This window comes from Syngnathus leptorhynchus, chromosome 17 (genome assembly GCF_054491065.1).
Source record: "Syngnathus leptorhynchus isolate UIUO chromosome 17, UIUO_Slep, whole genome shotgun sequence".
NCBI classification, from domain to species: domain Eukaryota; kingdom Metazoa; phylum Chordata; class Actinopteri; order Syngnathiformes; family Syngnathidae; genus Syngnathus; species Syngnathus leptorhynchus.
Window position 1 is genome coordinate 2,987,051 of NC_141211.1, and position 1,040,439 is coordinate 4,027,489.

At 46.4% G+C, this 1,040,439-nt stretch overlaps 152 protein-coding genes, 8 long non-coding RNA genes, 4 other non-coding genes and 1 pseudogene across 319 annotated transcripts in view; 78 read left to right on the plus strand and 87 right to left on the minus strand.

The window, feature by feature from the left end:
- Positions 1-1,279: 1,279 nt before the first annotated feature.
- Positions 1,280-5,770, minus strand: tmem248 (transmembrane protein 248). The gene is made up of 7 exons (XM_085936264.1): positions 5,349-5,770; positions 4,534-4,692; positions 4,126-4,414; positions 3,875-4,025; positions 3,538-3,721; positions 3,319-3,462; positions 1,280-3,157 (listed from the first exon to the last, which is right to left on the minus strand). The coding sequence occupies exons 1-7, from the start codon at positions 5,349-5,351 to the stop codon at positions 3,137-3,139; spliced, it is 951 nt and encodes a 316-aa protein (XP_085792390.1). The 5' UTR covers positions 5,352-5,770; the 3' UTR covers positions 1,280-3,136.
- A 176-nt stretch (positions 5,771-5,946) lies between these two features.
- On the plus strand, positions 5,947-8,223 carry LOC147043029 (dynein regulatory complex protein 1-like). The gene has a single exon (XM_085936263.1). The coding sequence runs from the start codon at positions 6,361-6,363 to the stop codon at positions 8,131-8,133; it is 1,773 nt and encodes a 590-aa protein (XP_085792389.1). The 5' UTR covers positions 5,947-6,360; the 3' UTR covers positions 8,134-8,223.
- A 122-nt stretch (positions 8,224-8,345) lies between these two features.
- Positions 8,346-13,210, minus strand: lig3 (ligase III, DNA, ATP-dependent). 3 transcript variants are annotated; one of them, XM_085936339.1, is made up of 20 exons: positions 12,748-13,210; positions 12,523-12,660; positions 12,208-12,426; positions 11,986-12,137; positions 11,684-11,850; positions 11,539-11,616; positions 11,298-11,466; positions 11,055-11,210; positions 10,646-10,777; positions 10,491-10,570; positions 10,311-10,398; positions 10,168-10,245; positions 9,978-10,101; positions 9,732-9,874; positions 9,580-9,654; positions 9,313-9,459; positions 9,101-9,236; positions 8,952-9,031; positions 8,781-8,882; positions 8,346-8,668 (listed from the first exon to the last, which is right to left on the minus strand). In XM_085936339.1, the coding sequence occupies exons 1-20, from the start codon at positions 13,208-13,210 to the stop codon at positions 8,426-8,428; spliced, it is 2,970 nt and encodes a 989-aa protein (XP_085792465.1). In that variant the 3' UTR covers positions 8,346-8,425. The 3 variants fall into 3 exon arrangements, with proteins under 3 accessions (XP_085792465.1, XP_085792464.1, XP_085792463.1); XM_085936338.1 differs by having other exon boundaries at positions 8,952-9,034; XM_085936337.1 differs by having other exon boundaries at positions 8,781-9,031.
- Positions 13,211-13,786: 576 nt separating this feature from the next.
- On the minus strand, positions 13,787-18,850 carry rad51d (RAD51 paralog D). 3 transcript variants are annotated; one of them, XR_015068741.1, is made up of 11 exons: positions 18,445-18,850; positions 18,310-18,371; positions 17,321-17,439; positions 15,843-15,924; positions 15,539-15,673; positions 15,116-15,211; positions 14,948-15,038; positions 14,802-14,872; positions 14,576-14,733; positions 14,330-14,449; positions 13,787-13,822 (listed from the first exon to the last, which is right to left on the minus strand). XR_015068741.1 is itself a non-coding variant. In XM_085936341.1 (10 exons), the coding sequence occupies exons 1-10, from the start codon at positions 18,524-18,526 to the stop codon at positions 14,440-14,442; spliced, it is 906 nt and encodes a 301-aa protein (XP_085792467.1). In that variant the 5' UTR covers positions 18,527-18,850; the 3' UTR covers positions 13,905-14,439. The 3 variants fall into 3 exon arrangements, 2 of the variants coding, with proteins under 2 accessions (XP_085792467.1, XP_085792466.1); XM_085936341.1 differs by lacking the exon at positions 13,787-13,822 and having other exon boundaries at positions 13,905-14,449; XM_085936340.1 differs by lacking the exon at positions 13,787-13,822 and having other exon boundaries at positions 13,912-14,449; positions 14,572-14,733; positions 18,445-18,848.
- A 4,110-nt stretch (positions 18,851-22,960) lies between these two features.
- tmem132e (transmembrane protein 132E) lies at positions 22,961-120,878 on the minus strand. 2 transcript variants are annotated; one of them, XM_085936400.1, is made up of 10 exons: positions 120,727-120,878; positions 119,599-120,469; positions 48,969-49,908; positions 36,085-36,225; positions 33,724-33,916; positions 32,358-32,501; positions 28,444-28,649; positions 26,140-26,419; positions 25,855-26,049; positions 22,961-25,127 (listed from the first exon to the last, which is right to left on the minus strand). In XM_085936400.1, the coding sequence occupies exons 2-10, from the start codon at positions 119,663-119,665 to the stop codon at positions 24,045-24,047; spliced, it is 3,249 nt and encodes a 1,082-aa protein (XP_085792526.1). In that variant the 5' UTR covers positions 119,666-120,469; positions 120,727-120,878; the 3' UTR covers positions 22,961-24,044. The 2 variants fall into 2 exon arrangements, with proteins under 2 accessions (XP_085792526.1, XP_085792525.1); XM_085936399.1 differs by lacking the exons at positions 119,599-120,469; positions 120,727-120,878 and adding an exon at positions 50,327-50,711.
- A 1,152-nt stretch (positions 120,879-122,030) lies between these two features.
- On the minus strand, positions 122,031-126,499 carry arfip2b (ADP-ribosylation factor interacting protein 2b). 5 transcript variants are annotated; one of them, XM_085935697.1, is made up of 11 exons: positions 126,356-126,499; positions 126,131-126,241; positions 125,146-125,250; positions 124,758-124,790; positions 124,262-124,373; positions 124,137-124,193; positions 123,876-123,970; positions 123,590-123,811; positions 123,311-123,468; positions 123,074-123,248; positions 122,032-122,996 (listed from the first exon to the last, which is right to left on the minus strand). In XM_085935697.1, exons 3-11 carry the CDS (start codon positions 125,230-125,232, stop codon positions 122,841-122,843), a joined length of 1,095 nt encoding a protein of 364 aa, XP_085791823.1. In that variant the 5' UTR covers positions 125,233-125,250; positions 126,131-126,241; positions 126,356-126,499; the 3' UTR covers positions 122,032-122,840. The 5 variants fall into 5 exon arrangements, with proteins under 5 accessions (XP_085791827.1, XP_085791823.1, XP_085791824.1 ...); XM_085935701.1 differs by lacking the exon at positions 126,356-126,499 and having other exon boundaries at positions 122,031-122,996; positions 126,131-126,184; XM_085935698.1 differs by lacking the exon at positions 124,137-124,193 and having other exon boundaries at positions 126,131-126,466.
- Positions 126,500-130,940: 4,441 nt separating this feature from the next.
- On the minus strand, positions 130,941-153,145 carry dchs1b (dachsous cadherin-related 1b). The gene is made up of 28 exons (XM_085935626.1): positions 152,327-153,145; positions 152,040-152,237; positions 151,158-151,931; positions 143,397-143,585; positions 142,773-143,004; positions 142,464-142,700; positions 141,350-142,390; positions 141,091-141,278; positions 140,890-141,028; positions 140,681-140,838; positions 139,483-139,911; positions 139,112-139,407; positions 138,918-139,033; positions 138,337-138,576; positions 138,148-138,273; positions 137,854-138,063; positions 137,392-137,648; positions 137,094-137,300; positions 136,596-136,992; positions 136,404-136,517; positions 136,122-136,333; positions 135,911-136,062; positions 135,711-135,841; positions 135,341-135,627; positions 135,057-135,198; positions 134,817-134,988; positions 134,301-134,710; positions 130,941-134,236 (listed from the first exon to the last, which is right to left on the minus strand). The coding sequence occupies exons 1-28, from the start codon at positions 153,143-153,145 to the stop codon at positions 132,195-132,197; spliced, it is 9,915 nt and encodes a 3,304-aa protein (XP_085791752.1). The 3' UTR covers positions 130,941-132,194.
- A 5,197-nt stretch (positions 153,146-158,342) lies between these two features.
- On the minus strand, positions 158,343-163,369 carry LOC147043035 (replication protein A 70 kDa DNA-binding subunit-like). 2 transcript variants are annotated; one of them, XM_085935304.1, is made up of 16 exons: positions 163,227-163,355; positions 162,789-162,836; positions 162,595-162,676; positions 162,424-162,529; positions 162,270-162,355; positions 162,080-162,163; positions 161,453-161,921; positions 161,267-161,369; positions 160,919-161,180; positions 160,693-160,829; positions 160,468-160,616; positions 160,166-160,295; positions 159,801-159,977; positions 159,617-159,724; positions 159,431-159,517; positions 158,343-159,319 (listed from the first exon to the last, which is right to left on the minus strand). In XM_085935304.1, the coding sequence occupies exons 1-16, from the start codon at positions 163,257-163,259 to the stop codon at positions 159,215-159,217; spliced, it is 2,166 nt and encodes a 721-aa protein (XP_085791430.1). In that variant the 5' UTR covers positions 163,260-163,355; the 3' UTR covers positions 158,343-159,214. The 2 variants fall into 2 exon arrangements, with proteins under 2 accessions (XP_085791430.1, XP_085791431.1); XM_085935305.1 differs by lacking the exon at positions 162,789-162,836 and having other exon boundaries at positions 163,227-163,369.
- A 38-nt stretch (positions 163,370-163,407) lies between these two features.
- Positions 163,408-164,567, plus strand: med31 (mediator complex subunit 31). The gene is made up of 4 exons (XM_085935309.1): positions 163,408-163,611; positions 163,857-163,931; positions 164,017-164,113; positions 164,270-164,567. Exons 1-4 carry the CDS (start codon positions 163,602-163,604, stop codon positions 164,484-164,486), a joined length of 399 nt encoding a protein of 132 aa, XP_085791435.1. The 5' UTR covers positions 163,408-163,601; the 3' UTR covers positions 164,487-164,567.
- A 281-nt stretch (positions 164,568-164,848) lies between these two features.
- Positions 164,849-168,818, minus strand: LOC147043037 (lysosomal proton-coupled steroid conjugate and bile acid symporter SLC46A3). Of its 2 annotated transcripts, XM_085935307.1 has the most exons (6): positions 168,323-168,817; positions 167,551-167,766; positions 165,958-166,831; positions 165,780-165,863; positions 165,549-165,705; positions 164,849-165,070 (listed from the first exon to the last, which is right to left on the minus strand). In XM_085935307.1, the coding sequence occupies exons 2-6, from the start codon at positions 167,743-167,745 to the stop codon at positions 164,947-164,949; spliced, it is 1,434 nt and encodes a 477-aa protein (XP_085791433.1). In that variant the 5' UTR covers positions 167,746-167,766; positions 168,323-168,817; the 3' UTR covers positions 164,849-164,946. The 2 variants fall into 2 exon arrangements, with proteins under 2 accessions (XP_085791433.1, XP_085791434.1); XM_085935308.1 differs by having other exon boundaries at positions 167,551-168,818.
- synj1 (synaptojanin 1) lies at positions 166,672-182,408 on the plus strand. Of its 8 annotated transcripts, none has more exons than XM_085935297.1 (29): positions 166,673-169,101; positions 169,802-169,961; positions 170,030-170,116; positions 170,240-170,507; positions 170,587-170,812; positions 171,021-171,104; positions 171,285-171,362; positions 172,170-172,231; positions 172,623-172,719; positions 172,798-172,973; positions 173,083-173,164; positions 173,294-173,446; positions 173,929-174,094; positions 174,195-174,218; positions 174,481-174,672; positions 174,759-174,843; positions 174,926-175,066; positions 175,148-175,340; positions 175,400-175,558; positions 175,642-175,798; positions 176,008-176,131; positions 176,196-176,408; positions 176,553-176,631; positions 176,721-177,066; positions 178,585-178,713; positions 179,148-179,185; positions 179,286-179,460; positions 179,535-179,743; positions 180,070-182,408. In XM_085935297.1, exons 2-29 carry the CDS (start codon positions 169,838-169,840, stop codon positions 180,805-180,807), a joined length of 4,605 nt encoding a protein of 1,534 aa, XP_085791423.1. In that variant the 5' UTR covers positions 166,673-169,101; positions 169,802-169,837; the 3' UTR covers positions 180,808-182,408. The 8 variants fall into 8 exon arrangements, with proteins under 8 accessions (XP_085791425.1, XP_085791423.1, XP_085791424.1 ...); XM_085935298.1 differs by having other exon boundaries at positions 166,673-168,954; XM_085935299.1 differs by having other exon boundaries at positions 166,672-169,961; positions 179,538-179,743.
- A 128-nt stretch (positions 182,409-182,536) lies between these two features.
- Positions 182,537-184,509, plus strand: cfap298 (cilia and flagella associated protein 298). The gene is made up of 8 exons (XM_085936484.1): positions 182,537-182,654; positions 182,981-183,173; positions 183,260-183,427; positions 183,509-183,576; positions 183,648-183,806; positions 183,878-184,009; positions 184,079-184,174; positions 184,265-184,509. Exons 2-8 carry the CDS (start codon positions 183,035-183,037, stop codon positions 184,373-184,375), a joined length of 873 nt encoding a protein of 290 aa, XP_085792610.1. The 5' UTR covers positions 182,537-182,654; positions 182,981-183,034; the 3' UTR covers positions 184,376-184,509.
- Positions 184,510-184,609: 100 nt separating this feature from the next.
- Positions 184,610-186,824, minus strand: haus1 (HAUS augmin-like complex, subunit 1). The gene is made up of 9 exons (XM_085936485.1): positions 186,196-186,824; positions 185,948-186,122; positions 185,723-185,858; positions 185,505-185,639; positions 185,270-185,393; positions 185,098-185,163; positions 184,958-185,029; positions 184,818-184,865; positions 184,610-184,720 (listed from the first exon to the last, which is right to left on the minus strand). Exons 1-9 carry the CDS (start codon positions 186,214-186,216, stop codon positions 184,676-184,678), a joined length of 822 nt encoding a protein of 273 aa, XP_085792611.1. The 5' UTR covers positions 186,217-186,824; the 3' UTR covers positions 184,610-184,675.
- mis18a (MIS18 kinetochore protein A) lies at positions 186,596-188,741 on the plus strand. Its single transcript, XM_085936486.1, has 5 exons — positions 186,596-187,019; positions 187,185-187,251; positions 187,450-187,572; positions 187,740-187,842; positions 188,437-188,741. Exons 1-5 carry the CDS (start codon positions 186,782-186,784, stop codon positions 188,506-188,508), a joined length of 603 nt encoding a protein of 200 aa, XP_085792612.1. The 5' UTR covers positions 186,596-186,781; the 3' UTR covers positions 188,509-188,741.
- Positions 188,742-190,943: 2,202 nt separating this feature from the next.
- Positions 190,944-196,275, plus strand: LOC147043042 (uncharacterized). The gene is made up of 3 exons (XR_015068798.1): positions 190,944-191,031; positions 195,034-195,172; positions 195,274-196,275. It is a non-coding gene; the product is annotated as an uncharacterized LOC147043042 (long non-coding RNA).
- hunk (hormonally up-regulated Neu-associated kinase) lies at positions 191,619-198,428 on the minus strand. Its single transcript, XM_085936804.1, has 9 exons — positions 197,889-198,428; positions 195,107-195,399; positions 194,982-195,037; positions 194,770-194,905; positions 194,571-194,698; positions 194,221-194,347; positions 193,965-194,133; positions 193,726-193,888; positions 191,619-193,647 (listed from the first exon to the last, which is right to left on the minus strand). Exons 1-9 carry the CDS (start codon positions 198,111-198,113, stop codon positions 192,890-192,892), a joined length of 2,055 nt encoding a protein of 684 aa, XP_085792930.1. The 5' UTR covers positions 198,114-198,428; the 3' UTR covers positions 191,619-192,889.
- A 346-nt stretch (positions 198,429-198,774) lies between these two features.
- uspl1 (ubiquitin specific peptidase like 1) lies at positions 198,775-203,897 on the minus strand. The gene is made up of 10 exons (XM_085936803.1): positions 203,729-203,897; positions 203,217-203,371; positions 202,608-202,730; positions 201,800-202,502; positions 201,611-201,709; positions 201,409-201,538; positions 201,182-201,307; positions 200,959-201,119; positions 200,536-200,840; positions 198,775-200,436 (listed from the first exon to the last, which is right to left on the minus strand). The coding sequence occupies exons 2-10, from the start codon at positions 203,343-203,345 to the stop codon at positions 199,375-199,377; spliced, it is 2,838 nt and encodes a 945-aa protein (XP_085792929.1). The 5' UTR covers positions 203,346-203,371; positions 203,729-203,897; the 3' UTR covers positions 198,775-199,374.
- Positions 203,898-205,070: 1,173 nt separating this feature from the next.
- On the plus strand, positions 205,071-208,842 carry LOC147043045 (high mobility group protein B1-like). Its single transcript, XM_085936806.1, has 5 exons — positions 205,071-205,217; positions 206,813-206,999; positions 207,634-207,779; positions 207,864-208,038; positions 208,185-208,842. Exons 2-5 carry the CDS (start codon positions 206,853-206,855, stop codon positions 208,329-208,331), a joined length of 615 nt encoding a protein of 204 aa, XP_085792932.1. The 5' UTR covers positions 205,071-205,217; positions 206,813-206,852; the 3' UTR covers positions 208,332-208,842.
- A 524-nt stretch (positions 208,843-209,366) lies between these two features.
- Positions 209,367-214,340, plus strand: ubl3a (ubiquitin-like 3a). Its single transcript, XM_085936807.1, has 5 exons — positions 209,367-210,015; positions 212,364-212,472; positions 212,597-212,683; positions 213,396-213,473; positions 213,560-214,340. The coding sequence occupies exons 1-5, from the start codon at positions 209,989-209,991 to the stop codon at positions 213,610-213,612; spliced, it is 354 nt and encodes a 117-aa protein (XP_085792933.1). The 5' UTR covers positions 209,367-209,988; the 3' UTR covers positions 213,613-214,340.
- A 146-nt stretch (positions 214,341-214,486) lies between these two features.
- Positions 214,487-217,137, plus strand: LOC147043047 (olfactory receptor 8G17-like). Its single transcript, XM_085936805.1, has 2 exons — positions 214,487-216,445; positions 216,527-217,137. The coding sequence occupies exons 1-2, from the start codon at positions 216,026-216,028 to the stop codon at positions 217,103-217,105; spliced, it is 999 nt and encodes a 332-aa protein (XP_085792931.1). The 5' UTR covers positions 214,487-216,025; the 3' UTR covers positions 217,106-217,137.
- Positions 217,138-217,173: 36 nt separating this feature from the next.
- On the minus strand, positions 217,174-218,369 carry coa4 (cytochrome c oxidase assembly factor 4 homolog). The gene is made up of 2 exons (XM_085935755.1): positions 217,913-218,369; positions 217,174-217,588 (listed from the first exon to the last, which is right to left on the minus strand). The coding sequence occupies exon 2, from the start codon at positions 217,585-217,587 to the stop codon at positions 217,315-217,317; it is 273 nt and encodes a 90-aa protein (XP_085791881.1). The 5' UTR covers position 217,588; positions 217,913-218,369; the 3' UTR covers positions 217,174-217,314.
- A 161-nt stretch (positions 218,370-218,530) lies between these two features.
- Positions 218,531-226,485, plus strand: LOC147043049 (uncharacterized). The gene is made up of 4 exons (XR_015068680.1): positions 218,531-219,559; positions 224,717-224,801; positions 224,937-225,077; positions 225,546-226,485. It is a non-coding gene; the product is annotated as an uncharacterized LOC147043049 (long non-coding RNA).
- On the minus strand, positions 220,608-222,065 carry tpbgl (trophoblast glycoprotein like). The gene has a single exon (XM_085935748.1). It carries the CDS (start codon positions 222,063-222,065, stop codon positions 221,019-221,021), a length of 1,047 nt encoding a protein of 348 aa, XP_085791874.1. The 3' UTR covers positions 220,608-221,018.
- Positions 224,908-228,051, minus strand: smyd4 (SET and MYND domain containing 4). Its single transcript, XM_085935747.1, has 10 exons — positions 227,768-228,051; positions 227,373-227,523; positions 227,197-227,286; positions 226,335-227,121; positions 226,062-226,247; positions 225,808-225,968; positions 225,527-225,659; positions 225,341-225,466; positions 225,132-225,255; positions 224,908-225,056 (listed from the first exon to the last, which is right to left on the minus strand). The coding sequence occupies exons 1-10, from the start codon at positions 227,899-227,901 to the stop codon at positions 224,933-224,935; spliced, it is 2,016 nt and encodes a 671-aa protein (XP_085791873.1). The 5' UTR covers positions 227,902-228,051; the 3' UTR covers positions 224,908-224,932.
- A 291-nt stretch (positions 228,052-228,342) lies between these two features.
- LOC147043052 (dynein light chain 2, cytoplasmic-like) lies at positions 228,343-229,737 on the plus strand. 5 transcript variants are annotated; one of them, XM_085935750.1, is made up of 4 exons: positions 228,354-228,487; positions 228,812-228,853; positions 228,949-229,093; positions 229,294-229,737. In XM_085935750.1, the coding sequence occupies exons 3-4, from the start codon at positions 228,962-228,964 to the stop codon at positions 229,429-229,431; spliced, it is 270 nt and encodes an 89-aa protein (XP_085791876.1). In that variant the 5' UTR covers positions 228,354-228,487; positions 228,812-228,853; positions 228,949-228,961; the 3' UTR covers positions 229,432-229,737. The 5 variants fall into 5 exon arrangements, with proteins under 5 accessions (XP_085791877.1, XP_085791875.1, XP_085791876.1 ...); XM_085935751.1 differs by lacking the exon at positions 228,812-228,853 and having other exon boundaries at positions 228,343-228,487; positions 228,947-229,093; XM_085935749.1 differs by lacking the exon at positions 228,812-228,853 and having other exon boundaries at positions 228,345-228,490.
- Positions 229,738-230,053: 316 nt separating this feature from the next.
- On the plus strand, positions 230,054-235,753 carry heatr6 (HEAT repeat containing 6). 2 transcript variants are annotated; one of them, XM_085936735.1, is made up of 19 exons: positions 230,054-230,383; positions 230,482-230,589; positions 230,740-230,880; positions 230,961-231,076; positions 231,260-231,374; positions 231,511-231,612; positions 231,687-231,848; positions 231,919-232,121; positions 232,184-232,364; positions 232,446-232,652; positions 232,726-232,825; positions 233,004-233,467; positions 233,575-233,661; positions 233,758-233,892; positions 234,027-234,149; positions 234,220-234,344; positions 234,412-234,508; positions 234,603-234,807; positions 234,960-235,753. In XM_085936735.1, the coding sequence occupies exons 1-19, from the start codon at positions 230,078-230,080 to the stop codon at positions 235,520-235,522; spliced, it is 3,540 nt and encodes a 1,179-aa protein (XP_085792861.1). In that variant the 5' UTR covers positions 230,054-230,077; the 3' UTR covers positions 235,523-235,753. The 2 variants fall into 2 exon arrangements, with proteins under 2 accessions (XP_085792861.1, XP_085792862.1); XM_085936736.1 differs by having other exon boundaries at positions 234,603-234,803; positions 234,956-235,753.
- Positions 235,754-235,937: 184 nt separating this feature from the next.
- Positions 235,938-239,520, plus strand: ddx52 (DEAD (Asp-Glu-Ala-Asp) box polypeptide 52). The gene is made up of 15 exons (XM_085936726.1): positions 235,938-236,078; positions 236,299-236,521; positions 236,752-236,891; positions 236,972-237,157; positions 237,234-237,377; positions 237,468-237,579; positions 237,649-237,721; positions 237,885-238,088; positions 238,171-238,261; positions 238,340-238,462; positions 238,526-238,676; positions 238,814-238,889; positions 238,986-239,057; positions 239,140-239,334; positions 239,416-239,520. The coding sequence occupies exons 1-15, from the start codon at positions 235,956-235,958 to the stop codon at positions 239,444-239,446; spliced, it is 1,944 nt and encodes a 647-aa protein (XP_085792852.1). The 5' UTR covers positions 235,938-235,955; the 3' UTR covers positions 239,447-239,520.
- Positions 239,521-240,030: 510 nt separating this feature from the next.
- LOC147043055 (thy-1 membrane glycoprotein) lies at positions 240,031-240,797 on the plus strand. Its single transcript, XM_085936615.1, has 3 exons — positions 240,031-240,067; positions 240,148-240,474; positions 240,536-240,797. The coding sequence occupies exons 1-3, from the start codon at positions 240,031-240,033 to the stop codon at positions 240,619-240,621; spliced, it is 450 nt and encodes a 149-aa protein (XP_085792741.1). The 3' UTR covers positions 240,622-240,797.
- Positions 240,798-241,075: 278 nt separating this feature from the next.
- bud13 (BUD13 homolog) lies at positions 241,076-243,698 on the plus strand. The gene is made up of 9 exons (XM_085935621.1): positions 241,076-241,253; positions 241,416-241,503; positions 241,598-241,682; positions 241,760-242,334; positions 242,618-242,726; positions 242,815-242,953; positions 243,035-243,213; positions 243,290-243,371; positions 243,472-243,698. The coding sequence occupies exons 1-9, from the start codon at positions 241,114-241,116 to the stop codon at positions 243,563-243,565; spliced, it is 1,491 nt and encodes a 496-aa protein (XP_085791747.1). The 5' UTR covers positions 241,076-241,113; the 3' UTR covers positions 243,566-243,698.
- Positions 243,699-243,712: 14 nt separating this feature from the next.
- snrnp35 (small nuclear ribonucleoprotein 35 (U11/U12)) lies at positions 243,713-244,663 on the plus strand. Its single transcript, XM_085935622.1, has one exon. It carries the CDS (start codon positions 243,861-243,863, stop codon positions 244,548-244,550), a length of 690 nt encoding a protein of 229 aa, XP_085791748.1. The 5' UTR covers positions 243,713-243,860; the 3' UTR covers positions 244,551-244,663.
- Positions 244,606-246,862, minus strand: LOC147043058 (uncharacterized). Of its 2 annotated transcripts, none has more exons than XM_085935625.1 (3): positions 246,523-246,862; positions 245,024-245,372; positions 244,606-244,944 (listed from the first exon to the last, which is right to left on the minus strand). In XM_085935625.1, exons 1-3 carry the CDS (start codon positions 246,608-246,610, stop codon positions 244,890-244,892), a joined length of 492 nt encoding a protein of 163 aa, XP_085791751.1. In that variant the 5' UTR covers positions 246,611-246,862; the 3' UTR covers positions 244,606-244,889. The 2 variants fall into 2 exon arrangements, with proteins under 2 accessions (XP_085791751.1, XP_085791750.1); XM_085935624.1 differs by having other exon boundaries at positions 245,568-246,858.
- On the plus strand, positions 246,058-254,481 carry arhgap42a (Rho GTPase activating protein 42a). The gene is made up of 24 exons (XM_085935620.1): positions 246,058-246,777; positions 247,258-247,353; positions 247,531-247,592; positions 248,677-248,748; positions 249,790-249,891; positions 249,970-250,080; positions 250,532-250,636; positions 250,699-250,828; positions 250,908-251,008; positions 251,073-251,182; positions 251,253-251,331; positions 251,404-251,443; positions 251,521-251,583; positions 251,665-251,739; positions 251,841-251,925; positions 252,010-252,068; positions 252,127-252,232; positions 252,329-252,488; positions 252,558-252,708; positions 252,809-253,354; positions 253,422-253,575; positions 253,674-253,751; positions 253,830-253,909; positions 254,070-254,481. Exons 1-24 carry the CDS (start codon positions 246,624-246,626, stop codon positions 254,156-254,158), a joined length of 2,808 nt encoding a protein of 935 aa, XP_085791746.1. The 5' UTR covers positions 246,058-246,623; the 3' UTR covers positions 254,159-254,481.
- Positions 252,007-253,678, minus strand: LOC147043060 (uncharacterized). Its single transcript, XR_015068637.1, has 2 exons — positions 252,803-253,678; positions 252,007-252,688 (listed from the first exon to the last, which is right to left on the minus strand). It is a non-coding gene; the product is annotated as an uncharacterized LOC147043060 (long non-coding RNA).
- Positions 254,482-254,795: 314 nt separating the features above from the next.
- Positions 254,796-257,448, plus strand: LOC147043061 (E3 SUMO-protein ligase ZBED1-like). Its single transcript, XM_085935323.1, has 2 exons — positions 254,796-255,766; positions 255,909-257,448. Exons 1-2 carry the CDS (start codon positions 254,887-254,889, stop codon positions 256,907-256,909), a joined length of 1,881 nt encoding a protein of 626 aa, XP_085791449.1. The 5' UTR covers positions 254,796-254,886; the 3' UTR covers positions 256,910-257,448.
- LOC147043062 (transcriptional coactivator YAP1-like) lies at positions 256,920-268,634 on the plus strand. 3 transcript variants are annotated; one of them, XM_085935325.1, is made up of 11 exons: positions 256,920-257,582; positions 257,672-257,714; positions 258,394-258,464; positions 264,596-264,853; positions 265,005-265,219; positions 265,630-265,775; positions 266,297-266,398; positions 266,601-266,680; positions 267,035-267,153; positions 267,216-267,319; positions 267,388-268,634. In XM_085935325.1, exons 4-11 carry the CDS (start codon positions 264,641-264,643, stop codon positions 267,555-267,557), a joined length of 1,149 nt encoding a protein of 382 aa, XP_085791451.1. In that variant the 5' UTR covers positions 256,920-257,582; positions 257,672-257,714; positions 258,394-258,464; positions 264,596-264,640; the 3' UTR covers positions 267,558-268,634. The 3 variants fall into 3 exon arrangements, with proteins under 3 accessions (XP_085791451.1, XP_085791450.1, XP_085791452.1); XM_085935324.1 differs by lacking the exons at positions 256,920-257,582; positions 257,672-257,714; positions 258,394-258,464 and adding an exon at positions 263,251-264,305; XM_085935326.1 differs by lacking the exons at positions 256,920-257,582; positions 257,672-257,714; positions 258,394-258,464; positions 266,297-266,398 and adding an exon at positions 263,257-264,305.
- Positions 256,976-261,726, minus strand: trpc6a (transient receptor potential cation channel, subfamily C, member 6a). The gene is made up of 14 exons (XM_085935327.1): positions 261,594-261,726; positions 261,193-261,509; positions 260,986-261,118; positions 260,619-260,919; positions 260,226-260,411; positions 259,999-260,163; positions 259,681-259,915; positions 259,387-259,614; positions 259,046-259,310; positions 258,766-258,961; positions 258,340-258,540; positions 258,206-258,262; positions 258,066-258,141; positions 256,976-258,004 (listed from the first exon to the last, which is right to left on the minus strand). The coding sequence occupies exons 1-14, from the start codon at positions 261,695-261,697 to the stop codon at positions 257,877-257,879; spliced, it is 2,592 nt and encodes an 863-aa protein (XP_085791453.1). The 5' UTR covers positions 261,698-261,726; the 3' UTR covers positions 256,976-257,876.
- Positions 268,635-268,761: 127 nt separating the features above from the next.
- birc2 (baculoviral IAP repeat containing 2) lies at positions 268,762-273,184 on the plus strand. Of its 3 annotated transcripts, none has more exons than XM_085935320.1 (12): positions 268,762-269,063; positions 269,815-270,202; positions 270,353-270,633; positions 270,797-271,096; positions 271,177-271,456; positions 271,526-271,625; positions 271,694-271,772; positions 271,862-271,910; positions 272,022-272,264; positions 272,333-272,431; positions 272,535-272,690; positions 272,862-273,184. In XM_085935320.1, the coding sequence occupies exons 2-12, from the start codon at positions 270,109-270,111 to the stop codon at positions 273,095-273,097; spliced, it is 1,917 nt and encodes a 638-aa protein (XP_085791446.1). In that variant the 5' UTR covers positions 268,762-269,063; positions 269,815-270,108; the 3' UTR covers positions 273,098-273,184. The 3 variants fall into 3 exon arrangements, with proteins under 3 accessions (XP_085791446.1, XP_085791448.1, XP_085791447.1); XM_085935322.1 differs by having other exon boundaries at positions 268,974-269,103; XM_085935321.1 differs by lacking the exon at positions 268,762-269,063 and adding an exon at positions 269,073-269,228.
- Positions 273,185-273,899: 715 nt separating this feature from the next.
- Positions 273,900-275,491, minus strand: rpl23a (ribosomal protein L23a). Its single transcript, XM_085936183.1, has 5 exons — positions 275,329-275,491; positions 274,669-274,849; positions 274,312-274,488; positions 274,162-274,231; positions 273,900-273,961 (listed from the first exon to the last, which is right to left on the minus strand). Exons 1-5 carry the CDS (start codon positions 275,351-275,353, stop codon positions 273,947-273,949), a joined length of 468 nt encoding a protein of 155 aa, XP_085792309.1. The 5' UTR covers positions 275,354-275,491; the 3' UTR covers positions 273,900-273,946.
- A 114-nt stretch (positions 275,492-275,605) lies between these two features.
- Positions 275,606-318,778, plus strand: LOC147043066 (uncharacterized). 6 transcript variants are annotated; one of them, XR_015068726.1, is made up of 14 exons: positions 275,606-275,690; positions 275,832-275,923; positions 279,541-279,653; positions 288,146-288,273; positions 293,723-293,800; positions 296,867-296,948; positions 299,185-299,318; positions 307,465-307,600; positions 309,962-310,034; positions 312,722-312,879; positions 314,521-314,655; positions 315,268-315,527; positions 315,640-316,024; positions 318,561-318,778. It is a non-coding gene; the product is annotated as an uncharacterized LOC147043066 (long non-coding RNA). The 6 variants fall into 6 exon arrangements; XR_015068727.1 differs by adding an exon at positions 312,101-312,395 and having other exon boundaries at positions 275,665-275,923; XR_015068723.1 differs by having other exon boundaries at positions 275,665-275,923; positions 299,180-299,318.
- LOC147043067 (scaffold protein ILK-like) lies at positions 276,257-279,887 on the minus strand. The gene is made up of 13 exons (XM_085936179.1): positions 279,743-279,887; positions 279,503-279,642; positions 278,534-278,699; positions 278,359-278,454; positions 278,075-278,171; positions 277,913-277,996; positions 277,742-277,827; positions 277,553-277,662; positions 277,298-277,425; positions 277,094-277,215; positions 276,853-276,952; positions 276,652-276,782; positions 276,257-276,581 (listed from the first exon to the last, which is right to left on the minus strand). The coding sequence occupies exons 1-13, from the start codon at positions 279,794-279,796 to the stop codon at positions 276,432-276,434; spliced, it is 1,464 nt and encodes a 487-aa protein (XP_085792305.1). The 5' UTR covers positions 279,797-279,887; the 3' UTR covers positions 276,257-276,431.
- LOC147043068 (uncharacterized) lies at positions 280,036-284,771 on the minus strand. The gene has a single exon (XM_085936167.1). It carries the CDS (start codon positions 284,720-284,722, stop codon positions 280,400-280,402), a length of 4,323 nt encoding a protein of 1,440 aa, XP_085792293.1. The 5' UTR covers positions 284,723-284,771; the 3' UTR covers positions 280,036-280,399.
- LOC147043069 (melatonin receptor type 1B-B-like) lies at positions 294,536-296,224 on the minus strand. Its single transcript, XM_085936611.1, has 4 exons — positions 296,218-296,224; positions 295,953-296,071; positions 295,518-295,862; positions 294,536-295,102 (listed from the first exon to the last, which is right to left on the minus strand). Exons 1-4 carry the CDS (start codon positions 296,222-296,224, stop codon positions 294,677-294,679), a joined length of 897 nt encoding a protein of 298 aa, XP_085792737.1. The 3' UTR covers positions 294,536-294,676.
- On the minus strand, positions 311,390-353,343 carry fat3b (FAT atypical cadherin 3b). 5 transcript variants are annotated; one of them, XM_085936152.1, is made up of 51 exons: positions 353,222-353,343; positions 346,567-349,527; positions 346,293-346,427; positions 346,020-346,221; positions 341,207-341,325; positions 340,108-340,306; positions 338,520-338,581; positions 336,260-336,574; positions 335,664-335,874; positions 334,803-334,874; positions 333,813-333,949; positions 333,463-333,738; positions 333,174-333,384; positions 332,854-333,068; positions 332,629-332,787; positions 332,344-332,465; positions 332,093-332,275; positions 331,902-332,016; positions 331,568-331,834; positions 331,128-331,478; positions 330,838-331,011; positions 330,182-330,712; positions 329,188-329,552; positions 328,855-329,008; positions 328,276-328,383; positions 328,025-328,208; positions 327,654-327,874; positions 327,118-327,570; positions 326,867-327,001; positions 326,447-326,792; positions 325,416-325,612; positions 324,741-324,894; positions 324,197-324,609; positions 323,410-323,623; positions 323,085-323,299; positions 322,874-323,011; positions 322,402-322,545; positions 322,092-322,289; positions 321,726-322,003; positions 321,095-321,657; positions 320,876-321,007; positions 320,534-320,691; positions 319,932-320,397; positions 319,658-319,817; positions 318,518-318,674; positions 315,602-315,982; positions 315,274-315,514; positions 313,944-314,045; positions 313,300-313,359; positions 313,190-313,228; positions 311,390-312,334 (listed from the first exon to the last, which is right to left on the minus strand). In XM_085936152.1, the coding sequence occupies exons 2-51, from the start codon at positions 349,504-349,506 to the stop codon at positions 311,688-311,690; spliced, it is 14,019 nt and encodes a 4,672-aa protein (XP_085792278.1). In that variant the 5' UTR covers positions 349,507-349,527; positions 353,222-353,343; the 3' UTR covers positions 311,390-311,687. The 5 variants fall into 5 exon arrangements, with proteins under 5 accessions (XP_085792278.1, XP_085792277.1, XP_085792280.1 ...); XM_085936151.1 differs by lacking the exon at positions 353,222-353,343 and adding an exon at positions 350,845-350,993; XM_085936154.1 differs by lacking the exon at positions 353,222-353,343 and adding an exon at positions 350,845-350,993 and having other exon boundaries at positions 312,219-312,334; positions 313,190-313,242.
- Positions 351,136-356,084, plus strand: chordc1b (cysteine and histidine-rich domain (CHORD) containing 1b). 2 transcript variants are annotated; one of them, XM_085936180.1, is made up of 10 exons: positions 351,136-351,300; positions 353,148-353,197; positions 353,263-353,319; positions 353,396-353,556; positions 353,835-353,938; positions 354,132-354,190; positions 354,300-354,370; positions 354,443-354,548; positions 354,660-354,839; positions 354,915-356,084. In XM_085936180.1, exons 1-10 carry the CDS (start codon positions 351,270-351,272, stop codon positions 355,086-355,088), a joined length of 993 nt encoding a protein of 330 aa, XP_085792306.1. In that variant the 5' UTR covers positions 351,136-351,269; the 3' UTR covers positions 355,089-356,084. The 2 variants fall into 2 exon arrangements, with proteins under 2 accessions (XP_085792306.1, XP_085792307.1); XM_085936181.1 differs by lacking the exon at positions 351,136-351,300 and adding an exon at positions 351,531-351,760 and having other exon boundaries at positions 354,915-356,083.
- LOC147043072 (tyrosinase-like) lies at positions 354,319-360,318 on the minus strand. Its single transcript, XM_085936187.1, has 7 exons — positions 357,498-360,318; positions 357,155-357,371; positions 356,928-357,075; positions 356,508-356,689; positions 356,129-356,375; positions 355,848-355,909; positions 354,319-354,401 (listed from the first exon to the last, which is right to left on the minus strand). The coding sequence occupies exons 1-5, from the start codon at positions 358,320-358,322 to the stop codon at positions 356,146-356,148; spliced, it is 1,602 nt and encodes a 533-aa protein (XP_085792313.1). The 5' UTR covers positions 358,323-360,318; the 3' UTR covers positions 354,319-354,401; positions 355,848-355,909; positions 356,129-356,145.
- On the plus strand, positions 360,219-366,243 carry grm5a (glutamate receptor, metabotropic 5a). Of its 2 annotated transcripts, XM_085936170.1 has the most exons (18): positions 360,219-360,446; positions 360,505-360,638; positions 360,726-360,990; positions 361,069-361,183; positions 361,246-361,495; positions 362,835-363,070; positions 363,139-363,260; positions 363,332-363,456; positions 363,514-363,682; positions 363,764-363,890; positions 363,961-364,078; positions 364,238-364,424; positions 364,560-364,718; positions 364,780-364,905; positions 364,975-365,157; positions 365,227-365,396; positions 365,679-366,048; positions 366,085-366,243. In XM_085936170.1, exons 1-18 carry the CDS (start codon positions 360,219-360,221, stop codon positions 366,241-366,243), a joined length of 3,243 nt encoding a protein of 1,080 aa, XP_085792296.1. The 2 variants fall into 2 exon arrangements, with proteins under 2 accessions (XP_085792296.1, XP_085792295.1); XM_085936169.1 differs by having other exon boundaries at positions 365,679-366,243.
- Positions 366,244-367,678: 1,435 nt separating this feature from the next.
- rab38b (RAB38b, member of RAS oncogene family) lies at positions 367,679-369,944 on the plus strand. The gene is made up of 3 exons (XM_085936182.1): positions 367,679-367,898; positions 368,955-369,232; positions 369,367-369,944. The coding sequence occupies exons 1-3, from the start codon at positions 367,697-367,699 to the stop codon at positions 369,523-369,525; spliced, it is 639 nt and encodes a 212-aa protein (XP_085792308.1). The 5' UTR covers positions 367,679-367,696; the 3' UTR covers positions 369,526-369,944.
- Positions 368,462-374,740, minus strand: LOC147043075 (transcription regulator protein BACH1-like). 2 transcript variants are annotated; one of them, XM_085936177.1, is made up of 6 exons: positions 374,288-374,740; positions 373,979-374,197; positions 372,217-373,584; positions 371,613-371,819; positions 369,353-371,527; positions 368,462-369,242 (listed from the first exon to the last, which is right to left on the minus strand). In XM_085936177.1, the coding sequence occupies exons 2-5, from the start codon at positions 374,195-374,197 to the stop codon at positions 371,282-371,284; spliced, it is 2,040 nt and encodes a 679-aa protein (XP_085792303.1). In that variant the 5' UTR covers positions 374,288-374,740; the 3' UTR covers positions 368,462-369,242; positions 369,353-371,281. The 2 variants fall into 2 exon arrangements, with proteins under 2 accessions (XP_085792303.1, XP_085792302.1); XM_085936176.1 differs by having other exon boundaries at positions 373,979-374,740.
- Positions 374,741-374,895: 155 nt separating this feature from the next.
- map3k7cl (map3k7 C-terminal like) lies at positions 374,896-378,190 on the minus strand. 3 transcript variants are annotated; one of them, XM_085936185.1, is made up of 6 exons: positions 378,068-378,190; positions 377,703-377,797; positions 377,004-377,062; positions 376,746-376,861; positions 375,764-375,951; positions 374,896-375,615 (listed from the first exon to the last, which is right to left on the minus strand). In XM_085936185.1, the coding sequence occupies exons 2-5, from the start codon at positions 377,776-377,778 to the stop codon at positions 375,786-375,788; spliced, it is 417 nt and encodes a 138-aa protein (XP_085792311.1). In that variant the 5' UTR covers positions 377,779-377,797; positions 378,068-378,190; the 3' UTR covers positions 374,896-375,615; positions 375,764-375,785. The 3 variants fall into 3 exon arrangements, with proteins under 3 accessions (XP_085792311.1, XP_085792310.1, XP_085792312.1); XM_085936184.1 differs by having other exon boundaries at positions 374,896-375,951; XM_085936186.1 differs by having other exon boundaries at positions 374,896-375,951; positions 377,703-377,784; positions 378,068-378,186.
- A 31-nt stretch (positions 378,191-378,221) lies between these two features.
- Positions 378,222-385,354, minus strand: grik1a (glutamate receptor, ionotropic, kainate 1a). 5 transcript variants are annotated; one of them, XM_085936171.1, is made up of 19 exons: positions 385,152-385,354; positions 384,531-384,726; positions 384,118-384,285; positions 383,684-383,941; positions 383,441-383,622; positions 383,289-383,342; positions 383,009-383,179; positions 382,780-382,923; positions 382,564-382,671; positions 382,437-382,481; positions 381,991-382,104; positions 381,731-381,934; positions 381,417-381,640; positions 381,225-381,343; positions 380,922-381,139; positions 380,450-380,675; positions 380,133-380,383; positions 379,922-380,062; positions 378,351-379,722 (listed from the first exon to the last, which is right to left on the minus strand). In XM_085936171.1, exons 2-18 carry the CDS (start codon positions 384,613-384,615, stop codon positions 379,937-379,939), a joined length of 2,697 nt encoding a protein of 898 aa, XP_085792297.1. In that variant the 5' UTR covers positions 384,616-384,726; positions 385,152-385,354; the 3' UTR covers positions 378,351-379,722; positions 379,922-379,936. The 5 variants fall into 5 exon arrangements, with proteins under 5 accessions (XP_085792300.1, XP_085792297.1, XP_085792301.1 ...); XM_085936174.1 differs by lacking the exon at positions 378,351-379,722 and adding an exon at positions 378,222-378,262 and having other exon boundaries at positions 384,531-385,354; XM_085936175.1 differs by having other exon boundaries at positions 381,731-382,015; positions 382,087-382,104; positions 384,531-385,354.
- Positions 385,355-385,385: 31 nt separating this feature from the next.
- On the minus strand, positions 385,386-414,178 carry LOC147043078 (rho guanine nucleotide exchange factor TIAM1-like). Of its 10 annotated transcripts, none has more exons than XM_085936159.1 (32): positions 414,096-414,178; positions 413,461-413,584; positions 413,024-413,108; positions 412,012-412,141; positions 408,037-408,139; positions 401,252-401,366; positions 400,593-401,149; positions 400,153-400,430; positions 399,178-399,450; positions 398,875-399,109; positions 398,231-398,403; positions 397,682-397,906; positions 397,264-397,449; positions 396,445-396,597; positions 396,283-396,357; positions 394,836-395,006; positions 394,649-394,753; positions 394,048-394,129; positions 393,869-393,955; positions 392,957-393,181; positions 392,472-392,578; positions 389,468-389,683; positions 389,327-389,395; positions 389,120-389,245; positions 388,935-389,043; positions 388,681-388,860; positions 388,380-388,595; positions 388,245-388,303; positions 388,051-388,147; positions 387,861-387,948; positions 387,470-387,645; positions 385,386-387,394 (listed from the first exon to the last, which is right to left on the minus strand). In XM_085936159.1, exons 7-32 carry the CDS (start codon positions 401,140-401,142, stop codon positions 386,949-386,951), a joined length of 4,707 nt encoding a protein of 1,568 aa, XP_085792285.1. In that variant the 5' UTR covers positions 401,143-401,149; positions 401,252-401,366; positions 408,037-408,139; positions 412,012-412,141; positions 413,024-413,108; positions 413,461-413,584; positions 414,096-414,178; the 3' UTR covers positions 385,386-386,948. The 10 variants fall into 10 exon arrangements, with proteins under 10 accessions (XP_085792285.1, XP_085792284.1, XP_085792292.1 ...); XM_085936158.1 differs by having other exon boundaries at positions 412,047-412,141; positions 413,024-413,111; XM_085936166.1 differs by having other exon boundaries at positions 394,836-395,003; positions 396,469-396,597; positions 413,024-413,111.
- Positions 414,179-414,535: 357 nt separating this feature from the next.
- On the minus strand, positions 414,536-416,428 carry sod1 (superoxide dismutase 1, soluble). The gene is made up of 5 exons (XM_085936138.1): positions 416,268-416,428; positions 415,284-415,380; positions 415,140-415,209; positions 414,917-415,034; positions 414,536-414,843 (listed from the first exon to the last, which is right to left on the minus strand). The coding sequence occupies exons 1-5, from the start codon at positions 416,337-416,339 to the stop codon at positions 414,736-414,738; spliced, it is 465 nt and encodes a 154-aa protein (XP_085792264.1). The 5' UTR covers positions 416,340-416,428; the 3' UTR covers positions 414,536-414,735.
- Positions 416,429-416,667: 239 nt separating this feature from the next.
- On the minus strand, positions 416,668-422,841 carry scaf4a (SR-related CTD-associated factor 4a). Its single transcript, XM_085935177.1, has 18 exons — positions 422,598-422,841; positions 421,776-421,859; positions 421,654-421,698; positions 421,420-421,581; positions 421,201-421,324; positions 420,994-421,112; positions 420,770-420,928; positions 420,606-420,685; positions 420,425-420,488; positions 420,104-420,262; positions 419,960-420,033; positions 419,686-419,864; positions 419,518-419,618; positions 419,330-419,443; positions 419,081-419,237; positions 418,903-419,018; positions 418,559-418,829; positions 416,668-418,431 (listed from the first exon to the last, which is right to left on the minus strand). The coding sequence occupies exons 1-18, from the start codon at positions 422,625-422,627 to the stop codon at positions 417,689-417,691; spliced, it is 2,781 nt and encodes a 926-aa protein (XP_085791303.1). The 5' UTR covers positions 422,628-422,841; the 3' UTR covers positions 416,668-417,688.
- Positions 422,177-426,462, plus strand: LOC147043081 (uncharacterized). The gene is made up of 3 exons (XR_015068605.1): positions 422,177-422,757; positions 423,945-424,676; positions 425,516-426,462. It is a non-coding gene; the product is annotated as an uncharacterized LOC147043081 (long non-coding RNA).
- Positions 422,968-427,649, minus strand: LOC147043082 (solute carrier family 22 member 4-like). The gene is made up of 11 exons (XM_085935179.1): positions 427,053-427,649; positions 426,067-426,249; positions 425,767-425,870; positions 425,547-425,701; positions 425,205-425,376; positions 425,002-425,131; positions 424,795-424,898; positions 424,417-424,631; positions 424,164-424,346; positions 423,911-424,046; positions 422,968-423,625 (listed from the first exon to the last, which is right to left on the minus strand). The coding sequence occupies exons 1-11, from the start codon at positions 427,257-427,259 to the stop codon at positions 423,553-423,555; spliced, it is 1,662 nt and encodes a 553-aa protein (XP_085791305.1). The 5' UTR covers positions 427,260-427,649; the 3' UTR covers positions 422,968-423,552.
- A 1,886-nt stretch (positions 427,650-429,535) lies between these two features.
- pdlim4 (PDZ and LIM domain 4) lies at positions 429,536-442,657 on the minus strand. The gene is made up of 7 exons (XM_085935180.1): positions 442,355-442,657; positions 438,852-439,003; positions 436,222-436,303; positions 433,022-433,332; positions 432,788-432,948; positions 431,452-431,590; positions 429,536-430,854 (listed from the first exon to the last, which is right to left on the minus strand). The coding sequence occupies exons 1-7, from the start codon at positions 442,445-442,447 to the stop codon at positions 430,650-430,652; spliced, it is 1,143 nt and encodes a 380-aa protein (XP_085791306.1). The 5' UTR covers positions 442,448-442,657; the 3' UTR covers positions 429,536-430,649.
- On the plus strand, positions 440,521-442,570 carry LOC147043084 (uncharacterized). The gene is made up of 2 exons (XR_015068604.1): positions 440,521-440,903; positions 441,577-442,570. It is a non-coding gene; the product is annotated as an uncharacterized LOC147043084 (long non-coding RNA).
- Positions 442,658-447,424: 4,767 nt separating the features above from the next.
- pitpnab (phosphatidylinositol transfer protein, alpha b) lies at positions 447,425-452,879 on the plus strand. The gene is made up of 12 exons (XM_085935797.1): positions 447,425-447,492; positions 448,565-448,595; positions 449,350-449,495; positions 449,570-449,661; positions 450,010-450,017; positions 450,158-450,232; positions 450,303-450,386; positions 450,468-450,545; positions 450,610-450,720; positions 450,789-450,911; positions 450,968-451,063; positions 451,246-452,879. Exons 1-11 carry the CDS (start codon positions 447,476-447,478, stop codon positions 451,013-451,015), a joined length of 813 nt encoding a protein of 270 aa, XP_085791923.1. The 5' UTR covers positions 447,425-447,475; the 3' UTR covers positions 451,016-451,063; positions 451,246-452,879.
- A 1,621-nt stretch (positions 452,880-454,500) lies between these two features.
- inpp5kb (inositol polyphosphate-5-phosphatase Kb) lies at positions 454,501-457,475 on the plus strand. Its single transcript, XM_085936616.1, has 12 exons — positions 454,501-454,754; positions 454,962-455,129; positions 455,209-455,317; positions 455,395-455,511; positions 455,576-455,751; positions 455,820-455,931; positions 455,998-456,107; positions 456,355-456,568; positions 456,670-456,807; positions 456,885-456,968; positions 457,126-457,230; positions 457,309-457,475. The coding sequence occupies exons 1-12, from the start codon at positions 454,501-454,503 to the stop codon at positions 457,375-457,377; spliced, it is 1,656 nt and encodes a 551-aa protein (XP_085792742.1). The 3' UTR covers positions 457,378-457,475.
- A 304-nt stretch (positions 457,476-457,779) lies between these two features.
- Positions 457,780-462,397, plus strand: nle1 (notchless homolog 1 (Drosophila)). Its single transcript, XM_085936074.1, has 13 exons — positions 457,780-457,887; positions 458,136-458,305; positions 458,371-458,591; positions 458,677-458,756; positions 458,824-458,900; positions 458,974-459,071; positions 459,259-459,451; positions 459,523-459,658; positions 459,740-459,786; positions 459,871-460,073; positions 460,148-460,307; positions 460,452-460,522; positions 460,597-462,397. Exons 2-13 carry the CDS (start codon positions 458,171-458,173, stop codon positions 460,607-460,609), a joined length of 1,434 nt encoding a protein of 477 aa, XP_085792200.1. The 5' UTR covers positions 457,780-457,887; positions 458,136-458,170; the 3' UTR covers positions 460,610-462,397.
- Positions 461,092-464,241, minus strand: slc25a1a (solute carrier family 25 member 1a). 2 transcript variants are annotated; one of them, XM_085936076.1, is made up of 9 exons: positions 464,037-464,241; positions 463,498-463,605; positions 463,323-463,422; positions 462,967-463,105; positions 462,818-462,902; positions 462,653-462,757; positions 462,407-462,522; positions 462,272-462,345; positions 461,092-462,201 (listed from the first exon to the last, which is right to left on the minus strand). In XM_085936076.1, exons 1-9 carry the CDS (start codon positions 464,173-464,175, stop codon positions 462,087-462,089), a joined length of 981 nt encoding a protein of 326 aa, XP_085792202.1. In that variant the 5' UTR covers positions 464,176-464,241; the 3' UTR covers positions 461,092-462,086. The 2 variants fall into 2 exon arrangements, with proteins under 2 accessions (XP_085792202.1, XP_085792201.1); XM_085936075.1 differs by having other exon boundaries at positions 463,998-464,241.
- On the plus strand, positions 462,616-488,128 carry tmigd1 (transmembrane and immunoglobulin domain containing 1). Of its 2 annotated transcripts, none has more exons than XM_085936077.1 (12): positions 462,616-464,904; positions 465,075-465,193; positions 465,716-465,828; positions 467,892-467,983; positions 485,683-485,977; positions 486,238-486,319; positions 486,430-486,443; positions 486,619-486,681; positions 486,977-487,261; positions 487,361-487,648; positions 487,716-487,819; positions 487,910-488,128. In XM_085936077.1, the coding sequence occupies exons 6-12, from the start codon at positions 486,261-486,263 to the stop codon at positions 487,919-487,921; spliced, it is 825 nt and encodes a 274-aa protein (XP_085792203.1). In that variant the 5' UTR covers positions 462,616-464,904; positions 465,075-465,193; positions 465,716-465,828; positions 467,892-467,983; positions 485,683-485,977; positions 486,238-486,260; the 3' UTR covers positions 487,922-488,128. The 2 variants fall into 2 exon arrangements, with proteins under 2 accessions (XP_085792203.1, XP_085792204.1); XM_085936078.1 differs by having other exon boundaries at positions 462,616-463,126.
- LOC147043090 (uncharacterized) lies at positions 464,532-465,852 on the minus strand. The gene is made up of 5 exons (XM_085936079.1): positions 465,691-465,852; positions 465,400-465,517; positions 465,087-465,157; positions 464,756-465,007; positions 464,532-464,617 (listed from the first exon to the last, which is right to left on the minus strand). The coding sequence occupies exons 1-5, from the start codon at positions 465,850-465,852 to the stop codon at positions 464,573-464,575; spliced, it is 648 nt and encodes a 215-aa protein (XP_085792205.1). The 3' UTR covers positions 464,532-464,572.
- Positions 469,881-472,330, minus strand: LOC147043091 (uncharacterized). The gene is made up of 2 exons (XM_085936324.1): positions 472,208-472,330; positions 469,881-471,733 (listed from the first exon to the last, which is right to left on the minus strand). Exon 2 carries the CDS (start codon positions 471,702-471,704, stop codon positions 469,881-469,883), a length of 1,824 nt encoding a protein of 607 aa, XP_085792450.1. The 5' UTR covers positions 471,705-471,733; positions 472,208-472,330.
- Positions 488,129-489,174: 1,046 nt separating the features above from the next.
- Positions 489,175-492,092, plus strand: pimreg (PICALM interacting mitotic regulator). 3 transcript variants are annotated; one of them, XM_085936406.1, is made up of 6 exons: positions 489,308-489,471; positions 489,670-489,985; positions 490,052-490,317; positions 490,403-490,498; positions 490,845-490,884; positions 491,297-491,431. In XM_085936406.1, the coding sequence occupies exons 2-5, from the start codon at positions 489,695-489,697 to the stop codon at positions 490,873-490,875; spliced, it is 684 nt and encodes a 227-aa protein (XP_085792532.1). In that variant the 5' UTR covers positions 489,308-489,471; positions 489,670-489,694; the 3' UTR covers positions 490,876-490,884; positions 491,297-491,431. The 3 variants fall into 3 exon arrangements, with proteins under 3 accessions (XP_085792531.1, XP_085792532.1, XP_085792530.1); XM_085936405.1 differs by lacking the exons at positions 489,308-489,471; positions 490,845-490,884 and adding an exon at positions 489,175-489,275 and having other exon boundaries at positions 491,297-492,092; XM_085936404.1 differs by lacking the exon at positions 490,845-490,884 and having other exon boundaries at positions 489,313-489,471; positions 491,297-492,092.
- A 193-nt stretch (positions 492,093-492,285) lies between these two features.
- Positions 492,286-496,252, plus strand: cct8 (chaperonin containing TCP1, subunit 8 (theta)). Of its 2 annotated transcripts, XM_085936402.1 has the most exons (16): positions 492,286-492,454; positions 492,951-493,041; positions 493,128-493,207; positions 493,286-493,435; positions 493,547-493,727; positions 493,810-493,871; positions 493,942-494,079; positions 494,173-494,351; positions 494,443-494,509; positions 494,585-494,672; positions 494,755-494,870; positions 494,982-495,053; positions 495,135-495,299; positions 495,371-495,490; positions 495,605-495,723; positions 496,028-496,252. In XM_085936402.1, the coding sequence occupies exons 1-15, from the start codon at positions 492,395-492,397 to the stop codon at positions 495,707-495,709; spliced, it is 1,674 nt and encodes a 557-aa protein (XP_085792528.1). In that variant the 5' UTR covers positions 492,286-492,394; the 3' UTR covers positions 495,710-495,723; positions 496,028-496,252. The 2 variants fall into 2 exon arrangements, with proteins under 2 accessions (XP_085792528.1, XP_085792529.1); XM_085936403.1 differs by lacking the exon at positions 495,605-495,723.
- A 309-nt stretch (positions 496,253-496,561) lies between these two features.
- On the plus strand, positions 496,562-500,511 carry rskrb (ribosomal protein S6 kinase related b). Its single transcript, XM_085936023.1, has 13 exons — positions 496,562-496,705; positions 497,060-497,350; positions 497,420-497,503; positions 497,581-497,649; positions 497,752-497,821; positions 498,434-498,541; positions 498,666-498,706; positions 498,782-498,809; positions 498,972-499,061; positions 499,133-499,221; positions 499,297-499,407; positions 499,480-499,593; positions 499,650-500,511. The coding sequence occupies exons 1-13, from the start codon at positions 496,682-496,684 to the stop codon at positions 499,818-499,820; spliced, it is 1,290 nt and encodes a 429-aa protein (XP_085792149.1). The 5' UTR covers positions 496,562-496,681; the 3' UTR covers positions 499,821-500,511.
- Positions 500,512-501,357: 846 nt separating this feature from the next.
- On the plus strand, positions 501,358-505,839 carry aldocb (aldolase C, fructose-bisphosphate, b). Its single transcript, XM_085935586.1, has 9 exons — positions 501,358-501,486; positions 503,301-503,417; positions 503,507-503,718; positions 503,989-504,043; positions 504,132-504,292; positions 504,416-504,499; positions 504,576-504,750; positions 504,827-505,026; positions 505,102-505,839. The coding sequence occupies exons 2-9, from the start codon at positions 503,306-503,308 to the stop codon at positions 505,192-505,194; spliced, it is 1,092 nt and encodes a 363-aa protein (XP_085791712.1). The 5' UTR covers positions 501,358-501,486; positions 503,301-503,305; the 3' UTR covers positions 505,195-505,839.
- Positions 505,840-506,087: 248 nt separating this feature from the next.
- Positions 506,088-509,219, plus strand: pigs (phosphatidylinositol glycan anchor biosynthesis, class S). Its single transcript, XM_085935585.1, has 12 exons — positions 506,088-506,183; positions 506,437-506,576; positions 506,641-506,752; positions 506,859-506,948; positions 507,013-507,104; positions 507,235-507,475; positions 507,548-507,690; positions 507,815-507,929; positions 508,001-508,146; positions 508,228-508,325; positions 508,399-508,609; positions 508,687-509,219. Exons 1-12 carry the CDS (start codon positions 506,165-506,167, stop codon positions 508,963-508,965), a joined length of 1,686 nt encoding a protein of 561 aa, XP_085791711.1. The 5' UTR covers positions 506,088-506,164; the 3' UTR covers positions 508,966-509,219.
- Positions 509,220-509,232: 13 nt separating this feature from the next.
- On the minus strand, positions 509,233-510,158 carry LOC147043097 (TLC domain-containing protein 5-like). The gene is made up of 2 exons (XM_085935587.1): positions 509,960-510,158; positions 509,233-509,854 (listed from the first exon to the last, which is right to left on the minus strand). The coding sequence occupies exons 1-2, from the start codon at positions 510,156-510,158 to the stop codon at positions 509,337-509,339; spliced, it is 717 nt and encodes a 238-aa protein (XP_085791713.1). The 3' UTR covers positions 509,233-509,336.
- Positions 510,159-510,823: 665 nt separating this feature from the next.
- rcc1l (RCC1 like) lies at positions 510,824-514,087 on the plus strand. Of its 2 annotated transcripts, XR_015068762.1 has the most exons (12): positions 510,824-510,973; positions 511,242-511,535; positions 511,604-511,733; positions 511,804-511,932; positions 512,010-512,076; positions 512,146-512,282; positions 512,359-512,540; positions 512,832-512,919; positions 513,070-513,243; positions 513,323-513,408; positions 513,589-513,738; positions 513,978-514,087. XR_015068762.1 is itself a non-coding variant. In XM_085936493.1 (11 exons), exons 2-11 carry the CDS (start codon positions 511,251-511,253, stop codon positions 513,664-513,666), a joined length of 1,356 nt encoding a protein of 451 aa, XP_085792619.1. In that variant the 5' UTR covers positions 510,824-510,973; positions 511,242-511,250; the 3' UTR covers positions 513,667-513,964. The 2 variants fall into 2 exon arrangements, 1 of the variants encoding a protein (XP_085792619.1); XM_085936493.1 differs by lacking the exon at positions 513,978-514,087 and having other exon boundaries at positions 513,589-513,964.
- Positions 513,977-521,314, plus strand: pou2f3 (POU class 2 homeobox 3). 3 transcript variants are annotated; one of them, XM_085936495.1, is made up of 13 exons: positions 513,977-514,110; positions 514,418-514,475; positions 517,272-517,300; positions 517,960-518,061; positions 518,146-518,251; positions 518,314-518,402; positions 518,756-518,932; positions 519,014-519,155; positions 519,383-519,516; positions 519,592-519,741; positions 519,835-519,880; positions 519,956-520,073; positions 520,633-521,314. In XM_085936495.1, exons 1-13 carry the CDS (start codon positions 514,075-514,077, stop codon positions 520,670-520,672), a joined length of 1,227 nt encoding a protein of 408 aa, XP_085792621.1. In that variant the 5' UTR covers positions 513,977-514,074; the 3' UTR covers positions 520,673-521,314. The 3 variants fall into 3 exon arrangements, with proteins under 3 accessions (XP_085792621.1, XP_085792623.1, XP_085792622.1); XM_085936497.1 differs by lacking the exon at positions 513,977-514,110 and adding an exon at positions 514,136-514,211; XM_085936496.1 differs by lacking the exon at positions 513,977-514,110 and adding an exon at positions 514,222-514,341.
- A 1,503-nt stretch (positions 521,315-522,817) lies between these two features.
- Positions 522,818-527,307, minus strand: slc37a2 (solute carrier family 37 member 2). Its single transcript, XM_085935328.1, has 18 exons — positions 526,757-527,307; positions 526,253-526,334; positions 526,099-526,189; positions 525,960-526,038; positions 525,745-525,880; positions 525,340-525,416; positions 524,673-524,839; positions 524,559-524,596; positions 524,337-524,483; positions 524,177-524,267; positions 523,981-524,043; positions 523,796-523,881; positions 523,683-523,731; positions 523,531-523,604; positions 523,373-523,451; positions 523,190-523,287; positions 523,051-523,115; positions 522,818-522,974 (listed from the first exon to the last, which is right to left on the minus strand). The coding sequence occupies exons 1-18, from the start codon at positions 526,813-526,815 to the stop codon at positions 522,959-522,961; spliced, it is 1,497 nt and encodes a 498-aa protein (XP_085791454.1). The 5' UTR covers positions 526,816-527,307; the 3' UTR covers positions 522,818-522,958.
- A 136-nt stretch (positions 527,308-527,443) lies between these two features.
- Positions 527,444-530,058, minus strand: ccdc15 (coiled-coil domain containing 15). The gene is made up of 10 exons (XM_085935331.1): positions 529,700-530,058; positions 529,445-529,582; positions 529,304-529,360; positions 529,099-529,215; positions 528,923-529,015; positions 528,488-528,580; positions 528,305-528,408; positions 528,016-528,213; positions 527,805-527,953; positions 527,444-527,720 (listed from the first exon to the last, which is right to left on the minus strand). Exons 1-10 carry the CDS (start codon positions 529,862-529,864, stop codon positions 527,671-527,673), a joined length of 1,164 nt encoding a protein of 387 aa, XP_085791457.1. The 5' UTR covers positions 529,865-530,058; the 3' UTR covers positions 527,444-527,670.
- Positions 530,059-530,153: 95 nt separating this feature from the next.
- On the minus strand, positions 530,154-532,208 carry psmg1 (proteasome (prosome, macropain) assembly chaperone 1). The gene is made up of 7 exons (XM_085935335.1): positions 532,026-532,208; positions 531,471-531,574; positions 531,260-531,393; positions 531,115-531,177; positions 530,774-530,972; positions 530,559-530,689; positions 530,154-530,335 (listed from the first exon to the last, which is right to left on the minus strand). Exons 1-7 carry the CDS (start codon positions 532,145-532,147, stop codon positions 530,258-530,260), a joined length of 831 nt encoding a protein of 276 aa, XP_085791461.1. The 5' UTR covers positions 532,148-532,208; the 3' UTR covers positions 530,154-530,257.
- Positions 532,209-532,443: 235 nt separating this feature from the next.
- On the minus strand, positions 532,444-533,815 carry nhp2 (NHP2 ribonucleoprotein homolog (yeast)). The gene is made up of 4 exons (XM_085935336.1): positions 533,492-533,815; positions 533,266-533,335; positions 532,823-532,928; positions 532,444-532,723 (listed from the first exon to the last, which is right to left on the minus strand). Exons 1-4 carry the CDS (start codon positions 533,661-533,663, stop codon positions 532,598-532,600), a joined length of 474 nt encoding a protein of 157 aa, XP_085791462.1. The 5' UTR covers positions 533,664-533,815; the 3' UTR covers positions 532,444-532,597.
- Positions 533,816-533,929: 114 nt separating this feature from the next.
- LOC147043104 (uncharacterized) lies at positions 533,930-536,526 on the minus strand. 3 transcript variants are annotated; one of them, XM_085935333.1, is made up of 8 exons: positions 536,302-536,526; positions 536,141-536,199; positions 535,414-535,749; positions 535,164-535,244; positions 534,961-535,022; positions 534,771-534,858; positions 534,602-534,629; positions 533,930-534,268 (listed from the first exon to the last, which is right to left on the minus strand). In XM_085935333.1, exons 2-8 carry the CDS (start codon positions 536,184-536,186, stop codon positions 534,094-534,096), a joined length of 816 nt encoding a protein of 271 aa, XP_085791459.1. In that variant the 5' UTR covers positions 536,187-536,199; positions 536,302-536,526; the 3' UTR covers positions 533,930-534,093. The 3 variants fall into 3 exon arrangements, with proteins under 3 accessions (XP_085791459.1, XP_085791460.1, XP_085791458.1); XM_085935334.1 differs by having other exon boundaries at positions 535,414-535,605; positions 535,717-535,749; positions 536,141-536,526; XM_085935332.1 differs by having other exon boundaries at positions 536,141-536,526.
- A 6,668-nt stretch (positions 536,527-543,194) lies between these two features.
- Positions 543,195-547,879, plus strand: LOC147043105 (alpha-1A adrenergic receptor-like). The gene is made up of 5 exons (XM_085935329.1): positions 543,195-543,494; positions 544,770-545,021; positions 545,085-545,472; positions 547,383-547,504; positions 547,577-547,879. The coding sequence occupies exons 1-5, from the start codon at positions 543,195-543,197 to the stop codon at positions 547,877-547,879; spliced, it is 1,365 nt and encodes a 454-aa protein (XP_085791455.1).
- A 1,399-nt stretch (positions 547,880-549,278) lies between these two features.
- On the plus strand, positions 549,279-549,772 carry LOC147043106 (histone H2B 8-like). The gene has a single exon (XM_085935337.1). It carries the CDS (start codon positions 549,349-549,351, stop codon positions 549,718-549,720), a length of 372 nt encoding a protein of 123 aa, XP_085791463.1. The 5' UTR covers positions 549,279-549,348; the 3' UTR covers positions 549,721-549,772.
- A 763-nt stretch (positions 549,773-550,535) lies between these two features.
- On the minus strand, positions 550,536-550,920 carry LOC147043107 (histone H2B 8-like). Its single transcript, XM_085935645.1, has one exon. The coding sequence runs from the start codon at positions 550,905-550,907 to the stop codon at positions 550,536-550,538; it is 372 nt and encodes a 123-aa protein (XP_085791771.1). The 5' UTR covers positions 550,908-550,920.
- Positions 550,921-551,245: 325 nt separating this feature from the next.
- Positions 551,246-551,998, minus strand: LOC147043108 (histone H3-like). The gene has a single exon (XM_085935644.1). It carries the CDS (start codon positions 551,840-551,842, stop codon positions 551,432-551,434), a length of 411 nt encoding a protein of 136 aa, XP_085791770.1. The 5' UTR covers positions 551,843-551,998; the 3' UTR covers positions 551,246-551,431.
- Positions 551,999-552,151: 153 nt separating this feature from the next.
- On the minus strand, positions 552,152-553,141 carry LOC147043109 (histone H1t-like). Its single transcript, XM_085935642.1, has one exon. It carries the CDS (start codon positions 553,129-553,131, stop codon positions 552,496-552,498), a length of 636 nt encoding a protein of 211 aa, XP_085791768.1. The 5' UTR covers positions 553,132-553,141; the 3' UTR covers positions 552,152-552,495.
- A 1,173-nt stretch (positions 553,142-554,314) lies between these two features.
- On the minus strand, positions 554,315-555,058 carry LOC147043110 (histone H4). Its single transcript, XM_085935646.1, has one exon. It carries the CDS (start codon positions 554,992-554,994, stop codon positions 554,683-554,685), a length of 312 nt encoding a protein of 103 aa, XP_085791772.1. The 5' UTR covers positions 554,995-555,058; the 3' UTR covers positions 554,315-554,682.
- On the plus strand, positions 555,011-558,704 carry ncf1 (neutrophil cytosolic factor 1). The gene is made up of 12 exons (XM_085935641.1): positions 555,011-555,200; positions 555,521-555,751; positions 555,830-555,910; positions 555,979-556,054; positions 556,621-556,786; positions 557,045-557,097; positions 557,179-557,301; positions 557,458-557,565; positions 557,629-557,746; positions 557,829-557,936; positions 558,019-558,194; positions 558,259-558,704. The coding sequence occupies exons 2-12, from the start codon at positions 555,680-555,682 to the stop codon at positions 558,420-558,422; spliced, it is 1,245 nt and encodes a 414-aa protein (XP_085791767.1). The 5' UTR covers positions 555,011-555,200; positions 555,521-555,679; the 3' UTR covers positions 558,423-558,704.
- A 95-nt stretch (positions 558,705-558,799) lies between these two features.
- trnaw-cca (transfer RNA tryptophan (anticodon CCA)) lies at positions 558,800-558,871 on the minus strand. Its single transcript has one exon. It is a non-coding gene; the product is annotated as a tRNA-Trp (tRNA).
- Positions 558,872-559,558: 687 nt separating this feature from the next.
- On the plus strand, positions 559,559-565,393 carry st6gal1 (ST6 beta-galactosamide alpha-2,6-sialyltranferase 1). Of its 2 annotated transcripts, none has more exons than XM_085935703.1 (9): positions 559,559-559,754; positions 560,582-560,656; positions 562,266-562,472; positions 562,533-562,889; positions 562,959-563,223; positions 563,320-563,417; positions 563,484-563,585; positions 563,649-563,823; positions 563,925-565,393. In XM_085935703.1, the coding sequence occupies exons 2-9, from the start codon at positions 560,645-560,647 to the stop codon at positions 564,182-564,184; spliced, it is 1,476 nt and encodes a 491-aa protein (XP_085791829.1). In that variant the 5' UTR covers positions 559,559-559,754; positions 560,582-560,644; the 3' UTR covers positions 564,185-565,393. The 2 variants fall into 2 exon arrangements, with proteins under 2 accessions (XP_085791829.1, XP_085791830.1); XM_085935704.1 differs by having other exon boundaries at positions 563,685-563,823.
- A 1,155-nt stretch (positions 565,394-566,548) lies between these two features.
- LOC147043114 (odorant receptor 131-2-like) lies at positions 566,549-567,412 on the plus strand. The gene has a single exon (XM_085936401.1). The coding sequence runs from the start codon at positions 566,570-566,572 to the stop codon at positions 567,410-567,412; it is 843 nt and encodes a 280-aa protein (XP_085792527.1). The 5' UTR covers positions 566,549-566,569.
- A 280-nt stretch (positions 567,413-567,692) lies between these two features.
- On the plus strand, positions 567,693-570,837 carry LOC147043115 (uncharacterized). Of its 3 annotated transcripts, XM_085935473.1 has the most exons (7): positions 567,840-567,959; positions 568,105-568,187; positions 568,304-568,385; positions 568,458-568,561; positions 569,421-569,571; positions 569,692-569,834; positions 569,934-570,837. In XM_085935473.1, exons 3-7 carry the CDS (start codon positions 568,310-568,312, stop codon positions 570,444-570,446), a joined length of 987 nt encoding a protein of 328 aa, XP_085791599.1. In that variant the 5' UTR covers positions 567,840-567,959; positions 568,105-568,187; positions 568,304-568,309; the 3' UTR covers positions 570,447-570,837. The 3 variants fall into 3 exon arrangements, with proteins under 3 accessions (XP_085791597.1, XP_085791598.1, XP_085791599.1); XM_085935471.1 differs by lacking the exons at positions 567,840-567,959; positions 568,105-568,187 and adding an exon at positions 567,693-567,805 and having other exon boundaries at positions 569,934-570,835; XM_085935472.1 differs by having other exon boundaries at positions 567,816-568,187.
- Positions 570,838-570,891: 54 nt separating this feature from the next.
- LOC147043116 (odorant receptor 131-2-like) lies at positions 570,892-571,973 on the plus strand. The gene has a single exon (XM_085935475.1). The coding sequence runs from the start codon at positions 570,931-570,933 to the stop codon at positions 571,876-571,878; it is 948 nt and encodes a 315-aa protein (XP_085791601.1). The 5' UTR covers positions 570,892-570,930; the 3' UTR covers positions 571,879-571,973.
- A 181-nt stretch (positions 571,974-572,154) lies between these two features.
- uimc1 (ubiquitin interaction motif containing 1) lies at positions 572,155-577,806 on the plus strand. Its single transcript, XM_085935469.1, has 19 exons — positions 572,155-572,270; positions 572,728-572,849; positions 572,963-573,044; positions 573,117-573,220; positions 573,342-573,492; positions 573,620-573,762; positions 573,862-574,389; positions 574,500-574,718; positions 574,795-574,899; positions 575,006-575,049; positions 575,140-575,324; positions 575,463-575,503; positions 575,575-575,665; positions 575,996-576,238; positions 576,339-576,411; positions 576,473-576,575; positions 576,713-576,761; positions 576,853-576,886; positions 577,080-577,806. The coding sequence occupies exons 2-19, from the start codon at positions 572,748-572,750 to the stop codon at positions 577,249-577,251; spliced, it is 2,469 nt and encodes an 822-aa protein (XP_085791595.1). The 5' UTR covers positions 572,155-572,270; positions 572,728-572,747; the 3' UTR covers positions 577,252-577,806.
- Positions 577,807-578,086: 280 nt separating this feature from the next.
- Positions 578,087-582,689, plus strand: LOC147043118 (hexokinase-2-like). Its single transcript, XM_085935470.1, has 11 exons — positions 578,087-578,418; positions 578,723-578,813; positions 579,911-580,073; positions 580,236-580,384; positions 580,482-580,601; positions 580,672-580,767; positions 580,835-580,934; positions 581,003-581,186; positions 581,250-581,405; positions 581,809-582,042; positions 582,144-582,689. Exons 2-11 carry the CDS (start codon positions 578,754-578,756, stop codon positions 582,328-582,330), a joined length of 1,449 nt encoding a protein of 482 aa, XP_085791596.1. The 5' UTR covers positions 578,087-578,418; positions 578,723-578,753; the 3' UTR covers positions 582,331-582,689.
- An 804-nt stretch (positions 582,690-583,493) lies between these two features.
- On the plus strand, positions 583,494-595,845 carry LOC147043119 (uncharacterized). The gene is made up of 12 exons (XM_085936430.1): positions 583,494-583,998; positions 588,381-588,533; positions 588,635-588,742; positions 590,028-590,229; positions 590,318-590,548; positions 590,631-590,737; positions 591,219-591,366; positions 591,462-591,514; positions 591,603-591,700; positions 591,784-591,940; positions 592,032-592,238; positions 592,376-595,845. The coding sequence occupies exons 1-12, from the start codon at positions 583,978-583,980 to the stop codon at positions 593,642-593,644; spliced, it is 2,754 nt and encodes a 917-aa protein (XP_085792556.1). The 5' UTR covers positions 583,494-583,977; the 3' UTR covers positions 593,645-595,845.
- A 1,852-nt stretch (positions 595,846-597,697) lies between these two features.
- Positions 597,698-618,920, plus strand: dbn1 (drebrin 1). Of its 7 annotated transcripts, none has more exons than XM_085935668.1 (15): positions 597,698-597,894; positions 613,062-613,117; positions 613,192-613,304; positions 613,540-613,614; positions 614,059-614,202; positions 614,308-614,388; positions 614,455-614,606; positions 614,688-614,745; positions 614,843-614,899; positions 614,998-615,118; positions 615,653-615,778; positions 615,941-616,063; positions 616,138-616,568; positions 616,633-616,732; positions 616,892-618,920. In XM_085935668.1, exons 1-15 carry the CDS (start codon positions 597,698-597,700, stop codon positions 616,945-616,947), a joined length of 1,890 nt encoding a protein of 629 aa, XP_085791794.1. In that variant the 3' UTR covers positions 616,948-618,920. The 7 variants fall into 7 exon arrangements, with proteins under 7 accessions (XP_085791794.1, XP_085791795.1, XP_085791797.1 ...); XM_085935669.1 differs by having other exon boundaries at positions 597,723-597,894; positions 614,059-614,201; positions 614,304-614,388; XM_085935671.1 differs by having other exon boundaries at positions 597,723-597,894; positions 614,059-614,201; positions 614,304-614,388; positions 615,004-615,118.
- A 1,350-nt stretch (positions 618,921-620,270) lies between these two features.
- prr7 (proline rich 7 (synaptic)) lies at positions 620,271-623,352 on the minus strand. Its single transcript, XM_085935060.1, has 3 exons — positions 623,246-623,352; positions 621,888-622,526; positions 620,271-621,069 (listed from the first exon to the last, which is right to left on the minus strand). The coding sequence occupies exons 2-3, from the start codon at positions 622,225-622,227 to the stop codon at positions 620,546-620,548; spliced, it is 864 nt and encodes a 287-aa protein (XP_085791186.1). The 5' UTR covers positions 622,228-622,526; positions 623,246-623,352; the 3' UTR covers positions 620,271-620,545.
- Positions 623,353-625,671: 2,319 nt separating this feature from the next.
- Positions 625,672-634,686, minus strand: grk6 (G protein-coupled receptor kinase 6). Of its 2 annotated transcripts, none has more exons than XM_085935057.1 (16): positions 634,406-634,686; positions 631,643-631,738; positions 630,991-631,103; positions 630,325-630,402; positions 630,126-630,226; positions 629,859-629,951; positions 629,475-629,538; positions 628,784-628,924; positions 627,437-627,627; positions 627,324-627,361; positions 627,169-627,258; positions 626,879-627,087; positions 626,663-626,800; positions 626,447-626,584; positions 626,231-626,365; positions 625,672-626,055 (listed from the first exon to the last, which is right to left on the minus strand). In XM_085935057.1, the coding sequence occupies exons 1-16, from the start codon at positions 634,455-634,457 to the stop codon at positions 626,005-626,007; spliced, it is 1,728 nt and encodes a 575-aa protein (XP_085791183.1). In that variant the 5' UTR covers positions 634,458-634,686; the 3' UTR covers positions 625,672-626,004. The 2 variants fall into 2 exon arrangements, with proteins under 2 accessions (XP_085791183.1, XP_085791184.1); XM_085935058.1 differs by having other exon boundaries at positions 626,227-626,365.
- Positions 634,687-635,833: 1,147 nt separating this feature from the next.
- nop16 (NOP16 nucleolar protein homolog (yeast)) lies at positions 635,834-638,093 on the plus strand. The gene is made up of 5 exons (XM_085935062.1): positions 635,834-636,051; positions 636,319-636,427; positions 636,720-636,780; positions 636,858-636,964; positions 637,444-638,093. The coding sequence occupies exons 1-5, from the start codon at positions 635,945-635,947 to the stop codon at positions 637,579-637,581; spliced, it is 522 nt and encodes a 173-aa protein (XP_085791188.1). The 5' UTR covers positions 635,834-635,944; the 3' UTR covers positions 637,582-638,093.
- Positions 637,928-640,018, minus strand: arl10 (ADP-ribosylation factor-like 10). Its single transcript, XM_085935061.1, has 4 exons — positions 639,714-640,018; positions 638,871-639,048; positions 638,611-638,786; positions 637,928-638,525 (listed from the first exon to the last, which is right to left on the minus strand). Exons 1-4 carry the CDS (start codon positions 639,849-639,851, stop codon positions 638,352-638,354), a joined length of 666 nt encoding a protein of 221 aa, XP_085791187.1. The 5' UTR covers positions 639,852-640,018; the 3' UTR covers positions 637,928-638,351.
- A 1,161-nt stretch (positions 640,019-641,179) lies between these two features.
- wwc1 (WW and C2 domain containing 1) lies at positions 641,180-654,472 on the plus strand. The gene is made up of 22 exons (XM_085935056.1): positions 641,180-642,104; positions 645,022-645,131; positions 645,222-645,425; positions 645,510-645,586; positions 645,734-645,813; positions 646,849-646,978; positions 647,412-647,558; positions 647,629-647,699; positions 647,779-648,024; positions 648,935-649,024; positions 649,479-650,140; positions 650,222-650,321; positions 650,417-650,587; positions 650,716-650,908; positions 650,996-651,136; positions 651,240-651,286; positions 651,523-651,706; positions 651,777-651,947; positions 652,020-652,112; positions 652,237-652,467; positions 652,569-652,687; positions 652,797-654,472. The coding sequence occupies exons 1-22, from the start codon at positions 641,986-641,988 to the stop codon at positions 652,861-652,863; spliced, it is 3,453 nt and encodes a 1,150-aa protein (XP_085791182.1). The 5' UTR covers positions 641,180-641,985; the 3' UTR covers positions 652,864-654,472.
- An 893-nt stretch (positions 654,473-655,365) lies between these two features.
- LOC147043126 (short transient receptor potential channel 4-like) lies at positions 655,366-662,610 on the plus strand. Its single transcript, XM_085936774.1, has 15 exons — positions 655,366-655,642; positions 657,048-657,259; positions 657,334-657,552; positions 658,627-658,767; positions 658,877-659,053; positions 659,208-659,408; positions 660,031-660,367; positions 660,428-660,567; positions 660,637-660,837; positions 660,909-661,030; positions 661,142-661,337; positions 661,399-661,593; positions 661,680-661,721; positions 661,961-662,050; positions 662,130-662,610. The coding sequence occupies exons 2-15, from the start codon at positions 657,101-657,103 to the stop codon at positions 662,592-662,594; spliced, it is 2,685 nt and encodes an 894-aa protein (XP_085792900.1). The 5' UTR covers positions 655,366-655,642; positions 657,048-657,100; the 3' UTR covers positions 662,595-662,610.
- A 2,396-nt stretch (positions 662,611-665,006) lies between these two features.
- On the plus strand, positions 665,007-674,262 carry LOC147043127 (periostin-like). Of its 2 annotated transcripts, XM_085936772.1 has the most exons (24): positions 665,007-665,099; positions 665,269-665,426; positions 665,985-666,083; positions 667,194-667,258; positions 667,332-667,489; positions 667,573-667,737; positions 667,812-667,958; positions 668,072-668,213; positions 668,772-668,984; positions 669,051-669,185; positions 669,258-669,406; positions 669,716-669,852; positions 669,912-670,042; positions 670,114-670,244; positions 670,656-670,758; positions 670,821-670,888; positions 670,970-671,015; positions 671,093-671,128; positions 671,715-672,167; positions 672,242-672,277; positions 673,487-673,531; positions 673,651-673,737; positions 673,804-673,839; positions 673,909-674,262. In XM_085936772.1, exons 2-24 carry the CDS (start codon positions 665,293-665,295, stop codon positions 673,968-673,970), a joined length of 2,778 nt encoding a protein of 925 aa, XP_085792898.1. In that variant the 5' UTR covers positions 665,007-665,099; positions 665,269-665,292; the 3' UTR covers positions 673,971-674,262. The 2 variants fall into 2 exon arrangements, with proteins under 2 accessions (XP_085792898.1, XP_085792899.1); XM_085936773.1 differs by lacking the exons at positions 665,007-665,099; positions 673,487-673,531 and having other exon boundaries at positions 665,121-665,426.
- On the minus strand, positions 672,545-678,820 carry LOC147043128 (UDP-glucuronosyltransferase 1A1-like). Its single transcript, XM_085936780.1, has 4 exons — positions 677,826-678,820; positions 677,298-677,581; positions 676,120-676,815; positions 672,545-676,033 (listed from the first exon to the last, which is right to left on the minus strand). The coding sequence occupies exons 1-4, from the start codon at positions 677,827-677,829 to the stop codon at positions 675,452-675,454; spliced, it is 1,566 nt and encodes a 521-aa protein (XP_085792906.1). The 5' UTR covers positions 677,830-678,820; the 3' UTR covers positions 672,545-675,451.
- Positions 674,446-689,480, plus strand: supt20h (SPT20 homolog, SAGA complex component). Of its 4 annotated transcripts, none has more exons than XM_085936775.1 (25): positions 674,446-674,770; positions 675,492-677,071; positions 682,915-683,082; positions 683,458-683,538; positions 683,676-683,711; positions 683,986-684,111; positions 684,186-684,312; positions 684,403-684,506; positions 684,596-684,766; positions 684,844-684,983; positions 685,050-685,206; positions 685,281-685,337; positions 685,407-685,484; positions 685,626-685,786; positions 685,865-685,897; positions 685,999-686,110; positions 686,251-686,356; positions 686,449-686,607; positions 686,753-686,999; positions 687,073-687,188; positions 687,349-687,404; positions 687,484-687,594; positions 687,663-687,753; positions 688,114-688,202; positions 688,927-689,480. In XM_085936775.1, exons 4-25 carry the CDS (start codon positions 683,536-683,538, stop codon positions 689,116-689,118), a joined length of 2,472 nt encoding a protein of 823 aa, XP_085792901.1. In that variant the 5' UTR covers positions 674,446-674,770; positions 675,492-677,071; positions 682,915-683,082; positions 683,458-683,535; the 3' UTR covers positions 689,119-689,480. The 4 variants fall into 4 exon arrangements, with proteins under 4 accessions (XP_085792901.1, XP_085792902.1, XP_085792903.1 ...); XM_085936776.1 differs by having other exon boundaries at positions 687,672-687,753; XM_085936777.1 differs by lacking the exon at positions 688,114-688,202 and having other exon boundaries at positions 674,447-674,770.
- Positions 689,386-691,311, minus strand: exosc8 (exosome component 8). 2 transcript variants are annotated; one of them, XM_085936782.1, is made up of 11 exons: positions 691,215-691,311; positions 690,965-691,001; positions 690,828-690,891; positions 690,658-690,731; positions 690,528-690,573; positions 690,342-690,447; positions 690,222-690,267; positions 690,038-690,134; positions 689,852-689,972; positions 689,678-689,781; positions 689,386-689,602 (listed from the first exon to the last, which is right to left on the minus strand). In XM_085936782.1, exons 1-11 carry the CDS (start codon positions 691,229-691,231, stop codon positions 689,493-689,495), a joined length of 822 nt encoding a protein of 273 aa, XP_085792908.1. In that variant the 5' UTR covers positions 691,232-691,311; the 3' UTR covers positions 689,386-689,492. The 2 variants fall into 2 exon arrangements, with proteins under 2 accessions (XP_085792908.1, XP_085792909.1); XM_085936783.1 differs by having other exon boundaries at positions 691,162-691,225.
- A 237-nt stretch (positions 691,312-691,548) lies between these two features.
- On the plus strand, positions 691,549-694,364 carry alg5 (ALG5 dolichyl-phosphate beta-glucosyltransferase). Its single transcript, XM_085936781.1, has 9 exons — positions 691,549-691,923; positions 692,087-692,255; positions 692,387-692,433; positions 692,530-692,598; positions 692,797-692,889; positions 693,242-693,415; positions 693,498-693,649; positions 693,734-693,819; positions 693,890-694,364. Exons 1-9 carry the CDS (start codon positions 691,861-691,863, stop codon positions 694,003-694,005), a joined length of 969 nt encoding a protein of 322 aa, XP_085792907.1. The 5' UTR covers positions 691,549-691,860; the 3' UTR covers positions 694,006-694,364.
- Positions 694,365-700,633: 6,269 nt separating this feature from the next.
- Positions 700,634-703,256, plus strand: trim47 (tripartite motif containing 47). The gene is made up of 8 exons (XM_085935853.1): positions 700,634-700,889; positions 701,152-701,360; positions 701,446-701,491; positions 701,613-701,708; positions 701,773-701,997; positions 702,080-702,102; positions 702,196-702,314; positions 702,384-703,256. The coding sequence occupies exons 1-8, from the start codon at positions 700,707-700,709 to the stop codon at positions 702,911-702,913; spliced, it is 1,431 nt and encodes a 476-aa protein (XP_085791979.1). The 5' UTR covers positions 700,634-700,706; the 3' UTR covers positions 702,914-703,256.
- A 535-nt stretch (positions 703,257-703,791) lies between these two features.
- On the plus strand, positions 703,792-706,420 carry taf9 (TAF9 RNA polymerase II, TATA box binding protein (TBP)-associated factor). 2 transcript variants are annotated; one of them, XM_085935836.1, is made up of 6 exons: positions 703,792-703,889; positions 704,593-704,674; positions 704,737-704,873; positions 704,960-705,167; positions 705,345-705,461; positions 705,529-706,420. In XM_085935836.1, exons 1-6 carry the CDS (start codon positions 703,854-703,856, stop codon positions 705,678-705,680), a joined length of 732 nt encoding a protein of 243 aa, XP_085791962.1. In that variant the 5' UTR covers positions 703,792-703,853; the 3' UTR covers positions 705,681-706,420. The 2 variants fall into 2 exon arrangements, with proteins under 2 accessions (XP_085791962.1, XP_085791963.1); XM_085935837.1 differs by lacking the exon at positions 703,792-703,889 and adding an exon at positions 703,905-704,085.
- LOC147043134 (arrestin red cell) lies at positions 705,815-711,641 on the minus strand. 4 transcript variants are annotated; one of them, XM_085935831.1, is made up of 16 exons: positions 711,268-711,641; positions 709,789-709,819; positions 709,558-709,618; positions 709,434-709,478; positions 709,261-709,358; positions 709,097-709,195; positions 708,648-708,707; positions 708,416-708,483; positions 708,181-708,316; positions 708,026-708,110; positions 707,711-707,783; positions 707,478-707,615; positions 707,324-707,407; positions 707,177-707,253; positions 707,051-707,096; positions 705,815-706,980 (listed from the first exon to the last, which is right to left on the minus strand). In XM_085935831.1, the coding sequence occupies exons 1-16, from the start codon at positions 711,288-711,290 to the stop codon at positions 706,893-706,895; spliced, it is 1,212 nt and encodes a 403-aa protein (XP_085791957.1). In that variant the 5' UTR covers positions 711,291-711,641; the 3' UTR covers positions 705,815-706,892. The 4 variants fall into 4 exon arrangements, with proteins under 4 accessions (XP_085791957.1, XP_085791956.1, XP_085791955.1 ...); XM_085935830.1 differs by having other exon boundaries at positions 705,815-706,983; positions 711,268-711,639; XM_085935829.1 differs by having other exon boundaries at positions 707,051-707,105; positions 711,268-711,632.
- A 461-nt stretch (positions 711,642-712,102) lies between these two features.
- On the minus strand, positions 712,103-721,381 carry ap4m1 (adaptor related protein complex 4 subunit mu 1). 2 transcript variants are annotated; one of them, XM_085935827.1, is made up of 20 exons: positions 721,284-721,381; positions 719,842-721,206; positions 719,346-719,659; positions 719,133-719,246; positions 715,339-718,394; positions 715,175-715,264; positions 714,759-714,844; positions 714,577-714,686; positions 714,411-714,507; positions 714,237-714,347; positions 714,086-714,148; positions 713,957-714,019; positions 713,826-713,892; positions 713,672-713,725; positions 713,489-713,595; positions 713,338-713,429; positions 713,003-713,047; positions 712,883-712,933; positions 712,689-712,806; positions 712,106-712,543 (listed from the first exon to the last, which is right to left on the minus strand). In XM_085935827.1, exons 6-20 carry the CDS (start codon positions 715,230-715,232, stop codon positions 712,349-712,351), a joined length of 1,317 nt encoding a protein of 438 aa, XP_085791953.1. In that variant the 5' UTR covers positions 715,233-715,264; positions 715,339-718,394; positions 719,133-719,246; positions 719,346-719,659; positions 719,842-721,206; positions 721,284-721,381; the 3' UTR covers positions 712,106-712,348. The 2 variants fall into 2 exon arrangements, with proteins under 2 accessions (XP_085791952.1, XP_085791953.1); XM_085935826.1 differs by having other exon boundaries at positions 712,103-712,543; positions 712,883-713,047.
- On the plus strand, positions 715,666-717,596 carry rbmx2 (RNA binding motif protein X-linked 2). The gene is made up of 6 exons (XM_085935835.1): positions 715,666-715,771; positions 716,152-716,267; positions 716,336-716,387; positions 716,458-716,587; positions 716,813-716,996; positions 717,076-717,596. The coding sequence occupies exons 1-6, from the start codon at positions 715,767-715,769 to the stop codon at positions 717,486-717,488; spliced, it is 900 nt and encodes a 299-aa protein (XP_085791961.1). The 5' UTR covers positions 715,666-715,766; the 3' UTR covers positions 717,489-717,596.
- On the plus strand, positions 717,597-720,700 carry LOC147043137 (neuronal acetylcholine receptor subunit alpha-10-like). Of its 2 annotated transcripts, XM_085935825.1 has the most exons (9): positions 717,597-717,746; positions 717,840-717,967; positions 718,192-718,224; positions 718,318-718,397; positions 718,881-719,026; positions 719,103-719,257; positions 719,393-719,639; positions 719,765-720,050; positions 720,122-720,700. In XM_085935825.1, the coding sequence occupies exons 3-9, from the start codon at positions 718,220-718,222 to the stop codon at positions 720,643-720,645; spliced, it is 1,443 nt and encodes a 480-aa protein (XP_085791951.1). In that variant the 5' UTR covers positions 717,597-717,746; positions 717,840-717,967; positions 718,192-718,219; the 3' UTR covers positions 720,646-720,700. The 2 variants fall into 2 exon arrangements, with proteins under 2 accessions (XP_085791951.1, XP_085791950.1); XM_085935824.1 differs by having other exon boundaries at positions 718,192-718,397.
- slco2b1 (solute carrier organic anion transporter family, member 2B1) lies at positions 720,945-725,840 on the plus strand. 3 transcript variants are annotated; one of them, XM_085935821.1, is made up of 15 exons: positions 720,945-721,095; positions 721,294-721,430; positions 721,674-721,811; positions 721,886-722,063; positions 722,147-722,371; positions 722,449-722,547; positions 722,651-722,781; positions 722,856-722,928; positions 722,997-723,161; positions 723,251-723,440; positions 723,531-723,675; positions 723,751-723,914; positions 723,982-724,046; positions 724,116-724,236; positions 724,364-725,840. In XM_085935821.1, exons 2-15 carry the CDS (start codon positions 721,386-721,388, stop codon positions 724,539-724,541), a joined length of 1,917 nt encoding a protein of 638 aa, XP_085791947.1. In that variant the 5' UTR covers positions 720,945-721,095; positions 721,294-721,385; the 3' UTR covers positions 724,542-725,840. The 3 variants fall into 3 exon arrangements, with proteins under 3 accessions (XP_085791947.1, XP_085791948.1, XP_085791949.1); XM_085935822.1 differs by having other exon boundaries at positions 720,968-721,095; positions 721,307-721,430; XM_085935823.1 differs by having other exon boundaries at positions 720,968-721,095; positions 721,365-721,430.
- serpinf1 (serpin peptidase inhibitor, clade F (alpha-2 antiplasmin, pigment epithelium derived factor), member 1) lies at positions 725,147-727,899 on the minus strand. 2 transcript variants are annotated; one of them, XM_085935832.1, is made up of 8 exons: positions 727,815-727,899; positions 726,975-727,032; positions 726,621-726,828; positions 726,409-726,564; positions 726,131-726,334; positions 725,920-726,056; positions 725,632-725,842; positions 725,147-725,541 (listed from the first exon to the last, which is right to left on the minus strand). In XM_085935832.1, exons 2-8 carry the CDS (start codon positions 727,029-727,031, stop codon positions 725,291-725,293), a joined length of 1,224 nt encoding a protein of 407 aa, XP_085791958.1. In that variant the 5' UTR covers position 727,032; positions 727,815-727,899; the 3' UTR covers positions 725,147-725,290. The 2 variants fall into 2 exon arrangements, with proteins under 2 accessions (XP_085791958.1, XP_085791960.1); XM_085935834.1 differs by having other exon boundaries at positions 726,910-727,032; positions 727,815-727,842.
- LOC147043140 (Na(+)/citrate cotransporter-like) lies at positions 727,678-733,923 on the plus strand. Of its 5 annotated transcripts, none has more exons than XM_085935816.1 (13): positions 727,678-728,045; positions 728,532-728,742; positions 729,819-729,947; positions 730,015-730,151; positions 730,246-730,469; positions 730,554-730,842; positions 730,906-731,028; positions 731,357-731,545; positions 732,492-732,598; positions 732,681-732,802; positions 732,892-733,053; positions 733,173-733,310; positions 733,446-733,923. In XM_085935816.1, the coding sequence occupies exons 1-13, from the start codon at positions 728,023-728,025 to the stop codon at positions 733,572-733,574; spliced, it is 1,983 nt and encodes a 660-aa protein (XP_085791942.1). In that variant the 5' UTR covers positions 727,678-728,022; the 3' UTR covers positions 733,575-733,923. The 5 variants fall into 5 exon arrangements, with proteins under 5 accessions (XP_085791942.1, XP_085791941.1, XP_085791946.1 ...); XM_085935815.1 differs by having other exon boundaries at positions 727,731-728,045; positions 731,333-731,545; XM_085935820.1 differs by lacking the exon at positions 727,678-728,045 and having other exon boundaries at positions 728,524-728,742; positions 731,333-731,545.
- Positions 733,924-736,294: 2,371 nt separating this feature from the next.
- Positions 736,295-738,542, minus strand: LOC147043141 (uncharacterized). Its single transcript, XM_085936617.1, has 13 exons — positions 738,333-738,542; positions 738,158-738,276; positions 737,838-737,883; positions 737,684-737,741; positions 737,554-737,594; positions 737,423-737,486; positions 737,283-737,356; positions 737,110-737,208; positions 736,983-737,038; positions 736,778-736,875; positions 736,623-736,712; positions 736,481-736,558; positions 736,295-736,401 (listed from the first exon to the last, which is right to left on the minus strand). Exons 2-13 carry the CDS (start codon positions 738,235-738,237, stop codon positions 736,295-736,297), a joined length of 891 nt encoding a protein of 296 aa, XP_085792743.1. The 5' UTR covers positions 738,238-738,276; positions 738,333-738,542.
- Positions 738,543-742,450: 3,908 nt separating this feature from the next.
- On the minus strand, positions 742,451-745,647 carry LOC147043142 (serine/arginine-rich splicing factor 1-like). Its single transcript, XM_085936471.1, has 4 exons — positions 745,143-745,647; positions 744,596-744,756; positions 744,339-744,511; positions 742,451-743,851 (listed from the first exon to the last, which is right to left on the minus strand). The coding sequence occupies exons 1-4, from the start codon at positions 745,334-745,336 to the stop codon at positions 743,642-743,644; spliced, it is 738 nt and encodes a 245-aa protein (XP_085792597.1). The 5' UTR covers positions 745,337-745,647; the 3' UTR covers positions 742,451-743,641.
- A 1,258-nt stretch (positions 745,648-746,905) lies between these two features.
- Positions 746,906-751,559, plus strand: lrrc32 (leucine rich repeat containing 32). The gene is made up of 3 exons (XM_085936033.1): positions 746,906-747,091; positions 747,330-747,423; positions 748,469-751,559. The coding sequence occupies exons 2-3, from the start codon at positions 747,334-747,336 to the stop codon at positions 750,314-750,316; spliced, it is 1,938 nt and encodes a 645-aa protein (XP_085792159.1). The 5' UTR covers positions 746,906-747,091; positions 747,330-747,333; the 3' UTR covers positions 750,317-751,559.
- Positions 751,560-752,642: 1,083 nt separating this feature from the next.
- Positions 752,643-779,863, minus strand: jade2 (jade family PHD finger 2). Of its 6 annotated transcripts, XM_085936031.1 has the most exons (16): positions 778,784-779,863; positions 777,972-778,097; positions 777,563-777,851; positions 774,744-774,807; positions 774,448-774,539; positions 770,637-770,794; positions 764,286-764,431; positions 763,939-764,150; positions 763,683-763,850; positions 762,946-763,062; positions 762,502-762,837; positions 762,258-762,422; positions 758,693-758,810; positions 757,103-757,237; positions 756,510-756,655; positions 752,643-756,424 (listed from the first exon to the last, which is right to left on the minus strand). In XM_085936031.1, exons 4-16 carry the CDS (start codon positions 774,805-774,807, stop codon positions 755,777-755,779), a joined length of 2,505 nt encoding a protein of 834 aa, XP_085792157.1. In that variant the 5' UTR covers positions 777,563-777,851; positions 777,972-778,097; positions 778,784-779,863; the 3' UTR covers positions 752,643-755,776. The 6 variants fall into 6 exon arrangements, with proteins under 6 accessions (XP_085792157.1, XP_085792155.1, XP_085792154.1 ...); XM_085936029.1 differs by having other exon boundaries at positions 777,563-778,097; XM_085936028.1 differs by lacking the exon at positions 778,784-779,863 and adding an exon at positions 778,199-778,270 and having other exon boundaries at positions 777,563-778,097.
- Positions 779,445-780,449, plus strand: xtbd1 (XRN2 binding domain containing 1). Its single transcript, XM_085936036.1, has 3 exons — positions 779,445-779,733; positions 780,127-780,232; positions 780,319-780,449. Exons 1-3 carry the CDS (start codon positions 779,519-779,521, stop codon positions 780,322-780,324), a joined length of 327 nt encoding a protein of 108 aa, XP_085792162.1. The 5' UTR covers positions 779,445-779,518; the 3' UTR covers positions 780,325-780,449.
- Positions 780,450-780,558: 109 nt separating this feature from the next.
- ube2b (ubiquitin-conjugating enzyme E2B (RAD6 homolog)) lies at positions 780,559-785,262 on the minus strand. Of its 3 annotated transcripts, none has more exons than XM_085936039.1 (6): positions 785,136-785,262; positions 782,221-782,301; positions 782,019-782,044; positions 781,785-781,874; positions 781,580-781,668; positions 780,559-781,492 (listed from the first exon to the last, which is right to left on the minus strand). In XM_085936039.1, exons 1-6 carry the CDS (start codon positions 785,153-785,155, stop codon positions 781,364-781,366), a joined length of 435 nt encoding a protein of 144 aa, XP_085792165.1. In that variant the 5' UTR covers positions 785,156-785,262; the 3' UTR covers positions 780,559-781,363. The 3 variants fall into 3 exon arrangements, with proteins under 3 accessions (XP_085792165.1, XP_085792164.1, XP_085792166.1); XM_085936038.1 differs by lacking the exon at positions 785,136-785,262 and adding an exon at positions 783,761-784,497; XM_085936040.1 differs by lacking the exon at positions 785,136-785,262 and adding an exon at positions 782,754-783,709.
- Positions 784,543-788,040, plus strand: ppp2cab (protein phosphatase 2 catalytic subunit alpha b). Its single transcript, XM_085936034.1, has 7 exons — positions 784,543-785,112; positions 786,263-786,472; positions 786,555-786,728; positions 786,799-786,888; positions 786,952-787,113; positions 787,183-787,301; positions 787,384-788,040. The coding sequence occupies exons 1-7, from the start codon at positions 785,011-785,013 to the stop codon at positions 787,454-787,456; spliced, it is 930 nt and encodes a 309-aa protein (XP_085792160.1). The 5' UTR covers positions 784,543-785,010; the 3' UTR covers positions 787,457-788,040.
- Positions 788,041-788,619: 579 nt separating this feature from the next.
- Positions 788,620-790,871, plus strand: skp1 (S-phase kinase-associated protein 1). The gene is made up of 6 exons (XM_085936037.1): positions 788,620-788,777; positions 789,426-789,525; positions 789,615-789,688; positions 789,759-789,902; positions 790,163-790,303; positions 790,392-790,871. The coding sequence occupies exons 2-6, from the start codon at positions 789,429-789,431 to the stop codon at positions 790,425-790,427; spliced, it is 492 nt and encodes a 163-aa protein (XP_085792163.1). The 5' UTR covers positions 788,620-788,777; positions 789,426-789,428; the 3' UTR covers positions 790,428-790,871.
- A 680-nt stretch (positions 790,872-791,551) lies between these two features.
- Positions 791,552-811,541, minus strand: tcf7 (transcription factor 7). Of its 10 annotated transcripts, none has more exons than XM_085936319.1 (13): positions 810,877-811,535; positions 810,643-810,715; positions 808,873-808,979; positions 799,877-800,003; positions 798,255-798,342; positions 796,145-796,237; positions 795,328-795,447; positions 795,035-795,197; positions 794,742-794,849; positions 794,586-794,618; positions 794,187-794,235; positions 793,569-793,641; positions 791,552-792,925 (listed from the first exon to the last, which is right to left on the minus strand). In XM_085936319.1, the coding sequence occupies exons 1-13, from the start codon at positions 811,081-811,083 to the stop codon at positions 792,724-792,726; spliced, it is 1,443 nt and encodes a 480-aa protein (XP_085792445.1). In that variant the 5' UTR covers positions 811,084-811,535; the 3' UTR covers positions 791,552-792,723. The 10 variants fall into 10 exon arrangements, with proteins under 10 accessions (XP_085792445.1, XP_085792444.1, XP_085792436.1 ...); XM_085936318.1 differs by having other exon boundaries at positions 796,133-796,237; XM_085936310.1 differs by lacking the exon at positions 793,569-793,641 and having other exon boundaries at positions 810,877-811,540.
- Positions 811,542-819,238: 7,697 nt separating this feature from the next.
- On the minus strand, positions 819,239-821,970 carry coro6 (coronin 6). Its single transcript, XM_085935693.1, has 10 exons — positions 821,773-821,970; positions 821,347-821,469; positions 821,160-821,289; positions 820,920-821,098; positions 820,742-820,861; positions 820,574-820,678; positions 820,363-820,508; positions 820,237-820,294; positions 819,943-820,170; positions 819,239-819,664 (listed from the first exon to the last, which is right to left on the minus strand). The coding sequence occupies exons 1-10, from the start codon at positions 821,968-821,970 to the stop codon at positions 819,542-819,544; spliced, it is 1,410 nt and encodes a 469-aa protein (XP_085791819.1). The 3' UTR covers positions 819,239-819,541.
- Positions 821,971-822,938: 968 nt separating this feature from the next.
- Positions 822,939-829,250, minus strand: ssh2b (slingshot protein phosphatase 2b). The gene is made up of 15 exons (XM_085935870.1): positions 828,999-829,250; positions 827,953-827,996; positions 827,423-827,535; positions 827,266-827,330; positions 827,076-827,194; positions 826,939-827,004; positions 826,803-826,868; positions 826,541-826,735; positions 826,374-826,467; positions 826,171-826,299; positions 826,036-826,082; positions 825,829-825,975; positions 825,567-825,767; positions 824,746-825,502; positions 822,939-824,665 (listed from the first exon to the last, which is right to left on the minus strand). Exons 1-15 carry the CDS (start codon positions 829,059-829,061, stop codon positions 823,679-823,681), a joined length of 3,093 nt encoding a protein of 1,030 aa, XP_085791996.1. The 5' UTR covers positions 829,062-829,250; the 3' UTR covers positions 822,939-823,678.
- A 550-nt stretch (positions 829,251-829,800) lies between these two features.
- On the plus strand, positions 829,801-831,838 carry nsrp1 (nuclear speckle splicing regulatory protein 1). 3 transcript variants are annotated; one of them, XM_085935872.1, is made up of 7 exons: positions 829,809-829,899; positions 830,205-830,292; positions 830,381-830,437; positions 830,502-830,630; positions 830,706-830,913; positions 831,030-831,132; positions 831,219-831,837. In XM_085935872.1, the coding sequence occupies exons 1-7, from the start codon at positions 829,835-829,837 to the stop codon at positions 831,736-831,738; spliced, it is 1,170 nt and encodes a 389-aa protein (XP_085791998.1). In that variant the 5' UTR covers positions 829,809-829,834; the 3' UTR covers positions 831,739-831,837. The 3 variants fall into 3 exon arrangements, with proteins under 3 accessions (XP_085791997.1, XP_085791998.1, XP_085791999.1); XM_085935873.1 differs by having other exon boundaries at positions 830,381-830,433; XM_085935871.1 differs by having other exon boundaries at positions 829,801-829,899; positions 830,502-830,913; positions 831,219-831,838.
- On the minus strand, positions 831,836-833,056 carry LOC147043153 (uncharacterized). The gene is made up of 5 exons (XR_015068689.1): positions 832,855-833,056; positions 832,697-832,768; positions 832,448-832,504; positions 832,190-832,250; positions 831,836-831,973 (listed from the first exon to the last, which is right to left on the minus strand). It is a non-coding gene; the product is annotated as an uncharacterized LOC147043153 (long non-coding RNA).
- LOC147043154 (small nucleolar RNA SNORD65) lies at positions 832,045-832,117 on the minus strand. Its single transcript, XR_015068811.1, has one exon. It is a non-coding gene; the product is annotated as a small nucleolar RNA SNORD65 (small nucleolar RNA).
- Positions 832,336-832,406, minus strand: LOC147043155 (small nucleolar RNA SNORD65). Its single transcript, XR_015068810.1, has one exon. It is a non-coding gene; the product is annotated as a small nucleolar RNA SNORD65 (small nucleolar RNA).
- LOC147043156 (small nucleolar RNA SNORD49) lies at positions 832,579-832,658 on the minus strand. Its single transcript, XR_015068809.1, has one exon. It is a non-coding gene; the product is annotated as a small nucleolar RNA SNORD49 (small nucleolar RNA).
- Positions 833,057-833,191: 135 nt separating the features above from the next.
- Positions 833,192-835,794, plus strand: LOC147043157 (ras-related protein Rab-34-like). 2 transcript variants are annotated; one of them, XM_085935846.1, is made up of 11 exons: positions 833,192-833,632; positions 833,874-834,004; positions 834,152-834,243; positions 834,447-834,512; positions 834,579-834,680; positions 834,772-834,836; positions 834,916-834,967; positions 835,154-835,235; positions 835,325-835,415; positions 835,498-835,605; positions 835,670-835,790. In XM_085935846.1, exons 2-11 carry the CDS (start codon positions 833,957-833,959, stop codon positions 835,720-835,722), a joined length of 759 nt encoding a protein of 252 aa, XP_085791972.1. In that variant the 5' UTR covers positions 833,192-833,632; positions 833,874-833,956; the 3' UTR covers positions 835,723-835,790. The 2 variants fall into 2 exon arrangements, with proteins under 2 accessions (XP_085791972.1, XP_085791971.1); XM_085935845.1 differs by having other exon boundaries at positions 835,498-835,794.
- Positions 834,121-845,642, minus strand: supt6h (SPT6 homolog, histone chaperone and transcription elongation factor). Of its 2 annotated transcripts, none has more exons than XM_085935843.1 (37): positions 845,497-845,642; positions 844,602-844,712; positions 844,379-844,540; positions 844,178-844,248; positions 843,923-844,100; positions 843,750-843,831; positions 843,372-843,627; positions 843,164-843,265; positions 842,976-843,089; positions 842,792-842,881; positions 842,564-842,706; positions 842,349-842,494; positions 842,180-842,287; positions 841,822-842,102; positions 841,599-841,753; positions 841,337-841,532; positions 841,120-841,259; positions 840,895-841,012; positions 840,739-840,815; positions 840,505-840,640; positions 840,292-840,429; positions 840,025-840,192; positions 839,822-839,949; positions 839,540-839,747; positions 839,318-839,465; positions 839,068-839,210; positions 838,829-838,969; positions 838,567-838,762; positions 838,350-838,495; positions 838,182-838,274; positions 837,973-838,086; positions 837,742-837,866; positions 837,554-837,666; positions 837,381-837,464; positions 837,124-837,305; positions 836,816-837,045; positions 834,121-836,679 (listed from the first exon to the last, which is right to left on the minus strand). In XM_085935843.1, the coding sequence occupies exons 2-37, from the start codon at positions 844,699-844,701 to the stop codon at positions 836,475-836,477; spliced, it is 5,217 nt and encodes a 1,738-aa protein (XP_085791969.1). In that variant the 5' UTR covers positions 844,702-844,712; positions 845,497-845,642; the 3' UTR covers positions 834,121-836,474. The 2 variants fall into 2 exon arrangements, with proteins under 2 accessions (XP_085791969.1, XP_085791970.1); XM_085935844.1 differs by lacking the exon at positions 845,497-845,642 and adding an exon at positions 844,924-845,490.
- Positions 845,643-845,771: 129 nt separating this feature from the next.
- sdf2 (stromal cell-derived factor 2) lies at positions 845,772-847,139 on the plus strand. The gene is made up of 3 exons (XM_085935090.1): positions 845,772-846,002; positions 846,258-846,454; positions 846,552-847,139. The coding sequence occupies exons 1-3, from the start codon at positions 845,816-845,818 to the stop codon at positions 846,846-846,848; spliced, it is 681 nt and encodes a 226-aa protein (XP_085791216.1). The 5' UTR covers positions 845,772-845,815; the 3' UTR covers positions 846,849-847,139.
- Positions 847,140-847,156: 17 nt separating this feature from the next.
- caln2 (calneuron 2) lies at positions 847,157-851,079 on the minus strand. Its single transcript, XM_085935091.1, has 6 exons — positions 850,748-851,079; positions 849,620-849,747; positions 849,102-849,245; positions 848,906-849,018; positions 848,634-848,787; positions 847,157-848,556 (listed from the first exon to the last, which is right to left on the minus strand). The coding sequence occupies exons 2-6, from the start codon at positions 849,735-849,737 to the stop codon at positions 848,429-848,431; spliced, it is 657 nt and encodes a 218-aa protein (XP_085791217.1). The 5' UTR covers positions 849,738-849,747; positions 850,748-851,079; the 3' UTR covers positions 847,157-848,428.
- Positions 851,080-853,232: 2,153 nt separating this feature from the next.
- On the minus strand, positions 853,233-857,993 carry nf2b (NF2, moesin-ezrin-radixin like (MERLIN) tumor suppressor b). The gene is made up of 17 exons (XM_085935088.1): positions 857,233-857,993; positions 856,985-857,100; positions 856,791-856,916; positions 856,590-856,712; positions 855,964-856,047; positions 855,817-855,885; positions 855,677-855,759; positions 855,530-855,605; positions 855,320-855,457; positions 855,176-855,250; positions 855,001-855,114; positions 854,809-854,931; positions 854,521-854,738; positions 854,359-854,461; positions 854,110-854,285; positions 853,846-854,041; positions 853,233-853,749 (listed from the first exon to the last, which is right to left on the minus strand). The coding sequence occupies exons 2-17, from the start codon at positions 857,072-857,074 to the stop codon at positions 853,702-853,704; spliced, it is 1,842 nt and encodes a 613-aa protein (XP_085791214.1). The 5' UTR covers positions 857,075-857,100; positions 857,233-857,993; the 3' UTR covers positions 853,233-853,701.
- On the plus strand, positions 857,886-860,024 carry mettl27 (methyltransferase like 27). The gene is made up of 4 exons (XM_085935092.1): positions 857,886-857,976; positions 858,237-858,372; positions 858,577-858,705; positions 858,786-860,024. The coding sequence occupies exons 2-4, from the start codon at positions 858,250-858,252 to the stop codon at positions 858,996-858,998; spliced, it is 465 nt and encodes a 154-aa protein (XP_085791218.1). The 5' UTR covers positions 857,886-857,976; positions 858,237-858,249; the 3' UTR covers positions 858,999-860,024.
- Positions 859,282-860,912, minus strand: LOC147043163 (claudin-4-like). The gene is made up of 2 exons (XM_085935089.1): positions 860,782-860,912; positions 859,282-860,705 (listed from the first exon to the last, which is right to left on the minus strand). Exon 2 carries the CDS (start codon positions 860,694-860,696, stop codon positions 859,758-859,760), a length of 939 nt encoding a protein of 312 aa, XP_085791215.1. The 5' UTR covers positions 860,697-860,705; positions 860,782-860,912; the 3' UTR covers positions 859,282-859,757.
- Positions 860,913-861,118: 206 nt separating this feature from the next.
- Positions 861,119-862,084, minus strand: LOC147043164 (claudin-4-like). Of its 2 annotated transcripts, XM_085935480.1 has the most exons (3): positions 861,993-862,084; positions 861,768-861,923; positions 861,119-861,711 (listed from the first exon to the last, which is right to left on the minus strand). In XM_085935480.1, the coding sequence occupies exons 1-3, from the start codon at positions 862,005-862,007 to the stop codon at positions 861,394-861,396; spliced, it is 489 nt and encodes a 162-aa protein (XP_085791606.1). In that variant the 5' UTR covers positions 862,008-862,084; the 3' UTR covers positions 861,119-861,393. The 2 variants fall into 2 exon arrangements, with proteins under 2 accessions (XP_085791606.1, XP_085791605.1); XM_085935479.1 differs by having other exon boundaries at positions 861,768-862,058.
- A 305-nt stretch (positions 862,085-862,389) lies between these two features.
- Positions 862,390-863,168, minus strand: LOC147043165 (claudin-like protein ZF-A89). The gene has a single exon (XM_085935081.1). The coding sequence runs from the start codon at positions 863,101-863,103 to the stop codon at positions 862,471-862,473; it is 633 nt and encodes a 210-aa protein (XP_085791207.1). The 5' UTR covers positions 863,104-863,168; the 3' UTR covers positions 862,390-862,470.
- Positions 863,169-863,931: 763 nt separating this feature from the next.
- LOC147043166 (claudin-4-like) lies at positions 863,932-865,015 on the minus strand. The gene has a single exon (XM_085935080.1). It carries the CDS (start codon positions 864,945-864,947, stop codon positions 864,303-864,305), a length of 645 nt encoding a protein of 214 aa, XP_085791206.1. The 5' UTR covers positions 864,948-865,015; the 3' UTR covers positions 863,932-864,302.
- Positions 865,016-867,375: 2,360 nt separating this feature from the next.
- Positions 867,376-868,459, plus strand: LOC147043167 (claudin-3-like). Its single transcript, XM_085935233.1, has one exon. It carries the CDS (start codon positions 867,418-867,420, stop codon positions 868,090-868,092), a length of 675 nt encoding a protein of 224 aa, XP_085791359.1. The 5' UTR covers positions 867,376-867,417; the 3' UTR covers positions 868,093-868,459.
- A 1,266-nt stretch (positions 868,460-869,725) lies between these two features.
- Positions 869,726-871,367, plus strand: LOC147043168 (claudin-3-like). The gene has a single exon (XM_085935234.1). It carries the CDS (start codon positions 869,840-869,842, stop codon positions 870,482-870,484), a length of 645 nt encoding a protein of 214 aa, XP_085791360.1. The 5' UTR covers positions 869,726-869,839; the 3' UTR covers positions 870,485-871,367.
- Positions 871,368-872,678: 1,311 nt separating this feature from the next.
- Positions 872,679-880,706, plus strand: myo19 (myosin XIX). The gene is made up of 24 exons (XM_085935310.1): positions 872,679-872,914; positions 873,727-873,877; positions 874,054-874,202; positions 874,307-874,420; positions 874,531-874,663; positions 874,725-874,794; positions 874,873-874,975; positions 875,066-875,162; positions 875,238-875,314; positions 875,389-875,479; positions 875,752-875,917; positions 876,084-876,157; positions 876,242-876,363; positions 876,584-876,697; positions 876,781-876,957; positions 877,038-877,175; positions 877,244-877,351; positions 877,422-877,492; positions 877,556-877,635; positions 878,120-878,268; positions 878,361-878,490; positions 878,982-879,067; positions 879,138-879,464; positions 879,555-880,706. The coding sequence occupies exons 1-24, from the start codon at positions 872,861-872,863 to the stop codon at positions 879,666-879,668; spliced, it is 2,895 nt and encodes a 964-aa protein (XP_085791436.1). The 5' UTR covers positions 872,679-872,860; the 3' UTR covers positions 879,669-880,706.
- znhit3 (zinc finger, HIT-type containing 3) lies at positions 880,420-881,897 on the minus strand. The gene is made up of 5 exons (XM_085935314.1): positions 881,724-881,897; positions 881,497-881,528; positions 881,355-881,414; positions 881,157-881,258; positions 880,420-881,059 (listed from the first exon to the last, which is right to left on the minus strand). Exons 1-5 carry the CDS (start codon positions 881,792-881,794, stop codon positions 880,857-880,859), a joined length of 468 nt encoding a protein of 155 aa, XP_085791440.1. The 5' UTR covers positions 881,795-881,897; the 3' UTR covers positions 880,420-880,856.
- Positions 881,898-882,212: 315 nt separating this feature from the next.
- On the minus strand, positions 882,213-883,480 carry LOC147043171 (nuclear protein 1 pseudogene; annotated as a pseudogene). The gene is made up of 2 exons (XR_015068609.1): positions 883,089-883,480; positions 882,213-882,516 (listed from the first exon to the last, which is right to left on the minus strand). The product of XR_015068609.1 is annotated as a nuclear protein 1 pseudogene (transcript).
- On the plus strand, positions 883,402-888,991 carry vkorc1l1 (vitamin K epoxide reductase complex, subunit 1L1). The gene is made up of 3 exons (XM_085935313.1): positions 883,402-884,161; positions 885,116-885,225; positions 886,185-888,991. Exons 1-3 carry the CDS (start codon positions 883,971-883,973, stop codon positions 886,406-886,408), a joined length of 525 nt encoding a protein of 174 aa, XP_085791439.1. The 5' UTR covers positions 883,402-883,970; the 3' UTR covers positions 886,409-888,991.
- Positions 888,992-889,113: 122 nt separating this feature from the next.
- Positions 889,114-892,842, minus strand: gusb (glucuronidase, beta). 2 transcript variants are annotated; one of them, XM_085935312.1, is made up of 13 exons: positions 892,760-892,842; positions 892,573-892,690; positions 892,174-892,359; positions 891,918-892,099; positions 891,628-891,770; positions 891,321-891,508; positions 891,095-891,247; positions 890,829-891,007; positions 890,619-890,765; positions 890,233-890,317; positions 889,968-890,144; positions 889,755-889,890; positions 889,114-889,584 (listed from the first exon to the last, which is right to left on the minus strand). In XM_085935312.1, exons 1-13 carry the CDS (start codon positions 892,831-892,833, stop codon positions 889,430-889,432), a joined length of 1,923 nt encoding a protein of 640 aa, XP_085791438.1. In that variant the 5' UTR covers positions 892,834-892,842; the 3' UTR covers positions 889,114-889,429. The 2 variants fall into 2 exon arrangements, with proteins under 2 accessions (XP_085791438.1, XP_085791437.1); XM_085935311.1 differs by having other exon boundaries at positions 892,573-892,838.
- Positions 892,843-893,137: 295 nt separating this feature from the next.
- Positions 893,138-895,270, minus strand: LOC147043174 (enkurin-like). Its single transcript, XM_085935867.1, has 5 exons — positions 894,958-895,270; positions 894,696-894,838; positions 894,280-894,494; positions 893,977-894,123; positions 893,138-893,858 (listed from the first exon to the last, which is right to left on the minus strand). Exons 1-5 carry the CDS (start codon positions 895,032-895,034, stop codon positions 893,688-893,690), a joined length of 753 nt encoding a protein of 250 aa, XP_085791993.1. The 5' UTR covers positions 895,035-895,270; the 3' UTR covers positions 893,138-893,687.
- Positions 895,271-896,106: 836 nt separating this feature from the next.
- On the minus strand, positions 896,107-898,466 carry LOC147043175 (enkurin-like). Its single transcript, XM_085936244.1, has 5 exons — positions 898,325-898,466; positions 897,714-897,820; positions 897,426-897,646; positions 897,160-897,306; positions 896,107-896,838 (listed from the first exon to the last, which is right to left on the minus strand). Exons 1-5 carry the CDS (start codon positions 898,339-898,341, stop codon positions 896,671-896,673), a joined length of 660 nt encoding a protein of 219 aa, XP_085792370.1. The 5' UTR covers positions 898,342-898,466; the 3' UTR covers positions 896,107-896,670.
- An 11,720-nt stretch (positions 898,467-910,186) lies between these two features.
- ca4a (carbonic anhydrase 4a) lies at positions 910,187-916,147 on the minus strand. Of its 2 annotated transcripts, none has more exons than XM_085935539.1 (9): positions 915,757-916,147; positions 915,130-915,304; positions 912,740-912,784; positions 912,498-912,662; positions 912,285-912,430; positions 911,948-912,040; positions 911,794-911,860; positions 911,551-911,714; positions 910,187-911,421 (listed from the first exon to the last, which is right to left on the minus strand). In XM_085935539.1, exons 2-9 carry the CDS (start codon positions 915,233-915,235, stop codon positions 911,242-911,244), a joined length of 966 nt encoding a protein of 321 aa, XP_085791665.1. In that variant the 5' UTR covers positions 915,236-915,304; positions 915,757-916,147; the 3' UTR covers positions 910,187-911,241. The 2 variants fall into 2 exon arrangements, with proteins under 2 accessions (XP_085791665.1, XP_085791664.1); XM_085935538.1 differs by having other exon boundaries at positions 915,130-915,369.
- A 406-nt stretch (positions 916,148-916,553) lies between these two features.
- On the minus strand, positions 916,554-934,353 carry mtmr4 (myotubularin related protein 4). 3 transcript variants are annotated; one of them, XM_085935535.1, is made up of 19 exons: positions 934,277-934,353; positions 931,930-932,007; positions 926,496-926,585; positions 924,550-924,666; positions 923,615-923,697; positions 923,356-923,522; positions 923,175-923,271; positions 922,820-922,933; positions 922,551-922,750; positions 922,335-922,463; positions 921,938-922,049; positions 921,208-921,403; positions 920,940-921,125; positions 920,601-920,771; positions 920,290-920,444; positions 918,725-920,135; positions 918,541-918,651; positions 918,349-918,437; positions 916,554-918,046 (listed from the first exon to the last, which is right to left on the minus strand). In XM_085935535.1, the coding sequence occupies exons 2-19, from the start codon at positions 931,930-931,932 to the stop codon at positions 917,869-917,871; spliced, it is 3,609 nt and encodes a 1,202-aa protein (XP_085791661.1). In that variant the 5' UTR covers positions 931,933-932,007; positions 934,277-934,353; the 3' UTR covers positions 916,554-917,868. The 3 variants fall into 3 exon arrangements, with proteins under 3 accessions (XP_085791661.1, XP_085791662.1, XP_085791663.1); XM_085935536.1 differs by having other exon boundaries at positions 931,930-932,010; positions 934,276-934,343; XM_085935537.1 differs by lacking the exon at positions 918,349-918,437 and having other exon boundaries at positions 917,876-918,046.
- A 1,717-nt stretch (positions 934,354-936,070) lies between these two features.
- Positions 936,071-939,844, plus strand: hpda (4-hydroxyphenylpyruvate dioxygenase a). Its single transcript, XM_085936559.1, has 14 exons — positions 936,071-936,185; positions 936,301-936,327; positions 936,452-936,514; positions 937,524-937,628; positions 937,709-937,751; positions 937,824-937,906; positions 938,131-938,220; positions 938,289-938,395; positions 938,505-938,582; positions 938,681-938,843; positions 938,915-938,986; positions 939,069-939,191; positions 939,251-939,367; positions 939,670-939,844. Exons 1-14 carry the CDS (start codon positions 936,183-936,185, stop codon positions 939,781-939,783), a joined length of 1,188 nt encoding a protein of 395 aa, XP_085792685.1. The 5' UTR covers positions 936,071-936,182; the 3' UTR covers positions 939,784-939,844.
- A 1,889-nt stretch (positions 939,845-941,733) lies between these two features.
- On the minus strand, positions 941,734-986,388 carry rnf43 (ring finger protein 43). Its single transcript, XM_085936352.1, has 9 exons — positions 985,120-986,388; positions 959,201-959,314; positions 945,126-945,200; positions 944,901-945,035; positions 944,668-944,769; positions 944,213-944,383; positions 944,019-944,121; positions 942,434-943,852; positions 941,734-942,340 (listed from the first exon to the last, which is right to left on the minus strand). Exons 1-9 carry the CDS (start codon positions 985,339-985,341, stop codon positions 942,315-942,317), a joined length of 2,367 nt encoding a protein of 788 aa, XP_085792478.1. The 5' UTR covers positions 985,342-986,388; the 3' UTR covers positions 941,734-942,314.
- A 507-nt stretch (positions 986,389-986,895) lies between these two features.
- On the plus strand, positions 986,896-987,895 carry supt4h1 (SPT4 homolog, DSIF elongation factor subunit). The gene is made up of 5 exons (XM_085935729.1): positions 986,896-987,065; positions 987,213-987,319; positions 987,400-987,455; positions 987,531-987,584; positions 987,707-987,895. The coding sequence occupies exons 1-5, from the start codon at positions 986,997-986,999 to the stop codon at positions 987,772-987,774; spliced, it is 354 nt and encodes a 117-aa protein (XP_085791855.1). The 5' UTR covers positions 986,896-986,996; the 3' UTR covers positions 987,775-987,895.
- Positions 987,896-988,083: 188 nt separating this feature from the next.
- On the minus strand, positions 988,084-991,282 carry znrd2 (zinc ribbon domain containing 2). Of its 3 annotated transcripts, none has more exons than XM_085935726.1 (4): positions 990,831-991,282; positions 989,806-989,957; positions 989,638-989,722; positions 988,084-989,460 (listed from the first exon to the last, which is right to left on the minus strand). In XM_085935726.1, the coding sequence occupies exons 1-4, from the start codon at positions 990,844-990,846 to the stop codon at positions 988,997-988,999; spliced, it is 717 nt and encodes a 238-aa protein (XP_085791852.1). In that variant the 5' UTR covers positions 990,847-991,282; the 3' UTR covers positions 988,084-988,996. The 3 variants fall into 3 exon arrangements, with proteins under 3 accessions (XP_085791852.1, XP_085791854.1, XP_085791853.1); XM_085935728.1 differs by lacking the exon at positions 990,831-991,282 and adding an exon at positions 990,432-990,745; XM_085935727.1 differs by lacking the exon at positions 990,831-991,282 and adding an exon at positions 990,424-990,745.
- Positions 990,939-997,670, plus strand: LOC147043182 (uncharacterized). 10 transcript variants are annotated; one of them, XR_015068672.1, is made up of 7 exons: positions 990,939-991,077; positions 991,178-991,239; positions 991,492-991,556; positions 993,511-993,596; positions 995,289-995,429; positions 995,644-996,411; positions 996,472-997,318. It is a non-coding gene; the product is annotated as an uncharacterized LOC147043182 (long non-coding RNA). The 10 variants fall into 10 exon arrangements; XR_015068670.1 differs by lacking the exon at positions 991,492-991,556 and having other exon boundaries at positions 990,940-991,077; positions 995,644-995,969; positions 996,047-996,411; positions 996,472-997,317; XR_015068675.1 differs by lacking the exon at positions 991,492-991,556 and having other exon boundaries at positions 990,941-991,077; positions 995,644-995,969; positions 996,217-996,411; positions 996,472-997,315.
- LOC147043183 (uncharacterized) lies at positions 995,266-997,765 on the minus strand. Of its 15 annotated transcripts, none has more exons than XR_015068667.1 (12): positions 997,363-997,761; positions 997,178-997,306; positions 997,052-997,110; positions 996,857-996,900; positions 996,707-996,764; positions 996,577-996,617; positions 996,453-996,516; positions 996,313-996,386; positions 996,138-996,236; positions 995,781-996,062; positions 995,486-995,710; positions 995,266-995,410 (listed from the first exon to the last, which is right to left on the minus strand). XR_015068667.1 is itself a non-coding variant. In XM_085935730.1 (12 exons), exons 1-6 carry the CDS (start codon positions 997,324-997,326, stop codon positions 996,579-996,581), a joined length of 351 nt encoding a protein of 116 aa, XP_085791856.1. In that variant the 5' UTR covers positions 997,327-997,765; the 3' UTR covers positions 995,266-995,410; positions 995,486-995,710; positions 995,781-996,062; positions 996,138-996,236; positions 996,313-996,386; positions 996,453-996,516; positions 996,577-996,578. The 15 variants fall into 15 exon arrangements, 1 of the variants encoding a protein (XP_085791856.1); XR_015068662.1 differs by having other exon boundaries at positions 995,486-995,561; positions 995,620-995,710; positions 995,781-995,815; positions 995,898-996,062; positions 996,857-997,306; XR_015068655.1 differs by having other exon boundaries at positions 996,857-997,004; positions 997,085-997,110; positions 997,363-997,458.
- A 1,966-nt stretch (positions 997,766-999,731) lies between these two features.
- Positions 999,732-1,001,206, minus strand: LOC147043184 (lactoylglutathione lyase-like). 2 transcript variants are annotated; one of them, XM_085935811.1, is made up of 6 exons: positions 1,000,940-1,001,206; positions 1,000,761-1,000,843; positions 1,000,534-1,000,674; positions 1,000,292-1,000,359; positions 1,000,124-1,000,213; positions 999,732-1,000,043 (listed from the first exon to the last, which is right to left on the minus strand). In XM_085935811.1, exons 1-6 carry the CDS (start codon positions 1,001,006-1,001,008, stop codon positions 999,943-999,945), a joined length of 552 nt encoding a protein of 183 aa, XP_085791937.1. In that variant the 5' UTR covers positions 1,001,009-1,001,206; the 3' UTR covers positions 999,732-999,942. The 2 variants fall into 2 exon arrangements, with proteins under 2 accessions (XP_085791937.1, XP_085791938.1); XM_085935812.1 differs by having other exon boundaries at positions 999,732-1,000,026; positions 1,000,940-1,001,201.
- Positions 1,001,207-1,002,975: 1,769 nt separating this feature from the next.
- On the minus strand, positions 1,002,976-1,011,487 carry LOC147043185 (transcription factor COE1-like). 4 transcript variants are annotated; one of them, XM_085936276.1, is made up of 17 exons: positions 1,010,331-1,010,858; positions 1,009,989-1,010,145; positions 1,009,849-1,009,912; positions 1,009,647-1,009,702; positions 1,009,421-1,009,494; positions 1,009,133-1,009,201; positions 1,006,158-1,006,239; positions 1,005,513-1,005,654; positions 1,005,207-1,005,340; positions 1,005,014-1,005,140; positions 1,004,849-1,004,937; positions 1,004,430-1,004,495; positions 1,004,115-1,004,277; positions 1,003,871-1,004,050; positions 1,003,602-1,003,808; positions 1,003,444-1,003,509; positions 1,002,976-1,003,284 (listed from the first exon to the last, which is right to left on the minus strand). In XM_085936276.1, the coding sequence occupies exons 1-16, from the start codon at positions 1,010,471-1,010,473 to the stop codon at positions 1,003,445-1,003,447; spliced, it is 1,818 nt and encodes a 605-aa protein (XP_085792402.1). In that variant the 5' UTR covers positions 1,010,474-1,010,858; the 3' UTR covers positions 1,002,976-1,003,284; position 1,003,444. The 4 variants fall into 4 exon arrangements, with proteins under 4 accessions (XP_085792402.1, XP_085792403.1, XP_085792405.1 ...); XM_085936277.1 differs by lacking the exons at positions 1,009,421-1,009,494; positions 1,010,331-1,010,858 and adding an exon at positions 1,011,357-1,011,487; XM_085936279.1 differs by lacking the exon at positions 1,009,421-1,009,494 and having other exon boundaries at positions 1,010,331-1,010,450.
- Positions 1,011,488-1,011,540: 53 nt separating this feature from the next.
- Positions 1,011,541-1,016,744, minus strand: LOC147043186 (RING finger protein 145-like). Of its 3 annotated transcripts, none has more exons than XM_085936275.1 (12): positions 1,016,492-1,016,744; positions 1,015,275-1,015,517; positions 1,015,072-1,015,180; positions 1,014,913-1,015,004; positions 1,014,493-1,014,728; positions 1,014,225-1,014,295; positions 1,014,006-1,014,146; positions 1,013,738-1,013,941; positions 1,013,506-1,013,653; positions 1,013,117-1,013,239; positions 1,012,807-1,013,040; positions 1,011,541-1,012,682 (listed from the first exon to the last, which is right to left on the minus strand). In XM_085936275.1, the coding sequence occupies exons 2-12, from the start codon at positions 1,015,456-1,015,458 to the stop codon at positions 1,012,308-1,012,310; spliced, it is 1,917 nt and encodes a 638-aa protein (XP_085792401.1). In that variant the 5' UTR covers positions 1,015,459-1,015,517; positions 1,016,492-1,016,744; the 3' UTR covers positions 1,011,541-1,012,307. The 3 variants fall into 3 exon arrangements, with proteins under 3 accessions (XP_085792401.1, XP_085792399.1, XP_085792400.1); XM_085936273.1 differs by having other exon boundaries at positions 1,014,225-1,014,400; positions 1,016,492-1,016,742; XM_085936274.1 differs by having other exon boundaries at positions 1,013,738-1,013,920; positions 1,014,225-1,014,400; positions 1,016,492-1,016,739.
- A 397-nt stretch (positions 1,016,745-1,017,141) lies between these two features.
- On the plus strand, positions 1,017,142-1,019,732 carry ublcp1 (ubiquitin-like domain containing CTD phosphatase 1). 2 transcript variants are annotated; one of them, XM_085936283.1, is made up of 11 exons: positions 1,017,142-1,017,368; positions 1,017,519-1,017,696; positions 1,017,773-1,017,864; positions 1,018,015-1,018,100; positions 1,018,233-1,018,348; positions 1,018,426-1,018,524; positions 1,018,597-1,018,634; positions 1,018,758-1,018,856; positions 1,018,925-1,019,041; positions 1,019,114-1,019,241; positions 1,019,339-1,019,732. In XM_085936283.1, the coding sequence occupies exons 2-11, from the start codon at positions 1,017,543-1,017,545 to the stop codon at positions 1,019,364-1,019,366; spliced, it is 957 nt and encodes a 318-aa protein (XP_085792409.1). In that variant the 5' UTR covers positions 1,017,142-1,017,368; positions 1,017,519-1,017,542; the 3' UTR covers positions 1,019,367-1,019,732. The 2 variants fall into 2 exon arrangements, with proteins under 2 accessions (XP_085792409.1, XP_085792410.1); XM_085936284.1 differs by having other exon boundaries at positions 1,017,142-1,017,343.
- Positions 1,019,733-1,019,870: 138 nt separating this feature from the next.
- ubtd2 (ubiquitin domain containing 2) lies at positions 1,019,871-1,021,997 on the minus strand. Of its 4 annotated transcripts, none has more exons than XM_085936285.1 (3): positions 1,021,855-1,021,997; positions 1,020,816-1,021,052; positions 1,019,871-1,020,667 (listed from the first exon to the last, which is right to left on the minus strand). In XM_085936285.1, the coding sequence occupies exons 1-3, from the start codon at positions 1,021,922-1,021,924 to the stop codon at positions 1,020,201-1,020,203; spliced, it is 774 nt and encodes a 257-aa protein (XP_085792411.1). In that variant the 5' UTR covers positions 1,021,925-1,021,997; the 3' UTR covers positions 1,019,871-1,020,200. The 4 variants fall into 4 exon arrangements, with proteins under 4 accessions (XP_085792411.1, XP_085792412.1, XP_085792414.1 ...); XM_085936286.1 differs by having other exon boundaries at positions 1,021,737-1,021,874; XM_085936288.1 differs by having other exon boundaries at positions 1,021,781-1,021,871.
- An 816-nt stretch (positions 1,021,998-1,022,813) lies between these two features.
- On the minus strand, positions 1,022,814-1,033,309 carry arr3a (arrestin 3a, retinal (X-arrestin)). The gene is made up of 16 exons (XM_085936282.1): positions 1,033,153-1,033,309; positions 1,025,816-1,025,846; positions 1,025,466-1,025,557; positions 1,025,219-1,025,263; positions 1,024,886-1,025,076; positions 1,024,756-1,024,815; positions 1,024,547-1,024,623; positions 1,024,343-1,024,478; positions 1,024,161-1,024,245; positions 1,024,030-1,024,102; positions 1,023,809-1,023,946; positions 1,023,638-1,023,721; positions 1,023,498-1,023,521; positions 1,023,344-1,023,393; positions 1,023,189-1,023,208; positions 1,022,814-1,022,959 (listed from the first exon to the last, which is right to left on the minus strand). Exons 2-15 carry the CDS (start codon positions 1,025,821-1,025,823, stop codon positions 1,023,204-1,023,206), a joined length of 1,068 nt encoding a protein of 355 aa, XP_085792408.1. The 5' UTR covers positions 1,025,824-1,025,846; positions 1,033,153-1,033,309; the 3' UTR covers positions 1,022,814-1,022,959; positions 1,023,189-1,023,203.
- On the plus strand, positions 1,028,189-1,034,623 carry LOC147043190 (proto-oncogene DBL-like). The gene is made up of 26 exons (XM_085936292.1): positions 1,028,189-1,028,324; positions 1,028,683-1,028,817; positions 1,028,904-1,029,020; positions 1,029,210-1,029,359; positions 1,029,428-1,029,555; positions 1,029,628-1,029,742; positions 1,029,805-1,029,924; positions 1,030,007-1,030,198; positions 1,030,306-1,030,497; positions 1,030,668-1,030,851; positions 1,030,945-1,031,033; positions 1,031,108-1,031,208; positions 1,031,290-1,031,356; positions 1,031,444-1,031,559; positions 1,031,629-1,031,698; positions 1,031,778-1,031,870; positions 1,031,943-1,032,035; positions 1,032,113-1,032,238; positions 1,032,305-1,032,514; positions 1,032,704-1,032,796; positions 1,033,009-1,033,078; positions 1,033,463-1,033,481; positions 1,033,608-1,033,705; positions 1,033,834-1,033,964; positions 1,034,028-1,034,140; positions 1,034,211-1,034,623. The coding sequence occupies exons 1-26, from the start codon at positions 1,028,274-1,028,276 to the stop codon at positions 1,034,290-1,034,292; spliced, it is 2,955 nt and encodes a 984-aa protein (XP_085792418.1). The 5' UTR covers positions 1,028,189-1,028,273; the 3' UTR covers positions 1,034,293-1,034,623.
- Positions 1,034,624-1,034,625: 2 nt separating this feature from the next.
- On the minus strand, positions 1,034,626-1,037,253 carry LOC147043191 (coagulation factor IX-like). Its single transcript, XM_085936281.1, has 8 exons — positions 1,037,088-1,037,253; positions 1,036,539-1,036,705; positions 1,036,415-1,036,439; positions 1,036,172-1,036,285; positions 1,035,949-1,036,080; positions 1,035,565-1,035,875; positions 1,035,357-1,035,507; positions 1,034,626-1,035,287 (listed from the first exon to the last, which is right to left on the minus strand). The coding sequence occupies exons 1-8, from the start codon at positions 1,037,212-1,037,214 to the stop codon at positions 1,034,728-1,034,730; spliced, it is 1,587 nt and encodes a 528-aa protein (XP_085792407.1). The 5' UTR covers positions 1,037,215-1,037,253; the 3' UTR covers positions 1,034,626-1,034,727.
- Positions 1,037,254-1,037,306: 53 nt separating this feature from the next.
- The window catches only part of LOC147043192 (fibroblast growth factor 13-like), a 4,953-nt gene continuing 1,820 nt past the window's right edge, over positions 1,037,307-1,040,439 (plus strand). The window contains exons 1-3 of one of the 2 annotated variants that reach the window (XM_085936290.1): positions 1,037,307-1,037,865; positions 1,039,912-1,040,022; positions 1,040,299-1,040,402. In XM_085936290.1, coding sequence (XP_085792416.1) covers positions 1,037,676-1,037,865; positions 1,039,912-1,040,022; positions 1,040,299-1,040,402 — 405 coding nt within the window. In that variant the 5' untranslated portion in view covers positions 1,037,307-1,037,675. Of the gene's footprint in view, positions 1,037,866-1,039,342; positions 1,039,586-1,039,911; positions 1,040,023-1,040,298; positions 1,040,403-1,040,439 lie in introns of those variants that run through there. The other variant, XM_085936291.1, reaches the window with a different exon arrangement.

The window sequence follows — 1,040,439 nt, forward strand, 5'->3', positions numbered from 1 at the left end:
CACAAAGTACACCACAAGAACGGTTTTGACTTTGGGACACCTGTAAAGAAAAGAATTTTCAAACACCTGCTACGGAAAGCCTGGAAGCGCCCATGTGAAGTCAACAGGTTAGATTGAGCTACGGCGTTCCAACGCACTAGTTAAGTCGTTCCGATGGATTGACAGACGTATTCGCAGTCGTTCAACGATATCAACAGTCGTTTGAATGTATCGACAAAGTCATTCGAACATATTGGTAAAGCACTTTGCAGAACATTTGACTGTATTGCCGGTTAAATGTTCTGCAAAGTCGTTCCAACGTATTTGTAAAGTAAACATATTGATCGTCATAAAATAAGCTAAAATATGAAACAGTAATGAAGATCCAGCTTGTCTTCAATAATTTGGTTTTGAATTGTATTTTAATGTATTGATAGTTAAACTATGACGTCTCATAGCACAGCAGAAGCATACACGTGAACAATCGCTGCAGCGCCATCTGGTGGTAACTGCAAAAGCACATTTACTTGCATGCATCACGGGCTGTTTTCGAGATTGGAATACAAACGTGTTCATTTGTATGGAGACAGCAGGGTGGAACTTGGGGGTCGGTTCAAGCGCCCACTCTTCCCAAACAAGTTAACAAGACGTCAAAACAAACACGGAAAATCCCGTAATCAAAAGTGCAGCTTAAAATGTTCTGACGCGTTTAATGTTAGCAGGGCTCCTGAGTGCGTCTCAAGTGCTTGGAGGGATTTTTATCTTGTCAAGAAGATGGCCCTTCTTCAACTCTTCCCAAGATTGGGAGAGATTTTAAAAAAAAAAAAAAAAAGGGGGGGGGGGGCAATGTAGCTCGTCTTTAAAAGATCAACACTGCCCCCTGGTGGGGAAACAGCAAAACACCCCCTGAGCTGCGTCGGCGCAAATTGGTATCTCGAGTGATTGCTTTCGAGTCACCTATTGATCGGATTGCTGCAAGATTGATTGATTCAGGGTTATTGATGAAATTTCCATGAGTGAGATTTTGATCAACTGTGGATAATCTAGTCGCCTGGTGATAAACTGTCACGTTTGGGATTGATTTATGAGGTGGTAAAAAAAAAGATACAACCCTGACACATTTAAGGTCACCTGATGATTGTTGTGAGAGTGAGTGATTGATTTAGAGCAAACTATTGATTAAAACTGTCACAAGAGTTATTGATTTAGGGTCACAGCTTCATGAAATTGTTTCAATCATGGTTGCCAATGCATGACAAAAATGCTTTTTGTCAACAATTACTAAGTCTAAACAAGACAATTCAAGGATTTGTTTTTTTTTAATGACTGGGAAAATAATTAAACCGGAATTCATTCTTCAGGTGAATAATATGGAAGTGAATTGAAAAAGAGAACAAGAAAACAACATGGATAAACAGCAGAATGGGTCAGGTTTTCTCTTGTTCATTTAAAAACAAAAACAAAAACGCCCAATGATAAATTCAGTGTTTATGATAAATGATTGTCAAATATTTATTTGAGAGAACTGCGGCAAACATTCGTTCCTTTCGCTCACTGCCGTAAAAGACAAAAATAAATTATTTTAATCATAAAAACAATTATACAAAGATTTTTTTGGGTGCAGGAATATGACCCAAAAAAAAAAAAAAAAAAAATCAAGACAAAATGTGCAAGGAAAATACAAGGTGCGCTACGTATCCAAACAAAAAAGTAATCCAAAATAATAATTTAAGGTTGATATATATGAATATTTATACATGGATTTCACAAGAAAACAACGACGCAAACATCACCCGTCGAAGGTAAGGCAAGATCATCTTTTTGCGCCAAAATCAACGCAAAGACAAAAATAAATCCGTGAATGAAAAACGGCGATGTCTTCACATTCCGCTAAAACGCTAGCATGCTAAGTATCTGGCACATGAACACTGGTCAATTGTTTTTTCGAGATTTTCAAAAGACAAAAAAAAAACGGAAACAAATGATTAGGCCAAAATAAAAAGAAAGCAGTCCTTTGATATAATTTCACTTTTTCAGTCACTATTAGTCCAACGGTACCCCCCCGTATATTTTTTAACGCTGACCAGGAAATAGGATTTTAGTGACTGATTGCAATTAATGAGCAAAGGTTTCCATTTTAGCAATGCTACTTGAATAGAATTGCAATTTTTTTTTTTTTTTTTTTTACACTGCTCACTCACACACTCAAGTTCTAAGTGGCGTACAATGTTAACATGGACATTTGCTGATCTTTTAAAAAGAAACAAAAATCTACAGTTGTAAACATGCGTGAATACTGAGCGATAATGTTTACGCAAAAACACAAACTCAAGTTAAGATGTCACAAACACGCGTTCAATTCATAAAGTTGTGTTAGTTAGCGTGTTACTTACTGGTTCACGCCTCCACAAATTCACATTCAGATCAAAGTTTGTTAGTTAACGTGTTACTTCCTGGTTTGCGCTACCGGTGTTGCAGTGTTTCCATTCTATGTACCAACAAAAGGCAAACGAGAAATTGGAATTGTTTACATGCTAAGCTACTCCAGAGGGATGCTAACAATTCATCTGTGGCTTTGATGGTTAATGTTTTTGTAGCATTATTGCTGCTCTGAAATATACCGTCAGGACAAAAGTGCAAACCGTCTCCCTCAGTTATTATCAATAAACACCTCTGAATTATTTTGGACCATTTTTTTTTTTGTTAAAATGCTAGCAATAACTATGTGGCGTCAGCATGCTGACTAACATAATACAAATCAGTCAGCTCATTTGCATCCTATTTGGGCGGGTCTTTTTTTTTTTTTTTTGCCTTTGTAGCTTTCTCAAGTGCGTGATTCAGACAAACATGGCGCGTTCTCATTTTACTTAAATGTCCTGATATGGCATCAGAGGACCCCGAGAGGCAAATCAAAAGTAATCCACTCCAAAAAAGAGAGAAGGAAAGTCAGAGGTTCCTCAACGTCATATTTACACCACAGATGAGGCACTTTTATCTTTGGTTGGACCATCCCAACATCATTGCGAGGAGAGTTTCAAAATCATTCTCGAGAGTCCGCCTGGCAACACGGTGAGTTGTCTCTGCGTGTTTTTATTCCTTTTTACAATTTTTTTGAAAGGTTTTGTCATGTTACCTTTACAGATCCCGTAGTACACATTTAGCCTTCTGACAGCGCCACCTGAAAGACAAGAACACAAGTTTGAGTCCACAAAGTGAAGCAGTTTCCACATCATCAAGATCCTGCTATGTTTATTTCACAAAAAAAAGAGCAATAACAAATAAAACGAGTTGAAAAGTGCGGGGACGTCCATCACCATCAAAATTGCTTTTGAAGCCTACCTTCTCGGGAAAGAAATCGGGGCTGCTTTGCCGTAGTTTTACTGGTCTGCCCTTGATGACGGCGTAGCAGAACATGGTGATGACCATGACGAACAGAAAGTAGCTGGTGTGCATCAGGTGCAGGTTGATGAGGGAGCGGTCATCCTGGTCAAAAAAAGTGCTTGGTTAACATCGGCGAGCATGGTCAAGATCAAGCGTGTTAATCTCCCGCCGACTCACGTCGGGCACGATGACGGTGAGCTTGGGGTTGAGGGCATGGTACACCTTGCCCACGGCGCCCTTGTAGCACCAGAAGGGGTTGTATTCCTGGCTGTACTTGGTGTCCGAGTCCCGCACGGTGGTGAACACCTTGTACCAAGACGTGGCATTGGTGTACGTCTCAGGTGTGCAGTGTGGCGGAGTCCTGTAAAAAGGAGGGGGGATCGTTCTATGAAGCCTGTTGACAAATTTCATTGGATGACAGAAAATACAGCTCATGCTAATTTCACTAGCCTGGAAACATTACTTCATTCACTTTTCACATGTATGTGTGTTTTCTTCTGATGGGGAAACTCACACTGTGACCGGAAAGATGTTGCTGACCGCCGTGATGGTCATGCAGGTGCTGAACACCACCTGCTCGCAGTGACCGTGCAGAAGGCAGTCATCGGCGTTCCAGGACACGGGAAGCGTGAACGTGATATTGATCTCTTCGTGCGATTCACGGCCTGAAAAGACAGCAAATAGTCCATTTATACAGGCCACTACTCCACAAAGCCAAAAAAGGTGTCATGAGGAAAAAAAAAAAAAAAATAGACTCTCCCTCACCAGATAGGCCAACCTGCTGTCCCAGGACGGTAGCGTACAGGTGGGTGATGTTACGCGAGTAGCCGCCGAAGGGCCGCTGTGGGTTGAGGGTGAGCGTGATGGGCACCGAGATGTTGATGTAGCCCGAGTCCTCGGAGAGCAGCGTTGACGGCGTGCTGGGCCGCGCCTGCCCGCTGGTCGCCGCCAGGCTCTCGGGCGTGGTGGACTCGTTGAGACCGTGCTTGATGGTCTCATTCTCCGACACGCAGAAGTCTAGCTCATTGTAGCGCAGTAGAAACGTGTTCCAGTCCTGAGGAATAACAATACAGACTCAGAAAAAATGTGCTTCATGATACACTTAATGCTGTTGTTTCTCTTGGCTGTTATTCACTGTAACCGACACCTCTCGCACGACAGAAAGGGACCTACCTCGGTCAACTCTGGAGACCTGATCTCCTTGATCTTGAAGAAGTAGCCGATGGTGAGGAATGCAATGGCCACGGCGCTGACACTGATCATAAAGATGACCAGTGGCGGGCGGTTGTTGATGGAGCTTCTGAGGTTCTCCAGAGGGTTCAACAGGTACACCTGCGCAGCAAACACAATGGTTGCGTTGCCAAACAACGCATTGTTCAAGTCGGTCTTCGTTTTTAAAGGTCTTGCGTTAACTAATCAGTGTAAAACATGATAACTAACCTGACTTCATGGCTGACTGCAGCCTTCTGCACGCAAATGTAACTAACCTTAACAGTTTCTAAAACAAATCCACGTGTTTCAAGCTTAAAGCATGAAAATGCTGCATAGTTCCCACGGCCAGGAAAGAGGGGGAGTTTTAAGCTTTCAAGACTTCATACGTGTATTTCCAAGTAGTTTTCAATACCTAATACGTGTATTTCCAAGTAGTTTTCAATACTTTAAATAGGTTAATAGCAATTTTTGAGACGTGGGAAAACACAATTTTTTTCCAAGTGTGAATTCGCGAGAAACGAAACCACACTTGTTTTGCAAAACCCATTCTCGTTTTCTCAACACGGTGCTCTCAAGGGTACCTTAGACAAGTAAACAGGTGGAATTTTTTTTAAATAAGCAAATGTCCTACACTGTTTCGTGCAGTGTCTTATGTTTGTTGGAGTTGAGAAGCACGTTAGTCACTAATGCTAGACTCTGTCCTGCCCGGCGTAAAGCGCCCTAAAAACTCCCATTTCAATGATAAAACAATCATGGGTTATATTAAGCACACTTACCATTTTCTCCGGCGGGGGCTGCTGGCGGGGAGATTCGCGTAATCACTCGCAACCGAAAAGCAACTGTTTAGCCTAGCCTAGCCTAGCCTAGCTCCGATGCTAGTCAGCCCTCCCGCCCGCTGCCGGCGCCGCCGAGCTAGTCGTTGGCCTCACCGGGGAAAAGCGACTAGCCCCGGGTTGAAACGCTAAAAAAACAACCGCTGGTGGTGAGTGGCGACAAATCCAACAGCACCACGTCCCATTCTTGTTGTCGCGTGTGTGTTCATCCGTAGTTTACGTCCGCGGACGCATCGCTGAGAGTGCTGAGTGCTCAGTGTCGCGCCGACTCCGCCCATCCGCAGTGCGCGTCTCTCAAATTGAGCGCTCTGACGTCACGAGTCAGGCCACACAATATTGGAACCTTAAGTTGGTAAACAAAAACAAAAAACTAAACGTCTCGGTCTAAATTGTCAAAAAAGTTAAGTTAAGTTTTGGAAAACGTCTATCAAAGTTACTTTGTGACGTCTGTTTTGTGCTTTACTACGCCGATGCGTTCAATGCACGTCGTAAATCAAAGACGTTCGAACGAGTTAGCCTTGTACAAAATGGTGGAGGAAAGTAGAAAGTCCCTCAAAATATACAAATGATAAACAACTAAAAGGCTAATTTAACATTTAGTTGTCCTGCACTGGTTTCCTCCGCCATTTTCATTGTTCACAATATTCAATAAAATTCCAACCTTTGACCACCAACTGTAAAAAAATAAAACTCAGTCCTTTGCTCACATTTAAAAAAAAAAAAAAAAGTTCTTTATTAAAGTATATCCAAATCCTACTCAGGCTGTCGTTCACAAAAGTTACACAGAAAACTCTCCACCTGCGTCGTTGAACCCAGCCAGACATTAAGAAGCGATGTGATGACATCACCCAACCTCAGACCATGATGCAATTGCACATCATCTAATCACTGAGGAATGATGCACTTTTGACTTTAGTTGTTGTCCGAGCAGACCGGAAATCGCTCATCGTTTCAGATGCAGAGCCAGGAAAGTGGCACCACCAGGCCGGAGGGCCCTGAGGACCCTCAAGCGGCAGCGGGCCGGGAACCCATGACGGCTCAGCGAGTCATCCGCCTGCATCGCGAGCTGCTCGCTTTCTTCACCGACCTACAGACGGCGGCCGACGCCAAGCAGTCACTGCGGCAGACCAAGTTTGAGGAGGCCCTGCGGCTGCGTATGGAGCGCCTGGATGACTCCAAGGAGTTCAGCAAGAACAAAATGCTGGAGATCAAGGACGGCTGGGCTCAGTCCACCACCAAGACCACGCTGCCGGACCTCCTGGACGCCCTGAACACTCAGCGCACGCTGTGCTCGGAGATGTTGGACCACAAGATGGACCTCATCGGCAAGCTGCAGAAGAACTGGGTGGACGGCGACGAGCGCCACTCCATCGACCTCCGCAAGCAGAAGGAGGCCCTGGACTTGATGATTGAGCGCATGGACAAGGTGAGGCACATGACTATGGCCAATAAGGAGCTGGCGCACATCCAGAGCCCGCATGACATCTTCTTGACGCAAAGCCTGCGCGAGTGGGAGGGCTACCAGACGGAGCTACGGGATCGGCGCAAGGATTGGCTGACCCAGAGGAAGCTGGCCATGGAGGAGTATGAGAATGCTATGCCGTTGCTAGAGCTAGCGCAGGAGCAGTGCAACACGTCCAAGCGTTCCATCGACATGAAGCTGATGGAGCTGGAGCGCGAGCAGGAGGAGATTAAGGGCAAGCGCAACGTGCTGGATGCCCGCAAGCTGAGCTGCGACGAGAAGCCCGAAGTCATCTACTTGTTGCGCAAGCGCGTCAACACGCTCAAGGTGCAGCTGAGCGACATCATGAAGATGATCCAGATGGAGGAGGAGAGCTTCCAACGGCGCGAGCAGCATCTGCTGGAGGACATCCGTCACAGCATGGCGCAGCACAAGCGCATCCAGAAGAAGATCAAGCACTTTGCCTTATTCGACGCGCAGACCTTCGTGAAGATGTCCAACATGCTGGTGGCCGAGGTGAAGCTGCTGGCCGAGAGCGCGCTGGCGACCGACTCGCACCTCTGCGCCCACCTGGGGCTGACGTGGGAGCGGCCCACCGCCGTCATCGAGCGCCGCTACCCCATCCAGCCGCAGGACCGCTTCGAGATGGCGGCGCAGGTGTACGCCGAGAGCGTGGCCGAGGTGGACGCCAAGACCATGACGGCGCTGCTGGGGCTGCTGTCCGACGAGCTGGGCTTCCTGATGGAGAACAGCGAGCATCTGGGCTTCCTGCACAATGAGCGCCGCACAGCCGAGAAGCTCCTGGGCCTGCTCAACGCCTTCGACTTCTTCGACGATGACCTCAACAGGCTGGCGGCCTTCCTGCTCAAGTACGAAGAGCAGCACCGAGAGCAGGCTGACCCGGACGGCGACGCCCCCCCACAGCTCATCCATCCTAACAACGTCCTGCCCGCGTTCTTGAGCTTCGTCAGCTACCGCGTGCACTGCATGAAGAATTCGGCACGCCATTATCTGGACTGGGACGCTGATGCAGATAAAGCCTTCTGGGACAGTCTGGCCAACATCATCCCAGAGGAGAAGCTCGGAATCTGGGATGCCGCCGAGATCGCCTTGACTAAGTACCTGACCCTCCTGGAGGAGAACTCGGAAATATTCCGCAAGAATCTCACACTTGAGGAGGAAAATAGAGAGCTGCGCAAGCAGCTGGCATGCGAGACTGACGGAAGTGTGTTTCTGCTCAAGGACTTTCTGGAAAAAGACGGTTAAGATCCAAGACCCATTGCTGGAGCTCTATGACAACCCAAAAAATAATAAAAAAGTGCAAGAACAAATCAATTTCCATGTGTCATCAAAACCCTCCTGATCTTCTGACTACTGTGAGCCTCATCAAATTGAAATTCTCACAAACTAAAATCAAGTTTGCATACGAGTCATTCAGTAATTTAAATTCATTGAATGATGACATTTTTTTTCATCATTTCATTTTATTTTAAAAAGCACACCATTGCTTCACACTTGCTCATGATTTTTGTTACAAATGATTTTTTTTTTTTTGCAGCTAGCAGGCGGCAACCACGCGCCTCTTGCGGATGCACTCCCAGATCCAGCCGGCCGTCACCCGCTGGGCGCGACTGCCTCCCTCGCCGTGCTGATCGTCGGTCAGCGTGTGGGTGGCAGAGGGGGCGTCGTAGTCGGCCACCAGGTCGCCGTCGTACGCCACGAAGTAGCGTCGCAGCTTGGCAAAGTCGTCCACGCTGGACGGCAGGAAGAGCTTGACGCCACTGAAGATGTCCAGAAGTGTCTACAAAAAAAGAAATCAATGATGAGGTGACGACACTTTTGGCCAGATTCCACTTAAAAAAAAAAAAAAAAAAAGTCATACACACACTTGCTCAATGAAATCCACGTTATACCTTGTCATTGTTGGAGTCCAGCATCTGCGGGGGAGGAGGCGTGGACGTCACCTTTGCTGCTTTGGCGTGTCCGTTGCTCTGCACGGTTTCGCTCTTCCTCGGCTGCAAATCCAAAAAGTTGAAGTCAACCTGGGGGGTTTTGTTTTTGCGAAGCGCGACAGACAGGCATACCTTTTTGGGGGGGGGTGCTTTGACGGTGGGGGAGCCCGGCTCAGATTTCACCGCCTTGCGTTTGGCTGGTGTGCTGTTACCTGCTTACAAAGACGTTTTCTGTCTCCAAACTGGATGAAGTCACAAGTCAACGCCAACTCTCGACTCACTTGTCTTCTTGGACGGGCCGCTTTCCGGCGCAGGTGAATTGCCGCCGCTGTCTCCTTCCGACTCGCCCTTGTCTTGGCCGGAAGGTGCCGCTGTCACTTGGAAGTCGGAGTTCTCTTTGGAGACGCGATACAGCTCCTGGCGGAAGGGACGGCAGAAAGGACCCCGTGTCAAACGTCGGTGCCACCCAGAAGTCCAAGCGGCTGCGACGTACTTTGAGCTGTGGCAGGTTGGTGGCGCTCTTCCAATCTTTGTCATCGCGGACGCGTGTCATGCGGGGGAAACGGATGGAGATGCCGTCGGCCGTGTGCATCTCCGACTTGGAGAACTCGGCGCCCGTGATCTCCCACACGGGCGCTTCCTGGACCGCCACAACACACATTTGATTTGTATCCTTCCATTTTTTTTTTGCAAACCAAAGACTGTTTTGCTTTGCTTTTTGTTTCTAGCTCGCTCGTTATTTAACACAAGCGTGACTCGCCTCGGGACTGCGGATGAGGAAATCCGGGTAGTAGTTCTTGACGATTTTCAGCCAGCCGGGGATTTTGCTGGGGTCCTACGGAAACACGTGCACAGAAGAGACGAATGAGGTACGGTCACGCAAGAATTCCCGGCAGGCTCGTCCACACCGACCTTGCTGATTTTGATGACATCCAGCTCTTTTTGGAGCCGGGCCAGCATGGCGTCATCGTAGCCGCCAGAGCACTTGGTGACCGTGCACCACTTCTTGGAGTCCGGGTCGTAGCAACCCATTAAGAAGCTGGACATGATGCCTCCTAACATGGCGACAAACACATTTGTTGGGATTGTATCATTGGAGGCCAATTCCACACAGCAATAATAATGAGTCTGCCGCACGACGTGCACACTCAAACGCACCGTTGGAGCCTTTCCCGTAGAAGGCGCCAAGCACCACCAGGTCAGCCGTGTCGGCCATGGCACCCTCGTTCAGGTAGTCCTTCTTCACCTTCAGCCAGTGACGCTTGCCCGGTTCGTACGAGCCCTGGGGGACACCGTGTAACATCATCACATCATGTCTCGCTAACACGCCGGAAAATACGAGTCTGACCTTGACGTCTTTGAGCACCAGGCCTTCCAAACCTTCTCTGATGACTCGAGTGATCATGTCGGCCAGGTCTCTCGCACGCTATCGCACACAGTGACGCATATTTAGCGTGCGGGTGAAGTCCAAGCCGGTAGGTGGGCTCTTACCGTGACGTGCTTCATTTCAGAGAAGAGGATTCGGTTGGGCACCTCCACCATGTTGTCGTGCAGGAACTTCCTGCGCTCGCAGAGCGGCCTGCGGACAAAAGTGAGAATATTTACCCATAAATAGGTGAATTTGCATTTGTTTCATTTCCCAAATGGTTTCCATTGATCTGATGTTTTTACCTTTCCATGAGACTGTTGCCATTGAAGTAGATGCAGTCGAAGACAAAGAGGCACACGTTGGCATCTTGAAAGGCGGCTTTCTGAAGGACAAAAAGAGGACACGCTGGAGACGTGGACTTCTATTTGTCGTTTGCCATATGGGTGGAGCCTCTGACCTTGTGCACGCCTAGCGTCCCAAAGGGGAGGGGCTTGCTGGTGTTGGTGTCGATGAGCAGCACCTCGGCGTCCAGAATCATACTGTGGCCACCGGGGAATGCCTGCGGGATGAAGTCCTTGAAGTGGACCACCTGGTGACGACAGCAAAAAAAAAACAAAAAAAATATTCAGATTAAACCTTAGGATGTATGTCCAGCAGCACCCTCTAGTGGCCAGACTGTCATGCCTGCAGTGTTCACTGGCACATGCTGAGAGCAAATGTTGATAAGGCCTTGAGGGAAATGTCCCACTGTGAGCGCCACTAGAGGCTGCTAATCGTACAAGTACTCATACTGATTAGCGTGCGTGTGTGTGTGTGTGTGTGTGTGTGTGTGTGTGTGTGTGTGTGTGTGTGTGTGTGTGACTGACTTTGTGCGGTAACACGGGTTTGAGGCTGCGGCTGAAGTAGCTGAAGCTGTCGCCACTCTTGTGCACCTGCACGCGCTCGCCGTCGTACTTGATCTCAGAGTACATGCCGTTGGGGCACTTCTTCATGGCGTACTCGATGGATTTGCACGCCTCCGCCTGGGAGGGGGCGAAAAGAACAAGTTGGACAAAAGGACTAGACAGACAACTGCAGAGAAGTGCATACAATTGAGGAGCACAACTCACCAGCATGGGCTGAACGGGCGTCATGAGCGTGGCCTCCACGGTCAGCAGCTTCCTGGGCCCCGAGCCATCCGACGCGTCCTGCTGGTTCTTCAGCACGCGCTCGATCACGTCGCCTAGGTTGCGGGAGGCCTTGAAGGCGTCGTAGGCGTTGGGGTCCACCGCGTCCAGTCTGCCCGCAGAAAGACATTCGTGAGGGGAAAGCCGGCCATTCTCGCCGGGCGTGAAGCCGCCGGCCGCCTACACGTGCTTGGCCCCGGCGTTCATCTTCAGGTCGTGCTTGATGAGGCGAATGATGCATTTCAGGTCGTTGCTGGTACACCTGAGAACGGGGAAAACGATGGTAGCGACGTGCGGCGTTGGCGCTAGCCAGCAACGCGGCGCTTTACTTTTTGGCGATGTCCTCCAGCTCGGCCTGCTGCTCGTCCTCCTTGGTGAGCTGCGCCAGGCGGGTGAGGGAGGCGTCTACCTCCTGGATGGTGAGGAGGCTCTTGGGCGACGGCGGGAAGGCTTTGCTCTCATCGAAGAACATGCGTACCGTCTCCGACACGTCACCCTGTTGTGGAAACGCACGAGCAAGTCTCACCAGGGAGTATGAAGACAACGCAGGAGCTTTTTCCACACAACGGGGGCGTGCGAGCGAATGCTGAGAAGCGGGATGTGAGGTGTACATTTGGACGGGTGGACAGACCTTCTCCAGATCTCGCACCATGTCGTCCTGGTTGCAGCGGAAGACGCGGCTGAAGAGTTTGACGATCTGTTTGTCGTTGAGGTTGTAGACGCTCTTCACCACGCCGGGAAGCAGCAGCTTCACCGTCAGGTACAAGTCGCCATGGAATTTATCTACATGGAGACGACACAAATTGACATGGCCGCCAAAAGGTACTCCGCCGCTTTTCTCGCCGGGGTGGACCTCCGCCGGTGCCCTTGCGCAGGAACTTCTCGATGATCTGCGTCTTGCTGTTGTAGCTGTTGATTTCGGCCACCGTGGCGCACAGCTTGCGGAACTCGCGGAGCAGGCAGTCCTTATGCTGCGGGTCGCACAGTTGCGTGGCCAGAGCGCTGCCTTGGTTGGCCTTAGCGGGCGACGGCGACGACAAGGGCGAGGACGAGGAGCTCCCCGCCTTTGCCGCTGCGTGGGACGCACAGAGAGAATGCTCAATTCCAATGGCAACATCCCACAGTCGGATTTCAGCAAACCAAAGTGCACGAGCTTAATGTTGCGTACCGGTGAAGCCCGAGAATTTTCTTGGAGCATTGAGCGACGCTGCGGTGGCGGCGGCAGAGGGTGACGTCAGTTTGCCCGACGTACTGGACTTGGCCGGAGTCTTCTTCTGGGGACTTGACTTTACTTTGGACATCAGTTCTGCAAACACATAGCACACATGAATCAGTCAGTGCTACATGGAGGCGAGAGTATTGTATTGGTTCTCCCGACAGTCATGAAGCATACCCGAGACGTGTCGATTGATGAGGTCTTTGTCCTCGTCCTGCAGCTCCTCCCAGCCCTCCAGCTCGGTGATGTCCTCGATCTTCTTAGTGGTGGCGCGGGCGCGCTCCAGCTTCTCAAAGATGCACTTGACGTGGTACCACTCCTTCATCTCGCCGGCTGACTCGCTGAAGGGGTTGGGGACCACCTTGCCGATGCGAGTCACTCCCTTGGCGATCTTGTCCTTACACTTCTTGCAGCCGGCTGTGCCGCGCTTGGCGTACTCCACCAGGAAACGCTGCTCCGCCATGGCGTCGGCCACGTGCGAGGACAGCAGGAGGCTTCCGTGACGCTCGAGAAGGCGGCGGCGAGAATCGGGAGCCGGGGCTAAGAGGCCCGAAAAGAATGTGCAGGTTGGGAAGAGAAGGGGGGCGAGGGGGCGAATGCAGACTGTCTTCTTGGCTAGCAATATGACACACCTGTGCATCAACACTTATAACCTGAGGAAAAACAGATTAGTTACAACAAGAAGGTTAACAATTCATCAACAACAAATCAATTTTCAAATAAATCGATACTTTTTTTTTTTTTAAATCATAAATTGTTAATTACAGCCAGAGTTACAACTTTACCTATTAAGAAGTATTTTTATTAAGAGGTTTTACCTTTTATTAACAAACAACGAACTTTGCTCTTTATATTTTCCAAGAATGGAATAGCCTAATTAACTCCAACTCAGATTGACACTTAACCACCCTGTTTCCAGTACCATTGTAATGTTTATTTCGCCTGCTCTAATTTTGCAGTGTTAATGGTAGAATTAGTGGCTAAGCGCTACCAGAAAACGAATCGAAATGTATTTCAACTGGGTGAAATGTTTAAAAATTAGCAACATGAGTTTAGCTTCTAGGTTAGCTAGTCTGTTAGCTTTTTAGCCACGCCGGACTTTACACGCCCCCGTTTATTCAGACAGCGGGGTGTTGCATTGTGAATAACATTTAGGATCCAACAAATGGCGGAAGCGACTGTACCTTGTCGATTCTTGGCAAAGTGTAAGAGTGAGGTTTAAATGGAGGCTCCGTGGCATTGTTGTAGCAGCCTGTGCAGTCAAGAGAACAATGTTTATGGTTATGGTTTGGTCACTTCCGGTAGCAGAGTAAAAGTCACCACCCAAATAGTATCATTTTACAGGTGATATTTGTCTATGTCATAGATGTGGAGCATTTCATTTATCAAATGGTCAGCGAGAATGAAACGCGTGTCTGATCTATCCGCAATTTGTACTTTATTCTGATGATACAAACACATTTTCCGGTTACGCGTGCTAGGCGACACTAGCTTGATGTTGTGATCACTTTTTGTCTAAAGGGGGCTGCTCAATGGCCCACATTTGTCAACAAAAGGCTTTTTATCCTTCAATCTTCATGGAAAAAGGACTGGTTTAGATTTATACACATTTTATTACAACAATAAATTCATATCTGCAAGAAAAAAAAATTCAAGAATAATTATGATTGTTAGATGTGAGATGACGCCAAAACAGCAGAAAGGATTCCGGAAGGTCTCCTGGCTAATGTTGTGTCTGTATTCCAGAGTGCAAATTTACCCAGTGTCCTTTATAAGATGGTTGTTAAGAATTTGCCGCATCCAGATTTTTCTCTCCTGATGTTTTGCTTTCGGAGCAACTCCAACACTGAAGGTCCAACTTGGCTTGGATCAAACACGGCTGAGCAAGGTGAAGACATGATGATCACCACGACTAGTCAGAGCTCCATTTGTGATTTATTTATTTGGGATTGTTTGAATGTAAGCGTGCAGCTGTCCATACACCCATCCATCCATTCTTACCTGCCTGGAGGACTTGATGAGGGTGGCGGAGCGTAGAGAGGGCCGGCTGCCGGCTTCCGAAAGTCGCTCCAGTAGGACCCGAGTTCTTGGGATGTGACTCCACGTCACGCCAAGGCCCGGCTGCACCTTGCCCTCCTCGTTCCGAGTCACGTGATTGGTCACCTGTGGATGTCGCACTCGCAACTAAATGACATCCTACAACGTCTAAGTGTGTTTGTGTTCCTTCTCACCAAAGCAGCTATGTTAAAATTCTTGGCCATGGTCTTGAGGGCGATGGCTACTTGGCTCATCATGTACATGCCTACACGGACAACATTTTGGATCAAGAAACGTCGATGATATGAGCAAAACTGCGTGGAATTTTCGGCGCTCTCACGTTCTTGATGCCTGCTTCCCAGCAGAGGAGCGATGATGGCCGACACCGAGTCCACAATCAGCGCCTTGACGGAGCCGCCGCCGGTGCTCACCTGCCACGGCAAATGCGACAGACGACTTTTGACGCCTCCTGGGGGGGGGGTTGGCAACGGGTTTTTTTTTCACACACCTGTCGAAGATCGCCGCCGCCGAGACGATGAAGACAGTCAAGCAGGGAGAAGATGTCGAACGCGCGATGTACGGCGATCCTCTGCAGGGCTTCCATCTGCCAGTCAAAATGACACTCGAGTTCCATGCGTGTTTTATGAGGTGTCGCTCATCTGACGCTGGCTATAAAAAGTCTACACACCCCTGTGCCAATGCCAGGTTTTTGAGAGCAAAATGAAACATTTCAAAACTTTTTCTGGCATTAATGTGACATAATGTGTACAAATCACTTGAAACGGGTAAAAAAAAAAAAATTGAGATCATGTGCTGCCACAGTTGCTTATTTTTACTTTGCTCATTTTTTTTTGTGTGTGTGTGTGGGGGGGGGGGGGGGGGGGTTCAGTGGAGGTGCACAGATTGTTGATCGTGTTATCAATTTGGTGACCTGCTCGTCGTGGTTGCTTGTTTGGCTTTGTAGCATTTGGCGCAGGCGTCCCGCCGACAGTCCCCCCGTGGTGTCCACGAAGATCACATTTTGCCTCAGGTGGTGCGCAACATGTGCTGCCACGCCCAAACACACCTGAAAACACCACACATTGCACATTTATACACGGGAAAAAAAAACAACAATGAGAAAATGTTTATAATGTGAGAAAATAACTCAATAAAAACACATTTCTAGATTTCTTTTATTCTTATAAGATGTTTTAATTAGTGAGAAAAGATTATTATTTTTTTTTAATACTTGCTTGAGTTTTGCCACTTGCTGGCCCACCCGCCAGCTCCGTAATTTCCCCCGTGTACACGCCAGAATCCAGCAGCGCGTCCAGGCTGACAACAAACAAGACAATGACGTAACCAGGAACAAATTCATACTGCACCTTGAAGAGCAGAAGCAAAAATCCAGCGGCGTACTTAAAATGCACGAGGCACGGAGCAAATAGCCGGCAGAAAAGACATTCCTCGCCAAGTCCCTGCGCTATTTTTGATTGATGGTCGGTGACGGATGTCTCGCTTGGCTCACGTCGCATCTACATATCTGACACCCCCCCCAAGGGATGCCCCCGCACATCCCCCCCCGTTCAGTTCCGCGTGAAGGTTAAACGCGGCCCAGAGTTGCTTGTTGCACAGCGTGATTGTGACGAGTGTGACCAAATATCCGGCGGACGTCCCCGGAGGGAAAACAAAAATGACAGTCTTTGTCGTTTCTGCATCAAATGTCCTTCAAAAAAAAAAAAAAAAAGAAGACACTTTGACTTGGAGGCACGTAGACCCGATTAGAATATGATCATACGGAAGGAAGGCCCGCACTTTTGATTCCACCGAGCTCACCATGTTCCTGACATGAATGAGGACATTTAATTTTTATGTTGAAGGAGAAAAAAGTTAAAAAAAAAAAAAAAAAAAAAAGAAAAATTGCATGATGGATCAACGGGTCCCGGCAGCACGTTCATGCCCTTTGCTGCTGCCCCCGTAAAGCACTAGGGGGCAGCCATGACCCATCCGAGCTTCTCAAAGGGGTGCCCAGACTTTGATGTCATGCTTGAGAAACATTGACTTGACCGTTTAAAAATAAAATCAGCAGGACGCTTTGACTTCCTCTCCACAAAGCTTTGCCTGAGCACCTTGAAGGCTCTTTAGCCATCGCTGCTGTTTGTGTTAAAGCGGCGAGCGGGAGCCAGCGTGAACGCGGCTGCTCCATCAGACTGTCACTTTGGGGTCCAAATGGAACGAGGCTGCTTTTTTTCTCCGCCACTCGCTTAGCTGCATATTCCGCTATGCGCGGAGTAGCTCCATGCTAATTCAATTTTGTGAGGCACGTCAGCGCGACTCGGGTTGGGGTTGATTGATTGAAGAGATGTGCGGTGGAATCTGGTTAAAAAATAAATCTTATGACTGGTTTGACTTTTGTGTGTCCTTCAGTTTAAACAGGGTAGGATGAAATACGCTTAAGCACAAAGAAAAAGAAAGTTGACAACAGTGGCAGGTTTAAATCCAAACGGCTGACTCTGCTGTTCAATTTTGGGCATGGGTCCTTCAGACATTTTCATTCATCCTATCATGACCATGTCCACCTAATTTTGTATCACTTGCGTCAGGAACTACTTTTGTCTAATTTTCAAAGGCTGAAATTCTCACCCCAAAAAATATTGAAACAAACCAATTGTTGTGATAGTATTTGATGAAGGTAAACGGATGCAATACTTTGCCCATACGCAGCGCTCACTCTGGGTTTCCTGTGGAGAGGATGGCGATGGAGCTGAGCAGCTCGTCGTAGAGGTCGGCACCGGAAACGGGGAAGGCGGCGAGCTGGGTCAGCAGCGTCTTGCGAATGGCGATCAGAGCCTGCCAGACAACAAAAAAATAACACTTCACCTTCCAGCCATAGCTAAGTAACAGGCTCCCGCTCCAGAACCTGGGTTAAGGTGTTAAATTAGCCGCCCGACACTTCAGGTGGGAATTCCCCAGGTTCTGTGAGTTTGGCCCACAAGAGCTCATTAAGCGTCGAGGTCGCTCACAGGTAATAGGCGGCTTGAGATCTAACGCTGACAGAGACGCGCTTAGAACGTGAATAAAACGTTACAAGAATCTGTGGTGGCTTGAGTAAGGGGCGGAACAATTGTCGATTAATTGGTCATCGGAATTAGATCGTGCCAAAGAATCAGCCCCAAATTCAAAACATTCTTAGCGCTCAACCCCTAATTTGAATAGGATTGATTTTTCATGTCATGGCGGGCCAGTCGTGGTTAGGAAACATCCAAACATGTAGAAAGCAGTGGCAAAGACACACGCCACAGGAGCTTTTTGTTCTGAACGAAGTCAAATGTTTGGTGGGCGCCAAGCCGATGACCGCAGGAGGTGAAACGATAAATTCCGGGCTGGCCTTCCATGACCTCTGCCTGCCCACGCCAAACAAGCAGGCTCTCTATGCTGGGTAGTTATTTATATATAAAAAAAAAAAAGTTTCCTCTTGGCTGCCCGAGAGGTCAACACAGAGAATTTTTAATCTCAAAATCTCGCTTCTTTTTGTGCGTGCAAATGATGAAAAAGTTAAAGGGCTTATATGTTTTCAAGGGGTCAAGCTGCTAATGAGGGCTGGTTGATAGCCTGCACTATAAAATGTACATAATGAAATTTTTCGATGTTGTTAACTAGATGTGGGGCCGTTTGATCCGAATAGCCTGTCCATTGCTCTCCTAAAATGTACACAAATACCTTAGATGACACGGAACATTTCTGTGCGAGGTCCTCCGTGTCCGATGAGATCAGATCTTCCACTGGAAACAACAAGACAGAAAATGACATTTGTCGTTGAAAATCCCGCTTGTCGTTAGGAGGGCTCGTTCCAACCTGTTTTAACGTGAGCATCCCGCAAACGGCGAATTAAATCTTCATCCAGTTCCGGACACATCCCTTCCCGCAAGAGCACCATGCTTTCTCATCCATTCACTCAAACAGAAATAAATAAGAAGCCTGAAACTCGTTTGGAGGACACAAGCAAGCTAATGTAACTTTTGTTTTTAGCATTCTGCCGAACTTAGCTTAGAGTGGGAGACTTCACCGCCTCGTCATTTCCCTCTATCAAACCAATTGGTTACTTGACAAAATTGAAACATCGGACAGAAGTGACCAGAAGTCAGTTTAAACGTTGCCTTGACGAGATTGATAACTTCTGGAGAACTAACTTGATAGCTTCATGTGCTGTTTCAAACGAGCTGGTACTGCTGTGATGCATTATGGGTAGCGTAGTTTTAATCACGTCATGAGCTAGGAAAGTAAACGCCAAAAATCTACGCTAGACTCTTTTACCCACAATACATCACGATTTTTTACGCTAGCGTTACCTTGGTGCTGAAAATAGTTTGTACTGCATGTTTTATGAATAAGTAATAGAACCAAATCGTGCAGAATGAAAAACCATGAGTTATTCATTTTAAATGCTGTAATTATTGAGATGCATTGTAAATATTCCTCAATCAAGTGTATCTAGTCTTTCAATGAGCTCCCAAGTTGTGTTGTGAGCAAACTTTTTCGGTGTTTTATAGCGCCCCTTTTAAAAGTTTCCACATTGCCATGGTAACCACGGCAGTCCCAGCAGGCTGCTCGGGAGCCATCAAGCCTAAGTGCGCGAAAAGCCCGAGGCCACGTTCAAATAAACACCTTTATTGCAACAATTCCATCTCCGCTACCCAATTAGCTGTCTCATTTAAAACAAATGTCACGGCTGATAAAAAGAAAAGATAGAAAAGTGGGAGGGAGGAAACAGGAAGTGCTGAAAATGCTACACTTCCTGCCGCAATGGAAACCTCATCTATAACAATATTTTTTTTTCAATGTAATATGTACAGTATATTTCATTTTACATAGAAAACTGGTCATTGTTATTTTTTCAGAAATAAGATTAGCAAAAATTAGGCTGAGCTAAAAAAATAATAATTTATGCTTCTTTAACAAAAGTATGCTGCCATCTAGTGGTCTACATTGGAATTACGCCTGAACTAAATGGGAGGCAGTCAACAATGGTTGGAAAAAAAAAACAGAATAGCGAGACTGTGATGAGGTGTTACTGTATTTAAAACATTTGATGTTTTTGAGCTTGGTACTTATTTTTAGGTGGACTCACCATCTCCTGCTATCTAAATAAAATCTAAAGACAGTTCCCCCCCATCCAGCTGCTCATGTAGGACTACACTTTGAGTTGATTTGCTTCTCTTTTTTTTCACAATTCCTCCCGTAGGCCCGCCGAGCGGCTGTGATGAAGTCGGTGGGACATGTTGGCTGGAGGTTATCAGGCTCCCGCAGATGCTCGTGCTGGCGTGACAACTCCAGCCGAGGCTGTAAAACCTCTTCTCCCGTGTGCCCAGTGGACACCTCTTCCTGTCCTCAGCGTGCGCCGCCATATTGGCTGGAGACCCATCACCGATAATATATGGCCCGATTGCCGCAAATGGTGGCCATATTGTGCACGGGGGGCGTCGTTTATTTACTCAAGTGCAGGTGAGGGCCGAGCCGTTTTGTATTGTGACTCAGTTTATGTCGAGTAAAAGTTTAAAAAGGAGCAAAAAGGAGCTCAATGCGAACAAATCATGCAAAATATTAGTGCTACATTAGAAACCTTGAAGCAATGGATATTTGAACACCAACGCTGCAGCAGGACATTTCGACAGATTACATAATACACACATATTTTCTTCATCCTCCGCAAAGAACGCTTATTCTAGTTTTACAGTTGGGCACCTGTGGTTGCGCCTATTTATGGATTTTATTTTCAAAACAGCGCACTCAACGGATTCAGGAAGTTTGTCGAGAACTGGAAGTTTATCCGAACTTTCAAATAAATAATAGCTGAATCGTGCCCCCCTTAGCTCTTATAGGACAGGACATGTTGACAAATGTGTGCTGCTTTCTATAAAAAAAAAAAAAGGGCCCTGACGTTCATAAAACATGCATGATAACTGGACTGCGCCGTGTCGCTGTCTCCTGGCGCAGGGCTAACGCTTTGAAAAGGCTTGGAAGTCATACTTTCATTTTCTTTCTCCACGAGTCTTTTTTTTAACACTGCACAGACCAAAGATAAATAAAAAGGCCTTGAAAGTGGAATCATCAGGATAGAGAGGGAGGCTATGCTTCCATTGATCAGGGTTCAAACAGGTAAAACTTGACAAAGGTGCCTTTAAAGTGCAGCCCGACCGGCCCTGCGCGATGAATAATGGCTCACTTGTCCTTGGCTGCAAAACTGCAAACCCAAATAAAACAAGTGAGTAGAAAACAAGAAAAAAAAATAAAAAATCACCCTCCCTGTTAGTTCCACTGAGATGGGAAATAAAACACAAGGTGCTCGGTGAGCTGAAAGGTGTTATTACAGACTCAAAGGAGCAGTGAGAGAAATAAAAGAAATATTTGCTGCTTAAGAATCACGTTGATTGGATAAGAGCTTGGAGAATTGCTGCTGTTGCCGTGACAATGCCAAACATCTATTTGAATGGTCTATCATAATAGTAATAATTATAATACTAATGCTAAGAAGTGAAACAGCTTTAATAGCATTTAGGGGGCCCTTGGAGGTGGCACACGAGAAAGAGTGTGAGCGCGGCGTCGCAAAATATTTTTGGGAAAATCAAAGCCATTTATGGGAACGGACGGCCAAATGTGATATTTACTGCTAATGCGTTCGAAAGATATTCAGGCCGTACTGGGAAGCAGTTTGAGCTGGATTAGACATTTTCTAAAAGCTTCCATGACAAATTTGGACATTTCAACATTGTTGTTGAGTTGAACTAGTTGGAGCAGCACACACACTGGAAGGCCTCATTATTATTATTATTATTATTTGGAAAATTAATTTGGGGCACAGCCCATAAGGCCACACGAGTGTTTTTTTTTTTTTATAAACTTACTTTACGCCTTTTTTTTTTTCCTTCTACATATACGAAGACATTCAACCTGAAATGGCCCTGATTTGTGTGCGTATCAAAGGCAAGTGGTGAGAAGTGAGAAGAAGAAAGAAAAGCCATCACAACTTGAGTATAATATCGCATTTTCTTGAGTATTTTACATATAAGGGGAAAATACAAGGATTTGCTTCCAAGAGAATACAGGAAATAGATCAGTGCTCTGTACACAAACGCGGTGGTCAGTGTGGCGGCGGTAGCGGTGAGGACCGACTTCCAAGTATAGCAGCTTGTAAGAAAAATACAAACCGGCGGCATCCCGGCAGCGCTATAAAAAAAAAAAAGAAAGAAAACAAGGCAGGAACATGGAGGAACCGAACATGGCAACGTATTTACATGAATGCAGAAAAAAAGCAAGCTGCGGTGAAAGCTGCGCTTCATCTGTACAGCAGAGCGACCGGCGAGAATTCGACAGTGAACGTAGAGCAGACGGCTTGTTTTCAGTCTTCGCCGGCGAATAGACAAAGAAGCCGACATTCATCCTGAGAGAGTAAAACTCCACAGACGGGCTCGGGGAAAGCAACAAAACAACAACAACAAAAAAAACCTTTGAATGATGGGCTGAGGCATGCAGACAACCAGAAGCCCGGAAATCCCCAATCCAGATTTGAGTCTCGTAAAATAAAATAAAAAAAAAGACAAAAAGGGCTAAAAAAAAAAAAAAAAGATTTTGCTTCATTCCCCAAGATTTAGAATATTCAATTTGTGCATTTCAATGCTATGCAGCTGGTTCTGTTTGTTTATTTGACTTGATACAAAAAGCTACAAGGCTAAATTCCCGCAAAAGCTCGAAGGAGACAAAACTGGAAATATCTCATTTGCATTTTCATGGGATTTGACTCCGTGGAGGTCAAGGCTCTCCCGGCGCATATTTTGTCTGGGCAAATTTGATCTGTTGACAAAATTAATAGGGAGGTGTGGGCAAATTAAATGAATGGAGCAAAAACCGGAGTCCTTGCTCTCCACTTTTTAAAACTTTCAAATAAAAAAAAAGAACAAGACCAATTCTGGATTGGACCTTTTGGAAGAACTCTGGTGCCTTGACGTTTCAACGCGGCTACATATTGCCACAAATAAAGGAGGAAAATAAAAATTGGATCCAAGCCCTTAGATGCCCTTTAGAATGAAAAGGGAAACAAAAAAAACAAAAAAATGATGTGACAAAAGCATATTTCATCTCATGCTGACTTCATTAGGCTCAAAACTGGGAGCTTGTTTGATGAGCTTTGAGGACGTCGGCCGGCCTTCAAAATAGGACAAACCGCCGCTAATTAAAAGCAAGCATCAGTTTAGCTGCTACTGGTGGATTTTATTAAAAAAAAAAAAAAAAAAATTATATATATATATATATATATATATATATATATATATATATATATATATATATATATATATATATATTACACATTCCCCAGACTCACTGCTACACACACACAGCCATCTTGTCTCGAGCTGCATGAGATTAATTACACACACACACACGCGCGCACACACACATATTACTCACTGAACAACACATGTGGCACCAAGATGATAAATAAAAGTCAATAAAAAAAAAAATCTTGGATGATGCAAAGTTCCTGATGTTGTGCTCTGTAACAGGTAACGAAATGGTCACAAATTCTTCTGGCAAAAAAAGTGGCGATGTCGGGGCCTGGCGTGACGTCATGGCATGCGCGTGATTACTTGAGTCGGGCGGGATTATATTGGGAGCGTACAAATATTGACATTTTGTTCCGTGTAACACGGACGCAGATGACGTGACCCTCAAGTTGATCAGATAGCGTGTAACCCCGATGGAATCATTACACAGATGGCGTTCAACTCAGACTATATGTAAAATAGATTTGCTCATTTTTTCAGATTTGTCTTTTGACTCGATGACATGTTTCTCCGATGACATGTGACGCCGTGGCCCCAAACAAATTTGAGCAGCCAGATTGGAAAGAACAGAAGCAGCGTCTTCTGACAGCGGGATTACGGGCAAAGCGGGTCACATGATCAGAAAAAAAAGGTAGTGACTGCCCACGCAAAGCAGCTTGCTACAGAGCGGACGCTTCGAGTCGCCAGTGATGGCGGCCGGCGGTTGTAAGGCATTGGACTCAGGAGGGGGAGGGGGACTGGCCGTGACACGTAGAAAAATGGAAGCGAATGATAAGTGACACCGACAATGAAGAAAAAGTACCTACTTTGGCAAAAAAAAAAAAAACAACCGGAACCCCAAAACAAACAAAAAAGCTTTTTTTTGAGAGTCTTTGACAGTTTTCAGGGTTTATCAAAGGCCTCTTTGTTGCCCACCGCCGCCGCCGCCTCTTGTCGGGTCATCGAGTCTTTGGCTTCCTTTAAGGTCTCTCTTTTTTTTTTTTCTTCTTCTTTGTTTAGTGTGATAAGATTACTGCAGTGTGCAAACTGAACGGAACAAACTAACTGAAACGACACTAGGCCTTTTCTTTCCTCCCGAGTCTGTGATAAAAAGGAGCACCCCAGCCGACTGATTCCTCAGGCGATTTCTTTTATTCTGCGCATGTAGTCGTGCAGTTCCTCGGGGTCTTGGAAGCCCATGTCCTGACACACCCACTGGATGTCCTCCTCGTCGGCCACGGGGACGGAATTATAGGGCAGGTCCTCGCTGGGCAGCGTGGTGAAGGTGGTGAACTTGACCCGCTTGCGCTTGGAGGTGGGCGAGCTGGCCTCCTCGCCGCTCTCCTTGGCCGAGCCGCCCGAGCTGCCGTCGCCGCGGCCGTGCACCTGGCTCTGCACGCTGGTCTGCGAGCTGCCGCTGCTGTGGTGGTCCCCGTGGCAGCAGGTCTGGACGCCCTCCAGCGGGTTGGGGGGGCTGTCGGCCCGTTGGGGGGACAGGTCGCACTGGGCCCGCAGGGGCTGGCCGTTGCCCAGGAAAACCCAGTGGTGCGAGTGGTCCATGTTGACCTGGCCCTCGGGCGGGATGCGCTTGTGCCGGTACTTGAGCACAAAAACGATGCAGTTGATGAGAAAGACCAGGATGGCCAGGCAGAAGACCCCCAGGAGGGCGTACATGCCGATCTCCAGGTCCGTCATGTTGCGGGGGGAGTGCACAAAGTCGTCCTCGTCCTCCTCTTCCTCCTCCTCCTCTTCCTCGTCCGTTTCCGTGGGCTGCTCCCGGATGCCCGTGGTGGGCAAATTGGTGTAGTCGATGGGAACGCTGGCCGGCTGCTCGTCGGACGTCTCGTAGATTCTCCCGGCCGAGTCGGGACGGGCCGGCGGACGGCCGGTGCCGGGAGGCGTCTCGGCCTCGGCCTCCTCGTCCGAGTCGTCCTCCTCGGGTCCGAAGCGGACTCTGACGTAGACGGCGGCCGAGGCGATCACGCTCTTGCGCTTGGTTTTCTGGCAGGTCTCGCCGATGGTCATCTCCACGCGCACCAGCTCGCCGGCGCCCTCGCCCTCCGCCACCACCACGGGCCAACGTTGCTGCGGCTCCTGCGACACCGACACCACCTTGTCGTCCAGCGTGGAGGCGTTGAAGTTGTAGTCCTTGGGATCAAAGTAGGTCAGCGAGGCGGCCGTGTTGTCGCTGAAGAGCATCCACACGGACAAGCTGGCCTCCTGCAATGTAGAAAAAAAATGGAATGAAAAGTTCAAATCCATATCATATTGCTGTACGTGTTAGCCCGGCAGCACCGAGACGAACGTGACTCGAATGTGCTTCCTTGAGTCATTGTGAGCTTTTCACCTGCCGCTTTACTCCGGGATGAGACGTTTCAAACTCGGAACACGTTTTCATCTCACAAAGATAGTCTGTTGCCACGGTGACCGAGACTCGCTCACGCGACAGATAGATTTTTATGAGATGCACGATAAGGCGAACCGGGACCACAAAGGCTAAAAACACGACTGTGTCGAAACGTTGCGCAATGGTTTCAGTCGTATGGTGAGCGACCTCTCCAACTTGCGAGGGGGCCTTGGCGTGCGTCTCTTGCATCACTTCAAGCGTGATGATGGAGGACGTCGGGATAGTTCCTCCGCAAATCAAAAGGCTTGAAATAGGAATCCTTTGAGAGGACCCCTCCCTCGCCCCCCCCGACTGACTTTTATCGCCCGCTCCCCCGAGCGGCCTCGGAGAGCACTTGGAACAATACATTACAATAATTACATTTCAAGGTGGCTGGGAAGCAGAAAGCACAAAAAATGGCAATTTAATGCCCGCCGCACAACACGCCGCCCGAGGTGATGGACGGCTGCCAATGACTTCAATTTGTCAAATTTCACTGTTATTCAATTCATTGTGTGTTGCAAATTGACTGGATAGCGAAGAGAGTGAATCCATTCCAACCTGTTTGGGTGCGCCGAGCGTCTGGAGGCCGACGGCCTTGGCGACCAAGGTGTGGCTGTTGCCGGGGCTGGGCCGTAGCGCCAGGCTCAGGCCCGAAACGGCGTGGACGCGCAGCTGGCTGATGGAGACTTTGTCGTCCGTGACGGAGAAGCTAGCCTGGCCCAGCGCCGCGTCCACCGCCAGAGGGGAGTCCACCTGGGGGGGAGACGATCGACGGGTTACGAGATAACTAAGCAAAAAAACATTTGTACAAACTCATCCATTCTTCATTTGATCCGAAGAGACCTTCAAGACGGTGGATCCCAGCTCCAGGCCGACGAGGATGGTCCTGTCCACCAGCTCGGCCACGCGGGGGTCGGCCACCTTGAGCGAATCCTGGACCAGGTCGGTGACGTCCAGTTGCCAGTCGGGCCCCAGCATGGTGATGACCTGGTCGGTGCCCTCGCTGGACGTGGTGTGGAACTGCGTCAGGACCTTGACCAGCGCCCGCTGGTACTGCAGCGTGCAGCCTCGGCTCACGCGACGATCGTCCTCGTCCTCGTCCACGTCGCTGTCCCTGGTGCTCCTGGACAAAAATCACGAGGGCCTCGTCGGTTTAGGGCTCGCAAGACTTGCGACGTGTTGATGGAATTAATTCAAAGCAAGAGTTTGGCATGAAATGGGCAACAACTCGTGTGATCGCGTGGAGCAGATTGACCTCAGCCGGGAAAGCACCTGGCACGCGAAAGCTCGCTTTGCGTCCAAAAAGCAGCTGCTTATCCTTTAGTGCCCCCCACCCCCCTTCAGACATCAAGACGGGATAATGCGACGGTGGAAGAGTGCCGAGCGTCTCATCAGCGTTGCGATGACAAATTGCGAACGCAGCGCAGGCCCTTAAGAACAGATGGCGACCGGCTCAGCATTTGGCGGCGGCTGCCCACTTTGAAGTTGGTGGCGCTCGTTGCAAAATCACCCAATCGGAGCACCCATGACGTCAGTGAGTTTGATGACGCCAGTGATTTCTACCAATGACTTACATTGATGATGTCATCAGTGACTTTTTTTTTTATTGTATCTATTCTTGATGTCATGACTGTTTTTAGTAGCCATTTATGATGGCAATTTTTATTTGATTTGATTTCTATGACTACGACGACTTGCTGGCCCGTCTGGTTTTGTTTAGCATCCGGAGCCCGTCGGGACACGGCTCGCCAGGTAAGAGAGTTTCCCGGACACACGTGCAGTCATTGCTGCCGCGTCTCCTGCTCTCCGGTTTCGCTTGAACTTGAAAAAGGTTGATTCTGTTGCTGCCCGGGCCAGATGAATACCGTCTCATCCGATTAAGGCGGCCGCCGTCTGTAACAAAGAGACACTGCGGCCCAGGAGACCACATTGTTGTTGTCCCTATGGGAGCCGGTGAGCGAGCGAGCGAGCGAGGAAGTGAGTGAGGGACCACTGCGCTTATGCAATATATTTTGCAGGCACTCAGGGTCATTTGAAGCGGCGCCGGCGGTCCCTGCGTCGCCTTCGAGGGCCTTTGAGGCGTCGTTTGTATTCCGCGCGCGGGAACGCTTTGGCTGGCTGGTGATGAACTCGGCAGCCGAACGCCGTCGCGCCATTAAACATAGCCTCGACCAAGCGGCACGCACGAGTCGCACACTGCGCCGGCCCGTTAGTCATCAGAGGGACGCCCTTAATCTCCCGTGGGCCGCCGTTGATTTTGTCGTTGCCGTCTGAGGTGTCATTGTTCAAATGACAGCGGAACCTCTCGCGCTTTGAACGACACTTCACAAGATCACAATCAGAAGGTACGCGGCTAATTATCTTATATTGCTGTTTGAAAAAAAAAAAAAGAACCCAAATTGTAACAGCGCTAAATAACGTCGTCACGGAGAGAAAACGCACAATCCTCCAACGCTACGATTGTTTTTGAGCATCATCCTCCTTCGCCAAAATGCGGAAAGCACTTGTTTATTCTACGAAGCCTCGGTACACATCCTCGCGGCGCTAATGAAGTCTCCGTCTTGGCCTCGCCGGCTAAATGCGTCGGGAGGGCTCCGACGTCAACGTGACAAAGCAGATCAAATTGTACCTGAGAGCCTCGTTTGGTGAGCCCACGGCTCGGCGCCGTGTTCCGTCTTAATGGAACAAAACAAGTGCCAGACTCGTGCTTTTCACGTTGGAGTATTTTTGACAAACAGGTTCAATGCTCGCTGGATAATGAGTGCAGCGGAGAAAAACTCTCGCGACGTCAAAAAGCCCTTGAAAGGTTCTTGTATTGTAAGACGGCTGCTAATGTTCACATGGTGACCCAAAACCACCAGCGTCACTTTTCATTTTGTCACGGGAACACTAACTAAGTAAAGCTAATTCATCGCTGACGTGATACGTTTTGTTTGGAACGGGCGAGTATCGATACCAAGAACGCTAGCTGCTTTTTTTTAAGGTATCGGATACTCGCAAAGGCTGCCGATACCCAAGAAAAAAAAGAAAAAAGTCCTCCTTGCCAGTAGTTGGTGCTACACTACAAAAAGTAAGTACAATGAGATTTTTTTTGTTTAAATCCTTTTAAATAGTTGATTTTCTGTGTCGGCGCGGATGGCGGCTCACCTGCGGTCGGGCAGAATGGGGACCCGCCATCCCTTGATGAAGCTCAGGTTGCTGTCGGACAGTTCCACCCGCAGAGGCAGCTTGGGCACCCAGATGGTGAGCTCCAACGGCGCGCTCAGGTGCTCGTAGCTGAAGATGACCCTGGCGTTCATGGAGCCTCGCGTCTCCTTGCCGTTGACAAACACGTAGTCGCAATTCATGGAGACCTGCAACACAGCGGGGTCAAAGGTCAAGGGAAGGCGATGATATACGTCACTGATTTATTTGTTTTTCCAAGGCTGAGTCTTGGAATATAGGACAAGGGGCGGAAATTAGCCAACACTCCAAAAAGTCAACTATCGTGAACAAAAAAAAAAAAGGCTTCTAGCTGTTTCCCGCCAAGTTCTCCATCAAAAGGAAGATGTGCGATATGCAGATGAGACGAGAACAGGTGTTGCGTTGCCTCGGAGGGGTCTCGGCGACATCATCCATCATTTTTCACGATCCATTAATGACACAAGCGAGTGAGCCGCGCGATATTGAGTGTTCTTGCTTGGCTAAGCGAGCCGCCGCTAATTTCGTGCGCTTGACAGTTCAATAACTATCAGCGGTTACAGTCGTTTCGGGGTCATCGATCGAATGCGGCGCGGCGCGGAGGGCCGGGAACCTCCGGGATGGACGATTATTTTGTGCAAAGGACAGAAAGTTGCTAAAACAATAAGCGGCGGGTCGGCTCGCCGTTTATGCGCCTTTGCTTGAGTAAAAAAAACAAACATCCTGGCCAGCGTGATGCTAAAAATAGCGGTGGCTTCTTCTATCCTTTGTTCCCGTTGGGTTACTGCAAATGATAGAAGATAAGGCCGAGGCACGCCACGCCAATCCCCCCCCCCCCCCCTCGGCCTCCGTCCCCCACAGGTCCCCTCGGGCGCCGTGACTCACTGACGCCACGTGAAGGCGGCAGAGATAAGGCAAGGTGGCATCCCGTCACGCCGCACAAAAAAACCAAAAAAAAAACAACAAACTAACTACTTGAAGTCACCCTGAGACAAAAAAATATACCATTCATATTTTGACATGAAATTGTATACTTGGAAATAAAATACCATAACAGAGCAATTGCTTAAAAAAAAAAAAAAAAAAAAGGCAATTATGCTAACAAAAGGGAGTTGAACAAAAGAAACGTCTCAAAGCTCTGTGTGGGCCAAATTTCAGAGACAGAAACGAAACATCCAGGTGATGATGGTTCTCCATTGTTGAAGCCAAGGTTCGCTCAGGACAGCCGTTTGCGTCGGCCAGATGCCGCGGCGCTTTAATTACTTCCTATCGCTCAAGTGGATCACGCACGTAATCTCCTTCCATTTGCATGGCCGTGTCACAAAAGCCAGTGATATGTGGCTACGAGGCAGCGCCATCATCTCTCCTCATATTTCGACATCTCTGATTAATTGCCAGACGTGAGGCGGTGAGGGTTAGCTTCCTTTTTTTTTTTTTTTCTCCCCAGACTTTTTTTTTTCTCCCCTTCCCCTCCCTGGCAACGCCATGTTAAATGGAATGAAAGCTGACACATGGCTCAGCATTAGCAGGCAGCGTGTCGCCGCTAAGGAGCTTTCGCCGCCGTGATGGATGCGTATTAAACGGATGCAAGCTAATTTAGCGGCGCTAGCCTAAAAGCCCCCCATCCCCACCACACACGTATATTAGCCTGTTGTTACTTGGATTAATGAGGCTGATGATGATCTGATAGCCACAAAAAAATAGGAGAAAATGTCGGGAAACTGCCGTGGGGGCTTTGTTCCCATTCAGTCACAAAAGAGAGCGGCCGTTAGCGTTGGAGTTTGTCCCAAAAGGTGTGAAAGTAGCAGAGGGCTACGTCATTTGTTGACGTTGGTAGATGTGGCACAGAATCTCCAAGGACAAACTTGTATATTTTATAAGATAGAAAAGAAAAAAAATCTGCTCCTGAATCCAGTTGCACGTTTATCCTGAGCAGATTCACCAAAAAGTCTCAAGAAGCTATCTCGCAAACCATCGGCCATTTTAGCTTGAAGCGGCCATCTTAGGGTCAGTCCCCGAAGCCCGTTGCCAAGTAGCGCCAGGAAAAAGTCTCACGAAGGTTGATCTTGCCGTGTAGATTTGACGGCAATAAAGCGACGCCGGTTTGAAGGACGGACGGACGGACGCTTCTTCCTCCAGCTGTTAACGTAATGGAAGAGATGCGTGTGAAAAAGGCCCTTGGGTGGTGTCGCCCTTATTAACCCGGCACTTTTTCATCCGGCGTTAAATACGACACAATGTGACGCGACCCCCGCCCGAGCAATCTGCTGGCACCGCGGCGGATGCCACAGCGCATTAGCGACACCGCGGTGGGTGGCGAAGAAGGGGGGGGGGCGCAAAGCCACCCCAGCGAACGGAACACCCGCCGCAGTCGCTAACAGCTTTCGACTCGCAATTAGCGGGCCGAATTTATCGGCGGAAAACGGCCGGCGACTCGTTCATCAGGCTCCGCGCGACGGTTGGCGTGAATTACGTCGCATCTTTCTTGTGGTGGTCCAGATACTCATCAGCAGACGGCGAACTAAGGCGAAACGCCTGCCTGCCGAAGGTCAACTCCCTGCAAAATTGCATTAACCCGATGAGAAGTGAGATTTGCCGGCGCGTCTACATGGAGGACGATATATTGCCCCGCAACATTGCCTCCCCCCCTCCCCTCCCTGGTTATGATGTATCCCCTGCACCTCAGAGAAGTACAAGCCGGCCGGCCGGAACTCCATTTGCGGAAGATTAAATCCTCTGATTACCTCCCAACCACTAGATGAATCCAAGACGGCAGCCCCAAAGCCCCTCCAGATCCATTTCAATTAATAATTTAGCGTTGGAAGGGGAGGGGGGGGGGTGACGGAAGCTATTTATGATGATCTCAGTGGAGCTCAAGACGTGGCTTCAAAATTAAAAATGGTCCTCGCACCTCGTTTTTCATCAAACTATTAGACGGCGTAGGCAAAAAGCAAAAAAACAAAAAAAAAAGCTTCAAAATTTCGTATTGAGCGTCTGTCTCGGGTCGCGGTTATCATTTCGGCCAAAATGACGACTCAGACGCGTTTCGGTTGAGATTTCAACATGGATCATTCAGACTATTTTTTTTTGTGGGGCCTATTATGACGCCAAATTTCACGTCAATGGGCAAATATTGTGCCAAGGTGATTTCAAGACCTTAAAAGCATTTCTGAGTGAATATTCTTCGATTATTTTTTTTCCCTCCAATGACTACTTATTGATTTGGAATTGTTTTGACTGCATTTTTAAAAAACGTATGTACTTGATTCCCGATCGATCGAGAGTACCGTTCTCCGATGTCAAACTAGTCCCGACCGAATCACGAGACTCCTCGACAATCGATTTGCCGAAAGGGAACACTGGCTAAGCGCTACGAGAACACGGCGGTGTCGCAATTCTCGGCATCCTGCGGAAACGCTTTTATTTACTCCCCCCCTTCCCCGTTTCGCCTGCAGTCACGGCACTAAAGTTAACAACGTGAGGGCCGGAGTACACGAGACGGGGCGGCGGATGAGCACATCGGGGCGCTTTTTACTGCTGTTGCCGCATTGATGTATCCGCCGCCTTTTATGAACTATTGATTTTATTTGAGGAATCAAATCAGGAGGACATGCTGAGAGGGGTCCGCGCCTGGGGGGGTTTTACGCTCCTGCGCCGCAGACGCCGCCTAACCCGATTAACTCACCCAAATTGACTTCCCCGGCCGAACGGGAGATGGGTTTTACGGCTATGACTCTCAACCTGGGGTTCCCAGACCCGCCGTGGTCCGGTAGCTCATGCTTGGGGGTCCGTTTTTGAGAAAAAAAATGCAACTCAAGTACATATTCTAAAAAGGAATTGGCGCAATGTTAATGAGGGAAGGCGCTTTGCGTTGACGCTACCTTGACGATGTCTTCGTTGGCCGACTTGCACTGCACGAAGGCGGAGATGTCGGTGACGGCGCCGTTCATCTCGATGGACACCATCTTGACGGGGACGGCCACGGTGCGGCCGGTCAGGACGGCTGTGTTGATGATCTCCGTGTCCTGGGGGGGGGGGGGGAAGCGGACAGGTGGGTGGGGTTGTTCATAAAAGCAACTGGCAGCTTTTAATGGAGTCCATCATCAACTATATTTCATCATAAATAATAAATAAATGTTTTTAAAAATAGAAAAGGTTATTCAGGTAGTACAAATAGAGGAGAGTTAGTGCGTGTTAGTAGCACGGGAACGGCGAACTCCTTGAGGAACCAGCAAGTGGAGTCCATTAAGACTCCGAGTCGTCCTTGTGACCAAACAAAGCAGGAAGGAAAGTAATAAACAAACGCTTTGTCAACACGTTCTTATGTTAATCGAGCAGGCGCGCGGTGACCGATCGATGGATAAGGTCACGCCGCAGCGCTCTCCCGCGTGCGACCAGTCGATAAGCTCGCCCGGCCTCTCTGCTGTGGTGTCGCGCTTCCACAACATTCCTTGAAGTAAGGTGCGCTTGTTATGTAATTGGCAAGTTTGGGGGGGGGGGGGGGGGGTTTGAAAAGAGGTGACATCTCCGTGAGAACTCATTAGCGAGGAAAAAATGCAAACGAGGTAAACGCAGACGGGATGATAAAAAGACAAATAAAAAGATGACAGCCGCCATCTCGCGCTTTGCAACTCCGGTTGCACGATATCATAAAAGTGGATTTATGCACAGAAAGGGCAGAAAGTGATTTCGATATGGACAACAACAACAAACAGGGGGGACTATTATGGAGAAATGGATCAGAATGCTGAGAAAGACAATTAAGATTGATGGAGGGATGCAACATTACCTCAAACTTCCTACACGAGTTCCTTGTCAACCTATATAGCTAGCTAAACATAGCTCGCGAAATCCCAATCTACCTAAGCACCAAACAGCTTGCCGACCTGCAGCTAATGAGGCAGCAATACAACAAAAGCAGCGCGGCAGGAACAGGCGCGCACGCAGCAGAGGAAAACAACAGCTCGAGTAAAAGTCACGGCGGCGTGGAGTGTAAAATTTGGCGGGCGAGACAAGACGCATGCTAATGCTACAGATGTCAAGGGGTCCACTGATTGGCGGACGCGCCAAGAGGGCCGTATGTTTGCAGCAGATGTTTGTAGAGCTAGCTTGCTGCATTATCAACGTACGTCCTTCCTTCCTTCCTTCCTTCCTTCCTTCCTTCCTTCCTTCCTTCCTTCCTTCCTTCCTTCCTTCCTTCTTGCCATCCATCCATCCCTCCCTCCCTCCATCGTGTGTTGAACTGACCATGGCCAGGGGCAGTATGGCCTGGATGTCTCGCTGAACCACGGTGAGCTCAGTGACCACCTTCTCAGACTCGGACGGGGGGCTCTGACCCTTGTAGTCGATGTTCCAGTTGATGCGTCGCGTCACCGACAGGCTGGTGAAATTCTCCATCTCGAAGTCGAGCTGCATCACCTCGGCGTTGTCCGCCACCTCCCTGAAATAAAACGAAACCAAAAGTTCAAAATGACGCCAATTGTAAAACACATTTGAACGTATTGATTGAATGACATGAATACAGTGTCACAAAATGTCACCTTTGCTAAAACTAAAAAGACACTGCGACGTTTGTAGCGCTAATGGAGACTGGCTTTTTTTTTTAAGGCCACGCCGGCCGGTTTTGTCTGGCGTAACAAACGTCCGGGAATTAATCAGAGCCCCCCCCACGCCCCTGCGCACCGATGAAAACAGCTCTTGTCAATAAACAATCAGCGCGCCTTAATCTGGAGGCTCGTGGAGATTGCAAATTTAAGTCGGGGGCCTCTCACTTGCAAATAATTGCCAAGGTTCGCCCATTTTCTCCGCACCGATCGATTGCATTTTTTTTTTTTTTACCCAATCGCCCTTGGACTGTATACGCCACAAAGCGATTTCAAATTGACTTTTGTCCATCGACGGATAAAAAAAAAAAAAAAAAAGCGTCAAATAACAGCCGAGCTGGTCGTTTAAGCGGAGTCGGTCACGGCCGCTCGTTCAGCGTGATGGTCTTCTAATGAAAACGTCAAGCATCACGCTGAAGACGCAATAAGACCCACGGGTCCAAACTCAAAAGTTGTTTTTCTGTCTCGCTCTAATGTAATGACACCACACTTGACATTTTGACGCCGATGATGGGATCTCAAAGATTGTCCCGCCGCCCCCCTTGCCCGTAAACGTGTCACCGCAACTGTTTTGTCCGCAATCACGATGACAAAGTCTTCCCGATTACTGGGTGACCTTTTGGGCGAAAGATTTACTTGTGGTGTGGCTAATTAGTGTCACGAATGTGAAGAAGCACACTATAACAACTACGAGCCAATCATCGCTCTTCTGACACCGGTTTGTCATCAGGGAGTCTTTACGATTGCCAACGATTGAAATATTTTTTTCTTTTTTGTAGCCAGACCAAGTTTGAAAAAAGTTTCACAGCCGCCACAGCGATTTTGAAACCATCCCAAACTTTAGCCTTTTTTTTTTTTAACCCAAGAGGAAAAAAAAAAAACACTGAATAATTCAGCACCCCCCCCAAAAAGTGACAACCTTGTTGGCTGCCCCCCCCCCCTCATCCCGCCATTATTAATATTGAACAGCCATTGACCACGATCAATAATGTATCGGCCCACACGCGTCAACCGTGAGGAACTGCTACCACGGAAACAGGAAAGAAAAAAAAAATAGCATAGGGGTCACGGAAGATAAATGAAGCGCGGCTGTGATGTGATGAAGAGAAAGCGTCGAGCAAAAAATAGAATAATAAAGTGATGTAACGCCGGCGCGCAACCTCTTTGTCATCGAGTCGCTGGCGTTGGTCGGCCTTTGCGGGGGACAAACGGCCAAAGTGTATCGAACTCGTTTTTGCCATACTCGCAAAGCATTACTGGAATTTAAGAGGGCACTCATGAAAAGAATTGCCTGGGGATTTTTACTTTTTTTTCAGGAGGGAGGGGGGGGGGGATGATGTCAATTAATGTATCGGCGTAATTCACCATAACACCTCGAGCTTCACTTGTAAATTCTACCCAAGCATGAAAGGGAGGAACTTGGGAGTGACTACAAAGGATATAATGTTCTTTAGAAGAAGATACCATAAAAAAAACGAAATAGAAAAAGCATTTGTTGTGACGCATTCAAGTATTATTAGCAGTAACGCTAACCGTTAAATTGCTATCGCTAGCATCGGACGCTGAGAAAGTATTTTGAGACAATGGCAAGCGCATCTGGCCTTTGACATTTTTTTTAATAGAAGCAATTCATTCCTTGATCACAATCGCTTTAGTTCCACTTGAGAATGAAATTTGGTGTAGAACATCGGCTGCCATCATAAATTGTTGACGAGAACATGCACGTCGACGCGGTGAGGTTGCGCAACAAATAATAACATAAACAGGCGTGCTCGCAGCGGCGATGTAGCGGCACCTTCTCGCCCGCTCCACTCAATAATGGATGAGGTGAGCTTTCGCACAAAAGGCGCTGACATCATTATCGCTTTCCGACAAGCGCTCACGTCAGGTTGACTCAACCCGCCGAATGAGAAGAAAAACAACGAAAGGTACCGATTTTATCACGTGAGTTGTAAATATTACCACGAAATGATTCTGGTTCTGATAGCATGCCATGTGAACTCACCCTTGCTTGACTGCTTTGTTCTTGTTCACGTCAATGGTGGTGATGGAATGCTTGGCACCGGACAGAACCTCCCAGTCCACCTTCCATTGGGCGTTCTTGGACTTGGTCTGGATCAGGTTCACCCCTTTCTTAGCTTTCACCCTGCCGGGGTAGGGAGGAAGGGGGGGTGGGGAGAAGACCAGTCAATTTTATTACAGGAAATGATTTATGTGCGGGGTCAGAGGTCGGTGCCCGCTGTTCCACGCGGCCGCCCGCCTCCGCGGTTCGCCGTCACAGCCTCCGCAATTCGGCAAATGAATCAATAAGTGAGATGAATGAAGACGGCGGCGGAAGAGATAAACGAGAGCAAAAAAAAGTCGCGACCGCTCTCGGGTCAGAGTGTGTCGCCGACGCCATCGCGCGCAATTAAATGGAGGAAGTGCGGCGCGAACACTTTCCAGGCGTGGGAGGTAACCAAATACGACTTCAATAATATGGTGGAAATAGAAATACACAGTGTCGGCTTCCACGGATTCGTCACACTTTCCCAACAAGTTGATCGTTTGCGAACGTTAACTCCGTGTCTATGTGCGCGCCTCGGCCACCTGGGGGCAGTATAATGCAGCTTGCCGCAGTTTTTCCAGACAAAGAATGTAGTTTTTGACCGACTTAAAAGACGAAACCGGTTGCAGCGATTAGAACATTGTTTCTTGTTGTTGCACCTCTCATTAGAGACGACGCGCGCCAATTAGATGAAACGGAAATATGAAAAGGTTTACAAATCATCTGGCGTTTGATGTTAGTTTGTAAAAAAACAAAAACAAAGTGAAGGAAGAGAAGCGAAACAAGGCCACACACTTGCCTCTTGATTACTCAACGCAAATATTCAGATAGCAGACGGGAATTATTAATTACGCTTTATCGAAGCGACACGCCCCCCGGGATGAAGAACAACGGCATTTATCATCCGTGACCTTTTGTAACTTGCCGCAGCATATTCATCACCTTACATGTTGGATTCGTAATGCTGTTTTTTTTTTAATCAGATGGCACATTTCCACCGAGTCGGCCGGCCGGCGTTGATTTCGCTGAATGAGAGCGAAACGGCGGCACCCGCGAGAGCGCCGCACGGAACCCGACTCCCCGTCGAAGAGCGTTAACGCTGATTAACGAGAAGAACTTCCGACTGATGTCGAACATTAAGCAGCTGTGATGCGGACGCGTGGGAAATGTCGTCTCGTTCGCCAGTTGTTGGTAGGGCGGGGGAAAGCTCGGGAACTGTGCCAGACCAGACCGTGACGATCATTCAAAACGTAAAAAGATCCAGCGCCACGACAGCCGAGGATCTTTTTTTCCCGATAGCGTCTCGCTGGAAGGGTGAAACGCGAGCCGCTAGACCATGAAGTCATCTCCAACGGTCTCGCGGGCGTCTCGTCTCGTCTCATCGTGGCTTGCCTGCGATGAAAATTCGAGACGTGTTGCGTGCATTTCTCCAAATAGCGGTCATATTTGACGGTCGACTTGGACGAGCGGTCGCTTCGCCACGTTGCGCGCGTAGTGTGTAAAGTATTTGTAGTTTGGGTTATTTTTCTCACGACGCGGTCGACATCCCGCCTGTTGCGGTTCAGATCCCACGACGGTGACAAATTGACTATCGCGTGCACTTGAACTATTTTTTGTTTCTTATTTTTAAGTGAGGCACAAGCATTTTCTCAGAGGGGAAGAACATCATCCTGTGCGGAGGGGGACCCGAGCGAGGAGGAGGGCGGCGAGCCCCGAAGCTGTGGGATAAAGACGAAATGTTTCCCTCATTGTTGCCCAATTATCTCGGAGGGCGTTTGTGGAAATTGCAGTTAAAAATAGCCGCCGCCTCTTCTGGACGACCGGGAGGGAGTAATTACGTGCGGTCGTTAGTAAAGGTCGCTTTCGATGAGCCGCGACGCTTTTTCAAGAGGTTGATGATGATGATGAGGAGGCGTGAACCTGTACGTCGCGACAGAACAGCTGCCTGCGACCCAAACAGAACAAAAGTTTGAATGTTGTTGGCTGAACTGAAAAGACAACAAAATGAAAGAAATCGGTGCCTTTTGCTTTCTATTAGAACTTCATTTGGACCGTTGCCGATATCGTCTGTAACGAGCTGCAGCGCAGTAACGCAATCGGCGATTATTTGTCAAAGCGCTCGGTCCCGAGCGACCCCCCCTTTTCAAAAGTAAAACAAATGACACGTCGCCGCGCACCGAAAAAAAAAAAAGCCGGCAGACAAATAAGAACGTGCACTTAGTTTGAATTATACATATCCTGCCGAGATGAAATTTGTCGTGTCGGCGGTGGCGCAAAGTGTCCCGTGAAGGGAACTAATGGATGGAGCTTCTTCCTTGGGATGGGACGACTTTAGTCTCCAATTTTAGACGTTGTTTTGCCAAGTTGCGCTAATGCAAAGAGTGCTTCTTGGCCATTTAAGTGCTGACATCTTACTTGTTTGTTTACTTTGGCGTCGCCATCCATCAGGGACACGAGCGCTTACAAAAGTTCCCTTTGGTTTACGGCGGTCTGGCCAAATACCAGAGAAGCTTTTTTTTCTTCTTTCTAATAATAAAAGTCTATATATGTAGTGTATAAATACTGGTATCTGCAAGTATAACCAATTTTTTTTCTTCATTTTGGTCATATTTCTGAGAAGAAAATCCTCTCCTTATTTTAGTAAGTGCATTGCCACGTGGCTCCTTGAAATAAATTCAATTTGACTTAATCCATGGATTTGGCTATAGTTAGCCTAGCATTTAGCCAAACTCGCGCCGATTAACTAGAGCGCCGGGTCGGGATTACCACACATTCGGCGCAGTCATCCGCTTGCATCACGGAGACTTTAATTGCATGATATGGCGATTAGCAACACCAACCCCCCGAGCCGAGCGTACCGTACGGCAAGATGGCCCTCGGACGGCAATTATTATTCCGAGTGGCGAGCCACAATCATTGAAGTGGTCCAATTTATTTGATGAAGCTACTCGGGCTCAGACGTGCAGAAGGAAGAAAAGTAAAACCGGGTTGGGGGGTGAGTGAGACACCGAGGATAGAAAACAAGCCTCGCTGCAACCTTGACTCGAATCATGTTCGCCGGGTTGAGCGGTCAGCGCTTGGCGCACTGACTCACGCTCGGCGTTACTTATGGAACGCTCGTTCAAGCGTGCCGTGGCAGCGGCCGCCATGGAAACGGACAGGAGCTGCAAAGATAGATGAGAGAACATGGCACACACAAACGTGCACCAATGTGGAAATGGGATTGGATGGATTTTAGGATCTGACCGATTCATCGTCTGGGTTTCGTTTAGTTGGCTGATATTAGCACTTTTTTATTTTTTGCTGATTAATTGTACACCCACTCATGAAAGGCAATGAAAACTCCTTCGCAATGCTCGACAGCCACGAGAGGGATCAAACGACAACGGATGAAAATCAAAGAGGGGTGGGCGGGGCATTGATCCCTGATGCACACCGCTCGCCGGACGCCCACTTTTCCCAGACGATCTTCTCTTTCAAATTAGAGTGCCCCCGAGTAAAACTAGCTCTCTCCGGAGTAAGACGTCATGCTGTGCGCACATACGCATATTAAAAGTGAATATTACAAATCACAAAGGAATACTTCACAGCTGCCTGACATGTAAAGTTAATGATCACACAGACAAAGGCCTTGAACTTGAGCTCAAATAATTGAAAGGACAATTTTCATTTTTTTATTTTGCTCCATGGAAAAAGAAATTCAGAACAGATTAGGATTTGGCCTTTGATAGGCGGGCATGCATAAAAGCATGATGTCAACTCCTTTTGAAATGTCAATAATCAGCATCCAGCTAGCGTTGACAAATGTCAATTTCATTTGCGACTCCGTCACACGAGATCCGAGTCAAACCGTGTCGGAAATCTGTTGAGAAAAATTCAAGTCCATCCCCAAAGCAAACAAAAGAAAACACCATTAAAATGCAAATCTATCTTCTTCCGTGACATCTTTGCAGCATATTTAGCAGAAAGCATCTAATTCCCAAGATGCAAAAAAGATAAAATGACACAATATCCACCAGCAGCCAGTGAATAAGTGCAGAGAACCACGATGGATAGTTCCCCGTCTAGATTCCCTGCCCGAGTGCCCGCGTCCTTTTATGAGCCGCCAACTCCGCTTACTGTAAATGACTCGGCGAGAGAATTGGCTAAGCCTCCAAAGTGGCAAGCTTGTAGTTAAATGTTACTGGGGGAACGTTTACAAAAAAAAAAAAAAGGGAGGGGGGGGGCTTTCAATAAAACACAATAGCTCCAACGGCAATTTTAAGAAAATGCGAAAGGATGGCGCTCGCAAAGCGTGACAAATGAATCTCGCTCTCAGAGCTTGGCAACCCCGCCGTTACTCTTGAGTCAATTAGGGACATCATCATCAACAACAAGAAGAAGAAGAAGCAGTACACGGGCAGCTTGTGGGCAACCACATGCAAATTGTGCAAGACGCTTCAAAACGAGCGTCTGAAAAGTGTTTATGGCGAATGACCTAGATGTGAATTGCTTTAAGAGCCATGAGGCAAAAAAGGCGCTTCCATAGTTTTTCAAGCAAAAAGATCTTTGGCAAAAAAAAAATTCCACTTTCTCTAAATCACACTCAAATGGTTTCTTTTTTTTTTTTGGATGAACCCTAAGGCTCAGTCCTAGGCCCTTATCTTTTACATCCTGCCAGCACATTCCGCTGTTATGTGGATGACACCCAGCTTCAACTTCAAATAAAAAGCTTTTGCATTTCCTATCACACCAGTCTTTGGATTTAATGCTAGTAACATTGACGATTTGCCAGCTAGGACTTTTTGTTGTTGTTGCCTTCCCTGTTCTGTTGTTTCTTCTTATTTTTATAGCTGTTACTCGTTGCCTCTTTTCTTCTCTTGAGCCTCTCGACTCAAGAGGCGGAACAATCAGAAGGCAGTCTGGTTCTGCTCCCTGACCACCCACTACCATAAATTATACACCACCGACCTAAGTTTTTCTCAGCGGTACTTTTTTTTGGGGTTATTATTATTCCAGTGATTAATACGACTCCTCCATCTTCTCTAACTTTTTCATCACGCTGCCCTTTTACAAAATAACCACGATTTAATTTCAAGTAAATATATATATATAACACCACTCCAAAGCAAATATCACTCATCGGAATCTGAGAGGAAAAATGTGGACTAAGCTAAAGTTAGCTTTTAGAGGCTGGCTCAGTAGTCAATTAAAACAACTTTAAGTGAGCCAAATGGTTTGGAAAAAAAAAAAAAAACCAGCAAGCTGAAATGGCCAACGAAAGATGGCGACATGATTTGTTTGTTTATAGGCCGCACCAACTGGCTTGTGCAACATTAATGCTGGCTACGATCCCCCGTGAAAAGTGAGGCCATCTTCATAAAAGACTTGAAAATGGAACAACAGATGTACGGCACGCACGGAACGGAGCATGCCAAAAGGTTCTTGATGTACTCGCAGCGTCGGCGGCATCGGGGCAGATGGCGCTCGTCTGCTAATGGCGATTTTACTGCGTCTACTTGTCGCCTGTCACAGAAATGCCCGGTCGGAAAGGAGCGTTTTTATGCGTTGGATTCGAAAAAAGCGCCCGGAATCACAGAACCCGATGGTACCAATTGTTTTGCTAGGATTTTTTTTTTTGGGGGGGGGGGGGGGGGGGGGGCTGGGGGCTGTCAACTTGTGTGAGTCCATCTGTTAAGGACGAAAAGTGCTATGTTAGCGTCTAGCCGCCAGCTAAGTAGTTTTAATGGCGCACGGGGGACTGGGCTTTGCAATTACTACAATTTGTTCAAGACTTTCTGTGACAGATGTGCAGTATTTGAGTCAATATGTTTGGTGGGAATTTAAGACTTTAGTGAAGACTGCCACTTTAGCATCTTGGCGCTAGCTTGGTAACAGGGTAAGCTGTTTGCTAACCTTTAGCGTGACCCCAATTCATTCAGGGACTTGTCCTGCCCATCCGACAAAAATATTTGTCGGTCTAATGGAATGCGAGCGGTGTGCAAACAGGCACATGAATAAATGAAACGAATAGATTCAAAGTGGAATGCGTGCGAAGGCGCACGTATCGTCGCTTCACTTTTCTCTGCGGGCGAGTGAAATAAGTGTAGTATTTGTAAACATACAAAAAGCACGTAGCTCTTGAAGCGGAAAGTCGCCGGCTCGACTTTGTTTGCTGCGTGTGAGCTAGAAAGAGAACGTCAAAGCACGATGAAGCTAAACTCAAATTTGGAGTCCAATTGCGGCACTTGACGTGCGCTTGACGCGAGCGGCCACAGACGATGCTCAAGGACGTTTGGCTCGTGTTTACTCGTAGCCGGCGACGGCAATCAAGCGCAATGGAGTGTGTTTCCATTCCACCTCCGGCGGCGGGGTTATTCCGTCTATCACGTCGCATTGCCAGCTAAGTGGATTACGACAAACCTGTTTAGCGGCTTGAGGGGGAGTTTTTTTTTTTCCCCCTCTGGTGGAGGGCGTGGCAGGGGATATAGGAGATACAAAATGAGTAGACATGACAGCGAATTCTGATACAACAATGCAAGAACAACATTTCTCAAATCATGACTGAAATAACAGCAGAGAGGGAAAATGGCTGCCAAGTCCCATTTTGAATCATTTCCATCACTTTTGTTGCCAATTAATAGACATTAATAGATATGTGTTGAGTTATTTGGAGGGCCGGTAAATTTGCAATTTACATGGTAGTAAAGTGTCATTTCTTCAGCGCTGCCCCATGAAAAGATACAATAAAATATTTACAGAAATATGAGGGCTTTTGCGAGCGAGTTGTACGTGTGCGCCAAGCGTACGCAGATTAGCGACGACAGCCACAGTCCGGACGTCGCGCAAACACGAGTGCGACGAGCGCAACGAGCCGGAAGAACATCCCGCCACCCCGTGTCAAAGTCAGCGCACGTTTTACTAGCTTCCGCAGCTACCGCCGCGACATTTACCTCTCACGCAATATTTTCCGTCCACAAAAAAAACCACCTTCCTCCCGAAAATGACTCATTCGGCGATCACCTGGCCACTTAAGGTGTTTCCGGCGGGGCGACGGACAGCCGCGTCGCCGCCGGCGTTTTCACGCATGGGAGGGCTTCCTCTGGAGAGCAAAGGCATGCAAAGGTGAACGGCGATGATGCATCGCTGAGAATTCGCGCGCTAAAAGGTTAAGGCTGTTTTTAGAGCGTACGGCGCAGATGTCCACACGTTGAATATGAACGTTTCAGACCTGCTGTTCCACTTTAGGAATTAATGAGTCTGCTCGATTATTTTTTTTTTTTGGGGGGGGGGGGGCAAGATTATGCGAGCTAACTCCAACTAGCCGTCCATTACAATCGTACGTCATTTTCCTTTTCTTGCGATCCGACCGAGGCCCAAAAGCGTGTACGAGAACTAACCGCTGTCAAACCTTCTTGGTCGGAATTCAATTTGCACTTTGAACAAGAAACAGTAATTGCCCCCCCTGCATGTAAACGTGTAGCAATTTCCTTCAGGTGCTAATATCATCAACAAATGCACTCAGACAGCTCGCTAAACTTGTGCTTGTTGCTTGGTAGCACGAGATTTAGAAAATCCCAATTTGGCCTGGAGGGATTTTTTGTTGGTATTCTTTTCATTTAAATTCAATAAGCTAACGTGAATTAGGATCAGTGAAACAAACGCGAGACGCGGCGTCACCCGGGTAACCGAGCGCGTCCTTCGCTGTGGTGAATTAGCGGTCGCACCTATTAGCATAGCGGTCGGTAAGCGTCTTCAAAAAGCCACTCTGAAATGTAAACACTCTCTTCGGGAAGAGCTGTTTTGCATATGGATCATTTTATCCCTGAAAATGATTCGTCTCCATAATGCACACGACACACTTTGATCCGGCAATCGGGATGTCGGGGGATTAAAGGGTGGATGCAAATAGAATTAGGCTCGGAGCTTTTCAAGGCGACGGCAGGTTGCGCATTTTCAATGTTTTTTTTTTCAATTTTTGGGGTGGGGGGGCGCTAATATTGGACTATGGTCATCCTCGATAAAATGTCAAAATATGGTCAGCAAAATTAACGAAATCGATAATGGCTAATGAAATGTGTCAACGACATTAGCACTCGCCAAATGCTAATGTCAGATCAAAGGGCCCACATTTTTGGAAACCAGCGAGCATAAAAAAAAAAAAGAAATCAAATGCTGCTGGAATTGACACGTTGGAGGGCGTCAACAAAATGTCCGTGACAGACTCCAGCTGGGAGGTTTGGCGGGAATATCCTTGGAATGATCCTAATTGAAATCAGTGTAACATAACAAGCTTCGCCTTCGCAGGCAGCGGGCAGATACCTCCGCTCGGGAGTACACTTCTCTCTTGAGATTCACAAAGAAGCAAAGATGAAAGAAGCCTCCCCCCCCGCCCTCCCTATGTGGGTGGCGTAGACGTTACACAACCGCTGTGGCTCGCAAAGCAGATGGCGCTACAATTGCGTTACAGCTACGACATTACGTTAGCTGGTGTTTTCAAATACAAACGAGACAAACGTCGTCATTCGTTTAAGACGTAATCCTTCACGGGAATTTAAATAGCTTTTCTCAAGTTGGCGATTTGGTTTTACGACAGTTATCGAGTAACCTCCAATTATTTTCCCCGTCTTGGGACTTCATTCCGGGCGACGCAACGCTGTTCTCGGGGGCCTGCGTGTCTTTTGATTCGTGTGTACTGGATTTGAAGGAACGGCTTCCAAGAAGAAGAAAGAAAAGGCATAGAGGACATCATTAAAAAGGAAAAAAAAAAGAAGATGAAACCTCTCCAACTGCACTGCTACTGCCGCCTGCCTTGAAGATGGAGCCTACTGGACAGCAACAATCCGTCACGCCGCCGCGTCCATCAAAACATATGTCTCTCAGCAGGGGGTTGAGAAAAAAAAAAGGAATAAAATGTGGGACAGCAGCAAGGAGGGAATGGAAAATACGGCATATCTCATCTGAAGGTGTCCAAAATAAACACGCGACTTGACGGTGGGAAATGATCTAATGAGGACGGCGCGTAGAAGCGCTTCTAACACCCGGGGAACGCGGTCTCCCAAATTTAAAAAAAAAAAATCAGATGACACCCGATGCAATTCGCATTTCCACATTTCCCAAACAAATGAAAAATAAACAAAATCCAATACAGAAAAATTCAAAAACAAACTTAGCTACTCGCGCGATAGGCAAAAAAAAATCCAAAATCAATAACAAGAATCTGAAAAGGTAAGAAAAAAAAAAAGGGAAAATAGAGCTCATCTTGCCCGTTGAACACTAGAAGGCATCCGAGATAACATGCGAGGTGACGGTGAGAAATGATCTGATTGGAACGGGAAGCTCCCGGGCCCACGCCGCGCATTCGGCCGTAAATCGCCGCTGTTTGAGTCGCACGTTGACATCTCCTGTTTTTTTTAGTCCTGCCTTGCAAAAGCGAGCCCAGAAACGTCGCGTGACCATCTCACCCAGTGAAATGAGTGAGTTATATGGCCTCCTCCATTATGTCTTCTCTTCAATAAATCGACAAAGGAGAGCGGTGGCGTCTCGAAAGGATGAAAATAACCAAACGAGGAGCTTGTCAGCATGCGGAGACATTGATTGAGCGCCGTGCTATTAATTAAAGAATTTCCACCACAAAGACGCTAGTTAGCGACACGCTACTTAAAAACACAATCTCTAAATTTAGCGTCACTTACCTGCGATAAAAGTGATTATTTTCCCCCTTTGAGCTGTCTGGAAGGCGTAACGCAATTAGCGTGGGTACAAAACAAGACGAGATTGACTAATAATTCCGCCACTGCGCCGTCGTTCATCAAGTCAAATCGATCGGCACAACTTTTTGGCAGCGTGCTTTCTATTTTACGTGTGGCCTGAATTATTTTCCGTCATTTCTTCTCGACTCACTTCATCAATTTCATCCGATTGACCCAATCGTTAACTTTCAATTAATCGAGTCACGACCCCTTACGGAATCCTAAATATCGAACAATGTGAATATTTGTCGCCTATTTTAACGGCATTTATTCGAGCCGTGATTGCGCGATCCCGCCAACATAACGACACAAAATTTTCTGGCTCTGGAGCATCCCGAATATGAGAAAACAAGAATTTTTGCCTTCAAGACATGATGAATCGATTCCCCGCACCAGCGCGCCGGCGGCGGAATGAGCATCGTAAGCTCTTTAGAGGCTCTCCTGACCTCGTCCTCGTTTATTGGAGATGAGTGCTGATAAAAATCAGCTGAACGCGGCGCTCGATGTCTCCTGCGAGTCACGCAAGCTGCCGACATTACTGCGGTCTCGGATGGTTTTTCTAAAGCACAATCGCACTTGTGATTGTTAGCGCGGAGATGGTTGAAACCAAGTGGGTCACCCACTCTCGCGAAGCCTTCGTACCGAATCGGGCCGTGCTAATACGTGACGAAGGGGGGAGGCATCGAGGAGGTGTCAGGTTGGCTCCAAAATTGGTTTCCAGGAGTAACGGTCAAGCTCGTAAGCCCTTTTGTCGAGTACAAGCGATATGTGGCAACTTAGCAACGTCAGGGAAAGACTTTGCCTGGAATGACCCGTGAGAAGACTTAAGCTCCTTATGCACACCTTTGACACTTTTAATTAAGTCTCCATATGAAGTCGCTCAACTGGAAGGCGAGTCGGTTAGCACGTGGATGCTAATAATTGCGATCTTCATTTCATAAAGCGGTGACAGTGAAAGCCATGAAACAAAACACAAAAAAAAAGAAAAAAAATATTCACATCAAGACCGCTCACAGATGGCGCTGACATAATTTGGGAGCCAAGCCGAAAGCTCAAGTGGAGCCACACGGCGCGACGGCGGCGGCGGCTCACGCAACCACGAAAATATGTTTTGGATGATGTGACAGATTGCGGACGACCTGGCGTTACTTTGTATGCCCCCCTCCGCCATCTGCCGCCGTCAACTTCGACAGCCATGACGGAAAAGTACAAAACAGTCCCGTCCTAATAGACAAACGTTTTGGTTTGACTGGGAGTAAAGTAACCCGCTTGTCTTGCTGTCCTTATTTCCAGCTCGCAAAAGTTACAAAATGAAAATAAGGGCAGCGGAAAAAAAAAACGGAGCAGTGCAGCAAAGCGGAGACTGCGGAGTACGACCGTGGCCCAACGTTAGGCGTCACGCTGCGTTAACTGAACCGTCGACCCCTACTGAGTCGACATCCTTATGCATCTTTGAACATTTCCCGTCTTGCATCTTTAATGGCCTTCCTCCGGAGCTCCAGGAACTTACAACCCAGATGGAGCGTCAGCGCAGGGCCCGATTTGGCCCTTTTGGTAGCTTGATTTCGACCAAATAGTGCTTTGGCGTCATCTGGGCTATTATTTTCTTTTTTGTCACGTTGCCGTCCCACACTTGGAAGAACTTTGGCTTCCAATGTAAACTAATTAAGAAAAAGATGGCGGCCACAAGGTTGCTTCATCTCATTGCCTTGTAAACAAATCCAAAATGCACTTCTACATAAAACATCTGCTGTTTGGCTCTTATCGGTGGCTTACTGCCGACGAAAAAAAAAAATAATTGCCTGCACACGGGCAGCACTAGCGTTCGTTACCACCTTATCGGGGCTGCAACGCTGCAAAACGTCAATGAACGCTTTGTTTACAGACGCACATTCCCCCATTAACGAAAAAAAACCCCCAAACGAACAAGACTTGCTGTTGATTTTCATTAATTTGGGCCTTAAATTTCCCTCTTTACTTTTTTTTATTGTTAGCATAAATCACCATTAATGCTGAGCGTGTCTGCGGGGAGAAACAACACTGCGGGCTTTTTTTTTTTTTTCCCTGCCGAGGCTTAATGAGTCAGCCTGGCTTAATAATTATTCAGCAAATCTGCGACTTTTAACAAGAGATTACGCGACGATAACAAACAAAGCCTTGGCGGGCTGTTACATCATCGCCCACTTAGGACACAGGCGAATATTTGAACACACCAATGAAGGAACTCCACCATCCGTTCTCTCAAATAGTTGCGCCATAATTGGAACATTTGTTTGAACTCAAGTGAAAACTGAAATAAAAATTGTCGATACGGCACAAAAAGCAATTTTAGACAGATATTCTTTCTTGATATGCAAATATAGTTTTTTGTTGTTGTTGGTTTTATTAGCGCTAACGTGCTAACGTTATTATAAGCGCTAAAGTGCTAACATGCTAATGTGCTGGCAGGCAGCGCGCCAAAACGCTAAGATTAGCGGGCCGTGCTCCGCTTTAACCCGGCCTCCTCCTCATCTTCTCTCTCGGCATGACTCAGCGTTATGAGGAAAGATGAGGGTGGTTGAGAAGAAGGAGGGGGAAAAAACGAGAAGGAAAAAGTGATGACATGCTCATTAGGCTCCTGGCCGCTAAAACAAAGCAACGTGGCGACGGATGATAACCCATGAGATGAGCTTACATCGAGTTCGTCGCAGCCGCACGCACGACGGCGTCGCCGTTCATTTGGAGGATTCGCTGCCGAGACTTCATGTAAACCTCATTTTTTTAAAAATGGGCTTTCCCGGCATTTAACGTTGCTATAAATATTGATTCAATGCAGTCAAACGTCAACGTGTACGGAAAATAATGAAAATTTCTGCTGTCTTGTGGGATTTAATTGGCTGCCGGCGACATTCTCCGTTAAGCAGCAACTTTTTTCCAGACGCTTTGAATTTACACTTGTTTTTATGAGTTGAAATATGTTTCAATCTTGTGCGTGCTGTTAAACCATGCTGTGGGACCTTGGGGTTTCTTTTTTTTTTTTTTTGGGAGCGGGGGGGGCGTCTATATTTACTATAGATCAAATGGGGCTGAATTTGAGACACGTTGATTTCACATTTGTCTCGTGTGACTTACTTGAGGCTGAACTGCTCCACGGTGGAGTTGGGCATCAAGTACAAGAAGATCCTGAGCGTCTCGCCGGGCTTGAGGGGCTTCTCGGGCAGCCTGAGGAACATGTTCTTGTCCAGCTGCTTGTCCACCAGCGGCTGCTCCCGGCCAGCCTGATACAGGCTGATGCTCCCGATGCGGAGGAGGGGGTGCCGTGACGGGGGCTCCCCCCGGCCGCCCCGGGGGCCCGCCGCCTCGCCGCACTCGCCGTCCGCTGTGGCCTCGTGCAGCGTGTAGTACAGCTCGGCCTGCAGGCTCTCACCCGTCACGCCGTCCAGGAGCCCGTCCCCGCCGGAGCCCTTGCGGCGACCCAGCGGGGCCACGTTGGCGTTGAACCAGGACGGCGGCAGGTCCAGCCGCGCCAGGCACTGCGCCAGGTTGCCTTTCATGCGGCAGGACGTCTTGATCTCCCGCACGTCGCGGAAAGCGTGCAGGCGGACGCACGGCAGCTTGTCCTGCGCTTTGAAGTCGTCCCAATCGCGGCCGGCGATGTAGAAGAACACCTGCACGGCGGGGTTGTTGGAGAAGACCCGCGACTGGACGATGAAGGCGCGCACCTTCCAGTTGACCGTCAGCTGGCCGGGGATGTCCAGCGGGCCGGTCGGCTGGAGCAACTCCTTGGAGAGCGTCTGGTCACGGGCAAAGGGTCCCAAGCTGATGTTGACCGCCGGGAGCTCCTTCGTCTGGAAAACCACAAAGCTCTCCGAGCGCTGTAGCGGGTGTCCGCCGCCGCCGCCACCGTCGGTTCCTGACGTCCGAGCCACCTCGCGCAAGAAGAAGGCCAGCTGCACATTTGACATCTTGAAGCTGGCCGGCAGGTAGATGGCGGGCGGCGAGGGATCGGCCGTCGCCGGGGAGGAACCCAGGAGGGCATCGGAACTGGTCGGTGTGACTTTGCCTGCCAGAGCTGCCGGCAAAAAGAAATGAAAAACATTTGAAAACCATCAACGAAAATCACAACAACAAAACTCCCTTATGATGACTTTAGTCATTGGACATTTTTCCCCTTTGTAGGTTTTGATGACCATTTTTCGACGAGTAAACACTCAGCAGGTCACTTTGACATTTTTTTTGCTTCAGCAAAACAGAACAGCGCGTTTAACTGAAATATAAAGCGTCACATGAGTCATTTAAATCATTCCTTGCAAAATGTAACGCGGCAATACAGCCAAAACATGCTCAGATACATCAAAACTGACATGTCCTGTCCTTCAACTAGTAATTGTGGAAACAGAAGACCCATACTTGACCCAGCCGCAGTTTGGGCAAGCAAACATGACAGCCAAATTAGCGTTAGCCACTTAGCATCCGAGCCTCAAACATACTTATGAAAATGATCCAGAGGTGAGCGTGGAAAAGCAACTTGCTGTCTCCGTGGTCCAAGTCATGGAGGAAAAGTCCCATATTCCAAGTTTTACTTTGAAAAGCACATTCTTTTTTTTTTTTTTCCTCTTCCCTGCGTCCTACCCCGAGGCAAAGCGAGTCCAACTTGACAACTTTCTTTGTTGCTGTGTAGCAGCGACGGAACCAGCCGGCACGCTGGCTTCCACTTTGTGATCTCCTCTCGCAAACACAATCCACTCGGCTTCTTCTTCTTCGTCGTCGTCTTCAACTTGAGGCTTTACATTCCCGATTTAGGCGTGCGTGTGTGGTTTGCATATGTTGGCTTCTGGCTCCCACGCCAATCTGGTGTGGCTCCGGGTGCAGACGCCGGAGTGTAGCCACCCCCCCCCCCTCCTGGTGGGCCGTGCTGCAGACAAAGCGTCGGGACACCGCCCCATCCCAGCCACACCTCGTCTCTTGTTAGCCGCTTGCACTCACGCGCACACACACACACAGATAGAGGTGTGTGTGTGTGTGTTCAAGAGGTGGGGGGGATGTTCCTCCAGCCTTCAGGCAGTAGTTGAATAGTAGAAGAAGAAGAAAAGATTAGGTAATTAGCCCCGGCTCCTCCTCCAACCCCGTGAGAATTCCACGAGAATGGAAGCATGAAGGGGGGATGGTTGGGGTGTCACCTCACACGCTTGGAATTCTCGTCTTAAAAGAAAAAAAAATCCCTTGAGTGTGTGTGTGTGTGTGTGAGTGCAGGGACCCCCACCAAGTGGTAAAACGACATCCGGCATGTACAAAGTTGGGGGTGGGCTCTGCTGTCACTACTACTTTGTCTCTTCTCTCTCTGGCGCGCGTGTTGACGAGGCCATTAGAAGGCGGGCGGCGTCGCCCGGGTTCGCCGGGCCAGAACAACACACAGTCGGGCTGTTTGCATTGTCGCCGACAAGGCCGCAGTCGTCGAGCTGTTAGTTCAACAGGCCGCCGGCTCCACGGCAAATAGTCATTAACGATGGCGACGCGATCGGAATGCGCGTCGGCGGGTTGATTTCGGGAGGGCTACCGTTTCGACGAGTATCTGTCAGGGGGGGGGGGGGGGTCGAGCTTCGCCGTCCTCGCCGTTATCCCATTAAGTCGCTTCAAAGCCGTGAATAAACATCAGGTCGGGTGTTAACGCTTTTTGTAATGGCTCGCCCCGACAGGGTTGTCTCGTTAAGGCGTGCGCGTAATAACCGATTAATTGATTGTTAAAGGATTGGCTTGAAATTGGTTGTTGATGAATTCGTTCTGGAAGCCGCCGAGGCGAAATCAGAGCAGCTCGGTACAAAAAAAAACCAACAAGGCATCCCCGCCGGACCTTGGAGGGGTTTCACGTTTCACTCGAGATTGATATGAGGACGTGATGAGCGGGGGGGGGGGGGGCGGATATTTGATCTTGAAGAGGAAAAGTGCATCAATGTCTCGGCAGTGAAAAGGTCACGCCCAGATTGTGGAAATGGGGCCTTCTCTCCAGGCGCGACTTTCCCTATTGATTCTTTTTCTTTCATCGCTTTCCTAGCCTTGCTCAGATGACACGTTTGGGTGGCTCAGTGGTGGGGGGGGGGGGGGGTGACAAAAGGAGGAAGCCATTCATCCCGAAGCCGTTTGTCAGGTGTGACAGCGGCGAGGGCCGCAGTGAAGCGCCATGACGTAACAGGAGCTGCTTTGAAAGACAAACAAATCGGCGAGAGAATCGAAGAGCATCGTCGGAGATTAATCTACTTCGCCGATAACAATTTTGTGACCGACGATGACCGAGCGTGCGTTCATCCATCGCCGATTGGACCAATTAGGATCTTCCGTCAGCTATTCTAACGAGCACAATCGACGGCGGTGTTAATAAGAGCAGATGAAGGCTTTTCTTTCTTAGCGGCTTCTCTTTATAATGAAACATTATACACAGTGCAGCTTTAATCACGCATAATTTGCAAGCTTGATAAAAAAAAAAAAAAAAAAAAAGCAAGAATATATAACCAGTGTGACACCAGCCGAGGGAGAGGGAACTTTTCATCATTGAGCTTTTTATGTTCACCCATAAAATCATCCATAATTTATATTGACAGTCGCCTTATCTGGTCCGGCGAAGGCTGTTTGGATGGCGACGGGACGGGACGGGGCGGGGCCAAGACATAAAGATTGAGACAAAAAAAAATTGAGCTTATTCTATATAAATTGGCTGATGTTATCGCACATTATTCCATGTGTTATTCAGCGCCACGCTGAAAGGCAACATCCATTATTCAAGCGACTCAAGTAATAGACGTTTCAAAACACGCTCCACATGATCTATTTGCCGGACAGCTTTGAAAGGACACCAAAACGTCGACGGCTTTTACTCGGGCGCCGTCGCTCGGCCGTCGTTAGGTCAAATAAACCGTTGTCTTCGCAAGGACGTCGATTGAAAGTAAGTGGATGATGGCGAGGTTCTCTGCTGCCTTCGGGCGGCTTTTCTGGCTTCGCCGCATAATCACGGCGCCTCTAATTAATGTTGCATTAAGCTGATTTAGAGGTGAGAGGACACGCGCGACTAATTGAGACCCTTTGGGGGAAGAACACGTCTTTGGCCCAGACATGCTAGCAATTTCAGTTAGCTACGTTAGCGTGCATTCACGACAACGTAAAATAATAAGTGATGCGTTTGAAGTGAAAAATTTGGTTTTATCGGGCAAATTCCCTTGAGGGAGTCCCGTAATTCACCCCAAACTGGCCAGTTGGCCCCATTGAGTGAGTTCCGAGGGAGGGCGGGGCTTGAATTTTCACACAGCCTAATAAACATGTCATTAATTTGACTCTTTGGCATATTTTTTTTTTGGGAGCTGTGTAGCGTGAAGCCAAATTATTCCCGGCTCAGCTTCGGCGATGGTTACTTTTACTTTGAACACTTAATTGCAAACACAAATGCTTCATTATTCTTATAATTTATGGGCGATCAGCTAAAGCTTTTGTCTGCGAACATGATCAGGTTTTTTTTTTTTTTTTTAAACCCTCAAGGCGAAATGAAAATGAGACCTTCTCGTGGCTCTTAGCAATACGATGATTAAAATTTAAAATAAAGTCTTTTCACATCAATAAGCAATTCCTATTTCTGATCGTAAGTGAAACGTTTAGACTGCTCCGCTTGCGAGAACGTCAAAGCATCTGTTCCTCACGACCGAGGCTTTCGAAGTGACTCGGCTGAGAGAAAGCCAGCTCTGTCTGCAAAACACTTTTTTAGTTTGCGCCGCTGTTGTTCTCACGGCGAGAGGTTACACAACTCGCTACCCAATCACCATAACAACGAGCGACGGGGAAAACGTAAGCCTGGGGAAAAAAAAAGCGCTCGCCTCCACTTTAGAAGGATCTTGAGACAATGTACCAGCAGCAGATTATGGAAATGTTGTACTTGGAGGGGGATCAGAATCAACAAGGGGCTTTAATGAAATTTCCGGGAAGGGAGGGAGTTGGAATAAGCAAGTGTCTCTACGGGAACGTCATCAATCTTTTTACGTGAGTGATTTCCATTAAAGAGGAGCGCCGTAAAACATCAGGCGAGGACGTGTTAAAAGTGGCCAAATGTGTCGACGGCTATTAAAAGAGCCATTCGCTCGGCGGGATTTCAGCGTTAACTCGTAAAGTCCGAGGCGGGGCTGAAGAGCCACCTTGGCTGTGATGTCACCAAAAAAGTTTGGTGTTTGCAAACGCTGGCATTCTTGGACACCAAACAAAAGTTTCACGTGTCAAAGGTTAATTCCATTTGAATATGTTCCGGTTTATTCCATTGCTAAGGAGCAACGAACAAGCGCTGCCTTGTTTTGGGTGCATTGACGCCCCATGAAGCCAAAACACACACACACACACACACACACGATTCAGTGTACACACACACACACGCAATATGGTGATGCAGTCACGTGATCTCCACTGCACTTTGTGTTCCCGGCGGAGCCTCCATTGTTGCTCGAAATGGTCCGTATGAAAAGAAACAATCCAAAGTCAACGATCTCACGTCAGAAGAAAAACAAGCCCCCCCCCCCCCCTCCATTAAATATTCACGCGGCAAAAATGCCGAGGCTTATGTTTTATTGATTGAAAGAACAATAGTCTGTGATTGTTTTTCTTCAAAGGCTTAAAAGGTAAACTTTTAACACGGCCCTGAAGCGTACCGGAACATGCCCCCCCCCCCCCCCGCCGGCCCCCAGGAGGTCGAGGTAAACGCCTCCGCGTCATCCCGAGGTTAATGGAATGCGAGAGGTTGAGCGCCATGCCGTCTGGGGGAGATTCCAGGTTGGAAAAGTGAACTTCTACAACGAGGGATTTGAAACAGGTCCTGGGAAAAGCATCATCTCAACACCTGTTTACAAGACGACACACGACAATACTTGTTAAGTAGTCAACATGCTAACCGCTAATAAGTTCCGGAAAGCAACTCGACGCAGCGCATTGTTGTCTTTGAGCCTATTTTCCCCGACAACTAAAAGCTCCCTTTGAGTTTGTCACCCGCTGAGCGCATCTTTGCGACGAACTTCGACGTGCATAACGATGAAACCCAGACGTCTCCCACAAGTCAGACGGCGCACATCAAAAGAATCCAGCTAACCTTCTCCGCCACCATGCATGTGATGCGCTGAATAAACAGCACTTGCGTTTGGGGAGGAGTGACGAGGGCGAGGCGGATTACGCGGCCCCCGCAAGTCGTTCTCTGTCGCCGTGATGGAAAAAAAAAAAACCAAAACAAAACAAGCCGGGAGACGGGAGATTAGCCACCGCGACGTTAGCTGTCCGCGCTGTCTAGCGGCGCATCCGGACTTCACGCAACAAAGACGGCGTTCTTTGAACACGAGGCCTTTTTTACATATCGGCCGCAAATATACCTGTCGTTCTTCGTGTTCAAGATGTGAGCTCGCGGGAAGGCTAGTCATTAGCATATCATTAGGAAGCTTCTTATTGTTGTTGTCTACAAGAAGAAAGACAATTTCTTTCTGCCAAGCGATGGATGGATGGATAAAAGAAAATACATTGGAGATCTAAAAAAAAAAAATCGGATTGACCGAACAAATGGGCCGACAGACAAATGGAACCCTTAGGAAACCTAAAAGGCAATATTTTTCCAGGTCCGGAATGAAGGTCAACGACACCGAAAGGGGGTTGCAAAAATCAAGTGGCAATTTTTTTGCCGTCAGCAACAAAGTCCGTCTGGCCGTCCGCCTGCGACTGCATCCACGCCATACGATTGACACGACAATTAAATCCCGTCACACTATTTGACTTCCGTCCGTCCTCCTTTTAAGGTTATATAGCTGCCGTACAATAAAGCTGTCGGGAAGGTAAAGAAAGCCGGTGCTCGGACAGCGGGGGGCGCTGTGTTCTCCGCGACACATGAGAGAAGTTTGTCAGCTTTTTTTTTTTTTTTGTTAGAGTAGATCTCCTTGATGAGCTCCCAGGAGTCGGAATTGAGGAGAGAAACTGGGATGGGTGCATTAATAATTCATACAAACGGCATCACACGGGCACACGCTTGTTGGAGTGTCTACGAATTTGTTTCGACACCAACCGCCGATCTTGAGCGCTAACCTTGGCGGTAACCGGACGAACCCTAACATGAGCCGAATGATCCAACCCGACTCTCATTTATCCCAAAATATTACATTTTAAAGCATTGTTGTCATTGTGAACAAGTTCCTAATTGGTTGAACGTGATAACGGCACAACGGCAACTTGGAAGGTTGATTCCGAGCGAACAAAGGTGCGCTCGGAAGCGCCGCTTCTCAATCTTCACTTGCGGCCTGCACGTTTTTTTTGCATTTCAGCCGCCGAGGGTGTCAATCAAAAGCCAGCGCTCGATCCTTTTTGTAAGTCAGCATTTTTTTTTTAATTTGACGTCGCTGACCGCAAATTCCCGAGAGGTTGGGCTTTGCTCCAAAAGCGACGCTAAATCATCTGGTGCAGAGTTGGAAATAATCTGATAATGCACGCCTCGGAGGATTACAGTCGCGGCCTCCATATTGCCAGGTTGGTGCGGTCGGAAAGCAACTCATCCTAAGCCCTCCCCCCCCCCTTTTGCTAGGAAGTGATCTGCATGCACACCGCCGCTACGTTTTAAGCGACGGCGCGACAGAACTGGACATGACGAAGGTGTTCTAATTAATGTCAACATGAATCAGGAGCCGCATGCCATCCCAATTTAAACGGCGACATTTTGTCATTTTAATCAGCCGTCTCCGGTCCAGACAGACGAGCTGAGAGAAGCACAGAGTGAGTCCCGATTTTTTTTTATAATTGATGAGTTGGAACACACATTTTGCTGACTTGCATAAAAGCCTGACTGAGGGGCGGGGCTTATTTATTAAAGACACGTATTTTGCTTTTTCTTTGGCTTTTGACTCATCCTCACAAAACTCGCGTCTTTTATCAAACAAAAAAGATTTCCTGAGTAATTTTGTGGAGATTTTTGTACTTCTTTTAAATGGCTCGCGAAGGCAATCTCAACAAAACATGAATCAACTATTAATTCTGCAAATACATTTTGCTTGCGAGAAATGTTTTCATTGGGAGCAAGATAATCATCTGCACATTTCAATGACGTTATTGGAATAAAGCGACACGGGCGTAAATAACTTCAGGCAAGCGGCTGTCTGGTAGAGATACTTGCAAAATAAAAAATAACAACGTTCGCCTTTCACACAAAAGGATTTCCGATGCACTCCCTCGGTCGGCAATGGGCGAGCGGGCGGGCGCGCTTGGCAACTTTGGGGAAAGTTGCGCATCAACGCAGAGGTTACGCACTCTTACGTTAGCTGCCGCTTGTTTTGATTCGGCCCGATTTAAAACCAACATGTAAAAAGCTGGCAAGCATTCAGGGGGAAGTCTCCGATGGGACGCCTTTCATCTGAGCTGCGCAAAACAAACTCACAAAGTCAACGAGTTGAAAGATGAATCTTTTTTGAGTGACACTCATCGACATAAAAGTTCACAATTCTGTCTGCCCTGATGCGTAGGGATCAACACTGGATGTGTGTTTTGATTTTTGTCAGTCAGACTTTCGCACAAAGTTCAAAATGTATCTTTTTATAATTTTGGAATCTAATCACTAAGAAATTAACTTTAACGCCTTCGTGTATAGTGCAACTTCGATATTACTGTGTGTGTGTGTGTGTGTGTGTGTGTGTGTGTGTGTGTGTGTGTGTGTGTGTGTGCTTTGACCTGATGGAATTCTCTAAATAGGTCATTCCAAGAGTCACCGGAACTGCTGTTTGTCAGCAAAAAAAAAAAAACACCTCCAGCATTGCGCCCACCCGCCTGAAACCTTGCGTATACATAGAAGTGATGAGGTGCAGTGCTTTGAATGGAAGCAATTGTTACCTCTGTGTCATTTTTCTTCATTCGCTCAGTTTGAATCTTTTGAAAATTTGATGTCAAAGTGAGCCTCGCTTGGGAAAGAGAAAGACACAGTCAGCGTATCAATGCAAGCTAGCAAAATGCCCGCTCAAGATGACTTCTGTTTTTCTGAAAGCACGTCACTATGATTTGGTGGGCTCGACTTCCCTCGGGGTTAAACTCTTCCGTTTTTGTGACATTTTAGTCATTAACGCACCGCCCTAAAAAAACAACAACAAAAGGAAAGAGAATTGAGATATCGCAATGTCTCGGTTAAGCGACTCGGTTTCTGACTCGTTAGCTGTCAGATTTTGGCCAAAGCTCCTTGGCAAACAAAAGGGATTCTCTCTCGGGCGTGTAAATAAATGATAAGCAAACTTATTTGGGGCTGCCTCCTTTGTTCTGGGCTCGTCGACAGCCCGCCGTGCCCACGCGACATGACAGTGAGTGACACAACTGAGAACGCCGTTGCTTTAAAAGCAGCCAAAGAAGCTCGAGCATGGGGGGGTTCTATTGACAGACGGGGTTGAAGTTCAAAGATGCCTTTTTTAAAAATAAATATTTACCGCACTTCCTCGGGCTGTCATTCACAGAGAAAAAAAAAAAAGCGGACTCGTGTCAGAAAAGTAACAATCATAGAAACGGCAGGAGAGACAAAACACATGCTGGAGCTCTCAAGCTCTCAACATTGTGGAGCGATGGAAAAAGAATTGGGAGAAATGCATTGCAAGAGCAAGAAAAAAAAAAAAAAACACAACATTGACCATATGTCGGAATTTGTTCGGGCGGAAAACCGCGGCAGTAAAAACACACAACAGCCAAAGCAAAATGAGCAGTCCTGGTATAAACCTGGAAGCACACAACATTGTGGAGCGACCTCATGTCAGAAGAGTACCGTGACTATGCCTCGTGTTCGTGTCATGACATTTGCATTGCGTTCATGCATCATGCCCCCCCCCTAAACAATAGTAGCTGTACAACCATGGTGGCAGAAAGTCAAAGAACAAACAAAGTGGTCCGGCTGTCTAGATGCTGTGACACCCCCCCCCCCTCCCTCTCTCCCTCCCCCCGCTGTCAGGTTGAGTGTCAAGCTCATTGCGCCGGCAGAGAGGAGGCCCGTATGTCTGTCATCGCCCAGCATGGCTGACAGCTGCGTCGGCGGGCCGTCAACGCCTCGGTCGGGGTCAGCCGGGGCTCGGCGGACCCCCGACGCCGAGCCGCAGTGGCGTAATTACAGTGTTTGCCCAAAGGCCGCAAGGACAGGTGGGCTGGCGAGCAGACTGAGGAAGACAGCGGAATTATCGTTGGAAAAGGTGACTATAAAAAGTCTACACACCCCTGTTCAACTGCCTTCTTTTTATCCCAAATTTTAAGAAGACACTTTGTGGACGGATCGGGTCAAACGTTCAAAGTCCTGCTACGGCTCAACTCGAGTGTTTTTTTTTATTTGCAGTCAACATAAACCGCAGCCGCCATTGAAATGCGAGCCACGGCCGGCTGACTTGAAGCACGCCGCCGCTAATCAGGAGCGCCGTAAGCGTGTAGCTGCGCCTCCCTCCTCCTCCACAACAATCCGCCTCCGCTTGTAAGCATGACGTGCTATTGATGTGTTTATTTACCGGCCAAGCTCGGGGTTATGACGCTTCATCATCATCTTGTTTTTCTAACCTCCTACCTCGTCCTCCTTTTTTTTCCAGCCTTCCCTCTCCATTGCGCGCCTCATCAGTCATGCGCTTGTTGCGAGCAGCGCTCATCCCTCCTGTCGCCTTGACTCGTCTCTATTCAGATCACTCGCCTCGCTTTTGGCAGCCGCCGCCCCCTCCCCCGCCTCCCTCGTGGACGGCTCCGGCGTCCACACCCCGGCGCCCCGAGGACATGATGGAAGCTCGGCGGTCGGCGCGCGTGCGATGCGTATCCGTCGGCCATGTCAAGATGCTTCGCCGCCCGACACGGATGCGGGGCGCAGAAATGCATGAGCGACTTGAAAAGGACAGATTTGAAATTGTCGGACAGGGTATCGATACATAAAAGATCATGATTTGATCGAGACGATTATTCTGAGGATATTCTTGCCCAGGGTCAAAATGACCCGATGCATTACATTTAACTTAGCTTTACTTCCCTCGGTGTGCTTTTGATCAAATGTCAAACTTCAGTTGAAAAGAAAAGCTTTTTTCTTTTTAAACCAACCAAACTAACCAAACAAGCAACAATGTTCACGGGTCAATGTGACCCACTCAAACATTGCCTGTAATCATCTCATCATTATAGAGAGGCATGCAAATAATATATTTTACATTATTTAGAAAAAAAAACAAACATTTTGAAAGGTCAATTTGCCCCGCTGGATGTTTATCAAAGCCACCAGTTGAAGAATGAAAGTTGCTCATACTGTGCTTAATTTAATTATCTGGCTGTTTGTTACTTAGCAACACTGTTCCCGGGTCACCGTGACCCGCTCAAGGTTTAATCATCAAAAGGAGTTGAGAGATGTGCAAATATTTTGTAATTATTTAGGGGGGAAAAAAGCAAATGAAAAAAATAAAATAAAGGTCAACAGAAGAACTTGAAATCAAAATGAAAACAAAAAGAAATATTTTAAGACATTTTTTTGGCTCAATTTTCAAATGAACACAGTGAACGGTAAAATGGAACAAGTAACGCATGAAACTGTAAAAAAACAACAACCATACAGTAGCCTCACTGTAAAACATAACAAAATAAAAAAAATAACACACGTACGGTCGGTTATCTAGTGGTAGGAGTAATTTATTGCGGCAGGTATAAGGACGAGACTTAGCGCCCTACTGCGATTCCACCACTTGAACCCACTTGGCTGCATGATTGCTTGAAATAATGGCGGAAAATGTCAAAGAGCCGCCCTGCCGCCGATCCTGCTATAAAAAGATAAATATCCCGCCTCCAGCCCTGTACGCTGTCGACCGGCGCCACCCACGCTCGCTAGCGTTTTGTCACGCTATTGTACGCTGTGGCCTTTGTCGACGGAAAAGGGAGAGCGCAAAAAAAAACCCATACAAAATCCACAGGGGGAATAATCTCGTATCGCCTTACGCATACGTTGAAGACAATCGGTGCCTTGGCTGTTTAACGGAGGCGCTGCCAAACACTGTCGAGGAAAACGTCGTCGTGTGGAAATGTGCTTCCAATAAACCCCGCCCTCAAATAAAAAGATATCAACATTGGTTAGAAAAACAAAAAGAATCAAACAAACACCCAAACAAACCTGCTCAAAATCTCAAATTTTAATTTGAATACATTTTAATTCATCTATTTCCGGTATATTTTGTAGAACTGTTAAAGTGAGTTGAGGAGTTTCATTTCAACAAAATAGTGCGCTTTTACTTGAAATCAATTCTTATAATTGTTATAATTCCACAAGGTCTCGTATGTTTACGTTGTGGTTTTGAAAGCGGTGCCTTTGAAACGTAGCTCGACGGCTAAGTGCTCTCCTTCTGTTTGATTGGATCACGGGAGTGCCGGCCTAACCCGATTAAGCGGCAACGCCGCGAGGCGGCCCTAACTTTATTACGGCTCATTCAGCTCAGCCTCCGGCCGCTCTTGTCTTATTTGTTAGCGTCGTGCTCGCGTAACGTGATATAGGCCGGCTAGCAAATGGAGCATCTGGCCGCGCCGCGCTAGCTAGCTTGAGTGCACTCGAAAGAAGTCAATAGACAACACGTGAGGCATTTTTTTTCTTTTTTTTTTATGTTGACATTTTTCATTCTTTGGCTCATATTTTCCCAATAGAAGTCAATTTAGTTAGCTATGGATCGCGCGGAGCTTTTCATTTGATTTAAAAAGCGCTTTATTCACTCCCTCCTCTGACCTTTCGTATAGATTTGGACGCAGGTGGGGAAAGGGAAAATGGAGGCAAGGGGTCAGCACGGGTGGCTTTCGGTGGTGCTGACTGTCAAAACAAATCCAAAAGTCAAAGACGATGTTAAAAACGAGGCTAATATCAAACACTGGCTGACGTTTTTGTTTGCTCGCCACTTTTGCAAGATCTATCAAAGGTATCCGAGATATGTCATCAGGTGCTTGACATGCAACAAAGCCCCCGAGAACAGGACGGAAGAATCAATCGAGTTGTTCTGTTGTTGTTGTTGTTGTTTTTTTATCACGTCGCCATCTGCTAGTTAAGGCTCCTCCCACCCGTTCAGCATTTTTATATGCGAGTAATGTTGGCAGCGGGAAAAAAAGCGCCGGGAGCGCCGCCAGATGACCCCGGCAAAAAAGCGCCGTCATTTGGGCTCGGTGGCGGCAAACGAGCGAGATCTGACACCCGCTACAAAGTCAAACGTAGCGCCGGGGATAACAGACGGGAAGTTCTCGGACTGGCAAAGCCCCCGTTTGGATTTGGAAAAGGGAGATGACATTAACGTGAAAAAAAATTTGGCAGCTCCCGAGCAGCGACATAAAAGACGACAGCCGAGGGACTTGCTCAACTTCGGGGGAAGAGTTTTTATTTCTCCCCCCCCCCAAAATGTTATTCAAATTCAAAGTTGTGGGATTATAGAACCAGTCAAATTCTATAAAGTTTGTGGGACGTTTTCCCGGCCAAAAAAAAAAAAAGAACCCCCAAAATAAATAAATGATCACATTATATAATGCTGGTTTATATTTTGTGCTGCTTGAAAGGAAAATTTGTCACCTGTTCAAAGTGGAAGCTCCACGACAAACTTCCTTCCTAAACGAACCGACTGTGAAAGCTTTTTTTTTGTTGTTGTCTTTGTTTTTGTTTTTTTCCCTGCCAAATCTGCCATAATCCCTCGTGCCATCTGCTCGCCATCATCAGTGACGTTCCCAAACAGCTTGATCTCGTTGGCGTCGGAAATATTTCAATGCGCTCCTTCGAGGCTTTCCTCACTTCATCGTCGCCGTCATCAAAGCGGCTTTCCATTCATCGAGAAGCCGATTTGAAAATTTTTCAACGCCGACATTTTCACCTTCAATTAAAATCACGAATAGCGTCGCACGTGCCGTTAAATCGGCGCCACTTTCAAAGAGTCCCAACGGAACGTTTGATAGACAGGTGTCTCCTTGGACGCCGAATCTCGTTAACGGCGTGACAAGCCGGCTCCCGGGATGCCAGGGGCTTATTACGAAGGTGTCGACTTCACTTAAATTCTTCCGAGTCGTGTGAAAAAAGAAAATGGCGAGCGGTGATGAGAGGAGACTGACAAGTCAATATTAATAACAAACAAAAGAAAGTTTGGTGATGGAGGACGACTTCTTTGCTAGAATTGCATCGGAACATTTATTTTCCATCTTGTATTGCATAAAAAAAATAATCGAATGTGTTGTTGTTTTTTTTCAATGTTCTTAGTTGGATGATCTTGGATATTTTTGGGTGCATTTTGGGTGATTTGAATTTGGATGTTTTATCAGGGAAACTTTTTTTCTCAAAAAATTTCAAGTTCAATTTTGTGGAATGTGAATTCTGACATTTTTGAACAATTTTGTGGAATTTCAAAAGTTTTTTTTTATAAATTTGGACAGCAACTTCATTTAAGTTTCAGGTTAGACTAGACTTTGAAACTAAAGTTGAAAACATAGCAAAAGCAAGTTCCGTGATGGAAAAATCAGAGGATGGCGGTGCAGGACGCCGTGTTTGCGCCAGCCTGACATTTAATTTACTTTCTGTTTGCTGCCGCGCGCGCTTTGGGGGTAACGTGCTCAGTCGTTGAAGAAAAATAAATCAAGGAACACAGACACAAAAAGAAAGAAAATAATTTTTTCTGTGAGACAAAGAGATGAATGTTTTTCTTTTTTTTGTCAAGCCTCAACCAATCTGCACTTTTTGACTCCTCAATTCAGGGCTGACGGGAATCCGCCTACATCTCCTCCCCCGCGACAACTAATGAAGTAATATGTATGAAATCATTAATTTTGACGAGCTAATTTGTAGATGAAACAAAGTGGGAGGGGCGCGTCAGGTGAGCGCCTCTATATTTAGCTTCATCGACTGAAAGCAAAAGTAAGCAAGCAACTAGCTCGCTCCTCGCAGCACACCTGTCTCGTTTCGAAACGGGGGAAGAAAAAAAAAAATGTCTCGACAGCTAAAGGTCAGGTTGCAACAAGACGAACGGAATGCTGATTGCGTCCTTGATGTCGTGTTTACGAGAATTTCGGTTACCAAAGTTTTCGGTGCCCCCGTGTATCGGAAAACACGACCATAATAAGTTTAGCCACTCACAAGCAGATGATTGAAAACAACAAAGAGTTTGGCTCAATAAATTGAACTGCGGCGGCTTAATGTATGCCACTTTTGCTTTCTTGCTTTTTTTTTTTTTTTTTATGATTCGGGGCTGCAAATGCTATCGCTGCTGTTGCACCTGGCGGGATCAGGAGACTGCTCTGGAAGCATCTAAAGTTGCTTTTATTTTTTATTTTTTCCCGCCCACATAATAGACGCTACATTTTCAAAGGCTGTTATTTTCTTTTTTTTCTTTTCCTTTTTTGTTGTGTTGGCCTTTATTACCGTGACACTTTCGGTGCTGCTTCAAAACAACCCTCTGAAACTTTTCTTTTTCCACAATATTGCTTCTTATGGACTTTGAACAAAGTCCATACAGAAAATGAATAAATAAATTGGCTGCAGTTCCGCCCCAGTTGTCGGCGCCACAATGTCAGGACCATTAGCCCTGAGCAGAAGATTTTTTTCAAAGCTCTAAGGATGACAGGTTTCAGAAGTGCGAAGGAAACGAGACGCCACCAATCAAATCCGGGGGTGCTAAATGACGACACTCCCCTCCAGTAAAGGCCTTTTGGTTTATAGAATTAGCGCCTGTGATGTGACATTACAAGCGCGTCGCACATGAAGGACGGCGCGCGTTTTAATAAGCCGCCTCGAGTGGCGAGAACGCGTGTCGTCCTTCATGTGTGACGGCGGCATCAATCAGGTGAGCTTTTCCGAGGCGGCGGGTGGCGAACGTCAAAACGGCCGCCGTGTCCCCCGTGGTTTGATGACTTGCTAGGTCGACTTTCCATGAACTGTTTCGTTTACAGCCTCCCTGTTTTGTTGAGAGCAGCAAATTGTCTCCTTCGTCGCAACTTTTATGTTTGGGGGAAACCTCCGCCAAGGCTTTTAATGGCAATGTCGATAATTACGCCGATGTGATCATAAAACATAAAGCCTTTAATAGCTAATGCCACGGATTCTCGGCCGATCGACGTTTCTGCGGGCAGGTGCCGGACTCCGACCTTCAGAGCCTCATTGTCCTCAGCTAATCCCGCCATTGTGTAACATTTGCGAAGAGGCCAGGGCGAGTAAGGGGGGGGGGGGGGGCAAACGAGCAAGGACAATGCGGCGATGCTAACGACTGTCTAATTTCATTATGCTGAGGCGTTAGCGCATGGCCGCGTTTGGGCGGCGCACGCGGTCAAGGCCTCCCGATTGGGTTGGCCTTCTTTCGTGTGAGACGACAGACGTCATTAGCGCTGGTTCACAATTAAGGTTATCACCCGACATGCTGGCTACTCTTGAAATTTGAATATGAAGGACAGCCGGGCGTGGCAGATGTCGCCGCCTTAGCGCTATTGACAAAACGGCAGAAGACGGACAGCTTAAGCTCCGATCGGCCAGTCGCGAGATTTGTTGTTTGCGGGTCCCTCTCAAGACTTAAGCCATTGTTGGTATGTTTCTTTTGGTTCGGGGGAGGGGTCAGCAAATACCCAAGACGCTGCCTGGCAACTGAAACCGCACAAAAAAGATTTATGCCGGCACCTACTGACTGTTGGAAGAAGTTGTCATGTCAATGTTTTTAAGACTATGAATTAAACTTTGGAGTCATAGCAGGAGAGGGAAATGTTACAGTGAGCAGTAGATAAAGCCAGCCATTAATTACTTTGCCCTTTATAGTTGATCAAGGAAATTAGCTTTTTTTTTTTTCCCTTCGATATGCCATCTCAGTGCGTGCCTTTTGACGGAAATAACGACCAATTAGCCAACGTGGCTAAAAGGTTAGCGTTTAGCACCACCTGCTGCTTTTGCTTGACTGCCTGAAATGTTCTTTCTATTAATGCTACTTTTTTTGTCAGGCATAGCAAGCACGATGGCGAAAAAATATGCTCAATGGCCAAGCAGTGAATGGCACAGCAACCTAGCAAGTAGTTTGAATTATTCATGCCTTCCCCGTGCATTGTGTATGCATGCAAATGTAAATCCCAGAAAGGAATGAGGTGTGCGATTGTCCTGGAATACTCTTTATTGTCACCAGGTAAAGCTCGCCGAGTCGCAATTAGATTCCTATTAATTACTACAATAGGGAAAGCATATCAAATACCACCCGGTGGGTTTCAATTTTTGTCAGTCCAATGAGTATTTGCATTCGTGAAAAGCCGTTTTTGACCGCTCGCCATCCACTCGAGTTGGCCGAAACAACTCGCAGATGGCGGCCGGGCGCTCCTGCGTTCCTACGTCTGACTGGCGATGGAGAATTGCGCTAAAATCTATGTTTTGTATCAGATGGCGGAGGTCAAAAATGAAGAGGCTACAGCTGCAAACGTTAGCGAGTGCCGAGTGTCCTTAACTGACTCGCTGCAAATAGAGGACCTCTTCTTTGTAGTCCTCACCTACGTGGAAAAAGCCACTCACAGTTGGACTTAGTAGTCAAAGCGTTTTTTTGTTTTTTTTCCCCAGCTTAAGCGGCAACGGCTAACGACAAGCAGCGGGATCTGTGTTGTAGCCTAGCGAAGCGTAACTCGCTTAGTGACGATTGATTGATGAGGCCCAGCTTGAAGAAGCATCATGGCTGCTTTGATTGAATTATGACTGATGGTGGTCTAGACTACATTTATAATTCTTAAGCCCCCCTTGGGCCCATCTGGGGAGAAAAAAAAAAAAAAAAGCGGCCCGACTTGCCGAGTCACAGCTGGCGAAGCCCTCAACAACAGCACAGCAGTTAGCGCAGTCCCCTCCCCTCGGAAAGGAAAGAACACGAAAGGTAGCGACGGCCCGCCCTCAGGTCACCCCCCTCGGCTCTAGCGAGCCAAATGCAACGGCGTACATTTTGCTGATGTGTCAGGGAGCTGCAAATAAGATGAGTGAGCTGTCCACAGGGGGTACTAAACCCTCCCAAATTTGCTACTGTGTGTGGAACGCAGAAAGGACTTGTGACCCCACAGTGCTACTTGGGTAGCAGCTTTGTTTTCCAGCAGCGTCAGCCCCCCCCCCCCCCGTCCCTCCAAGTGCACATCTACCGCCTGGAGCAGGATTACAACACGGGGGAGAGTAAATAAATGAAATGTCTTGTTTTTCACGTTGAGAGCTTTGACGTCCGCTTCAGGGCGCATTTGCTCTTTTCCGAAGAACGCCATACCGTACATGAGGTGGGTCTCGGAAGGTTTATATCCCTTAAACAAAAGTCAGATCTTATCAAAGCGGTTGGCTATCTGATGGCCCCTTGTTGGATTCCAGCTAGGATTTCAATTTAGAGCCTTGGATGAAGGTACGGGGAGTCCCCGAAACCTTCGAAACATTTGAAGGGCAAGCAACTAGGCCAGTTAGCGACCGAGCACTCGTCGACTGTCTGAAAGGCCGTCTGAAATGTGGATGGCTTATGATTAGTCTCCTCCATTATCAGCAATTGACTTGGTGCGCTACCACTTTCTCTCTGCTCAGGGAGAAGATGATAAACGCCACTCTGCCGCTCCAAGCTTGGCAAACGAGGCTGAGTGGTCCCCGGTGCGTTGATTTACTCCGCCGGAGGAGGCGAGAGGATCGCAGTTAGCCAATGCCGACCCCAGAGTGACATTTGAAAGCTTGAGCTTTTTGCTTTCAATACTTCAAGTGACCTCCGGATTATATCTACTCCGAGAGGTGCGGAGGTGCGCAAGTATAAATATCAACAGACTGCGAGGGGGGCACGGCAAACAAGGTCACGCTCGCCGAGAAGTGTAAGTTTGGAAGGAGAAACTTAGGAAGGAGGCTATCTGGGGAAGTTATGCTAAAACGTACGGCAGCAGAGCGGGAGCTAGTAAAGTGCTAACATTGCACGATAAAAAATATTTTGACGTCGCAGGTAAGGCAAGGTGAAGGCCGCCATTTTCTGAACGCAAACTTAACTCTCTTACAGTATTTTCCCGACTAATGTTAGCTTTGATGCTACTTTGCTATCCACTTTCGTCTCCCATTCGTCAACATTAGGTTCATCGCGGGGGCCGAAATGTAAAAGCGGCATTAACCGGCCGATGGTATCCCCCGCCGCCGATATTATCCGCCAAGAAGGCCGTTTCCGTGAAAGCGCAAAGAATCACGCCAAAAGCGACACAATTGACAATACGCGAGCGTGCTTCCAAATGGCAAACATCGGAGGCCTGGTGCGGTTCCCACGACGTCCCAAATTGCCGCTCGGCGTGACTCGGTTGATGGCCGCCGCTTCCCGCTTGTGCCGTGACAATGGAATCACTCAGGTGGCGCGTGGAAAATGGGTCAAAAAGCCTCTGTGGTTTCCTTGTTGTTTGCTTTCCGTGTAGCAGATGCTTCTTTTTGGTCGAATGTCCTCAAGAGGCTCTTTGCAGGTGCATCGAGAATCTCTTGTTTGGAAATTTCACGATATTCTACCACCGTTTTAGGGTTGTTTGTTTACTCAACATGACTGCGGAGATCTTTTTTTCATTTCCAAAAGCTGTAAGACATTTTTTTTTTGTGCAGTCTATTTTTTGTATTTTTTGAAGCGGCAACGTTACAAAAAGAGGAATTTATCATGATCTGGCACGATTGTTTGGCCTTGGCAGAGGTCTCCGCTCCGCCGAGTGCTATTTAGTTGCCCGTGCGTGATGTAATTTAAAAAATACATGCTCATTTTATGCTCACAGAAGGTCGTCAATATTTCAGGCTTCTGGGTTTTTTTCCCCCCACGAGAGTTAAGGCTACGTCGGTTTTCCCGCACACAATTTGTCGCGGTGCGAATGTCTCACCCTGCCAGCTCGGACAACGTAACGAAGGACGCCGATTGGGCCGGGCTGAAACAGAAGGAGCCGGTGTCATTATTTACACCTGCAAGCTGTCAAAAAAAGTGCCTGTGGCGGAGGGAGTCATGCAGTAGCCACATTTCTTTTTTTTTTTTTGGCAAACTAACATTACTTGTCATGTGCTTATCCACTAGGATGATTTGTGTATGTGTGTGTGTGTGTGTGTGTGTGTGTGTGTGTGTGTGTGTGTGTGTGTGTCTGTGTGTGCATTTCCGCTGATGAGGAGCTACTGTCACCACATTTACAGGCGCCTGTTCGTCGTCTTTGAAGGATCCCGGTGGGAATCGGCAAACAGGTACAAGAATCTTATGAGAGGCTTTGAAACACCCACCGTATTCCCTTGACACCAAGATCTGCATTTTTTCTTTTCTCATAAACATTAATCCAGGATTAATGATAATTTTATGAATGCGAGGGGATTTTAATATTACGAAACGAGTTGTAGTTTATAATTTCATTGAAAAAGAGTAAGCCTATTGAAGCGAAAGCCGTAATGTCCGAGCGTAAGGCGATGTAATGATGTTGTGAAGTTCTTTTTGCGAGTGCTCAGACGCGTCGACGCAGGCCGTTCGCGGCGCTTTTGAAGCCGGCGCGTCGCCTCTTCCCCGAGGTTCCCGACGCCCACGGAAAACGCAGTAAAATGTGTTGTTTGGGGTCCGCTGAGATTCCCGCTAACTGTCTGCACAACCAAATCAAAGACGGCCTTGATGTCGTCTCCAAAAACCCCCGGCACAAACCCGTGCGGAGTCAACAAAAAGACGGCGACTGTGAAGTCGCATTTCGGAGGCTTGGATCTCCGTCGCTGAGGCTAACTAGCCAAGTTAGCAACGGCCATGCTAAAACATCCTAAAGAGTCTTTAGAGAAAGGAAGTGTGGCATTTGAAAATTCCAAAGCTTGAAGTTGCCAACGCTTACGATAATTCAACACGTCAGATTCCCTAAATTAGCACTCAGGTTTATTGATCCAACTGCTGAATGGGAGGAGCCATCCTTGAGGGGCGGGGCCTTTATTTTAATTCTAAATCTGACAATATTAGCGTCAGATGACACCGCGAGACTGAATCAGAACAAACGAATGTCATTTTACTTTATTTGCGTGGAAGCAGGGGGTAACACCATTTGTTTTAACGATAGCATAAAAAAAATGAAGCGCGTTTAAATTCCTACATAAGGGGGTGGGAAAAAAAAAATCGGTTCATTGCAAAAATAGCTCGATTTAATGTGACGAGGAGCTAAAGAGCAGAATGTAAATTGCATCTAAAGATTTGTGGGCGCTGTAAAATAGCGACAGCGGCGGGAGAAGTGTGTGTGTGTGTGTGTCAATATTCCATACCTGCCCGTAAAGCCGGGCGCCTGTCGGTAAACAAGACCGCCTCCTCATCCTCTCTGGAGGCTCATTAAAACTTGAGCAGTGTCAAAACGAAGACTTTGGTTTTTTTTTTGGAGGAGGAGGAGGCGTGCCCTCCAATCGCCATATATCGGTTGACCTGAGATGAGCGAGCGTGATAAAGTCACGGGAACAAGGGCCAGCACTGAAGGAGTCTGTGAGGGGGGGGGGGGGGGGCAGAGTGATGTGCACACAACATTGAGTGTCTTTTTTTTGTTTTTCCTTGCACTGCACTCTCTTGTTGTGATTTTACTAAGCTACTTTTTCTTTCTTTACTTTGTTGTTAAATGTTAAACACGAGCTGTTAAACGTACTTTCCTCACGTTAGCTTGCGCATGGAAAATCACGTTGCTTTGCCGATTTGAAGTCGGCAAAACCGGATTGGAGCATGGGCACAATGTTAAAAGATTGCTAAATCCGCTTCATGAATTTGCGCAAAAAAGTACAAGCATGAATCTTCCTCGGCCATAAAATCGGCTTTTGCAAGGCCGGCGGTGACGCGAGAAGCTACTTTGCAGGCAGCACAAGACGGCAGGCAGACTTTGAAAAGTGATCTCCAGCCAAAAGGTTAATGCGACTCACTCGCCTCTCTGCCGACTAATTACAAACGGGAATCCATCACCTCAATGTTTTCAGGACTGTGGCCCTTTTCCCAAGCACCTCCGCTTAAACCTTGTAGGCTTTTTTTTTTTTTTTTTCTCGGTGGGAACACCGTGTTTATGCATCTTCTTTTTAACACGTGGCGATAAATTATTCATGGCGCGGTCCAAGCGCTGTATGTTGAGCCCTGGAGCCGCATGCCCAGTCCTCGTGGATTCCGCTTCACACTTTTCAATGCAGCTTCACATGTTCCGTATAGATTTTTTTTTTTTTGGGGTGGAAGCAACAACACTGTCTAGTTGTTGAACAACACCCTGGCAACACCTCCCAAAAAAAAAAAAAATCCTAGCCCAAAATGGAAAGAGAATCAACGTCCAATCACTAATTTTAGCAGTGATGGGTGCTTGGCAGATGGTCTGTAAAAGCCTGCAAGTGTCGGGGGATTTGAGTTTTTTTATTTATTTATTTATTTTTATCAGAAGTATAAATGTTGGCGTTTGGCGCCAGTTCTAATGCAGGAGGCGAGCTTTATGTGCACATGCTACGACTGCTTTTTTTCCTTGCCTGGAGCAGTTTCAATTTGCATTCATCTCAAATCACCTATCCCCATTGAGATGAATGGTACGGTCGTTAATTGGCTCCGACGCAAACGCCGTGCGTGTTCCGCAGCAGTTTGCGCATGGTCGAAATGCGCTCGGGGACACGCTTGACCCGGTTCAAGAGCTGCACAAAAGCATGTTGACAACCTCTATTAGTTACTCAACTGCAGATGGGACTTGGCGTTGCACAAATATATTTTTCCATCATAGTACAATGGAAGACTTAAGATTGCCAAATTTCTTTGTTTTGTTGACCTTTACCATAAAACTAAACAAAAGAGATTGTTGTGAATTTTAGGTTTGCTAGCGTAATGCTAACACAGAATGTAAAACGCCATAGATGCATCTGAGTAGTTGTAACCCTTTAAACTGCCAAGCGATTCAAGGTTTTTGCTCTTCTAATTTCTTTCACTTTGAGGGTAGCGCCCGAGCACATCGATTCTCCTTTTAAGCCATTCGCTGAAAATTGCTACAGGCTCATTTGCCGTCTCCCGTCCCCGCCAAGCCCCCATTATACCATTTTATTTTTTTATTTCTTCAAAGCTAAAAAAGGTAGGAGCCGGAGCGTCAAGGTCGGCGCGCAGATGCCACCTCAACACGCCAAATTAAAATCTTGATAAGGTTCGGACTGCGGAGACATTTCAAAAAAAGTGCCAGGCGGGCGGGCGGAGAATAGGGGTGAAGAGCAGGTGAGGCGATAAAGCGGCCGAGTGGTGGCTGATCTATGCCCGATAAATTAGGATAACTTTGGCGGATCTTTTCCTAAGCGGTGACATAAGACGGGCCTGCGGGAAACATTCATCCCGGCCGTAATTTGCAGCTATCCGGGAAATAGTCTTTTGTGTGACGAGCCGGATTCATAGCGACGGAGAGGAAAAGTCGGGAGGGATTTTATTGCCTTCTTCAACCTGAGAACCCCACATGGTGATTTTTTTTTTTTTTTTTTAATCCTGGAGATTTGCTGAAATTGTGCCGAGGGGGAAGGGAGGGGATTTATTTACTCAAGTGTAGACAGAGAAGGGCAGATTTTCAGGAAACATTTTCTTGACTGTGGCTCAAATGTAGACCCACAAAAAAAAAGGCAGTAAATCGCTCACAGCTCATTTTTTGTTGTTGTGAGTGCTGATGCCGCCTCTAAAAAAAAGCTCGCTATGGCTGTTCTCTTTCTGTGGTGTTCCGTGGGGCGGCTCCACGAAATCTTTTTTTTCTTTTAAGCCACTTTTTTCATCCGTGCAGCCTATTTCTCCACATTTACATCAGTCTCTTCTTTCAAGTCGCTGGCTGCTCACTCATCGTGCATCTCGGACTCCTCGGCCACCCCCGGGGCGCACCATTAACACAGGACTAAAGGGGGCGCGGGGAGGGGAGGGGGGGGGGGGCGGTTGGGCCGAAAGGGACAAGATTTTCTTCCCCGGCTGAAGATCAACCTGGACCGCTCAGTGCATGGTCAGTGCACAATGTGCTGCCAGCGCCGAGGACAATTTCGAATCAGACACGCGGAGATGCACGCAAGTATGTAAATATTGGCTAAATTGGACCGCTGCGGCAGTTGATGAACCAAACCCCCCCCCCCCCAAAAATAAATAAATACGGCTCATAACCTCACAATTGGGTATCTCTTTATCCGAGAAAAAAAAAAAGCAACCGTGGGAGGAACAGTCGGATGTAAAATATGGATGATATTCTGTTTCATCTCTTGGTGGACGTGCAGAGAAGGCTGGAAAACAAGACATGGCGCAGTTTGGTCGGAAAATAGAAGCTCTCTGTTCACAAAGAGTCTTATCAATTAACATATTTGACATATTTGGATAACAAATAAATTGAAATGTGCTTAGGCAAGTGGGAGGGGAAATTTTTTTACGTCTCAATATTGCAGATTTTTATTGGCTGGGTCTTTAGGCTCACCTATTTTCCGAATTCGGATCTCGTGTGGGTCACTAAAACATGAACGTGACATTCCTGCCCAAGATGGCGACGGGAAGTGCAATGGGTGGCACGTTGATGTGACCGAGTGCAAAGGTAGCGAGCGGTGACTCAGCGCCCGCCTGCAGGCAAACACATTCGCCTGTCCCAATTTTTCCTTCGTTCCATACCCACGTTATAAAAAAAAAAAATCGTTGGCCTTCTCTTCCCCACCGCGTGCGTCGGACGCATCAAACGATCTGATCTGAACGGAAACGCTGCCGAGGAGAAACCTGGACGGAGCCTTTCGAAAACACGGCGCCCGCGGCGTTGGTCGAGACGGCCGTCGTAGGCGCACCGCCATCTCCGAGAAAGGACTTTGAGTCAGCACACCCCTTCTTACGTGTTTGTGTAAATATACGTTGAAGCCGAAAAATGTCACCGACCATGAGGAGCGGGAGCCTGATTTTTTTGCTTCTTGCCCATCGTAATCCTTTTTTTACAAACAAAAAAAACCACAACACACACAACGCAGTTAGCCAAGTGCTAATTAAGCCGCCCGACTGTAAAATGTGCTAGTCGTGCGAAAATGCGCTTCGACAACGCACTCAAGCGCCGCCGTCTCCGAGGCCATCGTCTTGCTCCAAATATGCCGTTTCATAACTCGGCAACAAAATAAAATACAACGACCGGGCAGCGGTGACACTTTTTTTTCTTTTTTAGCAAGCGTAACACATGTAAGGAGTGTGTTTAGCTAATGGATTATTTAACGGGACCACTCGGCACGGCCGCTCGCCGTCTGTCGCGTGGCGTCGGGTCAGTCGGAGAGCGTCTGCTTTTCGGACCTGTGCCAAGTGTGACAGCTGGCGCACCTGATCTATCTGAGTGGATTACTTCAATGTGTGGCCAATGTGCTGAAAACTAACCAGGGTACACTAAACGAGCCCCCCCCCATCACAAGAGACACGGCTCATGTCCTTTCATAGCGTCAAAGTACAGATGAAAGCAGACAATATTGCTTTCTGCTTAGGAGAGCCAAAATTGTGCTACTCGAGGACATTGGAATCCCCCAAAAGAAAAAAAAAAAATCTAAACCTTACAAATCCTTTGAAATGCCTTAGGTTTTAAAAAAAGACTTCCAGAAAATCCACTCAAAGGTTCAAATATGACTACAGTAAATTCCCCTAAAGTTGTGCTAGCTAAAAATCAAACGAGACTGTAGCGTATGATCCTTGTTGCAAAGTGAAGCCGGGTTATTTCTCTGAATCAATTAATGGAAAAAGAATTTGACAAACAGGTCGATTAAAAGGAGCTAAAAGGGCACGAAAATGCCCGCCCCGAAAGCTGCGGACGTGGTCCCGCCCTCTATTGTTGCTTCCGCTTGGCCTCTGGACGCTTTGAAGCGCTTCAATAATGCACCAGCTTTGAATTGTCTTCTGAAATTTTAATTGTGGTCTGGCTCTGGAAATCAGCTGGGAGCGGCCTTAAGTGCCTCTCGGCCGCCCTCGGCTTCATTAGAGGGCCAAGGCGATGGGTTTTAAGCTAGCGCGGAAAACGGGACGTGCACTCACCGCCGTCCCGAGAGAGTCGTGTCTCGGCTGGCCCCATGGCGGCGTATTGATCCGGGGGTTGAGAGCGCAAAGGTCCCGCTGGCAGTCAGACGCAATTACCGCTCGTTGAAGCCATCTCGCGAGGCCAAATGTCAAAACGCCGACTGTTTGATGACATGTCCTCCCTGAACTTTGTCAAAAACTACAACACCAACTGGACAATTGTTGTCCGCTGTCACCGGTTAGATCGAAAAAGCAAAGCACAAGAAGCTTTTGTTTTATCCGGGAGTCAGAATTTACGGGAAGGTTTATTGTTTTCAATTACTCGACAAAGAGTCGCAACTAAATGTAACTTCATTAGGTGCGAGAAGCTGTTTAAGCTATATTGATGCAATTAGAGATCAAATTCAATAAAACAATTAAAAATAAAAAATACAAGTGAGTCAGTTCATCTTTTATTTTACCCGTTTAATTATAGAGCATGAAATAGAACAGGCATGAAAAGCCTTTGGTGCGTTTATTTGATCTCCTGGCGGTTCTGCTTAAGGATAAGAAATAAATACTCAAACGGTTTTCCCATAAAGGTCTCCATTGGCAATGAAGACGGCGCCCACGTGAGCTACATCTTATTGCGCGGGGTTTAGAAGCCCCCTGATGGAGCCACCCGTGTCTGTCTATATGTCTGTCTGAAAGCGTTTGGGTGCCAAGCTGAGAGCGATCGCATTTCATGAAATTTAGCAGTTAGCTTCATGCTAAAAGAAAAGATCTTTCCATTTGACGATAAAAATAAAAGACAAGTTCCAAATTGAGCCAATATAGTGGAGTTGATGATTACAAAATAGGCCCACTAAAGGCCTTTGTCCAATTGACTCTTCGTTTGGTTATTAGAGCGCTTTACCCGCCGCCCGTGGCGCATCCCCCCCCCCCCCCCCCCCGCCCGCTGCCTTTCAACCCAGGTTTGTGCGTCAAACTTACTATGCTAAGCTACAACGCACGCGGAATCAAATGTGACCTACATGTTCATTAAATTCCGTCCTTGGTGGTGGCTTCATCTGCAATGCAAAACTAAAACCATTGTTGTGCACTAAGCAGCTTATGGAGAGGCGGGGGGGGGGGGGGGGGGCGTTGCGTCAGATGAGGCTGCGTTTGTATTAGTTGTAGGTACACAGTACAGTACTTAATGCGCTTCTGTCACTTTACGGACTCAGACTTGCGTGACTGTTGTAAATGTGTCACTATCGGCACGCATCGCCGTTGAGGAAATCCGGGCGTGACAAAATGAAAAATTGCTTGGCTGAGTTCAACTTGTACACAAGCGAAACGACAGTTGAGATGATAATAGTTGACCGGGTCAACTCAGGAGTTGTTTGTTTGACCACAAGCGCACCGCCAAATGGCCAATTTTTGGGACACTGTCCTTTTTGGGAATCTTTTAGAAACAACCTTTTGTGTATTGCGCAACCCTGACAAACCTTGATTGAAATACTTGATTGGTTTCCTCCTTCTATTTCATATAAGAATAAAAATTCCTTCTCAAAGACGTGATCCGTTTTGTAATTTAACGACTATTGTGAAATTGGGAAATAACCGATCGCCCCTTTGGATAAGAGCATTTAAACGGCGGCTAAACGGAGCGGAAAAGCCGCCCCATCCCGTCCTTAATGAGCGGGGGACGACAGGAAATGCGGAATATCCGTCAGGGCACGCATGACGGACGCGCATATTCGCAGCCCGTACGACGCACAATCCAATACGCTGAGGGCGATCGATGGCCGAAGAAATGAGGAGCGATAACGACTCGACTCGGAGATGGCGTTTGCCTCGAGGCCCCCGCGTGGGGCCGTAAAATTAAAATAACATGGCTCGTGCGCGCAACATGCCGACGTGGTTAGGTCATGACCGTTTGCAATTGTCAAGATGAGGAAAATGAAATCAGAAAAATCCCCCAAGGTCGTTAGTATGAAGCGAAAGGTTGTCGCATTGTGCCGAGTTGGCCACGCCGTGAGGTCTTTGAGGGTTTTTCTAAGCGGTGGCCATTGGCACGTGCTGTGAACCCGCCTAGCGAGGCTTCTCGTTACCGCCGGTTTCATCAGACCCGACGACACGTGTGCTTTGAATCCAATCTCGGTTTGTTTAATTCATCGGAGCGGGCACGGACGCGACGGCCGAGAACGCCGCGACCGTCCTATTTGCTAAGTTGCTAAAAGGCTGCACTCGGATCCAATCGGCAAGCGTACGGTGAAAGACGGATCATTTTACCTCGGTACGGAAAGCAATCCCGTTAGTGCTCCCCGAAGCGCAGAGCGCCCGGCGAGTAAGGATTTCACAGCTCTTTGATTACTCGGGGAAAATATCTGCACAAAATCGATGGCGTCGATGAGCGGCCGCTGGCTGCGGGCGTCTCTATTACCAGAAGACGGGGGCTCGCCGCATCGTCCGGCGTCTGATCGAGTCTACCGCAGGAGTTTCACTTTTCCGTGTTTACTCCCGCCGGGAGCCTAATGGCACGTGCGCAAAATCGCACGTGCACTATTATGCACTTTTGACAGAAGGCCGCACTTGACGCCCAAGAAGCAAAGTGAAGAGCAACGGCCAAGTCATCCACACCGTTTCATTCTCGACTTACATGCTCCGTAATTTTCGCATCAACCCTCCGAGGCGACCCAGCATTTATTTTTCTCAGACGCGGCCGACTAAAAAAATGCTCTGCGTCCCGTGTGGGTAACGCTACGGTCATCGGGATAGAACCGAAATGCTAATGTGAGATTCATCGGTGGGTGAAGCTGAGCACTTGTTTACATCAAACTTGAATGCTAATGTGTTAGCAACAGAAGGCGTTAGTTGTTATTCTGGAGGGATTTAAATAAAAAATACATTCAAAATCGCTCTCTTGTGAATTAGTCAAAGCCAACATGATAAAACCCCTTTGTCTGCTCCAGGGTAAACAACGAACTACCTATTAACGAAAATAAATAAATGCTAAGCTAACATTAAGCGACCAAGGAATGCGAGCAAAACTACAGTATGCATCAATGGAGTCATTTGAAGAGCTCATTACAGTCTACATCTCCTGTGTGGGCTTAATGGCTCCTTTCCTTACATGTGAAGACACTTTCACTAATGACTTTCTCAACTATGCCAGCTTTTGATAGGACACTGGAGGTATGATAGTGAGTTAATAGCCTCACATAGTTATACTTATTGACCATCGGAGAGAAAAAAAAAATAGCACGCCCACTTGGCAAGTGCCATTCCTTTTGCCCGCTTCTTCTTATTATTATTATTAGGCGTATTATTAACGATATGGCGGAAAAAGCACGCCGTGATCATTCCTGAGCCCCCTTCAAGTAATTAGCGCTTGGAGGATTGGTTGCCATTAGCGGCACGCGGGTCACGTCCTTGATGGAAAGCTTGTTAATACGCCCACCGTGTATCAGCTCATTACGCTCATTAGCTGAGGCACCATCCTCCCACGCTACATCGCTAACGTGCTAGCTGAGGAAGAAGAGAGCGCATCTTCTGTAACATAGTGGGCTCTTGTTAGCTTTTCTGGCTATAAAAAGCTTACTTGTTACTATGCTGAGACTTTAGCACTGACGCTGGCTTGTGGTCATCCTAACAGAAGCAAATGCTAATGTTAGGCTACCAACATAAAGCCTAGTGACAGCCATGACTCATGAAGTTATGCTAAGAACCAAAATGCTAATCCTACACGAGGCACAGTTGCTATTTGAAAATAACGCTACCTACGAGTGCCTCGTTACTATTTGTGGCTACGGACGCGAGTGCATCGTGTGCAATGATTTATGACGCCTTCAAATGACTTGCTTTTTTTCTATTCTCACAATACTTTGTTTGGAAGATGATATCCATATCCAAAAAGATGCCACCAATGAGCCCCAGTAGGTGCCAGCTCTCAGGTGGTCTCCAATACTTGCCGCCATTACAGATAAATGCTTCATTGATGCCATTACCTGTCCCGGGGACGAAGTCAAGCAGAGTCGGTAATTGCCCAATCGCTAAAGCACATTGAATTCGGCTAAACCACGATGGGGACTGTTTTTTGCCATTTTAGAGGTCCAACAAGTAAATTGGTCACACGGCGTTGGTCCAAAATATTTTGGGCCGCCAGTGCGTCAACATGATGTCGAAAAAAAAAGCTGCACAGTATTCCAGTTAATGTCATGAGATTTTCGAGGGGAGAACAAAAATTTAGCTGGAGGTCGATTTTTCAACCCAAAATAAATGACAAGGATGAGTCACAACGGTTACGAGCGCTCGGATGCCCCCCGAAACAGCGATTTGGGCGGCGTTGGCAGCGGCACGACAGCAGGTGCTCATCAGCTTCATCCCAAAAAAGAAAAAATTTGGGGTCCGTTAAAGCCAAGCTGACAGCTCACGAATCCCAAACGCGGGATAGATAGATCAAAGCTGCCAGCGACAAGCTCCTCTGAGTTTTGCTTGCAAAATAAAGACAGCGCAATTGAGGAGTTAGTCAGCAGGAGAACACTCGGAGTAGAGCTTCCTTTTTTTTTTTTTTTTTTTTTTTTTTTGGTTTCAAGCTTGAAATGTGGAGAAGCATCGCAAATAAATCACGGCGGCAAAAGTTGAAGCAAAGGCTTGTGGATAATTGCACTTGGCGCTAATGAAGATAAATGTGAAAGTCTAACAAGCAAAGGAAAAGGAAAAGGAACAAGCGTCTCTGACAGCTTCATACAGGATCGCTTAGGTGGCGACAGCGCACCACCGCAGTCATTATGACAATTAATATTAGCACCACGGGGGGGGGGGGGCGAGGGCGGGGGTCTCAGATCTGTCAGATGACGAGGCCGTCTTCCGCTTCACTGAACACTTGTTGAACGACTGCTACGGGCGGGAAAAGAGCTCTGCGGCGGGTTAATTTCGTTGCGAATGTGTCGGAGAAATACATATCAGGGAATTTTCATTTCAAATATAATATCATGTATTTTTGTTATTTATTAGGTTTCATGCATTTGTATTTTTTTGTGTGCAAATATTTACTCCCGTAGTGTTATTTGTTTGTAATTCAACATTGATTGGAATGGATTAAAATTGCATTTTTCTGGTCTATTTTCAATAATGAAATACTGTTTGTTTGTTTGTTTGTTTGTTTGTTTGTTTTTGCACTTTGACACCCTTGTTTGTGAAACGAGCCCGCCTCGATTTAGCTTGCGCCGGCTTGACGGTTTTGCCCCGGGCTAATCCCCCCCCCCACCAACCGCTGGGCCGCCCCTGCTGCGATTTGCCTATGTGACTGCTTTTAAAATCGAATATTAACATTCTAAAAAAAGCAATGCAGAGTGCAGAAGACTGTGTCATAAATTTGTATCGACTCACCTAGAGAAAATCTAGGATGAATCGGCGCTGCGAACTTTGGGGGGAGCTAAGAAGACAACGTGAGGGAGGACCCCTGTGTGGACCCCTAAAAAAAAAATCTGTTTTACTGAGCAACACCAAGGCAGTCGAGTGTATCGGGAAAAAAAAGACTAGAGCGACAGCGTTTAAATGTCAGCGTGTCGTATTAAACCTCTGCCGAACCTGCTGGCAAGCCGGTTAGCGTTTGCCTTTTTGGCGTCAAAGTGAAGGAAAAATATATATATATAAAATAAAACAAGACTTTTGTGTCGCTTTAAAAAAAAAAGTTCCCTCAGTTAGTTCAGCACATTTCTCCAGGCGAATTGTTCTCAAGTTAAAACGCTTGATCATCTCATCTTTGATCTGAAACGAAAAAAAAAAAAAAAAAAAAAAGACGCGGTCATGTTTGCAGACGGCAACGAGACTGCTAAAAGGAAGAACATATTCAGCATCTCGGAACAATTCAAAATAGGCAAAATTGGAACGCAATCACTTGTTACAGACCTGTTGTTTTTCTTCCCGTGCACAACTGCATCTGCGGGAAAGCTATTTCGAATGATTTTGGTCTACGGCTGAAAAGTGATTTGATTTATGCAAGCTTTTGACTCACGGCGCACGCACGCATACATACGCAATCATGACATTTTCCAGTAGGAGTGAGAGAAAGGAGTTTTTTCACCCCATAATTACACTAATCGCATGAATAATGGCAAATTCAATGAGATGTGAATCTAAGCATGGTTAATGATGTTTTCAAAGGCTCCATTATGCAAAACCTTTTTTTTTTTTTTTTGGTGGGGGTCCTTAAATTAAAAGCAGGACACTGCGGAGAAGACCATGGCAGAAATTAAGAAAACACTTTTTTTGCATTTTCAGGATTTTTTTTTTGGGTGGGTTTATCCATGGTAGACCTGTCTACCAAATTTCAAGTTTTTAAGTGTCCTATCAAGCTTCTTGAGACTTTTTTTGTGGGTTTCCTCATGATTGATGTTCCTATCAAATGTGAAGTTGTCAAGTGCAACGAGCTTCAAGGGCTAAATTTTCAAAATGGTGGCATTCGTGTTTTCCTGTTTTATGGCCACTCATCAAACTTTGCTGCCATGCCTTGCCCAGAAGCAATGGCAAATTCTCAAAAATGCTTTGCGATTTAGTGCGGCCCATCTGTTCCAGTTAACACGGTTCAAACTTCCTACCAATCGCCCGATATTATTGGGACAAGTTCGCTTTTGAAGGACAAGGAAAAAAGGATCGGTTGTTTTCGAAATGACAGCAGCTTCTTAACACCTTTTTTGTGGCTCTATTAATGATCCAGGCTTTAGCGCATGGCACGATTTAGCATGTCTGTATCGAGTGAACTTGCCAGTTTTTTTTTGTGGTTTCTTATTTGCACACACTTAACTAAAAGCTTCACTGGACTGTGACCGAGCTTCAATTCCATCCTCCATTTGCCATCGCTCAGCATGCCAGGTGATAACGGCCACGCTCTGCCGACCTCGGCAAATACTTATGTTAATTGTCATAACGTAAAATTCCTTTCGCCCGTCGGGATGGGACGGACGGCGGCGACGCTCATCAACCATTCCGGACTGCGCCTGTACGACACGTTGGAACGAACGGCGCTAATGGAAAACAAACAAGACGTTCAAAGTGGGCGGTGAAACTATGACATCTAGAAAGCCAGATGACAGGAGCATATTTGCCCCCGTCGCTTTTCTGTCGGCGTACGTTGCCGTGGAGACGGCCAGACGGACGTGCCGAGGCGTTTGAACTTGGAGAATTAAGGGAAAATCGTTTAGCATGCAAATCGGTTTAGAGTCGGCCATTAATTGGAAATGAACATGTACGATGTATTCAAAATGGATTCGAAGGACGGAGCACTCAACACAGAAGATACAGAAGAAAAAAAAAAAGGGAGGGGTGGGGGGAGTTTGGTCCATTAGTCTTCGACTGACCTCTGGAAATGGCCAAAGCGATTCTAAAATGGCCGCTTCAACCCAAAATGGCAAACTGTTCTTAAGAATTGTCGTGATGTTGCTAAAGTGAAACAAGCTTCTGGGACTGCATTTTACAAAATTAGAGATTAGTCATTATTACCGTGATGATTATTTTTTTTTGCCGGCTTTTGTGAGTCATCCAACTGTGGCCCACACACGCTGACAAAAAACTGAAACGCTTTGCAATTCTCTTGCCAACCATCTGTCTGGTAAAAAGAGAATTACATTTCGAGATGATTTATATTTTTTTTATTGAAATTTCAGCCAGCTAGCTTCTTGGAAATGCTTGACATTTGCTATTGTAGGCCACACAAAAGCAAAAAAAAAAAAGTGGCCAAAAATGATATTTTGTTTCTGTATTGAGCTTCAACGGTAGATGTTGAGATTTTTTTGGATTACAGGTTGAGCGCAAGCACATTCAATCATTGTCAAAGTCTCCAAGGGTCGCATTTATCATGAGCGTTATCCCCACCACACACACACACACACACACACACACACACACACACACACACACACACACACACACACACACACACACACACACACACACACACACACACGCGGAATCACCTTAATGCTTCCTACTAACGATGTAATCTTTCACTTGGGTTGCACGTGATCCGGCGAAGGCGCCCACCGCACGCCCCCTTCACCAAAAAGCAACGAGAGCTGAAATTTATTTGACCAAGCTGAATGACGTCGTACGGGAAACGGGCGTGGCGTCAATTTTCATTAGCGCTGGTGGGATGGCGTGAAAAGTGATTGAGTTGGCCCACCCGGGCGAGCACACGCAAGACGATTATCAATCAGGAAGCTCCCGACGCCAGCCAAGATCCATCAATGCTCATCTTCTTTCTACTTTTACTAATTGAATTTTTTTATTTGTCCGCCATTTTGCATCAGTGCCTTTTTATTCCTGTAAAACTTTTGACTTGATTCTTAAAAAAAAAAAGGCGATTCAATGAAATATAATGACGATATTACCGTCAAATTACGGCTTTGAATCGACGAGCCAGGTTCAGAGCCCGAGTCAATATATTTTTTTGAATTTTGTATGGCTCAAGCTGGAAAAAAAGGAAAACTACTAACGGACATCCTCCCTCCGTTGGCCCTTTGGAGTGTTTGACGTGATTTATTTTTTTTCGCCTTTGGGGTTAGCGTGGTTGTGTGGTGAAGATTGGATGGAGAATATTTGGTGGGCAGATGAGCAAATAATTAATAGGGCTATCAATCAGTGTTACGCAACGGCTCCATTAACTTCACTTTTTATTGCTTGTAATCAGCGGCCGTTCGCCACTTGAGAGCCTCACGTACGCACGCACTCAGCTCTTCTCGTCGGATTGAAGACATCTCATGGAAAAGTTCTCGACACGACTCGCCAGAGGAAGGTGAAATGTCAGTCACGTTTTCCCGCAGCCCGCAGTCACCTTACTCAGATCGCATCGGATCAAGATCAGCGTTCGTTTGTCCACCGTGTCGCATTTGCGCCAATTTCGTCATCACCTTTTGGCAACAACGGCAGATTTTTTTTCTTTTTTGCACAAAGCTGCGGCCTCAATTGTTTGTGGGCGTCATTTTGTCCTTGCCTGGATCCTCACTTTGAGTGCGTAAACTGTTTGGCAGATGCGGTTTGATGTGCTAAACACAAGGACGAATGTGACGCAACTTTTATTCTTGTGTGTGTGTGTGTGGGGGGGGGGGGGTCGAGTCCTTTTTTTTTTTTTTCTTTGACAAAAACTTTTTAGCAATCTTCCGAGACAAAAGTTCTGAGGTGTGAAAGTCACGTTTTCTCTACCGGGAGACCAAAACAGCTCTGAGCTAGATCGCGCTTCCAAGACGATTAGCCAAACCGAGGCTCATCTCGGCTCATATTGGGGCGGAAAACGTCCTGCGTGAATCCGGTCGCGTCTGCTTTGTGTCGAGGGCTTGACGAGGATTAGCATCCATTTGGGAGGCCTCAAAAAAAGATCACGCTGACAAATGAGAGTTTTCAGCGCTAGTCGGCCCAAGATGTCATCGCGCGCGCAAACGCGCGGCACCTGACAACAGCCGCTAGCTAACTCGTATGTTGGGCCTCTTCCACTTTGATTTTGTTAGCGCTATTTTGTGAGTTCCTCACGCTTTCCCAACGGCCACGTCATTTCCAAGGAACGTCTCTCAAGAGAAGTGAATGGAGGCAGACTGCCCCGCTCATGAGCGGTCGCCATGATTTAGCGGCAAAGGGAAACGTGGCCGACAGCACGAGCGCAGCAATCAACTTCCTCCGGCGCAGATATCCATAAATGACCTTTGCGTCGTTTCCCTCGCGAGGCTGCAACGATGACGACGTCCTCTGTCGCGGGCGCATCTGGAGTGAACGTGCACCCCCCCGTGCGCTAATGTAATAAGGGCGGCGCGCAGCAGCCATGTCGCTCCATAACAATTAGCTTAGAGCCACTCCCTGACGCCTCCTACGGGTGAACACAAATAAAAGCTTTGGCTGCTCACATAAAAAAAAACAAAGGATCACCAAAATGCTTATCAACATTTTTCAAAAACAAACACTTTTTAAAGATAATTTGGAATTTCTTTTTTAAACCATAATTGTGGGGGAAAAATTGGAAATTTTAGTTAACCGGCGAGCTCCATTGCAACTTCAACATTTTGTCCAATTTTCAACGAAATTCACATGCAGGTTTTGTAAAAGCAACATAAATTTCCTTATGCTAACGTCACCAAGAAGTTTTGTCCAACTTTGTCTTGACCCAAAACCTCCAATACGAGACGTTGCGAACCGACACTCTGGCACCTCTCCAAAAAAAAACAAAAAAACGTGGTATGAACTTTGTGTGCATTTGACACCGCTGTGAACATACGCTGCTTGTTTTCTTTCTGATTTTGGACGTTTGCGGCGGAATCACAAGCACAAGCCCGTGGCGGCGCGAGAGCTCGCTCATGCCCACAAAAATAAATATTGAGCAGGGAAAGGCATTGCAACTGGCATCAGAACAGAGAGAAACTTGGATTAAATTTACAAAAATAAAGTCAATTTTAAATCATAGTTTTGATTGTTGAAAATTCTTAAAAAATTATTAAATCGTAAAATACAACCATTTTTTTCTATGAAAAATGATCAAATATCTTCATTTTACAGGTAAAACGACTTTATTAGTATTAATTGTGTATATCACATTTTTTTAATGAAAAAATGTTTTGCCAAAAAATCATGGTTGTCGACGCCAAATTGCGAATGGCCTCAACGGCAGTCAATTTAGCAAATACGAATTTTGATCTGATAAGAATAGCATTTGCGTGCGCGTCGGCGTGCCCTTGTTTGTTGGGCTGCTCACGTAATCTTTTTGTTTCTGCTAAAGTTATAAAACATAATCCAGTCTCACACAGCGAGATTAAAAAGCTGCCAGAGATTGAAGAGGATTACGCTCAAGTGGGATATTTGATGAAAAGTTGTGCATATTCCAGCCCAAGATGGCAGCTAATTGGATCGCGCCACGTCATGGCTTTACCATGGTTACCAAACTTGGCCTCTGTTTTGAAATAATCCTCAATCAGCCTTTGCTTTGCACTGGCCTCTGTTGTTGCACAAGGCAGATTTCAAATAAAGGCATACATCAACTAGGCCGGCGCCCTTTAAGGCGGCAACGATTCGTCCGCCTCCGCATTTGCAGTCACGCCACACGCCGGCCGGCTGACTCCAGATCAGCGTCCGCCTCTTTTGCGTGTTTGAATTCCTCCGACTGCTCACCTCGCTGCCAGCGGCATCCGAGACGGCGGCCTGGAATTGCCCAGGCGGGTTCGCCCTCGCGAGCCAGCTAAAAGCTTTTCTGTTTAGCCGCCAATTCCTCTCCTCGGCGGAGAGAGGAAGAAGAAAAAGAAGGAGGGGGAAAAAAAAAAGAAGCTCGGGAAGGTCAAAGCAGTATCAGCAAAAGAGAGACTAAAATAATGATAGCATTAACATGCAGCTAGGGGAGCAGCGTGCTTTTTTGAAGAAAAAAAAAAAAGGGAGGCCGCGGCGACGCCGGCGAAGACGTCGCTCGTTGCTGACTCGGCGGCTATCGGGAGGAAGATTATCAAAGTATATTTGGGACTCCTCCAGGTTTGCGTTAGTGTGATTCAAAAGGAAAACTTCTTAAAGCTCAAACAAATCATGTCAGCGGCCAGATTTAAAGCCCATACGGGTTTGTTGCGCCACTTGCTGAATACAAATGAAGGCGGCGAGCACAAAGGTAACTGAAATGTTGGTTTCAAAAGCAAGTCAAAGGCAAAGAATCACGTCAGTGGCCTGATTTAAACCCTGCGGAACATACTTTTCCACTTATTGAATACAAATGAAGCCAGTAAGCGCTACAAACAAGCAGCAATTGAAGGGCTGGCAAAAGCATCACTTATCAACTCAATTCCCAAAGTCAGGGTTCTGATTCAAACAACACCGGGGTATGTTTCTCCGCTTACTGTGGACACATGGCGGAAGGCAGAAAATGCAAGAGGAGGTACGGCAAAGTATTTCTTATCCCAGCTCTGTTTTGAAGGCAAATGATCAATTCCGGAATCTGGTTTGAACCCCATAGACTCTATGCCAGAGACAAGTGAAGGCAGAAATCACGATCATTTGGACTGCACCTCGTGGTAAAGAATCAGGCCAGTGCTCCGAGTCCAAGCCGCTTTGCCTTTAAGCACAGCGAGGACACAAGTAAAGGCCGTTAATCAACTGACTGGCCTGAGGCGAAGCACGTCGTGCATGTTTCACACATTCACGGCTTCATTTCAAGCACTAACCCCAGATTGAAACCCCATCTAACCCTTTCGAGGACGCCACTGACTTCAAATGTCCAAATATTGCAAATGATGCTGTTCCAACACAAAATTCCTTCCTTCCTTCCCTGTTGCCATATTTCACAGTGACAAGTGTGTAGTTGTGCAGCTGTTTTGTTGTTCGCTCACTGCGTTGCGTGTCTGTCTGTCATGTTATGACAGACAGTGATTGGACGTGAAAGGAAGATCACCAGGCAGCCGATTTGTTTTTCTGTCAACACCTGAAGGCAGCGAGATGGCACGCAAATAGAGTTTCGACTTCAAAATAAAAATGGTCTCTATTAAAAGCGTGGAGCATCCCGTGCACACTCTGCAGGGACATTGCTTTAAAACCAAACGCTCGTCGGCAACGCAAAAGACGAATTGGACTGCGCGTCTCGGGTAGTCGCGGAGGCTTTCGATACCAAACATCAATACTAAATACGGAGTAAAACAAAAATGAAATTAACACTGCGTAAGCTTGTCTTGTTTCAAATAAACCAAAACTAGCCTGCGTTCTTTGAGCTTATCTTGCTATATCTCCATTTTCCAGCGCATTCCTCCATTTTTAACGCCGCGATCGGAATGATCGATTTGCTTTTGCAAGCCCATTACAATCGCAAAGTCGTAAAACTAATGTGTTTGCTTTGTCACATTCCCGATGATAAAAAACACAAACGCGAGCTCACTGGGGGGGGGGGGGGGGGAGCATTTGCAAATTTCTTACGCCGCAAACTTTTTTTCACGGGCATCACGTCTCAATCACCCCCCCCCCCCTAATTTCCCCTTTTCAGACATCTCGGAGCTCTTTTTATTGGCTATTTGGGGAGCATTTTCGTGGCTATTACCATCCGTCAAATAAACAACCCAGACGATAACGGGGATTTTTTTTCCGGGCTCCCCCGCTTTATGACCTCCATTGCGGATTCATGTGTGGTTTCTCGTCTGGTTTTCTGAGGCAATTAGCGCTTGTGAAAAACCAACAACATCAAGACACTGGATCACAAATTTACCATCAAATACCAGTAAACTTCTTTCTTATTCGTAAAGCAGCAACAGAGGATGTAACCTACCTGATTGACTGCTGGACTCGTGTTGTTCTTTGGTCGACCACCGGGGGCAGCGGACAACCCATTTTAAATTCACTCATTTTTAAAACTATGATGGCATGATTTCTTGATACATCAACAACAAACTAACGATGCCAGACATAATGGTGTAAATTCCTTCAATCAGGTGGACTCCCTCACCCCTCCCACCCCCTAAACGCTACAGGGCGACTGTTGAAACTTGACACTGCTAACAAGTGTAAATATACAAGCATGCCTTTGTTATGATTACAAAGGGGAAACTGAGTTGACTCACCTGCGTGACAGGCCCGGTGGATGTTGCAACGAGGCATGAAAGAGAGGAGGAAAAAAAAAAGAAGAAAAAGCAAGATTAGCCATGATTAAACGGTGACGATAAAAAAAAAAAAAAATTAAGTCAGTGTCATTAACAAGTGCGTTAAGTTTCTTGGGCAGGAATAATTAGACTTGAGTCACAATTCACATCAAAACAAAAGACACAGAAAAAAAAAATCAGTTTCACGGGTTGCTTGACTGCATGAAATTCACCACAGCTGGGCGAAAGGCGCCGCGGGTGTCGGACATACGTTGCAATACATCACTCCCGTTTCCTCCCTCTGCTAAAAAGGTCAGCGAGCGGCGGGAGGAGCGAGCTTGGAAGTGGCGGTATCACGGAAAGACAAAAAAATAAAAATAAAACTCAGGTGCGGGAGTGTTAGCCGCCTTATTGACAAAAGGTCGGAGTAAGTCGGGATTTTGCGGGAAAAGGTTAGGCCTGTCTCTCCGATATACCGCCTGGCATTTACATCCAAACCGCTGTGCATCAACAAGAAGTCAACTTATGTGCTACGATAGTCCGCTCACGTAAACAAACTCACGCGGGCCTCATTTTTCATGTAATTTTTTTCGCATATATATAACGCAATTTGTGATTTCCACTCTGAAAATAGCCCTCAAATTCCAACGGGGACGACACGAACTGGATCTTGATATCCATCATCGGAAGTGAAGCGTAGCCAATTTTCACGTAACTAGCCGCGTGGTTATTTTTCAGTCGCCAGTGGCTGCAACACGCGTTCCTCCCTGCTTAAATATTAACAAAGCAAGATATCTGATGTTTCTGCTGCGGAACGCATTAATGTTGACTGCCCGCCGGTCAGATTTAATGTTAAAAATTCATGGTTTGCAGCAACACTTTGAAATCACTATGCGTGCGTGTGTGTGTGCGTGTAAGACAAAGTGGGAAAAGCTTGGCGAGACACCAAGTCAACCCCCCCCATTTTAAATAAACTGCGGCTACGTCCATTTCAACTGGAATAGAACACACAAACGTTCCCAATCTGGAGCATAATTCAGGGACTGAACGGCAGCTATTCATCGCAAACGACGGCTCAAAGGCTTTTCATCTGGGCCGCTCGCAAATGCAAGCGGCGGTATTTGGAATTTTTTTTTTTTTCCTCCCCTGTGGATTTGTTGCTGAATGAGTTCCCCCCGCGGGCTAAATGAAGAGGAAGCATTTTATTTGTTTGGCTGGTGGCAGATAATTGTTGCGTTAGCGAAGCGAGTCCAAAAAAAAAAAAAAAAAAAATTGCTTTTGCTGGTTTCCATTTAAGCTTATAACGAAAGAGGGCCAAAAATACACAAGTGTTGCTAGGTCATGTATGAGGCAGGCCCAAAATGGCCGTAATGCGGTAGTTAACACTTTCTCAGAACAAAATATGCCCTCAAGTCAGCATACTTGACTTTCTATTCGAATTCCAGTGAAACAAAATGTGACAATAAATCTGTAGGACAATCAACATGATGTACTAGCTAACTAATTAGCTAACGGTGATCAAAACATGACTAAGCCCAACTAGCTGACTAATGAGCTCAGATGTGATCCACGTTTTAGCAAGTGACTAACATCCGCTTAACCCTTCGGAATACATTAAAACAAACAACAAACGTCCGCTTAATCCTGCCGAGTACATTAAACCAAGATGAGCTGTCTCGCGATATTAGCAAACTAGCTAGTAGCGCTAAGCGACTGAAAATCCCAAACCATTTTTGGGACATGAAATTCATGCGAGTGATTGGATTTACAAATTCAGTTCCCCGGCGCGTGTACATCAAACTGACTGACCGTCATTGGTGCGAACACTGCCTGCCCTGATCTCCTCATCTGGTTCTTTTATTTCCTGGCCCGCATCTCAAGATGAGACGAAAGCGCAGCGTGCCGTACATCTCAACCGCATTACCGCAGCCTTTCATTTAGCTTCTTTTTCCTCCTTGCAATAACTCTCTTGTGCCAAAAGGAAGCAGGGGCATCAATTTTGAATCAACCTACACCAAGTGGCGAGCGGCTGCCGGCAGAGTGTGTGCACAGTCGCACATACGGACCGACCTCCTTCGGGGACATGAAGCGATTAATAATTCACGCACATTTCCCGCACATCTCATGTCTTCTCTTTTATGACATCTCCAAAAAGAGGGAGTCGGATCGGTGGGATCGTTACGGCTCGGCAATAACGCGGCAGCCGCCCTTAATGAAGTCAAAGACGGCTATACGGACCTCGCGCCCGGGTTATTGCTACTCCCAGAAACCCGCCCCGTCCCCCCGGGTGCACCGAAGAACCAACTGACAAGCTCAGTAACTGAATAATTCTGTTCAAAACACAATCCTAGTTATTCAGAATGATGAAGTCAAGAAAAACCGCCGGGTGGAGTTCAAAATGGAGGAGAGTTAGTGAGTTTGAAGATAAAGTTAAGCAAATAAAGAGGATCTAATGAGCTCACTTTAAGGTAATAACGCTGCACACAACGTGGGGTGACCCTAATATAAAAATATGAGCAACTTCATATTCATGTGGTCAGGGAGAGTGCCGACTATTGTTTCGATAAACACACATTCTCTTACTCGGTATTTTGTTTTGCTCGCTTCCCATTAAGCGAGGGAGGAATGTTTGCGCCACACCAAAACAAGAAGTCGAGCGTTTACCGGGCGGCGCTGTCGCCATCGATCAATCGCGCATGGCCGAGTTTCACACCTGTACTGGGATTCAATCGCAAATTTTCACGATGCTTGACAATCCACGCTCGGTGTGGCGTGACAGACTTTTGTTTACAATCAATTGACTAGCAAACCAACCTTGATCAGAAGATGAATCCAGTTTTTTTTTTTCTTTTCTTCAAATTAAGACATGATTGGACAAGTCCTCAGGAGACATTTTGTCCAAAGTGTTGGAAAATATTTGAGCTGCACTTAGTGTATAAAATGTTGTTTAACGCTCGGGAAGGGGGGGCTGTTTGGCACCGACTCTAACGCCGTTCCGACCCAAATCTCACGTAGGTGCTTTTTGTTGTTGTTGTTGTTGTTTTGCCATGCAAAGGTCAGCGCGTATGATTCACATCATTTTTTTTAAGCGAAGCCTCGTGCCGTGTCTCGTCTCTCGCTTTTAATCAAGCCTCCTCTTCTCTTGCTTTTCTCCTGTGGTATGCCGCAAATGTTCACGGGTCAACGCTATCATCTCGAGCATGTTCGTATCTAAAAAGATTACACCATTTAATCAATATTTAGTGCCAGGAGATGTTTTACACAACATCTTTTTCGACATGGCTTTTAAAACGTTATGTTTGTTGCATTCAAAGCCGGCTTGCGATTGAAATTTTGTCTGGGGAGAAAAAAAAAGAAATCCAAGGTATCAGTGCAGTGTTTTGACTATGGGGTCTAAAACGCCTGCTCGTTGGGATTGACGGATCTATTTGGTAGTGAAGTCAGGCTTCATCACGGTGACAGGAAGCGATGATCCCGCACGACCTCTCCCTTTTCCTGTCCGCTTTATCGCCCTCATTCAGACGCCAGCCTCGCACCGCTGACTAATCCACGCGGTACTCTCGGGAGCCGGGGGTAAGAGGGGAGCCGGGTTTCTTTTGTTTGGACTGGCACGACCGTGTACGCCGACGGCCACAAGGGGGGGGCGAGGCTCGTCCGATTAGCCCGGCGACGCTTCGGCATCGGCACAAAGGTCGGGAGTTTATTGACCAAATCGACCGGGGACTTCATGGATTTTGTTTCAACTCGCCTCTGTCGGGTAATCGATGGGCGGGGTCGCCAAGGCGCGTGACGAATGTCGGCTGTCGGCCCGCCGTGTGGCCTCCAGGGCCAAGTGGCACCGAATGCCGCATGTTGTGCGTATTTTCACAATTTCAAACACTTCCTAGGTGGCTTTAGGAACATTTCCCGCAACATCAACTTTTCGCAGGCTCTTTAAGACAATATTTGGAATTCTTTATTCTCAACCAAGGTTACCTTCTTTAGCCAGCATGATAAGGGCACTGACATATTCCCACACATGACTAATCAATCAACAGTCCTTATCGACTCCTCGGTGGCTTTGTAAACGACCATTAAATTACGTTCATTAGGGCTGTCAGTTTTTGAAAAGCATTTCCTGCCCCCGATTAATTTGAACGTATTCTAGTGGACCACCCAAACGAGCAGGCTAGCCTTAGCGCCTCTCTGTCACACCTTTTCTCCGACTGGCGCTAGCTTGTTAGCCACGTGCTAGGACACACGAGGTGTTTTTATCTGCCACATTTAACACCTGACTACATGGCAAGGTACCATCAAAGTCTTCTTTGGTTTTCTCCAAGTTTTTTTTCTTCTCTTTTTTTTTTTTTATTTTATTGCGCACTTAGTGCTCTCGTTAGCCTTGCTGACACGGCGGAGCTGTTTTTGCAATAAAAGCCTCACGGCCATCAATCACACTGATAAGACTTTCCTTATTTTCTTGCGAGCATTCCTTCTAATGGTTTCGAAATGGGTCGCCTCGGCAGGCTAGTCTGCATCGATAACAAAAAGCGTCCGATCTCTCCGGGGGGGGAACGGAAACTCCTAACGGCGGTCGTACGTTCTTTTTATCTGGCATGATTGATGAACGGCCGAGCAACTCATCGCTCTGGAAGCTTATTGCTTGCTCGGACAGACACATTCGGATGGGAAGCCGGCTTGTAAATCAACTTGGCAAACAAGACTGGACACCTTGTGTGTTTGTTTGTTTTCATACCAACATTGCAATATTTTGTGTTGAGGCTGCGTCAACATTCGGGACTAAAAGTAGCTGCTAGCCCAACCTCGGCTAACTGGCTCGACATTTAACAGCGAACCAATGCGCTCGAATTTGCCGACACCCGGGTCACTCACCGGGTACCGTCTTTTAAAGCCACACACATTCAAAGTCACAAATACGACGGGGATGGGAACCCCAAGTGGACTGAGATAATACCTACACGTCAAGTGCATATTTTGTCTAGACATTATGCTAAATTCACGTTTATCCAATTGCTAATGTTTGATATGACTAATCCATTCTAAAAATATCAGAGGTGTATGGAAAGTAGACGGGATGAGCAATGTCTAACCTGCATGATACAGAAAAGAGTCTCCAAAATATAGGATGTATTGTTTTCTTGATTCTTGTGCTGGTTTGACCAAAAAAAAAAACATTCAGCAGGTTATATAAAGACACCTGGAACAATTTTATGAGGAAGAATATGTCTCCTCTAATAAAATGTGTACTTCAAGGATCTAGAACTGCGAGGATGGCTTTGCGTTGCCATGACGACAAGCAAGCCGGCTCCCAGGAGACACGCGGATGCTGGAGAAAGTACAACGGTTCAAATTCGGACACGCTTCATGTTTATTTACTTATGGGCTCGTCGGTAAGTTGACACGTCTCTCCTATCGCTCGTTATTAAAAGCAAACTGCGCATCCAACAACACTGCTGCTCTGCTTTGCTTTAGCCTTTGCCGGGGTGTTGTTGTTTTTTTATTTTGCTGGAGTTATTGGGTCATTTTTGATGATTGTGAAAAGTCCTCCCAGAAGATTGACTTGGTCACTTTACCCCTCCTTTTAGAAACTTTCTGCTATCAAGAGGCACATCGCAAACAAGCAAAAGCCATTTTGCAGATTGATTATTCCGTTGTTTGGTTTGTGCTTACAGCCGTCGTGATTTTTTTTTTTCTTCTCAAGTCAATTAATAGCGTGTCATCCATCTGTTAGCGGAAGATCTCTTAACCGCCCGGCTGTGTCTCGGTGTGACAAAGGCGGCGCCTTGTTTGCCTCAAAGGCGAGCAAAGCAGTGATGGGAAGGGATCAATTGTGAAAGGGCTTGATGGTGATGTATTGTTTTTTTTTTCTGCGCATATTCAGTTGAAGTTATGTAAGAATTATTGGCAGCACTGAAAAATGTGAAGCACTTTCAATCATTTGAATTACTTTCCACAGCTAATTAGGGCAAATAACGGCAAAGTGTAACAACTGGATTGTTCCGTCGGGCAGCAAAGATAATTGCATTAAATATCGTGGCCAATTAAAGGGGCCGATGTTTTACAAGCATAGCAGAGACAAATTTCAGGAATCTCGTCCTGTCACATAATAAAGTGGAGAGACTAAAAGCAACAGGAGCAATTTTTTAAGGCAAATCACAACATGAGAAAAGCCTTTCCTTCGTGTTTCAGGGAAAAAAAAAAAAAAGCTATCTATCGAAACAAAAACTGAATCTATCGTGCAAAAATTTTCCGAAGTCTTCAAAAATACGACAAAATTACAGAGTCTTGAAATAAGGCTGATATCACTCTGATACCAATAGCTGGTATCTCGCCCATCAAAACCAAAAACTGACCAAAAAATGCCCTTTACACAAAAAGACCTGCGATGAAAACGATATGAAAAAAAGTCTTCTCCAAGACTTCAGGCCGTCTTTGGAAATCAGCCATCTGCGGTTAATTGTGGAGTGCATTCAGCCTGACTAAGCTCATGAAATATTCACAGCCACTGTCTAAACAGTGGCCAATTAAAGACAGGCGAGGCAGAGCCATTGACTAAACGCCGGCCTATCAAACATTGAGGCGAGCAGACGGCTTCGCCACAGCCAAGCATCTGTTGAGCGCTTTCCGCAACGTCGAGGCCATATCGCCGCAGCGTGGCGTCCGCCGCAAGATTCGCAAGGCGTTTCCCTATTAGCAGTAGGAAGAATGCAGGGGAGGTGATGGAAAATCAACTCGGTGGCCGTTTTGATCTGCAAGTCCAAAAAATAAAAATAAATCCAATTTGAGAGAAAGACTGTGATCTCAATTTTCACAAGACCTTTGCAAAAAATGTGAAACATTTGCGTCTTTCGAACAACTTTTAAAAACTCAGCTTTCACTCGGCAACAAAAATATTTGGTGGCCATGTCTTTGAAGGGTGGACCCACAAAAAAAAGGCTCAATAATCTATGCTGGCTATTTGTTTTCTCAAGATGTCCACATTGTTCCTTCTTCTGGTCAGCACGCTTTGATCGTCTTTGTCGGTCCGAACTGTGTCGGCACCGTGACGCTTTTCGGTCTTAATGAGCTGTGCGGACTGTCGCGAAAGTTCGGACACCGCCACAGATAAGAGGCGGCAGCACGGCTGGCAGCTCCAATACCTTTCAAAATATTAGGACAAAGAAACTACCTACTGAGCAAATGGCCATCAAAGCGCGTGGGTTTAAAGCCGCCGAGAATTTTCCGAATCTGTGGTGCAACGGTGGCAAAGTGATAAACGGTAAAAAGTCGGGAGGTAATTCAGGTGCAGACTGGAAGGGGGGAGTAAAGGCAAGAGCGAAAGAAAGACGGTTTCCGCAACACCCCGGAGATCAATGTGAGGTGGGCGGTCGGTGGGGGGTTATTACAAGCGAGGTTCCTCATAACTCAAACTCGGGGATGAGCTCGGCGCCGTCCCGCCCGAGGGGGCTGCTAATCCGCGATATGGCCGCCATCGCTCACACGGCGCAACCTGCGCGCTGGCGGCTGGCTGGGCTTTGAGGAACGCCGGGGAGGATCTCGAGACTCAGCTACTGATGTCTCATTACGGCGTTACATTCAAAGTACGCCACGGGGGGGTCCAGCTCTTGTTAGAATCCAATTTCCCATCGGAATAAATTACATTTGGAAAACACAAATAATGTCAGCGTTGAAAATTCCCTATCACGAGCAGACCTATAATAAAAAATAAAGGAAGTCGGCCATTTTGCTTTGCTCACTCCGGCGCGTCCTTCAAAGTGCAACTGACCCGACTTGCTTCCAGATTTAATAATAAACCAGACAGATGGTTGACACTCGATGGCAAAAATTTGTCGTTTCCGTCTTGGGGGGCGGAGCTTGGCGGCGGCAGCGTCATAAAACAAGAAACACCGTGAAGTCAACTTGACAAGGACAGAGCTCCTGACATAACAGAACCTGGCAAAAATATCACTCTGAATCCTGGCATTTAGTTTTTGTGAATACACATCTTTTCCCCCAATTCAATGAAAGACTAATCAGCGAGCGCAGTGCAATTAAAGTGCGATTGATGCGCAAGAGCGACGGCGGCGTGTCCAATAAACACATTTCTCTCCTCTGCTCCACAATGCTGCCAAAAAAGCTCGCGTGGCTCTTAATTAAAATGGAGTGCGCATGTTTTTGGAATGTAAATCATGTTGCGGCGGCGCGGCGCGACAGCTCGGTGATGACTCATTTTAATTGAAATGACACCTAACTTGCAGCACCCTCCTCGCCGCTGACGTGACCACGCCAGAGACCCTGGCGTCACCCCGACACAATGCAAAAAAACGGATTTTTCTCTGTCAAACATTGGCTGAAAAGCTTTCTTGTTACTTGTTCAGTGGAACCTCCAAAGCAGGGTATGCCTGAGCAGTTGTCGTTTGAGAATACAGTTGAACAAATTGCATTTTCGAGGCTCTGACATGTCATCATTTGTTGCTGTCGTCGTAGAATCAAATGTTTACAAGTTAGCCAGTCGCTCCGCAATGTTGTGTGCTTCAAAGTCTTTCGTACCCCCAAAGAGCCTTTTTCACAATTTTCTCATTGTGTCGCTCTCTTATTAAAAAAGAAAAACACACAAAAAAAACCGATTTCACTTTCTTCGTGACAAGTGCAGGAATTGAGCCACCAATTATAGAATTCCTCCGGCGCTGCAAAAATGAGTAAAAACTTCGGAAGAGCGCCCTTGCATTCTGTGGGGGCGCACGGCCAAGCCTTCAATCTCTACGACGTGGGCTTCGCTCCACTTCCTCTCAAACAAAGAGATAGTCCAATCTGGCCACTCCATTAAGGCGTCGAGGTTGAGCCCAGAAAGAAAAAAAAAATAACACCGAGCCTAACAAGTCCGAAATGAAAAGACTTTTTAGCTCGAGCTTGACAGCCCAACTGTTTTTAAATTTGATACGGGGGGGAAAAAGTAGCCAGCCAGACCTTTTCTTTGAGTGTCAGATAAGCAACTGATTGGCTGAAGAGCCTTTTTTTTTCTCAATTAAATTCGAGTTGTTTGGAAAATATCTTGGATAAATTTATGACGTATTTCATCATTTTTATACATGATGGTTGCGCTTCAAGCGCCCGTTTTACAATATAAAAAAAATAATAAATAGGAAGACCTTTTTTTAAAAGGGTCGGTCTTGGCTGTTGATAGGCGGCCGGGAGGAGAAAGGTGAGGTCACGGCGAGCGTTCAACTCTGATGGAGTTCATCTTGGCAAGAGCCAGACGCTATTGATTTAAGGCCACGGAGGCGGCGGCGCGAGACGTTACGATTACGTAGCCCGCGTCAACTTTCACCCCGGCAAAATGTCACGCTCACTTTCATTATCTAATGTGGCCCGAGGTTTTAACATCGAGAAAATATGCAGTTGCACAGGTTGAGGAGGGGGGGGAAGGGGGCACACCTTCAAGATCCAGCGTTATTCCACACACATACACAGTTAGTTGTTTTATTTTTTTTATATTAATTTTATATTTATTTATTTCTCTATTTATTTATTTGACAACCTGACCAAATATCTTAATTTGACTTTTTTTTTTACATGTTGCTATTTTGTGAACGAGGGACTTATTCTGTCTTTTTGTTCTCTTATTGTGATAAAACAATGATTCGATTTTCTGGAGAGTTTTTCCCTAACCGAATTCCCCGACAAAAAGGAGGTGACTGATTAACAGTCAAGTGGAACATGGCACGCGTGGCCACAGACTGACACTTCGTCATCTCCTCACTATTTAATAAAACGCCAGCCGGGGAACGTCTTTGTTTATCTAAGGAGGTGCCGGCGAGGATGAAAGTAAGGCGGAATCGCGGTGGCAAACAAGCTGTCAGATATGATCAGCGCGACATGCCAATGCATCAGTGAGGCCTGTCAGGGACGGTTGGAATATCACCGAAACGTGGCTGGCCAAATTTAAGAAAAAATATATATATAATATACAATATTGTTGATCCGAGGAGATGATGCAACGATAACGACGGTCAGGATTATTTGCTCACAAAGCAACAACGAGGAAATCTCGCCGACTGATCTGCCCTTCGTATTTTCAATATGGAATTGAAATATTAGAGCGTCATGTTCCACCAAGCCGAAAGCCATAAAAAAGTAGTACATAAACAAACAAAGCTGACGAAATTTACCATCGATAAATGCAAATCTAACGTCATCCGTCGTCAAAATCATTTCATTTGAATCGCCTCCCATTTCGAAAGCGCTGTCGCCATCTTGTGGCATCTAATAGCATTTTTTTAATTTGCTTTTTGTGGCAGCACTCTGTCCTTATCCCACCTGTTAATTTCCACTAACAACCCATGCTAAACCTATCATCTCCCTGACTTACAAAGATCGTCTCTGAGTTGAGATGTATCTTTCCCACATACTTTGTTTCGACAAGGACTTTAAGCGCCATCGTGGAGGGTTTGCTCAGCACATTTTTGTCGGACCACCAGAAAACGATTCGGTCGAAACGCTAGCCATTTCCTCTGATCTTAAAACACAAGACTAGAAAACAGGAAACAAAATCAAAAGAGTTTTTCAAAAGGCCAATCCTTCTCTCATCCAAATGCAAAAAAAAAGCAGACAAAGACTTCTGACCTGCAAATAACAAGAGCGCTCTTAAACGCGGGCCCGCTTGGATAAGATTAGCCGCTACGAGTGGAAACCGGAGATAAGTGCAGAGTAATTCCCCGTGTCCCTGGGATGCGAGCTGCAGCTTAAGTCTCCGGTGGAACGAGCCCGCCAGCTTCCGGGGAATTTGTTATGACCTACCCGTGCCGTGGGGTCATTAGCGTGGCAAGCAAAATCTTTGCTCAAGACGTGGTCCCAAATGTTACGTGGTAAACATACTGCACCCCGCTGTGCAATAAGCAGCAGAGCTGGGGGGGGTGAGCTTTTCATCTGATTTGAGCCAAAAGTTGGAAAGGAAGAAAAATACAACAAGCAGGAAAGCAGATTCACTATCTGATTGCATTAAAAAAAAAAAAATTACACAATTGTGGAATAAGCTCTACCTACACACATTGACAAAAAGCCAAATGTTCATTGAGTTCACATCATCCATCTGTCGTGGGGCAAAAAAAAAAAAATGTTGCTCGGTGAATCCGAAATGGCCGCTTCAAAGCAAAATGACAGACTTCCCGTACAGTTTCCGACATGGCTCTTTGAAAACTTGTCAAAGATCTGCTCCCGATTAACTTGGCTTTCAAATTTCACGTCGCTAAGTCCAACCGGCTTCGGAATCTGACTTTTCTTTTTCCTTCCACAGTTTGAGAACAAACTTTTCAACTGGCTGTCAAAAAATCTTTTTGTTCAAAGTTGACTCCGGTCCTTCGATGCTCAATAGCGCGGCCCCGCTGTAATTTGTCAAGGCATCTTGTAAAACCTTCCCCGACACGGGAAATGGGAATAAAAGCGAGTGAGCGCAAGAGAACCTTCATAAATATGCAACGGCTGTTCCGAGCGCTTCTGTTTTCCCACACAGATGTGATGTCATTTCATATTTGATGGGGCTAAAAAGGGACGAACGACGATGCTAACGACACCTTTGAAGATGCCTATGAAAACAATCAAAAATAGATGACAGTAGCCTGAATTCATCTCAAACTATTTTCTCCTATTAGGGATGGGCGTGAAATTAAATTTAGATGTCAATATTTCAAAAACGCTGGGAGAAACACTGAATGTCTTTATAAGCTCCGGCCGAGGGACCCGATCTTGCAGGAACTTTGACCAAATGTCACAGGCGGACTCAACCCCACTTTGAAATGAGAACTGTCAGTGTACGGTAAGGACGCGAGTGAAAAGCCCTTCCATCAGACCATTTCCAGTCCTTGACGGAGACGGGATTGTCTTAACCGGGCAAGAGAGAAGTTCATTTCATGAATGGCGGCCCCCGCCAAGCGCTAGCTGGATTGACGAGCGGAATGGCGTGAAGGAAGTGGGCCATGTCCCGCGGCTATAAAGGGGCGCCTACGCTTTTGAAGTGGCGCCTCGCCAGCTAGCACGGAGGTTGGTGGATTTCAGATCATTTCACAGCAAAAAAGCGTGAAAAAAAAAAAAAAGAAAAGTAGAACCGCCCCTGACCGGCTGAACCGAATATTATGTCAACGTGTGCCTCTGAATATGTCGCAAAGACTTGAAAAGGAATCGAAGACTCGGTAGAGAGCATCCCTTCAAAGACACTCAAAGACGTCTTTGAATGTCCAGAAGCCTTTTCATCAATGATCTGATTGATTGAGCCTTAAGAACTGAGGGTCATCCAATGATGGAAGCATTAGTGAAAAATTGATTGATGATTAATTGTGGCTTGAGGCAAGTGGGTTGGATTCATAAACTTGGATTAGCTTAATTGACAAGCTAACGCTAATAGACCATTGGCCAACCGTTCCAAATTTAAATGAACTAAAAAAAAAAATATCTATCCACTCAAAGTATCTGGAATATCCCTTATACGGTATTTTGGTGACTTTTTGGACAAACTCTCCAACTGTTTGCTTCAATGACAACATGAGCAACCAAGCCTTAAATCCAACATGTCCGCCCCTGCTGCTTTCCTTCCATTCTCTGCCTCATTTACAGCATTTACTTAAAAACCCGCAAGGTGCTCCGTCGCTTTTTCCACCCCCGGCTGGCAATAAATGCATTTTCATCCTCTTACGTGTCGAGCAAGTCTCCTCTGAGGTGGAAAATTGAAATTTTAACAGCAGACGTATCACTGTCCTTTTTTTTTGCCCGTTTCATCTGCGCTCCCGCTGATAGATGCTAAATTGACAAAAAAAAAAGAGGGTTAAAAAAAAGAATGATGACGCATAAACGAGCATAAACGATATAGGCCAGGACTGACACATTCGCCGAACCGAGCTACCCGTTCCAGCCAAAAGCGAAATACATATTAGTCATAAGACAGACATCAATAATGGAAGGCGAGAAAAAGCCTTGTGGGGGGGTTCCATGAGCCCGCACATCTTTGTTAAGTTAGCAGGCGCACGTCCTCGAGAAGGTCAAAGCGTAAAAAAAAAACACAATCTGTCCCTTTTGTGGAAGTAAATCTATTGCGCTACTCAAAATGTCTTGACAGAATTTTGAAAATCAAAAGGAATTGATCAAATAGAATGAATTATCAAAGCGAATAAAAAAATAGATTCAATATTATTTTCCGCATGAAAAATTAACCAGCGTTCTCAACTCGCGCATGAAAAGCACATAAACAACACAAGTGTCAAAATTTAACTTGACAATGCGCAACGTGGACTCTTATGCGGCTTGGGTGGATGCTTTCAGGAAAAAAAAAAAAAAACATTGCAGCTTAATTTAATGACGCATCTTATGTACGACGCATTAATATTTAATGGCTGCGTTTATTACAATGGCGTGTTAATACGCAGCCTAACGCTGTTGTGGCAAGTGTAGAAATCACCAAAGGGGGACGGCCGGCTTCTCTCACTGTGAATAAACTGCGGGTCTTTATTAGAATGTTTTTTCATTCGCCATTAGCGTCCAAGAACAACAACAACAACAGCTGCACTAATGTAAACGTTGCCATTTTACATCGGCTCAGCTCGACACTTTGAAAACCTTTGCTTGTATACGAAGCGTTTAACGGCCGCGCTAACTTCTGGAGGAGGGCAAAAAATAGCTGAGTAAGATATTTCAGTCAGTCGAGATTGCTGGCATCGGGTTGAGTCGAAAAGAGCTGGAAAAAAAAAGGTCGACCCAAGAAGCCATGAATGTCAGCCTCCTATTAGCGTTTCGTATTTCAAACACGAGGGGGCTCGAGGTTGATCCCTGATGCACTCCTGCACCTCACGACTTGTGCTGAATTCCCCGTTCGAGGTTTTTGTGATGATGCGGCTCCTGGCCTTCTCTGTACTTTGCCACCAAAAGCCTCGAGGCAAATGTGGCGATCACGCTTGACGTGAAACCGTAACGCTGCTCACAAATAGGCGGCCTCCGCTTCTCCCTCCCTTAGCTTCATCATCTCAACATGATGCCGTCTACCTGAGTGCTTCTTGTAGGTCACCTTCTGCTCCTGCTTCCTTCTCTAGAAAAACGTCAACTTGTACTGCTTGGGGGTAACATAAATGCTAAAAAAAAAAGGCATTTGAAGAGAACATTTGGCAGAAAGTCAACCGGGTAAGGCTACAGCTCAGCCGTGACCCTGAAAGCAAAAGCAGGAGGAGGGTGGGGGGGGGGGGGGGGGGGGGGGGAAACAAAACACAGGATTGTGTTGGACCGTAGCGCTTCCAGTGTAATCCAACAAGTCTATTCATTGTCTACTGACTACGGAGCATTAGCGCGCAATCCCAATGTGAGCTCAGACTCGCTTAAAGAGATGGGCTCGCAACTCCACAAATCCTCAGCAAGAGCGCAACGGGCTTTTTGCCGTTTTTGTGTGCGTGCGTGCACGCGCCAAACCAAACATTCAAAGAAATAAATCACCACAGTGCGGATATTGCGCCGTAAAAGAGGCTTAAAGTGGACAAGGGCAGGAAGTCAGCGCCCGGCAGATTACGTCCATCCTTCGCTTGAGTGGCACTTTATGAACCCTTGCAATTTTTTGGGATTTCATTTGATTTGACATCCCTTTATTAGTCCCACATTGGAAAAATATTCTCCATATGGCGGACGGCTCAATGAGATACTCCGAGATTGGCTCGGTTGCTACGGACACGTAACTATGTGTTATTAAACCATAAAAGCAAAAACATATTCGCTCCGTCATCCACGTTGAAACGTTAACGTTGACGTTTCCTCGGGCGAGAATTCATCCGTGCGAGCGCCGTGCTCGTTTAGCCACGCAAAACACGTCCGTGTTTTGACATTTGGGTGATTAAACCATTTCCGCCCTTGCGATTAGCAGCCGTGGCGCGCCGTCTCAGTCGACTGCACCGCCCGGGTTACATCGCTTGGGGGTACGGCGCTAACCACTTAACGCGAGCAGATATTTATCACGCGCTAACCACAGATGACAGGATTATGCCTGTGGAGGATGGTCGGGTGACCAAAGTCATTAGTGTGCATTTAAGACATACGCAAGTTTCCTTTGAGCATCTTGAGGCCGGTTGTGCTGGTGTGGGGGGATATCGTTTTTTTGTGTTTTTTTTTTACTTTTGAAGAAGACGAGAGTTAGCCTTGAGCGGACGTTGCAAATGGTAAAATAATAAGAGTTATTAAAAAAAAAATTTGTCCCATGTTATTAAAATGAGCATTGTCGTCCTTTTCTTAAGTTTCATATCACATTTGCAGGCGAGTGAAAGCCGATCTTTCGAGAAACAATCTGCATTTCCGTTTAATATCTGGTATTAAAAGTGTTTGTCAAACTAACCGATCTGAGTTTTAGCCGGTTAGATGACATTGCCCTCCTCACCCTCCCTAACCCTAAAAAATGACATTGGGATTTAAGAGTTTGATTTTTTTTATTCCCCATGCCGGGCGGGAATCGGTTTGTGAATGGCGAGTGCTTCAAAACAAAAAGCTCAAAAAGGACGAAACAATTGAAAGTGGGAGAGAGCAAGGCGGACGCATGGGAGAGGAAAAAAAGGAAGCAGATTTTTTCAAGATTAGATTTGAATCTGTGGAGATTGTCAAGCTCCACAATGATGACCTTAATACTTCAAAACAGCCAACAGCCACGAGGATTGCGTCGAAATAACTGCCGTCTGACAGTGGAAGACGTGAGTGGGAAAAAAAAAAACATGCTGCCAAGATGCGTTCGGGGAGAAAATATTATCCTGAAATGTTTTATTGAAGACAAAATAATTGAATTGAATAACTAAAAACAGTTCATTATATTAAAAATAAATCATTTTCCCCTTTGTTGTATTTTTTTTTTTTGTTTGTTAAAAAAAAGGCCTCCTCAAATGAAGCAATTGATTCTCAAAAAAAAAATAATTCTGATTTAAAAGAATTTATAAAAATTCAAGGAAATTTTATTCTGACTAAACTGGTTGTGGTACAAATCCTGAACATCTGTTTTCATATAGTTGCCTTCCCCATGATCCTTTTGAAAAACGCGTACGATTTGACAGCTGCACACACTCTGTCGCTCAGAGTTGAGCATGTTTCTCTGCTAATTGCGCGTCGATTAAGACCAGGCCTAGCTCAAGCACACCCACACACACACACACACACACACACACACACACACACACACACACACACACACACACACACACACACACACACACACACACACACACAATCAGAGTCGTGTGGGAGTATAGCTCAAGTGGGTGAAGAAGGACTGACGCAGCCAGTAAATGAGCGCGATGAAGAGAAAGTGTGATGAATCTAGGACAGACATTGACTGCAGGGTGAAAGGGGCGAGGTCATCTTTGTAGGCTCCTGTACATTTTTTTTTCACTTCTTTTCCTGTAATACTTGGGAATATTGGAAAGAGTTGAGCACTCACATCGGTGTCGCTTCATAAAAGCTACATTTTGTGTTTCTTCTATTTTGTTCTCGAGGGCTTCACTTGGTGACAGCTCGTTTTCCGTCGCCAAGGAATTTGGTTTGTTTGTTAGCAAGGGGTGCAAGGTCCATCAAATGTAATTAAATTTGCAGAAGGATCAACGGGTTTCATTGCCATTTCTCTTAAATGCATTCACCCACCCCCCACCCCACCCTCGCAACTAATCTGACTCTCAAGAGAATCTGTAGGATTATGAAAAAAAAAAAAAATTGCAAATCTCGCACATTCTGGCACTTGTAGGAAGTTTCGGGTCCAATTTAGAACGACGGCGCCTTTGGCGAGGTTTTCGACCCGAGCGGGGCAGTTGCATTCTAGTTTCCAATATATGAGCGCGAGGCGTGACTGGGAATTGGGAAGGCGTCCAATAAAACATGTCTCGTTACGTTCCAAAAAAAAAAAAAAAACTCAGTGTGGGCTTGCTCGCATTACTTTTCATCCAGGAAATGAACTGTGACATGTTTTCGCTCCGAGAGCATCAAAACAGTCAACAAGCGGATCGTTCTTCTAAAAAAACACTCAGAGGAGATAAGACTGTGGGATTTGGGGGGGGGCTGTTATTTTTTTTCCTAAAAGTGGTAGGATACTGTAATCCTGAGATTAAGATGTTTTTGTCATCCAGGCGCCATATTTCAAGTTTTTTTAATTTGACAAATGTTGGCTAACTTACTTGGCTAAACATACATCGGAATACAATAGCGGGATTTTTTTGGAATGTTTTTTCGGTAAATGATCAGTTTTGGTCATGTGGGTAAACCAAAACGTGGTTAGCAATTCAGATAAATTGGCTAATTGAATTAAAACGACTGCATTTTCTTTTTTTTTTAAGGAGAACTCAGGCAAATTCTGTCAGTACGCCATAAAATTACGTCCAAGCCGTAAAGTTTCCCGCACTTCAACTTTATGGCGGGAAGCTCCCCCCCCCACCCCCAGCAAATGTGCCATGAGAGACGCCAGATCGAAAATGAAGGATTTGCTGTCAGCCGCCTGTCGCTCCCCGTGTGAACATTACGGCCTCCCGCGTCTTTGCTTTTTGCCTTTTCTTGAAATGTATTTATTGTTTCTCCACGCCGCAACGTCCTACCTAGCAGAGTGTCAAGGATGCTCCGGCGTTACTGATTTTGTTCATTGTAGTTCCCGGAAGTTCCAACTCAGCTTTGTAAAAAGTTTTTGTTTATTCAAGTTGTCGTTCTGCCTCAAAGTAAATTGACAAAAAAGTTTTCACGCTAACGCAAATTGCTGACCATTTCTCGCCTTTGCTCCTTCCTAAAATCAAAAATCTTGCCGCATCTTCAGTCATTTTCCAAGGTCTCTGTGGAGCAGCGATTTCTTTGAGGGTTACTTTCTACCCAAAAGTGCCTGAAATTGCACTCATGAATCTTCATCCTCGTAGTCTCGCAACGTAGCTAATGCAAAACATCCCGAGTGCCCGAGCGTCTGCCGTCCAGATAGATCCGATGTAACCAAGCGGCAAATTGCACATATCACGGCAACTGGTTGCCACGTCACAGGTGCGTGAAGGCCTCGCAGCCATTCAAGTGTGGACAAAATCTACCTGGCAGAGACACGGAGAGTAAATGAAAGCGCTTCCCCGGAGGGAGCGCCTTTAATTCAATCGACTCGCTATTGTTCAGAGTTGGCTAATCAGCGGCTGCAATTTAAAGCAATCACGAGCGTACCCGAAGGCGGCCGTGACCGTACCTGCTAATTACACGTCTCGTTGGATTCGCTTTACACGTTTTTTTTTTCTCCAAACGGATTCGTTCGCTCCCCCGTCGTTATTCATAGAGGAAAGGAATTGACGTTTGGAGAACTTTGGCTCCAAAATTCATGGACTGAAAATTCAATATGGAGGAGAAAAAAAATGGAAAGCGAGTTTATCGTTAATATGTCACTACGTTACAAAACATTTAGCGGCTTTTATTAATTCTTGTGACTATTTTAGCAATCCGCGGCGGAAAAGTACCTCAAACGCTGAGCGGATTAAATTTAGCACCGGAAAGCTTCAAGACAAGGCGACTCCTGTGATCGTTAATCGTCACATTAGTTGTCGGAAGTGCGCATGTTGAAAGAAATTCCCCTGGGTGGGTTTTTTTTTTTTTTTCAAGTGATGAAATATTACTTAGAAAAACAAAGAAAGTTAAATAAGAGATAAAATGGTCATGGCTCCAAGTGCAACAGAGAGTCACTTGACGTCTGCGAAATTCCCTGGCGTCCATTTGAAATGCCAAGACTTGTACAAACAAAGACATTCGGTTTCTTCAGATATGTGATATGAATCATTTTCCGAGCACGTTGCTAGTAGCTAGTCGAAGCTAACAAAGAATAAATCCTAAATGGGCATCTGCCCCTGCGACAACAAGCGTAAACAACAAGCCAGAGTGGGATTCCCAAGAGTGGACTGTAATACCTATTTATCGTGGATTAACAAGCAGATGGCAGCACAGCGGGCCGAAAATGTGCGGATCACATGGCACTGGCGCTCCCACGCCAAACCCAAAATGAATGATTTCATGAATGAATGAGTCAAAAGCCCAACGCTTTGGTGGTGACGGCGCTAAAAATAAACGAGACATCGTCGACGTTCCAGGATACCACCTCTCCAAATTTGCTGCAAAAATTGGGGGATTTTTTGTGGATTTTTTAAAATTGTTTTGGGGGAGAATTTTAGAGAAAAGTATTACAAGAAAATGTTTTGACCAATGTTTCAAGATCCACATCTTGATCTCTGTATTCACGCAAAATTTAGTGGATTTTAGGAAGTAGTGAGAAATCGGTGATGAAAGTCCAAATAAAATTTTGTTGTTGAAATACATCTGCCAGAATTCTGCCAAAAAAAAAAAAAGTTTCCGAAGGCAGTTTGAACTTTATTTTCACAAATTAAAATTTAAACTGGAGGCGCTACTGTAGTCCGACAAGGAGTAGTGTCCTTAAACGTAGTGCCTGATAAATCGTAGCATCTCGGAGATAACAAAGAGCCCTTAGGGAGGTAATTAAGAGCCGGTGGCCATAAATCCAGCATCGCCAATTAGCCGTTATTCCTCATGATAGCGTAATATTCCGTCGTTTGCGGGGTGAAGGTCTTACATCCATAAATTAAAGTTCACATTAAAAACAATGAAGGCGATCTCGCTTCGTCCGATCGATACGCGTCTGGACGTCACGGCGGAAAGCATTCCGCTCAGCATCTCATTAAGCCGCCTCCGAGATGCCGGCTGAATGCTAATGAGGGAGCCTCGATGACCTCGGATATGGAGACGTTTCCCCCCGAAGCCGACCAGCGGCAAAAGCGCTAAAGAGCAGCTGGAGCTGTCGGTTCTCGCCGTTAACGTGCCATCGCATAGCGGTCATCGGTTATTGGCGCGCCTGGCTAATGGAAAATTACAGCCGTGACCGGCTATGGAAATAAGGCTTTGATTTTGCCATTAGCCAGGCGTCACATTTGGATATATGCGTTGCATTAGCGGCAGCAGATGAAAGTCATGATGTAAACCACCTGTCCGGCATTTGATGAGAAACATTAGCGTCGCTGTCCGAGCGCTTGCTTGGTGACCGGTTTGACTTTGAAACAACTCTCGTTGATTGAAAATATTCAAGTTATGAACACTTTGAGGATTTGAGATCAACTATACGTGTAACAAGAGGGCGGCAAAGCTCTACTTTTGCTCGATTGAAAACTGTCAACCCATCATGTCATGTGCTAATGTATTGAGAAATAAAAAAAGGGAAAAAAACAGATCGTCAAGCAGATTAATCAGTCGAGCCCTATATCCCACTCGTGTTTATCAAAATAACGAAGTGGATTAAAGCCGCGATTACACCATTGGCCCCGGGACCACCGCGGACCTCGCCGGCTTGAGAAATATGCGAGCGGCATCTGGGGAATCTGTAAGTAGAGCAGCGGCGGCCTTTTAATCCTCATTAAACCGCCGCAGTTGCCATGAGTTCACTTGGTCGTCGCACCCGGTGAAAAAACCCCGCGCGCTTGTTCGTCACGTCGTGAAAAATGACTTGTTCGACATCGCGTCGGTGAACCTTGCGCTCCCCGGTTTGCTCCTTTGATTTCCCCGAGGGGTCGCGAGGGGAAAAGCGTGCACGTGAGTGTGTAGGGGGGAATACGACAGTCTTGTTTGAGCGAGTAGGACCTCCCATCATTCATTTCGGATAACGCTCTCTTGTCTCTGATGGCTGTCAAATCCCCGGCAAATCTTCACACGACAGTGAAGCCAAGCTCATCTGGATTATAAAAGAGCACATTTTGATGAGTAAAGCCTCAATACATGTCAGGGATTGATCATGCACGGGAAGAGCGACTATAAAACCTCTATTGTATGCCGCCGATGGAAAAAATACGATTTTAATAAAGCACTTTGGCCGAGCGGAGCCACCGTGGAACGTCTTAAAGAGGACATAGTGTGGCAAATTGACTTTTTAATTGCTTGGATACCGACGGTTGGTTCACTGCAAAATTAGTCAACCAAGTCAATTTGTTTTGAATTTGGCGGTGGCTTTTTACATTTTGAAAAATAACTATAATTAAAGTGAAAATGTCTTTTGTTTTCTTCTTTGTCAATTAATTCATTACACGAGGAAAGACAGCTTCCCTAAATACAGGCAGTCTTCTGCCATTGTTAGCAAAGCAACAGTGTGACATATTGGCAGCTAGGTTAGCATCACACACGAACCGCTAGTTAGCCGCTGACTCATAATGTCGAGGTCCCGTGTTTCCGACAGCTTCCCCCGACAGCGGGAGGGTTCACAGGAGGTATTCTGGGTGTTAACGAACTGGCCGATTAATGCGTCGGCGCTAATTAATTAGCAAGCCCCAGAAAGCACAGCGGGTGGGACGCAGGCCCCCGCAACACGAGACCACCCGTGGGGCCGACGAAACATAATGCCGATCGACATAACGCCAACAGTGGGTGTCTAGTCTTTCATATTTGACACCCTCGAGCGCATGCGGATAATGAATCAAGCGACAAAGCAAAATGCGCTCGTGTTAGCAGCAGGAGTGCACATAATAACAAATTTGCTTTCCTATTACAGCTGCGATTTGTTAGGATCACAAACTGCTGGAAATTTAACGTACTATTATCATATTCAAGTGAGAATGTTTGTTTTGTGAAAAGACTTTCATTCAAATCTGGTCAAGGACAATTACTCAATTTGAACAAAGAATAATTCTGAGAATTATAGAGGATAGTTTCCGAGAAATAAAATCCTAATAAACGTCAAATCGGCAAATGCCAAATCGCAAATATGCAGAGGTTGACTGTACTTGCAAAGTTTTCCAACATGGACTGCTTGTGTTTTTGCTGAGGGGGGGGGGGGTGTTGTTTCCTCCCGCCTTTCTGCCTCGAGCTTGTTCGGCTTCAAGCGTCCAGCCGAGCGTGAAATCACATTCACAGAAACATTGCTTTTTTTTAACAGTAATAGCATGGAGATGCACACGCCACAAAACAAAGTGAAGAACTAGTTGAACTCAAGTGGAAGATGGCGTCGCTCGAGTGAGCAGTCCATACGGAAGACGGGCAAAAGCGCTAAGCTTTTCTTGCTAACGTATAGCTGTTTAGAAAACCCGAGCGTCCTACGTTAGCGACATTGCTATTCGGACGCAGTTGAGAATACATTTGTCCAAAAGGAAATCCAACCCAGTTCAAACACATACAGATTTGACCATTGACTCAATAGCGCCTCTGATGGTTTGCGACCAGTACTACAACTGGTAAAATACAAAAGAAAATAAGTTGATGGGAAATATTTTTAGCAACCATATTTGAAAGCGTGATCTTCAGACAGCAAATACAAAAAAAAAGCAAATGAAAGCAAAGTAAGGGGTGAAGAGAGGCAAACATTTGTAGACCATCTCTTCACCCGCAATCATCGGCATGAAAGATGCATGATGTACGAGCATATGCGGCGACAAGCATCCCCCCCCCGCCCCCCCCAACCCTGAGGCCAATCAGACACAATTTGGAAAATGCGACATGCATGCTGGAGAAACGTCAGATGGGGTCGATTCTTACCCAACCTCAATCTCGGCCGCGGAATGCTTTGCCCTCGTAATCATCACGCGGAAGCAAAGAGTTCCCGGGAGGGCGCTCTAACTTTGATTTATTAAAAGGTGCGGCTTTTGGCACGGCGTGTTTCATCAGGAGTATTTATAGGCGGCGGGATGACGTTGCTTCCCGCCGCCTACTCAATTCCGGTCCACTTCGCATTTAACTTAGCTGGGGCCTCTAAAGAAAACGTGAACAGATTTTTTTTTTTTCAGCTAGCCATAATCGTCGGAAGGTTTTGGAGCCGACATCTGCCGTTAATGACTAATTATGGCGATGATGCCCCCCCTATCATCGGTCAGGCCGCGCTTTGGCAGCAGCTCTGGACCGGGGGAAGCGTGCGGAACAGATGACTGAGCGTTTTGACGAGCGCTCTCGTGCCGCGCGGAAATAGGCGGCACGTTTTTCGCATATTTGACAGCGTGGCCTGGAACGGCAAAGTGATTAAATCGGGGAATACTTTGGAGACGGCGTTTGTATCGACTGGTCGACGGAGCGCCTCAGGGCGTTGCGCTACTTCATCGGTGGGAATCAGCTTTCATGGCCGGAATGTCATTACAATATTTGAACAAGTGTTGCTGCCAAGCGGAACTGTGCTAATCTGTTCAATTTGAGAGAGAAAAAACAGTCTAGAGCGCCATTTTGTCTCGCAGGTTATTTCCGACGCTTTTAACACTCAAAACTAGGTTTCCTGCCAAAATGTGGTATATTGAGTGAGATATTTTTTTTTTGCGTAGCGAGACCACCAATGGCAAAAACTGTCGTACATAGCAAAGGACCTTAATGATAATTAGTATGCAAATGAACCCGCCTTCAAGTTTCATCTCGTTTGAAAAACAGTTTTTACTTGCAAGTTCGGTCCAATTCCAAAAAAACGAGTTTTTGGGATTGTTGACGATGAAACGTGGGAAACGTTGCGGATTTAGGTCAGACCCCCCCAAGCACCCCGAACGCGTATCCCCAGAGATCGCCATGACTAATTCATCATTAGAAGTCCTTTGACGTTCTGCACTCAAAAGCGCTATGATCAGCAGCTACAAAAGAACGTGAAACAATTTCATCCCAAGCCCAAATGAGTCTGGATTGAAGCGATCTGTTTTCCATTTGCGCGGGAATTACATTCATTTCTGGGATGAGAAATTCAGAACCTTCAGATTTCATTTTGGGAAATTTCTAGTCATAGTCTTAACTGCGTCGACTAATTCAATACGCACGCTGACTTCACGTACCACTAGAGGGAGCCGGCGTAGCACATTTTGCCAATCCCTGCCCAAAATCAATCCTTCTCGAAGGGAGAGCAACTCTATGCAAATTTCAACGCTGGACTTTTTCCCCGTAATTAATCACACTCTTAACAGAACGCGGCACGGCGTGACGCTACTCGAAAGGAAAAAAATAAGGCTTCCCTCTACCAAGGCAGAAAAGCAACTCTAATCTATCTGCGGGAGCTTGATAGGGTTTTAATCAATAGCAATGACTCTGTGATTACTTGGCCGGAAGCTGAGATTTGCGCTCTCCAAAACAAATGTTCCCATCTGCGCGGCGGCCTTCTCAGACAAACACTCCACTGGACCCGTTTCAAGGCACGCGCGGCCCTTTTGGAGGTCACGCCACTGTACAAATATATTAATTCGGCCATTTCTGGAGGCCAAAGCATGTGCGAGTCCAGACGTGCGATTTGGGCTGCCGCGTGTTGCCGACCGTGTTCAAAAAGCCGACGGATACATTTAACGGTCACGTTAGCATCAAGGATTCGAACGCCGCCGCATAGATGCTATTCGTTAGCCCCGTCTATGACATTTCCCATGACGCGCTAGTGCCAAGCTAGCCGGCTTCAAAGCAAAGTTATGTGTTTTTAATAGACAATGTGTAATTCTCTTTGTTTTATGTTTGCCAGTAAACTTCAAGCGCGAGTGGCAATAAACAGCTTGAAGCCTCGTTTTTGATGAATTGTTTACTATCAGACAAACTGCCGCTTGGTGTGAAGTTGAGTTGAGTTGGCTTGGGTGCCAGCGAGTAGTGCTCGTACCTCACATTTTTTTGGTTCAACGAAAAAAAAAAAAGAGTACCAGGCATATTTGAAGTGTCTTTGTCCTTTTTCACGCAGATGTTACCATGGCTGCAAAAAGGTTGTAACTGCCAAAGACATTGAAATGGGAGTATAAAAAGCCTATATATTGTATTTTAATTTAAAAACAGGAGAGGAACAGGAGACAAGGCTTATGCTAAGCTTTAGCATTACAGTTTTGGGCTCTTAAATTGAAGTAGTTAAGAGTTTAATTAAAGGGACAGAGTTTTATTTTTTCTTCGGTATCTGTGCATTAAAAGTCACGTTGGTGTACATTACCCGAAAAATGTACGAGCAAAAGAAGACATTTGGAAAAGCTAGCAGTAAGTTGCTGATGCCCGCGTTGAAAAAAGATGACAAATGTCAGCTGGCGAGGCTATTACAACAAAGCGGGATTCCTTTTCTCTCCAAGCCAACGCAGCCTAATAAAAAGAATCGATTCAAACGGGCTCTAGGGGAAGAGAAAGGACATTTTCATAGAGCGCAAAACCAGTGGTAAAAACGTAGCTCCCAGCCAAGTCGGCCCAGAAAATTGTAACTCGTATTACGGCAGAACAAGCGGCCCCGATAATATTTACAAAGCCGCCTGTAACCATTTCGCGAAGCACCCGCCTGCTCGGGGTTTGATTTGGGGGTGATTCCGTTCTCGATTGGCATTAATGATTTCAAAATTAATTTCCGTTTGACACAGTTTGGATGATATCCTGAAATCAATGGACTGCTGGCAGGAGCGAGATGAACCAGAAAAAAAAAAATTCCGGGTCAATCTTTTCGGGTGATGACATTTTTTTTCCAAGGCTTCTGATTGGCCGAATTGAGCGTAGCGCTAGTTGACGGCGGCATTTGTATGTGTAGCCTGAAGTGTGGCCGCAGGATTGTTTTGATCCTCGGAGACTCTGCCCCGCTCCGTGCATAATTTCATAAGAAAATAAAAAATGAAATAAATAAAAGAACAACAGCAACGACACCGCCGGGGGCGTATTAGCATGCAAAGCATTGAGCGGCATAAAGTCATAAGAGAGATTCTGACAGCAAAATAGCTGAGTTTGCATTTCTTTTCGTACAAAACCTGCTTGTAAATTTAATGAGAGGACCCTATGCCACGAGATGTAAGCAGGTTGGGTCACGTTAACTTTGTGGCTGTTCAAATTTAACAAGTGTGAACAAGAACCGAGTTGACTCGTAGCCAATCAGAGGGAGCGTTGACAACGCTCGATTTCCGAGCATTGTCATTTCCGATCACACATTTCTGGGAGCCTTTGAAAAAGTTCTCCATCGTCGGCAGAACAAGAAAGACACTTTGAATTAAACATGACGAGAACATGGGGAGGGGGGGAGGGGGCTGGTTTTGTCATTTTGTACCAAACACGCTCACAGGAAGTTGGGCGAGTCGATTCTTTTGGTGGCCTAATTTGTGAGGCTTTTGTTCCCGCATGTTGAAATCTAATAAGAGCAAGACTTAAAATTTCATTTCCTAAACTCGGGTTCCCTTTAAGCGGCAATTTGGACAAAAACGTCACGATGAGAACGAGAAACTGGCGGAAGATACGCGCTCTGATTTGGTCGCTAAGATAGAAAAGTAGAAAAAATAAGTATGGCCAGCAGGTGGCATCATTAGGTCTCCACAATACGTATGTATGTTGTTTAGCTTTCAATATTGAAGGATCTGTTTTGGACGGTAAGATTTTTCCGGTTGAACAAAAAGCAAAAGGCTCAAGCGTCATAATCGCGTCGAAAGTCTAAGTGTGTGTCTGTAGCGAGAATGGGCGTAAAATGGAGTGGGGTGTCACTCGAGTTGTCAGCAAAAGGCTCCATTTTGTCATGTTTCAGGTAGGCTGGCAAAAGCTTGCTGACAACAACTTTACAGGTGGAGAAAGGAGCACTTTTTGTCCGCTAATGGAGGGTCGTCGGGACTAGTTCCTTTCAAAACGGCCTCTTCAATTTCAGCCACGGGTCCTGGAGACTTTTCCATAAGTGCAGTTATGACAGAGACCCCCCCCCCCCCCCCGATTTGCCTCAAAGTCACAGTTGTTCACATAAAGCTCGTTTTCTCCTCCTGTTGGTCAGAAACCGATGATTTTGGTGTTCTACATACTGCTGAATAATCAAAAATAGAAGAAGCTTGGAAATATTGTGCCAGGAGAAAAATGCAAACTCTGACTAAATCAAATAATACAATAATTGCGAGAAGAGGTTTTTTTTTTTTTTTTACCTTTAGGAATAAACCCTCAGCCACATTTTTGAGGAACACTATCTTTGAATGTCGGTCACGATGGGCGTATTTTCCGAAGCGCGGCCTTTGAGCTTTGGACTTCAAAGTCAAATCCCGCTTGACCGTTGGCCGCCACACTAAAAGGAGCGAAGGTCAAGCGCTGCGTAGCTTTGCCGATCCAGATTGAAGCGCACTTACTTGAGAGGCGTAACGTTTCAAAGCGCCACCATCCTTCCAGTGAACATTAGCTAATTACTTCCGCGGCGACGTTTACGTTGTTTGGTCGCCGACAATATAAAAAAAAAAGAGGTTAAACAGCGACACTTTTGAAATGAACACCTCCGAGCGTGGCGCCGATTTTGCAAATGGATATTTAATTATAGCTTGAGAGAAGCTTTGAGCTTTGTAAGCCGGCGGTGTTTGAGCGTTGCCTGCCTCATTATGCAAAAAATACTTCCTAACCGCCCACCCACTTTAGGCTAGCTTTAGGCATTTTCTGATGTGTATTTTTATTTGATGGCGGTGGTGGGTAGTAGCCCGCAAGCACGCAAACAAAAATAAATGTCAAAGTACGCAAAATCTTCGCTATTTAACGTCCTACGCAATACGCGAGTCATCAGTCGCCTACTTTAAGGAAGCGATATTTGGTTTGGTTTGGTTTTAGAATTTCAAACAGTTGTCAAAATTCCGAAATGTGTGTTTTGCAGTCATGACGACATGGGTATTTCTTTAATCCAGCTCTCTGATCGTTTACATAGTATTATGTGCGTTAATATCAACTTTTAATTTTCTTCGTTAACTTATAGTCAGGTATTTTTATTTCTTTTAATTTAGGCACAGCGGGGTTTTTTTCCCTCGTGGTGGCAGCGCTTCATTACACGCATGGCAGTGGACACAAACATTTAAACACCTGGCCAATGGAAGATGAGTTTTGTTTTGTTCCTTCCGCCAATTTTTTTCTCAGGGAAAACACGCCCCCGTTAGCATCTGCGACAACCTCGCCAAAAAAAGCCTCCGCTTCTTTTGAGCCCGCGCAGCGTTTCTGACATTTGTTGTCGTTGCACCTGTCACTTTTCTGCGTTCCCCTCGGCAAAGCATGTGTTTTTTTTGTGTGTGTGTGTGTAATTTAAATATATATTTCGCAAGCAAGCTATAGCTTCAGGGGAGAGATTTTTTTTTTTTTTTGCCCGTGACATTTGCTGCCGGCATTAGATAATTTTACATCTCGTACCACGGTTCAGCATGACATTTTTTTTTTTTTTCCCTGCAATCTTTTTCTTAATTTTCAGCGACAAGGCTCACAAGTACAACGAATCTGTGTCATCTTCCTCCAGAACTACCAGCTACTGGAAAACAGGTCATTGCTGCTAGGTTGCAAGTCAAACTGACCCATTTTCAACATCTGTATAATCCATTTTCTAAAAGTGCAACATGTTTTTCACTTTACCCAACTGACGATTTATCCGACACAAAGGTCTCAAGGACCTATGCCTGAAATTAAACAGGGAGTCAGCCATTTGGGTTCAAGCAGGAATTTTGCCTTGAATTCCAGGCAGGACTCAAAAGTTAATTAAAAAAAAAACAACACCATTTACCTCCGAGCATAACAGAGAAAAGACCCATGCCCAAAAGTGAACAGGAAGTCAGCCATTTTGGACTTGTACTTAAACTACCACTGGAGGAATATGAATTTTTAATTCCAAATGGGGCTCGATAGGCGGAGGAATTCCAGACAGCTGAAGTGCGAGACTGCCGGTGTGCGCTCCCGACGTCGTCAGGGACAAAATGTCAAGCGACGTCGGCTCTGTTCAAATTTGTATTCCGCCAGTACGTTGGGAGATATTAGAAAGAGGGCCACCTTCAGTTTAACCTTTTCCACACATGTGTGCCAGGAGTGATAACTTATTTAATACGCTGATGTATGAGACTTGTCGTGACACAAGAACGGCGCAATTAGACATACGGCCATTAAATCGGCGTAACAACCGAGGTAGAAAAAAAAAAAAAAAAAGCGAGGAATATGACAGAAGTGTCCTTGAAGAAGGTTTAAAAAAAGGACAAGTGATTGCATGATTGCATTTCAAAACAAAGTGTCAACGATTTGAGTCAAGAGCAAATTGACTGCTAAGAATAAGTCGTCATGGTGACAATGTTGTCGTTAAAACATTTTTTTTTTATCTCAAGTGAGTCATAGCTTGGATATTAAGTCAGTCTGTGATTGGATTTCAGGGAATTGTTTGACTAAAAGTCATTTTCTGCAAATGTATTTTCTTGTGCCAGAATGTGCTAAAATTAGGCTGGGGGGGGTTTCTCATCATAAGCATGATGTAAAATAATAAAAAACGTAATTATTATGTGCAAATATCTTTGGTGTCAAATTATCAAAAAAAGATAAAGTGAGACCACATAGAGGAACTGAATGAACAGTTTGAGAACACCATTGCATGTTTTATTGACTGTGCCTAATCACGTCATCGCCTTCGGGCCAAAAGCTCACACAATACATCAAAATGGACACAATTGACGTGCGTGCGGGAAAGGGGCCACTGTCCTTTCAGTCTCGCCCGAAGTCTTAGCTTAGATGCCTCACAGAGCACACGCTTCATCTAAGCGCTTGACAAAAGCTTCTTTTCAACACTGATACAAAAAGTCTTTAGAAGTCAATACAAAAACTAGACGAATAGCGGTTGTCGGATCCAATAGAGTCTCAAAAACAAGTCAGCCTGCAAGGCCATTTATTTCATGTGCGATACAAATTTGCCCGTTCGAACGAGCTTCATTTAATGTCTGGCTCAGTCCTGCGACATGTCACGAGGGAAGAGAAGGAATGACACTCAACCTAAAAGTCAACTCCCTGGTATTTTTATACCGGCCTTATTTCAAGGTATCACGACTTGTAGAAGCTTCCGATACCAGCGACCGATACCAGAGGGGACTAAGTCCTCCTTGGCCAGTAGTTGACGCTATACTGTGGCAGATCGCCATTAGCCAATTGTCATGTTCGTCAGAAAGATTTTTATTTTTCAAAAGTACTTTTTACAGAATCAAAGCTTGTGAACAACAAACTATGAGGAGCAGACTCTCGGAAGAAACTCGTAGGCTGTTGGACGCAAGCCAAAAGCTTGATGAGGATTGTTTCTGACAGCGGCGGCAGCGTTGTCCAAGAAGGTGGCGCTAACAACCCTGACCACGGCGGCCTGATCGGCATGTGTGTGCGTGCATGTGTGTGTAGGTAGCAAGACTAGAGGCTGTTGAGGAGAGTGTTGGGTTTTTTTTTAGTGCCCACGTAGGCGTTTCTTTTGTGCGGTAATGAAATTGAGGCAAGAAAATGAGTAAGACAGAGGGGCGATTGTGAAGCCATGCCTGAACGGGAGCCCACTGTGCAGGCGATACGCAAAATGCAAAGTGAGGCCAATTATACGAGGAGAGGCAACCGTCGAGGCAGGGGGGCCGCGGCGGCTCAGGTGCTCCAAAATTGCTGGCCTGCCAGAGCTGGAATGCGCATCCCAGGCGATGTGACTTGATAAAGAAAGGCTAGCCTACAAAACAGCTGCAAGGTTTCTTTCACAAAACTATTCAAAACGGATTTATTACAGGGTTTTTTTTTTTTTAAGGGGGGGGTTGCAGCCTAGCGCATCTGACACGGCTAGCCAAAGCTATTTGTCACACTAGTTGAAGTTGATTATAAACCTGACACAACATTCAGCCTTATTTTAAGGTATCGGGTACTCATTGAGACTGCCGATACCAGCCGCCGATACTTAATAAAAGATTGTGGGACACGGATTTCAACATGCGTTGTAATTCATGTCTGTGACTTTGGCACCCGTTGCTGAAGCTAACCGTTCATTCCGAAATATGACTGCATGTTGAAACGTTCACCAGGGCTGTTCATGGATCCAAACAGAACGAAAAAATGGAGTAAATATTTAACCAGTGAACTTTTGAACCAATAGCAATTTCGTCGACTGTCTCTACCTCTTGACGCCCATCTCTTTCTTACCTTCGGCAATTCAAACACAGTTACCGAACCTCTTGCCAATCTCGATACTTCAAACCCACCCCCTTTCCCATACCTTCTGCCTCGTTCAATGTTCAAGACATGTTCCTCGAATGCATTACAAAACAGTGCCAAAAAGCAAAACCATTCATCATCTCGGCCCAGGCATTAGGAAGGAATTGTTTGTATTTACGCTTAAAGATGACCTTTGTGCATGCACCGGTTTATGTGGGACAGACTACTGGGATTATCTCTTGTATAAGAAGGACCAAGATGCGGTGAATAAATCAAAACAGGGATCTTGTTACAATGATACAATTATTTGTCTGCCATATTTGCATGAAATAAGTGCAAGTGTATCCATCTCCCAGAGCAGCAGCAGCAGCAGCTACCTCTGCAGTTGCACAAATTTGGCACTATCGCTCCTCTATGCAACACAATTGTGAACCCCACTGGAAGGAAGTAGAACTGGAAGGGAGGGGTACTCACCACATGAAAGCGCCTCCACCACCACGTAGACGAGGAGCGTCCGTGTGCAATCCCGTGCACTTGACATGGTACAATTCCCAGCAGGTGGATGGATTTTTTTTAAATCCCAGAATCAGTGAATCGTTCTCAGATGAATCAATGGATGAATGGGTCTCTGAGTGGGAGGGATGAGGAGGAGGAGGGGGGGGGTGTTCACAAACCGGAGTCCCGCCGATGCGCGTCCTCTCCCGGCCAAAAGAGAGCGTTCACGCACCCCCTCTGGAAGTTCCGAAGCGACACCCCAAAAATCATAAATCACACAGAAAATATCGTCTTCCACGCTAAAAATTGGCTTCTTGATGTAGGAATAAATATAGTTCCTTGAAGGTGATGGAACACCGGCTGAATACGCACCGCCGCGTCCGACCTGTCACTCACAGTTCCCGGGCGTCTTCGGAGGAATGTCGCGGGGATGGAAGTGGAAGTGCATTTCTGCAGGGAAAAGAAACCTGCTGGGGTTCGCTGCCTTGCGCGGTGTGGCTCGCAGTCCAGTGGGGGGGAAAGAAAAAAAAGTCCGGCGAGTTTTTTCCTCGCTTATTCCCGTTTTACTTTGGGGCTGTGGAAGCGGGTGGCTTGGAGCATCCTCGGGGTCACCGGAGTCCCTCCAAGTCTCCGCGGCTCTTGGATAAAATGATCGGTCTTTGGAGTCATGGACATTCGGACCGGTGGTCGTCTAGCCGGGCTGCTTTAACGGAGGGGGGGGGGGGCTCGGGTTTGCCAGTCCCGCCTCTTGGAGTGCTTTCAAAGTGAACGTGCTCACCTTACTGACAAGAAAACTGGCTTCGTGTCGTCAAGGCGGCTATGTTGTTAAGCGGCGGGGTTCCGGTTGGGGCTGTCAAAACAAAAGTGAACAAATCCGGACTCGTCAAATTGTGTGTGGGTTTTTTTTTGTCTATACGTCCAGTTTTACAGCGGTGCCATGATTTACAACAAAAAGCCACAAGGTGGCGACAAACTAGTAAAACATATAGGTAAAACAATAAATACTTTTTATAATATGATGTAATTTACTAGCAGAACATCCAAGCTGGATATTAGCATACTAATTAGCCCGTGTTGTGCCCAAAACCCCGAACCTTGCCTCTTTACCATTTTCCTCTTCGGTTGGTCTTCTTAAAAACATACTTGTGAGCTTGGCACACTTGCCAGCAGCATCCTGTAAAGCTTTTCTTTTTTATATCGGAGCTTTTTGAGCTTTTTTTTTTTGTCCATCGTTTAATTCACTGGCTCCACATCTTCAATACACCCAGCGTCATCCAGGCATGAATCTAAATTGGACTCTATTAACTATAATGAGTGCGAGGGGGGGAAGAGGGTTGGCGGGAGTTTAAACATTGGTATACCCCAATGTTACGCACGGAAAAGAGAACTGCGATGCAAAAAAGGTGTTCTATGACATTTGTGTGGTGGGTTTTCTTGAATTAAAAACATTTTTACAACTTAATTTGGGTTGTAGCCCTTAAATGATGACCCAGGGCCACCCCCATGTTGAAGTCTTCCCTTCAACTATAGCGTCTTCCAGGCGCGCGAACTCAATTAGACTCTACCAATTAATGAGTGGTGGGGGTGGGTGGAGGTGTAAACACGTAAAGGTATCTCCCAACTTTAGACAGAATTGAACGGTTTATTTTATCCTTCGTCTTTGCATAAAAACGAGATCACATACAAATATAATTACACTATATCATTTCAAGAAGCATACGTCACCTCATTTTACCCTAATTCCAAACGCGGTTCTTGGTTAAGAGGTGTACTTTTATTTTTATTTTAAACCGGAAGTGTAGTTTCCAAAATTGCCCATCTTAAGGGCGGCGGACTTGAGCAACAAAAAAGAAAATTAATCTCGAGAGTGGTGGTGCGGACGAGACGGCTAGTCTGATTGTCCTTTATTGAATGAACATAGTAAGGCGTTATTGATGAGAGGAGCATTGATTCCATGGAGCCGTGCCACTAATGCTTCTATTATGGATGCATTGCACTCCTGAACTACTAATCGTATTAGTTAATTTTTACTTTTTTGGTCTTGGAGTCAAACGACTGCAATTAAAGGGTTAAGAGTGAGGCCAATGGCTATTCAGTTGTGATTTACAAGTGGTAAAAATAAGTTAATTGTATCATAAAATGCCATTAAAACACGCAGTCTTAACTGAGGCCGCCTTTGAGACTTCAGAGTCGCAATTTCATCAGATAAATTTTCAGTTTCATTGCAGCACAGCATTTATATCAGAATGTTCCACTGTTTTTTGCTGAATTAAAGAAAGTACAAGCGGTTTTAATAAATCAACAAATATACTAATCAGATTAAACGAAAATAAAATTTAATTCAAATAAAAAAAGAATTGCTTTTATACCAATAAGTTAGAGTATTCTTCAAGCCTTACTTTTTAAGGCATTAATGCAAATGCACCGAAATGAAACAAATTTCATTAAACAGCTGCTGCATGAGTGGGAGGCGATAAAATTAATTTTCTTTAAGCATCTGTTGTTGTTTTTTTACAACTTCTGATTTCCAGCACAATGGCATGTCACTTTGCCCACGAGTCATGCAATTAGTCGTTTAGCCGACTGTGCCTCATCAAAAATTGATACAAAAAAAACATGAGCCAGACATCTGTTGCTCATCATTTGTTTTTCATTTGAACATGAAGGAATTAATAGACAGTTAAAAACGGCAGTAATCAGCTTGTGGGTAATAACTACTGCTAGTAAATGCCTTACCTGCAATAGTCATTTGGTAATCCCCCCGGAATCTGGTTGATTTCAGGGTAATTGGAACCCGGTTTATGACGTGTCACATGGTGCATCTATTAAGCAAGCAGACTTGTTTGAAGAAATAAGGTTTCATTAAAGCCTTTGGTGTTTCCATATATCACGTTTAATTGCCTTTTGTTTGGTAGTCAACCTCAACAAAGAGCCAACTAACGTCGCCATAAACGGGTAAACGAGTAAAGCTAAATACAATACAAGACAGGAGTGGTTTGGTCCACAAATTTGAAAGATGAAATAGAGAAACAAAAAAAACAAAAGTTTCCTTTTCAAGTAAAAATTTGCCATTGATTGGAGACGTTGCCTCCGTTTCGACCGGGCGGGGCTTCGATGGCTTTCAGTCCGCAATCTCGACATCGAAGCAGAGGAGTCAAAACGCACGATTGCAAGCTTGCCCGCTCGCTATTCCAGGCGGGCGCGGTCGGGTCGGCTCCTCCTCACGACTCCTCCAGCCAGGATGGCTTGTCGGCTCCGGGCGGCTTCAGCTTGATGTTGAAGTGCTCGAGCGTCTGCTGCAGCTGCTGCTGGTTGCCGGCGAAGTACGCTGAGATGGCGTTGTGGAAGAGCAGCAGCTGCTTGTGCATCACCTTCACCTGAGGAGCGGCCGCGGGCGGAAGTCACATCACCATCGGCTCGTTTACGCCGCATTGTCAACGTTGCCTCCCGATACCTTGTTCTCCTCCAGGAACTTGAGTTTGACGCAGACGTCCGAGCGCAGTCGTTCGTACTTGTCTTTCTGTTCTTGGTACTGCTGCTGCGCCGCGTCTATGCGGGCCACGCCCGCCGCGTCCCGAGGCCCCAAGCTGAGCTCCTCCAGGTCAGAGCGGTAAGCGTCGAATTCCAACCTGAAAGCCAAAGATGCAATTTTGAGAGAGGCGTGATGACAGAGCGACTATCTTCTCCTTACCTGGCATTTTCAAACATCTTGATGGTCATGAGCGTGTCCTCCATGGTCTTGTTGACCAGCGTGTTGATGCTGCACACAAAGAAGTTGATGGCGCCGAGCAGTGTCTCGCCGTTCTTGCACAGCAGCTTTTGCGTTTCGGCGTTGTAGCCAAACTCGTCCTGCGAAGACGGGTACGATGTTACGGAACCACCGGATGGAGGCCCGGTTTACGAGGGACTCCAGATATGAACGATCTCGCTCTCTCTACGTCTATCGTGTGGTTTATGTGACGGTCATTACCCGAAGCTCCGGCGACTTTTGACTCAGGTCGGCGAAGGTGTCGCCCAGCGCCTGCTGCGTCTGCACCATGTTGTAGAAATGATCGGTCAGCGCTCGGGCCAGTCTCAGCACGCTCTCGTATTTGCGCTTGGTGTCCCGCAGCAGCTCGATCTGCGCCTCCAGCTCTAGGTCCACCGTCCGCGAGCCGCGCCCAAAACGTTCCGAGATCATCTGCTTGGTGCACTTCAAAAAATAAAATAAAATTGGAAGCAGCTGAAATGCGGAACCATTGCCTCCAGCTTTGTACCTTGTAAGTGTTGAGACCCCATTTCTTGACGCTCTCCAGCTTCTCCGCCGCCACGCCTCGGGCGGCCTCATCCGCCGCCGCGGATGATCCAGAACCTGCGGCAGAAAAAAAATCAAGCTCAAGCTGGAGGAAGCCAAACATTGCCTAGGACAGAAGCAGCTTGCCAAGAAGGACCACGCGCAAAACAAGACGCGAGCTGAAAGGCCACCCGTGTTCTACAGAAGGAAGCCCACAATGCCGACAAGAAAACTGCATAAAAACCTAATCCTTCGACCGGGATCCGTTTGTCAAAGTCGGGGTTGTAGCGCACGGCCGGGCCTGAGAGACACAGTTGAGATGCACGAGCGTCAGCGCCGACGCGGCCGGGCGGCCGACGCGGTTGCTACCTTTGATGGATCCGGTGGGGATGACGACGCCCTGTGCCGAGCCGCCGTAGCCGCCCGACACGATGCTGGTCTCGTTGAGGTTCGGACCCGATACCATCACCTGCTGCAGGTCCTGGTCACAGAAAGAGGGGGGGGGCGTTGGGGGGGGTCCAGATAGAAGGGAAGGATGAGATCAGGATTTCTACGGGAAGCCGGCTATTTCTGAGACGACGGGGTTAGAAAGGTTAAGTGAAGGAAACGAGTCCCACTGGCGTGTTTTGAAGCCTTCTCGATTTGGGAAGTGCTTAAAGGGAACGTGACCCGGGTCTGCGGTCACCTGATTTATGTTGGCGTGTTAGTAGCGGATTGGAAAGCTCACTCGGGTGACAGTGGCTGGCGTGTTAGTGGCGGGAGGGCGGCACACTTGCACACGCGAGTGCTCTGCTCACCACCAATTTTTTTGGGCCACTGTCCGCATCCGCATGCAAATGGCCGCCCACTCTAGGCAACTTCCTACCTTCTCATCTAAATGCCACTGCCGCTTTGTCGCCTGGACACAGACCACCACAAACAAACAAGTAAAAACGACGAGGACAAAAAGAAAAACATGTCTGAAATCAGCAGCGTGCCAAAAAAACCCAAGGCCGCGCCCGAAGAGCCACACTGAGTGAAAACACTAGCGACTCGACTTTTGGGCGCACACACACACAATGCCACGTTGCTCCTAACTGCTGTTGCTATGGTGACCGGTTGCTAGCTGGCAGTCAACGCCGGAGTCTGCGTCCGCATTTGGTGAAGGAACTTGCAGGTGTGTTTGTCCAGGGCGTGCAGAAGCCACGCATCACTTCAACTCAGGTCGTCGCGGTAATCTGAATTCAATCGAGTCGGCCGGCGGTGGGTTGTACCTGCTCCAGGCTATCGTCCTCCGCAAGCGTGCTCATGTCGCCGTTGCTGTTGATGGGGATCTCCACGGTGGCTGCTTTGCTCATCATGCCATCCGCCGTGTCGCCCTGGGAGGGACAGACAGAAAAACGCACGACATGTCACTACGACAAAAAAAACCTTGATCTGGTATTTTCACAACTGAAGGCCGGGTACCACTATCGGGTTTCACTCCGGGGCTTTTTGCCAATATATCAGTTTCGTCAAAGCAATACCAGTTGCCAATACAAAAGGGGAAGAAAAAAATCTGACACTTCGCCAGTAGATGGCGCTACACTACTGAGGTCTGACACATTGTGAATGATTACGTTTGTCAGAAGGAAAGAAACAAAGAAAAAATTAAATGGAAGTGCAGAAATCCATCATTGCCCAACCATCGTCATGATTTTATTTATTGCCTTATTTGGGGGGGTTTTGTGTTGTTGAAATTGTCCAAAGCGTTTGGTTGTTTTCTGGCATTTGGCTTCCAAAGACGCCATAATTGCCATGCAAACACGGACGTGCAAAAGGAACTCAACGTGGCAATCCAAGTTTGAGAATGAACGTTTGCATTTTTTTGGCAACGTCACCAACAATTTTTTAACATGACCTTTTTACCGGGCGGGCATGAACAACGATAAAAAAATCTAAATTTTGTTAGACTCGTCCGTGACGTTCAGCTACCATATGGCAGGTGCATTCGCTCAGGTGTCAGTCTATTCCGTGCCACTCACTGACGATATGACACAGCTCTTCTGACATTATAACCACACAGCAGGTGCACTCAAACGGATTTTTTTTTTCCTCCAAATTATTCTTACCTGGTTGCATTTAATCTGAAAAAAAGGCCCGATTTGAAGTAGCTTCGCGTGGCTCACAGACTCAATCGTAACCGACGTACTCAAAACGAAATGTGCATTTTAGTCAATTAAAAAAAAATGAAAATCTGGGAAAATGTAAGCAAATTACCTTCCCGGAGTTTGTGGTTCCGGTTCTGCTGGTCCCCCGAATGCTAGCGGGCAGGCGAACAAACTGCTAGCGGCCCCGACGAAGCATTTCCGGCTTTGCTTATAACAAGCACTGCACGGTGGGGGGACATTTGGGCGACATGTCAGCACAAAATGGGAATTGTTGTTTTTGTGAATCTTCTTGTTTTTGTTGTTATTGAGGAGGCAAAGCAAACAGGCTGCTTACTGACTGGGCAGCCAAGAAGACGGTACTTGCAGCGGAAGTGACGCGTCTCCAAGATTCTTTATTTTTGGAAAGAGCAGTCACTCCGTGAACGATTGCGGTGAGGAAGTCACAATTTAACAACAATGACGTCACGGTTGTGGGAGCGACTCTGCTGCCCCCTGTTGGCGATGAGATCCACAGAAGGAAGCCACACACATTTGTTGGGAGCTACTCTGCTCCCCCCTGTTGGTGATGAGAGCTACAGAAAGAAGCCACACACGGTTGTTGGTGGCTACTCTGCTGCCCCCTGTTGGCGACGAGATTTACAGCGGGAAAGTTCACTGAGCTTGGCCTGACTGGGGCAGAACAAGTTTCCACGAATGCATTTGATGAAATCAGCATGTTCTTTCTATTTTTCTATCTAATAATTAGCCTAATATAAGTTGATCATCCATAACCACGTTAGGGTTGTAATGCAGCTTTTCAATTTTAAACAAAGGTGAGGGTTTTCATCTTTTGACTTTTTAACCCTCCCCCAAAATATTTTTTTTTCCTTCAGTGGCTTTAATGGCCTTTCATGGTGCCGTTTGAATCCTTGAAAGGACATTTGACCCACATTAGTGTTAATCAGCCGCGGTGGGATGGTCTCATTGAGTCCGACGTCCTCATCGTCGATCATTCATGGCGGCCGGCTCCTTTGTTTTGCTCTTTGGAATGTCAGAAAGTTCTCCAGGCCTCCTGGGATTTCAACTGCTGAAATCAACACGGAAGAAGATGGATGCCAGTCCTCCTTTGAAGCCGCCAGCACCCCTGAAAAACAAAAAAGTTACATTTAAGACCTCCGGAAAGAAAAAAAAAAAACACAAAAATTTAATCCCATCGCCCCTGACAAAAACCCAAAGATTTTCTCCGGTGCTTGCTTTGGCCCTTTGACAGACTGGTTTTAAAATGTAAACAGTGCTAACGTCTCCGATACGCGCGAGCCTTCCGCAAGGCCCAAACCTTGACTGGTTTGCTAACAGCATAGCAGAAGAAGCCAATCAAATGAAGTTAACGGTGGAAACGACTTACATTTATACTCTGCCGCCTTTCGAGACGGCGACGAGTCGCCTCGCCGCATCTTTCGTCACGTCATTTTGGCTAATCCGCCTTCCAGGCGCCCAAAGCCGCAAGAACAACAAACTCGCCGCGCGACGATCCAGCCGAGTATTTTGCAGCTGCGAATGAGAAACACGATACTTCCCTCTGGGGCTGAGCGGACGGGACTGGAGCGAATATTAAATTCTCGCCGCTTAAGTGGTCGGTAACGCAACTCCGAACGGACGACGATGTCGTTCGCTAGCGTGCCGACAATTATACCAGACAGGCGACAGATTAATTTACGAGGTCACGACCTGACTACACAAAAAAACAAAAGACAAATGAGCAGCTGCTGGTTTGATTTAGCTACATTAGCATAACAATTTGATCTGCTAAAACAACCATAAACAGCGATGACGCTAATGTTGCTTTGTTTGTGACTCGTAAGATGGTTAACGAAGCTACAATTGTTCTTTTGGCGGGTTTGGATGCGACCCAAGGAACATTCTGCGGTTGTGCGCATGACAGTTCCAAAAAAAAATCAGAATGTCTTACAACCAGCAATAGAGCAAAATCCTAAACAGTAAACGCTAGCCGCTAGAACATAACCCAAACCTCGAAACCTAACCCCCGACCTCTAACCCAGAGCCAAACCACAAGCGTTCCACCAATTCTAAAGCTGGCAATTGATCAGTTTTGGTGCCACCTGTCCTCGCAGGTTGCAGCAGGCTCCAGAAAAACAACACGTCAAAGACTTCAAGTTAGAAACTACTCCAGATGGAAGAACCATCTGTTTTCATTTAAGACGCTGGAGTCCGAAACCAAATAAAGAGCCCTCCCTTAACCGTTTTATTGTCTCTTTCTTCATATCCATCCTTTTTGGCTCTTTTAGTCGCATCGCCACACTAGAGGCGCTCGGCTTCTTTTTATAGTTTACCCAAATGTGGGTCGGCTGCATTCGCTCTCTTCTGGCTCATAAAGCTGTCCCGCGCTACGAGTCATGAAAATGATGCTACTGATGACCCGTTTCCACTAAGAAGGCCTCGAAAGTACAGCTTTGACGCAAAAAAGCGGTTTGGATGACTTTAAGAACCAAGCCTCGTCCCTTCACGTCAACCATTTCCAATTGCACCAAATAAAACCGCAGCTCCCATAAAATTCGAAGTTTACGTTCCTTTGTTTGGAATTATCAAGAACTGGATCAAATGTGAAACTCGCCAAGTAATGATGCCAAAACAACCTTGGCTGACATTTTGAGTTGATTTTTTTTTTGTGTCTTGTCTGATTCTGAAACGTTCTCAGGCGAACCCAGCCCCGTTCTGTTAAGGATGTCGCCGGCCGCTTGATGGATGGCGTTTGACGATTCGCGTTGGGTTCTGCGGTGAAGGCGACAACGATCAAAGTCGTCTCTATGTCCTCGCGGTTGAGCAATTCCGCGACCGCGGGCCCCGCCACCACACGGAAACCGGGCTTCCATGAAACGCTCAGACTCTGGAGTCCGCCCAGGAGCTGTACTAACTCCACGCGTCAGCTCGTCTGCCGAAGGGAATTACATCCATCTGGTAATGTTGCTCCCACCTCTCTCCGGTCAAGGTCTGAGCTAAAAAGTCACTTTTTATGTCCGCTAAATGCTTGTCTGAGATGTGATACGTTTTGGGAGTTAGCCAATTAATTAGCCACCTCTTTGTTTAGGCTACGGCAACCAGGCAACAATATCCGTAGCAAGACTAGCATATTATATATATTAAATTATGTTTTTATTATAATAGCATAGACTAAGTCACCTGAAAAGATTGGACACTTGAAAATACTCACCTAACTGAAGCAAAACGGCTAATGCTAGCTAATGAACAAACGCAGCTAGCTAGCTAGCTAGCTAGCTAGCTCAGGACAGGAGGCTCACAAGACAGGCCAAATGTGGTGGCGCAGTGTTTAGTGAGTTCGCACGACCTCCCAAGGGACCTTCGCTCTTCACTCCAAGTCCATGAATAAGACATGAGGTGCCGAGGTGACATTTCTTTATGCTGCGCTAGTTTCGAGCTCATCCTGATGGTGAACTTTCTCTGGTGTCGCTAAGCTAACGGTGTCTCTCATTGAACAGTTTCTTGAGGGATGAGGATATGGCAAGAAATTGAAGATATGAAGAAGATATGAAGGTAGTCTTGGGTTATATTTTATGAGCATGGAAAATGGGGATTACAAGAAGGGCTGGGAGATTTAAAAGAAACCAAAATGGTTTTATAACGCCAGATGGGTGATGTGGAAAAGTGCTGACTTGGGAAATGACAAGAAGAAGGTTGCAATGGAACGTTCAGTTTTTTCCACGCGACAAACCTCACACACTTTGTCGATCCCGAACGGCGGGGGGGTTAATATTTATCGCACGCTCTTAAACGAAAACAGAACGGTTTAAGACTTGGAGGTCGTCGTGGCTAGCGATTGGTTTGGCAACACGAGAGCAAATTTTCACAGTGGCGTGTCAAGGACAAGCAAGCTTCGCTCTATTTCAGTTTTGGATGGCACGCAGGCTCTCTGTCGAGTGTGATGACATTCTGCCAGTTTTGTTGCTACAAAAAAACAAACAAAAACACGCACATCACCAATTCTTTGGGTCGCCGTGGCAATAGTCGCCAAGACAACTCCAGCGGTGGGAAGGAAGCTCCGACACACACCAAAATGGATGAAAGAGCGAAAATATTCATCTTCTTAAGTTGTCAGCTACTTTTCTTTTTCTTTTTTGAGGGTCGGCAAGCCTGACAGCGTTTTCTAAACGCTTGGTCACACGCAGTAAATCAGCTTTCAACCAGCTGATCCGCCCAAGTGGTAAAGTAAAGGAAAGTTCACCGAACGGCCTTCGCGTCAATTTTACACAACAGGGTAGGCTGGTCACAAAAAAATATGAAAAGGTTCCACCGTCAATCCAACGAAGCTTCCGCTGTCGGCTTGCGGCAACCACGTGGCGGACTGCGGGAGTCCTGGCGATGTTCTCGTCCACTTGTTTTGAAGTGATTGTAATTTCAATGTCAGAAGAGAACAAAGTTTCAGTGTTGCCTTAACAGAATACTTGGGCCGCGATCCAAGTCGTAAAAGACTCCGACTCCTGCGCATTCTCCACGTTCAGGCTGACACAAGAAACCGGCTCATAAATTTCCACGTCGGGAGCGAGAGCAATGCATTCTGTACGTCAGCCAGTAAATCATGTTTATGGAAAATAAAATATCAGGGACAAGGGAAACTCATTAGTCGGCAAATTTGCCTTTGCGAGGTTAATAATGTTGACTTTTGATTGACAGGAAAAAAAATTTCCCCCGTAGGAAATAATGAAGGTGGAAATAATCTGTTCCTGGCTTAAATGGCGCCCCGCATAAAACAAGTTTTGCAAACCATGACATCATATTTGCAATTGGGCACTTGGGAGAAGAGTTGCTGGCGCCAAATTACTCCATTTGGAATCTGGATTCTTTTATCTGAGCTTGGCGTGAGTGCAACTGCAAATACAACAACAACAACAAAAACATCCGAAGAATTCTCTTGTAAATAAATAAATAATAAATAAATAGTTGCAGACTGGAGGGGACATCTCCCACAAAGCACTTTAATAAAAAAAAAACAAAAAAAAGTCCATTTAATATTAAAGGTAAGTGGTGGTCCAGACCCCCCGCACCCCTTTAAGGCTGTGGAAGTGTCTTTTCAAATGAAAATGTTTTGTTCTCGATGCGGAACACCTCCACTGTCCCGCTATGACTTCATCTGAAACGTCCCCGCCCCCGAAATTGACAAAATCCTTGCCTTAAGGTCATCATTATTCCCAGAACATGCCATCACTGTTTTTCAACTCTTCAAAGAGGAGAATGAGCAGACTCCAGTTTGTGTCAGTATGCGTCCCCCTGAGGGGACCAGTGGGGGAATTTATTTGCTTGCTTTATTTGCTTTTAAAAAACGAGCACAGTACCGTTGAGCTCTTTGTTTGTTTTTGGAGGCTTGACAAACTGCATGACGGTAATATGGAAATTATTTGGAAATACTGTTCAGGACTTTGCGTGCATGTTGTAATCCTTTTCCGCCTAATCGGCGAGCCTTTGCCCCAAACCCAAAGCCGTGTTGGGCCAAGTGCGATGAAGTTTGCATATTTGCCTTTGTGCTGAGATGAACGGTATCATCAACAATGCAGGAAGCACTTGTAAAGACACAGAGGTGATTCTGCTAGAACTGCTTTGATCTGCAATTTGAGGCCAGAAAATTAAGAACAATGTAGAAAAGCCTCTCCTTCCTTCATATAAATAATCCACACTCGCAAATCAGTCCCAACTCGAGGCGCTATCCGGCTAACAATCACACAATCCTGAATCCTAATATACATATACGCCAATACACAATCTCGTGTCAATATTTGATGTGGGGGGGGAAAAAACCCAAAAAAAACAAGCCGCGCACTCCATGTCGGTCTCGCACTGGCACATGGAAACAATCCGTTGGCGTTCGTTTTGTTTCAATGACTTAACACTGAAATGCAAAAAGGCGTAAACAAGGCGCTCTCTGGCCAGCCAGCGAGGGAACAACGCTGTGAGTCATCGAGGACAATAAATTAGGATGATTAAAAAAAGTGCATACCTAGATTCAATCATACTAACTCCGATGGCATTTATGGGTACAAACGGTATGTAAGTGTTGGGAAAAAGACACGTAAGGGCCCCCTCGAGCCAAAAAGTCTGAGAACCCCGGCTGTAAACGCCAGTCCATGGAACGCGCAAAAAAGGATGCAGTGCTTCTAGAAATTGTCTCATATTCTCATCTCATGATCAGGACTTCGCTCCAGCGAGGGCTCCCGGGTGCTGATCATGGATGCTGAGGGTCCCTGGTTGACGCCGAAAGGGGAGACGGCGGGAGAGCGTGCCGCCAACGGGGAAAGCGACGGCGAAAAGCTGGGCGACATGGCGGCCGAGGAAATGGAACCCTCGTGGCTGATGGGGGAGCGGCGTAGGGACACTAAGTGGGGGAACGTCCGTCCCATCGCAGGCACTTTGGGCGGCACCGACATGGCCCCCGGGTGGGCGACCGAGGTAATGAGCGGCGGTGGGTCGATTCTGGCTTTGGAATCCATTTTGGGCTTGGGTTGGAAGGGCTGGCGCCCACTGGGGTTCTGTTGGGCCGTCTCATCTTTCAGTCTAGCGATTTCTGTGAAGACATTGGCCAGTGGCTGGAACTGAGGGCACCAGTTGAGTAGGTAGTCCCAGTTGTAGCTCCCGCGGAGCTCCTCGTCGCTGGCCACTATAGCTGTGAGAGAACCATCCACAGATGGTTTACCATCCTGAGGGAAGGCGTACTCCTTCGGGACAGAAATATTGAGACCCCGGCCAACTCCCAGGTAGCCGCCTCCCTCGTCCCGATAGACCGGGAGCTGCCCAGAGAGCAAAGTTCCACTGAGACCGCCAGCCATTTTTTTGCCTTTGAACCAAGTGCTCCCTTCCAAAGCCGCAGGCTCACAGGAGACATCCGAGAGCTGGTCGGCGTCCTGCTGAATCCCAGAGTCTGGTCCCCTGGCGGAGATGTGTTCCTGCATGGACGAGCTGATGGAGGCCACGCGAGGGTACTCGTTTATCATCCGAATTTCGTCATCCTCTGCCGCCTCGGCGGATCCTCTCCCACTGGAGTGTGACGGATCGAGAGAGCCTCCTCTTGTATACGAACCCCCGCCGCCACTCCCCTGCTCTCCGACATAGCCCGGCAAGGCCTGGTGGAAAATCATTTCCCCTCCTTGTCCTGAGCTGCAGTTTTTCATAGCGGTTTCTGAGGCCTGGGGTCTGTCGGTGGCATTCTGGGCTTTCTTCCTCCTGCGCGACTTGACCAGGAACACCACAGTTGCCATGACTACAAGCAGAACGATCACGCCGAGAGACACGGCGATGATGATGATCAGCAGGACGTTAACGTCGGGGGCCAGGCCGAAGCCTGTGTTGGTGACGTCGATGGAGATGTGCGCCATGGAGTGGCGAGATTCAGCCAGAGGACTGTGAGCTCTCACGTCCAGAGTCATCAGCCGTGTTTCTCTTTTGGCTCGACCCGATCCACCGTTGCTCCTGCGACCGCTCCCCGAGCTGTCCAGCTTGAGGACAATCACACCAGTGGTTTTGTTGATTTCAAAATACGGAGAGCTGGTGGGGAAGGAGTAGAGGACGATCCCATCGACGCCTCCATCCTCATCACGGGCCTGGACTTGACCTATGCTCTGACCTTTCTGGCCATCCTCTGGGACTTCAAAGGAGAAATGGGAGGATGTGAAAATGGGATCGTATTCATCCTCGCCTGTGACAAACACCTGCACCGTCACGGTGGCGGAGTGGTTTCCCGCATCAACTGCCAGTGCGACAAAGTTGAACGAATTGATTTTCTCAAAGTCAAAGGGATTCCTGCTCCTGATCGCTCCAGTAGCAGAATCCACGGAAAAGTCCTTTCCCGCGGGCGAGCGCTCCAGCATGAAGTAGCTCAACTGGCCGAAGACTCCTGCGTCGTGGTCGATAGCATGGAGAACTGTCACAGCCGAATTTGCCGGTTGGTTCTCTCTGATGCTTGCCGTCAGGACTTCCACCGGGAAGAACGGATGATTGTCGTTCACGTCTTTGACCTCCACAAGCACGGGAACCAGAGCCAAATGCCCTTGACCGTCCGTGGCTTGGATGATGACGGTGTAGGTGGACCTCTGCTCGCGATCCAAAGCCTGCTGAAGCCGAACGGCTCCGGTCCACTGGTCCACGGCAAAAAGGTTGACCTCGTCCCCGGAGCTGATGGCATACCGGACCTCCGCATTGGGCGCTGAGTCTGGATCTGGGGAAGAAAGGTTCTCAATTAATAGAGACCGGTATGACCCAACCAGGACGAGATTAAGTACCTGTCGCAGTCAGTCGGATGATTTCTGTACCAGCGACGGCCCCTTCGCTCAACGCCACCACATATTCTGCCCTGCTGAAAATGGGCGGGTTGTCGTTGACGTCGCCGATGGTGATCATGGCGGCGACACTGGAGCTCCTCTGGGGCACGCCACGGTCTGACACCACCACGGTGAGATTGTACAGCGGTTTGGTTTCAAAATCCAGACCCTCGGCCAAGAGCAGCGAGCCAACAGTTTGGAAGCCGCGGCCCTCCAGGAATCGAACACTGCTCTCCATATGGAAGGCGTAGCCCTCATTGCCGCTAGCAATAGCAAAGTCCAAGCCGCAGTTTTCCCGGGAGAGATCACTGTCAGAGACCTCGAATGTCAAGATTGTAACTCCAGGGATGGTGTCTTCTGAAACTATTGCTCTGGAAATGAAAATAAAGAACATTACGGCATTGTCTTCCTGGGTTCTCACTTTTGTTCATCTTTGGAATTTTCATATGCTATCAAATGGCTTTGACCCAAACCTACCTGTACTCTGATTGGTGGAACACGGGGGCATTGTCGTTGACATCAGCAATTTGAACCTGGATGGTGGCGAGGGCAGAATGCGGGGGGGAGCCCCCATCGCGAGCTTCAATGACCACATTGACGGAAGGACGTTCAGGGTCAAACTCTGCTCGTTGGCTGATGAACAACGTTCCTGGAATGGGTCAGACAGGCAAAGAGTGAGAGATTCTGACTTTCCTACAGGATTAAGTGTTTGTCTACCGTTGTTGGGATCAATGGAGAAGCCCTCCTGAGTGGATGACATGACACTGTAGGTGATCCGTCCGTTCTCTCCGGAGTCCCTGTCAGTTGCCGTTACCGTGACGACCGCAGTGCCAGCTGCCGCATGCTCGGGTAGGGTCACCTGTCGTGTCAGGAACGAAAGGCGCCTTGACTTCAGAGTCCTTCGACTTTTTAAGGGTTACACAACGAGCCATCGCTTGGCTGATTCTTTGCTTTGTTTGTGCATTTTGTATTAGTACCAATGACCGATGGGATCATCCTACCTGATAGAGGTCCTGGGTGAAGGCTGGTACGTTGTCATTGACGTCCTGGACCAGGATAGTGATGTTGGCCTCTGCGTGGTGCTGGCTGTCGGTGGCTCTGACGGTCACTGTGTACCACGTCTTCTCCTCAAAGTCCAGCGGGGCGGTGAGCCAAACACCTCCAGTGTAGCGGTGGATCCCAAACTTGCCCATGGTGCTTGGATCCAAGTGCAACGAGTAGGCCAGAGCGGGACCGGAGTCAACGTCGTTGGCCGTGACCAGGGTGATCTCAGTACCTATTAACGTGTCTGACGGACGCAAGGGCCATGTCAGTCGCTTTCAACCTCGCAAGGTACCACTGTGTACATAATAGGGTAGTATCGTTAAGTACTCTCTGAGATGCGGATCTCTTGTGGCAAGGGTATCGTGGGACTGTTGTCATTCCGGTCCACGATGATCACGGTCAGTGTCGCTGAACCCGCCAGTTTCGGACTTCCTCTATCAGTTGCTGTTATCACCAGCCTGGACCAAGATGTTAGATATGAAATACTGCAGTCTTTCGATAGCATCCTCGTAGCTTTGTAGCCTTACTTGGTCTGGGTAAAGATCTCACGGTCCATGATCGCCGTGGTGGTGACACTCCCCGTCATCGGATCAATCTTGAACAATCCGCTCATGCCCGACGACTGAATGGAGTAGGTCACCTGACCGTTCTGGCCTTGGTCCGTGTCCTCAGCCACGACCTGGGCAAGTGTAAAAACAGTTAAAAAGTCCAACAGCAAATTGCCGCATCAATCAGTACCTGTATGATTGGCGTTTCGTATCCCCGAGCCTCCCTCATGTAAGCGACGTAGTTCTGCAGCTGGAAGCGAGGCAGGTTGTCGTTGACGTCCTGAAGCAGCAAGTTGATGCCGATGAAAGAGGTGGAGGACACAGTCTCGGCCTTCACCACCAGACGCAGCCTGGGTGTGTCTTCAAAGTCCAAACCCTTTGAACTTTGCACCCAGATTTCACCTGGAGAAGACACAGGTGAATGACCAGCTGTTTGGACATTTCCTTCCATCACTTGAGCGACGGTATTCACCTGTGGCCGAGTTGATCCTGAAGGCCTGCTGTCTGTTCCCACTGAAGATGCTGTAGCCGATGCCCTTGCGATTTCCATCCGGATACTGGGCCTGAGCCTGCACCACGGCTGTACCTAATTTACAGGAGCAGAGGATGGACATCTAATTCTGATTCTCAAGATTGCCTTTGCTAAATCCGCAATATGGCGAACCTTGAGCCGCATTCTCCTGTATGCTGACATCTCTGGCGTTCCTAGAGAAGCGAATGCCCCTGTACTCCACCTCCTTCACATAGATCACCACCACGCCCTGCGCAGACTGGGCCGGGGTGCCCTGGTCCATGGCCTCCACGATAAGGGTCCTCTGGGCCTGGGACAGAGTGTCCAGAGGCTCTGTGGCCTGGATTTCCCCGGTCAGAGAATTGATGCTGAAGCCCTTCACGGGAGTGGCGAAGCGATAAAACACGGATCCGTTGGCCCCGAAGTCCTTGTCCTCGGCCTTCATGGTGGCCAGAATCCGCTGGGACCTCCTGCTTGACACCTCCACGACCAGCGGGTCCTGGATGAAGATGGGCGTATTGTCGTTGACGTCCGTGACGGTGATGGTCACCTGGAAGTCGAGGTCAAGAAAGAAGAAGGGTTGTCCGTATTTTTTAAGAAATGTTCCTGTAATGACTTGTATGGTCAAAACGAGTGTTTAACTTTGCTTACCTGCGCAGAGGAGTTCCGGGGCAATGCCGGGGAAAGGTCGGTGGCAAACACTCGGAAGCTGTACGATGCTCGCTTTTCGCGGTCCAGTGGGGCCGACGTGGTAATGCGACCTGTACGCTCATCCACGGTGAACGCTCCGTGAGCCTCGTGGCTCAAGAAGTACAGAACTTTCCCGTTTATGTCGTCGTCGACATCTGTCGCCGTCACCTGGAAACGCATCAAAATAGGTAAAACAGCATTTACTCACTTCAAATAAGGCACACGGAGGACGAAGAACGAGAAAGTAACATCTGTCTACCGCCAGGACTTGCGATCCCTCGGCGGCATCTTCCGAAACATCAGTAGTGTAGGTGCTCCTGCCAAAAACGGGGCTGTTGTCGTTGACGTCCAGCACTCGGACCTCCACCGTGACGGCGGTGCTGAGAGGCGGGGCACCTCGGTCCGTGGCCGTCACCTCCAGGGTGTACTCGGCCTTCGTCTCCCTGTCCAGACCCCGCCGAGTGGACAGGGCTCCCGTGCTGGCATGAAGGTGGAAGTCCCCATCTGGGTCTCCAGCTGGAGCAAAAATGAGAAAAGATTTCAGAGGCAGAGAGGCCCAAGTGCTATTTTTAAAATCAGACGTCAAAAGCCAGACTGGTGTCAGACCCGTAGATCTGTTTTTTTATGCAGGCAGCGCTCGGCCAAAAACAAAGAAGCAAGCGAGTTGTTCCAGCAAACTAATGAAATATTTGACAAGAAGGACTGAAAGAACCGCTCTCACCGGTAATCCTGTACTCCAGCTCCCCGCTTGCACCCGAGTCCGGGTCACTGGCTCTGAGGATGCACAGCTCTACGGGGTCTTGGTTCTCGGGCACTTCCAGGCCATACCACGGCTGAGCGAAGACTGGAGTGTTGTCGTTGACGTCTTCAACCTCTACACGCACCGTGGCTTTGGCAAAGTTGGGGGGCATCCCGCCGTCCCGGGCGTATACTGGACAGAAAGATGGACATGCTGTTCAGAAATTGGATGGATGAACTAAAAAAATGGCTGTCGCTGTCAAGTCAGGTTGCGTACCGGTGAGGATGTAGTGATCCCGAAGCTCCTTGTCCAGCTCGGCAGTGGTGGTGATGACGCCGGTGGACGGGTTGATGACAAAGCCTTCCTCCGCCACGCCCCCGAATGTCACGTGCCCATTGGACCCTGCGTTTAAACACACGGCGATGAAAAATCTTGCAAACTAACTCATCGCGCCGAGAGCCAAACCTTGATCTCTGTCGGTGGCCACCACCGTCAGCACCGTAGTGCCAGGCCCTTGGTTCTCCAGAACCCGGGCCTCAAACTCAGTCTTTTGGAAAAGAGGAGCTTCGTCGTTGACGTCCATCACTTGTACGCATAGATTCTGGGTGGAGGAGAGCGAAGGCGTCCCGCCGTCCTCCGCCATCACCGTCAGATTGAAGACTTCCTGCTCCTCTCGGTCCAGAGCCTTCAAAATGGACAGCGAGCCTGCCGGGACATTGGTGTATTTTTTTTTCTATTCTTTCTGCTCATTTTTATTGACCTCTTTTTTAACTGTGGATTCTTTCTCTTCACGTCACGTCAATTTCCGTTGCCACGTATAACCAGCATCCATTGTTTTTTACTGTACTTGCTTCTCTACTGTTAAAAATGAATACCGTCTGAGAAAACAAACCGCAAGTTTAAGCAATTCGCACCCAGAAGAATTTCACACCATCTGGAAGTTCCATCAAGTTACGACCTGACGTCAACTTCAGGCACCACCGAGGTGAAATATTATTCGTCGAAAAAGCATCGCATGCACAAGTTCATAAAGGTGGTCTACTTACCGGTGTTTGGGTTCAGACCGAAGTGACCGGCACCGTTTCCCGTCAGGATTCTGTACGACACTCGGCCGTTCTCCCCTTCGTCCGCATCCCGAGCCATCACGTACAAAATCACAAAGCTGCCCGGGAATCAATAGGAAAAAAGTTCAAGCACTTTTTCAGGACGAGACGCCGGCTGAGGCCGTGAGCTAACGGACCCGACAGGTTGATCCTCCATCACGCTGACGGCGGCGGGCGAGCTGAAGATGGGTGTGTTGTCGTTTTGATCGGTGATAAACACCTGCGCCGTGACTGAAGCCCATCGCCTCTGCGCCGGGTCCACCGCTTGGTCGGTGGCCCGGACAACTAGGTGAAGAGACGGCGTGGTCTCGCGGTCCAGGGTCTCCGCGAGGGTGAGCACACCGCTGACGGCGTCCAGTTTCAGCAGGTTGGCCTCGTCCGACCAGCGCTGCTCGATGGAGTAACGCAACTCGCTGTTGGGACTGCTACCGTCCTGTGTGTACGAAGAACAGTTGATGCTATGCGATGCTAACTGCTATGCTAAAAGGAAGAACTAGTGTTTTGCTACCTGGTCCACAGCCTGGAAAGTGTATATGGAGGCTCCCGGCTGGAGGTTCTCGGGTACGACAACCATCACGGGATCCTCCGCGAAGCGTGGCGAATGGTCATTGCTGTCTTGCACCCGGATGCTCAGTTTCACCAGATGGCTGCTGGGAAAAGCCCGGGAGAAGTCTGACACCTCCACGTGCAGCGTGTACTCAGAAGCTTTCTCATAGTCCAGCTCCTGCACCAGGTACACGTCGCCCTTCAAGCGGTCCACCATGAAGGTCCCGTCCCGGTCCGTCCCGTCTACCACCAGGTGGGTGACCTGGCCATCCGGGATCGCATCAGGCGGGTGCACCGAGCCCACCACTGAGCCCGGTGGAGCTCCTTCTACCACGTTCAGCGTCATGGACAGCACGTTTGGCATCGGGGATGACTTGGCGGAGCTCAAAACCTGCAAATCAAACCAGAGGTCAGCGTTTTTCCCGCAAGATCTGTCTGCTCCAATCACTCGAATCGATTGGACGATGAAGGTCTGCGTCTGCTCCATTACTGAATATCTCGAGGGATTGTGAAGGCCACGCAGCTAGAAAAAGTCAAGCCAGAACCTCAGTGGGAGCGACCTTGAGCTGAAGTGGCTTTCTTCTCTAATCAAGAACATGACCAGATGTCACACGCAATTCCTCCGCTGACAATATGATTGCAAGTAAGAATAAATGCTATTTTTTACTCAAGATGGTGATTGTTGTGAAGAACTCACCTGCTGTGTATTTATTTTTATTTGTTGGCACCTTTATCTTGCTGCGAAGCGACGCAGCTGGCCCCAGTCACATATGGAAACGTTTGATTCCAAGGTGACCGCTTGCTTCCCCTCCCTCTAATCTCAAAAATGAAACCCAGGTCGGCCGCCCCCTCCTCAGATTAGCAACCATTTCCGTTCTGAACTCATTCAAAGATATTCACCATCGTTAAAGATATCAATGCTGATCTGCGGGGATCGACCCGAGTTCACAACAACAAGTCAGCCCGGGTGAACTCGCAGGTTCTGATGACTCCGCTAACCTTTAGTGCAGGAAGCACTCAAACAGATTGCAGGGACGCTTTTGTTTACATAGGGCTCGAATTCACCCCTACTTTCCTCTTGCAATCTTTGTGACAGGCCACACTGAGGAAATGTCTATAAAAAGACCGCGGCTCCGGATTTGCAGACGACGCGTGATTACTTGAATCCGCAGCTGGCAGGCGGAGCTGAGGCTCGGCGTTCCGTGGTCAGCGGCGGTCACGGTCAGGACGTACTCGCCACGCTCCGCCCACCTCAGCGGGGCGGCGGTTCGGAGCTCCCCCGTGGCGGCATTCAGGGAGAAGCGCTCCACTCTGGAGCCTTTGGACGAAATCATAGCAAGTGGGTCAGATGCTTTTGAAGTGGTCTGACCGGAGTTTCTCATCTCTGTGTCGGCTGGAAAGTAAAGCTTGCCTGATAAAGAATAGTAGATGGTGCTGTTTTCGCCCTCGTCCGGGTCTTTTGCGGACACGGTGCCCACTATGGTGCCAGAAGGAAGCCCCTCGTTTACCTAGAAGGGAGAAACGTTAGGCGGCTATCCTTTGTGTTGTATTCCTTCCAACATCTCGCAACCTGAAAGAGGAGCTCTCTGTCCGGCCGGGCGTGGGTGAAGCTCGGAGCGTGGTCGTTTTCATCCAGCACGCTGACGTGCGCCGTGCCGGTGGCTGTGCGGGGAGGCGTGCCGCCGTCCTGCACGACCACCGTCAGCTGGAAGCTTGATTGCCGTTCCCGATCCAGGGCCTGGCGAGTGCTAATTTCTCCTGGGAGGGAAGAAGGAACAGGCCAAAGATGAAGAGATGAGGAACCACAAACGGCTAGGAAAAGCGCTCACCTGTCTGCGAGTTGATCTGAAAGTGTTTGTCGGCGTGCAGCAGCCTGTAGGTAAGGCGGGCATTCAGTCCGGTATCTCGGTCCGTGGCGGACACCCTACCGAAGCCCGTTCCCGCCAAGAGGTTCTCCCGTACACCCAGGAACACTCTGTCCTGGCTGAGCTTGGGCGAGTTGTCATTTTCATCCGTCACGGTCACCCTGACTGCGGCGCTTCCCGTTCTCCCCGTCCCGCCCTGGCCCGAGGTCCCCTCCACAGTCAGCAGGTACATGTCCTTGACTTCACGGTCCAGAGAGCTTCTCACAAACAGCCAACCGCTATCGGGCACGATGCCGAAGCCGGCCGCGTCGCCGTCGGGCCGAAGGCGGTAGGAAATGTCGGCGGACGGCGAGGCGCTTCCACCATTGCCAGACGCCTCTCTGTTGAGAGCTCGAACCTGGAGGAAGCGTGTGTTGAGAGGCGTGTTCTCTCGAAGTTCGACACGGTAGGTCAACGTGTCAAAGTGGGGTCCCTGTGCATCCTGCGCCTGAATGTGAACCACCAGGGTGAAGGTGGAGCTCAGCTGAGGTGCCCCGCCATCTTTGGCCACCACCTGAAGGTCGTAGCGGGGAATGCTCTCATAGGAGAGTCCCCCGATCAGACGCACCTCCCCGCTGCCTCGATCCACGCCGAAAGTCCTCTGTCCGCTGCTGCCCGCCATCAAGTCGAAACTTAGCTGACCGTTCTGACCGGAGTCCTTGTCTGAAGCCTGAACGCGGTAGATGACGGTCCCGATCTTGGTGACCTCAGGCAGGAGGAGTGACTCCGATGAGGACGGCAGGAAGGTGGGTGCATTGTCATTCACGTCCGAGACGGATACGCGCACCCGACTGGCACCGAAAGTGGGAGGGGAGCCGAAGCGCGCCTGGATTTCCAGGTCCAGCCTTGGGCAGCTTTCGTGGTCTAGGGGGAGGGCGGTGCGGATGGTTCCGGTCGCGGCGTCCACAGTGAAGTAACCATCAGGATCTCCAGAGGAGATGGAGTAAGAGATGTCTTTGGCAAGGACTGAAGACACATGGGGCGTTCAAAAATGTCGGTGAGAAAAAGCCCATTTGTGGATGAGCTGCCATTTCCTGACCTGTTTTGGCGGTGGCACGGACCACTCCCACCAAGGTGCCCCGGAGAACGTCCTCAGACACGGTGAAAAAGTACTGCGGCTGTTCGAAGACGGGCGATGAAACGGCGCCTCCCACCACGCTCACGTTCACTCTGGCGTCAACCGAAGCGGTCAGTCCGCCGCCATCCTGGGCCGATATCACCATGGAGATGACCGAGTTGGCTTTGCCGTGGAGCGAGCGCGAAAGGGAGATTACACCTGAAGCGGGGCAGATCATTACGGTGGAGACTTGGCTTTTGGCAGCCCAAATGAATTTCAGCAAAAGCGCACCTGTGTCCTTGTTGAGGGTGAAGAAGGCAGAAGCTCCCCCGGGTGCCGCCTTGTAGGTCACCCGCCCGTTCTCGCCGGCGTCCGGGTCGTGGGCCGTCACCCTGACCACAGAGGTCCCGGGGGCACTGTGCGCACTCAGGCTGACCCCGTACAAGAGTGGGTAAAAAGCGGGCCTGTTGTCGTTGACGTCGGCCACCGACACCCTGACGCTGATCGCCGCGCTCAGACCGCCCTTGAAAGGAAAGATGACAACAAGTTGTTGTGATGGTTGCGACTCAGAACCAAGGCCTCCTTTTATACTTTGATACCAGCAATAAAGTTGGGAGACTTGGACTTGGTTCACGCACACTTCTTCTCAAATCCGACTTATCGTGCACTTTTTTAAGACCAACGTTTTCTTATCTGGGGATTTGCTCCGAGCCGGGGAACAAATCCCGAGAATGCTCGACTGCATAGTTGAGACGGATCAGCCGCCAATGACTTATCTTTGATCCCGCTTGTATTTAAGAACTAGCGGAATCTCGAAATGACACTCAACTAAATCCTTAACATTTAGCCGCTAGTCAACCCGCGTCGACTTGCCAAGATGGCCGCAAATTTGGACCATTTACAAGTGGTTCTCACCCCGTCTGTTGCAGTGACGACCAGCTCATAGGCGTCGGGCCCCTCGTCACGGTCCACCGCCGTCGTGGTGCACAGACGCCCGCTCTCCTCGTCAACGGTGAAGTGAGCGGACAACGCGCCGCCGGAACCCAAGGCCAGCGCGTAGGACACTGCCCCGAAGGAACCGCGGTCGCCATCAGTGGCGGACACCTGATGGGAAACAAAAGCAGCAGAAAAATGCTTTTATTGACTTTAATGAGCAAAGAGCATGCGAGGCTAAGGCCAGCATCTTTTGGAGCGCCACGTAAATTTGTCCAAATATGGCGGCGTGGACCCGACAGTCCGGCGGGTCTTTGCGGCTGCACGCTAACATTCAGAGAACTTTATTGTTGGAAAGGGGGGGAAAACAAAAAAAACAGCAGTATGGAGCGTGCAGACAAAACATCTGCACGCCACGTGAAGGCGCTAACATAAATTTAGCCGACATGCTCTGGGCTTAACCTTTTAAGTAAGTCGAGATTTATTTGCGTGCCTGGTTTTACGTCCCCCAAACGCTGGGTGCAATAAATACAAGATGAGCACAACAACAGGTGGAATGTGAATGAGAACAATAAAAACAGTAGCGGCAATTATCGTGAGACTGAATTACGTTCGCCTTGCACTTGCTTGTTGACTTGATGGATTCTCACAAGTTTTTGTTTTTTTTCTATTTTCTAAATTGGTGATCATCATGCAAAAACAATTAGGAGACATACATTTATTGTGTTAATTTTGTCGATTATTCGGGTTTTGTTTCTATTGCGTAAGGCTGCAGTTAGTACGAATAACACGAGTAGCAAACACATTGACGTTATGTAGGACACTTAATACATGCAGACTGGTTTTTTTGTTTTTTTTTTGGACTGTGTGGATTATTTGGAGTGGTGGTGTTCATTCCTGTCAGGCAAGATGGCTGAGAAGGTTCTAAAAAGACAGACACCTGGACTAGTGAGGATTGATTGCAAAAACATTGCTGTGCTGTTTTTACTGCTCCCCTCGACTCAACACATTCCTCACATCAACATTCTTCACTCTCCCAATCAATTTGTTCCTCCGGCACTGACGAGTTAAGCACAATTAAGGTCCATGGTGCGAGGTGAGGCGAGGGAAGGGGGGGGGTTTTGGCAAAGAGACAAAAGGCAGGGCTGATGATAACACGAGACCTTGGAAGTCAACTACCCCCCCCTCGCCCCCTCCTTTTTGTTTTTCCTGCTGACCATCTCCTTTCAGCACCCCATTACAGCCGCCGCTTTCATGTGGCGTTCACAGCTGGAAATTATTATTGGAATTTCAAGAGGGATGAACCGGGGGATGGAAAGAGATTTACTTCTATATTTGGAGGGCGGATAAAAAAAAAAAAATGAAATAAAAAAACAGCCTGCGTGTCATTAATGAACAAAATGAGGGGAAAGAAGTAGAGCAGCAACAACAGTGAGGAAAAACATTCAGAAAATTAAATTCCAATCTTGATTTGCGTTGTAAGATTTTGCTGCTATTGAGATTTGCCCAATATTTCAAAATGAAAGATAAAATCATTGTCCAGCCACGATGACGTTGCTACTTAGTATGACTTTTCAGACCATGAGCTCACTTTTCAGGATCGAAACATTTTCCAATTGAAAATATAGCTCAGCTATCCCACCAAGACGTAGGCTACTTTTTGTCCTTGGCTTGCGTTAGAATGCGTTGAGCTTTTCCGTTTTGTGACCAAATATGGTTGCCCAGTAAAAAAAAAAAAAAAACTAGGTGGAGAACGTTCCAAGACAACATCAACGAAACATTCCACTTTCATCAAAATTATCTCGAACTGGTCGCTCACACGCTTGCGATGTTAATACATGTCGGATAATTTGTTCCTCGGTCCGAACAAAAGAGCTCGAGTGTATTGTGCGGTTAGCGGTGGAGTCGTCTAACTGGATTACACGGCGCCCCTTTAACCTCGCCCCTGACCCGGGCCTGAACCTCCCGGCCGCATGTCAAACACGGGTCATCGGAGAAGCGGCTGTTTGTCGCACGCTAGTTAGCCAAAAAAAAAGAAAATGGAAGGAAAATTGAATGAGGGGCCCGCTGGATGAATTATTGGGTCTGTGTGAGGCTTTGGTGAAGCGACCCAATGAAGTGTAGCGATTAGCCTCATGCTAACCCGGAACAATAGCGCACGCCCTCTCCAATTTAGCCATCGTTAGCTAATATGACGTACGTGTTATTAGTGATGAAATGTCTCACAATCAAAATGTTTGGACTGGAAGATTACAGAGTCCGGCTTCACGTTCACCGACATTGAATTCGTCCACTTTGTGGTCAAGTTTGAACGTTTGGACTGAAACGACTGAAACGCTGTCGCGATGCACGCTGATGTAAGACGTGAGCCACGGCGACCGCTTTTCATCCGTGTTTTTGTTTGCGGTGGCTTGTTCTCGGAGGGCAAAGTATATGTTTTTTTTTCCCCTTTCCTTTTACTGAAGAAAAATGTAAACGTGAAGCCACAAGAGCCAAACGCCAGCCAGCTACTTTGATGTTGCGCAAACTGCAGTCAGCAAAGGTCTTCAAATGTCCAAAATAAAACAAGTTTGGGGTCAGATTTTTCTTTTTATGGCAGGGATAAAAACTCTGCTAAAGTCTTGTAAGAATGAAATAAAAGCTTTCCTGTCTTGTTTTAGCCTCATTAGCACGCTAACGCCAACCCAATGGCAAAATCTGTCACTTGGTTGGAGCTTTTCCCTGCATGGGTCAAAATATTAAGAACAGCATAATAATGATAAAAGTAATGTTAGAATAATCCTTTTTCTTTGAGTGTTGGACCTCCCGACAAAGACACGAGCCAAGGTTTTGTGACGGCGGCCTGGCGCTCCAACACACCAGGGAATAAAAATCCTGCGGCATTCCAGGCCAGTGGAAGAAAAGAAAAAAACTGATTGCGTGTACAGTCTACCGCTTCCTGGCAATGTTTTGATTGGATAAGACACCACCATGCCAAAAAACCAATATACACTACAGGCACCCGCTATCCAAAATGGAAGACACGATAATGAATACTTTCACTTTGCCACAATTTTCACCTGATTGTTCTCAAACCCTTCCTCTTTAATAGCTGAGCCCCAAAGCGCTTCGTTAGCATTCCTGTTAGCGGTTAGCAAGGTTAAGTTCTGTGCTCATCTCACACATGTTGATCTTTTTCTGGCACCAGACGGATTTTAAATGAACGGTTATAAATATTGCACATCAGCTGTCCGTCACATCGGCTTCGAAGAGCACGCCAGAGTGTGGAGGAGGAGCGGGAGGTCTTTTGATGGCGGCTTATCGTGCCGTAGAGTCCGCGGCGGTGATGTCATCGCTTATTGTACTCCTTGGTCTGGGCCCGTGACCCTGTTTTCTATCGCTTCGCGATCGCATTCAAATAAACAAAAGACACAAACGCTTCCATAAATTAAAAAAAAAAAACACTGGAGAGTTGCATTGTTCGTTGACAGATGATCCGTTTGGCTTATTTAGGAAGCGGGAGGTCAGCCATTTTGCTTTGAAGCGGTTTCCAGAAAGGACCAAAAGCGAACGTTTCCAGGCTCAGACTGGACTCTGGGGGGGGGGAGGATTAAAGGCGAGGGGAGTCACGGGGGAGTCCGAACGGACCACCGATATTGTTCGGCGGGGACGTGATGAAGTCACATGATTAGGAGGGGGGTCAGGAGGTCACCCCAAAGCTGCCTGGGAGTCGCACAGAAATTAAGAGCCGGATCAAAGCTGCCTTAGGGTGAAGATTATGCCATGGCAAAAGTATTTCAAAGATTGCGCAGGTTCCTCGGCTCTTCTTTGCTCGTTTTGATTTTTGGTTAGCCCGCAGTGTGCGCGTGCGTGTGAGAATGCAAAGGCAGCAGCAGCGGTTTGGACAGGTCGCCGTAAACGTGTCAAGCGCAGGGGCTCCTCAAAGGCCTCGTGAAAATGCGCCCGCCCGCCGCGCACCCACAATGGCCGCCTTGTTCCGCTCAACTTTTCGGGTATTCCCCCTTTGAACCCGCGATTTCTAATTCCACTAGTGCATTTCCTTCCCTGGCCTATTTTGGGTTCTTCAATCCCGCCCAACGTTACGCCGGTACGCTTTCTTGGCCTGTTTCCGCCTCATTTCTCGGGTCTCATTTTGGTTTTGAGGGGTGGGGGGGCCGGCGCACCGGAATATTTTGAGAATGTGCTTCCTCCACTATTCCTAAAAAAAAAAACACCAAAGATTTTAAATTGACTTTGTGTATCGCCACAAATATTGCCGCAAGCTGACTTTTGTTGCTGTGTCAGAAAAGGCTGACAAAGTGCAGAAGACGAGCAAATGCAGCTGTTCTTATGCCGCGGGTCAAACGGACCCAAGGTCAAAAAATTTGAAAGGAAGGTTTGCTATTTTAAATATTGCTTGAGCATTGTGTAGAATTCTATTGAAATGAAAAACTGCTAGTTCTGCTCTTTTGTTTGTTTCATATTTGACGTGGAAGGTGAGAATTTTCCCAGGCCTAGCAAGCTGCACTCCATCCTTGAGTGTTGGCGCCACTTCCGGGACATTGTGCCGTCAGACGGGAAGCGGGAAGCCGTCAGCCTCGCCGCTATTGTCAAGACGGAGCGAGCGGACGTTCTGCCGGAGACGATACGCGGCGGCGGGAAGTGGACGTCTGAGCCCCCAATCGCGGCGGAAGCTTCAAACAAATAGTTAGCGGGCAGATAAAGAAGGTGCTAGCGCTTAGCCACAGCGCTTTTCTGCAAAAGCACGCCGGCGCCGTCTAGCACCTCGCAACAACTTCATAGTCCTCAGACTCCAACTTTGCTCTCATGGCCCAACAACGCCACACAAAATACGGATTGCGCAGTGTTGCCGCGTGAAAGCGGCCTGCTAACGAGGTGGCAATTTTGCAGGCCACCCGTGTGAAACTGCACAATAGCGTGCAACCTGTCGCAGCAGGAGCACCATTTGTGTGCCTTCGCTCCTCCCTCCTAATAAAGCGGCGAATGAGTCAGAGTCCAGGCGAGTCCGGGGAGCGACTCAAGCTAAAGGCCGACGCCAGATGGAGATTTTCTCTGTCACGCCATTTAGATCGGCGCCGATTATTCACCGCTGCCCGCTTCCTGTTGCGGCCGCCAACAGTAACGCAACGTGTGTTTAATACGTCGTATTTAATGGTTGGTTTCATTTCAAGTTGCCACGGAGACCGAGCGTGCGGCCGTGGCACAGTCACGGAGCGGACGGATGAAAGCAAAAAAAAAAATGCCGACTCTGAAATGTAAGTAAAAAAACAGTCAAAGTGAGGAGGGAAAAAAATGTCAGTCCTACAGATGCTACATTTGGACACGGTGACTTTTTTTTTTTTTATCCCCAGAGGTTGCAAAACTACTCACGCCCTGTACTCGATTCTTTGAGACGAAACCTTTAGGGCCCGCGGAACAGAATATTGTGTCACCGCACAAATTTAGCAACCAAAAGAAGGATACTAACACTGCCAAGTGAAAATGCTAACAACTGTAAATCACAATTAAATGAGGGAAAAAAGGCCATGCATGGGGAATAAAAAAATAATACATAAAATAATTCCCAATAATAATAATAATGGTGAATGCCAAGTGATTAACAAAAAATGCTATCTTAACAAATATTAAAAACAGCAAATTACAATTAAATGGGGGCGGGGGGGAAATTCCTTGGATGGGGAATATATTGCTCTCTTAGTCATGTTTCTCCACAATTGTTAAAAAGCGACACAGTAGAAAGTACACATATTCCATTTTACACACACACAGACACACACACACACACACACACACACACACACACACACACACCCCAGTGATTGTTAGCAGATGATGTGGGGGAGGGTGGATGCTCGGTCGCCCATTCATCCACGTTTTTACGCTCTGACAGACAAAAGATTGCACCGACTTTTACCTCATTGTGTGTGCGTGCGCGTGTGGGGGAGACATTTTTTTTCCAAAGATGTTTAAGTGGGGCTGGAAAGGGACTCGTGCCTAACACACGGCACCCCGTTTCAGTTTTTGAAAAGCAGCTGCCGTGTGTGTGTGTGTGTGTGTGTGTGTGTGTGTGTGTGTGTGTGTGTGTGTGTGTGTGTGTGTGTGTGTGTGTGTGTGTGTGTGTGTGTGTGTGCGTGCCCAACTCAATCCCGATTTAATTGGATCGTTTAGGAAACAAAAGCCACTGCTGTCATGTCGGCCACGTAGCACCGAGTGCTAACATTAAGTTGATTTCATGTCGACTAGAAATATTTATAACAAATGAAAACAAGAAAATTCATCCATGAGCAAGAATGCCACTTAAAAAATCTCCAGCAATCCAACTCGGTCAAGTGGTTGACAATATGGCCCTCATGGACCAACGTTCGATTACGCTCATCCAAAATGCTCCCGCAGTCCCGACCCGACACTAATGGTGACCTCATTTCAAATCGTTCAAAGAAAAAAAAAAGCTATAATGCTGTCCATCATGTCTTATCATAAAACACACACTGGGCCTAACCCCCCCCCCTCTTAAGACCCCCCATCAGGACAGTCTCTCCCTTTTTCTTTCCCCGTAGTCCTCAGAGACCGGTTGCCATGGTTACGGCTGAAGGATGACTCCGACCTATTGAAAGATGGCGCACCCCAACCCTTGCACATGCAAACACGCACACACACACACATGACATCATTGCAGACGTCCTTCACACGAGCCACAGGGTGACAAATGTTGGAGCCCCCTCACACACACACACACACACACACACACACACACACACACACACACGTACACACACGTGGGAGTGGAAGGTAGTGATGAAGTGGCCCCTCCCGTCCTCCTTCACCCCTCTTTCCTCACCCATCACCGTATCGCCATGGCAACCGTCATCCCTATGCGTTCCATTCACTGATACGTCTCTAGAGGGAATCGGGATTAAGAAAATTCCCGTGTGTGTGCACGCTAATGCATGAGACGCCATCAATAATTCATTTTTTTTTTCTTGGCTAACAATCTTGATAACTGTTCAAACCATTAAACAGACACCAAGATGAAATATTTCAATTTGAAGTTGGATTTTCTTCAAGAATAAGTCAGACTCTCCAGAGAAAATTGTAATTGTCCAGCGCATTTCACTCGGTGGCTTTCTTAGGTTCAATACGGGATCCCAAATCTCTGGCAGCTGCCAAGCGCGCCGACACATGACACGCGCGCGTCCACTTTTGTGAGTTTTCCGAAGACGGCGCCGAGCCCGTCCCGCCCCCGGCGGCCGGACGAGCAACAGCTGCACTTGAAATCATCAGCCGAACGCCAGATTGCATTTCACTCTCAAGAAGCTATTAGCATATTAGCATTAGCCTTCCTTCCTTTGATTTTTGATTTCTTCTTTGTGGTTTTTTCCCCAAGTGATGTGGCGAGTCGGATGTGGCCCTAACTTTGACCCATTTCACGGATTTGGGCCATTCCTCACAAAACCAAGTCAGGCTACAGGCGGAAGACCCTCGGCCGCTACGCTACGATTTTATTCCGGCAACAAAAAGCTTCTAAGCTGCAAAATTGCTCTTTCATTCTCACGACCTCTACCTTCTCAGGATGTCAGATGCTTGCACGCAAATATCAGCACACGCGTTGCTGGGAAACACTTAGGGAAGCCAAAAGGTGGGGGTTGGGTTCAATGACCGGCTAGTCAGGAAAAAAGCAGTTCTATGCAAACCCGAGCAGGAGCAAGAGAAACCAGCAGCATTAGCAAGCAGGTCTTACTGTACCTGCAGGAAGCAGGTCCCGGGCGGGGCGTTCTCCTCAAGGGTGGCGTTGTAGAAGCTCTTGGAGAAAACGGGGGCGTTGTCGTTGGCGTCCTGCAGCACCATGTCCACCCGAGCCGTGGATGACAGCGGCGGCCGCCCGCCGTCCGTCGCCACCACCGTCACGCTTGGCGACGGCTCCGACTCGAAATCCAGGACGGCGGCCGTGGTGATGATCCCCGTCACCGCGTCCACCGAGAACCAGTCCGAGCGAGAGTTCTTCCCCTTCAGGAGACTGTAGCGGATTTCTCCGTTAGGACCCTGGTCCTTGTCCCGGGCGGTGACTTGAAGGACAAAAGATCCCGGGTAGACGGCCTCGGGGATGGTCTGTCTGTAGGTCCGCTGGTCGAACAAAGGCGGATTGTCGTTGACGTCCGTCACCCGGATGGTGAACGACGACTCGGCCCGCAGCGGGGGCATGCCCGAATCGGTGGCCATCACCCGGAGGTCGTAGGAGTCGCGCTCTTCTCTGTCCAGAACCTGGTCCACGTAGATCAGGTAGATGATACTGTCCTTGGTGGTGAGAGCAAACTTTCCATCGCCGCCCTCCAACGACACGTTAACGTTGGCGTACTCGCCGTAGTCCGGGTCGGTGACGGAGATGCGGGCCACGTACTGGCCCGGCTGGGCACCCTCTGAGATCTTGGGCGAGCCGTCCTCACTCAGGAAAATGATGGTCATGGTGGGCTGGTTGTCGTTGTAGTCGCGAACGTGAATGGTCACGAAAGCATTGGTCACCTGGGGAAGGAAGAGAAACATTTATCGGCATGCGTTTAGGAAAAATCTCAACTCTCTGACTTTGGCATCAGTCAGCTAGTCTGTCCACTGTTTGTCTGTCTGTCCTACCTCCGGGTGGCTGGCGTTGTCCCTGGCCTGGATCACCAGCTCGTGGACTCTCTTAAGCTCGTAGTCCAGTGGTCTGTTGAGCGTGATGACTCCGGACTTGAGGTCGATGACAAAGTAGCGCTCGGGATCACTTTGTCGCCGGTTGATCTCGTAGAGGACCAGGCCGTTGTCCCCCTCATCCTGGTCTGCGGCGAAGACCTGCAAAAAAGCACGAGAAAACAAAAACTATATGACCTGAACCTCATGTGACTTGACTGTGACACATTTTCAGACAGAAGCTGACCGACCTGCAGGATGCTGCTTCCTTGGGGGAGACTCTCAGAAATGATGGCGTGGTATCGGCTCTGGTTGAAGACCGGGGCGTGGTCGTTGACGTCCGTCACAGCCACCTCTAGAGTCATGGAGCCCGCCCTCTTGGGAGAGCCCCCGTCAAAGGCCTCGAGGACCAGGGTGTAAGCGGAGCGCTTCTCCCGGTCCAGGGGTCCGTTGATGACCAGGTCCAGATACAGCGCCTTGTTGGCTGCCCTCTTGGACTCCAAACGGAACACCTGACCAACGTTCCCCTCCCGTATGGAGTAACCCTGCGTAGTGAACTGGTCCTTGTCGGCGTCGCTGGCCGGATCCAGGGAAAACCGGGTACCCGTGGCCGTGTGTTCGGGGACCTTGAGGTGAGCTTTGCTTTTGGGAAACTCGGGCGCGTGGTCGTTGATGTCATTGACGGTGATGGCCACCTCCACCGTGACCCCCGTCATGGTGACGGCAATGAAACTGTAGTGGTCTCTCTGCTCGCGATCCAGGCGGCGCGCCGTGGTGATGATCCCGGTGGTCTCGTCGATGTTTAGGTCGCTGTCCACGCCCGACCTTTCGTGGTCCGAGATGAAGTAGAGGCTGGTCGACTCGCCCGGCGGCAACCCGGCGCTGATGTCCCCGACGACGGTGCCCGCCGCCTGTTCCTCGTCCAGCTGCAGCTCCAGCGCCCCCGAGACGGCGGCGGGGGACCGGAGCAGGACGAGAATGACGGCAAAGAAGACGGGCGGCCGCCAAAGAAGAGAGCGGAAAGACGAACCACCAGGCCGTCGTCGCGACCCTTTGCTTCTCAGAGACATGGCTCAGCTACACCTGGACACACACCGAGACAAAGCAGATGTTTCTAGAACCTGATTTGGGGTTATTCGATCGGAATGTTTATGGAGTGATCAAAGTGGGATGGCGGCAGAGGGAGCCCAAACCACCATTAGATATGCTTGACAGACACATGCTGTCACGCTACACGCCGCCACGGGTCGGCGAGAAATCCTTCCAATCAAAACACGCCGCCATGACGGCGAGCGTCGGCCGCCCGGGGCCCGTTCGCTCCCACGGCTCAAATAAAATTTGGACGCTGAACGCCAGGAATGTCCCGCATATCTGCCGTGCTAACGTGCTAACGGCTAATTTAGGTTGATAGAAGAAGAAGAAAATGGTTGAGAAAATCAACTTTTAGTTTTAACAATGCCAAAATGAAGAATATCTTGGGTGTTATTTGCAAAATCATCAAAAGTGACCATCTTGAACAATGTTTTTTTTCTCGTCTTAGTTTCCTTGGCAACCATGTAAACAGAAAAAAAAAGAATATCCATTAAGAAGACGAAACCTTTTCTTCTTGAGATATATTGCCAGAAAATAGAAAGTGTGATTTACTAGGCAGACTTTCCTCTGACCGCGAACTCATGCGCTCGTTTTAGCAGCCCCCAAAGGAGGCTCCATTAATAATACGGCGATGGCTCCCTCGGGGACGCGTGCAGCCGCCCCTCCGTCACGCCGGCTGACCTCTGCATCTGGAAGCCGCCGACACGGCCGCGCTTCTGGCTTTGACGAGCGTGGCGGCAAAAGTATTGGTGAACAGTGTCGGCAGCCTTTGCGAGGACTCGATAGGTTGGAATAAGTCTGATACCGGCCCAATACCTGGCATTTGTGCTCGCCCGTCCCAAGCGACCGATCCGGCGTCTGTCCGCTTCGAAAACGAACACATGCCTGGTCGGTTTTGAGCGGAGGACTGGCGAGCGCAAGTCGAGCCTTCATAAAAAACGCATGAGGAGACATCCGATCCGAGTCCAGTCGTCGCCTTGCCACGGGCAGCGCTCCAAGTGCTCAGTTTGAACCATTTGGAGAAAGTCATTTATTTCCAAGCAGTATTTGTGTCTTATTTGATCAAATTGTTTCTCTTTTTTTCTTTCCTATTTGTCTCATGAGTAAACTTATGTCTGCTTTTCTCCAGCTGGCTTGACAAAGCCCGATCGGTTGGCGACCGTGGCGACGAGCGGCAGCTGCCATGGCAACGGCGCATCCCCGAGGGGCGGCCCTAATAAAACGGGGAATTCTCATCCATCGACCGGGAGGAAGGACGACCATCCTCAACGGCGCACGCCGCAAATACTAAACGGGCCGCTGTCAGTCTTTGCTTGAAAAGTGCAAAAAAGTGTTTAGCTTATATATTGCACATGCAATACATTTGAAAAAAATTAATTCATATTCTGTCGCCTCAAAGCAGCAAGCACAAACATAAGCAAGCCCACCTTGCCATAAATACAACCGACTCACATCTGCACTTTTGTTTTTTGTGCACACACACACACACAAACACACACACACGTGTGCACAAATAGGCCAGTGTTGACTTTAGCCGATAAGCTCCAGAGCAACACTCGAGGCCCGTGTCCTCTGTCTTTTAGGACATTCTTAAATACCGTTAATTGTGTCCAAGAGTACATTGTGCAGTAGGTGGCGCTGCACAAATCAATTTGAGTGACAGGCCAGCTTCAGCCAGGCTGACTAAACAAACGAGGCTGCTGCAGTCAGGCGCGAAGCTCACGCCCTGATCATTTTCTTCAGATACCTTTCTCACACCTTTAGTCAAAAGGGTCCAGTATATTCTTTAGCTGTCCTATTACTTTTGACCCTATCCTCATGTCATACTCTTTTTTTACTTTCTGTCCACTTCCTGTCCCAAGACTTTTGTCCATACGGTCATATCTGTTGCTATCAGGTTGCCGACGGCTATATTTTAGTCCACAATTTTTTTCCTGTCCCTGCCCCAATACTTTTGTTCATTTTGTCCATACATTTCTCCACTTCCTGCAGGTGTCTCAATACTTTTGTCCTAACACTTCTAAGACTCCTAAGACTTTTTCCAGACTGCTGTCTTAATACTTTTGTCCGTCTGTTCCATCTGCTTCATATTCTACGTTCGTCCTCTGGTCACCGCAATGCTTGGCCCCATTTTTAGATTGTCCACTTCTTCAGGCTACAAATAATGGAGCTTACGCGGAAGTATTGATTTATCGGATTTGCAAACGGATTGTTTCTTGGTCCTGCGTAAAAGCCAAGGAGGGCACCCAAACGGAACCTTTCATTGATACCACCCCATTGACGAGGCGACAGCTTGCACCGCCCCCCCCCCCTCCAAGAAAAAAAAATCACGTCAGCATGCTGCACACTGGCACATGGAAGATGTGCATTGTGCCAAACGGGCATATACGCGTATGCATTTATTGTATGCGCGTGCGTGTGCTCAGACTTACATTCATTGGAAGGACATGCACGCGCGCGCCTCTGGCTGGTCCCCGATGTAAAGCTGATTGCGATGCAGAAAAAGGACGCATTCACACAATCCACACAAGAAGGGAAGAAAATAGGGCAATTCCATAAGAGTTCTTCCTTCCTTCCTTCCTTCCTTCCTGCGCGCGCGTCCGAGTCAGGTGAGAGCGCGCACGTTGTTCTTCACGCCAATCCTGAGGGGGTTTATTTTGCTTTTGTTTGAAATCCGTCTTCGTGCTGCTCGAGCATCCACACTGGAGCCGAGTGAGGTTCGCCGACCGGCTGACTGCTGGAGCCCACTCCTTCTTCTCCTCCTCCTCCTCCTCCAGCAGCAGAACCACGCCCTCCTCCCCCTCCCTCCCCACTTTTGTGGGGGGACGCAGAGGAAAAGAAAAAAGGGAACGGATTGACTTTGGCCCCCAACTCCACGCTGGAACGTGCAAGAGACAAAAGGATGCTCTTGAGCAGCAGTCAAAGCAATGGCGGAGCTAGAAGCTGGGGAGGACGGGGGGCACTGCCACCCCTCTGAAATAATTTGAATTTCAGTGAGTTTGCATTGGAGCGTTACTGTCCAGCGAGAGGATGAACTCACTTTCCGACATGAAATTGGCTAAACATCTCAACCATGAGTAGAGTCAGCAAAAAAAAAAAATGTCTCAAGAAGCTAAAACTTGGTAGGCGGCATTATTGAGAGTAAGTCTCGAGAAGCCAAACACGCTCCCAAAATTAGACTGCAATGAATATGATTTATTTTGGATGCCGGGCCATAAAAACGCACAAGCTGGGAGAAGTCAGTTCCATAAGAAGACCTGCTTTCATGTTCTTCCTCATGTGCCGGTTGGTTGGCCTCCTCACTTCCTCACAGGGCCGCCGCCGCCGCACTTTTGCACGTGTAAATACGTCGCATGTGTCCACATGGACACTTGCCACGACTTTGCAATTTCTCAACATCAGGGTAAGTAGCAGCAGATGGCCAAGGCCCGGCACATTCGACGGCGGCCCCCCCAAGACGACGCGCGCAAATATGTCCCATCGTAAAATATCACCACACGCCGACATACACACGAGTCTTTGGTCGGTCCCTGATTACGTCTTTCGAAGTGCAGCTGCGACCGCCGGGGCAAAAGCGATTAAAGTTGGAATTTGTGACTTGTGCATGTGGGGAGCGTGAAGAAGCATCTTGGCGGCATCTTGGATTATCTGGTCTGCTGGATTTATCACAGAGTGGCAGACAGCATAGCAAACTGACACTTTTTTTTTTTTTTTCACCCAATGTTCAAATGCTTTCAATTTTAATCCGACCAGTCGTAAAAGTCTCCAAACTCTGCAGTTTGTTGCAGATTGACAAAATGGCGGACTTCCTGTGTGACACTTTTATCCAAAGCTAGATTGGAAAGCAGAACCTGCTAGTCACAAACTTTTCTCCACCGATGCTGGCAGCTGCAAGGGCCTGGAGAATTCAAGCCCCTCTACCTCCTCCTTTCCAATACGCAGATGACAGGCCAGAGCAGCGGCACACCTTTCCTGTGCAACAGGATGGGACGCCGCCAAGACAGGAAGGAATGGTCGCTCAATCAAAGCTTCCGTTCTCAGAGAGAGCGAGAGAGGGGGTGGGGGGGGGGGGGGGCAGCGTGGAAGCTTCGTGCAAGGTTGCCACTGACGGATGATGTACCTAATAAAGTGTTTGCCGGTTCTTATCAAGCAGGATTTTGACAAGCAACCGGGAAGAGGCAAAGGTTGCGACGCATGCGAGCGGGTGACTGAGGACTTCCTCGGAGGTCAAAAATCCATTCGCGGCTCTCACGTCAGTCAGCAACTCATGAGCGCGCTTCCTTGTTGTCGGCTGGGTCACGGCCTCAAACTGTGACGGTAGCGAGTCCGGGCAAACAGGAGGTGGGCCCGATGGAGAACTTCCTGGATGGCCCATTCGAGGGCCACCTTTTGCCACGGGAGCTTCCTCTCCGCGACTTTGCGTGCGTGATTGCTTGTGCGTCTTGCGCTTCCCTCCCACCTGCTTCCTCCACCTTTGCAAGACATGCTGGGAAAGTGGCACAGTTGTGTTTGCAAGCCAGATGTGACTTGGCGTCACGAATGAGACGCTCATTGGCCAGTCCACATTTCCAAGACATTCAAACGCAGTGGAGACACTTGTAGTGGTGGTGAGGAATCATCTCGCAATCCAACAATTGCGATAAAATAGTCACAAGGTAACTCAAAAATCAACAGTCACGCATCTCATTTGGAAGAAGCATGACTTCCCAGGGAGAGGTCGCATACTTGGTAATGGCCGTGCAGAGAACAAGAGACACATCCCCCACCTCCTCCAGCATGTGATGCCAAGCGCGTTAAACTTAGTTAAATCAGCGATAAAATGGCGAGACGCGGTGGAGCCGACAGGTATTTGTCACAAGAAAACTTGAGAAAGCAGGACACGCTTGAAGCTGCTTGAGTCAAAGCGGCATGGTAGGCAAATACTGTGCAGAATTTATGATGTCATATTTTGTTGGATCGGGCTTTTGTGAAATGGACGATGAGTCATGTTTGTTAGTTCCAAAAGTTGATGCACACTCGTGAGCTCACCCGTCTTCTTTTGTTCGCAATTCACTGTCTTTCTGAGCAGCTTCATGCACTGCACTTCTGCATTATACTGCCCTCTTGTGGCCGAGGCGTGCAACGAGGAGTTATCGAAATGATGTAGTGCGTGCCCCCACCAATGAAAAAAAAATCCAAAGGAGGAAACGGGATTTTTCCTCCAACTTAACCATCACTTTTATTTGGTGGGCTAAGCTTGCCGACAAAGTACACAGAGCTGAAAAGCTTGCTGAAGTACAGTAACCAAAAATAGTTTACACATGGAGCACTGATTATTTTTATGATTTTGGTGTGTGCGCACGCGTTTTAGCCAAACTCCAGGAAACATCCTGGCACCGTGATGACTTTTCCAGGTGCAGGGAAGTCGGCTTTGCCAGAGGAACTTAGCTGCTGCTTTTCCATCTGGACATGTCCGCGAACATTTTTCAAACACTTCAGACACGAGCCAAAAGTAAGTCTCCGAGACTAGTTCCAAGTCTGCGGGACAGATGGACTGGCGAGTTTACAAATGCTACTTGTGTAATACTGTAGTGCGTACTCAGCGCAAACACATGTTTTTCTAAGGTTGAGGACAGCAAGCAAAAATGCACATTTGCATGAAAAGAGTTCGCCAAGCAATTTTTCAGCCGCTCGTTGTGTTGCTGGAAACTTCAAGTCGGGCCGTGATAGTTCCTGCCATGATGTTCAAAACAGTGAAAAAAGAAAAACTGCACAAAAGTATCCACATTGAAATCTCACTCCCTCGCTCATTGAACCGCTTCAGAAGCACGGTCGGGATGGCGTCGAATCCGGCGCCGAGCCCCCGTTCGCGGTTTTGAACAAACACTTTGAATGACTCCGACCCTCCTTTCGGGTCGGTGCGAACAAAAAGGCGTCTGCGAGAAAACGGTGCCGAGCGGCCCTCTTACACGCGCGACGAGCGTCTGCAGGTCAGCAAAGAAAGTTGACGCATTTTTCAAAAGAAGAATAACGAAAAAAGAAAACCGTGCTGATGCTAGGCGTCGACGTCAATTAGCGGCCAGCTCGCGGATGGCGTCCAGCAGCCTGTGGCTATGCTGCCGCTGGTCGGCGGGGAGGACCTCCATCACCGTCATCTTCACGCGGCACTCGTCCTGAACCAAAAGCGCAAGTGCTGATTTGTCATTTTCGAAGCACACGGGGGGGCCAGCGCATCGCCATGGCAACACTCATGGAAATCCACCAAACGACAATCGTGCGCTCACATTGAAAGTCTCCAACTTGACTCTGTTCCTGAAGACGTGCGTGCTGAAGTAGATGTTGTCGAAAACTTTGCCGAACTCGTTCTCATCCTGACACCCGAGAGAACCCAAGTGAGTTTGCAACGTTATGCTAACATCACAAATGCTAACACAGCTAAACAACCGAGGACACGATTTCAAGCTCGTTACCGTTTCCTGCAGATGTCCCAATTGCTCGGCGCTGATCCCCAGCAAGGTCTCGGCCGTCTCCTGGAAGCACGTGGCCCACATGTTGTCCCCAAAGTCAGCCAGGTTCACCTATAGGATGACGATGTTTTCAAAAAAAAAAAAGCAAATCCGACTGGAGAGAAGAGCCAAACGTCTTCGAACTCACAGAGAGCATAAAACGGTACTTGAAGTTGGGGTAGTCCTTGCCACATTTATCGCAGTGGTAGCGTCCGTCGTCCTGCTCGTGAACTTTCTTGTGGCAGGAGCCTTCCGGGCAGGCCCGGTACAGGCAGTTCTCCTTGCGGCAAAACACCACAGTCGCCACGCAATTGAAGTAATCCGCCTGCGAGAGGAGGAGAGAAAAAAAAAAAAAAAACATCACCAAAATGTGCTTTTTTTGTGACGTCGTGAGCCAACAAGAAACCGACTGAGCGGGTCACAACAAAGCACACGATCTAATCCAGAAAACCCACATGGGATCTAGACTCGGCAACCACCGAGCAACAACTAATCACGACGACCCCCTTGGACCTTTTCACCGTGTCCCAGCTGCTCCGTCTTGACGTCCCTCAGTGTCTTCCAGTTGGTTCTGAAATTGCCGCTCGCGGAGTGCACCTCCGTCAAGGACTGACTGCAGAGGGCGTGGCCAACTTGATTGTACCTGCGCAACATATACCTATTCAAACGGACGAGCTATCAAAAGGTCTTATGAGGAACCTCAAGGATCCGTCACAGGCCCTCAATTGTTTGCAAATTTCTAGGATACTCCAATTTTTCCGGCAAATTGTTTTTTGGGACTTTTGAGAGAAGGTGTTGCGCGACTGGGAACTCACCAAGCTCTCAAGGCAAAGGCCTCGGGGATGTCGGGGTTGACAATCAAGGTGGAGTTTAAGAGCACCGTCAGCGAGCGGCCGCCGAAGGTCGACACGCGAGCCCCTCTGACAGCCACCACCGGGTGACAGGAAGCGTTAAACTTCTGAGCCTGCGGACGCAGCGGCACGCCACGTTGCCAACTACGACGGGTTTATTTCGCGACACGAAATTTGTGTCCGGTTTACCTGGTCCCCCCACAGCGTGAGGGTCACCATCTTGCCGCTGGTGTCGGTTAACGTTAGCGCTCTCTTGCTGAGCTGCTTGCCGGCCTTGGTGGTGATCAGGGCGACGTCCTCGGCCTCCTCGCATACACCGATCACGTCTGGACGGTCAAATGAGATGGATCAAATGAAGAGTTGCGACGGTAGAAGAAGAGAAATGCAATCGTGTCTCGGGAAGCTCAATCCTCACCGACGACGGCGTCGGGATCTTTGGTCTCCAACTGCGAGATGGGCACAAATTGGCAGAGCAGGTTGGGAACGCCGCGGTCGTCGTCGCAGGGTACGATGCGCGAGCTGGCGTTCAGCATGATCTCGTAGTCGTTCTTCAACGAGGTGAACTGCTTGTTGGCCAACTTCACCGTGCCTTTGGAGATCAGGTAGACCTTGTCTTGCTCCACCAGCGAGAAAAACTTATCCACTTCTTCGTTGAAAGCCACAATCTTGATTTCTCCCTGCGCACAACCAAGGCCACGCCACGCTACTTTAATGCAAACTTGTTCGGCAAGTATGCACGGGTCTGCTTTTCGATCTTACTCACAGTCTCGTCCACAACCTCGAAGTTGAAGACCTTGCCCTCCCTTCTGGAGTTGCTCCAGTTTCGGATATCCGACTTGTTGATCACTCGGGCTCTGATGGTCCAACTGGAGGCCAAAGACGATTGCTTAAAAAAAACAAAAAAAAAAAAAAACAGCCAATTGATTTCTCGCTTCAGGCATCAACTCACTTGCTTAGGTACGGGTTGAGTTGGTATATTGGGGCCAATTTGGTCGGACTCTGGGAGGGACTGGACGAAGGGGACGCCATCCCAGACCCCTTCATTGGCGAAGGAGTCATGGGGGAGGCCATTCTGGGGGACGCCATCCCATGCGCCTTCATAGGGGAGGCCTGCATGGGGGACGCCATCCCAGGCGGCTTCATGGGGGACGCCATCCCACGCGCCTTCATGGGGGAGGCCTGCATGGGGGACGCCATCCCAGGCGCCTTTATGGGAGAGGCCTGCATGGGGAATGCCATCCCAGGCGTTTTCATGGGGGACACCATCCTGGGGGACGCCATTGCAGGGACCTTCATTGGAGAGGCCTGCATGGGTGACACCATCCCAGGCGCCTTCATGGGTGAGGCCTGCAAGGGGGATGCCATCCTGGGGGCAGGCGCCTTCATGGGGGAAGTCTTCATGGAATAGTTTCCACCACCTTGGTAAGGAAAGGAGGGAAGCACTTCATTCATTCATAGGATTTTGACACTGGACTAATTAGTCAACCAAAGGCTCAAAAGTCATTTTGCGCCATCTAGAAGCGACGCCTCGGTGCATTTCGTGCGGGACGGCGATGTGAAAAGAGCCACCATTCACCGTTGGGGCCGCATCCGGAGGGTCCGGGAATTTCATCAGACCTAGAAGTGCTCGTCTCTGCCTCCTGGTGGTGTGGGGTTTGATCTGCGGAGCAAACCAATCCAACTGTGTAAGTTCTACCATCCATTTGATTCCATTCTGTGGATTTGTGTCAAATAAAATCATGCATTTTATAAAACTTTTACCTCACCGGTTAATTGTGTGGGATTGCCGATCTTCCCTCCCGTCTCGGCGGCCGTCTGCAACACGTCCATGTCCAACACCACCACGACACGTCTGTCACGCAAACCAACACACGTGCATGAATGCACACACTCACAACAAACAACACACTTAACACTCACCGGCTGGCCAAGTGGGAGAAGATGGTCTTCTTGAGCACACATACGCAGTTTGGCTCCAGGAGCTCGGATTCCCTCAGGTGGTTCAAGTGCGTGGCCAGGAGGAAGCCTACTCAGATAAGCACACTCACTAACGCAACTCACCCGGGACGTCCGACGATGATAAACACTCACAGGACAAACAGCGCTCGCCGTCGCTCAGGTTCAGGCGGTACCTGTTGAGGCCTTTATTGCCTGCCGGGTACTCACGGATGTTCTGGGATGAAAGAGAAAGCAAAACTTTGCATCAGTGAAAACTGTTCAAATGAGACACGTACTGAGAACTACTTTTTTTTTTTTTTATTCAAGTTTTATGTGGATTGACTTGCCATAACCTGCAGAACTGGACTTTGCACCAGTGACTCGTTAAACAGGGCCTAACAAGGATATCACAGGACAAAACAAACAAAACAAAAAAAGACGTGACATACCCAAGTGCCGCTTTCGACCAGCCACGTTAATAACCGTCCAATAAGTTGATGGAAATATACGACACGGGTTTTTCGAAACATAGCGGAAAACATTTATCCTCACGTGCAATGGTAATGAAAAGATGACGTCACAAGCGAAACCTCAATGGAGAAAATTGGTTTGTGGTTAGGAACCGTCTAACTCTTTCAAAGACAACATTTCAAATTTAAACATAAATGACACGCCGGACATGCAAATGACTAAAAAGTACAGTGTGACAAAGTTTCTTGCCGTAAATAAGCGGATTGACATTTTGTGGCTAATGGCTTATTTGTCCGGTTCGCGATCATCTTTACCTCAATAGCCCCTTGCGTGAGTCTGACGCTCATGTTTTCACAACAATCTTCTCAAATATTCAAGAAGGTTGCGCACTTATTTATACTTGCAGACTTCAGAAGGCTAATTAGAGGCGGGGTTAAATGACGGACCGGATATGTCGTATTTATGCCTTCACAACAAAACACAAGTCAATGGAGTTTTATTTTGACTGTCAAGTGTTGACGTCACTCTTCATTTTCCGCAAACATGGCTGACATGCTTGTGTTTTCTTTCGGTTGAACTACACTAAGCAACAAACGGACGCTTTTCGACACCTTTTCTCTTTCTATAATTTACTTTTCTCGGCAGACGAAAGAAGCGTCTTTTCTCTCATTTTACAACTGAGAGCAATCATGGAAACAGGTAAGACAGCTTTAAATGTTTCACCGTGCTTCCATCGTGCTAACAAGCTAAAGCTACACTAAATACAAAACAGATACTTCCATTCCTTGTGTACGTGTTTTCTTCGTGTTATGTTGTTATCGATCATATTGATACGATTCGAACGTCGTTACAAGTCAGTTTTGATAGATTCTCCACAATCTCGTAATACACCAACTGCTAGAATCCCAAAAGAGTAACGTGTGTGTGTGTACGCGTACGTGCAGAGGAGCAAGCTCGGACCCGCTTCCAGTCAGAGTTGGAGTTCATTCAGTGTTTGGCCAACCCAAACTATCTCAACTGTGAGTGTGTGCCTTCATATTGTTATTATTGTTACATATTGTTCATAATAGTACACTTCTGATGACACTCTACATGTCTGTGTAGTCCTGGCTCAGAGGGGCTTCCTTAGGGAGAGACCCTTCATCAATTACCTCAAGTATTTGTTGTACTGGAAGGAGCCCGACTACGCCAAGTTTCTCAAGTAAGACCGCCACAGTGCTAAGAATGACTGCTCATATCGATAGATTATTGATTTCTAAACTGATGCTGTGGAGGAGTCACACAATTTCAAGTTAAACATCTCCAAACGATGCATCAAAGTAGTTGACGGTTTTTCTCTCTCTCGGCGCGCGTCCAGGTACCCCCACTGCCTGCACATGCTGGAGCTGCTGCAGTACGAGCACTTCCGCAAGGAGCTGGTGAACGCGCAGTGCGCCAAGTTCATCGATGAACAGCAGCTGCTGCACTGGCAGCACTACTCCAGGAAGCGAACGCGACTACAGCAGGCGCTTGCCGAGCAGCCGCCGCCACAGCAACAGCCGCCTGCGCAGCACGTCAACGCTGCAGCCAAATGACTGCTGTTTGTTTGATTGTTTGTTTTTGCCAGGAAAAAAAAATGCAAGAAAGAAATAAATGCCCCAGTTTTGTTGAAGAAATCTGGATTTTCTGTTCTGTTATGTGTACATGGATTAAAATGTTGATTTTATGACTGCAAACTCATTCTTTGGGACACAGGACCAACCTTCCCATAGAGATGTTGATGTTCCCAGACTTTCCGGCAGCTTCGTGTCTCATCAGGACGTGCAGCGCTACCTGGAGGACTATTGTTATTGCTACAACATCTGCCCACACATTGGGGTAAGTGAAGTGATGATTATTAAATTGGCTCTGGATTCTTCAAGCCCATTTTAGATGTTTCCACAGAGACCTCTAGTGGTGGTTGAGAAAACTTGTATTTAAAAACAATGAAATCACACACGCACACACATTGACCTTTACATGTTTTTTTTTTCAAAGTTTTTTGTCTTGTGTTTTTCAGTTTAGCAGTGGGTCGCAGTCGCTGTCATCCTGAGGCGCGTCCTTGTCCGCTTGGGGACGCTCGTCTTCATTCAGCGTCTCATCCTCGACGTCCACGTCCACTCCCATCGCGCACACCACGCTGGAAAGACGAAACCTTTTTTTTTACGGCAAGTCTCATTTTCCCACGACACAAGTTTCATGGGTTTCAAAGATAAGGTTAGCTATTCGGGCCTTGGTTTAAATCTCATCCTTCTTGATATTCAGCTATGAATGATCACCAGACTAGAAATGTCATGGACTCTGATCAGAAAACACACAAGACACACACAAATTCACTTCAGATGGCTCATGACTTTAGAAGTACTACTTGTGTACTACTTTTGTGTGCACTCAACGCGCACGTGTTTTTCTAAGGCAGAGTGCAACGACCCAAGTGCACGTTTGCACAAAAAGAGTTTGCCGAGCACTTTTTCAGCCGCTCGTTGTGCTGCTGGCAAGTCCAAGTCAGGTTGTAAAGTTTCCTGTCAGATAAAAGCTGGTGAGGGTTCCCCTTTGGGGCTCCTGCACAAAAAGTATCTACTTTGGGGTCTCACTCACTCCCTCCCTCACTGGCTCACCCTAGAAGCATGGTCGGGATGGTGCAGAGTCCGGCGCCCAGCAAGAAGACGAACCCGGGGTACCGAGCCACCGTGGCAGCGTACGCGGTATTGAAGACCGCCGCCGACACGTTGGATGTCAGGACCTCCGCAAAGGAGAGCAAGGCAAACAAGGCACCTGGATAGGAAGGGAAAAAGAAAACAATTGAATAGTTTGAAACAAACAAGCGGCAGAGCATCGCGGTCGCTCACCCTGCTCGGACTTGGAGATGATTTTTGACATCATGGATCGCAGCACTGAGAAGGGCATGATGGACAGCAACATGGGAAGCCTCGCTGAGGACGCATTAGCAAGCATTCATCTGGTGACACCTCGCTCTTTGGCCGAAAGCCGCCACTGCACCCCGACCGCTTGTTAGAGATATCTCACCTAGAAACATCATCAAAGTGGTTTTGGAAAAGGCCACCATGGTCATGCCCGCCGCCAAAGAAAGGATGCCCGTAAGCACGACAAGCAGCTGCGGGACGCCGCAGTAGGTGAACGCGGCCACGCCCACGAAGCTGAACAGGAAGACGGTGGTGGATAACGCCGCGCCGTAGCCAATGAGAATCTCGCTCCAGCACAGCGGCTCCTTGAGCTCGTAGAGCACGATTAAGGAGAAGCTGCCCACTGAGGTGAAGGACAAGCTGGTAAAGATGGACACCAGAAGGAGGAGCAGCGTGCGTCGCTTGGGAGCGGCCCTCACGAACATCCTGTAGATTGCGAAGAACATGTGCCGCACGGCGGCCCACCCGCCGACACCGACTGGGTCCACCCGCGTCACCGTCTCCTCCAGGATGAAGATGGCGTAAAGCAGGACCAGGAACTGGCAGATGGCCGAAGTTAGAAAGGGCCCGTCGAAGCCCGCTGCCCTCAGGTAGTAGCCCGTGGACAGCGCGGCCACGCCCGACAGCAGCCCGATCATCATGTCCAGCCCGGCGATGCGCAACGTCATCCGCCGGCCGTCGCCTCCGCCGCTCAAGTCGGCCACGTAGGCGAAGCATCCGCCCAGGAAGGTGCCCAGGCCCCCGAAGAGGGCAGACAGCAGCGAGGCGCCCACCAACAGGTAGACGTTGAGCCGCAAGAAGGACACCAGTAGCAGGGACAGCGTGTAGAGCAGTGTGCCCACCAGCGGCAGGATGATGGCCACCTTCCGCCCCGCGCGGTCACTGTACGCCACCAGCAGGAGGGTGACCAGCAAAGACGGCACGGCCGAAAGGATCTGAGAGTATAGCGAGAACAGGGAAGCCTGTTCCTGCACCTTCTGGACACGCACAGAAACGTGGCAAACTGTCAGCAAAGTTCAGGTCACTCAGTGTTCACCCCGCCTCAAAGTCCGCTAGCTAGCTCGAGGCTAGCGCATGACGGAAAGCGTCACAGACGGGCTAACCAAGCAAGGAATACACAAAGACAGACAGATAAATAGTTTGAGTCCTCTGACTGATAATACTGGAGCTTAGTGAGGATTCCTGACCGTCTCGTTCGTTTCTGTCCATATGTCTGTTTTGAGCAACTGAAGTTTCTTCCCCCCCCCCCCCCTTCTGAACATTTGGAGCTTTGAATACAATTGGGACAAGTTTTTCTGCATGCCAGATGTTATGACCAAAGCAGAAGTAAAAACGAGCCAAGCGGAAATGAACCTCCACGCACCTGGCCCGGCGCCTAACTTTAGCAAGTCAGACGACCTCATTTGCACACAAAAGCTGCACCAAAATACACTTCTGTCAGCTGCAGTAATGTTTCTTGTTCTTAGGAGAGGATAAAGAATATATTATAATATCATATGTGTTAACGGACCATTTGAGTTGAGATTTCCATCGCTTGGCAGCGTTATGACACCGCAACCATGCTATGTGTGTTAGCATTAAGTTAGCAGAAGGCAAAGGAAAGTTGTTCTTGGCCATAAACAACATCAAATTGACTGCTTGTAGTTTGACTGTTGCTTGTACTTCCCGCAGATTCTCTTGACGGCCGGCGACTCACCTGGAAGTAGTCGGTCTGGTTGTCGCTGGCGTTGGTGGCGGCGCACGCGGACGTGTTGTCGGAGACGGGGTAGGTGCTGTTGGTCAGCTCTTGCCACAGGCGGCGGTACACATACTGCGTCACCAGAGGGTACGTCAGGTACGTGGAGAAGGCGTACAGCGCCACCACGGGCTCCACCAGGTAGAGACCCTTCATCCTAAGCAGTCTTTAGCGCTCCTACCAAAAAAACAAACAAAAAAAACAATGAAGCATGCATAATTTTCTACTGCTGGGTCAAAACACTTCTTTTGTTTTTCTTCTCATTCATTGGATGCCATTCTAGAGTCTAGAAACATTCCAAACCTTCTATTGTCTTGTTCCACTGCATCAAAATGTTAAGCGTGAAACTCACGCTGAGGGACATGGCCTTTCATTTCCAATTGCTAAGGTTGTTTTGGAATATTTTGAACAATTGGAAAAAAGCACACTGCATCTAGCAATAAGATCTTTAACATCTTACACAAACAGCCATACTTTTTAAACTGATCGATCAATGTCTATTACTAACCACCACTTGCCTTCCAATGACTAGTATGTCTCGGTTCCTCAATTCATAAGCTGTCACACCGATGTAATGTTTCTCTGACTTCTTGAACAAAACAACTGCTATCTTCCCTCTACACATTGAAAGTTGCGTGCATTAGGAAAGAGGTCCACGTCCGTCTCAAGGCTGTAATGATTTGAAGAAAATACTATTTAACCACGTCTTGCACGATGGTCGGTTCCATCTTACCCGATCAACATGCAGTTAGAATCATCTTCGTCTCCGATCTGACCAAGATATGAAGCCGGTCATTTCTCTTATCATTGACAGAGTCAATCGTGTTGTGAAACATTTAAGCCCCGCCTACCTTTAAATGTGATTGGACGGCTTTGCCTCCAAACGTCAGCTGCCATTGGATTCTGTGGATTGTTATTTTAAAAAATGAAAATATTTTCACGCTCCTGTGCTTATTCTATTCTATATTTATGTATGAGTTGCATTTTATTTGTGTATTATGTTTGTCGAGTTATGCGGTCAAAGTAACCAACACTCTCCCCTCCTCTAAATCCGTTTGGACAGTCTGTCCCTGAAAGTCCACTGCTATTGGCTAGTGGAGACTGTCAATCATAAAAACTAGTTGAACCAGTACGTTCATACTTTCTCGTATTTAGTACATCTAAGTGTGTATTTATGAATTATATTGTGGAGTTATATTATTATTTGAGTGAAATATTCGTATGATTATTACAGTTGTTTCCTCTCGCTGAACCGCGCCCCTCTCGGAGTTAGCGTAGCCTGACGTTGGAATGTACCATTGTGTCAACACAGCGGGAAGGATTTTTTGTTGTGACAGCGGAGTCGCAACCCGGCGGTGAGATTCGGTAAGGCGACCAAGAAAAGCCTACTTTCGCTTTACCTGCCGTGTTTATCGTATCATTCTTTACTGTGACACCAATGGAAGTGGCGTCGTCGGGACTACCTTAGGCATTTTCCTGAATGTCCACTGCGTGAGCAGACCGATTGTTTAGGTAAATACCGGTTTGACGCAGCCATTCACGTTAGGACGGAAAGCTAGCGAATCAGAGATTAGGGCTAGCGAGCTAAAGCTAACGCGGCTAAAATGATTCGCCAAATCCATGAATTTAACATTATTGTAAATATTTTAAAAAAGTAACCCCAATAAATTAACATTCACAACGCTGTAACGTTAGCCCGGCGTGTGTGGTCTTTTATTTTTGTTTTTGAATAAAAGTCGTGACTGTCCGTGTGTGCCCACCGGCCTCTTTTCTTGGTTTTTAATCTGGACATAGTCGCGATACGCACTGTCGCATGGCCCCTTAAAGGATAATTGACTGTCATATTGTGCTGATTTAATTCACGCCATTCTAGTGTAGAGACACACAAGGTGACGGGTGTGCCGAATTATGATTTCGAAATCCTCATCCGCAGTGAGGAAATCAGTCAGATGGATCAATGGACTAGAGGGTAGCTCATCTACCTCACAGTTTTGAGGTTTGAATCTGGGTGACGGCCTTCCAGTATGGCGTTTGCGTGTCCTCTTGGTACAACCCTACCTTAAAAAAATGTCTACGATGGACATGCATCCATGGAGACATCCCATGTTCTTTACTACTCATCCTGCAGCCTAACTACTCAAATGATCAATGTGGTGATTGGGAGAAATATCAGTAGTATATCATGTTTGGATTGACCTTGCTATCTTTCTAGAGTCCCACTTGTAGGTCATTGCATCCGGTGTCAACAATGGCCTTCAGCAAAGGTTATCGTGTCTACCACAAGCTGGACCCGCCCCCCTACAGCGTGATCGTGGAGACGCGTGCTCGGGAAGAGTGCCTCATGTTTGAATCCGGTGCCGTCGCTGTCCTCTGTAAGGAATCCTCTTTTGCGACTCCCATTCGGGTTGCCAGCTCACGTTTTGGCCCTTTTTGTCTTCAGCTGCGGCTGAGAAGGAGGCCATTAAGAACACGTATTCCAAGATAGTGGACGCCTATGGGATCTTGGGCGTCCTCCGCCTCAACCTGGGTGAGCCACACGCACAAAACAGAGTCACTTGATGACATGGACAGTGGTGCCTTGACTTAGGAAAGGGCTTAAGACTTGTGAGTTTTTACACCTCGCTCTCAAAGTTCTTCTTCTGCCCGGCAGGCGACTCCATGCTCCACAGCCTAGTGCTAGTAACGGGCTGCAGCTCGGTGGGCAAAGTGCTGGAGTCGGAAGTGTTCCGGGTTACGCAGACGGACTTTGTGTCGCTGAAGAACGACCCCGGCGACGAGGAACGCATCGGCGAGGTGCGCAAGGTGCTCAACTCGGGTCACTTCTACTTTGCCTGGTCTGCCTCGGGCGTCGGCATGGACTTGAGCCTCAACGCGCGCCGCCGCATCCTGGAGGACACCACAGACAACCGCTTCTTCTGGTACGAGCGCTGACATTTCACTCCACCCATTTGATGTCGACGCCTCGTCTCGTCTTCTCACGCCGGCCTTTGCTCGTAGGAACCAGTCGCTGCACCTGCACCTGAAGCATTACGGCGTCAACTGCGACGACTGGCTGCTGCGGCTGATGTGCGGCGGTGTGGAGATCCGCACTATCTACGCCGGCCACAAGCAGGCCAAGGCGTGCATCTTCTCCCGCCTCAGCTCTGAGCGGGCCGGCACGCGCTTCAACGTGCGCGGCACCAACGACGACGGGCAGGTGGCCAACTTTGTGGAGACCGAGCAGGTGAGAATCTGCAAATGAATCGTCGCTCTCTCAAGAGCAGTTTGACGCGCTCGTCTATTGGGGCGGCGTGGCTGTTCCTTCATGTCATGCCAACACCCCCCCCTACACACACACACACACACACACACACACACACACACACTTAAATGTCATGCATGAGAAAATGTTGCCGAAATGTTGACTACGTTTGTGTCCTTTTGCGGGCCAGGCCATCTTCCTCGATGACAGAGTATCATCGTTCATCCAGATCCGCGGCTCCATTCCGCTCTTTTGGGAACAGCCGGGGATCCAGGTAAGGCGGCGAGCAAATCCGCTCCTATGCTGCTCGGTCGGTCGGCCGCACAAACGAGGCCGACGCCGGTCTCAGCCGTTAAGGACGACGAGTCTTTCGCTTTGGAGCGTCCCGTTCCACGTCCGGCGCGGCGGACGAGCGTTGTCGTTTAACCCATCTCCGTCTTGGTGCTGTGTTCAGAAAAAGACCCTTAAGGGGGTTATGTTGTACCTGAACGACAATCGGCAAACCAGTCGACGCCACCGCAAACCCCACTTGGTATAAGGCTCCGTCTTGCCTTTTGTGCTGGTCTTGGTTTTGGGCTCACTCACTCTTCCGAGAATCTGTGCGTTGTCACGCCAGGACTAAAACGGGCATGTCGACACAGAATGCGACTCCAATGCCACACAGGTTTTCCCCACCTAAGATGGGCTCGGCGTGACATTGCACAGATGGCCTCTTCGGACTCTCTGTTGGTGGGTAAAGGGCATTTCTCTGTTTTCCTCAGCTCCCCGACTTCTTTGGTCAGGTGCGAGCCTGGTTTGAAAACGGCCCCCTGGCACCCCTCCCACCCCTCCCACCTCTGACTGCTTCCTCCGTCTTCATTTGTTAGTCTGCGGTCGGCCATGCGCAGCACCCACCGGCCGGACCGGGGAGGAGAACTGCTTTCAGACGCTTTTAGAATGTTGTCAAGGCTTCCTGCTCTTGAGGTCTTTCTTGCCATCGTGCTCCTACCGGCTCCCTCCACCAATGTCGCCTCCCACACACCAGAGTCGTTACCAGAGTGCATGTTGTCAAGAAAGCCCGCACGTGACTGAGTAAAAGGAAGGAAGGAAACGATAAGCGGAAGAAAACGTGAGCACAAGCGGGACTTGCCACAATGCCTCCAAAGTGCCTCAGACACCTGATGTTTTGTCACCTTTGTGTTCTCGAGCATAGTCCTTGGTGGAGGTGGCCAAAGTGGAGTCGGGTGAGGCTTAGGTGCCTTCCCCCAATGTCCTGGTGCCCCTCGCCACGCTCAAGGTCTTTGTGCAAATCTGTTCACTCGGCCGCCGTGTGCTAATGCGCGTCGTGTTTGCCCTTCAGGTCGGCTCTCACCGCGTCAAACTCTCCCGAGGATTTGAAGCCAACGCGCCAGCCTTTGAAAGGTATTTGCAACTCTGCCGGGAAGGCATCCTGCAAGTCGTCACGGTCCGTCGACGGCCATTTTCCGCTCGGCCGCACGCTCACTCTCTTAAAATGGCGGTCCCTAATCTCCACACCGCACCTTGCGCGCTCGCAGTCCTTATCAATTTTTTCTGGCTGCTCTCTTGGGCCGGTGCAGAACCGCACACGCCGCTTGAGCAGCAGAAACAGAAGACAATGACAAAAGGAAGCTGTTTTTCAAATTCAAACCGAGCCAAGGGTCCGACTTCCCTTGGCTTTTTTTGTCCTCTATTTCATCCTTCACTTTCCTCTTTCCCAAATATGGCTGAAGAACACATTTTGTTTTTTATTGTCACTCAAGTTTTCCGAAGGTTTTACTTTGATGTTTTCTAGACACTTCACCGCCTTGAAGAGGTTGTACGGCAAGCAAGTGATCATCAATCTGCTCGGCAGTAAGGAAGGAGAACACATGCTCAGCAAAGCCTTTCAGGTGACAGCACACTCGAGTCGGGCGTAACTCGCCGTACGCCAAACCGGTAAACAAAGGCTTCTGTTTGTTTCCTCGCAGAGTCACCTGAAGGCCTCGGAGCACGCGGCGTGGGTTAAGATGGTCAACTTCGACTACCACCAGAACGTGCGCGGCGGCAAAGCAGACAAGCTGCACAGCGTGCTCAAGCCACAGCTTAGCAAGTTCCTGGATGACTGCGGCTTCTTCTACTACTCGGGAGAGATGGGCATCACCAGGTCACGCACACTTTGTGCATTTCACACAGAGAGGCTTTAGTGGCGCCCCCAAATAACACATAGCAACACTTAACACACAGCATGTTTATTTTTATTTTTATATATATAGGAGCCAAGGCGGCACCATCAGGACCAACTGCCTGGACTGTTTGGACAGAACCAACAGTGTGCAAGCCTTCTTTGCCCTGGAGGTAAACATTAGCAATGTGACTTGTGACAGTTTCTTTTGTGTTTCTCCATAATGAGACTTTTTCTTTAGATATTGACGACAAGCAAAAGATTTTACTTTGTGTTTGAAAAAAGTGCATTCCGCCTTTCAGGTGCTGCCCAAGCAACTGGAGGAAATGGGCCTGACGGAGAAGCCTCAGCTGGTGGCCCGCTTCCAGGAGGTGTTCCGGACCATGTGGTCAGCCAACGGTGACTCGGTCAGCAAGATCTACGCCGGCACCGGCGCCCTAGACGGCAAGGCCAAGGTGGCGCACCCGCACAGCACTCGTACACGCGTGCGTTTCCGCGCGATCTCGCTTAACTCTGCTGTGTGTCGTTTCTTTTTGCCGCCTTCCGCAACGCTCCGCACGTGCGGTAAGTTCCCGATTGAGCCCTCCCGTCTTCTTTCCAAATGCCCCGCCCGTTTTTGGTCTTTGTGGCGGGATGGGATGAGCAGCTTTTCTTCTTCTGTGGTCTTTAATTGATTTGAGGAATCCTCTCTTTCCATTTCAACGAGCTTCTTTTATGGCACATTTTTCCAACCACAGCCATTTTACAATTTGACGTTTTTTATATTTTTTATTTTGCATCAATTTTGTGCATGTTTCACATGTACGTACATGTTGTCTCATGGGGGGGGGGGGGAAAAGGATCGAAACAAAAAGCGGCGAGTCAAGCCCATGGTCGCACACGGGCAAGAAAACAGCAGACGGCGCCAAATAACCCGGCGTGGTCTCCTCGCCTCCAGGCAAGCAAGTTGAAAGACGGCGCTCGCTCGGTGACCAGGACCATCCAGAACAACTTCTTTGACAGCTCCAAGCAGGAAGCCATCGACATCCTGCGACTGGGCTCCACGCTCAACAGCGACCTGGCCGACAAGGCACGGGCCTTGCTCACCACTTCCAGCCTCTACGGTGAGTCCCGCCGCCGCCTCCTTGTCCTCTTGGCCTCGCCGCTGCAACTTTGCTCTAACCTTTCATTCTCTTCCTTCTCTCCACGCTGCGCTCTCGTTAGTCACTGAGCCCGTCTTGCAGTCAGGTATGCTACCTGAGCGCCCCTCGAGTGAATCCACCCTTTGCCACTCATTTCATGTGTGCTGAATGTTTCAAGGAGATAGATTTTGACCCCCCACACACACACCCTTCCATTTTTTTCTTTGTGTTGAAGGTGGACGCATTTCCCATGATTTATGTTTTCGTGACATTTCTGTTTGAGTTTCCTAATGTCTACTACAAGATCGAAGGTGCAGTCCAAGACGTGTGTGGCAAATAGCATTTAACCTAACCCCCTTTTTGCACAGCCTCGCCCCGGGTGCTGCTAGGTATGTGCCGGAACCACCACAAGTACACGCGGCCCAAGCCGATCCGAGTGTGCGTGGGCACGTGGAACGTCAACGGCGGCAAGCAGTTCCGCAGCATCGCCTTCCGGAACCAAACGCTCAACGACTGGCTGCTGGACGCCCCCAAGATCGCCGGCCACCCCGAGTTCCAAGGTTACTCAGCCAACTCGGGGTCGTTCTCACCTTGCTGCAATGCCTTGGCTAGAATTATCACCAACTGTTCTATCTCCTCTTTCCAGACAGCAAAGCTAACCCGGTCGACATCTTTGCCATCGGCTTTGAGGAAATGGTGGAGCTGAACGCCGGAAACATCGTCAGCGCCAGGTACGCCCCGCCGCACCAAATAAAGAGGCCACTCGGATGCTGCCTCATCGTTGCGCTCGTGTTGTCACCGATCTTCCGGCAGCACCACCAACCAGAAGCTGTGGGCCGCCGAGTTGCAGAAGAACATCTCGCGGGACCACAAGTATGTGCTGCTGGCCTCCGAGCAGCTGGTGGGCGTGTGCTTGTTCGTGTTCATCCGCCCCCAGCACGCCCCCTTCATCAGGTAGACACATTTTCAATTTCCATTCCGAAATCAAAGCGATGATCCACGACTCTGAGGTTTTCTCCTTTGCCTGTCGCACAGGGACGTGGCAGTGGACACGGTGAAAACGGGCATGGGCGGCGCCACGGGCAACAAAGGGGGCGTGGCCATCCGCCTGCTCTTCCACACCACCAGCATCTGCTTCGTGTGCTCGCATTTTGCCGCCGGACAGTCGCAGGTCAAGGAGAGGAACGACGACTACAACGAGATCACGCGCAGGCTCAGCTTCCCCATGGTAAGAACGCCCGCAAATAGCCGTCCAAGCGCACCTTCTTTGTTCTTCTCCTCCTCCAGGGCCGCCTGCTCTACTCTCACGACTACGTTTTCTGGTGCGGCGACTTCAACTACCGCATCAACCTGCCCAATGAGGAGGTGAAGGACCTGATCAGGCAACAGAACTGGGATGCACTGACCGCTGGCGACCAGCTCTTTGACCAGAAGAACGCTGGACTGGTACAGTCCTTTCTTGACATTCAAATAGTTTATCATACTTAATTTTGTGTCACTATTGTCACTGAGGCCTCATTGTGGCTCAGGTGTTCCGGGGATTCATCGAAGGCAAACTGGACTTTGCACCCACGTACAAGTACGACCTTTTCTCAGAGGACTACGACACCAGCGAGAAGTGCCGCACGCCCGCCTGGACCGATCGAATCCTGTGGAAGCGCAGGAAGTGGAACTTTGACAAAACAGGTAGCCAACCCGCAAGCATCGACGGCAATCGTGAGTCCTAGGAAAAAAAATAGAAAAACAAAAATTTGGACTTGACTCACACTTGCAAAAATAGAAGGAAATTGTAATGTAAAAACTCTGTCTTTTAAGTTTGGATTTGGTTCTAAATGATGAGGAACACATTTTTACAAACGTTTTCAACTACGACGATTAACCTTATTTGAATGTAGCTGGGGAGATGAACGTGGTTGGCGCTTCGACGTCAGGCGAGAACGAGGACGACCCCAATTACCCCTGGAGCCCCGGGACCCTCAAGTACTACGGCAGGGCTGAGCTCAAGACCTCGGACCACAGGTGACTGCATTCTAAAACACAAGCTCTTCTTCAGATCATGAAGATAATAACGATGCGTTTGCAGGCCGGTGGTGGCCATCGTGGATGTGGATGTCCTGGAGGTGGACCCGGAGGCCCGGCACCAGGTCTACAAGGATGTTATTGCCCTGCAGGGACCCCCAGACGGCACGGTCCTGGTGTCGCTGTGCTCGTCCGGACCCGACGACTACTTTGACGACGCGCTCATCGACGAGCTGCTCGACAAGTTTGCCAGCTTCGGCGAGGTCATCCTCATCAGGTGAGCCCGGCCAAGAAAGCAGCTAAGTCGTCCAGAATGACCAATTGAATGAAACTTTCTCTGATTCATTCGTTCTTTTCAAGTGAATCATATGAGTCACTCACAAGATGGCTGACATGGTTGTCATGAGAGTTTCTGTTTTAGATTTGTTGAGGAGAAGATGTGGGTGACGTTCCTGGACGGTTACTCCGCTCTGGCCGCTTTGTCTCTCAGCGCATCAACTGTAAGTTGTTCAGTTTCTGAACTTCTTCTTTAGCGACACAAAATAGACCCGCTGACGTGAAGTTCTGAGAACGTGACTCCAATTGGTAGGTTCTTGGCAAGATGCTCGACATCCGCCTGAAGAGCCCCGGCTGGATTAAGAGCCTGGAGGAGGAGATGAGCGTAGAGCGCATCTGCGGCAGCATCCCCACCTCGGCCAGCTCCACCCTGCTGGCCGAAGACGCCGACATGGGCGACGACGACTATGACATGGAGGGCGACGTGGACGAGGAGGTGGAGGCGGTCCTTCCGCAGCACCTGCAGCCGTCCGCCGACTCGGCGTCAAGCTCCTCCCCGATGACCTCGCCGCGAGGCAGCCCCTGCGCCTCCCCCACCCACAGCGAGGCGGTGGCCGGCAGGCCCGGACGCACCTCTCAACCGGCCCGACCCTCACAAGGTAAGCTACGTGAAGTGACGTGACGAGGATTAAGCAAAATCACGAGGCATTGCTCCGATCAATGTTTTGTTTTGACTTGTCAGCAAACACATGCTGTTTCTTGCCACTCAAAGTTGATGTTTAATAGTTGACCAAAACAACTTTAAAGCTTTGCCTTTAATCTCCCTAGCATCATGCTAACACAAAAGTGCAGACAGGCTAACAATTAGCATCCACTTAGCGGTGTCATAACGCTCTAAGCGATGGATAATTTGACTCTCGTAGACGGTCAATTCATTTAATTTGTAAATTAAATTAATTAATTTAACAATACTCGCAGGCATATATTTTGTCTTCCACAAATAACCACTTAAATTACTAACTTATTGTAGTCGTGAAAGTCGTCTTTGTTCGTAGCGTCGCTTTACAGAACACGTTGCAAAACATCCACAAGAATACAATCGGGACTTTGCCCTCACTTCTCAAGACGTTGGTTTCAACATGTCTCATCTTTAAGATTGTTAGCGCCCTGTTTTTCGAGATGAAACATAACGACCATTTCACGTGCGTCCGGCACCCTCGGCTGGGAAGACAGCCCGATTCCATCGGCGAGACAGACGGGATAGTTCTGAACGCACAGGGGCCTTGACCTTGGACGAGAGGGGCGTGTGGTGTGCATGAAATGGGCAAGAGCCACACACGATGAGGCCGCCACCAGGATGTTCGATTGTAATCGACGGCCGGACAAGCAAAACCATCCCATCGTCATCCCGGATGACCACACAAGTAAGCGCTTTTTATTTCATTTTATTGTCTGAAATGTATAACTATGTTAGCAAGGGCCGGCCAGCAAGCATTCCTTACTTTTGAATTCGTCAAAATGATTGTTGACAACTTGATAGTTAGAGATCGCCTGTGTGATGAACGATTAGATAACAAGTTGTGTCACAAAGCCGTTTGTGTCTGGTGAACTCACATAGCAAATGATGCCACAAGACTTTGTAGTTTATATGATGGGACAAATACCAAAGGATGACATTTCACAAGTAAAGCACGGTAGGCTTCCATACCGGTAGATACTCTTAAGCTCAAGCCAAGTAGGTCACGGACGCCGCCGGTACGTCGCGTGCCACCGACAGTCATCGCGAACGGTCGTATGCTGAGCTGTCAACGACTCATTTGTCTTTTGTCTTTCATTCCAGGTTGTCAGCCGAACCGAAAGCTCGTCTTCACAAAGCGCCAACAATGCATCAACCGGTGCACCAAAGGTGGAAGACATGCATGCAAAGTGCGCTTCGACACGGTCTGTGCCTGCTTTGGAGAAAAAGAAAAAAAAAAATCCCTTTTCGTCAATTGTCACGGTTTTGTGATTTCCTGCTCGTGTTGAACTTTGTCGAATAAATTCTTACTCCATCAAAGTCACGGTTGGTCTGGTTTTGGAATAAACTGTCATCAAAATACCAAAGCATCAAAGTCAGCGATGGAATGACTTATGGAGCTCTTCAAGACATTCTAACATCCTCATTTTCTTCCTTTCAGGCCCTCCTGCAGACCTGCAGCCCGGCGCGCCGTCGTCCCAAGGCTTGGAGCCCAGGCGTGCGCCCCCACCCCGACCCAACGCGCCCCCCGTGAGACCCGCGCCGCCCCAGCGCCCGCCGCCCCCCTCAGGTAGCATCTTCGGCTCATTCATTCGCCCAGCCAAAAGAAAACAGCCCGTTAGCGGGATGACTTTAATTATGCTATCGGTCGTTGTTGAAGGAGGGGGAGGGAGGGAATGTGTGACAATTGTGTCTTTTGGTTTCCGTTGTGCGGCAAAGGATCAAAAAGTCCGGCTCTCCCTCGATCCGTCGCAGGTGAGTGGCGCAAAGCGGCGGTCCTCAAACTGGCAAAAGAATTGACAAGCGACTAGATGCTAAAATGAAAGCACCTTCAAACAACGACTCCTCCGGTTTTGGCACTTGGTCAAGTACAAGATAAGATCATCTCGTGAAAATAACTCTTAGCATCTGCGATGTATTTTTTTAGCACAGCACCCGATTTGTTGTCCTTCCGTTGCGTAGGAAGCGAGCTTGACATGCTTTGTTTTGTGTGAACGCTTTCAGGTCGAGGCCAGGCAGCAGCGACGGGTGCCTCCAGGCCGGTGGGTTCCCGCCTCAACCGCTCAGAAAGCAACGATACGAGTTAGCAGGAAGGTGGCAACGGCTAATTTTTCTCATCCCGCGCTTGTGGTTTCTCACCAGAATCCTCCCCCTCGAGCCGGCGTGATCAGCGTGGCTCCGCAGTCTCGTCCCTCTCCTCTGCCCCACCCCGGTGCTCCCCGCCCCGCCTCCGACGTGCACCCGGGGGCCCCTCGAGTCAACACTGACACCCACCCCGGGGCGCCTCGACCGGCCAAACCGTCTGATCTTCCTCTAGGTGCGAACCGCTTTTTGCTACTATGGCGCCCGCCGTCCTTAGCGAAAACTCACTTTTGTGTCGCTGCCCTCCAGCAGGGCCCGTGCTGCCCACGGTGCCCCCTGCGGCGAGACCGTCGGGACAGCCCCAGCCCACCGGCCCGACCCAGTCTCAGCTGCCTCCTCCCATGCAGCCCACGCCCGCCGCCCCGCCGCAGACGCTGGCCTCTCCTAAGCCACCGCCACGTTCCCGATCTCATCATGGTCTGCCGCCGGACGCCGCCAAAGGCGACTCTGCCCCCAAGGTTGGTGACCGGGTCTTTCCTTTCTTCGGCCTCTGAGAAAAAGGAGCTGCTTGCCTTCTCACTTTTCTGCCGAGCTTAATGTCTTCTTCTGGCTTTTGTCTCTTGACTCGTTTGTCCTTTCTCTCACAAGCCGGACAAGCCGTCAGGGTGACAGGTACTTGATGTCTATCGATGCATCTGCACGTCGCCTCCTCCTTTTTGTTATGTCCTCCTTAGGTTTCCTTTCTGTGTGCTTTCATAGGTGTTAGGATTGTCTTTCATTCATCTGTGCTCGTGCTTCATGTGCTTGTTGCGGATTGCGATTGATGATTTTATTTTTGTCTCAGACCAACGGGGTGAACGGCGTCCAATCCAAGCCCAAGGGCCCGGACGCCCTCGACTTCCTGATCCCTTCCCGATCCCTGACCCGCGGCTCCTCCCTGCGGAGTCCGCCCTCCGTCCCCGCCTCCTTATCGTCCTTGATGTCCGCCGGCCTTCTCCCGCCGCCGCCCGCTATGCCCCGCAGCCGCTCGCAAGAGACCCTGCGCGCCTCCCCAAACCTTTTGGCCGCCGAGCCGCTCCCCGCCCGGCCCTGCAGCACCAACCCGTTTTTTGGCCAGCACGATTGGGCGCCGCCCGTCCGCGCCACAGTTGGCCCGCAGCGCCTCTCCCGGGGCGCGTCCCCGATCACGCTCTCTTCGGCCACGCAACCCGTCCTGCCGCTCCACCGCCAGCCTCCTAATTGGGTCACCTTCAACGACGACTTCCCGCTTCCGGTCGGGTCCGCTGCCGCGACCCCCAGCTCCGCCGCCCTCACCAAACCGGACTGGGTAACTGAAGCTGTGGTCCCGTCGGCCCCTCCCCTCGAATTCAACCTGTTTCCCGAGCCGGACTGGTTAAACCCTTCCCCGGCCTTCCCCGCGCCCCGGGCCAAAACTTTGCCCCCTAACACGGCCCTCTTTCCCGAACCCGACTGGTTAAGCTCCATCCCGGGCGTTCCTCCTCCAGTCCCGTCGCGCTCCGGCGCCGCTGTCGCCAACCCCCCCGGTGGATCCGGTCCCGGCTGCCTCCTCTTTCCCAACTGAACGCTGATGGAGATGGAGCCATGATAGACGTAGAGAGCTGTATACAGTATATTTGTGTGTTTGCGTGAGAGTATTTAAGACGAGCCGGAACGTGTGCGCCCATTTTAGTCCCTTGATTTAAATGATTCATTTTTTTTTTTTTAAATGAGCTGTGGCGCCTCTGCAAACTTTTAATCAAGGTCAGTTTCTGTGCTTCCCAACATTTACAGCGGTGTCTCGAGATGAATTAGTTCGGCGACCGCACACATATCGCAAAACAACGCATCTCATTTAGCATCTTTCCTTATGGAAACGAAGGCGAATGCAATCTGTTGTTTTTTATTTTATCTTAAGAGTACTTGGTACAGTCACAACATTCGCTCACACATAACCTGAAAACTCAGAAAACGCAAGCACAACTTTTGCAAATGTTTTTTTTTTTTAAATTGGCGATTAGCAAAGCAGATAAAAGGCACGTTAGCGCCGCCTTATTCTGCCCTTCCCACTAATCCAAATAAAAATTCATCCAAGCGACGGCTCGTATTCCAAAAGCATCTCAAGGGACCGTTGTATGCTGAAAGAGACCTCTCAATTTCCTTGCAAATTGACTTTGATATCCACTTGCACCTTCTGCCATCTCATGGAAGAGAATGATCACTATACATCACCGCCACAGAACATTGATGCGACTATTTTAACGCCTCTGCGGCTTTATGACGCGGCATGTCTTGCAGTAGAGCTAAATCCTGCCCCGGCATGTTGTGGCACAAAACGTAGTACTACGCTGAAAGCACAGCTTCACAAATTTGGACTCTTAAATGTTTGTGTCCAATATTTGCGCACCTGTCCACACGGGGTCAAAGGTCACGCTGGGCTCGCACCACCCGTGAATGTACGTCGCAGAGTCTGACGACGGCGCAGGGTGCCTATACAGACATGCTTATGTGAAAATCCCAGCGCACTGATATTTGACTGCCCCGTCAAAAGCGGCAAGCTTTAAAATTCCAACCAACTAGTGGATGCCTGGTACAAACTGTGGCGTGATGTGTGTGCGCGTGTGTGTGTGTTTACAGGGTGTTTTTTCTGTCATTTGTGTCGTGTTTGAACCCGCATTTAGAAATTGTCTTCATTCTCCGGCCTCGCTTGGAAATCATGTGAACCAGTTGAGTTTACCGCAAATATGACCAAAATTGACGTATCTCACGAAAGCCCGCTAATTCTTGTTTGAATCTAAACCATTCGCCAATCGAAAGGCAAGGTGTGTGTGAAGTACAAAAAAATATACATATCTATCGAAATATATAAATATAGGTCCTACTATCCACAAGCCAGCAGCTTATCTCTGTCGCATTTGAGATTTCACATGCCACAATCTGACTTTGTGAGGTTGATGTTCTCCCTTCTCCACTTTAATTAATGGCCGTAATCCATAGTAATAGTAACTGAGTCTGTGCCAGTGAACATTCTATGTATAAAAAAAAAAAAAAAAAGAAAGGCAACATGAAATTCATGTTTATATCCGTAAATATTCCAGATTTAACGTGCAAAGCTGTATGCACGTTGATGTATAAAGGCAATTTATGTTGTATGTATAAAAAAAAATCAATAAAAATGAAACCGAATGGTTGGTCTTGGCTTTTACATTAAATTAGATTGATTTAATCTGCAGTTCTTCCATTGGCCTCAGGACGGCAGCAGAGTCCAGCAGTGCCGCTCAATTCGAAAAGCTGTCTTTGACGAGAACGATGAAGAACAAACCGGAAATGGTCCTCTGATGCGAATCGTTCCAAACACGTTTCCAGTCACCGGTTGTAAACAAACGTGAACGTCCGACTGTGGCTTTTTATTCGTCTTTGGCACCGCAACAGGTGAGTTTGACTGAATTAACCCAATGTGTCACACGGGACGAGCTAAAAAAAACATTCCGATGCCCCATTCGAAGTACTTTTTATGTTGTAGATGTTGAACTGTTAAATGTAAATACGGGTGACTATCTTTTACAATTGCGATATTAAGTTGGAATTCGACATTTATGTCGATTTAGGAACGCTTTTGAAAATTGCTTGGGTGTCATTCTTCCGTTTTATGGTAAACCCACAAGCCAACGCTTTTAGCTTTTGCCTTTTGTTTGTTCTGGAAGCTTCGTCCGTTGCCATGGTAACGTTGTGTTGCCTGGTGGCATTTGAACCCTCAGGCGCGCTTTTTTTTTTAAAAAATTTTTTGAGAAAGGGAAGACTTGTCTTCCAAGATGGTTATTCTTCACGTGAAGCGCGGGGACGAGAGCCAATTCTTGTTTAGCGCCGGCGTGCAAGATGCTGTCGACGTGCTCGTGCGCGACATCGTCGCCATTTACAATGGGAGGCTCAAAGTCGACAGAATATGTGCAGGTAAGACATTTCAAGAAATTTAATTTAAATTTACATGTGTGTGCATGCTTGATAATGGGACGGGGGGGGTTCCCTTCTGGTTTCAGAAATGACGGAGCTAGCAGCCCACGGCATCACGTTGCCGCCCAACATGCAAGGGCTGACGGACGAGCAGCTGGTGGACCTGAAGCTGAAGGACGAGTGGGAGGACAAGTGCGTGCCCAGCGGTGGCGCCGTCTTCAAGAAGGACGACGTCGGCCGGCGCAACGGACACGGTGGGCAGATGGACAACTTCCAGTCTTTTTATTTTTTTCTCTCGCTGTAATTCACTTGATGTCTCGTTTTCTTTGCGTCAGCTCCCAATGAGAAAATGAAAGCCGTGCTACTTAAAACGGTGGACGAGGCAAAGGCCCTCATCTCCAAAGTAAGTCTGCGCATGAATTGCAACGGCGACGATCCACGATGCTAACGCAGCCGCGCGCCGGCCTTCGGAAGAAACAAGCCGAGGTCAACGTGTGCGTGACCTTGGCGATGGTGAAGGAAGCCCTGGCCCAGCTGCGCGGGGCTGTCATGATTGTGTACCCCATGGGCCTGCCTCCTCACGACCCCATCCGAATGGAGTTGGAGGACCGTGAAGACCTGTCAGGGACACAGGTGAGATGATTTTGGGGTACACGCATTACATTTTCACCAAGCCCAAATCATCCAGCCCCCTCTCCCCTCAGGCGTCGCTGCAGGTGCTGGAGGAGTCCGAGTGCCAGCTGTGGTGGGCCGCCAAGGAGATTCAGAAGGACAAGAAGCTGCAGGACTACATCGGCAAGAACGACAAGACCAAGCTGGTGGTCAAAATCCAGAAGGTAAAGCATTGTTGTTGTTTTTGCCTCCGTGCTCTCACGTTCTGAAGCTGTCGTGCTGCTCCGCCGCAGAAAGGACAGGGAGCGCCAGCGAGGGAGCCTCTGGTCACCGGCGAGCAGCACAAGCAGATGATGATGCACTACTACAGGCGGCAGGAGGAGCTCAAGGTGAGTCCAAACAACCTCGAATGGACACGATGTGACACGTTTGCGCTTCATCAATGTGTTGAGTGTCCACGTTTGTTGTTATTTTTTTAGAAATTAGAGGAGGCAGACGACGACAGCTACATGGACTCGGAGTGGTCTGATCGACAAGCACTCAAAAGGCAATTTCAAGGCCTGACCAACATTAAATGGGGACCCAGGTAATGGTTTTCATTCCCCCCCCCCCAATGTTTCTCGACATCCGCCCACCCGTCTCCCTCTCGACGAAAATACCAACCACACACACAGACAATGGAACGATGTTAATAAACGGCTGAATTTCAAAGAAGCCCAAAGAAGCATTTGCCTTAAGAATTCCTCCACTAGCTTGATGCGAATGAAAAACAGACTGATCGATGGCAACGTGCTCAAGCGACACAAATTGGGACACAAGGCCACGTCCATTTTTTGGCTTTATTTGTCAAATATGTACAATAACATTCCTTTAGGTCTCATTGCTTGGCATCACTTGAAGTCCACGTGCTTCTCCAGCTGGGTGTTGAGTGCCGCCTAGAAAAGGTAAAAAGGAAGGTTTTTTTTAATTATTATTATTTTTCCCAGCCAAATTTCGGTTCAATTGAGCACATTCCTGCGGTCAAGCGCTTACCAGTTCTCTTTTAGCCTCTTCAATTTTGACAAGAGCGAGAGACGGGCTCTGCAGTAGAAGAAATCGTTTTGAGCAAACAAAATTCAAATCCTCAACGAAAGAACATCCTTTAAATTAAAAAACCTGGAAGCCAAACTAACCGGGCTGAGGTCCATGAAAGGCTTCAGTTTTTTATTCAGGTCTTTGATTTGGGCTTGTAGCTCGGTCACTTCCTACTCGAGGCAAGACAACAGGAGTGAGACAAACATCTGCAAAGTTTGATGATGTCGCTTGGGCTCACCGCTGAGAGTTGCACTAAAGCTTGATGGCTGAGCGACTCCTTCATGTTCCTGGCAGCCAGCCCAGCCTGTCCAAATCGATTACACGAGAATTTGGTGACGCAGCATAAAGCATCATTTTCTCAAACGGACTAAAATAGCCCATCTTGTTCTTTTGGAATGCGACTTTCCGACCTCTTTGGCCTCCCGTCTGTGCTGGATTTCTTCTGTCTTGGCTTTGATGAAGTCCATGTTGAGCTGGCGCTCCTCGGTAATGGCGCTCGCCACCATTTGTTCCTGATGCATTTTGCTCACGTCCCTGCGGAAGGGACACAAAACAAGATGTCTTCTCGAGGGTGGGGGGGGGGACTTAAAGAATAAAAGTCCGATTCTCTCAGAAGATGTGTAGGAACACGAAGAGCTTGCATACTCCTGCAGTTGTCCTCTGAGCACCAAGACGCCGCTCAGCTTCTTCCTGAGCTTGAGGAGCTCCCGGTCCAACTTGGTCTCGGACTTCTCCTCCTCCAGAAGCTCGTCGCTCAGCCGGTTCAGCGCCAGCGTCAAACTGCGGAACATAGCGTCACTTCTTAGCGGCTAGCACGCTGATGTAGCATCCACAAGCAAGGTGAGCCCGCTAACGATGCATACCTGCAGAATGACGTGTCTCGGACCGCCAGGACCACGGCGCTGTCCACCAGAGAAAATAAGTAGTCCGTACAGGATTTGGGCAAGCTGGCGAGCGAGATGCCCAAGTCTTCACGCAAAATGGCCTGAAGGTGAGCGGCTGGAGGAACATGGTGAACATGGCCAAATCAATTTAGTTGAGCTTGGTCGACTTGAATCAGGGTTCCGCTGTTGTGGCTTTTGCATCACCGTCTGCCTGGTACTCGGCCGCCTTTTGATGAAGGTCTTCGGCGAGCAGGCTGCCGTGTCGGCATCGAGCTTCACTGGATTGAGCGAGCTGGTCCAAAATGTCCACCGTCCGAGCGGTCACCTCGAACTGCGGAACCGCCTCATCGCCGAACTCCGCCGCCAGCCAACGGTTCACCTAAACAAAGTTACGGCATGATCACGACAACCAATGCAACGAAAAGAACTTGAAGTCACACGAGGCTCTTTACCCTCTGGAACTTTTCAGACATGGCCGAGGAAGTCAAGTATGTGCAACAATTCTTCGATGTCAAGAAGAGCTCCGTGTTGCTTTTCAATTTCGCGCTTGCCGGTGACGTATGGATGATTCCGAAACGCTTCCGTGTTGTTTTGCCAAATTTCCGGGTTGTTGCCCAATCAGACGACAATGTAAGGACGTGTGAATTAAACACGTGATTTATAAATCAATTTAATTGTATATTAATGCATTAAAGTCAATACAATAAAGTTTAGACACATTATAAACTATTAATTAAAAACGAAAAAAAAATGTTTCCGCCTTCCGCAACTTTACGATACAAAGATGAAATACGAGTTCAAGAGAATTGAACCCCTTACCCAAAATCCGCTCTCTTAGAAAGAGACAATTTCAAAATAAGAAGGAAAAACTATCAATTAACAAGTAAACTGATATTATTCCGCCCGTTTTAACTACTTTGAGGATGTTTGTCCCTAGGCCGCCACGGTTACCCGAGATGGAAATTAAAGGGTGGTGAACTATCCCTTTTCCGGTCACCATCCTCGCGTGCGCCGCGAAGATTCAAACGGAAACAGAAAATGGCGGCGCGGGCTAAACAACCCACGGACGGCATGAAAAGTCTCAACGAATCGTTTCAAACGTTCACCGTGAACTGCAGCGACGTTGAGGAGAGGCTGTTTACTCCCAACTCAACGATGACGCAGGAGGACGACGACGGTCCGGTGGTGTTCATCTGCGTCAAATGCAAGTTGCCCGTCGGGGATTCCTTGTCGTGGGACATCAGCCAAGACGGACAAACTCACATTCAGCTCAAGCGTAAGTGCTTTTTTTTTTTTTTTTTTGTCTTTTACACAACTTCTACTGAAGTCAATAAATGACGTCACTGGCTCATACCTGTTCCAATGGCATCAACACCACTATGAATGATTCCATAGTGTCCCCCATTTGACGCCATGCTTGTTTGTTTGTTTTGATTTTCAGGAGTCACCAACAACGTCCTAGTCACTAAGGAGACTCGTCTGCATGAATACAGCAAAGGTTCTCTTTGGTAAGACACGTTGGAGCCAGTAGAGCATATTCATGTGGTTGGCAAGTCTATCCCGTTTCAGGCAGAGGTCTTGCTGGGCTTGCATGGCTTTTTCCAAAGTAATCCAGTTTCCTTCCACATGCCAGAAACATGCATCGACCATGGGAAATTGGCTCAGCTAAGCTGAGACCTGTCCATTTTTTTTCCCCCCCATACCAGTCTGATCGTAGATTTGATGTGTGTGGGATGCCGCACAGTTCTCGGGATGATCTATAGGTCTACGCCCAAGAACTTGGACCACAAGAGATACACCTTCTGCTTGAACGTGGCCCGCATTGACAGGTAAGTTGCCTTGAACCCGGATTTGCTGGGTTATGTTTAGCTTGACTGCAAATTGTCACACACTGTATAAATGTGAGAGCTAAAAATAAATGGTTCAGAAAAATGTCTGCAACAGATACACAAAGAGGTAACAATAGAACACAATTGTTTGTGTGTAATATTTGCAGTTACGTGCTGGGCTCGGCCAGACAGAAGTTGTCAGCAGAGGGCCCCAAAGAGCAGCTGGTGACCCTGGAGTACAGAAGCCAGGTTGAGCAATTGCTGATTGAGGTAACAACAAAGACAAAAACAAATGTGGATTGTTCCAGCTTGACCGCGCCTGAGTCCAACTTGACAAACGTGATTTCATGACATCGTTTGTTCATGATGACATGAAGCTTACGACAAAAGAAAAAGATAAAAATGAGCTATTCTCAACACACGGTCATCACATCTGCATTTTTCCCCTCGTTTTTGCTTTTGATCTTATAAAAACCGTACGCCCACAAAAATTGGGTCCGCAGGGTGTTTACCTTTTTTTATGGCCTTTGTTTGGTGGGGAAATCAGTACTTGGATTGGCCTGTAGGGGGCGCCGTGGTCGAGCCTTCTACCAGAGGAGAGACAAAAGGCTGAGCAGGAGAAAAACATGTTGTGCATGTGCTCAGCTTGCACATGTGGACAGGAAATGAATAGCTCATGGTTTTGATGAGGAGCTGTACCTAATCAAGTGGCCAGAGTGTTGATGAGCCACATCGTCTTTTTTGGAGGAACGCAACCCTGACACGCGTGCGACGGCTGAGCATGTGTCTGGCTCCCATTCTAAAATGGACCTTGCTGCCTTTCTTGCTGCTCCTTTTTAATTTCCCACCTGACTCCCCCCACAGATGAAGATGATGGTTGTTTCCATGGCGCGCCATGTGGAGGAGCTGCAGAGCGCTGCTCAGGACAAGGCCTGAACTCGTGGCAAGCCCAAAAGCACACCGGCTCTCTTCCTCCTCCTCCTGGAGGGCAAATTGTGTCTGTCAGCACATCGGACCTCCTTTGAGGTGTATTTTCTTCTCCAGCGTGCATGTCTGTGTCTACACGTTTTCATCATGCGAGCTTGTGTTTTGGTTGCTTTGTGTTTATATTGTTCACCGCTTTCTCATTCAGTCGTTAAGTAAATAAAGTATCTTTTGTTTTATATCTATCTGCGGTCACCCAAAGTTTTTGCCCCTTGGGCCCCATCTCACGTAAGGCGTGCATATTTTCAAAATAAAACGATTGTCGGTCTCGAAGGCATCGTCGGGCATTTGAACTTAAGACCAATTGGGTGAAAATGTGCGGATGCGTGTTTTGTGAGTATACAACCTGCGCTCCGAGCTCTCCTTGAATGGAGGTGAGTCAGTTTTTGTGGCTGTTGAGGCGCTGCTGTTTTGGTTAGCAACCACATGCAAATGTACCCAAAGGCTCCGCCACCTCCCTTTTGTTGTTGTCATTAGTGGAGAAAAACAGTGTTAAGCATTTAAAGTGATCCGGATAATCCCCGCGAGTCCGTTGCGCTTATCTGCTTGGGGTCGGATGGACTTTTGCTTTTGGGGTCTTGGCGGGCGTCGATAGTAGGACACAGACGTAATGTGCCTAGCGAGGCTCGCTAGACAGTCGTCCTCTCGTCAACCTTCCCCTCACCTGCCCATCCCGTAATGCTGCCGCTGCCACGTCCAACCGGCGTGCCTTATCCTTGCAGCGGTCGCCGGGGCAACAGGGCACCATGCGGTACGTTGGCTGGCCTGTTGCCTCTTCGGGATGATGTCATTATATGAGGTGATACCAGACATTTTGGGTGTGACCACAAACAAAAGTTACTCCTCTCCTTTCCGTTATCCCCCCCCCCCCCCCCATATTTGAGAAGGTGAGATCCTAGTCCCCGCTCGCGTTTTGCACACATTGCACAACTCGCTGCCTTGATTGCACCAGTTAGGACCTGGACCAATCATCTGGGTTGTCAAGACCCCCCTCGCCCCCCCCAAATGAATAATACAGGCAGAGACAGCATCTCCTCCCCGCTTCCTATGTTGCCATGGAGGCTACGAAGCCTCCGTCAGCCAATCCCGTCGCCTCCTGCCTGCTGCTGCCGACCAATGGCGGCTCCAGCTGTTGCCACAGACACCGGCGCCTGATTGGCTCTCAGCATCTCTTTCATGACTTTTCTGGGGGAGCAGAGGGGAATAAAAAAACATCTCAAGGGGTTTGGCACCTGTTTGACAAGTACTCAAATAAAATCTCTTATATTTTGACTGCACAGGAAAAAATGAAAAGGTGATGGTGGCACTTTTAGTCCTACTCAAGTCAACAACATTCTGTGTGCAAAAAAACAACAACAACAGAAGCAGACACACCCAAAAGCCGGTAGAAGCGCTACATTGCTTGACAGGGATGAAGCAAATAAAAACAAATTCATCATTTCATCAAAATGAATACAATGGTTTATTGCATTTGTATTTAACAATAACCGAAACTGTATGTGTTTTTTTTATTGATTTTATTATTTTATGTCTGTAATTCAACTACATGTTTTGGGTTTGGTTTACAACAAAGTTCAATAGCTGAGAGGCATCAAATACAAATATTAGTTGTGCAATCTAAGTCCAAGCTTTTTTGAAAACATCTGTCAGCTTTGTTTTTGTTTTTGTCGAAAAGAAGAAAGTGTCCATCCCCTGATAAGCCACAATACGCTTTCCACTAATCACCATCTCATAGTGCGTATGTGCATGCGTGCGTGCACGCATTAATTGCAAATAAGCTTAACTTCTTTCCGACCGCTCTAAGGCGTCATTTGCAAACATCGGCTTGTTTGTCCAACCGAGCCTGCCTTGTGCTTGCTTACCTGTGTGTGTCTGCGTTTCCACGCATACGTGTGGAGACAAGTGTTTGAATCTGTCTTTGTCTGTGCCCGTGTGTATAAATATATGCGTGTTTCTGCATCTCTGTGTATGAATAAAATAATTTGGGATCATATATGGGTAGACATGTGTGCCTTTATCATTGTTTGTTTCTATGCGTCAGTGTTTTTACGTGTGTCAATCCGATCATTGGTTCAGCAGCGATCTAAAGTATAAAACAAAAAGAACCTATTAACCTAACCTATGAAATGAATAATATGACAATAGCTTTATATGATAATAATTAACCAAATACTTAAAAAACGTAGCATAAAATGTAAGGGTAAGAAGGAGTCTGGGCTGTCCACAAAAGATTGCACTTAGTTGAAAGGAATAAATTTAGCCGTCTCTCAAGACGTTCCAATTTCCTCAAGTCGCTTTTCAAAGAACTACAAAAATGGCGGTGGAACTACGGAAAATCAAAAGGACAAAACATCGCACAGCTGATGCCTGAAACTCGCAGGTGAAACCGATGGAAAGTCATCAAACAGCAAACAGGAAGACGCCTCGTCGTTGTCGTCGAGTTGAAAACTTCTCCCAAAAGCGGACAAACAGCCGGTAAGACTCCCCGACTTCTTTGCACGGTCTCTCATGAATCGTTTGGCTATCGTATAGCGCTAGCTGCTAACTTAGCTGCGGGCCGGTTGCCTAGCTACGCGTGCGTGTGCCTTGTATGTTGCACGTTTGCGCGTCGTGTCACTCAACACTTGCAATGTGGTCAATGTGGAACTTGAAGAGTCAGCACATAGCATTTTATCTTATCTTTTTACATCTAGTCTCATTTTTAACCACTGAATCCAAACATTTTCCCCCTCTTTGTTGGCACTTCCACATAAACAAAAGCCCCCAGCCGGAGCCTGTCGCGCTTTATCCGCTTAAAAACAAACCGACTGTTTGTGTCATCTGTGCCATGTGTTGACTGGTGGGTGACCCCCCCCCCCCCCCCATGTGTCTGGTTTGCCCCGTGTTGACCCAAAGAGGTTTACGGGGAACACAGCTGAATGGATTAATGTCTACAGTTTGTGTTTATGACACCAAAGCCAAAAGGGGGACTTCGGGGGGGATTGTGAAATAGGGGCGACCCCCCCCCCTGGAGAGCCCCTTTGTTTTGCAAAGGAAAGATGCCACAACGTATGTTTGCAATTGAATAGAAATATTTGAAACAACTTTATACAGCATAAAAATCTCTTGACAAACCAAAAAAAGTTACAAAATCTTACAAAAGTCTTCGCTCAGCATCGACCTGGGCATGAACGCAATTTGAAAATTAAAAAAAAGTACAAAGACTGCCGACAGACTGACAAAAGAATGCATGCAATGTTTCCTTTGGGTGCGTAACAGTGCCGAGCCTCCAAAAAAAACAATCCGGCAAGTGGAGGACAAAGATAAACTTATTTACAGTTTTTTTTTTCCCATCTTGGCAAATACTGTTTTTTGGTCATCGCCGTAAACGCTTCCGACTATTGCACACAAAAAAGACAAACGCAGAGCGGTTTGTTTGTGTTTCACTCACATCCCCCCCCCCCTTCAAAAGTGATAATAGGCCAGACGGTTCGACTTTTACCCAACTATTTTTCTATTATGTCGGCCAATTTAAATTGCCAACATGATTTTCCTGACTTTCTTTCCACTTCCGCTTGGCTACCAACTCTCTTCAAATTGCCTAACAGTTTGTAAATTCATGTGGAAAACGACAAGCGTAAACTAGTACAAAAAGTCGGGACGGAATCACCGTCTCCATAAAAACGAATAAAACTTGGCACCTACGTAGCTCGTCTAAGGGAGCGTGAGGTCAGCGGCATTCATCAGTGCGGTTGCGCTTCACCATTTGGTTTTCCCGTCAATGACGTCACGAAAACACGTAGCGGATATCAAACCAAGCAGGGACGGACGGACGGACGGGGGAAGAGGCGGGTTAGCTGGTGCGAATGGGTCGGTGGCGGCTCACTTTGCAAGCGCGTCATTTATTGGCTGGATACGTGTGGAGGTAGAGTCGTCCCTGCGCTAGTCGTAAAATCCCGCTTTAGCTACTGGAAGACGAGCAGCGTTAACGTTAATTCAAAGAAAATGAGACGGAGAGTCATTTCGATACCTCCAAAAAAAAGTGACGGATAATGTTGAAGACTTGATCAATCCAAATAGCAGATTTCCTTCAAAGTGCATAAAGTGAATGGCCATTTTCTATTTTTCCAGTTCCTGATCATAAAAAAAAAAAGGCGCCATTAAAAACCTTGACAAATCTGGATAGGATGCGGTTCTCGGCTTTGAGTCTTCCGTTTGTTTGTGTTGGGCTGCTCCGTGGGTTCGGACCGGTGAGCGTCAAACTCGGAAGTCATTGCCAAGGGAGCCGTACGTCACATTTTGAGTTCCGTTTTTAAGTCCGTTATTTATAGTTCACAGTTGGTCGTCCAGGGTCTCAGCAAAGAGTCTTGAGCGCTCCCGACGCGCAGAGCAGAGTCTGCATGGGGTATGGGGGTGGCGACACCACCTCCTCCACCACTTGCTCGGGCCGGAAGCTGAAGGGCTGCAGCTGCGTCTTCTTTTTGAACGCCAGGCCGGCGCCCACGCAGGGGATCTTGGCGCGCTGCGTGGGGCTATCGCTCTCGCTGCCGCTTCCGCTCGGGTTGGACGGCGGGTTGAGTGGGCTGAAAGCCGACTTAGGCGGGCTGAAGGCCGAGCCCGGAGGGCTTCCCATCGCGCTGGGCGGGCTTCCGCTGGCGTCGGACAAGAAGCCGCCGCCCCAGTCGGCGGAGACGCTCTTTTTGGGCTGGGGGTGGACGATGAGGACGGGCGGACTGGGGACGGTGGCTTTCTTCAGGTAGGACGAGTCGGGCTGGAAGGCCGAGACGTGGCGGGGCGGTGACAGGGTGCCGTTGGTCAGCTTGTACCAAGGCGAGGCGGGCGCGTCGTCCAGGGCCTCGGCTTTGGAGAGCGAGCCGAAGGAGTGCATGCCGATGGGCGAGGGCGCGGGCGGGGCCGGCACGCCGTGCTCAGGGCTGGCTCCGCCGCCGCTGTTGTTGACGGGCGGCATGGTGGCCAGGCGGCGGCGTTGTTGCGGCGTGTGCGACGAGAACAGGGGCTGGATCTCCAGGTACTCCATGGATGACGACGCCACCGTGCCCGGCGGCGCCAGCGGCGAGTTACGATGCCCACCGGTCAGAGCGCGTAACAGACCTGCGCGGGGGCGACATTAACACTTAGCTCCGAGCGTGGGATGAGACCCAAACAAAAATGGAGGGCGGAGCCTCTCACCGGTGCGATGCTTCTTCTCCTTGCTGGGCCCTTTGCTCACGGCCAAGTAGACGGGCGCCTGCTTGGGCGGGATGGTCAGTTTGTCCACGTGCTTGCGCCACTGCGTCTGGAAGTACTCGTTCTTGGGTTTGTCGCCCTTCTTCTTCTCCTGGAACTGCATCTCCTGAGGACGGGATGCAATATATTCCTCCAAATTGTCTCAAAGGTCACAGTTGAGAATAATTCTCCAGCTGACCTACCCGGTACTCTTTGGAGAGCCTCTTCATCTTCTTGTTGAGCAGGAAGTAGACAGCCAGGGTGTGGCAGGCGCGGTTGGTGAGCACGGCGCTGAGAACCTCGCTGTGCTTGTAGGCCATCTTCTCCGTCATGTGCAGCAGCACCGTGTGGTTGATCTCCTCAATGTGGATCCTTTATCAAAGAGTTGACGCTCAGAAAGAGGCGCTGGAGAAAAAACACAAGAGGAGGGCGGCTCCTTCTCTTCAGCGGCGGCCGTACCTGTTGAGGTATGGCGCCCCCGTGTTTCTGTTTGCCAGCTGCAGCCACGAGTCGGCCATCACTTGGTGGATGTTGGGACGCTTGTTGGGGTCGGGCTCCAGAAGTTTCTTCAGCAGACAGATGGCGGCTGGGAACACAACGGCAAATCAACCACTTTATTTGGACTCCTGTCATGAAACAGAAGACTTAAAGCCATTTTGTGAAGAAAAGGATGGGGAGATAACCCGGCGACCCAAAACAACTTACGGGTCAAGCCATCCTTACCCTTGTCGATGTTACGCAAGAGCGAGCGAGCGCACGCAGGGGTAAGCTTTTATTAATTACGCAATCGGCTTAAGCCCAAGGGTTACCTGTGGAGAGCGAGGGAGGCAGAGGGTTCATCTCCTTGTCCACCATCTTTTGGTGCAGGGCGCGCAGGCTGAAGGGCTCCACGGTGAAGGGTAGCGTGCCCGTCAGCATGGCGTACATGTTGACGCCGCTGCGGGGGATCGTCGCAAAAACGTCAGCTTCAACGTCTCATTCAAATGGAGCCCGAGTCGTGAAACTCACATCGACCAGACGTCCACTTTGGGTCCGTACTTCTTCCTGGAGAGGAGTTCCGGGGCAGCGTAGGCGGGGCTTCCGCACTGGGTGCTGAAGGGGTCCGAATAGCCCAGGATGCCGGCGCAGTTGCTTAACCCAAAATCTGAAAAGGGTCGGTCATTAATTCTCAGCTTTCTTGCCATGTTAGAAAGGAAAGGTGATTTTTTTTTTTTTTTTACCGATGAGCTTGATGTTGTCCTGCTCGTCCAATAGAAGGTTTTCAATCTTCAGGTCTCTGCGACACAAGAGCGACACGACGTAAATGGCAATTCCGAGATGAGAGGCGAGAATTCCGAAGCCTCACCTGTGCACCACGCCGGCCCTGTGCAAGTGCTCGACGGCCAGCACCAACTGGCGGATGTACTTCTGCGTACGGCGTTCGTCCAGACGCTTTTTGTCGTAGATGCGGTTCATGAGGTTGCCGCCGGGGCAGAGCTCCATCACCAAGTAGTAACTGTTCTCCGTTTCCAGGATGTCCAGCAGCTGCGTGATATTGGGGTGGCGGATCATTTGCTGGATGTGGCCCTCGCGACGCAGGTTCTTGGTCACGTACGAGTCCTTCTTGGCCTTTCGCTTGTCGATCACCTTCACCGCCACCTGTCGGACGCGACGAGACGTTAACGTAACCAGCCTTCCCGAAAACCGTCGGCGAGGCTGAGAGAAAAACTTCAAAATAACCAAATGCTTTCCATTGGATTCGTCGAAAAGAAAATCAACCTTAGTTTCAGTCTTAATTAGAATCGAGAATTAACTCGGGTCTTTTATTAGTCGCATTTTTTTCAGTGTTGGCATCTCGCCGTGGAATTCGCACTTGTGGCTTGCGGAACAGCTGATGAGGACGTTGCTTTGGGTTTCTTTGCAGCTGGCACTGAAAGCGACCGAGGACATTCAACACGGGCGTTTCAGTACAGAACGTCCCGGAGGACGTGGTCGCAAACCATCGTTAACATTCCGCCCGCCATCGTTCCTCCTCGTCTAGACGCGGGTTCAAGAACACGACTTGGGTCCCGACAGCTCGCAAATCATCCTTCGTTAATGACGTCAGCGAGCGGACACGCCGCCCTTCGGCTCGACCGGCGGATGTTTGTCCTTTTTGTCTCACCTCCAAATGGACTTGCGGTTCCTGGCTTTGCACGATTTGGGGGGATTGTCCCTCAAATGTCTTTTTTTTTGTTCCCATTGTGCACACAAGCGGTTATTTATTATTGTCATTTTTGGCATTTTAAACATGTAATTGTGCTGTCTGCTGTGGACTTTTTTTTTATTTTTTTAAATCTGGACTATTTCCAGTTGTTCGATTTATTTTTGTCGAGCCAAGTGGTGGTTGTCATAACTCAGTGGTGACAGGTGATCCAACCAAATCATGAAACGTCAATATAAGCCCACACGTTGTGGATTTTGATTGTAGTTGTGTTCATTTGTAAAGTGCAAGGTGGTGCGTTTTACAATGCGGGGGGCTTATTTTCAGTAAAGTGTGGGTAGGTGGGGGGAGCGAGCGGGGGTTCCCGGCCAGGGGGCTTTTGAGGGGTGGGGTTCACTTGTTTACTGGGCTCCCCCTCAGACAGAAAAAAAGGGGTGGGGGTGGGGGCAAAACACGAAAGTGGGTTACACGACAGACATCCAAAACGTGAACGCCTCGCCTCACTTTTCTCCCCGCGTGGTGTTAAACGTGCACTTTCCAGGGATGCTAGCAGCGACAATAAACCCTCTGCCCCGCCCTCCCCTCCCCTCCCCTCCCAGTTTGTCTCGCCTCGCCATTGCATCCGTTTGCATCATCCGAGACAAAGAGAGCAGCAAGCTCCACGAGGTGAGCGAGCGGCTCTTCGACGACGCGCTCCCCTGACGTTGATGGATTGCGTAGCCGCGCACAATAGAGGAAAGACAAGAAATGCCACCGTAGGACCGTCATAATCGCACTGAAATAGGAATTTCAAATCGTGTTGATTTACATTTGGGGGAGAAAAATAAATGAATAAAGACAAATAAAAATAATAATAAATAAAAATTAAATGATTCAAAACCCATTTTTATGAATTTATTGGGGTGTTAAAAAATAAATTTTAACATAGGAAACACAATTTATTCTCATCATTTTTAATTTAACTACTTTTTTCATTTTTAACTTAACTTTTTTTCCACCAAAATACGACTATTGGCATAATACAGCTTTATGTCAATATGACAAATTTAGAATGGAAAGCTTTTCTTTTTATCAGATTCTTGTGAGATTCCAAATTGAATTTCCTCTCAAAAAGGACATTTGATCTCTTTGTGAAGAAATAAAAACACAAACTTGTGGCATTCCCAAATTCCAATCATTTGAACAATAATAGAATCGAGTAATTGCCAATAAATCAGTTGAAGTGTTGAGGCCACCGACAAAGGCAAGTGAAGGACTGTCCTTCACGCCTGTTGACGTGTCCACGCGTCCCAGACAAAGGAAAGTCAGCGAGTGGCCTTCAGCAGAATCTTGATCAGGTCCATTAATCACACACGCACGCACGCACATCACACAGCCCCGCCCCTCCCCTCCCGCTCGCCATGCGACGCACGCGCACACAAAGGAGCGAGAAGAAAGACGCAATGTTGTCAAAACAACAAACGTCAGCGGCCGTGAGGTCATCAGCCGGTATATGACTAACAATAGACATAAAACCGACCACACGTCACTTGTGGATTTGGGGAATAGAATAAAAGTGTCATTTAGGATTAGCAAAAACATGAGTTACGCTTATTCTAGAGAGCTCAATTACAATTATGAGAATTGGCTGTTATTTTATGGGGTGGACAAAAAGTGAGGTCATAAAGTCCAATTTTATTTCATCTCCCCACAATGAAATTCCTTTAAAAATTCGGCTTGTTCCCCCCCCCCCCCCCCCCCCCCCCCCAAAAAAAAAAAAAGTTTCCCCAAAATCTCAAGCGCAATACCGTAAGTCAAAATCTTAAAAGAAATCGTAACATTTTGGCGAGAGAATTTGCTCATTATAACATTAGTCATCTTTTTTTCTTTTAATCTTACAATTTTTTTACTGATCCGAATCAGTCAAGTTCTATTGCAACGGGTCGAAATGGGATGCGTGTGGTACCTTTTCCCCGGTGAGCGCGTGCAGCCCCTCTCTGACTTTAGCGAAGGAACCCTCGCCAAGCTTCCTGCCGATCAGGTAGTTGCCCACCCGCTTGGTGTGGTAGAACTTCTTGAGGATGTCAGCGGCGGGGCTGCTGCACAGCGTGGCCGCCGCCGCCGGTAGCAGCAGGTCGCCCTCGTCAGGCTCGCCCTCCGGCGGCAGCACTTCACACTCGGCAACCGGCATGACTATCTGCCGCTCACTTGCTCGCTCGTCCCGGCTACTTCCTGGGCTCCTCGTTAGATGGTTCCCGAATGTTCCGTGTAGTTACAAGTGAATGCCACCTGTTCCATCCATAGGCATCCTACCAGCACATGAAGGCGTCAATCCACAAAAAACAACAACAACCTGCCTCACTCAGTATAATCACAAAGGATTAATTCCTTAGCTTAAAAGTGGATCGATCAAAATGGCCTTTGTCTTTGTTTGTGTTTGTGAGCGTGGTGGACGCTGGACAGCTCACGGTTGTTTGCGTTTGCCACTTTAAAGAACAAATGACTTTCCCGGTTCGGGTGAAGGAGGAAAGGGCGTTCCGACAGTGGGCGGGGCTTGCCCTTGCCAGCCAACCTGCGTCGATGTAGGAGTGTGTTGAGGAATAGAGCCAATCAGCGTTGACGTAGGCGTGGCTTTTGGGAGAAACGCCAAGAACAAAAACACACCCTGGTAAACAAAACAAAACAAAAAATAAAAGCACATAAACAACGAACACGTTGCAAGGCAATCAAAAATACTAGTGGAAATAGCGAATAGTCAAAATTATGCTACAGTAACATTTGGGAAATCTTGAAATGTTTTCACAAAAAGAAAATTGGTTGAATTTGTAATTTTTATTTGGAGGTGGTGATTGTGTGTGTGTGTGTGTGTTGTCTTAATTTATAAACAGAATTGTAGTTTTGTTTTTGAAAGTAACCTCTCGACCAACAGGTGGACCTGCCTGCAAAGAAAAGCGACGTGCTGCCAACTACAGAACACTGCTGATTGGAGGTGAGTTTATCGTCCTTGACATATTGCGCAGTGTAAATATTACTGTACTTTATTCGGCAAAAATACAATAGAATTGAGCTGCTTTCATGGACACGAAGTAACTATTTCAAATTGCAATCATAATTTCCCCATCTATGAAAGAAATACTTGGAGCAAGTGCTTCACAAAATAAATTAACATTTGATACACGAACCAGCCGCAAGCCATTTTGGCAGAATATGAATAAATTGTTGATACATATGGATGAATATTTGTTATCCTCTACAAAGAATGACTAATACCCATACCTTACTGAGAGTTATGACATCACCATAAATCTGCCTTATACTGCCCCCAAGTGGTCTTACAAAGCAGCACAATGTATAGCAAACGAGTAGCCAACAATTGTATTCCTTAGTTTCTATGAACTAAAAAGGATTCAGATCATTTCCGGGTTAGGTGTGTGTGTGTGTGGTAATTGTTCCTATGAGAGTAAAAGTTCCAGTTCTCTGAGGGTCTCGTCCTCCATCGCTTGCTGAGCCTCAGTTGCCGCCGGCGTCATCGCCAGCAACTCGTCCAGGAAATTTTCAGCTTGCACCGGCGGCTGTGGGGTATTGGGAGTCCCATCTTGGCAGTAGGCCAGCACGTCTAGAAAGCCCGAACTGTCAGGCGAGGGGAGCGGCAGGTCGGACGGCATGACGGCGGTGCACGTGCCGGATGAGCTGATGCTGGCAGGCGCCGCGCTGTCGGGCGTGTGCGCCAGCAGCTGATTTAGCTTAGCCAGTTTCTTCTTCTTGGCCTTCAGCTTCTTCAGCAGCTTGTACCGCAGCGCTTCCGTGTCGTTGAGGATGGCGAGCGGACGAGGGGTCAGAGACCTCGTCTGGCTTTGACTAGGACTACTATGCCTAGTTTTCTTTGGAGACGATGGCGGCGGGCATCGGGCGCCGAAAGCGCCAAACGTCTCGGCGGCCTTCAAAGGATGCCCGTCGCTGTCCTCTGTACGTAGCGGCGGAGGTTTGGAAGCGGGCGGCCTCCTGGCGGGAGTGGGTGTGGAATGACTGGGAGGGGATTTCACACGAGGGACAGGTGCAGGAGGGGGCCTGCTGGTGCTTGGCCTCTGATTGGCAAGATGTTGGCTGATCAGGAAGGACCAGCGGGAGTTGCAGTTCAAAGGTGGTGACGGTGGCCCAGTGGAGGATTCGGGCGACGCCCTCTGGACAATTTGATGGGGTGGGTCGGAAGCTTCAGCGGGTGTGCGGCTGGCTTGGATCAGCGTGCCATCTTGAGCTGGGCGGCTATTTCGATTGTTGGCTTCCTGTGGTGGCGCCGCGTTGGTCTTAGCGTTCTTTGTGTTGCGTTTAGGTTGGACTTTGGCGATCCTGCTGCTTCTCCTTTGAGCTACTTTCAAAGCGGGGTCATAATCGGGATCTTTGTCGGCGGGGTCGCTGGACTGGACCAATTGCGGAGGGACCTCGCCAGGGTCTTCGGAGCTATCCGGCATGCAGTCCAGAAGTGCTTGGTCATCCGTCAGTGTGTCGCCTCCCACCTGCAAGCGGAAATGTTGTGAGTACTCGGCTCAGTCGTTTGGAGGAAAGCGAGTTCTTACATACTGTGGCTCAGAATAAACACGAGTTTTCTAACACACCTCTGTCAGGGTGAGCGTGATGATGTCGTCGTGGGACAGCCCGTCGAAGGCGCTTAGCAGCGTGGCGGAGCCGATGGACACGTCGCCGCAATCTCCCACCATGGAGGCGTTCTCCTCTCGGTCCAGGACTACGCTTTGGGAAGGCGGGGAATCCGGCCGCGTACTGGACGGCGAACACGCTTCAGAGCCGACAGAATGGTCCTCCGCTTCCCAAAATAGAATGTGCATTTCCTGAGCGGGAACGGGCAGCTTGGCATGGAGCACGCTCTGCGGGTGCTTCAAGTCATCAAACTCGAGCCAGGAGCCTGAAGGCCGCGTGGACGAGAAGAACAATAGAAAGAAAGAGCCACGTTCAAGCTCAACTTCAAGAGGGCACCAAAAACAAAAAAACTGCGTCGTACAGAAATGGGCTTGTCCGCTTACCGTCGGGTGTGCGCGTCCAGGCCACAAAATGCTCGGCCCGCCGATCATACTGGATGAGCGCCGTGACTGTGTGCGTGCGGCCCTCCAAGGTGAAGGCGAGAGCGGCCACGTCGCTGTGCAGCACGCCTTCCACAAAGTGCAGCGCCAACACCGCAGCCACCCTGCAGCAGCGCCACATAACAGCTCAGCAAATAACTTGATTGGCACGGATTCAAGCACTTACCGTTCCAGCTTCATGCTCCTGCGCTGATGGCGGGCGCCGCAGGCGTTGCACGGCCCCAAATGGGTGGCCCGCAACGGGTGCCAATCCGGCACCAACTTGGTTAATGTGGTAAGCGTTTTGGTGACTCTAAAACGAGTGAAATGGTGTTGAATGTTCATTCTTACATCATCACTGACATGAACAACATGACAATAATGCCGCTCAGGGGGTTGGGAACCTGAACTGACCTTTCCCTAGTAACCGTCTTGCACTCTGTGCACTCAAACTCCCAGCGAAAGGTGGTCCGAAAGTGAGGCTCCGCCCACGAGTCAGCCGCCAGCAGGAGGGGCAGAGCGAACACGGGGCTTTCTGCTTGGCCTGTGCAAAACGTCAGGTGAGGATGTAGTGACGTTTCCCTACAGCAAGGCTACAAACGAAGGCGGAGCTTACCGAGTTGGCAGCGTAGCCGCGGCTGCAACAACTCAAAGACGGCCGCCCTGAGGCTCTGCAGACGCTCGTCGGCGCGGCACCGCACTCTGGCTTCACCATCTACGCGCAGACAGAGTGGACCATGTGAGTCCTTTGGGTAAAAAATAAGTTTCATTCTCAGCTGACTCATCTTCTGGCGTCATCACTCACCGCTTTCCGCTTGGAGGGCACGGCACGCGCTGTCATAGCCATTCATGAGGTGCCAGACGGCGGCACGCTGAGGCTCGTGCTGGGCTTTGCGCCTACTCAGGCTCTGGCAGCTGACCAGTACCACAAGCAGGACGTCCAGCCAGCACAGGTTGTGAGCATTCTTCCAGAAGAGATGCGTCGCCGCACCGCTTGGGGTCTTCCCCGCAGCGCCGACGAGTTTGTTGACAGATTCTTCGACAGTTTCCGCCGTTTCCTCGGGCATGTCGACGCATCCTCCGGGAGAGCTGACGGATTCCTCGCGGGCGTCGACAGGTTCCCCCGGAGAGGCAAGTGATTCTTTGGTAGCGTCGCCCGGTCCCTCAGGAGCCCGGTCGGACGATCCCAAGTCGCCATTGTCCTCATCTGTCGGTGGTGTCAAGTTCAACGAAAAAGGCTCTTCCTCTGGTGGCCGGCACTCACGTCCAGAGGTGGGCGCCTGATAAGGAAGGCAGCCTTGGGTCGGATGAGGCAACTCGCTACAGTGGCCATTTTGAAGCGAGCTTTGTGCATATGACTGGTGGGAACGCAGACGCTTGGCTTTGACTTCCTCGCAGTCGTCACTGTTTGACAAAGTCTTTCTCTTCCTGTTGCCGGCTGCTGTCTCCGACGGGATCAAACTCGCCAAAACATCCTCCACGGGACGGCCGACTAGAGGAAAGAGGCACTGTGGAGAAGGGCCCAAACAGGATTAGCAGATAACATGTTGCCATTTTGGCAGATGCGGTGTAACTGTGCGAACAAAGTGTCGACGGAGCGGCCGGTGGCTCACCTGAGGCTCAACGCACAGCGTAATCGATTCGTGCAGGTTGAGGCGGTACAGGCGCAGGGACGAGCGCCGACCTTTGGACGCACACCACGGGCATTGGTCCAGAGACGCTGCTCTCTCCTGGACCTTGCAATACAGCATTTTGGGACTTAATGACACATGCAAAGGTATTCAAAGCATTCTCTTTGTAAAAATGTGACACCTTGAGTCTTCATAAGAGGTCTCATTCATAAAATGAGTATCAAGACACAATATGGGGCAAAAATGTGCTGTTTTGGTTGCTAGTGGTCAAGATTGTGTTATCCATAAGACCTTTGAGTGATACCTTTTTGGAAATTCTAGAATCATCATAATCTTAAGAAAATAGTTATGCTTTACAACACACTTTCCATATTCCGCTAAAATTGAACCTTTTGCCTTTTACCAAAGATTTCCGTATTGTCTTTTTGATCTGTCTTCTTTAAACGTGTTTAATAAACCACGTCAAAGTCCAAAATTTCTCAGACTTTAATTGGGAATGGCACTGTTGGTCACAGTGTTGGTCAACCACAATTCAGCTTTGCGCAGGTGACAAGCAAGTTGAGAGGAGAGCAACCAAGGGCTCACACTGACTTTTCCCAAATACCCCACCGGTGGGGAGGCAAGAGCCCCCGAACCGGCGTCTTCACCAGGCATTGCTACGGCGCCGCTCCTCCCAAGGTCCGCCGCTGCTGCCCGCTGCCATTCCAGCAGTATCACCATGACAACCTGGCTCACCTCCCAGGTAACTAGAGGACAGTAAGTAATGGAAAAGGCAATGAAACATTCAATAGTTGGACATTCAAAAGTCACATTAACTTTACAGGTAATTATAGAACGAATGAGTTGTCCCGTGTGTACCTTTAAGTAGGTTTATGATTGATATCCACTCTACAACCAACTAAAAACTTGCCTTGTGTTCTTATCACCTATCATAGCACGCGACTAATAGAGACACTAAAATGTTTCCAACCAACATATACCGCACTTATGTCTAAATAAGACAAAGAGGGCGTGCTGCACCTGCCGGTTAGCATGCTAGCACGCACGCGGCAGTACGAGTCGAAGCCTAGTAATGAATAAAAGCGACTTTAAAAAAGACATACCGTTAGAGCGTTTGAATTAAAAGTTACCAAGCTCATCCTCAACGTAATGATAATAGGCCGGCGTGTGAAAAAGTGGCGAAAGCAGGCTTGATCGTTTCAGTCGTGCTGGAAACGTCGCGCTTCCTGTCGCGTGTGTTGCACTAATTATATTCCCTATCAAACCACGATCAAAGACGGTTAGTTCCACAGCGGTGACTTTGGTTGACGTCGCTCCAAAACGAGCAGAGAAGATTGTCATGGCAGCAGGGATCTCTAACTTGCGTTCATTTGCGGGCTGCTAGATATTAAACTTGAATTAGTGCGACGCACGGGTTTTTTTTCTGTTTTTTTTTTGCTATGGAGTTGCTCTGTGTCTGCATGGCTTTTAGGAAATGTTCCCATCGTGACACCAAGCGGAAGGAAACGTTAACCTGCCTCAGTCGCAGCGACATATTTTGCTGTGAACAGAGAACTTGGTGACAACGACCAATTTCAAGAAAAACAGGAGACGGAATGTTTTTTGTTGAGCACAGGGGCGATGCATCACAAAATCAGACAACGCCCCCATCGCCTATCCCAGATGAGACCCTTTTTTCCCCTCCATCATGACGAATCAAGAAATTTGCATACATTACAATTTAGGCGAGCGCATTAGGATGCACAAACATCAGCCTGCGTGTATCTATCTATCTATCTATCTATCTATCTATCTATCTATCTATCTATCTATCTATCTATCTATCTATCTATCTATCTACCTACCTACCTACCTACCTACCTACCTACCTATCTATCTATCTATCTATCTATCTATCTATCTATCTATCTATCTTTTTTTACTTAATTAGGATTGTGGGTGAAGCTCATGGGTGGCGTGTGGGTGACTCACTGAGCAAATGGTGGGGTGGGTACACGATGGAGTCTGGACTCGTCGCCATTCATTCACAGAAGCCTTCAAATCAGTTCATTTTTTATTGCAGAGTCATACCTTCCTTTTATTCTTTTTTTTTACATAAGTATCTGTAGTCCTACTCAAGTACAGAATGACAGTACTTTAGCCACCTCAGGTCTTTTGTGGAAGGAAAAGATGGTAGCAGGGGTCTCTGTGACGAGGGTGCGTCCCCACGGCCGGCTCAACTCCCGACCCTATCGCTTCGCCTCTTCCACTCGGTCACAGTTGCAGTGAAGAGCCGGGCAAACCCTCACGTTGAGTACACAGTAGCAGCAATGCGAGCAGCTCCGGCGTGCTCTGCTCCCACACAAATATTTTCATATCCACGCGCCCCCGGAAAGCTCCGTGACGTCGCAACACCACCTACCAATCACCGCTCGTCTTCTATTAGGACAATGAAAAGTCTGCGGCCAATCAGCGGAGCGTCAACCCACGCGTCGACCAATGGCGTGGGACCTCCGTCGAGAGTAATGTTAGAGAACGGAGGAGTGAAGATACTGCGTATAGCCTCACACAACAGCCATTGCCGTACATTGAGAGCCCAGTCACAGTCGTTCGGTAAGTACCGCACGCGGCAGCATTTCGAGGCTTTTAACACCGGGACGATCGGGGTGATCGAGAATAGCTCGCCTCCCACTCGGCTTTGAGAGTTGCTTGACGTATTGTCGTGTCAAAATCGCCGAAAAATAGACGACAAATACAGGCAGCGAAGGTTAAAGAGTGGCTGGGACCAGCCGCGATGGTAAATGTGAACAAATCGAAATATTCGCGTCGGGCAAACTCGACGGTAAACTGCAGATTTGACCAAGGTGAAAAATGTTCACAATTTTTCCGATGTCGCGTGTACAAAATGGAGTTTGGATGTCTTGCGGTTGTCGCGTCCAAAAATCCGGGAAGATCTCGTCATTGGCGACAATGGTAGTAGAATCGCCGTTAACGTTATCCAGGCGCTGCAAGTCACGGAATAAAAACATAACGAAAATGTAGGAAAAGTGGAGGAAAGAAAGAAAGGCGTGAAAAAGACACCCGTTTGTGTAATTTTTCGACTCCCTTGGCCTTCAAAATGGTGTTAAGGGGAAAAAAAAGAAAAGAAAAAAGGACGAGGCTCCTCGCAAGCTGCGCTTTACTGTAATGGCTGACTGTATTCGCGTAGGAAACAAGGCGAGCGTCGCGCACAACGGCGACAAGCAACTTTTTCCGAGCGGCTTTTTCCGCCCGCCGAACACGCAAGCGATGCGCCCGACGGCGGCGAACACTAGACAGGACCCTCGCGGTGCCGACAGTGCCTCACGGAGCTCCGTACGGCGTGGCGGGACCGCGCTGCGGGCGTCCGAAGCCAGCCGAGTCTCGGGCTGCCCCCGCCGCCACTGACACAAAGAGAAGGGAGCCAGCCAGCCATATTCCCCCCATGAAGACGAGAGCGGCCATTAAGAGCCGTTCAGACGGCAAGCCAATGCAAACCAATGGAGGAGGCTGCCGGTGAAGGAAGAGCACCGGGACAGCGGGCAGCGCAACGAAGCCATCGTCGGGACCCCTAGAGCTCGCGAAGGGGCGGAAGAAGACATTTGAGGGGCACTTTCTTTCATCGCGAGGCCATTTTCACAAAATGGAAGAAGAAATAACGCTGCCGTCGTCGTTGTTGTCTGACCTCTTTTTCCGAACTGCCCGAGCGTCACGACCACCGAACTCGCCGACCACTCCTCCTTTCACGCAACTTTCCGCCGCTTTTTATGGCGACATTTTAACGAATAATAAGAATTAAAAACTGAAATAATTTTTTTTAAAAATGTCAATTTTTTTTTCTTTCGAAAGACGAAGAATTGCTGGGACAAGGCTTTCATAAAGAGTTTTATAATAAATTCAGCCCTTTATGTGTGGTTTGTTTTCTTTTCAAGTGTGTGATGTGAGCGGAGCCGGATTTGTTGATGGGTTTTGATCGTAGCTTCGCACGTCAACGCAAAGAAATGTCCGCATCACAAAGTGTGTTTATGTGTGCGCGCTTTGTTCCGCGCTTTAATGAATACGTCCCCTTAATTAATGAATGCATCTTGCCATTATCAGACGAGTTGCGCACCACCTTGCCTCACCCCGCAATCCATCATTCATTTTCGTCCACATTAGACGCACTTCTAATTGCCATTTTCGGCTTGCAGATTTTAGTGTTTGGCTTCAGGTGTTTTCCCGCGCACCAAGATGAGGAGAGACCGGACCAAGCCCAGGGGCAAGATGTCCTCGTACGCCTACTTCGTGCAGACGTGCCGGGAGGAGCACAAGAAGAAGCATCCCGAAGCCTCTGTCAACTTCTCTGAGTTTTCCAAGAAGTGCTCAGAGAGATGGAAGGTACTAGAGCAATTGCGCCGCTGGGTCCATTTGACATGCGCTCGCTGAATGACTGACACTTATTATTTTTTGCTTACTATTTCAAAATTTAGCTTGGCTTTGGATGACAACAAGAATTTGGAAAATATTGCTGCCCTTTAAATATTCCGTGCACCTATTAGCTAACTTTTTTAGGGTCAATGTGACCCAGTGTGATCTTCCCAGAACATTATATCAGTGATAGGTAACTGGTATGGATGGCTCTGATTCATAAATGCACTTGAATTGGGGGCAGGCTTATAAATTCGGTGCGACTGTGGGCCCCACATGTAACTTGCCCCACCTGTTAGTTTAAAAATTCGGCAGGTATAAAAATGTTTTTGCCATCCATCTGCTTAGAAAGTGCACGGCCTACCAAGTATCACTAATGAAAATTTGTTGACCATCTCTTCATCAACAGAGTGACAAGTGACATAATTTTAAAGTTTTGAATTGCTCCGATCATTTTGACCGTATGCAAGAAATGTATTTAGTGCATTCTGCGGCTTATTTGTTTTAAACTATACTACAAAGCTTGTCAGGACACCTTTGCTGGCAGTGTTTGCTAAAATCGTGTGGCCAAAGGTTTTCTCTTTGCTCTACTCCCACGTGGCAGACCATGTCGGCCAAGGAAAAGGGCAAGTTTGAGGACCTGGCCAAGTTAGACAAGGTGCGTTACGAGCGGGAGATGATGGACTACGTGCCGGCCCACGGAGGGAAGAAGAAGAAGTTCAAGGACCCCAATGCCCCCAAGAGGCCCCCGTAAGTGAGACCGCTCCGCCGGAGACCGAGGAGAAAGACCCTTGGGGAAAAAATTTGCATGCTGACGGACCATTTTTCTTGCAGGTCCGCCTTCTTCATCTTCTGCTCCGAGTATCGCCCCAAGGTGAAGGGCGAGACTCCCGGCCTGACCATCGGCGATGTAGCTAAGAAGCTGGGCGAGATGTGGAACGGAACCTCGGCTGAGAACAAGCAGCCCTTTGAGAAGAAGGCGGCCAAGCTGAAGGAGAAGTATGAGAAGGTGAGACCGCACCTGTGTCCCCAAAATGAGATATTTTTTATTAAAAAAAAAAAAAAAATCCCCCCAGAATTAAATCTACAACCAAACCTTTTTGATGGATAGATGGATTTTGAAGACTAAGATCATTGTCACGTTGCATGTTTTAGGATGTGGCAGCGTACCGCGCCAAGGGCAAGCCGGGCAGCACCGCCCCGGCGCCCAAACCGGCAGCAAAGGTGGTGGAGAAAGACGATGACGACGACGATGACGACGACGAGGAAGATGACGAGGATGAGGACGAGGATGACGAGTAGTTGCGGGCGGCGATGGTGATGATGTCGTTTGTAAAGCATTTAAGATGCCCCGTGTACACACATCACTTACAAAAGCAAATCCATTAGTTGCATCTGAGGGGCGAGCGAAGGGGTTGGGGGGGGGGGGGCAAGCTTAAAAATGCAGAAAGAGGCTGTGTATATCACTTGTTTTTATGCTGTACAGTTTGTTTCTCCTTTTTGTAAAGTTAACACTACACGTCTGGTGTCCGTGTCCTCCTATTGCTTTTCTTTCTCCTCTGAATCCTCGTCCGGCGGGTCGGGGCTTACAGTATTTAGCTTAGCTAGATGTGCACGGCACATAAAAAAAAACAAATGTTAGATCTGAGTGTTTCTGTTTTTTTTTCTGTGTTTTGATTTTATCGCCGTTGACGTATCACTTACTGATCTTGCGTACGTACCACTGTCATAGCAACATGAGAAGATATGGGGGGAGCCTCGTTTATTGTTAAAGTTTAAATTGCTTCTGATGTCAATAAACATTTTTTTTTAATATGTGTTTTTTATTTTTATTTCTGTAACCTGTGTTCAGAAACTATGTAGCAGATTGACAATGAAATGAAGAGTTTCTGGACACTATATAAATTGTAGACAAATTTAAAAAGCTTAAGTTACAATGTATGTGAAATATGCAACTTGTATATTTAACATATACATTCTTTTAATAAAGTTTATTCTATCATTTGATAAACCACCCATCCTTGTCCTTCCATCCAGTTTAAGTCAAGTACAAGTAGAGTTGGTTATCTTGAGTTAATACACAAATGGAATCATTACTTTGTTATCCGGCAGAAGCCCCGAGTCGTAATTATTAATAGCCCATGGACAGCAGAATGTCAGTACCCCCCCCACTCCCATTTGTATTTGTGTCTATCCCTCGACCGACCACTAGATGCTGCAATTGTAAAGCAAGAATGACTGGTCAGGTTTTACGTGCAAGTCCGACCAGAACTTTATTTTGAAAACCGGATATGGAGCGCGTTTTGGCGTCTGTGTGACAGCTTGCAAGCTAGCAAGCTAACTCGTCAATCAAGTGTTGCTGTGGGTCAGTCCGGGCAGGCGGTGACGTCGTCGCTCAGTCCGTGACGACGCCGACGAGCGAGCCCGTCAAACGCCGAACACCTTATTTGTTTGCTTTTCACGTTCTTTTTGTCATCTTTTTCGCCAATCCTCACACGTCGTTCGACTTTTTCATCGGCGAGCGAGTGATTGAAAGAATGCGCGTATGCTGGTTCCCCTTCCGCATGGCGTAGCTTTCTCCTTTTTCTCTTTTCTCCCTCCGTCGTTTTCTTGCTTCGTGTTTGAGTTTCGGGGTTCCACCACCAGGACGACGACGGCGGCGGAATCCGAAGAAGGTTGCTTCCAGAGTGGACTCGGCGGTAGACATAGACATGTCGAGGCTTGCCTTTCGAGCTAGTTAGCAGACATGTCAGCGCAGTAGAGGACTGATCTGGACGGACCGAGTGTGACTCGGGTACTGGTCCTGGCTGCCTGAGAGTCGGACAACCGAAGATTTTCAGCCTCCCCCCCATCCGACCCTCATAACTGAAAATAAAAAACAGAGACATTCACTGGCGGACATTGTCTGACAGTGGCAAGCTACCTGAAGTTGGATCACTGGGTTTGAACGAACCGCAAGATGACATCCAGCACGCCAGAAAATATGGTGAGCTTTAACCCTCCTCACTTCAAAAATCATTTCAATATCCAAATCAGAAATTCTCAAAGTGTTGTGTGTGCGTGTGGTAGCGAAAGTACAACTTGACGTCAAATTGATTTCCCCCTAATATCTAGAGAACAGTTTGTTCTGGGGGAAAAAAAAGATGATTTAAACTTGTACAGTCATCCATTGCTTTGTCATAAAGAAGATATAAGATATGTCTTGAAATATATCTGAGTGTTTTCCTTCCCTTCTCTGAAGACTCTTATGATCTCCTAAAACCAGTTTGTAGGTGTAGGTAAACTTGACAAGGGTGGGTTAAGCATGGATCAACTCACACCTGTAATTTACCATTGTGTGTACACTGCCAGTGCAAGCAATTGGGAAAATATTAATTGTGAAGCATTGATCAGTTACTTTGTATGTTGGCTTTTTTTTTTTAAATAGCTGCTCATCAGATCAAAAACCAAGACTCGTAGATCCTCCCCCACCTGTTTTTACTCGAGACTTGAGGGATACGGCGTGAAATTCATATCATGCTTAGTAGTAATTGAATGGTGAGTGTAAAAATCCATAATGGAAGTATTTTACACTGTTATTGAAACATGACAGCAGCAAAAGTAGTTTCATTTTGCTATTTCCATGCATTTAACAAAAATTGTTTTTGCACCAAAAGCGCCAAAGGCAACCCACCTTGTCACACGGTTTAAGTCAATGCCATACAATTCCCCTTTGCATTGAGTCCAACCACGGAAGTGCCATGGCGCGCACAGTGCCGGCAACCTTCTATGAACGCCTTTGAGGATTCCTCTTGTACTGAAGAGGTCAGAAATAAGACTCGTGATTATCGCCATAATCCATGCCGGCGAGCTATTTTTAGACACTTGAGCCGTGAGTGGACACGCTGTGTGTGAGCGCGATTGCGGCAGCCGCCCGGCCACTTAGCTTCCCCCGCACGTCATCCCGGCGACATAATGGACCCGAGGACCGGCTTCACCCTGCGCGAGGTCGAGAGTCGACGCTCTCGAGAAGGCGCCGCTCGACGAGATCGGCGGGAACGGTCGCGGCGCTGCCGTACCAGGGCGGAAGGCGCAACCCGGGCCTTTGATCATCAAAGACATGCTTTGTTGTAACTCTTTGAGTTGCGTGTCTTTGACTCACTGCTAGTTGGGAAAGTGCAAAGAAGTGTGACATCATTGAGCAGCTGGGTGGAGTGGCTCGACGACTGCTTGTCTCGACAGCCTCGCCGACATGTGCATGACATCATGGTGACCCCGCCCAAGGGATGGTGCGCTGTCACGTGTGCGCCTGCACGTTGTCCGACACGATTGATTTATTGTCATGTGATGGCGATTGCGTGAGTTGGATAACAGCTCGGTGTAACAGTCCGCCGACGCTCCCACTGTACTTTTGAGCAACAAAACTGGCGCTCTTTGCGTGTATGTCTTTAAGTGGAAAATTCGGCGAGTGAGCATTGGCAGGTGTGACCTCACTGGTGTGCACGTGTGTGTGTTCCGTGCCCTTTAGTTTGTCTTGCTGTGTAAACATGTAGCTCTAGGGGCAGGTGAGGCAAATAGTTGCATCAAGTTTTCCGTTCATGTTTCACAACAAGGTTTGGCTTTCACACGCAGTTTGGTCTTTTCAAAGTGCAGTCCACACCGAAAGTGTGCCTGTATGTCTCCGGCCCCCCCACAGGACAGGAAGTCATTAGCGTCTCGCTTCTCAGGAAGCGGTCACGGACGATCCCGCCAGCCCACCCATCTCACTGTTAATGGTTGACAAGGTCCGGCCGAGTACAGGAAGTGCGCTCAAAATTGATCCGGGGGCTGGCGTCTGGATTTTCCAGAAGCAAATATCGATATTAGCACCGGTCACATTGTTAAAGCACACACACGCACAGTAAAGCAGCAACGAGGGTCAAAGTTCTGTGTTTTCTATTTGTGTAGCATCAGCTGCCTGATGATGTCACCATTGGCCCCCCCAGGGTGCGCAGGCGGGCTTGCATGCGCCGTCGCACATTTGCCTTCGCGCGTGAATGCGTGACATGCGCCAGTAGTTACCCATTGACTGCGGATATGATGGTTAACTAGCTAACAGGCGAACAAGCGTCCAGCTTTTAGGAGCTGACTCAAGCTAACAACTCGCTCATAGAAGCTAACACACGCTAACGGTAGCTAAGAAGCAAAGACAACTGAAAATATCCCCCGCACAGGTGTGCCCCAGGGCTCAATCCCGTGGCCCTTCCAAGTCTTCATCACACATCATTCCCAATGACGTCTTACACAACTGCAACATCAAAAAGGGTCGTTTGTTGTCCATCTTGATGGCGTTTGTTTGCGGTTGTGTCTTTTTAGATTAACCTGCGACTGATCCTGGTCAGCGGCAAGACCAAAGAATTCCTCTTCTCTCCTGACGACTCCGCCGCCGACATCGCCAAACATGTTTATGACAACTGGCCAATGGGTGAGCCGCCTTCCTTACAGGTGTTGTCCACACCGCAAACGACCGCATCGTTTTAGCAGCCCCGTGTGCAAATGCCGTCCGTGCAGCATTGTAAAGAAAATCAAATGAAGCTTGATCTTTTCAGACTGGGAGCAAGAGCAAGTCAGCAGTCCCAACATCCTCAGGCTCATCTACCAGGGACGCTTCCTGCACGGCAACGTCACGCTAGGAGGTAACGCGCGTGCGTGCACCTTCATACTCATGAATCACACGCACACTTGTGTTTCTGGAAAGCTCTTGGCTGTATGGTGTGTGTGTGGGGGGGGGGGGTTATGCCCCACCCCCATGCAGCAGAACAGAGGAAGCTCAGTGCTCATAACAAGCGTCCTTTGAGCCAGACCGGAAGTTGAGAGGGAAAAGCAAGCGAGAGAACTCAGTCGGCTTGACTTTGAGTTTTGGGGCAGACGCTTCCTTTCTCATGTTTGGCCGGATTTGCACTGAACAGTTGTTTTTGTGCAATGGCCTACAAAAAGCTTCTGGAACCTTCTTCATTCAGCCACATTTTGGCCAACAAAAATATACATCAAATTCTGCTTCAACGTGTTTGCTCAAATTTGCATCAAACCAATAGATTTGGTTAGAAGAAGATCAAAGTTGCCTAATTGGGTAGTTTGTTGTTCAATAGAGCAACAATTTTATTCCAATGGAATATGTTTACAGTAAAACACAAATCATTTTTCATTTTTGGTCACAGATTCCACAATTCATTCACAATTGCGAACCCAAGTGGACAAAAATAGTCCTGCATCTCACACGTAGTGTTGCTGTTGTGCAAAATCAATTGCACAATTGCAGAGCAACAGATTATAATACGGACCTGATGGCCGGGTTTGGCGGTGTGGGGCTTGTTTTCCCACCAAAGCGTTTGCCTTTTTGCCTGGCAGGACTGAAGCTTCCCGTGGGCAGGACCACCGTCATGCACTTGGTGGCCCGAGAGACGCTGCCCGAGCCCAACTCGCAAGGTCAGCAACTTTGCATCGTGTGCAAAGATGAGATGTTTGCGCCTATGCTGACCAATGTTTTTTGTTTTTTTTTCCTCTGCCCTCAGGTCAGAGGAACCGTGAGAAGAGCGGAGAGCGCAACTGCTGTGTCATCCTGTAAACGCGTCCCTCAAACATCTCCAACCTCCCATGACAACAATCGATCCACATTGGACCACTCAGCTGGATTGACATCTTGACTTTAATTTGTTCCCTTCCTTTTTCCAACACTGTAAGCCTCCACAAACACACGCAAACACAGTTTATAACTGGCTGTGAGCTGGTTACCACGGCGACCCTGCCTTGTTTTTCTCTTGGCATTCAAACAAGTACGCTAATACCACAATACACACACACACACACACACTTGCTTGCCGGTAGCCATCATGTTGCCAAAAGAAAAAGCGGACGGGCCGATCCGCAGCAGTGTTGCCCGCACAGAAACAGTTTGTTCTTTTCTCCGCGTGTTCAAGTGATCAGCAATTATCCACGACGTCCATTTTGCACAACAAGGAGCATGTGCTACTCGTGCGCATTCATTAACAAACGTGCGCGCGTCAGTACGAGTCTATGATTCGAAGTGTATGTATGCTATTTGTACGGAAGACTCGCTATGTCACCACGTGTACAGTGTGTATGAATTTGCTTCTGGCCTCAGCATGATTTAACAGATTCGTTTTGACATGCGCTAATCGTTTTGTTTGGTTGTTGTTGGGTTGTTGTTGTTTTTTTGTCGCCGTTAATCGACGTTTATCGCAATCAAACGTGTACAGGAAATCAATATTTTCAGTTGTAAATAGCTACGCACACATCTGTAAACTCAATAAAGCTTATTGAAGTGTCACGTCACTGATGAATTGCTGATGTCGGCTTTTGATTATGCTGTCACCTTCTGGTCAGAATACGTAACTGCAATTTGCGTTTTTTCATTTTGTCCGTCAAGTAAGTAAATTATTTCAGTATCCTGAGCGCCGTGCAGCTAGCATTTTTAGAAGCCACAGCATGCTAGTTACACTAACGTGAGTATTTATTTGGATCAATCAGTCGTTTTCATTTATTTTGATGTATAATGTTATCAAGACATCCACCACTGAATTTCCATTTGAAAAACAATCAGCGTGACTGATCTGGATCTTTAAATAAAGAAACGTTCAAACAAGTTGAAAGTTTGCCACTCAAGTATGACGAGCAAATGTTTCAAAACAAACAAACTGTGACGACACGCGCGCCACCAGAGGATCAATTACTGAGTTGGCAAAAGCCGGAGGGAGGACAGATGGAAAAACAATTCCATCCCACGAGTATGATCTGACATCTTTGTTTTTTATTTGTCTTCTTTAATGACTCGCTTCATCTTTATTACCGTCATCAAGTGGAAATAAATATAGTGACCACTGCTTATGTTACATAAGGAGTTACATTTAGAATTTATTCAAAAGTACGATAAATAAAGTTTATCACAGTCTTAATGTACAAATATATTGTTCATTTGCTAGTTTTGGGGGTAGTGTGAGTGCTAAATAAAAGCAACAAATATGACTATATAAGGCTCCTAATAAAGTCTCATGTATATGACATGAAATATTCATATTTCAAAGGAAATGACATCAGAAAGAAGATATACTTATAATATACAACGACAATAACAACATTTCAAAATCATTTGATAGCCACTTGTGATGCCTTCGATTTTGTTTTGCGAATGTCACAATTTTAGAAGCAGCTTTTGCTACATTCCAAATCTCTACGGGAATGCTAATTATTCGCATTAGGTCCTAATAATAAATCCCATGGCGGCTCAGACTGAGTGGTGTCTCGGGTGACTCGTCAGTAAATTGAATTACAAGAAACATTCCTTTGTGAGAAAATGTGCTAGATATCACAATATTATGAATATTAACTTAAATTTGAACAATTTCAAGAGTTTGTTTAAGCTAAGGTAAAAATGAAGCTGCTTCAAAAATGACATCCGTATGGGTTAAGAGGAATTGCTTAATAACGATGAACAAGAAGATACTTAGTTTATTAAAAAAAAAAAAATTGGTACAAAATCAGAGCAGCGTTGACATTGGTTACGGTGCGCCACAAGGATCAATTCTTGGGACTATTTTGATTGTACATAAATCACGTAAAGGCATTAAAGCGATTTGGGACTATCTGTCCATCTACCTAATCTATCCATCCAACTAGTTCTCCCATTTTCTGTCCGTCTATCTCACCTATCCATCCATCCATCCATCCGTCTATCTGCTGGTTGAAATTTGGTGGATCAGTTTAGAGTTAGTCCTTGAGTAAAGTTTTGGAATATGCTTTGTGTTTCTTAGTCAACAACTGAACAGATTTGTTGTCAAATGTTTACCAAGGTTACGACAAACCAGCTTCCTTGTGGGATTAAGAACTTGTTGTTGTTTTCATCTAAAGTTGCTTTTGTGCCAAGTGGGAGTGTCTGTACGGGGGGGGGAATCGGGGCTCCCTCGTCCTCTTATTGGCCACACTCCTGAGTCAAGAACCAGCGGGTCTCTGCGTTCCAGACCATGAACCTGTTCAATCCGGCCGAGGATGAGAACGTGTCCATGGTGCACCCCGAGTACTTTATCATCAGCGGCTTGTCAGGGGTCCCTCACATCAAGCTATACTACGTCTTCTTGTTTGTGGTCTACTTGCTGTCTGTGCTAGCCAACAGCGCCGTGATGGCCGTCATCTGCCTGGACCGCCGGCTGCAGACCCCCAAGTATGTGGCGGTCTTCAACCTGGCCTTTGTGGACCTTTTCGGGAGCTCGGCCCTGGTCCCCAAACTCCTCGATGTGTTCCTTTTGGGCAATCGGCGCATTCCCTTCCGCAACTGCCTGGCTTTTATGTTCTTCTGCTACACTTGCTTGTCCATGCAGTCCTTCAACTTGGTGGCTCTGGCCTATGACCGGCTCGTGGCCATCATTTTCCCGCTGCATTACCAGGTGAGGACTAAATGTTGCTTCATCTTCTCGGATTTCTCTGTCTATTTTCATGGAAATGAAATGGCGCCGCTGTGCCCGCAGGTGAAGATGACGCACCGCTTCATGTTGCGGCTGATCTGCGGCTTTTGGCTGCTGGTGTTGGTTCTGGTAGCGGTGGCGGCGGGCCTGCTGACCCGCCTGTCCTTCTGCCGTTCGGTGGTGATCAACAGCTACTTCTGCGACCACGGCCAGATCTACCGGCTCTCCTGCAACAGCCACTACCCCAACTATATGGTGAGCTGCATCTACCCGGTGGTGATCTTCTGGCTGCCGCTGGCTTTTATCCTGCTCAGCTACGCCGCCATCGGCTGCACCCTGGCCAAGGTGGCCGCCGTCCAGGAGCGCCTCAAGGCCCTGCGCACCTGCGCCGCCCACCTCTCACTAGTGGCCATCTACTTCATCCCGCTCCTCATCACCTTCACACTGATGGAAAACATTCACCCCAACGGTCGCATCATTAACCTGTCGCTCACCTCCGTCTTCCCGCCCTTGCTCAACCCCGTTATCTACACGCTGCAGACCCAGGAGATCAAAGAGTCGTTCGGCAGGCTCATCAGAAGCGCGCGCCACCGCCACGGCAAACCCGGCGCCCGCGCTAAAGTATGGACGGCGCTCCACTAGGAGGAACCTGCAGCCCGAGATGATGGCGGCCAACACTCATTCAGTCTTTTTGTAAATAATGACTCATTTATTCACATTACAAGTTTCAACATTAATATCAAATCATTCTTTGGGGGAGTCTGTTTGTCGGGTCAGAAGGTTCAGAGAGGTGAATCCAAACATGAGGTCCAGGCTCTGATTTAGCAAATCAAGACACCTTGAGTGTATTCTCAGGTGGACGTGCTGTCGGCCATCCGTTGCCGCTGGCTCAAGTGTTCCTGCCGTGCCTTGTGGTGGTCGCTCATGCATTTTTTGAAGGCGCCCACGTAGCTCTGGCACACTCGCCAGTCCCGATGCTCGGCCATGCAGTCCTGCAGCGCCTCGTGCTGCTCGGTGCAGCCCGTTCGAGAGATCATTTGCTCCACGGGGTCTTTTTCTTCGGCGTCGCCGCTGGTTTTCCATGTCGTCTTTGCGCTTCGGTCGTGAGGAGATGGGGATGTCATCCTGTGCACCATTGTTGACATTAGTTTAAGAATTGGATTCAATAATGCTATTCATCTCAATTGGGTTATCAATTCAATTATGGACGGAACAACAAATGCTATTAACAATTTACCCTCATTGCAGTATAGTAAATGCAGTCTAATTATCATCTAGAATTCCATAGTTATGATAAATACGTGATGATAATTTGTACATGTTGGTGATATTTATCACAAAATGTCCAAATGTATTGAACAGTAATGGTAAGGTCAACGACACTTGACATTACTTGGCCAAGGTGCCGTAAGTCATGTTGGGTGTTCTTTAAAAGCATATTTTCCATACCTGTTATCCTTTCCCCGATTGGCTGTCCTAAAGTCACAATAGTACAATTTTAAATCATATATATTTTTTAAGTAACAACACTGGAGTCAAATCGGTTGCTGGTTTACTGATCGAGGAGGAAGCATTTAAATGTAGGGCCGTGTGCAACAGTCAAAAAGTTCCCTTTTTGACGTTAATAAAATGCTCCTAATAATGCCAGTTCTGTCTTATCTGTACACGATATATTCAAAATGTATTTCGCGTGATGATAATAGAGTAGAGACTTGTTATTTTTGCTGTGTTTTTTAAGCAATGAGATTAAGACCTGGGGTAGCAGTCAAATACGTCCCCTCCGAACACACTCGTTCCTTCCAACGCAATTAAACATTTTACATATGACGGTATAAATCATGTTTTTTTATCCAAACTTAATGTTCAAAATATTAAAGTTATCTGTACACTTTTGTCAGGAATAAGACGTGTTAACCGGCCAAGTATTGAAGATACAAGATTATAACTGGGCTTGCAATAAATTTTATTTTGGAAAAAAAATAAAGGAACGAGTTTTCACCAACAAAATACTCATGACGTTAAAAAAAAAGCTCATTAAAAGATGAAGGTGGTGTGCCTAATGCAATGTCTCGTAGTATGTTGTGTTGTACCCAAGTGTCCACATGAGGGCAGCACGTAGTTATGGGGGGAGACAGTGGAAAGAATTACAGTAAGCGGTGCATGCAAAACTTATTACAGTGTCTCCTAAAACACAATCTTACCCGATTATATCTGATTTCAAATGTTTTCCAATTCTAGTATTTGAAATGTTCAGACCAGCACATGTGTGGCTTTGATTTGGAACAGGTGCGCTTGTCAGAAGAACTGCGCTTGACAGGACAAGTAGGACAAGAAACCGTTCTGTCTGTTTCGAGCCGTATTTTGGGGATTCACTGCGGCTTTCTTCTCGCCATGTTCTCGACTCTCATAGGTGCGCACATCATGAAAATGACGCTAAACACGAGACACGCAACCGTTGCGCACTTGACCACTTTGAAATCAAAGACATTTTCTTCCAACTCCGGTTTGGGTCGTTTTACGCTCTTTTGCTTCAGGACCTGCTTGGGCATTTCGAAATGGAAGTTGTAATCGCCGCTGTCGGTGGGCATCAAGTTCTTCAGCTTCAGGTTGCCGGTGTATTAGTCCAATTCGATGCGGTCGATGTAGGCCTCGGCCCGGATTTCGGTGCTGCCGCTGTAGGTGACAATTATGTTGCCGTTGACGGTCCACGCGATGTAGGGCATCTTTTTGGGGCCGGCTGGGCTCTGGGTGCTTAAGATGATGGTGTCACCCGCTTTGAGCCTTGCCTCCTGTTGACTGTAAGCACCTGCCCAAAAGCCAAATCCATATATTTGGTCGGAGACTTTATTTATTTATTAATTTTCTATTTGACATTTCACTCAGGTTTCTGCCCTCAAAGCAGGTTTTTAATGATTTTGATTTTTCATTTGAAATCCTTATTCAGGCCTAAAATACTGACATTAGATTACAGGAGAAACGGCCGACGACGTTTACCGGGTAGGAGGAACGCCAGAGCCGTCCACAGCAGAGGGTTCGTGAGCTTCTTCATCATTGTTGTCGTCTTCTGGAACCGAGCGCCAACCTGCTTAACCAAAGGTACGAGCCGGAGCCGACGGCGGTCCTTAACTTAAAACGGAGGTGACATCACGTCTGTGTCACAAACGCCGTGCCTTCAAAGCTTTACACCGATGTCACAAACACACTCTGAAGATCTCTTTGACATTTTAATTGGTTTGTTCAAATGTTTTTTTCGGTGTGCCCCTTTGAGCTTGCCAGAAGATGACAAAAGATTCAGACAGACTTTGCAATAATTCTTGGCACGTGTGTATCTTAACTGATTTTGAATTCTACTATGAACCCCAAAGTACAGGAAACTCTTCGTAGCAACATCAGATGTCCCGCCGAGGAGCTTTGTCACAATGGTCGCTCACATCGGAAGCCAATTTCGATCAGTCATTAGTGCTCATTGTCATCTTTTATCAAATAGACAAAATGTTCATTTGAACTCATGCCCAATGAGCATGCCGGCGTCTGACCTTGCGTCTAAGACAAACAAAGGAGTAAACTAAATCTGCTTCTTGCCTAATCTCCTAATCTCCCCTTTTGTTTTGTAATTAGCAGCGGAAGTGCTGATGAAAACGTCGTCGGTGTCACAAACAGCAATGGAGGTGACCCGACCGATTATTTGTTATTCTTTGGTTATACGATCCTCTCGGGAACTACTTTTGTCTCTGTAATCCTGTTCCCCATTTTCCCCCGTCGACGTCGTCGGGCATAATTAAGTCTTCAAAGTCGGCAGCGGTGTACCTAATGAAACGTCTGTCGGTGCTCATTAGCCGGCTGATTAGCTTCACCTCGGCGTCCATCGATTTGGCGAGCGAACGAGTTTCCCCGTTAATTACAGTTCGTAAATCTCACTATCGATCGGCGACAATGTCAAGCGGTGGGAACGGACGGCCGACCGAGTCTTTCACGTGGATTTGTTTTTGTCAATGTCACCTTGGCCGAACCCGCCACGCCCCCGCATTGTGAGCAGCAGCTGCGCTCCGGTTCAACCGGAAAATGACTTTTTAGCGTGTGTGTGTGTGTGTGTGTGTTTGCCCTGAGAGAGAAAGGTCACGCCAGCATCATTATGAGAGTCAAGTCATCTTTAATGAGGACACAGATTGCATACAAACGCTACAAAGATCAGATGTGTTCGTGTTCCCGAAATGGACTTGCGGTTGTTTCCGTCCCGTGCGAGTGTCTCAGGCGAGAGCGAGCGAGGATTCCGACCGGTGAGAAACTTGTGAGAGCAATTTGGCGGTGGGTCTGTTTTGCTGGAGAGAATATAAGTTGATGATAGTCACAATGTCCAGACTTGGATTGTATACAAATGTAATCATCATTCCTTCTTTCGAATGAAGGTGCGCTCAAGCCAATAAGAGCTTGAGCGCTTAGATTAAATAAGATCTATTTTGTGGTCACAAGCATTTCATGCGGACCCATTTGATGATGATGATAAATAAGAGTTGTGAGTCTTTGGCCCCCCCTGAATCCCCCCTTTTGTTGGCGCTCAGACGGCCACGTTGGCGAGCCGCGGGTCCGAGTCCTGCTCATAGCGGTAGTGGTAGACCTCCATCTGGTCCCGGCAGGCCTCGCGGATGTTGTTAAGCCAACGCTTGATCCCGCTGCGGTTCAAGTAGAGCACCATAAGGAACACCAGTCCAATCAGGGCCAGCACGATGCCCAGGAACACGTAGGAGACGGCCTCCAGGTTCTCGTTCAGGCAGTCCAAGTCCTCGGGGCTCAGCTGCTCCACCTGCAGCCCACGCCGGGCCTCAGGTTCGGCGCAGCGCAGCAGAGCGGCGTCGGGGCACTGTGAGGCGTTCTTCAGCCACCAGTATAGGGCCTCCAGTTCGCATGCGCAGCGGAAGGGGTTGCGTGCCAGGTAGACGCGGGTGCGCCTCTGCCGCTCCAAGCCGCCCACGTCCTCCCGACCCAGACTCCGGATGGAGTTGTTGACCAGAACCAGCTGGTGCAGCAGACGGAAGGCGTCCAGGCCGGCGGGGGTCAGTGGCGGGCTCCGGAGTCGGTTGCCAGCCAGCTCCAGCCGGTGGAGGTCACGCAGGTCGCCGGCACCCAGCGCGGCCGCCAGTTGCGCGGCCGCCTCGGGGACGATGGACTCGTTAAGGCACAGCGTGCGCAGTTCCCCCAGGCCCTTGAAGGCGCCGTCGGACACCTGCTCCAGCTGGTTGTGGCTCAGGTCGAGCACGTGTAGGTGCGGGAGCCCTGCAAAGGCGTCCGCCTCCACCGCTCGGATCAGATTGCCGGACAGCGACAGCGTGGCCGCCTCGTCCAAGGCGCTGCCGTTGGCCGCCGCGAACGCCCCCCGCCGTAGCGTCGTCACGTTCCTCCCGCGTAGGATCAGCGTGGAGGTCCACGCCGGGACGCGAGTCGGCACCCCCGACGCCCCACCGGCGTGGCAACTCACCGTGCCGGAGTCCTGGGAGCACGCGCACGCTGGCGGGCACGCGTCGGCCGCGCGGGCGCACGCCAGCAGCGCTGCCCAGCTCGCGAGCACGCACAGCCGCCGCGGCTGCGAGCAGGCGCGTGAACGCATCTCGGTTCTCGTGTGAGCGTTCGCGCGCCGAGCTCTGACACTTATCTTCTCCCTCTCTCGTGCATGCGCATCCCGACGCCGCATCTGCGCGTGCTTGCCGGGCGTTCGCGGCGCCTGCCAGGAGGAGAGAACTCATTTGCCGGTTCGGTTGTCAGCCTGTTTTTGCTTAGAAGGCGGGACTCAAATTGGCCGTTACGCACACTTCGGTGATAACGTACTACGATTGCTCTGCGCGCCTTTGGCAAATATTTAGATTAATTGTACGTACATGGCACAGTTGCAATATTTTCCGTCAAACTTTTCATGACAAACTTCAAACTGCATGCAGTCAAATCCGCAAGTAATTCTCTAATCATTTGACATCATCCAATGTGCAGGTTCAAAACTCAAATCACTGCGTTTTTCTCTTTTTAAGAATCCGTTCGGTCCCACTTGCGCACTTACATTTATGTATTCAGTCTAAAAATAGCTGACAGTGAATGAGTTGTTCACGTTTTTTCCAATGCTTTTCAATCATGCAGGCCTTTTTCGTAAGCGTTTTGTGTGTATTGTTCCTCCGATATCTGAGGCGAGGCGCTTCTGGGTTCTTGCGATAAGCGTCCTAAAACACCATAAAGCTCCACCAAGATCGTGGCGTGACAGCGGCTCGTTGTGCCGTGTCCAAACATGCCAGGTGCCTTTCTGGACCGTGCGTGATTTACTAGACGCCCCCCCCCCCCTCACCCTCCCTGCCCCCCCCTGCCACCGCCGTCACGGTGGCCTGCAACTTGACTCTCAGCCGCTGAATTGATTTCCACGGCAAAAGGCTGCATCCCGGCTAACAGCCATGACCTTGGCCTTGGCTTTGCTCCAGATTCTCCCTGGTGTTGTTGTTGTTTTTTTACCCCCCAATCACCTACCTGGACTTCTCTCCTTCAGACTTGGCATTTGTTGACATGTTTTCTTGAGGCTGCCATCATTGAAAGGCGTGAAGAAGTCGTTACAGTATAGCCTCAAATCATTTTCATGCCTCATGTGATAATTATGCCTCCCATCCTTGTATAGCTTCAGTCACTTGACCTTTTACATCCTTTTACATTTAAAATATTCTGTTATTTTATTTAGTGGGGAGCACTGATGATCATGATCAAGTTAATTTTAGCTCCACATAAAAAATGAAAAAAGTGTCAAGCTAATAAATTGCAGATCATCTGCGCGTCCTCCGACTCGTCCATCTCCGCAAACGTTTCCCCGCTAATGGTGGAGTATTTTCAGCAACGTGAACGATGCGCCGCCGTCGCACTTTATCACACTTTAGCGACATTGCCGGAGGCGGCGCGGGGCGTTCAAGGGCGTTCTACGCGCGGCCAATGGCGCTAAATGTGACCGTTTTGTCCGGCCAAGTTCAATTTTGCAGGATTCCACTTTCTGTAGGTGTGGAACGCATCCCCCGCGTGCAATAAACGGGGGCGTTGGCGGGAAATCAGTCAGCGCGTGTAAATAAAACAAAGCGTTTTGTGCCATGCGGTCGTCGTGGAAAGAAAAATCCTCACTTAATCTGCACTTAGGAACTCGATCCGGTTGCGGGCGGCGTCTTAAAGCTCTCGGCCGCCTTCTCCGATCTCGCGCTGACTCGGTCGTGTGTCACCGATACGTCGGCGCGCCGCCGGTGACCACGCTGCAACGTTTTGTTATACGATCCGCTGAGAGAAACGCAAAGTGTGTTGCCTTTAAAATCTTCAAGTCTTCCGAACTTTCTAGTATGCAGAGCGCTTGGGGGGGATTTCAAAGAATCTACCCCGCCTCGCCCAGAAATGACTTATGAAGCCTCAGTGTGACGCACGATTCTTCACAAACATTCATCTCGCCGTGTGAGATGGAATTTTAACTTTTTATGCCATTCGGAATATTTTCAGGCAGGCAGGCGGGCAAGAGAGATGAAAATGGAATATTAGATGACCCGTCATGACTAAATATTAGATGACACTAGAGGATAGGACAAGACAATCGAGACGTGCATGAAGCTTCTGGAGTTTTTTTTTTTTTTTGCCAGTGTTTCTGCTTCAAAAGGTGAGCAGCTGATGCTAAGAAACGAGTCATGCTTTGCAGAGGATCAAGAATATGCGCATGTGGTGTTTGTCCCGACGTCCACCCCTCGCTCAAATGACTAATTGATGGGGGATGGACAGGCGACACCGTCCCTCGCGGATGCCTTTCCAGTCCCCGCCACCGACCGGCCTCCTTCCCCCGCCGGGCGGCGACAGGTCGTTGGTCTGCTCATTTCTTATTCATGCGCATGTTAAGCAGGAGATGAAAGCGCATTAGCCGCAATCATTGAAATAGCAAATGGGCAGCATTGTGGCATCAGCGGTTTACACATTCCAAATCGGACGTCCAAACAATCGTCTATTAGCTTGTTGTAACAATTGCATCGCACATTGTTGTGATGACAAACGTGCAGTTGAGACATCATCAATTCGATTTTTGTTTGGCTGCCGATTGACAACATTTCTCATTTCTCCCCCAGCAGAGGACTGCCGATGCGGCAGATTTCCTAAACCAACTAACAAACATCCTCTGGGGGGTTTCCTTCTTCATATTTTTCTCAGATGATTTCTTTCTTTGTCAGTGTGTCATCTTTTGTGATTGTCTTTTTTTTTTTGTCCCCGCAGGGAGTCAAAGAGGCAATTTCCTGCCTGGTGTGGAGCCAAGTGATATGCAGAAACAACTGCACGTGTCAAAAGGAAAAAAGTCCAGGTGAGCGTACGTGGCATTAGCATTCTTAGCGTCTGAGTATTTCCTCCGATTTTTATCACGATGACAGACGAGCCTGTCACGACATCCAAGACATTTTGACTTCAGCTTTTTGGTGTGTCAAATCCATTTTATTAGTGGCGTAAGCAGTCTTCCATGGCCTGCAGTTCCTGCACTTCAGGGCAGAGGGCGCCGCAGTGCAAGCTGAGGATCCGGCGTGCCTCGGGGATGACGGTCAGGGCCGACGTTCTCGACCCGCTGCGGGCACGGCGCCGCGAGGTTAGCGCAGGAAGTAAAGTTGTCCGATATTTTTGGGAGTGAGGCGTCACTCACGCGTTGAAGTGCAGCTGCGCCAGTTTGGCGACCTGTCGGCCCATCTCCAGGCTATCCGCTCCGAAGCGAGCGGCCACGGAGGCGCCGCTGCGCTCCAAATGCTGGGCCGCGCGCGACCAATCGCCTGCGCCCCAAAAAACAGTGCTGTCAATCCGACAAAGTTTGAATGCATCGAAAACTTTTTCACGGAAGCAGATGGCTTTAGTGACCTTTGTGGGCGTGCGCCCTGGCCAAAGTGTCCTCGGTGCGGCCCTGCAGCTCGTGTGTGCGTGCTAGCGTCATGCCCGCCCGCCGCCACCGCGTCTGCAACCGCAACAGCACGGCTTCCGCCTCGCCTGCGGCAGGGGAAATTAACAAACGGATCGGCAGAAGGGAGCCGGCGACCGCTCACCCACCGGGTTCATCTCTCTCCAGGAGACGGGCCGCCTCATCCAAGTCGCACCCGACATCCCACAGCAATTGGCTCAGCTCGCCGCCGGACCAAACGCCGCCGCACGAAGTGCACAAATGGTCGTCTTCGCCAGAAAGCTGATTGACGGGTGATATGCAAGACGTTCTTTAGGTTGGATTATAAGAACCCTGTCAAACACCGGCAAGGAGTCCATTCTTGACTGGTGACCAATCTGTTCAAACGAAACAGCTAAAACCGGACGCTACAAACGAGGGAATCTCTTACCGAGAGGGAAAGGTCGCACCGGGCACACAAAAATTCAGATTGTCTGTCTGGCGACCGCTTCTGGTCACCGTCCTCGCAGGCCTCACAGCGACATCGGAAGAAGTACTGCTCCTGTAGCAGGCGCCGCCGCTCCTTGGCCACCATTCTACCACTGTGGGGACCTTAGTGAAAACAGGCGAGACAAAAACATCGGCCGCTCTCAGTCGAGTTAAGTCAATGCAAACATTTTTGGAAACATCCCAAATGATCAAAACCATAGCAGTGGGCGACTTCCTCTCCGGGACGGATGCTTCGGGCCGCTCGCAGCGTGACGGCGCCGCCGGCACCGAAGCTCAAGCTGGTGTTGGGCCGGCACGAATGGTTGAGGAGACTAAGCGTCGGAAAGACGGCCGTGGCGAGCCGTCGTTCCTCAACGGACTGCACGGGAACGTCTGACAAACCTGAATCCAAAAAATCTTGATTAGGAGAGCTTTGAAGATCCTCATCTCAAAATACTCCTCAGACAGGTACGGGTCGCCGGGCGTCACCTGGTTGCTGCAGCACAGTTACAGCCTGTGCGTTGCAGCGCAGCTGCATCAGGTGCCTCAGCGCCGCACCGGCCAGCAGCCGCCAAGCTGCGTCCTTCTCGCCGCCGTCCGTTCCCCCGCTCGCCGGCGGCGCTCCCGTCCCGCCGAGCTCTGTGTGCAGCGTCGCCACGGTGACGGCGCACAGAAAGCACATGCTGGCGCCCTGCCGCTCCGCATGGTGCAACAGGTGGAAGACGCCTGCGTAGGCCGTGTCGGCCGGGCCGCCAGTGACGGCGGCGCGGATGTTGACCGTGCCCGCCTTGAGCGCCACCCTCAGTGCCAAGTGCGACAGGACGCCGGTGGATGTCAAACGAGGGACGAGCGGGCACTCCCAACGATGGTGCTCCTCCCAGGCGGCATCCCTGCAGCGGGCGTCGCAGTAGCGGGCATAGGAGCACCCGTCGCACGGGACCGGTCGCCACGTGGCCTTCAGGCACGCGTGGCAGTGACGGCGCTCTGACCCGAAGGCGCCGCCGCTCGCCAAAAGGACCAAGCTGTACGGCCTCTCGCTCAAGATCACCTCCCCGGCCGCGATGGCCTCCGACGCCACCGCGTGGCGTCCTTTCTCCGGACTGAAGCCAACAGTCACTTTCGGAGACATGCCCGGGTGGCGCTCGTCTCGATCCGCGTGGGCGGCCTCTGAGGATGGAAGGTGCGCCAGGCATTGCGCACGGCGTTTCTCCAGCTTGTGCGCTAGAGCCGGCGGGTAGCCGCTCTTCTCGGCTTCCGACACGTCGTCCAGAGCGTCCTGAGGGACACAAACACTAATCGGACACCAGTCCAGTCTTAGCCTCTCTATTAGCGGCAGTTGAACTGCTCTCACTTGGTAGCGCCGCAGATGGTAAAGTGCCGCAGAGCGATTGGCGTAGCACAGCGACAGCTGCTCTGAACTTTGGGGGGACAAGCAAATGCCCTGCGGTGACGGGAGAAAATTCACGGCCAGTCATGAAGACGGAAAAGACAAATAATGAAGACATAGTGTTGGTATAAATGAGCAACCTGTGAGTAGTGTAGGGCCGCCTCAGTGTACTTCCCGCTCTTGAAATCAGCATTTCCGTTTTCTCTGCACGAGGATGCCTTTCCAGCGTCCTTTCGTGTGTGACCATGTCCTTCCGCCGAGATGCGACGCAGACACTCCACATCGTCCTCCCTGAAAACAAAGTGGGGCATGGAGACGGTAAGACAAAAGTCATGGGCCCACAGTATTGACAAATATGTACTATAAACGCAGAATGTTGTGTTATACTGCCCCCTAGTGTCCACAACGAAAAGAGCAACACCATGAATTTGAACATGACGCGCAAGCAAAATTAATCTGAATCTTCAATGGTTCTATATTTTATCTCAAAAATTCAAATAAAATAAATCCACTGGATCCGCCGAAAGCAACTCACGTTGTCACACTCAGAGCGCTCTCTAATATATCTTCAATTTCGAGCAGGGACTTAAAACGATCCTTGAACTCGGGTTCGAGTCCGGCCCATTTGCGAGCAACGTGATCTTGCCACGGGACGCACGGGAGATCCATTTAGGAGAAAGTCCGTGAAACTACAAGTGTGTTTTCATGCTGCAAAGCCTGCGAACGGGCGCCATAACAGTAGCAGTGTCACGTGACAAGTTCGGGAAAGCCTTAGTGAACTACGGTAAAGGAGAAAGCTCAATTTAAATAGAACCAAGCGCGTTCTTGCCAAGGTTCCTTTTTTTGACTTGTGACTGACGATATTGAGTTTCAAATTTTTGTAATTTTCACAATTTTGCCCACATTTACAAATGCAATGGCATGTTATTAGGTGTAGATGTCGGTAATGCGCATTGAAGCTGGTGCCACCTCACCGTAAAACAATGTGAAGAAGAAAAATGACGTACTTTCCTGGTCACTAATCTTTAGCCAATCACGCGCCAAGATTTGGAGAGGTGACGCGGTGCATTGTGGGAGGAAACAAGATGCGGGCGTCATACCCGGAAAAAGCCCGCGGACAGCATCCAATCAGCTCGCAGGCAGGAAGGAAAGGGCGGCACTTCGGAAGAGAACGCACATTGTCGTTCAATAAGACAGCCCGACATACTGCTCATCTGCGTGTGACATTTCTACACTACAATTTTGGAAAAAAAAAAAGGTACGTTTGCTGCGGTATATATGTTTGGTCAAGACCGTGATCCCATACAGATTGCTTTTGGAAAAAAAAAAGTGTTCTCACGTGACACCTCTCACCTGTGATTTTGGAGCGATTTCAATTGTTAAGTGTGAATATCGTTGTGCACTCAAGCACAACACTGTCGTCATAAGGTTTCACATACAGAGCAAATGATTGATATTTGTTGATTCATTAATAAACCCTAGCTACGTGCCTAAATGGATTGCACTTTTGAATTGAGTGTGGCACAATTATTTTATTCCAAATGATTTAACCCGTCTGTCTCGTGGGATTCTTGATTCCAGTCTCGACTTCGGCCTTGTGTGGAGTTTGCATTTTCTCTGGGTGGGTTTTCTGCACCTACTCCTCACCAAAACGAGGACAAGTCCTATCAAAGATGGATGCATGTAGTCATTATCTTGTCTTTTAAATTTTTGCAGTCTACCTGCCAGTATGTCTGACAAGAAGGCCGTGATCAAGAACGCGGACATGTCCGAAGAAATGCAGCAGGACGCCGTGGACTGTGCCATGCAAGCCATGGAAAAGTACAACATCGAAAAGGACATCGCTGCCTATGTCAAAAAGGTGCAAATACAGCTTTTTAAATGTGTGAGATTGCAGTAAATTGTTTTCTTGATATTTTATGTGGTGTATTTCGCGTGACTGAAACAGCACACCATCTATACAAGAAAACTCACTCGTAGGATAATCATTTGGGGTATTGTAAATGCAGGGCAAGAAAATAAAAAAGCAATGCTTAAAGTGTCTGTTCTGGTCTTCTGCAGGAGTTTGACAAGAAGTACAACCCCACATGGCACTGCATCGTGGGCCGGAACTTCGGCAGCTACGTGACGCATGAGACCAAGCACTTCATCTACTTCTACCTCGGCCAAGTGGCCATCCTGCTCTTCAAATCGGGCTGAAATATTTCTCCCCCCCCCCATCCCAACCATTTAAACAACTTCATGCTGTCCGTCAGCCACTCTGCAGACAGGACTCCCTCAGGAGGTCCTTGCTCAGACTTTCTGTTCCTAAATGAAGATGGTGCTGTGTTGACCATATTATGGGAGGTAGTTGTTTAGCTGTTGATCGACTGATGCTTGTATGTACATTTCATCTGGATGTTTCATTTTTCATGGAATTCAAAGTGACAGAGTTTTTGTTACATAAGCATTCATTTTGTGTGCCAGGCTGTTGCACCAACGCCAAATAAAATGTCACACAGGCAAGTTTAGTAAGTGTTTGAAATTAACTGTTTCATGTCTGTGCATGTTGTAATTTTGCTATCATTCTGCACAACACGATTAGAATTAAATATATTTAACATGTTTACTGGAAATTGTTTGTTTTTCCTTAGAATAAATTAACAAATCAGAATTTTGTATAAAGAACTCTGAAACGGATTGCTTACGCTTACATACTGAGTGGAAATGCAGTGATTTATTCCCCCCCCCCCATTATCGTTGCTGCATTTCCTCGCCAAGTCTTTAGATGGCAGTACAACAACGTGTTTTGCTAACTCAACACATTAAAACCAACGTGAAAAACAGTTCCGGAAGCTAAACCAAAATGGCAACTCCGAGCGCGTTACCGGCGTTGTCTGCGTCCATCACCCGCCGTGATTTACCCGTTTTCCCTTCGGTTCCTCTGTCTGCTGATGCCGCTCCGTTCACGCCTCAGGGGGCTGACGTGTGGCGGCGTGGCACACGGCCGCAAACGGAGGCGGAGCGCCTCTTTTGCCGCTGCGCCGCTAAGATCCGAGGGCTGCGGGCGGACTCGAGTCACCTACGGGAGGAGCTCAACCTCCTTTTCGACCAGCTCATCTCCGAGAACTTCAACCGCAACTTGGAGCCCAGCGTAAACATTCGGCCGGAGGTAAGAGGAGAACATTTGGTTTTATCCGTGATGAGCGTTGAGGTAATAATGAAAGTTTCAAAATTGAAATGGTGGGAGGGTCTCACCTTTAATTCCAGGATGTTTGCATCCTACTCGTGAATGCCAGCCGTCTTGTGCCGATGAGTCAAGAACATTTGATTGTCAAGCTGTGCAAGCTCATGCATCACCTCCTCAACCAGCTCAAAGTATGTGACATTTCCTCAAATAATTAGAAATAATCGCCTCAACCCAAATTGATCCTCAGAAAAACAGTGAAGGCTTTTCTGAAGGCAGTGTCTAAATGAGTACTCCCATGGATAAATAAACTGATAGTTTGTTTTTTTTTTTTTTTAAAGGTAATCATGGATGAGCAGACGCTGGACATCCTGCTGAAGTACATAACGGCGGGATTGGAAACGTGCAGCACGTGGACACATCTCGGGATCCTGCAGGCACTAGCTACCGTTGTCTATGGCAACGGACCACAGTGCCACCAGGTGCCACCTGACTCTCACACATGCTCCATGACCACCATTGCCCCCCCCCCACACACCAACATTTATTTACCTTTTATTAGCACCTTGACAACCTACTGGGCATTGGTGGAATCCTCCTGCGCTACAGTTCCCCTTCTCAGCCAGATATGGATCTACGCCATGTGGCCCTCACTTGTATGGCCAACATTTGTGTCAGGTGGGCCTGACATCCACACGCACATGCAATAGTCAGAATCAAAGACAAAATGGCTTATATCCTGAATCCATGAGCAAAAATAATAAAGATATGTACAATTATGATTTTAATATTTACTTAATCTGTTGATTATTTTTTTATTTCCTTCCCTCTATTCAAAAACGGTGGTTTAACCCCTCCCAGAATTTCAGGTCAGCCGCCGCTGGACGACAGGCACAAAAGCGTGTGCTTCTCAATCTTCCTGCAAACGCTGCAGGAGGCCCGACCGGACGACGCTGACGAACACTTTTACTGCATTGTAAGGGTCATTAGTTGATTTATTTGTAACTTTTTATGGTGTGGTTCATTTGTTTTGAGTCTTGGAAGCCAGGACTTGCATAAATGATTCACCTTCAAGCTCTTCAACTCTCTGAGAATGCTTGTTGCATGTTCAGGTGATCCAGGCTGCACTGAAAGGACTCCACTGTTGTCTATTGGGTGGCAAGTGGAAGTTTGGCGGCGACGAAGTGGTCGGATCGGTGCTGGCCGCTCTCAAGGTGATAAATGGAATTTAACAATGCTTTAAAAACGGTTTGCAGCTCTTCTATTAACGCAGCCCGTCTTCCCTCAGAGGCTCATGTTCCAGGGAGCGCCGGGCGTGAGCGTGGAGTGGCCCGCCATGCTTTACCCAGCACCTCTCCCGCACTACGAGTGTCCCTCTGCGCCCAAACCCGACCACGAAGCTCCAAAACCGACAGAAGCGGCAAAGGACGGCGGCGGGAAAGCGTCCGCGGTGAGGACGCGGTGCTGGACCTCCAGTGCTGTACTTCGGACGTGATGGCTGACAATGTTGATTCTTGTAGAACAAGAAGAGGCGGTCCAGAGGGAAGGTTAAGAAGTCCAGCGCGGAGGAGAGCAGACGTGACGACGAGGACGACAGCGAGACGGCGGCGTTGGCGCCTCACAAAACAGGAAGTGCCACGGTTTCTCTCTACCCATCTTGGAAGCGGAACACTTCTGATTCGGAGTTTTCTGACCCGGAAGGCAGCGCGCAGAGCAAGCTAAGGTAGTGAGAACGAGAAGCTTACTTTGAAAGTGTGCCCACTCGTGATCATGCCTTTGCTTCAGGCTTAGTCACGCTCGCGTACGCCAGGGGGCGCTGCACTGCCTGCTGGCCGTGGTCAAGTGGGTGGAAAAGCGGACCCTGTACGGCTACTGGTCCTCGTTCATACCGGAAGCTCCTGTCGGAAACGGAACGGCACCTTCGCTCACTCTGCTCTCCATCATACTGAAAGACCCTTCGCCCAAGGTGGGGAGATCACTTCTTTGACACCTTGTTTTTAATGGCCTTCTTGTGAAACTGCTTTCACTCCCCTCGTGTGTTTCTTAGGTCCGTACTTGCGCGCTCCAGGCGCTGTCTGCCATGCTGGACGGTTCCCGGCAGTTCCTGGCCGTGGCGGAGGACACGGCATCGCCGCGCACCTCCTTTACGCCCTTCTCTTTCACCTTGGCCGCCGCCGTTCGAGAACTGCACCGCTCCCTCAGCTTGGCGCTCATAGCCGAGACGTCACCGCATACTCTCACGCAGGTCATAAAGGTATGAGTAGACAAAATTTGCAGATTTAATTTTCGCTTCTTACGGTCACGGTGGCATTTTGTTGCGTTGTCAGTGTTTGGCCCATCTGGTATCCAACGCGCCGTACCACCGTCTGAGGCCCGGCCTACTCAGCTCACTATGGAAGCAGATACGACCGTATGTGCGCCACAGAGGTAACGATTCCATTTCTGAAGTCTCCACGGTCCAAAGTGGCCAATTTAGTCCCCCAAATCGGAACCATGTACACGAGACGGATAAATAGTGGAGAATTAAATAACTTTGATATGCCATTTTGGCACAAATGTGCACTTTAAGTGCCCCATGACACCATTTTCTTTTCCGCGGCCTCAGATGCGAACGTGCGCGTGTCGGCCCTGACGCTCTACGGCGCCCTGGTGACGACTCAGGCGCCGCTTCCCGAGGTGCAGCTGCTTCTCCAGCAGCCAGAGGGCAGCAGCGCAAGCGGCGGCTCCTTCACCCCGCAGGACTCTCGCGCCCTTAGCTGGCGACAGCCGAGCGAAACCTCCTCGCCTCGGGCACCTCGAACACCTAAGGAGGCGGAGGGCGGCCCGCCGTGGCTGCTGAAGCTTTGCGCCGCGCTGGTGACGCAGCCCAGGGAGGAACAGTCGGACAGCGAGGGGGTCGGAGGACTGGCCTTGGAGCCGTCACCGGTGCGACTGGAGGCCCTGCAGGTGCTTTCCCACCTGGTGCGAGGTTACATCTCGCTGACCCAAGCTTGCCTGTGCGAAATCGGGCGGCTCAGTGCTCGCTGCTTAGCCGAGAGCGACCCTTCCATACAGCTCCACGGCGCTAAGGTACCGCTCGCTAATTTCATTCAGTTTGACAAGAATTTACATTCGCAGTACACAGGACAAGTAATAAATAATAACAGTTTCTCAAGAGTGGTGTACCCTTTGTGCAGCTGCTGGAGGAGCTCGGAACCGGAATCATTCAACAGCACCAGGCGGACAGCAACGTTCCAGAGGCCGCGCGGGTCCCCCTGAACCAAGTATGTTGGGATTTTAGAATGAACCTAAAATAAAAATGAGCTTTTTATGGGTGTTTTTTTTTTTTTAAACGACTTTTATTTAACTGCTATGGAAAGGTGGTGCAGTTCTGGATGGAGGTGCTGAGTGGGCCGCTGAACGGTGCGCTGCAGAACCAGCAGCATCCCACGCTGCAGACCAGCGCGTGCGATACGCTCGCCTCTATCCTACCGGAGGCCTTCGCTCAGCTGCCTGTGAGTTACATTGGTTTTGATTTGATTGGAGTTCATTTGTCAACTTGATTATGCGACCAATTGAGTGGCTTTTTGTAGCGTTCGTTGCGTTGGTGAGTTCTGAAGCCTGCAAATGACTCAAACTTGTGTCCCAGGACAAGATGCAGCTAATGTGCATCACCGTCCTGCTGGGCCTCACCTACAGCGACAGCGACCTAGTCAAGATGGCGGCCGTCAGGGCTCTGGGCGTCTATGTGCTCTTCCCTTGCCTAAGAGAGGTACGGACAGCCTTTACCTAGCCTGCGTGATCGACGGAATTCGAAACAATAGTTTTTGTCTCTATTGGAGGACTTGATGTTTGTGGCGGACACGGCCAACGTCATCCTGGCCGCCCTGGATGACCGATCCTCCAACATCCGCGCCAAGGCCGCCTGGTCTCTTGGTAACCTGACGGACACGCTCCTCGTCAACATGTAAGATCTTCTGAGAGTTGGTGTGTGAGTGCGTGTAAGTGATGCCTTGTTTCCCCATCCGCCGCAGGGACTGCGTGGAAGTGGACTTTCACGCCGAGATGTCGGACATGTTGCTGCTGAAGATGCTGCAAGCAGCCACGCGGGCGGCGGCTGATAAAGACAAGGTGACACCAATTCATTTCCAGATTCAAGGCAGTTCAGATGTTTTAGCGGATGCGCTTGGTTTCACCAAAGAACCCAAAAACCTTTTTTTTCCAGGTGAAGTGCAATGCTGTGCGAGCCCTCGGGAACCTGCTGCATTTCCTGCATGAGGGTCAGCTAAGCCGTGCGGCCTTCCGGCAGCCTTTGGAGGACGCAGTCCGCGCTCTGGTCAAGACGGTGCAGTCTGTGGCCACCATGAAGGTTCGCTGGAATGCCTGCTATGCTCTGGGCAAAGCTTTCAAGAATCCAGACCTGCCACTTGGTAAGTGGACCATGAGGAAGCCACTGTCAGTAACACTCCCTAAGTGTTTAAAAAAAAAAAAAAAACCCATATACAATTAATATAAGCGATCGTAAGTCCATAATGTGTGAATAGATGTCAACGTTGCCTAAACCACTGACCCTTCCACATAGAGTCCGCTTGCTGGTCCGGTGACGCCTTGGCCGCCCTCTGCAACGTGGTGGCCTCTTGCAAGAATTTCAAAGTGCGCATCAAGTCGGCCGCCGCCCTGGCCGTGCCCGCCCACCGTCGTTGTTACGGCGACGTTGAGCGCTTCAGCCGCGTATGGTGCTCGCTGGCTGCGGCGCTCCGGAGCAGTGAGGACACCAGCAACTTCCTGGAGTTTCGCTACAGCGCCAGCCTACGCCACACGCTCTCCCGGGCCCTGCTGCACCTGCTGCGTCTCGGGCTGGCGCCGGACCTACCCGCGATCGCCGCCTCGCTAGGTGGCGAGGAGGGCAGCGGAGTCAGGGAGCACCTGCTCAAGTACCTGCGTGCCGAGGGGACGGCGGGGGAGGAGAAGGACGCGGCGGCGGCGGTGGGGGATGCTTTGGACCCGCAGCAAAGAGTCGATAGCCTCCAGCAGACGGTTCAACGATTGAAGGCTATGGAGGCCGATATGGAGGAACAGAAGAGTGGGAAAGAGGTGGTGATTTGCTTCTTGGAAGATTTGCTGAAAGACTGCGAGAAACCTTGAAGAACTCACAAAACAGACATCCACATGCCTTAACAGCGGTTTTTCATCATACACTATGAACAGAGAGCCTTTTTTTGTCATTTCAATTAAAAACTCATGTCACTGAAACCATTTGACGTTTGAAGCACTTTTACTCATTTCTCTTTATTATTCAGTTATTCACTGCAAATGTTCCACAGTAAGCAATAATGCAATGTGTCTGATGAAATAAAGAATAACTGCATCAGAAAAGCTTCAGACCACTTATTTTACTCAAAGAACATGGATTGAAAAACACGATATAGATAGTGTGATATAACTTAGTCATTAGGTTAAGTTATGCTCACTCAGGCTTAGTGAGTATAACCTCCAATCCACTTTTGGCAATAATGAACCAGTAAACTATGTGGCCGACCTTTAATACCACAGAAGAAGAGAAGGCGGAAGCACACATATGGATCGCGCATGCGCACTTGGACTACAATCGAAGATGGACTCCTACGAGTTGTTTCGGAAACTTGGAGCTGGGGCTAAATTCGACCTGAAAAGGTTCGGTCAAGACGCTTCTCGCTTTAAGGTACACCTACTGTGTTTATGTGATGACTTGTTAGACGAAAAAAAAAAATTGTGGACGAACAGAGCTACTATTCCTTCCATTTGTGGCTACTCGTGTAAACGCGGTGTGATTATCATCCAGTTATCGTTTGTAATAATGGTTTACGAATGGTATAATGCCACAATTGACTCAATGTAACACCTACCTGTAAACATTTCCACTGCAATTTTTATTTTTTAAGATTGTCAGGTCGCATGTGGGAGACTCGTTGCTCGAGCAGGTCTCTGCGATCAATTACTTTGGCGCAGACATGACTAGTGGAGCCAAGAGTACAGACAAGGATCGAACAGAGGAGGATGAAGAGGATGAGGAGTCAGATGAGAGCGACGCGGGGGCCAAAAAAAGAAAGGGACAGGATGAAGAGACGATGGCGAAGAAGAAAAAGATGAACAAAGAGACAAAAGGTAACATTTGCTTTTGTTGTCTTCCAGAACCACTTACATACATTAAGTACAATGTGTTTGTAGGTTATGTTGAAAAATAAATCTCCATAATATTTTACTTGGTAAAAACATGCATTTATAATATAATAAATAGGCAAGTGGGGTCACTCAAAAGTCTTATCACTGTACTTTTTAAAAATTGTAATCTTTTTTTTTAATGTATTTAATGGTTAAATGTCACTGTTTTCCAGGAAATGTCAATAGAGAGAACAACTCAAAGCAAGACTGGATCACCTGGACGTCCTCACAGGAAGGGAAGATCCGGAACCTTCCAGGCGATGGGAAGGAGAAGTCATTGCTAAAAAGACAGAAGCAGCTTCATCGGGAGAAGGTCCGATTCTTTATTTAAGCAAAACATCCTTATCGTGTGTCTAGTTTATTATACAATATTATGTCATAAATGTGGTTCAGGTGAACCGTCTGCGCTCTCGTCACCGCATCAACGTGCACGGCAGTGACACGCCGGACCCCGTATGCACTTTTGAAGAGCTCCAGTCCGAGTATCAGCTCAACCCGCAGTTCCTTCAGAACATGCGGGACGCCGGCCTCAGCGTGCCCACGCCAATTCAGATGCAGGCCATCCCGCTCATGATGCACGTGAGTAGCAACTCACATACGTGTGCACCACGTGTTTTGAGTGAGGTTTGTGACATCACAACGGTGCATCCATCAGGGTCGCGAGCTCCTAGCCTGCGCTCCGACTGGATCGGGCAAGACGCTAGCCTTCTGCCTCCCGCTGCTCGCTCACCTCAAGCAGCCCGCCAAGCTCGGCTTCAGGGCCGTCATCATCTCCCCCACAAGGGAACTCGCCAGCCAGGTATCTCGGCAGAATCATCTTCATCACATCTATTAATAAATACTATCGTACAAAAATGACGAAAAAGCAAAAAAAAAAAAAAATTGTCAGACCCACAGAGAGATGTCGCGGCTGTCTGATGGTGCCGGCTTCCGAATCCACATCTTAAACAAAGCGGCGGTGGCGAGCAACAAATTCGGACCTCGGTCCAACAAAAAATTCGGTAATGTACTGAAAGGCAAAAACGTGCAAATTTGATTTTTCTCACGCACTCGTGTTTGGCCCTGCACAGACGTCCTCATCAGTACCCCCAATCGACTCGTCTTCCTGCTCAAGCAGGAACCCCCTGGCATCGACCTCAGCAGGTAATGTGTAGCCTCTCACCGGCAGCCATTTTGTTTTTGGTCAACGTTGATGACTAGAGTCCACCTTTTTTTAAACTCACAGTTGTCTTTTCAAAAAAGCTTTTATTTTTCATCTTTTGATTCTTTTTCTTTTAAACGGCTTGTATTGTTTATGTGTGCTTAGCGTGGAGTGGTTGGTAGTGGACGAGTCGGACAAGCTGTTCGAGGACGGCAAGACGGGCTTTAGGGAGCAGCTGGCCGCCATTTTCCTGGCGTGCTCCAACGCTAAGGTGCGCCGGGCGTTCTTCAGCGCCACCTGCACGCAGGAGGTGGAACAGTGGTGCCGTCTCAACCTGGATAATCTCGTCTCTGTCAACATCGGACACAGGTTAGTTTGCACAACTTTGAAAAAGAATAATCCTGTCTGACACAAAATGCGTTTTCATTGAAAATGCACGAATGTTATTTAGGAACACGGCGGTGAATTCCGTGGAGCAGGAGTTGCTCTTTGTCGGCACAGAGAATGGCAAGCTGGTGGCCGTGCGTGACATCATCAAGAAGGTTTGAGCGCCACGTCCTGCCGTAGAAAAATAATTGTCAAAAACATCCAATCACTGAAGCTCGAACTTTGCGTTTCAGGGCTTCCTGCCTCCCGTACTGGTGTTCGTGCAGTCCATCGAGCGAGCGCGGGAGCTTTACCACGAGCTCGTCTACGAGGGCATCAACGTGGATGTCATCCATGCTGAGCGCACGCAACAGCAGGTATGGTAAAAGCAAACGTGTCGCCGACATGACATCATGGCCCTAACCATCCTCACCTTGTAGCGGGACAACGTGGTAGAGAGTTTCCGCTGCGGAAAGATCTGGGTGCTGATCTGCACGGCGTTGATGGCGCGAGGAATCGACTTCAAAGGCGTCAACCTGGTGCTCAACTACGATTTCCCCTCCAGCGCCGTCGAATACATTCACAGGATAGGTCAGCCATCTTTGCAAAGATTTCAATTAATCTTGTACAAAAAAATAAGATGTTTAGAGTGTCAATGAGAGTTTGTCTATATTCAGACTTTATCAAAGAAATCATAAATCTAAGCCCTCAAATTCTGTTGCCTTTAGGTCGCACGGGCCGAGCGGGACATCGAGGGAAAGCCATCACGTTCTTCACAGAGAACGACAAACCTCTCCTGCGAAAGTACGACTGCCGCAAGATAAATGATGGAAACAATAGGCTGTATTCAAAACTGTCACAGGTTGCTTATCCATAATAAATGTTATATTCCACCGCTAGCATCGCAATGGTTATCAAACAGGCCGGCTGTCCGGTACCGGACTACATGGTTGGCTTCAAGAAGATACACAGGTACAAACCATACGCTGATATATTTTTTTTTCTTTGACATGTTCACAGTTAGAGTTTTTTTGTTGTTTTTGCTTTTGTTTAGCAAGCTGAGGAGGAGGCTCGAGAAGAAACCTCCCAGTAGGACCACCATTTGCACTACGCCACGTTTCCTCATGAAGAAACCGCCCAAAAATGTGCAGAAGAAACTCCCCACAAAAGTGCAGAAAAAACAGCAAAATCAAGGAAAGGCAGAAAAACCTGAGAAGAAAACACCAAATTCCTTTAAAAAGCAAGTCAGGTGAGACAAACATTTGACTCCGATGGGGTTTTTTTTTGTCCCTGATTTATTTGCACTATCAATGTTTTGTCGTCTGTGCAGAAAAAAGAAGAACAAGCCACAGAAAGAGTAGAAGATGGAATTTGGAAACATTTCTATTTTATTTCTTCTTTGTACATCTGAATAAAAAAAGCATACCCAAGATAACCAATTTCAGTCCCGTTTTTGCTCATTTTGGTGTCATTTGAAAGCTGGCAAAATGTAGAATGTAACACGGGTGAGGTCATCATTTTGTCTTTGCAGCAATAAGAAAACTTCAATTCTGTGTTTTTTGAAAGCTGTGGACAAGTTAGAAAACCAGCATCTCACTCATGCAAAATTGTGGAAAACACTGCCACCTATAGGCGAGAAATGGCAATTGCGTAACCATCCATCCTCATCCTTCTTTTGGTCTCCCTCCACCCGCCTCCTTCCCAGCCCTCCCCATCCAATGTTTTGCTCTGCAGTGCTGAGACTTGCTTCATCATCCTGCACCGAAACGTAGGTAAGGCTCCCGAAAATGTTAGATTTGACTGTTGTAATAGGAAATTACAGAGAAATAAAGACTAACAGAAGAAAAAGATGTATTAGCAGCCATGTGTCAGTTTTGAGATTATTCTGATGATTTGCTAGAATAACTTTTTCCTGTTTTATTTAGTTGGATGGGTGCTTTCCATCATGCTCCAGCATCTGTTTGTGTTCAGCGTGCTAGGAGGTGAGGAAAAATATTAAACAAGAGTGTCTGCAACTCTACATGGTTAAAGTGTCCTTTTTTTTTTTTTTTTTGCGCACCAGTGTTACTGACACCGGCACGCTGCGACCTTATTACTGTGTGCAAGGAAGACGACGGCGACCTGCGGGTGGACTGCCTGGTCCAGGCCAAGCCTAATATGATCAACAGCTATGAGTTCTCCTGGTCATCAGGCTCTAAGCAATCACTCATCAACGCCAACGTGTCCGGCCTGGCGGCAGAGGCCGAGTTCAGGCAAGTGAGTCACGTGACGCAGGTGGAGCCGCATGGCTACAGGCTGACATTGAGCGGCTACCAGGACAAACTGCCACACAACACCACCTATATGTGCAAGATCACCGGGGAGGGAGCCAGCATTAACTTGGAGAGAGGTGAGTGCAGGCAGGGAGGACATTTGAAATCAGATGTCTTCATCTTTGTCTCCTTCGATAGATCATCTCATCCCATGCGGTGCTGTCAACGTATTTCTGCAGAGCTCCTGGATTGTCACCGTCTTGTGGTGCCTGTCTTATTTGTAATGGTTCTAGAAGAAATCACTGACTTCAATGTTTAAACTGTGCATAACATTGCAGTGCTTAGACTGTGTGTGTGTGTTTATTTTCCAAATCCAGTCCAGTACAACATTTAGTTTGAACCCTCACCGGAAGCATCCATGCAATAATACTGTATAGGCTGCATGCGTTTAATGTTGTAGGCAAGAGAGAATCCATACAAATGTAGTTATTAGTAGAACTGTTATTTGTGCTACATGGCTGCTTTGGGAACATACATTTAGAAGAATCACATTGTATGAATTATAATTAATAAAAACTTCCAAATATCAAAAAGGAACCTGTTTTCATTTTTAATATATGTATCGAGTTTTATGCAATAGAAAAAGTACATCCTTGAAATGTGATATTTCAGTGTTAAATATGTTTTATGTATTTAATAATTATAGTGACTTTTTTTGTAAGCTCTCCGTCGCTAGTATGATCCTCCGCAGTCTCCGTAGTTGTTGCTTTTTCAAAATGGCTGCCTCCGCTGCTAGCATCAAAGGAGCAGAATTATCTAAAGCGGAGTACCTAAAGCGCTATTTGTCCAACGACGATGACGCCAAGAAATCTAAGGGGAAACTTAAAAAGAAGCGGCATAAAGTTCCGGGGAAAGGGTGAGATTTTACGTCGAGGTGTTTCTCTCCTGATAGGTGTATGTAATTAGCAGCTAGTTGCTACCATACGTTAGCTATGCATCACGTCACCGTTTTCTCCATTAATGAGGTATGGAGGTAATTTTCTAAGTCCTTTTTCCTTCATTCTCTGTCTTATTCAAGACTTAAAATCGTCGACGATGACATAGATTGGAGACAGACGACGGAAGAGAAAAATGAGGTGGAAGAGGACGACGAGGAAGCGCCCGTGGTAAGAAGGGATTGAATTGACACGCAACTAATTTCGAATCCAGTTATATGAACATTTGAATTGACCCACTCGACACCTACCATCCTTCAATCAGATTGCTGAAGTGATTGATGAGCGCCCCGATGATGTGAGGATGCTGGAAATCTATCGAAGCAGCTCCAGGTGGAGAGTTATTGGAGGTCAGCCATTTTGATTTGCAGGAGGAAATATAAATATATTTGTAATTATACTGAATGTGAGTTGTGTGACTTTATAGAAGATGAAAAGGAAGAGGAGGCCAGCCAATCAGGAGACTTACCCAAGCAGTCATCGGACAGAAAAACCCGACATGACTTTTCGGATGCTTCCCCGCCTCGAAGAGGTCGCCACGATTCCCCCAACTTGTCACCACCAAGGAAGAAACGCCACGATTCTCCCGACATGTCACCACCAAGGAAGAAACGCCACGATTCTCCCGACATGTCACCACCAAGGAAGAAACGTCACGATTCCCCTGACGTGTCACCACCAAGGAAGAAACGCCACGATTCCCCCGACAGGTCGCCACCCAGGAGGAAACGCCACGATTCCCCCGACATGTTGCCACCCAGGAGGAAACGCCACGATCCCCCCGACATGTCTCCACCAAGGCAGCGTTCAGGAAAGTCAGGCAAAGCACGAAGCGCACCTGCCACCAGACGAGGTTCAGATTCTGATCAGTCGCCACCAAGGAAGAAGCAGCAGAAAGGACGACGGGATTCCGACTCCGACCAGTCACCGCCTAGACGGGGGCGGCGTGGCGAGAAAGTGTCTGATGACGACCTGTCGCCTCCTCGCCGGACGGGACAGGAGGTGAAACAGTTTGTCATTTGGGGTTGAACCCAACAACCCTGTTTTGAAACCCCAATTCTTGTGACAAGTATTTCCTTTTGGATTTTGCATTTGTATATCTCTCTTTTAATCATTTGTAAAACATTTTGACGGATTAATTTATTTTTATTAGGGCCCAACCGATGAATCGGCATTCCTACTTTGAAACATTCACTTTCATTTACCATACTAAAGTCTTGTGTGGCTTGTTACGTGGTGGGCGCTTAGAATGTTTTTTTTTTTTTTACTTTTTTTTTTTTACTAGGGCAACAGTATGCTCTCCGGCGGAAAGGCGGGTCTGGTTTCCTCGGACGTTCTACGTAAGGAGAAAGAAGAGGCACGACGCAGGGACGGAAACAACAAAGAGCTTGAAAGTCAGCATTACGTTACTTCTATTTATGACTTATTAGTTGATGATGTTAGTATGATGATGACATGATGTTTACACGCACTCATTCCCAGATGCATCCCGCCACGCTCAGACTGTGTTTCGGGACAAGAGCGGCAAAAAGCGCGATCTGGAGTCGGAGCGTGAAGAACAGAAACGAAAAGCTGAAGAAAAAGCGGCAAAGGATGAGAAATACGCTCAATGGGGAAAAGGGTGAGTGAGCGGCCATGGAAAGACTCATTTGAAGGAAAGTGGCAACGAAATGTGCTGAATTTGAGTGAAACCGACCGCTAGGCTGGCTCAGGGTCAGATGCAGCAGCAGCGTCTGGACGACGCCGTGCGCGAGGCCCAGAAGCCACTGGCGCGTAACTATGACGACGAGGACCTAGATCGCATGCTGCGGGAGCAGGAGAGGGAGGGCGATCCCATGGCGGCCATGTTGCGGCGCAAGAAGGAGCGCAAGACGGTTAAAGGTAGCTATGGAGATTTAGAATGGTGTTTTTTTTGCATGTTTTTTTTTTTTTTATTCAAATTTTAATTATTTTCCAGAAAAACCCAAGTATAGAGGCCCTCCACCACCTCTCAACAGGTTCGACATTTTACCAGGATATCGCTGGGATGGGGTCAACAGGTACAATGTGTGAAACAAACAGATGGCCCAGGTCGCCAAGGCGAGAAACCATAATCTGTTTGAGTTGTTGCTAATTGTTTTTTGTCTATGCGTTCGGCAGGTCCAATGGTTTCGAGCAGAAGCGCTACACGAGGATTGCGGACAAAAAAGCACTTCAGGAGGAAGCCTATAAATGGAGTGTGGAGGACATGTAGTTGAATAAAAGGCACAGCCTGTACATAGAAGTGAACTGAGAATCATGTAGTGATGATGTAAATAATTATAACAAAATGTGGAGTTGTTATTTTTCACTGTTTTTATTGAGAAATAAATCATTTCATTTTGTAATGGGTCATTATAATAGGAGGAAACGTAGACGGAACATTGTTTCCCTACCGGAGTGTTTTTGTGGATGCACGGTCAAGCGGAACCCCTATAAAATAAGCTATGCGGATGTTTTACGGTCTGTTTTCGTTGTAACGAGCCACAAGTAAACAAAACAGCCACGAAATGGCGGATTGGACCCCCATCGCTAAGGTGTACAATCCGTTGAAAGCCGGGAGTATTGACGGCACCGATGTGGAGCCCCACGACCGGGCCGTGTGGAGGGCGATGTGCGCCCGCTACAAGCCCAACAAAGGCGTCGTGGGAGATCCGCTTCTCACTCTCTTTGTAGCTCGACTCAACCCGAGCACCACCGAGGATAAACTACACCAGGTCTTCTCTAAATTCGGTGATATTAAGCGGCTCCGGTTGGTTCGCGATGTGGTCACGGGCTTCTCCAAGCGCTACGCATTCGTCGAGTACAAGGAGGAACGGGCCGTGGTGCGAGCTCGCCGGGACGCCAACAAGCTGGTGGTCGACCAGCAAGAGTTGTACGTGGATTTCGAGCTAGAGCGAAGCCTTACAGGTTGGATCCCCAGGCGGCTCGGCGGTGGGCTAGGAGGCAAGAAAGAGTCCGGGCAGCTGCGCTTCGGCGGCAGGGATCGACCTTTCCGAAAGCCCATCAATCTGGTAGCTGGACCATCGCAGCAAGAGTGGCAGGGCGGCGGGCGCAAGGAGTGGGAGAGATCCGGACGGCGAGACCGGGACAACAGAGACAACCGGGATAACCGGGACAGAGACAGGGACGAGAAGGGGAGCAGAGGAAGAGAGGACAACCGCTACCGAGACAGTAGCAGACACCGAGAAAGGAGATGACACTTAAAAAGTGGACCTGGATAACTGTATTTTTCGTTTTTTTTTTGCGGCCACTCTATTTTTATTACAGCACAAAAATCTTTTCTTTGTCATATTAAAACTTTATTCTGAAAGGTGTTTAGTCACTCAACTTGGCGTTTTCTTCTGGAAAATGCATCAGGTCATAGCTCGTATTTGATCCCAATACGCCCCCTAGTGGCTACGGGCAGCATATCTACTTGACTGCTTTTGCAATGTTTTTTCTTTTATTTGACTTAAAGAGATTGGTTCTGTTGGATGAGGTGCTTCACAGGTGTTACTGGAAGGTCATTCAGCAATGGTGGACGGGGCGGCTCCAGTTCAAGGGTCATGCCAGTTGGGGTAAGTCTCCCTGTGGATTGTCCCAAACTCGATCCTACATCACTCAAAATGTTTGGAGACGCTAATTAGCAAGCATAGGCAAGTGTCTTCAAACTTATGACCATAGCCCTCACCTGAAAGCCGGGTTGATGCCAATGTTGTCCGGCTGCGGCATGGAAGGGGTTCTCCTCCTGCACCGGGAAGACGGAGGTGGAAAGTCCTTCTGGTACTGAGACAGCATCTCTGGATCTTGGTTTGGCTCACAGATGTCTGCTTGCTCATCTATCTGTAGATGCTCGCTCTTTCCACTTTGTGTTTGTCTCAAGGGCACTGGATGGCAATGGCGAGTCTGCTGTGACTTCTGGGCAGCTGGAACGGAACTCCGACTTTTCGTGCCGTCTCGTGGTGGGACGGTCCTGAAGCAGAAAGCCTCCCGAGACGTGGTCTCCATCTTGGCGGGGGTGTCCGGGTAGAGGAGAAACCCTGCAGGGTCAGAAGGGCTTAAGGTAGTCCTCTGGGCTTTGATGATGCAAGAAAGCTCAACTGATTCTGAATACAAATCCATCAATTGCATGAATCGATGCCTGACAAAAGATCATTATAGAAATTTCCACTCCAGATGTTAATTTTCCATAGTGGAAAAATAATCTTTTGAGCAACAAGACCTGCCAATCTCACCTGCCATTGTGGGAAGTTCCCCCCTGTATGGTCGAGCCCGCAGGAAAAAGTGGCGGCGGTGTTTGGCATGTTGGAGGTTTTCGATAAACAGTTTTTCCGATTGTTCCATACCGTATCATCTGAACCTCCACTATTGAGCTCAAAGTGTTTTGCATTAGTTGCGCTCCATAAGTCCTGTTTACTGTTGTCGTCATGGCATTGCAGGTACAGTAAGACAACAAAGCATCTTTGACATTGCGAGCCCAAAAAAAACAAAAACATTCAGTGGTTTCCTCGGTGCCTCTAGCCATCTGTCAGTAATGCGTCTTTCTTTGCCACCAAGCAGCTGGCATTGATCCCAACTCTCTTTTTTTTTTAATTTACCACAAGACCTGCAGTATTGTATTGTATGTATCTCTTTTGTTCTGCTCAGAACCCAAACTGCAATATTCCGAATGAGCTGCTGCTGTTTGATATTCTTTTGAGAGGAGTTCAGTCAGAGGAGCTTGGCAATAATAGGAGTGTGTAGTAGAGCTGGAAGCAAGTCAAAGTAGTTTTCGAGTGTCTTTAGTTCATGTTTCATGAGGCGCCAGCAGGAGTCTCCCGTCCCCATAGTAACGAGCCTTCCGCCAGACCCTATTTAGCTAGCAGCGTCGCATTCTTTGCCAAGCGCTTCATTGATTTATTTTAAACCAAACTTCCATCCTGCTTCTCTCGCACTCATCCTGCTACCTCACTCATTCAGCATCTACCGGTAGCGAGGAAATCTCCGAGAACTCATCCTCAACGCAGTTTATCGTTTATGTTCGTCTTCTTTTACAACCCCCCCTAAAAAAAAGGAAAAAAAAGTAGTAGCTTCCAGTCTGTCAACGCCGCTCCAGTGTCCGGAAGTGGCGAGTGGAACGAGCGAAGTGGGGGGAGAGAAAAACGCGGAGAAAGGCATGAAAATAGAGGTCGAGCGGAGCAAACTTCTCACCCGGATATTCCCAGCGAGCCTCGGCGCCGTTCTGACCGGAATCTTGGCGTCCTTTGTTGGCGTCCTTTTGTGCTCCCCTCCTCGCCATCCGTTGAGCTAGGATGGGTCTCCCGACGCTGGAGTTCAGCGACTCGTTCGTAGACAGCCCCGAGTTCCGAGATAGGCTTCAATGCCACGAGATCGAGCTGGAAAGAACCAACAGATTTATCAAAGATCTCATCAAAGATGGAAGCATGCTCATATCGGCACTCAGAAGTAAGATATTTGGACAAGATGCTATTTATTGCCAAGTGGTTTCTTTCTAGGCTTCATCACCAAGCCATGCTGACTTTAACTGCCTCTCCCTCGGAGTGTTTTATAGACTGAAAGACATTTATAGTCTTATAAAACGTGATTATTACATTGTTGTTTTTATTGGAATAATTAACATCACACCATGTTGATTTGAAGCTGAAGTACGTTTATCAACATGTGGAAGGCGGGCCGCTGGTGGTCCCCAAAGCACCAGAGAGGTCTACAAAAGGATTTTTGCAACATATTCTCAAATAATACTGCATGTTTTTCCTGACTAGTTTTACGATAAATACTTTCACTTATCGTACGTTGTTGAATTTTACTTTCAGAACAGACACTATATTTTGCACCGCAACACTAACTACCAGTAAACTCATTGGACAATGTATTAGGAATGTTATTCATGGCCGTTGCTGAAATTGTTTGTTGTGCTGCTATCAGGCCTTTCGCAGGCAGTGCAGCGTTTCTCTCAGTCGCTGCAGGAGTTCCAGTTCGAGTGCATCGGAGACGCCGAGACAGACGATGAGATCAACATCGGTGGGTTTGATTCCAACGCACACCTTTATTTTTAGGGCCCGGCTTTGTTTCAGACCCGAACTCAGTCCTAAAATCCTTTTTTTTTTAGAGTTCTAAAAGCCAGCAGAACGGGGTTTTTAAGCAACGCTGTTTCCATAGCAACAGCCCGACTGACTTGTATTTGCACTCTGGTTGCAGCTCAGTCTCTGAAGGAGTTCTCTCAGCTGCTGAGCACCATGGAGGAGGAGCGAAAGCGTCTGGTAAGTGAGTAAGCAGCTCCCTTCATGAGTATTTGAGTCCACCTGTTGTGTCTGAACCAAGACTTCCTGCGCGGAGCGAACCTTTTTCTCCGAAACCGGGACTTTTGGCTCGAGTTCCCCTTCTGCACACAAGTCTGACTCAAACACACTTCATCAACCTTTGTGTCAGAATCAGTTTGTGCTTAAGTGTGCGACCTTCTCTACAGGGCCCCCTTTGTGTGTGTATGTGTGCCTTTTGTGAAAGTGTGCACGGTCTACTGGTTGAAGAACCATGTGGAACCTATTCGGACTATTCCCCAGTGAGAGCCGAGCCCCTCGCTGCCTGGGAAAGTCCATAAAAGACTCCTGTGTGTGTGTGCGTTTTAATTTTCTGCGCCGAGCACAGCACCACTTTCCTTTTTCGTATTCCACCGCTAATGTTAGCTCCAGGCATCCCGATGGGCTTGTGGTTAGCACAGTTCTGGGTTTGAATCCGGGCCTTTCTGTGTGGATTCTGCAGTGTCAGTAGTGGCCATAAAGCAGGCCAGTAATCAGAGTTTGTCTGGTGGTTTCCAATTTCACGGTGACTGTCGCAGTTTAGCGGCGGAAGCAACACAAATAGAGTGCTCCCTTTCAATACGGGGTGACCTCATGACGTGAAAGTAAAGTTGCCGCATGTGACCGCTGAGTCGCGTGTTCACTAAAGTGAGCTAGCTGTCTTATCACAGATCCAATTCTCCTCGGGCTTTTTTTTTTTTTTTTTAATGCTTTGACAACAACATCATTAGACCGCTTGAATGCCATCCGTGGAACAGAAAAAAAACAAAAAACGTTGTGACCTTTATTCAGTTCGGCGTGTCCACTAAAGCGATTCGCTACGTATATTGCTGCGTTGAATAGCGTGACATCATCAGGTGGCAACAAAGAAGCGTTTGTGTCTAATTCTGCCGATGACAAATTTTCTCTATCATTTTTTTAAATTTGTTATAGCCTGAGAGTTGGCCGAATAACGGGAATGAGATGCGTATCAGCGATGATTGTGACATTCATTGGCGTTGCAAGACGCTCATCTGAAGGCTGCCGCCTTTGTTTTTGACTCCCACAGATCCAAAACGCTGACGACGTACTAATCTCGCCCCTGGAGAGGTTTCGCAAGGAGCAGATCGGTGCAGTAAAGGTACAAAATGCCCCTTGGAAAGTTTTAAAAAAAATAGACAGATAACCCAAAGTTGCGAAACATTTATTGTCGTTGTGCATGGGTGGAGCGCGGTGGCCAAATTTCATGACTTGCCATAAAACACTAAAAGGTGTGTGTGTGTGTGTGTGTGTGTGTGTGTGTGTGTGTGTGTGTGTATGTGTGTGTGTGGAGGGGTTATCTTTCAAGGCTAGTTTGACGTAGCAGTAAGAATTATTGTAGGCATGCCTCATGAGTTCAACCACCCAAAAGTCTCAAGGACACAATTTTGCCATTTTTTTTTTTTTTTTTTTTTAAGATCGCTTTGTTTGAGTCAGATGCGAACCCCTTATGAAATGGAACAGGAAGTCGGCCATTTTGCTTTTGATTCCATATGGGATTATTTTTTTCTTCTGTCATTAATTCATCGAATTGAACATTCTTGGCCAAGTGATAATGTTTCAGTGGTCCATCCCGCGGTGGCCCACGGCCGGTCTTGAGCATTATTCCGATAAACTCCAGACGTGTCAGGACGGAGGTCGTGGGAACGGACGCTGGGAGACACGTCACAGACATGCAGTGAAGGAGGCCGGTGTCTGGTTTCAGCAGCCCACCTCTCATTCACGTTATTTTACTCGAAGCTAGCACACAAGGAAGACTGTATATGACTTACGAGACCTTTCTTAGATAATCTATCAGAATTGAAATAAACAGAAACAGCCGCTAACCTGAGCGTACAACGAATGGGGGGAAAAAAAAGAAAGAAAATGAAACATTCCGTGCTTAGTTTTTGCCCCCACGGTTTCCTCGGCCATCTCGCGTTACGCACCAATTATAAATCAAGACGAACAACTCTGATGATGTTGTCCTGCGGGGAGAAAAAAACAAAAAGTCTTGGCAGCTGCTTGTCGAATGTCGCAGCAGCGTGCGAGTCGCAGCTGGACTCCAAAACCTTTTTTTTTTTCCGAATTCCATTTCAGTAGCACGGCTAAATCCTGACAGGCAATTTTATGTCTGTCTTAATCCCGCATCAATCTCACTCAGGAGGGCAAGAAGCAGTTTGACAAGGAGACGGAACGTTACTACTCCGTGTTGGAGAAACACCTCAGCCTGTCCTCCAAGAAGAAGGAATCGCAGCTACATGAGGTAACACACACACACACACACACACACACACACTCATGCACACACACGCACACTGATCTGTGATCAATATTGTCGCAGGCTGACTCACAGATGAGCAAAGACCGTCAGGTGTTTAACGACGCCTCGCTGCAATACGTCTTCAAGATCCAGGAGGTGCAGGAGAGGAAGAAGTTTGAGTTTGTGGAGCCGGTGAGGACACACGCCAAACGCACACACGCTGTGAAGGTTTGAGAACATGGAAGGAGATGAAGAAGAAACACCTCCTATCCTAAGGCGCCCCTTTTTGTTTGTTGACTGTGTGAAAGTCGCATGAAGATTGAATGTTCCCTCTGGGGGACAATTAGAAATGTTCTTGATCTTTCAAAACAAGTCTTTTTTTTTCACTGCGTCATTGCTTGTGAACTTGAGCGTCATTACCATCACCGCAGAAAACCCCACAAACGCTCTGTTTTTGGTGCCGATAATCATGTTTTAATGATACATATCAGTGAAGGCTACTTCCTGTTTCGGCCGCGCCACTTCCTGCGTGGAGATCTTTTCCACCGGGAGCAGAAAAAGTCTTTGTTGTGAACGTAAACAGAAGAGTTAACGCAATCTGCGTCCTGCGGGCTGAATCCTTTTTTTTTTTGTTGCTTTTCAGCTGCTGGCCTTCCTGCAAGGCTTGCTGACGTTCTACCACGAAGGCTACGAGCTGGCTAGCGAGTTTGAGCCCTACAAACAGCAGCTGCAGTTCAACTTGCAGAATGTAAGTGAAACATTTCCGTCGTCAAAGATGGAAACCCCCCCTGTTCATTCGGCACCTTTTAGGCCCGCAACAACTTTGAAAGCACTCGGGCCGAAGTGGAGCGGCTGATGAAGAGGATCCGCTCGGCCGAGGAGGACTTCAAAGCCCCCGGCTGCTTCACCATGGAGGGTTACCTGTACATACAGGAGAAACGTGAGTCCGACTGGACGGTCCGCTCCCCACCTTTGCAGACCTAACGGCATCCAAAATGTCCGCCGGTGTCTTCTCTTAGGTCCGCTGGGCAGCGTGTGGACCAGATACTACTGTACATATGAGAAGAGCTCCAAGATGTTCACCATGAGCAATACCGAGGCCCGGCCGGCGAGCCGACAGGTGAGCCCCTCCCCTCCAGTTGTGAGGATGAAACGATCGGAATGACAGACAGCTACGCTGACAGAACGGCGCGGTGAACGCGACGCCGGAGATGTTCAGGCTTCGTTCGTGCGTGCGGAGGAAGACGGACTCCATCGACAAGCGCTTCTGCTTCGACATCGAAGTGGCCGAGAGGTGACGGCGACCCGGCCATTTAGCGCCGTCGTGTTTTGGGTTCCATCCTCCTTATTTTGCTTTTGCGCAGACACGGCGTCATCACTCTGCAAGCGCTCTCCGAGGCCAACCGGCGACTTTGGATGGAGGCCATGGATGGCAAGGAACCTGTACGAGTCATAGTTTCACCTTCTTCTCCTCCTATTGAGTGACTTTGCGTTGACCTGTTTGTGGCTCCTCAGATCTACACTCTGCCGTCTCTGCTCAGCAAGAAGGAAGAGAGTAAGAAACCAGATTTCATCTCAATTCAAGAGCCACCACTTGGCTCGATATGACTTTTGATGGCTCTTGCTTTCCAGCGTTCCTCAACGAGACAGGCTTCAGCTTTGTGAGGAACTGCATCGCGCTAGTGGAAACCAGAGGTAGAAATAATACACTGAGGGGAAAAAAAAACAACAAAAACTTTTACAGTTGATTAACAGCAACAGTAAATGTGAGCGTAGGCCTGAACAGTCTGGGCCTGTACCGGACCGGGGGCGTCAACTCCAAAGTCCAGCGGCTGATGACGAGCGTGTTTGGTAAGAAGCCAGGGCTCCAACTGACGTGATTTCCTGCTTTGGTGACGATGACGGCAACCGAGGATGACTCGTGCTGAAATCATGTCCGCTTTCCTCCGCAGCCTCCACTTCTGCTCCGGGCGCTCGGCTAGACGCAGACGCTTGGGACAACAAGACCATCACCAGCGGATTGAAGAATTATTTCAGGTGGCTGGATTTCCCGCCAAATTGACATCAAAATGAATGTCTGGAATTCTGCATATTTGATATGGTACCGTTGACATCACACAGGTGCTTAGCAGAACCTGTGCTGACCTACAGACTGCACAAGGAATTCATCAAGGCTGCAAGTAAGAAGGCTGCCTCTGTATATCTGTGTAGAAAAATCTCTCAAAACGCTTTCCACAGAGTACGATGATCAGAACCATCGCGTGAGGGCTATCCACGCGTTGGTCCACAAGCTACCCGAGAAGAACCGAACCATGCTAGACCTCCTGACCAATCACCTCCTCAAGTTAGTACAAAGGAATAAAGTTTTATTGTAGTTTCATTCACTTGTTAAGAGAAAGTTATCAGCAGCCTTCTTCTTTTTTTTTTTTTTTGTATGCAGGGTGTCATCACACTGCGCCCAGAACATGATGACTGTGTCCAACCTGGGTATGATTTTTGGTCCTACACTGATGCGGTCACAGGAAGAGACGGTGGCCGCCATGATGAACATCAAGTTCCAGAATATCGTAGTGGAGATTATCATTGAGAACCACGACAAGGTCCGCACACACAGTGAGCTAAACGCACACTCATACCTGTTAACACTTTGCGCTGCGTTTGCCTGGCAGATATTCAACGAGGCTCCCGACCTGTCGCTACCGTTGCCCCCAGCGCCGTCCGCTCGGGCGACCCCTCGAAGGAGCAAGGCCATCTGTCTGTCGTCGGGGAAGAGAAAGGCCCGCCTCTACCCGCCCACTCTCTGCTTGGCGGACAACGACAGTGAGTGCTTGACAACGTTGGGTCTCAAACGACATCATTAGACACTTCTGAACGTGACGTAAAATTGTTACACACATTTGTGTTCTTGCCTCACCTCCAGGCGACACTTTCAGCAGCAGCAGCCCCGGCACTACCCCGATGGGCAGCCAGGAGTCGCTGTCCTCACACTCCTCGGAGAAGAACGGGGCGTCGCAGACGTCGCCTCCTGCCCAGCCCAACTCCTCCGCTCAACTCCATCCGCCTCCTTCCTGTTCCTCCAATGGAGACGATACAAAATGGCCGACAGAAAAGGAGACACCTCCCGTGGCGTTATCCGCGTCGTCGTCCGTGGCGTCTCTGCGTTCCGCGGCCGAGCGGACGGACTCCACCATCTCCCTGTCCTCCGCTAAGGAGTCCAAATCCTCCTCATCCACCGTGCAGCTTTCCTCCTCGGGGTCTCCGGCCCGACAGGTTCGCTCCGTCCCCAGGGCATCGTCCGTCTCGTCGCTGAAAAGCACCCAAGACAAGACGAAGGACTCTTCGCCACCTCAGCTTCACAGGACGGCGGCGTATAGGAGGGCATCTTCATCCTCGTCCTCCTCCTCGTCCTTGTTCCCTTACCCGCTTTCCACATCGTCCTCACTCACCTCCCTGCACATCTCGGAAGGTACGCAAGATCCTCCACTTACACTTTAATAAGTACTTTTAACTCGTGTCTTTGTTTCCTGTTTCAGACTACCGAAGCTGTCACGGCTCAGTGCAGAGTTTAGCGTCACTGGATCCGCGAGAGGCCACACGAATGCGGAAAACGCCTCACCTACGACGAGACTCAGACGTCTTGACGCCACAGTCCATGTCCACCAACGGCTACCAAAGGCCAGGATCAGTGTAGGTGTCTAGTTATTATGGATAACTGTCAAGTTATGCCTGAAGTAGTGTTACCATGGCAATTTGTCTGACGTTGCCAGTGTTTGTGTGTGTTCCAGGTTATCCATCCGGGCACAAAAACAACTACGTGAAAGCTCTGTGTTCTCCTCAGCTTTGGACATTTGTGCTTCCGGAAGGTTTGTGGATTCATTAATTGAATGTATCTCTTTGATGATAAATAAAAAATAAAAAATAAACTGTTTCTGGTCTCGCAGGGAAGCAAAAGCTCTGTATTCCTGTGAGGCCGAACACAGCCACGAGCTCAGCTTCCCACAGGGGGCGCTCTTTTCAAACGGTAAGAAATGACAGCTCTCTGTTTTGGTTAGCAACTGCAGTCACTGATATATTGCTTTACCTCTGCCATGAAAGCTTTCATCACCATTTGTGAATTAGCAGGAATATTCAAAAAACCTCTGATCCAATTTCTCACTTTTTTGTTGTTGTGGTCTTGACAGTGCACCCGTCGGTGGAACCGGGCTGGCTCCAGGCAACCTTCCAGGGCAGGACGGGCCTCATCCCCGAGAACTACATCGTGTACACCTGAACGTCTGTGATGTCGTCACCCCACTGCCAGACTTGAAGACATCCATAAAGCGTATACTGTTTATATTTAAACATGTAGCTGAAATCACTGAACAGTGCATCTCGACTGATTCACATCCATTTACTCTATTCGTCACACAGCAGTGTTTTAGTTTTTGATTCATTGTAATAATTTATGTGTTGCTATCGGTCAGATCAACAACCGTCATTGTCCACACATTTGGGATATGTGGAACTCAATTGTTGTGTTGTCTTTCTACTGCTGCCTGATGTGCCTTTGTGTCCTAATAAAGGACTCATGCATTCTCTCGTAAGACTTTGTGGATTATTTTTTATGCTCTGTGATTGGCAGATGTCCAGCCCAGGGTGTACCCTGCCTCTGAGCCAAATATCACTGAAATGTGAAAGATTGCTTGTAAACTTCAATTTCTCTCTTTTTAATTTTGAATCTAATAATACACAATATGAGCTACTCATAATGTGTATTGGCCCATTTCATGCAACTTATTTTTTTTTCAGGTTGTTTTAAAGTCATTTAGGATTGCCTGATTAATTAGTTTGTGGTATAGAATTTTAAAAATATGTGAAATATAGCCGGGTGGCATTCAAGTTGACTACCGCCATATCGTGCGGGACGGTGCACCGCGGGTCACTGTTTCACATCGGACCTTTTTCAATGTGAGGCACGGTGTGACTTCGAGGCGCGGTGTATGTAAACCATACCGCCGAATGGCTAAAATGGATAAGAAAAACAATGAACATTTTGAAATGGAAATTTCAGAAGTCGAACAAAATGAGGGGGAAGACGAACTTGTGACGAAAAGAGGAGCCGTGTCTGTGGTTTGGAGGTATTTTGGTTTCAAAAAATATGACTACGACCAAAAAAACATTCTATGCAAGATTTGCTTCACTAAAGTTGCCGCCACTGGCGGGAACACGAGCAATTTGCTCCACCACCTTTGTCGTAGGCATGTTTCGGAATATGAAGAATGTATGAAGTTAAAGACGGCGCCCTTTACATCGGCTGGCAACCAAAAAAACATTCAAGAGACGTCTGGCAGAGGGGCTCCATACGATAGGAAAAGCAAACGCTGGACTGACATAACTAACGCAATCACCATCCACCTTGCTAAAGACCTGGTTGCTCTGAATACAGTCGAAAAAGAAGCCTTCAAGCACATGATCAAGACATTGGATCCCCGCTATGAAGTACCGAGCAGAAAGTACTTTAGCCAAGTTGCAATCCCAAACTTGTACGAGAAGCGCCGAACCAAGCTGGAAACAAACATGGCGGCCGTGCGCCACTACGCCTTGACCACTGATATGTGGTTTAGTCACACCATGGAGCCCTATTTCGGCGTGACAGTTCACTTTATCAGTGACGACTGGTCGTTGCAAAGTCACTGTCTGCAGACCAGCTACTTTCCTGAGGACCACACTGGAGAACTACTTGCAGCAGGCCTGCAGGAGGCGCTTGAGTCCTGGGGGCTTTCTGAGGAGAAACTCGTAGCCATCACTACCGACGATGGCGAGAACGTCACGAAAGCTGTGGAACTGAACAGGTGGACTCGACTCCAGTGCTTTGGTCACAGACTTCACCATGCCATAGGTAAGCGACAGCTATTTTGCAACTATTGATTATTTTTGTAATCTACTTATCTGCTGAATTTAGGCTGATACCAATACTTGGTACTTTCCCAAATTAATATAAGTTAAGTAAGACAATTAATGTATTTGGTTTTTTTTTATAGAGAAAGGTGTGAGAGACGACCGCATACAGCACGCCATTGGCGTGTGCAAAAAAGTTGTGTCCACCTTTTCTTACTCAAGGAAAAAAAGGAGGGATCTGGCCATTGTTCAGAACTATCTAGGTCTTCCAAACCACATGCTCATGACAGAGACGCCGACCAGGTGGGGCTCGCGTCAAACCATGATCCAAAGAGTGCTTGAGCAAGAGCGGGCCATTAATCACGTTCTAAAAGAGGACAAGAAATGCAGACACTTGGTCCCGAGCTGGCAAGATTTGGACGTTCTCGAGGCCGTCAACAAGGCGCTGAGTCCACTCCAGGACTTCACAGACGCTTTGTCAGGAGAGCTATACATCAGCGTCTCCTACCTCAAGCCGGTGCTCCAGCTCTTCAACACATCCATCCTGGCCGAGGACGAGAAGGACACCCAGCTGATAAAGGACGTGAAGAAAAACATCTTAGCCGATTTGAACGAGAACTATTCTGACCTGGTCGTGGACGATCTGCTCGACATGGCGTCGCTTCTCGACCCACGGTTTCGAACCAAGTACATTGATGAAGAAAAGGTGGAGCGGGTTCTGTCCAGAGCCGTCGAGGAGATTGTATCACTAATGAAGACTGAGCGGGATAGGTTCCCAGGGGCTGCAGGTTCAGAAGCGGAACCTGATCCACCCACCAAGGTAAAACGAAGGAAGACTTTGGCCAGCTTTTTCAAAAGGCATGGCGTCACAATGTCAGAAGAGGAAAGCATCAGAAATGAGCTGACAATCTACTCGCAGATTACAGAGGTGGACAGTGATGTGGACCCTTTCGAGTGGTGGAGATGCCACCAGGCCAATTTCCCTCGTGTTGCTAAGCTAGCACGCCAGTATTTATGCATTCCCGCCACCAGCGCGCCATCAGAGAGAGCGTTTAGCACCGACGGCAACGTGGTACCGTGTCATAGGGATGCGCTCAAACCAGATGCCTTGGACCGTCTGGTTTTCCTGGCTCAAAATCTGTAAATATCTGAATGACGTTTTACCAGATCTGATAGGAAATCAGGGTCGATTGCGTTATAGTCACCTGATCAGAAAGGTTTTATTTGTAATGTTTTTTATTGGGATGAAATGAATGAATGAATTTATAGACATTAACACATTACAACATAAAACAAAGATGATCACATTTACCCCCCCCAAAAAAAAATTATAAAAATTGTCCACATTCCAACACAGTCAAATGTTCTGCCCGTAATTCATATCTTTATTGTTGTAAGCTTAAAAAAAAAGTATAGCGCGACAAATGCTATTTGTTAGCAGTGCATATGGATGATTGTGGTTTGTTAACATGAAGCTAGTTGGGCTTAAAAGGCAAATTTAGGAGCTTCTTTTAAATGGATGTTGCCATCAAGCCACACTTAGGCAAGTGGCTTCTGCCTAAATTGACTAGGTATGCCTGGGCAGTATTATATTTCACTCAGAGATATATAAAGGTACAAATCGTGCTATTTTCCTTCCATATCATCCATGTTGAGTTCAATAAATGAGGTCTGTGCCGTTTACATGCGATCCAAGAACAAGTATGTAGAGTTTTTGTGTGATGAAAGGAATTTTAGACGCATGTCCGCAGGTTCCCAGCTTGTCAATGGGCTGCGGTGAGAAGTCGCTCTTTGCGGAGGATAAAGAATATATACCAGTGAGTATTTCATTATCAACTTTGAGGATTAACAGAAGTTTTTTTTTTTCTCTTGACACTGAGCCATTTCAAACACTCTCTTTTTCCAGACTTTCTTTCCTGAGTCATTCTGACGATGCTCAAGAAAATTGGGTAAGTTTTTATATAATATAGGTGGATGATATAATACATATCAAATACACACTCGGAACCTTTTACATATGATTCTAATGTAGCTGCTAGACTGCAAAGTTGTTTGTAGTCTTTACAAGCTGCATAAATATATATAAAAAAAAAAAATCTTGGAAAATATCATCAGGAAGATGTGGTGATGTCCCCAAGTCTCCTCATCAGCTCATCCAGCGTCTCTGTGTTCTGCGACTTCTCTTCCAAAAGCTCATAGCGGAGGCTGGAGATGTCTTGTTTGATTTCCTTCAACTCGCCTAAGCAAAAGAATATTTTTGTCAAACATTTTGGTCCACCCTTTGCTAGCCGCTAGCTCACCTTCCGTGATTTCATCACTCTCCCTGTCGGCTCGAGCTTTGATGATGTAACGCTTGATCAGACGCTTCATGATTTTCTGCATACACGAATGTTGACTATGAACCTTGTAAAAATAACAGAACGTTTTGTGGTGCCGATACCTGGTATCTGGAGGGGCGTGCGGAACCACTGAATGCTGGATTTTTCCCTCCTCCCATCTAAAACCACAAAATATAAAGAAAAAACATATTGTGACATCTCCAGGAAGTAGGATTATTGAATAGGAAGCAATCACTTTATTAAGTTGCGTCTCATGTTTGTCCTCCTTTTGTCCTCTCACATACTGCAGCACCAGAGACTTGACGCATTTAGACAGGCCCAGCAGTGACTTGGGACTGGGAACCAGATTGAAAGGCACAGGTAAGGTCCTTCCCTCCTCAAAGTAAGAGAACCACAGTTTGGCCCGAGCAAACTTCCACTCCACGTCGGCGTCGTCCTGGTGGACAGAGAAATGACACTTTGGTGGCCCTATGTTCAAAACTCTACGACCACCCTCCTTATTGGGTTGAGTTTGACATTTTTGTTTTAGCTTCGTTGCCATAACAAGTTTGACGAATGGCACTATCACGCGTTTCGTTGTCGTTTTCCCTCCCTTTAAAATCTACTATTTCTCCCCAACATAAATATTAGTGAAAATGACTTGACGTGTGATCCGTCAAACCTCGATCTCCTGGAAGGAGCTGTTGATCATGGCGATGAGCATGTTGAGCAACACGATGACCATAGTGACGTTGTAAATGCCGTACAGGACGTAGCCGATGTTCTCGATGAATTTGTGTCCGTTGTTGATGACTACCGAGCGGACCTCAGACAGTCCGAATATGGCCCAGAAAAGCGTCTTGAAGCTCTCCTCCAAGCTGTTGCGTTAAAAAAAAAAAAAAAAAATACACGTGAAGGATTTTTATGCAGTTTCTTAGTGGGTTGTGGGATATTCGTCTCACGTGGTGAAGGCGTCGTTCTGCTTGATGCCCAGATAGTAAGAATACAGGTTGAACATCCCGATCATGAAAGCCAGAAATACCAGCAGGAAGATGACCATGAACTTCAAAATGTCCTTAACCGTCCTGCCCAGAGAGATCTGCAGAGGCCCGAAACTCTCGTTGGCTGGGAGGATGTACGCAATCCTGGAGAAGCTCAGAACCACAGCCACTGCGTACAGACCCTCAGAGACTAGTTGAGGGTCTGACGGCAACCAGTGGATCCGTGCTGCAAAATAAAACAGGGCAGGATACTGGGTTGGAATACCAGAAGTCTACATACGGAGCTGGCGAGAAAAAGTCACCAAGGGTAAAGTAGAGTATCTCTGGAGGCAGCGTGACGTTTGTCAGGTTGGTGTAATGAGCGTCTACGTAAGTCTGAGCAAAGCTGGCGTGTCTCAGAGCAGAGAAGCGACAACCGAAGGAGGCTAGGAAGATTGCCAGCATCCCAAAGTCCAGAAAGTTCCACGGTTCCACCAGGTACTCCCCTGGCCCCAGACTCCAGATCTCCTTTACCTCGGTCCAGATCATACCTGCAGCAGGAGGACACGAGGCCAATGTCCGGCTCCATCCAGCCATCAATTTGCTTTATCGCCTACCCATGACCCATGAGATGATAAGGATCTCCATCCAGGTGAAAGGCGTTGTGGTCATGCGGTAGAGCAGCATTGGGTCCGTGTCCCCTTTGGGCATATTTCGGTGGGTCATGTTGGGCAACAGCGCCGTTCCTGCAAAACGGTCTGCGGCATTCAAAATCAGCAGGCCCAGGAAGATAGTGAAAGATGAAGCATGGGCCACGAACTTCATGAAGGGGCTTCTCATCACCCGCCCAATCTGGTGGGCAAAGACAGTTGGGATATGATCAGATGGACCAAATTCGGCTTGATGGGAGTTTTGAGATGATTGGCAGAACCTACTCTACTGCACGGCGCGAACCAGTAGGCCAAAGCCAACCCAGGTAGCCCCAAAGCCACAGCCAGGACCACCAGTAGTTTAATAGCGGTGGTCTGTTGCCTTAACCCGGGCAGGTTCTCGTACCAGATACTTAGCAGCTGCTGCTGACAGTTGGGATGAGCCACAAACTGAAAAAAAAGATGAGTTAGTATTACTGCGGCCAATCCCTCTTAGTAGGTTCCGACCCGACCTTTTTCAATTCGTATTTGATGGCTAACTTGAGGCGTGCGAGGGACGGGCGACCGGGCGGGTCGTAGCTGTCTTCGTCGTCCGTTCCACCGTTCAGTATGGCCTCCACCTCCTGGGTGCTGCGGCACAGGTCCAGGAGGCCCACCACAAAGTCCTTACACTGGCTGGATAAGCGGCAATAGTCGTTCTTTGCGAGAAACCATGTGGGTTGTATCAAAACATGAGCGAGTTAAACACTCGTAGAAATTCCTTATACGCACGTCAAAACAAACGTCACTCCCGAGATAAGATCGAGGCCTTTGTTGACGTTTCCCTTCGGTCTCGTCAAAGGTTGTGCGTTTACTCGCTCGACTGCTGATATAGCAGCGGTTGACCGTAATATCTATCAAGTTACCTTAAACTCCTTTTCGATGTTGGCCAGCATGGCTAGCTCGTTGCTGAGCTCCAGGGCAGCCAGCACCGGATCCTCATTGGACAGGGAGAGGTAAGCCGGACTGGCCAGTCCGCGGTAGGCGTTGATGCGAGAGCGCGAGTGGCTGAAGGAGTCAAACTGTTGCTGATAGTTGCACGAGTTGCAGCCGCAGAAGTAGTCGTGCGGCGGATCAATGCGAGCCCCTTTATTCAGAAGGGTATGGACAATCTCGAATTCTTGGCAGTGCGCCGCCAGGATCACAGGAGTCACGTCGTGAGAGAATCTGCAGGTCCATGAGCATTGACAACACCTACCAGGATTCCCCCCCCCCCCTTCCTGTATGTCTTACCTCGTCCCGTCCTCGTCATAAGCGTAGAAGTCATCCAGCATGTCCACCTGAGCGGGGCTGGCCGTCAGACGATGGGCGTCTCGGAACGAAGGGTGCGCCAGCAGTGCCTCGGTGATTCGGATGTAACCCTTACCTGCGATGTCCACAATGTTATTTGTCTCCTTCATGTGGTTGGATCTTGTCATTGCGTTTTTTTTGTTGTCTTACTGATGGCCAAGAGGAGGGCGTCGCCCACCCGAGCCAAGTCCGGCCTCCCCAACAGCAGCTCCGTCACCTCGAGGTGCTCGTTGGCCACGGCCAACTGCAGGGCGTTCTGGCCCATGTAGTTGACCGTATTGACGTTCAGGTGCGGCACCTGCAGCAGCATCCGCCGCACCTCGGGGATGTTGCCGTACTCGGCCGCCTCCAAGAAGCGCTGCTCCACCTCGGAGGGGCCCACGGACGGTGCGGTGAACATATGGGACGGGCCCCTCAGGGCCTGCCGACGCTTGACGGCGCTGAGCCGAGCCAGCAGTTGGCTGTGGCTGCCACAGAGTGGTAAACGTGACAAAACTATCGGTCATGTTTTTACACCTTCCAACTGCAATCCTGAAGTTTGTGAAACTCACCCAAACCATCGGTTATCCTCGGGGAAGTCATCGGATGTCAGCAGGTTGTCGCGACTCCTGGCCCGCGGGGTGTCGGTGGCTGACGCCGCCTGCCTGTGGTTCATCCCGGGAGGAGATCAGACAAAGTGAGCATTGAGAGTGTACTTGGACTTTTTTCCCCACTCCCTTCCTTCATCCCTCCCTCCCTCTGTCCTGTTGGACTCCTTGAGAAAGAATGCATCCTTCAGGGTCCTGCTTCACTTTTATGTAGATTGGATAGGACATTTTAGTAAACTTTATATGTGGGGTGAAGAGTAACTTTTTCTTATTCAACATAACAAAATTCAACATAATTTTAACATTTGGCATGGTGACATTAAATATGTTAACAAAATAACATTTCATATTTGAGCCTACACTGTTTATGTATTATTTTAGTGTTTATTTCATCTACAGTCTAACCATTTTGAATTGCCGTACACTTCTTCTATTCCATTTGAACGATTCTATATTCTCAGTCAATAGTCACATTGTTGAAACCGTGTTGATTAGCAAAAACAACCCCCGAAATGTTCTTCTTATGTTCAGACATTGTGAAGCTATTTAAAACCGCTCTGCAGTGTGTGTGCGTGCACCGACTGACTGATAGATGATGAACAGCAGATGAGATTCCTCGGGGTCCATATTCCCAGCAGACTTTGCTTCCTGTGTCCTCCCACCCTGCACAGATCCTTGTCCACTGTGGGAAAACGGCTTCCCATTTTTGCACATACACAAACGCGTCGACATGCAACGTTGAAACTGCACTTCATTTTCTTCTGGTTACCGAGTTAATTTATGTTACTAGAGCGCCTCGTTGAGGACATAACACCTCATGACGTCAACATGAGCATATCTGATAAGGCTGCTTGATGTGCAGATTGTGGCCCCCCAGTTGCCTTTTAAGGGCCCAATGGGTGAAGATCACACACATTAGACTTTTTATGGCATCAAGCTTTATTAGAGGAGAATGGTGCAGGGAGGGAAGGTGTGAGCAGAACGTATGCCCCTTGTCAATGTAAACACTGTAAAAAGCAAGTGTATACATTGTTAATGTGCAGGGAACCACCTGGTGAGTCTGGTGCCATTTATTCAGTCTCATATAGCCTAACTTCATGGAAACTAATTTAATAGAACGGAAAACTAACGTTTTTTTTTTTTGTAATACATTTCAAACTGAAATATTTACACATTATAACCCAATGATGCTAACTTAAACTCTTACGTCAAACACAAGGATGGTAAACAGCACCACCTGCTGGAGAAGAGTTGCCATAAACCTAATTGCGTTTCAATGTACAAATGACCCCAAAGCAGAGATGGTAGCATTAAATGAGCACTACAAGAGTTTGGGTTTTGGGATTGTGGTTAGGGGTTTCGATTATAGTGAGTTCAAAAGTTTGGGTCGCATTTGTTTTGGGTTATGGTTTAGGCTTGTAACTGCAGTTAGATTTTTTGGGGGGAGTTACGGGTATTGTGTGTTAGGGGGTGATGGCATTCTCTAGAAAGACTCTTCACTCTGAAAAATAAGCTGCGCAGACGATTTGTCTTGATGTGCCGGGAGCGAGACGTGATTTCCGATCATGGAAACCAGATGTGAAAGGGGAAACATGGCCGCTTGGATTTTTACCCCCCCCCCCCCCCCCCACGACATCCACGCGTCACGTTTCCTCATTATGACAGAAAAGACGCCTCCTGCAGGGTCAGAGCAATTTCTTCCCTGAACTGGGCTGTTAAAACGGGAAGCAAGGAGAACATTCCGGAGTCCAGATGGAGACGCTCACCTCCTTGGAAAAGAAAACAAGTGAATGAAAGATGGCGAATGCTGTGGAATGTGCACCAAGTGCAAGTCGACAGGGGCCACAGTTTAGGGGGCCCCACAAACACGGGGCGGGGGACAGGGGTGCACAACTACATGTGTCCTTTGTTATACGGTGGATGAGCCCCAGCTGTTAGCTTAGCATTAGCCCATGAACTAGAGGCAATGGCAAACGTAGTCAAACTCTAGCTAATCATAAGACTACTGTAAAAAAAAATCCTCCGATCTGTAGTAATTATAGGCAGTTGGAGCAAAATGTGTAACACAATAACAAAATGGTGTGCGAGTTTTTTTTTTTCCCTTAACCCACAGTGTGCAGTACTTATGCGCTCCACGAGGAGGCGCACACCGTCTGTGTGGTTCACTTATACCGGGCAGATGTTTTCTTTTAGTGCAACTTATCTCAATATAAAATATTGAATTAAACATGTTCAGTTTTGACTTGTATGTTGTCAAGTCTTTAGGATACACCAAGGGGTGTGTTTGTCGGGTTTCAAAGCTATTTCTTGCTTATGTTTCTGTTTTCGCCTAAAAATGCCACTATAATACATAATTTGTTGTGTGTATTAGGTGCAACTGTGGCGAAATTTGATATTTTTAGTGCGAATGGCTGCACAGGTTTGGTGCAGCGGCGACTTTAAAGGCTGCAACCCCGCCCATGCGCACTATCGCAGGAACGTGGATGTGCACGCGCGCGCACACACACGCACAAAAGTTTGGATTTGTCGTCGTGATTTGTTCCACGCACTTTGTTCCACTTCAAGCTGCGTGGATTTCTTTCTCGAGGAGTCGTGGGATTCTGTTGTAGTTTTATTCTCGTCACTGAGCGTGAATTTTGACGAAAGGAGTGGGGGAGACGGTCTGTCTGCGTGAAGGTATGTGGAAGGCATGTTGTCTGCACTTTTCCCTATTTTTTCTCCCCACACACACCCGCGCGCTTACTCGCGTGTTGATTGCGTGTTTCTAAATAACTTTAAAAAGTTCTGGTAAAGTTCAGCTGGGGTGTGGGGGGGACAAGAGGAAAGTGGGGGAGTAGTGTAAACAATCCGAGCACCACGTCACGCATTGTCTTGCAAGTTTTGCACCCCCCCCCCCCTCCCCAAACACACCACCACTAACACAACGGTGTCCACGCGTATTCTTAATGTCAGATGTTGTTTTGCAGCTTTTTGTTATTGTCAATCGTGTGAACCACATAAAAGGCCCCCACATGGACGCGCACCGCGTCGGCGGCAGCGCGCCCCCGGCCGGCCAGCAAGTGGTGCACGTCCGCGGCGACTCCCAGAGCGAGTTGGAGGCCCTGTTCAGCGCCGTCATGAACCCGGCCAAGGCCGCCCAGCAGCCTGCCTCGCTGCCCATGAGGATGCGGAAGCTCCCCGACTCCTTCTTCAAACCGCCCGACCCCCGGACGCACTCCAGACAGGTATGGAAGTGTTCCAAACCTTTCCTGGGAACCCGGATGGTGTCTTTGTCATTCAAGTGTTAAAATAAGTTGTCTAAACTCTCGACAATTTCACAATGGCTGTTCTGCTTCTTTCAAAACATATTTTGTTTTTGCCCGTTTTTTCCGTCAGGCCAGCTCGGACGGTGGCGCGTGCGCGTCCCTCACGCCTCACCACGTGCGTGCCCATTCCTCACCCGCCTCGCTACCCGTCAACATGCCCGACGCAGCGACCGTGGCCGCAGCCGTGGCGGCAGCGACCGCCACGCCCGTCATCCCTGATGACATGCCGCTGCCGCACGGCTGGGAGATGGCCAAGACGCCGACCGGACAACGATACTTTCTCAAGTAAGAGCAGCTTTACAGTCCCTGAAGCGCTGATCTAGTCTTCCTAAGCAACCTCATTGTAAACCCCAACTCAGGTTTGAAACTGTACTCTGAAACCCAAATCCTGTCTTGAAACCCAATTTTAAACCCTAGGCCTGTTTTGGAACTATTACCAGGCCCCTTAATGCGGTCTTGAAACCCCAAATTTGAAGCACTAAACATTTTTGAAACACTGTCCCGAAAAAGCAACAAAGTAAAACAACTTAAAGGCGCAAATAACAAAATGGAAAGTTGTTGTTGTGACTTGTGAGTTTCTTACACGTGTGCGCATGCACATCCACTTTTGTTGTCATACTGGTCAATCCAGTCCCGCTCCTTCAAGTCATTGTTCTAACTTGCTGTGTACGTGCCTATTTGTGTTGTGTCTCCAGCCACCTGGACAAGACCACCACTTGGCATGACCCCCGCCTGACACAACTCCAGTCTACCGCCCCACCGCACCCCGGCCCATCCCCGGTCCACGCCCACTCCCTTAGCAACCCGGCCACCACGCCGCCGAACTGCAATCCAGATGCAGGTATTATTTATAAATAATTGCATTAACTGCTTAATTTGGTGCCAGCCATTTGCAGGTCTTCCTTCACTCCACCTGCCACTTGAAGAAAAACAACAAAACAAAATAACATCAATCAATAGTGCCTACCAAAGACAATAAATGTGCATGGAATGCTAGCTAGCTAGCTCCAGCCATAACGAATCGAATCACAATCCCACTGCAATCATTGCAGTTTAAAATGGTTGACACGAAAATTATATTGAACAGTCTTCAACACAATTTGATATAATTCTCGATAATGCTCTTTTGGGGTCGGGGAGGGGGCGGGGGGGGTGGTTGTTGGCTATTAGCCAAACTGTCTCTTTTTGTGAAGTGAGTTGAACTGAGTTCACTGTCACCATCTCCGTTCGTATCTCAAGGTTAGCCTGACTCATATCTTGTCGTTTAGTTGGGTCTTTTGCTCAGAGGACATAAAAAAAAAAAAAAAAGGGGCTCCGATTGTGCGTCTTCTCCTGCTCATGTGTGCTCTCGCTGCTGTTCAGGTGGGCTGCCTGAAGGCTGGGAGCAGGCCGCCACTGCCGAAGGGGACGTGTACTACATCGATCACGTAAATAAGAGCACCACGTGGCTCCACCCGCGTCTAGGTAGCGCCGCCACAGTCCAGTATTATTTGGGGGAGGGTGTGAGCTTCTGCACAGGTGCTTGTTTGTCCACTAACATCACCACAACCGGGAAGATCGCAAAAAAAAAACAAATCAAAGAAAACTGTCGACTTGGACCTCAAGGACATGAATGAACTTTTTTTTTTTTAGTTATTTTGTTGCTTTTTTTTGTTGTTTGTTACAGGCCTCCTAAGCTTGGTCATGCAGCAGCGGAAGGAAAAAGAAAGACTGCGATGCAAGCAACAAATGCAGCTCAAGACGCAGGTGATTATAACTGACAGGCAAGACTCGGCAAACGTTTATTTATCCACGAGGAGCCATTGAGCACGGCGCAATTATTGGCACGTTTACAACATAAATACATAATGGGGGCATGAAAAAGTGCAAAAGTGTGTGCCATCGTGGAATCTTTCCATTGATTTACAGGATGTATTTACATTAATGCATTGATATGCTCATTACATGTCATTTACCACTTGTAGTGCACGAGCTCCCTCTAGTGGTATATAAAAGAAACACTGCCCAAGTACCGCTCAGTTGATGAATTTAACCTCTGTGCAGAGACGCACCAAATGTAAGGCTAGATTGTGAGTGAATCTATCCATATGTGTCATGTAGGACATATCTGGAGGAGGAAGCAACCAGATGTCTGCTGCCGTTGATCTTGACAGGAACACACTTGCCCCACCTGTGGATGTCAGGATTCGGGCACCCACCTATGAACCCACGCTGAACGGGTAAGCGTCATCATCATCATCATTGTCATGTGACGTTTTGTTTATGATTTGTTCCTTCGCAGCGGCGCTCACTCTCGCAATGAGAGCACCGACAGCGGCCTGAGCGTCAGCAGCCTGCCACGCTCATCCGACCTGGCACTCGCTTCTGTGGACCACATGGACACCGGTAATGCTCAATGCTCAATGGAATCAAAATGGCTCAAATGCTAACATGCATCTGAAACCGTGTCGTAGGCGAGTGCGTCGAGTCGCCAATTTTACAGGACTCGATGCCCGTGATGAACGAGAGTGAGGAACTGATGCCCTGCATCCCAGAGGGTCTGAGTTCAGACCTCCTGATGGACATGGAGACGGTCCTGTCCGGCTCACACATGGACAGGGACAGCCTGCTCACCTGGCTATAGAGACACCATTTTGTGTCCTCTTCGAGAAGACTTTGTGTGGATTGTTGACACTAACACGACAGAGGACTTCATTTGCCAACACGTGACCAACGTCCAATGCTGGCACCCTTGAAGTAATCTCACCTCAGTGGTAAGATGCCGGAATTCTTCCTTTTTGGGGGGCTTTTGGAAGACTCCACATGGTCAACGGCCATTTGTATTGTGCTGAAGCCCATTTGAAAGTCAGTCTTTCTCAGTGGAACTCGACAAAATGACCAGAAGTAATCCACAACGTCAGAAATAATACACAGTCACAATACTTGAGTCATATTCTTCATGCTATGGCTCTTCATACCTTTTATCCATTATAGCCACCACATTGCACAGTAGAAATAAAACAGCCAGAAATAATCCACAAAGTGAAAAAGTGCATGCCATGCACATTCAGATTCATAACTGTCACTTTGCACAAAATACCAGAATGCAGGAACACTAATCCACAGTAAAAAAAAAAAAAAATCTTGAAATGAAGGGAAGGTGTTGCATTTATCTAGTGAAGTAATAGTAAGCATTTAACGTAAAATATGTTGACTATTGTGGTTTCTCATACTGAGAGCCGTTCCTGATGTTTCCTTCACCCAATGAGCCACACCAGAGGGTTAAAAGATTAGGAACGGCTAAGGAAGCAAATGCACTGTTCTTAATATTATGGTTTAGCCTTCTTGTGTGGGATTTTAGGAGACGGCCATTTTAAAGTTGTTTCTATTAAAGGTACTACACTACAACCTTTTATCTTGCCAATAAACAGCAAATGAAGACTTTATTTTAAGGTCGCTTAATGGAGCATCATAATTATAAATGTTGCGGTGTGTTTGTGTGTGTGAAAAAAAATATATTTACATGTATCGCTCATACCCCTTCTGTGCAACACAAGTTTATTTATCTTAGGATGATGCATGACACTCCATGTTCTATGAATTTATGTGTAACATAAGCTTTATCTATTTACAGAGTTTTGTACCTTTTTATGCATGCGCTTTATGTATACATTTATTCTCACTAATTGTTTGAAATACATAATAAACATTTAAATAAAAACATGGTATTTTTTTCAAAATAGTTTTATAATTAAAAAAAAACATGTAGATTGTGCACGAGTGCCTGTGTAGTTTTTTAACCTTTGCATCAGCGGACTATTTTGGAACTGAAAGGGGATTTTGTATTTTTCATGTACACCCGATTTGAAATGAATAACGCTGAATAACTTTTGATGACTCGTCGCAGTCACGTGTTTTTGAGTTATTTTTCGTGTTTTTTTGTGTTAATTTAGCCTTTTATTCTTATTAACTTGTACAAACTAAACGACTGTACAATCTGGGGGTGAATTTAATTGGCACTCGTTTTTTCAAATAGTGTATTCGTTGAGTTCACTTTCGCTCGAACCCGGAAGTGGCCTAGCTAGCTAGTCAGTTAGCAGCTCGCTGCTATCGGGACTTTCCGCAGCCTGACTCATTGACGTAACCTGCGGTGAGTGTACCGACAGCCGTGGGACTTCTCATCGTTTGATGTACTTTTTATTTTTTTACTCCCCCCTAACTTATTACGACATTCGTTCTCTTATCGATAAAACCTCCCCCTGAGCTCGGGGTAGCTAGTAGCGTTAGCAGGGCATTTTCTCGTTTTACAGCGAACGTGAGTGTCGTACTTTTCTTTACTTTTACGTGTTATTAAATGGTAGAATCAGTTAGTTTCTCTCATGAAATAAAGAAAATGATTATTCAGGAAATATTCTTGAACGGTTGGAAAGAAACAGAAGCGTTTCTACATATCAAAGAGACACCGATTTGAGCATTTTTGTTTGGAAAATCTCACACAATTCCCCTTTAATTGGACATGTTTTCACTCAAACGTATGTATTGAAAGGGTATATGGTCTTCAAACAATATCAGGCAGCTGGTTTAATATTAACTTTAGTGTATGATAGACTCCCACAATTCAATTTGTGAAGTTCCGGTTTCATTATGAACGAAACATGAACAACTCCACTGTCTCGTGATACCATCTATTTTCACTCAAAGGCAGCAATTTATTTTTCACTGAACTTTGTGTAGATTTCCTGTTTTATTGCAAGATGAAAATCTAAGATCTTTGTAGGGGCGTGGCATCTCCATTAACAGTCACTTGTCTTTTGTAATGACAGGACATATTTAAAATTGATTATGTGATACTTCATCACATGATTTCACATGATTTGACACTTGATCTTGTATTTCTCCAGGTGCTGAAGGAGGGGGGGATGAGGTTTGAGATATCTATTTTTTATATATAGATATATATCTATATATAGAGATATAGCTATATCTCTATATATGTATATATATGTATATATATTTTTTTCTTTGCTCATCGGAACCATTTTGTTTGACTGAGGATGGAAAGACGCACTGCACTGGCTTTTGGCTCATCAGTTAAATTTTTGCTGTCTGCTCTTTCTGAGTGAGCCATTTCAAACATCTTCCTCTCACGAGGGACACCGACAACTTGCTACTTGTCTTGTTCATCCCCAAAAACCATGGACACTCTAGTTCAACTGAAGAACAATCCATTTTTGATGGGCCTCTGTCGCAGCGGACCCCCACCTGACCTGCAGTATGACAACTCCTCAGGTAGCTCACCTCAAAAAGCCTTTCGCTAAATCCTTGATATTGAACAAATGCTCTTCAGATGCTTCCTTATGTTTTTTTTTTCTGAAAGAAAATGATGTATTCTCTTGAATGAAATGAATTGTTAACTAAATAAAGGTCCCCGTCCCGCAGAACTCTTCCGCATCTCCACCTTCGCCCGCTTCCCGGCGTCGGCCATCAGTGAGCGCAGCCTTGCGCGCGCCGGCTGGTTCTACACGGGCGTGGGGGACCGCGTGCAGTGCTTCCGCTGCAACGTGACGGCCGAGGGCTGGCTGGCGGGCGATTGTCCCGCCGAGAAGCACCGGCAGCTGTCGCCGTCCTGCCCCTTTATGCAGAGTCTGCCATCCACCGCCAACCTGCTCTCCTCTTCGCACTCGGCTTTCTCGCCTCTCCGTGTCGCCACCATCGTACCGGTAAGATATCCGCTCACCTACATTTTTTTTTTTACGTTTTGTTATGATATTTCATTCTAACATATTTTATTTGCCAGATATTTTAAAATATTCATTTCGATTTCAACATTTACTTAAACATAGTTGTAGAGTATATTGATCGTTTTGTTTCTTTTACTTTTAGCTTCCGGGTCCGGCCGCAGCGAACCCAGCGGCAGGTCCAGGCGAGGAGCCGGCGGGCTACCTGAACATGGGTTTCTCCGGGCCGCCGCCGCCTTCTAGCCCGCTGAGCTCCCGTGGCGTGGAGGACATGTCGCACCAGCGGCCCGCCTGCCACAACCCGGCCATGCGGCGTGAGCAGGACCGCCTGGACTCGTTCCACACATGGACGCTGTCCACCATCACGCCCGCTGAGCTGGCCAAGGCCGGCTTCTACTTCCTCGGGCTAGGCGACCACGTGGCCTGTTTCAGCTGTGGCGGGCAGGTGCGCTCTCACACAGTGACCAAACCGTGTGATTTAACCGTGAGTTGCAAATTGTTGCCAACCGCGCGTGTCACCTACAGCTGAGCAACTGGGAGCCGGGCGATCGCGCCTCGTCGGAGCACCAGCGCCACTACCCCAACTGCCGCTTTGTGCGAGGCGACCGCACTGACAACGTGTCCCTGGCAGGAGCGGCGCCGCCCTTGTTGTCGTCGTCCTCACAGTTGTCGTCCGCCGCCCTCAACAACGTGTCCAACCCGTCTATGCGGCAGAGTGACGAACGGCTGCTCACCTTTGTCAACTGGCCCACGCGTATCCCCGTCAGGCCCGAACAACTGGCCAAGGCCGGATTCTACTACGTTGGTGAGTCAACAGCGATTAGTTTACTTTTTTTTTTTCTTCCTTCCCAAAAATAACTAATTCTGTGCTAAGGTCGCAACGATGACGTGAAGTGCTTCTGCTGTGATGGAGGTTTGCGCTGCTGGGAGTCAGGAGACGATCCCTGGGTGGAACATGCAAAATGGTTTCCACGGTAATGGAAATAACTCACGATAATTGTGAATGTTGAGCCAGCAAATAAATATTGTGGTTGCCGTTCAGGTGTGAATATTTGCTGCAGGAGAAAGGTCAAGAGTTTGTGCATCAAATTCAGGCGCGCTTCCCTCGACTTTTTGAGCAGGTTTTATTGCCAAAGCATCAATATCTTTTTTTTTTTTTCAAATTTAAATCTACAAATCCCTCATGGTCCGTGTTTGTTTCCTCCAAAAGCTTCTGACAAACGGAGACAGCAGCTCCAGAGAGTTTGTGGATCCACCAGGTGAGTTTGAAGTGTCCTTCAACAGAGTGAAGAATCTTTTGTCATTTCTAAGTTTACTTTTGGAGACTTAAGCCAGCTTTTATCAATAATTGCTTATATTTTCTCTGTCAGTTGTGCATCTGGGCCCGGGTGACGAGCGTTGCGAGGACGCGGTGATGATGAACACGCCGGTCATCAAGTCAGCCCTGGAAATGGGCTTTGAGCGTGGCCTGGTCAAGCAGACGGTTCAGAGCAAGATCCTCAGCAGCGGCGAGAACTACCGCACCGTTCAAGAACTGGTCTCGGACCTGCTCAGCGCCGAGGATCAGAAAAGGGAGGAGGAGCGAGAGATGATGGCCGAGGCTATGGCGTCGGGTATGTCGCCCGGAACACCGTTCCGAGTCCTCTCAGTTGAACGTACGTCATTGTACGTTTTCTTCCAGACGGTTTCACGTTTGTCAAGCGCCACCAGGCAGCTCTGGTGCAGCGGCTCAAGAGCGTTGAGCCTGTCTTGGAACATCTCCGAGAGCAAAATGTGCTAAGTACGTAAACGCTCACACTTGGGACTTACTATAAATGTGACGTTAAGACCAATGACCATCTGGGAAATTACACCGATAATTATTATGTCCATTGTATGCGCAGGTGCCGAGGAATACAGCGGGCTTCAGGCGCAGACGTCGCCGCAGCAGCAGACGGCTCGTCTCATCGAGCTGGTCCTCACAAAAGGCAACGCGGCCGCAGAGGTTTTTCGCAACTGGATCCAAAAGAACGACGTGCATCTGCTAAGAGAGCTCATGGGTACAAAAACACTGTCAATGGGTAGAATATGTTAACACACCCAAATGTCTGTACAACTTTTTCTTTTAACACAAAAACAGGGCTGTGTAAAATTTCTATATCCACTAAATAGATCCCAGTGTCCATGTTCTCTGCTACACTATAGTGATGTCTTTTTTTTTTTTTTTTTAGCTCAGTCCAACGAAGCAGCATCTCCTAGCCAAGACCTGTCAGGTCTTCCAATGGAGGAGCAACTGCGGCGTCTCCAGGAGGAGCGAACGTGCAAAGTATGCATGGACAAAGAGGTCAACATCGTCTTCATCCCGTGCGGACACCTGGTGGTGTGCAAGGACTGCGCCCCGTCCCTACGCAAGTGTCCCATCTGTCGAGGCTTGGTCAAAGGCACGGTGCGCACCTTCCTCTCATAAAACCACTGTGGTCTTGCGTTAATCATTGATGAATGTAACACACAGCTTGCTAGTTGCTAAATAAAGCTCATCACACGCATCTATAAATATGATTAAGAATCGCGACTCATGCCTTGTGTTGAAAGAATCTTTAAGAATCAATCGGCTTTAGCAAATTAACGCATTCATGGTTTCAGCTTAGACTGGGCGTGTCCAAAATCCGGCCTGACAACTTTGCATTATAACTCCTGTTAAAAGTGTTCATGAGGCAAAAATAATTTTAAACTCTTTCTTAAAATTTAAGGTATTTCATAGTTTGTTCAATGTTATCTGACTCTTCAGATATGAATGAAAAGCAGAATTTGCGTTTTTAGAGTTGTTCACACCTGCCTAAGTGGCTTACATTTGGTTATTTTGTCATTTGAAAAATTAATACAATTGTGACAATGAAAATTATTTCATAAATGTGTATTTGCATGAAACGTTTGTAGTTAAAAAATGCCCCAAAAAACTATTGACCCCCTGCTCACCTTCACTTTATGAAAGGTGGCCTGCCTAGGCAAAAGCTTGGACACCCCTGGCTTAAACGGTCACTTTTAGACAAAATTCACCGACACGCAGTCATTCAGCCTAGATTTGACATCAGCGTAACTAACTGCTGTCAAGCGACACTACCATCCCAGTAAAACTTATCCCAAATCACCCAGGTGAAAGGTTAAAAGAAAAAGGGTTGTCTTAGAACGGGTATAGAGGCATCGACAAAATAAACATGTAATGATTTAGAATAATGTATTATGAATACAAAGAGCAGACCATATTCATGTTTGGTTTATACAAATATTTATTAGCCCACAAGTCTCTTCCACCATTTTAGATGATTCCAATCTGTAAAATATAAAGAAAAACAAGAGAGGTCGCATTAGACGAGGAAACAAAATGGTTACTGGGTGCAATGGCAAAGATTTGTCCTGGCATCAGAAGTTCCTTTGAAATGCAATCACTAACATTCAGTATTGGTTTAGCATCATATGCATAGGACTGATTCTCATAATTGAACCTTTTTGAAAGAATTGACTCAAACTTACCTTGTTTGCTACGTCCAACGCGTCATAGTCTGGCGCCAGGCGGACGTACGCCTTCTTCTCGCCGTCCGGCCTGCAAAGAAACCATTATGATTTAAAATCCCGTCTTCCAGCACACCCTTTCACAAGACCTGGCGGTGTGAACGTACGCACCTGATGAGCGTGTTGACTTTGGAGACATCGATGTCGTAGAGTTTTCTGACGGCGTGTTTGATCTGGTGCTTGTTGGCCTTGACAGCTACAATGAACACCAGCGTGTTGTTGTCCTCGATCTTCTTCATGGCTGACTCGGTGGTCAGTGGGTACTTGATGATGGCATAATGATCCAACCTGGACAACATTGGACATTTCTTAGTGCCACATATCTCTTGAGCAACATGTTGAGCATGACTTTGGTCATCTTATCATTGGTGCATCAGTCGTTATAAAAGTTGGACACATGGGATGTTCATACTTTGATCGCTATTCAGCATCACTTGCACCTTTAGTCACCATAAGAGAGGTTCTTACTTGTTTCTGCGGGGGGCGCTCTTGCGGGGGTACTTGGGCTGCCGGCGCAGACGGAGGGTCTTGGGACGATGGAAGGTGGGAGAAGTCCTGATTTTCTTTTTCTTGTGGCTGTGGATGCCTTTAAGAACGGCTTTCTTGGCCTTTAGAGCCTTCGATTTGACTTCCGTCTTGACGGGAACCGCTAGAATGTTAACAGAATGTTAAAGGAACGGCATGCGATATTAAATAACGTGATGAAAGTCAAATGACCATTTATTTACTGGTGCTCGTCAGCAAACGATTTTGTTCAGATAGCATGCTTAGTCTTGTGGAGCTAATATGATATTCTTCATGATAAACAACCATTACTACGGCTAAAATCGACAAATAGAATAAACACGATCCAAATAGTGACCATACGATAATCGGGGAAATCTTTCGACATAATGACGAAATAGTCAGATCGGTGCTATTAGCTTAGCTTTGGAGTAGCCGAGCATGTCCCAGCAGATGCAGACCGGTAAACTCACACGCGTTGTTAGCAAGGTTGCGGGCCTGTAGTTAGCATATGTGGAAGTAATCATGAAGACTTTTGTTTTCTTGTTGTCTTTTGTATGTCGGTGTGCCCTAAAAGCCGCATGTTTGTTGAAATTTGACACATGAAAGTGTTCAGACACGAACCTGCCTTCTTCACCTTCGGTGCCATGTTGGGGAGAGGAAGTTGAAGTGGGGTTTCCAGCGCTATAATGCAAGGGCGAGATAAAGTGTCGCGATATTTGGGCCGTGGTGAGACTTACACGTCATCGTTATCGCGTACATGTGGTGGCTTTGACTTAATTTTTATTTTTTCCGAACACTTCTAGTTTTAACGTTGTACATGGGTAACACCACCACCAACACAACAAAACAACAAAAATAAATTATAATAAACGATGTCTTGTGCCTCCCGCCAACTGTGCGAAGTTTTAAAATGTCCGGTTGAACCCGGAAGTAGTCTCACTATTCTCCGGAAGTAGTCAATCACTAGACGAACGTCGTACCAGGTGGGAACCAGCCCGATAGTTGTTTGTACCAAATATTCAAACTATAGTGAAGGTCGTCAACATTTTGAAATACACCTCAAAACGTATACAACGCATCAGTTAAAGTTGACAAACTTAATAATTTAGCGGCAAACTCCGTAGGTGCTATTTCAGACAGAACAACGAACATTGAGGACAGACTGGGGCATGTCGGCGCACTTTACTGGCTGAAGGACTACGGAACGTTGGTTAAGGTAACGACTTTTTAATCTTAATTAGATTCTCTATAACTTGTTTGAGTTTATGAATGAAGTCATATTTAATTCAGGCTAAATTGAACCAACGCTAATAACACAAGTTACGAAAGTTGTGGGTTGCCGCAAGTTTTTTTGGGTGAACTCGTCATACAGGTGTCAAATGCTTCGCTGCCAGCTGTGTGCGAGGCGTAATTAACGGCACTTTTCTTTTTACTGTTATGAATGACTCCATGACATATCCGTTTTTACCGTTCTTTGGCTTATCTGTCGTTCGTTTGGAGACTCGTAAAATGTATGAAAAGAAGACTGAATGTAAAGTAAACATTTTGTCATAAATATAAAATTTTTATTGCAATGGTTTTGTTACGGCGTTAGCTTTACATACATTTCTTTAATGTTCGCTATGTAGGCCATGAATTAAAAAAGCAAAAGCTAAGACTGCAACAGATATATTTTTACTGTCAAATGTGTGTTTGAAGTGACATGTACAGCAGCTGAGCACGGTTCATTTGTCTTGCATTTTTTCCAAGATGGGCACAATCATGTCAAACTTGGGCCTCTTGGCGGGGTCCTCGTTCATGCACAGTCTCATCAGCTTGCAAATGTGAGGCGAGATTCCTGGTGGGATGGTCGGGCGCAAGCCCTCCAAGGCCACCTGCAAATAGGTTGCGCGGTTACCGCAAGTATGGCAACCGAGGTGATTATTTTGGACTAAACATGCTTGCCTTCATGCCAATCTCCATGGGCGAGAGGTGGGCAAATGGTACCTCCCTGGTGACCAGCTCCCACAGGAGTACGGCGAAGCTCCACATGTCGGCCGATCGCCTGTTGATGTCTTCTGAGCGCTTTTGGAGTGCTGTAATGTCAGCAGATGTGTCTTAGCTTATGGAAGGTTTTATTATATTCGTAGAGAAAGGAAGTCATACCTTCTGGGGCCATCCAGGCCGGAGAGTACATGCGCCCGGCACACTGGAAGGAGAATTTGGCATCTGCCATGCTTATCCTAGCCGTCATGTCTTCATCAATCTGCCAGTTGATGAACACTTTTAATTTAGCCTACCAGAATCCTATCTAGATAGTATTTTGTGCAGATAACGGCGTCCTAATTGTCCGTGGCTGCCTTGAAATCCGAGTCATAGGAAAGTGAAGTATAATGGGCAGCCTCACCATGACGTGTTTGCTGTTGAGGTACAGCCTTGCCACCATTGGCTCTAGCGTGTGGAGAAAGGTCATGGCGCTGGCAATGTCCAACGCAAACTTGACCGCTTGGCTTTGGTCTACCACCAGAGCTGAAGACCACACGGGACAGATGCACAAAATACACATGGCTGCGTTGTTTTGCTTGTAACATGCGAGGGGAGGAAGACTCACTGGTGCCCTGGTGGAGAAGGTTGTAGAGAGATCCGTACGGCATGTGAGGGCTGATGATGATGGGGTGAGGGGCCGGCGGGGACTGACACGCTCCCACAACTGGCAGGATGTTGGGGTGGGAGAAGATCCTGCAAAACAAAACATTTTGTCCCTTCTGGCCACCGTACAGTGACTTGTTGTCGGGCTATGCGGTTTGTTTTGATTTTGAATTTCAATATCGTACCTTCTTTGAGTTAGTCGAGTGCCATATTTTACCGTAATTTGGGATGCTCCTCGCTGAAGTCTCGGCTTTTCCTTGTGCTCCAATCCCTCACCTGCAGCACCTTCACCACCACCTCGTCACCCTGCCAGCGACCTTGCCAACTCTATGACGTGCACGTAAACCTTACAATGCAGCATAAATACAAACAACTCGCACACGAATAGGCGTAGCGAGACGCAAACCTCTCCTGAGTGGTTTTCATTGATTTTGGCCAGAAGTGAAAGTTGTTTGTAATCAATGCCGGCCTGCTTGTTGAGGGTGCCGTTACCTGAAGGCAAAAATAATGTGAAATAAAAGATATTAATTTACTTGTCAAGAAAAAAAGTCTTCATATCAATTGTGCGCTGACTGACGAGGCCTGGTCCTCATGGTGCCCTTCCAGAAGGTTTCCTTGTAAGGAACCTTGGTCAAACTCTGTCCCAGTTTTTCTGCCTTTTCTGAAACAATCAAACAGAGCGACACATTGTGAGTGCTTCCTTAAAATCGGAATCATTTATGAAGGATTCCAATCTGACCTTGAAGCAGTTGCCTGAGGTGAGGCTTGGCCTTATCCAGTGGTGTCTGCCCATACCGGTTGCACATACACACCTGAGCGCCGCTCACCACCAGATCCTATACACGTGGTATAATATAATCAAAAAAGTAATATATAGCTACCATACAATAAAACTGAAAAGTTAATCCAAAACTCTTAAACAATTTTTAGACACGCTGTAAGGGTAGTTAGTCATAGAAATAGATTATTGTTGTTGCCATTTTTCTACAGTAGGGGGCGTACTCAGTGTGTAATGTACTGTACCTGTGCTACTGCCTCTTGCCCCCAGAAGCATGCGTAGTGCAGCGGCGTGTTCCCGTGCTCGTTGACCGTGTTGGGGTCCGCCTTGCACTGAATTAACTGTGCGCCATATGAAGACGACGATGTCACTCCGCGCTATGACATCATCGAATTGTACACGTGACGATGGCCTGCCTACCTTGGCCACAATGTCTGCGTGGCCGTGGCTGGATGCCAGATGCAAAGGGGTGTCATCCCCACGGTTCATGACGTTGATGCGGGCGCCCCTCATGATGAGCATATCCACTAGTCCACCGCGCCCCTCCCGGCACGCCCAGTGCAGCGGGCTGAAGCCGTGGTCGTCCCTGGCGAGAGCAAAGTTGTTGTTACGTGTCGGGCATGTGTGGTCAAGTCCCTTTTGTTCCCCATTTTTTCTTGTGTTGCTCTTGTGTGAAAGGTCACAAGAGTATTTTTTTAGGTCAGATGATGTTCTTCACCCCTAATCTTTATTTAGACTCCAGTGCATGCTCTCTCACGCTGCGGGTGGTCTGGCACACTGATAAAGATGCCTGTCAGTCTTTTTAAGCATGCTTGACAACTGCCAGGCAGGCGGCCTGTTGAAATCATCATCTCACACACACATCCTGGATCTGTGTACTGTTTTGACTCTGAGGATTATTTGTGGTTGTTGCGTGTTGATTGGTCAGTTGACGGTGTTTACTTCGGTTGTCTTGAAGAACTAATGAGAGGAGTTATAGTACATTTTGCATGTGCATGCAGTTTGGGGATCACTGCCGTCAAGTGATGTCACACTCCGAGGATTCGTGAGCTATAAAAAGAATCCAGGAGCGGCTGAGGGGCTGAAATATTCCCAAGCTGCTCATCATGAGTGCATTCCAGATGCAGTGATGGAAAACATGAAGAGTGACCAGTCCTTCCGTAATGGCTTGGCCCCGCCCACACAGGAAATGAGGGCTGTCAAAATACATATATGGTCTGGGCCGAAAATGAGCTTCCTTTTCAGGGAATGCTGCGAGTATAATGACCCCTCGATTGTGTGGCGATGACATCATTAAAACCAGCAAACTGCATGCTCAATATGGAAACTATTTAATGGCACGGACACACTTGAGTTTTTTTCTCTTCCAGTTTAATTTTGTCTACTCACCCTAAATTGAGGTCATTTTCTGTGTTGTCCAACCACAGGCGAACGGCCACGGAGTTGCCCTCTCGACATAGTGTGAAGATATCATCCATGTTTACACTGGGCTGTTCCTTGAGATCCCGTTTGGAGTCTGGGACGTGTAGCTATAAGTGCGGTGAGTAAAATCAACTGAACAAGCACAGCCAAAGTTGTGGGGGAGACAAACAAACGAACGGAACAAAGCAATGAATTAAAGGAGCTTACCGTCAGTGCTCCTTTTCCGTTTTCCCAGCCAGTCTTTAAAAAGTTCTTCCCCATAAGCGAGGAAGCGCGGCGGGTGCGAGAGTTCGCCCCGCCCCGGGGGTCGTTATCCAGACTGCTGCGGTTGAATGGGCCGGTCCGTCATCGTGGAGCTCGGGCGCCCCCTGGCGTACAGCTTTTGCAGTGCAGTTTTCTTGCCGCTATGACGTCACTATTATCTGGTCAAACATACCCGCGCCAGCATCATGGGAGTCTCCTTATATGGAATTGTAATGAGAGACTTTTTGCGATGAATGTTCATCATTTGGCGAAGTGGATTTATTGTTTATTTCATGACGCGACACCCATACATGATTCAAATGTGCAAACAAGGTGATATAAACATGGCAAGTCAAGTCATTTGTCATACTCTGGTAATATTTACACTCATGTTAGGCAATGTTGTTTGCCTCATTGTAAGGCTGCCTACCCCCATTTTGTCCTCCTTTTTTGTCCTCTGTCTTTTCTTCCACTTTGTTTTTCACCTCCTTGTTGTTCCACCTGCCGTTGTTGTTCCTACTTCTGCTCTTCATCTTGTTCCTTTTGGCTTTTTTTTTCTAGCTTTCGCCTCTTTGCTCCTCTCATGTTCCTCTGCTCACTTCCTTCCTCTGCAAGTCATGCTCACTTCCCTGGTTCTCCTCCCGGCCACTCTGATCTTCCCGCCTGACTGTTCTCTGGGGTCTCCATCACTCGATTAGCCCTCCTCCTCATCGCGACCAAACTCCGCTTGGCCTTCTTCCTTCTCCTGGTGGTCATCCAGCGCCTTCTCATTGCTCTGTACCTCCTCCCCCTCATGACCACCCACCGCCTCCCGTTCTCTCTCCTCGCCCTCAACCAGCGTTCCACCCAAAGCCTCCTCAGCGCATCGTTCCATCGGCCCACGGGCGCCTCCTCAAAGTCGCTCTCCTTGTCGTGGTCGCCCATTGCCTTGGTGTTGCTTTCCCTTCCCATCTCCTCCTCCTCCTCCTCCTCAACGTAGGTCTCATCAACCTCCATGGCCTCCTCCTCTTGCACCGCCCCAGTGTTTGTCTCCCTTTCCTTGCGGTCGTCCTCCTGCTCCTCCTCCTTCTTCTCCTCCTCCTCCTCCTTCTTCTCCTGGCCATCATCTTTCTCCTCCTCATGATTGCTGCCCTCCTCACTGTCGCCCTCGCTGTCACTTTCCTCCTCAGTGTCACTCTCGTCATCGTCCTCCCCCTGGTCAGTCTCCTCTTCTTCCTCCTCGCTGTCCGTGTCATCCTCATCGTTATCGCTGTCCTCCTCCTCTTCGTCGTCCTGGTCACTTTCCTGGTTGTTGTCGCTTTCTCTCTCCTCCTCATCGCTGTCCCTGCCTTCCTGGTTTTCACTCCCTTCGGTTGCCTGCTCCACCTCCCCCGCCTCCCCCGCCTCCCCCGCCTGGTGGCTGTCTTCCCCGTCTGGGTCATTTTCTCTCTCGTTCTCTTTCTCCTCCTCTGGGCCACTCTCCTCCAAGTCACTCTTGTTCTCCTTCTCTTCCTGGTCCTTCTGTTCATTCATGTTCTCCTCCTGGTAGGTCATTTCCTCCTCCTCTGCCTCCTCCTCCACATGAGGGCTCCTGTTTTCCTCCTCCTTTTCTGCCTCCTCATGGTAACAAATTGTCTCGTCATCCAGGTTATTTTGCTCCTCCTCCTCATCCACCTGCTCACAGTCCTTCCCACTAGACATTTTCTCTTCTTCCAGGAGAACGATCTTGGTTTCCTCCCTCACCCAGTCAATCTCTTCCTCTTGCTCGTCTTTCTTATGCCTCGCCTTCTCCTCCCCCTCATCTTTGTCCTTGCAACTCATCTCTTCCTGGTCGTTGTCTTTCTCCTCACCCTGGTCTCTCCCCTCGCTCTCCTCCTCTTCACTCTTTTTCTCCTCATCAGCGTGGTCACTCTCCTCCCGCTTTTCTTCTTGGCAAACCATTTTCTCCTCTTCAACATCTTCAGCCCCTCTCTCCTCCTCCTTCATCTCCTCTTGGATGGTCCTTCTTTCCTCCCCCTTTTCGTAACTCCTGTCCTCCTGGGTCCTCTTCTCCTCGGTGCGATCATTGCTTTTGTTCTCCTCCTCTTGGCTGCTCCTTTTCTCCTCTTTCTCCTGGTCCTGATCACCCACTTTGTCTGTTTCAGTCTTTTTCTCCTCTTCTTCATTATCACTCCTCTCCTCCTCCTCCTCCTCCTCCTCCTCCTCCTCCTCCTCCTCCTCCTCCTCCTCCTCCTCCTCCTCCTCCTGACTACTCTGGTTATCCTCGTGCTCCTCGTCATTCTGAACACTGGCCTTCTCAAGCTCCTCTTCTTGGTGGTTCCTCTCGTCCCCATCCTCTCGGTTGCTCTTGTTCTCGTCCTCTTCACAATTGCCTTCTGTTTCTGCTTGCTCCCAGTCCTGATCAACGCAATATTTCTTGGTCCCTTTCTCCATCCAGTCGGGTTCCTCCTCTTGGTCGTCACGCTTTTTCTCTTCCACCTCAGGCGTGCTCTTTTTCTCCTCTCCAATGTAACAGCTAACTTTTTTCTCCCACTCTACTTCGTGCTCATGGCTTTTCTCTGCATCTTTGTCATCGCCTCTGTTCTCCTTTAGCCAGTCAATCATCTCCTCTTGGTCCTCCCTTCTCTCCATTGGCTCCTGCTTGCTTTTCTTCTCCCCCTCTGCATGAGCACACCCTTTCTCCTCCTTCATCCAGTCCATCTCTTCCTGTTGTTGCTTCTCCTTCTCCTGGTCACCCTTTTTCTCCTCCTCACCGTGATCACACCTTAACTCCTCTTTTTTGTCTTCTTCCTGACTGCTTTCTTTGTGGTCTTCAAGAGCACCGACTTTGTCTCGCTCTTCCTCCAGTTTTCCATTCTTCTCCTCCTTCACCTCCTCATCTCTTTGTTCTGCTCTCCCCACATTCTCTTCCTGCTTGTCATTCTTTTGCTCATCTCCATGACCACTCTCCCTTTCCTCCTGCTCCTCCTTCTTCTTCTCAAGATGATCACACCTTAACTCCTCTTTTTTGTCTTCTTCCTGACTGCTCTCTTTTTGGCCTTCAAGAGCACCGTCTTTGTCTCGCTCTTCCTCCAGTTTTCCATTCTTCTTCTCCTTCACCTCCTCATCTGTTTGTTCTGCACTCCCCACATTCTCTTCTTGCTTGTTATTCTTTTGCTCATCTGCATGACCACTCTCCCTTTCCTCCTGCTCCTCCTTCTTCTTCTCAAGATGATCACCTTCTTTGTCCCCAGTCACCCAGCCAATCTCCTCCAGACTTTGGTTCTTGATTTTCTCTTCTCTGCCAGTCCCGTTGTCCTCTTCCTTCTGTTCATCCTTGTCCTCCTCAGAAGGATCCGCCCCTTTCTTCTCCTGACTGTCATTCCTTTTCTCCTCCCGCTGGACTCTTCTGTCTTCTACATGATCCCCCTGCTCCTCTTCACCCTTGTCCTCCTCCTTTTTTTGCTCCCTTTCTTTCTCTTCTTTCATCCAGTCCATGTCTTCTTCGTCTCTGTCATTTCTCTTCTCCTCCTTGTCACTCTTTTTCTCCTCTTTGTGATCTTTCTCTGGCGCCTCCTCCACTTGCTCCTGGTCATGTTTTTTCTCGTGTTGTTTCTCACTTCGTTTCTCCTTCTGGTCCCTCTTTTTCTCCGCTTGATGATCACTCTTGTTCTTCAGCTCCTGCTCACCTTTGTCCTTATTCACCGGGTCAAGCTCCTCCCGATCGTTTCTTTTCTCCTCACGGTTGTTTATCTTCTGTTGATGAAGATTTTCGGCCTCCTCCCCGCTTTCCGTTTCATGATCATGCTGTTTCTTCTCCTCCAACCAGTCAGTCACCTCCTCGTCATGCCTTTTCTCCTCTTTGTGAGCTTTGTCTTTCTCCTCCACCTCCTCTCGGTCACTCCCTTTGACTTCTTGGAGATTACGCGCTTCCTTCTCATCCTCCTGGTTTCCTGTTTTCTCCCCCTTCTCCTCCTCACGATCACTCTCTTTCCTCATCTGCTTCTCCTCATTGCCTTTTACCTTATCTCCGTGATCATCAACCTCCTCCTCTTGCTCGATAATCTTCTCATCTTCACACTCGCTCTTTTTATCCTTCCCCAAGTCGGCGGCCTCCTCCTGCCGATTATTCTTTTTCCCTACCTCGTCTTCTTCATCAAGACAATCTTTCTTCTCCTTGGTTTCCTCTTCCTCCTGGTTGATCATGTTCTCCTCCTTCTCCTCCTCCTGCCGGTCAGCGTTTTTCTTCCCCTCAACTTGCTCACTCTCATTTTCCTCCTTCATCCGGTCTCCCCACGCTTCCTCCTCATTGTAAGACCTTTTTTCCTCCTCTTCCTGCTCACCCGCTTTCTCCTCCTCGCTGCTTTTCTCCTCCACTTGGTCGTTCTTCTTGTCCTGGTTACTCTCCTGCTCCTGGTCCCCCTTCTGCTCCTCTTTCTCCTCCTTCTGCCAATCAATTTCTCCTCCGAGGTGATTCTCCTTTTCCTCACTGTCACTCATTTTTGCCTCCCCTGCCTCATGATCACACCCTTTGTTCTCCTCGCAGTCCTTGGCTTTCTCCTCCGCCTCGCCAGTTCCTCTCTCCTCCCAATGTCTCTCTTGTGTTTTTCTCTCTTTGGCCTCCTCCTGGCCTCCGTCTAGCAAGACCTTTGCCTCGCTTCCAGACATTCCCGGTGCTTTTGAGCGTCTCACTGAAGTCTTGGAATTAGTGGCAAATATTTTACGTTGCACCTCCTCCACACATATCAGGTAGAACTCCAGCCAGCCGTCACGGATGCAAATCGCGTGATGGCGGCGTTCTCCCACTCGGTAATTCTCCCGGAAGCGTCGCACTTGCAGGCTCGACAGGCAGGAGGGTATTGGCAGCTTAATTTTACTCTCCATTTGGCGTGACTCTGCGTCACGCTGTTGCTCGCCGTAACGAGACTTGGTCTTCTTTGACGCGATCGGGTCAGCGCATTGCTTACTGGCGGGTTCTGTGTGCATGTGTGGGTTTTTTTTTTTTTTTCTTCTCTCTCTCTCTCTGATCTGGCCAAATTTCTGACTTTCCTGCCTTTGTCGATGGCAACTTTCCTGTCTCATAAAGGACGACAGGGCTATGATGTTTGGCGATGATCATTATGACACGTGAGAGTAAACATGTACCGTGATTGTCAACAATTGTATGTTTGTTATTCCCGAGGCAATTTAAAGTTCTGCTACTTAGACTTGGCAAAGCAGCGTGTGACCCACCGAGGGTATTTTGAATGCTCCCGGTTTCAAGTAAGCGAGCCCTTGTATGTTTGTGACGATTATGCGGCTGCTCCATGTTTGGTATAAATTGTTGCACACTATATTCCCACTTGCAGCATTGCTAATAAGAGCTAGCTCAGCTTATTTCCCAGTTGTTTGTATTCTTAAAAGAAGTTCATTTATATATATGTGTGTGTGGCTTCTGTGAATATTGGCAGTGGAATCCAAACAGGCTCAAAGCCAGCAAAGGATCCATACAGAAGCCAATGTTAGCTATTGATTCGCCGTCAGTCTGCACTGGCGAGGTTTGTTACTTAGACGAAGGAGGTTCAAAACGTCTTAAACAACAACAACAAAAACGAAAAAAGTCAAAAAAAGTGACCAAAAAAAAGTATTTATTTTATCTATCAAGGTGAGGCACAATTGCAACCTGTTCTGAACCATGAGTTTACATGTGAGCCAAATCTGGACTAGATCTGGATTCAGATCATGTATGGAAGAATATCGCTATATAATAGACACAAAAATGTTAGTAAAACGTTCAGTCACGTGTCGGTGTATTGTTTGTGCTTATTGTAATGATCCTGTTCAAAACGCATTGGCACCATCCTACCACCAGGGGGCAGACAACCCGCATGTCGCAATCCCTTCCCTGCACATCATATGGGTCTGGGGTGTAGAATGATTGTAACATTGTCATACAATTCATTTGCATTTAAGTTTTAAGAAATGTTTAACTTTCGAACCACACCTTTTTAAATTTTTATTGAAATATTATTTAAGTACATTTTACTTAAAAATTTGTCATCATAATACTACAATGCTTTTTGGAGAGGTGAAGTAAAGGTCAAACTTGATTATAGATACTAAATTGAAATTGTGCTTTTTGAGCTGTTGACCACCTCCAGCTTCAACTCCCCAATCCTCAATTTCACTTTTTCTGGAGGCTGGCTCTTGCCTGACACTCATCACTGATGAATCTGCACCGCCGAGATGCGCAATTACTCAGAATGCCCAATTTCTGTATTTTCATTGTTTGGACTATGTTCCCTTGAGAGGATTTAAATAAGGTGGAATAAATTTATGAAGGTGGATTATTCCATCAAGGGGACATTTGTACCAAAGGACCTCTTAAACTTTGCTGTTTTTATTAATTAGCGGAGAAGGAAATGGAAAGCGATCGTGAACAAATGAGCTGCTGTGCGTAATAATACAATTATTATTCAACCAGCACGATCAACTCAAACTGATTAAAAATATTATGCTGGATAAACGTCATTTTCACTTTATACCAGTACTTTCATGCATACGCTGTAAGAACAAAAGGGGCTTTCCCACATATTCAACAAAAATAACCCGAGTTTTCCAAACTAAACATCCCTTGTCTCAGACATAAAGATAGAAATAAAAGCTGCTTAACAAATTGTATTTAAGCAAGCAACTTGCTTCCTTTGTTGTGCTAACATTGTTGTTCTAAATGTCAGTAATTTATATTTTCCAATCTAAATGACTATTTTAGAACTCAAAAAGTTTTTTTTTTACAGTGTAGTCTCATGAAAAAAAAATCAAAGCAATTTTTCATAAATAAATTGTAATCTTATTACATTCATATTGCAATTAGAGTAAACTATTTTTGGAAACATTGAAACAATACGATATTGAGTCAATCAGTGCTACTTTGAAGTATTTTTTTTTTTTTTTTTTTTTTAGAGAAAAAAGTTGATTGTATGTTTTTCACATATTGACATTTAGGTGGCAATTTTTCCCAGGAACAAAGAAAAAAACCAAGTGGTGAGGCAGCTAATATTGTTCCCAAGTGCTAAGTCATGTTTCCGGCTTCCCGCCAATGTCTGCTAATTAGCATGCGTGCTAAAGGTTAGCATTAGAAGCTTGACCTACTTGTGTGCTTGTGTGCTGTTCTTCAACGTATGTTTTTCAACCCCTCCAACCTAATGGAGGCGAGTATTGTTCCGCCACGTCAGTTCACACTTGGTGTTAGCTTGGCGCTGATTAGCTGCTGATGTGTCCTACTTTGTCTTTGCCATGTCGCCACGTTAGCGCTAGCATGTGCAGGCTGATTCAAGGAGACAATAACTTTTCACCTCAACAGATTTTCAGGCACCAAATATTGTTTCTATTAGGTCAATGAAATTTTTAAAATTGTTCTTAATCAAGAAAAATATTTGTTGGAATTCAATGATTAAAAGTTGCAACATTTTTTTTTGGGCAAAGAACACCATCTTATGATAATTTTTCTTGAATAAAAAAAAGAATGTGTTCTCAAATAATTTTGATGAGCACTATTATCTTTATGCGTTAACTCTTATAACGTGGTCAACCCAGACAATGCGTTCAATTAAAGCAAAGCTTTGTATTCCAAAATCCTTGACTCGACCGACCTCCACATCTGTATTACTTCCTTCCTATGTCGTTTATCGTGTTTGTGGTGGGCGACAAAAAGGAAGTCGTTAGCGTTGCGTACTTATATAACTGCACACACGTGCACGCGTGCACACATACACGGCATCCACACAGCAACGTCAAAGGCGATTACACATGTCGTTGATGATTCTTCTGCCCACATCGCGGCGAGTGTTGCGTAACCCAAACAAAGCAACATCGCTTGTGCCATTTATGTTTTCATATATGCACGTACAGTATGTTTTTATGTATTGTGTGCACATTCATCCTGGATGCAGAATTTATAGCATCATCTCATATAAGTGGAGCCAAGATTTTCCTTACAACAGTAAAAGCTTGTTTTTGCGGGAGAATTTGTTTTTCCTACAACAAAAATAAATGAAACTCTTGCATGTTCATAGTTTCTAGAAGAATTTCTTGGCTTTACAGTTCCATGGGTTGACACATGCCATGAGTATGGAAGGAGCATTCCAGCATCCTCAATGTTATGTTTTTGTAAACAAATCGAGGCGTGAAAACACAAGCATGTGTCGGAAGTCACAATCATACTTGCCAAACACGTCGTCATCAGAACCCCCGGCGTGGAAAAGATTGTCTCTTCTTTCCCATTCCCCCGTGTGGGAGCCAGCCTAAAAGAGAAAGAGGGGTGGAAAAAGGGGATAAAAGTCTCCCCGTGGTAGACGTGAGGTCAAAGCAAAGTTAGTGTGGAAGAGTCAATGTGGACTGACTGTTGGATCTTTTGACTTTGTCTTACAGGAAGCATCTCTTTCTTATTTGTTCAAAGACTCCGCATCGACTGTTCTCGCTATCGACCGCGCACGCCGCAGACGGAGTCGTCCTAATTGGATCCCGCGATTGTGGAAGAGCTTTCACGCGTTCGGGAGGTGAGAGAAACTTCTTTGAGGTTTTAATTGTAGAAATATAAAGAAATATTTTTTATAATGTTAAATTACACTCATCTATTCTGATGTCCCCCCCCCCTCTTCCCGTTTCCACACATAAGTGCAAATAAGAGAAGCAAAACGTTGCCACTTTTCTTTCACATGTTGCAATTTGTCAAAAGTTATCTGTATTTATATGGAAAACACATTATTTACGAGTACAGGCCCAGAATGCATCTATGTCTCTAAACCCATCCAGATGGGTTGCTTTCTCTCTGTACTCGTGCACGTTAATAACAGTAATAATACAAATAACAATAATAGTAGTAATTGTAACAGCAAGCACATTTAGACACCCTCAATTGTGTCTTTCGTATTGGTAGCACAAGACAAATGCTGATTCAATCATGCAGTCATAAGAAAATTGTGTTCTTTAAAAAAAAAAAAAGTTTCGAAATGGCCATTTTATACTCCTCCTTCAAGGACAAACGTGTTCTGAAGATTTTGATCTAGTGCAACCAAGTGACCTTTTGGGGCTCCCTGGACCAAACTTGTTGTCATCTCGACACGTGTACAAAACACATCAGTACTAATCTGATTTATAATACAAAATATGTGACGTGTGCAAAATCAATGGAAGACGACCTTTGTACGTGCACCATTCTGTGAAGGTCTACAAATAATAACTCGCTCCAAGGACTGTTCAATCAAACAATGTGCTATTGTTATTCTATAGTCATACGCCTACCATTCAAGAAAATATACGCTATGAACAGGACACAGAGTGAGGACTTGATCGATTTTAATAGCCAAGCGACTGTGAGGTTCCATAAACTCCTTCTTATAATATCATCTAAACTCGTAATATTTTTTTCTCCCCATTTCTTTTTCATTATGATTAAATCAAAGCAATCTTCCTCATTGGAAATAATGGACAGACACCATTTTTTTTAAATAAAATACAGAGTAACTATAGCTCTAGATCACAGGTGTCAAACTCAAGCCCCCCCCCCTGTGGTCCTTCTACCAAACAACTTTTGCCATCACAATCTCACTTCTTTTCAAACATTTTCACTTTCACATTGGGTAAAAGTCGCTTTTAAATAATCTAGCGCAGGCAAAGAAAAAAAAAAATGTAACAATGACTCATTGGAAAGGAAACGTTTTGAGGGGCGCCGACATCAACCATTACCTTTTTTTTTTTATCGTCCCCATACACAATTTGTCATATTTGATATGCCGTGTGCACCACCCCCCGCCCCTGCAGTCACACAATCCTCCTTTGACGTAAATTGCCGTTTTCATTTTTAATTTTCTTTTCAATGCCCAGACGGCCCTCAGACTTTTACCTGCAAGCCAACTGAAATTACATTCGACCATTTTACTTCATGCAACAATGTATTTTACTATTGTAGTTAGTTTCACGGTTGGCTTAGCAACAGGAGTTTTGGTAGGCAGCACTGTCATATCAAACATAAAAACATTTGGTGGAAATTCAGCCCCTGAAGCTAGTTAGACTTGGCAGTGTGACATTGGCTAGGCATGTCTATCATTTGAAAATATTTGCACAATTGATCTGCCATCCTGTGCCACATAGTCTAAATTCAATCAGATTCTTCCCTCCACATGGGATTTGAACTCCTAAATATTTGACGATTAGCAATCATAGCTTTGCATATCATTCTACATTAATCCAAACTTTGCTCATAACCTCCCTCCCTTTTAAAACAACAAGATTTAGGTCAGTTGAAAATGAATTGGAAGCCACACAAAAAGAGGTGAGATGACTCTTTATTTCCACACAAACTGCCAAAAAATGATGTAGTGAAAAGGTGGCCATCATTGGGCCCGCATCGTGGGGTCCACGTCAGAGGAGCGTGGCGGTGCCAACGCCAGGGCCTTTTGAGAGGGTCTGCTTTTCAAAAGTTCATCCATATTTCATGTGAAAAGCTCGAGCGGGACAAAAGGCCGGCCTATTAATTCAATGCACGCGGCGCTAATTAATTCTCTTAAGGGTTTTAAAGATGCCCACGTGTCGATTCAACCATTGTGAGAAAAAACACAGTCAGCAAAGCTACGCCAAATTGAGCCCAAAGTAAAAAGTTAATGACTTAAAAACTTATACAGATGGATCAAATGTCAATAGAGTGACACCTTTTACTTTCTTTGCATTCTAATCACGCCACGACTGTATGTTCTTAAAAAGGAGATTAAGGAAAAAAAAAAATAGCGTGCTGATCACCATGAATAAATATTATGCTGATGTGGATCACATCTAACTTTGTGAAGTCCTCGCTCTCTTGCCATTACACTCCCTCAAACTCTGCTTGAACTTTGCGATGACTCATGAAATAGTCATAGCTCGTTCTGCATCATTCACTCAAGTTGCAGCCAGAGTGGACAATGTCAGAATGTTAAAAAAGAAAAAGAAAAGACGTGACTGCAGCTGAAAGGACGAGGACTTCAGGTGTACCTAATCGGGTGTCCAACAATTCCAATCACGACAAGTAAATCCAACATTGAGTGAATGCTAATCTGCCTGGCATTTATCTCATCATATTTGCAGTTACATAAAGCAGACCAGGTCACAATCGTGAACGTGTGTCTTTTCCCTCAAATGAAACGCCGCCGTATTGTTTGGACCAAATGAACTCAGGGATTCAAACCGGTTCTTCTAATTCGCCCTATAAATCGTTAATCTGCGCATTAGATGCAATTAAAGTGGAAGATATGAATTATTCATCCGCCCGCGTCCTCTGTCACGCTCTTGACCAAGCTCGAGATCATTTCTTGGCGCTCCCGACAGATTATAACCGCATCGCTGTCGGGCGCTAGAAATGTGCTCTTACTCACAGAAAATTATCAAAGACATTAAATATTCCCGTACGTACTTATGCGAGTAGGAATATCAATCACAATATTGTGAAATCATGGGGTGGGCTGCCTGTTTTACTGTGATTCAATGTCTCCAGATGAATCACAAAAGCAGATGAAATATTCCATAAGAAGTGCAGGGTAGGCTCGAATGAGTTTTTATTTGATCGAATCTTTTTCCAGGCGGCCGCCCATAACGAGACTCGCATTAACAGGCGAGCCTTTGAACCCGTCACATCACGTCCGAGCGCATCACGTTCCACACCCATGGTCCGTGTTTTCACTCGGAGTGTCCTGCGGGCATCCGGGCGCCGCACCTGTCGGAGAATTCGTGTCAGTGAACATCAGCCGAGAGCGGCGGCAGTCAAGCGTGATGCAAGTACTTCAACCCCCCCACCCCCAAAAAACATCCCTCATCCAGCTTTTCCAGTGGGAAAGCAACAAACATTTACCTCCTCCCCAAAAATGAATAAAAAGCAGAGGCTGAGAATGCTGATCAGGTTGCCGGACATGTGCAGCAGGTGGCGCTGTAAGTGCCCCAACCAATTTATCCAATCAAAAGCTTGAAACTACTTTCGAGGAAAATTACTTGGTGAAATTGAAGTTCGATGTTTGATAGCAGCATTGCTGTGTATGACCTCAATCAGCCAAGACAATCAGATACAAATAAATAAAATCTAAATTTCAACAAAATTTTTATTTGATTAAATTAAAACGAAAGTAACAAATGACTAAAACTATATCAAAACGGATTAGATAGAAAAATGAAACACAAAGTAAAATAAATCATGAAATAAAAATAAAGAAATAAAATAGATACAATTAAATAAGAGCAAAAAAAAAAGCAACAAATGAAAATATATTGTCATTTTCTTATTGGGATTCATTTCCCACTAACCCATTTCCCGTTTCTATGTGACCTAAATGCATCGACGTGAACAAAATATTCCTGCTCCATAGCTAGAGGGCAATCAATAATAACTCATTTTCTGTGACCACTTCATAAATTCCACCGTGTGCCTTTAATAATTCATCTCTAATTATAAAGTAGGCGTGTTGTGCCGCTCGTCATGAGCAACATTTGACTCGCAGCATGCAGATTGAAGGCATCCACCGCACGCTATTTGTCTGTAGCAGCAAACGAGGCGTCAATGAGCATTGTTACATCACTTTGGCTGTGGGCGAGCTGCATTAACAGCAACACAGCCCAAGAGAGAGAGTTCATGTTCGTTCATCCTCCTCCGGTGTAAATTGTCCACAACATGTCAACGAGGACACGTGCAGCCCGAGTGAATGCGTCAAAATGTGACAGCGTTGCGTTGAACGTCAGCTATTGCCTCTGCGTAGAAGGAGAAGAAAACAAAAGACCTCAGGTGTTTGCAAAGTTTGCTCCATGAAATGGTAATCCCGTTAGCCAAAAGTCTCTACTCTGGCTTCCAAAAATAAAATATACCTCAGAGGTATTACACATGCTCGTAGGAACGCCCTTTATTTGAGTTGATCGTATTTAGCACGCTAGCTGATTATAGCAGGTTTGCATTTACTGTTAATATTTTGACATGAAAAATTGTGTCTGCATTTGTATGCGTAGAGTACTACTACTATGCTACCCATTAGCACTTTATCAATTATCAATGAAACATTTAAAGTGGTACCTAGTCATAGGTTGGTGATCAGCTTTATTGTTTTTTTGTCCCCAGGTTGCTATTTTGCTATACTAGCATCACAAATGTTAGCGTGTTAACTGCAGTATTGTTTTCATTATTCAGTTTCATCATGTTAACTCCATTTCCCAGCGTTTCTCCGTCCTCCACTGAACCTATCGAAGACATGCGACTTTTTTAAACACCCTGCTATTAATACGACCCTTTCCATTTCACGCATGAACTTCAGATGTTGTGACGTCACGACGACTTGTTGAATGCGCCAGGCGGCGGTGGCACTCGGTCAGCGGCCGGGACGGCTCTCAGGCAGCACAGGTCAAGCGGAAGCCAATATCAAACTTTTAATGGCGTGACATGAACTCCCGTCAGCGTGAGAGAGCATTTTAAAAACATTTCCATAAAAACATCCATTGACATCAATTAAAAGTCCACACTGACACTAATTTACAAAATATTCTAGTTACAGTTTTGAAAAACAAAAAACAAAAAAAGGGCGCCCTGAGATGGCGAGAAGAAGCGGCAATGAATGTCATTGAATAACAACAAGAACAAGAGACGCTATAAATTACAAAGAATATTTCCTTCATATGAAAATAAACCACCCACAAAAAAATATAGATATGAGTGGACTGCGTGTGATGTAGAAGAAAGAGAACCCCCCCCAACATAACTTTACCAATTCCTTTATGGCATTGCATAGCGTTGATGTCCAATTAAAAGCGGATTCAGTCAAAACTACAGTAAAGGTTTTGTTTTAAAAACAGAAAATTGTCATGTAATAATTTAGTTTAGCTGGTTACTTAAGATTTGTATTTCGTCATTAAATAGATTACGCAAAGGTATTATTTATGATTACAATACAGTCCAGTTAAAATGCAATCAAATAATCTACAATTCTCATCTTCAATTGACAGATTGTTCAATGGGAGACCTCCTTAAGATGCTACATCACACGCAGCACGCGAGCAGCCAGCCATGTTTGCTAACACGTGGTGAGTGGAGAACAACTTTACTAAGTTTGTCTACATTTTGGCTCTGTATACGGCAGTATACATTAGAACAGGCCATGTCATTTTCCCACTTTTGCCAGAATTGGATTTTGAGGCTCATATCAGGTAGTACCAACTCAAAGTTGCTGGACTGTTGTTGTTGTGTTTCCTGCTAAATTCTGGTAAAGAATACATGTCGACACCCTGGTTATCATCTCTGGTTTGATTTATAAATGATATACAGTTGCAGATAGTTAGCATTCTATGTTAGCATACCAACTCCATGTAAGCTTTCAATTTACAGTCCCATTAGGCAGGTAATCCAGAGGCACGGGATGTTTCCTAAATGAAAATTAGGATTCCAGAGCAGGTTGACAGCATGCTAACTATTAGCATGTTAGTTTTTTTTTTTTTCCTTCCCCCATTTGAAAAATTACCCGACCAAAGGGCATGATAGAAAATATCGATTTACATGAACACTTTTGGACTTGTTGCTGTTTTTTTTTCAAAGAAAACCACAATGACTGTTCGCATGCCGGCTGTTAGCCTCTTGTTAAGTCTCTCTTTTTTTTTGTATTTGTTCTGCTATCCTGCTATATGCTAGAATAACAGCTGTTAACATTTTTAAAATTTCCATTAAAAAATACTGTGAACAGGGCAAGCCTCTGTCACAAATGTTGGGCAAGGAAATAGCAAGAACTTAAAGTTCCTGGAATTTCTTTTTTGGTAGCAACTTCTACAATTTACTACTAAGTACCCTGATTATCAGTTCTGTTTTTACTAAGTTGGCATTCAAGTGATGCAAGTCGTACGTATTTGAGGCTTTGGAAGTTTAGGCCGTTCATGACCGATGGGATTGTTCTGTTCGTGTCATCGCGTTCAGTCTTTGTTGTTGACTCGATCCCTTATCGACTCGTTGTTGTTGAGCGGCGGCGGCGGAGACTGCTTGCTGCGCAGGCTGCGGCCGTCAGTGGCGGCCCGTGACGTCTCGGTGACGAATAGGCGCGTCACCCACACCGAGGTGACGATGCGCTTGTACTCGTTGCGGAAGTTCCGGTTGAGCAGTCCGTAGATGACGGCGTTGAGACAGCTGTTGAAGTAGGCCATGAAGTAGCTGACCACAAAGAGCCATTCGGGGATCAGTGGCACCACGCGCGACGGGTCCAGCGCCACCGCCAGTCCGATCAGGTTGAGCGGCGCCCAGCAGATGGCGAACAGCACAAACACCACGAACATGGTGATGAAGTTGCGCAGGTCGCTCGGGCGCAGGCGAGGGCTCTCCTCCGTCTTCACTTTGCGACGCACCTAAAAGCACCAATCGGGAAAACCTTCAACATTTTTTTTTAATTTGTGAGATTCAACATTACAATGTTTTTTGCATCCCACGTCAGTCAATATTATCCAAGTGTAATCAAGGATGATTTGTATATGTTAGTATATCCCCAATCATATATCCACTCTACCAACAGTACAATTGTCGAAAATTCCTTTATTTTTTTTTTTTACCCCCTTGAATACGTGCGCTGACATTTTTGCGCACGTGCTCAAAGACGCTCGTGAAGGAAGGCTTTACATTTTGGCTCGTTACGGATCATCGTGGTCAAGTTAAAATGTTAATATGTCAGGCAGGATTGTTGTGGCATTTAAGGAATTATGCCGACTGCTGCGGCAGAAGGGTCACAAATTAAAAGGTCATCATGTCCACGTTGCGACAACAGACCTGAATCACGAGTATCCAGATGCGCAGGTAGCAGAAGGTGACCACGGCAATGGGCACCAGGAAGTGCACCACCACCACGGCCACCGTGTAGGAGCTGCTGACGTTCTGGGCGAAGGTGCAGGAGTAGACACGCGGGTCATAGCGCAGCGAGCCCACGAAGATGTTGGGCACGATGGCCGCCACGGTCAACACCCATATTAAGGCCACGAAGAGCAGCGTGTTGCGGTAGCTGTACAGGCGGCTGTAGGAGAAGGAGTGGCAGATGTAGCAGTAGCGGTTGACGGCGATGCCCGTGATGTTGAAGATGGAGCCGATCACACTCAGGCCCATCAGGAAGCCGCTCACCTGCACGCAAAAACCACACCGACTAGTCCAGACCACGCTGGAGCCGACCAGTCAGATTTTGCTCCAGCAAACACTCGCTTGGGGCCTCACCATGCATTGCGTGTTGCCTAGCGCCCATCCGTCATGGAAGAGAGCGTAGAGGACCAGAGGGTACGGGTAGAACGCCACCACCAGGTCAGCGAAGGCCAAACTCACCACAAAAACGTTACCTGACAGAAAAGAGGGGTGTTTTTTTTTCATTCTCTTATTTTAGTCTTTTGAAATGACTAACCCCGCTCCCCTCCCTCCTCCCCTGCTGTTGATTTTGGCACATCCATCCGCAGCAGTGATATTTTTGAACCGAGGCACTGCTTACTTTGCATTATCGCACGCTCAGCCAGTCTCATTCAACGGAAGAGTGCCGCCGCTCTCCACGTGCGGCGGGCACATGTCCAGTGTGAGCCAGCGCGTAGGCGGATGGGGCCAAAAAAATAAATAATAATAATTCCGGCCATTGCGACGCAGGCAACACTTTTATCAGGAAATGGCAGATTTGCTGCGGGAGCGTGGGCACAGTGGGGTGTCGCCATCCTGGGCTTTTTTCAAATCACCTTTTAACCTTAATCAGTATGGGCTCCGTGTAGGCCGGGAAGCGGACCAATCGTATTGCCAGGATCAAGTTGTATGTATTTCATTCCAGAAAGGGGTAACAATCTTAGGGGGGGGGGGGGGGGGGGACATAACTTAGCAGGATAAATGTTTACCTTAGGAGAATAGAAATATGTATTTTTCAGCAAGCAAAACTTTTGATCCCTTTTTTTTTTTGTACCTACCCACTGTTATGAATAGACTTTTTTGTGCTTTGGCCAATACCCTCTCTAATATAAAAGTATTGCTTTGGCGTCATCTTGCTATTCTTAATAGGATGGCCAAATTTTCTTGAACTCTTGCTAACATTGTCTGTTGTTTTTGAGTAGACTGCTCCACGCAGCTGACATTGTGAATTGTTCATCATATTTTCATAGGTCCGCGTGACAGCGCTTGCCCGCCTTTCTGGTTGCATGCATGGGAAATGCTTTCATGACGTGGTTTCCAAAGTTTACAGAGGTAAGTGTAAAGCCAGAAAAGATACAACCATAAAATAAGTTGACGTGCTTCTGCAGAACCTGTAACCAATTGGGAAATTTGCTGAGTAAGGCGAATAAAAAAAAACACGCTGGTCAATACAGGAGAGGGGAAATGCACGGATGAGCATTTCTAATGCCGGAGCACTACATTTAAACGTTATTTTGGGACAAATCTGTCAAAGTGAGGACTGCCAACTTTCTCAGGCGCTAATGTGCGATGAATGATATTTTTAGTGGGGTTTGCAGCCGTCCGGACCCCGGAGGCACCCAGACGATCGATGAGCAGCGATAGCTCGCATATATCAGCTCTGAAATCATCTGCACGGCTGAAGGGAGATAAGGAAAGAAGGGGAAGTGCCTCGGGAGGGTACCGTGGGGGACACCGAGCTGCCCGACGTGATAGGAGATGGTTTTCTAACATTAAACCTTGTTTGAGACCTTGAATCTCAGTCTTTCGCCCTACCCGAAACCTTAATTTGAGCCCTAACCTTGGTTTGGAACCTGAATCCCAAAGTCTAATTGGAAACCTGCAAAGTATTAACTGGCCTCTCAACTCTCGACAACTCCTTTGTCTAATTTTCTTGAATCCTTCCGCCAACTTTGAATCCACATCGAAAAAGGAACTTTTTCTTTTTTGATGTCCACAGCTCGACTGTAGCACGTGTGGCCTTCTTTTCAAATCGAAACAGTCGCTGTCGGGTTCCTCGTTTTGAACAGAGCCAGTGTGAGTGCGTAACGGCGAGTAAGGACGGCAATGAAAAGGGACATTTTATTCTGTATGGGGGGAAAAAAGGCAGTCTTTTTTAATTATCGTGTTGGGCTAAAAGGCACAATTCCGCCGGCTTCCTGTTCATTAACTTTGCTTTGCGAGCAGAGAGAATAATGTCACCTTAAAGCCAGATTAGATTAGCGGCAAACATCACTTGAAGTCAACCTGACGGTTAGAGTTCACCCAAGTAATTGTGCTTTTATCGTCCTCTCACTCCAGAAGTCATTTTGGCGCTTATTGAGAAAATAATGATGATGCAATTATCTGCTGGCCAAACAACCTGTCAAATGACGTTTTATTTTTGTTCGATCGTGGTTGCAATTGTCCTTTTTATCACTGTATGATTTCTTTTTTCTTTTTTTCTTTTTACTTCACTAACTCTAATGATTCATGCTAAGTCATATAGTGAGGAGCTGGAGACTCCACTGTGCACAAAAAAGCGAAATCACATTTTCCACCTGAGGCAAATCCAGTGCCTCGATGTTAAAGTTTAAACTCTTAATCTGGCATGTGTGGCAAAGACCAATATCGCCTACGGTGTGGAAAACTTTTACTCGCGCACAGAAATATGATCACCAAAGCTCCATTTGCTTTGCAGACAGAGAGAAAGGCACCCAAAGAAGGCCAAACTATTCAGAAGCCCGTCGGACAACGACATCGACTCGCCCGCCGCTTAATTGCTGGCAACAAGTTGAGGTTTTAATTAGAGGAAGTGTTGATCCAGGAAGTGCTGACTTGAAAAAAAAGATGAATCTCTAGGCGGCGGTGGAAAGTGGATTAGACGGGAGCATCCGAGTAAAGCTTGACATTTGCAATACTGTGGGGGTGAAAAAAACTAATAAGATTTTGTCGTGCTCGTCCGCTAGTCTTGCTCATCACTTTTCCGATGACGAGTCCAACGCCTCGCAATACGATCGGTTCCACACCGGCTCGCCAAGCCAGGCATGAAACCCGAATTGAACTCCCCATCCTCGACTTACAACTCTACTTTGAACTGTGTTGTATTTAACCGGCGCTCGTGTTGGCCACCGCGCTGACAAATATGTTTTCATGTGCATACAGATTTTTTTTTTTAAGCCGTATGTGGACATAAAAGCTTTTCCCCGTGCCTGTGTTTTCTGAAGCTCACCTGGGTGAAAGCCGTGACAAAATAGTTGATTAGATCTTTTGCGCAAACGTGTGTTTTCCTGCATCATTTACATATTCAACTCTAAAGTCAACACAGTTGCAAGGTCGCGTCGCATTAACTATTCACTGGCGCCGCTGTTTGTAAGCATCAGCATAAATCAAAGTGCGTGCTCAATGCCATATGTATGCTAACAATGCACCCGAGTGAATCAAACTATTTGGATGTGTTGAGTCACAACGAAGCGGCCCCAGAACACAATTGTGCCTGTTTGTTCACCGATTTCATTTCACTGAACTGATGTCATTGTACCCAGCACAGATTCGAGACAGGAGGTGGTGGATGGAACCGATGATGAACTGAGTCACCTTCCTTATTCTTCAGCGAGCTCCACAATAATGAGTCATTTCATCTGCGACTGAAGAATTTTCAATTCCTCCCTGTCACACCTCAAGGTACACACCCTGTAAAATGTTAGCTCTCGATCTGAAATGAACTCTCCCGCTTTCGGATCTGTCGTCACGCCAGAACCCGAGAGAACATCTCTCTCTCGCAAACGGCATCGGACTGCCAAATGATTTCCTCGCGACGCGCCAAAGACAATGAGAAATTGGCCGGATAAGAAAGTGGCGGGTAAAAGAGCAGCATCTTGCGTAACGCGGCTGGAGCGAGACCAAGCCACCGACGTGCCAGCCATCGACATTAGCGCCGTTCCCTGCCAAGGATGTGGCGGAATTGGAGCGGCAACTTTAATGCAAAAATAAATCCGTCCAGGTGTTACATAAATCTTACTTACTATATATGCTAAATATTTCAGACAGGGGCGTGCAAAGATGCCAGTGTGAGCATTCATAAGTAGTTTTTGTCCAGTCAATTTGCTCTATTCAAGGCGCGGGATTCCTTTCCACATAAGACTACCTTTGACTACAGTTAATATGATGCCATGCATTAGCATAAATCATTCCTAAAAACTCTGCAATGAAGGCCGCAGAGGTTTGCAAAATCAGCCTTCATTCAGGGACGTCATTAAAAAAAAAAAAAAAAAAAACTCTTGGAAAGTTTCAAGGACGGACGGCTCTGCTAAGCACAGCCTTCTTTCTTTCCCGCTACGTCGGGCTGCGGGGCGGGTGGGCGGTGCTGAGATGTAATCAAAGAGTCCAAGATTAAAGCGGATCTTGGGGGCTCAGCAGGTCAGCCGATGATACAATAACGGCATCATGTTTAAGAGCGGCGTAGCCAGCGACGCTCATCAAAAAGGCTTAAGTAAGCTCCTTAGCGGCGTTACGCACACAAGCGGCGCAATGCCCGACTCTTATCTGAGCATCAAAACATAAGTTTGACCAAAAGTTTGACGGTCATTTTGAAAAAAAAAAAAAAAAAAGGTGTAGCTAGCTAACTGTTGTGTTTGAAATTTCCTGACTTTAGACTAACGTCAGTTGCTGTCATCATCGCTAAAACTCCAAAACTGCTTAAATGAAAATGACATCATTCAATGCCTCCATTACGGGTCTCGTTAAGAAACAAAGAATATTACACGAAATTAGTCTCATGTCTCCAAAGTTGATGAAATGCTCAACTCACCTTGATTATATTTATTTTTTATGCCTACGTAAAGTTTGCACGTGCTTTCATTTTAATAGACTGACATCCAAACAACCCTCGTCCGTCGTCTTGTCACCGACTGAAGCACCTGTTTTTTTTTTTGGTTTTTTTTTTTTTTTTTTAAATCCGGCGTGATTTATTGACCCGACATGCACGGGTGGCGATGCAGGCGTCTCGTTGCCTCCGGACGGAAAAGGACGACACGTGAGCGGCTGTCAGGTTAGGTTGAGGATATTTGGATGCACCGCGGGGGGTCACGGGCAAACAAATGTGTGCGCTCACTCGCCCGTTTATTTGCTTGGCTTGAATGCAACTCGAGCAGAATAATCTTACTGCCCTGCAGTCAGAAATGTTCCTAATATTTTGTGGGCCAAACGAGAGTGCAAAGTGCAGCAGTCAATAATCATCTTTGTAGCTCCGATACACAACTGTCATCGTGGGTGGGCCTCGTATTGGTAAACACATTGAGGACTGCAGTTTTCTTGAGTTCTGTCCAATATGTGGACTCCTGTAACCTATCAGTTTCAATCGGAATAATTGATTAGAATTTTACACTATTTGTATTTTTTTTTTACATTTATTTTTATGAAAAAATTAAAATTCATTCTCTTAACAGTTTTAAGTGAGGTGTAGTTGGAGGGAGGGATGCAACTTTTAAATATTTGAATTTAGCAATTAAACATATTTTGGGTATTTCCATTAATTGCCAATAAAAATGAACACATTTGATTTTAAAATATGGCAACATGGTTCACAAAATGTGTCCATAGAATTTACGTATTTTTCAAATTGAAATGACAGACTCTTGTAAAGCACGGACTCTAGTTAACTAGTTGCCGTAAGGTTTTCAAATGGTCGCCGACTGCTACCCGCCGGCGCGTAGTTTCTTCGCGTAAACGCTGATGCCATCCATTTGCAGTGTTTTCGCCTCAAGTTGTGATTTAGCGCAAGTGTAAATATTTTAAATGCGGCATTTTTAAGCGGGCGACAGACGTGGCCGCCGGGAGGCCGTTAAGATGGCTTTTAGTTCCCTCTGGAGGCTTCACTTGGTCTCTGCCAGTCTGCTAAAGCAAGTGAAGCAAATTATTGGGGGGGGGGGGGGGGGGTACTAGTATTTTGTGCCAACTGCAAGGCCCCCTCGAGCCAGATGGCATTTTTCCGAATATGTTGCGCCGCGTCTCTCCAACCGCTAATTGTGTGCTTTCCACAGTTAAATAAAAGATCGGCTTTGGCTCAGAGGGCAAAGACGATGTCGGGCAGGTCAGGGCAGCGCTCATGCCACATGCGTTTCGGCCCGGGCGGGTAGGCGGGACGCCGCCTTGGCCCCCTTCTACCTACCTGCACAGCACTTAAGATGCACAAGAACCATCTCTTGAATTGTGCAAAATGCTGCCAAATTTGACCAGACCTAATAAGAAAATTTAATACCCAATAGCATTTATTGTCATTGTTTCGTGATGAAACAACCAAACTGAGGACATTACCAGGCGTAGGTCCTTGAAACTTTTTTTTTCGTGCTTTCTATCATGCTGAGCATTTTTGACGCACAAGAAGAACATCAGAGACTGTGGAATTGTTCGAAACGCTGCCAAGTCCAACTGGCGGCGAGTTTGAAGAGCAGAGATGCTCTCGGCGTGGCTGTTTACTGAAGCTTTCAGATGCCAGCTGCTGCCACCTCTAGTATGGTCTCAACACGGCATCATCCGGTATGGAGAATGTACGTTCATGTCTTTGTTGTACTTTTTTTTTTTTTATGAGCGTCCATCTGCATCGGACTGGGTTTAATTCGACGCCAGCAGACCAGACGCCCTTTGAACTTTGAGAACTAAGCAGATGATAGAGTCAGAAGGCTGTCGTGGCTCGTGGTGTGAGCGTCGGAGATGATCATCTGGATTAAAGGGGCGCACTGATGAGCGGGCCTACGGGCTTGTTGTGACGACTCATTCGCTAGAAGAAACGTCCCTTTCTTGCTGTACTTCAGAATTTTTCTTCTCATCATTTTGAAAACCCTTTATTTTTTTCTTCTTTATCTTTAAGGGAAGACATCCGGGGAATGATTTAAATACTTGCTTGGCTTTCTGCGCGTCGCCACAGTGTGCTTGCAGTCTTTTACATTCCGCACGCAGCTGAGGAAGCATCGGAAAGCAAACATTGCGTTCGCCTTGTTTACCGATTCAGACGGAACGCGGAAGAGGTAGCGCACCATCCTCGCCCTCCCCTGATTTCTTTTCTCTTTTTTTTGGCTCTCCCTCCTTCCCCTTCCCACCTCCTCACCCACGTCTGCCTGGAGGTTGACAGGAGCCGTTACGTAACTCACTTCAAATTACAGCCGCGCATTTATTATGGATACGTGTTCGCATGCAACAAACGGCTTTGACGGATTTCATTGAGGAGGATGACGAGGACCCATACAGGGTCAGTCGTCCACGCTGGTGGAGATCCGGGGGCCGTGGGGCACCACTCTGCTTTGGGATGGTCTGAATCATCCACCCTCCGAGTCGGCGGCAGAGTGCACACGAGTGGCGCGTGATCGTGATGTTACATGACAGCCTCGGTAGGGAAGGCACTTACGTCGTGCTGCGGACCTCGGCCGGTGTTTCCCAACCTTTATTGACCCGAGGCGTACATTTTACAAATGTTAGAGCGCTAAATGCTGACCATGACCTCAAGTCAACTCATTTTACGACATGCGGCAAATTAGCCAACAATTCTTCCTCTTCTTCTTCCAAAAGAAAAGCTGTCTCTTGCTATTCTTCTGTTAGCTTCATGCTAACACACAATTAAAAATGTCATAGATCGGCTTAGCATTGATAGCCACGGTGTTAAAACCCTTGAAGCAGCAGATATGTGGTGCATCAAAATATGCAGGTAGACAATTTAACAATCCTTAGAGGCACGTATTCTTTATCCTCTGTAATGAACTCGAGTAATATTACCGCCTCTAAAGCCTGGCGCGCTCTCTGAAGCATGCACAATAGATAAACGGCGGCCCGTCTGAATGCAAGGCGAGCGGCCGATATTTGTCACGACGGGATGTATAATGGCGGTGTCACGTGCAATTTTCACATGCGTCTCCAAATCATTCAATATCAACTGCAATGAATTCATTCTCGTCAGGCCCTGCGGCGACTCCGCCACTCTCCCCACCCTTCTTAAAAGCCCCCCCATTTCAGTTGCGCCCCACTCGCTCTTCCTCATCTCATTCAAGAAGAGCTTCCAATCAGGTCCCTGCCTTCAGCTGTCATGAGAAACCTTTTTCACACTCGGCCAAATCTCCCCCGGATTAAACGGATCCCATTGATCTGACAACCTGCTCGCTCGGCTGATTTGCGTTTTTTAAGATTCCGACAGATTAAAATCACCCCTTCCCCCATTTGCCCCGAGGCGACAAAAACGGCCCCCGGTGGGGAGAACGCATTAACCGAGGAGGAGCCCGGTTCTTCTTCAACGGTGCTCGCCGAGTTGTAAAAAAAAAAAAAAAAAGAAGGAACGCAATGAAGGGCATAAGTAGGTTTTTAAAAACTGATGAGGAGAATATTAAAAAGCACTAAAAGCAAAGAGCGGCGAAGCGAGGCTGGGAAGCGGGGTCGTGGGATGCCTCTTTTATAGCTAGTGCACTTAGCGGTCCCACCTCCCGCTGACATTTCAGCTCCCCAAGTGCATTTGGAAAACAGTCGGCCTTCCAGTGCCTGCCCTGCCGCGGCCTTCACGTTAAAACAGTCGAGGATGCCGGTCAAACTTTTCAATCACAAACTTTCATTGCCACACAGTTGAGATCAAGCTCAATGATTGGCACTATATGATTCATTTATTGTCTCTTACATTAAAACTTTGTAGAGCTTTTCAAGATTTTAAAACAATCAGGTATTTTTTGTGATGTAATTTTTCTTGATCCTTTTGCTTTTCAAAGCTCCAATGCCTTATTCCCTTTTGTATCGTGAGCGTAAACAGCTCGAAGCAAACACACTTTATTTTTCTTGACCTCGTTAGATTGGCAATATGGCCACTAAGGAATTCTCTTACGGTTGCTGCCGTGGAAACGGCACAGCTTCTCCGTCTTCTGAAAGTCTTTCATTTGACTTCATTAAAGGCGTCCATATAGTGTCATAAAAACGCGAAAAAATTTATTTTGTGCAGTGCAATGCTAAAACAACCCCCTTTGAGATAAAACACACCTTCAAGAGAAAGGGGGCTCGCTTTCATGTTGAAATAAATTGATTTGAGCTTTTTTTTTTGGGTTAGACGCGCACGATTGTTTTTTTTTTTTCATTTCCTTTTTGATTATTTGAAACGCTACCTGCCTCTCGTCTGTCGTTTGTGCCCTAAGGTCTGATAGCGACGGCGTACTCTCTCCTGTCTCGGCGCTCTCGCTTACAAGGCGTCGAGCGCCGCATGACAAACGACGTACATAATTGGTATGGACGTGAGGAAGTGTGAGAGGATTCCTCGCAAGAGTGTCTTTGAACAACATGCCCCCACCCCACCCTACCCTATATGCCCATTGGACCAGAGAGACACCGGATTAAGCGGCTCTGGTGTCAAATTAACCAAAATTGCGTTGCCTTACAGATGTAAGTCAACTTCCCTGCCTCGCTCTGGTTTTTGATGTGAATTTATGAAATACATCGCCGCGTTGACTCGGGCGAATGCTTCCCTGCCGTGCGTCAGACATCAGCGTCGCACGCAGCCATTCGGAAACACGGCGTCAAGCCGAGACATTCAGCTGCACAAAAACTCTGGTGGGTGGGGGGAAACCTATTTGTGAGGAGACCATGTGGGATTTTGGATTGTCGTCCTCTTTGAATGATTTTTGGGCACAGCAGGAAGCATTTGAATTTAAGGCAAAGATTAAAGGATGGCCAATCTACCACTTTGTTTTTGTGAGCCTCCTTCTGGATTACAAAAGTTTGACAACTAAAGATCATTCTCAATTGGCCCTTGGTAATGTCGCTCTGACATCCAAACATGGACTATCTGGATCCATCATGACATCCTTCATAAACGGGTAGCCATTTTGTTTCAGTGAACCAAATTCTGGTTGACGCATGTTTGGGCAGTGTGACAAAAACATCAGCTGCGAAAGGATACGCGATAAACACTCTTTGTCTTCATGTAGCAAGTTTTGAAAAGCTTGGCCATTTTGATGACAAAACAGTTCCCAAATTACAATGTGTTTATTTTTGCGCATGTCGTTTCAAGATGCATGTGTTTTGTTTTTTTGTTGAGACGCGTGAGAGCTTTGGGGAAAAGTAGCGGTGGTGGGGCAGCAGAGAGTGGGGGTGTTGAAGATTTGAAATAAATAGTCTCTTTGAAGCGACTAACGTGTGATCGCTCTGACGCTAATCCCCTTCAAAGGCGGCGCTCCAAAAAAAACTTCTGACCTACGCAGCAGGGTACATGCACACAATTTGGTGCGCTCAAGCAGCTAGGCCCACAATAGCAGATTATGAAGTTGGACGGAAAAAAACCTATCGGCTTTTTGTCATTGCGTCCAATTCAATTCTCCGTAACGCTGATTTTCCCTGTTTGATGTTAATGATGTTGCCATCTTTGCTTTCACACTTTTTGTTGTTGTTGAAAAATAAACAGGGATGTTACTTTGTTTGCTAGAATTAGTCAGCTAAAATCCTATAAAGTTGTCTCGCTATTGTGGAGCAAAAAAAGTCCAGAAGTTGCTGACAGAGGACTTCTTTTTCTGGATATCATTCAAAATCAATAGGCTTTGCAAAAAACAGCAATCTCCCGATAACCGATTGTCTCGCTTTGACAATTGAGTTTTGAAGGCTTATTCAGGAGAAATTTAAAATCAATATATCGACGAGACCTTTTGATTTAAACACTCGAATTCTTCTCCCGCACGTTCAGGCTAGCTAGCGTTTAGAATCAACCGACCTGTTAACAATAGACCTTCAGTCAAAGTGGGCTGCTGTGTATTACTTAACTTCCCTGCTGTAGCTATTCTTATGCTAACAATATGTAGGTGAGGGCAAAGCCCGCCGTTAGTCATCGTCAAATGAGCTTTGCCCACGTAAACAGCCAGTGGCCTTCAATCGGGTCTTTTCCCACCTGAAGCGCGCCGAGGGCGGAGGGGGTCACCCTCGCCGACGAGTGGGCCCCCACGTAACTATGAACGCGTGTGGCTAAAAGCGCTACGCTGCCTACTGTTGATGACTCTTCAAAAAAAATACAAGGTGGGCTGTGGAATAGAGTGTAATGGGAACAGCAGTTTACGGGTGACACAAAAATGCATTTAATTTTTTTAGTGGGCACACTAAATATGACTAAATATAAAATAAATATCACTTGGCAGAAGTTATGAAACTCTCAAGTGAAGCGGTTCAGGGGGCGCTTTGAATTCTGTCGCTAACCAAAACAGCAGCACCTCGCCAGCTGAAAATCTCCATTCAGTTGAATGACCCAGGTGAAGGAAAACAATTTCTGCTGAATAAGCGGGGACAAAATGCCTTTGAGAAGGTGTCAAGAAAGTTTAACAAGAATTGATAGAGTGCTGCGATCCATTCAGCAGGAACTGATTCATTCATTCATTCCGAGCAACCCATTGAAGAATACAAAAACAGCATTCATAAAGAAACTGTACACCGCATGGATTTAAACCAGACGTGAGTTTTCGAAAGAGAAAGTCAGAAAAGAATTCTTTTCAGTACAAATAATGGGAATTAAACAAAAAAATTTTTGAACACAAAGTCCAGATGAGCATTTACACAGTCCCAGAAGGACGCATTACCAAGGGAAAATATCCCAAAATGAAAAAACAAGTGGGAATGTTTGCATGTCGTTGATCTATTTGCAATTAGTGTGACATCCATGGAAATGTACTGGAAATGCTTTCATTTTGTATTACTGTATTCTTTATTTTTTATTTTTCAAGCTGCCATGATAACGCTGTCAAATCTCAGACCAGGCTGTCATTAAACATTTTGGCTTTTTTTTTTCTCCCCCTCTTTTTCATCTGGCACTCTTTTTGTGCTCCCTTCACAGAGTGCTGAAGTGGCTGCCGGCAGAAAAGGAGACACGGAGCGCTTGGCCAGGCCGGCATCAATCAATTCTGTCAATGCGGAATCATAAGAGATGCTCAAGGCTTCATTAGCCCTCCGACAGTCCTGCTTCATATCTGGTGAGTGAGAGTCCGTGCATTTGTGTGTGTGTGTGTACACCTGAAATTCATGCAGTGTTTTGCCTTGATTTGAGGCTGACAGGCTCGACTCACACACAAACCCCCACATGTGATGTTGCGTATTTACAAGCGCTTCTCTCTTACATAATGCCACGTACACAAAACAGACGTCAAGGAGGAGAGCAATGTGGCGGGGGGGGGGACAAATTTTGCTGCCACAAAGTCACACTAAAAACAGTTCAGTCAATTTGGCTCTATCCACTCTTTGACCCACCTTGCTGGGTTGTCTTTGACCCAACAGTTATTTAAAATTCCCGTACCTTAAATTGGCTTTGACTGTCCAACAACTGTCCAAAACAAGCCACCAGCTTCTGCCTGCCCAAATCCAACCTTCAACCCAATCTAATGGGTCAAAACCCAAACGTGGGATAAACCAACCTGCTCAAAATCGAGTTACCTAGTGAGTGGGTTGGGAAAACAAGCCACCAATTTTTTTTTGTGGGTTAAAAGTTTGAGGAGCGCCAAGGGAGACAAAATCAAAACAAAGGCGTCTCTTACCCGAGTTCCTCAGCTTGCGGTTGCGGAAAACGCTGATGATGACCAGCAGGTTGCCCAGCACGTCCACCACGGTGGTAAAGATGAGCACGCTGGCTAGGATGCCGATGACCCAGGCAGGCCGCCCGCCCCCCTGGGGGCCGCTGCCGCCGCCGCCGGTCAGGACTCGCGCCTCCTCCGAATGGTTGCGGAGGAGCGCCAGCGTGTCGTCGGGCATCACGTCCCGCCGAGCATCGCCGCGCCTCTGTCGAGCCTCCTCCTGGTCGTCCTCTTTCTACTTCTTCTTCTCCTTCTTCCTGGTTGTTGTTCTTGCTGAGACACTTGACAGGCAGAGGGAAGAGCTCACGTGTGACCTACATAAAGTTACACCAGTCTTTTGTTCACTCCAAGTCATTCATCCACAGTGCGCAAGCTTCTGCTCCTCAGCTGAACTGCGCACGTGTTTTGTTTCTCCGAGGTGGGGGTCTCTCTTCCACTGCTCTCTTGCATCTAAAAAAAAAAAAAAGAAAAAAAAAAGAGAAGCAAACACAGGGGATGTCCGCCCTAAGGCGTTGTGACGCCTCGGCACAGAGTTGGCGATGTGCTCAGCATCCTGGAGGAACGCCCGAGCCCGTCGCAACCTTCCTCACTCTCCGCCCCCCCCCCCCCCCCCACACACACACACACATGCGCACGCACACGCATGCATACACGCACGCTCCCCCTGGTGAGGCGCATGGAGTCACCCCGCGAGTAACACATCACCTTCTCCCACGCGCCTTTATAGCTTGATGCGCTCTCTCTCTTTCTCTCCCGCTCACCCGCTCCATTTCTTGGCATGCTGAACGATGCGTGGAAAACATCAGTAACGCGTGGCAGCACACTCTCACTGTTTACTACCTTTTTACTACTAGACATATTCGATTATATGAAGTTAGTTGTATTTTTAGTGTTTTTCTCACCTTCCAAAAATGTGCGAAAGCGGTTGCATTTTTCACAAATTTGGTCTTTTTTTTTTCAGTCATTTGTAATATTCATGTTTTTGACTCAAATTATTTTGAAGTCAAAAAAGAAAAAATAATAAGGAAAAAAAATTGAACCCATTTTTTAAATTAAAATTTTCTTTGGTTTTTCCCAAAAAATAAAATGTCCCAAAAAAAAAAATTTGATCTGAAAGTAGAGGAATTTTTTTTTCATATTGTCTGTTCTGAGTGTAAAGCACAATGTGAATGTATAAAAACAAGAAACAAAAAAAACCATCCAGGCTGTCAAAAGCGTGCCGTGCCGTCTCACATTCCAGCTTCATTACAAAACGCTCAATCGGGGCAGACAAATCGCATCATCGCGGCCGCCATTGATCCCTAGACCCTTGTGACGCGCGTGCAATTATTCAGCATGGCTTGCCTGGATTTTTTTTTTTTGGGGGGGGTGACGCCTCATGTCTACATGTGCGCCTGACACCAAGTGGAACACTTTCATCCGCCGAGGGCCGGCTGTCGGATAGCCAATATCGCCGGCCTCAATGTGTCATCGCTCGAAATGTGGATGGCGGGGTGGGGGGTGTTGTTAGGACATCCAGAAAATGTGACAGATACCACTAGAGAGAACCTATTAAAATAAAATTGCCGGATGTCATAATTGGAGACAATTGATTCAGTGAGAGTGAGCAATGCCCGTTTTTGTGAGTCATTGTCAAATTAAGTTAAGGTTAGGTAATGGAATTTAAAGAATATCAAATTTTTCATGAAAACTTGCAAGATTTGCTTAGACCATTTTGCACCTATTTATCCCTAATCTCAGTTTATTTTTCTTTCTTTTTGCTTTCAGGGAACCTAGGACTGAGATCCAACATCTGAAACTGAAGATGGTGACTGTCTTTCGGCCGTGGATGAAAGTGCAGGTAACATGATCCAATATGAATATCCAATATGCTCGAATAAGTCCCCAAATCATTATTTTGTGAAATGCCAAGCTCTGGGGAAAATCGTGTGCAAACAAATATTCAGGAGTCATCGCTGACCTGTAACTCACCAAATTCTAAATCTCGCAGATTTTATTGCAGCCTTAAAAGTGAACACCACTTTCCCGCAAAATAACATTGACCATATAGAGTTCCAGACGTCACGTGACTATTCCCACCTGTATTTGTTTACGCAGCCGCATTGGCAGTCGAGTAGCGCCAGCACGCCAAGCTCTGATAAAACGGGCCGTTTATCCGGCAGAATTCCGTCCAATTGAATTCACATCTCGCTTTGATGAAATGAGATAAATCGGATTTGGAAAAAAAAAAATGAAATTGAGCCGTTTAGACTGACATAATAAAAAAATCTGACATAGGTTGGATATGGCTAAAGAAATCCTTAGTCTGTGGAGCGATCCATGGTGGCTTTCTCCCCCCCCCCCCCCCCCCGTAAAAGTTAAGTTTGTAGTGTCCTCGGAGTGTAATTCATTTAAAACAATATGCTTCTTGTGCACTCTGTTGATCATTTGGAGTGCTTTCTGTTTATGCCGCTAATGCGTTTGCTTTTGTTTGCTTCAACGAAGCGTTGGAACACTTAGCGCTCCGCTGCCTGTTGATGTGCGCCGCAACCTTTTTTTGGCCTCGACGCTGTCTATTATTTGGCAGGGGCGTGCAGTGACCTCAGGAGGTGCAGGTGCTCAAAGTATATTTAAAAAAAGGGGCAAAACCTCTTTAATTATAACAGCATAACATACCAAATTTAAAGCTTGCACACTTTGAGCCCCCCCACCCCCCATACATGTGCCTGGTTAGTTAGGATTAGTACTAGAGTGAAGGTTAACGTTAGCTCCGTAGGATTCCGGTGAAAAGAAAATATTAGCATTCCAATGCTAGTGCCCAATGCCGTTTGCGATTGTGCATGCGGCAGCGTTCTTGGCATATGTCAAAGGATTGTCCTCCTAATCATCTAGCAGACACGCACGCGCGTCACTGCAGCTGATTACGCCGTTGAAATGAATGCATTGGTGAATAATACATGAGCGTCACTTGGGCGAGATGCTGTTTGTGACCGTTCCAGCTGTGTGCGCGCGCGCGCGCGTCAGGCAGATGTCGGCCACCCAGATTAGGTTGCGCCCCGTCCTGCTGTTTGTGAGAAGACCCCCGCCCTTTTGCTCCGTAGGATTTCTCAGCGTGCTCACTTTAAGCTTCATCTAACATCACCACTGAGCAACGGTGGGAAGCATATTTTTGGCTTTGAGGTGAAGCGCAGCCAAAGATGACCAACCAACGCGAGTTACGCACAGTGTACACGATTTATTCACAGTGATAAAAACACAGCATTGAATCGGAGGCAGCGTGCGCGTCAGTGTGTGCCCGCACCATCTTAAAAGTGTCTTCCTTTAATTATCTTGCGCTTTGATGCCCGTGCTGCTCGCCCGCCAAACGACCTCCTTATGAAATAAATAATTGGCGAGTAATGTAATGATTAAACAAGGACCCCGTTAATCTTAATAACATCTTTGCAGCGGCGCATGCGGTGAAAATCAAGCGCCGCTAACAGGACGAGAGAGGCATCACCGGGAATATTGTCTGTCATTTGAATCCGTCCCAACCTGCCGCAGGTTCCGACCCGGTGGAGGTCCTGTTGGACCTCGTGGCCCTTCGGGCTCGTAGCGACACCAAGTTCAAAAGTCTCTCTAGCTCGTCTCCGGAACCGGTCACGGGACCAGAGCCGAGATTTCCGCCGTCGTCCTCTCTGGTCGAAGAAGCCCAGGCCCGCAAGGGGGGCAGCAGCTGGGCCGGGTGTAAACTGAGGCCGGGCGGGCCCGGTGGGTAGCCGTCGTAGGCTTCCCGAGCTGGGGGCAGGGTGTCGTAGAGAGACTCAGAGTCTTGGCTGCCATCAGAGTCTCGTCGGGGCTCCCGGTACTCCTCGTAGACGGGCGATTCCTCACTGCTCCGTTGTCGTCCCTCCCCAGCCAGCCATCTTTTTCTTTGCCACTCCCCAGACTGGTTCTTCTCCCACTGGAAGGCTCTCTGCCGGGACTCTGGCGCCGGCTCCCGGCCTCTGTCGCTGTTCTGAACTTGGATCGGGTAGTCCAGCTGCAGGGAGCGGGTGCTGCCCCCCCGCCGAATGTTGCGCTGGGCGTCGCTCACGTCATAGTGGGAGCCGAGCTCGGATGGGCGCAGGCGGGAGGGCGAAAACCAGCTGGGGGTCTGCCTGGGGGAGTCCCAGGGGAAGGCTGCAGAGACAAGAACACACTTCTGGTTTCTGAGGAAGGTAGTTCTGGCCCCCGGTTGAGGGTAAGCATAAAAGAAGTGGGACCCTGGTTGAAGGCAGGCATAAAAGTGGGACATTGTTGTTATGAAAGCAATTGTCACTTGTCAGTCCACGCCGACTCTACGAGGGAAAAAAATCTGAATGTTCTCACATTTTCCCCTTTAGCTAAAGTCGCACGCATAATGAACGGATATGATGATGATTAAGTTTGTTATTGCTGATTATGATGGCTCAGATGCACACTAATGATGCCTTGCGACAAAAGAAGTCAAGACTTGTTTCTCTGTCATCTTTGAAGTTGAAACGCCTTCTGAATCTCCTTTTCTGTCTTTTGTTTGCTCCTGCGCAGTGGGAAAAAGAAGCTTGGCGATATGCGCTGTGAGGAGAAGTGGCATCGGTTGCTAGGGAACAAGACATAAAAGTCGATAACCGCCATCTGAGCTCGGGCCATCGCGCCTTCCTGAACCTGATGGGAAAATTCCAGCGGTTGTCTTCACGTTGCTGCCGGTAAGACTCGTTCTCTCATTTGTTAACAGGTAGTTTGTACCGGCTAAAATGTAGTCCCCGCCTACACCATTTGTAAATCTTTGTCACGCAAGTTTAGCCAATCACTAGCTTCAGCACGGCTTTGGAAGTAGTCGCAGATGTGTAATATCAGATTGCGTTTGTAAAGTTCAACACTACTCAAATGTCTAAAAGTTGACATGATCATTATTTGCGCATTGTTAGCATCTGATTATAGCCTTAACATAGCGAGGACGGCCATAACAAATCTGTAAAAACGGTCAAATGATTGATGTTACTTAAGTGTACTTACCAGGACTGTGCTCCCATCGCTCCTTGTCCATGTTGGAAACTACAAAACAATAACTTTGAGATAATTTTGATAGATTTACATAGAGTAGATTAAATGCAGTGGTTCCATACCTTCGCTCTCAATGTGGTCCACCGTGTCATTGACCAGACGGATGACAGTCACAATGGAGGCTGCGCACAATATCAAAATGACATTAACTCGACGAGGCCAACATATCATGTACGTGTTGTACACGTGTTCAGAACACGGATCACGTTGCGCGCGTATTCTATAAAAGTTGTCAGCTGAGCTACAGTAATTAGAGCGGATACGCGAACACGCATCGTTAGCGTGTTAGCGGGGCACCTTCCTGGTAGCAGAGGTAGGATCAATGCTGTTGACTTCTCTGGGGAATACAAAAAAAAAAGACTTCTTTGTCTTCTTGTTGTGCTAATCATCTTAACGACTTCATGTCGCTTAATTATCAATCGAGAGCAAGGCTCACTCATCAGTAGTGCTCCACCAAGGAGGTTTCTGTGAAAACAGCTCATCCATTTAAAAAAAAATTGGGTAAAGGGTAAAAAAAACTGAATTTTAAAAACCCTAATTTAAATCCAAATTCTGTGTAAAAAGCCTAACTCAACTTTGATCCCCATTTGAAACGAATACAGCCTTGAAACCCTCATATATATAAGACCTAATGTCTGGCTTCAAACCCTACTTTAGAAACCCTACTCCTTGTTTAATCCTGCTATAAAACTTTACTTTGACATACCGTTGTCATCAAAGGACTCTGACGTGTATGAGCTGAGCTCTTCTGACGTGGAGTCTGATGAAAGACCGATCGTGTGGCTCTGCACAGGTGGCGACCGCTCACCTGGGCGCACACACACAAACACATGTTGCCCAATTAGCCATTGTTAGTATGTAAATTTCACTCGGGTTGACACGAGCTGGAGTCTTCGCTTATCACAACTCTGTGTGTAAGTGTGTGTGTTGTTTCAAACAAGGGTTAGGATTTCAAGTCTGCGTTTGGGTCTTGAGTCAGGGGTGAGGTTTCAAACGAGGGTTCCTGGGAGGGTTAGCGTTTTAAAGTAAGGTTTGGAGTCATGGTAAAAAAAAAAAAAAATGTATGTGAGTGCTCATGTTTTTCGTGTTGCTGTTCCTAAATTATTCATCATATGCTAATGAATTCATTATTCAGCAGGCAGCGTAAATGACCAATCGGCTCGCCTCAGCCCGTCAACCAGCCTTGGCCGGCTGCCGCTTAGCACCAATAAACAAAGTGCCGTGGCTAACGAGGGCGTTCGGCCATCTCAATCACGCACTAATTAGATGTTTTTACTTCTCAGCAGGGGAGTGCAATGGCCCCATGAGGACATCCTGATCCCCGGAGGAAATCGATGATTCGAGTAAAGAGAGGACGATAAACAGAGATCCTTCCGACTGGCGTGTCGCTCGAGCCCTCGCTAAAGTTACGTTTTAAGGTAGGCTATCTTGGCTTAGGGTTTCAAACCCATGTCAGTGTTTGAAAGAGGCTGTTGGGGTTTGAAGGTTGGCATTCAAGTTATTGTTTAGGTTTCTTAAGGGTGTTAAGGCTTCAAATTGGGGTTTGGTTAAATTTTTGAAGTTGGGTTTCAAGCCAGGTTCAGATCTTCAAAGCCTAGGATAGTGTTTCAAATTGGGGCTGGCTACTTACTAGCCATTCTCATTGTGGAAGTGATGACTTATTGCTGACTATCAATCAATCATAGTATCGCTATCTGTCTAGCTCCGCCCCCTCCCTGCCGCTGCAGGCCGAAAAAAAGAGGACCAAAGTCTGAAAGCTCTGAAAGGCCAAAGTAGGACAAAGTAGTAGAAACGCCAACATTCATCATATTTATTATTCATATTTATTCATCGTATGGGTTCATTAGAATTGACAATGAAAAAGTTTGAAAAAGTCTATTGGGGTCAGCAGAAAGTACATCCGTCTCCATGGCAACCATGCCAACACACTAAAGTGGCTCCAGCATACATTTCTTTGAACCCGTTGCCCTTGTTTGAGTATAACTAGCATACATTTGAAACGCCATGTCTGTCTGTGTGTCTGCTTGCAGTCTGACCGTCACTGGCATCTGTCCGCTGCATCTCAAAGGCTCTTTGACTCCACTCGTCCTCGCGTTCGTCCCGCCGCCTCACTTCTGCCCCGTCGCTGGCTCCGCCTTCCCAGGACACCTTGTGAGCGGGGCTGTGCTGACTGAGGCGACGGCAGGGGGACGGCAGGTTGGTGGGCGCCACGCTGCATACGGCCACACCCCGACGGTTGCCACGCACATTGGACGTGTCGGACAGGAAGCTGCTGAGCTGTCAACGAAAGGCAAGAGCTTGTTGAGTGATGGATGATTGTCAATTGGATGGATGTTATTTTAGGATGAATGTAAGATGACTGACCCTGTTTCCGTCCACGTCCCTGCTGTGTCTGTCCCCAGGCGAGTGAGCGTTGGGTCTCACCAGCACCTGAGGATGTCTCGTCAGGCCTCCGCCCACCTCGCAGTCTCCTCCGACGCCCGCTTTCCCCGGCGAGTTGGACACACGCACCGCCTTGAACTCGATGCCTTCTGCGCCCATGCCCGTCTTGCGCAGCATGTAGCTGGTCTCTGTAATGGCCGACACCGCCAAGACGCCCGAGAGCCCCGCTGACGCTGCAGAGTCCTTCCGAAACGGGATCTTCTTCCGGAAGATGACAAAGAGGATGAGGAGCAGGACAATAACAAAGCCGAGGACGCCGATTCCAATGATCTCGCCGGGACCGACGTAGGACAGCGGCTGCGCCTGAGACACAGATGATTGATACCTGTTACAGAACTTCACATGGCAAGTAATCGTCGTTGACGTTGGTTGCTAATACAATTCTTATTATCCATTTTCTTCCGCTTATCCGGGGTCGGGTCGCGGGGGCAGCAGCTTTAGGAGGGGACTCCCAGACCTCCCTCTCCCCAACCACTTCATCCAGCTCATCACGGGGGATCCCAAGGCGTTCCCAGGCCAGCCGAGAGACAGTCTCTCCAGCGCGTCCTGGGTCATCCCCGGGGTCACCTACCGGTGGGACATACCCGGAACACCTCCCCAGGGAGGCGTCCAGGACGCATCCTGATGAGATGCCAGAGACACCTCATCTGGCTCCTCTCCACGTGGTGGAGCAGCGGCTGTACCCAGAGTCTCTCCCGGATGACCAAGCTTCTCACCCAATCTCTAAGGGAGAGCCCGGACACCCTGCGGAGGATCTCATTTTGGCCGCTTGTATCCTGGATCTCATTCTTTCAGTCACGACCCATCGCTCATGACCATAGGTGAGGGTAGGAGCGTAGATCGACCGGTACATCGAGAGCTTTGCCATTTCGCTCAGCTCTCTCTTCACCACGACGGACCGGTACAGAGTCCGCATTACTGCCGACGCTGCACCGATCCGCCTGTCGATCTCGCGCCCCATCCTGCCCTCACTCGACCCCAAGATACTTGAACTCCTCCACTTGGGGCAGGATCTCATCCCCAATCCGGAGAGGGCATTCCACCTTTTTCCGACCGAGGACCATGTACTCGGATTTGGAGGTGCTGACCCTCATCCCAACCGCTTCACACTCGGCTGCGAACCGCTCCAGTGAGAGCTGGAGATCACGGACTGAAGAAGCCAACAGCACCACGTCACCTGCAAAAAGCAGTGACGCCATGCTGAGGTCCCCAAACCAGACTCCCTCAACGCCTCGGCTGCGCCTAGAAATTCTGTCCATAAAAATTATGAACAGAATCGGTGACAAACGGCAGCCTTGGCGGAGTCCAACCCTCACTGGGAACGAATCCGACTTATTGCCGGAAATGCAGACCAAACTCTGGCATCGGTGATACAGGGACCGAACCGCCCTTATCAGTTGGCTCGGCACCCCGTACTCCCGAGAGACACGGTCGAACGCCTTCTCCAAGTCCACAAAACACATGTGGACTGGTTGGGCAAACTGCCATGCACCCTCGAGGATCGTGCCGAGGGTGTAGAGCTGCCACACTGCTCCTCCTAAAGCCGAGGTTCGACCTCCCGACGGATCCTCCTCTCCAGCACCCTGAATAGACCTTACCAGGGAGGTTGAGGGGTGTGATTCCCCTGTAATTGGGACACACCCTCCGGTCTCCCTTCTTAAAGAGGGGAACCACTACCCCAGTCTGCCAATCCAGAGGCACCGTCCCCAATGTCCACGCAATGCTGTAGAGGCGTGTCAGCCCCACAACATCCAGAGCCTTTAAGAACTCCGGACAGATCTCATCCACCCCCGGAGCCTTGCCACGAGGAGTTTTTTAACTACCTCAGTGACTTCGACCTCCGAGATTGGAGAGTCCGCCTCAGAGTCCTCAGGCCCTGCTTCCACAATGGAAGGCGTGTCGGCGGAATTGAGGTCTTCGAAGTATTCCGACTCACAACATCCTGAGGTCAGCAGCACACCATTCTCCACTGTAAACAGTGTTGACCGTGCACTGCTTCCCCGTCCTGAAGTCACACTCCATGGCCTCACCAAACTCCTCCCACGCCCGGGTTTTTGCCTCAGCAACCGCCGAAGCCACGTTCCGCTTGGCCATCTGGTACCTGTCAGCTGCCTCCAGAATCCCGCAGGCCAAAATGGCCCTATAGGACTCCTTCAGCTTGACTGCATCCCTTACCGCCGGTGTCCACCAGCGGGTTCGGGGATTGCTGCCACGACAGGCACCAACAACCTTCCGGCCACAGCTCCGGTCGGCTGCCCCAACAATGGAGGCGTGGATCATGGTCCACTCGGACTCAATGTTCCTCGCCTCCCCCGGGACGTGGTAAAAGCTCTGCCGGAGGTGGGGGTTGAAGCTCTTCCTGACAGAGGATTCTGCCAGACGTTCCCAGCAGACCCTCACAGAGCGTTTGGGTCTGCCAGGTCGGACCTGCATCTTCCCCCACCACCAGAGCCAACCCACCACCAGGTGGTGATCAGTTGACAGCTCCGCCCCTCTCTTCACCCGAGTGTCCAAAACATGCGGCCGCAAATCTGATGACACGACTACAAGGTCGATCAACGAACTGTGGCCTAGAGTGTCCTGGTGCCAAGTGCACACATGGACACCCTTATGCTTGAACATGGTGTTCATTATAGAAAATCCGTGTCGATCACAGAAGTGTAATAATAGAACACTGCTCAGGTTCAGGTCGGGGGGGCCGTTCTTCCCAATCACGCCCATCCAGGTCTCACTGTCATTGCCCACGTGAGCATTGAAGTCACCCAGTAGAACAATGGAGTCCCCATTAATAAGATAGACATGTTTCAAGTCAAAAGTTTGGCGTGTACGTGTTTGCACCTGCGTGTCATTGCCTATGTTGCTGTCACCCGGCTCACCGCAGGCCCCATCCTCGTATCCCGGTGTGCAGTTGCAGTAGAAGGATCCCGGTGTGTTGATGCACTCGCCGCCATCTCCGCAGTCAGCCTGCTCACACTCGTCCACATCCTCGTCGCACCTGGAAAATCAAATATCCTTTTTAGCAAAAAATTTCCATTGCCATGTGTGAGGAAGGACATAATAGGTTCTGCCCGGAGAGTTCCTTAGTTAAAAAAAAAAAAGGGGGGGGGGGGGGGGGGGGGGGGGGGCCTACAGCAATTCTTTTCCGGCTCTGGAATTGTGTGAACGAGGGTAGGAACACCCAGCGAGCTGCGATTCCAGCACCATCGTGGGGGGTGTTTCATTTATCAATAATGGCCTGTGCTGTGGAGAAGAATTCAAGGTTTAAGACACTTTTAGCAGGCAAGCGTTCGGCGATCCAGCCCCCTGCCAACGGGGGTGCAGGCTTCTGCTTTGAAATGCGGCTCCCCACCCTCAGCCCCCCCAGCGAGACTCTGTCGTTTTCTCATCTGCAATGACTTGGGGCACGCGCACACGTCTTCATTTTCCTTTGCTTAGCATGTCGTTTCTTTCTGGTTTGGATGATATTTACACGCAACACTTGGAAATGTCATCACGCTGAATAATATCTGCTGAGTGAGTATTTACACCTGATTATTATGCACTGATAAGCCGCAGCCTGGAACAATTATAACTCGATTTGCTTAATACAGTTAACCCGTCCTCTCACTAAATATAATTTTAGCACTTAACTTTCTTATTGTATCTATGTTTTTTTTTTATTATAGCATGTTTTATATCAACAATTCTTTGGATTATACTTGTGAAATTAAAATTATAATTTACAATCCAATATTACATTTGTTTTTCGTGGATTGAGTGGTACAAATTCTGCAATTTATCTTTTAATATACAACGTTATTAATTACATTTTTTTTGCTGCTTTGTTTTGAAAAGTCATTTTTAGGACAAACCTAGGTCCTTACTCAATTATTTAAGAGTGTAAAGGAGTGCTGCTGCACTCCAGTGGCGACTCTTGGTAGTAGCATTCATACACGAAGTTGTGAGATTCATTAATGCATAAAAGCTTTTTGAACCTACCTAAGCCCACCGAGTCCTGGTGGGCAGCCGCAGACAAAGGCACTGCCACCCTCAGTGACTTGGCACTCGCCACCAGCCTGGCAGGGGTTTGGCGTGCAGGGCGTCACTGGGCTCTCGCAGCGTCCCCCAGTGAAGCCAGAGATGCAAGTGCACTCAAACCCTGTCAAGAAGATCCATGTTTAAAAATGAAAATATAAAACAGACTATCATGCTTTACTGAGTTTTGTGTTCATGTTATTTAGTACAAACAAAAAAAAATGTAAAAATGACCAACCTTGCAAGGGCATGCTGGTGCACATAGCTCCGTTGAGGCAGGGGGCACTGACACAAGGGTCCGGGTAGAGGACGCAGCCCAGCTCCACCTCACTCAGCCCTGCAATCTCGGCGTAGCGACTGCGTTCATTCTGCAGCGGCAGCTCTCTACCGTTGAGTGTCAGCCGGCCCAGGCAGCCCTGGAAGCCATCTTGGGCCCTGGCTCCTTGGATCCCTGCTGCCAGGGGCCTCACCTGCGCCCCGAAGAAAAAGGTGGATTCCGGGGCACCAGGCCAAAGGCGGACGGGTGCTCGGGCGGCTCGCCGTCGCTCTACGTAGCTGTCGTCCAATGACAGGAGGGTGTAGTTGCTGGTCAGCTCCAAAGCTATGGCGTGCCACAGCCCGTCGTTGATCTGACGCCCGGAGATTCCCATGATGCCGAGCGTGTTATCGCAGTCCAGCTGGAACCATAGGCGGCCGCCTTCAATCTGGAACAGACAGATTCAGTGAACGCAGAGACAAGAACCAAATCATAAGGCGAGAACCCATCGAAAAAGCAAATAACCAGTCAAGAAAATCAAGTCCAGAGCTATTCGATAATTAGTCAAAGACTTTGATGTTTACCTTTAGCATGGTGCAGGGATTCACTCGGGTGAACATGATGACCCCCCTGGTCTGCAGCGTACGGACGCTGAGGCCTAACTTCATCTCGCCGCTCGGACCGCTTTCAGTCACTTTGTACTTGATGTAGCCGTTGCCAGAAAAACTCAGAGACCTTTGACCTGTGCGGAGACACAGAGGATTCAACGTAGAAATGTTTGTACATGGAAAAGAGCACAAAGTCAAGAATAAAAGGTATGACCCATGTCGTTCTACAAGCAACCAAATCATGCCCAGAACCAGTCAAATTTCATGACATTTACAACTTGATTCTTTTCCGTTAAGCAATCGTAGAAGCAATCCTACCGGAACAATCGTCCAGGCGCTCAGGTAAACACTGGCAGACAGATAGCGCCGTCGGGCCGGAGCGAACGCACTGCATGTCCGCAGGACATGACCAACCTTCACACAGCTCCACGGAGGCGGGGCACGCCCCACCTGCTTGGTACATGAGCAACAACAACATTAGGAACCCCAAAAGAAGACAAAGAACGTCAGGATGAGTGCAGCCTGGAAATAACTGACCGGGGCAGGTGCAGGTCTCAATGCGTCTGAATGGCAGTGACACCAGGCTGAGCCGCTCGGTGCTGTACGTTAGTAGCGAGCCGGCTTCCATGGCCAGCGTCTGCTCGCACATCTTGTCGCCACATGCCAGCTCCCCGGAGCAAGCGCCGCCCACCGCCTCCGCTCCAGCCAGGACACCTCGGAGCCGCCCCCTCGCCTCCTGTAGCTTGGCGGCCACTTCTTGGGGCGCGTAGAAGCCCCCCAACCGCCCAGCAGGACCAGCAGACACCTCCGGCCTCTCTATGGCCACCAGAAGATCCACGTCGGACGTCCCCTCCACCGGCTGCACGCCGAGGATGTGGAGAGGGTCTTGTTGTCCGGCCGACCAGTTCCAGCCGGCGAGCGCCCGCAAGGTCAGCCGGATCTGGTTGAGGTAGCGGCCCAGCAGGTCCTCGGGAGACAGGGAACGGAACCTCAGGGCGACGGCGCTACGCAGCAGGACGTCCGTCACCTGTTCCACTCGGACCAAAACGTCGGCGATCACAGCAAAGCGTCCGTCGCTCACGGTGGCGTTCATCTGGTACCTGAGAACATCAGAAAGATTCAAGAACACCAACGTCCCAAAGTCAGCGTTACGTGAAGTGTTGTTTACCTCCCCGGCTCGAGGCCCGGTAGAACGCTCACACTTCCGTCCTGCCTGTTGATGCTAAACATGCTCTTATCCTGCGGCCTGTGGGTGAAGAACAGCGCGTCGCTGGGGTCGCGGTCGGTGGCGTGGATGCGACCAATCGGGCCGCCCTGGAACGTGTCGGTCGCCGTCACCACCAAGATTTCCAGGGGCGAGACGGCCGGCTTGTACTGACTGTTCCCGATGACCCGCAGAAAGACCCACGAGGACGAGAGAAGAGGAGGCCGCCCGGAGTCGCTCACCTACCGGACAAAAAGTTCATCCCTGAAGCCGGTGGTTCTCAAACTACTTCTCATGATAGAAATGTTGATTTGGCATTCGGATTCTGACCTGGACCTCAAGGGTGAACTCCCGGGGCGACTCCGGGCTGAACTGGCGGTTGGACCTCAGTGTTCCCGTCTGGTCCAGCGTGAAGAAACCGCCCTCGTTGCCAGAAACGAGGGCAAACTCAAAGGGCGGGCCGTTCCTGGGGGAGTCTTTGTCGCTGATGGACAAACGTAGGAGGACACTGCCGGGAGCTTGGCTCAGCTTCAAGTTGGGGAAAAACAGTGTCACAAGGTAAAAATACTTGAACATAGTGTTTGGATTGCTTCAGCAGTCACATCAAATAGCAAATGGGCAAACAAAACTAAAGAGTCACCTGGACCACAGCGGTGGCGTTGGGAGGGGTGAAGACTGGCGGGTTGTCATTAACGTCAGCGACGTCCACGTTGACGGCGACGGCCGAGGACATGGCGGGCGAGCCGCTGTCGAAAGCCTGGACTGACAGAGCGTAGCGGGACACCTGCACGGGGGAGAGCGGACAAATCTTTATGCATGGGGCTATGCGGCCGACACGCATCGTTACGGCCGCATAATGTGAGCGCTCGCTGACCTTGCGCCGACTCCGAAAACGACTATTGATTTCTTCCTGAGTTATTTTGCGCTTAAAGGCGCATCCTTAAGATGGCTCCACACATAGCGGCCATATCGGAGCATTTTCCTTTGAAAGGCCCGATTATCGACGGTACCGAGCGTTTACGCTGAGGTGTGTTGGGTGTTAATAGCTATTTGCGATCAGTCAGCTAAGACCTAACTATCGGATGTTTGTAGATGTGCGTAGTTTGCTTTACCAGCTCGCGGTCCAGACGCTTATTGACTTTGAGCAGGCCTGTCACCGGGTCGATCCAGAAGTGGTTACTCCGGTCGCCTTTCAAGATGGAGTAGGTGATGCGTCCGTTAACTTGGCTGTCCAAGTCCTCCGCCAGCACCTTCAAAAAGCACACATCCCTTCAGTAATTACGATTTCAGCTAACGGCGCCATTAATGAACCAATCAGACTACCCTAGTTACGGACTGGCCAACCGGCGTGTCCTCGCTGATCAGGACGTTGTAGACATCCCGGCTGAAGACCGGGGCATTGTCGTTGACATCCATCAGCTGAACGGTGACCACGGTGGCGGCGCTGAGGGGCGGGCTGCCGCCGTCCCAGGCTTCCACTGTCAGGTAGTAGTCCTTGCACACCTCAAAGTCCAGTTCACCGGCCACGGAAATGGAGCCTAGGGGTGAGTTATGCGTTTGTTTTTTCATTAAAAAGCAGGCGTTAAGAGGGATCCGAGCACCTTCCTATTGCACGTCGAGATCTCCACATTCAGACCAGAAAGCTCACCGAGAATCATGTCAATAGAGAACTTGGCCATCTCGTTGCCCGAGCGGATTCGGTAGGAGATCTCTGCATTGGGCCCGATGTCGGCGCTGGTGGCCAGCACCCGCAACACTTCGGCGCCCACTGCAACATCCTCGGGCACGGTGACAGTGTAGTCCCGCCTCTGGAACACCGGCGCGTTGTCGTTCACGTCCAGGACCAGCACGGTTAATTCAACCTGGTGGACGCAAGTTGGAATGAGTTAGGGTGGTTCAGATGACTTGACACAGACACTTGTTTGTGTCAATGTCTGTGTGTGTCTTTTCCACCAGTAGGCGCCAGAGCGCCACTGAGCCCTAAGCTGTCACCTCTCATCATCTTCGTATCTGGGTGCTCATGGGATAAGCATTGATCTTAATTAAAATCTACATGGCTTGTTATCACGTCTCCTCGCGGCGCATCTCGAGGTGGCCTCCTTACAATGGGAGGCGCGTACACGGGGAGAAGAACATCTTTTTTTTCTCCGTTAATCGAAATATATATCAAGGCTCGCTTGCGTCTCAGCCTTCAAGGAGACACTCACATTTTTCTTACAATTTTTAACAGTCAAAATCCCCCTAAGGTCAACAAGAACAAGCTTATTAGTTCTTGTCTTTTGTTACCATGACGATCAAGACCGTAGTAGCTATTCTGTACATCAGATAAAATTCAATGCACACCTACTTAATTTTTGGCCTTCATAATTAGTCATATCACATGATATGTCTGCTATTTTTTTTTGTAGTCAGGTTAGTTTTTTGAAGTCACCAACCTGAGAGAAGAGCGCCCCCTGCAGCCCGGCTTGGTCTGTGGCCCGAACACACAGCCGGTATGAGTCTTGGCTCTCCCGGTCCAGGGGTCTCTCTAGGACCACTACCCCGGACACTGGGTCAATGGAGAAGAAGCCGTCGGCAGAGTCCACCAGGGAGTAGACAATGGTGCGGTTGAGGCCTTGGTCTGGGTCGGTGGCCTGCAGCCGCGTGAGTAGCGTGTTGGGCGCGGCGTTCTCGTACACGCTAGCCACGTAACGCGAGGTCGCGAAAGATGGCGCGTTGTCGTTGACGTCCAAGAGCCTCAGCAACACGTCGCAGCGGCAGAAGAGACCGCCGCCGTCCGTGGCTTGGGCGATCAGCTTGTAAGCGGGACGGCTCTCGCGGTCCAAGGGTGCCACTGTGCGAAGCTCACCTTGAAACCCAAACACACAAGATGAACACTTAAGTTGAGTACACCTAACTTAACTTACTACTACTTAAGCTATAAACTGTTTCAAACTTTTGATACAACCAACAGAACATTTGTTATGGAAACAAAGCTACCAGTGTTGGCGTCCATGTAGAAGTCTTCCACGCCAATGCCAAAGAGCGAGTACTGGATCTCAGCGCTGGAGCCCGAGTCGATGTCGGAGGCGCCCACCGTCAGCACGCCCGTGTTGGCCGCCACGTCCTCGAGAAACGAGGCGCTGTACACTGCCTGCCGTTCACACACACACATCCATTATCCTAGCTGACAGAAGCTAACCCAACAAGGTTAAATGGTCTCCATCGACCGCATCACAAAATGGCCTCCACGATGTCCCCCCCCTCCCACACACACACACACAATCAATCTCAGGCCTTTTATGCATTGCAAACATATCAAGTGGCTGAGTTGACAAAGTTTGTAACGAAAATTAAAGCGCTCAAGATTGTAAGTAAGGAGTAGAGACAGCAAATGCCAGAGCAGCAAAATGTCCCCTGTCTGTAATGAGGCACATTGTTTACACAAATAAATGTCTTTTGGAGCATAAATTGCCCCAGAGGAAGATTTGCATTATGGGGGAAATGCCTGGGGGTGAGAACTGATTAAATATCAAATGAATAGGAAACTAGAATGGCGCTCAGTGGAGCAGCAACCTCCGCCAAGGTCTTTCTATTCTAGTTTGGAGAAGCACAAACTCAATCATGGAGTGCGAGGGAAGAAAAGGGCCGGCATTTTGGCGCCACCTCACCTACCTGATTGCAGACGGGGCTGTTGTCGTTGGCGTCCATGACGGTGACCTCCACGGCGGCCCGGGCCACATAGAGGCCGTCGCTGGCCGTCACGTTGAGCAGGTAGCGGTCCCGACGCTCGCGGTCCAGCAGCCCGCTCACGTACACCTTCCACTCGCCTTGCACCAGCGCCAGACCGAACACGCCGCCCACGTTACCGCCTGATGCACACACCAACACAACAACTGAGCATTTGTGTCAGGTCTTAAAGGGTAAAGTAAAAAAAAAAAAAAAAAAAAATTCTTCACAATAATATGTATGTGCCAGCCTAGTCTAAACACAGCATTTGGAATAACCACAGTAACGACCAATCACGGTTGACCTGTTTTCTGGGTTTGGCCATGTGCAAGCAAAGATAGCGTAACGTCTTCACCGTAGCTAACGTATCATTTTTGAGTACGGGGTTCTGTCCTTAAGTTTTGTTGTAGACATCAGAGACTAGGAAATCAAAAAGGTCCAGACCGTGTCACCGTGGAGACAAGGCGTACACGGCATTTGGGCGTGTGACCTTTGATTATAGCGCCTCCATTAGGCCAGCGAGTGTGCTAAATGGCAGGATATCAAGGTGGCGCGACGCCGCCCTTCATCCGGAATACAAAACACGTCCCGCCATGAATAACAACAAGTCTCACAAGACTGACGCGGCCACATCGTCTTGATCCCAGGAAGGGTTTTAAACTCTCTTCTCCTAATCCGAATGAATCTGACTTGCGACGGAATAATAATCAGGTACACGAGGAATGAACGCCAAGTCTAATGAGCAAACTAGAAAATGCTAGACGGCTACAAATGAGGACAAATGAGAAGAATGGAAGTACTTGAGTGCTTTTTGTATGATTGATTTTCACCACAAAGCAAATATAAATTGTATGAATTGGATATATGTGAAGACACTTAAGTAGTATAGCACAACATCCTAATATGGAAAATGCTGATGTTGTTTTCAACATTTTACGTCACAAATCTCACCAAAGTGTGAAAGGTTTGCGGCTCACCTGTGATGTAAAAGCTGACCATGCGGTTCTGGTCGGTCCCGTCATCGTCGCTGGTCTTGAGCACGGCCACCACCTCGCCGGGCGGGTCGCTTTCTTTGACGGCACCGCGGTACCGCTCCCGCTGGAAACGCGGCGGGTTGTCGTTGACGTCCGACACGGCCACCGTGACGGTGGTGCCGGACCACAGCGAGCGTGACTCGCCCAGGTCGGACGCCAGCACGCGGAAGCTGTAGCTGGAGCGCATCTCGTGGTCCATGTCGGCGGCGGTGGTGAGCCAGCCCGTCTTGCTGTCGATGGAGAAGGCGGACTTGGTGCCCGACGACACCTCTTCCAGGCTGTACGTCACCTGCGGGAACGTCAACATGCATAGAGTGCAACCTCGATTGTATCTATTACAGTCGTCACGTGTCGGTGACCCACCTGACCGTTAGAGCCCCAGTCGGGGTCCAGCGCTCGCACTTGGACCACCCTGGTGCCGACCGGCATGCCCTCCATCACCGTGGCCACGTACGTGTCTGTCTCGAAGGTCGGCTCGTTGTCGTTCACGTCCATTACCTGTGCACAGAGGTTTTCTTTTTTTTTGTGGTTGTAATCCTTTTGGTTGTGATGTTGGAATACCTCCATTTAGTTACAACATGAAAAATTCGTTATCCAGCGTTCTCACCACCGACCTTGACTTCCACGTCCACGCTGACGATGGCCTCGATGAGGTCCCTGCGGGTGGCGGCGGCCACCTTGAAGCGGTAGATGGGCACCCGCTCATAGTCTAGGGGCTTGACCAGGCGAACCAGCCCCGTGTCGGCCTCCACCAGAAAGGTGCCGCCCCGGTTGCTGTCGGCTGTCTCCCCGGCCACGGCGGAGAAAGTGGCGCTCTGGCCAGGGCCCATGTAGACGGAGCCCAGCGCCGTGCCGGCCGGCGTGTCCTCGGGGACGGTGAAGGAGTACTGGGGCTGACTGAAGGACGGGATGAAGGCGGCGGGGGGCACCACGTGGATGAAGGCCGACACCAGCGAGTGTTTGGCCGGCGAGCCGCAGTCGGTGGCTTTGACGAAGAAAGACAGCACCGTCCCCTGGAGGTGGAACACGGAGCTCTTGGTCATCATCCAGCCGCTGTCCGACTCCACCTGGTAACAAAGGTCTTTGATTGCTCCAGTGAACAGGGTATGTATGTCACTTCCTGTTACATTAGTTGCGAATTGGGGCTGACCTCCAGGACGTCAACCAGTGACAAGCGCGCTTCGCTGTAGAGCGAGTAGATGATCCTGCCGTTGGCGCCGGCATCGGGGTCACTGGCCTGGATCTGCGTGACCAGGGAGCCTTTGCTCACGTCGGCCTTGATACTCATGCGATACTCCACCGCCCGGAAGCGCGGCGGGTTGTCGTTCTCATCCGCCAGCACCACTCGCACGGTGCAGAAGGACGCCCTGCCTGCAACGTAACATACGGACTGATGGCACGAGCGTTCGTGCTGCAATGATAACCTGATGACTCTAATTTACGGAGCTGACACTTGCTGGAACTAAAAGTGGATCATCTGAAAGTTCTGGACACAATGATGAAGATGGCGTTTGGTGGTACCTCCTCCATCCAGTGCCATGACAGTAAGGAGGATGTCTTTGTTGAGAGGGTCCTCTCGGTCTAGCCTCTGCGCGGTGGTGACGAGTCCGTCGGCGTCCACGGCGAAGCGAGTCTTCCCAAAGTCGTTGATGAAGGAGTAAGTAATCTGGCCGAACAGACCCGAGTCCTCGTCGGTGGCGCGCACCTGCAAGTCAACACGCAGAGATTGATCAGGTGACACGAAAGAAGATGAAGTCACAACATGAACGTACCTGGGTGACCTTTGACCCGGGCGGTGCATTCTCTGGGACCTCTGCCAGATAGAACCTCTGACTGAACACCGGACTGTACAGGTTGGCTCCCAGCACGTAGACCACCACCTGTACACCGCCAGCAGGTTTGGCAAAATGCTGAGCATGTATTGATGCAGATGCTAATTGCTACATCAATAACAAGCGATATCAATATGTCAGTTGGCTTTATCATGCTCTAATGTCACTAGTATATGATTATATGACTATATAATATCACCTAATGATGTCACATCACATAACGCATCTGCGCTGGACATTTTGCCCCTTTTTTTTGGGGGGGGGGGCGATCACTGCAGTAGTGCACCGTTGTGGCCCTTGTTGCAATTCGAGACGTGTTCACGCTTAATATAAGCAATTACAAAACAGCTGACGGAGTAAAAACTACGAGACGGAGCGTCCCACTTGGCAGCCCCTCTCATCAGTAAATCCGACGTGACGCGAACACACATTAACCTCGGAGGACTGGGGCCGAGCCGCTCGTCAGACGCCGGGCGAGGACTAATTGAGGGAACGAGCGGGTCGGGACGGCGGCGTCACCTGAGCCATGTTGGTGAAGACGCCGTCAGACACGGAGACGTTGAGATGATACGACAGCTTCATGCCTTGTCGCCTCTTGTTAGATAGACGCAGAATGCCGCTCTCCGCCTCCATGGAGAATGTCATGCGCTCGTTACCAGACAGGATGCTGTACCTGGGGAAAGGATGGCGAGTCAATACCTATCACTTGATAATTGCACCACAAAGATCACTGAAACTCGGGCCACAAACAATCGATTTTCAAGGGAAGAAGTTTCTTTTTTTGAAGATTTCTTTTTCACGGCCTCCAGTCATTTGAAAAGGGGTGTATTGACTTTTTTTCTTCCAACTGACCTGAGTCTCTGAGTGTCGCCCATGTCGGCGTCCGAGGCCTGAACGCAGGTGACAAAGTGTCCCGGCGGCGCCAGCTGGCTGACGAAGGCTTCGTAGAGAGTCTGGCTGAAGTCGGGCGGGTTGTCGTTGGTGTCGGCCACGCCCACCGTGACGCTGACGTCGCTGGTGCGCGCCGGCTCGCCGCCGTCCGTCGCGCGCACCACAAAGTTGAAGCGCGGCCTGCGCTCGTAGTCCAGCAGCCGCGCCGTCAGCAGCAGGCCGCTGTCGCGCTCCACGTGGAAGTAGTCGCTGCTGTTGTGGATGTCCGACACCATCTCGTAGCTCACCCTGGAGTTCTTGTCCGAGTCTTGATCCTGAGCAGACACCTGAGACCAACCGCAGACGAGGGTTTTGATCAGCAAAATTTAAAACGATGAGAAAACATTCAACTCTACTGAGTCAACTCCACAAGGTTAGAACTTGCCTAAAGATCGTCAAGTGTGATGGAGGTGCTGCCTCCGCGAGATTTATCGGCACCTACTACAAGTGGACTGGCAGAAATGTATAGCTGCAATAACTCTGGCCCTGATCTCCCCAAAAAATCAATGTCGTTCTTGATAGATCAGGAAAGACAAAGCGGATTTTTAGTGGGCGGAAGAAATGGCCAATTGAGCAAATGCTCTCTGTGACAACAAGAGTAATAATGAGCTTTCTCGCTGATGATTTATGACATGGTCAGTTATAATTACATCGTCTCTGTGAGTCCAGACAGTTTAATTACACCTTGCCTTGAGTAAATGTTTCCACAGTGGGCTCTATTATTCGGCAAAGGTCAGATGCTTTCTCAGGGAAATTCCAGGGAAATTTGCACTGCTTTGGAATAACGTGGTGACTAAATCATCCAAGTCCAAAATCAATAGGCCGGTATAAAGTCATAAATATTTGAGATGAAATTTCTCTTGGGGAAATCATTTACAAGACTGAACTTTTTCCAAGATGAAAAAACTTTGTGCACCTGTAGGACACTGGTTCCGATCATGGCGTTTTCAGGCAGCACGGCCGAGTACGCCGGCTTCTGGAAGACGGGCGCGTTGTCGTTGACGTCCTGCACCACCACGTCTACGTCCACCTCGGACCTGGCGCCCGTCAGCGTGTCGGTGGCCCTGACCGTGAGGCGGTAGTACGGCGCCGTCTCGTAGTCCAGCGGGTACAGCACGCTGACGGCGCCCGTGTCGAAGCCGATGTCGAACTGCCGCGACGGGTCACCGCCGGCCAGGGTGAAAACGATGGGCTGCCCCGTCGGGCTGTTGGCGTTGATGCTCAGCAGTGAAGTGGACACGGCCACATCCTCGGGCACGGTGACGCCGTAAAAGGTCTTGTCGAAGAGCGGCATGGCTCGGTTCAGCACGCTAACAGGAAGCTCCACCTCGCTGGACAAAGGGGGGGCGCCGCCGTCCGACGCCACCACCGCCACCTTGAACTCGGCGTTAGACAGGTCGGCCTCGAAGGCTCGCGTCAACGTCAGCTCACCCGTGACTGGGTTCACCTGCAGGGTAAAAGACGTTAGGGACCCACGCTGTTCACATGCATTGCAATTGAAGTCCTGCTGCAAAAAATGAAGTTTTTTTTCTATTTGTATCGGGGCTTGGTTGTGCTGCATTGCATTGTTACCTGAAAGTTCCTGTGTGGCTCCTTCAGGCGGTAGGTCACCTGTGCATTCACGCCCAAATCTCGGTCGTTGGCCGTCACCGTGAAAACGGACGAGCCGGGTTCCGCTTCCACCCGCACCGTGGCGTAGTATGGGAGGTTGACAAATTCGGGGGCGTTATCGTTGTCGTCCTCAACCTGGAAGCAGTGGAAGGCTTATGGAAATGACCCCAAAATGGCCGCTTCAAATTAAAATGACTGACTTTCTCCTATTGAGACTTGATTTTGTGGGTTTGCTGAGATGTTATTCTTACCTGCACTCTGACTGTGACTCTGGCCACCTTCAGCACTTCCTCCTCCCTGCGGACCTCCACCACTAGCTCGTAGCTGTCCCGCTCCTCGCGGTCAAAGGGGACGCCGACAGTAAGCAAGGCCCCGCAGGTGGGCCTCACGGCGAAGAGCCCGCCGGGGTTGAGCAGCGCGAATCTCAGAGGCTCGTTGAGGCGCTGGCCAACGGCGTTGACCACGGCCAGGACGCCGGCGTTGCGGGTGTTCTCTCGTACCGTGGCGGTGTAAAAGGGGGCGGCGAAGGAGAGGCCGCTGTTGACGGCTTGGCGGATGAGCACAGTGACTAACGCCGTGCTGGAGAAACGACCGTCCCAAACCTGCAGCGCGGAAACAAGGACAAGCGGAGCGTGTTGGCGGCCATTTTGTAGCTATTGGCTCGCATCTAACGAAGCGTCGATTGGCCGACCTTCACGTTGAATCGATAACGGTCGTTGCTGAGGTTCTGATTGATGACCGTTACCACGCCGCTGCCGCGCTCCACTGAGAAGTGCTCCATGTTGCGGTCCACCAGCGAGTAGACAAGCTGGGGAGTCTTGCGCTCAGGGTCTGAGCTTACGTCCGGATCGAAGGCTTCCACGCGGAGGACCTCCACTCCGGGGTAGGTGGGCAGCAGGAGGATGCTCTCGTACACGTCCTGAGAGAATCTGGGCGGCGAGTCGTTGATGTTGATCACCTGAAATTCACACAACAGTGAGTGAAGATGAAGAGAAGGCAAAGAAGTACACAGAAGGGCCACTCACCTTGATAAGCACCTCAGCAGGACTCTCGGCACTTTGCGGCGGCTGTCCACTGTCTCTGACGTGAACCCTGAAGAGAAACTCAGGGAAGGTCTCATAATCCACGTGGGCAATGGTCCTTAAAGAAAAAGAAAAAAAAAGATTCTTGAGACTTTCTTTAAAGTGGTTTCCGAGTCCAAAAACTTGCCACCTACCGGATGGATCCGGTCCCAGGGTCCACGCTGAAGAACATACGAGCAGTCTCGTCTATGATCTGGAACACCAGCAGGGCGTTGTGATTGCGGTCGGCATCTGTCGCTTGGATGACTAGCGGATTGCCGTCGTCCCCCAGGACCACGCTGTTGACCGGCGCCGCCTCGCTGATGGCCCCCGCGTACCTGCGGCAGGAGATCCGACAGCGAGGTTAGGACTTCCGCTCTACAATGTGCCCGAAGGGTTTTGAGACCTTAATTGCTGGAAGATGGGCGCATTGTCGTTGATGTCGCCCACTTGAACCACAACTGCGGCAGTGGCCTCTGTGCCGGCCATGCTGGAGGCGCGAACCATCAGGAAGTAAGAGGCCACTTTCTGACCAAAACAAAGACACAAGACCAAGCAGAGATTACATACCAACAAAAAAAAAAAAAAAATCCATATTTTGTCCTGTGAATTTCTAACATAATTTTGAGTAGGCCAACCCACAAAATGGCGTACGCACTTCATCAAACGAGTCCAAAAACTATGAACTGACCTCAAAGTCGAAGCGTTTTCGCGTGGTGATGACACCCGTGTGGTGATTAATGAAGAAGCACCTTTCCTCGTTGCCCCTGGTGATTTCATAAACAAGTGCCGAGCGGCTCAAGGCGCTAACGGTGGTCACGTAAGCTCCGGCCGTGCTGTTTTCCATGATCTGCAACGGCAAGAAATATCAACAGGTTATCGTTTTGCGGGTCTCCCACATCCCTCCGTGCGTTACCTCGGCCTGGTACTCATTTTGGGAGAATTTGGGTCTGGATAAGTCGGAGAGCGTCAAAGATACACGGGCGGAAGCGGTGGCCATTAGACGTGGAAAGCCGCCGTCAGTGACTCGTATGGTGAGTGTGTAAAAGCCCACAGAAGTTATGTCCAGGTCCTTGGCGATGAAGATGAGGCCCGTGTTGTTATTGATGCCGAATACGCTGCCCGTATTGCCTGAGGAATCAAACATGTACATATACAATAGTGTATACTATACAATACTTTGTATACTACACAGCGAGATGAAAATCAAAAAGGCAAACTAAATCTAATCCCAACCTGCTTGTATGGTAAAGGTGAGTTGCCCATTGATGCCATTGTCCTTGTCCAGCGCTGTGACTTGCAAGACCGATGTACCGACGGGGGAAGATTCAAAAGCGACGGCATCGTAAACCGTGCTGGTGAAGTAGGGGACATTGTCGTTGGCATCCTCCACCGCCACCAGGATTCGTGCTAGGTCCCGGTTGAATGGAAACTCCTGGTCTTTGACCTGAAGATGGACAGCAGACCACAAGGTATGATAAACAAGATCAAATCAGGGAGGCTAACACCGATGCCAGGAGCCCACCATGACAGTGAGGATGTGCTGCGTCTGGGCCTCGTAATCCAGCTGGTCCGCCGTGTAGAGCGCCCCCGTGCTCGGGTTGAGCCGGAATAAGCGCATGCTAGCCGGGTCCACGCTGCCATAGATGGAGAAGCTGAGACGGCTGCGCTCGTCCATGTCGGACGCGCGAAGGCGCAGCAGCTCCGTGTCCACCGCCACGTCCTCTGAAACGCTGACGTCATAGGCCGGTTGCGAGAACGCTGGAGGGTTGTCGTTGCTGTCCTGGACCCGGATGAATACCTGAAGCGGCACAGCGATATATTCTAAAATAAATACATTTTTGAAAATTCCGCCCCACCATGCAGGTTGTGTACCTGTGTGGTGGCAACATTGGTGCCGTCTGTCACTTGCACCGTCATGTTGTAGAAGGCCTGCACTTCGGCGTCCAGCGGCTTGGCCACCACCAGGGTAGCCACGCCCACTTGGAGGTCAAACTGCATATCGAAGCTACCTGCGCGCGCACACGCAAACCCACACAAACACATGTAAGCATGTTAGCATTCGCGTCCCGACCTCACCGCGCAATTATTGTGGCCATCTGGGCCCGGCAGCCGAGCGCAGTAAAGTGAAGTGAAACGCGACAACGTGCCGCCCGGCAGCCCGGGAAGCCGTTAGTGACCTCGCCAACATCTGCCTTATCGCTCGCCGAACACCGGCCACCTCGCTGCCTAGGCCAGCGTACGGTTTATAGGCTTCATGTTTGATTAGAGTCACAGAGAGAGCGAGAGCGAGAGCGAGAGAGAATTGATATAGCTTAGCTATTCAAGGCCATCCTCACTCTCATCCCCGCACATATCTGAAGGCTCGGGCTTCACGCGCAAGCACATGAATACTGATGCCCACTGCAGTGATTGGCTTACTTTTTTTGGTGGGGGGGGGGGGGGGTCTTTGTTGTTGCTTCCTCCCTCAGGAGAAGATGGTCAATATTACACTCGGGGATTGGCTGTCTGGGAGTATTACCGAAAAGGGATATCTTCAAAGAAGCGTTTTGACGCCAGCACAAATGTGAGGTGACTGTCAGAATGAGTCGAGCTGACTTCATGCAATACCGATGCGAAGCTGTTACAATATTTTGTCATTCAATTTTAATTCTATCCATGTTGGAGTTTGAGTGATTCTTTGCTGGTTTTCAACAGCCTGCGACTCAAAGGAAAACACATTTTGAGATATTTTTCTTCGTGATTTGATTCAGAATAGAACATCTCGGAATTGTATCATAATTTCTGCTATTCGCGGCTTCAAATGAAATCAACCCGTACTGCCATCGTTTGGGCTGAATGTACCATTTTGTTTTTTCGCCTTACCCGTGTCAAGTGAGCAGTTCCTTCCACACGCGTTCTGCGGAATGTAGAACATTTCTCTGGCCACGCGTCCTCCTACACATAGAGAACGTGAATTAAAAAGAAAAGACAAAATTATTTGGACGCCTATAGGAAGTGAAATGGGAGGGGGGGGGGTACAGTTTCTTCAACTGGGGCAAAGATAGGCAAAGTATGGCACGTGGGTCACTTGCGGCGCACCGCAATGTTTAATTAGGCCCACCAAAGATTTACATTCCAAAGAGTCATGAATATTTGTTGCCCTCATTGAGCTGTTTTCTTTTCCCCTAAATGGGTTTGTTGAGACGCATTCATTAATTTCTCTACTCGACAAGGACGTAAAATTCGAATCCTGATTTGTACCCCGGGAAGAAAATAATTTAGTCCCAAAACAGTTCCCACAAATTTAGCCCCATCAAATTGCACAAAATGCCCAAATAATTTTGTCTCGCTATACAATGTCATTCGACACTAGTTGGGTCTGATAAGTTCTACTGAAATAGTGGCTGCTGAAGCGTGAAAGATCCAAACGACAATTACGATGTTTTCTCTGCGCCAGTGTAGTATTAATCAACAAATTTTTAATTAACGCGTCGGCATGGGGTTGATTATTTTGAACAGCAGCAGGAGTGGTGGTAGAGAACAAACCAGTGCAGTGAAAGGTCATCAAAATCAATTACATGCTGTCACTGCACAGATAGAACAAATAAATAAATACAATTGAACTCAGTGTGCGCGCCCATGTAAAAATAGAAGGCACTATCGATGCTGACAGGCTGCAACCCGATGACGCTTTCGCAAAAAACGGTCAGGGTATTTTCCGTCAATGTTTCCAAATGGCCTCACCCACGATGTTGAACCAAACGGGGGTGTTGGATTGGCCCACGGCGACCACTCCTACGGGCTGAGCGACGGCGGCCGTCTCGGGCACGGAGAAGTTGTAGCAACGCTGGGTAAACAGCAGGGGCAGCGGCGAGGGCGCGGGCCGGCTAATCCACTCCACGTGAAGCTTGACCGTGGACCACAGCGGGGGGTCGCCGCCGTCCTCCGCTTTGATCTGACAGACGAAATGATATCATCGAAGCGAATTCTACAGCAATGAACAGATAGCTGGGACTTGGCTTCTACGCCTTCAGATACAGACTCAGCAGGGCATTGACCAATCAGAAAAGACATAAAGCTCACATATGCAGTAAAGTGGTGTAAAAAGAATAGAAGTGACTCCTTTAGTACAATGATATTTGTTTTTAAATGAAGGCCCCCGAACAAGCTTTGTGTCGGCGTGATTGAGTGCAAGCAAACTGAAATAAAAAAGCAATTCCATCGGCGGGTTATCAAATTCATCTTTGCCGACCGACTCGTAAAAATGCATTGGGATGATAAAACGTGGATTGAAGCCTGAGGAAAATTTGCCCAAAAAAAGCGACTCGAGTTTGACCTACCGTGAGGACGTGGTAGGTGCCGGCCGCCACCGCCTTCTTGGAAACCACCATGGCAGTGCGTGGGTCCACGTTGAAAGTCTCGTCACGGTTACCGTCCACGATGCTGTAGCTGACGTTGCCGTTGGCGCCCAGGTCACGGTCGTGCGCGAAGACCCGGTAGACGGGCTCGCCGCGCCGATTGCGGTCGCGTTCGGGCAGGCGGATGCGGTAGGTGACCTCCGGGAAGACGGGCGGGTTGTCGTTCTCGTCCTCCACGTGGACCATGACCCACACGGTGGATTGGCGGGTGGTCACCGGCCCGTCGATGACCGTCACCTAGGAAACGGACACGGTTGTGTGTGTAGAATGTTTTTGTGCGCTTTAAGCGGATGCACGTCAGCGGCGGTGAGGAGTGAAGCTCATGGGAAATCTCTTTGTATTAGCGAGGCCTGCGGTGGAGGCAAAGGTCTCATCACAACATCGATTGGATCGCATCACGAGTGTGAGCTGCCTGACTGCTGACTGGACTCTTGATTACACTCTCTTGCGGGCACACACCAACCACGGCAGTTCTTAGATGGAGAGCCCATTTCCGACTGTCTATTTACATCCACTTTCAAGTGAGCATGCGGAGTTTGAAGGAAGACGGAGCTCAAGGGAAGAAAATGTCTTTTGAAGGACCGCTGCAAATGGCCAAAATACTAAGCCCAATATGTCTGCTTCAAACTAAAATGCCAAAATGATGTTGGTCTTTTAGGACAATATGTAATTGTTGATACTTTTGGTGGGTCTACTCATAATATTCAAGGTTACCAAAATTCCTGATCCCAAATTCAACTACTTTAAGGATGGAATTTTCAATTTAAAAAAAAAAAAAAAATTGATGTCGAGACTTCAAACATCATCATGCTCCACAGTGCATTCTTCCCCAGACTTCACAGATCTCTTTGGGCTTCTTGAGACTTTTTTTTTTGGTTTGACACACTAGGTATGCCAACCAGATTTTGGGTTCCTCTGGGAAATTAGCCGCCGGGGCAGAAATTTTTATTTTTGACTGTTGGTGTTTGATGAGGAGTCATTGAACTTTACTGCCATGTTTCACAGAGTTACTTGGGTATAGATTTTCGCTCTTTTATTTATTTTATTTTTTTTAAATGTCGAAACTTCTGATGGCTATGACTACCAGATTTGATATGGCAAAAGTGAAACAGGCTCCATGGGCTAGATTTGGAAAACATTCCTTGGTGTCCTAATGATCTAAAGTTGTATTTGCAAAGCTAGATTTATTGCTTCAGCTCTTCTATTGGCTCTCATTAAATTGGCTACCTAATGAAGTGAGCATCTATGATGTTATTGTCTTCCCCCGGTGTCCTCTCACCGTGCGCGCTGAGGCTGAGATATCATTTGGCGACAGATAAACATCTCGGCGGGGGTCACTCGGGGGTTTTATTTCATTTCATTCTGCCGGTTAATACGTTGCGTGAAAAGTCTTAGCAAGGATAACGTTTTTTTTCCTCGTGAAGCGGCGACACCGCGATTATCCGCTTCATCTGCATGCAGCGCAAATGCTAATCACGACGCCCAGTGTCTGCGCTTATCTAAAACACACACACACACACACACACACACACACACACACACACACACACACACACACACACACACACACACACACACACACACACACACACACACACACACACACACACACACACACACACACACACACACACACACACACACACACACACACACACACACACACACACACACACACACACACACACACACACACACACACACACACACACACACACACACACACACACACACACACACACACACACACACACACACACACACACACACACACACACACACACACACACACACACACACACACACACACACACACACACACACACACACACACACACACACACACACACACACACACACACACACACACACACACACACACACACACACACACACACACACACACACACACACACACACACACACACACACACACACACACACACACAAAGTCCTCGCCGGGCAGAGCCAAGGAGATAACCAATGATGAACGATTACATTGAAGAAATCCCCACGCCCGGGTCCCAACCTGCAGACATTCATCAGCGTCTGAGGGGACCTGAAGGGGCTTGGCGTCTGGCTCGTGCTCTAGCACGGTGTGCTGCGTTAGCGGCGTGGCAGGTGGCGACTAAAGATAAACAAATCGGAGGGCCCCCGAGTACCCGCGCCGGTCGTACGTTACCTCCAGGAAGTGTTCCGACTGCTGCTCTCGGTCCAGCTTCCTCGACGTCGTGGTGATCAAGCCTGGAAGCCACAGGACACGAGAGAGTCATTATAATACTTTGTCATCTTTCACAAATTATCCAAGAAATCTTTTTTTTTTGTGGGGTTTTACAGGAATCCAAATTCAGAAGTTTCCATGTTGTGCAGCATTGAGGCAACTCGCCAATACTAATTTCTGTTAGTCCATCCATGATGTTTTCACACCTAGTCACACACAACAGTATATCTTCACAGAACTTAAAGAAATGTGTGTAAGGCAGACAGGCAGCAGAGACCAGAAGTCAAACGCGCGCAAAAAAATTCACTTCACATTTAAACCGGTGTTCTCTATTAAATATAAAATACATTCTAGGAAGAAAAGGCAGCCTTTATTGGGACTGCTGGTTCCTTAATACAGATTGGCTATTAAGTGCATACTTATATTTATATTTATTACACTCAAGAGCAGTAAAATTGCAGCAGTGCGAGGACCCGCATTAACATTCTAGAGGTGCGCCGTACGGATGTATAAGATTTACTTCCTAATCCTCCTCAAAAATCTCATCAAGTCTATCTCTGCCCCACGTTGAACCCTGCTTCACTTTTAGACACTTTTAGTGGTGTCTGTGTTCATGAATATGCATAAAAAACATGTCAATAATTAACACATGCAGGCAAAATAGCACATAATCATGAAAGCCAATTCATTTACTTGATGGCAGCGGAATTAACGCACAAGGGTGTGTGTGTGCGTTATGAGGTGGAACGTGCATGTTTTAGTCACACACGTGCTCTCATATGGAAGCGTCACCTTGAGAGGATCCTCTCACTCGAGCATTTGCACAGCAACACAATCACAAATTATTTGTACCCCGATTGACGCTCAGAATTGTCGTATATAAACAAGTGCACAAATCATTGTGATACATCCCACACGGTGTCCACTAAAAAATAAATATTTCTTGCACAGCCAGGGAGGACAAACATGGTAGTTTTTTTTCCCCTAGTCTTGGACCTTGTGTCAACACTCATCTCTTGTGTTTACTTCCCTACCGAGGAAGAAAACGAAGAGGAGGATGAGTGGGAGTGGGGTGTGTGAGGGAGGGTTAAGTGGTTTTGGGGTTGTAGTGGTGGTCTGGGGGGGGGGTTGTCAATGCACCGAAAGCAGAGAGCAGTGCTTCAATCTTGTGCTGCGGTTGGCTACGCGCACGCACGCGCCCGCGCGCACACACACCAAACAAATCAAAGCGTCGGGGTCGAACGGGATACATCAATCAGTTCCGCGCGGACTAGGGAAAGTTGCAGGAGTCCCGACACACACAAAAGTCCCGTCGCGGCGTGATAACGAGCCTATGATATCGTCCAGTTGCTTTAATAGGATCCTGGTCGGGAGGCGGCGCCGGATGCGGTAAAGGTTCATTTATCAGGAGACGGGGGACGTCAATAAGCAAGAGATAACAACAACAGCAACACAGGAGGGCGGCAAAAGTGCAACCTCCTTTGGCCCACCAGACTAATGTTAGCTTCCTTTTAAAACCAGACGTCAACATGTAAATTACTTGGCTGACCTGTTTTGGGGTTGATGTAGAAGAAATTCTGCGGGTTGCCGGCGGTGATGCGGTAGCTGAGGCGGCTGGGCGTGGAGCTGAGGTCGGGATCCTGCGCCTGGATGCGGATGACCGACACGTCCCTGGGCGAGTTCTCCATCACCGACGGGTGGTAGATGGGGTCCGAGGTGAGCGGCGCGTTATCGTTCACGTCCTCCACCTGCTCAGAGGAGAAATGCTTTTTGTGACCATTCTATTAGGTACGCCTGCACACTTTCTTTCTATCTAGTTTATGAATCTCTCAAGTGAGCATGCTTTATGTCACACCCACAATCCATTGCGAATGTCAGCTTCAGCTTCGGCGTGTACGTGTGCGGAATATTTACGAGGGAGGGCCGCGAGCGACACGACACCAGAACGCTTGAGCGGGTAATTGAGGAGCACCTGTGTCTGATTAAACTTGCTGTTCCGAGGTGTGTGTGCGCGCGACCAATCACGACCCAAAGGCACAACAACAACCGTTCCATTCTGCAAAGTCTCTCCAAATGTGTCATGTTTGCGCTCGATGCTGAGGCAGAACAATCAAGTGTGTTTACACTCTGCAAATTATGACAGACAGAGTTCTGGATGAAGCTACGGCGTACGGGTCCATCAAAAATCAACATGGCGGTTCCAGCATAAGACTGGATTATCCATAACATAAATTTATGATGTTGTTATGCTAGTGGTATGCTTGTAAGCCAATGACAGTTGGTGTAAAAAAAATTGAAAACAAAGTTGATGCTATTATTGTTATTATTTTTACCTTATATACTGCATTCTGCATTATATGCTAGCATTAAGCTAACTAGAATTTGAAAGTTATGTGGTTTGATTAAATACACAGTTTAATACAATGTTTTAGTCCGACAGTAAATTTCCACTGCGAGTCTTTCTTACATTTCTTACAAACATTGCAGCTTTGGAGTTGACTTTCTCAAGGTGTTTTTGATGAACGCCCTACTGTTGTAATGTAATACTGTGGGCAGTGAGTATATAACTATACGTCGAGTCTATGATAAAGGGTCCATCCCTGCACTGCAAAAGCTTCAATTGTCATGCAGAGCGTGGCGCGTCCTACCTGGATGAAGACCTCGACGGAAGCCGACAGCGGCGTGACCCCTCGGTCCGTGGCGTACACCGTCAGCCAATAGGAGTCGTCGCTCTCGCAGTCCAGGATGCCTGCTGTGTAAATCACCCCTGCGGGAAGGAAGACGTATTAATATCAGCAGGAACATATAACATTCAGGTGTGTGTGTGTGTGTGTGTGTGTGTGTGTGTGTGTGTGTGTGTGTGTGTGTGTGTGTGTGTGGTTGTCACGCAGAAGATTCATTCCCAAAGCGGGAAACAATTTAAGTGTAATTTCCCAGAGGACGTACAGTCATAGCCCCCATCCTCACAGATCAGCAACAACAAATTTCTATAGTGGAATCGCAGCTGCTGTGACCTTCGCGGCCATTTGGGGCGCCGCTATAGTCACATGTAGCGATTGGGCCAATCAGAGCTGACTCGAGAATAGTAATGCTTTTTAAGTTATTTGAGAAAATGTGTTAATTATATCAAATAAATATCAAATTCAAAACAAACAAAAAAAAATCCTATATGTAATTTAACTGGCGTTAATTATATCAAATAAATATAAAAAATAATAATAAAAATCCTGTATGTAATTTAAATGGCGTTATATATATTTTCCCACAAAAAAATCGTCAACAGTGGCGGCTGCAGTGACATTCACGGCCGTTTACAGCGTTGCCGCGGTCACCTTCAGCACTTGGGCCAATCACGGCTCGCCCCTCGCTTGCTGCTACTTTTGTGCCAACACCAATAAAGTCGCAAACACACACACACACGCAACGTGTCAGTGGCCTCAAGTCAGACGAGGAGCTGACAGCTCTGGTGCGACCTCTTAATGGACTGCTCTGCTCTGCTCTCCATATCAGACTTTTTGCATTGAACGCGGGCGCTTTGACTGACAGCTTTTGAATAGGCTAGTATGGACAAAAGAATTCAGACACGCTTCCTCCGTGGCCTCCACCAGAGAAGTCAACTTTACATTTCCAAAGTCTGGGTGGTAGAACGCTTCGGCGAAAACAATTTAGATGATTCTTGAAAAAGTTTTTAAGCAGGGCTGAAGGGGAAGCGCAGGAAATGTCAGTGCACTTCTGTAAGATCCATTGACATCAAATTTTCCTTTTAATTTCCCTGTGAATAATTCATGACTCTTGCATTCACATGCAAGCGGGTGTGTGCCTATGAAGGTGCAAATGAGGATTGTTGAGGTCTAAGTCCAGTTAAATAATCAATAAATCATCAAATGCATACAGCCCTTAATTCCGCCTAAATCTTGACTATTTATCGAGGAAATGTACAAAACTTTTATGAGGGCCCTTTTTTTTCCCCCAAACAGCATTCAGGGAGGATTTTACTTGGATACAAATGGTTTCTAACACTCACCAGCAATTTATTCAGCACAAAATGAAATTATTAAAATTGCATTCATTAAGAAGACTTCCATAGTTATGTTTTTTTTTTTTTTTTTTTACATGAATATTCATCCTTTAAAATGGAAAGCGATTCACATATACGGTGGACCAACGTTCACTCCTCAGCAATCAAACGCATTTTAGGGTCGAAAGAAGCTGTTATAGCAAATAACTTCTGACCCTAACTCCTCCGAAAAAAACTCTGTTACGAATAGCAAAGGATGAATATGCGGAGCTCGTGTCCTGTGCGTTCTTGACGAGAAGACGCGTGTTCGGGGGCACGGACGCCTTGTTCAAAGAGTGTTTTTGTCTGCGGTAGCGACGCGCTCTTGTGAGCTCGTCCTTGACTTTGTCCCTTTCAGAGTGCATCTCGTTTCTGTCAAGAGAGCGCGAGAAGAGGTGGCGGAGAGGGTGGGTTGAGGAGGGGTGGGGTGGCAAGAAATCCGCGCAAAGCAGACTTTCTTCAAAAAGCTCTTTGAACTAGTGGAGGAGCACCCTGCCGATTTCACACAAATGTGACTTGACAGCCTTCATTTTCAGCCCAAACAACACGCTTCACGACAAACCGAGTTGTTGCCACATGTATTTTTTTTTTTTTTTTTTTCTGCCCTCGCAACACGTCTTATCCGTCACGCGTCACATTTTCCGAGTAGATGCACCGCGACCAATCTCGGAGCACATTAAAACGGCTCACTAATGCGAAGGGCGCAACAGATGATGTGAATACCAATGTTCTCGCCGCACAGCGGTTTAACGGCGGCGAGGATGTGGCTCATTGCCGATAGACGGGAGGAAGATCTTTGTTGCGTACGCGTGGCAGGAGTGACTCATTTCAAAGGGAACGATAAGGCCGGCCGTTCATGCGAGGGAGGGGCAGGGGTGCAAATACTCGGAGAAATTGCCTTGACGCGAGCAGGCGTTGAGGAGGAAGAGAGGGACGCAATGTTTGATTTAAGTCCACATGGAAGAAAACCGAAAAGGAATGAAATGGCAAGGAAAACAACCACTAGAGGGCTCGTACGGCTCCGTAAACAAACAACGCAGCTCAGTCTCTGGCTAGCGGCATTAGTTCTGAATTACTTTATTTTTATTTTTGGGGGGCGTCCCAAACCTTTAACCTGCATTAACCTTTCTGCAGGCGCCTTGTCATAGACCTGGAGTATGTATTCCAGGGATTATTGAAGTTTATGTTAGCTTCACGTCTTAATTTATTTGAAATGATTTTCTCGTGTCACTGCTGAACGTAAATTTCCACGACACTTTTGGCTCAAAGTTTGCCTCAAATAATAAATAAATAAAGATGGGTAATATTTCTCCAAGGTGTGTTGTCGGACGGCACCCTGTGTGCTTTGGAGATAAAGTTGGACGACTGCTATGAAACATGGCAAACTGAGTCGTAAAAAAAAAAAAAAAGTCTTCTAAGGTATCTTTTTTTTTTCCCCTCTTACACTCCCCTGCAATTTTCTTTCACTATCTGCTTCGAAGGGCTCGGACCTCCCCCGGAATCATCTTGGGCTCACCCCCAGCTAGCTTTGCGCCTGGCTGACTTTGCAATGTTAAGGTACATAACGGAGCCGCGGGTCGTTAGACATTAATGCGGACGATCAGATAGGTGGAAAGTATCTTTAAGTTTTAAAAGCAACTTTAGACTTCCGCCCACTGTACCATGTAATGAGCTTCACAAATGTTTGCGCATTTAAGATATGATGAACGCAGACTCAGGATATAAAGCTATGCGGCCACCCCATAGTCATTTGAATCCCTCAACGACAGATTCATGTTTGCTTGCTCCAAGGTAGGAAATTTGTTAAAAAAAAAAAAAATGCTAATGTTGTATCTTTTCAAGCGTAAACTGTATGTTAGCGTAACAAGAGGGCATGCGGACCGGAGCCAACAGGCCTCGTATGCGTCCTTCAATTGATTGCTCTCTTCTGAGCGACGAGTCAATACTAATTAGCCTAGTTAAAGGTCAATACGGGCCTTCTGTGAACGCCGAAGAGCGCCCAAGACGAGAGGAGCCGCTCGCCGCCCCGCCCACGTTCAATTTTATGAAGCGTCCCGGCGACGACTGTTATCGCTTCACCGACAAGAAGCTCGCTAACGGCTGCTGGTTTTACATGAGGAGACAAAACAATAAATTACGGCGAGCTGGCTATGTATTACTTGATTTTATTTGTTGTTGCGCTGCGGCTTTGTTTGATGGCTGCGCGCTGAGCTGCCGCCGCTGCAACAAAGTTCCCCTGCGGGGATAATAAAGTTCTCCTTGACCTTGCACAAGTGTCAAAATGAGAAAAGCGCCAAGTGTATGTTAAATAAGTGGTGGGGAGGGGGGGGATGAATATAAGTGTATATGACTTATACGGTACATTTTCAATCATTAATTGTGCAGTGTGTCATTTTCTTTTGTCATTTATTATGTTTCGTATTTCACGGGAGATTATACTGCATCGTATCACGGCTCGTAATAGATCGAATTGTATTATATTACACCGAACCGAATTTTAAGATGTTGTTTCTAAATCCTAATGTATTGTATAGCACTGTACTAAAGTGTCATTGTAAAGACATGTCCGAAGCTGTCCCTCGTTGATTGTATCTTATTTTTTTTTGTACATCGTACCGTGAATCGCATTGTCGCGTACTATATAGCGTTGTGGATCATTCTATCAAATCGAACCTAGGATAATTCCAGCACAGCAGAATCCTGATATTGCAGGTGTCCCAATATTTGCACATAACAAATACAGACAATGAAATGTGATTTGTTTGCAGCGGGAGCTGACAGAAAAGAAAATGAGCTCTGATAGCAGAGTGAAAGGTTTCTGCACGCTCCACTTTCATGCAAATATGGAATGTGCAGACATGGGTGGCATTTTCAGCAGGCGCTCAATGAGAAGTCCCAGGATTTCATCTAATCCGCCTGTGTCGACAGAGGTCATGTACAGCAAATGCCAATGTCGTACGCTGAGCGTGAAAGAATGGCACTGCGTGAATACCTTTTGGCATTTAATTTTTTTTTGGGATGGGACAGTGTCACACGGATACAGGAAAGCCTTGATCCGCATTGTGCTTCAGTTGCGGGGCACGGCCTCAGGCTCTGCCAGTGCGGCTGCCATGTTGGCCTCATTAAAATAATGATCTCCCGACACACCACCACCCAGCGACTCAACCACTCTGACGTCACAGCCCCCCCCCCCCTCTAACAATAAAAAAGTATTGAGACACAGTACATTTTTTTGCTCATTTAAAAGTGCTATTATGAAAAACCTATTGCTTAAATTAATGTGATTAACCAATTTTCACACAGAGTGACGGACTGGTTATTTTAGTTTGCGTTCAACATGAAGCAGGTGATCGACTTATAGTTTTGATGTACCGCGCGAGGCACATGACTCGGGGGCGACAGACCTGTGTCTTCGTCGATGGTGAAGGCGCCCAGGCCGCTGCCGCCTCGGATGGAGTACTTCAGGACGCCGTCCCTCTCCTTATCGTCGTCCGTGGCCACCACTGACAGCACGCTGGTGCCCGCCCGTGAGTTTTCCTTCACCGAGCCTCTCACGGCAAAGTCGGCAAAGTAGGGCGCGTACAAATTCTCGTTGACGTCCGCCACCTGGAAAACACTTGACCAGTTAACAGTAGTAGAAAGTAAGGAACTATAAATACTGTACTTGGTCACTGTACCTCAATCTCCATATAGGTCAGGCTGCTGAGCGCGGGCGACCCCTGGTCCTCGGCGACCAAGGTCAGGTTATAAAACGCCTGCTTCTCAAAGTCCAGCTCCTTCCTGATCCTCAGCATGCCGCTCACGGCGTCCATCTGCGACAGACACATACAGTAAATGCAGACTTGATCAAATGGGATGAGGTAAGTTTAGCCTGGGATGTTAGTGGCGGTTTTGCAGAGTCTCGACACCATGTGTATGTGACAATCAAAGAATAACAAATAGATGACAGACCTCAAAAGTGCCGTTGAAGTCATTGAAGAGGGAGTACCGCACTTGTCCGCCGGACCCGATATCCGGGTCCTTGGCCTGGACCCACATAATGACAGCCCCCGGTGGGAGGTCCTCCAACACTCGAGTGCTATAGGTACTCGGGATGAAGGACGGGGCGCAGTCGTTGACATCTTCCACGATTATATTCAGCGTGGCCACTGCCGATCGCCGGTTGCCTCTTTCGGCTTTGTCTCTGGCCTCGATCCTTAGAGTAAACGTCGGGAAGCTCTCCCGGTCCAGGTGGCCGGCCACAAAGACACCACCGGTTTCGCTGTCGATGCCAAACTGAGGGACGCCGGTCAGCAAAAGATAGGACAGCTGCCCGTTCTGACCGGCGTCTTTGTCCAAAGCGGAGACGGTGACCACCTGCGTGCCCAAGGGGGCGTTTTCAGCAACCAGCGCAGTGAACGCATCCCGGGCAAACTGCGGGTCGTTGTCATTGGAATCTTCCACGATGACTGTCAGGAGCCTCCAGTTAGACATCTGGGGGACACCTTGGTCGTAGACGGTGATGTTGAGAAAGTAGCGGTCAGTTCGTTCACGGTCCAGCGGCCGCAGAACAGTCAGCAAGCCGCTCTCCATGCCCACGGTCAAACAGTTCTCTCGGCTGCCATCGGATATGGAAAACAGAAGACGCCCGTTGAAGCCAGTGTCGCCATCTCGTGCCCTCACCTGGAACACGCTGGCACCGGGGGGAAGGTCCTCCCGGACCAGAATACTCGTAGGCAAGGCCTCGAATTGCGGCGCTTCTTTGTTTACGGAGAAAACATCTGGGCTCCTGTCATCTTGTCTCACTCGAGCCATCGCTGAGGCCTTTGAGAGCATTTTCTCTGCCATCAACTGAGCCACCTGGGTTTCCTTGCAGCTGAGCCCTCGGGGCGATATCGATCCCCTCACGACGGATATGTTCACAAACATGGGCATGGAGGACAGCTCGCCATCTGTGGCAACGACTTTCAAGGTGAACGTTCCACTTTTTAAATTCGCCCCCGCTAACGACCTCTTCAGCGACAAGGCGCCAGATTCTGGATTCAACCTAAAGTAGTTCATCTCGTTTCCAGAGACGACCTCATACTTGACCATTCCCAGTTCGTCCATGTCCACTGCCGACAGGGTGACAATGGTTTGGCTGTGGGGGAAATCCCGGCCGATCATACCTCTGCAGGAGACCCTCTCAAAGACGGGTGGGTTGTCATTTATGTTTATCAATCGGATCGTTACGTTGACTTCGCTCTCCTGTCGGTAGGGCGTGCCCCAGTCCGAGGCTCGCACAGCAAACGTATACATTTCTTCCGAAGACTCAAAGTCCAGGTCTCGTGTGATCCTCAGCTCCCCCGTGTCTTGGTTCACGGAGAAAGGAAGCGAAGGCTCGCCGGTAATTGTGTGAGTGATGTAGCCGTTCTCTCCTCTGTCTTCATCCGAGGCTGACACGATGAGAACAACGGTGCCGACAGCCAAGCTTTCATTGATGGAAATGTCATAAAATGGCCGTCTGAACACTGGGGCGTTGTCATTAGCATCCTCCACTGTGATCTGGACCTTTGCTCTCAGCCGACTGACAGCCTCTAACACTTCCATCTCCATGAAAATCTGTGATATCCTTGTGAGCCGCCTTGAGGTCATAATAACGCCGGTCGACGGATTGATATCAAAGTACATTAGTTCTGAGAGGCTGCAGAAGCTGTAATTGACACTCGTGGGAGCCGGGGAGATTCTCAGCACCTCGACAACAGTGCCCGGGGGAGCAATTTCACTCAACACCACTTCATAAACGTCTTTTTCAAAACTCCCCAGCGTCTGTTCGGGCTTTGTGACCAACAACTGAAGCAACTGAGTGTTCGAAAATTTAGGAGGGACGCCCCGGTCTTTGGCCTGGAAGGTTAAGTTGCAGCCATAAGGATATCTGTCCCAGTCGACCTGCCGTGCGGCTCTGACCCAGTATTCGTTTGGAACGAGTGGTGATCGATCAATCGCAAACTGTTCAAGCGGGTCACCGTCAATGATGGACACCCACTCTATGTACCCGCTCACCCCCTCGTCGTTATCCTCCACCGTTACTTTGGCAAAGACCGGGTTTTGTTCCGTCCAGGACAGGTCCACGGCGACCGCCCTCAGGATGGGGGCAAACTCATTTATCTGTGTCACGCTCACTACCAGCCGGGCCGTGCTGCTGATGTCATTGCTACCGTAGAGCTTCATCCCTCGGTCCACCACCTGTACCTCCAACTCAAAGCGCTCTTGGTTGTCCATCCTGGGCCGCCCAGTCAGCGTGACCACGCCACTCGTGGGGTGCACGGCGAAGAGGTCCACTTTGCTCTTGAATAAGTAGTAGAACTCGCCGTTAGCGCCAATGTCCGCGTCGGTGGCGGTCACACGGCCGACGCTGGCGCCCAAAGGGGTGCTCTCGGACACCACAAACGAATAGGAGGTAGGGGAGAAGAGAGGACGCAGGTCGTTAGTGTCCAAGACATTTATGTAGATGGTGGTCAGCGCCTCCAGGCCTCCTTGGGCGGAAGCCTTTACCGTCAGAGTGTAATTGTCTTGAACTTCTCGATTCAGCATGGCACCGGTGTTTGTTTGTATGCGTAGGAAGCAGAAATCCCCCATCGTAAAGTCCTCCGTCTGAAAGATTCCCTCGCTGTCGCCGGACTCAATGGAGAACTTGATGTCAAATGGTCGGACCAGGATTATGCCCATTTTGACTTGGCTTCCGACGTACGTCCTGGCGGCAGAGTTCTCAAAGATGGAGGCATTGTAGGCGGGCTGGCTGAAGAGTAGCAACCCTTGACCGGCCCTCACCGCCGGCAACATCTGGCCAAGTATTGGCAATGTGAGCAGAAAGCAAATCCGACGGAAAAGAAACGGGAAGCGCATCGTGATTCCCCTCAGATTGGGCTTCATGGCCGTTACATCACCCTCATCCTGCAAGAGGAAAGCATCGCAAAAGAATAAACATCTTTCACTCGCTGGGATTTTCACTGCTTGTTAAAATTTTGAAAGTGTGACGGCATATTCAAGTATGTGCGACGGCGCGTCTCCATTCAAATTCAGCTCGAAGACAAAGAAAAAGACTTCTTTGAGCAAACCATACATAACATGGAGCAGCCTCTCTTCCTCTAACTGGTATTTCTCAGAGACTGATAACATTGAAAGGGTCATATCACGGAGAGTGATTTTTTAATTGCTTGTATACAAATAGTTTGGTCTCTGGAGGGTCTGCACTCCCATCTAGTGTGAAATTAAACAATCAAGTAAATCTTTTGTTTGCTGCCCATTTACCAGAATGTACATGTGAGGAAAGCCCTTGTGAATTTTAATGCTACTGCACCCACACTGGCTTTGCCACTAATAACTTGGCAGGCAGGTTGAGTGAAGATCTGCTAATTTTTAGTGATGGACACGGAAGCACTATCAAGTCAAAGTCAAAAGGTAAGCAGCACTGCAGTGTCAGAACAGATTAGTGTTAACTTCTGGAAGGAGCAAACACCCGAACGTTTGGGATACTCAATATAGGGATGGTCTTTTTGCTTTTGTTGACATGTCCATTGCATGCACCACATGCGGATGTATCCATGAGACTAACTTCTTGTATTTCATCATATAAATTGCCTGGCTCTGCTACTTGTCATAGTAACAAAAGCTGAGTCGGCCCAGCAATACATGGGACGAGGTGGATCCCAAAATAAAACCGATTTCATCCACCGTTTTAAAAGTGGGTGTTAAGTGTGCTGCAATTCACAAGCGTTTGCCTAGTCACAACACGAGCGCCTTCTACTTGTGGAAACAGAGCGCGGTGTGTATGAATGTGCCACTTATCAGAAGTCAAATCTGTGCATTTATCAAAACTCAAAGGAGCGCCAAATGATATTTCAGACAAGTCGCAGACAATAAAACTGCTTGTCGGGATAATTACTGTATAAATTAGCCAAATTATGACAAGAAAATTCAGGGGGGTACATTCTTAGAAATGTGCAACAAAAAAAGTACTCGGTTGTTTGATGTAACACTTGAGTGATAGGCTACAGAGAACTAACTCATTGCATAGATGCTATTAAAAAAATAACTTTCTATAATATGCAACATTTGTCAAGTCAGAATAGAGTGCAAAAAAAGTTAAAACACAAGATATTGGTCAGACAATTAATGGCGACAGGGCGTACAATGTTAAACACCAATACAAAGGTTGTAGCTATGGCTGAGGTAGCCTGTCAATCACAAATCTGGATGGGTTTGTCCTACCTTTCTTTTGTGGATGCACTTATATGTACACCCATTTTCATCTTCTCTGGGGAACAAACAAAAGTCTTCAAAAGCACTCAGACGAGCACGCTACATCCCGCCAGAAGGCACTCGTCGAGAGAGCCGCAGCCATCCGCGGTCAAAGTAAACGCCAATTGTTCAATTTTCACGCACCTGCGTCTTGACGAGCTTCACATAAAATGGATGTTAAAACATCCCGGGTGCTCTGTTATTTAGTGGGGTTCCAACCAGTGATAAAAATACAACTAGAAGGAAGGCTTTCCGCAAGTTTTTTGTTTTTCGAGGGAGACAGACCAGCAGCAATCAGTTCACACCGCTTTGGGACCGCGGTTGACTGGAGAGACGGAAGGCGGGACGGAGGGAAGTGTAAGCGAGCGAGCGAGAGAGAGAGAGGAAGGGCCGACATGAGCCGAAAAAAGACGAAGAAACCCGGAAGTGAGCATCGTGTTTTATAACCAAAATAAGACCATTTTTGCATTACAGTATAACCTTATACCTCCAAAGAATATTAAAACTATCTAAAAATACAACAATCTCCTGACGCGCTAAAAAATAAAAAACAGACGTAATGTCTTTAAAAAGAAAATTTTCTTGACCGACTTTCGCCGGAAAAAGCCGAGATAAGCCGGAAGTGGGCGAGCGAATGAGGCTTAGGGCTGGACCTGTGCCGCTATTTGTCGAAACAAGCCGAACAAACCCGGAAGTGAGCAAGGGCAGCTTAGTGTATGTAGCGGTGTGCAGCGTTCGTTGCGTCTTCCTGTGTCGCGCTTTACATGTGCTTGCTGCTCTATTAGTGTCCGGTTCCACATTAAAATACATTTACTCGTCCCGATGTCTACTTTGTGCTATAACAAGGGCTGCGGGCAGCGGTTCGACCCTGACAACAACCCGGATGGTGAGTAGCTAACGTAGCTAGCGAGGATGACAATTCATCTGGAAAGTTCTACGAGCCGACAGGCCAAAAGTGGAGATCGCTTCGCTAATCGACGCAACTTAATTAAAAACTACCATCAAAATTATTTTCCTTTAAATTACTTTGAAGAGTTATTGCAGCATGTTGTCATACTTTATCTCGATTTAAAAAAAATAAACGCTGTTAGCAACTTTGTCCGACCGTTGCACACAACTTGGGCGCACAGAAAAGACCATTCAATGACACTTTAAATTTCAGCTATTGATTGCACCATTTACCGATGATCAGCCGGTGCCGTGAAAATAAATAAATTGCCATCTTCTCAAATTCTTGTTTGCATAGTTTTCCCACTACAAATTAAGCTCATCAAACCATTGTAAATAACAGACAAAGGTTAACCTAAGTAAACACAAATTGCATATTTTAGATTGTGATTTTAATTGGGGCGGTACGATTTAGAGCTTCCTGAATCTCGGGGGGAATGAAGATTATTTTGTGTTGATTTATTTGAGCTCATACAATAGGTAGCCTAAGTTTTTGGGTCCTCCTTGGTTGCTTTTTGTTTGTTTTCACTATTCCTCCAACCATTATTGCTGCTAAAACAATGCAAATTGTGGCTCTAATAAAGGTTATACAAACTAAACTAATTCCCCCTGGCAACATTAAACTTTTTGTATCAGGAAAGAATTTAACAAACAAAAACCCCATGCAAAAATGACTTCTTTCAAAAACTCATTTGAACAAACACTTTGAAGATAAGGGCAGTGAGTGTAGTCCCAAGACTTTGCATCCATCTGAGTTTGTGATTTGTTTTGCATACTTGTGAATTGGTTGGCGGCCTATTGTTGTCACGATGCCTTTGTTCTAGTTAAAATTCAATCAAGTGTCTGTCTAGTTTTGTGTGATTAAACACGCACACGTCTTCCTGTGTCTTCATCTGCAGAAATTCTGTGCAGGACTCGTGTCTAATTTCCATTTTAATTGCTTGCCACTTTTCATCACAGCGCGCTACATTGCAGTGCCATTACCTTAAGGCTTGATGGAGGACTGTGTGGACTGCCGAAAGGAAATTGTTGCTTTATTAGGTCACTCAAGCAATTTGGTACTCCTTGTGACTTTTAAAGAAGTTTTTTTTGGGGGGGGGGTCTCTGCAGGTGGTTGTACGTAGAACCTTGAATTACCACAATAAAGTTGCTATTTTACATGATAGAAAAAGCGTGGTAGTGTTCCTTTTAAGATAAAAAGTGATATTTTAGATGCCATAATTTGGGAATAAAGTTGTAATGTCACAAGGTGAAAGCTTTGGAATAATATTGGCCCTTTTCTTTTTTAACTTATTCAACTGGATTTTTTTTTTTCTTGCCAACAGGAAGCTGCACGTACCACCCCGGGATACCAGTGTTCCATGACGCACTGAAGGTACAAGCCCTTGAAAATCTTTACCTTGTGACGCCGCCGTTAACGTTGGTCTCTCCCATCTCCAGGGTTGGTCCTGCTGCAAGAGACGGACCACCGACTTTTCAGATTTCCTCAGCATCGCCGTAAGCTTGTGTTGCCGCTCACGCCGTCGGTGTGCGTGCATGTGCTTTTAACGCCACTCTCGTCTGGTGCCGGCAGGGCTGCACGAAAGGGCCCCACAACAAAGAGAAGCCCCCCGAGCCGGTGAAGCCGGACGTGATCTCGTCGGGAGAAAAGAAAAACAGAGATGATCAGAAGGCCAAATTTAGCGAGTACATCATCTCGGCGCCCAAACCCCAGGAGGCCATTTGCAGACCCAGGTTGTCCAACACCTTAACTTGGAATCAATATGTTCGCGTCTAAGATTGAAGAGGAACATTAAAAGAACGTGGTATTGATTGACTTAGCTACAATTATTATTTTTTTGTATTACTGCGCTTGTATATATCTTGATTAGTCTCACGAGGGAGTTTCAAGCCGAAATTATAAGCAGTCATACTATTGTAGTAGTTGTCTCGAATACAAAGTATTATCAAAAATTTTAGTTTTGCTTTTCCAAAGCTTCGTGGCTAATGAGATGTCACCGTGTGCGCGCCAGTGCCGACGAGCCTATGCTGAGGTTGCAGCACAAAGTGTCGCCTTCTCTCAAGCAAGCTCTGGAGAAGCTCAAGCTGACCGACAACTCGGAGGTGCTCAAAGAAGGTGAGAGCGCAACACTCCAGGTTGAAAGCACCCCTCGCTTCACCGAAGTACAGAGAGTCAACCGCGACTGGAAAGTTCAAAGAACTCTGCTGGGAGTTTGAACTCCATTTGTGTCGGGGAAGCTCAGTCAAAGTTGACGTTGATGCATGCCAACTGTCAGTTGAGAGAATTATTTCTCTGCGTGTCCGCACAGAGGACAACGGTGACGAGGTCAAGATCGGAACAGCCTGCAAAAACGGAGGCTGTACTAAAGTAGGTGGAACGATAGGTGAATCGTCGTATGTATCGAGTGCCAAGTGGGGTGGGGGTTCAGAAAAACTGAAGTGAAACTCACTTGTTGTCCCCCGCCCTTTCAAAAAAGAGCTACGACGGCCCGGCCAGTGACTCAGACGCGTGCTTCTTTCACTCCGGATTCCCCATCTTCCACGAAGGGTTGGTGGCACTCCACACGGAACATCGATTCCTGTAAAAAGAAGCAAGTATACGTTTTATTTCCACCTTTAGGATGAAGTACTGGAGCTGCTGCAAGAAGAAAACATCAGACTTCAACACCTTCCTATCCCAGGTGGGCTGCAACAAGGGCCAGCACTTGTGGAGGAAAAAGGATGAGGTAGGTACAACACTGGCATCATCTAGTGGTAGGCCATGAAAATCATCCCGAGAGTAGTCTGGGAATTAGTCAAGCTTCAATATAAAGGTACCACTGTCTATCTAATTCAAGGACAAGGTGGTGCCATGTCGATTTGACTGGCACCAGACTGGCTCGCAGGTCATCATCTCCATCTACGCCAAGAACGCCGTGCCTGAGCTGACCTACGTGAATGCCAACAGCACCACATTGCACATTCGCGTGGTCTTCGAAGGCGAGAAGGAGTTTGAGCAGGAGATAAGCCTGTGGGGGGTGAGTACGCAGTTTGGGGGGGGGGGGGGGGTCAATAAGCACCACCAAACGTCACTGTTGACGGCATCTTTTCAGGTGATCAACGTGAGCCAGAGCGCCGTCAACATGATGGCGGCTAAGATCGAGGTGGCCATGAGGAAGTCTGAGGCCATGTCGTGGGCTCGCCTGGACTTGCTGCCGCCCGCCGCCCCACCTACCCCGGACCACGAGAAAAAAGGCGAGGACGACAGCGATAGCAATGATGAATGATAAGACGTGGCAAAATTTTGGAACATCCGCAGAACTATTCCACTATTTGTGAACTTTTGAAAAGACACACAATGCAAGGCACGATGTCAATGCTGGATGAACACATTTCCGTTTGACTTTCAGCCCACTTTTTTTCCCCTCTCTCAACTCAGTCAAGATGTCAGTACTGGAAAAAAAATAGCTGATCATGTTTAAAGCCAAATAAAGTGTTAAATGTGAAAATAATTTTCTTGACCTTGAAGCATAAGACTGATTTGAACAAGTATTTCAGTGTCCTTCAGGTGGCAGTAAAGACAAAGAAATGTAGTTATTAGCAATGGCGTACTGAAGGTGCCTTAAAAGATCCCACAGCAAATTTTGAAAGAATAAAAATATAACTTTACCCAAAAGATTACAACTGGCTATTTTATATAAACATGAGATTTATGTTTATGACATGATGGCTTTTTTAACTCATAATGCAACTTTTGAACAATAATAGCATTACTTTATCAGTTATTTTTCCTCAGGAAAAAAGTAATCAAGTAATTTTTTGCCAAATCTTTGAAATACCATAACAGACCTTGTGAAATTTATCTCAAAATTAAGTCTTCCACCAAAACCTCTCTTGATCACAGCTGGAATATTTTAGTACTGTATTTCTGAAAGTAAAAAAAGTGTCATGTCATAATGTTGGGTGACCACGTTTCCACTCATCAGCATTGATTCAAGAACATTTCAAGTGACAAAGTGTTAAAGGAACTGAAAAGTTATTTGCACCTGGAAGTAAGCATGGGCTGAAATTCAATTGCTTTTACTCATGTAAATGTCTCTCTGTCCTCCTGGTGGCGATAAAGACAAGAAAATGCAGTTTTCAATGACAAAGTGCTATAATACTTGTGGATTCTCAAGTACTGTATCATTAACACTGACTAAGTGTTAAGACCAAATTGTGCAACAATATTGTTTGCAAATAATTTTAAATAAACATAAGAAAAAAAAAAAGGAAGTTTTTATTGTAACATAGATTGAGCCAGATTGAGGAAAGAGTGCACGTCTACCTAATGACTTGTTATCATCACATGGCCTCCGTGTAGCCACGAGTTTTGTTCTCTTCATCTCTCTTGATAAGAGGCTGTCGTTCCGGAAAGATACTTTTGCGGAACCGAGGTCGCGCCGGGACATGGCGCTTGACGTGGATGACAGTGACGGTCAGGACTGCGCCGCAGAGGCTGGCGAGCAGCAGCCACGGCCACATGGCACGTAAATCCTCCACGTAGGGCCGCAAGGACTCTGATAGAAGCGTGTCTGCAGAAAGGTTTTCATAAAAAAAAAAAATGAGTTTGAAGAAACGACGCATCTATCAAACACATTTTAAACAACAATAGCAACATAATCATGCCAACACACTTGCGGTCACAAAGTGAGGCAAAAACTTACTGCCACTCAGCAGGCGGGAGTACTCGTACCCCAGCTCTTTGCTGGTTATGAAGTATTCTCTGTTGGTGTGCAGGGGCAGGAAGGGAACCATGTGGTATTCGCCGTTGTGTCCAATGGGGGCGTTAGAAGTTGGGTACTGGGTCGGGTCGGGCCCGTGCCTCCTGAGCCACTCTTCATAAAGACTCAACACAGCAAATCAAAGTTACAATCATGGAATAAAAGAATTGTTTTTCCTTAAATAGAAAGGTGAGTTTTTCCAGCGAGTTTAGGTTCCACAAAAGAAAATGTGAATTTGTGCATGGTGAACTGGAAACATACGTTCTAACTAGTGATGGCAACGTTTTTGTCATCATAGGGGTGGGCGCTGGTGTGTGTGTGTGTGTGTGTGTGTGTGTGTGTGTGTGTGTGTGTGTGTGTCACCTGTCCACAAAGGAATGGTGAAGGAGGAAAACGGGGTCATTGGCTGATCCCTGCACAGAGGACATGGATCCATTCATGAAGATATGCAGAGCTGCGTGCATGCCCATTTGAATGCTGCTCCCCAAGCCCGTACGGGGGTCTCCAAATCCTGGAAGGTGGCAAACAGTCACACAGCAATATTTAAACAAAACTTTTTTTATTTTATTTTTTATTTTCATTTCGCCAACCTTCCATGGTGTTCCGAAAGCTCATGTTGGCGGTGCGGTCCATGGTGCCCGTGTCGTAATTGGTCAAACTGAGGGTGAAGGCGACCTCGGCGGAGGTGGGCAGACGCGGTACCCGGTTGCGATCGTGGTTGCCGGGATTACGGCGCAGCGGGCCTTCTGCTCGGGCGTCGCACAAAACGCCACGGGCGTTGTAGTCTTGCGCTTGGGAGCACAGTGACTGGAGAAGGAAATGGACAATGTCAACCCAATTAAATACCTCTAAAAGGCAACAAGAAATCTCTTTTTTTTTTTAACAATACAAACTCAAAGAAAAGCAAGCGCCTTAATGGAGGTAATAAATTACCCTCCAGGAAGAAAAAACTGAGCCAGGACTAAGCAGAGTTGGGTCCTGAGGGTCCCGCCCCCCCATAAACTGGTCCGTGCAAACGTCGCATCCCTCTGCGTCCCTCCAGTCCCAGTAAGGGATGGTGAAGCTGTTGTCGCCGGTTATCTTCCTGATCTCACGCTCCCAGTGCAGCAGGTAGACACGGTGCCATGGCAAGAAGCCGGGCGCCCAGTGGGCAAAGTCCACGTCGGCCCACACGTTTCCCGGCCCGCCGAGCAACGCGTCGCGGGACACGTAGTAGTGCATCCACACAAAGATGTCGTAGACTGACACGTTAGCGAAGGCGGGGTTGGAGCCGTTCTCCATCTCCCGGTAGGTTGCCGTGGCGACCACGTAGTCTCTGCTGGGCGTCTGCTTGGCCAGGTTTAGGTAGGACACCAGCTTGGTTCTCTCGGCTCGGGTCAAGTGGAACACGTTTCTCCTGAGGGACTCTCTTCTTTCGAGGCAGTTCTCCCCGAAGAAGCCGAACTTGCAGTCGGCGCAGCTGAACCCCATGAAGTTGCCCAAGCACTGGCAGGTTCGGTTGTAGAACACCAGGGGCCACCTCTCCCGGTCATCCACCCCTCTGAAAGGGTACTGAGTCCCGTCCGGGGTGTCCGCTACCACTACATCCTGGCAGAAACCCCGACCGGAATGGGCCCCGCACGCCGAGCCGTCCCCGTCCCAAGGTGGGCAGCACTCCTTGGCCAGCAGGGCCTGGCGGGTGGCACACGGGCGTGGGAACTGCTGGAGCCCCGGTGCCCAAAAGAGCGTGAAGACCAGCATGGCAGCCACACGCCACATTGCAAAAGGCCTGAAATGCGCTCAGTCACGCTTTCAGGCCTTAAATGTCTTTCCTAGAGAGACCCCTCCTTCCTCACTGAGCCCAGTCACATGCCGCTTGACCTCAAGATGAGGCTTTTACTGATGCCTTTAGGCCGTTCATAATCACTCGGACAGAAATGATTCAGGATGAAGTTGCACGGTTTGAAAATCATCAATGCTGCAAGAAGAAAAAATAAATAAAAAACCCCGTGGGCCAGTTTGAAATACAAAATTTGGGAGACATTCAATCGCTAGTCAAGTAAATTCTTTACGAACCCATTGAAACACAAAGTGAAAAATTCATTGTGACTCAAGTTGAGCAGAAAACTAACATAACTCATGACCACTCTACTCAAGCAAAACAAAGACACAATACAAGCAAGAAGACCACATCCCGAAGGTTTATATGGCCATGAGACTCGATCACAAACAATCACAAAACAAAACCTTGATATACATTTCTCGGAATTGCTGAATTGGATGCTTAAAGTCACATGACCACCAAAGGCAACTGCCACCTTCAACAAAAACGGACTGCCACAATGCACCAGCATCCCCGCCTGAAGTTGAAAAACATGCCATAAGCAAAGTATTCTTAGGAAGAACAAGTGATTCCTAGAAGACTCTTTGCTCAGAAGTAATTCGAGTCCAAAAGGTAGTCTAAGTCCATTCTGTTCAGTTGATGATGCCAACTACTGGCACAGAAAGGTACTACAGTACATCTCAACTTTACTCGTAAGGCCACATTGTAATGAAATACGGGTGGACGAGGTATCAACTAGTTCACTTTGAAAGGCTGTGCGCCTATCGACTCGCGCGAGCTAACCATTTTATCCCCCGGTGATGTGAGCTGATGAAGAGAAGACGTCCGTGGGTGGGAGGGGACGACGGGGGCGATGAAGACAGAGACACTTGGAGGGAGGGAGGGTGCGTGCAGGCGGGCGGGCGGGCATTCGCTGGTGCTGCCGGTGGTTGTGATGTTGCTACTAAACCTGCTCCCAGCAGGAGAGGCGATGCTTTGTCGTTAAGATTTGCTATTTCCGAGCGATGGAGACGCTCACATGCGCGTGGACTTCTCGGATCCTGGAAGGACAGCAGGTAGGTTAGAGGAAAGTTTGAGGGTGGCTGGCTAATCTTGGATTCCAGAGCAGTCCTGATCGATGCAAAACTACGGCGCAATGTTTTTCTTGATACATTTAGAGAACGTATAGTTAAGATCTTCCAGAAGGCTCAAAAATAGGCTTTCTATGCTTCATTTGCAATTTGCATGTTGATGTAATCAGCACCCTGATGTAACCGGCACCTGCACTATTAAAATAACAAAGACCAAAACGTTGAATATTCGACTCATCTCCATAAAATCATGAGGAACCCCACTGAGACTTGTTGGACTTCTGCCAGCGGGCTCCTCTTCAAACGTGCAGTATTGTTGATAGTTCCTTTCAAGTGATTCATTTGCAGGACGACAGAAGTTGTTGAGTGACAAAAATAAACAAATAAATTGACTTAAAAGCTGGTAAAGCAAGCAGCATACAAAGTTGATTGCAGTTCTATTTTTTTTTAAGAGAGTGGTTGTGTTACAAGTATGAAATATGTCGTTATAAATTAGAGTTGCATGGAAATCACAACAAGCAAACAAAGGAGATTCAAAGCTACACTCCTCCGTCTTGGTAATGAAAAGCGAGCATTGTGTGTATGTGCCACGCGCAAGCCCACCCCCTTCCCTTTTTATGTTTCAGCACAATGGACAGCGGTACGTTGTTTGCGTTTGTTTACATTCAACTGCGAAACAAAATGAACAATTCTGCTTTCTTTATCCTCGAATACTAAACAATTACTAGTGAGGTGTAGTATGTGGACCTCACCTCTGAGAAGATGGCGGCAGGCATGAGAAGGAACGCCAAGATGGTGTGGAGACTCGGCGCGTACGTGCGGCTGCTGGCGGCGAGCGTACTGCTGGGTGGCGAGCTGAGCCGACCGGGTTTGAGAGATCGGGTCGGGGTCGCCGCACAGAGCAACGAAAGACGGGTGCTGGCTCGCATCCCGGGCGACATCATCATCGGGGCCCTGTTCTCCGTCCATCACCAGCCGCCTGCAGACAAGGTGGGTATGGATGTCAGGGTTAAGTGCGACGTGACATTTGAATGGTGACCGCTCTCAGGTACACGAGAGGAAGTGTGGGGCGGTGCGCGAGCAGTATGGGATCCAGAGGGTGGAGGCCATGATGCACACACTGGATCGGATCAACGCCGATCCCAACATTCTGCCCAATATCACTCTAGGCTGTGAAATCAGGTAAAGCTTTAACATTTATAAGCTATAGCGTGAACGAGAGCGGCGCTAGGATAGACCCCAGAGGCACACCTCGGTATATCCCCGCAGGGACTCGTGCTGGCACTCGGCCGTGGCCCTGGAGCAGAGCATCGAGTTCATCCGGGACACGCTGGTGTCCAGCGAGGAGGAGGAGAGCCAGGCCAGGTGCGCCACACCTGGTGGCATTGCACCGGTGGCGCAGAGCAAGAAGCCCATCGTGGGCCTCATCGGGCCGGGGTCCAGCTCTGTGGCCATCCAGGTGCAGAATCTCCTGCAGCTCTTCAACATCCCGCAGATCGCCTACTCGGCTACTAGCATGACTCTCAGTGATAAGGTGAGGGAAACTTTGTCACGACGACATCGCTTTTTCGAGAAAAAGGAGCCTCCATCTTGATGAGTGTCCTTCCACCAGAGTCTGTTTAAGTACTTCATGAGAGTGGTGCCCTCAGACATGCAGCAGGCCAGAGCCATGGTGGACATTGTCAAGAGATACAACTGGAGCTATGTGTCTGCCATACACACTGAGGGTAAGAAAGTTCTCAGTTACCACTAGTAGCAATGGTCAATAGCCCCGCCCTACCACACGCAGGTAACTACGGCGAGAGCGGCATGGAGGCCTTCAAGGACATGGCGGCCAAGGAGGGCATCTGCATCGCGCACTCGGACAAGATCTACAGCAACGCCGGCGAGGGCGCCTTCGACCGGCTGCTGCACAAGCTGCGGGCGCACCTGCCCAAAGCCCGCGTGGTGGCTTGCTTCTGCGAGGGCATGACGGTGCGAGGCATCCTGGCCGCCATGCGCCGCCAGCGCCTGGTGGGCGACTTCTTGCTGGTGGGGAGGTGAGACAAGACGGCAAAGGGAGCTCATTCTCATCTTATACATCCCATCATCCATCCTTCACCATCGCCATGGAAACCAAAGGTACCGCTCTCTGTTCTTTATGCTGGCTCTGTTGTGCTTTGCTAAATGTGTTCAAGAGTTGGAGGGAAGAAGAGCGTGCGGAGGAGTGGAAGGGAGGGCTGATGATGGGGGGGGGGGGGGGGGGTAGCTGCCGGTGGGCGGAGGAATAAACGGCAAGTGAGGGGGTTGACGGAGCCGCAGGATTGGCCGCGTCTCCAAAGAAGGTGTTTTATTTTAAGGTTGCCGGGCGTTCTATAAATGCTTCTGCTCATTAGGAGACGCACATGTGGGAGGGGACGAAACATGTAAAGTAACCTTGAACTACATAGCCACCCCCCCCCAAAAAAAGCCATTCACGGATGTGCTGTGCAGCTTTTGTAAATCATGCTGTTGCTAGCGTGTTTGTAAGACAGAACGACTTCATCATCATCATCATCATCATCATCATCATCATCATCATCATCATCATCGCAGACGCCATCAACTAGCCAAGCGATGTTTTAAGACGTACTTAAGTTGGTGAATGAATACTTTTATTCAAAGTCTTGGCATCTCGTTTGACAGCTCTCGTGTCTAGCCGCGGTATTGGAGGTGTAGCTAACGAAGCGCCCGGTGAGCGCCGACTGAAAAGCACATGACCTGACACATTAAGTGAAGACCATAGTGGGACCGGAGCCAAATCAGCTCAGGTCTATTCTCATCGCTCCCACCGGACGCCGCTTGATTGCACCTCCGCACGCGCACGCCCGTTTCAAGAAATAAAAAGCAGCAAAAGTTTACGACGGCGTCCCGGAGTTACGCAAGCTTGGCGTGGGCGTCCATTTGGTAACACTTCCTCAGAGAGGCTACGCGCTCATGGTGAAAAGCACACGGGGCTCTGACTCTGATAGATTGAATCACTCCTGAAGCAAAACCCACGCACCCCAGCGCTCAGGGCAGCAACCACACCAGCGCCTGTTCCTACACCACCCACACGGGCGCGCACACACACACACACACACACACACACTTAACGTCAACACGGGTCAACTTGAAAGCAGATCTTTTTTTCCCGAGTAGCTACTTTTACCACAGCGGAGCAAACATCATCCAGTGTTCAAAAAGGACCAAAATGGGAAACCACTCGTTCACACTAAGGAGCACACTCGATGGAAATTGCCAATGTCATAGATTCAAACGTTCATTTGAAACCCAAACCGTGGCTTGATTCTGGAAACCTGATTAATTTTGAACTTTCAAACGCAACTCAATGTGTCCTTTTTTCTTCTCCCTGCTTAGCGACGGCTGGGCGGACCGCTACGACGTGACGGACGGCTTGGAGCGCGAGGCGGCGGGCGGCATCACCATCAAGCTCAAGTCGGCCTACGTGACGTGGTTCGACGACTACTACCTGAAGCTCAAGCCCGACACCAACCTGAGGAACCCCTGGTTCCCCGAATTCTGGCAGCACCGCTTCCAGTGCAAGCTGAGGGGAGTCCCGCAAGAGAGCACCGCTTACAACCGCACGTGCAGCTGTGAGAGAAGTTCCTGCCAGTGCCAGAAGGTGGAATGGAACTTTTATTAAAACGTCCCTTCCGCGCAGGGAGAGAGTCCTTGCGCCACCAATATGCCCAAGACACCAAGATGGGCTTCGTCATTAACGCCATCTACTCCTTGGCGTACGGTCTACATGCCATGCAGCAGGACCTCTGCCCGGGATATAAGGTACGAACGAGACCGGTCCGTTTGCGTGACATCACACCAAGTGGCGCTGCGGTCAACTTGACTGCGTCCAGGGTCTGTGCGAGGCCATGCGGCCCATCGACGGGCGTCAGCTTCTAAACTTCCTGATGCAAACCAACTTTACGGGCGTGTCGGGAGAAGTCATCCACTTTGACCAGAACGGAGACTCACCTGGCAGGTAGGACGAGGAAGTCGCTCGGCGCCGGACGGTCGAATGACAGCGCATTTGCTCCAGGTACGAAATCATGAACTTCAAGCAAATGGCCCGGGATGAGTACGCCTACGTGCACGTGGGCAGCTGGGACCAGGGCGGCCTGCGCATGAACGACGAGGAGATCTGGAGCAACGACAGCGACGTCATCCTCTCCGTCTGCTCCGAGCCCTGCCAGAAGGCACAGATCAAGGTGTTAGGAAACAAAATGAAATGACAAGTCAATGGATTTTGATCCTTCAAATCAATGTTTGATTTCGTACGATGTGGACAGGTGATCCGCAAAGGCGAGGTGAGCTGCTGCTGGACGTGCACGCCCTGCAAGGACAACGAGTTTGTGTTTGACGAGTACACGTGTCGCGCCTGTCTGCTGGGCTCGTGGCCCACCGACGACCTGCGTGGTAAAGAAACAAAAATACAAAAAAACCCGACGACGGAAATGTGCATGTTTTTTTTTTTTTCCTCGCATAGGTTGCGAGCCCATCCCGGTGCAGTACATTCGCTGGGGGGACCCGGAGCCCATCGCCGCCGTCGTGTTCGCCTGCCTGGGCTTACTGGCTACGCTCTTTGTCACAGCTGTCTTCGTCAAGTATGTTCAACGGGGGACGCAACGATTCATCGAATTTGAATCGAGATTGCAATGTTGTAGATTGCAGTTTCTAGAAAATAATCGCAGGAAATTGCAACATTGAGGGGATTTTATTTTTTGAGCCAACTCTTGTCTCGCTGTCATCCGATTGGCCGACAGGTTCTGGGACACGCCCGTGGTGAAGTCGTCCAGTCGGGAGCTGTGCTACATCATCCTGGCGGGCATTTGTCTGGGCTACGCGTGCACCTTCAGCCTGATCGCCAAGCCGCACCTCGTTTACTGCTACCTGCAGAGGCTGGGCATCGGCCTGTCGCCCGCCATGAGCTACTCCGCCCTGGTCACGAAGGTGCCAAGTGTCACTTCCTGCTTCTGAATCTTAACAAAAACTGATGCTGGTGGAAGGGCGATTGATAATCAATTTGTATTTTCTATACTTGCGCTCACCAACTCAATAAGCAACTCGATCTATTCTGGAACGCAGACCAACCGCATCGCTCGAATCCTAGCAGGCAGCAAGAAGAAGATCTGCACCAAGAAGCCTCGCTTCATGTCCGCCTGCGCTCAGCTGCTCATCTCCTTCCTGCTCATCCTGCTGCAGCTGGCCATCATCGTGGCGCTGCTCGTCATCGAGCCGCCAGAGGTGGGCACCATGAACGTCGCCGATCGCTCAAAGCGGCTGACACGTGCCGTGTGCTCTTTAGGTGGTCCACGACTACCCGAGCATACGTGAGGTGCACTTAATCTGCAACCTGACCACTCTGGGAGTGGTGGCGCCGTTGGGCTACAACGGCCTGCTCATCCTCAGCTGCACCTTCTACGCTTTCAAGGTACCGACGCGCGCTCGGTACGAGTCGTCCAGAACAATCTGCTGAACTTTGCTTTTTTTCTCGGCGCAGACTCGCAACGTTCCGGCCAACTTCAACGAGGCCAAGTACATCGCCTTTACCATGTACACCACCTGCATCATCTGGCTGGCCTTTGTGCCCATCTACTTTGGCTCCAACTACAAGATCATCACGATGTGCTTCAGCGTTAGCCTCAGCGCCACCGTGGCGCTCTGCTGCATGTTTGTGCCCAAGGTAAACGGCACCGCCGCGCCGCCCTTAACGATCGCCTCCGTTTTAGCGCTGACTACGCCGTACCGTCAGGTGTACATCATGCTGGCCAAGCCGGAGAAGAACGTGCGCAGCGCCTTCACCACGTCTACGGTGGTGCGCATGCACGTGGGCAACGCCAAGAAAGCTACCAAGGCGGGCAAGACGTCCAGCAGCATGGCCAACCTATTCAGGCGCCGCTCGTCCTCGCATGACAACACCAGGTGAGGGCTAAATCTTGTCAAAGCATTTCAATGTCAGTATTTCCAGGAACTAGCCACATCCTGCTTCACCAGGCAGAATGCAGAGAAACTAAGGTGGGGGGGGGGGCACGCTGAACAAAGGTGACCTCATTTTGGTCGATCCTTTGGGAAATTGTTTTCTCTTTCGAGGAAAGATGAGTAATAATGAAGGGGACTGTACAATTACATGGAAGGAGAAAAAAGTGGGGGGGGGGTGGTCGCCAGTAAGTAGAACATTGAAGGTTGCAATCGTTTTGTTCCCAGCTCCAACGGAAAGTCGGATGCCTGGAAGCAGAACGAGCGCAGCTACAGGCCCAACCTTTGGAAGAGGATGACCTTTCACGTCAAGAAGAAGGACACCCCGGACATCAACCAGACGGCCATCATCAAGCCTTTCTCCACGAGCGGCGGCGGAGAGGCGGCGGCTACTTTCGAGTCGCAGTGGTTCCAAGACGGAAACGACACCAGACCGACGGAAGCCGAGCTCCCTGCCGGAGACATCAGCGTGGTCGGCGTGGGCGAGCTCGGCATGATGTGCGGCCCGCTAGGGGGCGCTACCGTCATGGAGCAAATCAACTGCGTGGTCAACAGCTTCAACCGGCTGGACGTCGCCGCCCTGTCGGCCGACGGCCCCGCCGTGAAGCCGGCGCACCACGTGAGGGACTCGGAGGAGCCAGCCGCACTCGCGCCGCCGTCGCCGTTCCGGGATGCCTCGCTCAGCTCCGAGGCTAGCTACGACGCTTGCTCCTCGCGCTCGATGTCTGGCGCCTCCGAGGCGGAATACGGGCAGCTGCTGCGACACTACAGCCAGAGTGCTTCCTCTCTGTAAACGACCAAACTTGTGGTGCCTTGAAAAGAGTCAGTTAGAAGATGGTGTTTTCAGAAATTGCCCACATCATTTCGGGACGATTACCATTGTCAAACATAAAGAGACGAGTGAAAGGAAAATGAGTAAAGATGGAGGCAAGGATTTTTGTTTTTTTCACCTACTCTGAACCTTCACATTCCAAATAGAAATTTGAAAATAGGTCGCAAGAACTATTACCTTTAATGTGTACATTAATCATGTTCATATTTGTTTACCGTTGATTTAGGGTGACTTTTTTCCAGGGACCAGAAAGTGTTTACAGCTGAATTTCTTAAGGTTGTTTTGAATACAACGGAGCGAAGCACTGTAAAACATGAAAACATAAACAGTCTTGGTTAGGTGATGTCCACGTTAAGCTCATTTTTTTTATGCTACTATTTGCATCTTTGCGTGCATGTTTTTTTTTTTCTTTTATGGACGAGAAGTTATTATTTTTGCGAGCTCAGAAGCAAACATTTGCTCAGCTCGAGGACAATTTGAATGTCGTTCTGTTTTAAATGGACCAAAAAGCACCTCAGGACTGATCGTGTAGCAGAGTGCTGGAATCTTGTTATTAAACGAGAAGTTGGTTTTGTAAAATGATTAGCTAACATTTTGAACTTTCACATTTTTGGGGGTCAAATAATTCTCTCGTTTTAGTTGTTGTCTTTTTTTAAAATACAGAATATTTAACTGTAGTTATTTCTATAAGTAACAAGAGTCCATATGTGCTCGTTCTACTCACCAAAGCCGGACTAAAATTTTTCTTTGACCCCAAGACGCAAGATTTGTTGAATTAAATCTTATTACTAATATTTAGTGATTTTTTTTCCTTTCTTAATCTTTAGGTGATTGTCATTTTTCTTATGAAATTATTTTTAGGATTTACAGTTTGTGTGTTGCTGCATGTTGACTGTATAAACGCGCACACACAAGCGTTGGTGCAATTTTAAAGTAAAGTGTTAGCATGTTGCTTTATATTCATGTTTATTCACCAATGAGTTAGTTCTACTCAAAAGCAATTTGCTTTGAATGTTTATTAAATTCGGTTTAGTTTACACTGAGTGATTGTGTAAATAAAGTTTTAGTCCATTTGAATACAAGTGTATTTAATTACGATTCATTACCGCATTTTGGTTTCCACAGTCAATCGTGTTAGCGAGGGAAAACCAAATGTTTCAACAAAAGTTTCGAGTCTCACCCATGGATTCAAGCAAGGCTTTAGGGTCTCTAATTTTGGTTTCAAACCGGAGTTGTGTGCTTCCGAGCATATTTATGATGCAGATTGTCTTCTGTAATAACCGCAATTAGCATGTCAACAGGAAGCAGAGGAGCATACGCTCAGCTTGACGGGGGCCGTCCCTGCGGGGCCACAACAGGAGTCGCCGCGTCTCTGCCTGCGCGCCCAAGAGGGAGAGAGCACGCGCGAGTGTGCATGGCGAGCCCCGGCAAGGAGCATCTGTACAAGGTGCTGGTGATCGGCGACCTGGGCGTGGGCAAGACCTCCATCATCCGCCGCTATGTGCATCACACCTATTCGCATAACTACCGCGCCACCATCGGCGTGGACTTTGCGCTTAAGGTGTTGCGCTGGGGCGCCGACGAGACGGTGCGCCTGCAGCTGTGGGACATCGCTGGTGAGTAGAATCCACGCACTGTACAGGTTAGATGAATTTTACTCTTATGTGTGAGACTTCCTCAAATTTTGACTTTTTTTGTAACGGGGGTAAAAAAATGTAAGAGCGCCGCACGATCATGTGAACGCAATCATGTGGGGGACGTTAAGAGTTATTGTGAAAACAAATTAAAAGAAACAACAACTCACAAACATTTTAAAACCTATAAACTTTGGATATTGTCATGTCAACAGCAACAACTTCTACTTTCCCAAACAACCGAATGTCAGCCCGCTTCGCTCATGTGAGACTTGCGAATGTCCATTGTTGGAACAAAAAGTATTTAGCGCGACCAATTATGTGACACAATTGATGTAACGCGCACGCACGGGTCACCAATGTGCTCTTTGTCTGGCTTGCGTGAAGTATGACAACCACGTCGGACGCATGGCGCGCATGTGACCCTGCGCAATGAAGAACAAGTAAAATAGACTCGTTTTGTACGTTCCGATACTAAAGTAATAGTTTATCGGAGAAAAATAAATATGAACGGACATGTACATGCCATGGGGGATGTACAGCAGTTGTGGGGTTTTTTTTTGGGTACGTAAAGGAGGAAGTGCAGGGTGCACATCCTGTCACACGGCAGCCAGTGATTCAGCTGCTCGCGAAATGTCACGGCGCAGACAGCAAAAACCTGCTCTTACACACACAAGCGGTTCTTGTGCAAATAGTCATTGTTAGTGTCAACAAGCACGGCCTGTGTGCACTGCAGGAATGTGCTTAAACGTCAACAATGACGACTATATTGCGTATTGTGTGGAATTATGTGTGTCCGCATGTCACAGCTGGTCAGGAGCATTTTTATAACATGACGTTCGAGGGCAGCCAAACAAAATGCAACTTTTTCCCAGTAAAAAAATAAATTAAAAAAATCATAAAATTACAACCCCGAAGTGGGGCTTCGTAATGGTTGTATTTTTAGGAGAGTCAAAAGTTTTTATTCCAAGAAAAAAAAGTATGAATGGGTAAATTTTCCCCAAATATTTTTTGCATTTGTTTGTATTTTGCACCCAGGCCAGGAGCGCTTTGGCAACATGACGCGGGTTTACTACCGCGAGGCGACGGGCGCCTTTATAGTGTTCGACGTAACGCGGCCCAGCACCTTCGAGGCGGTGCTCAAGTGGAAGGCGGACCTGGACTCAAAGCTGACGCTGGCCGACGGCCGCGGTGTCGCCACAGTGCTGTTGGCCAACAAGTGCGAGCATGGACGCGTGCTTTCCACCAACGGCCTCAAGATGGAACAGTTCTGCAGGGAGCACGGATTCGCTGGCTGCTTCGAAACCTCCGCTAAGGTTGTTACACCTTTGATGTTTTGCCAGAAACAGCACAGTATATTTTAAAATGATTTTGAAATGATTTCAAACTTTTAAGTTTTAAAAAAAGCCAAAGATAAAGCTAATCAGGGATCTTACTGTTCTTGTCGCAGGACAACATGAACATCGACGAGGCGGCCAACTTTCTCGTGAAGCAAATCATGGCGAGGGAGCACGTCTTCTTGAGGAAAGCCGCGGCACCCGACACCGTCACGCCGCGGCTCGACCAACAACGTCGCCAATCGGACACATGCACAGGATGCTTCAAGTGAACTGAAGTAGCCCCTCAAAAAACTCCATTTTGCACATGCTCTTTTTGTTAGATTAACTTATTTGGCATATTTTGACAACTGACGTATCAGCAGTACAAGTATAGTTTCACTCACATGGAAATTCTTATTTCACACATAAGAACTACACAAACGAAAGTCAATACAAATTGTAACAAAATAAATGGAAATCAAACAAATGCAAAAGTTCAATCCCAAGTGACCTGAACAACTATGTGCTAGATTTTAAACTACTGCTGTAACATTGTCATATTATTTATATTAATTTTTATTAATTCTTTTATTTGGTGAGCTGCCATACTACTAGTGTGGTGCTAGTAGTAGAAAAATAAAATTCATCTGTTAATTATAGCCTTTATTTTAATGACAACACTTTAATGAAATCACTTAACTATTTTAGAACGACGGTCAGTTTAGTTATTTTTACTGTACTACCATCAATTGTATTTCATTTTTCAGTTTTCAAACTCATTCAAATCTGCCTCATTATTCGTTTCGTATTTAAATGCGTTGTGAGAAAATTCTTTTAATTCTCATGGTGCTCTAAGGTCTTTTTTCTAACCCATACTAATCCTACCTAATACAGCATTTCATCTACATTTTATCTGTACTGTTGCATTACGTTTACTCCGCCTGTATTGGGTCAGGCTAACATTTGCTATGCTAATATTACCGCGCGTCGAAAAAGTACTTTTATTTTTACACCATACCCTGTAGTCGGCTGCTATTTTAAACGAGAACTACTACTTAAACACGTTGCTAAATAGTACTGGGTAGAGAAAGTACTGAGAAAAGGTCAATTGTGCTTTTACACGAGTACCTGAAGTCGCTTACTTTTTTTTTTTTTTTTTAAGAAAAGCTAAAGTTGTTAGCACGGCGAAGTGTCGCCGTGTAGTTCGAGACTATTTCAAGTTATTTCTAACATGCTAAGAGCTGGAATGCTCACATTAAGCAAGATGGCCATCTAACCCGGGTACAAAAAGCTCTTAGACAGGTCGACGAGGTCATAGCAACAGTCATTAATCGCATTACTGACCTTTTTCACGCTGAATTGTTCCGCCATTTTGACAAGGATTGGGATCCTCTCACGCACAAGCACGTTTGACGTAAAGACCCCACCTGAATGACATTTCAATTAAGTGGATTACGTCACTTCAGTCTCGGGATTTTAGCGCCCTCTTGTGGCATATTGTTCGCATTGCATGCCCTTAAAAGTGATGCGTTTAATGTTCACACGGAATTGTGGCACTTTGCGTTTTTTTAGCCACTAAAAGAAAAACAAATGAACATTTCAAGTGTATACTCAAAATATGTGAATATATAAGTCACTACATCTCAAGTGTTTCGTGTGTTTTGAGAGAAAAAGAAACACAAACAACGTTGGCACCAAATACAATAATTTCTCATTGGATCATCTTGAGTTGCTATTTTTACACATATGAACGGCGTATTTGAGTGAAAATCTGTACATATTAAAACGTATAAAACTTGCCAATGAGTAAAGGTTGACAGTAAAACGCGTATAGCCAATAGAGAGAAAACAATAGATGTAAATAATGTCAATTCCAGACTCTTGGCAGGACATTTTGGGTGGCAGCACCTGGCTGGGGCAAATGATCATACAATACTATATAATGCTGGTGTTCACGTCCAAACGTGGTGAAGGAAATTATTAGTGTATAAAAATAGAAAATTAGGACGAGAAAAAAAATATGTACTTGCATAAGTCTTCATGCCTCTAAATGTCCTCTAAATGTCCTTCAGTCTCAGCTTGAGTTGAGAAAGATGAGGAAGGAGTCAAGAGTAAGGCGTCTAAGTGTGACGCGAGGAAGCATTGGGGGTCGAGGTGTTGCAGCTGGTCTGGTCTGAGGTTTTGGGCTTCTCCGCAGATGCGCTGACTGAGCGTTGAGACGCTGAGGCAGGTGGTGGTCTTCTGATGATAAAGATGATTTTGCTCCACCAGGAGCTTTTGGCGCTCGCACTTCTGAGGCAAGACAACATCAATACATACTTGTCGTGTTACAGTTATCACTGAAGGATAAAAAAAAATCAATCAATAAATAAATAACCAGTTTGTTGATTTCCTCCTGCAGGTTCGCGATGCACTCCAACTTCCTCTTGCGGCAGCGCTGGGCGGCCAGCCTGTTCTTGCTACGCCGTCGAATATCGTTGATCACGTCCAGCTGTTGGCGTGTCAATGCGTGCTGAGTCAGCAGATTCTGTAGGTCCACGCGGCTCAGACGCACAGCGTAGTCCAAAGAGAACGGAAGATCAACCTGATGCACACACACCTTCAATGTGTTTACTGGAGATGAGCACACAACATCAATATGTACTTCAAGAACAAATATATAGTACTTAAAAAAAAGTGTCATGAACATAAACACAGTAGTTTAGCACAAACAATCTGAGTGGTGGATTGACTTGACGATGACATCATCAAACCACGCCCTGACTACCAATGTATGCACGCTGGACTCTGAGCGCACACACGCATCCACATTTACTAGTGAAACATTAACTTGTTGCCAAAGCAACCCACTGCAAACATTTGTAAATGAGTTCCCGAGATATCTATGACTCAACGAATCATTTTAAATCTTTTCCGTGCGTCATTTTGACGGACAGAAGTTGGGCCTGAATGAATAGCGCCCTGTTCTCATCAATGCTCACCTGTCTGGCCCGCTCTCTGGGGCACCATTCTCCCTCGCCATCAGTCTCCGAGTCGCCGTCCTCACCCGAGTTGAGGGATGACAGGCCTGACTGGGAAGCTCCTTCGCTCTCCGATAGTGCGCCCCCCTTCCACGGCAGTCCGCCCGGGTCAGAATTCTGTGCCAGGAAGGTGCACTTGAGGTCAACCCGGAGGCAGTTCTGTTGAGAGGGGCCTGGGTCAGCCGCTCCGTCCGAACCTCCTGGAGCTTCATTATACAGTGTGTCATCTAGGACCAAATTGGGACCACAAGAGAATTGCTCTCCTGGTCCTTTTTCTTCGTGTTTTGTAATGTTGGTTCCAACCCCTTGATTTGCATTTTTTTGTGAAGATTTCCCGAGAAGCGGGGATCTGGGATTGGTAATAGCACTATTTGCTGCAAACTCTGCTCCATCTTCATGTCCAACAGAAAATGTTTTTCCCGGTGTTTGTTCTTGGTCTTTTGTGATGTGTGTTTTCTGATGTGAGGGGACTGAGTCAGACCTGTGATTCTTGTTGGTGTTAGTTCCTGTTCCCAGTTCCGCTCCATTCTTGTATTCTTCGTGACCACTACTTGTTCCCTGAAGTTGTTCTTCATCTTCTGTGGTAGTGTCCTGATAAGAAGGGACCGAGTCAGATCTGGGACTCACATCGGTACCATTTCCTGGAAGCCGCTTTATGTCCTTGCAACCCGTTAGTGTACTAGGACTTTGTACAGACTTGGTCACACGTGAGAACCTTGTTCCTGGTAATTGTTCTCCATCTTCTGAGGCAGTGTCCTGATCAAAGGAGCCAGATTCAGATCTGGGACACTTTTCAACATTGTCACCCTCACTTGCGCAATTTCCTGGAAGCGCAGTTGCATCCTGGCTTCCGTGAATTTCTGTTGCTTGATCTGAATCACCACAGAAATTGCTTCCTTGTCCTTGTTGCTCTTCAACAAAAGCCTCGTTCCATCCGCAATGTTTCTGGGGTGTCTCTTTCCCACAAGCCAACTGAAATTTGCGATACTTGGGCCCTCCAACAGGCTTAACTGAAAATGTGGTCCTCCTGTCATTCCCCTGCGGGCCACTAGGTGAAGCCGATTCCCACGGCACCGGTTTGACGGCTTTGTGTTGAGGTTCCTCATCCTTACGCTCTTCCTTTTTTATACAGCACCTCCTCCTCTGTGATGGCGGCAGCGGTGGGTCTGACTTGAATTTGGGGAGAAGGAAGTCGAAACAGTCGAGGTCAAGGTCTCGGAAGCCCAGCGTCGATGCCGCCTGGCGGATTTCCAGGATGTCGTGCTTACTGAAGACCAACTCAGACGTGTAGGCGAAGGTCAGCAGGGGCTCAAACCCACCCACGGTCACCTGAGGAACAGGAGAATATACGTCAAACAAATATTCAAACAGAGTATTTTTCATATACATTGTTCAAATTTAGGTTCTCGATGAGCTCCAAAGAGAAACAAATCAATCCATAATCATTGTAGGTGTGCCTAATGTCCGGTAAGCACCCTCCCACGGGGTAAACAACGTGACGTCATCTTCAGGAATACAGCTAGCGGAAAAATGACAACTAAGTGACGTCATTCTTAGAAAAAAAAGCATTTTTATCAATTGGTCAATTAATTTGGTACACCCTCCAATGACATTCAATACAAATCGTACCTATTAAAGTGGGTCAATGAGCGCACGTGTCCACCCACTGGGGTAAACAAAGTGACGTCACCTTTCCCAGTCCACTCACTCAAGCAGCTCTCACCTCGGGCGGCAGGATGACGTCATCGTCGTTGTCCTGCTCGCGTTGGAGCCTTACGGCAAAGTAGTCGCTGCACGAGGCCATCACGGCACGGTGGGCGTGGAAACGGTGGCCGTCTACCTGCACGGTGACGTCACAGAGCGTGCCGCGCAGCCGCAGCTCATCCAGACGCTGCAGCACGCGCGCCGGGTGAGCCGCGCACGCGTACCTATACGAAGGCATCTGCGAGCGCGCACGCACGATAGACGTCACGACAACTTTAATCATGCACAACAAATGGTGAAATGTAGACTAGAAATAAGATACGCTTACCTGTTCGTAGTGTCGTGCAGGTTCTTTGGAGGTTTTGACGACTTTGGGACAAGCTAAGCGAGCTTCACACACTCATCTGTCAAAGTGTGTGTGTGAGGGAGGGAGCTAGGATTGGCGTGTGTGCGCGGGCGTGCGTGTGTGTGTGTGTGTGTGTGTTGCAACTGCGCTGACTCATGCTGATAAAAGATGAGCAAGCATGTTTTCCCGTCCCACACGTTCCCGCCCTCCCCCCCCCCCCGCTCTCTCTCCCTCTCTCTCTCTCTCTGCTATTGCACTTCCTGGAAAGACAAGCTCATTTTGACAATAAAAATACTGTATTATAATCTTCAATCCTAAATTAAGATTGTTTTTCAATTATTTCTACTAATTATTTCTACTCGTATACAAGCTTCACACACTAATCCTCAAAATGATTAAGAGTAAAATATTTCACTGTCTATTTTTCTAAACTACTCAAGTAAATCAAGTTTCGCTCATTTGTAAAGAACGATAGCAGATTTTTCTTCAGAAGTTGAAAATAAACAGGAAGCACTGACTTCCATTGTGCGAGTGTATCTTACTAGGTGACCAAAGTGTGTGCATGGAACATTCCAGATTGTGTGTAAGTGTGTGTGTTATGGACGCTAAGTAAACAAAACAAAAAAAAAACCACCTAAAAGCAGAAGTGCAGTTTGATTGCGACAGAAGCGTCCCAGCAACCATTCAAGTGATGGTTTCAAAACAACTTCCTGTTTCCATGGAAGAACGCCAGTCGGCGTGCGCGTTGGAGTCCAGTTTGGCTTTATTGAAAGATTGTTGATTGTTGTATTTCAGCTCCTACACATCGGTGCTAACATTCCCTTCATCTGACAAATAATCGCAACCTCGCCTCATTTCCTTCTCGCCGTGACAAGAAAAGGGCTCGCAAATAAGGGCTTGGTACATTTACTGAAGTAACTTTTGGGATTGATGTATTCTACCGCGAGCACCGTCACATGACTCTGTTCCAACCAACCCAATGAAGTCATCCAAAAAAACAGCTGTCATCTGTGTTTGCCTAAAAAAGTAGCATATTTCAGCCTATGAGAACTCAACTCGAATTTGCACATTCCTATTTTATATTTTGTGGTTTTGACGCAAAATTACAAACCCAACACGAAGCCCGTAAAATATAAGCATAAACCTAACAAACACAGAAAATGAAGTCAGACTTCGAGCGGCGTAGACGTTCAGAAATCCCAGTTTTCTCACACACACCATACTCATACTGTATATAGTCGAGGCCGGGTTCAGAAGTTTGACTCCGCCTTGGACCACATCGCAGCATTTGGGCTGTCTCCATCCAGCACCTTTGAAAAGACCAACGTAGCAGCTAACACTTTTAAATGCTAATCTTTGATTCTACAAAGATGGTTGCCGAGGTCGGAGCACCAACCCAACGACGACATTGCATTTGTGTGTATGGCTCGTATAAAAATAAAATAAAATAAAGAAGACCAGTTTTTAGGCGAGCGTGCGGTCAGGACGAGTCGGGCCTGCGTAGCCGTTGCAGTTGCCGCGACCGCTCTCCGTGTGCCGTCACTAGCGTGCGGTTTTCCTCTGACAGACGCCGGAACTCGTCCTCTAGGCGGGAAATCTCCGCCGCCACTTTCTGGTCTTCCACCAGCTCGGCCAGCAGCTGACACCTGAAGATGACGACGGAGGGGGGAAATAAATTTGGTGATGTCCTACTAGGATGAAGGCATCTAGCGTGTTTGCTTGGACATGCTAGCACCATCTTGAATCACATGCCATTTAAAGTCAGTAGGATTTTTGCATTATAAAAACCAAAAGTTTGAAAGAAATAATCATGGCAATTGGCTTAGTCGGGCTTGTCACAGTGCAGACAAAGAACTTGGTGACGGGAAAAACCACGTCATTCGTAAAGTGAAAGCAAACGGTATCGACAAGCCGGACGGGCGAGGCTTGGTTATATACAGTAAACAGGTCTGATTGCTTTGTTCGATGCTAACGTCAGTCTTTGCAATCCACTTTGGAATTCTGACGTGCGCAATGAGACACTCGACAAGTCGGACGAGTAACATTCCCGTCAAAAGCCATGATTCACGCTTACAGGTGGCGAGTGGGCCGACCCGCCTCGACAGGCATGACTCACTCATTGGTATATATAGACAAATACATTGTTTCTCATAGAGGCTAGCCATTGCTCTGATTCAGTCTGTGACTTTGAATCGTGTCTGAGTGAGTCGCACTCTGTGTCGGGTTGCGGCGGACTGTAAATAACGTTTCTATTAAAAGACGAGAGCAGATTGTTTGGCTAATCGGTTGTTTACGTCTGGATGATTGATGCCTGTTACTTTCAACAGGGTCTATTTTGTGCATAGCTTTTTTTTTTTTAACGTAGCACTACATGGCAACATATAGCTGTATAAAAATGATGATGTCAATAAAAATTCTGTTTGGCTGAGGTGCAACTCACTTGCGTTCCTCCAGGGCGGCGATGTCGTGCTTGACTTGGTGGAACTCCCTCGCCATCCTGCAGTGTTCCTTGTACACATGCACGCTCTCCTTCAGAGATACACACGGCGACACTGGCTAAACCAGGAATAAAATGGAAGTTAACACAAAGTACCCTAAAAAAAAGAAATACAAGAAGTGATTGCATAGTAATCTGTGCTCAGTGTCCCAGTTTCCTCAAATGCGCCATCGAGTTTATTTTGTCTTCATGACAACACACCTGAAGTCGTTTTTCGAGATCCGGGAAGGTCTGAGCGTGGTCCTCGGCATCTCGTGTGTCTGTCGATTGAAAAAAAAAATACACATTGGTGTTGGGCACGTGTTGCAAATCTTATATCATGGCACACATAAATTAGTTGAAAGTGAAAATGACAAAAAATCTAATAAACTAGCATGCCTCTGTGGGTTTTACTAGATCTTGGGTGCCCCTAATGGACACGAGACACTAAGCAGGTACTTAGTTGTCTTGGCTTTGTTTTTGGTCTTAAGCTGGTGTACCTAATGAAGTGTCTGGCAGGTGCAGGAGCAGAGAGAGAATCAAACAGGCAGCCAGTGCGTGAAGTCATGCTGAACGCGCGGTGACAATTCCGGGCTGGGTGTGACGCAACCTTCTAAAAGTGTCCACGCCGCCGCGCGGAACAACAAGAACAACATTTGTGCTGCTATGCGGGACGTGACAACATGACAGGCCTGCAGGATGAACCCGGGTCAGGGGTTTGGTTGGAGTGGTGGGGCGGGGGGGGATGTGCTAACACCTGTCACGGCTGTAGCGCGCAATAGTGAATGAGGTGGCGGTGGGCGGGGCCCGCGAGCTCCATTTTTGTGGTCGGAATCCACCGCGTGTTTTCCACACATGCTGGAAACACAGCCGGGCTTTGGAGCGTCTTAAATGTTCAAACGGCACTTGTGTCCAGCGTACCTGAGGTGTGGTCAAGGCTGAAGGAGATCCGAACTTCGGGTGCATCAGGAGACACTCTTCTGGTTGACGTGATCATTTAACCCTGCGTCACAGTTCTTGATGTACAACATCATCATTGTTAGGCTTGATGAAGCAGAAACTTGAAAATTAAGTTTTTAGCTACTCACTGACTAACTAATTGCTGGTTAAGTGTTTTTACTGACTGATCCAGTCATTAATAACGAGCGAGCGTTTGCATTGCATCAGTTAATAAATCATGCAAATGATGCATCGGAAGGTTGGCTGTGTCCATTTGACAGCTGTCAATCAAAGATGACATCACTCCCACGCATTCAAAACAAAACAAAACAAAACAAAGAGCGTACCTGATGCAGCCCCCTCCAAAACAATCACACAAAAAGTCTTAAGGTCAGGCAGGTCCGGTCCACAGAGCTTCCTGAGCTTTCGGGCTGGTTCTGGCCCCCTTCACCTTCCCCCCCGCTACCGCCACCACCTCCTCCTCCTCCTCACGCCGCTCTCTTCGGGGGTCTCGTCTAGACACGCTCCTGTCCGCACACAAACTACACAAAAGCATCAGCAATGTGCCCCCCCACCCCGCTCCCCTACCCTCTATCCTCCACCCAACCCTTCACAATAAAACGTCTCAGATGACATGACTTGACCCTTGGCCCCTCCCACCCCGATGATCATACGGGCCTTTCATAACTAAAATAGCAAAGATGGCAGAAGGAAACATCAAGGCGTGTGTAATATCACACACCAGGCCACTACATTAGGTACACTGGCCAGTAATATCCAATACAATGTTGCATCATTACGCATAGTTGACTACTCCAGGCCTGTAGGTGGCGGTAAGTGCAATTCAAAGGAGGGTTTTTTTTTTTGTTGGCAACACAGCACCACCTGCTGGAGTTGATGGATCACTGCCCCACTAGGCCCCAAATGGACTGTAACAGAAAACTAACACAGTTAACAAAATTTGGGGGAATTCACGTCAAGTCAAGTTTACTTAGATTCTGTATTGCATCATTTGGAATATACAGGGGAAAAATATACAGCATTCCGATGACGTGATTGAGCTCATCGATGTCTGCCTAGCAACAAGGAGACAATAACACGGCCATTTTGAAAACAGAAAAGAATCAGAGCAAACCTGATATTTATTGGAAATGCAAATGGTTAAACAGCCATTTTGAACCTATTTGTGCTCCTTGTGTTTTTCATAACACCGTATACTGTAGCTTTGTCCTATTTTGTAGTTTCTCATAAACAAAAACGTCTTGCCGGACCTAATAAACATCTTATTGTGAGCAATGAGCTTAAAAACCTTTTTCACAACACCAGCGCCTCATCTGAATGGCGCCGAGTGTTAAGTGCCACAAAAAGCTTTTTAACGCGCCGCGTCGGTGGGCCCAAGATAGCCGGCGTGTCGTTCAGGTGAGGTCATCGCGCCGCGCTCAGACGTGCTGAATGCCAAGGTCAGCGGTGTAATCCCTGCCCTCATTCATGACGGATTAGACCCTGACGGGAGGGGGCGAGGCAAGTAAAAAATAAATACAGTCGCTCGGGGTTTTAACGAAGAACCACCGTCCGCCGCGGCGGTGCTGCTTGGGGAGATTACAGGCCGGCTATTACGCTCAATCCCGGAATTAATCTGCACGGCATACATAAAAAAGAAATAATAATAAAAAAAAGTCATTACATGAAGAGATTAAGAAGGGTTCCCAAACATGAACACTAACCTGTGTCAGGGGCATACAGGATATACTTGCACATATTTTTTTTTTACTTTTAGTGTCTTGGTCAATGATGTCATAGATCAGGTGACTTAAATTGTCCAAATACAGCTAGGCTACATTCACAATTTTTTTTTAAATATAATCACCATTGAATGATGGAATCGCAAAAATGGGTATGGATACAAAAATGGACAAAAATATGTTTTGGGTTTGAAGTTTTAAGAGTTAGAGCGCTCCGTGTCAGGTTGCAAGCAGGTGGCCATTTTGTCCATCAAGACCCGCTGAAAGAAACAAGGACATTTTGGAGTCAACAAAACTAGGTGTTTGTGACCAACTTTGAATTTCGTAGAGATGAGCAAAGCTAATTTGTTAAGTTTTTCTCATTGGCATGGATGTCGAGTATGGTGGCGGCCCAAAAAAAGGATTTGGAGCGTGGTCGACTACGAAGGTTACAAAAAGAGGCAAATCCCGAAAACAAACCTCGTATTTTCACGTTCACTCTGTGTCGTCGCCGAGCAGCCTGCCGCTCTCCAGGTCGGTGGACAGGGACGTGCCCGAAGAGGAGGTAGAGCCGCGCCGCTGAAATTGCCGGGACTGCACGCCGTAAAAGAAACAGAAGGCCTGAAGAGACAAGACGGAGCTGTGACTTAGAAGGCTTCCCGCGTTGGCGTGAAGTCCCGCCCCCGCTCACCTCCTCGATGTCGGCGTTACGGCGGGCTTTGTAGATGAACTCGCCGATGGCCACGAAGACGGACAGGACCAGGCCGGCGGCGAGCACGATGAAGATGCCGCCGATGTTCTCCACACCCAAAGCGTTGGCCTCCTTGTTGTCCTCCTCGGGGCAGCCGTTCCCTCGCCACCACTTCTCCTTCATCATGTGCAGCTTGCCCTCCTCCTGCAGCTGAAGGATGGCGATGGTCACCTTGTCTCGGTACGGAGAGCCTGCAAGTTTTATGTAGCCGGGTTGTAACTGGTTTCACAGGCTGATTTTTCCCGGCGTTTCCTCACCGATGGGCGTCCCCACGCCGTATCCCTTGGAGTCGATGAGTCCTCCGATTTGCGTCAGGTTGCAGTTCCTCTGGCTGATGTACTCGATGCTGGTGGACTCCATCAACATGGCGTAGTCGGTGGTGAGGACGCGCGTGATGCCCTCCCGGTTGTTCTTGACCAGCGCCGTGTTCTTCCTGCTGCTCATGAAGGCCCACATCTTCTCGTAGGTGGAGATCTTGGATTTCTGCCGCACATAAACACATGAGCGCATGCACTACTGTGTTTTTGTGCGGGTGTTTTATGACAAAATGAAGCAGCTGCGCTCTAAATCTCATCCGGCTGATTCAATTTGTTCAAGCCGTCAACACGGGCAAGCGGTGTCTTATCCGGCCGCTCGTAATCGCCCGTCGCAATCCGGCGGGTTAAAGCCCGGCTCGACTCACTCCTGCTGGGCCAAAATGCTTCTGGACCGAATCAACGATCAACAAACCTTGAAGAAGGTCATAGTGGAGCCGTCCCTCACGGCACCGTACTCGATCCTGGTCTGCTTGGCCAGGTCGTCGGCAGAGTCGATGGGCGCGTCCATGCGCTCCACGGTGAGGAAGGCGGCCAGGTTGGCCGTGTAGGACGAGATGATGATCAGGGTGAAGAACCACCAGATGCCCCCGACGATCCGTGTGGACAAAGCCTTAGGCATCAGTTCGGAACCTGAAACAACAAGATGACTCACGCTATCCTAAATGCTACTATTTGACTAGCTAGCTACTTTTAACTAGCGCCATTTTTTTTTTACCTTGTCGCATGAGTGCACCGACACCGAACCAGAAGCTGTTGAGCAAGGTGAAATTGTTCTGGATCAGCGTGGAAGACGGGTTGCACGGATGCGGGTTGTACCACTCGTAAGGGGTGAACCTGACCATTGAAGGACAAAACCAATCAAGCAGAGCGGAAAAGAACAAAATGCAATGCCAAGCCATGTGATTACCTGGCGATGACAAAGAGCACGCAGCTGACGCCGGTGCAGGCCAGCAGGACGTACATCCAGATGTCGGGAGACAGCGGGTTGAGGAAGGAGAAGACGCCCGGGTTGGTGCCGTTGGGTTTGCGGTACAGGATGCTGATGCCCAGCGTCATGAAAGGTTTGGAGAAGTCAATCACCTTCTCACGCACGTACGTGATGGTCAGCGGTGCCACCGCCAGGTCGGCCACCTGTGAGATCAAATATGGCTTCTCTAGCGGTCCCAACTTCTTATTGGTGGCGTCAAAAAGTGCAAAGTGCCGATTTGGCCGTGCCCTCACGTGGTCGATGAGCTCCCGCACCATGCCGTTCCACTCGCCCTTGTCGTTCTGGGCTCCGTACTTGCCGTCGGCCACCAGCCGGACCTCGTAGGTGAAGCCCAGAATGTTGGAGAGCTCCTTGAGGAGGTCCAGGCAGTAACCCTCGAAGCGGTCGTTCCCGACCAGGTCCTTGTCGGATTTCTTGTACATCACGTACGGGTTCTCCTGAGAAGACAAACTCGTGACGTTCTGTCTTCTCCTTCTTGTAGTTTCCTCCTCACCAGGATGGTGGTGACAATCAGCGTCCTGTTGGCCAGCGAGTCGGTCACGTTGTTGCTATTGGCAGTTGACTTCTCCACCAGGTTCATTCCTTTTACCGAGCTCCACGTGGCGATCTGGAAAGGGGAGTGAAGTGAAGTCCTTTTTGCAGTGAATACAAATAAGTGTGGAGATGAGCATTTATAATTGCATTGCATTCATGTAATGAATGGGTGTGAGACTCTGAATGAGCGTATGCCAGCAATAATCCACACACACACTTGCACACACACTACACACACATAGGGGATCAGGCATGTGACAGCTGGACCCTAAAATCCCGCCTCAGCTGCTAAAGAGCAAAGTCACTGATGCGATAAACGCTAAGCACGTTAAACAAGCACACTTGACAAGTCAGAAAGTAACACTTGACTGTACGGGAAGAGCATGAGCATATTAGGAAACAAACCTTGATCCATCTTTTGGTGAGGCCATTCACGCCCTCCACGACACCCTGAGTGGACAAGATGTGAGTTAGCATGACAGCGCTAACGTGTTTCAATAGATCACGGGAGCAGAAGGGCCCATTCACTCACCCTTGTGGTGCCGTCTTCTTTCAAGCTGATGATGTCCAAATCAAATTCCCTCCTCAGGCCGTCGCTCTTGTCGAGGACGATGTGGCCTGTCAGGCCGTCCCACTGCGCCTAGGGGATGAGGCACCAAAGTGCTTGACTTCTTTTACACGTGCAGAAATGTCAACAGTCTGTCCACTTGTCGAAGTGCATGAAAATGTCATCTCTGGAGCGCCGTACCTCCTTGAAGAGGTTCATGTACCGAGGTCCAAAGCGCCAAGGCTTATGTCTGTGACACTGCAGAGAGCTGACGGTCATCTGAGTCGCTCGCTGGGACGCCACAGACACCAGGAACACGGCGTCGTACATCAACGCCGCGTCAGTCTGGAATGAACGCGTGGCGAGGGAACACGCTTAAAAATTTTAGATTAATATACCACAACAATCTTAATTGGGGGTATTTTCTTACAGTCATGACGCCGTCCATGAGTCCACCATCTTGCTTGGGCCCCTGCAGCCTCTCCATGGCCCACTTGTCCAAGGTGGAGGCCACCCAGGGGTCGTCGACGTTGAGCAGCCTGAAGCCCGTCATGTTGACCCCGCTGTAACGGTACGGCTCCAAGTCCAACGCAAACAAGTCCTACACCCAGTAGGAAGTAGCATAGTAGTAGTTAGCAAGCTAAACCTGCGTGGATCTGGGCTTCTTCCGTGCTTGCGTACATATAATTCACATCCACGTTGCTACTCACCAAAGTAGTGAAGAAGAAATGGTAGTACTCTGTCATCATTCCCATGGACGAAAGCTGCCGTTTAACAAACACAAAACACGGTGAGAGACCTGCTTGAAGAGCTTTGACAACAAAAAATTTATAAATCCATACAGATGGCATTATTTCGAGACCTGTTTGAGTAGTTCCGAGGCCATGCTGTAGGAGCAATCAAAGAGGATGAAGAACTCTTTGTCCTTCTTGAGCTCTTTGAGCAGCGGCCTGGCGTCCTGGTTGCTGGGCGTCAGCTGGCGGATTTTCATCTTCAGGTTCAGCTTGGCGGGAGCTTTGATCAACTCCTGCATGCGCATCAGACCTACACAACAAACACAAAAGATCATTTTTGGAATTCCACTAGTGTATATTACATGAAGTACCGGTGCTGTCCTGGTAGACAACGGTGAGCTTCTTCCACTTGAAGAAGGTGACCACGTCCAGCACGGCCCTGGCGACTGCTCTGTACTCTGGGTACAGGTTGATGAAGAAGGTGTCCCGGTTGTCCACCGACGGATGTTTCCACCGTGTTTGGATGTGCGGAACCTCCAGAGCGTTGCAGATGGACTGAACCGCGCTCACGGATGAACTGTGAGATGGACCGAATACGGCCACCACGCCAAGGGACAGCTGGTCGCACACTTGACAAAGCAAATGGACAAATTAGCTCTATTCTTTGTTAGTTGGATGATGCTTATTGCCACTAGAGGGCATCCTTTCACAGTACTACTGCACTTAAACATATTTGGGGCGACTAAAACGTGTGAATAAAATAAAAATAATGTGATAATCCAGTGTTGCAAAATGTTGGTGTTACCTCTGCGGGAGGCCTCGAAGCCATCTTTGGGGTTGATGCGTTGGATGTCGTAGGTGAGCGTGACGTTGGGCATCAGTGTCTTATTCCTGTTGATGTTGTTCACAGCGAACTTGAATGCCAACTCGTCCAAACTCACCAGCTCACGCTCGCGTGTCTCCAGGATGCCGCCTGGTGTCACGGTAAATAGCAGCAGAACCAAAAAACAAACTAGTGTGATGTTTTATTAAAAATACACATGATAAATAAATGTGTAACAGAATGTAAAACAATAAAAACAGTTTTGGAAAAAAAAATTGGAACCACTGTAAATATTTATGTAGATTAAAATAGTATTTATCCTTTGTAATCACAACAAAAATACAGACCTAGAAATAATGTATTAATTCTTAACGATAAGTGCGTGATGAACTCACCAATGCGCAAAACCTGAGCCTCAACAAGCCCCGTGTGGAGCAGCAGAACCGGAACCACAAGAACCAAAAGGTCCATCGCGTCCATGGTGACAGCACCGCAGTCAGCATCTGGAACTCTCCCCAGGCTCTTCCTATCCTCCTCCTCCGATGATAATGCAGGTCACCTCTACTACCTCCGCCACCGACATCATGTCAACTTGAAAAGAACCAAAGAAGCAGCGGCACGAATATAGCCCAGTCCCAAATGACCGTCAGCCAAATTCCCGGTCAAACATAATCCTTGTAAAGTCTTGAAAAGTCTTCAAATTGGCGAACAGTCAACACACAACTGCACAAGCGACAGCAACTCATGCGACTCAAACTGAAAGCAAGCCACATCCGCAAAGCTCTTTCAAAATAAGACAAAAGCGGAAGTCTTCCAACATTGTTTCCACTTTACATAAGACTGAAGACAATTAATACATACTGTATATTGGTGTACCACGAGCAATATGGACAGAATGATCAAAGGAAAACCTGAGTGGCTTCTTCCTTGCCACCTTGGTTCTTGGTGATCAATTACGTTATTATAAAATAATGGCATTTCAAATATAATATGTAAGGCAACATTTGTCTACCTACAGTGATATCCTGTGATCACAATTTGTGTGGTTTGTCTCCTGCTGGTGTTTGGGATTAAACAGCAGATGTGCTGGAGTAATCTTCAGGTTACATGCCAGATGTCAGATTTATCGCTTTACTACACACGCGCCTGCAGCAAGAGAAAGGAAGTCATATATGAAGTCATACATCAAATCAATGCGTGATAAAATGAAAAACTCCCTAGAAACATTTGAATATTAATTGGCCTTGCACACAAAAAGTGTAAATGTATAAAGTTTATTGTTGTTGCTGTCATACAAAGGATATTACTCCACGTGTCGTGTAGCAAAAAGTACAAAGACGATCAAAAGGGGATTGTGCCTCACAGTCCCAAAACTTAACTGCTAAGTTAACTGCATCACAATTATTTGTACAAAAAAGGGGCTTCGCTGTCATTTTGTTCTCAAGCGCAAACAAGACGCGAAACAGCGGCGCCCAGTGGACAAGAGGAGACACTGCAGGGATGACTTTCAAGTAAACAAGGACCATTGCTGAGGTTTCAAAAGGGGCTTTGCCTACAAGATGGAGTTGATTGGCTTTAGCAATGGAGACATTCATGTAAATTGGGCCTAAAACACTACTGTCAAGTGTTGCTAAGCTAAGTTGCTAAGATTTTGGTTGGCTCGCTACTTCCTGTTTTGCTTCATGGGCTCACATTTTATGCACAAAGCATTTTATTTTGGCTATGCCGCTATGGTATGACCGGTTTTGCCCGTTCTGCTTTTACTTTGGCATGTCGACTTGTTTTTTGCTCCATTGCCACTGGCTATCAGGTTCCCTTTTATTTTGGTGAATGTCAACTGTCCATTTCCTGTTTTTATTCTTTTTGCCCTTGCTCTGTAGCTTTGATGAATGACATTCCATGACTTGCGTGGTTTACCTGTTTACTCTTGTGATGTTTTCTTCTTCTTGTTTTAGTTGATGACACCAAGCTGCCAAACTAATTTCAACTTTTGAGGCGTGTGAGGGTGCATTAACACTGCAGACTGTGTAGTAAACAATGAGAGCAGAAAGGCAATAAAGTCAACTGTATCTTTTTACAAATATTTCATATCAAAAGTGAACATTTGGGTCTTATAAATATAAACATCCCGACCAATCAGTCCATCAACAGCGGCCGAGAACCACCTGCAGGCAAAAGTGAATGGCACGCAGCCCTTGAGTGCTAACAAAAGAAATCAGAAAAATAGACAGGTTCAAAGGTTTTGTGTGGAAAAATAGACTTTAGGGCCCTAAAAATAAGTCATCTGGTAGTGCTCAAAAGCAACGAGACTTTTGCTGGTAAACTGTGGATGTGGATGTATCCTTCAAAATCAGCGGGATTCTCCAACAAGCCTAGAGCCTATTCTGGAAGCTCTGAATCGAGGTTGCCTTGGATCTCGGCAACCTGGGACATCTTAAACGGAAAACAGATTTGGGTCTATCCTTCAAAAGAAATGAGCTTCTACCTCTAAGCGTATAGTTTGGAAGTTGGAGGTGACAAACAACTTTGATCTCGGAAATTTGGGTCGTCTTGTATTATTGCTGGTAGACTGTGGATTTGGGTTGATCCTTCAAAAGGGATCGACTTCTCGCCAGAGTGTTGTGAATTACAATTTGGGGTCAAACTCAAAACTGGATGGGATTCTTGCACTAAAGTGAAAATAGGGCTCATCAGTAATCCTCACGGAGGGGAAAGGCAGAAATCGCACACTCACATCGTGGGAGGGTGTACCTAAAGAAGTGGCCGGCGCGTCCCGTGTGACGTGATCGGCAGGTGATTGGCGTGGGTTGGCATCAGAAGACGTCGCTGTTGCAGCCGAAGTCGTCCCTGCGCACCCACACGGTGTCGCGCTCGGGCCCCCGCTGCGCCGCGCACGCCTTCAGCACGCCGCGGATCTCCATGGCGTCCATCTTGGCGTCCAGTTCGCTGGTTTGCGCGGGCGCCCCTGTGCCGCGCCGTGACTTACAGTACTCGTCGTCGTCGCTCAAAATGTCAGTTTCCTTCACCTTGGCGCCGTTCTCGTACGGTTGCAAGTCGAACCGCTGCTCTGGCCACAGCTCTGAGGGAGCGGGCCGAGACGGCGCCGAGGGAGCGGCGGGGGGCACCGCGGGCGAGTCCGGGTCCCGCTGGTGGTTGTTGTTGTTGAAGACCGGGTCCGTGTCCAAGACCAGGTCCGTGTCAATGGTGAAACGGTTTCGCAACAACTTCCTGCGAGACATCGAACGGGGCGGCGCTGAAGCTGTACACAGAAGACAGGAAGTTTAGTGACATCTTTTATTTTGGCAGGCATGCAACTTGAAGGGTTGGGGCTCACCTGCTCGGTTGACAGCGGGCCTCTGCGCCCCCTTGAGGGCGCAGAGCCGCTTGCCCCCAAAGGGGACGTACTGCTGACTAAGGGGGAGCGACTCGGTCTTGAGCAGCTGCCTCCGCTGCTTCTCCCTGAGGATGGAGTGCACCGCCTTCAGCAGATCCTTCTTGCTTTCCGCGGAACTGGACACAAAAAGGTAAAACGAGACGTCGGTTCGAGACAGCTGGGAAAACCGACCTCAGTTTACATTTATCTCTTGCAATTGATAAATATGTTTTATCATGTCATCAATATCCGGTTCATGAGAGGAAACAAAAAGAATAATTACTTTTCAAGTTCATTTGAATTCTATGAGTGAAAGTTAAATACATGACCACATAGTAAAATAAATGCAAACCTGCAGCACAACTGGAATGTTCTCTCGGGTCGCCCCTCGGATTCCGACCTGGTGTGAACTATTTCGCACACGGCCGTGCCTTCAGAGTCTAGAAGACAAAGAACACGTGTCACATACAATCCTAAAAAAAATCATCAGTTAATTGCAATTGTTCATGGAATGGGGATGTTGCAGAATAGCGTTGACGTACTTGCGAGAGCGCGGACTTGCAGCGAGTGGGTGGCAATCATGTGGCGGAAGCGGAACGGATCGCGCTCATCGTTTATGGACCCTCGGTGGGCGGAGCCCTGAGGAGGAGGAATTGCAGTGTAGTGCGTTCATTAGGCAACAGGGGGCACAGGGGTTCACGTTATCTTTTATTTGAAATTGAACAAAGCTCCTCACCATTTTCTTCCTGTGCTTGGATGAGTCTTTGTATACAAACACCACAGCGGTTTTGAAGACTAAGATACAGAAATAACCGATGTTTGAAAAATGTCATGTCGGTATAAATGACATGATGATTTTGTCGACACTTACCAAAGGCGGCCAATTCTGGGTCCTTCTTGCTCTTTCCCAAAGACGGCGGAGGGTTGATCCACACCACGCTGGAGTGCATCAGTAGATCCCCCATGGATAGGTCGCTAACCTCCTTCTGCTCGCTGATGAGCTGATCGAACACGGCGCCAAACTCCTCGTGCAGCTTCTGCATCTCGTTGATGTGACTCGCTACCTTGTTCATCGCCTTCATGGCCACTGGAAAAAATAACACAGCACGTCATGTCGTGAGGTCCAAACCTCAAGTGAAGCCTCGACCAAGCAAGTGTGTGACAAATCTCACTGTCCAGGTGGTAGTGCTCATCGCTGTCGGGGTCGGTGAGGGAAAAGAGCTCGCGGAGGAGCAGTGGGTACTTGAGGACCCTCTGGATGGGCTTGATGAGATACGACTCCAGCGTGGACGAGTGCTGCTGCTTGGGGTTCCGCTCCGACAGGAACGCCTTAAAGTCCGGGTCTGTTTTGGCTGGACGACACGCCACGACGTCTTTTTCATGTTGACGTTCAAAAGTGAAGGCTGGAGAAGGCGCGCTCGCTTACCTTTGGCCAACACCTTGGGCACCTTGGTGTGGCTGGCGCAGAAGGCGCTGTAGATCTTGAAGCGGTCGGCGTAGTACAAAAACGAGCCACCCAGGGAGAAGAGCACTTTCTGCGGAAACAAGCAGTGTATCAGTGAAGTCGAAATAAAAGCATAACTCCTATGACGCATCCTTTTTAATCGCCACCTTGAACTGTTCCACTCTCTCCAGTTGGTCCAGATTGGGCACCAGTCGGATTCCGTCCTCCAGCGTCCTCAAAAACTCCACCTGGAAGTCCACCATCTCTCCCAGGTTGCCAAACAAAATGTCCAGCTAGGATGGATAAAAAAAAAAAATAAGAAGAAGAAAAATAGTCTGTCGGTTTGGTGGTGGTTCAGGCGGAGACGATCTTACCTCGTCCTGCGTGAGGAAGCTCTCCTTCTGCAGCGGCGTCAAGTAGCACTCGATGAGACATCGCAGGTCCTGCACGGACGAGGAGGAATAAGCTCAGACGTTGCAACGAGGACACACGGGGGATGAGTCGGCAGAACACACTTTAACGTAAGTCTTCTCCGTGTCCACCAACTCGCTGATGACTTTGCGCAGCTTGTCGGCGTGCGAGAGCTGACGCTGAGCGCAGGACGGCGGCAGGGCCGACACCGGGCTGGGGGAGAGGGACGAGGAGGACGAAGAGGACGAGGAAGACGACATCGGGCGCTCGGGAGCGTCGTGGTGGCTGCGGTGGTTGAAGGACGACGTCTGCTCTGCGTTCTAAGAGAAGAAGCGCAATGTGTATGATGTTTAACATGTATGAAACCATTTACGGCGCTTGAAATGAAAGCGTATGACAAACAAGGTCGAAAAGCAGAGCGTCGACTTTGACCTTTTCTCCAAATTGCACAGCGCTTCAAATGTAGGCTACAACTGCGAGTGACAGCCAGGCTGCGGAGGCGAGAACAGACCCGTCGAAGCGCATTGCACGCCTCGTCGCTCGCTACGTGCCACGCTAATGACAAATCCTATTTTCCGTGGTAGCGTTCAAACCCGTTTGGCAGCACTGCCGCATCTGGATGCACGCGCGCACACAGATAAACATCTTCCATGAATCCAGTGCTGTTCCTCGACTAAAATACAACAAACAGTCAAGCTAATGGACAAGGATACAAAACTGAGTGGAGTAGAGTGGAATCAAGTCGTTAACTGTTGCTCCCCTTGAGCGACATGCTAACACACGCCCGGCTAACATAAAGACATCCTCATCAAAATCAGCACAATTTGTCAGTGCAGCTCACCAGGTGTAAAACATCACAGAGCAACTTGGACGCCCACTTGGAGCTCACCCTGGTCCTCCTTTTGGACCTCCTGAAGACGGACATGCCGGCGCTCGGAGCACGGCTCAACCACCCGTCCAGGTGGGAACCGACAAAACCCCCCCCTCCGACGTCCCAAAAGCTAAGAAAAGCTGCCCGTCCCGCTGCGAGGTGTAGCAAGCAAGTTGAGAACAAGCAGAGGCGTCTCCGTGAGTAGAGAAACAAGAGGAGGAGACAGAAGGGAGGAGGGAGAGGAAGGAAGCACGTTCGCTTACTTGCTTATGTAAGCACCACTGACAGCAACAACAAACCAGATCAAAGAGTGATTGGATCAGCACTAAAGCGTCCCGTTAAAAATCAACGCATGAAAAGAAAAATCCCCGTCTTTTGTCTCTTAACCGGTCACGCTACTTCTCCAGAAGCCTTTGCGCAAGTCCGTCGAGTCTTTTTTGCACAACCCGAGTTGAAAACTACCAAACTGCAATGAAAGCTTCCTTGTTGGAGGTTTGACTTTGTCTTTCATTCCAAAGTCTACACAAACTGCACAGACCACACCTGGTAGTGCACTTCAAACACACACACACACACACACACACACACGGTTACATAATCAGAAAGCCTTAATTCCAATTGAGTGATGCACACGAGTGTGTGAGGGTATCTGTGACAGCTCATTAGCATAACGGGTCGTAGGACCGCTTGTTTGAAAACGCTGCAAATTAAGTCATGTGTGGTGTCAAACAATGACGAGTCTCGACGAACGCGTTACCTTATTCCCGGAGCAGGTTCCACGCATCTTTGAAACAGCCTGCGGCTATGAAGCGAGGGCGTGTGTGTGTATGTGTGTGTGGCAGCAGTACAGCGTGGTGGGAGGAGCTGGGAAGCAAGCGCCAACCTGTCGCCATCACCACGCCCGCCAGCAAAAAGTGGGATCAACATGGATTAGTTAGGCATCACATATGCCAGTTCTTGGCTTGACGTGTACTAAATGAAAATAATCGTTTATTCAGATCAAGTGCTCACTTGACAAGGATTTTTTTTCAAAAGCCATTTTGATCACAATGTAATTGAATTGCTGATTTCTTTATCAATTCAAATCTATTACAAATAGCTAAAAATCTGCATTTTGAAATGTCTTTAAAAATAACTGGTTTTGTTGATTTTGAGTGTGGCATGGTAAAATAAATGTAAAGAAAGAAAGGCATTTTTAGTCGTTCCTTTGGGAATGAGGGCACTTCAAATGGGAGTCATTGTGCTGCAAAATTAATTTATGAGGACTCCCTCTAGCGGACAGACTATGACAATACAAGCAACTGGCATGCTTGCACATTGGGGAGAAAAAATACCATGATTTTTGAGAACGCAGTAAAGATGATAAATTAGCCAGCAATGTCTGTCATTTTGAACAAATCACATTTTTAATTTCAAATCCCTCCAGGTTATAAAAGAAAAAAAAGTGTAGAAATGACAGGCGGACTGACTTTCTCCTCTGAGAACGACGACAATCAGCACTATCATCATCTCTATGATTGCTGTTATCCCAAGTGATTACCCCCCTCCCTCGCACCCCAGCAGCCCCGCCCTTCCTTTCTCCCTCTAGTTATCACATTTGTCGGCGGCTTTTGTCTCAAATAATGAAGCTCGTCTTCGCACCAGACACTCGTTTGTCTGTGCTAAATGACACAATGAAGCAACAACAGTCGGGGGATAATTAAAAACGGTCTCGCCTTTGCCGCCGGGTGAGATGAGGTGAGACAAAAGCAGGGAAGGGAGAGGAAAAATGTGCCATGGAAAAAAGAAGAACCTGCCAGGATTTTGTGTTTGTTGACAGACAGCATCCAAATTCCTAAATCCTTTATGCTAATGAGCAGCTGAAGGGAAGAATTTTCAAATCTAGAAATCTCATTGAAACACAGCGTTTACATAAGGTTAACGCAACCATAGCACAACATTTGTTTCACATCCCCTAAAGTAACAGCTGTCACCATGGTGACAAAGAGAACTGAGGTGGCAAGCGTATCCGGGCAAAAGAGGTCCGCCGCTATTCTGCTAGCGAAAATCATCACAATGCCGACGCGCTGATGAGAGGCGACGGGCTCTTGATTAATAAATCATACGCTTGTCTCACACCTGGCTTGGGGGGGCTTGAAAAGCCTCACTTGACAGCCCACTTTCGAGCGCCTCGTTGTTGCCGCTGCATGGCAAGCTAACATAATCTGCTTGAAAGGAGCTATAAAGATCATTCCTACCTTGTGCGCATAGATCTTCTCTTCAGGAGGATCTCCAGGACTCTGCGGCACCCCCTCGTCCAAACTGTCATCCACGGTCAGACCCGACACGTCGTCCAGGATGTCCTCTGTGGATGCACGCATAAAAATGTTCACATCAGTGTGCTTGTGGTATTAATAAATATATTTCCTCCTTTCGTCCAATTGGATACATCTTTGCCATTATGAGTAAATAACCTTCCAGCTGGCGTGTTTACTTCTGTCTGTCCTGACATGTGACAGCATCTCATGAATATGTATTAGCTTGCGGTATGTTAATTATTAAAAACAAAACAAAAAAAAGACAAAAAATCATTGCCCTTGCACATGAATGAAGAGGACAGGTATTAAATTAGCAGTAGCTACCACGTCGCTTTCAAGAGACCATCTGGAAGGCACATTCACAAGGTCAGAAAAGTTCAACTTGTCAAGATGCATTTTCAAAGCCTTTTGAGGGACTTCCTGACCTTGGCTCTGTGAGAAGATGTCAGTGGTGGTGCCAGCGGCGGCGGGGTCGGCATCGCAGCGTCTGGGAGGCGGCGGCGAGTACAGGGTGGTGGGGTCCAGGTGAGGAAGGGCGCCCAGGCTCAGCGTCAGGGTCTGGCATGCAAACCCCGCTCGCATATCGTCCATCTGAAGGGCGGCGGCCGGCTTGCCGTTCAACAGCAGGATCTCGTCACCGGCTCGTACACCTTCAGGGAAGACAGAGTCGACATTAATTCCTCCGCAAAATGAAACTCATGGACTTAAAACGTCATTGAAACCTTGACCATTGAAAAGAAATCATAAATCGATACCATACCTTGAAACCCTACTTCTAAATCTTGACCCTAGATGAAAACCCTGAACTTGGCTAAAATCCCTACTTTCAGTCAGCCCAGACGAAACACAAACATATCCTCTCGCCACCCGCTCACCGCGGCCAATTAAGACAAGACAGCTCACCTTTGTGCACGGAACAAACACAAACACACACATCGGCTTTCTATATGTACACAAATGACACATTTAGCCTCAAGTCGTGACCTACTTGTCCGCAATGGGAAATGTCAGCTGTATAGTGGAGTCTTTATCGGACTGAAAGAAATAAAGCCCCCGGGCCCCACTGTGCGGCCGCTTTGTGTGTGCGCGTGTGCGAGTCTGTGACTACATTAGGAGAGACGGGGTTGGCGGAAAGCCCGCAGAGTTGGCCTGGTTTTCTTGCGTGATCTCTTTCAGTCTCCACACATTCTCCTCAGTGGATCAATGGAACATGCTGGCTGACCCACTAACATTGTGCGCGTGTGTGTGTGTGTGTGTGTGTGTGTGTGTGTGTGTGTGTGTGTGTGACTCAGCAAGCTGTGAAGCTTAGCATCGTGCTAGGCTAGCTGTCACTGTACCTTTGGCAGAGGCGAGTCCGCCAGCTTTGACGTCAGTGATGTGAAGCCGCTGGGTGCCTTCCTCATCCAGAACAGACACTGAGAAACCTGAAGACAGGGGAAAAAAATAAACTTGAGATTCTAATTTGGAACTCTAATGTCAAAACCAAATTCCGTTGTTTGAGGCGAAGTTGACCTACCGTAGCCCATCGTGCACGACTCGGCTCGGTCGAATTGGATCAGCCGGGTGATTTTGGTGCAGATCTCGATCTCCTGGTACAGCTTGAAAAAAAAACAAAAAAACACAAGAAATCATCACGCTTGGAAACAGGCTCATGTTTTATTCAACAGCCTTGACGAAGCATTTGTGAATCAAGGTCATAGGGTCAGGGTGCGTGTGTCAAGATGTGAAATGAGAAAGTGATAAGCGTGAATGTTGATCAAAGAGGATGAAGAACACATCAGGCGAAGGTGAAAATAGGCCTTCAACAACACCACTGAATAATGCTGAGGCCCGTAATGTTCATTTGAGATAACAAGCGCAACAAGCTCATTTGCATAATTTACCACATACGGTACACATGAATTTTAATGAGAGAGAGAGAGAGAGAGACGTCGTTGATCCACTTAACAAAAATCTAAGCGTCTAAACGTGTTAAATGGGACTTTAACATGTTACGTTTACACTGACGACAAATGCTGAATCGAGGAAGTGAAATAAAAGTCAATAAAATGACGTGATGACATCCGACGAACTCGAATGAAATAAAATTTCTCAAAAAAGTCATTTCAACGTCTCACCACATCGTAAACGTCCTCGTCGTGTTTGGGCACGTAGAGGAGCGTGCGGTCATCCACGGCCACCTTCAAGCGCAGGTAATGACCGGAAGGGTCTAATTTGTGTTTCTGCAGGATGACAACAGTACTAAAACACTTCTGAAGTAACTCACATGCATCTCCAAAATGGAGTTAAAATTCCCATGGTCACCTTGCAGATGGCGCTGAGGACCTCCAACGTCGTGTCGCCGGGCTGCACCACGGCCAGGATGGGCTGGTCGCCGGGTAGGCACACCCAGGAGGGGGCCAGGTTCTCAGGGAGCCACACGTCATTGTCCAGGGACAGCTGGGGAAGACTTTTCACCGAGCTCTCCCTCTCCTTCTGAAGAAATAGACGGGCGTGCGAATTAACAAGTCATGTTTGCTGGAGACACTTGACAGTATATACAATTATTTTCAGAGCTAATACATAACTATTCAAATTAAAGAGCCCAATGGAAGATGCTGGTACCCTCAAGCATCTGGAGGTCTAATTACAAAATCTCATTTGTGATCCCCTTGAGCTCCCATGTGGCTTTGAGCCCATGTGTGTGTGTGCGTGCATGCCAATCTGGCAGCCCGAGCCGCATCAACAGGACCTCACACATGGTGATCTTTCCGATCATATCAGGTGACAGCTTCCACAGATGTGAATGTGACTGGCTCTAGAATCCGTTTTACAGTCCTACGGCTTAATAGGTCTGAAAAGGCTGCCATTTTGTGTTGAGGAGGCCATTTTAGGATCATTTTGGTGTATTTGCAGGGGTCCTTCAAATAGGAATTTTGCCCGATTGCATAATTTCTTTCAAATATTACAGTTGCTAAATTTGATCCACATATAGTAGACAGTTGGGTGAAGAAAGAACTTCAGATTTAGTTTTTGGCAAATTGGGCAGAATTGTTGTAAAACAAACAAGATGGCTACACATCGTCTTAACAATTTATCCCCTAAAGCCAATTTAATCTGCAACATGAAATTTCACTTTCTATCATGAGTCGCCCTGTAAAAAAAGTTTCAACCAACCATGCCCTAAAATACACAGGACGTCATCCGTTTAGGTTTGAAGCAACCATTTAGATAAGGTAAAGATCAAAATGTCCCTCAGGCAGACAGCCGGTTGATCACCTTCGGGACCCGTTAACTTTAGCTCGCCCCGAGCGAAGGAAAAGAGAAGACGAGAAGGTGCCAAAGAGGGATGAGGATGCGCTGTTTGACAGGCTGAAAAGATGGTTGGGAATAGGAATAATTGCATTACGTGCGGATCAGACGCCGAGCGGTTAGCGAGAGACTTAATCTGGCAGATAGCGTCAAGTGAAAGACGGAACCTCGGAGGAATGCTCTCGGATGTGGAAAGGTTCAGCCGTAGTTCCCCATAATAAGCCATAACAAAAAGAAAAGAAAAAAAAAAAACACAAAAGGGATCTGACTGAAAGGAATTGGAAAATGGCAGCATGCTGCTGCTTTTAGCCTCAGGCCAGTGGGGAAGCTTGTAAGCCGTTAAACATGCGCAGACTCATCAAATGCTCCAGTAGGTACAGGAAGTGGCAAACATACCAAATTAAAAGCTGCAGTGATATTAAACCACATGTAAATACAACAAAATTAACTCGGCTCTTACGGATTTGTCGCTGGCCGAGTCTTCATACGTCGGTTCAGTGGGGGCTTTGGCCGGCTCGACGCCGTCAACAAACACCTGTTAAGATTTAAAAAGTCCGATGAGCGCATTGACGAGTACGACGCGCTCTACAGGGTAGATTTGCGCAGGTTTGTAACAGTCCACCTGGGTGACGGTGGGGTGCGGCACCTTGGACTTCCTGCGGGAGGCGGTGTCGATCCCCCAGAGCGACGAGAAGCGACTTCGCCGTTTGCTGAAGGTGCGAGAAGGTGTGGCTTGCCCGCGCCGCTTCACGCTCAACTCCGTGCGTGCGGATACCTGAAAGAACGCAAAAGTACATTTCATAAATTCAAATTGGACTTTTTACACTACTTTATTTATTTTTCCACAGAAAACAAGCTAGAAGGATCAAAACGATATCAAATATATCAAACAAATAAAATCGCCTATATTCAAATATAATGCATGGTTATTTACAGAAATGCTAAAATAAAAGATGAGCGTTGCAGCAACATTAATATACAGCACTGAGCGTAGGCAAAGATTTGAAAGCTTCACAATTATGTCTGCAAATAAAACGGACGGTGAGGGGGGGAAAAAAATCAATTGCGTGTTGATGTCTGACAGTGTGAGACAGCAGGGGGGGGGGGCAAGTTAGGGGGGATATGGAGACAAAGGAAAGGAAGGGAAAAGGATGGAGGGAGGGAGGAAGATGGAGGTTAGAGACAGAGACTTAAGCCTGTTTGGTGGGAAAGCGCCTCGGGGACGCTTCATATTGATCTGCCAATCAACACCATCAAACTGTCGTGTGTGTGTGTGTGTGTGTGTGTGTGTGTGTGTGTGTGTGCGTTCTGTTTCCTGGATAAGATTCTCCCCTTTCCCGTAAAACCCGCAGCATTGACTTAGTGAGCCGCATGCTGCTTCACTGAGCCATTATGGGATCGCGCCGCAACCTGGTGTCGTTATCACGTGTGCGAGTGGTACCAGCGCGTGGAAGGAGGACACGGAGAAGATCCCAAGGCGTCCCATGGCCAGCTTGGTGGGGCGCGAGGCAAATCCCAGCAGGCGCTTGGGGTTGGGGGGCTCGCCTCCCTGCAGGCTGGCCAGGTAGCAGCGGCAGCGGAATAGGTCCATGTGGAAACGCTCCAGATTCTGCTCCCACAGGAAGATCTGAAGCACAAAAGGCCACGGTCGCTTGAACGGCAAGAACAGAACATGGCGCCTGGCTCCACAAGTGAGATGTGGGAGTGATGACGATGAAGATGTCCAAGGCAAGGTGGGCCGTGGGAGGTGAAACACACAAAACGATGATAACACAGCAAAGAAATTCGCTTTGCTAAACGGACATTCTGCCAACTTTGCTGTTTTTACAAAAGTGACCAAATATGCCATTTGGGCCTACCTGCTCCAAGATGGTCTTCCTCTTCTTGGCGTCGGTGACGGTGGACAGCTGCATGTCGCCCATCTTCTTCATCTTCTCGTCCATGTCGATCTTCTGCTCCAGCTTGCGGATTTCGGCGCGCAGCAGGCGCACCGTGTCGTCGCGGTGGTGCTGCCGGGCCAGGGCGGCGGCGCACGCCGAGTGGATCGCCGTGATCCAGTTCTCCAGCTCAGTCTGACCTGACGTCTGAAGGGAGACAAAATGTACGGCGTGACGTGGCAATAGAAACCGGTGGACACAATGGATGAGTTATTGAAGTACATCTGTTGTTAAAGTCAGGTGGCATGCAAATGAGGTTCAGGTGAGACCGTGTGATAGCGGCGGCGGTCGGCCAGCTTAATAAGATTCCTTCAGGGAGTCTTTGTCCTCCGTTTGGTGAGTGTGACAGGCGTCGGCATACAAATGGTAAATTGTCACAGCTCACAATGCTCAGCGACAGCTCGCCCTTTAAGCACGTCAGCCCGCCCGTATGAACGTGCTGCACATATTTACACAAGAAAGGCCACGTACCTGGAAGAGGAAAGCGTCTCCGGCCGAGTTGCTGAGGCAGAAGACAAAATCTTTCTTGGGGTGTTCCGGAACCGCCTGCACGATGGCGTTCTCGGCCCAGAGCGCGTGTTTGGGAACGCTGGTGTGGTCGATGCCCGAGCGACCGTCCGACTCGTACAGGAACAGCGTGCAGCCTGCAGAGAATGCAAAAAAACAACAACAACCCGTCAGTCACTGTACATTGATGATATTTTTTCCCAATCTAACACATTTATGATCCAAAAATAATCATCAATCAAAGATGACAACAAAAATAGGCTTTGTTTTCATGCAACTTTAGTCTCAGGCTATATAGTCTTCCTAGTGGTTGCAAGGGGAATTACACCCAATATAAATTGAGCGCTCCACCAAAATAGAGTTAACTGTAGCCCCAAAAATGTTGCAAGGGCAAATACAGTGTCAGCGCGTTCTGCACACGCCACAAGAAGTGATTTATTCATCTGCGTGGAGATGAGGCAAGGCAGTTGTTGCATTTCACGAGGATGAAACGGATTAGACAAGGACGCCGGCGTGAAATTAAACGAGGCGGAGGACAGAAAATGGAAAACACAGAAGAGGCGCAGCAGACAACCCCGCTCAAGGTCACGCGGGCTGCGTTTGAGTACCTTTGAGCGAAACCCAGTAGTGTTTCCACTTGCGTCTGGTGGCCGGCTCAACCTTCTTGCTCTTCTTGTGGACCAGGAAGTTCTTGACAGCCAACGCGCCCGCCTTTCGTACCGTGCTGTGGGCGCAGGCCGACGCCACCGCCGACTCCGACGGGTAAGCGCTGCTGAGCGTGCCGCTGCTCTGCTCGTCGCTGACTGCTGAGCACACCTCTAAGCGGTCCTGGCCTCGGTGTGCCTGGAGAAATGAGTAAATATTTAATCATGAATCAATTGATAGTTAATCAAAGCAGAAACCAAACTGACCCAGACTTGATTGTCCAGCTCCTTGCGAAAGTTCTCGTAGACGCCTCCGCTGCTACCCCGCGCCTCCGCCGCGCCGGCGCTGCTGCTTCCGCTGTCGCTGCCGTTGTGGAAGAGGGCACTCTCGACGGCCGAGTACACGGAGAAGGACGCCGACATGGCTTTGCAGCGCCGGGATAACGGCTCGCCGTCCGCCGCCGCCTCCGTCTCGGCCGTCACGCCGTCAATGCCGCTATCGCCGTACTCGCTACCCTCGCCCAGTGCGGATGAGATGTCCTGTCAAAAGGAGGATGCAATTCATAATTAGCTAAGCTAAACCGATAAAGCCTTTTTTTCGAGGGTATGAGCGGGGAATGAGGCGGTATGCCAATTTCACAATAAAGCAATGGTGGTACATCACTCAGCATACAGGAGCAGCTTGTTGGTACACACACAATGTGGCCATTTATGTTACATATATAGAATGTGTGTGTGTTAACACTTAAGAGTGTGCGCCTGTGTTTCCGCTGGAAAGTTTTCCACGAGAGGTTCAGTGTCCTCTCCTCAGAGGTCGTCTTAAGAAACTGAGACTCTGTTCTGTTTCCTCCATGTTTTGCCGCCTTGTCGTCTATTTATAGCTGCTGTACTCTCCCCCCCGACCCGACACACACACACACACACACGGGCATGTCTGAGTGAATTGGTGATGAGCACTTAGGGTGCAGCTTGGGTTTTTTGGGAACGAAGCTTCTCTTGTTGTGGACTTTGCTACTAATGTGACGACGACACAAAGTGACAGTTGTTGCTTTCACAAATCTCCTGGTGACTTCTTTTTAAGTCAATCAGCTTTTGCCCATGGACCAAGTCAATGAAAAATTAAACAAGTGTGTCGGTTTGGAATGTGTACAACCCTGGAGGGACAACGTACACATAATTAAAGCAAAACTAGTTGAAGCATTATATAAGTAAAACCTTAAATGAATAAAAAGATTGTTTTACCTGCGTGGTTTGCGCACGGCGTCCCTGAAAAACGGGCCGCTGAGGCGGCATCGGCGCCGTACCGAGCCCCGACGGCCCCTCCGAGAGGCAGTGCGAGCGTCGGCAGGGGAGCGTGAAAGCCACGTACGCGCCGCCGCCGTCCTCCTCGCTCGGAGACATCGGCCCCGTCTCGGCGTCGTCGTCCTGCTCGCCCTCTCTGCGGCGTGCCCTTTGGCCCCTGAGCCTCGCGCCGTGGTGGCCGCACAGGTGGTCCAGCGATGAGGCGCGCTCGGCTACACCTGTCACACGCATCGGTGCATACATTCAAAATATGGCATCTCATTTTATTTCTCCATTTATTGTATGATGCTGCAGTGCATCTTGGAATTCAGCATGAAATAAATTAAATGTGTCCCAAGAGGTGTTGCTGCTGAGAACTGTGATGTAACTAAATTCCGCACCGTTGGGTCCTCTGGGCTGTCGGCTGAACTGCTCCTCTTCCTCTTCTTCCTCCTCCTCGCCTCCATCCACCATTTCCTCCGTGCTGGTCATGTGTTCCTGGCTGAGGTCCGACAGCGAGAACTCCAGACTGTCCTCCCTCCACATGTCGGCCGACTTGGAGCGCTTCTTCTTGAAGCTGGACGCGTCGTCACCCGGCGCGGGCGAAGCAGAGGCGTCGTGCTCCTCGGGCCTTAAGGTCATGGCCACGCGCTGAGTCCAGTGCGGGTTGACGCCAAAGCGGGCCAGGCCGCCGGCGTCGGTGTCGTCGTCCGGGCCAGCGTCCAACGAACGCGGGATGCTGGGTGTGCTGGAGGAGCGTGTGGACGCCTCCGAATTGCGGTGGCGCTCGGGCTGCTTGGCCGACAGCGAGTGACGAGGGCGGCGGGCAGCTGGCCGCTTGGAGGCCGACGACAGGCGGAAAGAGCGTGACGACGTGTGCTTGCGGGAGAGATGTCCGGCGGACCCGCCGTGGAAGGCGTTCTCGCCGTTTTGGCTCTCCACATTCCCCATCGTGCAACTGCAGATTACATGGCATTTTTATCAACATTTTGAGAAATATTTGACTTATTTTCAGAAATATGAGATAACAAAATAAGTTTACACTTGCAAGAGTTCCAACCTGATGTCAAGGTCCGGGACTTAGCAGCATCTCAGCCTCGCCATCTTGCAAGCGCATCATTCTCCGCGTCACGCTCGCAAGGCGATTAAGACGGCGGGGAAAACCTCACGATGTCCTGTACGCCCAAAAAAAAAGAAAAAAAAAAGCATCAACAAAATATTACATAATACTTTTTATATTTATTTTTTGAAGTCATGTCCAAAGCCTCTTTCGAGTAGTCGGGTTGACCTAAAACACGAGGAAGACCAAAAAAAAAAAAAAGGGATAAAAGTGAGACGCATGTACGCGGTACAGCAAGTCCTAACGTCACACCACACCTCTTTGAACTACACCCTGGAAACTCGCAGCCCCACCACAAAACGTTCGGGCATGTGCGCACACGCCAACGCCAGCCGCTTTGCAACCTCGCCAGAAAACACATCCACTCGTATGCGCCACCGAGCGCAGCGAGCAGAATGAAAGGATGAAAGCGACTGTGATGTCATGTGATGCAAATGATACGTAATCATTGAAAGGCAGCGCCGAGAAGCGTGACATCACTTCTGTCGTGCATTACGTTACACAGCCTTGCGGTGTCACATTAAAGAGGAACGCTTGAAGGAAGTCAAATCATGCAGTTATCAAAGCAAACGTCTTCGAATGTTTGTTTAGCTTCATGCTAACAAACGATGGAAAGGAGCTGTCGAATAGCTTGAACACAGACGGTGGCGCAACACTTGTAGACAGACAATATAACAGTACCTCAAGGCATACTGTCTTGATCCTCTGCCAAGAGTTCATTTTTACTTACTGAGGCGTTTTGACCAGCTTACGTTAAACTGCCGCCAAATGAGTGGCACATTTCTCACTAAATGAAGGCAAATTTCAATGAATGAAAACTATCACTTTTAAATGAAAGAAAAACTCCTTGGTGAAGAAACTAAATATGCCGTATCCCACGTGTAAAAACGACCTCTTGAGGCCTTTCTATTTCCATACCTGTTCAGCATGTGTACTTTGTGTATGTATGAAAGCCATCTGAGTACACAAGAGTAACAGTCTTGCTTTCCGTCTCAGTGTTTACTCTCTTTTTGTTGACTTTCCTTTGCCCTACGGCGAGGTGTGTGTGTGTGTGTGTGTGTGTGTGTGTGTGTGTGTGTGTGTGTGTGTGTGTGTGTGTGTGTGTGTGTGTGTGTGTGTTTGGGGGTACGCAGCTATGAATAGAATGGTGTGTGAAATGGAAGCAGAAGCGGATGCTTTGTGAGGGGGTGAGGGAGGTTATTGGTGCTGAGCTTGAAGTGAAGACAAGTGGTTTTGCTTCAGCCTGGCAGCGGACTCGCTCGATCTTCTCTTTGTCATGATTATCTTTGCCAGATGGTTCAACATTGGAATATTTTAGCAGCGACACTTTGCAGGTTGCAGCATTTATGGATGCAAACTAATTACAGTAACGTCAATTCAAAATAACATTTCGGGAGGTAGCAAAACGCAAACGAGCCAAGTCTCCCTCATCTATAAAACAAAAGGAAACAGAGTTTAATTTGTACTATTCTTGACAGGGCATTTGCATATCTTGGGCATGCTTCTTGACTGCCTTTTTTTTTTTTAAAGATGCGTTCCCAATGTGAATCACTCTTGAATACCGACACTTTGCACTCCACCCACAGCCCATAAATCATCATCACAAAGAGGTGTGCATGACTCAGTGCCGTCGCCTCCTGGAACAACAACAACAACTTGTACCATCTGTGAAAAATTTGAAATGACTTTGTCGGGCTGGATGTTCTCCTAAGTGGTTGTTTGAAGGAAGAGCTAAATGCTAATTAGCTGGTAAGTCATAGTTAAAGGTTTTAACTTTCAAGATGGTGCCAAACGTGCTAGTTTGTTTGCTAGCTGCACCTAGCCCTGCCTGGAAGTTGAACTAACAGCACTAACAAGCTGTCATGAAATGAAATGGTTTGAAATAGAAGACTGGCAGGTAGACTGATTTTTCCCTGACCTCCGCGAGGACCTTTGGGCCACTTTGCTCCTGGCAAAGTCATAAAAGCCACTGACGTAGTCCCTGGGCTTCACCTGCCCTCGGGGCTTTTCCTGCACCTTTGACATTCCTCACATAGTTAACTCCTCAACCTATCCCTGCCCATTGAAGCAAGTAGCTGAGGTTGACGCTCTTTCTCTGGAAGGGAGCAGGAATTCCTGAGTAGAAGAAAAATGGGATCTGAGGAAACAGCTTCGAATGCAAGATCGGACATGCTTGTAGGCTAGCTAGTTCTCAATTAGCATAGCATCATGACATGTGCGTCAAAGAGGCTTCACGCCCACACTCGCTCTGTCTGAGACATCAGCGGTTGGGTTTCCCGGACGGGAGATTAGTTTCTTATTCATGCCTTCGGGATCTGACGAGCCGTCACAAGCGCAAATCGTCGGGCTCCCCGTCCCTCGCAGTCTCCATTCCTGACACACAAACGGCGTCCCCGTTGCTTTAATCAGACAGCGTTTAAAGCTTCATCGGTGCTCGGCGTTGAGTGGCACAACAAAGCTTCTGGTTTCTACATAAAAGTACAAAAACGCGAGGCGGGAAACGGGATTAGCGTCACAGAGTTTGAGATGCGCAATTGCTGCCAATTGCTGTCGACGAGCCAAGCCAATCTCACGGGAAATGTGAGTGACAGCCCGTCCTAAATCCCGATGGCATCGTTTCCGCACGCCATTTCGGTGCATGGCGTGTCACGTGGTGTTAAAGACGTGCAAAATCCTCAGCGGGACAATTGCGGCCAAACGCGACAGCGTGGGCCGACCCAACCGTATGTGGGAGCTTCAGGCCTTGACTGAGGTCCGCACTTTAATTTTCTTCCACAAAAGTGGGAAGGGGATACAGAACCACAACATTTGAGGGTATCGGAGGATCCAGCGCTAACGATAAGCGTTAACGAGCGATTCCCTCCACTCTGCTCCTCAAGTGGCGCTAACCTCATTAAAGACGCTCCTCCAGGAGATTACGTCGCACGCTTCTCAGCACGGCCGACTGCCGTCTGCGCTACGGTACAGTTGGGGATTACCATAATTTAAAATAAAATCCCCTCAGGCACTAGTGCGAGGGTAGTGGTGGTAAAGGGGGGGTGGGACGGGGTTCCGACGCTTCGCTAACTCAGCGCAGATCCGACAAGACAAACACCAAAGATTTAAACCTCCGCCGATGATAGAGTCACCAATTTCCCGGCTCGGGGGGGTAGTAACGGTGGCAGCGTGAACGATCAATTACTTGGCTGTTGAGGGAGGACCAGACCAGAGGCGGCAAAGCGCAGAAGGAGCAAAGTCCCGCTCTGTTGGATTTAGTGTGAAACAATCTCTCCGGCTAAACTCGGCGAGAAAGGATACCATATTTTAATCCATGGTATTTTCACACGTGAGAGCTTATCTCGGCAAATCCCCGCGACTTTTAACCCCGCCGCCGCCAGCTAGAAAGGTGCGCTTGTCAGCAAATTGCGGGCCTCGGTTTCTTCTGAAGAGTCGGCGAAATAACAGCGAGGTTGAGTGGCCCACAGCGTCGGATATCAGGCAAAAGGTAGAAATGACGGAGGGGTGGATGGTGCTGATGGACTGATGAGAGGCTCTTAGAGGGGGGGGAGGGGATGGAGTTGGGGGTGCGCAGGTAGACTAATGAATGTTGGGTGGGGGGAGGGGGATCCGTGAATAATGGGGTGTGTGTGGAGGGGTTCCTGTCTGTGGTGGCTGCTTCCATGTAAATTTACAGAATAGTCACAAATAAGCAAGAACAAGCAATCAAAAATGAGAAAACAAATGTAGCTATGCCTTCCCCTTTGTCACCAGCTCCCTTCGCAAAAGTGTGGTGGGGGGGGTTATCTTCGCACGTCCCCGCACCTGAGTCAACACGGCTCTCGCAAACAAATCCAAGCTGAGACAGAGGACAATGCGATGGCGAAGAACTCTCGGTGAGAATGTTGCAGGCAAACGCCATCCGACTGGAAAGACCTGAACACAAATCAGGCCAATTTAATGAGGTATTCTCTGATGCCGGCGCCGGCCGGCAAGTTTGCCAAATGAAAAAGGGAATGTGAGAACAGTCGGACGTTCGCCACCCTTCTTTCTCTTCGGCACACATCTGCCGCTTTCGTTTTGTTCATTCACCGAGGCCGGCGCCTACGCCCAAGTTCATTATGATACCGGTTCGACCAAATACTGTACCGAGTTCAGTGTAAGGTTTCTGCCTTCTAGATATCGTTTGAACTTGATCCCACTTTCACTCACGTGATTGTATTTGTTAACGACGGGGATTTGACACGATACACAATTCTCCGATTTGTACCCCGTGGCTAAGCATACGGGACGTTATTGATTCCTAATTTGTCCATCAGGATTTCCGGATCTAGCTCTGACGGGGAACTCGAATCGGCAACTTTAAGTCTTGGTTCAACGCTTCACAAAAGCGTTAGCGTGCGGGATCTTGTCTTTTTAAAGACGTCTTGGGACCGAAAACAAAAAGTGGAGGATGTTGGATCCAGGTCAGTGGTTCCATTTCCTGATGGAGAGCGCTCACACACGCTCGGGCTTATTGTCGAGGTCGGTCGCCGCGCTGAATGGAACGTGGCCTCTCGGCGCATTAGCGACCTGCGTGAGCTCAGTGTGACACTGACACCCAATGCGTGGCCTAAGGGTGACGAGGAGGGACAAAGGCAACGTGACCCTACAAACACACATGAAAATAAGCGTGGCATGATCAAACAATAATGAATGGTGAGGCTGCATCGCAGTGCTTCGCATCACTTCCAGGTCAACGGGCGGAAGGGAGGGAGGGAGCGCCAAGAGGAGACCAAAGTCCCTTTCACATGAGCACTTTCAACAAAATGGGTGCATCGAGGATAGACGCATACGTGCGTGCTTGTAAGGCGACGCCGATTAAAGATAATGAGTGGACGCAGCCGGGCTGTCACGCTGACAGAAGGATGGACGGAAGCGGGAAGGAAGGTCAAGAAGGAGGGTCAAGTCCATCGCCGTCACAAGCAGACAAAAAGGGGGGGGGGGGGGGGGGGGGAAATTAACGAGGGAACGCACCCCTACGCCCCCTGCCCACTCCATCATTCCTCATGTCAAAGCCACGTGCGCGCTGCTAGCAAGGATGACATCCGGCACAACCGGACCGGCCGCATCGCAAACCGACTCGTGTGCTCCTTACTGCCCATGTGTGTTGCAAGTATTTATCTGCCTCTGTCTATCTACCTACCTGTGTCCATCCATCCATCCATCCCTCCCTCCATCCATAACACAGCTGGCTGTATTGTGTTTATCAGTCGTATCATCCATCCAGAAATGCTATCGAGCCCATCCGTCTGTCTATGAGCGATCCGACGCTTGCTATAATGAACATACAGAACAAACATTCCGGCGCGTCACCGCCATCGACTGTCAGTTCTGTCAAGCGTGCTTTGTGTAGGAACGCGCGCGCACACACAAACTCTGCTTGATCGCATGTGTGTCGACGTGCACGTGGTGGGCGGGTGGGGGGTCTTCCTATGTAAGCCTTTGCTGAGCAGAGGGGGGGGGAAAAAAGAGGGAAGAACATGAAAGGCCGGAAAGACGAGCTCATGTTCCTCCGTCGACGTGACTTCATTTACAAGAAATATCTTTCATAATACTTTGCATTTGTCATTAGTGTTTGTTTTCATTTGCCAGCGTCAACTCCACTCCGCTCACGATGCGGACTGCTGACTGGGTGATTTGGATTCATGGCAAACGTGGATTTAGCCAACGTCTCGGTTGTACCTATCGTAACATCAAATAGACGGATCGGTGATGGATTATTGATGGATTGTGTCAAGAGGCAAAAGTACCCCAAGGTATCCACGCCTCGTCTATTCACACGCGCTATAGGTGACTTCGCAGCGGGGGCAGAGTATCAAAGTGGGTCACTCGCTACACGCGCGCACACACTTTTACAAAACACACACGCGCCACAGGGCTCGCCTCCTCGAGTCCCATCCCCCCCCCCCTTTTACACACACAATATTAGCTCGACTGTACGCACACAGAGCACATGCTTGTGTGAGTGCGCATACACCCACCCACACACACACATACTCATTGACGGGGGATAATCAGAGTGTACGAGATAATGGCTTCTTTGCCTCCGTTCTGCAGCCCCGGGCTTGGGTTAAGTCTAAAAACAAAGTGCGCACGTTCACGCGCGCTTTTGGACAGACATACGCAAATACACTTAGGTTTATCCGCCACTATAAATCCTTTCACGGGTCACCTATTTTGAAACACAGCTCTCCAAAGTGATCAGGAAGTGACACATTTTCAATAGAAATGCGCTGGACAGTAAAGTTGGGGAGGGGGGGGGGGGTTGAATAAAGAGCGCATATCCGCTCTATCGATTGGTACATATTAATGCATGTTAAATATCAGGATATGTTGACGCATAACAATGTGAGTTTGAGTGACCTTATGAGATGGATGGTATTGATAATATTGTAGTGAATAAAAACACAAGAAGTACATGATCAAATGGAATGCCCGGGAAGTGTATCAGGAGAAATGTCACTCAATCGTGCCGGCGGTTAGTTGTTATCGTATGTGTGTGTGCGTGAGTCACTTTTGAACATGAATGATTGATAAAACGCCTGGCCCACTGAGCATGCACGTAAATAAATGAATAGTGGCGCTCGTGCCTTCACGTCAGGATTATCCCACACACATGGGCTCGTGTCACACGAACACATATGGGTGAAAAGCCCCTAAAAAAAAAAAAGTGGTTGAAAATAGAAATAAAAAGCATGCGGCCGTACCTCAGTGCAGCGGTTGCCCAAGACGGGAGAATCCAAGCGGTAGTCCTGCACACATTAAAGCGCACACATGCTGCCTCCTTGCACGCCCAGACTAGACTGAGAACTGTGTGGAGAGAGAGAGAGAGAGCGAGAGAGAGAGGGGGGTGAGTGTGTGTGCCTGCGAGAGCCCGCCTACCCACACACACTTACACACTCCTCCCTCAATTGGCAGTGGACTGCCAGCATGTGTGTGTGTGTGTGTGTGTGTGTGTGTGTGTGTGTGTGTGTGTGTGTGTGTGTGTGTGTCTGTCCTCCCTTTAATTGCTGCTCATTGGCCTCAAGACTCACACACACACATTTATTTATTTTTTTGCTTGAGTTTACAGAAAGTTGTGTTGATCAACCAAACTCAATTGGTTCAAGGGAAATTACGTTGGACATTTTTCATGGCTCACCACCAATCAAAACTGCCTCAACAAGTACAGTAGTAACCGGAGATGCAAGTGACATTTGCTCCGGGATCACACTTTTTTTTTTTTAATTATCGTATACATTTGTGAGGAGCTTGACCTTGGTCAGCAGGGGAGGAAGGGAGGAATGAAGCGAAGCCACATTCAGATTTTGCTAGCAGCTCGGGAAGTGCACACTGTCGCTGAAAAAGACTACTCGTAGAACATGGAAAAAAAAATATGGTTCAATTTAGCAGGAGGCGTGTCTATCATGAGTGTGACCGTCGCGACCGTTTTAGGATACGTTCTTTGACCGATCTGTCTCGTATACAAGACAGATTTAATTGTTGTTAGTTGATTTCCGGTGGTAATCTAAACACCGCTTGATGATGAGCATTCATGCAGAAAAAAGTGAGATGTTGGCTGCGGGACAAACAAAGATTGCATAACAAGCGGCTGATCTTCATTCTCTGTCAGAGATCAAGCTTCTGCATCCGACGTTTGGATGAGAAAATATGACGGCCGCAAAGGCTCCAACGCAGCCACTCTGTCATCCGGCACGTACGCTTGTGCTTTTCCCGAACACGACCCTCCGCGGGGGTCCGGCTGCAACAGGAAGCGGGCGATTGAGCGGGATGAAGCGGGGTCAAACAAGACCGCTTCCCACAGAACTAGCCAAACATGGCGTTATTGGCTTGTAATAGAATTAAGGGGGTGGCGTGGAAGCGATTTAGCGGATTAAAGGCCGCCATGGCGTGCCGCGACAAGCTGCAGCGCTAAAGGCACAGGTTGAGGATCATTATGCAAGAGCGGACGGTAGGCAGACGTGATGACGTTTTTTTCAGTCTGCATTGTTTGTGGGTTTTGTCCCACGTTGCCACACCTGAAACCGGCCGGCGTCGGCGCCACTTTTATTACATCATGCTGAATGACTTAAAACTTTCCAAACTTTTGCAGATTCGTGTGTTCTGTGGAAATCTGGCCACCCTCTGAGAAATAACCGAGAGGAAATGCATGACTGCCGAGGTGTCAATCAATCATTGTGCAATCGCATTATACATAAATGACCGAAAATGCGGTGGACCTTTTTGTTTGACTCCGTGGATTATTTCTAATCATTCGGTTTATCTGTCGTGAGCAACCATGCCGGGTTATGGGCGAAGTGAACTATCTGGTCGCCCGATTTTTTTCAGCAGCTTTGCCAGATAAAATAGGCTGAATGCATAATATATGTATTTATATACTTCTGGCCAAACAAGACTACACACATGCGCGCTTGGCGCCTCGTATGACACGGCGGCTTGCAGAGTTCCGCTTTTGCCCCGGGTCATGTCAGCTAATCCCTGTCTGGCCAACTTATATTTTCCATTAGCGAGGAACACCGTCGTGCATTCTAATGTGCAAGGCAATCATACGGACGGCGCATTGCTCGGTCTTAGTAGCCGGGACGTGAAAGCGACGTCGGGTGTTGCGATACCAGGGAACGTTTATATGACAACAATCAAGGGGAAACATTTTTCAAGACAAACTATGTCAGACTAGCCAAGGCCGTTGAGCTATTTCGTCAAATGACCCCCCAGGGAGCGATGGCCAACGAGCCAATGAAAGAAGATGAAACATTTACTAGCGCTAGTAGCTCAACTGGGCTGTTCCACAAATAGGATGCCTCTCAATACTTTGTAAAACTGTCGTAGGGCGTAATTTTCAAAGCTGCATTCCTGCACTTTCTGGAACCAAATAAAATAATGAATAAATAAAAGAGCAACACATCTCACTTTGAATGATAACTGTCGCTGCCCAATGTTTTTCTACTGGCCTTGATAAATTAGCCAGGATCTCATTTTGAACGGTTCCGCTTGTCCAAACAAAATTTCTCGTTCTGGGGTAGAGTCCCTGCGGTCGAAATGTCTTATTAGAGGCCGTGACTTGAAATGGAAAAAAATAAAAGCACCATATGTGATGTACCAGCTGCTCTTTGCAAACATGCTAACCTACCATTGCGCGCTTCTTAGCACAAGGTCATACAACATACACCCATACACACACACACGTCTGTAGCCTGCAGCTACTCATGAATATTAATGAGCAGCCGTACTTTTGCTAACCAGGAATGCTGCAATTAGACGAGACAAACAACTGAAAGACTAATTCAGGCTAACGTAGCCCACAAACCTTTATCGATTTGATATTTCCTGACAAATTGGTGACATTTTCCTGTTTCCACATTATGAACTTAAAATGTTGAAATTATATTGAAAACAAATGCATTTTAAAAGCCATCGGGCATACAAATTATCGGCTTTTTCCCCTCATCATGTCAACTCGAGATCAAAAGTCTGGATAAAAATGGAGTCAGCTTGTTTGCTTTGTTGCAGAAGTTTCAGTTAGGAGATTCATTTACGCCTCTTACACTACTGAGTCAGCTCATTGTTTGATTTATGTATCACCCACAGCTCAAAGAGCTTTGAAGAAGAGTTTGGCGAGATGATGTAACCACAGTAGTTTGCTTTTGTGAAATATTAAAGACTTTCATCTGCTTGGAGTGTAATTTAAGTCATCTTGGCTGGTGTCCTCCACACCGTCGCGCACGCTTAGCCACTTTGAGCTCCTCTAAAAGCAATGTCCTATTTTTAAACGTGAATACACTTAATTGTGTGTGAAAAGAGCACTTCGGAGGGCATTGTTAATCATCGCGCCATTTACGTTTGCCTCGGGCACAAACTGAGGAGGAATAAGACACTGGCATGCGCAAAGAGTATTTCGAAGCACGCTATAAAGGGAAAGTAAAGTTTGACCAAAAAAATTAACTCAGATTTATCTGCATGCTGCTGTAGCTACTCCCATCCTAATTTCGGCACAAAGCGACTGTACATTTGGTCATAGGTCTTCAACTAATATGATTATTTCTGACTGGAATGTCAGTATTCCGGATTAGTTAACAGTTTCCGGGTCAAACAGCACAAGAGTCTTGTTAGTCGCCCAGTTGTGTCTCATCACATCGCTCGCTTCGAGGAACACCGAGCCGGCTTAGTGTCTCGGCCGTTTCCGCATGCGAGTCGACGTCGTAGATGATTTCAAATTTCAGTCAGTTGGATCTACAATGGTTGGAGTGCTGGGAAGCAGCCGAACACTTGACTGATACATTTCACACACACACACGTGACAGACTTCATTGGGAAAAAGTGGATGCACGTAGAATCCCAACCCGCATTTGGAGAAAAAAAAACAAACACACCAGGAGATTAAAAATAATGTACAAACAAAACAAAATGATTTCCGCTCTTCGTTTTTCATGCTCAGCACTTCCTTCTCAGCTAAATATTTAGTTTGGAAACATGTGAACAAAGAAGGGGGGGGGGGGGGCATTTATGTAATGGAACTCCCTGCAGGGAAAAGCCTCAACCAGCTGATTCATGGGAACGAAAGATTCTTGCTAAAAATAAATACCCGTATGTATGAAATATATTTTGCACCAGGAGCTGTGTTGCCACTTGGCAATAAATGGAAATGTCATGAAAGTATTTTTTTCAAGTATTCAAGCACTCACTGAAAAGTCTCGCATGCTTGACAAATTTCCCTCACTTGATCGATTCCCGTCGGAGTCGGACATCCGAAGCATCCCCGGAATGCCGCGCCGAGTAATCGGCCACTCCCGTCGTCGTGGCGATCGGCACATTCTGGAGCGGGAAGAAACAACAGGTTGTGAGTGAAACGGAGGGCTGAGTGTCACGTGACAAGACGAGTCGTGGTGGCATTTGGGAGCTCCACTTTCACATGAGGAACAGCTCAGGGTTCAGAGGTCAGGTCACGGGGTCTTTGTAATTAGTCTGTCTGCGGAGGACCATTTATGACCTCTCAGACCTGGCATCAGTCTGCAGAGTTCTCTCCAAATTTAGTTCTGGGGTCAATTATCTGGGAAGATAGCATAATCTCGACCCTTGTCGTACTAGGAACTAACACTTTGGTATATTTTAGGTAAATAGCCAAATAGCGTCCAGACATTCACAATAAAAGCATGTGAAGGAGGCAGGCATTCCTGGTGCCTTTTCCAAATGTACGTAACTGCCATTAGCACCTCCGTGCGCAAGCGGGTGATGGATATCGGGCGGCAGCGTGACTTTTACCTCTTTCTCTCTAATATGGTGGAGGTCACTTGAATGATTCCTCAATTGCAAGTTATGCAATGCTGTACATTTTCTTTACATCCCATTAAATGCTTTTCGACCTCTTGAAGCTTTTTCTCTTCAGTCTCTATTATTCATCACCTCCGCATGTAAGTCTATTTATAACAGCTTTTAGCGTCTGTCAGTCAGGCTACAAATGCACTTCTCAACTGTACAAGATGAGCATTGATGCAGCAGAACAAGGTGCCGAGCTCAAAGCTATACAAATGCAAGCCCCCGTGTATATTTAAATTACACAGGGCCAGTGCCGCAGTGGTCATATATAAATGTGTGCTATGAAATGATAAAACTTCAGAAGAAAAAAAAAAAAAAAAAAAAAAGTCTTTTTTCACGTAAAATAATACATTTGTCATCATCTTGGAACATTTTTCTTGCCTTAGCACTCCTTTGTAGCAGAAGGAAGTCACAATTCTGCATCAACATATTCCATCCCCGCAAGTCAACAAAGATCATCCAAGTACTTCTAAACATAGAGAAAGTAGATTGATGTCTGGACAATTCCCGTAAAAAAAATAAAAAGGACAGAAAAACAATCATACGAGCATCCACAAGTGAGTCACCTATATGTGTGTGTGTGTGTGTGTGCAGGGCACAGCTGTTCACTGTAATAAGGACCAGAAAATCCAATTCCAGCATTCAAAACATGCAATCATAAAATGGTATTCATATTTCAGTAGCTCCGCACGCTCATCTGACAGCTCTGTGAGTGTGAGATGTTCATGAAATGTTTTCATCTGTGCGCAACAGCCATCAATATTTTATACTAAATAATTGTCATCAATATTTGAGTGTGTGTGTGTATTTGAACTCACCGCATCTCTCTGTTGTTAAGTAAATGCCTTCATGCATTTAGAAAGGGGGGAAAAAAGTCGAGGTTCTCCATGATGTAACAATGAAGCGTCGCTTGGCTGCCGTGAAGGTCAACACCACCACCATCTTGTGGAAAAAATGGTCGAGTGCAACATATTTTGAATTGGACAAAGTTAGAAACACATTATAGCTCAGAAACTAAAATTAATATTAAGTACCCCAAGAAAGGAAAAACATGGAAACTAATGTGGCGGTGACGTTAAAATTAGCTGTCGAATAAACGAGCACCTGTCTCAATGAAAACGCCAAGGTCTGTTAATAAAAAACAAAACTATACAATGGACCCCAGCTACTCAAGGGGAATAAAGACCAGAATCAAATAGAAACAGCAAACTACATTGAGTCTTTTGTGTCAAAATTGTACATTTTACAGTTAACGGGTTTGAACTTACCGCCATCACGGCTAACACTAGCATCGATGTTAGCCAACGAGCTAACAAATATTTCGTTACAATTCGAAGTCATTTTAGGGGAGAAGAGTATAATAAGAACATACGTTTCACTCACTTGCCTAAATTTTTCGTTTTGTGTAATAGTAGTAGTAGTGTGGTTCAATTAAATTTCGACATTTTCTTACCCGGAGGAGGTGATAAGTGATGTTGGCGGGCCGACCGTGAGCGACTGAGCGGTCAACCTATAGGCACTTTCGTTACACTTGACGGTTCCTTTTGTGACGTAAAATTAAAAAACTAAATTTGTCAACTATATTTTTGGGGGGAACAAAAAAAAAAAAACATTAGTCACAGTTTATTAACCTTACTTTATTTATTTTTTTAAAAACGCATCAATGTTGCCCTTCCTACGTTGACTACAATTCGTCTTTTTTGGGAGGGCCATTAAATAAAACTCCACACTTGACACGAAGCACGTATTGCTCAAATAACCCGCTCAAACTGAATAAAATTTGTATGTAATGACTCACCTTGCTCTTTTCTGCAGAAGAGTAATATAATTCACATCAGGTAATCATGTTGATTTTCAAAACCAAACTATAACCTCACAAAATCACACATTAAGAATAAAGATGAAGTCTTTATTTAATCTCTGTTGTCAGTTTACAACATATATGGGTATATATGGGTCCAAGCAGACAAAAATAGCGTAAATGCTGGCTCATTACGTGGTCAAAAAAACAAAACAAAACAAAAACAATTACACCGAGTAGCCAAGTTGGTCTTTAAGTGCTTGAAGCTTCCATATTTTCAGCAGTGCTTCTTTTACTGGGAGATGCCGATGACGCCGCAAGCCAGACGCCCGCCAGCATTGCCCGTTTTAAGGCTCTCGTCATTGCCGCCTTTGCCCAAGTCGTCTGCCTTTTCGTGAATCTGAAAAGCGGGATATTTTCCCGCAAACTCAAATCAAGTTATGCGGAAGACCAAAGAAGGCAATATAACTTACCACCATGGTTCTGCCAATGATCGAGTTTGAGCCGGTGAGGGAGATGACGCTGTCTGTGATGTTGATTTTAGCCACTCTATTAGCATCTGCAGTCACATTACCCAAGTCGCCGACATGCCTGTTGAAGCATTTTAAAAGCAAAACTCTGTGAAAAACTGATTGTCAAGACAGTTAGTAGATGAAATTCTTTCAAACACGACAAATGTGTTCAAAAGAACCATACCTTTCTGCATCGTTGGGACCAGCGTGATTGGTCTTCAGTGGATTAAAATGAGGTCCAGCACTAATACACCCTGTCCAATAAAAACAAGTTATGTCCACCATGTTACATTTAGGACAAGACGAGCTATTGTCCGTTATCACCAACCATTGGTGTTGTCTCCAAAAGTGTGGACGTGGAAGCCGTGCTCGCCTGGCGTGAGGCCTACGATTTCTCCCGTCAGTTTCACTGGGCTGGAATCACTCTGTCGGGTCAAGAACAGCAACAACACATTATCTGTCAAGGCCAGATGACAACTTGCCCCAGTAGACAAAAACCTCCTAGTGAGGAGCATTTACTTTATAGTAAACAAAAACAGGACAAATGCTGATCTAGTCTAACAATTTTTTTGCAATAATAAAGGCAATTTATGTAAAGCATATTTAGGGGGCGGCAGAGCTTAAAATAGCAAAATTGAAAGCACCAATCTTATCCTGTTTAGGTCTATATCAACGAAGCCAATTTATCGACTGTTGTATCGATCCATTCGCTGGTGTGGCTTGTAAACAGGGCAGTTTCGTAAAGTCTGGCCGTGACTCAGCACTTCTGTTCTGCAGGGCCCACTTTAAAATAAAACACTTTAATTTACACAAACTAAAAAAACAAGTGATCATTTGTTTCGGACAAAATTGTGTTTTTAAGCAAGAACGAAACTAAAACGTCCCATTTATGCAACAGGCGATACGCTTTTCAATCAGTCCTGCCCCGTGCAAAGGTTATGACGCATTTGATTTTTTTCAGGAGGAGAAATAACATTTAATGCTAAAAACGCTGCATTAATGACCACCCATTCATTGGAAAGGGTTTGACTGAAAGATAATTGCACATGTACGTAGTGAAATGACGTATTTTTTGCAAGCTAAAGATGAGTACAAATTGAATGAATAAGCAGTAACTTATTGCGTGATAAAACCCGACTTTATTCGTCGAAAAGTGTTCCCACTGTAACTATTTCAGTAGCAAATGTTGGAAGACAAAACAGTGGGGTTAAATTGAAGACTTGAGCTAGCTTAGCACAAGCGCTCCGCCGCACCGCGTACTTAAACAGGACAAAATGCTCTTTTAACTTCCCTTAACTGTGACATAAATTACCTCCTGTTCGAAAAACACCGTGCCGGTGGTTTCACCAGCTCCTTTCAGCACACAAACAGCTTTATGCACCATTTTGTTCGCAGTAGTTTGAAGTCTAGAGATATCCAAGAGTCGTTGCAGCGTCGACTTGACAGACACGACTGACTCTGAGACAACCAATCATTTTAGGAATAGTCCCAAGATGGGCGGGTGCTCGAAGTAGCCAATCAGAGGCAGACCAACACCGCTCTGTTTGATTGGTTGGGTTGTGGATACGTAAGCCCAAACCGGAAGTTATTGATGGAGCGTCAATAATCAGGCATTTGAAAATCTAAACATATTTTCGTTGCTGTATACTGGAATTTTGACAAATGATAAATTAATATCGTGAGGATAGTACCATAGTGACAAACATTCCATATTTGGTACAAAAATAGTTTATTAAAAACACATTTTTGTGGCTGAAATGTTGAACATTTTACATCCATGTCTTTTTTTTTGTAGGGTTAACAAAAGCGTTCACACAGCCAAAGAGATTGAAGCAAATTCCTTCTGGGTCTTTCGGAGCTGTGCTCTTGAGTCGACAAACGAGGAGCATAGTGATGATAACTCTGAGCTAGTGACAGTGAAAAGCATATTTACAGTGGAGAGCCAGAGTTGTCATTTCACTCAGAGTTCCTTCAGGATTCAAATGATTCAAGTAAGGGGGCGGGGCTTACGGCTGTTACAGTAGCTTGTCAATGCAAAACAAACATAAGTGTGAAGCGGGGGGGAAAAAAACATCAGCAACTGCCTACTCTGGAATAACTTGAAAAATGATTGATAGTCTATCGTTTTCACTTACTTTACAGTGTCAATAGTAGGAGGGAGGGTCAAAAGTTAACATACATACTGTACTCTAAACGGATGCCAATTTTTATCATTTACAGCTCAGCAGATTTCTGCAGTCCTTGAAAGCAGACTTACCTGTTTAATTTGCAAAATGGTTTTACTTTGGAAAACAATGGTTGAAAATTTTGCCCATTTTCTGACCTTTTATGAAGTAAATGAGCAAATGAATCAAATTCAATTGTGCGTTGTCTGCACTATCAATTTGAAATATTCTTGAAGTGAAGGAAAGGTTGATTTTTATAATCCGATCCATCGATTAATCTGTTATGAATAGAGCTAGTTGCAGCCCTAACCTAAACCATTTTGAAATAATAAAGCAGATGACTAAAAATACACTTAGAACGGTCCTTTGGGATGGAGTGGCTGCAAAGCATGAAGTTAAAAATAAAAATCTACAGTCTTGATTAAATAGGTAAAAGATGAAAGGAGCACAAGTAAAACAGCCATGCTTGCATTCACACAATGTACAGGAAGGGGAATTATGCAATGTGTTCATGAGGCGCTCAAGTCACAGTTCGTGGAGTCGCAGCTGGAGGGAAACCGGGCGCACACTACGACGCCGCCGCCTTTGACGACTCGGCAGCGGGAGGCGCCGACTCGGCAGTCTTTTGGATTCGTTGGGCTGTTTCCGTGGCGACCGCGTCAAAGGGCCGGAGCTTGTCCATTTTCTCCAGGTCGGCCAAGCGGTCGTCGCGGTCCCACCGGCTGGCCCTCTCGCGCCGCTTGGGCCGCTCGCTTTCTTTGCCTTTTACCTGGGCCTCCTTGCTGCCGTTCTCCCGATCTCGCCAGTCTCTATTCCATCCACTACCATCCAGTCTGTCCCTCGTGTCCGGGCGGTCTCCGCCAAACGGGCGCCTCGCCGCGCCGCCAAACCCTCGCTCGCTGTCTGGCTCCGCCTCCCTAAAGCCCGGGCGCTCGCCCCGGAAAGGGCGGCTGTCCTCGTCCTCACGCGGGGCTCCGGGTCTGATGAACGGGGGCAAAGGGGGACCTTGAGGGGGTGGAGCCTGAGGAGGCAGACCTTGAAGTGGGGGACCTTGAGGGGGCGGACCGTGAGGCGGGAAGGGTGGTCTCATGCTGTGGGGCATCCCGAAGGCTCCTTTAGGCGGGGGAGCATCGTGGCGCATGAGGGGTGGGTGGGACCCCCTGGGAATCATTTGAGGTGGGACGGGCGGTGGCGGGAAGCGCAGAGGAGGACCCGGTGGGCGTTGAAGCGGGATCATACCGGGCCGGGCCCCCAGCAAACCGCCTGTCGGGGGCTGGATGCCGGCAGCTGGGGGTGCGCCTGCCTGATTACCTGCCGACAAAAACACATTTTAAGTATCAGGTTACAAAATTCCCGCCACTTTCAATATTGGAAACTTCCCATGGAAAAGAACGGGCTTGGTAAACATCCAAGAACAAGAAAGAAAACAGTAACTAACACATGGCTCCCATCTGGTTGTTGAAGAAATGGGGAGCGTCCGGGACCTCCTCGTGTTTTCTGCTGAGCATGTCGTCCCCTTTGGAGGGCGGCGGCATGGAGAGAGGCATGGGACCCGGTGGGGGGAAACCTGGAGGCATCTGCATGGGGTTGAAGCCTGGTCTCATGAACGGTGGCGGGGGCATGCCCGGCGGGAAGGAAGGCGGCGGCATGCTCATGTTGGCAGGGAAGCCGGGTGGCGGCACCGAGCTCATGCCGAGCATCGGGGGAACCTGAAGAAAATAAGTCAGCCGTCATTGAACCTTTCGACAGATTTGTATCCAACTTGCTAGACAGACAGGTCACCTGTGTAGGAGGAAGAGGAGCCATCAAGTGGGCGTCCTCGGGCTGCTGCGACTCAGCACCACCATTGTGGGTGGGCACCTGTGGGTTCTCCAGAGCTTTCCTGGCAGTAATCCAGTCTGGAAGAGTAAGATTCATGAATGCGCGTTAAAAGCGGAGTTGGGTGGCATTTGTATGCTACCTGGCGCTAACGTGTCCCCATCCAGGATTCCTCCTTCCTTGAGCTCCTCAAGCTGCTCCTCCCTGACTTTGGACCAAGGCACGTAGGTGACGCCTAGCTCCACGTCCCAGAACTGCTTCAAATCAGCCTTGATGCCTTTGTTCAGAGCCCACGCTATCTGTTGCCAGGAGAGAGAGGGGGGGCGATAAGCATTCTGAAAAGCGTGTGGTTATCTGCTTCACAGGACACTCAAGCAATTGTGTTTTTCACCTTGATTGCTTTTTGGTTGACTTTGAAGGAGCCTCGACTGAGCTTCTGCAGAGCCCTGAAGGCATCCTGCCTGTGGACCATGACGATGTAGGCGCAGCCCCGCGGAGGGATCATCTATACAAAAACACGCCACATTGAGATTTCCACCACTTACGGTGCCTCGGTAGAACATCCGCAGTCCTACTCACGTTTATGGACTCGATCTGTCCGAACTCCTCCAGCAAGTTGGCCACATCCTGCTGCTGAGTCCTCTTGTCCAGCTGGCCCACCCATAAAGTCGTACTGCAGACTGAAGGGCGGAAACTCAAGTCCACCGCGCAAGTTGGGAGAGTGCACGCAAAGGGATTGCTACTCACTGCTCAGCATCTCGTTTTTGGGCGGCGGGAGACCTTTTTGTCGCCGCTCCCGCTCCCGTTCCCGTTCCCGGCGCTCCTGCGAGCGCGGGGAATGGTGGCGTCGATCGCGGGAGCGCGAGCGCCGGTGACGGGAGCGGCGTGTGCGGGAGTTGGACCGCGATCGCCTTCTCTTCGGGGACCTGGTTTAAAAAAAAAAATGAAATTAGCTTAGCGACACACACAAAATTAAAGAAGAGTCTGAAAGCAAATTCCTGCAGATCCTCCAGTAGCTTACCTGGAGCCTGATCGTGACGTGTGACCATGTCTGCCGTCCCTCATGGAGGAACGCTCGGCATTGACTGTCGAATCCTAAGAATGGCAGCAAGAAGACGTGGTTTTGTTTGGTTGCCAACACTTCTCCTAACCTCCTCAGTGTTACCTGCTGTTGCTGGGTCGAGTGAGGAGGTGGATAACCTCCAGGGAAGCCAGGGAAGGGCTGACCCGGAGCAACTTGGCCCATCTGAGGTATCATTCCCTGGAAGCTTTGTCCTGGCATTAGACCGTAAGCCGGGAGCTGGCCATTAGGGGGGAGAGGACCCTACAGAGGAGAATGAATGACATTCTCTCATTGTAGTATTTGCAAGTTTGTTCCCAACATATGATCCCTGACTATTTTGTAATGATTTTAGCACCTATAGAGGGCGCCATTATTTTATGCTCAACTGGTTTCTTGCTTTAGAAATCAAAGCGTAGGATAAACCTGTTGAGAGAAGTCCTGAGTCATGTTCATCATGGGCGGCTGGAAGGCTGGAGGCTGCTGCATGCTGTCGTTATGGCAACAACAATGACATTAGCATCAGCTTTCTTAATTTCATCTTTATTCTTTACCTGACAGCAAACATGCTTTGGAGTATGGGGATCAATAATTCAAAAGGTCTTACAAGGAGGACTGCGGGCCGTCATCCTTGGCGTCCTCTGGGGCTTCAGGTTCGTCGTCGTAGTCGAAACGATCTAACAACGTCTACGGCGAAGGGTAGTTTGATTCGTAACACGTTTAGCGACTGTTGCGAAGGGTGCAATCGCAGCTGTGAAGCGCGAGGCCAACCTTGTCGAACGCCGCTTTCTGCTGGGCGGCCTGGGTAGCATGCGACAGGGCGGTGCTGAAAACCGGGGCGACACTCGGGGCGGGTGGAGCCTGGGGGCCGGCTTCCGCTTGGACGGGTTGCTGATGCTGCTGCTGGAAGTTCTGAAGCATCTGCTGCAGCTAATGCAATCGACAAAATACATTGAGTTCGCAAGCAATATTTAAAAGGCCAACATCTACTGTACCTGCTGATTCTGCGTGGACTGGAAGAGCTGCGCCACAGCGGTGAAGGGGTCCTGATTTTGCAGCGGCGCCGCGGCAGAGTTCACCACGTGGTCTTTGGTCGGGCTCAACGGGGAGGAACCTGCGGAAAAACGTCAGCATCATCCGAATGGCGATTAGCTCCTTGCTTCTCAGCAAGACAATGACGGACGCGTGCGGCGGACAATCACCCGGATCTTCGGCGCAAGTCGCGCCGCTGCTGCCGCCGGCGGCCATGTCCAGGAGGGGTTGAATAACGTTGCTCTTGAACACGCCGTTCTTCTGCCATAGGTTCAGCACACGTACCAGCTTACTCTGTAAACACCACGTAGAAACCCATGTCGTCAAGAAAGCTAAAGATTCTGCTTTTCGTCCTGTTTTGCTGCCGTTTTCGTGGACTGTGTTCTTACTCTGTCCTCCAGGGGGCAAAGGCAGAGGTTCTCGAAGGTGGCCACAATGTTTTTGGTGAAGCGGGGTCCAAAAACATCCTTGTCTGCGCCAAACTGGTGTCGTGACTGGCGGACGATGGAGTCCACCACATACAGGCCCGCCACCTTGTACTCGGACTTACACTGCACATAAAAAAAAAAAAAGATGGTGATGATATTGTTTAAATCTGCAATATTTACATTTGAAGATCTTACCTTTTTAATGAACTTCTCCACAATCTGCACCACATGCTTGTAGAGCTGATCAAAAAAAAGACATGTTTCAACATTTGATCATCCATAATAAACACATTGTACTTATGACAATAAGTCCTTACTTTCATAGCCTTGATGGCCGACTTGGTGATAGAGATCATCTTGGCGCGAGAAATCGGCGGCTTAGAGTCCATCAAGGAGAACAACTACACAAGACAATTTTTGTTTTTAAACATTTCATCGGAAGCAAAACATAATTTGTAGTGTTAGCGTGAAGCTTTTGATCGGAAAACTACCCTTCTCGCATTGCAAACTGCTCAGCTTACTTCTGATCTGGTTTTGGACTGTTTACATTCGCAATGGGATCTCAAAGACTTTTCTATTTAATTTCAGACTCAGTCACGAGGTTTACACTGAATACACGCTGGCCTTGCCCCGACATAATTTGACCGGTGATAGGGGCAAGCGTTTCCGCGGCGAATAACGGAACAGCCCCGCCTCTCAACACATTGGAGCTGGTTAACGTGACAACAAAGGTGGTGGACAAGCTTGTGTTCGTGTTCCACGAACATAATGTGAGATTAAACAACATCTCCCTGCTTACTACATCACAGATGACTCGTGATCTTCACTCTAATCACACCATGATAATCACAAAGTGAAGATGATGCACGTTGTAGCTGAACATTTGCTCATGCGAGCTAACTTGCTCTGAGGCAATGTTGCCGAACTGGCCCAGTGTTAGCACGCTAAACGCAATTCTTTCGATTAGATTTTCTAAATGACGTTTCAAAATATACAACTGTATAAGGACACAAATGCTAACGAGTCCAGAGGGCTCAACGGCCACAAGCGAGGCCCTCACGACGGGCCAAACACGGCTCCTCCGCCGGACCTTCAAGCGGCTAAACCGCTTTCAAAGTGCGCCAGGAAGGCACCCTTACCTCCTGGTTGAAGGCGTTGACGGCGTCCATGGTGGTCCAGAGCCCCCCGCCACAGAGGTCTCCCCTGTTCGCACCTGCTGCCCAAGACGTTTATTCCAGCGAGGGTTGGAACAACATGTCCGCCGCTCGTAGCTAAGCGGCTAGCCGAGCTTCGGAGCAGGTTAGCTTCGCGTCGGGGTCGGCGGGCATAGCAAAGCATGCCGGGAAGTCCATGCTGTTGTTCCATTGATGACCAATAAGTGTCAGTGTTGCTTCCTTAATTCCGTCAATCCGTTCTGGCCCACCAACGATTATAATTATTATAATTATAATTAATTATAATTTAGCCTTTTCTAACAATATGCCTTATGTAAGGAAAAACTACAGCACATTTCAAGGTAAACAAAAATGCTTCTCTTTATTGTCACATCAAACGCAACTGAGTCACATTGAGTATATCTGTACACTGGGTGCCTGCAGGTTTCCAGTTTATAAAAGGATTGTATTTAGCGTTTAAGGCTCTCAGCACCTGAGAAAAACAAATCCATTCTGGTTGAGTTTTTAGAATGGTTTGAATTGGAAAATTACATTCAAATATATAAAATTACACATGTCCAGAAAGGTAAAAAAAAAAAAAACACAACACAAGTCCTTTCATACAGTATGATAGCATAACAGTAACAAATATATTATAGGACGGTCAATTGTTGTGCGCATTTGAGCGTGAGATCAAGCCTCACCGTGCTATATTGTGCTCACAAAGTATCAACAAATGTAAACAGCAGCACTTTAATTCAATGATATTATTTCAGAAATGACACTAAAAAAAGTACCCTGATATGATTATTCCAAGGAAAATATCAGAAAAGGAAACATGATATATTATAACATTGTGTTTTTTTTTTTTCAATATCATCAGCCCTGTAAACATTTGTAACAACTTTTAAACAACTATTTTATTACATACGACTTTTTTTTAGGATTTGGTATTTTCCATAAGAACCACTGCCACAGGGGTCTCAGCTTTTGGCAAGCACGGGCACTTGATGCTGGGAAAAAGGAGGAAAATTGTTAGTTAAACAATTGTTTACATCTAAACCTTTTGGGCTATGTCTGGTAACATGGACAGACCGATTTATTGTAATGTAATAAGTGTAACAGAGATGGGCTTATATCACAAACAATATCGTAAAAAGTCTAGTACATCATCCACTTCTACTGAACTCATTTAATTCATCAAATTAGACCAAAGTGGCTTTTTAAAAGTCTTAAAATTGGCCTGGTCTATTTCAAATGTCCATCTAGATTGTCATTGATGGCGATCATTAACTTACTTCTTTCTCTTGTGCATATGTTGGATGGATTCAGGCAGAGGTTTTCCGAAACTCTCTGGTAGGAGGATGGTGGCAAACGCAGCCAAAACAGCCAGACTGCCGAGTATGATGTAAGGTAGGAATGGCGAGTAGGACCCTGTTTTCAGATGACACTTGACATCAGTGTAAAAAACATACTAGTCCTTAAATGACCACAGAATGGTGGCTTCATCCGTATGATGGCTGACTTTTTTTTTTTTTAATTGTCACTCACTGAGCTCTAGTAGGTATGGCGTGATGCAGCTTCCCAGCCGAGCTATCGTATTGCACAGGCCGGCCGCGGTGTTTCGCAGCGCCGTCGGGTACAGCTCGGTAGTATAGGCAAACATCAGGCCGAAACCAGTGGTGATGGCATATTTTCCCAGCATTTCCAGAGTGAGCGACAGACCAGAGTAACCTGTCGGACCGGCAAAGAGATTACTCGATGTCCGGGTGCTCAATTCATGGGTTTAGAAAATTCCAGCCACCTTCAGGCACTAACTGTATGAAGTAGAGCGGCACGGCGGCCAGCGCCAGGGAGCCGATGACGGACATCCGGCGCGACACGTAGCGCAGAGCGAGCCAGCTGGACACGTAAGCCGGCAGCTCCACGGCCCCTGAGATGAAGCAGCTGACGTATGCGTTGGCGTGGAACTGTGTCGTGTTGAAGGAGATGCCGTAGTAGCCCGCCGACATGGTGAACCTGGCAGAGGAGAGCACCGAGTGACAACGTAGACCGTTAGCTGAGGTAGCTAGCTGCCGCCTGGTTCGCCGCCCTATGGTTCTTTCGGGCCTTGGTGTGATTTTTCTCCAGCTATTAACGTGTGACAACAAGAGCCACTGCGTACAGATTATGGTGTACTCACGCCACATAGCAGAGAATCATTGTCATGAATCCGATTTCCAGATTGCCCACCAGGTCTAGAATACTGTGCGGTTCTTTGGGCTTCGGCTCTGTGGGCTTGCTCACCTACATCAAACCGCAACAGCATCATCAACGAAATATTCAGTTTTTTATTTGTAATTCTGCTGAGTATTTTGTCACCCCAAAATTAAAAACAATGGGCACTCACAATTAAGTAGTCTTCAAAGATGACTTCGGGTGCTTGCACTTTGTTCATCTTGGCCGCCTTCCTCACGATGGCCTCGGCTTCTTTCACTCGGCCCTGGCACAGGAGCCAGCGAGGAGACTCCGGGATGAACCTGCAGCTCACAAAACCCAAACTCAAACCCAATGGAGTAGAACCACAACTCAATCAGAAAGCAAAGAACTGACCACCAGAAGGGGAAAAAAACTAGGCAGGGTAGAGATAAGGCCAGCAAGAGAGACTTCCAATCCCTCAAGAAGTAAGCGCACACGGGCAGGATCATGTAGCCGACAGCAAAACCAAAACAGGTTCCCAGTGACGAGTATAGCAGACGTACGTTGCCCGTCAGGATCTCTGCGCCTGCATGCAGAAACATGTAAAGGGAAACTAAAAATGTGCTGTGTGGACATAAATTCTGACATTTGAAACCATTGTGTTGATAATCATGCAAGGCGGTTTGTCTTCTAAACAGACGCTAATGACTCGCAATTGTCCGTAGGTCTGAATGTGAGCTTGTCTGTAAGACATACCCAGAACTAACGCCGACATGTAGTTGGACATCTGTCCCAGGCCGTTGATGACAAGCAGGACAGTGAACATGGACCAGGACACGGAGAAGACCTGAATGAAGCTGAAGATGGTTTGAAGAGCCAAAGTAGCAAAAAGGATGGGCTTCCTTCCTAATCTGTTGAGGAGACACATGATGTCTGGAATGTACAACACAAAATAAAGCTTAACCGCCTGCAGTACTTGTCTGAGAGTTGCCCCGCAAAGAAGGAGCCGCACAGGATGCCCACAAAGAAGATCGTGGTGGTGAACGGCTTCTTCCATTGGTCGTTGCACACCAGGTCAAACTGAAAGATGCGAATGTGAGTTGGGATGTCATCTTTACAAGCATAATGATGCATGTTAGCATTATATGTTAGCATTGTAGAATAATGGGTCTATCTGGAGTAGACCCATAAAAAAATTCTCAACAGATCATGGCAAACCATTTTAGTTTTGGTCATTCCTTGTAGGCTGCACCTTGACAGTGACACACACAATCACCTCAGTAACGATAGTGGACTGGTAGACATCCTTGCTGTAGATCCAGCCGTCCTTGCACGTCTCCTCCTCCAGGGTCGTGAGGTTGACATCCCTTTCAGGACTATAGCCCTGGTCAGACAGGTTCCGAACCAGGTCAAGGCGGTACCTGCTGCAGCTGCTCCGCACCTCTTTGCCGTTTATCACCTGCGGGGTGGGAAAAAAACAAGAGTGTATAGCAAACACATGCATCCTGGTGGAATTTATTAATTGGTGATTAAATGTAGTTGAAAATGAGACAATTTACATTGTTGCCTTTACACAATTCACTTTTAATTCATTTAAGAGTATTGACATTGTATTAGTGTGTGTCTCTAATTCTGTGTTTATTATGTTTTGAGAAATTAGAAACGGCTCATAATAGACCAGTAATAAAGGCAGTACTGATCGTTTGGATGAAACATTTGCATTTTTACTCTTGCATTCGATCCTCTGAATTCGATTATGCTGGAGCAACATGCAAATGACTTTCAGATGTGAGAGTCTATTGAGGTTCTCTTGCATATCAAAACTTGACGGGAAATGAATGCCATGTGTCTCGTTAAGCTCATTATTGTACACACTTTCAAGCAGAGGGCGCTGCAAACCACGTTTTACTTCACTTTGTAAAGTTGAATACAAATACAAACTTGTTTAGTTAGCATCAACTCGATGAACCTGATTGCAAGTCTTGCGCCAGACAATGTTCCAGCTTTTGGCGCACGCGTACACGCGTAAACCTCCACCCAACCTCTTAAGAAAAACCTAGTATTTACGTATTTTCCGCGCGAAGACGCCCTGATGCGCCGTTTTGGTTGTTTTCTGATAAATGTCACACTATTTCACAGAATTCGGCAACAATCGGCGCTGTTTTTCTGCCACTGAAATTACTTTTAAGTGCTGGAAAGATCGGGAGAATTCAGGGAGAATTGTTCCGGGAAGAGGTAACCGGCCGCCACTAGTGTACTCACCCGCAACGGGATGACGGCATTGCGCCAGTTCTCCGTCAGGTTGACATCGGGCACTCGGCAATGGTGCGCTGGTGTGTCGACCAGAAAGACGAGCGTAAAGGCGCCGAAGCCGTTGGGCACGATGCTGACGCACAGGAGGAAGAAAACGACCTGTTGGAAGCGTCCGAACTGCCCCAGGAAGGCGACGCTCTCCGGGTAGGTCTTCATGGCCAGTGACAAATATTTGTTTTTCAGTTTAAGCGGTCGAGAATAAGCAATCCATCTCGCTTTGGATGCATTTGCATAAAAATGTCAGCTAATTCTCTCTCAGCGCCCGTCCGCCAGCTCAATAGCCACCGCCCTGCCTCCCCGTTGCCCGCCTGCCTGCAGGAACCCCCGCCCGCGGTTCATCCGAGAAAGCTTGTCAATCACGAGAGGACACACGAACTCACGCCTCAGTCCAAGTTCTGTGAGTTTCCTGTTTCTTAAGTGCTGACAAGAAAGAAAGATGCTAAGTGGATCACGTGACTGCCTGGAACACGCCCAAAAGTCAACAACAACAATCGAAAGATGGGAGGGGATTGTCTCATGTTCTTGCGGTACACAAGGAGGAAGAGGAGGAAGAGGACGAAGCTCGTCAGATGTGGTTGTTGTGTGGCCGCAGGCGCGTCTGCTGGGATGTGAGGCTTTCAAATACACGCAACAGTGTGGGCCATTTCATCATCTCAGCAGTTCAGTCAAGGCGCTCAATTGTATGAGGAAAGTTGTGTTGGAGAATGATGGAGAAAATTTATGATTTCTGACTCCCTGCAAGCGGCTACTTGATGATAGATAAATGTTAGGAGCGAAGCTCACGAAAACATCGTGTGGCGTTCATGTGCATTGCAAGAAAGCAAGTGATTAGAACATCATGTCAAAGTGATGAGATGCGCAAGGAAGTAGGTACTCGGTACATTTTAGATAAATACGGGAGGGAATAACTAAAAGTAAATGTAAAAACAAACCACCAAATCGTGATGCGTTTATGTGGAGTGAATAATTTCAGACTTCCCCTGAAGGCAACATCCAAGATAGTTTATTGGAAAAACAAGCTGTCAAAAAACTGCGAGACGTTCAAGTACGTTGAAGAGTAAGTTACTTAAAGAACTCTGGGGAAACATATTTCAGTCTGCAAGTAACCACCTAGCTGTAATAACAAACTTACAAACATTGTGGGACATTCACGTACATGCAACTGTGTAGGTCATTTCATCATCCTCCCCTCAGTAGGTCTGCCAAAGCGCCACTCAGTGATACCAAAGGAGGGCGATATTGCTCAGCATTTTTACCTCATAATGAAGTCGTGACATACCTGTTCAAGTATCGTGTGTGTCATTTTTTCATCCTCTCAGCAATTTTGTCATAGTGATCAGATTTGTGGGAATAAACTGACGAGTCTAATAAAGAGACAATGAGATTGTCGTGATTTGTTAATCATTTTCGGTTTTGGTTGTACGTATTTGGCATCTGCAAATAAAAACATGTAGCTCCGGGCTGATCCTGGTTGACCACACAGCGGCGCCAGAAAGCCATGTAAATAGCACTGAACCGGTTTATTACTACTTTTATTTGATCAAGTTGTATACAATGACAATTGAATTAAACAAAATGAGAAAAAAGCTACAAAGTCACACGTGGTGGACTTGACATAGTCAACATGCCCCCAAAACCACAAACGTCCTTCAAGGCCACAGAAGGGGGGGGGGGGGGGGGGGGGTTGCATGAAATTATAAATCTACACCCAAATCGATTCAGACACAAGTCACTGGCATATTAAGAAAATATCCTAAATATTACTGTGATGCACACTTTCTTTGCAGCTCTACATAAAATTGCTCACGTTCATGCAAAATTCCTGTGATGCATTGGTTAATGAGATTAAAATTACCGCCTCACCGTGTCTTGCCACCATTTTCTGCTACGTATCCTCAAAAGAGATGAAAATAACGAATTGCAAATTAGCTGAACCAAAGTGGGAGCCTTGTGTGTGTGCACTTTTCAAAAGGCATGAATTTAGGTCATTGAACTCTATTACTTTAATACTAGATGTCGCTAAATCACTGAATAATTCACACTGACCGTTAAGGTAAAAGTAAAAATGACTTCCTCACTGTTACTATGGTGACAGTCTTGAATTACAAGAGAATAAAGCGGTCCAGTAAGCCGTGATGTCAGCACACAAACACAAAAGGCCCACTGTGTCACACCTTTGTGTGTCTCATTGTGTGTGTGGGTGGGTGCGTGTGGTTTCCACTGATACGCTGATATAAAAAAAAAAGTTCAGAAAACGCCCCTTAGTGTAACAATTAACTAATAATTCAATCGTTGTCCAAATTTGTTTTATATTTTTAAGTCAAAATACAATTTTAGAAAAAAACAGACAACTCATCTGAAATAATAAAGAGGGTTGTCAGTAAAAATAGAAATATAATTTTACATATTAGTCATGGATCAGAGATTCAAACCATTATTGCAACAAAATTTAATCAACTAATTGAATTACAAAATCAAAAAGATCCAGAAAGGCAGTTGGCAAGAAAATGATGTCAGCATGGGGTGTTCAGGCACTTGAAAGAAGGAACCTTGAGGGACTCCACAAGAAATTAAGCCTTAATATTCACATTTTAGTGATTAGATCACAATAACTGCATATATTGTGTTATTTTCTAAACTGTTTTATGTGTGTTGAGAGTATTGGAATGACAATAATTTAATCAACAACGACAAGTATGTGTCAACAAGACAATAACATAAGTACAGGAGATGGCAGTGCACACAGTTGGCAACAATATACATTTTTCAACATTTACACACGAGAAAAAACTGTTCTCATTCTCCATTATGAAAGTAGTTTTGCTAGAAAAAAATAGTAACTGTTATGTCCCCGGAATGATGATTAGGATTTTTGTTATTTGTTGTATTATTTTACATACAGTGGTGCCTTGAAATACAAAAATGACAAAACATTATTAATATGAGGAATTAAACTTGTATCTCAAGTCACCAATAAGTGGGGATAAGCAATTTCCCTGAAAACTTGCATACAATTGACCCCATTCTACTAAATGCATTGAAAAAAAACTTTTTTTTCCCCTTCATTCTTTAATAAGTTGGGCAAACTAGCGTTTTTAAAAAAATGCTAAAACAAAAATTGAGGGGAAAAAGATCAGAGGAAACAAAAAAATTAACCCCATCAAGTCTTGACTAAAGTGAAAAACCACCCTCCCCAAATTAAATATTTTAAAAAATATATCTATCAATAGAATCTGAGTGGGTTAACGTAGCCTGGGAAATGTGGCGTTTAAAGAAAAGTAAGAAAAACTGTTCCCCTTCTCCCTCCTGCCGGCGTTTTTATTTACACTTGCGAAGGCGGAGCTGGCATGCTTGCATATGGAGCCGTTTAACCGGGGGTTAGAGTTCAGCCAAACAACACGCCGACATTCCACCGACGCTCCCAGTGACACACGCCTGTGATGCATCGCCCGCTACAAAGAGGGAAAAAGTGACGTCCCCTAAGCCCCGAAAACTAACGCAAGCTAGCATTCTGCCAAAATGTCCGCATGGGGTCCTACGTCCGCCTCACACGATCTCCACCTTGGAGTTGGGGTAGACGGCCACCACGTCGTAACCCTCCGGAGGTTGCACACGGGCTTTGGCGTGCGTCTCGCAGTACAGGTTGTCCTCGATGAAGAAGTAGCCGCGCTGTTTCAGGTTGGTGCCGCAGTCGTCGCACACGAAGCACTCTGGGTGGTACAGCTTGTCGCGGGCCTTCACGATGGTCCCCCTGCAGGGAACAGACGCCGTTCAAAAACATGTCAAAGACATAACATAGCGAAACAACATTCATTTATATTAAGCAAAAATACTCCCTGTGTTCATTCTTTCAAATTTAATGTCAAACTAAAGTGTCTGCCACCATCTAGTGGTTGACAGTGGAATCAAAACAATCTGATGACAACACACACACACATATTGTATGAGAGTGTGTGTGTCTGTTCTAATGCTTACTTGTTAATAAGTAATTCATGGCCATGACATCAGTGCTTACTTAGACCTGCTTTCACAAGCAGGAGGGCTTGGTACTACCTTTTGTATTTGCGTATGTGTGTGTCCTTGATGAATAAGACCCGACTTCCTGGGTCATATTGCCTGTTGGTGCATGTCAAACCAACTGAGTAACAGTCTATGTTTCAGGAAATGTTTAAAAATTATACCCACTTTTTCTACACTAAAAAAAATATTAATTGAAAATGTCTTGTGCATAAACTTGATTAAAAAGTTCACTTATATGGACGTTTAAAAACAAACTGTGATTCAATGTTAAATGGAATTGGCTTGTACTAAATGTTAAAGAGCTAGCAGCTAGCGCGGGCGAACTTACACAATGCCGTTGGTGCAGCGTGTGCACTGCGGGAGCTTCTGGAGGCCCGACACGCCGCTGGGAAGGGGGCTTCCCAGCTTGGGGACGGGCGATCGCACCGGCGACTTCAGGCTCCTCATTCTATCTGTCGGAGACACGCCTATAAAAAAAAAAAATCCAAATGAAAACGGCGCCACTTTACTGTAAATGATACAATTAGCATTTTACAGAAATGATTTGACATGCGTTCCATCCACATTCCAGTAGAAAATCAAATCCATTGTCGGGTTTCACGTTTCCGTTGACATCCAAATCGCTCACACGCCACGTGAAATGGACCATCAATCAACGGAAAGGTCTGCCAACGCACAGTTAGCATGGCGGCACGCTAACGGCGCCGTTTTCACTTCTGTTTTGAGCATGTCTGCTATCTCGAGGGAGGCAAATTTTGTCTGAAGCGCTTACACTGCTTTCATCTGTATGCGAAACCACGGAAAATCCCCTTTTGAGAGATTCTTTGTTCAACTTTGTTTCCATCAAGCGCTGAGCGGCGGGATGACATCTGCTAGCTGCACCAGCTAGCTACATCGGCTAGCTACTATGAACTAATGACTCATAAATAGAAAGGGGGGGCCATTTGTTTTGACGCAGAAAAAGCAGAACAACTTCTGAAGTCTACTTTGACTCCATCTCCAGCAGTCTGTGGAATTTCTGTAAACAGGCCCCTGTGTTTGCTTTGGTTCCGAAAGCCCCTCAAAGGCAAATCCTTCTCTCAGTGGGGGCTCAACTTATCCGTCAACATGATGGACTTTGTCCTCCACCGAGACGGTCGCCGTGTGCTTTATCTCAACCAGACATGCTATCTATTTGAACTAATGCGGCCATTTCTATTGATGTGAACTTCATTCAAGTGAACTGGTCTAACTCAAGATTTGAAAGATAGCCATGCCTATGTATGATTAAACGTTTGCATTGTTGAACTTTGGGCTGAAAAAAATATCCCATGTGAAAATTCCAATGATTAAGACAGGCCATTTTTCTCACTTTATTGTCCTAAATGCTTTTTGGAGTTATCTAAAGAGCCCCCCCCTTCCTTCTCCTCTATGTTTTCCTTTTCTTTTGCCGCGACCGTCTATAAAAGGAAAAGTATGTCAGTGAGACAGAACGGGGATTTATGATGTCGTTACGTGACTAATGCTCAGACACGCAAACGAGTTTTCTCATCCAGGTGCTCGGCGTCTCGCGTCTGACTGCTCGGGCATCGCATCGTTACGGAACAACTATGAGAAGGAATTTCCTTTCATTTTCCTTTCATTTTCTCTTAACAGGGTCAATTTTAGCTTCGAGAGCTGCTTACCTCCGTCCTCGGCCTCCAGCATCCCCTGCAGGTACTTGAAGGATCCAGACTGCTTGGGCTCAGAGGATGGCTGCTCGTAGTCCGTCAGCATCTTATAGACGTGCGACTGCACGTCCACGCCGTCGCGGCTCTGGACGGGGGAGGGGGCGGGAGGCTCGGGGCTAGGAAGAGACAATTATCTTCAAAAACAAAATCTCAGAAGTCACTTGACCTAGGTGTAGGTCATATCCTTACCTGTGGGGGGCGCTCAAGTTGAGACGTGCCATTTTGCCATGTATGGATCGGTCCCCGTTGCTGCCGTACAGCGGGGTCGGGTTGTTGTACTGAGCGTGCCCGTTACCGTAGGCGTTGCCGTGCCCGTTGTTGGTCTTGGAATGGCCGTTGAGCGGATGGTTGGTAGCTTGCAACTGCTGCTGCTGCTGCTGCGGTTGATGATGTTGATAATGCACGGGGAGCAGCGGAGGAGGCGGGGTCGGCTGCGGTTCGGGGGTATACGAGGGCTTGCGGTTGTAGTTGCCGTAGCCGCTGGTGATGGGACGGAAGTTCTGTGGCGAAACAAAAGCAAGTGTTAGAAAAGAAAAACACAAGTTCAAACACACACTCTGAGACTGCATAGTGGCCCAATACTTTTGTACGTTAAGCTTTCCTTCAAGAAGCAAGATGTTATTTTCCAGTGGTGTCCCAATACTTTTGCACTGGCGGCTTATCCAGATGGATCATGTCAACAGATGGGAAAAGCTGGAATTCATCCTGTCATGACACTTACTGGGACCACACACGTACACGTACGCACGTGTCCTCCATAACCAGGCCTTTTCTGGAAGCTTCCTCTCCTCTGCGCCGGTAAGTTTACATCTCGGCAAAAAAAAAAAAAAGAACGTCCCCGTTATCGGCCGATGCGCCCCAGACAGACGATAAAGACGAGCCAAAGCAACTCAAAGATCCCGTCAAACATTCCAACAGGCCGGTCGTCATAATTAGGACGTTCAAAGAGGGGTCAAAGGAAGTCATGTAAGACTATTCCCCAATGCTAATGCTAATGCTACAAAGTTAGTTTGAAGCCATCTCTATTGCAAAGAGGTTACCTCAGGTCAAAGAGACACAGGCGGGAGAAACAGCAAGTAAAAGGTAGAGGACCTTAATTGAAATCATGTGTTTGGAGACCCCTGCCTGCCTCAGCCCTGATTGGCCGGAAACCCAAACATTCACATACAAGCCACTACCTCGTTCTCCCACGAGGTTTAATCCCCCGAAGACGGAGAAAATGAAGGCCCTTCTCATGGCGCTCTGCACCGCTAAGCAAACACAAACCAGCCCTGCGGGGGAGCAGAGACAGACTGGGCCACCTGACCCCATCAAGAGAAACCAGATACGGATTTTGGACACTTTTGAGCGGATGAAGAGCGAACACAAACAAGCAAATAAAGCCAGTTGCAGGTGTTGAGCTCTTTCGAAAAGACTTTTCCGCCACGCTTGAGCGGATTCCCTGGCAGGGGATTAAGCAGCGGTGGTCCCTGTAAATACACAAGAACCCAAAACCCTCAAGTGATTCTGCAGAGCTAGAAGACACTCAGCTGGAATGACTACAACAGATTTCTTTTGGGGGGGGGTAATTCTTGGATCCAAATCATCTTGTTCCATTCAGAAAACTATTTGACCAGTAGAAAAAGTGCAGCAGCTCACAAAAAAGACCTTCAGGCCGAACTTTGGACAACCCTGAAGGTAAAAATTCTTCATGTGTCAGCTCCCGTCGAGCCTGGAAAAGCACCACGCTGCGGCTTCCGAACTGCCACGCATTTCCGACGTGTCGCGCCAGGAATTTTTTTTTTTAATACCGACCAGCAAGCTACCCCCATGAGCTTCCAACTTGAAATGACGGCGGAAAAACTTGCGGACACTTGGATTCTAAATTGCTGACGAAAGATTGAGACTTTCCCAGAGAAAAATGCTCTCTAGTAGGAAAATACAGTGGGCGGATGGACATGATGTTATTTTAATTCCATCATGACGTCAAAGTCGATTAAGTCATTTTGTTGACATGGGAATATGCATGCGGGCTCAAGGTTGAAAAAATAAAATACCCTAAAAAAATACAACCACACTAGACTACATTTGAATGACTTCCCATTGGTCTTCCTGTTTATAATTTTTATTTTGGCCCTCAATGTCGTGATTGCGATGCCTCCGGGGCGTCCGCTTTTGAAGTAGCACTGATGGATGACAGCGACACCATTTTGTTTCCAGATTAGCTTTGCCTCGGGCTACATCTGTCTTCAGCAGATGAAGTCTCGGCAGTCACTGAATGTTGTTTGTTACGATTAAGCTAGTTAGACGCTAAGGTCCACATACATTTTTATTCGACAGATTGTTGGTCATCCAAAAGAAAAAATTCTAATGTCAGATCTCTTGAAATCCACAAAGTCTTGACCTCGACGGGAATTTCCGACAAGCGCGAGACTATTACGCTACGTCAGACTCGCGAGTCTTTGAAAGCGACTGAAGTGTATGGCAGCTAGCCATTTGGCTAACTTAGCAATCCACGCTCAAAACCTTCGGACTGTTTCTGATTTGTACGACTGCCGCTTTCAAGTCCGTTTAGCCGTCCAAAAATGTGTCAATTAGCTACGGTACCGGATATGATGACCGTTTCTGAAATGACCGCCAGGATAGAGCCATTCACGTTTTAAAGTAGAAGAAACACATCCTGGAATCTAAATTGACCTTGACTGAGGTTTGAGACTTTCAAATCAGAATCGCATTGCCGCAAAAGACCAAACATGAGCTATTGATGAGGTGACAGAAAATGAATATGCTACCTCAGCTCTTTCCCGCCATGGCCGAGAGCCCTGACAAAAGAAGCTTCTCACAGAGCCGTCATTGTCTCTTCCCAAACGCGTCAGAACCAGCGGAAAACTTGAAAAAAAAAAAAAAAAGCATCGGCAATAGGCTTCATTCTGCCCGGAGTATCCTGGCAGCCGATACGATCGGAGAACAATCGACTTCTTCAACACTTTTTTTAATACGCTATCCCCGGGACATGCTATTCCTGGAGCGAGACTCCAAGCGTTGAGTTTCTATGGATGCTGTTTATAATCAACAGAGAGAGACAGTCTCCTTGCTTAATTTACAGCCCCAGATGGCAAGTTGCGGTTCGTAGCGAATGATCAGCATGACCATCAAAAGAGCAGGATGGAGTTTTAATGGATTTTAAAAATGGAGATCAAAGTTGCTCACAGTGAAAAAATTAAAAAAAGACATTCCCATGGTGAAGTTTGAATTAATTAAAGAAATTGAGACAATCAAAGCATATCTTTGCCACAAAGCAGATAATTAACAATTGATGTTCGAAAGTATTGTTATTATTATTCTTCGATAAATTAAGCACCTTTTAATAACTTTTGGGAATGTTTGAAAGAACAAAAGTCATGATCTACCTGCGAGTCCGATTCCATGTAAGGGCTCATCTTGCCGTTTTCGCTACCCACCGGTGACCAAACTCGTTCTCCTGATCCCGACCTGAAAGACAAAAGTCTTATTGACGATGCCCGTTTTGGTGAGACGTAGATTTTGACACATTACTACTTTATTTCCACCTCTCAAAACAGTTGCAGACCATCCATAAAAGGGATCGCGGACACAATGAACCAAAGCCAATTCTGATCCCGTCGGCTCATTTCATAAAATGACGACAAATTCTCAAGTGTCGAGATTTCTGCAGAACCGATTGACCCCTTGATCCGGTAGATAAAGTCGTCAGCACGTCATAACTCCACAGTACGAGCCGTTAAGTGTTTTTTGGCTTCTACTGAAGGTTGGGGGGTGGGGTGGGGGGGGGATGATGACTTATGACATATATCTTTAGGTCGCTTGTAATTGACTCCAGTCGCGTTGACTTACAAGAACTAACATGACTCAGTGATTGGCAGCTGTGACGAGATATGTACATCATTAAACTGTGAGCCGGCCTTGTCGGATAATTTACGCCTTCCCTCGGTTCGGGTTTCATTTCACGCCTCCGAGGGTTCTGCTTGGAGGTTTATCAGTTGACGTCACAGAGGAACCACTTCTGATATGGACCAAGAGCGCTCTTATGAGGCGTCGGAACGGTTCCGTGGTGTTTTCAGAGTGTTTGGTCTCGATGGCGACCGCATATACAAGAGCCATTTGTACTCGGACAGAAAAGGACACGAGTTGACATTTTGGAGGAGAACATGAGGATATTAATGGGATTGTGGAGACATGAGTGGAAAATTCATCATCCATTCTTGAACTCTTGGTCCGTCTGACCCGAGGATTAAAGTCGTCTCAGCCTTCCAAGGAAGTTAGCTTGATTTATCGAGCAGTAAGCGAACGGAAGGAAAGATACTTTGCATCAAAATCCAACCGTGGGCTATAACAACTTCTAGAGGAGCATCAGAGAGTCCCAGGATGAGTTTCATATTTTCCAGCCCTTGACCAGGTTTTATTTCCTGAAGGTCTGGGTTTTTTTTTGTTTTTGTTTTGGTAATGGTCATACCGAGGATGAGACACACGGCTAGGAACCTAATTTAGATGTGTCCTGTCATGGAAGGGACCTGGAGAGTCCTGGATCACAGCAAAGACAACAATCAATGACGGATTGTGGCTCCAAAGTTCTATTGTGGCATTTTACTAAGCACAAAAGACAGCCTGGGAAGTGGGGAGGGGATGAAGTGAGTTTCTTTTGTCCCCACTGGAGTTGTGTGTTGCTTTGGTCCGGTGCAGCCTTGCGCGTAATTCCTTCGCGGTGAGTCACAGGTCACATCTCCCAGCGCCAAGGGAAACCCAGACTCTGTCTTTTCTCTGCCCGCTGTTTGGAATTCTTAAAACCCTGGAAATGAATGTGGCCCCATCTATTTCATCAGGTCTGGAGAAGGATTAGGGCAAAATGATTGGACAGATTTACGCAGAACATGGTTGGGAGGCAGAACCAGCAGATTATTTTATTTTTTTTGCCCCTGGTGGAGATGGATGATTTTCCTGACAACTAGTCATGTTGATCTAATGTGAGTGAACTTGAAGCAGAGAGAGGGTATCCTTTTATGAACAAGACATTCTTTCAGTCCGGGCTTTCAGCACATCCATCAACGAGGGGAGGGAGGGGGGGGGGGGGGGGGGGTGTTCCATCCCAACGGGCCTGGCAGTCATCCCAAGCACCATCTGCCTCTTAGGCCTTTGCAACCGCACGGCTTTCTCCGATAAGCTGATGGAGGTATAAAAATTAGAGTGGTGGACTTTTGAGCAGAAACTTGCGTGATCCAGGAGGGGCAGCCATCAAAAACATCTAAAGAAACATTTTTGCTTTACGCGGCAGAGGTCGGATCCACGCAGCGCACTGTAATTTGGGTTCCTAGGCAGACGCGCAAAGTCATATTTGTCCATCGGCAGCACGGGCAAATTACAGGTCTCCCGTTTTGACTCGGGAGTATTTTCTGGCGTTGGGGAAAGAAGTGTTGTCCTCCATTGAGATTATGTTCCTGTGAGTCAGCACTAATGGCTGCAATTATTTGTGAAATATTTCATGTGGCAGCAGAGCAATACTTTGATGGAAACGGAAAGTCTCGGGATGGCTTCGAAAACGTCCTTTCCACTTCAACGGCAGCTCATTCCACCTCGGTGCTTGTATGAAAAGTCTTCTTGACGTAAGAGCAGAATTTAAAAGCCACATTTTGGCCGTGTTATCTTAAGTGCGGGAAGAAAAGTTGCTGCAGCTGCACAGTAGCTGCACCTTTGTCACGAGCGAGACCGACTTCCCGAAATAACATCCCGACGTGGACAAACCGCTACTTCATGCTCAGCTGCTTGGACGGAAGAGGGTGTTGGATGCTTTCGAGCAAAGTCGAGTACAATGGGGGAGAAAAGTTCCTGATTTAGAGCTTTGACCTTAAAGAGAGAGCGAGAGAGGAAGAGAGAGAGAGAGAGAGACTCCTCGTCGTCTGCCAGTTGGCAGTTTTCACTTGTAAACGAGTCACAAGGGTAGTTTTTCAACTTTTCCAAGCCTCTCGTACATTTAACACTTTCAGAGCCGACGCAATGATACCGATACCTGCTGATGACGAGCGTGAGCTGCCGAGTGCAGTTTTTGATGAGGTTCTGGGCCTCCATGTGGGTCATGTGCTCTGTGATGTCATCGTTGATAGCTAAGATGGTGTCGCCCGGGCACAGGTCTCCCTGGGCCGCCTTGCTGCCGGCCGTTACCTGGAGGAAAGAACCAGGTGAGGTGGACGGAAAAAGCGTCACGAAACATTTAGGTGGCCGACCCGGAGTGAAATTCTGTGATAGGAATGTTCTCCATCTGATGGAGTTGGTATGAAAGTGATTAACTTTACCAGTTTGGGCAAGCCCACTCCATTACTCCCCGCCAGTCTGTGATGTGGTTCCAATAAACCCAAAGTGGTTCGCCACTGTTTATTCGAGCCCTACTTTTTCTTTCCACAGCAGCCCGTTGAGGCGGCGAGATAATTGCGCCGCTTTAATGCTTGTTGCCAAGTTGTGAAAGCCATTACGGCTCCGTTAGGATGGAGCAACGACAAGTTCATCTCATCGAAGATTTTGTCAGACTGAGCCGTCTCTGGTCGGAAATTAGACGCCGTCGAGACGCATCTCTTTCCGGCGCTTTCCAACGCAAAATTACTACCCGCGTCCTCCATCTTGTGCCCGAAGGCCACGGAGTTGATATGATGTTGGAGTTAACGAGCGCCGTGTCTGTCAAGTCGTGAGAATTTACGATCTTCTTGTCATCTGCGTGTCGACGACTCGGCGGTAAACGTTAGTACTGTCGCCCGGAATAAATACAAGTGGCGAATACTCGGATCATTTGTTTCAGCTCGACAAGCCCGCGTGTAAATTTGAGCAAATTGGTCCCGAAACCGAAGCGATGGGTACCAATTTGATCCCTGCCGTGACCCCCCCCTCACGCGTTGAGCCGTTAAGTGTTTTAAAAGCCAAAAAGCTGAGACTCACACTCCGTGAAGTGCTAATAGCTGAGTCGTGTGGTTCACATGTGGAATTTTTAATTTACGGCCTCTGACTGGCGCCTCCCCCCTCACCCCCCCACCGGTCGCTCCCTCTATTTTTCCCCGCTTTTCCCCGTGACTCAGTTCCAGTAAACTGAGAGGTCATTGTGCGAAGTAAGCGCGTGTAAAAACAAACACGACACCTCAATACTACAGCACGACGTGCTTACTTGTGCGGATAATCCCCTGACAGGAGGTCACCGCTTACCCACGCCATTTAAGCGCTACCACCTCTAGTCCTTTGTTTGTTTGTGTGTAACGTTATTGTGAGGCAAACCGACATTCATTTTAAAACAAGAATAACATGAAGTTGTAAGTATTTGGGATTTTTTTAAGACATGTTCTTTCAAAGCTACAATACGAAATTCATTAGAAAAATAACGATAAACTGTCATTCCAAAAACGCAGTTGTAGACGCAGCCACTGGGGGCGCCAGCTTTGTTTACTTTGAACTCCCGCACAGAGGCCGCTAATTGCTAACAGGGATAGTGTTTGAAATATAAAAGCGTCGATACTTTCCAAAGAGGAAACCGATACATGTCATCGTTTACCTCTCTAATTAGCATTACGTGCTAAAATGCTACATCACCACAATGACATCATTCAGAGAGCAAAGTGTCAAGTAGGTCTAATCTGAGCCGTAAAATGACAGAGCGTCGAGGGGACGAGGTCCGATTTAAAGCTTGGGCTTGTGCTTGTTGACATCACGTTGCTACAAACAAACTTTGTGCGGTCATGCGTCTCCTTTATAATTTGAGGCACCCAACTGTCTCTTAATGGATACTTTATGACATCCTTATTAAAGCATCTCTTGATCTTGGTGTCAAAATCAATTCTCTCTATCTTATTTAGTAAATTTCATTCTTATTAAATTCCTCTGAGTTTGAAGAGAAGATGTGAGTCACAGCGGTTATGATGGTACCCAAGAAAGGCCCCAAACACCAAAAGCTGAAGATTAAATGGTCATGTCAGCAAAATGGATCACATGGTCCTTTCCTCTGGAATGTGGTAGACGGAGGTCAAAGGTAGAAGGACATGGAGTTCACGAGCTAATCTATTCTCATCTATAATGTTCGCTGAAGGTAAAAATGCTTCGTTGTGTTTTTGCAAAATAAGGTCACCTTCCTGACATCATTATTTGCGGCTGGGGTGTTTGTGCCATTGCGTTCGTGCTAGCAGCAGCCTGCTGTCATATTTAGCACGTCTTCTCCAAATCCCTCGGTTATCACGTTGGTGACGAAAAATGTTTGCGGCTGTCTCGCTTTAGTACCTCGTAGACTATCGTTGACATCTTCAGCTGCTGAAGCGCAATCAAATGTCGTGAAATTGACGTTGCTTTACACGCAGATGCACCAGCTGCTCGCTTGTCTCGTTTTACAGGACGACATCTCAGAGTTCCACTCGGTTAAATTAGTCTCGGAAATGCAGCTCTTTTTGTTCTTTTTTTTTTATTGCCGCCTCATAAATTCCGGCCATGCCAGGATAATAAGGAGCTGTGGTAGGTTGACGGTTGAAAGCAAATTGTGTAAATACCAGAGGTGGTAGTGAGAGCAAGTTAGAAGGAAGTTTCAGGTTCAAGTTACAAAATGTGGGCTCTGTAGCTAGAAGCTTTGGTCTTGAGTGAAACACCTGGAATCCTTCAGCAGCACCTATGAGCGATGATGAAAAACAAATGTCAGCAAACCCCCCCCCCCCCCCCCCCCCAAATGCCCCCACCCTTATCCCGCCCAACCTCTGCTGTGTCTTTTCCCGCAGCCGGCGGCAGCGCCATGTGTTTATCCTGGCCTGGATGAAGCGAGTGGCTACTGGCGGAACCGCTGCCAAGCCCGCTGACGACTGACCCATATACTGACCCACTGACGGGGTTCGGGAAAGTTCGCAGAGGTTTTGTACCACAATGGATGGATTATGTTTGTTTTCACAATTGTTTTGATGATGGCTAAAAATCTGAATTCAATGCGGAAAGATGCGAGTTCCAAGCTAAAGAGAGAAAAGGCTTGAACACCATGAATGAAAGCAATTCACAGATGAAGTGAAAGTATGCAAAATGAAACCAATATGATTCAAATAAAAGAAACACAAATGATAGAATATGAATGAGACCAAGAAATAACATATCTAAAAAAGTCATTATGAATTGATTACAAATCAAACATAATTAGTCAGTAAAATTGTTAAATATAATGCAAAAAATATATTTTAATCCAAGTAAATAAATAAATAAAATAAAAAAATTGTTGAATTAATGCCAGCATAGGTTTTTAATCACGCAAAAATACACTAATTGACTAATTAATCTAATCATAAACACCCCTTTAAAATAAAGTTTTAATCATTCTCAATAAGAAAATGTAACTTGATGTGCGTCACTATCGAATCGCTGTAGAATAAACCTGTAGGCCACCTGACAGCTGGCATGCCCTGTTAAGTCCTTTTAATAAGATGAATGAATTAACAATTAGGTTCAAATGTCGAACTTGCACGTAGCTTGTAATTGTCCATTCCTGGCAAACCATCGAGGGGCAAAACGTACCCTGGAGATTGTCAGCGGCGTGCTGAAGTCTCGTCCCCCGACCAGGCGAAAGCCCCACGGGGAGGGTCCCTTGAGAGTCACGTTGTAGGGCATGCCGGTGCCGGTGCCGGTGGGCCTGGAGACCGCGACGACGTAAAAGTATCCACGCGAGTAAGAAAGGAAGAGAAAGTCCTGCTCCGTGCTGCAGCACGTCGACGCGATCCCTCCTGACAAAAACTCTCCCCGAGGTCTTGAATCAAGTTTAAATAACAAGAGGCGCCCGTGACGCGTGTGACGGGGGCCGGGCCGAGCAGCCCGCCCTCACTCGGGACTCCGGGAGGGAGGCTCCCACTATGTGCTTCATGCAACAAGTCCATCCTCTTCCTCATTCTCGTCACCATGATAGACTAGACTGCAAGTGATTCTAGTGCTACTACTAAGATGACTTTACACCTTTGCGTAAAATGTTGGAGGAACTTCCAGTATAGTGAAACCAGCGTTTTGTTTCCATGGCAACGGTTCATGTGACTTACAGTCTTAACTAGGTTGCCGCTTTTAAGAGAAAACATTTTAGTCTCGCTTCCCGCTAAACAAAAAAAAAGGTATAATAGATTTGAAAAGTAGTTTACAGGTTCAAACAAGTACGCTGAGCTCATTTGATGATGCGGCCTGAAGTTGGCAGTGCGTGAATATTATTTTACATTTGTCACTTTTTGGGTTCTCTCATCGTTTGACTCGGCTTGCGAGTGAGTCACCGAGTTTCTTAATTTGCGGCGGGATGATCTCAGAAATTCCGCAGCATCTGTTTCAGACAATTGCCGGACTGTCTTGATCTCGGAGTTAACCTGGTTGAGTTGCATCACCACCACGTCACTGATAACATTTCAGCTGGTAGTCATTGGAAATCTCGCAGTCTGGCAAGTACAGACCACCATTGCTCATTTTTGTCTTTTAAAATCCGTTGAAATTCTTACAAGTTGTTTGACAGACAAAGTGACAGTGACGCATGACGACGCTCGTAACTTGGCAAGTCTTCAGACTCCACGTGTAAATTACCAGGCCGCCAAATCCACAAAAAGAGATTTTTGGGTTTTGCATCACCTCAGCTTTGTAGCTGCTTTCTGTCAAGTTGCCTTGACGTCCAACAGCACTTTGCTTTGTATCCGGCACGGGCGGCCTTTCTACATGTGCTGAAGCAATCAGGGAACGTGGCAGCCTTTCAAAGGCGGGACTTAAGTGCGGCCTCCCCCCCACTCGGTCGCTTTAAGAAAATCCCCCGTGGATCACTAAAGGTCCAAAAAAATCCACGTTGCTGTGAGACATCAACTGGGAGGTTAGCGGGGCTAATCAGATAGCGCCTTCGCGTCGAAGACATTCAAAACGAAACCATCCAGTCACGAACTCCTCGACGAGACGAGAGTTGACCTAAATTTAAGGGGTCCGCCGGGGGTTCGGTGTAATGAAGGCATGTTGTTACTCTTGGCAGGTAGGGGGGGGGGGACAGGGGTTCCGCCACGAAATCCAAAACTCAGCTGACCCATTTTAGCTCCTGCAGTTCACTCAAAGGAAAACAAAAAACACTTTGTGTTTTCACCGACGTCCTGGCCGTGTTAGACTGGCATGTAAAAAGTCTCTGAGTCATAAACATGTCCCTTCAGTCAGAGATTGGACCGATGACCCGACATGGCTATGCCGAAGAGCCCAAAGCAAGCGTCTGGAAGCCATTACCCCAAAGAACGAGCCGTCCCTCGCTCCTTGTAAAGTCGGCGTCCTTGAAGGCCTCGCAAGTGTAAAGTTGGCACAACAAACATAAGCTGAAGGTGAATCACTCGGCTAAACAAACCGAGAAGAGATAAGCGCTGCTTTGTATCGGTTCAGAACGACCGTGTCATCGTTTGCTTTTTCCGTGCTTAAAAGTTGGAAAGACGGAAAAATTGTTTCCCGACAAACACGTTTATAGTTTCTGTCATAGTTTCGTATCGGGATCGTCATTGTCATCACGCTATCGCTAGTTAGCATTGAGTTTTTAACTTGACCCCATCAAGAGAGGCAAAACAAAATCCAGACACCAGACATTTTCTTTTGTTTCACTAAATGAGAGGAGAGGGTGGGAGTGGGAAAATGGCCGAACGGTCGACCATTTGACGCTAAGTAAGTGCAGTGTGAAGAGGGCTTAACGGGACTTTTCTATTGTGGTACACAACCCCACGAAGCAACCGCAAAGTCTTCTTCAAGTTCTTAATATAACAAGCCGCCTGATCCCAAAAATCTGAACAGGCTGTTTTTCATGGCAATTCTTCCACGTAAACAGATTTAAAATTGACAGTTAGCGCATGATCTTGCCTTGTTGTGGCAAATCTGTCTTTGTGACTCACACGGATTTAAACACAAACCAGTATGTCATTTACTTAAAGAGTCCAACGTAAACCCTAAGCCGTCTTTCGTGTCAAACTGTGTGTTTTGGTCCGCGTCCTTCACCCAAATCCACAAAATGACCGACGTCTCACCTCGTCGTCAGCTCCTTGGCAAGGCTCGTGCTTCATTTGGCCGAGCGGGCCGCTCGGTGTCGGATTGACGTGTTTAACGGGCTTGTTAGCGCTAAGGCACAGTGGAAACAGGATCGGGACATCTTCATTGCTGAGAGAAGGTTTTAGCCAGATGCTAAAGTTGCTCTGGATTTAAAGTGGTGGAGGCTGAGGCTGTTAAAGTTTGATTTGTTGGAATTTTAGATTCATCTTGATTGTACCAAATGATGAAACTAGCATGAAATGAAGCCGAACCGGTGCGCCTGGTTCGGTTTGGTTTAACTTTTGTATGGCATTTTCCCTGGCCTACATTTTAAAAATACGTTGTTGTTGTCTTTATTTTATTATTTCTTTTTTTACATTCTTCTCTTGACAGCTTGATGAATCTGTTCTCTCGGGAGCACAGCTGCACCCACGCCATCAATTTTAGCATGACGGTGAGACAGCGGTTCAGCGGTGGTCTTTTGGCCCCCCTTGGGAATTTCGGAAAGGATCACGCATTGACTTTTTTTTATTTCACAAAGATGACATCACAACAAATGACCACAAATTCTTGTGAACTTGCGAAGAGACTGTAACCGCAAACTGAAACGTCAACTAAAAATAAAACTTGTAGCCTGTCACTAAATGCGACAACTGATTTATGGCTCCTTACTCATACAAGAGGACTGGAAAGTAGTACCTCACCAGCTGTAAATCGGGAACGAGCCCGACTGCTGTGCCGTAATGACGTTTCGTTAAAAGCGAGTGGAACCTAAATCGTGCAAAGTGTGTTCACCTTCAATCACTGGAAGGGCAAGTGAGAACTTTTTTTTTGTTTTGTTTCAGGAGCCAAAGTCCAGACACATCTGGAAAAGCTTAACTTGGGACGAAAACTAAAAATTGGGCATGTGTGACTTTCCAAAACATGACGCCTTTGTGTGAAAAGTTGACGTCATGCCATATTTTGTGAGTGGTTGCTTAGTGTTTAGTGCTTTTGATTAGCTTCCGAGTGCCTGGATGTGTGACATGCCAAACATTCAGTTCTCCGTGTGTAATCGGGTACTTTTTATAGCAACAATCGGATGCTTGGGAGTGAGGATGATGTGAAGGAAAGGCTGACAAATCCTGCTTGGAACAGGCTGTGTAAAAAGCTTAAAGGTAAAATGATTGTATGAAATGAGCAATTAATTGTAAATAGGAATACTTCGTCAAAGCAAGTTAATCGTAAAGGAAATTCTTGTGTGTACAACGACACCTGCTGGTTTAACGTCTATCATGCACCTTTACGTTTGTGGAAGAATTGCATCCTCCAGCGAAAAAGCTACTACACTAAAACAGATTATAGTAAATCCAAATTGACCTCTTATTTACATGAGTTGTGTGACAGGTTTTTTTTTTAATCTGCATACAGCATGACATTATGGAGATATTGACATCATAAATACATACACCCAAAATTCTACGTATAATAATAATCAAAGCTTTTTTTTTTTTGCATCCAGCACGGGACTCTACGACAATTACTAAAACCTAATATTGCTAGAGTGTTAATTAAAGTGGACTCTCTGGAGTTTTTGTCGGTATAAAGTAACGAGCAAACTTTTTACCCCCCCACACATCAGGCTCGGGATTATCACAAATCACTGGATGTCATTCATTGCTCCCTTCATTCATTCATCGGACAGCGGATGATGACAAACGGATGTTGGCGGTCGGATGCAGATGCGCTATAAATACGACAGCAAACCGCTCTTACATAATGGCCGAGCCGCATGCGCGTGCGTGCGTGCGCGCGCACACACACATTTGCTGAACTGTGGGATGCCAGGTCCGGATTAGGACCTGAGATGCTCCTACTCATCGTGGGACATCTGGAGGTCCCTGACATGATCGAGGTCACTACCTTTACCTCGATCTTTAATAAACACAAAATAAACAGACTATTACAGGTACACTTGCATTGTAGCAAATTCTGCTATAATTACAGTAGTTTTAAGAAAGGTGGTATTTTATGGGGTCTTTGAGTCAAATTTTCATTTTCTATTATTAAGATAATTAATTTTGAAGTAATATTATAGGAATATAAAAGTGGTAAAATAATTGTTTTTGAAGCAGTGTGACCGTGTTGAGTGCACGAGCTCTCGCGTAGAGGCGTCACCGTGACGTCACGTGGAGCTGCGGCCGGATAGGCGGCTGCCTCATGACGCTACTCCACCAGTGACGTCAACCGACCTGAGATGACGCCAGCGCAAAACTCTTAAAGGGCCAGTCACCTGCAATGCCGTGCAACTTCCACGATAATAACTATGAATTATTCAGGCCTGGCGTGCAATTTGGAGCCTAGTGGCTCAACATTTCACTTAATTACTGCTACTTCATTTCCACCTCCGTTTTAATGTCCTAAATGGAGTCGCCCGCTGCCATCCCCCCCCCTCTCTCCCTCCCCCCTACCATGCACGACGTCCCCTTTCTGCAGTAGCGGGCCGCGCGCAGGAAGGAAGTCATCACGCACGGCAGCAGCCAGTCGGCGGCTTGTGCAGCTAGAATGACATAGCGAGTGAAAAAAAAGAGGAAGAGAATCCAGGCATCGACGCAAATTTATTTGAAAGCCTTTTACACATCCACTTGCCCAACCATGCTCATCAAGGAATTGTAAGTATTCGTGTGCGCGCGCGACATTGAGGGTGGAGGATGAGAGGATGAAGAGGAGTGGTGTGTGTCTTGGGGGGGGGGGTATGCATGTCATATTTCACCGCATGAAGCGCGCGAGATGATGAAGGCTGTTGCATCATCATCATCCTCACGTGCAGCATCTGTCTCAGGCAAAGGCGGCTGTGCCCTTCAAATTGTGCACATGGAATGTATTGCTAAACCTAAGGAATGCGTAAATGACACCTCTCCTCCTTCCATGTTCTTGATGGATGCACGGTGAAGGTGAAACACCTCAGGAGGCCACTCTAGATCAATGTATGCAGCTAGGAAGCAATGAAGAAATCAAGAAAATAGGACAATATAAGGTTTTTAGAGCCTTTGTCAGTATTTTCCAAGATGCTAAAAAATGATTGTTAGTTGTTGAGGCCTGCTAGCTGCAAGGGCAAGGCGATCTGCTTACACCTAGCCCAGGCTCTTGTTTTTTTTGTTTTTTTATGGCATGGTCACGTGGATTTAATCAATAAATTGCCACTGCCACAAAGGGGGGAAAAAAACAGAAGTGATGATTGACATGCAGTGATTAGGGAGAGTCTGGCCTTCAGCAGTGTACCTGGAAGTGAATTAAAAAGGATTAAATGGTGTCAACGCTGATAATTGACATACTCACACCTGTCAAAATAATCCAGATATACTGTGGGATTAACAATAATAGCTGAGAAAGAGTCAGAAATGAAAAGTCCTGACACCCAGATTTGTCAGTATCATCATTACTGTTATTTCGGATGGTCCCGCATGCAGCAGCTGTGCCAGTTTGGGGTCGAGCCACAGATTAGCAAACAGGGAAGGCGGGATTACACCAAAGCGGCATATTTTGGTTACATTAAAAGCAAAGTAGAAGTTTCACAATCATTTGGTTGTTATCGTGATTGTTTATTAGCACTTGCGTCTTTCACACTTAGTGGACCATCTTGTGTGTTAGCATTAGCACATTTGTGTCCTTATCATCATCTCGCCTTGTCCTGTCCTTTTCAAAGTTTTTGTATTAATGGCCGTCTTCTTTTCTGTCTCGCAGTCGGGTGATTCTTCCTATCTCCGTGGAAGAGGTAAGTTCACAACACGGTCAATGAAATAAATTACGCTTGTTTTATTGACTTTGTATGTAAACAAATTTGTTGTAGTAACTTCTAGAAGCACGTCGAATGATCTTTTAAGGGTCTAAATCCATCTCGGGTAGCTCGTAGATGTCCCTCCTGTTTCATTTATGTGCCTCGAAGATGTGTCTCCTGCGACCTTGACCTTCACTAGGAGCAGTCATTCACAAATATGTGATGTCGACGTTTTCCCCGAGGGCGGAAAAGAGCCATAAAAACTTCATTTTGAAATTCCCTCAAGAAGCGTCGGCTTTTATTTCCAGTCGGTTAACGTTCGCAGTTTTTCAGGGCGCTCATTGAGATTTATTTTACTTGCTCACGTTTCGCAGTTCACCAGTGTTGCTGCTTGTTGCTAGGCAGAATTTGTGAGATCCTTTGCCTGGGGGGGTAATTAAATGTCATGCTAGTCACACACAACAAAAATGAGATCAATTGTTATATTTTTACATTTGCTACTCTGTCCTAAATGTAAAATTATTGGATGCCCTTTAACGTTGAAAGCAATTGTCATGGCACCACGAGGGTTCAAGATGTCGCCGAGCCGTGTGTCCAGATTTGTGGATTAGATGCGATTAAGAAAGAAAGACCGCCATTGTTCTGCACTTCCAGCGGTCACACGGATCAGCAAGAATGTGGAATGGCTTAAGCAAAGTCAGTCTCAAAAACATGAAACAATCAATAACACGTTAGCATTTTCCTCCCATAGTACCAAGTGGGTCAGCTGTACTCGGTGGCCGAGGCCAGCAAGAACGAGACGGGAGGCGGGGAAGGCGTGGAGGTACTCAAAAACGAGCCCTACGAAAAAGATGGCGAGAAAGGCCAGTACACGCACAAAATCTACCACTTGCAGAGGTGAGAACCTACATAAACTTCACTAACTTACTTCTTCAAAATCTATAGCAGCAATAACACTCTCTACCCTGCAGTAAAGTGCCGTCCTTCGTCAGAATGTTAGCTCCGTCTTCGGCCCTCAACATCCACGAGAAAGCCTGGAACGCTTACCCGTATTGTCGCACAGGTAACGCACACGCACACATTCGTATTTCACAGCAGCACTTAAGAACAGACTGATATTACTGAGGTGTTATCATTTCATAATTCTACTATGACAAGCCTACTGTGGAATACTAAAAGGATACCATCAGCTTGTTCTCCTGCTTGTGTGGCGTCCTAGTGGAAGCCTTGAATAATTTACTCCATGTCCAGCCAGAGAGGAGACATGCAATCACCTGATCCCCTCACACACACACACATACACACAGTTATTCTGCGTATTGTTAAGATGGCCTCAAATTGCTCAGTGGTCTTTTTTTTTTTCCCCCTGTGTTTTTTTTTTTGGGCTGCTTTCCTTCACTTGGATACAAAGTTATCACTGTAAGTACATTGGAAATGTTGCGCACAAACACATTGAAAGAGAATATGAAGACTAGCGAGAGACATTTGATCTGCTAGCGCAAGCGTGTTTGTGTAGATGCGTTCGTTGGTGGCTGTCAACTCGTCTCCTCTCGTGACAGAATGAATACATGAAGGAGAACTTCCTGATCAAGATCGAGACGTGGCATAAACCTGACATGGGACGCCAGGACAATGTAAGCATGAGATGAAATTGCACTTGAAGGATCCCTTCAGAACTTCAGATTTTTTTTTTTTTTTTTTCAGGTGCACGGCTTGGATGCCGAAACCTGGAAGAAGGTGGATGTAGTCTATATCGACATCGCCGACAGAACCCAAGTGGAGCCCAAGGTATGCGAAGCTATTTGGACCACACCATCCATGTGGAATTTGAAGGGCACCGTGTGAATGGTGTTTTTGTTCTGTCGGCAGGACTACAAGCCAGAGGAGGATCCCTGCAGGTACAAGTCGGTCAAGACCGCGCGAGGCCCTCTTGGACCGGACTGGCGGGTACGGATGATGTTTGGGTTAAAAAGGCACTTGTGGATATATCTGACAGGTGTGTTTTTTGCAGAAGGAGCTCCCCAACAAGAAAGACTGCCCACACATGTGTGCCTACAAGCTGGTCACGGTTAAGTTCAAGTGGTGGGGCCTGCAGAACAAAGTGGAAAGCTTCATCCAAAAGGTTCGGCATTTGAGGATCGGCGGCAGCCCGACGCAGCGACTGACTTTTTTTTTTTTATGTGTCCGCAGCAAGAGAAGCGCCTATTCACCAACTTCCACCGTCAGTTGTTCTGCTGGATCGACAAGTGGATCGACCTGAACATGGAGGATATCCGCCGCATGGAGGAGGAGACACGCAAGGAGCTGGATGAGGTAAGGATGGACGCCAGGAAGTGGAAGGCGGTCATTGAGTCCGGCTCGTCTTGTAGATGCGAGTGAAGGACCCCGTGAAAGGCATGGTGGCGCTAGAGGATTGAGATCGACCCCCCACCCCTCCCAAGATTGTGACTGCTGCTGCTCATCAGGTGTGTTGTCACTTCAGTAGGAGGCCACTTCATAGAAAAATGAGTAAAATTGTGCTCTAGCACCATCTAGTGGATAAATGTAAAAATTAATCAATAAATCAGTGGCAAATTTTTTTTTTTTGCTAGATGCCAACAAACTGATTTGATTTCGAGTATGAGTGAAATCCTTTTCTATCTTCTAGACCCGAATACCGAGACACCAGCGGATTCACGTCCTCCTCCCGCTCCAACCGACTCAACACGCGACCGGCCATCCCCTCCGAAATCCCAATCCTGACCACCGACCTGTCCCAAATTCCTTCTCTCGGTATCATCTGGTTTGCAAGATGCTGGACCCAGTACACTCGTCGTCTGTGGTCTCCATCCCTGCCCCGTTCACTCACAGCTCTGAGGCGTCCGGTAGAAAATCAATAGATCCATTTATTCATCGATCCATTCCCCAAACCACAGAGTTAATTATCTCTGTCGTGTAGGATTTACTGAAGCTATTCCCATGTTGTGTGTGTGTATGTGTGTATGTGTGTACACAGACACACACACACACACACACACACACACACACACACACATATATTAAATACTTATACACACTATGCCAGGTGAATGGGCATAAGGTGGCCATTGGGGCGGAGTCATTGTATGGAATAATGCAGTATTTATATACTGTACATATAGATATGAATATATCAACAGGGTTTTTAAATTGTTCTGTTTTTTTCGGTGAGTCTTTTTTTTTTCTTCCCACCAGCTGCTACGTGTATTTTTTTTTTTCATTGCACCTTTGCTTTCCTTTAGCGTTGTTAGCGTGTCGTTTTGTTGTGTAAAGCTACAGTTGTAAAAACCGGCAGGTGGAAGGTTCTGTTTATTTATGCCCTGCTAATATTTTGCTGCTTTGTGACACAGTGTGTGTGTGTGTGTGTGTGTGTGTGTGTGTGTGTGTGTGTGTGTGTGTGTGTGTGTGTGTGTGTGTGTGTGTGTGTGTATGGGTGTGTGTGTGTTTGTGTGTTGCATTTGTGTGTGATCAGGTTTGTCCAAATGAAGCAGTTAGCATTCGGTTAGCATGGAAATTAAACACGCATATTCTCCACGGACAAGTTAATTCAAGACTAAAAGCCGGGTTTCCACAGTTTGGTACGTGAGGGCAAAGGTCGTAAAGGTGACATTGTTGGTACCGTTGGAAACTGAAATCTGATCGCGACCGAACTGTACCGATAGGCGGTGGGAACGCGGCTTTAGCGGGTCCTTTACCTTCTCTCCAGTGGATAAACGAACTTATCCAGCGATAGCAATAACTGCCATGACGACCAAAAAAAAAATAAAAAAGGCCCAATATCTATTGTTTTAGTGTTGTTATTTTTTTTTCTCAGACCAAACTTTGTCCTGTTGTTTTTGGAACGTGTGCATGAGCGTGCCTGTGCATGTGTGTGTGTGCGTGTGCGTGTGTGTTGTTCGGTGATGTGATTGTTTTGTTGTCCGAGCGGGAAGCCTATTGTTTTCAAATTTTAGTGCAATATATCCCTTCAAGATATAATTTGTGAAGATGATCCACTTTCCATCAAATATTGTACGTACTGTATTCTCTGCACAAGAACCTCATTGCAGGACCACATTTAAAAGAAAAAAAACTTTTTTTTTTGGGGGGGGGGTTAAATGTTGTCGTAGTGCTGTTGCTAAGAGGAAACCACAGACCCCATTTGGGAATTAACTTTTAATTCCAATTTAAAGGCCAGAAATGTAATAATAATACCCCAGAATGTTTTTATTTCTTTATTTTTAGCCTACTTGTGTGTTAGCGTGCTCCTTGCTTTTTCTTGATCTTTTCTTGTGGATTTGTGCCTTTTATTTGTTGTCATCTTAATCTTCCAATAAAACAAATTGTACATTGGAAATGTGAATTGATGAAATAAATGAAACAAAACAAAAATGAAACAAGCAAAGATATTTATTTGACTGATTTTTTTTAAATTTTGAAATCCTCCAAATATGTGAATATATGTCACAAACACATTGCTCACTAATGGCAAAATTAATCAGGCTTTGGTCGACAAAGATTACGTCAAATCCTGCTTACAGGGACATTTTGTGAGAAGTTCGTGACCCCGAATGAGGCTGAAAATATCTCTTCCATATGATTAGTCGAGATGTCACTTTCTAGACGTCGATATTTGAGGTGGAAGTAACCAAACGCAACTCACAGGGAAGGATTTTTGACATCCATCATGGCTGCCGTTTGGAAGGCGGAGTTTGCTTTTGTAGGGCCCAAAAGTGAACCCAACCTCAGCGTCAAACTGCTTGCGTCATGTCCACTCAACAAATGTGTCCATTCACCAATGTCATAATACTTCTCAAGCAAGCCGCATCATAAGCTTGATCCCACCTTTAAGTCTTCCAGGCAGCAGCGGCAGGTCGCTGTTGTTCTGAGCGACCAGTGGCGGCGAGAACAACGAGCGCACGCCTCCAACGACGGGAGTGTCAGCGGGAAAGCCGATCCAGTCTCTGGACTCCTCCTTGGAGATCTTCATCATCTGCGCCCAAGGAGTCTGCAGCTTCTTCCGGACGCCTCGTCACAGCCAAGACACAGGTATTGAAAACACACTTGGTTGTGACTTCAAGAAGCTTGGGAATGATCTGGGGCTGCTTTGCTACATCTAGCTCGGGGTCCCTTTTGGATCAAATAAAACTGCAAGTCTTGTGCCGCCAATGTCAGAGAGCTCACTCTTAGCTGATTAAAAAAAAAAAAAAAAAAAAATCCATTTCACAAATGACAGCAGTTTTGACTGTTGCCATGGTGACCTGTACAGAGATTTAACAGTGTGTGTGTGTGTGCGCAGGGGACGACATGAGTGCTGCTCGGTTCCCAAGCGGAGGACGAGACAAGTGCAGGTGAGTTTTTTCTTTGTTCTTTGGTTCTTATTCTCGCTCCCTAATTGTAATAAGAAGCTTTTGGCTGGGTTTGCGCAATGAAACTGCCATTCTTCACCTCGCTGATCTACTTACAAACACTCCGCTTAAGTCTCTGCATGTGACTTGATCTTTGCTACATTTCTTTAGGAAAGCGAATATAGGAAATAAAAACACACATTTGAACCACATTTAATGGAACGAGGATAGATGTAAACACCTTTGAAATGGATGTACAAGGAACCTCCCCCCCCCCCCGCCCCCAACAAGAATTTTAGCATGCGGGTTGACCTCTTACCCACTTGGGTGGAAAAGTGGAACACATCCAAAAGAAGCCTAATGCCATTGTCCGCTCAATAGTGGGCAGCCTGAGATTGCGGAATGGCGGCCTCCCGGGTAACCCGCTTATTACACCAGCCTCCACATTCCTCACTTAAATCTCCAAATCCATATCGCTGCTTTTATTATGGACGGAGGTTTGCGGAGGAAACTTCTTTCTCAGCGGACATTTGAGGAAATCATTTTACTCAAAGAAGATGGACTTCCTGTCAGGCCGAGCCCGGACGCGCTCGGACAGCGCGGCGAGCGGCGCGTCCACGTCGTCGTCCTCCTCCTCCAGAATGCTTCTTCGCCAGAAGTTGGCTCAACTCCTGAGCCGCATCGACGACATGAGCTCGGAGGACGAGGCCAGCGAGGAGATGTCGCGCACGTTGGACGACGCTTTCCAGCTATGCTCGTGCTTTGCGCCGCCCACCAACGCCTTCAGGTGTACCTCCGCCAAGGCCCCATCGTACGCGCTCGTGCTTTCGACTGTGTCGGTGTACCTAATGAAATGGGTCTAGATGGAGAAAAGCAGTTATGAAACCTAATGAATGCAAAAAAAAACATTGCAAATGGACGTGAGAGAGTCAAAGACTGATGAAAGAGAATCAGAAATCGATTTGAAACCAGATGCAGTGTAAACAGGTGTGAAAGCAGAACTGATGTGAAAAATCAGAAATGGTGGTCTTCAAAAGAGAACCACTTATCTTTTATTGACCAATTTGAATCATGTTAACAGGCTGCACATGGTGACATGGAACGTGGCCACGGCGGAGCCTCCCGATGACGTCACCTCACTGTTGCAGCTCGACGTCCAACCGCCCACCGATCTCTACGTCATTGGGTGAGAATCTGATGTGAAGTACATGTTAGTCAACTGATTTGAAACCAGATGTGAATCCAAATGTGTTGTCTTGTGCCAGGCTACAGGAAGTCTGCGCCACGCCAGTCCGATTCATCTCGGACTTGATCGTCGAGGATTCGTGGAGTCACGTCTTCATGGACACACTGGCGCCGCGAGGCTTCATCAAGGTGACCAAAAAAAACTCACGACAATTTTGGCTTTCTCGTCAAAGCCTGACGAATGTAATTCCATGAGCGTCCTATAGGTGGCGGCAGTGAGGATGCAAGGTTTACTGATGTTGGTGTTCGCCAAACAGTCACACCTGCCTTACATCCGAGATATCCACAGCACATACACTCGTACCGGCATCTTTGGATACTGGGTATGGATTTCAAAATTCAATAAAAAAATAATTTCATTCTGAATTAGTGTTTTTTTTATTTTAGGGAAACAAAGGGGCGGTGTCGGTGCGCTTTTCCTTCTATGGCCACAAGGTATGCTTCCTCAATTGCCACCTGGCGGCGCACATGAGCCACGCCCTGCAGCGTGTCGATGAGTTTGAGCACATCCTAGAGACGCAAGAGTTCGACACGGATGATGCACGTCGGGTTCTGGACCACAAGTTAGTCAACAACAAAAACGGGACACAAGGGTCCATAAGATATCTCATCCACATTCCTGACTACACAGGCTTGTGTTCTGGTTTGGAGATTTGAACTTCCGCATTGCTGACCATGGCCTGCACTTCTTGCGCTCGTCCATCAATGGCGGACGTCTCAACCTGCTGTGGAGCAAGGACCAGGTGACACACACGCACATGCACACAGACACACACACACAGGTGCAACTTTACTTCCTGTTTGTGCAGTTGCTCACCATGAAGAAGAAAGAGGCCTTCCTGCAGGAGTTTGAGGAGGGACCCCTGAATTTCAAACCAACCTACAAGTTCAGCCGGAACTCCGACGCCTACGACCTCGGGTAACACACATACAAATAGACAATGACAAATGTGTCTCATCCCACACTTGTCCAAGCTAGCTCAAATCCTGTTGATAGCGGTTTGCATTTTTAAATAATACACTAATAACAGCATAGCATTATTTGACATAATTTAGAGCAGATAACTAAATTATGCGAATGAGCGAAAATCAAGGTCTCGCGTTAGTACCGTAAGGTCAGGATGTTGGCTAAACGACAAGCCTTGATCTTGTGTCGCGTCATATAGCGGCAAGAAGCGAAAGCCTGCATGGACCGACCGCATCCTATGGCGGCTCAAACCCAAAAACATACCATCGGAAGACGACGACGACAAGTTGTCCACCGCTACGGACGACAGCCTGGACGAGTACCCTCTGGTGGTCAATCAAGATAAATACACCAGTGATATGAGCTATGGCATTAGCGACCATAAGCCTGTCATGGCCAGCTTCAGTCTGGAGGTGAGAGACAAGACAGATGACCTTATGGCCTCTATCCTGAGCCACTACACTTCTGTCAGGTTCTGGCTTGTCTGCATTCTGAAGTTTTGTTGTCGTTGCAGCTAAGGAAACACTTTGACACTCCGCTGGTTCATGTATCACCTGAAGGCGTCTGGAGCGCCGACCAGGACGCTCTCCTCAACTACACGGTCCAGGAAGACTTCCTCTCCTCAACGTGGGACTGGATCGGCCTCTATAAGGTGCGTGCCAGGGAAAAACAAATCCATTTTGCTTGGCGGAGGTAATGATAAACCAACATCGTGCTGTCGGATCGCAGGTCGGCTTCAAGAGTTCAAGCGACTATGAGACTTTTGTGTGGGTTCGAGAGGACGAGTTGCCTGAGATTGATGAAGTCATACAGGTGATGCGCATTTTACAAATCGAAATGGTGTGCGCATGACTTAAGTATGAATGTACAATTTTTATTTTTAAAAGAAATATTTTCAAACAATAACGAAACAGGGAATTAGAGGGTGTTTCTAAACTTTTGACTGCTAATATGTGTTTTGGGTCGCTAGATCTCAGTGGATAAGGACGATATCCCTCTGCTGGGTGGACAGTATGTGCTGGGCTATTACAGCACTAACATGCAGAGCATCATTGGCCTCAGTGCTAACTTCCAGGTGAATACTGCACATTTTTAGATGACATAGAATGTATTGTTCATTCCAAGAATCTTTTTTTTTCAATCAATCTTGCAGATTTTAGAGTCAAAACGTGCCGTCATGGAGGGTCTCGTGCCAGACAACATCAATGGGCTCCGCAAATAGAAGAAGTAATTGTGTCTTATTAGCTTCGAGCTTGATTAAAGATGATGACTGGAAAAGACAATACATTTAAAAGACACATTTGCATCACAAATGTTCAAAATCATACTGGAAATGTTATTTGTTAGCATTACGTATGAATAAACTATTGTTAAAATGTACATTTCTTGATTTTCATTGTGTCATCTGTGGTGTTTTTTGGACAAACTGTAATAAAAATGTGGTAAAATGATGGGGAAACAACGATAAAGTTACCAGAGTTACGATATACTCTTGCGACAGAATATATCATTCAAATTAATTGGGGAAAATCATTTTGTTGACATTTTCAAACCACGGAGTTAACAGAAATGCTACTACTTGAAGAGATGTCCCGAGCTTGATGGCACTCACTTCCGCATTCCCATGAGCCCCCGGGGCCAGGCACGGGCACTATGTGACCGTCTCCCCCTTTCCCAACATCTTTGTACGTATACACACGTGTGGACTTAACACATCGCTTTCTCGTGAAAGGTAATTTTTTATGGCATTTCGACGCTTAAGCTACTTTATACGAGCTCTGATCGAGTTGTGTGAGCTATTGTTGATTGAGTGTTGCTGTAATTGCCGTTTTTACGACTAATTACGAGGTTCAAAACACTCTGGCTCACAACTAGCTACCCGAGCTAGGCTAGCGCTAGCTGGCTTTTTAATGTTGTCAGCCAGAGCTTTGACTGATAATAAGAACTTATGAAATGTATTTTGTTTGGGGGTTTTTCCAGCAAAGGGGGACATTTTGCTCAGACGGCGTTTGACGATGGGTGAGAACGTGGAGCGGCTCCTGATTCAGTTTCAGGACGAGAGTGGGCAGATACTGGGCTCCTCCTTTGACGTACCTCTCGACATCACACAGGAGAAACTGCAGCTGGTCTGCAATGCTTTGCTGCAGAAGGTACACAAGTTACACACACATGAATGAGTAGACTTTATTCAACATGTCAATGTTGTCCTTTTCAGGAGGAGCCGGTGCCGCTGGCGTTCTTCGCTCGTGGTGACACTGAGATCGTATCCAGCCTGGGCGCCTGCATTAAGAATCTGGGATGGGAGACGGAACAGGTGCTGCCGGTACTGTACCAGCCCCAAGCCGTGTTCCGGGTGCGAGCCGTCACCCGCTGCACCAGCACGCTGCAGGGGCACACCGAAGCCGTCATCTCCACTGCTTTCAGTCCCACCGGCAAGTGAGTGGGAGAGCCTTGTTTTATATGTGCTGCTTTGACTTGTGTTTCTCCAGAGTTTTATGTCATGTCAATTGTTTGTTTTCAGATATTTGGCCAGCGGTTCCGGTGACACCACTGTGCGCTTTTGGGACTTGATGACAGAGACGCCGCATTACACTGCCAAAGGTACACTCGCCGTGCTGCACCTCTTAGCTAAAATGTTAGTGCAGGATGCTAACTTCTTTTGGACTAGGTCACTCACATTGGGTTCTGAGCATCGCCTGGTCGCCTGATGGCAAGAAGCTTGCGTCAGGGTGCAAAAACAGTCAGGTGAGTTGGCAAAACACGCACCCGTGCACTTGCACATCTTGTCACAGATGTATATTTTAAATTCCTTTTATAGATCTTTCTGTGGGATCCAGTGACAGGCACACAAATGGGGAAGACCCTGACTGGACACAGCAAGTGGATCACTTGGCTTTGCTGGGAACCACTTCACCTGTAAGTGTCGCTAGTATCTCTTTATCCTGAAAATTGACACGGAATCCTTGAATCCACCTTGAAAATGTCCTTTTTGTATTTAAGAATAGTGACCCTTAAATCTAAATAGGTCGTCCTAGGAAAGCTGTAGCTGTCCCAATACTTTTGCTTGCACCTCAATCACTGAACTGTCTTTTGTTTTTGCCAGCAACGCCGAGTGCCGCTACCTAGCGAGCAGCTCCAAAGACGGCTCGGTGCGCATCTGGGATGTGGTGCTGGGACGCTGTGACAAGATCCTGACGGGCCACACGCAGTCGGTCACTTGCGTCAAGTGGGGCGGCGACGGGCTGCTATACACGTCGTCGCAGGACCGGACCGTTAAAGTGTGGCGGGCCAAAGATGTAAGTCCCGTCGGCCAGCTGTTGTGGGTAAAAGCCATTGTGAACAAGCCTCTTGTTTTTTTGTCTTTTAGGGCGTCCAGTGCAGGACGCTGCAGGGCCACGCCCACTGGGTCAACACGCTAGCTCTCAGCACCGACTACGTGCTAAGGACCGGCGCCTTTGAACCGGCCGACGCCACTGTCAACCCACAGGACCTCACAGGATCATGTAAGAAGATAAACTGTCTTTTTGCTCTTCATCACAAAAAGTGTGGGGCCGTCTTAATTCTAATACATCATCTTCTTCTAGTGGAGGAACTAAAGGACAAAGCCTTGCAGAGATACAACAATGTTCGGGTATGTTTTTTGTTGTTGTTGTCTTTCTAAATTTAAGTCTATACTTTAAGAAAAAAAAGACATATCTGACTGCGGCTCCCACAGGGTTCCAACCCGGAACGCTTGGTGTCAGGCTCGGACGACTTCACTTTGTTCCTGTGGAATCCCGCTGAGGAGAAGAAGCCTCTCGCCCGAATGACGGGCCACAGCGCCCTGGTCAACGAGGTGCTCTTCTCCCCGGACACCCGCCTGCTCGCCTCGGCTTCCTTCGACAAGTCCGTGAAAATCTGGGACGGTCGCACCGGGAAGTAAGTAGTACCGCTGTTAACGACACTGCGGCGCTGTCCACCAAGCTCAACGGCGTGGCACATCTTCACGGCAGGTACTTGATGTCCCTCCGTGGCCACGTGGGCTCCGTGTATCAGGTGGCGTGGTCAGCCGACAGCCGGCTGCTGGTGAGCGGCAGCAGCGACAGCACGCTCAAAGTGTGGGACGTCAAGAGCGGGAAGCTCAACATGGATCTTCCGGGACACGCCGATGAGGTGAGGCGACATTTGCAAAGGGAAGTCCTTCATCCTTTAGATTGTAAAATGTGGTTTTCGCGTCTTATTTTAATTTTAAATCAATAATACACAGTCTGCTGTTTGTATGCATACTGGATGTGTTGACTTTTTGCTTTCATGCAGGTATTCGCTGTGGATTGGAGTCCCGACGGACAACGAGTGGCCAGCGGCGGCAAAGACAAATGCCTCAGAATGTACGTCAAAATACCCGCAAACCTTTTCTATCTATTTAATTCACCCACCCTGACTTATTTCTGTGTCTTTACAGATGGAGAAGGTAGCCAAAATGGCCGCTACCCCCCCTTTACCTTCCTTTCAAGAGATCTGAGAGCTGGAGTAAAGGTGCTTTCCAGTCATCTTTAAAAAAAAAAACCAAAAAAAAAAAAACGTTGTCATGGCAACTCGCCGACACAAACAAGGTCAGAATATAAGGACTTGGATGATATGTGTCGGTGACAGTTGGGGGACTGCTTATGATTCCCCCCACGGCCTCAGCGTTTAATCTCCTTTGTTAAAGCCTCAACCTGCAGATCTCAGAACTGCAATCGATTCACACGCACATGACCCCCCCCCCAATAACTCCCTCTCATAAACGTACATCATAGATTTTCCATTTAACACAGCAATGTTTATTACACCATTAAAACCTCCATTTAATACCTGATGTCATTTAACAGTCAAAACATTAAACAGTCACACACACACGAATGGGAGTAACGTTCTCATGCAAAACAGGGCTCATGATTTTAGTTTGGCAAATTAAAAAAAGGGAGGGACTCTGAAGGCATCCTCTCGATTGTGTGCGTGATCGACCCCCCCCCCCTACCAAGAATAAAAAATTGTTCATTAAACTTGATAGAAAAGAACATGAAGGAAACATGAAAACACGAACGATAAGAACCGAGGACTGGGCAGCGGTTAAAAAGATCCTCGTACCATGTTTGTTTTTACAAATTCTGGATTTTGCTCTCAAATTGACCGCTTCAAACAAAAAGGCTGACCGCCTTGAATTTCTGTTTTCGAAACGTTGTGTTGTAATAGCGCAACAAGCATTAGTAATGAATAAAACAGACAGAATTAGCATGTGGCTAATATACAAATCGACCCCGCCATAATAACGGTTGATGAAAAATAAAAAGTGATATCTCAAAGTTATCTGTGCCGTCTTCTTCGAATAATGCTTAACAGGAGTTGCGTGTGAAAGTGTTAGCACTGACCAAGATAGACTTAGCATGTGACGAATGGAAAAAAAATTATGCCCCCCTCTATAAAAGCAGCGTGTGATGTGAAAATGATATGTGCTGGCTTCTAGGTTTTAGCTTCACGTGTACTTCTACAACCATAACATGAAATGAAAAAAATTGATAATTCCCCACCCAAAAAAGCAGCATGAATCAACTTAGTGATCCCAAAAAGTGACAAAAAACAGATCTTAATCATGTTGGTAACAAAGGACTTTTTTTTTTTCCAAAACCAAAAAGCAGTGTGCTCACCAACATCCGCCAAACAGAATAAATAATAGAAATTAAAAACCCCATGTGGACCAAAGCATTGAGGCTGTCAAATAAATGAATTGCCCCGCCTCCTTAGTTTTTCCCAGTCCCAGCGTCTCAAAACGTATTGGTTGCTTTTTATGTCTTTGTTCAACCTTCATTGCAGTATTTCAGTGCTGGAAAATATTCCTAAAGCAACATGTGGAAATGTCTGGTTGAGTGGTTTCCAGAAGGCTTTGCCAATCTTCTTCTAGGTGAGTCCTGCCTACTGGGTTTTCCACACGTTGTTGAGCAACTTGACCACCTCCTCATAGATGACAAAGACTATGGCCACATCCAAGCACACGCGGCCCAGCCGAGGAACGGTCCCTTTGTAGAACCTTTTGGGATGGAACAGGAAGACCATTGTTATGCTAGTAGCTAGTCAAGGATTGGACAGAAGTAACTCACGCTTGCGGTCCTTCCTGTTTGAGGATCTGGAAAGCACAGTCCACTGTGTTCTTGTAGCGATGGGCGTCCAGACCCTTTAAAAACGTTGTCTTAAGAAACTTTTTCCAAGGTTTAACAACAAATGTGTCAACTAACCTGCATTCTGGTCTTGACCACATCCAGAGGTGTGTTGCCAAAAACGCTGGCGGCCCCCGCCGTGGCACCAAACATGGCTGTGACGATTGGGTGCAATTCCTTTCTGGGATCGTCACCTTAAATTAGGGCCGACCAAACTATCAGTTACGTGCAAGAACAGCAGCTTTCTGATCGATTGGCTCATTCTTGAGTCGGGGAATATCGATAGTTGTCAGATCTTGGGACTACTTGAGTGCGGATTCTTACCTTTGTACCAATTACGTAATGCGTTCATTACGTAAAACCGGATGGCCTGATTGGTTCCCTGCTTGAGCACGGTTGCTGTCAGACCTTGATATGTCCCCCGGACCCCTAAAGGGAAAAGCAGATGAAGCTAATAGCCGTCATAAGGGCTTGTCTTGGAAGTCTTACCTTGCTCTCTGATGATCTCGCTGACACCGTGAAAGAAACCCCGGTACCGAGGCCTCATCGAACACTGGTCGTGAATCAGCTTCACCTGCAGTGAGGTCCAAACAAGTCATATGAATGTCCCCATCACCAACCCCGGCCCACCCTTTCACCTTGAGCGTCTCCATGGGACACACGATGAGGATAGCCTCGGCTATTCCCGCACCCAAGCCGCACAGGAGGCTCCGTGTGTTGTCCAGTCTGCCCGTAGCATCTCGCATCGGGTTGCTGAGGATCTCGAAGGTGCCGAATCTGCAGGGGGATGGCGAGTCAGTGAGTGGATTAACTCGAGATCTGCACTTGATCCTTTTGTGTTTACACTGCACAGGTTAAGTCAAACCATGACGGGATCAGGCTCCATGTGCTTCAGTTCATGATGGTTTGCTTGGACGCACGGAGCGTAAAAACCGATCCCAATTAGCTTTGTCTTGCCTCGGGGAAAATCTATCACTTGGAACAGAAATCAAACCTGACTGCCGACTTGGGGATGGAGCCGTAGAGCAGCGAGCTGAGCCCTCGGTACAGGCCTCTGAGACCGTGATCCTGCACAGTTAGCTTCACGCAGTCACCTGCCAACAACGGGGGACACTTAAGTCAAGCCCAGACAGGAAGTGGACAGATGGTTTCATCCTGGCGTGACCGACCGATGCCCCGGTAGCGTGGCGGGTTGGCTCGTTCGTCCAGCTGCAGTTGAGTCTTGACGTACTCCGTCGGGAAGGTGATACAAATCTCAATTCCGCCTGCGATCCCACCTGAGGAAATGGGCACACCTTAGATGACTTAAAAATGGTGTTTCTCTTATTGGTCAGGTTAAAGGTCATAATCGCACGGCTTTCAATTGGTCTGACACTATGGAATGGGAGAATTATTGATTGTCTGATTTATTAGGGCACCGGTACCTCCGTCAATATGGATTAAAAAAAAAAAAAAGTACATTACTGCAAATGATTTGGTAGATCCCTGTTTATGAAACTACTAGCATAGAAGCAGACAGACGTTTTGCTTCATGAGCATCACAGTCTGCTGGATTGCCTTTGTGACCCAGTTTGCCTTTAATAGGCGCCGGCTCTGCAGTCATTGCAATCGGATCAAATGAGCGTTTAAAGAGGAAGAAGGAAAAAAAAAAAAAAAAAAAACAGCGGACCTGCTAGGATAGCCTTCCCAGGATGCGTTATCTTCCTACCCCCTACCGCCGCCGCCGCCAGACTCCTCCTGGCCGTGTATGAGTGCTTCAGGGCCATCGGAGGCGAGAGCGTCGAGCCGGGCAAAGCTCTCCGTAGACGGCTGTTCTCGCAAGGGAGAGGGGGCTTATCGAGCGGCATGCTGGTGGATAGAAGGGTTTCGCTGCAATGACAACAAGAAGATAAGCTGCGAGGGTGTGCCCAAGATGTATGGTGGGAGGGTGGTGCTGATGTTAGTATGCAAGGCAGTGGGTCAACCGAGCGGATCATCTCATTGGCTGGGGGTAGTGTAGGTTGGTCATGTGATCTAGTGCCGTCTCGCTGGACCAATAAGATGGAGGATACTGATGTGTGTGTGTGTGTGTTTTTTTTAACGATGCTCATAAACTAAAATTGCTTACTCTATGCCGTTATGTTTTATTTACCTTTTGTTATTCACCTAAACATGTCATATAAAAAAAGACCAACACAGTGAAATCAAAAGTTTTTTTTTTTTCCTTTATTATTAGCATGGTCATTGGTACTGTATGGCAAAATTCTATTTTTTGGGGTTGCGCAGTCCGTCAAACTGGAGACACTTTGTCTGCAAGGAAAAGCAGAACATGAAATCAACTGCAGTGTTTTTACTTGTGCAATCCCCCCCCCCACGCACACACACAAATTATATAATATGACGTGTGTCTTTGTGGGTGGGGGCGTCGTATGTGTGCTTTTCAATAACCTCGTGCCAGGTGAGCGTGTCAGCCGGCAGTGCTAGGTGGCAGTGGGGGCACGCTCGCTGCGTCTGCTGCTGCTCATCATCATCTTTTCCATCGGGAGTTCCCCTGAGCCCGCAACTGGGCCCCTCGCTGCCCCATAGGGGACGACACGGTGCGTGCGAGGAGCAGGCCACCCCGAAGTGGGGGCGTGGGTCCGTCTGGTAGTTCATCTTTTGGCCACCAGACGGCAGCAGAGACAAAGAATCCGAATCCTGCTGTAATATTAAAGAAATATCTTAGTCATCATGACTAAAATTCCAATTTTTTTTTCTTTTTAAACAGACGTTTGATAACCTGAGAAGCTCCAGGTTGATACCCTGGGTCAAGAGACCTGAGACAGTACCAGCATGATTCCGACGGGCCATCTGAACCAAAGTAGCCATGAAAATGGGAATGAAATGGTAAGTATTGTTCACCTTACAACAAAATTGAGCACTTCAATTGATGGAAAGTTATTATTCCAGCATCGGTCCATTTCTTTTAACCCACCAGTTTTAAAAGTGCATCATAAAAAAATGCATATAATAACAAGCAGGAAATAATGATAAAACGGTTTCATTCTTTTCATTCACTTATGTCATTACAAAAATGATAGTTTGTGTTTTACCATCCGTATTGGAGGGATGTGATGACAGCGCGGGTGTCAGCTCTACTTCTATCGGTGGGGGGCACAGTGGGGGGGCATCACTCTGCATGTCATCTTGTGAGCTCTCGGGGTTGATGACCTGTAAACAACTTGAATTTATTCAAATGCCCCAAAGAAATAATTAAATCAATTTGAGGGAATGTAATGAGCAATATTTTTTTCAATGCATATTTTTCTCATGCAGCAACTTTTTAATTCCATTCTACATTTTCATGTTTGTAAACTAGTTTTTATTTTCCCAACAGAACAAACCTTAACCTCTGTCTCCCCATCACAGGCGTTGTTTTGAAGACGTCCTCCGCCCCCATTTTCCACTTCCACTGTTTTACCTGAGAACTTTTCACACCTGTCGTCCTCTTCACCGACTCTACTCAAATCGGTCCCGCTGAGGTGAGATACAGTCATCAAATCCATCCTCCTCTTGCAAAATGTCCCACTAGAATGCTAGGTGGGCTCAACTTTCTTTCTCCCTGCGCCCGACAGTGTGAAACGGAAACTACAGGTTGTTCAATATTTAATGCTAGCGAATGGCTCACAACAAGCTCCATGTAAAGACTCACAGAGGGGTCGAGGCTCGGGTGTCCTCCCGCTTGGGAGGTAAACAATCAGGACGTGGGTCATCCCGAGACATCATTTTCACGTCTTTTAATGTTTTCTGCAACCATTCTATAATGTAAAAGTGGGCACTTATTTGATAGGATACACAAATGAAGAGCAGGATAAGAAAAACAAACACAACGTGACCCGCAATTCTTGTACTTGTCCACCAGATGGCGCTTAAACATAAAAACACAAACTATAAAATGGTTCCTGATCGACTTCAAGGTAGACAACGTGCTCGCGATCAGTGAAAATCCGCGTATCATTGGAAGCCACACGTGCATTGGATTTTTTTTTCTTCTTTTTAATCCGGTTTACATGCTACCCACAAAACACACCAATCTCTGCTTCCATTAACTGTGACGTCACGGCCCATGCACGAGCCACAAGAATTGGACTGCATGAGTAACAAATATACTAAAATATAGTGTACGTGAACATTTTATATTTCAGGCAAAAGTACATTTACTGGTTTAACACAGAAAAATAAAAACATTTTCCAACCCTATATGCTATTTAAAGCGTGTCGGCGACAGGGCCATTTCGTGCACGCCACCAGCATCATTTACCACTGCCAAAGTCAAAAATCTGTCCTACTGACCTCAAGCGCCCCACCCCCCCACCCCCCAAAACCTCCATGCACACACGCCTTTTTTTTGTCTGCACTTTGATGCGGTGAGGCAGCCATTTGCAAGGCACAATCACCTAAATTACACAGCGAGCCAATTGCTGCTTTCAGGGTCATTGTGCAGAACTGGAACGTGTGTGTCTGTCTGTCTGTTTGTCCTCTAAGTGCACGGCAGGTAGGTAGTAATTGGAGTGACCAGCCCCCCTTTTCCTATATATATATGTGTGTGTGTGTGTGTGCGTTTGGTGGGAGGAGGACGACGGCGAGAACATAAGTGGTGATGACTCACCGCCAGTCTATTGTGCCAGCAGTGCAGCAGCGAGAGTGCTTTTCGCCCTGTTCGCCTTCCTTTGCTCTTTTTTTTTTTTTCCCAACAAGAAATTGCGAGATGAGAGGATGAAAAGGGGATGGGGGGGGGGAAACTGGGGTAGCGGTGAAATAATAGGCAATGAACGAAGGTGGCGCGTAAGGGGGGGGGGGAAGACAGATGAGAGACAAAAGGCAAAGCAAGATGAAGGCCTCCTTCACTGCTCTTAATGGTCGCTGAGAGCTGCCTTGATGAGGCCTAATATGTCCAAATAGCAAGAAAAAAAAAAAATAAAGAGATGTTTGATGTTATTTTTTTTCCCCCCTTCTCTTATCCGAAGTAGCCACCACACAAAACCTGGCAAAGCAACCGGACCAGTTGAAAATTGGGAATTTGATACAAATAGCAGACACAACATTGGGCAGCTTTAACAGAAGAATTTGACATTTAAAATGGTCATCAAAACATTATTTGTACATCGGTCGGCAGACATAATATCTGCATGCTACCGATGCTCCCTCCCTTCGTCTTTGCCCGAGGCAATCTTAAAATCTTTTTGTCATTTCCTCAGCGCTTGTACTATACGCCGGCGTCAGCGTGTTAAGGCGTCGGCGCTGCGGCGATAAGACCCGAGAAAGTCAAAGTTAAGGAATTCTTTTTTTTTTTTTATTGAATTAGAGCTCTTTAAGCGCCAAGGATTTCACGCCCGGGTATTGTGGCAGCGGACATTTTTTAGATAAGAAACAATGCCGTATCAACACAAGGGGAGGTCTGTCGGGGTTACGCGCTGGTCGTCCACAAACGATTCATTTTATTTCATGTGATTTGTTTTAATTTTTTAAATGTGCTTTAATTTTTGACGATACCAAGTCATTCAACAGCAACAAAACCCGACTATATGACAATTTTCTGTTAAAGGTTGGGCAAATTTCCGGGTGGTCCGCAGCCCTGTGTCCCACCGGAAAAGATCCGCCCCTGCATCATGTTGACCGCCACAAGAGAAATATGAGGTAAGATGACATTTTGTTTATGATCTTTTTCTTTTTTTTTTGTCTAGTAAATGTTATTTGTGTGCCCCCGGGCCGTAGTTTGGACAACCCTGCCATACACAATACAACCAACACTGTTCACTTTTATAAATCTTCATTATTTTACATTTTGAAAAATCCCTTTATGAGTGTGCACATGTTTTTTTTACCCCAGCATGAATCATTTCCATTATTTCGAGAGATGAAAAATTGAAATGAGTTGAATCCCAACACACAAAACGCGTGTGTGCGTATCTGTGCACTTTTTCTGGTGTTTGTGTATGCGTCTGTATTTTTTTTTTTTCCTAGAATTGTGTGCGTGTGTCACGTTGACATGAAAATGACTCATTTTAGTGTGACAGCGTCGCAATGTCGAGGTTGCAAGTCGGTGCAATGTCCTTTAAAGTAATGTGTGTGCACAAACGCGTGTGTGAAGATGGATGACTCATGCGCCAATCACAAATCAATCACCACCTCTTTCCTTCCTTTTTACCTTTTTGCTCCCATCCGCGCGCTGCCCGATATCCACCAAAACCACCAAATTCCAAGACAGCCAGAAGCCATGAAAAAAAATCACCTTTAATAAAATAATTGCTTTTATTTATGATTTTTTTTTTTTTTTTTTTAAGGATAGTATAGCAAAACTAGTGGTCATCATCGTCATGCTGTTCTGTACACATTGCACGGGCATGTTTTTATTTCACACTGTACATGTTACAATGCTAACGGTGACATCAATCACAAACACTCGTTCACACAGATGGCGTCAGCAGGTCTTCCTCCTTCTTGTTTTTTTTTTTTTTTTTAATTGTTAATGTTCACAGTTTTAATGAGAGAAGACAGCCATCTTGAATTCTCCACACTGTTTTATTTTTTTTTTCCACATTTTTTTGTCCTTTTTTCAAAGATGCAAGTAGAAAGACGTGCATGTTGTTGTTGTTTGTTTTCTTTTTCTTAAATAGCACAATCCCTGACACTTCCCCCACCCCACCGCAAACTCGTCATTGAATTTCTTCAGGAAATGAACAAAAGCGATTGGTCCCCCCCACACTGGTGGCGGCGGACTTCAAGTATATATATATATTTTTTAAACAAAATTAAAGTGATGAACGGGCCCTCGTGCCAATTTACACATGGTTAACCCACAAAATGATCAAACTTTTTTTTTTTCCAATGCATGATGTCAATTAGATATTACCCCTTTAAACAATTTATTTTGCCAGAATTCATTTCAAATCCCTTATAACAACGCAAAGATTCCACGAGGGCCCTAAAGATTATGGATACAATCAACAACAACAACAGAAATTATATGAATCATGCTAAAAAAGATGACATAAAATTGCATCCAATCGGATGGCAAGAATGATGGCGAAACCTCGGCCCACCAGATCTGGAAGTGTTTTGTGCTTTGTGGGGACCGCGGGGCTTCGGGATGAGACTAGTGAGTGTAAGGCAAAAATTCAGGGGGTAAAAAAAAAAAAAGGCACCTGCACACGTCTGATACAACCAAAAGCTTGTCTGATTTTTTTGTTTGTTTTGGGAGTGTGTGTGTGTGTGTGTGTGTGTGTGTCTGTGTGTGTGATGTAACATACAAAGACATGTTGTAAACATGGTTCAAGTGACGCTGTGTGTTGTAGAAAACCTGAATGGAGACGGACGTACTCCGCCCTGTGTTCACAATGTAAACATGGCGAAGTGCAGGGTAAGCCCCTCCCAGCCCCATTCATCTGACCGAACCTTTTCGACAACATCAAAAAAATTATGGATTAGAACAAACTGGAATCTCATTCCCGGACCATCCAAATAATACATTTTAGCCTTACGATAACACCGCCCCCACCCTGGGCTTCAAATCCCCCCCCCCAAAACCAGTCATTCAGTACATTCTGCGCTTCATGTAGATCCTCTCAATAAAGTTCTCCAGCTCCTCCTCACTGTCCATCTGAGGCACCAGGCCGTCTTCCTCGTAGTCGTCGTCCCGGGTTGTGGCCGGCTGGTAGTAAAAGGGGGGCCGCCTGCCCCTCCGGGGCGGGGCCAGGGGTTTCGGGGGCGGCAGGGGCTGGTAGGTCCGTGGGTGGGGCAGGATATAGTTAGAGATGTACGGGGTGTCGGGCAAGCGAGGCGCCGGCCTCTGCCTCCAGCCCTGCCCCCGGTTCTTGCCCTGGCCCCTGTGCCTACGTCGCGGACCTTGCGGATCAAGGTCCTGGGTGTTGAAGGTCTGGTCCCGGGCGGAAGGGGGCTTGCCGTAGTATTGCGGCTTGGGGTAAGGGAAGTAGACAGGGTAGTACGCCCGATATGGCTTCTGGTAGTACGGGTAGGAAGGGAAGGCCAGGAACTGTTTCTGGGGTTTGTACCAATAGTCGATGGGGCTCTGAGGCTGGTACCACAAGTCCTGTTTGCGCGACTTGCCTTTGTCCTTCTGCCACTTCTTCATGGACTTGTAGGAGGCCTTGTAGGGGGCCTTGTAGGGGGCTTTCTTGGGGTTTTTGGAGGCCGTGTAGTGGTAGATGGGCGGCGAGGCCAGTGGGGGGGGCACCAGGGGCCTAAAGCGGGGCACCACGGGTAAGGCGGCAACCGCAGGGAGCTGCTGCTGTAGTTCTTTCCGCTTCTTCTTCTTCTCCTCCACGTCGCTGATGATCTCGATGACGTCGTCAGCCGGCAGGTGCAGCTTGCTGCTGATCTCGATGAGACGATCGATCATCTGTTGGTCCAGGTCGTCCTCGTCCTGGACGGGGAGGAGGACTTCCTCGGAGCGCTTGTCCTCGGCAGCGTTGCTGCTTTTCTGCCGCGGTTTGAGGAAGGCCTGCTGCTTGCGGCCCATGTACTGGAGCAGCATGTCGGAGGCCACGTCGGCCAAACGCTGCTCCTCCTCGCGGGCTCGCTCGGCTTCCTCCTGCTGCCTGAGTACCTCCAGCTTCTCAGCCTGGGCCCTGGCTTCCTCCTCCATCCGGCTCAGGCTCTCATCCTCCTCCTCCACCTCCTCCTCCAGCTCTCCGCCCTCGTCCTCAAAGTCATCCATGAAGTTACCGCCATTGATGGGGCCGGCCTGGGCGGCGGAATTCTCCTGCCAGTGGAGCTTCTTTCCAGCTCGGGCCAACTGTGTGTTGTACGCCTTGTAGCCCTTCAGGGGTGGCAGAATCTCATTGTCTTGGAGGCCCAAATCAATATTCTGGAAGTAGCCGCGGATTTTGCGCTGCAGGGAGCCGTCGTCCCCCTGGGGGGCGGAAGCCAGGAAACTATCAACTGGTGTTTTCTCCGGGAGGTCCTCAGATGACTGCCCGTGACCTCGCTCCTCCTCAAAGTCTTGGATAACCTCATCAGCCGCGGACTGCCTCCTTATTTCATTGACGTCCACCAAGCTGGAGGACGCCTCCTGTCTCTCGTCCCCCTCCTGTCTTTCGTCACCCTCCAAGTCCAGAGCCTGTAGGAGGACCGCCAGCACCCGCGCCGGGTCCGATCCCAGCTCCGGACGTTCGTCCCAGTCCCGCGACGCATTGTTGCCTCCGCCGTCGTCGCCCCGGGGCGGCAAAACAACCACCGTCTCCTCATCTTTCTCCGCCGCCCCGCCCTCTGCCGTCCCTCTGTCCTCGGGTTCGGCCCATGCGGGGGCAGCGTTGGTGGCCAGCCACAGAGTGACGGTGAGGAGGACCAATAGGATGAGGCGGGCTGAGGGAGGGGGGTGATGACTGGTCATGACCATGCAGGGCAGGCAGGAGGGAGGTGACGCACCTGTGAGGGGGGGGGGGGTACAACATGCAAGCCAGAACAGTTAGACTTCAAATACAAATATTAACCCCCCCCCCCCCCCCCCCCAATAAAATCCTCTGAATTGAAGTGACAGAACGTGTGGAAAAAAATAGACTCTCACGAATATGAATCACACTTATTCCAAAATCCTTTGCGCATGTCACAATGAGGAAATGATTGAAATGTTTTGAAGTGCACCGTCGTTTCTTAACCGAGCCCACACAAAAATGGCCACAATTTCTCTTTCTTTTTTGATGACGTGAAGATTCGCTACTCTTACATTGGGACGGTTTAAATCAACATTTTTTTTCAGACAATTTTGACGCACAGAATTGGCGCAACGCATTGCCATTTTTCTCCCCCTCCCCCCCCAACGCAACATTTTGCATCTAGTACCACCACGTACAAATTATACTTGTATTTTTCAAACCATTCGCAACAAAATGCGGCTCTCACCTCCTCCTCTCGTGAGCCAACAAAGCCAGGAGGGGGTCGTGCGCTCCAGCCATCTTTTTTTATTGGCGCGCACAATTTGTCACGAAGAAAAAAGAAACATGTATTTGGAAAAAAAAAACGAAAGAATATATAATCCTACAAAGGTCCCGTGAGTAAAAGCGACGGCGTGGAAGTCATGCGTGGTAAAAAGCTGCAAGGCACGCTTGAGTTACTTAGACCCCCCCCCCTCCCCACGTACACCCACCCTCCTCTTCCTCCTCCCAAGCAAATAGCAAATTATCTGGATGGTCCATTTGAAGCCCCCCGCCCACTGCAATCACCCTCTTTGCAGGAAGAGTGTGGGCGCTGTCATAAAAAAAAGCTTTTGTCCTTTTTTTTTTTGTAGCGTGGGCACGTCCCCCCACGACTCAGTTTGCGTGTTGTGGCGGAATGCACGCGAGCCCCAAATGTTTATCCGCTCCACACGACATTCAGCACATTTATTTTTTTTATTTTATTTATCTATTTATTTTGCGTTTGCCTTTTGGTAATTCGTAATATAATTTTCTGTAACAAAACACGTTACAGAGGTTTCTGTAACAAAACACGTTACGTCCCCCCCATTGTCCCGTCTCTCCACGTCATCAATGCACAATAATTGAATTCAAATTGAAGTTTAAAAATAAATTCACTGGCTTGTTCCAAATAGACCGATTTAATTGACTAAATGTCGCCGTTGTGGAGTTTGAAAAAACGTAACGAAAACAAATGCGCGTTGTTCAATTTGTGTAAAAAAAAAAACAACAACAACAAATCAATTTGGCGCAATATGGCACGTGCCAATGCGGGTTAAAAGGGGGATAATGACAGATTTCGTTTGGTTATTATTCGTATTGCATTATTATACTACATAAGAAAACGTGAGTTGCAATGGATTATTTGTAAAGGTATTTTTTTCTCCTCTCAAATAAAATACGAATAAGAGATAAAACGCGCAATTGCCATTACAATACCACAAAATGATGAATGAATGAAGAAATGGATGAATGAATTTTCTCACCTACCTGGGGTCCCACTATAGTGGGGTGGTGGGGGTGGGGGGGCTAGCGATGAGGAGGGGAGTAAAAAAAAAAAAAGTCAAAGTAAAGCTCCAAAAATTAATCTCATCAAGACTGGGGAGAATTTAAAATCTTCTCTTTCTTCTCAGCCTGCGCGCGACATTTAAGAATATTCAGATAAAAATATTACTCTTGAAAAAACTAATCAAAACTGCTTTTTTGTCATTTTAAGCCGTGCAGCTAATGTATTGTAGTGGATGTTTTCAGCACCACGGCCAGCGCAACTTTATTGTATATACCCTCCGTGGAACCACGTGACTACATCACCGACCCCCCCTCCCTCCCCACATTCACCCCCCCCCCCCCCTCCATACGCCACCCCCAGCTGCAGGCTGTGCTGACGTCACGTCCATTGATAAGAACGTTGGTGTGGAGATGGCACCAACGCCCCCACATGCCCCCCCCCCTCCCACCCTCCTCCCTTCCACTCCCCTTCCCTCCAGCATGAATGAAGGGAAATGGCATGAATGAAATATTCCTCAATGAAGAGAGAGAGTGAGTGAGTGAGAGATGGAGCAGCCATTTTGCACGACTTCTTCAATCTTCCGCTGCACCAGGGGAAAATTAGACGGTGGGGGTGTTGGGAAGGGGGGGGGGCGACCTTGTTAACGAGCTATCAATTAGTGCTGCTTTGTGTGTGTGCGTGTGGATGCTCGGTTAAAGTGCACTTTAACAGCGTTGTGCTTTTTTGCCATCTCCTTCAATTGTTGGTTGAAATATTTCCATTGGTTGATTGGTGATTTCTGACTGCCCTTGAAGGCAGCACGGGAATTTAGGTTGCTTAGCTATAGATGGAAGAATGGAAAATCAGTTATAGATGTAACGCTTTGGGAATGTTCCCGAAGGCAACACTAGATGGATGGTTAGAAAATCATTTGGGAGAGAGGAAAGCTATGATTTCTGATTGGCCATGAAGGCAACACATGACTTTAAGTAGATATTTAGCTTGGTAGATAGGCTGACTGAGGGTGTACTCACTTGTGCAAGATACATGATTTAAAGTTTGAAATTGATTTATCTTGGACTCACTTTTTGTACGTCACAAAAAACTATATTTGAACAGGGGTGTGTAGACTTGTTCTAAAAATATCCACTGCAGACAGCCTTTTTTTTTTGGACTGAACTCATCAGTTGTGCAGGACCGCAAACTGTCCACGAAAGACTGCCATTTATTCTGCTTGTATTTCATCTATTTTTTCCCCCCCAGTCCAATTATATACGTCACTGTAATTAGTATTGATTCACCCATGAGAGTCATCCAAGCGTACGTCAACAGGTGAGAGAAGGCAAGTGGTCTGTTCTCACTGATATGATTGACAAACATTATGACGCTCGCCGACGCCATTTTGTTTTCCTTCTGGCTTGTGCTGTGAGATGAATTCAATCGGATTTTTCATATATTTCACAAGGTGGGGAATACCGACCTTTTATAATCTTGTAGTCGGGCGAAGTGCAAGACGGTTTTGATGCACAAAGGCTGAATCGAGCAAAGTGGAGAGGCTGAGTCATTTCAAGAGTGCACCGAGATGCTAGCAAATATGTTTTTATGCTCTGGTTTCTGTTTTGTCAAGCCACAGATAGATGAACATGAAAGATGGTGCAGCTCTGCGTGCAAAGTGATGATTTCAGACTGCCATTGAAGGCATCGTTCAATGAATGGATAAATAGATACGTACATAACTTTGGATGAATGGATGGATTCAGTTCGCAGGTGTCACTTGTGTGAGGAAAATAAGATTGGAGTCTGTTCCTGAAGGCACCACTCAACAATGGACAGTTACCAACACAGACATTTGCGTGAGAAAAGCTCTCATTTCAAACAGCCCCTAAGGCATCACGTGACAACCTCTGCTTGATTAGATTGCATTGCGAGGGAGGGGGCGGAGGATGGGGGGGGCATCGTTATTTGCGTGCCGAAATGCTTGATGACGGCGCCGATGATGACAGCGGCACTGGAGGTGTGCCGCAGGGCAGATGTTGGCTAATATCACGGCCTTGGCATTATCAACTGCCACTCTGCATTAGCCGCCCCTTTGCGCAACGACCACCCCCCCCACTCCCCCCCGGCCCCCGCCAGCAAACCTGACTCACACTCGACCACTGCACAACACCTCGGCGCCTTTTGTCTCTCGCTCTAAAACAAAAATGTAATATTTGCCAAAGATCTGGAAATGAAAACGAAGGGAACACTTGAACGTTTCTCTGAAGGTCTCTCAAGGTATTGGATAATGACCTCGTAAAAATGGCCGCCAAAAGGTTCCTCATTCTCTCTCTGTGGCCGTCTGTGGTCGGAGTTAATTAAACGGAACAAAAGGCCATTGACGCGGTGCCTCGCAGGAGCTTGGCTCACGTTTAATCGACGAAAAGTTTCTCTGCAAAGTTTGGAGTTCGACTCAAGAAGGACGCGCCATGTGCATGCCAGGCCACTAGTTGGCAGTGTTGTCACTGCCTTTTTTTTTTTTAAAGATTTGCATTTTTTCTACTGACAACAAATAAGCTTTGAAGATTTTGAGGCATTTTGACTTCCCATATTTTCAGCATATAAAAATCGCAAGTATCTGTTAAAAAAAGGTGTCATGAATAAGTCGCTCTTTTTCAAAAGTTGCATTTTTGAGAGAAATTCAAAATCCAAGAACTACAGTGCTTGGACTTGTAGTTAGAAAAACCATATTTGCAAATATTCATGTTTGTGGTGATCTCGCTAACTAGTGGCCTGGCATGCACATTACAACTAGTTTTTTGTTTGTTTGTAGTTCTGCATAAATACCCGTAACTCACGCGAGAGTTTTCTCTGCTGTTTTACTGAGATAATTGAGACTGTGGCCAAAGAGCCTTTTTGTTCCCTTTAATCACCTTCTTTTGTGCTGACGTAGGAGGAGATGCTTTGAGAATGATGAACCTGCACGCTGGCGTGGCTGTCTTTTACTTTCTTTTTTGTTTTTGTTTTTCTCTGCGCTAATGCAGCTGCCGGGAGCACAACACCTTCAAGTGATAAAGTGCAGCCGAGCGATTAGCATACGCTTTTCCCACCCACGCCGCCGCGCTCCGCCAAGGCTGGAAATGGACGAGTAATTGCGTTGTAAGGTTCCCGCAACACAATGGACCCCCGGGAAGGTGGCACCGTGTGCGGGGACCTGTGTGCCCACGCTCTAATCTTCCACCACGTTGCACCCTTTTAATCAGAAGAATATCCATAATAGTTCACACTGTGTTCCATTGTTGCCCCCAGACCCTTCTGGAATTAACAGTCTCATTTTTACTATGCCAAAGCAACAGGTGGCGCTATATATTAGCGCTGCGAATGAGTCGTAATTGGTTCGACATTGGATATCGTGAGTCTTCTATAAACGTGTGCGTGAAATGAAATTCTAAGAAATCCCGTTGTATTGGTACACTCGGCTGACTTGTGTGTGTGTGGGCAGCGTGGAATCGATTCTCAGAAAGAAGCACGTAAACAACACCTGTATGTACCTGGAATTCGTTTACTGATAAACCTTCTTCAGCATTTAGCGGTGGCTAATGTGTTGAGCAAATGGTCCACTTGAAAGGTGCACGGAGAGTGCGAGGTGTCAGCAATGTGCTGCTTTATAGACTGTGAGCGGCTCGTAATGAAAAATCCACAGTGCGTCAAACATAATGAACACCCATCCATAAGGCCGTCAAAGCCATCCAAGAATGGCCATCCATCGCCACCCATCCAAATTATTTTCCCCTTATTCTCCATTACAAAGAAAGAGGAGTAGGACGAGGGGCGCCGGGAGGGTGTCGACGGGGTGGAGGGGTGGTCATGAATGATGGCCACGGTCCCGGGGCGGCCGGCAAATTTGAGGTTGATGAGGCGTTTCATACGGGCAGCGCAAAGACATCAGCGCACGCCATCAATCTCCGCGCCTCGCGTCAGTAAACACGCATCCAACGCCAAGGCGGGATCGGCAGTAGCAGGCCTCGGACCCGTTTATAGAAGCTAGAATGGCCACCCGGCGTACTCGGTTGTTTTTCAACTTCCTGGTGGTTTTAGAGCAACTCTCGGGTTAAGTTTTGCTTCAAAATAGATGCATATGTTGTTTTGGTGTCATTTCTTGGGTTGTTTGTATACTTTTGGGTTTAACCATACCGCCACCTAATGGACTGGAGTAGAAATCCAACTCAAATGTACTTTTTTTTTTCTTACTTTGTTTTTCAAATTTACAATGGACTTTTTTTACTTTTACTAACAGCAAAAGTTGTTTGCGAAAATCTGTTTTCTCTCTTCTGACAAGAATTTGGTATGCTAAGCTATGCTGCTTTTGTATGCATTTATTACTGCTTCAGCTGCAAAATTGAATACATACCACAAGCCATTTATTTCCATGCCAGCAAGGCAATATTTTTTCTTCTACCCTTTGGAAGAACAAGAATAATAGGTTTTTAAAAACAGAAGTTTGAGGGGGGAAATCTTTTTTTACCATTTCATTTTAAAAGCATTTAATACATATGAATTTGAGACGCGGCGCTTGTTATTGTCAGCCCGAGGTTGACAAGCAGCTTTTAACAATCTGCTCCAGTGTGGAGAGGACAAAAATAGCTGCAGCACAGCAAATGACATAAAACAGATAACCGCTCATAATGTCATCATGACCTTTGCAAAAAATAAATGCTGCTCTTACAAAGTTGATACGGAAAATTTTCAATTTCGCAATATGTTTATGAGTGTGATAGCTAAATTCAATTCATTTCATGGATTCATTTGGAATGTAATTGAAAATATAATCAAGTCAACAATTCAGTACATTTACAAAAGTACAGAAAATAATTTAATCACGCAAAACAATTACCTAGACAAGTACATTACATTTAATTAAATTGCATTGAAAATAATGATATAAAAATAGACACAAATATATAAAATAAAGGGACATTTTGTTGAATTAAAAAGCATACCATTTTATTCATTTCCATCTATATTAAATTGTACTTGTGTTAAAGTTTAATGAAATATAATAAACACAATACTGCATCAAGTGCACTACGTACAGAGAAATTTCAAATACATGGAAGCATATAAATGACATTGTATTGAATTCAATCTATCAAGTCACATGAAATCAAATGAATTTTATTCAAGCAAATAAAATAAAATTTCAAGTTTCCATTGCTCCGCTCTTGTTGCTACCTAATATGGCGGAACATTGTGTGAAAGGACCTACGGTATGAACCCGCCTGTGATGTGGAGGCCATATACACACACACACACACACACACACACACACACACACACACACACACACACACACACACACACACACACACACACACACACACACCTATAGATCTACAATCCATAGTAGTCGATAATATAGCTTGGAGAGCCCGAGGCGAGAGAGCCGAGCAAGTCCTGATGAAAAGTGTTATCGGTTATCAGCGCCGCAGCCCGACTGGCAGGGAAGTCATTTGGAACGCCCTAATGTGCCCGTGTGACTCATTGACAACATCTACAGCGACAAACAATCTCACATCCTGTGTGTGTGTGTGTGTGTTACAAATTCTTCCCGTAAGAAACAATGTGAATAAATTGAATCCATTGACGATGAATTTGTTGCTAGGTGCTTCTCAATGCCCTAAAATGGCCGCTTCAAACCAAAATGGCTGACTTCCTTTTCCATTTCAAGGATTTGGCAGGTTTTGGAGGGCCGATGAGCAGCATAACTGTTTTCTTAATCCATCTATGAAGCTAACGTGCTTTTATAATTGTTTTTGTCGACATTAGAGTCGATTAACAGTATACCCCCTTTCATTTTTTTTTTTGTCTTCGATGAAAATAACGTGTTTCGGTAGGCTCCGAAACAGACGCTGAGTTCAAGCTGACCTTGTAGGAAAAGCTTGTATGGCTTCAGCTCTTTTCAAGTCGATAGCGCACGGGGGGAATTTTCCCATTTCCTTTATCTGTGACTCGGCGAGGCGCTCGGGCAGCCGCCGGTGTGTTTGTCGTATGTAAGTGGTCGTTCTAAACGCGCCTCTTGTCTCCGCTATCATTTTCACGCATACCCCTCCTTCCCCATTTCTTCTCCCTTCTGCCGCCGTCCGCTCATTCTCATTTGCCTTCCTATCACACCAGCGTGTATTCCATTTCCAACGTGCTTATCGCACGTCTGCTGCCAGGCAGCAGAAGCTTCGGCGCCATTTCTAATAATTTGACCCTCTCACATATCACTCAAACCGGAAATTTCGCTGGTCACCGACCTCATTTAAACTTTCTGCGTTTGTTGAGGAATGAGTGAGCAAGATTTAGTGCTGAACAGTTCTGAAAAAAGTTATAGAATTGCTTTTTTTTTTTTTTTTTAATTCAAGATTGCAATTTTTTTGTGTGATTATTTTTTTTGTATTCAAGATCCTCTTCCCATGTAAGCTTAGAGTGCGAGGAGATGATAGCTGAGAAGACATTTTGGGTGAGGCGGCGTTGCTGATTGTGCACCACAGGCGACTGCGAACACAAATGACAGACGCAGCAGCGCGCCGACTTATGTCTGACAGCACACAAATGTAAAAACGCAAGAATGACAACCTATGATCATGTTTTTCTTCAAATGCTTTTTTGATGGAGAGAAAATAGATTGTTTTTTTAATTCATTTTTTGTTATGTATTTGTACGTAGGCATCAGCACAGGCCCCAAAAAAGTCTCAAGTACCCAAAATTGCTAATTAAGTCAGCCATTTTGTTTGGAGGCGGCCATTTTAGGTCATTTTTCCACGGGGGTCCTTCAAAACTTGTCTTCTTCCCCCCCTCTCTGCGGCTGATGAGTTCTCTGAAACAGAGGGGCTGTGATTGGGCACATCCGTTTTTTTTCTTTTTCTTCCAGCCCGTCTCCCGTGGCAACCACCAAGCCGATTCCTCGAGCCTTCTTTCATCGCGACGCCTCCGATTGTGTTGTCGTTCAGCCAAGACAATACGCTTTGTGACTATCGGCCGAGATTATACGCAGCTCGGTTCGGCTGCGCATCGCCGTGCCCGCGCACGTGCTGCGTTGCGTGCGTGTGTGCTGCCTACAGGTGACTCATCGTACTGCAGATGACCACAATGTGCTGCTGCTGCTGTTTGAGAATTCCAAGCTCACATTCGTCTTCGTCATCCTCCTATTTCTCCTCGACACGATTCCTACTTGAGCTCAAAATGTCCAGCTCACACACAAGCCACCTTTTAATACCGAGATAGATGAGAATACATCGAAACAAAATATTCCCTTTGCGCCACATCACATTGTGTTAAAAAAAAAAACACCGGGGCCTATTTCCATATTCATATGCATTTCAGTGCATGGTGAGAGCTCATGAGCATCAAATAGAAAATCTTGTATGGAAAGTAAATTGCGGGTTGTGTAAGTGTGATGTCACATTTGTTAAAAAAAAAAAGCCAAAGGAAAAATAGGTGGTTTATTTTTATTTTTTTTTAAATTATTTTTACACGCAAATCAATGAAATAATCCTGCGGATAAATAATCCTGTTAGGTGACGCTTCTCACTGTCGTGGTTGGAAACGTGAGCCAAAATAGATCAGCCTAATCTTTGTCGTGCACACACACACACACACACACACACACACACACACACACACACACACACACATTTCCATGGTAATTACCCCCGAGCCTCTCTCGGGGGGCCCGGGGGGCCCCACGGGTGACGGCGGTCTCACAAGAGTCCCAGTTGGCCCATTGAGGAGATCATTAGATTGGTTAGTGTAATCTACAACAAGCCCCCTGAGTGTGTACATGTGTGTGTGCGTGCGTGTGTGTTCACGCGTTAAGCGGCTGTTCAATAGACTCGGAGGGTCCGCTGGTTGGGGGCGGGGGGGAACCTTAGCTTTACTGCCGCCATCAGAGGGTCTTGTTTAGCCGCAGCTGGGATTTGAACCCCCCTCGGGAGTTCGCCTGATGGTTCATGATAGTGCACTTGAATGAAACAGGAAATAGCTGTTAAATTGCCAAGCCAACTACCCCCCCCCCCCCCCCCGACCCCTAAAAAAAAAATCTATGCAATCATTAAACAAAAAAAGAGAGAAAACATTTTGTTTCTTATTTTTCCTTTTTTTGCCAAAGATGAGTCATTTTGGTTCTTCTTGTTTTGCTTTCTAAGAAAGAAAAAAATGGGAGGGATAAATAAAAAGAAATGTTTTTCTCTTCTCATTAGGAAGACAAGAAAATATTGTTTATATAAAAAAAACAAGGCCACCTTCCTTCAGTCTTTCAGAAACAAGCATTCATTTAGTTGCTTCTAGAAATCAAACCAATACTACGTCATATTGTCTATTTTCTCATTGCTACCAATTCTTCGTGTATTGTAATTAGAAATAAAATACAGCAGCGCTGTTAAAACATCCAACCTCCGACATTTTATCACACTGTCGGTTCCATTTTTTTTGCAGGTTTTGTGCAAAATAGGCAGCTTGACTTTGCCAATCAGCGGCCTGGCTCTTTTAAACGCTCTGCCATTTTCCTGCCGTCGTTTGACACAAGCAAAAAAAACAAAACGAAAAGCTCCATTTTTTTTTCTTCCCTCGCTCTCTTTCCATCCGGCGGAGTGAAAAGGAGAGTGAGGAGGAAGAGAGGGGCGACTGATTGCTCCTTTTGTTTAAGAGTGAAGCTCGCCACCTCTCGGGGGATAATTGGCGCACGAGGAGGCTTAAACGTGGCAAATAAAAGAGAAGGGAAAAAAAACAAAACAAGATTGCTTGCCCGTGGGCTCGGAATTTCAACCTTTTCAAGGTCTAACACTTGATTTGTTCTTTTATTGGCTTCTTTGATGATTAAGAAAACTCGTATGACTCAATATTGTTCGGACCTTACGATTACGGGGAGAAAATAGACGTGTCTTAAATCATTCCATTTGTCAAAGACTCTTTGAAAATTGCCAGCGCCATTGATGATGCCGGACAAAAAAAATAGCATGTAAGATTCCCAGTTTATTTCCAATTCCATTCGATATTCCTGGTGATGACTCACTTGTTTTCTTTTGTCTTTTTGTCGGCGTAATTAACGACAAAACTGTAAAGCATAGCGCGTACACAATAAAATCCTCGTCTGTCGTAAACACACCGCACACGAGCCACGTCCTGCGCAAACACCGATGACCTTTTTCCCCTTGCAGACGCGCGTCACAGCCGGCGAGTACATTGTGACTATCACAGCTGGCTTGTCTTCAACGTCAGTGTGTGTGTGTGTGTGTGTGTGTGTGTGTGTGTGTGTGTGTGTGTGTGTGTGTGTGTGTGTGTGTGTGTGTGTGTGTGTGTGTGTGTGTGTGTGTGTGTGTGTGTGTGTGTGTTTGTGTCTCTGCTTCATACTCTAGTCACAAGCTGGCATGGTGTGCACGTTTTCAAAAGATACTGGTTTGAAAGTGGTTTTAATTTGGTTTTATGTACCTGTCGAGACCTTTCCAAACACGATTTAGGTTAAGGGGTGCCGATGAGTTTTAAAAAAACAAAAACAAAAGGTCAAATTATCTTCAGATTTAGCATGCAATGAAACATTGGATGAGCCTGAAAAGTAAAAGATGAAACAATCAGTCACTTTGTCGATAATTCTTGAGTTGAAAGTTTTAACTTGATGAGCGCTAATTTGGTCAAATTGAAGCAAACCACTTCTTTCAAGTGGTCCTAAAATGGAGAAAACATAAGGGATGGCTTTTTTTTTCTTCCAATGTAACACAATGCAACTACCAGTTTCCAAAACATCAATGACAAGTTGGCATCATTGACAAAACGAATAACCTCCAACTACTCATTCAATATATTTTTTTTTAACCACCATCGCTAGCCATCTTTAAGTGCAGCAGTGGGCGTGACCCTCTCTGTAGGGCGGTGGCGACGGAAGGGTGAGGGAGGGGGGGGGCACATTTATGAGTCATCCGCTCGGAGAGCGCCCCTTTAGGCTCAAGTTCTTTCTTTTTTTTTTTTTTTTTTTTTTTTTTTTTTGCGCTGACTCCTCTTTCCACACCTCCAGCTCGCGTACGTAGATAAGATGGCCAGCGTGAGTCATAGCGTCGTGCCAGGTGGCCGTTTTGACGCTGGCTGAGCTTTGGAGAGGTAAAGATGGTAGAAACAAAGCTACATGGGAATGTGCGGAGGGATGGAGGGAGGGAGGGAGGTGTGAGGGATGAGGGAAGATGGAGAGAAGGGAGGGAGGGGTGGAGCTGATGCCGGCGGCCTGATGACTCATGGCGGTGCTGCGCTTTGTGCGTCACTGGCGCTGGCTGGAGGAGATAACGGGGAGAAGGTCTACGCATTTAATTACACACACACTGTACGCACACACATATACACACGCGCGTGTGTACAAAATTATATTCCCAATTACACTCTTTACATGCGAGTGATTTAAGCTTCCAGGTGTTTTCCTGCGCGCTGGTCTCGGTCGTCAAGTATTTTGGAAAAGATCCCGCGAGGTGTGCGTGGAAACAAATTAAAAGCGCCTTCAAGCCGGCACTCGCCGAGATGTGACTGGAATGTGAAGAGGACGCACATGTGCGAAAAATCAACACCAAGCCAGCTGTGATAGTCACGTTTCGTAAACATCGAAGACGATTTAGTCATCGGCCATCCAAATGTCGGTCGAGACAATTTGGACTTGGAGTCATTAAAGGAACAGTGTGAGTTTTCTTTAAAAAAACAACTTTCATTGACTCTCATGTACACGTTTGCTAAGATGATGAATTCTCTTCGACGATAACAACTGACTCATCTTGTTTGTTTTTTTTTCTTCTAAAACAAAGTAAGCCGTACAGAAGTCCATTGGTGTTTTGCTTGATGCACGTGGGCCAATTAGTCGCGCCAAAACCGAACACGACCGCTACGCTAGCGAGCCGCCTGATGAAACATTGCGTTTTGGCTGCAATAGCTCGTACGGCAATAATAGCAATCACGGCTCAAGCCTCGGCTGACAGATCCACGGCGTCCCGCGAGGTCCGGTTCAAAGGCTTTATTAGCTCGCCACTAATAGCAGTTATCTGTTATCTTGTTACGCCACTCGTGCACATTCATCACCGATGCGTCCTGCGCTGTCCTGATAAAGCTCGCTAACTTTCGGGATCTTTGCGAGGCTTTTTTTTTTTTTAATGAGCTGGATGGGTAGAGAGAAAGAAATCTGTGTATTTTCAGTGACTGGTGCTGAAACTGTTTCAAAGCATGCTTTCAAAAGGCTTAAATGAAATGCAACAAATGGATGCTAGGTTAGATGCTATTCACATTAGCATTGCTAGTCGGGGAGTGGCAACGCTTTCATCTTCTTTGTTTTGACACCCTTCAATAGTTTGAAAGCGCACTGCCGACACCTGCAGGTTAAGTCCGACGCGCGAGCTGTATATGTAGCCTAAAGCCAGAACAAAAACAAAAGAAAAAACTCCCGCCCTGAAGGGTATGGTTTGAAAGTGAGCTAAGCGGGCCGCCCGCCCGCCCTCTCTGCAAGGTCAAACAGCCGCCACAGTCAATGAGCCTCTTCAGTCGACAAAGCTCGGAATTAGTATCGTCCCCCCACCAATGGCCCAGCGGAGGGTGCCACGCGGAGGACGGCGTGTCACGAAGCGATGGGCGGGAGGAGGTGGAGCGTCGGGGGGCCTGTGACGCCACAGCTTCGTCAGGCGGATGAGTCACAGGCTGAAAAACGAGAGCCGAGCGTGTCTTTTCCGGTAGAAGAAGTGAAATTAGGACACTTGATGCGCCCATCAGACAAGGACTTAATTAAAGCGCAATCACATCTAAGCAAATTATGCCAGCGCTGCCTCGACGGGCTGCCGTTGTGATCGCTATCTGTAATGTTGCTCAAACACGGGCCTGTGACTCACTGGCCTAGATTACTTTTCATGTTTTACTTCTCGCAGTCACTCTCGCACAAAATACAAATATCGCCGCAACCCGTCTAACGCCCCCCCCCCCACCCTTCTCGTCCTGCTGCGTGCAAATGACACAAAATTGCTCGCCCCCAATGGAGGCAGCTCAAGTGTTTGCAGGTGACAGCAAGCCCACCCCCCCTTCACCCCCACCTCTCTTTGTGTCCACCCCCTTGACCATCTTCGCTCCCGTCTTGGTGGTTACCCTCTCCCGTCTCGTGATTATCAGCTGCAGCAGACGCCAGAACGCGTAGCCGCCATTATCCCCGAAAGCCCCTCAAAGCTTTTTAACATGCTATCGGCGCCCCCCGCCCAATCCGCCACCCCTTTGTTCCTCCATCTTGGCTCCGCCTCTCGTGACGCTGCCGCTACCATTAACTACGCCACATCACAGTGACGAGCCCCCCCCCCCCCCCCAACCCATCTCGGCGCTATCATCATCATCCTAATCACACCACCGGACCCCTTATCTCCCATCACCAAATCTGCTCTGACACAAAGCAATTATCTCTCATTTGCTCACAGATTCCCAGCCGCCAATCAACCACTACCCCCCCCCCCCATAAACGCCACCCAACAACCCTCTCATCGCTACCTAGTGGGGAAAGGCGGTACTACGTCATGGGCCATCAATGACACTGCACATGAACACTGAAAGCGGGAGGGGGCGGGGACGACGGACCCTGGTGGGCTTTGCCGCATCACTGATGATGGGTGATGCCGCCCACGCGACGTGACTTCGTCATCATGGCTACCTGTCATGAAGCCGAGAGCGCCACCTAGAGGGAGGACTTGTAGGTCTTCCAAAACCTGCAATGAGGTACACGTATTATCAAATTGATTAATTTTCCCGGGAAGACATTGAAAGATTTTTTTTAATAAATTAAAATTTTGTGCTATAGCCTCCAATCAGATTGTTCCACTATTATCTCTAACAGTACAAAGTAAGAACCTTGTTGATTTTCAGTAGGGCTATACCACTCACGGCCACTTGGGGCAGCACGCTCACTTTTTTTTTTTTTTTTTTTTTACTATGGACTATCTGTATCTTTTATTGTCATGTCTTTTTTTTTTTTGAAGGCGCTTGCACTGCAATCCTTTTCATGTCCACACCCAAGATTGAGCACTGGCTGCCAATAAAAAAATACAACAATAAACAGAGGTCAGAAACTCACACATGATTGATAACAAACAGCGAGAAGTCATAAAGCTCAACTCCCCTTCGGCGTCTTTAAGAGCAAACTGACTCATTGTCATGTCTCAAATCTTCAGGCGAGCACACTCAGGTGAGCTACAATGCTTGCCGCTGTTCACATTCATTCTTTCGATAGAATCTGTACAAACTCACAGTATGTGTTATTTTAGTTGCGCTACTTTTTTCTTTTTCTTTTCAACATTGACAAAAGGACATCATGAAGAGCTTATGATTAATTCTAAACTTTTCTCTCACTTTCTTACCAGCAAGGAATAAAATGGGATCCTACTGTGTTCTTGTGTTAGCGCTGTGTGCCGCACAAACATTGTGTAAGTATGACATGCACACGCACACAAATACACACAAATAGCCAGTCAATTCCGAGAAACCAACATCGTGCGTCATACTGTGTTTTTTTTTATTATTTTTCTCCGCCAAGGCCGAATTGCTCGAGGTTATGCTTTTGATTGCCGTTTGTTGAAATGTAAAAAAAAAATCAAACTCCAAATTTCAAGAGGACAAACTTCAATACAATATTAAGTTGGGCAATCGAATTCCTCGTGTGAAAACTCAACTTTTTTTTTTTTTTTTTCCCTCATCTGCTAATCTATCCTTCATCCCAAGGCCTCACCATCGAGTCGGTGCCCGGCGTGGACGGCGAGGGAGTCATCCTGACCGAACTGGAGCGAACCGTTACGCTGGTGTGTTCCACCAACCGATCCGAGGATGAGGGAACGGAACTGGTGTGGCTGAGGAACGGCGCCACGGTGACTCTCCGCCAAGGAAACCGCAAGGGACAAAGTGCCGTGTGCATCATGCCGGTCATCCACCAGGACAACGGCGCCACCTTCACCTGCCACCTGAGCAGCAACGCCAGCGTTGAGGCTTCCGTCACACTCAATGTCACATGTGTGTTGTTATCTCATTCTCTGCCATTGACGGCTATAGACGTCAAATTATTATTTTACCTGGTTAAATCACCCGAATGTCACCCCCCCCCCCCCTCAGACGCGCCCATACTGTCGGGATCCGAGGGCGTATGGGTGGAGGATGCCTCGTCGTTGATGCTGAGCTGTGACATTTTCGCCAACCCACCCATCTCCTCGGTGCGGTGGACTCTTAACGGCAGCGCTATCGACATACTCGCAGGGGGCTTCACCCTGACCGACGACGGCTTCACGAGCCGGCTGTCTGCCAACAAGGCGGAGAAGAGTAAGCACGAGGGCCTCTACCGCTGCACGGTCGACTCGCCCGTCTACGGAATCAGGAGCAAGGACTTCCTGGTTACTGTCACAGGTGAATCCTTGCCGGTCCACAACCCACTGTTGAACTTCCACGTTGCTGACTTTGTTGTCTTCCGCAGAAAAGACCGTCAAGTTTCCACTGATGCCCATCATTGCCGGCGTGGTTGTGGTGTGCCTTACGGCGATCCTCGCCATCGTTTCACGCTGGAAGAGAATCATCAAGGTAATGTCACAAAAGCTGTGCTTAAGCGTCCCTAGACTTTTGTCCGTACATCGTGACGCTTTTAACACTCCGCTTTTTGTCTGCCGACAGTGCTGCAAGTGAAGAATCGTCATCGGCTTTACCTGTCAGCGGTCGGTTAGCGTCGCGCTAAGACTAAGAGAACCAGTCATTTGACCAACTCATTTTGTAGCTCTCCACTTGGCTGCTCGTTTCCATGACAACAGGAAGGAGCCCTTGCCCTTAATTAGCTTTGTGTGAAGCTAAGGCTAAGATACCCGGGAAATTAAACGATTCCTGATGTAGCCCTCTGTGAGGATGCCTGAAGCTGTTGTGTAATGCGTTATATAAATAAAGTTGTATTGTATTTTATTGTATTCAAAGTAAAGAGTCCTTTTGTAGCACTCCACGAGGATGCCTTTTTATTCTAAGTTATAACTCAACGAGACTGCTAACAGCCAACGAGTAAACATAAAGCTAACACAGGCCTATTGTACTTTTGATTTATTAATAAAATGCTTATACTTATAGTTTGACCGTGTAACAAATATGTTTATTTATTTTGGTTAATTTATGTGGGGAATCTATTCTTTTACCGAATTGGGAGGGAGATTATTTTTCATTGCACATTCTTATTTTTGCGTCTAAGACATTAAGTGGATTTGTCATGTCTTCTTTCAGTGCCTGAACTTTAACTACCTACTGAATGACACTGACTCATTAAAATGGTGTTATACATTTACTTTAAATGCAACAAAAAACGATGTGTCAATGTCCAAGGCCAAGCTCACAATGTCACTTAGCCCATAAAATAAAATATGGTGATGTACGTGTTCACATAAAAAAACTTGACGAATAATCAATCTAAATAGATAATGAAAGAGTTCACCCGTTCTTGTAATAGGAATAACCCCAAAACCAATTAAAAGAAACAGACAAAGCAAAGTGGTATTATGGCTTGGTAAATATCAATGGTTCTTACATAACAGAGAGAACTTAATAGAGCCTTGTGCGTTGATTGCTACTGCACAGTGATGAATTTAATCACATTGTAATTTAGCAGAAATTGTGTTAAGGCTCTTGAGACGGGCAAATAACTGAAGTTGAACCACCTTTTCCCACCCAAAAGAACTACCATAAAGACTTTAGCGACATCTGCAGGTGTATTCATGAAACACACGTCTTAAAAAAAAAAGTTCGGAAGGCCGTTGATTCAATTAATTTGATGTTGGTGATAATGAAAATCAAACTCAAGATCAAATTTGATCACATAACTCTTTTCTATAAATTTTTTATTAATATTTAAGCCGAAACTACCGGAAGTACGACTGGAGGGCGGGCTATGTGTGTGACGTCACAGACGGGGCGTTTCCCAGCCTGCTTGGAGCTTCTGCTTCACCGCCAAATTCAAACAACAGAAGACTCGTCGAGTCTTTCACAACAAAGTGCTTCTTTTAAGGTAAGGAAGACATGCGTCACTTAAGAAAAAAATCTTTGTCTAACGTTTTTTTCCTTAGTGATGGTGTGGGGATAGAAAACTTTTATCTTTATCTTCCATGAAGCTAACGTTGCGTTCAGGGGCGCTGGCCAGTTTGAAAATCCCTTGTGTCCCCAAATCCCTTGTCCGGTTTTTGTTGCGTGAAAGATTAAATAAGGTATGTGCATAAAAAAAATAAAAATAAAAAAACCGTTAACTTTTCAAGACGATTTCAGTGATATAAATATAATTATATTGTGTTTGTCCTTGATCATTTGTCTTTTTGCTTTTAGTAGGAAAGGTGCAATGTAAATTAAGATTGGATTGAAATAATGTGTTTTATTTATAAAGTTAACATCGAAACGTCCTCTTGCAGTGTTGTTCGGGTGTTTTCTTCTGTAATGGATGGTGTGGCAAAAGCCGTAGTGGGGGTCTGGCGGGCCCAAACGGCCCCGGACGATTCGGATGCCGAGAGCTCCCCTGAGGCGCCCAAAGGCTTCCGCAAGCTATCCTCTTCATCCTCCCTCAACTCGCTGCGCATTTCCCTTCGCAAGCGCCTCCCGCTGCACGCCGTTCAAACCAATTCCCTCCGGAAGGATGCCGGTGACGAGCCCACCAAGGAACAGCCCAAAACCGACACCGTCCGCAAACTGACACGCCGTGCTCGGAACTCCATCGGGGGCGTGGTTCAGGTACTTTCACTCGGGACTGAAAAACTTGCGTTCCCATCTTCATTTTCTTGACCGCCTTCTATTCAGAAGTTGCAAAGGAACAGGGAGTTCTCCCGGGACCAATGCTTGGTGGCGACACCGGGGCGTATCAGCGAGGGGGGCGACTCGCCGTCCATCCAAACCCCGAGACGCACCGGCAGGTCCGCGGCCAGGACCGGACGCACACCGAGCTCCAGAGGAAAGCAGGACAACGGCGTCCTCGGGGTGAAGCACAGCGGCGGAAGAAGGCAGCTGGTTCGCATGGCGGCGCTGCGAAGCCCCTTTGCTTCTCCCAACATGCAGAACCAGAAACCGTGAGTCACGTCCATGCTTCTCCCATCCATAAATGACAATTTGCTTCCTTCGCTCTTGACTTTTTGAACGTCTTTCCCACCACAGGAAGTTTGACCAGGATGTGGACTCTGTCTCAAATGGACTCCGCAGGCTTAAACGTCTATCGAAGGCCTTCGATGAGCTCATCGGAAGAGACGACAAGTAAGTGTGTGTTTGTATGTGAATGAAACACTTGTGTGCATTCGGGAGAACCGTTGAGATTTTCCCGTTCAATCAATCCCAGCCGGCATCTCCCGGCAGTTCCCTCCCACCCCTGCACATTCTTCGCGCCTCGATTTCAAAACTGAGGGGAATGAAGGGGCAGATGGGAGGGGACCCGTCTGTTTGTGTGTGCGCGCGCGCGCATTCTAACCAGATAAAATTCCAAGAATGTCTTTTTCTGGTTGTGCTCTTCCTGCTGTGACATTCAAAGTGCGGAAATACAGCAGTTGGCACACTTAAACATGGAGTGTTGTTGTTGCCCCACCCCCCCCTCCTCCTACAACAGGCGCTTTGGCTATTCTCAAATAGCAGAATAAGGGAAGAAGGTAAATGCATCCAAACAAATGGCAACAACTAAAAGAGGAAATTTGAGCATGTGCTGGAGATGCATGTGCCTGGAATGAGAAAAACCTTTCTTTTATTTTCATTTCTTGACAGTGGAACCTCTACTGTTAAATGAATTTATGAAAGATAAATCATTGCCTAATTTAGGTATTCTTTGATGGATCTTGTTAAAGGAGCCTAAAATGGCCACTTTAAACCCCAAAAAACAAAATGGTGGACTTTTTAGCATTACTTTACAGTAGCATTATTCCAAATGTACTTTTGGAGGTTCCACTGTTGATTGTCTTTTCTTTCCTACACTTTCGCATCTTAACATTGCTCGTGCGTTTCGACTGTACACTAACAACTACAAAACTCATTCGAATATTATATTTTGATGTGTTGGTCCTTTAGGTACAACACAATGGACAAGTGCGGTTCTTTGAGAGACATGACGACGACAGCGACAATAGTGATGAGGAGGAAGTTAGACCCCAGCGGGAAACTCAGCTGCTCCAACCTGAGCCACCAAGCCTCACAGGCGTCGCAACGTTTCGGTGGCTGGATCCGAGCCGTCCGCAAATGAGGCCTTTAATAAAGTCAGCGTAAAGGACCTTTCATATATACGCGGCCATGTTATAGAAACCAAATGTGTCACTTGCCTATTCGCAGTGTCGTGTGGTGACATGTTTCTCGAAGCTAATTAGGGATCACTATGGGTCAACTTAAGTATAGCTAACAAAAGTGGATTTGTGTTTGTTATTGTTCTTCCTCTAGCTGCTACAACCAAATGTATTAGTTACAATGTTCTTCAAACACTTTTGTTAATGAGTCATTCTTTACTGTATTTTTTAAATGAATGAGACCAAAATTGTATCTGTAGAACTAACACTAACATGTATGCATATGCAATAATGATATTAATATTTGTCTCACTTGGTTTTATAGTATTATCCATATGAATGTGCCTTTTGATACAATTTCTAGAGGTTTTTTTTTATGCATGTATGTCCTCAAGGCAAATGTGAGAAAAGTCAAATATGACCTTTGGGTGATTAGTGTTATCTACTTGTTCTGTAATGTGATTTGCATGACTTACTGTTTAGAATGGGAAAATTTGCCATTTAGAGCACCCAAGGACCAACTTTCTAATGCAAGAAAGAGGGAAAACTTAACAAATGTGAATTAAACTGCCATTTTATAGTAAGTACTTGTCTGTGTGTGGGGTTTTTTTTTAGGGGGGGCTCGTGTTAAACTAGTTACAAGTCGTGAATGACAAAGATTTGGTTCTTTTACATCTTTTTTCCTATGTTTTTTCTTCTCTGACTAATCATTACGTAGTAAAAATAAATATTAGTTAAAATGCGATATTGGTTAAGTTTGTCCCTTCTCGCTTACTGGAGAAAGGCCGACGCCTCGCCACAGGAAGCCCCGCCCTTTCTTCGTTCTCTCCGGCTTTGTGCTGTCCACGCTGCGGCTTTCCCTACACGTTGTGACGCCGCAAAAAAACCAATGGCTCTCCATGTCCCTAAAGCTCCGGGCTTTGCCCAAATGTTAAAAGACGGCGCCAAGGTGAGCCTATATGTATTTTCAATTTTACGTTGGAACTCCCCCCGCCATTAAGACTCGTCAAGCAACGTGCTAGCTAGTTAGCCATAGCCGCCTCGTTAGCACGTACTTTTCATTCACATGCTCAGACCTAGAGAAAGTTCTGGAGCGTGGTCGGGATGATGGACATCATCAACGTGCTTTATGTGTCCTGTGTGTTTAATGTGAACGTACAGATCTTCATTGAGGATCAGTTTTGATATGACTGCTAAAAACCAAGCTGTCATGTGTTGTGCTAATGCTAATGGAAATAAGCATTAAGGAATTTTCATTTCCCCCTATATGGTTTTTTTTTTTTAAATAAAAAAAAGTCAAGTATGTCGTGTTTTAAAACAATATTTCTAGATTTTTAAAAGGCAAAATAATACATATTAATTTCATTACTATGACCCTCAATGGAAAAAATCAAAACTTTTTGCACATCATTTACCATTAGTAAATATGACATCATCCTTTGCAGCACTATTCCGGTCTTGAAGAAGCCGTTTTTCGCAACATCCGAGCCTGTAAAGAACTTTCACAGACCACACGCTCGGCCTACGGGCCCAATGGTACGTGCCCATCCCATACACTTAATTTTACCACAAAAAAAAAAAAAGGGATATTAAATGAATGCCGTGCCCCCTTTTGCCCTCAGGCATGAACAAAATGGTCATCAACCACTTGGAGAAGCTGTTTGTCACCAATGATGCCGCCACCATCCTCAGAGAACTGGAGGTAAGCGCCGCCTGAGCCTGCCATTGCTGTGACATCATTGATTGATTGAGTCTGACCTGGTTCTTTGATACCCGTTAGGTGCAGCATCCAGCGGCCAAAATGATCGTGATGGCGTCCCACATGCAAGAACAGGAGGTGGGCGATGGCACCAACTTCGTCCTGGTGTTTGCCGGCGCGCTGCTGGAGCTTGCTGAGGAGCTCCTACGGATGGGTCTTTCCGTGTCAGAGGTATGTTTGCGTCCCCAAAATCATGAGGATGTAATATGCAAACAGTTCTCAGATACCTACAACAAAACAAAATGTGGCCATTAACAAAATCCGGAAACGGCTTGGCCACAGGTGATCGAAGGCTACGAGAAGGCGTGCCGGAAGGCGCTGGAGCTTCTGCCCGAGTGCGTGTGCTCAACAGCCAAGAACCTCCACGACCTGAAGGAAGCCTCGGCGATGATCCGCACGGCCATCACAAGCAAACAGTACGGCAACGAAGACTACCTGTCCAACCTCATCGCCCAAGCTTGCGGTGAGTACCAGCGCCCCCTTCTGGATATCACGTCACTCAATATCTCCTCTTTTTGATGGCCTTTTCTTCCATTTTATTTCAGTGTCCATCTTCCCAGAGTCCGGCAGTTTCAATGTGGACAACGTCCGTGTGTGTAAGATCCTGGTGAGTGTCCTCAAATTTGTGGATAGTGTCTTACTTTTAGGCCTTGTTGACTTCTTAACCTCCTTATCAGGGTTGCGGCGTGACGGCATCCTCGGTGCTGCACGGTATGGTGTTCAAAAAGGAGGCGGAGGGAGACATCACGTCGGTGAAAGACGCCAAGATCGCCGTCTTCTCCTGTCCCTTCGACTGCATGGTGACCGAGACCAAGGTGAGCCAGTCATAAAATGATGGTAGTTCTTTATTTAGTCTCATAAAAAGAAATGTAAATCATGCAGAGAAGTAACGACATTATTGGGTGCAGGGCACGGTGTTGATAAACAGCGCCAAGGAGCTGATGGACTTCAGCAAGGGCGAGGAGGACATGATGGAGTTGCAGGTGAAAGCCATCAAGGAGGCCGGCGCCAACGTGGTGGTGACGGGCGGCAAGGTGGCCGACATGGCGCTGCACTACGCCAACAAGTACAATCTGATGGTGGTCCGGTAAGGAGATTCGAAAGGAAGTTTTTCGTTACAGCCCAAAATTCTCACAAGATAGAGGAAAATATTTGGAGAAAATGTTTCTCTCCCTCAGGCTGAACTCCAAGTGGGACCTGAGGAGGTTGTGCAAGACTGTGGGCGCTGTAGCGCTGCCCAGGCTGGTGAGTCTTCCTATTTAATTTTTATTTTTTTTTTAATAAAAAAAAAATTCTTACCACTCTTGATTGCCCCTCTAGATTGCACCCACCCCTGAGGAGATCGGTCACTGCGACAGCGTTTACCTGGCGGAGGTGGGCGACACTCAGGTGGTGGTCTTCAAACACGGTGCGTCATTTCTCGCTATCAGCGGCTGGCGTGATTGAAGCTTCCAAGTGAAATGTTTTTTTTTTTTTTTTTGACGGATCAGAGAAAGAAGACGGCGCCATCTCCACCGTGGTGGTCCGAGGCTCCACCGACAACCTGATGGACGACATCGAGCGGGCCATCGACGACGGAGTTAACACCTTCAAGGTCCTCGTTAGGGTGAGTGGCATTCGCATGGGATGAACAAATTTAAATGAGATTTTTTTTCCCCCTCACAATTTAAATGTCCCACGAACTGCTTTTGCAATTGATCTCACCTTCTGTTTCCAGGACAACCGTTTGGTCCCCGGTGCGGGAGCCACCGAGATCGAGCTGGCCAATCGACTCACTTCCTTCGGAGAGGTGCGCGCTTCCCTTTGGACCTCCTTCAAAACATTCTTCATCATCTGACAGCTTTGTCACCTTCTTTCTTGCCACCTTAAGACCTGCCCCGGTTTGGAGCAGTACGCCATCAAAAAGTTTGCAGATGCCTTCGAAGCGGTGCCGCGCGCTCTGGCGGAGAACTCCGGCGTGAGGGCCAACGAGCTCATCTCCAAGATGTACTCGGTGCATCATGAGGGCAACAAGAACGCGGGTTTTGATATTGAGGTGGGCCAATAAACACGGACGACAATACACTTTTCCAGGACGACGATGACTGACTAGGTGTCGTTTTTCAGGGAGACGGCCCTTCGGTGAAGGACGTGGCCGAAGCTGGCATCCTGGACCCGTACCTGGTCAAATACTGGGGCATCAAACTGGCCACTAACGCCGCCATCACAGTACTGCGAGTGGACCAGGTACGGCCTCCGACGTGCATTTTGTCCCACGGAAGATGCAAACGTTGGTCACTCCTGCGTCCGGTCCAGAGGTTTCGTGTAGCCGGTTAGCTTAGCTGTGTGTGTACGACCCAGATCATCATGGCTAAGGCTGCAGGGGGACCCAAGGCTCCCAAGCAAAGCGGCCACTGGGACAAGGACAACTGGGACGAGGAGCCCGATAAGTTTGAAACGCACTAGAAGGCGCACAGTCAGTAGGTTTCTGGAACGTGTGTGCGCTCTCACGTGTGAAGAGTTGCCTGTCACTACTAACTTAAGTGGATGTGTTGAAGAAGAAAAACAAAACAAAAAAGTGACATCACGACAAGGGTGTGTTTACGGAATGAATTCACTCTAAACAAACGCAATGACGTGATTGCATGGGCATGAAGTCAATTGGAATTGTAGTAAGACAAGTGATTGATGACCAAGAAGACTTTTGCTTCCTCAGACCTCCTTCACTTGGTCACATTATTCCTAATTTGTGCTTCTGTTTGCTGTCTTTTTCTTGTTTTCCAGATCATCATGGCCAAACCAGCAGGGGGTCCCAAACCTCCACAGGGCAAGAAGGACTTCGATGAGGACGACTGATCATACCCTCCTTTTTTTTTTATTTTATTTAAAGCTCCGCAGTTTGGTTCATTTTGTAGAACGTCCTCACAACAACACTCAACAGAATGTGGACATGTGGCACTGTATTATGTTCTTCCTCACAAATAAAAGGCACTTGCGCTGTCAAGTTTAGCGATATTGTGACTTTATTACACAGTGTGTGTAATGAACTATTTTTAGAGCTTCACATCATGCATTATTTGTCGTTTCTTATGAATTATGTATCCCTTTAGTCATTCGAATTGGACGGTAAATGAAATTGACTGCCTGTACATCCGATGCCCTAATCTGGTAGACCAAGTAGGCGGTGCTTAAACCAGTTATTTTATTCCCGCGTTCCTATTGGCTGACGAGCGTGTGGGCGGTTTTGTCTATGGTCACGCCCATCCAGGATTAACCTTTTTTTTTAATGTCGCCATATTCTTTGCTCCGTTTTAGAGTAGATTATAGTGGCGTTTATTCGCCTCTCCTCTCAAGGTTTACAAAATTGTTTTGGCACCAGAAGGTTCCGAAGACGCTTTACGGCACCGATGAGGCGCGCTCGCGTGTGCTGTCACGCAGATGGGGGCCGACGGCAGCAAGAAGGTAAACGGAGGGGAGGGGGGGCGACATTTTGGGACGGTATGACGCTGATGATGCGGGGCTCCCGTTTCCATGGTGATCATTCCCCCCCCCCTTCAAATACGAGTTTTTGAATATACTTTGCGATACTTTGATCAATAAAACGGCAATATTTTGTGTATGTTTCTACTACTGGAGGCTCAGTAATAGAATCCTCCACGCTCCGTTACACAGAACATCTGCCGTGTGACCCGCAGGCAAGCAGCAGTCACGTGACTAACACGTCACTCGTTGAGCCGTTTCGAATATAAGTGGAAATCATGTCTGATGAATTTATTTGCCACATTTCTCCATTCTTGACTTTCCAAACTCCACCAGAAGCCGGCTGATAGGCGCGAGGAAGAGCCCCTCTCGTCAGGCTGGCGTGGCTTCCTGTCCAGCATGGGCCTGTCGCTGCCTGCAACCTTGTGTCGTCTGGCGCCGCCCGCTTTACGCCTGGGTCGCCGGCACATGCTCCAAGGCAGGGCGCCTGACATCCCCGAACACGTCCTGAGGCTGGCGGGGGTGGGCCCAGACAAGTTGAGATCCGAATGGAGCCTTCCGGGCTTCGTGGCTATGTTCCTACCCGAGTTCCCCCACAGGGCTGTGCCGGGACAAGAACATTTTCAGGTGGATGCTTTTTTTTTTTTCCATGCCTTGCACGTGCTTGTGTTCAAATGTATTTTGTTGCTCTTTCAGGTGTTAGGTTACATCGCCAAAGGTTCTTTCGGACCCATCTTGAAGGTGAAGGACAAGGCCAAACAGAGAACGTATGCCGTCAAAGTGGGTCTCAAATAATTCAAAATCATTCAAATGATGTTCTAATGTGACGCTGAAAGTGTTGTGACGATATCGTGCAGGTAATTCCCAAATCTGAAATCCTTCGATTAGGCGTGCTGGAGCAGTCAAAAGAAGAGGTGATAGTTCAGGTGAGTACTTGTCGAGTTCTCGTCAGGCAGAAACGTTTGAATTTCCCCGCTAAGTTCTAGCCTCTACCCCCGTCGGAGCAACTCTTTGAATTTTCCCCTCAGCGTCAGATTCGCCACCCGTTTGTGCACGACCTGCAGGACTGTTGGCAGACGCAGCGCCACCTCTACATTAGTGAGTCAGCCACAGAGCAATGAACCCCCCCCACCACCACCACCCCAAAGAACCCCCACCTTCAACATCCACACCTCACCCCTGAACCGACAATTCTCCTCAATCCCGAGGCTCAGAAAATTGTGCTGTCTTGCCTCCATCTTCTTTTGTCCCCCCCCCCCCGTTCAATTATCCAGTGACTTAGAAAGTGTGACCTATTTTGTTTGACTGCCCGCCCCCACTCTGTGAACAAAAGCACATCCACTGGCCCTCTGGACTTCAGCGAACCCCCTTGCCCCTCTACCCCCCCTCCCCACTGTTGTGCTTGGGAATCACATCCCTAATGCACAAACTGAGTGTATGCAGATGTCAGTGAGCCACGTCATATGATTATTTTAATGCGATTATTCCTTTGATATTCATGTATTGCACAATAGAAATGAATACAAGGAAAAAGTCATCCTACATGCAAAGGCGTTTGTGAGCACAATCATAACAATCTAGCCAATTATTCATGAGCTCTAAGATGAGCTTTGTCGCCACCTGGCGTTTCGGAAGCTTATTGCTATCTCACCCAATGTGTGAAAAACGTGGACGTTTAATGTGTGTGTTGTTGACTCTTCTGCCTTTTAGTGTGCGACTACTGCAGCACCGGCGACCTTTACACCTACTGGCAGATGATCGGACTCTTCGCCGAAGACACGGTGCGGGTTTTTGCCGCCGAGCTGGGCTGTGCGCTGGGTGAGCTCACGAGTCCCGTTTGGACTAATTATAAAGACGGTCATGTAATTAAAGCAAAGTGCAGCTCCCATGTTAAATGTGGAGCAAGTTTATTAACATTTGCTCTTTTTTTTCTCCTCTGTAGGATTTCTTCACGACTTTGGTGTCATCCATAGAGATGTGAAGGTAGGAAAGTTGATTTTTGTCTCAAAGTCAGCTGAGGACACATTGATAAATGTTGTGTATCTCAATTCCATACAGATGGAGAACATCTTGCTGACAGATAATGGTAAGTCAACTAATGTCCCGCAGAGGGCAGCATTGTGCCGTTTTGTAAACATCCAGAACCTTCCTGACATCCACTTATTGGTCATGAATACGAATGAGAGTGATAAAAAAAAATTAATTGCGTCCGCTTCAGAGGTTCATGAGAATTAATGGTGCATTCCAGGACACCTCCGTCTGGCCGACTTTGGTTTGTCCCGCCGCCTGGAGCGAGGAGGTCGGGCTTTCACCATCTGCGGCACCATCCAGTACATGGGTGAGGAACAACCCGCCGCATCATTCTATGACATAAAAGGGCATTGTGAGCACGCTCTGTTTGCACCGCAGCCCCCGAGGTGCTGAGTGGCGGTCCGTACAACCACGCGGCCGATTGGTGGTCGCTGGGCATCCTGCTATTCTCGTTGGCTACCGGCAAGGTGACGTCGTCATGGAAACTCCCGAGTTTTCATCGAATTATTCAGAATGCTGTTGATGCTTGAATTTCTCCTTAGTTCCCATTGCCTCCAGAGCCGGACCACTGTGGCATGCTGAGGAGGGTGCGGTCTTTCCCCTATGAAATGCCCCTCACCCTGAGCCCCCCTCTGGCCATGCTCATCACAGAGGTGAGGGCAGTTAAAGAACATCTATTTCTCCTTTTTGGCTTATTTTCACACTCATGCGTTCTCTCTGTACAGCTACTGTGCAAAATGCCCGCCCGCCGACTTCGCACCCTGGATCGTTTCCAACGCCAGACCTTCTTCCGTGGACTCAGCTTTGACCAAAACCTGCTGCAGCGCCACCCTGTGGAGGTAATTGAATCTAAAGTACGATACAGCAACTGTAACAACCCAACCTTTCTTCCCAGGTGATCCTGGAGCTGAGGGAGCGACCCGACCGCGCAGCCAAAGCCCGCCGAGGCCTCACGCTTTCACTGCAGCCACTCAAAGGCTTCGAGTACGACTCGTTACTCGGGCCGCCAAACACGCCCGATGCGCAGCTGCAGGAAGCTGGCCCGCGTAAGGAGGTGTTTGTTTGATTCCGTCAATCGAGACAGCTTGCATCACTACGGAACCGACTTTGTAAGGTTTTTGTTAACGAAATGACGGGTCCATCCCTAAAATGGCCACGTCGAGAAGAAACAGATCCTCCATTGTTGTTTACTGCATGGCCTTAAACTACACTCGCTATCAGGTTACCCTTTCACAACAAAGCGTGCTAAACTGGACCGACGACCCGATGTCGAGGAAATATCTCAAGGACTCGTGTGTGAAATTCAGCAGGAATTCAGGAAGACGTTTGTATTTCAAGCAGCCATTTTGAGCTAAACTCAAATCATCTTTTTCAGGGCCTCAGCATTCCTAAATGGTCAATGAAAGTCCAGATGGTCAAAGTCTGCTCTCACATGATGCACAAAAGAATCTCAGGCACCTGAAATGTTTACAGTTTGTTTGACACCAAACCCAAAAAGAGAGCACCTTTCTAAAGCTTTTGTGTTTGCACAATAAGAAATGCGATTTGTTCATGGACTTGAACGTTGCCTGTCGATATTGCCGCAACTGGTGTTATAGAAGGAAAGGTCACTCAAGCGGAGGACAATGCTCCCCATTTTATTTTTTGTGTAGTCACTTGTGCAAGCCGTTTTCCAGATTGATGTTTTCACAGGTACAAAGCTTTTTTTTCTTATCACCTATTTTATTTCCCGATATACCCGAATGCCTCACGAGTGATCCTGACTTTTGTGTTTTGTTGAGAGAATGCTTGTTTTTATATATATATATATATATATATATATATATATATATATATATATATATATATATATATATATATATATATATATATATATATATATATATATATATATATATATATATATATATATAAAAAAAAAAACTCTTTATACAATTCATAGGAGCGTTTAAGATGTCTTTTTGAACAATAGGGTGTGCTGCGTTTGTCACTACGCTTGATTGGAGCAAATTTCAACATGCAGGTTGACTCACCAGTCATTGCCCAACTCTGTCACTGTTATGACACGTTGACCGAGAGATTACATAGAATCCTGCACAATGACATCTTGTACAAACATTCTGTCAAATGTGATTTCCTAAGTTCATTTTCAACGTTTTCAAAAAACAAGGGTGGAAGAAACAATTTCAACAAACAAAATAGTACAGTTTCCTTGATTCAAATGAACAGTTGTAAATTATGAGCTACTTGTACAGAAGGCAGCTAAAAGAACACTTCTGCTTTTAATGCTGTGTCATCCCGATCTTATTTAGTAACAATAATAACGCAATGCATTACAAACAGTGACGCAATGCAGAACCGACGAGAGGTTACGTGTTGAGTGCGAATAAAAACAGAGCATTCTATTTTATATATATAAAAAAATACACAAAATGTGCAGGTTTACCAATTCAATACGTCTGATCGTTAAACGGTCGAGTTTCTACAGCTTCCTGAAGAAGTCAACTTCCTCACACATTCCATTGACGGATGATGCTCTTCTGCGCATGCGCAATGCCGACCGCCCTGCCTCCTGCAAGTATGACGCAGTGCCCACTCCGCCCCGCCCCGGTTCCCCGAGGTTTTGTAAAGCGTCACGTTGCTCTGCAGCGCAGTCGGTCTCGGCGGAAGCTCGGCATCCATCTCCTTGGAACTCTTCTCGTCACTTCGCACTTCCCCCCCAACAAGAGAAGGTAAAGGATACATATCTATCTGACCACAACTGCCAAGCGCCATTTTGTTTCCTCCCTGTCGTGATGCTGAGGCTTCATCTTTGCCTAGCTTAGCTTTTAACCGTGAGCTAACGGAGAAATTCTCAACTGTCAGCTCTCAGAAAAATGTCATCTCTGCGTGTTATCATCATTTCATTTGCTTATTTATAGTTTGTCGAGGCTCACAGAACTAGGGCGAGAATGGGATGACCTTCAAGGATGACAAGGTGGCCTGTTACGTCGTCGTAAATGAACGGCTCGGGCTCGATCGTACTCGTCCAGCGATGTGAACGCTGGTGCGCGTGCACGTATGATGCCCGTGAGAAAGGGTGGCGTGCGCGCGAGTGAGTAGCTGCTCCTGAGCACGTAGACATCCTTGTTGGGGAGGGGGCGGGGCCAAAGGATATACACTAGTAGTGAAATTGTTGAGTATTTTTCAGATGTTTTTCGAAATTTAAGGATAGTTGACGATGCGAATGAAGTCTATGGATGGCGCAGTGCAGAAATGGCGACTAAAGCGCTGCGCAACAGGCTGCAACCCCCCCGCCCCCCTCCCATTTTTCCATTTGTGACTGCGGACGCCCCTGCTGCACTCGACCTGTATCAGCCTCGGGGTTGCTTGTTTACATGACAGTGAAGGTCTTTTGTCTGACAAGTCACACATTCTTGGAATTTAAAGGATATGAAGGATAGGGAACAAAATCCCCCCTCAAATTGCTAGATGCAAAATTGGGTGCACAAATCAATACAAAAAAAGGCTCAAGAACATCTAATAGAAAGTGGATAGGACTCAATCAGGCCATTTTGTTTTCAAGCATCCATTTTGTATACTTTAATATTAACCATCCAATATTGGCAGATTTAAACATGCAATTAGCCTCATAGCATAATTGGTGTAGGCGTTTATCAATGTGATTTGTCTCAGTTGGCGTTTGGATTTGCAAAATGTTTTCGCAACACTTTTGGAGCTCCTACACTATTCCGTGCTTGACAAAAGATAGCTGCTATTTGCTGAGCGTGTGTTTCCTGTGGGCTGACGCCGCCACCTTTTGTTCACTTTTGATCAAGTGTAAACAAACGGCTACGACCTCTTCACATTCACCTGCATCGTGTGTTGTTTGTTACCTCACGGCGCTCCCTAAGCCGAGGATTAGCACGCAGGAAGAGCGAGGCCTGTTGGGCCGGCCTCCAGGCCCGACTCACTTTGTCACCCCGTCAGCACACACACACTTCTTTTTGTGCCGCCCGATCCATTGTCTTCGCATGAATGCACCCCTCTGTGTGGAACTCCGTGTGGAAGTTTACTAGATTGCAAACGCGTCCAAAATGTTGTCGTTAGCGAGACGTGGAGTCATCGAATCTCATTTGTATGGTTGTATTGATTTCCTCTTTGTTCTAAGTGCTTGGCATCACAATGAAAGGCAACGATTAAACGGCATGAAAGAAAGATTGAATGAAGGAGGCTGGGAAAAAACGAAGCCGCCGCTAGGGTTGCTGAGGAGAGCACGGCGAGCCCAGCAGCATCCCGTTACGTAATAGTAGCTCCGCCTCTGTCTGCTTGTGCAGCAGAGAGCTTGCGTAATCAATTATTTATGGCGGAGCACAGCAGGGGGAGGGGGGAGGATAAAAGCGTGCTCGTCGGCACGTCCTGACTGCTTGCGGGTTCCCTTCAGTCACGAACCAGATTGTCTTTGAGGAAAATTCCGCCCTAAAAGTGAAAATGCAGTTTTCTTCGGATGCTAGAACATACAGTTGCCATGTTGGATGGGTGACATAAAGATAATGTTTGTTTTCAGCCACCATGACTCACCAGTTCCCCGCGCTGACTCCCGCTCAGAAGAAGGAGCTGCAGGACATCGCCCTGAGGATCGTGGCCCCCGGCAAGGGCATCCTCGCTGCCGACGAGTCCACCGGTATGCCTCCGTCGCACGTAGCGAAGAAAAAAAAAAAAAGCCATAAAAAGCACCGGAATGTCTTAACATGAAACTTAAAATTCTTTTAGGCAGCATGGCGAAGCGCTTTACCCCCATCGGCGTGGACAACACGGAGGAGAACCGCCGGCGCTACCGTCAGCTGCTGTTCACGGCCGACGGGCGTATCGACAACTGCATCGGTGGCGTCATCTTCTTTCACGAGACGCTCTACCAGAACACCGACGACGGCACGCCCTTCTCCAAGCTCATCAAGGACCGCGGCATTGTCGTCGGCATCAAGGTGCGCTCTCAAAATGGCTGCCGGCGGTGTCCATTTTGTTGTCCCGTGGGTCTGCTCTTGACAGGGATCACACACACACGCTCTCACAGTGTTGTGTCAACACGGGGTCAGGTTTCAAGAGCAGGCAGTTCATTACATCCAACGCAAGAGTTATTTAAATTAACCGTTTAACCTGCAAAACTTCAGTTTAATTTTTTTGTCTGTCCATTTCAAAAAATGTTGCACACAAAGGTTTTCCCATCCCTGATCTAAAGTGACTTTTTTTCGCAGGTGGACAAAGGTGTTGTTCCCCTCGCCGGAACCAATGGAGAGACTACCACTCAAGGTCAGAGTGGCGACAGCACATAACACAGACAAATCGTCATCGACCATCTTCAGGTGCTTGACTAGTGCCTGCTTCTCTGTGGTCGCAGGTCTGGACGGGTTGTCAGAGCGCTGCGCCCAGTACAAGAAGGACGGCGCTGACTTTGCCAAGTGGCGTTGCGTGCTGAAGATCAGCGATACCACACCCTCCGAGCTGGCTATCTTTGAGAACGCCAACGTGCTAGCACGCTACGCTAGCATTTGCCAGCAGGTTGGTGCTTTTTTTTTTGTGTGTGTGTGAACTAGCATTACCTAGGCATTCCCTTGTGTTTAGATGAAGGTGTGATGGCGTTTTGGACAATTCTTTGCTAACTTTGTACGCTCCTAATTGCAGAATGGCATCGTTCCCATCGTGGAGCCAGAGATCCTCCCTGATGGAGACCATGATCTGAAGCGCTGCCAGTACGTCACCGAGAAGGTAATCAAGCTCAATTCCTCTTTTATGATCAGAAAGTAACAAAAGTGCTTTAACACGCCCATCCGTCCACCTCGAGGTCCTGGCCGCTGTGTACAAGGCTCTGTCGGACCACCACATCTACCTGGAGGGCACGCTGCTCAAGCCCAACATGGTCACCGCCGGACACGCCTGCCCCACCAAGTACAGCAACGAGGAGATCGCCATGGCGACCGTCACCGCCCTGCGCCGCACCGTGCCTCCCGCCGTCACAGGTGAGACACGGCCGACGTCGCGTCACTCCTCACGCGTAGGGCCTCGCCGCTCACTCGTCGTTGCTTTTTTTTTTAGGCGTCACCTTCCTGTCGGGCGGCCAGTCGGAAGAAGAGGCCACTGTTAACCTCAACGCCATCAATACCTGCCCCTTGGCCAAGCCCTGGGCACTCACCTTCTCCTACGGCCGCGCCCTGCAGGCCTCAGCCCTACAGGCCTGGCGAGGGGACATAAGCAACGAGAAGGCCGCAACCGAGGAGTTCATCAAGCGGGCTGAGGTAGACGATATTCTCAGGTCAGAAGGCTGGTTGTCGAGTGGTTTTTCTGAACGCATTTCGTTTCTCATTTTTCAGGCGAACAGCTTGGCCGCCCTGGGCAAGTACGAGTCCTCCGGCAGCGGTGGCGCAGCTGGGCAGTCCCTCTATGTGGCCAATCACGCCTACTAATAAGCAAACACGTGACCTAGTTAGTCTTATATCTGCTCTGCTATTAAAACCCGCGGCCCTTCCTCCCCACACACTTCTCGATCCATGCATCACTGGCCTGCGCTGTCTACTGAACTTCATTACGTTGATTAAAACATTAGGTGTTAAAAAGCAGAAGAAGGAGCACACTGAAAAGAGAGCTGCTGTATTTTTATGATCAAACAAATCAAATCAGTTGAAAGTATTTTGGAGGTAGGACCAACACAAAGAAATAGGCTTTTTTGTCTCCTAGCATGTGTGTGGGACCAAGCAAATCGACATAGTGACATCGAGGAGGCAATGTTGGTCTGAAATGATGCAAGAGACTCCATTAATTAGTCAACTTTGTGTGTGTGTGTGTGTGTGTGTGTGCGTGCGTGCGTGCGTGCGTGTCCACGTTAGCTTTAAATTGCACAGTTTTAATGTATACGGTTGTGTGTAGCTGTCAATATTGTGTGTCATTCCCTCTCCCCAGGATTGCAAAGAAGTTCATTACTATGATGCTTGGTTTGTGGGGACTCACTCACTGCTGTATTGGATCAACTGTGATTGTTTGTGTTGTTAATATTGTTCTTGAAGCACTCGCTGTGTCAAATAGTTAAGACAAATAAACTATATTAAACTAAATAGCATGTCTGCTTGTATTTTTCTGGGTAGTCTTTATTATATATATTTCATGTTGCAACTTCACACAGTAAAGTGTGCATCCTTATTTTGCAAGTAAAATGGGTGGAATAATTTCTTGTAAAATATGATTAAAATAAAAAAAACGCTATCTACTTGAATGCAGTTGTTAAATAGATGCTATATTGGGTATTTTAAAATATATAAATAAAAACGGGCAGACTTCGGCCGTAAAGTGTTGCGTGGTGTCGCGAGATTATTGCACAACGTGACGTCACATATTTGAGCATGTGACGTGTGACGTTTGCGCACCCATTCATTTGCAGAAATGGCTTCCGCGGAAGTGGGTGAGTACTTGCAGAGCGCTGCTTCTTTCACCTGTCAATATTACTTTCCATGTTCAGCCAACAGTGCTTCTTGGTTGGAGATTAATAAAAAAATATCATATTTTGTGTTATGCTCTGTAGATGACTTTAAACACTTTATGTGGCCGTAGCGCTTTGAAAAAATCTGGCTAGCATCGAGAGAAACTAACCTCAAAGCTACCTTTCTTTTTAATGCCACAAATAATAACTTCCTGGGGATTTTTTTTTTTTTTAGAGAAAACGCGCAGCCAATTCGCCACCATTTCTATCGTGGCCGTGGTCATCCTGGTGGGAATCCCTGTATGGTTGCGGACCACCACCACGTACCGCTCCTGGTTGCCCATGGCTGAGATTCAAGAGCTGGCTGAGCTGCAGGTCAGCCTTTGTTGTCTTTTTCTTCCTCGGCTTCGTTTTGACATTTCCAGAACGTTCCTTGTAGCTGCATCTGAGTACCGACGTGGAGGTGGTTTTCGTACGTGGGACGCTGACACCAGAACAGCAGAAGAAGCTTCCCCTGACACGCACACGAGATGAGGACCACGAAATTGACAGTAAGTTACCAAGGCGGATCTTCATCTCCTAACCTTTCTTCTATGGCGTTTTTGCATTGTGTGTTAGCATTAATGTATTTCAATTAAAAAAAAAATACTTTTGCAGGAGAGACTTCTTTGACTTATAGATATGAAATGCGTTATCGCACTGCCACCATCATGGAGGAGGACGCCCTGAACCAGCCCACCGCTGATGGTCAGTCTCACAATTTGCTTGGTTTGTCCTTTGAATCAAGGCCTTTTCTTTTTTTTTTTTGCAGCCATCGATCAGTCCTTGCACGCACTCAGCGAAAGTCCGTACGGATCTTTGGTGATTTACATAATCCCACTATCGTCTTTGTTGCTGCCTCAGGTTCAAACTTTAAAGTCTCTTAAAAAAAAAAAAAAAGCTGTATAAAATGGTTGTGTATTGCATCATAAGAAAAAAAAATCCTTTTCAGGAAAGAAAGTCGGGCATTAAGCAAAACTTTTCCTGCTAACAGGATGTGAGGGTTTACGTGGGCCAGCGACGGACGGCCCTGCTTCGCGCGGGCGCCGAGACGAAGGGGGGCAAGACGCTGGATCAAGTGCTTGCCTATACAGAGACGCGGGTCAAGGAGGTGCTGCGGACCATTTCCTTCAGCCACGACGACATCACGGCCGCCCTCAGCGACAGAGTGAGACTCAGCCCGGGACGTCCACAAACCAAAGCTGACAGCATGAGAGCCTTCAAGTCCAGTCCTGGTTAGGAACACGAGCTATACATTCTAAAAAAAATACAGAATCCCTTGGTCACCATTTTGCAACTGTTTATAGGTTACGAGATCACCTTCAGCCTGCTGAATCCTGACCCCAAGTGGCATCGCATCTATTGGGACATAGAGGGCGCCGTCTACACCTACGTCCAACCGATGCTCTCCAAACTCAGCCCCTTGGCTAATTTTAGCGTTGACTCTCAGGTTGTTGTTTTTTTTTTTTTTTTTCGTATTGAATCGATCAGATGATGAATCGGTCTGAATATAATTGAATTATCAAATCAATTATGAATGAAATAACTTTCAAAAGCGCATGTTGTGTTGGCAGATGGTGTACTACTCCTTTCTGGGCGTCAACGCCAAATTCGACAACAACCACAACGCCTACACGTTGAGCGTCGACAGCCTCGCGCACGTCATCAATCCCGTCGAGGCTCGACTGGGTAACTCAATGATGTTTCCTTTGGAACGCCTTGAAATGAGCTAACTTTTTTTTTGGACATTTTGCGCTCAGGCTCCAACGCAGCCTCGTCCAACCCGCTGCTCAACTTTCTGCTGTATGTGCCCGACAACCAACATATGCCGCTCTACATCCTCGATGAGCAGAAGCGACAGGTTCCCTCCAACGCCTTTCATTCGCCGCAATGGGGCGGAATCATGGTGAGAGATGATCTGGATTGTTGACGTTAACTGCTAACCTAAATATAGAACATTGATATTAAGATTCAAATGTCTTTCTAGATATATAATGTACTCGGCTTCTATGGACCGGATTTGCAAACTTTCGACGTGAACATCAACATGACCAAAGTGATGGGCGTCTTCCTCGCTCAACTACGGTAACGTCACACGTCTTCAAAGAACGACTCGACGCGAGTGACATCACGAGACCCCCTCCCCGCTCGCTCCCAGGCTGCTGCTGGGCGTGCATCCCTTGTCACCTCCCGCCGGATTCCTGTTGGCGCCGCCCGACAGCTCGGGCCTGCTAGACTGGGAACTGGACCGTCTCATGTGGAGTCGCACCGTGGAAAACATCGCCACGGCGACCACCACCATCACATCGCTGGCGCAGCTGCTGGACCAGATCGAGAACATCGTCATCAACGACAACATCGCCGAGCAGGTGTGCGCGTGCATGCGATGTTTTTTGGGAGAGAGGAGAAAATATTTTTCACCCATTAAAGTCGCTCTTTGCCACAGGTGTCGAACGCTGTGGCGTCGCTGCGGCTGGCGAGCGCCGAGCTGGAGTCGGGCAACTTGGCCTTCGCCCTGCAGTACAGCAAGGAGGCCATCTCGGCTTCGGAGCGGGCCTTCTTCGACCCGTCCCTGCTCCACCTGCTCTACTTCCCCGACGACCAGAAGTTCGCCATCTACATCCCGCTTTTCGTGCCTGTGGGTGTGCCCGCTCTGGTGGCGCTGCTCCATATGCTTGTGGAAGCCATCCGCAAGCGTAGGAACAAGCATGCCAAGAAGGACTAAAGAGGTGGGTGAAGATTGTCATCTTAAATTAAGCTTTCCCCCGAAGAATGCAAAAATGACTTTTGTTTTTTTAAATTTGGACAAAAGAACGAAAGGTACTGGACAGCAAAGCATTCTGGGGGCTTTTTCTACGTCAGGGATTTTGAATGCTTTTATTGAGTGCCCACTGTGACTGTTCAGCACTACTACTGGTTTACTTGCTAATAAATAAGGTCTTTTTTTTTTCTTCTAAGTTATTAAAAATTAAAACACTACTTCTAAGTCCTCATTTGTATTTATTTCCGACATGGCGCGATGAGACAAAAATAATTCTTCGTGTGCTCTTTTGCCCATTTGCAAGGGTCCCCCATAAGAAAGAATCCAGACGTCTTTTAATGGTGACTGTCGTGAGAATCTTTGCGCTTCTCCTGCCACTGTTTGTAGCGCATCCGACTTTTCTTGTATCCAAACTTGCCGATATCCACCATGAACACCCACGCCAGCCCGTACATCACCACGCCTCCCAACTTCATCGCCAAACTAGTCCTGGGTGAGGTCAACTCGGAGTAGAAAAGGGCAGCGCCCACGCCCACCCGCACGGTGGCAAAAAGGAAGATGAAGAGCAGGTCGACGGCGTCGCCCAGCAGGCTGTCGTAGCGGCCCAGCCGGCGCAGGAACCAGCGGGTCTGCAGCAGAGGGTTGGTGAGCTCGCTGCCGAAGATGACGGCGCACGTCTCGCACGCCGACTCGCCCGTCAGCAGCGCCAGCAGGATACCGACAATGCTGGCGGCGTGGTGACCCAGCATGACTGTGCCCTCGCCGCCGAAGCGTACGCACCAGGCCATGTCGAACAGGAAGTAGCCCAGACAGACGCACAGCGCTGACGTCTGAAGACTCGTGTTTTCACTACCTGGCAATGACACATTGATGTGTGACATCTCAGTCCACGTAGTGCCGCTTCAGTCCTGCCTAGCAACAATGCAAATAATGGCAAATGGGAATAAAATTGTCAAACCAGCATGTGTGAGGGGCCAAGGTCCATCCACAAAGACCACGTACGCCGTCAGCATCACAATGACGACGCCGTGCGTCAGTGTGACGAGTCGACAGTTCCACTCGGACCCGCGCTGAGGCGAGACCCGGCACAGTAACGCATAGAGACCCAACCAGCCCGCCAGGCTGCACAGAACCTCCAGCAGTGCCATCGCCATCATAAACTCACTGGAATGGTAACAGATTTTTCATCTTAGGCTGTTTGCTGTCCACATACAGTAAATCTCAACCTGTTGGTGCACAAGCTCCCTCTAGTGGCATGTGAAAGAAACTACCCAAATACAGTTCAGTTGTATTTAGCTTGAAAGGGCCACATTTATCATTTTACACTGCAGTTCAAGTTGTACATTAAATGTTAGTTGAAAGACTCTCACCATAATGTTGTGTTCCTTCATAAAGTTGCGTCAGGATGCTTGAAGATCATGTTTCTGGCAGGAAGAACCTTGTGCACCACGCATCCCCATGTTCACCTTCTTCCAAAGGTGATCCTCTTAAAGGATTATTGTCTCTGCGCAGACACACGGTGCTTGGAGCTCAACTCAGATGAAATGATCAGTTGATAGCTAACTATTAAATCTAAGTGTTATTCACCTTTTTTCCATTTTTATTCAATTTTAATTAATTTTGAATTATGAGAATAAAGAGGTCCAGAATAAATCTTGAATTTGAAATTCAACTATTCCGACTTGTGCTTTGACCCAGGACCTGAAACAGTAGGTGGCGGTACTGCCCTGTTAGGTGGCTAACCGCCAAACAATCCAAAAAGAGGAAGACAAACTCTATGACGAAGAAGAAAAAAGCGGAAGTTGAAACATTTCTTTTCCGGGTCGAATGTGCCGGTGTTACATGTCAAGTGATCCCGTGTGCAACTTAACATGTAACACCGGTACATAAATAAACACACGAGAATGCCATTGGAACCTTTGATCGCTTAATCAAATTTTTCTTTCTGATTAAAACACAAGAAAGGTGGAAAGTAAGTCCATCATGTTCGGTAGGCGTGTTTTTGTGAAAAAATGAAGCACAAACCGCTGTGTCTTAGTTTTTCCTATCTATACAATAATTTTATTTAAATGCCCGTCACTCGGTAAATTGAAAGGCACGGGAGGAAATCGTGTCTGTTTGTTTGTGCATGTTTTTACCCAATAAAAACAAATTATGTTATTTCTGATATGAGTTTTTATAGCATTATATATAAAGCAGGTCATATTGCTTGTTGAACATTGTTAATTGATGTTTTGCAGTTGAGCATCATGTCTCTTCCACGAGCTCGACGGCGCCTCCTCTCCTCCCTTAAATTGTATTACTGCGACCACGCAACCTTCAGCAACGCTTCAAACACTCAGGAGAAACCCGGCAGCAGTAGCCCGGTCTTCCAGTATGTGGGTCAGCACAAGAAACCCAGCCACAAAGTGTTCGTGTGGGGCTTCAGCTTCACGGGAGCGTTGGGCATCCCCAGCTTTGTGCGCCCCGACAGCGGCAGGAAGAAGCCACGCAAGTATCAGCTCACGCCTTACCGACTGGAGACAGAAGACAGAGTAAGAACAAATACACACATCCCGCTCCCAGCTACAGTTGTGTAAATAGTGTCGCTATTTTGTTTTAGATTTCATCTGCCGCCTGCGGTTATGGCTTCACTCTCCTGGCGTCCGCCACTAAAGATGTAACAAAGCTTTGGGGCGCCGGCCTCAACAAGGATTCGCAGCTCGGCTTTCAGCGCGCACAGAGCAATCGGAGTAAGATTCCGAATCCCCTTCGACCGTGCAGAAACAGATGATCCATAATTCATCCATTTTGTGTGTTCAGATCAGAGTTACGATTACGTCTTGGAGCCGTCGCCTGTACAGCTGCCTCTCCGAGAACCGCAGAAAACACGCGTAACGCAGGTGTCATGTGGACGAGCGCACGCGCTCGTGCTCACCGATCGCGAGGGAGGTCAGTCCAGATGCTGTCAATCATTTCTTCTTCATAGAGAATGATGTTTTTGAGTGATTGTTGTGCGTCCCTCTCAGTGTTCAGCATGGGCAACAACGCTTACGGCCAGTGTGGAAGACATATCGTGGAAGACGAAGCGTACAGGTGTGGAGCCGCTCTCGAAGCGCGTCTCGCGATAATGCCGGCGTTTTTCAAAGCTGACCTTCTTCACAGCGGAAGTCACATGATTCACAAAATAAAAGGCGTGGATGGCCGCGTGGTGCAGGTGGCGTGCGGACAGGATCACAGCCTCTTCCTGACCGAGACGGGGCGGGTCTACGCCTGCGGGTGGGGAGCGGACGGGCAGACGGGTCCGTTTGGATTTCTACCTATACATCATTGTACAGTGTCTAATAATGAGGACGCTCATGAGGTCGGTGCTTGCAGGTCTGGGGCACCACAAGGTGTGCTCTACCCCGACCGAAGTGCTGGGGGAGCTGTCGGGTGTGAAGATCCAGCAGGTCAGCACGTACGCTGACTGCAGCTTGGCCGTGTCCGTCGACGGGCAGGTGTATGGATGGGGGAACTCGGAATATCTTCAGCTGGCCTCCGTCACAGACACCACCCAGGTGAGCACGACCATAGTGCCGGAAATATTTAGTGGTTTTTTTTTTTTTTCCAACATTGGTGACTTTTTCGAGTCAGTTTACGCTCTGGATTTGCTTCTCTGGTCCTGTTACGTTTGCAGCTTTGTTGCTAGGCAGACTATATGGGGCACGATTACGTCTGCCCTTAAGTGATATATTTTTGTCATAATCATTTGACAATCTGTGTTATGAATTTTTACCATTGTGCATCATCACGGACTGGGCCACTCGGGAACCTGCCCCTCCCTCAATGTTCTAAATTTTGGTTTCCAGATCAACTCCCCTCGTCGGTTGCCTATGCCAGGCTGCGGTCGGGTGACGCAGGCTGCATGCGGAGGCACGCAGGTGGCTGTTCTGAATGGTTAGTCAGTCCAAAATAAGAAAAAAAAAAAAAAACTTGTTCGATTTAATTCACATCATAACTTTTTAGTGCAGTGTTTTGAGCATTCCCTCTACAAATTGCATTTTATCTTTTCTAGTTGTCTTATTGGTATTTTTTTTTTTTCTTCAGAAAAAGGCGAGGTATTTGTTTGGGGGTATGGGATTTTGGGGAAAGGCCCCTTGCTGTCAGAGTCCTGCTCCCCAGAGATGATCCCCCCTTCCCTGTTTGGACACTCCGACTTTAACCCCTCTGTCGCCGTCACCAAGATCCGATGCGGCCTCGCTCACTTTGCTGCCGTTACTGGTAAAATCGTGGCTCTCTACAAATTGACGCATTGACAAGGATAAGGTGTTTTTTATTATTGTTTTTTTAATGCTTACAGATCGTGGCGAGCTCTTCGTGTGGGGAAAGAACCTCCGAGGGTGTTTGGGTATCGGGAAAAGAGATGACCAGTTCTTCCCATGGAGAGTAAGGGAGGGGTTGATGGGGGGTGGGCAACAAATAAGAATTAAATCAATAAATGTAGGAACAAAATAAAATAGAAATAGAGTCATTTAAGAATGCAATTATTATTCAAATAAATACATCTTGATGTCCAATTTGAGTAAAAACAAAATGGAACTGTAATGTATGTGTTACTGGTTTCAGGTTACTGTTCCCGGTCAAGTGGTGGATGTAGCGTGTGGTGTGGACCACATGGTGGCGCTGGTCAAGTCCCTCCTCTGAGTAGGAATAAAAAGCATCCTTGAGCTCCAAAGAGGAGGAACCAACAAGCTTGCTGTGTGGCGGTCCGCTGAGGTGGGACTTGTGGGGGGCTCCAAAGTGGAAAGGACATTTGAAATGCAACATTTGTAAACTAAAAACTTTGTACATGTTTTTAAAATAAATCACCTGGGGCATAACTAAGTTTGCCCTCTTGATTTATTTTCTAACTGTAGACCCGTCACTTGTTGCTAGGAAGGATTCGTAGGGCACCAAAAAAATATGGCCATGGATTTTGAAAGTTCTCAACTTGTCTTGTTTTTCTCGCACAGAAGTCGCCGGCAGTGCGACTCTTGAGTGTGTGCTTTCGCAGTAGGCCTCGTTGTTGTTTTATGCAAAGCGTGCGGAGCGCGATAGGACGCGCCGCAACGTATGCAAATGAGCCTCTCGGGCACAAGCGCCGCACAGGTGAGCCTTCCTCCACTCTGGAAAATGACAAAGTAAGTCATACTAGTTACAGTTGTTGAGACCAATTTGGAATTCTTGCATCGCTAAACAGACACCTTGAGGTAAGTTTCCAAATCAAAAATGAACTGACTCCCTTTTTTGCTGAGCTTTTGCCGGGAGTCTCCTTCTATGAATATTATAAGCAGCACATGATGTGGTGATGGTAGTGGTGAGAGCTCATTAGAATAACGTGTAGGTGATTTTCCTGAGACTTGTCCTGTCCAAATGATGTAGGTAAATCAGCTGAATTGTGTTTTTGTCATCGCAGGTCAGGAAGATGAGCGCAGACACTCTGGAGCATTCGGACACTCAGGGGGAGCAGACAAGTGAGGCCGTTTTACATTCTACTTTGTCTGCATGATTCGCAAAATCGACTCGCGCTCGCTCGTTCGTTTAGACGATTGGTGAGATTCGTTAAGAGTTGGCTATTTATCGGGATGGTTCATCTATTCTGTGGGAAATCTGAGAGTCAGTTATTTTCTTGGAGTACTCTGAATGTCAAATATAAATAAGAGTCAATTGAAAAGAACCATATATTTAGGAAAAATTTTAATACATATATTAAGTATAATAGCACATATGATTGTGTATACATACACAATGGGTGTGTATATCTATATCTATATATGTATAGAGATATACACACACAGTTACACAGGTATATAATGATCTAAAATCATGCCACACAATATTTCATCAGCGTTGTTGCAAAGTCTGTGATTTATTTTAATTGTCATTTTGCATGCTGTTTAACCGTTTTATTCATGAAGTCAATTTTCATTTGAAAGTGGGGAAGGTGTTTGTTTGTTGATACCTCACAGGCAGATTCAATGAAAATTTTATGACATCATAATGAGGATTTATATCAGGCTTCTGGTTCCTCGGTGTATCTAAGAAGTTGACACGAGTGTTTATGGTGAGAAGGTAGTGATAGAGGAAAATCCTGTGCGCCCTTCTAAAGTTTTCCTCAGTGTATGTTTAATCATAACTTGACGGAAATGAAAAGAAAAAAGGACCACAGCGTGCTTGCTTCAAGTTTTTTTTTTAATATGTCACCTTCCTTTCTGTTTACTGTCAAACTGACTTATAATAAAAGAAAAAAAAGTTTCGGTTTTCCAAATTTTAAAACCTATCAGGAGGATAACCATGCAAAGAAATATAGTCGCTTCAAAAGAATATTTAAAAAAAAAAAAAAAAATAAAAAATAAAAATGAAAATAAGTTCACTTGAATGTGTTTAATAGAAGAACAGCAGACAAAAGAAAATTCATCCTAATCGTAAACAATCCAAGCATCATTTTGTCACGGCAAAGTCGGCTAGCATAATGCTAACATCTTTTAGTGAAGCCCCAGTTAATACATAAAATATAAATATGTGTGTGAAGCTTGGTGGTCCAAACAAGGATCCCTTTGACCCATGGAGAACTCGCAACGTGCATGCGAGCCCTTTGTCTGTGCGTGTGTGTGCGTGTGTGTGTACAGTGGCAGTTGGTCGCCATAGCAGGATGGCCCCGAGGCCTGTTTGCCGAGAAATGTCGGCTGCCTCGCGGCTGAGGACGGCAACAAAATACAAAACAATAAATGGGAACTGTCAATAGAAATGCAGAACTTCCCTTTCAAACAATGGCCAAGTGTATGCGAGCCAGAAAGATTTGTAGATACGGCGGAATCCATGGATTCCATTTCTTAAAATACACTTTTAATATTGCTTATTGGGGATCATACGAAAAATAGAAGCCAGGGACACTGTGAATTGAGCCCTCCCCATCTCCGGGCTGCTTGGAAGAACAAGTATGTATTCTTTTTCTCCCAATATAATTAAAGAATTGTTAAAAAGGTGCCAGCCCTCGCCTGGAGTGAAGGCTGGCTGGATTGCATTGATGTTTTTTTTTTTTCATGCTAATCGAGTTCACGTCTTTGATCAGAATGTTTGCATTCTGGGTTTTTTTTTTTTTGGGGGGGGGGGAGAAATATTTTATCATAATTGGAGTGCTTCCAGCGAAGGTGTGTGATTACTCTGAGATATACACATGAATAAATACTTATTTAGATACACGGTCACACCCGTCTTCAGTTGAAATGTAAGAAACGTTCAAGTCAGCATGAGGTGATGGGCGCTACTCACTAATATACATTTTGGCCTTTTTTTTAATTTATTTTTTGTCTATTAAAATATTTCGATCTGCGGTCCATGTAATAAAGCAGTGGAAATGTTTGGCATTATTCATATCAGGAATGTTAGCATAAAAAAAAAGTTTTAACTTAATTGCCTTTTGAAATTAATGTCACATTCATTTATATTTACTCAAACCAGTGTTTTCCAAAGTCACCCATTTCAATATTCATTTTTAATGTCCTTTAAGATGCTAATTTTAATGTGGCTCTTCCTCACAACGCAAACATTAAAATATATCACTCTGGACAACAACAAAGTATTTTAATGTCAGCTTTTTCCTCAATAACTTTCTTTCAATCATGCAAATATTTTTGGGGGTAAAAATGCTTTCTTAAATTATTTATCATAATTATATGCATCTTTTACAATAATAGTTTCACGTAAGTGACCTGCCAATATATTTGTACTTTGTTACATTGTATTCTACTGAAGTTTTAAAACAAATGAAATGTAAAAAAAAAAAAAAAAAACATTAGCATGCTATGTTAAAAAATATCTACCAAAACTTTTTATTTTTTATTTTTTTTATCTTGCGTGTGTGTGTGTTAGAAGTCAGCAAAAGTCAAATTTGCATTTCATGGTCATTTCCATACTGGAACTTTGCCATCCGGGCTGCTTGTCCTCAGGGCGGGGCGGGTGGGGGGGGGGGGGCGCTCGGGTGTTGGGGTTGTTGATATATTTGCATGATGCGTTGTGACTATGGCTCCTCTCTCCCGTCACGCAGGCACATTTGACATTCAAATGGCGACACACCCACCAAGTCACTCTCCTCCTCGTCCGTCAGCATCCTCTCCGTATCCACGTCGTTTTGTCTGTCTGCCTTCCCATGAATTCAAATCAGTTGCCGTTGATGGGATTGCGCAATCCCAATGAGATACAATCGAGTGTAATTTCACCAGATCAAAAAAAAAAAAAAAATCATGTTTCCTCTCTTCTTGTCCTTTCAGAGCTTAAAGGTTCTGGATTCCACCGACCAGTAAGTATTTTATATTCTTTTTTCTTTTTTTTTTTTTTTTAAATGAGGCACAATCGCAGTCAAAACCTTAACTGGACTGCAAAATCCAAGAATGCCCATTTGAGTTAAGCATCCATGTTTTGCCCAAAAATTCTTCTTAAACAAATTTTTTTGGACAACTAACATCCTCAGGACAAACCAGCAGCCCCCCCCCCCTCCACTAGACCCCACCCACCACACCCCCCATGTCAATAATGACTCTCCTCCTCCTCCTCTCAGCACTCCTGAATCACCTCAAATAGTTTGCAGCTATTTGGATACTTCTCCAAACACTTTTTTGGCAGCCGGGAATTTTTGTTTCCACGTTATTTTTTTTTTCCTTCCCTCTAGGAAGTGCCACAGCACTTTCAGGGGCTGCTCTGCGTGGTGGTAGTGTGTGTGTGTGTGTGTGTGTGTGTGTGTGTGTGTGTGTGTGTGTGTGTGTGTGTGTGTGTGTGTGTCTATTTGCATAGTGGATCGCCTGAAGGGAGGGAGTATGTCACTCGTTGCAACTTGTATAGCGACCAAACTGGTCCTGAAGTGAGGGAATATATATACGCACACACACACACACACACACACACGCACACACACACTCGCATGCACTCGTGACCTAAAAGCACGCACTGTACTTTTTGCAGATCAAAACCGAGGACATCAACGACTCATCCCACCTGATTTCCTCGCTGAAGACATGTCACATGACGCAAAGTCCGTCCATGCACGCTTCGCACATGACTGGGGTAAATGGAAAGAATGAGAAAAACATCTGAGTGGATGGATGGATGATTGTTTACATTGGTTTGAACTGTCACCATGGCGATCAGGACCTGACGTCCCTGCACAGCATGCACGGCATGGTTTTGATGCCGCCGTCTCACCTGTCGTCTTCGTCCCCCTTCCTGCTGTCCCAGAACGGCCCCAACCATCAAGGTGATCACTACCGCCACACATATGAAGTCCACCCATCTTAACCTAATAACCTTCCACCACAGCTTTTCTGCAGCAGAACCTGATGTCGCTGCAGGGGCAGAACCAGAACGGTCTTCTGCATCACCAGCCCTGCTTGGCTTTGACTCCGCAGGTTAATGCCCCCGTCCCCCACTTCCTCCCAGTCTACACAATCTGTATAGACAAATCATACAGATGATAAGTTGGTGGAGAATCCTAATTATCAAAGGCGATGAGCATTTGTCTAAACAAATATGACTAAGGTATGGATCCGGTGCGGCAACATTTGGTGAGCTCAGATTGAGGGAGCTTTAAGGCTTTTTTTTTTTTTTAATGGAATTTGAGCAAAATCAGATTGACAGTGGTGAGGATTTTTGTGTTTGAGTCTCTTTGTTTACTGCTACTAAATAGCACTTTGTAAAGTTTGCTAACTGTCAAATCAACTAAATTCCTGAAAAATGTGACCAAATTGCGTCGCCGTTGCAGGCGATGAGTCGTTCGGGCCTGGTGGGCCCCTCGCTGGACAACCATATGGATATGTCCCACCTGCAGATGGTCAAACAAATGGCGATGCCGCCCCCGGAAGAACCCAGCGACCTGGAGGAACTGGAGCAGTTTGCCAAGGCCTTCAAACAGAGACGCATCAAACTGGGCTTCACGCAGGTATACGCCGGCCTCAAAACTATTCCGAGACGCTTTTTTTGGGGAACGCGTTGACGGAGAGTTCGTTGTGATGCATCCCAGGGCGACGTGGGCCTGGCCATGGGCAAGCTGTACGGCAACGACTTCAGCCAGACCACCATCTCCCGCTTCGAAGCTCTCAACTTGAGCTTCAAGAACATGTGCAAGCTCAAACCTCTGCTGGAAAAGTGGCTGAGTGACGCAGGTAGATTCGCGTGGGATTAGAAAAAGCCTTCTTCAAATGCCACTTTTTGTGGTCCACATCAAAAAAAGGAGACTGAAATTCCAAATTCATTCCATTTTTATCCCAAAAATATCAACTTTTCAAGAGTAAATATAAGTGCAAAAGAGCGCACACCCTCTTTAAAATGGAGACTCTGTTCAAAATTGTCCATGAACCCTCAATTAGTTGAAAGTTTTTCGACATTTCAGAAAACTCCCCTTCCGACTGCATGAGCAGCGCCACCTCCCTGCCGCCGCTGATGGAAGGCTACGGCCGCAAGCGTAAAAAGAGGACCAGCATCGAGACCAACATCAAGCTCACGCTGGAGAAGCGCTTCCTCGACGTGAGTCGCACATTGGATTGACTTTTGACCATGAACGGCAAGTTACACGCTGGGCACCATCTCGTGACTTCGCAGAACCCCAAGCCCAACTCCGAGGAGATCACGCTGATTTCTGAGCAGCTGGCCATGGAGAAGGAAGTAGTTCGGGTTTGGTTCTGCAACCGGCGCCAGAAGGAGAAGCGGATCTACTGCCCGGTCACCAGCTTGCCCATCAACTCCAGGATGGTTAGTCAGTCACTCACCGGCCTAATGTTGCCTTTGATTGTAAGCGGTCATCCAAATAAAATAAAAAGATTGTATTTTTTTTGGGGGATGTAGGCCGCTGCAGTGTCGCGACCGTACAGCCCGCTGGCTTCAGGCGGAGGTGAGCAAGTTTCTTACTTCTAGGTCCAATGTGTGATCTGCAACTTTGCTGAGAAATCTCATTTGTTTTCCGCAGTTTCTTCCAATTCATCTCCCAACTGCTTGAGCCGGGAACTTTCCCCCGTCGGCCTGTCCATGTCCTCGGGCTCATTAACGCCTCACATCAACCCGCCGCCGTCTTACAGCACTCCAGGGTGAGTCAAACAATCTTCCACGTTTTATCACTGCATGAGGTTGGGTCCTCTTTTTTGAAGCGCTTAGCCAGCATCTGGTGACAGCTCGAGGTAATTGCAAAACCCTTTAGGCGTGGGTGTCAACTGTTTGCAGATTTTCACCATTCGTAGCAGAATTTCATTTTATTGACATTACAAAAAAAAAAAGACCTGGTGGTTGGTACTCAATCTTTAGTTTTTAGTTTCAAGGTTTTTTATTTTTATTAAAGTGTTTTATTACATGAGTTTTGTATCATTTATTTATCATTGCAATGTAAATGATTAAAAACCAAACAAAATGTGTTTGGTTTTAATTACAATAAAGTTACTTTAAGATCTAATAAATAGAATGTATTTAGCTGTAGTTTGAATTGATCCAATGGATTGATCCAATGAAATCAAAGCACGCTGACAAGTCGTGATGTTGATCCAGTTTCTGCTAATCTAATCACCCAATCACGATATTTAATCGCAGTGAGTGAATGAATGAATGCAGCAATTGGATTATTTGAAGTAACACAATGTTCCGTGTGTGTTTCAGGCAATGGAACCGTTGGAATTCGACCGGCTATCTCCATTGAGGTAACTCAGCCACTTTGCTGATGTCTTGAATTTTCGAAGGATGTACAAAGAAGAGTTGGAGAAGGAGATGAGGAAAACTTTGAAACACATACAGTACCCAGGAAACATCGTGAGCTCTCGCCGTCAAGGCTTTCACGGTCCAGCTCATAAGCTTCAAAGTGTGAGACTGTTTAAAAAAAAATCCACTTTCAATTGCACCATGTCCATATAGCATGATATTATTATTATTTTTCTCTACATGCAGTTTTTATTTTTAGACCACTGGCTTGCAAGCAGTCAAACAATGGTGCTGAGATTAGTGGGCTGTTTGTTTTTTGCTGAAGATTGAATTTGAAATGAATCCTAACCCTAAGTTATACAAAAGAAAAAAATATATAATTACAAACAAGTTCAGTGCAATAGTGGTCTCAGTTTAAACATCTGGCAAAAGACCATCACATGACATTCACTTCCAAAGTAGAGAATGCAGTTTCTGAAGAAATTACGTGTGAAGGCTCAGAGGCTGAATGAAGACCTGTGGAATGATATCGATAGATGTCAAACAATACTGAATGATATACATACAACAATGAGGTGAACATGTTGAAGTTGAAATGGTTTGTAAATGTAAAAAATATAAAAACTCCAGCTGTAGAATGAATCATTAAAATACTTTATTTGATATAAAAATGGACTCTGAATTGTATGTATGTATGTATGTATGTATGTATGTATGTATGTATGTATGTGTGTATGTGTGTGTGTGTATGTGTGTGTGTGTGTGTGTGTGTGTGTGTATGTGTGTGTGTGTGTGCGTGCGTGTGTGCGTGCGTGCGTGCGTGCGTGCGTATGTGCGTATGTGCGTATGAGCGTATGAGCGTATGTATGTATGTATATCTATGTATGTATGTATGTATGTATGTATGTATGTATGTATGTGTATGTGTCTATGTATGTATGTTTTTCCCTAATGAAGTGGCTTGTGATTAGGTACACCTGAAAATGGCAGTGTACCTAATAGAGTGTCCGAATGACGTCACAGATCAAACAGCCAATCAGAAAGTGGGGGTGAGGGCGGGTGTGGCACTTTTCACTTTCACTTAAACTTTTTCCCTAATGAAGTGATTAGGTACACCTGTGTCGGTGTGACGTCACAGCTCAACCAGCCAATCAGAAAGTGGGGGTGAGGGCGGGTGTGGCACTTTTCAGTTTCATTTAAGTTTTGATCATGATTTTTCCCTAATGAAGTGGCCTGTGATTAGGTACACCTGAAAATGGCGGTGTACCTAATAGAGTGTCCGAGTGACGTCACAGATCCAACAGCCAATCAGAAAGTGGGGGTGAGGGCGGGTGTGGCACTTTTTACGTTCACTTAAACTTTTTCCCTAATGAAGTGATTAGGTACACCTGTGTCGGTGTGACGTCACAGCTCAACCAGCCAATCAGAAAGTGGGGGTGAGGGCGGGTGTGGCACTTTTCACTTTTTGTTAACTTTTGACCATGATCTTTCCCTAATGAAGTGGCCTGTAATTAGGTACACCTGAAAATGGCGGTGTACCTAATAGAGTGTCCGAGTGACGTCACGATCCACCAGCCAATCAGAAAGTGGGGGTGAGGGCGGGTGTGGCACTTTTCACTTTTTAACTTTTGACCATGATCTTTCCCTAATGAAGTGGCCTGTAATTAGGTACACCTAAAAATGGCGGTGTACCTAATTGAGTGTCCGAGTGACGTCACAAATCCAACAGCCAATCAGAAAGTGGGTGAGGGCGGGTGTGGCATTTGACCATGATTTTTCCCTAATGAAGTGGCCTGTGATTAAGTACACCTAAAAATGGCGGTGTACCTAATGAAGTGTCCAAATGACGTCACAGATCAAACAGCCAATCAGAAAGTGGGGGTGAGGGCAGGTGTGACACTTTTCACTTTCCATGAAGATTTGACCATGATTTTTGATGATTTGATTCATAAAAAAAATAAAATAAAGAATCAAAGACAAGGTTTTTTTTTAATTGGTAAAAAAGTGACTGTAGTAAGGCTTTAGTAGTGGGGTTTTTTTTTTGTTTTTTTTTAATGATCAGTACAGTAAGGCTTTCCAGTCACTAATATTGAGCTTACTTCATTTATGGGAGGGAAATCCCCAATAACGACAATAAGGCCAAGTCTTGTATGTACACTTTACTGATAAAAGCATAGCAGAGTGAAATTAGTCATTTAAAAAGTGTCTTGAGAAAGTTTTTGCTTGATGATGAGTCCCAGTTGGTGAAGAGCTGTTGTGACGTAGGTGGCGCTGGTGTTTCCTCCTTTTAAGTTTCCTTGTACCTGCAAGAACATAGCATGGATGAATTGAGCCCGTAAACAAGCGGTCTAGACTTGGCGCCGTTTTGCTACTGCTCACCCTCTGACTCTCGGGATGCGTCCGCACCAACCTTGAGCTTCCTTATAAACGAGCCTGGCCAGAAACTGCACACAAAAAAACCCAAAATCGGTCAAGCCACGCTGTTTGCGTGTGTTGCAAGACAGATCTTATTCCTTACCAGACAAGCCAGCACATCGGCGGAGATGAGCATGTAGAAGACGTTGTTCCAGCCCGACGGCGAAATGAGCCCGGCCAAAAGAGGGCCCAGCGCCGCCCCTGCGCACGACACCCACATCACATGGCGTTAGTGACAATTTGACATCGATTTACGAATGGGCGAGAAAAGACGGGGATCTCGTACCCACTGATCCCGTTCCGTCGATGATGGCCGTCACCGTGGACAACGCCCTGGAGTTGCCTCTCAGGCTCTCGTGTGTGCCCTGGAAAAAGAAATCAAAAAAATTCATGCAACATTCCGATTCTAATGTCATTTTGATGGATTAAAAATCAAAATCTTACCAGGTCGGCAGATACGGCAGTGGTGATGAGAGCGTACGGCCCGTTGACCAGGCCCCCGCAAAGCAGGAGCATACCTAAGGAAATACCAATCGACTTCAAAATCAAAAATATTCATGGATAATAAAAGCGCGCCGTCAACTTTTCTCTCTTACCAATTGTGGTGCCGAGGGTTCGTTGTCCGATGTGGTTGTAGAGGAAAAGCTGCGACGGGAAGATTTGTTGATCGTTAATGTTGATTGGTGACGATTGAAAACGTAACACTCACCATGGGTGCGGCCAGGAGCAGCATGACGCAACACGTGGTGGCACGCCCGCCTGTGTAGTCGGACACGAGGCCCGCCATGATGCCGCCTGGTGAAACAAAGACCACCTTAAACATTGCTACCCTAAAAACATAATCAGGATGGGGATTTTTTTTTTTTTTTTTTTTTTTTTTAACTCAGAACTTACCCACAATTCCTCCCACATCAAAAAGCGTAGACATGTCTCCTGCTTCTTTGGCCTCGAAATGCGCTGGAGGACATAAATGCGTGAATCGGGTTGGTCATAAGTGTGTGTGTGTGTGTGTGTGTGTGTGTGTGTGTGTGTGTGTGTGTGTGTGTGTGTGTGTGTGTGTGTGTGTGTGTGTGTGTGTTTGAACACTGACCGACGTTGGAGATATAGAGCGGCAGCCAGTAGAGGAACGTGTAGCTGACGAGCTTGGCGAAGAGCAGACACAGCGAGAACTCCACCACGCCCTGCGGGACGTTAGCGCAAATCTCAAGCTTGGGAAATACTCATCCATTTCATCTTGCTGTTAAACTCACGGGTATGCTGAGGGCTCCGTAGAAGCTGATGGCCTCCGAGTGTCCGGCGGAGTTGTCGGGAGTGTTGACGATCACGGAACCGTTGGCCAGGTGCGACGGACTCTGCAGGAGAGGCTCGGTCTCACCACTTTCATTTTCCGAGTCGTTCTGACGCACAAACACACGCGTGCTGACACGGTCGCCGTACGTGCAAAAAAGCTCGCCGGCCCTGTCTATGCTCACGTGATGCTGAGGAGGGCTGCAGTTGACGTCTTCGGGTTCTGGATGAAGGTGAAAGGACGGGTGGACGGTCAGGAGGAGGGCAAGAATTTCGAGTCGGCCATTTAAGAAACTCACTCTCGACCAGAAAGAAGAAGCAAAGGACGCCGGTGGAGGCGATGATGAGGCCCGGCACGATGAAGGAGAGGCCCCACGCCGACGAGACGAAGACGCCGGCGATGAGGGAGCCCATGATGTTGCCCACCGATGTATGTGAGTTCCACACGCCCATGATGAAGCCACGCCTGGCGACAGACCACACGCATGAGCTTCAATCGAAATTGGATCTCCGCAAGATGAATCCAACTTCATCTACGTACGACTAATCACTACCTTGCAGGCTTTTAAGTGTTTCATTATTATCATGTCACAAAATTGTGGGCAAACTTTGGGGCAATTTAAAAGCTTCAAATGGATTAAAAAAAAAAAAAAAAAAGGCCGTCACTCTTCTAGACGTCTGGACAGAGTGGAACTTCCTCTTTGGAATGGTGACTCAGCTCAACATTTGCCCCTCCCAGTTTCCATGGTGTGAAACAAAAATTGCCATGGTGACCATAACGTGCGCCAGTTGACTGATTCGAAAATAAAAGGCGCTCAAGTGCGGAGCGCCGTTGCTCGCCCCCACTTCTGGGAAGTCGCGCTTTTGCGCTCGGGGTGGGAATTTGTTGAGTCGAGTCTCGCTGATGTGTCGAAATGCCACTTATGCAGAGTCATCACTAATTGGCTCGTGGATGGTGGTACTTACTTCCCTTTTCCGAACCAGTTCCCCACGCAGGCCACCACGGCCGGCCAGCCGGTAGTCTGCATCAAGCCGTTGAATACCTGCAGGGGGACAGTGAAGGGGGGGGGGGGGGACACACACATATGAGTCCAGAAAAAAAAAAGAAAATCTGCCTTTTGACCTTCCCTTCTTATGCACTCCCGTAACCCTCTGACTTGTGACTGCAGTCATGTGACTCAACAGCAACCACAAGTCAGCTGACAAAGACAGCCTTGACTGAGAGACTTGGAGCCCTATCCATCATATTTTTTCCATTCAAATGATCAACTCATCAGCCTGATGATCGCCCTGATCGTTTGAGTCGGATACGATACTAATGGTAAAATCCAAAATATCTTCACATGAAAGCGTTAACTCATTCCGACGTACCTGGATGACGGCGTAGTAGCCCAAGGAATGGATTTTCCAGTAGAACCCGAGGCCGAACAGACAGGTGAACAAGCCGCTCATCAGCATGCCGAAACTCAGGTAGTAACGTAGCGGCAGACGTTCCCCGAATATCCCACTGCGGACACGGCCGATACATATTTCGACTTTGCCTGCTTTCCGGAATTGACGGAAAGCTTAAAGCGGACGCTACGAACCTGAAAAACATGCCGATGGCGTAGGCCACCAGGAAGGAGTTGTCCAACACCCCGAAGAGTGTCTTGTAGTTGTCCTGATCTGGACAGATAACACGTTAAGTGTCAAACGAAGAGCGTGTGTGTCTTATTCGGCACTCACCAAAAGGAGCCCAGTCGCACCAGGTGACATTGTTGGTGATGTTGACGTCGGCCGGGCGAATGACCCCGCTGCAGTTTCGGTGGAGTTCGCTCTGGGGAAAAAACACAGAGGTGGGTCCACAAATGTGGGCGACAAATGTGGGGGTCTTAGCTACCTTGACGATGCTGATGGGCTTCCGAGACAAGTGGTAGGCGGTGTAGAAGAGGAAGGTGAGCAGCAGGATGAAGCCACGATACCTGCGCAGGAGGACATGGTTATAATGAATGACACTTGTTATAACAGCTGTGATAACATGACAAATAAAAAAAATGTATAAAGACATTTTTTATGACAAAATTTTTTTGATGAATTGCAAATTGGTGCAAAGTAAGGAAGATGTATAAAAAGAACATTTCTTAACAGAGTCTGGTGCGATAGCTGGTAAGGTAAGTAAAACCCCGAGGGCGAGCACAAACTATGACAAATATCAAATATAAATAAGAAATTGTGTTTACTGCTGTGTATTGATTGTCTATATTGATGTAGTTAGGTAAATCATTGAAAGCCCCGGGGAGATAAGGAAAAGTCGTCCGTCCACTCCGAAACACAGTGGTGGAGAATGCGACGTTCACAGACGGGAAAAACCGTGGGGGGTGGGAATATATTTTTGTAAACTTACCAGCTATCCCGAGAAAAAGACGTGATGCAACGAATGCCGGGGGCCAGGGAAGCCTTCATGGTTGATGAAATTTTTTGTCGGGCGAAAAAAAAAAAAAACCTCAAATGATTCTTCCAGTCATGATGAAAAGCGTCGATGAGACCGTGAAGGCACCGCTGAAAGTCAATGGGCTGCTTATTTGCGTGTTGTTACGCTCGTTATAAGGAATTCTTCAATGAAAATTTAAAAAAAACAAAAAACCTGCTTACTTGTTTTGCTATGCTTTCAAAAAGTGACATTTAAGGCACTGCCCGAAGTGGAAAACTAATGCTAACTGCTACTAGACGACAGAAGCGGCCACTGGGCTTCCTGGTGGGATTCGATGTCCATCAACATCCAGACGACGTTCTCCATAGTGGCAGAGTTTAAATACGAGTCAGCTCGACCTCCAGAAGAATACCAACGCTTGCGAAAAAAAAATCCGACTTGATATGCAGCTGCGAGTTGTGCTTATTAATAGCGGTTGGTTATTCCACAAGATTTTCCAGACGGAGTGACGAACCGTCCCTGACAACACGTGATGGGAGGAGGAGGGTGACGTCACAACAAGGACCGGAAGTAGTTCGAGAGTGGCGAATTGTAAACAACTACATCAAATAGAACACATTTCTGGAAATAATAATCATGAAGTAGAGAATACATTTTCGGGATGATTTGTGTATGAAGGTGGAGAAGTCTAATAAAAAGACAGAATTATTTGAAAGAATATAGAATGACAAAGAATGATATACATTGATCTGAGTAGAACATGTTGACGATGGAATGATTTGGTCTCATGAAGGTAGAGGATGAAAAAATATTTTTAGAGTTTGTTATTTTGTGTAATTGGTTGAATTTTATGATTTGATGGTTGGTCTCCATCTTCTCAGTAGCTTTTATTTTAAATCCAAAGTGGACACAGCTGCATGTAGTGCCTGCGCGTACTCTGCCAAGAGAAGAATATTTCCGTTAGAGGGATTTTGTTTCTTCGCCGCAAAGTCAGGTTAGTGTTGTCGCCGACCGCCATTACCTTTGGGATTGTTGTGGAAGACGCAGTTGTTGGCGCAAGTGTCGGGGTGCGAGTCCCAGAAAGAGGACGCACAGCAGCACAGTGGTGGCAGGTCCAACTTCTTGTCAGCCATTCGTTCCCGCACTTGGGATCTCAGAGCATCGATGTACCTGTACGCAAATCGATGGGGATTACACAATCGACACGTTCTGGACGGGTAACTCCTCATTACCTGGTGGTCACTATCCCTTTGTCGGTTTCCCGTTTCCTCCTCTCCCGACGGGCCGCTCTCTCTTCGTCCTCCAGCTTGAGGCGCTCCAGGACCAGCATCTCTCGCTCCTCCAGGTGCTGCCGGACATGCGTGAGCTGCCGGGTACGCTCCAGCTGCCGCTCCTCTTCCAGGCGAGCCTTTTCCTTGTCTGCTTTGATCCTTCGGGGTGGGAGGTGTAAGAGTTAAATGAGCTTAAGAAGTAGAGACACTTTGTTGTGAGGGATGATCAGGTGTTGCGTTCCGTCGTCACCTCGCCGTCTTCTTCAGGTGCTTCCGGTGCTGGTTGTTCTCTTTGACGCGCTGCCGCTCGACGTTCATGTAGTGGCGGCGGTGCATCAGGAACTGCGATTGGCGCTGTTAAAAAAAAAAAAAAAAAAAAAAAAAAGGCATAAACCAGTATTTTACCGATTTTTTTTTAATAACTCACTGGCACCTGTTTTCTCAACTCCTCCTGGTCCTGTAAAGTCCAAAGAATCTTGGAGATTCTCAAGTCAGACATCGCCGCGTCCCACTCGCATCCACTGGTCTGAAACCAGATTAGAATTTGGACTGTGAGGCAGTTTAATTCTGGCATGTTGATTTAATTTTGTGATTGAAGACTTTTGCACAGTACATAAAAATGGTAACTTCCTTAAAATCAAAGTATCAAAGGGGATAAACACAACACGCTCTCTTTACCTGACCTGATTGGAATTATTTAAAGAAAAGTGAAGTTCAAGGGTTATATTTAATGTCAGTCTTGAGATAAAGAGGAACTAAATGAGTCAAGACTATATTTTGTTCTCTCGATTCCTGGCGGACATGTTATTGTTAAAAATTGACACCTGAATGTGGTTGAACACACCAAGCCAGATTTGCAACTGCTTACTGGGTGCCTAAGGTGGCTTCTGTATTCCTCTTCCTCTTCATATTCAAAATCCTCCTCCTCCTCCTCCTCCCTCGGGGCATCACATTCAGTCATCTATTGAGGACAATGGCAATTTATTACCTCACGTGATTACCATTTAAAAGGAAACCATGGAAGTGGGGACACGTAACGCTCACATGTCTGGCGAGCGAGATCTTGGAGCTGTCTGTGGAAGACTCTGACGTCTCGTCGGTGGACTGGCTGGTCTGGCATGCTGCCAGTTTGAGTCGGACCTGTCTCGTACTGTCACGGACCTGGAAAAAAAAACACATTTAAAAAAAAAAAATCTTAAAAAGCACGTCAGTTGTCAGAAAATCTGTACGGTCTCATTTTTGACTGTACCTCGTTTATGTTTATCTTTCTTGGCACATGTTTTGGGATTCCCAAGTTAACAGAAGCCTGCACAAAATATTTGAAGATGCTGTTAGTACAGGCACCTTATTTAACTCACAATCCAAATTAATATCACATACTATACTGTACCAGTGAATGTGCTTCCTGTCGCCTCCTCTTGCTGATTACCGCCACACGATGGCGCACTTGTGCTTGAAATCTTCGCAGGGTTTCTTCATTCTCCCTCTGCTTCTCCGCCTGGAGCTCGTCAGTGTAAGAAGCCAAGTCCTACGGATGGTGTATTAGGTCGAATCCATGGTGTTTTATCAAATTTTACGTAATAAAACTAGAGGGGGAAATAAAAGAAAGGCAATGCGGCCTTGACAACAAGCTTCGAGCACTCACACACGGATGCTCTTCAAACTCTTGGCCATCCTCCACCCAGGCTCCCACGGCCACGACCGGCTGGTTCCTCTCGGCTAACATCTTGCTGAACACGTACTCTTTCCCCCGCTTGTTGGCAGCGATCTTCCGAGTCTTTTTTGCCGTTGTCGCCCGGTTAGCGAGCATGATCGTTGCTAAGAGATCATCAACACTCGCGCAAGGAAACTCGCGAGTTTTGAGTTAAACTTGTTTCATTAACTAGCATGAAATGTTACGTTACCATCGATTTGTTAAACAAAGGAAATAATACAACTGTTAACTTACATCATTTTGTTTGTGTCAAAGCGACGTTAGGGATTTGAGTTTCGCTCGCTTGTCTTTTTGTTTGTGAGAATTGCAATGGCTCTCGGCTGCCCCTTATGGACTGGAGCCGCATTTCACCGCAACTACTGTAAAAAGATCACAGATCTAGGTCACATAATGCTTTATGACTGTAATGACGGCTCACAAACGTTTTGTTCACATTTATTTTACGATTAAAAAAAAAAATATAGCCCAATATTTAGCACATACAAAGTTTCAGATATAAAGATTACTCTGAGGGTCTCTGGTTCTGACAATCTTTCGTAGGGCATCTGAGCTTGGACAATGATCCAACTGAGGAGAGAAAGAGTGCAAAAGAAGATTAGAATTTGAACACAATGAATTCATAGATGTAGACCAGTGGTTTATCAAACCTTTTCAAGGAGATGTTAGCAAATGAACTTCAGAGTTTTGGGCCATTTTGAGACCTCCTCGTAATAATTCATTTATTCACACATACTTTGAGCCCTTCTCAATTCTGTCGTTAACCCAAAATGCTCATAGAAGCGCAATTGACCTTTATGGATGGTCCAAGCTTGACGAGCGCCGGTTTGTAGGTTTCCATGGTGACCGAGTCGGTGCCGAGGACATCGGTGAAGCACTGGTAGACGACGGCGGGGATGCGGTGGACTTGGCAGTGGTTCAACACTAATTCATGAGCCAGTAGGACATAACCTTACCGTTAGGAAATGGTTCCCAAACACTGGGCTACATTAAAGCATCACTTGCTACCTGCAGCTGGCAGTCCAGTGAGAATGTTAGGCTGCTCCAAGGCCGGGCACACGGGCGGCCCGTCGAAGGCGGTCGTGTGGAGGGAGCGCAGGAAGGGAGCCGAGTTGCCGCCGAGGTACTCGGCGCTCTTGTAGTCTGCCACGGAGCTGTCCGACAGCACTGTCACGTGCAATTCTCTGTGCTGCAAGCAGTCCAACACCTGCGAGGAGTCAGACCCCACAGAAAAATTATATAATACAGTAGTATTATATATATATATATATATATATATATATATATATATATATAGTACGGTCATTTTGACAGTTTTACTTTTTGTCCAAATACATAAATAAAAAGACCTTTTCTGCCCACTGAAACTGCTGATCTTCAGCAACGTAGCACGTCAATTGGCAGATTAGAACCTAGAGAGGAAAAAGACAAAACATTAACATGGATCAACTGAGGAGTGAATGGATGAAATATATTTTCTTTTCGTTAACTCACCGACGGCTCGTCCATGTGTCGATAGAAGACGCACGACTGCTCACTGCTTCCTGGCCGGCTCCTCTCATTCCACACGGAAGCACGTCCCACCGCGTCCCACTTTTCCGAGGCGAGAACGTACACAGACAAAAACCCTGGCGGAGATGAGACATTAGCGATCAAGTCTGAATGGGATAGTCCTGTTAACGTTATTGATTTGTTGTGTGCTTACTGGAAGCGTTGTGTCCCACAGCGAGGATGAAATGAGAGCATGTCAGCTTATTTCCAGTCTTCAGGGCATCACACACTGCGGGACTCCAATTGAGGTGAACCTGTCTGATGAGAAATAAACGATTTAGAAAAAGAAAAAAAAGAGCAAGAAAAAATAAGAGTCAAAACTCAACATTAGCTAGAGCTGCAAAATGCTAACACGTTAACAGTTACCCAGTTTGGCAAGCATCAGCTGAAGTATTATCATGTCAAAGTCAAAATGGAAATGGAGCGGCAGTCTTAGCAGAGATTAACATTTGCGAATCACACAATTCATTGTCATTTGGCGACTTGATGACGCCCGGTCAAGTTTGTTTTGTAGGATGTGCACAATGATGTGATGTTTCATTACAGGGTTGCTGGCTAAATTGAAGTCACGTACATGTTATCGAGATATCTGGCTTTAATTGGTGAAAAAGAAAAACGCGTCTTCTTGTCTGTGCTTTTGTTTTGGTTTCTGCTAACTCATACTATCGTCTCTCCCCACGGCGGTTAGCTTAGCTAGCCTCATGTTTACCTCTTTTCCTCAAGTTCTCTGCGAATTTGGGCGTCTTCTTCGTCCTCGTCGAGCTCCTCTTCGTCGTCTTCCTCCACAGCCCGGGAGAAAACGGATACAACCTCGCCGAAAAACGTGGCCATTATTCAGCGAAAGTGATGTGAAAGATGGAGCGACAATGTGCCGGACAGGAAGTACTTCCGGTCGTTTTCCGCAAGTAACGACCTTTTCAAAATAAGACTACTTCAAAATACACATTTACCATTAAAATATCCAATCAGTTTTACTTTTCAGGTATAATTTTGTTTTAATTACAAGTTGCTTTGAGGCAAAAGCCAAATTGTGACAGGGTTGTTCATTTCTAGACCTGGATTTCCTATTTTTGTTTGTATTAATCATAAAACAAATGAGTGTAGCAGGTGTGAATTAGTTTATTTAAAAAAAAAAAAAAAAAAGTATAACTAATTTAGAAGGAGGGAAAAAAAAAAAAGCCGTCAAGATGTAAAATCAAAAGTCCCGTCACTTTCCAAGTCATTTCCAGGATCTGAACCGGAGGTGATGCATCGCTTGTCCCATTGGATGGATTGTGGAGCTCATAACAGCTTGGGCATGTTGGTCACCTCGTCCAGACACTCGTTGTACGCCTCCAGATAATCTCCGTGAGGTTTGATCATGATCACGCAGGTGGGTCTCTTGGAGCAGGCGGACGCGCCCAAGTCCTGCAAAGAAGTCAATAGATTAGTCACAATGCCTCTTAATTTGGTTGAGGGACCCTTGAATGAAAAGATGCTTTAATTATATCTCGAGGAGCGTCTCACCATTTTGGAAGGGACGTAGACATACGGCAGGTCTTTGTCCTCGCACAGGATCGGCAGGTGGCAGTAGACGTCGATGGGCAGCGTGTCGCCGGCTAACAACACGATGCTGATCAAGAAACAAAACATGAGAAAAATCCAGGGCGATTTCGATAACAGTGGTACCTCGAGTTAAGAGTGACTATTTTGTGTCAAAAGATGGTGATCATTTGTTCAAATAAGAGCATTCCATATTGAACCAAAACACCACTGGGTCAATGGTGCACATTACAACACTATCAGGCTTATATATTTTTTTAATCCTCTGCAAACTTCTTTCAGTTACTGTGTGTCTTTATTATATTGCTGGTGGCCAAGATATGCACACAAACTTGTAAAATTCCGGTCTTGATCTTCGAATAATTGAATCACAAACCTGGGGACGGAACAAAATTAACATGGCTTACCCTTTCTCTCCTTTTCCAATGAATTTCTGAACTTCTTTCACTCCTCTGCGGATATTCTTCAATTTGGACGCTGCCACCATTTGAAACACAGTCATTAAAAAAAAGAAGAGATCTGTTGTTATAAAGGCATTATTTACGACAGTGTCGCGGCGTTTGCATTACTGCTCCATAAGGCGCGTCTAAAATGTGCAGAAAATAATATTGCAGGTTAAATGATCAATCTTACCCTTTTTGACGCATTTGTAGAGTTTCTTGCTGAGCTTCTTCGTAGCAAGCGGCTGCGAGATGGCGTTCACGTTGGCGATCAACTCTTGGTAAGTCTTCGCAGATTTTTCGTGACCACTGGCCTCCGGTACCTCTTCGTCATCGGCCACCTTTTCCTTTTTCACTTTCGTCATGTTTGATCACCAAAAACAAATATCGATCGCCTTTGATGAACTAATAACACCCGTTTTGTTGCCGAATCGTGTCAAGCTGGTTGGGAACGGGGGGAAAACACATGTGCTTGGCTTCTTCGAAAACGGGGCTGGACAGAGTACTACAGCGCCCCTATCGGATCGGAGAGTAACAACATCGACAATAGTTTGCAACAAAAAAGGAGGGAGGCGGTTTCAAAATAAAATAAAATAAAAAATAAAATAAAATTTAATTAGTAAAATCGACAATAGATAGAGTATACTATTTTTCATACATTTTATATGCATTTACACTGTTTCAAAAGTGTGTTTTAATGTTTAAATGTACATGGGAGCGGTAAAACAAACTGCATTGCTTGCAACAAATGATTTTTAAATAATGCACACAAAATGTTCTGATGAAGCCTGTCAGTCAAGTGAGGCCTCGCCGCAACGGCAATGTACTAGTGATGGAATCCCTCGGGTAAATTGTGTCATATTCGTCTGTGTCCATCTGGTAGATGTTGTCTGCGGCCGCAGCTTCGTGGTGGAAAGATGACGACGTAGAGCTGAAGTGCACCGAATGGATGGACGGATGCTGCTGTTGACTGCAACACATATTAAGCAGTGGCAAACGAGTTGATTCCATAGCTAACTTTTCAATCATCGGTGTCATTAGATTGATAGCGTCGTTGCAAGAGCTGAAAGAAGCATCAGAAAAGGTGAAGCATTTTTTTTTTTTACTGAATCTGCTACGTAGTTCACACTTCTTGCCCTGTCTGAGTTTCCTAGTGCTGTTCTATACGATGTGACTCATTCTCCTGTCGGTGGATGCGTCATGATGACTGTATGAAACCTACAAAATGCATTACTTCTAAACCATTTATATAACGACAACACATGAAAAGCAGAAATGTGGCAAACCACAACGGCAAACTTACATTTTGTTGTGGTGCAGCTTTCTTCTGCCTGCAGATAAAGACAAAAGAAATGTTAGGTCTAAGTTTGTAGCCCCATTTTTGGGCTACATTTTCTTTCTTATGGCCTCTTTTTCCTCTTTTCTAAGACAAACAGATGAGAAAAGTTTTCTTTTTGTTTTAAGTGCCGTACTGATGATGATGATGACGACGGCAGCACCAAGAAGAATCAGCCCAAAGAGGACACCCATCGCAACTCCCCACGTTGGGATATCATGCTTCTGTATATGAAAAGAAAATGTACAAATATTGAGAAAAACTGAAAAGAGATTCTTCCCAGTACATATGGTGTTTACAATCTGGGTCATACATGAATGTCTGACCTCGAGTTTGATGCTGATCGAAGAGGAGGAAGTTTGGAGGCCTTCTGAGGAGGTCATCTGAACTGCAAAAAGGAAGTGAAAGCGTTTAAGCTCAGCTGCGTTCGCCTTTTGAAGTATATCTACATACAGATATTAAATGTTATTTTCATATGCTGCTTGCAGCAACTAATAGACAAGCTTTAAAAGTTTGAAAAGAAACTCACTCTGATTTGGAGTTTTTGTTGCATCTGGTGTGCTGATGCTCTTCGCATACGTGACGGTCTTTAAAGTTGTAGTTTGAGGGGCTGAAATAGAAAAAAAAAATCCCGATATTGAGGGTTTCATAAATGTATTAGAGGAGCAGCTACTTTTCAGCATCAAATCCACGTGTAGCGTGTCTGTATGATGGATATGATTTATTATTTAATTTACGGCAAGATAAGTGTTACAAGTTAGGTGGAATGACTTTCTCACCATCTTTTATGATCAGCTTGATGTGCTGTTTCTCATCATTGAAGGCACCAGGGATCTCCACCCGACAGCCGTACTCTCCGGCGTCCTCCTTCTTCACGTGCAGGATGGTCAGCGAAACGTCCCCGTCCTTCAGCCGGCCCAGAAGCTTGTGTTTGGCGCTCTGTTTCGTCACACTCGATCCGTCGGTCGCAACTATTGGGTCACCGCAGCCGCCATAGTACGACAAAGTTCCCCGTCTCCAGCAGGCCGGCAAAGGCCCGCGGTTGCGTATGTCATACGTGCATGTCAGCGTAACGTTCTGACCTACGTTGACCTCCACGGACTTGGAGTCAAAGACTAAAGCACAGAAACACACATTAGGCTCAGTTACTCTGCAAATTGTTGTATTAGCAGTCAATACAAGTCATGCTAAAGTGAGTTAAAAAGTGTCCTTTAGACAAAATTAGTGCTTTGACACCAGCATTTTGCAGCTATATGCAAATACGGTATAGGGTAAATGTTTCTAAAACAATTCAGATTTTTACTATTATTTATCTAATGACTAAAATATGAAACAATAAAATTCATTAAAGTTCACTAAAGACTTTTTTATTACTCTGAAAAAACAATTAGAGGATGAGAAAATGTTGAAGGGGGATCTTGTCAGCCGTATGAGGATGAAATCGAAAGAGCTTCTGGCAGAAGTTTCTGAATACAAACATTTGAAAAGAATAGAAAAACAGGTTACCTGTGAGGAGGCAACAGAAGAGCACTGCACTGAACCGTGTCCTCATCTTCTCGGCGGTCCTGGCCAGAATCATTAATATTATCATTCACGCCCGACGCAAGATGAGTGTGCAGATGTGTTGAGGCGTGTGGTGATTTTTTTTTTTTTCTTAAAGTGATGACCTTTTAAGAATTGTCACATGACTTCATTTTTGTGGTCCAATCAGCTTCCTGTGTAACAAAGGCACTTGGGTGTCACTTCCCGATGGTTGTGCGGTCACGTTTGTTGAGACACTTGACTCTACTGGTTAAAAGAAAAGAAAAAAATATGTACTATTTTTTTTTATTGATTTCGAGGCTGATTGTTCTCACTACATTTTCATTTTAACAGTCAAAACAAAACCAAAGGCTCCATTTGAGTCTACAAAGCCACGTCGTCCTCCGCCGCTTCTGAATGGCTGTCACCGGTGTCAACGTCAATCGCTACTTTTCCATAGGACCTCCACATTTCTGCAGCCAAAATCGAATGACAAGAAAGAACCGATGGAAAATGAGAAAAATGCAATCTGTGCCGAGGAGCCGAAACTGAAATGTGCAATGGTTGAAAAGTCCAGTTTTTGTTTCGATGTGTACTGACTGTAGGCCGCAGTCAGTATCAGGGCCGGTATGAAGACGATAAAAGCCATCCTGAGCGTGTTTCCGAGGAACATGGGCAGATCCTTGCCATCTTGTCGCCGAACGGGCGCCTGTTGCAGAGAGGACGCCGTCAGCAAAGCATCAAAATTGGGCCATCTGCCTCCGAAATCTGTCGCCCACACCTGGACACGCGCAACCGCCGGTCCGGTTGTGTCGTCCACCGTGCTGTCCCACAATATCTGCGTGACATCACTTCCTGTCCCTGCTTCCAAAGTTCCACCTTGGGTAGTCGGCGGTGCGTTCAGGTTCCCGGCACCTGAAGGAATTTGAGCTTTTTTTTTTCGCCCTCACTTTGCATTGGTTTGATGATGAACCGACCTTTAATGACGATGAGGAACACGGAGAAGGTTTTGTCGTTGAAAAGTCCCGGCAGCTGAACTCGGCAGTGGTACAGGCCCGAGTCGGAAGAACGCACGTTAAAGATGGAGAGAGCTGGCGACCCGCTTGTGGTGGATGACAACGAGTACCTGGAGAAGGGGGAGGAGAGGGTAACCATGGAAACCATGAGGGTCACGCGGGTCCAGAAGCGTTGTGGCGTACCTGTATGATCTCTTGTACGTGACCCGCGCGCCCGCCGCGTTGAACAGCATGTTGTGGCAGGAGAAGACAGCCGGCTGACCCCGCCCCCAACACACGTGCACGTCTCCACGCCTGGCCGCCGCCACTCGGCACGGCAGGGCCACCCTCCGCCCGGCCACGCCCACCACCGTCTCCGCCGGACCCGCCCACACTGATGCAGCGTGGACATTTTCCAATAAAAATAAGCATCTTCTAATTTTTAAAAAAAATATTTCTCTATATCTGACATGGTAAAAAAAAAAAATAATAATCACAAACCCCAAAATATCAGTTGATGCATTTCATTGGAGAAAAATTGTAAATTCCGCGGTAAATTCTTCAGCAATTCTCCAATGATTTGCCTCTTTTTTTTTTTGTTGGTACTCACCTGCGGCGACATAGGTGATGACGGAGAGCCGGAGAAGCAGCAGCATGTTCACCGTTGCGCTCCCATGAGACGGACGGACCGACGAGGCAAGAGCCAAGCGGACGACTGAGTTTCGTCGCTTCCCTTTTCCATTCGATCTTATATTTAGAAGCAGTTTCTGTTGTCCAAAAAAAAAAACAGGAATAGAAACACACGGACAAAATAAACATCAGCTGCTTTCGTTTCTGAAACTTCTCCCTGTCTAATGATCATCCGGAGGTGACAGGTCAGCCATTCTCATGATGGACTTCATTCCTATGAAATTAGATTTCTTCAACTGGAAAGACAAACACGACTTTATTGACGTATGGACGATCGGCGCGTTGGGATCCCACCAACGAGACGAGCCGACCAACTCCCATGACATTAAATTGATATCATTTTTTTTTTTTTACATTAACATTTTAGAAAAAGCTTTTGTAGAAGGAAGAAAAACAACAACAACCATAAATTGAATGTCAATCATCAGGAACATGCCATAATAAAATGACGCAAGTGACCTACATACTCACAATTCAGGTTAAAGACGAGGCTCATGCGTCGACCTGTGTGTGTGTGTGTGTGAATACAAAACAACACTCCGCCTAATTTGTGCTAGGGAACATCATGTCGCCTGCCGTCACCTTTGGAAAAACATCAAGCGCGTCGGGAACAAAGCGCCCGCTGAGGAAGAGGAGGCGCATTGTAAAGCCACGCCGTTACATCATCATCATTACCCAGGTTAACCTCTGACCTCTGCGAGCTTCAGCCGACAGGTGGTCGCCGGGACGACAGCCGTGAAAGGCTCACCTCAATCTAATGAGGTCCAATACAAAATTCTGCTTGTAACTCATCATCAGTGGCAGAACTAAGGGGGGTTTTGGGGGGGGGGGGGGTAATGCCTCCCCCCCAAGGTGAAATATAACTTATTATGGTGATATTGATGGTTACTCAGTGCAAACGAAGGTGTTCATACGTCTTAAGTGCCTTTGAGTGTCGGCCGAATACTGATCAGTCCGCCGACGTTTATGAGCGCGCTGCCTTTTTTTGTCGCACGACATTAGCATTTCAACCAGTGCGCGCGACCCACCGTGTTTGTTTGCGGGATGCTAATTTAGCTGGCAGGCAGTCAGACACGGACGCTGTAATAAAAAGAGACAAGAAAGGGGGCAGATGGTGCCAAAGGAACAAGGCGGGAAGACGGAAAAGGACAGAAGGTGCTTTCGGAGGGTTTTGAAATCCTTTACAGCGCTTGTCGTGCTTTTACGGAAAGGGATTATCAAGCACTTTACATCAAAGTTGAAGTTCAAACATCGGAATAAATGTCAAACAAGATCAAATTAACATTGGAGGTCTGATGCTAATTAGTGCTCAGTGCTAATTGCAGCACTCGGCTCAATTTTCTTCACTGAGAAAAAACACGTGAAAAAGTGAAGAAGAGAAAAATGAACGCAGCGGAAAAATTCTCAGTGGGGATTAAAAATAGTTCGGGCCGACTACGCGCTCGTGTGTGCGCAAATGTGTGTGTGTGCCATCTTTTTAAGGCAAAAAAACAAGCCCACAGCTTCAAGCTGTTATTCAAGGCTCCATCTGGGCTCCTCTTATTCATCTCACCACTGACCCCCCCCCCACCTGCCACACATCAACACCATTGATCACCAGAATCATCTCAAAAGCTCAGCTCTGTGTCACGTGTGCAAAAAGATTTTTTTTTCTTTTACTTGGCTAGGCTAACTTTGACAAAATGGATTTTTGTTTCAGAGGGGTGAAGGGCCAATGTTTTATTTTTTTTTGCCAGTTTGTTAGGCGTTTTTGGTTGTGAATGAGGATTTTTTGTTTGTTTGTTGTGATTTCATTGGCTTTAAAGAAATGCAGGAATGAATGAAAGTTACTGCTAGCTTTGCTTCCCTTGCAGTACGACATTTCTCGATCCTCAACCTCGTCCATCCATCAGCGGTCAAAACTCCCGGCAGCTGCCCGAGCGAGCGCTCCCCGCCGACATAACTCAGCCCCGGCCGGGCCGGCGCAAGACAAACTGCCCCCGAGAGGGAAACACAACAAATAACTTTCGCGGCCGAGGGTTTATCCAAGAACGGAGGCTCGCGTCTCCGCCAACTGAGCGCAAGTATTGGGGGAGGCTAAATTTGGAACTTGGTCCAGCAGGTATCTCCAAATTTGGTGCTATTAAAGTTTCTTTGGTTTTTTATTTTTTTGAACCTGAGATGTTCTTTTAGGACAGTACGCTGGAGAAGTGCTTTAGACAGTTTAACATGATTTTTTTCATCAGATAGATCAGCTAACAGCTAACTTTAAATCCAAAGATGTTTAGATTCAGAAAACAGCTGGAAAGTATTTGCACAACAGACAGTGAAAGACCTCTCATCAGTACAGCACTAATAGGAGTCATTCTTTGCAGAGGATAAAGAATATATGTTAAATATTACAAGTCTATATATTTGTATAAGTAAGACACATTTCTCCTGAGTGAAAAAAATAAACTGCTATGATTCCGCTTCAGCAGTCGACCCAGCGTGAGCCGGCAAACATTCCCCAAAAGCAAAATGATTTAATCTTAATCAAAATCCAGAGCTGGAATGCACCACTGCTCCCTTCTATGGAGGCGAGTTTGTGCTTCGCTTGAACGATACGACATGTCACCTCTGACAGAGCGCCTGACGTCTGACGCGTTTATGCGGCAGTAACAAATGTCCGGTAATGGCTTCAGACATAAACAGTAAAAAGCAATAAAAGCTCCATTTGACCTCTGTGTGTGTGTGTGTATGTGTGTGTGCGATTGTCTGCAAGACAGTCGGCGCTCTTGGGTCGCTCTGCTTTAACCTCAGAAATAAATAACTAAATATATAACTGAGCTGGTCGTTTCTCCAAAAGCTGGAAACCAACTGGACAGGTCCATAAACACAATTTTCTTGTTCTCGTGGGGGTCACGTTTTCAGCTAACCTGATCGGCGTGTTTTTTTTTTTTTTGGTCATTATTTGCATTATGTAAATCCGCCGTCGGCAAACATCAAACAGCGATAAGCTACCGAAATAATGGTGTTAATTTGTCGGTTAGAGAACATTTGGCCAGACGACAGACGCTTCGGTACCATGGCAACGCTGCGGGCCGTGGGAACACGTCGCTTGCAAGCCCATCCGGATCCCTTTGAAAAAAAGAATTCATCTCAAGAATTCATATTTTTGATGAACGAGATGATTCACATGCTTGATAAGCCGCCAAAGGCAGCTAAACTGTATTATACGCTGTCTGGCCAAAATATTAGGAACACCAGGACAATCTCTCAAATCCATTTCCTGTAAAACAGAAACCTTCCAGACAAAATATGTAAACACGTGATGCTCTGCCAAACCAATAAAATTCTGCTAGCTTCATGCTAACATCATGCGCGGTTGTTAGCATCTTTCGTTCCGCTGTGGCCGTTTGATTGGCCTTTCATTGGAATGTAGAAGTGGTACCTACACCCGAGCAGCCAACAAGCGTAAAGGGGACGCGTATGAATTTATTCAATTATGATAAAGCAGATAGTCTCATCCTACAGCTGCGGCGGAATACTGAGCAGCGTCCAAGATACGAGGCCTATGGCTTATTGAATCGATAAACACGTCCACAATAACTTCTCACATTCTCGTCTATGTGTGTGTGTTGTGGTGTTTTATCAGAGAAGCGCCTCAAGCAAAAACTTATTCGTGACACGTTTGAGAAATGAGCTATCGGCCGAAGCCGCTATCAGTGCAAGACACTCGACGAGAGCTGGCGTAATTGTAAACACCACCGCGGGGTGACAATTAGCCGAGCGGCCGAGTCTTGGCTTTTGTGTCTTCGTACAAAAACAATTTACTCCTTTGAGCATTTGGAGGAGTTTGAATGTGTTGATGTTGCTACGTGTGTGGGGGAAAGTAGTGGCAGAAAAAGTCTTGGGAGCAGTTAAACAAAAAGCTGGGTGTAATAAAAGACTGCCCCCTACAGGTTAGAATTGGAACTCAATTTTGGTTTTCACTATTGATCTGAACTTGAATGTTAGCCAGATAAGCCACTGGAGTTCTCAGTAGCCCCAAGCGTAACACGTTGCCATGTTGTTCTTCATGAAGGTGAGCCTTTTTTTTTTTTTTTGAATTCCAGTCTCCAAAGGCAGTGGAGCGTGGTAAGGCTGATGAGGAAAGCACTTTTATGTTATCTGACAAATGATGACAGCAGCTTTGTTGTTAAGCTTGGCTGGGCGGATGGATGGCTGCTGCAGCCACAGCCGCTAAATCAGTCTCCTCCTCCTCCGCCTCCTCCACTGTTGTAATTTAACAATGCAGCTACATTCTTTAAGGAAAAGGAGGAAAAAGGCCTCGTCAATGTCCCCATAGTGAAGGAATGTACGTGAACTGTACATAACGTGTGCATACGTATTCGTCCAGGCAGAAATATGCCATTATTTTAAAAAAATCAATAGGCTAATGATGTGATGAGATAAATGGCTTTTTTTTTTTTTTTTAAATAATTAAAACGGGTTCAAAATGCAAAATAATAAATTAGATTTTACAAATGAATGCGCAATAAGTATTTGGAATTAATACATCAAAAGTGTTTTTATACTTTTCTTGTAATCACAACACAAAGTCTATTTAGAAAATATATCTACATATTTTATAAAATTAAAAAATGAACAGTACTATCTATTAATTTCAGGGGTACAAAAAAAAACAGTTATATGAATGCAACAAATATTACACGGCTGATAATGTCATGTAAGTGCCAGTTTGAAATACTGCTTTAACCTTTCCACTTGATTATCTTTTTTTTTTTTTCGATCTTATTTCATGACTTCATCTCCTACAGTATGTTCAATTTGAAATATATGAAAATGAAAGGTCAAACGACCACTACCAATTTGCAACGAGGGGTCTGCATTTTTATGACTTCATTATGCACCAATGCATGTTTGCGCCAAAAGATTTCCAACGATGCGACTGTACACACACACACACACACACACGCACAGTGCAGCTTGAGAGGCTGCGCGGTGGAGATGTCCACTCGAGTGAAGGATGCTGCAGGTTGGAGAGAGCGAGAGAGAGAAGGGTGTTTTTTTTTCTTCTCTCTCTCTTCCTTTCTATCTCCTCCTCTCGTCGGAACTTTCCCACATTAAAACACTTGGACCATAAAAGGACAGACGGCATAGTGACCCGCCACTGAATCAGCACTTTTGGAACCGAGGTGGAGCTCCTGCAGCCCGGCCGGGAGAGTGACCGATCACCCTGGGGAAGGTGGGACCGCCAGACTCTCACTTTTCACGGATAATAACATAAACAACCGGGATTCCTCGAGCGTTCTTTTGCCGCCACGAGATTGCATCTTTTATTTTTCTGCACTGCACTCTCGGCTCCCTGTGGTCCGACTTTGCCGGGCATCATGAGCCTGTGGGCGAACAGCTCCATGGAGCCTTTAGTCGGCTCGCAGGTGCCTCCGGCGGACTCGAACGCCACGGGCAATCGCAGCAAGCACGCCCCGCCGGAATTGAGCCGGGCGGTGCCGGTGGGGATGGTGCTGGCTTCGTTCATCGCTTTCGCCATCGTTGGCAACCTGCTGGTCATCCTGTCGGTGGTATGCAACCGCCACCTGCGCACGCCCACCAACTACTTCATCATCAATCTGGCCATTGCCGACCTCCTGCTCAGCACCACCGTGCTGCCCGTGTCTGCCACGCTCGAGGTGAGACTTGCAAATGATGACTTCTCAAACCTTCTAGACCACTTTAAGAAAAAAACCAAAAAACTTTCTCTAAGTGACACCATTATGAAAAGCGGTTAACATTACAGAAGCGTAGTAGGCCCAAGTGTTCGGCATCATTAATGCACAGATATTTAAACGCTTCAAAAAAATGCACTTACGTGAGTTGTTTCAATGGTATTGCATTTACGAGTTAAAAAAAATCCTCCTGATGCAAAAGATATTGAAGTAGTTTCAAATGATTTGTACACGGCTGAACTTCTGGCTTGGTTGTATTTATTGTTTTCAATGAACAGTTATTTCATTCGTTTGCTATTATTTCTATTTTTAATTTTGAAATGATTGTATGACTACTTCAGATTTTTATGATTTATTTTTTGAAATTACACCTACTTTTAAAATTATTATTACCCCAGCAGCCTTTATAGGCGCGAGATCAACTAGTGGGGCCTGAATTTATTACGCCCTCTGTTGGCTTATCAGAAGTACTGTTGAGTTACTCAACTTTCTGCTCTCCATTTTGGTCTTCCATGGTTATCGTGCATGTTTTTGGAATGTGGAGAGCACAAGAAGAACATACAAACTACACACTGTGATTTGCCTAAATTTTTTGCTATGTCCGTTCATTTCATAGAGGCCAAATTCTTAGAGCATCCCCCCAGTCTTGCTATGTCGCAGTGCAGTTTCAAACCACTGCATCCACAAAAACCAAAGCTGCCAGCAGTGACAAAATGAGCCCTAGCACCCCCATTTGTCATGTCCCAGCCTCCTAACAATCATCAAACTTTGATGCCAAACACAAACCTCATTGGACAACGTCGGCAAAAAAAAAATCTCTGTGATTATCACATCTACCATCTGTCGAGGAGACCTGCTCAAGTTGTGGCTCAATTGGGACACTTTCCCTCATGGAGATTCATAAAACCTTGGTATTTTCCTCAAAATGATGCTTCGAACCAACATGGCTGTCATCATAATCAATTTCAGGCACTGTTCCTTTTTTATACGTCTTGATATGATGGACATGTACACCCAATTTCATATCCATTGAGACCTATTTGTTTTTCTCATGCCACAGAACTTCAAAATCTCTGCACAAAACCAGAAAATTTAACAATACTCACAGGCATATATTCTTTATCGTCTGCAAAAAACAACTTGAGTTCAGCTTAGTTGCAGTATGTTTATGTATTATACTGCCCCCTTGTGGCCAATCCACCAAAGGCAAAAAAAAAAAGCCAATTCTTTTACACACAGATTCTGGACTACTGGGTCTTCGGCCGCATCTTCTGTGACATTTGGGCGGCGGTGGACGTCCTGTGCTGCACGGCGTCCATCATGTCTCTCTGCGTTATCTCCATCGACCGTTACATCGGCGTGCGCTACCCGCTGCAGTATCCGGTCATCGTGACGGAGCAGCGTGCGTTGCTCGCCATGCTGGGCGTGTGGATCCTGGCCATCGTCATCTCCATCGGACCGCTCCTCGGATGGAAGCAGCCGCCATCCCAGGTGGGTGTGTCCATGAGCTTCTACCTTCAACATTGGGGGTAATCTACTCCATCCATCTCGTAGGATGACACGGAGTGCGTGATCACCGAGGAGCCCTTCTACGCCCTCTTCTCCTCGCTGGGCTCCTTCTACATCCCGCTGGCCGTCATCCTAGCCATGTACTGTCGCGTCTACGTGGTAGCAAAGCGCACCACTAAGAACTTGGAAGCTGGCGTGATGAAGGAACGGCAGCAGGATTCCAATGAGCTGACCCTCAGGATCCATTGCCGCAATCAGCAGATCCAGGATCTGTGCAAGGCCGGAAGCGGCGGCGCGAGCTCCACCGGACGCAGCACGTTGACCGTCAAGCTCCTCAAGTTCTCCAGGGAGAAGAAAGCTGCCAAGACGCTCGGCGTGGTGGTGGGCATGTTCATCTTGTGCTGGCTGCCCTTCTTCCTGGCTCTTCCCATCAGTACGTAGTTTTTCATCTTCAAAACGGGTTAGCAAGCAAGAGCGCTTGGTGACTATTTGAAGTTTGGGGTAATATTTCATTGCGTTACATCTGCTACTATTTAAGAGGCCCCTTCTCCCTCCTATATATTTTTTTATGATTATGATCTACTAAAACATGAGATAGCATCGGTGACATGTCTGCCAGAAGCTTTGCGCTACGTAAACATACGCCGTCAGAATTAGTTCTGCAATGTGATAACAAAACTAATTCAGACACGGAGATTTACACAGCGCACGCTTACAATTTTAGAAAAAAAAAAACCAATTACAGGGTTTTCTCTATTGGAGTTATAACTCACTGAAAACAATTTGATAGTCGAGTCAATGTAACGATTATGAAAAAAATAAAGCAATAAAACATGCTATATAGTAGCAAGGATTAAACATGAAAAAAAAAAAAGAAAATCCAAAACTTTAGCACAATTTATAACTCTCGAAAAGTTCCTCGCATTCAGAAAACTTTAGGATAGAATACATTATTCATCACATAACGTATTTATATTTATTTATCTATCGGCCGGGCGCTTAAAATTGCTTTATCGCTGCGCTTTGACCTCTGCTGCGGTTTTAGTGCTGAGTTGCTCTGCCGGTGCCTCGTTTCTGCTGAGTCGTGAACTGCTTTTGGGGCTCAATAAAACTGCACTCCGGATGAAAAAAAAAAAAATAGAAAGGAAGACTAAAAAAAGTTTCCACTATTAAAAGAAAACGTCAATTTAAATGATGGCAGCATGAACCGAAAACATATGGCATGGCTCATTTTATGACTTGAACTTTATTGAGGTGGATCTCGGTGATGCTCATTTTTAGATGTGATAAACATTTAATGGAATATTTTAAGACATGGCTTTCAGTCAAGACGTTTTTAGTGGGGCAGATTAAGCCAAATAAAGTTGAATGAAAATGGATGGATAGATTGATGGTACAGTTAGCGCACTGTTAGCATCATACATTGCATTTCCTTGAGAAGAATGCTAGTGTTGACATGAAAGACAAAGCTGGAACCCCAAAATGAAGCTAAAATAGAAATTGCCAAACTTGGGTTTAGGATGACAGTGATGCATGATGGGAAGATGATGCCACACACTCGTTATGGTGGCCGGCGTTGGGCATATATAGTCAGAGATAGCAGACGGAGATACAGGATGGCCTTACAAGTCCATGTCGGAGGAGAACAAATTCATCTCGCAAGAGATCTCTTATCTAGGAAAAATAAAATGCCCATCCAAGGCAAATCCCGGAAATCCCACCAAAGTCTCCGACATGAGGAGCACCTGCCTCACCTGGGGGTCACCAAGGGATTTGGACTTGGTGGACTAACATCCAAACTGGATGAGGATGAGAAGATTCTCAGGGATGATAATGATGTTGAAAGCAAATACTCCCTCTGGTGGTGAGAACTCTCCCCTGCACCAATTTACTGTCTTCCATTGCTAATCTGCTCCTAGCATATGACAGCTAGCCAGTTGGCTAACAGTCAACATCTTCACTCAATGTTCCTTCTTGTCAAACAGATGGACTTGAATGTCTCATTGATTCCTGAGGGTCCAAACGTTCACCAAAAAAACAGCTCAATACCAATTGGGGCCAATGTTCTCAGGCAATCAGATGGCAAGTCACCTCACTAAAACACACTAAAACCAATGATGATGAATTTTTCGATTGCAGAACAAAAAGGGAAAGTACAAAACTTACCTCCTTAAAAGAATAAACAAAATTAGCCAGTTAGCAGTGCGGTACGTTGCTAGCATGAGAAGCTAATATAGCATTTGACATTTTCTTTCAAATTTGACATGTCGTCAGGCTCTCAACCTTTAACGTAACACCAAAATCTCCACAGATCTTCTCATCTTTTCTCAAATTGTGTTTCAGGCTCTTTTAACAAAAATCTGCGTCCACCCAAAACCTTCTTTAAGGTGATTTTCTGGCTTGGCTACTTCAACAGTTGCTTGAACCCCATCATCTACCCCTGCTACAGTCGTGAGTTTAAACAGGTATGAAACCGCTTTGGGCAATATTTTGCATAATCACTCAGGGCCTAATTATTCGAAGCAATGCAATTCCAGGCCTTTATCCGGATCCTCCGCTGCCGGTGGAAGCGGAAGCGCCAGGGCTGGCAAGCGTACTACAACTACCGCTGCCAGCAAGGCTCCAACAACTCGTCCTACCTGAACGGCAGCCAGCAGACGCTGTCCTCCGTCAGCCACAGCCCGCGATGCGTCGCCCCCAAACCGCAGCCGCCGCCTTGGTCTTCGTCCTCCAACCGTAACCTCCTCCCGGGATCGGACGGAAGGGCCTCGCGGCCGGGCCCGGTTTCTCCGCTTGTCACGGAAGCCGGTGGACGAGACAGGGGTGTGAAAAAGCAGTAAAAAAAAAAGTGATTTTAGACTTCAACAAGCGGAACGGCGGCTGCTTTGGATGTTAAACATCGTGGAGCAACACATCGTCGGTACGACACCCGTTGGGTGCTACGAAGCCGAGTCGATTGACCTTCTGTCACACGGCGTGTTGTGTTTTCTTGTAATCGTATTTATTAACGGGCGCACGGTGGTGGAGTGGCCTGAAGGATGCGGATTTCGATGCCCAGTAGACTTTTTCTTGTAGGCGAGTGGTTGCCACAATTCTAAAGGAGAAATTGGACACTCGACTCGGGCCGAGTTTGCATGTTCTCCCTGTGCTTGATTTTGTTTTGTTTTTTCTTCACCAAAAGTCAGATGGACTATAGATAGCATCTGTATAAGGATGAATGGACTGTTCAAGTTAATGAAGCACATTTGGCATGTAAGGAGGCCCGGATTTCTCTTCTTGTGTGCGGAAATGTATCGTGACGATCGCCATAAAATTAGGAACGCTTTTGGGGTCGCCGAATGACTGACTACCAATGTAAAACGTCAAAGAGCGAGTCTTCACAGAAAAATATGATCTGTGTGTTAAGATAAGGACGTTATCTTGCCTGGCGTGGCGTCAGACGTTTATTCACGGTGCAACACAAAAAGCACGTCCATGTTCTAAGTGCAGGAAAAGCAGAGCAGCATCAGCAGAAGATCCACCAGAGACAGCAGTAGAGTCAAAGTTCACCGTGCGAGACTAGAAGAAACCGGCGAACAAACGGTGCATGATTGGCCCGACATATAAGAGCTTTTTGTTTTGGGACACTGATTAAAATGAAGGGTTAACAATATTGTTGTTTTAAAATAATAATTATAATCATTTACCTGATTTTAGGTCCATTTTGATATGTGGGATTGGGAAAGTTATTTAAAAAAATATATATCTCAGTACAAGTTGCTCGTAACCAAATATAAGAAAATGTCTTCTTTATAATTAAGTGCACCTCAGGATTCAAGTCACATTTTCTTAATTTCCCAATGATAATAAATCTGCAGCCTGTTTATTCAACTAGAAAAAGTCGTAATTCTCGTTGCCACTTTTCTGTTTCTTTGCACTACAATTTGGAATGACGCTCTGCACTTCGCATATATTATTTTGGTATTGATTTTTTTCCCCCTAGGAAACAAAATAAATATTTAAAATAATAGCCAACAAAGATTATTCTGATGTTTTTCCTTCTCCTTAAACGGTACGCAACTGTCACTTTTCATTTGCATTCGATTTAACCGCGCAATATTTGAAAATGTCATAAAAGCGCGGCGACTTCCTCAGCTTGTTAGCGAACAGCTCTTCCACACCTACTATTTCGAAACCACAAATGTTACGTCTCTCCCAACCAGCCAATCCCGTAGTAGCAACAACACACAAGAATTTGCATACAACCGAATACAAAAATCAACTTCACTCGGCTTCCCACATCACTCAGCGACTACCTGAAAATATCAAAATGCCAGCTGAACCAGCCAAGGCCGGTAAGAAAGGCTCCAAGAAAGCCGTCGTCAAGGCTAGCAAACCTAAAAAGGGAAGACGAAAGACCAGAAGGGAGAGCTACTCCATCTACGTGTACAAGGTACTCAAACAGGTCCACCCCGACACCGGGATCTCCTCCAAGGCGATGAGCATCATGAACTCCTTCGTCACCGACATCTTCGAGCGTATCGCCGGTGAGGCTTCACGTCTGGCGCTCTACAACAAGCGCTCCACGATCTCCTCCAGGGAGATCCAGACAGCCGTCCGTCTGCTCCTCCCAGGAGAACTTGCCAAACACGCTGTGTCTGAGGGAACCAAGGCTGTTACCAAGTACACCAGCTCCAAGTAAAGCGCTTGGAATTAACTCAAGCCCATCCAACGGCCCTTTTCAGGGCCAATACAAACTTCTAACGAGTACAAAATTCCTTCATTCATTAACCTGTTTACTTTGTTCCTGATTAAAATAGTTTCAAAACTACTATTTGATATCTACTTCAATATAAACACAATGTCTTTATCGCCTGGGTCCATTTGGTGGAGAACTTCCTCCTGTGGTTTTTCCTTTGCAAATGGGTGACTCTGCCGAAGCTCAAAAATCGTGTTTAGGTTTTGGTCGCTTCTGTGACTGGCTAACACTTGCAATGGGAGAGACCAGGCGAATTCCACCTTGCGTTGTTACTGGTAGACCAGTTGGAAATTATATATTATGTTTAGTCCCAGTTTACGGTGGAAAATGGAGAGGAAAATAAACACATATGCCTACTACGCTACTGTTTTGCAATGTTGGTATTTTAAATGGTACTTGGATTATATTGGAAAATTATTCTGGAGAATTGGGCTGTATATTACTGATTGAAATTATTAAACTGCCTGCATGTACTCAACAAGTTGTATACTGCTAGCTCAATGGTCTGTAGCTACATGAAGTCAGCGGCACAAAACACAAGAAACCGGAACTCACCAAAGAATGCTGCATTCTTTCACTTCTCACCAGCCTGGAAGAACCGTTGAGTCAGTTGTAAGTTAAAACATAAAACCTCTCTTAATTGAGCATGTCTGCAACCTCAACTGGTTCTGATATGATAGCAATTTGAAGGAAACTGTACTCATTAGAAAGTCGTGTTGGCCCTGAAAAGGGCCGTTGGATTGATCCAAGCAAGCACTTTACTTGGAGCTGGTGTACTTGGTAACAGCCTTGGTTCCCTCAGACACAGCGTGTTTGGCCAGTTCTCCTGGGAGGAGCAGACGGACGGCTGTCTGGATCTCCCTGGAGGAGATCGTGGAGCGCTTATTGTAGAGCGCCAGACGTGAAGCCTCACCGGCGATACGCTCGAAGATGTCGGTGACAAAGGAGTTCATGATGCTCATCGCCTTGGAGGAGATCCCAGTGTCGGGGTGGACCTGTTTGAGTACCTTGTACACGTAGATGGAGTAGCTCTCCCTTCTGGTCTTTCGTCTTCCCTTTTTGGGCTTGCTAGACTTGACGACGGCTTTCTTGGAGCCCTTCTTACCGGCCTTGGCTGGTTCAGCTGGCATTTTGCTGGTTGGTTTAGATGGTTGTAGAATGGAGACGTCCACGGTGATGTGGACATTTTTATTCGTTTGTATGCAAATGTTTGTGTGCTGTTGCTACTATATGATTGGGTTGTGACGTTCATTTGAAATAGTGGGCGGAGATGGTTAGCCAACCAGCTGCGGAAGAGCTCGCGGGTTTTCAATTTGAAATGTAGTAACACGGAGAAAAAGGCGAGGGAACAATTTTAGCGGAAAGATGTAAATAACATTTCTCTGAAACGCTCGTAATTTCAAACCGTAATTGAATACAATTTCATTTATTGTCTAATAATGTAATGTGTTTATTAAACAGTTTTGTTTTCTTTGAGTTATCTATTTACCAAATTGTGGTGTTCTATCAGCATTGAACTTTTCGGTGGTGGTTGTTATTGATGTGATAATTTCATTGAACGTTATAAATAAATCACCAAAATGAATGTATTCAGTTTAGAACAAGTAGGTGGCTCTTAAAAGAGCCGTTGGTGAGCTACAGTCGACGGTGAGACTTAAGCCCGCTCTCCGCGGATACGACGAGCAAGTTGGATGTCTTTGGGCATAATGGTAACGCGTTTAGCGTGGATGGCGCACAGGTTGGTGTCTTCAAAAAGGCCGACCAGATAAGCCTCACTGGACTCCTGGAGAGCCATGACGGCTGAACTCTGGAAGCGCAAGTCGGTCTTGAAGTCCTGAGCGATCTCCCTGACCAGGCGCTGGAAGGGCAGCTTGCGGATGAGAAGCTCGGTGGATTTCTGGTAGCGGCGAATCTCACGGAGGGCAACGGTGCCGGGCCTGTAGCGATGAGGTTTCTTGACTCCGCCGGTAGCCGGGGCGCTCTTACGGGCAGCTTTGGTGGCTAACTGCTTCCTGGGAGCCTTGCCGCCGGTGGACTTACGAGCGGTCTGCTTAGTTCTTGCCATGTTGAGTTGACGACTTGCTTTGAGGATAATGGGAGGAAACTGGCCAAACTGCAGTATTTATACTGAAGCGGCAGCGCTACAAGGACGTTGATTGGTCGGATGGAAATCGTAGGCGGAGTTATCTGACGAACAATTTAATTGGACGATAGGATCTATATTGAGCCAATGAAAGCGTTGGCGGGAAGATTTTAAACAGGTCCAAGGAGTTGTTCGAACGTCTTTTAGTTTTTACAGTCTTTTTTTTTTTTTTGTGAGTTGGTTTGTAATTGGAATTTGTTTGCCTTCCTAATTCCATCATATTAAATATTTGACAGAATAGACTCCCGTTTTTATTGATGGATTGCTTTTCAAGTGAGATTGCTTGGAGGTGGGTGGGTCAGTTTTTCAAAGGTGCTATCGGAGCGAACTAAATGGAATATGTCAGGTTGTGTGAGCGCGACAAACACGCCTACCATCCATCCAGTGGTGGCAGGTCCTTTTTCATGAATGAATCCCTGCATTACAGTTCATCAAACAATCACTTAATTTCTTAAACCATTTTTTGAACTGATCGATAATATCCTAAAAATAACAGAATAGCTCTTTAGTGGATGTGGTGGTGGCTCTTAAAAGAGCCTTTGGTTGTTTCAAAGTAATGAAAAGCTTGAACCAGTTCACTTTCTGGCTCTTTTCGCTGCTGGCTTCCGGGCTGTTTTCCTGGCTGGAGATTTCTTGCTCGCTGGTTTTTTCCCCTTCTTTGGAGTCTCCTTCTTAGCTTTAGCTTTTGGCTTAGGCTTGCTAGCAGCTTTTCTTGGACTACTTGCCGACTTGGTCTTCTTCGATGCGACCTTCTTCTCAGGCTTCTTGGCTTTCTTATCAGTCTTGACGGAACTGCGTTTCTTGATGGGCGATGAAGCTTTCTTGCTAGTCACGGTGGTGGACTTCTTGGCAGCGGGTTTCTTCTTCTTCTCATCTTTGGGCTTTTTAGGAGCTGGTTCCTTCTTGGCTAGTTTGAAGGAACCAGAAGCGCCGACTCCACTGGTTTGAACCAGAACTCCTCGGTTGACCAGGGTGACCAAGGCGGTGTTGATGCGCTTGTTCAGCTTCACCACGTCCACGTCCAAACGCGCCAAGGCTTTCTTGATGGCGGTGACCGACATGCCTTTGCGCTCCTTGGATTCGGAAATCACCTTGACGATGAGTTTCGGGAGGCTGAGGCCACCGTTGGTGATTTTTTTGGCCGCCGGCTTCTTCTTGGATTTGGCCGTCTTGGCGGGGGCAGCCGCGGGTGCTGGGATTTCTTCAGCCATATTTCTCTCGTGTCCTGTTGAAAAACAAGTTGTCGGGCTGCAAGCGGGAGGCGGGACTTATAAGGGACATGAGAACCGTAGAGACTCAATCCAGCCGCAGTTTAGCACTCCAGTGAAATGTCGACGCGCTTTTTGTGTTTTCTCTTCCACTTTCAAGCCCAAAATAACGAAATAAATTCAAATCCACGAGTATATTTCTTATTCCAAATAATAGATAAGACCCCCATGTTTAGCCCCAGGGTATTTTTATCGGTGAAAATGGTCCGATTTTCTGAGTAGAGCTTTCAAACCTTACCGATTGTTCGTCATTCGGAGACGTCCTCGACCACTTTTCGTCACATTTTGTGGTGAAAATGTGTCAAATTTCGAGGTGGTGGTCGCGATACACGTTTGCACATGAGCAGAGACATCTGAGTGTGGATTCAAATCAAATCCCATTCACAAGCTGTTTTATTTTTGATTTTTTCAGCCAAAATTGGGACAGTGGTAAACACAAGACTTTCTCGCGGTGACCCCGGGGCGGTTACGAGTCGACAACATACTTGAGGATCGAAGGTGTTTATCAATCGTTTTCATGTGCAAAAAATCAATACATGATGGTTTATTGATAACATAGCTTGAACTTAGTTTGGGATTTATCTGGCTTGATTTGACCAGGTTATTCACGTTGATGTGAGGTGATGTTAAAATCCTAATCCCATCATCTTTTGTCATTCTGAGGATGTTTCAGACAAAATAGTTTTTTTTTTGTTTGGTTTCTTTTTGTCAGGTCATCCAAGTTCAACGCAACCACCACAATATTTGTTTCATCGGGGGATTCAGTTCCACTTTTTCGCTAAATTCCACATCGCCTTATGTTTTTACGACAGTGCACATTCTGTACATTAGAAGCCGATCGGTGACATTTGTGAAAACTAATAATACAAATAGATTACTTTAAATTTGATGAATAGATGACTTAAAATTTTACTCCTAACAACCAATTTGAAAACAGCATCATTAAATTAATCCAGTAAGAATGAGTTTTTTTTTTTTTTCTTTGTTCCTTTTGTCTATGTTGTCAATGTCTTTGCATTGATATTGTCATTTTAAATAAAGAATTAAATGTTCAAATTCAATGTGAAGGGAAGTTTGAAATAAAGATGTAAAGAATAAACATAGTACTCCAATCAATAACCCAAAATGTTTTTTAATAATCTATTCAAATTTATTTTCTCTTTATGCTTGCTTCAGCCTCTAATATTACAACGATTGGCCTATTTCAGATTTTGTGGACGTCAAGTTTACTACTGAAGTTTAATGCCAAATAAAACAATATTGAACAGTACAAATTTTCACACATGAATTTTGCGCACGATATGAATTTTGCACACAATTTGAATTCAGTTTGTATGCTTGTTTTCTTTTGTACTATAATACTTGGACAATTGACATTTTAAATGATGCTTGACAGAGTCCAAAATCGCAACTGCACGGAAGTCAACTCTTAAAGGACAAGTGGGTGGCTCTTAAAAGAGCCGTTGTTTTGGTGGTAGGAAGCCGCTATGAAGATTAGCCGCCGAAGCCGTACAATGTTCGGCCCTGCCTCTTCAATGCGTACACCACATCCATGGCGGTCACGGTCTTTCTCTTAGCATGCTCGGTGTAGGTGACAGCATCACGAATGACGTTCTCCAGGAACACCTTCAGCACACCGCGGGTTTCTTCATAGATCAAACCGGAGATACGCTTCACACCGCCGCGACGAGCAAGACGTCGAATGGCGGGCTTGGTGATTCCTTGGATGTTATCACGGAGAACCTTACGGTGACGCTTGGCGCCCCCTTTGCCGAGTCCTTTGCCTCCCTTACCTCTTCCACTCATTGTTGACGTAAAGTAGATTCTAGCGTTATGATAAGGTACAGCGAAGACTAACTTGAATATAGTCTCCAACTGCGGACGTGTTAGAAATCACCCTACAGCTGCGTCACTCGTTTCACCGCCCCGCTCAGCTCTTCCTACTGCAACGTCATCAAAAGAATGAGTACCCGTCATAAAGTTAGAAAATTTCACGCTTCCTAAATTCAAATGTAAAAAAAAAAAAAAGTTTTAAGTTTTTTACACACGCACGAAAAAATGTTATAATTTTCCACATTGATTTAACTGAGTCGCTGCTGGTTGTTGCTGGACCGGTTGTTGCTCATGCAAAATGTATTTGTTTTAGCTTAACTAGTGTGAACGCTTAAGTCATCAGACATAACATTTAACTGTTTCCCTTACATCATTATATTTTCTTCCCTCAATATGTGTATGGTCCGAACAAGGGGAAGTTTGCCTGAGTGTGTTTCTTTCTTCCTCTTTTGCATTTACTGATATCTTGACTCGGGCCTTTCTTTCTGTGTGTATTTAGCACGGTCCTGTTGTGATCTTTAATGAGGATTCACGCAAAAGAGGAACTGATGTTTGCAACATGTTGCGGTCACAATCCGAGGCTCGCACAAGCACGCGCATATCATATAACAAGCCTCCAGCAACTTCTCACATCATTTGATCTCCAATCCATCCCGACATGGAGGAAATCTACATACGACACGTGAAGCTGCTCGGCTTTGAAAAGCGCTTTTACCCCAGTCAGCACTATGTGAGACTCTAATGCTTTTTTAAATTTATTTATTTATTTATTTATTTATTTATTTATTTATTTATTTATTTATTTCAGGTGTACATGCTAATGGTGAAGTGGAGTGACCTTGCAGAGAAATTGATCTTCAGGACATATCCTGAAATGTACACATTCCATGTAAGTATCTTATTTTGTTGTTATTAATAACAAGGCTGGTTGAAATGCTTTCGATTTCCCATTCCCAGAAATCCCTGAAAGAGATGTTTCCTATTGAATCAGGCCAAATAGAGAAGAGTGACCGAATCATTCCATCGCTTCCAGGTAAAAAGTACTAATGATTTGGAAAATGAATCAAATTGGCTTTTTGTGGCCTTCAGTAATGCAATTGCAAATTTAACATAATAATAAACACTTTGACTTGCAGTTAAATGGAATAATAATATCAATAATAATATCAGTGGCTTTATTGCTGCCGATTTTCATGTTTCATGACATGTTGAAGCTCATGGTTACTTTATTTCAAATTAGAAAAATGCGAATAGGCTCCGGACGTTTTATTTAAGGAAGCACCTGTGTGTCAACTTTTGTCTTCCCCCCCTGCTTTCTTTATTGATGCAAGCGAGCACAAGAGGGGAAATGCAACGGAAATCACAGAAAATCCACAATTTTCATCACTTTGTACACAAGTTGATTGCAGCACTTCCTCTTACCAAGCTCGCACAAAAAGACTTGAAACGTTTTCAGTAAAATAGCAAAATCTTGTAACCTTCTTGATCGTAAAAATAATTCAAGCAATGCAGAATAAAACAAAATGAAATCAAAAATACAGCAAAACTAATCACTTGCTGGACAGATGACTTTTTGACTTTATGCCCCCCCCCCCCCAGCACCACGGTGGGTGGAGAGCCAAAGGTCTCGAGAAAGCAAGCAGAACACGTTGACCGAGTACTGCCTGTCGCTGATCGCGTTGCCGCCCCACATCTCGCACTGCGCGCACCTCAACGCCTTCTTCAAAGTGCGGCCTGAGGACGAAAATCCTCCGGCTCCAAACACGTCAGTGGACTTCATTTAACATTTAAATTCCAATCATTCTGACTCACTAAATGACTCATTAGCCGTTAGCAAAACCAACTGGCTTAATAGTAAGAAAGTAACAACTTTTTTTTTTTGTATTGTGATCTGTATTTTCCATAATAATAGAATTAATCTCGATTTACGTCATCCCAATAAATTGCCAAATTGTGGGTTTCGGATGAGTCACATTGACATATGACTAACTCATCCACAAAAAAATGTTTGATTTTTTTTCAGAGGCAAAAAAACGGAAATCTTCTTAGAGACCAAAGTTAACAACACCATAACTGGTAAGACTTGTTTTTATAGTTGTGTTATTGTCGATGTGTCACTGACATGTACCTTACCTGGTTTTGTACCCAATTCTTTAGAGATTTCTGGGCCCATCATACTGGACACGTACCGAGTGATCGCAGATTTCACCAAGACGTCCAAACATGAGCTCAACCTGCACTCTGGAGACTTGGTGGAAATTGTGGAGAAGAACCAAAATGGTGAGAAACTCTAAAGGTCAAAACAAAAACATGATCAAATGGTGGCATCATTTTATGTAACACTAGCTGGCTAGCTAGCTAGTGTAAAATGTATTTGTTTTTTTGTTTTTTATTAGCTGACTAGCTAAAAATGAGTTTCATTGCTTTTCCATTCAGGCTGGTGGTTCTGCCAGTGTGAGACCAAACGGGGTTGGGTTCCTGCCACCTACCTGGAACCCTTGGATGGACCCGAGGAAGCAGAAGATGTGGAGCCAAATTACGAAGGTAACATTTTTTTTATTTTTTTTTAATCCAGCGGCTTTATTTATACCAATATTTCCCCCGAAGGAGAGTTACACGTCACGGTCCGAGCCTACAAGGCAGAAACGGAGGATGAGCTCTCGTTGGAAAAGGGGGAAACTATTGAGGTCATTCACAAGCTCTTGGACGGCTGGTGGGTTGTCAGGTACAAAAAGTTGCGGCTTCACTTGTAAATCGAATAATTGAATTGTTTGACTTAAATTTGCGTATATTTCTTCTTTACTCAGGAAAGGTGAGGAAACGGGTCACTTCCCTTCCATGTACCTGCAGAAAGCAGGAAAAGAGGCCCAATACGACGACGAGCAACCGCAGGGACAGAAACCGCCACCTCGCAGGTCCGTTCAAAAGATAATTATTCTTATCCAACGAACTTCATTTGCTGGATGCAAAAAAAAAAAAGTCTTATATTCTCTCCAGGTCCACCATTAAGAACGTCAAGAGCATTCACGAGCGATCCCGACAGCGCCTAAGCCAGGAGGCCTACCGAAGGAATAGCCGTCGATACCTGCAGCAGAAGGGCGGACACCCCACGGCCCTACCCCGGAAATCCAAGATCCCAGAAAAGTCACCCCTGAGAGAGCGGAAGAACCAAGGTAGGACATATGCTCTCACCATCCCCACGACGAAGAATAGGTGACTGACACGTGTGACCCACAGGAAACATTCCCGAGAAGCGCTTCAGTTCGGAGAACGAGCTAAAACCAGAGGCCCCGGTCATTCCGCCTCGACCTAGTCCAGAGCTCATCCTGGAGCGCTGCACTGACAACACCCGTAAGAAAGTCAGCATCCGCAACTCTGGAAACAGAAGCAACAGCACCTAGTGAACTTCACTTGGTGTCCCTCAAGGGTCACCCTTGCGCCCTCTCCCATTCCTACAAGTTTCTCTTCCTTCACTCATTTATTAAATAGTCCCTTTGTTGCGGTGAAGCAATTGCTGATGAAGTTATTGCTGAATCGCCCTGTTTGATTTTTTTTTTTAATAAAAACATTTATTGTATATTATTTTGTAGAGGACCTGGTGGTCATAGTATTGCAAAAAGCTTAGGCGTTTTTATCTCTTCTACTTTCTTACAATTGCAAAATAATGTCAATAAATTCAAATGTTGGCCAAAAATCTTTATCGTGGTGTGAGAATCGTTCGACACAAGTCCGAGGGAAATAAAAAAACAAAACAGGTTGTGGGAGGGAAGAAAATTTATGACCCCGACGTGATTTGAACACGCAACCTTCTGATCTGGAGTCAGACGCGCTACCGTTGCGCCACGAGGTCGACGCGGTGGAAGGTGTAGAATTCTGTATAAATAGTAGTCATGTAAAACGTGCACGCACCGTGCACGCACTGATCGTCAGCTTTGAGCGACTAGTTAAGGCGCCGCTCTCCCTAAATAACACGCTATGCATTCTCTCAAGTCAACTAAGGTGCCCTTGTTTCTCCTCACTGTTCCATTCCAAACTGCAAAATGTTTGAGCTGCATAGTGTTTGTTCCCTTTTTATACGGCGTGTACTCGTGTGTGTGTGTCTGTCTGTGTCTTTTAGCTTGTCGTGTTTGACATCCAAATAGTAACATTTAAAGATGGTCTCCATTGGCAATGGCGATGGATGTGTTCGTGTTTTCCCTCCTTTTCCCCACTGCAGCGATGTTGCGTGTCTTTCTTGACTGCAGTAAAGTGAAGTCTTTATAATTAAGGCCAGGCTAACCGGATTATAGCTCAGTATATTTTCAAACTACGAAACTATACAACTGACGTTGATGGTGTCGCAGTTCAAACCACACAATACAGACAATTATGTATTAATTGTGTAATATGTTTTCTACAATCCATATACAGTTTATATTGAAAGCGTCTCGTATAAACAGCAGAAACACGAGACAATATTTTTATTTTGAAAACAAACGGAAACTCAAGTGTAAATTATTTGGGGAACTTTGTGCTCGCTCTCCTGCGGGCCGAAGAGGAGCTGGGCTTTCTCCAAATGCGACTTGGAGTCGGTACTCAGTGGCATTCTTCGTCGGGACCATGGCGGTGCAAGCGATGGCCTGCATCGTGCAATAGTATCGCCTTTCCGGTGGGGGCAACTGCGCAATAGGAACGGGAATCTGGCAGGTGCGAGGCGATGCTGAAGGACCGAGGAGGACCATTACTTCAAACAGGTCAGCCAGTCTATCTATCCATCTATCCTTCTATGTTTAGAGCATACGCTTCTGAGCCAACCCTTTTACAGTCTTCGGGCCCTCTATCTATCTATCTATCTATCTATCTATCTATCTATCTATCTATCTATCTATCTATCTATCTATCTATCTATCTATCTATCTATCTATCTATCTATCTATCTATCTATCTATCTATCTATCTATCTATCTATCTATCTATCTATCTATCTAAAAGAGTAATAGCTCTTTTTTTAAAACAAGTTGCAAATGCTTTTGGCACATCTATACAATTGATTATTTCCAATTCCTCCTGCACTTTTGCACTATATTCTGACTGTGCTGTATGCACAATTGCTCCATTTCAACCATGTTGCTTTTATTTATTTATTTATTTATTTATTATTTATTCATTGCTCTTATTTATTCATTGTATGCGCCTTCTTGTTTTTACTTTTTGTGTTGTTTACTTGAATGTTTTGTTTGTCGTGGACCGATATAATAAATATAATATGTAATATGTCTTGTCACCGTAGGATAATAGGAAACGCAATTTTGATCTCTTTCTGTCTGTGCAGAAATTGACAATAAATCAGACTTTGACTTGAAGCATTTTCATTTGTTGATGTTATCAATGAGTTTTTCTAACCAAGACAAATATGACAAGGATGACTAACCAGTTTTCTGAAATTGTCAAGTCAAGTGAAGAGAATTGTGGTGTGGATGACAGTTTCTTGCCAAACAAAATTTGAAAGAATTTGAATTTTGACCAGCACTTTGCAATCAACTTTAGAGTGTGACAATGCATCTTTGTTCTTTGTTCGCAGGAAGTATGAAAGGAGAGCTAAAGGGAACGGAGTGTTTCTAAGCAACAACAGCGAAAACCTACCATGGGCTACAAGGTACAAATCATTCATTGATGATTAAGGAAGTTGGCCATGTTTTTGGTTTATGCTAAGAATTCTCACAGTTGTAGCGACTTCTCTTCCGCATTGTGAATATTAATTGCAAATTTTCACTTCCTACATATTTACAATTGTCTTTCTGCTATATTATAGTAGATACAAATAAAAGAATCATTCAATATTTTGAATCATTAATATACAGTGAATTGTTTATTCTGAGGCCAGTCAGCAATAAGCATCCCGTCAGATTTGTTGCTTTTGTTTTTTTAGTCGGGTCACGTGACCTGCATTCAGCTCTGGAAAGAGGGCAAGGGGATTCAGGCCGACATCTTTAAGCAGATACTGAGTGACACTGCCATCTGTCGCTACGTCCTCGGGCAACCATCATGTTTTTTTTTTTTAATGTATTAATTGTCGCAAATCTTTTTTAAACCTTCCTGATGAACTTTGACCTCTGATTTTTAATGGCACAGTCAGTACTCACCCTATCTTGGAGACTATCGGATCAAAATTTTGCAGGAAATGAATTTTGTGTGTGTGGGGGGGTTCAAATATAATTTTAGTGAAGACCTTTCAAGATTGTTTTTCCCCCTACCAAAAAAAGAATCCGCTTTTTACACATCCATGTCAACAACAGACTCAACTAAAAATACAAATATTTGCCATTCGCACATTTGTCATTTCTGTACCCTTGACCTTTGACCTTTTATTTGAAGCTTTTACTTGTGGGAAGCCCAGAAGCCAACAAACACATAGAACACAGGAAATCATAAATAGGACGCCCAAGTCAAAGCAAAATGGAGCAGCAGCCCGCCTGAAAGGCCTCTTTACTTTTTTTTTTTTTTTTAATTCCCCCGAGGGCAATCACAAAAAAAAAAAAAGGGAAAATCTCCTCTCTCGGTCGTCATCCGAAAAGAGCGGATTAATTTTCCATCAGCTCCATGGCGACCATCAATCATTACCCGATCCACGAAAAGTGTAAATGACAACCAGGTCAAGTTTGGCAAGAGCGAGCTGTCCTCAGATTTCCTTTTGTTTGATTTTTTTTTCTCTTCTACATAGTATCAGCCATGCTTGTCTTATTTTCTACAGTTGCTCATGTTTCTTCTTGTTACTCATACGCTGCCCTGGGGGGAGATAGGGGCGTGGTTTCGAGTCAATCTCTTTCTCATTGACTTTTTTTTTCCCTCCTTTACGATATGACGGCCACAGTTAAGACATCTGGAATGGGAGAAAAGAACACAATGAAGCTTTTATGCACGGGCGACGGGGAAATCCCAAAAACAGTCCCATTGATGGCCGAAAGATAAGACATGACCGAAGTCCACTTTTTTTGTCGTTACTGTTTATCAATCTTTTTTTTTTTTTTTTTGCCACCATCAAATTTCCGTCTTTATGGTCGTTTCCATGAACATGCTTATCCACCTGTTGTCTTTCATACAAAATAGATTTCACACAATAATGATGAAATCAGTCAAAGTCAAAGAGCGCAGGCATCTGTACCTCTTCCTAGAGGGCAGAAGTACAAACAAAGAGTGAGCGGGGTGACTCACATTTCAATATTTCAATATCCTGTGTTTTGACATTTTATTTTATTTTTTTGCAGATCCCTGGGGCAGCGATGGACCGTGTGAGCCTGCTGTGGCGTCTGCGCCGTCGTGCCCGCCGCGGCGTTCTTTGCATGGCCTTCTTCGGCATCGCCATGACGCTACTGTACGCGTTGTGCGCCGAGAACAGCGTGATCGTCACCGACGCCATCTTTGGCGTGCGGGCGCGGACTCGGGCCCAGCCTCGCACAAACTCCGTCGTCAAGGTAGACGTGATGGAAAAACACATTTGCAAATGTAACTCCATCACGTGACCACCCCATCAGGTGCTGCGAAGCGGCTCCAAACTGGGATACGTGGACCCTCAGAAGCTCCCGGGCGTGGTCCCCGGCGACCCCCGCCGCCCCATCCCCGTGCTGTCCTCACCCAACCGGACCCGCGAGCACCAGCCCACCAAGCCGAAGCCCAGGGAGGGTCAAGGTTTCTTCACCAGCATCCTGCCGCGGCCCTTCATCCGAGCGCTGGACACCATCTTCGGGGTCCGCCGGCGGGGCCAGCTGAGCGGCAAGGCCAGCGACGCCGAGTTCTTCGGGCCCAACAGCCTTCTGGGAAAGGTCTGGAACGAGCACATGTCCAGTGGCATGCTGGGGAGCCGGCTGAAGAAGGTGGTCCACAACTACCAGGTGAGAACAACTGAACTGCTTATTTGCATGGAGGGTAACTTTTCAACGGGTCCCGCTTGTTCCCTCCAGTCGATGAACAAATACGGCGTGGAGCTCCCCGACGCGATGGACTTGGCCCGGAGGCCCGCGCTGAGCGGGCCGGAGCTCTTGTGTCAGCTGAAGAAGAAGGTAGCTCTGTCCACACTGACAGCAACTCTGCCGCCTTTCTCTTCGCTACCGTGGGCCTCGCAGTTGCCGCCCAAGTCGCTCGCCTCCGAAGTAGGGCCCTTCAAGAGCTGCGCCGTTGTCTCGTCCGCCGGCTCCCTCCGGGACGCCGGCCTCGGCAAAGAGATAGGTAGGAGAAAGCCGACTCTAAAATGCTTCAACGTATACTTTCATTTTCTCTTCTTCTTCCTCATCTCCCCCTTTTCTTCCGCGGCTTCAACGACAGACTCCCACGATGCCGTGCTGCGCTTCAACGGCGCCCCCACCGAGCGCTACGAGAAGGACGTGGGTTCCAAAACCACCATCCGTCTCATCAACTCGCAAGTAAAGCCGCAGTCTCCACGACAGCGACTCAGCTTCCCCTTTCTGATGAAAATTCACATCTCGTAGGTGATGGCGTCCGACGACCACCACTTCCTGTCCAGCTCGCTGTACAGCTCAGGTGTATTGGTAGCTTGGGATCCAGCTCCCTACTCCGCTAACCTCACACAGGTATCAGACTCTGTCGATGAAATCACGTTACGAAGCTTTTTGCTGACGCCGTCCATTTTGTAGTGGTTAGGCCACACCGACTATCCTATCTTCACCCAGTACCAGCGCTACAGGAGGCTCCACCCCCAGCAGCCTTTCTACATCTTGCACCCACGCTTCCTCTGGCAGGTGTGGCAGCAAATACAAGACAACATGCCGGAGCCCATCCAGAAGAATCCGCCCTCCTCTGGCATGATGGGTATGATCTACTTTGATTGCGTATCACTGTTGATCCTTGGATGAATTTTTTTTTTGTCATCCAACTTTTTTCCAAGCGGCTTTCCTTTTTCCTCCCTTCAGGTACAGTACTGATGATGTCCATATGCGAGGTGGTGCACGTGTACGAGTTCCTTCCGTCACGCCGCAAGACGGAGCTGTGCCACTACTACCAACGCTTCTACGACGCCGCCTGCACGCTTGGCGCTTACCACCCGCTGCTCTACGAGAAGAACCTAGTCAAACGTATGAACCAGGGGTCCGACCGTGACATCTACACCCACGGCCGCGTCACGCTGCCCGGATTCAGCAGCCTGGTTTGCAACACAACACGTCCGGGTTAAAACCAGGAATGAAAATGGCGAGTTGTTACACACACTGGAGTTCAATCTTATATTTTAAATGTGCCTGCTGAAAATATTATGTAATATACATTATATCCTTAATAGGATTGCAAAATTCCAGGAGTTTTCAAAGCGGGGAATTGGCATGGCCGATTCTTGGCTTCAGGGTATATCGCGGTTTCAATAAGTTGCTCTTTGAAAACCGCAAAAATTTTGCATTAGCGGTACGACAGTTAGTGAGGGTAACGCTACGGTCGAATAATGTTTCGAATTCTGAGTGTCACCAATCACTCTGTTACAAACGGATGGTATCGTTGATGTATTACTAGGACGTGTTTACAATTGTTGAAATAAATACGACAGACTCCCTTCAGGGGTCGTCAGCTAGTTAAATATAGCATAGCTAACATCTGTTTGTTTTCGCCCTAGTGTTACTTCATAAAGCTTACACGAGCAAAGGAGTAGCTACTCGTTTTATGAGGAATAGTTTTTTTTAAACAGTCGTACTACGTTTTGATTGTACTCAGATAGCTTATTTTCTTTTTAAGTTCAACTACTGAGGTACATAAAGAGCTAATTTGCACAGCTAGCTAGCATAGCTAACAGTGTTTTCACTCTGATGTTGTTTCACAAAGCTAAAAGCAAAGAATTCGTTACCGGAGAAATGTTATCCCGTAGCTGTGCTACATTTGGATTTTATTCTGGAAATTAGAATTTTCTTTTTTTTACATTTTCAAATGTGCCAATGAAAAAGATGTTGCAGAAGCAATTCAAAATAACTGGTTAGCACGTCCGCGTCACAATTCAGAGGTGCAGGGTTGGTGGAGTTTGCATGTTCTCCCCGTGCCTGCGTGGGTTTTCTCCGGGTGTTCTTGTTTCCTCCAGGATTGCAAAAACGTGCGTGCTTGGCCAGTTGACTCCCAAGTTTTTTTTAATGTACATGTGTTTCTAGACTCCGTTGAATTATTGATGTCAGTGCATTTCTGAAGGCAACATTTGATCTCTCTCTATGCAGCCACTCGTCACACATTGCATGCTTCATTTCTACGGCCTTTTCACTTTGTTTTACCTCGGAGTTCCCTCTCAAATTTTGCCCTCCTATTCCTTCTCTTCAGAGGAGTCACCGTTGCTGATGTCAGTGGGGGGGGGGGATAAGAATATTTCTATTAACCCTCCTTAAATGTTACTATAATCCCCAAATATATTAAACCCAACCAATATACAATGAAACTTTTGGGGATCATTGAAATCTAGTTTTCATAAATTTAGTACAAGACTTTTGGGAAAAGACTTAAGCGGTATTCATGGTGTATTGTTCTTATAGCTTTCATTTTCCTATAAGAAACCTTACGGACAAAAAAAAAACAAACTCTTGATGTTGGGTGTTTTCAGGGGGTTGCATGTTCTCTTCTGTTCTGTCCGTGTCACTGTAAGAAACATCCCAAATCAATGTCACTGCCTGAATAATAAAGTAGACTGTGATTCAGGCCCTTGTTTTATTGTCTTTTATTCTGACATCTTAAATCTGTCCTCCACAATTTTAAAGTAGAATTACAATTTCAGTTGGTATGAAAAGTTGTTTATCTGGTATCAAGCATATAAAACCTGTTTGAGAACTTATTGGACCTCAAGGATATGCAGCTTTGCCTTCAAGGCAATTCAGCATGCTTGTTTGAGTTGACTTTTTATTGGCTCTTAAGGATATCAAACCTGTTTGAGAAGTTATTTGACATCAGGGATATCCGTCTTTCCCCTCAAGGCAAGTCAGCGTCCTAAACAATGGCTGTGTCTTACAAGTTGTCCCCCACCCACACATTTTTTTGGACCAACCCATGTTTATGAAGAATAGCGAGTAACCTTACAGCAAGACAAAAATGTGCAGGAGAACTTTAAAAGTTAGCCATGACATCATGTGTACTGAACAAGTTTCTGAAAACTCCTGTCCCCACAGAAACGCAAACGTAACACCTCCAGGACTCATTAATCAAGTCAATATTTCATCAAAACATCATGAATAATTGATGCGTCCAAACACGTTTACCACTTTGTTTTTTTTCAACAAGTGTCCCCACAGACATGCACACGTAATACCCGCGTGACTCATTAATTAAGTCGATATTTGGTTCAAACATGATCAAGGTCAAAGGTTTACGAGGGTTGGAGGCTGGTGTCAACATGGAGCAAGCAAACATATAAAGCGAGCGTGCAGTCTGCTGTGGTAGGACTCAACATTTACAGTGTAAATGTTAATGCAGGGTCTCCCACTCTGCATCATCTACATTCATGCTATCCACCAACGTGACTAGGGTCCCTTTGGAGGAGCGAGTGTGGTCTGCGTGCTTCATCACCTTCTTCAGCATTATCTTCTTGGTTGTCAACGGGGTCATGCTGTTCTCTTTGAGGAGTAAGCGTGTGTTTCGGGAGACATCGCGCTACATGCTCCTGTATAACCTGCTGCTCGGAGACACGATGCAGCTTGCCATCGGACAGTTGTTGTATTTTTTGAACGTCGCACACGTCCCGCTGGCGTACACCTTATGCATCGTGCTCAGCGCGCTCAGCAATCTCACCACAAGGATGTCGCCTATGATGCTGGTGATCATGTCGCTGGAGAGATACGTGGCCGTGTGTCACCCTCTCAGACACGCCTCGGTTATGACTGTCAGGAACACGACGGCGGCAGCGATCGCCGTGTGGGTCTTTGTTTTTCTAATTGCTTTTATTCAGGGGATTTTACTGTTGGTGTTTCGTCCAGACAATGTAGAGATTTTGAGCAGTAAATACAATTGCAACAATGACAATGTCTTCTTTGTGCCTATTTCCGAATTGTACAGCAACGTGTTCACATGTTTTATGTTCATCACATCAACCCTGAGCATCCTTTTCAGTTACGTTGGCGTGGCGGTGCAAGCCAGATTGGCGGCCACCGACAAACACTCGGCCCATAAAGCTTTGAACACGCTGCTGCTGCATCTGCTACAGCTTGGCCTCTCCCTCATGTCAACGTTCTACTCCAGCATCATCATGTACCTCGCATCTTTGATGAACTGGGTGACCTTGATTCGAGTCCAGCGCTTTTTATTTATCTGTGTTTTACTACTACCCAGATGTCTGAGTTCTCTTATTTACGGGTTGAGAGACGAGAACCTCAGAGTGGTGATCATATGCCATCTCTGCGGTCACCTCAAAGTGTCAGTAAGTACCGTCAAAATTGCTCATGGGTCCTGAGAGCACTTTTCTCCCCTCCTTTCTACACTCCAGACGCATTCAAACTTGACTCCTTCTATTGCTGTCTCAAAACACTTGCTGGCTTTATTGCAGAATAAAATGACATTTTCAGAAAAGGTTTGCCCTGGTATTTTTTTTTAACTTTCCTATGAATATATTTGCAAAAAAATACGAAATTGTATTTGTTTTGTGATGTGGTGCCAGTGCCTCCCCCGCCGTCCAACAGTCTTTGAAGGCATCGTCACACAGAGGTCGTCAAAACGAACCTGTCGAGGGGATGTTATTTTTTCCTTACAGTCTGTGAAGGCATCTTCAATGATGATGCTCACGTTATCGTTACGTCACGACACGGACGGAAACAAACATGGCGCCGCGAAAGTGAGGGAAAACGACGTGAGTGTCTTTCAACTCATTTCCTCACCTTCTGTGTACTGTTCATTCCTTCGTAAAACTGACGAAGACTCCATGTTCTTGCATTTTTTGTTTTTAAGCCTTATTTTACTGTTGTTAATCTATTCAAAACGTGTCCCGCCGTGTAGTAACCGCTGTGAGTAGTATGGTTCTATTTTGTCACTCAAATTGACACTTGAGTTTTTTCTCATTTTCGCGCTACAATTATCTGGAACCGCAAAATGTATAATTACCAGGAAAACATAAATCACGGATGTGTATTCCCCAATTTTTGTGGCTAGGAGCTCTTCAGTTTTTAGTTTTGTGTGAAGAACATTAAACAGTAAGACAGGCAGCAGAAGCTGTCAATGATGAGGAGCAACAGGTACAGATTAAAAAAAAAATAATAATAATAATCACTTGAGCATATGCTGCACTCTGAACAAGCAGCCTTTTGACACCCCGGTTAACAGCAGCGTATTTGTGTTCTCTCGGGATCAGAGCACCATGTCACGTCTGCCACCATCTTTGTCGGACAGAGAAAAAAGATGGAGAGACAGGAATTGCAAAGCCAAACCTCAAGGTAGACACGTTATCCATAAACACGGGGAAACTACTGCTTTTACTGATGTGAAACAATCCGATTGTTTCTCAGAGATGACAGAAGAGGAGATGATGGCCTTGGCTCTGCATCTGAGTACGCAGGAAACCAGCGCACACCATGAAGACGCTGCTGTTACGAAAGCCATCAAAGAGAGTGTGAGTACAGTCAAAGAAACATCTAGGACAGGGGTGTCCAAACTTTTTGCAAGGAGGGCCAGATTTGATAAAGTGTAGGGGCCCGGGGGCCAGTCGTTTTTTCGGACATTTTTTTAACTACAATTTCATCCAAATAAACACTGTTATAAAACAAATTTCATTCTCCCAATTGTCTTTATTTTTTAAATGACAAAATAACCAAATATAAGCCACTCAGGCAGATGTGAACAACTCTAAAAACACAAATTCTGCCTTTCATTCATATCTGAAGAGTCCGATAACATTGAACAAACTGTATGAAATACCTTAAATTTACATGAGTTTAAAATTATTTTCGCGTCATGAACATTTTAAACAGGAGTTATAAGTAATACATAAAATACGATAACATTGAACAAACAGTATGAACTGTATGTATGAGTTTAAAATTATTTTTGCCACATGAACATTTCACACAGGGTTCACGCAGCCGGTTCGCGCGTACCCTTTTTACAACGGGTTTATTTCCGCATTTGACTTGCGCATGCTCTGCATAGCAGGACAGCTGGAGTCATGTTCTCGCTGTGAAATCACGCCGGGTCGCGCGAGATTACATTTCTGCGGCATAAATATAAAATAGCTTTGGTACGTGTGTATTAAAGCGCTGGTCAACAATGGCGGCGGGCCACATACTAAAGATTTTATCACAGAGGCTGCGGGCCTGATGAAATTTGACCACGGGCCGCAATTGGCCCGCGGGCTGGACTTTGGACATGGCTGATCTAGGACGACGTTTTGTCTTGTGAAAAAGATGACAAGTCGTAGTCAAAGTAAGTCCACATTGATGTCGGCATCATATATTGGTGTCTGTCCCTCTTAGATGTTCAGCCAAGAGCCCTCTCGGCGTCAGAGTCTGCTGACCCATTCAGACACCACTTGCTCAGGACGCGATGGTTGGTACGTCAGCAGCTGGCCAGAGTCGACCATCGATCTGACGGCATCGGGCGACGGCTTCACCAACCCGAGCCAAGGTTGCACTATGTGGTTAACAACCAATTGTAAAAGCTGTAGTTGTGAACAGACAAAAAAAAGAAAGCACAAGTTCAAGTCAGTTCCTGACTGCTTATGTGTGTGTGTTTGTGCTTTTGTAGAGGTGGAAGGGAAAGGTGAAACGAAACAAAATCAAAAGTGGAAAGGGAGGGAAACTCCTCTGTCGGACTTGCCGTCAAGCCCCGATATCGCCACTCAGGCGTGGCTCGGTAATTCCGAGTCAGAATTGTTAGACTCGCCTCAGGTAACGCACTCAATTCCTCCCAACCCAAATATTTATACTTAAATAAAATCAAATGACAACACGGTGGCGAATGATGAATGGGCGTTGATATCTTTGTAGAGTTCCGATTCGACGCAGATCGACGACTCTTCACTCCGTAAATCCCCCGTCTTCTCCACGAGCGGTCGCAAAGCCAGGGTGGCCGTTTTCCGGCTCAGCCAGGATACGCTGGAGAGCTGCAAGACCGCCGACTTGGTGCTTAATTCGCAGCGCTCAGATAACGGCGGCCCTCCTTCGGCACGGCGCAAAAGTCCCGTCTTCTCCGAGTCTGATACGGCAGACGAATTTGTCCAGTATCTAAAAAGCCCGGTGTTTGGCGATGAGGCTCGGCGTGACCCGTCTGCGCAGGTCGAAGCAAGCACAGAGTTCATCCTCTCTTCTCAGGAGAGGAGTTTAAGCCGGTCCAGGAGGCCTTCTTCTTCTCCGTCCGTCAGCCCGGTATTCCCAAGGAGTCCGGCGTGCTCCAAGAAACTTGCTGACTCAAAGAACTCAACACTCTCACTGGCTGTGTCTTACAAGTTGTCCCCCACCCACACATTTTATTTTGGACCAACCCATGTTTATGAAGAATAGCGAGTAACCTTACAGCAAGACAAAAATGTGCAGGAGAACTTTGAAAGTTAGCCATGACATCATGTGTACTGAACAAGTTTCTGAAAACTCCTGTCCCCACAGAAACGCAAACGTAACACCTCCAGGACTCATTAATCAAGTCAATATTTCATCAAAACTTCATGAATAATTGATGCGTCCAAACACATTTACCACTTTGTTTGTTGGTTTTTTTTCAACAAGTGTCCTCACAGACATGCACACGTAATACCCACATGACTCATTAATTAAGTCGATATTTGGTTCAAACATGATGTTAGTCGATGTGCCCGAATGAGTCTTTTGGGGACAAGGTCAAAGGTAGTGAGGTTTACGAGGGGTGGAGGCTGGGCTGGTGTCAACATGGAGCAAGCAAACGTATAAAGCGAGCGTGCAGTCTGCTGTGGTAGGACTCAACATTTACAGTGTCAATGTTAATGTCTCCCACTCTGCATCATCTACATTCATGCTATCCACCAACGTAACCAGGGTCTCCTTGGAAGAGCGAGTGTGGTCTGCGTGCTTCATCACCTTCTTCAGCAATATCTTCTTGGTTGTCAACGGGGTCATGCTGTTCTCCTTGAGGAGTAAGCGTATGTTTCGGGAGACATCGCGCTACATGCTCCTGTATAACCTGCTGCTCGGAGACACGGTGCAGCTTGCCATCGGACAGTTGTTGTATTTGTTGAACGTCGCACAGCTCCCGCTGGCGTACGCCTTATGCATCGTGCTCAGCATGCTCAACACTCTCACCAGTAGGATATCGCCTATGCTGCTGGTGGTCATGTCGCTGGAGAGATACGCGGCCGTGTGTCACCCTCTCAGACACGCCTCGGTTATGACTGTCAGGAACACGACGGCGGCAGCGATGGCCATGTGGGTCTTTGTTTTTCTAATTGCTTTTATTCAGGGGCTTTTACTGTTGGTGTTTCGTCCAGACAATATAGAGATTTTGCGCAGTAAATACAATTGCAATAGTGCAAATTACTTCTTTGTGCCTATTTCAGAATTGTTCAGCAAAGTGTCCATATATTTTATGTTCATCACATCAACCATGAGCATCCTTTTCAGTTACGTTGGCGTGGCGGTGCAAGCCAGCAGATCGGCGGGCACCGACAAACACTCGGCCCATAAAGCTTTGAACACGCTGCTGCTGCATCTGCTACAGCTTGGCCTCTGCCTCGTGTCAACGTTCTACTCCAGCATCATCATGTACCTCGCATCTTTGATGAACTGGGTGACCTTGATTCGAGTCCAGCGCTTTTTATTTATATGTGTTTTACTACTACCCAGATGTCTGAGTTCTCTTATTTACGGGTTGAGAGACGAGAACCTCAGAGTGGTGATCATATGCCATCTCTGCGGTCACCTCAAAGTGTCAGTAGGTATCGTCAAAATTGCTCATGGGTCCTGAGAGCACTTTTCTCCCCTCCTTCCTACCCTCCAGACGCATTCAAACTTGACTCCTTCTATTGCTGTCTCAAAACACTTGCTGGCTTTATTGCAGAATAAAATGACATTTTCAGAAAAGGTTTGCCCTGGTATTTTTTTTAACTTTCCTATGAATATATTTGCAAAAAAATACGAAATTGTATTTGTTTTGTGATGTGGTGCCAGTGCCTCCCCCGCCGTCCAACAGTCTTTGAAGGCATCGTCACACAGAGGTCGTCAAAACGAACCTGTCGAGGGGATGTTATTTTTTCCTTACAGTCTGTGAAGGCATCTTCAATGATGATGCTCACGTTATCGTTACGTCACGACACGGACGGAAACAAACATGGCGCCGCGAAAGTGAGGGAAAACGACGTGAGTGTCTTTCAACTCATTTCCTCACCTTCTGTGTACTGTTCATTCCTTCGTAAAACTGACAAAGACTCCATGTTCTTGCATTTTTTGTTTTTAAGCCTTATTTTACTGTTGTTAATCTATTCAAAACGTGTCCCGCCGTGTAGTAACTGCTGTGAGTAGTGTGGTTCTATTTTGTCACTCAAATTGACACTTGTGAGTTTTTTCTCATTTTTGCGCTACAATTATCTGGAACCGCAAAATGTATAATTACCAGGAAAACATAAATCACGGATGTGTATTCCCCAATTTTTGTGGCTAGGAGCTCTTCAGTTTTTAGTTTTGTGTGAAGAACATTAAACAGTAAGACAGTCAGCAGAACACAAAGGGACAAGCAGGAATGGATTACAACTTGATTATCTTTTTTTTAAACACCACACTGAATATAACTCCAGAAGATTTGTTCTGTGTGTCAAAGTAATGGTGTAACCGAGCAGGATGCCACAGAGGAAGCAACGTAACAGGGACAGACACCCTGAAAGCCAGTTGTTGCAACAAGACACACAGGAGGACATAGCTGTCAATGATGAGGAGCAACAGGTACAAATTAAAAAAAAAAAAAAAATCATCACTTGAGCATATACCGCACTCTGAACAAGCAGCCTTTTGACACCCCGGTTAACAGCAGCGTATTTGTGTTCTCTCGGGATCAGAGCACCATGTCACGTCTGCCACCATCTTTGTCGGACAGAGAAAAAAGATGGAGAGACAGGAAGTGCAAAGCCAAACCTCAAGGTAGACACGTTATCCATAAACACGGGGAAACTACTGCTTTTACTGATGTGAAACAATCCGATTGTTTCTCAGAGATGACAGAAGAGGAGATGATGGCCTTGGCTCTACATCTAAGTACGCAGGAAACCAGCGCGCACCATGAAGACTTTGCTGTTACGAAAGCCATCAAAGAGAGTGTGAGTACAGTCAAAGAAACATCTAGGACGACGTTTTTGTCTTGTGAAAAAGATGACAAGTCGTAGTCAAAGTAAGTCCACATTAATGTCGGCATCATATATTGGTGTCTGCCCCTCTTAGATGTTCAGCCAAGAGCCCTCACGGCATCAGAGTCTGCTGACCCATTCAGACACCACTTGCTCAGGACGCGATGGTTGGTACGTCAGCAGCTGGCCAGAGTCGACCATTGATTTGACTGCATCGGGCGATGGCTTCACCAACCCGAGCCAAGGTTGTACTTGGTCTATGTGGTTAACAACCAATTGTAAAAGCTGTAGTTGTGAACAGACAAAAAAAGAAAGCACAAGTTCAAGTCAGCTCCTGATTGCTTATTCGTGTGTGTGTTTGTGCTGTTGTAGAGGTGGAAGGGAAAGGTGAAACTAAACAAAATCAAAAGTGGAAAGGGAGGGAAACTCCTCTGTCGGACTTGCCGTCAAGCCCCGATATTGCCACTCAGGCGTGGCTCGGTAATTCCGAGTCAGAATTGTTGGACTCGCCTCAGGTAACACACTCAATTCCTCCCAACCCAAATATTTATACTTAAATAAAATCAAATGACAACACGGTGGCGAATGATGAATGGGCGTTGATATCTTTGTAGAGTTCCAATTCGACGCAGATCGACGACTCTTCACTCCGTAAATCCCCCGTCTTCTCCACGAGCGGCAAAGCCAGGGTGGCCGTTTTCCGGCTCAGCCAGGATACGCTGGAGAGCTGCAAGACCGCCGACTTGGTGCTTAACTCGCAGCGCTCAGATAACGGCGGCCCTCCTTCGACACGGCGCAAAAGTCCCGTCTTCTCCGAGTCTGATACGGCAGACGAATTTGTCCAGTATCTAAAAAGCCCGGTGTTTGGCGATGAGGCTCAGCGTGACCCGTCTGCGCAGGTCGAAGCAAGCACAGAGTTCATCTTCTCTTCTCAGGAGAGAAGTTTAAGCCGGTCCAGGAGGCCTTCTTCTTCTCCGCCCGTCAGCCCAGTATTCCCAAGGAGTCTGGCGTGCTCCAAGAAACTTGCTGACTCAAAGAACTCAACACACTCAAAAAGTCGTCCGGCTGCGGACGATTCATCTGAAACGGAACTCACGAGCGACACAACGCTATGTTGGTCCGACGAAGATGCAGATGAAACGGTACGTTACGTCGCATTGGAACGATCGTAAAGATTTCTGTTCGGAAGATGGACAATATGTCTTTGTACCACTCTCGGGCTGAGAGTGATTCTCCTTGAATTGTTTTGTAGCCGGTGAACTCACCTAGTCCAGTCTACCCGGATGAAAAACGCTTTCACCAGGCCCATGCACAGTCAGCTCCTCAGAACCCGGTGACCGAAGCGGGCCCGGAGGCAAACAGCTTTTCCAGTCTGAACACTGGGCAGCCTGTTCCCAACCAGTCCACAGTCCATTACTACTGGGGGGTCCCCTTCTGTCCACGTGGTTTGGATGCAGATGCTTACACGCAGGTTGTCCCCTCTCGCCCTCCCATTTGCGCGCACACTTGGACTGGTCTTGAAGTAACTTTGTCGTGTTGCTTTTCAGGTGATCGTGGCCCAGATGGAGGTGTACGAGAAGAGTCTGAAGGAGGCTCAGAGGGGTCTGTTGAGGAAGGCCCAGTGGGGGGCCCCCATCCTGCCACAGTCAGAGGTACAAAGATTAAACAACCGCTTTAAGACGGGATGTTGAAAACAAAATATCTCTTGATTTGTACGACGATGTCACCGACTCAAATGACGATTGTTTTTCGTTCCAGAAAGCCTCGTTATCGGACTCCTCCCATACTAAAGTTCCTCGACGGTGAGAACTTGCCTAAACCACCGGAGGTGGACCAGCTCCCGGCTCGCGTTTTGTTTTTCACCAAGCCCAAAATGAATTTCCACGTTATAGGCGTGGCCTCAGACGCAAAGACTGTATGCTGAGCAATCAGGAGGCAGAGGAGGAGGAGGAGGAAGACGCTGATGAGGAAAAGCAGCAAGATGAGGATCAGGAGGAGGAGAATGAGGAGCTGGAGATAGAAACTGCACGTGAAAAGGGAGATCAGACCGACATTGACGACTGTGTCATTTGTCCAGGTACTTCCACGACGCTTTAAGAATGTGTTTTAAGTGACACAATGAAACAGAAACGTGTCCTTTGAAGAAGGAAAATAATTGTCGATAGCAGCTCACGATTATTTCAATTTCATTATGGTAATTTTGTGATACTTTCAGAGACCCAAATGAGTGAGGAGGATTGCGTGGATCCGCTTAAGGTGACTTCTGCTTTTGCAAAGGAACTTTGTTTGCTAAACATGATCTCACCATCTGCGTTCTTCCTCTGCAGCTTGACGGCTCGGAGTGTCCCAAAACTGTGACGAGCGATGACGGTCAAAGCGATGATGGTCAAGCTATGGACGAGGAAAAGATGATGGATGGTGAGGCTTCTGTCAAGGTCTAGTTTTGAAAAAAGCAAGTATCACCAATTCTAGCGACTTGTGGTGTCGGCATGTGTTGCGACACCGTTTGTGTTCCAACAATCAGTTGCTCGAAGAGTTACAAAACCGCATCTATGCTCGTTTCTTTAGCTCGTCTATGCTCTTGTGCATTGTGTGCTAGCATTAAGCTAGCAAACTTTTCTTTAGCACAAACCTATGTGGTTGTGTTAATACCACCACATGAAATGTTTTGATGTTTAGTTTGCCAAAAACCTCCAATTGAAAAGTCACCATGAACAGATTCAAGTCGGGTGTCTAACTCCGTTACAGTCTCGGACAACGACAAGACTCAGACGACGCACTTCGTCAGCGGTGACACGGGTCGAAACCCCACCCTGACAAATGAGGAGGAAGAAAGAGGACCAGAAAGGTCCCCCTCGCCTGAGGTGGCGGCCGTGGAGTGCCCCCTTTGCCAGGAAACGTTCCCCGCATCTAAAATCGAGAGGCACGCGGCCTACTGCAACGGCGACATGGAAACAGAGACGGTCGTCGTTGCGGATGAACATTCGGAAGGTTGGAGAAAGGCATCCAAATAGTTCAGTCACCGCTGAGCTGTTTCACCACTTGATGTCAGTGTTTCTGCCATTTACCCCCCCAACATTCAACACTGCAGTGCTCTTCAAGCCTAGAAGGAAAAGGAAAAGATGGGCAACAGAGGAAGAGGGAGACGCCGCCTCCTCTGACAAGTATGTCATCTTATCAAAGTGGTTCAGTTCAGAAAATAAAGCTCGTCCACTCTCCCAACAGAATCCAGGAGAAATGTTACATCTGCCAAAAGGCCGTGGCCCTACGAGACTTCAGCAGGCACACCGATCTTTGCATCCAGCAGAGGGCGACAAAAATACCCGAAGTAGGACTTAAGTGACCATCTTTTTATTCACACACATTTACACCAAGTGCACGCCTACATCATCAGGGACTCCCAGGACTTGCCCAACATGCCTGAATGTAATTCACAATAATCCTTTTTTTTTTTTAACCATTCAGCCTGGAAATCTGTTGGCGGCTCTGGAACATTCGGAGAGCAGGCACGCAGGTAAGCCCAACACCACGGTCACCAGTCGCTCAACTCCCAAAACAGCCAACAAAAAAATGTTTGTGAACTTGTATCCATCCGTCTTTGACAGGAGCCGGTCCGTCCAATTACAGACTCCAGCGAGGGTAAGTAAAAAAATTGTACTTCAATATTTCATTTATGATAATATATCAATTCATAGATTTTAATCATTTGTTAATTCTAAAATGAAAATATAAAAAATTGTTGTCATACCCTTAATTATTTTTTAAATTTGGTGGGGGATTGACCAAAAATCAAAAGAGCCAGAAGGGAAACGATTGACTTGTTCCCTTCCAGTGACGTCAGCAATCTGAGGGACAACGACAAAGAAGAGGAAGCTGGCATTTCCATGCTGGAACTCAGCGACTCGCCCATTAAGTCTTTCACGTCCATCTCGGAGGCCACCGACTGTCTGGTGGACTTCAGGCGCCAGCAGCGGCTCAAGAAACCCAGCCACAAACGAAGGTGAAGAAGGGGTGGGGTGGGGGGCTTAATGAAGACCGAGTGACCAACGTCAGCACACCTTGGAACTGATGTCTACTTATGCAACACACTTGAATGCGTGCAGAGGAGTCCAAGTCATGGTGGTTCTCCGACTCCTTTGCAACTATATACTGTACATTCCCTTTATTTTAATTTCATGTGGAATTTTCTTGACTTCAATGCAACAACAGTGCATTTTGTGATTGCATTTGAAATTAAATAAGAATAATTGTAGTTTGCATAATGCTTAAAAGCATCTGTGGCTAATATGCGAGCCATTGACATGAACGTCGTCTCAATTTCTTTCATTCAGCTGTTCTTTTTTACTTTCTTTTTGTTATTCATGAAAAGATTGGCTGATGGATATCTTTTAAAATAAAATATTGTTAAAAAATTTGAATAGATCTGACTTTTTAGATTGGATTTATTACAGCTAGATTACACATGGTTGGCTAAATTCACTTGATTGGACATGATTTGGCCAGCATAAGAAAGCAAGAAGTCTTTTTATTTTTTGCAGAGCAATAAAATCTCTTACTTCAATCTCACATGATTATTTTTTTGTTATTTCATCAGATCGGAGCTTTTGCGTTTCCTCACCAAGTGCGTGCGTGTGACACATCGAGATACAGTTGTGTTTAGTCTGACACAATTTTCACTTCCATCCCAGGCAAGTGCTGCCACCTTCATGTGCCTGCTTGCATTTGTTCTTCCTCTTTTTTTTTTTTGTTTTTTTTTTTTGGGTGCGCTTAGGCTTGGAAGTTGATGGCTGAGCTCGCTCAGTCTGGAAGAGAAAGCAGCAGGTGAGTGATGTCGTCGTCTTTTTAAACTTGATTTAGTGACTTAGCAGTTGTTTGGCGTTTGACAACTCGGCAGTTTTCCTTCTGTAGGAAGTGGCGCTTCTTCCTAGTTCACGTCATTTCGTATCCTACAACTTTTTTTTTTTTTTTTTTGAAGGATCTCAAACTTGTTCTACCTGATTGACTGACACTGTTGGCTTATTTGAATTTCAACTGCAGCTCACTGACATACCTGTTCTTAGCCTACTTGGGACTAATTAATATCTCATTCATAGTATTAGTTTCGTTCCTTAACAGAAACCAGCTTTGGTGATTTCAACCTGCTTGAACAATCGGCCGTGTATTTCAGCCGGGTAAGGACGAGGCACTTTGAAATTTGGTTTGTGGCTTTTGTTGTAAGAGGTGTGTTAAAGGTACACCACACCCGGAAAACAAGCATCTTCTGACTCAATTTTAATCACTGTTGACATTGTAGCATAGTTTCCATTCATATTACGATGAACCCCCAAAATCCAAAGTAATCCGTTACAGCCACACCCAGGTCCATATCAACTTTTTATTTGAGTTGAATGCCTACCATATGTTTTGAAAACATTTCGACTTGAGAAATGGACAATTGCAATCTTTTGTGTTTATTTTATTCTCTTCTATGTGCAGGTGAGTAACAGAATCACAAAGACAAGCGAGAATGAACGGCGACATCTGCACCATCCATGTTGACGGCATCCCCCTGGACACGCTCAGTAAGGTGCATGTTAAGTTATGTTATCATAATGTTGCACAAACACATGACGCATTTCGCTTATTTGAAGTTGTCATCGAACTTCTTGAGGGAGAATTAGCTTAGCCCTTTTCTGTATGCGCCTCAATTGCGTCGGCGACATTATCAAGGGCTACTGCTATCATTTTACTTGTTCTGTTTTCTGTAGCATTTTGAGATAAACCATCAAGTGTAAAGTGCATTATCAATCAAATGCATTATTAATAGCAAAAGTGGAATTCCATGACATGGCAATGAAGCGCTGCTTCCGTGAGTGAAAATGAAAATACAACCTGCGCTTATATTGGTTTTACCACTAATATCTTTGTTTTGGTGTCGTTTCCTCAATTATACCTTCATCCGTCTGTTCTCGGCTGTTTTGAGTCATGATGGAGGAATGAAGTCAAGTAGCAACAGGTTCCGTGGAGAGCGCAAGGCTCGAATATGACAACATGCAAATGGCGAAATGAGACGTGTGCTGACATGCCTTTTGGAAAATTACTGGCAAATGACGACAAACTAGCGCCGTTTAGTTTCGTACTTCCATGACACCTGCTTCGACCGAGGAAGTCCAACAGAAGCAGGATGTGATGAAAACACTCCGGTGTTGCAATGAACACAAGCGCTACTTTTATACCTATCGGTGCGTTTGCTTAAGAGCGTTTTATTTCAAAAGGAAAACAAGGAGTGTGCATCCTCTTCAATTATTCCATAGATTATGTTACAGCTTTATTACAAATACTTATGTGACTACTTTTCTCCCCATTTAATCAAGAGGGTGTGCACACTTGTACAACCACACCGGGAATTTTTTACAACTTTATGGGCAGACAGGAAAACGGGAAGTGTTGCTGCGGTCTCAAGGTGATCGTAAGCGTCTTTGCTTTCCTGCCCAAATGACGCTACCCTCCGCATGCCAACCTTTTGGACGTGCCCCCCTGCCCCCACCTCGCCTTTATATTCCAGTTATGGCCATGTAACAAAGTAGAAGGTAGAATTGATGAGACTTCCTCCTGGACTTTTCCATTGTTCTGAGTACTAGCTAGCAAAACAAAAAAGACAAATTCCTCCTTGCCGTTCCTCAGGTTCAAACCTACCTGAAGCCGTTCATGCTGTCCCTGGAGGTCCTGCAGCAGGTCTCCGCACGACTGGAACGCGACCTGAGACGAGGCCTGGGGAGGCACTCGCACCACAGGGCCGCCGTCCAGATGCTGCCCACCTTTGTCACAGCCACGCCGGACGGGACGGGTAATTCGCAATTCTTTGCAAAGGCTAGAAACTCCCATTAATCTCCAGTCCACATAAATACGCATAGGCTGACAACTGAAATATCCATTGGTCCCTATATAGTGAGACAAAAAAGTATTTTATTCTATTTCCTGGACAAACAAAAGTTGTTGCACCCAACAGAAAAAGGCGACTTCCTGGCTTTGGACCTGGGCGGGACAAACTTCCGGGTGCTCCGAGTGCGAGTGCTGGAGGAAGAGCAGAGGATGGTGAAGATGGATAGTCAGATCTGCGCCATCCCGCAAGACATGATGCTGGGACCCGGAGAAAAGGTGCAAAAACAAGAACTGCACTGAATCATACCGTGATAGCATTTTTTTTTTCTTATGTATGCTTTTAAATCGAAATTCTCACATCGGCTGCTTGCAGTTGTTCGACCACATCGCCGCCTGTCTGGGCGAATTTCTCAAGTCGCAGAATCTGCAGGGCAAAATTCTCCCTCTGGGCTTCACCTTTTCTTTCCCCTGCCATCAGAAGGAAATCGACAAGGTCTCACACACACTCCAATGATCCAATTTCATTTTTTGGTCTGGAAACGACATTCTGTTTGTGTGTGCAGAGCATCTTGATCCGCTGGACCAAAGGCTTCCAATGCTCGGGGGTGGAGGGCCAAGATGTGGTGCAGCTCCTGCGAGAAGCAATTCAGCGGCAAGGGGTGAGTGGTGTCGGCCGTTGGGCTCGGCCGATTGAAAACCGACTTGACGATCGACGTTGTCCTTCAGGATTACGACGTGGGCTCCATCGCCATGGTCAACGACACCGTGGGCACCATGATGAGCTGCGGCTACAGGGACCAAAGCTGCGAGATCGGCATGATCATCGGTAAACACGCAACGTACAACGGCGCCGCAGCCTATGTCACTCGCTAAATAGTTGATTCTGCATTCCAGGCACGGGCACCAACGCGTGCTACATGGAGGAGATGAAGAACGTGAAACGCGTGGATTGCAACCAAGGACGCATGTGCATCAACACCGAGTGGGGCGGCTTCGGCGACAACGGTTCGCTGGCCGATATTCAGACCGAGTTTGACATCCAGGTGGACAAGACGTCCATAAACCCCGGCATCCACACGTACGTGTTTGGAATCATATCACGCAATGTTCCCCGCCGTAACGGATGTGTGTTCTTCTGCAGCTTTGAGAAGATGATCAGCGGCATGTACCTGGGTGAGATAGTGCGCCTCCTTCTGGTGAAGATGACAAAAGACGGACTGCTGTTCAAGGGGCAGGCATCGGAGGCGCTGCTGTCACCGGACGGATTTCAGACCAAGTACATCTCCCACATAGAAGAGTGAGTTCTCGTTATTTTATTTTTTTACATTGCTTGTCGTTAATTCCTTTCGTTTTCTCATACAAATGTCTCTTGAAATATGTTTAAAGCCATGGTGTGCTGCTCTCTGTTAGACTTTGCTTCCCTCTAGCGGTCATTTCAGAGAGGTGCACATAAAAAAAACATTTTGAAACAAGTACTACCAAAAGTACAATTAATTTCAAAAACGGCTTTTTTTTCATATCAACTTAAATGATGTTTTGATTTTGATATTACCGTATTTTATCAAATATTTCAAAACATTAAAATGAGAATCAACATTTTGAATGAAAAAAAAAATGTAAATGGGTGGAATATGTATGATAGCTCGAGCTGCATGTAGTTCAGTCAAGTATTATTGTGTCACTTTTTTATTGGCCTTCAGGGAGCTCAATGGCCTGGAGAACGGCAAGAAAATCTTGAGCAACTTGGGTCTGGCGTGGGAGCCGGTGGACGTGCGTGTGGTGCGGATGGTCTGCGACACGGTGTCGTCGCGCTCGGCTCGCCTCTGCGCCGCCGCGCTGGCCACTCTCGTCAATCGAATGCGAGTCGCCCGCGACCTGGAACGCCTGAAAACCACCGTGGGAGTGGACGGCTCTGTATACCGCAAACACCCCAAGTAAGCCACCAACAATGGGCAAAGGAAAAAAAAAATTGTTACTTTGCAAACATGAAACAAATTGAAAGTTTTTCGCTCATGTGTATTTGACTCACCCGTAGCTTCAGCGCCGAGTTGCAGGCCACGGTACGCCAGCTGGCCCCCGAATGCGACGTCACCTACTTGCTCTCGGAGGACGGCAGCGGCAAAGGCGCCGCCATGGTAACGGCGGTGGCGCTGAGGCTGGCCCGCGAGTCCCGCCTGCTGGATGACAGCGACGGTGAGGACAGCGACGACGAAGAGCAATGAGACGCCTCCGGCGTTACCGCACATGGCTCCGTTTCTTTAATGACCTTTTTTTCTTTTTATGTTTAGGTATGTTACAGCCTAAATTTGAAAAGGCTTAGGTTAATCTTACCCTTCAAAATTCTCAGTCTTCTTTCAATGCTTTAGTTAATTTGTTTCACTTTTTCCACATTTTGTTGGGTTCCAAAATGGATCAAATATTTTATCCTCAAAGTTCCACACTTAATAATTGGAACATAAAATATTTTCAAATTCAGTCATTGTATGTACATACAGGCAAAGTGGGTAATAGCCAAAAAGCCTTCTTTTTTTCTGCATTTCATTGTGTTACAAATTTTATTAAATTAATTTTGTTTGCCTTGGCTCTCAAGCTATTTTCTGATCTCTTCAGATAGATGAAAGTCAGACTTGAATCCATTTTGGAATAATAGTATATTTTCAGCACAACAGTGCTACCCCCTAGTGGTCAATTCATTTCATACAACTTGGCCAGTTAAGCTTTTTTTTTTTAAACTCAAAACATTTCAGCCACACTCATACTATTGTAAGTTTAATATTTTATTTTTTTAGAAAAATGTTGTACAGTTACAAGATTAAAATCATGTGTCTTGGATTTTTTTTTATTTTGGAGAAAATGCTTAACATTTACTTTTATTAGATGTAATATAACTCACAATTCTCCTGCACGACTTGAGAATTTGCGACATAAAAGCCTGGTTGAAACATTTAACTATTTCTTTTCTAGAGACTACATCCCTATAAAAGTTATGGTCATGAATCTCGCCTGAATTTGGACATTTGTGTGTAAATGTCACCTTCATTTTCAACTGGGATATCAGAAAATAGCAGGCTGCATATTTCTAGACATGAACAATGGATGCTGTCATTACAGCCTCCATTCAATGCTCAATAACCCCCACAAAAATCCCCTCCTTAAACTACACCCATATAGTGCGAAATACCAACACACATAATATCAATGATAATCAAAAATATAATCAAAATTTGTTTAAATTTATTAAATATATCTATATATTATATTGTGTGTGTGTGTATATATATATATATATGAATGCCTTTTTTCCTTCTGCAGGCATTCAAGCTTTACGAGCACTAGAAAACATCACCATGCGTTGAGCTTCCCGCATGCGCAGTAGGCAACCACACATAACATTGAAAAACACACACACACACACAAAAAGAGAGAGAGGGAGAGAGGCAGCTCTGGGATCAGCTCAACTATTTATTTTTTATTTTTTCAATTTCTCAATGTAAGGCGACAATATTACCTAGGCGTACGCCTTAATGGCTTCCATACTTGGATCTTCGATTTTGTTTCATTTTCAAATTTGAACTCAACCGACGTGGATTTATCGAGGGAGATTGCTCATCCGTTGAAATTTTTTTTTTTTTGTTATTACCATTTAAGTTGGCAAACTTTAGCCACACCTAGAGCTAGCCGTATTTTTGCCCCCACACCCCAGAAAAAGCAGTATTTTTTAGTTTTTTTTTTTTTTTTAAATTTTTTTTTTTTTTGCTTTGCTTTGCTTCCTTTCTCTTTCTCTGGTTCGGTGGTGCGTTTGTTTGTGTGACGGCGAGTCCCGGCGGTGTAACCGGAGAGGGGCCTCACAGAGGGAATGCAGGACTGCAATGGAGCACAATGCAATACAGGTAAAAAAATATATATATTGTTTTTATAATATTTGGTTTTATTTTAAATACCCGGATTCGTATCAGTTGATTTTCTCGCTATTCATTGCCATGATTAAATTAAACGTCGTCAAATTAGGCCTCGGATTTGGAGTTTTATTTCATATACTTTGACCATATCGCATTGATTGCCCCCCCCCTTCCCTTCCCACACACACACACATAGAGTTGCTGTGACTCACAATTCCAACTTTTATTACACCCCCTCCTCAAACGTGGCATATGTAAAAATAATATTCTAATATTTCGATATTTATTTTCTCCCCCGCTCTCAAACGTTCGACTGTGTCACACAGCAAGCTGGAGCCTGACCGCCCCCCCCCCAATGGCAGAACGTTCAAAATCCGCGTGTAATAATTTCTTGATATTTTCCGTCGTGTTTAATGATTAATTTCTTTGTGTGGTCGTGTCGACATTAGTCCCCCCGGTTTCTTGACTATGCCAACCGACCACCTCTCACCCACCCACGGCGAAGCACATATTACCGGAATAAAATTACATTTATCGTTTAAAATTAAAGAAAAAACAGGAAACTTTTAAAGCGACCCCCCCTCCCCTCCTCCTCCTCCTCTTTTTTCAAGCTTAGCCAGCTAGCTAGGTTAGCCTAGCCGCAAGCCAGCTATCGTTGTAATTAAAAATGAACTAGATATTATTTTTGATTAAAAAAATGTTGGACTAGGTCGACCGGGGCGAGGTTGGATGTTTCGTTGGTGTTATAAACAGTGATCGTAATAATATTATTAAGCACCGACATTTTGTCTCGGCTGTAATTACCACAGTTTAAGGAGGAATGCTAATATTGAGGCAGAAATATGATGACTTTTTTTTTTTTCCATTTTAAGTTAGACTTAATATTCACAGAGAGAGCACATGAAATCAATTTATTTCAACATCAACGTTCCACGAGTGCATTTAATATGACTATCTGATATTAATTTTGAAAAAAAAAAGTCAAAATTTTCATTGCTGTTTTGCGTCGTTTCGTTGTGGTGTTGAATAACAGGATATAGCCAAGGTCAATACTTTAATCTTTCTTTTTTATTATTGTTTTAGAATGTATCTTTCTATTATAGTGCATTCTGTCATTAATACTCAAAGGGGGAGCATTCTCAAAAGTGTTTGCAAAAATGTCTGTGCATTTTATTTCCCAGAAAATATCACGAGCACTGACGCAAACAGATTAAGGGTTTCCATCTCAAACTGTGTGTGTGTGTGTGTGTGTGTGTGTGTGTGTGTGTGTGTGTGTGTGTGTGTGTGTGTGTGTGTGTGTGTGTGTGTGTTCACATTTTGAGACTGGCCTCTCAGATTATATTATGTGGCTTTTATTTTCCTGCCTCATTTCCACCACTAGGCTGAGTTGAGCACTGTTCGTCTTTAGCCACCTCCCCTCAAGCCCTGGAGGAGAAGGAGAAAAAAAAAAAAAGTCCAGAAAGATTGGAGAGTGCTGCATGAAATCCTTGTAATGGATAATAGTATGTTTATCATACTCTCATGTTGCTATTCATCACATGGCTTCACTGTAATTAAGTTAAAGACAAGGAGAATGTACATTCTGGTGCCCCGGTGGCTGCAAAAGTCATGGGGAGCTTTGTTCTTGATTTTGGACTGATAAATGATTCAAAAGTGGTCCGTGTTAAAAATGATGACGATATCATATATTAGATCATTGAGAAAATCAATTTGTAGTGCAGCCTTTTTCTGTATTCGCATAGCAAAAAAATCTTTGTGCCAGTGTCAAACTTTTTACAGGCTTTTAAAAAAAAAAAAGTTCATCAAAAATCAGGTTGAGGTTTTACTCCTAAAATTTAATTTAATAGCAAGTCACTGTAACATTAAGGCTAATTTAAATCGATATTAAAAATGCTTAAAAATTACTTTTCTTTTCAAGTTCATCATCCTTTATAACTATAGAATAACATTCACGTTTATTTGAATATAAATCAAGTTTTTCTTATATTGTCAGATAAAATAACCTGGCATTAATCCCGTTTGCTGTTGGTCTTGTGGGGCCTCCATTTTGTCAAGTAAATATGCTTATGTAAATGATGGGTGAAATTAATGTTCACATAATCTGTTTCCTGTTGCCTTTCATATCTATTTATAGCTCACAGTTCCACATTCCTTTTCAAAATGTAGGCAATATTATGCCTCAAAGAGAAATGGTCAGTTCTACTTTCAAACATTTTGATTCCTCTGGGTATGTGTTAGTAGCTTTTTTTTTTTTTTTTTTATTGGACGCCTGCTTTCTCTGTCATTATAATATCACTGCAGTCTTCCCACACGTATTTTTATTCTCGCTTCTGTAATTTCAGCTGCTTACGTATGTTTGCCGTCCACCGTTGGCCTCGCCTTTTCTTTTTTGGGGGGAGACGTCGGGGGAGATTGATATCACGTTAAGACTGAAAAAGAAGAAGACTTTGTTGTGGTTTGGGAGTTTCTTTTTTTTTTTTGTAGTTTTCCCTCTGGGCCTCTGTCATGTATGGCTTCCTTTTCCTCCCAATGCTATCTGAGGCACCACGACTTTACCACGTCACCACTCTGCATGTTTTTGTTTTTTTTAAACTCCCTCCAAATTTTTATTTGCTGCTCTGACTTTTTTTTTTTTTTATTCATTTTTAAATTCATACTGTGCCTGCTGCAGTTTGTCTGCAGATTTGTGGCGGGTGGGGGAGGGAAAGAGGAGGAAGGGTGGGTATGCGGTGGGGGAGGGGGTGCACGCCGTGGTGCCTTTTTTTTTTTTTTTTAAGGGGGTCCTTATTGTGGTTGATCAGCACAAGAGTGGGGATTTGAGGATATTCTGCATTTGGGCAAGCAGGGAAGTAATGAGGCAGACATGACAACGATTTGCCAAACGGGAACGACTGGTTGTTGTAATGTACGCGCATGCATTGCAGGAAATGCAGAATAAGCTTTTTTTTTTGGGGGGGGGGGGGTGAATCTTCAAGTCCGACCTTTTTTTAGTAGGAGTAAATAATGAGCGGCTGCACAGGCGACCCCACCCACACACACACGCCACATTGATTATCTCATCTCAAAAAGACATTTCACATGACTGGAATATAAAATGTATTTTTTTTTCCATTGATATTTATTTTATGTGTGTGATACATAACATGAAGATTTAAAAGGAGTTCTGTGGAAAAAGCAGCTCACTCAATGACTCATGCATCATTCAATCATTAAAATATGGATGCAGACAATATTTTCTATGCGCCTTTTTGAGCTTGTCACCCAGAAAGATCATCTGTGAAATATTTGCTGTCCTTTGCTGCTGGCAGGCAGCAGCTGGGAGGCTGCGTATTGTGTTTCACGTAAAGCTGCTCTAAGTCTTTTTTTTTTTTTTTTATTCTTTTTTTTTTTTTTTAAATGCTTTCAGCTCCAAACTGGAATCACAGAGGAGCCTAATGCATTCAAAATCAGGAGAGCCGCATTTCCTTAGCTTCCATGTTTAACATTAGAGGCTGTCTGTGATTTAAAGAAAAGAAAAAAAAAAACTGGGCGATTGACCCTCACACACATCACTGATTCTCTGCAACAGCAAAACAACGACCCCTGGTGTTCAGATTGGGGAGCAACATTTTCAGTAGGCAGATTTCAGCTGATTTGTAGTACTGCAAAAAAATTACCCCAGTAATAAAACCTCCTGCGGGCATAAAATAAAATAAAAAAACCTTTTCATCGCTTCCATATACAGTGTTGCACCTCAAATTACCTCATTGTAAGAAAGCTGTGGCTTCATATTTTCTATTTATTTATTAGACAAATCCTCGCATGCTTTCACTTTAATTTTCTGCATGATTTTGCCCTCACCCGGCGAGGCACTCATTAAAAAATGTCCTTACCGGAAAAGAATAATTCCTCCAAGTATTCACGTCACAGCGTCTAATGCGTCATTTTTTTTCTAAATAGGCTACGGGTGAGTCATTTGGAAAGAACCTCATGACATTGTCGGACGTTTCCACGCAGACACTATTTACAGTCATGAGCCGCAGACGTGCCGTGCACACGCAGGGGTTAATTTTTAACGCTATTCTTTTTTTTGTTTTTTTTGTATCAGCTTCTTGCCATGTTTCAACACGGCAGCAACGTGAGAAATGTGGAGAAATATAGCACACGGTTAGCCTGGATAGCATACTTGTCATTTTTGTGTTTTCTTTGACTTATGTGCAGGATTCTTGGTAATTTGTGTAACGTCCTTTTGCATTTTGAAAATGACTGACAGTCATATGATGCCTTCTGAAGTTGTAATTAATTTGAATGCTAAAGATATGCGTCATTATTTGCATATGATTTGCATAGCCGTGCTCATTTCTTCTTCATCTTCTTCTTTTTTCTTCCCGTAGTGGTTGGGTGCTCCTTCCTGCCAGAGAGGCAGCTATGCCTTCTATAAATCGGTTGGCAGCAAAAGCCAAGCCGACGGCCCCATGCAGGTGTGGCGGCTGGGCGAGTTTTACTTTGTTCGCTGCGGGGCTGAAGATCCCGTGTGCATTGCTGAGGTGAGGTGGAATTCAAATCACATGACTCTTGTGTCGGTTTTATTGCTTTTTTTTTTTTTAAATCGTCTTTGTTCTAAGCAAATTTATAACATCATGTACAGGTGACCTTGTTGTGGGAAGACCAGGTACAGCGCCACCTCCTGGCCAGCGCCAGACTCTACTTCCTGCCAGAAGACACGCCAAAGGGTCGAACCCGAGAGCACGGGGAGGTAGGAAAACGAGGATGAGTGACCTGAACAAAATGTTGAATCTGCTCCAAAATTTTGTGTGACGGGTTTTGTTGTGCAAATAGTGGCAAGTACACCCGCACACAAAAACAAAACAATCATATGTCAGAACGTGAGCTAGATTTGGCAACACAATGCATCCAGCCGCCATTGAAATGGCATTCCTGTACGCCGAGCAGTGAGTTGGAACGCCATCTTAACGTTATCAACGGAATGCATCAACAACGTCTATTAATAACCTTGTGACAAGAACGTGGCCTCCAAAGGTGTTTTGAGAGGAATCGAAACAATTTCCACCTTTGAGTTTGCCTTTTATGAGAACGCTCTTTTCTCTCTCTCTCTCTCTCTCTCTCTCTCTCTCTCTCTCTCTCTCTCTCTCTCTCTCTCTCTCTCTCTCTCTCTCTCTCTCTCTCTCTCTCTCTCTCTCTCTCTCTCTCTCTCTCTCTCTCTCTCTCTCTCTCTCTCTCTCTCTCTGTCTCTCTCTCTCTCCCACCCACCCTCACCCCCCATCTACTTTTCTGGCCGAGAGTCTCCTCAAGCCTTTTCCATTTCAGCCGTGGCGACTTGCCGGCTCACTCGCCATTGTTTGAATTACAAGCGGCAGCTTCCGCCTCACCTCGCTCCCAGCAGAGACAAAACTCTTGCGCAATAACGCACTGCAGTGTAGCGCCGGCCTATAAATCAGCCCCGCTCGCCAAATAAACTGAAATGAATAAACGCTTTTTTTAAAATTATTATGATAATAACTTGAGCCTCTTGCCCCACCTGCCTGCTGTGTTAATGAGCTCACACCTGGCTCCTGTGGGGGGCATGAATGTGGGTAACCCCCACCTGGAAGCCACTCAGGGGGGTGAAGGTGTGATATTGTGGTGTGTGTGTCTGTGGTGGTGGGGGGCTGCAAATGGATACCCACTGCAAAGCATCTGGACCGTCACTGCCTCTTAACGTGCTCTTTATTCACACACGACCTTTAAGAATCGCTTGCCGGTGTGACCGATTCCCAAAATAAAGCCCAACCTTGAATGTCACAGAACTGCTGTCGGGGTGGGGGGGGTGGGGGGGCAGCCACTGCAAGCATTTGTAACACAGCTGGGATTTGATAAATGTATTATGCAGGATTTTCTTTTTTTTTTTGTCCGCCTCCACAATTAACTGAGAAAGACGTGAAGTGGCCATTTTTCGGATGGCACTGTTTTTTTTTTCAAGTTGCTCTGATTTTCAAAATGCTGTTGAAGTTCAACATTGAATTGCTGCACCCTTTGTGTAGGACGAGGTCCTGGCCGTGTCCCGAAAGATGGTGCTGAGGGTGGAGGATCTGGTGCGCTGGTCGTGCGCCGAGCCTCCGGCGTGGAGCGGCAGAGCCAAGGCGGCGCCCCACGGCACCCCCAACGGGCTCCATAAACCGCCGCAGGGGAGCGACACTGACGCCAACGCAACCCAACACAAGCCACTAAAGGACAAGAGTGAAAGTAAGAAATGATTTTTTTTTTTCTTATCAGTCTATGTTAGCAGCCTCTGGTCGCCAGCCAGGCAATCACTTTTTCTTTTGTCCCATAGATGGCGCAACTGAGTGCCAGAGCGTCAAAGTCCTCAGCTACCCACAGTACTGCCGCTACCGTTCGCTGCAGAGGCGCATTCAGGACGGCGCCCGGGGCCCGACGCTGCAGGATGTCCACCTGCTAGCCTTGGGCGGCGTCAGGGTGTCGCCTAGCACCCGCTTGATGTACTGCAGGGACACCTTCAACCACCCCACGCTGGAAAGCAGCGTCAGCTTCTCCTGGAACTTCCGTAAGCGCCTCCGCAAAAAAAAAAAGTTGCTCAGCCGGTTGAGTATTATACATGATTTTATTTTTTGGGGGGGGACCTGCAGGATGTCCATCTCTTAGCCTCCGAGGACGACCTCGTAAGAGACGAGGCCGCGACGGAAGAGACACTCCAACATCCAGCCAGTCGGAATCCTGGATCGAAAAGATGAAGGTTCGATTCTTTCTGCAGATCAGAGATCAGACTTATAACAATTGCATCGGCCCAAGTCTTCTGCAAAAAAATACTTTTTTGCCTACTTTTCAGCCCCCCTAAAAAAACAGACTGAAATTGCCTTGATACAAATAAGAGACATTAAGAGATTAAACTGGATTCCTGCCCAGTTTTGGTTTTTGATTTATATGCACTAAAAAGACTGAGTAATGCAAGAAGTTTTTTTGTATACACTTCTATGGGGGCCATTTTTCTTTACATGCTCCAGCAGTTTACCATGATCAACATTCACGTCGCAAAAATAGACTCGAAGCTCAAAAAAGTTAAGTCTAAAAAATTTTTTTTTTAAGTTAATCGTTGGCGCCCTCTAGTGGTATGTGAAAGAATCATTGTTCGACATCTCATGTAAATTCCACTTGGCATGCTTTTTCTGCTTGTGCTCGATGACAAACTCCTAGCATCTTTATTTTATTTTTTTTAGGAGAACGTGATGGGCAGCGTGGAGGTGGGTGGCGATGACGGCTGGCTCCCGCACCCCGAAGAGCAGCTTTTCCTGGACGAGCTCTTCACCTTCATGGAGCGTCAAGGCTCTCCCATCCACAAAGTGCCCAATCTCGGCTTCAAGAAAAGTCAGTTGGCCTCACGTCTGAGCTCAGCTTTCTCAACAGGGGGGGGGACGATTCATAATAGATTTTTTGTTTCCCCTCTTTCTCGATGCTCTCAGTCGACCTCTTCCTCATGTACTCGGTGGTGAGACGTCTAGGAGGCTACGAAAAGGTGACAGAAGCAGTTTTGTCTTCTCTTTCTATCTTTTTGTTCACAATGTGCTGTTTCAAGTGATACCAACAACCGCTTGATGTCTCAGGTGACATCGGAGCGCATGTGGAAGGTGGTGTACAACGAGTTGGGCGGATGTCCCGGCAGCACCAGCGCCGCCACCTGCACCAGGAGACACTACGAAAGGTCCGACTTGATCGCTTTTTTTTCCCGCTGGAGCGGCTGTCGCTGCGACCGTCGTATCCAAATGCGTCTTTTTTTTGTCTCAGGCTGATGCTCCCATACGAAGAGCACCTGATAGCCGGAGGCATGGAACTCAAAATCCCACAATGCAGCCTGGCCGTGAAGCCCAGAGGCATCCGAGGGAGGAAGCCGCTCCCGCGGGGCAGAAAACCCGGACCCAAAGTCAAAGCCAAGACGGCAGATGTAAGAACAACACGCAGCGTATGAAGTTGTGAGCCTATGGAAGCTATTCACACCATCTTACCGTGATGACTTTTTCTTCCTGTCTGCGCAGATGACCGCTCCCGCCGCCGAGGGCACCGCGGTGGTGGTGGTGAAGCGGGGGCGAGGTCGTCCGCCCGGCAAGCGCAACAAGGCTACGCTGATGGCCGAGGCCAAACTGCTGGCTCAGCAACAAGCCAGAGTCAAAGCGGAGTCTCCCACGCCTCTCGTCGTAGCCCCAAGCGCCAATGGACTGACGCCAAACAGCAGCGCGCCGCAGGTACGAGCTTGAACGTGCTGCACTCGACTTGCGCGGTTCCGATTCAGGTCCCCGTGTCCAAATTCCAAGACTGCCAGCTGTTGAAAAGTCACGTTCCCCACAAGATGCTGACCATCTCCCTTCTATCTTCTCTCTAGGTGTCGCAGCCAGCCCTCCTCCCTGTGAACATGCCCCTCGCCACGGACCCGTCCCCCATGTCCACCCCTTTCCTCCCCTTTCCACCCAAGCCAAAGGAGCCCGAGGATCGGGCCGAGGAGTCCGCAGCCGTCCTCCTCTCTGGCCTGCCTCGCCACTTTGTGGGTGGGTCGTTGGGAGGGTTTAGCCCCATCAAAGGTCTGTGTCCTCTGGACGTACTAAGGAACTGCGTGGGCTTCCAGAGGGTCACAGAGAGCCCGGCCCTTACGCCCCAAGAACCGAGTCAGCCGCACATGACTATCTACACCTTGCAACCCAAATGCGGAAACCCGGACACGCCTCTTCCGAGCGGAGACCAGTTGCTTCCGCCGCCGGCCCGCCCGATTCATCAGCACCACAGCATGTGCTCGGGGTGCAACGTCGACGAGGACGCCCAGAGGGGAAGTGTCCGAGAGGCCAGGAACCGCCACCCTCTGCCCCCTCTCCGGGTCCTGCCTTTGGATCTGGACTGTAGCGTCCAAGTCCGACAACTGATGAGGACTCGTCTGGGTTCGAGTCAGTTTCAGACCTTCTCCCGCCGGCTGTCCGAGGTGCTTTCCCAGGATCTGAGCACCAAGCCGCCTTGCTCGCCCTTCACGCCACCGCCGGAGCAGGCCCTGCCCCTCAACCTCAGCAAACGCTTTACGCTCAAGAGACCCGACGCGGACCCGGCCGAGCTCAGTCGGTCGACCACTAACGGAACAGAGTACGAGCCGTCTCTCAAAAGGGTCAAAGCCGACTGCTCGGAGCGCCCCGCAGACTTTAGCCTGGGCGGTGGCCACGGGCGCTCCATATCGGGTTCCACCGGAAGCGGAGGCCAGGAACTTGGAGCCAAAAGCCAGGAGGAGCCGGCAGACCTGAGCTCCCCCAGCAGGATCAGGGCTTTCCTGCTCGGCCTGCCGCCATTCCAGGTGAAACTAGACGAGGATCTGAACGGGATCAAGTTCGGCAAAGTTCCGTCGGGCTCCGAGACGGAAAGCCAGAGGACCGTATCAGAAAGCGAAGCGGCGCTAACGGATATGAGTAACCACAAGTCAGAGTCCATAACCAAACAGGTAGGAAATGTCGAGATGCTGAACGAGGACGTCAAGGAGGATGGGAATGCCTTGGTGGAGAACTTGTGCGGTCAGATGATAGCCAATGTGGAAAAACGTGACGTGGAAGTCTCAAAGGGCCACCCGAGCCCCGTTCTGCCCCAGGCCGGTGCTCTGGTCCTGGCTCAGCAGAGTTGAAGAGAGTCCACCCACAAAAACTATCCACATTTTTTGTCCTTTGCCAACATCTGCGCTCAGAATGTTCCGATCCCATTCTCACAGTCGCGCTGACGATGGCAAATCATTTCTTCCCAGTCAAACAAGAAAGAGACTTGTGACGACGCACTGCCTCGCAGCCCCCACCCTTCTCGTCCATCATTCAGAAGAAACATTAAGAGCAAGAAATAAATTGAAGCTAAGTCGGTTCCGCTTATTGATGATGCTATGCATCGAGGCGCCGGAATGAGCATCTGAACTATATTCTGCTAGCTTCAAATTCGAATCGTACTCTAGTTCTGTCCAGACAGATATTTTCTGATTTAAAAAAAAAAAAAAAAATGTTCTCGGGAGTCTTCGCATTATATATGTACATATATCACAAGTTGTACTTGGTTAGTTAGCTCGACAATATGAAGTGTACTATTAACCGGCTTTTCTGACACGAACGTGCCTTAAGGAAGGGGTCATCGCTGGCTTCACTTTGCTTTAAAGAGATCGTGGAAATTCTCACAGCACGCCACCAAACAAAAATCTTTTTTTCCCCGTCGTATTCATTTTGATCTTTTGAAATCATCCGTCTGCACACCTCTATAGTTCCACACTAGTCACCTCCCCCATCCCATGAGTAGTGGAAGCAACGACTACTACTGACGGCTTCATGATAACTCGGTGCTGTTTATTTCTTGCTACGTAGCGGTTGCCATATTGTTGTTGCGCCAAAGCTGATACTGTATAATTCAACACTCTTAACCTCCGCATACACTACAAGTGTGTGTCATAGTGTCACTTTTATGATTATTTTATTCCAATCATATTTGCAGTCTGATCATTTTACATGGGGGGGGGGGGGGAATATGGATGACTTTCCATTGTTGAACTTTTTATTTATTGAGCGAGCGTAGCGACGGTAGCTGTGCTGAGAATAATGTTGGATTGCTAAAAGAAAACGTAAAAGTTACCAGGTTATGCAATGTGACACGATAAGAATAAAGTGATATTATGAGATTGATAGAATTAACAGCGTAGAAAATATAGACGGCAGAAATTGTGTATTAACTGAAAAAAGTAGTCACGAGAGAAATTGTAAGACAGAATTGTCGTAATTTTAGGAAGAAAAAGTTGGAATGTTTTGCAATTTTTTTAAAGAATATTTTTGCAATTTACAAGATGAAAATCTTCAAAAATTTTATGTGAAACAATGAGCTAAAATAGCTAACACTACAAGAATGCCGTAATACACTATTGTGAGATTTACCATAACTTTTTTCCTCAATCATAAAAAGACTAATTATTCTTTTCTTCTCGTATTATTACAAGTTTATTCTCGGAACATTGAGGGTTTTCCCCTCTTGTAATTATAGTGCGTCTAAAAACTAATTATTAACAATTAGCATTGCAGTTTTTTTCTTTTAAAAATAAAAACTAAACTTTATGATGACACTTTTTTTTTTTTTCCTCGTCCAACACTAATCCTCTTGAACTTTATCCTCCTTGTCTAAAGTGGCATTTTTATGTGCTAAACATGATAGCCGCTTTTAAAACGCACGTGCCATTTCCATTTGGTCTTTCCACTTTCCGCCATTTTTGGCTCGCTGACGATGTTTTGGCTCGAGCATCTCGCAGCAGCTCACTGGGTGCCAGTTGATTTATTTGTTTCATTATTATTTTGAACATTCTTGCATGTTTTATGTTGGATGAAACGCCACTGAGTGGGTCGGGTTGGGGTCATGTAGTCTAAAGAGCATGTTAAAAAAAAAACTGTTTTCTGTTTGCTCTTTGACTATTTAAGCTTATGTTAGGTTATGAATATTTTCTTACAGGTTTCAATGTTTACATTTGATTTATGTTGTATGCATGTCGATGTACGTATATCCGGTGTTTTTGCACACTACCGCAACATGAATAGTTTTTAATGGCACTGTACTTAAACATTAAAAAGTGCCTGATTACTTTGGAGCCAACTAGGATATTTCAAAAAAATTGGTTGGATGACGATCTTTACAATTTTTCCACCCTCCCTTCCATATGTGTATTTGTCATAAATGATGGCAGCACAAGTTCGGTTACCATTTGTTGTTGTTTTTTGTTTTTATTTCCTAATAGCATTAAAGAAAGAATGGCAGTGTCAGGTACCATTCCATATTAACAGACTGTATATTTATAATAAAAGTATTCTGATAATAAAACTTGTCTTATTTTATTGTTGTCCCACTAGTGGCCACACAGAGCACATTTTCAATTAAATAAAGTCTGAATACTGTTGATTGATCCCAAAAAAATATTGATTCATTTGGTAACTATTATCGTTGATTAATTTTTGCCCCTCTATATTTCACAGTCAAGAAGAACCGAGTGTCACATGAAACACCAAAAGCCGGTGAGTCACATTATTATTATTTGTAGCTACAATAAAATATGATGGACATGTTGGTTTTCTCCACTAATAATTCCCAGTGGTACGTAAAAATATTTTATTGATTTCCAGGTTTCACTACCACATTGACACACAAGATGGCGCCATAGATAGATAGATAGATAGATAGATAGATAGATAGATAGATAGATAGATAGATAGATAGATAGATAGATAGATAGATAGATAGATAGATAGATAGATAGATAGATAGATAGATAGATAGATAGATAGATAGATAGATAGATAGATGTTCTTGAGTCATATTGCAGTGATTTTTTTTCCCCCTAATCCTGCAACCCAACAGCCAAACATGTCTATAAACCTTATGATGAGAAAATATACAAGTTTTGGAAAATCCTAAAATGTAAGTAAGCTTTTTTTTTTTTTTTTTTTTTCCATCTTTAGCAGAAGCTCTGACCTCAATCTGAGGATTTACAAGCGCTCTCGGTGACCATTTGCCGGATTAAACTCTTCCATATTTCTAAGTGTTATTTATTTCTTCGTCAAGCCGAGTGCACGCTAATCTGGACCCTGTACTAATTTGTTCTGTCCGTCACGCTCGGCAGGGAACGGAAAGGTAGCAGTTTTGTGTTCACGGAGCTCGGGACCAGAATAGGCCCAAGAAGGACGAGATGCTTTTGTATGATATTTATCTAACTGGCTGTGACACCCCTAACAATGGAGTTAGCCTTCTCTTGTTCTCAGTAGCTAAATTCACATTCCCAAGCCAATCTTGAGTGCGTACACGCTAATTAATAGCATTCCAAAGCTAATCCGATGCATTCTCATTCCAGCAGTGTGTCAAAGTACTCGGATCCAACGCATGCTGTTTGCACATTTCTACAACTCGTATGTTGAATCATGTCATCTAGTCTGCCACTCATTGAGTTTAATTGAAAAAGAATGCAAGTTTTTTTATTTGAATACATCTCTGAACGTGTCAATTGAGGTCCCCCCCCCAGCTTCATCTCCCATTATACAGCGCCCTCACTGATGAAGGTATGCGGGCTTGGAGCCAACCCCCGCGAGGTCTATGGGAGGAAAACATCCCCCGTGTAGGGTTGGACACTGTGAGGCAGGCAGGTTACCATGACAACCAGCCCACCACCACCACCACGGGCCAATGTGCGAAGCCTCTCGAATAAATGTTTCCGGGAATTGAAGAGGGGGGGGGGGGCCCAATTTCGAGTTCATAAGGACCTCGCACAAAAGAACTTTTTTAGTCCCTTAAAGGCTTTGAATGTGTTTATTATCAAAATGTTAATCCGGTGTCTATCTGAAATAATTCCAGTCTGACTCACAGGCATATATTCTTTATCCTCTGCAAAAGACAACTAAGATTATTGCAGTTTAGTTGCGACAGTTCTTTGTTTCATCATCAAATTTATTTATGTATTCACGCATATCATACTTTGTCTTTTATTGTATTATTACTTGCATGCATTTATGATAAATGTCAATTTTACGTGTTTTTCCCTCGAATTTACAATTTGAGTTCGTATTTTATTTTAATCGGTGGCACTAGGACCCAGCAGCAGGTCGTCCCTCCCTGTCGTTGATCTCTGCGGCGCTAGGACCTCTCGGCCACCATGACGTTTCCTTTGTCTCTACCACTCATGGCTTCCTCCTCCTCCTCTTCATCCTCTCCCTCCTTCTCCTCCTCCTCCTCCTCACTCATTCCGCGTCTTTCCTCCATCAGCAGCGGCCTGGATGCTCCGCTGGGCTCGAACATGGCTGTGAATCTCGCAAAGAACAGACTGGCCCTGCTCACCGCCTACCAGGACGTCATCGACGAGAGCACCGACACCGACTGGTAAGTCACCACCGGGTCCCCGGCTGGGCCCACGCCGCTCACCTCGCACCTTTACCGGCTTTAGTCTATGCGAAAGATGCTGGTGTCTGGTGCTTCTCATTTGTCTCCTCTTTTATGGAGGATGCGCCGGACTGGATCTCCATCCATGGCCGAGCCTGTAGCTTTCATTTAGGCGATGGAAATGTGTGCGAACTAGGGAAAGTGTGAGTTTTAGGAGCTTTGCAGAGAGTGTGCGTGAAAAGCTTTTGTTTGCAGTTATGTTTGCGCTGCTGGAAGCAATTTGTGACTTTTGATACAATGTCAGTCTGCGTGTGCGTGCGTGTGTGCTTGAGATACTGATGAGCTCCTGCATCCCCAAAATGAGGGCGAGCAAGGAAAGAAAGGGGCGAGGCCAGGGTGGGAGTGGATTGGGGAGGAGGGGGAAGTAAAGAGAGCATCCATCCTCACCCTTGTGGCCTTCAGTGTACTAACACGGCCAACTTTGTGCGTGGAAGATCAGATGAAGAACAAGAAATACACATATTCAAAGTCACAAAGGCCTTAAGAGGTCATGTTTGATGCTATGTTGTGTTGGCAACATGTAATTGTAACAAATGGGGCGGTTGCGCTCTTAGTTTTAACTTCAGGGCCCAAATTATGGTTTTACAATTTTCATGGAATTTTAATTAGCAAAAAAAGTACAATTTAATGCTTGGGATTTTGTTTTCCCCAAAATCTCAGAATCCCCCCTGAAATTGTTGCTTCAAATCAAAATGGTACACTTCTTTCTCAATGTCAAATGAGTTATTATGTCAAATTAGCCCTATTTATTGCATTAGCGCTGTTATCTTCTTCTCGTGATTGTTAATTGGACAACAATGCTCTTGACTGCCACCCTAAGGGCTGGAGTGGAACAACACCGTGTCGAAAGTAACTCCCCGGCTTCCATCCGCTTGTTTATTCCGTTTAGCGAGAGAAAATCCAATTGGTTTCATACTTGTCAATATCTGAAAAACAGAACATAAGATAAAAGTTGGTTCAAGCGCTGCACCAAATAGATAATGGCTCTTTTTGTGCAATCCTACCAAATCAATCATCACGCAAGCATTGTTCCAGTTAGATGGATTGAAGCCACCACTTTTCATGTCCGTGATTAAATCAGTTGTGACAGCTTGATGTTGACAAATCGATATTTGATGCCAGTGTAGCAACATTGCAGGATGACATATTTATTTAAAAAAAAATATTTTTAACTATGCCATCTAATTTAGGTGTAAAGTTTCATCATCAATTGGAGGCTTGTCCATGAAAAAAAAGGGTGTGAGATCCCGTTCAATTGACATTGTCCCTCGCTTGGGATTGTGACTAGTTTGTTTATTCCCTCCAGCAGCGAATGATTTGTGAATTATTTATTCCTTCAGAAGGTCTGATGGTGCCCGTAACATTAGCGAAGGTCATATTTGCATTGAGTTGGAGTTAACGTGTAAGCTGCTCGTCCTTGATCGTGACCCCGGTCGAGTACAGCAAATGATTTTTCTTGTTGATTTTTTGGTACGCAAAACTGTAAATAGAGCCCTTTCGACTTCTGGCAACATAACCCGGCTTGTGTAACGACGTAGCTCGGATTGCATATTTTGTTTGGAGTCCATCACAAGATGGGGAAATGAGAATCGGACCCATCTGCTTCTGGCTCGCTCCGGTCTGGAAATAAGAGGGCGTCTTCTTCATCAATCAATCCACGTCGTCATAAATTTGGGAGGGCTTGGTTGTTGTTGTTCTAGCAAATACAAAAAAAAAAAAAAAAAAAAAGGAGCATTCCAAAGGGAAATGAACTGTACTAGACACTTTGGTTAGGCTTTACAATGGAAACTGTGTGCTATTTTGAAAGTGAATTTAAGTGCATAGTTTCCTCTCATAAGTTTTTACAATATAAAGACGCCAACAAAAATCCACTTGAGCCATACTGAAGTGAAATGACGCTCAAACACTTGAAAATGGAAACTCAATAAAATCGGCCCCCGATTTTTTTGGGAACCAACAGATTAAAAAAAAAATTAAAATTTTAAGGTCTGGATATTTAAGAGGACTTTCTTGATCAATCAGTGGTCATCACAACTATGACGCAGACGATTGTGAACGGCTCTGCTCGGTTGTTGTTGACAATCAATACTCATTAGTTTGTGTCCTTCCTTTCCAATCGTTCTGATAGCCTTGACTCATTATTGGCTTACAATGAAGGGGGAATTTTTGTGAGGACTTTGTTTTTTTTCCTAGCTTGAAGCTTCATCTAACTTCATCTTAGCCCTAAAAGAGGTTAGCAAGTTGTAGATACAAAAAATAATAATCTTTCATATTCAAGCCCAAATATTTGTGTTCAAAATGTCGGCGTGACGCCAATGACGCCCGGGGCTTCGGGCCTGCCCCCGTTTTTCACACTTGATGAGATTTGAACAAAAGCAGAGACTTGCAAACACGGCTGACCCCAAACAACACGGAACACCTCCCCGTCTCTCCCCCCCACCGCCGCCCCAGTAATGATACACTCATCAATGACGAGAAGGGAAGGAAGTACGTCATCGATGTTGTTATCACGGCCGATCGGAAATGGGTAGCCCGGTTAGGATTCAGGTGATTTAAAAACGATTATTTTTTGGTCACCGGCCACCACCGTTAGGGATAAAAACTCTTTCGTAACGTGTTTGCTCTGAGCATACAACTAGCAGGCATTAACCTTGTTATGCAAGAGAGCCAAATCACAGCGATAAACAACTTTGATGATGGAAATGTCACTTCCTGTTTCTTTTGCGTCATTATTTTCTGCCGTGATTAGAATCAGGAATTGGTGCCCCATTTGGTTTATCTGGTAGTACGTGCCAGTCTGAAGCTTCTCTTGTTAAGATTAGGTGTTTTATATCTTATATCAAATATTTTTTGGAAGCTTGCTTAGCTTTCTCAGCTAGCCTGCTAGCTGTTGTTAGCATTCATCCTGCTCCACCTTTTGATTCTTCTCCAGCTGCCATGTGATGGTTCTTCCTTTGCCGTATCTTCTGCTCAATGTCCAAATGCTGCCTGGGTCTTCTTCTCTTTACCCAAACTTCCCCCGAAGCCAGAAGAAAAAGAACCTCCTCGGCAAACCGCAAATGTCAGACATCAGCGAAGGTGACACGTTTAGAAAAGAGCGCAGAGAGCGAGCCAGTCAAGGTTATCCGATATCAAACCATCCGTAGACGGTCTGGAATGTCCTCACGGGCCGTGACTCCCCCTCCCCCCAAGCCCCCCTCCAGCTGATGATTGAGATGATTTGAAGAAAACAATCATTAGTCAGCAAAAAAACAGACTTAACGACTCCCTGTCTTCTCTTCAGTGTGACAATCAATGATAATCAATAACTTGTACTTCCGAAGCAGCTGGGGTCAAATCACAGCTGCTTCTTTTCGTCTTTTCATTGATGGCATCATTAGTCCCTCCGGACTTGACTTTTGGTTCATCCACAAACCCTGAATGGGCTCCAAACCTCCGTTAAACATCGGGCAAACACATGATATTGTCTTTTGATATCGCGTCGTCTTGTCTTGTCAACTCACTGTGGGAAAAAATGTTTTCTTTCAATCAGGCGAGACATTCTGAGTGTCAAGAGGCCCGCTAAGACTCAAGGCCACTTCCAAACAAAGAACTGAAAGAAGCAGGAAAAGGCTCGAGTCTTCTCAAGTGTTGAATGCTCACTTTAAGTTATTGCTTTTTTTTTTTTTTCTTGTGATGGATTTCAGCAATCACAAAATGGCTTCCAAAAAAAAAAAAGTACTGATTCGCTGAATCGTCCGACTTTTACAACCAGCTCCATGTTCAAACTATTTTTGGAAGCGCTTTGTTGTCCCTCCCGTCCTGCTTTCTCTTTTTACGCGTGCTTGAAAATAGCAAAACTACGAACGCTTGAAAAACACGACTCGTGCCTCTGAGTTTAGCAAGTGTGTGAACATTACCCCGACTTGCGGTTGCTTCTAAGGTTGGAAGTTCAAATCTGCCACGAACAAAGATTGTCCATCCAGATCAAGTCAACTTTTGTTATCGTCTCGGCTAACATCTGCGCTCTTCTCGTTACTAAATATTACAGAAGCACTAATGCATAACAGACGTGTCTTTGTGCTCAACTCCTTTTTGCTCCAGGCAATGAAGACTAGACCGTGATATTCTCTGGACAGGCCCGCGATCTCTATCTTCCTACATTTTTTTTTTTTTTTCCCCCCTTCGGTCTCGAGAGACTTGGGTTTCTTTTGTCTGCGAGACAGAAACCTTCATCTCGGCGATTTGTGGTGGATTATTCCAAAGGCTTTCTCATGCTCAACTAAACACGACAAAAAATGACTGACCTACATTTCCAACTTATATTTTAATATAAATTGTATTCATTGACTCCAGCATCCTAAGCGGCGGAAGACGTCGAGTGATTTATTTGGTGTGTAGGATGGAGTTGTGCAGCTCCGGACCTCCCCCCCCCCCCTTTCATGAAAATGAGATTAACAGACATTGATGGGAGAGAATGTGGGCGGAGAAGAAGTTGCATTCATCGGGAACGACTAATATTCAAACGGGGACTGCGTTTCATTTTGTAGACCTTAAGAAAAGCAATTGTGAATGATAAAGAGGGGTGAGCATACTTTTCTAATTGGATTCTGCGTTAATACCACCACAGTCATAAACGGTCTCATCAGATTCCGACCCCGCATTCCATTTCCATGCGCTCACTCAGGAATGAAGAAGTGTACAAACGCGCGGCCGACTGCTAGCAAGCCTCGCTCTGACTGTGCAAAGTAAAAGATAAATATGATAAGGAATTTTCTCCGAATGTTAGACGGGAAAATCCACCCGCTGTTTTTTTTGTTGATTTACGACTGGGGGGGAGGGGGTTGCGCAATAGTTGTCGCTACGCTCTGTGATTTTTACTGCGCTTTGAAAGGACAGCCATCTTTCCTTGTCGTGATGCGTTAGCAGTCTGTTAGCTAGCTGTAAGCTTGCTGGCATGGGCACAGTATCTGACAAAAATACATTTGATTATATTTGAATGAACCATAGTGGGAAAAAAAAATACCCCGCTTAAGCTAAACTAGCAGCTTCCTGTCTCCGCTTGTATCCTTGTCGCCCGGCCGAATGATGCTCTCCAAACAAACCGGCTCAGTGGGGCTTTCCTTCAGCTGGACTTTTTAATTCCAGCGTTTATGTCAGTGTCGCGTGTCCCCCTCCCTTCCCTCCCTCGTCTATCTGCCGCCATCAATCCCATAAGCCCCCCGGCGGGCGCGTTGGCACCAAAGCAGCTGAGCACAGCTTGACTCCTCAAACTTGGAGCGTTGTCCATTAGGAGCCACTCGCCGAGCTGCGCCCACGTCAAAACACAATACGAAGAGACAATCTGTCTGATTTGAACCTCCCGCAGTGGCTCCGGAAACAAGCTCAACAATTGTGATTTTAAAGCTCAAAACATTGCTCCTCCCACACATACAAAGCTCTTCGACAAGTCAAACGGTACTGCTGCTTTCCTATTGGCTGGCATTTTGGCGCCACCTTGTGGCCTCTTTGGAAAACCACACAAAAAGTTCAACGTGTGACATTGCAAAATGGCTTTGTTTCAGGCTCACTAGATTTTTCCGCATGTCAACAATGTGGGACACGTAAGCGTCAAGTCGCCCGTTAAGCCCCGCCCACTTTGAAAGGGCCTCCCGCGCTTGATTTGTTTGCACATCCATCCAGCTGATCCCCGCATCTCCGGCGGCCCCGTGACACTTTTGTCTTTGTCGGGATCGAGCAGCTGCAACAAAATACGTCGGAATTGTAAATGAATATGACATTGAATCGAAAAAATAAAGTGTCATTTTATTTCGTGTGTCTAAATATTTAATTATGTAATTGGTTTTATGGTGGGGAGGGGGGGAGGCAACTAAATGATAGCAGATTCAGGCCTACAGGATTCTTGATTATGTAAATGCTCAGTGGGAGAATGACAAAGTCCTACTTTGCCCACGCCGGCTCTCGCTCCATTCTGCACAAGCATACAAAAAAAGCCCAACGAAGGAATCGTTTGTGTTCGGAAATGTTCAAATCCACAATCAAATGCAATCAAGTAAGTGGTACTCATTACATACGCATTTTATGATCACGCCCCCTCCCCGGCTGATTTTCATATTATTACCTAATTTCTAGGAATAAACTACGATTCAATTAAAAGAAAAAAATGGTCAGAAAGACCTAAGTAGTCGAGTCGATGATAATCGTGTTTCCGCTGTTGTTATTTCGAGACTGCGGGATGCAAACTCTCCGAGGATCGAGTCGAGCGAACCGAGTAAACGCGTTTTGGGTCTCAGGTGGACATAAAAAAAAGAGGATGAAATGGATTTGTGGGCTGCGTGTTCTACGTGTTTGATGGTGGGAGCCTTTGAAGGCTTTGCCCGTCCCTCGGTGCGTTCAGCTGCAGGCGGATTGGACTACGAGATTTTTTTTTTTTTCCAAATGTAATGTTAGCCATCTTGCCTCCAGCCAGATGGGACGCTAATAATGCCAAGGCAGCTGCGGCCTTTGTGTTTGATGGGAATATAATTGCTCGGGAATGAGCCGATCAATCGGCAAAAAACAAAACTGGTAAAAAGAAACCATCCCTCCTCCCCTCCCTGCCGTGTCGGGTATGTCGTGGTGTTTAACTGGGATTTGGATGGCACGCGTGTGTCTGCGGAGTAAAGGATTTGGCTAAACATGTTTGACCCCAGCAGGGGTGAAAGCTCGGGTTGGGACCCCCCCCCCCCAAAGAGGACTAGAGACTCATGAACCAGACCCCCCCGTCACTCCTCATTTAATCTCCACTGAAGTTGTCACGATACTGAACCAACCCGAATCGTAACCCCGTGGAAGAACAAGACATGAAGACGGATGTCCGAGTAGCTTCATTCCCGCCCGACGTGTTTGAGATAAAAGCGGCAGAGCGCAAAAGAACAAACGCTGCTGGAGAATTGCTATTTCGGGGGCCTTTTCATAATAAGAAGTAAAAGATCAGCAGTCCTGCCGCGCAAGCTCCCGCCTCCCGCCGTCCTTGGATTGTCTTCCCGTCGACTCACCGTTTTTGTTTACCTTCCGTCCTTCTGGCGTTTTGAAAAGAATCAAACTTAATGACGCAACTCTCCTCTTATCAATGATTCCATTCCATTTGCTAAATACTCAGTAGCGACCCACGTCCAGATAGGCAAATTAGCGAATAACTCCAGCAGTGAGCCAAACAACAGATTGCAGCTTGGCCTGCCGTTTGCTGAGTTCAGCACTCTGTCGCTTTGCTTCGAGAGGAAGGGCGAGGTGGGGGGGGGGGGGGCAGAGGCCCACTGGGGCATTGTGGGTAGTTTCCACACGGGTTTCACTCGCTCTGCCTGGATACAAGCTGTGTTGTCATTTTCATTGGGTTTTATTTGAAATAATGAATACGACCACGTGTCTCTGGACATCTCTTGTGTGCCCCGAAGCTCCTCGCGATCTGTTTTCTCAGCCTGTTTGCTTCCCGACAATCAGCCCGGAGGCTATTTGAGCATGATCACGGCTCAACGTGCACCACAAAAGAGCTGCTTATAAATATTTCAAGTTTGATCAATTCTTTCTTTGCTTTCCTTTCTGACCGGAATAAGAAGATGCATTCGTAAATGGTGACATGAGAAGAAATCGCAGATTGAAACTGGTAACGTTCTTTCTCTTTTTTTTACGCTTGACACGTCCGTCTTGGACCATCTGGGTCCAACCAACTGCTCCTGTCGCTCTTCTCCGTATGCCTGACACATCAGTCTGCTAACAGACATAAGCCAAGACAGAATGAAGGAACACATCGAATTTTATATATATTTTGATGTGATGAAGCAAAAAGTCAAGGATTTTTTCAAAAATTCTCAAGACCTGAAAAGCAGCAGTCACATCTCCACCATCAGAGCCAAAACAAGAGCAATCCGTCCTTGACGAGAAATGCAAACAATTCCGATCCCCGAGGTGGTACGCGATTGGTTGAAAATGAGGAAGTGAGAGACGAGATGACAAAACTCCAGACGAACACGCGGTCGAAGTGAAAATTCAATCTCTGAACTTCAGAACTGGCTGTGTGGGGCAGAATGTCAGAGCGACAGGGGCCTAAATCATTTACGGAAGCGAATACATCGACTATTGTCGGCCGTAATTGAGTTGGAATGAGCTGGGGAACGAGCGTCAAGCGGTTGGATGATGTCACTGCCGACTCGCTCGCTCATGACTCGGCGCAGATGCCGCCTGAGCCTAACCGAGCTTGCATCACGCCGAGTCAAGAAAAGAAACAAAAGCGCCGATTAAATCAACGTCAGGGGCCGTTTCATTGTCAAACGACACAGATTCGATTGTCTCTGGAAATAGAAATGATTCACTGCTGCTCCTCTCGGTCGTTTAAGTGCTCTGATCTTCTCGCGTTGTTGGCCTGCCGTGTCCCCAACGTAGAGAGATTAGATTTTTTGATTTTTTTGGGGGCAGAGTTTGTGTGTTACACAAAATAAAGCTCTTATGAAGCCGTAGATGTTCATCTGATACCACCAGAACCTTCACAACGATATCCGCATCTGAGATCAATCTCGATCACGTCTCGATCGGTCCATTATGAATCCAGGTGTGGATTTCAGAAGCCCCCAAAAAAAGGATTGCAGCTATTGACAAAACATTTGATACCAAAAGCTGAAGAGATTTTTAGAGGACATCAGCTCACCCTTTGCTCTCTCAGTATTCCTCACCATAAGTCAGTCGCTCCAATATGGATGTAAATAATAAAGAAGGTGAAGCAGCACGATCTGTCACTTTGCATAAGAAGGTATAAATAGCCAAGGTGGGCCCGGAATCATCTCGCGGGACGGCACCTGTAACCGAGCAAGATCTTCACTTTTGGATAAAATAAGAGGATGTGCGCCATTGTTATTTTTATCCATACAGTAAAGTGACGCTTTGAGCGCCACTCCAATTGATTTGAACTCGTGGCGTGTCAGACGAGCAGGTAAACAAGAGTGACGCCGGTTGGCACTCTTACGGCTATTTCTGGTGAACACCCACACGGAGCTGGAGAGCGCAAAATGAAGAGTAACGATGATCCTAGCTTCTTCTATTTCTTCTACTTTTGTATTTTCTCTCAGTCTGGCTGTTTCCTGCGACGGATTTCTCGTGCGTGAGTCAGAAAATTGCAATTATCGTTGTGTGTGTGTTGATTTCCCATTTCAAATAATTGGTTTTAAAAGAAATCAGATTATCCTCATTCAAAGGATGTCAGCGAATTGACGAGCGGGAGGAACATCTGTTTATCTGGTTCTTCTTCTGCTTTTTTTTGTTTCCAGTCAGACCGAGTCAACAACATGTTTTATTCATGCTGCTAGAGGCTCCTCACTTGATTTGTGTTCGAGGACACAGCGCCGTCCGTCCATCCGTCCGTCCTCGTAACGCTTCCTGTTTCCACCGCAATCGGAGAACCTTATCGATTGAACGAGATGATTGTGCGCTTTCTTGTTCCTCTGAAGTTTGGCTTTCTGAAGCACTGGTGGATTTGTTATTTTAGGAAAAGACAAACAGTTTAAAAACGAGCTATGATTTTTTTTTAAAGGGGACGTCAAAGCCGTATGAAATTGACTGAGCAAATTACAAATCCTCAAAAGTGTTGACATGAGCAGATGTTTGCATGTGAGTCATAAATTGAGTTGTTCCTCAAAGCCAGCTCGCCTGTTTTAACACGACATACTTCATCACATTGCGAGATACTTTGAAGTCAAAGAAAAAAAAAGCTTAAGTGCTTTTCCACCGTTTCCACATGCTTTTAGTCACATCAAGTTCACCCTCGTGCTACATCGTTGTACAGTAGACCGTGTTTCCTGATTCACTCGTCTTTGGTTTACGGTAGCCACCGATTGTAGCCACTAGAGGGCGTGTCGGACATTGATGTTTGAGATTGACCGTCGCTACAGTTATTGCGAGCCTAATTTACCCAGACTACTCTATGGCACGAAAAACGAAGGGGGGTTGTTTTGTTTTAGCGCCTGTTGTTGTTCCTCACTCTCAACAATCCCGACAGAAAGATAAACAGGGTCTGGCCCTGCAGGGAAAACACCATGTTGAGGACCTCATGTGGTGTCTTGGCATGGAACTGTGGCAAGCTCATTTGCTGATGCTCTACATTGAGTCAAACAGGCTTATTTTGATATTAGGCTGCAATTTACCCGACTGGACTATAGAGGGACAAAAAAGGGGGCGGGGCTGAGGGCAGACAACCTGTGAGATTTTTTTTTTTTTTAATTTGTCATGGTTTCCTGAAGTAATAATTCGGTTTGTTGTTTACTGACGTGTAAAACCACGCTAAGATATTCGGGTAACAATGATCCGACTGGTACTCGTAAGCAGCCGGCCAACCGGCCTCCGTCTGGGCGCTTTGGCTCTTTGCGGCTCCGAGGTGTGAATAGACGAGGCTGTTAATTAATGAAGCACAGCAAGGCACTCAATATGGAGGTTGAGGATTTTTTTTTTAAAATCAGCACAGTTGCATGTCGGTGCGTTATTGAAATTTGGGCGATTTTGGCTGGAGTGGGCGTGTCTGCGTGTGATTGACAGCTCGAGGGCAAGGAGGCACATATCTGTTTGGGCATCCTCCCATTTGGAAGGCCTTTTTCTTTCACACACATTTTTTTTTTTCTTTTTTTTTTTTTTGGAGTGGTGGAAGTAATTTCATTTCGAACGCTGCCAGCGCTGCTGCATGATCACTGACGAGCATCATAATGCTTCGTGGCAGCCGCGTAAAGTGAAATCGCGTGAATTGGATAAAATGATTTCGTTCCATTTGGCGCGGCGTGGTCATTCCATCCTTTTCTTCCTCACGTCATGTTTACGCCGTAGCAAAATGATAGCTCATTATTTGACACGAAAGCATCAAGATGGGGGATTTTTTTTTTTACTTGCCTGCCTGTTGAAATTCATAATTGATGAAATTTAAAAATGCTCAGATGTTTGTTTTTTTTAATTCTCTTTATCCCGAATGAAGTCAATTTAACAAATCTGTTGTTTTCTCTTCTCTCTTACATGTCTTTTCTCTGCCATCTGATCTTGTCAGGTAAGAAAATGCTTTTTATTGACAACATTATCACAAACAAGCACACACACTTGACCTCCATTTTGATCACATGGCACCAAATGATCCAAATGTAACCCTATTCAACACTATCAATCTCGAGGGATGTATATTCTCCCTCGCCAGTGTCGATATATGGGGGCGCCGCTTAAAGGTCCAGCGCGTAGTCCTGCTGGGAACACTGGGAGTGGGCAGCTTTAATGACAAATCGATGCGACGGGGGACACGGAGCTTGCAAAGGTCGCGGCAAAGTACAAGCCGACCCGGACGATAAACTTGATTACGGCGATAAAAAAAATACAAAATAAAAAAATAGCTAGAGAGTACAGTCACAATCAAACGTGGAAATAGATTGTTATTTTATTGTTGTGACCAATCTGTGACATTTGCGTTAATAGCGCATTCATAAATAAGACCATAAATGAAGGCCTCCATTTTTTAATCAACAAAAGCTGTAATCATTAATATAAATATTATTTTCCTTTCATTTCACAAGACAGAATATGTTGTAACTTTGGTAACCAAAACAGCAGCACCTAGCAAAAAAAATGTGTACAAATAAAAAAACGGAACAGCGTCAACGCAATTTCCATCTGAGCGTGGGCAGGACAAGATGAAGAAAAAAAAAAAAACTAGAGTAGCAACAAGGCGAGAGGGAAAAGGCCTCGCTGGCTCGCTGCCTACGCCGACCCGGCCTATCAAACGAAATGGCGGCTCACAAAAGCCACTCTGTGTGAGTCCTTGTTTTGTTTTTTAAGAGCAGCTCCCCTCGCACGACACGGACATCTCTGTCGGAGGTGACTTGACGCCCGCCCGCCGCCGCCGCGTCTCAATGAAAACTATTGGACCCACGCATGTGCCACTTTTTGTTGCTAGCCGATTAAACATGAAACTGCAATACAAAACACCTGCTGGTTTGTCTAAAACATCTCAAAATAGAAAAAGCGGCGGCGTCTATCGGCGCAGAACATCGGGTCCCACTCAAACACTCGCGTCGCCCCAGTCCAAACATTCTCGGCGGCCTCGCTCTTGTTTACACTCGCTCGCATGGCAACGGCCCAACTATTGTGCGGGTCAGCGCTCGGACGCCATTAGCCCCGTGAGCGGAGGGGAGGAGAGGGGAGGGGAGGATTCGGAGGAAGTCCACCATGAGCTCAAAGGCCGGTCGGACCTCCTCCGTCCGCAGTCACGAACATTGCGGGACTTTCCTATATTGTGCTCCTAAAACATAATTTTGATCTGGAGGGCATTTGAAGTATTTCTGGAATGAAGGACTTGCTTTTTCACTCCCTCGAGGGAGGGACGCACTCTCGCCAGCCGAGACCTTTTGCAAAAAAAAATGGCTTTCTTCGACCCGCACATATCCTGAAAACAGAATAGAAACAGCTCTAACTTCTGTTTTACGTGTTTTGCTTTCATTTCACTTTTTTGGTACACGCGAGATGCTTCACGTGGTTATTGCGACACTGCTCACTTCCTTTTGATCTCTAATCAGAGTTTTGGAGATTTAACGTCGTCCTTCACAGCAATCTGAGATCATAATTGCCTTTCGAACTCCTCCACAGTGCGTTTGCAATGAGCTAAGTGTCTCTTTGCCTCTTTTGTGAGCGCCGACATGTTGCTGACCCAGACAATCTAACGAACCACAGGCGAAAAACATCGATGGAAAAATCTTGCTCAATTCGCCGCCTCAGCTGCTGCCGCCGATTCTGCTGGTGGTTTTGGCCACGATGGATTCCCATCTGGTCAATTCATTTTTAGCCCCGCAAACATCTGCGTGACGTTGTCGCGGGGGAAAAAGCTAAAGTAGCGCCAGTGGTACAGAAAAGCATCCCACTGATGTTTGATGGCGATAACAAATACATCCGCTTAGCTCAATGCTAACACATAATGCAAACTGCAATAGACAGGCTAACAAATAGCATTTAAAGCCTTCAGCAATGGATATGTGTGCATACCTGGAGAGACAAAATCTATTGTTGATAACTTTTACTCCCTACGTTTTAAAAGTCCAGTTCAGACTGAAAATTGCTTTCACTTGAGTCCAAAGTGTGAGTGTGTCTACTTGTGGGTCGCTATCCTTGTCTTACTCATCACCAATGAATTCCCCCTCCTTTCACGTCTGTGTGTTCACTCCATTGCTTGTGCATGAAGTCACCGCTATGGTTTTTTGCGCAATAAATAACACAATCCTGTCTCCACTTTTCTCTTACTCAGTTTTTTCTCCCCCCCCCCCCCCCAGCTGTTTGAGCATAACTCCCTAAGCGGCTGCATGCCTTTGCCATTGAAGGAGCGATTTTGTGGTTTTTTGTTTTTTTTTGGGTGGACTGGTTCTTGCCATCTCGCCAGCAAATGTATGCATAACACAGTTGGGGGGGGGAGTAAAGACAATGAAAGCACGGCCATTCACCGCATGTGAATTCATTAAGTCCGACTTGAAACTCTTGTCTGAGTTTCTTTGGGCAGAGGTTGTCATGGTAACGGAAGCAAGGCTTTTCTCTTTAATGTTCACATCAATTGCACAACCTGATTGAATCATAATTAGGTCATATTGCCTTGACATCGTTCAAATGCGATTTCAAATTCTGATTTGACTTTCGTCATAAATATGAATATGATGACATTTTTTTTGCTCATCTCCACCAAATATTGAGATTAAATGTCATCAAATGTCAGTCAAATCTTCCAAGACTTTTGATTGGGTTTCTCAATCCCAAAGCTTTTCAGTCTAAATAAATTGGACTCACAGTTTCAATACTTTTGACAGCTCACTCAACTCGGTGAAAAGATCTTTGTCGCCCTCTAGTGGCACTTTGCTGCATATGTCTAAACTCAAACTTCACGAAAATTATCCCCCCCCCTCAAATCAAAATTTATTTTACTTACATATTACCTGGATATTCATGCAAATATTCCATTTTTGCCTTTTTTATTCCGAGTCATTATTGTGATATTACAAATCCATCAGTTCCAAACTATGAATGCGTTTTGCTTTTCCACTATCCTCGTCCTATCTTAAAACGCCACCGTTAGCCTCCGGTCACAAACTGCTGTTGCCTACATTACAGCGAGGGGTGGAGGGGGGATGCACCCAGTTACCATGGCGACACTCCCAAGTGGCCTGTTTCTTTTTTTTTTCCACACTGCTAATGGGAAATAAAGACCCGGAATTGAGGTGCTTGGACAAAACTATAAAAGAAGAGAAATGTGAGGAAAATTCCACAAGCTCGTGATTAATCTGATTCGTTTTGTCCTTTGCAATCACTTCCCACCACTTGACTCATTCTCAATTCTTATTCCTCTTATTCTTTTTTTTTTTGTCTTCATCAGTCCTCTTGAAATTTATCCAGTACCATGATTTGACAGTCTCGACGTTTTTCTTGGAGCAGTTTCTGGGTCACGGGGATTGTGTATGAATAATAAACAGCTGTATGCTTTTTTGCAGAGAATTATTTATAAGGCACCGTCTCGATATTAACCTGCGTCTCATCTCGTCCCTCTTTTGTTTTTTCCTTTTCCGTCGATATATAAAGTGAAAAATGGGATCTGCTAAATTAGCTGATTGCTAACAAATGCTTAAATGAGTGTTGGTCTTCACGTATCCAGTTTTGCTTTTCTCGCCCAAAATCAGCTGAGACAGCTCCACCTCTGCCGTGAACTTTATGAGAACAAGCACGATAAAAATTGGATGGAATATCATCCAAAACTGAGGAAAATTTATGATGTCTGGAGCACGTTTTTGTTAGCACATTATTGGTAGGATGGGGCTGGTAAATGATGACAAGAAGGACGTTGATGGGGTTTTTTTTTCCTCCCCCGAGCTGGGTGACTAAGCAGAAAGAGAATCAGGGAGGTGTGGGGGGGGGGAGGTCAGCACAAAGTCAGACAAGCGCCGCAGGCTGAAATAGCGTAAGGTCATCCGGACCTGCTGCTGATCGCAACCCCTCGAGGCATACGCACGTCTAACACAAAATGTTGTCGCTAACCAAAACAGCAGCACCTAATACGTTTGTGTGTCTAAATAAAACCCCAATGTGCTCTTGTGTTTTATTTCCAGGGCCTTGTACACGTACGAAGATGACAGCAACGACTTGACGCTGGCATCGTCAGGAGGTCGTCATTTGCGTTTGATCCGCCGCTTCCGTTTTAGCTGACGTTTCTTGACGACGATTTTCTTTGCACTGCAGGGGGCGGCCTGGCAGAGATCACGCTGACTTTTGATCACGCCCGGGTGATGTACGGCTTCTGCAGCCTGAAGGAGCCCAACGCTGCCCTGCCGCGATACATCCTCATCAACTGGGTAAGGTTTAAAAAAAAAAGTGGCTAGCAAGATAGCCACTTGTATTAGGATAATACAGAAGTTCCAACCAGAGCTAAAGCTAACATGCTAACAATTGGAATAAATAACGCTTTGCGTCATTACGTTTTATCACCGTGAAAGAATCATGTCGTCGACGCAGCACACGCGCTTCACAGGAACATTGTCTTCACCGAGTCAGCGCCGTTCTTATTGAATTTTATGACTTTACTTCCAGGTAGGAGATGATGTTCCCGATGCTAGGAAGTGCGCCTGTGCCAGCCACGTGGCCACCGTTGCGGACTTCTTCCAGGTAATCATCAAGATCCGATTACATATTCAGGCCCTGAGCACCAATATTGTTTTCTCGCATCCGTCTAACATGACAACATGCAGCAAAAAGAGAATCCATGCTTCAAATTAAACAGGAAGTTGCAGCCATTTTGATTTGAGGCAGCCATTTTGGGCAAATTGGAACTTGGCATTTTCCTGTGCACGTCATTACTTTCAAAAAGGTTTCCGCATTAGGGATGAAATATTCTATTTAGGAAGCAAGCGTGCTAAACACGGTAGGATGTTCAAAGAGGAGCGTGTGAGCTCGCATGACTAATAGCGTCACTCTTTTAAGTGATATGTGTGCGCGGTACACCTGGCGGACGGCCTATTTTTAGGATTTGCCGAGCCGTTCGAAGGAATAAGATGAACGGGATTGTCCACGTGTATGTGTCAGAGTATTTTTTCTGCGCCCTTTCTTCAGGGCGTGGCCGTCATCATCAACGCCAGCAGCCTGGACGACATCGACCCGTCCGCCATCGGACAGCGTCTCACCAACGGGACGACGGTGGCGGCCAGTCCCGTCCTGAGCCGTCTGAAAACCAGAGAGGAGGAGCTAGCAGACGTGGTATTAGCCGATTACAATACGATTCAATGTTGGATCAGTGTTTTTTTTTTTTTGTCATTTTTCACACAAATGGTTTTTCTTTCTGTTCTTTCTTCCCCCCGGGAGAAGGGCACGGTATACCAAAAGACCAACGCAGAGGTGGAGATGAAGAAAATCAATCGAGAAGAATTCTGGGAGCAGGCTAAGGTTGGTGGAGCGAACCCTAAAAAAAACCAAAACACTGTCGGCGAGACGTGGATTTTTGGTGTCCAGCGCGAGGAGGAGCTGAGGAAGGAGGAGGAGAGGAAGAAGCTGGCCGAAGAGCGTCAGCGTTTTGAGGAGGAGCGGATGGAGCTGGAGCGGAAAGAGCAGGAGAACCGAGAGAGGAGGTACCGCGAGCGAGAGAGGCAGATCGAAGAGCACAGGTGGACCGCATTCTCTTAGGGCTTAGTTTAAAAAAAAAAAAAAAAAACATCATAATTTGATGCTGTGCTTTGTATATTTAGGAAGAAGCTCCAAGAAGAAGAGGAGGCCAAAGACAGGTTGCAGACTCAGACCACTTTAGTAAGTGGCCGTTGCCATGACAACAGGACAACAGCATTCTCCAGACTGGAACTCCATTTTGAATAAAAGTCAAATGAACTAATTGTGATTTCCGCAGCCTGCAGAGCTGAGCGTCGATGACCTCAGCCTGGACAAGAAGGAGTCTGAAGTGGAGGTATGCTCAAACTTTCCTTTTGTCATAATTGTTTTTTTCTTTTTCTAATCATACCAAACATGCAATTAAAAACAAAACTTGTGGCATCCCTCTTACATGTTCAGGAGGCGAAAGCCATCATAGCTCAGCGGTCAGGAAACCCTCGCGAGTTCTTCAAGCAGAAGGAACGAGCCATGACCATCAGTGTCGACACCTCACCCGTCTCCATCCACCGCGCCGGTAAGTGCTCACCAGACTTTGCAAATATCAAAATAATAATAACTCGCCACTATGTCAACGAACTTTTAGCGTTGAAAATCGGAAGTCTTCAATGTTCCGTTGGCTCCCTCAGTGTTTCTATGGCGACTGCACATCAAGTTGTCATGTGGCCAATTTTTTTTTTTTTTTTGACACTGCTCTTTACGCTTGCTGGAAGGTTTGGATGTTTCTTTTTCTGCTATTTATTGACACAAAACAAAAAGGAAGAGGAAGAAGCGGCCGCATTTCATTTTCTTGCATGCAATCTGCACTGTGGGCGTGTGCGAGCGCACTAACCTCCTCCTCTTCTTTTCTCTTTCTTTTCCCTCCATTTAACCCCAACCATCTTTTTACTCACTTCACGGTGACCCCCCCCCCCCCCACCGTCGTGTTTCTCCCTTGGTTACGTTGCTTGTCATCTCGCTCGTCTTTATGTCGGCTGCGTGTGGGCGTGGCTGCGTGTCGCACTCCCCCCCCCCCCCCCGTGGCCCGAACCCGCCTCCCCCCGCCCGCTAGGCCGTTTGGACAGTCCCTTCTTGAGACAGCAGCACAGTCCCAGCAGCCCCACTTCGACTCCCCCGCCCAGGGGTGCGTCACCCCTGCGCACCAGCGCGCCACACTCACGGACGCACCGCGCCGCCGGTAGGTACAGCGCGTTTTCCCGGAAGCAAGTCGGAGGAGGAGCCAATTGAGAAAGCAGAGAGCCGATTGAGTGTTTCACTTTTGTTGCTCACCCTTGAGTGTCTTCCGCAGCTTTTTGGACTTTTGTAGCACTTTAGCGCGGTGTGCTGTTGTGCCCCCTAGGGGACAACGACGAGCAAGCGAGCGGAGAGCGCAATGTGGCCGCCGTCTCGCCCATCCCTAAAATCGTCACCACGCCCATCAAGGAGGACGCCAAAATGGAGAACGACTTCGCATTTGACTGGGGTGAGTAAGCGAAAACATTTTTGTCGAATCGACAGAGATCCAAGTCGTATAAGCCAATTGTGTTTGTGGATCAGAGCCAAAGCAGGAGCAGAAAGCTCCGATCCAAGAGTCCAGCACCGCCAAGCCGGTACAGAGCGTGGCCCCCCGGGCCCGCGAGCCCACCGCCTTCTCCGCGTGGGATTCGACCACGGACGACCTGGCGGACGTGTGGGACGCCGCCCCCCCGGCCGAGCCCCCCCGCGCCTCTTCCCATCTGGCGGACCTGATGGGCGACGCGCCTCCCGGGGACCTCGCCGGCGGCGTTCGCTCGCAGCCGCTCCTCAGCTTCGACGACGTGATAGACGGCGGCCTGTGCTCGGCGGCCGACGACGACCCGACCAGCCTGGTGGACGTCGACGCGGCGGAGCAGATGACGCTCAGCTATCAGCATGCGCTGCAGCACGCCACCGGTGACGGTCAGACGCTCATGACCAATGGCGAGATGCTGATGAAGGAAGCAACTCAGGTCTGTTACACTCCTTGATATTTCACATGATGAATAATTAATACCCTTAATTGTCTTCTCATAGGCAAGTGAAGGCTACTTCAGCCAATCGCAGGAGGAGGAATTCGGCCAATCGGAGCAGGGCTCGGCAAAACCCGCACCTGTCTTTTATAACAAGCCACCAGGTTAGTCTGTTGCAATGCACCTTTTCTCAATAATGCCTTTCTCCCCCAGTCTAGTGCGGTGTTGTAGTGCCACCTAGTGGTTTGGGAATTCATTCCACTAATATTCTTTTTTATTAAATCCAAAGCCAAATGCTGACTGTGGCTCTGTGGTGTTTGTAGAGATTGACATCACGTGCTGGGACGCCGACCCCGTGGCGGACGACGACGACGACTAGCCGGCCGGCAAATCGGGGGCCGAAAGGCTGAAAACGAGGAAGTGCGCTTCATAAAAAGAAACCGATTTTTCTATGAAAAAAAATACAAGAAAAAAATGTCAAAACGCAAGGAAACAAACGAAAAGGTGTGGAACAAAAACGACGTGTGTATCTTTTTTCTTTTTCTTTTTGGAGCAAAATAACAGTAGCTGAGCAAGCGGGTGTTTCGCTATAAGACTTTTTTCTGTGTGTTTATTTATTTCTTTTTTTTTTTTGCTATGCAGATGTAATAACCAGGATGTTATTGAAATAGCTCAGTGCTATGTAAAGCTATTTGAGCATTTATTCACTATCCAATTTAAGGTCCACATACTAGTACACCTTGTTCTCACTAGATGACCGAATTGTACTTGTATCGGTTTTACTTTCAATTTATCAGTGTGTAATTAAACCTGCGCTATGCTCACAAAAGTGACTCGAAGGCATTTCTGCTTACTAGTTGGGACAATTGCAGGTGAGGTGACACTGCACTAGTAGACACTTACTAGTGGAGACCAAGAGTGGACTAGTAGGTGGACCTCAAGAAAATCAAGGATGCGCTCTTGGTCGAACACGTTAGCGTTTGACAACCGCCTGCTACTAGTGCATCTAGTAAGATGATCAAATTTTACTAGTTAACATCTAGAGCTTGACGATAATATGTGAGCATTTATTCAATATTGAATAAATGATCTTCAGCTGCCTTTCTTCTCATTTTTGTCCGAGTTGCTTAATCTTGTATTTAGTCAGCCTGGAGGCTAAATATTTATTTATCTATCGCATGGAAAGCAAAATATCTTTTTTTTATTATTATTTTGCGGCTATAAGCATCTCAATTTCGGTGCATTTTTCTCTTATAGCAGCGTCGGACTCAATTGTGAAGTTTGCCCCTTTTTTTTTTTTTTATGTATTTACAGATAAGAAAAAAAAAAAAGCATCCTGATGATTATACTGTAGATATTTTTCCAGGTTTTTAGAAGATTTTTTTTTTAATAGCAATGAACATGTTGCACAGTAACAGAAATAGTTTGGACATGTTGATTTGGATTTTATCAAACCGTTAAATGGGTTGAAAATTCAAAGACAACCAAATATCAAAAACAAAATGTGCTACATTTGACTTTCAGAACACTTTTGAATTATTGGCAACAACATTGTTTTAGTCTCTCTTTTTTTGCTGTATAAAAACTGTAGAAAATTTAAACTAGGCAATAACAAGAATATTAATGTTAATACTCCATGTGTATGTGTGTGCGTGACATCATCGGGCTCCTTGTGACGCTCACGTCAACATCAATTCATAAGTATGCAACTTTTACTTTGCTGTTTGAGTTCATTATGTTTTTTTGAACTGATTTTGAATCTTACAAAAGATTTGTTTGTAAAGTGTACGTTGTTATGAGAGGAAAAAGTCCTAAAATCGCAAGAAATATGAATTGGAATTACAACCTTATCATAGAATACTTTCATGTAATATTCCTCTTTGTGCTACCACTCAATTTTAGGACTTTTTCCCCCTACAAAAATAAAAAAACATGATTTTGACTTTACAATTTGAGTGTATTCAAATCTGGTGGTGAAAAGAAATGTTTAATTTATTTGGGCCTTTTGGGCGATGAGAAGAGTTCAAATAATAATAATAATAATGCCATTAAATTAGAATTTGAATTGAAACTGCTTCTCCTTTCCTCTGAGGATGCCTTTAATCTCGCTCTCGCACACACACACACACACACACACACACACACACAGACTTGTCGCTCTTGTTTTACTCCACTTTGAAAGGTTGGAGCTGCTGGTAGTTTTCATGACATGACGGATGGACAACTGTTTGAATAATAGAATCGACTTAACGTGTAAGCAACCTACAATAGACGTCATATTTTCCCTTTGTCACAATGTGTTCTCAAAAATGTCCACCCGTGCATTCAAATTAAAATTGTTTTCTAAAGCGGTCTGTTTCTTTTGATTGATTTTATTTCGCCGAGTGTTTTGCACGACATGTATAATCGTGTACTATAAATTATTATGAGTAGATACAGTATATGCTTCTTGTATGTATATATACACTTTGTGTGTATATAATTGTCATGACAACGGCATAGTGCGGCAGAAAATGTGTTCCACTGGAAAACGAGGCCACCGAGTAGGTTGCCTGGCAACGCGTCCCCTTATTAAAAAATTGGATTATTGTGTAATAAAACTCATATGAGAATGTGTTTGAACTCATAATGTCCTGCTGAAGCAGAATCTGGCTGCAAGTTGATATGAGAACATTTTTTTCTTATATGTCAGCAATGTTTGGAGAAAAGAGAGGCAGGACATCTTTTTTTCTGACATTAGAAATGACCTTTTTTTTTTTTTTTACTGTCCACTGTTGGTGATGGATTTTCAGAACATGGAAGTGGCGTGCCAGTACCGACCGGGCCGAGTCCTTCAACATGGAGAAAGAGGTCGTCTGGTGGAGACCATGCAGTTCCCTTCAGGTGCCATGGCAACGGCAATTCGGCACAATGGAGACGTTCTGGATGAAATAGACTCTTTTGAGTCAATTAGCGTCCTCAGTGACTGGAGAGTGTGCTTCAGCTTGGATGGGGGTTCTCAAATTGTGGTCTGGGGACCCCTCCTCCCCAGAGGTCCGCGGGTCACAGGTAAGCTGGAGCCAAACCAAACCTCACTTTCACACTATAAGGCCTTTTAATGTTAATAAATGTATGTTAATATTGTATTTTTGCTCCTGAGAATTTTGTAGTTTGACTACTCTTAGGTGGGCTTGTTAAATTATTTTTTTTGTTTCGATATGAATAAAAGGGATAGGCAAAATGAAACCAAATTTAATCTTACACTCCTTTTTTTTTTTTCCTTTATTGCTCACAATTTTACATTGGAATGACTAATGATAAGCTAATTGTTTTGGTTAATGATGAGTAAATAGGAATTTTCAGTGGGTGTTCCCACCGGAAGCGGAAACAAGTTTTTACAAGTCGAGGCCGCGTGTGCGCTCAACTACTGCAAGATTTGGAAGTTTTTATGATCGCGCACACGAATATGAATGAAATAAATGGACCGCCTGTTCTAAACTATTTGCAAGTTCAACAAGTATGCATTGCTGGACGTATTTGGACGGCGATTGCCTCGAGGAAAGTCGCGTTGGAATCAGCTGATTGTCATCCACACACCTGACGAGTGACAGGTAAGGATGTTGTGAATCATTTTATCACTGAATTGCTTTTGATGAAATAAGGTGCGTGCATGACTCATTGAAAAGTTAATTGTAGATTTTGTGTTTTAACTTGTGTAGCATTTGGAAGTTTAATGATCACAAATGTGAATGTGGACAAAATAGTGAATTACATTCAATCGCCAACGAACTATGTTGAACTCAGAGGAGGAGACCTTAATATAGAAATTAATAGCTTTAGTTTAAAAAGAAAAATTGTATTATCGCCATCTTGTGGCATCCATAAGCAAATACAAACTTGAATTGCAGATTTTTGCTTTTTATGGCATGGCAGGGTTTGGCCCTTAAATTGTCACTTGTGAGGGGTCCCCGGACCCAAAAACTTTGGGAACCCCTATCCTAGACGGCGGTGCTGCGCCCCAATCGGGGGAACGCCGCGGGGAGACCGCAACTGTGCTCCAGTCCTCGTGTCCCGTGGCCCCCGATCCCCCCAGTGAACCCGACCTGTAGTCCCCGCCCTCGCCGTCCATCGCCTCCAGTCCTGGTGTCGCGACGGGGCATTGTTGCCGTGGCGACGCCCGGTGGCACCGGGCCGTACGGGTTGAACGGCTTCAGGTCCACGTTGGCGAGGAGGTGGCCTAGCGTGTCCCAGCGTTGTGATGAAGGCAAACGGATGAGGGAGGAGTAACCCCGCTCGGGGAACACGCAAGACCTCGCCGACCTCTGCGGAGGAGGGGTCTTGCGTGTCTCTGCGCTCGGGTCCTGGTGGTCCCGGAGAGAGGAGGGCGCGACCCGAAGCGGCGCGAGTTTGGAGTAGCCGCCGCCCCCTCGTGGTTCTACCAGGACTTCGGCGTATGGGGGCGGAGGGTCCTCCATCAGCACGGCTTCCTCGTAACAGGGCGGGTTCTCGAGCAGATCTGCTTCTGAAACAGCCAATCAAATAAACCACTAAATGGATTTTTTTTTCTCGACAGTGAGAGAACTTGAGTCAACCTATTTCGTCGTTCATAATTAACTTGTATTGCTGACAGGGCACTTTTCTAAATCCTACAGAGTCATGATTCCATTAGTCGTGTTGGGATTTTCCATGAGTCAGCTCATTAGCAGCATTCCCACGTGTTGTCATTTACCTTGAAAATCTCGAACAAGTGAGAAGACAAAGAAACGAACAACACGCTAAAGAAATCAACACTCTGCGCCCACGCACACACCTCAGCATCGCGGTGCCCGCTTTGTTGCTGGCATCCGCCCGCCGTCGTATTTATATCGGGCCTTGGCGTTTGAATTCAAGGCGAGCATCTGTTTTGTTGAGCTGTTGCCACGGACGCGCTGGTTATTGTCATATTTATGGATGCGGGCAAAACAACGTGCGAGATCTTAGTGTTGGCGATCATGCTTGGGAAGCTTTTGTGCATGTGATGATGTCATTTTGCTCACACACAGAAAAATATAAATAAATCATTCAAAGGTCAGCCAGGAATGTGTCCTGAATGGTTGTAAAAAAAAAAAAAGTCTTGTTGGCTCGAGCTCAGCTGCTTCTTCCTTTTGAGTCGTCGTGCTGCCTGGTTACTGAAACCTCTTCATCAGTCGCGCTCTGACGCCATAGCAGACACCTTTCTTCTTTTTTTTGTGCTTTTTCTTATTTACTGGCACCACTGGCTGCAGCTGATGCTGTTTTGTTTTCTGTGCATCTTTTCGTGGTGCAAAAGAAGAATCACGTCACCAAATTCCAACCACTTACCCGGCACGCTAACCCAGTTTGCTTCCGGCAAGGGGTGAGAGACCTGAAGCGGAACAGGTGGCGGCTCCCGCGGTATCGGCTGCCGGGGCGGCGACGGCACCGGCGGTATCGGTGCCAGGGGCGACTGCGGAAGAGGTACCGAAACCGGGACGGCGGGACATCCCGGCGTCTCCGTCTCCACCGCCCGGAGGCGGCGCTCCCTCAGATGAGCCTCGCCGCGGCGCTTGAGACGACGCTGCAGGACGCTGCAGAAACAGCACAGCATGACCACCAAGGCCCACACCAACCAGAAGCCGGCGAAACAGGCCAGGAAGGTGGACGTGCCCCGGGACATCACCATGGCGGGGACGGACGACTGAACGCTGAGACACCTTAAATGACATCCATGAATGTCAATGAAGTTCAGGAAGCCTCAAACCAGGCCAAACTCCACAGGCTTGAAAGTCACATCTTGTCTTCTATACCACACTTGACACCCAGTGGATTCATTGTCTTGAGAGTCTAACGGTTGCGAGGCGGTGAGGGAATCCATTCTTCAGGCATTCATCCACTTGATGGCGGCGGCGCCGACCCGAGTCGGTCGGGGTGCCAAATTCTTCCGCTTCGGACCCCGGCGGGATGCTCCGGCCTCACGCAGCTCTACAGAAAGACACGCAGAAGATGGTCGTAGGAAAGGAAAAACGACACGTGAACCGGATTTCTGGCTACACCTTTTGTTTCCATGGCAACGCAATATCAAAACAAAAGCAAGGTTGTTGTTGTTGTTTTTTTAACTCTCAGCAAACGTTTCATTTATTTGCTGGATTTTCAGAGAAGACAATCTCAGGCAGTTGGAAATATAAAGTCCTGCAAGTTTAATGCAAACCATCATCTTTACTCAAGCACCTTAAATAATGTGGGAATAAAAAGGAAGGAATCTAAGCAGAATTATGTAGGAGCTGCGATTATGCAAGTGTTGACTTGAAGAAGGTGTGCCTAATAAATTGACATTTGAGCAGAATTTCCTTAATGACTCCACTCAGCGAGTAAAACCAAGATGACATTCTGCCTCGACAAAATCACATGCTGATTATTAGACAATTTGTCTTCACATTAAAAAAATGCAGCCCCTACATTTGATAAGATTAATTGCAAGGCACACAACAGTTACTTTTAATTGATTTGCAACGGTGAGAAAAATAAATTCTGCATTGCGGAGGTAAATTACAAATACACCGTCAATAATATTTAAAAAAAAAACAAAAAAAACTAAATGACCCGTTTGGGTTGTTTTTAATCTGCGCGATTCTTATGAGCGCAACAAGGTTAAATAAATGAAATGGTAGGTTTTTTTTTTCCCAATCGGCAGGTAAACGCACCTTGTTTCGTGCAGCTTCCACCACCGCGGTTATCTTGCGTCGTGCTGCGCTCGCTGGTCAAAGCTGAAAATGAGGAGGCGCGCACGAGCGAGCTCACCTCTTCTCTCTCTCTCTCCGCCGCTGCTCCTCCTCCTCCGAGAACCTCCTTCCTCTGCCCACGTTCTCTCTGCTTCGTGACGCCGTCTTTCCGTACCGACGACGGGAATACTGATGGGGTTGATTGGGGGGGAGGGTTCCAGGGGCGCACTATTTGGCAAGCACCAGACACACATTTGGGGATGTATCAGCAAAAACAGTAGGAGCTTGCTATTTTGGTCCTATTATGATGCTTATTATTATACACAGCACAGATGGCCACTTAATGAGAGCATTTACCTTGGTAGGTGCTGCCAGTTTGGTTAGCAACTGTTATGCTCGCCTTTTTTTGTTTTATTTATAAATATTTTCTCGAGCATGAAAACAAGCTCTGATTTTCTTTCCCCCCCTCTCCCCATGAAAACTAGTTAAAGGTGTAACCAACGTATGACGCACGCACATCATTGACGGCCCTTTGCTAACATTGTTGCCATGCTGAACACTGACGCCCGTTGTCCTGCCGTCATAAAGATCAGTCTGTTCATCCGTCTGCACAGACACACAGGCGGGACAGTAAAAATCCCATACTCGCATTTTTTTCCAGTCAAAATGTCCTTACAAGCAGACAGAAATATTCCAGGGTCACGGGACCAAAGGGAAATTTTTCCATTCGGGCACTTATTGTGTTCTAAAACTTAAGCACAAATAAATAGCGATCAATGTACGTTTATGCTAAAAATAGTCATCGGTGAAAGCCCCTTAATGCCACTAGCATTGTTAGCGCTCGCTCTCGCCGCGACTGCTCATGCTGACCTCAAGCAGCGTAGTCATCTCCTTTGAGTCATTTGATCTCTTTTGACTTTTTTCCCCCACGTTTGATGCCAGGAAGTATCTGTTACTCCATTGTCAAGGACGGGCAAAGATCCAAAGCCACTTTCAAGTGATGTCGTCGCATCATACTGACTGAAAAACACCATCACGCCAGAACGGATGTTCTTAACATAGACGTCTTTTGTCTCGTAGTGGGGTAGACTTTGATTGACAGGCGACCTTTAAACTTTACAAACCCCCCCAAGCTATGTCCCTCAGACCACCCGCGTGTGACTAGATGAGTCGAACGGTGATTAGCGAAGTTGTCGTTCCCCAAATCCCTTCCTACACTCGGTGGGCCGTCGTGTCGGAAAACGATGAGGGATGTTGGAATCAAAACACGCGTGCGTCTCTTTGTCACGTAATGCTTTCATCGAGATGCCTCGGTTACTTTGAGTTGCCGTGGCAACAACAGGAGAGGATGAAAGAGAGGAGGAGGAAGATGATACCAACACGTTTGCTTGAGTCGCTTTCGAGTTAGGTAATGGTTTAATAAATATTATCCTGATTACCATAACAGGAAATTTCATGTTATATTGATTTCAATACAACTGTTATGTATGATGACACATTCAATTGAATGATTACAAATATTTGGTATAGTTCTATAAATAAATGACAATTTCATGATCTAATTCAGGCGTGTAAAAAAAAATGTCAACTCAAGAATATAACATGCATCAAACATTTTTTTTTTTACCGCCGTCAGTGCTGCTCAGATTTTCCTAGTAAATCAAAAAGCGTGTCAAACCCCGCTGAGGCCTGAAAGCCTCTCGCTTCATTTGCACACTCAAGCCTCCTGTGGTGTAATTGCTGCTCATTTTGCGTCTGTGCCGCCGTGATGAGGCCCAGCAGGGTGTCTCGTCCCGATTGTAAATGATCTGCCGCGAGCAAGCCTTCTTAACGTTTTACTGCGACTGGATATGTGTTGAACTTGAGGGGATCTGGGATTTTATTTGGCCCAGTAAAAAAAAAAGAACATGAACGAGAGCAGGAACTCCGCAATAAGCATTTGAACATCCTGATCTCCAACACACTGTCGCCCTCTGGTGGCCGCACGCTATATGACCAGTGGAAGAAGCGCCAAAGGAAGAAATTTAGAAGACAACAGAAACCGTGAGAGGAGAGCTGGCACTGAGATTTTTTTTTTAAGCATGTGTTTTAATAAGTTAAAATAGGGTTTAGAAAGTTTAAATGCGCTTAAAGCAGGATGGGGAAGGGGTAAACAACAAAAAAGATTTCTACAGATTGTGGGAGGGTCTGGAACATATTGCCCATGATGAACTATTTTAATACGTATATTTCTATAAATATATATATATACACATTCTGTACAGTTGCATCCCATAGAGTACATCAAGTGGAGGCCATTTTCTCTGTTGTGGAAAAAAAAAAAAGTAGATTTGTATATAAAAACATCTGTGGGCTTCACTTTCTTTTGGTGAAACCAAAAATAAAAGACACACAAAGTAAAAGTTAAGTAAAGTTGGTCACTGCACAGTCTTCAGTCACTTGTTTTATTCCCTGGAAAATTGGAAGAAGGCTTTACCTTCTCTACTAAGTATTATTGTCACTAGTGCCCTCCAGCAAGGCACTTTTCTGTCTTCTCCCCCAGCAGGTAATTGTTCCGTTAGTCTTTTTCCGGGGAGGGAAAAAGCCTCGGCTTAATTTTTTTTTTTTTTTTTTAAATAATAAAACGCATCACTATTATGGCTATGATGTAAATACATTCGGACATTTCAAGATCGACTATCTTCCAAATAGAAATGTGCAAAAGGTTGTAAACAAATATGGTGTGTGTATGCGTGTATGTGTCACAGCCTGGTTGGCTCCTCGTCACTGTCGCTGCAGTTGCCACAACACTCCTGCAGGGGGCAATACAGTAGGACAGGGAGTGAGAAACTTGCCAACACTTGTTATACTGAAGTGCAATTTTGGTGACTGAGTGAAAACAAACTAATACTAAAAATATATATTTTTAAATAAACTAAAAAGACATTTAAAAAAACCAAGTAATTCAAATTATTAGTGCTCACCCACCTGTCTGCCAAATAGCCGCTGCAAGAGTCCTTGCTTGGGGGGCGGAGACGGCTGCCCTCGCCAGTCCAGATCCGGGGGAACCGTACCGTCCGGATAAAAAACGTTAAGCTCTGTGAAACATTCTGTCTCGATCATCTGCAGCGCAAAAAAACCAAAAGTTTTGAATGAGATTTCTTTTTTATTGACTGTTTTTTTTAAAAAAGAAAAAAACTTTACCTCATCCTGCCAGGGAATGGAAATGCTACCCGTTGACACTTTACTATAGAAGGACTCGTCTTTGGGTTCCAGTTCCACGCCTTTGACGGTGGAGAATTGCTCAATGTCCAGCACGTCTTTACAGTAGATGGCCTGTGGCTGGAAACACGACACGCTTGAACGCGCTTGTCAACTTTTTGCAGCGGTGTGAAGGCTTGATTTATTCGAACGACTTACATCAGGAATGAAAGGCGCCGGCAACATTCCCGCCTCCAGCCTTTTGAAATTGATGGAGTGAAAGATGGGGTGTGCTTTGACCTCTGAAGCCCCGCCTCCCTGGCAGCCCAGTCTCCCCTTGGGGTCTTTGGCCAGCAGCTGGAAATCACAAAAGTAAACTGAGGACGTTCGTTGCCACAATCACAAAAAAAAATTCCCCCCTATGCGTCCACTCACCGCTTTACAGAGCGACTCGGCCTCTTGGGAAAACTTTGCCGAGTATTCTTCTTGCACCTCCTTCACCAAGCGCTCCACCTCTTCCCGCTTGATCTTTTTCTTCCTCTGCTGGAAGGGCGACTGGCCCTCGATCATCTCGTACAGCAGGCAGCCCAGCGCCCACCAGTCGGGGCTGAAGGTGTAGCATTCGTTGGTCACCACTTCCGGAGCTGGAAGCACCACAAAAGCCCAAAGACTTAGACCACCAGAGCTGCCATTTTGGTTTCCGGTGGAGGCTGTGTTCTTCTTACCCATGTATCCTACCGTTCCTACCCGGCCCCGTATGGTCTGACCTTCTGGCACGTGCACGGCCAGACCCAGGTCCGATATCCTGATGTGTCCTTAAAAAAAGTCACACAAAATAACCATCACTCCCAAATCTGCCATTGATGAAAATCAAACTCACCATGGTCGTCCAGCAGGATGTTTTCAGGTTTCAGGTCCCTGTGTGACAGAAAGACCAGATGAATATAAGCCCAAACTAGGTTAGGTACAGGTGAGCTTTGGGCAGGCCCTCACCTGTAGACAATGTGCTCCCTGTGCAGGTCTTCGAGGCCACAGCAGATCTCGGCCGAGTAGAAGACGGCTCTCCTCTCGTCAAAGCCCGCCTCGCCCATGTGGTAGATGTGGAACTTGAGGTCGCCGCCGTTCATGAGCGTCAAAACGAGACATAAGGTGTCTTTGGTTTCATAGGCGTACGCTAAGCTCACCTTGAGACAGGGGGGGGGGGGGGGGGAATTGATGAAAAATGGACTTGTTAGATGCTCATATGCAAATACTTTGGTTTCTGGGATACCGCTAAGGATTATTTTTAATCAATTAACATGGAACTTTCCGCTTCAACAGAGTAGCGATTCTTTTCCGAACTCGCGAATTGAAAAAAAACAATAAGACACACTTTGTGTATTGATGTGATACCAAGCAAGGCGCCCTAGGCTAGCGGCCATTAAGGTCTTCAAATTCAGTTCATCCAAATTTTGAAAATGGATCCACTTTTCCTTTTTTATACTCGTGACCACGTCGTACAAAGAGGAATTTGTTGGTCGCGTGTTAAAACAAATGCTATGTGTGCGCCAGTGAATGAATTCATTGACTATATCCGGCCCACATCAAGGAAAGCACGCAGATAGAGAATAGAAAGGGTTCTAAAATGGATCCCTGAGGTACACCTGGAACGAATTGGGCAGCTGACCTTTTGTTTTTCCCCATCGCTATGTAACTTGTCCGTACTTCAGGTAGATCAAATAGTATTTCTTGTCAACAAGGGTTCGAAATGTACCAAGCAGATACCATGTCGAGGTGTTTACTAAACTTCCTAAGCCCAAAAGCGATCCTCACTGAGGGGACACTTTGTGCATTTGAATTAAGATTTGGGGAATTTTCTTTGAGTTAACAAAATAGGATGATCTATCATCATGCCCGGAGCGACTGCATTATGATCAAGTCTATTTTATTTATGATTTTTTTTGCTGTGGATACCCTTCCTCGGGCTGATGCCCTTCAGTCCCTCTCCGTTTGCACACCACTGTATGTTGCCATTAAAACGAACTGAGGCTCTCTTTGATCTCTTCAGAAGAAGTATGCAATGTGACAATCTAGACTGTGTTTTGTTAGCATCGTGAGAGCCAAGCAGACATCGCTTAAGGTTGGATATGGCCCATCATGCGGACCCGACCTGCAGGTTGCATTCAAACGAATTGCCTTTAACACAAAGAGATGGATTGAAAATGAATCAAAAGTGGTTAGCCAACACTCCCTCCCTTTCGCAAAACCAATAGCTTGTCACGTTGAGAAATTGAACCATTATAAATACGTTATTTGTGTTAGAACGTACGAAGCAAATGTAGAAATAACCCGACGGCTCACCACAAATCTACTGTTGACTTTCTCCAGGATCTGCTTCTCGTTAAGCGCCATGGATTCGCCTTTGCGCTTCTTGATCCTCTTCTTTTCCAGTTTCTTGCAGGCGTACATTTTGCCCGTGGCCCGTACCTGACATGCACACACCTGCAAAAAAAAAAAAAGGTAACGTACAGAACTCGGCTAGCTTAATGAGGGCAAGTGTGAGGCAACAAACTGACACATATTTATTTTCATGGCAGCATCTGCGTGCACGAGCTAATTAAATGACTTCATTGGAAGCCGGCGGGCTGGCTTCTAAGAATTCGTCCACGAGCTAACAAGGTGATCTTTTTGGTGGCAAAGTGGAATAATACATCCCTTGTAGTCTTTTCTCAAGACCCTGTGTTGGTACGTAAAACACAGCACAAACAGATAACCCATTGAGAGGTCAAACGAGCTTCGGGGCAACTTATAGAGTCCCGCCATTATCTTTATGTTAAAGGGAAGAAGCGCAACCTGGTGGATGAATGGGAGCTTTGATCTGCTCCTGTTTGAATAGCAATTAAAATCGCTCTAATTGATTTTGTATATTACAGCATGTTATATTTAGATTTTTTGCTATTCATACAGGATTATATTTAAAAATATATATATTTTAATATTTTTATATTATTATATTCTTTTTTTTTTTTTTAACACCGTGGCAACAACTTACCTCTCCAAATCCGCCTTTCCCTAAAACTCTGTACTGCCTGAATGTATTCTTTGTCACTGGTTGCCTGGAAAACACAAAGGAACACGCAGTCTAAAATGACCTTTTGAACCATAGCGATCCACAACTCTTGATTATTTTTCTGCAAACGTCACATTATTCCAGGGAGCTTTTTTGCAACGACAAGTTGGGCCCTTCCCCACGTGAACGACGTGCACCCGCACGCCCGCCTTAAGCATGTTCTCGCCTCACTTCCCGTAATTCGCGTCACCTTGAAAGCTCTGACATGACACAACGCATCTGCAGACCAGAACCGTGCCTTGTTGTTGCGAAAGTCACTTGTGTTTTTTTTTTTTGATGACTTATGCACATAACTTGGGCTATTACCTCTCCAGCCACTTCCACTGGAGAAACCTGTTGTAGTACATGCTATCGAGGTAGTCGCTGAAGGGCGCCACGCTCAGGAAGTCGTGGATCAGTCTGCGAAGAAAATACAGCATTGAGTAAAAGTTTAGTTGAAAACGACCTAAAACATGGACATCCCCACACTTAATCTTTAATACTGTTTCCATACATTAGTGGGTGCTGCTGTTTTGGTTAGCAACAGAATTCAAATGGTGTTGCAATTTATAAATTTTTCCGGTGTGCTTTTACTTGGTGGAGTCCTTGAAGAGCTCCTTGCAGGCCTCCTGCTGCAGCCGCTCGCCACACCTGGCCACCGTGTTCTCGTCCACCTCGGGAACGTGGTCCTCCGACTGTCAGTTCACAAGAGAATCAGATGTAATTTAGGAAGAAACCAAAAATATTTGAAGGACTAAAACAGGACAAAACATTTGAGATGATGGCGGTGGACCTTTGGACTGAAGAAGACATCGATGAGTTCTTGACCGCATTCCTTCCTCTTCTCATCTGGCGCCACCTCGTACTCGGCCTACAGAGGACACGTGTGAACGAATTTTACCATTATATATTATTAGGACCAAAACTGAATCTTCATATTATACATTATAACAAGCGCAATTATTGTAGTGACCAACAGATGGCGGCATAAAAAAGATGCCAGCCAATAGAAGCAACCGGGTCTGACTGCCATTAGATTTATGAAGCAACCGACTGCATCCAGCACTTGGATGGCCCAGTCTGCTCGGAAGCCCGCAAAGTGCTTCCTCCGCGTAAGCTAACGAGCCAGCCAGCCAACGAGCAAACGCTAAGTGACAACGGAGACGCCGCTTGCGTTCTCCTTTTACCATCTCCGTCTCCTGGCGGACAGGAAGCGGTCACGAGGAGGCTTGGAGGAGACCTTTAATGCGAGCCGCTGAGAGCCGTTAAAGCCGACCGGTCAGGCCGGAGCCTCGCTGACGCGCATCAACAACCGCCTTCACTCCATCTCAATAAAAACCTCGGGACCCTTATAATTTGTAGGATAGTGTATGTACTTGGCATTAATGGGCAGAGACACAAAGATCAATTTTTGGATAATAAGACAACATTCTGAACAGCTAGTTCCAAAACAACTTACCACGGCATCCAGAAATTTGACGCAGCGCCTCAACTCGGGTCGGGTGTCGCAAAACTGCCGGAAGAGCAAGCGACCTATGGGCTGACGTTCGCAAAGGCTGCTGTAGTCTTTTTCTGTTGGAGGACCAGAAAGGGGGAAAAAAAGAATTAAGTTTAGGCTACATTGTTCTCTCAAATATCAGTGATGTCATCCCAGAGCGACCATTCTGAGGATCTGTGGAGTAAAACTTCCAATGGCGAGTCTGAACCCACCTGAAGAGTTCTTTAATTGCGCAACATTTGTGATGTCATACGATTATAAAAAAAAAAAAAAAAAAAAGAAGAACCAAACGAGGAAGTTGACAGTTTCCTGCCCACGTCTTTCTCAAGAGCGTGTAAGATACTCTAGCTTTCGTAATAACAGACACGCTGAGGTGTACCTCGACACGCGTGGGGAGAACGTTTAGACACGGCAACGTTTCTCGTGTCCTCAAAATACTTCCTTCCTGCCTCGCTCAGTCATAAGGTAGTCATTTGACTCATTCAAATTCAAAGGCCATTTGCATGGCAGCCTTCCATGCTGTTACATGGACTGCTGCTCCAAATCGGTTTTGCCGGTCCACATTTTGAAACGGCTCCAATGTATTTTTTAACGACCTGCTTTTTGTGCTTACCGGTGGCTTGTCGCAGCTCTTCGCACAAACTAATGTGGGGGAACTGCAGCATCTGTTTCCACTTCTTGCTCTTTCCTTTCCGGTTTCCACCGCCGCCTGCAAACAACAACAAGGCAGACAATATGAATTATTCATATCAAATACTGTCGACCATGTTTATTAGCGCGTATGAACACTGTAAACAAAACACTTTCATGCGCATATCAAAACGGTCATAATAAGGATAAATCACAAAATTTCAAACAACTGCCATTTTAACAAACACATGCGGCGGCAACACATACAAACAGACAGAGCATATGAATTATTAGTATTCTCTCTCCTACTTTCGGGACCTTATCTGTCTTTTCTTTGGGCTTTTAATCATCCTGCTACTTTTCCAGTACAGCTCAGTGCTGCCAAGCATATTGTGGTACAACGTGGTACTGCATGCAAGTCAAAATTTGGACTGGCTTCTATTCTGCATTGTAAAAAAAAAAATATATCAGACGACAGCTGCGCTAATGTTGAAGTGTGATATATGTAGCTAGCAAACATCGTGGTTGCTAGTTGTGCCTAAGGGATGGACGGAGGATATACGGAGAAAAATATACCGTGAATGTAAACAAGATGTGACAAGTGAGATAAAAGTCGGCAATAGAATGGCGAGGTTGTTTCCTTTTGTGTGGCCGGGGGTGTTAATCAAGATGAACAGCGTGGGAATAAAATCAACAAGACCACCTGAGGAGGTGCTGATGGACTACTGAACTCCAAAGACACTTGAAAGAGTGTCATGGCGTCCTGTGACAGGCCGAGCGCTGCTGGGGGAGAAAAAATATATAGTCGACCCGGGCGACCGCATCGAGGCGGCGCTTCCTGTTTTGTTTCGCTAGCTTTTTACAACACCGCTCGTAAATCTGAGTGACAATCGGCGACAAGCTGAACCCGGCAAATGGGTTTTGGGGGGGAAATTAATGATTTCAAGTGGTGAATTTATGACACAACCGTAAACAAATGTCCAAATTTAATTTCCAATGGAGACAGAAAACAACTGATTGGATTCAGGAGACGCTGGACGGCAGAAAACTAACAAGCGTGCGCATTAATCTTCTTTGGGTTGTAACAAAAAAAATAAAACAAAGCAGTATAATGAAATCTTTTATGCTGAAGTTGATTGAACTCATAAGAACGGCGCCGCTATCGCTAATAGGAAGCATCTTGCCCCGAGGACGATTCAGTCTCGGCCGTTAATGTTGACTAGATTAACGTCAAGTGTACTAACGCAGTTCGGCTTGCACGTGCGGTTCAAGCGCCGTCTAGTTCCTTTTATCCCAAAAATATGAATTATGACCCCATAAATTCATTTCATACAATAAGTTCCCATTGATGTAAAAATAACCAATGAAGGCAAATTCAGCCACATGAAATGGTTTTAAATTGATCATTGTGGAGTTTTTGTAAGCTGAAACGCGGATTTTGAATATAGCCGTTCCTTTTTGTAGTCTGCAAGGTAAACACGGATTTACCTTCGAGACTTTATGTGCTGTCATGTGACTTCCTGGCTCCTTTTGATTGGTGGAATGGAATCATACATCTCTAGTGATTTACGTTGAATTGGCGAAACAGAGTCATGTGACAACACCCGAGGTAGATGTTTCTCTGAGAAACCAAAGCAAATACATTGCGCAAACAATATCGGTAGATATTATTAAGATGGCAATATTGAGGTGGGGTTGCAAGGATTTTGAATAAATTCTCAAATAGCTTTCTATAAACGAGCCAGGCCGTCTTTTGGTGACAGAAAAGTCAAATCAGACATTGCGCGTGTAGCCACAAAGTACAATTTGCTCTCTCTCCACATCCTGTTTCGCAAAGGGTGATGCTGCAACATCGAACCAGGACAAACGCGAGATATTATATTTCACACATAACCTGAGTCATTCTGAGAAAACACTATAATCCTTTGTACAATCAATAAGCGCATGCTAAACAGTCACTTTGTGTATTATATTCGTTTTTAACAGACGGATATGCGAGGGAGGTGACAGGAAATCTTAAATTGCTCAGCTTTCAAATGGAGTTTTGCAGCTGTTGCAATGTCGCCGACAGTTGGAAGAAATGGCCTTTACTAATGAGTCATCGCAATAACAATAACCAGATATTCAATAGTCAAGTCCAACATTCAACGGGGTTATATTAGACTGATTTGAATGACATCATTATCTCAAATCAATAATTGGGTGTGTTTCTTTTTCTTGGTAATAACACAGAAATTGCTCAATTTTCAAATTGAATTCTGCATCTCAGCAACTGTATTGACAGTAAAAGCTAATAAACAAGGAAGACATGGTACTGTGGATTTTAAATGACTATTTCTATGCCGTGTCAATAAATATATAAAAGGCGTTTATTGTAGGAGGGAGCAAAGTTAATCGACTTTCTAATGGAGTTTCACACCACAGTAATTGACAGTTGGAAAACCTGAGCTTTAATACTAATCAGGAACTTAAGTAACTCTCAATGTCTGTGCCGAATTAATAGCTGGGTGTGAATTGATCCGATCGTGTATTGTATAGGTTTTTTTCGTAGCCATAATTGTTAGGGAGGCGACAGCAAAATTTAAATTACTCCGTTTTCAAATGGAGTTCTGCTCCTAAATAGATCGCATCATTCCGTAGTAACTAGTGCGATATAAATGTTTAGTACTCTTAAGGGTTTGTTGTCCGCACACTTTGCCCCCTTTGCAGACGATCGGAGCTATCCATCGGTCATCTCCATCCTCACCTTCTCGTGCTTTCAGTAGCACCGTGTTGGCCACGATGTTCTCCAGCTCCATGTTGGCTCTGTGTCGAATTTAGTAGCGGCGACGCCGGGGTCGTGCTCCGTAGAGCCGAACCGCCACCCACTCCCGGGGCGGATTCGATCTTGTTGAAATGAACACCGTGCACCACCGAGTCCCACTGGAGAGAGAAGATTGAGCCCCTCACTTTCTGCTTTCCCAGCGCAGTCCTGTCCGGTGACATCCGCACTTGTGCGCCCGCCTCCTCCCCTCTCCTCTGCTTTCTCTTCTCTTCTCATCAGTCCTCTCCTCTCCTCCCGCATTTCAAAATAAGACACTGGAAAATTGCACTTCCCTAACTCTTGATTTACAATATTAGTATAAAACGATGACAAATAATCTCTTAAACCAGGTCATAAAACCACCCAGTACTTCAATTTAAAAAATATATATAAATAACAACGAGAGGAAGAAAAATAGTTCTGGTGCATGTATTTATACCCATCTATGAAAACGAGTGACATGTCCCACTGTTTTAAAATTGTACTGATATACAATTTAAAAATACAAAAAGGTCACATTGGTCTATTTCTTTGCATGTATTAGTACAGTCCATTACCACCACTTAGAGTCAAACTGCCAAATGCTCAACCGTTCAGTCACCTTTGTTCTAGTACAGGAACAATTATGCTCTCCTTTTTCTACATGTGGCCCTCGGAGTGGATGAACCGCTTACAAAGCCATGAATCAATAGCTCACGACTCCAGGGCAGATGCTCTTTGCGGCGGGGGATCAATGAACGCACCGCAGCGTTTTTTAAAGGTGCATTAGGAAACACTTTTTACTGTTTACTGCCTCGGCACAAGGCATATGACGGCAGCGGCTCGCACATTGTCAGGTTGATGGAGTTATTGATCTGGTCTTCATTCCAAACTTATAATGCAATATTGAGTGGCTTGTTAATGAGACAGCATCACGTCAGTGGTGCACAGGCCTCACCAGCAAATGGAAAACAGAAGCAATGAGCATTTTTAGTCATATTTCCTATTTAAGACAGCGTTTTAGCTAAATACAATGTCTTGGTGGAGTTGCGATTCGGTTCAGACTGGTTTACATCACGTTTCATGTATTTTTATTATCTATTTTCTTGTCAACTGTTATGCTGTTTCTCTGACATTGCTCTCTACTGTCCTCTACTGGACAAATACTGATCACAAACGATGACGTCAATAATAAATCAATGAAGGGGCGGGGTCTTCTCAGTCACATGACCACAACTGCAGTACGTCCTCGATTGCGAACTCATTTAATAAAACATAATACGTATTTATAGTCATATGAATTTTAAGTATCTGTTTTATCAACAAAAAAGAATATAAAAAAATTAAAAAGGACGGTAAAATAACAGTGGGGTCACATGACCGGAAGTTAAAAAACGTAACGTCCTCTCGCTATTGCACGTTTTTCCACATTGCTAACCACACTTGGAACTGAAATAGTTATCACTCTAATTTAACGGATAAAACATTTTATAATCAATAATCATGGGTAAACTCAAGAAGAATAGCAAAAAGAATACCTTTAACTATAACCGAGACCGCAAGAAACTTAAGAAGAAGTTTATGAAGAAGATCAACCCGAGGATAGAAAAGTAAGCATTGTGACGCCATTAGTATTATTCTTTTGCGATCGTGTTATTACATTTCATTTATTACTTGTAACGTGATAATGACAACGGGTTGTCATATCTAGCGATGCAGCTGATACTGTGTTGTGCTATGTTTTGAATGTATAAAAGCAGTTAGCATGCATGTTAATTTATGCATGAAGTCCCTTTAATAGTTTAAGTTCCGAGTTCGTCAAATCAGTTCCAAGTTCACATGACTTCTGCCTGGAGGCTAATTTGATTGTTGTTCAGTAAATATATAGGTAACGCATGGGATCAAGGAAAGTCCATGGCCAGGAACCTGCGGGACATGGGCTTGGTGTCCGACCCCAACCGCAGTTTTCCCATCAAGAAAGACAGCGTAAGTTCAAATGCAAAGTACAGATAACCCCATCATATGAGCCCCATTGTTATTAATTGCAATGCTTTGTTTTTGCCAGAAGATGGCAAAAAAAGTGTCCAGTTCTTCAAATCTCATCAAAATAAATCTTGCACCAATATAGTATGATAAAAGCACATCCATGTTTCTAAATTGTTATTTTGAAATGGGTTAGTATTGGTCTGAGAAATTGTGTGTGTGTGGGGGGGGGGGGGGGGGGGGGGAGTACGTCTTTGTGAGGCTGATCCAGTCCACGTTTTGAAACCATTACCAGGTCTTCGGATTAAGAAAAGAGAGGAAGGCTCCCGTTGTGGTCAAGCCCTACGTTGTCGCTCGTAAGTTTTGGGGCATAGCGGTGAAGCGGGCCACCTGGTGTCGTGTGTCACAATGTACGTGTCAAATGTGTGAGCAGAGCTGGAGGAGGAGGCCAACCAGTCAACGAATATTACCCCGACGCTGTCGACTGACTTGATTGAGTACGTCCAGCACATGATCCGAGAACACAAAGACAACTACAAGGTGAGGATCCAAAAAAAAAAAAACGATCTTGAGACACTTAAGTGCCAACCTCAGCCCTAAATCAATTATTTGATCCCTGTCATAGTTAAATCATTTTGCATCAAAGTGTATTCCCCCCAAAAAATCCCATTTACTCTTTATTTTAGGGTTTTTTTTTGTGATAAAAACAAAAGCAAGCTATAAATACTGTAAAATACATAGCAATGATTACACAACTTTTGCTAACAGTGTGGAACAAATTTATTCCTCGTGGTTGTTTTCCTTCTTTTCATTCCAAATAAAGCAACCAGAACGGATGGCGTATTGATTACGGCACTTCCAATTGCCGCATTCCCTCGAAAGTTGAATAAATGCACGTTGTTCTCTGAACACTACACGTCTTGTGTCCTTTACAGAAGATAAAAAATGTATTTTAAACATGACCTTTCCCGTGGACAAAATCGGATTGATTTCACTTTTCGTCTCGTTCGACCCCGCAGGCGATGGCCCGCGACGAGAAAAACTACTACCAGGACACGCCCAAGCAGATCAAGAGGAAGATCGAGCAGTACAAGCGCTTCCACGCGCAGCAGCACGCCGACTTTGTCGCCTCTCTCCCCAGCCCCATGTCCCACTGAGCGCTTGATGCCTTGCAAGTAAGAAAAAATAGTTTGTCCTTCACCAGAGGACTTTAAAATGGCATTCCCGATGTTGGTAATGCGCAGAGAATGACTTTTCACAGTTGACCCAGTTTTGTGTTGCTACACAAGGAAATGAAGACATTAGGATGTGTTGGACTTATGTCTCCATATCTGTACACACAAAAAAAAACAAGTGGAAAAGAGACTTTACCTATTTTTATTTTTTTGCTATGGAACTCGTGTATTTTGATGTTTGCGTCTCAATAAAATTGTTTCCCCATACACCAAATTAATGCTTTTTTTTCCCATCAGGAAAACATGAATTGTGCAGTAGGGCAATATGCTGCATAGACACAATATTTTTTTTAATTTTCCACAATTAAAATGCATTTTGACATGTTCATATATACAACAGTTTCTGCAGTCATGAAAATCTTGAGTCCAACCAATGAATAAATTTCCATGGTAACAGCGCATCAAATGGAATAAAACATGACATTAAAAAAAAACCTCATATTTGTGAGTCTTCGCTCAACCATCAGTCTGAGAGGCGATAATAAATATCAAGTGATGGGCTGAACCATGTTTCTTTTTCCAGACTCAAAATATTTACAAATGGCACTGGTGTCTAAACGACAATGTAACATAAGAAAAAAAAAATAAGCGTAAAAATTGCAACACTCAATGTACGAACACTATTATGCAACATTGGACAACACGCTGGACAAAAAAGGTCCACCTTAGGGGGAAGAGAAGCAGCGGCCATATCAAACAAGCTGGAGCAGGAGGTCCTGGAAGGCATCCAGGCCTCTGCGGGAGTTCCTCAGAGCGTTGTCGGAAGCCAACTGGGCAGCCAAGAGGAACAGCTTCCTGTCCTCCACCACCGAGCCCAGAGACAAGGCCTCGTGGAGCTCCGACACGCTCACCGCCTCAGCTTTATCCTAGCAGGAGGCACAAACACAGTCATAGAGGACTTGAATTTTCACTTTCCAGGGACTTTCAAGTGTTTTTATTTTTTTGTCTTGCCTGTTTGTTTCCCAGGACCACCACAGGCAGCCGGGGCTGCACTTGCAGGAGGCGGTGCAGCTCCGATTTTGCCAGCGGGAGCCGGCCGCGATCAGACGAGTCCACCACGTAGACCAGCACGTGAGTTCTGATCAGATACTCGCACCAGTAGCGGCGCAATTCCTCGCCGCCACCAACTGTGAAATGGAGGGGAAAAAGAAACCCTTGTTTTTGCTATCAAGATGTCAGTAAAGCACTACTTTTGTCTAAGCTAATCTTACTTTCTAGGAAGTCTAACTGATAAGCGGGTGCCTTGACGCTGATGAAATTGAAGCCTCGGGTGGGGCGGCAGCGGCCCCTCTCGGCCCCCCCGGGCGTCAGGCCCTGAAGCATGCTGCTCTTGCCTGCTCCGTCCAAGCCGAGCACCAACACCTGGCGCTTTCCGCATTCCTCTTCCTCCTGTGGGTGGAGTAAACGTCAAACCCTTGCGTGAGTTATCAGTGTGGACTTTGCACAGTTTTGCTTCTTTATCGGCGTTACTGTCGAATAGAAACAGTTCAAGGATGATCACAGCGATCACTCTGCAAACGATTGGATGTTTGCCAAGTGAGGTGACGCTATCAAAACATTTGTTAGCTTTGTCTCCTTTGGGGTAAAAACACTCGGCAAATCTTGATACAGTGTTGCCTTGAGATTTTGAGTTAGGTGACTTCGCTTTTATTTTTTCTATTGATAAAAAACAGTATCACTAACCAAGAGAAAAACATACGATGACTAATTTAGGCTATGGACATTGTACTGTTCCTGCTGGTGTGCCCAACTAGGGACAATAAGACTGTCTGCATGTGTTGCCTCATCATTTGTGTTACTCACCTGGTTGTCAAGGCATCACTACATTTTAAATGAGTTTGAGCTGGCTAATTTACACAATGCCATAAGATTGGATGTTATCCAGTTTAGTTAGCAATCGATGAAAAGGTTCTCCTGACTTTTGTTGAGAGAAGTGAGGTCCACCCTGCATGGCAGGACCCTCGCATGCAAATTTCCAAAGATCAAGATTTGAACCAAGAACGCGCGCCCTAAGTCTTGCTGTACCGCGACCAAACAATGGAGTGGTGCCTTACTTCCTTGATGGTGGCGTATTGCGCGTGCGGTGTCCACTTTCGCCTCGGATATAAGTAATTGAAGGCGATGAAGATCGCCGAGCCCAGCGTGGCCACGACGGCGGTCAGCGCCACCGAAATGTGCCGGAGGAGCACCATGTGTGCAGGACCGGCGGCCGTAGCGGAATCGATGCTTCCCGGACGAGTGCGGAGGCCGAATGCCGGCGTTTCAGCCGCCTCTGCTGCGGTTCCTCCCTCGACATGTGACCGTGAGCTCGCAGTATGGTGTTTTTGTTTTTGTTTCCCCAAGAGGCGCAGGATGACAGTGCGGCGTTCAAGTGTTTCGTGTAAATGTGGGCTTCCAATGCGTGCGTTCGGCACAAGGTGCGTTCAAGTTACCTGGACACTAAAACAAACGGGGAATATCTGACTGCACTTGGAACGATTCATCTTCACGTTCATCAAGTGACATTGATTTGCAAATAACGCCAAATAATGAAATAATCCGCTGTTTTTTCCCTCTATTTTATATATGTAATATAATAATTTATATATATTTAGGCATATACATTTTATTTCTGGGGGGGTTTGAATAAAAAAAAGACACTGCCAAATTGTAGTACATACTTTTTAAATAAAAAGTAAATAACAGGTAATTGTTCACGAGAAGGTTCCAAATAAGTAATTGTGCTGGAAACTTGTTCTTTGGTCTACCCATTCCTAGGACATGTTACCCGGAGCAGCTCAACTGACCTCAAATTATGAAGGCGATGCGCAAAATGTCCACGAGCATCCCCATCCTGTTGATCTCTTGCCTCCGATGGAAGAGTCGTCAATTTTTGGTGAGCTCCTGCTTATAATGGAAACTTGGTCGGTGTCCAACAGCTCGTCTTCTTGCTGATGTTTGCCAGAGTGGTTCCGTTCCCAACTCCATTAGCCTTTTGTTCCTAAAATGATATCATAAAGTGATCTTTGAATGACACAAACATGGAGACCAAGTCATATGGCTTTCAAAGAAATGACTTTGAGGTAAAAAGAACCAAAAAAAAAAAAGTTATATTCTTTGGTATATTATGCAAGCCATGCAATGTAGTGAGGAAAAAAAATGTAATGATGCAACATTTGTATTTGTGAGCTGAGCAGCTCAGTTGACTTTGTCAAATCTGAGCTCACATCTTGTTTTGCTATTGATGCTGACTTTTGACCACATCATTTTTCTTATTATTGCAAGAGCCAATGCACAACTATCAATCAGTCCATCTCGTCTATCACTTCTATCCTCCGGGTCAGTATCAGTCCCACAATTGGCCACTAGATAGTACTATCGGACTGTTCAAAGCCGCATTGGTACACAGGTAGAGTGTTCCTCTGCACGTTGCTATAATCCTCTCTTTTGATCCTCATAATAGTCCATATCTTGTAATATTTTATGTAATGATGTTCTTTAGAATATCAAAACAACGGTGCAGTTTCGACATTTTCTGATCAATCTAGAACTGTTTTAAAAAAAAAGTTTTACTTTGAAACCAGAATCGCAAGCCGGAAGCTACGGTGGGGAATATCCGGTTTGACTTGCCGTAGCCGGATGACTGTATTGAAGTCACCGGGAACTAGTGGACGAACACTTTATCCAGCTCCACCATCACCGTGAAAGACGTCATTCAAATCGTAGAGTTTGTTTTTCATTGAGCGACCGGGGTCTCCGCTTCCTCCCGTTTGGCTTTTTCCCCACCTTCCCTCTCCCAGCGTCGGGCTGTCAGGCGAACTAGCATCGGTTCCCCATCGGTCCTCGCTCGAACATGGTGGTGGCCTGTGGCCAAGAAGACGACGAGACAGCCCGGGGACGTCGAGTGGAGTCTTTTTAAACCCATATTTTGGGTTTGTACTCTCATCTGTCGCGTTTGGAATTCACCGTTTGGACTCTCGACGTTGAAGGCAAATCTTCCCCCATTAGCGGATTCCAAGCGGGGGGGCACAAAGCGGTAATTTGGCGTCCAAAGTTACCCTCAACTTTTGGGGGGGAGATAAGATGGCGACATTGGAGGAGACAAGTGCACTCTGATGGGACCGTGTTACCCCCTGCGTCACTTTTAGCAGGCTTTCCTTTTTGTTTGTTTGCTTGGATTACGACATAATTATTATTATGGATATTCGCAGTCAAAGGGCGCCTTCTCAGGAATAACTACAATCACCATCACCGGTGATGACAATAATGACCGAGAAAAGCGATGGTTTCCCCTCGTCGAGATTTTGAGTAGTCGCGGGCAGTTCATTACATGGAGACTCGGCTGACATGCCGAGGACGGAGTTGCCACTACCCGACGGTTGGGAGGAAGCCCGAGACACTGACGGCAAAGTCTACTACATCGACCACATCAACCATAGCACCAGCTGGATCGATCCCAGAGACAGGTAAGAAAAGGGAACAAGGTATGCCGTAGCGGTGCTACTCAAAGAGCCATCAAGTACCACACAGAAAGCAAAACAAAAATTAATATCTGTACGAATTATGTGTGAATTTGAAGTGAATTAGTTTCTGTAAGGTAGGAATGTCCAGCTCCGAGTATCGTTTATCTGCTTACTTGACTACGATTCATCGGTAATTGATTGACCCTGAAAATAATCAATAATCTGTCGCTTTACAGTGTTGATACTCAGACTTATTATCTTCTCATAGAAATCCATGCTAGTAATATTCTTGGGATATGCGGCGTTCCATGTTTTAAAAACACCTCATGGCACCTTTATGGTTTCTTTAAGACCACAGACTTTGCCACTAAATCCCTTTCATGCTTCGTGTCTGGAATCTAAACGGCTTAGGCTTGTTGCTTTTTTCATTTCATATTTAATTTCCCTCAGCTGACCTTATCGTCATGGCAGCGGCGCTCCCTTCTTCTTTTTCCATCGTCCGCTCGCATCAAGAAAGGGGTTGATGATGTCCTCGAAACTTAAAAGTGGCAGCTGCTTTGAGGACGTCCGACATTTGAAGGAGTCGTGCAAGGCTGGGCAAACTTTAATATTGAGAAATTTGACCATAAATGTATTTGAAGCCATCGATTTTAAGCCCACACGTGCCCACCCAGGCAAGTAGTTAAATATTTAGCCACCTCTGTCTGGTTTGTGGAAGATCGAACGAGGTTAGCGTCCTTCAAACACACACGCACGCACACACATTCCTGAAACGCACGGCGTGAAGGGCCAAGCGGCACTCGCCGGCCAAGCGTCTGATTCATCCCGAATCCCTTTCACTGCCTGCCAAGGTGCGCGGGGTTCAAAGTTCAGCGTGAGGCCCCACAGAGTGCCACAGGCATCGTTGACTACTTCCTCTCAAATATCTAACCAACAATTTTCTTTTGGGTTGACACAACTCATTGTATACGTTAAAAAGAATTGTCAGAATCCAATTTTTGCTTTTCCATATACCATAAAAAAAATGGCAGAATTGCGTCAAACAGTTACTTTTAAAAATATGTTCCAAGTCATTTGTCATCGGCAATTTGGAACGCCTCATCTGACATGCTTTACAATATCACATCACATGAACATTACAGTGCAGGAAAGTACGAACAGCTCCAAAGTCGCCGATGCTACCGGAGGTATGTGCGACACGAGCACTTGAGCGACATATTTGGCATTGCTAACGTTCTTTCCGCCATCCAACTGGCCTGACGTGTCGCACCAGTAATCTTCCGCTGTCGCTAGAAAATTCCGCCAATACTCTTAGCTTCACAAATATGTTGTTTGGATTCACAATTTCAACAAAAAAAAAGCCAGCGCGGGCCAACTGCTCAGCCCTTCTTGAATATGCCAAATCGTTCTTCTGACGCACCAAACGTGTCGTCAGGCCAAAGGAATGTCATCTGCCAGATAAAGCTGTTTACTAGCGCTGCGCAGATCTCCTGCTGATATTCCCGTTTTTATCTGGATTGACACTCGGCCGTGACAGAAATCTTGCTTGTGGTTGAATAGTTGTTTGCCTTGGAACTCGCCGCTTGGTATTTAGTAGCAAAGTCATTCAGAAATACGCTTGGTGCTTTCGGCGATGGGAAAAAAAATGATCACATTCAAACGTGTCGAGGAGCTTCTTCTCTACTGCGTGTTTGAATTTACAATCTGTTTGACTATGATGATTCTCGACAAAAGCAATCGCTTGTCTTTGACTTGGCTGAAATGAAAAAGGAAGAGCATTTACTATCAGCTACTCAGCTAGCATTCAAGTCTCTTTCAAAACAAGTCACTCACAACTACTCTTGCCAACAAGCAGCCATGTCATCATTGTACAAATATTCACGATGTGTGCTGCTCACCCACGGGCTCTGCTGGATTCATTTTGATTTTCTTTTCGGTGCTGTGAAGCAGTGGAGCATGTGAGCGGGACTTCAAGTGGCTATTGAGCAACTGACAGCCAAATGGAAGCCAGGCCGCCGTAACCAGCTGGCCCTTCAAGTTTGGGTCAGCGGCCGTTAGAGGACACGATTTAGTGGGTGAGAGTACAGAGAGGCCCGGAATCAAATAATGGGGGTACGGCCAGCCAACCGGTGGTTGGCAGCAACCTCTGTGTCGCTCTGTCCTGAAGCTAAATTTAGAGCCAAGCTGAGGCCATCTTACGTGGCCCCTTCTTCTATTATTCAATAGGGAAAAGGACACAGTTCACTTTCTGTCCGCAGTGATGCTCGGTGCTTGTTTTTGGGCTACTTGTCTCTGCTTCAAGTGAATATAAAAATAAAAAAATAAAAGTAAATTCAGCTGCACTTGACTTAAATATGAGAAAAAAGAAAAATCACTCATGTAAGTCGGGAGCGTTTTTATGCCTCCGCCCTTTAAGGAATTCTCTCCGTGGCTAGTAAAGACACAGTTTTGAGAACGAGAAGGAAAAAAGTGGTGGCATCATTGAGTAGCCCCGCCCCTCACCACTGCGCTGACTGGTTGGAAGGCCGACGGTTGCCCTAGAAACCTCCAGGCGATGCGTTAGTGCTGCTCGAGGAATGCCGCGGGTCGGTTTCCTCCTATTGTGGTCTGCGGGAGGGACCCCCCCCCTAGTCCCCCTCCCAGCCCTCTACTTTTTTTTTTTTTTATCTTACCCCCCTCTTGGAGGTGAATAGAGAACTCAAACACCAAACTGGTCAACCCCCCCCCCCCCCTCCAACTGCTTCATGGAAGCTCTTTCAGACATTGCAATGAAAGAACAGGTTTAAAAAACACGCTCGAATCTCACTTGTGTCTAAAAGTGAATGGAAATAATACACCCTAGCATAGTTTGAGTGACACCGTTCCGACTTTCACATCATTGAGGTGTGTGACAATATTATTTTTTCCCCCTCCCACGCAGGCAGACGAAGCCTCTGACGTTCGCCGACTGTATCGGAGATGAGTTGCCGGTCGGTTGGGAGGAGGCGTTCGACCCCATGGTGGGGGCGTACTATGTCGACCACAACACAAGTCAGTTCATTTTATCTGTCTTATGACAATCCATTTGTTCAGCGCGTATCATTTGTATTTTCTGATGGGATCTCAAACGGTTCCTCCCAGAAAGCACCCAACTGGAGGACCCGCGAGCCCAGTGGCAGCGGGAGCAAGAGGCCATGCTCCGGGAGTACCTGGCCGTGGCCCGGGACGCCCTCAGCGCCCAAAAAGAGATCTACCAGGTGAAGGAGCAGCGGCTCCGTCTCGCGCAGCAGGAGTACCTCCAGCTCAACAACACTTGGCGGGACAAGTCCACGTCGCAGACCAGTTGTGAGCGTCTCCTCGGACGAATGAATCGCTCCGATACGGGGGAAGAAAATCTTTAGAAATCAATTTCTGTCTTTTCCACCCCAGTGAACTCCAGAACATCCACCTCCAGCAAGTACGACCCAGATATCCTCAAAGCGGAAATCGCCACAGCCAAAAGTCGGGTAAGAGAACATCACGTTACGTCACTTACGCACGTAAAGTTGACTTGAACATTACTGTACAAAAAGAAATGAATTGGACTGGACCATATGGTTTCTCCACTTTTCTTCATATTGTCTACCCTGTCCCCCATTTTGTTTTTGTCCCAGGTCAGCAAGCTGAAGCGGGACCTGGCCTGTATGAAGCAGGAGCTGCAGTACAAAGAACAAGGCTTCGAGACCCTCAAAGAGTAAGCGCTCTCGCTCGGCCGCGCATTTCTCTTCAGGTCATTCCCTCCGCTGTTCGACCGGTTGGAATTCGACATTTGTGCAAACATCATTATTCTCGTAAGCAGTAAACGTCTCCTTATCAGCGCGGTTATTGCCTCAGCGTTTATCGCACATTCCACACGGCCATTAAACACGCTCGCCTCTATCAAAGCCCCAGCTGACGAGAGTAAATGCGTGGCGGCGGCCATTAGTCAAGCCGCTGTTGGCGGGAAGCGTTTGTCCTTTCTTCTATTCGAATCCCACACTGCCGCCGTTGTCTCATTCTTTTGTTCTGTGTTTTTTTTTTTTTTTTTTTTAAAACCACTTCTTGCCGTCAGTCGTAGCTGAGCGGAGGGGGTGCGATTTGCGTCTCGCGCCGCTCTGGAGCTCATGCAAGTGAGAGTGTCACAGGAGGATTAATGAGTAGCCGAGCGGTTGAACAACATTCCTGCGTGGCTCCCCGCTGCCGCCGCCACCTCTCTCCTGTTACAGTCATCGGGCGGCGCTTGCGCAAATACAAAATAGGCTTAGGACTGGAATGCAGCCACCCGCTTCCTGATAAGATTTTGCTAAATACCAAACAATACTTGAAATTTTTGGGGCCCCGCTGCGTGGGAACTTTTTTTTGTTTGAAGTAAAGCCTATGTCGTATATACGACTTGATCTGTTAAATGTCACCCGAAAGCACCTCGGCCTCATGACACTGTTCCCGCTCCGCCATGTATGAGAAGCACTTACAAGAGGATTACGCTCTCCCCTCCTTTAGCTTCCTCATTCTCCGTGTACGTCGCTCGCCGTCTGTCTCTTCTCCCTCTCGCCCTCCGCCTCTTCCCCTCCCTGAAGAATGTGGAAGGACCTGTTGTCTTGACGCGCGCATGACTTCATTACCATACGCTCGGCCGCCCCCGGTGGCCGTTTGCCGCAGCGCCGCTCGACTCGACAAAAATATAACCAGCATTTCTTCGCTATTCTTGACATCAGTGTTGTGACCAAAACTCCCCTTCCTCCTCTTGCAGGATCGACCAGAAGGTATCCAACGCCCCGTACGGCTTCAAACTGCAGGAGGCGCAGGCCATCCTCAACGAGGTGCGCTCCATCCGAGACGCCATCAGCACTGGCGAGAAGGAGAAACAAGAACTCATGCAGGTGCTTGGAATCATTTCCGTCATCACGATACTATACCGGGACTTTTAGAAGAAGTAAACGAATCAATAATTCTTAATAGATCCACTGTGTTTTGAAAAGATTTATCATAGCCAATATGATTCACTCATGACTGTATGAATGAGGTCATTAGTTGGAGACTCTTCTGCACTCACCTTCCATGTCCCCCTATTGTGATCATTTGCAGCTGACGCCGCAGTCTGATCCCTCGTGTGTGTGTGTGTGTGTGTGTGTGTGTGTGTGTGTGTGTGTGTGTGTGTGTGTGTGTGTGTGTAGTAGGTGGGGGGGTGTAGTAGGTGGGGGGGTGTAGGTGTAATAGAGGTTTGACAAATATGATTGTCAAGGCCAGCCGTTTTCTGAGATGGTGTGAAAATCTATTGGCAATCTCAATGTGTATGTTCAATGTTCCACACAGAAACTGGCAATTCTGAAGGATGCTTTCCAGTTGGACTCTGGCTCGCAGCAGGATCTGTGGGGCAGCAGTCCCTCGCTGGCTAATTCCGAGCTGTCCATCCCGCGACTCTACTCTGACGCCGGTTCCCAGACGGACATCCCCGCCGAGGTGAGTCGCCGTCGTAAACCAACAACGTGAGAAAAGCCCTTCCATGAAACTGCTTTCTGCGCGTGTGCAGTTTGTGAACAACTCCAACAAACTCGCGGAGAAAGTTCGCCTGAGTCTGAAGTACGAGGAGGCCAGACGAAGGTAAGCCACCGCTTTGTTGGCGCGCTTGCCCTGTCTTTTTTTCCTCGTCCTTCGTCCCTCATCGCGACCTTCCTTCCAGGATCGCCACCATCGAGGTGCAGATCGCCAAGCTGGACAGCGAAGCGTGGCCGGGCCTGCTGGACCCTGAGCGGGACCGCCTCATCCTCATCAACGAGAAGGAGGAGCTGCTCAAGGAGTTGCAGTACGTACGTCCCCAACAGCGCCTGGAACCCAGCGACGCCCAGAAGCTGGAGACGCAGAAGAAACGTCTGGAGAAAGACCTGCAGGCCGCCAGGGACAACCAGAGCAAAGCACTCACCGAAAGGTGCGCAAAAGAGCTTCAATCAAAACCAATCTGTCATAACTCCCGAAAAGTTAGGCTTGTTTCTGATCTGTTAGCGCAAAGTGATGAAAAATGAATGACCTTCAATTGTCTTCTGACCGTGAGTGACGTCAAACGTTCGCAAACCTTATCGCAGACTCGACAGCCCCCCCTCTTGTCTACCCCGCCGCCCCTTTTCCACTCTCAACAAGACTACCGTTGTTCAGGTCGGACCCTTCCTGCGCTCGAGCTCCCTTTGTGCCCCGTCTCCTGTTGCCGTAACACGAGACGTTCGTAAAAGAGCCTCTTGTCGGCGGCACTCGGGCCCTCGTGTTCACAAAGACGCACGTACTACATTAAGTAGACTCGCAGAGTGGTCGGAACCACTGCTTCAGAAGAAAATGATAGATATTGCAAATTTTGAGCATATTTTTACATTCAATTTTCAAGCTATAATATGGGATTTTCCAAATTGGAAAATATTCATTATATCATATTTGGAATTTATAATCAAACTTAAATTTGGTAAATTTCTGTTTCATTCCCATGGGAATTTTTCATGGACTTTTGTGACTTTTTTTTTTTCTAACCAAGAGTTCTTCACTATTGTAAAAAATAAATCGTAACCAAATTAGTAGGGTTAGTAAATTATTGAACAGGTCAACACAACAGCAAGTCCCATGAGTAGAAAGTGAAGGTTCAATAGATGTGAACCAATGCGCAGCTGCTCGGTAACCCGAGCGAAGGCTTCCTTGCTTTGGCTCGTTTCCATTCAAAACATTGGATCATGTGACCAGCTGTCAATGGCCACCTTTCCTCGTGATAAAGTTGCAATCAGACGACATAAATCACCCAGAATGAAATATCGCCAAATTATCATAAATGATATATTCACCCCCCCCTCTGTTTTCAGGCTGCGACTTCACTGCAAGAGAAACAAGCTGGTCAGGGAACTGGAGGAGTTGGTTCGACTGGCCACATCGTTGCATACTCAGCTCAAAAGGTTGGTTCACTTGAGAGCATTCTTTAATGCAAAATTAATGCACTTTCTAATATCAGTACGGAAGAGCTAACCGAGCGGGGAACGTCCTTCAAGTCTCATTTTGCCTTGATAAAGTTTTGACATGATTATGATTTGGCAATAACCTCTTTCTCAAATATCAAACATTTATTCTGCTCGTTTTTTGGCTTACCCTACATCAAACTAGGTCTTACTAAAAGCAGAAAAGTGCAGGAAATTGTGACGTTTCACTTCTCAGCGTTCTAGCATTGTTTCTCTGGCGCCACCTGTTGGTAGATGTTGGAATAGCAATCGCTCTTTCTCCTTCATGGACATCTTTTATCCGTAGCCACTTCTCCTAAAAGCTTAACAATATTGCTTTTTGGTTGAGGTTTCTTAAAGAACACTTCATTTATTATCATTTGGAATTTCTTTCAACTTTGTGTGCCGTATGCAGCCTGTCCGCCAGCACGCTATCGTGTTCGTCCGGCAGCAGCCGAGGCTCGCTGACGTCCAGCCGCGGCTCGTTGGCCACCACCTCCAGCTTGGGCTCCTCCTCCTCCCTGAGTTTCACCGACATCTACCTGGAGCAGCCGGAGCTGGCCGACCCGGACTTCCAGAACAAGCTGGACAGCCTCTTGCAGGACAGTGGTCAGGCTGGCTTCCGGCCCTCCAACTCCATCACCACCATACACGAACACGAAGTGGTGACGGGCGCCGACGGGAGGGACGCCGAAAGGCCCGAAGGCCAAACAGAGAAGCTAGGTGGAGATTCTGGCAAAGGTTTTGCGGGAGGGGAGGTGGGACCATCCAGGATTCAAGCGCTCAGACTCTCCGAGACCCCACGCTCCATGAACTCTTTGTCGCCACGCTCGTCGCTTTCCTCGCTCTCGCCGCCTTGCTCGCCGCTCGTCACGGACGCTACCTTCCTGTCCGGGGAGGCCTTTGCCGGCCAAGCGGGGCCCGGTGGCGTGAGCCTAGATTTGGAGCTTCAGAGCAGACTAGCGGAGCTGGACCTCAGGCTGGACTCCCAGGAGCAGCGGCAGGAGGAACGAGGCGCCCCCGGTGGGCTGGAGGAGAAGCAGAAACGCAACGGCTTGCTGGTTGAGGAGGTGAAAGGTAAAACAAAGACGCTGTACCGTGCTTCAAAAAGTCTGATCTAGTGCAAGGGCGTCATCTCTGCACCCATCACACTTTCAGTGGCGCCACTTGCAGCGGGGCCAAAGATTGGCGTGATCTCAGCTGTGTCTGACGAGTCTGTCGCCGGTGACAGCGGCGTGTACGAGCCCTCTGTGCGCAGGTAGCGTATTTACTGTCGTGCTGAAAACAAATCGCTCATGTTCACTTTAAAATATGTTATTTAATAGTTGACGATTGTTTTTCTGCTTCTTCCAGGCCAGGCCTCCATGGCGACCTCCTCATGGCCTCCGACGAGGAAAGGCTGCCTCTGGGCTGCGCTCAGGTGCAGCTCGGCTTCCGTTACGAGCCACGAGACCAGCGCTTCACAGTCTCCGTCATGCGACTGTCCAACTGTAGCGCCCTCTGTCTTCCGGCTGACCAGAAAATGTAAGAATTCAGTACGCATGAGAAAGATGGCTTAAGAATCTGCACTAGAGCGTTGAGTCGCGATCTAGCGGTAGCATGCTGTATGCTAAATCCCACTTTGAAAAGCTCGTGTGTCATGTCACGCGCAGACACGTCCGCGTCGCCGTGCTCCCCTGCGTGGAGACCACACGCTGCCTGTTCCGAACCTGCGGCTACCCACCGGAAGAAGTTTTGGACTTCAACGAGGTGTTCGGCATCCAGCTGTCTCACAGCGCACTGCGGCAGAAAACGCTGAGGGTGGACGTGTGCGACACCGCCAAGTCGGGCCACGAGCAATGCCTGGTGAGTCTTCATTGTGTTCTCCAGGGGTAAGAAAGCAGAAAACCTTTTATTACATTTAGTATTTAAAAAAAAAAACTCATTCCACAGGCAGGAGCCCAGATCAGCCTGGCCGACATCAGCTGTTCGGAGGAGAGAAGAACCAAGTGGTACAATCTGCTGAGTCATGCTCTCCTGCCCATTGCCAGCGGCAAGGACAAGGAGAGCGGCGCAACCTGCGGGTTGGACGCGGTGAGAGCCGACGCAAACTTAGCGTAGGCCGCACACATTCTTGGTGAAGTGTCTTTTGTTTGCGAAGAAAAGGCGGGGCACAAATCATTGTCGCTTGTTTCAGAGCCGACCTTGCGGCAGTGACAGAGTTGCGGGCGACGAGGAGACGTGGTGAGTTTCTTCGAGTTAGCACACCTGACTTCCACACCCACGCGCGACTACTGCATTTTTGCGGTCGACATTTCTTCCTGTTTACATGGGAGAGAGGATATGAAAGGAACAGGAGACATCGGGTCGGGAATGTTTGACATGACAAAACGCTCTGGAACGCGCCGCCGGGCCGCTTTGCGAACGTAAATAAAGCTGCTTGAATTTCCAAAACATCAAAGTGCCACCTTCGTTCTCAGGGACGGCGACTTACTAGAGGTTTTTGACGATGAGGAAGAACCAGAGCCTGTGGAAGAAGGAGAAGTTTTCTTCGCTGACGACGGCCAGTGGCAGGCAGAGGAGGAGCAACAGCAAGATGAAGAGGAGGAGGAGGAGGATGAGAGTGAGACCAAAGTTCCCCCTCGAGCCGCCATTAAAGAAAAGGTAAACGACAGCAAAAAAAAAAAAAGCAGCTTTGAATTTGCCCACCTGATGACATCTGTTCCGGGCTCAGGTGAACAAGGAGACGAGTATGGACGGCTTATCATCCGGTCACCACTCGGTGGTCCGACCCAAGGAACGGCGTGCCGACCTCCCCCAACATCAGCACGCCTTCATGCGGGGCACCACCATCATCCGCTCCAAGACCTTCTCCCCGGGCCCGCAGAGCCAGTACATCTGCAGGGTGAGCTAACTCGTAGCGGCCACAAGAGGGCGGCAGGCGCTCGGCTTGAGCTCATTCGTTGTCTGCTCGCAGATCAACCGCAGTGACAGCGACAGCTCCACGCTCTCCAAAAAGTCTCCGTTTGTGCGGAACGCCTCCGGGAGACGCAGCATGCGCATGAAGAAGGTACAAAAAACAACAACAACTTTTTATTTTTGATGCACCTTAAAATTAGTCATGCTGTAAGCAATAAGACTTAACATACATAAACATACAAATGTGGTCTCAACATTGCAATGTTGTCCTCCAGCCTCCCACGCAGGTGAAAGGTCTGGACGGCCTGCTGCGGACGTCTTTGGACCTGGAGCTGGACCTGCAGGTGTCCCGCACCCGCCAGTCGCGCCTGGCTCAGGACCTACACGTCTTGCGTGAGCTGAAGGCGCAGCTGGAGACGGCGCGGCAACAGGGCCGGCGCGAGCTACCCGCCTGGGTCCGAGAAGACGAGCGTTTCCGTCTCCTCCTCAAGCACGCCGAGAAACAGGTGAATTTCTTTTTTCACTTTTAGCTGGATTTCTCGCCTTTTGGGTAAATGCTCTAGCAGCTTCCGGGTTCCTAAAGTAAGCTCCCGGCCGTATCCGACAGACTCAGGAGGAGCAGCTGCAGGAGAAGCGGGTGGAGAAGATGATGAGGGCGGCGGCAAAGGATGTCCACAAAATCAGAGGCCGCAGCCGCAAGGAGGTCCCCGAGGTGCAGACTTTCCGGTAAGGGGGAACCGCCCTCGGAAAGACAAGCTGTACCGAAAGCAAAATTGACATTCTTGAAACAAGTTGCCGATTTTGGAGTCCCATAAAGTCACGTCCATCTTTACAGGGAGAAAATGGCATTCTTCACACGAGCCAAGACCAGTATCCCGGATCTGCCGGCCCATGACGTCTAGCCAAGCATTTCAAGAGAGTCTTAACCCTCCTCTGCTCCTCAAGTCAAAGCGGTCGTATGAAGAATTTTACCATATCGTAGACGCGAGACAAATATTACCGTGACCACTCAGCATTGTTAGCTTTTGTAAAGTTAGTGACCACACTGCTCCAGGTTTTTCTTTTTGTTTTGTTTTGTTTCTGTTACTAACACGACTTTGAAATCATTCCAGCACAAGCAACAGCACAAATGTTTAATCTAACAACAATGGTACTGAAGCAACAAGATTTGATGAGAATCATGAATACAATATGAAAAAAGGATGTTTTTAAATGATCTGTATTGTATTTGAAATCCTCTTGAACTGGAAGAAGAGAACTACAAGTCCCAGCATGCATCGCAGCACCTCGTCACACACCCAAATTCTCTCACAATCTTCACTACTTTCATCTACAGTAGCGAGATGAAATATTTGAATGGTTAAAAAAAAAATCCAACCATTTGTATCCTATCAATAGCACTGATGGTCGCCATTCTGTTTTTTTTTTTTTTTCTTACATTCTTATTTGAATGAGTCAAAAACACTCACACTCAGGTAGAAAATTAGTTAGTCTGCACTTTAATGGAATGATTGTAAGCGGTGTCAAAAGAAAAAAAAAATCACGCTGGAATGAATATACGTTGAACATTTTTTTAATGACTGCAAAACATCGTGATTGTACTCAGCACCAGCCAACGGGAGTAGATCTTCATTCTGATTGGCTATTTTGTTGAATGAGTTTTAACTGGATGAATTTACAGTTTTCCGCATCTATGACTGGACTTTTTGGAGGCTTCAAAGAAACAACAGAACCAGTAATAAACTGTGTTTATCACTACTGGGTCGCAAAGGGGAAGAAAGTTTGAAAATACATTTCCATGAGAAGTTGAGATGGGGAATTTTGGAAAACTTCCAAATTGGAAATTCTATCGGCTTTAAATACGGATTGAGGGTATTTAATGCAATCCTACTTTATTCACGTAGAAGTTGAAAATTATTTGGGGTCAAAGGACTAATAGGAAAGTTTTTAAATTATTTCTCTTGGTCTCATTTGGTTCCATATCACAAAACCTGGCCTTTGAACATAATAATAATAATAAATCCAAACGCTGGAATATTTTTTTTTTTTCTCCTCAATGTGAACACTGTCAAGAGAATCTCATCTAGATCGACTCCGTGTTTTTGTTGCTCTTTACTTGCGGATGAAGGAATGTTGTTTTTACCACACGAATGTCAAGAGAGGAAAAAAAATGCTGTTGATGTCCCAAGTGATCTCTTTATTATTATTTTTTTTTTAATTTAGAGACCCCCACTCATTAACCTATTTGTGTTGTGATGATGATGAGGGTGAGGATGTGTGTGCGTGATTGAGGAGGAAACAACCAGCATATATTTATTGCACTTTGTGATTTGGGTGTGCTTTTCCTTTTTTTCTTCTTCTTCTTCTTCCTTTTTCTCGTCAGGCATCCCGAAAAGCTGTGAATTGAATTCTCAGACACTGTACTGTCAACCAGAGTTGTAAATACTTCACCAGCACAAAAAAAAGACAATATCTTTTGTAGTTTCACAACAAATAAAATGTTATCTTTTATTTCTGTGGGTTACTTGTTGTCTTTTCAGTCTTCTTGGCTCTTCAGGAGCTTTTGTCGCGGTGAAACTTTGTCACTTTTTGCCTCCGTTCGTTTCCTTGTGTTAGTGTTGTCATGGTTTCCGTTTTGCGTCTCTGTGCACTCGCCCCCGCCCTTCTTGTGTCCATTCATAATCAATGTAATCACCGGCCAGTCGCCTTTTCCGCGGAAGTCTGTCAGAGATCAACTTTTGGAGCCACTCCGGTGCCGCCTCCGCATTTCAAAGCGGGTCAAGCAGCAACTTTGCACTGATGAAATGTCTTCTGGCAGGGAACTTGTTTAAATATCCGCCACCATTAATCGCCTTTTACGGCAGAAGAATTATCTCCGGGACTATTTTTAGAATCAATCATGTTTTGTTTTTTTTCTTCTACCAGACACAGTACGGCTAATGGCTCCCCCGAGAACGCACGCTTATGCAAAGCTGCATGTTGCTTTATTCCATTTATTGATACACAAGCCGACCTTAATTGGCCATTATCATCCGTATGATTGACTGCAAACAGTCATCGGGGGCTCGCTTTTCGCAAATGACTTTTTCCGCCACAATTCGTTTTGCATGACCCCACTTCACCCTCAGCATTTTTAAAAAAAAAATCTATTTCATTTCAGTCGATATTGGATTCTCACCATTTACACTTCATGCACATTTCACTCAACTGTCACCTCTTGGACTGTTTTCATCATCATCATCATAATCATCATTATCATCATCTCCCTGCCAACAGGTGGCCGCGAGCGTGCGCGTGCACGCGGACGCTACTTTGAGGGTGCTGAAGAGGGGACTGCGTCTCTCTCTCTCTCTCCCCCCCCCTCCCCCCCTCCCTCCCTCCCTCTTTTCCTTTCCGCCTCGCTGATCTCTCTACTGCGCTCCCGATCCAAAGTCGTGCTCAAGCGCGGCGGTCCAGCGGCGTTCGCGGACGCGTTTGCGACTCGCTTCCAAGTGTCCAAGGAACACGAGGACGACAGAGATGATGATGCCGCCGATGAAGAGAAGGAGGAGGTGGAGACGGGCGTACGCGTGACAGATGCGGCGTTCAAACACGTCCTCCTGAGGATAGAATAAAATCCAAAGAAGAGCGACTGTATTTCCCCTTGCCCGCACGAAGTTCCCCATGTGCAACATTAAAAAGGTGGGTGCTTTTTTGTTTCTTCCTCCTCATCCTCATCATCATCACCCTTTGGATGAGGTTGAATTTACTCTCACGCTGAAAGGTGCCATAGAAAATGCGCATAAAGTGACACGCACGCACGCACACCAGGGCGCGCACACGGCGCAACTTTGACAAATAAGAATTGGCGTTTTTATGACTTGTCGGCTCCCCCCCCCCCCCCCCCCCCCCCCCCGCTGAGCATGAGTGCGTGTTTGCATAATCCCCGCGGGGAGCCCCCCCCCCCCTAAAGTGTCTTTATCATTTGTCCAACTCGCCCTTTACACCAGAGAGAGGCTTCAGGACCAAACAATGCAGATACTGCGGTAATATGCGGCTTTGTTTGCGCGTGCATGTCGGAGCGTGCGTGTCCCATAAGTACATTTTGCTACATTTGCTTTAGCTACTCGAGTGTCAAATCCCAAATTGTATCGTTTAAATTGCCCATTACCTTCCTTGCAAATCTGGATCCAATCCAGATTAAACATGTGTGTCTATGAACCTGCTTCTAATAATTAGAAAAACGAGCAGCTATGTTTTAGGAACTTTAATCTCCTGACAATTGTTTTTGATATTGTGACGATTTCCAATTCCTATTTTATTTTCCCATCCAGAAAAAAACAACTTTTGTTTGAACCTTTTCACCCTTGTAGTTCCTGATTGATAGTTGCAGTTAGTTCCTGGAACTAAAAAATTTCCCCACTCAGGGGAAAATAAAGGTCATTCTGCTGAGAATCATAAAAGTGGATATACTGCGTCTTATTTTTTTTTTAAGATCTGTTTACATGGAGACAGAACCTGTTTCAAATACAAGCTTCATAAAAAAATAAAAAAAATCCAGTTGACTTTTCTTCCCTTTTAAGGCGACTGCAATGCACTGGCTTGTTTGTTTGACTTTGTTGTTTATGTGATTTTATTACTCACTTCTGTTTATCACCCTCTGAGACATTTCCTTGTTAGGACACCGGGGGAGGGCAACAAAAAATAAAGTGCTGGGAGAGCATCTTTGTTACCAGGCAACCGCAGCCGCTGTCAATCAATTAGCACACTAATGGTGTTCACGTCTGGACAGCGTCGGCCCCGCCCGTCAATCGGCGCCGGCCTGCGACTCAAGCTAACGTCGTTACTGGCGTCGCTAATTGTAATTAGCTTAGCATTTCAATTGTTGAGCCAGAACCAAAAAAGGATTAGCGACGACACTTAGGTTTCGATGACTTCTCATCGTCATCGTCCCACAAATTAGCAAGCGAGACTTTTAGAACTTCTTTTTTTTTTTTTTCTGTGCTATTTTAATCGCAGACTTTTATTGATTGGTTAAGTGTCAGTTGCAACAGTTGCCAGGCAACCGCTAATGTCAACCCAATAACAATTTCCCTTTGGCTTCAAGACGACGTCTTCCGTCCCGGCGGCGTCTGTTAGCATCACTTAGCTCGGGGCGCCATGTCCCAGCTCTACTACCGGCGCTCGGACAGCTCGTCGTACCGCGACCGCATCCCTCTGAGGATCGTGCGGGCCGAGTCGGCGCTGTCGGCGTTGGAGAAGGCCTACCTGGGAGCTGTGGAAAAGGGTGACTATGCCAGCGTCAAGCAGGCCCTGCAGGTGAGCACCCGGCCCCCCCCTCCCTCAGGTCAGGTGGAAGCGACGGTTGAGTCACGCTCAGCTTGTTCTCGCAGGAGGCGGAGATTTACTTCAAGATCAACATCAACTGCATCGACCCGCTGGGCCGCACGGCGCTGCTCATCGCCATCGAGAACGAGAACCTGGAGATCATCGAGCTGCTGCTGAGCTTTGGCGTCTACGTGGGCGACGCCCTGCTGCACGCCATCCGCAAGGAGGTGGTGGGCGCCGTCGAGCTGCTGCTCAACCACAAGAAACCCAGCGGCGGCGTGCAGGTGAGCGCCGTCAAACGTTTTTATCGTCACACCGCGTGCGCAAAGTCGGCCATCCCGCTCACGACGTGATTACGAAAAATCCTTCTCCGTCTCTTAACGATTAAGAGACGAAGAGAGACTTAATCCCTCCGTCGTCAGCAGACCGAGGGAGTTCAATGTTCTTTTGAAGCGTTGCGGTGCAGAACGGAATGGAGGGAAACCAAAAAAAGAATCCGAGACAAAAGAGAGCGGAAGCCGGCTCTGTGATCTGCCAGCTGTAACAGCAAACACATCAATGCTAGGTCCATGTCTGTGTGTCTGTGTGTCTGTGTGTCGGCGCCGCCGTCTGTCACCTGGGATGCTTTTGCTTTATTAGTCAGCTTTCAAGCCAATTTGTAGATTGGGCCACACGCACACACGCTTACACACACTGGAACTCGGAATGGATCGTGTTTCGCTACCTCAGCCGCTTGTTCATTAACAAAAAAAGGGTTTTTGCCTTGTGCAGCAGTTTTGTTTTCAAACTTGTGACCATATTGGAGTAATATAATCATGGAAAATCTGCCTAGCAACAAATCACGCCAAACAATTTCTGCACTTTTGTTTTGTGTCTGTTTCACTTCCAATGTCATCTCTCCGCGCTTGTCCGAGGGCTAAGTGCTCAGTAGCGGGCCAATTTTTCCATTTTAAAAGCGCCGCCGGCTGTCATAAATTTAATCGGAAGACAAACATTTCCACACTAAATTGGGTCAGGAGGGGAAAAAAGAAACATGGCGATGGAGCACTTTTCATTCCGCTATGTCACGCTTGGGTTGCATTTGGATTGTTTATGCAGCTCACGTTAATATCGCGACTTTTTTTTTTATCAGTAACTGCCTGGAGGAAAAGAACAAAGAGACTGATTGGGAACAGGACCGATGACTGGCATGAATGAAAATGTGTACTTATGCGTACTTGTGTGTACTTATCAACTAATATGCACATTTCCTATGCAATGGAATATTGAAATATGAAAAAAAAAAATTCAGTCACACCTCAAATAATTCCCCTTCTCGTAAATGAATTGTGTACCTAATGAAGCGTCCCGTTGTGCAGGTTCCTCCTATCCTATTGGACAAGCAGTTCTCTGACTTCACGCCCGACATCACGCCCATCATCCTGGCGGCGCACACTAATAACTACGAGATCATCAAGCTGCTGGTGCAGAAGGGCGTTTCCATGCCGCAGCCGCATGAGGTGGGCCCGACGCGTCCGAGTCAGCGCTTTCTGTCTCGGGGCCGACGTCTCCGGCTTGATTTAGCTTTTGGGCGGCTACTTGAAACCATTTGGAATTTGCGTGTGTAAGGTGCGCTGCAACTGCGTGGAATGCGTGTCGAGCTCGGACGTGGACAGCCTGCGGCACTCGCGTTCGCGCCTCAACATCTACAAGGCGCTGTCCAGCCCCTCGCTCATTGCGCTGTCCAGCGAGGACCCCTTCCTCACCGCCTTCAGGCTCAGCTGGGAGCTGCAGGAGCTCAGCAAGGTCAGCGACAAAGCACTACTTTTATTCCTCTGGCCTTATTTGTTTGCTTTTAATCCAATGGATAGTCAAAATGAGAAGACTCGCAAGGAGCTGATGTAGGCCACCACTCACATCCAGATGCTCACACAGCGCGTGCCGGGCTGTCGGGTTGCAGGTGGAGAACGAGTTCAAATCGGAATACGAGGAGCTGTCTCAGCAGTGTAAGGAGTTTGCCAAAGACTTGTTGGACCAAACCAGAAGCTCCAGAGAACTCGAGATGATCCTCAACTACAGAGACGACGTCAACCTCCTGGAGGAAGAGGGCAACGGAGACCTGGCTAGACTCAAGTTGGCCATCAAGTACCACCAGAAAGAGGTGCCCGTTATGCCGATTAGCGCGCAGAACCTCGTGGCGTTTCGATGTAAGAGAACAACCCCAACGCCTCGCCGTACGGGTCCATCTCATCTAAAATCCCTTTTCGTGCCACAATTGGGGTTGGCTTTGCACTTTTGTGTTCCGTTGACATTTGTACATCTAGAAATGTGAGTCACTCCACTCAAACACACACACAATTTAGGAACCGTTGTTGCCATGGTAACCGGGCTGCAGAGTTGGCACCCGACGATGCGGGTCGACTCTTTGTGGCTCGACTTCACATTGTGTGTGCGTGTGTGTGTGTGTGTGTTCCGCCTCATCACTCAGACAACCGCCAAGGCCGACATGATCTGAGACATGGCCGTCTGACTTTTTTAATTGAACAATCTTGACGTGTCAGCCCTGTAGGGGGCAGTAAACAGCTGGCTTTTGCATGTTCAACTGTAACAATTTTACAGACAAATTTGTTGAAAAATCACCTTGTGCCCAGCCACTCCAGTCCAATAGGTGGCAGTAAAGAGCAAGCAATTTTCCTAAAAAAGATTTATGTGTGATTTGTTGCGAAAATGTTCCCTTCGTATCCTGCAGGGGTCAGTAACGAACACTGTCGGGATCTTTTCAGTTTGTCGCGCAGCCCAACTGCCAGCAGCTGTTAGCGTCACGCTGGTATGATGAGTTCCCTGGTTGGAGGCGGCGTCGCTGGGCCGGCAAGTTCCTGACGTGCGTCTTCATCGGGCTCCTGTATCCAGCGTTCGCTCTGTGCTACCTCACGGCCCCCAAGAGCCGCTATGGGCTGTTCATCCGCAAGCCCTTTATTAAGTTCATCTGTCACACGGCGTCCTACCTGACCTTCCTCTTCCTGCTGCTGCTGGCCTCGCAGCACATCGTCACCACCGAGCAGGACCGCCAGGGCCCGGCGCCCACCACCGTGGAATGGATGATCCTGCCCTGGGTGCTGGGTGAGTCTGCCGTCGCCATCCCGATGCCGCACGCTCACCTCGACCTGCGCTTGTTCGCAGGCTTCATCTGGGCCGAGATCAAGCAAATGTGGGATGGAGGTTTCCAGGAGTATGTCCACGACTGGTGGAACCTGATGGACTTTGTCATGAACTCTTTGTACCTGGCCACCATCTCCCTCAAAATCGTCGCCTACACCAAGGTAACCGCTTGGACATCCGCCATCGGGTCTCCGACTTACCCATCTTTGTTCTACGTATCGCCGTTGCAGTACAGCGGCAGTAAGCCGAGGAACCAGTGGGAGATGTGGCATCCGACGCTGGTGGCCGAAGCGGTGTTCGCCATCGCCAACATCTTCAGCTCCTTGCGTCTTATCTCGCTCTTCACGGCTAACTCCCACCTGGGACCCTTGCAGATCTCGCTGGGCCGCATGCTGCTGGACATCCTCAAGTTCCTCTTTATCTACTGCCTGGTAGCGCCGCTGTAGCTTGAGGGGTTCTGGAGATGAGTTGCGAGACGAAAGGTGACACTTCCCTCTTGCAGGTCTTGCTGGCTTTCGCCAACGGACTGAACCAGCTCTACTTCTACTACGAAACCAAAGCCTCGGACGACAGGATCAAGTGTAAAGGCATCCGGTGCGTGGAGCAGAACAACGCCTTCTCCACGTAAGTCCAGTAGCTCCAGCCCCTTATGGAATGCCATTTATAATCTTCAGCAATTTTCATGGACCTGAGACCGTCCTAACCTCAGCTTCTCCCTTCAAATGTCTCCCGCAGGCTCTTTGAGACCCTGCAGTCTCTCTTCTGGTCCATCTTCGGCCTGATCAGCTTGTACGTGACCAACGTGGACGCCAACCACCAGTTCACCGAGTTTGTGGGCGCCACCATGTTCGGCACGTACAACATCATCTCCCTGGTGGTGTTGCTCAACATGCTCATCGCCATGATGAACAACTCCTACCAGCACATCGCGGTGAGGAATCACCACAACGTTCTTCCGCCCACCCGTGCCGTAACCGTACGTCCCCGCTCAGGACCACGCCGACATCGAGTGGAAGTTTGCCCGCAGCAAGCTGTGGATGAGCTACTTTGAGGAGGGGGCCACCCTGCCGCCTCCCTTCAACATTATCCCCAGTCCCAAGTCCGTCTGGTACCTGGCCCGCTGGTTCAAGGTTCGAGTCTGCCCGGGCGACGGCGACGCCCGCCAGGACACCATCGGCACACTCGGGGTGAGCAGGGATTCTCCTTGGTTGGCTTTTCCGGGAAGGAGTCAGAGCGCTCTTATCTCAAGGAAATGTCTTTGTGTCCTGTGCAGAGACGAGCTGCAGAGAACCTGAGAATAAACCATCAGTACCAGGTAAGCTCCGCCCCTTTTGTGTGCGAGTTTATATTTGTGAGTTTCCATCTGCTGCTGAAAGACATTTACGATGAGTCATAGCGTCACTCGGTTCTATTTGTGCGCCTCCATGGCGGGGGGGGGGTACATCTTTTTCTTCTTTGCCGCTCGCCATTACTCTCCCGCTTAACGGGCCGTGACGTTTCCACGGAGACGAGGAAAAAGGTGCTGATGGCCTCTCTGATGGGGCGTGCGCGCAGGAGGTGCTGAGGAACTTGGTGAAGCGCTACGTGGCCGCCATGATCCGAGACGCCAAGACGGAGGAAGGTCTGACGGAAGACAACTTTAAGGTGAGCGCCGACATTTTTCCAATGACCTCGAGGCCAGTGTAGTGCAAAAGCATGAAAATTAGTGCGTGTTGTGCGACAGGAGTTGAAGCAGGACATCTCCAGCTTCCGCTACGAGGTGATGGGCATGGTGAAGTCGGGGCGACCGGTCCTGCAAGGCGCCGCCGGCCCATCCGAGTCCATCTTGGCTTACCCCAACGCCTCCTTCAAGATGGCCACTTGCGCCCCACCTAAGAACAAAGCCAACCGCTTCAAGATGGCCGCCTCCCTTCTCCAGCATGTGACGTCCGCCGCCCGGATCCCCGAAGCTCCTAACGGGCTCCCTAACGGCGACGCCGGAGACTTTGCCGTGTTCCACAAACAACATCCCGGCGGGGGTTGCCGCCACCACGGTTGTGATCTTCGTCAAGTCGGGCCCACAGAACTTTCCAGGAAAATGTATTCCCTATCGGAGGAGTCGGAGGAAGACAAACCGGGTGGAACCGGTCCGGACGTCAGCGGCGACGTCGGTAGCATGGCGGTGCAGGAAGACGAGAGTACAGCCTGAACTTTGACGCACGCACCAGTCGACACTCGTCGACCTTCAACAAGAGCCTCAATGACACGGAGGCGGTTAATTTCCAACCACTGCCCTAGTCCAGTCCAGTTCAGTCTCACACGGGCAGCCCGTGGTTTTCTGTTTACGAAAACATCAAAGATGAATGGATACGGCTAAAGATTTGCGCCCGGCCGCACGTTCAATGAAATCCCAAGTGTAGCAAGTGTTTGCTTGTTAGCTTAAATGCTAACTTTATGCAAGAGGCCCAATCGCAATGTTCATGTCATTTGAATCCCTAAAATGGACTCCCAAGGAAGCTAATATTTATCAGTAAAATATTACTAGTGCTGTTAGGTGGGATTTAAACGAGTGGGTATCCATATATTTTGGGGAGAAAAAAATCGACAGCTCATCTCAGGGTAAGTATTGTTAGCTGTACAAGCCTCTCAAGCAAAACGCTAACACTTAGTTGAAACACTAACATTCTGCTGCTTAAAAGTCCGTATTTTGTTTTTTCATCCCTTAAAAAAAATGACAGGCACACAGCTACTTTAGCCTAAAAAGCAATGCGGCCATCCAAATATATTTCAAAGACGGACTGTTAAATAATAATACTACTATAAACGAATGCCTTTCTGTAGTTAGCTAAAATGGTAACAATATGCTATTGAAGTCAGTTGCCTAAAACATTCATTAGTGTAGCACAAATCTTTTGTTGGTATTTTGTCTTTTTTCAGATTGGGAAGTGAGCCGACCAATCAACGCAAGGCAAAGCAAAAAAAAAAAAGATTATTCAAATGTAGGCAAGACTGAGCGAAGCGCTTGGTGGAGTCAAGAACAATTATTTTCTCGAAGACTCAGGGAGACATTGAAGTGTTTTGTTATGTTAGCATGTTAGCAGTTAGCCAAAAGGTTTGCCTCTTTTTTGTGCACTTTACGCCGATGAATCGATTTTCCTCAATTTCTCGATTCCTATGGTCCATCGTTGGTTTCTATGCAACCAAAAGATGGGAGGCCGCGCTTTGGACCCTGACCACAAGGGGCGCCCTTTCCGAAATCAATTAAAGTCACTGACTCCTCACCGTTTGAGTGTTTACAAATGGTGAAAAGTCTTGAATAGAAACGAAAAAAATTAGCCCAAAGTCACGCGTGAACTAAAAAAAAAACACAAAAGTTGTTTATCACAGTACATACAACGCAGGTGCGCTGCACAAGGGAGAAAAAAGGCACTTGTTTCGGAAAGAGAGAGAATGTAATGTTGCACCATGAAGTGTATTTTATTGTCAGATTTTTAAAAAATAAAGTCAGTTATTTTCCAGGAAAAAGTAGACTATTTCTGGGGATGGTTTTTTTTTTTTTGTTAAAAAAAAGAAAAGGAAAAAAGAATAGTCACATGGTGCAATTTGGGCGGGTCATTACAACGCTATATTGTGGAGGGAAGAATAGTCTGACTTTCCCGGAAAAATACTGAATATTCCGAAGAAAAGAATACAGTTTTTGTAATTTCAGGAAAAAAAACACATTTGAGGGGGAAAAAAAGTTGTATATTTGAAATAAAAATGTCTTTTAGGACAAATGGTAATTTAATTTAAAATGTAATTGTGATTCAAAGTCATTTAAATGTCCGGAAAATGTATGTGTATTTTTGAGGGAAAACAACAGCATATTACAAGAATAAATGTAATGGTTCAGTATAAAAAATGCCTTAAAGTTGCATATTTTATTCAAAAAGTAGTTACATATTTGAAACAACAAAGTACTTGCTGAAGAAAAAAAATATTTTATCTTTGCAAAAAGATCATTTGGAATAGAAAAAGTTACATACTTCACTGAGAACGTCAATATTTCTATGAAAACAAATTTAGATGAGGAGCGCGGATTTCCAAGGCACCTGTACTGACAGATATTGGCCCCTAGAGGGAGACGTCATTGCAAGATAGCCACGCCATTGAAGCAGACCGTTCATTTGATTTATGCACCTTCCAAAAATTCTTATTTTAATTGACGACGCCACAAAATGTATTAAAAAATCGATTCCCCCTTATTGTGCTTGGGAGACTTTAACAGTGATGAATGCCGCTTGTGAAAGTGTAACAGATTATGCAAAATCTGCCTGTTGCTTGGCAGAATTCATTAAGTGCACAAAAAGAGGCCTTGAGACGGCATGATGAGTTCATTTAACTTATTGTTCACAATGACCTCTCTGTTCCCATTTGGAAAGGGCTCCATCTTGCGGGGCACTTTTCCTCCTGCCCCTCATGCATTGTAGGCTCACTTGTTGCTAGGCAGGATTCAATATCAAGATCTGGACTCCCATTTATGGACCTTTACTGATTTCTGTATGAAAGACATTAAGTTCCATGGGGCACTGCTTCTTTTGCCCCTAATGGATCATGACATCATAACAACATTGCTAAGCACATCTGTAAACATGTGTTGTCTGTCTTTTTGAAGTGTGCATAACAGGCGAGGGCGTCCCGGGTGCTCCAGGATGTGATGGAGGTGTGAACCGGGGTAGGAGGGGCCATCACCCGCCTCAGCTGAGTCACTAGTTTGGGTGGGAGGTGATGGGGGGGGGGGGTTCATGGGTGGGAGTGGGGTTCAGCCTTGTGTGTGTGTGTTGGTATAAAAGAAGCGCCTGGCCCGGTGGTGCACACATCTCAACAAGCGTGTTCCGTTTCAGGCTCGAAGAGCGCGTGTGCATGTCATGACGACTCCGAGGATGCATCAGGCAACGGCGGCCGCCCTCCTGCTGGTGGCGCTGTGCTCGCTGGCCGGCGTGGACGCCTCGGCCTACGATAAGATCGTCAGCCACAGCCGCATCAGGGCCAGAAACGAAGGGTAAGAAACAAAAGATATTTTGCGAGACAATTATGGGAGCACAAAATTCTGCGTGGAAATGCAGATAAGGCAAGAAAGTTAAAAAGTGTTCAGGAAAAAAGAAAGAAAAAAGTTGCATTTTTCAGACAAATTCTGTGAAATTGTATTGCTTTAAGAAAAAGTGATGTAGTTAGGTAGAAAAACAAGTTGCCAATTTTTGAGAACTTTTAGAGATGATTAAATCCTCGATTTTTCAGACAAAAAAATCACGAGAAAAAAATATTTGTATTCAAGAAAGAAATGTTTTCTTTTGACTCAACTCATTTTTTATTTTATTTATTTGAACACATGTTCACAGGTGTTTTTATAGTGGTTGCATGCGCGTGCATGTGCGCTCCAGGCGTCCAAATAAAACGCACCTTGTACTTTACTTTCAAATAAAACTTTGCATGACGTCAATCAGACAAAATGAAGCGTTTGAGCGTGCGCTTCCTTTTGGACGTGTGTGCGCGCATTCTTTCTGTCTCCTGGGCATCCAATCACTCATCAACTTCCACCTTTCCTGCTTTCACCACTCAGGCCCAACGTTTGCGCCCTGCAGCAGGTTCTGGGGACCAAGAAGAAATACTTCAGCACCTGTAGGAACTGGTACAAAGGCGCCATCTGTGGCAAGAAGGCGTAAGTGTCATCACCCCCAACATACACACAATCCAGTGACATAGTGGCCACAAGATTAGGTACACCTGCATTTTATTTATTTTTTGCAACATGGCTGCCTTTGCTCCGCTACCGAGCCAATGTTGCCCGATCATACGAAGACTTCAGCTGTTTATTTAATCAAAGTACACAGTTATTATGACGGGCGGATGAAGAGGGAGCCAGCCTGTTCTGTTTTTGTTGTCTTCTTTCAACAAGCGTCGGCGGCAAGCATGGAAGCAATTTACAGCAACGGCAAAGCGCCTCAAGACAAACACGTGCGTTCGTTTGTCGACAAACTAACAATAAATAAAGAACGCTAATGCGACGGCGACTCGAGTGTTGCCTTCTAGCGTAAATGCAGGAAGGGAAACAAAAATTGCTGCTTGATGAGGCTATGGGAGAGCTTTTTGATGACTTTTTTTGGGGGGGGGGGCGGTTGTAACTGGTGCCAGACACTTGCGCGGTCCTTGAGGCTTTTTTTGCGAGTCAGGCACGTCCAGCCAATTTCATATTCCAAAATCAAACCAATTGTGCAGCTGGACTTTCCAAATATTCATCCAATTTTTCTTGGCAAATCCTCTAAAGGCTCATCAAACTTTGAAGCTTTGGTATTCCCCCAACCTGGCCGACGTCCTGTTCAATATAGGACACAGGTCCTGTGGATTTTTTTTTGTGCAACCTGTCATAATAGACCAGTCCAGGCAATTTCAAAATAGTTTTTTTTTGGGGGGGGGGGTCCTAAGTGTGTGTTTAATTTGTTCACATGTGGCGCACATCTGTTTGGCTATCAGCGGATGATGACATCGTGGCTTCCTGATGTCCAGCTGTGTGTGCAGATATCTGCACATTTTACACAGCGTGTGTGTGCGTGCGTGCGGGCGAGAGAAAGTTGTTCCGGAGAAGTACTGTTGTCTATTAGCTCAGCGTGAAAAGCACAATCATTTTACGAGGCGGCTCTTATCCGGCGTGGGAATGCTGAGAGACGATTCCGCACGGCAGCTCACGGCAATGCAATGTCGAGCTCGAATGAATTTATTTCTATGAATTTTGCTGAGAACCAATTTGTGTCTCTCTGTCGCCCCCTCGCAGCATGGTGGTGTATGAGTGTTGTCCAGGCTACATGCGCCTGGAAGGTATGAAAGGATGTCCTGCAGGTGGGTGCCTCGTCTTATTGAAAGAATTGGAAGAAAAATGGATTCCGAGTATCACTGTCTTCGTTTCCCAAAGTGGCTCCCATTGAGCACGTGTACGGCACCCTGGGCCTAGTGAAGGCGACGGAGACGCAGCGGTACGCCGACATCTCCAAGCTGAGGGAGGAGCTGGAGGGCGGCGGCTCCTTCACCATGTTCGCGCCCAGCAACGACGCCTGGGACCTGCTTGATACCGTGAGTAGGCTCGCAGAGAGCTCCTCGTCCGACTGGTTGACTCCGTCGGTCACGAGACTTTGAGATGGTCGTCACCGTTGCAGAGCGTGCGCTCGGCGCTGGTGAACAACGTGAACAAGGAGCTGTACAACGCCTTGCGCTTCCACATGCTCAGCAACCGCCTGCTGACCAAAGACATGAAGGACGGCATGAGCGTCACGTCCATGTACGACCGCTTGGGCCTTCACATCAACCACTACGGCAACGGGGTGAGCGGCATCGTCGCCGATCGGCAAAGCTCCCGCCGTCGCTGTATTGCCATCGATTGTCAAAACGTTGGTAGGTGGTGACGGTCAACTGCGCCAGGATCATCCACGCCAACCAGGTGGCCACCAACGGCGTGGTGCACGTCATCGACCGCGTCATCAGCAGCGTCACCAACACCATCAAAGGCGTTCTGGACGTGGACGATGAGCTGTCGTCCTTTAGCGTAAGAGTGCTCTTTTGCTAACTTTCTTAGCACATGCCAATGCTAAAAGTCGCACTTTCTTTGACAAATAAAATGTCCATGTCATGCAAATTCCCAAACCTCGGTGCTACCAGGCGGCGGCGTTGGCCTCGGGCATGATGGACAAGCTGGACCAGCCGGGACACTACACGTTGTTTGCCCCCACCAACGCCGCCTTCGATCGCTTAGGACCAGGCCACCTGGAGCGCCTCATGTCGGATAAGGATGTCATTGCAGGTATGACGTCACATCTCCGTTGATTGACAGGTTCCGGGCTCTTGAGTGACAATTGAAAAGTCCAGTTTGGACTCCATCTGTAGTCCAGTTCTGACTCTCCAAATCAAAACATTGTTGTTGTTTTAACGTGAGAAAATCTTCAACATGTAAAACGGACCTATTTATGACTTCCGCCCGACGATACGGTCACGTCGCGCTCCGCTAGCCAGAAACCCGAGCCAGAGTTCCTCGTGAGTCACGTCCTCCGTGAGGACGTTCGCTCACATTTGGCTTCGGACGTGGCCTTGGCTTACTTGACGCGAACAACTCTGTCCTGGCATGCCTTTTTCCTTTGCTTACTTGTACAATTATTGATGTCATTTCAAATGTAAACACGGAACAAGTGCCTCTTTATTGCAAAGACTTTTAAGGGCCCGGACAAAAGTATGTTCGGATCATGGCTTGTATCTTCCGAGCGCGAGCTGCTGCCGAATGACTTCAATTGTTTGAAATCTAGAAGGCTGAACAATTAAACAGTCCTTCCCGACACGTGTTAGAAACTTCTTTGCTGTCCGGCAGCTCTGGTTAACTACCACCTCCTGAAGAGCGTTCAGTGTTCGGAAGCCATCGTGGCGGGCTCGGTGTACGAGACCGAGGAGGGCAGCAGCGTGGAGGTGGGCTGCGACGGCGACAGTCTGACGGTCAACGGCATCAAGATGGTGCTGAAGAAGGACATCGTCACCACCAACGGCGTCATCCACCTCATTGACCAGGTTCTGATGCCAAACTCGGGTAAGAACGTACGAGCCAACCAGGTGTTGGAAATAACTGGAGAACTCACCAGCGGCTGTTTTTCAGCCAAGGATGTGATGGAACTGATGGACAAAGGCCAGAGTACCTTCGGTGACATGGTCTCAGAACTGGGCTTAGCAGCCGCCTTGGGTCCCAAGACGGAGTACACGCTCCTCGCCCCGATCAACTCGGCTTTCACCAGTGAGTCCGTCCTGGAACATGCGTGAACGTTTTGAGTTTGACGCGGCTTCCTGCCCGTCTTGCTTTTGTCAGCCGAAGTGATGGCGACCGACCAGACGGCGCTGAGGTACCTTCTGCAAAACCACATCTTGAAGCTGAAGGTCACGCTAAACGAGCTCTACAACGGCCAGCTGCTGGAGACGATGGCCGGAAAGTTTCTACGAGTCTTCATTTACCGCACGGTCAGCTCCCTCCGGGTTCCGAGTTGTCGGGGCATAAACAAAAAAATCACAAGTTAGCGCCAAATTCAATCAAAGTCTGGCGGCAGATGATCCGTGTTGCTCCCTCTTCGGCTCATCTGGTTTGGCTTTACCTCCTCGTTGCTTACAATCAACGTGACGATCGGCAGACCTGACGCCGTGATTTCAGGCGGGCTTTCGTAAGCGTTTTCGGGTCCAGGCGTACCTCACGGGATTCAAATCTTTCCAAGTAGTAATTCTCCAAAACCTTAGTCAAAACCGGATTTTCTTTCCCGGTGTGATGCGTTTTAGGCGGTGTGCATCGAGAACGCCTGCATGGTGCGCGGTAGCAAGCAAGGAAGCAACGGGGTCCTCCACCTCATCAGGACCATCATCAGACCGTCGGAGAAGACCACCTACGACCTCCTCAAAGCCGACGGACGCTTCAAGTAAAGACGTGTACGCATTTTTGGTGGGAATCCATCATTTCATGCCGTTCTCTTTGCAGTATTTTCCTGGCGCTGATGGAGACGGCCGACCTGAGTGAGCTGCTGAAGCAGGAGGGCTCGTTCACCGTCTTCGCACCGACGGACGACGCCTTCGCGGACCTGAGCCAAGAAGACATTGCGCTGCTGAAACGTCCGTCTCCGGGCCGCTCCGCCAAGCGTCTGTTTTTTGGCAAATCCCAAAACGATTTCGGCTTCCGGCAGGCGATCCGACGGCTCTGAGGACCATCCTGCTCTACCACGTCAGCCGCGGCATCTTCATCAATGGCGGCCTGGAAGGGGGCGTGACCAATTTGCTGAAAACGCTGCAGGGAAGGAACCTCCAAGTTTTGTCTGTAAGTCGATGTGTCCGTTTTCCAAATCAAATGTGGCGTCGCTCGCTCCATCCGGCGTGAACTACGGAGGCGGTCCGGACGTAATTACGAGCTCCCCGTTTCTTTCGGCTATCTGGTGACATCTAACGTGGGCTACAAAAGCCGTGTGGAGGAGGGGAAACGGATCCCGGAGTGACTCAGCAGGGCCTCCTGATTACAGGAAGTTCCGTGGTTAAGCAGACGAGCCTGCATTCACCATCAACCAAAGCGTGAGCGTGATTTTAATCACGATTGGACGACAATGTTAAACACGTGTGAGGTTTCGGACCGATGACACAAAATGAAATATTTGAAACCCAAACACAGACTGGCTTGAACATCTGACAGTTCCTGACCGGTGCTAGATAAGAGTCTTCCCGTGTGTTGATGCAGGTGAACAACTCCATTCATGTCAACTCGGTGGACGTACCTGACAGTGACTTGATGGCCACCAACGGCGTGATCCACGTGGTGAAGAACCTTCTCTATCCAGCAGGTCTGCACTCTCCTCAGAGAAGATGATATCGCTCTCTACTGATGCCAGATTTTCCCTTGCAGATCTTCCAGTGGGTCGTGAGGACCTTCTGTTCATCCTCAGGAAGCTTATCAAGTACATCAAGATTCGGGTAAGAAAAAAAAAAGACTGTTTCATGAAGACATCAGGATACAATTTTATGTTTTAATACAAAATGAAATCTTCTCCGTAGTACGTGTCAGGATTCTCTTACTCAGAAATCCCACTCACCTTTGTCAGTAAGTCATTTTTCACTCCTGAGCTGGAGCATGAGCCGCCAAAGATGCTAACGCTAAAGCTATTTGGTTACCCGCAGGGAGGACCATCACTACCACAGAGTACATCCAGAAAGGTAAGCGCTCTTCCTCATCTGTTTGCTTTTAGCTCAGTTTAGTGCTTGGATAAAAGGAGTGCTCAGACGCATTGGTTTGTTAGCCATTTGTTTGGACTTGGAAGGCAACAAAACATCCCCCCCCCCCCCTTCCTGGCATTCTTGGCGTCTTGTTAAAATGCGTACACCCAAAAGTGACATTCGGGCATTAGTGAATTTCCTTAATGGCTTCCTGTGAGATTTATGTTATGAAGGGAGAAGATCCAAAATGTCTTCATCGATGGAATCCTCCCACGCCTCCAGACTCCGATTACATTCATGCTCCCTGTCATCATCGAACGTTGGCGTTTGCTTGTGAGCTCAATTAGGCTGTCCGTTCAGCTCGGCAGTCTGCTTCCTCTCAGACGGTCGTACGCCTCTGCCCTGCGTATTGCGTAACGGAAGAGATCAAATGGGAGCCAAGTAGGCGAGATGTGTGTGTAAATCAAAAATCCTGTCTGGAAAGCCTCGCCTGGACTCGAAAGCCAAATCCTGTTCCAAACCCAAAGCTCTGTACGCTCTGATTAGAAATCTTATCGGTGACTTCAAACGCTTCTTTGATACGCAGTACCCAAACAAACCGAAGTGATCCGGGTCATCGAAGAGCGACCGTCCATCACCAACGTTGTTGAAGGCCAACCCTCGGTCACCACGGTAACGCGGGTCATCGAAACGGAGCCTACGCTCACCCGGGTGGTGGTGGACGGCGAACCCTCCGTCACCACGGTAACGCGAGTCATCGAAACGGAGCCGACGCACACCCGGGTGGTGGTGGACGGCGAACCTTCGGTCACCACGGTGACGCGGGTCATCGAAACGGAGCCGACGCACACCCGGGTGACGGTGCACGGGGAACCCTCGGTCACCACGGTAACGCGGGTCATTGAAAGCGACCCCGACGTCACCCGGGTGGCGGTGCAGGGCGAGGTAACCGGTGTCGTTGAGAAGCAGCCAACCATTACCAAGGTAACCCGAGTGATCAGTGAGCCCGGCGTAACCAAGCTGACCAGAGTCATCGACGGTAAGACGTCCATCCGTTTATCCAATTGTTCTTGGCCTCCACTGGCAGATAATCGATGACTTGTGAAATTTTAGGTGGACAGGCCGCATCGGAAAGCGAGACCATTGCAGGTCAGTTTCCTGTCCTTTGAGGATGCTCTTTCAGTGTCTAACCGAACCGTCGTCATCATCGTTCCAACTTACCTCGGTGCTCCTCAGACATCATTCTCATGGTGGCAAAAAGACTTTGCTAGGTTCATTCAAGACTGAAATGTCTTGAACGTTTACAAAAAGAACTCAGATGAAGACTTTTTGTCAGGTTTGTTGAAGACTCCAAATCATCTGGGCTGTCTCAGAAAAGACGGATGTTATACTTATTGACCAGACTTTAAATTGTTGTTTATGACAAAAGTGTTTTATTGGTTCTTCCTTGAAAGCAGACAGCTCATAAAGTTGTTCAACGAGAGAGAAAAGCAATAAATAAGAAACAGTAAAGTTGTTCCGCCAAAGTCGTAAATCGCTGACTGACTTGTGCTCGAGCAAAAAGTGTTTTTCTTTGACGGAAGCAGCTGGATGCAGCACCATGACGTTTGAATGTCTGACAAGAACATACTAGATGCCTCATTGAGTGCCATCCTTTTGACAGAACTGTGCACAAAATGAAAGCCTCTCCTTGATTTGTAGCTTTGGCTTTGAAAGAAACTTCTAGTCCCGAATCCTGACAGAAGATTCTTATAGTCCCAAAAGAAGACGTTAATCTCAAGATCAGGTTCTAGTGCAGGTCCCGGTCCCAAGAGAACATGATTGTCCCAAGATAAAATTCTTATCCCAAGGAAAGATTCTTGTCCTTAGATAAGACTCTTGTCCAAAGAGGTTTTCCTCCAGACATAACTCATGTTTCTAGTCTGTGTTGTTTCCTGGACAAAGATCTAGTTTGGATTGAAGGTGATAGTCTCTAAATCCCAAGAAAAGCTTCAAATCTCAAGTCTTGTCCTGAGAGAAGGATTGTCTCAAGTGAAGGTTCAAGTCTTGAGAGAAGGGTCTAGTCCCAAAGATAGGCTTTAATTCTTCAGAGGTGGTCAAGAGAGGCAACCAGGCCTGATAGAAGATCCTAAAAAATGGTCTTGGTCTAGATTCAAAAGATTCAATGAGGCGTCTGTGTCTGTATGTCTACACCTCTTTGGTTGGTGGTGGTGGCAGAGGTGGTGGCATCTGTCTGTCTGTCCATCCATCCATCCATCCGTCTGTTGTTGTCTATGGTGGAGGTGAAGGCGGTAGGCTCTGTCTATCTGTCTGTCTGTCGAGGTGAATTAATGGATTGATTCTCGCCAACCTCCCAAGGTGAAGCGATGTTTCCCGCCGGGTTCCAGCCGCATATCATCGAGGGTAGGGTTCCGCTTCCATTTCCAAAACAGCAACAGGAGTCTTGATTGTGTGTCTGAAGTTGAAAGAAAACAAATCGACTGTTGCGTTTTGATGAGTTTTTAACTCCTCGACTCGCGCAGGGCCGGACTTCTCCAGGATCACCACCATCCACAGCGACCCTAACCTGATTGAACAGGAGTCGGAGAGAATTACCAAACTCATCCAAGGTCAGTTGCGGAATCTTTGAAGGTCAGAACATGTGAACGTTCATAACCAGTGTGTCCATGTCGCAGCGGGCGGGAAGTTGGGCGCAGCCAGGAAGGCTCCAGGTAACAAAACACAATGACAACCGCAATGCCGACGTGGACTTGTTATTGAGTTCCTCCTGTGGTCTTCAGTCGGCATGAGGAGGAGGAGGACACGCTTGGTCAGGCGTCACCGCAAGGCTACGCCCCAGTGAAGAAAGAGTCCAGCGCTGATGGATCAAGCGAGACGCATAAAAGCTCATCTCGGTTCTATTTTTATATTTCCAATGAGGGAAACCAGATTGTGACATGTATGAATTCTTGCGACACTTCCAACGGTGCTTGCATTCACCACAATGGATGCTTCGGAAATGTTCCCCACAATTACTTTCATTCTGTAAATTATCTCAAGGTCAATAAATACATGGAGTCGAAACTGTCTTTGATGTTTACGCAAACATGGTTTTCAGTCTTAACCAAAACGTTGACAACAATCCATATGGATGTGCGTCGGAAATCCTTGAAATGATCCGTGGTGCTTGTTAGCCTTCGGGCTCGTCTCAAGTCAGCACAAGAACACCTGGCCTGGCGTCAAGGGAACAAATGACAACTGTTGGATTAGGAGGCGTGTTCCCAATGCAGGATGAGGCTTGAACTTCAACTCTCGTCTTTCAATCACCAAAGATACCAAATCTGAAACTGAAGGAAAAGTGTCATCCTCAGGTGTCTTTAGTGACATGGCGGCTGTCAATTCGAGGAGGTCTTTGATGGTTTCCAGCCGATCCATCAAGGATGCATCTCGTTAAGCCTCGAAGTGTCATTTCCTGTCCCTGCAAAAGCTTCCCCGCTCTCGGATCCTAACGACCAGGCAGCCAGACAACTCGGCGCTTCATAGTGTCTGTCCGTCGGCGTCCATTAACATCCGGCTAGCAAAATTAGCAGCAGATGAAACTACAGAGGCCACATTGGGCTTGATCTGGGCTGGGACTCGTCAAGTCAACCATGACGCAGTACGGTAAGAAATGCGCTCGGTCCAACTTCATGGCTTGCAATCATTCTACAAAGTCATGTTTGAACCTGTTTTATCAGAGGAAAGGAAAATTGACGCAAGTCCAATTTGAGCGTATGCTAGCTTGAAATAGATGTTTGATGAATTTGCTTTAGTACTATGATCATATATGCTTTTTGCAAGGGACTTGTTGTGTGGCCTTGTTTTCGATGCTATTTATTGGCAAGCAACCATCAAAGTGTGGATTTCTGTGAATTGGGTTTGGTCGTAGTGACCAAAATGTCCTTGGAAGGAACACGAATATAAAACATGTGCAAAACACTAATGGGATGATGATGATGACTCCATCTTGTTTGACTGTGAGCAGGGATGTATTTTAGGCAGTCAACAAAATGTCTCCTCCGTATTCCCAGCCCGAGTGACATCATCAGCCCGGCCAGACCACTGGCAGCTTTTTCCATGCAAAGTTTCGGCCCACCACAGACATTCACGTGTACAGCAAAGGAAATACTTGCAAATCAGCACAAATTGTCTTTCATGACAAATACTGAAGTCCAAATCAACTTTGCTGGTTTCTAATTCAATAAGTCCAGTGGAACCTTGAGATCGTCTTGGAAAACGCTCAATGTTGTGCAAAACGACCAACGTTAGCTTTCAGGTTTCGAGGTTGGAACACTTTGTCTATTGCTATTGTCGTTTTGCTTTGTTCTTTCTCGTCTTTTTGCAGCAGAAGAACCTGACGAGAGCCACGGCAGACAACACCGGCGCAATCACAATGGCCACCAGCAGCAGGGCCACGTCCACGCCGTAGTAGGCATACCAAGGCATCTCGTAGGCCTGCGTACGCAGATGTGGCGCCCCCTTGTGGCGCATCACATACTCCACCCAGAAGATGGCACGATCCATGGGCCTCATAGGCTGATCCCGGTGCAGTTCGGACAGCCTCCGTATGTTGCGCCGGTAGCTGTCGTGGCTCAGAACCTCCTTGAGGCTGGCCTCAAAGCCTCGGCTAAGGTCGACCAGCTCCAGGATCTTGGCGGCTCCTCTCTGCTCCAAGCGCACTAGGTTGTCGAACTGGTCAAAGAAGAGCGGGATGCCCAGGACGGGGACGCCATAGAAGATGGCCTCCTGGAGTCCGTTGGTGCCCCCGTGGGCCACAAAGACTTTGGTCTGCGGATGGCCCAGAAGATCCTTTTGGGGCATCCAGTCCACCACCAGGGTGTTGTTGCCCAGCGTGGACGGCCGAGGACCCTTGTGACGCCAAATCACCTAAACGTGAAAGACAAAGTGATGTCGGTGGGATTCGTTTGCTCGTAAGGTTCCGTTTCAAATTTTTCTCGCTACGATTGCATCACCTTCTGCGGCAACCTGGCAAAGATGGCGGCGATTTCCTCAGCGTCGCGCTCGGGCATAGCGTTGACCAGGCTGCCCAGACTCATGACGATCACGCCGTGCTCGCCGGCGCTCTGGACAAAGTCCTCCAGGTGCGCAGGCAGCGGGCGGGCGTCCTGGCACTGGAAGCCCCCGATGTAGACCACGTTGGGCATGGTGGGCCGGGGGAAGTCAAAGACAAAATCGGTGCGGAAGAGCCAAACTTCAGCCTGCCGGAGGAGCGAGTTGATATCGCAGCCGCCCGGGATGTGCTTCCTGCAGAGTGCGCTGTAGACGGGCTCGATCAGGATTTTCTGCTGGAGGGTGATCATCACGTAGAAGAAGACGTTCTTTACCCTCTGGAGGAAGTTCATCTTGTCCGTCAAGCCTGAACCCGGCATGGGGACGTAGGAGAGGGGCGAGGGGGCCATGGCCATGTGCCCCTCACCGCCTTGAATCCAGCGTACGTTGAGCACCAGAGGAAGGTCCAAATACTTGGCCAGAATCACGCCGGGGGCGATGGCCGGGTCGGTCAGGACCAGGTCGAAGTGGGAGTCTCTTAAACTCTGAATTCGCCTCTCATCATCCAGGAATTCAGAGATTGCGGCCCCCCACGTTGCGTGGGCCTCATAGATGAAGTTGGCGAACTCGCGGTGCATGGTGCGTCCTTGTCGGAGGTTCTGGGGAAAGAACCCAAATGTTTGACATCAATTTGGCATTGTTTACTTTGTTTTTGACAAACGCAAATAGTTTGAAAAAAATCTATTCTGTCAAATTTGGGGCAATGGCATTGCTGGCTACATCAGCCAATTAGACCAAAGCTTGCACTACTGACATTAGCAGCCAATCAGGTGTCCTGTTATTGAGAGCTTCTCAAACATCTTCCAGAAAGTGAAGTTGGCATGATGGACTTGTGACCTTTCTTTTGTCTTTGGGGTAAGTTGCCTTTTCCCTGGCTCCACTACCTCGCTATCAACTTCATAAAAAGCTTGGAATTGATTGTAGTCACGAGTTTATTGAAGTTGTAGCCGAGGGTTCAACGAGTTTCCTGTTTGGTTTTTGTTCCAAGTTTGAAAAGTGAAATTCTTTTGGGCTTTTTCCATGACCTGTGTTACTTATGGGGCAATTTAGCAAACACACATATGCACAAGCAGGATGTTACCGTCATGAACTCCTCCATAAATACGAAAAAATCCTGCCACGTTCCCGCCACGTCGATGGTGACGGCAGTGTAGAGCGGCGAGCTTTGCGGCACGTAGACGCTGTTGGCGGCTCTGATGACTGTCAGCTGATGTCCTCGCTGGTGGAGCTCCTCCAGGAGAATCTTCATGTTGATCCAGTGGCTGCCGTCCACCGGGAAAACCAGGACGTTGCCCCCGTGGCACCCGGGCGGACCACCCCATGACGCCAACAAGGCCAGCAGAATAAATGCGAGTGGCGAGGATCCTAAAACACAATAAATAAATAAAAATAATCATCATACATGAAATTGTTTTAATAAATAATAACAAATACATATTTTTTATTTGTTTTATTATTGTAAAAAATTTAAAAATAATGAAAAAATAATAAAAAATATATATTTTTATTTTTTGTTTGTCCAATTAACTTTTGGAGTCACATTGTTGCCCAGTTACTGTCAAAATACACAAAAAACAACCCCCCCCTTCCCAAAAAAAAGTGAACGTACCCATGGTGTTGATCCTCAGCAACTACGGAAACTGCCAGCAACGTGTTGTCATCTAAATGTTGGACTTGAAACTGGAGTTGCAGGTGAACTACCAAGATAACAGCGGCGGTCACGTGGTCGTCCCAGCAACTTCAGGTCGCAAGTCCAAAAAGCCTGAAATGTCTCAAACATGCATCAAATCAGAGCCCTTTCCTTTTTTTTCAAGCACCTCCCCTTACAGTCACAGAGTTAGTCTGACCCGTTACTAACTACAAACTGCGATTGAATCCCTTCACTGACTTTACTGTACATTTTTTTAGACCAATTGAATGAAAAAAAAAAAAAAGTCCAGTTGTTGCTTGTGATTTAGGAAACTGCTCCCTTTTGTGTTTTGCAGGTGTTTCCTCTTTCCCGTCACACGCTTTATCATCGGCGCAATGCGTTGGCGGCAAACGGCTTTAAATCTCGCACGCGGCCAGCCGGGTCGGCCGCATTAGTCTGAACAAATAATGATGTTTTTTCAGCCCGGTTTGGACAGGATAGAATCCAGCCACGGGACGAGACAGGAAGGGATGCTCGCAAAAGTGTGTGGTAGATCGAACTGAAACCTGAAAGCTGTTTTTTTTTTTCTTTTTCTATTTTTTCAGGAGAAAGTCTGGTTTCAACCAAACTTTCTTTTTTGTGCATCCTGTCATGCTTGACATGCCCACCAAAATTCAAAACAAAAAGCCCGGGCTTAGCGTTAGCACTAACAATGGCTTTGGAGTGGGGCCACTCGCTGGGCGCCACAGCAGTAGGGCCAAAGGTCGACGGGAGCACCGAGTTTGTCGGAATGAAGGCGCGTCGGTCGTGCGCCGGCGTATTCCTAGCCGCCTTGTTTCCGTTGTCGACGAGCAGGTTGGCGCTCGCCAAATAACTGCACGGATGGATGTGAAATGCAGATGATGTCAGCGTGTCAAACACGACAGCTGAGTCAACAAAAAACGATCAACCGGTTGACACGCGGGCCGGCTACTTACGTTTTACAAATGCAAGAAAACGCTCACAATCACCCGCCGTGCTGGTAGCGTTCACAACAAAAGAGCAAAGTCACTCGGCGTGTGCACGTGTGTTACGCAAGGTTGTCCGTTGTGACTTGTGTGCAATGAAGAAAAAAAAAAAAAAAAGAAAAACAAGGCGGTGTTTTTGTGTGCCCTGAACTCACGAGGAAAATCAATGTGCACAGTGAGTCAGTCACTTTTTACAAGCTCATTATTTTTTCTTTTTTGATGTTGTATGGCCTCAACGCAAACAGTCCAAAGGGTCGCGCTGCTGTTTATGACACACACGAAGGACGCCATGTTCATAGCTTATTGCCAAATTCCTCCGCGAACATGGCAGGAGTTAAAACGAGCTCGCCAACGCACGTCGGCCTGACATTGATCCAGACCAGATCCGGCCTCCCTTCCTGCTACCTGAGCCTGATTCTCTCAATCGCTTTTCCCCAGACCCTCGACAGTCCGCATTACAACAGAAGCTGGACGCTTGCCAAACGCTCCCATGTTGCCGAACGGGAGTCTTACGACTAACCGAGTAGCTTAGTGGAAGCCTGCCTGAAAAAAAATGGTGAAGTCATCCATTTAGGTTTTGCTTGTGTCACAATATATACATCGTCTGAACATCTCAGCCAGATTCCTCGGGGGTCAGTCGCTCTGCCCCCGGGCAGCCAAATGTCTGCAAATGGAATCATCTGGAATTGGAACGGTGATGTCATCTTCCAGATGTGATCTGTATGAGCATGTTGGCGAGCTCGTTCAGCTCCGCTGGCAGTCGAGCTTCGGCGCAGCGGCCCGGGGTTGACAGTTCCAAATGAATCCGCCCTCGCATGCGGCAGCAGATCCATTGACAACGAGAGGGGGGGGGGGGGGGGGAGTGCGGCTCTTCTTTGATGGCAACTCATACCCACACTAACTTCTTCTATTTACACTGGAAAAAGGCATTTTTCCAGCCATAAAATGTTCGATTTGCTTGTGCTTTTGGTTCTGAGCTGGCCCATTCGCCCTTTTTAATCGTGGCTATTATGATATACATGTAATGCTTTGGTTGCCACGGTAATGGCAAGCCTCCTTCAAGGCGATGACAGAAGCATTTTTCATTTCCACGAGCTTGTTTGGAGAAACGGAGCACTGTATGCTATTTTTGGCCCGATTCTGACGTGACCGGAATCTAAACTGTTTGAGTGAAACATGGAAATATTGGACTTTTATTGGATCTCATCTTGGCAAATAGAAGTCACGGATAATATTGCTTCTTTACGGTAACGTCCAGGGGGTTTACGGACCCTTTCCCAACTTGTTGGGAGGGCGGCTGGATGACATCACTTTACAAACACGATACTGTCGGGTTTTATTTATACATCCTTTCGGTTGGGGATTTCTGTAGGTGGATATTTTCTCCATGTCAGCCAAAAAGTTGAGATTCATTGCCTTCCCTTATTTGGCCTTAAATAAGTAATTTGTTCTCGTGAAAAAATGTTAGCATGCTGCACAATCCATGCCGCACCACCAGGGGGCATTATAACCCCAAATGGTGAGATTGGGATTTTTTAAATTCTGCCCCCACAGCCAGTTTTGAATTTGGTAGGCATGTCCATCATGAGTAGAGCCATAAAAAGACTCAGGAACACCTTTTGCCATTTCCGGGATTCTGTAAAGATTTTGTCTCATTGGAACCAAATTTGAAACTGAATGGAATCATTTTTCATCGTGGACTTCCTCTCTTCTCTCATATGTATACATATTGAGCTCAGATGTCTATTAGCGTTGCCACGACAGTATTTGTTGAAATGGCAACACAAAGTGCTGCATGTCGGTTCCCGTTTGAGTTGGGAATCAATCACAATAGGATTGTGTGCAAAGGCCGCAAACGACAGACCCACTCGTCCATCATCCCCATTCTTGTCCGCTGAGGTCGCGGCACACGCTAGCGCATGCTAGCGCACGCGAGCGTTCCCTTTTGTTGACGTGGCAAACAGACTTTCCTCGTTAGTGTCGCCGACTTTGGTCCCTCACTTTGCCACTTTGTGTTTAGCTTTTGGGCTTTCAAAAAAGTGGACATGTGACGAGATGAAAGCTGTATTCTATTGAGAGAAAAACATGTGCAAATAAATAAATAAAAAATTGGCGGTTTGTTGGCGCCAAGTGCCTTCGAGTTGTCTTTGGGGAACCCCTGGCGAGTGTTTATTTGCTCTGATTGCGAGAGAAATTGAAATAAACACAAGCTTGGTCACACTTCAAAAACCTCATCAGTCTAAACGCTTCAAGGCTGCCATGTTTTGCGTCTCCTTCTGCACGTGGCCGTCATGTTTAAGGACGAGCTGCATATGCGTCGACGTTTAGGAATCTTCTCAAGCAGCGTGAATTTTGCGAGTATGAACATCGGTAGGCCGAGACAAATGTCTCGAGAACGTGGTTGTCTGATTGCTAATATGTTTCAGAGGAATGATGACAAATAGGAATTGCGTGTGACCCGAGTATGACGTTAAAGATTGATGACTCACCATAATAGACAAAAGCAATAACTCAGGGCCTCCTGCTACGACGATAATTTTTCTTCTTTTTTTTTTTTTTTAGGACTCCTACTGCACATAAATTTAAACCAGGACAACCACGCCTGCTAGCTTTGCTAAGAAAACGCCCTGAAAATGGCGCCTTCCTTTTTTTACTAGTAGCAAACCAATGACAGGATGTGTGCACTTTGGAATTCATCCATCCTCTCGGGAATGAGGAGAGATTGGCGTGATGACAGGATGGATGATGACACTTTTGAGCTCAAGAGGGAGGGATGGCTGCCGCTCATTTTATGTTTTGAAACGCGTGTTTATCAGATGTCCCAGAACGGACGCCCTGCCAACTAAATGATGGCTGAGCTTCAGTGTTGCTTTTGGATTCCATTTTGAATCATAGCTTCCTTTTCCACTTCCTTTCCATTTCCAATCTCTTTCGACTGATGTCAAAGCTTCTTTCTCGCCGTTACTGTCGCTCAACATGGCTCCGCCTTTAAAATTACATTTCCCTGGTGAGGAGAATCAACCATCTAAATGGCATCATTTGTTTAATTTGGAGATTTGAATCAGTCTTCCGAGCTCACCCGTGGTTCTTCATTTCTGAATGAGTAGGAACAGGAAACGCACGAGAAAGGCTTGTGGTTTACAGAACAAAATTGCAGCAATATATTAGATATTAGAAATCAAAAGCGACAGCTATCAAAATTAATTTTCAAGCATGCAACATTGAGACAGAAATAAACACATTGAAAGTCGGACACAGCGACACCCAGAATGAATTTCAGGAATATCGTCCCAAATGGAACTTTGTAAACAACATTCCCAACAAAGACACACAGCACTTGTCAAGACACTTAAAGAGCGTTGAAATCTTACCTAACGGTTGACCTTCTGCAAGCTCGGTCATGCATGTGGACTTTTAACTTTCTAAAGAAAGGGGCCCGTGTGAGTGTGTTATAACGGAACCCCACCCAGAACTCTTGGGCCCTCATAAAGAAACCTCTTATCCCCACTCTGATGTTGACACAACTCTTTCAACAGAGTGCTGAGAGGCGCTCGCTATTGTTGAAATCATATGCATACCATACATTCAATCGCTGCTATTTTCCTTGCCATTGGTCAATTAAAAGCAACATTAGCAAACACAATTTTTGGTATCTTTCTTTTGGAAATAATTGATGGTGGAGAAGTGCAGTCAGTCCTTTTGAATCCAGCACAGTGCTCGTTTTGTGTGCCAGATTGTTTTCTTAAATGCGTGAGTATGTGGCAAAGGACAGAAAGCTGCTTTTACACCTCTGGATTGGTATGAGGTCACGTTACAGATGAAATGAAATTCTTTCATTTACTGTAGATTCATTTTTCTCCACCGATTGCAAAGTGGGCAGAGGCTTTGCAGGTCCTTTGCGCCCCCTGCTGTACGATTGTGGTACTAACACTGGTATTGCACACTCATTGGCGAGTTTTAAACAGTACACTGAGCATAGGCTACTGATTATCTAGAATTTTTTTATTCCTCCAGCAAAAGACCGTTAATTTGCAATTTTTCAAACTATATATTTTCGTCAGCCGGCAAGTTCTGCCCACTTCCGCTCCAAAGCGGAAGTTGAGCTGTTGTTGTCACACTGGAAGAAGATGGCGGCCGCTCCTACTTTTTGTCAATGATGACTCCGATGCTTCCCTTCGCTTTCGTTGTCCTGCGTTGGAGCCGCTGTTGGCCCCTATGCAACCCTCAAGGTGAGTACTCCCTCCACGCCAAGCGTGTCATTGTGGGGCCGTCGTTTTCCGCCGCAGAGAACTTGAATAAAAGCCCCCTCGGGCTTCTGCTCCTTCGGAGCGGCGGACTAGCATGCTAACTTTAGCCGCGCAAGCCTTCAGCTGGTCGGGCATCCACGGAGGAGATCCACATCCACGCATGTCCCATGCCTTCAAATAGTCTCGCTCAGAGCTTTCGACTAATTGTTCTGTTGTTATTAAGGTGCTTAAAACGCATGGCAACTTTAGTGACCGTTGCATGCTCAGTAATTTTCTTCCTAGTTAGTTATGAGGGACTAGTCTGGCAGGTCTTTCATTTTGCTTGAATGTTCTAAAATGTGTGTTGTTGTCACACAGGGAGTGAATCCTCGCTTTAGGAGGCAGCCAGGCGGGCAGCATCGTCTACTGTCACCTTGTAGCTGGCGGCTCACCACAATGGTAGACTTGTTATCATCTTAATCATAAGCCACGATCATAATAAGCCTTACCTTGTTTTTGAAATGCAATGTCTGAAGTTCCACCTGGTTGGCTTCTTTATATATATATATACACTGATTGATGTCTTTTTCCGACAGCAACAAGTTTTGGAACATGCATTAGATCGAGCTGAGGTGAGCAATGTATTTTTCTAGCCTTTCCCTGGCGAGCCCACATTCAATGTACCTCAATTTTAGACTGCCTCTTTTTCAAAGACAGCAAATTTTTTATCTACCTGTCATCGTACCATTGCTTGGTTACAGACTCGTTTGGAGTAAACCACTCCACTTTCACTGGACGCGAGACTTATGATCATTTATTAAGGCTGTTACGTTTAATTTACATGACCCTGTTCATGAGACCAGCACCCAGTGTCAGGACATACTTTTACATGGCTGTGTTGTTCAGTACATTGTGGAAAGCGCTCGCCAGCGCCCCGCCAGGAAGCGTCTTTCATCTGGCGGCAGGAAGAGTTTATACCAGAAGCTCCATGAGCTCTACATCGAAGAATGCGAGAAGGAGCCAGAGTTGAAGGTTGGTCCCGTCGCTCATTTGTGGCGTGGTTGTGGCCGTTACCAACGCACGTCTGGTTTGTGTGCGTGTGGCAGAATTTCAGGAGGAACGTGAAGCTGCTGGACAAGTTGCTGTCTCAGGAGTCTGTGTCGTGTCTGGTGGTCAACTTGTACGCTGGCAACGACGGCTACTCGCTCATGCTCAGGGGCAAGAATGGATCGGGTGAGGCGGGTGGGGAGGGAACACCGGCTCGGACACTCCCCGGCCGTCGCAGGCCCGATGTCCTGATATTGTTACACCCGCGTCGGGCAGATTCCGAAACGATTCGACTGCCGTATGAAGAAGGGGAGCTGCTGGAGTATCTGGATGCCGAGGAGTTGCCGCCCGTTCTTGTTGACCTGCTGGAGAAATCGCAGGTATGTGGGCGGGGCTCGGCGGTTTGTCCCAGCAATGTGGGTGCTCGTGTGCCCGTGCTCCTCCCACATGGTCGTTTCCCGTTCCCTAGGTGAACATCTTCCACTGCGGCTGTGTCCTGGTGGAGGTGCGAGACTACAGGCAGTGCGCCACCACCAAGATGCCCTCCTACCAGAGCAGGCACGTGCTGCTAAGGCCCACCATGCAGACTCTGGTTTGCGACGTTCACGCCGTGACCAGCGAGCACCACAAGTGGACGCAGGTGAGCACTTTTGGAATGACGAGCAGGAGCCGGGAGATGCTGTTTTACTGGTTTCCATAGCAACCTCTCACCCTCAGGACGACAAGTTGCAGCTGGAGAGCCAGCTGATCTTGGCCACGGCCGAGCCTCTGTGCCTGGACCCCTCCATCTCCGTCACCTGCGCCGCCAACCGGCTGCTCTACAACAAGCAAAAAATGAACACCCGCGCCATGAAACGGTACGGCGGCGGCGGAAGCCGAAACGCTTTGAAATGCTCATCCGTTGTTCTCTCTCCGGGTCAAAGGTGCTTCAAGAGACACTCTCGGGCGGCGCTGAACCGCCAACAGGAGCTGTCGCAGCTGCCCATTCCGCACCAGCTGCGCCTCTACGACTACCTGCAGAAGAGGAAAGAGAGGAAAGCCGCGCCCGCCGTCGACCTGAAGATCTCCAAGATCGGAAATGTGAGCGCTCTCGCCGTATCTTCCGTTGGCGCTTTGAATTTTTCTCACACTCGTTTGTTTTTGTGGACGCGCAGTGCGTGGACATGTGGAGACGGAACAGCTGCCAGCTGAGCGTTCCCAAAGAAATCGACGTAAGTACCGGCGGAGTCGCTCACGTCTGTCAAAACCGCCACCGTGTGCGTTTGTGTTTTTGCTCGCAGGTGGAAAAGTACGCCGTGGTGGAGAAGTCGCTGCAGTTGGAAGATTCTCAGCCCCCCACCGTCATCTGGCCCGCTGAGGTCAGTGCCGTCGACGGTCTCGTTTCAAGTAACAAAGGGCGGCGGGTGGGCTAGCTAGGTGGATTTGGATTCTGCCTCACAGTGAGAAGTTCTGGGCTCAAGTTTCATGCATGGTATGCCTTGTTCAAAATCCCTTTCCAGGAGCGGGTGGACGACTACACCTTTGAGTGTGAGGTGGGCGGTCAGGCCCAGAGGACCAAGGTGTCCATCATCCAGTCGCCGGGTGACCCGCTGGTGTACGGCAAGATCTACTGCGCCAAAGACGGCGAGGACGGCGCCGACCTGAAGCTCACGCATCCGCCGTACGGCCTCTAGATTTTGACGGTGGTAAAATGTGACCAGATTGACAGCCTGGCTTCTTTTTTTTTTCCCCCCTTCAGGTTCCTCATTGGCTCTCAAATAGACGCAGAGCGGTGAGTGGGCATATTTGAGAGCATTGGAGTAATTGTATTGAGAGAAAAGATCTCACTTTTAACAAATGATGATATTTGCCCGTTTTTTTGTGTGCTGTCAGGTTCCTCGCCCAGTACAAATGCGTGTACGAGCGAGACGTCAAGTGTCAGGTCAAGATGTCCCACAACTCAGGCAGCCTGGCTCCGGCTCCCCCCTCCCCCTGCAAAGATGAGGTGCCCTTCATCATCATCTAGTCGTGATTAGATCCCTTTTTTTTTTGTTCATTTCAAGACAACTCAAGCTACATTTTGTCGGGCAAAAACAAGAGCTCAATTTCTTTCGATCATTCTCAAAATCACTTCATTTGTGGCAGGGCGACGGCTTTTCTCCGCTGGTCCAAGCATCCGTGTTGGGCAAAGGGCCGAAGCACCGGCCGCAGCCCATCAAACTGCCGACGGGATCGGGTGGCGGCTCCTCAGGTAAGCTCCGCCCCCCCTCAGTCCTCTGGTTTCATTCCGGTGATTGCGGTTCCCAGACTCGAGCGAAAGTATCCGCTTGTGTATGGCTGCAGGAAATCCGTTCGGCTCCCAAAGTGCAAGCGGTCTTCACAAGTGTCCTACACCGCCGCCCGCCGCCAAAGGCCAGCCTCTAAGCAGGAAGCACTCCATGGAGCTGGGACAGGTGGGCCTGCTGTCCCCCGCCTCGCTTTCGCCCATGAGCGCCACGCAAAGTGAGTACCTGGTGAAGACGCTAACTCTTGTACGCTATTCTGCTGCAATGAGAAATAAACAACATCCTAAAAACGATTCACAAAACATCTCAAATATGGTGGGTGGGACGCAGCCCAAATTAAGGCGGTTGCTTCTTTGTGGCAGGATCGGGCACCCCCACCAACACGCCGTGCTCGACGCCGCACCCCGCCGACTCTGCTGCCCCGTCGGAGGCGCCGGCGCAGCCCGCCCTGCTGGCGCCGTTCGCCCAGCAGCAGCTGACCCTCAGCCAGCCGCTGCCCGTCATGAGTATCCCCATGCCCACGGCGGGCATCACCACCGGCACCGCCTCCTCGCCCGTCATGGCCAATCCAGCCGGCCTCAACTTCATCAACGTTGTCGGCTCTGTCTGGTAAGCGCCCGCTAAGCGGACACAAAAACGGAGCCGACCCGGGGGCGGTTTGAGGACTCTTTTGTCGCCGCAGCAACCCGCAGACGCTAATGAGCGGCTCCAACCCCATGCTCGGTCCCGGAATCAACCTGAGCGGGATCCTGCCATCCGGAAGCCTCGTGCCCTCCATGCAGCCCGCCGCGCAGACCGGTCAGTAGCGAGCATCAAGCCGCCGGCCGCCGTTCATTTAAAAGAAAAAAGTCCCAGTGTGGATCACTTGGAAAAAAAAAAAAAAAAAGAACGAGATTTTTCATCAATGTGCGGATTCTCTCCCAAATAGGAACGTTGCAGTTGTGTTTTTCTCTTGCAGGGAGTCACTTTGGCCTGAATAGTAGCGCTGGGCTGCGACCGCTCAACGTGCTGCAGGTAACTGAGCGTTTGTCATCTTTCTGTTTCGGGCGTCCGCTCCGTCACGCCAACGCCTTTTGTTTGTCGCCGCGCCAAGATCCCGAGCGGTCCGCTCATCTTCAACCCCGTGCAGCAGCAGCAGCAGCTGTCGCAGTTCTCCCCGCAGAGCCAGTCGGCAACTTCCAGCCCTCAGCAGCAGGGGGAGCCGGTGAGTCGCCGCAACAGGCACTCCGTCTCGTTCATTCGAACCAGTTACTCATTTGTGCTCTCTGGCAGGGCGATCAGGGCGCAGACGCAAGTTTGGCCAACCAGCAAACGGCCGTCATCAACTTGGGCGTGAGCGGCTTCATGTCTCCGCAGGCAGCAGGTACGCCCCCACCCCCACCCACCCCAGCTAATTCCACACTGAACACGCACTCACACATTTCCCTCCTCTGTCTTCTAAGTGTTGCTAGTGCGCTAACGTGTTGTAGTTGACTCTGTAGACAAATCATGGCAGTTGTATTCAACTTCCCTTTCTTCTCTGTTGCGTTACTCTGTTTTATTGACCCCCTTCCGCCCCAACCCCTTCTCAACCTCCTTTTTTTTTTTTTTTTTTTACTTTCCCTCCTTCCATTGCACCTCCTCATGCAATGTTTCTCTTTTTTTTTTTTTTTATCCTTTCACCCTTTTTGTTTTCCCTCCCGGGGGACCCTCCCCTCTCTTTGCAACCTTTCCCCACCATTAGTGCTGTCCCAGTTGGGCTGTGGGCTGGACGGGTCTGGGCCCCCACTGCCTTCTCCAAGGCTTCAGCAGCAGCACCAGCCTCAGATCCAAGTAACTGTGACATGGACATACACACACATGTGCACAAGGGCTGTAGAAGAAGTGAATGGATTTAAAAATAAAAATAGTAATAATCCAAGCAAGTCCAATTGGATACATCAGTCACACCATCTGTGTTGTATGTGGAGCATTGTGATTGGCCGCCGCCACGCCCAAGCATGGTGCAACAGCGTTGTCCGACCGGCTGCATGAGTGCTGTGCTCGTCACGGTTACCTTGGACCATTGGCATCTTTGCGCTTTGGGGAGGGGGCTTTTCGGCGGCTTAGCTAAACCACAATTTGCAACGTATGGCAAATGTTTGCTGATTTTCAATTTTGAACAAACTGTTGTGTTCCACTCCTGGTCCCGTGCGGCGTCTGTCATTTCATGCTTTGCTGGAGCTTCACTAACACGCCCCGCTTGTGTGGAAAGCTGTTTGTTTATTTTGGTGTGTACTTTAATGCGCTTTGCCCTCATTTGGAAGACAACTCTGTGCACTGTGAGAACAACTGTGTGTTACTATTAACACTTTCTGGAAAACATTGGTGGTGGGGGGCGGGGAAATTAGTACCAGAGAAACAATTGTTTTACAACAGCAGTGGTCGTCTCTCGAGGACAAGAAGTGCACAAGTACATATGGAATAAATGTGTTTTTCCCGTATGCTTGTGACATCACTGCCGCAACGCCAACTATTTGGTCACTGACTTTTTTTGTGTTTGTCTTTTCTGATGCAGTTGCAATTCTTGCAGCACCAAATGCAGCAGCAGCAAATGGCTATGGCGGCAGCGGCCCCCCAGGGGGCGACAGGGGGCCCGCAGCATACCGCCAGCCAAGCAAGAAGTAGGAGGAAGAGGAGCACGCCCCAGCCCCTCCCCAAAGCGCGCCAGCCGGAAACGTTGCCCCCCGCCACGCCGAGACGCGAATGATCCGCAAGGAAGGAACTTTGCTCGGACTCTTTTACAGCCACACGAGGAGGAGAAGGTCCTTGTAGCCCAATACTTCCACTAAGACGAACAACAGCAAGGCCTCTCCTCCATCTCAAGAGGATTCCTCACCGCACATCTTCCCACAGAACAAACTGATCCTGGGGGGCAGTCGTCTACCTCTCGAATCGCTTTTGTACCGCAGCGCTGGATTTGGAGCAGTGAGTGTTGACACATTTCTGGACACTTAAGAAATACTTTTTTAAGATGTCTTTGTCAGCAGTTTTATTGTTGTAAAAAAACAAAACAGAGGAGTATATATTGACAGTGAAAATACAGCTTTTAGATATAAAAAAAAAAAAGTTTGTCTTATTTTTTTATGTGATGCTTTTGATGACTTTGTCGATGAGTTTGTGGAGTTCTTTCTGCCGCGCTGTCGCTCGGCCGATCAACTCTCGGAGCTTCTCCCCAGACAAAGGCGTCCCACCTAAAAAAAAAAAAGTCAGTCATGAAAAGACATTTCCCTCGGAACTCATCAAAAAAATGAAACCACGGTCCTGACCCGGTTTGTGCACGGAGCACAGGCGTCCTTCCTCGTCCATCACCACAGTGAGGCGAGAGGTGGCTAGTTGCTCTTCTTCAGCCGTGGGATCCGCCAAGACGATGCTGCCAGACGAACAGCGCGCTTGACGACAATCGGGATGACGTTTCGGCGCAAGGAAAAGCTTGGACTCACTCATCAAAGGCGCAGAAGGAGGCGGCCACGGGATGCCTAGCGATCTTCAACCCAAGTCGCTTATCCAAGTCCACTTGAGGCAAGCCGGTCTCGCCGTTAACGGAGACCTCGGGGAGCGCGGCTGCGTGGGCCAAGAACGACAAGATGAAGATTCGACTGCGACACAATCCGGACGGAGGGACGTACTGTTCTTCAGGGCGGCCAACAGGGCCAGCGAGCACGCGTCCAACAAGTTGCCGTCGTAGTCCAGACACATCAGGTCGCAGTACAACGACCAGCACAGCTACAACGACAACAACATCTCACATGCTGAATGCAACACCCACACACCACAATGTGATTCATGACATTGCCCCCCATTTAATCTCACCTTGCCTCGTTCGATACACAAATCTTCCGTTTGTAACACTTCCGAGCTGCAATGACAAAAAGATCGGACGTAAGGAAAGCAAAATTCAAGAAAAAAAAAAAAATTGTGTATAATGTGCACCTCTCGATGATGTCAGCCATGAACTGACTGGCGGCCTGGGCCTCCTCCCCCGGTGGTCCGGGTCGGAACTGTGAGGAGCACAGCGGCGGCAGGTCCACGTTGGGCACTGGAAATGTCAAGTCATCAAAAAAAAAAAGATATTGTAAAAAAAAAAATCCCACTATTTATTCAATACCCACAACTCACCTATGAAACCTTTCCCCGGCGCCTCGACTAACGGGTTTGCCAGCTTCTACACAACAACACCAAAACCAAAATTACTACAATTGATCCATCCACATCAGGAGCAAGTGATGTTTCTCCTTCAGTCATTCACCGCTTTGACCCCACAGATAACGGTGGTGTTGCCCATCTTGACCAGCGCTGATCCATCTGCTGTACTGATGGACCCTGAGGACAACCGCAAGGTGAACTCATGAAGAAACATTTCAGTGATGGCTGAAAGATAATTTTTTGCTTTCATTGCTGTAGAAGACTGCAACTGACCAATGTTGACCGACGTGGTTCGGAATTCTGACAGTTCGCGTCCATCCGGTCGACAGTTTTCCTTCTGGCAACATCAAAAAGTGAAAGATGGGTGTTATTACGTGGTGTATTATGACATTAAAAGCTTGGTTACCCACCAGAAAGCTACGATGGTACTCCAGGGGTTCAGCCGTCCTGAACACAACCAAAACAAACGCGAAACCAGTTAGCAGATTTGAACCAACTTGCCATGTTTTCGTCGTGATCAAGTACAAATAAGCACACAAATTCACGAAGATGAAACCTGGATATAAGCCGCATTATGTAATTGGTGAACTGCTATCCATGTACGTACAAATTTGGTGTAAAATGCAACGGAATTGTTCATTTGTGAACCGTCGTTCTTACTTAAATCCAGCCGCCATGATGTTTTGGGTAACCACGTGGTTACGAAGTTGAACTACGGAAGCCTGCAAGAAAAAACGAAAGGCGATACTTGGTCGCAATCATTTAGTTTTCCTTTGGGGACAGCCAGTGGTTTTTAAATACATTTAAAAAATGGGCTAGGGCTTCAGAATTTCCAACAAAAAAAGCTACATTATTGTTGTTGGTTTAATTTAATTTCAAAAAGACGGTGGAAGCCAAGTGTTGCACGGATATATGGCAGGTCTCCCTGTTTACATTAAACAGCGCTTGTCATAAGTCCTCCTGGCCTACAGAGGTCAGTACTCACCTAACTCCGAGTGTCGATTCGTCTCAACCAACGTGTCAACCCGGAAACGACTACTTCCGTGTTGCTTCCGTGTTCACTTGTGATTGGAAGCGAGAAGAGAGGAATGGGTATCTCTCGCACTTGAACCAATATGAGCTTGTTGTAGTCCGACTCTTGTTGATTTGACGAACCTTTCGGTGGTCAATGTCCTCGAAACTACGTAAAAAACAAATAGTCACGCGCGCGGGCGAAAGCTGACGAGCTCCTCGGCGAAGTTGACGTGAGGAATAGTCAATCAGTCAGCATCCTTCAAGGCGTCGGACAAGTGTCACTTGTTCCAAAATGGACTGCATATGTGAAATACTTCAAGCTTTAGTGTTCTTGGCAATTGTGGCTGTAATTGTGGTAAGTTTGATTGTTGGAAGTTAGAAAAACAAAATCACTGTTGGTTAACTTGAAAGTGACTACGAGCGAGTTTACTGACAGAAAGTCTTTTGGGATATTTTGATTGTTTACACTGTAGCTTTTAACTTGTTATGATCCAAAATGATATGTTTTGCCTCCTCAGTTTGTGATGGCGGCGCACGTGACGGCCAGCGCGGCCAACCTCAAGCGGGACGAAAAGGAGAAACGCTTCGTCACCTCGAGTGGCGTTGAGGAGTTTTTCCCCAGTCTGCACGACTCACCTTCCGTGGAACTCTCCGTGATTGTGCCCTCCTACAACGAGGAGCTGCGGCGTAAGGAAATCAACCAGCTGTAGACCACAGCTTACATTCACACGCAGACTAGCCGAGTCAATTTGCATGTCGTTTAAAGTTTATTCTGCTATTAATTTCTCAACCTTGAATGTGATGGTGTGTTGTTTCAGTCCCTGTCATGCTGGATGAAGCTATGGACTATTTGGAAAACAGGCTGGTCAGTGAGACGCTTCAAAGATAAAGAATAATTTGATGCGCTTGCATGCGCTAGCGCCAACGGATTTTAAACTGATTTTGGTCTCCTCGCGCACAGAAACAACAAGCTTCCTTCACCTACGAGGTCATTGTGGTGGATGACGGCAGCAAAGACAAAACCACACAAGTGAGAACCTCAATTCTTGTCCACAGCTTTCATTCATTTAATGACATTCATAAATCTGCCAAATTAGCAACATTGCGTGTATTTTTGGTCAAAGTTGTCCCGACAGCTCAACATGTTCCTTTCAATTTTGGGTGTTTTATCCACGTTGATGACATCCTAAAATAGAATGCACTGTTCACTTTTGTATTCAACCACCAGGTGGCGTTGCAGTACACCAAGAAGTACAGCGCAGAGAAAGTGCGGGTTTTGACACTAGTGAAGAACCGGGGAAAAGGCGGGGCAGTGCGCTTGGTGAGAGCCGTTAATAATAATAATAATACATTTATTTCATGAGGTGCCTTTCAAGGCACTCAATGTCGCCGTACACACATAAACTAGCCTACACAATTTTGTCTTTGTGTTTTTATGCTTTTATGTCTTTATTCTGGTTTCGTGTGTGTTTTTATGCTTTTATGCCTTTATTCTGGTTTCTTGTGTGTTTTTATTTCTATAGCACTTTGAGATTCTTTTAATGAAAAGCGTTTTACAAATAAAATGTATGATTAAAAAGAAAAAGAGTGTAAAAGCAAAGAAACATCTGCAACAGAGTGATGAGTTCAGATATATGGCTGGCATGCTAACGCTTGTTTATGTTGTCACAAAGGGAACGCTGAGCTCCAGGGGCCGCCTCATTCTCATGGCGGACGCCGACGGCGCCACAAAGTTCGCCGACATCGAAAAAGTGGAAGCGGGCCTGAAAGACCTCTGTTCCAAACATGGCGACGTGGCCATCTCGTGCGGTTCCCGGGCTCATCTGCAGGAGGACGCCGTCGCCAAGGTAACCCAAAATGTCCCAACCTTTTCCCTCACCGCCCCCCGCCCGGTTCTACTTTTGAACAATTTTTGTGTTCCGACATCAGCGCTCCTTTTTCCGCAACTTGCTGATGTGTGGCTTCCACTTCCTGGTGTGGTTCTTGTGCGTGCGCGGCGTGCGTGACACGCAGTGCGGCTTCAAGCTTTTCACACGCGAGGCGGCGCTGCTCACTTTCTCCTCGCTCCACGTGGAACGCTGGTGAGGACGCCGCCGTGATCGGCGTTTGAAACATAAGGAAGCGTAAACAATGACTGACCTCAAATTGGGGCGTGTTCTTTGCAGGGCTTTTGACGTGGAGCTTTTGTACATAGCTCAATGCTTGAACATCCCCATCGCCGAGGTGGCCGTCAACTGGACTGAAATAGGAGGTAAGGTCACAAATCGTTTTGCTCTGCACAAAAGAGGCTTGAGGCCAGACTTGACCGTGCGTGTCCTCAGGCTCCAAGCTGGTTCCGTTCTGGAGCTGGCTCCAGATGGGCCGAGACCTGATCTTCATCCGCCTGCGCTACCTGACTGGCGCCTGGAAGCTGCACCCGGCTGTCAAGAGCAACTAGCCAATCCGTTGAGGGACCACCGCCACTTGCTCCCCAAGCAGAGACAGAAGGCGGGTCCATTTTTCTATTTTTTTTTTTTATAAAACATTTGTACGAAAGGAGCTGCCTGTGCTTACCTTATGACACACTGTGGTGCTGCGGAGAACGTTCCGGTACATGGACCTTAGGCCGGATAGCAACAGAACGCTCAAAGAGCTTTCCAATTGCATGAGATGCCATTTTTGGTGCCAATTTGTTTTGTTGGCCAGACACCATGGCTTATTCTTGTCTTAACAGGATGTGGAATGGGTAAACAAATATTTATGATTGATTGAGTGGAAATAAATGTAAAAAATAAAAACATGATTTGTTTGTTCATGTGTTAATCACCTCATTTCAGCCACCTCTTTTCAGGATAGTTGCGCATGTAAAGAATTCTCCAAAAGCAATAATTCATGTCATACTACTTAAACACCGCTAGGTGGCAGCAAAGCCGCTTATCGCTTCCAAGGGGGCTCCATTAGATTTGACGTGCATAAGACAGCACAGTGGTTAGAAGCCTCACTTGAGTGTTTTTTTTAATGGCATGCCGTGTATGAGAGATGCCAGCGGGGGAAAAGTGCATTTGGAAATTCATGAACGTCACAATAAAGTCTTCAACGACCACGCCTTCTATCAATGAGTGATATCTGTCCTCAGCCAATAAGATGCCAGAGCGCCCCCCCCACACACACACACACACACAAGCCTGAGTGCCTCAAGTTAAAAGTGATGCGCCCAGTTATCATCTTGACAGTGCCGGGAAGTCAGCCGGCTTGCACGCACTGCACGCTTGGACGACAATGGTGTCGTTTTTGTGTCTTGCTGACATGTTGTGCGCGCTCCTCATCCTCTGCCTCCCAGCAGCACACCTTGAGATTTACGCGCACCCGCTGCGCTCCGAGTTCTCAGAGGATGCCATCCTAGTGGCCAACAACCGCATCCACGTGCCGCTGGGCCGAAGTGTATTCGTGGACCCGGTCAACGACCTGGTGATACAGACTCAGCCTGGTGACCGCTGCAGCGTGATGGTTCTGGAGGATGACCACCTGACCCAGCGTCCTGGTCGCCTCTCGCCTGGGAAGTTCCCATGCGACTTCGGCCCCAGGGATGTCATGTACACCCAGTACGGGTCCAAGAGTGTGACGCTGGACCGGGTGCGGCTCCAGCTGCGCTATGATACGCACGCCGAGACTCTCGTCATTCCCTTCGTGATAGAGGTGGAGGTGGTCTTCACGCAGCTGGAGCTGCTCACTAAAAACATGCAGCTGAGCGTAACCCACCCGAGGGGGACCAGTGATGCCATAGACGGCAAGATCTTGGATTTCACTTACGATCGGGAGGCTTACAAGTGCGGGGTGACGTTGGCGGGCGAGAGCAATCTGCCTCGCTATGGGCGACTGCGAGACGGCGGGAAACTGACCCGGACGATGGACTGCGACGAGTTAACGCGGGCCGACATCCGCTACGAGCACACCTTCCAAGGGGCGTCGCCACCAAACCGGGACCACGTCCCCATGGTATTAGAGCTCCGGGATGGAGAAGGGAATTTGGTGAAACGGGAGCATTTCCACCTGACTGTTCGAATCATCGGGGGCCAGGAGAACATGGCACCCAAGCCCAGCTTGGTGGCCATGATGATGATAGAGGTGAGTCAGTTCGCCATGACGGCGCTAACGCCCGAAGCGCTCGCTGCGGACGATGCCGAGTCGGACCCCAGGGAGTTGGTGTTCAACGTCACCTTGCCGCTGTCTTTAGAAGAGGGCTACATCGTCAGCACCGATGACCAGAACCTGCCCATCACCTCCTTTGACCAGCAGGACCTGCAGGACCTCAAGATCGCCTACAAGCCGCCTTCATTGGACGCCGACACAGAGAGAATCTTCCAGTTAGAGTTTGAAGTCCTTGACCCGGAGGGAGCTGCGTCGGACCCTTTTGCATTCATCATCGTAGTAAAACCCATGAACTCGTTGGCGCCGGTGGTGACCCACAACGCCGGTCAGCTGCTGTACGAGGGCCAGTCGCGTCCCCTGGTGACAGGTCACAACCTGGAGATTGGCGACGAGGACAACTTGAAGGCAGTGAGCATCACGGTAATGGACGGATTGCGCCATGGCGTCCTGCTGGTGCCGGGGGCCCACGGGGACAGATTCTCAGCCACCGACCTGGCCGCCGGCGCTGTGATGTACCAGCACGACGGCAGTGACACGTACAGTGACAACGTGGTGTTTAAGATGACGGATGGCGAGCACCACGTGGAGTTCCTCTTCCCCATCACCGTGGTGCCCATCGACGACGAGCCACCCGTCGTGAACGTCAACACCGGCTTGGTCCTGTTCGAGCGCCAGACGATGTCCGTGTCGCCCCTCACGCTCAGTGCCACTGACATCGACTCCGAGGACTCCATCGTTAAATTTATCGTGGTCCCTCCGTTTTCCATCGCCGGCACCATTCTGTTGAGGCAGTCTGAAGCGCCGGAGGACCCCTCCTCGTGGAAATTCAACTCAGCGGACGAGGTCTATGAGAAGGAGGTTCGGAAGTGGCTCCAGAAGGACATAACAGATGGGAAGCTGTTCTACAAGCACGTGGGGCCTCACAACGTCAATACCGTCATGGACCAGTTTTTCTTTACGGTGCAGGACGACAACGACCCTCCGAATGAATCGGGCCGAGCGACTTTTGTCATCCGGGTGGCGCCCATCGACAATACCCATTTGGATTCTGAAGACCGCATAGCCAGCGATGACCATGGACAGCTTCAGTCAAGGTGAGCTCATTCCGACATTAAGCAAGGTTGGATGTACGAGTCACTCTCGAAGGGACTTTTTTTTTTCTTACATTTGGTTGAGGCTTCTTTTGACCATTTCATTCTTCAAACCAATGCTTTTCCTGCTCACCCAATGTTGATCAAGATGACTGCTGATAAAAAAAAAATGCTTCAGAGGCACAGTTACACTTTGATTTATTTATATTTCCTTTTGTTCTTTTTTCGGATTCGGATGTGTCTGTCATCAGAAGCAATCAAACAGGAGCCGTAAAAGGAGAGAATCTGCATTAAAATAAAATAAAAGTAATTATTTAATTTAATTTTCTAAAATAAAGAAAAAAAAAGGAAAACAAGTATCTTTAATACAAGTAATATTAAAAAAAAAAAAAAAAAGGATGCTTCTGGCGGCATCTCGTCACCGAAGTCATCGAGGTGAAAGCGACAACGTGCTGCTGCTTATTCACCCGCGAGACTTTTCAATATTTCACCGGGTGAAGTCTGTCTCCGGGCAGCTCGATGCAATGCGAACAACGCCAAAAGTATTGGGACACTCACGGCCTTGACAGGAAGTGGGCCATAATTTGGACATTGTCATGGTCTCCAACTAGTGTTGCCTTTCGGTCTGAACATGTAATTTACGGAATGAAGATTCCTGTAAATTTGTCACATTTGCAATAAAAGCTCAATCTGGTAGCTTGATAACTTTCTTGCAATTTCTTGCAATTCTCATTCCAGCCTTGTAGGTGTCCCGACACTTTTGCACACATTGTGCACTATTTTCCACTTTTGTCTTTGCTCTAGCCGATCTCGACGACCTGAACGTGTGCTTGGTTCTGCGCAGAGGAGAGGACGGAACATCCATCAATGGCTTCAGCGTGGAAACCAATCCTCCAAAAGGTTCACAGATTTAAAAAAAAAAATCCATTTGGCTGCTTTGGCAAATTTGCTCGTCGGAAATGTTGGGAAGCGCGTGCATGCCACCAAGTGCTTTTGACCCGTTTCCGCCCCCCAAGGGCCACCCTCGTCTTGCTCATTACCCCAAACGCCGCCGGAGTCCGCCGCTAGCAAACGAATCTTTGATGCATGCAGGCCCCGCCCCGTAGAGCCTGAAGTCCTTGGTGAACCTGACATGTGTTCCAAAAAAGTTTGCCCGACGATGATAATTTTGTGTTTCTAATTAAGCAAGTTCAAATCTAGTACACAAATTGACCTGCTCTCACGCTTCCCAATCCTAAGGCTTCATCTTTCCATCCCATCGTCGCACACTGAACATCAGCAGCAGGAATTCATCTTTGATTTTATTTGAGAAGCATCTTTCATTTATATTTCATCACAAAAAGCGGTGACAAAGTGAGAGCTCATTTGCATCCCCTCTGCGCTCCCCCTTTACATATTTTGCAGTCTCTTGATAAAAAGAAAAAAAAAAAAGAAAAAAAATAAATCTGCTCCGGCGCTTTTATGGCAATTTGGAAACGTGTTAAGAAGTGAACAGCAGAAATGTCTGCCTGCAGCATCTCACTTGAACGCTTTTGGGTGTTGGCGTTCACACGTATGCGCGCGCGCGGGTTCGCGCACCTGCGGGAACGTTTTTGTCCCCTTGAGTCGCGCTCGAGGTGCTAACAAAACCTGAGCTTCCTTATAAACGCCTCAGTAAGTGGCCTGGGGGTGGTGGTGGGTTCACGCTTATTTTTAGTTTCCTTTAGGGTACGCTCACGTGCCCCCCCCCCCAGCAATTAAGGCATCACCCCCCCCCTTCGGAAAAACAGCCAATGTGCGCAAAAACGTGTCGCTGAAGTTTTAATTTCCTCGCTAATGAATTAATATTCACAAAATGCGCATCAATTCATACGGGACAGTCTTCAAATACGCTATATGTTGTCATAAAAATAGGTTTTGTTTGATACAAAGGCTTTTTGAACACATCCAGGAAAAAATACACATACTCTTGCATGCGTTTTTTGTGAACAAGGGGGGGGGGGAGAAAAAAAACAAGAGTGGAGAGATTAATTTTTGAAGCTCTAACATGATCAATTATGTATGTGTGCGTGCGTGTGTCAGCTACAAGCTTCCATTATGTAGAACAGACTTACGCTTGACCTGTCTGAAGGGTTGCATTGTGGGTAAAGAGAGAAAACCAACAAGCCGAAGCAGACTTGAAGTGTTGTCACAAGGTGAAAAGTTCAACTGTGTGGCGGCGAGAAAGCATGAGCGAGTACACAAACACAACGCACTTACACACACAAACATGAGCGAACAGGTGACTTTTGTCGTTGTGCCGGGTCAGGCGGCAACAAGCTGAGGGGCCAGTGATTCGTCGGGGACCGGGACCCGATCTAGCTGGAGAAGGACTTCTACGTGGTGGACTAAGGCCACGGCGAGGACGACGACTCGGTGGAGGTGCCGCTGAGGTGGAGAAGCTCCTTTCGTAGGTCCGTAAAACCGACAAAAAAAAAATCATTTGTAGGTTCGCCGCTCATGTTTTTGACTACTTCTTCTGTTCCTTCCAGGTATCGGTACTCAGGAAGGCAGCGCTCAGAGGGATCAGGACTTCTGGGGCATGGTATGGCTGATCCAAAGTATTTCCCAACTCAGCCAAAAACTTTGTCTCTGTAGTTTTACACATTGAAGCACATCAGGCAGTAAGAAAGAGCCAAGGATCGTTTGACACTTGGAGATGCTTATTAATTGAAAACAACACGCCGTTAAAGTCACGACGTTCCGGGCCTAGGCGAAGATGTCGCTGTCCCCCCCGGACGTACTTTTGCCTCCAAAGCGGGAACCCGGCTCGGAGTTTTCGCCACGATCTTCACAGGCCAGCAAGTAATGAAGTCAGAGGGGAGACCAAGTCGGATGATGAGAGCAACCGCGTGTCAATGCGATGCAACATCAGCTCGCTTCATGGCTCCTAAAAAAAAAAAAAAAAAAACAACCCTCCAAAACATTCCAGTCAAGAAAGAAAGAAAAGATGAAGCATGCCAGGCTTGAAGTTGAAAACGTTTGAACCCTGTATCAAAAATGCTCCAAGCACAGACAAAAAAAAAAAGAAAGAAAAAAGCTAACAATGAGTGATAACGTGGAGGCTGAAGGAGACAACATAATAGCGGCTGGTCAATTGAAAGAATATCAGGTCTGTTCGTAGCCAAGAGCCATGACCGTGTCTAACCCTGAATGCCAATTAAGATTTGTTTTTGTTTTTTAAAGCTGTCATTTTTGAAGGAGCAAAGGGTATTTTTTTCAAGATAAAAAGGTGTAATCTAAAATCGCACAAGATTGAACTAACTAAAAGCTTTCTCCCGACGGTGGTGACATTGTGAGCGAACCTCATGAAAAATTGAAAGTGACAGTGAACTTGACCCACTTGGCTAAAAAGCAACGCCACTGTGCACGCGCATGTACGGGCGCGTGCATCCAGCAGTCAAGCCCGAAATTATTGTAGGAATAATTTCTGGCTTGACTGTACAGTATATAACTTAAACTGTTTGTGTTCTTAATTATTTGTCTGATTACGGAGAGGACTCATTTGCATATGTGTATCTCCTGTCACTCCCATTCATACAAATCCGAGCTGTGATGTGATGACGTCATAGCCACGCACGTTACCCATGCACAAGAAAGTCACAATTAAACGTGAGATTCACTTTATGGTTTTATATCATTTTTTTTCAAGATATTCAACAGAATAAACAATCATTAAATAATCTTTGAAAGCTTCAAATGTGATTTTTTAACGCGACTTTTGCCGGTTGCGTACTTGGCCACACCCACCCGGCTTTTGATTGGTCGAGAAGACAGATGACGCCCCGGCATCGTTGCAGCCTCTTCCGGCTTCCGGTGCTGCTTGTGTTTGTGTACGTTACTGCTCCGCGGCACGAACGAGCGAGCGAGCGAACGAACGACCGACCGACCGACCTACAACATGGCCGCGTCGGCGTCGTCCAGCGACGACGTGAGGAAGGAGCTGACTTGCGCCATTTGCCTGGACTTTTTCAAAGACCCGGTCATCCTCAAGTGTGGACACAATTTCTGTCGCGTCTGCATCTCCATGCACTGGGACCAAAATGGCTTCGACTACAGCTACCAGTGTCCGCAGTGTCGAACGGTAAATGCTTTTTTTTTTTATTGGCGTGGTAAATCGGCTGTTGTGTCGTTGCGTCGAGCTTTGAATTTTGTATCCCTGCTCCTTAGCATGTGCTAGCTGTCGTTCTTTAAAGCTAGCATCCTCAAAGTGATACCTTCCTTTGTAACGTGTTTTTTTTTTGGGGGGTGGGGGGGGGGGCAACTTCATTCAAACAGTTCCCCAAGTAGACAATCAAACATTTGTTGCACTTGTTTCACTCCTTCCTTCTAAATGTTCCCTTCAGGTGTTCACCAAGAGGACTTTCACTAAGAACTACCTGGTACAGAACCTAGTTGCCAAGATGGACAGCTTGGATTGCTTGGGTTCGAACTCAAGTCAGAGCCCTGCCAAGGTGAAAGACGAGTGCGAGCTGCACGGCGAGGAGCTCAAGTTGTTCTGCCACGAGGACAACAAGCGCATCTGCGTGGTGTGTCGTGAGTCACGAGCGCACAGGTGAAATGTTACCCCACAGACCCGGGACTGAAATCTTGGTCACAGAAAGGTTGATGATTCTCGGGTACCGCCATTTTCTATTTAGGTATCACAAGCTGTGTCCAGTCTCAGAAGTTGTGGATAATTTGAAGGTACATTTTCATTTTTCTCTTTTTTTCGAGTGACGTAATCTCTACAGTCAGCTATTTAGTGATGCCTTTTTTTTTTTTGTTGAAGTCGACTATTCTGGTTTTTTTTTTTTCATTATTTCAGGGGGAGTTGAGAAAGCGTCTGAGGGATCTCAACATTTACAAGGCGGACTGCGTCAAAGTCATGACCACCGACGAGCGCACCAAAAACGACATCAGGGTACGCCACGCCGAGCGTCTCCTCTGTGTGTCGGCGTTGAAACGTGTCCGCGTGCATCCTTCAGATGAAGAAGCAGCGCCTGAAGGAGAAGGTGGAGGCGGACGTGGGTGCTCTGGTTCAGTTCCTGCTGGACGAGCGTGACACGCTCCTGGACAACCTGGACGCCGAGGAGGCGGCAGCCGTGGCGTCGGTGGACGACAATCTGGAGAACATCGGCGCTCAGGTGGACGACGCGACTAAGCACATCGCCGACATCAACCAGCTCCTCAACGGCGATGCCGGCTTCCAGGTCAGCTCCACTCGCATTCGCTTGTGCGCGCCACGTTCCATTTTTAACATCAAATTTTTTTTTTGTGTCCGTCTGCCTTCAGAGCCTGGTGGACACCTTCAATAAGTAAGTGTTTCCCGTCTACCTTCTCCACCATCCTCCCGTTTTCTGACATGCTCACCATTTTGGATTTATTGTCATTGTGCGGGTGTACGTCAGAGCGTTGCACCAAACGTACGACGAGGCGAAGCCTGCCGACAGTCCCGCCGAGTTCCCCGACTTCCCCGGACCTTTCCAACTCATCATGTGGAAGAAGATGATGCACGTTCTGCACACCAGTAAGTCACGGCACTCGACTCCCCCAATCCGGTTTCCATTTGTAACAAAAGCCCGTCCCGCACATCCAGTGCCCCAGAACCTGACGTTGGACCCGGACACGGCGCACCCCAACCTCCTGATTTCGGACTTCGACACCAAGGTGGAGGAGCTTCGCAATCGCGGGCAGGAGCCCGACCTGTCGGTGCGCTTCACGCGCTTTTGCGGCGTGCTGGCCACGGCCCAGTACTCCGGCGGGCAGCACTACTGGGAAGTGGACGTGCGCGACAAGGGCGTGTGGTACCTAGGCGTCACCACCGAGGGCAGCAACCGCAAGGGCTTCGTTAGCCTCACGCCCTCGGCCGGCTACTGGAGCCTGTGCCTGCAGGACCGGCTCTACGCCAACGGGGAGGACGGCCGCGTCCCCGTGGCCGACTACTGGAACTCGCCGCGCGTGGGCGTCTACCTGGACTACGACCGCGGGCGCCTCAGTTTCTACGACGCCGTCACCATGAAGCGCCTCTACATGTTTGACACCTGCTTCGTAGAGCCCGTCTACCCTTTCTTCAGCCCCGGCAAGAACGACCCGGGCAGCCGCCTCTGCATCTGCCACTACTATTGACCAACGGCTGCCGCCGACATTCCGACCTCGAACGGCAAAGACCACTTTGATGTGGACCCGACTCAAGGGGTCGCACGTTCTAATGTGAAAATCTTGGAAGACTTAACATTTTCCATTCCATTGTGACTTTTTAAACAAAGTCATTTTCTAATTTAATTTGTTTTTACAAAGTATTACCAGTAAGCCAGTATTTTTTTTTGTCAATTTATTTCATTTTTTCCCCTTAGTTTTCTTTTTTTTTTTTAGCATTTGATTTTCCCCCAAAGCCACATTGAGTTTTGTCAATTATGATGTGCCATTTTCCTCTTAGTTTTTTTTTTTTTTTTTAACATTCGATTTGTTTCCAAAGCCACATTGAGTGCTCACACAATGAGTCATTTTTGTTACTTTTAAAGGTCAAAATATGTGTGTGTGTGTTAATGCTATTTTACTTTAATTGAAGTGTGGTTTTTTTTCCCAGTTGCCTCCGTGCAATATAATGTGCAAGATATACTGTGATGATCTCTGTTGTAAGTTAACGTTCTGTACTCAACAGGATTAAAGAAATAAAAAAAAAACATGTTCTGTTGGACTTTTTTTTCTCCATATTTCCATCCATCCATTACAATCAAGCTTTATTGGTCAGGACTTGAGTCTACATTCAGAGAACGGATGACTTGTTCTACTTTACAGTGTTGGTGCGATACATTTTTGTCCATGTATAGGATTTTTTTTTTTAAGTCCGTAACCCTAATAATAATACAGCAATTCTTATAACAATATTATGATAAAGTAAAAAAAAAAAAACGTGACCGTATTGATTTAACAGCAAGATTTTATAAAATATTATCTTAAGTTAAATAAAACAAAGGGACTTCCGGTCCGCCAGGTGGCGTATTCCCAAATGAACGTAGAAGGAAACGCAGCGTAGAAGAAGACTTGAAAGCGGAAGAGTTCCAAAATGTCTGCGCCCAAAAGCATCCCCAAAGATGCTCAGGTAATTTAGTTTTTTACCAACCTTTTATTTGAGTTCACACGACGGTGTTGAGTCCATTGAAGTTGTTGAATCTTTATGCAGCGTAGCTCGCTGGCTGGCTCGGCTGCAACTTGCATGCGTTAGCATGCCCGCTGATAACAATGGATAGCGTCTCCTCAGCTCAGCCAATGCTAACTTAAAGGCTAAAGTACAAACGGTATTAGTTGTTATCACTACTTGGTTGAATGATAGGAGGCTAGGTAACGTTATGTTCGTCCAACTAATTCAGATTTCGTGCTGCAAGTATATATCGACATTTTAAGGTCTCTCATTGACGTGCTCGTGAACGTATTCACCGCCCTAAACTTAGTGTAGAAAATTAATAGACCGTATTTTAAGGTGTATTTTATGTATTTTTTATTTTAAAGTGACACGTGTAAAATTATTTTAAAAAATTAAAATAGTACACGTGATAAAAACGAACACAATTATTTTTTTCGTTACGGTGACGTCTAAAATGATTTTTTTAGGTGCATTAAAAAAGATGGAAAATAAGTTATAAATTGATTAACAGTTGTAAAGCGCAAACTACTTTTGAGGAGAACAGTGTACAATATATATTTTTTAGGTGACTTCAAAAACCATCTGCATATTATTCTTTTTTTGGGGGGGGGGTGTTTTCAGCTGCTGTTTGTAACAGTGTCAAATATTTTTTCCCCTCCAGGTAATGATGCAGATCCTGAAGGACATGGGGGTCACAGAGTACGAGCCCCGCGTCATCAACCAGATGTTGGAGTTCACTTACAGTAAGTTGCCTCCACAGCAGAAAGATGTTGCTAGCCTTGGTCACGCTTTGTGCTCTTCTCAGGATACGTGACGAGCATCATCGAGGATGCGAAGATCTACGCCACGCACGCCAAGAAGTCCAACGTGGATGCCGACGACATTAAACTAGCCATTCAGTGCCGCATGGACCAGTCGTTTACATCGCCGCCACCCAGAGATGTGAGAAATCATTTATTGTGTCTGTGTATTTAGATGTGTCTGCATGATTGTGCATGGTTGCTGAGGGCATTTTGCATGTCGGTCAGTTCCTGCTGGAGGTAGCCAGACAGAAGAACCAGACGCCGCTGCCCCTCATCAAACCGTACACAGGCCCCCGCCTGCCACCGGACCGCTACTGCCTGACTGCCCCCAACTATCGCCTCAAATTCCTCCCCAAGAAGATTGGGTCGGCCGGCAGGATATCGGCACCCCGCCTCAGCGCCGTCTCCGGCCGACCGGGCACACCCACTCTCGGTGAGTCCTCGCCTACGCCTCCACGATGTAGCGTCCTATTTTTTTGGGAATGTGTTGTGAGCTTAAGAATGAAACCGCATCTCGCATGTACACGATTATCTATACGTTCCATACGTAGATGAACTGAATTGGGACGTGAAATGACTCAACAGAGTAAAACACCTTGCCTTTTTGTAGGAAACGCGTCGGTTCAGGCGATGGGCGGGGCCAAGGTCGGAACGCCTGTCTCGCTGACGGGTCAAAGGTTCGCCGTGCAGATCCCGCCTCCATCGCAGAGCGGCGGCACTAAAAGCGGTAAGACGGCACAACACCGAATCGGTGCGATGTTCCAGACAACGTACGGATGGTCCTTTCCCCACAGCGTCGCACGGCACGCCCGCCACCTCCAGCGTGCTCATCAACTCGTCTCTGATGGGCTCCAAGAATATCCTCATCACCACCAACATGGGGGCTCAGAGCGCTGGCAGCGAGTCACTCAAAAGGAAACATCCGGACGACTATGACGCCGTGTGACGACACGCGCAACACATGTTGCCTCACATGTAGGATGCAAGGACACACACAGAAGGACTCTATTTTTCACACGCTCGCTCACGACATCACAGTAACCCCGCCACCCCCAATCCAACCTTTTTAACTCCGCTGCATTAATGACACAATGACAGTTTTGTTTTTCACCTTTAATCCTAAAAACAATTTCAAATAAAAAAAAGAAACCGTGAATGATTATGACCAAGCATTAAAGTCACTTCCTGTTTTGTGGCAAAAAGTTAGCGCACACGTTGACACACATCACACGCGTCGCAAAAAAGTTAGCGCACATGCACGACTAAAACGATCACAACGACCAATCACGGCACTGCAAAGAACATGCTCCGCCTCTTTCCCTTCGGGGGCGTGGCCAACCACTGCACAGAGCCAAAAGATCAAAAGCAAACAACGCAAAGAAAAAGCTGAAATGTTCCCCCCCCCTATGATGCCACAGGAAACACTTCTTACTGGCTGAATGGGATCATGGCACTCAAGAAATTTTGGGACTCTTAGAATGGGGGGAAAAAAGGCCGAGACGGGAAACGAGGCAGAGAACGCCGCCGGACGCTCAGGATTGGGGCGGGGGAATGTTGAAAGTGAGGTGGACGGTAGGCGACGCCCCCCTGCGGGTATCAACAATTCTGTACAAGATGCCATTCTTACCGCATGATTGGAAAAAAAACATTAAACATTCAAAAGGATTTCAAAACAAAAGCAACGTAGCTTCCTTTTTGTTTTTGTTTACATCCTTCGGAGGATAGCGTTAAGCTTCTTTGAGTAGCGCAGCAAGCCGAGGTTTGAATTGGCAAAAAATGGAAAGTCCGTTCAAACATTTATCTTCAAAAGGAAAAAAAAAAATGTTTTGGCAAACAACAGCAAATGAGGATTGCGAAGGGCCTCGCGTTTTTAATGCACCTTGCTATTTTTGGTCCAAGATTAGTTTGGGCGCGGTATGCCAAGATCCAAAACCTCGATTTACTGTCGTATGCAAAGAATCGCGACAAGCCGATTGGCGAGAAGCCCGTTTGAAAATCCTTCAATCAAATAAAATGCGAAGATGGCGGTGACGCGGCACAACACAGAGGCGACGCCCAAATTTGGTGCCGTCCGTCCGTCCGCCGGGAATGTTAACCTGTGTATGCGTGCGTGTGTGCGTTGTACATGTGCGGAGGCGCGCAGGTGGGCGGCTCGCTCCTAGCAGTCCTCATCTTTGTCGTCCACCACGCCTTTGAGACGCAGCCGGGCGAAGTCCTCGAAAACAAAGTCGTCGTCCTGGGAGACGCTGCTGAGGACAGTCGAGTCTTAGGCTTTACGCGGCCACGCGCGCGGGCGACATCTCGACAGGTACTCACTTGGTGTCGAACTCGATTAGGTTGGTGTCGATGGGCGGGTCCGACTCTGGAGCGGCTGACAGCCGGGTTAGGGCGCAGGTTAGCGCATTAGCTCGGGTGGCGCAGCGGCGGCGCACGCGTACTCACCTGACTGCGGACGCGACACGGGGGGGTCGGCCGGTTTCGGGTGCATGAGGATGAACGGCAGTTCCACCGACACGTCGCTGTGGAGTCAGGAGGGACATTTTGGGACCGCTTGTCACACACGCTCAGTAACACACAGAGATACACTACCCGCCACGTGAGACCACCAGCTTGACTTTGACCCTGTAGGATACCAGAATGCCCAGAACCTCCTTGTTGGTCACATCTTTGACGCTGAAACACATGCACACACACGTCAGCGACGAGTGACACGCACGTGCTTGTGAGCAAGCGTGCACGTTACATGGTGGAGGAGGCCAGGTTGGTGTCTTCATGTTTGAGCTTCCCGTCCAGCGCCAGGCCTCGCTTCTCGCGGTTCTTGTCCAGGGTCGGCGTCAGCGTGTACACTTTGCAGAAGGTGGAGCTCGACGACACCTGGTCGCTAACACGTGCAACACACGCTTGTTCGTGCTAACCCATGCTCCAATTTGTAGTGCCGTTTTTTTTGTCCCCCCCCCCCCGCACACGTGTACTTACTCGGCCTCCAGCTGCGCCACGGGACATTTGTACTGCGCCGTGCTGAACAAACAGATGTCGGCGTACTGGCGCACTGCGGGGACAAGGACGAGCACACGTGGGGGTCAAGGGAGAGCTCGCTGCAAATCAGTTCATGTTTGCGCATTTTCAAATCACGTCTCGTTTTTCGATCGATAAGACGATTTTCTGTATCCACTGCATTGAGGAAAAAATATGAATCAATGATTCAAATAATTGTTAGTGGCAGCCCGAAAAGAAGATATGAGCGGGGATGTATCGCCGCTCTTTGACAAGATGCGGATTTTGGAGGCTGACCTGAGATCTTGACCCTCTTGACCGTCTTGGTGGAGTTGTTGGTCACGTGCACGTTGACGCTGATGGGCTCGCCGTGGTAGTACAGCTGTCACACGCAAAGTCGTCACTCGACACGCCGCCGCCTCGGCCGCACGCACGTGGGGGATGTAGTGTACCTCCTTATCCAGCGACGCCTCCAAATGCAGCGACCTGTCCGACATCAAGAAGCTGCGAGTGGTCTCCACCATGGGCTGAGGTCCCGCCTTCTCCGGAGCGTACTGCACCTTGCGGATCACCAGACGCACAGAGTTCCTGGCGAGGAAGAGGGGGAGCGTCGGAGGAGGGAGAGCGAGGTCTGCGAGGCTCACGACGGCGTCGCCGAGGTCAGTGAGTTGAGCGGCGGCTGCTCACCTCTTTTGGATCTTCTCCTCCATGTTCTTGGCACAGAAGGCTCGGATCTCAAAGTCCACGCCGCACGCCTGTGAGAGCGCACGCAAGTCAAAGCAACCTCAGTTCAATCATTGGAGAGGATTTGAAGATTGAATTCAAGATGGTAAGAAAGGAGATTTTTCATTTCATTTTCGTCTCCAATGCCTCGCCCCACTTTGGATGTCACTCAATTTGCCTTCAACCTCGAGTTTACCTTGCCGGTGTCTTCAGGTCCAGGTTGCAGTGTGACGGAACATGGAAGATTTTGAGGGATCTGCAACACACACACACACACACACACATTTTAGTGATGCCTTCTCACACACACTCACAAACTCTCTCACTTACACTTCAATGACACCTTCACACACGCACACAAACCCTCTCATACACACACACACACTTCAGTGACACCCCCCCCAACACACACACACACACACACACACACACACACACACACACACACGCGGTAACTACATATAAAGGTGGGTGAGGAAAACTGTTTGTATTGTATACACACACACACGCACGCACAACATGTTGCAGCTTGTCATTGACGCACCATGTCACCAAGCCAACCACATGAAGAAGCATGCACATGAAGACCCAACCAGCCAAAGTGTGTGTGTGTGTGCGTGTGTGTGTGTGTCTGTCTGTACTCACAGTAAAGTAGAAAGGGTGCGCGTGCTGGCCCAACTTCTTGAGGAGCCGCTCCTGCAGTCGACTGTTGGCTTTGCGCTCATCGGGAACGGGCGGGAAGGCCTGAAACAGGAAGTGACATCACGTGAGCGGGACGCGGTTCGCCGGCCGACAAGCGCGGCGGCTACCTGGAAGGTGGAGATGTACAGGTCCTTGCGGAAGGACAGACCCAACACGTCCAAGTCCTCGCGGCCATAACGGAAGGCGCAAGTCAACGTGACGAAGACTACGCGTGAGAAAAAAAGATCAAGATCAGGAAGTGTGAGCCAGCAGCTACGAGGAAGAATTCGAAAATGCCTACCTTTCCGGTCCTTCAGGTACTCGGGATCCACCAGGATGACGCCGTCTGTCCACACGGAGAAAAATTGGTCACAACAGCGACGACGGGCGAGGATCCCAAGTGCGACGCGGGTCACGTGACTCACCGACTGGATCCACGTGGTCTAGGTGGTCCACAAAGTCCCGCTTGCCCAGGTAGACTGTCACCTGCGTGCAATTGCATTGTTACACTATGGAACCTTCGAGTCACCTCCAAAATACTTTCCAGTACCTTCTAGTCACCTTCCACAGAGTGAACAGAAGCTTACAATCACATTCGAGAAATCTCGAGGGAGCTTATGGCACCATTCACCTAACGCCAGCTTTTGTAAACTCACCTTACAGTTTGGACTGGATTTCTTGAAGACTCTAAAAAAAGAGGAGGAAGAAGAATGGGTGAATGGTCATTTGCCAGGAAGTGGCAGACTGAAACAGGAAGTAACAACTTAAGGTGAGGAGATGTCGCTCTGCTGACTTTGCGCTGTTAGCTAACAGGAAAGATTTTCTGGAAACGGGAAGTCGCTCTTGGGACTTTTGTTAGGGGGTGGAGCCAATGCATCGGTGTTGTCACAACAACCAATCATTTCCTTTCTCAAACCAAACAGGAAGTAGGCGCTTGTCAAAGCAGAAGTGTCAAAACACATGATTTAGCTTTTTTTACACATAATAGCCCAAATTTTCTTTTTTTTATTTCAATACTTTGATTCATATGTTCAATGTAATATATGATCTGGGGCACGGTGTGCACGACACATGATGGATGACACAGCGGGTGGAGCAGGTGAATTTATTCCAATGAGACTTCAAAACAAATATTAAGAGTAAACACGCCGCCGGGTGTTTCTCTTAATATCATTTCAAGCGTCTCTCAAGCTGCACACCAACATTCTCCCCATCGTATGTCTTGTTTTTGTCCGTGTGAAAATGCACCACACGTACGCCAACTGGACAGACAAACACACAAGCGGGCAAGGAATCGGGGGCTCGGCTCAGGCTATATGAATTGATTTCTGTTCCGCTTCATTTGACCTAGCTTGCTCAAAAATGACAGATGTTCAACATCCACCCTCGGACTTCGCTTCAACAACGGCACTTCCGAAAATCCACCTTGCGTGTGTTTCATGACACCTGTTGGGGTACCTGTCATGGGAGGCTTGCAATGGCAGGTAGGGGTGGGGCTACCTGAGTGGTCGCACCTGTGCTCTTAAATTGCCCCCTGTGCCCATTCATTCTCTTGGCTCGACCCCACCAGGTAACACTTTCGATCTTCATATTTTGTTCCACTTATCTTTGATTTCCACATGTCAACACATTTGCACCCACGCAGTCATTCGCATTCATGCTCTGCACACCCTACTGATTCTTACTCGCACTTTCATAGCTTGCATATATTTTGTAATGAATTATTATTATTGTTTGTCAAATAAACCACATTGATTGGCCTGAACCCTTTGCGTCATTTCCCCCCAGTTAGATTTATTTGTGTTGCCGTCGAGGCAGTCTTGTTACACACTGCAAAACGAACACATTAAATCAGAAATGCAACCCACGCGACGGAAAGTCAAGATGTGTTTTCCGAGTGTAGCGGAGACGCAGCTGGGGCTAGCAGCTAGTCCGCTAGCTAACCCCACCCTGCTGCGCTCGCTGCTCCGCCCGACAGCGAGCTTACCGATCCCTGCGCAGAAAACACCACCGACGATCGCTTCGGTAATCAAAGACGACGAACACACGGAGATCACCGCCGCGGCTTGACGAACACTCACTCGGGCCAATGGCGTGATGCTAATTAGCCCGTAGCGGCTAGCCCGCTAGCTCACCTCGTACTCGCCTTGTCGCCCATCTCCGCGGCCAGCGGACGTCAAGAAGGACCGGAAGAGACGAGCCCGGACTCGGTCGCTTACGTCGTTTGGCTCGAACGGATATTGTCCTCTTTGCTTTTTTCAGTAGTATGCCAGCGGGCGGCGTTCAACCTTCCATCCGCCTCGGCGAACCGCGAAGCGGGTATGCTAATTTTATTTAGCGCCGCCTCAGTTTGCTGCTACTTCCGCGAGGGCTGCTGCGCTGTTTGCCTCGCTCGCTCGCTCGCTCTCTGTCGTTTGCGCGCCCGCGCGTGCCCTCCCCTACGTTTTTCGTGCGTGCCGCGGTTGCAGATGATCACGTTGTCAAACGCAGTGCACGCGCACGACATCAACACGAATTGGCGTGCGCGTGCGGTAGCATTGGTGTGCAAAGTAGCGGAACCAAATAGAGTGGTGCATAGAGATGCGACTCTAATTTGTTTCGTGACCGCGCTCATATCCCAAAACACTCCAATTATTTTCGCCATTGAAATCAATGGAAATGCAATTGTTTCGTAAAAAAAAAAAAACAAGTTCAACTCCTCCCGACCCTTATTTTGCGAATTTCTCAGGACATATAATTGCATTGTGAAATCAGATTGTGCGATGCATAGTAGTTTGGTCGTGTCTGGTGTTGCAGAACCTTGTGTCGTTACAGGTGGTGTGCAATGTAGTGTTCAGTTTTGCAATATTTTGTTGTGTACTAGTGCAATGAGTAGCGTGTATCGTGAGTACTTGTGTGTACAATGCATTGGTGTGTATTGCTTGTCATGTGTAGTCAGGTATGTAGGAGTTTTGTAATGGCATGTTGAGTATTGTGTGTAGGAAAAACTGCACTGCAATACACACTATTCTAGTATCCTTGGAATGGCAGTACAGGCAGAATTGGGTATTGCGGACTATATTGTATGTATAGTGAGTAATGTAGTTTTGCATGGTGGAGAGTATTTTGCTTTATTAAGTTTTAAAAAAGTCTACAAATCCTATGCAATATAAAAAAAAAAAATTAAAAAAAAGGGATGTCTTCGCAGAAAGGGTTCCCCCCCCCGCTGCCGTCACCTCAGATGCGGATGGCGTACGAGTCAGAGTGCGTGACGTAGCGCACCCAGCGCTGGGCAGGTACGCGATGCTGCGTGGGCGCCAGCCGCAGGAAGCGCACATGAAGGCCGCTGGCCGTCACTTTGGGCAGCTCGAAGGTCAAACCCACCGGACCGACCTCCATTGTGGAGGCAGAATTTAGGCCGGGAATATCCAGCTGAAGGAAAACCATGACACAATATTGAACGTGGCAATACTATTAAAGAGAGATCTTATCTTTTTGGGGAAAAAAAAGATTTTTTTTCTTGAAATAAATCCCCAAAACAAAAGTGACAGTTGTGCAGAAACTCTCTTTTGCGAACCTTGAAGCTGGCCGACAGCTGCGTCCCCCCGGGAAAGCGGGGAATCTTCCAGATGACGGCTCGGTTGTGCGGCTGCAGCTCAGCGCTCTGATCGGGACTGCTGAGGTCCTGCGACAAACTGACAGAATCATTTGTCAATCAAATAAGTGTCCTCAAATGTTTGGACTCATTCAAATTGAAACAAATTGGCTTACCTGATGCAGCCTTTGGGTACGCGGACGCTGGCGCTCACGTTGACCGCCGCACTGCACGCACACAATCCAGTGATGTCATCACAACAAGAAACATTATTTTTGTGTATTTGTGTTTGTGACCTTTTGGGCGGCAAGTTGCAGCGTAGCTTGAAGAACATCAGCAGCCTGTGAAGCAAACAACAGGAAGTGGCCGTCAGCGCCTAACCTCTGACTTCCTGTCTGTCGTCCCTCGACACGGGAGGGCGGCATCCTAAATGTGCCTTTTTCCGTTACCTCCGTTGATGAGCTTTGCTTTTTTGCTGTTGACAGTCTTTTTGTGATTGTCATTTTTTTTTGTGTGTGTTTTTTTTTAACTTGTATTGACAAGAGTTTGGCAACACTTGAGTTCTTTAGAGTGACATAGTGAAAGTTAACCTCAAAATGACTTGGGAGTTGCTTTCGAGTCAATTGTTTACCTTCCTGCGTTGTCTTTCTCAATGGTGGAAAAGAGTCGGAAGGGCGGGGCTAAGGGCAGACGGTCGGCCAGTCGGTACTGCATGACGCTTTGCTTCACAGGGGGTCAAAGGTCAACACGAGACGTGTCATGCTAGTGCGGGCAGACCTCACCTCTCCCTGGCTGGGGCTGAGTCGCAGGATGCGGTGGGCCTCAAAGTCGTCCAGTCGGACCGCCGGGTGGAAGGCGCACTCGTCCACGCGGACCGCCCCGCCGTAACCTAGTCGGGCAAAAGCCATTGACGCGCTTCCTCTTTGCTCGGCGTAAACGTGTCAAAGGGCGCCGGGCGAGCTGACCTGCGAGATGCGAGCTGCCCACGCTGAGGTCCTCGTTGAGGCCAATGCGAATCTCTGTCCCAGAGCAGTGTGACATTAGTAGACCCCCCCAAGGGACTTACTTGGCGATCACTGAGAGTTTTGCCATTCTCTCGTAATCTGCCGCCCCACTCACCCGAGCAGCCGGGCAGGAAACACTTGACCTTGACTTCGCCCTCCACCTCCGCCTTCATCGGCACGCCCTACACACAGCGCACACGCTCAGTACGTGCACGCTCGGCTCTAACTGTGGCACTCTCCACTCACGTTGGAGCTCATGACGACAGACATCCTTTCTACGATGTCCACAAAGATCTCGCTTTTCCCTCCCTAGAAGTGCAGAAGTAGGGATCCAATCAAATCTTGCATTTTCTAAACCTGTTTGGAAGGCAGTACCTGCAAAGGCCTGGTGGCAGCAGAACTGGGCGCCACTTTGCTCTGCTGCGTGTCAGCTCCAAACTGCGGTGGGACAAGAATGACGAGGACATGGAGGCGAGGAAAAGGGGGGGGGGGGGGGGCGTTGACGCACGCATGAGCGCCCACGTACCAGCCCCACATTGGCGAGGTCCAACAAGCTGAAGGGTCGTGACGACTGCGCCTCCGTCTGGATGAAGTTCTTCAGGACGTCACAGGATGTGGACTGCACATAGCCGTAATCCTGCATGCACGTTCAAAATCGGTAGATGAATAAACTGCATTTACTGTAATGTATACGACTCACCAGCATCTCATCCAGAAGTTCGTAGATGAGCGCAAAGTTCATCTGCACCGTCTTCTCCGACAGAGCGCCACAGTAATCTTTGATGAGAGCAGCCAACCTGCCAACGGACGCACACCTTCACTCCCTGTGCACGCATGCTGCCAGTTGCCATGGTCACGCACTGCACCTGTTAAGGAAGTCGATGACGGCGAAGGGAGAGGAGTCTGCTTCGGTGGTGGTAGCGACCAGGTACAATCCTCCCTGCCACACGTGAACGAAGTGGATGTTTCTGTGCGTCTGTGGACATTAAACAGACAAGATTAAATAGTCCCCACCAATGTCGTGAACACGTGTGCAGAGACAGGTTACCATGACAACAGGAGGTTGGTCTCCAGTCAACGCCGTCACTTTGTCATAAAAAAGACCGACGGCGTCACTCCCGATCTCTCCACGGACTGCGGCGTGGGGTGGAGTCAAGTCGACAAGTGGGCAGGGAGAAACCGATATCGAAGTTTATAAAAAAATGTTCATGTTTGCTGAGAGCCAGAAAACTCCAATGTGGAGTTCAGATAAAAAATAAAGAGTAGTCTGAAATGAACTCAGTTCTTCCAATCCCAGTTTGTTTCGTTTCTTTCAGTTAACCGAGATGATACCGACCTAGCTCCAAGGTGATGAAGAGGATGACAATAGGTCAGTTGTGGACAAAAGTGCAAAGCAATAGATGCCATGAAACAAAAACAAAATGACCCCCCAAAAATGAGTATGTCACTTGGCATAAAGGATACAATCTTTATAGACGAGGCGGTCACCTTTGGATGACAAGATGAATACCTGCGAGATCATTCTGCAGCTGAAACACACTCACCTCCACAAAACTAAACACACCCAAACAAAGATTAACATCACAACACCAGAGATATTCACATCCATTGACGCCTGCTTCACTTACCGACTGCGGGCTTGTCACACACAAAATGAATGCAAATCAAGGTCATCATTTTACGCTTATTGTGTTTTGAACAGGGCGTCAACAGTCACTTTGCAACATTAAATAAAATAAGCGACCAAAACGAACGGTGTTGTTGACAAATTGTTTAGAAGAAGTCGACACACCCCACAGCACCACCTAGCGAGCAGGCGGACCTTAGATTTGTCATTTTATACAATTAGTTCAAATGTAAACCCATCTTAAAATTAGCTCTACATTTTTAATTTTTTAAAATTAACATTTAAATGTGCGCCTTTAAGTGCATAGAATTGAAAAACGTGAATGGTAGTAACAGTACAGACCTCCAAACAGCAGGTGGCAGGAGGGGTGAACCTTAACCCGGATGTCATCTCTGTTCCGGATGTCGAGAACCCCCAACTTTTTTTCCAATGAAGTGAGTTTTTTTACCATTCTTTTGATATTAGATACAATTTACCTTACGTGTTTATTATATATGAATAGCTCTGTGTGCGTGGTTTGTGTTAGACTGTTTTGCTGTCGCGTTTTATTGGTGGCCGAGTAACCAGTTAGCCAGCGGTAGCAGAAAGACGAGCTGGCGAGATAAATCAACAAATAACGAGTTTGTGAGTCAGTTTTGAACATCGCTCAAACATTGTTATTCAATTCGGTTGTCTACAAACCCAGCTAAAATGGTAAACTACTACTTCTGCTACTACCAATAATAATAATAATACTAGGACGCAAGCATGGTCGACAAAATTAGCCAGCACAGAACCTAGAGGATTCATGTTTGTGTCTTTTTTTTTTTTTCAGTCCGCTGACCAAAATAAAGCTGATCAATGAGCTCAATGAGCGGGAAGCTAACCTGGGGATCAATGAGAAGGGTTCTTGGCACAGCGAGTACAAGGACAGCGCCTGGGTATTTATAGGTAAGACGAGCAAAATAATAAAGTCAGAGAACGTCAGCAACGTCTCACTGTCTTCTTGTTCCCTGCAGGAGGTTTCCCGTACGAACTGAGCGAAGGCGACGTCATCTGTGTCTTCTCGCAGTATGTCGTATGCAATCCTGCATTTTTAGATGCCACGCCGGCACGTGCTCTGACAGTTTTGTCCCATCAGATATGGCGAGATCGTCAACATCAATCTGGTGCGAGACAAGAAGACGGGGAAGTCCAAAGGTTTCTGCTTCCTGTGCTACGAGGACCAGAGGAGCACCATCTTGGCGGTGGACAACTTAAACGGCATCAAGGTGAGCATATTTTCACATCAGTACAAGTTCACTGATTGAAAAAACATTTGCCTAATAGCCCTGGTCATTTCATTCTGGGAAAACAAGAGAAAACATGACAAATTCAATAAGCTCGTTTGTTCGATACTTCCAATCAGCCTTTGGAACAAATTAAATTTGTAAGTGGAAGGGACCGCTGTCAACTGAATGGGTTGAATCGAGGAGTGACCGAGCCCGCTTTGTCAGATCAAAGGTCGCACCATCCGTGTGGATCACGTCCGGGACTATCGCCCGCCCAAAGACCACGAAGACATTGATGACGTGACGCGGCAACTCAGGGAGGAAGGATGCGCTCCCACCGTCAAGCACGAACCGCCTTCCTCCCCGTCACCCGAGGAAGTCGTCATCCTCACCAAGAAGAGCAAGAAAGGTGAGCTCACGTCCTCTTTATGTAGGCGTGTGTATTTCACGACATGAGCGTCACGGCTGCTATTTCCTCTTATGTGCAGATAAGAAAGAGAAGAAGAAGGAGAAAAAGAAAAAGAAGAAAGCTAGCCGAGAATTGTCACCATCATCATCATCATCATCATCCTCTGCTTCTCCTCCTCCTCCTGCCATTCGAGTAAAAGAGGAGAAAGAGGACAGCGTCTATGACAAGTACAACCACAGGAGGGCGCCAGTCAAGGAGGACAGGGGGAATGGAGAGAAGAGGCGAGGAGATGATGAGAGAAGAAAAGGAAACGAGGAAAAAAGGAGACGAGGAGATGACGAAGAGAGAAGGCGAGGAGATGACGAAGAGAGAAGGCGAGGAGACGACGAGAGGAGACGACGAGATGACGAAGAGAGAAGGCGAGGAGACGACGAGAAGAGACGACGAGACGAGGAGAGAAGATGGAGAGACGACGAGAGGTACAGAAGGTGACCGTGGTGGATTTCCGGAATCTTCTCGTTCATTGTACCGACTCTTTGGGCATATAAATTGTCTCTTTGTTTATTTTATGTTTACATGATTAAAATTGTGATGACCAAGCACTATTTGTCTTGTTTGGCGACCCCTTTAAAAGCATCCGGCATCATATCGTCTATGAATGCGTACAGTTTCTCTTAGGCCCCGCCCACCCAAGCATCTTCCCGCTCAATTAACCCCCACTCACCTTCGAGGTTGTCCTGGAGGAACGAGGTGAGCGTCGCATCTGGGCTACACAAGCTCCACACACCTTTCTTTTTCAACAATGTAAAGTTTGGACCCTTTTTGAATTTTTCTGACCCCAAGAAACAAGACAAATGTTTCAACATTAAGATTTTCAATCAGTAAGAAGATTTCTCCGCCAGAAGTCGCCAAAGATGAGTTACTTTGCTCCCTCATCCAAGCAAACAGTCCAGCAAGAGATGAAGGCCAACGTGAGTCACGAGACGTGATGTTAGATTTGAGGAACTTGAAGCACATAATCATTCAAATAAAAAAAAATATACAGTTGAAAAGTAAAAGGTGTTTTTTTTTGCCCCCAAAAAAATAGTAAAATAAGCAGTTGAAAGGTAAAATGCATTTTGTGTGTGTACGTCCCCAGCGTATCAATTCATTTAACGCTAATCCTTTAATCTGTTTTGCAAAATTTACGATGTAGGATTAATTTGAAGGAGGACGACCCCTTGATGAGGTGGGCGGGGGGGGAGAGGAGGAATGCGACCTCCTCGTTCATCAGCGACTCGTTCGCTCTCGCAGCAGTACTCATCTTCGTCTCGTCAACCAGAAGGAAGAAAATAAGGATGAAGAGGAAGATGGCCAAGAAGTGCGGCTTCTACCTTGTGTTTCTTCTCCTTTTTCTCCCTGGTAAGACAAACTTTTATTTTGAGCAACTTTTTCTTTTTTTCTTATCGCTAACCCTTCTGGAATTTAGGAGCCCCGCAGAGATATTTCCTCAATTATCTGTAGATGTCATTTGAGAAGATTTGAATATTTGTGAAAGAGGTCCCTCAAGGATCCATTTCGGGCCTCATTTTGTTGCTTATTGAACAAAGAAGTGGATGTCTTGTGGATGATTTTGGCTTTTCTTGTTGTGGGGGATGAAGGGTGAGGCGCACACGCACGCGCGATCCACCTCATGTCCATGTTTGTACATGAAGCTCTAACGACCGGGACTCACTTGTCATATTTTATCTGAAGGTCCTTGAAATGATCACGCTGCCTTGTATGTGCAACAACGCCGGCACAATCGACAAACCACCCTACAGTTTTGGAACTCATCCTGATGGCCTAGCTCTTTATATTGTGACATGTCAGTGCGTCGTGACCTCACTTCCTGTGTGTGCCTAGCGTGCCAGTCGGCGCACGGCCGCTACGCTCACAAACTGCTGCGCGACTTGTTGGCCAACTACACCAACGCCTTGCGGCCGGTGGCAGACACGGAGCACGTCATCAACGTGACGCTGCAGGTCACGCTGTCGCAGATCATCGACATGGTGACCGCGTCACGCTTGCACGATACCTCACCCCCCCCCTCCTGTTCAGGTTGATGTCTACATGCGTGTTCTGCAGGATGAGAGGAACCAGATCCTGACGACCTACCTGTGGGTACGGCAGGTGTGGATGGACGCCTTCCTGGCCTGGAAGAAGGACGACTACGACGGGCTGGACACCATCCGCATCCCGAGCAGCTACGTGTGGCGGCCCGACATCGTCCTGTACAACAGGTCGGTTGGATGAGTTGTTGAAGAAAGCCAAGGGAGGCTGCGCTTGATGAAGAAGAGCATCGACGAAGCAATTCTGCAAAATGGCCACCTGTAGTTCGAGCACTGACTCGTCAAGGCGTTCTTTTTCCACCGCAGCGCCGACGACGAGTTCTCCAGCTCCATGGAGACCAATGTGGTTCTGAGGCACGACGGTCAGGTGATGTGGGACCAGCCGGCCATCACCAAGAGCTCGTGTTCGGTAGACGTGGCCTTCTTCCCCTTCGACGTGCAGCAGTGTCATCTCACGTTCGGCTCCTGGACTCACAACGGCAACCAGATGGACTTGTTCAACGCCTTGGACAGCGCCGACCTGGCGGACTTCATCCCCAACGTGGAGTGGGAGGTGAGCCAGGTTCTGTGAAACTAAAAAAAAAAAGCCTTTTAAATGAAAGGCAAGATGTTTTCACTGAAAAGATCCAAAAGGCAGCAGCCAGAAGTGAAGATCCACTTCACTGTTCTACCCGGCAGATCCTGGGCATGCCCGCCAAGAAAAACGTGATCCTATACGGGTGCTGCTCGGATCCATACCCGGACATCACCTTCACCTTGCACCTGAAGCGGAGGTCCTCCTTCTACATCTTCAACCTGCTCCTTCCTTGCATGATGATCTCCTTCCTGGCCCCGCTGGGCTTCTATCTGCCGGCCGACTCCGGAGAAAAGGTCTCGCTGGGGGTCACCGTCCTGCTGGCGCTCACCGTCTTCCAGCTACTGGTGGCAGAGAGCATGCCGCCGTCCGAGAGCGTCCCGCTCATCGGTGAGTCCGCCTGAAACGCTTTACCGCCCGCTGCAAAGGCTCACACCATCTCGCCGTGTTTGACGTGGCAGGAAAGTACTACATCGCCACCATGCTGATGGTGACGGCGTCGACGGCGCTCACCATTTTCATCATGAACATCCACCACTGCGGCCCCGAAGGACGCCCCGTGCCGGCTTGGGCCGAACGCTTCATCCTCAAATATTTGGCCCGCGTGTGTTTCGTGCACGAGGCGGCGGCGGCCGACGAGCACCCGCAGCAGGAATCCGACGGCAACAAGTGCAACGGGGAGGCGCGAGGGTGCGAAAGGAGCGTGCAGAAGGATGACACCTTCGTCGTCCTGGAGGAGAGCGCAGACAGCGGCGATGGCGAGCGGTCGGGAGGCGTGACGGAATCGTGCGGCGCCTGCCAACATCAACGAGGGCTGCGTAGCAACGTGGAGTACATCGCCAGCGCCTACCAAGACCAACGCCTCGCACAAGTGCGCGTGGGGGAATGGAGGAAGTTGGCCAAGGTCATGGATCGATTCTTCATGTGGCTCTTCTTTATCATGGTCTTCATCATGAGCGTCCTCATCCTGGGCAAAGCCGTCTGATGCCGTGTGTACTTCTGACCACTGCCAATTAGTCACGTGACAAAATAAACATGTCCCCCCCCCCAAGTTCCTGATTGTTTCTTACTCATTTTCACACATCCATGTCTTGAGTGGTCATTTGACCTTCACCGTATCGCGTATATTGCTTGAATGCTCCACCATTAAACAAAAAAAAAAAAGAAGCGCTCGCGCCTCCTGCTGGTGGCTGACGAGCGGCTCCTGGTGTCGTAATTCGGCTTGCTGGTGTCTTAATTTTGCAACATTTTACATGTGCTTACTCGTCCATTCCTTGTCTCTCCCGCCCTCCCTTGGCCTCAGGGTTCAAATTCCATTAGGCTCCTCCTCATCCTCCCCTGCAGCCTTCCTCGATTTCCTCTCCGTCTTTACGGGAACAAGCTGCTCCTCTTCACCATCACCATCATCATAGTCATCCTCACCACCTCCACCACAGTGAGTGTCCTTTTTTTTTCTCGTCTTTTCTGGACCGTCCGTTACGATGAAGGCGCGTTCAACTTTTTTGTGCGAGCGACTGCTGCGTGCGCAGTTGAACGCTTCCTTTTACTGCAGAGTAAACACAAACAATCATGGAATCTCGCTTGTGTAGAAGGTGGAGGAAAAGCGTGCATGTCATATTCTACCTGTGATTAGCTTCTTCTTCAAGGGAAGTCCACGTGACATGTGGACACGGTTTGACGTCACACCCCCTTTGTGCGCCTCAGCCTGCTTCCGTCCCGTCCGTCATGGAAGAAAAAGTAAAGAGACGGGGTGTCTTCAGCAGCGTCAAGGTATCAATGAAAGCAACATTAGCAATACAATTCATCCATTCATTTTTCATCCTGTCATGAAAGACGCTCCTGGTGATCTTCTTAAATGGCTGACTTCCTGTTGGATTTCATGCATGAGATTTGTTTTCCCAGCTGTGATGTTTGACATGCACACGTTATCTAAACTGGTGTCAGGGTCGATGGATCGAAACGTTTTACTTTCTGTTTCGACTCGACATTTCAAGTGGGCGTTTTGGTGCGCAGGTTTTCGTGGCGTGTCACAGCGCACTGCAACTCTCGCAGCTCCTGGTGTCGGGCTACATGAAGAGCTCCATCTCCACCATCGAGCGGCGCTACGGTCTCTCCAGTCAGAAGTCGGGGCTGCTGGCCGCCTTCAACGAGGTCGGCGTCACTATTTTGCCGACCGAAGGTTACAGTCCAGAAATTGCCAATGAGGACCCTCGTGCTTCTTTCAGGTGGGCAACACGCTGCTGATCGTGTTCGTCAGCTTCATGGGGAGTCGCGTTCACCGCCCTCGCATGATTGGCTTCGGCGCCCTGTTGGCGTGTTTGGCCTCGCTGCTCATGGCGTTGCCGCACTTCCTTGGCGAGCCGTACCGCTTCGGCGGCGGACGGAGCTACCAGAACGGCAGCCGTGAGTCCTGACCCCGTGCGCCGTTAGCGTTCCGGACGTTTTGGCAGAAGTACTCGAGTACAGGTACTTGTGTTAACTTGCAGTTACTCGGAACAGTTCGGACCTGTGTCACGTGGACAGCCTCGTCGCCGCCGCGCCATCGTCCAACCGTAGCTGCGTGGAGCGGGAAGGCTCCGCCCACGAAGGCATCTATCCTCTGCTGCTATTTGCTCAGCTACTGCTGGGCGTGGCCTCGGCACCACTGCAGCCTTTTGGCATCTCCTACATCGATGACCACGCTAGCAAGAAGAACTCGCCTCTCTACCTAGGTTTGCCGCTTACCGCCCACCCGCCACCTCAGCGTGATTGCGTCGGATATTCAGGACGACGTTTTTTTTTGTGTCAGGCATCCTGTTGGCCGTCACCGCCGTCGGCCCCGCCTTCGGCTTTCTGGGCGGGGCCTTCCTGCTGCGCTTCTACGTCGACTTTGACAAGATGTCTACAGGTTTGCATTTATTTGGACGCACCTCGACCTACTTGGATGTATTTATACGTCATCCGAGATGCTTTATCTTTAGTTTTATGCTTCTTTGTTTCCTACGCTACAGTCGATGTGGAGTTGGATCGCAGCGACCTGCGCTGGGTGGGCGCCTGGTGGCTCGGCTTCTTGGTGGCATCTTGTCTTCTGTTTGTGGTCGCCCTGCCGTACTTCTTCTTCCCTAGGAACATGCGGCCCGAGGTTAGATGGACGCTGCTGGCGTGGCACCTTCATCACCTTCGTGTGCTCGCATGACCTTTATTGTGCTCGCGCAGGATGAGTCGGAAACAGAAGAAAAGCGTCAGCCGGATATTTTCCAGGAACTCGGCCTTCTTCACTTCCTTAAAAGTCAGCGTCTGCTTCCCATCCGCATCTGTCTTGTCTGGTCTGGTCTGAACGTTGTGTGTTTCCTTAAGGCTTTCCCAGTATGTTGTGTCGAACCTTACGGAGTCCCGTCTACCTTCTGGTGGTCCTGGCCCAGGTCAACCTGGCCGCCATGGTGGCCGGCCTCGCCACCTTCATGGCTAAGTTCATCGAAAAACAATTCAGCCAGCCGGCAGACTTCTCCAACATGATGATCGGTGTGTGTGTGTGTGTGTGTGTGTTCACGCATGCGCCAACATTCTTCCTTCCATGCTGGTTCTTGGATTCCGTGTTATCTTCTTCCAAGGTGGGGTGAGCATCCCTCTCGCCGTGTTGGGAACCATGTTAGGCGGAGTCATGATGCGGCGCTGGACTCTCGGTCTCGGCGCCGCCAGCAAGCTCTGCGCCGGCGCCATCTTGCTCAGCCTTTGCTGTGGCTTCCCGCTGATCTTCATGGGCTGCCCAACGCAGAAGGTCGATGGGGTCTTTCCGCCTCGGTAACAACATCAAAATCAATGAGACAACCAGTAACAGAACCAAAACGGAGCCAAAGTGTGTGTGTGTGTGTGTGTGTGTGTGCTTGTCAGAAGTACCGCAGCAGGTTGCAACTCAACATGTCAGTGTGTCCGAGAATCGTTCCATCCCGTGTGCGGGTCCGACGGTGTTGAGTTCACATCTCCGTGTCTAGCTGGCTGCGTCGCCATGGAAACAGACGGCGCCAACAAAGTCATCGTAAGGAATGCACTCTTACGGCCTGAAGGGGGCGTCGGCGGCGAAAAAAAAATGTCCAATCGTTTTTCCACGCAGAACTTCACGGAGTGTCGCTGCGTGGGCGGGGCCAGCGACTGGGCCACGCCCGGGACGTGCGGCAGCGGGTGCGGCCACCTCCTGTTGCCTTTCGTGGGCCTGATGGCCGCTACCTGTTTCACGGCGTCCTTGTCCCAGACGCCGTCCTTTGTCATCATCCTGAGGTAAGAAGATTCCAGAAGCCGACAAAATGTCCGCCGAGATGGCTGCTAACGCTACGTGCGTGAATAGGACGGTATCAGCACGTGACAAGTCTTTGGCGGTGGGCATCCAGTACATGCTCTTCAGGGTCCTGGGTGAGTTAGATGAGGTGGTCACATGACCAGGCGCATCTTCACGCCTCAATATCGTTGTGACCCGCGCAGCCTTCATGCCCTGCCCGGTCGTGTACGGCTCCGTCATCGACTCCACGTGCGTCCTGTGGGACAGGAAGTGCGGCAAGCAGACTTCGTGTCTCTACTACGACTTGGACCGCTTCAGACACAGGCCAGTTTCTTTTCAAAAGACGTGTGAATTTTGCCATTCTTGCTGAACTTTGAAAAGTTGGAGGTCAAAAAGGTCACCAAAGGTCTATTTGACTTCATTTGAAATACTATTTGACTTGTCTGTGCAGGTTTTTGGGCGTCCAAGGGGTGTTCATGTGCGGAGGCCTTCTGTGCTTCTTCTTTACGGTGCTGGTCCTGCACAGGAAGAGGGCGGCGCCCGCAAGCCCCGAGGAGTCCGATCGGAAGATCTACGAACTGGTGAACGAGCATGACAAGGAACAACAGGTCAAGCCGGGACACACCTGAGGAAGGTCCAAAAGACACGTTCCACACGCAGTTCCACAGACGTCCACTGGAGACATTCGGTCAACCGGGCTATTTCCTTATTATAAGTTAGGCAGCTTCCGTGCCACCATTTTGTGTCAGGCGGTCCTTCTGCAAGCGGCCGCCATGTACTTAAAAGTCCGGCAAGTATTTGTGTGAGTGCTTAGGTGCTTTTCTTTTTTTTTTTTTTATCTACGTACATTTGTGAGCGTGTGTCCATGATTTCAACATGCAAATTACTTTCTTTTAGTTTTTCCTTTTTTCTTTCTTTCTCACTTTTGGGTTGTTCCTGAGTTGTTGAATCAGATAAAAGAGAGGAAGCGTTTTTCAACACTGGCCCAACCCAAGGAATGTGACGATAAAATCAAAACCACATGGTGCGCACACACACACACACACACACACACTCCTCATCGATGGGAGGCGAGCAGTGGAAAATGTGTGTGTATATGATCTGATCCACATGTGGAGAGTTCACCATTTCTAAGTGTTGTTTTCATCTTGGTTTCATTCAAATATTTTGTATCTTGTCCTACGGGTAGCGCTAGAGGTCAAAGTTGATGAGTAACCAAAAAAAAGCATGTGAATTTTTTTTTTTTTTCATTGTTATGTTTATTTTGTAACGTCACACAAATGTACCACAAGTGACAACATTAACGATAAATCACCTTTCATCCTTATTGCCCTCCTAGGACCTGCTAAGAGTGTGTGGGTGTGTTTGCGGATGTGTGTTACATGGTCAGGTCCTTGGGATTAATGACTCTGCCGACGAGGAGCAAGGCTCCCGAGGCCTCGTCACGAAGGAGGAAGAGGAAGGGACGGTCGACGCGGTAGGTCAGGTGACTGGTGGTGGAGGTGGCGGGCGCCGACTTCTCGCCATCGGGCGTCGTCTCCATGACGACCTTATGATAAATGGTGACCAGCTTGGCGGACTGTGCCGAGATCTTTACCAAGTCCTGGTCAGCTAGCCAATCCGTGAGCCCTGTAGGGAGGAGGGGGCGGAGCTAAGAGTGAATAGACAATTTGGAGACATCTTCAGAGCCATCCAAGGCCCAATCCGCCAAGGACTCACCCAGGGCAGGGAGCAGCGTCATGAGGTCCGTGGCGTAGCCGAACTTAAGGACGGGCATGGTGAGGGTGACGTGCGTGGCGTGCAACGTGTTGCCCAGGTCTTGCACAAACTCGGCCGTCAACGTCTCCTCCAGGGCAGTCAGGTTGGACGTCACTTCTTGAGGCAGGAACACAAACATGCTCACCTGGTTCTGCAGGAGGATCTGCGCAATCTAGAGCAGGAAGATAACAGGTGGAGGTCGGTGGGCGGGGCCAAAAAGGGGGGGGGGGCAGCTGCTTCCCCGCTTACTGTGCAGCTCAGGTCAGAATCCACGCCCATCTTGATGGGGTAGTGCTCCTGCTGCATCATAGGAACCCGGACGGGCGCTTTGCCCTCCCGCTGGAAGTCCTGCAAGGATTGAGGCTGGAACGCTGTCACCCACTTCCCTGTTTGGTGAGGACATTTTGGTTGTTCTCACCATTTCTCATCTTCTTCACAATGTTGCGACGGTTCTCCTTACCTGTAAAGTAGGCCCCGGCCACGGCGTTGACTCCAGGGTTTCTGGGCAGGGGCTTGGCCAGGAGGCGCTGCACCTTGTTGCCGGTCTCCGTGGCGACCCAGTTGTTGATCTCCTTGGTGTCTTGACTCCCCCCCTGCAGGGCTTTAGGTCGAATGCCGTATTGCTGCTCCACAGCGGTGAAGAATTCCTGCTTGAGGCGCAGACCTGAGAGAAAACGTCACGTGGCATCACGGAATGCGCGGCGTCAAGACGAGCGCGTTCGGGTCGCGAGGACTGACGTCTGGCCAGGTAGAGGCGGGCGGCCGCGCTCAGTCCTTTGTTGCCCGTCTTGACAGCGGTCAGGAGGTCCCTCAAGGTGTTGTGGAGCTGAGGGTCCTGCAGGGTGTGGTACCTCAAGGCCCGGAAAAGCTGCCTCTCACCACGCTCAGAAGCTCCTGTGAAACCGACCGCATTAGGTCCGAGCTTGATATTTCGAGTGATATGTGCTCACCCAAGGCCAGCTGGGTGAGGACCGCAGAGACGCTGATGGGCGCGAGAACCACATTGGTGTTGTCCTGCTGGGCTGCTAGCGCACGGAAAAGATTGTAGCCAAAGTCAGAGGTGGCGGCGGCCATCTTGGTGGTGGGTGTGGTGAAGAGCTCCACGTGTTCCTCTTGTTCATCCTCGCCGACTGCTGGCTCGTTCTCCTCCGTCTGAGCCTGGATCAGAAAGGCAAGTGGCCGTGTCAACACGTACACACATACACACACACACACACACACCCACGCACACACACACACAGGTAGCTCGGAGCTTGTTTTTAGATTGTGGAATGGTTCACGTCAATTCACCATGTAGACGATACCTGAACCACAACTAAGACCAACAGGCCCAAAAGCAGAAGGGGGGTTGTCGGCTTCATCCTGAAACACATCGAGATTACGTTTTAGTTCATTTTTAGTCCCGCTTGTTGTTTTTTTGGTTTGTTGTTGGGTTTGTTTTATATTAATTTTAAAAATTCAGATTTATTCCACTTGACAAAAATATTTTTTCCGTTCTGTTTTTGTTATGGGTGACAACCATTGACGCATGTGCGAGAACAAAAATAAGAGATTTCAAAGTAAAAAAAAGAATGAAAAACATGTTTGCGTGCCCCTCGGTCACGTGACTTGATCCCCAGAACGCTGCCAAGAGGGTCAAAGTGCTCGTCGCTCGACACGAACACGCACACACGCAGTGAAGAGAAGTAACCGAGTACAAATACTCCGTACTTTCTTACTCTTATTGAAATTGGTGATTAAGTCAATGTTGCTGCCGTGTGCAGAAGAGCGCGCGTTATTTTCGTAGCCAGCACAACCACTGATGGAACAAACGCAAAGTTGCAACAACTAAACTAAGTTTTGTATTAATCATGTATTGGCAGTTCTGTCGATACTTTAACCATTTTTTTTTCTTTGCCCAGGTACAGTGTGAGTACTTTTGCGGAACGGTCACGTGGTTCATCTACTGGTGATGTCACGTTACCACCCCTCAAAATTGAGCCTCCCGAGTATGTCAACGCGAAAAAAGATCAAAATAGGTACGCAATTGGACTTGGTTCGAGTCTTTGGCACTTTGGGTTATGCGGTGCGCCCAGGTGGTCAAGTAAAAAAAAAAAAAAGGAATGGAAAGAAAGGAACGGAAGAATTGATTGACGCGCACTCACCTCGCAGCAGCCTTGCTCTCTCGCTCCACGTCGCCGCGCGTGACAGCGGGGCGCGCGCACGTCGCCAGCTCGATCCCGAGCGGGGACGCGCAATCCTCATGACGGGAAGGTGCTCCGGCTTGTTTGTTCAAACTTTGAAAAGTTCTGGCTGTCAGCTCACGTTGGACACGTCACGAAAACACGGTTGTCCATTCGCACACGGACATGGATGTGCGTTCACGCGACATGCAGGCAAGCATTGTGCACGTGTCATGTCAACATTTGGATGTGCGTTCACATAAATGTTAGTCCACGGAACGGATTCGAATCTCAAGGCACCGGGATAATTGCACTGTCCGGCCCCGACTGGGACTGTACCAAAGATGTCCGCTAGGTGGCAGCAAATTCGCATCACAACTCCACTTTCCGATACTCAAAGTTTCCAAAGTAGATCCTTCAACATTCTTTAATTTCTTATTCATTGTCCTTTATCAGTCGTTTAATCATTTTCTTTCATTTCTTGATCATTCATTTATTAATTTAAGCTCATTTATTTGCCACTCATTCATTCCTTCGACTATTCATCCGCTCACGATTCATCCATTCATTCCTTGCTTGTCTTTGAGCATCTTCATCACTTCCCAGTCTTCATCATGCAGCGACGAAGGCCACCAGCTCAACTTTCCCGCTTTCTCTTTGCTTTGTGCGTGCACGTGCTCGTGCGCGTGCACGCGACAGGTTACTATTTAGCTTGAATGGCGAACGCGTTGAAGGCAGAGAGAAGTCGGAAGCCGTAGATTGTCCCTCGTCATCGTCATTGTCGTCCTCCTGCTCGATGGCGGCCCTTCCCCTGCGGGTGCGGATGTTCCGCGTCGTGTGGCGTCTCAAGAGCGTCTTGATCGTGGCCTTTGGTCCGCTGCTCCTGCTGCCACTCGCCCTCAGCACCAAGGTGAGCATTTATTGAATTTGATTTTGTTTATGCATGAGTGTCATTCATTTTTTGTTTTTTACTTTATTCACGTGTTTTATTTCTTTTCATTTTTTCATCAATTTAAATCATTTTTGATTCATTTTAATGTTCATTTTTTAATTTTTTAATTTTATTATTTTCATTTATAATTCTTTAATCGTTTTTATTTTTTTATTCTTTTTATAAAAGATATATCATCATTTTTCTACATTTAAATGTTTTTATTTCTAAACCTGTTTTATTGACTTGACATTTATGGTTATAATTTTATTTTTCATTATCATATTCATTTACAGTACTTATAATTGTTGTACATTTTTATTTTTTTCAACGGGAATTCCGGTAAACGATGTTCCGTTCGTTCAAAATATTCCTTTTCAACGTAAAGATTCAATATCGATTTCACTTCTTCAAAACTATTTTTAATGTAATATTTTCATTTCTAAACCGTATTACAATCGTTCAATTTGAATAATTTGTCTTGCGTTGTATGACAACTCGCCATGGCATTTCCAAGCGCTTTATTGAGTTTATTTTTTCATTTAAGTGGCACTTAGTGTTTTCTAAATGTGTTTATCATCAAGTCTTTCTTTTTAGGAACACGTTTCGTGGCATTTCTCATTCGTGAACCTTTCTGGCCCCGTCGCGGCTGTCATTGATTGACCAGTACATCGACGGCTCCAAGTTCAGCGACCTTCTCATTCTTCATCACTATATAGTCCCCCCCCACCTTTCCGCATACACGACCCGCCGTGTACACGTGTGTGAGCGCACGTGCACATGCATGCATGCACGCACGGTTCGGTAAATGAAACCAAAGTGGTGTGTTTGCGCTCAGCGGGTCCTACCGTGGCCTCCCGGCAGCCTTTGCTGCTTTCTCACGCGTCTCCTCATCTTCATCACATGTTACGGCTGGCTTTCCCGATGCAATCTTTTGAAACGTCATACGTTGAGGCAACAAGTCTCACATTCTCCATCCAAACACTTTTCATCTTCATGTTGACACAGCCCGTCTTATGCATGACGTGTATTATGATCTGTGTGCGAGCGAGCAGGAGGCGGCGTGCGCGTACGTCATCCTGCTGATGGCGCTGTACTGGTGTACCGAAGTTTTGCCGCTGGCCGTCACCGCGCTTCTGCCGACCATCTTGTTTCCCCTGCTCGGCATCATGCAGTCCAAAGATGTAAGTGCGAGCATACACAAAAGAGGACGATCAGCGGGAATAAATTCTGAGGCGTCTCCCCATCCAGGTGTGCATGCAGTACCTTCGAGACAGCAATATGTTATTCGTGGGCGGGCTGATGGTGGCGGTGGCCGTGGAGCACTGGAACCTCCACAAACGCATCGCACTTAAAGTTCTTCTCCTGGTAGGAGTCAGGCCCGCACTGTGAGTGCACACTTGAGCATGCCGCTACACATTTAGAAACAAACACAAGTTACTTGAAGTTGAGATCCAAATGAATGAATTTGTGCCATGATAGGCTGATGCTGGGCTTCATGAGCGTGACGGCCTTCCTGTCCATGTGGATCAGCAACACGGCCACGGCCGCCATGATGGTCCCCATCGTGCACGCCGTGCTGGACCAACTGCATGGCCACGACGACGCTGAGGAAGCACGGGCGAAGACGAGCGAAGACGCCGCCTCTAGAAAGCAGAGCGCCGTTGTCGTCCAGATGCCTGATGCGGATGCTTCCGAAAGAACGGGTGAGTAACCTTCTGTCTTTCATTGGAGGTTCACGATAGGTGTGACTGGAAATTTCAAAGTTTTGTGGAATTTATCTCCTGCAGACGAAGGTACGGGGGAAGCCGGAGTTCAGACGGCATCCCACGAGGACGTGACGATGTCATCGCTCGAAGTGCCAGCGCAGGACAAACCTCCATCTGCGTCGAAAGATCAGGGTGCACTTCCCGCCCCATTGAACACGTCGGAGTTGGAAGAAGTGGACGAGGTGGACGAGGAACGCAAGCGTTTGAGCAAAGGCCTGCTGCTGAGCGTGTGCTACGCGGCCAGCATCGGCGGTATCGCCACGCTCACCGGAACTGGACCCAACCTGGTTCTGCTGGGCCAGATGAGCCAGTGAGTGCCGGCTAATGCGCTAGCGTGCTCAGGCGACGCTCTTATTGTCACGTCCGGCGGCAGGCTGTTCCCACAGAGCAGGGGTGTCATCAACTCGGCGTCCTGGTTCGTCTTCGCCTTCCCTACCATGATGATGATGCTGGTGATGGCCTGGATTCTCCTGCAGCAAGTCTTCATAGGACGCAGGTCAGTCCTGAATCCACCACTTCCTATCGATATCTACTACATCTACATGACCTGACCTCCTGTCTATGTTGATGTCATCTATTGCACCATCAATGTTTACTACTCCATCTATCGTGCCTATCTGGCACCTCTTAACTATGTGCACAATATCTGAGCATCCTCCTCCATATCTTTTCATCTGTACTGTTTCTATGCGTACTACACCTGTTCTTCTCATCTTATCTACGATACGTTCTGCAAACTCATCTCCATGTTCACAATGTGTACACTATGCTTTCTACCTCCTCTATCGTTTGATGGTCAGCCTGTTGGGGGCGTGGTCATGCAGGGCAGGGCAGAAGGCGAAGGAGCAAGCGGCGCGCGACGCCATCAGAGAGGAGCACCGGCGCCTAGGTCCCATGACTTACGGCGAGGCCAGCGTGATGGTGCTCTTCCTCCTCATGGTGGTGCTCTGGTTCACACGGGAGCCGCGCTTCGTGGATGGCTGGGCCTCGCGGGCGTTCAACGCTGACGCAGAGTGAGTCGGCCCATTTTTCAGTTTATTTTTATTTTTTTACACAAACCTATGGCAATAACACAATTATATTGCAGCTCTTTCTGTTGAGTGTGAGATTTAACTTGGCCACCGGGGGCAGTATTAAACAATTGGAAAGACAAACAAAGACTTTCACAAATATTGTTATCGCGTTTGTCTATGTGTTGCTCCAAAGTTCGAATTCAAATAATCGTTGCTTAAAGTGTTGTAACTGCCAAGTTGATGCTATTTGTTCGCTTGCCGATGCCTTTTGAAACGTTTGTTAGCATCAAGCTAAATCATTTTTTGGAAGGCAAAGCGATGTGATTGTCTCAAGTCCACAATATGCTTTGTTTTGGATTATTTGTTCATAAATTCATACTTAAATTTTTGATTGCGAATCAAAGTCAAGAGAGGTCCGGTCACTCGTATCACAAGGGTTCTTTATATATCCATCCATCAAGCCTCGTGTGGTGGCAATGCTATGTGTCAATCAAAATCTTTGACCCTTTAAAGGGGACGAACGTGGACGCCATTCATGTTCATTCATGAAGTCGCTGCCAGGTTACATAATCACGTCGACTGATGACCTTTCACTTGTACACTGCGTAAACACCAAAGAGCGGCCACACGGCGTACATGCGCGTCATTTCAATATTTGTGCAGTGCTGCGACAGGAAGTGAACTTGACCTCTGTGTCGCAAGGCCAAAAACACCGCCCAGGTCTCAAGAACACCGTGGACCAGAGTACTCCCCTACCACCTTTTCATATCACTAACTGCTAACTGTTTGTATGACCTGTACTTTTTTCTCCGCATGATAATACATGTAGACAGACAACATGATGATACTCCCGTGTATGTATTCTTTATCCTCTGTGAAAAACAACTGTTATTGCTGTGGCTATTGTTTTAAAAAACACATTTTGAAACTCGTGACATCTCCGCAGGTTCGTCACGGACACCACTGTCTCCCTCATGGTGGCGCTCTTATTGTTCATCCTGCCGTCCCAGCCGCCCAAATATCTCTGCTACTGGAGGCAAAACTCAGACCCCGGTCAGTAACACAAACACGTGCGGCCTCATCACTCGTGTTGATTCAAATTGGTGAAAGCTTTTGTTCTGGTCCGTCCCATCAGACGCGCAGGTGTCCCGAGGCCCCGTTCCCCCGCTGTTGACGTGGAAGGTGGCGCAGGCCAAGATTCCGTGGAACATCATGCTGCTGCTGGGCGGAGGCTTTGCGCTGGCCAAAGGCAGCGAGGTGAGCTACAAGCAGCGCCGACTCGAAGTGGTGGAGTGACAAGGAGTGAATGCAAATCGGTAACGATTGGATTTGGGTGTGTCGTTCAGGAGTCCGGTTTATCGCGCTGGTTGGGCTCCCAGATGACGCCGCTTCACTCCATCCCGCCGTGGGCCATCACCGTGGTCCTGTGTCTCCTCACTGCCACCTTCACAGAGTGTGCCAGCAACGTCGCCACAGCAACGCTCCTCCTGCCGATCCTGGCTTCCATGGTAATTTATGATCGTCGTGAAAAGTGACATGTGTTTTCAGTTTTCCAAAGATAATTTTATGTACCAGACATGTTTGGAAACCACTCAACTTCTTTTGTTGTGTGACATGCTTGCGGCAGTCTCAGTCCATCAGCATGAATCCTTTGTACGTGATGATCCCGTGCACCTTGAGCGCCTCGTTCGCCTTCATGCTGCCCGTGGCCACGCCCCCCAACGCCATCGTCTTCTCTTCAGGGTACCTCAAAGTAGCTGACATGGTGAGTCAGGCCAGCCACATGCGACACATTACACGGTAATCAGTTGGATAAAAATGACAGAATAGATATAAGATTAGCCACATGAGAATTGTTAGCCACATATGTTTGCAAGCTGCTACTATGCGCTTCCTGCAGGCAAAAACTGGCGTGGTGATGAACATCATCGGCATTGCGTGCATCACCGTGGCCATCAATACCTGGGGTCGTGTCTTGTTTTCTCTGGACTCCTTCCCCGAGTGGGCCAACGCCACCACGCCCATTTAGCTCCGCCCTTAAGCTGCTTACATTTGTCGTGCACTGCTGAATATGTCAGCAAAATCGTAATTTCTTTAGTGGACAACATGTTGGAAATGTATGTTTTGATACAAACAATTGGTAAGAATCTCTTCTTTTTGTTTATATGGGGAAGAACATTTGTCATATTATTAACTTTATATTTAACACATTCATGTTAATATTATTTTCCTTTAGCCTCAACTTTGAGGTTACGATTTTGTTCATATTGTTTTACTGTTTAAAGCACAGTATGTGACTTTTGTCACTGGTGTAGATTATTGTACATATGTAACGTTCTAACACTTTTATGCCCTTTAAATAAACATTTCACACAAAAGCATGGACGCTTTCGATCAATCATCCGTAAATGAAAGAAAAATTCATCAAAAAGAGCGAATAAAATGTATTTACACCGTAAATTATGTTAACCCTCCAAACAGTAGATGGCGGTAATGCACCATAAAACTGGAGCCACCTGCTGTAAAAAAAACAACAACAAAGACAAAACTACTTCACTGTACAGCTCGCTCTCCCGGTGACTACTAACTGTTTTGAGTGAGTATTGCAAACAATTTTAAGCTCTTTATTTTCCATTTACGTGTAAATATGGAAGGGCGTCATTACGACACGAGTTTGTTTGTTGCTCGCTCGCTAGCTAGCTATCGTAGAAAGATATCAACAAAGTGGCTTGTCAGCGACCCCGCCCACAACTGCCACTCGGCTGTCGATCAAACGTTAATCAAGGAAAAAGTGTTTGACCCGCGTGTAGTTTTGTATGTTTTCTACGCAAAAACTATGTCCAAACTCCAAGAGTTGATGCTCCACGTCGGCTGCTGGTCGTCTATCAGAACCTCTAGACGCCATAATTTTTGCGAAAGGTACTGCATGTTGTGTTTCCTTCTTTTTTTTATATGGAGTATTATCCCTTGTCTAATGAGACGTAATATTATTTTGTAAAGATAATTTAATCCGTGCTTTGAGTTATTTGACGGTTTCCACGTGAATTAGGTTGTGGGTAACAGCAGATGGGCCAGTTTAATTAAGATCAGGGGATGGCTGAGAATATTGTCATTTTCACATGTCCTGAGTGTTGTTAGTCACCTAAATGTTGAACAAAGACTGTGATGTAACAAAGTCAAATTCCTTGTTAGGCACGCTCAAACATGGCAAATAAATTCTTCTTGAATCTTGAATTCGTTTCAGAAGTTGTGGTCAAAAGACATAGCATTATGTGGCTTGGGTGCAGTACGACACGTTTCCCGCAGAGGGCGCTAAAGCTTTATAGTTGAGTAGTCTATTGCTGCTTCGGTCCTTTCATAGTTTGTGATATTCGATGTTAAATAAAGTGTTAAAAATAGGAGAGTGTATCATTAAAGTTGACAAGGAAATAATTTAACAAAAAGAACATTTGGCTCATAAATTCAGTCTTTTCATTTTGAAACCTTGGTTGAGGTGCTTATTGCATGTCACTTCTAATGGCACACAGTGCCTGCCACCAGGGGGAAGGTGAGCACATGCAAACGTTTGACATCGCTCACTGGGCCAAAAACTAAGTGCTAGCTACTGCACAACTTAAACATCAAACACTTCTAGATGTGTTTTTAATGAAATTGATGCAAACCAGGTTAGTCAGAAATATACATTTGATTTGTATTCAACTAACTTGGTTTGCATCAATGTCATTGAAAAACACATCCAATAGTTGTTATGCAGTAGCTGGCACTTGGTTTTTGTCCCAGTGAGAGATGTCAGCTGTTTGCATGTGCTCACCTTCCCCCTAGTGGCACTCTTGTCATCAGAAGTGACATCTCATCTGAGCTCATCAAACACTTAAGCTGCTTCCATGCAAGGCCTGTCAATGCCAATGTTTGTGTGCAACTATATTAGTCTCACACAAACATTGACGCCTCAAATGTTTTCAAACTACTTTTCTTCCAATAAATTAATCCACTGGAATGCAAGACTTTGTGTTTTTATGAGCAAATTTGCTTCACTCAATGGAAAATGTTCATGCTTGGTGGTTGCTGCAGTGGCACTTAGGTTTTCAAAGGCAGTCTTCAGTCCTGAGATGAGTGTTGTCCTTCTGTCACTGCCATGGACATGGCTTTTTGACTGTGACTCTCCATTTCACATGACTCCTGTCACTTTGAGTCATGTGAAATGGAGAGTCACTGTCAAAATGCCATGTCCATGGCAGCGACAGAAGGACAACGCTCACCTCAAGACTGGAACCTGCCTTAAAAAAAACCTAAGTGTCACTTTCCCCGCCTCCTACCTCGACCCAAATTCAGTCTGGCCAATCACAACGCAGCGCAAATTTGCATAACCACGCCCGCTTTTCAACAGCCAATCAGAATGCAGTATTTGCACGTCTGACCAATCAGATTGCTTCAAATTTTCGAAGCCACGCCCACTTTACAACCGGCCAATCGCTCAATCCTACATTTGCATAACCGCGCCCATTTTTCAACCAATCGCCGGGCTTCATTCTAATTGCCCTGCCCACTTTTTGAGTCCTTAGCCAATCAGAAAGCAGTATTCCAGCATTTTCAAAATACAATCCAGGAAAATTCTGTAAAAAAAAAAAAAAAAAAATCCCAAAAAAGTTTAGGGGGGGGGAAAATTCTGGAAAATATATATATATATTTTTTTTAAATAGATATTTTTAAAGATGAGAATGAGGAGTTAAGATATTGTTTTTTTTGTAATCAAACTTTATTTGTTTTGCAGCATAAACAGTCAATCACAAAACAGAAGTTGGATGGTCGAGTGGTGAAGTGGTCTGCCAATGGTAAGAGTGGTGAGGAGTCTGCGCCTGGACGTAAAACAAATACACTCTTAAGCTTAAAGTAAAGTCAACGTTTGGTGCAGAAAAAGTTAAGCATGAAACTTACCAGTGTGAAAGATCTGTTGTTCATGGTACCAAGTGTTGAGAGCTGTATGATCAGGAAGCTGAACCTGTTCCTTGCGATCTGTCAAGAAAAAAAAATATTGGAATAAAGTTGTCATACTACCTTACGTGCAAATATTGTCCACTTTTCAGGTTGACTTGGAGGTGAGGAAGCAATCCAAAAAAATTTCCAGCATGTTTGTCCTCAGCAAGCAGGTACTTGATAGTGTACCATCCTGGACACAATAAGTCAAATTTTGGAACATGGTGGCTGAAATGAAATTTACTTTCCATCTCTTACCAGCAGAGAACTCTTCAGGCAGCAAGGAGGTATACCTGCCAAAAAGAGGTTGACTTGAAGCTTTTGGCATGTAGCATACCAGGAATGTCTCGTTGCACCTGCAACAACCACAGGGGGCAAATCCAAGTGCAGAAAGTGACTCGCCTGCTACAGTTTGGCTTGAGCCACAGGTGCATCCACTCCACTGGCAGGTGGAGGAACTCACAGAATGGAAGCAAACTTTGGCAAGTCTTTCATTTTCTGGACCAGGACTTGCCACTTCTGCCTGTAAAGAATAGAAACATTGACTCAATTTAAGTTTACCATTTTTATTTTTAACTGTAGATTGGAACCTTCCGCTGAAGACTTTGGTCGTTTGTGCGCTTGAATCTTAGATGAGAAACAGCAGGCCAAGCTCTTGAAATTTTGCAGATCGTCTCCTGGACTGACACCTGCACACAAATGAGGACAGTCAAGCTGCTGTCGAGCAAGTTGATTTGCAACACTGAAAATGGAGCCTAGAAACCTGCGGCATGGTTTTGGAGAATATCTTGGCCCAGCAAGTGGAAGGTCTTTGGGGCACTCTTACTGGAAGCTGCACTGCATTAAGACAAAGAAAAAGCAGGTTAGTGTTGTTACCATGCCACATTTGCCAAGTTTAGTCACCTGCCATCATGTTTGACAGGAAGATCATAACTCCTTGTCTCCTGATTGCCTGGACCAGCACCACCTGAAACGACAAACTGGTCAAGCACTTTGATTTGGTCATTGCAATAGGTTCAAACGTGGGGCTTTGCCTTCAATCCACGAAGGAAGGTTTCAGGTCCTTTGGCACCACCTAGTGGACAAAAACGGGAAGACAACGCATACGCTGAAATAAATTGGTCAAACAATTAATTCATGTATGAAAGTGTGTATGTGTTTCACCGATGAAGAAAGCAGACAGGAACAGCTCTGAACGTCTCTCCAACCGCAGTTCGTTGGCCTGAAAGACAAGGTAACGTTGTGACCCATAGTGTTAAATTAATTTTCAGTCATACGAGCTAGTTTGATAGCAAGCGTAGACTTGCAAACGTCTTACGAAGTCAGGGCGCGCTCTCAGAACCGCAAGCCAGCCATTTTGAAACCTGCAGACAAAAAAAAAAAAAAAGTTAGCTACTTTAGTCAGTCGTCCTTTAATTAGGCGTGATTTTTGCCTTTTTGCAGTAAATCGGCGTTTTCCGATGGAGGCCTGTGGGCAGAAATAGACAGATGCAGTTGATTAAAAGGCTTACGTGCGAATCCACATTATTCGAACGAGAAAGTAGGTTACTTGAGCCTCGTTTTGACGAGTCGCACCTGCAGACAGACAGACATTTGATTTGATTGATTTTGTTAAAGTATGCAAACGTTTTGTCTTACCTTGGGCAAAACTGCGTTTGATGCAATTTAAGGTCGGAGAAGTTTTCTGTCAACGCTCGAGCAAGCTCTTTAGCTTGCATGGTAGCAAAATGTAAGCACGTCCAAAATGTAAGTTGACGCTGAAAGAGAGCAAAAGCAGTCAGTTTTAAAAGGCTAAGAAATAGTAACGACTCACCTTTGAAACGCTGCACGTTGTGTAAAAGCGTGCTGCGCAGCCGAGGACGCCGTCAGAAGTGGGCAAGAGAATGAATGTCGCGTTTGTGACGTCTTATATAGTATTTTTGTGATGACGTCATTAACAAGCTAAGGGAAGAAAAAAAATTAAAGTTCGCAGGGGAAAATGACTAAGTGTCACACCTGAGTAGGGTCGGGTCTCGAACCATTGTTCAACCGTATCGTAGGCAATGATGTTAACCATTCGACCATAGCCTGTTTGGTGATGTCATTTGATTTAGTCATATTGATAGAGTATCCAAACATCTTTGAGCGGTTAAAAGTCTGATGTGTCATCTAAGTACAAAGAAGCGTACCCATTTAGTTGTGTATGAGATGGCCGAGTGGATAAAGTTTTTGCCTTAAGTTCAGTAGACACGGGTTCGATTCTTGGTCAACGCTCTGTTTAATTTGTAAAGGTTAGACAGAGTGGGTCTCGAACCCTGGTCGACTGAGTAACAGGTCAAGTGTTATACCATTCGGCCACATTGCCGTGAAATTTTCGGAATTTTTTTTATGTATTTATCGTCTATGGCTCCACTCATCTACATATAGAAAATTGCTACCACTTTGTAAGATCCACAGATGACCTAGTGGTTAATGCTTTCACCTTGTGTTCAGGAGACTCGGGTTGGAATCTTGGTCATCACTTTAATAAATTTGTGAACGTTGGTCATAGCGGGTCTCGAACCATGGTCGACTGAGTACTAGGCCAAGTATTATACCATTCGGCCACATAGCCATGAGGTTTTCGGAAATGTTATTATGTATTTAGCGTCCAAGGCTCCACTAATCTACAAATACAGGAAACTGCCATGTGTTGATAACATCCTTAGATGTAGGATTTTAAAGCTTATGCCTTGGGTTCACGAGACTCAGGTTCAAATCTTGGTCATCGCTTTATTAAATTTGTAAATGTTGAACAGAGTGGGTCTCGAACCCTGGTTGACTGGGTATCAGGCGAAATGGTATACCATTCGGCCACTTTGCCACGAAGATTTCAAAACAAATATATGTATTCATCGTATAAGGATCGGCTGATCTACAAATACAGAAAAGTACTGTATAGTTTCAAGATCCAGGAACGGTCTTGTGGTTAACACTTTTGCCTTGAGTTCAGGAGAATCGATTTTGAATCTCACACATGGCTTTGTGTAACATGTACATGTTTAACAGAGCGGAACTCTTCGCTTCGTATTCTGAAGAACAGAGTTGGTCTTGCATATTAGTCCTTATAATTTCCTAATGTTACACGGAGCGGTACTCGAACCCGCCCCTCCTGTACTCCAGACCAATATTATTACATTCGGCCGACAGCGTGAGGAGGACCAGGGTTATTTGCGTTGAGCAATTGTGCTTGGTTTCCATAAGGTATGAATGACAAGATGAATGGGTTGACAGGTGTTTTGGGCCACAAAAATAACTAAGTTGAGGAGCAGACTTCTCAGCAGACTTCTCTAGGAGCAGAGAGCCAGCATGCACGAGGGTCTCAAAGAGTAGTTACTATTCAAAGCGATGAGATCATGAGTCTCGCCAGGTATAAGAAAGGTGTTGCCTGGCAGACGGGGGCTTCCAAACATCGTGTCTGTGGGGCGTGAGAGAACATCCTCTGACATCGGCTGAATAAAATCTTTTTCCAACCAGCCGTGTGTCCCTGAAGCATTTCCCTTTTTAAAGCCAGCATTTTTCATCAAGTGTTTTGAGAAGACCAGCGAAGCCACGAAGACAATTCACCTCACTGTACATGTAAGGCAGTCGAACAAAATCCCGGACAATATTTGAAATTCCACCCGAGCATATTTTTAGGGCTGAAAAGTAGGACCTAATAACAAGCTACTTCATTCGGGAAAAATCGTGGTCAAAGCTGAACCGACAATGAAAAGTGCCACACCCGGACACTTTATTAGGTACACCGCCATTTTCAGGTGTATCTAATAACAGGCCACTTCATGAGGGAAAGATCATGGCCAAAGCTTAATGGAAAGTGAAAAGTGCCACACCCGCCCTCACCCCCACTTCCTGATTGGCTGTTTGATCTGTGACGTCACCCGGACACTCCATTAGGTACACCGCCATTTTCAGGTGTACCTAATCACAGGCCACTTCATTAGGGAAAAATCGTGGTCAAAACTTAAATGAAAGTGAAAAGTGCCACACCCGCCCTCACCCCCACTTTCTGATTGGCTGTTTGATCTGTGACGTCACTCAGACACTCTATTAGGTACACCGCCATTTTCAGGTGTAGCTAAACACAGGCCACTTCATTAGGGAAAAATCATGGTCAAAAGTTAAAAAGTGAAAAGTGCCACACCCGCCCTCACCCCCACTTTCTGATTGGCTGTTGGATTTGTGACGTCACTCGGACACTCCTTAGGTACACCGCCATTTTTAGGTGTACCTAATTACAGGCCACTTCATTAGGGAAAAATCATGGTCAAAACTTAACAAAAAGTGAAAAGTGCCACACCCGCCCTCACCCCCACTTTCTGATTGGCTGTTTGATCTGTGACGTCACTCAGACACTCTATTAGGTACACCGCCATTTTCATGTGTAGCTAAACACAGGCCACTTCATTAGGGAAAAATCATGGTCAAAAGTTAACAAAAAGTGAAAAGTGCCACACCCGCCCTCACCCCCACTTTCTGATTGGCTGTTGGATTTGTGACGTCACTCGGACACTCTTAGGTACACCGCCATTTTTAGGTGTACCTAATTACAGGCCACTTCATTAGGGAAAAATCATGGTCAAAACTTAACAAAAAGTGAAAAGTGCCACACCAGCCCTCACCCCCACTTCCTGATTGGCTGTTTGATCTGTGACGTCACTCGGACACTCTATTAGGTACACCGCCTTTTTTAGGTGTACCTAATTACAGGCCACTTTATTAGGGAAAAATCATGGTCAAAAGTTAACAAAAAGTGAAAAGTGCCACACCCGCCCTCACCCCCACTTTTTGATTGGCTGTTGGATTTGTGACGTCACTCGGACACTCCATTAGGTACACCGCCATTTTTAGGTGTTACAGGCCACTTCATTAGGGAAAAAGCTTAAGTGAAAGTGAAAAGTGCCACACCCGCCCTCACCCCCACTTCCTGATTGGCTGTTTGATCTGTGACGTCACTCGGACACTCCATTAGGTACACCGCCATTTTCAGGTGTCCTTAATAACAGGCCACTTCATTAGGGAAAAAGCTTATGTGAAAGTGAAAAGTGCCACACCCGGCCTCACCCCCACTTCCTGATTGGCTGTTTGATCTGTGACGTCACTCTGACACTCCATTAGGTACACCGCCGTTTACAGGTGTCCTTAATAACAGGCCACTTCATTAGGGAAAAAGCTTATGTGAAAGTGAAAAGTGCCACACCCGCCCTCACCCCCACTTCCTGATTGGCTGTTTGATCTGTGACGTCAATCGGACACTCCATTAGGTACACCGCCATTTTCAGGTGTACCTAATCACAGGCCACTTCTTTAGGGAAAAAGCTTAAGTGAAAGTGAAAAGTGCCACACCCACCCTCACCCCCACCTCCTGATTGGCTTTTTGATCTGTGACGTCACACTGACACAGGTGTACCTAATCACTTCATTAGGGAAAAAGTTTAAGTGAAAGTGAAAAGTGCCACACCCGCCCTCACCCCCACTTTCTGATTGGCTGTTTGATCTGTGACGTCACTCGGACACTCCATTAAGTACACCGTCGTTCGTGAACGGGAAGTCACGTCATTTTCTTTCTTCGTTTCATTTTACGGCGAGGTGGCATCAGCTTCAATGCGCATTACTGACACCTACGTTTCGTCGTGATATCAGCGAAAGTCCAGTGGCGTGAATTAAACGGACGGTAGAAGCTCAAGTAAATGATGCTGCCAGATGAAGATTACACTGAACATGATTGCGTATACATTTACACACAAGATGTGCAAAAATGTTTATTATTAGTGGATGTTTCATTGCTTCTCGCAGTCATACTATACAATTAACTTGAAACACATCTGTTACTGTAGTTTGTATCTGTAAGGATGTAGTTGAGAAGCAGTAGGTTTTCATAAAATTCACAATGAAAACTCTGGACACATAACATACGTTTTAAATTTTTATTAAAAGAGAATAAAGCTCTGATGACACCGGAGACTCTATTTATGAAAAACAAACCATCCCACCAGAAAAAAGCGGATCTAAGATACAAACCACATTTCCTCACTCTTTTTATCCTCTCCCTCCACTGTCTGGAAGCCCTCCGAAGGTTTGATCCCAGCTCTTCCTTTTCCAACCATAATAAAAAAAAAAAAGTCACAACACTGCCACTAATTATGAAATTCCACAACATGGAAAATTACCCCTACAAGTGTTTCTTTGGGAACGCCGAATTAGCTTAGACTATGAACTACAATGCTTGAAAGGTTGGACGTGGGAACTTGTCCAGGTACAAACAAACGAACAAAGAAAAATCTCCAACGCTCCTGCTCCTTGTATCCATCCTGATGCCTAAAAATCCTAAATCCTGATCCGGCTCCGGATGTGGTGACAATGAGCCCAGTCCAAACCTTCAGAATACCAGCAGAACCAAAGAGAAGGAGTTAGAATCACACCTTCGCATTGAAAGGAAAAAAAATCTACATTTTGATGACACTTAACAGGGTTGGAGAAAAACTACAAAGCAAATTAAGAAAAATAAAAATAAAAAAGGGTGGAGGGTACCACCTACAAACAAAATGAATGCAGAAGCTTATTTCTGCAGTGGGTGATTGAGTATTGAGCAATAATGGGGCACCATTTTAAGTGTAAAAACATGTGAACAGCCTCACAATTAGATGTTTGTAAAGGCACAACCATCATACCATTGCGTGCCACATTTGTATCCTCCTCCTTCTCATCCTCCTCCTCCTCTTTATCCTAATTTGAACTGTTTCCTTCTCTTCCCATCCTATCCTGACGCTCTGATCTCTACAGAGAGACACACAAGAAGATCAGCGGACAAAATGCTTTGAGAAGCCAAAGAAAAAGCACAGCAATAGCGGCAGCGTTCAAGGAGCTGGGAAGAGGGGGTGGGGAAATGACGGAATAGTGAGTAAAATGTAAAACAAAATTTAAAAAAAAAAATAGTCGCCCAACACACAGTGAAGGGAAGGAAAGGGGGACGGGTAGCAACAAAAAGCAACAAACGGCAGGGCTGATGAGAAATACATGACAAACGGGATCCAACTCCGAGGTTTCTTTTGCCCTCTCTCCTGACGTGCCGCTCTACGTCAAGTCAGCGCGGCACCGGCGGCTCTAGGTGCGGGAGCGAGAACGAGAGCGGGAACGGGAATGGGAGCGAGAGCGCCGTGGGGAATAGCGTGGCGAGGCCCGGCCGCGACGAGTGGGGGAGTAGCTCCGCGATCGGCTCTTGCTTCGGCTCCGGCTTCTGCTCCGGCTGCGGGAGCGATCGTAGCTGGGGCTGCGGTGGCCGTCCATCCTAACACGAATGTACGCCGTCTCGCCCTGCGCACAAAAAGAAATGCTTAGTGTTGCATGCCAAACAGATCGGGTGCTTAGAGAACAGCTGCGGCTGCTCCTCATGAGGTGGCCCGGGCACTTTCGGGCATATGCTGACGACCCAGGACATGCTGGACAGGACAGTCTCCCTTGCTGGCCTGGGAAAGCCTCGGGATCCCGCCTGGAAAAACTGGACCAAGTGGCCGGGCAGAGGGAAGTCGGGGCTCCCCTGCTCAGGCACCAGCCCACCGAGTATTTGCATTGTGCAGGAATAGTTTTAGCAGTGATTGTAAAACTTAAATTGTGATGACATGTCATAATGTCCTCCATGTGGACTTGCAATTATATCTATACAGCCAAATGGCAAAGACAAGAAACATAAAAATTAAATGAATACCTTATTTGTCCATTCATTCATTAAAATGTTAACTCTCTGCACAATTGAAATGTTTTGTGCCCGCTTTTCGGGCTCTTTCCCCTACGCCCCACATACCTCGTGGGAGCGGAACTTGCTATTGTCCAACTTGTGCACGGCGTATGTCATGTCCTCCTTCCGCACAAACTCCACCACGCCGCTGCCATCTCGGTTCACGTCAGCATAGCACACATCGCCCGCCTCTCGCATGTGGTCCTTCAAGTCCTGCCAACTCCCACTGGGAGGTAGACCTGAAAAAATAATAATTAATGCATATGTAAATCACACAAGTGATTTTTACACCATGCTAGCACACTGAGGAAGCCACAGCTCACCTGACACGATGACCCTGTACTCGGAGCGCCTAGATGGTGGTCCGTATCGACCCCTAGGGGGGCCTGCCGCTCCTCCTCGTCCACTTCGGGGGAACTCAACTCGCAATCGGTAGCCATCGTAGTCATAGCCATCACGACCGTACACAGCGTCATCTGCGTCCCTGTCAAATCAAACAGTTCAGCTATTGCATATGTGCACACACATACTTTATAATAAAGTAGTTTCAACGTTTGCTTTGATAGGCGCATAGTCTTAGACTTGATTGTATTGTTTAGTAAATTACATTTTAGAGAAGCTAACTGCATGACAAAACCAGAGTAAATTACCCTCATTTGAAATGGTAGAAAACGTTCACTTAGCAAGCAACTCAGAATATAATATAAAATTAACGGCCTTTGTTGGATACATTTGGGCCTCAAGTTTAGTCAAAAGTGCCATTAAATGCACATTTCTTTTGCCAAATATATAAATAAAAACGCAATTTGAATCGATGAAATGAAAATTTAAACGGACAACCCGCGCTAGAGACGTGCGCTTCGCGCTCACCTCGGGTCCTCGAACTGCACGAAGGCGAATGGCGGTCCTCCTCGTCGGTTTTTCAGATCGATATCACGGATGGAGCCGTACTTGTAGAAGAGGTCTTCAACGTCCTTAGAGCGGATATCGGGCGGCAGGTTGCCGACGTAGATGCGGCAGTCATTGCTCCCCGCGGGTCCGCGGATAATGCCTCCGCCAGACATGCTAGCTAGCGCACAATGGACGTGGTAGCGTGGAAGTGTATGGGCTAGCTGGCTAGCTAGTGAGGCTAGCGAGCGAGGCTACTTAGCGTGTTCGCTGGTTTTAAACGACTAAGAAGGGCAGTTGCAGTTCAGCTCCTCTCACCTGGCCGTTGGGAACAAAGCGGGGAATATTTTGGGCAAGACTTGGTCGCGGTATACGTTAAATCGCTCAAGGTATTAACGTGGAAGCAGATTGCGCTAATTCCCTCAAGGTGCTTGCCTCTCCACTTTCCGCCAACATCGACGTCTTCTTCGTTGGACTATTTCAAAGTAGCTAGGGAGTTGTGCACACTGACACCTAAAGGAGAAACGTGTAAACTACGTCAGTGTGCGTAATCGGCAGTATCACTTTTGGATTATTTTATTTACTAATTTGATGATAATAAACCTTGATCCATTGAAATTCAAACATGTTTTTTTGCCAAACTCAATGTATATAAAGTAAATACATAATAAAACACTGAAAATATTATAGTCAATTCAATATTTTGAGTTCATCAAATCCTTACTTATTAAATTAAAATGTGACTGTGTAAATCAGGGGTATCGAACTCATTTTTTTCGCGGGCCGCATTGTAGTCATAGCTTCTTTCGGAGGGCCATTATGACTGTCAACCCAAATAAATGTATGAGCACCTCATACAGTAAAAGCTACAAAACAAACTGACAAATAACTCCTTATCAAATCAGACGAGTAAAAACTGGTCAAATATTTAAAAAAAAAAGATAGACAATTTGCAATTCTAGTAATGACATGAATTTGACGCACAATTTGTCTTCGCGGGCCACGTAAAATTATGCGGCGGGCCATATCTGGCCCCCGGCCCTTGTGTTTGAGACCTGTGATGTAAGTAATCACCTGCAAAAGCGTCAATATCCATTTTTACTTGAAACAGAAGAAAGACAGTTTTCTTCATGTTTTTTTCATTATACTGTCATTTGTGGTGTGAACCAAAGAGTCACAAGACAAGACACGTCATAAGTCATCAGGATGTGGGACTCATTAAGTCAAAGTCAAAAGTCAAAGTCCGCTTTATTGTCAATTTCTTCACGCCAGGCACACAGAGATCGCAATTACGTTTCCCACCGTCCCACGGTGACTAGACAGTACACAACACTCACATCAAATAGCACAAAGAGTAAAAACGAACAGACAAGAGCAACGAATCGATAGCACGCCAGCCGCTCCAGTTCACCTCCCATTCCTAAATGCTTGTTTCAAATGTTATAAAAATACAATATAAAAAGCATGTTTTTCTTGTTAAGCAAAAGCAGATGTAACCTTTCATTCGTTTGAAATATCCCAAATTCCTCCTGATGATAACAGAGAGAAGGGGGCAGGTTTTGATAAATCGGGGGTATTTGCGCAAGACATAAACATGTGTCTCCCTGAAATGAGGAATCCAATCGGACTGCCAACCCCCCTTTTAAGGCATTTCCCTGAGAAGAAAGGGAAAGGGGGGGTCGGGGGGGCGTGGTGGCCCTGCAGGATGTTCTCACAGGATGCTGGAACAAGCAGTCCGAGCCGAACGGCGTGAGGAGGAAGAAGGGAAAAGCGTCATCGGAGAGGAGCGTTGAGGATTGCAGTGGTGGCACGATCTCTGTCGATCTTCTTTTGGGGGTGTTGGAAGGCAACGTGCGCACACAAGTGGCTGAAGATGTGAAATCGACGTGCTCAAGAAACACTGCTAAGACTCATCGGGTGCCAGGAGTCAGGTATCTGTTTGATTGTGGATTGTGTAGAGAACAAAGCTAAAGTTCATCTCATGTTATTGGCTTTCTGTCAAACCAGTTTTTAAAAAGAAAACAAAAAAGCCCCTGTTAGTCCATAAATAGCTCAATCATAGGTCAGCACAGGTCTACTTCCTCTTGGCCTTCTTTACCTGGGCCCTTTCACTTCCAGCCTGCGCCTGTGCCTGTACAAGCTTCCACTGATGATGTCCTTGTTCCGCAGCATCATGGCCTTCTTCCCGCTGCTCTTCCCATTTCTGGTTGGCTGCGTGGTGGCGGCGATCCACCCTCCCCACCATCGCCCTCCGTGCCACATCGTAAGTGAACTCTACTCCCTTTCTCGTGTTTGTTCAGCAGATGTGCATTCCTCATGTTTTAATATAAATAAATAGACAGGGCTTGGTTTATTTGGACACGTTGCACACGGCAACGGGGATGAGAACCCTAATCTGCTCGAGCTGTTTCATTTATTTGACTTCACTCTGGAGATATTCCCAATGAATCACGTTTGACTATTTGACCCAGGTTTCCCAGTATACACACCCTTGAGATTACCAACACCCGTACTGCGATGTTGTAAGCGGGTGACAAATCGGGTACGCAAAAGAAAAGTCACCCCACTTCCCGTTTTATGAATGTTGTAAGGAATTACTCCTTTGCTTAGTGATGAGAAATCGAATCACACATAGGTTGTAAGTGAAAGAAATCATGATTTTGACGAATACAAATTGTTTTTGAAAACATTTGAAGGATGGAAATGATCGAAAAAAGGCCGAAAGAAGGGACAATCAATGAAAATGCTAACATAATCCACTTAAATGCTTTAGGTGTACCCCAGGGTTCACTAAAAAACATTTACTAGCTAGGTAGTCTTTGTTTACGTCATTCGGTAAGCAACGAGCAGCTTTTCATCAAAACCGCAAGTATGCAGAGAATCTGAAAGGCCTTAGTGAGAAATTGGAGATGGAGACAGTTTTATGGGCTGTTTTTGGACCTGAGGGGGGACCACGGTTGGGTGGTGGTGCTGGTGGGGGTCTTCTGGCCATATGTTTTCCATTACTAACGCACAAAAACAAATATATACATTGTGCCAAGGAAGAGAAAGTTACCAACCAAAAGAACTTTCTTTTGTCGGTACTTGGTTTTGGAATTTCCCTCGTGATTTATCTTCTTGGCCAAAGGAGTTGAGAAGCGTTCGGACGGATGGTGTTATGTCTCTAAACAGCAAAATAACAGATTTACCGAGAAAGGAGGTTTTTATTGGCCCGATGGTTCTAAACGTCTCCACATCGCAGGCCTTGTAAATCATCAAGTGCTCTTTGAACATGTTTGGGGATTTTGTGTGTTTGTCTACGCCGGCAGGCGGGTACGAGTGCGATCTGCAGCGATTTGAGCCTCACCGGAACCCCCGCTGACCTCCCGACGGGCGTCCAAGCGTTGGACCTCTCGCACAACCAGCTGCGGAATCTCAGCCGCGATACACTGGCTGGCCACACGGGCCTGCATCAACTAGACCTGCACTCCAACATGATCCACTTCATTCAGCCGGGACTTTTGGAAGCCATGCGTGACCTCAGAGTCCTGGACCTATCCGGGAATCGTCTCAACTTGTTTGCACAGGCCAAAAATCATATCGGAACACTTGCGGCCGTGGAGTGTCTGGACCTCTCCAGTAACGGTTTGTACACGGGGATGTCTGACTTCTTTCTAGCCGACTCTCCTTCCCTGGTGGAGCTCTCGTTGAGCAGCAACAGCATCACCAAGATCGCCCAAAACACTTTCAGCGGCGCCTTGGCCTTGAGGAGGATTAACCTCCACAACAATGTCATTTTGGAAATTGAAGACGGTGCCTTTGACTCTCTTGATGGCCTCAGCGAACTGGACTTGTCCAAGAACTCTATCACTTGCATCACGGATTTCAACCTGAGCCAACTAAGAGTGTTAAACCTCAGCAGGAATAGCCTGGACCTCTTCCAGAGCACCAAATCGGCCGAGCCGTACTGCCTTGCCTTTCTGGACCTGAGCCGAAATAAACTGCCTTATTTCCCACTGTTGCCTACAAACAACGCAATCCAACATCTGGACCTGTCGCGCAACCGTCTGCAGAGTATCCAAGTGACGGACGTGGCCCAGACAAAGATGCCTGAGATACTTTTGAAGCACCTGAGATACTTAGACTTAAGTTACAATCAGCTCACAGACTTGCAGCAGTCCTTCTTTCGCACCATGATGTCACTGGAAGTCTTGAACGTTAGCAACAACTGCATCTCCGTGTTTTCCGTCACCGACCAAAACCTCCTTCCCGCAGCCAAGATGATCAACCTCAGTTACAACTCCCTACAGAACCTTTCGCTCGGTGAAGGAACTCTGCAGGCTTTGGAGGAGCTCTTCCTGCAAGGTAACGACCTGAGAACCCTTGCACAAGAAACGTTCCAGAAACTTCCAAGTCTGAACCTCCTACAGCTTCACGGGAACTATCTACAAGTGTGTCCCTCAGAGGCAAAACCGGATCAAAATCCTCCAAGTTGTGTCTGGTTCTCTTCTCTTCCAAAGCTGAAGTTCCTTTACCTTTCTCAGAACAATCTAAAGAGTTTGCCTTATAGAGCATTTGCTAACACACCTCTCAAACTGCTGGACCTGTCTCTCAACCACGGCATGGAGATGCACCAAGACTCCCTGGGTGGTCTGGAGCACTCCCTGGTCCAGCTGCTTTTGAGGGAGAGCAACATTTCCCATCTGAACACGGACATGTCATCGCTGAGGAGCTTGAAACTGGTCGACCTGTCCACCAATCATCTGACCAGCCTCCCCGCATGGAAGCGAGAGTTGTCCATCGAAACGCTCAACCTGCAGAACAACAGCCTGGTCACCCTGGAGCGCACCACCATGGCAGCGTTGGAACGCTCGCTGAAGACGCTCTACGTGGGTGACAATCCGCTCAGCTGCTGCGGTAATCTGGATTTAGTGCGATTGCTTCAGCACTCCGCCGTGGTGGTGGCCGACATCGAGGCCGCGATGTGCGTTCTCCGCGAGGGCTCGGAACCGGTCAACATCGAGAAGGTCACTCAGGAAATGTGCAGTGGGCGAAAGAAAGCCAACTACATCATCATCGTTGTGGTCACTGTGTTCTTGGTGGTGATTGTCTTGGGACTGCTGGTGAAATACTGCAAGTCCAGGAAGGGGAAATACATACGAAGGTTTAGCGCATGAAGAATTACGAAAAAAAAAAAGAGAAGAAAGTGGATTTCTGATCTCAAGATCCGATTTTCAAAATTTTAATCACCCACTAGCAGTTTGGCTAGTCTGAAAACTAGCTTGAAAACAAAGCTAACAACACTACAAACAATCGCAAAAAAATAGTGGGTAAATTATGATGTCATCATCGAAGACTGGTGACCGATCCTCTAATTACTCCACAAGTAGTTTTGCACTTTAAGCTTCCTCTTGTTTTTTGTCATTTGTGAACACTAATGACATTTATTTTCTTAAAAAAACCCCATATAATTTATTTTTATATTAGCCGAGATGGAGATTTTAAAACTATCAGACTGAGCACTCGCAATAATAACTGTGACACTGTTTTACAATGATGGAACACTTTTGTACCAAAAAAAAAAAAATCATTTTGTGAGATTATGTACACTGACAACATGTGTGATTAAATATAAACCTGTGAATAATTTCTTTTTTCTCTGTTTAACAAAGTAGCTTTGGGTGTACGCGAATGCTCGGCGCTAATGTTAGCTCTGGCGTTTGTGCTTTCTGCTAATTGTTTTGCGTGAAAGTAAACAAAATTGAAAGTATTTCTCACGCAGGTTTGTAAAAAGATGTCTAGAGCAAAGTCAAAGTGGCTTGTGGAAGGCGCTGCTTCTTTACAGGAAAGCCGAGATGGAATCTGGGTCTATATTTAGCTGGAATAAACACAATCAAATGTCTAGACGGTTTTGTTTATGTCACACTCAAGAGATCTTCATCTGTAGATTTGATCCATAGGATAAACACAGGCTTGTATTCATCAGCAACACAACAATAAACAAGACTATTAATGACGATTATGATAATGAGTGAAAATCCATGGGCCCAAGGAGGTTCAGAAGAGGCCTCTTAATTTGAAGCAGACCTCAGTCACTCACCATCCAAATTTGTGTGAGCTGCCAGTGACTCATGGTGACACTGAGCAGTCCACTTAAGTCCCACTGAGATCAAAAAACGACTTTAAACAAAAACATGACTACACAGGAACTTGCGAACAAACGATAAAATCCAGAACAACGTACGGTAAATGAACGGAATGGTACTTATTAGGTTCATTCATTCCAGAAGTGGAGGACATTTACATGACACAAATGTGTATTTGTTTGTGTAAAGTAAATGATAGTTGTTGTGAGATAAGATACAACTGTAGCTGTGGTAAAAGTGGTTTAATTAGAAGAAAAATAGCTTTTAAGCACTCAATAAAATGACTTTTCTTTCTCTTGGCCCTTCCTTTTGATGACCAACTTGTATAGCAAATATAACAAATAATATACGTTTAAAACGGGCTTTAAATTGGCTACCAGCGCTGTCGTTAAATCTCCACCAGATGGCGCCCGAGACGACAGTGAGTTTTTAATTATTTTTTTCTAGCAAAGATAACCAAGATCAGCGACAACAATGACTTGAATGCCTTCAATTTCACCCTGCCAGCTTTTTGGCAGTCAGCAAAATTACACGCGCTCACGCACACACTTAATTGGCTTTACACGGATGTCTGTCTATTCACGAGTAAACAATGGATTTAACACTACCAGGCTCATCATTTTTATAAACTACGATGCAGCAATATTATAATATTTACTGCTTTTAATTATATTGGTCAGTTTCAGGACCCCGCTCCTTACCCACATCGTTATTTATGTTTGGTTCATAATTTTTATATACAATTTGTTTGATCGAAATTATTGTTATTGGTATTCTTTGACAGATTATTTAAAAGCATGATACATCATATATGCATTTATATCAGCTTCATCCAGAAAAATGATCAGTACTGTGGCAATACTCACATTTTACATTTTACAAGTGTTGCAAAAACACCCCGTGATGATAACGAGATAATAAATAGATGATTGTGTGAAGGCGCACACAGCATGTTCACTCAGCGTGTGTGAGCTCACCGCCGATTGAAGGTGACTTTGTGTCTCTTGCTTGCGTGCGTGTCTCTTCAATCATCGACAATTGACAATCAGCGTAAAAAAACAAAAAACATTTCACAGCGACAAAATGGAAATAATCTGTTCCAGGCTCAAATTGCCACTACGGTAAAACGTTTAACGTGATTTGAATTGTTGCACATAAAGAGAAGGTAGAAGTAAAAAGTCAAACTCACCATTTGACGACTTGGAGATAGCAAGAGTCACACTTTGAGTCACAACGTAAGATGTTTGAGTCACTGCATTCAATAAATATTGATTATTTTTTTTGTTTTCTATTATTTAACAGAAATATTGTGCTTGGACGAGTGCGGTGTGGAAGAAGACGAGTGCAAAGGTTGTGGGAGTACACAGAAAGCACTGCTTTTATTGGACCGGACCGGGTGGGGCGCCACCAGGTAAAAGGGATTTTGGGGGTGGATTTAGAGGGGAGTTGGGGTGGGGGTTGGCAGCCACGGTTAAGGCAACACACAAAGAGCATGCAGATATACAGTCACAGAGGAAGGACATCATCATATTGCTTGTCAAAGTCTCGCTCCAAACATCCAAATTGTACAAAAAGGAAGAAAATAGGCTTCTCGCGCTAAGGAAAAATACACGTTTTGTTTGTTTTTAAAGTTGTCCCTCCCTCCTACAAAGAAGACTAATACAAGAAAATAAATATAGCAAAACAAAATGCCAGAGAAAGATAAAAAATAATTTAAAATAGCTTTTTCTTCTTTTCATATATGTTCAATAGTTCTCTTTGCTATTCACAAATGGCACAACATTCTTTAGAAATAAAAAGAAGACAGAAGGATAAAACCCCTGCGACATTCATATTCATTTGTTGAACAAAAAAAAAAAGCTTTTGATGCAGCAGAGGATTGATTTTTTTTTTTAAGGATTCAGATTTGGATCTGGATTAAGTGCTGCTTTAAATGTTTAGTTGAGGTGCTTTCTTTTTCTGGTCAGAATCAGGTGATGAGTTTGTAAACTTAGTCCATGACCCCCCCCCCCCCCCAGGGTTTGGTTCATAAAAATTCCAAGTGCGCTGTAATGCGTCTCAACGCTGCCCTCCTTTCTTTTTTTGATGATTTAATACCCATGTGGACAAAAAATGCTGGGCTAAATTATGCCAGCAAATAACCAAATGCACATTATTCTTTTTATCTAAAAACGAGGCAGATAATACTACACGTTTATGATGACATGCTAAACCATCAAGTCTATAATGCGTCTAGTCTCTGTTTACATACTATTTGCTATGATGTCACCGAGTGGCTGATTTGGTTGGCTGAACCAAACCCGAGGGGAGGGGGACCAACTGGATTAAAGCAAACCAAAGGTTGTAATACTAAGTAAACAAATAAGCGCGTGAAATTCTTTGCTTTATAACCTGAACATTGTAGTTGATTAAAAGGTAAAAAAATATGCAAAAGCCAAAGGCAAACGAATTTGTAATAACACTTTGTGCCTCAAGAGGACAGGAGCGAGTCACTAGACCGGTTGTCTTAAATACAGTACAAGCTCGCAATGAGGTTAGCATCTCAACCTGGAATCGGCCAAAACGCTACCGATGAAGTTGAAATTGTGTATTCAGAAGTGCCATCAAATCATTTATCAGTCCACATATATTTTTCTCATTTCCCCTTCACGATTTAAATCTATTCTCCAAATGACTTTCTTCGAGCGATAGTGCTACCTGTTGAATGTGTTTTCATGTGGTCAGAGATTTCAGTTTTAAAAACAAGTGTCACATGACCAGAATCTCTTGATGAAAAAGAAATCGAAGTTATTTGAAAAAAGGTCGGAATATGATCTGAACGTCACAGGCAACAACAAATCCAAAGTAGCACACGACAGTTAGCTTAGCATCTACTCGACACAGGAGGCAAAGATCCCCTCTTGTCTACATTTGCCTAGGAAGCTAGTTTGCGAGGAAGGAGAGGGCGTGGCCGCCACACTGTAAATATTGTCTGATAGCGGTTTGTGTACACTGACAAGACATAATCACCGTGTCTTATCACTACTACGTGCTACGACCTTTGCTGTCTATACAGAAAACATCAAAAGTTGTCATTCTTGTTGCCAGCGGTAATATTCATAACAAAAGACTCTTGGAAGGAGCGCATACAGGAGTATTGGACATGGAGACATTAGGAATGCATACCGGAGCTTTAGGAACGCATACGGGAGTCTCAGGGGCACATCCAGGAGTTTTGTACGAACATAGGGAAGCATCAGGAACGCTTCGGGAACGTATACCATAGCTCCATAGCTGACGCCTGGTCGTATCATCAAACCCTGTTACACCAAACCTGCCTTAAATGAGTGTGTGATCAGTTCAGCAGTAACACGCCGTTTTTAAACATCGCGTCGGAATTGCAGAGCGACACAAAAAAAAAAAAATACGGGACGTAAAAATTGGGCCCACGCAGCTGATTGGCCTCGGCATTATGGTCGTATGACCATACCGAGTGCTCAGTAGTCGTCCAAAAAGTGGAAGTTTTCGACATACACGCGTCGCTTTCTTTATATATATATATATTCATATAGATACGTTAGCGGTTGCTAGCGGAATCGTTTAATTTTTATGCAAAAAAATAAAACATCAGTCAAGTTAGAGACATTATTTTAACCATTTTTCTTAAAACCCCTGAGATAACCACAGACGTCCTTCAATACAAAAACAGCAAAGTCTTCTTTGTTTTTTTTTCAATCGCACAAATTGTCGGACAAACTTGGTCGACATTACGTGGGAGTTTAGCCTCGTTAGCCTAGCCACGTTATCTATTGGCTAAAGTAAATGGAACAGGAAGTCGGACGTGCTAAATGCTGCCCTCTAGAGGCTGTTAACTGGCACTGCACAATGTTGAAAACACACCTCTGATGATAGGGCGTGAAAAATGGCAAAATATTGTCCGTACATCCTTTGTTCAGGCACTCTAAAATGATTAAGGTGACACATTCGCATTGATTGTTATAAATCGGATTGGGCGACAGCTGATTGGTCGGCGATTGTTTGGCGAGGAGTGGGGTCTTTGAGGGGAGGGGGGTGCGACAGAAGGCACAGAGTTTATTCCAGGCAAAGAAACGGAATTTTGAATAAGGAAGAATGTTTTCGTACGTTCTTATCTTTCTAACTCCGACTCTTCATCCACGTGGAAACGACCAAGCGTCTTTTTTTCGTAAACCAGCCAGTGCTAATAACACTATACTTGTGCTTTCCGACGCCATCTGCTATTCAAAGAATACCCTGAAACCAGCCTTGGTTACGCAATTTAGAAGAATGCCCCAAAGACTACAATAACGAAGTCTTTTAACGCGCAAAATTCGGATAAAAAAAAAAACAACGAACGCCTGTTTCCTATTTTCGATCGTTACCTAGCGGTGACAGGCGAGGAGGCTAGTGGCTACATTCAAAGAATGCTCAGGGCACAGGTGGAGAGAGTCGGCTAGCGAGAGCGCTAGCGTGTCTGCGATGCGTTCAGGGTCCTTAGGACGCCATGACGCTCCGCCTCAGCAGGTCCTCCTTCCCGGAATGCAACTGCGCCAGGCGGAGTTTACGTGCGTCGCCAGGGCGCGTGTCCAAGTCATCCTGCTCGCCGTCGGAAAAGTAACCGTCGCCGTAGAGCAAACGCTCGTCCTTGGGCTCGGACGCTGACCCTCCGCCGCCTCGCCCTCTAGATTTAACTTGGCGGGACATGCGCAGCCGTGGGGACGGCGCGACGGTCGGCAGCCTGGACGCGGCGCTTTTGCTGCCCCACGGCCCGCTGTCCTCAGAGATGTGGCAGGAGTCCATTTTGGAGATGGGCGGCTGCAGGTCGGAACTCCTGGTGTGGTGACGGTGGAGGTGGTGATGGTGGAGGACCCTGGAGGAACCTCGGGACCCCTTGCGAGCAGCGTGCTTTTCCTCCGTCCCTCTGCCCGCCCACGCGGCCTTTACGGCAGAGGCGCCGGAACCTGAGCCGGCGGATAGAAATGTCCGCTGCGGCGGCGGTGCGGTCCCAGAGGTGGCCGTGTGTCCGCGGGCCCGGGATTTGCAGCTGCCTCTGGATTTGCGACCCAGCTGGGGCGTCTTCCACGTGGACTCCATAGAGTTTTCCATCATCAGATTGAGCAAACTCTCTTCACCCTGCAGCAGCTGCAGGACAACCAGGAAAATTTAGCCTTGCATGGGTCAACTAATTATAATTCTGGGTGGGATCTAATTCTTTTTGGACTATCACCTGGTCGGAGAGCAGGCTGCCACTCTTGTCTCTATGCTGTGAACCCAGAGCCCACTTGGTGAGCATGTCGTCGGCCGTGATATGCACAGACTGAGCCAGCCAGCTGTCAAACAACGAGTTATCCAATGGGAAGGACTTGGACAAACCTACAGAGACAAAACACAGATGGAAAAGTGAAGTCTGTGTAAAAAAAAAAAAAATCAGGAACGATGTGCCGAGTAGGAACAGCAGGAGGTGCTGTTTGGGTGCCTGCGACACCGCTGAGCCTTCACACAAACTGCATACACGTAAACACACACACACACACACGTTTGTTTCCATGACGCAGCATGCCTCTGCAGGAGAGGCGAGGGAGGTGGAAAATTGAGCAGGAAGGTAAACACGCCACCGTGGACACGATGTGACGCATGTTTTTACACATACAAATATGAAAGCAATAATAATTGGCGGAATGACACAGATCCAGAGCCCCGCTTGGCCATTTTCAAATGATGGGTGCTAACAAGGACTCTCTGACACTCTGTTTATAAGCACTCGGACAATAATAGCGTTGGAGATAATTGATCAGTTTATAGTTGAGTCGTAAAATGTACCTATCTCCTTAAGCAGCGAGTCACTGTCTGACTTCCATCTTTCCTTTCCTTTGTCAGGACTATTCTTCCTCCTGCTCTCCTTCCCTGTACTCAGCTTTCCTCCTCCTCCGCCTCCACCTCCCTTCTGGGCTCTCTCTGCGGGGAGACACAATTATGTATGATAAAGGTATTTTGTTAGCTTCCCCTCCATGTTGGTTGTAAATATTCGGGTAAGTGCCTTTAGCATTGGCAAGCTAGTCATTGTTTTGTTATTATCACGCGTGATAAAAATCATGAGCCACATGCTGCTTCATCACGTCAAGACATTTTTTTTTCTTTTCATTTCCTCCATTGTGACCGTTTTTAATCTCCCGCAAACAAATTTTTGTCACCCATTTCATTTCCCTAATCAGATATTTCTTTTGGGCTTTTCAAGGACAAAAATGGAAGATCCCCCCCCCTGGAGCTTGTAATCTGCTCACACATCCAACTGCATCAGCAGTGCTTTCAAACACCATTTTACAAGCTTTTATGTGCATTATTTAAGGCCCTCTATCCTAGCACGTATAAATCAAAATTCTGAGGGCTTTCCTATCCTCCAAATAATGAGCAGACCTGCAAAAAAAAAAAAAGGACCACGATGTCATGCAGGGCAAACAATTTCAAGCTCATTCTGGCCATTCCTTGCAATACCTCTCCACTGAAGACTTTTGTTTTCTTTCAAACGTTGTTTACTCGCAGCACCTTTAATTCTTATTATTTATTCTGTAAAGACCTCTCACCTCTCTCTCGCTATGCGGGAGATACATGTTATGCACAGTGATAAATGACCTCGCTTTCCAGATGCGCTCAACTGCAGCATAAGTGTGTGTGTGTGTGTGTGTGTGTCCTACTTCGTACCTGAGCTCATTAGCTTTTCTTCCTCACTCCCTCCAGCCCTCTCCTTCCCTCACTCCCTCTCTTATCTTTACTCGGACTGCCATCCCATAAACCTTCCCAGCCCTCTTCTTGCTCATTTCGCCTGCCTTTGTCGTAGTTCGCCACACGCGCACGCACACCAATGTGCACACACGCACACATACTGGAGGCGAGAGTAGATCAGAGAGGGCAAAACTAACCGCTGTCAGCTTGTCACAGTTGGAATGTAAATGTGCTGCACTTCCTGCATAACAATACTCAAACTCATGCGTGTGTGTGTGTGTGTGTGTGTGTGTGTGTGTGTGTGTGTGTGTGTGTGTGTGTGTGTGTGTGTGTGTGTGTATGTCCTAGAAAACTGTGATAGTGGCCATTTTGTGTTGGATACCACCCCAGAAATTCAATAGGCCATTCCTGCTTTTGAATCACAGGTGCAAGGGTTGGAAAAAAATGTTATGCTCAAGAGCTTCAACTGCCAGGTTATTCGTAGGGTAAGAAAAAAAAAAAATAGATGTGCATATTTTGCAAACAAAGACGTTTGCATTGCTCATGACTTCAGTTTTGAAGAAGTCCAGCTGAGCTTTGTAAATGGTGGTAAAAGCTTGAAATGGAGGGCAAAGTCAACAAATAAAAATGGAGGGGACCGAAAAAGGAACCCTGGGGTACACCAAAAGGACAGATGAAGCTACTATTTACCTCCGGCCATGTCTTCCTCCAGCAGTTGTATTTGTAGATGGAAGATCTTCTCCTGGAGGTCGCACAGACTGTGCTTCATCTTCTCCCGCCGCGTTACCATGTAGCACAGGTTACGCACCTGGAAGCAGACGAATAGAAAAAACAAAAAAAACGTTTTAGTTAGCTTTGAAATGAGCATACTTGCAGCTAACACACCAAAAACTGGATACTGGCCAGTTGAATTGTATGACGCTAACTCGATTATTATGTGTCTCTGACCACATCTGTGTGTGTGTGTGTGTGTGTTGGCTGCAGGCTGACTGTTTATCTGCTGATCTTGATTGATCGGTCTACTCGGCCTATCTGGCCCGTCCTGAGCGAGGATGAAAATAGCTTCTCAACCGGGGACACAATGTGCGGAACCTGTCGTTGATTAGACGGCTAATGTGTGTCATTTCGCAAAACAGGATACATAACAAGAGGGTGGAGCACGAGGGGCAGTCATTTGTTTACTTTCAAACTTCCTTCTCACTCATTCTCTGCATCATCAAACTGTCATTTGTCAGCCCCCTGAAGACATTTGTGAAAATGAAGCCCCCTAAAGACCGGATCTGAGCCAAATTCAATTTAATAGACAAGCCTCAACGAGCAAACCAAACAGCGATACGAAGTCTGCCATTTTGATTCCGAGCGACTATTTTAGCCATTGCAACCGAATCATCTGCGCTGATCCCGAACCATCTAAATATCATCGCTATTGATCTCTAATTGGCCCGCTATCAGCGCAAGGACAGCCGGCGTTTGAGCAAAGATAGAACGTTCCCAACGGAGAACGGCGCCAGGGAGAAAATCAACAAGTCATTTGTCACTTGTTGAATCAGCCATTTGTCACACGGCCGCCACGTAAAAGCCGGACGTCATCACGTCAAGGCCCGTTTAAATGCCATCTGAATGCAGAGAGCACCTGGCTGACTCCGACTGCGTACATCGTGTAACGTAGTGACACGCTATCCGTGTCAAAGCCGTGCGTATGCTCGCCGCCACGTGTCCCCCGCCCCCATTGTCTTATCAAAGCCGTACGAATTTAGAGTTTGACTGTCCGTGAATTATTTATCTCCGCCGAGGCCGTGGAAACACACAAGCGGCAATAAATATTTATACGAAGCCTCATATTTATTTCATTGCGGTATCAGAGGGGCAGCTAGCGGGAAGGAGGTAGAAATAAAAACAGGTGAAAGACATTGATGAGGGTTACGATTCGTAGCCGTGCTGTAGTACGACACGTGTAAAGTAGGAAGGGAGGCAAAATAAAAAAATGTTCCACAAGCACTACAGGCTCACCTTATTATCACGGCGCAGCTTAAAATGCCGAAGGAGTGGCGGCGAGAACTATTACTAACCAGAGAATGTCATTTCTGGAGGAAAATTGTAAGAGCAGACACTCAAGTGAACTGATGGGCAATGAAATCAAATGAAATATGAATCTGAAATGGAAGACTTTTTTTTTTTTTTACCATTTTTTGGCAGTTGGAAATTGTGGAATACAAAAGTAAATGTGGGATTTGGAGAGCCAGGTTCTGAATGTTGACTGAATTTTGGGGATATTTTAAAAAAGTGCAGAGTATCAGTTAAGAAATGCGGAAGGGTGAGTTGAATTTCTAAAATGTCTGTCATGTTTGTGTTTTGGGGTCGAGGCTGCTCGCATTTTGGAATCCGTCCGACGGGGCGGGCCCCGCTTGCCGACCGCCTTGTGGCTTCTAAGTACTCTTGTGAGCTGTATTTGTGTGTGAGAGCAGGCTGAGTCATTGAATAGCCTTTTTTTTTTTTTTTCTTTCCTCACTTTGTCCTCCGCCTGAACCCGAGCAAGTTACATAAGACAGTTGATGGCAGACATGAAGACGTGAGATGGGCCTCACTAATACATTTACCCACCAGAGAAATCCACTCAATTGTCATCTGGCATCTCGTTCCCCACTCAGGTTTTTTTTGTGGCTAAAATACATCTTGGAAAAGTAGCCCTCCCTAGAGGCCTGTAAAAGGAATGAATTTCGTGTCGGACCTGGGGTTAGGAAATGGTCGTATCCATCTAACAACAGTAAATACCACAGAAAATATGAAGTATTATCAACCGTGACAATACCGAGGTGAATGAATATGAATGGCGTCCACCTAAGAGCAAGTTGAAATTGTCTCGGTAGCTGGCAGCCTAATAAAGAAATATGGTTAGTCGGCCAATGCACGACGCTTTGTTGTTAGCATGGCTTTTAGCATTAGCACTCGTAGGCCGCAAATGGCGGTAATCCTTCATTTTTTGAATCGTTTTGACAGTAGCCGGCGTTGCTTGCGACACCTGCAAGACTTAAGCAACCGCTCGGGAGCGAAATGCCCACTCGGCGAAAAAGCTCACCGATGCTTTCGGGGACATCAATTTGCTACGCTGGCAGCACTTCAAAGAGCGAGAGTGAAGCAAGTGGGGGTGTTTAATCCAGGGCGACATTAGCCCCCAGAAATTTATACGCACACACACACACGGATGATGAATGGAAGGGGATTTTTCAATTTGCCAACAAATACGAGTTGATTGGAAAACTCGCTTGTGCAACACACACACACACACACACACACACACACACACACACACACACACACACGTACATACACACAAACACGTGCATGCACACCCACACAGAAAAAAAGGAAGACACAATGCAAGACATGCAACACTTTCATCCTGACAGACGCTCTTCAGGGCAAATATTTTCCAAGGAAAGAAGGATGGCGAAAAAAAAAGATGACAAACTGAAGATTGCCACTTGTCAGGAGGTGGCATGAATTGATTTGGTAGTGAGCCTTTTCCATACTAGCGCAACGCTAACATTAGCGCTGGTACAAAAAAAAAAAAAAAAGCTTCTCATTGGCATTTGCTTTTTCGATTTGCAAAAGTGCAATAAAATTTAAATTGGAAATCTAAATTCTTGTAAAAAAAAAAATTACAAATCTGAGATTTTATCTTCAGTTAATAAAACAAGTAAAGCAGGACACGGCTATTAATTGATTTGATCACTATTGCACTTGTAATGGGGCTAGCTTGATGCTAACATTACCCACATTATTTAGATTTTGCAGAAAGTTTTTTCCCACCTTTTCAACGGACTTATCCGCCCCGGCGTTTATTCACATAAGGATTTCCCCCTCGACCGCCGTTACGTCGGCTCATATTGACGGAATAAACAACGTGAACGGCGTCGATAACGGGCGCTGGATCTCGGGAGAACTCCAGATGGCGAGGCCAGCGGTCAATAGATCGACTCTGACTCGCGGGCGACGTGACCGTGATGAACCCGAGCGGAGTTAATCTTCGCGACGGCGTGAAAGGAGACACTGGAGAGCACTTGTTGAAGTCTCGCCGCCTTCTGGGGAGCTATTGGGCACTTTATCACCATAAGAGGTAAGAAGGTGTTCGAGAAAAGATCGATAAAGAGTAAATCACCACTTGGGCACTCCTCAAATCTGAGGCTACTTGGCCGCCTGTAGAGGATGCCCCCCCCCCCCCCCCTTTTTTTTTTTCTCCTCCTGGTCCACTCACCCTCTCCAAGTCTTGTCGGAGGTGCGTGAAAAGCTTGAGTCTTCGGTAGAGGACGTCCTGCTCCTGCTGGGCCAGGTTGTCCACCTCGTCTCGTTTTAGAGTCACCAGAGGTTGGTTGAAGTTGGCCTTCCTTTTCAGTTTCCAGAACTGGTACAGGAAGTCCACCTTAGGGAGGAATGTTTTCACAGCATTGAGCCACACGTTTGAGTTCCATGAGGTGGTTTTCGACAAGATCAGGTAGTACCTGCGTGACAGGCAGCGCCATGCTCTCCGCCACTTCGCCGGGGTCCACCAGTCGGTAGAACTCATCCTCCAGTTCTTGGAGCTTCTGCTTCCGCTGGCTCACCTTGTCCCGCTCCAGCTGGTCCCGCTCGGCCCTCTCGGACACACTGTACGGTAGCAGACGGGATTCCGGGAGCTCGGGCGCCCGCTCGGGTCGGGCCGTTCCGCCGGCGCTGTGCTCCAGACAGAAAGACTTGAAGCGGACTTCGTCGTTCTCGGCCAGGATGGTCCTCATCTCCAGACCGTGGTCGAAGGCGCACGTCACGTGGAAGGCCACAATACACGAGGGCATGGAACACTGTCAGGGGGAGAAGAACCTTATCAATTAGCTTTCAGGTCTGAACTTATTTTTGCGGGTGTGCTCATGCCTACCAAATTTGCTAGCAAAGAACGAAGACAGCAGTACCTGTATGCATGTTCCGGTGTGCTCTCGACACAGGCTGCAGGACAGAGCCCATCGGCTGGCGGGGATGTGGGACACCTTAGTGATGGGCTCCATCTTCTCCGGACAACCTATACTCACCTAGCGCACACATTTTGGAGCAATTCAAAACACCACTTTGCGTTTCATCCTAATGCTGCATTGCTGTTGTTGTTTTCCCTCGTTTGTTACTGTGCCCATCCATGACAGACGATTGCTCGCTGCCGCGACTAATTGATCCGTCGGCTAATTGACCCTGAAGTGTCACGCACATCAACACACACACACTGGCACAAATGGAGGGAAGTTACCCAGAGGCTCTACTGTTTGTGTGTTTCTTTCCCAGCAGGAAAACAGGAAAAAACTCATAAAAGTTGCATTGATAGAGATGATAGAGGCAAAGCTCGTGTGTGCGTTCAAGTGAGACCCATTGTAGAATTGTAGGCTGCTACACACAACGCTGCAGGGGGTGTATCATTTGAAAGCTCGACACACACACACACAAGCAAACACCCCCCCCCCCCACCCCGACACGCACACACTCTTCCAGCAGCTTCCACACAAATGGGCCAAAACATCGACTTGTGACGATGCACACAAATAAACACACTTGAAGCGAATCTATCCAAAGGGAGACTAAGGGTCACTGCAGCACTGCAATGGTACAGCACAATAACAAGCTAGGCTAACATTAGCATGTGAGCAATAACAGCGAGCCTCACCTCGGGTATCCATAAGGCACAGCTGACGTGGACCCACTTGGTTCCACTGCGGGTGGGTTTGAGGGCGCCGCCCCGCTTGGGGCACAGCAGACACTTGGGCTGCACGCCCAGGGCGCACGTCCGACAAAGCCAGTTGCCCTGCGGGACCTTCAGTATGCCGTAGCAGGCCTGCAAAACAGTCAGCAAGCCAAGCTAATCAATGCTAGCGAAAGGTTAAACTGTAACGTTTGTATTTCGTAAACATCAAAAGTGAGACCTGGTGCACGCAAACGTTGCACTTGTCGCAGAAGACCATCTCATTGCCGTCCTCGCCCTCGGGTGAGCGGCAGACGTCGCAAACCACGTCCTCGTCGTACTCGATGCCCAGGCCTTCCTCTGCCTCGATGGCCTGCTGCATCTTCTCCTCGCACACCCGCTCCAGCTCGACCAGAACGCGCTCCATCGTCAGCTCTGTCAGCTCGGGCATCGCTGATGGGGTGGGATAGCGGCTAACGTTAACATCTTAAAGCTAGCTTACGTCAATAAATTCTTCACATCATGACAAGATGTTTGTTTCTCCTTCCTCACTGTAATAAAATGACCAAGATAACAGCGGGCACTCACCCATCTGCGCAAATTCTTGGTTGACGAGTTCCAGCCAAGCCACGTCTGTGTCGTCCAAGTCGTAGCAGCCATACGCTTGGCCGGGAAGAGGCAAAGGGTCCACGTCGCCCTCGTTGGACGTTCTACTTGGTGACTCTGGCAGTAACCTGTGCCCCCCAAAAAAAAAAATCTCAACCGTTCAATGGCTTGCTTCAAATTTGTAGCGATGACACAATAATTGAAGGACAAGTCCATCTTTGACGGGCCGATGGAAATGGCCACAATGACCAAAATAGCCACTTTAAGTCAAAATGGCAGACTTTGTGTGTATTTCCTGGCACGGGATCACCAGACTGTGTTTGTGGGTCACGTCGGGAAATTCCTCCGGGTACTGTCTACTCTCCAGCGCTTCCAGACTAAAACGTCTCGACAGTCAACGAGAGAGGGAAATGGGGTCGGGAACTCTGCGTGACCCACTAGCCCTCGACTGACATTAAAGTCATGTGACGCAACAATCACAACAGCAAAATAAAAAAATGCATACAGTTCAATTAGTTACCGCCTTACAAAAATGTGAAAACAACCAAAACAAAACACTTTGCACTACATTTAATATTTCACATTTCAAGGAACTGAGTGTAATGTCTATACTTAAATCAACTTAGCTCGATTTGTTTACCCACAGAAAGTCAATCGGACCAGTGAGCGATGAGAGTGGTATTAAAATGTGCTTTTACAGCTTCTTTTATTATCTGAAAGAAACAGACTGCTTTGATCTATTTCAGTACGAGATTATAATTAAATAACACGGCAAATAGATAGCACACTGGGTACACACACACACACACACACACACACACAAACACAAGCAGGGAGATGAGACAATGGTCTGTTATGTAAGGTGCAAAGCAGCTTGAGTGTCTCATTTCAGCAGTGTGTTATTGAAGTGTGTGTGTGTGTGTGTGTTTGCATGTTCTTTTAGAAGACATTTAAGAGCACCATGTCCATTAGAAATGTGAGTCTTTCTATTCAATCTGTCACTTTCATTGCTTTCATGACTCACCTCCCACATAATCATCACCAAGGCCACACTATATACGGCACACACACACGCAGGCAGCGTTACATAATCGTAAAAAAAATAAATAAAAGGCACTTTTTTTCTTCTATTGTGCAAGGTGGCAGATGTGACAAAGAACTGGAAAGAGACGCCATTGCATTAACGATATGAATACATTTGTAGTCTTTGTGTGCAAGGTGGCGGCGGTTATCATACGAGAGTAGCAAGCCGACTTTTTACCTCCTTGTAAAACAATCATCTTTTGTCAACTCGCAAGTGTTGACATAGGAGACGTCTTCCCAGCGTGGGCTGGGCTCGTCTGACCCTCAAGAGAATTTCGACACACGCATAAGAATGTCCGACTGATGGAGTTAAGGGTGGGGGGGAAAAAAAAGAGGAAATTTGACATTTTAAGCAAAGCAGAAGGTGCAAAAGTATTTTTTTTTTTTTTATAAACGTGCTCTTATTAAATTACGGCTTCATTAAAAGCAAATAAAGTTGCGCGCAAGCAAATGGTCAAAAATGCACATTGCGAAAGAAAGAGCGCAATTAGAAGATGCCTCCGCCAGACGCAGACGTGACCTCAGAGGAAAGGCATGCACACAAAACAGTGAAACATGTGAAGAACACCACAAAAAAGCGCCGCTAAATTACCACACTGAAAACTAGTGGGTTAACTCAACCCCCACCCCCCCATTCTTTAACTTTAAGAAAATTAAGATATAACTGAAAAAATCTCTTGACAAAGGTTAAGTTGGTTAATTTTAAAAAATGCATTGTGCTAGAAAAAAAAAATTAAATCAGTGTAAATAATAAATCATCTATGATCAAAATTCCAACAGTAATTGCAGAATATTTCAACTCTAATCCCTTCCCCCCCAAAAATTTATGACACCATAAAAAAAAAAAAAAAAAGTCATGTTGGCACTGGAAAATATTTGATCAACATCATAAGTGTGTGTGTGTGTGTGTGTGTGTGTGTGTGTGTGTGTGTGTGTGTGTGTGTGTCATTCTTGGAATAACTCTGCCACAGTCTGTCTGAGAAAACTGCGATTCCCCTTTCTTTCCCATAATCCCCCCATTATACGCAAAGCTTTCACACCAGTACACTCTCTCCCGCTGTGTGTGTGCCAAGAGACACGTTCTCTGTTCCCACACGAGCATGCAAACCGAAGCAGGCTATATGTAGTAAGAAACATACTGTATATTACGTGAGCCCTTACAGCATGATACAGCAATGTACAGTATTAAGGCTGCAGTCTTTTTCTGGACACACGGGGGCGGTAAGAAACAAGAGCGATGCTTGGAGTTCAACGTTGACTTATCCTCAAAGGAACACTATTGCTATTTTCTTAAAATATTCATTTATTTCGAAATATAACACATTGTCTTTTAAAATGACTTTTTTTTCCTTTCTAAATATTACAACTTTATTTTGGAAATAAAAACAACTCATATTTGAATTTCCAGTGAGCTGCCATTTTGTCTGCTTGAGATGCCAGGAAAGCAAGCCTGTTGTCATGGATATGAGAGCGACTTATTAACACCTTTGCTCTAGAGGAGCCGCAGCCTGTACAAATAATCTTTGACAAAAGGGATGAGGAGGAAATCCAAAAGGGGGCGGGGGGGGGGGCAGGAGGGAATGCGGGCACCGTTTGGGCAAACAAGTCCGGTGGGAATGTTTTCATTCATATCTTTCGCTCGGCTAGTTGAGGAATGAGACGCAGTGGGAGGAGTGCGCTCTAATAGTTTTGCTGCGTCCAGAGATGAAGGCGTAGCATTTGGATAGGCTCGAGTAACAGAGGGCAACTGCAGCCAAGTGGAGAATGTGGAGTGATCAACTGGACAACTACAGGGGTGAGACAGGCTAAACTAGCATAGCCAAGAATAGATTGAAGGCCACGGGGGGAGAGCGCAAACAAGCAACAGGGCAAGCCAATATATCCAAAGGGAGACTAAGGGCAGCTACAGCCAAGTGGGGGACAACAGGTTAGGTATGTGAAGGAGGACTGGTTAGGCTCAAGTACATCAACATGCTTTGTTTGTCATTTCCAGCCGTCTATCTTCAAATACGACAATATTGCAGTGCTACTCAAGTGTGTTTGTCCTTCAAAAGATGATCAAGGATCCTGAGAGAGATGGAGAGCCCATTATTAAAGGTACTCAAGACACAATTCCTGGTTGGGATGATGTCACCACACACTTGTGTGTGTGTGTGTGTGTGTGTGTGTGTAAATTGCTTTTATGGCCCACTATGGGAAGGGAATGAGTCATGCTGTTGTTCCAGGAACCAATACAATATGTATGTGTATGGATGCGGTGACGCACAAACATTTACACACAAAAGGCGTCACCATTAGCGGCAAACGTTCTGGAGCGACTTTGTTTTTATTTCGAAAAAGAGACCGGCGATGTTGGTTGGAGTTCATACATTACCCTTGGGAAAGTTCAGCTTCAAACCAAAATGTTTGACTTCCTGTGACACCATATTGGACATATTTTTGTTCTGCTGCAGATTTTTTTTTTTTTTTTTGGTGTTCACTTATGTGTCAGCCCGGATGTGGTAGGAACCACCATGATGGGTGGAGGGTGAGAAAAAAATAAATAAATCATGAAAAACAACATTTCAGGCCACGCAATGTTCTCAACTACCCAGAATGCAACAGTCGCTCTCCGTTAAGTGACAGGCAGGTTTGTCTCAGGAGATTTTGTGGCTTCCCTCGGGCCTGCTGACTCGGCGAACATCCCCGTAAGATGAAAAAAAAAAATGCCGCAGCTAATAAAATCTAGCGAGCTTTGATTTTTTTTTTCCTTTGATGCCACGTGGAAATTTAAAAGACGCTATTTGTAAAGTAAAAGTCGACCCAGCGTGCGTGACAAAGCGTCGAGGACCGCCATCTTTGGATACTAGCTGCCTCTTTTGCTAAAGTATCAAACAACAAGAAGAGAGGAGTCGGATGAAAATAAATTTGGGGTGCAAGCGGTCAAAGTGGCGTCGTTAATCCCTCCTCAACGATCCTCTGCTGCTCGCCGTCGACCGAAGTCGTGGCGGGCAGAAGACATTGCCCTTCTCTGACTGGACGACATCCAACCAATCAAGGCAGCCAGTTGGAGCGTTCCGACTGGCTGGCTGGCCGACCTCGACGGAATGACAAGCAAAGCTGGACGCGCAGACGGCAATCGTGTCCAAAGAGTGACTCAGACTCCCGAGCTAAACCCGTTCACCTTTTCTTTTCTTTTTTTTTTCCTTGGACGGAACCGTATCCAAACAACCTGGAGATAAGTCCCTCGATGAAGCCTGATCAGCTTTGGCACCGGGCTCCAACTTTTCGGGAAGCGCTTGATAAATGATGGCGTGAAGAAAACAAGTCAATTCCGTCGGTTCGCGACCCCACCGCTGCGGTTCTGGCGACGACCGAGTTACGTGTTTCTAAACCGCATCTCGTCTCTTTTGTGGTCTTCTTCGAACTGGGATGAATTCATCCCGAACTTTAGAGACATGTTAGCCGCCTGCGGATGCGCAGCATTCTTTCCACCCCCTCTTCAAAGTGAAAGCAAAAACCACAAGTGGAAGACGCTCCGGGCCGTGAACCCGCCGACGTTTTAGAGAAGTCGGCACGTGATTACACAACAAGCCGGAGACTAAATCCAAAACTGGAAGTCCAGGAAAAAAGCTTATTGTGTGAGGACAGGATGCGGGTAATGACTAATACGCAGCCTCTACCAGGGGTCAGAGGTCAATCTGTCCAGTAAGAAGGACGCCGAAAGAGCTCAGTAAGAAGAACGTCAGATAGAAGCCAGACAACTTTTTCTTCATGATACATTTTTTTAATTATATAATTTATTATCTAACCTATAAATAAATAATATAACTTCTACTTGTGCGGCAGTCAGAAAATGTCAGAAGCTTAGCGTGCGATAAATTAAAGGCTTTTTCTTTTTTTTTTTAATGACCAAATATGACTGAGGTGAAAAAGGAGCGTTTGTGACTCAAAAGTAACCACGAGACATGGAAACTATGAGTCGGATGGCATCTGTGCTCGTTAACACTGTAATGTGATAGAGATCTTACAAAAAAAAAAAAAAACTCAGTTTCATCTTTGAGGGATTTTCATGAGTTGCGGCGCAAATAAGCAAATGACACTGTAAAAAAACAGCAGCTGCGATGGCTCCTGAAGGCATCGCCACTCATTTCAACCCTTTCATTTTGACTTTGGTGCACGCACTTCTGTTGCCTTCTGACCTTTTACTTGACACGGATGACTTTACAAACGTGTCACTTACAGCAACGTATAGAAAATATTTTGTAAAATGTTGAAGTGCTGAAAGCAGAACAAATGAAAGCTACACTTTTTTTTCCCCCTCTATTGCTCACACTGTAGTCAAGCCTGAGGCGCTGACATATTTTCCTCCTATTTTTTTTTCTCATGATGAATAATGACATCATGACTAAAAATTGTTGGAGTGAAGAAAAAAAAGAAAGGGGCTGCAGGCGCGTCCAGATTTGACAAAACACTCGTCTTCCTTTTTCTCTCTCTCTGGCTTCACTTTTTATTCCAGGCTTACAGGTTGCAGCCAAGATGAATAAATCCGCCAATAAATCCGTAATAATGTGTTTGGGTGAAAATTTGACAATAATAAAGTGAGACAAAATGTGTAATATTATGAGTAAATAAAGTTGGAATTTAAATTAGTTTTTAAGAAAACAAATTCTAAAAAGACTAAAGTGGCTCCTGGGTTTACGTATAACGGCTACAGCGCCACCCACTGCTCTGGCATGCTCACTACATCAGCACAGTTGAGTGATGATTTCCAAGCGGCAAAGGACGGATGCAGAGGAGTGACAAACGCTGAATGAAAGACAAAAAACGAGAGTATGTCCAATCACGCTGTGCCGTTTGTGTTATCTTGGCGCCCTCCGTTATGCACAACATCAAAGGGTCGCCTTCATTCACGCCGGCTTATCTGGACCATGTGTCTTTTCTTGACAATCTGCTTCTCCGTCGCTGCCTATGGACGCACATCCATCTGCTCGCTCGCTTGTTTGCGTGCGTCCGAGTGAGATATGAGCCCATTACAAAGTGTAAACACTCAGCAAGACACATTTATCTCTTTCCGTGTTCGCCGCACAAACGATCGAGCGCAACGACGTCTCGTCAACTATCGACTGCTTTTTGCGCTCGGGGATCAACACAATAGAGACGCACACATGAGCAGACAAAAATAAACAGGCTCGGAAAAGACACAGCAAGTCGGCCATTTTTTAGGACTGTTTCTGCTCCCAGCCTTTTTATGTAGCATGTTGGTTTTACCTGACCAGCGGCTGCGGGATGGCCTCCAGGTTGGCGGGCACCTGCACTCCTTTCTCCCACTCTTGCCTCCAAGGGTCCGACAACACATAAAAGTCGTCCGGGCCCAGCTGCGCAGAGTCGGGAAGCTTCATGGCCGTGATGAAATCGGTGCGAAACACCTGAAACAGAAATTTGCTGTTATTTTCAACCACGCTTGGGGGCAAGATCCGGCAGAAGCTACTTTTAACTTGTTAAGTTTTAAGGGTGCAAAAAAAAAAAAAAAAAGTTGATTGTATTTATTATTTATTCTTAATCAATGGTAACAGCCTCCCCCAAAAAATCGATATCAGACACAGTAGAAGCTTTCAACTAAAGCGGCCCAGACTTGACACTGAATATGTCAGTTTGCGAGTAAATCGAGACGACATCATCATTAGTTCAGCTTGTGACATTTTTTTTTTTTTTTGCTTGGCGGTGCGCCTAGAGATCTATGCCTTGGCTCAACAAAGATTGAGAAACATCGCTCCGAGCGATACAAGTCTTACAAGCTTTCCAAACTAAAGCTCATTATGACTTAACGTGATGTCATCATTGCTCAGCTGACCGCAAAATTGCGACAAGGCAATGATTACAACAAACAACTTCTGCATTTCGGACTCTGTGTGTGTGCCTGCAGTGAGGTAGAAGGTGACATTTAAAGCCAGGAAGTCCACTTTCACATCCATGCACACCATACTGAAACTAGGTAACACACCTACATAGACACATGCTTTTTGACAACTCACACAATTTATATGCATGTGTGTGCGTGCGTATGTTCCACTCGCGCTGACTTTACGCAGCTGAGTCACTTTCCCACAGAGGACAGTGACAAAGTGCTTTTAAAGGGCAGCTGACATCACACACCACAAACACCCACATACGTTTAATATTGGGGGGGGGGGGGAACAACAACTTTGACATACAGCACATTAGGTAATTAATTTTAATGTCTGTCTGGGGTAATAAGGGAGTGCTGTTATTGTAGCCATGCATCTCTGCCAATAGGGGGAGTCTACGAATGGCTTGGACCGACACACAAAAATGACTCCAAATTGTTTACATTTTGTAGCTATCAGAGAACATTTCTAAGATAAGTTGAAGGAAATTATGTCTAAACTGCCGTATTCAAACCTAAATGTCGATTTCCTAAATTGTTGGAGATTGCTTCTTGAGAATATTTTTGTGAGTCTACTCGTGATAGACATGTCTACCAAATTTCATGTTGCAAATGTTCTCCAGAGCCAATTGGGGAATTCATTTTCGGCAGGATGAAGGCGCCTGGCCAAATCTTCTTATGGCATTATTGGAAAGGATGCAGAAGCATCATCGTCATGGCGACCCAACACATCGTCATAGCAGATGTCGCCACTCAGACGGAGGAGGCTAATTTTAGCGCGGGGAGCTTGGAAGGTCAACAAGAGGAATGTGATGAAAACGATATTATCAACTATAAAAATGCACAACGCGGTATCGTGCAGCTGTCTTACTTTGTTTTGGAACCCTACCCCTTGCTCCCAACTCGAATCCGTTTTTTTATTTGGCTCCTTTTAGCCTGAATAAAACGAGTCAAACTCAAGATGGCGGCTGCTACTTTGACTTCTATCCTCCCCGGGACGTAAAATAAAAACAGTCAATGGATACAAAACAGCCGCCAAAGAAACGTGAATGGGATTTCCTCCTCAGATTTCCTGCCACTGGCGCTAGCTCGTTAGCGACGCAGTGAGAAACGTTCAAAGAAAGGAAAATAAAAGTCCGCAGATGTTTCACAAGCTCAAAAGCAAAACCGAGAATGTGCTCGCAAATGGATTCCGCACCTGTGACGACGTGGTTGCACATTTACCGTCACGTTTCAAATCTTTATTTTAAAACCTCGTGTGTTTGAAAGCCAGACTTGCAGAGCCTATTTCGGGAAAAGCTCGGCCACCAGGTGAGAAGGTATGAATATGAAGAAAAGTGGCGCACGAGCGTAAGGCGGCAAACATGTTCTGAAAACCTACAAAGAAAAAAAGTGGGTCACTGACACGCCAGAGAATGAAGGAGACTGTCGAGACCCCCCCCAAAAGCCCCCGCCCTGCCCCATCCTTCTTCTTCTCTCACTACTTTGGGAGCGTGGTGTAAATAGACCAACGTGCTAACAAATGTCTGCGAGGAAGATGTGACCCACTTTTGGAAAGCAATGCTTTAAAAAAAAACAAAAATCGATACGCGAGCGGCGTTCCGAACATGCCGCCATCATAGACGACACACACACACACACACACACACACACACACACACACACACACACACACACACACACACACACACACACACACACACACACACACACACACACACACACACACACACACACACACACACACACACACACACACACACACACACACACACACACACACACACACACACACACACACACACGTGGCAAAAGTGTATTCACGTGTGTGTGCCTGTGGCTCCAGCCAAGCAGCTTTTAGTTAATGGAGTAAAAATACAGATGTTTTACACACACATCCAGACATTCCTGTTGCTGTGATCTTCAGGTCGCTATGGCGTTGCACATTCGTTTCAACCAGACAATAATGAGCGAGAACAGATGCTAGCCAGCTAGCTCACGCACGCCAAACAAATAATACATATGGTCTTGGCAGTTCTTACCAAGATGGTAAACAAGTTTGCTTCGTCAATAATAAGAAAGTTTTGTTGCTAGGCAGATTTCTGTTTCGACCTCTAATCATGATAAAACTTTGAAATTGTACGGGAAAACCCAAGATCAGATTACAAAACGTACTTTGAAACACTATTGACAAATAACTTTGTGTGTGTGTCCGAGGGTGATGTTGCCGCCGTGTTTTGACAAGTGTCAACGCTTCCTACGAGCAAGCAAGACCAGCTTGAATGAGGCCAATTTGCACACACAAACAAATGCACGCACGCACACACCGGAAGTTGTCGTACAGTCTTATGATGCACACATTCTCTTTTTTTTTTTTTATTGTAAACGCTGCCAGTAAAGAAGCGGCCATTGCCTTCCTGTTAGTGTCCCAAACGGACTTCATCAAAGCAGCGAGGCGGTTGGCCTTCGAGGAAAGACTCCAAAGGAAGAGCAATTTATAGACACGCGGCTATTCGTTTAACTTGTGTGTGTGTGTGTGCATGTTTGTTTGTGTGTGTGTGTGTGCTAATTTGAAACCCAAACAACACTTCCAAAATAATTTATTTCCACCCATGCAAATCTGACTCAAACCTAGCTTAGAGCAGATGAGCTTAGCGTAGAAACTCCTTGTTGCTTTGAGTTATTTTTATGAATTGGTCTCCTTCAACCAGGAGGAATTTGCAAGCCACAAAGCGTCCTTCGCGGCAACCATTTTTTCCACTTCTTACACCAGGGTAGTCATTTGAGAATCCTCGTGGACCGCTCAAGGCGACCGCTCACGGCGGCCGCTCGAAGCGACCACTCATGCAAACCTGCCACTTTTCCCCACCGCACCGTGCCGGCCATTCAAGCTGCGTCGGGAGACCGATGTATTGACTTTGGACACAGCAGGCTGATCGAGTTTAACATAAGTGTGCTTAAAGCCCTAATTTGAAACACTAAGCTAGGCTTGAAACCTGACTCGGAAACTGTAACCCATCCTTGAAACCATGATTGGAAATATTAACTCTGGCACGAAAGGCAAACATGTTAGTTTGAAATTTTTAATTGGAACCCCATGCAAGGCTCACTCAGCCTTAAAACCCGACTCACGCTTGACAAGATCATTTGTAACGCTAACTTTTTGTCCCTTACCTCGGAATGCTTCTTGTGCTGATGTCGTACCCACGTGATGCTGGTGGCCGCGGCCGCGTTCTTGGACGACCTGGACCACGACGTCACCTGACCTGCAATAAAGAGAAAAAAAAAAAAACATGAGCTAATGCTGAGAATAAGGACCCCAAAAAAATCCTCCAACACACACATCACACAAACAGGTGGCAACCGCTTAGCAATTAGCACAGGTAGCTAAGAGTGTATATGTATAAACAAATAGCACCTAAAGATACAAACAATGTGTTTTGTGCATCATGTATGTCCAACATACTTACTGTCGGTGGTGTCCGAGTCGTTGCTGCTGGTCGAATATTTCCTCCTCTTTGTCTCGCTCTCCATCTACCAGGACAAAAACCAAGAAGAAGGGGGGGGGGGGGGGGGGGGGAAATCTGTGAGATGAACAAGTCCGCAATGAAAATACAACAAATCAATTAATTTGTGAGCGACTTGCTTATGATCATTTTATCATTTTATTCATTATTGATAGATATATGAATATATATTTTTATTCATGGGACCATTAATTAATGAACTGTATGTGAATTTTCATCCATTTGATTTTACATGCTGTTTGTTACACACACACAACACTGACGCACAGTGTGCAGGAACATGCGCACGCGCACACACAAGGACACAAAGTAAGAGCTACGGTCGTCATGGGATACTATTACTGACAAATGCGTCCATGATAAACACATTAACTAACTTCCTGGCAAATGCACAACCAACTACACAAGACTGGCTGTGTGCCTCGGAACACAAACACACACACACACACACACACACACACACACACACACACACACACACACACACACACACACACACACACACACACACACACACACACACACACACACACACACACACACACACACACACACACACACACACACACACACACACACACACACACACACACACACACACGCAGAAGGCAGAGGTCAGTCACTTTGCTGGAGAATCTTTGCATATAAATTGCTTCATAACGCCGCCTTGCCATCCTGGTTTTCACCTTCACCTGTCCCTCATCCCTCACGCTCTCACTCTAGTATTTGGACAGTGTCCACTGGAAGAGGTGGTGACGGAGGCAAAGCTCGAGCCAGGGAGGCGGAACTAACTACAAGTGTTATAAGAGAACAACAAAAAAATTCATTATTTCTTGATGATGTGATTTTGATTTGGTCAAACTTCAGAATTGAACCCAAATAAAGTCCTTATCATAACCAGGCTAACTTTGAAACGCTAATCATAATTTCAAATCCCTGCACGTGGCTTGCAAATGATTTTCTCTGCAGAAAAACGGAAATGTACACTGTGTACAATCGTGAGAACCTCCCCCTCCCCTTTCCTCTTCATCCTCTGTCTGTCATCGCACCACGTGGTGGTCCTTACCCCCCTTTTCAACCAATCGCAGCTCAACACTCACTCACACATACACGCACATGTACACTTCATACACACGTGTACACTGTATGTACACATGTGTGTCACATGACGATGGAGGCACGAGGGATGAAGAGATGAACGCCTGTAAACAACATCCTGCCACATAGGACGCCCCCCCCCCCCCCCCCCCCCCCGTGAAGTACACACACATTGACGCACACACATCATGACTCATCTCCGGTTTCGGACTCGGCGGGAGGAGGGCGTCTGCACGTGTGAGCGTTTGAAGCGTGTTTGAGTGAATGTGTGCAATGTGATGATGGGAAAAGGGGGATTTGGTGTTGGGAGAGCGGTTGGGGGGGTTGACGAGATGGGGAGGGGGGTTGTGTCACAAATGGGACCATTTAACAAGCCTCCTGACGACTGTGCTTTAATTGATTCAAGAAGGAGCGAGTGTGAACACCATCAAGTCGTGCTGACAGAATGCACCTCCATCCCCAAGGCGCAAAAACTCTCATTTGGACAGCCACCAAAATGTCCACACTGGAAAGCCGAAGCCAGTCTGGAAAGCCTACTTTGAAAGGCATTTTTTGAAAACCACAAATAATTGCAAAGACCTATTTTGAAAATTCAACCTGCTTTTGAAAGCCTAACCTGGCCCACCAGCCACATGCTGCGCACCCCTTCTTTGCCTGCACATCCTTGCTCTGTATTAACTATCAAATCCACACATTCAAATCCATTTGCCACTGGGATGGACGCTTTGGAGCAGCTGTTGCGCTTTTGACATGGAAAAGGAGCTGCAGTCACTTCCACACAAGAACTGGAAGTAAATATACACGACCCCCCCCCCCGACCCCCTCCAACACCTCCCTCCTCTTCCTCCAAAGCCTGCTCGATCTGCACAGCACGAAGCGGCAGCAGCAGCAGCAGCATCGCCAGCGGGAGGAGGAGGTGGGGGTAGAGGGGTTGTTCTAATTCCTAGATACGTGTGTGTTTGTGTGTCCTAGTGTGTGTGGTGGCGTGCTCTGCCTTCCTAAAAGCAGAACTGCACCCCCCCCCCCTCCTTTATGCAAAGGAACCTGCAATTCCTCTGAGAGCTGTGAAGGTGCACTTCTCAAACAAATCCACTACAACGCGCATGCGCACTGCATCCGCCTCACTATTCGGCAAGTTTGGTGTTGCACGCCGCTGCGAATCTTGCACAATTAAGTGCCATTACGCACCCCCCCCCCAAAAAAATACACTTGTCACCACGCGCATGCGCACTATCAACATGTAGTTTTTCCTATTGGAAGGATTTACTTCACATGCACTACAGCAGGATGCCATCAGAAACACCAAACTGCCACCGCCGCTCATGACGTCACGTGTACACAATATTACTGTACATTTAGTATTGCATCAGAACCATTGATGTGAACATCACACCGGATTTCACGACTGTACTTGTGCATTTTATGTGACTGTAAAATTAGAATTTCATTCGCTAAGGGGTGTGTTTACCTTTTGCTGCTGGGGGGGTCAAACGCGCCTGCGCACTACCAACGTGCATTTCCTCTTTAAATATGTTACTTCCATCACACACACCTTCACACACGTACTAAGGATGCCAAAGTACTGCATCCGAACCACAAATGTTATTATATTTGTATGCTATATGAATAACTATAAAACAGTGCCATAATAAAGCGATGTTTACCTTGTTCTGCTGGGGAGGGCGTCCCACCGATCAGGAGACCATCGGGATCCAAGCACATGTAAATGTTCCTCTGGCTTAACTTCCACGTTGGGTTGACAGGAGTCTTCCCCCTCCCACCCACCTTGACAGTTGAGAAAAAAAATCCAGGAAATCCAAAGAAAATGAAAACAAAAAAATCGGGGGGAAAAGTGAGATGGAGAAGCTCCAGGTCACGGAGCCGAGGGGCCGGGGTGTCGCCGCCGCCGTTCAGTGCGCGCCGAGCGGCTTGCAGGGTACGACATGCTGCTTACTGGAAACAATCATGTCGCATTTTTTTTTTTTTGCAAGAAAATACACCAGCGTCCAAAAATGGATGGGGAAAAACCGATGTCTCTAAAAATATTGCAGTTTGTTTCGCAAGCCCCCCCACCTCTTTGCTTCTTCCAAAACACACTACCACCTCCTCCTCGTCCCTCTCTGGCCGGCTGCACGGTGCTGGACGCGGTTGTGCACAAGACGAACGTTCCCCTCCGTTCGGCAGCCCTGCACGCTCCTCCTTAAAAAAAAAAAGAGTGAGGGACTAAACAAATGTGGAAGAGGAAAAGAGCGGTGCAGCTTTAGCTTGAAAACTCTTTTGGCGCCATATTTATGGCGTACTTTGAATTGAGCAGCACGGTTGTTGCACTTCCTCGTTGCGCCGACGCTGAGGTGTGAGCGCTCTCTACAGGTCAGTGACGGTATTGTAACAAGCCTGTAGTCAGTCACGTCATCGTGTACAGGATTGAGGAACAAAATGTACAAATGCTTTTTTGCGTATTATAATTCAGTGTTGAATCGATGACAAACAAGAATAAATTTTTGACCCCCAAAAAATATTTATTTAATGGATGGATGTAAGTATGTGCTCATTTGTGCCACTCCAAAACTTAACAAATGGTCCATATTTATTTATTTCACAATTTCAAAAGTGTTGCACTCATTTTCATTCATTCATCATTTTGTAATAAGCGTCTGTGCACACAAAAAAAACACACAACATGAATAAAAACAGCTTAATATTGTTGGAATTTATTTCTAATTTAACATGAACTCAAGTTACTAATCTGACTCCAATTTGTGACCTTACCCAACTGCCACTCATCCAACAATATGCGCGCTCGTTCTGCAATAGAAAGGTATCAGGAAGCCGGCATTTTCACACACGAGTGGATTTATTCCTAACACACAAATCTAATACATCACCTGGGTCCCGGGTCCCTCTCAATACACCTCTGTACGCCTCTGTTGCCACCAGCAGACGTACTCTACATCCGAGTTGCCCAGCCATTAGTTATACTACACAATATGCAAATGGCACATCAACAAAGGCATTCTGTCATTATTCTATTTGCTATGTGTAAACTGCAGTTAACTTTAGCTTGCTCTCATTGGTCTTTCTTCTCCTGCAGAATCACTTGCTCGCTCCTCCTGGTTGTAGTTTTCCTTCCAGGGTCACCAGTTGTTATCTACCAGCTGGCCCTGTGGGTATCTTGTCCTCCTTGCTGCTCCTGGGTTATCTTTTGTTCTGGAACTCAGACGTCCTTGCACCACATATCTTGTTTTGTCTCCACCGTCACACACTCAGCACTTTACAGTTTCATACTCTCATACACAGGATGTCTAATGAACTACTTTAAGATCAAACTCTTATGTTCCTTCAATATAAATGTGTGGGTGGCCACCTAAGTGTGCACGTGTTCGTGTAACGCCCCCCCCACACACGCTTTATCAATATATTGTAGTACCCAGTCCCACCGCTGTATGTTGATGTGTACCAAAGCCCCGTCATCGACATCTTGTAGTACCCATTCCCACCGCCGTATGACGCTGTGTACCAAAGTGCAAAGGAGAAAACGACATGTGGGTTACTCTTACCAAACCGGAAACTATCTGCCTTGTTTAGAAGCGAGTGCATGCTCGCAAGGAGTCTGCACCAAAATGTCGGGCTCGGACGAGGACAATTCTATCACGAAAAACGCTGATGCGGTCAAACGTCTGGAGAGGTTCAGGGGACACTCGGAGAGCGACAAGCACTGGGTGCCCAGGAGGGAGTTTATACTACGGAATAAAAAAAATTATAAGGGCAAGCTGCTGAGGGATCGTCTACTTTCATTGTCAATGGTGTGGGCCAACAATCTCTTCCTCGGCTGCAGGTACACAAGTCACGTTGTATTCCTAACGATAACACAACATCTGTACAGTCTAACGTGTTTGTGGTGACCATTTTTAATCACGGCCGAGAGCTCGCTACTGCCCCCTCTGCCTGAGAATATAATGGCTACGAAAAAAGTTCGCGTCAGTTTTGTAACTTATCTGAACTGCTTACTCTTAATAAATCATGACTAACGACTACAAAACGTTCTAAAATGTTTGATATAAGTCCTTTGGTGGCTTCCACGTCGACTATTACAAAGTCTTTGTTGCTCTACTCCTAACGATGCGACATCGTCAACTCGCTACTGCCCTCTATGGTTTGTGTAAGGAACAGCATGGCGCCTCGGCATTAAATGCAATGAATATATGTATATATTTATTTTTTTGGGCAGATATAGCGCGGAGATCCTCGACAAAGTGAAAGAAATGGCCGAGGGCATCGAGGTGGAGGACGCACCAGTCTTCGTGACAAGAGATGATCTTATAAGGAAGAATCAGGTAGTGCCTTGCCTGCGTATCAAAATACCTCATACATATATAATGTAGTGTATCTGCTGACTCGAGTATTCTTCTACTGTGTTTAGAATTAGAGGCAGATGATGGATCCCTCTTGTTCTGAATATACAAGCTGTGCTTGTGACCACATTTGTCATCTTTTCCATTTTTTTGTAAAAAAAACCAACATTAAAGCATAATGCCAACAATGTTAACATCACACTGTTGTAGTTTTCTTTTTTTATGATGAAAGATGACTTTTTTTTTGTATTTAAATAAGACTCTTCAAAATCATTTGGGTAGAGCAAACACACAAATGACTAAAATCGTCTGGAAAAAATGTGTTTTATTATGTTTTTTTATACAGCATATTGTTATAAGTATACTTTCCTTTGACAAATGTAACGTCCCTTCTGCTCAGTTGGGCCAAATCCTACATACATGATGCCACAACGCCAAGTCTTTTTCTTTTTCTTAATTTCCCGACCTTTTTCATTTGGATACAGGGAGTAAGTGACTGCTTTTTTAGGATTTCCGGCAAGTCTTTCTGTCCTTTTGCATCCGAGAAGAAAAATTCCACCCAGAATACAAACTTAACCTGACTCACCGCACTTTGTCCTTTGAAGGCGCTTCTTCTTCTACCCCGGGGCGGGAAAAACCTCCATCATTGTAAGATTCATCTTAAATTCACAGATTGTTCTTTACAGATTCAAAAAATGAAAGATGATATCCAATCAAAAGGCTTTTTTGAAACCCATTGCTGTGCGGAATACAAAAAAATGAAAGCTTTTGGTCATAAAACTGCCATTTCCAAACAAACCAAGCAGCAGCACACTCAGTGTATCAATCAAAAAACAAAGATATATTACAAGTTCTGTTAGCAATAACTTATTTCACAACATGCATTTTTTTTTTAAAAAAAAAAAGGAAAAAATAAAACATGATTCCGCCTCACTCTTGATATAACGTCCGTAGTTTAAGATTATTTTTTTGTGCAGGGTGGCACTTGTTGAGTTCTTGTGATATGCGCATCTCCAAACGCACGCGAATGCACACACACGCACACACACACACACACGAGGTAAAATGAGTGTGAGTGAGAGGAAGCGGAGGGGGGGGTGCTTGGTTGGGGTCTCACACGTCCACCCAGCTCTGCTCAACAATGGCTGTCACTCGTTTCTCGTACTCGCGCTTGTTCTCCTGGTAAAGCTGCGCCGCTTGGCTGTTTGCCGGGCTATTGGGGTTGGGCTCATCTAGCAAAGACTAAAAAAAAAAAAAAATTTATACAAAAATGAAATTGAATGAGTGGTTGTGACATCATCGAGTGTAATGGGTTAGGAGGGCACCCACCTGGATGGATGTGAGTATGGACGACACGTCATAGGTGGGGCTCCAGCGGTTCTGGAGGATGTCTAAACATATACTGCCGTCTGCGTACACTGAGGGAACAACAGTCAAAATAGCGCCAAACAAAATGACCTTTTTAAAAAAAAAAAAAAAAAAATACATTTAAGAGCAACAAATTTAGAAATACTTGTGTTGCTAATCTATTTACCATTGGGGTGAAACATTCTGGATACAAAGCGAACCGTGGGAGGCTTGTTTGGATACTCCTCTGAGAACTCAATCAGAAGCTTAAATGTTCCTACAAAATTAAAAATACACATTTTTTTTTAGGACAAGCATTATTGGTAAAGAAAAGCCACATTCTGCAAAAACGAAACCATATTTATATATAAATAACACATATCACCATGCCCATGAAAGAGTATAAAATATAGGACCTCACCATCTTCAAATGGCGTGCCGACGGGCCTGTAAAGACATAAGAAATCAGTCATCGGGAATGCTTGATTTCTTTGTTGACAGCAAAAACATACGGCAACCACCACTATGACTTAACTGTTTATTATCACACGTCTAGGTTGCCGGGCGGGCGGGATAACAAGAGAAAGAACAGTAGGGCGGTGCAGAACAAGCACGTGACTCACCCAAAAATAACAGCGTTCCATAGCATGATATTGTTCTCCGAAGGCGCTCCGCTCACACCGGTGGGAGGGTCCTCTTGAAGTCTGCACACGACAAACAAAAGCCCTCATCAATAAAGTTGTTATGCCATTAAAATATCTGATTATATAACCTGGAGAATAAAGTTTTTTTACAATACAACATTTTGTAAGGGACAAAGACAAAATCTTAAACACCTAATGTTTGGTCGCCACGGCAACACTATAGATTAAGCCAAGTGTGGAAGTAATATCAGGTCTGATCAGAGTTTCCACACAAGGTCCATCTGTGTGCGCGTGCGAGAACGCCCGACGCACTGCAATTAACCCCATTAACCATAAGCTCCCCCGAGCTCTTCTCTGGCAAAGAGACAAACAGTGTCTAGCAGCACTTCTGGATGTTCTGACAATCGTGGTTGGGTCCATAAAATGATGTCAGTTTATCGAGGCGTCACACCGCGAGATTAGTGAATATTACAACTCGAAATTTATAGCGTTTATTTTTTTCATTTGGTTACCTCATGTAGTCTGAAAGCAGCTCCTTGCTCTGCCTTACCCTTTGACATTTGGCCTGTTTTACTGCCACTTCTCCACTATCCTTCCCTCTCCTCTTCTGCTATGAGAAGGGGGCTTAGGAGCAACGATCAAATCTGAAGCTGACTGGAATCTGTGTCAATTGACCTGGGCAAGATCTGAAACGGACCACTTCTCCCGGTGGCGTTGCTAAGGAGGATCTGCATCAACCAACTGGGTCAGGTGTCTTAACCTGGGGCGTTTATTAAATGAACTCTTATTCTGTTCCAACTACACACAAAGATAAATAAGACTAACATCTGATGTAGGTTGAGATCAGGCGAAGTTGCTGATGTGTCTGTACCTCTATGAAGTTCTTTGAGACTCTTTTGTGACTAAGGGTCATTCTACGATTGCCATTTTAAAACCACGAACCCTCACCTGTATCCCACATTTCTATCCAAATTAACACTGGTGCAAACACAAAGGGTGACATTTGGTGCAAGACAACAGATTGCGACTATATAAGAACCATTGCCACTTTCAGCCATTTCAAAAGCATAAATCCCTTGGGGAATTTTTCGAATATAAACCACGATGCTACGCAAATTAGCATGACATTTTAATAATGTGATACCGATTGCTGCTTGCGATCGAACAGAACAAAATCCCATATGGTTAGTTTGGCAAGCAATTAAACTGGTTTCGGTTGGTCGTTCCTGTAATGTTAATCTCATCAACCAAAAACAACAGCCTGGCGCACCAGCGCTAGCTAGCGGCGTCCACGAAACAACTCGCCTCGGTTGGAACAGGATGAATACTTTCAAGTGTCACCCCAAATTCAACAACAAACGCCGTAGTATGTCACCTAAATGGACATCTGATGATCTTAAAAAACCAGCCTGGGTTCGGTCTAATCGCCGGTAGCTCGAGCTAAGCTAGGTTAGCTGGTATTAGCTTGATCGGCTAACCCCGTTAGCACGCCAACAGAAAAAAGGATGTACTGCGGTACCTTTTAAAATCCCTCATAAGGCGTCTCCTCGCCGGGGTGGACATTACTGAAATTTGAAAAAAATAAAATGTATATACAACGAAAGCAGGCGCATCAATCGATTGACGAGCGGTGTATTTCTTCCGCTGAAAGCCCCCCCTCCCCTTTTCTTCTCCTTTTTTCTCTTCTCTCTCTCTTTAACTCTCCCCAAAACAAGCGTCTGGCAGGCTCACTCTATGTGATGACGTCACTGACTGACGGCAGAGGCCCTTCCCCTTTAATGACGCACATGTGCCATAAGCGCACAACAATATTTGGCATGATTTATTGATAAAGTGATCAATTGTATGGTTCAGGGTGGTTTAAAAATATCAAAGATCTCAGCCTTTTGCCTCCTTATAAAACACATGATTGTGCTGTTCGAAAATGAGACATTTCTATTTATTTGTACGTTGATTTGTCGTTAGCATTGTTTTTAGCGTTAGCATTCAATTTCTCCACAAACTCCGGAAATACTTTCTTCATATGTTTTGACAGGAGGCAACAGTTTGAACTGAATGGAACCCTGAAGGTTCAAATGACGAGCTCCTCTCCATGTGACCCACATTCTCGTCATGCTAAACGCTTGGGCTTTCTATTGATAGCTTGAAACTCCATCGAGGAAAGATTAAGATAGATGAAACGGTAGTTTATATTTGCTGGAGCTTTGATGGCGTTTTTTACAGAAGCCCCTACTACCCCCAAAGGTCACCTCTCCTCAAAAATGGCCTTATGCACAGCTCTATCTGCTGGATCTGCTCTCGATGATGATCGCTGTGTTTGCTGACGTCTCAATTTGGATTTAAAATTAAACCACAGCAAGCGTTTATTATTATCCGGTTGTGATATTATAATAAACACTCGAATGCATCAAATAAAAAGTCTTCCAATTGCTCTTATTTTGACGGGCTTTTGTAAATGATGCTTAAACCCGGACGTTTACGAGAGATTAGCAGGCAGGGTGGATCTCCATCTGACGTCTCCTCCTCTCTTGCTCCTCCTCGACGCGCTTTTAATTGAACCCAGTAAGCGTCGCCTCCTCCTGACATCGGGGAGAGAGAGAGGGGGGGGACGACGACGCGACGGCGCCACCAACTGTGCCGACAAACAAGCAACTGACAGCCGCTGTCGCAGTCTGCTTAACTGCGGGAGACAAGACGAGAACATCCGACGCTTCCCCCCCGTCCATCCCCATCAATCCTATTTTCCCCGCTTCAGCATAAACACAGAAAATGGACGAAAAGGCGTTTACGAAGGAGCTGGATCAATGGATCGAGCAGCTAAACGAATGCAAACAGCTCACGGAGGGACAAGTGAAGAATTTGTGCGAAAAGGTGAGTTATTCTTCTTGACATGCCCGCTTCTAGTTAAGTCCATCGCGGATTTCTTGTCGCGCGTCTCGCCGTCAGCTGCTTTCCTGGCGTTCTTAAAATGGCGTCATCGGTTCGTATTTCACCGGGCCTACGTGCCTCTCAGGGCGGCGGAAAGAGCTGTCGCATGGCCGGCTTGTTGGTGGGCGTGTGGCCCGCCGCCGAAGTGGGAGGCACCCACTGGGTCAACAAGGGACTTTAAACCAGGGACCCGTATCTCTTATGTCCGCAAGATGTGACGCGTTTATGTTTCCTTTGGATCTTTAAACTAAAAGAAACAGATTTGTTGACATTTTTTTCATCCCGAGGATGTTATAATAAATAAATAAAAATTCCCCAGCCCTTCACCATCAAGCACACACACACTCTCTTCTAGCCTGGTATCTTTCAAATAGATAATAAATTGAGTGGTTTATTACAACTTTTAGTTTGGATTTTTTTTTTTTCCAGTTCTGATCTGGTTTTGCTTGGTTACTGGCCGTGCAGCAGAGTTGTTGACTCTGCAACGCGGCTTTGACCTTTTAAACACTGGCTTGTTGCTGAGGCAGGGACTTGATGTTACAGGGCTCATTTACATTTGTGCTACTGACAGCTCCCATTTTGCAGTTACTTCTAGATTTCAAAATAATCTTCCCCTTGGAAAGTGAAATGTTACAATTTTTACATTTAGTGAATCTTGTTCAATGGAATCTTTTAAAGATCATGTTTACTTCAGCATTATTTTACTCCACGGACTCGCTTTGTGTTACTAGGGCAACGGTTGGGAATGTTTATTTCCTCTACGTGGAGTAAAGGTGTGCCGCTTATTTTCACTTTTAGCAGCATGTCACATGGTTTCTATTTATATGTGACATTCTTGTTTAGTCATTGCAGCCACCGTCAATGAAAAATAATAGGCGCGAGAGTTAATTCGGGGCCGGCGCAGCTGACAAAAGCTGCTGACTGCTGCACTTTTCCCCCTCAAGTTGAGGTTCAACCTCAAAGGGCCATTAGGGTTAAAATGGTTGGAGCATCAATGCATATTTCTAAAACGGCTGCCCACTGCTTCACTCGGGCGGTTAAGGCCAGTGATGTAGTAGCGACAACAAAATAACATCTTCCCTATTTTATGTAGGCTAAGGAGATCCTGACGAAGGAGTCCAACGTACAGGAGGTGCGATGCCCTGTGACGGTGTGCGGCGACGTGCATGGCCAGTTCCATGACCTTATGGAGCTTTTCAAAATTGGCGGCAGATCACCTGACACAAACTACCTGTTCATGGGCGACTACGTGGACCGGGGCTACTACTCCGTGGAGACTGTCTCTTTACTTGTAGCACTTAAGGTAGCCTTCGTACAATACTTACGATTTTTTATTTTTTTTTCTTAGACGTCGATGGCATGTTCGATACATGTTTGTACGCTAGGTTCGTTTCCGGGAGCGTATCACCATTCTGCGCGGCAACCACGAAAGCAGACAGATCACACAAGTGTACGGTTTCTACGACGAGTGTCTGCGCAAGTACGGCAACGCCAACGTGTGGAAGTTCTTCACTGACCTGTTCGATTACCTCCCGCTCACCGCCTTGGTCGACTCTCAGGTAAGTTAGTGGGATGGATCCATAAGTTGATGCTGGAAGAAAAGACAGAGATGGTTTTTTTTCCCCCCAGATTTTTTGTCTTCACGGCGGTTTGTCACCATCGATTGACACACTGGACCATATTAGGGCGCTCGATCGCTTACAGGAAGTGCCTCATGAGGTAAAACAATAATATTGAAATATATTTTCTGAGGCCTTAATGACTATATATTCGATGTCTCAGGGTCCCATGTGCGACCTGCTGTGGTCAGACCCAGACGACCGCGGCGGCTGGGGCATCTCGCCGCGGGGGGCCGGCTACACCTTTGGCCAGGACATCTCGGAGACGTTCAACCACGCTAACCGCCTCACGCTTGTGTCTCGCGCCCACCAGCTGGTCATGGAGGTCAGTCTAGAAATGCTTACTTGGCTGGAAACGCCTGAAGGCTAACTATAAATTTGCGCTTGCCCTCAGGGTTACAACTGGTGCCACGAGAGGAACGTGGTGACGATATTCAGCGCTCCCAATTACTGCTATCGCTGCGGCAACCAGGCAGCCATCATGGAGCTGGACGACACCCTCAAATACTCCTTGTTAGTGTCGTGAATGCAATCTGCAAAACCCTTTTTATAAAGAGTGATGGTGTTTTTTAAAAAAAAAAAATTGTTCCCACAGCTTGCAGTTTGACCCAGCGCCTCGCAGAGGGGAGCCCCACGTCACTCGCCGCACCCCAGACTACTTCTTGTAACCTGCTTTGAAAATCCACCCCTCTCGTACATAATGGAGGACACAGCAGCAGCACACATTGTTCCCTCACACAACAACCGATTTAAGCATTTAGCAAGAAATGCGTGTGTGTGCGTGCGTGCGTGTGTGTGTGCGTCTGTGGAAGGACCAAAAGATGTGCCATAAATCCTCACGTTAAGAATTCCTGAGGACTTGTCTTGCATTAGGAAATATCTCACCAGGAAAATCAATGAATCAATCAAGTTCACTTGATAGTTAGTACTGACAATGGAGGAAAAAAATAGCATATATAAACCTTAAAATATATATTGAGGAGATGGGGAAAATCTGTTTGCACTTTTGTAAATCTTGAGAAATGTAACATAAAATGAAGACGAATGAAGACAATATTTACATTTTCTTTTTGTTATAAAAATAACGGTCCAGAGAACAAGGTTTTACCTGAGGTGTCTTGTCGAATGCGTGAAGGTGTGTGTGTGTGTGTGTGTGTGTGTGTGTGTGTGTGTATAAAGATCATCAACGCACTGAACTTAACCAAAAAGTTAACAGAGACGTGAAGAACAATAAAGGTGGGCTCCTTCATGACATGACAGTGCTACTAGTCATTTTTGTGATCTTGTTTTATCTCTGAATCATTTTACACATTTGAGAAATATTGGAGTGTTGTTGCCATAAATTGATGGCCTCGGAAATATGTTTGTGTGTGGTGGCTTGCTTACCTTGTGTGAATGCAATTTGGTTCTGAAATCTTTGGAAACTTCAGCAAAAAGTGAATCCTAGTCAATCTGCTGAAAAGAATAGGCAACCAACTTAATCACGGGAAATGGTCAAATTAAATAAAATGTCTTTGTGGAATATGGCTCTTGATCAATACTCCAGAATTTAAATATAATTTATACAGTGAAGGGTATTTTTGTAGTTTAAAAAGAGATGCCCATGTTATGTTGTCCATAAATTGGAACCAAACTATTATGCTATACAAATTTGTTGCCACCCGGAATCTATTAACGAAACCCCGCGTAAACATATATATATATTTTCATTATTGCATTACGAATTCCCTTCTGCAATGTAGCAATGAATACACCAATTAGTTCTCAAAATAAATTGTAATTCTATTTTAACATTTGTTATCATGTTTGAAAATCAATAAAAAATAAACAGCCCCGACGAGTGCTTGGTCCGTCCCTCCCCTCCAGTGTAACTGACAACGCCAGCGCCATAGCAGCACACACCAGCGTCTTCGACCCCTCAATTTTCCTGCTAAAACTGACAACAAAAGATAAAATTCCTCCTGCGGTTTTGGAATAAACACATTCGCGGTATGTTTAAAGAATTATTTCGTAAGCCGGACACGATTTGGGCTCGGATCGACCTTCTCTTCGGAGACGTCTTACTTTGCGTTTGCGAACAGGCCTTTTGTGAGCTAGCTTAGTAATGTAGCCTAGCCCATTCAACCTGCTCTGTTTATGACAGTTTTGTACCCGGTTCTCTGCTGTGAGCATCGTAAATTGTGACAAAATTCAGAATTTCATGTTCTTATGAGAGTCTAATTGAATGTGTTCAATCGGTACAAATGCAATATAGCATCGCCGACGCAGGATGCTAAACGGTTGTTAGCTGCCAGGCGTTTGTCGCTGTTATTCTTCAACGAGGACATCGTTGAACGTTAAATTGAACTCAAATTGTAGCTTTGTTTTTACTCATAAACGTCAGCGAAATTGAAATTCTGCTCGCCGTTTTCGGAGCAAAACTTACCGACTTGTCTGAAGAGATAATGTGACGCGAACGGTTGCTTCGAGCAGGCAAACTGGAAATGCTCAGTTTTCTATTTTACTTTTTAAATTAACAGTGCAAACAATAATGTTTGCCTTTTTTTTTTTTTACATTTGACTTGTTTGAAAGTCTTGTGATGATGATAAACCAAAAACGCATTAAAATAGAGGATCGCCAAAATGTATTTGTTTCAGAAAATGCCCACAATAAAGTTACAGAGCTCTGATGGGGAAATCTTCGAAGTGGACGTGGAAATTGCCAAGCAATCAGTCACCATCAAAACCATGTTAGAAGGTAACGCTAAGCTATCATTTTCATTGTCAACTCATCATTTCAACAACCTTTGGTCATGTAACGCATTAATGGCGCTTGTGAATTGACAGATTTGGGGATGGACGACGAAGGAGACGACGACCCTGTGCCGCTCCCAAATGTCAATGCAGCCATTCTGAAGAAGGTAATGCATCGAGATCTATTTTTAGATCTAGCCGTTTTGTTGTTTATATTTTTTATATCGCACGTGTCAGGTGATCCAGTGGTGCACCCACCACAAGGACGACCCCCCTCCCCCCGAGGACGACGAGAACAAGGAGAAAAGGACGGACGACATCCCCGTCTGGGATCAGGAGTTCCTCAAAGTGGACCAAGGGACCTTGTTCGAACTTATTCTGGTAAGGGTGATGTCGTCGTCATGTGACGGCACAGCGGCTCACTCGGTCTACTCGCATGTCTCCAAAGTTTCACAAGAGGTGCTGGCAAATAAAACTTTCCACGAAGTGAAATATGAACATGCTTGTTTACAAACATCCTCGCCTCGGAACGGCCATAACTCAAATGTCGCAATTCTGTCGGGCAACAAGTTTCAAACTACTTGACATTGAACTTCCATAGCTGTTCCTAATATTCTGCCATTTCCCCTCCTTTGGATCAGGCGGCCAATTACTTGGACATCAAGGGTCTGCTGGACGTGACGTGCAAGACAGTGGCCAACATGATCAAAGGCAAAACACCCGAGGAGATCCGCAAGACCTTCAACATCAAGAACGACTTCACAGAGGAGGAAGAGGCCCAGGTAAAAAGCTAGCACACTCACAGCTTCATTTTTTTGCCTAATTTTGCAAACGAAAACGCTTACGCCTTGGATTTGTCACCCCCTGCAGGTGCGCAAAGAGAACCAGTGGTGCGAAGAGAAGTAGTGCAGTTCGCCGCCAACACACACACACACACACACACACACACACACACCCCGAATATAAATGTGTCCGCTATTTTGCTTGCACTGGTCTTGTTCATACTTTGTTAATATTGACTCTATAGCTTACTTCCATACAGTTCAGTACACCTCGCCCCCTCCTCCAATCTGTGTACAAAACTAGCATGACATTTTTAACACGTGTCATTATTTAAATAACAACCCCACATCCCTTTCTTTCCGTGTGTTGTCGTCTCAAAAAGTTTTTGGATGACTTCTCCCCTGTGTTGGTATCAATTTTTTTTTTTTTTTTTACTAGACATTTGTTGTCTGTTAGGTTGATGGTTAAATGAGAAAGGCTCGGGAAAGGGAGATCATAGATTTTTAAGTGGGTTTCAACATGTAACACCTGTGATGGAAGGAGGGAATAAAAAGTTTCAAAAAGGAATTTGGTGGTGTTTTTGTCTACGAACAGGCAGGACAGAGCCCTTTTTTTAATTGACAAGATAAAATTTTGTCCAGCTCCTTTCTTTTTAGATGGGACATTTAAAACTTGTGGAACAACAGCACTTGAGGACCATTTTTAGACTCTACCTTTTAATAAGTTAAATTACATTCATAGTTAGGCAGTAATAGTCATAAGCACTCTGTTTAAAATTAAAGTTGTATAATACGAACGTATTTGAGTGGTTTCGTTGGAAACTGTGAAGTCAAGCTCACCTGTTTTTTTGGGATTTGGTCACATGACATTCGCAAGTTGAGCCCGTGTTGATAAATTCATTTGACAGCAGGTGGCAGTACAGGACAAAATGGCTGCCCCCTGAGATGGATTTAAAAAAAAAATTATACAATACAACCAAGCTGGATTCTCTGTCAATGTATTTTTTTATTCAGACTTCAAATTTTGTTGGCACACACAAATGACATGAGCGCAAGATGTATGTATAACAAATTTTAATACGTCAATAGAACAAAAATTGATAAAATGATTATTATTTTTTTTTTTTTTTAAAAGACCTTTTGGGTCTGTCGGTGTGACATTTAAAAACAACATCGGGGAAGTGAGAACTTGCCATGTGAATGCACCAACAACAAATATAAAAAAAACGTAAAAATATTGCCTTATGGTACATGACTAAAAAAATTTTTTATTTTTTTTTACATAAACTTAGTTACTTAACTACATGGACTTTCCGACACTTATTAAAAAAACATGTAATATGATAATACCCATTTGGTCGACTTAAGAGGCTGTTTACAAAAAGTTCAGTCAAAACAAAAAGGGAAAAAAAGGCATTTGGAAAAAATTAACAATCCCTCTCAGGTTTGGCCACCAGAAAACATTCTGACCTTAGAAATGATAAAGGAGACATGAAAGTGAGTGAAGTGCCTAAAATAGTTGAAAGAGTTGATCACATGCAATCAGATGGAAGAATAGCTGAATGGCTACAAAAGTTCACACAGACACTATTTCTTTGCAAAAAACGTGGCATCTGTTCCTCACTCATAGCCAATCCGCCTCTGCGACAAAACGTTGTAAAATGCATACCAAAGCACTAGGGGGCGCCATAATCCCACACATTGATTTTAAAAGTCTTAAAAAGGGGGATTGATCTTTTTATCCAAATGGATAAACTAAACATGCTGGAATACTAATACAAACAAAAATTGTGAAATTTGCCTTTCATTTGAAACACAAAATAAATACATTTAGTTAATTTATTATGAATTATACAACAGATATTTTCAAATACAAAAAAAAAACATTTTTGTGAGGTGGTGTGTATTTTATGAAGATATTTGATGAAAAAATGTTTAATTCCACCAGAAGCAAGACAAAAAAACGGTAGAGAAAGTTTGCTGATTATATTTTATATGATCATTATTACCTGGGAACAACGAAACTCAGTTTTACATCTATGCGTAAAATAAAATCTGTTTTCTGTCTCGTTTTAAAAGAATATTTCATTGGCCTAATCGCATAATTCGCCTGAGTCATTTTCAACTCATCGCAATACAGATACAAAAGGTTTATGTGCTTGCAATTATTTTTAGATTGTCAGTCATTGAGGTCTTTTAATCCGCAAATGTTGACAAAAGGCAACAGAACTCGTTTGTTTAATGTTTTTTTTTCGTTTTCTGAAAAGACTGAAAAACAACTTTGGCAATTTTGCTACTAGGCTTGCGATTTGTGTTTGTGTGGCCTTTTATGTATTTTTTTTTCGACAGGACAACTCCCTGCTGTACAGATTTTTTTTTTTTTTTCTTTACCAGTCACCCAGAAAAGCAAGCGACGCGAGTCACGTGGCCGACAACTTGCGTTTGCCCAGGGCCGTGGCAGAAGGGGGGCGAGAGGGACGCTGATGTAGTTGTTGCAAGGGGGGTCCGCGGGTGAGAGTGGCGGGAGAGGGTGGCGGCGTGGAGTCTACGGCACTTAAATGTGAACAAGTTGGGCTCGCGTAGCCTCCTCCTTGAATGTAGCGAACGCACTTTTTCTTCCTCCTAAGGACAGTCACAGACAGTTATCTGGGAATAAACCCGGATGGCACAACGTCAATAACCAAAGAAATACAACACCAAAAAAAAATGCACATGTACAACACGCACTATGTGGAGAAACTAGACGAATTATGTTTTTTTTTTTTTTGTTAACAACAACCTTCCAATTTTTATGTGTATATGTTTAGTTTTACGAACAGTTTGTTGTGTCTGCCTTTATTTGTGTTTTTTTTGTTTGTTTTTTAACTTTGTTTTACTGTCTCCAGCAAATGAGAATCTGCACTACCTGGAGAAAAAAGGTTCAGTAAAAAATATATGATATAGTATATGGAAAAAAAAGATGTAGTGAATCATGTTTTTATTGACGGTTTAATTTTATCTCCTTTAAAATAATTACCATCAAGACAAGTCATCGACTTTCTGAGCTGAATTTGCATAGTTCCTATCTTAGCATAGAGGCTAGAGGTGTTAGCATGGCGTGAGTACAAGTAAAAGTGGAAAGAAAGTTAGTATTGGCCTTGTTAAGCTAACGTGCAAAGCTAACAGGTATTGTATTTTAGTAGGGAGGGTGAGAATGAGCATGGGGGGGGGGGGGGGGGGTCGGGGTGGTGGGTCAGGTGGTGAACGTCGTGACGGTTTTACACACCTGCAGGGACCGCACCAATTTGTCTGCTGCTTGAGCCCAAAGCGAGCTCGACATTTCTTAGGGGACCCGGGCTCTGAGCCGCAACGACGACAATGAAAAAACGGAGAAACGACCAAGACCAGCAAAGCGGCACAGGAAGAAAAAGATAAAGAAGACGAAAAGGCATCAAAATGGCTGCCGTGGAAAAAAACGTTAGTAACACCCACAAGTTAGTCAGGCCATTTCACGCAGAACGGGAAAACAAGCTCGATCAAACCTTTAGCCAAGCAATATCATAATAAAATGAGTTAGTAGGTTAGTCTCTCGGATAACGATTTGACCTGTCACACAGAGGTCAAGGCAGCAGCGAAGCCGCAAAAGATTTCACACAGAGGCACAGCATCTCACAATCATATTGTTTTGTTTGTGTCTGCTTTGAGCGATATTAGAGATTAGAGAAATCAGAGCTAAAAAATATGATGTTTAAGATAAAGCACTAGCGTGGCATTATCTCAATGTAGCTATATCTCTAGCGTAGTAATAGCAATGTCGTGTTTACCTTGCACTAGCGAGTTGATAGCTAAACTTCTCGCTCAATTTTCTTTGTTCACATGACTGCAAACCTGTTAGCATTTGTACCTGTGTTGGAATCTTGCTGCTTCTCCCTTTTTCTCCTCTTTTTCTTTCCCTGCAAGAGAACAAATTTGAAGTGACTCACTGGATGATAATAGAAATAATTCAATGTATTAATAACATTCAAAATAGGCTAAATATCTGTCACGTTTGTAGCGACTTGCGCTCGTTTACAGATCGACACGCACCGGTTATTTTGTTAGGTACACTGGCACAATCAATAGACTGATGTCACAGTGTGTGCTGGTAACCATAGCAACATGCAAGCCGCCGCCGCCCCTCGCGAGGAAGGAAGCATGCGGAGGGAACGCCGTGCGGCCGTCGTGGTATATTACCCACAATCCCTTTCATGCACACTGACGTATTGACCCTGCCCCCCCCATCACAGACAAGACGAATCCCTACCCAATCGGCTTTACTCTTTTCACCTGCCGCCTCCTGCAACAGGTCAACAGCACACTTAGCGCAACACGTGCTGTGCTACCATGCGCGCGTGTGTGTAAGTGTGCGTGAGGAATACGAGGGGGATGATGAAGATTGAGACGGGTTTGGCGGTCTTACGTAGTTGTCGCGTGCAGACCAGGTGGGGTACAGCTGCATGTGAAGTTGTCTCTCCTTGCGTGCCAGCTCGTAGTACTTGGCCTGCTCCTCACGTGTCAGTGCGTGCCACTACACGCGCACGCACACACACACACACACACACACACACAATGACTCATGTCAAACACGGCAATCACCGTCACCATAATGACCACAAATGCAGACCCAAGACTTTATGGCTCCCGATTGAAATGATAGAAAACAGATTAGTATCCAACAAAAACTGTGCCGTATGTCTACGCAAATATGTTTACCCTTCGTCCGAGTATCTGGTTGATGGCGGCGCTTTCCTTGAGCGTACACTCCGCAATGACTTTGGCCCTCATCTCCTTCATGTAGAGCATGAAGGCGTTGAGCGGCTTCTTGATGACAGGCTTCTTGGGTTCCTTCTCCCGCTTAGCCTCCACGTGCGGCTTCCTGATGGGTGAGAAGGGAAATGCAGACTTGAGTGTTGTCTTTTTATGTGCTTTAGAGCGCCTCCTATGGTTGTAACATTGAATTACCTCTGCCGGTTCATCACACTATTGGATTGAAGCGTGCTACTTACGCGTACATGCCTCTGTCGTAATGGTCGTGCTCCTGCTTGCCTGAAGGGGGCACGATGGCGGGGTGCGGGATTCCCGTGGGGTGCATGCCTGATGGGCCCAGCATCAGCGAGTGAGAGAACCTAACCACAAAAAAAACAACAACAACAACAAAACCAATCAAACATAATCATATTGATCATAATATTGGAAGCCAAAGAGGTGATGAGCCAAGAAGCGTGACACGAGGTAAACAGCAAACAATGAAGGACCACATTGCCAAAAAAATGGCAGCGCTCGTTCATTTTGGTCACTTTTACTAGCCAAAACGTTTGAAAGGAATATGCTAGCCTAAGTAAAGAAAAGCAGCGACAAAAACAAAGCAATACAGACAAATGAACAATAATTAGAAAACAATGGTCAGAATACAAATGAATTTTGCCTTTTAATAAGAAAAGAAATACTCATAAAAAATGACAACAACTAGAATTTGATTTGATGAGCAACAGAACCACGAGGGAGACGTCCTCATCTATGCTACTCTTTTGCTTTGGGTGTCAGAAGTGGACTTATTTAATTAAAGAAGGGATTTCCCATTTTCCCTAATTTCGTCATCTGACCTCATGCTCGTCTGAAACAAAACAGCACACAGGCGACGCTTGCGACAAATAAAGCACTTTGGCGCCACATTTGACTGTCTTTAAAGAGTGAAAGCGAAATGAAATGACTATCAAAGCGCACACGTTAGCAGGCGAGCAGCCATTTGCACATTTTTTTTTTTGGAGGGGGGGGGGGGGGGGGATTTTTCTTTGCAGCAGATGTGGCTACCTGCTGCAGTACCTGGAGTAGGACGAGGCGGTGGGAAGGTTGGAAGGGAAGGACTGTCGGAAGCCGCACGTTGACAGAGCGGCGGGGTACGCCGTCTGCTTCTGCCTACCACAGCACAACACAACCACAACACACAAGCGCTTCACTTGCCTATTTCACTTTACACCCACTTTGTGACTTTACACCCCAAATACATAAAATACTAAGAATCTGGTAAATCAGGAAAATTGTAAAATAGGACATGGAAATGTGATATTTGCCAAAAAAGCAATAACGTACATCAGTTTGAATATTCAAAGGATGTTTGATGAAACTTTTTTTTTCAGACCAATATTATAATATAATTTTTGATACCTCTGGTACTTTTCATTTATACATTTTTATTTGACACGATGACCAATATTTGTGAACTTTTTGAGGGGGATGATGTTTTGCCAATATGTCAAACTGCCGCAATATAGCGCCAACTACTGCCGAGGAGGACTTACTCAACGTTTTTTGTGGTAAGCATGAGTTGAGAATTGATTAGCAAATCGTGAGGGTGTTTGTTATTTATTTAGCTTTAGCCTCGATTGCACAAAATGCAAACTGGATTGTCATTTCTTTGTTGTGTTTTCATTCGGTGTGTTGGCTAGAAGTTAAACAATAAGAGAAAGGTATCCAAGGAACAAATCGCGTGTGTGAAAGAATCTTCTGGAGAATCTAATTTGAAGCTGTGAAGCATAGAGAGCCTCTGCGGGAAGATCCGAGGGGGGTCACCGTTGACAGCTGCGTGTCACTGTGAGGCACGCACGCTCGGCTGGTGTGTGCTGGGGTGCTGGCCCGACAGCCTTTGATATGGAGCGGACCCCGCCTCCCTTTACAAAGCTTTTTTTTTTTCCTTCCTCCAACGAATACACTCACGCGTAACGTCACACACCATCAAGATCATGACAACAGGCAAAAATTCCGCTTGAGATGAACTCACAATTTAGGTTTAAGTTTGGGTTTTAATTGAGCTAACATTTATTTACATAAGCGTCACAAAAGTGTAAAATTGGGTTTTGGACTGACTAACTTTATCATAATGTGTTTATACGAAAAGTCCAACTTGTTTATAAAGCCAATGAAATGCTAAATACAATGAAATACGTGAATCAATTGTAAAACAAACGAGAAAAGATAATATATGTTCTTCCAGTTCAAAAGAAAACAATATGCTGAAACCGAGAAGCTAATCCAGGCTAATCTGCCAAACATTTGGGAGTACACAAGCGTCAAATTGTCACAATAGGACATGTTTGACATTTCCACCAATCCTTTTCCTCAAATCAAAAACATCGTACAAGGCGCCAGAACAAGACGATCATCCGGATTAAGGCAGATTAGCCGTCAATAATTCCTCAGCGATGACTACTTGTTCGACAAAGATAAAATAGTTGCCGATTAGAAATACTATATCATAGTAAATAATTCCTAAATCGGCAGAGGACTGACCTTTGACAGAATTTACTAAATGAGATAAAGAAAATGATCAAACAAACAAGCTAGTAAATAAATATATCTGAAAATATGTAGTAAATAAATAAATCAATAAAATGGTACATACTACACTAAATTATCTAGTAAAAAAAAAGATTACAATTTCTTTGCACTGATTATTATTATTTTTCAATTTACCTCAAAACACGACTAACCTCTCTTTCTCAAAACCTTTTGTTCTCCAATTTTTCATCTCGCTGTGTCACCACACTCGTTTCAGTGCTGTGTATGATAAAACTTCAGTTTCGAAGTGACATTTAAATGTGTCATCTGACTCGTTTTGATGAGTCTATTTAATTACACTTTTTCTTATCACAACTACCAAATTAGCATTGACTTGCCTTTATAGATCAAACAAAAACCTCCATATTTGGTTCATTAAAGATCTTTCTGTTTCTCTACTTTAGCGTATTTCACGTGTATGCTAATGCAGCGGATGACTGGCTTTTCTATGCTTACTAAAGAGTGCAGGACAAGTTCGCGTCACAACCAGAGCAGCGTAAAAAAAAAGAGCTACTCCACTTTGTATAAGGTCACCGTAAGTTCACAGTGGAGTCACTCACAGGTAGTGTGTCGCAATGTGTGTGTACATGACACTCACCAGCCCATGGAGGGCGTGATCTGTCCGACACCGCCTGAAGGGAGAGGGTAGTATCCTGAAAGGTCCTGGGCTTGGTGCCTGTGAACGCCTACAGGCACATACATACAAAAGTACACAACAAACACACACAATTAGGACAACCACATACGGTATGCACTTAATTATGTCTTTTAAGCACATCATTAGGTCGCTTCGGTGGCCCCATTAGGGCAATCAGTGCTATTAGTAGTATGGGAACCTCATATTAAGCACACACACTGTGCGTATTACACTGTGTGTGATTATACAGAGGTTTACATCTACTGTAGCTTTAAAATGCACTCACAAACACTCCGTGAAGACATTTCATAGTATGACTCACAATTGATCTTATTGCCCTACACAACCATAGGTGGCGCTACTTTTAGCTTCTTGCGCATCAGCCCAGAGGAAGGAAATCTCTTTTTGGAGAGTGTTGCAGGCACAGTATTTGAATTAATCTTGGGTTTGTGGAATCCAAATTAAGCAACAAAAGTCACCCATCTCAGGAGGCGGCCATTTTGCTCTCTCCTGCCAGTAAAAATGACATCACAGTGCCAAAGGGCACAGCTTGCGAATGTCACAACTCAGAAAACAGATGAGTAATGAGGAAAAATATTCACAGCTCGGGCTGTGCCGACCATTTTCTTCTTCTTGTTCACACAGTAAATAGTGTTGGGTGTCAGCGCAGCCCTTCAAAGGAAGTCATTTGTCAACAGACAGCAGCTAGCATTTAGCCAGGCCCCGCCGTGTTTGCTAAGCAATGTTTGCCGCGCAGGAATGCCTGCAGATGACTGTAATTTAGACCTTGCCTCCGGGTGGGGGGTTGGTGGTGGTGGTGGTGGTGGTGGGGGGGGGGGGGGGGGGGGGGCTATTGGGACCCCAATAATGACGAAGACACAATAAAACGGGGATGGCGGCTGAGTCAGTCGTCTCCGCCGACATTTTCTTAGGTCTGTCCGTCTGACCATGCCCTCATCCTCATCTTTGCACCTCTACTCATCATTCACACAAAAAATAAACACAAATTCTTCTTTCAATGACAACAGGGATGACATCAATGATGATGTAACAGCACGCCAGGACGAGGTGGCAACTGATATGTGCGGTGAGGTAACCTGGCGTGTGTTGATTCCGAGTAAAAACAGTGTCAAAAAATTATGTGAGACGGTGTGAGAAAGGTCAGACGTTTTCATCCAGGTGTTAGCGCTGTGTGTTTCTGTGCGTGTGTGTGTGTACAGGTGTCTCAGTCTGTCATTAAGAGCTGAGTCACTATGCTGGAGTCATAGACAAGGTGTGTCTGTTTCTTTAGTAAAAGTGGGTTTGTATGGGAAAAAAAGGGGGATTCCAGACACACAAGGCGCCCGATTGCCCGAGGTGTGTTCGTTTTATGTCCCACATGCACCTTTTAAAGATATAAAGCTCATCTTGTGAGTATGCAAGGTGGGCGGTCCACACAAAAAGTCCAAAAAGCTTTAAGTGTCACTGAGTGGCATCGGCGGGTTAGTACTGAGAGACTGGAGGAGTCAAGGAAGTGGACTACCTGGTAAACATTCATGGATCAAACACTTGATGTGACTTTGTGTGTGTGTGTGTATTGGTACCCGTCTTCTGACTCATGTCGGTTGGCATGTGCGGCGGGCTGCTGCCGAAGTGCTCGTTGCCGTAAGGCAGCAGCGATGAGAGCGGGTGCATGCCGTGGGACTGTTGCACCACAGACACCTTGTTGGACTGGAACGACACAAGAAGAACAATCATAAGTCATCTTAATAGCAGCTAATTGCGATGAAAAACAAAAAGACAATGCCAACAAACGTTCGGCGATAGGGCGGCGCTAACACAAATCCAAATTCCCGATTTGTGTTGTTACGTCGCCACGAAATCTACTAAAAGCGTGCTGGCGCGTTAACTTTAGCGCACATCTGTCACTGCGGCTTCTCTTTCACGTGCTGAGCTCGTTTCGCCAAAGGAGAGAGGGGGGGGGGGGGAACGTCCCGCCTGTGCGTGCGCGTTTCCTCGCCGTAATTAGCCGCCCTTGAAGTGGCTTCCAGAGCGCCTTCCGCTTTTTCCGAGCGCGCTCGGGGGGAGGCGCTCGCCCCAACCCCGTCATTATCGGACCGCTCTGTAGTTAAGTGAGGAGAAATCCCCACTCCTCACCTCACATACACACACGACATACACAATGTACATACACTTAGGTTAGCTAAAACAAGTGTGCACTCGTACGAAACGCACAGAACAGACACGATGTACTATATTCATCGTCACAAGTGACAAAATCTAAACGTCTAGGTCTGTGTTGACTAGCAAAGGCGGGAGTGACTCAAGTCATTCATTCGCAAGTCTCATTTTATAACTTTCAACCAAGTGAAAAGTTTCTGTGGAGAGGAAATAAATAAATAAAGAAGAGGAAAACCGAGCAAGTTGCTCAATCACAATATTTTTGGTGGCTGGACTTGCGAGTGACCAATCGCTCAGATGATTTTGTTGTTGTTGTTGCAAGACTCGAGACGATGGCAGCAAACTACACATTAAAGATATTTAAAAACAAAAACAAAAAAAGTTTGTTTGTTTCCACTCCCAGTTGAAGTTTACTGTAACATTGAACATAAAACCTAGTGAATTACATGGTGTGTTTTCAAACAAACCACATAATGTTACCTTACCAAAGCCTGCTAGCTTAATGCTAACATATTGCAAAATACCAATGACGGGCTAACGAAACGACCATCAATGTTGTGATGTTATTGTCTTTTCAACAGTGGGTGGTTCCACATAAAACATCAATACGTAAAGAATAGTCACAGGCAAAAGCGACAAATATTACTGCATCTTACTGAGCAGTTGTGACCGTCTTTTGCATATTAATATAAATTGCAGATCCTTCCACAATTGTGACCAAACCTTTAATCTGAATTGAAGCCCTTTATTTTTAATTCTGTAAGGCAATTTTATGATATATATATATATATTTTTTTTTTTTAATATATATATATTCAGGCAACAAAACGGTGGGGGGCAGCCACTTTCTTTGAATGTTTCATCTTTTCTAAAAGGTGAGATTAAAGACACTCGGGCCAGTGGAGGACCAAAGAGACGAGTGTTTTAATTTCCGCTTTTAATGGAATAAAAAAAAAAAAGAAACAACTAAAGAATACATTAGTTGCGTGTGTGTGTGCGCGTGTACGTGTGTGTGCGCTCTTTAGCATGTATTTTAGCATGCGTGTGTCGCATCAATCCAAACAAGTGCAATACGAGCTGACATTAAGTGTCACACTGAGAGCGGAGGAGTGCACATAAAACACTCGCGACAATACCAACATGACTCAAAGAGGCCTTTCAAGTACACGCACACACACACACGTGTAACACAAACACACGTATGCATTTTACTGACACAAACCAATTAATGATCAAGTAATTGCTCCTTTGAAGTCATTAATCTTTGATATCGTCGGCAAACAGGAAATGTCTTATTCGGCCCACTTCCTGTAACGCGTTTTCTATTTTGTTTTGAAAGTGAAACGGAGGTGCGGAAAGCAAATTTGGGATTTTCAGGGGTGTTTGTTACAAGTAGGCTGAGATAGGGATGAGGGTCGGACCAGGATTTCTTTTTTTTTCTTGCTTTATTTACCCTCAGCCACCCACCCCCTTCCAAATCTGGAAGTCATTGCCTTCTCCAAATGAGAGCCTTGCTTGACATCAAAAGCAGGAGTGCCGTAACAGTGCAGCCGTGTTTTAAAAAAAGCAACACCCCTCCTCACCGCAGACCCCCAAAACCAACCCCACCCCAGATATAGCCCACACCCCCCAAAAACTGTTTTCTCTTCTTGAGACTGTCACATCGAAACACCACAAAATGGGCACAACAGATCCCCCACAGATGACTTTAGTGCAGAATTCACATAGCCACAGTAAGATTATTAAAGATTTTTGTCTGTCAGCTGCTTTGCAACCAAAAAAAAGTGAATGCAATGGATTGAAATGTCGCGTTCAGGTCAAATGGATGGATGGGAAATTTCAATGAAAATAACCTTTTAAGGAGGGATTTTTTTTTTTTTTTAAATATCCCCAGACTGCAATTGCAGTCTCATGATCGAGATGACTGAGCTGATACTCATATTGAAGACCCGTAACCGCAATTAGAATTTCAAAAATTCGAGTGACTCCAAACACCTGCAAAAACATCTAGTCCCATTGCCTCTCGTCGGTGTTTCAAAGTTGCCGCAAGTGGTTTTGGCGTGTAGCCTCAAGGGTGATTTGACGCCCCTCTTCCAATGAATACCGTTTGCTCGCAGCTGTACCAAAATATGACTTTAATTTAGGATTTGGGAATTTAGCCGTCAAACTTGCAAAAAAATCCCTTCGCTGTAGTTGGGCTGGCTTGAATTACAGATCAAATATGTCTTGTATCGAGCAGACGGTGAGAGGAGCTGAAACGGGATTAGAGTGCAGACACGAGATTGGCAAAAACAATTAGCTCCCGAGTCCCCGCGCCTCCGGATTGTGAATTGTTTGTAACCGAGGGCCTTCCTCGCATCCGAGGCGGGAGGGAGAAGGCGGGGGGGTGGGGTGGTGGATTTCCTCAGCCCGTCCAGATCCTATTACACAGGCCCGAAGGCTCTGATGTGGCTTCAGACAGCGAGCGCAAAACCAAAAGCCCGCAACCGCGCAGGCCGGCTCGGCACTCGGCCTCGTCCTGCGGTCGAATATTTTTGAAAGCTCGAATGTATTCCAAACTGCACCCCCCCACCCCTCCATGGATGCTGCGCTGTTTGAATGTTGGCAGCGAGTTTATGACAAGTTGTTCCGAAGGGATAGCACGCAGGATTTAGATGGTCTTCAGTTACGGGCCCAACATCTGGTGCGGGAGGTGCAAACGGCTTTCAGTTCGGAATCGGTTCTAGAATTCATTTTCTAGTTGTGTTCATCGAGATCCGATCCAGTCTAGGCCCTCTTTTCGCGGTTCACCCTTTTAAAGCTACAGTCATGGATTAGCGCTAGCAAGCTCCGTCCAACGTACAGATAGATGTAAGATTTGCAAAATAAATTATGAACTACAACAATGTTTTATCTCATTGTGACTTCAGATTGACGCCTGAAAATCACAACTCCCCTTACACGATACTCGTTTGCACAAGGGCTACACACACAAATGGACTCGAGATGCTAACTTGTAGTGAAAAAAAAAAACATGTCCGCCTTTTTATCCCTCACATCAATTAAAGCCCTTTTCCAATGGCGAGCTCTTCTTCTTTATTAGCGCAGAACCTTCTTGCCTCTCTCATGGAGTTTCTCTTTAATCTCAGGGAAATGCTTTTGCCATTGATGCGTCTATTGATCTGATGTTTGCGCCTGAACGCTTTTATCTCCTTAGTCTCAAAAGGGGGGGAAAAAAAAAAGCCTGGAGTTTTAGGCTCTTGCGCATTTTGGCCAATGAGGACTCAAGATGTTTTCTAGACAGTAACACGTTTTTGTTAGCAGGAAAACATCTTTATAGTAGTTATCAGGCATCTGTATGACACCTGTTACTCAAGTGTATAACACGAGTAGTCTGTTGACGCTAAAGTTTATTATCCCGTCTCTTTTAACACTTTGCTAACCCAAGAATTGTCACGTTTCCGTTAATTATGACTATAGATATATTTAGGACATTTTCGCAACGATATAGCTTCCCGTTTGTCATCAGGCATCAAAACGGACACCTCGGGTCCTCTCGAAACCGCACAATCGGTAGTAACAACAGTTGTAAAGAGGGAATGTCATTCAGGAAACATTTGAGTGAAAGTTGCCTACGATTGCATATTTCAAATGAACATTAAAGCTAAGAATGGATGTATTCTCATTAAAAGCCGTGAGTAACCTGCTGGCCTCGTGTTTTTCCATAAAGCGGCGTCCCAGAACTGGACCGCAAGTGTACTAAAAACCTCCTCCCATCTGCTTATAAACCCCCCAAAAAGTACACTTGAATCCAATGTTTTAGCTAGAGGGCGAAGTTTTCGGTGTGGCACGGCTCCATCGGACTAATCCAAGCGCGGCGACAAAGGGGGGTGAAAGGAGGGCGCTACCATCCAGCAGACCGCGAGTGGACTCGGTCCAAATCCTTTGCGAGGGTTCGCCGTCGTGTGTCCGACCGCAACGCCGCACGTCGAAGAGGTCATCTGTCAACACTGGCCGCTGTGTGTATTTATATATTTGTACCGTCCGTGCACATTGGTGTGTTTATAAGACATTTGTTTTATTTTAGTCTCTGGAGGAATGTACCATCTGACAAGCGCAGACATCTTATTTACTTGATTGTTGCTGTCTGATAGCATGGCCTTGCACATTTGAGGGTTTGTGTCCAAGCCCGGTGTGGTAGCAGCTTCGGTTCTGCTATCGATCATCTGTAATAATGATGCAGCGGCAACTTCAGTGTGTAATTATCTTCCCGAAATAGAAGTGGTAGGCTCTGCTGCGAGACCTTTTGCGGACCTTTAAGTACAGATTTTTATAGCTGGCACTGTTCAGGGGGGCCAGAATGAGAACTTCAGGTAAAAAAAAAAAATATCAGAAACTTCACTGAAGTGACTTTTAATTATGGATAGATGGTCGATTAGAATTCTGATGGATAGACAAGTGGCAGATATAGGAAGTAGAGAGGGCCGGTTGGTAGATTGGATGGGTAGATAACACGAGTCGGATTTAGTGGGGAAAGGTTTGTGTGGTTGATGGCCGACGGAAAGGTAGCTAGAGTAGAAACGTTGCTTAGTTTGTTGTATTGGATGGGTGGAAAGATTGATAAGGTGGAAAGATGGGCTTGGACAATTTATACACACTCTAAGTGTACTTGTTATTAATTTCTTCCATCACCGGCGTCCACACGTCCATCTGTCTATTTGTAGAAACATCTGCTGTTTGCGTCTGCGGCTACAGAAATTGTGTGCTGCTGATTTGTAATGTAAATATGCGGTATTAGTGCACACAAATAAACACGCGCATCGCCTTTTCAGCCGGCGGGCTTTGCGTCGTCACCGAGCCGTAATTGTTACCACCCGGGCCCAGTGACTAACCGTCACCGGCAGCCGATATGGGAATAATCAGAGACAGACGAAGCGCATTGCATATTTACACATACGAGCTACCAATCTGCATCCATGTGTGTGTGTGTGTGTGTGTGTGTTAGCCTCGGCCGCGTACGTCCACTTAGCGCTAGTCCAAAAAAACAAACACGGTGGCCAACCAGAAAAACCCTACAAGGTCTCGGCGGTGCAACAAAGCCAAACCCAAAACGTCCTTCTTTCTTTCTTACTTTCATTCATTCTTTCTTTCTTTGCCGCCTTTGCGAAGCCAACGATATCACTTAAGAAGCAGGAGCGATTTTGACCATCTGTTACGTAGCAATCAATTTGACCCGCACTATGTTTAAATACGCAAAAGTTATATCATTGCTTCATTTATTGTGTATCTTATTTTACTTTTTTTTTTAAATGAAGTGGCAATTTAACATCACCTCTGTTTCCTTTGAAATAGGATCATTGGCCAAGCAGCTCAACAGGAGTTTGAATGAAGATTACACAACTTGACAATTCATAGCAACTGTAAAAGATGCCATTTTGTTTTACAGTTAAATTTTCCCCTGTAGCTCAGCAAGTGAAAATTTTCCATTTGCGGTACGCGAGTAGCTAGTTTGCATGTTTGTGTATGTGTGTGTAGTTCAGGTGATGCTTGTATTTTCCGTGGTGAACCACAACAAACTACACAGCGAGCTGCTCCTCAGAGGACCCTGGCTGCCAAGAAGCAGTCAAAACAAAAAGTTTCAATTTATCCAAAATAAATGTATGCTGAATCCCTCTTTTTTTCAACAATTATTAACACAAATTTGTTAGGAAGTTTTGCGACCAAAATTAACTTTTGAGGAACAATGTCATAAAGGAAATCACAGTATTTGCAGCGGTGAAATGGTTAAAGGTATTGTAAAGGTGTCAAGGAGCAACTTTCGACACAAGCTGTGGTTTTTGTTGTAGCACGCTGCGGTTAGCTGCTAGCGCTCTCATTGTTTACTTCCGACTCCCATCCGAGTGACCCTCACTGTACTCTGGCGTCTTCTTCTTCCCGCTCTCTTTACACCATATTTTCTTATTTGTTTTCCACTTAGTTACTTCTTTCTTTTCATCTCATGTTTGCCCCACAGAATGTTAGCATGCATGCCACCTGCACTTGAACACGCCTCACCGTCACAGTTGCTCCAGTTTTTCATCCGCCCTAAAATTGCTTACCGCTGACTGCAACACGCAAATAAGAAAAATCATCACAATCAACGCGTCTTAGTTTTAGGTAAACGTATGTTTAAATTTATCGACGCCCCAAAAAAATTGCATTCCGGGCCAGTTCTTGGTCAGACGATGCGCGCTAAACCATAAATCATTCAAATTATGTCAATATAAGACACACTTAGCATACAGTAGCATCTTTTTTTTTTTTTTCTCCCATTCCCTGGATGCAACAAATGTATGTTAGTGTGTCACGGAGAAGAATGACCGTGGCGGTAGATGAAAGCGGACGGCGGGTGGCCCATGTGTGATCGCAGCCATGTGTGGCGGCGCGCTTCATGCGGCCGCCGAGGCTCCGGCTGGTCTGCGACGGTCACGTGGGCGGAGAGAGGCGAGGATGACAACGACGACGATGAACGTTTGGATGAAGGAGAGGAAGAAGTGGAGGTTGGAGTTTCATCTGGGATGGACTATTTTTAAACAAGACTATTTTAATGGTACACACCCGAGTGAGGAGGATGATTTGGGTGTGGAGGCCAGATGATCGATCAAAATAGATCGCAAAAAAATCTTTTTTTTTTCTTTTGTACTTTAGTCAATAAATTCATAAAACTATGGCAGGGTAAATAATACTGTAAAAAAATAAACAGGATTATTTTTAGGCTTGTTTATGTACAATGATTATATTAAATATTTTGAAAAGTATTATAGTTTAATTATTACAATTAGCGCTGCATATTTGATCTTATAATGTAGACTTGTTTTATTTTCCTGCTAAGTTTGTGTCATCCAGTTGCTAACAAACAAACAAACCGGATCCTAACATTTTATTGATGCTGTTTAATCATCATCATTATGTCACTTTGTATGAAAATAAAAAAAAAATAAGCACCACTTCCTCGCAAAACACGCCAACACCTGTTTGCCCTGCCCTTCTTCCGGAAAATAAAAATTACAGGTATAAACACCCAGAGGCCATCTTAATGAAGGCTTTTTTTTCACCCCGTCTTTTGATAACTCTTCGACTGTTTTTTGCCCTCCTCTTCTTGGAGATAGTCGGAAGCCTCGGCCAGCCGCCACTTCAAAGCCGCACCGACGCACGTTTGTGACTTCATTTTGCTTATCTACGATGCACGTGTGTTTACCTCTCGGGCGTTATCGTTGTAAAAGGTAGGATTTTGAAGTCAATGTGTAAAAACACCAGGAGTGGTCCTTTTTGGTGCCAAGGATAAAATGTTTTCTGACTACAACTCACTTCGGCAAAAAAAAAATATTGAATAGCAATCGGACGAAAACCATGAGATGGTTGCTTCTAACCAAAATGGCTAACTTCCTGTGTACTTTGAGGCATGGTTTCTGGGGGCTTTTTTGTGGGTCAACTCATGATAGACATGCCCACTAAATGACAAATTGCTAAGTGAAAATGACTTTGGGGGGCTGAATTTTACCGCCAAAACATTTCAAGGGGATTTGGTCAAATTTCAACGCCATGTTCTGCCCACCTGCCATAACAAAAACTAAAGTTCAAATGACTTTCTCAGGTTTCCAGTGTCGCTGTCACTCGGGGATTGCATATCACGCAAAATCAATCGCGCTCTGGTTTGGTCAACTCAGAGATCGCCGCCTCTGTCGCCTTTGTAAACAACAACATTGGCCCAAAAACCTCACGTGTGACCTCAGCCGAAGTCACAAACAAACAAGATCAAAGAACACGCTTGTTAGCGATTAGCGGCGGCAGACTTCCTCGCGATGACATACACGATCAAGTGCACGCAAACACACACACGTACTATCAAACAATCTTGTCACAATTAGCAAGTGGGCACATCTTGATCTTAAAATGTGACATTGTGAGTACCCGTGATTCATGAGCGCTTCTTGCTTTTATGTTCCCGCTAACCTCGACAAAAAAAGAATAAAAAATCATGTTTTGAGATATGTGTAATTTGCATTTTTTTGGGGGGGGGAAATTGCCTGTCTGCAAATTTGTATCTGATTATTTAACACGGTCCGGCTTTTGTCTTTAGGATTCATGCATTTGCTATTTATAAAAAATAAAAATAAAAAAAATTGCAAAAATGTAAATAAAAAATAAAATAAATGCATTATTTACTATAATAATAATGTACTAGAGAAGTATTTACATTTCTCAATTTCAGGTATTATTTACTAATAAGTTTGGGAAAATACAAAAAACATTACAACATTGAAAATGTGGGGAAAAAAAGTCAAATCAATTCATTTTAACTGAGGAATTAAGTCAAATGGGAATTAAAAATAGTATAATAAATGCTAAATTACTGAGAAATTAAGGAACATAGAACTTTATTTTCTCAAGGCTGACTTACCGTTGGCGACACGGAGCCATTGGGTAGGTAGGGGTCGGGCAGCATAAGGAAGGGGTACCCGGGGTACCCAGACGTTTTGTACACGCCGCCATCTTGCTGCTTGGACGCTGCGGGACAAACAAACAGCAAGTTAGCGGAAACGAAAGTCAGTCGTGACCCAATTTGGACTTTTTTTTTTCTCTCTAACTGTTGAAAATGTCTACCAAAAGGCACTAATAGAGCGACTTCCACTTTTCCATTCCTGCACTTTTAGTAACGCTAAATGATATAAAACATGTCGCAGCAAGCGGACACCGACACTAACGTTAGTGTCATGTGTTTCAAGTCGGGGCAGGACGACTAGTTGTTCTCTCAGTAACTAGTTCCCCACACCGAAAATGAAGTTATTTGTTGTTAGCATTGTTTTGAATCTTCCTCGCAAATCTTTATTTGTGTTGACAGTTGGCAACTGCCACTCCTGACACCTGCAGGACTTGAGGGGAACAGCAACAGCTGCTAACGTCTACTACTAATGCCCGCGAATGTCAACACAGTTTGACCCTTTAAAAAAAAAAAAATAATAATAATAACATGCCATGTGATGGTGTGACCTATGCTGCATACCTGAAACAGCAAATATACCCCAACTGGATCTGTATTCCTACTGTTCCATGTTAAGCAAGTTTTAAGGTTAAAATAAAAGGACAAAACAACAACAGTGCAGTGACATTACATAAGTCAACAAACATGTCATTAAGCATTCCTTGCCATTTAGTTTGGTCATTTTGTGTGATTTGACACATTTTGTTACTTTTAACCTGCACGTGTAAATCCTTAAAGACGCAATGCTCCCAAATGCAAAACGAGTGTTTACAAGTGTTGTTAGTTACGGCATGTTAGATCCTTTGACGTGTTACATGCATCGCCTGGCCTCTTCCTCCTCCTCCTCCTCTTTGTCAAGTCTAGATGTTAATTTAAATCTTTAAGTCATTGTTCTACATTTTCTAACTGCGTAAGTCACTAAAAAGTACATTTGGGCCCAAAATCTGCCTGTTTTTATCAGGTAGACAACTTTTGAAAAAGGCAAAACTCAACTTCCTCAATATCTAAACAACATAAAAAGTCTCAAATTTAATTCAAATTGAGATTCTTTTCTGCAGTCATTCTAATACATTGAATCGTTACATTTTAATAAATGCCCAATAATATCGAAAATCAACAACCCTTAGTCGTGGAAACACCTTCAAAAATCTCAAATTTAATCCATGTGCGCATTGGGACTCATTGAATAGCCAGCCTGGGGGGAAAAAATGCCTGTTGTAGTTAATGGGCAAACTGTATAAAAGGCCCAAAAATAATGTAAATTAAGGGGATTTCCAATCATATTTCAAGAAGATGATATTTATCCATAATTTTAGTTTTAAAAGGGCAGAATCCGACTCCATCAATATGTAAACAAATTAAAACCTCTCAAATTCGAGACTCAACGTGTAGCTTTAACGATTGGGATGTTTTTTTAATTAGATGTAGGAAATGGACACAATCAACAGTATTTCATCCTGAACGGACGCCATTAACGCTTTAAAAAACAAAAATAAAGTAGCAAACGATCGACATTTTTTACAGTGGCCACCTGGAAGTCTTTGAAGTCGCCGCCGCCGAGCAGCACGTGCCCCCGTGACCAAAATACTTAGACACGCTCTCGATGAAAAATTCATTTCTATCACCCTGATAAACAAATGAATACTCTCAATAAACATAAAATACAAAACTTTAAGGGGGTCTCCTTACCGGCGTCGAGCTGCTCCCTGTGTTTGTCCGGGAAGCCCCTCTGCTGCTCGGCCGGCTGCCCCCGTCTCACCGCCTGGAGGGTGCGAGAGTGAAAAAGTAGGATGATTAAAAGTGTTTTAAAGTGAGTCGGGAGTGGACGGATTCATACCCCACATCGCTTCGAGTTGAAGAAATGGAATAAAGTGTGAAAACAAAGTAAAAAAATTAATAAGGGAGTAAAAAAAAGCACCCTACCGAGGAGGCGCCGCTGCCGCCACCGGGGCCGCCGCCCGGGCTGTGCTGGTGTATCTCGGACTCGTTGACTAGCGACGACTTGAGGTCTGCCAGGTCCTGTTCGGTGAAGGCGCACTCCTGGTGGACCTTCTCCTCTTGCTCACCTTCGTCTTTGAAGGCAATCATCTCGTCGGTGGCTCCCAGGTCGTCCCCCCCATGCTGAGGCATGTCGACGTCCGGGGACACTTTTCGAAGTGCGTCCAATAAAGTCAAAACCAAGAAAAAGTCGGAAAAGAGACGTCAAATGTTCGGCGTTGTCCTCTTAAAGAGTCCGGAAGAATAAGAGGGGAAAGTTGTTCCGTGGCGTCCCGCGGCCGCCTGGAGGACTGATGTTCTCCTGCAAGAGTGAGCAGGACAAGACGAGGACCCCCGACATCAAAGGGCGCCGCCGGGGTGATTGGCAGATCCGATGACTCGTGTGTGTGTGTGTGTGTGTGTGTGTGTGTGTGTGTGTGTGTGTGTGTGTGTGTGTGTGTGTGTGTGTGTGTGTGTGTGTGTGTGTGTGTGTGTGTGTGTGTGTGAGAGAGAGTGAGATTGTTTCTACAGAACTTCTTAAAGAGACATCACCATCCCGTCCTCGAGCATAATTCATGACTACCAGGGCCGTATTCACACCATCAAATATTGAGGGCTACGGCCAGCCCGCCAGCATATGCTGCATTCATGAAATGGGGTAAATCCCAACTATTTTGTTTAATAGCATCTTTCATTGAAATTGGCAGCTTACTTTATTCCATTGTTTTTCAATAATTATTGCGGTATAACAGAAAAAAAAGCATTTATAGTGATTTTTCGCTATTCGCAGGCCGACCCTCTTCATGAAAATAGTAAATGTCCCATTTGCATATGTAGTTCAATGCCTTGTCAAATGCTCAAACAAAACAACAACAAAAAACCATTGTTGCTTCCACCACCCAGACGTTGCTTTCAATTAAATAGGAAATTAAAACCACGGGTGCTAACCATTCCCTTTAAGCTGCCTTCAATAAAATAGCAAATGTCACATATTAATCTGTATAGTAAAATCTAAGTACATAACAACCAAACAAGACAATTACCCACCACTATACTTCCACTACGCTTACGCTGCATTCAATAAAATAGGAAATGATGGGTTCCTAGGTTTTTCTAGTCACCCTTTGCCAGCTTGACTATAAAGCGGATTCTTGCTTTGCCAAAGCGTGCCGCCAGTGTGCTCCTTTTTGGCCCCAAAAAAGTGTTCATTTAGAAGCGCCGGGCAGGAGGACGCCATGCGGGATGTTGCGTGCCAAACAAGAGGGCGTGGCGCACCCGACATGAATCTGGCCCCCATTTTGTATGCCGCCTGACTCGATGTCGAGGAGGGAAAGGAGATGGAAAAACACACACAACAGTGGAAAGTTGCAAAGTCGTTCCTTCCCATTTTTTGTTGCTCCCTGTGCCGATGCATTTTTAATGCGCTTGCTATTAATTGAGAAATATTCATACGCGACACTTAATCGTAGGCCGAGCGATGATCTTCAGCTGTGCAGCAAAATTAAATACAAACAGAAAGACGAGCAAGGGTCCATTTGCATAAAGCTGCATATTTATACAATATCGTCGGCGCATATTAATACAAAGATTAAAAGGCGCACTTGCAATGTATGCAAATCTAAATTATGAATGACTTGTTTAAACTCCTTGTTTATTCGCCTTGATTAAATATAGACAGATGTTTCTGTCTGCCGAGACCCTCGTGCACACTTTTTTTCCAACAATACGCCCCCTGGAGTGTTTGAAAATAATAGCAGCCGGTCTTATTCTTACGAAATCCAGCACGGCTGTTCAGCATGACAGGATGCATGTGAATCAACAAAGAACAAACGGGGCGGTAGTCGGCCATTTTTATTTGAAGTTAGCATAGTTCACGATATCCTGCACGCATGTCAACGTAATACCTAAGATATGGTATTTGGAAGTAGGGCATTTATTTTTAAAAAAATGTTGAAAAAAAGAAAAGAAAATGGATGCTTTCGTTGGCAATGAACAGAGAGGTGCTAGTAAATAGCTAGCTACGAAAGCTAGCTAGTTACTAGCTAAGTAAATAGCTAGCTACTAAAGATAGCTAGGTACTAGTAAGCTAAGGTACTAAAACTGTTAAATTGTCAAACATTCCAAATGTTTTGTTAAAATGTATGTGTGTGAAGAGACAAACTTGAATTCATTGATCAAATTGGTGGTGATATCTGAAATTTGTCATCTCTTGGAAGAAGGATGGTTGCATTCATTTAAAAAAAAACTTTTTGGGATGAATCACAGCGGGTTTACACATTCCGGTACATTTAAAAAAAAAAAAAAGATTACGTGATATAGTGTGCCGTGCTTTTCGAAAGCAACATGCAGGCACAACATTAAGGCAAAGTAATGAAATCATGTCCTCTCATTGGGGTTAAGCCACATCCAAGGCAAACAGCTCTTAACTGGAACCACTTGTGTTCTGTTTTATTGCCCACTCGCCGGTGCAAACATGTCCTTGAAGGCATCACGCAGACAACAAGCACAACACATGCAACCAGCACAAATTGCACATTTAAAAGTGCAAATGTAATGTATATAGCAGAAATTCCTTCACCTCCACCTATTCGGAATAGAAAATGCTACGATCCCCGTCTCCATGAACCAGGAAGTGGTTTGCAAACATCGGGAATACATTTTTCACTTTTGTCAAAGTATCCCAATATATTTGTCCATATGGTGTACACGTATGCTAAAGTTGCTGTTTTAGGAGTTGCTAACGAGGCTCCGCGGAGCCTCAGCGGGCATGTTTGTGTTGACGATGCGATTGATTCGGTCTCTTCACCTCGTCGTCGTTAGAGCCTTATCAAACATTTATGAGTTGCGATTGCGGATCTGCGCGGGGCTCTGGGGCGGAAAACAACAAACAAACACAAGAAGAAACATTTTGGAAAATACGATGGTGTTGAAGGATCCACGCATAAATTTGGGGGGGGGTTCAGTTAAAGGGAGCCTTGTGAAATATAGAATTATTGATATTTTTAATTGAACGTAAACGAACATTTCGCGGCGCTATTGTTACGTGGTGAATTTCTTTTTACGATCGTATGACAGCTAATGTCTAAAACATAATATATAATATGAATAAAATAAACGTACAAAAGTGAAAAGTAAAAGCAGACATCTATTGTTTGACCAAAAGTTCACATGAGTGCACCATGCAAAGAACCATCACAACTTGACCTTTGGGTGCACAGGTTAACGTGCCCTACACACATGTACACACACACACACATGCACACAAAGAGTGGGGGGGGGGGGTTTGGGAGTGGTGAGGGGGGGGGGGGTCATGCAGTAATCTCAGGCAGGAAACAAAGGGTCTCGTTAATGCAGAGACTAGCCGGGGCCTTTGATGTGGATCCAAGCCATTCACTAACCCACAAGTACCCTCACACACACTCACACACTGTTTCAAGGTAAAGTTGCTAACAGCTATGCATTGCTATTTAAAGCACATGTTAGCAGCTATGCTAAGCGTTCAACCACGGTTGTCAACCTCGCAACCTCCGTGCCGTGCAACCCGAAACTAGTAGCTGGCGTTTTTGCAGCACGAATTTGCGCGCACGCTCAAAACGAACCTCCTCGACTCCTTCTGACAGAAGGCGGGTGGCTCTTATTAAATGTGGCGTCCACAGTGGTCTCTTTCTAGTGGCAAAGGGCCCCGCAGATGACTGTCGGCCGCCTGATCTGGAATCAGTTTGTTTCTGCGGCAAAGCGCCCTGATGTGGCCAATGGAAGGATGTGGATGCTGATGATGGATCATTGTTTTTTTTTTTTTTATTCTTGCTGTGTGTTTGTAGATGTGTGTGTGTGTGTGTGTGCGTGCGTGTGTAAAATTGTTTCCATGCTTGGCGGTAAGTAGGAAAGATCAAGGATGCTGCACACTGCCATTCAGACGACCGATGAAAGCGCATACATTCAGTTGACTTCAATGGATCAAATATTATCCATCAATCATGGATGTAAAAAAAACAAAAAATAATGCAACTCGGAATGCATCCCATAGTCGCCGCTAGAAAGCTCAATTTGCCAGTTTTGGACATAACAACAGTGGCAGAGGCGACGACACTGCTCTCTAGAGGTAAAAGGTGGTCAATTTGTATTGTAAACGTTTTTAAGAAAATTATGAAAATGAATGTAAAGCAATTCACATTGAAAAATGTACAATTGGGGAGAATAAATATAAAAATGAATTTGAAATTAAATTATTTTTATAAATCTGCTACACTCACCACTTTTTGTATATATATATAAAAAAAGTAATTACAATAGAGCATTATTATTGTTGTTGTAAAAGTGCAACTAATGAAGTGTCCAGTCTTGTTTCAATTCTTTTTAAATGATTTTGGACACAACCCAAAAGCAGCTGCTCGGCCGTCCGCACAAAGCACAAATACAATCCAGTGGTGCTACTGGGATGTTTGTGAAGGGGGGCTGGGCTGGTTCAGTTTTGGGGGGGGGTTAATTACATTAATCCAAAACAAATAAGCTCTTGGCAGACCTTAAAAGAAGACACAAGCATGTGTCTTCTTCTTCTTGTGTCCTCCAAACCAAACCTCCAGCTTTGATGTTTTTTCTTCTCCTTTGGGCTCTCGACTTGGTTCCCCCCCCACCCTAATCTTTCACCACTGTTTTTTAGCTTCATATATCAGTGTGACTCAATGAGATGATTCGAAACTTCAATTGAAGCAATCGCTTAGAATCAATCATCATTTTTAAAATTGAAATTTGGACTCCAATGTCATTCACAATCGATTCTATTTTATTAATTGTGACTATCTGAGCGACATTCAAGATCTTGATGAGCTTTTTGAACGTTTTTTAGAATGACAACAACAAAAACTCAACAAATTCTGAATATGACAACATCTAAAACCGACACAGGCGCTCAGTGGCGAGAGACGTCCGCTTAGTCTTACAAACGTCCCTTCCCACAATATATCATCGGTGAAAAGGACGACCGTGATCATTATGATGATACGTTGAGCGAGCGCTGCAATTAGCTCTGACAGAGCATCTTATAAGCAGCTGTGGAACACAGCGGAATGACTTAAATACACGTTTGTGGTCAGAAAACCAACGCCAAGCCATGAAAATGACCAACGTAGACCAAACTGTAATTTAACAACCTTAAATAATTGTACTTTATGACCTAATATGGAAAGTACTTCGAAATCTTCAACCTGTCCACTAGGTAGCGCTATCACATTCAAATTAAAAAGTTGACGTTACATCACAGAAGAAGCTGTTGCTGACATTTAGTTATTAAATCATTTCGTAGGAATTTTAGAACAAAAATTCTCATTGTTATTTTGTGAACAAACTATCATACCACAGTGTACCTAATAAAGTGGACCTTTTAAGATGCATTCAAATGCGTGCAAAAGCCAAATACGAGGCCTCACCTGCAAGGTGTAGCGGCGTAGAGTCGAAATCGTGAAATTGCAAATTTCCTCGCTACTCTGTGTCTCCGGGCGGGGCGTCTCGGGTCGAGATACCACAACGCCCCTTTGATGTTAGAGGGACACCTGAGGGGGGCCAAAACGGAATAAATTACTCAATTATTCCCGGACGTACGCCGAGAGGCTCCACGTGGCGGTTTAATAGTTTGAGATGAAAAAAAAAAAAAATACAAAATAAAACTAAAAACACACATGTAGCTTCCATTCAGGATTAAAAGACAAGTTCTGTTAGCATGTAGCGCATAGCTTGCTACCGTTGCTTTGGTGGTTTCAAACTTTATCGATAACAGCGTATTAGAATCGAAAAAACATCAGATGATATGATATTTATGAATACATACACATACGTGTAACTCAGTAAAGTGACATTTGTATGATATCAAGAGTACGTAAATCAATAATGGCAAGCCAGGAGAGTTGAAGCACCCGAAAAGTGAAATAAATAAATATTTGATTTGTTTGTTTTGCTGAATGTGGCGATGACATGCGGTCGACATTGCCGGGAAAAAGAGCGAGAGCGGCGTCCTTCCTGTCGCTAAATCAGACGCCAGTGAAAATGTCACGGCGGTCTGAGTTGCACCGACTCTCACTCAGCTTGTGGGAGGTTTTTTATGTGATTGCAGATAGTGAATATGTATTTTCCATTTATGAAGGAAACGTAGCTGGTTAGGTCGAGATGTGAAGATAAGCTCGGCTGCACCTGGAGTGTTTTTTTTTGTTTTATGGAAAGTGAGGCGGTTGGGAGATGAAATTAAAGGTCATTGTTTCCTTCATAACAGAAGAATTTAATAGCAATGACTTTTATTCCTAGAATGGCTGGAAAATATAATCAACATAATTGTTTTTTTAAATATTAAAAATATTTTTTGCTAATTTTCAATTAAATAGATTCGAAAAAAAAAAAAAAAGGGACTTTTTGAGGCAATTTATGATTAAAGGAAAAATAATTAACTCAGGAAGGGAATGATATCCAAATATGAAACATTTTATGAATAAAGTTGAATTGATGAGCAGTTATTGATCACATGGAGGACCGTTTTTTTGCACGTTTTTCAATTTTCAGAGAGGCTCACTCAGAATCATTTAACCCCGATGACACAATGAACATTTTCTCTCCAACGGGAAACATTTGCTATTCATCCTTCATTCTGCGCTGTCAAAGCGATTCAACAAGTTTAAAGACTTCCAGTCCGGGATGACGGAGGGGAAGACCGGGAAGCAGTTTGGCCTTGGTGTGAACCGCCGCAAATGAGGACACAGAACGGAGGGGATGATGACACACGGCCGCATTTATCTCCAGTGGCTATAAATCTACACATCTGCTCATTTTCAAAATGTATTACTTGGGAGATTTCCTCTGTTAGGGTGACGCCGGTGTGGGAAACCTACGGCGCGTGGGCCATGTACGGGCCTTCAACCCAAGAGGGCTGGACAATTCTAATTGATATAGCAATGTAGTATTCAGTCAGTAGAAAAAATAATACAAATAAACCCATATTCAATCGCAATATTGAGGGGGGGAAAATTGGGATTTAGGATTGCGTCATGAATTTGATGGCCCTCCGTACAAAAAAATGTTTTCCCTTCCCAACTTTTTTTTGGCTACTAGTGCAAGGCGATGAAACACAGATGGAAGTAGGGATGTTGGATCACTGACATATTTATTTCGTATTTACGTAACGACAACAAGCTGTGTACTTTGGGCAAAGAATATAAAGAGAGACACATCTCTACGACTCCATCACCCCCGTAGCTGCTTTGTGACTCACGCTGTTGGCCAGCGTGCATCTTAAAAACCGCTCATTAATCACACGCAAGAGTTTAGCGAGGAAATAAATGGACAACACGTTTGATGTCACGTCAAAATGGAGCTATGAAGAGAGATCAATAACATAAAAATTCAATGAATAAAGTTGAAAATGTGGATGAGGGTTGTGGTCTGTCGTGCATTTGACTTTTGCAGATATGTCGCTTTACCCTGTGGTTAGAATAGTTAAGTGTACTAAAGTGGCACGCTCATTATAAAACCCCCCACGGGCATCAGACAACATGTCTTCTTAATTTTTTGAAGGTCTCGCTTTCTAATCCTTCACCAGAAAGAATTAAGTCTCGTGAACAAAATAGTGGTGAGTGTTGATCAAGTAAATACATTCTTTTAACTTTTACTTTTAAAATGAGGTCTACCCGTTTTTAATGTCAGGGTGACAATTGTAAATGTCAGTGCTTTACAATGAATATGAAAGCTACAGCGCATCAAAAAGTATATTATAGTACGTTATGTATGTTCAAATGAAGCATTCGATTGAGTTACTACAAAAAAAAAATCCTCTTCCGTACAAAAAGCGTCGCCAATTGCAGCAATGCCATTTTTAATCGTGCTAAATGTCTTCCCCTAGTGGCCAACATACAATACTGCAGCTTCAAATGTTGGCCATTATGTGGAAAAAAATGTCTTAAGAAAACTGCTTTTTTTGTGCCATAATCAATATTTTTTTTCCAGTCATGCACAACTTTGACATATACAGCAAACCTAGACAAAGACTGCTTTTCTATATATTACTATGACAGCATGCGGCTAATTTGATGGAAATGTTTATCGTAAATAAGATGTGAAAAAGTTTCTGATAGCCACATTAAAACTTGTGAATAACCTGTGGAGGAAAAATGTTCACGACCAACCCTAAACACATACGTGTGTATAATAAAAAAAAACATATATATATGTATAAATAGACAAAAAGGGGGTGGAAAAGTTTTCAACCTGTAGCAAAAAAAAAATAAAAAAAAAATATATATATATATATATATATATATATACCCCCTTTTTGTCTATTTACATGTTTTCATGAAGGATTGTGAGCTGAACTGCCTCAACAAATTCAAGGCTCCAATTCAAAGCCAAGCAGGAAATGTCAGCTTAGTTTGTCCCTCAAACCTTCAACTCTTGTCCCTGTTTGGACCAAAAGCACTGAAAAGAGTTTGACTCTGGAGATCCGTTGCGTTGTGTCGTAGCGCACCGGGGATTGTGGCGCGGCACGTCGCTACCTCGGAGCACCGTGCCGCGTCACCGCTGCAGCTTCAAGTGGCCGTCGGGGCGGCTCCTGAAAGGACCGCAAGAGTGCGCCCCGTCAGGCCGTCCCATTGGCATACTGGGACAGTTTGTTCTCCAAATCACAGATTCTCTTCTCTTGAGACAACACTGTGGCCTTCAGGTGCTGAATCTCTTCCAGAAGCCTCCCCAGCAGCTCGGGCTGCACCCACCAGGAAAGAGGAAACGAGGACGCAAGGACACAAAGGAGAGGAGGAGAAGAAACAGGAGGACATAATACAGGGGGAGACAAGGAGAGGAGGACAGCCACAGAAGGCGAGTCAGAAAATATGAAGGCCAGAGACTTGGTTGGTGCGAAAAATAGCCGTAGTGAAATAGTAAAACGAGAAGCGTTTGGAGTTTGGCGAGCGAGAAGGTGCAAACAGAAACGTCCTCCTTCCTGCTTATCGGCACACATGCGCGGCAAAATGAGGGACTGACCGGCAGGCTGGCGGCATCGCACGTGGACATGCTGCGGCGGGTAGCGGGCCTGGACTCCAGCAGGTTCTTCCGGGACACTTTGAGCTCGCGGCTCTTTGGCGGCACGTAGCCTTCCTTCATGGATATCAGCACGGGGTCTTGGTCGCGACCCTCCAGCCACTCGTCGGGCTCCATGGCGGGCTCCGGGCCGGCGGTGTCCGGGTACAGGTCGTCCTGGAAGAGGTCCGACTGCCCGAGGACATTTGAGTCAGCTCGAGTTGGTCGCTGGGCGGGATCCGCGAGGGCGGGACTTACTTTTCGAGGAACGGTCATTGTGATGGGTTCACACTTCTTGTCGTGCAGCTTGTACAACCTTAACGCAAATGCGAGCGGTGTGAGTCGTCCCCGTCGGATCGGATTGGCGGGCGTACGCGGCCTCACCTGGCGATCTCGCACTTGCTGACGTCCACGCCCCTCTTGGGCATGAAACCCATCCCTCGTTGCGGCTCTTTGCTGCTGAAGGTGTTGAGGTAGTGCACGTAGGGTGGCTCCTCGGTGATCTCAAAGTAGCGGATGCTACTGTCTCCCTGCGCACGTAACGTTTTGAGTCAACATGCCCCGGATGTGCACGTTACCTGGAGACGCACGTTACCTTGCCGCACAAGTACACCATGTTGGCGTCCGGGTCGTAATACGGTAACAGGACGCCATTGCTCGTGTCCAACTCCAGCAGTGCGAGTGGCTCCTCAAAATTGGTCTGAGCAGGATGAAGAAGTGTCAATTGAGTCACGGACTGCTTACAAAAATCATGAGCACGTACCGGGTCCCAGAGTCCCAGCTCCCTCTGGCTCATCCTGGTGAACCCTGTGGTGAAGATGTTCCCGTCTCTGGTGAAGATAGCTCTCATGGGTCGGATACCCTCGTGAGGAGCCAAACGTTCCTGTAGGTCACCGGGTCATGTTAATAAGGACCTCGCCGGCTCCTCTCTGACCACTCACCGCCACCACGTCGGCCTTGCGGGGGTCACAGACACGCAGGCGGCGGTCCTTGCAGGTGGTGCAGAACAAGCTTCCGTTCCTGTTCCAGCTGATGCTGTAGATGAGATCCGGGTGGTCGTCCATGGAGATGAGCGGCTCTCCCGTTCCCACGTTCCATACGATGATCAAATTATCGCTCCCTGCAGAGAGGCTGGTTCATTTCAACGATTCCGTATTGATGACCTCGTGTGTGCTTCCAACCCGCAGTCAGCAGGATGTTCCGCGTGGTCGGATGCCAGCTGACAATTCCCACGCGCTTGGAGTGACCCTCCAGTACCACGATAGGTTCGGTGAGGGGGCGTATCAGCGAGTGATCGGGAATCTGCCACACCTGCACAAAAGTGTCCATCACTTTCACGTCAACCGTTGATGTCCACGCATCGCTTACCATGGCCGTGCAGTCCTCCGAGCCACTGGCCAGCACGTTATCGTCATGGGGACACCAGTCGATATCCAGGACGGGCCCAGAATGTCCGATGACCAGAGGGTAGTTCTTGTCTACGCGACCCATCTGCGGAACAACCTCAGTCAATGTCACGACTCCTCCTTCATTTGGATAACGTACATCCCCGTTACTTGCCCTTTGTGTGTTGTGAACATGTGCGGCAACTTTATTAACACACACACACGAAAGAAAAGTATTTATAGTGAGTGATGAGGCCTGCAAGGGCACTGAAGAGGCATTGGGAGCCTCCTGGTGGTGGGGGGAGAATGGTAATTATTAATAGCCTGAAGTGACTCCAACGTTAAGCCATGTCCAAGCAGCCCAATAATATTGTTCACCTTGGGGGACATCATACAATGCTCAACTGACCTTTGCCAGCGGGATGACCAAGAAGGCTCCGCCCCCGCTTGACTCCACGATGACGGCAAGGAACTTGGGGTTGACAGCGCAGAAGGAACTGTCCCACGTCACCTTGGAAACGCGGATGTCGTCATAGCTCTGGTCGGCCTTGACGCTCTGGCCGAAAACGTGGCGGAATTTGCTCTGCCGCACGATGCTGCGACTCATGGCTGCAGGAGGCGGAGACTGTTGGGAGAAAGTCACAGAGGTCAAAAGTTTTGTTGGCATCATCACAAATGGAGATTTATTGATCATTTGTTGTTGTTTTTTTTCCCCATGTGTTGTGACAACAAGAGTTTTGCGGATCATTTAGTGTGACGGATGACTAGACCGAGTTGTGGAGATGATATAAGAAATCAGGTTTGCGGAAAAGCCTCAGGTAAAGAGAGGTTGCTCCTTCCTTTGCCCCCTTCCTAATTTAGACATGTAGTGCATGGCCACGCCCCCCACCCTGCAAGTCCTTCGCCCTAAATAGTCCCGGGGCCGAGTCAGTCTACTGTGGTGCGTTCACGTCCACGCACAACATGTGCGCGCATTCTAGCAGGGGGGGCGTCAATGCAAGAGTCTCTACGCTACTTTGTCAGTTGACGAAGATTAACAACATAAACTTTCCTTTTTAGCCCCAAAACTTCATCCACAACAACTTTAGTCAACCGACTGCAATGCAAACACACGCGCAGGCAAAAAGAAAGCTCACCTCAGGTTTTGGGGAGACCCCTCGACCCCGACTGCTTGTGGTTCTGGTTTGTTCAGCGTTGTCTGGCGCGGGCCGGTTGAGGCGACTGCGTGTGTCCTTCCCACACGACGACAGAAGAGGGGGGGGGGGGGGGGGGGGTCGACAGGGGGCGGGGGTGCATGGGATATGGATGACCGTCTATTTTGGAAGCAGCAGCTTGAGTTCGGAGAAAGGTGACGTCACTGCTCGGCCCTGCGAACGGTGTGGTACAACTAACAGCTGATGATGATCATGACGACAGGTTGAATATTGGATATTCGATATATTAAAAGTCACTCATAACTTGTGACATATGCTGCGGACTATTTCCAAGCCGCTTGGGACGTCTTGAAGATCCTTTAAGCCTTATGCATATTTCAAAACTGTAATGACTTAAAAATAATGCAATAAGCCGGTTACATCCATTTTAACAATTTAATGTTCACAGTAGAAGGACATGATATAAAAGAACATTGATAGCTTTAAATTAAAAATGAATTTCACTCACTAGCTCTTCCTACTGTCACATGACCCAGCAAGTAGCAACCTCATAACACATGAAACTAAAGCAAAATAAAAAAAAAAAATCATAAAAAAAATAATAAAGTGCTTGTATGACAGACCATACAGAAGTTTTGCTCTCCACACGCACACATGTAAGAAAGAATGGAAAAAAAAAAAAAAACTTGTGCTTCACAACCTCACAATTTTAAGGTATTTAAAAAAATGTAAAAAGACTTAAAAAGTCACGTATGACATCCCAGTGCAATAAGCATATGCGCACACACACGTGTGGCATCAGCACTTGATGAGGGAGGCGGAACATTTCAGGTGCGCGGCGGGCGGGCGGCTCACCGCTACTGAGGTACGAGTCATCAAGAAATCTACAAAATCATAATAAAAAAAACAACTCCTGATTGGCCTGACGCACAACCATGTGACCTGACTGATTGGCTGCATTCATGAGGCAAGTGGAAGAACAGCGGAAGGGTCGGAAACATTCCGGCAAACGTCAGCTGCAATCTTGAAACATCAAGTAGAAGAGGAAGGAGGAGGAATGTAATCGCTGCTTTCACCTTAACACCATTTCACCTTTCAAATCGTCCTCTTGGGTCACGTCGCTTAAGGCAAGCGGCACTGTTGTTGTGCTGCGGAGTACGTCTACATGGTGTGGTAGAGCGTGCCGAGTGTGCTTTTGGTGAGGCGTCTGACAGGGTGACTTCTTCCGTACTGCTGCCTGGAGGTGAAGAGCGGCGAGCTGGACAAGGAATGTCTGGGCCGGTGCGGGCTCTCCGCCTCGGATGGGGCGCCGGGTATTTGTTGGGCTGAGAAGGAAGCGTGGTGGACGCGCTGCTTTTTCAGATCCTCTGCACCCGCGTGCGAGGGCTGCTCCGCGGGGGGGCCTGCCGCCGTTGCGGCGTCCGTGTCGGCGTGGCTCAGCTCCCACTCGGTGAGATCGTCGGCGAGCAGCTCCAAGCAGCCCAACTTGGCTAACGAGGCCGAGCGCTTCATCAGCGAGGGCGGCGTGAGGCCGGCCCGGCGGATGCGAGCCTGCGCCTCGCGGACGCGCCTCTGCGTGCCTCCTCGCTTCCGATTGGCTCGAGCCACGCCTACGCTCACCTGTTGCAAGAAGGCGCCGAGCTGGCATAAAGTTTCCCAAGTCTCCCTCAAGATGACGCCGCCCCAGCCGGGTCCCGACGTGGCCTCCGGACGCAGGATGCTGACGGCGGACAGCCAGTCGCCGTCGCCGTTCCCCGCGGCGCGTTGGCCTCCGGGGGCTGCGATTGGCTGTGAGGCAGCGAGTTGCTGAGAGAGGGAGGGGCCTCCTGAGTGCGAGGGCGGGGACGAGGAGGGCGAGGTGCCGCGACAATCGGCGCGGCATTCTCGCTTCATCCGACGCTCCAGCTGGCGTGTCACGCGGCGGACCGAACCTCGCGTCCAATCCCTATAGAGCCGAGCGTCGTCGTCGTCGTCCTCCTCCTGTCCGCTCTTCACTTCCTGCTTTGGGCTCGGACAACGGACATCTCCGACCTCCACTCCCAGCTTGGACTTCCTGACTTCCTGGCCCCCGGTCTCCGATTGGCCTAGCTTGGACCAATCCGACCGCGTGGCCGGATCTGATCCGATGACCTGCATGGGAGTCGCCGTCTGCGCCAAAGAGAACAAAAAGAAAAAGAGTCACGAGTGTGGAAAACCTCCAAGCATGCCTTGCTATTTGAGACGGGCACCTTTTTTTTGGACTCATCTCCTGCCAGGCCGTCGGCAGGCGGTGGGGAATGTCGCGGCGTGCCGCCGTCGTCGTCTCTCGCCATCCATTTGAACTTTTCCCTGGCACTGAAGAAGTTGATGTGGTCGCTTTGCCCAAACAAGGCGCAGGTGAGGGTGTCTCCAGCGGCGGGGGGACCCCCGGCTGAAGCGTCCGGGATAGAGCAATCCGATTTCCAGACGGGCGACGGTGGAGGGGAGCCGCCGCACCGCTGTGAGGTCTCCGCTTCGGGCGGCGAGACGGACAGCGGGGGTGGCGTGTCGGGGGAGGCCGGCAAGTGGTGCAGGGTGGCGGGCGGGTGGGCTTGCCCCAGCGCGATACTCTGCGCCACCGTGACGGCGTCTGCGCGGGGGAGCTCAGGGACCACGGCGGCAGCCGTTGGCAGGAGTGACACGGTCGGATGCCGCTCTTCTTCTCTGGGCTCACGTAGACCGTTGGAGAAGGATGACGACGCAGGCCCGTCAGGCGCCGCCACGCCATCGCACGGTGGCGAGCTGAAAGGACGAGACGGCACGACGGGCCGGCGGGCGCCTCGCACCGCCGGCCCGATCCCCGACGACTCCAGCAGTTCTTTGACGGAATGTCCGGGAGGAGCGACGGACTGGTCGTCCGAGCGGCCCGGGCTCTGCGCTTGGGTGAAGGCCGCGCACAAAGGCTCGTGGTGCTCGGACAGGTCGCTGTCAGAGTGGGAACGCCAAAGCTTGTTGTGGCGCTGCTTGCTGCGGCACAAGACCGTGTCCTTTAGGGCGATTTTTCTCAACATCAGCCCGTGACGTGACTCACCTGGCCAGAAGGATGCCCTGGTACTCCTCCAGCTGCCTCATGAAAGACGGGTTGGGTTTGGTGACGGCTCGGCGCTCCTTGACGTGGTCGAAGGCCTTCCTCAGGTCCCAGCCGTACTCTTTCATGGCGTAGGCGATGACTGTGGCCGCCGAGCGACTGACTCCCATCTTGCAGTGCACCAGGCACTTGGTGTCACTCTTCCTGCCGACGCCAACGTGAGCCCTGAATCCATCTGAGCACGGCATGAGCGGATGAAACTTACTTGGCCCTGGTGATGAACTTGAAGGTGTCGTTCCAGTAGGCCAACAAATCGGTGGCTTCCTCGTCATACACCCGGATGTTGTGGTACTCGAAGACACCCGGGAAGAAGTTGTCGATCTCCCGCGTCACATTCAGGATGTAGTGGACTCTGCGTGACAGACTCTAAATAAAGCCTGCTCAAAAGTCATCTGCGGACTTGTCTCCTCACCCGCTGCTCTGCAACTCCTCCAAATTGGACGCGTTCCACTCAGAGCCCTGGAAGAAGAAAAAGTTGGTTGAACAAAAAAGCGGCGCCGCGGGTCCTCCGAGTGAACTCGGGATGAGCGGTCACATTTGCACCTACCAAGAAGACGTGGTCAAAGATCTGCGTGGGACTGTCCATCTGGCCCAGAATGACGATCATCTCGTTGTCGATGTACTCCTTGAACTCGCGCAGGTTGCACGTCATGTGCATTTCCAGCTCCGTGCGGATCTGCGGCCACAAGGGGAGCAACTTTGAGGACACCGAGACATTTTCGCCAAATTGCTAACGTTGGCACGACTCACCTCCTTACAGGTGACGTTCTCCAGGTCTTTCTGCATCATGATCTCCCTCAAACTACTCTTGATCTGGCGCTCTGTCATCTCGCGTTCGGTGGGCCTGCGGGCGGACGCAAGCGCGTGGAGGTCACGTGATCCGTCGCCGCCCACCGCGCTCACCTGCCGCCACTTACGTTTCAGAGAAGAGGACGGGAGAGTCGGCGCGGTGCGAGTGCAGGTCCCGCATGGCGTTCCATTCATTGATGCGGGCCTGGTCGGACGAGACGCGGCTCTGGTAGTAACTGACCCAGGTGAGGAACAAGCTTCCCGGAAAGTAGTTGTGACATCGTGCCACCTCGCAGGCTTTGTGCAGCGACTGAAGCGCCGACCTGCCGGCGAGCAACAGGACTCAGTGGAACGTTTTGGACGGCCGCGCAACGCAGCGCGCCGACTCACCACATGGCCTGCACCGAAACGGGCTTGAAGACGTGCACTCTGCCGTCGGTGGACACGCTGAAGCCTCTGCGGGGAAGGCGAGACAGTATTAGGAAGAGTATCCTGCTGAGGATGACAAGGGTGGGTGAGCCCATACCCGTCTCCGTCCAGATGGATCAGGGTATCGCTCCACAGGGGAAGAACCAAGCCCACGGAACACGAGCTGAGGAGCAGAGGGTCATGTGGCAAGTCAAGCGACACGCGACGGCCTGTTGATTCGCCGACACCACTTACCTGTCCACGGGACTGAAGTCCACCCCGAGGACCAAGCTCTCCTCCGTGTCCTGCCGCCCATTGGTGGACACCACCACCATGTAGCGCGTCAGAGCATGGACGCTCTCCAGTCGCACCGCCTGGATTGGGAAACCACACTGTTGAAATCCAACACGTAGCCTCACGTGGTTTGTGTGTGCTGCATACGCACCAGTTTGATGTTGTCCTCTGGTCTGAGGACCGTAAACATGGTCTGGAGATGTTGCTGGATGTCTCCTAAGGGAAAACGCAAGAACGTTGTCCATATGTAGATAGCTTTTTAGCCTATATGGCTACATGGATTACAACTCAAGCAAATATGTCTTCACCTGCATGTTTGCTACGCAGCTGCGAGAAGCGGGATCCGCAAGAAGACGAGGAGCCATTTCCCCGAGGCAAGAAAAGTGCCGCCCCTTTCACGGTCAGGAAACTTTCACTGATGCTGGACACATCAGAATGATCAAGAATGAGCATGTCATTTTGATTCAATCCCATCACAAAAAAGAAAGGAAACTTCTTAACACTACAACCAGCAAAGCCAAAGTGGCCAGATGGCACACAAATGCCAACCTGAGTCACTGACTCATTGCTGCCCTCTGCTGGCCACGTAGACGATAACACCCTCACCAAAGCCAGCTGAGGAGTGTGCGGGCATGTTCTCACAGTGCCAGTGGTTTTGAGGACTGTAAGCAGCTACGAATACGTGTGGAGTGGAACAGGACGAGCGAGATTCCAAAATGATCGCATGTTTGTGTTTCTTGTTACTGATGTGTGCCCAGACAATCACCAAAAAAAGAAAATGACCTTTGACCATTCTGTTTTTGTTTTTTGGTGTGCTTTTTTTTTTTTTTTGCCTGACCTGCGAGGTTGAGAGCGTCGATCATCCTCCCCGCTGCCAGACTCCTGAATGGAAAAAAGGAGACCATCATTACTTACACATTTAAGGAGGTTCGATGCCACTTTTTCTCCCGATCAGTACAGGTAATCAACTCACGAATCCTCACCGAGGATTAGAGGTGTCAAATTTAATGATAATTAAAATTAATCGATAATCAAGTATCAAAATCAGCAACTATTTGAAACAGAGTATTTCGTAAGGCCATTTTTTTTATTGTATTTAAAATGATCCAAGTGATTTGACATCATCCTTCTCATGTCTGGGCTGGTCCACTTAACTCCAAAGTTGTGAAGAGAAGTAACAAGGATTTAATTTGTTCAAAACAGTAGACCAGCATTCCAGAGCACAACTTGTTACACTTGAATGGTTTACACGATATTGCAATTGTTTCTTATGAAAGGAAACTAAATTTCAAATGACGTGTGTGAACCTTGACGACGTGCACGCGCCTAAGCACCCACTCTCCTGCTCTGCACGCACGCACGCGCGCAAGACAAACAGGAAGAGGGAGGCACACATGCGAAAAGACTTTGCGACGCCAAACGAGGGTCAACGCAGAGGAAATCACAACACGAATCACACGTTCTCCCCTTTGATTTTACAAGACACGACGCAAGTTGAATGAAGACAAGACAGAATTAGGACTGGCAACTTTGGGGCCCGGTCGAGGCGGTTCCACCGACCGGAGGTGCCTTGACCCCCCCCCCCCCTTTCCCCTCAAATAAAGAGCAAAACATGCTGCAAGCACGCTGTTCATATTCTACGTTATCCTTTCAAGCACAACCACACCGCCTTGTTTACAATGTCCCGATCCATTCAATAGACTAGTCTATGCAAGCCAGCAGATTTGGGAGCGACCAGCTGCCATGCTGGCGCATGCGCACCAGCACAAAGGCCAGCTTCGATTGTGACGGTCGGCAGCCGCGAAAATAAAAACGTCCAAAAGCAAGAGGGGGAACTCCGTGCATCAAGTAATCTTAGCACAGAGCCGGCGAACAAGTTCTTACCGAAACGCAGGGGCTGGAGGTGGCGCTGGGGGTCGGGGAACGCTGCACGGTCACCAGCGCCATTCAGCGAGCCGGACGCCGACACCTGAGCACCGAGAGCATAATCAATGGCCGACGGGAGACGGAAGCAGGTGAACGGCAGCTTCGTCGTCGTCTGCTGTCATCGCCCCCTTCGCTGCTCCATAGTGGTGGCCGCGCTGGCTCGCTCGGGAGTACCCGGCTGCTGTTGGAGCGTGTTGGACTGCTTGACGTTTTCTCCCCGCCCGCCCCTGCTGAGCTGCCTGCGTCTGCTGAGCTGCCGCGCATGCGCACTGCGGCCGCCGAAAACAACTTTCTTATTAAATCCTCGTCACGCACGCACATTCACAATATACGGAATGCATTTTATTTACGACAGTAACTAACCCACGTCAAAGGGATGGCGTCTAAACAATCACAACGAATTAGAATGAACTTCCAAAACACAGTACATTAGACACGCACAATACTCCAAAATTTGAATATTTACATACATTGATATATTCCAAAGCATATACAACTATAAGAAGGCTATATAATTTACTATTGTACTAATATTACGGTTCTTAATATATTTACTATTATTACTATATTATGTGTATATTTATGTAGTGTGTTGGGGTACTGTCGCCCTCTAGTGGAAAAATGTAAAAACTACCTTACCGTTTCAACAGTTGCGTTTCGTCAAAAAATATTTCGATCATCGTATAGCGAGGAAACAAATCACCCATTCATTCAATCTTGCATCGATCAATTTTCAATTAAATCATGAATATAACTATAATTTGTCTGTTTTTTTTTAATGGCACAATTTAAAAATGTGTCGAATATGCCACGCAAGTATTGAGCTCGAGCACACAAAGATGGCGGTCCCTGGTAAACAGTAAGTGGAAGCTAACATACGCAAGTAGACGATTTGTGCGGTTTAGGCTTTTTAAAAATTGAAATGAAAGATTTAACATGATTTGCTGTTCTTCACTGTTTTTGTGGTGAAGCAGCTTTGAAATTGTTTACTGCCCCAGTTGCTAATCGAGCTAACGACGTGCAAAATGGAGATGCACTAGCATTCAAAAGATCACAAGAATCAGCCTAATGGGCTGCTTTTGCTTATTTCAACCGTCGTTTTGCTTCCTTGGTGCTCGTGAGGATTGTGTTTACAAATCAACTGTGACTTTTGTACTTACTCAGGTACGGGCTCATCCTGCCTCAGAAGAAATGCTTGAAGACAACACGTCTCCAGAAACTTTGTGTGTTTGGGGATGACTCCGATGATGAGGTGGTGCAATCAATCCACAAATGGTTATTTGCATGGACGATATTTTCATTTAAAAACACAATCCAAATGAATGCTTTTATTGAATCAGACATCTGTTGGCGAGAGTCTTCAAAAAGAAGCAGCCAAGAAAAAGACGATGAGGCAGGTGAGGCCAACACCGGCTTGGGACGTGATTAATAAAATGGCTATTGATGTGTGTGTTTGTGCAGACTCAGCTGGAGATGAAGAAGGCCCTGGAGGAGGACAGCACCGTCTATGACTACGATGCCGTGTATGATGACATTCAAAAACAGAGACTAGACAACAGTAAAAAGGTTTTGTCAGGACCGGAGAAGAAGGTATTTAGTTACCCAAACCAATCTGTGTTATTTTTTTTTGTACTCCAGAAAGTAAAAATGTTTTTGCATTTGCAGCCTAAGTATATCCATCAGCTGATGAAGGCTGTGGACAGCAGGAAGAAGGAGCAGGAGCGCCGAGAGGAGCGGAAGATCCAGAAGGAGCGCGAAGCGGAGGGCAACCAGTTTGCTGACAAGGAGGCCTACGTCACAATGGCCTACAAACGCAAGCTGCAGGAGCAGAAGGAGGAAGAGGAACGCGCGAAGCATGAGGCTGCTATTGAAGGTTAGGCCCAGTAACATCACAGTCCACTCTCAAACCGCTAACACGTGACAAAATATGTCCAAAATAAACAATATGGCACCTTGATTGAATGATACTTTTATTGTCTTTCTCACCAGCCGCTTTGGACGTGAGGAAACAAAATGATCTGAGTGGTTTCTACAGACATCTTCTCAATCAGACTGTAGGAGAGGAAGCCATCCCGGATCGCTTGGCTAACAAGTATGTGTTTCTTCAGAAACAAATTTTTCTTAATACATTATATATATTTTATGAATACACATTTTTTTTTGTGGGCTCTTGCATAGAAGTCAAAAGTCTGAAGATGGAGGGATCCCAGAAACATCTCAAACGAGTCATGAAATCACATCAAGTGATGGAGAAGCACATGAGGAAAAGCACAGCAAGACCTCTTCACATTCCAAACGCCATTATAGACAGAGGTCACCGTCATCCAGCAGTGACCACGAGCGGGAGAGAGAGGCGCAGAGAAAGAAAGAGCCGGAGAAGGATGAGGAACGCAGCAGCAGGAGAGACCGTGACAGAGACGGTCACAGACGTCGAGACGAGCCGAGGGAAAAAGGTGACAGGAGGAAGTCTGATGAAGATAAAGGGAGAGAGGAAGAGGTGCGGGGGAAAGACAAAGGCGAAGCGGCTGGAGAAGAGAAGGATGAAGGTGAGAAGGAAGGCCAAACAGAGGAGACCAAGGTCAATAAGTTTGCAAAGCGTTCCAATGAGCAGACGTTGAGCTCGGCCAGAGATCGATACCTCGCCCGCCAGATGGCTCGCTCCACCGCCAAGAGCTACATCGAGCGCGAAGAAGACTGACGCACGACTTTGCAACCATTTTCACTTTGCAATCATTTTCACAACAAATGAACTGCAGATAATATAAATAAAGAGGCAACGTTAAGAAAAAAAAAAGTTTGTTTCCACTGGTTTTTATTCAGTTACTTAAGGTCAGACAAGACATGTTGCAAAAAATAAAAAAAAATAAAAAAGCTTCATTCGGAGCTTTGCTTCTCCATCACTAATTGGCACTGAAGCCAACGACTCCGTCAACCTGCAATGGGGAAAAGTCACAATTACTGCCATGAAATATTGCAGTCTTACAACCTGTTGAGCCCGTTTAGTGTTCAGAAAAGTGAATATCACCACTGAGCATCTGACGGTAATTCCAGCTTTTTCACTTTGAATTTCATCACAACACACTAAATTAGTTAGATTTAAAGTCTGCATCTAGTGCCATTTACTCTGGCATCAAATGTGAGCTACTTACATGCACGTAACGTGCGGGAGTTGAGCAGCAAAGGCGGAGTGGATTTTCAGTCTTTAGGAAACTAAAGAAGAAGAAAAAAAAGAAGAAAAAAAACTCAAATCTTCGCAGCCTCTACATCAATGTGCACAACATTCCATTGTTTCAAAGTTCAGAAAACTGAGTCACCACTAAACATCTGTCGGTAATTCCAGCTGTTTCAGTTGTTATTTCATCATATCAGGTTAATTCATGAATAAAGAAAAACAAATGTTTTAATACCTTTAATTGCTCCAAAACATACGATCTCGTATCACGTTGTTCATCTGGACATGTGACCTGTTTTGGGAAAATCAATACTTTTATCATGTACAATTAGGATTGACAAGCACGTATTAACTGTTACCATGGCGACTCAGAACCGTGATTAAAAAAAAACATCGTCAGTTATCGCATCGGACGGCACTTCCTATTCACAAATTTCATCATTGCCACGTTCATCTGAATTCAAGAAGACGTTAAAACGCTCACCTCTAAACTTCCATCGTGTCCATCAATTGGAAGGCAAAATCGCCAAGGTCAAACAATGCGACGTTTCACCACCTGAAAACATGTCATATCTTTAAACCATACGTATCCAGAAAAAAGTTTCGATGTCTTATTTGGAGATGATCAGAGCAAAAGCTCACCATGGTATCACGTTTTCCATCGTCGAGTCCACGTGGTCAACATGTTCAACTTTAACTAGCGAAATTCAACATTTGACTCGCACAATCAATAGCACTAACATTTACAAGTTAGTGGGAGTTATTTGCTGGCATTTTTTTCTTCTTTTTCTTTCGTCCTTCATCTTTCCTTTTAGCCAGCATGACTGAGCACACGCACGGCTTAAGCAAGAAAGACCGAAAGCGCGACAACTGCGCTTATTTAATAGCCAAGATGTCGCATGCATATGACGTCACCGTGTCCCCGTATCGCAGTGTCAGAGGGCTAAAAGTTATTTTTATGGCGTTTGTGTGATAGTCGTTGGTTTGCTGTGCATTTTTGCTTTTAAATATAGTTTTCTCATGTTATTTTCACCATGCAAAATTGTTTGTATATTTTGTGAATACAAATAAATAAAAAAGGCGAAAGGGGCGGGGTGACAGGACACTGAAGGATTACTAGGATCGAAATGAGAGTTTTTGGATAATCCCTATTTACCTAACAGGATTTTAGGAACATAAATATGAAGTTTGATTGCGTCCCTCAGCACAGAGCACGCTCCCATCGATGAGCTGGTACTCGCTCTAGCCACACGGCGGCGCTATTTGCTGTCTTCCTGCAAGGAGTGAATTGATTTGATTGCGAGGGAAGTCTGGTGACTTGATTTTGTGCCGTCAGCTGCTCTGGTTTTGTTTTCTCCGGCAAAAGTTTCTACATCACTTTTCATCTTCTTCCTCAGCGGCCGATAGCTTCAGCCTTCAGGTAAACATATTCTTTTCTTTATCATCCATTTTCTTATGCTTTGTGTTCATTGCTGCTTACATTGCTCAACAAGATCGTCCAAAAAAATGATTTATGTCAAGTTGACTTTAGGCAATTAGGCATGGGGGGGTCCATAGGAAGAGGTTTGGTGGGGGTCAGGGATCACAACACTGAACCCCGAACCTCAGAATAGTCGCTCATTGTCAAACTTTGCGACAAAAAAATGTGTCATTTGATCTAGTATTTGAGCAAAGTGACCTGCAGTGCCCATCTGGACATCTGCGTGGACGTGCAGAAGTTTGCAGGTGGATCCACTGTCACGTCATGTTGCCTCCACCCAAGAGCGACAGAATCATAACACACATGCCCAAGGTGACAAGCGCACATTGACAATGTAATAACAATAAAACTAAAAAAAATGCAACAATGCACTAACAATACAATAAGGGAACAATATTGTAATGATGTTACAATGACGTAATAACAGAAACCAATGTTGGCGTGATGATGTCACATCAGTGTTTCAGTCCCAAGGCGGCGCTGCAGACCAAAGAGGTTTTCCATCCTCAGGTGAAGGCCGCATGTCAGACGCAGAGGGAAGATACCGTCAGGTAAGGTTAAAGGTCACGAGACCTGTTAAATGCTCATGTGTTTTTTCATTCATGTTTTCATCTTTTGAAAGGTAATTTGTCTCAAAAGTGGAGGCCAAGACTTGCAGTTTATGGCCCAAACGTTCTTTTAATTTGGAAGACAAAATAAGTTCTGAAATGAACTTGATGTTTCGGGCTTTCACGTCCATCCTGCTCTTTTGCAGCTTCAATGTCGCCAAAGTTATCGTGGTGGGCGACGTCTCGGTCGGGAAAACTTGTCTGGTCAGCAGGTAAGAAGCCGTTCCATAATTCCACGCTTCATATCAGTAATACTGAAAAGTTGACGTTCCCAAAAGGTTCTCCAGAGGAGCCTTCAACAAGAACTACAAAGCCACCATCGGTGTGGATTTTGACATGGAACGTTTCCAGGTACTCGGCGTCCCCTTCAGTCTACAGCTGTGAGTATGTCGTGCGCCATCATTAAAGAGGAAGGGGGCAGAGCATGGAGCCTTGAGGAACCTCTTAGAAAACCGGCACTGTGCATTACAGATGGGACACAGCGGGGCAGGAACGCTTCAAGTGTATTGCCTCCACATACTACAGAGGAGCTCAAGGTCAGGGAGGTGCCTCGCCGTTTTCATCTCCAAATCCAACATGTTATTCTCTGTGTGTGTTTGTGTGTTGCACCCACAGCCATCATTGTGGTGTTCGACTTGAGCAGAGAAAACTCCTTAGGCCACGCCAGGTGAGAGGAACTAGTGGATGTATTCAAGCGTGAACATGATTGTTGATGTAGGTGTCTTTTTAGAATTAAGTCAACGGGGGGGAAAAAAAGTGAGGGACCATGCGTTTCATCAAAGAGAGGGACAAAAGCAAGGTGCCTTTAATTCTGTCCTATGACTACAGAAAACAAGTTTGTGTCCACGTGCAGGGAGTGGCTGGAGGACGCCATGAAGGAGAACGACCCAGCCAATGTTCTTCTCTTCCTCGTGGGAACCAAGAAGGACCTCAGCGTGGGTGAAGATGAAGCAAGCTTTCACACAAACCATTGTGTCCTCTGGTGATGTTTTTTTTTTTTTTTTTTATTTCTTCTTCTTGTCAGTCTCCAGAGCAGCTGGCTCAGGTTGAACAGGAAGCCGTCCGAATGTCGGAGGAGATCCGTGCGGAGTACTGGGCCGTGTCGGCCAAGTCGGGTGCGACGTATTGTAGTTGAAACCTTACGAATTTGTCAACGTGACGTACACGTCAATGCAATTGATTGCACGTTGGCCACAGGAGACGGCGTGAGAGACTTTTTCCTACGCGTGGCCTCTTTGACCTTCGAGGCCAACGTCCTGGCCGAGCTGGAGAAAAGCGCGGCGAGGGACGGGGCCGACGTCATCAGTGAGTCGCCGGCACGACGACCACGGCTTTCTTCTACTCCTGTACTGACGTGGTTTGTCGTCAGAGATCACGAGCGGCCCCAAGGACAAACGCGGGAGGAAGGCCAACTGCTGTTGACGTGACAACAGAGGACACGTCACGATGCCAGAGCAGACGTGAAGAATTGGGGTTTCAATAAAAAGTTGTCAAAAGTTATTCCCGTGTTCCCCGTGTGGATTGTTGGCTTTGCGTCATGTGCTGCAGCGTGACTAATCGGACATCTCATGACAGTCATGACATCACGCCTTCTTTCCGTTGGGCAAATAAAGGAATGATTGTTTGCCAGGAGGAGCTTGAAAGTCAACTTTCAAGAGACTCTTGGGATTTTAGGACGTGCAATGAGTTGAGTATGCGATCGTCCTTGACGTGACACTGGAGCCCTTTTTCTACTTTCGGGACAAATGAGTCACAAGGCCCCCCCCCCCCTCATGGCAGCCCTCCGCACACGATGGCGTCAAAGAAGCCAAAGCGTATTCGTTGCGTGTGTGATAGATGCGCACAGTGGAGGCTTTGAAGAGTCCACCAGGGAGGGAAAAAAAAAAAAAACCCCAGTTGTCTTTATTTGTTCTATACAGAGGGTCGCTCGCCCGGTGGGTGTGGTCAAGAGCCATCTATCACCAGCGCAGATGTTTTTCTGCCCCCCCTCATCCTTAACTAAAAGCGAGGCAAACCAACCAACCAACGGGGCAGCCCGCCATGACAGCAGGTCCATTTTCTATACACGCAGAGAACACTGTGTGGGTGTGCCATCGTGGCGCAACACGATGACTCACTGTAGCGGATGGGGGAAGCGGGGTCACGGGGGTAACGCCGACGCCCATCCGGGCGCCCTACCGGTCCATCTCGTCCAGCAGGGGCGTGGCGTCCCCGGCGATGGACATGGGTGTGCTCTCGATCATGGGGCTGGGTGAAGGTCGCGGGGTCATTCTCGGAGTCTTCTTCCGACCTTCGGCCTCTTTCTCTTTCAGCCACTGCTCGGCCATCTTGCCCCAGTCCACGGCGGCCGCCGAGCCGCCGCCGCCGCTGCTGCTTGGCCTGCAGACGAGAGGGAGAGAAAGAGTTAGTGGCGTCAGACAGTTCCATTACTTTGGTTTTCTTGCGCCCATCACTAGTTGAAGTTCTGACAATAGGTTAAGCGCCGACCGTTTTCCATTTGTCCCGAGTGACTCACTTGGGTTGCTGCTGCTGAGGAGTTCGGCCCCGTGACGACGACACGGTTGAGCCCGGCGTGCCCGACCCGTGACCGTGGTGGCCGCTGTGGTGGTTGTGGTGCGCGTGTGTGGACTGAGGGGTGGAGCCCGGGTACTGTGGCGTGCCCATGTTCTGCTGGCTGGGCGTAGTGAATGAGTAGCTTGGTGTCATCAAGGGTGTGGCTATCGGCTGCTGGGGCGTGGCAAACACCTGCGGATGGATGGACCAAGGACGGAGACACGTCAGTTGACGTAGAAACGCATACAAAGACCAGGTGGCCGCACTGACGTGATAAGCCGAGGAGCTGCCGCCTCCTCCGGTGCTGCCTCCGTATCCGTATTGGCTGGATCCCCACTGGGCCGGTGTGGAGTTGGGGTTCTGGTTCTGTCCCTGGCCAGTGACGGCGGCGATGGCGTTGAACATCTGCGAGGTCATGTTTCGCGGGAGCGAGTTTACGGCTCGCGTCAGGTCTGCGGAGAGAAAAGTGCCACCGGGGGTTGACGACGAGCCGGCCGGGACGCGGCGAGGAAGGTGGCGAGACTCACCGGCAATGTTGATGTTGGCCGGCGTGGCGTTGAGGGAGGCGGGCGTGCGAGTGCGGCTGCTGTTGCTGTTGGTGGGTGTGATGCCTTGGCAAGAGAACATGATCGTGAGGACTTGACAATTCAATTGTGTCCTCTAGCTGAGAAGAAAAACGCTCGCCGATTGGTCACACTACCTGGTACAGGCTCTTGGTAGTGGTCCTTGAACCAGCGGAACAAGCCGTTGACCGAGGGAAAGATCTGCGAGCGGTACCGGAAGCCATCCGGGCTGATGGTCACGTACTCCACCCTGTGGACAGGCCGAGAATGGCGTCTTAAGTGACGCCGACCAATTGAGCAATGTCTTGTCTAGATGATCACCGACCGTGGTTTTCCTCGAGGTTGGTAGCCCAGCAGGAACTTTCCGGGCAAAGCTTTACACGCAGACACAAAATACGGAATGAAGGTGGGCTTCTCCCTTTTGGTCCTGACTAGCAGCTCCTCCATTTTCTGTCATCAACACAGACAGAGCAAGAGCAGCCTCATGATGAGTTCATCAATGGTCACGTTTACACAGAGTGGCAGCCATCTTTTTTTTCTTTTTAAGACAACTCGCCTCCTTGCTTCCGCCGTTACAATCTTGAAAGTATTTGTGGCTCAGCAGGTCACGAGCGAACGACGCCATGGGTTGAATGAAGCGTGCTGTGATTTCATCCAGGTCTTCAAATTCCTGCAAGAATCCAGTCGCTCATTAGAAAAACAACCGACACCACAGATGAAGTCAAATTGTGAATCCATCGAGATGAGATTCTCATGTCAGCATACCTCACTATTGATCCAGAGCGTGTGTCCTAAGCTGAAGGCGTTCTCTTTGCCTTCCTCTCTCACATCCACGTGCTGGTAGATGCCGTCAGCCACCTGGCAAAAGTTTGAAAAGAGGTTTGGAAGGGTGCGAGTGTTCGAGCGTCGTTTCCTCCTACTCCATCTTCTTACCTTCCAGGTGACAGTGAGGTGGTTCTCTCCCTTGCTGCTGGGCCTGATGATCAGGTCTCCCTGATCCAGGGACTCCATCATCTTCTCGGCCTGGTTGAAGCTGATGTTGTGAAAGTTGGGGTGAGCGATGACACGCTTGATGTACGCTGCAGAGAGTAAGCCGGAGAGTTAGTTCGGTTCAGGCGGCCGACAACAAAGATCTCTTCTGCCAACTGACGCGTGCGCTGCTGTTTCTTCTTCAGCTCGTCCTCCAGCTTGAGATCTTCAGATTCGGCGTCAAAGTCGTAGTAGGTGTCTTTGGGAAGCTTCCACTCGTTGGCCTTGTCCGAGAGGTCGGAGGTGCGGCACGTGAGGTCCACGCTGAACTTCTCGATGTCGATCTTCATGATGCGACAGTGAACCGTCATGCCCACCTGATGGAGGAGCCGCAATTGTTGAGAGCTGACGCAACAAAAGCAGGCGGAAACAAAACATCTCACCTTCACTCGCTCCTCGGGGTGTTTCACCACTTTGTCGCTCAGGAACTTGGTGGGAATGAATCCCTGCACGCCGTTGTCCAGTCTAGACCGCACCCCGATGGCCTGCCCGGGACAGGAGCCACTATCGAAGTGGTTCCACACCTGCGGATACACACACACACACAAACGGCCGGAAAGTGAGATCAGAGAGCAAGTAAGTGGTTTTACGACAAGTCGGGGGAAGAGACGCCCGATAGTACCTCGCTGAGCTCGGGGAAGTTGTCTTGCTGGCAGAAGGGACACTGCCACAGGCCGGTGGCGTCATTACGGATGGCCTGATCATAGCTCTCCCCCTGGGGGCGCCGGTGAGCGATACCGGTCACCACGCTGGTGATAAGCTTACCTGGAGCACAAAGCGTGACATCAGGAGAAACATCACCGAATGACACTCATTTCGCATGTGATGTGGCGTCTGGTGTAAGCAGTTTGATTATGAAGGTAATGTCTCACCAATGTAGAAGGTCTCTGGTGTCTCCTTGGTGAGAAGGTTGAAGACTTCCTCTGTGTTGGGGACTCTGTAGGGGACCCGCAGGTCTTTGTACCTGCAGCTCAGCTCAGCTCTGATGTCATACAGCGTGATGCCCTTGTTGCCGTAACCCTGCAGACGAGAGAGGACGTGAGGACGCTCCCCGTCCGGGGCGTCCGCAAGCCGGCCGAGAAGCGAGCACCGACCTGTCTCTCCAGCTCCTCGGCGAAGGCGTCCAGGTCGAGATCTTTGAGCCTTTCGGGGTTCTCCAAGATCTCTTCCAGGGCGCCGGCCGGGTTGGCGTCTTCGGCGGACTCGTCGTACTCGAGCGCATCCACGGCCATCTTGCGAGCCCACTCGTACGTCTCGGGGTGGACGCGAGAGCCGTCCAGGACCTCGATGTAGGAGTCGGTGCTGCAGAAGTAAACGGAGATGAGTCGCGGAGAACAATAGGCGGCGTGACAAATGCGATCACACGCAGAGCAGACCTGTCCCCGAGCGACGCCGTGTCGATCTTGATGAAACCCGCACAGTTGATGAAGACCTTTGGCCCCATGTGACACATCGTGACCAGCTGGGTTCTGTTCTCCAGACGCGTGTTGTTCTGCTTCAGAATCTGCTCAGAGGAACAGGACGCTGGTCAGGACTCAGAGCGGCAGGCCAGAGAAGCCCCAGAAGACCCAACACCAACCTTGATCAAGTGCGAGCCCTTCCTCGGGCCCAGACCGCACACGTACTGGACCAAACTCTGAGTGTGAGGGTGAGCGATGGCCCGGTTCACATCCACGCCCACCTCGTTGACCCGATTGATGAACTCGCAGTAGAGGGCAGAGAGCAGGTCCTCCTTTACCACGTGTTCCTGAAATCCCAGCAAATGGAGTTGATTGATGTCGTGATATATTGTGTGGCATCACAGGACCTCCCTCCTCCTGGCAGCGCGCGGGACCCCCCGCCTCACCTGCAGAGGATGCATCTTGAGGCAGATGATGTCTTCGTCAGAGCTGCAGACCTGTGCGTACTCCACCAGAGGATCTTGAATCTTCCTGGCAATGGACACGGCCTGGCGCAGCAATGGTGGATAATCCCGAAAGTCCGCCTGAGTGGGACCGCAGGGGCGTGCGTGTCAAACGGGAAGTCAAATTACCGCCAAGGCCCGGGCGGCAAAGCTTACCTCGGACTTTTTGCTGTTCATGTAGAGCGTGCCCAGCTCGTTGTCGACCAGCTCCACGCCGACGGAGGGCAGCGAGGACTCCTGCTCTAGCTCGCTGATCGTCCTCTTGATATCCTCTATGATCATCTGAGCGTCCCTGCATGGTCACAAAAAGGTTCTCGTTGAAATGCCATCAGACCCATCCCAAGCAGGCCACCACTACTGAGAACTAAGAAAGAGAGAAAAATGTCTTACCGATTTTCACCAGCCACGGCGACCACGTGAGGCTTCTTGCTGGACAAAAACCTCTTGAGGTTCTCAATGTCGTTGGCCTGAAGTTGACGACACCAGTGAGCGACGCTCAAACGCACACACGTTGAGCACACGAGACTTGCTGCTGCGCGCACGCACCTTCTTCTCTCGCTCGTCCTCCCTGAAGGCGTTCCTCCTCTTCATGAAGTAGGGCAGGCGCAGAAAGTCCGCCACCTCACCTTCGCCGTTGATCAGCGCGCAGAAGACGGGAGTGTCTCTGTCAAAGGGAAAACACGTCACTGCGGCGAGATGTTAGCCCATCCATCCTTCCTCCAGAGTTGATGGTATGACATCAGGATGGCGTATGTCGGCGTCACCGCGTACCTGCTGGGTGAGTAGGCCACTCCCAGCACCCTGATGCCTTTGCCCTGACTCTCATCCATCAGGTCATCATCTTCCTCCAACTGCTGGTCTGGTCTGTAAGGAGACACCTTCAACCAGTTGTACAGCCGACGGCAGCACGACTGCGGAGAGAAAATTCCATTTGTACGGGACATCTTTTCCGTCATCGTGGATTGACATTCACATAACGTCAGCATACCCGTACGATGCTCTCTTTGGCTTCAGCGATGAGCTTGCTCTTAAGCTCTTTGGCCATCTGAGGGTAGAGGAACTGGTTGAGGGATCTCTCGATGGCCAACGTGCGCTGCCTGTTCCACTCCTGCACCTGATGGCTGAACTCGTCTCGGTAGTAGAACTGCTTGATCTCATCAAAGTAGGTCTGGTCGCCCGCGTAGCTGGGAAGAGAGCGCAACTGGGCCGGTCAGAAGAGCTCGCCGTTTTGGCATCTTGTTTTTTCTTACCCTTTGACTCCAACGAGGTCGATGCAGATGTCGATGGAGAGCAGGCCTTCGTTCTCAGCCAAGCACATTTTCAGGAACTGATCCCCGCTGAGCTCCTTCACCGCCTTGTTCTTCAGGTACTTGAAGGAGTAGGCAAAGTGGGCCTCGTCCACATCCTGCGCGGGCGGATATCAAAAGACGTTAAAACCGTACATGAGGGCGTGCGGGTGCCAGCGTGTGGGACCTTTTTGCCCTTCTTGGTGGGCTTGATGTTGATCTTGGCTCTCTCTTGGAAGGTCTGGCGCAGCACGTGTCGGACCAAAGGCTCACGGGCGATCTGCATGGCCACCATGTAGCGGGTGCCTTCCAGGACGGCCTCCGGGCCGGGGAACTGGCTGCACACGTAGTCTTTGGCCAGCTCCATGGGCTCGGCGGGGAACTGCTCCGTCTCGTGCCGCTGGTAGCTGTCTCGCAGATTCTCGCCAAACTGCTCAGGCGTCAGGCCGAACTTTTTGGCCAGGCCGTCTGCAATCCAGGAGGAAAGACCTTGATGCTGGCACAATGGAAAACCATCTCAAAGGAAACCGGAAAAGTAGACGCACCCAGGCCCACGCTTTGGCAGATGCTGTACATATCCCTGCGAGACGCCAGCTTGAGATCTGGACCCTTCTGCTCCTCCTCTTCTTCTACCTCCACTTCCTCCTCCTCACCTTCAAAACAAGCGTACAAATTAGGTCTCGGCTGACCTCCCTGTAAAAACTTCTCACCCACCGTCTTCGGTGACTTGATTGATCTTGCGGAGCCTCTTCTTGCTGGCCTTGGCGGCGTTCTGCATCTTGGGAATATCTCGGCCGTAGTAGAGCAGGAAGTGGTTGTACACGTCACCGAGCTCTTCCAGCGTCTGGACGTCCTTCAGCCTGCGGCAACAACAACACCCGTGCTTACAAACCTAGAAGACAGGCGGATGCAATCGCACAGGCACAAACCTCTCCATGTCGGCCGTGTCCAGCGGGCGTATTCCGTCAGCCAAAGGTTTGTCGGGGTCGGCAGAGATCTGCTCAAACTGGTAGGACTGCATCTTTTGAAAGAGTCGCGTAAGGTTCTGCTTGCGGGTCTTTAGCTGAGTCCACTGGTGGAGGGAAAAGACGCCCATGACTCCAAGATAGTGGACATAGAAGATCCGGAGGTGATTTTAAAGAGACCAAGCAGGTTACCTTTTCATCCCACTGCCACACCTTCCACAGATCATTGATGTTCAGCTCTGGTTCCACATACTCCTTTCTGTAGAATGCAATAAATGGAACCTGCAAAAAACCCGAGAAATTATTTCATGCTTCAAGTAGTGTCTATTGTGTTAACTGCGTCAACACGTGTCTTTCTCAGCTTCTCCGAACAAACCTCAAATTGTTGATTCCTCATGAAGTTGAGCGCCTCTTTGATTTTGGCGATGGTACTGGGACCTTGGCGGCTGAAGTTGGTGGACGTCCCGCGCTCCAAATAATCTGCGCTCTCCTGTTGACGGACGAGCATGTGGGTCAATGTGGGTCAAGACCGGCGACGGCTTTCGGGAGAAGAGCGTCACGAACCTGAATGGAAATGGTGAGCGTGGAGAAGCCGTGTCTGAAGATCCACTCCGCTTCCTCCTCCAGCTCCTCGTCCTCAGCCGGTTTGACGGCGATCGATCGCAGCTGCCACGTAAACGAGATTGTCCAAGGACACGTTAGCGCTGATTGTAATCGCTATTGCTTGTTTTTCTAAACGCCTCAAAAGAGCAAAACCAAAGGCGTCATCCACCTGGAACCTCTCGGGCATGTCAGTGGTGCGGATCTCGTTGTCCTGGTCGGTCATGTGACTGCTCTCCAGCTCACTGGGCTCGTAGAGCTCAAAGATGCTCTTTCGGCCTTGCCGCCTCTTGGTCTGCTTCTTGGGCCGGTCCCAGCCCTCTTCATCCTGGTCCTCCTCCTCCTCCTCACCCTGGTCATACGCGTCGACGTCAAATTCAGCAAAGTCAAAATCGCCGCCGAAGATCTCCTGCGCCTCCTGCAGGGCACTGTAGGAAGACGAAGAACGGTAATTCAGCGAGATGACGTGGACTCGTTTGGAAAAGGGCTTAGGGTTGCTCCGGCTCGCGGGGATTAACGTTTCGCTAGCTGCGCGCCACAGAAAACTCACGCATCAGTGTAGCCGGAGAATTTCTTGCCCCGTTTTTTGGTGATCGGCTGTCCATCATCATCCACGATAAAGTCGTCAATATCTGTAGAATTCAATCGAGACAAAACAATGTCGGGATTTCAACATTCTTCGTGTCTTCAGTGTGGCCGCAAGAAATAATGTTCATGCTTTACCCGACTCCTCGTCTTCTCCTTCCTCGTCATCGCCTGCCTGCTGGAGAGGCTCGTGGACGGCCTCGCCTTCCTCCAGCTCGCCGTCTCCGTCGCCGTGAAAGATCTCGTCGGCGATCAGGTCCTTCTCATCGTCGTCATCGTCATCGTCCAGCATTTTTACGCGGTCGTATTTCTTCTTCTGAGGTGTAAAAACGGCAGCGAGTTGAGTCTTGCGCCAGCTTGCGAGAAACCGAGCGAGGACAAAAAGACGCTAACCCTCCTCTTGACTTTCACACCCAAGTTTTCCTCAATGAGGTCCAGATCGTCCTCGTCCAGGTCGTTGTAATCTGTCAAAAAATAAAGTGGCAGAAGACACTTTACCGCTTTATCGAGTTACCGTTTCAATAACTGAAACATCTGCATGTTATTTTTTCCTTTCTACCAATCCAAAACTTTCCTCAAGTGCAACAAACTCACTTCGCTTCTTGCGGCGATGCCGGACTTCCTCCTCCGAGTCGCTGTCACCTCCACTTGCACTCTTTTGACCTCCCGTTTCCTCCTCTTCATCGCCATCGTCGATGAGCCCACGCAAGTTGCCTCGCTCGTCTTGGTCCTCAATGTTCTCTTCTTCCTCCTCGTCTGTGGGGATATGTCATATGAGTGTCCCGCACACCCGAGCCCAACAGTGTGCGCGTCTCACCATCATCCTCCATGAACCTCTGTGTCTTCTTGGGCTTTAACTCTTTCTCTTCAAACTCCTCCTCGGACTCCTCGGCCTCACTCTCGATGAAGTCCGACATAACTGCTGCCCCTGTTACACATTACATCATTTAAAATGTTATCACAGGGTGTTGAACCTCGTTTCACTGTCTAAAGCAGAAAGATTCTTCTACGGGAAGACACAAGGCTGAAAAATATCTTACGATTTGAGAGGAAACTTTTATAATAACAAATAATTACAGTACAATGCCGGCCTTGAACCGGTCACGCGAAGGAATTAGGCCACAAGTTGGCACACTCACCGACGCAGAATTTGCACACGCAGTTCTCGCACGATTCACGGAAAAGTAAAAATCGGGGGCGAGTTGACGGTTACGGTAAAAATCACTACGACTATTCAAAGCGAGAAACGGCACGCGATCTTGATGTCGCAATGCGGATAACATCAACACGTCACACGAGCATGTTCTCATCCCTAGGATAAAATCACGAGTGGATTTCTTGACATTATTAGAAGAGTAGTTTGTTTTCGCTGAAATATTTAAGATGGTTTGAACGAAGCAACTAAGAAAGCACAAGCTTGTTTAGTGGTGCAGCCGCTAGTTAGCGCGCTAAAAAATGAGGAGCTAACATGTCAATTAAGTATGTGTTAGACTCGCTCAGGTCCCCAATTCAGGTTGGAACTCAGAATGTCACGTTTAGATACGTGAGGATAAAAAAAAAATTGAAGCAGAAAGGAGGCCTCCAGTGCGAGTGAAATACCGAACGCGCTTCGTTAGCATTAGCATGAGCTCCAAGCACAACATCCGCGCCAACGTCGAGGTCTCGTTGGCTGGCTTCACAACGCCTACAACGAGCGTGCAACCAAGACTTACGCGTCCGTCTCGCTGCCGTGACAAGCTCGGTAAAAGAGGACAAAACCTGCTTGCTGTTTTTTTGTGTGCGCTTGGGAGAAAAATGGCGGACAGCGTGTTGACTTCCGGAAAGCCGGAAATGAAATATTAGGTCTTTTCAACCGCACGCTGCCGCCTCCTGCTGGTTCATCCACACATTGCACACAAAACAATGTACAATCATGTCGGGCAGGGCGACCCGTGCAGTTCTGCTTCGACGCCACCAGGAGCGCTGTGATATCACGAAGACGAAGACGGAGAGGAAGAAGAATGAAAAAAAAAGAAGAAGAGCTGCCGAAGGATGAGAAGGATGGCTGTGAAGCTTGTGCTTTTTGCTCGCCTTTTCCCTTGTCTTGTGTTTTTGACAATTTTGTTCCGGAGCTCACTCGGCTCGGAGTTGAATTTTGTAACGTGCGGTTCTGTGCTCAAACTTCTAAACGTCAAACACAACGTGAGACTTCACTCGCATGACGTCCGCTACGGCTCAGGTCAGTTATTAAAAGTGTTTCGTCCTAGAAAGTCACTTCCGAGCTGGGAAGACGACAAACAAGTCACCCGCTCTGATTCCTATTTATTTGTCAAGACCCATTATTGACGCTTGAATGATTTGCATGACGTGTCCAACCGCTACCTCTCGCCGACGTGTTACCAAGCGACATCATTCGCTGGAAGAACATCGCAGTTGCCAAAGATCCGCTCACATTTGATCTGACGTGTCGTATGTGTGTTGGTGCGCGACCCAGGAAGCGGGCAACAGTCCGTGACGGGTGTGACCGGCGTGGAGGACAGCAACAGTTACTGGAGCGTACGCGGCACCCGTGACGCCACCTGCTTTAGAGGAAACCCCGTCAAGTGTGGTCAAAACATCCGTCTCACTCACGTCAACACGGGACGCAACCTGCACAGCCATTATTTTAGTTCCCCGCTGTCCTCCAACCAGGTGGGGGCGCCCAGCTTCACTTCTCATGCCATTAATTGTCTCAATTGAAAAACAGAAAGAAAAACTTTTGTTGTTGATGCGCGGTATGTCTTAACAGGAAGTGAGCGCTTTTGGCGAAGAGGGCGAGGGCGATCATCTGGACGAGTGGACGGTGGAATGTGGCGGGAAAGCGTGGGAGCGCGCTGAAGCTGTACGCCTGCGCCACAAAGCCACCGAGGCGGCGTTGTCAGTGACGGGCGAGCAGTACGGGAGGCCCATCAGCGGCCAGAGGGAGGTCCACGCCATGGCCGGCCACGGGCAGCACAGTCTGTGGAAGGCCATGGAGGGTGTCTTCATCAAGCCCACCGAAGGGCTCCCCGTCGCTCAGCGGGACCACACGCACACAGAGTTCTGAACATCTTCAGAACGTTTGGAAGCCTCCCAAACTTCCCGTCGCGCGGGGGCACCGTATCGTTTCGGCTTCACGGACTTCCCGTCGCCGGCGAGCGTCACATGGCAACTTTTCTCGGACGATGGGTGCGTTGTTCTACCGTTCTTCAGTACTAAACATTTGCATCAATTGGGAACGAAAACAGCAGAGTTGATGTCACTCGGATTCCAATGTGTGCGTGTGCGTACACACCCTGATATTTATTGTCATTGGTGAGGCGCGGCACAAATAAATCCTTCAAATTCCACTTTAATAGAGATTTGCAGCGTCTTTCATTTCTATCAAAGGAATAATGTGACCAAAAGGAGGGGCAACTTTCTTACCCAAATGAGACTTTATTGCATAAAGGTGGTTTTCTTTGCACATTTTCCCAAGTTGAAGCCGAGGCGACCGCTACCATTTTGTTTCAGGCGGGCTTCTCTTGCATATGTGGACAATCCACACCTTGTGGGACTAGCAACAGCAGCAAATCCAAAGACTCGTTGCAGATGCCATCCCTGAAAGATTCTTGGACAAGTTTGGCTGCTCGAGCGAGAGCTAACCACGTCGTCACATGCGATACGTTCCTTTATATATTGATCTATCTAAAAATCACTGATTTTGTTTGAAATCAACTGATTAAAAACTCAGCAAATAATTGCTCCATGCGGATATAAATTAGCATTTAAAAAAAAAATTGACCATTATGAGGTCATGTTACTAACTCATCTGGGTCACCCAGACGTGACAAACAACGTGGAAAAAGCGTTTCCAAGTTGATCACGACACATTCTAGTTGTGACATCATATTAGTCAACTTAACTTGCACTTCTCAAATGGGCCACCAGGGGCAGCGTCGTTCTCCCAGACTAAGCAGCACCAGCCCGACCACCTCATCCATCTTGCTTATCCTCAGGAGGGTCGCGGGCGTGCTTGAGCCTATCTCAGCTGTCTTCGGGCAGTAGGCAGTGAACACCCTGAACTGGTCGCTAGCCAATCACAGGGCACATGTCGACGAACATGCATACATTGTGTGTATGTTGAAGCGCACGTGACTCATCTTATGGTGTGTACTGCTGAGATGACCTAGATACGCGTGTACGCACACACGGAATTGCAATGAGATGCTCCTCCGGAACCTTTTTTTTTTTTGCACCAAGCATACATCAGCTCTTCTCTGTCCTCGTTTCAGCACACGCGGAATGTTGCTGTTGACGCTTGGCTGATTGGGGCCCTTGTACGTAAGTGCACATGGTCGGAGAAGATGAGAACATGTTAGCGTCCTTGAGAAGGTGGTGATGCGGAATGGCTCCAAGCACCCAACGATTGTTTTTTTGTTCTCATTCTTTTTTTTTTTTTCATTGTCATCAATTTACATTCCCTCAATAATTTCATTTGTTTCAAAAACTTTCCAGTTGGAAATGAAGGGACATCTTGAAAGCAACGTAAGCAGATGAGTAATCGACCCTCGGTCCGCTCCTGAGCTCAAAGAAAGAAAAAGTTGACAGACCTGCCGAGATCCTTGCGGGCGTACCCACGAATGCGTCCGTCACAGTGAAGAGTTTTCACTCCATGCCGTTGCGCAACATCTGATTGGCGGCAATGAGCATGACGCTGATGATGAAGGCCATGGCGAAGGCGCAGATGAGACTTTTCCTCACGCACGTTTGCCGGTTCTTCTTCTTGGGATGCACTGAAGCGCCATCCAAACAAAACAAACATTAGCGCTCCGAAAATATTCTTAAAGGAAAGAAAGACATCAACGCTGACCTCCCTCGTACTCGGGGCAGCTTCCCGAGGTTTCATTGAGGCTCTCCTCCTCGGTGATGATGATGTTCTCGATGTCCTTCATGGTCAGGTGGTCGCGGAAGGCGTGGAAGAGAACCTGCTTCAGCTCGTCCAGAGACAGCTGCTGCATGTCAAACTGCGTCCACACGCACACATACAAGGTGACTTTGCTTGTCAATTGAACGGAGTGAGCTGCAATGGACGGAAATGAAATGAGGAGGAAGAACGAACGACGACAACAATTTCCCGCTCACCTGCCAGAAGATACTGTCGATGGTGTTGCCTAAGAAACCTTCTCTGTTGTCCGATGACAGCAGCTTTGGCCCGAGTATCGTCATGAACTCCTCAAAGTCCACCTGCCCATCTCCTGCACCCACAAAGTAGGAATAGAACTGAAGTTTATTTGGCAAAAAAAGTAGCCTGCAGAAATAGCAAGAGATGTCCTCTCACCGTCCATGTCGAGCTTTTGCATGATGATGGCGAGCTCCACCTCGCTGGGCATGTACCCCAAGGAGCGCATGGCCATTCCCAGCTCCTGCTTGGAGATGAAACCATTCCCGTCGCGGTCCAGCACACGAAAGGCCTCGCGAATCTCTGATCACAATAGGCACACAATTAACATGCACTCAGCGGCCACTATATTAGGGACACTTTCTGTGCCATCCATTCATTTTCAAAGCTGGAGCCTTTCCCAGTCCCCACTTTATGGGGAAAGCCTGCATGTGTGTGTGTGTTTGTGTGATTGATGAAGGGCCTGAAGCAGCCTGAGAGCGGCGGTTCCACTCGGAATGATTAACAAGCTCAGATGATCCTTGAAGAACCTTCAGAAGCCCTGGAGTGGATGTGGAGAATGGCACGCCAAAACAACACAACGCGAGGCACCGTGTCCAGGCACGCCGTCAAGGTCAGCGTGAGGTCAGATTTCACACAACAAAAGAAATGGAAAGAAGAAGATGATGCCGACTGACCTCCAAGCTCCTCGGTGGAGATGCTGGTGAGCTTGAAGGCGTCTGCGCCTTCTGTTAGGGAGCCGCTCAGGTAGTTGTCGGGATAGAGGAGGCCCGCTCGCACGTGATGAAACGGCATCTTCTTCCTCCTACACAACATGCGCACGCAGGGTGTAACGTGAGAAGATCATTCCACCTCACCCGATAAGCAGATTGCATCGTCACATCGGAATTCCAGCGGATGCTAAGCGATAGCAGTCAGTCAAAAGTGACTCTTAACAAATGTCAACTTATCATCCTCATCATCAAGTGTTGGCGCTCCAAGCAATTGCTTGGTGTACCTAATGAACTGGCCACTAAGCCCGAAAGAATTGCCGTTGCGCTTATAAGATATAGTTAAACATTTCTTTAAATAGCACAAGAATTAATAAAACATCATTCTGAACACACACACACACACACACACACAGAAACAGCTTCAAAGTCACACGAGCACACACACAACAGACACGTTACTGATGCATTAACCTTTTCTGTCATGGGTGACATTTTGGGCTTGTGTGTGTGTGTGTGTTGCACAAGGCGGGGGGGGGGGGGGGGGGATTACATGGCGTGAAAATTGGGGTCTCACACGCGATCAACTCTGAGTGTCAAACGTTTTCTTTGTTTTTTTTTGTTTTTGTCCCGTTCAAAGCGGTAGCAACATGCTCACTTATTACAACTGATTAGTTTGACCTTTTTTTTTTTTTTTTTTTTTTTTAAACTTGTTCTGATGAAGCTTTTTTTTTCCTGATGAGATTGCAATCATAAACAATTTGTTTGATTAGGCTGTGAAGGGATCCACTTTTTTTTTTTTTTTTAAAGTCTGGGTAGCCACAGTTTGAGCTTTGAAACGGACCACATGATTTTTTTTGGGGGGGTGTCAAAGCCAAGGCCCACGGGCAATATGTCATGTTTCTATGCGGGTCCATTTTTAGACAGGATGTTGTCTTTCATGTCTGCACACATTCCGACTTGTCATAATGAAGAAATATTGTTTTTGATGATGATGATGATGGGCTGACTGTTTGCCTCACAACAAGTGCAGACCCCACAATGTGTGTGTGTGTGTGTGTGTGTTTGTGCGAGCGGGGGCTTGATTTAGCCTACCTGCAGCGCGTGGAGTCAGCCGACCCCTTTGAGCCGGTCCCCCCGCTGGGCGTGCCGGTCCCCGGCTGGCGATGGGTCTAAAAGAAGTCAGGACGCGGCGGGAGACGGCTGCCGCTCGGGTCCGTCTTCTCGTGCGCACGCCGCTCATCCGCACACGCGCGTCCCACTTGTGGGGGGCGATCCGTCAATCAAAGTCAACTGAATCAATCAATCAAGCCAATCCAAAGCGCCGCCTTCTCGCTTACGCCCACACGCGTCTTTACTTGGGATGGGAGACAGAGAGACAAATGTCCGGTCCGTTCATCAGACGTCAGGAAACACGGTGAGAGAGCGAGTCGACACTCGGTGCTGTGTGTCGGGGGGGGGGGGATGCCTCAGACTCTAAAAGACAGAGAGAGGGAGAGAAAGAGAGAGAGAGAGAGAGAGAGAGAGAGAAGGAGGGTGGGAGGGAGAGGAAAAAAAAAGTCTCGGTGCAGTTAGCTCATCCTTCCCGCCAACACAACAGTTGTGTTTGCGTGCTCACCTTTATTTGTATAGCGTTACAACTTGATGAGCACGAGGAAAGCCCCCTGTCCGACATCTCGTGTGGTTTCCTGCAATGTCTCCCTTGCTTGCTACAACACACCTGATTCAAAGCATCATCCAGCCAAACTGGAAAATCATCGGAATTTGATTGTAAGTTCAAAACTTGTAAAGAAGAAACTGCAATCAACAGTTGGTGTGTGAGATGCCAATGGCATTTTGGCCGCTGTCATATTATTTATGTGCACACATACAGACAGTACTAAAATGTGTCGTAAACACACAACATGGCGGCAAGCTGGAGGTAAACGTTACGGCTTGTCCTGTGAGGGTTGAATCTGCAGAGCTTCATGAATAATGCAAAACACCACATTCACATTCGTTCCCACTTTTTCAGTGTGTGTGTGTGTGTGTGTGTAAGCAAGGAGAAGACGAGGACACTGCAACAGACTGCTAACTACCAGCGACCTCCGCCAAGGCCCGAAAGTGGAGGCAGATGGTCTTGGTTGCTAACCTCGTGTGCATTGCGCAATAACTAGCATAAGAGCAGGTTGATGACATCATGGTCGAAAGCCCAACTTGCTAAGACTTTTTTTTTTTTTTGCTTTTTGCTTTAAGTCGGAGTTGAAAAGTTTACCAAGCAAACAATGGCGACAAACCCTCATGAATATTAACACAACTTTAGTCTCGCTTCCGCTGAGCGTCTGATTGCTTTTTTTGTTTTTTTTTGCTGTCAATATTGATTTGAGACTTCTTATTTCAGCATTTGACCCTGCGGTGACCCCGAGGACGGAGTAAGTCCATCTCCTCAGGACACAAATAAGACAAATACTTCAATATGCTTTGGTCTCCATGGCAACAGGCTGCTGATGTAAAAAAAAAAAAAAAGATTGCAAGCAGATCAGCCCCTGTAGCAGCTGTCAATCGTAATATTGCACTTTTCTTATCAATGACATCTCATTTTTACTTCAATTAACTCTTCCTCATTATTTCCCCCTATTTAATCTTGAGCTTTGTTGTGTCTCATTCCAGCTCACATTGGTCTCTCTCTCTCGCCTGACCTCCAACTCCCCTTCCTTCTCGTGCGTGCTACCTCCCAGCGCAACATATCCAATCTCGCCGTCTTCTCCCAAACTTGCCCTCCTCCTCCTCCTCCTCACTCTCGGCTTCACCTCCTCGTTCATGCCGCTCGCGTCCCGTCGCTAAGTCTGATTACGTTGCGGAACTGAAGGGCGCACACACATGCAGAGGTGAATCCATGCTGAGCCATCACAAGTGGCGTGCGGGGGGAAATGAAAGCAGATGGAAGTGCGTGTTGGGGGGGGGCGACGTGACACCACATCAAGGACGTGAGATCTTATTGTCCTTTCACGTCAAGCGGGACACAAAGAGTGCGTCCGCCCGTATGTTTGTCTCCCCTTCGTTCACCTCCCGTCTCCACACGTGGCCCGGCTAAGTGACAAGAATATGAATGTGAACTGTTGCCATGGCAACACAGCAGCTTTGTGAGTCATGGAGGCAGAAAAGGATGAGAGCGCAAAACAAACCTTTTTCCTTTCCTCCACATTTCAAACTGCTTTGGAAGTTCACCACATCTCCTCTTTCTTGTCCTTAGCCATTTCCTCCTCATCCATATCACCTCCCCCTATGTTCTCCCCAACCCACTTTCCATTCCAGCACTGTTCTGCAGCCCCCCCACCTCCCCGAGATGTAAGAAAGGAGGTCACACGGTTGTCACGAGGGGAGTGCTTAAGATTTTTTTTAAAAACAGCAACAATCATAATATACCTCTTTTTTTTTTTTTTGTGTTAATTGTGAGAAAATTTGGATTTGAAATTGAACTCCCCGAAGGTTCGGTGGTCCTTTCAGACTTTTCTGTTGAGCAAGGAAGTGAATAATGAGAAAGGAAAAGGATGTCGTGAGTCGGCAGAGACGGGAAAAAAAAGAGACGACAGGCGGCGGGCGCATTGTCACAAATTCTTTTGAAATGATGCGTATGGTAGAAAATGCTTTGCAAAGAAATTCAGTCAATCAAAACTGAGTCATCAAGTAAAAACACAACAAAAGGTCACCATAGTGTTGAAATGAAACAAAATTTAGTAGCAAAACTGAATTGTAGCAAAAAAAAGACGAGGTGGCCCAGTCCAGAGTGTTGATGTGTGACAAAACGGCACCCGTCAATCAAAGATGAGCGCAAAGGCAAAAAATCGCCGGCGTGAACCGAGGACGCGTGTGGAGAAGACGAGCGAAAAGGGAGGAGGAGGCCAACGATGATGGAAGGAGTTGCCTTGAAAGGCGGCGGCGGCTGTCTTGTACCAACGCCCATCAAATGCAACAAAAAAGGCACCTGTCCGCAAAGACGGGAGAAAATCCCCAAAAGTCTTTTGGTGTCCCACGCGGGTCAGCGCCGACCCTCTTCTTGCTGCTCTTCCTCAAACCTCCTCCAAGAAGGCCATGTGAGACGCGTAGGCCGCGTTTCTCTGCCCGAGATGAAACAGAGGACGACGTCAACAATTTGTAAGCCAATCGCATTTGAGGATAGTACCGCGTGCTCTCACGCAAACATGGTTGCTTACGTTGGCGTGAGGAATGTAGAGCGGTTCCGGCATGTAAGCCCTGGCGTCGTGCAAGGTGTACACCTGCTCGCGAGGGAGGTGAGGATGATGATGAAGATGTTGCTGCTGTTGTTCCTCCAGCTTCAGAGACTCGATCTCAGTCTTGAGTTCCTTCAGTTGGTCCTGGAGATGTTTGCTCTTCTCCATGTACTCCAACCTTGACCCACGGACGAGTGTGTCAAAGACACGAAAAAAGCAAAGAGGAGAGCCGAGCGTACGCCTGACCTCTCGCGCTCAATCTCCATGGAGAGCCTCTTCATGTCAGAGTCTTTAAAGTCCAGACGCGACGACGAGCCTTCGTAAGCCGGGTCGGCTTCCGGAGGAGCGGCGGGCGTGGCGGCGGAAATTGAGGCGGGTGCGGGAACGCTAGCCGAGGGAGGAGCTGAATAGGCGGCTATCAGCTGAACACACGAGAACGGAGAAAAGAAAACGTTTGACCCGATGCTTGTTTGTCCATACGTGCTCTCCGCGTACCGGGTAGGTGGTCTTGGTGATCTCCAGCAGTTTCTGCTTGGCCCTCCTCTCGGCGTCCCTGGCCTCGCTGAGGTCTTGCTTCAGGTGGTCGGCTTCCTTCAGTCTGCCGGCGTGAGCGGCGTGAGGACGGGAAGGACGGGCGGCGAAGCGCGGCAGGCTTACCTTCTCTCCGACTGCTCCACCAGCTTGACGGCCAGCTGCTCGGCCTCCCTCATCTTCTGCTCCATCAGCCTCTTCTCTTCTTTGGTCTTCATGGCGTTGACCTCCAACCTCTGGCGCTCCTGCTCGGCCTCGGCCGCCTTGTGAGCCAGCAGCTTGGCTTCCTCCTCGGCGAGCTGAGCTTTCTCCGCCAGCAGATCGGCCGTCTCCTCCGAGCGTAGCTTGAAGGACGAGCCCGCGTTAACTGAGGGTAGCGGGCGGGCGGGCGATTCTCCTCAGCGTGAAGCTCACCAGCGCCTCGTTGGCCAGACGCGCCTCATCCTGCAACTGGAATAGCCTCCGTTCCATCTCCTCTTTGGCTCGCTCAGCCTCCTCCCGCATCTGCTTCTCCCGCGACAGGATCTGCCGCTCCATCTGGAGGAAAGAGCGACCGGCTTCCGTCAGAGTGCTCGCTGCTGCCGAGCGCCGGGCTGACATTCTCACCTTCTTGCGGGCCTTCTCCTCTTTGGCCTGCGCCTTCATCTGCTGCACCTCGATGGAGTCCACCTTCCTCCTCCGCATGAACAGATCGTGGTTGCCGATGCACAGCTGCAGGATCTGAGGACCCCAAAGCCACGGCGTCAAGTCTCGACGGGATCTCGGCGCCGCTCGGACTCACCAGCTTGTTGACTCGCAGCTGAGACGAGTAGAACGTGAAGACGTCTTTCTTCTTGTCCAGAGGCTTGATGGTGAACTGCAATGGCGAACGGCATTGTCACAAGATGAAAGGCGAAAGGAGGAAGAAGACTCTGAAGGTGCTCGCCTTTTTCTCGCTGTAGGAGATGTTGCGAATGCCGCTCCAAGGAAAAGACTTGTTGGGGGTGAGCTTGCTGTTGGGGCTGTAGATGTGAAGACCCTGCGCGTCCACGCCCAGCAGCAGGTCCGTGTCGTGCTTGTTTTGCTGCGGCCGAGAAACCTCGCCAGTTAGCGGCCGCGCGCCAGAAGAGACGCGGCCCCCCGCGAGAGCACTCACGGTGATGTCGAAGTAGCTGACGCCGTACATCTCTAGGTCCTGAGCGATCTTCAGGTATTCCATCTCCGCCTCGTCCCTGCCGGGAATCACGCCAGCGTCAGCGACAACATGGCCGACCGGCGCCCGCGCCCCAGTGCCGAACGTTACCTGGCGATGCCCCGGTGCTCGGCGTACCAGGCCGTGATCTTCTCCTCCCACATGTCTGCTGTCATCTGATACTGCATCAGCACCTGAAAAAATACGATTTTATTCAACCCAGTACGACACTTTGTCTTTCCATCGCTTACTGTTTTGGGGAGAAGTTCATCCTGTGCCAAGAAACCCGGCTTGTGGAAGTTGGGGTCATAGTCGCCGTACTGGAACGAGCAAAGGGGTGAAATTGTCCGTTAAGTTGTTCAGGAAGCGACGCAGCGCAATAACTTTGCTGCCCTTACTTTGGCTTGGACGGCATACGAGGCCAGAAGAACAGAAGCTTCGGGAGAGCAGAAAATCTCCTCATCCAAGATCTGTTTTTTCACCTGAAACAAAAGCATCACTCAAAGACATCGACAAAAACTGCAAATGAATTTGAATTGACTTTGTTTGTGTCAAAAGGGGAAATAAGCCCCGCCCCCCTCTAATACGTTCTATGCCGTCCCACTAGTCTGTTGAATATCGCGTTTGTGGAATATGACCGAAGCAGCAAAAATCGAGCCATTTCAGGGGCAGCCACTTGCTGTGCACAGAAAACGACATCGCGGCGCCAAAGGGCTCGGCGTGCCAACGTCAGGTAAAAACAGGTGAGCCGTGTCGATGGTTAGCTGAGGCCTACTGAGCGGCCAACGCTTACTTGCCAAGACAGCCATTGTTGGAATCTAACACTTCTCTGAGGAATGCTGGCTGCCCCCTTGGGACGGTTCCAAAAGGTCGGGTATTGCTGCTTCATTCATATTGCACGATGGCAATATTCGACAGAACACCGTGCTTAGACCCAAGGGGGAGGGGGGGGGGGGGGGGGCTGCAGAGAACATCTTCTTGTCAAGACAATTTCCGCACTTCACTTGCGCTTTCGATAGAGAACCTGTAAGAAGAAGAGGTGCTGTGTGATTTCTTGGACAAGCTCTTCCTCAACTTTCTCTGGAAAGAATTTGGCCAGGAAGTGAAATGTGATGGGCGAGTCTTTAGGAATCTCCTGGGCCAAGACCTGAAGGGAGAAATTTCAGTTTAAACTAAAAAACAAACATGCAAATGTCCATTTTTATGGTTCCTTTTCTATACTCACTCGTTTGTCTGGTTTGAGCCACGCATACGTGCCCTTGACGGTGCAGCGAAGGCCGAAGAACCAGGTCTCCCTCAAGCCCACCGTACGACACACCAGATCAAACAGGTCTTTGCCTTTCCACTTCACCTGAATGACAAAAAAAAAAACATTTGGAGCATCCACTTGAGACGTTTAAAGGATTTATGTCATCATACCTCACAACTGAATTCCATCTCAGCATCCATGGTGGTAACTTTGGCTTTGAACGTCTTCGGCGTTTTCTTTTTTAAGCCTAAAATAGACATTTTAGCTGCGTTGCTGTCAGGGAAACCTGCAGAAAAGCAAAGAGGGTTTTTTTCCCCCCCACAGCATGTTCACGACTCAACAACATTATCACAAAGATTTTCTAAGTCAAAAAATAAAAATCCATCCATAATATTCTAAAATACACAAGGCTCTTTACCAGGGTGAATTGCTCGATGTTTCTGGCGGTTGAAGGGGACTTTTTGCTTCTTGTTGTTGGGCGGCTTGAAGCTAAGCTAACTTGCTTTGGAGCTTCGAGAAGAGCACGAAAACTCACCGAAAGCGACTCAAACAAGTCGGTAACTTTTCGCAATGCTCCATCACTAAACACGAACATGAAGTGACTACTTGTCTGTTTGCGTTTCCCCCTTTTCACAAACTACCTCAGAAAATACGCGTTCGCTGCTCGTTAGCTAAAGTTTAAGACGAGCAACAACTTGTTTTGAAAAACAGAGACAAGAATTGAAGACGCCCCCTATAGGCAGTATAATTACCTACAGGCTGCAGCTCCGAAAAAATGCACGTCCATAGACATCAAATTGAAATAGATAAAGCCTCACAGGTACAATAAATAATCTATCAGCCATCCTAAAAAAGTGATGTGTGGGTTTTGGCGCCTATGTATCTCTTTCCGAAATATATTTGTGTGTGAATAATAGACATGAATTAAAGTTTATACACTTTCTGCATTTTCGTTCTCCGTTGACTCAGTTTTATTAGAGTCCACGTATATGACACATTCAATATGGCGGACGCGCTGACATTCTACCGCAATAGCTAGCTATAAAGGCTGAGTCTATTTCCCTTTGCTATCCCTGGGCGCGCCTTCCTCAGGTAAAGGAGGTAAATCATTTATGGTTTGACGTTCCACTCGTCATAACTACGCGACACTGGACTGAGTAAGGTGATTCACCCTCTTGTTTTGCACAATAACAACGTTAGTAATGTCAATAAGTAGGCATTCGATTCGTAGGTAAATCACGCAATAATAGTAGATTTTTGCGTGTTTTGTCTGCAGCAACGCCTCTCAGATGAAAACTGATTATAGAGCAAAAAGAGGGTTGGCTTGTTTCATTTCAGCCTTGCGTGTGTTTATGACGACACGCGTAAACATCATGTTGAAGATTATTTCACTCTGATGTCATGTCGTGTCGCTCTTGATAGGCGCTCGTGCACGATGTCGTCCGCGGACGCGCGCACGTTTGAAATGGCCAGAGACGTCATCCTGTCCTTGCACAAAGGCACCTCTGGGGAAGATCTGATCCACTTCTACAACCATTGGGCCAAAACCTACGAGCAGGTCTACAATGCAATCACAATAACCAAGCATGCTTGATCTCATCTGCGCTCACATTGAATTCTTGGCAACTGATTTGACTCGAATTCATTTAACTTTTAATTCCACCCATCTGCAGAAAACCACACCACCCACCACCATTTCAATATTTTCATTTTACTACAGTTATAGTTGACTCATCGTTGTATTTCGGCATCCATTCAACAGGATGTTGAACTTATTGATTACCGTGCGCCAAGTCTGGCAGTGAGCAGAGTCTCCGCCCACTTCAGCGGAGAGCGCCAAGCGGCAGCAGTGTTGGACGTGGCCTGTGGCACTGGCATGGTGGCCAAGATGGTGGGCATCCTGATTTACATGAAGAGATCCAGCCGATTGATGATCACTGAAAGTTCAAATTCTGCACATGTGTGGCTCAGATGAAGCGGGAGGGATTCAAACGCTTTGTGGGCGTCGACAGCAGCGAGGGCATGCTGCAGTACGCCCGACAGAGCGGCTTGTACCAAGACCTCAAGATGGCAACGCTGGGAGATCAGCCACTTCCTGTCTCGTCCGGTAACGGCCCATCCATCCATGATATTTATGTGAACTTTGGTTTTCAGGCTACTAGCGAGACCATGATAAACAGGTGATAAGGATAGTCCAAAGACGTTTTCTTGTCCCTCATTTGATTCATCTGATTCATACACTCACTCGTGACTGACTAGCAACTGGTCTTAGTCTGGTGGCAAGCTGGAAAAGAAAGAGCTTGGTGAAAGCAAAAGTTGACCAGAGAAACTATTTTGATGATACCAACAAAAGGCCGGTGTGAATGGAAGCAAAACATGCAGAGTGAAACCAACTTGGTTTCCACAAATACAACAGAGGACTTTCTGTCAAACCCGTTTGACCGGCTGCAGGCACAACTCGTCAGACTTCAAGAAGCCATCTTCATTATATTTAGTGGCCTACATTCAAAATACATTCACTACAACAAAGAAAATGGTTCAAAATGATCACAATTACATTAATGATTACTACAAACATTTTACATAAGTGCAAATACATGTCTTGGATGTTTTGGAGTCTTACTAAATCACAAAAAAAAAAAAAACAGTCTGGTCTCGACTGAAAAATAAAATATTCCGAGGTTAAAAGATTCACATTGTCATTCCTACATTAAATGGTTAAACATGAGTTAAGGTCATGTGTCTCAGAATACAACAAAGGCACAAAAGACAGATTGAAGAAAACATTATTACGAGTTTGGTTAAGCCAAAGTCCACAAGTCCACATCAAAGGTAGGATTCTGACCTCATATGAAAAAGTTGCTCTCATTCTTTGGAGTGGGCAGATCCTGATCAACAGTAGGACCTTGAACTAGTCCAGATCTTGGATAAGTCAGGTTCAGGTCAGAGGTATGTCTTTGTAGGATTGAAGGATGCATCTTCAGGTTGGCTCCCATCAGAGTCCAAAGTCTTGTTGCGGTTCTGCTCGTTGGGCTTAGGCTGAGACTTGTCCGACGGCGTTTCGCTTTGCTCTGAAGGAGCAGAGTCCATTCGCTTCAGTTGAGACTTGGTGGAGGACTTCTCTGAGTTTTGTCCGTCGTACCCCCAGGAGGTCCTGACCGGAGGCTCGGACTTGGCGGAGGCCGGCTGATAACTGGGAGGCCCGCTGAAAAGGGTCCCGCCGGACCTCGTGGCCGGAATCCTGTGAAGCGATCCGGTGGGCGAACGGACCATCAGGTATCGTACGGACGGGCTTTTGACGGCGCTACGTGGTTCCAGGGGGCAATTGGAGCTGATGAAAAGCCCCCCTCCTAGAATGAGCATGATGGACGCCCCCCAACCAATGTAGAGGCAGGCGCCGAGCTCACGCCGCTGAGCGTCGATGGCGGCGCTGTAGAACTTGCTGACCACGGCGCCGGCCACCCACGAGGTGGGAATCAAACACAGCACCCCCGCCAGGATCAAAACAGCCCCCGCCGCCACCGCCACCCTGCCTTTGGAACCGGATCCTTCCCGATCCAGGAAGCGGGTGCATTTGCCCCCGACGAAGGCCAGAACCAGGCCTACGGCGCCGGTCAACACCGCCAAAACGATGAGGGCGCGGGCCGCCTGCAGGTCGGCGCTCAGCGCCAACATGGACTCGTAGGGCTTGCACTGGAGCTGGCCTGTGCTTTGGACCACGCAGGTCATCCAGATGCCCTCCCAGATGGTCTGCGACGTCACGATGGTGCTGCCCACAAACGCCGTCACCCGCCACATGGGCAGCAGGCAGCTGATGATCACACCCGCCCAGCCCAGCAGGCACAGGCCGCTGGCCAGCAGCTGCATGCCCGTCGACGCCATGGCGACCGCCTGCGACACAACATGTGGGTCGTCGGATGGCATTGATGTCAAGATCACAATGGCTCATTTCTTTTCCTCAACATACCTCAAAAGACTTCTTCTTCTTGGTCTGACTTATTGACTGTCCACATGTGACGCGTGTTTTCCTCTCTGGTATTTTGTAGTTTGATGCTCATCCGGGAAGTTGCGGGCGGCCCTCGCTTGGTGTGACCTGAGAGATACTAAAGTGAAGGCAGATGCACACAACCACACCTGCTCTGTAGGGAGCTTAGGGGGCGGAGCCTCACATCACTTCCTCTTCCCTCCCTCAGTGTGTGCATGCATTATTTCAAATCATTTTGTCTTGATCTATTTAAAAAAAAAAATATATTTAAATAAAAATCATTGTGAAAGTGATATTTCTGTAAAGCAAAAACACCAGCAAAGCTGAGAAAGATTTTTTATTTACAATGATTTTTGCAACATGCATTTAAAAATATATATACAAAAGACCGTAATGTAGATAAATGTTGAAATTTGCAGGCCATAGTTGAGATGTGACACAAATAGGAGCTGACTCCTTCCCTAAGAGCAGAATCCATCTACTTGCCCTCTTCTGGGTCATGGGGGAAGGAGGGGGGGGAATAGGGATTTCCACAAACATCAGAAAAGCTGCCACAAAAATCCGCAAAGAGTCCACATGCGTGACAACACGCCATCAGCACGTGTAGACTGAGCATACAAGCACGCCGCCGATGATGAGCAGCGCCCCCGAGGTCCAGCCCACGTAAATGGAAGCCCCCAGTTCGCCCCGCCTCTCCTCGGAGGGCAGCGGGTCAAAGAAGCCGGTGATGATAGCGTGGGCCGACAAGCTGACTGGAATCAGGCACAGGACGCCAGCCACCACGAAGATCACACCCGCCGATAGACCCACGTTGTTCTTGGTGGGCCAGTCGTGGCGCAGGAAGGATGTGCAGCGGGCGCCGAGCACGCTCAGGCCCAGCGCCAACGCACCCACTCCCAACGACACGCACACCTGCGGGAAAGTTGCTTCAGACTCATGCCATCGGAAGCCTATACGAATTTACGCACCAGTGCCCGGGAAGCCTGGAGGTCACGAGGTAGAGCCAGCACAGAGTCGTACGCCTTGCACTGCGCATGTCCCGTGCTCTGGATGACGCAGTTCATCCACAAACCTTCCCAGAACACCTGCGCCGTCACGATGTTGGAGCCCACGAAAGCCGTCACCTTCCAGGCGGGTAACGCACAGATTAGACCCGTGCCCAGTAGACCAAGCAAGCCCAGCAGAACACCCACCAGCTGAGTCTGCATCTCGTCTCTTATTTTTTTGTCAAGCAGAGATGCCTCACACCCGAACGCAAACAAAGCTGAGGGGGTGGAACGATAGATCACCTTTCTGGCTCGACCTGATTCCTCAGAAAGGAGAAACGCGTAAAAGGGGCCAAACTGAAGGTTACACAGATCGGATCATCAAAACATTGATCTAAATCGCCTGCAAGCCACAAGAGCTTCCCCTACTGCATCAAGTTGCTCATTGCAAGCATGGCTCAAGTGTTTCACCTAGTGTGGACTTGCAAATATGGATTCAAAGTGTTTTACTTTGATTTGAAAATATCCCTTCCAAAAAGATTTAAATTCCAACTCAAGTCACTTAAAGGGTAAACTGGTGAATGAAAGAAGCAAAAAAGGTGGCTTAGAGTTAAAAGTAAGGTTTATTTACAAATCCAAAAACTGATTTAAAAAAGAATTCAGAGAGTATGTCCGTACGCAGGGGTCAGACATAAGCGCCCCCACTGGGGGCCGATCGGGGGGCAGAGTATTTGACGGAGTATCTGCCGTCCCGGCGGGAGGCGCACTGGCACAAGAAAAGCGACCCCCCGATGAGAAGCAGGCCGGCTGCTCCCCAGCCGATGAAGAGCGCGGCGCCCAGCTCCCGCCTCTGCGCGTCGCCGAGCATCGGGTTGTAGAAGTCACGGATCACCACATGCGCAGACCACGACACCGGGATAATCAGCAGGACTCCGCCCACCACGCACAGCACACCCGCCGCCGCCGCCACACGAGTCTTGGCTGCTTCCTCCTCCAGGCAGTTGGTGCACTTTCCGCCGACGCCGATCAGTAAAAGTCCCACGACCACCACCAGGATGGCTATCACCACCAAGGCGCGCGCTGCTTGCAGATCGCGGGGCAGCGCCAGCATAGAGTCGTAGACCTTGCATTGCATCTGTCCGGTGCTCTGCTTTACACAGTTCATCCACAAACCCTCCCAGAAGACCTGCGCCGTCACGATGTTACTGCCGACGAAGGCGGACACGCGCCACATGGGAAGCGCGCACGTCAAGATGGCACCCAAGAAGCCCACAATCACCAGGAACGCGCCCAACAGCTGCAGGCCCACAGAGGTCATCTTGTTGAGCGTACCTTGGTGATGGTTCTGGTGATGGTTCCGGTGTGGGTGCTGGTTCTGGTGCGTAAAGGTGCTGACCTATGCCCACCTGCTATTTAAGCACCTTTCACGGCCACCTTGATTGGCTGGCGGTCTAAACGAAGATTGGAAACACCTGTGGGGGGCATTAAGGCACGCACGCCGGGACGCACGCAGGGACGCACGCCGGGACGCAACCAACCAAGCACGCACGCACGCAGGCACGCACGGAGCCCTTTTTTGAGAGAAACATGAACAATTAGAAATTAAACAATTGCAGTAGAGGTGGAACAACAAATCAGTTCCTCAACAACAACAAAAAACACACACACGCACACAAATGGTTTATCTCTCTTAAAAGAACGTCACGCTTTTTGCAGTCCAAATGATTCAGAACATCTCAAACACCAAAAGGAGTGTCCTCCACTTTTTTTTTTTTTTGTCTCTCTCTTTCCATACACGCACAATGAAGAGGCCAGCGGCAATAGCAGCAGTCGAGCGTTTGTCGTCGATCTGGTTTGGGTGCGGCTAGCAAGCTTGATGGTGACGTTTCTTTGTTCCTTTGTCAGCAAACTGAAGTCTCAAAGAGTTCAGAAATACACGAGAAGGCTTTTTATCATCATTCCGGGTCAATCAATCGATCACACAAATCAAATACATTTCGAAACAATCGTTGCCTTCTTTTCTATAATTAGCGGCTTGTTAATTTCAAGTCAAAGCACCGAAACTCGGGCGTCAACTGTTTGCCAAAGGCATTGCTCCTCCTCAAATTTGCGTACGTTAGCGTTTGAATAAAGTCAACGAGGCCAGTTGCGATTAGTAAATGAAAGATTTATTTACATGTGGTACAAAATGACACAAAAGAGAAGCTTGCTTGCATTTGTCAAAATAAAAAACATGGCGAAAGGACAAAAAGAGTTGCGCTTCCTGCGAGGGGGATTCCCCCCCATCAACTTGTTGACTTTTTGGGCCTCCGGCTTTCCTGGCCAAGATGGCGGCCGCTAAAGGGCTTGTCTCGTCGTCCAGATCAACTATTCTTAACTATCCAATTTGATCTCATCAGGTGGTACAATTCTCTATGTAGGCCAGTTCAAGGTGGCGGAAAGCATCCGGTGAAACCGCCGGTTGGCCTTTGGTTTGGTGGCGCTCCTTGGGATGTGTTCCGAGGTGAAGAAGGAAGTCTAGATGTAGTCCTTGCTGGACGCGGGGGCCGAGGCGTCGGAGCGCGCCGCCTTGTAGCGTGCCGCGTACGAGCCTTCATCCTTACGCGGGCAATTGCAGCACAGCATGCTGCCTCCCACAATCATGAGGGCGGCTGCCCCCCAGCCGATGTAGAGGGCGGCGCCCAGCTCTCGCTTCTGGGCGCTGGACACCAACGGGTTGTTGAAGTCACGCACCACCATGTGGGCCGACCAGCACACGGGGATCAGCAGTAGCACGCCGGCTATGATGAAGACCACCCCGGCCGCCACGCCCACCTTGGCCTTTGATGCCGGGTCCTCCACGCAATTGGTGCACTTGCCACCCGCCACCGCCAACAGGATGCCAAGGATGCCCACCACGATGGCGATGATCACCAGAGCCCGCGCCGCCTGGAGGTCGGAGCTGAGGGCCAGCATGGAGTCGTAGACCTTGCACTGCATCTGGCCCGTGCTCTGGACCACGCAGCTCATCCAGATGCCCTCCCATATCGTCTGCGCCGTCACAATGTTGCTTCCGATGAAGGCCGTCACGCGCCACATGGGTAGCGCGCAGACCACGATGGCACCGATCCAACCGATCAAGCCCAGGGCGGCGCCCAGGATCTGGAAGCCCGCGGACACCATGGCCGACGTTTGTTCTTTTTTTTCTTCTCCGACTGTTTCTTGCGATGTCGCGTGAGGAGCCGAGTGACTTTTCTGTATGGGGGTGGACGGGGCCAAGAGCGACTACATATGGCCTCGCTCAAGGAGGCGGGGCCACAGAAGAAAACGCCTCTCTTGAGTCAGGGCGCAAAACCTGTTTGTCAGCCCTCAGAGACGCTCACACGAAGGCCTCTGAGCAAGACGTTAACCGTCAGCACACTAACAATTAACCAAGCCCGACCCCTAAATCCACCTGGCCCAGGTTTCCCCTGAAGGTGTACGATGAATGTCCCCAGTGACTCATGACCCTTCTTACCATTTATGGTCATTTCCTGGAACGCACCATTGCACACACATAAACACACATAGAGACACAAAAGTTACACAAGCTGACGTCCTGATGATGAAAGTTGGTGAGATTCAAGGTCAAACTGAGTTTCCCACAAATCGCTGCTCTGTATCATCTATCAAATATTGGAGGCAGTACAGTGCAGAAACTCCAATTAAAGCTAAAACAGCGCCCTCTGCTGGAAGCGGATAAGATTCCGCCATTCCCAAGGGGTTTCGACGTCGCGTCTCCACCGTTGTGACGTCAGGATGAGCTGTAGCCCATTACAGCCGACTTTGGTTTTAAACCTAATTTGTAAGAACGACTTTGTAGAATGAAGTCAGGAGCATCAGATAAAGATAGATATCAAATAGAAGAGAACATTTTGACATCTTGGGTTTAGTTCAATGTTCCCCCGAGTGAGACAAAACAGAACGCAGACCACAAATAGGTCTGAAGAAGAAGAAAGCATTCAGTCTTCAGTTCAGAGTCAGACGGGGTCACTTTTGAAGGGAACTTGAAAGAAATTAACCAAATTCCTTTTGTGAGCGACATCAGAGCTCGGCAGAAGAGAGAGCATCATTGAAAGGCTTAGCGTGGACTTCATCTGAAGAAGAAGGGGTCATTCTTGTGATGACTCATTCATCAAATCATGTTGACAAGCGTGCACATCTGCTGTGTATCCGGAGGGTGGCCAGCGAGCGAGCCATCGGGGAGGAGAACAAGTCAACGGCTCTCGTAACGGCGCCACGACTCCTTCTTTATTGACGTTCGTTGAGCGCGCTCGTAAAGTGACGTCACAAAAGACTCTTTCACCATGAAATCCCCGTTAACTTCCTGACCTCTTTTGGAACCTTCCGGGTTCTAGCGTCGGCGTTTACGAGCCGAGCGAAGGTTTCGATGGCGCCGGAGGGCAATGAAGCTTCCCAATAGAAACTTGTTATCTTCTTTCAAGGGGAGGAGGATTCCATTTGAATAATATCATGATTCTGGTTTGGTTCTTCATGAGTCTGCCATGATGATTGTTTTCCTCTGAAGCAACCAAATGCTCCACCTGAATCAGATTTGATCAGCAATTCTATTCTCCTTCGCTACTCTTCACATGATGTCATCATCTAATAATAAGACATCATAAATCGATGACTGATTATGACTGTGCTGCCGTTACTCAATGATGGTTCATTTCCGTTCAAAAGAAGACGATACTGAACGGCCTTCTAGTCGTGTTTATCTTATCTCTTGTTAGCCGCCGCTAGCTGGCGGTAAGCGGCGCTGGCGACCCGACTCGATTATGATTGCCTTCTCACGTATGCCAAGTTGCCCAACCAAAGTGTGTCACGCTATCTTCATCATCTGACCTACTTGTCAGTTCTCCAATGTGGATGTGGATGAACATCCATCTCTTTGTTTGATATTTAGTTCCGTAAAATAGTTTGTGGCATTTACGAAAGCGTAGAACATACTTCCCCGTGCCGACATTTTGTGTCACGTTGGTCCATTTCTTCGAGAAGCACAAGAATGTTAGCAGGAAGAAACCCTGAATTTGTCTCACCTCAGGTTGCTCATTAACCAAAATGTCACACTGGGACATGTTTGAGTTCTCCCTCGTCACAACAAAACTTTGGATGAAACAATGCCAACAAGTAAAAGTGACACACGAAGGGTTCAAAGTTCTTTTAAGAACATTCAAATCCAGTGGATTTCTCTTTTTAGACCTGAAGCTACAAACACTTGATTTCCACTCCTTCCAGCAATGAACGTTAGTACTGTTCTTCGAATTTTGACCCAAACGCTCAGCCGCTCTGGGTAGTGGTCCCACACGGTCAGTAGGCATCGATGCGTAAAAGGCCAAACGTTGGATGATCATTAGCTAGCGACAGCAATAAAAGCACATAAACGAGGCTGCCACGGGCGTAAGGTCCAACCATAAAGTAGTTAGCTTGTTTGAAAAGCTCCACGCCCAAAGCGGTAAACAGGACCAGCCATCGCCTCATTGGTTCGCTCATGTCGTCTCCGCAGAGGGCCGGACGCTCGATCAATAAAAGCACATCCAGATAAGAAATCCGCATCAGAGGAGAATTTCGAAGACCTGAAGCAGAGCAGCCGAAGCTTGCAAGCGAAGCGATGTCGTCTTTTGGACTGGAACTGGCCGGCGTGTCGGTGGCGGTGGTGGGTTGGCTTCTGAGCGTGGTGAGCTGCGCCCTGCCCATGTGGCGGGTGTCGGCCTTCATCGGCGCCAACATTGTGACGGCGCAAGTGTACTGGGAAGGTCTTTGGATGAGCTGCGTGTTCCAGAGCACGGGCCAGATGCAGTGCAAGGTCTACGACTCCATGCTGGCGCTGCCCCCGGACCTTCAGGCGGCTCGCGCCCTCACCGTGGTGTCCATCATCGTCGGGGTTCTGGCCCTGCTCATCTCCGTGGTGGGCGCCAAATGCACCAATTGCATCGAAGACGAGGGCGTCAAAGCCCGGGTGACCATCACGTCCGGCGCCGCCTTTATCGTGGCGGCACTGGCCGAGCTGGTACCCGTGTCCTGGTCGGCCAACACCATCGTGGTGGAGTTCTACAGCCCCGTCGTCCTGTCGGGACAGAAGATGGAGATCGGGGCGGCGCTGTACCTGGGCTGGGCCGCCGCCTTGCTGCTTCTGGTCGGGGGAGCCATCCTGTGCTGCAGCTGCCCTCCTCAAGAAGAGAAGGCCGGCAGGTACGGCGTGCATCCCATGTCTCGCGTGGCCTACTCAGCCACCCCGGCCAGGTCCGCCGCCCAGAGCTCCTACAACAGGAAGGACTACGTGTGAGCGCCAGGACACCACACGGTTGATGGCCCAGATTCTTGTCTGGACGGACGTTATCATTAACATCGACTTGCGACTGCTTTTCTAGAAGCTCGCGCCAGGAAACAACCGGTGAGAACCAACCAAAACTGGATCAAGCCAGTTGGCTGGAGAACGTCGTGTGATGTTCTAAACCAGTCCGGAGGTCTCTTTCTATTTATTTGACTGCTGTGGACGTTTGTAGCTTGTGTGGACACGGTTTCGTTGCCACGGAGACAAGGACAATGACTCTGACCGACAAAATGGAATCGGAGCGCTCGGAAACTGAGAAATCAATGTTGATAAAGTTTTGATTTGAATGTCGCAATCATTTTTTGTTGTAAAAAAAATACTTAGCAAATGCTACAAATAAGCAAAATGATTTGGATTTGTTCACTTTGTTATTTTGTCTTTATGTTTTCATATCGTAGATATATTAAAAGATGTATACAAATCATTTCTATCTGATGACTTTTTGATTTTTTTTTTTTCCACATTTTCTCTCATGCCAGTGAAAATGTGTCAAAAACATCACACTTAGTTGTTTTAGAAGTTGAATAAACAATCCCCGTTTGTTTTGACAAACCGAAGGGACTTCCTAATGCTTAAGGCTAAAATGAACAAAGAGCTCAACTCTATTTTGAATATTCAAATGAGTGTGAAACTAAAATGTGAGTAGAATTCAAATGGGCGGGGTTTCGAGCTGCCTTAAAAAACAGGACGGGATTTTGGCGCCATAAGCGTGACATCCATTGTCAAAAGGTTATCGACAAATACACACGGGGTCGTTCCCTTTTTTTATTTAGTTTGGGAGTTCACTTCATCTGGGCGTGGCCATAAACATTTTGAAACCTCTTTTTGAAACAATTGTTGATTTTTATCACAAGTTGAGCCATCTCCAATTTTCGCTTGCTAACCAAAACACAAAATTGACATTTCGATCTTGGCAAAAATGGAGACTGGGAGGAGGAAGATACTTTGCGCATGTGTGTGTGTGTGTGTGTTTGAAGCAGGCTCATGTTTACATTGGGAGTGGTTATTCCGGTTTGTCCCCGAGCTTGCTGATTGTTTTCCCAACACGGATGCTGTTGAGGAGGCAACAAGCCGGGGCTTAGCGCAGCTTCTCTTTTCTTGCTTCTTCCACAGTGCTCATGGTTGTTTCTTTATTCTTCATATGAAGGTGCCAAGGGGGCCACAGAACATGATTCTCCACAAGATCTTGGACTCTTGAACAAATAACATCATCTGTCTATCTAATGCCTAAAGTATCTGTCGATATCCTGCAGGAAGTGAAGGATGAGGAGCAGCTGTGTTTTGTTTTTCGCTCTTCCATGTCACGTTCCCCCTCAAGCATATGTTTGTTGTCTGCAATCAGCCATCTTCTCACCCACCCCCAACACACACACACACACACACACACACACACACACACACACACACACACACACACACACACACACACACATAGCGTAACCTCCTCCCACGCCCGCCCCTTGTACAGGTGCAGGTGTGTGTTTTTGTATTTTGTGAGGGTGTCGCGACAGGGGTGTGGTCACCAGCTGTATAAAGCACGCGACATTTCCGTGCCGCCGCCTCACAAGCGAGACCCCGCGGTCCATCTTCAAAGAGGCGACCATTCACCCGAGCCGGCAGCCGTGGCCCATCCTCCACCTAGGTGTCACCCGGCATCTTCGTCGAGCATCTCAGCGAGGCTTTGTTTCGCCCAAGGAACATGTCGATGGGAATGGAGCTAGTGGGCATCTGCCTGGGCGCGCTGGGTTTCTTGATGTCCATCGTGACGTGCGCCCTACCCATGTGGAAGGTGACGGCGTTCATGGGCGCCAACATCATCACGGCCCAGACCATCTGGGAGGGCCTGTGGATGAACTGCGTGACCCAAAGCACGGGCCAGATGCAGTGCAAGGTCTACGACTCCATGCTGGCGTTACCGCAGGACCTGCAGGCGGCTCGGGCCATGATGATCGTGGCCATCATCCTGGGCGTCCTCGGGGCGCTGGTGTCCATCACGGGAGCCAAGTGCACCAACTGCATAGAGGACGAGGGCGCCAAGGCCAAGGTGATGATCTTGGCGGGCATCATGTTCATTCTAGCCGGCCTCCTGGTCCTCATCCCGGCATGCTGGACCGCCCACGTTGTGGTGCGTAACTTCTACAGTCCCATCTTGACCGACCCGCAGCGGCGGGAACTGGGCGCGTCGCTCTACGTGGGCTGGGGGGGCGCCGCCCTGCTCCTGATCGGTGGCGCCATCTTGTGCAGCAGCTGCCCGCCCAAGGAGCGACGCTACAAGCCCCCCAGGATGGCTTACTCGGCGCCACGCAGCAACAACACCGGGTACGACCGCAAGGACTACGTGTAGCGCCGCTAGCTTGCGCGTGTGCGAGTGACAACATTGGGGACGGCAAGGTCAAACCTTGCTGCTTTCCTCAAGTCGTCCAGAGAAAATTGCAATTCTTTGAAACTCGACTCTTCAGTGGTCCTTCAGCAAGAACATTTCAAAAAATCAATTTCCGTGCATGCCTTTCAATTCGCATCAAAAATGTCGACATTAGAAAAGTCATTGTGTCCGTGTGTGTGTGTGTGTGTGTGTGTGTGTTTGTTTGTCAGTGTTGTGTTTCACTGAAACTGTGTTTAAAGCAGCCTGATCTCAATTTACATTTGCTTCTTCTTCAGGACGATTGACTTTTGTGCACGTGTGTGTGTGTGTGTGTGTGTGTGTGTGTGTGTGTGTGTGTGTGTGTGTGTGAGAGCCCACAGTGTGGCTTCCCCACAAAGACTCCGACATGAAGTTCCTACCTTCCTACCTTTGCTTTAGCGTTCATTTCCAGGTGTGTGTGTGTGTGTGTGTTTAGTGGTGTCACGTTTCACTGAAACTGTGTGTCACCAGCAGCCCGCTCTCAACTTACATTTACTTCTTCCTTGTGTGTGCGTACGTAATATTTGCTTAGAGCTGGACTGAAAGTGAAGATGTGGTCTGTTGGCTTCAGGCCAAGCGCTCGCTCCCAAATTTAGTCATGGCGCAAACTTCCTTTTCCTATATTGTAAGTTTTTGATTGTAGATTCATCAGCATGATTAGTCATGATTGATCACACTTTTTTTTTGAGTACAATTAAGTTTCATCGTATTAGTTTCGACTTTTATACGGTTAGCGTTAATGCGTGTTTTGTTTATTTAAAAATGAGCCTTTGTGTGAGGTTGACATGACTTGTGTGGTCCATTTCAATAAAAGTAGCAAAGTTAAGAGTTTTGTCTTTTTTTTTGGTTTTGAACATGATGACTCGTGACCTCCTTAAAAACAAACAACAACTTGCTCGAAGGGGAACAAGTTTTATTCTCTCGAGTAGGCTTCCACTTTTAATAAACGTCGACGCTAACAGCGATGGAGGCGATGACCCTGCTGCAAAGTCCAACAGTTGATAGAGAAGACGTAGGTTATCTTTCTTGTTTTAACCTCTCTCCAAAACACTTTGCATGATTATCATTATGCTCATTGTTTTGACCTCTGCCAGGAATCTTATCGATAACGTTGGCGTCAGCATTGTATCATTTCTGCCTTCTCGTGTTGAAGTGTCGCTGCACTTTCGGTTGTGTTGTTTTCCACCACGCACTTTTGATCGGTGTCAGAGTTTGACATTTACATTTATGCGAATGTTCAGATTGTCATACGGGAGATAAATTGATGTTTAATTTTTCCAAATGTGTTGACTTTGGCTGTTGATAAAGTAATCAGAGTAATCATAGCCTACAAGATTTGCTTGTTGAGGACAGACAGGACATTTCACTGCAAAAAATGAGTGCGTGCATCATGAGTTCCCTTGGGCCTGCAGCGCCTCAAGCCGTCGCCATGGTGACAACGTGCGCACAGTCCCAACAGATTGCTCTCTCATCGCAACCAATGTTTGCAGCCTCCGAGGCAGAAAAACAATCATGCCTCTCGTCACACTATGACGCAATAGGAAACTGAGAGTGAGCAAGTCATTCCACTGAAATTTCCATCGATTCGTTGTCGTTTTGAATTTTAGGATAGAATATTGCGTGAGAGCATTCTAGATGTCTGGCGCCACCTTGAGGTTTGTAAGAGAAGCAGCAGCAGCATGAGCAATTTTTGTCAAGGCACCTACCTGTATGGAGGGAGATTGGGGTCAAAAGTACTTAAAAAAAACTTGTACTTGAAAGTGAAAATAAACGTGTTGAGCTTGACACTTTTTTCGAAAAAAGTTTTTTCGAATTGAAAATAGTTTTGCTTCGCTTTGGTCTTTTTTTTTTAATAAACAATTTATTTTCAGGTTTCACCTCCATTTGTTTTTCAAATTTTGAGATCTTCTTTGTCAGTTGCATGTTTTATATTTTCAGATTCACAACTATGTAGCCCTCATAGTCGTGGAAGGAGATTCTAATCTAGTAAATAGGAAGTTATGATTTTGTAACTGCACTACACACTCCATATCGATAGATGGCAATAATGTACTAAACGCAGTTTGCTACCCGCCCTAAAAAAACGACAAATAAGAGATGGAGTCGCCACATGCGTGACGTCATAAGAAGGCGGGAATGACCGTGTGTACTGTACTTCAGGAGCGAGCTTGGAAGACGGGCTGGAAAACAAGACTAGACGGGAGTTGCCCTTGAAGAAGTTGTCAACATGGCAAAAGTTCGAATTCGTTGCGAAATGGAATTGACAGTGTTTTAACAACCTAATAGCGTTTGTTACAACTCTTCGTCTGAGCCCAGACTATGAATTCTATGAGCGGATATATTCCTACGGGACACAGCAATGGCGGTAGAGCGGTAAGTTTTGGAGAAAAAAAAACGGGTCGATTGAGTTTCAAAAACCTTTATGAGAGAATATTCGCTCGTGAATGACTTTGATTCGTAATGAAGGCATTGTCAAATATGTCAATGTTGTTTCTTTAAGCGAGGCATTTGAAGTCAAATGTCTGTCAAATGGGTCAATACATTAGAAGTGTTGTTCCTTTAAACGAGGCATTTGAAGAAGCAATTGATCCAAAACAGTAGCAGAAAATTAAGTTGCTTTTTTTACTTTAAAATAGAGGAACATTATTCCCATTGAGGAATGTGAAGTGGGACATGAGCAGCAGTAGCATGTCAGTGCTTGTAAGTGTGGCGTTATCTCTTCGCCGTCCACATTAGTTGCTCAACTTGCCAAAATACAGGAAGTGTGTTCTGGATTGTATCAATGTAAATAAAGATGTACATATTGTATTTTGGTCATCCAGTCTACTTCACTGGTAGACATAGCCTATAACATTATTAATATTAAAATGTTATGAGGGGTTGGAAAGGTTATCTTCTACCCCTGTCCACACATCTAATATGATGTTGACAGTCCTGGTCGCACATTCACTCCATGTGATCCTCGAGGGACAAAGTAGTTGCCGGGCTGTAGTGAAAGTGATTGACAAGATTAAACGGGACACTTTTACTAGCGGGATTATATACTGTAGGTAAATCCTTGGCCCATTAGCGTCTGCTCAAGCAAGTCACTTTGCAGGAATATAGAATGTGATCTAAGTAATACATCTTTTACGTTGTATTCATCATCAATACTTTCTTTTTCCTGGTTCATTCATTCCCTGTAGGTGCAAGGATCGATACAAAAGGTTTCTTCAAAGGATCGATGCCTCACCGACTCGCTCGAGGATGAAATTCTTGCCTTCCTTATAGATGATGAAGCCCAGCTTCACACGTATGACGATCTCACCAAAGTCAATCCTGTGACACCAACAACCGGTAACAATAGCTACACTATATATTTATTCAAGCGTCTGTAGTAATTAAAGGAAGGCATCATAACTACAGTGAAGCATTCCAGACTGAAAACCTGTTTGGCCTATAGGGGCGTTCGAATAAATGATGCAGCACATTTCTTCATGCCTAATGAGACCTATTTTTTGTCTGTGTGACAGTGCTGAGATGCCTCCAGGCTAGATACAGTGTGAAAGTATTTTACACACATGCTGGCTGCACCTTGGTGGCTCTTAACCCCTTCCAACCTGTTCCTGACCTTTACTCTCTGGATGTGATGAAAGAGTATCACCATGCTCCCCAGCTCAAGGTATTTACATGCACACATGAGATGATTTCCAGTCACGCTGCTGAGTGACCTTAAAAGTGTGGCGTTTTAAAGCATATTGACAGATAACCATGTCTTTTCTCCAGGAGCCTAAGCCGCACATCTTTATTGTGGCAGAGGAAGCCTACAGGAATGTTCAGGGCCAGTTGGGGCCAGTGGACCAGTCCTTGGTGATCAGCGGGGAGAGCGGTGCGGGAAAGGTAGATTGTGGATGAAGAAGGAATTGTGATTTAATGCACCATACATCATAAGCAGTAGAAAATGGACGGACGGTAAGATTGTATCAGTCTTTTCTATTTTTTTTCCACAGACATGGACTTCTCGTTGCCTGATGAAATACTATGCCACAGTGGCAGCCTCCTCATCAGTGGTGGAGAATCAGGACACTGTAGAGAGGATAGAGAGGAGAGTGCTGGACTCCAACCCCATTATGGAAGCTTTTGGTATGATCACAGCCATCTTTGTGGGCGCAATACACAAGTAAACATTCCGCTTTCCATGCAGGCAATGCGTGCACACTTCGCAACAACAACAGCAGTCGCTTTGGAAAATACATCCAACTGCAACTTGACAGGTAATTACAGTGAGGCACATTTACGAACATCAGTAAACATTTAGAGCTGTTTGTTTGTTTGTTTGTTTTTCTATGTAGGTGTCAGCTTTTAATAGGAGCATCTCTGCAGACATATTTACTGGAGAAGACCAGAGTTGCTTACCAACCAGTTCATGAAAGAAACTTTCACATATTTTACCAGGTAACGGAAAACTTCAGAATACTGTTGTATAATTCACAAATACTTAAGAATCGTCTCATGACATTGACCCATGGGCATTTTGTGTTTTAGATGATGAAAGCAGCCACCAAAGAACAGAGGAAAGAGTGGAAGATGCCACACGGTCACCATTTTGTTTGGCTGCCAAATGTGGAAAAATCAATTGAGGGTAGGCATTTTGATATATTCATTTTGTTTACATGTTGTCATCCCAAGTGACAGCTGTGTATTGAATGTCTCGCAGAGGACTGTTTTCAGGAGACACTTGATGCGATGGTCCACCTGCGTATCAGTACAGAGAGACAGAGAGAGATATTTAAGGTAATCTTGCTTTTGCTCTGAATATTTACTTTGTTCAGAATAATTGTTCTCAATATATTTTTTCTATGCTGTAGATACTGGCAGGTATTCTGCATCTGGGGAATGTGAAATTCTCAATTTCATCAGATGAATTACAGCCATGTGACATACAGGAACAGTCCAAAGGTATTTCTCATGAATATGATATGCAAATGCAGGTCCATCCCCAAAAAATAAGAATATCATGAAAAAAGTGTTTTCAGCTAGAAAACTTGTTTTGTTGATTGATTACACACAATAAAATAGATCATGATGTGGAAAAACAACATTATTTTAGATTGAAGCTAACAATTTGAAATTCACATATTTAGTTTTATGTTGAGTCTCTTCAACATGTGTGAAATAATCAACATTTCTTAGATGTTCTCCTTGATTTGAGACTCAACTTTATGTTTTAGATTCCTTGCATCGGGCTGCTGAACTGTTGCAAATTCCCGCTGAGGAGCTTAAGACATGTCTAAGCGTGAGGACATTAAAAGCAGGAAGGCAGAGTGTACACAAACCCTGTTCGCAGGTCGAATGCTGCATGCGGAGAGACTGCCTTGCCAAAGTCATCTATGCCCAGTAAGAAGAAGCAGTTGATCATCAAAAAATACAGTAAACACACCCATTATGCTGTTTTCCCCTCTGCGTCCAAGACCTTTTGTCATCAAACTCTGAAATGTTAAACCACGATCTCTTTTTGTGGACAGTAAACACCAGTGAGAATGTTGCTTGTCTTTCTCGACAGATTATTTGAATGGCTGGTGACATTTATCAACAACAGCATTTGTGCTGACAAATCCACCTGGTCCAACTTCATAGGTCCATTACTCCCTCGTCCATTTAGAAGGCTTGATTTATTTTGCTTATTTGATTTTTTTGCTTATCATTTTGTTTCCTATACAGGTGTACTAGATGTGTATGGCTTTGAATGTTTCCAGAGTAACAGTTTGGAGCAGCTTTGTATCAACTATGCCAATGAAAAACTCCAGCAGCACTTTGTGACGCATTATCTACGAGCTCAGCAGGTACAAATAATTGCTTTGCCGTTCTTTTGTTTGGCTTTTTCTTAATTAAAAACAAAACAAAACATTAGAACATTTCTATTAAGGTGCTTATTCTCAGTTAACTTTGGGAAAGCGTAGCTCTCAAACCTGAGCATTGTTGGTAGGATTATTAATGATCTTTTACATGCGATTATTAATTTTTTGCACATGTACGTCCCCCCCCCCCCCCCCCCCCCTTAAGGAAGAATATGTGTCTGAAGGATTGCAGTGGTCTTTTGTGAAATACCAAGATAACCAAAGCTGTCTGGATCTCCTGGAAGGAAGCCCTATTAGTGTGTTTTCTCTGTTTGATGAGGTAATTTTCTGCTGTTTGATTCCTTCAGTATTTTTTTTCCCCTGCAATAAAGTGCCACTTTCTTATTTGCCCATTTGTCTTAGGAGAGTCGTCTTAATCGAGCCTCTGATGCCAAAGCGCTTCGGATTCGCCTGGAGAAGGAGCTGGCTGACAGCGGCAACATCAGCTGGGATAAATTCAGCAAGGTGCCACACTTCACTGTGGCCCATTATGCTGGTAAAGTCAACTACGAGATAGAAGGCATGGTGGAGAAAAACAAGGTGCGTACTATTTGTGCCTAACTCCTCGGGCCTTGGATGGCTAATGTCCCTCTCAATTTGTGTGCTCATTTATGTTCCAGGATCCAGTGGCCCCTGAGATCATCAGTCTGCTTCAAATGTCAGATAATTATCTGCTTCAGGAAATTTTCACAGAAAAGGAAACTGAGAACATCTCAAGCAAGGGGCTCAGTAAAGTCACCGTAGTCTCAAAATTCAAGGTAGGAGCAGATTCAGATGTGAAAATGACTTCAAGCGGGAAATAACATCCATGTTTTGGTGTTTGCAGAACTCTCTGGAGAGCTTAATGAGCATCCTTCACTCCACAACTCCTCACTACACTCGCTGCATTAAACCCAATTCAGACTGCAAGCCATTCATCTTTAAAAAGGAGGAGGTACATCTGGAGTGGACAATGAAGTCCCTTTTTTATGTGAGAGAAAAATATTAATATTGTCTGTTGACAGGTGACCATGCAGTTGGAGGCTTGTGGGATTGTCGAGACAATACACATAAGCGCTGCCGGCTTTCCTATAAGGTAAAACGGTTTCTCATATTGCCCTCATTCCTGTGATTTATTGATCGATACGTTTGTTCACAGAATTGCATTCAAGTGTTTTATACAACGCTATGGATGCTTACTGAAACACTCAAGTTCCAAGTCCGAAGCTCAAAATCCTGGTGAGTCCAAGAAAAAGAGATCATTTAGCATGTTAACTATGGGCCAATGGTGATTTTATTTCCTCTCTGTAGGTCTTCTGGTTTATTCTCATTTCCCCTCCTCACTAGCGTGCTTAGTTAATCTGACCCTCAGTTCTCTCCTTGGGACATTTCACTTTCATAAAAACAGGATTGTCTAATAAAAAAAAAAAAAAATGCACCTCCTTTTGAACTTTCCAGGTAAATGCATGCGTTGTTTGGCTGTCAGAGTTTGCTTTGCTTATTGTTTAATGCTGTTAATTGTGATTGGATTTCTGTTTGTTTTAACCAACTGTCCAGTATCTTCTTTCGTGTCCAATATTTTGCATGTCTGCAGGCATGATTTGAAATTCATGTGTGTAAGAGACGTCGATAAGTCGTTTACGATGCTTCTTAATGTTTTATGTGCTGGACACTCTGATTTATTGCTTATTCTCAACGTATTCTCCTCTTATTGTGTAAAAAGTGAAGGTAAGCTGTGAAAAGGAAAATGATCTGCAGGAGGTGCAGAGGATCCTTGGTCTGGTGTTTCAACATTCAGCACAACATCTTAGAAGGGAACCCAAATCTTTGGTGCATTGTGGGCAGACCAAAGTTTTTCTCATCCAGTCAATGGTGAGTAATTAATCAAATAACTTCTCCAATAGAAACTTACGCCTAGTTTCTCATTGGATGCTCACCGATTTATTTCTGGGTTTGGCCAACAGTTAGACTTACTGGAAGATTGGAGGAAGAAGATTCTCACAAAGTGCGCTTTCTGCATCCAGTGCTGTTGGATACGCTACCAACGGCGCAAACGTCATGAGCGGCGACATTCTGCTACTGTAATCCAAGCAGGTACATTTATAATTCCTCCATGAGCTAAAGCCACAGGTGGTCCGTTGCCTCACTCATTCTATTTTGCCCCTTTTGACCTGGCTGTCTGGCCAAACGGGAATCAGCGGGAAGCATCTTATCGCCCTGATTAGCCCGTCAGAAGCAACAAAAAGTCAGACACAACATTGGCCCGCCTGATAAACAAACGTGTTTCTTTTTTCCCCCTAGAATAATGCTACTGCGAACCATAAGACAAATTAAACCCATTTTGGATGTAACTCTTAATCTAAATTCAGGTCGGCTTTATTTAGAATTTGTTTACATTTTGTATGTTTTCCGTCTTAAGCTAAAAATAACATTCATTCATTCATCCATCCTATCCACATTTAGGGTTGTAGGTTGGCCTTGTGTACTTACTGGCTTCCCCCACTAGGTGGAGCAATAACACTGTAGTGTAGTACACTGTTTCCCCACTATTAAGTCATTTCATCTGATTTGTACGCTTCTTGCAGCGGTACGTTCTTGGCTGGTCAGGAGACAGGTCCAGAGATGGGACAGAGCTGCAGCACTTATTCAGAAATCCTGGAAGAAGTGGAGGGTGAGATTTGACAGGGCTTGGGCCTCATGTTAACTGCAAACATTTGATGATTGTTGGCTTCTCACATCAGGCACTGCTGAAGTCATTGGCTGAGGCGGAGCTCGATGATGTAGAAGATCTCATCATGCAGGAGGACCTGCCAGAATTAAACGCCATCATCAGGGAACGGGGTTCGGTGCAGCTGTCCAGCATCCAGGAACCCGTCACAGTGCGGGGATGGCCTATGGGGCTGGTTTTGCCCTCGCCCCCGTCCATCGCTGTGTCAATGAGGGCCACGGCGTTTCATAAGATGATGTCTGTGGTGGCTTCTCTTAATCTTCCATCCAAAAGAGGAGAGTACAAGGTGGAGACCAACCAGAACACGCAAGGGATCGCCTCCATTCGGGCTCAACCTAAGGCGAGGAAGCCTGCCTATATTTTCTTCTGAATTTTTTCTGTCTGGTGTCTTCAAGTGTTCTTACAAAATTATTTTTCAACTATATTTCAGGGATCCGTCAAACTGCACTGCCAACAGTCGCCCCTGCTTTATGCAAACCGGCAACCAGAGATGAAGAGTCATGTGACTGGCTTCAACGAGATCCTGTTGGAGAAGACGCTCTAAAGTTTGTAAGGCGACTTCCATGAGTAAGGTGCTTTTGTAGAAATATCATGTGACACACAAAGAGAAATTTGGTCACGTTAGGTGGCTTTTGAATGCAGTAATCAGGTTAAGAAAGAAAAAAAAAAGTGCCCTTACATATTTGGGTCACAGGCCAAAGAAGGTATTCTTGCTGCTAACTTAGAGCCGCGATTCTCCATAATGGCCTTTGCGACTCAAATCGTTTATATTTTATGGTATTTGTGTACAAATGACATGCTTTACATGAGGCGAGGAAAATTTAAGGGAATGTACATGGCAGGGCGTGCAGACCCATTATATATATATAAAAAAAAAAAAATGGTGTGAAAGATTGTTGAGAAAAATGTCCTGCATAGTGGGGCTTTCAAGCAAAATTCAAACGCACTATAACCTTTACAGGGGAACTTAATTTGACCTTAAGAATGCATGTCTAATTTTGTATTTTGCACTTTAAGAGAGTAGAGGTTCTGCAAAAAGTACAGAAACGCTAAGCAGTTGGACATGCATTGAAAATTTTACGAACCGATTTCCCGATTTGCTCTTAGCTTCAATGGGCTGCAGCTCGCTTTGGACACTAATGACAAGGACTATTGTAAACAGATGAATATTGCCACTTGAGAAAAATGTATATATATTTTTTTTACTTTTTTCTTGCATTGAGTCATGATCAATGTCGTTATCATCAACGGCCTGCTGATATTAATTACTGAATAATGAAAGACTGACACACACACACCAAATATCAAGATATAATTTTACCTATATGCTGCAGAACCAAAATGGGTATATATATTTCTTGCACATTAAATGCAGATTATTGCACATTCCAACATCACCAAACAAATCACGTGATCAGGGAAAAAAAAAAAATAATCACAAGTTGTTCATACTGCTGCTTTAAAATATGCAACCCATAGGAATATTTGGAACTTGTTTCATCCATTTATTGTAAATATTTTGGAATATTGTGCCATTTACGAACGCACGCGTGACTTATAGAAATAAATCTAATTGTTTATATTTGTTCGCTAGCTTTTGTTAATGGGAGGTAAGGAACAAAAAATGGAAATAATTGATATGTAAAAATAAATGACATTACAAAATGACCCATGTTTAACATTCCTGATTATGTTTTTATAAAAAATAGTTCTCAAAGTAAATACAACAATTTTACCAGTCCGTGAACTCATTGCACTCCTCTGGGTGTGTTTCTTTTTCTACAACCTTCAAACATTGATCTGAAAACTCCACAAATAAGGGCTCCTGCATAGCTGCCTTCATGGCTGCTTCCTTGTTGTCTGCACTGTTAATGCTCCTCAATAATTCTCTTAGGTGGGGATTACAAAGAAGATCCTTAAGCTCTTTTGATTGACCTGTGGAATAATACATTGGGGACTATTAATTGCATCAGACTATTTGAAAATAACATCTCTAGTAAAAAGAGTGTGAAATACAATCTTCAGTTCATACCTAACAATTGAAGCTTCTCTAGAGGTACTAGATCAGCAATGTCCTCTTCAGGAAGAAGATCCTCCACACTCCACTTGTCTGCAGGGAGAGTACCTGTGTTTCCTTAAAAAAATAATTAATAGCGTGAGTAACGCCGACATTATTCTAGTTAGAAATTATTTGAACCATTTTATATTGATCTTATTTAGTGAAACATACCAGTACTGACAGCATCCTTTGTTCCATTGGGTATCGGCTGCTTAATAGGAAGGCACGAATCTGATGACGCAAGATCATGGATTTACTTTACTGATCAATGGCTTCATGATTTAAACTGATTTACAACAATGCTTCTCCTTACCTTTATGCTTTTTGTAGCAGATAAGAGAACAACTGAAAGGAAGAAATTAAGTTGTTGATTTAATGACATGCAAATAGTCAGAATAGAAGCACTGCGCAAAAAAAAAACATTTTCCAGTTTATGATGTTGGATTGCTCGGAGTGGCATTTGTAAACACAAGCTAACCAAGCGAGGAAGCGCACACGTGTTTAACAAATAACATCTCGTATTTATCTTCTCGTACTTACTATCTTATTTCGCAGGCGGGACATTTGTATTTGGGTGTTTGCTCGTTGCACACTTTACATAGCCGCGTCATGATACAACGGAGAGTAAAATACGGAATTTTTACGAAGGCTATTTCTTGAGAAGGAAGCTACATGAGGCAATGACCCGGAAACACTTGACTATTTCCTGCCACCAAACTCTTCAAAATAAAAGCAAAAGTTCGTGTTTTGTGAAAGCGGTACAGCGCTTCCGATACAGATTTTTTTTAAGCATGTGGGGAAAAAAATACATCTTGTGCAATTCTAACACGTTGTTTTTTTTTGGCAATCTAGTTCGTTGCACAATTTTAACCTTTTTTGTTTTTTAATCAAATGTTGATGTCCAGTGTGTAGTAATCGACATTATACACATCTTGCAGTGTGTGTGGTCTATTTCACACCTTAAGGAATTGTTTCATGTAAGGCACATTTTAAATCAACAACATTCAATAGAATAAAAAACAAACTCCATCCAACAACATTAAGTTTATTCCAATAAAATACATTAAAATATCTTATCCACCCAAGACGTTTGTCTTTACATATGGATCAAGCACACATGGGTTGACCTTCTTTGCTCAACACAAACACTTCTTGCACAACTGTAATTTGAGATGATCAGATCCTGTAGTAGAGGATGAAGAGCGAGAGTGACACAACTGCTTGCTGTCAAGCGACACGTGATTGGGCATGTTGATCACTTAAGTTTCTAGGTCAGGAAAGGAAGAGACTCTTGGCCACAGTCAACATTAGGCATACAGCATGGGGTCCAGACCTACATGGAAGGAAGGGGGGGTCACAATATAATCTGTTGATATGCAAAATTAGATTAACCCTCGTGTTTATCATTCCTCCAGTGGATGCAATCTGAATTTGTATTTAAATCGGAATATGTAATTAGTCACTAATGCAGAAAATATGATTAAATCACATTCAACATCTCAGAGCAAATAACTAGTATGTAGGATAAGAAAGTCGTGTTTGCTGTTTATTGTTTTGTATTCATAGCCTAGTTGTGTTTTGAATATAATTGCACATCATGACAGTTCGAGGTTACAAACTGCACGTAATGAACGAGTTTGCAAATCGGTATGATCGGTTACAGCCGTACTTTGGTTTTCATTTGACTGGTTTACCATGATAACCTTTTATTTATTTTTTTAAACCTAGAAGTGTTTTGTTTATATACAGAGCCCATCTGACGTCATGTACTAGGCCAGCTGCTTTAAAGCCACACTAAAACGAAAATGAAGGTTCTGTTGTTGTTCACTTGGCAACAGGACTGCAACAGACGCAAGGCTATCAAAGAAAAAAAAAAAGAACATTTAACAGTAAAACAATTCAAACCTGTAAACATTCCAGAAGACGAATCCAAAGACATCAAGAAGACGAGCTTTTGGTTCTCCTGCGTTTCATCTCGCTGTTGTAAAATTTAGTAGCTATCTTCCTTTCGTGTCCAGCGGGGGAATGGCGATTGGTATTGAGCTCCGTTTCTTTCTTGGACCTTCCTTTTCCACCGACGTGACAGGAGTATTCAACTAGGTTGTAATAGTCATATTGGTCATAGTGGGCCTCCTCAAAAGAAAAGAGTGTTTCAACGTCGGCCGCCATATATGCAGATACAGCGATCAGCTGTCGGTTGCAGTGTGGCATAACAAGTAAACACTTGATGTCACGCCTGTGTTTATATACGCCGAGTCACGTGATCCTCGCTGGCTCAAGTGACAGAGCAAACGTGCATCGTCACTCACTGAATTTGCATAAAATGAGAGGAGGGTGAAAATCACAACAAAATGTTCACCCAAAAAAAAGTAACACTTGACATTATTTATTTTTAAATTCTAAATTCTAATACGTAATTCACAAAAGATCGTGCTTTGTGAAAACGTAGACGAGAAATGTAAGAAAACCAATCTGGTGTAAATACAGAATACCAAAAATGCTTGACTAATTAGCTATATTAATATTTGTGATCAATAATGAGTGATTAATCATAAATAATTGCTGAATATTTTTGGAAGGTGTATATTTCTATCTCCTCGCTCGGTACGCGCTTCCGTGCTGGCGTGCTTTTTGTTCTGGGACCGTACCCCGGCGGCGGCGGCTTCGGCGTGTCCCGCCCCCATCGCCGTGTGGCGCGTCCTGACGCCTTTCCACGTCGCAGTCGAGTCCTCAGACGAGCGAGTTGCGTATGTCTGCGTGTCTCCGGCTAGGCTCGTCGAGGGAGTGATGGCGGCGCCCGTCCTGAGAGTGTCCACCCCGCGCTGGGAGAGAATAGCCCGGCTCCTAGTTTGCCTGCTGGGCATCCTATTGTCCCTTTATGCGTTCCACATCGAAAGGGAAAAGGCCCGGGATCCGACTTATCAGGCTATGTGCGACGTCAGCAGCTCCATCAGCTGCTCCAGAGTGTTCAGCTCAAGGTAATTTGAATTCAGCCGAGGGCGCTCACAGTGGCGCTCAATGAATGTGACTTGCTATTAAAGCAAATCCGGGCCAAAGCTTTTTTTTTTTTTTTTTTTTTTTTTGGCTTTAATGCTTCGGCTAGCTAATTGGTTTAGCTTACTTACTGCAGCCTTTATTTTGGTCATCGCGCTTGAATTAAACCCACTGATAGCAACGAGCTATCTTAGCATGAAGCTAACTATGCTCTATAAGCTAACTGCCCCGTAGTTTTCATTTACTCCCTCTTGACCCTTCCTTATTTGTTCATTTATCTTATTTCACACCGTCGTATGTGGACGCTGTAGGATATTATCAGTCCAAAAGAGCGGACATTTTTTTTTGGGGCTCGTGCAAAAGTTTCCTTCTGTTTCACTGTGAGGTTTTGATTCTTGTCTGTCTCAGTGTAAATCTCTTAAATGTGTCAAACTTTGTTGCTCTCATGTTAGCTGTCATTAGCCGGTGAGCTAATGTCACCACAGTATCATCTGCTGGCTCACCTCACTTTATGGTCCTGAGGTCGCAGTAGAGGACTTCCTCAAAGCTTACAGTTACAGCTGGTTATTTTCCCATTCCATGAATCACATGTACTTCATTCAGTTCACCATTTCATTCAACATTCATTTGTAGTTTGAAAGTAATTGCACAAAAACACAACTTGCAAACAAATCAAGAAAACCCCACCTAGTGACTATTTAAAAGAATCTCTACACTAAACAAATAAAGTTGGAATGTAACCAGTCAAGCCCTTGCCTTGAGTTCTTCAATGATTGTTCCAGTTACCGCAGGAACAATATTAAGATATTGTTAACCATTCTGGAGTGGAAAACTGATAATTGATTATTTTCTGCTGTATTGTTTTTTACCAAAACTTGAAATTGTCTTGATTCTATTGTTATAGTTTCACATTTGTGTGTGTGTTTTTTTTTTTTTAGGTGGGGTCGAGGATTTGGACTCTTGGGCTCCATTTTTGGAAATGACAGTGCACTGAACCAACCAAACAGTGTCTATGGAATAGTTTTTTATGCTTTCCAACTCCTTCTAGGTAAGCAGACATGATTAGCATCACAAATACTTGCTTAATATCTGTGGCCATTGCATAAAATGTGCCAACTCAGTTAAAGCTGAATGTCACGGCTACTCCTGACTCACTTGTCTCACATGACACTCAAATGAAATTTGGTGGACATGAAGCCATTCTTGCATTTTAAGCTGTGGGCTATCAAACTTATTCTATTTTAAAAGGCCCTCTGAGTCATCAATAATTGATTAACTTAAAGGAAGTGGTCAATTTGATCATACACACGCACAGAGTCACCATTTGTAGCATATTTGACACACTTGTCTAGTTGAAATTTGAGTGACCTGCATTATGTGTGCCAGGCATCTGTGGTCATTTTCAGTTGACAACAAGTGGCAAAATGGCCGCCCCCCTTCCCGCCATGGATGAAAACAGGTGGATTTTGCCTGTTTAATTCATATTCCACAAATGCAATATTAATCTGAATGACATGTTTCGACTGCACACGACGTATTACCAATAAAAATGTCAGGGTTGATTTCCTTTTTTTTTTTTTTAGTTGAGAATCAACAAAACAAACAAAAAAAAATCTCCTCCATGCATACACATGCACACACATGTGAGTCGAGTGTACAGATTTGGGTGTGTACTCGGTACCAGAATCAGCCAAATTGCCCTTAAGCGACAAAGAGCAAAACTCCCATCTTTAACTTGTGCTCCAGATTTGTTTTGTTTACAAAGCTTCACATGATTCATCAGCAGATATTATTAAAACGTTATTCCAGTTTTGGAAGCTGCTCCTGTTAGTCAAGAACTTTTTTTTTTTTTTTTTTCACGCTTCATGTTGTATTTATTGTCAGAATGTGTTTTGGGGGGAAAAAGCTCAGTGGATATGAAATAACCTTTCACGCTAGCTAATATAGGCAAAACTTTTGTGAGTCTTTGTTTGAATCTCTTTTTTGTGTGTGTTTGCATTCCTCTAGGAATGACAGTTAGCGCGGTGGCTGCCGTCATTTTGATGACCACATCCATTTTGTCGGTGATGGGCTCGCTTTACTTGGGCTACATTCTCTACTTTGTCCTGAAGGACTTGTGCATCATCTGCATCACCACGTATGCTCTGAACTTCATTCTCTTCACCCTCAACTACAAGCGACTGGTATACTTGAACGACCAATGGAAGCAACTCCAACCCAAGCAGGACTAAAAAAAAAAAAAGTGACACAAACAAACAAGAAATGTGACTGACTGAACATTTGACTTGCCACTTGGAGACCTTGCTTCCAAATGTTTATTCTGCTGTGTGTTCACAAAAAAAAAAATATAATAATATGAAGACATCTTAACCTACATGTTGGGGCCTGACACTTCTCGAAAGGATTCAGAAGCAGGAAGGTAACTTTATTTTCAAGTGGTTTTAAATTGTTTAAACTTTCTCGTTACACAAGAACAAGGCGCGGAGGGGGGTGGGTGGGGGTGGGATCGCCCACAAACAAGTCCGGAAAGCAGTTTTCCGCTTCTCAAACAAGAAGGATCTCGTATGAGACAAGCGCAGCAGATGCACTCAAAAATGGTGGATTCCAAAATGGCCGCAAAGTTCAGCCAAGCGCTTGCAGATAAGTCTTGAAATGTCAAGTTTGGAGGGCACAAAACAAAAATGCAGAATTGTTTTGTCCCTTCGTGTTTACACTTTTTAGTAAGCTTTTTATTTTCTTCTTCTTCAAAAAAAAAAAAGGACCACTCAAAGTGTGTGCATTTTTTTTTCCAATTGTGTACATAGCCGCTGAGCAATATTTCCACCAAGATCGGTTGAGAAAAAACACACTTCAAATGTGGAACAAAACAAACGGTGAAGAAACTCACCGGCCGTGTGAAGCCGCAGACACAAAACGAGAAGGTTCTTTTCACGATTCTTGCCGTCTGTTCCCCGCTGAAAAACGTACGTGCCTAAAGCATTAATTCGATTTACTTTGAAAGCAGGGGCACATTTGACCACTACTTTTTGCTTGTTGAGTTTCCTGTCAACGGTCTGAGGCTTTATTATGTTTTTTTTTTTTGTAACGGTAACATACCAGTCGAGTGTTACTCCCTTCTCGAGTCTCAAGCGGTAGCAGAGGCTGCTACACTGTGATATAGTGTCAATTTCCAGTGATGATGATGATGATGCTGCCCGGCGGAGTTAACACTTGAGTTGCCGGACAAACCTTTTTGCCACGAATGTTATGTTGACTCAAATAACAGAAGCAAAACCAGTCGTTGGAACTCCTCAAACAGCGACGCAAGCCATATGAGGGCCCAGCGAGTCGGGGGGGAAACAGGTGAACACTTTTAATCGGCGGCAGAAAGAAAGACAAAAGCCTTTCACTGAGAATAATTGGAAAATGAATGAAGCTGAAATTTATAGGATGCTATTTGTGAGTTGATTTTTTTTCCAATTCTTTTCCCCATTTCGACTTCTGAGTGTGGCCTTAGGACTCCCTTTGTAACGGGTTGGCCACAGGATGATTTCACTACTATAGCGAGCCAATTTAAAAAAAAAAAAAAAGGAATTTAGAGCATGCTACGAGCAGCTTTTGTCCAAAAAAAAAAGGATGGACTGTATTTATTCAAGTAAAACGATAGCAATGGGTTAACTTTTCAGTCATGTGCTTCCTGAAATAACTTCTCTTTAAATGAGTGTACTGCAATCTTCCCATGTTGCTGTCTTGTCATCATCCTTCAAGCGGAATGTCGTTTGTATAGAAAAAAAAATCAAAAGTTTTGCTTTCCATGCATTGAAGGAAACGCTACCCTGGATGAAACCAATGTAAAACAAAAGTGGAATGTTTTTGAAATTCACTTGGCTATCATTCCTCAAAAGCATCCAATTTGTTATGTGCACAGTACAAATCCTCCTCACATTATTATTTTCTGTCAACATGAGATCACTCCCTCATTGATTTTTTTTTTTTTGGGGGGGGCAAGTATACAATAGTTCATTTGACATCACAGTTAGTGAGCAATCGATTCAGATGTTTAAGCTATTGGACTGTAAGGGATTTTTTTTTTGAAAGGGGGAAAACAGGTCAGTGCTTCTCCATTATTATTATTTTTTTTTTTTTTGAGTGAGGCACTGAGGATAACTGCCATGTTAGTTGCATCACCAATGTCAACTTAAGTGCCTTCTGTTTGATCACCAGGCCTTGAGCCAAAGATGGGCAAGCCTTTCAAATGACTTGATGTATAACAGGCACTTTTGTTTGCCTCCGTGACCATAGAAATTTGGCAAAAAATTGGCACCCCCCCCCCCCCAAAATGACCAATCAAGCAAGCCCTGTCAACCAAAAAGGCCGTTTCATTACACATTTTGTCTGGCTTTGGGACATGTTTGTTAGCAAGGAAATCATAAAAAGGATTGTAATGTTCCTCATTTGAATTTGCTGTATGGACTGTTAACATGATGGGTAGTTTTAGTCATAAAAAGACAACTTGATGGGTGGATTGCTGGGGATCTGTCGGTTTCTTTTTATTTTTTTTTATTTGTGGAGAAAAAAAACTTACTGGGTTTGCTTCTGTATTGCCAAATGTGTTTTAAAACGCTGTATTTTCTTACTTGGAAAAGTGTTACAACCAATTGCAGGAGGGTGTGTTCAAACTTCAATTAAGGGAAAACTGGATGAGACTGACTTGAGAACATTTGAAATTGTGGCACTGTCACGTGGAAATGAACAACCATTAAAACATTCCCTCAGAAACAAAATTGTAAACCTCATTTGTCTTGTCTAAAAAGTTCTTTTTTACGTAGGCCTTGGCTTACATCAATGTCTCGGTTGTGGATAATGAATCAGAAAAATCGGATTGGACTCAATAATAGTGTCTTTTTTTATTTCCATTTTAACATCAATAACCTTTTGAAATGAATTGGAATCAGTATATATAAAATCAGACTTTACTCCTTGAATTTAACATTGTCTTATGCAATCACACATTTAAAAAAAAAAAAAAATCATCAAAATGATGAACACTGAAGAAATGTAAAGCACTAGCATAAGGATTGTTGACATTGTTGACAATAAGATTCCCCCTGGCCTCAAATCAAATGTATTTAGCCCTTAGTTAGAGAAAAGTCTGAAAGGGCTTTTCATGCCCCATAGTTGACATCCTCTGATCATTTATGCATTCATAAGTTTGCCGGCGATTCAACACATTTTATGAACTTTTTTTTTTTATGCTACACTATGAATAGCGCTCAAACGAGTCCGCAGGGATATTTGGTCCAAAAAGGTATCTTACCCGTTTCATTTGCCAGTCTCCAGTATCTTTCCTTCAGGATGAACGCCGCAGCTTTGGGTTGTCTTTGCCTGCTGAAGACACCTTTTTTGTTGCCCACCACACGTGTAACTCCTGCAAAACGTACGGAACGCAAAGCAAAAATTGGATACATATTTTACTGCACAAAATATTTTCTTGTTAATTACAACACCGCAATTAACCAGCTAGTATTTCAAAAGCGAAATGATCTAAATCAAAACATTAATTTGATACTCCTGCACTTGTGTTGCCTTCTGCAGTACCTTGTGTAGTCATGAAGTCGGCAAAGTTCCAGATGAGTTCCCCGACGACATACTTCTTCCTCTTCTGGTCGAACACGTTGTGGTAGCTTTGCAGGACCACATTCTGGTACTCCTCAGTAAACATCATGGGCGGGTCCTGCCGAGAGTAGACAGAAAGAAAGAAATCTTACCCGAGGGCTTGTGACAACATGCTTCCACCAACTGCTTCCTCACGCTGTGAAGGCCTGGCACCGTATCTGCTCCGTATTCACTCTGGATGATGGGCTTCTGGTATTTTCCGTACCAGTTCTCAAACTGGGTGTTGAGTTGGATTGGGATGACGTCCAAGTGGCCTGGATCGTGGTACCAGGAGAAGTAACTGTTCACACAGATTACGTCCACATAGGTTGCCTAGGCACAGGTTGAGTATAAATATCATCTTTTCTGTTACTATTGACTCCAGAAATATTCCCAACATGTGTCAGATGATAAAACTCACCCCTCTGTCTCTGGCATAGTTACTATCTGTGATATAAGTCACAGGCCGGGTCATGTCCAAAGCTTTCGTATGGTTTATCAAAGTCCTGCGAAACAAATCAAATTCACATTTTCACAATCACCCGGATTAACATGCAAGTTTGCATGCTATCATGTATTGGAACCTTCAAAGCAATGTCGGACCCAAACGTGTAAACATTCCACGAACACGCCCGTCTTTTTTGTTCTGAGGACGTCACGCTTATCTCCAGCAGCTTCCTCATTGCTGTAGCGCATTCCACTCATTCCCTCCCCCCCCAAAAAAATGCAAAGCTGTGAAACGGTCTGGCAAACTGTCTCGCAAACAATTAGGTATCAAAGTATCTTTCGAAAAATAGTCAAACTCACTTGAAATACAGTTCAGCAGGTGGCATCTCTGCTGCTGGCTCATTGGCTACTGACCACATGACCACAGAAGGATGGTTCTTGTCCCGCCGCACAAGCTCATCCATCACATCCAGATGATGGGCCAGGGAGGTGTTGCCGAAACTCCGACTGTCAATAGGCGACAAAACAAATTTTATTTCCACCTGATGGATACAACGAATTTATACCTACATGTCTTTGATGCCGACCCCCGGGCATTCGTCTATGACCACGATGCCGTGGCGATCGCACATCTGCAGAATCTCCTCGGCGTACGGGTAATGGCTGGTGCGGAATGAGTTGGCTCCCAACCATTTTAATAAGTTGAAGTCTTTGACGATCAGGGACCAGTCAAAACCTTTACCTCGAATCTACAATACAGATTGGGATAGAAAATCCATATCCTGGAAAAAAAAATCGCTTGAGCTCATGCTTAAACAAGTCCTCGTGGTACTCACGTCAGAGTCCTCATGCTTATTAACCCCGTGGAAATAGAAGGGCTTGTTGTTGATGAGGAACTGGGTGCTCGTGACGTGGACGGTGCGGATGCCAACTGGTAGAGTGTAGATATCTTCGTATGTTGATCGTTCATCTGCTGCCATCAAGTGAACCTTCATGTGGAATTAAAAAAAAATATATACTGATCATTTTGCTGGCTGGCAAAGTCGCTTAATGTTGGCACACCTCCAAAGAGTAAAGATAAGCTGGATTTTCATGCATCAAATATGGCCACCAGAGTTTGACATCAGTGAATTTGAGCACTCCAGATGAGTCGCTGGAGGAAGCCACGCAGTGCCTGTTTTTGTCCATTAAAGTGACTTTGATGGTGGCTTCAACAGCATTTTGGACTGATATCTTGTATTTGACAAAACCTGAAACACAAAATTCCATCAGAGAACTTAGAATAAATATTGTGTAGATTTTTTCAAAAGTTACAGTAAAAAAAATGGCTATTACTGAATAATATGAAGTTTAAAAAAAAAAAAAATACCTGTGCTATCCAAGAAGTCCGTCACCACTGTGATGTCATCGATATAAACTTTGGGGGTCGTATACAGCAATACAGGACGGTGAATCCCAGCATAGTTGAAGAAATCAAAATTGGTGTTTTGCACAAAAAAACCATCAGGATACCTGTGGAGCAATTATATATCCAAGTATAGATGAAAATTAATTTCAGCAATTTCATTCAACTGCTCACAATGATTAGTTCTCAGGAGTCAGCACATCTGAGTTAAAAAAAAATAAAATAAAAGTCTGAAAACAGCACAGTGTGCTTACTTGGTGGGGTCATTGAAGTACTGGATGGTCCCAGGAGGGAGAGTCTCCAGAGTGAGTGTGTTATTGACCGCGATGGTGATCCTGCAGGGACTTTTCGGGTCCTCTCGGATCACGCTGCCTATTTCCGCCTCAAAGGGAAGATGGCCGCCGTTGTGTCGGGTCACTTCCACCCCGTTGACCCACTGGAAAATGATAACAGATCATTGACGCACCTCAACAGTGAAGCACAAAAAAGAACCAATGTATTCATGCTTACCACCACTGAATAATAATGAGCACTTCCCACTCGAAGAACTACTCTCGTCCCTTCGTCTTTGACCCAGCGGGAGGGCACCACCGCCTCTCGCTCGTACCATACCCAGCCAATGAAATCTCGTAGTTTGGGGTCTTGAGTAATGTCGTTGAAGCTGGCGGGAACAGCCATATCAATCACGGGTCCAGTCTGTCACATGACAACATGGATAGACACTGTTAGACCAGCCATAAAATCTAATGAGGTCAAAATCTGTATAAAGATTTACAATGTCATAAAACGATAAGTTGTATTCTTTTTGATTTTTATTAGAAAATATGTTCATAACCATGTCAAATTTGAGTCTGTTTAAGTGCTAAATTTAAGAGTAAACTTTATTCACAGTATCATAATGACGCTCACCTCAGCCAGGGGACTTTTGTACCAAGCCTTCTCGAAGCCTTGATTCCTGTTTGGTGACTTGTCCGCTCTGAAGCTCCACAGCCCGCTCAGGTCCTTCACCTCCCGAGATGAAGACTCCCTGGGGAAGAGCATTCCCGTGGCCAGCAGGCAGAAAGAGCCCGGCAACACCGCACAGAGACATAGGTACCAGAGCGAGCTGGATCTTCCCGATGTAAACATCTTCAAACTTCCATGGAGCCACTGGACAGGATGTGACGTCATTTGTTGTAACAGTCTAAGTCTACCGAGAATTTCAGGTTCTTGTTATTAGTTCCACTTATTAAACGCAAAGAATATCTTCCCCAAATAATAATAAATATATATTTTGGTCAAAAATGATAATACCGTGCTTTTTACGCAGTGGTTATTTTCCTGTAACTTTGATTAGGGAGGGGGGTACCCCAATCTACCTCCATTAAATATCTTCTATGGATATCCATAGCTAACAATTATTATTAATCAACTAATCTGGTGAAGCAACTAATCTGGGTGAAGCATGTAGTTTGGGGAAAAAAAAATTGAGCAATATTTGTTTATTACTGTTTTGCAATCAAAACAGAGCAGACTAGCAGAACAATTCTGTAGCATAATAGTACAAGCACAACATGGCACAAAACATTCGGTGAAAAGAACATGAAAATAAAAACATCAATTCACAGCCATCAAATACTTAAGCACCCAATTGTGTTAAGTCAATAGCATGGACAGACTTTGTGAAGCCAGAGTGGACACGTCACTCTCATCCATTTGTGCATTTGAAATTTCAATATTTAATTGTATGACAACAAAAATACATCCCCAAAAGAGGAATTAGCTCAAGTCCACTTCCTTCCAGCAAAATGTCAAAATACATTTCTCATTCACCGCTCTTGATGACTATGGATGCTAAGTATGCATCGTAACTGGGAGAGCTGGCAGTGAATGAGTTTAATTCTCACCAACAATGTTGGAATTGCCCATCAAGGGTCATCCACTACTCTCATCAAATCATCCACATGACCTCACGTTTTTAATTGTCCACTAGTTGAGTTCAGTCGATGACTCAGATGGAAGACACTTCTTAGCACATGTGTGGGCTACTTGTTTTTGCAGATGGAGTCCAATCGATTAAGGAGTTTAATATCATCCTCCAGCTGCTTCATTTCCACCTCGAGACGTACCTTACGATTCTTCATCGACGGGGTTTCAATCATAAATGGGAGGCGCTGGTACTCTGCATTTAGCTCGTTGTATTTCTGCTTCAGGTCCTGGAAAGAGACCCAGTTTAAAAGGTCAAATGACTGATATGCAACGCTTCGGTTTGTAACTGATAATCAATATGATCAATAAAATGATGTGTTGAGCAGACAGCGTAGCGTAGTTTACCTCAACGATGGCCTGACATTCTACGTCAGAAAGGTATTTCATGGTTTCATGCTCCTCCTGCTTCTTCAGATTCATGTTGTACTCTTCCAGTGCCTTTTGATGCTTTACTTTACGCCGCATTAGGTAATTTGGTACCTCTCCATAATCCTGCAATAGCAAATAAACATTAGGTCCAAATGTGGATGACTTTAAAGTTTGATATGTATAAAAATATCCAAACCTCACTATTTTGCTGCTTTCCATAAAATGCATTCAATAGAATGAACTTTTTTTTTTTTTTTCTCAAGTATCTCAGGAAAATACCTTTTTCCTTATGTACACAGGGACAAGCCCTGAGTTTACATTATGGGACTCCTTGTGTCCCTTGTTTGTGTCAACAACGCATGGGGGCTGTTTGGGTCCCTTTGGTGTGGTGGTCTTCCTCTTTGTAGGGGTGGGACTAACGGGTGGCAGAAAGGGACCCGTAGGGACGGCTGGTTTCTTCGATGAACAGACGTAATGAGTCTTGATCTGTTTGACTAGAAGACAAAGTTAAGGTGAATAGCATAAACTTGGCCAATAAAGCTGATTCTGGACACTTAAAGCAATGATTCGGAAACAATGAGAGGTCACAGTGGGAAATTGTCCAATTTCAAATAACATATGACACTGGTTGGTTGGGGAGATACGTTTAAAGAAGAGACAAGAATATAATATGGACGGAAAAAAAAAAAACTCACTCTCTGGCAGTTTGGGTTCTTTGGAATGCTTTTTCAGGTAATTGGTTGGGATGGGCACCTCCAATTTGTTTGGGCCCATGGTTTTCATATAATTTGTTGGTTTCCTCTCCTCAAGAATTGTTGGCCGGAACTTTGACACATACCTTTGGAAATAGCACATTGCAACACTTAGGAATTTGCTCAAATATTTCCATCTTAATTCTAAAATAAAGTTATTTTGTATTAGTCATTTATTTTTGACAATATCACCGGTTGATATTACCTTTCTGGCTTCTCGATGATAACAGTCTTCTCAATAAAATTATGAATGGACTCAAGAGGGTAAAACTCTCCAGCCATCTTTTCTGAATTGGACCAGATAAGCTAATTGCTAGCCAGTATTGAAGGTGTCAGCTGAGTGTCACGGGTTCCGATCCAAATATGGCTGAATAATGCATGACTCACTAATGTCACATGTAAAAAGCCCACGGACATATTACCAATAATGGCGTCATTTTGGGTGACTCTGTAAAAAGGCTATATTTTCTCTTGTTCGACACGTCACCGCCCAGTGAACGCATCGTTCGGTCACCTGACGTCACCACGGACTTTGTTTACGCTCTAACGTCACATTCGAGTCACGTGACAAGAAATTGGCTGTGTGGTCAATTTGGGAGTGGAACTTGCTTGGAAGTTGTCTTCAGACCTGCTGGAAAGAAACATGAACTTCTCCACTTCCAGGGAAAGAATAACTCAAGAGGAGTGGCGCATTATATGATATTTTTCAGGTTTTTCTTTAAATGCATTTTCACGTTTTTACTCGGGAAAGTAACCATACAGTAAGGTTTTCTCAATATATATATATTAAAAAAAGACCATGTAAGGCTTTTTCTAAAAAATAAATAAAAAAAAAGACCATGTATGGTAAAACTTTTCTTTTTTTCTTAAATGCCATTGTATATGAAGGCTTTTAAACGGCCTTAGGATTTAAAACATACCTAATACCTAATACCTAAAGAACCATGGCTTCTCCCCAGTCATCCCCTTTTTGGCCAGCAAAGCATCTTGAATGAATTGAAATAAACATTTACGTTTGTGTGTATTTGTTTATGGCTTAAGCACTTCATTCATGATTACCAATAAAGCAAAACATTGTTGGAGAGCCCACAATGCAGTCAAGGTGGAATGCGGGAGAGTGATGGTGGCTCCCACCTCAACAGAGGTACAAGAATATAATATATTTAATATATATATTATATATATATATATAAATATTACTATATGTTATCAGTGCTAGATTTAGGCTAGGACACTGTATGGGCCTTTGCTTTCATTTCATTGTTGATGGTTCAGACACGATGCAGAGACTGGCTTTAACGATATGTTCGATTTATTGGTGCAACCATGTCATACATGTTGGCATTTTCACCAATTAGACAGAACATAACATGTAAACACCTGACCTACAAGGAAGGCGGCTTTAGCGAGCAGCCATGGAAAATGCAAGTAAGCATTATAAGGCCAAACATATCCAAGTCTTGCAGGATCAGAAAGCTATTACAACTTGAAAACTGTGGTCCCAAACCTGCCTGATTAAAATAGCACAGTAAACATGATTGACTTCAAGCAAACTGTGGTCCCAAACCTGCCTGATTAAAATAGCACAGTAAACATGATTGACTTCAAGCTTTTTATCCTGCAATCACATCCTACTTAAATTTACTATGAGTGGCCTTGGATTGTTCATTTGGAAGTATACATATATACTTATATACACATATAAACACGCAGCACATTTGAACAAGAAAAAAAAATATCTATCGATACACATATAAACACACGCAGCATTTTTGAACAGAAGTTCTAACATAAAAAAAAAATGTCATGACTGCAGTCTTTCATTATATTCAAAGAGATACGCCGAGGGGGCAAAGCAGAGGCTGCTTCTGGCAGACTTTGGTGTGCTTGCTTTGGTGAAGACACAGACGGCGCGGGTTCATGTGCTCTTTTTGGACACCAAACTTTCAATGAGTTCAATGTCGGTCTCCACCTGTGCCATATCAGCCTCCATCCGCAATTTACGACTCTTCCACCAAGACGTGTCTATGACTAATGGAAGACGTGTGTAGGCCTTGTTCAGCTTTTGAAGTCTCTTTTTCAGGTACTTGAAAGGGAAGAATATTATTGGTTAATAACTCAAATATGCATACCATGGGTTGTTTTTGCTATTTGTGTCTTTGTGCCACATTTAAAGTAGGACTCCACTGTAGTTGAAATAAATATAGCACGGTCGCTATCCATTGTGGGCCCTCTATCGATGTTTTGCCTTATTGGTAATCATGAATGAAGTCGAAAAGTTTTGAAAAATATCAACAGTATAATCTAAAAATGTGTGAGAAAAAAAAATATCCAAGGGGTTGACATTTTATCTGTTGTCGATTGAAATTAGTGTCACGGTGCAGTTAGCAGTTTTGTGATAAATTACCTCAATGATTTCACGAAAGTCGTCTTCTGTAAGCTTTTCGATATCTGGTTCCTCTGGTTTGGCCACCTCGATACAACTCTTTTCCTGTGGAGACTTCGGGGGCTTTGGTTTGCGGCGTAGTAAATATTTGGGTACCTCTCCATAATCCTGCCACATAAAAACAAAAAAAAAACCATCAAGCTCTAAAACATCTTCATAATCAGTCCAAACATGATAACAATACTTCCCCCCTACATCCTGGTCAATGCTCTCTATAGAGTCAATACCTTTTTCCTGATGTATACAGGCACAAGTCCCGAGAGTTTATTAAAGAACTCCTTGTGCCCCATGTTGGTGTCAACAACACAAAATGGCGGCTTGGACGACTTTGGCACGGCTGTAAACATCTTTTTTGCGGGGAGCCCAGTAGGAAGCAGAAATGTCCCCGCAGACAACATTGGCTTATTTGTAGCACTGGTACAATAAACATTGCGGACATGTAGTTTGTCTGGAAAACAAAGTACATACTCGTAAGATGCACAGCAATGCAATGAATGGCGTTTTAGAAAACTCACTATCAGGCAACTTTGATTGAAGGGAGAACTTTGTCAGGTAGTTTGCCGGATGTTGCAGCTCAATTACTGTTGTTGTTATGTTGTTTTGCCTTGAGCTGGACACGTACCTGAAAAATGAGCAAAATCAATTCATTATTTGATATTGCTTAGCTCTTTTTTTAAACCGAGTAATATATTTCTTCAATATTTGGTCATTGCTTAGCACAATCATCAAAATACGATACACTCAAATATTTGACACCAAGTACCGCCCTAGAAAATATAAAAAATATATATTTATTATATATTAACTATTTAAATACAAAAACAGAGTGAGCCCATGTGTTCAGCAAAAAAAATAATCTGTTAATTAATTCTATTAAAGTGTTGTTAATTAATTCTATTAAAAAGGGTTGCATATAAAACTCATACAGAAATACCTCCCAAACATTCTAAAATTAGTATATCGCTTTAATAAGTCTTAAAAACAAAGAAAGGAACACAAACATGTGCCAAATATGCTTAGAAATATGCTCAAAAATGTCATGAGCGTACAAAAAGTAGCTCATTTATATCATTTGGTCGTCCAAAAAAAACCCAGCAAGAAATATTTTTTTCCCCCTCTAAATTACCTCTTTGGCTTATCCATGATCACATTACTTTGAATCAAATTAAGAACTGTATCCTGTGGATAGATTTCCCCCAAAGAGCTCACTCAACAAAATGACTCTCAGGTAAGCTTGTCGGTTCCGATCCAAATACCGTTGAGCAACGTAGCCTGCAAAAAAAAAACCCACGTCCGCATGTCATGCTGTCTCATCGATCTGAAAATTGACGATGCAGTTGTTGTTTCTGTGTATTAAGGCGAGTCGCTGTTTACGCGTCCAAATCCTGTAGTATCCAACCGCATGACGTCATCGTGATTCTTTGTGTATTAAAGACGCGGGTTGAAATGACGTGTCAGCGATATCCCGCGGTCGTTTAAAAGAGTTCCATTACAATTTTATTCCAATAGGTTGAATGAGCTTTTCTAGAAAATATTAATTTCCCTTCCATGTCCCAATTTTGTATTAAATTAATACAATTTGCCGGCACCATATGTAGTGACGTCATAACCACAGTGGTCATAAATATAAAACATGCCACGCTGTTTGTAATTTCAAAAATGAGGATACTTAGTATTTTTTTTGCTATAATGGAGACATAATAATCCAAATTTGATTATAAAGTTACTTCTCCCTTTGAGTCTCCCTGAAACACCTGATCAATGCATTCGTACTGTAATAATTACTTGACACTAGATGGCGCCAAATACAAAGCTAAAGTAGCCATTAGTTTAGTCAATGTACAGTAATGTAGCCCTTACTACACTGCCTTATTTGTCCCGTGTGGTAAGGTCAAAAGCCAATGTTCTCAACTCTTAGTATTCATTAAAACATTTGTTTCTGAAAATAGACTTTTTTTTTTTTGGTCTGCTATGTTTTGAATGACACATGACAAACGTCTTCAAACTGACCCAAGTGAATAGTGAGATTGACCTCTTACTGTACTTTGAGTTTATGCTTACTCTACTTTCAGATTCATGTCTGACGTTTTGTTTCCAATTCCCTCTGCTAAATTACTACAATGACGTTAGAATGTGTTTTTATTGGAATATTGGCTAAACTATTCCAAACTCAAATATAATCAAACCTGGGGAGTGAAACATTCAAGCAAGTTGAAATCGGACTTTCTGGCATTGGATGGTGGAATTCAATTTATAGAGCCGCCAGTAAATCAGTTTGTGTTTTATATCTCATCCAAACAATTCATGCTACTGACATCTTGCTGACATTAATGCAAGGTTAATGGTTGCTCCTCTTTTCATTTCCTGTGCTAAGAGACTTCCATGTCAGTTTCCCACTGAATAATTTCAAAGGGTCCAAAATAAAAGGACTATTTTGGGCACTTTTAATTCGATTCCCATGTGTTCAACGATGCAAAGATTGTTGCATGTAGAACTGTCCAGGAATAAAAAGGAACATTTTTACAAATTTGATGGAGAAGTCATGACTACAGTCAAATTTAGATATGTTTATATTTAAGGTTTTAATTTTTTGCATTTCATTTTCACTTATCACAACATTACATTTGCACAGATTATTTTGTAAAGTGTTGTACTGTAGTTGAGAGTTTAAGTTTTTATTTTTTTTCATATTAAAAAAAGAATTGAGTCAAAAAAAAAACAAAAAAAACAAAGCAAAGTTCCAGGAAAGGAAATCTTGTAAAGTTAAAATAACCTTTAAGTACAGGAAAGTGAGTCAAATGAAACAGGCAACGTGACAACTAATAAGACACAAAGTGAACAAAACCTGGAGACTAACTCACACTTCCACTGTGACAAAACAAGACAGCTGGGAAGATGCCAAGGAGAAAAAAAAAAAAAAGACAACTTGACAATGAACCTGGATAAATAGAGAAACAGGAAGACATACACAAGTGGGGAGTTGTACGCGTTTCAACTAAAAAAAAAAACACCTAAAAATTAAACACATTTTTGTAAATTTTGTAAATACATTTTATAAATAAAAACGAAAATGCAATTACAGCTTACTTTAGAAAAAAAAAATCCTCCTTTTTGTCTTGGCTTTCACCGTTCATTTGAAATTTAAATATAAAACTAGAAAATTGTCATTAACTTCATACAATTTGAAGGTAAACTGCTATATTTTGATATACGGGGTCTTTAAAATGATCTGTCATTGTTTTGGGGGGACATTTGATGGATTAAAAACTACTAGTGGTATTGCTGCTTTGACTTTCCCACATTCTAATCACAGGTGAGTTGAAAACATGCAAACTCCAAAGCAATAAAATCCCGAGCCTATTTTGAAAGTCACCCGCTTAGGAAATAATCAGCCCATATTGGTCACACAGTTGGCAGTCAACCTAATGGCGTCTAATATTAGCTCATATTAGATTACGTACGTTCTCAGTTGAACATTAAGAAGGACTGTGTAAATGTGTTACTAGGGGAAGGTCGGAATGTAGGAAGTGGCTTTTCATTTGAGCTAAGTCACATCAACACACAAAGCATTCCAGTCTGCTAATAAATATGAAAATCTATCATTTCCTGACAAAAAATGATTTTCCTCCTGAGGTTTAAAAAAAAACGGTCGGGTACAAGATGATGCAATATTATGACAGATTGTGTGGGCGCATGCACGACTGAGTAGAAGACGTTTGCAAAGTCCCACTGTGCCCCCACTATGCCATGGCATTTCTGCCAAGACTCATCAAGAGCCTGCTCCATATTTCATCCCACTTGTTTTGACGCCAGAATGTGGAATTTGAAATCATCCTAACGTTATTCAATAAGCCTTGAGACAAACGTCATTCCTCATATCTCCCCCTCACTCTTCTCGTGTGGAAATACCAGCATTGAATAATTAATGGTCTGCGGGAGGTGAATAATAAATACGTGCCAACAATTAATGCGTGCAACGCCGATGAGGTGGAAAAGATGAGGGCTTCCCCCTGCTGAGACTTCTCTCTCCTAGTCTCTCCTCTCCTTGGCAAAAACACATTGCAAAGGTGAACTAAAATAGCATTTCACGGAGCTCGTTCAGCACATGGTTACATCTCCGCTCTGGCACTCCATAAAAGACGAGTTTGAAATGAAAAACACAATGGGCGAGGTAAATAATGCATCACGCAGAGTCGCTTCTACGAGCTGGAGTTTCCTCTGCAGGACGTGACAGCATCTCACGATGCCCGTCTCGGAAACGTGTACAGGTGCATCAACACTGCTCATAAATATTCATTTGCGGCTGTTAGTCCCACGCAATCCCGTCTCTCGGCTACGAATTCTAAATATACGTGAATATCGTGAAGCAACGACCTTCGGGCAAGACTGCGATCAGCAATGATTGAAATCGTGTCTCATTATTAATGCATCATTAAAACACCGAGGAGTGTTTTTGTGGACATGTTCTTATGTAAGGCGGAATCTTTTTAACTTCTTCACTGCCATCGACGAGAATAGACGTCAAACGTTACGGACGTTGATATCAAAGATGGCTCGGCATGAGTTCACGAAAGAGCGCTGCCTTTTCTGCAGGTGCCGCAGTAATCGTTCATACTGCACGTGGTGTGGAAATGCTCAGGTGTAAATCTTTTTGCAGCTGCAATAAAGGTCGGATAGTCACTGAAGGCTAACGGGGGGGGGGGGGAAGCAGGACAATAAATAAAGGGGCGCAGTTCTGTGACTCCACCACAGTCATGGCGGTATTTATCGATGACTAGGTAACCAATACAATCAAATGGCCTCCCTGGTTACCAGTCCACTGCAGAGCACGTCGACGGAAAGACCAATCCCATTCATTTGACACCTATGGACAATTTCAATTAAGTTAGCAGGCATGCTATCGGAATGTTGAAGGAAGCGAGCATACCGGCCGGGAAAAGCCCACGCAGGAAACTCCACACAGGAACAGGAAAGCCGGTGCCAAGATTCAAATCCAAGACCTCTTGACTGGAAGGCAAAGAGCACTATATCTACCAAAATGTCATATTTTTCAAATCAAATGAGACTGGCTGGCGACCAATTGTGTGGGCCCTCGAGGTCTCCATGACCTAAAACAGGATGAAGTATTTTTTTTTTTTTTTTTTTGTACTGTAACACTGCAATTAACTTGATTTGGTTGTTCATTATAAGTCGAATTGCCTTTTTTTTTTTTTTTTTTTGAACCCCAGATCGGTCATCTACTACGTAAGAACTCTTTGAGGACAGGCTGTTCAGTTTGAACCGACAGGAGGTCCGTTCTCCTCGTGTGGGTCATCGCCTTGGGGGTCTTCAGCTGACAAAATAAACCAGCGTTCCCACTGTCCGTACATCTCGCCGCTCGCATTCCCCCAATGTGACCCATTTACAAGAAGGGAGAAGACGATAAATCTGAAATATTTTCCCCCGGCGCTGTCTCATTGGACCTATTCATATTGTGCCATGACGTATTGTTAAGAAGCTTATTGGTGAATGCACCAGCGACTTCAGCATATGTGGCTTCCTCTTCCTGCTTGTGCAGGAGCTTGAGTCACAGGCGACATGGCGGGTGAAAGTCTAGCGACACAAACGCAGAGGATGTGTGCCGAGTCTTGTCATTGTTTTGTTACGAACCCACACACGAACAAACACACCCAAATTCTTTTGTCGGGCAAAAATGTGCATGTCTCAAACTTTCATTTAAGTTGAAATAGACGTCACGAGCCTCAGGACAATATCTGGTAAACATCTTAACCCCGACGGGAAATACGTCACGGTGACGACGTATCATTTTGAAATGAAGTGCAATCCTTTTGTTGTCCATCCATTCATTTTCCGAAGTTCCCATCTGCGAAGATATTCCGACTTCCCCCGCCTATCTTCCAAAAAAACATTCACGGTAGGGTATATAAAGATTCTCACCCGTGACAGCAATGAATAATAAATTAAAAATAAAATTCCAAAGAACTCTCAAGAGAGCTTGGGCACGAGCCAAGCTATTCTCTAAGTCGGATAAACACTTTATTTTATGAGTTTGGCTTCTTTTTTTGGAGGTCTTCCCAGGTAAACCATGTTTACCTTTCAGTCCACATTCTCACCTCGTAGAGGATGCGACGCTTTTTTTACCATTGTTGCACGTCTCTATAAAATAATTCAAATGAGGTCAAACGTACACTATTCCTAGAATTGGGCCAATGGCTGACGTCAAAAAAGTAAGGCAAGCGATAGATTGGACATGATCCTATCTTTCATGTACGACGGTGATCGGTTCTTTTACGTACAAGCTACGTTTTATATTGTTCTTGATATTACCGTAGGGATTTCATTTCATTTCTCGTGCCAGCAACAAGTTAATGAGAGCAACTTGATGAGCCTTGTGATTTTATCAGCGGGGGCAGGCTAGCACAATGCGCCAGCACACCGCTTTGACTCTGGTGCAGAACGCCTCGCCTCGCCTCGCCTCGCCTCGCCTCACCTCACAGCCGACCTGTGCTGAACTGGCGTGACCTTTATCCTCCCAACAGCGGCGTGCAATGAATGGTTGTGCCGTGACGCGACACAGGTTTGTTCCCATTGTCCCAGAGTGGACACAACGTCTCTACCTCTTCCTTTTGGTCATTTTCGGGAGGCTGCCGCCATACAAGCTACATCTCGACTCTTTTCCTGTGTTTTCAGACAGGCAAAGCGTCCACTTTACAATATCAAATAGAAGAATCACTGGTAAGATTAGTCACCTGATGACCTTCTGGGAAAGTCTGGAGGTGAGTTTCACACTATGCTTTCCTGGCAATCAAAGAATCCACTCCATGTATCATGCGAGGAGATGTACAGTACTGAGGACAAACTATCAATCAACGTTTGACCTGAAGATATCGCAATCGGTTGTGTTCCCTAAAATGGACCGTCCTCTTCCAAGAGTGTGATAAACTGCTCTTATCTGACCAGACAACATTGTTTGTCTTCACCTTGAACGTGGTAGGAAATGTACGTACGTATATCGGCAACAAACTGGGTCAACTCTATAGGGAAGCGTGCACAACATTTAAAAAAATAAACAAATCAATCAATGAATTAAAATAAATGCATTTAAATAAATACATTAAAATGATATTATTAATGCCTTTCTGAAAGTGTCAATCAAAACTGACAATTATCTTTATAAAGACAAATTTGTTGACAGTTGGATCGTATTTGGGTGGCCACCATGTCCCAGCAAGGCTGCGATCCCGAAAGTTCCAAATCAGCTCCAATAAACACACCGGGGGTGAAACATCAGTACTTGGCCAAGAATGTCGACTTTAATTACACTCGGCTGTCAGTCAGGTTTCCCATATTTGTACGAATGTTATTAAATAATATGAAATCAGCCCCAATGATGTATTGTTTTTCTTATCTCCTGTTCTCCAACACGTCAGCTTCCCCCAAAGTGAAGACAAACAAGATTATGGGTGTCTATCGGACATCCTCCCTCCCCGTGGGTTGATTGTATGTGATGTCATTGGCTCCTATAGACAACCTCATCATCTACAGTATGTGACCCGTTCCCTGTTCGCACAATGGGGTCGAGGCTCGAGGGCTGACACTTCAGTCGTGCATTCTCTGTCCAGAGCAAAACAAACATTTGCAAAAGGAACACAATCTTGGGTGAGCACCAAAATGATACATTTCACCTTGATGTCAATTTCTATGAATGGTGTTTTGTCTTCAAATAGAAAGACAAACATTTTGGAGTATCAGTCCAATTGTGCATTCTTCTTTTTTTTTTTTGTATTATCAATATTGGACATTTGTTGTTATGATGGAATTCCATGAAGAAAACTTGCTTATTGAAAAATGTGGCTAAGCTAAATATAGCTTTGAGTTCAATGAAATAGGATTCGATTCAAAAACAATTAGATGTCAGTATCATTTTTGTTTGGCACTCTGCCATGAGATTTCTCAAATATAAAATGGCTCAAGTAAGGTTGGGAAACACACATCGACAGTTTGCGGCCAGATAATTTAGGAGACTGGTCAAATTCTGGTCATTTTCCCTCCCTACTAGCATCCTCTGAAGCTAAATTTATATTGTAACCTCCCTAAAAGACTTTAATTTTAAAATGGACCATAAAAATGACAGTCGAGACACACACACAAACATTCCGATACGTGTGTCCGTTTTTTCCATCGAGTCGTGTTAAGCAAAGTTATGTTTCGCAACTAACATATGGTGAGACATTGTTATGTCAGCGGTGACTAAAGGACAAAAGTGCAGCGAGTCTCAGCAACATCTCACATTAATGTCAACTATTATTTTCCAGCGCTTGTCAGTCCTCGAAATTGTCATTGTTGCCATCTTCCTAAATGACAGCCCCCCCCCCCCAATCTCATTAGAGTTCCATTTACGGCGGCAATAAAAGTTAATAAGATGCCTTTGCGCGTGTGTCATAAAAGTCCCCTGCGACACCATCAAGGCGATGTAGAAGTTCACCATCCAGTTCATGGCAGTGTCAAATATAAAAAAAAAAAAAAGTTCTTTGTGAGGTTTGAATAATGCCTCATTGAGTAACACCCCATTTGCCCAAATAAACACTGTCCCATTTTTTTTTTTTTTCAGTTAGAGACAAAATCTCATCCCGTTGTGGAGAATAATTGAAGGCAGGATGTGTAAATGATAAATATTAATAATCTATGGGGCTAATGTTTTGGGAGTCGCTCATCTGGTGGGGGAAGAAAATCCAAACATGTTTCCAAAAATGCATACAGGGCCGTGGGAATGACAAATATTACTCACAAAAGTGATAACAGGGAGGAAAATACATGAAATGTGCTTTTTTTGATGCAATCTTTTTGTGTATGTGAGGACATGTGACTTTTTTGATATATTCTGGCTATGAATAAATACTATGCTTGGCTCAAACGTAAATGAAAGTCTCATGAGTTTTGCAAACGTTTGTGTGTTTGCGTCTTTCTGTGCAGTTTAAAACGTGTGGTGTAAATCCTTATTTTAACTTTAAAAAAAAAAGCTTTAGTGAAATAGCTCCATTTAAATTTCAAAAAGTTTGTTGCATACACATCCATGCAGCTGTTTTGTTTTGATGCTGACAAAAACTGCTATTTGTGCAGCATCATCATTCAAGGACAAGGACGGAGCAATTAACGCTGAGCGGGCTTTGTCATGTTGAGTTATCCAATCAAGCCTTTGACACAACTCTTGTAAAGTAACAGGATTTATTTTAACATCACAAAAAGTACTGCTGATTTCTTCCCTTCGAGGAGTCGAGGTGCAATGAACCCAATTTTCCTTACTATTGCTTTTAAAGGAGAAGAAATCCTGAACAAGCAAGGTTTTGTGTGTGTGTGTGTGTGTGTGTGTGTGGAGGGGGGTGTTGAAATCAGCACAAATTCAACTGAGAGGAAGAAAAAAAGCCCCCCGGCGCAGGAAAAACAGCTGAATGAAGCTAAAGCCGACATTTGAGAGGATGGCTGTGTACAGTGCTGGAACTGATAACCTGCTGAGATGCCATTAACAGAATCAAAGAAAAAAAAAAAATCAAGAAGATGGAAGCTGTTTCTTTGGGAAGGATGTCCGAAAGAGGAGAGGTGACTTGACTAACCTGCAGACATCAGTGCATGAGGAAGGTCAGAGTCAAGAGGAGGACACTTTTGAAAAGTATAGAATCTCTTATAATGATATCATTCTTCTATTTGTCTCATGCAAGTATGCCAGCTCTCAGAATTCCACCTCATGTTAGACTGGATTTTGTTACCATGACAACCAGGGGAGGACCCAGAGCTTTGCAACGAGAGGCTTTGCACATTGCCTCTCATCATCTCACCAGTGTGTGTGTGTGTGTGTGTGTGTGTGACTGTGGGCTGAGCTGACTGTTTGCTTCTAATTGTGGAAGCAGAGCTTAGAATGTGGAAAAATTATGCTTCAGCGGAAGAATAAATCTGCTGACTGCAATTCCCTAGTAAAAATTTTTTTTTAACTTCACTTTAACACTGATTTGTATCCTTTGAGCAAGATTGTTGACTAATTCAATGAATTAAACATTCAAATTAAATTCATGAAAAACTGTTCATGTCTACAAAATCCTACAGACACTTTTTGGGGGTCATTGAAATCAGCTGTAACACGTTCTTTTTGCTCTTACCAGCCAATTAAAGGACGGAGAAGTGATGACATCATCGAAGGCTAGCACAAATTTGAAAATCTGATTAGAGCAATGAAAATATGAACCGTCATGTGATTCCCAGTAGTCAGGACAGGTCAGATCCCGTTGAACAAATCCAAAAAGAATTTTTTTTTGCAATTCTAAACATCCGACATCATGTTGAGGACAATACATTTTGGTTTTTGGAAAGCACAATGCAAACACTGAACCCCTCAGCCCCTTGCTGGCCTGTGGAACAATGCGCTCCAAACCAAACAAATCAGAGAACAAACTTGTCCGTGTTTGTATTTGGGAGTGCTGCTACGTAAAGATTATCTTGTATTAGTAGTTTGTCATATTATTAGATTTTTTTTTTTTGAACTTGAAATCTATAATGATGCCTAATTAACATCCAGATGCATCTTAATACATTTAAATATTGCAGAAAATTCTATTCATTGCAGTGACATGATTATTTGTTCCAATTTTCACAATAGGATGTAATAGGTAACAAAATAAGGTGTTTATTTAGAAACATTTGATTCAAGTGGGTGTTTTTTTTTTTTTTCTAGAGAAACAAAACGAACCGAGTCATCTTCATGCCAACTTTTGTCATATCTGGCAAATGACACAATCTCTTATTTCGTAAAGTGCAAACATACAGTAGTGATAGCAGCTGGCGTGTGCTGAATCATATCGTCACGTCACTTGTCTGACAATACGTGTCACATTTGAGTCAAATTTCATGTGGAAGTTGCAAGGAAGTGTTAAGTCTGACTTTCACGCAAGTTCGAAGTGAAGTCATAAAAGCAAAAATGACACACATTCTCAAGAAAAGGCACACTATAAATATATTAACATCTAAACAAGGAGATTTCAAGTCGAAAAATTGGAGAATTCCTTCCTTTACAAGAGAGCAAACTTTGATTTCCTTCTTTTTGCATGTCAGAAAAGCTTTTTACTCTTTCAAACTTTCCAAATGAAATTTCACCAATCATTAATATTGAAAAGATGGAGGGGCTTGCTTAACTTCCTGTCTCTCTCAAGATTTCTTTTTTTTTTTGTAAGAATATTTTGATATGGTTTACAACTACACTGCATCACATTGCAATCATCAAACTATTTTGAATATTTAGAACATTCCTGCATCTCTTCTTCCATTACAGGAGTAAAAAAAAAAAAAAAAAAAAAAGGAACAATGATAGCGCTCAAAATACACTCGGTGATCGTATGACCACCGCAACCGAATTACGAGTCCGTTGTGTAGAGTATGACCTCATCGACCTTTGACCTATTCTGCCATTGATGCTCAAGAGTCCATGAAAGAGGGAACTGGCCTTTTGAAAAGTCTTTTTCAAGCCATTGTTCCGGCTTGTGAGATCAGAGGGCTTCAAGTTGCTGTACACTCTTGGTGGTCATTTTTTATCCACTCGTATGTAAACTGATGTTATCTGCTTTGGAGAGCTGGCGGCCAGGCATTAGTCATTCCAGGCGGACTCATTCGTGGGGTCCTCCACATCACCCAATTTTTACATCAGTATTTCCACTCCCCTCCTCTCTTTCTTATGTGGGGTCATTTTAAAATACTCTTAACATGCAGTAAGATGTTTTTTTTTTCCCAACTTTTATGAAATGATCCTCTTGATGAACTCGGAAGGAAATAGGGACATATTTAGTGAGCTGATGAAGGGGTTTGTTTGGATAGGAAAAAGGAAGGTGCCTCTGTTTTCTCCCAAAAGAGAAAGCCATCCTTTGTCACGGACGTTAGGGAAACGTTAAGGGGACATGGACGAGCGCTGGCGTGCAGTTATTGTAGCTTAAGCCAGACATTAAACATCCTCCGCTTTGATTCCCAGTCTTTCCCCATCACTAAATGTTGAGAAGTCTTAACAAGGAATGAATGAACAGGAAGCTTTCCTTCAACTTTTTGTCTTTTTTTTTTTTTCCCCCTCAACATCTGCACGTGCATCACGAAGAGGTTGACGTCTTCCTGCGTTTTTTTTTTTTTTTGCATCACAAAAGAGCCTTTTGATTTCTTCGTCGTGGAATATATCAACAGAAAGGAAGGGCAAGACAATTAATAACTTGAAAGGAAACAAAATGCAGTTTGTGGGATTTGTGGTTGTCCTCTGTATGACATACTGGAAGAATATTCAGAAGGAAGAAACTGAGTTGGTTTTTGATATTACATTATAAAATCTTCACATTTAAATTAAAGTCAAGAAAATCTAATCTACACTTTTTTTATTTATTTACTTAACAGAACTTGGTCTACATTGTGTGGCATTTTTCTGAGCATATATGTTGTTTTCATTTTTGTCTGTCCAGATGTTGAGTCTTTTGGCCGAACTGCAAAAACGAGAGAAGAATATGGACATAAAAACAATTAACATGATTACATATAGTATGCCCAAATAAAAAGATGAGTGAAGTTTGTGCTATTCAGTCCTCACATAACTATTTGGTTGATGTCTTCCAGGTTGGAGCTAGGACACTTCATATCATTTTCATGTTTTACGTTTTGGAGAATAAGATATTTTATTTGTCAAGTAGGTGACAAATGACAATAATTCGACCTAAGCTGGCCCACTCAACTCGCCACACGTAACTGAGTGTTAATTTTATTCGTGGGTTTGTGTGCTGTAGATGATCACACCTACACACAATTTTATATTTGGAGATATTTTCATTTTGATCTTTTAATTTTGACCTGTAAACGCTTTGCGACACGGGTTTGCCCATTATTGGTGTTAATTGGTTTCGATGGTAATTGCAAGACTTATCTGCAATGGCAAAAAAAAATAAAAAAATGAGAGATTTCGACTTCAAACGGCATATGTTGTTTATTGTTCAACAGCATCACAATCTCAAATGCGTACAACTCGATACATAGGACTTTTTAATACATAAATATAATACCAATAACTTTGCATCTCATATCAATAGAAACATTCAGTGCATAAAATACAAGTGAATCATGTGCATTAGAATGGCTTAGAAATATAAGTTAATGCATCACAAAACTATGGAGAAAAAAAATATATATACAGCTTCCTTGGAATGTGGTTGGAAGATGGCGGCCGTCTCCCATCCAAGTACATAGATGTAATTCCCAATCAATGCATTGGACCCAATCGCAATCAAAGTCTTGGAAAGTGTGCATCCTCAAACAGCAACGGTGAAGATTGATGTTGGAGGTGGTTCATGAATAGAACAAATTTCATATGATGCTGGCTTACATGGTTGCCATTTTAATCCCTGCCACCTTCCCAATTTCAGTTTTCTTCAGCCTCAGAGATCCCCAGCATGGACCGAAGATAAACAACATCTGCTCTTCATTCCACCTGCCTGTACTTTGCCATGAGGAGGAGGACGGACCTTTTGATCGCTGGCTTTGAAATGGAGCTTGTTCTTATGACTCAGTTGTGCTATTAATAGCCCTGTGCAGTTCTCATGTGCCATTGAGAGTGAATGAGGCATCACGTGTCTCGTTCACGGGACCTGAGCCACTCGCGCTGATATGAGCGGAGACTAAATTTGTTTGACATTCTTCAAGGTGGCTCAAGTGCACGAGGATGCATTTGTGTGTGTGCAAGTGGTTTTGATGATGCTGTGAAATATCAGGGCTTTCTGATTGGTCAACTTCATGGCACATTCTTAAGGCGGATGTATGACCTACTGATTCTCTCATGCATGCTTCTAACCCCTTATACACCTCCAAGGTGTCCTTTTAACACCTTTGTCATTTGTGTCATAAGGGGGGGGGGGGGGTCATTCATGCACTACAACATTATGTGGAACCATTTTGGAGACCGTGCGGCAATGCTGTCCCAAATCCAAGAATGATGTTCAATGTTCATGGGTGTCGCAGTGCAGCAGACACACCTCGCTCCTAATTGAGCCGGGACAATCCCAAGGCCATAGCCAAGGCGGCTACAAGGAGGGGGGAGCAGATGGAAACTACCGCACCTCCAGATCGGAACACTTGCCGGCCATTAAGAGGCTGGACTGGCCTGAAGGTCCCCACCATCGGTTTCCCGTCATGGAATTTAAGGTCAGAAAAAGCCCGCAGCTGAAAAAAGGCCATGAAAGCATGTCATCTAGCAGACCGAGTCATGTTTGAATAGAAAAATCATTTAAAATAAAATAAAATAATAATAACTGCATAGTAACTCCAAACAATTTGCATCTCCATACCAACCTGGTCAATGCTCAGAGGGATGGGGTTCTCAAACAAAGTCCAAACTACAGCTTCAGTACAGCCGGGTGTGGTCAGAGATCCCTTATAGCGGTAAAAGGAGGTCAGGTTGTGTTCAGGTGGAATGAGTTGTGCCAAGGAGGTAGGTGGAAGAGAGGTATTGGCGTCTGGGGGGGGGGGTTACATCATGAGGACTGTTGCAATGATTTCATGCGCAATTTGTTTTGATTGGACTTCAGCACCTACTTGAGTTTTTGATGCTTCGCAGAGCACTGATAATGGGCTCATATTTTCGATTTGCACTGTTGGACATCTTGAAAATGGAAAGATTTTCCACTTAATGGACGTTGTGATTTTTGAAAATTTAAAAAAAAAAAAAGTATAGAATTCAAATAGTTACCTCATAGAAAAAGCCTAAGACTGCGACTCCTTCTGGATCAGCCAATGCTGTCGTCAGATCGGCGTAGTGATGTTTCATGTGCACGATGTGCAGCTGCGGGGAGAAAAGTTCAAACGTGACTATTTTATCCAGCTTTTTTTGTACGATTCTGCAAACTGACCGACAAAATTATCGCGACTTTATCAGTCTGCAGAAATGTCAACATGAGGTAGACAAGAAGTTGCATTTCAACAATAATCGAAGGAATGCAGCTTGCATAAATTCAAACATCTCTTAGAGCAGCCATGACAAAATATCATTTTGGATGACTTATTATTATTTTTAAGTTCAAGGTTACCTCCATGGGATATTGCTCTCCATCAATGGTGTGTTCAGAACCTGGTCCGCCATTGCTGCCCCAATGCAGGTGGAACTGGACGGCCTTGTAGGTGCTTGGCAGTCCTCCACCCGAGATGGTGCTTAGGTGAGGAACTCCAACTTGAACTGGAGAAGATAAACAAGTCAGCACCACATCCGGACCTCTAGAGTGTCGACGGGACTTGGCGCTCACCCGAGTGTCCGTTATTCTTGATGTTGCCTCGGAAAATCTGCTGGTAGTTGCTGAACTCAAACGGAATCAGGCGTTCGTCTTTTAAGGTCTTTCTGGTGACAACGTTGATGGGCGATTGGGATTTTCCCGCGCAGTCGCCGTTTGCATGGTTCCACTTTTCTGGACCTAAAAGGGGAAAAAAAAAAGTTTAAAGCTGACCCAAGCTTTCAGTTTGGAGATTTCTCAAGAGATATCAATCTTACCGTTGCATTGATGCTCACAGGTGAACTGGGACTGATAACACCAGTCTGAAAGAGGGAAATATTTTGTGCATATGAAATGATTTTAATCCACCTAACCTGTCAAGTGCTCATCTATATTTAACTCCGCATCCATACAAATATCCGACACACCGGATCTGTTATTATATTCTCAAATACTTTCCTTCCTATCAGAATAAACACAGATATAATCTCTTACATGAGTGGGAACACGTTCTCACATGGTTTGTTGGCGAAGTTTATTAATATTTTACAACAGGAGCGCACGTTGCCTTGCCATATACTCAGCGAGACAAATATCTGCCGCTATCTGACTAATCAAATATTTATGAAAAACACTCATGCCATTGAAAAAATTGCAGGTTTGTTATTAGAATTGTATGAAGGCTTCTCCCAGCATTGGAGAAGGAAGTCATTCCCATGTCAAGCTTTTCCTCTCGGTCATGCACAATAATGGTTGCTAAAAAACAAAGCCTCACCAGCATTGTAATTCATGTCAACCCTATTTAGTTCCTGGTATGATCTTATCCACTTGAAATTGATTGGAACGTGTTTATTTTACTAATATGGCAACGGCAGCATTGTTTATTAAAACTGGAATTGTATTGTTTTATATTAGATTGGAACATTACAATGAAGTTTATTTGATTTTGAATGGTCCTGGTCAACAGTAAATTTGAATCAGAGATGAAAAATATCACATCAAGTTTTTGAGATATTTTTATTTATGATTTTGGCCTATAATTGCTTGCACAGTACGAGGTTTATCATCTGTAAGAATAATTTATGGCTATAAGGTTTCAGGGAAAAATTACGCTTGTTGAAACTAATTTGATCAGTTTAGTTTAATTATTATTAATAAAACTTGAACATGCTATATATAATTGCTTTACATTTCCTCCTACATTTGAACGGGAGCTTTTTGTGACTCGGAATGAGGCAGTGGCTTTCTACAGCACTGAACTACAACCACAAATATGACATTTTTAAATTTGATTCAAAATTTTAAATGATTAACTATTGTCATTTGGTTATGCATACTTAACTTCAGCCAGGCTCAGAGCATTGTGCGTGTTTGTATAAACAATGCCTTATAAAACGGTTGTTAGAGTCCAGCCAATGAAATCGCTGTCCGCACTTGTGTCAGCCAATGGGAAAACGTTACGAATGTGCCGGTCTCCAAGCGAAGAACAATATGAGCAAGGGTGTCATTGTATTAGCGAGGAAACGCGGAGGGAAAAAAACGGCAAAATGCGCACGGCAAGGCAAACAAACTTTGAATTGCTCCCCCATTTTTAAATTAAAACATCGTGCGCTACTTCTAAAAAAAAAGAATCAACACAACCCTTCCGCTCCACTGCGGTCTCACGTAGCGGTGGAGACTTCAGAGGGCAGACATGGAGACTCAATTGTCCCATCCACCTCAAGAACTGCACATAATCTCACGTAGCATCTAGCAGAAACCCGATTACTGCATTGGTGCGGCTGGCTGGTTTTATTTATGCGAAATAAAACACATGACGCCCCCCCACCCCCAAATAACACCCACCCACACAAAGATCGCCTCAAATACAGGAGGGCAATAATTTCCTCATTCACTATTACAAATTCCATAATGTAAATGAAGCTCTATGAATTGAATTCCAAATTTGAAGTGGGATAAATAGCGCACTTATGAAATGCAAACTTTTTTTTCCCCCCCTCAATGGGTTGACCAGAATACATGAATGTAAAAGTAAATCGTGAGAAATTTCTGCCGCAGAAAAAAACGAAACGTCATTGGTTCATGCGCAGCGCAGGTGCACTGCACTTGGAGAGAAAGAAAGAAAGAAAGAAAGGGAGAGAGAATCTCAATAGCAACTCTCCCTCATTGGGACCAGCTCGGTCCAGGATACGGGAGGAAGAAGAGGACATGATGACGCAGGCAGCAGGACAGTTGCTTGACCCGACAGGTGCGCACAAAATGAGCTCTGGATAAGAAACTCATTCATGTGGTTCTTTCCTCTATTAGTTGAGTGCCGTTTTTTCATTATTATTATTATTTTTTTTTTAGGAGATCCATGGGATGCACTAAATCAACTGTCACGCAGGCATAGAGGGAAAAATGATTTCAAACCATGTGTCCGATCAGTTGATTTAGATTTTTTATATATATATATATATATATATATATATATATATATAAATCACTGTAAAACATGTAGATTTAAAAAAAAAAGATATATTAAGAAACATAGAGGTATTTAAATTTAACAGATTTTAAAAATCTGATACTTAGTATTTCTTTGGGTTTTTTTTTTTACATGTACAATCCGACAAATAAACATGATTGCCATGAATGAATGAATGAATGAGGTGACAGATGAACTCACCACCAGCTCCGGCGGAGAGGCTCCAGGGGGATGCCAGGACGAGGACGACCAATGTGAGATGCTGCATATTGGCGAAGGCAACCAAATGACTCGCTCGTGGTCGCATTGTTGCAGGGGGGTCTTATACTTATCCATCAGCATGCCACGCAGGAAAGGACGACGCTGGCCCCGCCCCCTTCGATAGGCATCCTCTCTCCCATCAATTAACATCTCAGTGCGTCAAATAATCCGATCAAGATGCTGATAAGAGAGTTGTTAATAACCAACGCAGATATAATATATAGATAGTATCGGATTTAGTCATTAATTTCATATCAAACCCAAAACAATGAATTTATGGAAATTGCACCTGCTATGTAAAACACCCTCATCCTGAATTATTCATTTTAGCTACTACGATAAATAAGTTCTTTTTAAGGATTCTAAAGTACATTGAGGAAGTTGGGTTAATGCCTATTGTGTGGGAGGCGACGACGTATATAGGTTTTGATTTGGGGAAGATATTAAAATACTATATAGAACAAATTTCAACACAGGGAGCCCTTCCCTTTCTTTGTCATGTTCTCGACAGTACTGAATGACTCTGCACATTTGTAGACATAATTTCTGATAAGGAAGTTTACTCACTCAGGAACATAAGGGAGGATCAGAAAAGAAGAATCATGCAATGACGTCTTGATTTGGTAAAGGTACCCGCCCTGGGGTTGTTCCAATGCACAGGTAGCGGGCGGCAGTTTACAGAATTACCCAAGAAAGGTCGCCACCTGGTGGGCAAATGAAGAATTACGCTACACTAAATATAGTGCTTCTCAGGTCAATTCCTACTTAGTTGATTGATCCTTTTCATTGATCATTTGAGCTTTTAATAATTATATTAAAAATAATAATAAATAAAAAAATCTGTATATTAATTTCTTGATGGTGGTTTTGCTAACTAAAAATTATGATCAAAACTTGGAAATGTTTTTTTTTTTTTTTTTTTACATGTGAAGAGCGATCATACACTACAGCAAACATTAATTTACAATACTGTTAATACTATTAAGTTGGTAATGCAGTTTTTGATACAGCTCCTGTAATGTAAATGTTCTAAATGTAAACAAGACAGCTGAGACATCACTACATACACTGTCATATTTATTACAGGCATTGTATTTGTTTGTCTTTAAATCACCCATTATCCATCAGAAACGGAACCTTTGTGAAGTCTTTAAATCGTATAAGCCTGCAGTGAAATCACGAGACTGAAGCACACATGACCATATTGATGTACTTCCTGTAGATAGATGATATACCGTTTGCATCTCTGTGGTGACGTGCAGCCGAGGCTCATCCTTGTAGACACCGTATTGTATCTTCTTTTTTTTTTTTTTTTTCTTTCTTTCTTTCAAAAATAAACAAACTGGGAAACAAATCCATCATAATTATTTTTTTTATCTTTGCCAATGGGAATTTACTTTTACAGTGCAATTCTTTACAACAGTTATTCATCAATTAAAAGACTGGTACTTGCCGCCACCATGGATCAGATATCACTATGTATGTTACACTTCAGAGCTTCCTCTAAAAAGAGATGTTAACGCCATCTGGGAAAAAAACCCAACTCCTAAATTATTAGGTCAGCTAAATTTAGTGACATTTGATCATCCAGTGAAATCATTAGATCTATGTTAAACTTTAGCAGCTAAACATCTGTACCATGAACACATAGGAGTCAAATAGTAAACTGCTGCCATCTATGGGGAAAAAAAAAAAAAAAAAAAAAAAAAAACCATTGAGGGGAAAAAAAAAAAAAAAAAAAAAAAAGTATGGCACCATTGAACACCCAGTAGACACAAACAAGTATGTTATACTGTGGCCGCCCTCCCCTGTTACGGAAAAAGAACTGTCAATCAATTGTTCAGTCTTTCTTACTTTAAGTGCCAATCAGGAGGACAATGAAGGTTTGTGTGTGTGTGGGGGCGTTCAGTCAGAGGTAACGCAGACCTTATCGGAAAATTCTCAGTCGTTTCCCAGAAATCCCCCTCAATGACTTTCATAGAAACATGCCGTGTCCCAAAACACACCGCACCACGCTTCACATACCGACGACGTGTGTCTCCCGCAGAGTTTTCCAACACCAAAATGTAGCTGCAAGAGCATCGCTGAAGACTTCGGCCGCGTTGACACTTAAAAAAAATCAGAAAACACGAATAGGACCCCACCGAATGCGCACGCACGTGATTTACATTCCAAGTTACGATGGCAAAGTCGACAGCAGATCTCTCCCTTTCTTTCGCTCGGGTTTGGTCGAGAGATTCCCTTCGATACACGACGACATTTAGAGGTGCACAAAATAAGAATACAAAATTAGACTTTTAAATACAATAGCAGCGATTCTTTGCGTTCCCAGCTGAAAGCCTCCAGTAGATCAGGTAAAAGGTTTGAGGTCACCGATCGATTGTCCCTCTCAAGTATGACTATATGGAGAGTGCAGGTGTTGGGTACTTAAGGTGGGCTCAAAAAAAAAAAAAAAAAAGGGAGGGAGGGGGGGTTACCACTACAGAGTGTTGCCGTGCTAAAAGCCAAAATAGGTTCTGTCCAGGACTTTGTCCTGGGGCCTTCCCCCCGCCCTCCTGCCACCACAGTGCACTCCTATTTTCAGACAGCTCATCACCTCAACCAAGATCCACAGCAGGTTGTGGGGCGGACACCTCGTGAGTTCAAAAGAAGGACATGATCCAACAGGAGACTCTTGGCTCAACTTGAGGCTGTGGCGATGGCCTTTTTGAACTGCTGGCTGCGGATCTCACGGGTTCTGGACTCCAGGAGCTGGTCGTGGCAGGTGTTGCAAACCAGCACCGGGTCGTACAGCTGCTGGTCTGGGATCGGTAGCTTCAGGTGACAACAGTCTTTACAGAACACATTGCCACAGTTCCTACGGAGAGCGAAAGAGAGAGGACAAAAACAGCAGGGGTGCTGCTTTTATTTGCATAGGTGAATAACGAAAAGGGCAAATATAATAAACCTTCAATGTATTAAGACCAAAGTTAAGGATACTGGCATTAGGCAAGGGTCAGTTGTTCCCATACGGAATGAAAACAATTGAAACAAAAAAGGAAACCGCACCACTGATTTGATCAGAGAACATATACAGATTAGCACCTTTTTTTTTTGGTTTTGTTGATAAGAGATCATTTTGGTGCGCTTTGTGTGAAAGGAAAACGAGTGAAGTCCCACCTGCAGTGGTGACGCCGCTTGGCTATCCAGAACTCACAGTCACAGTTGAAACAATGAGAGGCCATGTGGTCAGGCACCCACCTCGTGACCTACACGTGCATACATTTGCATAATTAGAGGTGCTTAAAGCCACCAGAGTGTGAAGGTGAGGTCGAGAAGAAATCAAAGTGAGGATTCAAAACAGATGCTGACCTCTGTGTCCTTGCTCTCCACTCGATCCCAGCTGCCCTCAGACAGTCGGTCTTCGCTCTGGGTAGATAGAGAGTCTTCCTCGGGACTGTTGTCCGACTCCCTTAAACAGGTCTAAAAAGCGAGACGAGGTGAAGAAAAGGCTCACAAATGTGGATCGAGTGACGAGAGGAGAACGCAAACTCACAATATCGTCCTCGTAGTCCACGTCGGGCTCGGAGGGAGGGGTGCTGTATTGTTTGCTCTCGAGTCTCATCCGCAGCTGTCGCACCTGCTGCCGCAATACCTCCACTTCTTGTTTGTAGCCCGCCTCGATCTGACGCAGCCTTTGCTGCACGGCGTCCATCGGCACCGGCAGCCCGTCGTCGTCCAGGTAGGCCGGCGTTTGGGGCGGGACGGGTGAGCTGCAGACGGAGGGCGACGCGGCTGGAAGCTGGTGGCACGCCACGGAGTAGTTGTTAATGGCGGGCGAGTTGGAGCTGGTGAAGCCCGCTACGCTCCTTGGCGCGGACGGCCATCCGGGCTGCACGGGGCTGCTGGGACAACAGAAGGCCTCCTTGCGGCAGCACTGGGAACCGCTGGCGAGGGCGATGCCTTGCGAGCGTAGAAGCTTGTAGGCCAGTCGGCGGCTCTGGTAGGCTTGTGGAGAGCGGCTGCCGCAGTGACTGGCCGACTGCATTAGGCCCTGGATGCTCTCCCAATGGGGGCCCATGAGGGACATGTCTGACAGCGGACTCTGGGAAATGAGATGCTGAGTGGATCCTTGGAAGCAGTCCATTGGAGATGCTGCGGCTGATAAGGTTTGATCTCGTCCCTTGACATGATCTATCGCCTGCTCTTTGAGCGGCGGCGGCGGAGGCGGCACCACCGGCGCCTCCTGCTGCTGCTCCTCCTCCTCGTCGGTGAAATGATTCAAAGTTAGACTGTCGCTTCGCTGATGCGGCAAGGTGTGAGGAAGTTCTCCTTGATCTATAAGAGTCTCAGTGGAGTCCTCCAAGGGAATCTGTGGCGTGAGAAGCTTCAGAGCCATGAGGTCAGCAGACTCCATGAGGCAACTTTCCGGGCTATCGATTCGAGAGGCTGAAGGTGGTATGGCCTCGTGGCTCAGCGTAAAGCACGGCTCTGATATAGGAGTGGGCAGTGTGGTGCTCTCAGCAGTCTTACATGGGCTCTCGGCCTCCAGTTGAGGTGTTGGAAGAGGGGGGGTAGCTGTGTGTGGTGAAGCTTGTTGTAGGACAGGAGCAAAGAGTGGAGTGTGAGCCTGGATATCACAAGTTAGGGGAGCAAGAGGAAGAGGTAGGGAAGGCAGAGGCTGAGTGGTGAGACACGGTTCCTTTGGTGTGTCCTCCACACATTCAGCACCGGAGCCATCTGAAGGCTGGGTAGGACTCAGTCGTGGAAGATTCTCATCACCGTCGTCAGGTGCGATCTCATCCGAGCAGTCGATAGATGGACTCTCAAGGGTGGGTGCGGCCTCCAAAGCTGGGCGATCCTCCTGGCAGTGCTTATTAAGATTGGGGTCACTGGATGTCCGTGTTAGGGGCGTCCCATTCTCAAAAGCGGACAGAAGATTGTCCATGGAGCGAGTCTTGGGAAGTCTAGAAGTGGATTATAATACAAGGGTAGGTAATTAATACCACCAAATTTGTTGTCCTTCATATTTACTAAAAAATAATAATACTCAATAGAAATTGATTTAGCACAAATTGTGCATACAACAACATTGAATCTAACAGAAGCATCAAAACGTACCTGTCAAGGGAACGGGAGGCAAGTTCATCCCCCGTGACACTTGGAGACAAGTAGAGCTCCATGGAGTCGTCCACAGCTGTGCAAGGAGAGGATGTGGGGAGGTAGACGGCTGTCCACAGCTGTAATGCGCGTGTGTGGCAGACAGGCTGCAGCACCTTGCAGTCAAACAGTGAGAAATAAGCCACAATACTAAACATCACGTATGACCAGTAGGGGGCAGCATAGGACGGGAGAAACTGCTTACTGAAGTGATTATAGAAAAGGTATTGAGCTCAAAGGAAAAACACTCACAAAAATGGTAAAAAACTGACCATATCATGACTGGGGATGTAGAGGAAGTTCTGAAAGTTCTTGTTCCCTGTGCGTAGCAAGGACCAGACGGAGCAGGTGCGTTTGTAAATGTTCCTCGCCTCCCTCTCGCGAGCGTTGTTACACAAGAAGGTACCATATAGACACGAGTACGTATGTTGCACCAACTTAACCTGGGCAAAAGAGAGAATAAATAGAATCACGAATTGCGCAATGGCACGATACGAAACGTGCATGCCTTCTCTTAAAAAAAAAAAAAAAAAAAAAAAAAAAAAAAAAAAAAAAAAAAAAAAATCGCAAAGCGAGTCTGTGGCGTAAAACGGCACATGACGAACACCCACCAAGAAGGCCTCGTTGAACTCAAAGAGGCAGGGGAACTGTTTGAGCAGCTGGTGAACGCAGTCGAGCCACTGCAGAAAGACGGGACACTGCTCACTAACGTCATCGGCGTTCTCCTGGTGGCCACAGCGGTCTCCAAACTTGTGACCGTAGTCCAGCCAGTCAGTCTCCACAAGTATCTGGAAACCCTGTGGAATTCATTCCATGGTTGTGCAAAGAAATGAGTCATTTGATTTCAAAGAGAAAATTACACTCAGCAGACTATCTCACCTCTAGTGTTCTGTAGTAGGGATCCAACATGATCTTGGCCAGGGCAACAATCTGGGGTGTACGGTCCCATCCATCTGAACAGTGCACAAGGACGGGGCGACCTTCTCGCTCCAAGGAGGAACACACCAGAGTGGCCGCCTTCAACATTACAGACAGGTGCTGCAGCCAGCGGGTGCTCTCCAGAGCTGAAAGCCAGCTAGGTGGAAAAGAAGAGAAGGCTCATTCAAATGCGTGTATTTGTTGTAAAAACAATTAGACATTTTTCAAATTGTCTGATTGGACAAATATGAATGAAAAAATTCAAATGAAATTTTATTAATAAAAAGCTTTCCCAAGCGTGTGTGCAACAAACAAGTTTAGGGGGAAGGCTTGCAGCCTTATCTTTAAAGTATTTTGGAAGCCCCCCCCCTGCATCATTTGATACCTAAAGAATCTCAACATCCTTTACAATGTGACATCACAGATGCACGTACACACGGCCGCAGACAAAAAAAAAAAACCCCCAAAAAAAACATGCATGTAAACACCGTGGTAAACAGAAACACATGACTCCAATGTCTCAGTAACCAGACAGCCAGCTGGCCCACTCAGCAGGTATGAGACTGGATGCCGGGCAGCTTCTCCATCTCTTGGGGGGGTGAGCGCATTAACAAGGGGGAGGGAGGGAGGGAGGGAGAGAGAAGGGGGACACCATGACACTCGGAGAAAAAGGTCAAAGGGATCAACTTACTTTCCTGGATCGGGTATCTGACTACAGACTGTCCTCAAGGCCTGAAAACTGTTCCGGATGGCGTGGATGTTAGCCATTCCCATAAACATCACCTCGCAGTTAGGGTAATACTCTAAACACAAACAATAATAATGTCACACACATGAATTCTGTGTATTGTTATAAAGCACTCACCTTTCAAAGATTCCAACAACGACAAGTCTTATATTCCAGAAATTTAACAGTTTACCGTTCAGTTTAGTGTTGTTTTTTTTCTGTATTATTTTGTACTACACAATGACCAAAAAAAAAAAAATCCCTCTGCCTTTTTGTAACTTATTTGATTTCTAAGCATCCACCACACATGTCTCCGTTTTGACTCCGTGAATAAATGTGGTAGGCAATTAGTACTACTAACCTTCGCACTCACAGCCTCCACCTTTGGCACGGTTGGCCACTGCAGCAGTGTAAGAGCGAGCATCCAGAATCAGCAGCTTCTGTGGTACGGTGTTGTCATCACAGCCCGAGCTACCCGTCAGTGAGGAGTCTTAGGAAACAGGATGGACATGACTTGTATGATTACAAAGTTTGCATTCTAGTAAAATGTATACAGATGTAGATAATGACTCCTTACCAAAATCACTGTCGGATGAGTCGGGAGCTTCTCCACGTTGCTGGCAAGCAGGTGCACCACAGGTTCCCTTGGTTCCCGTGTCCATTTGACACGCTTTGGCAATGGATGTCACCAGGTACTCATCGTCCGGGTTTCGCCAGCCCCACCAGCTGATTTCAGGTTGGCTGCAGCGTGCAATCACTGCCCCATTCTTCTGGTGTCTGGAAATCATGATCAGAGTCGTGAGCTCAAGGTTCCTAAAAAATGCAAATGCACATTAAGAAGCTGACCTGTAGACCACCACGGGAATCCTCTTCCAGGATCTGAAGGAAGCCACACTCTCAAGCTCTTTGTCAGTGATCCATATTGGAACCAGAAGCTTCTGTGGGTAACTGGAGCACAGTCTGAAGACATAAAAAGCAGTTTATTATTATTTTTTACAGCAAGGTAGCTTTACTGGTTAGCCACAACAGAAACACATTCATATATTGGTTGCATTTATCCTATTTTGACGGTGAAAAGAATACTGTGCCGAGTTATGCGCCTCAGCATGCTGTAACTTGTTTAATCAACATGCAGGTTACTTATGTGAGCATTGATGCATGTGCAAAATAGTACACCTTTATAGTACAACACATGACGTACTTATAGTTGCAATTTATGGATGACACCCTCCAGATGTTTTGCGTGTCAAAGCCCATCCTTTTAACCTCCATCTCCATCCTCTGATGCACATGATCGCCTGCAGGCAAATAGAACAAGGACACATTAAGGGGGGGGGGGGGAAGAAAAAAAAATGTATGCGTGTGCTCATATTTGTACAGACCTGGCCGACACAGATGAACATGCTGGTCCTCATCATCAGCACTGCCTCCCAGACACCAAGCATGATAAGCCAGTGCAAAGAGGTCTTCGAGGCGTGACGGGTGCGCTATTGCCCTGCTCAGACGTTTGACCCACTCCTGACATTGCTTGAATGTTGTAAAGTGGCATCTATGATGCATAAAAAAAAAAAAAAAAAAAAAGTGAAGATTCCAGAAAGTGTTTGCTCTCCATCACTAATATTAACTCATTCTTTTCTTTACCGAACAACTTTGGAGTCTTTGCAGATGATGTGCAGCTGGGCCATATCTCTGCTCTCCACGCTCTCGATCAGTCTGAGGGGCACCTGTAGGGGGAAACAAAGAGCAATGTGTGATGAGCTGACAGACACAGCTAGAATGTTAGCAAACTCGCAATCCGATTTTCCACCACACTTTCGAGGCCTTCATCACACAGAGCGGCAACTATAAACCTGACTTTGCCCACAGGAATGACTTAAATAACAAATGGAAGGTGGCCATGTTGTCCCAAATCTAGCTGAATTTACTGCACAATAACTGAGCAGGAAACGATAGCAAGTCGTTGTTTGATATGGGATACAAGATGCAATGTGTCTTTGCACGGATAAAGTGCCACTTCCGTGGCAACTTGGGGCAAAGGGGGTGGGGGGGCGTTTCAGCATGAGGTAGTACTCACAGATATTTCATTGTCCACATCTGGGTAGGTCTAAAGCACAGCGACAACATGGAGCACACAGAGAAGGAGGACACAAGACAAGAGGAAATGGAAAATTAATTAAAACCAGGGAGAAAATAAGGAATGACAAGTTAAAAGGGGAAAGAAAATATGAGTTTAAAAAGGATGTCAGATAAGAGCCGATCACGCAGTGCGCGACGTGACCACATGACCTTGCCGTATTGAAATCATGGAGGGGAAAGACAAACATGGACAGGAGCAAAGGGCAACAAAACAGCTTGAAAGAATGAGGATAACCTGTGAATGGGAGTGTGGGTAAGAGGTTGTGGATTGTTGGAATTAAGTCAGTATGAGGGACATTGGATTTTTCTTTGTCCTTGCCATCTTCTAAAAAAAACGTGTATTATTGACACCCATTGAAATGTATTGGGGGGGGGGGGGGGAGGCAGTCCCCAAAATACTTCAAACTACACATACATGTACGTGTCTGAGGTGGTCTTACATTGATGACAGACTCCTTGAACTTGATGTGGAGTCTGTAGTTCGAAATGGCAATGACAGCCTCATCTGCATGGCCAAGATATTCTACCCCTTCCCCCTGAAGAACTGGGAAGGGGACCTGGAAAAGACAACACACACACACAAATTAGTATTAACACCAACAGTAACAAAGCCGTACTTTTTCCAACTCTAAGCAGGTTTTACAATAATATGTGTTCATTTAATTATATAAAAAAAAATGTTCTGTCAAGGGTAATAAAAACGTAATGGTACAATCCATTATTATTTTGCCACACCACTGTTTAATCTGACAATTTGTCACTTTATTATTCTGCCATTTTGTCCGGCCTATTTATATTCATCACATCTGCCCTGCACTAACATGTCCTTCTCCATCAACATGGTCAAACGACCGGACCGCAAGCCCGATTCCCGCCGTTTGGCAGGTTGCGAGACCACATTAGCTTTCCCCGCATTAGCATGCGATGCCGAGTCACGCAGGGGAGGACCCGCTGATGCATGACAAAGAGGACATGCAGCAGAGCAGATGGGGATTACCGGCAAAATATCAGAACATCAAGATCACTTTAAACTTCACCCAACTGGGTTAACGGCACAGTTGTCTTAAATCACGTCGGCGAGTCACAATCAAAAAGGAGTTTAAATTCAACTTTGAACCAGAATTGTTGACTGAAACGTGATTGGTTGGTGTAGTGATTCAACCTGTCACCGCATCTGCTGTTACGTTTATCGTGCGTGCATGTGGACGCATCTTAACCTGGGAATTGGAACAAATGCTACGCTGCATGCTGACACAGCCAAATCGAAGCACAAGTCTATATTGAATTCAGTTCAGAGATGTCTCCAATTTGAATTAATCATTGAGTTGACAGCAGCAGAAATGACTTCTGTCACGTGCTACTCTGCAAAAGAGAAACAAAGATGTCCTGTTGAGAGCGCCGGAGTTAACATGTTGCACAGCCTGACAGGACAGCATTAAACCAGCTGCACTCCAAAAGTAGATGCATGAGTCACTGAGCGAGCGCCTGCGAGTTCGGCAGAAGATAGTGTCACATGTCCTCCACGGGACTTTGATAGCAGAAGTAATCTTGAAATAAGGGAGAGTACGAATATAAGCACGAGTGAGAGAGCGAGCGAGCGCGGGAGGGAGGGAGAGCCAGAATGAGTGGCTCATGAATAATGGCCGACTTGTGAGTCGTGACTTCCGGTTGAGGAAGCTGGCCAATGAGAACGTGCAAGTATGCACACACAGCTGCATCACAACCGAGAAGGCAGCGGAGTATGTTAAACGATATATTTAGTGGTGGGGGGGGGGCGGGGGGGGATTGCCTGCAATAGAACTATTGTAGGAGTAACTTCACAGAAAATGAGACCAATATAAAACATTTGCAATCTATTTGTTTCTCCTGTGACTGTAGCAGATATTTATTGTGCTAATCTCTGGCCTATCTCCATGTTGTAGCATGTCCCGCCGCGTGTGTGCAACAACCACCTGCAGGCAAAAACTAGACGTGTGATGAATGCGCCCTTTAAAAAAAGAACAACTGCAGCGCAACAACTGAGTGCACCTTAATGATAGACTAACAGACCCATTGGAGAAAATGTGGACAGAGTTGCTAGCAAATCACATTAACCCGGGTCAACAGGCGCAAATGACAATATGGCCTCGGCTAATTTAGCACAAGCTAATGCTATTGATTCGAAAGTATACGTTTTGAAATCCTCCATTGACGTCATTAATCTGTGTATTGTGTTTTGACTAATGCGAGCACATTTTGCAATTAACATTTTTTTGACTTCCACTTAAATGTCTCTCTGCAGAGGTAGGAAAGATGATGCGCTGGAATGTAGCTAAAAGTGTTTACCGAGTAAACTGAACTTAAAGCGGTGTTTGTCAAGGGTTGGCTAAAACATTGCGTCATTTACCTGAAGACTTTCATCCTCCTTCACCAGCTCCTTCTGGGGGAATAGATCCTTGGCCTTAATGTACTCCAGACTGGGAGGCCCCTCTTCACCCTACCAATAAACAGATCATGTTAGCATTTAAATAGACGTGGAAGTCTTGCAAAGAATAAATTGCAAAATAAATATACCGCAATACAAATGGAGCACAAGAGTAGTCATTGGTCAAAGCACTGCGAGGATAACTCAAATAATGTTAATCTATTACCAGGCTTTGCCTTTGATGTGGAATATATGCCAGACAGAGAATTTCACAATAGCGCACTTACTGCCCCACAGACAAACATTGACCACCATAGAGCAAAAATTCAATATAAAAAAACAGGGAACAAAAGCTACTGGACTCTCAGGCTCCATTAGGCAGTCTGGATTTTTGATGCATCATTCATCGACTCCTGACAATCCTTGTCGATTCTGAAGTTGTAACAGTTGACCATGCTAAAATCTTACAATAGTATCGGAACATAGTATCTTGCCAATACGCATGGATTTTGCTCTAGCGACGGGCTTAAAGAGAACATTAAATACAACAGATGTCACGGTGACAGAGTTAAAAAACAAACAAAAAAAAAAAGCGAAATTAGTGTCTTGACACTCTTTAGTGTCATCACTAATAGAGAACAACAAAGTCAGAGGCAAGGTGTCTCAGTATGATATTAAAAAAAGCAAAAAAAGAAAGAGACATCAGTATCTCCCAAATATGGAGCACAGCTGGCTTGCGCACAAGTTTTTTTTTTTTTGCCTCGTCATTGCCTTTAGCCTGCAAACCCTCCCCAACCTTCGTCAGAGTACAAATGCAAGTGCTGGAGCTGACAATCTCTTCAAATATTAACGCCATAGCTGAGTACATTTCATGTTTTGATAGTCTGATAACAGTGATAAATTGCAACTAGGTCTGACACAGCATAAAGATTAACATACCAATAATTCATTAAAAGAATGAACCCAAAATTATAAAAAAATAATAATCCATGCAAGACAAAAAGGTAGTAGAGGGACATGCAAAAAACAAAAAAATCCTGCACAGGCTCCTAGAGTAAGTCGCTGGTTGTCATGGCAACAGCAATCACTTGATGTTAAAGCACGTTGAAGGAAAAAAAAAAAAACTCCCTCCTCACTCAAAAGATGACTAAATCTGATTGAGGCTTTGTGAGCAGATTAGAGAGTCTGATGTCAACATGTACAATATGCAACCTGTATATTTCTCAAAGGCTGCGCCGCTCGTAAATAACGTGGTCACAGAGTACAGATAAGGGTAAAAAAAAAAAAAATTATATATATATATATATATATGAAAATCGGTCATAAAAAGTTAAATCAGAACACCATTTTCTCAAGAAGAGCCAGGCCGTGTTGCAGACTACATTAATAGGTCAAGAACAAGGACAGAGCATGACAAATCTTTCCAAATGGACCTCACTGCCCACCCCTTCGCTCGCAATCTAAATATTTCATAGGCCACAGTGTACTGGAGGTTCTGTCCAATTACAGACTCATAACTTGAATATGGTAGTAAAGAAGAAAGGAGGGCGTTATATATTTTTATATCAGCTATGACGATGAGAGCAATACGCTACATTGTAATTTCATGAGAGTACAGGCAGAGCGCTCATCTATTTAGAAGGGCATGGACAATAAATTACGCAGCCAGTGACGCGGAAGAAGAACTGATGACTCAGCGGAAGCGCAGACGATTGAAAAGCATTTCAAAATAGTGAAATGAAATGGCGGCCCATGTGTGGCAAGTGAAACACGCCAATGCTTCCTTTTAACATGCTCAATAATTTCTTCATGCCATTAGTTTGGGTGAATGTTGATTATTCAACATACTTTGTTATATTCCTGATTTTAAATCATTTTCTACGATTTGAGGAAAATTTGCATCGATGCTCAATGCTTTGTATTGTTTTGCACACAGAAGAATTCATAACAGCCGCTCGAAACAATGATCTCTTTTTTTGAAATGGTGTCAACAGTTTAACTTGGGAAGACATTTCTTAACCTTATAATCCTACTCTACTTTGAAATGAGAATGACTTAAGTCCACTTTAGCCACCCTGACTTTTAGCCTTGCAGAAATGAGCCGGTTTTAGTCATGCCACGTGCAAGTGAGAGAGAGGAGGGTGGAGGCTGAGCCTTGGAACTCCAGTGCCTTCTCTTTACGGGAGCAGAGCCCAGAATGTGGGGGAAGGAAAGCAACCGCTCCTAAAGACAACAAAATGTTCACTCGTAGTTTGTATAATAGGGCAGTTAGTCAAATGTTCCTAAATATTTGCCCTCTAAATGTGAAATAAACAAAGTAAGATGACTCAAAGGATTAGCAAGAAAACTTGCATAAAAAAACACCACCAGGACCAAAGATGGAAACTAAGCGAACCACCTGTTCTGTATCAGTCATTGTCACTAAGAGCTCTCGGCATATCCCGACACTCGAAACGCGGCTTCGTACCGCAGTGAACGCACACATGGGCACTCTGGCTGAGAGAGAGCAACACGTTTCATTTGAGCCACACGCATTCTAACCACCGGCCTCTTGACATCCAATCGGGGATCGGCGAGCAGCTAGCTCCGACGTGCAACGCAGTGACTTTAACATTAGCGGTATTTTTTTTTTTCCATCATCACAAGACACTTGTAAATGAGAGTCTACATTGCTTACTTAATAACTGCAGCGCTCACGTGAATCAAGCATCACCACCCCTCAGTGACTGGCAGACAGGCGGGCCCACTAGCAAGTTAGGGTGAGGTGTAGACTTTGATGCACAACCATTAAAAAGCAAAGTCATGAATGTATTCAAAAAAAAGCAGCCAAGAAATAAAAGCATTTCGACTTACAAAGCAATTGAGCATGGAGCAGGACGCCCTTCCTGCAACGCTCATGTCGAGGTGACGTGGAGCTGTGCTCGGATGACACGCAGCCTATGGTGGAGCAGCACGACCACAGCACGAGGAGCCGGCACCATCATTCTTCTCGTTGCCTCGCCCCCCCTCCGGTTATCTTCCTCTTCAGCTTCCCTACCTAATTCACCGTTTCTTAAGGCTGCGGGACAACACGCCGGGGTTGCTGATCTTAAATCAGGGATTCACCGCACCCCCCCCCCAAAAAAAAAACCATGTGTCAAAACGACATCTGCTGCACAGCCGAGAAAGCGGCCCGATAGTCCGTAAAGATACAAAAAGGGGGCGGGGTAGCAGTCCAGTGGGTCAGACGAATTGGGGGGGGGGGGGGGGTCTACAAAAGATGACTGCGGATAGATGCACCCCGTGCCGTAGTAAGTGGAAGAAGAGTGAGAGATGTTAAAGCAGAGGGAGATGCCAAGCAAGCTCCGCCCTCTGCATTAGCATCCACATCCCTCGCTCATATTCACACGCTCACATTTCTCCTCTCCTCGCTGTACTCCTCCCCCACTCCCTCCTTGTTCACCCTTCACCGACATCTCATAAATACGCCGCTCCCTCAGCAACGAGGCAAGGTACACTAGGGCCGGCGCACAGAGAAAACGCTCGGGCTCCTATGCAGACATGCTGCCTTGATGATGAAGCACACAGCTGTCAGTGTGGGGGGGGGAAAAAAAAAAAAAAAAAGGATAAACCCATCGTCATAAATAGAGCACCCTGGTTGGACAATAGCATATCATTTGATAGCACGTGATTTGAGGAGGGGGGGGAAATTCATTGCGGTGGATAGGACAGGGGGAGGAGCTGCTGTGGAAAGTGACAATGCGGAGAGTTCCAGTGACACAGCATTCTACAAACGCCACATCATCCAGTTCCCTTGCTAAGAATGTGTCTGACAGTCAATTGCTTCCCATTGTGAAGGTCAGAATATTTCAATGGTGACTGGCTATTGTGTCCCATCCACCACGAGGGGAACACCCGCACCTCATCCGTCACCACCCTATGGCTTCACTGGGAGTCGTGACATCCGGTTGCCATTGACTGGATGACCTCACATTATGCAACATATGCGCTATCTGTACAGCACTGGCAAAAGGGAAGCGGGAGATTTTAGCTGTCATAATAAAACGACATGAAATTACCCTGTGTGAGAAATGTTATTGGTGTTATGCATTTTACAAGAATAAAATGGAAATTGACCTCCCCACCAAAAAAAACCAACACTGTTCATTTGATCAACTGGGAGGAAAATTCCAGCTATTTACAATTACCTCTACCAAGAAAGTTACGTTGGCTGTCAGATGGATTCCACAAAAACTAAAGGAAATGTTTAAAGACAAGTTCGACGACCGAGAATGAACTATGGGTCAACAAAAAATATACAGCAAAACAAACTCCCATCCACGGTAGTCTAAGTGCTAAGGGTTAGCATACCTTAGAAGTCCAGAGGCAGGATAAAATTACACCATTGTTCCAACTTCCATGCAGGCACTATCCGGCAGCACGAGTGGAAAACAATATGAACTCAATCCTTCCCTTATTGTTTTGGTGAGAACACTGAAAGCCAGAAAGCAATTAATCGCTGCTTCACAAGACTGGATTAAATGGATCCTATTACCAAAGGAGCAAAATGTCTTCTAATCCCACCTGAAAGAACACGACCCAAGACAAGTGAGAAGGGAAATTGTTCATGGATCTTACACTTGTCATAAAAAGGCTTGTGTTGTATCTCGAGATGCAACAAATGTCAATTGTTGCATTGCAATGTAGCAAACGGAATGTCAGGACAGGACTAATCCCCGGACAAAAAAAAAAAAAGTCTGTGCTCTCGCATTTACATGCCTGGGCGGGCACATTATTTGCTCATCAGACACGCCGTCAATTAAACCAACTGCTTGATTGTGCGCCCCATAAAAGCAAAGCACTGGGCGGCCGGCCACATTTGCATTCTATCCACCCATTTGACCGGAACTTTGGGACACATATCCTCCCTCCCGCACTTCCCTTTTGTGCTGAATAAAAGCTGTGCCTAAGAGTCTTTTTTTTAAATCATTTGTGCCTGATCTGGTTATCATTCGCTGTCTTTTGAAGTAGTGGCTGAGAAAGAGAAATGACCGTGGCTTTTTATGAAGATGCATTTTCTTTCAAAGAGGACACTGGGACTTAAAAAAAACATGTATTTCAGCATCTCTCAAGAAACTTGGGTCTCCATGACTTACAGACATTACGTAAACTAACCTGGCTAAAATAATAGAGCTAGTATGTGACATCGGCGCTATGACTCAACAGCTTCTTCAACTGTAAAATGTGCATTGAACAATTTTTTTGTAAAAGGTTACTATCCCGAGGAGTACATTTTTGTTTGGGCATGTGAGAGCGGAGTGCGTCTTCCTGTTTGAGGGCAGTGTGTCCCGGAATTTTTTTTTTTCTCCACGTGTAGAAAACAAACGCAAAGAAGCATTTGGAACAAACACCCGCAGCACCCGTCTTATTGGCTTACCATGCTGAAGACAGTAGGCGTTCTTCGTCCCACCCTCTCCCTCCTGTCTACTGGGCTTGGCCTTGCCACTGACAACTCCTGCCAACATAGGGAAGAAAAAAAAAATCTACTTTAACATAGTGTGTGTGTGTGTGGAAAGAGGTGTGTGTGTGTGTGTGTGTGTGTGTGTGTGTGTGTGTGTGTGTGTGTGCGTGTGCGTAGTGTGCAAGCAATTGCAAAGGAGCTAGATTGAAAAGTAGCCCTTCCCTGGTCTAAAGTACAGCGTGCTGGAGAGGAGAGGGAAAAAAAAAAAAAAAAAAAACACAGGCAGTCACTTCATAAAATAATTCACGAGACATTGTGGTTAGAGTAGCTGCTGGAATCTTCAAGCATTCATTAGTTCACATAAAGACAGAACATTCAGTTCTGATGAGAGATGTACAGGTTAATGCCTGTTAAAGATCGCAGCCAAGGGAATAAATTCCACGATTCCATTTCCACACCCAACACACAAATTATCTTTCTAATCTCTGGATAGTTTCTTAGAGAATTGTAAACCCTTACACTGCCCTTGAAAGTGAGAAGGTTTGGGCAATCTGACAGAAGTATGCGGGTTCATTGAAACCAAGTCAAACAATTCAAAAATTTGACAACTCTTCTGAGAGAATATTCCTGGAAAAAAATTTAATAATAAATAAATAAAATTAAATAAAAAAAATCACAAACCCTTGACATTGAAGCTCCATCACATATTTTTTAGCAACACTTATTCAAACAGATCTCACCTAGCAATCAAGCACAATGTAAACAGTGTTAGGCCGTCTCCTATGGCACGTAAAAGCAATTTAACTTGTGGAGGCAGAAGTTAACGATAAAAAAAATACATAGATGTCTTCACAGAGTAAATTAAGTAAATGCCAATTCAGTAATGAGGCACTCCAAAGATCCAGTTACCTATATAAATGTCTCCTTTGAATTTTAAACTTGAGCGTGAAGAATGTTAACAGTGCCTATCTTTTTTTTTTTTTTTTTTTATCTTAACACTTGACATTAAGAGTATTTCTTCAAACAGGGATTTTATATTGGCAAGGTTAATTGCATCGAGGTCCACCAGTTGAGCAGAATGTAACATACATAAGCAAGCCAGACATAACATACAGACTTGAATTCATTGGCCGTGATCTCAATGTTATGTCGAAACAACACACCGAGAAGCACAAGGACAATTTTAAACCCGACATTTTTTTTTCTTTTTTCCACAGTACAGAGTTGTCTCACTTCCCTACGCTTCTCCCCTCAGACACACCCCCTTCTACACACCGAGAGGGAAAAAACTGCTTCACCAACATGCCAAACTTCTTACCCCCGGCAAAACGCAGAATCCTCGCGTCCCGAATATAGTTGCGGAAATCTTTCTCAATTTAATAGGAGTTATAAGCAAAATGCCTTGCAAAGGAGCTGTTTTTTTGCAATCGCCCAAACACACACATTCACGCTCAACACACACTGGGTGTCATGACACACCTCCCTCCTCTCCTCTCCTTGTGTCGAGTAGTTACTCTGGTCTCCCTCCCACTTTTTCGGTGCCAGATTCACCAATGTGAGAGAGGCAATCCTACTGAGCATTCAACTCACTTCAACTTATGACTCGGTAACTAACAGGAAAGGCTGCTATTGTAAGTGGACCACGAAAAGTAACAGGCAATCAATTATTTGAATACAATCACAATTCACTTGACCTCAAATTGATGCCGCCATTTTAATGCCATTCAACCCCCCCCCCCCCCCCAAAAAGAATGTGACAATCAGATAAAAATCAGCATTTTCTAATCAATCAGGTATTTATTTATTTTTAAATGGCACTTGGACAAGTCAAACGCAATTAATAAGTTGGGGGAAATGCGGCTTCTTTTGAATTATGTTACTAAATAGACAAAACACTACTGGAATAATGTAGCAAATTCCCGTAAGACAGCCGCACGTCACTTACCAGGTGCTTCTCTCACTACTGACAAACAACAGGTGTGAACGTGTACAAACCGCTCAGAAGTTTATAGACTAGTCAAGAGAAAGTGAAAGCATATTTTATAAAGCAGCTGACCCGCTGATGCAGAACGAAACTCGAGAACAAGGCAAAGCAGAAGTATATGATTGAGGTGGGCTGTTTGCAAACGTTAGCATATCAAGCTAGTTACCGGCCCGGAGTGCTAGTTGACTAGGATTGTATATTTTAATGGTTCGGCACTCACAAAATTCAAAGCGACTCTTCACTCGTGTCTCCAAACACATACCGAACCTCCGCAAAACGTCACGCGTGCATAGTTTATTACCAAGTTCCATATGATAAAAGTTAAATCAAGTTACTCACTCCACGGGAATCAGCTGACACGACGGTGACTCAGTAGCTACACGACTTCCGCATTCTTGTGCGATGACAGCCCTGTCAACCAATTGTGAGGTAGAAAACTAGGTCTTATAGCCCAATGGCGATTGAACGTTCGCGATGGCCAATGATAATCGACAATACTCAACCTTGCGGCTCTTACACACCCACAGCAAAGCCAATCACGTCTCAATACAAGCTCAGCACCCACCAATAGAAAATCACAGCGCGGCAGACACGGGACACACGTACACGACGCCGTATTTCAACTCAGGCACGAACACGAATAGTATAGGCTGTCCAAAAATGTGATCGGATGTTAACTAGAACAACAAATACAAATGCATGAAACAATTGATTATCTTTTGGATTACTTTTTATTTTATTTTATTTATTTGCTATTAAACATAACAAAAAATGGCCCGCTGCAGCATTTATGAAAGAAGTGTAACCCCGATACAACTATGATCACAGTAATTGAGACAATAATGATGCATGGCCTCAGTCATGGGCATGTCGCATGGAGCGTTATTTTTGTAGGGTTGGCCTATCGGTTACAGACGGGAATTGACCTAGAATGTTCCCAGTGAGCAACCACGACACCGCACAACAACCAAGTTATGAATGATTTACTCCAGTGACATTTTTATCCTGAGACGCCGTGTGTCTCAATTTTTTAACACATGAATGGCATAAAATGTGTATGATTTGCAGTTCAAATGTGTTCTATTAACATAATCAGACTTTTGGACTAATTAATGTGATTAACTCCCAATAATTCCGATTACAAGATCAATCCAAAATGAAATCACGTTTAGTGACTGACCTCTCATGTCACGTATAATTGCGTTCTCTGGTGGCAGAAGAAGGAATATTTATAAATTTATGCATGTCAGGAGTCCTCGGTTTTCATTCATACGGCGGTGACGTATCCACAAGATGCACGTTAATCACGTAAAAGTACAGTACGTATGTATATAATATGAATGAAAAGCACTTCTAGGCCATGAATGTGAAACGTTAAGATGGAAAATGACATAAATTGTAAACCTAATTAATTACTTGTACCAATAATAATAGGTACTATAACTAACTACTAGTGAAAGGTTGACGTACATTTTCAAATACAAAATAAAAATATCCACAGAGAGAGAAAGACAAAAACTATCATGTAATAACGTCGCGGAGAAATCAATTGAATACATTAATGTATTTAAGTTAGGCGCACTACGGCGACGATGACGCGCATCTAGTACTTACTGGACTACAATTACCAACACTCCTTGCGGATAAAGCGGGCGCATGCGCAGTTAAAAGGAAGTAACCCCATCAAGTTAACAAGTCGAGATATCCAGGTTAGAATTAAGAGAGGCAAGACAATTTTAAAAAGCCGATTAAGAACACATTTCCTTTTCTGAGACTTCATTTATTATTGATATTTATTAATTTCATTTTGTCAAATTCAAGGTGACTCAGTTGAGTGCTATAGCGCCCTCTATTGACCTACCGCTACAGTCCACATGCATCGGTGACCCCATGGTGCATAGGTTTACTTCATGATACTTCCTTCCATATTCTAAAAGCATACCTAATAGTTTTACAGAAAAATCAATTGTTGACAGGTGTAATTGTGAGCGTGAATACTTGTTTGTATGTGCTCTGCAATTGACTGATGACTTGTGACTTGAACTGCGGATGTAAGGCAGATGAGTGTACAGTAGTTGGACTTGCTCCACAAAAGTGACACTAAGAGGAGGTGGACACTGGACAGGTGGGTGTAGATACCCGATGACCAATCACAGATTGCCATCAGGTCAGTACATATCAGCAGCAGAGACACAGACAGACAATTTTGATGTTACTCTCGTTGGACTGAGGCTCCAATCGCACCATGGTAAGATTATCATAGCCGATTAACATGATGCTGATAGAAACTGTAAATAATAATAGGAAATATACACAATGCAGACTTTGATGATATAATAATTATTTGCTTTTTTTATTTTCAGACAAGCTACACTGATAAAGGGGAGAAGGTAAGTTGCGATGCGCTGTCGATTTTGAAGGCCGGATGGTACATTCAAGAATAAATCAAATGTAGCTAGTGATATCGCTGAAGTATGCAAAAACAAAAAATCACATCTATTCTGTCTTCTCTAGCATGAAAGGGGGAAATTTGTCAGGTTTCATCATGTCACTTTCTGGGTCGGCAATGCCAAACAGGTCAGTATGCAAATACATACATGCCATAAAACCATTTTTTTGTCACTTGTTAAAGTCTGTACTGTTATGATGAATTTGGATATGAAAAATGATACAAACTCCCCCCCCGTAATAACATAGTAAGTAGAGTAAGCTAGACTTGACATCATTTGTTTGGGACAAAATTCAATTATGTGAAACCCACAGACAGATTTTGAGCATTTTAATTTTTTGGGATAGCTGTATTGGTATTTTTACTGGCCTTCCTCCCACATTTCAAAAACGGGGATTTTAGGCAAATGGAAGACTAAATTATGAATATACATGTGGTTGCTATATTCCTTTTTTTGTTGCCTCTCACTAAAAGCCAGAGATTGGCAGCAAAAAAAAACCACACAATTATTGAAATAATAATATAATAAATATTTTCGATTTTGTAAACATTTTGATGAAAAGTTTTAGGTCTAAATTATTAATATTCACATGAGTAAATATAGAATGCTCTAGAGGAGGGGTCACTGACATTTTGTCAACCTGCGAGCTACTTCATGGGTACTGATTAAAACATTTGAAGGATTCTTCTGAAATAACAATGTTGCTTATTTGGGAGTAAATCATTTCCTAATTCTCATTGCACTAGCTATCTTTGGTTTTGGTCCTGCGCTACAATACTGACCTTTGCACTACACTTTTTTTCAACAGTCAACTTTTTAAAAAGAATAACAACACTTTTTTCATTCACAGGTTCATTCATTAATATCTCACACAGCTTTTATGACACTCCTTTATCATTTCAAACTACAAAATATCAATATAACAAATAAATAAAAATGAAATGTAATTTAAAAAAGTGGCCTGGATACAAATATTTTCAATTTTGCTGAATAGAAATGAGACATAAATAAAAATGAAATTTTCATTTCAAAATAGAAAAAAAGAATTCAAAATACAAAAAAAATTGAAATACAATTTAATTTCAAAATATAAAAATATCTTCTAAATACAAAAAAACTTTTGGTCATGTCGACAGGCGGCATCCTTCTACTGTGACAAGATGGGCTTTGAGCCTCTGGCCTACAAGGGCTTGGAGACCGGCAGCCGAGAGCGAGTCTCTCACGTCATCAAGCAAGATAAGGTACAGGCAGCTTGAACATGTCCACTTTTTTTAACTTCACATCCAGCCTCCATTTTGACCCTGCTCTCCACTCCAAACAGATCATATTTGCATTTGAATCTCCTCTCAATCCTGGAAATGAAGGCAAGAACCTTGAGAAGACATTCCATAAAATATCAAATCTTTCTATAATAACATGATGTCATTTCCTGTCAGAGATGGGAGGTCACTTGATGAAGCACGGAGATGGAGCCAAAGACATCGCGTTCCAAGTGGAGGACTGTGACTACTTAATTAAGGTCAAATTCACTCTTTTTGGAACATCACCACTTCTCCATCTTTCCATGCATTCTGCTTGGACGAGTGCACCCAGCTAAAAGGGCACTTGATTGAACTCGTTATCTACCCCAAGGTCAAAGCAGAGGTTTAAACAAACAAATAAAGATCTGGACTCAACCATTCCAAGTTTGGAAGACAGTGGAACTGCTTAACTTAATGACCAAAACATTTATTCCACTCTTAGACGGCCAAGCAGCGAGGAGCTATCATTGTGAAGGATCCCTGGGTGGAGGAGGACATCCACGGGAGGGTCAAGTATGCTGTGGTCCAGACGGTGCGTTAAAACTTGCACACACTCAAATTGACCTGGATGTATTCATAACAATAATTCTCTATTTGCAGTATGGAGATACGACACACACGTTTATTGAGTACCTGGCGCCCTACAAAGGCCTTTTCCTACCCGGCTACAAAGAACCCATGTTTCGAGATCCACTCTTAGCCAAACTGTGAGTGTCTCATTTGGAAAATGTATAGTGGATTGAGATAATCAAAGGATGTCAGAGTTCATTCCACATGTTTGTTCATCTCAAGAATCAAAGTACTTCTGTTTTTCAGCCCGCACGTAGGTTTGCGCTTTATCGATCACGTAGTTGGTAACCAGCCAGATGAGCAAATGGTGCCAATATCTGACTGGTAAGCACGTCCACACAGCAATGTCCAAAGGATATTTCAACATTTTGTGTCCCCACCATAGTACCTTAGTGAGGTCTCATTTTCTTTTTACCTTGCAGGTATCAGAAGTGCTTGTTGTTCCATCGGTTCTGGTCCATAGATGACAAGCAGATCCACACACAGTATAGTTCACTCAGGTCCATCGTGGTCACCAATTATGAAGAAACCATCAAGATGCCCATCAATGAACCTGCAGTGGGGAAAAAGAAGTCACAAATACAGGTGGGGACCTGAAACAAGCGTTCAGTGCAGGAACAGGGTTTGAGAGCGTCAATCTTCCTGTGCATATGCAGGAATATGCGGATTATAACGGCGGAGCGGGCGTTCAGCACATTGCCCTCAATACATCAAATATCATTCAAGCTGTGAGTGAGTGTTTCATTAGCATCCAAATTTCTGTATGCGGTTTTGAAAATCAGCAAGTAAAAACACGTTTTCTGTCTGAAGATTGTGAACCTCCGCGCCCGAGGGATGGAGTTCCTCTCAGCACCTGACACCTACTACGACAGCCTAAGGGAGAAACTCAAAGCTGCCAAGATAAAAGTAAAGGAGGACCTCAACCGTTTGCAGGTGAGGAAATATTATTCGCCATTTTACTGCCGTTCTAATATGAATTTTTTTTTTTCAAGGAACTGAGAATCTTAGTTGACTTTGATGACAAGGGCTATCTCCTCCAAATCTTCACCAAACCTGTGCAGGATAGACCCACCCTATTCTTAGAGGTTATCCAGAGAAACAATCACTTTGTAAGTTGAAAATAATTCTTTCATAATGCATTAAAGGGGTCAATGTCATTTATAAAAAAAAAATTTAAAAAAAAGGCTGAGCAGGCTCAACACCTGTTTATGGTTGCCACCCACAGTGAGCACGATGCAACTTGTTAAAGGTTCAGTAAATCATTTAGACACAGATCTAAAGGTTTCCACGTCCCCGCAAGGTTTTTTTTTTTTTTTTTCTCGCCAAGTCTGGGACGCAATGTTAGAAAGTGACCTCCTTAATTTCAGAATGAATCTAATTTGGCATCTATGCTTGTTTGTTCTCTCGTCAGGGCTTTGGGGCAGGGAATTTCAAGTCCTTATTTGAGGCTATTGAAAAAGACCAAGACGCCAGAGGCAACTTGACCGCGGTGACGCCCGACGGCCAGGTTCAAGCCTTCTACTGATTCTGCCTAGCGACACATCTGAGAGCCAATCAATATCTTGCATAAAGCCAAACAGAAAGTGCTGGTTGTCTCCGAGTGTTTGGTGTGACTGGATGGCTAAGTAGTCACAGAATACTTTGACAAACAGCCATTTTGACATTAACACTGGAGTACATTATATGTCCTATATGTAAAATGCATTCCACAATTATACAGTACATGCATCTATTGTATATCCTTATTTACATATAGGACTTGAGGAAATTCAGCCATGAATAAAAAAAAAAAAAAAACGGCTGCAATTTGTGCTTGCTCCCAAAAATTACTGGTTAGAAGAAGCCAAAGCAGAGGTGGCAAAAAATTTAAGTTAACTTGCAAGAATTTTTTTGAGTACGTACGTAATCATTAACTCATCGTCAATCTACCAAAAATTTTACCAAATAGGAAGATGCTAATCTACACAAATGTAGACCTGGAATTACAACTCTTTCTATGAAAACACAGATATTTCAAAATAATTTATTTGCATATAATTGGAATGAAGACAGGTTGATACATTTGTGATGGCACTGGTTATTTTCCATAAAGAAAAAAAATAATAAAAGAATTGGCCTATACAGAAACCACCCTTTCAAACCTGAACAAAATGGATAAATATATTAGTAAATAAATATATTAGTGACATGTCACTATATTGAAATGTTCTATTATATATATATATATATATATATATATATATATATATATATATATATATATATATATATATATATATATATATATATATTTAAAAATACAACACTTTGTTTTTGTTGTACTGTTTTTGTACACAAGTATCTAAAACATACTGATGAATCCCTTGGTGGTCTGGAGGGATTTTTTTTTTTGCACTCTATTTGAAAAGGCAGTGTAAGCTTAAAATTCTTGCAAAACATACACAAACAGAATTGTTTGAAATTGTATGAAATTTGTGTGCGCTGCCTTTTTGGGGCTTATTTATACTTTTTTTTTGGTCATATTTTTTTTTCTGGATTCTGTATACATGTGCTTCCACCCAAAGTGCTGCTTTTAATTCAGTCACGTCCATGGAAGAGAAACCTGCCATAGACAATAAAAAGGCGCATGAATCCTTTAGCTAGGGAATATTAGTGTAGAACAATATTTCTGCATGATTATCTTTTTGAGCCAAAATTGATTACCACTTTCATTTTGCTTCAGTTGAACAAAGGGGGTGGTATTTAAAAAAAAAAAAAAAAAAAAGGAAACGTTGCAAATGCATGAAGGCACATATGAGGCTCTGCTAAGTGCTACAAGTTACATTGCAATGCCCTGGAGCTTTAAGGGCACTAAAGTGTATCCGCAGTCAAACTGCCCTTTGTCAAAAGTACATAAAAGAAGGCACGTAGGGACAAAGAACTCCTACCGGACTCCAATGTAGCGCGGTAAACTGCAAATGTGGAGAAATAGGGTTGGTCATCGTGTGATTGAAGCTGTATGTGCAAAGGTCACGTGTTGAGTGATTAAAAGGGTACAGAAGATTCTCGGAGCTACCCATGCAGAAGATATCCATCAACGTTTGTGTCAGTTGATCATTTTTCAGTTGGAAAATATGATCATGGTAAAATGGGCCACACTGAAAAACATTTGCTGATAAACATGTAAATAATTCCAAAACAAAAGCCATTATTTTTTTCAATTAAGGAGGAGCCCAACTAACCCCACCCCCCTGTTATTTTTTTATTTTTATTTTTTTTATTTTAGTTTGGCCTAACATATTGACTGACTGAATGACTTTCCAATGTTTTCGAGGGTTACAATGCAGAATCATTTTTAGTAGCTTCAGTTGCTGGAGAAGTTTAGGGGCAGAAAAAAAAAAAAAAAATCACAAAACAAAATTCATCATCCCTCTGAAGCAAAGTGCCAACGAGACAGTCGCTTGTCAAGTTGACAACACTGTTCAGTCATTTTGAAAAAAAAAAAAAAGAAAATGAATCCCCCCCCTCAAAAACAAAAAAAAAGCTGCCATTATTGAAGTACTGTATTGAAAACAAGGCCCACGGAAGGCTCAGCAACCTCGTTGAACTTTCATCCCTCTGTCACATTAGAAACATTTTTAGATTGCGGGAGCTACTTGAATGTGACAAAAAAAAAAACTACAGCAGTACCTTAGAAGAAAACCCTGTGTGTGAGGCAAGACAAAATCGGAGCTGAGGTAGGCTTAGTAGAAAGAAGTTTGAAGAAAATGAAAATTACACAAAGGTACCGTGGTGAGAAAATCAATTGTGAATTAGGAGAGGCCTGCACACATATCTGACCTCATGAGTGTCAACAACCAGAACAAAGATCCCTTTTCCATACTTTCTCATCAAATGACACAAAAAAAAAACACATTCATGAGACATTCTGGAGAGGGATCTTGTGTTGTTGCAAAAGAACCTTGCAAGCAGAATGACTACGTGGCAGCAGGCAAAGAGTGCGAGCAACTAAGAGGATCATCATCCATTTGTGCCTCCTGTGTAGCAGCGTCATATTAGGGGGAAAAAAAAGTTCTCTCACACACCGGACTCCTCTTCAGATCCTGCCGACACATAAAAGAAAAATTGAATTTTCCCACAGACTTGAGTAACGCTCATAATGAATAACAAAAAAAACAAAAAAAAATGTCACCCACCCTGATTGTATATTTTTTGGCAGTATATACAAATGTCTGTGTTAAGGCCATGGTGGGATGTGCAAGGAGGTCTCTCAATGGAGGTCTTGGTCCCCAGGAGCTGAGGCTCAGAGTGGGCCTCCTGCACCCGCTTTTGCCAAACAACTCCGGCGCAGCAGGGCCAATCGTCTATCCCTCCCGAGTCCAGAATGAGAGGTACCGGAAGGAGGGCGGGATGAAGTTCAGGGGGAGAGCAGCAAAAGCCCGAGCCTTGGCCAAAGTGGATGCGGATGCTCCGATCATCCTGAAGGTCCAAGCTCTGGTGGAAGCGAACAGAAGGGTGGTCTCGCACACAGCTCCGCCCGAGAGCTGTGGGAGGGTGTCCCTGGTGGCAGCAGTGGGTTTGTAAATGTAAGGGCACCAGGACAGAAGGCCCCGAAGACGGGCTCGGGTCCTGATCCCGACCTTCTGCCCCAGCACTGGGCAGATGTGTACAGTCTGGTTTTTGGCACTGGCAGTGACTGGACTTAGGTGAGTCTTTCTCCAAGACCAGCGTAGGAGGGGCGGCGGCTGTCCCGACCTCCTCATCCGAGCCTCTGTTTGGGCCCTGGCCGTGCTCCCCGTCCTCGTAGTGGTGGTGTCGATGGCGGTGGTAGTGAATGTGGCTAAACACAGCTTGCGGTTGCTCCTCGGGGCATCCCACTTTGTTCACCACCGAATCCAGAGACCTGGGCCGGCTCTGGGCTTCCACTTCCACAGAGCCCGGCCCAAAATACACAAACGGGTCGTAGTCGCTACTCAGCGAGCTGCGAAAAGTGGACCAGCTGCCGTAAACGCCCTGCAGGGACACATCGGTACAGTTTAGAACCGAGTCGCTGGAGGAGCCGTGGCACGGCCCTGAGCTGGAGTCACTCGCCGGCCCGTCGGCTAAATATCCACTGCGGTCCGTGTGGTAGCTGCCGCCGGAGCAGCTGCCCTCGTCCAGTCGGCCGTGGGCCGCCAGTCCACGGTTTTGTGGGATGGCCGAGGCCATGTGGTGCACTCTGGAGTTGGAGGCACTACGCTGAGCTGGACAAGATGAGCGATAGTTGTGACAGGACCGGCGGGGGGTGTAGTGGTGACTGGAAGGCCTGCAGTTCCCCCCTGTCCTGTGGGGTCTTCTGGGACCTTCTGCTGGAAGGTGATAACCGCAGGGGGCACCCAACGGCCTGCTGCTGGTGAGCAAACGAAGCGTTTGGTTGTCCATGGGAGAAGAGGAATTGTAGTGGCCGACCGAGGAGTACGAGCCCGAAGGTCCACGCGGATAGTGTGGCCTCATCGAGAAAGGGATGTCATGCTGGGGGAATGGGTGGTTTCTCGGGCTGCTGTAAGCTTGAGGGTGGAGGAAACGTTGCTCCGGACTGGACTGGAGTCTGTTCCTCTGGCCATGCCTCTCAGCCCCTGTGGATTGCAACATAGCACTCACAAATATTTGGACTGATGTTGCATTTTTTTAATCAACTGATCCCAAATGATTATAATGTCAAAATAAAAGAATAAAAAGTTCAATGAAAGGATGCCATCTATTTTTGCGGTCAATAGATCTTCCAAATGAGCTCATCCTCACCCATGATGTTGTGCATGCACAGAGGACAAGTGCGATGCTGAAGCAGCCAGGGATCGACACAATCTTTATGAAACTCATGAGCGCAGGAGATGATCCTGAGATGCTTGGGTCAAAAAAAAAATGGAAAGATGGATGTTTAGAAAAGGCAAATATATCTTAGGTGCCTTTGTTTTTTTTTTCTTAATTCTTCTTACCTGGCCATCCAGGAACTCCTCCAGGCAGATAGCACATACTGGGGTGGAGTTAGAGCTGCTTGCCGAACCCCAGGCCCCACGGAGGCGCTGTGAGCTTGAGCACCCCTGGGAAATGTAGGTTTTGGTCTCCAATCGACTAATTGCCCTCATGGTCTGCTGATGCACCGAATCCTACGTGACGAACGGTACAAGTTTAGATGTTTTATTTTTTTGCCTGACTAGCAACATGTTGCTGTTCTACTAGTGAGGACAAAGAGCAAATTAGTGCATAGACCTTCATCAAATAAATAACTTAATAAATAAAGAAATTAAAAATTATTATTATATATATTTACGCTAAATATTAAATTATATAAAACTTAAATAGAATATATTAAATATAAATAAAATATATAAATTATATCTATATATAATATATATAGATATAATTTCAAATAAACACTGGTTTCACCTACCCAAGTTCTATTGGACTTGCACTTATAGCGTAAAGCAAAAATGAGGATGATGGTGACGACGGCCAAGACAATGGTGAGCAGGATACCCACGTCATAATGTGGCTGAAAATGGAGCAAATATTCATTATAAGAAAATAAAAGGAAACATTGCTTGCAACCCTTCATAGCCCCCCGCCCCTCCCATCCAGCCAACAAATGCAAAGTCTTGTGTGCTTTTGTGAGCCAGTGCTTACCCATCTGGGCTGCTCCACCAAGATCTCAATACGAACTTTAGCCTCCTCGTTCTTGTTGACCAGAGCCATCAACTCCTCCGCATCTTCAGCATACACCAGCACGACCGGGCGGGGAAGGGAGTCAGTTTCTCTCAGCTGAATGTGCAAACCAAAATGATGCAAAAATACCATCAAACTTTATTCTCATTGTTTTGACACAATTGTGTTGTTTTGTTTTCAACTCACCTCGGCAGCCGCGTTGTCGTCATCGCTGACGTCAAAAATAACCGCCTGAGCTCCCTTTTCCAGTGCCATGCGGGCCTGCAAGAGAAAAGTTACCAGTTCAAATCATTTGTAAATATCATTACTAGATGTGGATACAGGTCATTCATTTTTTTTTGATACAACATATTGTTTTGATAGCATAAATCCCTTGGTCAATGCTAATTACTCTAGCTCTCGTTAGGAATAATACGATTGTTTATTATTATTATTATTAAATATAAAATAACTATTGCTCATATTCAGTATATTGAACTACCACTAGGGGGCAGCCTCGCAATATAAGCACGTCCTCAACACATGTTCAGCTCTCCTTTGAAAATGTATTCCTGGGAATCTCATGGTCACAGTACCAACTTGCTGCATGGCCCAAAAGGTTCTCATAACGATGAAGAATGTGACCGTTATTCATTCCCAAGTGTGTGTGTGTGTGTGTGTGTGTGTGTGTGTGTGTGTGTGTGTGTGTGTGTGTGTGTGTGTGTGTGTGTGTGTGTGTGTGTGTGTGTGTGTGTGTGTGTATATGAGGAGTCATGCAAACAGAGATGATTGTTCACACTTTTAAGACTCAATTAAAAGCTCCATGTCATTACAACTTGACTTTGCATTTTTTGGTACATTTCCAGAGAAATGAATTGAATACAAGAAGTCAGGTTTCCTCCGCCCCCAAAAGTGATTAAGAGGATTCAGTCCAGGAATCCCAACAAATTCATTGGCAGGTAATGCAAGTGTCCTGTATCAGATGCACAAATTTTGTTGATTTTCTTGTTGGATTCCTGTCTGGTTTTTCCCAAGCACTTACTTAGTGTTTACTCATTCCTCTGTCTGGCTCTCAAGTGAGAGCCTTTTATCCCAAAGCAGCTGCATGCTGCAGCTGAAAACATTGCTAAGAAAGCAATGAGAGCATAGCAGAGCAGTCAAGTTTTGGATGAAGGCGACAGGACAGGGGAAAAAAAAAAAAGAAAAAAGTGGAGAGCGTGAAAATAATTTTAGCGGTATTTCATCACACGGCGGGCAAAATGAATCTGCAGTGCCGCATACACATTCACAGAACAGGCAGGCAGGTAAAAGCATCACTCAGTTGATCCATTTCACAAGTTAATGAAAAACCTCGTTTGTTGAGCGACAGTGTTGAACGCAAAACGTTTTTTAACACTTCAAAAGCGGGGGGAAAGTTAATACATGACAAGCAATGAACAGACGGTTCCTTTGTGTTGATGCGACGTTGTAAATGAACTCCTCCTACATTTGTGCCCTCTCAACACATAAAACAAGTTATGAGTTTCGCCAAAAAAAAAAAAAAAAAAAAAATGAAGATTGACAGTACAATCTTTTATGTGGAAATTCAAATCGGGTGCCAGATGTATTTCCTTGTTTCATCAAAGCAGTAATTGTGCAGGGGCCAAGATGAGGTGCGGCCACATCGGTGGGAGAAGAAAAAAAAAGAAAAAAAAGGAAAGCATGATCTTTAGAACTGGGTTTACAATTCAGATAGACACTAAAGCGAATTCATCTAACCCATCAATACACAAATCACTAATTTATACACAACCGCATCTGCTGAGACAACACAAATAAACATAACAAAAAATAAATCCACCTGCTTCAAAAGACAATTATTTTTAATTCATTTTTATTTATTTTTTATAAATGATTATATTATCATTTTTAATAATTACAGATATTACATTTAATTATTTATAAATTAATTAATTGAATTAAATTTGGGAGGGTATAGCATAACACAACACCCTGACATCTCGGGTGTCAGGGTGTTGTGTTATGCTATACCCTCAAACATAACAAAAAATAAATCCACCTGCTTCAAAAGACAATTATTTTTAATTCATTTTTATTTATTTTTTATAAATGATTATATTATCATTTTTAATAATTACAGATATTAAATTTAATTATTTATAAATTAATTAATTGAATTAAATTTGGGAGGGTATAGCATAACACAACACCCTGACATCTCGGCTGAGTGACGCAGCCGTAAATCACTTGAAAGATCTGATTACATGATTATAGGGGTTATATTTAATCTTTACGAGCGCAGAGGATACGCACAGTCATACGCTAACGAGACAAGTAAAAAAAAAAGAACCTCCGAGCAAGATTGTTCGGAAGGGAAACAGACATCAAATAGTCATCCTGGTGAATCACGAGCCTCGATTCATTTTATATCACCACCAGATACCATTTCTATTTTATTCCAAGTAAATCTGAGGTCAAATAGGTTTTTTGCTTGCTCCGTCACGTTTAAGCATGCAAAGTGAGCAGAAACATTTGCTCCATCTCAGTATGAGCAACACTCACTGGCTGTTTGCACTCATCGTAGCTGCCATTGAGTAAACAGCACTCCAGCTATTGATCTGCCCTCTCCTTCAGTGGGTGGCCCTCCTTGAGATCAGCCAGTACGGTTTGTTTACATCCTTGCTGAATCAAGTGGGTCGTCCACATGGTCAAATCGACCCGAGTGACAAAAGGATGGGGTTTTTTTTTGCATTCATGGGGGTGCCAAGCACCACTTGAGACATTCAGACATGTATTTTTTTAATTATATATATGTTTGACTTTCTTGAACTGTTCTGCACTTTTTGGGGAAGCTGGAACAGAATCAAGAAATATCAATTTATTTCAATGGATTTTTTTTTGGGATGATTTATTTTATTTTAATAGGAGTAGAAAGTATCGCGCACCTCTTCAGGATTGAGCGTTCCTGTTAGTTTGATGACCTTGTGTTTATACTGTAGTATGTGTCTGCTGTCCTCTGCAGCTGTCAACTTTCCTCACATAAGACAACACAGGAAGTTCGACTTAGTTCAAATATGCCAGTCAAATTGTTATGTGACACTTTTATGTGTTTTTGTCCAACAATGAAATATTATTCATCTTAAACCATTTGTTCTTTCTATTTACCCCCAAAACAAACCCCCCCCTAAAAAAATCAAAAAGGAACCGCACTCATTCCATTTTTATAATCAATCAAGCAAAATGGTTGTTGTAGGTTCTCTTTTTCACTCTAAGTACCCACATCATTCAGCGCACGGGCAAATTACACAGTGGAATCTTACGTGTGGCGCGACAAAGTGAGAGTAAAAAAAGGGCCTCAAAAAAAAAGAGAGAGAGAGAAAGGCCGAGAGGCGAGGGGGGAAAGTGAGGCGTGCATGCTGTGGTGCTTCTGTTACATTAAAGTATCTAATGACAGAGTACAGAGCTGTGGGCCTTCAGGCCCGAGGCCGACTCTCCCTGCCCTGTCATTTCTCCCGAGCGGCTCGGCACACGGGAAGCATTACCGCGGCCCAGGGACACGCCGCTCGGCTAAATGAGGAGCAGACAGGGGTGTGGGCGAGTGGTGATGATAGCAGGGTTAACTGCTATTGAAAACAGGTGCAGTCTGCATTTACGCTGCGGACATTGTGTTTGACAGGGCATCGGGCTTTAATGTCAATAATTTGACCCAGAAGTAATATTACACAAACTCACAGCTGTAGTTTGCTTTCTCAGAATCACTTTGTAAATATTGTTCTCACGGTAAAAATTCCAAGCGTACCAAAACAGAAAGCAAGTACTTTTCTCTTAAAGGTCACAAGAATGAAAACAGGAAAAAGGTGAAGTGGAGGAAAACTAATATTGGTTGATAACTTGAAGAATTGGGAATTATTATGGAGGATATAAAAGAGGATGACTCAAGCACATCTTTAGCATAGATGATGTGCTCATTGAGAGCATGTGAAACAAAGTCAACATGCTACATGTAGCTACGTCGACATTATGCTATTCAAGTATGGTGGGATCTTAATATTAAAGGAGAAGTCAAGCCCCATTATTTTTTTTTAAATAATATGTTCTGTGTGGCTCAACTACTCAAAAACACTGTTCTGATTCATGTTTTGTTTGAGAATTATGAAAGAAATCCAAAATCCACCTGTTATAGCCATTTAAGGAGGCGGCCATTTTGATTATGACATCACAGTTGCCTGGCAAACAGCCGATTATGTTCCATAGAACATGCCACAGATAAACTCACATTATTAAAACGGTAACAATGAGTCTTTATGTTATTCTTTTTTTTTTTTTTTTTACAGCCATTCCAGGTCAATATTTTATGAGCCAACGTTGTGAGGACAAGCAACAATGTGCACTAAATAATTATGAATTGACTGTAAATGTCACAATAATGCTTTTAATTGACTTTTCCTCCATGGACTCAAACAAGCTACACACGATTGCACGGTTCACTTCAACAATTTCCCATTATACATTATTTCCACCATTAAAATAACAATCTGGTCTTGTCATAGGCAAACTTCAACCTTTTTATCATTGCTCCCTCAAGAATGACGTTCTCCCTATTAAAAATACTTTTTAACAATATAAAACCTTTGAGTCAAATATGACATCTCCTGTTAGATAATTTTGGAATTTTATCATATATTTTCCCAATGTCCTTAAATGGGCATCATCAAAAATTCCAGTTATCATGATGTAGTCATACTGCTGAACTTTATGATTACAATAAATGATGCAATACATCGAGTTTAATTCCTCAGATATGGAATCCATTTTCAGCACGGAAATTGCTTCATGCTCCTTCAGACCCCCGCATCTTCATAATGAAATCAAGTGTGACAACATAAGTCTAACGACATGACAAATTATTCTGCGAGCGTGTTCTGTGCCAGTTACTGACTGAGTGGCAGTTGAATTAGATGAAGGAGGGGAAAGGTGCGGCCTTTTCGAGGTATCCATTACTTACTTTGATGTGAGGCCACTGTAAAAAAGGTGGGTGGGGTGGGGGTTTCGAACGTGAGGAGGAGGGGCCGTGCGGCATGTCGGGGCAGGTGAGCAGGTTCCACACTCTCAGGTAAAGTATTAAGCCTCAGGGGTGGATCTGAATCACATTCTCCTCCTACTTGTACTTCCCATTCATGAACATATTATTCAGAGACAGGGCGCCGCAAAAAAAAAAAAAAAAGTGTGTTGAAATGATTCACCTGATCTTGTTTGAACTCATTCAGTACTGAATCAAACTCTCAGCCTTCTCTTGCTAGCTCCGATGTGACACAGATTTGAAATGCACAGCAAAAAAAGGTGACAGCCAAATGCAATCGCTTGCTTAACACGTCCGTGAAACATGAAAGCGGCGGACGGAAGGTGCCGCCAGCGTGTGGCGCAGTTGCTACTGATGTTGATGCCAGCAAATATGTGATGATGGGCCTTAGGGGCATGATTCCAAAACACACACACACACACACACGCTTGCACTCAGATCCAATTTTAAAGTTGGACTCTCTCACTACACTGTTATTTGTGATATGGAAAATTCATTTCAAATCTCAACAAATTCAAGTTATGTTCTAGTTATGGAGGTATTGTGTAATTTAAAAAAAAAAAAAAAAGAAGCTGTCCAAACATGAAATATGTCTAAAATTCTTCATGGCTATATACTTGTTTAATTATAGTGGGATTTGACTGCAATATATATCATTTGGAAAACCACCTAGATTACATGTCAAACAGAAGAGATGTTAAATGCTTTGATCATGTGGGGAATTATAAACACACCTTTGTTTTTTTGTTTTTTTGTGCTTCCATAAAAAAATAGAAAAATCATCTGAGCCAACAGAGCAGGGGTGTCACATTTTTGGAGAGCCAAATCCGTTAAAATATTTAATAAAATAAATAAAAAATTGCTAGCACTAACTTTTTTTTTTTTTTTTTTAAATAAACTGAATTTTTAATTTTGTATTGACACATGAAGTCAATTTGTCGGCCACATAAAATGATGCGGCGGGCTGCATCTGGCCCCCGGGCCTTGAGTTTGACACCTATGCAACAGCGGAATCTCTATTATTAGACAAAATGCATTTCTTCTAATTGTTGAGGTCAAACAGGAAGACCATCTGAATTTCTTTCAGTTTTGTAACAGTCGGACACATTTTTGTCTGGCGGTCAGGGAAGCCAATTAGAGAGCCTTTTCCCGGGCCGTTTGAGACGCAGATAATGTCCTTGTTTTCACAAAGCATCCTGTTATTTAATCAGGCCTGTAAGTGAGAGCCTGACACCCCCCTCCCTACAATGTTGAGCTACCTCCCTCCACTCCCGCCTGTCATTCCTGCCTTGAGCACTCCATCTCATTCAACAGCTCTTGTAAGCTTCCAGGAATTCATTCTTGGAATAAGCCATGCAGTAAGCCGTGTCTTTCTGCAGATCAAACACACAGACCGAAGCAGAGTGGCACACGCTGTCTGTAAACACACACACACGGCATGACAACAACAAAGATGTCCTCCGCTGTAACTTCGACGCAACGACGGAAATCCAAGGTCACAGATGACACCGCTTGATTTTTCGACGTGCTGTAAAATGAAGATACCAGTTTACTTCTGAATCACTTCATTCCTTGTGCAAAATATAGGTCACGGGGTTAGGAAGCATGTTTGGTTGTTGTTTGGTGAACTTTCAAGCCAACATCAACAAATGTCCTCCCAGAACGAGTTGATTCCAAAAAACAAATTTGAAGATTGATTTTTGACGCAACACCTTGACGTTCTCGATATAAAATCACACGTATGATGAAACATACAGGTGGAATGGCAAAGGTTAAAAAATAAAAAATAAATCCGAGGTGATACAATGGAATCTTCAAAAAAAAAAAACGTTATGAAGCTTTCTTCACTTCTTGCCAGCCTATCAGAGCCACACAAACGTGACTTCCTCCAGTCCACATAGGCTTACTGTTTGTGCTAAGAATCTTTTTGTCAAAGCCTTGCTAAAAGTCGGTCGCTGGGGTGGAGCACTTGGCACGGAGCTTCCTGAGTCACACTTTAAACAGGTTCATAGTGAAAGGGAGAGAAGCACTTTGTCTGCATTGTAATGCTTTGGATGCTTGATTCCCTGCCTGGGGAGGAACGTATTGGTAACGCTCTGTTTTCCGCCTAGTAGCATTGGGAGGGAACGTTTCCCAAAAACTAAGGTGGTGAGAAAAAAAAAAAAAAAAAAAAAGACAGCAAACAAGGCACGTCAGTGAAGTGTGAAGGTGTGTCTGTCTTTTTTTTTTTTTATGAGAATTTTTCACTTAATCTCATAAAGGCACCATGAATAACCTCCATCTGTTTGTCAAGCAGTTCAAAAGAGGCTCCGCATGCCTCCACTTGCTGCCGTATAAAAACAACATTCTAATGCAGACCTTAAAGAGAGCCGGCGGCTCAGTTCGCCGTGTACGATGAGAAATGGGAGGTGGCAGACTGCTCGATTAAAGACATGGGAATGTGAGTGACAACAATGGGGAAACAATAGAAGAGGAAAGATGTGAAAGTGGAGAGGACAGTTGATGGTAAACTTTGTAAAAATTCTGACCTGGTGAACTTTGACCTAGAACAGGGATGTCAAACTCATTTTTGTCACGGGTCGCATCGGAGTCATAATTTCTTCCATTATGACTGTCGACCCAAATAAATGAATGTCGTATATTATATATAGGCTACACAACAAACTGAAAAACATTTTCAATTTTAATAATAAATAATGTAAATATATATATATATATAAATAATAATAAAAACAACGAGCAACATCTCTTTTTTTTTTTTTAAGCGAAGACAATTTGCATTTGTAGTATTGACCCAAAATCAAGGCATAATTTATCTTCACGAGCCAAATATAATTCCACTGCTGGTCAAATTTGGCCCGCAGGCCAGAGTTTGACACCCCTGACCTAGAAGAAAAAGATTGACTGGATCAGCAAGCCCACATTTAACTGAATCAAGTGACCGGAGCAGTAGATAACTAACTTCTTTTCCTCTTCTTCAAAAGAGAACATTTGCCTTTGTCATTATGAAAGGAATGTCTTGGCTAAAATATTGATTGTGGCTCCGGAGAAGCAATTTAAAGCCAGTTCTTCAAATCACAATAATAAAGCACAGACGGAACAAGCATTATTTTTTCTCATTCAGTAGCTTCTATGAATTTTTGGGGGACTTAAATGATGCAGTCTACATATTGTAGTCAGCTAAGGTAAGGTAAGACTGGCTCTGATTTCAAAACTGAGCCACCAGATGAAAAACTGAAGACCAAAGGATGATCATGACTAAAAGGGTCCAAGCTCGTGTTATCGGTCCACAAATGTGAGCTGACAACTGGAAATCTAAAATTGCCAAAGTTGAATAGCAGTAAAATGAATATCTTATTATGGCTCTTTTGGTCAAGTGTGTTATTGTCTGTCTTCTGTCTCTGTTTAGGCATATTACTCAGCTCTTTATTTTTAGGGTCTCATTTTCTTACAAACCTCTGCGGCCAGTGGCGACGACAGCCTGATGAAATCCCGACCCCTTTGAAGTAACCAATGCGCCGCCCGAATAAGAAGGCCTTGAGATGCAAAGTCTGTATTCGGAAACATCTGCCCTCTTGTTTCGAGTAAATTAGAGATATACGAAGATATCTCAAATGTCAGACTGTAAACAAAATTCGATTTTGTTACTCCGTCGTGTTTATTAGTTACTAGGCTGCTTCCTCATTGTCGTTTCTACAGAAATTATTAATTATTATTAAATATAAAATGTTAATTAGATATCAAATAGAATTATTCATTTTTATCTTCCATGATTATTTTTTTTCATTGTTTTAATAAACCAAGTATAGCAAAAACAAATGCATCACGAGATGGAAAAATACAGTTTGAATTTTGTTGAATTGAGTCTGATTGAATTGCACATTTGTCATAAATCAATAGCCAAATTTGACATTTAAAAAAAAAACATGATGATTTCAATGTCAAATGTACGGGCAATGGATTTATAACATCCTAATATATAAACAAAACAAATATAACTAAACCTGAATGAGTTCAGTGATAATTGTAAATTAACTGATTTTAAATTCATATTCAGCTTGATTAGATGTATATTTAAAAAAAAAAAAAAAAGTTCCAAAGTATTTGTCCATCCACACATACACGCATGCAGGTGACATTCCAAATGCTTCTATTTTGGAAGAGTTACTTCCCACTGCATGGCACTGCAGACATCTCACTGTTTGTTTATAAAAGTTTTGTGGTGCTGCTGACGGCAAACTCGACAAGACTCCAATAACTTTATAGAAGCTACGGAACGTTCCGTTTCAATGAGGGCGGAAAAAAGGGGAGAACAGTGTGAAAACATACTTCTGATAATCGCTTGCCAAGGAGAGAGAGGGAGGGAAAAAAAAATGTCCCTAAGCAAAAGAGAACATCATCATTTAGCATCAATGAGGAGTAAATATTTAGCCCAACAATGGGAGGGGAAACCAAGACGATGTTTCTGCTGCTAGCGTGCTGTGCGCACCTTTAGGCCAGAGAATTTTCCATTGATTTAAGGTGTCAAATGACTTGGGAGAGAATACCGTAGAGGTGCCAGCCCTCTGAAAATCACTCACACCTCGTTGATAGGCGTGATGACAGCACTGAACTGAACTAACCACAACAATGCTGCAGGTCCAAGTGACATCTGTTCAGTGTTGACCTATAAGGCTCTTTTTGGCTTGCCATCTCTCCAAAATTGAATTGTTCTCTTTAGAGATGCTCAAGGTGCCGATTGATAGAAAAAAACAAGGATCATCTCAAATGCCATAATATTTGATTCGTTCTCCTCCGGAATGCGTTTTCCCCTCGAGACATTTTTCACATTGTTCAGTTACGGCTAATTTACCTCAACTGGTGACAAAACTAGTTTTCTAATAACGACAAACGAGCAGCAAAGAGCCAATCAGAGTAATTCTTTTGACCTTTGAATTTGGGTTTTAGCTTAGCTTCTCATGTTTGGGTGAGGGTAAAAAGCTTAATCTCTTATCTGGGGGGGTGTCCTTGGACTTGTAACATAGCAGATACTTGACAAGATGTCAAAACAACTCTCTGTGAATTTAATCTGAAACTCTGTTCAAGTTTTCATGTTCTTCCTGTGCTTTTCTTTTTCTCTCCGTAGACTCTTCATTCCACATTAGCATGCATAACGAGTTAATTGAAAACGCTAATTGTCTTCCATATTTTTATTGTTGGTGGTGTTGAAGTCTCAGTGGAAATTACAGAAGCAAAAACTTTTTCAGGTCACGTTAGTCATGTGGTACCTGTTTAGGAATGAGGGAAAAAAAAAAAAAAAAAACGAAGATGCCCACGGATCTGCCTGGATAAAAACAACTCCTGTGGTTTGCCTGTTAGTATCATTATGAAAGAAAAGAGTCAGAGTGAATGGAAAGTACCCAAATGGGATCACAGTGCCCTAAAAATGACTGCAATGGTTGACGTCAAGTCAAAAAGAAAGATCCATAGTGGGTGAAAAGAAGGTAAACCATTAGAAGTGCTTACTCCAAAGTTATCTTCTCATTGATGTGATGAACTAAGACAGTGGCTAACTTTAGCAACAGGGGAAATGGGAGGGAAAAAAAAGATTGTGGCATGAGGGTCAAGCAGGCAAAAAACAGAGGACTTTGGCTTTGAGCAGTTAAAAGCAGGAAAAGAGAAAAAAAAAAAAAAAAACATTTGTGAGGGATGGCGAAAGATGTGCCCTGAGCTACTTTTACATGATTATGAAGCTTGTGCGTTTGAGATGAAATGATCAAAGCAGAGTCAAGGAGCACAGAGAATTTGCCCTGGGGCAAACAGGAAGAAAGGAAACTTGAAGAGTGATTTTTTTTTTCTTTTTTTTTTAATCCTTGAAGAGGTTTCTAATTTTTAAGCAATGATGATGGTATGTTTCAAAACGCTCTTAAAATGTAGAGGTAGATGGCTTTCAAAGTGTGTGGAGATAAAAGTGGATCCTGCTGGAGTATTGGGGGGAAAAAAAATAAAATAAAATTGGACGTCAAATTATGCCGCTGACAAGCTGAAAAAACATTTCACGAGGGGGGAAATGAATATAAACCCAGATCTCATTCTTTGTGTACCTGCTGCTTTTGAGATTTACCCTCAAAGTTAAAAAAGAAAAAAAAAAGACTTCACTTTTTCCAGATGTGTTCTCATACAATTGAAAGAGATATATTGGACGCGGTGACAAAACTTCCCGCTGTCGCAATTCAAGCTCTTAACTGCAAAACAGCAAGCAGGAATAGACTAAGGTCAGAGGCACCCCCCCCCTACCGATAATGAGACACGACAAGACAAAAAACATTATCATGAGGGTCATTCTTCTCCAGGCGTCCCTTGTTTTTTGACCATTTCCTGTCACTGGAACTACTTATCCCAAAGTGACCACCAAAGGAGATCTTTTGACACAATGTGGATCATGTTAGGCCAAAAGGTATGACAAGATTCATGTTTGTGAACAAACTTGTAAATCAAAACACGCTTATCGCAAACCATCTGTCCTCAATGAAATGAATGGAAATTACCGCCACCACAAAAAAAAAAAGAAATGGAATACATTTTAGTCAGGAAAATAATGTACTTTATAAAACGTACACCTTAAGGGTGTAAACATTTGACAGACCCAGGAAATCGAGACAAATTGACAAGTAGACTAGGGTTGTTTTATCAATAAATAAAAAAATAAAAATAAAAAAATAAATTTCACCTAGCATTTTTAAGTGTATATTGTATTATCATAATCAAATTGAATGTTAAAAAAAAATGGACAGTTTCTGGATTCTTGATTCAGTTATAGGGACTTGTTTTATTGAGTACGACTTGGCCACTGGTGGGCAGTATAATACAACCATGCAGACAAATGAAGAAGAGTTTCAAAACTACTTTAAGTTACTGAGTAAGCTGCAGCAATGGTCTTTCGTCATTGTCTGTCTATACGTGTTGCCGCACCGACTGTATAATTTATGACAAATCACTTTCATGTTGAAAGCCACTGCAGCTGTGTGAAATGCAGCAAAAGCACGCATCTCATTATCTGCTGCACATCACCGTGAGGTCTGCATGAGCAAGACATGGCAATGTCCCACTTTTAACGAGTTCTGCCAGAATGTTCATGGCTGTGATAGTCAATTTCTGCCTTTCTGACCGCTAATCATTTGACTCTTCTCTGTGATCACTGTCATCATAACATTAAGCATACTTTTCTGAATCTGATTGCATGAAAAACAATTCTTGATCTTTCTGTTCATAATTTATGAGTAAATAAAAAAAAAAAAATGTGGAAAGTAGTCTTCAAGAAACATGATCTCATAGCGAACAAAGATCCACGCACATGCACAGGAAAAGCCGAGTTGACGACAACAGGATTACGGCACAATCGTAGCAAAGCTCTTTTCATCAGAGACGAGTAGAATCAATGAGCGAGGCTTTCAATAAGAGTCAACAGGTTCAGGCACGGGCCGAAACACTCAATCAGTGTGAGCACTGTTCTCACAAGAAACGATGGATTCTTTGTGATGGAGATGGTTTGTGCGTGAATAAAAAAAGTCAGCCAAACCTCCCGAGCATAAAACTCTGCTTTGAACTTTGTCGATTACGGCATTTATTCAGAGCAAAGTACAGTAAGCCTTGTGTGGAGTTTAGACTCGGCCGCTGTAATGGCTTTGCCCAGTGAGTCATTGAGAACTGTCGTGTAAACAAAACCAAATAACCAAAAGCCAATAACAGATCACTCCCAATATAATCTGACGGTTGGGTAAGTGGTTGAGTTGCCGCTGCTCATTCATGCTCATGAACACGTGAACGAACAAAGTGAGTGGCCTTTAACGATTTTCCGACAACTAAGCCATCCATTCATTTTCAAAATGGCTTATCCTGTTCAGAGTCATAGCAAAGTTGGTGGACTAATGATTAGTCAATGAGATGAATGGTCATAAAAATTGTTAGCAATAAAACTATTTTTAAAAAGTGGAGACAATTTGTCATTTTAGTAATGAGACAAAGTCAAAAGAGAAAAAAAATGTGTCTTTGCGGGCCACATATAATGATGCAACGGGCCGCATCTGGCCCCCGAGCCTTGGGTTTGACACCAATGATTTAGGTTTTCAATCAACGCCTGTGTGAAAGTGTCAATAAAAGGTAAATAGTGGGAGAGAAAAAAAAAAAGACGTTTTTTGCCCTTACTGAGGAGCTAAGCTAAAAAAAAAAAAAAAGGACCAAGTATAATCCTAAAATTTGGCAGCTTTGTGTTATTTAGTTTCCAGTCTATTTTTAGTGTGTGTGGTGCAAAATGAACCCTCTGTGGGCATCGGAGTATCTATAGATCAGTGGGGTGGCTTCCACTCAGACTAAACTGTAAACAAGTCTCATTCAAAGAACCGCACATCCAAACCATCTGACTCATCCTTTTCAAAGGAGAGCACACTAACCAGCAGCTGCATGATGAAATCCCCCCCCCTGAAAAAAAAAAAAAAAAAAGTCCAAGCCCAAAAAAGTGATGGATGCAGGTGGCTGGAGTGGAGCTTACATCGGAGCACATATTTTTACAGAAAACAACAACAACAACAACAACCCCCTCCCTCCCTCCCTCGTTCCCTCCTGATTTCAAAGGCTGGAGAGGGAGGAACCGCTCGGAAGCGACATCCTTTTGTACGACTGTGTGTTTTTGTTCAAGGGGGACAACACAGTGATGCCATTAAGGCTTTAATCAAAACCATTACTGCATTAAGCCTTGAGTGACATCCCTTTCCCCAAACTGGTTGCGAGTTCCCACCGAGCGAGCAAAAAGCGGCGGGCAAATTGTGTGGGAAATGTCTCGACATCATCGCCGTGGCGGCCAGGCTTCTACAACATGGCTTTAAATTAGGGGAAAAGAAAACACAAGTTTAAAAAAAGGCAGTTCCCTAACTATACTCCTGCCTGCTAATTTGCCACCACTTGAAAAAGAAGGAAAATAGCAACAGTTTTAAATCACACTACTTTTAAGTTTTGTATGGAAGAATACTTAAACACAAGGGAGATCCAGGTCGCTTGAACATACATCTTAACCATTGTGGGTGGAATCTATCTATAAGTTCTGGCTGCTCTCATATTAGAGGGAAGCAAAAAAAAATGCACATGGCCTATATTCTCGTTCTGATGAGTCCGAGATGGGACAAGTGACGTCTGCCTTTGAGAAAAAAAAAGGAATGGAGATGTCTACCTTATCCAGCAACGGAAGACAGCGGGGAACCTTCTTCTCCAGTTTGACGATGGTGATGAAGTCACCCTCTTGCCGTTCATCTTCGCTGGTGTTGCACAGGGACAAAGGGTGATACTGCACGAAAAAAAACAGACACAGTTTACAAAATTGAAAAAGTTAGTTTGACACTTCAGTGCCATTGACGGTTATAGACGTCAAAGATATTGGCACTGAACGACCTAATCGTGGGGGGGGGAGACTCGTACAAGAGCTTAGAGAACTCAAATCGAGCTCACAAATCAACCCACCCTGCCGGACCACTGGTCCATCACGGCCAGGTCCTACCCCGATATTCATTCATGTGGCTGCAGGCTGAGGTCAACGGACTCCCCCCCCCTCATCTTACCCAGCGGAAATCCCTAAATTACCCCCCAGGGGTGACATCAACAGCTGGCACCCCGGTGGAGGGGGATTTGACGTAATGTTGTGCAAAGGGCTGGTGCTTGTCTGTCAGAAGCAAAGCGGAGGAATAAGATACAGAAACATGACAGATGCACCAATAGCATCATTCAAAGCAGACAGCAAGAACAGGGGACCATCCAAGTGACAGAGGGAAGGAGCCCCCCCCCCCCCCTATAAATACAAAAACAATGGCCGCCTCAGGAAGTAATGCAGCATACTGTTCTGCCAGCTGCCGAATTAAAGGCTTACACTTTAACTCGGGCCCCCCTAACAAACAAAAGACAATTTTACAAGATGGTTTAATGATGGCATGACCTCCGCATTTGTTAAGTTCTACGGGAGACGTTAAAAAGGTCGTTAAAAAAACTGATGCATTACAGTGCTTTTTTTTTTTTTTTTTTTAAATCTTAATTGTGATCATTGTGCATCAACTTTACACGGAAGATCATTTTGGTCAGGCATTTTGGAGGCCACCTTCAGGTGTTTTGCATCTATTTTAGATGGCTGCAATCACTCTCCATAGAATTAGGACAAACTGAATCGTCTTCATTTGGTTTTTGTGTGGCCTTGAGAAAAGAAAAAAAAAAAAAGGGGCCTGGGAAACCAAATCAGCAAGTCTCCATTTCACAGAGACAAGAAACCACAGGGCACGCAAACAGTTCCCCACAGACTGTTAACAATGCTCACTCCTCCATCGCGCCTCCTCCTCATCTGTCTAGATCTGTTGCAAACTGACGGGGACATGTCCCTTGGCTCTTTTGTAGCCACGATTAAAGGCATTCCTTTCCAGTTCAATCAAAGGCTGTTACAAAAATATTCAGACCCCCCCAAAAAAAAAAAAAAAAAACTTAACAGCTTCAAAAACAAATACATGGACAAAAAAAAAGAGAAAAATAAATAGTAGCTGTGGTGAGAAGTCAATAATATTTTCCCCTTGCTTAGGCCTGCGGATGTTCTTTTTTCAGCTGCCAATAATCAGCAAAAGGGCTTTCTAGTTCATCTGTTGCCAGCCAGTGTTGGCGGGAGGAAACTCATCAGGCTCCACCACTCAATTACTGGCAGATTATCTTTTTCTGAAGAAGAACTATTGCATTGAAAAGTGAATGTGCTATCAGTTAAATAATGTGGAAAAAATGTGGAAAAACTGTTGACGTTACAGAGTGATAAACCCATATTATTATTATATTTAATAAAATAAATAAAACAAAAAAAATAATAAAAAATAAATATACATTAGATCACATTATTTAGGGGGAAAATGTTCAGCCCTAAATAAAGTGCTTTTTTTTTTTTTAATTAAAAACAAATAGTGGTGTTTTTTTGGGGAAAGGGTTTAAAGTCGAGTTGATATACCGCTACCGATGAATAGAATGAATCAAGCTCATAAATGAAATGACCACAGAAGACAAACTAGAGTCCATTGAACAGATATTGAGAGACTTTTTGCAATAAATGAAGTGTTTGAGCAAGCTTTGCTAACGGATCAAAGCCCTCAGGCCTGCCAGGTTTGTGCATATCAGCAAATACCTGTACAGTCATTAAATCCACTCACTCTGGATTTTATTCCCCGAAGATGTACAGAACGTAGATAAACATGCACAGCACACACATTTAACTACTTTGCAGCCTGATTATTTCACAAGTGACTCAGTCGGACAAACCTGCTATTAAGATTTCAAAATGACCTGGCTTCTTTTTGTGCCAAGCACATAATACAATTCTTAATAGCTGCCAAGTTTGACACCTTGGCTGGCTTTCGAATGAAAATAAGCCTATTTCAACAATGACCATGCTTTTGAAGAGACATAAGAACACCACCAAAGATGGAAATATATATCTAAATTATCTTTTAATTATGCGATGCACCTTATGTATAAACGGCTCTGCATAAATAAAGCTGCCCTGCCTTGCCTATTGTGTTTTCATTAATAAGGAGCAATTACATTGATTACACAAAATGGGCGTCTGTTTACGTACTTTACGTCTGAGCCAGCTTTCCAAACTGAGGCTCGCCTTTTTTTCAATCGTTCTTTGTCCACATGAATGCACAACCCAAAGATTACCTGAGCAAACGGCCAAAATGGCAGTTTAAATCAATTCTCGGGTGAACTGAGGAATTGGGGGGGGGGGGGGAAAGCATCTTCTTACAAATGCAAAGGAGACATTAGTGCTTTGGACCTGTCAAAACAAAATGTGCATCTTCTTTATCAACAGTGTCAGCCTATATTCAGTAACCACAGAGAATGACGACAAAATGTAAGCCCATAATGAGACTTGACTAAGTATGATGAGGGCTTAATTCGCTTGGATGTGTTTTAAGGGAGGATACTTCATTAAAATGTTTATATTCTACAGATGGGATGAAAAAAAAAATCAACTTGGATTGGGAAAAGTTAAAGCGGACATGTTAGGGAAAACTGACTGTATAAATTTCTATTTGACGTCAAGCCTGCCCAGGGATTTTTGTTGTTGATTTTTTTTATTTGATTTTTTCTTAAAGCATCTGGAGCAAGTTCTTGAATTTTTTTTGTTGAAATTTTGGCGACGTTCTCATTTTCAAAGCACACCACATACATGTACACAATGGCGACCACCAACAACTCGGAGCGCTCCGTCAGCCTCAGGCGAACACTACACTATACATTTCAAAGCCCCCCCGAGTTAAACATAAACACAACACTTCCCTGTCATAACAGGTCAGCGGCTTGCTAACCCAACAGTTTGTTAGTATTGCAGCGATCCCTCTTCCATGGAGACACGGAGGCCACGTCCACACGTCCTCCAGGCTTCCTTTGGCCTTTCGCTGGCCTGCAGGATGACTCCACCTCGCTCACGTTTCCACAACATCACCAAGAGAGAATATTTGAACTTTTCAACCTTGTCAATCATTTTAGTAAATGTCAATTCATGTCATGTATTTAAAGTAAATATAAGAATTATAATTTCGGAACTGCAAATTGATTTTTTTGAGGTTATGTACATAGCTGAGATTTCTTTCAATGTGCAAAAAATACTCCATGCTAAGATATTATAAGATAGGCTTTGCCACATTTCAAGTAAATTATGAAGACATCTGTCATAAACAAAAGGAATATGCTTGACTGAATTAGACTTTCAACTTGGATGTGGTACACCCAGAAATATTCTTGGCAAAAGAACATTCTAAGATTCCAAACTAAAAAAAGCCTTCAGATGATAATTTTACCCTTATATTATGTCACCCAACACGACAGGACTTTCTTTTTTTTCCGCCACTGATGTCAGCCGGTGACATCGAGGGAAAGTAAACAGAAAATACACAGAAAAATAAATGAAAGACTTTTTCCACGTTATGCGTGATCTTCTCCAGTGATCATGTGGTCACACTGTCCGCACACTTAGCAACTCCTTAGTAACTTGCCAGTAAATAGTTGAAAACAGCATCTCCTATGTGATTCCTAACTAGCGTGTAGTTTCAACGACTAAGTCGTACTGTACTTTGTATGTTATGTTCAATGGGGGGGGTTTGAGCGGTTAGCGTTGCCGTGGCGTGGGCACGCAGCCAAGAGCATGGAGCTCCACGTGGAATGCCATGGAAAAACGAGACAGAGGAATGCAGACTCCACTGAGCAGTGTAAACAGGCTGGGTTGAGAGAAATGCTGCCACGCCGCTTTGAAGTCGCTTCAATCTCCTCATCGGGCGCACGTGTGTATCATAAAACAGGGAGGGGAGGGGGGGGGATTATTCAGGGAAGGCATTTCATGTATGCAGGTTATACATGACTTTGACCTCATACATTTGTTGAAAAGAAAAAAAAAAAAAAAAAACCACGATTGAAGTTGCACAAAAGCTTCTTATACCGTCTCGCTTGACATCATACGAGACATCGCAATATAATCTCACCAGACCAAGCGTTAAAAAGATGAAAACGTTTTAGCCGTCTGGACTTTTTTTTTATTTTTATATTAACTGGGATTGAGTGAGAAGCGAGCAGGCCTCATAGTTGGAGATGCGACATCCACGATATGTATGATTGCACCCGCTTAGCCCCGCCCCCTCCCACCTTCTTTGTTCGCGGCTGTTTCAATATGTACTTTCAAAATTTTTCTTGAACACGCAGTAGCGATATCAGACTAAGAATGTCTCCGGAGAAGACGGCAGACATGTCGGCACCGGAGGCCTCGACCTCAGCGTCGCAGCCAGCAGGCTGTGGAATCCACTGAAGTGGGCAGGTAAACACGTAAAACGTTGCCCTTTGGAACACCACCCTCGTCAATCCGCCGTGTCATCCAAAGTGTGTACATGAACCCGCTTTTCTTTCCCAACAAAAGTGCCCCAGTTAAAACTTTAAGGTTGATATTTCATAGGTGTCAAACCCAAAGCCTTGGGACCAGATACGGCCCACCACGTCATTTCAAGACAAACTGTGCAAATCGTCTTCACTTAAAAAAAAATAGAGCTATTGCTAGCAATCTTTTTAAAATATTTGAAGCAATTTTCTGATTTCAAAACTAGTTATTCAAGTTTGTTGTGTAGTCTATACTGTATAAAAGAGTTTACAGTCACTATGGATACAATGTGTTTTTTACAAAGATGGCATTATTTATACATTGTTCCTCATTCCAATATTTCAGGCCACATAATTACAGAAGAGGCTACGCGTATTGACCTTAGAAGAAATCTCCCTCAGACTCCAAAACACACGGCGCCTTTCTACCACCGCGGCAAACATTCCGGTGTAGTACTTCCTACTTTAAGGAACTTTCAACTAAAAGGTAACGAGAGTCTCGAGTCAGTCTGTCATCGATGCTATGCCGTCAAATCACACGCAGGCTTTTAAATTGGCACTTGCTGGTGTATTCTAGTACTCAGACAAATCTCTTCACTAAAGGCAGTTTGTCTGTGGTTTCCAAGCCAACCACCGGGGCAAGTAGACACAGTTCTCCTGGGACACCTCAACGATGGCTGGCTGGCACTTTTCTTTGCCCTGTCTGCTAACTAGAAGACTTCAACTCCGGCCTGACGGTCGATTATTTACAACTGTCAAGCCCCTATTACCCGTAGGAATGTGTACTCGAGTAATAATAATAAATAATAATAATAATAATAATAATAATACGCTACTGTACTTATCCCCGCTGTGATATTTTCAAGTTTGACAGTTTCTCTTCTCCTTTTCTACACAATAGTGGCAAACATCACAACCTAAGTATGGCTTTCCTAAACTGGTCTAAACTCCAAATTAAAGGTCCCATACAAAAACATATAAAGCATTGTTCTATTTGTGTTGAGTGCGTCTATCATTAAATGGCAATTATAGTATGAGTCAAACAAAGCTATTTTCAATCAAAATTAAAACCTCTCTGCTTTCATAGGAATGTGTAGAAAATGGATCAATTCCACGCAAAGGACAAAATACATTCGATTCAATTGCCTCGATGGCGAGTATCGTATTTTCCGGACTACTTTTTGAACCCTGCAGCTTATCGTCCAGTGCGCCATTCATGAATGGCTTTCCCCCAATGTAAGAAAGGAATTTAGATTTCCGCTAAGACATTCTGGAGTCAGTGCCTGTGGGTAGGGTCCAACACCGGCAGAACCTCTGAGATCAAATCCGACGAGTGAGGAAGATCAAGTCAGGTTGACAATGGGAAGCTAGCTGCTGCTGCAACCTGATCTAGCATCCCTCCATCAGCAGTCTAACATTAGACCTTTACACTTCCTCTGCCGGCTCTCCTCATCTGGCCCTGAGGGTGCGAGCGCTATGGAGATCGTCGGCGGCGTCTCCGTGACGCTGTGCGACACAAAAGACGGTGACCTCATATGGCATGAAAGGAGACTCAAGAACGCTGTCTCGACTGGAGTCAACTGGAGGGTCGACAATGACGATTATTAACGGTCACCCGAGTCAAGAATGTCTGCTGGTTTGAGGGGGAACAAAAAAAAAAAAAAAAGTTCTATATTGAGGTTTTTTTTTTGTCTGCTTGATCAAATTACAGCTCTAATTAAGCAGTACAGGAAGGAAACCTCCCATTTACCAGCAGGTGAATGATAACAATGTGACAATAACATTTCTGATCTTTCGTTTTGGTCTTTTTGTTTTTAAAACACACGTGAGGGGAGGTACCAGGAATAAAGTGGAACCAGAATTTCCTGATCCATTCTTGTCTGTGAGCTTTTTTGTAGAGACTAGCCAACAAATCTCCCCGACACACACCTGCGGCAGCCAAAAAAGAGAGGACAAGCGTAGGAAGTCTTAACTGTTGTAAATGATCACATAAAAGTTCAGGCGGGTTAGCGATAAAGGCAGTTGTAAAGCACCGCCTTTCCTTTTTTTTTTTTTTTTCTCGTAAGGTCCATTCAAATCGTACCGCTGTGTGGGTGGCCTACAAATCAGAACCAGCTTTAACAGGCTTTTATATTCCAGGAATCAGCAGCGGGTGGCAAAGGCCAGCTCTGCCAAACTGAGGCTCGCTGAAGCTCTTTTCCTGCAAAACCACATCAGAAGGAAAGTAAAAAACAAAAACAACAACAACCCTGACCTTTTCCAGCACTCGGCGTCCCCGCTTTTTCACATTCACACCTGCTTATCATTGCGGGGGTAATGTGAAAATAACACAGTGGCGGTGTTAACCTAATTTTGAATACGCCGGCCATATTGGTGCATAACAAGAGTTCATAAAGTAACAATGACTCATGAGATGCAAGACAAGCTCGGTAAGACGTGAGGAATTACACTTGTCGTCATGCCGTGTTAGGTAAGCGGTGGGTGTGTCGAGATTATGGGGACTGCTGTCCGTAATCTTGACTGAACTATGAAAGCGGCACATTAAAGGAGGATGGTTAGTCACGGCGACGCGGCCGGTCGATCCACGGGGAGAAACAGAGGGAGACGACGTGAGTCGTCACCATTGCGCAGACTGCTGTGCACGTCACGCTAAGCCAGGCAATTCTCGGGATGAACATTTGTGTCACCGCCAAGCAGGTTTACTAAATGACCAAATATTTCGACTCTACTTTTGATCCCAAAATGAATACACGATGCATTTTAATTCTACAGTCAATCAATTTCCTCACTTCATAGTGAAGAGTCTCTTTAACATCTGCCCGCTTTTCGAAACCTCCCATACAGGAAAAGTTTTTATCACTTGCCTGAGGGGGCAAAGCACTAAAAAGCCCCAGCTGCTCAAAGTATATCCAAGCTTGTATAAAGCAACAAAAAGACGTAAACATTTAATGCTTACACATTATCACATTACAGCAGCTTAGAGGAATCAAAACCTCAATTAGAATAAACAAGAGTTGTTGGACTACTTTTCAAAATAGACAAAAATGATCAATTATTTTTTAAAAAATTATGCTGTACAGATTTGACCTCAACTTTATTGAACTTGACTTGGGTTTATGTTGAAGCTGATGTCTCATCACAAGGACCTCAGAAGTTAGACAGTTTAGTGAAAAGGAGACACTACTGTCGCCTCGGGAGAGATGAATGTGTCGGGAGATCAGCGCATGGGGTGTGAAAGGAAAGCGCCTGGGGAAGGGGGGGGGGGGGGGTTGAGTCTCAACACGAAGCCCCTCTGGACATCCAAAGCACTTCCTCCCACCAAAGGAACATGTGAAGTTGCCGTGCTTCGGCATGTATTTGCTCATGAATGTATTATTTTCTCACATAGATTTCAATTTGACCACACGAGCAAACTGATTTGAAGTTTCAAAACACATGACTGGCAAAAACCTGTCCGAACAAATTATGAAACCTCAACTGGCAGGTGAAAGCCACTTGTCCGACAAGGAAGTCATGTTGGCTCACCGTGCTTTCAACTTTCCACATCGAGTATGTTTTCCACATTACATGCTCACCCGAATAGAAAAATGGAGATAAGAATTCCAGGTGCTTTTCTGTTGCTGCTATGCACTACAACTTTTTTTTGGGGGGGGGGGGGGGGGGTAGTCTTCACCATCATTACTTTATCTGGCCAGAAAACACAGAACAACCAGGACTACTTTCTAAACAGAGTTATAGATAATGAAAGCTGCCACTCCCTTGAAAAAAAGCTTAATTAGAGGCTGTAGTATTTCAATGAGATGAATCTGCCCCTAAGCAAAGACCTGTGACACTCCTTTGGTGCGTGTCCAATTGGAAGAACGCAGTCAAAGTGGGCCTTGGGGCTAATGAGGCAGGTGAATCAAAAACATGCCTGACAAGCTAGGAGACCCCCAAGGTGAGCAAGATTCTTGCAGGTAAGCATTCAGTGATTAAGAAAATGCCGTGAAGACAATAAATAACCCACTTGAGCATATCAAACATAAAGCTGATGGGTTACTTCATTATATTTAAAGAAAAAAAAAAATTGTTTCTTTCCCAAATTGTCAACAATGAGCAATAAGAAATTAGACTATAAAGTATTTTTTATTATCGAGAAAAACATTCTGCCTAAAACAGTGATCATCAAGTGAGCCGTGGAAAGTTAATAATAATAATGATATAATTTGATTTAATTGGTCCTAAATTGGGGCAATTAAAAAAATTCTAATTAAAAACATTGCACAACAGGCAAGTTCGTTGTGCCAGTCGAACAGGCAAGTTCGACTGGAAGCCCGTAAATGTCATGACTGACATTTATGTGCACAGGCTGCTATGACTTTTTGACATATAGACGACACATAATGGAGGTCCTCTAAAGACAAAGTTGTAAGTTGTCAAGTATAGTTTACACTACATTGCAGTTTAGCATATTATGACTGAAATGCATCCGTAATGCCTTAGAAAATGACATAAGACTTTATTGTAACAACCTGTGGGGGGGGAAAAAAAAAAAAAAAAGCAACAACAAACGTGGAAAGAAAACAACTTGTGTATAAAAGGAAACTGATAAGCAACGTAGATTGATGATAAGAGACAAAGACCGTACACGAAGAGACACGTCACCCTCGGTGAGATGAGGGCCTTCAACAAAACATAGCGGGTTGAAGGTGGCAAAACATGTGTCTGCCACGGAGACTGAAGCCTGAAAGAGTCGGTGTCATACACTTGCACCTGTGTGTAATCTGGCCTTTGTCACGGGGTTTCGACAGGCATCTCTGTAGGCTTCACTTCCTCTAAATTGTCCAGATGAATATGTAATCTATCCTCTTTCATCCCGAGGCTTTCTTCCATCCTGGCCATTTACTTAGCTTAGTCCGCTCTGCTGCTGATTAGAGGACCCCGAAGACTGCAGACGCGACGTAGCTCTTCAAAAGCTACAGAAGGTTGACCTGTTGGAGCCAACACCTAGCCAAAAAATCTACAGAATGACTGGGAGGGCCAAAACGGTTAAAATATTTTTAAAAAATGAATGAAAATAAAAAAATGGCTCACAATATCTCTATTTTTTTTTTTTTATGAATAAAATTTTTAATTTACTATTGACACAAAGTCGATGTACAATTTGTCTTCACGGGCCACATCAAACGACGTGGCGGGCCGTATCTGGGCCCCCGGGCCTTGTGTTTGCCACCCACGGTTTAAATACTGCATTTCATCTTTGACAATAAATGCTGATTAAAAACCAGGAAATATTACATCACCCTGTTTTACTGTGAGGTTTCTCAATCCAGCCACAGGAATCTCAATACTCCGCTCTAACACATACAGAACATTCAAGCACAAGGTATGACAACTATGACACCCACAGATGATTTCAAAGAGGATTGATAGATTTCAACACACACTTGAAGAAAAATATTCCAATCATGTCTCAGGGAGATGGATTAATGGCGATATTATTGAGTAAGCAGTCAGCAGGATCACACCTGAGAGGAGGTTATGTTTTTTTTTGTGATTTTCTCACAGTTACATCTACTCAAACAAGACAAAATAGGCAACAAAGTCCCTTGTCCATTTTAGGAAAGCACTCAACTTGGAAAACGATCCGCTGTCCACATCAAATGCTCTCTTCTCGTCCTATTAGAATCTGAGGCTAAAGACAGGCGCCGTGCCAAATGCATCAGATACTTTTCATCCACAGCTGCAAACAGGTGGTGGCAATAGGGAATAAACAATAGGATCCACTTATTCAAAGGGAAAATAATCCAGTCGGATTGTTAAACTCGCAAAACTGGACAAATGGTGGATCCCTCAAAGCATTTTCAACACCACTTAAGGGTCAACGTGGATCGCTATAGTCGAATGCATGTTCTCGGCGGTGCAGCTGCACGGCTCGGACATCAAGTGATCCTCTTCAGATGGAAAAAAAACGTCATGGCCGACAACAGCTGTCTTGATATTGTCTCTCCCAGCCAAGCGTTGATTTGTTTAACCATCCATAATCGGAAATGTTTACCGAAAGGGTCTGCCCAGCTGCTTGTGATGTCTTTAGGAGACTAACAAGCGCTTCATTCCGTTTGGATGGTATGGTTGCAGAACGCTGTCCTGACAACATGTGGCCTTGAGAAAACTCGCAGATGCTGGGTGTGTAGTAGCACATGGCGTGTACGTTTCCCACCACTTTCTTCGTTAGCGGCGGGGTGGAAAGCTTGATGCTTTGTAACTTGATGCGTGCTGGTAATACCGTTTTATGCTTTGGAGTGTGTGTGTGTGTGTGTGTGTGTGTAAGGCAGAAAGCTCCAACGCGTAGCATCCGTCCCAGGGCCGCACGGTCCCGGCAGAGGGCGAGCAACAGCTGGCCCTTCATTGACAGGCTTTAATTGTGAGCGGTTAAGATTTCACTCCGAGGGCCAGGAGGGTGTTGATATTATTCCAACTGGAGTGACCAGTGCTCCTGATTGTATGCTATAGTCTAAAGCCTGGAGATTACTTAAGGTGTTGTATTGCCATGCAGGCGGAGGGGGGGGGGGCTTTTCAGACTAGAGTTACTGGAGGAGACCAATGATGTTATCACAATAGCTAAATCAAAGATGCGGATCCGATTATTGGAGTGTAAACAACAAGAAGAAAAAAACAATGTGATTTCTTCATTTGCATTCTGTCATTTGTTTCCAGGTCTTAAAATATAAAAACAAATAGTTCCGCCCTTCGTTCGCAACAGGTCGTGTCAAGTCGAGCACCGTTTTTGACACCACATTGATCCCTCGAGTTATATTTAGCCAGAAGTGCATCATGTACTTGGAGAGTAGGTACGGTATTGTGTGTCCTCCCTGCGCAAAATCTCCCAGCGACCTGCTCTGTTCTGTAACCACCATAACCAGTTGGTTCTCCACACTTGTGCATCACGCTATAATGCTAGCCAACGTTACCCCCACATAGGGCCAATAAATTGGACAATTATCTCATTTATTTTCAAAGTAGGGTTTTAAAATATATTCGCAATATCTCACTGTTATTAAAAGGGAAGACAATTTTGGTATTTTAACATGAAACATTGTGGGTCACTAAAATGATAGCGCGGGCCAGATCTGGCCCTCGGGCCTTATGTTTGACACCTGTGATGGAGAAGCTCTATGTTCATGCTCAACACAAATCAATCGTGCACATCTACTCAATCGATGCGACTGTCTGTGATGCCAAGCGTAATCTGTACCCATATTAAAAATGAACTGGCTAACGAGCGCTAATATCGTTCGCAAGAAATGAATAGTTTAAATTTCATCTATCCTTTTCAGTCAAAGTTTTTCAGGGTGACAATTTTTTTGGAATCAGCAAAGCCAAAATCAGTACAGATTTACAAACAGTATCATTTGCATATGTACACAGTAAAAAAAAAAAAAATTTGCATGCAGCTTTAAAGTCTACAAATGATTCCGATTTCGAGTCAAACACACAGCCACAACGAAAAGCTTAAATGAACTAGAAATTAATTCTATATCCGAACGCATCAATTCACAGATGGCATTTTATTGTTTTTATTCGAAAGAACCCAATGGAGGTATTCCACTATCACAAATTTCATTTCATTAAGCAAACTGAACGCAGTCTAAAAAAAAAAAAAAAATTATTGAGATCACATTTCCTTCATATTTGCCGCTCCACTGGCTGCACCCTTCATGCTTTTCACAGAATAAAAAAAAAAAAAAAAGGTGACTCTGATCAAAGAAACCGTTGATACCGGCTGACTGACGAAACCTGCAGCTATCAATGTTGATTCAGCATGACAACATCAGATAAGAGATCTAACAATATCCGAAAAGATGACAGTAAAGTGTGCAATTACTGAACCGGTATATGAAGAACACGGAGTTAAAACCGGTTTCCGACTCGACTGTACTTGACGCTAACATAGGCAGTGGTGACACAGACCATTAGAAGTTTAAAAAAAAAAAAAAAATACTGCTCAAAATTAAATATCTTTTCCAACTTTTGTAAATAGTTGCACACATAGGGTTTAAAATTTCACACATTGGATTTCGAAATACCAAGTACCGTATTTTTCAGGCTATACAAAAAAAAAAAAAAAAAAAAAAGTTGCTCCAAAGTCAATTGGATGGAACACACCTATAGCTCTTGTGGCCAATGATCTACAAGAAAGAAATCTCCTTGAAAAATAATTGACAAGCCAAGGTTTTGAATGTTGGCCTGAAGATGTGTTGCACACCCAATGCAGATAGCGAAGCACAACTCGTGTTGCCTTCTACGTCTTTGCAGTCAAACAGCAAGCATGCAATATTATATGAAAGCCTGGCATTCAGCCCGCCCTATTTATTTCCCACTGTATTCACCATCACTTGTTTATTCTCAAGCCAACTCTTCTAATCTTTCCTTTTGATTTGCCAGTACATTCCTTTCTATTAAAACGGCGCAGAGCGTGACTGAGTCAATGATTGCCGGGGCCCTGCGCTTGAACTTTGAACTGTTAAGGCAAAAAGTACCCTTTCCTGTACATTGTGGTTGAGGTATGATATAAAAGGACTTGGGCTGGAGGGGGGGGGGGGTTAACTTGTTTATCATTCACACCAGTAGGCTGGTCCGATCCAATAAACAATGACCTTTCCATACAAGCTGAGAAAATAGCGACTTTAGGGTGTGTACGTTTTTTTTTTGTTGACATTTTCTTCACTGGCACTTTTTATGAATAATCAAAAGGCAAACGGGATTCATCCTTTTCATCGTAAAAAGTCAGTATTTATGCAAGCAGTCCCCTGAGAGGCATCAATGTTGTGAGATCACTCCCACCTATAAAGATCAAATATGAGACATTTATTATACAGAAGGGACTTATCTTGCCCTCCCTATCTGATGAGCTATGTAATAGAGAGGCTCTGGACAGATCTACTTTCACTGCCCTGAAAAGCGGGAGAGGTGACCCAAAAGGAAATCATTATTCAAGAAAACAAAGGTGTCGTGGGCCCTGGGGGAAGAGAAATGAAAATGCTGACGAGGGAACAACTAGTCTATTATATAAATAACAGTAAGAGCAGAGGAGAGCAAAAATCGGATTTTCACATCAATCCGGCACACTTCAAAGTGTCTTTTGTTGATATATCACCTCAACAAATCAGACTCTCCGTGAATACGTCAACAGAAAACTAGTCACACTTAAAAAGAGATGTTTACATGGCAACAATGATAGCATGAGAACAGACAGAAGCTAATATGGGTGCACACCTGATCAAATAATTGCCATGGTACACACAGACAAGGACATAAACTGGACCGGTTTGATTTGGATTAAAGGCCTGATCGTGAGGAAAAAAATGATTTTAATCCAAACTCTGATCAGATTGAAGAAATGTGCTCAATAGAAACATCTATGCGAGCTTCTCTCATTATAAGATTTGAAATATGTCTGTCTTTGTAAACATGTTAGAAGTGAGTTTCTCAACACCAATTCATTATCGTATCGCTAGATCATAATTAACAACTGCGACACATCAAATCATGATCGTTGTAATCCCTAATTTAAAAAAGTTTTAAATAAGTTTTCTGCTCACTTTACATTTCATAAAATAGACATAATGTGCAGCATTTTGGATGTTTGCACTGAAAGCAATGCGGAGGAAAATGAAGGCAGACATGAAAGTGATTATTAAAAAAAAAAAAAAAAACATGCATTACCTGCCAAGTGCAGTTTAACCAATGTGCATGTTCAAGCAAGAGCATTAGGAGAATGAGAGCTGGGAGAAAACTACAAGCAGTGCTACGGTGCCCGGTTTGGTCTTGAAAACCCGTGGTCTTTAGGAAAGCCTCCAGACCTCGGGTCTTCTTTGATAATAGACCAAAGTTGGGTTGTAGCCAAGATACACACAGCCTTTTGGTAATAGTTAACAGTGTGGGCAAACACTGGAACTCAACAGCATAGAGGTAGGTCAGAGAATTGCAGTAGAAGGATTGCTAACTAACCCCCCCCCCCCCTTTTGCATCAAGCCCAACCTTCTGTCCCACGTTTGCTTGATCTGGCAGAGTATTGAAGCACTTGGCTCAGCTTCTGACTCTTGGAAGAGAGTTTCATAAACAGGCTGCTGACTGATATAAGACGGACGCTGTAACTAGCACACAGCAAAGTTGTCGGAATTTCAATTTTAGCTCGTTCAATATGATATACGTTCAAATGTTCGATCGAGTCTTGCGATTGATGAGAGTCAAGGAGGACAATTCCATGCACTCAACTTTGGATCTGGCTCATTCCTCTTCTGCACAAAGCAAGGTCCATAAAGCCATGGATGACACACTCGGATGTGGACGAACACAGAAACCTGACCTTAACCCGATAGAACACCTTTGGGATGAATTAAGAATGGTGAGTGAGAGTCATATAAGTGTGTGACGTCACAAATGTGCTTCTGGAAAAATGGTCAGAAATTCCCATAAAAAAAAAACAAAAACACTTTCCAGAAGAGTTGAAGCTGCCATAGCTGCAAAGCTGCAAATCCTATATGCCAGTCAAGGCACTGAATGATTATGGTATGTTCAGGCAGCCATTTTTAAGATGAACATTTTATTTAAGTTGTGCCCCATTTGCGTACTACTGCCCTCATTCATAAAACCTCTCGGAAAGCTTCGGAAAATGTGATTAGGACTTAATGTCACGATCGAAAGCTCTCTTTGCGGCTGACCGTGCCCCGTCCCATTTGGCAGGAGACGAAACTTTTTCGTGTTGTTTCTTTTACCGCAATGTTAGCCTGCCATGGTGATTCTCGGAGGTCAAATCTAGAAAAGGAAGTACTGTACTTTTACATATACTATAAGTGCTTATCCCTTCATTTCCAGACAACCCAAGGACTTTGGTGATAGACATGTCATTAACTAAGCTTGCGGCAACTGCTGCGCTAATCTCGGAGCGTGCAGACCAAACACCAAACCGCTAGCAACTCTGCTATAGTCCTCAGACTTCTTTAGCTTTCAGCAATACTGCTGTGTAATGCTCCACTTAAACCTAAATGAGGAACTGGAGTGACACCATGTCCTCCACAGCAAGATGAGGATTTAAATAGTGGAGGCAAAGGGAGTCATAGAGTTAACTATTATCAAAAAAACGATCCAATGTGACAGTCCTAAAAAAAGACATAGCACACACACATTTGCACTGTAGTAGCCCCCTGCAGTGAAGGTCATCGGGTGAGCGTCCCTGGCAAGATACCAGAACCTGCTCTTTCAAATACAGACTGCCTTTTGAGCCGTGTTGGATGATGAACTGTGTTTTATTTTAAACGAGTCAATGTAAATACACAGGTTATGTCATCAAAATATACAGTAACTGATACTGTATCCTTTCCCTTTCAACTCCAAGGTGTGGTGAAGGTTACAATTTAAGCAAGACGGTGCCTAAGCTCATTTTTATCTGTGTATATTGACATTTTGTAGCTCAACAACCAAGGCAACTTTGTTTTATATCCTGTAACGTTATTGGCGAGTATCTCAATTCAATGTCTAGACAGTCTTCCAAACATAACACCAAACGCCATCACAATCAGAAGCTAGATCATCCAATTTATATCTGGCGTTAAATGTCCAAAGCAATATTTGAATGATGAAACACACCCGTCGATATGCTTGTGAACAGATAGATTTACATTTCTGGTTCTCAAGCTATTAACAGTTGACAGTAATGCACACGTTTGTCATCAAACACCCATGGATATTCTTCCTCGCCGTCTTGTTGCTGACAGATTGAACAAGTGTTGAATGTAAGGAGCTCTCCTGCCTCACACAAAGCACCCAAAAGTGCGGTCTGTCAACATTCCGCTTGGGTGCCAAGGTATTTACTTTGGACAAGAGAGAGAGAGAAAGAGAGGGGGCACAGCAAGGGACTTCTTCTAATTACAAGCAGCCAGTCAGGAGGTCACGGCCAATTGGAACAAGTCTTGTAGATACGCAGTCCTTTTCCTGATGTCTTTCAGACACTTAAGTTTGGCTTGAGTTGTTTTTTGGAGCAGGCAACAAGGTTTTATAGCATTGCTGCGCCGAAGCAGTTATTCCAAAAGAAGAGCAAGAAATAGCAGGAGGCGGGCGGCACTGTTATGACAGGCTAGATGTGTTTGCGGTCAACAGTTTAGAGGAGCGTTTAAAATGGACCCAGCTTGATTGAACCTTGAAACATATTGTCGGAAGGATCAGCCCGCCAAGCAGTCTTGGACAAATACACACTGCCAATCAGATAGCAACCCAAAATGTGTTTTCTTCATTCTTGTTCGTGTTTTTTTTTTTTGTCTGAAATATCGTACGGATGAGACGATACATTGTATGAAGTGAGCAGACTACCATCGTTTCCTAAGTAAAATTATGAACGGATTTTTCATAATTGTTTCCATTTTTCCTTTAAAACACCTGCGGCTCATAGACAGGTGCAGTACAATTAAGAACGTTTCGTCGATTTTACACTTCCGCCCTGTTTCTCCAACATAAACATAAATTAGCCTCATGAGCTAACCTCTTGTTTCCATCACTCCCAGGAGACCAGAAGAAGAAACATTACATGTAAACACCAAGTTCCTCATGTTAATTTCTAAGGACATAAGCACATGGTCATTATGCTTTAAAAGCTTCATCGAATCAAAGGTTCCCCGCAAGACGCGGTTGGCATTCAGTGGTCTGCCATCTCTATGATTTGGCCCCACAGGGGATTTCCAGAGCATGATGCATGTGTGTAATCCATCTTTCCGTTCAACCATTCATGATCGCTGTCCTCCACTACGGTAATAATGGTGTGCTCCCGAAGTCTCTAGTCCTTCCTATTGCTCTGAACTCTTATTAAAAGGGTGTCACTCTCAAAAGACTTTCCCTTGAGTCTCTTCTTCATTATTTGCTTTTTTTTTCCCCCCCGATACCGAGAGCCGGGTGACAGAACGACAACACATCATCAGCATACCTGTTATGCCCAGTTAACCTTTGCTGCTTAAAACTGAGATACTGAACAAAAGAAAACAAATTTGCTCAGTTTGATTTTAAATTCTTTTCATATCTCTGCTTCCATTTCTCCCCCTTTTATAAAGACTCATATGAAAAGTCTACACACCCCTGTTCTTTTGCGGTGTCATGTTTTTACGGCTAACATTCTTTTCGGACTGATAGCCGTCGTTGGAATTTTTCACACTAAAAACGACTCAAATCTAGTCTGTAGTCCATCCATTTATTTTTTATCGCGCTTGTCCTCATCGGGGTCACGGATGATCGTAGATCAAGAGGCGCGGAACAACCTGGACTAGTGGCCAGTCAATTACAGGGCACATGTAGACAGACAAACAACCACAACAACTTAGCATCTTTTTCTGGATCTTTCAATGGCTCTGCAACTGTAAATGTTATTTTCGGAAATTACTTCAAGTGTGGCTTGCCCATCCCTGTCGTTGGAGATATATACTATGCATGAAGACTACAGTAGATTTTTGACACATGGAAGACTTGCCACTATTTTTTTTTTTTTATCTCACAAAAAAATAACACCATTAATACAGTGACACAATCATTAAAAGTGAAAGAAAATGACTATTACAGAGAATATGTCACATGCACACAACACTGTAGAGCGTTGTGCAGATGTTTCCACATAATTTAATGCGCAATAAATAATAGCGTTCTGTGTGCACCACAACACAACCACAACTGTGACTGCATTGCTGATTTAGCCCTGACAAACTGAAACCAAAACCAAAAGAGCTTCTTTATTCACCAAACCATCTATCATGTTTTGGTCATATTGCAAGATGAATAAGAGAAAATACGGTGCGTCTACCTTTAATTTCCGTAACGTTGATGCTAATTTTATATTATGTTAGAATGAATCCAACATATTTTTATAGTAGGGGAACGTTCAGATTATTATTTATTTTTGAATAGTCTCTTCACTTTTCCATTTCCCGACTGTTTCTCCGCAATGTTTAGGGAAAGGAAACCGTATTTTGTTTGTTGTCTGGAGGTGACCACGTGACTTCTTGCCGGCAGTGTTATCTACTCGGACCTGGAGTTACAATATGGCCTTTGTAGTCAGGCACCAGTAGAAGATCTGAGTCACTTTGATCCCACTTAATAGAGTTTGGTAAATGATCTCAGTATAGGAGACGTGCCTCCTATGCGCAAAGACTCACTGATGCTTGTATACAAATCCATAAAAAAGTCTCACAGGTGGAAAGTTATTTCTCTTGGATGGCTGAGCCAAGCGTTCAAGCAGAAAAAGAAGAGACTTTACTTCCACTCAAACTGCTTTGAGCTGACTCCAGATTTTTTGGCTCTCTGTGTGCAGAAGTTCTCCGCCGTGCTGGCCACTAATTTACTTGTCATAAACACCGAGTACAAATAGCTTTAAGCATGTCATAGAAGAACCAAATAACTGGAAATTATACCGCCGGGACATGTTTTGCAAAAAAATCAACAAAAGTCAAACAAAACCAAAAAAAAGTGAAGGAGCAATGGGGAATCTGAGAGAGGGAGGGAGTTTGTCAGAGCGTATTTATCTGTGGAATGGTGATGACTCTTTTCCTCCAGCCTCTCAGCAAAATAAGAGCTTCCTGCCTTCTGAGTGCATGTAGCCATTTTTGTCCTTGAAAGTGAAGCACCCGCAGTGAATTACAACCAAGAGCTGTCAAGAAACAGGAGAAGGCTGCTTAGAGGCAAGGAGGAGGAGGAATTGTTGAGAGAAAGCATGGCACAAGTAGAGCAAAGAACAACGGAAGAGCCACTTCACCTTTGCCATCACTTTTGGACCAATGGATGGCATCATTTACTCCACTCCAAAGTCAATTGACCGATTTCATTTGCTCAACCATTGACACAAAGTCAAGCATTAATGGGGATGTTCTACTTTGAGTTGATTTTGGGGTTTTTTTTTGGGTCATGCAAGATGATGAAAATTTCCCAAAACTTCTTTGATTGAAAACCATACTGGATTATCTTCTACAATAAAGATAAACCCACCCGTACTAAAAAAAGAACGTGGCTGTCAAACTGGTTGACGAGTATGAAAAACAAGAAAGAATGTATTGTGACTGGAGAATTCCAGACACGTTCTAATGATTTAAAAAGGAGGCCTGCAGAATTGAGAGATTTGCCACCCCCCCCCCCCCCCCCCCTTTCCCTGACTCTTCCCGTGCCATAAGAAACATCTTAACAGCCATCTTTAATAGAAGAGGGCGGACAGGAGAGCACTAGGCCTGCTTCCTGTGCTGCAGATGGAGTCCCTACATCCCTGGACTGCCATTAGTCCACGCCAGTCTTTATCGCACACACGCACGTCGTGCTGCGTTCAAGGCAATGGCAAGTCAAGGGCGACAGAAATGTAATAACAGGTTGAACCAATAGCCATATGGAAATAAAAATCTGTGTGAGTGAACTTCATTTGGCCTTCTAAAGGAATGTGAAAAATCACATTATGCCACATGATGACTTTAAAAGGTTGACTATTGTCCCTGAATGGCCCTTTTTTTTCCCCGACAAGTAAACTGAACGATTGATTTATTTTAATTAACAAAAAAAAAAAAAAAAGGATCGTCAAAGCATTTTCGCAATCCCCCTGATTGTTGTATCTCACAAATCTCTCAAGGTTTACCAACCAAAACGTGGCAGGTTATGCTAACTTGCTAAGCTAACCTTCGCCACATCAAAGCACATTTGTGTGCACAAATTCATTCTCACAATAGGAGGGCAAAAAGGAGTGGCCAAGCACCGAGCAAAGAGACAACTAAAGAAGGCAATGTTAAACTAATTTTGTGTCACCAGAAACCAGAAAAAGTGCTTCGGTGTGCAGTAAGTAGACTTCTCATCGAATTCTGGCACCACATCAAAGCGGAGAGCGACTAACTTTGAACGGCAAATCAACAGGTCAATTAAAAAAGTGTCTACAGAAGAAAACAATCGTACAATGAACACACTAAGCGTTCACACACACACCCCAAAACCACAAATGAATCGGTTACATTAGACGACGGGACCGAGGCGCTTAGAGGGTCAAAATTTACTTTATAAAATATTTACAAAATGAATTGGTGTTTAAGTCACATGCATTTTTATTCCCACCATTGTCAAAAAAAAATAATTAAAAATTGTTTTTTGATCTCTGTCTGTATGATCTGAAGCTTAGGCCCCAAATTCAAAACACACATTTTGTGCTCTGTTGTCATTCTCAAAGTTAATGGACTGCAGAAGAACATGAGAGTTGACAATCATTTGCAAATGTGTGGCTTTAAAAGATGTCATTTAAGGCTTTATTTTAAACTCTGCAAGCCAACAAAAATTGGTTTTTGCAAATTGGCCTAAAAAATGACGTTCAAAGGTAAACTAATGACAAAGTCTCACACAATCTATTCAACTTTGCACAAAAACTGCTACGTGTGTGATGAGTCAGGAATTTCACCACATGACCCGCCAATTAAAAAAAAAAAAAAAAAAGCGGTGCTGTGACAATCCCACTCCATATTTTACACGCGGGGAAATACCCTGCAGAACCATGCCGACATTTTAATAAAGGCGGAATTATCTGGGGAATCTAATCTAATTATCCAAAAATATTTTGAGTTTATGCTCCATTAAAAAGGCAAACGAACCAATTATGGACTTCAATTAGACTTGTTAACTTAGCAAACACTTTGAATTGCCGTCTTTTGGGCATTCCCCAAACAAGTGTGGTGTAAACAAATCTGTAACCACTTCCATTGCACCTGCATGCATTTGAAGACCAAAAAAAAAAAAATTGCAAAGGGGCAAACGTCTGGCATGAACAAACAAAACTATGCTCAGCAGCAGCTTTGTGGGGAGCCCTGGACAGGCTTTTATCTCATCCAGGGAGATAGGAAGTATGGACAGGAAATCTAGGCGGAGGGGGGGGGAGTCCAGAGCCCATATGGGAAGTGCAGTGTAAACACTCTTGGTTTTTAATCATCCCAGCTCACGTTCACAACTGGACACACTTTGATGTTCTCCCTCGGAGCCCCCTCCGCCCTCGTTCCCAAAGGTCTGCGCAGATGTTCCGAGAGAGGCAAACATGCCCCACAGTAGAAGTTGCGATCAGACGCTTAATACCTTGCGGGACTTAACGAAAGGCACAACTGGAAACTGCCCAGTGTGCTTTCATGACAACACCAAAAGGCCCTGAGGGTCAACCCTCAAATATACAAAGACTCAAAAAGAAGATTTACAAAAAAAACGGTTAATGGCTTTCACAATGTTTAGCCTCCCCTAATTGGCGCAAATCCCATTGGAAGTTGAAACTTCGAGGCGATCTCCCAACCGAAGTGGAGATATCGTTGACTTCAAAGTCATCCCAGAAGCCTTTGCACTTCTTCTCCGGCCACCGTATAAGCTCCATGTCTGGAAAGGGGATAGAGTCGAAAATGCCTCTGTACTTTCTCCTAATAGACTTGCCAGACTGCGGCCAAGTGCTCCAATGAACGTGTCCATTCAGGGGACAAGGCACACGTCCAACGTGGCCACTGTTTAATAGACCACAGGGAGACGTGTACCAGAGCAAGGTCTTTTGACTGCAATAAACAGAGAGGAAGTGGGAACGCAGTCAATCAATTTTCAACTATATTCAATGCAGGCTGCCATAGAAAGCTCAAAAAGGAAATACAGTGACTTGACTTGACTTTGTTCCATGACCAATGGCTCGTATAAATCAATATTCTCCATTGAATTGAAATGAAAAGTTGTTAATCTGTTGAAAAAAAAAAAAATGCTGTTTTTACGCGATGGCTCATAACTCAAAGAAAGGTACAACTTTGTTCACATTTATGAATAAAAAAAATTTGTTTTCCCAAGCTGAACTGTTATTATAGTGACATCATCAAACGGATGGACACAAAGAGTAGTTTTTGCTTAAGACCAATAGTGGTTGCTAGCTGTTCAGTACAATACGGCTAAAGTGACAATAACTCAGATTTGGTTATAGCAAGGAATGCGTTATTTATTTTTCTTATCCTTAAATAAATTGAGAACGTTTATACTGTTACTTTGACTGCTCATCTTTTGAAATACATGTTTGCAATATTTTGAGAAATATATGACAAAACTAACAAATGTTCATTCATATTGCAAGATAAAATGGCATTACAATGAATTGGTACTTCCTTCATGAAAGTACCCAAATGTGAGTGAGATACCCATGTGTGTATTTGTTCCCATACACGGTTTGAAATACAAGAAGTGGTAGTCAGAATGGAATGCAAACTGCACTCAGCTGTGAAAGTCCTATTAGTGAGTCGACTGAGTTAATTACATTTATTCACTTACAGCTCATTGAGTTAATTGCAACCTATTTAATTGCACTTAATTAAAAAGTCTACTGCGTTCAGAGTCTTTGTTTTGATGCATTTCAAAGGGCGGCCATTTTGCCGCTTGCTGTCGACCGAAAATGACATCACAGTTGCTAGGTCCCAACCAATCACGGCTCAGCTTCAGAAAACTGGTGGGCCTTGATTGGTCAGAGGAGTTGCGTCACAATTGGTGCTAACATGAAAGTAGTAAATAAAATCATAAATATAGTATGAGAAACGCTGAAATGTAAAACCAGGTGAAAAATATGCGCGGTCGTACGTTGGTCACTGCAAACCAAGGACCTCCACGATATAACGATTCAGATGTCAATAAGCACCTCGGATTTCATTTTTGTGCCTGACTAAAAATAAGCAAACAGTAGAGCTGGATTATCAGGAGAGATTCAGCACAAGTTTGTCAGAAGAACCCGCCCCCCCTTCCTCACATCTATTGCCAGGCAAGAACATAAAGCCGGAGCGTAAAGCACCTCACATGGGCCCTTGAGGACCTGTTGGAACAAGCCTGAGCTGCAACAAAGAGCATCCTGCAGCGTCTGACAAAACCAGGCCTTCCTCACCTCAGACAGAACCGTGGACCGGCCCAATTGTGAGCAAACTCTTCTTTGGAGTTCCCATTCCATCTTACAGTAAATTGCCGAGAACTGATGACAGCAGCTTTGACACACCGATCATCTTGACCTCCTTTTTTCTTCCAGCACATTCCTGTTCACGGATTTTCAACCTCAGTGTAAAATGTTTTACGGGGGACTAATAAGGAATGTCGAAATTCCCTCAGTACGTTTGATGTGATCAAAACCTGTTTTCTCACAAAGGCATATTCAGTTCTAAGTGGCGTGCCGAATGGATCGCTATCGCCGTGAAGAAGCGAAGGGAATGGTCATTATTAACAGTGGCAAAGACTCAAACACCTGCGAGCGAAGAAAGACAAGATCCTACGGTGCATATCTATAGTTCCGTTTCTTAGGAGACGGTAAATAAATTGACGCGGTGGAGCTTTATGGCCAGGCAACCTTAATCCAATCCTAGATGCTAAAAAAATGCATGATGAAAAGAAACACAGATTTCTATACTTCCTTACAGAGTACCAGAAAGCTTTATATAAAAAAAAAAAAAAAAAAAAAAAAAAAAAAAACACTTCAGCTCAAATTACAGTGTGTTTAGATGTCTCATTTAACTGTCATCGACCACACCTCGATAATAAAGTTGTTTGATGAAGAGTTGATGTTAAACATTTTAGCACAAGACAACACTGCAGCCAAGACGTGACAGACATGTTTTCAAAATTTAGGTCAACGTCATTGGAAAGAACACACATGTCATCACCATTCTTAAGGAATTTTTCAAAGTGAGTGGGGAAGGGTGAGCAAATATTTTGTGGGCCGATGCAAGGTCACCGCAGGATAGAGGATTGCAAAAAGTATGTGGCTCTTTGAAATTTTTGAGGGAAACAACACACCTTGGAGGCATCAGTAAACTGAGACAAGGGATTCATGTAATCATATAGTATCAGAATACACAAATTGTTAGACTGTGTTTCCATTTTTTAAACCCAAAATAGTTATTTTGTTCAGAAACGCCAGTACATAAAAGTGTACTGATTTTTTTTTTTTTAAGTTTAAATTATAATTATATTTCAAGATTTTTAAAAGAATGTCATTTTGGATCAACAGCAGCTACATAATGGTCAGCCACTGCACAATTGAATTTCAATTTATTGGCCATAAAATATCATCTCTAACTTATGTCTCTAATACGCAGGTTTCTTTTACTTGGCTCTATAAGTGGGGCATTTTTTTGGAAACCTCAAGAATGTTTGACACAAATGTCACTTTTGCGGTGTCAATCAAAGTTGGATACATTGAGTACCAACACAGTACTCACTAAAATAGACTGTCTTGCTTTATCTACCCGTGTGCAAGGTTAGGTAACATTTGACCCATTTGGCGTTTATTTATTTATTTATTGACCTGGGTCAAAATCTCTCAATCCAAGATGTATTTAATCGACTCACCTGATGGGTTATGAAATATTTTACCTATTAGGGGTTATTTATATCTGCAACTGATTCAGCAAATGGAATGCTTTACTTCTACTCTTGGCAAGGTTAGGAAACGTTTTACCTATTGTGGGTTATTTATATCGGCAAATGATTCAGCAAATGGAATGTTTTGCTTATCCTCTTGAAAAAGTAAATTACTGATTTTGTGCACACTTTGCATGTAATTCTCATTGTCCGCCTTTCGTTACATACAGAAATAGTTACATTGTCAAGGCTTCCTCGCAAAATTTGGCTCAAAAATTGAAACACACAGAGATAAAACTTTTGTTTTTTGGGTTTTTTTCAGCCATTCACTCAATCAGTTAACTCTTTGTCAATCCTGTTTTTTTTTTTTTTGTGCTTGCACCTGTTTAAGTCCTCGCAGAGTTAAGTATGATCGCATCTTCAATTGTTTTAAAATACATTATTCAAATCCCCAAGATCTCCATTTTTTTTTTAACATATCACGTGACCGGGCAAGTAGCCACAAGGTGGCGCAAACTTTTTGGACTAGACTAACCTTTTTTTTTTTTTTTTTTTTAGAACAGGCCCCATGACTACTCTTGTGGTCCTTGGTGGCTTACCTGCCTGTCAGCACCACATTGGTGACTCAATTGTGATTTAACAAGTGTTCCCTTCTGTTGCCCTGCACGCAATAGACTAATAATGGGTTCAAATCAATTAACGTATAGATACATTTGCGTGGAACGACATCCTTCCTCGATATTGGTGATTGCTGATTACTTTTGCGTAAAATATGTGGCTTGACGTAATAATGGCTGGGAAAGAGTGGATGTGATTTTTGGGTGATGTCATCCTTACCTGCATGAGTTTCCCCTCCGCGTAACCGGGGCTGCCTCCCACAAACTTCCCTTTCAGAGTGATGGGACTCCCCGCCGGTTCGTGCTTGACCAGCGTCACCTTGATGAGCGCTTGGAGGGCCGGCAGCTCGGATTCCGGGCCCGGTTGGCCCAGCACCACCTGCAGGGCCGCCATAAGCAGCCACGGCCAGAGCCCGGCCAGGCGCCACGGGGGGACGGTCATGGCCTCGACTGAGGCGGCGGAGCCCGGCCGCACATGGTGGACTTCAAAGCAGGCAGCAGGAAATCACGGAGGAAGCGTGTTTTTTTTTTTTTTTAAGTCCCCCAAAAAATGTTGTGCTTCTTTAGACAACGGAATCAAAGCTCATGCGTGAGCGTCCCGATCCTTCCATTCAGAGTTAATATTCAAGCATGCATCCAGGCGCATATTCCGATCCCAAAGAAGTTTTTTTAAAAAAAGTTTAAATTCATGCTCCGGGTTGCAAGTGTAATAAGTGCACGTGTCCACGCGTGCGGATTTAAAAAAAAAAGCCCAGCTCCAGTCCATGCATGAATCGAATTTCATTTAACTTCACTTCTCATTAATACTAATAATGAGGGTGTAACAACAAAAACAAAACAGAAAAAATCCACAGCGCCAATCGCTGCACCTTTATCAACACCGCACTGGGAGTTGACAAGCAGCGTCGCCAGATAGAGAGTCCCGAGGGCGCCACATTTTTCAACACGCACACATACACGCACGCACACGGAAAAGAAGTTCAACTTCAAAGGCGAACGTTCCAGCCAGGTTGCCTCTGCAGGGGCGGTCGGATCACAGCCGAACCAAATGGTTAAGTAACATGTTTACAACTTCAACGGTGCGAACATTGTTGTTCCCTAAAGAATTTAATTACCACAAACACACACATGCATAAACATCGTCTGTTGGCTCCTTTTCCTTCCTTTCGTCAGATCAAAAAGTTATTCCCACTTCACTTCCAGATTTCAATGACTTCTACGAAACTGGATATGATCCTCGGAGATCCGTCATAAACCGGGTGCAACTGCAAGAAACGCCACAGTGTGCGGAACACGAGTGCTCCAAACTCCATGTGATCCTCATGTGAAGTCGGTCAACTTGAGCGACGGCGTGCACAGTTCACCCACACCGTCCTACTAATCTTCTCTCCCGTATCCGTGACTCCGTGTGACGCTGCTTGCACACTAAGGGATTCTCATTTACTTACACCCGCTACCTGCTCATTCGGCATGCTGCCTTCAGGGCCACTTCGTCATCGGCGAGGATTTGTTGGTACATAAAAAAAAAAAGAGCGGCAATATGAACCGATTGTTAGATTGGAATTAAACACGAAATTAAATATACTTGTATTATATGCTATACGTTCTGAAGTGTCACTTGTGAAAGTTGAGTTGCGGAAATGTTCACTTTTTTTTCCCGTATTTACATGGAGGCAACGGCACGAACCCTTGCGAAAGCATATGGGACTCCACGCACCAAAATAATGTTAATAAAAGCAAGCACATAGTTCCCTCTAGCGGTTAAACTCTAAAAGCACGGCGACTTCTAGTGTGGCCACTGGGGGGCAGTAAAATCAAAACGCATAGTTGCATACACGAAGCAATATTCAGTTCAACAACAAAAAAATGTGTAATCCAGTCACGACATTAGTGTATTCCTTGGATGTTTTTTTTGTTGTTATTCGGCTCGTTATTACAAATAATGCAATTGCGTGTATATTTCTAATAAGGCACGTCAGATGGATGCCTAAATAAGGGTCCTTTCCGAACTTTAACGCACAGTGATGACGTAATAAGTCCGAGACTAAACCACAGTAAACATTAGCCAGTTTGAGCTACTATCAGGTTGAGAGTACAATGGCTCTGGAAACCGTCCCTAAAGACCTTCGACATCTACGAGCGTGTTTGCTTTGCTCCTTAGTGAAGGTAAACTGAATTACGACAAATGAAACGCTTGCTGCTTTACGGCTAACACGTAGCCATATGGTTGACAGTGCCTACATTAAGAAACAAACTCGTTTACAGTAAATTCGTTCCACTACCGCAATGTAATCAGTTTTACTTCTCTTGTAGACTATCGACCAGTTTGAATATGATGGCTGTGACAACTGTGAGTCCTTCCTTCAGATGAAGGGGAACAGAGAGATGGTGTACGAGTGCACCAGTTCTTCATTTGATGGGTAAGTGCTCATCTTATTAATATGTGAAATATAATAGTCTTTAAAAGATCATTTTGACCATTTTATGTTTATTCTCACAGCGTGATTGCTCAGATGAGTCCTGAGGACAGCTGGGTTGCAAAATGGCAGAGAATAGGTAAGAGACAATACGTTGAGCATTAAAAAGTTGATGAAAGTAATTTTGTCACATCCTCCATGTCATTCTACACAGGCACGTTCAAGCCAGGTGTTTATGCTGTTTCGGTGACTGGCAGATTACCCCCAGGTACAGCCCAATATCAACACTTTTGTTCTCCTGTGTTAATTAACACCATCACAAGGTTCCCTTAATTGTGTTCTATAGCGTCACCTTCATTGGGCATTCTCAATTCTTTTCTGCTTTTCCAGGTGTCGTGAGGGAGCTGAAAAGCAGGGGAGTGATCTACAAATCCAGAGATACAGCTGTGAAGTCCTAACCTTTTTTTTCTTTTTTTTTTTTAACAGCTGTTTCCAAGAAGCCCAAATACTATTTGTACAAAACGTAAAAGAAAAAAAAAAATTGTCTGCATTTTTTTTTTTTTTTATCAGAAATAAATCTGTGTTATAAATGTAGTCATGTCTATTGTCTTGCTAGCTGTACGTGCAATTAGCAATGAAAACTACGCCTCACCTTCCACTTCGGACAGATTCAGTTTCATACTAGAATACCATTTCGAACAGACTACACCTAGATTATTTTATAATGTGACCAACCCCACTCAAAAAATAAGGTTCTGACTCCTCTCTATAGTGTAGTTCTTTATGATCAATACAACATCTCACAAACTGATACCTCCGGGTGAGCCAACGTATGAAAGGGGGAAAACAAAAAAAAAGTTTCAAGTTAATTTGAGTTTCCGAAAGGCGTTTGCATCTAGTGCCCTCTTGTGGAGACAACAGGTAATCCATCCATCATGGAGGGTGGCCCAGAACACGGCAATCAGAGCAAAATGTCCCACGTTGTGCAGACTTGACGCGAATCTGCTCGTAGTCGTCCCGACTAATTGCAAGAATGTAATTGGTTGCACTATCGGTGTAGCACCATGTGACCATGGGAGTCATTCGGTCATATGTTTCTGAAGAATGTGACTATTTCTAATTTTCCAAAATCTCATTTATCAAGTGTTAACATTTTTTGAAGACATTTTCATAGAACTCAAAGTTTCTTCACCTAATCATTCAAGACATCAATTTTGAACAAAACAAGCAAAGTTATTTTGACTGGTGAATGTCTGCAAAACATGCCGACTTTCAATCTAGAGCAGATATCATACCGCAGAACAAGGAACTAGCTTGGCAGCCCAGAGCTAGGTAACCGTGAGGCACACGTGCAAAACACGAGGCCACGCTACGGCCCTACAACGTCAAGTCTTCAATATTCACAATTTGTTGCTTTTATTTGGAGAAAAAAAGTCACCAGTTTTAGGCGAGTTCTTCCCTTTGGTTCCCAAAAATAAAAACCACAAATGGGCAAACCATCTGCAGGTTTTCTATTGGGAAGACTTTTTGTGACCAGACAACAGGTTGCCATGGAAACATCAGCGGAATCATTTTAATGGCCAAACACTGAAGAGAGAAAAATAACTTAGACAAACATGAGAGCTAGCTCACCGGTGCCATCTGGCCTACCTGCTCAAGAGTTCAAAGGGCAAAGCACCCTCACTGACTGATCTCCCGCAGGCTCCGCAGGGAGGCGGCGCAGCTGGAGATCAGGTTGCACAGCTGGATGCTGGACTCCAGGGAGGCGCAGGTTTGCAGCTGGTCGCTGGCCCAGCGCATTTTGCTTAGCACCGCCTCCTCGGCATCCTGTAGCACGGGACGTCGAGGGAGCGGACGCAGGGCCGCACTGGGCGCCGGTGGGCGGGGGGTGGCAGCAGCCCCCGAAACAGCTGCGGCTGCTCCGGGGACGATGACGGCGGGGGGTGCTGGTGTTGGCGGGGCCGCGGGCACGGGGGGGACCGCCCTGCCGCCGGCTGCCGCTCCCTCGCAGTGCTCCGGTCTGGGCTGGGGGACGGCAACAACGCCGCAGTCACCGTTGACGTGTACCGGATCAGACGGAGCCGGAGACCGGGTCGCCAGACGCCGTTCTCGCACCTGAGACAACGCCGCCTGTGCATTGAGGGCTGACAGGACCCCAGTCATATCAGTCTTTTGTAGCAGCGAACAAAGTATTCCAAAAATCCATCTGTGGTGACTTATTTTATTGATCATTTCTGCCCTGGTGTCAACAACACAGTCACACTTTATGAAAATTCTTTCATAATGACTCACTTGGTGTGTATCCATGTTTTAAGTCTTACCAGGATTGTCCTTGTCAACGTCAGAGTCCAGCTCCTGGCATGAGACACAATAGTTCTTGTGTGTGCGGTCCTGCAGCAAGATGGTCTGCAAACAAACAAACAAACACTCACAATGACACATAACAACCCCACCAGATCTTAGTGAGTTAATGTTAGTGTCAGACTTACGCCGCAAACGTCGCAGCACTCGCCCAGCATCTTGTAGCCTTTGAGGAGGTAGTCACCCATGACTTTGCTAATCTGGTCCTGTCTCTCCCTCCGGGCCTGGATCACCTTCATCTCGGCCTCGGTGGGAGGCTCCCACTCCAAGTCTTCCTCCTCTGGCATCATGGAAGAAGAGCACCAAGAATATCATGGGCAAAGACGACATGGTGTATAGCCAAAGACTTTGCTAAAATTATTCGCTGATGATGGCAAACGCAGACATTTGCTCATTCTTAACTCCCCAATCACAGGTGACAACACTTAAATACAAAACTAAACAAGTTAAAGGTGAGAAAAAATTATAAGGGAAATAAAGTAGTTAAAGATACAATTGAAACTACATTTTACAATTATAATTTAATTCAGACTAAATATAGCAAACATGTCTGGTTTTCGTCAATTAATTTCATAATTGCAATTACTATTAACGAGTTTTTGTGGCATTTGTTCCATTAAAGGAGGCTAAAAACTTCCATTTGTTTCAATTGCGGTTTTCAGTTTATGCTTTTATTCATCCTGAGATTCAACGTTCTGCATAAAGATTTCAATCACTTAAAAACGAATGATTTAGGAATAACGAACATTATTACTTGATGTTGTCTGTGTTGAGCGGGCTTTCCAATGACTGCAGTCAGTGTTGCGGAAAAGATGACGACAAATTTAGGAAAGTTTCAAACGGCCACGCGACAGCTCCGACTGTCTGAACAAAGACGGAGACGCGCGTAAAGGGGCCAACTAGTGAATTTTTAATCATTGAAGAGCCTTTGACCCCGCTAGTGAACGCTACTTAGCTCAAGTGTGACAAAGTAGCCTAGCTAGGAGCGCAAGCTAGCAAAACCACGCTCACGTTAGCCGAGGCAACCAAACGTCAAGTTCACAAAAGTCAAACGACAGTAGAGAAGATTTTCCAAAGAGTTCAAGACTTGCGTCGCTTGTGTCGGCTATTGCAAATTGGCAAGCAAGTAAGTAGGGAAGTAACAAAAACATACCTTCATGAAGCGACATATTGCTGCGCGGCGCCGCACGCACGTACGTACAGCGTGACGACGTCACGGGATTTCTTTTCTGTTGTCGGCGGAAGGCGAACGACGCACTCCTGAGAGCGCTGCTGCCTCTCAACGGCGCCTGGGTGGAATTACAGGAAAGGACCGCACTTTTTTGGGGGGGTTTGGTTTTATTGCGACATCAATTTACAAGTCGAATACAGTCAAATTTCTTGATTTAATAATGTCTGACGTGAGTAGACACCAGGCGTTAATTCTCCTAAGGCTTATTCAAATACGACAATGTCATGTTAATCCACGAGTATCTATTTGTCAATATTGAGCTTTCTCAGTTGCCGTAGGTATGCCAGTTCTCTGTGCCGCGAGCTCTACCGGTGACTGCTAACTGTTTTGAGTGAGTATTGCAAACAATTTTAACCTCTCTATTTTCCATTTACATGTAAATATGGAAGGGCATCATTACGACACGAGTTTTTTTGTTGCTCGCTAGCTATCGTAGAAAGATATCAACAAAGGTGGCTTGTTAGCGAGCCCGCCCACAACTGCCACTCGGCTGTCGATCAAACGTTAATCAAGGAAAAAGCGTGTGACCAGCATGTTTTTTTGTATGTTTTCCTCGCATAAACTGATGTTCAAACTACAATAGTTGAGGCTCCACGTCGGCTACTGGTTGTCGATCAAAACATCGAGACGCCAACATATTTTCGAAAGGTACTGCATGTTGTGTTTCCTTCTTTTTTATATGGAGTATTATCCCTTCGGTGACTAGTAAAGATAATCAACAAGTCTAATGAGACGTAATATTATTTTGTAAAGATAATTTAATCCGTGCTTTGAGTTATTTGACGTTTTCCATGTGAATTAGGTAGTGGGTAACGGCAGATGGGCCATGAGTTTCAAAAGTTGTGGTCAAAAGACAGCATTATGTGGCGTGGGTGCAGTACGACATGTTTCCCGCAGAGGGCGCTAATGCTATATAGTTGAGTAGTCTATTACTGTATCGGTCCTTTCATAGTTTGTGATATTTGATGTTAAAAATAGGAGAGTGTATCATTAAAGCTGACAAGGAAATAGTTTAACAAAAAGAACATTTGGCACATAAACTGAGTCTTTTCATTTTGAGGACCTTGGTTGAGGTGCTCATTGCATGTCATTTCCAATGGCTCACAGTGCCTTCCACCAAGGGGAAGGTGAGCACATGCAAACGTCTGACATCGCTCACTGGGGCAAAAACTAAGTGCCAGCTACTGCACAACTTAAACATCAAACACCTCTAGATGTGTTTTTCATGAAATTGATGCAAACCAGGTTAGTCAGAAATATACATTTGATTTGTATTCAACTAACTTGGTTTGCATCAGTGTCATTGAAAAACACATCCAAAAGTGTGTGATGATGTTATGCAATAGCTGGCACTTAGTTTTTGTCCCGCTGAGAGATGTCAGCTGTTTGCATGTGCTCACCTTCCCCCTAGTTTGACCTGCATGCTTAAAAGCTGATGTCCAAACTTCAAGAGTTGAGGCTCCACATCGGCTACTGGTCGTTTATCAGAACATCGAGACACCAACATATTTTCGAAAGGCACTGCATGTTGTCTTTCCTTTCTAATTTATGTGGAGTATTATCCCTTCGGTGACTAGTAAAGATAATCAAGAAGTCTAATAAGAAGTAATATTATTTTGTAAAGATAATTTAATCTGTGCTTTGAGTTATTTGACGGTTTCCACGTGAATTAGGTAGTGGGTAACAGCAAATGGGCCATTAGTTTCAGAAGTTGTGGTCAAAAGACATGTCCACATCGGCTACTAGTCGTTTATCAGAACATCGAGACACCAACATATTTTCGAAAGGCACTGCATGTTGTCTTTCCTTTCTAATTTATGTGGAGTATTATCCCTTCGGTGACTAGTAAAGATAATCAAGAAGTCTAATAAGAAGTAATATTATTTTGTAAAGATAATTTAATCTGTGCTTTGAGTTATTTGACGGTTTCCACGTGAATTAGGTAGTGGGTAACAGCAATTGGGCCATTAGTTTCAGAAGTTGTGGTCAAAAGACATGTGTGGCGTGGGTGCAGTATGACATGTTTCCCGCAGAGGGCGCGAATGCTCGATAGTTGAGTAGTCTATTACTGCTTTAGTCCTTTCATAGTTTGTGATATTCGATGTTAAATAAAGTGTTAAAAATAGGAGAGTGTATCATTAAAGCTGCCAAGGAAATAGTTTAACAAAAAGAACATTTGGCACATAAACTGAGTCTTTTCATTTTGAAACCTTGGTTGAGGTGTTCATTGCATGTCACTTCCAATGGCTCACAGTGCCTTCCACCAGGGGGAAGGTGAGCACATGCAAACGTCTGACATCGCTCACTGGGCCAAAAACTAAGTGCCAGCTACTGCACAACTTAAACATCAAACACCTCTAGATGTGTTTTTAATGAAATTGATGCAAACCGGGTTAGTCAGAAATATACATTTGCTTTGTATTCAACTAACTTGGTTTGCATCAGTGTCTTTGAAAAACACATCCAAAAGTGTGTGATGATGTTATGCAGTAGCTGGCACTTAGTTTTTGTCTCAGTGAGAGATTTCAGCTGTTTGCATGTGCTCACCTTCCCCTCACTTAGTTTGACCTCCATGTTGTTTTGTATGTTTTCCATGCAAAAGCTGATGTCCAAACTACAAGAGTTGAGGCTCCACGTTGGCTGCTGGTCGTCTATCAGAACATCTAGACGCCAACATTTTTACAAAAGGTACTGCATGTTGTTTCCTTCTTTTTTATATGGAGTATTATCCCTTCGGTGACTAGTTAAGATAATCAAGAAGTTTGATGAGAAGTAATATTTTGTAAAGATAATTTAATCCGCGCTTTGAGTTATTTGACGGTTTCAACGTGAATTAGGTAGCGGGTAACAGCAGATGGGCCATTAGTTTCAGAAGGTGTGGTCAAAAGACAAAGCATTATGTGGCTTAGGTGCAGTACGACATGTTTCCCGCAGAGGGCGCTAATGCGCTATAGTTGAGTAGTCTCTTACTGTTTCGGTCCTTTCATAGTTTGTGATATCTGATGTTAAATAAAGTGTTAAAAATAGGAGTGTATCATTAAAGCTGCCAAGGAAATAGTTTAACAAAAAGAACATTTGGCACATAAACTGAATTTTTTCATTTTGAGGACCTTAGTTGAGGTGCTCATTGCTTGTCACTTCTAATGGCTCACAGTGCCTTCCACCAGGGGGAAGGTGAGCACATGCAAACGTCTGACATCGCTCACTGGGCCAAAAACTAAGTGCCAGCTACTGCACTACTTCAAAGATGTGTTTTTAATGAAATTGATGCAAACCAGGTTAATCAGAAATATACATTTGATTTATATTCAACTAACTTGGTTTGCATCAGTGTCATTGAAAAACACATCCAAAAGTGTGTGATGATGTTATGCAATAGCTGGCACTTAGTTTTAGTCCCAGTGAGAGATGTCAGCTGTTTGCATGTGCTCACCTTCCCCCTCGTGGCGCTCGTGTCGTCATCAGAAGTGACATCTCACCTGAGCTCATCAAACACTTAAGCTGCTTCCATGCAATGCCTGTCAATGCAAATGTTTGTGTGCAACTATTTTAGTCTCACACAAACATTGACGCCTCAAACTGCTTTTCTGTCCAATAAATTAATCAACTGGAATGCTTGAATTTGTGTTTTTATGAGTAAATTTGCTTCACTCAATGGAAAATGTTTGCGCTTGATGGTTGCTGCAGTGGCACTTAGGTTTTCAAAGGCAGTCTTGAGGTGAGCGTTGTCCTTCTGTCACTGCCATGGACATGGCTTTTTGACTGTGACTCTCCATTTCACATGACTCCTGTCACTTTGAGTCATATGAAATGGAGAGTCACAGTCAAAAAGCCATGTCCATGGCAGTGACAGAAGGACAACGCTCACGTCAAGACTGAAACTTGCCTTAAAAAAACTAAGTGTCACTTTCCCCGCCCCCTAAAATCGGTCTGACCAATCACAACGCAGCACAAATTTGCATAACCACGCCCACTTTTTAACATCCAATCAGAATGCAGTATTTGCACGTCTGACCAATCAGATTGCTTCAAATTGACAAAGCCACGCCCACTTTAAAGGCCACCAATCGTGTGGGTACTCATTTACATAACCACGCCCACTTTTTAGCCAATCGCTGGTCTTCATTCTCATTGCCCCACCCACTTTCTGAGCCCTCAGCGAATCAGAAAGCAGTATTCCAGCTTTGACCCACCCCTTTTCAAAAAAAATCTAGGAAAAAAATTTCGGTAAAAAAATTTCAGAAAAAAAATTTCCAGGGGAGGGGGAAATTTCTGGAAAATAATTTTGGTTTTTTATTTTTTTTAATTGATAATTTTAAAGTTGAGAATGAAGAGTTAAGAGTTATTGTTCTTTGTAATCAAACTTTATTTCTTTTGCAGCATAAACATTCAATCACAAAACAGAAGTTGGATGGTCAGCGAGTGGTGAAGTAGTTAGCCAGTGGGACGAGTGGTGAAGTGGTCGGCCAGTGGGACGAGTGGTGAGGAGTCTGTGCCTGGACCTAAGACAAAAAGAGATTGGTAAGTAATGAGTGAAGTCAACGTTTGGTGCAGAAAAAGTTAAGCATGAAACTTACCAGAGTGAAAGATTTTTCGTTCATGGCACCATGTGTTGAGCTGTATGACCAGGAAGCTGATCTAGTTCCTTGCGACCTGTCAAAAAAAAAAAAAAAAAACTATATATTGGAACAAAGTTGTCATATTGCCTTACGTGCAAATATTGTCCACTTCTCAGGTTGACTTGGTGAGGAAGCAACACAAAAACCAATGCATTTCCAGCATGTACTTGATAGTGCACCACCCTGGACACAAAAAGAACAGTCGAATTTTGGAACATGGTGGCTGAAATGAAATTTACTTTCCTTCTCTTACCAGCAGAGAACTCTCCAGGCAGCAAGGAGGTACACCTGCCAAAAAGAACTTTGGCAAAACCAAAAACAAAACCTTGAAGCTTTTGGCAAGTAGAATACTAGGAATGTCTCGTTTCACCTGCAACAACCACAGGGGGCAAATCCAAGTGCAGAAAGTGACTCGCCTGCTGCAGTTTGGCTTGAGCCACAGGTGCATCTACTCCACTGGCAGGTGAAGGAGTTCACAGAATGGAAGCAAACTGACAGGTTTTTCATTTTCTGGACCAGGATTTGCCACTTCTGCCTGTAAAGAAAAGGAAAATGGACTCAATTTAAGTTTACCATTTTTTAAAAAAAAATTTTAACTGTAGATTGGAACCTTCCGCTGAAGACTTTGGTCGTTTGTGCGCTTGAATCTTAGATGAGAAACAGCAGGCCAAGCTCTTGAAATGTTGCAGATCTTCTCCTGGACAGACACCTGCACACAAATGAGGAAACAGTCAAGCTGCTGTCGGGCAAGTTGATTTGCAACACTGAAAATGGAGCCTTGAAACCTGCGACATGGTTTTGGAGAATTTCTTGGCCCAGCTGGTGGAAGGTCTTCGCGGCACTCTTACTGGAAGCTGCACTGCATTAAGACAAAGAAAATGCAGGTGAGTGTTCTTACCATGCCACATTTACCAAGTTTAGTCACCTGCCAGCATGTTTGACAGGAAGATCATGACTCCTTGTCTCCTGATTGCCTGGACCAGCACCACCTGAAATGACAAACTGGTCAAGCACTTTGATTTGTCATAGGTTCAAACCTGGACCTGTACCTTCAATCCACGAAGGAAGGTTCCAGGTACTTTGGCACCACCTAGTGGACAGAAACGGGAAGACAACGCATACGCTGAAATAAATTGGTCAAACAATTAATTCTTGTATGAAAGTGTGCATGTGTTTCACCGATGAAGAAAGCAGACAGGAACAGTTCTGAACGTCTCTCCAACTGCAGTTCGTTGGCCTGAAAGACAAGGTAACGTTGTAACCCATAGTGTTAAATTTTCAGTCATACGAGCTAGTTTGATAGCAAGGGTAGACTTGCAAACGTCTTACGAAGTCAGGGCGCGCTCAGAACTGCAAGCCAGCCATTTTGAAACCTGCAGACAAAAAAAACAAAAAAAACCTACTTTAGTCAGTCGTCCTTCAAATATAAGCGTGATTTTTGCCTTTTTGCAGTCAATCGGGGTTTTCTGATGGAGGCCTGTGGGCAGAAATAGACAGATGCAGTTGATTAAAAGGCTTACGTACGAATCCACATTATTGGAACAGAAAGTAGGTTACTTGAGGTTCGTTTTGACGAGTCGCACCTGCAGACAGATAGACCATTTGATTTGATTGATTCTGTCGTGAATGTATGCAAACGTTTTGTCTTACCTTGGGCAAAACTGCGTTTGATGCAATTTAAAGTCGAAGAGCTTTTCTGCCAACGCTCGAGCAAGCTCTTTAGCTTGCATGGTAGCAAAATGTAAGCACACTGTTACACTGTCAAAGTGTAAGTTGACGCTGAAAGAGAGCAAAAGCATTTAGTTTTAAAAGGCTAAGAAATAGTATCGACTTACCTTTGAAACGCTGCACGTTGTGTAAAAGCGTGCTGCGCAGCCGAGGACGCCGTCAGAAGTGGGCAAGAGAATGAGTGTCGCGTTTGTGACGTCTTATATAGTATTTTTGTGATGACGTCATTAACAGGCTAAAGGTGGGGGAAAAAAAAAAACTTCGCAGGTATATGTGGAAGCAAAGGGAAAATGACAAAGTGCTACTTCTGAGTATGGTCGGGTCTTGATCCATGGTTCTCTCGTATCGTAGGCATTGGTGTTAACCATTCGACCATAGCCTGCTTAGTCATATTTGTAGATTTAGTCATATTAATAGAGTATCCAGACAGCTATGCTAGGTCTGATGTGTCATCTAAGTACAAAGAAGCGTTCCAACTTAATTGTGTATGAGATGGCCGAGTGGATAAAGATTTTGCCCTAAGTTCAGCAGACACGGGTTCGATTCTTGGACAACGCTCTGTTTAATATGTAAAGGTTAGACAGAGTGGGTCTCGAACCCTTGTCGACTGAGTAACAGGTCAAGTGTTATACCATTCGGCCACATCGCCATGAAATTTTCGGGAGTTTTCTTATATATTTAAGGTCTATAGCTCCACTCATCTACAAATACGGAATATTTGGCCTCCTTCCATAAGATCGTCAGATGGTCTAGTGGTTAATGCTTTCGACTTGAGTTCAGGAAACTCGCGTTCGAATCTTGGTCATCCTTCTGTTTAATTTGTAAATGTTGGTCACAGCGGGTCTCGAACCATGGTCGACCGAGTACCAGGCCAATTGTTATACCATTCGGCCACATTGCCATGAAATTTTCGGAATATTTTCTATGTATTAATGGTCTATGGCTTCACTAATCTACAAATACAGGATGTTGCCATGACTCTGTAAGATCTTCAGATGGTCTAGTGGTTAACGCTGTCGCCTTGAATTCAGGAGACTCGTGTTCGAATCTTGGTCATCCTTCTGATTTCTTTGTAAATGTTGGTCACAGCGGGTCTCGAACCATGGTCGACCGAGTACCAGGCCAAGTGTTATACCATTCGGCCACATTGCCATGAGAATTTCGAAAGAAAATTATGTATTTAAGGTGTAGTGGTCGACTGATCTACAAAGAATACTGCTACGTTAGTTTCTGATTTTCAATTGGTCTTGTGGTTAACGCTTTTGCCTTGAGTTCAGGAGAACAGAGTTCGAATCTCACACATGGCTTTCTGTAACATGTAAATGTTTTACAGAGCAGGACTCTTTGCTTCGTATTCTGGAAAACCGAATTGGAATCTTGCACATTAGTCCGTATAATTTCCTAATATTACAACGGAGCGGGACTCGAACCCGCCCCTCCTGTACTCCAGACCAATATTATTACATTCGGCCACCTTAGCACAGAAATTTCGAGTTTTGATTTTTGGGGTGGTCATTCCATGCACCCCTTCAAGCCATAAAATAAATAAATGCAATCGGGGAAAGTGCTTGGTATCCCTTATCAAGTGCTCAACTGAGACCGCTCATGTCCATCCTGGACCTTGTGACTACTAGGGTGACCAGACGTCCTCTTTTCCCTCTTGTCCTAATTTTGATACCCGAAAATCTGTCCGGGATTTTGTTCGACTTCCTCACATGTCATTGGTGGCTTGATTTGAGGAGAAGGGCGTGATTTATTTGCGAACGATTACAGCGAAACATGGTATAGACTGAAATAGAACGGAGTGGCAATTCTATTGACAGTGTACTACTGTACATGTAAGGCAGTCGAACAAAATCCTGGACAATATTTGAAACTGCCCCTGGATATATTTTTGGGGCTGAAAAGTAGGACATGTCCGGGATAAGAGGACATCTGGTCACCCAGACACAGGTACAGTGTACCTAATCACAGGCCACTTCATTAGGGAAAAATCGTGGTCAAAGCTTAACTGACAATGAAAAGTGCCACACCCGCCCTCACCCCCACTTCCTGATTGGCTGTTTGATCTGTGACGTCACTTGGACACTATTAGGTACACCGCCATTTTCAGGTGTACCTAATCACAGGCCACTTCATTAGGGAAAAATCATGGTCAAAGCTTAACGAAAGTGAAAAATGCCACACTCGCCCTCACCCCCACTTCCTGATTGGCTGATTGATCTCTGACGTTACACGGACACTCCATTAGGTACACGACCATTTTCAGGTGTACCTAATAACAGGCCACTTCATTAGGGAAAAATCATGGGCAAATCTTAAGTGAAAGTAAAAAGTGCCACACCCGCCCTCACCCCCACTTCCTGATTGGCTGTTTGATCCGTGACGTCACTCGGACACTCCATTAGGTACACCGCCATTTTCAGGTGTACCTAATAACACTCAATAAAAACATAGTTATCCTTGAAATATAACGTCAAGTATGTTATTTTATTTATTTGTGTGTTTGTGTGTGTGTGTTTCATTAGGTAAAAATCATAGTCACAACTTAACTGAAAGTGAAAAAGCGACCCCCTCACCCCCACCTCCTGATTGGCTGTTTTGTCTGTGACACTTCATTAGGAACACTATTTTTACACAATAATGCATCTGTGTGCACACGCCTGAGGATCAGCGTCAAGGCGCCATCAAGGCCGCCATCTTGTCCGGAGTGAAGATCTCGATCCAGTAGCCGTCGGGATCTTGAATGAAGGCCAGCCCTTTCCTCTTCCCTGCCAATGAATCACAACTGCAACTGTTATCAAGCTCACAAACTTCCGTTTCAAAAATCCCTTGAATTGACGAGTGTCCAAAACAATCCTGTTTTACCAGAATGTGGCTTCTTGATGAAGGTGACGCCCAGAGATTGAAACAAGTGACAAGCAATGCCAACGTCGGGTACAGCGATGCCAATGTGACCTTAAAAAAAAAAAAAAAGTTAAAATGTCAAATTCAATTGCAAATATGAATGAATGAAAGAGTGGCTGCACTTCTCACCAAAGCCGATGGGGTCGCTGTTTCCATTGTGGTAAGTCAAGCTGGCGTCCGACTCTGAGCCCCAGTTACTGGTACATGCGCGCGCACACACAAATAAATACAATAACATACTTGACGTTACATTCCATGGATAACTATGTCTAAGTAAATTAAGTTTTTATTGTCTGATAACCTTCCTGTGTGCATGCATGTTAAAAAAAAATGGTAACATCATAAATCTTCAATATGAAGTGTTTACACACTGGGTAAGCTCCAAGGTAGCTCGGCGGGAAAACGTCCAAGCTGTCCTCTCCCGGATATCGGTAGGAATATCGGCCTTGTTCTCGAAGCCCAGGAAGTAAAGGCTGAAGTGTACCGACGGGAAGTCAATCTTCTGCAGCAATCTGACAGACAACCAAACAAACACGCAGTCACACTTTGTAAGGTGGCGTGGGAGTTGCGAGGCCTCCGATGGCCGGTCGGCACTGACGTCATTCCGAGGATTCGTGTGTAGAAGTCAAGGGAGCGAGCGGGATCTTTGACCCTCAGCATGGTCTGCTGCATCATGTAGTCCTAAAGCCAGCAAGGACACGCTCCCATGACATCACCTTCTCATTAGCATAAGCCTCGTACCTGGCGAGCCTAAAAATACGCCGGACGATCCGTGACCTTGGTGGCGGGGTCTCCGTCCTTACAGGCATCCGCCACCGCTTCTTCCGACAAACCTCCTCTGTCCATGGCGCGAAGACTCCGTCAGAAGCAGCCGCTTAACCCGTAGCTGATCAGCCAGCTCGGATTTCCGCTTGCGGGAACTTCGGCAAAGTATCACGAGGCCTTTTTCGAAGTTGGCTTTGGAGCCTCGGCGTCGGCCGGAACGTCTTTCCCAGGACGACGAGCGGCGTGTGCGAGACTCACTGTAAGAAGCGCGCCCAAAGGCGTTGCGTAGGTGCGCCCAAACAGGAATGTGGCTGCGTGTGTCAACATGTGGCGTCTATGTTACAGGTACTGGAAGCAATCATTCTTTAATGGCTTTTACAGTACACTTATTTAATTCCCTTGCATGTGGGAATATGTATGAAGAATGAGTAGACTCATCTATTACAAGTGCTGCTGTTGGCCACAGCTCACATGTTCCCCCTGATCGACATCAACAGAAAATTCATTCCATTTTTATCCCAATGATTGTTTTTGACTGTTTGGAAGGGTGAAGGATGACAAAACTGTAGGAAATGTTCATCAAATTAAATTTGTTGATCACTGTCTGTCTATACTAAAATTAAGAGGAAAAACATAAGGACAACAACAACAACAAAAAAGCCACCCTAAAAACGAATTCAAACTATAATTTTCAACGCTGAATCTAAAAGTAGCAACGTACAAACACCAGCTGCAGTTTATAAAAAGAAAACAGTTGAAGTCTGTTTGGGACACTTTCACTTCTCTTACTGCACACGGCACCCAAGCAGGCGAGCATGCGCGCGCGCACACACACACACACACACACACACACACACACACACACACACACACACACACAATTAGTGATCCGTCGAGCAACTAACATCATGTTGCCGTCACTGACATGACTGACCGATAAAGTTTTGTAAATCGTGATGATGAATTTTGAACAGCCCTGACACACACACACACACAATCACCAACACTCATGCACTCACACAAATGCACCCCCCCCCTTCCGCCCATGTTTCTATTTCCATCCCGCTGGTGTGTGATGTTTGTGTGTTATTCTTGTTCGCTCACAGCATCTGTCGACGCACCCCCCCCACACTCCTATACGCACACCTATGATGTTGGATTTGCTCTCATTAAATCGGATTCAAATTAAAAGAGACACTCAGGGAAGTTTTCGCCCTTTCATTTGTCCTCATTGTTATTCCCACGTACGTGTGTGTGTGTCACCTCATTAGGTGTCAAACAGAAAAGCACAAGTAGAGTCTACGTGTAGGTGCGTTTGTTTGGTTGATACCCTAACCCTCATCATCATTGGGAGGAGGAGGCAAAAAACATTCTTCCCGGGAAGAGAAACGCTCAAGCGCGAGAGAACGATGTTGTGAGCTAGCGTTCTCACATCCGACATTGCTCTTAAGTGACTATTCGGTGAGTGCGTGTGCGTGCGTAGCTTTGGAGTGTCATCACTGATGGATTTGATCAGTTTGAAGTCGAGCACGCCGCGTGCATTGTCCTACAAATAGGAAATCCGGCAGCTAACGGAGTCTCACATGGAAATAGTTTCTCTTTGATGAGTCCAAATCGACGCCAATCATCTCATAATATAGCTCTTCTGTCCACTCAAGTGTGCTAAAAGCAAACGTGAGCGTGTAAAAAAAGCAACACTTTTCATTTGGCTGACTGGTTTGAACATTTGCATACATTCAACTTGCAAAGTCGCGCATTTCGCTTGAGGCGCGACAATAGCAACGGCGTCACTGTGACAAACTGATGGCGGATGAGACGATAAAAGAATCGAGCTAAGACATCCATTAGCTAATGGATCACTTCGCTCACGCGCACATCTTCGATGCTGTCAAGTAGACGCCGTTAGCGCAATTTCTGCATCGGATGCCATTTGACAGTGTACCTAATGAAGTGTCCACTGAGGAGAATCATGCAAACTTGTGATTAAGCTGAAATGAGACAGAAAGCAGAAGTAAAACAGAAATAAAATCAACAAAATGACGCGGTGCCAAAATCGCAGACGGAAAAGTTTAATTCAATGTCACAAAAGTTTGCTTCATTTACACTCCAAAGTGAAAAAAAAGAATAGAAAAGCTTTTTTTTGTTGTCTTCCACCCACAACAAAGCAAGAGAATGAACACCAAGAAGCAAAATTTCCCTTTCATGCACAAATCATGGTGTCAAATCCAAGTGCGTGTTACAAGGCTGCTGTCGCTAAGATGGCACAGCATCACAGAGGCACCAAAATGGAGAGTGCAAAGGAAGACAAAAAGGTGACTCAAACGCACATCGGCTTGACACTGGAGAGGCGGGGCTTCCTGGGACGGCCGCCGCAAGCAAGAGGAAGACAAAAAGCACTTTTAGGAGCGACGCAAGAAAAAGGGTTTCCAAAATTGGGACACAAATGATTTCCTGAAAGATTGGTGAGGACGCAGATGAAAACAGGAAATGAGGTCAGGAGAAAAGGCGGGACCTACTTTAACTGAACGCCAGCCCTTGAAGCGCGCCCGATGAGAACTTCACGGGCTCCGCAAAGTTGCTGTCTGTGCAAAAACAAAGGAATACATGGAGACATGTAAAAACAAATGTAAACACCTGACGACGTCCTGGTGGTCGGTTAGTGTCATTGCATCACCTTGCAGGCCGCTACCGTTGCTACAAGATGGCGGCGGCGGCGACGACGACTGAGGTCTGACTACCGGCGCAAAGGCTGACTTCTGCTTGACGGCGGCCGACACCAACGTGGCAGGCGAGAATGAGAACACGCCCACCGCTGCTGACGACGCCGAACAGTTGGCGGGCAAAGACGTTAACGACGCCATCGTGGGGCTGGAAGGGACCACTGCACGCACGCACACTATTAGCATTGACGGAAAACGTCGAGGGCAGGAGATCCGCACTCACCGGCGTAAGGCGAGTTGGCGGCCGATGCGTTGATGAAGGTAGGCGACGCTCCAAGGTTGCTAACAGCAGCGTTGCTGATATACGCGTGCGGCGATGGCGTGCGTGCGTGCGAGTAGCCGGCATGCAGCGGCGTGGAGCTGGCAGATGCGTACGCATTACCGCCGCCAGGTCGGACGAAACCTGAGGGAGGTTTAGGATTAGGGGGAAAGGACCAGTGGCGGGTGGGATTTGGAAATATACCCACCCCGATCGGTCTGCGAGGGCTCCGTCACGTTGACGCATCGCTGCCCGGCGAATGAGCTCACACCTGTTGCGTCATTGTGGGCGGTGCCAGACAGATGGGCGTGGCCCCGCGGAACGCTGTACAGAGCTTCCGCAATGTTTGCCGCTCGCCTCGCCGACGCTTCCTGCACAAATCACGTTGACATCGATACAGGTAAGGTCGACATAGATGTGACATGACATCGCCCATGTCAAAACAGGTCACGTGACTTCAGGACAATCCCAAATGATGTCCCGTGACCCAGGTGTGCCCCCAACTAGCTAGACGTGAGCTGACCTGGTCGCTGTGCGGCAGGGCGTAGAGCGCCTCCAGCAGATCGGCCGCTCGCTTCAGGATTACCTCCTGGAGTTTAAAAAAAAAGATTTTCATTAGTTGGTAGCTGGCGAGACGCACCTTTTTTTTTTTCCCGTTGTCATGATGTCATTCCACACATGCTAACAGATGAGCTCATTTGATCGCTTTTCTTGAAACGAAGCCATGACCTCAACATCCAACATGACATCATCACTGGGAGTCAAGTCACATCAGGGGGCAGGGCACGTGTGTTTTTGCGTGTGCGGAGTGTGTCCGTGTCTAAACGAGTGTGTGGATGCACGCTTAAAACATATGCGGATGGAAATATTCATTGAGCAATTCTTCAATCATCTGTTTGCTGTTAATCCTCTCATACGGCCCGCTGCCCCCCTCGCGTGCACCTTTGGCAGGTTGTCAGTGTCTCCGGGGTGGCGTGGGATGACCTTCTGTAGTCTTTGGAAGCCATAATCGATGGTGGGCTCATTGAGAGCTTCGCAGGGGACACATTAAAAGACAATTCAATAAGATTCAAAGAGATGATGGGGCTATTTTTTATTTTTTTATACCCGTGTAGATGAAGCGTCCCGGCGTGGCCTTGCAGAATTGTTTGGATTTGTAGGCCAGCGTGACCTCCACCACGCCGGGGATGTGTCGCGACGGCGTCTGGACGCGGATGGCGTGCGGCGTGATCAGCTGCAAGAGGAAGGCAAGAAACGGAAGGATGGTATTTGCATTTTCTCCACTGATAATGAGCCTTACCTCACTCCATACCGTCGCTGATCCGAAGATGACCTGCAGGCCGTCAAAGAAGTTTTCACCGATGACGATGACCGTAGCACCCCCGCTGGTCCAACCCTCTCCGGGGCTGATGGCACGGATGCACGGTGAGGCCCCTACTCCGCACACACAGCGTTACATACATTGTGTGTGCGTGTGTGTGAGATGAGCCAGATGGACGGACAGGAATCACCTGATAGGATTAACCCATCAACCATCTGCTGCTCATGATACACACACACACACACACACAGCATTTGTGTTGTGTAGCGTAGTGTCATGCGTTACCATGGAGGAGGTACGACGGCGTGGCGACGGCCGGCTGGAGCCTCCGGGCTTGGCGGCCATGTTTGGAGTTGTTGTGGACAAACATGTTGTCGGACACGGAAAGCACGTGACCGTCCACGCTCACTGTGGTGGACACTACCACCTGGCAAAGGGCAATTGAGGGATTTGTTACTCAGATTCAGCAATTTTTTTTTTTTTTAAGACTGTGGAACTTTTTGGCGTTGCTTTCTTCTTCCACCTCACGACTCCAATACTAGTGGAAAAAAAACTAAGCAAAGTAGAAGAGGCACCAAATCTGACACCCATAAGACACGCACATGTGTATGCGCATGCGTGTTTTTGCGGTGGTACGGCGCCGCGCCGGTGAAGGGTCCGGCCCTTAATGATCTCCCACAGAAACAGAGCTGTCTTCGCTGGTTTCACTACAATAGCTGCACAATTAGGCACACGCGCGCCGTTGCGCTCACACGCCGCCGCTGCTGTCAGACACCCGCACACACGCCGGCAAGCGGAGTCAAGCGTTCTCGCTCGCTCTCTCTCTCTCTCTCTCTCCGACGCCGTGCAACAGCTTCGTTAAAGAAAAGCGTGAAAGGAACATCATCCTTTTTCTCACTTCCTGTCAGTGTGTATGGAAAAGACTACTACCTGGAACCTCCTCATGTCTCGCGGGTTGCCGGCGTTTTTCAGGCAGTTCTGGTTGCACTTCAGGAAAAACTTGAGGAAGAACCTATCCAGACACACGACAAGATGACAAAACACAAGAAAAGGGCTTCTCGTCAAATGTCAAATATTCGGCAGCATGCGAAAGCGAAACGGGAACGAAAGACATTGTTTCCTTTTGCCAAATCGAACGGTGCACCTTCGAGGGGGAAGTTGGTCGCGTTAACTTGATCGTGTTCAAATGCGATTTTTTGGGGGGGGTAGTTGCGGTGGTAGGAAAATACTCGCATCCTCGGGTGGCGTCAAGTTGCTCCTTTTTGTTCACGGGGAGCTGATCTGCGAAGCCTTATTTGCATCTTGTCACGTCTCACGGCTTCCTGGTGTTACTTGGCAAGCGTTTTTAGAGACATCATTGCGCGATTTCCTCTCGGAGGTTCAACTGGCGCGGAGCGAGAACAAAGCGGAGGTAAGTCGGCCGGCGTGGCAGGCGGCCGCGTCAAAGCGAGCGTTAACGAGCTCGGGCCGACCGGGAACACGAAGCGCCGCCATTCGGCCTGGCTAATTACGATGACCTCTGCTACCCGGGTGACAGCCTATCACGGCGTAAGACAGCCACACTGACCTCCTGTGACCTCTCCCCTGTCCGGTCCTCCTTGCACACATTCCAAGTTTGCAGCGTCTTGCAAGACAACAAAATGTCTTTGCCAGATCAAGTAAAAAAAAAAAAAAAAGTGAGAATGCCATTTGTAAACATAACACGGCCACGCGTATGGACTGAGCAATAGAAACCGATTTGTGAAAAAAATGGAAAATTCACCAAAATCTGATCGTACATTTAGCATAACCCCAACACACAGGCACACCATTTTTTTTTCCTTTCATCCTCTCATCGGCTTCATTTCTAAGCCGCCCCCCCCCCCCTCACAATTGACCCTATCTGGCCTCAACTATCGGGTGCACACACACACACACACACACACACACACACACACAGCGCATAAATGGATGGCATGGGTGTGCAGTCGTTAAGAAGCCTCCAATTAAAGCAGGCAATTATAAAAGCTTCAATGACTGTGTGTGTGTGTGGGGTGGGGGGGCAACACTCAGCCAACCTGACATGTTCCAATGATAACATGGCCTTTGACCTTTGTTACTCTCAGAATAACACACACACGGATGCAGAGACGGGTTTTGTCCAAGTGTCTACGGTCAGCAAGCAAGCACAGATCTTCATCCAGATTTTGATTTTGGAGTCTCACAAAGGGAAGGGGTGTGGGAGGGGAACTTCCTGGGGAATTCCATGAGCTTTCACTCTATGTGTGCATGCCCGTTGTATTCCCAAAAGACTCACTAGGCTGTCGCTGAGCTAAGAATAACCACGTTAACCCAAACTAAAACACTTAGCCAGCAAGCAGAGTTGTTGGCAGGTGCTTCCTAAATTGGGAAGCCCTCTGATTGGTCTCTATGCTTCGGCTCCCTGGATTGGTCGCCAGTCACGGTAATTGTGAGCAGTTGACTCAAGCTTCTCTGTCGCACGGGACCCAGCCCGGATTAAAATGTGCTGACAGGTCGCTTTTATAGAGGTGACTTGACCTTTGCATGGCCGCTAAATGAGAGCACATGTCAAGCCACCGTCCTGTCTCACACGCACATAAAACATAATCATCCATTAAAATGCAGCTTCACAATCTTCATCGTGGAGGTGTGTGTGTGTGTGTGTATATGTGCGTGTGTGTAAAACAAAGGCGGAAAAGATGAAGAGATCATTTAATAGAGTCCCTCCTCCTCCAACTCCTCCGCCAAATGATTGACAGCCCCCTCGCCTCCCCCCCTTCCCTAATGCAGCTCTTTGATTGACAGACCCCCCCCCCCTCCCCCATGGTGGTTTTATCCCGGGAAACAAAGCAAAGCTTCTCGTCCTCCGGTGCACACCTTTCCATACGCTGACTTCAAATCCTCATCTTGCTCTCTATCCTCCCCCTCAACTTCCTCCTCCTTGTCTTCATCTTCTTCCTCATCTTCATCTTCCTCGCCGTCATCCTGCTTTTAGCGCGTGAGAAGCGAGCGCGGCGCCGCATGTGTGCTCATCTTCCCCTTCCGAGTTTCCTGTAGTCTTTTCCTTGGGTCGCGACCCCTCTTAACCCCAACCAACTAAACCTCGCAAGATATGTTACACACACGCACACACCAACAGTGACAAATGCACAGGTCACACACATACAGAGTGACATCACTGATGAGCTCAGCATGCTTTAGCTGTGTGTTGACTAAGTTCCTCAACATGACTAACTGCACGGGTGCCTCGAACACACACTTTTCTTCTTTTTCAAACTTTTGCCTTGAATGGAAAGTTTCACTTTCACATGCACGTGTGTGGCCCAGTTAATCCGTCTCGCTCGGGGTTAATCAAAGGTCAACGAGATGCAACATATCCTATCACACGCCTGCTTGACTGCTAAAGAGTCTCATGCACTCTATGTGTGTGTGTGTGTGTGTGTCTGTCTGTCTGTGTTTACATGTGACAAGTGTGTGCATGAGTGTGTGCGTGTACGTTGCAATGCGAATCCGTGAATGGCCAGTGACAGGAAGTCTCCCACGGTATCCACGGTAACCTTGACATTCCATCTCTGCCACCTACCCTGACATCTCCCATCATGCTCTCTGGTTTTACACACTCACTCACATGCACACTGCTTATTTTATTTTTATTTTTTTTTAACTTCAAGCACAGCAAATTCAGTTTTTTCTTACTGGTGACCCATTTTACTGGGATAATGGGGGCGTGCGAGTGTGTGTGACATAGACGTGTGTTTTTTTGCCGTGCGTGCATGTATGCATGACTAGTGTGTATGTTTGTGTAGTGTGTTGCATGTAAGAATCACTTTCAATTTCAAGAAGCCAACGCAGATGTCAGAGCACACGCAAAGGTGCCACACGCATGCGCACACGCTTTAGCGTACCTGTCGATGATGACGGGGTCTGAGGGCGTCTCGTTGCGATTGCCGCAGCTCTTCTTGTCGCAGCAGCGGCTGAAAAGAGACAAAACAGCTGTTAATGTGCATACATGAAAGGAGCGAGCGTTGGCTGTCGCAGACAGAAATAGAGTTGTGGTGGAGATGCTTTCGCTTGACACTGTCAGCGCACTTTTCCGTCAGACTTTTATCACACCTCACACACACACAGATGGAGTGGATGTGAAAGTAGGAGTTGTTGTTAGGGCTCTAACTACTGTGACAAATGGTTCTGACCTGCACATGATTTCATGCGTGAGCAACACCCGACACATCTCGGGGTTCTTGTCTTGGCCCTCATAGACAATGGGCTGCGAAGAACCACAAGCACCTGTCAAGCTCAACCTCTATTATATCTTTAAGCTATTTGCTTTTTTTAGCGTGAATAATTAAAAACCAAAAAAGCTGTTCTTTAAAATGTCGCTGGGACACGACCACATATCTCACAAGCAGAGGAACTCACCTGTTTGCTGGCGGAGTCAATGAGTCGGACGTAAAAATCTTGCTCTGTTCTGATACCTGCACGGGAGCAACACAAAGTTTTTTTCCTCATTATTTTCACAACACGCATATAGTTGCAATTCACATTTCATAACATCACATGCAAAAAGACCCCCCCCACACACACACACACACTGCACTGTATATAAAAGTGAGCGACTGACCGCTGGTGTAGAGCAGCTGGAGTCTGTAGTGTATGCCGTTGTTGGTCTTCTCGCCCGCACTTTCCTGCACATGCACACCTTCTAAATGACGGAACAAGCAAAGAAATCCAAAGGGAAAACAAATGTGCGATGAATCCTACCTTGTCCTTCTCGATGAAGTCGATAAAGTTGGTCCTCTCCACTTCCACGGGCTGTCCTTGGCGGTCATAAAGAGCCACGACGAAGTGAAAGAAGTTGGACTTACGCAGGTTGGAGGGTGGCTGCTTCTCGAAGTGCGCCCGACCCACTGCAACACCGCTGCACGCGGACACCCGGCCCAGCCAGTCCAAATCGCATAACACAAACACAAAAGATCACAATGGACAAGGACTGAAACATGACTACGTGCAGAGTTGTGCGTCATTGTTGTTGTTGTTTTTCTCCTGGACGCAAACTTAGTGTTGCTCATCCCAACAGAGCTCATCCAAATAGAGGATCCTGACCTCTGCGCGGCGGTGTTGGCGTCCAGCAGGCCGCCGCTGCCCCCCTGCGGACACCCCAGCATCCACCCCCGAGCTGCGTTCATGCCCGCCACTTGGACCATATTGCCCAGCGGAGGCTCCTCCTTCAGGCTGCTGCCGAACATGCGCGCACCTTAAACAGCTGCGCTCGCTGACCGGCTCGGACCCGAACCGCCACTTGGTCGCGCTAATGGCTCCCAACCAAGGAGGGCGGAGCCTTTTCCTGCTTCACGTAGCAAAACACGTGGCCTCAAAAGTAATCACCGTGTCCTCTTCATCACGGGAGGGATGTTCCGTTCCTCAAGGTTCCCCTTGAACTTCTCTTGCGAGAATGGTGATGAAGAGTTAGATGGGAGGTACCGCTAATGGGAGAGGGGGGGGGGGAGGCAGCACTCGTGGCCACGCCTCTTCAACACAACCCGGCTAGATTTATTCTATTACTATTTGCAGGGGCCCACCAAACGCGCATAGAACTAATCAAATACCTTTTAATACCTCGGCATGTTTTAATTCGTATCAATCAGCATTTTTTTTTTTGGGGGGGGGGTTACCTGGCCACTAGCCCCACTGGGATCAGAGTTGCATTTTGTCGACTTGAAACTCCGGGTTCCCTGGAGACCCCACCCATATGCCAAGAGCCAAAGATGACATCTGCTCCCATGTTAGTCACCGCTTGGACATTGACAACACACACACATGCACGCAAACATGACCCTTTCATTAGGGAGGATTCAATACAAATATGCTGGTGAGCTAGAAATGCCCGTCAGTATGATTCAATAATGTCCTGCAAACTCCATGCAGCATTGTTACATTAAAAACTCTTGGACAGTGTGACTAAAGCTTTGGTCGGATGCCAAAGTACTTTTTTAAATTTCAACGAAATAAGGTGTTGGATTCTAAAGTTAAAACCTAAAAAAGCTGTCAACCAACAGAAATCTAGTATAAAAAAAAAAAGAAATTTTTAAGAACGGTCCAGTCGTCTTTCGAAGTGACTTGGAAACTCACCTGAAGATGAGCCTGCAGCACTACCGTGTGGCCGACCTGTCAAGTTGCATCTTATTGACGTCACACATCAGAACGCCACAGCATGATGGGAGATGAAGTCATCTGATTCTGTAGGCAGGAGGTCACGTGACACCAATCGCATCAAGCTTGGACTTGAGAGCGTTTCACAATGAACATGAATGAGTTGGAGTTAGCATTCATCGTTTATTTACATCGACAGTTGTCCTCTTACTTTTGGCGCACCTTCTTATTGTAAAAATCACAAGTGCATACTGGCAGTCAGCTCTGACTTCATCCTCATTTGAGTCCTTCACAAATTTGAGCGCAGAGCAAAGTTTACATTTCATATCTTGAAAGAAAAAAAAGAAAGAAAAAAAAAAGACTTACAGGTGTTCATCATACATAGCTCATTGAGCACGTATTCATTTTGAACCCCGCTAACACTGTGTGAAGGTAACGGGCGCCGTCTGCGTCCTGCTGCTCCCACTCCTGACAGTGGAGTGATCAAACCAGCTGGGGGGGTAGGGGACGCGTCATACGTGCCAAGTTGGGGGGGGGGGGGGGGCAAAGATAAAGTCACAGTTGTATAAATGACATCAGTGCAAACTGTCGCCGTGTCCACGCCCAGAACAAAATGGTGTTGGCGGTTTTGAGAACATCAGGGAAGTAAGATGCTTAAGATGTTTTGGTCACCGTGCAGGCGTTTACGCTCAAGCATGCGTCATCGTTGTCAACATCATCAAAATCTCATGCTCGCCATTGGCCAGTCAGGAAACGGGCAAAATATTGCCGATGCGGTGGCCGCGTGCGCAATCACCTGCTCATTCCCGACTCCCCGATCAGTGACGGGATTTCCAATAGAGGACTTCACGAACTATCTCAGTCCACTACATCAAAAAGTTATGGCGAACAGACCAGGCGGATGCTTTTGAGAGCTGGGAACACGCATGTTCAAATGGCAACGACATCACCTGTTAAGTCATTCGACGTCTTTGTGTGAGGCGCCGAGTCAGGATCATGCGATAGGATGCTGGGTTTGGCTGAGGCTCCGCCCACAGGTTTGGCACCTCCTTCCAAACGGGAAGCCGAAGGGGGCGTGTCAGAGGATGCACAAGACTGAGACGGAGCTCCTTCATCCTCCGCCTTCTCCTCTGCGACTTCTTCCTGTCTCGGACACGCGTGACTGGCCGGTACCGCGTCAGCTGCCGCTTGGCTCTTGAGTTGCGCGTGACAGAGAGGACACGTCTCTTGCACATACAGCCACTTCTTCAGACAGCCCGCATGGAAGAAATGGCTGCAGGGCGTGATGACAGCACTGCTCAGGTCCTGAAGGAATAAATCCACACACACGGCCACAAGCAGACGTTACATGTCAATGAACCACACCGACACGTCACCAACGGGTGGGTGCTGGCAACGCGGACGTGAAGACAAGGCGGGTGTGTGTGACCTGGTAGCAGATGGCACAGATGTCGTTGTGTCGTTGCAGCTGCGCCGGGCTGGCGGTGGGGAGGCTCTTGATCTTGTTGACGGCGTCGCGGCGCAGCAAGAAGCTCTGCCAGCCCAGCTGTGCCCGCAGCCACACGTTATAGTAGGAGTGCACCAGGATGATGGTGCCGCCCATCACGCTCCACTCGCCAAACACAGTCTCCGACACGCCGTAGCACACCACGCACACCGCCACCTGATGGACACGCGTCGCTGTGACACGCGCACACTGCCATACGTGCGTTCGTTCGCTCGTGCATGCGGGTGCATACCAAAAACTCCAGCAGCCTGTATGTCCCGTTGACGTAGTAGATGACCTCATCCATGTTCTCCACCGGAGCCTTGCGGAACTCCTCCACCATGAAAAGCACGTAGATAAGCAGAGTGCCCAGCACCTGAAAGCAAACGCACACTCTGACACCGGTTTGACACTTAGAGCCCACACTCCCACGATCGCAAATATATAACAATCCCAAAACACACACACACATTCACTCACATTCACTCACATTCACTCACATTCACTCACATTCACACACACACACACTCACACACACACACACACACACACACACACACACACACACACACACACACACACACACACACACACACACACACGTGTCACTCACACACACACACACATGCCTGCCCCGCCAACCTGCAGTGACGTGAGGATGGAGGACGAGATGATGATGAGGAGCCAGAAGTCCATGTGGAAGAACTGACAGATCATGTAAGCCATGTAGGCCGGGAAGACCAGCAGGAAGAGGCACAGCGACACAGCTCGGAAGTGCTTCCACAAGCTCCTGGCGGGAAGCGCGACAAGGACGGCGGCTGAAGCGCAGAATGACAGGCAACCAAGTGTGCAGGCGGCGCGCGGGACCCCGTACCTGTCCCTGGAGGCTCCCAAAGCCAGAACGATGGGGTCGGCGATCTCCAGCATGGACTGCAGGATGGAGGCCACCACGATGAACAGGATGATGGACAGCAGAAAAGCCCGGTGGATCACCTGCAGCTCAATCAGGCCCGTCTGGACGGCCAGGATCAGCAGAGTGATGCCCTCCGTCATGCCCCTGTGCATGTGCACAAACAGTCTGGGGGGTGTGAGGGGGACTGAAAAGTGTACATAACTGATGTGTGAAAGGTGAAGTATCCCACCTGTGCATGGTGTTATCGTTGATGAAGGCCCGGTAGCCCTGCAGGTAAAACTTGCAGAGCGTGAGGACACCCAGCGCGATGAAAGAGACCGTGAAGACCAGGCCCAGTAGTGAGTAGGGCGTACTGCAGCACTCGGCCACGCTGCACAGGGGTCATACACACGCAATACACAGGTCACACGCATGCTTCGGCCGCAACTCAGCCCGCTGTGGCACGCACCTGGTGAGAAAGAGGAAGAGCAGCCTCTCCCTGGAGGTGGGCTGGTCCCGGGTACTGAAGTAGGAGTAGATCTGCAAGGCGAAGAGCAACAGCCAGAAGCACATGAAGAGCACGGGCAGGACCAATTGGTTCCACAAGGACATGCCCAGAGCCAGAAGACCGTACACCTCCACCACCTGGACACGCAAGCCCAAGACAAACTTAGCCCAATCGTGGCTCACATCCATTAGGGTACGGCGTGGCCGCTGGACACCGGTCGCCGACTTGCCTGAGCCAGCTCGCGGTAGGCCGTTTTGGCCAGGTTGTATGGCACCAGCAGGTTGGACGCCAGGAAGTAGATGACCTCCAGGCCCGTGAAGATCATGGAGAACTTGTTGATGAACACGATGGTCTCCATGGGCACCAGGCACAGCCGGGCCACCAGGGGAAGCAGGTGGGCGGAGAACAGCCAGATGCGTTTGGTCTGCATCACGCATGAGCACAGCGTGCACACCACCAGCTGACCTGAGAACAGCAGGCGCCGCACATAACTGTTATTCTGCGGCCTATTTTGAAGCAGATTAAAAAAAAAAATGAAATCCCGGACATATATGCTCAACAAAAGCGTGTCACTCTCCGTCACGTGCAGCTAAACAAGATATAAAGCACAAGAGGATGGCGCAAGTCAATGGACATCGCTCGCTCTCACCCACGAGTGCCGTGGTGAATCGGTTCATGGAGAGCGGTTCCAGGTACACGGCGCCCTCGTGGCCTGACTCCAGCTCGCTGCGCACGTAATCCCTGACCACAACACAAAATAGATGCGTTCCAGTCCCGTCTCATGTCTGTTCCCGGTGTGTGCATGTACCTGGACACCTGGTGGCCAGCAAAGAGCAGCAGAGCAGTGAGCACGTAGAGGTAAAGCTTGACCAGGTGCTGACGAGGCAGCGTGAGCAGCACCAGGCTAAGGATGTAACCTGTAACACACACATGCACACGTCAGATGCATTTGTGAGTGTGTGTGCACAGGCATAAAGTAGCAGTAACTACTTGAATGTGCGTGATACTGACCCACGTAGTGCAGGTAGAGTGCCAGGTACTTGTACTGGAAGAGGGGGTTGTTGGACAGGCTGGAGCGCTGGATCTTCTGGAAGAATGAGCTCACGTCCCAGCGGTACAGCACATCCAGCAGCATGATGCTAGGCACCCGCAGGCCCACATTCAGCACCGCCTCCACGCGCTCCTTCACAGCCATGGCCGCCCCCGATGGCGGGCGCGGCGCACCACTAGGATGGGACGATCTGGCAGGTGACGCTGTGGCATAACAACAAGGCTTGCATTACTGTCAGGAACATTTGTCGAGCATAACTGTGAGCGTCTGTTCTGGCTTTGGCGAGATCACACATCATGCAAAACTTGTGCCTAAAAATTGGCAGTGCAACAAAATCTGAATGTGAAGGGTGCTCTGTGTTGACATTATTGGAGCATACCACACACACACAAAAAATATGATCTGTTACAGATTTTATTTATGTTGAATATATTAAGGTGTAGGATTTGAAAAAAAATCGCCCAGACAAGAACAAATCAAGGATTAAAATATTGCGCTAAAACTCCTTACGTGTAACAGGCCTGAATGTTACCATCCCAGCGTCAAAATGCTGATGCTGATGTGGTGTTACCTAATAGTCAAGTGCCGATGCTGCTTGCGTAACATCACCGCGGTCGTCCGCTGTATTTTGATCACTTAATCCGAGTACTTGGACACAAATAGTTTAAGTAAACGGGCTGTGACACTTTCACGGCGGATGAACAGTGACCGGCGCCGATGCCTATATGAACTCGAGTAACCTCTCCGTCTGTCTGTCTGTTTCCGACGCTTCATTGGCATTCATTGAAGAAACCAAACAAGAATTCATTTGACTCGCTGAAACGCCATTTTACAACAAGTCTCTCATGTAATTTAATCACTAATGCACACCAACACTGACTACTTCAGCGAGCAGCCGTCAGCAGGCACGGAGTCTACAAATCTTGCTAACAGCTAGAAAAGCGTAGCCGCTAACTAGCTAGCGCATCAAAGACTGTGACGTCACACAAACAAGTCACACCTCTACTTCGAGAAAGTCCCAAATATAAAACAAGTATCCTGAAGCTCATAAACGCCTAGTAGCTTTAGCGGCACATTTATTTCGGCAACATAACTTGGGCCTCGCTTGTTTTGTGTCAGCTTGGCCGGCTAGCACGTCGCTTGACCTGTTCAAAATGGCGGAGAAGGTCCAACTTACGCGCGATGGCCGCCGTCGGGGTTTTGAGTGCGCGTTGGATCCCCGCCGAGGGCACGGAACATTTTAGCCGGGCCAAGCCCGAACCGAGCCACGTAGAGATCACAGGAGGCGGCCGAGCCACGCGTCTCCAGCATCTCGCCCACACGCCATTCTAGTACGTAGGCGGCAGGCAGATAGCCAGCTAGCAAGTAGCCGAGCGGCTCAAACGCGAGCCTGTAGTGCGCACTCCGCGCATGCGCAGTCGCTGCCAGGCTCCTGCAATGACTTCCTTTTCCTTCCCCATGAGGCTCGCCAACTCTCGACTGTGGAACCCCTTTGACACATACGAAAAAACATTACCGCATTAAAAAAATCAGTAGGAATGACAGATGCAAATGGGCGTGTTGGATATGAGCAATTTTAATTAAATTTGACCAGAGAATATTTTACAAAATACTTGGGCCAAATACAAGTGATCATATGGGAATGGTGGCAGATAGAGTGCCACAAGAATTGGTATGAATATTGATTTAGCTCGTTAAATGATGTTTTAACAGTAAATTTTACAATAGATGCCACTGCCACAAGCATAGTGCTGAAATGTATTCACACACAAGCGGAAATTCGAACATCCGGAGGGTATTAGGATGTCACTTGTGAGAGCGTCGATGTTGCCATGACGATCGGGCTTTGCCATTACGTCACTACCGGCTGAAGGCGGCGCGCCAGGAAAAAGCTCTTTGCTGTCTTTTTGAGCTCCCTTTCACGCTTGCATCGTCGATACTTGAATGAAAGATACCCAGCGATTGGACTCCCTGCCGGCTGTTTGGACCGCGTCTCATGTTAGCATTACGTGCTAACTCGCTCCGCCAGGTAAATCCTGACGTTCAGTACACCGGTAAGTGCGCGCGCTCGCGTGCTTGTTCACGCGGCTAATGTTAGCGGTTAGCCGCCCGGTTAGCTCGCCGGGTTGGCTAGCCAGTTAGCCGCCTTGGCTAAAAACATCAACAAGACCGCCTGGGTCTCATTTCACCTTGTGCTTTTGCAGCGCGTGTGTGCGTGCGTCTGAGCCATGTCCGTGTCCGTGATCATCAAATGGGGGGGCCAGGAGTACGCCATCACGTCCCTGTGCGAGGACGACACCGTCATGGACCTCAAGCAGTCCATCAAGACCTTGACAGGCGTGCTACCTGAGAGGCAGAAGCTGCTCGGGCTCAAGGTCAAAGGTGAACGAACTGTCGAGGTTCCCAATTTGTGTTCTCATCTTCACGTCCGGTTCTTGCCTTGGCCTTGTGACATCAGGAAAAGCAGCGGAGGACCAAGTGAAGTTGGGCTCCCTCAAGTTGAAACCCAACACCAAGATCATGATGATGGGCACCAGCGAGGAGGGCCTGGTAGGACTGTATTTTCCATTATCCTTTCCTCTTCTGTTTCGTTTTCTTCTTCTCAGTCTTCTCCCTCTCTGAGTTTTTCTCAGTTTTTCCTTTCTCCATCATTCTTCTCAACTCTTATGTCTCCTACTTGTGCCATTCTGACTTGTGCAGGAGGAGGTCTTGGCCCCGCCCCCCGAGAACGACGACGTGGTCAACGACTTTGACATCGAGGAGGAGGTCATCGAAGTGGAAAACAGGTCAGACGCATGAATGATCCCTTCCAGCTTCTGATAACTTCATTACGTGACGTGAAAGCATGATTAATATTGTCGCAAGACATGTCATGTGGTCAGAAATCCAAATAACACGATACTGTCACGTGCTTGCAGAGAGGAGAACCTGGCAAAGATTGCTCGTCGTGTTAAAGATTACAAGGTGGAGGAGATGAATTCCCCCAGGGAAGGGAAAAGACTTCTGGTCCTGGACGTGGACTACACTTTGTTTGGTGAGTGCCATGTGCATGGGTTTGTGTGTGTGTGTGTGTGTGTGTGTTTACACGTATGTGTGTGCGTATGTGTGTAGATCACAAGTCGTTTGCAGAGACTGGTCAGGAGCTGATGAGGCCTTACCTTCATGAGTTCCTGACGTCAGCCTACGAAGATTACGACATCGTCATCTGGTGTACGTATGACCTTAGCATGACATCACCCCGATGAGTCGACGTCATCATTCTGCGTGTTTGTTTCCTTGCAGCCGCCACCAGTATGAAGTGGATCGATGCCAAAATGAAGGTCAGTCACCTTAATGGCCGAGACACCCGTGTGACTTCTTTCAGCCAATCAGAGCAGACACATGGCTATAAGAGGACACAGCAAGGCATGACAAAGGGCGGTGTGTGTGTGTGTTTGTGTCAGGAGCTGGGTGTGACTGACAACCCCAATTACAAGATCACCTTTATGCTGGACAGCGCCGCCATGATCACCGTGCACACACCCAAAAGAGGCGTCGTCGAGGTGAGGCAATTGTCCCTAAAAGTATCGGCCGTGTCCACGTTTGTGATGCTACCGATACGTCGGCACAGGTGAAGCCGCTGGGCGTGATCTGGGGAAAGTACGAGCGCTTCTATAGCCGCAAGAACACCATCATGTTTGACGACATCGGACGCAATTTCCTGATGAACCCGCAAAACGGACTGAAGGTAGCATTCGCTTTCCATGGCCATCAAGTGATGTCAGAACTATCGCGAGCGCTGACACGCGCGTGTTTGCAGATCCGACCGTTCATGAAGGCGCACATGAATCGCGAGAAGGACCGGGAGCTCCAAAAGCTGAGCGAATACCTGAAGGAGATTGCCGCAATGGATGACTTTACCACACTTAACCACAAACACTGGGAGAGGTAACACCAGCGCACCCTCATGTGTTGCTTGCATCTACTCTTTATATGTGATCAAATTTGATATCATATGGTGAAAAATTCGTATGTTTGTGTGTAGGTACCTGTCCAAGAGGCAGCAACACTGAGACCACCACGAAGACCTCATCACGACACCACACTGGAAGATGACTCATCCTGCGGCCAAACTCCACCCATTACGCACTGGCACTGTGCGCAAGCAATCCTAACCCTACAATACAGTGGCAAAACAAATACGACACAACAAACGCAGGAATCCAATGCAACGACGCTCCACACGCAATGCAGCGCCAAAAACGACAACGCAACAGCGACAATAACAAAGCAACACCTTGTAGCAACAGAAGCAGGAAAAAAAAAAAAAAAAACTGCCGATACAGCAAATGCGTCACGTCATGGAAACAACTGGAGGAATGTGTGTGCGTGTGTGTAAATAGGATATTCATAAAAAAAAAACATTTTTTGTACCCATACTTGTGCTTCATTTCATTTATGTCTTCATTGATAAAGAAGTCAAAAGGTCAGCTAGTTTGTGTGTGACTATGGATCAGAGAAATCTCGTACAGAGGAGCTTTGGCTCAAAGAAAGCAAGCAAGACAGGACAAGTTGCAGAAGAATAGAAAGAAAAAAATGGCTTTTAATTAAAAAAGTTGGCTTCTCTCAATGAAAATATGTTGAGTCATCATCTTGAAACTTTTCGTGTGTGCTACTCACACGATTGTACAGTCAAGTGAAATGAAAAGCCATTCCAGTCCAGCATTCTTTTGTTTTTTGTCATGAAGAGCTATCCCATGTGCTAGCCCAAGCGTTATCCCAATCTTGTCAAGGCAACAACACAAATGTGATTGGTCTTTCTTGTGATCATGCCTGACATAGTGACAAGCAAGGTATTGTGTTCCTTACCAGCCAGCAAAGCATCCAAAATGTTGCCCCGGCCACCTTTAAGCGTCCACGGGAGAAGGCGGGTGTTGCGTTTCCCGACTGGGGGTGTGTGGTGGAGGCACCTCCGCCAGCGGCTGGCTGATAATGACTTGCACGACGTAATCCCGCGAGATGTTGATCTGCTCCAATCGCAGCCTGTCGGTGAGCGGGCGGCCTGAGAAGAACCAGCGCTGGGCGGCGGCGTCCACGCCTTCCTGCGCGTGCAGGCGCCGCTTCATGGCGCCCACCGTGTCGCTCGAGCGCACACGCAGGCGCAGGTCGCGGCCTGTGGAGAGGCGCAGACGCAGCTGCCGCTCGCCACCGCCGTCGTCGTCACCCTCTACCGATGCCTCAGCCCCGGCAGAGTCTCGGTCGGAGGCGTCTGGTTCGTCGGAGTGTTCCTCGATCATGTTGACGGGTGGCGTCAGGCAGTAGACAGGCAGCTGGTAGCGGTTCCCCAGCTCATCGTAGCATTCGCTCAACAAGCCTGCGATGAGGAACATTGACCCAAAAATGCAGTTTTCCATCATTTCACTGAATTCTAAATCAAAATGTCTTAGTTTTTGTGAGCTATAATCTAACCTTGGTCCAAAACAAGGGCAAAAAAGGCGGACATGCAGGTTTACTTGACTGACCGTGCGGCAGCGTGATGCTGGCGCCATCCAGGATGGCTTGGGCCAGCTGGTGGTCTCGGCTCTCAAAGGCGCCGGCGGCCGCCCTCAGCGCGTCCCAGATCTCCTTGCGGCCTTCAAAGGCAGGCGCCGTATCCCAGAATTCGTCGCGCTTGCTGCGCAGCTGGCCTTCCGTCATGGGGTAGTCGCTCTTCCATTTGGGACGCTCGCGCTTGAGCAGCTGGTTCCGCCCCAGAGCCACTGACGGCAACAAAGATCGACATTCCTGAATTAGACAGCCCATCAGTGCAGACGTCTGGTCGTGTTTGTCGACATCTTCCTACTTGGATTTCTGTGCACTCAGCTAACAAAAGTAAAAGTTCAGGAAACAAAGCAAAAAGGAATACACCCAAATTGTCTATCAACTATGTGCTTTGAGACTTTTTTTGACTTGAATAAACAACGTGGTAACTTTTGTTCTGATAATGACTGGAACTAAACAGAGACAAAAAATGTCACTTGAGGATTCTGATGACAATACAGATGTCTCATTTCAAATGCAAGGGGGAGAGAAAAAAAAAACATCCGGAAAATAAATTCAAGCCATTCAGAAGAATCGACTTTAAAAAAAAAACAGTAACCGAGTACTTGCTAACTTGTCACCACTTGAGACATTTCCATCATGTCAAGTGCGGCAACATTCACGACATTTCCATGATAAAACTTCCAAATCCATATACCAACTCTTCGAAGCACGCCGACGCTGGAAAACGAGCGACAATAAAATAAAAGACGTAGCAGTTAGCTAGCTAGGAGCTAGCATGCTAACTTAGCATCCTTGTCAGACTCACATGGTACGTGAACAAAGGCGTACGATCGTCTAAAAATGCTATATTCTGCCACTTTAATGACATATTAGGTCCGGAACTCCTCTGTTTTCCTCACCCGGGAGGAGACGAAATCGTAGGCAGAGCCCAGTCGGACCTTACCCGGTGCCAAAGCGACACCTGGCCGCGGCCCCCGCGAGGCGCCAGGAGAGAGGAAAGGAAGGAAGGACCGTTACCTCCTGTTCCGTCAGAGTTGTCGTTCAAGCTGCCCGAGGAGTCATGCTGGCTCCCCACACAGCCACCCATGGGTGGTTCGGTTCGGCGGCCCGACCCGGGTAGCTCGCCGCCTCCTCCGCCCCGCCGCAGCGCTGCGTCGCGTCGCCTAGACCTCCCCCCATCACCCCCACCCCAGCAGACATCTCTCCTACCTCGCTTGCATCCCTGCAGTGGCGTCCTTTACTTCTCCCTCGCGTCTTTCTTAATTTCTGTCATTCTTGTGTTTTCCACCCATGCTTACTTCCTCACTTTACCACCACCTTGCTTTTCCCCTCGCTTTCCTCCTCATCTTCTTCTGTGTCCCTTCTCCTTTTCTTTTTCTTTAGCTGCTAGTCTTGCAGCAGCACACAACTTTCTCTACTACCCCATCTCCTTCCTTTGCTCCTTTTGCGCTCCGGCTGACCATTCCCCCGCTTTTCCTTCCTTTCCTTTGGCAGCTTCTGCATCCCCATCTGTTCTCACTCGCCTCCTCGTATCACCGTGCATCCTTGCAGAAGCCTCCTGCTTTCCTTCTCCCCTTCATCAATTTCTTCCCTAGCCACGCACGCACACACACACACACACACACACGCCCATGTCATGTCCATTCATGTGATAGCAAATGTGTAGAAATCATCTTTAGAAACATTACAATGAACCTAAAACACGATTTCCTCCCTAATAAATGAGCGGAACACTTGCATCCGCTAGGTGGCAGTATACAGCATCGCTCGACGCCTCACTACCACTAAATAAAAACCATCTTAAACAACACTAAAATATACATACATATAACCAAACTCATACATATTTCCTGCATAACACAATCCTCCAAAAAATACATGATAGCACATTTCAGAGGCTGTCAATATGGTGCTTTGGAGAGACGAAACACGAAAGGTCACATGGATGACATGTTGAAATGTTTATTGGATAAGACCAGGCAGAAACAACACGTGTGTGTGCGTGTGCAGTTGTACGTGTGCATTGAAGGGGTTATTTTCCTCAGTTTTCCGTTGCCGTCTTCGACATCATTTCCCGTCTGCATTTGTGTGCCGTCAGTCCAGCTCAAGCTTGACGTTGTCTCTAATTACGACAATGTTTCAACATACAATTATCATGCCACGTCACACATCACTATAAAAACATCAGTCATAGCAGGTAAAAATATCTCATGTCGATATACAGTAAAAATTTGATGTCACATGACATCACCTATGGGACGTGAAACTGCTGAGCTCACATGACTAGACTACTCGGAAGCGACACTGGCTCATTTTGTTTTAGGATGAGGAGTACATACAAACATACTTACATAGACGCGCAGCCTTTACTCTGACGACCAGAAAAGAGTAAAAGCAGAAATGAGTGATACATTTTGCACACGTTTGCAAATATAAATATATTTTTTCATGGGACAACACTGAAGAAATATAGCTTGGTAGGTGTAGGGTTGGTATAAGACATCACCTTCTGGTTTGGGGTGCATGAGCATCAGCGGCACCTCGGCGGTCACGTCGCTGCCAAGGAAAGGAAAGAAAAAAAAAAAAGAAAAAAGTCAACTCCTGACAAGGCTTCGGAAGGAAGTTGAGCAGTTACGTGGTAGGAAGTGAAGCGTGTTCACCTGGAAGTGAGTCCTCCCAGCAGGCTGTGGAACACAACACAGAGGTCATGCAAAGGCCATGAGACAAAACGTCACAAATCACTTCACGCGTGTGCCCTATCTCAATCCTTGTGGCGGCCCGCTTGAGTGAGCAGACTCACCCTCCTCCAGCCACCATCAGGTTGACTTTGATCTTGTAGGACACCAGAATTCCCAGCACATCCTTGTCAACGCCCTGTCGCAACCTGAAAATATTCAGTCCAAACATTGGCAATGTGAGAAGCACTCCAGCCAGCTTCCGTACAAAACTGCTTATGGAAACGTCTTCTTACATGGTGGTGGAAGCCAGGTTGGTGTCCTCGTCCTTGAGGCGGCCGTCCAGCGCCAAGCCTCGCTTTTCCTTGTTGTCTCCCAGCACCGGCACGATGGTCACCGTGTTCTCCAAGGTGCCGCCCGCCTCCACCGTCTCGCTGCTCGCCAAACAAAGCGGACCGCGCGTCAGGCGGCGCTACCCGACATGCAGTGTGGCTCGGTGCGTGACAGCGCCACCTACCCGAACTCCTTGGAGAAGACGCACTTGGTGTACTTGTCGGCGGAGTAGAGGACGATGTCGGTGGTCTGGTCCACTGCGAGGAAGAGTGATCTTGAGTAACCTGGAGCCAGGTAGCAAACTGGGACACCCACCTGAGATCTGAATTTTCTTGACAGTTTTGTTGCTCTCATTGTTGATCTTAAACTTGATGGGAATGGTCTCGCCATGGAAGTAGAGCTGCAGCACACCCACAAAGATCATTTCGGTGTCTAAACGGCCGCTGCTGTTATGGTGGCGGCGACGTGCATGCGGCCGAGCAGGAGCGCATACATACGTCCTTGTCCAGGGAAACCTCAAGGTGCACGGGCTTGTCTGACATCATGAAGCTCTTGCAGATCTCCGCCTTGGGTCCGGCGCCCACCTGAGATGGCGCGAACTGGATTTTGCGGATGATGAGGCGCGCCGTGTCCCTGCGAGCGACACGCACGCTCGGCGTCACGACGATCCCGCAAGACAAACGGACGCGCACCCAACTCACTTCTTCTCGATCTTCTCGTCTGGGTTGCACTTATCGTTGGCCAGGAAGGCCTTGACCTCAAAGTCCACGCCGCAAGCCTGAAACACACAAAAACGCATCTAAACTATAACCATACGTTCTCCCGCCATCGAAAGAATGGCCCTGCTAACATAATGCTAAAGCTAGCACCCCTTAATTGGAGCAAATGGGTGTCCTGCAATGTGGCATACCTTCCCCTTGTCGTCAGGGCCAGGTTGAAGCGACACGGAACATGGAAGGTTGGTGGGAATCTGCACACGAACGTGAAAACGTTAGCCGGTAGCATTAGCAGCAACAACGCTTGTGATGGGGCGGCAGTACTTCAAAGCTGAAGGGGCAGGCATCGTTGCCGGCCTTCTTGAGGAGCGTTTCGTGCATTTCGGAGAGCGCCGGCTTGTGGTCATCTGGGAAGAGCTGCTCGATGTGGATCCAGATGTCCTTGCGGAAGGTCAAGCCCATCACGTCCAGGTCCTCGCTGCCGTAGCGGAAGGCGCACGCCAGCTGCACAAACACTGTCGGGCGGCCGTGGGGAGTACTGTGTTAGCATGTTAGCGAGCTGGAATGTTAGCTAGCTGTATTACATTGTTAACATTAGAATGCTACCCATTTATCAATTTTCTAAATTGCTGCCGCATGATGTGACTGCAGCTTCACCTTTTCTGCTTCCAAAGTTTGTTGGGTCCAACTTGACAACGCCATCTGCATCAGACATTTTTGTACAAGTCACTTGGCGGCACACACACACACACACACACACACACACACACACACACACACACACACACACACACACACACACACACACACACACACACACACACACACACACACACACAGACACACACACACACACACACACACACACACACACACACACACACACACACGCACTGGCACTAACCGAGTTTTTCCACATTGTTGATGTGGTCCACGTAGTCTCGCTTTCCCAGGTAGAGCGTGAGGCCGCCGTTGCCGCTCGTCTTCTTGAAAACTCTGCACAAGGCCAAAAGTTTGATTGGATGTGAGAGGGGTTAGGAAACGCTTCCTGGTACATTGGATGAGGGAGGGAACGAGGAAGCGCTCGGTCAGGATTGGGAGGATGGACGAGCGAGAGACTAAGGCACACGATCAGCCTTGATCCGGCCACCTGCGGATTGAGCGGTCGCCTCAGGTGAGTGTTTGACCTTTTGCGTGGAGAAGAAGAATATCTGTCTTTTATTTTGTGCTGTCTTGCGTGTGTGTGCAACTTACTTTGCCATGTCTGGAAACTTCTCAAAGCGTTCTGAGGAAGACAAGGAAAGAGCATCTTAATGTGATTGATAGTGAAGATCGCGTCCATCTCGGGAAGTGTTGACAAAGGTTAATCCCGGCCCGTGGGATTAGGCTGGCGGCGTGATTGAAGATGAGGATGCCGTCACTATTTCTGGAGCACTAACTGGATCTATTGGGTATTAACGGCAAACTAAATCCTCAGAAGGCTACAAAGTCTTCTCACTTGCTTGATTTGAATGAGCTCCACAGAGGAGAGGGGGGGGATTGCCCAAACAAGTACTTTCATCTTGCTTAGCCATCTCTTTCAATTGAACCAGTAAAAGAAAATTTTCCATCATATTCCAATTAAGATGTGCTACAATCCAGCCGCGGTTAATTTGATAATCGAGTTGAAATATTTTGATAGTTCTCCGATGAATGATTATAGAACGTGTTGTAACTGCTAATCGCTTCGGATTTGATTGCGCAACACGCCACGTCCCATACATATTCAAGCAACATATTTTATCGAGAGCTCAATCTTGACTTTGCATCATCTAATGATGTCCGGTTGAAAGTTTAATTTGTGCACTGGATTTTAGACAGTCAAATTATTAGAAACACTGCACGCTCGTGAACTCTGTCAAACCACTGGAATGGTAAAATCATTCAAGTCCATTCCAATTGCATTGGAACTATGTTTTTTTCCCATGTTCCAAAATTCTCAAATAAGCGGGTAAACAATCTGTTCACACAAAAACAATGAAGGCTCCTCAAAAAGCATTCAAGACAAGATTCAGGACACAAGTGAGCATCAATACGACCCACATTGCACGTCACACAAGCCAAGGGAAGGGGCGGGCAGGCCTTACCTGTGCTTGGCGATGGACACTTGTGGGAAGGGCGAGCGCCAGAAGGTGTGTATGAGCTGCAACAGAGGCGGGGGCCCTTTTAAAGAAGGTGCAGGTAGGAGGGTGGGAGCAGCCTTGTGGCTTAGCAATGACAAAATCCAATCAAGCGCTTTTGGAGCACAAAAGAGTTGAAAATAGTCCAGGGTGCGTGTACGCAACCTGCCTACTGCCTTCAGTCATCTTGTTGACCCTGTAGGTTCCAAAAACAACCCGACATTTCTTACAACCTAATTGTTTATGTGTCAAACAAAAGCTTTTGCCACAAATTTCCATTGAACTTTAAAATGAGCCGACTGAGCTGAACCCCCAAAACGATGCAGAATCACCACCAGTTTGTTTTCGGTTTTAAAACATTTGTCATCATCTTTGATGTCTTCTTATCCGGTTTGCATATTTGGTTATTTGTCATGGAAAATGCCAGCATGGACCTTCTCCAGTCTCAAAATAAAAGAATCGGAATTAAGAAACTCCTGGAAAACTTTTGTTGTTGTTGTGACGGGGGCGGGATGCTGTGCCCTCGATTTATGGTGATTCCTTCTTGGAAATGTTTACGTGATGGGAGGCCAAATCAAGTCCAACTGGTATTTGTAGCTCGGATCAGTGTGGACATTCTCGGAGCTCCTAAATCTGGTTTGCGCGTGCACGTTGAGGACTCTCCGCGTGGAGCTAAGCCTTTTATTTCCAGTTGGTCTCTGGAACGTGCCAGGGATTAAACGCCAAGACATAACCCAAGATTAATTTGTAATCTCTTGGGAGCGGTCGCGGGGGGGGGGACAGAAATAGCAACAAGGGTGCCTGGGTGCCTTTCCATAGCAAATTCGTCTCCTCTTTTGTGCCAGGCCGCTGTAGAACATGTGGTCCTCCAGGACTACTTTGGATGGTCAACTGTAGTCCTCAGGCAGGATCCAAAGAAACTTGAAACATAAAACAACACAAACACATTTTCCCCCAATAAAACCAAAACAATCTATCACACCGGGCTGCGAAATCTTTTTTCGTAGGATACTTCAGGTAATTTATACACTTCTCAGACAATCATGAAGCCAGAACCCGCTACGTCATAATCAATATTTTGTATCTCTCGATGGCCGGAGGAAACGTCCACGTTTCCACCTTGAAAATAAATAGTCTTGAATTTACTCCATTCCATTTTTCCATGGTTGCACTAAAGTTATAAATAGACCATACATCGACTTCAATGTATGAAGTCAGATTAATTGATTGGGCGGAACCACTCGACAAAATAAGCGTAAACGTCCCTGCAGTGCCATCTAGTGGATTTGTTGCGGATTGACAGCTTGTAGCATTTTCTTTACTAACGTGCAAAGTGACGTCAGTGTGATGTCATGTGTGACATCAGGCGAACGTGGTCAGGTCAGGTGTGTCCCTGCCGCAGAGGCCTGAGCACTTCCCTTCCCTCCCCTCCCGTTCCGTTCTGTTAGAATACTGCGGGGAAGATTCATGCGCGCACACATTTGCTCGTCCTCGTCGCGTCCCACTGCAGAGTTGCCGACTTCCGGAAAACATCACCCAACCGATTGGCACCAATGGCTGAGTCCAAGCCGCAGTGGGGCTTCCCGCGTCTGCGCCGCGCCGCGGTAAGGTCCAGTCTGCGTGTTTGTGTTTTTGTGTGAAGGCGCTGGCGGATGCAAGAGGTTGTGAAGGATGCAGATGCTGCGATACACAAACACACACACACACACTCAGGTGCGCGTCACCTTGAGATAGTATGCGCGTGCGTATAGGAACACTGCGGACTGAGTCACATGATGCGGCTCCAGTTGTGCGCTTGTGTTGCGGTCTCTCCAAAGTCTGTGACTTCTATCATCCGGCATTAAAGCAGACTGACAATATTTTCAGTTTAAGGGGAAGTCAAGTCTGAAGTGACACCCTATCTAAATGACTTAAATTACATGGAAAGGTGTTGCCATGACAACCCATGCTCATCCTCCTCAGACATCATTTCCTGGTAACCTGCATTTGGTGTTGGTCCTCCACCCCAATACCTTGCTAAGCTCCGCCCCCAGTCCATCCTCCAGCACCGACCTGGGCTTCCGCTTCAGCCAAGATGACTTCCTGTTCAAGATGCCGGTAACCCAAAGTCGGCGCAATCGGCGCCTGAGCCGACGTCATGACGTCATAGTCTTGCGATGTCACGTGTGTGGCGGTGTTCTCAGGTGGTGATGCTGCGTTCGGTGGGCGACCTGCTTCGCTACATCGACGACAACCGCCTGACCTCGGACACGTGCGGCGGAGCCGAGCGCCGTCAAAGCGACTGGATCGTCCTGCGCTCGGTAAGTCAACCCATGTTAGCACGTTAGCACATCAGAGAGCAAACCTACTTTTGAGGGATTTGGATTGGAGCGGCTGTGAAGGCAGCAGTCGTTGGCTCACTTTTGTTTCTTAGCATGTTAGCGTAGCGTGACATGACCTATGCTAATGGACATGCTGTCTATGTGTGTGTGGGCGGGGGGGGGGGGCAGGCCATCGAGACGTTTGCCGTGACGGTAAAAGAGGTTGCTCACCTTCTCCAAGGCTTCGGCTCCGAGTTGTCAGACAGCGAACTTCCGGACGAGGCCAACGCCATCGACTTCCTGCTCCGCTCGCATACGCAGCGCTACAGACACATGAAGGTGTGCGTGCGGCGTTTCTGGCGGGCTCGTGCGCGTGTCGTTATTACTCCTGTTGCCTTGCCTTGTAGGAGGACATTGTTGGGGTGCTGAAGGAAGGACGTCTCCTGCTGGACAATCTGGAGATGCTGCAAGCCTCTAAGAAAGATTCGGCAGAAGACCGCGAAGATATCCAGTCAGACTTAGACACGGTTCAAAGGTCAGCGCACTCTTTTGACAACAAACACAAGAAAAGTCGGACGTTAGAACAAATCTGTGTGTGCGTGCGCAGGCTGCTGTCTCAGCTGCGTGACATGGAGGAGGCCTTTGATGGCTTCTTTGAGAAGCACCACTTGAAGATGCAACAGTACCATCAGCTGCTGCTTTATGAGCGCAACTTCCAGCAGGTGTGCATGTACGCATACCCCCCCCCCCCCATACGCGTTTGCTATAACGTGTGGGTGCGCAGATGGAGGAGGAGCTGGAGAAGATGTCAGCTGAGGAGAAGGCCATCCCCGCCGTGGGCCACACATTGCTGCACACTGAGCAACTCATCAAAGATCTGCACGCTCTGGAGCAACGTGCCCAGGTCTCAAGAGCCCGTGCACGCACGCACGCACGCACGCACATGGGTGCACACTCACATCGAGTTTGCGTGCGTTTGTGGTCAGGAGGTGATGTCCCGCGCTCAGGTCCTGACGTTACAGGGCCACCAGCTGGCCGCTTGCCATCATTACGCGCTGGCCCTCATCATGCAGCGCTGCAATGAGTTGCGTCATCACTGTGATGTCATCAGCGGGGGCCTACGGAGCAAACGCGCAACGCTGACACGAGCGAGAGACTTGCTCGTACGGCTGGACCACGTGAGTGTTTGCGTATCGTTTTGTGCAAACCAAATGTGTGCACACGCCTGTTTTTGTGCGTTCTTGTGTGTTTCCATGAGAGTGTGTGTTTGCGCGTCCACGCGCAGGCTCTGCGCTGGTGTGACGAGGGGGCGTACCTGCTGGCCAGTCAGACGGCGGAGCGCTTCCAGAGCCGCGAGGGGGCTCAGGAAGCCCTGCGGTGCCTCAGCTGCCACCAAGAGAGGGCGCCAGACGTGGCGGACCACAAAAGAGACGTCCTCAGTCTGGAATTTGAGGCCATTCTCACACCTCAGCTGCAGGTAGCGCCCCCTGGCGGCCTTCCTAGGTCAGTTGCAGGGGGCCCGGTGGCCGAGGGCAGGTGGTTTGGGGGCTTCCACTTGATTGTATCTATCAGATTAGCCTATCATGAGTCACCGATTCCAAACGAGTCTGCCGCCTGTCCTGCGTCTGATCACATGACATTGCCCAGTGTCAGATCTCCATGGTGGCCGACAAGCTGTCATCCGTGCGGACCATGATCCAAAACCGGGAGCGGTATCTTCGCAAGATGACCGACGTGAGGGTCAGACCCATCCAGCCGGTGGCGCCGCGGCCTGAAGTGGAAACCACGGCGCAGCAAGGAGCCAAGGCACCGCTCTTCTCGCCCAAACACAGTAAGGCCCACGGCAGTGACTTCATCTGGTTTCCATCTGAATCCAAATGAAATTTTCACTCTAGGTCTGGTGTTAATTTTGTTCTGTCTGTAGGTGTGGACTTCAACCTTCTCAACGCCAGGTTCTCCTTCGATCTTCTTCCTGGAAAGAGGACCTCCAGGCGGAGCGGCGACCAACGAAAGGTGGGTATTAGAGATGTTTGGTGGTTGATGGAAACGAATCGATGCGAGCATCTGGATTTTTTGTGTGTGAATAGATCGAAGTGATGCACGATTACCAAGGCAACCGCAGCTCTCTGTACGGCTCCGCCCCCACCAGCGACTCTGAGGCGGAAGAAGGGGTGGAGCAAGTGACAAGGTGCGTAAGTGACTGATTGACAGATGGTGGCGGCAAACCTCAAAGGTGGCGGCGTCCTGACCCGAGTTTCGAACTCCGCAGCCGCATCATGAAGGAGCTCATCTCCACCGAGAAGATTTACGTGGAGCAGCTTTTGGCCGTTCTTCTGGTGATCTCACAGGGTTTTACGTCCTCTTTTGTTTCCCGTCAGAGCTGATGGCCTTTCTTGTTCTTTTCGTGTGATGGGGCCCTTCAGGGTTACCGAGCCGAGATGGAGGACCCGTCCGTGTGTCATCTTCTGCCACCGCCTCTCCGCGGTCACCAGGACGTCCTTTTTGGAAACATGCCAGAAATCTATCAGTTTCACAGCAGGTACCTTCAAGGCCCGAACCGCCTCCGCCCCCTTGGCCTTGGTCAACACAACATGTCTTGTGCTTCCAGAACCTTCCTGCAGGACCTCCAGCGCTGCCTGGGCACTCCGGAGCAGGTCGGCCAGTGTTTCCTGCGGCGGGTGAGAGCGACGACCACAACGTCCTTCTGTGCCACAAGTCAAATCAGCCTTACATACGTGTGCATGCATGCGTGCGCAGAAGGCCAAGTTCCAGATGTACGAGCATTACTGCCAGAACAAGCCACGCTCCGAGTCGCTATGGAAAGAGTGCTGTGACTCCGCCTTCTTCCAGGTGTGTGTGTGCCTTGATATGTATCTGTGTGCGTTCCCAGAGGAGCAATGATGTACCGTTTTCTGGGTGCAGGAGTGCCAGAAGAAGCTGGAGCACAAGCTGCCTCTGGACTCGTACCTCCTGAAACCCATCCAGCGTCTCACCAAGTACCAGCTGATCCTGAAGGTTGCCATTGCAGGCACTGACGCAGCACGCCGGCGCACACGCCTCACACGCCGTGTCGCCCGTGTGCTTGCACGCAGGAGCTTCTCAAACACTGCACAGAGCCGCAGTACCGCTCGCAACTGCAGGAGGCGCTGGACTGCATGCTCGACCTACTCAAGTCCGTCAACGACTCCATGCACCAGACCGCCATCATCGGATACCAGGTGGCCGTCTGTCACGCCTCATCGAGAGCTGTCAATGCGCGTGCTGACCGATGGTGGGCGTGGCAGGGCGAGTTGGGCCTGCTGGGCCGCGTGGTTCTGCAGGGCAGCTTCAGCGTGTGGAGCAGCCACAAGAGGGCGGCGGCGCGCATGCGAGAGCTGGCCCGCTTCAAAGGTGCCCAGCGCCACGTCTTCCTCTACGAGCGAGCGCTGGTGTGCTGCAAGCGCCGCGACGACCGCCAAGGCTCGCCCGTTTACAGCTTCAAGTCCTGCCTCGGTGTACGTACGGCACCACACACACACACACACTCACCGCCGTTATTTGGATTTATTCAACAAGACAAAAATGTCATTCCAAAAATAAAAAAAAAAGTCATTTGGTGTTTGCACATCTCTACTGTAAATGGAAGAAGAAATCATCTCATTTCATTCCTTCCATATTTTTTTATCTCTTGCATCTGCGCACAGATGAATTCAGTGAGCGTGACAGAAACGGTGAAAGGAGACCCCAAGAAGTTTGAAGTCTGCCACAGAGGAAGCCAGGAAGTCTACATCCTGCAGGTGCAACCCGAACCCTCCATTCCTTGAGCGATAGAAAACCGCCTGCACCTATCAAGCAATCCGATAAGCCAATAGTCCAAACACGAGCCACTCCGAATCAAATCGTGGAAAATACAACAATCACAACTTCTGTCATTTGGGGACAACAAACATAACACCCCCAATACTTCCATTTTGCAATTAACATGTCATGCGGGTGTATGCCTGCACAGGCTCCCAGCGTGGAGGTGAAGGTCGCCTGGCTCACAGAGATCCAAAAGCTCATCAGTCAACTGCATAAAGGTAATTTAAGGGATGAACTGAGAGACATTTCTCCATTCATGAATGGGTACATTTCTGCACTTGTCTTCCCTCACCTTCATTGAAGTAGCGCGTGACTCTTCAGTCTTTCCTTCCGTGTCGCCTTCGAGACAAACATTTGAATGGCCCTCCTTCCGGGCTCATGTAGTCCAGCTGTGTGGTCGGTTCTTGTGCACCGCACCGCCCTCAAGAGGCCAATGCGTGCATAGCAGGAAAGCTCGACCCACGCACATAGGCCGACAAAAACGCGTGCAAATAAAATACAATAAAAAATAAATAAATAAATAAATAAATGTGTAATGCAGGAATTAATGTTTGAGGAATGACAGCGATCTTTGATTTATATGCATGTGGTCTTTCTTTCAGACAGCCTCATGTCGGACAGGTGAGCCCCCACACATGCACACGTTGTTTTTATTTTCATATTTATGTTCATTTTTTTTTTTAATGTTTTTTATTTGATTTATTTTTTATTTGTAGTATGCTTGCTAAGTGTCTTTGTCACTTGCAGCTCTTCCGCCTCCAGCCCCGCCCACCCCAATAGATGGGAGGAGTCTGTGAACACCAGCCACGCCCATTCAGACCCTCTGGGATTCTCATCCCGACGCGGTGAGTACACTTCCGGCTGCAATGCTAACATCATCCCTATCTGAATGCTAACTTCCTTTAGATTGAATGCTTTTTTCTCTGGCATGAATCAAAGCTAACTTGTTCTATTGTTTCATCCCTCCCTGCAGCCTGGTCAGCATCTGCTCACTCGGCGGCCATCTGTGACGGCTTGGAGGACTGGGGCGCCACGGACGGCTCAGACATGTCCGATTCGGAAGAAGAGGTCAACGCAGGGGAAGAGGACCGAGCCCCGACGCTGGTGAGAGCTCGTGACATTCTTTGCTAGCCGGCTGACTAACTGTTCCCGTTTGCGACGCCGCAGGTGGCGGGTCGCTATCGAGTCCTGGTGGCCAGCACCGTGTCGAGCCATGATGACATCATCTTCACGTGCGGTGATGTCATCCAGCTGCTACGCCGCGATGAAAATGGAATGTGGTCAGTAGCATCTTACGCGCACACTCCACTGTATGCGTACGTGGCATAAATGTGTATGTGCTGGCATCAGGTTGGTGAGGAACGAGAGTCGCGACGAAGAGGGGCGTGTCCTGCCCTCAGACCTGCATAGGATTCTGGGAGAGACGTATTGAGAGCTAATCGGAGAGGCGACGTCTTCCTCACGGCGACGTAGCAGAAAAGCACAACAACAGCGCTTCCTTCATCATCGTCATCACCAACGTTAACTCGTCACGTGCCAAACCTTAGCGTAGAACGTTAGCGTAGCATGGCAGCGCAGCGCCTCTCCACGCACATAGTCAATCATAGAAGAATGTCAGAAGTGCCTTACATGTGACGACCAGCAAGGGGTGCCTGTACAGAAGCTTGATGTCCACGAGCGATGACATCATCGCTAGCTTTCGGATTTTGAGTCACGTTTGTTTCAAAAGTGCTGAGTTGGACATTCACGATTAAAAGCACACAAATCACGTTCGTGGCTTTTTATTGTTTGAAACGTGAGAGGAAGGGAGAGCGAGCGGGAGGTGGCTACTCTAGGAAGCAGAAGATGGAGACAAGGAAGTGCATGTTCATGAGTTGGGGTAGATACCGGTGGTTTTGCTGATCCAGCCGTAGTAGCGTGAAACGTGTGTGTAAATGCCATACTGGCCGGACTTGGCACATTCGTCGCCCCAGCTGATTATGCCGGTGAGGAACCAGACGCGGTGGTGGCGGGTGACGTGCGGCCCCCCGCTGTCCCCCTTGCAGGCGTCCTTCATGTGGCTGTGGAAGCCGGCGCAGAACATGAACTGGCTGATGGCGTGCTTGCTGCTGCTGGCCTTGCAGGCGGTGCGCTCCACCAAGGGAACGTCCACTCGGCGTAGCACCGACGACTTGGCCCCCCTGAATGTCACTTGGCCCCAGCCGCTCACCACAGAGATGGGTGCCTCCTTCAGGAGGTTCAACGTGAAGGATGTGGGCCCCAGGCAGACGGGCAGACGCTGCGCCGACAACTCTACCGGCACGGCCAACTTGAGCAGCGCCACGTCGTGGTTATGTGACACGCTGAAACGGTAAAATTTGTGCACGACCTCCTCAGCCACCTCGTGGTCCTTCTCCGGACCCTCGGGCTTATCCACATCGTGTTCTCCTGCCGCGGAGGCACAGCGCCGTCATTCTGGTGTTCAGAGAAGCATTTGGGTGCCGATCGGTGAGTCACCTAATCGCACAAAGTAGGTCATTTCCCTCTTGCGGGCTTCCATCACACAGTGTGCCGCCGTGATCACCCAAAGCTCGCTGAGCAGCGAGCCGCCGCAGAAGGGTTTCGCCTTGGCGTCCATCAGCCTCTCCGAGTGCGAGATCAGCGCCGCCTGAGGGAGCGGTGGTGGTGGTAAGGTATTGCGGGGGTGGTGCGGGCCATATCATACCTGCCAGGGAAAGTCTCCCGCTTTGGCCTCGTCGCCTCCCACGATCCTCTGCTCGCTGTTCTCCTTGGCCGCGATGCTGGGCAGCGTGGGGAAGAAGGATTGCCACGACGGCGACGGCTCGACGGCTTCCCTGACCGAGCGCCTCCTGAGCTGAGAGTCCGTGGAGGCGTTGGCGCCACGCTCCTGCTCGTCCTCATAATCATAGTCCAGCCACTCGTCCGGGATGATGTCACCGTCTGGCTCGGTTCTGTTCGGCCGATTGGCCGAACGCGGCTTCGGGGACGTCACCGTCCTGCCGCAGCTGAATTCGCCTGCACGCACGCCCACATGCTCCCTGACTTCCTCCGTTCACGTATATCTGGGCGCGTTGCGTGCGCGTTTTACTTGTGGACTCGCAAGTGGTGAGGTCATCAGTTAGTTTGTATCCCGATGCACAGTGGCAGCGGACGGTGTTTGACTCAAAGGAGCAGAAGTGAGAGCAGCCGCCATTATTGATCGAACACTGCTCGCCAATCTCTGCCGGGGAAACACAAAGTCCAAGTCTAATGCCAATGGCGCTCTAGCGATGTCCATGACATAACAGTGTGTGTGTGTCCACCATACTCACTAATCTCACAATTCTTTCCAGTATAGATCCCCTGGCACCAGCACACGTAGGATTTGACACCATCTTTACAGATACCGCCATTTTGGCAAGGGGGTGGCTTGCACTGGTCGCCGTCTGTCCGCAAACACATGCACAGCTGCTAATAAACTGGACTGGCTCTTGAACAAATCTCAAACAATGAGACACACAGAAAGCGACACACAGGTGAGCAGAAATAGGTGAGACGGGACAGGCGGGCCTTACCGCTGTATCTGGACATAAATTCCATCTGAAAAGATAAAAGTTGCCTTGATGACATCCGAATTTGAACCAACTTTCTGGGTTGTTTTGTATAAGAATTGAGCTGACACGTTACGCGCGTGCGCACCGTTTTGACATCGTCCTCAAAAATCTCGCGGGCCTCCTCGTAGTTACACGTTTCCTCCTGGCATTCGCGCTCCAGATTGCCAGCCTTCACCTCTTCCATAAAGGTGTTGAAGCGCCGGTGGCGTTTCAGCACCTCGGACGCCGCCCGCCGCTCGATCCGCACCTGGACTGTTTGCCCAAACCAGAGCAAAGCATACCAATACAATGCCAGAGAAGCAAACAGTGCCCCCTTCTAGCTTCGCCTGTGGTAGCGCATTTGTATATGAAGTATGTTTGTGTCGGTGATAGTATGTGTATCATCAATATGAAATTTGAAAAGGAAACAAAAGTGAGAACAACTCATGGCTGTCTGAGCTCAAGTTGTTTAGTCAGTCAACTCAGACGAGCAAACGCGTGGGTGGGCAGTAATCAGAATTTGTTGTTTCTATTTGTATTATCATCAATTATCATAAGTTGAGGAAGCCAAAGGTGACAAAGCCTCGAGAGAGAGAGAGAGAGAGAGAGAGAGAGAGAGAGAGGGGCTCAGAACCGGCCCCGTCTTATCACTCACGCGCGTTTCCATCCACATCGTCATTGGCGGAGGCCCGGACTCCAAACATTAGCAGCAACAGCACCAAACGCACGGAGGCCATCTTCAATCTGCTTTGCTCAAAGTACAAGTACACGCACATGCCCATGTTTTGGGCAATCAATCTTTGATGTTTGCTTTTCTCTCAACTTCGTCCGACTGTTTGAAAGTTCAACTTGCTGAGTGGGCGTCTTGCTTGTCTGCAACTTGCGCTTTCTCCTTTCAGCACTTTTTATAGATACGAGTGCGCGTGCCCGCGGCGTTTGAGCGTATTTTAACAGCAAGTCGTGTTGCGAGATAATGGACGTCATATGGAATGTATGGATGGGTTATGGGAAAGGATGGATGCAGGCCAACTCAACTCAATGTTTTGCTCCCAGGGGCGGGCATAGGGTGTCGCAGTGGCCTGTTGGGGGCGCTGTTGCAGATAGTTGGGCACGAAATGCCCGCCGGGCGCAAAAAAGGCCGCAAGCGGGATTCCGGGTGTCCAGGTGGCGAGATTTGGGAAGCATCCCGCCTCCAATCCGGCGGGGCGGAGATGAAAGATTGATGAAGTTCTAATGGCCTCTAATGTCCTGTAACGATCGGCCGACTGGGGCGGGCGGGCCTAATGGATCCGGAGCCCAGGAGAGAATCGAGCGCTCGCAACTTCCGCGACTGGCCGACGGGAAGTTGCCAAATGCCACAAATGCCAGGAGCACAGAGGCTCCGGAGCTCCGCTGGCGCAGCATGACCTTCCCTCTTCGCAGATCCACCTCAGGTAGGGTGGACGGGGCGGAATGAACGGGGCAAAGCTCGACGCGCTCGAAGCTTTTTCGGTTAAGTCGAGTCGAAGTTGTGGTAGGGGATACCAGAGGAAAATTCTTGAGGGCTTGGGTAGATGTTCTCAGTGGATATCAGAGCCAAGTGAAGCCATTGCTTTTGGAGAGATTTGAGAGGGTCTGGGAAAGTCGAATTTTACAGTTGCACAGCTTTGGTGTAGTACCGCTTTGGGCCACAAAAACGGCAGGCAGCACTGAGCTCTCCTGGACATTTACAGGTGACTGTACCATCTATGATTATTCCCGTTTGCATTTCTAAGGAATTTTACATCATCTAGTAGCATTAAGATAGTGGATGTTATAGAACAATATATTGTAATAAATATTTTGAGAGAAGTTTGATAATAGCGAGTTGTTTTTCCTCTTTTTTTTTTTCCACTTTTGGAGTGGAAAGCCGCTGCTTGCTCTTTTTCTTTCGTTGCAAACTTGCCGCTCTGAGCCAGCTGAGTGGCTTTTGGCTTGCGACTCGGTGTAGCTCTCTCTGGTGGACACCACGAGGTACAAGTCACGCTGCAAAGCGATGGATGAAGCGGAAACGTGCGTCTCGAAGTTCGTCTGTTTTCTTTTTTTTTTTGTGCAAGTCACAATGCGCTTATGAGGGCGCCGTGTGTTTTTTTTTAGTTTCTTTTAAACAGACCCTGTGAGTGCATGCTAATGTGGCTTGACTTGTCTTTTCAGTATGAGAGAGAGTGCGTGTTGCAGAGATCTCCTTGCAGCACCTCTGCACCAAAACAGCAGCACATCCCCGCCCCTTCACAAGCCCCCCCCCCTCATACTCCTGCAGCTTCCTCCATCTTCCTTCATCCTCCGTGCACACCCCCCCCCCCGCCTTTTTTTGTGTGAATGCTGCTTCGTTCCATTGACAAATAGAAGGACTGGAGGGGGCAGCTATGTGTGTGTGTAGGGGAGGGGGGGGGGGCATACTTGCAAGGAGGGCTCACTGCAGCTGCGCAACAGCTTCATCACAAACACACACATAGCCACGCATGCCCCATGCATGCTTACACACACGTGCACACAAATGCTGTTGCTTACACACACACAACACATACATTCACACAAAACACACTACAACATACACTAAAAAGTCACACAACACTCACACACACACACAAAACGAACTGTCTCTCACACACATATTCTCACCCACAAAGAGCCGCGCACGCACTTTGTGACACACACACAGACACACACACCTTCAGATGCAAGAGCAGATGCTCGGATGCGGACGGAGGTCGTCCGGACTGAGGGGCGTCGCCGCGGCAACCAGGCTACACGGGGGGGCCGCGGCAGTGTGAGGAGCCGGTGCAGGAGCCGGCAGGAGGGGGCGAGGCGGGCGGGGGTCGTCGGGGGTCTTTACCAGATTCTTGAAGCGCGCCGATGGACGTGAGGACGTGTGGGCGCGCAGCGGCCGCTGACGCCTCCGGGCCGTGAACGTCTCACCTCGCCTCGCCCCCTCCTCCCCCTGGGCTCCCATGTCGCGCGCGGCGGCCATCGCCAGCTCGCTGATGCGCCAGAAGCGGCAGGCGCGGGAACGTGAGAAGGCTAGCGCGTGCCGCGGAGGCGAGGCCAACGACAGCGCTGGCAGCAAATTGAACGTGTTCGCGCGTGTCAACTTGTTTGGCGCCCGCAAGAAGAGGAAGAGGAGGAGGCCCCCAGGTGAGCTTCATCCTCCGCATCGTCATCATCGCTCCCTCCAGTGGTAGTGATCAGAGCTTGAGGGTTCGAACCCCATTGTGACTGTGTCGAATGGTGTATCATCAATTAGGAAGCAGTGCCAGTAAGTAGAAAAGCGCAATACTAGTGGCAGCCCATTAACCAATTAGCATCTTCATCTCAACTTCAACTTTGATTGGCCTCGTCGGCTGCGCGGTTCTCGATTCAGCCTGCAGCTGAGGATTCCCTCCGTTGTTTGTCCACATATGGCAAACAGTTTGTCATTTGTTGCTAGAGTCCTAACAGGCTCTTTTTTTTTTACGGAGCAGAGCCGCAGCTGAAAGGCATCGTGACGCGGCTGTCCAGTCGGCAGGGCTTCCAGCTGCAGCTTCAGCCCGATGGCACTATCGATGGAACCAAAGAAGAAGACGCCGCCTACGGTCAGCGTACGCACATGCCACCGAGCCAGTCGAATATTCTGCCTGTAATTCATATTATCGTGGAAGCGTGAATGAGCAGAATAGAAGTTTTGCTTCACTTGCAGCATTAGCAACAGTTGTTCAGCGAGCACACCAAAGTTGCTAACAGTGGTCAAAGAAGCTACAAAGGGACCTCAAGCTGAATATCCCAAAAATACTCTGCCTCATAGAAATCCATGTAAAAAAAAAAAACACTTGCACACTGCCAAATTGCCATATTTGTGTGTGCGTGAACAGCCGTGTTCAATCTGATCCCCGTGGGACTTCGTGTGGTCGCCATCCAGGGCGTCCAAACCAAACAGTACCTGGCCATGAACAGCGAGGGCTTCCTCTACACTTCCGTATGTACACACACACACACACACACACACACACACA

What these genes read in the sequence shown, in the direction of transcription:
- tmem248 (XM_085936264.1), bottom strand. An exon ending in GGTCTCCAGAGTTGACCGAG is followed by an intron (nt 4,415 to 4,533) that starts GTAGGTCCCTTT and finishes GTTATTCCTCAG; the next exon opens with GACTGGAACACGTTTCTACT. An exon ending in TCACCGTCATCGTGCCCGAC is followed by an intron (nt 3,463 to 3,537) that starts GTGAGTCGGCGG and finishes TTTTTTGACCAG; the next exon opens with GATGACCGCTCCCTCATCAA.
- LOC147043029 (XM_085936263.1), top strand. Translation starts at nt 6,361, where the DNA reads ATGCAGAGCCAGGAAAGTGGCACCACCAGGCCGGAGGGCCCTGAGGAC.
- lig3 (XM_085936337.1), bottom strand. Translation starts at nt 13,210, where the DNA reads ATGCACAGGTGTGTCATATTGCTAGCCAAGAAGACAGTCTGCATTCGC. An exon ending in TGGTGCGAGATCTGGAGAAG is followed by an intron (nt 11,851 to 11,985) that starts GTCTGTCCACCC and finishes TTTCCACAACAG; the next exon opens with GGTGACGTGTCGGAGACGGT. An exon ending in CTGGAGGACATCGCCAAAAA is followed by an intron (nt 11,617 to 11,683) that starts GTAAAGCGCCGC and finishes CCCCGTTCTCAG; the next exon opens with GTGTACCAGCAACGACCTGA.
- rad51d (XM_085936340.1), bottom strand. Translation starts at nt 18,526, where the DNA reads ATGGTGCTCTTGCGGGAAGGGATGTGTCCGGAACTGGATGAAGATTTA. An exon ending in GGATGCTCACGTTAAAACAG is followed by an intron (nt 18,372 to 18,444) that starts GTTGGAACGAGC and finishes TGTTGTTTCCAG; the next exon opens with TGGAAGATCTGATCTCATCG. An exon ending in GCGGCGGCGATCTTCGACAG is followed by an intron (nt 15,039 to 15,115) that starts GTGTGTGAAAAA and finishes TTGCCGTGGCAG; the next exon opens with GTGAGCACCGGCGGCGGCTC.
- tmem132e (XM_085936399.1), bottom strand. Translation starts at nt 50,405, where the DNA reads ATGGGACTTTTCCTCCATGACTTGGACCACGGAGACAGCAAGTTGCTT. An exon ending in AACAAAGCAGTCAAGCAAGG is followed by an intron (nt 33,917 to 36,084) that starts GTGAGTTCACAT and finishes GTTTTATTTCAG; the next exon opens with GGAGGTGGCGGACAACGCCG. An exon ending in CCATACTGCCCCTGGCCATG is followed by an intron (nt 32,502 to 33,723) that starts GTCAGTTCAACA and finishes CCCCCCCCCCAG; the next exon opens with GACACGGAGATCATCAACAC.
- arfip2b (XM_085935701.1), bottom strand. Translation starts at nt 125,232, where the DNA reads ATGATGAGCAAAGCAGCCACCGTGGAGATCCCCATCAACAGCAACGGC. An exon ending in AGGACGATAGCCTGGAGCAG is followed by an intron (nt 124,791 to 125,145) that starts GTACAACCCACC and finishes GTCTGTGTCCAG; the next exon opens with GCGACAAAGCGGCAGTGGCA. An exon ending in AGTGGCATTTAGATGAGAAG is followed by an intron (nt 124,374 to 124,757) that starts GTAGGAAGTTGC and finishes TTCTGTGACCAG; the next exon opens with GACCTGCAGCAGGTGATGGT.
- dchs1b (XM_085935626.1), bottom strand. Translation starts at nt 153,145, where the DNA reads ATGTCTCTGAGAAGCAAAGGGTCGCGACGACGGCCTGGTGGTTCGTCT. An exon ending in ATGGAGGATCAACCTGTCGG is followed by an intron (nt 139,034 to 139,111) that starts GTCCGTTAGCTC and finishes ATTCCCGGGCAG; the next exon opens with CTTTGTGATTTTGTACGTGA. An exon ending in TCACCCAGGACCTCTATCAG is followed by an intron (nt 135,199 to 135,340) that starts GTAGGATGATCC and finishes CTGACACGACAG; the next exon opens with GTGACCCTACCCGAGCATGC.
- LOC147043035 (XM_085935304.1), bottom strand. Translation starts at nt 163,259, where the DNA reads ATGAGCGTCAGACTCACGCAAGGGGCTATTGAG. An exon ending in TCACGCTGTGGGGGGACCAG is followed by an intron (nt 160,617 to 160,692) that starts GTAAACCGGACA and finishes CTGCGTCCGCAG; the next exon opens with GCTCAGAAGTTTAACGCTTC. An exon ending in TCAAGTTGGAGACTTTCAAT is followed by an intron (nt 159,320 to 159,430) that starts GTGAGCGCACGA and finishes CTTTTGGTTCAG; the next exon opens with GACGAGTGCCGCGTGAAGAT.
- med31 (XM_085935309.1), top strand. An exon ending in CAACCCAAACTATCTCAACT is followed by an intron (nt 163,932 to 164,016) that starts GTGAGTGTGTGC and finishes ATGTCTGTGTAG; the next exon opens with TCCTGGCTCAGAGGGGCTTC. An exon ending in GACTACGCCAAGTTTCTCAA is followed by an intron (nt 164,114 to 164,269) that starts GTAAGACCGCCA and finishes GCGCGCGTCCAG; the next exon opens with GTACCCCCACTGCCTGCACA.
- LOC147043037 (XM_085935308.1), bottom strand. Translation starts at nt 167,745, where the DNA reads ATGAAGGGTCTCTACCTGGTGGAGCCCGTGGTGGCGCTGTACGCCTTC. An exon ending in ACCAGACCGACTACTTCCAG is followed by an intron (nt 166,832 to 167,550) that starts GTGAGTCGCCGG and finishes GTGCGTGTCCAG; the next exon opens with AAGGTGCAGGAACAGGCTTC. An exon ending in CACTTTGATGATGTTTCTAG is followed by an intron (nt 165,864 to 165,957) that starts GTGAGATATCTC and finishes ATGCGTCCTCAG; the next exon opens with CGAGGCTTCCCATGTTGCTG.
- synj1 (XM_085935296.1), top strand. Translation starts at nt 169,838, where the DNA reads ATGGCCTTCAGCAAAGGTTATCGTGTCTACCACAAGCTGGACCCGCCC. An exon ending in CGTCCTCCGCCTCAACCTGG is followed by an intron (nt 170,117 to 170,239) that starts GTGAGCCACACG and finishes TCTGCCCGGCAG; the next exon opens with GCGACTCCATGCTCCACAGC. An exon ending in CTCAAGACCTCGGACCACAG is followed by an intron (nt 176,132 to 176,195) that starts GTGACTGCATTC and finishes ATGCGTTTGCAG; the next exon opens with GCCGGTGGTGGCCATCGTGG.
- cfap298 (XM_085936484.1), top strand. Translation starts at nt 183,035, where the DNA reads ATGGTTATTCTTCACGTGAAGCGCGGGGACGAGAGCCAATTCTTGTTT. An exon ending in CAAAGGCCCTCATCTCCAAA is followed by an intron (nt 183,577 to 183,647) that starts GTAAGTCTGCGC and finishes GGCCTTCGGAAG; the next exon opens with AAACAAGCCGAGGTCAACGT. An exon ending in AAGACCTGTCAGGGACACAG is followed by an intron (nt 183,807 to 183,877) that starts GTGAGATGATTT and finishes CTCTCCCCTCAG; the next exon opens with GCGTCGCTGCAGGTGCTGGA.
- haus1 (XM_085936485.1), bottom strand. Translation starts at nt 186,216, where the DNA reads ATGTCTGAAAAGTTCCAGAGG. An exon ending in ACAGACGGGAGGCCAAAGAG is followed by an intron (nt 185,164 to 185,269) that starts GTCGGAAAGTCG and finishes CGATTTGGACAG; the next exon opens with GCTGGGCTGGCTGCCAGGAA. An exon ending in CTTTAGTGCAACTCTCAGCG is followed by an intron (nt 185,030 to 185,097) that starts GTGAGCCCAAGC and finishes TGCCTCGAGTAG; the next exon opens with GAAGTGACCGAGCTACAAGC.
- mis18a (XM_085936486.1), top strand. Translation starts at nt 186,782, where the DNA reads ATGGCGGCGCGGGCTAAACAACCCACGGACGGCATGAAAAGTCTCAAC. An exon ending in TACAGCAAAGGTTCTCTTTG is followed by an intron (nt 187,252 to 187,449) that starts GTAAGACACGTT and finishes CCCCCATACCAG; the next exon opens with TCTGATCGTAGATTTGATGT. An exon ending in TTGAGCAATTGCTGATTGAG is followed by an intron (nt 187,843 to 188,436) that starts GTAACAACAAAG and finishes CTCCCCCCACAG; the next exon opens with ATGAAGATGATGGTTGTTTC.
- hunk (XM_085936804.1), bottom strand. Translation starts at nt 198,113, where the DNA reads ATGCCGGTTGCCGAGTGTGAAGTGCTGCCGCCGGAGGGCGAGCCTGAC. An exon ending in GGACAACATCAAGCTCATCG is followed by an intron (nt 194,906 to 194,981) that starts GTAAAAAAAAAA and finishes GACCCTTTTCAG; the next exon opens with ATTTTGGGTTAAGCAACTGC. An exon ending in GGAGAAGAAGCATCGCACCG is followed by an intron (nt 193,648 to 193,725) that starts GTGAGAGGCTCC and finishes GCCCCCGCGCAG; the next exon opens with GTCTGTTACGCGCTCTGACC.
- uspl1 (XM_085936803.1), bottom strand. Translation starts at nt 203,345, where the DNA reads ATGGTGATACTGCTGGAATGGCAGCGGGCAGCAGCGGCGGACCTTGGG. An exon ending in CGGTGGGGTATTTGGGAAAA is followed by an intron (nt 202,731 to 203,216) that starts GTCAGTGTGAGC and finishes CTGTATTGCAAG; the next exon opens with GTCCAGGAGAGAGCAGCGTC. An exon ending in AGGAGCATGAAGCTGGAACG is followed by an intron (nt 201,120 to 201,181) that starts GTAAGTGCTTGA and finishes GCGCTGCTGCAG; the next exon opens with GGTGGCTGCGGTGTTGGCGC.
- LOC147043045 (XM_085936806.1), top strand. Translation starts at nt 206,853, where the DNA reads ATGAGGAGAGACCGGACCAAGCCCAGGGGCAAGATGTCCTCGTACGCC. An exon ending in AGTGCTCAGAGAGATGGAAG is followed by an intron (nt 207,000 to 207,633) that starts GTACTAGAGCAA and finishes CCCACGTGGCAG; the next exon opens with ACCATGTCGGCCAAGGAAAA. An exon ending in TGAAGGAGAAGTATGAGAAG is followed by an intron (nt 208,039 to 208,184) that starts GTGAGACCGCAC and finishes TGCATGTTTTAG; the next exon opens with GATGTGGCAGCGTACCGCGC.
- ubl3a (XM_085936807.1), top strand. Translation starts at nt 209,989, where the DNA reads ATGACATCCAGCACGCCAGAAAATATG. An exon ending in CCAGCACGCCAGAAAATATG is followed by an intron (nt 210,016 to 212,363) that starts GTGAGCTTTAAC and finishes GTGTCTTTTTAG; the next exon opens with ATTAACCTGCGACTGATCCT. An exon ending in GCCCGAGCCCAACTCGCAAG is followed by an intron (nt 213,474 to 213,559) that starts GTCAGCAACTTT and finishes CTCTGCCCTCAG; the next exon opens with GTCAGAGGAACCGTGAGAAG.
- LOC147043047 (XM_085936805.1), top strand. Translation starts at nt 216,026, where the DNA reads ATGAACCTGTTCAATCCGGCCGAGGATGAGAACGTGTCCATGGTGCAC. An exon ending in TTTTCCCGCTGCATTACCAG is followed by an intron (nt 216,446 to 216,526) that starts GTGAGGACTAAA and finishes CTGTGCCCGCAG; the next exon opens with GTGAAGATGACGCACCGCTT.
- coa4 (XM_085935755.1), bottom strand. Translation starts at nt 217,587, where the DNA reads ATGACATCCCCATCTCCTCACGACCGAAGCGCAAAGACGACATGGAAA.
- tpbgl (XM_085935748.1), bottom strand. Translation starts at nt 222,065, where the DNA reads ATGCGTTCACGCGCCTGCTCGCAGCCGCGGCGGCTGTGCGTGCTCGCG.
- smyd4 (XM_085935747.1), bottom strand. Translation starts at nt 227,901, where the DNA reads ATGGATCTCCCGTGCGTCCCGTGGCAAGATCACGTTGCTCGCAAATGG. An exon ending in CGGCCCTACACTACTCACAG is followed by an intron (nt 227,287 to 227,372) that starts GTTGCTCATTTA and finishes CCGTCACCGCAG; the next exon opens with GGCATTTGCTTGTCCCCCCA. An exon ending in GGTGCGACCTTTCCCTCTCG is followed by an intron (nt 225,660 to 225,807) that starts GTAAGAGATTCC and finishes CCCGTCAATCAG; the next exon opens with CTTTCTGGCGAAGACGACCA.
- LOC147043052 (XM_085935751.1), top strand. Translation starts at nt 228,962, where the DNA reads ATGTCTGACAAGAAGGCCGTGATCAAGAACGCGGACATGTCCGAAGAA. An exon ending in TCGCTGCCTATGTCAAAAAG is followed by an intron (nt 229,094 to 229,293) that starts GTGCAAATACAG and finishes GGTCTTCTGCAG; the next exon opens with GAGTTTGACAAGAAGTACAA.
- heatr6 (XM_085936735.1), top strand. Translation starts at nt 230,078, where the DNA reads ATGGCAACTCCGAGCGCGTTACCGGCGTTGTCTGCGTCCATCACCCGC. An exon ending in ACCTCCTCAACCAGCTCAAA is followed by an intron (nt 230,590 to 230,739) that starts GTATGTGACATT and finishes TTTTTTTTAAAG; the next exon opens with GTAATCATGGATGAGCAGAC. An exon ending in TCTTCCCTTGCCTAAGAGAG is followed by an intron (nt 234,150 to 234,219) that starts GTACGGACAGCC and finishes TCTCTATTGGAG; the next exon opens with GACTTGATGTTTGTGGCGGA.
- ddx52 (XM_085936726.1), top strand. Translation starts at nt 235,956, where the DNA reads ATGGATCGCGCATGCGCACTTGGACTACAATCGAAGATGGACTCCTAC. An exon ending in CTGAGCGCACGCAACAGCAG is followed by an intron (nt 238,463 to 238,525) that starts GTATGGTAAAAG and finishes CTCACCTTGTAG; the next exon opens with CGGGACAACGTGGTAGAGAG. An exon ending in GACAAACCTCTCCTGCGAAA is followed by an intron (nt 238,890 to 238,985) that starts GTACGACTGCCG and finishes TTCCACCGCTAG; the next exon opens with CATCGCAATGGTTATCAAAC.
- LOC147043055 (XM_085936615.1), top strand. Translation starts at nt 240,031, where the DNA reads ATGCTCCAGCATCTGTTTGTGTTCAGCGTGCTAGGAG. An exon ending in TGTGTTCAGCGTGCTAGGAG is followed by an intron (nt 240,068 to 240,147) that starts GTGAGGAAAAAT and finishes TTTGCGCACCAG; the next exon opens with TGTTACTGACACCGGCACGC. An exon ending in CAGCATTAACTTGGAGAGAG is followed by an intron (nt 240,475 to 240,535) that starts GTGAGTGCAGGC and finishes CTCCTTCGATAG; the next exon opens with ATCATCTCATCCCATGCGGT.
- bud13 (XM_085935621.1), top strand. Translation starts at nt 241,114, where the DNA reads ATGGCTGCCTCCGCTGCTAGCATCAAAGGAGCAGAATTATCTAAAGCG. An exon ending in AAACAACAAAGAGCTTGAAA is followed by an intron (nt 242,727 to 242,814) that starts GTCAGCATTACG and finishes ACTCATTCCCAG; the next exon opens with ATGCATCCCGCCACGCTCAG. An exon ending in TACGCTCAATGGGGAAAAGG is followed by an intron (nt 242,954 to 243,034) that starts GTGAGTGAGCGG and finishes ACCGACCGCTAG; the next exon opens with GCTGGCTCAGGGTCAGATGC.
- snrnp35 (XM_085935622.1), top strand. Translation starts at nt 243,861, where the DNA reads ATGGCGGATTGGACCCCCATCGCTAAGGTGTACAATCCGTTGAAAGCC.
- LOC147043058 (XM_085935624.1), bottom strand. Translation starts at nt 245,676, where the DNA reads ATGGAACAATCGGAAAAACTGTTTATCGAAAACCTCCAACATGCCAAA. An exon ending in GGAACTTCCCACAATGGCAG is followed by an intron (nt 245,373 to 245,567) that starts GTGAGATTGGCA and finishes CTGACCCTGCAG; the next exon opens with GGTTTCTCCTCTACCCGGAC. An exon ending in GGCATCAACCCGGCTTTCAG is followed by an intron (nt 244,945 to 245,023) that starts GTGAGGGCTATG and finishes TGAGTGATGTAG; the next exon opens with GATCGAGTTTGGGACAATCC.
- arhgap42a (XM_085935620.1), top strand. Translation starts at nt 246,624, where the DNA reads ATGGGTCTCCCGACGCTGGAGTTCAGCGACTCGTTCGTAGACAGCCCC. An exon ending in TGCAGTTCAACTTGCAGAAT is followed by an intron (nt 250,637 to 250,698) that starts GTAAGTGAAACA and finishes GGCACCTTTTAG; the next exon opens with GCCCGCAACAACTTTGAAAG. An exon ending in GACATTTGTGCTTCCGGAAG is followed by an intron (nt 253,752 to 253,829) that starts GTTTGTGGATTC and finishes CTGGTCTCGCAG; the next exon opens with GGAAGCAAAAGCTCTGTATT.
- LOC147043061 (XM_085935323.1), top strand. Translation starts at nt 254,887, where the DNA reads ATGGCTAAAATGGATAAGAAAAACAATGAACATTTTGAAATGGAAATT. An exon ending in CAGACTTCACCATGCCATAG is followed by an intron (nt 255,767 to 255,908) that starts GTAAGCGACAGC and finishes TTTTTTTTATAG; the next exon opens with AGAAAGGTGTGAGAGACGAC.
- trpc6a (XM_085935327.1), bottom strand. Translation starts at nt 261,697, where the DNA reads ATGAACCACAGGCAGGCGGCGTCAGCCACCGACACCCCGCGGGCCAGG. An exon ending in GATACTCTACTTTACCCTTG is followed by an intron (nt 259,311 to 259,386) that starts GTGACTTTTTCT and finishes TTTATTTTGCAG; the next exon opens with CACGGATCCACTGGTTGCCG. An exon ending in CACGCCCCTCCAGATACCAG is followed by an intron (nt 258,142 to 258,205) that starts GTATCGGCACCA and finishes TCGTGTATGCAG; the next exon opens with AAAATCATGAAGCGTCTGAT.
- LOC147043062 (XM_085935325.1), top strand. Translation starts at nt 264,641, where the DNA reads ATGGACGCGCACCGCGTCGGCGGCAGCGCGCCCCCGGCCGGCCAGCAA. An exon ending in GGACAACGATACTTTCTCAA is followed by an intron (nt 265,220 to 265,629) that starts GTAAGAGCAGCT and finishes TTGTGTCTCCAG; the next exon opens with CCACCTGGACAAGACCACCA. An exon ending in TGTGGACCACATGGACACCG is followed by an intron (nt 267,320 to 267,387) that starts GTAATGCTCAAT and finishes ACCGTGTCGTAG; the next exon opens with GCGAGTGCGTCGAGTCGCCA.
- birc2 (XM_085935320.1), top strand. Translation starts at nt 270,109, where the DNA reads ATGGACACTCTAGTTCAACTGAAGAACAATCCATTTTTGATGGGCCTC. An exon ending in GCAGTATGACAACTCCTCAG is followed by an intron (nt 270,203 to 270,352) that starts GTAGCTCACCTC and finishes CCCGTCCCGCAG; the next exon opens with AACTCTTCCGCATCTCCACC. An exon ending in CATGCAAAATGGTTTCCACG is followed by an intron (nt 271,626 to 271,693) that starts GTAATGGAAATA and finishes GTTGCCGTTCAG; the next exon opens with GTGTGAATATTTGCTGCAGG.
- rpl23a (XM_085936183.1), bottom strand. Translation starts at nt 275,353, where the DNA reads ATGGCACCGAAGGTGAAGAAGGCAG. An exon ending in ACCGAAGGTGAAGAAGGCAG is followed by an intron (nt 274,850 to 275,328) that starts GTTCGTGTCTGA and finishes TTAACATTCTAG; the next exon opens with CGGTTCCCGTCAAGACGGAA. An exon ending in AAAGTCAACACGCTCATCAG is followed by an intron (nt 274,232 to 274,311) that starts GTGCGTACGTTC and finishes GTTTCTTTGCAG; the next exon opens with GCCGGACGGCGAGAAGAAGG.
- LOC147043067 (XM_085936179.1), bottom strand. Translation starts at nt 279,796, where the DNA reads ATGGGGAAGAACTTTTTAAAGACTGGCTGGGAAAACGGAAAAGGAGCA. An exon ending in ACGGAAAAGGAGCACTGACG is followed by an intron (nt 279,643 to 279,742) that starts GTAAGCTCCTTT and finishes CCGCACTTATAG; the next exon opens with CTACACGTCCCAGACTCCAA. An exon ending in CACCATGAGGACCAGGCCTC is followed by an intron (nt 277,828 to 277,912) that starts GTCAGTCAGCGC and finishes TTTTGCCTTCAG; the next exon opens with GTAACGGCACCCTCAACAAG.
- LOC147043068 (XM_085936167.1), bottom strand. Translation starts at nt 284,722, where the DNA reads ATGCACACAGAACCCGCCAGTAAGCAATGCGCTGACCCGATCGCGTCA.
- LOC147043069 (XM_085936611.1), bottom strand. An exon ending in TAGGCAACACGCAATGCATG is followed by an intron (nt 295,863 to 295,952) that starts GTGAGGCCCCAA and finishes TTTTGCGTGCAG; the next exon opens with GTGAGCGGCTTCCTGATGGG. An exon ending in TCTGGATACTCGTGATTCAG is followed by an intron (nt 295,103 to 295,517) that starts GTCTGTTGTCGC and finishes TGGTGCTTTTAG; the next exon opens with GTGCGTCGCAAAGTGAAGAC.
- fat3b (XM_085936152.1), bottom strand. Translation starts at nt 349,506, where the DNA reads ATGAAGCCCAATCTGAGGGGAATCACGATGCGCTTCCCGTTTCTTTTC. An exon ending in CGTTTGGTTCAACATCGTGG is followed by an intron (nt 334,875 to 335,663) that starts GTGAGGCCATTT and finishes CTCTATGTGTAG; the next exon opens with GAGGACGCGTGGCCAGAGAA. An exon ending in GGGACGTGGACGGAAACAGG is followed by an intron (nt 315,515 to 315,601) that starts GTCAGTCATCTT and finishes TTTCGTTGACAG; the next exon opens with CTCAGCAGCTTCCTGTCCGA.
- chordc1b (XM_085936181.1), top strand. Translation starts at nt 351,697, where the DNA reads ATGTCTACTTTGTGCTATAACAAGGGCTGCGGGCAGCGGTTCGACCCT. An exon ending in TGTTCCATGACGCACTGAAG is followed by an intron (nt 353,198 to 353,262) that starts GTACAAGCCCTT and finishes TCCCATCTCCAG; the next exon opens with GGTTGGTCCTGCTGCAAGAG. An exon ending in TTCCCCATCTTCCACGAAGG is followed by an intron (nt 354,371 to 354,442) that starts GTTGGTGGCACT and finishes TTCCACCTTTAG; the next exon opens with GATGAAGTACTGGAGCTGCT.
- LOC147043072 (XM_085936187.1), bottom strand. Translation starts at nt 358,322, where the DNA reads ATGTGGCGTGTGGCTGCCATGCTGGTCTTCACGCTCTTTTGGGCACCG. An exon ending in CAGTTTTTTCTTCCTGGAGG is followed by an intron (nt 357,372 to 357,497) that starts GTAATTTATTAC and finishes TTCCTTCTCCAG; the next exon opens with TCACTGTGCTCCCAAGCGCA. An exon ending in CTCCCGCCTGCTGAGTGGCA is followed by an intron (nt 356,376 to 356,507) that starts GTAAGTTTTTGC and finishes ACCTTTCTGCAG; the next exon opens with ACACGCTTCTATCAGAGTCC.
- grm5a (XM_085936169.1), top strand. Translation starts at nt 360,219, where the DNA reads ATGGCGGCAGGCATGAGAAGGAACGCCAAGATGGTGTGGAGACTCGGC. An exon ending in GCCCACCGACGACCTGCGTG is followed by an intron (nt 363,891 to 363,960) that starts GTAAAGAAACAA and finishes TTCCTCGCATAG; the next exon opens with GTTGCGAGCCCATCCCGGTG. An exon ending in GTCACAGCTGTCTTCGTCAA is followed by an intron (nt 364,079 to 364,237) that starts GTATGTTCAACG and finishes ATTGGCCGACAG; the next exon opens with GTTCTGGGACACGCCCGTGG.
- rab38b (XM_085936182.1), top strand. Translation starts at nt 367,697, where the DNA reads ATGGCGAGCCCCGGCAAGGAGCATCTGTACAAGGTGCTGGTGATCGGC. An exon ending in GCAGCTGTGGGACATCGCTG is followed by an intron (nt 367,899 to 368,954) that starts GTGAGTAGAATC and finishes TTTTGCACCCAG; the next exon opens with GCCAGGAGCGCTTTGGCAAC. An exon ending in GCTTCGAAACCTCCGCTAAG is followed by an intron (nt 369,233 to 369,366) that starts GTTGTTACACCT and finishes TTCTTGTCGCAG; the next exon opens with GACAACATGAACATCGACGA.
- LOC147043075 (XM_085936176.1), bottom strand. Translation starts at nt 374,242, where the DNA reads ATGATTAAAGTTGTCGTGACGTCTATCGTGCGTGCGCGCTCGCAGATG. An exon ending in ACGTCATCCTGCCGCCCGAG is followed by an intron (nt 373,585 to 373,978) that starts GTGAGAGCTGCT and finishes CCTGTTCCTCAG; the next exon opens with GTGACCGTGGGTGGGTTTGA. An exon ending in CCAGAGAGCGGGCCAGACAG is followed by an intron (nt 371,820 to 372,216) that starts GTGAGCATTGAT and finishes TGTGTGCATCAG; the next exon opens with GTTGATCTTCCGTTCTCTTT.
- map3k7cl (XM_085936185.1), bottom strand. Translation starts at nt 377,778, where the DNA reads ATGATCACGTCAACCAGAAGAGTGTCTCCTGATGCACCCGAAGTTCGG. An exon ending in ATCTCGAAAAACGACTTCAG is followed by an intron (nt 376,862 to 377,003) that starts GTGTGTTGTCAT and finishes TTCCTGGTTTAG; the next exon opens with CCAGTGTCGCCGTGTGTATC. An exon ending in GCCGCCCTGGAGGAACGCAA is followed by an intron (nt 375,952 to 376,745) that starts GTGAGTTGCACC and finishes CGTCATCTTCAG; the next exon opens with GTGTCAGCTGCTGGCCGAGC.
- grik1a (XM_085936174.1), bottom strand. Translation starts at nt 384,615, where the DNA reads ATGGACGCGATGGACCTTTTGGTTCTTGTGGTTCCGGTTCTGCTGCTC. An exon ending in GTGCTCTTTGTCATCGCCAG is followed by an intron (nt 381,344 to 381,416) that starts GTAATCACATGG and finishes TTCAATGGTCAG; the next exon opens with GTTCACCCCTTACGAGTGGT. An exon ending in GTAACGCCGACATCGAGGAG is followed by an intron (nt 380,063 to 380,132) that starts GTGAGCGGGGGC and finishes TTGTCTCTTCAG; the next exon opens with GCCTTCTGTTTCTTTTACGG.
- LOC147043078 (XM_085936161.1), bottom strand. Translation starts at nt 401,142, where the DNA reads ATGGGGAATGTGGAGAGCCAAAACGGCGAGAACGCCTTCCACGGCGGG. An exon ending in ACTCGGCCAGCGACAAATCC is followed by an intron (nt 395,007 to 396,282) that starts GTAAGAGCCGAG and finishes CTATTTCTTCAG; the next exon opens with AAGGAGAGGGAGAGCTCGGT. An exon ending in CATCTTCTCACAGAGCCAAG is followed by an intron (nt 392,579 to 392,956) that starts GTCAGGAAGTCC and finishes GTGCATCCACAG; the next exon opens with AGGACATCCTGGACGACGTG.
- sod1 (XM_085936138.1), bottom strand. Translation starts at nt 416,339, where the DNA reads ATGGTGCATAAAGCTGTTTGTGTGCTGAAAGGAGCTGGTGAAACCACC. An exon ending in CGGTGTTTTTCGAACAGGAG is followed by an intron (nt 415,381 to 416,267) that starts GTAATTTATGTC and finishes TTGACCCGACAG; the next exon opens with AGTGATTCCAGCCCAGTGAA. An exon ending in TTTTGGAGACAACACCAATG is followed by an intron (nt 415,210 to 415,283) that starts GTTGGTGATAAC and finishes TTTATTGGACAG; the next exon opens with GGTGTATTAGTGCTGGACCT.
- scaf4a (XM_085935177.1), bottom strand. Translation starts at nt 422,627, where the DNA reads ATGGACGCCGTCAACGCCTTCAACCAGGAG. An exon ending in AGTCCACGCAGAATCAGCAG is followed by an intron (nt 420,929 to 420,993) that starts GTACAGTAGATG and finishes CGATTGCATTAG; the next exon opens with CTGCAGCAGATGCTTCAGAA. An exon ending in ACGTCACGATCAGGCTCCAG is followed by an intron (nt 419,865 to 419,959) that starts GTAAGCTACTGG and finishes TTTTTAAACCAG; the next exon opens with GTCCCCGAAGAGAAGGCGAT.
- LOC147043082 (XM_085935179.1), bottom strand. Translation starts at nt 427,259, where the DNA reads ATGAAGACCTACCCGGAGAGCGTCGCCTTCCTGGGGCAGTTCGGACGC. An exon ending in GCGGGGCAACTCTCAGACAA is followed by an intron (nt 425,702 to 425,766) that starts GTACTGCAGGCG and finishes TCTCCTCAACAG; the next exon opens with ATTAGGAAGGAAGCCCATCC. An exon ending in TCTTTGAAGACTACTTAATT is followed by an intron (nt 424,899 to 425,001) that starts GTGAGTGCCCAT and finishes GGTTTGATGTAG; the next exon opens with GTGAGCAAGCCCACAGAGCC.
- pdlim4 (XM_085935180.1), bottom strand. Translation starts at nt 442,447, where the DNA reads ATGCCCTACAACGTGACTCTCAAGGGACCCTCCCCGTGGGGCTTTCGC. An exon ending in AACTTGAGCGCCCCCCACAG is followed by an intron (nt 432,949 to 433,021) that starts GTAAGGATATGA and finishes GTCTCTTCCTAG; the next exon opens with CCCCGAGCCTCCCGCCCCCT. An exon ending in GCTGGAGGCCGAGGACGGAG is followed by an intron (nt 431,591 to 432,787) that starts GTAAGCAGCTCT and finishes TTTTTTTTATAG; the next exon opens with GCGTGTCTCCGACAGATAGA.
- pitpnab (XM_085935797.1), top strand. An exon ending in TTCCTATCTCCGTGGAAGAG is followed by an intron (nt 448,596 to 449,349) that starts GTAAGTTCACAA and finishes TTCCTCCCATAG; the next exon opens with TACCAAGTGGGTCAGCTGTA. An exon ending in CACGCAAGGAGCTGGATGAG is followed by an intron (nt 450,912 to 450,967) that starts GTAAGGATGGAC and finishes CTCGTCTTGTAG; the next exon opens with ATGCGAGTGAAGGACCCCGT.
- inpp5kb (XM_085936616.1), top strand. Translation starts at nt 454,501, where the DNA reads ATGGACTTCCTGTCAGGCCGAGCCCGGACGCGCTCGGACAGCGCGGCG. An exon ending in ACCTCCGCCAAGGCCCCATC is followed by an intron (nt 454,755 to 454,961) that starts GTACGCGCTCGT and finishes GTGAAAAATCAG; the next exon opens with AAATGGTGGTCTTCAAAAGA. An exon ending in CGCCGCGAGGCTTCATCAAG is followed by an intron (nt 455,318 to 455,394) that starts GTGACCAAAAAA and finishes AGCGTCCTATAG; the next exon opens with GTGGCGGCAGTGAGGATGCA.
- nle1 (XM_085936074.1), top strand. Translation starts at nt 458,171, where the DNA reads ATGGGTGAGAACGTGGAGCGGCTCCTGATTCAGTTTCAGGACGAGAGT. An exon ending in TGCTGGGAACCACTTCACCT is followed by an intron (nt 459,072 to 459,258) that starts GTAAGTGTCGCT and finishes TGTTTTTGCCAG; the next exon opens with CAACGCCGAGTGCCGCTACC. An exon ending in AAGTGTGGCGGGCCAAAGAT is followed by an intron (nt 459,452 to 459,522) that starts GTAAGTCCCGTC and finishes TTTGTCTTTTAG; the next exon opens with GGCGTCCAGTGCAGGACGCT.
- slc25a1a (XM_085936075.1), bottom strand. Translation starts at nt 464,175, where the DNA reads ATGCCGCTCGATAAGCCCCCTCTCCCTTGCGAGAACAGCCGTCTACGG. An exon ending in ATCCCCAAGTCGGCAGTCAG is followed by an intron (nt 463,106 to 463,322) that starts GTTTGATTTCTG and finishes ATCCCCCTGCAG; the next exon opens with ATTCGGCACCTTCGAGATCC. An exon ending in ATTACGTAATTGGTACAAAG is followed by an intron (nt 462,523 to 462,652) that starts GTAAGAATCCGC and finishes CCCTAATTTAAG; the next exon opens with GTGACGATCCCAGAAAGGAA.
- LOC147043090 (XM_085936079.1), bottom strand. Translation starts at nt 465,852, where the DNA reads ATGGATTTGATGACTGTATCTCACCTCAGCGGGACCGATTTGAGTAGA. An exon ending in ATCAACCTGGAGCTTCTCAG is followed by an intron (nt 465,008 to 465,086) that starts GTTATCAAACGT and finishes TTAATATTACAG; the next exon opens with CAGGATTCGGATTCTTTGTC. An exon ending in ACACGCTCACCTGGCACGAG is followed by an intron (nt 464,618 to 464,755) that starts GTTATTGAAAAG and finishes TTTTCCTTGCAG; the next exon opens with ACAAAGTGTCTCCAGTTTGA.
- LOC147043091 (XM_085936324.1), bottom strand. Translation starts at nt 471,704, where the DNA reads ATGGTCATGACCAGTCATCACCCCCCTCCCTCAGCCCGCCTCATCCTA.
- tmigd1 (XM_085936077.1), top strand. Translation starts at nt 486,261, where the DNA reads ATGTCCACACCCAAGATTGAGCACTGGCTGCCAATAAAAAAATACAAC. An exon ending in CGTCACACTCAATGTCACAT is followed by an intron (nt 487,262 to 487,360) that starts GTGTGTTGTTAT and finishes CCCCCCCCTCAG; the next exon opens with ACGCGCCCATACTGTCGGGA. An exon ending in CTTCCTGGTTACTGTCACAG is followed by an intron (nt 487,649 to 487,715) that starts GTGAATCCTTGC and finishes TGTCTTCCGCAG; the next exon opens with AAAAGACCGTCAAGTTTCCA.
- pimreg (XM_085936405.1), top strand. Translation starts at nt 489,695, where the DNA reads ATGGATGGTGTGGCAAAAGCCGTAGTGGGGGTCTGGCGGGCCCAAACG. An exon ending in CCATCGGGGGCGTGGTTCAG is followed by an intron (nt 489,986 to 490,051) that starts GTACTTTCACTC and finishes CCTTCTATTCAG; the next exon opens with AAGTTGCAAAGGAACAGGGA. An exon ending in AACATGCAGAACCAGAAACC is followed by an intron (nt 490,318 to 490,402) that starts GTGAGTCACGTC and finishes TTCCCACCACAG; the next exon opens with GAAGTTTGACCAGGATGTGG.
- cct8 (XM_085936402.1), top strand. Translation starts at nt 492,395, where the DNA reads ATGGCTCTCCATGTCCCTAAAGCTCCGGGCTTTGCCCAAATGTTAAAA. An exon ending in TGTTAAAAGACGGCGCCAAG is followed by an intron (nt 492,455 to 492,950) that starts GTGAGCCTATAT and finishes CATCCTTTGCAG; the next exon opens with CACTATTCCGGTCTTGAAGA. An exon ending in GGTGGTGGTCTTCAAACACG is followed by an intron (nt 494,673 to 494,754) that starts GTGCGTCATTTC and finishes TTGACGGATCAG; the next exon opens with AGAAAGAAGACGGCGCCATC.
- rskrb (XM_085936023.1), top strand. Translation starts at nt 496,682, where the DNA reads ATGGGGGCCGACGGCAGCAAGAAG. An exon ending in TCATCCATAGAGATGTGAAG is followed by an intron (nt 498,707 to 498,781) that starts GTAGGAAAGTTG and finishes AATTCCATACAG; the next exon opens with ATGGAGAACATCTTGCTGAC. An exon ending in CGGCACCATCCAGTACATGG is followed by an intron (nt 499,062 to 499,132) that starts GTGAGGAACAAC and finishes TTTGCACCGCAG; the next exon opens with CCCCCGAGGTGCTGAGTGGC.
- aldocb (XM_085935586.1), top strand. Translation starts at nt 503,306, where the DNA reads ATGACTCACCAGTTCCCCGCGCTGACTCCCGCTCAGAAGAAGGAGCTG. An exon ending in CGCTGCCGACGAGTCCACCG is followed by an intron (nt 503,418 to 503,506) that starts GTATGCCTCCGT and finishes AAATTCTTTTAG; the next exon opens with GCAGCATGGCGAAGCGCTTT. An exon ending in GCATTGTCGTCGGCATCAAG is followed by an intron (nt 503,719 to 503,988) that starts GTGCGCTCTCAA and finishes TTTTTTTCGCAG; the next exon opens with GTGGACAAAGGTGTTGTTCC.
- pigs (XM_085935585.1), top strand. An exon ending in TGAGGACCACGAAATTGACA is followed by an intron (nt 506,753 to 506,858) that starts GTAAGTTACCAA and finishes ATACTTTTGCAG; the next exon opens with GAGAGACTTCTTTGACTTAT. An exon ending in CGCAATGGGGCGGAATCATG is followed by an intron (nt 508,147 to 508,227) that starts GTGAGAGATGAT and finishes ATGTCTTTCTAG; the next exon opens with ATATATAATGTACTCGGCTT.
- LOC147043097 (XM_085935587.1), bottom strand. Translation starts at nt 510,158, where the DNA reads ATGATGGCGATGGCACTGCTGGAGGTTCTGTGCAGCCTGGCGGGCTGG. An exon ending in TTGGCCCCTCACACATGCTG is followed by an intron (nt 509,855 to 509,959) that starts GTTTGACAATTT and finishes TGTCATTGCCAG; the next exon opens with GTAGTGAAAACACGAGTCTT.
- rcc1l (XM_085936493.1), top strand. Translation starts at nt 511,251, where the DNA reads ATGTCTCTTCCACGAGCTCGACGGCGCCTCCTCTCCTCCCTTAAATTG. An exon ending in GCGCGCACAGAGCAATCGGA is followed by an intron (nt 511,734 to 511,803) that starts GTAAGATTCCGA and finishes TTGTGTGTTCAG; the next exon opens with ATCAGAGTTACGATTACGTC. An exon ending in ACCAGTTCTTCCCATGGAGA is followed by an intron (nt 513,409 to 513,588) that starts GTAAGGGAGGGG and finishes TACTGGTTTCAG; the next exon opens with GTTACTGTTCCCGGTCAAGT.
- pou2f3 (XM_085936495.1), top strand. Translation starts at nt 514,075, where the DNA reads ATGCAAATGAGCCTCTCGGGCACAAGCGCCGCACAG. An exon ending in CGGGCACAAGCGCCGCACAG is followed by an intron (nt 514,111 to 514,417) that starts GTGAGCCTTCCT and finishes TTGTCATCGCAG; the next exon opens with GTCAGGAAGATGAGCGCAGA. An exon ending in CCCGCTGGCTTCAGGCGGAG is followed by an intron (nt 519,881 to 519,955) that starts GTGAGCAAGTTT and finishes TGTTTTCCGCAG; the next exon opens with TTTCTTCCAATTCATCTCCC.
- slc37a2 (XM_085935328.1), bottom strand. Translation starts at nt 526,815, where the DNA reads ATGAAGGCTTCCCTGGCCCCCGGCATTCGTTGCATCACGTCTTTTTCT. An exon ending in CTTCTTCTTTCTGGTCGAGA is followed by an intron (nt 524,597 to 524,672) that starts GTGAGTTTCTTA and finishes ACCTTCATCCAG; the next exon opens with AACCCGAAGACGTCAACTGC. An exon ending in TGCTCCTGGCCGCACCCATG is followed by an intron (nt 523,732 to 523,795) that starts GTGAGTGTTACG and finishes TTCCCGTCGCAG; the next exon opens with CTTTTCCTCTACAACCACAT.
- ccdc15 (XM_085935331.1), bottom strand. Translation starts at nt 529,864, where the DNA reads ATGCTCGCTAACCGGGCGACAACGGCAAAAAAGACTCGGAAGATCGCT. An exon ending in AGATCTCGCTCGCCAGACAT is followed by an intron (nt 529,016 to 529,098) that starts GTGAGCGTTACG and finishes TGTCCTCAATAG; the next exon opens with ATGACTGAATGTGATGCCCC. An exon ending in AAAGGGATAGTGACCACCAG is followed by an intron (nt 527,954 to 528,015) that starts GTAATGAGGAGT and finishes ATTTGCGTACAG; the next exon opens with GTACATCGATGCTCTGAGAT.
- psmg1 (XM_085935335.1), bottom strand. Translation starts at nt 532,147, where the DNA reads ATGGCCACGTTTTTCGGCGAGGTTGTATCCGTTTTCTCCCGGGCTGTG. An exon ending in GACACATGGACGAGCCGTCG is followed by an intron (nt 531,178 to 531,259) that starts GTGAGTTAACGA and finishes TTTCCTCTCTAG; the next exon opens with GTTCTAATCTGCCAATTGAC. An exon ending in CACTGGACTGCCAGCTGCAG is followed by an intron (nt 530,690 to 530,773) that starts GTAGCAAGTGAT and finishes CTCATGAATTAG; the next exon opens with TGTTGAACCACTGCCAAGTC.
- nhp2 (XM_085935336.1), bottom strand. Translation starts at nt 533,663, where the DNA reads ATGACGAAAGTGAAAAAGGAAAAGGTGGCCGATGACGAAGAGGTACCG. An exon ending in CTACAAATGCGTCAAAAAGG is followed by an intron (nt 533,336 to 533,491) that starts GTAAGATTGATC and finishes AAATGGTGGCAG; the next exon opens with CGTCCAAATTGAAGAATATC. An exon ending in TCTACGTCCCTTCCAAAATG is followed by an intron (nt 532,724 to 532,822) that starts GTGAGACGCTCC and finishes ACTTCTTTGCAG; the next exon opens with GACTTGGGCGCGTCCGCCTG.
- LOC147043104 (XM_085935332.1), bottom strand. Translation starts at nt 536,225, where the DNA reads ATGATAATATTAATGATTCTGGCCAGGACCGCCGAGAAGATGAGGACA. An exon ending in CAAGCTGATCATAAAAGATG is followed by an intron (nt 535,245 to 535,413) that starts GTGAGAAAGTCA and finishes TTTCTATTTCAG; the next exon opens with CCCCTCAAACTACAACTTTA. An exon ending in AAGCTGCACCACAACAAAAT is followed by an intron (nt 534,269 to 534,601) that starts GTAAGTTTGCCG and finishes TATGTGTTGCAG; the next exon opens with TCAACAGCAGCATCCGTCCA.
- LOC147043105 (XM_085935329.1), top strand. Translation starts at nt 543,195, where the DNA reads ATGAGCCTGTGGGCGAACAGCTCCATGGAGCCTTTAGTCGGCTCGCAG. An exon ending in GGAAGCAGCCGCCATCCCAG is followed by an intron (nt 545,022 to 545,084) that starts GTGGGTGTGTCC and finishes TCCATCTCGTAG; the next exon opens with GATGACACGGAGTGCGTGAT. An exon ending in ACAGTCGTGAGTTTAAACAG is followed by an intron (nt 547,505 to 547,576) that starts GTATGAAACCGC and finishes ATGCAATTCCAG; the next exon opens with GCCTTTATCCGGATCCTCCG.
- LOC147043106 (XM_085935337.1), top strand. Translation starts at nt 549,349, where the DNA reads ATGCCAGCTGAACCAGCCAAGGCCGGTAAGAAAGGCTCCAAGAAAGCC.
- LOC147043107 (XM_085935645.1), bottom strand. Translation starts at nt 550,907, where the DNA reads ATGCCAGCTGAACCAGCCAAGGCCGGTAAGAAGGGCTCCAAGAAAGCC.
- LOC147043108 (XM_085935644.1), bottom strand. Translation starts at nt 551,842, where the DNA reads ATGGCAAGAACTAAGCAGACCGCTCGTAAGTCCACCGGCGGCAAGGCT.
- LOC147043109 (XM_085935642.1), bottom strand. Translation starts at nt 553,131, where the DNA reads ATGGCTGAAGAAATCCCAGCACCCGCGGCTGCCCCCGCCAAGACGGCC.
- LOC147043110 (XM_085935646.1), bottom strand. Translation starts at nt 554,994, where the DNA reads ATGAGTGGAAGAGGTAAGGGAGGCAAAGGACTCGGCAAAGGGGGCGCC.
- ncf1 (XM_085935641.1), top strand. Translation starts at nt 555,680, where the DNA reads ATGGAGGAAATCTACATACGACACGTGAAGCTGCTCGGCTTTGAAAAG. An exon ending in AGTTAACAACACCATAACTG is followed by an intron (nt 557,098 to 557,178) that starts GTAAGACTTGTT and finishes CCAATTCTTTAG; the next exon opens with AGATTTCTGGGCCCATCATA. An exon ending in TGTGGAGAAGAACCAAAATG is followed by an intron (nt 557,302 to 557,457) that starts GTGAGAAACTCT and finishes TTTTCCATTCAG; the next exon opens with GCTGGTGGTTCTGCCAGTGT.
- st6gal1 (XM_085935703.1), top strand. An exon ending in CGGCCTCGGCAAAGAGATAG is followed by an intron (nt 563,224 to 563,319) that starts GTAGGAGAAAGC and finishes CTTCAACGACAG; the next exon opens with ACTCCCACGATGCCGTGCTG. An exon ending in TCCGTCTCATCAACTCGCAA is followed by an intron (nt 563,418 to 563,483) that starts GTAAAGCCGCAG and finishes CACATCTCGTAG; the next exon opens with GTGATGGCGTCCGACGACCA.
- LOC147043114 (XM_085936401.1), top strand. Translation starts at nt 566,570, where the DNA reads ATGCTGTTCTCTTTGAGGAGTAAGCGTGTGTTTCGGGAGACATCGCGC.
- LOC147043115 (XM_085935471.1), top strand. Translation starts at nt 567,728, where the DNA reads ATGATGATGCTCACGTTATCGTTACGTCACGACACGGACGGAAACAAA. An exon ending in CGAAAGTGAGGGAAAACGAC is followed by an intron (nt 567,806 to 568,303) that starts GTGAGTGTCTTT and finishes TCTCGGGATCAG; the next exon opens with AGCACCATGTCACGTCTGCC. An exon ending in TTGCAAAGCCAAACCTCAAG is followed by an intron (nt 568,386 to 568,457) that starts GTAGACACGTTA and finishes ATTGTTTCTCAG; the next exon opens with AGATGACAGAAGAGGAGATG.
- LOC147043116 (XM_085935475.1), top strand. Translation starts at nt 570,931, where the DNA reads ATGCTATCCACCAACGTAACCAGGGTCTCCTTGGAAGAGCGAGTGTGG.
- uimc1 (XM_085935469.1), top strand. Translation starts at nt 572,748, where the DNA reads ATGCCACAGAGGAAGCAACGTAACAGGGACAGACACCCTGAAAGCCAG. An exon ending in ACGAAGATGCAGATGAAACG is followed by an intron (nt 574,390 to 574,499) that starts GTACGTTACGTC and finishes ATTGTTTTGTAG; the next exon opens with CCGGTGAACTCACCTAGTCC. An exon ending in TTCGGAGAGCAGGCACGCAG is followed by an intron (nt 576,762 to 576,852) that starts GTAAGCCCAACA and finishes CGTCTTTGACAG; the next exon opens with GAGCCGGTCCGTCCAATTAC.
- LOC147043118 (XM_085935470.1), top strand. Translation starts at nt 578,754, where the DNA reads ATGAACGGCGACATCTGCACCATCCATGTTGACGGCATCCCCCTGGAC. An exon ending in TGCTGGGACCCGGAGAAAAG is followed by an intron (nt 580,385 to 580,481) that starts GTGCAAAAACAA and finishes GGCTGCTTGCAG; the next exon opens with TTGTTCGACCACATCGCCGC. An exon ending in ATCAGAAGGAAATCGACAAG is followed by an intron (nt 580,602 to 580,671) that starts GTCTCACACACA and finishes TTGTGTGTGCAG; the next exon opens with AGCATCTTGATCCGCTGGAC.
- LOC147043119 (XM_085936430.1), top strand. Translation starts at nt 583,978, where the DNA reads ATGGAGCACAATGCAATACAG. An exon ending in ATCCCGTGTGCATTGCTGAG is followed by an intron (nt 588,534 to 588,634) that starts GTGAGGTGGAAT and finishes CATCATGTACAG; the next exon opens with GTGACCTTGTTGTGGGAAGA. An exon ending in ACTAAAGGACAAGAGTGAAA is followed by an intron (nt 590,230 to 590,317) that starts GTAAGAAATGAT and finishes TTTGTCCCATAG; the next exon opens with ATGGCGCAACTGAGTGCCAG.
- dbn1 (XM_085935668.1), top strand. Translation starts at nt 597,698, where the DNA reads ATGGCTTCCTCCTCCTCCTCTTCATCCTCTCCCTCCTTCTCCTCCTCC. An exon ending in CCGTTGCGGACTTCTTCCAG is followed by an intron (nt 613,615 to 614,058) that starts GTAATCATCAAG and finishes CCCTTTCTTCAG; the next exon opens with GGCGTGGCCGTCATCATCAA. An exon ending in TGATGAAGGAAGCAACTCAG is followed by an intron (nt 616,569 to 616,632) that starts GTCTGTTACACT and finishes GTCTTCTCATAG; the next exon opens with GCAAGTGAAGGCTACTTCAG.
- prr7 (XM_085935060.1), bottom strand. Translation starts at nt 622,227, where the DNA reads ATGGTGATGTCCCGGGGCACGTCCACCTTCCTGGCCTGTTTCGCCGGC. An exon ending in AAACTGGGTTAGCGTGCCGG is followed by an intron (nt 621,070 to 621,887) that starts GTAAGTGGTTGG and finishes TGGCTGTTTCAG; the next exon opens with AAGCAGATCTGCTCGAGAAC.
- grk6 (XM_085935057.1), bottom strand. Translation starts at nt 634,457, where the DNA reads ATGGAGCTGGAGAACATCGTGGCCAACACGGTGCTACTGAAAGCACGA. An exon ending in TCAAATTTCTGGATGCCGTG is followed by an intron (nt 630,403 to 630,990) that starts GTAAGTTGTTTT and finishes TGTCCTCTGTAG; the next exon opens with GCCGAGTACGAGGTGGCGCC. An exon ending in CATCCTGCTGGACGACCATG is followed by an intron (nt 627,259 to 627,323) that starts GTGAGTTTGATT and finishes ACTTTTTTTAAG; the next exon opens with GACACATCAGGATATCGGAC.
- nop16 (XM_085935062.1), top strand. Translation starts at nt 635,945, where the DNA reads ATGGGTAAACTCAAGAAGAATAGCAAAAAGAATACCTTTAACTATAAC. An exon ending in TTCCCATCAAGAAAGACAGC is followed by an intron (nt 636,428 to 636,719) that starts GTAAGTTCAAAT and finishes AACCATTACCAG; the next exon opens with GTCTTCGGATTAAGAAAAGA. An exon ending in CAAGCCCTACGTTGTCGCTC is followed by an intron (nt 636,781 to 636,857) that starts GTAAGTTTTGGG and finishes ATGTGTGAGCAG; the next exon opens with AGCTGGAGGAGGAGGCCAAC.
- arl10 (XM_085935061.1), bottom strand. Translation starts at nt 639,851, where the DNA reads ATGGTGCTCCTCCGGCACATTTCGGTGGCGCTGACCGCCGTCGTGGCC. An exon ending in TCAGTTAGACTTCCTAGAAA is followed by an intron (nt 638,787 to 638,870) that starts GTAAGATTAGCT and finishes TCCATTTCACAG; the next exon opens with TTGGTGGCGGCGAGGAATTG. An exon ending in TGGTCCTGGGAAACAAACAG is followed by an intron (nt 638,526 to 638,610) that starts GCAAGACAAAAA and finishes GCCTCCTGCTAG; the next exon opens with GATAAAGCTGAGGCGGTGAG.
- wwc1 (XM_085935056.1), top strand. Translation starts at nt 641,986, where the DNA reads ATGCCGAGGACGGAGTTGCCACTACCCGACGGTTGGGAGGAAGCCCGA. An exon ending in GGCTTCGAGACCCTCAAAGA is followed by an intron (nt 645,814 to 646,848) that starts GTAAGCGCTCTC and finishes CTCCTCTTGCAG; the next exon opens with GATCGACCAGAAGGTATCCA. An exon ending in AGCAAAGCACTCACCGAAAG is followed by an intron (nt 648,025 to 648,934) that starts GTGCGCAAAAGA and finishes CTCTGTTTTCAG; the next exon opens with GCTGCGACTTCACTGCAAGA.
- LOC147043126 (XM_085936774.1), top strand. Translation starts at nt 657,101, where the DNA reads ATGTCCCAGCTCTACTACCGGCGCTCGGACAGCTCGTCGTACCGCGAC. An exon ending in CCATGCCGCAGCCGCATGAG is followed by an intron (nt 658,768 to 658,876) that starts GTGGGCCCGACG and finishes TGCGTGTGTAAG; the next exon opens with GTGCGCTGCAACTGCGTGGA. An exon ending in ACACCATCGGCACACTCGGG is followed by an intron (nt 661,594 to 661,679) that starts GTGAGCAGGGAT and finishes TGTCCTGTGCAG; the next exon opens with AGACGAGCTGCAGAGAACCT.
- LOC147043127 (XM_085936772.1), top strand. Translation starts at nt 665,293, where the DNA reads ATGACGACTCCGAGGATGCATCAGGCAACGGCGGCCGCCCTCCTGCTG. An exon ending in GCCATCTGTGGCAAGAAGGC is followed by an intron (nt 666,084 to 667,193) that starts GTAAGTGTCATC and finishes GCCCCCTCGCAG; the next exon opens with CATGGTGGTGTATGAGTGTT. An exon ending in GATCAACTCGGCTTTCACCA is followed by an intron (nt 669,186 to 669,257) that starts GTGAGTCCGTCC and finishes TGCTTTTGTCAG; the next exon opens with CCGAAGTGATGGCGACCGAC.
- LOC147043128 (XM_085936780.1), bottom strand. An exon ending in TTATGGAGGAGTTCATGACG is followed by an intron (nt 676,816 to 677,297) that starts GTAACATCCTGC and finishes TTCTTTCCCCAG; the next exon opens with AACCTCCGACAAGGACGCAC. An exon ending in TTGCCAGGTTGCCGCAGAAG is followed by an intron (nt 676,034 to 676,119) that starts GTGATGCAATCG and finishes TTTCACGTTTAG; the next exon opens with GTGATTTGGCGTCACAAGGG.
- supt20h (XM_085936775.1), top strand. An exon ending in AGAAGGAGCCAGAGTTGAAG is followed by an intron (nt 684,112 to 684,185) that starts GTTGGTCCCGTC and finishes TGCGTGTGGCAG; the next exon opens with AATTTCAGGAGGAACGTGAA. An exon ending in TCTCAAATAGACGCAGAGCG is followed by an intron (nt 685,898 to 685,998) that starts GTGAGTGGGCAT and finishes GTGTGCTGTCAG; the next exon opens with GTTCCTCGCCCAGTACAAAT.
- exosc8 (XM_085936782.1), bottom strand. An exon ending in ATGGCTGACATCATCGAGAG is followed by an intron (nt 690,268 to 690,341) that starts GTGCACATTATA and finishes TTGTCATTGCAG; the next exon opens with CTCGGAAGTGTTACAAACGG. An exon ending in TCCTTCTGCGCCTTTGATGA is followed by an intron (nt 689,782 to 689,851) that starts GTGAGTCCAAGC and finishes TTCGTCTGGCAG; the next exon opens with CATCGTCTTGGCGGATCCCA.
- alg5 (XM_085936781.1), top strand. Translation starts at nt 691,861, where the DNA reads ATGGACTGCATATGTGAAATACTTCAAGCTTTAGTGTTCTTGGCAATT. An exon ending in CTACAACGAGGAGCTGCGGC is followed by an intron (nt 692,256 to 692,386) that starts GTAAGGAAATCA and finishes GTGTTGTTTCAG; the next exon opens with TCCCTGTCATGCTGGATGAA. An exon ending in ACTATTTGGAAAACAGGCTG is followed by an intron (nt 692,434 to 692,529) that starts GTCAGTGAGACG and finishes CCTCGCGCACAG; the next exon opens with AAACAACAAGCTTCCTTCAC.
- trim47 (XM_085935853.1), top strand. Translation starts at nt 700,707, where the DNA reads ATGGCCGCGTCGGCGTCGTCCAGCGACGACGTGAGGAAGGAGCTGACT. An exon ending in GCACCAAAAACGACATCAGG is followed by an intron (nt 701,709 to 701,772) that starts GTACGCCACGCC and finishes TGCATCCTTCAG; the next exon opens with ATGAAGAAGCAGCGCCTGAA. An exon ending in ACGGCGATGCCGGCTTCCAG is followed by an intron (nt 701,998 to 702,079) that starts GTCAGCTCCACT and finishes GTCTGCCTTCAG; the next exon opens with AGCCTGGTGGACACCTTCAA.
- taf9 (XM_085935836.1), top strand. Translation starts at nt 703,854, where the DNA reads ATGTCTGCGCCCAAAAGCATCCCCAAAGATGCTCAG. An exon ending in GATGTTGGAGTTCACTTACA is followed by an intron (nt 704,675 to 704,736) that starts GTAAGTTGCCTC and finishes TGCTCTTCTCAG; the next exon opens with GATACGTGACGAGCATCATC. An exon ending in CATCGCCGCCACCCAGAGAT is followed by an intron (nt 704,874 to 704,959) that starts GTGAGAAATCAT and finishes CATGTCGGTCAG; the next exon opens with TTCCTGCTGGAGGTAGCCAG.
- LOC147043134 (XM_085935828.1), bottom strand. Translation starts at nt 711,290, where the DNA reads ATGGGCGACAAGGCGAGTACGAG. An exon ending in CGCACCCTTTCTACTTTACT is followed by an intron (nt 708,708 to 709,096) that starts GTGAGTACAGAC and finishes TGTGTGTTGCAG; the next exon opens with ATCCCTCAAAATCTTCCATG. An exon ending in GTGGCGCAGCTGGAGGCCGA is followed by an intron (nt 707,616 to 707,710) that starts GTAAGTACACGT and finishes TGCACGTGTTAG; the next exon opens with CGACCAGGTGTCGTCGAGCT.
- ap4m1 (XM_085935826.1), bottom strand. Translation starts at nt 715,232, where the DNA reads ATGATCTCGCAGGTATTCATCTTGTCATCCAAAGGTGACCGCCTCGTC. An exon ending in TCAGCCCCAGCCAGGGAGAG is followed by an intron (nt 713,430 to 713,488) that starts GTGAGGTCTGCC and finishes CCCCCTGTGAAG; the next exon opens with CAAAGCGTCATGCAGTACCG. An exon ending in GTACCCAAAGGCTGCATCAG is followed by an intron (nt 712,807 to 712,882) that starts GTAAGCCAATTT and finishes TGATTCTGTCAG; the next exon opens with TTTGTCGCAGGACCTCAGCA.
- rbmx2 (XM_085935835.1), top strand. An exon ending in ACAACTTAAACGGCATCAAG is followed by an intron (nt 716,588 to 716,812) that starts GTGAGCATATTT and finishes CCGCTTTGTCAG; the next exon opens with ATCAAAGGTCGCACCATCCG. An exon ending in CACCAAGAAGAGCAAGAAAG is followed by an intron (nt 716,997 to 717,075) that starts GTGAGCTCACGT and finishes TCTTATGTGCAG; the next exon opens with ATAAGAAAGAGAAGAAGAAG.
- LOC147043137 (XM_085935824.1), top strand. Translation starts at nt 718,220, where the DNA reads ATGAGGTGGGCGGGGGGGGAGAGGAGGAATGCGACCTCCTCGTTCATC. An exon ending in TCTTCTCCTTTTTCTCCCTG is followed by an intron (nt 718,398 to 718,880) that starts GTAAGACAAACT and finishes GTGTGTGCCTAG; the next exon opens with CGTGCCAGTCGGCGCACGGC. An exon ending in CGAGAGCGTCCCGCTCATCG is followed by an intron (nt 720,051 to 720,121) that starts GTGAGTCCGCCT and finishes TTGACGTGGCAG; the next exon opens with GAAAGTACTACATCGCCACC.
- slco2b1 (XM_085935821.1), top strand. Translation starts at nt 721,386, where the DNA reads ATGGAAGAAAAAGTAAAGAGACGGGGTGTCTTCAGCAGCGTCAAG. An exon ending in GATGGGGTCTTTCCGCCTCG is followed by an intron (nt 723,441 to 723,530) that starts GTAACAACATCA and finishes TGTGCTTGTCAG; the next exon opens with AAGTACCGCAGCAGGTTGCA. An exon ending in CATGCTCTTCAGGGTCCTGG is followed by an intron (nt 724,047 to 724,115) that starts GTGAGTTAGATG and finishes TGACCCGCGCAG; the next exon opens with CCTTCATGCCCTGCCCGGTC.
- serpinf1 (XM_085935832.1), bottom strand. Translation starts at nt 727,031, where the DNA reads ATGAAGCCGACAACCCCCCTTCTGCTTTTGGGCCTGTTGGTCTTAGTT. An exon ending in GGCCGGGGCCTACTTTACAG is followed by an intron (nt 726,057 to 726,130) that starts GTAAGGAGAACC and finishes CTCACCAAACAG; the next exon opens with GGAAGTGGGTGACAGCGTTC. An exon ending in GACGCTGCTCCCTGCCCTGG is followed by an intron (nt 725,542 to 725,631) that starts GTGAGTCCTTGG and finishes TCCTCCCTACAG; the next exon opens with GGCTCACGGATTGGCTAGCT.
- LOC147043140 (XM_085935815.1), top strand. Translation starts at nt 728,023, where the DNA reads ATGTGCGTTCACGCGACATGCAG. An exon ending in TGCGTTCACGCGACATGCAG is followed by an intron (nt 728,046 to 728,531) that starts GCAAGCATTGTG and finishes TGCACGCGACAG; the next exon opens with GTTACTATTTAGCTTGAATG. An exon ending in ACCTCAAAGTAGCTGACATG is followed by an intron (nt 733,311 to 733,445) that starts GTGAGTCAGGCC and finishes CGCTTCCTGCAG; the next exon opens with GCAAAAACTGGCGTGGTGAT.
- LOC147043141 (XM_085936617.1), bottom strand. Translation starts at nt 738,237, where the DNA reads ATGCAAGCTAAAGAGCTTGCTCGAGCGTTGACAGAAAACTTCTCCGAC. An exon ending in CCTGTCAAACATGATGGCAG is followed by an intron (nt 737,357 to 737,422) that starts GTGACTAAACTT and finishes GTCTTAATGCAG; the next exon opens with TGCAGCTTCCAGTAAGAGTG. An exon ending in GCCTGAAGAGTTCTCTGCTG is followed by an intron (nt 736,713 to 736,777) that starts GTAAGAGATGGA and finishes TATTGTGTCCAG; the next exon opens with GATGGTACACTATCAAGTAC.
- LOC147043142 (XM_085936471.1), bottom strand. Translation starts at nt 745,336, where the DNA reads ATGTCTGGCGGAGGCATTATCCGCGGACCCGCGGGGAGCAATGACTGC. An exon ending in GTACAGGGTCATCGTGTCAG is followed by an intron (nt 744,512 to 744,595) that starts GTGAGCTGTGGC and finishes TTATTTTTTCAG; the next exon opens with GTCTACCTCCCAGTGGGAGT. An exon ending in GCAAGTTCCGCTCCCACGAG is followed by an intron (nt 743,852 to 744,338) that starts GTATGTGGGGCG and finishes TTTTGTGCGCAG; the next exon opens with GGCGAGACGGCGTACATTCG.
- lrrc32 (XM_085936033.1), top strand. Translation starts at nt 747,334, where the DNA reads ATGGCCTTCTTCCCGCTGCTCTTCCCATTTCTGGTTGGCTGCGTGGTG. An exon ending in ATCGCCCTCCGTGCCACATC is followed by an intron (nt 747,424 to 748,468) that starts GTAAGTGAACTC and finishes CTACGCCGGCAG; the next exon opens with GCGGGTACGAGTGCGATCTG.
- jade2 (XM_085936031.1), bottom strand. Translation starts at nt 774,807, where the DNA reads ATGGAGAGCGAGACAAAGAGGAGGAAATATTCGACCAGCAGCAACGAC. An exon ending in ACACCGGAACATGCATACAG is followed by an intron (nt 762,838 to 762,945) that starts GTACTGCTGTCT and finishes TCCCCCTGACAG; the next exon opens with TGTTCCATGCCCTCGTGTAT. An exon ending in CTCGCTGCTTAAGGAGATAG is followed by an intron (nt 756,656 to 757,102) that starts GTACATTTTACG and finishes TTGTCTCTGTAG; the next exon opens with GTTTGTCCAAGTCCTTCCCA.
- xtbd1 (XM_085936036.1), top strand. Translation starts at nt 779,519, where the DNA reads ATGTCGGGCTCGGACGAGGACAATTCTATCACGAAAAACGCTGATGCG. An exon ending in AATCTCTTCCTCGGCTGCAG is followed by an intron (nt 779,734 to 780,126) that starts GTACACAAGTCA and finishes TTTTTTGGGCAG; the next exon opens with ATATAGCGCGGAGATCCTCG.
- ube2b (XM_085936038.1), bottom strand. Translation starts at nt 783,804, where the DNA reads ATGTCCACCCCGGCGAGGAGACGCCTTATGAGGGATTTTAAAAG. An exon ending in CGGCACGCCATTTGAAGATG is followed by an intron (nt 781,875 to 782,018) that starts GTGAGGTCCTAT and finishes TTAATTTTGTAG; the next exon opens with GAACATTTAAGCTTCTGATT. An exon ending in CCATACTCACATCCATCCAG is followed by an intron (nt 781,493 to 781,579) that starts GTGGGTGCCCTC and finishes TTTTTTTTTTAG; the next exon opens with TCTTTGCTAGATGAGCCCAA.
- ppp2cab (XM_085936034.1), top strand. Translation starts at nt 785,011, where the DNA reads ATGGACGAAAAGGCGTTTACGAAGGAGCTGGATCAATGGATCGAGCAG. An exon ending in TGAAGAATTTGTGCGAAAAG is followed by an intron (nt 785,113 to 786,262) that starts GTGAGTTATTCT and finishes TATTTTATGTAG; the next exon opens with GCTAAGGAGATCCTGACGAA. An exon ending in CCGCCTTGGTCGACTCTCAG is followed by an intron (nt 786,729 to 786,798) that starts GTAAGTTAGTGG and finishes TTTTCCCCCCAG; the next exon opens with ATTTTTTGTCTTCACGGCGG.
- skp1 (XM_085936037.1), top strand. Translation starts at nt 789,429, where the DNA reads ATGCCCACAATAAAGTTACAGAGCTCTGATGGGGAAATCTTCGAAGTG. An exon ending in CATCAAAACCATGTTAGAAG is followed by an intron (nt 789,526 to 789,614) that starts GTAACGCTAAGC and finishes GTGAATTGACAG; the next exon opens with ATTTGGGGATGGACGACGAA. An exon ending in CAGAGGAGGAAGAGGCCCAG is followed by an intron (nt 790,304 to 790,391) that starts GTAAAAAGCTAG and finishes CACCCCCTGCAG; the next exon opens with GTGCGCAAAGAGAACCAGTG.
- tcf7 (XM_085936318.1), bottom strand. Translation starts at nt 811,083, where the DNA reads ATGCCTCAGCATGGGGGGGACGACCTGGGAGCCACCGACGAGATGATT. An exon ending in TACTCCAGGTACTGCAGCAG is followed by an intron (nt 795,448 to 796,132) that starts GTAGCCACATCT and finishes TTTTGTGGTTAG; the next exon opens with GTTCTCTCACTCGCTGATGC. An exon ending in AATTGGTGCGGTCCCTGCAG is followed by an intron (nt 792,926 to 793,568) that starts GTGTGTAAAACC and finishes GACTGTCCTTAG; the next exon opens with GAGGAAGAAAAAGTGCGTTC.
- coro6 (XM_085935693.1), bottom strand. Translation starts at nt 821,970, where the DNA reads ATGAGTCGCAGCATCGTGCGGCAGAGCAAATTCCGCCACGTTTTCGGC. An exon ending in GAACATCCTGCTGACTGCGG is followed by an intron (nt 821,099 to 821,159) that starts GTTGGAAGCACA and finishes GCCTCTCTGCAG; the next exon opens with GGAGCGATAATTTGATCATC. An exon ending in GCGATGCCGCCAGCCTGCCG is followed by an intron (nt 819,665 to 819,942) that starts GTCAGTCCCTCA and finishes TGGTGGGTGCAG; the next exon opens with CCCGAGCTGCTGGGGAGGCT.
- ssh2b (XM_085935870.1), bottom strand. Translation starts at nt 829,061, where the DNA reads ATGGCGCTGGTGACCGTGCAGCGTTCCCCGACCCCCAGCGCCACCTCC. An exon ending in GCTGCGTAGCAAACATGCAG is followed by an intron (nt 827,331 to 827,422) that starts GTGAAGACATAT and finishes GTTTTCCCTTAG; the next exon opens with GAGACATCCAGCAACATCTC. An exon ending in GACTTCAGTCCCGTGGACAG is followed by an intron (nt 827,005 to 827,075) that starts GTAAGTGGTGTC and finishes TCTGCTCCTCAG; the next exon opens with CTCGTGTTCCGTGGGCTTGG.
- nsrp1 (XM_085935871.1), top strand. Translation starts at nt 829,835, where the DNA reads ATGTGTCGAATATGCCACGCAAGTATTGAGCTCGAGCACACAAAGATG. An exon ending in ATGGCGGTCCCTGGTAAACA is followed by an intron (nt 829,900 to 830,204) that starts GTAAGTGGAAGC and finishes GTACTTACTCAG; the next exon opens with GTACGGGCTCATCCTGCCTC. An exon ending in GGGATGACTCCGATGATGAG is followed by an intron (nt 830,293 to 830,380) that starts GTGGTGCAATCA and finishes TTATTGAATCAG; the next exon opens with ACATCTGTTGGCGAGAGTCT.
- LOC147043157 (XM_085935845.1), top strand. Translation starts at nt 833,957, where the DNA reads ATGTTGCCTCCACCCAAGAGCGACAGAATCATAACACACATGCCCAAG. An exon ending in AACTCCTTAGGCCACGCCAG is followed by an intron (nt 834,968 to 835,153) that starts GTGAGAGGAACT and finishes GTCCACGTGCAG; the next exon opens with GGAGTGGCTGGAGGACGCCA. An exon ending in GGCCGTGTCGGCCAAGTCGG is followed by an intron (nt 835,416 to 835,497) that starts GTGCGACGTATT and finishes CGTTGGCCACAG; the next exon opens with GAGACGGCGTGAGAGACTTT.
- supt6h (XM_085935843.1), bottom strand. Translation starts at nt 844,701, where the DNA reads ATGTCGGACTTCATCGAGAGTGAGGCCGAGGAGTCCGAGGAGGAGTTT. An exon ending in GAAGAAACAGCAGCGCACGC is followed by an intron (nt 838,496 to 838,566) that starts GTCAGTTGGCAG and finishes TACTCTCTGCAG; the next exon opens with CGTACATCAAGCGTGTCATC. An exon ending in GCAGCTCCTCGGCTTATCAC is followed by an intron (nt 837,046 to 837,123) that starts GTCAGTGCGGCC and finishes ATCCATCCGCAG; the next exon opens with GTGTTTGCCACGCCCCAGCA.
- sdf2 (XM_085935090.1), top strand. Translation starts at nt 845,816, where the DNA reads ATGAGAAGGATGGCTGTGAAGCTTGTGCTTTTTGCTCGCCTTTTCCCT. An exon ending in TGACGTCCGCTACGGCTCAG is followed by an intron (nt 846,003 to 846,257) that starts GTCAGTTATTAA and finishes TGCGCGACCCAG; the next exon opens with GAAGCGGGCAACAGTCCGTG. An exon ending in CCCCGCTGTCCTCCAACCAG is followed by an intron (nt 846,455 to 846,551) that starts GTGGGGGCGCCC and finishes ATGTCTTAACAG; the next exon opens with GAAGTGAGCGCTTTTGGCGA.
- caln2 (XM_085935091.1), bottom strand. Translation starts at nt 849,737, where the DNA reads ATGCCGTTTCATCACGTGCGAGCGGGCCTCCTCTATCCCGACAACTAC. An exon ending in CTCCACCGAGGAGCTTGGAG is followed by an intron (nt 849,246 to 849,619) that starts GTCAGTCGGCAT and finishes TATTGTGATCAG; the next exon opens with AGATTCGCGAGGCCTTTCGT. An exon ending in CTGCCCCGAGTACGAGGGAG is followed by an intron (nt 848,557 to 848,633) that starts GTCAGCGTTGAT and finishes ATGGCGCTTCAG; the next exon opens with TGCATCCCAAGAAGAAGAAC.
- nf2b (XM_085935088.1), bottom strand. Translation starts at nt 857,074, where the DNA reads ATGTCTATTTTAGGCTTAAAAAAGAAAACGCCGAAGACGTTCAAAGCC. An exon ending in GGCTCAAACCAGACAAACGA is followed by an intron (nt 856,713 to 856,790) that starts GTGAGTATAGAA and finishes TTCTCCCTTCAG; the next exon opens with GTCTTGGCCCAGGAGATTCC. An exon ending in TCAGCTACTTCGACATCACC is followed by an intron (nt 855,458 to 855,529) that starts GTGAGTGCTCTC and finishes TCTCGGCCGCAG; the next exon opens with CAAAACAAGCACGACACGGA.
- mettl27 (XM_085935092.1), top strand. Translation starts at nt 858,250, where the DNA reads ATGTCGTCCGCGGACGCGCGCACGTTTGAAATGGCCAGAGACGTCATC. An exon ending in GGGCCAAAACCTACGAGCAG is followed by an intron (nt 858,373 to 858,576) that starts GTCTACAATGCA and finishes TCCATTCAACAG; the next exon opens with GATGTTGAACTTATTGATTA. An exon ending in CTGGCATGGTGGCCAAGATG is followed by an intron (nt 858,706 to 858,785) that starts GTGGGCATCCTG and finishes TGTGTGGCTCAG; the next exon opens with ATGAAGCGGGAGGGATTCAA.
- LOC147043163 (XM_085935089.1), bottom strand. Translation starts at nt 860,696, where the DNA reads ATGGCGTCGACGGGCATGCAGCTGCTGGCCAGCGGCCTGTGCCTGCTG.
- LOC147043164 (XM_085935479.1), bottom strand. Translation starts at nt 862,007, where the DNA reads ATGCAGACTCAGCTGGTGGGTGTTCTGCTGGGCTTGCTTGGTCTACTG. An exon ending in TCCAGGCTTCCCGGGCACTG is followed by an intron (nt 861,712 to 861,767) that starts GTGCGTAAATTC and finishes ACTTTCCCGCAG; the next exon opens with GTGTGCGTGTCGTTGGGAGT.
- LOC147043165 (XM_085935081.1), bottom strand. Translation starts at nt 863,103, where the DNA reads ATGACCTCTGTGGGCCTGCAGCTGTTGGGCGCGTTCCTGGTGATTGTG.
- LOC147043166 (XM_085935080.1), bottom strand. Translation starts at nt 864,947, where the DNA reads ATGGTGTCCGCGGGCTTCCAGATCCTGGGCGCCGCCCTGGGCTTGATC.
- LOC147043167 (XM_085935233.1), top strand. Translation starts at nt 867,418, where the DNA reads ATGTCGTCTTTTGGACTGGAACTGGCCGGCGTGTCGGTGGCGGTGGTG.
- LOC147043168 (XM_085935234.1), top strand. Translation starts at nt 869,840, where the DNA reads ATGTCGATGGGAATGGAGCTAGTGGGCATCTGCCTGGGCGCGCTGGGT.
- myo19 (XM_085935310.1), top strand. Translation starts at nt 872,861, where the DNA reads ATGAATTCTATGAGCGGATATATTCCTACGGGACACAGCAATGGCGGT. An exon ending in TCATCTTTAAAAAGGAGGAG is followed by an intron (nt 877,352 to 877,421) that starts GTACATCTGGAG and finishes GTCTGTTGACAG; the next exon opens with GTGACCATGCAGTTGGAGGC. An exon ending in GTCCGAAGCTCAAAATCCTG is followed by an intron (nt 877,636 to 878,119) that starts GTGAGTCCAAGA and finishes TTGTGTAAAAAG; the next exon opens with TGAAGGTAAGCTGTGAAAAG.
- znhit3 (XM_085935314.1), bottom strand. Translation starts at nt 881,794, where the DNA reads ATGACGCGGCTATGTAAAGTGTGCAACGAGCAAACACCCAAATACAAA. An exon ending in CTGCTACAAAAAGCATAAAG is followed by an intron (nt 881,415 to 881,496) that starts GTAAGGAGAAGC and finishes TTGCGTCATCAG; the next exon opens with ATTCGTGCCTTCCTATTAAG. An exon ending in AAAGGATGCTGTCAGTACTG is followed by an intron (nt 881,259 to 881,354) that starts GTATGTTTCACT and finishes TATTTTTTTAAG; the next exon opens with GAAACACAGGTACTCTCCCT.
- vkorc1l1 (XM_085935313.1), top strand. Translation starts at nt 883,971, where the DNA reads ATGGCGGCGCCCGTCCTGAGAGTGTCCACCCCGCGCTGGGAGAGAATA. An exon ending in TCCAGAGTGTTCAGCTCAAG is followed by an intron (nt 884,162 to 885,115) that starts GTAATTTGAATT and finishes TTTTTTTTTTAG; the next exon opens with GTGGGGTCGAGGATTTGGAC. An exon ending in TGCTTTCCAACTCCTTCTAG is followed by an intron (nt 885,226 to 886,184) that starts GTAAGCAGACAT and finishes GCATTCCTCTAG; the next exon opens with GAATGACAGTTAGCGCGGTG.
- gusb (XM_085935311.1), bottom strand. Translation starts at nt 892,833, where the DNA reads ATGACGTCACATCCTGTCCAGTGGCTCCATGGAAGTTTGAAGATGTTT. An exon ending in TACTTCAATGACCCCACCAA is followed by an intron (nt 891,771 to 891,917) that starts GTAAGCACACTG and finishes ATTGCTCCACAG; the next exon opens with GTATCCTGATGGTTTTTTTG. An exon ending in GGACTTCTTGGATAGCACAG is followed by an intron (nt 891,509 to 891,627) that starts GTATTTTTTTTT and finishes TTTGTGTTTCAG; the next exon opens with GTTTTGTCAAATACAAGATA.
- LOC147043174 (XM_085935867.1), bottom strand. Translation starts at nt 895,034, where the DNA reads ATGGCTGGAGAGTTTTACCCTCTTGAGTCCATTCATAATTTTATTGAG. An exon ending in ATCATCGAGAAGCCAGAAAG is followed by an intron (nt 894,839 to 894,957) that starts GTAATATCAACC and finishes CTATTTCCAAAG; the next exon opens with GTATGTGTCAAAGTTCCGGC. An exon ending in AGAACCCAAACTGCCAGAGA is followed by an intron (nt 894,495 to 894,695) that starts GTGAGTTTTTTT and finishes TTTGTCTTCTAG; the next exon opens with TCAAACAGATCAAGACTCAT.
- LOC147043175 (XM_085936244.1), bottom strand. An exon ending in TCAATCAAAGTTGCCTGATA is followed by an intron (nt 897,647 to 897,713) that starts GTGAGTTTTCTA and finishes TTTGTTTTCCAG; the next exon opens with ACAAACTACATGTCCGCAAT. An exon ending in ACTTTCGTGAAATCATTGAG is followed by an intron (nt 896,839 to 897,159) that starts GTAATTTATCAC and finishes TTCCCTTTCAAG; the next exon opens with TACCTGAAAAAGAGACTTCA.
- ca4a (XM_085935539.1), bottom strand. Translation starts at nt 915,235, where the DNA reads ATGCGACCACGAGCGAGTCATTTGGTTGCCTTCGCCAATATGCAGCAT. An exon ending in CCTCTCCGCCGGAGCTGGTG is followed by an intron (nt 912,785 to 915,129) that starts GTGAGTTCATCT and finishes TCCCTCTTTCAG; the next exon opens with ACTGGTGTTATCAGTCCCAG. An exon ending in GCGAAGCATCAAAAACTCAA is followed by an intron (nt 911,715 to 911,793) that starts GTAGGTGCTGAA and finishes CCCCCCCCCCAG; the next exon opens with ACGCCAATACCTCTCTTCCA.
- mtmr4 (XM_085935535.1), bottom strand. An exon ending in CTCATCCGACAGTGATTTTG is followed by an intron (nt 922,464 to 922,550) that starts GTAAGGAGTCAT and finishes CTGTTTCCTAAG; the next exon opens with ACTCCTCACTGACGGGTAGC. An exon ending in GCCTCCCGTTCCCTTGACAG is followed by an intron (nt 920,136 to 920,289) that starts GTACGTTTTGAT and finishes ATCCACTTCTAG; the next exon opens with ACTTCCCAAGACTCGCTCCA.
- hpda (XM_085936559.1), top strand. An exon ending in ACACTGATAAAGGGGAGAAG is followed by an intron (nt 936,328 to 936,451) that starts GTAAGTTGCGAT and finishes TGTCTTCTCTAG; the next exon opens with CATGAAAGGGGGAAATTTGT. An exon ending in GATCCACTCTTAGCCAAACT is followed by an intron (nt 938,396 to 938,504) that starts GTGAGTGTCTCA and finishes TCTGTTTTTCAG; the next exon opens with CCCGCACGTAGGTTTGCGCT.
- rnf43 (XM_085936352.1), bottom strand. Translation starts at nt 985,341, where the DNA reads ATGACCGTCCCCCCGTGGCGCCTGGCCGGGCTCTGGCCGTGGCTGCTT. An exon ending in CGGAGGGGAAACTCATGCAG is followed by an intron (nt 959,315 to 985,119) that starts GTAAGGATGACA and finishes TTTTTCGTGCAG; the next exon opens with TATCACCCTTTGTCCCTGTG. An exon ending in GTGCATGCACAACATCATGG is followed by an intron (nt 943,853 to 944,018) that starts GTGAGGATGAGC and finishes TGCAATCCACAG; the next exon opens with GGGCTGAGAGGCATGGCCAG.
- supt4h1 (XM_085935729.1), top strand. Translation starts at nt 986,997, where the DNA reads ATGGCTCTGGAAACCGTCCCTAAAGACCTTCGACATCTACGAGCGTGT. An exon ending in TGCTTTGCTCCTTAGTGAAG is followed by an intron (nt 987,066 to 987,212) that starts GTAAACTGAATT and finishes CTTCTCTTGTAG; the next exon opens with ACTATCGACCAGTTTGAATA. An exon ending in TGCAAAATGGCAGAGAATAG is followed by an intron (nt 987,456 to 987,530) that starts GTAAGAGACAAT and finishes CATTCTACACAG; the next exon opens with GCACGTTCAAGCCAGGTGTT.
- znrd2 (XM_085935726.1), bottom strand. An exon ending in AGTGCTGCGACGTTTGCGGC is followed by an intron (nt 989,723 to 989,805) that starts GTAAGTCTGACA and finishes GTTTGTTTGCAG; the next exon opens with ACCATCTTGCTGCAGGACCG. An exon ending in CGTTGACAAGGACAATCCTG is followed by an intron (nt 989,461 to 989,637) that starts GTAAGACTTAAA and finishes GGGTCCTGTCAG; the next exon opens with CCCTCAATGCACAGGCGGCG.
- LOC147043183 (XM_085935730.1), bottom strand. Translation starts at nt 997,326, where the DNA reads ATGCTTTTGCTCTCTTTCAGCGTCAACTTACACTTTGACAGTGTAACA. An exon ending in CTCGTCAAAACGAACCTCAA is followed by an intron (nt 997,005 to 997,084) that starts GTAACCTACTTT and finishes TTCTGCCCACAG; the next exon opens with GCCTCCATCAGAAAACCCCG. An exon ending in CCCCGATTGACTGCAAAAAG is followed by an intron (nt 996,901 to 996,969) that starts GCAAAAATCACG and finishes TTTTGTCTGCAG; the next exon opens with GTTTCAAAATGGCTGGCTTG.
- LOC147043184 (XM_085935811.1), bottom strand. Translation starts at nt 1,001,008, where the DNA reads ATGGACAGAGGAGGTTTGTCGGAAGAAGCGGTGGCGGATGCCTGTAAG. An exon ending in ACGGAGACCCCGCCACCAAG is followed by an intron (nt 1,000,844 to 1,000,939) that starts GTCACGGATCGT and finishes TGCTGGCTTTAG; the next exon opens with GACTACATGATGCAGCAGAC. An exon ending in GCTACCTTGGAGCTTACCCA is followed by an intron (nt 1,000,360 to 1,000,533) that starts GTGTGTAAACAC and finishes CGCATGTACCAG; the next exon opens with TAACTGGGGCTCAGAGTCGG.
- LOC147043185 (XM_085936276.1), bottom strand. Translation starts at nt 1,010,473, where the DNA reads ATGTTCGGCAGCAGCCTGAAGGAGGAGCCTCCGCTGGGCAATATGGTC. An exon ending in CAGCGACGGTATGGAGTGAG is followed by an intron (nt 1,005,141 to 1,005,206) that starts GTAAGGCTCATT and finishes TTCCTCTTGCAG; the next exon opens with CTGATCACGCCGCACGCCAT. An exon ending in CCCTGCCGCACAGCGACCAG is followed by an intron (nt 1,004,278 to 1,004,429) that starts GTCAGCTCACGT and finishes TGATTTGTGCAG; the next exon opens with GAAGCGTCGGCGAGGCGAGC.
- LOC147043186 (XM_085936273.1), bottom strand. Translation starts at nt 1,015,458, where the DNA reads ATGGCTGTGAAGGAGCGCGTGGAGGCGGTGCTGAATGTGGGCCTGCGG. An exon ending in ACTCTACCTGCACTACGTGG is followed by an intron (nt 1,015,181 to 1,015,274) that starts GTCAGTATCACG and finishes TGTGTGTTACAG; the next exon opens with GTTACATCCTTAGCCTGGTG. An exon ending in TCTGTGCCATCTGCTACCAG is followed by an intron (nt 1,012,683 to 1,012,806) that starts GTCACACACACC and finishes TTATTCCTTCAG; the next exon opens with GACCTGAGCAGTGCTGTCAT.
- ublcp1 (XM_085936283.1), top strand. Translation starts at nt 1,017,543, where the DNA reads ATGTCCGTGTCCGTGATCATCAAATGGGGGGGCCAGGAGTACGCCATC. An exon ending in GTCATCGAAGTGGAAAACAG is followed by an intron (nt 1,018,101 to 1,018,232) that starts GTCAGACGCATG and finishes ACGTGCTTGCAG; the next exon opens with AGAGGAGAACCTGGCAAAGA. An exon ending in CGTGGACTACACTTTGTTTG is followed by an intron (nt 1,018,349 to 1,018,425) that starts GTGAGTGCCATG and finishes GTATGTGTGTAG; the next exon opens with ATCACAAGTCGTTTGCAGAG.
- ubtd2 (XM_085936285.1), bottom strand. Translation starts at nt 1,021,924, where the DNA reads ATGGGTGGCTGTGTGGGGAGCCAGCATGACTCCTCGGGCAGCTTGAAC. An exon ending in CAACTCTGACGGAACAGGAG is followed by an intron (nt 1,021,053 to 1,021,854) that starts GTAACGGTCCTT and finishes TGTTGCCGTCAG; the next exon opens with TGGCTCTGGGGCGGAACCAG. An exon ending in CAGCATCACGCTGCCGCACG is followed by an intron (nt 1,020,668 to 1,020,815) that starts GTCAGTCAAGTA and finishes TCCTCATCGCAG; the next exon opens with GCTTGTTGAGCGAATGCTAC.
- arr3a (XM_085936282.1), bottom strand. An exon ending in CAAGAAAATTCAGATCTCAG is followed by an intron (nt 1,024,103 to 1,024,160) that starts GTGGGTGTCCCA and finishes TCTTCCTCGCAG; the next exon opens with TGGACCAGACCACCGACATC. An exon ending in AACCTGGCTTCCACCACCAT is followed by an intron (nt 1,023,722 to 1,023,808) that starts GTAAGAAGACGT and finishes GAATATTTTCAG; the next exon opens with GTTGCGACAGGGCGTTGACA.
- LOC147043190 (XM_085936292.1), top strand. Translation starts at nt 1,028,274, where the DNA reads ATGGCTGAGTCCAAGCCGCAGTGGGGCTTCCCGCGTCTGCGCCGCGCC. An exon ending in AGCGCTACAGACACATGAAG is followed by an intron (nt 1,029,360 to 1,029,427) that starts GTGTGCGTGCGG and finishes CTTGCCTTGTAG; the next exon opens with GAGGACATTGTTGGGGTGCT. An exon ending in CCGCCATCATCGGATACCAG is followed by an intron (nt 1,032,239 to 1,032,304) that starts GTGGCCGTCTGT and finishes TGGGCGTGGCAG; the next exon opens with GGCGAGTTGGGCCTGCTGGG.
- LOC147043191 (XM_085936281.1), bottom strand. Translation starts at nt 1,037,214, where the DNA reads ATGGGCATGTGCGTGTACTTGTACTTTGAGCAAAGCAGATTGAAGATG. An exon ending in ATTTATGTCCAGATACAGCG is followed by an intron (nt 1,036,286 to 1,036,414) that starts GTAAGGCCCGCC and finishes GTTTGCGGACAG; the next exon opens with ACGGCGACCAGTGCAAGCCA. An exon ending in CGGGAGACTTTCCCTGGCAG is followed by an intron (nt 1,035,508 to 1,035,564) that starts GTATGATATGGC and finishes CCGCTCCCTCAG; the next exon opens with GCGGCGCTGATCTCGCACTC.